General features: G+C 43.2%; 1 long non-coding RNA gene across 1 annotated transcript; it reads left to right on the forward strand.

Moving 5' to 3' along the window:
- Nucleotides 1-239,026: 239,026 nt before the first annotated feature.
- LOC147697238 (uncharacterized) lies at nt 239,027-833,757 on the forward strand. The gene is made up of 3 exons (XR_015299146.1): nt 239,027-239,122; nt 540,273-540,394; nt 833,699-833,757. It is a non-coding gene; the product is annotated as an uncharacterized LOC147697238 (long non-coding RNA).
- The last annotated feature ends 319,676 nt before the right edge of the window (nt 833,758-1,153,433 follow it).

Genomic DNA, 1,153,433 nt, shown 5'->3' on the forward strand with positions numbered 1-1,153,433 from the left:
ATTCACTTTCACTTTTTGAGCAAGAATTTCTTGAATGATTTCACTGTTAATGTTAACAATTAACTGAACAAGAACTGTTGGTAGTTGATAGTTGAGTTTTGCCATACACATTTTTCGCCGAGATGGGCGTGATTGCATTAATTTGATTTGTTGTCAGCAAGGTCACATAAGAGTAATGAGTCAGGTTGGATGATTCACAGCTATTCTTTGCACACAGAGGCGCGATTTTTGTGTTTTGATTATGGAACAATAACATTTTGTGTGATTGCGCAATGTTCCAAAAATCGTAATTTTACTCAAAACCGAGAATTATGTTTAATTTATTTACATTTATGTAGGCACTGTCCTTTTATTATTTTTTTTGCTCAAAGACAAAGTTTAAGAAAAATCAGTCTGTCTTTCCAGCTCCTTTGACTGTGAATTGCCATGATGTCTGTTGTCTATGTTTACTAAAGAGGTGTGGCATCTAAATGTATTTACACTGTGATTTCTCGTGACAAAGGAGTGTATACTCCGAAACGCGTCGAGTGACATGGCCATAATGAAATTCAAATAAATGCACTTGGACATGGAGAAGTGGCTGTGACTTCGTTTTTTTACAATGATTCTTTCATTAAGGATCGAATTGGATATTTGGGGCCCGCGACCCCGTCACAGCCCACCACTGTATATATATATATATATTTACACCAGATTCAGTTCCTAACCAGTGCCTGGATACCAACATGAGGACTCCGGTTTGAATATAAAAAGAGATTCTCTTTATTTCTTTGCGGTTTTTGGTAACGAGTTTCACCTGTATCCACAGGCTTGCTAACACCAACAACACAATTGCCATTTCCTTCATTTTAACCCCTTCGATGCTGGTGACGGAACCATTCCGTCATCAGTCACGGTTGAGCTGTGCTGATGACGGAATGGTTCCGTCACGACCACACCCTGTTCTGGAATGTCCAGCACAGGGGAAGAATCTGCACCGCACGGATGCCGTTAAAACAACAAGTAACCGATCATGTGGGCCACTTTTTCCGTTGCAGTGGAAAAACAGACTCCATCACACATCGTATTCAAGCCAGTTACGGAGAAAATTGCAGTGTAGAACAATTTAAAACTTTTCAAATTCATGTTTTATAATTAAAAATCTATGTTTCAGATTCACATTGCTGTCAGACAAAATACGTTAACGGAGATATTTGTACATTACTTCTATTATAATTAGGCTTAGGATTTTAGACAAGTGTCTACTTCATCCTACACCTTACCGACATTCCTCGAATAATAGAATGTGCAAAACATGCTGAAATAATCATGTGCAAATATCCTTTATTTCAAATCCATATTTAAATTAATACGTATTTTAAATATTTACACAGCTAAAACCTCTAAAAAGAGTTTCTTGTTTTGGAGAGATTTCGTATAACATTAACCCTTTCGATGCTGATGACGAGCTCAGCTCGTCATCACCCACGGGTGTCGTGTGCTGATGACGAGCTGAGCTCGTCATGAAACATGTAAAATCTGAATGTCCAGCACAGCGCGAAAATCCCCGCAGCAGCCATGTGGTTAAGAAGCTTGTTCAGTTTGGATAAAGTGCCAGTGAACCATGAACTAAAATTAGGTTTTTCCTAGATTCAAAAAAGGTCGGTCCATATTATTAATAAAACTGATAAAAAAACAAGTGAGCAAATAAATCCTGTTCAAATAGACGGTCAACACTAAAGTACTAAGGCAATGTGCAAACTGCAATGTGCAAATACAGGTAATAAAGTACAAAAGATAAAAATGCAGTGCATAGTATGTTAAAGTGCAAGTGCTATGACCGTTAATAACTCATTAATCATCATCAATTCCAGCTTATTCTTACCCTTTGACATCGAGTGAAAGTGCAAGTGCATTTCAGGATTTAGTACCTTCCAATCCAAACACTGAATTATTTTTTATTTTATTTATTTCTTTATTTCGGCCACTTGGCCATAAAAGACACACATATATACATGCATAAAACAAGGATCATAACAATGTACATACACAAGTGCTTTAAAAAGGAATTATCTCTTAAAATACAAAGTTCATTTCCGGCATCCTCGTTAAAAAACACCAAGTGCTTCATTTCATTTTGCAACTGGAATCTAAGCATATACAGGATTACTACTCAGAGTACCTGACCAAATTTCCTGCGAACAATATACACAGAATAAAGAAACCTACTAATACTAAATACAATAGGCTGGGAAGTATTAGTCTTAATAATCCTATATGCCGTGATACAAGATCTTGTTCCTAGGAGAGTGCACATGGGTTTGATCCATCTCTTTCGCGCTTTCGAATATGCTTTACATATAAGCAGCATGTGGACCTCATTCTCCGTACAAGAATCTAGACACATATAACATTTTCCATGTGAAACATTTGGACATTCCAGTTTTCTCTTAGACCAACGTTCTATATTGGAATTCAGCATGAGATTCCCATACCTGAATTTCAAAAATAGAGACTCGCAAGGAGGGCTCTATTTCGTGTAAGAAGACTTCAAAGGAAGGTTCATCTTTAAAGGTTAAAAATTCTTGGATTAAGGACCCAGTTCTATTTTCATTCACTAACCTATTAGATGTATAGGACCAGAAGGCTCGCTTCACCATAGACTTGGCGAATGGTGGTAAGTTATCTGGATTCTCCCACAGCTGAGGCAAGCCCAGAATTAAGAGCCATTTGTTAATATGTCTGAGCCATAAAATGGAGTGAAAAGAGTCTAGATCCAATATCTCTCGAAGGCCATTCCTATAGTCAGATAGTTCTGGGGTAGACCATATCCTTATCTAGAACATTAATGGTCTAATGGTAGTAAAATTATCAGTTCTTTTAAAATTCAGATCAAGTTGAAGAGGGATCAGCGGTGTACTAGTGGGAACTCTTACAATTGTTCTCATAAATTTATTATCCAGACCATGGAAACTATCCCTGGCCCAAGGTCCCCATTTCTCAGCCCCGTAGAGGGCAGCAGATTGGATTTTAAATTTGAAAAGTTCAAGCACAGGAGTCACACTCTTACTTGTACTAGCATTAAGTTTGCTAATAACTGGCTTGACATTATGGGCATACGACACCTTGCTTTTCTCAATTTGGGCCTTCCATGTTAGATTTGAGTCGAGTACAACCCCCAAATAGGAAAAGTTATCAACAGTTCCTAAAATTTGACCATTTAAAGTCAGGGTCCCTCTATCCGGTTTACTAGGATTCAATGCCATACACTTAGTTTTGTCAACGTTTATCTCTAATCCTTTCTTCACACAATAGCTACTGAATGAGTTAAGGAGTGCCTGGAGGCCCTTCTTGGTTTGAGATATTAAGATGGTGTCATCCGCGAAGAGCAACGCAGGCACCCTTTCTCCATTAAGCTGAGGTGAGTCATTGGTACAGCCATTCAAATGATCAGGGATATCGTTAACACATAAAGAAAATAAGGTGGGGGCCAAGACGCATCCTTGACGGACACCACGCTCAATTGGAATATTACGCGTCAGTTCACCATTTGGGCCCCACCTAATGTTGGCATGATTCCTAGCATGTAGCTTGACTATTTGAACCAAAAGACACCCTGGCAGTCCGGCTTCGCTTAGGGATCTCCAGAGCAGGTTGCGAGGGACAAGGTCAAATGCCGCTCTCAGATCTACGAAAGCTACGTAAAAATGACCTTTCCTAATGTGTACATATTTCCAATATATACGACAAAATCTGAAGACCTGGTCTATAGTGCTGGTCTTACTCCTAAAACCGGCTTGAAACTTTGATAGTATTGTTTTTTCCTCCAGCCAGTCATTTATCCGAAATAATAAATGTTTGGCATAGAGTTTTTGCAGGGTGTCCATTGGACTAATTGGTCTATAGTTTGAAGGCACAGATCTGTTTCCCTTTTTAAAAATTAAAACAACTTCTGCTGCGCGCCAGCTATCGGGAAATTGACAATTATTAGATGGAGCATTGAACAAACGGTTTATATATGGAGCCCAAACTTCAATTTCGTGTTTGTACAAATCGCCCGGTATTTTATCGGGGCCAGGAGCTTTGCTATTTTTTAGTTCATTGATTGCCCTTTTTGTTTCTTCTAGTGTAAAATGAAGACATTCAATCGGTGGAGGCAGCCATGGAATCTCATCAGCACCACTATCATATTGTTTGTAAAGAGATGTGAAGTGTGTCACCCAAGTCGATTCATCTAAAAAAGTGTCCTTCACAGCTCTACCTGCGTGTCCCTCATTTGCAACCAGCCTCCAAAAGCCAACATTGTCCTTTGATTTGGCAGCAGCCAGCATATCAGCCCAGATCGACTCTTCCCATAACTTTTTTGAAGTCCTTTGGGCATGCTTATATGCTTCCCTTGCAAGTCTGACATCATCCTTTGATTTATTTTTAATAGCAAACAGCAGCTCCCTCTTAGCCAACCTACATGAATGGTCATACCATAGTTTACCATGACATCCCACTCGTACATTTTGTTGCTTTTTCTTTGGCATTTTGGACAGACAGGTTTTTAACTCATCAAAGAAAATCTTGTGTAATGCAACAAAATGATCATAGTGGTTGGGTAAGAAGGGTTGACCAACTATAGGCCCGAACATTGTGCCAAAAAGTGAATAAACCAATGCTAAGGCCTTACCTTGAGCTAGAATATACGGCCATTTTAATGCACGTCTGTTATTATTAACATGTACCTGCTCACACAATTTAGTGTTTGAAGCCTCAATAGATGTTGAAGCAGAGGTGTCACTAAACATGAGTGCATCAATATGAAGTTCAAGGGGATAGGGATCACTCTCATCCCTGTTTGCCACCTTAAGATCAACCATAAAATGCCAGATGCTTAATGAGACAAGTATGAAGTCCAGGTTACTTTTAGACTTCGCAAAAGTTGGCTGTTTTGTTAAGTCAGAGGGGAGACGGCCGTTACATGCTCTGAGACCATGATCTGCAGTTAGCCTCATTAATTGGACAGCCAGAGCAGAGCATTTAACACAGTTTGAAGTCTCAAGCTGGGGAATGTTATATGCTTGATCTTCATCTTCAAAGACATCAGTAAGCCCAAAAACGGGTTCAAAATTCCAGTTTAGGTCGCCACCCAGAATCAAAGGGACATCACCAACCACCCTTTTCAACAAGCCATCCAAGGTTTCCAAAGTGGGAGAAACTTTGGAATGACCAAGGGGTCTATTATAAAAATTGATAATGTAGCATTCGTCCCCATTCAGATTTACAAGTTTTAATGCCAGAATGTCAGGGGTTCCTGTGTCTATTGATTCGACCTTTATTTTCAATGAAATTTTGACCCATATGATCAATCCCCCAGACGGCCTCCCCCTATTAGACTGTACTGCCTCTGTACCAAAGGTTTTATATCCTATCCTGTGGGGAATATCCATCACCCATGTCTCTTGCAATAGGCAGAAATAGCTGGAGTCAACATAATCAGCCCAATCTGGGTCCATCAGATTTTTGTTGACTCTTGCAATATTCCATGACAAAACAAGTAACGGTGGAAATGCCCCACTACCAGGACGGATGGAGTCATCAATGGCCAGCACTGGTTCCACCGGAAGATTTACACCATCTAGCTGCAGGTCACCAACAATTTGGCTCTCTGTTTCGGTGACCAGAACCCCTGCTGCAATGTTGGTTTCGTCACCAAGAAAACCCTCATCCACTTCGTGGCACTGTAGGTACGCGCCTGTAAAACTTTCCATATTCTGGGAATCCCACGTTTTACAACAGTTTTTGGCTCCCTCTCCCTCATTCTGTGGTTTCTCACTATTTCTGTCTCTGGGGAAAATATTCCCATCACCGGGTGAACAGTAGGTGCCATGTGACTTAAAAGTACATTTTGGCGCGGTCTCAAGTCAGTCAATTCCATCTAAACTGCTAAACCTGTTGAAAGTGGGAATTCCATTCCACACATTTCGAACACTCTGTCTACCCAAATCGGGTACATGACCGGAATGATGTTTAACAGTATTCCAATTGGCCCCGTAATTGGGGGGCCTCGGTGGGGGGTAGAAGAAAGATAAGGGCCTGGCTTCAATAGATGAAGTGCCTGCATATGATTTCCATGTGCATATCTGTTGGGCACTATGGGGTTCCTCAAATGAAATAACAATACAGTCGCCTGGAATTGATTTGACTATAGGACCTACCCATGGTACCCTGCGAACCATAAGGATTCTACTTTTCATATGGTTCGGAACAGGTTTGTTTGAATTTAGCCAGTAAATCACCTTGTTTTTTAAGGATGAAAAATTTTCTTCAAATTGATTGTCTAACTCAGGCACCCCAGTAAGGACAACTACATAAGGACTGGCATCAGGGGGCAGATCAATGTATCCTCCCTTAAAGTTGTCATAGGCATAGGTTGATTGGTAGTTAAGTTTATTCGATCTATTTGCAGAGGATCTATCAGCCAGGGATTTATTTAGACCCAGAGTAGTATGTGCAAGAGGAGGTATGTCAGCTGAAGACTTTTTTGGGCCGCGAGCTTTGGGGGCAGGGGAATGAGTGTCGACAACATTTGCTATCTGTGATTTCTTGCTTTGTACAGGACCCTTCAAAGATGGTTTGCTAACAGAGTTTACAGTTGGCGGATTCAAAGGTGTGGCATTGGGATTTACTGCAATGTTCGTTATCGGGTTTGCATTTATGTTTTTTACTACACCCTTTTTTGGATGCTGTGTGCTAGATGGATTTGTTTTTAAGGATGTCACAGGGGCCATGGTTGGAGCCAGTGTGGAGATTGCAGGTACGTCACTACCATTAAGGCTTAAGCTGGATAGGGTGATAATACTTTTTTCCACTTCAAGTAGCTGATTTTCAATGCAGGTTAGCTTAACTTCTGGCGGCCTGAGGAGTTTTTTAAGTGTTTCCCTTACAAGTTTTAGAAACACTTCTTTACCCCCCTCTGGCTCAACCATGGATATGGAAGTTTTCTCGCCCTCGACAACGGGGTGATCAACTCTTAAATCTAGATTTAACGCTTCTATGTTGTCGTTACTAATAGGTATTTGCACGATTGGAAGCGTCTGGTCAGACTTACTAGCTGCAATAGTTGATTGTGAGGCCCCCCCCCTGTAATGCACTGGCTTGAGGCTACTTTTGCCTTTTTCCTGGCATACACAGACATATTTTTCCGTTTTCTCTTTTGTTTGGGTATTGCCTTAATGTCTCCCTGGTTATTCTTGGAGTCTGCTTTCCCCTGGGCCTTCTCCCCTTTAACATCCTCCACTAGTGAATCCGAAATCGTTATGTTTTCAGATACACTACTGATAGATAATTTATGTGAGGGGTCTAAGTCAAGGTTGGCAGAGGGAGCTATTTCCTCTGGAATAGGATGCACTTCGGCCAAAGTAATAATAGGGCCGGTAGTGCGCTCAGGAGTTTTCGAAGAGGCAATGCTACCTAAACGAAGATTGTTTTCTTAATGCTATGTCTATGGACTGCCTTCTAGCTGTCTCCAACTCCAGGGACACTCTGTGCTGTAGTTTTGTAATCTCATTGTCAATGGTTATGTTAGTCCTTGTAATAAAGTCATCCAGGGTCCCTGTAGCCTTTTTCACGGGCTTTGAGGACCTACACCGAGTTTCACGCAGGGACGTCATATTGTGAGTACTTAGGAATATTAAGAGCACAGTTGAACTGGATACCGTGGCAAGAACAGCCAATGGAGGTGGCCCGGTCCGGTCTTATTCGGTCTGTAACGGCCTGAAACGGCCCGGTCTTTGCCCGGTCTTCGCCACGAGGTGCGTCCCGCGCTGCGGGAGATTAGGCCTTTGATATAGGTGGCATTGAGGGAGGTGGGCGGGACAACAGGGAGAGCGGACCAGAAGCTGCCACTCGGTCACGCAGGGACTCCTGGGCAATGGAGTCCCCGCTACACTCGCAACCCCGCTGTTTGCCTCGACCCTCTTCCGCCTTCAATCTTCTCCCTCAGGGTCCGAAGTTGTGCCCCTCACGAAAGCTGGCGATGCGGCACCCGCGAAGCGGGTGCGGCGAGGTCCGGTGACAAGAAAACAGGCAAGTTCTCCTGTAGGCGATTGCTCCTGGAAGTCACAGTCTTGAAATGATCTCACTGAGCCTAGCAGGATAGAGGTTTAAAAAGCCCTCCAGTGGGCGGTGGGCGGGACAACAGGGAGAGCGGACCGGAAGCTGCCACTCGGTCACGCAGGGACTCCTGGGCAATGGAGTCCCCGCTACGCTCGCAGCCCCGCTGTTTGCCTCGACCCTCTTCCGCCTTCAATCTTCTCCCTCAGAGTCCGAAGTTGCACCCCTCATGAAAGCTGGCGATGCGGCACCCGCAAAGCGGGTGTGGCGAGGTCCGGTGACAAGAAAACAGGCAAGTTCTCCTGTAGGCGATTGCTCCTGGTAGTCACAGTCTTGAAATGATCCACTGAATTATGTTATACCAATATTACAGCATATTGACATCTAAACGCCAAGTGCTGCAAGCATCCTGTTTCTTTCAATTATCAACAACCTGATCTTATCACCGCAAATTCATTCATCTAAAATTTGATTATAGATTTTCGGAACTTGTTTAAAATGAGCCATTTCCTTCAGCTACTGCTAGTAGCTTAGGTGCACTTGTAAATCCTCATCTGTTTTTATACCAGATGGAATTCTGGTTTTGAAAAGCATTACATATTTAAACTCTAACTGCCTCAGTTTCTTTTCTCTATTTCCACCCCTTCTCATCTTAGGTACCTGGTCTACTGCAAAATAGATCAGATCTTGCAACTTGCCTTTATGGATCTCCTTATTATGGCGGACCACCTGGTAAGTTTTATTGTTGTTTTTTACCGCTGGCATGTGTTGCAAGATGTGGACATGGACCATGTGGATGGTGCTTCCTACATATAACTTTGAGCAGGAGCATTTTAAGATGTAAACCACAAGGCCACTTCATCAATTCATAAAGCATATCATCTTCCATGGGTTCACCATCAGTGGGGACAGTACATGTTTGGTATTTTGAGCGATTGTGCAGGCTTTGCACTTTTGGCATTTGAAAAAGGCCGGATTTGTCTTTAGCCAGTTCTCATATTTAATTAGTTTTGGACTGCTGTCCACCAGCTCTTGCCTCATGGATTTCGCTCTTTTGAAGGTTACCTGGGGTCTCCGTTTAACTACTGCACCCAGCATTGGATTACTTCTTATTAGATGCCAATGCCTACTCACACAATCTCTCACTTTTGAGTGGTAGGCACTGCATCCAGTGATTAGTCTTATTTCCTCCTTATCCTATTTCTTGATTGCCGCTTTGCATTCTTTAGGTTTTAGCAACATCTCTCTTTTGATGCTACTGACTTTATGTAATGCTTGGCTCAGGACCTGCTCTTTATATCCCCTCTCCCTGAATCTCTTTGTTAAGCTACTCTAAGCTTCCTCTAATGCCTGCCTCTCATTGCAATTTCTTTTCATCCTGAGATGCTGGGCACAGGGCATGCTACTTTTTAGTTTAGTGGGGGTGAAAGCTGTTCCCGTGCAGGATAGAGTTTCCTGCTGTTGTTTTTCTGGATTTGCGTGTATGTAGTGTGTTGTCTTTTACATAAATCTCAAGGTCTAAAAATGTCACTGACGTCCTATCTATGGTATTTGTGAATTTTAAGTTGAGTGTCTTGTTATTCAGTTGCAAAACAAAATCTTATGCTGACTCCACTGAGCCTTCCCAGACCAAAAAGAGGTTGTTTATAAACCTTCTCCAAACAACTACATTTTCAATCCATTCCTTTGTGTGATCAACTCCGAGCACCTGCTCCTCCCACCAGCCCATATGCAAATTAGCATAGCTGTTTTTTCCAGGTACCTGCTTTTCCTGACACCCTCTGTCTCCTGATGTTGTTGAAGCGGAAACATATATAACTAATAGTTAAATATAGTAATATTATGTTTTTTTTAAAAAAAAAAAACACTTGAAATTCACTGGGAAAAAACAAAGGTTAATATGACTTTATAGTTATGTCTGGAGTAATATAAAAATTATTTTAGAACAAAAATAACACTGACATTCTCCAATTAAAGTTTACTGAGCTACCTATAACATGTGCCCGGCCATGCACTACTTACTACCTTACCTATTACATCACTCGTAACATGTTAAATGGCATCATCGAGGACATTTAATCATTGGTATACCACTCAGCATTCCAATATGCCAATGCACCTCAGTTTTTTCTGATTTTTTTCAGAACATTCCTCTGAAAATAGTCATGAAATCTTCCAAGTTTCTCTGCAAGCTCTGGATAATTCAATGTCAACCATCTCATCATCAACATTATACATCACTCAGATTACATGACATGCTAATTAAGACTAGAATGTGTAGACTGCAGCAAATGTTCAAGGTCACTAATATAAATGGAGAAAAGCTTGGGGTAACAGAACACCCATAGTGCCATACAGCCGTGCCTGGGTTTGGCTGAACACTCATGGAGCAAGAACTTTCGTATATCATTGTTTGGTTGCTAGTGTGGCCTAATTTGTAGAACAACAAGTGGTAAATGAAGAATACTTTCTGCAACCCTACATTCATTTACTCTACCCAGCCCTTTCCATTTTTTCACCTCTTTTCAAAGCTTCTCCTCACTTTCAATCTTGCCCGTTTTGTCCCTCACTTCTGCTTTGCATCCTTTATTTTCATCTTCACAGCCATTCTCCACATTTTCTCTGCTGACCGTATCTCTCTGCCTTCTCTATTGGGTAACTCCATTATCATATTTCTCCCATTTGTTCCTCCAGTTAGCCTATTTTCAATTGTCTTCCTCTTTCATCTTGGCAATTATTTTCCTCCCATCAGGCCCACCACTTCTTTTTGTCCCCAGTCCTTACCTTTCTTCAATCCTTATATAGCATTTTCTTACACACAGGCTTCCACTAATCATGTCTTCCAGTCAGTCTTTCTCCCTCTTCCCATCAGTCATCTGGTACCTCTGTCTTCCTTCACATCAAACGTTGTTATGTTTTTTTATTCCTCTCTGATCTTCCCCTTTAACCTTGTCCATTGGTTTTCTCAAATTTTTGCCAACTCCTTCCTTTTTTCCCTTCATGACCTTCCCTTCCCATAACTTTTGTGTCCTTTTCAGCTCTTCCTCTATACTACCACCATTTTCCTCTTAGGCCTTCACTATCCATTTCCTCATCTCAGCCCTTCTCTCCCTGTTTTCTCGCCTCAGTTCTTCTCACTACCACTCTATTCCCTTTGCACTTCCACCAGTTGATGATGAGTTGTACCTTGTGTTGAGCACTAATCCTGATCATACTGTCTTGGTCACATCCTCATCTTCATAGCCTGGGGAATTCTGCTTAGAAATTACTGCTGCTGCGGTACTACAGATTAACAGAAGCCTCCATGTCCAATCATAAAAAACACCCACAAAGGGGCCCGGGCAGATTCTTGTCCCCACATAATTAATTAGGGATCCACCCTGCTCTCTGAAGCCCTCAAACCCAACCTAACACCTTCATCTATACAGCCATTTTCCTGGAACCTCGAAGCAGACAATGGTTACTGCTGTTCTAAACAAGCTCTCAGCATACTCAGCCAAACTCATGACCTACCGGCAATCTCCCTCCTGCCATACCCAGCAAAGGTCCTAGAAAAAGCCACCAAAAGATGTCTCGCTGACAACCTCGCCAAACACCAGTTCCTCAAAGCCGCAGTCAGGATTCCGGCCAGACCACAGCACAGAAACGGACATTATTGCAGCAACAGACGACATTTGGATGATCTTGAACAGAGGACAAATTGTGGTCCTCGTCCTACTCGGACTCCCAGCAGCCTTTGACACAGTCTCCCTTCCCATCCTAGTAAGATGACTACATAAGATGGGCTTCCAGAGACCTGCCCTCCATTGGATCTGTCCATTTCTCACTGCAAGAACGCAGACAGTCAACATGCCATTTTACACATTGAAAGCCCAAGACCTCATTTATGGACTTCCTTAGGGATCCTCTCTCAGCATGACCCTCTTAACATATATACTTCACCACTAGCCAAAGTCATCCAAACCCACAATATTGACATACTCACCTATGCCAAGGACTTGGAACTAATAGTAACCTCTCTGAAAAAGCCTTCAAAACAAGGAACAACTTCAACACCTGCATGACTGATGTGGCCACCAGGATGAAGTTTAACTGCTTCAAGCTGAATACAGGCCCAATTGGAAAAGTTGATTTTCAGAAAAGAGGCTTCACCATTGAGCTCTGCCAGGTGGCCTTGATTCAAATAAGAAACCTCAGGATAATCATAGACAACAAGCTGTACATATCCACCCAGTTCAACTTCATCACCATGTCCTGCCTCCATTCTCTGAGAATGCTAAGAAATATATTCAAATGGCCCCCAATCAAAGCCAGAAAGACTGTCACTCAATTCCTCATCACCAGCAGATTTAACAATAGGAATTTGCTCCACACACACATCTCTGAACAGCTCCCATAAAGACTATAGACCATGCAGAATGCACTGGTCAGATTTGTTCTCAAGCTTCCTTGCTAATTCCATATTACGCTCCACTGAGGGAACTAGCTCTCTATACACACACATGTGCAGTTCAAGCTCTTCCCCCCATACTTACAAATCACTGTACAGAATAGTCTTAGCCTACCTGAACAACTGCATACATTTCCACCAACTCTCCAGGCACCTTTGCTCCGCTAGAATCTTACTAGCACATGTCCCTAACATACACAAAAGCAGATCAAGAGGTCGAGCTTTCTCGTACATTGCTTCTAAAGCATGGAACAACCTCCCATGCCACAGTACAGCCTTCTCATCTCTTCTTGAATTCTTGAGTTCTTTGTCTAAGTCCCCTCAGGGCTAGCCTTACTCCCCTGCAAATCGCCAGGTTACCCTAACAGGTGATAGTGCTCTATACAAATACAATTAACATAGCGTAACATGTCCCCAAGGACATAGTGCTTCACTTCTAGGGTTTAGTTAAAGAATCAAATTCATTCTGACAGTTGTGGAGTAGGAATAGTAATTTTAACCCTTACGCTATCCAACTCTTTCCCTACTGTTGCACTCACTGGAGTGGGAATAGTAATTTTAAACCCTACGCTATCCAACACTTTCCCTACTGTTGCACTCTCTGGAGTGGAAATAGTAAGGTTTACCCCTACGCTATCCAACACTTTCCCTATTGTTACACTCACTGGAGTGGGAATAGTAATTTTTACCCCTACGGTATCCAACACTTTCCCTACTGTTGCAGTCACTGGAGTTGGAATAGAAATTTCATTTCCTCCACTACCTGTTTTTTTAATCATTTTAGGTAATGTAGTGTATAATTAATTTTGAAAAGATTACAAATACTGTTAATTTTTTTAATTTGCTACATATATTTATTTAATTTTTATTTATATTATTGTTTTATGCGTATAGATGTATTTATAATTAATTAAAAAAATGTTAAGCAATGTATGTCATTAAAATAAATAGTAAAACATATTTAGTAAGTATATATAATATATAGTATATGCATATGTTTAATGTATTTTTTAATTATATATATTACTTATAATTTTTAAGCATTTTTAAATATTTTTAACTATATATATTTTAATTATATGTATTATTTACTTTATTTTACACCATTTTTTTTACTTAAATAAAGAACGGTATTTTTAACAACGATATTTTTGACATCAATATTTTTGCAGCGATATTTTTGTACTTACCTTAATGTTGATGGGATGTCAATATTCTTGACTTCGATATTTTTGCAGCGATATTTTTGTAAGCCGATATTGTGACCTTTGATATTTTGTCAGTGATTCCTGGCAATGTGTGCATAGGTTACTTGCTGACTAGGCAGTTTGCTTGTCACATTGCTTTTTTTCTTGCAATTAGATATTACGCGCAAGTCATCTGTCTCAGACTCTACAAGATATCACTTTAATATTGCATAACATTTTTGGCAGTGGCAGTTCCTTAAATATATATATATATATGCCCTTCATGTCAGCTCGATGTGCAACACCAATCTATTAGCTAGACTTTCATTTCTAGGAAATGAAAAATATGCTGTGAAAAATATGCTGTGAGATATCTGCTCCCACTATAAAATCTGAGGTATTAGTAGATATACTAGGTAATTAGTTCCCTCTAGGTTTAAGTTGGACACCAGAGTAGGATTTGTTTGGTTACTGCGCTTTCATCAAGTCGTCAACGAATTTCTCGCTAATACAGGAAGCCAAAAAAGCCCTTTGCATATGTAAAACACATTTCAAATAATACCCACAGCGTGACTCACCTAACTTTGAAGTGAAACCAACAACGAAGGTTGGCCTGGGAGAGCTGCTCCACGCCTCAGCCATATCCGCGCTTCTCTGTATCTATATGTAAATACGAATGATACACCATGTCATCTTCAATCAAACAAACCTGAGACATGGCAGCTGCTTTTCATTCCACCTTAATAAGGGGCAAGCACAAACAGAAATAACTTCCCTGTGATGGTAATATACACTAGCCCTCATGCATGACAGGCAGATTAGGGTGATTCATGCATGCTTTTAAAAAGAGTAAAAAATGAGCTATCTCTGTTTCTTGTAATGTCATAGGCAAGGCAGGAGAATAAGCTTTTTCCTGAAGATGTACAACTACAATCCACCGTTAAAGCACCAGGTTTATGTGAACATGCAGATTATCATATGTCTTGTTATATTACATGTCATAAATATAAATTAGAATATATTCAGAGATTGGTTTAGAATTTTGTATGCAAATTTTTTCTTTTCTGATAAGATATCAGAAAATGCTCCATTAAACTTTGGTTTCACTGCCAAGGCAACAGAGGTTTCTCCAACAAGGGGCCTTATTTATGAAAAGTGTTGCATCGCTGGGGTGAAACAGCGATGTAACACTTGTCAGTGCACCATCCTTGCGACACCATGTATGCGCCATATTTACAGTATGGCGCTGAATGACACAAGGAATTTGCCGATACGCCGGGAACCCTGATGTTTATGTCAGAGCAAAAATGGCAGATTGCTGTAGTGTGTCTAGAAACTGACGCAACTCCAGCAATGTGTCATTGCACATGGGCAAGCCCCATGAAAAAAGGCCTGCGTCAACCCTTACACCTGCTTCAAGCAGGCGTAAGAACTTGACGCAGTGATACCGTAGAAGTGACGCAGTGAAATCTCATAGACTTCACAGCGCCACTTATATGAGGCTTTTCTGCGTTGGAACGCCCACCCTGCATACATCATACCTGTCGCATGTAGAATGTAGTGCAGGGGTTTACAAAGTAGGGCATCTGCCTAGATGCGCCACTTTGTAAATATGGCGCAGTGTGGCGGACTTTTTACGCCGCTACAGCATCACAAAAAGTGACACTACTGCAGCATAAGGGCCTGATAAATGAGGCCAAAAGTGTTTTTTCATGCATTGACAAGGAGACAGGGGCAAAGCTATAAATAGTGCAGCAGGTACAGTGCCCCAGTGCTCTATGATCTCGGAGGCCTATTTATTGCAAATTAGAGGTTGTTTATACAACAGAATCAGGGAATGGGGGCAGTTCCATGCTTGAATTGGGGCCTAGGGTGTCTTTGCTATGACAAAGCAGGGAGGCTATAAATGGAATTTCCTCCCTGGCCTGAATGTGGTAATGGAAATTCTTTCATCAAATGGTTAATAGCAAAATATATTGGCAGCCAACTCTCTTTATTTCTTCAAAAACTGGTAACCTTGATCTGGTGCAGGTTGTCTTCAGGCCACTGTCTAGCACAAGTAAGTTCTGATCTTTATAGAGCTAGCTTTCATTTGGTTTGACTTCTAGGGCCTAATTTATGTGGCCCTTACGCCGCATTGCATCACTTTTTGTGACTCTCCGGACACTCAAAAAATGTGCCATACTGCGTCATATTTACAAAGTGATGCATCTAGGAAGATGCATCACTTTGTAAACCCCAGCGCCACATGAAACAGGTATACTGTATGCAGGGTGGGCATTCCAAAGCAGAAAAGCCTTGTTGAAGTGGCGCTGTGAAATATATGAGATTTCACTGCGCCACTTCTACGGCATCACTGCGTCAAGTTCTTATGCCTGCTTGAAGCAGGTGTAAGAGGTGAGGTAGGCCTTTTTTTTTTACATGGGCATTGACACATTGTTGGAGTTGCATCTGTTTCCAAACACACTCCAGCAATGCACCATTTTTGCGCCAAGAGATATGTCAGGATTCCTGACGTATCTCAAAATCCTTGTGACATGGAGTGCCGTACAGTAAAAATGGCACATCCATGGCGTTGCAAGGATGGCATACTGAAAAGTGTTGCATGCTGTTTCACCCAAGCAATGCAACACTTTTCATAAATAAGGCCCCTAGTTTGCTGACATAACCCAAGCAGAATATCTTCCTCTTGTCAAAAGCCCAAGCAATGTATCTTCCTCCAGTTTAGACATATTTTAAACCACTGGAGAAAGGGATGCATTACACTTTATCTTTGAGTCCTACTCTTTACTCCTAATGGCGCAATTGATTTGGTATTTTTGCCTTGCATTTAGAACGTATACCACTGATACCCAAGCCATTATCTAGCTTGACAACAATTTAATGTTCACACAAATGTTCCTTCTAAAATGTTTCTAGCCATGGATTACTTGATGAAGATTAATGTCCTGATCTGAATGCCAACAACATTGAATTACTGGTTGTTTGTGGTAATTCTTCCCCTGGTCTCTGGAATGGTGACCCAAGAAGTTAAGATGATATCCCACTTGGGGACGCCACAAACCAGCACTAGTACTTTATCACCTACCAAGCCATGAGGGAAACAGCTCTTGTTCTGACACTGTTGCTGCTTTCACCGGGCACCACGGGACACTGCCCCCTTGTGGGTAGACGCCAGCGCCCTCGCAGTAATGCACCGCTCTGCCTCAGGGAAAACTCTTTCCCCAGCAGGCATTGAGCGACGCGACCAGAGGGCGTCAGAGGAAGGCGCTAGAAGCCCATAACTTCAGCGCGGCTCCCCTGCTGCGTGGGATGCCGCAAACCAGCACCAGTACTTTATCACTTACCCAGCCGTCAGGGAAATGGCTCTTGTTCTGACACTGTTGCTGCTTTTACCAGGCACCTCGGGACACTGCCCCCTCGCTGATAGACGCGGGCGCCCTCGCAGCAACGCGCCGCTCTGCCTCGGGAAACTTCATCCCCCAGCAGGCATTGAGCGGTGCGACCAGAGGGCATCAGAGGAAGGCGCCAGAGGCCCATAACTTCAGCGCGACTCCCCTGCTGAGCGGGATGCACGCGGGCGCACTCGGGCAAAGCCCGGGCCAAAGGCGGGCCCTGTCCTTGCCCGTCACTGCCCGGAGGTGGCCAGACTGGGCCATTCCCTTTTGGCCCGCATCCCCGGGATCAAGGTAGTTAAATAAGATGCCTTCAACAAATGCCCCCGCTCGTATCCAGGGGAAACGTGCATGTGCGATAAAACGCCCCGAGCACAGCCAAATAGTCCTTCACCAACTTTGCATAAAGGTATTGACTTAATACTCCAGAAGGTAATTGGGGTAGTTACCTCGGAAATTGAACTTACTGAAAAACGATTATCCATTACCCCTGACTTTCCTCCCTTGGTATCACCCACTTTAGCAAATATTGTGAATTACCCAGAACCCTTTGTTCATGGAAGTGCTCCCTCACTTGATTCTGTGTCAACCCTTGTACTTAGTACAAAAGTCAGTAAAGAGGGTAATGCTGCCGTGCCTAGGAAAAATAGAAAAAGAAAGCAGGGGAATAGTAGGGGTCCTAAGGGAAAAAAGGCAGAGGGGGAGAATGTGAAAGGTACATCAAATAGATCCAGCATAAAAAACCCCATGGGTAATAACCATGTTTCCTTACCAGCCCCTCCTTATCCATCTTGGGCCCAAACTTTCCTATCAGACCTTCTTACCCAATGCAAAATCATTGTGAAGAAAGAGGTTGCTCCTATTCTTGACCACATTCAAAAGTTAGCAGCTAGTGTGGGTAAAACACAGGTAATTTTCCAACAAAATCCCAGTCCTAGCATATCATCTTTATGTCAAAAACAAGGCCCAAGAATCTTCAGAATTTACCTGAAACCCGGGCAATCCAACTAAGTACAGAAGCCATTCTGGCCTCAGACCATGCTAACTGTAGTAAGCCAGTATCCAATATCAAAGCGGTAGAAAAGTATTCCTGTATTAGATGGGCCTCTATAGGAGAAAGGGGCAGACCTTATGGGGGATTACTGATATTGGTGGCATCCCATTTGGGTTGCACAGTGACACAATTAAACACTCCAACTATAGATCTCCAATGTGTCACACTTAAGTTCGCGTCTAATTTATGGGTGAATTTTATTAATGTCTATTCTTGCATGTTAGGCTGGGGAAAGAATCCCCCACTTTGGCTTTGCTGGACACCTTCATTTCCACTGTCTCGGGAGAGAGTACACTGTTTATTGCGGGAGATTTTAACTGTCAATATGAGCCTTTACCTGGCATTGGAAACTTACTTACCAGAGAAGAAGATGAGCAATGGTCAATCTCCGAGCTTCAGATTGCTCCTATTAAGGTTTGGCCACCACTGGCTCTCCAAGTAAATTCTATAACTATGGCCATTCTTTGAGAGCCTGTAATGGACGTGCCCACTTAGATCGGGAAGGAAATGCCACGTTTAATCGTGTTGGTCAGTTCTCCAGGTTAGATTATATCTTGGTAGAGACAAGGACATGGTTTTGGGTCACCGATTTTGAGGTTCTTTTACGTCATGACAGTGACCATAATGCCCTGGTCATAAACTTAAGACTTTCTGAGACAGGCATTGCCCCAGGGGAAAAATTAGGAAGGAAAGTGTTTTGAATCTTTATAATGACAGAAGAAGGCTTAAATGGCCTATGATAAAACAATCCCCAGATAAAATGAGTGTTTTATACTCAACTGTCCATAAGTTTTTTGTGGAAATAAATGCTTTTATTGAGCTTGGATTGGAAATGATGATAGATAAAATATATAAACTACACGCGGGACTGGTGGCTGACCTAGCAGATTTACTCAACCCAAAAGTGACCAAACCCAGGCTGAATCAGAAGACCCAATCGCGGTTCGACCATAAGTGTAAGAAGCAAAGTTTTTATTAATTGAGTCAATCAAAGCACATGACAGGACCCAAATTAAATTTAGGAGGCAGGAGTACAAGCAGGCTATTTTAGAGGCTAAACAGCAATGGGAAAACTGCTAATGGGATAGTATAAAAAGTGCTCTGGGGAACAGGAATATGCAGGAATTCTGGGCAATAGTGAGAACTGGATGTGGATATGGTCAAGTGGCAGACGAGCCGAACATTGCGCCTGAGAAGGGGATTGAACATTTCCGGCTGCTGTATTGGACTGAAACAGTCATTCCCATGGTGCTGACTACCTTCCATGTAGAACACACCGTCTCTTGAACCGCCCTGGGCATGCTCCCACAATGCCCAGAATGGAAACTGATGCAGGCATAATGATAACACTACTGGAGGTGGAGGGTGCGATCAAGAGACTCCCGGTAGGCAAAGCACCGGGCCTTGATAAAATGCCTGGGGACCTCGTTAGGGATCAACCAGGGTTGTATGACGTTTCAACGCATGCTTTTACCACGCATGCCTTTACAACGCAGGTATTACAAGGCAAGTCGTTACAACGACTTGCGTTGGGGGGTGCTGGATAGTGGAATAGTTTAATTTTCTATTCCAACTCCAGTCCCCGTGGATAGTAGGGAAGGTGTTGGATAGAAAATTAAACTATTCCCTATCCACCAGCGCCATCCAGAGAAAGTTGTTGTAACGACTTTCGTTGTAATTCCTGCTTTGTAATGGTAGTGTGTGGTAAAAGTTGTGTTGTAAATGATGTTCCCCATCAACCAGTAGTATGGATCCAGTAGTTTTGCTTGATTTTTAATGCCATACGCCAGGGTTCCCCTATACCAGAAACCTTGCTGGGGGCCGAGATTCTACCAGTGTTTAAAAAGGGCTCTCCATAATTCCCCGCAAATTATCGTCCGATCAGCTTGATCGACGTTAGCCAAAAACTCTTTGCGCGGATTATCCTCGACCGGCTTCAGACATGGATGGAGGAACATGAGATATTGAGCCTGTACCAAGCCGGATTTAGGGAAAAAATATCCACCGTAGACTAACTTCTTAGATTACAACTTTTGTATTGGAAAACGGTCAAAGTAGAGGGTGGCAGCCTCTACTTGATTTTTGTTGACCTTAAGACGGCGTTCGATCTGGTACCTCGGGAACTCCTGTGGGTGATATTGGCGGATATGGGATCCCTACCTACCTCCTTGATATTATCAAAAGACTGCACCTTAAATAACTTCGCCCAAGTCAGGAATGGTAAAAGGGGTGTTTTGACATCTAGGTTTTCGGATAGAGGAGTCAGACAGGGGTGAGCCCTGGCCCGCACTCTTTTCTGTCTTTTCATTAATGCCTTAATTGTCCACCTTATGGGGATCAAAGACATCAATGCCATGAAAATAAGAAACAAACAGGTAGTGGCATTGATGTTTGCCGATGACACCCTTCTATTGTCGAAATCCCCAATGGGAATACAGCGTGTCCTAGACAGCTTTGCCAGTTTCTGTAAGAAAAGGGGGCTGTAAATCAATACATAAAAGACAAAGTATATTGTCTGTATTCCACCCAAGACCACCCATCCCAACCCTTCTTTAAAAGGCATCATTCTGGAAAGGGTAACGGTATTCGAATATTTGGGTGTCACCCTCACAGATAATATGGAGTGGGGCCCCCAGATTGTCAAGGCCAAACTCAGGCTGGCGCAGACCTCGGGGGGTGTTTTTAAATTGCACAGGGAATCCACCTCTAAACCAGTTGCCTCCATTCTTGAAATCTACAAAGCGCAAGCTAGAGGAGCTATACTTTATGGGGCGGAACTGTGGGGACACTCTTCAACTGAATATATTTGCCGGACGAACAGCGGCACTCTTGTTGTTAGACTTGAGTGCCGCCTTCGATACGGTATCCCACGAGATCCTGTTGCGGCGGTTAGAGGAAGCTGGGGTCAGGGGTTTGGCTCTAGGGTGGTTCCGCTCCTTCCTTTCCAACAGATCCTTTCAGGTTGCGATACCACCCGGCAAATCTACCTCTCACCCGCTCACCTTGGGAGTTCCACAGGGATCATCTCTGAGCCCCACTCTTTTTAATCTATACGTGAGTCCGCTGGCTGCGGTAGTCAAACGCTGGGGCCTGACAATGGTGTCCTATGCGGACGACACGCAGCTGGCGGTCACACTAAGTGGGGACTCTGCTGTGGACGCCCTTAACTTTTGTGAGGGGTTACGTGCGGTGGCCAATTGGATGAACCAAAACTGTCTCCAATTGAACACAAAGAAAACCGAGGTGATGGTGGTTGGGAAGCAACCTGGAAGGTGGAATGACAACTGGTGGCCCCCCGAGCTAGGAATGATTCCATCTCCTGCCATGGAGATAAAAAATCTCGGGGTATGGCTGGACCCAACACTGAGTTTCACCTGCCAAACTAAGAGGGTAGCTGCCTCCTGTTTTGGCATAATCAGGGGTATCAGGCCGGTGCTCAAATTCTTCGATGCCCCCACCAGACAGCTTGTGGTCCAGGCCTCTGTACTATCCAGGATAGACTATGCCAGTGTCCTTCTAGCAGGTACGAACAAGGCAGATCTTATGCGGCTGCAGCGGGTGCAGAATGCCGCCGCAAGAGCGATACTAGGATTGCCCCGACGTTGCTCAGTGTCCAGAGCATTGCAATCGCTCCATTGGTTGCCTGTTGCTCGTCGGATCGAGTTTAAGGTGCTCTGCCTGGCTTTTAAAGTTTTGAAAGGTACGGCTCCACCTATTCTGATGAATTTACTGACCCCTTATGTTCCCTCTCGATCCTTGAGATCGATGGGTCAGAATCTGTCTGTCGTTCCCCGCTTTCTGCTGAGCAGGATGGGCGGCCGCTCCTTTCGAGTAGTGGCGGCCAAATTGTGGAACTCTCTTCCTAGTGAAATCCGAGCTATGGAGGATTTATTTTTATTCAGACGCGCCATTAAAACCTTTCTTTTTAATTAATACTTCCTGATTCAGTTGCGTTCTGTGATGTTGTGTATACCTTTCCTGGCGCCAGGACGCCCCTTTGCTGGGGCAGCTGTGCGCGGTACAAATGCCAATAACATAACATAACATAACATATTCTCAAGGCAGATAATTGGTTCTTAAGATCCTTATTGGCTCTCCCAGCCAGTACTCCCCTTACTCCCTTGAGAATGGATTTAGGAATCAGACCAATTAATGAAGAAATCGGCTTACCTCCATAACATATTGGCGCAGATTGTGAGCTACCCCAGAATTGAAGCACTTTAGATCTGAAGTTAAAGAACTTATGGGTCTACCTGGGATAGAAAAACTCCAGTGGTCTGCTTACATAAAAAAATGAGAGCAAGAGGCTTGGAAATTTAGAGCTCTAGAGCAACCCAGAAGTTGCCTGTGCAGAGATGTCATGTGCCGACCTGGTGAAACTCTATCGTAATCATCAGATGGCGGATATTCTCAGTAACTCTACGCTGGGTTCTTTAACTATAGAGTTTCTCAATACCAAGGAGGAGTATAAACTGGAGCCCTTCTTGGACATGATTTTACCTAGTGTAGCAAGGAAACTCTATGTACAATTCAGACATGGTACATTACCTCTTAGGGTTTTTTCTCACAAATGGTGACAATCTAAGCTTCTAGAATGTCCAGCGTGTGGTGTGGAGACTGACGCCCATGTTTTCTTCTTCTGCCCATGTTATAAGCTTACTAGGCAGCGTTAGCTCGTCCAACTGTGCAGAAATTTGGTGTTCACAAATTATCATCAGACATTAAGGGCTCCATTAGGATGGCGGGCGGACCTTGTCCGCCCGCCATCCTTGGGGGAAACGGGACGGCCCGCGATATGTGCGGGAGTCCCGTCGTGTACATTATGATGCGCCTGCCACACTGACGGGCGCATCATGCATTTTTAACATTGCGGCGGGCGGTGCTTTAAGCAGCACCCGCAGCAATGTTAAAGATGCATATTTTGCATTTGCATTCACAAAGCGGCAGGCACCCCGCTGTGCCTGCCGCATTGTGCATGGAAATGCAGGGGGGTACATGTGCACCCCCCACCGCCCCCTTCACCCTGGGGGCCCGCAACGGGCTCCCAAAGCAAAGACCTTATGCCTGCCGCCGTGGAAAGGCATAGGACCGCAAGCATTGTAATATGGTCTCGCAGACACCGCCACCATATGTACGCACTTTTTCCGCCGGTCGCAAAGGTGACCGGCGGAAAAGCGGCAGACGGTCTTTCGGTCCGCTGCGGACCCCCCAGCCATCCTAATGTGGCGGGGGGTCATTTCAGTGAGGATGGCGGGCGGATTGCCCCCGCCGGACCGGCGGTGAAATGTGACACTTCTCCGCCTGTTGTATTTTCAGTCTCCCGTTTCTTGCTCGTCATGTGGCGCAGGTGCTGGTCATTTATTAATAACATCTCGCTGTGAAACTGTTATCCCTAGTCCTTCTTGAGGTGTGATACACGCGTCTCGCTTTCTCAGTATTTGTCTCAGTTGTACCTCTTTTAAGCCCTTTTAACTTTTGTACTTCTTTTTTAACCACGTTTTTAGCTTTTATGATATCCAATTGAGTACTTCTTTTTAATGTTGATGAATATTTTCATAACGATGTTTTGTATTGATTGTATGTTTTTATCTTTTATGGTCTATGACCGAAATAAAGATTATTTGAAATGAAATGAAATGATATCCCACTCCAGTGACAACAGGCGGAAATGTGACTTTCTGGCTAGGTTAAGAACCAACACTTTATGCTCATTTAGATATATCTGTTGCTTCTTAATTAAAATGTTTCCTAAAACCGGCCTATTACTGCCATCTTCCTTCTTAGAACACTGGTTCAAGCTTTTAGGAGAAGTGTGGCTCAGGGGTTAGAGGCGGCAGACCTGGAGCCTGAGTTCGGCCCGGGACCAGGGTTCAATTTCCTGCCTCAGCGGGTCTTGGGCTCAAAATTCCACGGACTCGTTAATTCTCGCTCCGGTGCCTCCTCGACTCACGGGTTCACACTCTGCGACTCTGGGCAATAGCTTGCTTAATCTCCACAACGGCCCCTCGCGGCGGGATGCCTGGCTTTCACCTTGTGGATACCCTGCCAGGGTTATCTCACAGGGGAATACCAGGACGGGTTCCCTAAGCAAGCGCTGAGATGCCCCAGGGTAAGTCGTGCGCTATATAAGTTTCATTCATTTCCTTTCATTTCATTTTATACTTGGCTTCCCGAATTACAGCAGTTTTCTGTACTTAAAGGACCTGCCTATTTGCTTGAAAGTAACAGTTGGTACAGCCTATACATATTTCTCCTTATCCTCACAATTTTCTCTGACTTACAGTTGAAAGCCTGACTGTTTTTAAAAGCCTTTATTTTGTACATCAGGGTTTATCATTACAAAGGGCTTCTCTGTTCACAGTCCATTTGTATTATCGATCCAGATCTCTCCTTTTTTCTACCATTCATCTGCTTGTGGTTCTTCAAACCCTTAGAGCCTGGGCTGTTGGCCAGTTTTTTCTTCATTCTTGGCAACCAAATAATGGAAATGACCACCCCTTTAACTTGTATATAAATGGCATACACTTATATTTTCATAAACATTCGCTGGCCCGACTTTTTCAGATACTTGTTGGATTGAGTCATCTAAGCACCAGTTAAACTATTTGGTAATAGCCTACTCTTTAAATCAGACTCAGATCAAATACAATGAAATGGGTGCTCAGGTATTGTACTTAGGAGTACATTTAAAGTGGCAACAGATCTAGTTTTCCTAACTCACTTGTGTGTGTTTCCCAGCATGTTATCAGCAGTGTTATTATACATGTGATACTGTGGCATAACAAACAATTGGATTCAAATCATCTTAGCCCCCCCCCCCCCCCAAAAAAAAAGAGAGGTATGCGAAATTTGTTATGTCTTCTTGGCTACTGACATTTTCTTAACAAGAAGAACACATCATTCATCACCAGAACTCAGAGTTGGCATGCCCCAAATTAGCTATTGGCATAATGTGCCTTTGATGATGAAGGGCAAAGTGGGGCAAACACCACTTGTGATTATTTGGGCTTAATGTGATTTCAAAGCTGAAAAGCTGTAACAGGCACATGTTTCTAAATTTTGCAAATCCACATGCTTGGTGAGACTACACTGTTCAGCAGGGAGGAGAGACCAAGCCAGTACTTGGAACCTTAGTCTGTGAGGCGTTGTCATCCTGAATATGCTAGTGCCTGGGCTGGGGGCAGGAGAGTGAGGCCACGTTCCAGAGTGTTTCATGGAGCTCCCACTGCATTTTATTCTAAGCTTGATGCACCAAGGAAGCATGAGGGACCTCCATGGTCTGGTGGCTTTCTGAGCTGGGCAGGGAATGTGGCGAGGCAAGCCCCAGGCATTATTACAGGACCATCTGATGGAGCTCTCATCTGATTTATTTGAGTTGGAGTCCCAGAGCAGATTGTGCCTGGTGCCCTGGCTGTGTCGGACCAAGCCCCATGTATTTAAGCAGACGTCTTGGAGATCCTACTGCAGGCTTGCCATAGTTTACATTCTTTTTCATTCTATCACAAGTGCTCATGCCCCATCTCCCTGACTTAGGGTGCTTCATGACTTAGATTCTGTCTTTGGAACGATGTATTCCACATTTTGGGACTCTCCCAGGCTAAGAAGCCTGAGTCCAGGTCTGCATCATGAACATCTACCCCTGGACTGCTCTGTCACATTCACTCCAGCAGAGCCCGGGGAAGAAATTCTCAGGTTTTGGTTGATCTGAGCAAGAGGAGCCTGCCGTGTTCCATGTATTTGGCCAAGCTTTGACAGCAAAAGATTACTCGGTAGTTGGCATGCAAGGGGGAGAATGAGGCCCTGTGCATGGGTTTCATCTGTGTTTCATCTGGGAGGCAGCCAAAGCCAAGTATACTCTGTCACTTGGTCTGCACCACCGTTAATGAGCATTCTGCAAGTTCACCTATGGAAGCTTTCTTCCAACTTTTGCTTACTCTTGTCAGTCACGCTTTATAGTTGCTTGCCAAGCCACCATGGTCATTGCTGACCCCAGCAGATCTGGTCCAATGACCTCATTAAACCTTCCAGTCAGTAGTAATGATGGACAGAGTGTACAAAGAGCAATGACTTAGTCAATTTAATCTTATGCCCAATATTAACTTGGAATTCCTCTTTCATGTGAATTATTTGCAATCCCTATTTCCTATTATGAACAGGATTCATAGGTCACCCGTAACTTTAGTCAAAATGTAGACACAATGCAGCACACATGCAGCTCCAGATTTCTAAGGGAATCACAGGCCTGTTATTTATTGATCTTCTATGGCCAAATGTTACTTGTTCATTTAAGAAATTGATCTCTAGCCGCTGTGACAAGTTAGCATGCCAAATACTCATTCATTATCTGAATTTACAAATAAACTGGTCCACCAACTAAGAGCAGTGATGCACCACTACAAATAGAATCAAGAAAAAGCTATCAAATCTACTAATAATTTCTGTGTCCAGGCTGAGTAATGATTCCCATGTTTGATCAAACTGAGTCACAGGCTCCAATCCTGTTGGCGGCCTTACATCAATTTCTGTAACCTTTTTTGAAACCATACTCCCCTTAGAACCCACAGACTCTGGTTTCATGGAAGCTGCTCAGTGGGTAATTGGGAATAAAACCACTGGATCATTATTCAGCATCATTTATGGTTAGAACTATGACAGTATTTTATTGGCTTCAAAGCTCCAGCATTTGTTTTTCATTAAAGAAAACATTCTTTGGAAAACCTTTTGCTTTTGTTTGTCTTGAATTTCTGCTCTAGTGGTGCGTAAAGAATGCCCCCAGCAGTCCCTCTTAATCATGGTCCCAGTTACAACAACCAAGAAATAGAACAAGAGACCTGTGTCATTACCCCTATCTGAAGTATTCAGATGACCGGCCTGCTTTGACCACTCACACTTTTTCAAAGTAAACACTTTGAATACCAGGACACTCAGTCAAGAGCATCAAGGGGGTTCTGAGTGACAGGTACTGGGACACACATGAGCTCTCTGGCAGATTGATCCCAACATCCAAATATGAGCTTTTACCAGCGTCCACTTTAGTATATGCTGTTGAAACTAGAACTACTGTGGCTGCTGTCACCAGAGTTGCCTTCCAATGGATACTCCTTAAATAATTTAAGGTGTTCTCTTTCGAATTACAAGGACTTGAAAGAATCCTGCACTGTTATTGTTCGTCACTAACTCCCTCAGTTGGCAGTGGGTAATTTTCATGCCTGCTGTCATACTTGGAAGTGCATTTATGTGTGTATGTATGTATGTATGTATGCTATTTCTATAGCGCAAACCTAACTAAAAGGCAGCGGAGCACTGTACATGGTCAAGGCTAGTATGAAGTCAACAAGTGTCAGCTGAGGGGAAAAGGGCTCCATCTTCGTAATCAACCCCTCCTTCAAAGCTTTTGTTCCTTCTACCTCCTGGTCTCCAGAGTCAACCAATCAACAGTACCTATGCCAGGTGGAGCATTTCAAAGTGCATTGATATAAATATTTTATTATTTACTAAATGTCCTGTTCATGAGACTAACATTAAACATACAGTTCCCTGAATTTTGCACTAGTTAGGGCCCACTAAGGGGCAAGTTAATCTTTATCACATTTGCATAATCTCATTGTTTGTACAGAGGAAGTCCATGTTTTGCTCTGTCGTGCATCAGAAAACAAATTCAAAAGTGCCCATAGGAAGGAGTTGCACTCATTAAGTCTGCAGGCACTTTCAAATGTAGGAAACATGATTATAGACTTAGTGGTACATTATACTGAAAGTGCTTGTGAACATGTGCTTCTATAATACCTTAATGTCCTCCTTGTATGAAGTGAACCTTGGAATTGCATAGCTATCAGGTGAGTGTATTTCCTATTACATTCCACAGTAAACACACATTCCTGAATAAGTAAACTAAGCATTTAGATACCACTGATTATGTCATCCTATATGAAACTTACCCCAAAACACATCATTATAACGTACATACGTGGGCAAACAAGTTCTGTGGTAGAGAATACATTTAGCATCTTTAGATAAAGACTCAGATGCCTACATATGAATGCAGGGGCCCAGTGCATGTCACAAGAGGCAAATGCGTCATTCTTCTCCAGACTCCAGAGTTTGTGAGGGCCCTACACTTGTACAACATATTTATATGCAGATTTTACAATCTGCATATAAATCTGCCTCTTCATTCCTTGGCTGTCTTGTCTTCATTAATAACAAGGTAGCTAACACATCTAATTACACTAGATGGCTCCACGTTTGATTTGCTGGGTCTTCTCTTTTGCTACAAGACATTTTTGAAAACTTTGAAACAGGTTCTTCTACTGTTTAGGGTCTCACTTTAATTTGCTGGCCTGGGCCCTGAAAGAGCATTTGGCATGCCTGAGTGATATCAGTGTATGACACAGAACCATAGCAACATGTGTTCTATTGCACAACAGCCACTAGGAAGGGTATGTATGTAGAAGTATAAATAGATCTAGATGACATTGAATCCTCCCTTCTGCCAACTGGATAGATTAAGGGATACAGAAGTGCAGCCCCGCTACACAGCTCAATAACCATTGATTGCTTTTGAGGTTAGTATCTTACAGCCTGATTGGCTACCCACCTACTTAGTTAAATTACTTGCACTTGTCTAATTCGAAATAAGTGAATTGTGGCTAGGCTGTCACTTGATGCGTTCTATGCAGGTTTGCACCACACGAGCCTTTATAAAGACCATTTTCAATGCACAAGTAACGTATCTGAAAAATAAGTATTTTAATGTTCTTTGTTTATAGGTGCTATAGCAACATGAGTTTGATTATTACTGCGTGGTTAAACAAAACCAATGAAATCCATAAAAAGCATATTAAAACAATGCAAACATTATTACTGTTTAAGTTCAAACAAAATATCACTTCACCAATGTGCTTACCTAACACCAAGTTGAGATAGCTTATTAACCAATATGTGCAAAGACACAAAGGTGAATATGCCACAATGTACAAAAACAGCAATAAAAATACAGCTTCAAATTTGAGGAGTTAAAGTGCATACATCAAACAAGTCTTCGGGACCTTAGGCTCCATCAAAGGTAAAATCTTTTAGCAAAGCTGCTCTTCAGAATATATAAGAAATATCCATTCCCAGACTGTTGTATTTTTCAGGCAGCCCTAACGAGTTCCTTTGTGCTTTTTATAGGCTTCTTTTCTCTTTTTGGGGGCAGGAAGCTCCAGACCCATTTCGCATCTCCAGACAGCAGTGTAGGACCCATTAGTCCGATAATAATCTGCAAATCTACTCTGTGAATCTTAAAATAGTCGCATATAGGCCTGGTAGGATCCCTCCCATGAGCCTCTATCTTTTGTACAAGATGTCAATCGTTATAAAGTAGAGCCTCCTTTCTTTGACCTGTCGAGGGAAAGGTTACTATGAGCAGCATATCTTCAGGACATGGTATGGCCCTGTATATGGAGTTCTGTGATCTTGTACACCGAAAGAGCTTTGACTCTTCCATGGACAAGTTTAAACAACCATCGGTCCTTATCAGCACCAGTGTTTCATGCATGTTATGCAGAAGCATAGATAGACCCAAGTGGCAGTCCCGTTACACAACCCTCCTTAGACCTCTTGCTTAGGCTTGAGGTAGATTTTAGTTGACAGTTTCCTTTCTACCTTTTGTAAGTATCTCATGAACCTTCCTTGATGAAGCATGCTATGACTGCTTGGATCGGATCCCTCTTCGGATAAAAAGGGGGCGTAAGATAGCTCTTCACTTGTCCAAGAGTTCTTTGCATATGCATAACCAGCGGCGGCTTCACCACTATGGCGGAGGAGCGTCGCCCCACTGCCAGGGAGCAGCTAAAGAAAGGACAAAATAAAATGATAATAAAGGAATGTTATTAGCATTTCATGCTTTCCTCTTGTTTTGGAAGCATGCGTGCGGGGGGGAGCAGCAGGGAAGGAGTGGTAGAGCACTGCTGTGCTATGCACAATGACTGTTTGGTCGGCCCTCTCGGGCCTCCCAAAACAGTTATGTGCACTCCCCTGTTCTCCTTGCAGGCAACATTGCAGCTTATGTGGAGAACATGCCCAACCCTACAGCCACTGGCTGAGCACCGTGTCACAGTGATCAGACGAAACACAATGATCCAATGGAGCATTGTGATTGGCTTAGGGGTGGAAGCATGGCTGCCTGCTTCCTGTTCCAATCTGGAGTCTGACAAAGGAGAGCAGGAGAGAAGACGCAGGACACGGCGCCGACGGTAGCACAGAAAGTTTTTGTTTTCTTTTTTTCTAATATAGCCCGCAGCTCCCACCCCTGTGTGCCTGCTCCCCCACCCACGAGCCGTGACGGCAGCCCCTGTGCACAACAAGTGTGGAACGTCTTCTCTCCCCTTCCTGCACAGGCGACAATTGAGCTTGGCTGGGTTATGCTTCCAGGGTGGCGGTGGAACAGCGATGGCTAATATGCCGAGGCGGAACCCAGATATTTCTCTTTTACAGTTTTAGTGAATTCTCTGCAGAGATAGGGCTGTGGTGCTATATTACTATACCTCTGAAGAACAGGCCAGCCATGAGCTCTACCTGTCAGTGTTGCCTTGTCCTCTAGTAATGAGATATGTTTAATGGTATTATTTACCAGACGTTTACAGCTAACATGGGTTCCTGTCATGAAAAACAGAACATGTCTGGTCAGTCAAATACTCGATGATGATCCTATAGAGCACAACTTTATAAAAGGAAGAGATGTATGAACAAAACTGTTGATCAAAATGCATAATACAACATTACAAAGGATGTGGTAGTGGCTCTATAGGTATGGTTAGGTCAGACTTAACATTGAAAAGGCATTTTTTGTTCATCTGATGTTGGTCAGTTTGACTCGTTTAATATAAATCCATCAAGCGGAAGCGAAAAGAGAGGCGGTTTAAAAAAAATAACACATTTCCTATTCTAGCTTCAAACATGAAATGAGCTACAGAGAAAATGGCAGAATAGAATGTCACCAAAATTGGCATGAAACTAGAGCTTTACTCAATGAAGTGCCTTTGATTGGATTTGTGTAGATCTATTCAGTAAATTTGTTCAGAGGTATTCGAGGAACTAGCATTACAAAAGTGATCTGTCTGGACCTAATATTAAGCCAAACACTCAAGTAAACTTAGAAAGATAGACATATCTGCACTCGCACACTCAACTGTATGCTTAAGACCTCACAATATTTATGCCATTAAGTAACAACTCCTACAAGCACAACATAAATACATAACAATACATACTCAAACAAATACATCATTGCACTTTCATAAACATCTATCTCTTGCATAGTGTTAAGAACAACATGACATGTAATCTTATCTGCAACATTATCTACAACATTTGTAATTTCATCTCTCACCTCAATAGTGTCGTCATGAGCATTGTATTTGAGATGAAAGTTAAGGTTTTCATGGCTCTTGTGTGAGGTACGGACTGCAGTCTTAACCATAACTTGTGCTTTTCAGTGGTTTTTCAGTTTTAATTTGTAATCATAACTGCATGTTCACAGTTTTTAAGTGATTTTTTTCCACATTGATTTTTTTAACTAAAATTAATCATATTTTCACTTTAACCTTTGAGGTTTTCAATGAATAAAGACGAATAGCTGGTGTACATGTTTAGAGAGCCCTGTTCCGTCCTCTCCTCTATGCCAGACACATATTTCCGCTTCCTATCACCTACCTCATGACCCAGCTGCCTCCTACAGACTCCTTACCATCCTCTACTTCCTACTGTACCTTTGATCGCACTAGCATTTCTTGATGATATCCGTTGTTGGGTATGTGTTTCCCAATACATTCACGTGGGGGTGTCCCTCCTCTATGTTTACACCCCGATGTATTCTGGGGCGTGCAAAGAGGCGTTACCAAAGTCTTTTGCTATGCTCGAAACACATTCCCTTCTAAGGATATTTAGCTTTTCGCCTGCGAACATTTTCTCCTTTCTCTGGCTGTCTGCATCGTCTGGAATGCCCTCGCGCTTGAGAGCGCAATTTGAAAATAGAGTATATCGTAGCCATATCTAGACGTATATGTTATAAACGTAGGAATGAAACGCATACCGTAATGTAAAGTTGACAACTATAGCATAAAGGCCAACTAACGTGATAACATGGTATAGGAAATGTAAATGTATTCACATGTTAAATATGCATTAGATTTAGAAGGCCCGTATACATGATGGGTAAATATAGGAATGTGTAGAAGTGTTTACGAAATGTAGAACGTGCACAGTAGAATTCGTGTACGTGTGTAACTTTAAATGAAGAAACGTGGAGAAATATAACGTGGAAAGACATAGACGTGGAGGAATATAACGTGGAGTAATGTAGAGAACGTATGTGACAATGTAACCAAGGAAAATGCATAAGTTATATTCTATGCAGTCGTATTCTATGTATTACATATATTTGATGTAAAATGTATTCAAGTATAACTAAGACTTTTTGCTAAAGTACGAATATATAAATGTATGCCAAAGGTTATGCTGTGTAGAGGGTTTCTGTAGGAATGCTGGAAGAGCTTAGGTCATTTGTGATTGTAACCTAACTGACCAAGAGTTCGCAGGAGCATAGTCAAATGTATGAAATTTAGTGGGCTTGTAAAAGTCGTAAATAGCTTGATGTGGACGTGAGAGCCAAGAAGTCTAGCACTTGTTAAGATTTAAGGTGACAATGCCGGACGGAGCTTATTGCTCGAACGTGAGGAGAGACACTTTTGAGGTGGACTATGTTTTGACAAGACCATTCACAGGATCTAGAAGGTTAGAAAGTTGTACAGATAAGTTAAAGCCTTGTCTAAGTTCATATGACATTCGATCTGAAAGAGTCAATAAAGGTCGACGATGAGATGGTGAAGATGACATCTAAAGGAGAAGGGTCAACTTAACGGACGACGCAAGGAGTGGACCAATGGAAGAAGCAGGAAGTTGACATCATCGGGGAAAGTCCGTGGTGGGCGTCAAGGGGCGTTCCACCCACACTGTGATTGTGTATTTTAGGGACAGCACCCCGGGGAGGAGGTAGCAATTGGAGATTAGGAACAGCAAGGGAATTGCTCAGAGCGAAGGCAAGGGTAGATGCCTTGAGCAGATGCGCTGAGAGATCAGAGCGCAAGGGAGCAGTAGGCCGAGGACCCTTAGAGAGCGGATGGGTAGGCAGATAGGGTACTGCTTCTGAAACTTAAGAATTCCTTTAGAGGCTAAGAGAGTTTGAACTTCTTTGGAAGTCAAACTGCTGACACCTTTTTAGGGAAGAAACTTGCGAAGTAGGGATGTCACGTAGCATAGAGTAGGGACAGTTTAACTTGATTATTTTATCTTACTGCAGATGACGCAGAAGGAGCCACTTCACATCGAAGCTTAAGCGGCTGATATTGTAACTGATTTTGTATTTTGTGTACTTTGAGATTTTATCCTGAGTGGATTGTATTGCATTCAAAATTACTTCATATAAAACACTTAAACTTTATCAGTTGTAAGTGGTTCTTCAGAGTGGCGTCAGTTAATGGGGTTTGTCTAACCTATGCGGGGGTTGTCTTTTACTCAATGACAGATAAAAACGGTCCAAAAATGACGAATGAGATAAATTATTAAATTAATCATAATCATAATTTGATATCAAAATCTCATTCCCCGCAACATGTTACAGTGTTGACAGTTATTTCCGGGCTGCAGGGCTCTTGATCATACTAATATGACCTGCAGCTTCTTTACACTACAATATTTGTGACTGGCAGTTTTAGCGATGTCATTAGTAAGTGTTAGAAAAACGCTAATAAGAACTACACAGAACCTTCTCAGAAAAGACGTTCTTTCTGTCTTGTTTAAAGCAAGCAAAACTACACTCAAGAGGTTATTGTGCAGTTTTCAAGGAGAACATTGCGTATTTACACTGTCACACGTGCAATAAACATCACGCGGTTGTTCCCATAGCACGCAGGCCCCTTTGGTACTGTTTATACTGTCTAGGTACACTGCGTGTCTTCTGCTTAGATGGATGTCTTCCACATTTTAACAAAGACAGGATATGGGTTAGTGTGACTGACGTGCTCATGTATGTGTTTTTTTCAGTTTTGTAAATCGTGAACTCGACCCGAAGGTATCAAAGCGCTTAACATGAGCACAAGCTGCAGTACAGAGGGACACGTTCAATTTTTTAATTTTTTTAGGAACATGGAGATTAGGGCCTAGATGTATCAAGCCTTTTGCGATTCGCAGAGGCCGAAATACGCCGAATTTCGGCCTTTGCGAATCGTAAACGGTCTTTTGCATATTTTGAGATGTAATGTAAATTGATACTTGTATAGCGCACTACTCACCCGCAAGGGTCTCAAGGCGCTTGTACGAATACCGCTGTGGAACCCCCCTTGGCTTTCCCTGTGAGGCGTCCACTCCTGGGCACCCCCAAGGTGGAGGCCAGGCATCCTTTAGCGTTGTGGGGCCCGTTGTGGAGATTAAGCAAGCTATTGCCCAGAGTTGCAGAGTGGGACTCCATGATTTGAATAGGCACCGAGGCGAGAATGATCAGGTCCGTGGAATTTTGCGCCCAACACCCGCTGAGGCGGGGAATTGAACCCTGGTCCCAGGGCCTGCCGCTCTAATCATTGAGCCACACATTGATGCATTAAAAAATCGCAAAATAAAGAATCGCAAAAATTTGCGATTCCTTATTTTGCTATAGCATTTAAGGAATCGCAATTTTGCGATTCCTTAAGTGCTACGTATGAAACTTTTACATTTTGCGATTTTGGGTTAAGAAATCGCAAATTACCACCAACTTGAAGTTGATGGTAATTTGCGAAATCTTAAAATAATCCCAAATGTTGCATTTTTATAGGTGGCATATGACGCACATACATGCCCATAGGGCATGTATGTGCGCCATATGCACACAAATGCTGATTTCAGGGGTACAGCAGGGTGTCCTTGAGACACCCCTGCACCCTTGAAATCATTCTCATTTTGTGATTAGCAAATTGCGAATCGCAAAATGAGATGTATTTCACAATAATTCCTATGGGCCTCCTGGCCCATAGGAATGAATGGGAAATTATTCCTTATTTGCGAATTCGAAACTTGCGAATTCGCAAATAAAGAATATTAAGAAATCGCAAAAAAATTGCGATTTTAAACATACATCCCATTTTGCGATTTCTAATTAGCGATTCGCTAAAAATCGCCATTAAGAAATCGCAAATAGGAACGATGATACATCTAGGCCTAAGTGATTTGCCCAGAATCACAGAATCTTTGAGCCTCCAACCAGACTCTAACCTAGCTCCCCAGCTTCAAGGTCGGCCGCCCTCGAAGTTTAGCCACATCTCCCCCCCTATGCCCGGCACGTGTACTTCCTGTGTGTTACTGCACCGATTCGTTTGTATTGCAACAGCATTTTATGAGCATGTTATGCTTATTTGCATGCATTTAATGGTTTGCACTCTTGGTACCGTGTCTCCCCTCCAATGGGGTAAATTACTTTCATGACATTTGTGGCATTTGTGACATTTGTGGTGTTAAGTGCAAAGTGACAAATATGGTCGAGTTTGTGAAGTAGTACTGGGAAGGTGGTTCCTTTTATGCCTTTCATAAACCATTTACTTATGGTCATCTGCTTAAAGGCATGACATAATTTAGGACCTACAACTGTATACTTCTAACCAACAGCACTATACCTGCCCGTGAGGCAGGCAGACAGTCTCCTCCTTTATCCAGTTTAATATCTATCTCATGTTCTGCCACCATTTCAGTAAAATCATGTGTGTAGAGAAATTAATATTATATGCAATTATACACCCTGTTATCTTTATAATAATCTAAATCAAAAGCTTGCTTGTGGGAATAAATGTTTTTTTTTTCAGGAAAAGTGAAGCTGATGCTTGGGGACACAATTATTGCATGCCCTTAACATGTAAAACTAAGTCTATTCATGCTTGCTTGGGGACACATATTGCTGATGCTATTTTCTAACAGCCAGATTCATCAAGCGAAATGCGCTCGCAAAAGGGCCAGATTCTGAGAATCTGGCCCTTTGCGAGTGCAATTTTTGCATTTGGGATTCATCATCCCAAATGCAAAAATCGCTAATAAAGAATTCGCAAATTTGCGAGGATTAGTATTTAAGGAATCTCTATTAGAGATTCCTTAAATGCTATTCGTGAAACATTTTAAAATTGCGAATTCGCAATTTAGGAGCGCTATTTACCACGAAGTCAAACCTCGTGGTAAATAGCTAAAACTTAGAAAAATGCATTTAAATGCATTTTTCTAAGTTGCATGTTACACACACACATGTCCTTTGGACATGTGTGTGCACAACATCAGTGTAAATTCACATTTCAGGGGTGCTACAGGGTGTCCTTTGGACACCACTGCAACCCTTGAAATCGCATCCTTATTTGCGATTAGCAAATTGCTAATCGCAAATAAGGAATAACTCCCCATTCATTCCTATGGGCCTTTGGAATGGGGAGTTATTCCTTATTTGCGAGAAGCAATTTGCTAATCGCAAATAAGGAGGATGTAGGAATCGCAATTTATTTTGCGATTTCTACATGAATCCCGATTTGCAAGTCCTTAATAGCGATTCCTTAATAATCGCTATTAAGGACTCGCAAATCGGGACTTTGATGAATCTAGCTGTTAGTGCCCCTGCTTCAATTGCTGTTGTATCATCATTCATGTGGTGGAGGCACTTCGGGGCATATTATCAAGGGGGTTTATCCCCGCTTTTTTGGCTTTAAAAGCCAAGAAAGCGGAGATAGAATTATCTCCCTATTACCTAGCTGTCGCTAACACCAGTTAGCGACAGCTAGTAGGAGATAGCGACCATCTTGGGCCCCGCTTTGCATGTCAGTGATATTTATCACTAATGACATGCAAAGTGGGCGTGCCAAGATGTTAGCGACTGAAAACAGTCACTAACATCGCTATCTCCTATTACCGACTTTTGGAGATATTCACGCTAAGCGCGATTATCTCCAAAAGCTAACACCTGCCCTGAGCAGTTCTTAGCCATGTTATCCAATGGGAGGTGGATAACATGGCTAAAAGCATTAGCTCGGTAATGCATGAATATCGCTGACTTTTCAGCGATATTCATGCATTGCGGCCGATTTTTATCGCTTAGGAGATAAACCTTGATAATAGCAAGGTTCCTAAGCGATAAAAATCGCCACAGCTCGGCGATAAAAATATTGCCGCTAAGCCAACATAGCGATAATTATCGCTAGTTGTTGGTAATATGCCCCTTCGTCTTCTATATTTATACTACATTATTATTGGCATTGATGTTATAGTCCAGAAACTGCCAAATGAGTGTAACCTTAAGGATGTATCGGTTGTTTGACTGTGTAACGTCTCTGTATCCTGACTAGCAGAATGGGTTTTTGAACCTGTGATATCTCTAACCTGGAGGGTAATCCTACCGCCAACTGACAAAACCTTTTACTTTTCAACCTTGCTTCCAGCAAAAGATTCTCAGCTATGATATTTGACAGCATGATTTGGCTGGCTGACATGCAGATGAGTATTTCCCCGTCTATTATACAAATATGGTGTATTCAAGTAAAAACTGGAAGAACAACAGGACGCAGGCTTGCATCTTAACTGGCATTCTAGCATGGAAGAACACAAACAAGATGAATGGAAGCCACCATGGTTTATAGGCAATCACTGTATTCATGGGCCACCATCCAATCTTCACACAATTCCCCACTCAAATAAGAGCATGTGTACACTTCCCCACTCAGGACACTGTACTTTTGGCAGGGAATAAAGTGAAGATATGGGTTAGGAGCCCGGGGGGGCGAGGGGGGGGTCTCTGGGGATTTTCTAGATAAAGGCCAATATTCTGGTTCCCCTCCATGGATGCGATTAAAGAGGAATGGACCTCAACTACAATCAGCTGCCACCAAAACTCGGTCCTAGATTCTGGAATGAGGGGTGTTCTCCACACAGAAATGTCATGGCACTGCTCTGTGGGTGCACTCCTTGACCAGTAGGGCACTACTGTTTCTCGTCAGCAAACATTATAGTGCACCTCCGGTAAAAACTTAGATTATCAAACCAACTGGGTAAAAAGCACAAGCAAGCTTCACGCCACTGGCACAGCCAGCAGCTAAAAAAATAAAACGATATTTGATTAGGATTTTATTTTTAAGCAGCTGGCTCAGCCAGCGTGTGTAGGGAGGGCTGAGGCCTGGGCATGGGAGGGGGTAGGAGGAGTGCTATGTGCTCTATCTAAGTGCGCATATGTGTTTGGCCGGCCGTCGCAGGCCCACCAAAACACACATGCGCACTTAGGTTTCTCCAGCCCGACTGCATTGAGCAGCCGGGTTAGAGAAACCCCACGGACTCCTTGACCTAAGCGGAGCTTCTTTTCTGCCCACTCAGTCAGCGCAGGGATTGGACAGGGAGTCTGATGCAGTCCCCGTGTCTGCTGGGACACAAAAGAGGAAGCACCTGGCGCGATGCGGGATGCAGCAGTCAACTTAAGGCAAGCTTTTTCTTTTTACTAAGTTCTCCCCCCCCCCCCACGCTCCCCCTCGCACACGCCGCCCCCCCCCCCCCACACACACACACACACACACACCCCACTACCTTGTGTATGTGGTGGCCACCACTGTCATTATTGTACTGTCATCCCTTCAACATCACAAAGCCTTTTACTCTGATGTCCCGCCATCACATGCTTTTTTCAACAATTATTTTTAAACGACACAGGAATATCTCTGACTAAAATAGAATACCAAGACCAAACACCTAAGTACCATCTGCAAAATCTAGCAAAGGCAGAGGCAATTCTATTTTAAAGGATCGGCGTTGAGTTGGATAAATCAGTCGGGTTTCCAAAGCAGTTCACTGGGTTTGCAAGTGGCAGGCTCTATGAATGCCTCCATATTCAGTATATTTGCTCTGCTTATCTGGACATCAACGGACATGTTTTTTACATTTACATTTGGCGATTCGACAGGGGTGTATTCTGGGGTGCAACAATTAATATATTTTATTCAGCCTCTGCTACAATAAAATGTGTCATTGGCGCCCTCTTTCTAGAGCATTCAAGAGGTGTCCACTAATGTAATGCATTTGTTACACTTTACTACCAAACATAACAAAAACTCTTCACAGCCTATAAAAGACTACATCAAGCAAGAGGAACTTCATATGAAATCATTTATCTTCAAATTGACATACAATGTAGATTAATACCTCAGAGACTGCTAGTTTAAAATTGCTAAAAGTATTTTAATCAAGATAATTCATTCAATTGCAACAATACTTTAATCAAACACTAAAAAGTCATTAGCCATCTTTAGTTAGGCAACCTCCATCAGAGTGCTACTGACCGTGAACCAATTAATTCCCAAAATTAAAAACAAGAGGGAATATTTACAAGGAGATGGTGGAGTGCTTCAAATTTTGCAGCACCGCGGTCCACCATTTCCAAAACACAGGGATACGCCGTTTTCGCTAGTACTGGTGCAAAAATGAGCTCTCTAGCACCAACACAGACACTCATGCGCCTTAGTGCAAGGGTGCCTGTGTTGCAGTGAATTATCGTTTATGTGCAGGTAGGTGTCATTTCCTGCACATCAACAATCATTAATGGCATTTTGCTCTTTGTATGTGTGCTGCAGAATGCAGCACATGTATAAAAAGCGAAAACAAGGATAATTGAAAGTATTTCTCCTCAATGGCTATTGCATGGCATTCCTTTTTGCTGCTTCCTCATATTTACACATCCTTGTAAATTTAGGACAGTGTCAAAAAAAGTGGGTGTAGCTGTGGAACGCCCACAGCAACACCCGTTGCACTCTTCAGAGAACAGCGTGAAAGGGTACCATATTTACAAAGTTAAATATGGAGCAGGGCATTGCTCCAAAGGATCGTCGGTAATAGTGACGTTTCTGTGGCGCGATGCCCTTGTAAGTATGCCCCATGTCTCCATTGTCAATTACTAATCCTGGGAACAAGTAGAAAATCCATAAAATCACCCATTCCTCAGAAGACAATTGAAAATTATGATGCACGTTTCGGTGGACCATTCCTGAATTTGCATGCCACTTTCAACAGGAATCATATATCTAATAAATGATGAAAAAGTCAAACACCTTAAATCGTTCAACATAGAATGAGAGGGTCAAAAACTCATCATTAGAAGTTCAGCCACGCAGGAGAATGTGAGGAACATGAGTGTCCACCCTAAGAGAATGTATCCACACTGTGCTCACTCACATTGGAGAAACTGAGGAGGTGGATCCAGCCAAAAACCTGAATGGAAAGAAATCCTTGTATGGCAAAGATTAAATTAAAATGCATGTAAACTTCATGCAGTTGGGTGTGTCAGGAACATATACCCGTCAGAGAAGGCTACCAGAAATACTAAGGGGCAGATTTAATAAAGTGTCACCCAACACAGCACGCAGTCAAAAAGGTTGCACTGTGTTTTGCATGACAAGGATGAAGCAGTAGAGTGCCATATCTACTAATATATGGCTCTCTCCTCCCCTCTCCCTAGCGCTGGCATAGAATTCTTCTGTTGTGCGCCTCACACATCCTTTTGTGCTATAGTGCAAGAGTCTGTGCAAGAGCCTTGCATAGGTAGATTTTGTACTGGAAGAGTTTCCCTTCCAGTGCACAATACTATGCCTAGACATTATCCAACAGCCATATGAGCATCTTGGGCAATGTAGGGACTCTTTTAACCTTAAGTTCCCACATCCTGTGTACGTTGGATGATGTTACACTTCACAGCAATGATAGACGCAAAGTGACACTGAGAATGATAAATTATTATTTAAAAATAAGTTGGCAAGAGTTATCCTTTTTATAACTCTTTAACTCTGTCATGATCCTAATGGTTCTAATCTCACACATTACTACACTTTTTTTACAGCGATAATCTTATGTTAGCATCTTGATGTTATCAGTCATTAATACTTGATTATAAGGCTGCAGCAGTCTGTATGTTCTGGACTCTTCAGAGGGACTTGGAGGAGACGCAAGCGTAGTCAAGGCGGCTGGTGACGAAGGCCTGCGTGACAGATTTCCTAGTTTTGACTGGGATCCACCTGGAGATGTTATGAAGTGTGGGCAGGATATGGAAGCACAAGGAAGTAACTGTGCTGACTTGTCATTTCATGGTCAGGTCAGTATCAAGGATGATGCCTAGGTTGCATGCATAGTCTGTGGGCGTGGGTGTTGGTCTGAGTACTGCTGGCCATCAGCTATTTTCCTATGCGGAAGAGGTCGTCCTGAAATTGAGTACTTCTGTCTTGTTGGAGTTGAGTTTAAAGCAGTTGTCTCTCATCCAGTTAGCCTAGTTGATCATGCGTAGCGGAAGTAATTTCTGGTGGGGAGAGGTCTTTAATGAGAGAAAGGATTAGTTCAGTGTCAACTGTTTAGGAAATTATGTTTAGGCTCCTCAATCTGATGATGTCTGTGAGGGGGGTCATGTAGGTGTTGAACAAGGTGGGGTTGAGGGATGATCCTTGAGCTACGGCACAAATTATGTGTTTGGTTTGGAGGTGAATGGACGCATAGGGATGCTCTGAATGCATTCTGTGAGGAAGGAGGCGATCCACTTGAGGGCGTTCTGCTGTATGCCGAGGTTGTGTAGTCTATTGATTAGGGTGAGGTGGGAAACAGTGTCAAACGCAGTAGAGGGGTTGAGAAGGACCAGGGCCACAGTCTGTGCGCGGTTGTGTAGGGTTCTGCTGTCTAATCAGCAATGTCTCCGTGCTGCGGTTGGCACAGAATCCTGAATTGGAGTCACCTATGAAGTGTCCCTGTACCCCAGGTTCTTTCTGATCATGGAGTCATCTTACAACCTGCTATTGTGAACATATATTTAATTGTCCTGATACTAATGGCAAAAGCATTGGATGTGCCATCGATTTTTGGACTGTTCATCTGGTGCCATTTCCACCAGTGTACTTTCTGCCCAGAACCACTGTTGAAAGCATTGAAATGCCACATAAGTGTTTTTTAAATGCTGGTCACTTACTGTGAGAAAACCCAGAGTGAGTGGGGAAAAATTTCCCTGGAAATGGACTCCCACTTTGCTGGTTGACTCTGAGCTATGCATGTGTGAACTCAGTTGCACCTACCATCGCAGGATAGACGGCCTGCTGTTATAGTGTTTTTCCCCCTCACAAAGCGGCTCCAGTCGAGAAGGCGCAGCTATTTTGAGGCAGTGAGGAAAATGCTCGCATCAACAGCACTCAGCTTCCAATCTGACTGCACGGCTGCAGCGGGTGTGGCAAAGTACACTGACAGTTTGGCAGCCAAGCTACAAAATGCTTGTGAGGCCCCAAACAAACAACTTTTTGCTTGCTGAAATGGCAGGTTTGTTACAAGCGACTAAAACATTTTCAAAATCTAATCTGTACTCAATTAATCCCGTAGTTAACGTCTTCAAGGGAGTAGAAATGTATGGGGCATATTATCAAGGGGGTTTATCTCCACTTTTTTGGCTTTAAAAGCCAAGAAAGCTGAGATAAAATTATCTCCCTATTACCTAGCTGTCGCTAACACCAGTTAGCGACAGCTAGTAGGAGATAGCGACCATCTTGGGCCCCACTTTGCATGTCAGTGATATTTATCACTAATGACATGCAAAGTGGGCGTGCCAAGATGTTAGCGACTGGAAACAGTCGCTAACATCGCTATCTCCTATTACCAACTTTTGGAGATATTCGCGCTAAGCGCGAATATCTCCAAAAGCTAACACCTGCCCTGAGCAGTTCTTAGCCCTGTTATCCAATGGGAGGTGGATAACATGGCTAAGAGCATTAGCTCGGTAATGCATGAATATCGCTGACTTTTCAGCGATATTAATGCATTACGGCCGTTTTTTATTTCATTTGCGATAAACCTTGGTGGTTTATCTGCGATAAAAATCGCCGCAGCTCAGCGGTAAATTTTTGTCTCTAACCAAGCAATAGCGATAATTATCGCTATTGCTTGGTAATATGCCCCAATATTTTTAGGGGAAAAGTCATTTTCCTTTTGTGTTCTGCGATTCTGTTTTTCTTTTATATGAAAAAACAGACAAAAATAGAATTCTAATCACTATGGTGTATCTCGAAAAGAAGCTGGAATAAACGAAACGTCAATTAGATGTTAATGAAATCAACACTTAAAAAATATCTACATGTGTTATTGTGTATTTGGCATGTCTAAGGTAAACACCACATGCCATCTTACTAATGATAATGTTTTGTTCACCCACCTCAAGAAATGCTAAATGGATTTTACTCTCTAACTTCAATGCTATGTTCTGTTCTGTATTTTCCCTAGGATGCTTTGATAACATGGAAAGGGCAAGAAACCTATCTTATAAAATGTATAAGGTACTCAAAGCTTTTTGACATTAACTTGCAACATAAGTTATTCTGGGCCTTCTTTTTTTTGACAACCATTAAATACATTTTGCATTGATATATGCAAATGTATGCGAAGTGTTACACATGTTAACATTATTCTCCAAAGAGATCCCCACCCTGAACGTTTGATATGATTGAGGATTCAATATAGGCGCAAAATAACATCTGGCTGATGAGATCAGTGATCGGACATAGGCACCCAGGTAAAGTAAGGCACACAACCATACCATAAACACACATTCCTGCTGATGGTTACGTTTCTATACAGACGGAAGGAGAATTTAGATGTAACAGCTGCAGTAAGAAAAGGTATCATTAATGGGCAAGTATTCTTGCCAGCACTTGGAAGGGGAGCAATCCAGTTGAATTTGCGTATGTCGCCATTTTATTTTATTTCGAACTCTGGAATTGTGACATATTTCATGGACTGAGAACTGCAAACCATGCCCCAGTCCTACGTGTGGTGGTAAAATGACATGCACTGTGCAGTTAGAGCATCCCCTTTCACAGTAGTCCATGCCAAGCAAATAGGGTGGCATTGGAAACTGTCAAAGTAATTAGAAAATAACCCTTTCTATGTAATATAGTACGCCTGTCATTTTGCCCAGGCATAATTTATGGAAAATGTAAAAAAGGAAAATCGACCTCACAGTTTTAAAACACTCGCCTATTATTTCAGAGAATGCACTGAATGTTGATACCTGTACTGCAAAACTCATGTCTCATCCAGCAAAATATACATTTAACTATCAAGTTGTATCTCGAGGTTGGTAAAGTCCATGAACACAAAAACTACAGAGCTTATGGAATTGAGATAAAAAAAATTCTAACCTGTATTCAGTAGTATGGAATCTCAGCTGTTTCCTACTACTTTTTCTCCAGGTACAGCTCGATTTCACTAGCATTCTTACATACTACCGAATCGTTGGAAGAGTTGATTTACTAGGGATCTCAATTAGAGTTTGGAGATATCTGCAAATCCTCCAATTGCTGTAGGAAATTCTAAATACCGTAGAGAATGCACTACAAGAATACTTTCTCTAGGTAGTGCATCAAAGGGAACAACATCGTGGACCTCTCCCAATCTTGCTTCAGAAGCAACCACAGCACCAAAATCACTCTCCGTCATGCTACAGACTGCATTTGCAGCGTCCTCGACTGAAGGCAAGACTTCTTCCCTCATCCTCCTTGTCCTCTCAGACGCCTTCGACACCATCTTCCAACACACCCTCTGCGTAAGACTCCATAACACCAGCATCGTTGACAAAGCCCTAGATTTGATCCACTCCTTCCTCACTGGTCGAACGCAGAGAGTCAGACTTCCACCGTTCAACTCAGAGCACACTGAGATCAGCTGTGGATTTTTTCAGGGATCCTCCCTCAGCCCCACCCGCTTTGAAAATCTCCATGGCCCCCTTGCTGCCATCATCTGAGACCACGGGCTCAACATCATCTCCTACGTCGACAACACCCAGCTGAATCTCTCCCTCATAGACGAACCCACAGCTGCCAAGAGCAACTTACACAATGGGGTGAAGGCAGTCGCCAACTGGATGACGGACTGCTGCCTTAAGGTTAACTCAGACAAGACCAAAGTCCTCATCCTGGGCTTCTCCCCCTCCGCCTGGGACAGCTCTTGGCGGCCCACAGCGCTCAGATTACCCCCACACCCAGGGACCATGCATGAAACCTCAGCATCATCCTGGACTCCTCGCTCCCAATGAATGGCCAAATCAATGCCGTTTTATCCTCCTGCTTCCAAGAACTCTGCTTCCTTCGTAAGATCTTCAAGTGGAAAATGGTCATCCTCAAGTGGAAAATGGTCACCCATGCGCTCGTCAGCAGCAGACTCAACTACGGCAATGCACTCTATGCCATCACCACCCAGAAACTCCAAAACAAACTGCAGACTGTCCAGAACGCCTCTGTCAGACTCACTCTGAGCATCCCACTCTGCAACCACATCACTGGCCACCTGAGAGACCTTCACTGGCTACCTATCAACAAATAAATCACCTTCAAGCTTCTCACGCATGCCAACAAAGCCCTCCACACCATCGGACCTGCATACCTCTACCACCGTCTCTCCTTCTACACTCCCACCAGACACCTCTGCTCCGCCCAACTGGCCCTGTCCACCATCCCACAGATCCGCAAGAGCACAGCTGGAGGAAGATCCTTCTCCTACCTCACTGCATAGACCTGGAACTTCCTGCCTCTGCACCTCAAGCAATCACCATCGTAATTCAGGGAGGACCGAATGACCTGGTTCTTCGACTGAACCGCAGACCCCTCCCTCCCGCCCACTCAGTGCCTTGAGGCCTTCACAGGTGAGTAGATGCACTTTATAAGATTTTTGCTTGACTGATTGATTGATCTATAATACCAACCCTTTAGTAAAAATTGAGCTGGCAAATTGTATTCCATATTGGAGCTTCTTCCTTAATTTGGAGAATTTTCACTTCCCTTCAAACTCAAAATGAGGCCCTAAATCCTACTCCCGTACCCTGGAGACATTGATCATTCTCAATGCAGTGCATGCAGTTTCTAGGCATGCAAAAACAGCATTTCTGGCTTAGGGAACCCTGCCTTAAATGCAATGGGGTATCTTACACCATGCATGACACCAGATGCTAGTGATTGATCTGTCATATGTGTTCTTCTAATGGCAGTGCTGGTGGTGACTTAGGGTCTGATTACGATCATGGCGGATGGGATACTCTGTCACAAACGTGACAGATATCACATCCACCATATTACAAGTTCAATAGGATATAATGTAATTGTAATACGTTGGACAGCATGTCCGTGAAGTATCCTGTCGCCAAGATCGTAATCAGGCCTTTAGTCATTGAAAGAGTAGCTGTGCCCCAAATACTAAGGGCCCGTTTCACAAAGATAAACTGAGATGAAAGTCTACCTTTACAACTTTCAGTATTCATAAAGGGCATTCATGAGTAGTAAAGTTAGACTTTTGTCTCAATTTTGGTCTCAGTTAAACGTATGACAAAAAAGTTCAGCTGTACTGCTTGTAAATACCTTTTGTGAACGCCGACAGTCGTAAAGTTAGACTTTTGTCTCAGTTTACTTTTGTAAATCAGGCCCTAAATGAGGAATGGAATATTAGATATTTGTGGACATGGTATCTTCCAGTTTTGAGTGGATGCCTTGTTAGGTCCAACTTCAAAATGGCCTCCTTATGTACTTTTTTATGAAAGTCTTCATTTTCCATTCTTAGAAGATATTTTTGATGGATTGAACTTATTAATCATACTTTTAAATGTAGTGGCATATAGCTCGCTTAAGCCGTCCATCTTGTCTAAGTAATCACGCTTAATATCTAACTTTGCTTTTTGTAAATATTTTAAATCAAATTTCATTTCTGTAATCGTTGAAAATGTTCACAAGGTCTTTTCTCTCTGGACCGCAATTAGTATGCTTAGCTTTGCATGGTGAAACAACTGTATTGGTTGGAGTAATAGCTCTTTGATGATCACATTATAAGGGATCAGTCATTGTTATAGTTTGCTATGTTAACCCATTAAAAAGAACTACATTTCAATATATTAGAACGTAAGCTTTTTTATCACCTTTAGGGAAACGTGACCAACATTTTCTCAAATCAAGCATATAAACCAGGGAAAGCAGCATTAATGTCAATGTTCATGTTGCTCATCTGTTTTGCTGCTCTCAGGAGTGAGTGACAGCAGACAGAGCTCTGTTTTTGAGTAGTGTTAGACCTTCATATCGACTGAATAATATCTTAGGTTACTGTTATCATGGAAAAAATAGTGTGATGTCAAGAATATCACATACACATCTTATTGAATCAAAAGCACCCTTTTGTGAAGCTTTCTGCTGGCACCACCTCCCAAATAAATGGACATTTGAGCATGATGTAGGACATTTAAAACCAGAGCACTTGTTCAGTAAAATGACAAAGTTTTAGGTTTAGAGAACATTGTCTGATTTCCCCAGTCATATTGGGGAATACAGTCAGGTCACTGGTTACTGTTTTTTTTTTTTTTTGTATTTAGTGTTTGTAGCTTCAAAGCAAGGTCAATATTCACCGTTATCATTTTCAAGTCCTAAAGTCATCTTTTCATCAGCCACTGAATGATGAAAAGCTGACGCAGAGGTTAGACGCTGAGCAGCACACAGATTTCAGCAGCAGGTGCATTAGCCAGCAAGTGCAAACTGACTACTCTTCCTGTTTCAATGTTCTTGCACGGTAATAGGCTAAATGTGATAGTGCGAGAAAAGGGATGAGAATTCACTACCCAAGTGATTACGATAGAGAACTTTGCTGGGTGTCATATTGGACTAGTTAAACTAATCGAGTGAACCTAAAGAGGTACGGATTAACACAAAAACATGAATCGCATTATGTGCGAGAATTCGCAGAAAAACATAATTAGCCTCCCTGTGAAGATCGTGATGCACTTACATATGATACAGGGACACAATAGATGTTATGTACAAAATGTGTAAAAATTCTATAACGATATATAACTCAAGAAGTGAGGTGAGACTGTCCATGTATATGATCTAACCCATGAAAATCTTACCATGGTTACTGGGGTATTCAATTTAATGACTTATATACATATTTTAATGCCGTCGGCCGCCATCTTGGAATGGGTTAAGATTAATGAAATATCAGGTAGATCAACCTGGAATTAATCAGGGCTATCGAGAGGAAGGGTTGTTAGATGGATGAAATACAAACTGAGATGTAGGGTTCAGGTCATCTCATTATATGGAAAAATAAATATTGTGGAACCAGATCTGAAGAGGAAGATTGTTAAGGGAAGACATTTAGTTAGTCAATACTGTTCTACTGTATAGCTTGCTCCCAAGGGATTTCCAAATGTAATCCTTTTGTAGATGTCTCCAATATGAAAATCCAATATACCTCTCGCATTTTTCTTATCTTGTCAGAATCTGTTCCTTTCTTTTGATTTATCCTCTCGAAGATGTACCATTGCATGTCTTCTGGTGCGTGGTCTTTCTCTATGTAGTGGTCGACCATAGGAGCCGTTGTTTTGTGCGTCCTTATGGCCGACCTATGTTCTGTCAAACGTACATTCATGGCCCTGCCTATTTGTCCTACATAACCCTTTCTGCAGGGGCACACTATGAGATACACTACATTAGTGGTTCGACAATTATTCAGATTTTCAGGGGCATTCACCCGGCTATTAAAGTGTAAGGTCGGTCCTTCAATAGCTGAAGGCGCACGATTTATAATTAGAGCATTTATATGTGCCCAACACTGGTTTCATGGAGCTAACGTTCAATTGCTGAGAGTTATTATTTGGACTCATACGTGACCGTACAATGCGGTCTTTAATGGATTTATTGCGCCTGTAGGCAAACATGGGTTTTGGAATCCTTTCTTCCTTAGGTATGTTTACATTGAGTATGGGCCAACTGGCACATACCGCCTGTCTGATTCTTTCGTTAAGCATAGAATGCCTGGTTATGAACACCAAACCTGGATCAGTTTTGTCTTTACTAGATTCTAGCAGATGTTTGCGGTCATAAAATCGAGCTCTTTTGAAGGAGTCTCGTATGATTTTTTTTAGGGTAGCCTCTAGCTTGAAACTTCAGTTTCATAGTTTCTGCCCTACTGTCATAGTCTGTGATATTTGTGTAATTGCGTCTGAGGCGTAAAAACTCCCCAAACAGAACACTATTTTTCTGGATAATGGGATAAAAGCTATCATAGTGGAGGAGGGTGTTCCTGGCGGCGGGCTTAACAAATAAGTCCACCACCAGGACACCACTCTCATTCTTAATCAAAACATCCAGATATTCAACCTTCTCTGTGTCCATGTGGTTAGTGAATCTGATATTGGTATCACATAAATTTATCCATTGAAAGAATTGATACAGGTTTTCCACACAGTCATTCCAAATGATGAAAACATTGTCTATGAATCGCGACCATTTGGTCACAGATTCATAGAACGGTGCTACCTCGTTAAAAACAAACCTCTCCTCAAACTGGGACATGTAAATATTTGCCACTGTGGGGGCACAAGATGCCCTCATGCTGACTCCTTGCTTTTGTTTGAACAATTTCTTGTTAAATTCAAAGATGTTTTCACAGAGTACTATTTTTAAACACTCCAGAATGAAGATCAATGGACATTTGATGTTGTACTTTTTTATAAACCAATGGACAGCTTCGAGGGCCCCCGTGATTGGTATGTTACTGTAGAGGGCCTCAATGTCCATTGTTACGAGATGTGTATTAGGACAGAAAGCGGTGTTCTCCACCAAATTAATGATGTGCCTAGTATCTTGTACATAGGCTGGAGTATGAGACACATGTGGACAAAGAATGGTGTCAATATATTTAGCTAAAGGTTTAGTAGCAGAACCTATCGTAGTTACGATTGGTCTAAGAGGTGGATTTACTGTACTCTTGTGAACCTTTGGTATGCCATATATGCTGGCTAGTCGCGGATTTTCAACATTTAAATAGCGCCATTCTTTTTCACAAATCTCACCTTCTTTGAGTGCCTTATCCTTCAATTTCCGGATCTTTTGCACTGTCTGAGAGGTGAGATCTTTGCTAATTGGTGTATAGAAATGCGTATCGCTTAGCATTTCTTCCATTTTAGTCACATAGATTATTGTGTCATATACGACAATGCCTCCGCCTTTGTCGCATGCTTTAATCGTTACGTCCTTATTTTCCTTTATTTGTTGCAAAGCTTTGTATTCTTCCCTATTCAAGTTGAACGGGGTTTTGGGCACATATGTTGTAATATTTACAAATTTGTTGTAAATAATCTGCTCAAAGATGGCTACTTGCGGTGGGAGTTGATCTACCGTGGGTGTAAATGTAGATTTTGGTTTTAAGCCCGATAAATTAGAGTCATCGGTAGTTCTCTGTTGTGTAGAGAAAAATACTTTAAGCCTGATCTTTCGCAAAAATGTCTGGAGGTCTCTGAAAAGGTCAAATTTATTAAGGCCCGAATGATCCTAAAAAATTTGATTTACTGAGATTAAAGATTGGAATGGTTTCTAATTTCTCCAGTACCTTTTGTTGCGTGTTTCTAGGTATTGGCTGTAACTCATCGGTGGATTGTCCTGGAACTGATTGTAATCCATGTGAGAGGTATTCTGAAAACGTGGTTGAAATTGTGGTCCCCAATTGCTCCGTCTCGCTTGGCGCCTGCTTAAAAAAGGCTGTCTGTTATGTTGTCTGGTGTTGGGTCTAGAATTTTGATATCCTGTGCCAGCATATTGACCTTCATTGTCTGAATCAGAGGATTCAGAAAAGGTAGTTACTTTTTTACCATAGTTGGGCTGTTAATAACCATAGGTGTCATATTGCTCCGCTTCCGATTGAATGTAATAATGTTCTGCTAGATAAGGATAAGTAGTCTCTTTTCTGTAAAATCTCACATATTTTTGTAGTTTATCTGTTTTTCGTTTGGTGAGATATTCTGTGTAAGAATTGAGGTCCTTCTGTATATCCTCCAACTTTTTTTAGCTTCTTCCACTATACCTGAACTGTTTATTTTGTCTTCTAACTCCTGGATCTCTAATACCAGCTGTTGTAACACCTCCTTAGCCGTTTCAACTATCAGCATCATATAGTCTCTAGAACATCGGTTAGATATTAGTGCCCAACGTTCTAGGAATACTTTTATTTGAATAAACAATCCTGGAATATTCCTGACTCTCAATCCTTGGGGAATGACTCCTGCTTTTAAATTCTGCAACATATAGTGTCTGTGTAATTCTATGCGTCTCATTTTCTCTTTTAATTGCCAATAAAGTAATGGCATCCTCATTTTTATCTTGGCCTGTCGAACTAGATTCTCCAAAGGTTACAGAGCTACCTACCATAGTGGCAAATTGTTCATCTGTAAAGCCGAAGGTTGGTAATTTAGACATGATTGAACTTACTGTTTTAGGATCCTAGCAAAAATAGAATATAATTGGAGACACCAATCGAAATGATTACGTGTACTCCCAACTACCATAAATAAATTTGGGAAACTCACATACTAAACTTTCATACGAACATAAGAAACGGTGTACTAAGCCCACAAACTTCAAATTGTGTCCCTTGCAGATATAAATCTTAAATACCGAAAAATCAGTAAAGATATATGTAGGAAAGAACCCCTCACTGACAAGCTGCGAGTATATATACTTTGACAAAACTAACGGGGCCCCTGCAAAATAGGATGAAACCTAGCAGGGAATAACTAATTTAGAAAAACGAACAAAAGCACCGGGTTGCGTGCATGGGTACATGAAACAATCTATGCATTAGCACTGAAGAAAAACAATTCATAGATTGAATCTTATGAAAAATATTGTTTTTAATGCAATCTTTTTTCTTTTTTTTAAAATATATATTTTGTGAATAATTATATATAAGACACATACATTAAATAAACACATTCTTGTATCCAATAGTCTACCTTATACAATGTGATACATAATCTATATATTTCCACAATCGGTACTTGATCCACAGAGTGCGAATTAGTCACAAAAATCAATGACAATGTACAAATTGATCAAGAAACAAAAATCACAAGGTCACTGGGAATGATGTGCAGAATAAATCACCAATGCGTTTCTGCAAATGCCTTCTTCAGGATTTCTGTTTTACCAGTAAGTGCTAAGAGACAAGAAATGTGTGTAAATAATCTAAAGTGAAAACGCATAGATATGATACAACAAAACAATCAATGTTGAACATGGGACATACAAATGGGAAAAGAAAGATTTGTAAAGGTGGCAAAGATTAAGTACATCCGTTGTGAAAACTTAAAACTAATCGCATATCCATACTCTCTTACATTCGTTATGTCTATTGCTGTACAAATTTATACTCAGTGAGTTTAAAAATTATTATCTACACTCTACACACTAATATACACTATTTATATGATTTACCATCCTAAAGGTAAAGAATCCTGGGAAAAACCTCCTACTAAATAATGTAAAGTCACACCTGTCACCAATTCTGGAATTATTCATGACAGGGAACGAGGTTTCAATCTGTCTCAAAAGGGGGAATAAAGAAAGAATTATTTACCTGTTTTGTCTGATCTTGAAAAGATTTTTTTTATCTGGCGGATGGTGACGGGTGTGATGGTACATTATTTAGTAGGAAGTTTTTCCCAGGATTCTTTACCTAAAGTGAAAGAGTGGTTAGGTCAAGATGTTCCTCACAGGCTCTCTGAGCTACAAAAGGAAGATCTAAATAGTCCAATGTTAGATTCTGAAATAAGGAAGGCCATTAAAGCAGGGAAAATAAATAAAGCCGCTGGGCCAGACGGTATTCCTGCTGAGATATATAAAAGGTTAGAGTGTTGTCTAGTCCTGGTAATAAATAGATTGTTTAAAGAGATCTTTGAGGATGGTAAAGAGATCCCAAAATCTTGGAATGACGCCATCATCACACTGATCCTCAAGCCAGACAGACCAGCTAATTGCTGTAACTCTTACAGACCCATCTCATTACTGAACTCAGACTATAACATATTTTCGAAAGTCTTAGCAGACAGGCTGAATGAAGTATTGGACGGGTTACTAAACGAGGATTAGAAGGGTTTTATGCGTGGCAGGGGAATTAAAGATTTAACATACAACTTAATTGGTGCATTGGACATAGCAACCACCTTTAAATTGCCTTTAGCAGCAATCACTGTGGATGCAACAAAAGCATTTGACTGAGTGAATTGGTCTTTTCTGCAGGAAATCTTACAACTCTCTAATTTAGGGAATAATTAATGCAGGGCAATAAGGCTTATTTATGAGAATCCTACGGCCGGAGTGGTAGTGAATGGCAATATCTCTAGTAGTTTTAAAATTCATAGGTGGACTAGGCAGGGATGTCCTTTATCCACTCTGCTTTTGAACTTGTATATTGAGCCGCTGGCCGAAAAGATAAGAGTTCATGAAGGTATTCAACCATTTAGGTTTCGGGAGTGGGTGAAGAAAGTAGGTCAGTACGAAGATGACTTAGTAGTGTACACATCGGACCTAAATACAGCGTTACCAGCAGTGTATGATTTGGCAACACAATTCGGCCAGCTTTCTGGGTATGAGATCAATGAAAACAAAATGGTGGTGATGGGTTGGAATATTAATTTACGACTAAACTGTATCAAGGAAGAGATGAGATACTAGGGATCCAAGTTGTACAGAAAGTAGAACAAATACCTGACGTTAACTAGCAAAAGGTGAATAAGGTGGTAGGAAAACTCTTACTTAGTTGGTCCCATCTCCTGCTAACAATCTATGGTAGAGTAAATCTAGTGAAAATGGCAATTTTGCCTAAGTTTACCTTCCTGTTCCAAAATATTCCAATGACCTTTAAAGATAGCTGGCTTTAAAAATCTTATCTGGGCCTAGAAAGGGACCAGAATTGCTTGGAAAAAACTCAGACGGCAATGTGATAAAGGAGGTTTATGATTACTCAACTTGACATATTATGCTTGGTTTTTTTTGTTAAAATGAGGACATTTTCTATTAAGTGTTCCAGACAGCTCAGAAATTGGAAGGATGTTTAATGGAATGTTATCTGAGGTACAAGGGGGTGAGAAGGGGTTTGTACAAAATATGGAGATCCTCCCTACTTTAGAAAAGGTAAGACTAAAAACCCTGCAGAGCTTTGCAACAACTAGGTTTAACATCAGGAGAGAAGTCAACATACACTATTGCAGCGAACTTGCCCCGATTAGGGACTCCCCAGGGTCCCCAGAATGGTTAAGTGACAGTCTGGCACATCCTCTGAAAGAGGCAGGGACAACAACTTGGGGACAGTTGATGTGGGAAGGGCTGCTGATCTCTTGGGAGGAGGCCTAAAAGAAAATCCATGGCAGACTGTCTATATTTAAATATTTGCAAATGAAAAGCTGGAGCCTTACGGATGGGAGAGGTGCGGGACAATCAAATCCATTCGAAACCTCAATAATATCTGGAGGACCCAGTTAAAAAGAGGTGGCAAGATGGTATTGGAGTCTTGTGGACAGCACTGATGTCTGCCAGCAACACTGTGGGAAAAGAACTTGCCGGGAGAGCAGTCGACAAATTTATGGCAAGTATCTTGTAAACTGGTATAGTCCACAGTACGTGCTGCAAACTTAAGGCGGAACACCCTTTTATGTCTCCACAGAGTTTACTGGACACCCTATAAATTGGCAGAATTTGCAAAAGGTGTTACTCCGAAATGTCCCAAATGCTGGGAAGTAAGAAGTAATGATGTACATATGTTCTTGGAATGCTCATCATTACAAGCCTTCTAGAGGGATGTAAGAAATATATTGTGCCTAATAATCTGAGTGCAGCTCCAGGTAAGCATTCCTCTTGTATTTTTTGGGCTACCAGAGAACCATGACTCTCTCACTCAAAACATTAAAAAAAATGTTTTATTTAATATTGTTGGCTCGCAGGGAAATATGTAAAACTATACCCCCAAATAAAGCTGAATGGCTATCCTCAATTAAATATATAGTCACATTGGACAGAGTGCTAATGTGTAGGCGAAATGAGTTCTGGTTTCCCTTTGAAAAGTGGATAAATGGTAGTGGAAATTCATAATAATTGTCCTATGATTAGGCCTCTATACCATTCATTGCTTGGTCATTCCGGTGGTGGCTGTTGAGAGGGTCTGGTCATTAGACAAGGCTACCTATGGTTGGAGTATGAGAAGCAAGGCATAGAGTGATCCAACTTAGGTCAAACAAGCAAAAGACGTATATCTATGCCTTTTTGCTGACCTGGGCTAATGAGGACAAAAAAAAAGTACCTCCAAGGGCTTGAAGTGGAGCTTGCCCCTTGTTCAAGAGGTCTCAGGAACAGCACACACCTCCCTATTTTTCTGGGCACCGTCTCTGGTTCTGCTATTTCCAGTTGCTGAAGAAGAAATTAGCGGCCGACTTGGTCACGGAGTCCGCCGCAGACTCTGTGTCCTGAAAGCACTGCAGAGAGCACCACCTTACTTTGTAATGCAACCCTGGTCTCACCGACTCCGTCAATGAGCCACTGCTTGCAACACATCCTGTAGGCCCTGTGCTCTGCACAGCTTCCCTACACAGTGCTCTTCATCATTGACCGATTCAAACATCAACCGGCTCCGTTGCTGCACCGTGACATGCCAGCACCTTCTCACCCTGCAACGCAAGCCTTGGTTTCACCAGCTCCGTCAGCGAGCCGCTGCCTAAACCGAGCCGCTAGGACACCACATGCTGCAACTCTTCCATTGCACCTTGTAACCACAACAGTTACCCCTGGCCAGCTCGTACCATTGTGTCGGCCGCAATGAGTAAAGGTACTGTTTTTGAGTCTGTCTTTGCTGTAGCTGACCATGCACTGATGAGGTCAGCTGGAATTGTTGGATTCTGTCGTGCTGACTATTGCAGTACCCCCGAACAGAGCTACTGAGTCGGAGGAACTGTGTTTTCATGTTATTCCTGCAATTTCAAGGTTATATTTTTACAGTATTGTATGCTGGATTTTTGTCGATTTTGGGCTTGTTGATTTAGATAAAGTTATGCTTATGTTTCTAAACTGATTTAGTGTCCGTTTGTAGTGTTTTCACTGTGTTACTGTATGCATGCCCAAATGCTTTACACAGTGCCTCTGAGATAAGCCTGTATGCGCGTGCCAAGCTACCGAGGGGTTGAGCAGGGGTTATTTTAGAAGTGTATCCCCCTTACCCTGACTAGGAAGAAAGGGTCCCTACTTGGACAGAGGCACCACATACCTCTGCCAACTAAAGACCCCCATTTCTAACATAAGTTATGAATTTTTAAAGAATAAACAAATATAGTGCCTAAAAGCAGATCATACTCTGTCAGGGACTAACATGACCAAACGTTCAGGTTGACAGCGGGTCGGACACAGTTCCAGGTAAGTCTCACTGAAGTTTTAAAAGAATTACACCAATAGTCTTGTTTGCAGGAGGGTCAGTTCACCTGGAGCAAGAAGGACATTGCTGGTGGTGGTCGGTGGGGCACGAAGGGCAGGCCAGGCGTTGCGGACGGACAGGGTCAAGCCTTACAGTGGCAATCAATGCTGGTGGATGATGCTTGCTGGGCAAAGAGATTAACTTGTGCCAGTTCACACTGATCCTTTGTTCAAGTGTCACAGTTCCATAGCAAATGAGCTACTTTGCGTTTGCAAAGAGCCCAAAGGCTTGACTTCAAGATTTTCAGAACCACCCAAGGGCCCAGGGACCTGAGAGGCACCTCTTGGTGGTCAGGAACATATAGCAGATTGGTTCAGGAGCTGTGAAAAGCCTGTATGTCCCTGAGGCTCAGATAAGGAGGTCAGCAGACCAGCCCGTTAAGTCCCTCTGAGGTCCTGGGTTCAAGATGAGTTCCAAGTCCAGTTCTGCCTTTCCAGGCAAGAAATCAGCAGGCACCAGGTCAGCACAGCAAGGCAACAGCCCCTTTAGAGTAGCAGTCCAGTAGAGTGACAGTCCATGTAGCAGCACAGCAGTCCTTCTTCCTGGCAGAGTATCCACAGGTGCAGAGGTGTATTGAAGCAGTAGTGCCAGACGTCCAGTACTTATACCTAGTTGTGCCTTTGAAGTGGGGGAGACTTCAAAGACATGCCTTTGAAGTGCACAGAGTCCCTTTTCTTCCTTCACTGTCGCCAGGCTCACAACACGGGAGTATGCAGCCCATTGTGTGTGGACAGGACACATGCCTATCTAGGTGTAAGTGTGAGGGTGTGCCCAGCTCCTCCCTCCCAGCTCCCATATTGGCCCATGAAGAAAGACCTAAGCTCTTTTTGTGTGTGGCTATCTAGAGGGAATACACAAAGCCCACCTGTCACCTAACTCTGACTGAATAGAAACAGGGAGCAGGCACCAAATGGCTAAAGTAAGAAAATGGCAACTTTCTAAAAGTGCCATTTGAGACCTGCAATTTAAAATCTGTGTTTGCCATTAGTTGTAATTTTAAATTGCAATGCCAGAGACACCAGACTTCTTCACAATTGGGAATTACACTTATAAAATGTAATAAGGTAATCCCAATGCTATCCTATGGGAGAAATAGGACTTGCAGTAGTGAAAAATGAAGGGTCGACCCTCATAGGGACTTTAATGTATTAAAAAGGAAGGTTTTGGCCAGGCAAGAGGTTTATCTAGCCAGGCCGACATGGCAGTTTAGGACTGCACACACAGGTTCTGAAACTACAGGCATGAGGCATTGTTAGAGGGCTACTTAAGTAAGTGGCACAAGCAGTACACAGTAGCATTTATTTTACAGGCCTTGCATACATGTGGTGCACTTTGCTAGGGACTTATAGTTATATTAAATCTGCCAATTAGGTATGAGCCAATGTTACCATGTTTGGAGAGTATATGCATTTTAGCACTAGTTAGCAGTGGTAAAGTGCTCAGAATCCTAAAGCCAACAAAAACAAGGTCAGAAAAAGTGAAGGAGGAAGGAAAATGTTTGGGTGACCCTGCAGAAAGCGCCATTTCCAACAGGCATACCACCCCAGATATTGTATATTTTCATAAATATACTACTACCACTCAATAAGATCAACTTTGTTGTTCTTTGATCACAGATGGTTAGATTGGCATGGGCTGCCAAGCAACCTAGGGTTGGGTGGGAGACCCTCACATTTTCCTTTATCCTGGATAGATTTAGGGTGGCAGTTTTGAGCTCTCCTATCTATGTTCGCAGGCACACTTTGCCCATTACTGGTTCAGACCACCCCCTTCTTATCTCACTTACCATTTGAACTGACATTATGTTCCTGATTGCTCTACCTTCTTTTTTGAGAACATCAGTATCTCGGTGGTAGAATGCATGATCAGGGCATGGGACAATCTCAGCAAAAACATGGACCAGGCTCTGTATACTTGTTTCAACTTCCACTGAGTACCACTCCCTTTTGCCCATTACGCATGAAACTAAAGCATGTATGTAATGTAATGTAATCCAATATTTGTACCACGCAACTGTTGCTCCAAGGAGCATCTAGGCGCAACTACTGACCAGGAAGAACTAGGCACTGGTCAGGCTGCTTAGGGTAGTACCTCCGGACTTATCACACTGGTACTCTGGCGCAGCTATCAGGCAGATTAAAGATCCATGTTTTCAATGCCTTACAGAATTCCGATTCCCGCTCTATGGCACGGAGGTGAGGGGGGATTAATTGCAGGCCTTTGGCCCTAGGACTGGCAAAGATTTGCCACCCCTAGAACTAAGTCTAAAGGTAGGGATAGACAGCAGGTTGGCATTGGAGGACCGCAAAGTACGCACAGGATGGTACCTCCCCTGTAGGTATTTTGGCCCTTGAAAATGGAAGGCTCTAAAGGTAATAACCAGGATCTTAAAAAGGACCTGCTTGATTATTGGTAGCCAGTGCAAGGTATTTAATGCCACGGATGCCGAAGATTTCCTTGGCCATTTCAACACCAACCTCGCTTCTGCGTGTTGTACCATCTGGAGTTTGTGCATGACCACCTTGTTGGTCCCTGCATATTGGCTGTTGCAATAGTCTAATCTTGATGTCACAAGGGTGACCGTTACCATTTTCCTAGCTGCCAAGGGAAGTAGGTTGAAGAATTTTCTTAATCCCTTAATGACATTAAAAGATAGAGCGGAGTCAAACTTAATACCTAAATTACGTGCTGCATTGGTGGTATGAGATGGTGCCTTTACATTCTCCGGCAACCATAGTTTAGGGACAAAGTCATTATGTGGACCCATTGGCATGATTTCTGTCTTTCCCGTGTTGCATTTCAAATGGTTCTTCCCCATCCAATCGAATGTGGCTGTCAGGCAACTTTTAAGAATTTTTTCCCAGTCCTTTGTATCTTTGTCCAGGACTAAGATCAGTTGAGTATCGTCGGCGTATGCAACCACATCAATGCCAAAAGACGATATCAGCCTGAGCAGAGGGGTGGTGTACACATTGAAAAGTGTCGGACTCAGACTAGACCTTTACGGCACTCCAGTCGCCAATAGTTTTTCCTTCGAACAGAAGTCACCCAAGGTAACCACTTGCCTCCTTCCACTTAAAAAGTTCTTAATTCAATCCAGGACCTTTCCCGTTATACCAGATGTTACTAACCGGTAATCAAGATGGTATGTGAGACCGTGTCGAAGGCTGCCAACAAATCCAAAAGGATCAGGACAGCCTTCTTACCCTGGTCCAGGGCCATTCGGATGGTATCAGTGGTAAACATGAGAGCTGATTCGGTGGAATGTTGTGTTCTGAACCCTGATTGGTTAGAGTGCCAGGCCTGGTTATCTTCAAGAAACTTAGTGACTTGTTTGTTTACAAATGATTCTGTAATTTTACATAATATCGGGATCAAGGAAATTGGTCAAAGATTAGACAATGTGGTGGGGTCAGGAAGTTGTTTTTTCTGCAGTGGTTTAACCGCCGCCAAGCTTCCGTGCTTGTGGGTTTCTTACCTGGGGCCTTTCTGGAAATGGCCGATTTCTTACAAAAGAGGAATATTTGGGAGATTCCTAGTGTACTCTACTTGATACATTCCTCTACTTCAAATTAGGAAGAAGTTGTAGATTACCGCTTCCGTTATTCCTGATGGAGCCTGTTGCCCTAGCACCTCTGGAGAGCCTGCTGAATAAGTCCTGTATTAAACATTTAAGTACTCTGCTATACACTGGCTCTCAGGGAGGGCAGGTGGCCCCTCATAGAGCTCCACTTTCAGACTGGAAGAGGGAATTGGGGCGAGAGTTGGGTGATGGGCTATGGTCCTATGTATGTCAAAAGATGGGCATGGTGTCCTTCAGCAGCTGCCTTCGCATTATACATTATAACATTTTGCAAGGAGCTTATTATACACCAGACCTACTTCATAGGTTTGGCTTGCGTGGGGATGCGAGCTGTGGCAAGAGTGATTGCTAGGAGGAAGGGTTCCTCCACTTGGCCTGGTCATGCGGTTCTGTTTATGGGTATTAGATGGAGGTGCTGGTCATGCTGTCAGGAATGGTCGACTGCAGAATACAAATGGATCCCATTGGTGCACTGTTGGGATACAGGGGTGAACTGGATAACACCCAAGCACGAATTACTGCGCTAACAGGTAGTTAGCCAATGGGGCAGAGGTCGCGATTCCAAATTTGAGCATGGGTTACAAGACATTCTCTACTGCAATGAACAGCTTGATCTTTATTCAGATTTGCTTCTGGATGGCTCTCGATCCTGGGATATTTGGACTCCACCCAGAGAATACCTGCTACACATGATGGGAGTAGGGCGATGATCCTCTTATGCTGCTGAGGCTGGTGAAGGGGCTGCTGGTGGTGCCTCCTGGTGGGGGCAGTGACATCGAATGCAGGATGAGGGTGGTAGCTTTGGTCCCATACTGGACCTGCTGGGTCTTTGTTAGGCGAGGGAGCCCCAGTAGGCAATGTCAGTTTAATGCAAACGCTGGCGGCATGCAGTAATCAGGAAAAGGCAGCACACCCTTAGATGTGGTAATGGAGGGCTGCATACACTTGTGTTGAGTATGTTATCTGTGTTTGCTTGTACCTACTGTGGCATGGTTCAGTTTCCCATTTCCTCTTCCCCTCAGCCTACATGCACGATGTATCGTTGAAATGCTTTTATGTTACAAGACAGAAAATGTACTCTCTTTGCTTGAAAACATATATAATCAGTTAAAAAGAACTTTTCTTGTTAAAGTTGTACATAATTTGTTCTCCTGTGGGCACTCTCCATTCCAGGTCACACACTTTTATAACTGGTTCTTTAATTTATTAATATTAACCATTTCGGGCATGCTAACCTAAACCGGATTCCTTTGAGGTGCTCATATGCCAAAACGATTTAAGAAATAATGTGTGCCATATGATGTTTTAATTTGCTTTTCGCAGTATGAGAAACAGCTAAGCTTAGTCTAATGGTACATGATTTCTGGAGAAAGCACACAACCTGCTGAGCTATTTTATTTTATCCCTCCAGTGCTCTCAAACGAAGACCATAAATGTTAAGTGTACTAAGCTTCCTCCTTTGCCCCTCACCCCTCATTTCTCCCATCCCCCAAATTTTCTCTTGGGATACCAGCTGGGAAACTGGCAGCTTTTTTTTATCATGTTGTTTCACAATTAATGTGTTTTCAAGCAGCCAGGGTCAAATGCAGGATGTATTTCATTGGTGTTACATGAAATTACACTAATTTCATAGAAAAAACACAAAGGAGACAACATGCATCAAAAAACTACAAAAACAAAAAACAGAACATGTACATTGGTAACTTTTCCTGAAGTTTCCTTATTCGCTTACAAAATGGTGCATTTTGACTTTACTCAGCTGTTTTAATTATCATTTTTAGGGTCGAGCCTGCAAGAGCATGCGCTAGCGCATGCATCTCACTTTGCAAGACACTATTGTAAACATAAAAGGGCTTGGAGCCTGCTTGTTGATTACTATTTGTTGGCTTGCCTGGCACTCTTCTTTACAGCTTCATAATTCGTCAAAGCAGGCCTAACATAATTTCCATCCCTTTCTGTGGAGCAAGGACCAAGCACTGACTGATTCAACTCAATCGGTGCCCGTCCGCTGCTCCTGACGTGATCAAGCTACTATTTTGTTTAACTTTTAGTACCCTGCAAACAGAATGCGTGTGACTGGCAGACACGTGCCGAGCAGGACAAACAAAATTGCAAAGACTTATTTTCTATAGTTAAGTTTTTTTTATTTTGGCAATTCATCTTTTTTTTTGCGCTCATGTTTTGTTTTTTTGCTCATGGGCGCTGTTTTTAAAAGATGAGGATAATCTTATTGCAAAGCGACATTGTTTACTTCTCATATGGAATTGCTGAAATTATGCTTTAACACATAATCATGCTGTGCATCCCATTCCACCCCAATACATGCCCATCCACCCCACCTCACACCACACCCGTCTGCCCCACTCAATCCAATCTAACCCAGACCAGTCCAATCTACCCCACTCCAATCCAAACCACTCACCCCAATCCAATCCACCACACTCCAATCCTGCCAACTCACTCCAATTTGTCCCACTTCAATCAGCCCCACCCCAACCCATTCCAATCCAATTCACCCCACTCCATTAAACCTCTCTTCATTCCACCCAACACCATTCCATCCCTCTCCATTCTACTCCGCTCTAGTTCATCCCACTCCAATCCATCCTACTTCAGTCCACCCCACCCCACTCCAATCCACCCCAGTCCAATTCAATCCACCCCATCCAGTTCACCCACTCCAATCTACCCCATTCAACTCAATCCAACCTACTCTACCCAATCTACTCCAACAAAATCCACCCTACTACCTAAATCCATTACAACCCATTCCACCCTATTCCACTCCACTCTATGGCACTCCACTCTTTGCCACCCAACTCTATGCCACTGCACTCTTTGACACTACACTCTCTACCACTGAACTACTGAACTCTACTCTTCCCTACACTCTACTCCCCTTACTCAACGTTACTCCAACAAAACCAATCTATGATGCTCTACTCAGCCCACTCCACTCTAGGACACTCCACGCCTATAACTTTTAGCCATGATGAACAGCAACCACACTGGTTTACAACATAGCAAAAACCCATTGCCAAAGCCAATAGCTTTTATATAGGTGAGACCTTTTCGTTTTGCCAATGCTTGTTCAGGTATGTTGTTCATTGTCTATTGTAGTTACATTCTCAATTGTAAACAAGAGAGCAGCTTCTGCTTTTTGAGGGACTGTCCTGAAATTCATCCCCTGTGTTTCCTGGAAATCTTTTGAAAAAAACAGTAATTAGTTGAAGTGATCTGTTACAAATTGAGATGCTTACATTCTTGTATGCCAGTCAGAGCTTGGCTGACACAGAATGTGCCTCAACTGGTCAAACACAAAGGTATACCTGAGGGCTGCGGTCTAACCATTGCAGAGTCAAGAGTCATTTATAGCAACCATGAGACATGAAACAATGTCAGTGTGAGAAATCAGGACCTGTTTGCAGTGTCTGCTTAATCTTTGCCCCCATTTTGATAAGTAGATGCTGGTTTTCGGACTCTGACTGTGCCCTGGACTCTGCTAACCAGGCCCTGGCCCTTGCTCTGAGTTAAAAGTACATGGCAATTTGGTATAATTTCAGTTGGGAATGCCAGACCCCTGTAAGTCCTCAGTAGATAATAAGGCAAGGAAGATACAAATTATTCATAAATCCCTGGTATGTAATAGGGCAGGGAGATTTACAGGTCCAGTAGATTTCCTGCACTTGAATGTGCACCACTTTGGCGCCTGCTGTCAATTTAAAAGCCAGTCATGCCTTGCAGGCTGTTTTTAAATTGAAATTATATGAAAATTTGACTCTGTATTTAAAGGTACTTCAAAGTATTATTCTACCTTATTTTTACATACAAGTCACCCATAAGGTTTTCCTTAGGTACCTCAGGGGTAGGGTGCCTTGTACCTATTAGCAGGGACATTATAAAAGATGTTTTATAAGCCCATATGAGGGAAAACTGCCAATTCTGTTTTTTCCATTGTAGTGAAGGATCCATAGGCTAACATTGTAATATTTTATTTAACTATAAATATTGATAGGAACCATTTTAAAATATACTTCAAGGTATCAAATTATTTTTTGAGATAAATCCAACAATTTGCCACTGTTAGATTTATAGCTACTACAGAAAATAAGTTATTAAACATTCTTTTCCGTGAGCCAAAATCCAGCTTTTCAACTGCTTTCTCCTGATTAGCCAGCCTGCTCCCAGGCTGTGTCAGTGCTGCCTGATGAGGTGTGAAGTGTCCTGTCTGGGGACACAGTAAGTTTCCTGGGGGGGAAGCATAAGCTGCAGAGCAGATGGTAGGAATGTGTTGAGTGGTAGCCAAACTGGTCTTCAAAGTGAGAATATCCCTTTAGGACAGCACAGGCCCACCCCCAAAGCCTGCTTTTCCAGCCACATCAGAGACTCTGTAATTAGATTTGGGAAGGACTGCCCTGCTTACTCCCTGGACTGCACCAAGAGGAGTGCACTCACCAGGTCTTAACCTGCTGCACACAGCGGGACACAGCACCAGAATTACTTTGTCTTACTCTAAAAGTCTAAGGAGTGGACTCCCCGAAAGCTACAGGTTAACAGAGCCCACCTGCATCATGTCCACGAAGAGTCCCCATCCTGGAGTGCCTCCAGTGGACTTTTAATTATTTTGCCAGGAGCTTTGTAGGAATTGTAGTCCAGACATCCCAAGGAGCATCTAGGAATCCCTGACCCTTAGATTTGTGTTTTGGACACTTTGAACCCTCAAGAGGAATTCCAGAAAGAAGTTCCAGATGTTTGGAGCAACTTTTGGATAAATCTCAATAAGGTGACCTACCCGACGTTGAGAGTCAAGCTGGCTATCTTCAACCACGACCTGGCCTGGATCTCCAGACTTCCAGGATTTGACCGGAGCCTCTCAAAAAGTGAAGCAGGCAGATCTGCACCAAATCTGGCCTGACAGAGTGCCTTGCTGGACGCTGAAGGCAAAAAGCTCCAGAAAAATGACTAAGTGTGAAGTTAATATTTTGACGCACTCCTGCTTAGTGTATCTGACCAGGGCTCCATTGTGGTCAACCTCAAAGTTTCCTTTGTCTCAGTCAAGTGCAACCAGTTGTCCCAAAGTAGCACTATATGTTTTAAGCACTACAAAGGTAAAGTGTTTGTTCTTTGAAAATTCATATCTCTGGTTCCCTGCCTTGGATTTTTGTCATTTTGGTGTCTATTTGTTCTTAAAAATATAATCTAGTGTTATAAAATGGTTTAGGATTTTTATTGTGTGCTGTGTCTTACTTATTTATTGTATTGGTGTTGGCAGCTACCAAGGGTTGAACAAAGTAATAATTTTTGGGATCTTGTCTGAAACTTTTATTGTGTTTGTGTCCTTATTACTAGTGTTGAGTTGCTACTTTTCACTACTAATAATCCACTTTCCAACAGTCTGTGCAAGCGCCAGTTCACATTCTGCAAGGAACTGCATCCAGTGCATGCTTGCACACTTTTTTGCCACTGCTGATGTGGGACTGATATCCCTCAACTATAGCCTCCATATTGAATCTGATATTGTGAGTCAGTTCCTGTTCTTGTTTCATGGCCTGGGAAGCTTAAGAAAACTAAAGTGCAACTTCATATTAGCTTGGATATTCGCCCTGTTGCCTTTCACTTGCATGAAGCTGTTAAGAAATTTCTGGAAAAGCCGTTGAAGCATGACATCATTGGGTGCTGTAGCAGTCCTACGCCCTGGGTCTGCCCCATAGTGGTTGTGCCAAAAAAGGACAGTGGAGGTGGGGTGCTCATTTTTCTTGAAATTTGCCTAAGCCAACAAAGTTATTGAGAGAGACAGAAATCCTGGTCCACACATTGCACAAGGCAGCACATATGGAAAAAGCAAAAAAAAAGAGAAATATACCATTTCTCTTCAGTTCGCCAAGTTAAGACCAGGTTTTCCCTGGCCTTAATTTTGGGGCTGCCTCCTAATTACGCTACCCTTGTATATAGCAGCAGCGTCAAAATCAATGGCTGTTATGGTGGAACACCCACTGCAACACCCACTGCCCACCCCTTTCCCGCTAAGCATAGTGTGAAAGGGGGCCTTATTTACAAGGCAGTGTTAAGCCATGTTAAGTGGCTTACCGCTGCCTTGAAAAAAAGGCTAAGCCCCTATCGCTATGGAAACGTCACAGAAAGTGACATTCCCATGGTATTAGGGGCTTGTACATATGCCCCTGTGTGGGGTCCCCGTACCTAGACAAGTGAGTTGAGAGGGAACTAAAAGAGTTCCATCTGTGCAACTGCCTTTCCCCCAAAGGGACACAGCATCCAGTGACAATGTCTGACCTTCCTGCATGTGCCTGGGAAAGAATTGCAGTTGATTTCTTTGGGCCTCTAGGAAATGGACATAATCTCATGGTAGTCATTGACGAGTATTCATGCTTTCCTTTAATAGAGGATCACGACAAAGTCAACGAGCGGCTAAATGACATCTTTGCAGCATGTGGTATCTCCACCATTTTTAAATCTCACAGTTGGTCCGCCTTTCAATAGCAAAGAATTCAAGGAGTTTCTAGTCAGACTGAACGTCAAGCATCCGAAAAGTACACCTCTGTGGCCCCAAGCCAATGGCGCTGTGGAATGATTAATGGGTCCCCTCAAAAGGGGATTTCAGTGAGCATCGGTGGAGGGAATTGAGTTAAACCAGGAGCTGTGTCAAGCCTCATTTTTTACCTCCCCACTACACAACTGGTGACAGTACTGTCGCCTTGATGTTTTGGAGAGCTATCTGAAGCAAACTGTCACAATGGAGACCTGACCTATCCATGATTGCTGATAAGGTTCATGTCACAGACACTTCTTGAAAATGCAAAATGAACATATGCTGATCAGGGTCGACGAGCTCAGGAAACAGTCTTCGATGAAGGTGACTCAGTACTGGTCAAGTGGAAACGAAAGCGGAAGACAGACATTCCATTTACTGTCGATCCTCTAAGGGCTGTGACTTGCAAAGGATACATGGTGATGGCGCATCGTCCTGAAAGGTCCATCACATGGTTCTCGTCAAACTTTAAGCACCTACCTCGACGTTTGTCAGCTCCTGCAACCATGAATGAGGTGACCCCGCCAATTGCTCGGATCAAGATCAAAACATATGTCACCGCTGCACAATCAGAGTACGTTTCAACTACCTCATACCACTAGATCTGGCCGACTAGTACAAGTGCCTCAATGACTTATTGAAGACCTGAGATGAGACTGTTGTTTAAACTTTTTATTTAGCAAAGGGGGAGATTTAGTGTTGTGAGAGTATGTGTGCTAGGACCCTTCTGGTTTAGATGGATCTAACAGAGGAATTATGGAACTTGCTTGGAGGTGTTAAGGTGTGGTTATCTAATGAATAGGATGTAGTGAGAGCAATCATATTCTGTGAAATAAAGACTTCTGTTACAGAGCTCCGTGCGTGGGATGTTCATTTGCATGCTCCCAGGCTGGGAAGGAAGCTACAGTCTACAAGACTTTTTTATGTTAACCAGCAGGGATCCACTTGTGACATCGTAAAAAGTGACGCATCTACCCAGATGCGTCACTTTTTAAATATGGCGCAACAAGGTGCATGTTTTACGCCGCCGGCATAAATGAGGCCCCAGGCCTTTAGTGTATAAGAAATAAAAAGTACCTTCAAAATATATATTTTAGTAAGATGCGACTGTTGTTTAAACTTTTTATTTAGCAAAGGGGGAGATTTAGTGTTGTGAGAGTATGTGTGCTAGGACCCTTCTGGTTTAGATGGATCTAACAGAGGAATTATGGAACTTGCTTGGAGGTGTTAAGGTGTGGTTATCTAATGAATAGGATGTAGTGAGAGCAATCATATTCTGTGAAATAAAGACTTCTGTTACAGAGCTCTGTGCGTGGGATGTTCATTTGCATGCTCCCAGGCTGGGAAGGAAGCTACAGTCTACAAGACTTTTTTTATGTTAACCAGCAGGGATCCACTTGTGACATCATATCAAAATGATAGTTGCTGAGATGCATTTAGAAAAGGTGCGTAAGAGATCAATTTACTCATCCAAGAAGTTGTGCTCCAGCTTAAAATCAACACCTGACTCACCTCTGAAAATAGAAGTATACGTTTATATAAAAGCTTACAAAGCTTACAAAGCACACACAAATTAATTTTGTGGTCTTCATGAAAGTGAGCATTGTGAACCCTTACCGAAAAGCTGAAACCTTACTAAAAGCCGAAGGCAACTGTTACTCGACTGACAAAGGCTTTGTGTTTTTCTCAGCAATACTTCTTGAATAGCAGAAACACAACATTAAAATTCTACGTGAGTTTGCTGGTAACTAATGGAAAATGTGATGTCAAAAATCCAATTGCTTTGAGTACCTGCTTCTGGTGTCAAGGTTTGATAAATTAAATTACAACATTTTCTGACTGTTATGTGGTCTTAGCCCTGGCACACTTTCTATTGACATTCTTTGCATTTTACAGTACTAAGAACAGCACACAATATTTCTCAGCATGGTCTCACATTAAAGTCAATTTAATACAATTTTAAATTCAGAACGAACAATATTATCTGACAACACCATTTTCCTATTCCACCCTACTTTGTCCTATTGTTGTAACAATGTGTGTCCTGAGTGGAATGGGGTGGGGTCAGCGAGGGTGAGGGCAGGATCAAAGACATGGCTAAAAGAAACAAATTAATCTGTAACCATTTTGTTTGTCTTTCACGGTCAGGCAGCTGCATGAGGTACATACCCGAAATAAAAAATAAATGCAAGTTAAACTGGTGGGAAATGTACATTTTTTACTTTATGGAGCCTCAATAACATCAGTGTAGATGTCTGTGTGTACCCACTGCTTCAAAGAATTTAACAATGAAAATAGGCTAGACCACAAATGTGCAAAAAAGACTTTGGGGTATATTTACTAAAATGTGTGCCATGTGTGTGTCATACAACTAGAGCAAATTGATGCAAAATCTTTTTTTTCCCTATTTACTTTCCAGCGCAAACTTGATTTATGCTGGAAATTCACTTGAAAGTAACACAATGCAGTGCATAGCACTGCTTTGCATTACTTAACGCCAAAAGGGCATTCCATGGGTAGTGCATAGGCATTCTCATGCATCCACCCATGATGCAAAACCCTACCTACTAAAAAGGTAGACAATGTTTTGCATCGAAAAATAATGCCCCATTTAAATAGGCCTATCAAGTAGACATGCTTTTATTTCTACTTTCTATTCAGACTTTGCATATACAACACACATACAAAGTCAGAAAAGTTTTAACTGAGCCAGGCATAGTATATTGTACTGGAAGAGAACACCGCCAGGAGAAAATATTTGCTAGACTCATACACACACCCACACACGCATACACACACACACTCTCTTGCTCAATGGCGCAATGGTGTTCTTGTGGCGCTAGGCTGCTAAATTCTGCACCTACACCAGGGGCCTCAATTATGAAAAGTGACGCATCGCTGCGTGAAAACAGCGATGCGTCACTTTTCACTGCGCACTCCTTGCGACATTCCTGATGCGTCATATTTAATGTATGACGCATCATGTCGCAAGGAGTTACAGATACGTCAGTATTTCTGACGTATCTGTAAGCACAAAAGTGACGCATTGCTGGAGTATGTCACAAAAGTGATGCAACTCCAGCAATGCGTCCTTTTACATGGGGAAAGCCCCATGTGAAAGGGCTTGCGTCAGTCTTACGCCTGCTGTGAGGCAGGCGCAAGATTTTGACGCAACAGCGTCCTAAAAGTGACGCAGTGAAATCTCATAGATTTCACTGCGTCACTATTACGAGGCTTTTTGCGGGGGAACGCCCCCTCTGCATACATTATACCTGACGCAGGTATAATGTGGCGCAGGGGTTTAAAAAGTGACGCATCTACCTAGATGCGTCACTTTTTAAATATGGCGCAACAAGGTGCATGTTTTACGCCGCAGGCATAAATGAGGCCCCAGGCCTTTAGTGTATAAGAAATAAAAAGTACCTTCAAAATATATATTTTAGTAACATGCAATCAGACAGCATCTATTGCAAACAGTTTTTAGAAGAAAGTTCTTAGAAGAAATCCATTAAAATGATGCACTTCAGAACTCAGTTGATGGCACCATTACCTTATATCATTATTGAAATTAAATACATCTTTGTCACCATGAAGTTTCAAGGGACTCAATCAATTAAAGCCCATACTAGTGCTGGAGGAGCCTTTACAATTTCTGATTACCAAATTGCATACATTTACATTCCTTACAGATAACAGACCCCCATTTGTGAAGGATTGTTTCTTCTTTCGCTCTCTGACCCTCCCTCTGCTTTCCTGGTTCCGAAACCCCCTTGTCTTCCTTTACAGCCAAAGGCATCTCGAGGTCTGCAGTAACTGTACTGGGAATTTTTTTCGTGAAATTCGTTTCAAATAGATCCCACGCACTGTGACCGCTGCTTATACTTGATTTAACTAAATCGGTTCATATATATATATATATATATACGTGCTACTGCAACATACTGTACATAAAACAGAATCAATAAATAGCGATATAAATTCTAATGCCTCATGTAAATTGAAATTTTTTGCAAAACGTCCTTAACCCGTTAAGCGCGCCGCAAATTCCGCCCCAGTGCGGACCTTCGATTGCGCTAACGGGATCCGGACGTCCAACGGTCGTGCGCAGCACTAGCCAGGTAGTGCACGCGACGACCGTTGGACGTTCGCAGCACTGAACGGGTTAATGTGCTAGTGATCAGGGACTAGAAGGATGGATCATTCAGGGCCTGATTCACAAAGATACATTTACACTTTTGTGTAAGTTCACACTGTTTTCTCTTCCCAAATTAATTTATGAGTAGTACCTTTATGAGTGCGGAGTATCCGCACATAAAAAGACCTATCTTTTTATGTAGGGAGACTCCGCACTTGTAGGGAGCATCCGCACTTGTAAAGATACCGGGCCTCATTTATGAGAAATTACGCATCGCTGCGTGAAAGCAGCGATGCGTCACTTCTCAGTGCGCACTCCTTGCGACATGATTGATACGTCATATTTATAATATGACTCATCATGTCGCAAGGAGTTACAGATACGTCAGTATTTCTGATGTATCTGAAGGTGCAAAAGTGACACATTGCTGGAGTGCGTCACAAAAGTGACGCAACTCCAGCAATGTGTACTTTCACATGGGCAAGTCCCATGTTGTTAGTGCCTGCATCAGTTTTACGCCTGCCATGAAGCAGGCGTAAGATTTTGACGCGGTAGCGGCCAAGAAATGGCTCCGTGAAATCTTATAGATTTCACTGCGTCACTTCCATGACCCTTTCTTGCGTCAAAACGCCCTCCTTGCATACATTATACCTGGCACACGTATAATGTGGCGCAGGGGTTTACAAAGTGACGCATCTACCTAGATGCGTCATTTTGTAAATATGGTGCAACAAGGCGCATTTTTTACGTCACTGGTGCGTCACAAAAAGTGACGCACCGGTGGCGTAAAAGTCACGCACAGCCTCATAAATGAGGCCCACTATGCGTAAATCCCTTTCTGAAAAGCAAACAATCATAAACTTACACCTGAGTGTAAGCCCACCTTTGTGAATAAGACCCGTAGTGTTTCGCCGTTTAACTACCAATCTGTAACTGTGGTGGAGAAACATCTCTGCCTCGTTGAAGAGGAGGGTCTGCCATGTTTAGAAATGTCGATGTTGCATTGCAGGTTGTGGTACACTGTGATGCAGTTCGATGACAGTCCACTGTAGTTCACATGGTGGACTGTCAGAAAGGAGGAACAACTGAAACTTGTGGGGACTAGCAAACCTAATTTGTGTGGTCCCTCCACTGTACACAGATCATTTCTGAGGACTGAGCTGGTCGCACAGCAACCATTTGTAAATTAATCTTCCACTGCCATCTAATCGGATGGCAGTCAGTGCCTAATTTGTAAAAAATATAAGTGCCAGGGCTCTCCTCAGGAGGCCACTGCAGCTGACACCACACATTGCGCCTGCTATGTTTCCGATAACAGTAACAACACAACTACAAACCCTGAAACTCCTACAAGTGTGACATTTCGGACTATTACACACCCAGCCAAAGCTGTAAGATTGGCTTTGGCGGCAGGCTATGTTCCATGTAAGAGGCGCACTTGTGAGCCTGCTCACCCTACTGTTTGCAAGCGCGCAGGGCCGCTGCTAGAGCGCGCATCAAGAGAAAGACTACCCGAGCGTGTTAAGTAATTGAAGCTGAAGGAAGCTTTCTCTTGGAGCACGCTGTCACAGGAGCAGTACACCTGCTCTTCCATAGCTGTTCTTATGGGGCCTCTGGAAGGGAAGTATGAGTTCAGAGTCAGTCGGTTGTTACCAATGCGTCTGTTGTCAAGAGGTGCATTCTTATGTAGATCTTTAGCAGGCCTTTCCAACTCGACTTCTTGTGGCTCCTGCAGCCTTATGGCCAGAACTTTGGAGTTGATGAACCAAGGTGAGGATACTCGGCAGCGCTCAACATCCTGTGATTCTGGGCAGATCACTTAATCTTCCCAGGTTTACAAAAACAATGCAACCTGTGCTCATGTACAATGTTCCAATGCCTTGCCCTAAATAAAAACAGCAGAAAATGTACAATGCTTTAAAATCAAAGCATTGACATAAAAGAGTAAAGACAAATATATGCAAGTTTAGTGGCTGATTTGTACCAAGTAAAACCTGATAAAACGTAGCTTCCCTGCTTAACTTGTGTGATCTTAGGCAAATATTTTATTTGACCAAAACTCAATTTTCTTCATTTTGTATATGAAAGCACTTTGAAATATGTGAGTTCAGAATACCAGTTGTACAAAAACATATTGTGTGTCATTTAATAGACTATAATCTTGCTCTTTAACAATCTGGGCCACTACAGGGGTTACATCACACCTGTCTTGCCTATTAGTTCACTGATGGTTCATGTTTAAAAACTATGGGGCTCATTTACAATATTTTGACGCACGGTAGCGCAGCAAGCCTTCGTGCTGTGCTACCATACATCAAAACAAAAGGGTAGGAAATTGCTGTATCTACAAGACCCAGCGCATTGCTGTCCTTTTCCCCTGCGCTGGTGCACAATGGGCTGCCATGCACCAACCCATTTAGAAAAGGGGGTGGTGATGAACAGAGTGTCTGAGTTAAACAGACCACTCTTACCCAGTCCAAAGATCAGGGCTTGATCCATCACCATTATTTATCTCACTGCCCCATCCCAGCTCAGAACCTGGCTATATGCAAATCAGTCTGTCCCTGGCCCAGTGCATCATGGGAACAGGGCAGACTAAACTACCAAGCCAATTCTTCACCAGAAAGGAGACAAGCTACCGGGGACCGGTTTCTGGCATTTCAGCCTTCTTCGGCCCGGCTTGCTTGAATCCTGATGGAGCAGTGAGAAAGGGACTCATGTCTGAGTATACCCTGCCACACCTATAGTGGCCAAAAACGATTTAGAAAAGGGGGTGGTGGTGAACAGAGTGTCTGAGTTAAACAGACCACTATTACCCAGTCCAAAGATCAGGGCTTGATCCATCACCGTTATTTATCTCACTGGCCCATCCCAGCTCAGAACCTGGCTATATGCAAATTGCGCATTGCTGTCCTTTTCCCCTGCGCTGGTGCACAATGGGCTGCCATGCACCAACCCATTTAGAAAAGGGGGTGGTGATGAACAGAGTGTCTGAGTTAAACAGACCACTCTTACCCAGTCCAAAGATCAGGGCTTGATCCATCACCATTATTTATCTCACTGCCCCATCCCAGCTCAGAACCTGGCTATATGCAAATCAGTCTGTCCCTGGCCCAGTGCATCATGGGAACAGGGCAGTGTAAGAATTGGCTTTTGTAGTTTGGTTTGCCCTGTTCCCATCATGCACTGGGACACGAACAGACTAATTTGCATACAGCCAGGTTCTGAAACAGGGATGGTGCAGTGTGCTAAAAAACGGTGTTGGATCTAGCCCTGATCTCTTGACTGGGTGAGAGCTTTCTGCTTAATTCAGAGACTCTGTCCCTCACCACCCCTTGTTGTAAATATTTTTGTCCACCCTAAGCGTGGAAGGGTATTCTCAGATGTGAGACCCTTGCTCATTGCACCATCAGGATTCAAGCAAACCGGGCCGAAGACGGCTGTAATGCCAGAAACCGGTCCCCGGGAGCTTGTTTCCTTCCCAGTGTAAGAACTGGCTTTTGTAGTTTGGTTTGCCCTGTTCCCATCATGCACTGGGACAGGAACAGACTAATTTGCATACAGCCAGGTTCTGAAACTGGGATGGTGCAGTGAGCTAAAAAACGGTGTTGGATCTAGCCCTGATCTCTTGACTGGGTGAGAGCTTTCTGCTTAATTCAGAGACTCTGTCCCTCACCACCCCTTGTTGTAAATATGCACCAACCCAGGCACCATTGTGCCACGGTCCAAGGGTGTCTGCGTTGTAGGGATGATTGTTTTGGTGCAGGAAAGAAATCCTTCCTGCACAAAAACAATCACAAAATGTGTCTTTCTCTTTCTATGTGTACTGTAGAATGCAGGACATATAGAAAAAGTAAATACGAAGAGAAATAAAGGTATTTCTCCTGGTTCCACCTCCCTTACGCCTTACCTGGGAAGGCATAGGAATGTTATTTTACTTGTGCAAATTGTCCTCACCTCATCCCAAAGCTTTAAACCGTTCCTTCTTGGTAAATAGGACCATGTACCCTAGCACTGAATGTGCTTTAGCTTATCTAATTATTGTCCCGACAATCTGCATGAACTCATATACCCACCCTCATACCTAACTGACACTAATTTCAATATCCCTCAAAGACACTAGAGTGGGCATGTAGACATGGAATGGTTTACGTGAGAGAATTAGACTAAACCCTTTACAAAAATAACCACTGGAGTAACCACTTACCTTGGCTCCTGAGCAAAGTGCAGATTGGCATACAGCACTTCAACACCTTGTTAGGACTAATAAGCGCTATATGAAAATAATTGAAATAAAATACTCAAAAAAATTATTTGTTAACTTTCAGTAGTGCCCACTCCTGTTTCTTCCATCCCCTATTGACTTATTAATGCATGTCAGCTGAAGGGCTAAGAGTCAGACAAGGGGTCATCTTGGGTTAAAGGGTGAGTGATCACGCTTCTGACAAATACCACTGATTCTGGTAGCACACTCGCTTGGTTAGTGTGCTGTCACATTTCTTTGACACACAAGCCTTGACTGCAGTGCACAGAAACCAGTCACTGCACACAGAGGGGAAACAAATTTGAGGGAACATTGGTGGCAGGTAATACTAATTTTTGATTAATATAGCATTAATAATTAACTGTTGTTGTGGTCATCTCTAAATTAGCTAGGCAGTGCCACCTTGTGGCAGTCTGTCACAAGCTCCAGTGCTGACAATTAAGTGCTGGTGACAAGCACTGGAAACCCCGGGCTCAAATTAAGCATTGGGATGGCTGTGGATTGGCAGACAGAACTTTGAAGAAAAACGAAAATGTCGAATATGTAAATGCATGTTCCCATATTTTATTTATGCATATTTCTTGCCTATCAAAAAACTGACATAATCAATTTGTGGACGGAAGGAATACTTATGTAAATGTATGACTCATACATTTACATGATGCACCTGGGATTATTTGGGAGTCTCTTAAAACATAGCATCACTTCCATATATAAGGAGAAGTATATTTCTTACTTTTTAAACATAGGCTTTGTAAGACAGACCCACCCTTTATTAATTTCAACTTCTCTATTCCCCAGAGGCCCTGTAAATAATCCTGGCCTTTCCTCCACACTCTAAGCCAAATAAACCTTTTGAGAAAAAAACTAGCTGATTTTGATGCCATGGAAAAATATACGGACTGGTGTGAAGAATAGTAAAAAAGAATAGAATAATGAAGAGCAACAGAAAGTAATTGTTGTATTTCCCATAATCATTCTTTCTTTCTTTTTTTTCATTGAAATCCATATATTACAAAAATTAGCATCTTAATATTCATTCATCAAAATTCATCAATACCATCAGATTAGCAGGACATATAATTTAACATAGAATACCTAATCAGGAATTCAACAAGCTGAAAAATCAAAAACTGTGATTTAGATCCAACAAGATCAGACACATATTGCCTTAAAACAAAGTCCATTGCCACATATTACTAATAATTTAAACAGATCCTTAGTTCTTATTTTCCTAAAATATGAACCAAGTTAGAACATATATGAAAAATATAACTTGATCCTATATAGGTTACTAAGATTGCAAAAGCTATTCTAAATGAAATATAGTGCAAGTACTTTTTTCCCCTAAAGATCATAAAAGTCAGGATACCACCATTGAAAGTTCGAATGCCAATTCTGCAAATTAAGCATCACCATTAAAAAACTCAGCCCAAATCTTCACAATCCTTTCGAGTCCGCCCGTTCGTGAGACATACTCGTTCACTTCCTTACACCTGTGCCATTTTCTAGACCCATTCATGTTTTGATAGTATTAAATCTGATTGCCATCTTTGAAGTACAAGTGATCTGGCGACCGCCATTCCGATATATAAAAGTTTAGTAGTTTTGCCAGGTAGGCCTAGGTCTGGATCATAACCAAACACTATCAACAGAGCATTGGGGCCACCTTTTAATATGCATTCTGTTGATAAATATTCTGGATCAGAGGGTGCTGTAATATTATATGCTTCCAATTCGCAGACGGGGGAGTGTGGCACCGAAAACACTGCCCTGATTGGTTGGGATAAGCCTTAGCTATAAAGCTATGAGTTCTATACAGAAGCCACTTGCTCTGCCAATTAGTCCCTCTGACTGTACTGAAATTTAGTTTATTAGTTGTAGACCGAACATTTGCATTATTTCCAACTCCTCATATTTATCCCATTTAATTATAGCCTTGGCTTCTAGATCTTTCCCTTTGCTTGAGGCTAGGTGTTTTATCCATTTCCCAGGTTTCTTTAAAACCGTATCGTCTAATAAGTCATGAACGAAACTTTTTTGATTGATAATCTGGGCCAAGTCCAGATTACTGAAAAACTTCCTAAGAGCATTATATGACCCCAGGAGAAGAAAATCAAGTTAGTTGAGACATTTTGCTTATATTAAACCATCTATCATTCTGCAGGAAATCCAAAAGTTTCCGGAACCCTGCTTTAGTCCAATTTTGAATGATTGTAGATGAATCTTTAATTCCTGCTGAGGATAAAAAACCCGCTATCAGAGTTAAACTATTAATTGCTAATATACAGTCTGCCTGAAGTTTATGATAAAACAAATGTAAACACTTATAGCGTACTAATTTAGGAGATCTAAAAATTGATATTGGGCAGTGTATCTGATTCATTAAAAAATTTACAAAAAAAACTGAATGTAGTTCCTGCTTAAATCTAGACATGTATTGTGCAAAATATGCGTAGTAATATTCCTTCAAATTAGGGAGAGCTAACCCAACCTCTGCCCGCTCCTCATATAAAGTGCCCTAAAGAAATGATGTAAACATAGACTCTAATTTCATAAAAAAGGAATTAACTAAAACACATGGAATTGCTGAGAAGATAAAGTTAAAAAGTGGAAGCACTGACATTTTAATCAAAGCCACCCTGCCTAGAATAAATAATGGGAGAGAGTACCATTGGATAAACAGATCTTGAACTTTTCTTAGTAATGGAGCAAAATTTAAATCATATAATTCTGAGCTCAATGGTGCGAAGTAAACCCCTAGATACCTCTTCAGATTTGTGTTAAAACATGAGATGACGTTGGGGGGCTGATCCCTAGTTGCCCTGCCACCGCAAAGTAATATTTCTTTTTTTTTTTTAAATACATTTTATACCCTCCAAATGCCTCGTAACGTTCAACAATCTGGAAGGCCTTTACCTGCACTTCCTTCTCTGGCTTTATAATAAGCATTATGTCATCAGCATATCAATTTATTTTGTCCAAATTTGGCAGCGGAGGGCAGATATCCATGTTATTCCTAATAGCTATCGCGAGGGGCTCAATAAAAAAGGCAAATAGCACCGGGGATAACGGACATCCCTGTCTGGTTCCCCTTTTAACTTTTACTTTGCCAGCCTTAGCAGCACTAAGAATAATGTTGGCCTCGGCATTCAAGTATAGCTTCTCGACCAGCCCCGTAATTTCAGAGGGGATACCAAATCTGCCCAGGATACAAAATAGAGATTCCCAGATCACCAGATCAAATGCCTTTTCGGCGTCTAAAAGAAGCACTAGGGCGGGTATATTCTGGGTACCAAAATAGTCAAGTGCCTCCACTAAAAAGTGGATATGTGTGCCAAGTTGGCTTCCAGCAATAACACCATTTTGATCGTGGTGAATTAAATATGAAGCAATTCCATTAAAACGATTAGCTAAAAGTATGGTTATTATTTTGTAGTCAGAGTTTAAAAGCATACTGGGGCGATATGAGTTGGGATCTTCATTATTTTTACCTTTTTCTAAAAAGCTGACTACACTTCCTTCTCTAAATGACAGAGGAATAGGCCCACCCTCTAAAATTGAATTTATAACTAATAATAGATAGTCCCCAATTACACTTAAAATCCTTTAAAAAAATTCAGCTGGCAGACCATCCGGGTCGCAAGCTTTACCATTTGGAAGATTTTTAAGGACCTCCCTTTACTCATCTTTTGTGAAAGGAATCATGAAGTGACCTTTATCCTCCTCCGCTAGCCCAGGTAATTCATATTCCTGAAGAAAATCTTCCAATGACGGTATATCAATTGGTAACTGTTGCTAATAAATATTCCTACAATGTTGAACCATTATATCTCCTATTTCTCCCGGATCCTCAGTATGAGAACCGGAGATGGGGCATCTCAATGCTGATATTTGGTTCTTTGCGGCCCGTTCCCTAGCCTGTCATGCCAAAAATTTCCCTGTGTAATTGCTTTCTTCATGAATCTTTTGCATTTCCTGCTGGAAAAGGGTGTCACTTTTAGCATAGTATAATTCAGACAAGTTCCACTTAGCCTGCTCCCAGTGACGTTTATTTAAGGCCAAGGGATTAGAAAAAAATCTATTCAGAGAACCTTGCACTTTTTACTCTAGTACCCACTTTTCTTCCTTCCTTTTCCTTGAATTCTCTGCATCTTTACCTATTTCTAGGCCTCGAAATAAAGCTTTGAACGAATCACATACCACGTGGAATGGTGCGGAGCCATGGTTTTGCTCAAAGTACTCAGAGATTTGTATTTTACTAGAAGACACCCAGTTTTCTTTTGGAAAATATTGTTGGTTTAACGACCACCTTTTAAATACTGTACTGCCTTTACCCGATGCTACCTCTAAAACCACCAGTGCATGGTCTGAAAACCCATTTTGGAGAATTTTCTGCTAAATAAAAACCAAATTTCTGGAACTAAGAAAAAAATCAATACGTGAAAAAGTGTGAAATCTCTCTGAGAAGCAGGTGTAAGCAATTTTCCTAGGAAGTGCAGTTCTCTAAGGGTCAACAATATCAAGCATTATTATTATTATTTATTTATTTAGCGATTTGTAGAGTGCCTGGTGACCCGGAGGCATCCCCGCGCTGTAACATTTGTGGAGACCAGAGGGACAAGGGGACTTATTTTGGGAACAGCAGAGTTTTCATTTTTTTCCTAAAAGTGAGATGACTGGGTTCCAGTCGCAGGGGGCAGTGAGTTCCATCCGGAGGATGCTTTAACCAAAAAGTGTCGGCCGCCGGTGCGTGCCTTCCTGTATCTGGGGACGTTGGCCAGACGCTCGTTATCCGAGCGAAGGGACCTGGGGGCCTTGTATGGAGTGACCAGGTCTCTCATTGAACTATAGCTATGTACAGTTTCAAGAGTTTTTCTTTTTAACTGTTTTTTTAGTTAAATGAGGAATCCATCTTGGGGCTCAATAACAAATTAAAACCTCCACACAATCAAATTTCCCGGGAATAGGATTAATGATTGAAAAAGTTCCTCATATGGGAGGGGATTGCCCCTTACTGGGGCATATATACTAGCAAGTGTAAAAAGCCGATGATCTACATTACAGGTGACCGAGCACCATCTACCACTTTGATCGCTCACAAAATTAACCACCTCAGCCCGAATTGGTTTACTAAGAAAGATCATCGCCGTTCCCCTATGTGCTTCTGAGGATGAGGAAAAACCTCTATAGGCTGCCTAGGATCTAAACATTGCAAAATATGAGTTTTTTCCGGCTTATTATGGGCCTCTTCTAATAGAATGGCCGAGGGATTCTCAGTTTTGATCCAAGCCTCAAAGGCCCTCATTTTCCACTTGTTAAGACCATTCACATTAATTGAAAATACTTTAAGTATTTCCTTATTTCCCAATACATGGACAGAACAAATTTCTGAATGTTTGCAATCTCAAAATATATACCTTTTTCAAACTCCGAAAAAAGCCTTCAACCCGAATCTAGCGGAGAGGACTGGCCCCGTTTTTTGCTTTCACATAACAATGAGCGGATGAATGTGAACTTAAAATATGGATTTCATTTTTTTCCCCATGCTCCCTTTCCACCCCTGTGACCCATTGTCGCCCGAGCAGATGACCGCCCCTGCTCAGAACCAGACAACGTTTCTCCCTCACCCACCCTTCTACTGCACAATGACTTGGTGCCTAGTGCAGCTGAACAGCCCTCCCCACCCTCCCCCACCCTTCCCTTACTGAACAAAAAAGCAATATTCTAACAGCATTTTAAAAGCATGAAAACATCTTGAAAAAGAGGAAAAAATAAAGAAGCCAACCTAGAATACACAATAATACTCCTCAGTGGACAAGTGACTCTTTGCTATTCCCAAAAAAAAGGAAAAAGGGTTCCCCCAAATCGCCTTGCTGAAATCTACTTTAAAGCCATTAGGGTTTCTCCATAGAGATCTGTTGCAATAACTCCTGTGCATCTGGCACACTGCAGAAGAAGTGGAATTTACCCTTAACTAACACCTTCAGCTTACTTTGCTGAGCTATCATAGCTTGGGCCCCTTGTGCCTTAAACAAATGCAATATTTTGACAAATTCTTTCTTAATTTTTGCTGCGGAAGCTGACATGTCTGAAAAGATACGGCATAAAGGCACTTCTGCAGAGGAAAACAGTTGTTGTTTATAATGGCTCTTGATAAGATCTTTTCCTTGACCCTAAAGTCCCCGAAGTTGACCAAAATAGTCAGTGGGAATTTACCATTAGGTGGGAGGTGTGCTTGAACATGATGGACTCTCATTATAGTCCGATCACCATCAAATTCCGGGATGACATTTTCCTTCATAAATGAGTCAATCCATTGCAGTGTCTACTGACCCTCAATGCTCTCTGGGATGCCCAGGATTTGAAGATTTGAGCACCTGGAATGGTTCTCTAAGTCCTCCAATTTGAATTCCAGCGTGGATCTCTGGGACTGAAAGGTGGCAACTTTGAGGTTCATAGATGACACTTGATCCTCCAATTGGGAAATCCTGGTCTCAGCCTCCGAGAGCCATACTGGGATCTGAGCCATGGTTTTCTCAATATTTGTCAATCTGACTTGAATTGCTGCGATCTGAGCTGATTGGGAGATTTTTAACTCACAAAATTATTCAAGAATTAAATTAAGAAGACTCTTTGTGTCCCATTGCATAGAACAAGAGCTACTGCCTAGAGAAGGATTAATCTGATTTACGTTAGGCGTGACCTCCACCTGGGAGCCTTCTGAGCCAACCCGCTCGGGATCCTCTGATGAAGTCAAAATGGACCCTTCAGGGGCCACCAGCGTAGAGTGATCAATGGGCCCTCCTCCAACTGGTGGATTTAAGATGCCTGAGGATGGAAGGGAGGGGAGGGACAGATGACTACCAGTCTCAGAGTTTAAAGTTTCCGGGCCTAAATCCAAAGAATTATCCACAAATAGAAGGTTGTTCCTTTCCATCTCCTGATCTACTTTGACCAAGGACCTGCCCTGTTTACCCTTAGAAAAAATAGGGTACTTTCTAACTTCTGCAGAATCCCCCACTGTCCCGCCAGGTGTCAAAGTGACTTTAGTCAAAGCAGCAGAGATTGGGGAATCCGCCCTTAATGGTGCCATCTCACCAGGGCTAATGGAGGATTCCAGATCCGCCAGAACTGCTTCGCGGTGGTCTTGTTTAGTGGCCTCAGCACGTACCAGATATCAGCAAATTCAGATAGAAAAGGAAGGTCTTTTCTGAATGCGGCTGCGTGGTTTGACCGTGCTGAAGCCTGACCTACTTTTTATTTGCTTTTTGACCCAGGTTCAGAGACTCAGACTGTGCGATCCCTTTAGCTCCTTCATTACGTTTTCACATAATGTACTTCTCGCGAAGCCCCTCTGCCAGTCGCTGACCAAACTTGCTGTCCAATTTACTTACCGGACTTTATGGGACCTTCCGAGCGACCCTCAACCAAGGTGAGTAAGGAGAAAAACTTCACTTAACCCCTCTTGATGAGAAACCTGGAGTCCCAGAAGAACGATCTCCAATCCACGTGCCCAGTGTCTGCAGCGGTCGGCACCCATGAAATCAGACCATAACCAAAGGTCCCTAAAGCAGGAAGAGTCTTTACAGCCAGCCAGCCCCAAAGTGTTCACTTTGCAGCAACACTGCTGGCGGCACATGCTAAACAAGGCTAGAAGCGCAATAAAAAACAAGACGCCCAGAGAGAGAAAAAATAAGGATCCTCTCCTTTTCCCAAAAAATCACAGACCAGCTGCTGGGAGTCAGCCTGACCGCCGAGGAGTCAAGGAAGCCATCTTCTAAAGCACCGCAGCCCTGGCGATCGGCTTGTCGGCGGCGGCAACTTCGCAGCTCCTCTGCTTCTGCTTGATTCTGGCGTGAAAGGGAAAGGGGAAGTGAGGGTGAGTGGTTGCGGCCGCTCTCTCAGCCGCTCAGCATCCCTGTGTCACCCAAATAAAAATCAATTTGTGGGAAGAAGGAATACTTCTGTAAATGTATGACTCATACATTTCCATGATGCATCTGGGATTATTTGGGAATCTCTTAAAAGATAGAATCACCTACATAGGGAGAAGTATATTTGTTACTTTTTAAACATGCTTTGTAAGACAGATCCACCCTTCATTAATTTCAACTTCTCCCTTTCCCCAAAGGCCCTGTGAATAATCCTGGTGTTTTCATCTAAGCCAAATAAGCCACTCTAAGCCAAAAAAACTTTTGAGAAAAAGCTAGCTGATTTTGATGGCATGGAAATATATACGGACTGGTGTGAAGGATAGTGAAAAAAATAGAATAATGAAGATCAACAGAAAGTAATTGTTGTATTTTCCATAAGCCTTCTTGTCCATCCCAGCCCCTAATAGACTACATTTAAATGCAAGAAGTTAAAGGGCTATAATGCACTGAAATAACTATAAATAAAAGCAGCAATAGGAAACAACACTAAGAAAATAAACTGTCTGTTGGATTGTCTTTATATGTGATTTGCTTCTATATGGGATAGCGATACTTATCGGGAAGGGTAAATAACATTTAACCACATCTGTTCTGTATTTATGAAAATCAAATGAAAGGGCACCCTGTTCCGACGCTTTTGGTAAAATACAAATCTATCAATCATGATCATTTTGGTTTTGACACAAGATATGTCTGTTCTACTAATGTCCTAATCAAATGTGCTTTTGTGGGCCATTAACTTATTTGCTGCTAGAACTTCATTGATTCCCCTGAAAACCAGTTTGGGAAGAACATTAATATAGCACATGACAGGCCAAGCATACATAGGCTACAGTTGCATACCTGGACCAGAGGATTTAATATACTCAAATAAGTTGATAGCTCACTATAATGTCGAAAGTATGGAGCTATGCCTGCTTAAGCTGTAAATAATCACAATTTTGAAAAGTCTCTTTGAAAAAGTTTAAGAATTTATCATAAATCATGACTAATTTCTCGGTTACTAATCATGAAACATAGATGTTATGCCTGCATGTAAAAAGCCTTATTAGAAGTTAACCTCAGCCTTACCTCACTTAGATATTTCTACCACAATTCCCCTTTTGAGTAGTTAATGCCAGCTTTCTGAGACATCTGATTGGATGAGACAATTTCATTCTGGTTGGACTGATAAACGCCACTGCAAAAAATGTGAAAAGAAGAATGAGACCTTGGAATTGTCAAGGACTCTGCACTCTCAATGAACACCCAAGTGGACAAACCACAGCAGATGTCTACCCCATAAAGATAAATCATTGCATTTTGTCCCATCTTGGATTTCCACAAAGGGTTCAAGCAACCAAATCAGTGATGCACTCAAAATTCCTTATGTAAATGAACTACATTATTTGCTGCACCCCTTGCCAATTTTGTAATTAGATAAATGGGTCCCGGTAGAAGCAGCAGACTGAACATGCACATGAGCGTGTACAGGAGGTATGTATGACCTGCTGGGAAGACACTGTGCTTAGTGTGATGGAGGCGTTTTGGCAGGTCTGCCAACTTTGGTGTCAGTCGGTGCAGGGGTCTAGCCTGTTGTAGGGACTGCAAATTGTCCTCATTTTGCTTTCAAATAAGGGTCAATTGCCCTGCCAATTAGTGTACTTGACTTGCACAAGATGTGATGATGAATTCAAAGCACTCCAGCACTTTTGGACAGATTACCAGGTAAGAGTATTTGCGTTGGTTTAGTAGTAGTCATGGTGCTTTTTATGTATTTTGCAGCATTTTGTCTGGTACTCCCCTCGCCCCATGTATATATGAACTTACACCATTAGTAGTCTAAGACCTGGGCAGAAAGTTTGGAGACTCTCTGGACTGGATAAATATTAGAATGATAGGGTGTCCACCATGCTCCGTAAAATTTTTGTACATCTATTTTATATTTTAAGATTGTCTGTCGCTCTGTCTTCCAATAAAGTCTGTTGACTTCAGTGACACATTCAGCTCACATGGTATAGTATATTTGTTCAATATGGGATCTTCACAAAGTCACTTGGGGGGGGGGGTAAGTGGTACCGACATCCCTGACCAGAAGTCAGGGGAAATTAACCCTCCTTCCAGAATGTGCAGACCCTTGTGGAAACACCTTCTTTGGCATCTATCACACTAGTATCCAGTTCTATACTTTTGGATTAGCTCATAGGTCAAAAAGATCCCGTGCTCTCATGAAATGGAATGGGAGACCACTTTTATCGCAGCCCGTTATATAGAAGCAGAATCAGGTCCTTTCAGGCCTAAATAACAATATTTGACGCTTGTCACAAGCCATGGATGAAACACAAAGTTACATGGAAGTAAGTGAAAGAACAACTGAAGTATTCCTTTACCCACTCCTCAATCTTCCCTCAGCAGCTTAAGCAAGATTATACTTCTCTCTATCCTACTCAGATCGCCACATCTAGGATGTTCTAGAGAGAAGCTCCAGAAGAAGTGGGAGAAAGAGTGTAAGAGAGATTTGTTCTTGTAAACTACCATATAGAACAGAATGGAGGGCCTAATATAAGTAAATATTGATCTCTGCCACCTGTGTCCACACCCTATAACAAGGATTGGGTACTAGTGACGTTGATGCTCCCGCATGACACTTTGATCTTCATGACACCGACATGGAAAAAGAAGTCTGATTTCCAGGCCTAAAGACTCTGGTGATAATCATGGAAAATGTCAGTGTACAGCAAATTCAGAACTGGGATCAGAATAGTCAGACTGATCGAGAAAGCTTTATCCAAGAAGTAGAAGATTATATGGAACCTAGCACCACCCTTTGTCAGACAGGCACTCTTCAGTATTGACCAATCCAAGACGTCAATGTTTCACAGTCTCTCAAGTTACCCAGATGCCATTGGAATCCTGCTGTGACTTACTAGCAATAATTAGGACAGAATGTAGAGATAGCTGCATATGTGGAAGAAATCCAACAGCTGAGGGACAAAATTGAATGAAAGAAGCCTACAGCCATTGGGAAATCCATTCCAGAAGAGGATCGCCTCCAAGATTAAGTTGACTCTATCAACTTCCTCCACCTTCCAAGATATCTCCCAGCCTCATTGTTTAAAGAATGCAATAAATTCAATGAGTGAAAGTCCTGAGGATACGTCCACTCCTACGCTTTTGATAACATAAAGTAATCATGTACCACTGACAACAGAATCTTGACTATGCAGCATAGCCTACAAAATAGAATGTTTAGAGACTGGGATTATCGAAACACATAAATAAATTCAGTCTGATAATAAAATAAAGTTCACAATAAGGCCTGTGTTTGCTAGTAACAAAAAGGGTTATAATGGCCCAAAACACACTGATTGTGTCCAAGCATTGCATGTGTTTAATCAACTCAAGGAATCTTGTCATCACTAAAGTCCTCACAATCATGATAAAGGAACTGATGGATTCTTTCCGGAACAAAAGTCTAAATTAGCTAAGAAATATGATTGTTCACACCAGTGGATGGACTCAGCATCTACAGTGGGTAAGCAGGGTAACTGTGGAAAAAGTGTGTTCACAATTCCAAATACAATGTGCTAGGGTGTGGCAGCATTAATCTTCTGTTTCTAAAAAAAAGAAGAAGCCAGTAAAATATTGCAGCCACCACAGACATGAAGCTGTTGATCTGAACTTGAAGACATTTGTCATCCAAAACAAAAGTAAATAACTAAGGGGCATATTATCAAGGGATTTATCTCCGCTTTTTTGGCTTTAAAAGCCACGAAAACGGAGATAAAATTATCTCCCTATCAGCAACAGGGTGCTAACACGCAAATTAGCATGTTAGCACCCTTTTTCTCTACACTTCCCCTTGCATCTCTATTGAGATGCAAAGGGGGCGTTCCAGAGAAAAATAATAGGAGAAATGTTGTTAAGCGACATTTCTCCTATTATCAAGGATTTCGCTAACCCTGTTAGTGATAAAAAAGCAGCGCTAACCGCGGTTAGCACTGCTTTTTTTTACACCTGGTATTTCCCTGACTTAGCCATGATATCCTATGGAAGGTGGATATCATGGCTAAGTTTGTGAGCCCCTATCATCAAGCTAACACCAAACTTCGAGAGATTATCGTTGGTTTTCCAGCGATAATCTCTCATTTGGCAGTTAGCGCGAGGATTTTTATCACTTCTGAGATAAACCTTGCTAATAGCAAGTTATCTCTGCGATAATTTCCGGTGATGCTTAGCGTTAAAAAATTTGTTGCTAAGCATCGTTAGCCATAAATATCGCTCATCGTTGGTATTATGCCCCTCAGTGTCACTCCTTTCTTCTCCTTTTTTAGAACCAAAACCCTTGGGAATTGTTCCTATTTGCTTCCTATATCTCCAGGATGCTTTTCTCTTTCTTTCCCAAAATAGAGTGTCATGTGTTTCATTAATTTGGTGATTTCTTGATGGTCAAATGCTGAATAAAACTAAAATTAACAATATCACAAGATTCCTCTAGGAACCATGAGATGACCCCAGAGAATTCAGAACTCAGCCGCAAGCTTACTTCTACATGTAAAGACATGCATCTCCCCTCCTTTTACAGATCTCCACTGGTTACTTGTCTCAAGATGATCTTCATTTACACAATTAAGTACCACGAAAAAGGCAATAAACAATGACACTCACATTCATCTAGCTATAATCCAACAAATTGTCCTAATTTAGTAATTTGCACTCCAGGCTAACACAATGATTTTTCACCCTGCCATACAAAAAGAAAACAGTTGGATGCCCTACTTTCTTCATACAGGCTGCCAAATTATAGAATTACCACCATCAAAAATAAGAGGCAATGACAACCCTCTGCAATTTAGAATAATGTTTACGAATGTGGTTTTCACAGTCTGACTATCATGGACACCCGGATACGCCAGCCTCTAAAAAAACGGGACACACAACAATAATGAAGGATAGTCTGGCTACAAACAGAAGCTCTGGTCAGCTTCCCACTGGAAGTAATACTTTGAAGGAGTTAGAAGCGTAAGTAAGGTTAGAACCATCAGCCTCCCTATGCTTGCGACAATATAACCAGAGAGGGTTGCCTTGCCACCTTAAATCCTGTTATTGTTCGCAAGATTGTTGCGTGGCCCAACCAATATCTCATTAAGGTGTAAGGTTAATAACACCAGTAAATCAGTGAAATCACTTCAACCTCATTGGGAAAATTGTTGGGTCGTCAACCACAGGTACTACCTGTTGCTTGCTTCATCATCAGACCCAGCTCCTACTCACCTCGTGTTGGCGGGCGGGTTCGCCACGTTTATAAGCGTATCGCTTGATCTATGTGTTTAGGGATTGTATAACTATTAAAATAGCCTGCCGGATCCTACTTTCTTTTTTAATGGTTGGTCCATTGACAAGATAAAAAACAATATTATAGTAGAGTAATGACCCCATACATCTGAGGACTTCTTTGACTAATCTGCTGTAAAGGGTTTGAAAAAGAACCTTGAAAATTATCTGTTTTCAACTGTTCATTTCCTCAAAAGTTAAAAGTCACATATAATGTGAAGAGTCTCTACAGTGTGCAGCATATCAACCTCTTTTAAAAGTGATGCAGTCTATTCACAGAGAAATCTACATGTGTTGATTTTCTACAAGTACATTCAGTGTTACACTTTTGAGTAACTTTATTACTTCTGACTATTCATCATTAACGAGTGTTAAGTTACTTAAAAGTGTAGACTTGCATGTTCTCATCCTCTCACGGAGGGGCGAGAGTCTGTAAAAACATCAAATACAACTGTAAGGTTAATGCAAGTACTGACATTACAATCGTATCTGATGTTCTGCACAGTTGGAGGAGACCTCCACAATCAGGACAGACAAATCTGTATGCAAAAGAATAGGGACACGTTTAAAAGTTTAGTAATCTTCTAAAAAAATGGGAAAACTATTTTAATCATAAATATTAATGTTCGAAAATGTTTTATTTGGGGGGCGTAGCCAAGCAAAGTGGCTGACAGGACACTCTCCTAGGAGGCTCCTGGCAAGCCCCGGATTATCCTGCAGAATCCTGCCTTAAAAACGTATACTATAGACACTTGCCTATGATGCATACCTTTGCCTTATTGCTGCACCCTGATAGCCTGATGACTGGACCGCTGGGACTCCCCATTCAATGGCAGTATAAGCTAGAAGGTGCCTCGTGGCAGGCCCAAACGCCCTCTGTGCTGAAGGACCAGTGACTGCTGGGGTCGACTGTGCCTTTTCCACTTGCATTGGAGGGCTTCTTGCCATTGGTGGTGCTGGCTGTGTTGTACCTGAGGCCTCTGTTCTAGGGAACAGGAGTGATGCCGTGGCCTGGATCGGAAAGATGCTGCCTGCTCATATGCGCTGCCCCACTGTCAGCGGCAGGGGGCTACTCACTGTCCTGGAGCTGGAGCCCTATACATATGGGGCCAGGCGGACTGAGGGGTTTGCCACCACTGACCTTCCTGTGCCTCTTGGGTATCCATGTGGAGACGGGTGAGCCATGGTGGTGCTTGGCCCGGCCAGGACCCAGAAGGTGAGATTGCAGCGTGGAACTGAGTGCGGTGAGAGCCTTTAGGAATGGTGGAGGGAAAGCTCTCTGACGCTGCTGCCATAGATTTAGATTGTGCTATGTGGGCGGCCACCGACGGACTGGGCAGGCTGTTATGTCCCCAGACGACCAGTGGCGAGCATACACTTGGCCCCCACTGTAGTCCTTTATCCGCTGAAGCAGCCTTATTCTTTCAGGGAAAGGGTTTGCACGAGTAACACACAAATAATCTGTGTGTCTGATACAAAGCAGCCATTCCTCATTGCAGGTATGGGAGGATTATAGCGTGCCTCTTTCACAATTTCTCCCTTTTATTTATTTTTTCCTCACGGACCTGTTGAAGCTCAGGGATCCACTAGGGACCATAGCATAGCGCGAAACATGTTGACCCCTCACAATTAGACACAACAGTATTTCTCACACATGGGCTGAGAGTAGTGGGTATTCATTTGTTCCAATCCCCACTGTATTTGCAGAACTAGCATCTCCATCCCCGTGCAGATATTTTTATCCTAACCATTTGGACCTTTCAATAAATACGTTTGGGCATCAACAGGTTATTTTATCAACACCACTCACACCACTAGGCCCCACATACCCACATGCACAACTGCGACACCTCCTAAAAGATCTCCATAAAAGTGCCCTCTGCGAGGGCCCGTGAGGGACTGCAGCGCCACCCCCACGAGGAGCAGTGCCCAATGATGATGCTGTACACTCGCAAGGGTGTGTGAGGGCACAACAGACAGGAGTATCACTTCCTCCACTCTCACTCTCATTCTCTTCTGGAGATACCTACATGTGCAACCATAACAGGCTGTACCCCATCCTTTCCAGGAACTAGTACCTCCCTTTGTATTTATACTATTTGGGCGGCCCTCAGACATTTGCGCCATGGGGGCCTATTGGCGGGGCTGGTGACTGGTGGCCTTCCCCAGGAGAACCTCCTGAACTTTGTGGGTTTCTCTGTTGTGCTCTGCCCTACTTGAGGGATATGTGCAAGCAAGCCTATGGGCCCCCATAAGGCTGGCTGTAGGCAACTTGGGAGATGCTGGGAGGCCCCCAACCCTGTGAGTGCCGCATGATTCACCTGGGCCAGTACCTCCACGGTCAGTGTTGTGCTCCTTAATCTAGTCACTCTTGCTCCCACTGGTACTGCCGGGTGGTGCCTGTTGGAGGTCCCGGACAGGGTGCCAAATGAGTGATCAGGACCTTTTAAGACTGATACTCAGGGGTCAACTGGCACAGAGGGTCCCCCATGAAGTGCAAGTGAGTTGAAATTGCCTGGGGCGCTGGTCCCCTGAGAGGAGTGGCCCTACTAGGTTTGTGATTCAGGATGATGGCACCATGGCATTGACCTTCTCAGAACAGCAATTGGAGCTGGAGGGGAGATGTTCAGGTGGAGCCGCTAATACAGAAAGATAATGTTGTTTGAGGTGGCACTTGATGATCCGCATTTGTTATGCTATTCTGGCTAACTACCATTTTTCCTCATGCAGGATGGGCTCATTTTTTTCTTTCCCGCTGTTACTGGTTGGTAGGGATGTATGCAACAAGCATTTTTGCAAAGGAGTGTAATTGTGTGGCCTGGTGCATTTTGTTTGACTTGACTTCAAAGTCATTCTATTCTGTATGGGGGTGGTGGTTTGGGCTGCCTCTCCATGGTTGTGGTCGGCCATGTTTGGGGGGGTTAGGGTTAGGCTATGGGTCCTGACAGCCAGAGATACATTGGATTCTCAGTATAGTAAGTTGTTGATATGCTGTGCATTTAGGCTTGGAGAGTTGTACTATGTTCCGTGTTCCCTCATCCCACTGTTTGGGGTTGTTTGTTCATTTTTACTACAGTGTTGGGATGTTGACAGTGCATGTATCTCCTTGATTGAGGTTTTTTTACATGGAAGTTCAGGAGGGCAGGTTCACGGATTCGGGATAGGTGTAACCACGTGGTGGTCCTCCCTATATGGCTGACCAAATCACTATTATCACAAGGAATATACTAGGGCTCCGAGGTTACTCCAAGTGCTACATAGTTCACTCTTTCCTCAAGCACAACTGCTTGTCTCCGGGAGACACATCTAATGGGGAGGAAGAACAGAAGCATAGAAATAAATGGAGGGGTGAGTTGTTTTGAGCCTCTTACTCTTCATATGCCAGAGGGTGGCCATCTGGGGGGCTCTGGGGTCCCTTTCAAGCACAACTATAGTTAAGCAGCGGATGTAGAAGGGCGTCATGTCCTGTTGCAGGGCACTTTGGATGGCAGGGAGCTCACAATCCTAAACCCATACACCCCTAATGACAATGACCGCCACCTCTTTGACGGGCTTCAGGGCCTGCTGGTTGGCAGTGTGGGTGCACCGCTGCTCCGGGTGGGTGATTTTAATTGTATTTTGGATGGGGCAGAGGACCAGTATCCACGCAAGGAGGTTACTAAACCACTAATGGTGGGCTCTATGCGGATGGTGATGCATATTATGGGCCTGCTGGAAGGCTGGCAAATGCTGCACTTGATCGTGAGTATACCTGTCATCTCAGGACCCATAATCCCTATAGTCGACAAGACTGTTTCATGGTGGGAGGACTTGCTCATTCCCGGCTAACCGTGGTTAAGCATTTGGGTTGTTTTCTCTCCGATCATACTCCTGCACTATTGACATTGGCCTGGGAGGATAGACCGGGTGGGTTTAGGATCTGCTGAATGCCCTCTGACCTTCTCACTGGTGTAGTTTGCTGGGCAGAGCGTGCGATGGATGTATGACAGAACCCTACAAGCATTTCCAACAATGCCTTTATTCCGCAGTCACTACCCAGAATGCGACATTACCATGATTTCATTTACAACACAAGTCATTACAATGACTTGCCTTAGGGGGTCATTGAACTTTGGAATGGTATAAACTACTTTCCCAAATTTAATCAGTGTATCAGTAGGGAAGGTGTTAGACTTAAAATCAAACACCAGGCCAACAATACGCCCCCTAAGCCAAGTCGCTGTAACTACTTGCGTGGTAAAGGAATGCATGGTAACGTTGCTGTCAGTGTATTTACTGTGAAGTAAAGGCAAATCGTGTTTCTGCCTTATGGGTAAAGGATGTTTCCTGTTGGTGACAACTTTGGAGACTTATCTAGCAGCAAACTGGGGGACCATGGACAATTGAGCAGATCAATGGGAGGCTCTCAAGGCGGTAATAAAGGGAGCATGTATAGCGGACCATCTGACGGGTTTGGAGAAGACCCCAAAGTGCAGGAGAGATGCTTGGCTGACCTACACAAACAGAAGGTGACCTCAGCGGACAGGCACATAGTGATTCTCGAGGTACATGTAGAAATGCATACACTTTAGGACACACTGGATAAGACTGCTCTTAAAATCCTACTGTCAGTTCTTAAATAGGGATAGCGATAAATCTAGAAATTTCTGGCCAGGGTCCACAGGCATGAAATGGAGATAACACTGATTGTGCACATCCAGAACATACGTGGAGAGTTACGGACCCAGCAACAGGACATTTTGGAGGCCTTTTTGTACTATTTTAAGTTGGTTTGACCGGGCTGACCTGACCGGCCCAGGGGAAAGATGGATGTTTTTTTGGCAAGCAGTGGGCTTCCCCAGTTGTGACAAGATCTCAGGCAAGAATTGGGGGAGGACAACCTCTCAATAGATGCAAGGCCTCTGGCAGAGACAGTTTCCAGTAGAGTTTTATGAAACCCACTCTGCTGTCCTCAAAGGGAAATTGGTGGAGGTTTTCCTTGAGGTGAGGGACAGTGGTCTCCTCTTTTAGACCCTGCGAAAGGGGATAGTGTGCCTAATGTTGAAAGCTGGGGAAGATTTGTTGGACTCTTCGTCATACAGGCACCTCACCATGCTTATTACCGATCTTAAGATATTATGCAATATACTAGTGACTAGTTTGCATGGAGTAGTACGTGAGTTGGTTCATGAGGACCAGTGTGGTTTCATTTTGGCATGTAGTACTACTCATAATTTAAGTAGACTGACCCATGTATTGCATAATGTCCCAGAAGGAGAGAGGTAGACGACTTTGTTTTCCCTTGATCTCAAAAAGGTATTTGATATGATGGAATAGAGCTCTTTAATGGGTGTGTGGCATATTGTTTGAGCCCACTTTTAGTACCTTGATACAGCTCCTTTATACTGAGCACTCTATGCCAATCAGGGTGGGTGGTGAGCTTTCAGAGTCAAGGACGGTTGGTAGAGGAACCAGACAGGGGTGTCCTCTTTCACCCCTTATTTTTGCACCGGCATTCAAGCCTCCTGTGCTATTGCTATGCAGGGAAGTGCAACCTTGGGGGATTTAGGAGGGCATCGCCACTCATGTAGTCTCATTATATGTGGATGGGATCACTGAAATAATATCGAGTACAAAAATATAGACATGCAAAAATATCGAGGATAAAATATCGACTACAAAAATATCGAATTCCTATCTACAAACAGGTGAGTACAAAAACATCGAATCAAAAATATCATTTAAAAATAATATAGTTAGTCAAAATATCGAATTTTTGTAAATGTAATTTAAAATAAATGAAATAATAAAAACAATTAACTAAAGCATACTTAAAAATACTTAAATAACCTTAAAATTATAAAATAATTAATTTACGCTAAAAAACATACAATTTTATGTTTTAAAACATATATATATATTCACATGATAATAATAAAAAACATACAATATTTTTACAATAGGATAGCTGGAGAGTAAAATGTAATATTACCACTCCAGTGAGTGCAACAGTAGAGAAAGCGTTGGATAGCGTAGGGGTAAAAATTACTATTTCCCCTCCAGTGAGTGTAACAGTAGGGAGAGCGTTGGATAGCATAGGGGTAAAATTTACTATTCCCACTCCAGAGAGTGCAACAGTAGGGAAAGCGTTGGATAGCGTAGGTTTGCAAATTACTATTCCCACTCCAGTGAGTGCAACAGTAGGGAAAACGTTGGATTGCGTAGGGAAAGGGTTGGATAGCGAGAGGATAAAAATTGCTATTCCCACTCCAGAGGGTGCAACAGTAGGGAAAACGTTGGATTGCGTAGGGGTAAAAATTATTATTCCCACTCCAGAAAGTGCAATAGTAGGGAAAGCGTTGGATAGCGTAGGGGTAAAAATTACTATTCCCACTCCAGTGAGTTCAACAGTAGGGAAAGCGTTGGATAACGGGAGGGTAAAAATTGCTATTCCCACTCCAGAGAGTGCAACAGTAGGGAAAGTGTTGGATAGCGTAGGGTTAAAAATTACTAGTGGAAAGTAAATATTTAATATATTCATAAAAATTAATTAAATATCAATACCAATAAAAAATTAATTAAAAGTAAATACCAATTTATTATAATATAATAATTAATCAATTAAAAACACAAAGAAATATTAAATATTAAAATTCATTAACTATTAAAATAAATTATTTACCAATTTACAATTAATGAATTAACAAATAAAATGTAATTAACAATTAATTCAAAATAAATACCAATAAATAAATAAACACAATTAAATAATTACAATTAAGTAACTTCCCACCCTATTCCCCTATAAACCCACAACCCACTGAAGAAAATAAATTAATACAATTCACATAATTATCAATTATTAAAAATTAATTACCAATTAAAAAACCCACAACCCGCTACATAACTAAAACGCAAAATTAAATTAAAAATTATTTAATAATTTCTCAAAATGTATATTTTATTTAATATAAATAAATTACTTTCCACCCTATTCCCATATAAACCCACAACCCACTACAGATTTCAATTACGCAAAAATTAAATAACATAAAATTCATTACAAAAAAAATTACACTTTTCACACATATACTAACATAAAAAAACACTTAAAAAACAAAATGCGATATTATTAAAAATTCGATATATTTTAATAAGCTATATTATATACTTTGATATTTTGACTTTCTATATTTATAAAAATCGATATTACATTACTTACCTTAAATTCGATATTTTTGCTGACTATATTCTGTCCATTTGATATTTTGTCCATTCTATATTTTGAAGTCGATATTTATGTAATTTTATATATTTTTACTCTATATTTTGTGTAGTTATCATGTGGATGACATGCTTGTGTATGTCTGCTTTGTGGCTGCTGGATTCCTTCAGTGTGATTTCTGTCTTTAGGGTTAACGCCTGCAAATCACTCCTGTTCCCCTTGTGGAGACTAATTGGAAACCGGATGGGTCAAAAGACTCCCTCTTCTGTAATGGGAAGGGCAACTGTAGCAAAAATGGTCTTCCTCCCATGCTGCCTGCACCGCATCCAAAACTCATGTTTTCTGCTGAGGACACAGTTTATTCGTAAATTGGAAAGCCTGTTAGTTTCTCTCATCTGTGCGGGGAAGCACGGCAGAGTGGCAATGGCAATACTCAAGAGAGACCTGGAGGATGGAGGGTTAGTTGTCCTAGACGTGCAGATCTATTAGTATGCAGCAAATCTGCAGCATGTAGCAAGATGCTGACAGTATCTGATAATAGGGAGAAACTACTTTTTGGGATCATGATGGGAGGAGACAATTTACCACAGTTACTGTTGCATGGGGCAGATCAGGAAACTCAGTTCTGTTTTTGATTCATACCACAGCGGAGATCTGGGAGAAGGTGGTCTAGAGGGTTCTCCATAGACCTCCTTTGAGAAGATAGCTGTGGTTGTGGGATCTCACTTCCTTTTGAAACATAGATGTAGATATCTCCATGGAACACGGGAGAGTGGGAGGTAGTCAGATGGTGGGTGCTAGCTAACCTGGGGAAACATTTAGCACTTTTCAAGAAGCTTAGGACTCCTTTGGGATTGGCCTGACCTACTTAGTACACTATGCTAAGTTAGACAGAGTTGCGAGGGAGGTGATTTACCTGCGGTGCCGTGGCCCTCAGGGGTGCTTGACTGCCTAATTGGTTGAGGGGAGGAACACCATATAATTGCACACTTTTATAAGGTCCTCTAGGGCGACATGCAGCTTGGCCATTTGCGACGAGTATGCCTGGGAATGAGACTTGGGTATGCCAACCTCCGATTCAGATGGGGCGAGGGCAACTGCTCTGGTCTGCCCAGTGTCTTGTGCTAATAGATTCAAACTGCTTCATTTTCACTTTGCACACCGTACTTATGTTACACCTTATACTTTGAACAGAATTAATCCCACTAGAGATGCTGGGTGTGGGCGTTGTGGGGCGGAGGGTGCCACTTTTTTACATCTAGCTTGGGAGAGTGCCAAGGTCCAGGATTATTAGGGACATGTGCTGCCACGTATTGAGGAAGCCACTAGGATACTGATCCCTCTGATAACGCTTGTTTGCATGTAGGTTGTGGTAATTAGACAAAAGTGACAGAAAATCCCCTTCACGCTTGCTCAGTTGGCCGTCCCCTTGGGAAATGCTCTGTGGCAATAGGGTGGTTGGGCACTAGAGTCTTGTTGGTGGTGCAGTGGTTGAGGGACCTTCTGGAAAATGGGGGGTGGCAGAAGAACATCATATGAGAACGTCATGCAATGATGAGGGGGCGGCGAAAGAGGCATGTTAGGGGCCGAAGTGCTTGACAAATTCCATGATGACAGTGAGTCAGTCTATGTGAAAAAAACTCCTAGGCCATCAGAAAGGTAAGTGACCAATTAGTCTAGAAATCAGTGGTGAAAAGAACAATCAAATGTGAATGTATATTAAAATTATATGTTTAATTAGCATAGATAAAAATCATATAGAGACTCCACAAAAGTCAAACTATATGATAAGTTAAAAATATAATTCATAAAGCAACATCAACAGGTTATGTCAACAATAAGTACATAGCATATAACTCATACACGTTACAATAAAAACAATTCATACAAAGTTATTATAAATATCAAAAAATGCTGAAAATATATGTATTAAAACTCGACGCGCGTTTCGGCTGAAAGAACGCCTTCCTCAGGAGTCACTGTTGAAAACTCTGGAAATACATTTGCAAGAAAGACATATATCAGATCACTGATTTAGTATTACATAGTTTAAATATTTACATAATTGTGTATAACAAAATACAAAAAAAGAAGAAAACATATAATAGAGCAGGTTCATATTACATACATCAAATTCGAAAGTCTTCATTTCGTATCAGGTCTAGACTGAGAATTGGGTCACCTATGTCTAATGACAGTGAGTCAGTCACCAGTGACAGCTCTGATGCAGAGGAATGATTGTATGGATTGCTGTTAATCTTGCACACTTTATGACAACTGAGTGCAAAATTACTGTCCTCGGTTTCGGATGTTTAGCTTGCTGTCTTTGTTCATTCCAAAACTGCATTGGCCGTTGCATGTACGAGCCCTGATGGGCAGTGTTTAAATAGCAATGGACTTACTCTTTTGTGGATGGGTGTATAAACTTCCATAAACACCCCCCCAATTCTTCCTAAACTCCTGCTTACTTCTTTCTTAACCCCTCCTGTTTAGAATTAAGTATTCCCCATTTTCCAGCCACTCTCCTTTGTTCTGCCCACATTTACTATTAAAAAGTATACTTACGTGTGCATTAATCTTGTTACTGGGGTGGAGACCTCTGTAAAGAAAAAACTGCAGAGGTGGAGGCAGAAATCTCCACACGTATGTATGTAAATACATTTCAAAGCACTATTGTCAAGTCAAGTCAAGTCAATATTTATATAGCGCGCTACATACCCATAGGGTCTCAAGGCGCTTGAGGAAGGGTGGGGAATTACTTGTCGAATATCCAAGTTTTAAGTTGTTTTCTGAATGCTAGGTGGTTCTGAGTAAGGCGAAGGTGAGTGGGAAGTGAGTTCCAGGTTTTAGCTGCCAGGTAGGAGAAGGATCTGCCTCCCATGGTGGTTTTGTTGATGCGAGGTACAGTGGCAAGGGCTTGGTTGGAGGATCGTTGCTGACGGGAGGGGGTGTAGAAGGACATTCGTGTGTTGAGGCATTCGGGTCCAAGTTCGTAAAGTGCTTTGTGTGCGTGGGTTAGGAGGCGGAAAGTAATCCTCTTATTTATGGGGAGCCAGTGGAGGTTTTTCAGGTGACCAGAGATGTGTTCTTTACGCAGGATGTCTAGTATGAGCCTGGCTGAAGCGTTCTGGATGCGTTGGAGTTTTTTCTGGAGTTTTGCGGTGGTACCGGCGTAAAGGGTGTTTCCGTAGTCCAGGCGGCTCGTGACCAGTGTGTGGGTGACCGTTTTTCTAGTTTCGGTGGGGATCCAGCGAAATGTTTTTCTGAGCATGCGAAGAATGTTGAAGCAAGATGATGAGACGGCGTTGACTTGTCTGTTCATAGAGAGTAAGGAGTCCAGGATGACGCCCAGGTTCCGTGCGTGGTCCGTCGGGATGGGTGCTTTTCCAAGGGCCTCTGGCCACCAAGAGTCATCCCAGGCGGAGGGGGAGGTGCCTAAGATGAGGACTTCTGTTTTATCTGAGTTCAGTTTCAGCCGGCTATGCTTCATCCACTCGGCTACTTCTTTCATTCCTTCGTGTAAGTTGGTTTTGGCGGTGTTAGGGTCTTTGGTGAGTGAGAGGATCAGTTGAGTGTCGTCAGCGTAGGAGATGATGTTGAGGTTGTGTTGGCGAGCGATGGCCGCAAGGGGGCTCATGTATACGTTGAAGAGGGTGGGGCTGAGTGACGATCCTTGTGGCACGCCGCAGATGACTTCAGAGGCCTCTGACTTGAATGGTTGGAGGCGGACTCTCTGTGTTCTTCCGGTGAGGAACGAGGTGATCCATTCCAGTGCTTTTCCATGGATTCCGACATTTCTGAGGCGCTGTAGAAGGGTGCTATGACAGACTGTGTCGAAGGCAGCGGAGAGGTCGAGGAGGATGAGGGCGACTTTGTCTCCATTGTCCAGTAGAGTTCGAATGTCGTCTGTTGCTGCGATAAGTGCGGTCTCAGTGCTGTGTTTGGCTCGGAAGCCGGACTGTGAGGGGTCGAGGGATTTGTTGGATTCGAGGAAGGTGGCTAGCTGATTGTTGACAGCTTTCTCAATGACTTTGGCCGGGAATGGAAGAAGCGAGATGGGGCGGTAGTTTTTGAGTTCGGTGGGGTCAGCTGTGGGTTTTTTCAGAAGGGCGCTGAGTTCTGCGTGTTTCCAGCTTTCCGGGAAGGTGGCGGAGTTGAGGGAGCAGTTGATGACATCTCGGAGATGTGGTGCTATGATGGAGTCTGCTTTGTTGAAGATGTGGTGAGGGCATGGGTCAGTTGGGGATCCTGAGTGGATGGAGTTCATCAGGCGGATGGTGTCCTCAGTGGAGATTGGGTTCCAGTCGTTAAGGATGTTCAAGGGGGGTGAAGGTCCTGCAGAAGGTTGGGTGGGTTGGTCTCCGGGTCGGTTGTCGAAGCTGTTGTGGATGTCTGCAATTTTGTTGTGGAAGAAGGAAGCTAGGGAGTCGCAGAGGGCTTGGGAGGGGGTGATGTCGTTGGAGTTGGCTGATGGGTTGGTAAATTCTTTGATGATGTTGAATATTTCTTTGCTGTTGTGGGCGTTGTTATCTAGTCGGTCTTTGAATGCGGCTTTCTTGGCAGACCAGATTAGTTGGCGGTGTATGCGGGTGGCGTTTTTGAAGGCGTCCCTGGTGCTGGTGTTTGGGTCTTTTTTCCAGGCCTTCTCGAGGGAGCGACAGAGTTTCTTCGATTTCTTAAGATCATCGTTGAACCAGGAGGCGTTTTTGCTGCCTAGTTTGTTTTGACGTTTTTTCAACGGTGCTAGGATGTCGGCGCTGTTGGAAAGCCATTGGGTGAGGTTAACGGCTGCTTGGTCGGGGTTTGAGGAGTGGGCGGGGGGGTTTAGAAGAAGCAATGAGGAGATCTGGTCGCTGGTGATTTTGTTCCAGTTTCTTCGCAGGGTGGGTTGAGGATGGTTGTGGATTGTGGTCTTATTGTAGGTAAAGTGGACGCATCTGTGTCCGTCCAATGAAGAACTGTGGTGTGACTGAATGAGACATGTTTGCTGGAGGTGAAGATGAGGTCGAGTGTGTGACCTGCAGTGTGGGTGGGGGTAGTGACCAGTTGTTTGAGTCCGAGGTTGGCGAGATTCTCCAGAAGGGTGGTGGCGCTGCTGTCATTACTCTTTTCCAGGTGAAAATTTAGGTCTCCCAATAGAATGTAGTCCTCGGAGGGGAGGGCGTGTGGAGTGATAAAGTCAGTGATGTCGTCACTGAATTGTGCACGGGTTCCTGGAGGCCGGTAGAGGAGGGTGCCTCTGAGTGTGGTCTTGGGGTCGGTGTGGATCTGGAAGTGGAGGTGTTCGGCGCTGGCAAGGTTGACGTCTGATCTGGTTGAGATGCGGATGGAGTTCTTATGGACGATAGCGATGCCTCCTCCTGTTTGCTTGATGCGGTCCTTACGGATGATCTTGTATCCTTCCGGGATGGCAATGGTGATGTCTGGGGCTGAAGAGGCATTCATCCATGTTTCTGTTAGGAAGGCGACGTCCGGTGAGATGGTGTCTAGTAGATTCCATAGGTCTGTGGACCGAGCGGGTGTTGAGCAGGATGCATTTTAGGTGGTTGGTGTCAGGTCTCTGATTGGTGTTGGTGGATGAGGAGTTGGTTTTGGTGCCGTCGAACTTGCAGGAGTTGCAAGAGAAGGGACCATGGGTGTGTCCAGGAGCGGCTTGGACGCAGTTGGGGAAACAGCCGGGGTTAAGGGCTAGGAGGGTGGTGGCATCATAAGTGATGCGAGTGGGCTGGGCATTGCGGGAACCAGGGGGTCTGGCGCTGGGCGCAGTCCAGGCGCGGACGGGCGTAGACGGGCTTACCTTTGGCGCACCTTCGACGCGGCCGTAGCGCGTGGACGCTGCGCGTTGGCTCATCAGCCTTAAATGGATGGTGGAGGGGGCGGAGCGTGGGAGGGGGAGCAGGGAGGCGGGAGCGTAGGGGGAGGGACGGGCTGCAGGCACAACAATATGGACGGGGAGATAAGCAACAGGACCGGGAAATGCGAGCTGGCGCTGAAAAACGGGCACAATAATAGATTCAGTTAAGAGAAAGCAATGCCCAGCTTTCCTAAGAGCGATATGCAAATTTGGCAAAACAATGCGAGTAAATCACAGTTCACGAACAAAACACACTGCAAGCAGAGTTATGCTGAGCGCTACGCAGACAGAGCGGGTGCAGATCCAATTAGTGGAATAACAATTATGCCAGAGGTGAGCAGCGCTACGATACCAAAAGCAGCGCTATTGATCCAGGAGGGAGGGTGGAGCGGCCGCCTCACACTGAGTCAGGCAAGTCACGGAGGTAACACAGCTGAGACGTCCATGGTATCTCGTGGGTGGGAGGGGGAGCAGGGAGGCGGGAGTGTAGGGGGAGGGACGGGCTGCAGGCACAACAATATGGACGGGGAGATAAGCAACAGGACCGTGAAATGCGAGCTGGCGCTGAAAACGGGCACAATAATAGATTCAGTTAAGAGAAAGCAATGCCGAACTTTCCTAAGAGCGATATGCAAATTTGGCAAAACAATGCGAGTAAATCACAGTTCACGAACAAAACACACTGCAAGCAGAGTTATGCTGAGCGCTATGCAGACAGAGCGGGTGCAGATCCAATTAGTGGAATAACAATTATGCCAGAGGTGAGCAGCGCTACGATACCAAAAGCAGCGCTATGGATCCAGGAGGGAGGGTGGAGCGGCCGCCTCACACGGAGTCAGTCTGCTAAATGTACAACAAACTTCAGCTTGTGAATAAGCCCTCTGTGAGCAGGTGGTTGACCCATTTGGACATTTATTGAGCCTAGTTCACTTTTCTCAAATGGAGATTAATTCTGAATGTGCTAAAAAGGCAGTCAATCAAGACTAAAAGAATAAACCCATTCATATAAGGTCGTTTGATGGGGAGAGGATAGATTTTAAAGAATCTATTACAGAATATTTTAAAGATGACTTGGCCATGCGTTGGCTTTTAGTTAAAAAAAAAAACCTTGAAAAGAGGCTGATCGGGGGGGGGGGTTATTTACAAGCCATGTGGTGCAGGATAGTGCAGCAAGTGACCTTGCTGTGCTGACCTGTGCCACAGGGAAAAGGCAGATATGTGCTGTCTCTACAAGATACAGCTCATTTCTGTGCTCCCCTCCTGTGCTGGTGCACAATGGGCTGCCTATCCGTGATGCAGGTACCCTTCCATCATGGTGCAAGGACGCCTGTGCCGCAGACAGGATTGTTTCTATGTAGGAAGGGATTTCTTCCTGCACAAAATGAATCTATGGAGGATTTTTCCTCTTTCTATGCGTGTTGGTGAATGCAGCATATTGAAAGAGGAAAAAAACAAGGAGAAATTAAGATATTTTGCCTCATTGCGCCTCCCCTGCTGAGGCATAAGATGTTGACGTATTCCCCATCGCAGTATGAGGCAACACAGTGACTTGCATTGCATTGTCTCACTCCATAGCTACAAGGCCATGAAAAGCCATGCAGGGTGGCTTTATGTGGCCTTGTAGATATGGCTAAGCCCAGTGCACCACTGGAATGGCACAAAAAGTGAGGTTCTGGCAGAGCATGGGACTTGTAAATAAGTCCCTAAGTGCTTAAATATCTATATTTCTTCCTCTTTCCATGTGTGCTGCATTCTGCTGCACACATCAAGAGGAAAAAGTCTCCATGGATTCTTTTTCTTCAGGATGGTGTCCCTTCCTGCACAGAAATAATCCTATCTGCGATGTAGGCATCCTTGCACCATGGCAGCCTATTGTGCACCAGTGCAGGGGGAGAGGACAGAACTGTGCCATATCTTGTGGATACAGCACATTGCTGTCCTTTCCCTGTGGCGCAGGGCTGCACAGCAAGGTTACTTGCTGCACTGCACTGCTCCGCGGGGCTTGTAAATAAGCCCCATCACTTTTAACATATTCTAGCTTAGTTAAATCAATCACTTTTGCTTATGTTAAAATAGACATTTTGAGCATACTCCTGCACAAGCGATGGACTTTCAGAGTCTATTGTACATTTAAACTCACAATTGGTTTTTAAATACTGGTCAGCACCCTTCTACAGTACAAAACATATGCTAGACATCATCACGCAAAGGTCTTTTCCTACTGTGCAAAGCTGTGTGCAGCATCTTTGAGCACAGGGAATGACAGCAGTACCGCATTATCTTTACCCTGTGCAACGCAGCACAGCAACTTTGCCTGTTGCAGAACTTTGTAATCAATCTCCCCAAGTGCTGGCTCTTACATACTGTAAATTTAGTCATCTTCTGTGGTATTCTAGAGGGCTTTTAAGGGCATATACATGCAATGTAATCCTAGTCTAAGGAGAGCCATTTAGTTTGCAAACCGCATTTGCCTATTGCTATTTAACCCGTTCCGTGCTTGCGTCGGCCCTTGGCCGACACAAACACTACCGGCCCAGTGCTGCGCACGACCGTTGGCAGACGGAGCTCCACCCACTCTTTAGAACTGCTGCACCGTGGCAAAATTTGCGCTGCTGTTAAGGAGTTGATAACACTTTCGAGAGCTCGACCCCCTAATGAAAGCATGCAAGTTGCCCCGAATCTGTCTCTGACAGGGCAAGTGGCTATCAATAAATGGTTCAAAAAGCGTTGACGGCCTGAAGCTTAAAAGTACGATAGTACGCTTTAGACTTCCCAAAAATGCAGTGACCCAGGTTATTTGTGAGTCCATTTAAATTATTGAGATTTTTACTGCATCTCCATGATTCAGATGATAATATAATGTAAAGGTCCAAATTATAAGTTGGATGGAGCTATATAACTTGTCTAGTGTTCCTGTGCCCTGATTTCCAGGGTGCAGGAACGCTGAGCTCGATGCTAGCAGCCAGAATGTCCAGATGGTAAAATTGCATGGGGTCTGGACTGCAGAAGCAGCCAGATGCAGCTCCCAGTCTCCCACAGTGTGCTCACAACAGCATCCCCTTTCCCCTGACTCTACCCCTCTAAGGAACCATTGGGTTCCTGAAATTCAGAATCCTGCACTCAAGCAAGTGAGTAAAGCTGCATTTGTATTTTCTTTCATAATTGCAATGTTACAGACATTCCAATTTTGAAGTTTCAATAAGTACATCATTGAATTGATATGAGGATTCTGTAATAAAAAAAGAAATGCAGTAAACATTTGGCTGATATTGTATTAATGAAAATAAAACTTACTATGCAATGAACCTCAGCTGTCATATTTTCCATCAAGGTTATTCAATAGTAGCCTCACAATCGTATATTTTCTACATTTTTGCAGTCAATAAATGGAGTAAGCAGGGAGATGGGCACAGTGAGATTTGTAGTAGTTCATTCGAAACATAATGGCTCTCCGATGAATTGAGTACATTGATCATTTTTCGGGAAGGAAATGTGTAGTTGGCTATGCGTGATTGCGTTTACAACTCGTTTAGTGAACTTAAAGGATAGGTTATGGTTTCTGACAGCTCCGTTTGTAATTGGCTATGGTCCCTGTGAGACAGAAACTCAAAATTGGCAAGTTGGAGATCCTGATGCAATGAACAAGAAAGTCACATTGGTCCCAGTAAGGACACTTATTTATACTCTTCATCCAGCCTTGGCTATCTAGTACGTAGTCCTGCTAAAGGCATTATTAACCTGGTGTTATAAATACAAATATACATTAGCAAATCTGATAGGACCTCAACCATGGCTGCATATGTTGAGTAGTGTACTCACCTCTATGTCATGTTGAAATCCCGGAATTTGCTTTCGGTCGAAAGGGGACCTCGATTAAGCATCTGTCTTCTTCCAGCAAAGAATGACTCAGCTCTTGCTTATAATGTCCTTTGATTTGTTTATGTTCTCGCATAGTTACACAGTCCTGGCCTACCGAAGAAAAAAGTTAGCAGTGCGCTTTTCATTAAGCAAAAAACACCAACAGATGTAGTCATCCCTTAAATTAAATCAACAATCATCACATCCCCGTAAAGATGAACGTTAAATAAGAATATAAGTCATTAAAATGAGCTTGTGCATGAAACAAAAGAGTAAACTAGAAGGACTGACCAGAAGCTGCTGATTAAAGTCACCATGTAGATGAAGAAATTAACATGATTACGAGTAGGAGGGAGGGGGATCGAAGGTGATGAAAACTGTCAGGGCAGCAGCTCTGGGCAGCTTTCAGGAATCAGGCAGAACATTACCAATTTCAGAGGTGGATTAGAGTCATATCAAAAGAACTTCTGGAATTAGAGGGTTTAGTGAAATCCGAAAACAGCCCCAGTAAAAAACAATCTAAGATGTAACACTGACGTCAGTTTGAGGTAAGTTTAAATACATTCCGATTTAGCTTCTTGAATAATGGAAGACTCTCTGCTCATCTCAGATCCATATAGTTCTTTGGTCGGCAGGGAGTGGCTGCTAATTTTTGCCGCAGGTTTCTATCTAGGCTCACAGGAGCAGATTTACAAGCCCCTTGCGCCTCATTTATGCCGCTGTTGCGTCACTTTTGTGACGCAGCGGCGACGCAAATCCTGCTCCATGGTGCGGGGGTACTTACAATGTGACGCATCTGGGAGATGCATCACGTTGTAATGCCCTGCACCACATGTAGGCGTTCCTGTGCAGGGGGGGGGGGGCGTTCCGGCGCAGGAACGCCTCCTAAAAGTGGTTGAGTGAAATCTACAAGATTTCACCTAGTCACTTTTAGGCCCATGCTGCGTCAAAACCCTGCGCCTGCCTGAAGCAGGCGTAAGGATTGACGCAGCATTAACTAGATAGGGCCCCCAGAGCATTGCTGGAGCTGCGTCATGCTTTAAACACAACTCCAGCAATGCGTCACTTTTACGGCACAGATGCGTCACGCATCTGTGCCGTTTTTGCACCATGGTGCGCCGCATTGTAAATGCGGCGCATTCATGAAGGCGGAGTTGTGGCGCACAATAACTGGCACATCCCTGCTGATTTGCAGGGATGCGCCAGTTATTGTAAATATGCCCCTTAGACTTTTCTTGCTGCCAAATGTTTTTTGGGGTGGTCCAAAGTGATCAGTTTTTGGTCTTGTTCCAGGACTTTAAATACTATGCTGATCAGCGTGAATTTTGTTCGGCTCCAAGGGAGACTCAATTACTATATTTTAGAAGTTGAGAATCAATGGCTGAATGTATTGATTCTACAAATCTACCTTACTGCTGAATATAGAACAGCTTTTAGTTAACAACAATGTTGGGAAGTCATCTGAGATTATGGGGCTCATTACAAAGGCGGAGGGACTGCCACGGCCGTGCCGGCCATGGCGGTCCCGCCGCCATCTGGCTCCCTTTCCCCCGGCCACATTAGGGTGGCAGGGGAGAATCGTGCCACAAGCATGGCGGGTGCAAAGAGCCCCTGCCACGCTTCCGCCACAGGCAATCGTAACAATTGCTTGGTGAAGGGAGAAGGCCGGGGATATGGGGGTGGTGCCTCGAAGGCACCGCCCGGCAGATCACAATGCTGGTGTCAGCCAGTCTTTCGATGGCGGTGGAACTGCCATGGAAAGGATGGCAGAGCATGGCTTTGGGGGGCCCATTACGGACCCCCTCTGAGGGGCAGTTGTGCACTGTACCCCCTACATTTCCATGCACAAGGTGGGAGGCACTACGCAGTGCCTGCCATGTTGTGCAGGGAAATGCACAACATGGTCATTTACCATTGCGGCAGGTGCTGCAGCCAGCAGCGCCAGCCGCAATGTTAAATTGCCAGATGCAACATTCGCGGTGGTGGTCGCATCGTAATTAGGGGTGCGGGACTACCGCATTGCAGGCGGACGGTCCCGAACCCGCTTCGATCATAATCGTCCCCTATGTCTCCATAATCAATTGAGAAAATACAATGTACTGAATTTAACAGAAAGTCCTCTGGAACCAGGAAGGAATATTCTTAGTTAAGGCATTTAGATTGTATCACATAGATGTTGCTGTGTGATCAATTTGTAAGAACAGATGGGGATCATTCTACACATCTGGCAATTTGGCTTTGTTAGTTACTCTGCAGTTCTGATAGTCTTTCTCTGTTGAATTTATTGCTTAAAAAAAATATTCGTTTTTTCCAGATTGAATTTGCAAAGGTTCATAACAATACATTTTGCTGACTTGCTTGGAACACTTTTTAGTGTGTAAATATTGTGGAATTATGGTATCTTTGTTAACATCAACCCCTACCTCCTTCTTCCGGGTTTTTAACAGCTCTATATATAAATTAGAAAACATATGTACAAGTACAGGCCCTTGAGGCACCCCTCTGAAGGTAACTGCAATGAGTTGGAAATGTTGATAGCAAGCATAACCAACTGTGATTGATTTAGAAGGAAAAAACACAGCTACTCAACTCTCCTTTGCATCACATGTGCATCTCAAGGACACTTAGAACCCAATTGAAATAGTATTGAAAAGTACATATAAATCTAGAGGGAGGAGAAGGAAGTGATCACCCATATCCAAAATACAGTGGATGTCATATAGGATGTTGATAATTAGTTGTTTTGGAGCCACATTTGTGAAAGCCTGATTGTAAGGACCAAGGAACTCTTTTTGGCTCAATTATTCTGGTTATCTGACCAGCCTGATATTTCTCTAACTTTGCCCAGCCATGACAGATGGGTGACTGGTGGTAATTTGGATTATTGGTTGATCACCTGATTTCTATTTAATAATGAAGAATTTGCTCTATTTTTAGCTGGGCTAACTACCTAGTTGTAAGAAGGAGTTATTAGATAGCACCAATGTTTTGGGAGATGTGAAATTTATTTTTGAAAATGGAGGCTGGGATTAATGCCCTTACCTTACCGGTCAACAAAATAAATCTGGACTAACAATATTTCGGGCAGCTCAGGTTCTTGTGAGACAGTTTTGTTGCATCCAATGCATCTCTGCTTGATGTTATTTTGTTTGTGAAGATGTTGTAGAGCCATATACTAGAAAGAGCCCTGGGATTGCATATGGTCCTTACACCTACTTCTTGCACCCCTGGTCACTTTGACATTATGGAAGTAGCCACAGATTCCTGTGCAGCCCCTTCGATAACATGGATTGTAATGGCATACATTGTAAAACGATCAATCAGAATGGAGTGTTTCTTCATTTGCTTAGGTGTGTAGCTCCATGGAAATGAACAAACACTTTGTCTTCGTGCTTGTGTCATATTACAGATGTGGGTGTAGAGGCAAAGAAACTGTCTGGAGGCACACTGACTATGCACTACATAGAGGTGGTGCATAGTCAGTTTGTCACTCACAGGCACCCCTAGGCAGGGGGAAAGAGGGGCAGAGGAACCTACTGTCATCCATGTGCCATTTGGAGCAGTATCATACTACAACCACATGCAGGAAGGTACCTGTCCCCCTCCTCCAGCAAGACCAATCAGCCTCCAGTGAATGACTGAGACAAGGTTTAAAACCATGGCCCTGTCTTTCACTAATGTGCTCCACTCATCTCCAGGCACACTTAGTTTTGAGTGCGCTGTGGTAAAGTTGGGGACAGCACTCTGGAATTCTTTACATTTTGCTTAGGACTGTATAGTGAGTGTCTTCGTAAGAAGTTTGCAAATAAATACTAGACAGGATATTTGTCAAAACATGGCCGATATCCCATCCATCATATTACAGGTGCCTAGACTATAAGGCACTGGTAATACAGTGGACGTTACATCTGCTTTTTTTAGAATATACAACTGACAACCGCTAAACACGGTGTTTAGTTTTTTTATATTGCAATATAATCCTTTGGTTTGGTTCAGTAAGTTGTGTATTTTGAATTGAAAATAATGAACATGGCTTGAGATGATCTTGAACATGTATTTATGCCTTGCAGTTGTTGAGCAAACTACTTCTTCATAGGGCAACAGCATTTCTTCATGATGCTCCATCAACAACTGATTACTTGTACCAAGGTAGAAGACCAGTTAGCAGCTCATTAGAATTTGTCTCTAACAAGCAACATAATTGACTCTGTACCAGGGTCCTCCCAAAATCCTGATTGATTGCTAGCAAGCAAGCAAAAGGATTCAGCAAAGTCTTGTCATTGTTGGAAGACCATGAACCATATTATACATATGGTGCATTTTCCTTTATTGCGTCGGGTGCACCTTTTAAAATGTGCCCCCGGCGCAATCAAGAAAAATGCGCCTTATTAAGGTGAATGTGCTGTCCACAGGGCAGCCACAAACTTGCGCTGCCCCCAGGGTAGCACATTCATGTAAAAAAGCCACTCAATGTGTAAAGCCATCCATGGTTTCACAGTGCAGGCGGCACCCGTCTGCACGTTTAAAAGGGTTAGAGATCCCATTGTAAGCGGGTGCCGTGAGTGACTGAACACCCACTGCAAGGGGATGTCTGGGGGTCCACGGGACCCCCTTTTTCCCCTCCAGGGGGCTGTAATCAGGGAGCACACAGACAGTGCACCTGCTGAGAGCTTCTTTGCCTCTGTGTCCACGTCTGTCATACGGCGCGGGCGCAGAGGCGAAGGGATTACCTCATTTTCATGGGGCACACCCCCATGCAAATGAGAGAATGCCCTCTTGAGGAATCGCTGACACTGTATGTGACCCAGCACTTTCAGTATTACAGAAGGGTCGCACAAGGATCTGCAGCTCCTTCTGTAATTCCAAAGTGCCCCGGGGGCGCGCACAGCGGGTGCAAACGCCTGTTGTGCCCTCTGGTCACTTCTATAATACAGCTCTATTTTGCCATCATTATAACAGTTATTGGCAAATTCGGGTAACCGGTTATTGGGTACTGGATTGGCCTTTTTTCAAGGCAGGGACATTAGAAGATATGTTGTTTATTAGAAAGGGGAGGAAATACTCTGAACAGACAACTGTAAACTATATTATTTAGAAAAGTACATATTAACTTAAATCTTGTTCATTTGCTGCCCTGAATCCTAACACAGAGCGAGGTGAGTGCTTTCAACCTTGTATTGTGTTTGACATTTTAATTTGTTTAATTGTTTTTAAGTGTGTTTTCATACCTAGTGTTTTCTTTCTTTCATACGTGCAAATATAAAGATCACATTTGTTTCATTATTACTCAAGTCTCACTGTAAGATACATTAAGTGATTACAATGGGAACTATTGATGTTTGCTCATTGTAGAAAAAGTTATCAACATCTAGGGCCCGATGTAGGTAAAATAAAATACCGAATCATACCGATTCGGTATTTAAGAAGTGGTAAATTAGAAAGGGGGAAATGTAGGTATTTCAGATTCGGTAAATACCGAATCGTTAAGATTCGGTATTTACCGATTCTGTAAATACCGAATCGGTAAAGCCCATTGATTCCTATGGGCATTGCAGCCCATAGGAATCAATGGTCATTACCGAATCGGTATTTACCGATTCGGTAAATACCGATTTTTGCATGGGTGCAGGGGGTGTCACTTTGACACCCTCTAGCACCCCGAATTCAGGCATGTGTGCCATGTGGCACACAGACATGCCCTAAGGGCATGTCTGCCTGTCACATGCACACATGTGCATGCACACCTGGATTCGGTATTTTAGAACCCAATTGGATTGGGTGGTAAAATACCCATTCTGTGAGGCCTGTGGGACTCAGAAGAGTCCCACCTACATTAGGAAGTAGTATTTATACCGATTCGGTATTTTACCGATTCGGTAAATTTACCGAATCAGTAAAATTGGGCCCTACATCAGAAATGACCATTTACCAGTCGCTAACGGCCGAAATCGGCCGTTACCGGTCGGTAAATGGCCATCTACATCTGGCCCTTAGTGACATAAAATATTCAGATTTCTAAATATGCAGTAAGTTCATTCAACTGAAAAACACGCAGTTCTCTTAAATAATAATGTACAGTAGACTGGCCAGATGTGTGTATATTCTTTTACCAAATTCAGTGTCCCTCTAGATATCTGTTCTCTTGATTTTTCAAAGTTAGGCATATTTATGAAAAATATCATAACATATTCTTTTGTTTTATGTTTAGATCCCAGAGATTACTCAAATAATATGTGTTTATCCGGAACGATGGTTTCACAAATTCTTAACAGACAAGGATTTCAGTTTTAAGTATTGAATACCAGACAGTCCACGTTCCCAGTCTGCACCCTTTGTCAATACTATTTAAACATCCATCTCCATCACTTAAGCTAAGCTGATTATCTCTATCTTGAAAATCAAATCCTTTCTTTGTCCTATTACAAACACTGAAGGGTACCTCCCACATATATCTGTTGTCTACATCAGACAGTTTCATGAGTCAATTAACTTGCAGTCAGAAAAGTTTTCAAAGTGTGAAGAGGTCATTTGCTTCATCAGAATGTGTGGGGTGGCTTAATGCACAAAATGAAAAATCTGAAAGTGCCTTAATCCAGCCATCAATACCATATGCAGCCCTGTGTTTTCGTTATGTTCTGCGCTTCCAAGATGTGTGATACTGCATTTGAAATGACAAATTTACAACTACAAACCTCATAATACAACAAAATAAAATACAACGTTATGTTCGCCAGACATATGACCATTTGAGAGCTTTATAAAAACTGAGGGATTCATTTATGAGCCCTTGCGTCACTTTTGCACCACTGGTGCGTCACTTTTTGTGACGCACCAGCAGTGTAAAAAATGCGCCTTGTTGCGCCATATTTACAAAGTGACGCATCTAGGTAGATGCTTCACTTTGTAAACCCCTGTGCCACATTATACCTGCGTATAATGTATGCAAGGGTTCGCATTGACGCAAGAAAGGGTCATGGAAGTGACGCAGTGAAATCTATGAGATTTCACTGCGCCACTTCTAGGACTCAAATGCGTCAAAATCTTACGCCTGCCTCACAGCAGGCGTAAGACTGACGCAGACCCTTGAAAGGACACATTACTGGAGTTGCGCCATACAGATACGTTAGAAAAACTGACGTATGTGTAACTCCTTGCGCAAGGATGCGTCATACTGTAAATATGACGCATCATTGGTGTCGCAAGGATTGTGCAATGAAAAGTGAAGCATCCCTGTTTTCACGCAGCGATGCGTCACATTTCATAAATCAGGCCCTGAATTTCTAATGCACCCTGAAATTAGGTATTCAAAAAAGGTTTAGAAGCACAGACTATTAAAGGCACAGATGCTTCATCTTCAGGTAGCTTGGCTATACTACTGGTTTATCCTGCAGATTGTTGGGGAAGATGTAGATAAAACAGCTCAATGCCAAATATTTAAGAGGTACATCTATAATTAATGTCATTGCACGCCCGCGTCCGCGTTCACACTGGTTGCTGCGTGCTGCATACTGCGTTCTCATTCAATCAAAGGAGGAAAGAAGATGATGTTCCGGGTATTCTAGTCAATTGTGTCCATGTTCATTTAACTTGGGGAAAGGTCTGGTGAGGCATTTGGTGGCTTATCTACACCCCAGGAGTTATAATCGGAGGTGCGTGTTGCCGCTACGGATCCTAAAATGGTGACATGACGTACTTCGTGAGCTGCAGGATCGATGGAGCGATGGATGCGATCTGGTGACCATCAGTTGCCTAAAATCGGAGTGCTGAGTGTGGACAGATTCTGTTTTTGGATTAGCGTCATAATTCCTTTTCTGTGGTTCCCTGAGGGTCTTAACTACGATCGTCACAACTAAACACGGTAATAGAAGCAGTGGAAGATAGCGGGGAGTTACTGTGTACTGCAAACTTTACGATGGTGAGGCAGAGGTCTAATTAGCCCCAACTATGCACAGAGGTTACTGTAGCTAATGTATGCACCACAGATGCAACGCTTCCAATTGGAGAGTAGACGGAAGGGGTTTGTGCTCCTAGGAGTGTGTTTTAACCCATGATTCCCACACCCTGAGGCGCTCTTATTATATCAGGAAAGTGATGCTAATCTGATGCAGTGAAGAGAAGGGCAGATCTGTATTTCTACCACTGTCTTTGAGCCCAAGGAGTACTACTTCACTTCTTCAGCGTGCTAGAGAGAGGAGTTGTGACCAGCGAGGCCGGAAGCGGAAAGATGGCGGCCATGGGGACTGGCTGAAAATTAGAGTCCTGAGCGCGCCGGAGTGCGGTGTGATGCATCTTGTGTCCAAGGTACGAGCAGCGCTGTGACCCTTCAAGCCACAACAGAGGCTACCGACTGCAGTGAGAGCGAAACGGGGATGACTGCTGCGCTCCTTTAGTGAGAATCGCTAGAAATGCAATCCCATTCTTCACCGCCCTGACCTGGACATTATGGTGTAATGGCGCCAGACCCGGTGAAGCCTTGAGTGCTCCCATTTTTCTGCTCCGGTAAGCTCCTGGAGCCACGTGCCTGAGCGTGACTGTGGGGGAAGGAGAAAGGACCCCTCGGTCAGGATCAGGTGCAGATCTGAATCCGCTGTGACTGCTTAACAGGGGTATGGGGCGGCCCTGAATCTCAATGATACGGCTGGATAACAGGGAACGCAGCCATGAAGCTGCCACCCTCGCTGGTGCTACAGACTGGATAAACGCTCCCTAATCCAGTGGCGGTGGGGATGTATGGTGGCCTGCTGCTCTTTTGAACTGGGCACTGGGTTCCTGAATAAAATGGCGCCCTACTGACAATGTCACCTCAATGCCTCAGAAGCTCGCCATGGAGAGGGCTTGTGAGTTGCTGGACGCAATAGAGTCAGGAGCATAGATCAGTAATAATCTCCAACGCTTTGTAACGATGTAACCTGTGATGATGCTCATGTAAAGCACTCTTATACGTCTGGGTCTAGCCAGCGCTATATAAACCCTTTAAAATAAATAAATAAATAAAAGATATTCCAAAATATTCATCTGTCCATTGTTGTGGTACTCTTCAAGCAGGTACAGGTTCTTCAACAGCATTGACCTGCTGATGTATTTGCTTTTCTTCCCATGGCTCCATCCTTTCCACACTCCTGCAAAACTGCCACAGTTTATTTTTTTCAGCTATTAAATCGGCACAAAATTTACTTCCAGACATATGAAGGTGACATACAAATCTACATTATTATTGCATTGACCTGCTGATGTATGTGCTTTGCTTTCCATGGCTCCATCCTTTCCACACTCCTGCAAAACTGCCACAGTTGATTTTTAGTTTCAGCTATTAAATCGGCACAAACTTTACTTCCAGACATATGAAGGTGACATACAAATCTACATTAATAATGCAAATTTTTTGATTGCACTCAGGGTCATCCGGGGTCCGAAAATAGGCTAAACCTCCAAAATAAATTTGGAACCCGCTACTGAAACATGTAGCTAAAATAACTTAGTCATTGGGCCCACCTTGTTGGCCTCAACCTATTCCTGCGTTTACAACTAGCCTTCTTTCATTAGTCTGTCCAAACCTGCCATTGTTTACCATCAATGCTGCGGTAGTCCTGGAGAAATGTGTCATGGGAGTGCTTTTGTGTGTGCGTCTGTTCATGTATGAGGGGGGTGTGCGGACGCACGTGTGTGTGTGTGTGTGTGCGCCTGTGAGTGTATGAAAGACTCTGTTCACATTTCTGTGCGTGTGTGCATGTCTGTGCGTGTGATGGTGTGGACATGTACTTGGGTGTTTTTGTATTAGAGCATGTGATTCTATCTGTGCTTTTGTTTGTGTGAGCAGATGTTTCTGTATGTGTGCTTATATCTGTGCATGTCATGTTGTTTGCATGTTTTTGAGTGTCTTTCTATTAGAGCATGGGATTGTATGTGTGCTTGTGCATGTGGATGTTTCTGTATGTGTACTTGTATGCACCCTCTGTTCGCGTATGAGAGTGTGTGTGCACATTTGTGTGTGCTTGTGCATGTCTGTGCTTGTGATGGTGTGTGTGTGTGCATGTATTTGTGTACGGCCTTGGGTATTTTTGTTCTGGAGCATGTGATTGTATGTGAGCTTGTGTCTTTGATTGTTTTGTATGTGTTCTTGTGTATGTGTCCGTGTCTACGTGTATGACAGTGCGTGCGCATTTGTGTGTACTTGTGCATCTCTGTGCATGTGACGATGTTTGTATGTGCATGTATTTGGGTGTTTTTGTATTAGAGCATAGGAATTTTATGTGTGCTTGTGTTCTTTTATGTTTTCTGTCTATGTGCTTGTGTGTGTGCGTCAGTGCGCATATGAGAGTGTTTGCTCAAATTTGTGTGTGCTTATGCATGTCTGTGCGTGTGACGTGTGAGCACACTGGATTTGTTATTCTCTGGCGGCTGCTGTCCAGGATATTGACTTTAACTGCCTGATGCCTGACCTTAGGATGGCCACCAGTGTCCCAGTGTACAGTACGGTCCCCTGCCTGACCCCAAGATGGCTTCCATAGTGGCCCCCTACACATTGTTTTACTTCCCTGGGACAACAATTGGACATTGACCAGACCTTGAACCTATCCCCTAACCTGCCTACACATCAGGACTTGGAACTTGTGGAACTTACCCCAGACTGTGGAGACCTAGCGATTTGGCTGATGCCCGGTGGAGCTACCATATAGCTAAAGAGGAGATTGGTTGTGGACTCCCCCCCCCCCTGCCGTCACCTACCCAGCTGGACCTTGGACAGATTTTCCCCTTGTCTCTACGTCCTATCTTCCTCCTACCCCTTTACCCTATCCCCTTACCCTTCCTTGCTCCATTCACCTTGTCCCCTATGTTCTTTTAATGCTTTTCTGGATACATATGTAACTTTTAACAGATGTAAAATGCAACATTATTATTCCTCATGTAAGGCGCTCTGATTCCTTCGGGTCTAGCCAGCGCTATATAATAACTCATTGATTAAATTTGTTCCCATTTACTACGCTTTCTCTCTTTGTCTACCTCCCTAGCTCCTAGCTCCTATCCCCTCTCCCCTGAATCTCTCATATTGCTTGCAAGTCTACCTAGCTCCCTGTCCTTTGTGCCCTTTGACTAAGCACTCCTTCTCCCCTTTTTGGGGAAAGATCCAATATTTATACTCAGGAGTCTCAGCGAACCCGCTGAGAGAGTCCACTGCGCCAAGGGAGCCACTCTCAGCTGAGGGATGGTATGGCACCTCTTGCCAAAGCACTCCCTCTCCCCTTTTTGGGGTAGGATCCAGTTTGTAGGCCTTGGAGTCTCAGAGACCCCAATGAGAGAGTCCACTGCGTAAAGGGAGCCTCCCGCAACTGAGATAGGGAAGTCATAGCACTCCCCCCGGGATCACAGCTTACTGGATTTGGACGTTGCTTTGACTCGTCTACCGGTTTGTGTCCCCGTCGCCCTTCCCGCTCCTCTTTCCATGCGGTGTCTGTCACCCTCCCCTCCTCTTTCCTGCCTTGATTACCTGTCTACTTCCCCAGCTCCTTCCCCCTCCCCTGAATATTTCCCCCTGCCTGCTTTTCCCCTTACGTATTTGTGCGTATTGTTTATCTCGACCTTACAAGTAACTATGTTGCCATGCTCTAATAACTGTGTAACCTTTGTAACGATGTAACCTGTAATGATGCTCATGTAACGCGCTCTGATACCTCTGGGTCTAGCCAGCGTTATATAAAACCTTTAAAATAAATAAATAAAGAATATTCCAAAATATTCATCTGTCCATTGTTGTCGCACTCTGCAAGAAGGTACAGGTTCTTCAATAGCATTGACCTGCTGATGTATGTGCTTTGCTTCCCATGGCTCCATCCTTTCCACACTCCTGCAAAACTGCCACAGTTGATTTTTTTGTTTCAGCTATTAAATCGGCGCAAACTTTACTTCCAGACATATGAGGGTGACATACAAATCTACATTAATAATGCACGTTTTTTGATTGCACCCAGGGTCGTCCGGGGTCCGAAAATAGGTTAAACCTCCAAAATAAATTTGGAACCTGCTACTGAATCATGTAGCTATAATAATAGCCTGATTTGCAATTTTTTGAACTTGTAAAGACATTCTGAGACTGATTTAATGTTTGGCGACACCGTGGTGGAAGTCCTGACTGCCAAATTCTGATATGGCCATCAGGCCTGGAGACGTTTCAACCATTGACAGGATCTGCCATCAAGCTGCTTCCTGTCATTGTATTGTAACGTTGAGGGTACATCTTGGTCAAAAAACAATGCCCCCCCTTGCCATTGGAGCTACCTCCCATGGCGAGGGAGGCATTTTGTAGTTTTCACTGTCCCTTACAGCCACGGTTTTCCTGTCAGTGATGGGCCATGAAAACTGACTTCTCTGTCCACCCATCTAAATTAGATGGACAGTTCAGCCTCAAGTGGCCTTTATTCTATTGGGCCTTTGGAGGGGTGGAACCACAGCAAAGACACTACTATAGTTTTGTCAAAGGTCTGCCCACATTTAAATCTGGCTGGCAGACCTTTATGTTGGCAAAAGGGTACTGTGTCATCATTGCGATAGAGTACCCTTTATTAACGTTGGCAAAAGGGTACTGTGTGCTCATTGCGATATAGTACCCTTTCCTTTAAATTGGACTTGCTGTGTCTTTACAATGAATAGAAGTTAGGTATTTTGCAAGGTATTGCACACTGAATTTGTGCAATCAAAGCAGGAAAGAAAACAGTAAAAATTGACTTACCAGACCATAAAACAGGCCCACAAGCTGCCAAACAAATGACCAATACACTGACGGTGAAGATCAGGTCTTCTGGAACTGACAGATTGCCTTGTAGGCCAGTCTGACTCAGATTGGCACCATGGCAAGAAGCCTAGTTGAAGTTTAGTGGGCAAAATACTAGGCCTTAGAGGAGTGGGTCCTATATCCTGAGCCCCCTTGGCAGAGTACTGACTTCTGTATTGAGAGAACCCAATGGTGGCCGGCATGACTTGCGGGTGGTGTGGCGGGCACAGACGGGGAGGTGGGAAAGTGAGGGGGGCCAAGGGGTTGGGCAATGCAAAAGGAAAAAATCTATACACTTACCTTGCCGCCAGGTCCCGCATTCCTGCTCCTGCTCTCCTCATGGGACTCGAGGAACAGGAAGCCAGGAAGAACAGCCAAGCTCCTCTGACCAATCACAACGCTGCAATGCAGCGTTGTGAATGGTACGCACCCATACTCCCCTAACCAATCAAAATGCTGCAATGTAGCAATGTGATTAGTTTTCTGCTTCCTGGTTTGACACTCAACCAGGGAATGGGGGCCTGGGCATGTTCTCCACGCAGGCTGTAATGCAGCCCTGCATGGAAAACAGGGAAAGTGTGCATGATTGTTTTGGGATGCCCGAAAGGGCTGGCCAAACAGTCATTGCGCACGTAAAAGTGGGTAAACCTCTCATCCCCTGCCCTGGTCCGAGAGCAGAGCAGCCACGCCTACCCGCCCTCCTTAAAATAAAAAAAAATTATAATACCTCAAAGTTATTATCATTTTATATTTCCTTTACTTTGCACTGCTCAAAAGCAGTGGGGTGACATTCCTCTGCCATAGCGGAGGAGCTGCCACTGAGAGATCTCGATCCCCTCCTATCTGATTGCAACTCTGTCATGATAGTGCTTCAACCAGTATAGTGGAAGCAGTTTCATTAATGATGAATGCCAAGCTGGCTACCCACTCATCTTTCTCTTTTGTTTTTCAGCAACAACCCCCCTAATCACAAGTGGATTATTGCTGTAAAATTAAAATGTTCTTGGCATGTAAGAAGCCTTATCTCTGCATGAAAGGAATATTTTGTTTCCCAGATCTGTCATGCTTTGTATGGCAGTCCTGGCAAGAAAGGACAGTGATGGTAGTCTCATTGCCTGAAAATATCCTCAAAGATTTCCATGAAATTTGTTACAAAATGTAATGCACAGTTTAATTTAGTAGTTAAGTTGCATTGTTCAAGTTAACAAATAGAGTGAGTCTGACCTCCTTTTGAAGGGATCAGGCAGGTGCTCTCCTCAAGCCAATTTTAAAAAATGGCTAAATTATTTATTTGACAGCTAATTTTAACATGTATTGGGTCAGCATTCTGACATTATGAATTCACACTGAAGAAACATTATGTTGGACAGGGTCTGTTGGCTTTAGGACTCTGCATAATTCAATCTGTTAACCAGGAGTGCTTGTGCTTGGGCTCTTTCTTCTAAACATGGTAAAATAAATCTTTACAGGTACTGTGTCATATTAATCAAGGCAGTCATTTGTATGTGTCATAAATAAATACATAGATAGACATTTACATATGTAAATACTTAAACACATAAGGTGCCAGATAACAAGAAAAGCAAACAGCTATTGACCTTTGGCATACATATTCATCCCCAAACAATGCCCTTGAGGCTTCTCCAGGCCTTATTTTCCCAAATAAGGTTTCCATATAATACCAAATGCCATTACATTGCAGGAACTCTCCACAAACCTTCTCTTTCTTTCCCTGACCGTATTCATTTCCTCCCACCATTCCGCAAAACAGGGTACAAACCCAGACCTCCATCTCTGCAAAATCAATGAACGAACCACCAACATAGCGATATATATATATATCAGCTTCTGAGTTCTTATTGGTGTGTCTGTCACTGGGCATAAGCACAAAAGAGCCAACGCATGGCTTTGTGGTAACTGGATCCCCAGCAGATTGTCTAGAAAACTACAAATGTTCTGCCAGAAATTCCGCACCAGAAACACTGTTTCGGGAAATTCTGATTTAATGTATGCAAGAAGTCCTATCTACCAGCCATTTTTTGAAAATACTTCATTTTTTGAAAAGTGGTCCCCTCCAAGGTTGAGAAGTTAAACTCATTAAATCTTGAGCAAACATCCTGAGATCGCATCACATTCTCTTCCGTGAGCCTTTTCGATGAGATTTGCTTATAAAAATCTACATCCTCTCGCCGGACAGCAAGTATCAACTCCATAGACCTATTTTACTTAAGTTCAAAACTAACTCCTTCTCACTTGAGATTACTTTAGGATCAACATTTTGTAATAGCCTAAGCAGGGTTCTCATAGGTTATCAGCGGCTCTATCTGACCCCACGTTTTTCCTCTATCAGTCTGTAAGAAATCCTCCAATTTAAGAAATCACTTCCTTCTGTTTCCTTCTAGATATTAGAACTGGGTCCATAGTGACCACTCCCTCTTGCCCTAGCTGACTCAATAGACTTTCTGAGTTCATATAGGGAATATCAAAAACCTAATAAAACTGTTCTCATTACTTCGGGAGCCCTTATGATGTCTTATGTTGCAGTTTTTGGGGGTATTTAATAAGTCTCAGAAGGTCACTAATTAAATGTTCTTCCAGCATCTTATCAACTAATTCGTTTTGAAGGTGACTATGTGCAGTTCGTCTTATTAAACCTGTGCATGAACTGCGCAAAACGTGTAAAAAACATAGTTCCTGCCGCAAGGGAGGGCTAGCCCTCACCTTCCTCCGTACGTTTATGTGAAGTGCATAGTGCAATCCATGGGCTGGTTTTATTCTATAAAAAAGAAGTAATCATTGAGTTTATTTAGCCAACATTTTAAAGTAATAGTACATGGAACAGCAGAGAATAAAAAGTCAAATAAAGGGAGGACTGACATTTAAGACAGCGCCCCCCGCAGGGTATAAGGAAGCAACACCCATCTGGTAAAAAGATTTTTAACCTTGATCAATAGTAGTCTATATTTCAAGTCATATAAATCATTCTTGTCTTCAGTAAAATATGCCCCCATATAGCACTTTGGGTGAACCTGAACACAACCTCTAAGCTCTGGAATAAGCTCCTCAGCTGTTCAGTTGCTCAGAATAACAGCGGTTTTCTATTCACCTCATATCCTCCCAACATTTGGAACGCTGTGAGAATATCTTGCACTCTTCTCTGCGCTTCTTTTCTGAGGGGCAGCAAAAGCATAATGTTGTCAGCATACTGCCTAATATTGGCCATTGAAGGTACAGGCGCTTGGACGATTGTATAATTTCTAATTGCTATTGACAGGGGCGCAATAAAAAAGCAAACAGAAATGGCGAGACCAGACATCCCTGCTATGTTCTATGCTGAACCCTAATGAAGCCTATCACTGTAGAATTTAAAATTACATTAGTATTTCTACTTGAATACATTCTTCATATAAAACCTGTAGTCTAGGGAGAAACCCCAAATTTTCCAAGTATGGCGAAAAGAGTCTCCCAGACCAAAAGATTGGACACCTTTTCTGCATCCAACAAAAAGATCACTGTGGGGTCTGATTAACCATGAACATATCCAAAGTCTCTATTTGATAGTTAATGTTGGTACTTAATTGTCGCCCAGCTGTAAAACCATTCTGATCCTTATGTAATAAATAAGAGGCCCCTTTATTGATCGTATTTGCCACCAGTTTCATTATAATTGCATAATCCATATTTGAAAGGGTTGTGGGGCAATATGAATTATGAGTCCTTGACCTTTTTAAGAAAGCTGACATGACTTGTTTGAAAGACAGAGGGGGCAAGTCCCCTTAAGTATACAAGTTAAAACCTGCAATATATAAGCGTTTAAAACCACTGCAATGATCTTATAAATTTCCGCATGGAATCCACCCCGGCCACAACAAATAGAGAAGTCCCATCAATCTTCTGTCCATATGTAAGAGAACCAGAATTGGGAGAGAATCTAAAAAGCAATTCAATTCAATTCAATCAAAATAACATCAGGCGAGGCATTATAAACGTATAAAAACAATATTAATGTCATCATCTGTAGTATAATATCTCCCTGTTCTGGGACACTCTACTGCTTCATTGTATTGCGCGTAGCCTGCTCCCACACTTGCCAGGCTGAAAACTTGCCTTCAAGGTTACTTTCTACATAAATCTTTTGACCAGAAGCTAGGTTTTGCACATAGTGTTTTCATAATAATAAGACCTTGGGGCCTATTATCAAGGACCGGTGTTAAAATTATCGCTGTTTTATCGGCAGGAAATGGGCTTGATAATACGCCCCTATTAATTCCCATAGAAGCCCATGTTCTGATGTTAACATGGGCTTCTATGGGAATTAACAAGGGCATATTATCAAGCCCATTATCGCCGTTTTATCAGCAGTTTCCTGCTGATAAAACTGAGATAATTTGAACACTGGTCCTTGATAATATGCCCCCTTGTTCGCTTCCCTCAGTGTCTTCCAATTAGTATCTGAGCTGTCCTCAAGAAACTTTCTCTGCTCACAATTCACCCAGTTCTCCAATATAATTTATTCTTCCCTCAAAGATTTCAACCGAGGTATAGCCCTAGAGATTACAAAAGCACGCAGGGTTGGTTGCATGGCGTCTCAGAGAATACCAACTGGAGCAGAGCCCTTATTTTGTTTTGAAAAAAACTATCTATCTCAATTTTACACGACTCAGCCCAATTCTCATTCCCTAAATAGCCATTACTGAACACCCATCTCGAATTTACAGGGCCTGAATCCTTAGTGCCCCATTCTAACTCCAGAGCAGAAGCATATTCCAACTTTTAAACACCCATTGAGAAAAACATTTTAAAGCAATCTAAGTAAGCTGCTGTTGTATGGCCAACTCAGAGACAGGTGTATTTTCTTTTGAAAGAATTGGCCACCCTTCGTGGATATGTCAACCCCCAAGTCCTCTTATATTACCCCAGGCTTTTCGCAGCTTTAAGCTTCAGTTGCATCTTTCTTCTGGAAGAAGAATCAAGGTCTGGCTATTGTAGAAAATTAAAATCACCTCCAACAATCAGTCCCCCGTAACACTTACTAATGATAAAAATAGTTTGTTAAAAAGAGCTGGTTCATTTTCAATGGGAGCATATACATTAACCAGCGTTAGCTGTGATTGAATAATTGTGCAGTCCACCCAGCACCACAATCCTTCTGTATCCATCTGCCACCTGTGGGACTGCAGCTGAATATGCTTATGAATAAACATAGCTACGCCTCTGTGGGTGGCTCCCAAAAAAGAAAGTCTCCTGAAAAGAAAGGATGCAGGTTTATGGCTTTTTATCCAAATTTCCACTGATTGCTTCTTCCATACATTGTTCGACCTGTTCACATTATGTGAAAACACCTTTGCCATCATTTCTCACTAAAAAGGGAGATATGTAAAACCTTCTCACAAATAAACTCCCTGCTATTTTACCAACAAGGTTTACATGGCTCCAAGCAACGTAGTTACCGTCTATCATACCCAAAAGTGCAAAGTGCCAAAAGATTTATAAAACTTCCCAGCACCTTTATACAATACATAAAAAGCACATAATATCCTAATACATCAAAAATGCAATCCCTATTAAAGTACATTCCTAATTCGATATGAAAGTGCCTCAAAGTGCATGACCTGTGCCAGCTTATAAGGCTCTAACTAGCCTCTCTTCATCATGATGCTGTGACCTGTCCAGCCAGGCCAGCCCAGCCCTGGCTGTCTACCTACAAACCACAATAACCATCTTCTTCGATGAACTGTAACAGAATCTAGAAAGATCTTAAAATTGAACCTACTTTTCCTCAATGCAGTCTGAGATCCCTACACAACTTCAATGTATCCTCACATCCTTACACAATTGGGGGAGAAGATGTAGTCTTTTGGCTAGAGTGGTCAACCTCAAAGTTAGGGAACTGGGTTCGAGTCTCGACAACGAAGCTCAACATCCTGTGATTCTAGGCAAATCACTTAATCTCCCCTTGCCTAACAAAACAAAATGAATGTGTTCTGGTGTACTGAAACTGGTGCTCATGTAAAGCGCTCTGATACCCGATATCTTTGGGTCTAGTTCACGCTATATAAAACTCTAAAAAAAACAAAAATTGCAGTGTGCCCATCCCCTCACCCCTCGCCCTCCCCCACCCCCAGCTACAATGAGTGTCTAACCCTTCCTTCCTCAGCTCAGTCTCCACAGCTTGAAAGCAGCCAATACCATGACAGGGTGTTACTCCTTCTGACCCAATCCTACACATCCCCTTTCTTTCCCACCCCACTGGATCAACTCATCTCAATAACTTTTATAGACATAAAGACAGCAACCAGAAACTATTGCAAACAAAGCATTTCCCTTACATCCGTACACATCAATCCACTACCCCTGTTTGATATCTGCAAAAAATGATTGGGCCTCATTTATCTGGGGAAAAACATGAATGTGACCCTTAAATAATGCTATAAGATTGCCTTTTGTATCAATGATGCCTTGGCACCTGTAGCTTGAAAGGATGTGATCATATTCTTAAATTCTCTACATCTCTGGATCGTCATGTTTGAAAAAATCTGCTGCTGGTGGGTCAGGTGGGAGCCAGAAGTGATAAGACACTACTTGGGCAGCATAGCGTTCCACATCATAAACATGGTCAAATTGGTAGATACCAGATTGGTCCATTTAATTTACTTTTACGTCCCTTGTAAATTATACTACAGGTACCCAGGGCCTGCAAATTACATATGACTAGAGGGATGCAGCACTCATTGTGCCACCAGCATAAGCACTGTAAAACATTTCACAGGCATGCACTGCAGCCTGTGGTGCAGTTTTAAACTTCCATTTTGAACTGGCAAAGTTAACCTTCTGCCAGGTGAAAAGCTTCCTCTTTAATACTTATAATCAATTCAAAGTTGACCCTAAAGATACATAGGGGGCCTGCATGGTATTTAAACCGTAGGACATGTGTACTTAAGTTGTATATATCCTGGAAGTGAACAACTCCCAAAGTAGTTTTTCACTGTAGCAAGGATATCTCTCCCGATGGCTAACACTTGGTTGCCTTATTACACTTAATAAGTGATAACCTTAGTTTGGGAGCAGATAGAAAAATGCTTCTTCCACTCACTTGACTTGTAATTTAAAATCCTCTTTAATGGTAAAGTCAGACTTGAATTTAATATTCTGTTTACTCTACTTTTAGAAAGTTGAAAAACTGGGGGAGTTACCTGCTGGTTAGTTCAACAGCTACACAAAAAGAACAAGAGTTGTGTTACGCTTAGATCTGGGTTTTTATTTAACCTTTTTTCTTTTTCAAGTCTTAGAGCGTCTGAACATGAAGGAAACACTTTTCATTTATACATCCAAACACAAAATATTTAAACAGACAAATAATCAAAATTCATGACCATGAATGTGAAATATTGACAAAAAAAGAAACAGTACACTGTTTACTTTACACTTTATTTTTATAGTAAATTTATACGGTTTAATCTCATATAAGCTGCAAAAGTGCAAAAGAAGGGGCCTGTTGAGTGGTACTTCTCAAACAAATGCCGACGCTCTTCAGGTTCCAGTGGGACTCATCAACCTCACATCAGGGCTTCTCACTTTCTAATCTGACTTAGTGTGTAGGAAATCTGGTGGGTAAACATAAATAAATAAATGTGTATCAGTGCATTACAAACCCCCTCCTCCTCTCTATTTCTAAAAGCTGCACATTAGTCAATTTACCTGCAGTGTTCAGATTTGTATTCTCTCTTTTGGATTGTGTGAAGGTCTTTCCTATATTCAGTGGAGGTTGCAAATCGTGAGAGGACAGATCGTGAGCAATTGGGGAATGTCTTCCCTGTGTCATCCTTAAATTGCACTATTTTTAAACAATGTGTACCTGAGTTGTGGGCGGCGTCTTTTAGTCATGCACGGCTTTGTAACTGTTGTATTCACAGCACTGTTCGAATTCGCTTCTTTCCTGCGAACAATGTTTATAATATTGCCAGTCACTATGATACATTGTTGTTTCCATTAATATTGGATTCATTTTGACAATGAACAACAAGGCGCATACCTGTTTGCTGATAGGCAGCGTTTTTCTTTATTTATGTGATTAAATCTCGGGTGACTTACCTCGATGATTTCTGCCTGTGAATTAATGAATATTTATTGTTCGGCTACTCAAAACCATTACATTAAAACCAAGTGCAAAATTACAAAAGTTACAGAAGTTAAAAAAGTAGTGGTCTTTTTCTTTTTGTTTTAAGACAAGTCTGTGTGATTAAAAATCTGAGTACATATGGGCTGAAAGAAAATAATGTCCAAAGTCTTGCATGCCAACATGCCTCAACTGAGTCTCCGATCGTTTTAACTCGAGATGGCCATCAGCTTGGTGCAAGTCTGATGAATGAATTTACCAAATGTGGCCATTTGTTTTACTGAGTTCAAAGTGTATAGTCCGTGAACCGCCTCCTTTGCAGTGCGTGTCCCCAGCTGTAAAATAATGGGCCTGAGATAAAGGCTGCGAGCTATGTGCAAGGCCGGGCAGTAAAGTAGGAGGTGGGCCAGGGACTCCCGTCTGTATTTGCAGAGCCTGCATTTGTTGATCATGGAACCTGCCCGTTCGATTGTGTATAATTCTTTAAGTGGCAGAGGATGTAGTCTGTAGGCTAAAATCTTGTATAGGGCTGGGCGGCCTACTGCCTGAGTGAGATGGAATTTGGAGTTATGCACTGTGTGTGGCAGACTTTGTGACTCGTGGAGGCCCCTTTTTGCCAATGACTCCAAATCCGATGCGCGAGAGCAGATGCGGACTTGTTTTTTAATTGCATTTTTGATGGTGGCATAATTCGCTAACTCAGAGCCCCAGTTCTCCATAGCTAAATTACGGAGATCCTTAGCCGAATTGAGAGTCACTGACCAAGGGTTCCCAGGTTTCAGGAAGATGTTTTTTAAGACTGCCTTCAATGTGTTCTCCTTTGCTGCTGTTGTAAGGTAGTAGTATTTACTCAAGGCAGCCATCTCTTTCAGCTTTTGTTGATTTACAGAAAGTTCTAGTCGTACGAGTGTGTTTCTGGTGCACGCGGGGAGATGGAACAGTCTCTTATACACGCTGCAGTTAATTTTTTCCAGGTCCTTACTTAGTTTTCCGGGGAACGCTTGTTGGGTGTAGTTAAGGGCTGGCATTAATTTGGCCTTCAGTACTCTTTGGATAGCTGTTGTAGTGGGGCTGTGTAAGGTGGATTGTAATTTGCAAAGGGCATAGATGATAGTTTTCCCTTTGCCTTGAATTTTCCTTAGATGTTCACCAGGTAGCCCTGATTCATGATCCCAGACGCCCAGGTAGTTGTATTGCTGCGTGCATCCCAAGACCAAGTGGCCTAGCCTCCATTTAAGTAAAAAAAAAAATCGGATAATGCCCAAACATTACGATTTTTGATTTGGATTGGTTGGCCACCAGCCTGTTATTTTCGTTATATTTTGCCAAGGCTGTCAGCGCCTTTTGTAGGCCTATTTTGGTATGATCCAGATGTACCAAGTCATCGGCGTATTGCATGAAATGAATTTTGGTACCCCTAATCCTTGGTGTGGCTAAAGCTGCTCCGGTCAAGGCATGTCCGCTGTGCATAGGTTAAACAGCAGTGGTGCTAAAACGCACCCCTGCTTTAAACCTCGATCTGTTTTGATCTTCTCTGATGCAGTGTTGCTCGAAGGTTTTCTGCCTGTGGGTGACATGTACAATACTGTTGCAGATTTTCTCTTTACCACTACGTTGTTACAACAGTGCCAGTTCACTAAATCAATTTTCGTACCTCTTTTACTCCAGGCTGTGTCTCTGTGTTATTCACCGGTGTAGTCCTCCAGCCTCTCATATTCACCTTACACACATTTCCATATGAGGCAGCAAGAGGAGCTTCCTGTTTGCTCCTACTTGACTGCCGGGGACACCCAGGTGCATTGTGGGTATTGTGGTTTTTCATCTCCATATATCATGTCTGTGAAAGCTCTGTCGTTTTGTCCAGTCCGAAAGTGGAGCAGTTACATTTCAAAATGAAATACACTTCTTATACCAAATAACGAGATCTAAGCGTAACACAACACCGATTCTTTCTGTGTATCTGTTGAATTAACGAGCAGGAACACTAAACAGTAGCCAGATAACTCCCCTAGTGTTTCAGTTTACAGGCCCTACCTCGCTACGGTACCAGGGCCAAATCTCTCTCTGCACTTTTAGAAAGTTGCCATTTTTTGCCTAAACCAAATGTGCCTTTCTGCCAAAGCCCAGGTTCACATGACTGTAATGCTTCTCCTGTTATGTGTATTCCTTACAGGCTTGGACCAAAACAAACTTAGGTGTATTGAAGAGTGTTCCTCCCCTGATCAGGATGGCCTGGGGGATTGTACTCAACCCTTCTGGACTTCAAAGGGTAGCCTGAGGGCTGTGCCCACTCCCTACTTGACTTCTGAAGCTGCCTGTTCTATCATTGACAACTGCAGTTCACACCTGAGGCTTCCTGCTCTTTGTCACCCTGGACAGTTTGGGGTCAAAGCCAGAGGAATGGACAGAAATGTCCAGAACTAGTTTGGGAGAAGGCACAGAGATGAACCTCCAGATACAGAAAAGCCCTGGGAGTAAATGTGGCACTCTCTGAACCTCTTGTCAGACACTCTGGAAGATTCAGAAGAAGGGCTACTCTGCTGTCCGAAGAAAGACGACTGGACCTGCTTGCCTTGAACTCAGGATCACCAAAAGTGTCTCCAAGGGTTAGTTGTCTGACCTCTGTTTGAGCTACAGGGACACAACAAGCTGCCAGAAGCCTTGTCTGCTACTGCTCAGCTGATGAGCAGCAACTGGACATGCCTGAGCCCTCTGCTAGCCTCTGTTTAAGTGAGTTCTGATTCCTAAGAGGTGCCCCACCAGATTCCAGACCCTAGGCTGGTATCAAAGTAACAGTGAGCAGACTGTTCATGGCAGCAATGGCCTCAGAATATCAGGCCAATGTGAAGTTCAAGCAGCGACCTGGTCTTTGCACTAACAGCATCTACCCATTTCTCCCACAAAAGGGAAGCCCCTGCAACACCCTGTTCTTTGCTCCGTCAATGTTATCAGGGCTTCTGCCAACGAGAAACACCGGCTGAGGCTCCCCTGTGGACTTGGACTGTGAGAATATAAACATCACCAGATAAAACCTAATGCATATGTCTGACGTGGTGCTTTGTGCTTTTTGGTGCTATTTTTACACAAAAAAATTAAAAGTCATAACTCCAGTTCTACTGATTGGATTTTTGTCATTTTTATGTAATTCTATTTATGAAAATGTTCTCTATTTTTATAAATTGGTTTGGGATTTTTCATGTGTTGTGTTTTTACTTGATTGTGTGCTGCAATTATACTTTACACATTGTGTCTAAGTTACGCCAGACTGTTTTTGTGCCAAGTTACCAGATTATTAAGAGCAGGTTTATTTAGTGGAAGTTTCACGTTGACAAGGACTGTGCTTATTACTTGAGTAGGGCTCTCACCCCTCTCAGATGATAACTCAATTTCTTACAAATCCCAATTCTTTTGTGCTGTGTCAGTCAATTCTCACTTTCACCAAGGGTGCGGACAAAGCCACCCAAAGAAAATCTGTGAAAATGGTGGCAAATCCGTTGATATTTCAAAGCAGTGTCCCTTAAATGTGGTTAAAGAGCTATAAGTATTGCAAGCTGTAAAGGAAATCTGGTTGTACAGTCACAAAGCCTCTCATTTTTCAAAATGTAGATAGCCTTGTTCTTCACTCCATTTTTACATCCTGGCCATTCCAAGTAATTTCTCAATAAGGCTGTATAACTGAACCTGCACAATGACTTGTCAGATTGAACAAATCAAAGGATATACAAATCTTACTTTCACAGGCCTTCGAAGGCAGAGATAGTCAAAGCTTAGAAGCAATTAGTTTTTTCTCAGTTACCAGACATCACCACATCAGACAGCAGATAGAGTATGCCATCTTACTTGCTTAAGGCTCAGACAGAGAGTTAGATAATATTTTAAAGGCTACACCAATAAAGACAGTAGCATGCCTACTACATGCCATGAAATAGCAACCATAGCAGGAGATTCCCTTTAGTATCAAGGAACTAAAATTAGCAATCAGTCTCCTGAACTCCGCATAACCTAGTGGCATTTTAGCAAGAACCTCATTAAAATTATCGCTGTTTTAGAGGCAGGAAACTGCTGCTAAAACGGCGATAATGGGCTTGCTATTATGCGTTAAAGAACTCCAATAGAAGCCCAGGTTAGATGTGCAGGACATCTAACCTGGGCTTCTATTGGAATTCTATAACGCATATTAGCAAGCCCATTATCGCCGTTTTAGCATCAGTTTCCTGCCGCTAAAACGGCGATAATTTTAATGAAGTTCTTGCTAATATGCCCTCTAGTGCCTAAATACCAGGTTAAAATCTATTTTAGACATTAAGTCATTTTTTTAAACAATGGCTTGCCAGTTTACAAAATGCAGGCATTCGATTGAAATACACATTTTAATTTTACATAAAAAACTCATTTCCACCTAGAGAAGCCTTCTAGCTCCCTGAAAAAAAAGATTTTTTCAGTTTTTCATTTGTAACAAAAACACATTTTGTTTGCAAAGCATCTGCTTGTCGTTTTCAGCAAGCACACACATAATTTAATGTAAATATGTGTAACTTCTGCCTTTTATATGAATTTATCTGCATCAAATATAAAGCATGTATTCATTTGGGAAATATTTTCACCAGCATTGCACCAGGAATAGAAATAACAATGGCATGAATGGAAAAATGAATTAGAGATAAGGACATTGTTATGCCAGGAATAGCCAGACTTGTGTAACAAATTGTTGTGATGGCATGGGTGGGCTCCTAATACCAGGGGATCAACATAATACTGCCCCATATGTGCACATTAAGGCAGAAATGTAACTCTGCAATGTCATAGCAGGCCAGAATGTTCCCAAAAATAGAAATACATACCAGTGATAGGCCACGAATGTGCAAGGATATGCAGTCTGGTACCAAAGATGTCCAGAAATATGACACTGATTGGCCAGCATTAACTCAAAGTCAGACAGTATGCTCATGAGAATGCTCATAAACATGTAAAGGGTGGCCTAATATGCCAGTAATAGCTTCTGAATTGTCTTGAATACATTGAAATACATGACTCAAGAGACATCTTTGTTAGGTTTTACCAGAATGTCCCCATGAATGCCCACAGCATATCACTGATAGGCCAGTGATCCAGATAGGAAAACCTGTTGATGATAGTGTCTGATGACTGAGGTGTTGCTTAGCCATTATTTACTTTCTTCATTTACTTATTACAGCCTCTCATATTTTAAACTGTATTTAGACATGATGAGCTTACTCCGTAAAGACAACAGAAAACCAGCAAATAACAAACTGGCAAGTTTTTCAACATTTTGCCTAACATTCATCAGAGGGTGAATTTCTCACAGTTTGACCAGAATGGTATTATAGAGCCTGAGTCTTAAGACAGAGACTCTACTGTCCCCTCAGGACGGGTCATTAGTTCAGACAAGATTCTACAAATGAAGGTTTTAAGAAAATACATGGTCACATCCCTACGCCCACTTTATGCTGGCTTTTATTACTGGTGTATGGACTCTGAACCCTGGGGAACTGCTGGCTAGTGCTCAGTGGGTATGTTCGGACCCCTGAAGCACATGTACAATTAGCTAATCTCTAATTGACTTATTTAACGTAGTTGTAAGTGGCTAGTATATAGTACTTAATAATGTACCCAAGTGAACAAAAGGCCCTTGGCTGGGAGAAAGTGTGAACTAATCCTGACAGGATGGCCTGGGGGATGTGCCCACCAACTGCACAAGCTTCAAAGGGGCAATCATTGTCACAGGCAGCAGTAACCCATCCCTACACTAGCCCCTGCCATTGGCCAAGTAGCCAGGATGGCACCAGTCCCAGCGGGAAGAAAAACTAGTCCCAGAACTGGTTTGCAGGAAGAGTTCCTCGTTTCCCTAGCCACAACTTAGTGGTGTGTGTGTGCCCAGACCTCTGACCAAAGAAAGAAAGATTTTGCCATGTCAGATTTTGGCAGAATAAGGTATTGTGAAATTGTATAGGGCCAAAATCCATGGAAATTATGTCAAAGTCGGTAGGGTTGCCCCTGGGAACCTTTTCCCCAAGTTAGTGTCAGGCTTAAAAATGGTACCCCTTAATATCTTCTTTAGAACAAATGCCCCTGCTGAACCTTTTGAACTGACATGAAATAAGCATAACGTTAACAAAAATTATGCATATTACTTGAAATAAGTTTGGGCAAACATCTGCGTGATAATTGTAAGAAAGCTACACCCTTGCATGTGAATCTCATATGTGACAGCAGCTCAATATAATTTCTGTACATTTTCTAAAGTCATGGATTGAACAGTGCAAGTGCAGTGCATATGACCACGGCACACATGCTATTTCACAAGGTCTGTAAGACAGATTCTGCTCAAACTAGCTTCCTTCAGATGAAATTAATTGAGCAAACCATTAGAAATGCCAGATATTATGCAAACTATCCACAGATAATTGGGCTTTAAACAACATCACGCTTGCATTCCGAGCCTAGTGTCCAGTGAAGCAGGATTTCAGAATAACTTGCTTCCTTCATTATTACTGCACCCATTCCGTCCAACAGTGAACCATAAGATAAGAAGCATTTTTAAAGCATATGGTTACATCACAGCGGTCATTCCCCACGCTGGACCCTTAATCGGCTAAGAGGAAAGAAATAGATATTGGAGATCAGTGAGGCTAGTAGATGTAAAGAGAAGACTGGAATTAGATGGAATGGCTAAAAGGCCAGGTTTTTAGTTTTTTCCTGAAGTCAGTTTCCGATGTGGAGTCTCTGAGTCCCTTGAGAAGGGAGTTCCATAATTTAGGAGCTATACAGGGTAAAGATTTCGCTCCCATTCTCGACTTTTTGAGCTTGGGGATGGTAGCCAAGCCATCCACATGATGGTTTGTGAATAGTTCACACCCTTAATCAGTTTTGGTAAGGTTTCAAACATTTAAAAAATACAGTTTAATCAAAGGAACATCCTAATTATCTAAAACCTTCAGAAAAGACATCTTCAAAGATTCTGACAAAAAGTTTTAAAAGACCAAGGGGCACATTAGGATGGCGGGCGGAAGGGCGCGGTCCCGTGGGGGACATTAGGATGCGCCCCCCACAGTGGCGGGCGCATCCAGCATTCCTGACATTGTGGCTGGCGTTGCAGTCAGCACCGCCTGCCACAATGCCAGGAAGGCATGTTGTGCACTTCCATGCACAACATGGCAGGCACCGCACGGTGCTTGCCATGTTGTGCATGGAACTGCTGGGGGGTACCATAGGTACCCCCCATGTGCACCCTCCACCCTACGGGCCCCCAATGTTTAGAAGTGCCTGCCTTTCCGTGGCGGCGTTGCCGCCACGGAAAGGCACATCCTAGCCTGCATACAAATATGGATGGCGTGTCTACCAGACACCGTCACCATATAAACTGCTTTTCCGCCCGGTAGGCAATCGGGCGGATTGCGTCCTGGCGGAAAACCGGCAGACGGTCTTCCGGTCCGCCGGGGTCCCCCCCCCCCGCCATGGTAGGGTGGCGAAGGAAATTAGAGGCGGGCAGTGATTTTTGGCGGGCGGATCACCACCGCCACACCGGCGGAAGCGATCCACCCGTTATCATAATGGGCCCCTAAATGTCTTGAGCGTCTGATAGCTCTGTGTAAATCATGAATTCAAGCTGTACCTAACTGATGATTCTGAATAGGTATGAATAGCATCTGAGTTTGCTTGTGTTCCTATTTTTTAGAGAGCAGGCTTTGCTTTTTTGGACTTGACACTCCCTTATGATATTGGGGCCAATATTAATTTGCATTTCATGGCATCTGTCTTTAATGCCAAAAGATGACCTAGATTACTACCCAGAATATTTATTAGCACTTAGGGTAATTTGAAGTATTAAGAAACATCACTTGTTTTTTCTTGTGAAGAATCATAGAATACTACCCAGAATATTTATTAGCACCTAGGGTAATTTGAAGTATTAAGAAGCATCACTTGTTTTTTGTTGTGAAGAACCATTGTTAATTTACCAAGGCCGCTCATTTTGAGTTCCTGCTGCTTTGCAGGTGCAGTACATGAATTTCAGAGAAAACACACTGCGGATGTTGACAGAAATTGTGTTGTTAGTAGGTCCGTCCTGGGGATGATTGGTGTTATGATTCTAAAGGTATTAACAATGAGTAATCAAAATTTGCAAGACGCTGCCTATTTACCAGTTCAGTTCAGTTCAAAATCTTTATTCGATTGTAGGTTTTACAATCATAAAAGTACATCACATAAGTAATCAGTTAAAAACAGTTCAGGTAATTCATTTCATGTAACGTATAAGAGACACAACATACAGTACAAGATAGAAAAAGGAGAGCAACGGGCAATGAGTAATCAAAATTTGCAAGACGCTGCTTATTTACCAGTTCAGTTCAGTTCAAAATCTTTATTCGATTGTAGGTTTTACAATCATAAAAGTACATCACATAAGTAATCAGTTAAAAACAGTCCAGGTAATTCATTTCATGTAACGTATAAGAGACACAACATACAGTACAAGATAGAAAAAGGAGAGCAACGGGCAATATGAACAAGACCAATATTCAGTATGTAATAAAAACATAAATTACTATATGGATTAAAAGTACCTAAAACATTCACAGCATAATTAACCATCCATACTTTTCCTGAAAGAGATGGCTTTTTAAAAAAAGTTACAGACAAATAAAGTGCAGTCACAGTTCAGTAATTGGAGGTAGTAAAGTGCGGGTTTGATTTGTGCAAAATGCAATTTTTTGAGACACGGTTTAAGATATAGTTTCAGTGGTATAGTATAGTATGGACAAATAAAAAGAAAGTGTGCCAAGTCTTGAGGAGACTTCCCGTCGCAGCCACAAGCTGGCAACACTTCACCCCGTTGAGCCCCACTTGGGACCGCCAATAGGAGATGAAATAGGTCAAAACGGAACCTTGTCAGAAGAAAGCGTTCATAGCCAGTCATAGGCCAAGATAGATAGGGTTCCATGCGTAGGCAGGTTTTAAGTAGTAAGTGTTTCCTGACACTGACCTTCTGTATCTCAATCTCTTCTCGGTCTGTACATCTTAATAATAATATGGCATTTTTTACCAAGATAACATCGGGTTTTGTAATCAAGTTGGGAGCAAAAAACAGATCAGGTCGGCTGCCGTCAAACAGTCCTTTATGTACTTCAACCACGGAACTTTAAACCTCCCATCTAGTGTTAAGGCTTCTTTCAAAATAGCGTGGGTCAGCGGAATATCAGAGTTGAGCCAACAGTTCATCCAACATAGAACCGGGTTTACTGCTATTCTATCACTTAAGTAGGGAACCCCCAACTCTTCGTGTACAGAGAAGTTCCCGATACCCCTTGGCAACCTCAGTATTTTTTTCAAAACAATATTTTCTGTGACCTCTAGGTCCTTTGTCTTGCAGTAGCCCCAGAGCTCGCTTCCATAACAGGCGACAGCGACACTTTTTGCCTGATATAATTTGAGCAAAGCGGCCATTGGGCAGTTCCCAATTTTTCTTGCAAAATTTACCCGTGTTGCTTCGCCCTTCTTTTTGGAGACTGCAGGGCCCCAGGATAGTTTATGATCTAAGAGGACCCTAAGGTATGAAAAGGTGTTAGTAGTAGGGATTTTCTCCCCATTTATACTGAAGGAATCCATTTTCCGTGTACCCTTACCTATTTTCATGACATAGGACTTGGAATTGTTAATGCTTAGGCCGCGGGACTCCATGAATTTATAAAAGGAATTTAATAATTTCTTGAGACCGATTGCTGTTCTGGATATAAGAACAGCATTGTCTGCATAAAGCAGCACTGGAACCCCCTTGCGCTCAACAAAGGGGTAGTCTGCTTCAGTGTTTAAAAGAAATTCCTCCAATTCATTAATATACAAATTAAAGAGGAATGGGGCCAAAATGCATCCTTGTCGTACTCCCCGATTTATTCTAAATTCATCTGTTACTTTAAGATCTTGGGTGTACCGGACATTAGCTCTTGTATCCGAATGCAGATCGGCTAAGAAGTTAACAAGATTCCTCTCAACGCCCATATTTATCAATGTAGCCCACAATGTGCCTCTGTCCACGCAGTCAAAAGCGGACGACAAGTCCATAAATGCCATGTAACCAGTTCCTTGTCTAGCCAGGGTGTATTTACTTAAGATCAGATATAAGTTCAGACACTGTGTAATGGTCGAGTGACCGGGTCTGAATCCATACTGTATAGATGAAAGAATATTATTATCTTTAGCCCATGTGGTTAGCCTATTTAAAATTACCCCCCCTACCACTTTAGCCACTGAATTAATTAGAGATATCGGCCTGTAACATAATGGGCTGCTGCGATCGCCCTTTTTAAAAACAGGGACTATGGTCGATAGCCCCCACGCTTTTGGGCACCCTGTAATCACAGCTGCGCTCACTACCGCCGTGAGAATGGGAGCCCAAAAGGGAATATTAGACTTAAAAAGGTCCGGAGGTAAACCATCCGGGCCCGGGGCCTTATTGCTAGTCAGGCCCTGGATACCCCTTACAACCTCATTAACTGAAAAGCACAATGGGTTTGCAGATGGGGTTAAAAAAGCATTTTCTGCCCGGTGCTCGTTACTCTTGAAAATTGTACTGAAGTGAGTCACCCACTCCCCCTCTGGAATATTAGTACCAAGGGCTATATCATTGGGCTTATCAAACAAAGGTTTGTTGATAATTTGCCAGAACCTGCCACTGTTCCCCAGCACTGAGGGATCAAGGAGGGATTCTATAGTAATAGCCTTAATTTCCTTTTTCCGATCTGCTAATGCCTTCTTATAGATCAAGCGGAGATTTTTTATCAGATCAGAGTCTCTTGGTTTGATTTTTAAGGCATTCTTCAGATCTCTACTTGCCTTTGAGCAGTTGTGGTCAAACCATTTAGAGATTTTTCCGTTTTGACCCTTTGCTGGGGCTGTTAGCATGAGGCCAATTTTAGCTACTACCCCCGCGAACCCGGTCAAAGTGTTCACAGGGGGTGAGTCAAAAGATGAACATGCCGACAGCTCCTCCTCGCATGCACTGTTTATTTTAGTATATAAATTGTCTTGATTTATCAGTGTCCACTTAATGCGGCGTCTGCCATTTATACAGCTCGTCATGCCCGGGTCGTTACGGGGCATTCGTTTTGTGACTAGAGACCCACCTATACTAATAGCTAAGGGATTGTGATCACTATAGACACTTAAAAGGATAGTGAAGTTCGAGACCCAATTTGCAAGATCAAGAGATACTAATATGTGATCTATAAAAGATCCCTGCCCATGTCCTTTGAAGGTTGGGACATCAAAAATGTTTGTATCAGGAACCATAGACATAGCTGAAATTAGGTTATTTTCGTTCATTAAATCATTTAGGCTCTTGCCTCCCCTGGTATGAGCAAAATGAAAACCTTCAACGTTATTACAACCCAGAGAGCCCATTGGAGTAGAGACTGGGTTGCCACAGGGGTGAATATTAAAATCACCTACTATCATCAATTTCTGTGGCACGGTACATACAATTTTTCTCAATGATTCTTTTAGGGACACAATATTACAGTCACCATTACCACCATTAGCATTATAAAAATTAACCAGGGTCAATACATTCTTGCCTTTTTTTAAGTCAATCAACTGGATGTTCCGGTTATCATTATGACAGACACTTATTTTACAGAGCATGCCCAGATTAATAAAAGTGGCCAAGCCTCCCTTTGCTCTGCCCCTGGTTGATGCAACTGCTGGTGTAATGAAACTTTGGAAACCCTCAATATAGACATTTTTATCCTCCAACCAGGTCTCCTGAAGACATATAATAGTGTATTTTTTGATAGCTAATAACCATGCTGGATCACATATCTTATCGGCCAAGCCAGCTATGTTCCAGGAGATTAGATTCATACAATCATCAGAAGCTGTACATGTGAGCCTTTCTCTAGTAATTAGAGCAGACATTGGGGTAGGTATCTCTGTGTATGTATCCCCCGGGTCCACGGGGCTTGCTACAACTGGTTCTAAGTGAGCCAGAGTGGGATTATGGACCACAGGCAAAACATGGAGGTTGTCGTTTTTGGACGGGGGATCCAAAGTTAGCGGTAAAATACTAGGGTGGTCTGCATGGTAACCTACAGTACATACGCCCTCTTCAATACCTCTTATGGAAAAACTACTTTCTGACCGCGTATCAGATATGGCAAAAGAAGTACACTTGTTTTTCCCATGAGACACTGTGGGTAAAACAACTGGCAAACGACTGTTTGTGTCAGCATATGTTACAGCAGAACGTGGTCCTGTCTTTTGGCGGCAGGGACCCTTCTCATCATATGGCCTTGACGTACATAAGACATTTTCAGTCCCCCCAACACCCTCTATACACCTTGAGCATCAATCGCAATCCTCCAAACCACTAAATGCCTCGTATCTGTTGGATAGCTCTAGGGGAGTAAATGGGATCAAATGAGCCATATTACCGTTCTCACCTATATTACGGCTTAACGGTATAGTACTCCACCCTTGCAACACAGGGGTTGGGGCTAGTTGATGCAAATAAGCAGGATTCAGGGCAGACTCCTTATTAAGGAAGTGGGTGGAGAAATGGGTATTGTTAGACAAATGTTGTGGTGGAAAAACTGTAGACCTGGGATAAAAATACGTCAGGGGATGTGGTACAATGCAATTATTTTCATTACCAAAAGGCCAATTCAGAATATGTTGAACTGCTTTTCTGTCCCTGAAATTTATAACGACAATATCCCCCCCTATATCCTTCGCTCTTCCCCCCAACCAGGACAAGCAACGGACATGGACTATATCACCGTTTACCAGGTTGGGTTTGGGTCTGTACAGAGAGAGCCAGTGCATAATCTTATTTTTTAATTGAAAATAGCCCTCACGTTTACCGTTTGTCAATACGGGAACTCCGGTAAGCACTACCACATACGGAAGTGCTTCCGGTGGGAGTTCCACAGGTGGTCTCCTAGTCTCCCCTCCAATCCCCTGGGTGGTCTCATTCCCTCCAGGTCTTAGGGGTCTATTTGGGGGGATGCTTGGTACCCCAGGCAAGGTGCTGACTGGAATGACATTGTTACTATTTGATGTTGTGGTTGGTTTACCCAAAGCTACTGTTGGCTCTATTAGCTTAGGTTTATCAGTAATTTTGCCATCAGATGTTGACACACCCACATGCGAGGGGTTGGAAGCAGCAGAGGTTGCTGCTGCCTGATTTTTACCAATAGAGGATGTAGAGGAAGTAGAAGCCATGGCGTTTTTTGTGTGGGTGTGCGTTGTTATTACAGCTTTTTGTGGGTGTAGCACTTTATGGGGCCCTTGTGACCTGACAAAATCCCCCAATTTTGTTAGATCCCCATCTATTTTGCCCAACCTTGTTTCCATTCCCTTAAATCTATCTGCTAATGCAAGCATGTAACTATGTACAATTAGTTCTATATTGTCCAATAGAGACTTAGGGGAAGCTGGTGGTAGATCTTCTTCTATTGGGATATGGATAATATCCGGCTCTATGACTTGGGTTGACAATGTCTCAGGTGTAGGGGTGGTAGAGACAGGTACTGTTGCTTTCTTAGTAACAGGAAGTTCCGTAGTCATTATGGTAGCAGTGTTCGCCTTTTTACCAAACTCGGTGTGACTTAATTTTGACTTGTTCATAATTGTTGTTTTCCGTCTCCTTTTGGGTGGTGGAGTCCCGTGTGTTTTGTGTGGCAATGGCCTCGTGCTTTTACCTCTTACAACTTTGCCAGGTCTGATTGTAGGTGAAATCAGGGTAGTAGAAGTTTTGGCTATGTTATCAGAGTCATTAGTCACAAATGGTAGCTCTTGTTGGGTTAGCGTGGGTGACACGGCAGGAGCCAGACATTCTTTAAGGAGTAAGGGTACACTGGCAGTTAGTGATAGGTTATCTACTAATGTAGAACTCAGGTCATCATCCAAAGTGACAGACATTATAGGTTCGGAAAAGGTTCTATTTTTAATACAGTCAATTGAACGGCGGCGTTCTGCCCTCCTCTCTGCTAGCAGCAGCTCCTTGTTTCCCTCTGGTGCAGATTTAAGGAAATAATCGTCCAGGGTTCGGTTTAAGGTGCCCCCAGATTTTTCAAAACCGGCAATAGCAGGACTGGTAGCAGCCGTGGCCATCATGCACTAATAAATATTGGCAGACTTAGTAGATAATAACAATCACAACTTACGGCAGGCGAAAACCAAGTCCTCTGGCCCAGCCCAGCCTCTTCTGGCCGATGAGGACCGTAGAGGGTCCGCCCTTTGCCCGGGCTTCGCCCCGGGCGTCCCGCGACGCGGGGCTCCTTCTCCCTTTATGCAGCCTGGACGCGCTCACTGGCGCGTGTTGCGTCACCTCCACGCGCCGCCACGAGGCCTGCCGGGAGTTGTAGTCCCCCGGAGCGGCGGCGCGGATTCCAAAGCCCAGGATAGACTCTCGGCGGTGGCGGCGTAGGCGTTTTGCTCATGTAGGTTGTATCGCCCTAGAATGACTCTCGGCGGTGGCGGCTGGAATGTCTGCACAGGAAGGTTCAGGTAAGTGGCAGCAATTGACCCTCGGCGGTGGCGGCAGGTACGTAAGTCTGCTTATTTACCATTAGAGAGGTGTTAAAAAAAATAGGCTCCTCTCAGCTCTTAGGTCTTCTAATTGAAGACAACATAGGGTTTTTTGATAACTTGTTTTGTTAAGGAACATCACTTCATTCACTTTCTGGCATTTTATCCAAAACCATGTTTCCAATAATAAATATTGCTGAACCGCAGCCTCTACAGGAACTTCAACATGAAATAGAACAAGTTTCCACTGGTAGCTAACAAAAAGAAGTATCTGAGATGAAGAGACCAACTATCTTTACTACGATGCTGAACAAAATGCATTGCCTCACTATAAGAATTTTGGGGTTGCAAAAATAAAATCGGAGAGCATTAAAAAATTGGTCCAGCGAAGTAAACGCTAGCTTCGGTGGGATGTGGGGCATGAGTATGAATCCTTACAAGGCAATCTCAGCCTTCCCTACTATGTACAACACTATTGCACTATTAACAGCAACATTATTACATTAACAATCCTGTATGATACATTATTAGAAACTAGATATGAATAAAGGTAAACTACTGCATTCCAGAAAGTGACAGTGATCCTGGGAATGCAGACCCTTGTGTCACTGCACAACCATACACTAATGGTCCTGCCATTTACAGATAGACTGCACTGGTAACCATAGCTAATCTAATCCCATTGCTGTTCTTAAAAATGACTTATTTAAAAAAGTATCTTACTCAGTACCATTCATTCTCCAATGATGGAATGTGGGGTGAGAAAATGGTTTGGGAAAAGTGGGCAGATTATGCAAATTCTCAGTCCCTATCTCAGATGGCAAACCAGTGAAAGAAACAGTGCTATATATGGCAAAAAGTATCTCTGGTTGTAAATTATATTTGTATTGCAATTCACCAAGGAGTTCTGTGACCTGAGGCAAAAGGCTAAGTTACTTTATAAGGTCATGGAACTCTGAGTTGACTGGTAAAATCCTTGTAATGTACACAGACAACCCTTTATTGCTTATAATACATGGTCACAGCATCACCCTTCTCATAAGTCACTTAAATCTGTGTTGTTTTCATATTTCATGTTCATTGCACACAAGAAGAAATAAAGCAGAATCTGTACTGAGAAATTAAATACGCCAGAAAGCAGTTAGCAGTTTTTGCAAAAAGATATTAGATCCAGTTTTTTGCAAGATTGTGTAGAAACATGCAGAAATTCCATCTTTCATTCAAGCACCTATAGCACAGAAAACATAAACATGGCTCAATAAATATGACCTTTCTGCTGCTCACTTTTTGTATTTGTAGAAATATATTTAAGGATTCAAGCTCCATGACCAACTTCTCACCCCGTCAGCTGGCTTGTGGGTCTGGCAACATGCAATGGGAAGTTAGAACCTGTTATAAATTGGTTTGTTGATTGACTGGGGTATGGTAAGATAAGTTTATTATGCTTGATTAATTAAAACCATTGCATACATAGACATTAAAATCAAGCAGTTTGTGTTAATACAAAAGTTACACAATTAAACGTTCCACTTTGTTTTTGTGCATAAAATGATTAAGACTATAACGTAAAAATAGTTTCCTCAACATTTAATGTTCATTCTAATTAAAAGTAATTTGGTAAGAATTGTCTTTAAAAATGTCACTCCAGTAAGTGCTTTCGCAAACTTTCACTCTAGAATATTTAACTTATTCTTGAGGTGCACTAGTCATTCAAAATTATCCCAAGCTTCAAACAGTTACTGATTGTGCCTGTTTGTGGCATCATAATGCTGTTGTAAGCATTCTCAAATTATCTTGATGAGCTGTCTTGTAGAGCAATGCTCGCAATGATGTTACGTTTTTCAATCTCAATGTAGTGAGATCTAAATATTTTGTGAGGCAGTAGTTTAGCTGTACTAAAGTTGGATTAAAGCACAGCGTTACCGCCTGACTGGAGGACCTGACTCTGTTCTGGTTAAAAGTTGATTTTAGTAGGGTGCACCTCATGTCTTTTAGTTTGATGCAGATGCAAATAATGTGAATAAGGTTTTCCGTGCCATAGGCTGGTCTCCTCTTCTTTCACCAGGCGGCAAAAATGGGGCGATTGAGCCGACTCCCAATCGAAGTTTTAAAAAACTTTACATGGTCGCCAACTTAGTTCCTGCCTTAGGGTAGGATTGCGGTTTCAGGACAACAACATTTTTAAGCACAGCGGGATCTCTTTGATAGTGCTTTCTTGTCCTCTATGACTGATATTAGTCTTGTTGTCTTTGTAACAATGTTTTTTAAATATAGAATAAACCGTTGGCCAATTCCAGAGGTCTATCAAGCCTAAAATCTTGATGGATTCCAAGAGATATTTGTAAGCCGGTGATTTTCCGGTACGAGACAACTCTACCCAGAGGTGGTAATTCAAAGTCCCCTCTTCTGCTGTTTTGATCTTGTGCCATCATTTAACTAAGGCTCCCCTTTTTTTCTATCACCTGGTTTTGAAGCCCAAATTCCAACCTTATTTGGGCTGGAGAGACGTATTTGGAGAGCTGAAAGATCGCTCGATAGGAGGTTGCTATTATACTATCTCGAGTTGCTGCGTCTTTCCCTCTCAATGATTCACTCCCATAGGTGGTCCCGAGCTGTAATTTAGCTTGCAAGACCTGTAGAAAAGGATCTAACGTTAGGTCAGGCAGCAGCTTCTTCGGAGGTTTGAGTGCTAGATAGGTCATAGTGCCCTTCCTTCATAAGGATTCCATTTGTGGCTTGAAGGAATTGTGTTGATCTAAAAGGATGTACAAGTACTTTTAGCTTGTTACACGATTTAGTCGATTACCATCCAGGTTCCAGCTGGAATTTGTCTTTTTATGGTAGTTTACTATCATGATTTTAGTTTTTTGAAGTTTATAGTCAATAGAGTTTAGTTCTGAACATTTTTGAGTTACTTCCAGGAGGTGCTGGAGGCCAATAGGGGTCCGACTAATCAGGACAAGATCATCAGCGTATAGCAAGTTTGTTATCATATTACCTAGCTTCAGTGCATGTTATGAACAGTTATCCAATTCTGTGGGTAGATCCGCCAAAATGAGGCTGAATAGCAACGGAGCTAGGGCACATCCTTGTTTTAAGCCCTTGTTGGTAGGAATTCTTCTTGAGAGGTGCGCCCCTGCACCTAGCTTTATTTTTATCCACGTATTGGTATGCAAAAGTCTCTGTTGATCTAGGAGGATGGCTGGTATCCCCCAGCAGTCCAGTTTACGCCAGAGCTTAATGCGGTCTATGTGATAGAAAGCTGCGGAGTAATCTATAAAGTTGAGATATAAAGGGTATTTTCCCTGCTTTGCAGTATCCATAAGCATGGTTAGCGCCATGATGTTGGTAGTGGCACCTTGCCCTGTACGGAAGCCTGTTTGTGTTATTGGAATTAGGCAGTTCATGGAGGCCCAACATGCCAGTTCATTTAAGATTATCCCCACATAGTACTTTGCCTCAGTGTCTAAAAGGGCTATTAATCAATAGTTATTTGGATCAGATCTGTCTCCCTGTTTATGTATTGGGCTGATAATTGAGCCTAGTCATTATTCAGGAATTGTGATAGTCCCTAAGGCGTGTCTAAAGACTGGGACTAATACTTTGCTCCAGAATTCAGGTTCAGATTTATACAGCATTGGATGGATGCCATTGGGGTCTGGGCCCCAGCCCGTCTGCCGCTCACAACTTATTTCCGTATTGCTGATGCTGCTGGACCATTCGGCTCTTCTGCTGCAGTTGATGGGGATGTTAGGGCTGAAACAAATACGTCTCCTGCTGCGTCGGCATTAATTTTCTGCTGCCGTCTTCGTGTTGATGGTGTTGATGGTGTTGATTTAGCGCTTCCGTTGTAAGGTTAATAAAACAGATTTTTTTCCTGGTGGAACAAACGGGGCTCGCAAATTTTAGCTCCAGGTTATTGAAATGTTTGAAGAGATAATCAACCCAGGTTGCTTCTGCAATACTGGAGTCTATGCCACGCTGGTTGGGTCGCTGTAGTTTGTTGACAATCTGCCAAAATTTAGCGCTATTATTCTGATTGGCATCGAAAAGAAGTTATTTTCCATTGCTCTTTTGTGTGCCCATCTCCTCTGTTTTGCTGTTGTCTTTAGTTCAGGGAGAGTGCTTTGTAAACTGAGGTTGTTTGGAGACTTACCAAATAATTTTAAGATTTGGTTTATGGAGTGATTTAATTTTTTTGAGTTTGGGCTCTTTATCGTCTTAGCTGTACTGGATGAGACTTTCTTCTTCCTTTTGCTCTGCCTGTTAGTGAATGCCACTCCAAGAGATGAAACAAATTTCTCCTTAGAGTTCCTGAGGATTGGCTAACTTGTCGTCTAATTGGTTATACAGATCTTTAGCTTTAAGCGATATTTCCTCAATATTATGAGAGTTACACCTTATTCTTTCGAGATTGCTGGTCTTGTCCAGTACAATGGTTTTGCTTTTGTCTGGTGTTTGACTTGGAGTTGTTAAAAGGCTTAGCTCTTGTGGCATATGATCACTTAGTTTATTATTTCCAACTTTGAAGGTAACATTTTTTTAAAACAGTTTAAGAGTCGTAAAAGTAAAGTCAAGATGTGAGGGGACTGTTGCCAAGTGAAACGTTGCTGCCGGTGGATTGTCCTCCATGAAACAACCGTTTAGGGCTCTCAAATTTAGATGCTCCAATTCCCAGAGCAGTTTTTCTGTGCTTCTCGCTGGCTTGATGGACTGTGTTGTGCCTTGCGTCGGGATTCCCCATGCACCTGTGAGGTCTTGCGTAGGGTCGTTAACTGGTGTGAGCCCTAGGAGATGTATATTAGAATCTTATGCTAGATTAATGAGGTAGGTAGTTTGCTCTTCCATTACTCTCTTAAATTCTATAGGTAGCTTCTTCGAGGTCCTTCTTTTCTGTTTTGGGTGTGCATAAACATGTATTATGATTATTTCCGGTTTGAGCTGGTTAAGCTTAAACATTATTTTTGGTGCCTGAATACAGCTTAGAGGTGTTAGGTAAATTTTTATTGGAACGATCTCTCCTATTTTGGTTATGGAGGCAAAAAGCAGTAAGCCCCCAGAGCGGTACACAGTCAAAATATCGAGTAGGAAATATCGACCTACCATAATATCGAGTCTGAAATATCGAAGGAGCATAATATCGAAGTCAAGAATATCGTAGGACAGAATATCGACCCAAGGTAAGTAATATCGAAATTCTTAATATCGATGTAAGTAATATCGAAGTTAGTAATATCGATAGCATATATATCGATGTTACTAATTTCGATGACACTAATATCGATATTTGTATTATTTTATAGTTTTTTATTATGTATGTGTTATATGTTTAACTTAAGTATTTAAAATAATTACTATTATATGTGTATTAATTTTATATAATAATAAATTAATTTATAAGAAAATTGTATGTTTTAGTACCGGAGCGGGTTGTGGGTTTATAGAGGAATAGGGTGGGAAGTAATTTATTTATGGTAAATTGATTATTAATTAGTAGGATTTATTAATAAATTATAATTAATTGGTAATTATTTGAAAATAATAGGAAAATAATTTTAAATAATTTATTAATTGATATATATGTTCTGTAGCGGGTTGTGGGTTTATAGGGGAATAGGGTGGGAAGTAATTTAATTATGGTAAGTTGATTTATAATTAGTAGGAATAATTAATTAATTATAATTAATTGCTAATTATTATTAATTAATTGGAAAAAAAAAGTAATTGATTAATTGATATATATTTTCTGTAGCGGGATGTGGGTTTACAGGGGAATAGGGTGGGGAGTAAGTTAATTATGGTTAATTATTTAATAATTAGTAGGAATATTAAATAAATTTAATTAATTGGTAATTAATTTTAATTAATAGTTAATTAATTTTAATTATTAGCTAATTATTTTTCATTAATTCATAAATGGATAAATGTGTTATGTTGTGGGTAGTGGTTTTATAGGGAAATATGGTGGGAAGTAAAGTAAATTTAATTAATTAATAATGTATTAAAACTAATTGTATTGTTAATAATATAATTGTTAAATAATTATTAATTGGTAATTAAATATTATTAAATGGTATTATTTTAAATTTATTTTAGGTAAAATATATTTTGCTAAGCATGTGTTTTATAATTAAGTATAGGTATTGTATATGGTTTATATTTATTTAATAGTTTATTTTTTTATAATTCCAAAAATCGTTTTTTTATCAGTATGTTATTTTAACCCTTATACTATCCAACACTTTTCCAACTGTTGCACTCTCTGGAGTTGGAATAGTATTTTTTACCCCTACGCTATCCAACGCTTTCCCTACTGTTGCACTCTCTGGAGTGGGAATAGTAATTTTTACCCCTACGCTATCCAATGCTTTCCCTACTGTTGCACTCTCTGGAGTGGGAATAGTAATTTTTACCCCTACGCTATCCTATGCTTTCTCTACTGTTGCATTCTCTGGAGTGGGAATAGTAATTTTTACCCCTACGCTATCCAACGCTTTCCCTACTGTTGCACTCTCTGGAGTGGGAATAGTAATTTTTACCCCTACGCTATCCAACGCTTTCCCTACTGTTGCACTCTCTGGAGTGGGAATAGTAATTTTTACCCCTACGCTATCCAATGCTTTCCCTACTGTTGCACTTTCTGGAGTGGGAATAGTAATTTTTACCCCTACGCTATCCAACGATTTCCCTACTGTTGCACTCTCTGGAGTGGGATTAGTAATTTTTACCCCTACGCTATCCAACGATTTCCCTACTGTTGCACTCTCTGGAGTGGGAATAGTAATTTTTACCCCTACGCTATCCGACACTTTCCCTACTGTTGCACTCTCTGGAGTGGGAATAGTAATTTTTACCCCTACACTTTCCAATGCTTTCCCTACTGTTGCACTCTCTGGAGTGGGAATAGTAATTTTTACCTCTACGCTATCCAATGCTTTCCCTACTGTTGCACTCTCTGGAGTGGGAATAGTAATTTTTACCCCTACGCTATCTAATGCTTTCCCTACTGTTGCACTCTCTGGAGTGGGAATAGTAATTTTTACCCCTACGCTATCCAATGCTTTCCCTACTGTTGCACTCTCTGGAGTGGGAATAGTAATTTTTACCCCTACGCTATCCAACGTTTTCCCTACTGTTGCACTCTCTGGAGTGGGAATAGTAATTTGTACCCCTACACTATCCAACGTTTTCCCTACTGTTGCACTGTCTGGAGTGGGAATAGTAATTTTTACTCCTACGCTATCCAACGCTTTCCCTACTGTTGCACTCTCTGGAGTGGGAATAGTAATTTTTACCCCTACGCTATCCAACGCTTTACCTACTGTTGCACTCTCTGGAGTGGGAATAGTAATTTTTACCCCTACGCTATCCAACGCTTTCCCTACTGTTGCACTCTCTGGAGTGGGAATAGTAATTTTTACCCGTACGCTATCCAAAGCTTTCCCTACTGTTGCACTCTCTGGAGTGGGAATAGTAATTTGTACCCCTACGCAATCCAACGCTTTCCCTACTGTTGCACTCTCTGGAGTGGGAATAGTAATTTTTACCCCTACGCTATCCAATGCTTTCCCTACTGTTGCACTCTCTGGAATGGGAATAGTAATTTTTATTCCTACGCTATCCAACGCTTTCCCTACTGTTGCACTCTCTGGAGTGGGAATAGTAATTTTACCCCTACGCTATCAAACGCTTTCCCTACTGTTGCACTATCTGGAGTAGGAATAGTAATTTTTACCCTTACGCTATCCAACGTTTTATATAATTAATTGTAAAAAATTAAATGTTTATTTTATTTTTTATATTACTTACATTTTATTTATGTTATTGTTTTTTGTTTGTAAATGTATTAGTAATTTAGAATATATTTTATTAATTTATAAATTAGTAAAATAATTATTAATACTTATTGTTCAGTACATATATATTATATATTTACTGTATATATTTAATTAATGTATCATTAATATTTATGTATTATTTATTAATTTTAAACATTATTAGATACTTTTAAATATGTATATTGTATTTATTAGTGTTATATACTTAATTTTACATTTATATATTAAAAGAAAGAAATCGATATTTTTAACATCGATATTTTTTACATCTATATTATTTTTTCGATATTTTTGTACTTACCATGTTGTAGATAGGATGTCGATATTTTTGCCCTCGATATTGTTGACTCGATATTCTTGTAGGTCGATATTTATGAGGTCGAAATTCTGTCAGTGATCCCCCCAGAGCGGCGGCCAAATACTGAGCCCTTGGTTACCAGGAATAAGTGAGACGTAGAACCTTGCAATTCAAAAGGCTTGGCTTCCCAGGTCTCCTGGGGCATAATTATATTGAACAATTTCAAGTAGTTTAGAGTCTCTTGATATCCCGCTTTGGAAGCTAAGCCATTAATATTCCAGACACATATGGTGGTCCCATCCCGCTCTGTTAAAGGTACATAAGTTGCAGTTGTCTGTTGTCAATTTGTACTCACTTATGTTATTAGCCGCTGTGTACATGCCCAGTTGTTATTTGTTGGAGCGTATGTTGGAGCGGATTGTCCTTGAATTGGTAGCAGTGCAATTGTCAGGCTGGCATCTGTCAATGTCCCTGGGGATCTACTCCTTGCTCCTTTCAGGACGGGAAAGGTCGACTGGCGTGGGCTATCTTTTTCGTTCCTTAGAAAAGGTGTTGGATAAGGTGGCTTTGGAACTGACTTCAGAATTATCCCCCAATATAGAAATGTATTTCTTTCCAGTAAAATTCTTCCTGCTATCTCCAAAGTTCTCCATCTGGTGTTGGTTGCTTCAGGACTTTGACTACTGTCGTTAGGCAAACATTCAATTGACAGTAAATCAGAAGTAGTGATGTCCGCTAAGGTTGTAACAGAGTGTAAAAGTCGTAGTATGTTCCCTCTGTTCAATATGTCCACAAAAACATGTGACTTGTACTGTTGAAGAAGTGTTATAGTATTTGTCACTTCCTCCTGTAGTGTTTCCTGATTGTGAGGGAAACGCTTTTTGATTAGGTGATTCCTGATTTTGAGGGGGTTTGCTAACCTTTCTGTTTGCTTCTTTGGCTGTAGAATGTAGGTGTAAAGCTTTAACTGTGTTTGTTCATATTTAGGGTTGTTATAAGGTAATGTTGATTTATCAGTTGGAGGCCGGGTTTCGTCTTGCGAGCTGGTGCCTTGCTCAGGAATATGTCTGGTGGATAACAGTTGCTTGTAGTGATTGTCCTGTGAGACCACACCTGGCTTTGGCCTTATAATTTGTATTTCTTCAATGGATATCTTTCTGTCACCTACTGTTGAGCGCAGATCTTGCTTCGAATTAGTACTTGCCATGTTTCTACCTTGGATAGAAGGGCTAAGAACAGGGATACTTCTGGACAGTCTTCTAGTTGGTTCGTGATTGTATTCCTGAGTATTACTAGTGCTAGGTGGAGGACAAAAGTCCCATTGCTGTGCCTTTGAATAAGTGTTTTTATGAAGTAAGTATTTGTGCCTTCTGCCAGGGCTGGGGCTGAGGATTTAAATAATTCCTCACTTTTGGGGTCAATTACGGCTGGTCTTGGCTGGGACTGAATAGTCAGGTGTTGGCCCTAGTTGGTGGATCTCCTGTTCATTCCTTCCCTTTTTTGCTAATGGCCCATTTTTTTTGTGTGCATTTTTTTGTTTGTCTGGTGATCCTGTTTTAATGTTATGCTTTTACCACTTTCGTCTGATAAGGGTGTGCTATTTGGTGATGTTGTCGCTATTGATTGCATATTCGATGTTGAGCTACCCTCCATAAGATTCGAATTGCTAGCAATTTCCTGGGTTCTTGCTGTTGGTTGTATGGTCGATGCTGAGCTACCCCCCATGATGTTCGAATTGCAAGAAGTTTCCTGGGTTGTGGCTGTTGGTTTTAAAATGGACAATAAGTCCCCCAGCATCGTCAAAAGCATCAATAATTTATCCACTATTGGGGCACAGGAGCATTCTTGTTGCAGTGATTGCGTTTTAAAAGCTGCTTCTTGCCCTCTTTTTTATTAATTCTATTCAAGTTTGCTAACTTTCTGTCGATCCCTGAAGTAAATTCGGCAAGAGTTTGTAAAACTGTATGCCGGAGGTCCAGTTTGTGGGATTGGTATTGCAGTGCCAGTGTTGAGTATTGCAATTGTACTTAATAAAGATTCCCAAATAAATGTGTTATAATACTAATATAAGAATTTATAAAGCGCCTGGTTACGCCAAACCGGCATGTCCCCGTGCTAGGGTGAGTGGAGGAAGCAAAGCCGAGAAACCTCGGCCTAAATCAATAAAGTATAATTAGCATGAAAACAGATGAGTTTTAAGATCTTTCCTAAACTTCAACTCGGATGATTCCATCCGGAGGCTCAGAGGAAGTTTATTCCAACTCTGAGCCGCCAAAAGCCGGAAGGACCTACCTCCCATCCTGGCCTTCTTAACCTTAGGTACTAGCAGCAAGCCAGCCCCACTCAATCTAAGGAGCCGTGCGGGCATATAGCAGGTGAGAAGATTCCTCAAATAGGAAGGGCCCGAGCCCTGGATGATGCGATGGCATATGCATATGCAAATGTTTCATTGTTGTTTGTATTCCCAGAGTTGCGTCGTTCTATGCTAGCAATTTTAGGATGGATTGCAGGGTCATGACTGTAGGAGGCAACTAGTTCCTCCCACTCTGGAGAGTCAAAGAAGGACATGTCAGCATTGTCAACATTTGATGTGTGGGAGTCTTCCTTTGTGAGCGACTGACTTTGTACTGGTTGAAGTTTTTCGTGAGGATTGCTAGGTACTGCCGAAACCACCAAGGGCTTTATATCATCCAAGTGAGGAGGTGACAAGGGTTGAGGAAAAGAGCCTTTTAGTTGTAATATATTCTCCCTTGATTTATTTGCCTTCTGCTGGGTTATTATTTGTGAGGGGACTTGACAGGACTTGTTGACAAATCCTGTGTCAGGTTCTTCTTGCAGCAATACAGTTGGAGTATTTATACCTGAGCTGGTCTTAGCAACTTGTGGGATGGATGGAAAGAACATGGAATCTGATCTTGGTGTTGTCCCCCTTTGTTTGTGAAATATTAAAGACGCTGAGTCTGAGGGGCACTCAATTGCTGCCATGAGCTTCTCAAGAGCAATATGGGAGTCCAGTTGGTCGGAATCATGCTCCTTATTTATGCAAGGTTTATTTGATTCTTCTATCAGTTGTGTTACTTTATGACTACTCCAGGGGAGCAACTCATCCTCCCTAATGTACCCTTTTTCTTTGTCTTTAGGTCGGTCACCGGGATTAGTTGGTTCGACAGTGGGCTTTGTTGTGAGGTGAACAGTTTGGTCAGGACAGCCAGAAGGGGAGTTCCTGTTTAGACTATCTTGCTTTTTAGTTTATTGAGAAGCTTGAGCGAGACTGCCTGTTGATATGGGTAAAAGGAGTGTGCAGCCCTTCTATGGCGTCACTCTTGGAGAAGATTGCTGTGCCAGGATCTTACAAAAAGGAAAATTTAGTGTAGATCTTAGGCTGAAAGGAACAAGGGATTCTCCCCAGTGGCAATCCTTCAATTCCAATTAGGCTCTGATCCTTGGGACCAAACCTTATGTTGGCTACAGCACCCTCTCCAGTTGAAGTTCCAGTTGGGCTTGGAGTTATGATAAGAGATGTACTTTCTTCCTGACATTGAAACTCATTGCTGGTTGACACACTATGTGGCAGTCTGTTAAAGGGATTGAGGATCATGTTGGGCAACAGATTGTTTATTAGCCTGTCTGTTTTTTTACATTTTACCTTGGGGCTATCTGGGCTAAAGTCAGATGGGTTAGTGACCCTAAGCCCACTCCTATCCTCGCTCTTCCGTTTTCGTCGCCTTAGGTTTAGGTTTCGATTTGGCTCTCACTGGGGCTTTTCTTACTCTGCCTGACCTCATGATTTATCTGCCCACTGATATACCCATAGGTGTGGCTCGCTTGCTGAGTCAGAATTGTCCAAACACCTTCCTTCCTTCCTTCTAATGCAAAGCCAGTTGCTGGGCCGAGTTTCCACTCACTTCCTTTCCCAGGAATTTTGAGGCAGCTGAAGTGTTGAGGTTTAATCAAAGGGTCAGTGACATCCAAGCGTCAAGCAAGGCAAGCTAGGCATGCTAGGGCCACAGGAGGCGTCCAAGTAGGGGCCTCCTACACCCTGTGCCTTGCACTTCCCAGTGGAGCTATGCGCGCTCTTTCCTGTGCTCAGTCCTATACCCCTCTCAGGTGGCATGGCTCAGCAATAGTGACAGTAATGATAGTTGCAGGGCACCTTCTCAACTTTCTTGCCGGTTGGAAGTCAGCAGAGTCCAAGATGCAAAAAAATCGGCAATGGGAGCGCAGTGAAGGCGGTGTTGAAAGTGGCAGTAAAAATGGCGGTGGAGGGTAGTTGAATTGTTGCCCAAATGAGAGAGACAGGGAGGCAAGTAAAAAGAAGGCAGAAAAGGAAGGCTACATCAGCACTGGGCCGATGCCACCAGTGCCACCAACCTCAAGGTCTGTTTGCCTACCTCTCCCCAGCCTCTCACCAGCTGCAGACCAAGCCACCAGAAAACTTGCCTTGCCTTCCTGCCGCCAGCCGCCTGAGTCGCAGAGACCTCTGGACCAAGAGCCTGGGAGCCAGGGCCGGGAGCCGAAGCTGCTGGAAACCGCCGGTCATACCACCAACTCGGTGCACCCTCTGCGGCTTGCTCTCGCTGTCCCCACCGTACCGCTGCTGCTGCTCAATAAACGGACCAACTCTGCTGGACTGGCATACAGTGAGCTGAAAAACCTAGACTGGACCTGCATACTACTGCACTGTATCAGCAACACAAGAGAACTAGAGTGGGAATATCAGGTACTGGGGTATGAACCTAATCAAGCATCAACCACAATCCTAGTCACGGTAGGAAGTAGGTAACCCCTAAATTAACTTGTGCTTATCCTTTGATAGCTTGGCACTGAACAGTCTGGCTTAAATTTAGAGGCTATGTGTAAAGTATTTGTACAACACTTCAAACAGTAAAACTGAAAGCACCACAAAAAATGGTTCCACTACAGTTAAATAAAAATAGAACTCAATTTAATACATAAAAAAGACTAAAACTACAAAAATGCAATAAGTGGATCTTGAGTTATAAATATTTAAAGAATAAACTATAATAGCAATTAGAAGAAGGAAGTGGCAACCTGGAATATTTGGTTGCACCAGGCAATGACTAAGTCAAAAGTTGAAGATGACCTTGATGTAATGCAGGACGACTACAGGGACCCAGTTAGGCCCACTAAACTAAAGTACCTTAAATCCTGGTTAATGAGTGTTCGCATGGATCTTGATCTAGATGCATCGTGCATCAGAGGCAATGCATCAGTTTTGAGATACAATGAGGCTGCGGTGCGAGGTCCTGATGTGTTGACATCAAGGATCCAGTCGATGGCGCTTGTGATGTGAAGAATGATGTAGAAGATCGGAGGTACAGCGGAGCTGATGCGTCAGTTCCGATGAGCAGTGAGGCTGCGATGGAGATGTTCGGCAGTTGTAAAGTAATGGTTCCAAAGGCGATGCGTAGATCCCAAAATGTGGGATGCGGCAGTGATGCAAGTCTTTCGAGGTAAGTCAAATCCACGCAACAGCGACAATGCGTCAGTACGGCCAAAAGATGTGCCGTTCAGCTGAGGAGATTTGCTGGTTTTACTCAGAGATGCTTGGCTCAGCACATAATGCATTGGTTCCTCTGGAAAAGTACCTTAGGCCCACTTCCAAGTTTCCAGGAGTGCGGTTGCACAACTTGACAGGGTAGACTCAGAGATAGCAGACTCTTGGTGCAGAAGCAGGTTGGTTGGAAGTATTTTATGTCTCTGCTACTTCTGATCAGGATGCCAGTCAACTAGGATGTTGCCTTACGAAGTATTTACAGCAGACTACATCGTGACAATTTCCCTATATTGCCTTGAAAAAGTCTAGGATTAGACGAAACACGTATCAGCAAGATCGTGTGCCGGGATTTTTTTTTGAAAAAACAATAAAAGGAGAATGGAAACCAACAGATGATTTCTTTGAACTACTCTTATTTGCTGTATACCTGATGTCCCATTAGATTGTCGTCATGAATTTTTTAACAGAATCGCATTAGAACTCGGATCTCGACAATCACATATCCAATACTGTATTTGGATTGTTATACATTATAAGTGGTGTGCTACAATAGCTTTGTTCTTTGGTACATTTTCATGCTTGTTAGTCTCTAACTTGCTAATAGCATCTGTGGGTAGTAGGTGTTTTAAGCTATTGTAGCACCCCGGCTGTACTATATTGTTTGACCTATTCCCATTTATTTGGTTATTTGTAAATACATATTACAGATTGATTGTGCGGTTTCTTCCCTCTCAGGGACCACTACTACCTACCTCCTCTTTTTTTTCACTACTTATACCTAGTGGGGCCTTTAAAGTGGGGGAGACTTTAAAGGCATGCCTTTGAAGTGCACACTTTTCATCCCTTCTTGCTCTGGCTCCGGACTCACTGCAGTTGGTTATACAGCCCTTTCAGTGTGAACTGGACACAGCCTATTCAGGTGTAAATAAGATGGCCCAGCCCCCCTCCCAACCTGCCAGTATGGCTGATCAACTCACATCCAAGCTCCCATTATGTGTGGCTGACGGGGGGGATTACACAAAGGCCAACTGTCAGCTACACCCAGACATGTGATCAGAAAGAGGCTGCAGGCACCAAACGGCTGAAGTAAGAAATTGGCAAGTTTCTAAAAGTGGCATTTTAGAAATTGTAACTTAAAATCTGACTACACCATACGTTATAATTTAAAATTCAGATTCCAGAGCCACCAAACTTTAGCCAATGATATCTTCCCATTTAGACATTACTCTTATAAAATGTAATACGGCAATCCCAATGTTGCTCTATTGGAGATATAGGTCTTGCAGTAGTGGAAAAATAATTTTTCACTACCAGGATTTTTAAAGATCAAAAGTGCATGTCCAACTTTTTAAATACACTGTACTCTGTCCTTGAGCTGTTAAAGGTCTACCTTATGGATTACATATTTGTACTAAAAGGGAAGGTTTGGGCCTGCCAGGTCGACATGGCATATTAACTGAACATACAGGCTCTACAAAGGCAGGCCTGATACATGTTTAAAGGGCCACTTAATTGGATGATACAATCAGTGTTGCAGGCCTACTAGTAGCATTTAATTGACATGCCCTGTGCACATGTGGTTTTATCCTACTAGGGACTTACAAGTAAATTAAACAGCCCAAATGGGATATAAGCCAAATCTAACATGTTTGAATAAGAGAACACAAGCACTTTAGCATTGGTTAGCAGGGGTACAATGCACAGAGTCCTAAATCCAGCAAAAACGAATTCAGCAAAAAGGGGAAGAGAAAGGCAAAATGTTTAGGGGTGATCCTGCAGAAAGGCATATCTCCAATAGAGTTCAACTGCAGTAGGTTATTACAGATGAACAGCTACATCTTTTCTCCATTACAGATAACTAGAGAAGTCACACATCACCTGTAATAAGGAAATTAGAGACCAGCTTTTATACAGATTTTGCAGGCTGCCATGTGATGTGTAATGTGCCCAGAGTAATCACTGGTTATACAGTGTATTACAGTATTTGTATCCATCATTTTTTTGTTCAAAGTGAAGTTCTCCTATGTATGTTCCTGAATGTGATACAAGCTTATTATGTCACAGGGACTACATCCACAGCACAATACTATGGCCCATTAAGGACAAAATATAAATGTATCTGCTGCGATCCTGTTGAGTTTGACGTTGCCTAACAATCAGGATGGACTATCCCTAAAATGAATATCATGTAGGTGGTTCCTGTCCATAATGAGTACAGAAATAATAACAATGCCATAGAATTCCCCTAAAGACATTTCCATTGGTGTAGATTTAATGAGACATTTACATGTATCCATTGAATGCTTTTAGACTATTCTGAAATTGTGCTTTTAAATTTGTGAAAACATCTATCTACAACAGTAGTAAATGCTAGTTCCGCCTTCGTTTAAAAACATACTGTAGTGAATTTTTTTGTAAATTATATTTCATTATTTGTATTAAACATAATTAAATTAAGGTGCTATTCTATATGAATTGTATATTGTATCATTTGGTCAAAGGCAAGACGTTTCTAGGGTTCCTATTTTCATAACTTACCAAGCTGTACTGCCTGAACTATAAAGGATGCCTAAACGTGTATGCTGCCCAAATAACATCAGTGTTATATAAATAAAAGACTAAGGTAGAATAGTTTAACAGATTGAAAAAAAATGATACATATTTGGAACTTTTAAACATGCAGAAAATAATATATTCTCCGATAAAAAAAACTTAGGAGCCAGGATGCGAATTTAACTGATGTAGATCCAATTGGCACCAAGAAGCATTCAGTGAAAATATAAATTGTCCAACCTCTAGATGAAAATGTAATGATTTTTCACACTTGCTAAATCGAAAGCACAGTGTAATAAAGTGAGATTTACACTGGATTAAGTTCAGTAGGTTATATTTAATCAGCCCCAACCAACAGTCAGCTAACAACTGACAAACATAGAATTACAAGATATGGGAACCTTGGTATCATGTGGTTCCAAACTCTAGGTTCCAACATGGAACCAGAAAACCCAGGATGACAGGTCATCACACTTCTCCCTCTTAAACACTAAACAGGTTTACATGTCCAGCAATGAAGTAGGCAACGGAAAGAAAAGGTAAAGCAAAGAAGAAACTATCTAGACATAATCACGCAAGTGAACAGGAGGCCTACATACTCTCACACTCTTGCGAGAATAATTAGAACGCAGATCAGGAACAGCAACAGCATCATCACATTTCCCCTTTCCACCAAAATGAGAAACACGACTATTGTTCCAGATACGACCATCCTCCGTCTTTACAACATTTTTGAAAATTTTCACAATGGTTCTAGGAACAGAAAACTTCGACCAGTTTTGACAGCCCAGAGGAGCCCTGATTTTTACTACCTCCCCCACCTTGAACTTGGAATCCTTAGCAGAATTTCTCCTATCCACATAAATTTTCCTTTTTCTCTGAAGTTCCAATTCCCTTTCTCTCCATGCACCCACCCCATTATTTTTTACACCCTTGTCTGCAGCCATCCAGGCAGGACACAAACAAGTATTTGGTGCTCTTCCCTTGAAAAGTTCAAACGGAGTCTTTCCTGTGGTAGAGTGAGGAGAGAATCGATAAGCTGAAATTCTGTTCTGTAACTCTTTTCTCCAGTCCAAATTGTTAACCCTTGCCAACTGAATGCTTTCCTTCAAAGTTTTGTTGAGTCTCTCCAAAGCACCATTTGCTTCTGGGTGATACAAAGAAATCTTCTTATGAACTATGCCACACTTACTGAGATACTCCTCGACTTTCCCAGAACAAAATTGAGGCCCATTGTCAGAAAGAATGGAGTTCGGAAAACTCTCACGTTTAAAGATAGACTCCAAAAAAGAGATAACAGACTCACTTGTAATCTCCCTTACCAGACTGACCTCAACCCATCTAGAATACAAATCCAATAAAACCAACATAAATGGAGTTTGATGCTCGCCATGTAAGGGCCCCACAATATCAACTGCATCTTCATCCCATGGGGACCTGGGCAACCTCCTGCAAACCATAGGAGAAGACCTCGTCCTCAAAACTTTATCACTTGCCTGACAAGAAGAGCAATCCCTAACAGCGCGTTCCACCAACAAATCGATACCTGGCCACCAGAAGTCCATTCGTATGCGTTCTTTCGTCTTGGAAATACCCAAGTGACCCTCATGAGACATGTCCACCAGAACACTTCTGAGGTTAATAGGAGGAACTAACCTAGTACCTCTCATGAGTAAACCATCTACCACTGCCAACTTATCAGCAATCAAAGACCACGGCTTCTTTAAAGAACGAGATCTACCATCTTCCAACAATTTAATGACCTCCAACAATTCCTCATCCTTACTCAGCTCCTCTCTCCAAGCATCTTCTTTCACCGCCCCCAAGGTAACATAACACACCTTTAATTCAGCCTCAAAATCGTCAGCCAAAACCTCCTCAACATTTTCTACAACATCCACCAACCTAGACAAACAATCTGCCGAGACATTAGTTTTTCCTGGGATATATTCAAACTTGAACATAAACTCCTGCAAAGAAATTACCCATCTCCTTATTCTTGCCGAGATGGAGTCTAAACCCTTCTTTTCAAACACTTCCTTTAGCGGTTTGTGATCAGACCTGACAGTAAAGGAGGAACCCCAAACAAACTTCCTGAATTTATTCACAGCCCAATATATACCAAGCGCCTCTTTCTCTATGACAGAGTAATTCAACTCTGCCCCCTTCAAACATCTCGATGCACAAGCTATAAGGACCTCCTTGCCTTTCCTCAGCTGTAACAACAAAGCACCCAGACCCTTACTGCTAGCATCTGTTACAATAAACGTTGGATCACCTGGAACAAACGCCTGCAAATTTGGTGCATTCCTCAGATCCATCTTCACCTGATCAAACTCTCTGCTACACTCCTCAGTCCAATTAAACACAGCATTTTTACACATGGTCTTCCTCAGATTAATAGTCTTATCTGCAAAGTTTCTGACAAACTTATTGTAAAATTCTGCCATGCCCAAAAATGATGAAACCTCTTCTTTTGAACATGGTTCCTTCAATTTCTCAATTGTTTCAACAAGATCCTTTTTTGGACAAATGCCCTTCCTAGAGATATGGTGGCCCAAATAATCTAGTTCATTGACACCAAACTTGCACTTGCTCTGACGCAGAGTCAAACCAACTTCCAACATTTTCTTCAACACCAGGCAAACCCTCTCATCATGTTCCTGTTCGATCTTACCAGAAATGAGAACATCATCCTGATAACATCTTACCCCAGGTATTCCTTTGAACAGATCTTCCATAATTCTCTGGAATACCGAGGCTGCCGAAACCAGCCCAAAAGGCATTCTTAAGAACTTGAATGCACCCATTGGTGTAATAAAACTAGTAAGCTCTTGACACTCTTCTTCAAGCGGAACTTGATGATAAGCCGAAGCCATATCTAAGGTGGTTAAATAGCAAGCCCCATCTAACGTAGAAACCAACTCCTCTATGTTTGGCAAAGGGTACTTGTCAACTATTACCTCTTTGTTTAAAGCACGAAGGTCAACACACAGCCGAATCTCATTATTGGGCTTCCTCGCGACCACAATTGGTGCGTGCCACTCAGTTGCTTCTACTGGTTGTATAACCCCAGTCGACAACAACTTTTCAATCTCTTTACCCACAGCATCCTTTACACAAATTGGAATGCGTCTTACTTTAGCAGCAACAGGCACCGCACCCAACTTCAGTTTGATGTTGTGATTGTAACCTTTTATACATCCTAGTTTCTCACTGAACAACTCTTTATAGTTCTTAATGAACTTGTTCTCAACATTGTCTACAGCCTGTACCTGAATAACTGGATGAGCATTTGGATTGAGACTCACACCCAACCTTGCCTGATGAGACCAACTCAACAAGTTGTCACCCCTGTTTACCACATAAACTTTTGCTTCTGTATACCTCCCTTTATATTCAATGCAGTCAAAAAAGTAACCCATTATTTTTATGGGATGTTCTTGATAACCTGTTGGTCTTATATCCGGTTTACACAAAGTTTTTTTCTTCCCAAACACATTTTCAAACACCTCATTTGAAATAAAAGTAACATGTGAGCATGAATCAAATTTCATCAACACACTTGCTTCCCCAATCAACACATAATCAGAAGGATGTTCTACAACATCATCATTAATCTGAAAGCTGACCAACTTAGTCTCAGTCTTCATATCTCTCCCAATTCTTGTTCTACAATTTCTACCAATGTGTCCCTTTCTGCCACACACATTGCAATTGAACTTAAGAGCAGGACACTCTCTCGCATTTGCCATATGCCCATATTTCCCACATCTATAACAGGTTCCTTGAAAAGGAGTTGTGAATTTCTTACTCGACTGTATTTTAGAAATTCCACCATCAACCTCCCCTTTCAACCTTTCCTCCTCACACACCTCTTTTTTTTTCTTCTCATCCTGTCTCTTCACAGCCTGACACACCACTTCTTGTGTTGAAGAACTACTTGGTTTTTCATCCTTTTTCTCCTTGCTTAGTTCCCCAGCGCATTTTAACATATGTTCAACCCTTTTTGCAATACCTACTACTTCTTCAAGTGCAGGCTCATCCTTTAGCCACAACTCTTCCCTTATCTTATCACTCACGCATCTCAAAACGAACTGATCCCTAATTCGTTCTTCCACTAAACCTCCAAACTTGCAACTTGAAGCCAATTTTCTTAGAGCAGTAATGTACTCCTCAACACTCTCTTCCTTACCCAGCTCTCTTAACCCGAAATAGTACCTTTCCATGATTGTACTCACTTTAGGAAGATAATGTAAATCCAACTGCCTAGCACACACCTCATACTCATTCAATCCTCTTTGTTCTGCTTGAGGAATGACCAGAAGAGTCTCCAAAATCTCTTGACCTTCTCCGCCCAAACAATGCATCAATAAAGCATGCTTCCTTTCACCACTCAAATTTGCACCACACACCCTTGCGTAATTTTCAAAGATCTTTTTCCATTTTTTCCACCTAATCAGTGGTTCACCCGGTTCCATCAGGAAGAAAGGAGGTGCAGTTACATTCTGCATTTTACAGCACCAATACCACTCAAAACCCTTACACTTGTACCACTATTAAATCTTTATCAACAAAGTACCACCTCCCTTCCCTCAAAAAAGTGTGCCCATCACCGTCGACAGGCTTCAAGTTCCTCAATGTGGAATCTGTCCGCCAAGCTCCTCCGACTTTTCTCTCCCTCGCATTTTCACTCGTTTTCCGTACAACGGGTCCTTCAGTCCTCCTTCTCCATTGAAGTATATATTCTTATAATGCCACGCTCCAAACCGCTGCTTCAGTTGTATCAATCCTCTTGAAATGACAGAAAAAAACGAATAAAATCGATTAAAAACAAAATCCAAGATGGCCGCCACTAATCCATCACAAACATTCAGACTTGTTTCCAAGGTGGATTGGGCTTTCTTTTCTTTTTTTTTTAAAACCAAGTCAAAATGGCCGCCACAACATTAAATGTTTCTTTCTTTGGCTATTTGAGCTTGTTTTTTTTCTTTTCCCAACTTAAAATGGCCGCTAGGAAACAATTGTATCAGTTTCTATGGGCGATCTCGCTTTTTTTTTTCTTCCATGAAACACGCCCAAACCAAGATGTCCGCCACCTTTTTTTCAAACAAAAGGACTTATTTCTTAGGGAAATCACCCTCGAAAATCGACGTCAGTTACAAACTCCGTTTTTTTCTATTTTCTTCTTAAAAAATAATTGTAACAGTCTACCTTTGCCGATTTTCATCGCGTTTTCAATTTCCTCAACGTCCTTCACCGTGTTTCCTTCGCTGGGCCACAGCTGTACCTTGAAGATGTTGGTTAATCTTCCTTCACCGACACAGCTGTCACGTGAGATTTTCTCTTAATGTTCAGCTATTCACCTGTTGTTGAGGCTATCCTGTAGTGGATCCCATCCAGAAACGTCGCCAGTGCAATAAAGTGAGATTTACACTGGATTAATTTCAGTAAGTTATATTTAATCAGCCCCAACCAACAGTCAGATAACAACTGACAAACATAGAATTACAAGATATGGGAACCTTGGTATCATGTGGTTCCAAACTCTAGGTTCCAACATGGAACCAGAAAACCCAGGATGACAGGTCATCACACACAGTCTATGTTGAAGGGTGTGGATCTCCGGCCACATTGCCCCAGTGCTTAGTGTGTCATATTGCATCAATGAACTTTCTAATCTTAAAGTGGTTTCAAAAGTCACCAAGAGAGAATAGTCTAGCTATGAGCATTGGGTGGTATATTTAGCCTTTCCTATCCCCTCAGTGAATGTGGTGGTCGATACAGTTTCTGTACTTGTTGTAGCAAATCAGTTAGAGGTAAACACTTCTCTCCTAATTGGGGAGCCTCATATGGGCCCACATTATGACCACAGCAGAAACACAAACAATATGCTATCAGAGGTAGACCAAGTAAAGTATACCAGGGTGGGACAGCCAGCCCTAACTTTTACTTCCCTAGCTGTGGAGGTGCAGAGAAATTTGGTGTAAGGTGACGCCCAATATGGATATATTTCCCCACATAACAACCTTTGTGCATAGTTAATCACCAATAAATATTTCCTGAAGTACCACAGCAGCCTTAAGATCGAACTCTTCTGATTAACTTATTGCTAATATTTTAACATTGCCCCATGTTTTTTGAGAACGGTGCCTTACAAATCTGTCTTTGGTCGGATCCTAGGGCTAAAACTACCTTTAAACCAATCAATCACTATCACTTTATCATCTTGGTAGTTCCCCATACACTTTCATTCAATTCGCCCTGATCTGAAACCCACCTATAGTGGAGCTCAGCCGCTAAACTGTTCCTCCAGGGTAACAACTTCTATGATCACTATCTCATGTATCTCCCAGCCAAATCACTCCTTACTACAGGACATGCTTACAGATATGGGAACTAACCAAATCAAATACATGTCTCTGTTCTAGAAGTAAAACTTGGCAGGAAGTAAGTGATAATATGTACATGGCAATTACGAACATGATCTAAGACAGTGGCTCCTATCTTCATATTAAATAGGAAAATCGTATATGTTGACTGAAGGTGTTTTCCAACATGTATGTTAGCCAATTATGAATTTTTCATAGGCTGGCATCTGTCAACTTTTTTCAGTTATATGTCATTACGTCAAAAGCAACAATCGGGAGATTGCATAGTCTTTGCAATCTCAGTCACAATTACTTTTTACCCTTGTTTATGTGAAATATTCATATTTGGTTGGTCGTTTTCTGCAATATCTTGAATCCCAGCTTTGGAACTACTTTGCTACTCACCTCAAATAGAAAATGTTCACTTTTTGTTCAGGAAAGCTTAAAAAAACAGCTATTCTGTTAGGTCTACTTTTATATTCTAGGAACTACCTCACTTTCTTGCCAGTTCCACAGCGCCAAGATGCCTGTATTGGTAAAGTAGCGCTTTACAAATCAATCAATCAATCAATTATTCAATCAATTGACCAACATTACATTAATATCGACTATATGGCCTGACACATCACAAGGTAAGAATATTCGTGATCATCAAAATATGCTAATTTCGTGGTAAATAATAAAATACAGTTAATTATACACTGGAATTGAAAATCAAGTATTAAAAGTTAAGAACACGTTAAAACAAATATAAAGATAAAACAACATGTTACACAATATTTAGGAAGAGCATATGCACTCAGTGCTCATCCAAGCAAAGCTCGCTGGATCATCAGGATTCCTCAATTTTCACGAAATTCCCGAGAGTAAAAAACATACATGTGGCTCCCAAGTAAAAACAGTTCATCAGCCGTAGTAAAAAACAATCAAATCTTATAAACATATTATTCAAGGAATAACTTATTCCATCTGCCCCTCTATCAGAGGAGCATAGAGAAATTCATTCCTTTCTTAGAGTCAAGGCAGAGAATAGGAACTTCCTCATTCCAAAGACAATCTGTCTGCTTGTGTTTAATATAAGGATTATTAATGCTGCTTAATTCCTTCCTGAGCTGAGATTTAAGCACAGTGACCAAATCCACTTGAGTCTGAATCTGTGATAAACATAACAGAAAAACACCACATATTCGATGGTCTCAAAAATATGAGAACCATAAAAACAAGTAGCGACATCATTCAAATAAGAGTGCCACTTGGAAGAGAAGGGTCTCGCAGGTCGTTAGTATCAAGCTACAATACTTCATCCATTTCATTTTTGAATGGTTCAAACTCATGATGGGGCCACAACCTTACCCAGTACAGTAGAGGCTCTAAAGCGGCTAGGTAATAGATGCTCATCAGGCCAGTGTCCAAGATCAGGGATCAGGTTGGTGAGCTGTGGGAGAGGCTTAGTAATGATTTAGCAAAATTGTATTCTCGTTTGAAGTCAGAGAGCTCACATTGCCCCCCCCCCCCCGTTCCCTTTCCAAATTTCGACACTGAAGAATGCAGCAGATTGGGCTTTCATTTTGTATCCTTGAAGGGCTGGTGAAGCTAATTTGGACTGAGTACCCCTGTACAAGTTTAACATTGCAGCTGTTCTATGCTGGACTAAGAGCCTGGATATTTGTATTTTGGTCTCTTAAACCAAAGATAGTCTAAGGTTTGGACTTTTTTATGGGTATCATTTCCCAGTGGCAATGATCCCTTTGGCCTTTATGATATTTGAATGCCTTATACTTTGGCGTTTGAGTATTAATTCCTAAGCCTCTAAGGTAACAGAATTTTCTAAATGTATAAAGGATGTTCTGTAAACCAATGGGCGTTTTGGACAATAATAGGGTGTCATCAGCTAATAGGAGTGCTGGACCTTTTTTCCATTCATGTTGGGGGAGTCATTGGCACAGTTCTTTAAAAAGTCTCCAATACCCCCTTATGGTTTGGGATCGGGTTTGTTAACTCGCCATTCCCGCCCCATTTAACCTGAGCATAATAGATTGATGTAGCTTAATTAGAAAGTGGAACAGGTGAGAATGAACACCCATTGAACCAAGGACCTCCTATGATTTTTATTCTAGGGACCAAATCGAAGACATTCTTTAGATCCTTAGGCTACAATCAGTTGGTCTTTTTGCAGGTGAGCTTATTTACATATTATAGGAAAAAAAACAGAAACCTGGATCAATAATGCTGATTGTAGCACATAAAAATGTGAGGAGCACCCTCTACACAGTCTTGAAGTTTGTCCAGAAGTTGCTTACAGGAATGTTTCTGTAAATTGTCAAGAAAGATAATAGGCCTGTAATTTCCAGGTCTCCTTTTTTATGGATCGGAATAGACCGAAATAATGTGTCCATCTGACCAAGTGTCTGGTAAATCAGGCCCATCGAGAATAGCATTTAATAGTACATTTATATTTGGCACAGAGACAGTGATTTCTGGCTTGTTTAGATCCACCAGGGTCATATCTGGTCCTGGGACCTTGCCAAAATGGAGAGACTCCATAGCCCTGATTGTGTCTGTCAGAGAGAAGCCAATACACTCATCTTGAGAAATGGCTGCTGTTCAACTAGCGAGGACACTTTCAGGAAAATCAGGGACAATAATGCCATGGTTTGAATAGAGATCTGAAAAATAATTATCCCACAGGCTTGAGTCTAGGTAATTTCCGTTCACATACCTAGAGATAAGCTACCTTGGGCTATAAAGTGCCAGAAAGGAGCATTGTCATTAGTGCGAGACACCTTCATTAATTCCTGCCAACAGTTCTTGCCCCATTCATGCTTTTTTTTGGAAAAGTATTTTTGTACGCTGTTCTGGCTTCCCGGCTTCATTTGATTATGCTTAAATGGCCGAGATGAGTTTTACTTTAGCCCTTTGGCACTCAATAGGGGGCCGATTCACAGAACTAATCAGACAAAATCTTAAATTTACTACTTTTGGTATTCACAGAAGGCATTTAGTAGTAGTAAAGTTGGGATTTTGTCTTTAGTTAGGATTTTGTGCTGAATAAGGCACCCTGTGGTCTTTAGTGTATATTGAGATTAGAATGTATAAATGTAAGTTCTGCTCCACGGTCCTACTGCTGAGCCTGAACCATATTGTAAGTCAGATAAAATGTTGTTGTCATTAGCCCAGCTAGTCAATATCTCGAAAATGACTCTCCCTATAATTTTTACTTCTATGTTTACTAGAGAGATAGGCCTGTGGCAGGAGAGATCAGCTCTGTCCCTTTTTTTATTTACCGGGACTAATATAGATCGATGCAAAACATCAGGCAGGGGTCCTCTGATGGCAGAAGTTATGTGAAGGGTAATACCGGGAGCCCACAGGTCTAGTAGAGACTTGTACAAATCTCCTGGGATACCACTGGCTTCTAGTGTCTTCCCCAAGAGTAGAGATGAGATAGCATCTTTCACTTCAACCCACTGAATTATACATCTGTCAACCTTGTGATGGACTGGGTTGGGATCCCCAGGTACTCACAATTGTAGAGGACAGAAAAATGATCCTCCCAAGCCTGTGCCAACACTGGGGAAACAACCGTTACAACGCAACTATTATAACAGACTACTTTTACAACGCAACCACTACAATGCAGGATCCTTTACAACAAATGCTTTTACAACGCATGACATTACATCGCAGATGCTATTACAACGCATGCCATTACAACGTAAGTATAGGTAAGTTTATCTTTTTTTAAAACATTTATTTAATTTTAAAAAAAATATTTAATTAATTTAATAAATATATTAAATAAATTAATGTAAGTAATTTTAAAAAGTAAGTATGAGTATAGGAGTATATGTTTTGGGGTACTGAGGTATATGTTTTGGGGTGTTTGGGTATTTTAAGGGTTCAGATATAGGTTTGGGTTATGGGGTACAGGGGTAGTTTTAGGGTTTAGGGATAGGTATGGGTTTTGGGGTACAGGTGTATTTTTAGGGTTTAGGGGTGGTTTGGGTTATGGGGTACAGGGGTATTTTTATGGGTCAGGGCTAGGTTTGGGTTGCGGGGTACAGGGGTATTTTTAGGGTTCAGGGCTAGGTTAGGGTTTTGGGGTAGAGGGGTATTTTTAGGGTTCAGGGCTAGGTTTGAGTTTTGGGGTACAGGGGTATATTTAGGGTTCAGGGCTAGGTTTGGGTTTTGGGGTACAGGGGTATATTTAGGGTTCAGGGCTAGGTTTGGGTTTTGGGGTACAGGAGTATTTTTTAGGGTTCAGGGCTAGGTTTGGGTTTTGGGGTACAGGGGTATTTTTAGGGTTCAGGGCTAGGTTTGGGTTATGGGGTACAGGGGTATTTTTAGGGTTCAGGGCTAGGTTTGGGTTTTGGGGTACAGGGGTATTTTTAGGGTTCAGGGCTAGGTTTGGGTTTTGGGGTACAGGGGTATTTTTAGGGTTCAGGGCTAGGTTTGGGTTATGGGGTACAGGTGTATTTTTAGGGTTCAGGGCTAGGTTTGGGTTATGGGGTACAGGGGTAGCTTTGGGATTTAGGGATAGGTTTGGGTTTTGGGGTACATGGGTATTTTAAAGGTTCAGTTTTAAAAATAGTACTTTAAATAAATTAAATTAATTAATTTAAGTAATTTTAATATTTATTTAAAAAAGTTCTTAAAAAATAAAAAAAAGTAATTTTTACCCCTACACTATCCAGCACTTACCCTATTATTACACCTCCCTGGAGTTAGAATAGTAATTTTTACCCCTACATTATCCTGCACTTACCCTACTATTACTCCCCCCTGGAGTTAGAATAGTATTTTAAAACACCTACACTATTTTTAAAATATATATATATATATTTACAAATACATTAATAAAACTTTAATTCAATAAATAAAATTAATTAAATATTTATTAATTCCTTTTTTTAAAAATTATATACTTACCCATACTAACGTTGTAATGGCATGCTGAGTAATAGCATCTGCGATGTAATGTCATGTGTTGTAAAGGCATTCGTTGTAAAGGATCCTGCGTTGTAAAAATTTGTTGTAATTGTAAACGTTGTTAAAGTATGCGTGGTAACGTCATACATCCTCAACACTGTGGCTGCTTTATTGAAAAATTGGTCTCCTCTAAAAAAAGAGTGATTAGGAACCCTCCAAAGCATGGAGCTATCCTTCAGTGTGCTTGTTTTCGCCAAGTCTTCCCAGAGTTCATTCTTTAGCTGATGCTTCCTATCCCTGAACACAGTTCTGCTCCTCTTAACAATGAGACTATCTTTGGGTATATTTTTTAATGTTGCCATAAATCCCTTCCTGGCCTTTGTACAGTCTTTATCAAATCATCTATAGGGCATAGGAGGACCTTCCACCCACGGCTTAACACCATCGCTGCTGATGGTATTCTCCCTCTATGCTAACAATCATTGATTCCCATTGATCATGACAAGCTCAGCTCGTCATGAGCACACGAGAGGTGTACCTCATGACGAGCTGAGCTCGTCATGAGCATCGAAGGTGTTAAAAAGGGCTCGTTTAATATATTCACAAATTGAATCAAAAGCTCTCACAATACAGTGTTCTGAGCCTCATCGTTCGGACAGGTACGAAAATCTACATGACACGCCTGTACCATATCAGCATTAATGGCATCTAAGATGATCATATCCCATTTAAGTCTGCGACCCTTGTCTTTGGTAATGGCTAGGGCTTAATGCAGGACACAATTATCTCACTGCTTATTTTCCTATGAGAAATTTGTGACCAGGGGATTATGGTCACTATGGACATCCAATTCTGTAGCATAACTAGACAGGGTGAGGAAAAAGCTCTTGAAGATGAAGATATAATCAATAGTAGATCTCTTACCTGGGCCTTTGAATGTTGGCATGGCATCAGTCTGCTCTAGGGTACTTTTACTAAGCAAATTAAAAGAAATTGGAAGTACCTGACCAAATTATTCAAAAGGTTTCCTATTACAGTATGCTTGATATGGGCCTGGCCAATGACTGCCCCTCAGAATCCAAAGAATCACAAAGATATCAGTCTTTATATGGGTGGAGATTAAAGTCCCCTAATATCAATAGTACTGTGTGTTGGAATGGACTCCAGCTGTAGAAGATATTTTAAAAGTTTCTAAGTCTCTCCAGAACATCAATAGTTTCTCTACCATGGATAGCATTATAAACATTATTACAGCAAATGCTAAATTTGTGCTTGAAGGACAACAAAATGCTCAGATGTAAAGGGGAGTTAAAGGGAATCACTTTAGACTTACATTTCAAATCACATTAAACTAGGGTAACCAGCCTCCCTCTAGCTTGACCACTTGAGAATGGGATTCCCTTGATACTAAACAAGATGTAGCCGACTAAGTAAAACTTCCCATTGTGATCCCACATATCTTTTTTTTTTCTTAGTCCTCATTAGCCTCGATTCCTGATCAATAATACAACTTTCTCCAGGGCCTCCCTTTTTGTGATTAGCGCAGACCATAGATATACATATATATTTCGAAATGAGGATGGATCACTCTATACAGTGCTTGATTAACCTCCAACTATAATAAACTTCTTTTCAGTGAAACAAAGGCTGCTAAGTCACCAAAGGAGTATTTCAGCTATATAGTATAGAGGCCTAATCATTGGACTGTGTCTGAACTTTAGTGTTTCACCCACTCCTCATAAGGACGCCAAAAATAATTTTGCTTTCTTTTTGATGCTCTATCTAATTGATTTGTGTACTTTATAGCCATTAACCATTCAATCTTTGTTTGGAGGGTTTTTTGACCCATTTTTTGCAAACTTCTCTGCGAGCCAGGAGTATCAAATAAAAAATCATTTTTTTTACATTATTTGTCCAAACTTGACCATGCTCTAATGTCCCAAAAAATACAAGAATCTTGCTTACCTGGAATGAATTTCCCAGTATAGCAGATATTGTACTACTCATGGCTTCCCAGAACTCCTGGAGAACTAAACACTCTAGAAACATATGAATATCATCTCCTTTTTCTTTGCCACACTTTGGGCATTTCGCGGTGGGACCCTTCGCCATTTTCCCCAATTTATGCGGATACCAGTAAACTCTGTGGAGACAATAAAGGTGGTTCTGCCTGAAATTTGCAGCACGAACCGTGGAGTATAAAAAGATTACAAGATACTTGCCATAAATCTTCATGCAGCTCTCCAGGCAAGATCTTCTCCCAAAGTGATGATGTCTGCCCGGTCCAATAAGAGTCTGCCAGTGTCTGAAGTGTCTGCCAGGTCCAATAGGAGCCAGTGCCAGGTCACCACCTCTTTTTTCAGAGTGATATTTGTCACCATCTTCACTTCCAGCTCATTTGGTACCCCTACTGTGTCCCCAATGGAGAGGAGCTAACTTTTCATTTGGAGTTATTTAAATCGTGAAAGCTGATTATTTGTCAACTCTTGACACTCCTCCCATGGAATCAGAGTACCATCCATTACCAAATGGCTCCAACAAACTATATTGACATTCATCAGAGGAAGGGCCAAACTATCTTTGGAGCATTCTGGTGAGCCGGGGGAGTTCCAAATAGAAGCTATACCACTATAGTAGCTCATCTTTAACTCTTTTCTGATTTTATACCACGTTTCCACGTAAGACTGTAAAACTTTATGTCTCACTTTTTTTTAAAACGCGGGTCTCCATATTTGTGGATAAAATTGTGTTCACCCCCTTCCACCTCTTGCAACATCACTTTGAACATGCTCCCAAGGTCTGAGGAGTCCGGAGAACTAAAAAGCATTTTCCCAGTTTTTAGAAGAAACATCCATGCATAATACAATAAATCTGGCAACCGTAGCCCACCCTTATCATATCTTCTCCTCAACTTCTTTCTAGAGATATGCACCCCTTTCGATGCCCAAATAAAACTGGAGATTGTTGATTAAGCCTTAGGGAGACAATTCTCCTTGAAAGCCAATGGGATATTTTGAAACAAAAATTTATATTTGGAAAGGATGGAAATTTTGACCAAGTTTATTCTGCTATATAATGTTAATGGAAGATGGGACCAGCTTAACAACAGTTTTCCTACCTCTTTATTTACTTTTTCAAAATTGACTTCTGGGATTAACTCTACTTTCGATACAATCTTCATACCCAAATATCTGATCTCCTCCGTTATGCACTCTGATTGAGAGTCGATGTTCCAAGTCATTACCGTTGTTTTATCTTCATTATTCCCATATCCTAAGATAGCTCCAAACTGTATTGCTAGCTCATATACAGCTGGAAGGGAGGAATCTACTTCCGAGGAATACACAACCAAGTTTTCAGCATATAATCCCACTTTTTTTATCCCACCCTTGAAATTCAAAAGAGGGAATATTCTCACATCCTCTAATCTTTGCTGCAAAGGGCTCAATATATCAGTTGAAAAGAAGGGGAGATAAGGGGCACCCTTGCCTCATTCCCCTAGAGATTTTAAATGATTTTGAAAATTTTCAGTTTACTATGATTCTAGCTATAGGGTTTCTATGTATTTGATCAATTGCAGTACAAACATTTTCGCCAAGATTAGATAATTTTAAAATCTTCAGCAAATAGGACCAATTCACCCTGTCAAAGGCTTTAGTGGCATCAACTGTTATCACTGCCAGTGGTAACTTATATGAAGTGGCAATATTTATGGCACCAATTAAACTATATGTAAGATCGTTAAGCCCCTACCCCGGACAAAACCTTTCTGGTCTTCATGCAATAGGTGCCCAACTACTCCACTGAGTCTATCTGCCAAAATTTTTGAAAAAATGTTATAATCTGAATTGAGTAACAAAAAAGGCCTATAAGAATCACAGGAAGTTGGTGGTTTGTCCGGTTTTAATATCAACGCCACTAAAGCTTAATTCCAGGATGATGGAATCTCACTACCCTCCTCAAAAATGTCTAAAAATAATTTAAACATTACATGAACCAGACAGTCTTCTAATTTTCTATACAGCTCAATAGGGAGACCATCAGGACCCACTGCTTTATTCGATTTCCCTATTCTTATAGATTTCCTTATTTCTTCAACTGTAATTGAGCTATTAATAGCTACCGTTTGGATATCGGGAATCTTACTTGGAAGGTCGAATCCCAGCCAATCTCCCACATCCTTCTCATCCCTAGTATTCAGATCTTCCGTATACACCTCTCCAAAATGGTTGAGAAAAACTTCCTCAATACCCTCCTTTGTCTCAATCAGAGATCCTGAATCTTTTGGCTTTAACCCCTTTATAAAGGATTTTGCCTGATCTTTTTTCATATTCCATGCAAGCAATTTGCCCGAGCCTTCACCATAATTGAAATGAGCAAGTTTGCTTGCTTAACACCTTTCTTGTACTCTGCCTTCCAGTACTCCTACCAAATCATTTTTTAACGTCTGAATATGAAGCTTGAGAGGTTCTTGTGCCAGATCATTGCTTAACAACTGCTGTTCCAAGGTCCCAATCTTTTTCTCTATATCCCACATTTCTTGCAAACTAATAATAGAGTCTTAAACCAAGCGGGATCATCCGTTTTCCCCTCTACTACACCAATGTTCCAGCTCAAAGCATTTAAGACCCTTATAGTAGTTTTTTATCTAACATGCATAGAGTGTCCAGTACTGCTGCCAGTCAATCCTGGTCAATGAACCCACTCAGTGGCTCAAAGGGGTTACACAGCAGCAGGGGAGGTCTCTGGGATTGGAAGCTATTGTGAGTGGGCCTCGGTCTTTGGACCAAATGAATCCTCTTCGGGTGAGGCTCTCCCCTATCCTGGGCTTATAGACAAAAAATCAAAATGGAACAATGACAATCATGGGGTTTGTACTAGTCATTGTTTCGCTCAGAATGACTCCCACTTGGTGGGTGTTTGAAACAGTGACCACAATGCAGTGCCCTTTCTGAGTCTTTGGGGTGTACCCTAAACAACCAACTCTTCTAATCATGATGATCTCCTCAAACAACAGCTTGCTGACAAAATTGGGAAGACTCCCTGCCAGGTAATATACCACCTTGTTTTTAACTTGCCGGTAAAGTTCTGGTTTATGGTGTTTTAAATTACATTAGACAGGACCAGAACATTTGATGTGCACACCTGAAGGAGTCGGATAGTAACATCACAGGGAGTAGTGCCTGGGGGAATACAAGATAATACTTGCAGGTTGAACCTTGGACCACTTACGTCAACTTGTCCACCATTGCAGCCTATCGCTGGAAAATAACCCAGTGGCAACGTGGAATTCACAACATGGCGGTAGCATGCGATAGACTGCCGAAACCACGGACAACGTCTGCGATACACCCACCTCGATTGCGACAAAAACAAAAACCACAACACCAAAAAACCTGCAATGGGCCAAAGCGCAATGAGGAAACCAGCAATAAGCAGCACCAGGGCTGCAACACACACCTGGCAGGCGGGAAAAATCAACATAAAAGTAGAAAAAAAGACACAAACACAAACTGACCAACACCCTAGCACCATGGAGGCTGCCGGAGCAGGCACAGACGACGAGCACAACCCCACACGCACCCGGACGACCAGCCCGGGACCTCGTTGACAGGGAAGGGCAAGGACAAGAAGAAGAGGAAGACGAAGTTCAGTCCGCAGGCAAACAGGATCATAGTCACGGAGGTAATGGAACACCATCAACAACTGTTTGTCACCTCCAACGTGTCATTGGGCACAAAAAATGGAATATGGCGGGTCATCTTGGATAAGGTGATTGCCATCAGGGAGCACAAGAGGACAATGGACGACGTCAAGAGGCGATGGAATGACATCAAGTGGTGGACCAAGGAGAAACTCTCCGCCAACAGAAAGGTAGCAACGCAGACTGGAGGTAGGGGCCCAGCACCACAGCTCGAGCTGGATGACATGGAGTAGCTGGTGTCGACAATCATCAGTGTGGAGATTGTGGCCAGAGTCAGGGGATTGGACATTGCTCGACAGGACACAACACAACCACAACAGGGTGAATGACCACCAGGTACTGGGGGGATGGGAGGAAATGGGCACAATGGCACACATGCACAACCAAGCACAGCGCAGTGCACACTCACAATGACTCTGGGTCCTCGCCCAGATCTACAGACTGTCACAATGTACAATGCCATGCTGTCTGAATGTTAACATGTACCTTGCGGCTACATAAGTGTGTACACATTGTAATACACCATCTCCCCTTCACATCACAGGGGCACCGTCAACACCTCCTGCAGAGCAGTCCCGGCCACTCTTCATTGATGACGAAGAGGACAACACTAGCATCGACACCTAAGCCATCCAAGAAATCATTGACCTCATCCAAAACTCACCTCCAGGATCAGGGCATGCCAGCTGCATTGAGGAGACCCTACCCTCTACCTAAAGCACCCAGCAAGAGGTACCCACAGCCCCGTCACCCCCCCAGGAACAACACATGGCCTTCCAACTCCGTGTGCGGGAGGGCCAGAGGGAGACCGCAGAGCAGGTGCGGTCGGGCTTCGGCAACATGGCAACCAAACTTGACGCCATCCTTGGGTGTGTAGCCCCACTCCATGGTCTCCAATGAGCCCTGACTGACATCACTGGAGTCATGACGTGGAGAGAAGAACACCTGTCCGCTCAGAGTGGCTCCAGCAATACCAGCCATGAGCTGGCACACATGTGGAGGCTCATGGAGGACAGGGTGCGGATGGAGGTGGAAAGGATGGCACCCACCGCTGCACATCATCGGAATGTAGCAGGGATCTACCATGCCCTGCAGATCCTTATCATGGCATTGCTGCCACAAGGTGTGGCGTTGTGGAAAGCTCTTCTCCCCACACCATCCACATCTCCGCCCCCTGGTGTGGCTATGCCTCCCTGTGCGGCAGGCCTAACCACTAGGGCACCTGAGGTGACAGTGCCACACAGTGTGGCAGAAAGACCACCTCTGGCACCTGAGGTGTCAGTTCCACAGTGTGCCAGAAGATCCACCTCCGGCACCTGAGGTGACAGTGCCACACAGTGTGGCAGAAAGACCACCTCTGGCACCTGAGGTGTCAGTTGCCAGACCGTGTGGCATACGATCCACCTCGAGCACCTGAGGTGACAGTGTCACACAGTGTGCAGATAGACCTCCTCCGGCACCTGAGGTGTCAGTGCCACACAGTGCCGCAGCCGGTACAGCAAGACCCACAGGTGGGGCAGGGCACATATCCGGGGATGAGGACGTGGTTGGGTCTGTAATCCGAAGGGCTCAGTAGAATTAATTCCCGCCGCCTGGCCTGTTTTTGCCTGATCCGGCACATGGCCTCAGGACCTTCCACTGACCCCCGATTCACTCAGATGCACTCTCCTTGGACAGCGACATGGACCGCCACATACAGTTTGTCGACCAATGACACGGCTACCAGACTGAGGAGTGCACCCCTCCTTTTGCGCAGTACTTGTCTTCCACGGATAAACTCTGGCTGGCCCTCCACGGGCCCATATAGTATGGTGTATTCATCAGTGCTCTGTAGCGCTCCAGTTGAGGAAAAGCACTGGATGTGCAATAAACCTCTAGTGACGCACTGCTGTGTCATGTCTTTCATCATTCATGTATGTATGTGTGGATGAATGTAGGGACAGTGATTTCCCTTGCGTCAATGATGCTCATCCTGTGGGATTCTAGTCGGAGGGTGATACATGTCAAATAGGGTCATGGGTCCCGTGAACACCCCAACAGGGACACACACACCAGCCACTTTTTTGTCCGGACATGGACTGAACCTCTCCCATTGCCCATAAGTCATTTTTGCGAACCCCTGCCCTGTTCCGGCGTATGGCAGGCCAGATCACTCTGCTCACGCTCCTAATGAGGGCTTCATTGCTACCCATCACAGGCGTACTTGCTGGTGGTGCCCAAGTCACACGTCTAGTTGTCAGCATGTCACATCCACTGCCTGAGGGCAGGTTTACATGCACACCACACCCACCTGACACAGGCTTCTCAGGCCATGTGACCCAACAAATATAAGGGGCCGACGACATCACTGCCGCTGGGGACTGGATGACGGACCGAGGCCTTGAGGCCAGCATGGACCTACCGCCACGTGGCTCTGACTAGGGTTGAACAGGGTTTGTGGCACCCGAGGCCTTGAGGCCGGCACAGGCCTGCCACGTGGCGCTGACAGGGGTTGGGCCGGGTTTGTGGCAGACGCTGCATAGCAGCCAGCACAGGCGCCCCACCACAGGATGGTGACTTAGGATGCACTGAGTCATTGGCACCTTGAGCTGCTGAGTGGGTGTGCAGCCTGCAATGATGGCCCATCCTGGCGGTGCGGACTGCTCAGGATTTGTGTGCCTTGCTGGACCGCAGTGTAGGCAGCGCCAGTGTCCTGCGTGGGCCTACCGCCACATAGCCCTGCTTCCGGGGTCACAGAGTTAGTGGCACCCATTGGGCTGAGTGGCTGTGCAGGCTGCGATGTTGCCGGGTGCCCTGGTATGTCCTATGCCATTGTGTGATCAAGTCCCAGCACCAGACGTGTGACCTGGTGGCCTGCGCAATGTGGATGCATGGTGTGGAGGGTGCCATGTCTGCGGGCCCCGGGCTTGTGGCTTGCAGCGGCACGTGGTGGGACCTGCAGTTTACAAGCCGGTGGCGGAAGGTGAGCAGTGTCGCCAGGGTGTGCATGGGCAGGCATGCTCTGATGGGTGGTGGGAGTGTCTTAGATGCCCCTGGCTGTATGTGCATGGGTGGGTGGGCAATGTTGTCTTGTGCAAGTGTGTGTACTGTGCCAATCATGCTATATGTACCGTCAAGTGGTTGGAGACACACCAGTGGCAGCAGGTGAGCAGTGTGGCCTGAGTGGGCTGGGTTGACCCCCTCTCGCTCTCCCCCTCTCTTCTTCTCTCTATTTCTCTCTCTCTCCCTCTCTTTTTCTCTCTCCCTCTCAGTCTCCCTCTCTCTTCTTATATCTCACCCCTTCTCTTCTTCCCTCTCTCTCTCCCTCTCCTCCTCTCTTCTTCTCTCTTTCTCCTTTGTTCTCTCTCTGTACTTTGATGTGTGCAGGACACACCTTCTCATCATATTTTTTGTCTTGCAGGCTGTGACCTATGGATTGTGTTGAGGGGAGGCGCCATGTGTCTTCATTTAATTTCTGTGTTGTTTCAATAAAGTTTCATTTTTTATTTCAAAAGTGAATGTGTGATGCTCATTTATGTGACAACCCATGCTTGTCACCAGTTGTGATTGTGCGGCATCAGGCGGATTATTTCGTACATGTTTAGGTGTAGCTGATGTGTCATGTCTTTGCAGGGGGGTGGCCCGGGGGTGGTCCTGGGGGTGGTGGGTGTTGTGGCCCTCTTGGGTGTCCGGCCTTCATAATCATGGCATCTATTGCCCTTCCGATGACGCCCTGGGCTGTGCTCCATTTTGTGGTGCAGGCTGCTGTCCGACTTAACATCAGGTCAGAGCAGGTATAAAATTCTTGCTGCTAACGAGTTCTTATCGCTGATCTGTCTGGTGGTTGAGAATATTGAGGTTTGGTGTTGTCGCGACTTTTTGCACCGGAACACCTACTCTGCATCTCATTAGCGATAATTGCGGGGGTCCTCGGTGGTGATGTATTTTGCGGCTGCTATCGTGGGAAAAGTGGTGCTGTGGGCTGTTAGCACCTGCTTGTGAATGGTGGGGTAAATTTATCACAACTTTGGCTGCGATAAAGTGCAGTTAATTTGCGATAGCTCCATGTGAATATGCCCCATAGTACTGAAATGCAAAAACACTTAAGTATTTGTAAAAGCAAATCCTACACCGGAAGTCAAAAGAGTAATGCGGGTTACGTGGATACATGTTAACTGGGGCAAAGTTGATGGTGGTTGTTCTTTGTTTCAATCCTGTCTGACCTACGTACCCAGTTGGGATCTAATCCTTAAAATAGAACTTATAATGCTGTATTACCCAGATGATAAGGGTACTCTCATTTTTAGCTATCTGCTGCCTCCAAATATATCTTTTTTGCTTGATCTGTTTATTAAAGGTTTTCACAAACAATATTGTCATTTTTTAAACATTGCTAGAGGTTTCATTACACTTTGTTCAAGCTTCAAGGTTTTACACAATGTTTCATTTTCCAGGGACTTTATGGATTTTGAGAACTGATAACTAATGGTTATAATGTATGACTTGAGTGGGTTAAACAAATGATTAAACAAAATGCCTCATCAAAGTAAACAGCATGTATGAACGGTCTGCAAAGGTCATTCAACCAGAAGGCAAGCAAATAGTATATTTTTTGAAATAATTGGCAATTCTCATGAAGGAGAAAGCATAGTTAATTATATCCGACCTTCAGATCGGTAAAAAAGAGATCATACTTTAAAATGATTACTGTATTTATGTAAACTCTTATTGCCAGAAGCAATATAAAGAGGCATTATGGACAGATTTTGCGAGATTGAAAGCTTCACAGCTAATTCAAAAGCTCAAAAATTCTAAGTGCAGTGAACCCCAACTGTTCTCTACAGTAAAATTAAAGTGCAAAAATAATTATGTGCAAAATCTTATGAATGCTTCTGTGGCCCTGATGACATTTTTAGATGTAATAGACTTTATGTCTGTTAGTACGTAGCAGAGTGCCCTACTTCAACTTCATAGTACTTGTTTTAGCACTTATGCAGTAAACTTTATCCGAAAACTGCACCCTCTTGTTTTGAATTTTAATAGTGTTTCCAAGGTGAAATGGCGTAAACTTAAGTTTACTTTTAGCTATATTTAAAGAAAAATCTGATGTTCAGTGTGTGTCTACAAATCCTCAGTACATGGACACCCCAAGAGAACTCATTGTCACAAAAAAGGAATTCTGGAGTCTAGAGGGTAACAAAAGGCATTATCTCAGTTGATCAGTCCTAATTTTTCGAAACTGTTCCACAATATTACAGTATTTATGAAGTCTAATATTAGAGTTTTAACGATACAGAGAGTCGTAACTGATGAGATTGCACCTGAAACGAGTGATCTGGCTCATTTAGAAACGTAAATAATGCTATGAATAGGTAATCCACATTTTTATGTAGAACACGAATATTATAAAATGGATGCAGTTTCTAGTGTTCTGTTTAATTAATTTCTCCTGCTCTTTCCCCCTCGCAGTAAGTGTCACGCTGAAAAGCCACCCCAGCTCGTCTTTCTGCAGAGCATCAGGGGAATGACACCAATCTACTTGCAATGTACATAGGGCCAAATTATCAAGAAAGAGCGATACATTATCGCCGCTTTTATCGACCGGAAACTGCTGCGAAAGCCCAGGTTAACATCAGAACCTGGGCTTCTATGGGAATTCACAAGGGCATATTATCAAGCCCATTATCGCCGCTTTAGCTGCAGTTTCCTGCTGATAAAAGCGGCGATACTGTATCGCCCTTTCTTGATAATATGGCCCAAAATTTTTTAGAAACCTTGCGTTGCGAAGGAGGCTTTCATGATGTCCCAAAAGAATAATTTTCAAGGACTTCAGCTGGAAGTTCCGCTGGTAAAGTGTTGGTGCTAATTCTATGAGCCATTGTTTTAGGAAATGTTTAATTGTATTATACATCTACAGAGTGCAGTTGCTGAGGAAGCAAGTAGAACATTTCTCTTACTTTAAGAAATGGGTCAGTGCCTAAATAATTGCATAGTTTTGATTATTACATTGTTGTTTGTGATTTACCAAATACGACCCTAACCATGATCATACCATGATGAATTTGCTGAATCTTATGTGATTTCTCTATAAAACCTCTGCTATTCTGTTGTTCATGAAATTGTTTGCGAAATCTATTTTATCAGGGATTCTATGAGATTATTTTGCCATTTTTCCCTTGAAAGAGACCTATTATGGTGTCAGTGCTCTCTATGAGCTGTCTGTTTTTTTTCGTTTTGCTTAGACTATAATGAATTAGGAACTATATAATTTTATGATTATTCAGTACTTCTGTCAGTTGGACCTTCATGACGATTCATAAATGTAGTTCCTCTGTACCATATTTATTAATTATTTTATAATAAATACCCTTTTTGCCCTATTCTTGATCTAGAACTCAGTCCTAAATGCGCCCAATATTTTATTCTGTTTAACTCTGCTAAATTGTAGTTTTCTGATGAGGAGTGTATTCTCTAACCTCTAGATCAACTGGTGAATCTGGAGATGAATTATTTTGATGGCATTTGTGGGCTTATAAATTATTGGGGTTCAGCTGCACAACACCAACAGTAAAAAACGGCCGGCAAACTATAAAACAGGCCCACAAATAGCCCAAAAAACGGCCCACACACTGGCCTGACAGATCAGCCCATCGGGCATTGACTGATTCCCCTATAAGCCACTCCGACCCTGCAAGTTGAGTTGTCGACACATCCCTTTGAGTTGCTTTGCACATGCCATCGCTTGTGCAAAATACTAGTAAATAATTCCCTCGGTTACTTGACCCGCTCGAGATGTGCAACATGGGTCTTTCATTAGGGCTGCTTTTATTTCCCTGAATAGATGGTGCTATGAGGCACCTTTAGGTTTTGATGCAAAGACCTACAAAATCAGCAATTGCGAGAAAAGTGCTGTTACAGAACTGATAAAATGCATATGTTCTCTCGAAACTGCAACATTAATGAAAATAAATTCGACTGCATGTTTGCACATTTGCGAGAAATGTTTTTTAGAGACTGTGGCACTCCAGGTATGGCCTAGCACGTGGCAGCTAAAACAATTAAATGACGACACAGACTCTCAGTTAGGGTTAGCCGGAAAGACCCCGAGCGGTCTTCCGCGTGTTTATTTATACCCCGGCGCGAGCCCGCCCCGGGGTTGTGCGTGCGTGCGTGGGGGAAAAGATGCATTGTAGGAGAGAGCCCGGGTGGCTCTCTACATCCCTCCTTTATTTTAGTTCTGTCCATGCTGGCACGCTGTTGGATTTCAGCATAGGGCGATGTCCAGGCAAAGTCCCTCATCCGCTGGCTCGGCCTCGGGTTGGGCCTCAGACTGTACCGGTGATTTCGGGTCCACGGTGGTTCGACAACCCCAGCCGGGGTTCTCCTTGGACCTTCACTCGCATCAGTCGCCCTCGGTTGACTTTGCTCGGTGTCAAGGCTCGGTGGTGTTGGCCTTGATTGAACATCACCCTGTAGTGGCGTTGTTGTGGGACTCGGGAAACTGCTGACGTCCCAGTCTTCGTGTTCTCCTGTTTCCGTTTCTTCAACCATTCTTTGCCCTTCAGTTGCTTCTGCTGCTTTTTTGAAGCATGATATGTTCCTTGTCACGACCTGTCCGTTCCTTTTCGCAGTGACCATTGTCCCTTGGACCTTGTCCACTATCCACACTTCCGACTCAAATGGGGTTCGGAACTTCCACCCGGGGTGGCGATCCTTGACAATCACTACGTCTCCTTCCTTGATGTTTGATTCCTTGGCGTGGCGATACACGCTCGCCTTGATGTTTGTATTCTGTCTTCTGGCTTGGGTAGCCTCGGCGTTTCTCTCCTCTGGCACCCATGTGCTAGCGGTTGGGATACTGTCCCTGGGAGCACGCTTGAACAACACGTGGGCGGGAGCGCACTTGGTTGTTGAGTGGGGCGTCTGGCGGTACGCTCCTAGGAATTGGTCAAGGGCCGCCTCCAGGTCTTCGCCATTGTCTACCGCAATCCTGAGGGCCCTATTTAGTGTTCGCATTAGTCTCTCAACTTCACCGTTTGCCTGGGGCCACAGTGGGGTGATCTTTCTGTGTTTGATCCGGAGGGCCTCCAGGTATGACTGAAATTCTCTCCCTTGAAAAGGGGGCCCGTTGTCGGACTTTATTTCCTCTGGGAGCCCCATCGTGGCAAATACGCGGTTTAGCACTTTCTTAACTTGGGGGAATGCGGTCGATGATATGACTTCAACTATTGGGAATTTTGAGAATGAGTCGACTAACACTAGCATGTGTCTTCCATCCGGGAAGCTGCCAAAGTCTATGTTGAGGTGTGTCCAGGGTGTCTGAGGTGCTTCCTCTGTGATTACAGGTGCCGGAGCAGGTTCTCCACCTGTGATCGTGCAGGCATGGCAGGACCGAACCATGGCGTCCACTTGGCTGTCCATCGCCGGGAACCACACCTTGCTCCTTAGCCGTGCCTTTGTCTTGGCCATGCCTTGGTGCCCCACATGTGCTAAACTCAGAGCTCTTTGCTGGAGGCTTTCCGGTATGACTATGAGGTGTCCTCGCAGGATGATACCTTCATCTCCCACACTTAGTTCGCTGCGTATCTGCCACAGTTGCTGTCGTGCATGGCTCACCTCCGGCCGGAGGCTTGCGCACCGTCAAGGAAGTGGGCCCAACGATTTTCCTCCAGGGCATGACGGACTTTAGTCAGTGTTTCGTCCTCGGCGGTGGCTTCACCAATTTCTTTGAGCAACATGTTCTCTGGACACGCCGCCTGTGAAATCATATGGACAATTTCCTCCACTTCTTCACCTTCTTCAGTGGACGGACGCTGGGTGATGACATCCGGATGCCGGGACAGGTAGTCGGCCGGGTTGTTGGCCCCTGGGCGGAACACGATCTTGAAGCGGTAGCCCTGCAGCTGGACCGCCCACCGTTCGATGCGTGGGGGAGCTAGCCGCGATGAGCCCGCAAAGAGGGGTAGAAGAGGCTTGTAATCGGTGACCACCGTGAACTCCTGCCCGCAGAGGTAGAGGTGAAAGTGCTGACACGCCCACTTGATGGCCAGGGCCTCTCTTTCTATTTGCGCATATCTGGTCTCGGTGTCGGTTAGCGCCTTGCTGGCGTAGGCAACCGGCTTCCACTCTTCGGGCCCGTATTCTTGCAGGAGGACTGCACCCAGTCCCACGGGGCTAGCGTCAATGATCAGCTCCGTCCGACGCCGTGGCTGGAAGTAGGCCATCGTGGTGTCATCCAAGAGGCTGGCTTTGATGGTTTGAAAGGCGTTGTTTGCTGTGCCGGTCCAGTCCCACTTCTGGTCGGCTCTGGTGAGGGCCCTGAGAGGTTCCGCGATAGCAGCTAAGTTGGGTATGAACCGACCGCAGTAGGTGGCCATGCCCAAGAAGCTGCGTACTTCAGTCGGGTTACGGGGTGTGCTGGCTGCCTTTATCGCCTACGCTTTCTTGGGGTCTACTTTCAGACCCTCCCTCGTGAAAGTGTATCCAAAAAAGTCTATCGACTCTTGGTAGAAAGAGCATTTGGCTCGGTGTAGAGTCAGGCCACTATCCGCAAGTCTTCGTAGGGTTGCCCTTAAATTGACGTGATGCTCTTCTAGGGTTGCGGAGTACACCAGAATATCATCGCTGAGGTTGATCACTCCTCTCAGCCCTGATAGTACCTCACGAATGGCATTTTGGAAGACCTCCGCCGCGGAGGAGACACCGAAGCTGAGCCTGGTGTAGCGACGTAATCCCACATGGGTCGAAAAGGTGGTGATGTATCTGCTAGCTGGCTCCAACTCGAGCTGATGGTAGCCCGAGTTAAGGTCTAGTTTTGAGAACCATTTCGCCCCGTTGAGGTCCGCTATTATATCATCCATGGTGGGGGTGATATGTCTTTCGCTCTTGACGGCTGTATTGGGGAGCCTCATGTCAACACATAGACGAATGGCCCCTGGCTGCTTCGGCTTTGGTGCAACGACTAACGGGGAGACCCAGGGTGTCGGGCCTGACACCTTCTCGATTACACCTAGATCTTCAAGCTTCCGAAGCTCCTCTTCGACCTGCGGTCTGAGGTTGAAGGGCACCCGCCGGTGTCGGAGTGCTACAGGCTTGACTGATGCGTCTATGTGCAGTTTGAACCTACAATCTTTTAGTTTTCCTAGGCCTTTGAATAGTTCTGGGAATTCCTTTAGCATGAAGTCCGCATGCGCCTGGTGCACTTGATTGGCGAAGAATACCAGGCCGAGATCTTCTGCCGTGTGGCAGCTCAGGAGGGTGCCTTTCTTTCTCTCCGTGATGTGGAATTTGTTCTCCGTGGAATATTCTCCATTGACTACGGTCGTGTGGATTACTCCTCGAAGGGGTAACGGTTCTGATCCCCCGTAGGTGTAGATCCTCGCTGCGGAGGGTGTTAGTGCAGGCTTCGGGGACATCCTCTCGTATTGGTCCGAGTCCATGACATTCACGGATGCCCCTGTGTCTATCAGGGCACTGATGTCAGTCCCCTCCACTGTTATGGAACACATGGGCGGCGGCCTCCTTCTCGTGGACGCTCGGCTTACATAGGAGACGACATACACCTCGTCGTCCTCGTCGTCTTCGTACCTGGGACGTCTGTCTTGGGCTTGAGTGTCCGGAGGAGGTCGTTCCTGGTCGAGTGATAGTTGTCGGATGCGCTGCGTCACTGCCCTGGCACGTGGGCCTGCTGACCTGAACTTCCCCCCCGACAGACGGCAGCAAAATGATTCCAGCGCCCGCACTTAAGGCACGTCTTGCCTTTGGCGCTACACGTGGCAGTGGCAGGGTGATCTTCACCGCAATACCCGCACTGGTTGCCTCGTGGCGGGGCATTCCGCTGTCTCGTTGGCGGGAATCTCCGTTGTATCGCATCGATCCGCTCTTCCTTGATCGGCGTGGTTCGCGCAGCGGGCGGGGCAATCACCGGGGTGCGCAGCGCCGTCTCCATTTCCTCTGCCCTGGTGTCGGACAGTTCGTGCGACCTGGCTAGGATCAGTATTTCGTCAAGTGATATGCCTGGTTGTCTCAGGATTAGCTTCCTCAGCAGCTTCGATTTGCATCCCACTATGATCTGATCCCTGATCTCCTCCCGGGGGTTGGCGAACGGGCACGTGCTTGCGAGCCGACGGAGCCGAGCATAGTACATGTCAACCGACTCAGAGTCAGTCTGCCAGGCGCGTTTAAACTTGAACTTTTCAAAGTCATTGTTGAGCTGGGGATCGAAATGTGCGTTTAGAGCCGCGACTGCGGCGTCGTAGTCGTGCTCAGGCCCAGTGTTGGGGAGTGATTCAAACAAATCATAGATTTCCTGTCCCCCGTACAAAATGAGGAGTGACCTCTTCACCGTGCCATCCGTTTCTCTGGTGCCCTTGAAATATAGATTGAGTCTCCCGACCCAAGCCCTCCATCGAAGTGCTGCAGTGGCTGGGTCCGCAGTCTCGCTGAGTGGGCGGGAATCGCTGGCAAGGGGGCCCCTGCTTGGGCCTGGGCACCTGCCTGGGCCTGGGCCTGTGGGAGTGCCGCGGGTCCGGGTGGCGGCGGCTGGATCGCTGGCGGTGGGGTCTGGACAGCCCCGTCCTGGGCCGTTCCGGCCGCGTTCTGGCTCATGGCGTGGCTCTAAGCATGTGTTTCTGGAGCTTACCGGAGTAGTGGCGGAGCGCGTAGCAGGGATGAGGCGCTCGGGTCTGCCAAGGAGTGGTGTGCCGTGAGGTCTAGCACAGCAGAGCAGGTGTGGAGCAGGCTGGGCGCCTGGGAGGCCTGGGGCTGGCAGATTCCCACTTGACTTTGCCAAGGTTTGTTCGCGGTGAGGCTGGCAGATCCCACCTTGATTTTGCCAAGGCTTGATTGTGGTGTGCCGCGTAGGCATGCGCTGGAGGCTTGATAGGCAGTCCCACTGAGCATGCGGGGGCGGGTATGCGAAGGCTCCGTGAGGCGCAGGTGGGAGCAGAGCACGCGGGGCCAGGCGCGGTGCTCAGAGTGCACGTGGTTGGGGCGCCGCTCGCGCGCCCGTCGTAGTGGAGAGGCGGGGTCCGCAGCAGGCCGTGGCCACGTGGTGCTGCCGCAGGGCTCAAATGACCGGCAGCGGCGGGCGGGCGCACTTCCTCCGCGCCGGCCGGCAGGTGGTGCCAAAGCAGGAATCGCGCATGCGGGGCAGATGGACTCACCCGCAGGAACCCTCCGTTGCTCGCCGACCCCAGAAGCCCCGCCATCTGAAGGCGCTCCCTCACGGGAGACGCGTGGGCGGGCCTCGGGCCAGAGGGGAGTCGGCACTGTAGGCGGGTGGGCACCACAGCAGGATACAGGCGACGCGGAGCCACAGGCAGCAACAGGCACGCGTGGACAGAGACCGGCCTCGTCACCAATGTGGCACTCCAGGTATGGCCTAGCACGTGGCAGCTAGTACAATTAAATGACGACACAGACTCTCAGTTAGGGTTAGCCGGAAAGACCCCGAGCGGTCTTCCGCGTGTTTATTTATACCCCGGCGCGAGCCCGCCCCGGGGTTGTGCGTGTGTGCGTGGGGGAAAAGATACATTGTAGGAGAGAGCCCGGGTGGCTCTCTACAGAGACCACTATATTACTGTGCAATTAAGTATTTTTAATAATATGGCTTTGTATTATTCCAAGAGAATACTTTAGCATAAATCACAGTAGCTGTTCTTTTTTGGAACACATTAAAAGCTAAAAAAAATGAAGACAAAAGAAAACTGCGGATCTGTAGGACCAAACATATATTTACAACTTACAATGATGAACCAGTGAGCAAAAATGCAGACACTGGCAGCTCAAACCTCACTCTCCACTGACAAATGTACATCTGCCACTTTTGCATATGTTCGAATGCAGCGATGTATAGGATGGGAAAATCCTGGCATCCAAATCATTCCAGTGATATGAAACTGCCAAGGTAAAGCGTACAACATCTTAGCTCAGAAAGCCATGTATAGTGCTGGAATAATAGTCACGTTTTTTATTGTCTGCTGGCTCTCTCCATGAATACAATGAGCTCGATAAAAAAAGCCCTTCGGGGTGAATTCATGAAATGTAATCAATGAAAAACATACTCCACAGCCGCTGGGTGAAAACGCAGAACAAGATGATGAATGTAAGACTTGCCACTGTGCCATGCCCTTATTCAAGGAGGTGCCACTAACTGGCAGCTTATTAAGAAGGCTTCCTCCTGAAATTAGCTCTTTACAAAGGCACAGGAGAGAAAAAGTATATGGCAAACTAGTGTCACGCACTAGTGATGAATGCCAGCATTTACAGAGCCATTATTCAGTAGAAGATTTCTTTCTCACGCCTCCTAGATTTCCTGGCTCCTGAGAAATTGATTCAATTTATCAACCTGAGGCCTCAGTCAACCATTGCTCGGGTATCTTGAATTGAAGATTTGTTTTTCAAATCTAACTTTAAAAAATGTCAGGCTGAGCAGCAAATTTGCTTCACCTGCCCAAGATAAACACCTAGTTCAAATTTATGGCGTGTCTTTAGCTGTAAATAATAACAGCAACAAATAAGTGGGGTACTGGGAAACAATTGAGTTTTTTCAGAGCTGTGCTTAAAGATGTAATCTGAAGAGTTGAATTGTGACAAAGGTGGACACTCACTAATCAGAGGTTTGTTAACGTAAATAATGCCTAGGTACACACATGGCAATGTAATTAGTAGTTTTGCATGTGTACTTCTCCCAATAACTTATTGATAGAGCAATAAGCAGGAGTATGTATTACAGACATGATCATAAGCATGTGTAACTTTTTACCTCACCTTAAATCAGTGCTTAATTTGAACCAGTGGGTTCCGGTGCTCGGCACCAGAACTTAATCGTCAACACTGGCACTTTTCATGAGCACCAGTTAGGGACACGTTAATTTAATGGGAGATTAAGTGATTTGCAGAGAATCACACGATGTTGGGCCAACCCGAGACTTGAACCTGGTTCCCCAGCTCCAAAGTTTGCAGCTCTGGCCATTACTCCACATCCTCTTCCCACTCTCCTGATTAGCAGTTGGCTCTCTTTTAGGCAGCGCTAACAGGAGAAATGTGATGGTGCAAGCTGCCTATTGACGGTGCCCCGGCACTTCTTTTTTTTGCAAATTACTCACTGTCTTAAACATAAACTTACACAAAGTTTAATTTCTGTCCACATCATTTCAGTAAACAACATTAGGGTATCTTAATGTTTTCTCCTACAATTTTAACACTTCCTCCAGTTTTTGATGGTAATGCCTTCTTTACAAATTCAGAGAAACTAAAATGCAGACATTCTGCCCTGGGCTAAATCAGATACCATACCTTGCACTTGTAAGCCAGGGCCGGGCGAAATTATCACCCCATTGTGAGTCTCAGAGGTCAGATAGAGGGTTAAAGGCTGGAATGGGAGATTTGCCACCTAATTTCAGTAGATTGTAAACTTTCCAACCCCTTTTCCTTGAGTTATTTTCTTCACTTTATATGTGGAGAAATTGTGGGAAATAACGCAGGAGTGAGTTGTAGGGTGCTAATATCAAACTTGGTTTTAGCCATGAATTTAGAAAGAGGTCCTACTTGTAGATGCCCAGAATTTAGTATGAAAACTAATAGGGAGGAGTTTAAATAAGCAAGTTATGCCTTTGTGTATGTTTGCTCCTTCACCTAAAGCCAACTCCCGCACCTTTCATTTGGAACATCTGCATTTGCAATCCTAAAACTATACATATGACAGCAGGAAATTCACACTACTTGTGCTGTTTTGTAGAGAGGTCCCGTGGTTGTTAGCACACTTTCACAACTAAGATATTTCAAGACTTCTATGATCTATTTGTAAAGAACTCAATTGGTTAGGAAATCCGACAGTTTTTGATATTTCAGTTCTTAATTAAATGCAGAGTACATTTATTCTTTTTCATACATGTGTTTTACCGGCCCATGTCTATGGATAACAGCTTATTATTCTTTCAAATTACAAAAGGGCTACGATGAATATGAATGATACTGATGATAATGCTCCAATACCTTCCTTGGGAAGGAGCTATCACGAATTCAGTAGGGCAATATGGTTTAGGGGGTTTGGAGGGCTGCTGTAACTCACTTATGCAAGTATTTTATTACCCAAGACTGGACTAAAATATCTATCCCCAGAACCTAATTTGGAATCTATTGTAATCAATGATCTTGGACGAGTCCCGCTGTTTATTCACCTGGAGCTGCGGAACAGTAAATTCATTCAAAGTTTGAAGTGTTGCCTACAATATACTCTATTAAATAATTGACCAGATTTTTAGCTTAACCATCTTTCTTCAACAGAGGTTGATCCCATGATTACTACAAAACCCAAACAGTTGGCATATATTGCCATGCTTTTCTAGGGACCTGCAGAGAAAGAGATGCATTTGGACCTGTGATCTAAACTCATCACCTAAGTGAAAGTCATAGACTTAAGGAAACTGAAACTCAAGCCTCATCATCCACTGAACTAGTCTGCCAATGACCTAAAAGTTGTCAGACAAAAACATTATGTGAAATCATGACCAGGGAAACACAAATTTGGCAGTTATGTCCTCTGAGATATAATCCACTCTTTAACATGGGTCTACTGGAGCTGAAGGCAAGAGGCAAAATGAAATTGCTGAGCTGTGGTAGAACAACCAAACCAAATAAGCCCCAAGAGACTGGTATTAAGGTCAGGTTCTGGGAATATACTAGCTATATCTTTTTTAGATTGTTGATAAAGAAATGGAAGTGTGGCTAAAGATGTTTATAAATGTTTTAACTACAACAACTAGGCCCTCATTATAAGTTAGGCAGTATAGATGAGGTATTTACCACACATGGTAAATACTATAATACTAGAGTGATGTATTTACCAGATGTGGTAAAAACCTCCCATTTTGACTTTTTAACATACAAATAAGGCATACCATGCAGAATGTGCACTTAACACACTGTTTTGCCTGTTTTGAAGGCCTTTCTCCTGGCAAATTTAAACAGGTTTGACCTGCCAAAACTTATGAGGGAAAACTGTAAGGGTATAATAATTATCACACAACTCAAAATGTTGACCCTTGTGCAAACACGTGTTTGGGCCCTAGACTCCATGAAGGTGATAGAGCGTGGGCTCACCTGCCCGAGATTTTACCATACTCAAGTGGGCCCATAAATCAACATACACACTTTGAACAGGTAAACCTACGCTTAACCAAATTTTGTTTAACCTTTCAGGACCTATACCATTCGACTTACCAATCCTAGTCACCGGTAGCTAAAGTCCTAAGGGATCAAGGGTGTTAGCATAATAGGCAGTAAATAATCATTTGCACTCATATAATAACCACAAACTCGGGAAAGATTTAAATTCTTTGTCTAATGTAAATTATTAAATGTCAGTGTCCATACTACATTTACTGAAACTTGATCAATCAAGAAAAATATGGTGAAGATAAGATAGAATGAGAAACTTTCATTAAGCATTGAAACAGGGAGGGTGGAAAAAGGAAGAACAGTACAATGACGAACCCACATTTATTATAATTACCTAGAATGGTGTGAAGACCAACTCTGGCCACCGGCTGGGTCAAAGGACAGAACCCCAAAGTGCAGGTGCCAGCAGAAAAGAATAGATGCAAACCAGAATCAGGACAGGTACGGACCAAATTGGATCAGGATAGGACCACCTCAGGCTAAGACTGACACCCACAGCTAACGTGCTACGCATGCGTTGCACCTTCTCTGCGGCCAACAGCCAAATCCCGATTGGGTCTTCGAAATCTCCCTTCCCAGTAACCCCGATTCAGTTATCAAATCTTCTGACAGAGTGCTCAGCCTGCACTTCTGTTCTCGATCACCTATTTAGTGCGTTGGGTCAGTGACAGGTCAGCTACTCGGACAAGTCTGACAAATTAACCAGCTAAGCCTACTCTAGTTATACTATTTTCCAGGGCAGTGTACCACCCCCCAATGTTGCAAGTGTAAGGATCCCCAAATTTGATTGGACAAAAGGATGAGGAGAGGTCATCACACCATACCAAAATGAAACTTTTCTTCTGCATTTTAAATTAGCGTTCCCGCCCATCAATTTATTTTCCCATGCATTTTTTATTCCACCCAACAATTGAATGTTCTTATAGAAATACAATGTTAACAGTTTGTCTTCCGCTTGGGGTCATCTAGTCAGGTTCCCAGTCCCATCATTTAGTGTGATAAAAGCTTGGCTTTGATTCAATGTCGAATGACTTAAGCTCCTTCTGGAGTTTGACATGCACAGTGTGGGTTTTCAAGACGGAGTAATAGCACCTCCCAGGCCCAAGATTACGATACATAAAAAATAGAAAAGAACCAGCTTTAGAGCACAGAATAAATGAATGCACTGTATACCACTTATCTCTACTCTATTCCCATTGATTTATTTTAACTATTGCGTTTAGTGTTTAGGCAAAACAAACAGCTTATAAAAAGCAGCAGTGCAAGGTTCATGCATGCTGTAACACAAAGCAGCCATCTTAATTCTAGTGCGCAGAAGCGAAAGTTTCCCTCCACGCAAGAGATATCATATCACGTGAGTAGTATGACAGACGCATGCGCAGTAGAAAATCCCGCATAGCAGCAGCTATTTTAATGCAAGCGGATTATAGTTAATAAAAGCACATTGAAAAGAGGTCTCAGGCCTGTCAATGCAGTGCCTGTGCCCGGTTTGCTAACTGCCATGTCGACCTGGCCAGTGTACCCACTTGCCAGGCCTTACCCTTCCCTTTTCTTACACCTAGGAGACCCCTATGGTAGGCTCAAGGTACCCCCTGGGCAGGTTGCAGTGTATGTAAAAGGTAGGACATGACCTAGTGTGAGTAACATGTCCTGAGAGTGAAATACTGCCAATTACATTTTTCACTATTGAAAGGCTGTCTTGCCCATTGAACAGAATGGGGTATTCTGTGTAACATGTTTACCTCCATACCTTCACATAGAAGCAAGATAGATAATTGAAATCCGGTACCCCTGAACTCAGAATTTGATAACACATATTTTAGGAAGGATGTTTTTTTAAAATCAGTGTTTGAAAATAGCACTTTTAGAAAGTGGCTATTTTCTTGTTCAACCTTTCTGTGTGCCTCTGCCTGTTTGTGGATTGACAGTCTGTTTTGAGAGTGACAGGGGATGGGGTGGCTCCAGGATTCTGGGTGAGTCAGCACTAGGCTGAATAGACCTATCTGCATGTAGAGTGGTGGAAGGAGTAGGACCTGGGCCTGAATAGGGCTGTCCCTGCCTTCCACAATGCTGGCTCCATCTCCTGTTGTGTGTCTGATGACCCTGGCCCACACTGACAAAGAAATAAGTTGCGCACTGGCAGAGTGCACCCAGAACTGGTTTGGACTGGGTCCAGGACCCCTCACACATAGAGAACAAAAACTTTTGGGATATAAATATGAGAGCTGAAACCCCTGAAAGGTAGACTACTTTTGGAATCAAGGAGGATCCTTTGCTGAGGAGAAAAGCTGAAGAGCTGAAGGAGAAATACTGCCCTTGCTGTGTGTCTGGTGTTGGCCTGCAGTTGCTAATTCTGCAAAAGGGAGGTGAAGGACTTTGCTGTGTGCTGTGTCCCCTGCTTGAAGAAACGACTGTGCTGTGTGCTTTGTCCTGAAAGGAAAGTCTCCAATGGCCTGAGAAGAGCTGTCGAGGAAGCGTGATGATGCTGCCACTGTTCGCTGTCGAATCACCGGAGAAGCGTGCCGCCGCACAAAGGGTGCCGTCACATCACCGGAGAAGCATGTTGCTGGGTCGTCGCATCGCTGAAATGGCGCTGCTGCTGATCGCCGCCGCAACACCGGATAAGTGCGTCGTAGTCACCGTGGGTGTCATTGCATCTCTGAGGAAACGTGTCGCAGGGCCTTTTGCGGCTCGGAAAGTCACTGAGTTTGCCACACGGCTGTCGAGCGTGCACGCATTTCCTCCACATTGTCGCATCACAACAGAGACGCCATTTTCTCACATCGCAACGGATTGTCTCAATGCATCAAGGCGCCATTTTGTCACATAGGAACCGGGGCACAAGAAGAATTGACGCATCACCTTCTCTGCGACCCTTTTGTTTGTTTTTCTGTTATGCATCCCAGGTACTTTGTGAGTAAAGTCTCGCATTTCATCATCTACAAGTTTATTTTTGCAACAACTTTTTTAAAGACATTCTACTGAGTTTTTGTATGTTGGATTTTTGTCTCTTTGGTCTTGTTTAGTTTAGATAAAGATATTTTATTTTTCTAAACAGGTGTGGTGTCCATTTGTGTTTTTTTCACTGTGTTACTGTGAGTGTTGGTAGAAATCATTTACACATTGCCTTTGGGATAAGCCTGTCTGCCAGTGCCAGGCTACCGAGGGGTTGACCAGGGGTTATCTAAAGTGTGTATCCCCCTTACCCTGACTAGAAACAAGGGTTCCTATGTGGACAAAGGTACCTACCTCTGCCAACTAGAGACCCCCATTTCTAACATTGGTGGCAGCGGTGGGATTTCAACTTGTATTTGTACTTGACCCACAGTATTTGGTGTACATCACTAGATTAGTGCAGACCACTACGCAGCCACATACTGTGCTTTCTTTTTGCTTCTATTTTTGATCTGATCCTTGAGTCATCCACGCATCATGTCTCAGAATGGTAAAGCAGCAAGTGGAAAGGCAGAATTGTAGTTTAATATTGAGGAGTTGTATTCCTACAGGGTGGATCAACTGAAACAATTTTGCAAAGATTTGAGATGTCCCACAAGGAGTAGCGCTAAAAAGGAATACCTACAGAAGGCCTTAAAATCCTGGTGGGAGGCCAAAGGAGCTGAGGAGCCGGAGAATGTAGAAGTGGATGAGGATGTACAAGAGGATGGGTTCAAGTCACAAAATTTGCCTGTGCCCAGGGCAGCTTCAAGGGCAGCCAGTGTTCATTCCGCAGAAAGTCTCTCTGGAGAGGAGTGGGAGGAGAACCAGAGGATCAAAGAGCATGAGCTAGAAGTTTTGAAACTACAGAATCAAAAAGCAGCAATGGAGGAAAATTGATTGCTTTTAGAGAGCGAAAAGAGGTCAGAGGAGAGTAAGAACACCCTCGCCCTGGAAGAAAAGAAATTGCTTTTAGCTCATGAGTTGAGCATGCGGGAACTGGACATTAAGGCCAAACAAATGGAGTCCAGTTCAAATGTTGGCAACGGACAGCCAGTGCAAGGGAGTAAGGTGTACATACCCAAGGATTTAGTGCAGAATTTCCAGAAGGGAGAGGATATTTATGCATGGTTTGAATCATATGAGATTGCAGTGAGAATGAATGAGGTGCCTAAAAAGAACTGGGGGCAGGCCTATGGAAACACTTTGAGGCCTCTGGGAGGGCTTTTTTACCACCTTTAGAAAAGGAGGGTACCCTGACCTATGCCAAGATGAAGGAGGCCTTATGCCTCAAGTATGGGCTTACCCCAAACAGTACAGAGTGAGTTTCAGGAACTCCAAGAAGCAGGATTCAGACACTTGGGTTGAATGTGTGAGGGTGTACACACGTGCATTGGAAGGTTGGATAAAGGGCAGCAAAGTTACTAATTATGAGCGATTGTGAAATCTAATTAGTTGGGAGCACTTGAGCAGTCTATCTGTTCCAGAGCTGCACCAGCATCTTTTGGACAGTAAGTTAACTGATCCCAGTGAGCTTGCTAGAAGGCAGACCGCTGAACCAGCACTAGGGTCCACAAGGGGATTGTGGGTGCCACAGCCAAAGGTGGGCAGGGTCCCCAGCAGAAGAGTGGTGGGGAAAAAGGTAACCAAAAGGAGTTCTCTAAAGGGCCCCAAAACAGTTCAGATGGAAAGGAATCCCAGCCCTCCCAGCGTAGGACTTTGCAGCCCCCTAAGGGCGGGCGTAACTTTCAGGCCTCCCCCCACATGTTACCACTGTGGTGAGAAGGGTCACATTGCCTCTAGGTGCCCAAGTAATCCCAAACATCCACTGCTGCTCAAACATCGGGTTTAGTGAGTGTAGCTTTGGGAGAGGAATTAGTTACCAGTGAGGGGGGGAGCAAGCAATGATGACCCAATCTCTTTAGGAGACAGAGAGATGGTCCAGGAGACCTATCTGCCTAAGAACACTAAAAAATACAGGCAGTAGGTGACCATCAATGGGAGGAGGTTAGAGGCTCTGAGATACACAGGAGCTAGTGTGACATCTGTTAGTTGTCAGTGGGTGTCTGAAGATCAAGTAATTCCCAATGCACTTCACCCTGTAGTTGCAGCAGATAGCTCTGTGCCCCTCTGCAAGGTGGAACAAGTTCCCTTTGAGTGGGGGGGGTCTCAGGTTCCTTGAAGGTTGTTGTTTATCCATCAATGCCTGTAGACTGTCTGCTAGGAAATGACCTGGAGGGTTCCCCATGGAGGGAGGTGGAACACCAGGATCATTTGGAGATGTTTGGTCTGCTTGAGTGGGTTTGTGTGACCTCAGTCAATGGCAACCAGTAGAGGTAATCAAGCGGACCTGAAGCAGAAACAGTGGCCCAGGTGCCTGCCAGGAAGAGAAGGAGCAGGGGATGTGGGAAACCAGCCCCAGCCGTTCCCATGGACCAGGAGGAAGCAGAACCTGAGGGGGATGCCCTGAAACCTACAGGGGAACAGGTAGCTGAAATGGGAGACCTGCTTGAGCTGACCCATTGGCAGTAGGAAGGGGGTCTCTTCAGGGAAGAGTTCTGCAAGGCGCAGATGGAATGCCCTTCTCTCAGTGGTGTGCAGCAACAGGCTGCAGACCAGGCGGCAGGTGGCGAGTCCAAGACTCATCTCATTTACTGGAAAGATGGATTACTCTATAGTGAGCCTAAGGCATCTGAGTCAGTGCAGCCCATGTGCTGGGAGTACCCCAGAGCTTCAGGGCCTTCCTAATGGGTCTGGCTCATGACGTGCCTCTTGCAGGACATTTGGGGTGAGACAAGACCTATCAGAGGCTTGCCACCCACTTTTTCTGGCCCCAAATGAGGAAGCACATCAGTACACACTGCAGGATTTGCCAGGCAAGTGGCAAGAGTGGAGGGAAGTGTCAGGCTCCCCTCCAACCCTTTCCTGTGGTGTGCACCCTTTACAAGTGGGTGGGTATTGACATTGTGGGGCCACTGAAACCCAAGACAGCCTTAGGCAACAAGTTTATCTTAGTCTTGGTGGACCATGCCAACAGGTACCCAGAAGTTGTCCCTCTCTGGACAATCACACCCCCTGTGGCGGGCCATGCATTGATAGGGATCTTTTCCCGTGTGGGTTTCACCAGAGAGGTGGCTTCCGACTGGGGTACCAACTTCATCTCAAAGTACATGAAGTCTTTGTGGAGGAGTGTGGGGTAACTTAAAAGTTCACCACTCCTTACCATCCTCAAGGGAATGGGTTGGTTGAGAGATTCACCTGAACCCTGAAAAGCATGATAATGGGCCTGACGGAGCCCATGAGATGGAAGTGGGACGTCTTTTTGCCAAGGCTGTTGTTTGTCTACAGGCAGGTACCTTAGAAGTGCTTAGGGTTCAGTCCCTTTAAACTCCTGTACGGTCACCCTGTGAGAGGACATCTGAGGCTGGTAATGGAGCGTTGGGAGAAGTCCCCTGGTAAGACCCCCAGGATGTGTTCAGCTATATGCTGGCCGTCCACAACCAGACTCGACGGATCAGGAAACTAACTCAAGCGAACCTGGAAGCTAGCCAGGTAGAAATAAAAGATGGTACGACCAGAATGCTTCTCTGGTCGAATTTCAACCTACCATAGGGGTGTCCTAGATGTAAGAAAAGGGAAGGGTAAGGCCTGGCAAGTAGGTACACTGGCCAGGTAGACATGGCAGTTAGCAAACTACTCACAGGCCTGCGGTGGCAGGCCTGAGACCTCTTTTCTGCACTACTCATATGGGTGGCACAACCAGTGCTACAAGCCCACTAGTAGCATTTGAATTACCAGCCCTGGAACACCAGTGCACTTTACTAGGGATCTACTGGTAAGACAAATATGCCAATCATGGATAACCAATCACAATAACAATTTACACTGGGAGCACTTGCACTTTGGCATTGATCAACAGTGGCAAAGTGCCCAAAGCATCTAAACCAGCAAAAACGAAATCCAGCACAGTGTCAAAAATACAGGAAGTAGAGGCAAACAGTCAGGAGAAACCATGCCAAGGATGCCAGGTCTAACACGTGTTCCCTCCAGCTGAAAAGTGGGAAGAACTACCCACCCTCTTGGGAGTTCTCATCTGTAAGGTGGAAGAACCTGGACAGACCATCAGCATTGGCGTGCTCTGTACCAGGGCGATGTTCCACCGTAAAGTCCCTGTAGGGAGATGGACCACCTAAACAGTTTTGGATTCTCACCCCTCATCTGCATTAACCATCTTAGGAGCCTGTGGTGTGTCTGAACCTGGAAGTGAGTCCCTAACAAGTAGGGCCTTAGCTTATTTGGTGCCCAGACCACAGCAAAAGCTTCCCTTTCAATTTCACTCCACCTCTGTTTCCTGGGAAGTAGCCTCCTACTAATGAAAGCTACGGGTTGATCCAAGCCCTCCTCATTTAATTGTGAGACTACTGCTCCCACTCTATGCTCTGAAGCATCTGTCAGGACCACAAACTCTTTGGAGAAATCAGGCACCTTGAGCATGGGTGCTGTGCACATGGCAGCTTTCAGGGCATCAAACGGGGTCTGGCAGGCATCGGTGCAGATCACCTTCCTGGGCTGCTTCCTTGAAGTCAGCTCTGTCATGAGAGCAACAATGGTGCCATATCCCTTAACAAAGCATCTGTAATACCCAGTGAGGCCTAAGAAGCCTCTCACCTCTGTCTGGGTCTTGGGAGGGTCCCAAGCCAGAATGGTATACATCTTTGCTTGTAAGCTGTTGCGGCTCAGAATGTCACTGAGTTTGCCGCATGGCCGTCAGACGTGCACGCATCGCCTCCACGTTGTCGCATCACAACAGAGACGCCATTTTCTTGCATTGCACCGGATCGTCTCAACGCAACAAGGCGCCATCTTGTCGCATCGTAACAGGGGCACAAGAAGAATCGACGCACCGCCTTGTCTTTGACCCTTTTGTTTGTTTTGCGTTACGCATCCTAGGTACTTTGTGAGTAAAGTGTCACATTTCATCATCGAAAGTTTTTTTTTGCAACAACCTTTCTAAAGCCATTCTACTGAGTTTTTGTATGTTGGATTTTTGTCGTTTTGATCTTGATTAGTTTAGATAAACATATTTTATTTTTCTAAACAAGTGGGGTGTCCATTTGTGGTGTTTTCACTGTGTTACTGTGAGTGTTGGTACAAATACTTTCCACATTGACTTTGTGATAAACATGTCTGCACGTGCCAAGCTACCAAGGGGGTGATCAGGGGTTATCTAAAGTGTATATCCCCCTTACCCTAACTAGAAGCAAGGGATCCTATTTGGACAAAGGTACCTACCTCTGCCAACTAGAGACCCCCATTTCTAACAAACAGGTTGCTGTGAGAAGGTGGAAGAATCAATCAATCCAAATATAATAAAGTTGTAAGAAGAAACAATGGGGAATTCAAGACAAATGTAATAAAAAAAGAAGGAGACAATAAATGGAGCTAAGGTAAAAAATAGGTGTAACCATTTTCATTAGGAATCAGTTTAGCTAACAGTCAACTTATAAGTAAAGGGCAATCAAATGATGGAAATATCAGATATTGCCAATGTCATTTGGCTAGAGTGAAAATCTAGGTAATCTGTAGTTGGAAGTTCCACCTGATAGAAAAAAACATTACCTTAGGGCAGGCTTCTCCAGTGTGTAGCTCATGTGCTACTTGTAGCTCTCCAGTTACCTGGATGTTGTTCTCCTGTGTGAAGCCCAGGTTAATAGATCAAAAATGTTTACTTGTTTAAATTATTACGCATATCAAAATTGAAAAGTGTGTATTCACGATGGAAATGTGGTGTTTTCAGAACTCATAAACTCATATTTTGAGAAAAATATTTGCCTCTCCAGTATATATTTAAAGCTATTATTCTGGTGATAAATCATGCAGTGTTGGGGAAAGGTATTACTAACATTATTACCTTTGTGCCAAGAGCACAACTCTTATGGTTGTTATGGATTAAACATTTAGACTACAGGCATACAACATTGATAAATCGTTTTTCGCAATACTTCTGGCAACCATGCCTGCTGTACTGATCTGACCACTTCTGGTAATCTTGTTTTGTTGGCCACTATTGTAATCTTGTCTGATGTGTTCAGTATTACAACACTAATAATAATAGTAGCTCAGTTTGATTACCATTGTAGGTAAGTAGCTGATAATATAGAAATGGTACTATACTCCTGCCTTAGGAGTTCAGAGAGAGTTCAGAGAATGTTTGGACCTGCAATTTTTCCGGTAGCAGTTGTCAAGATGCAGTGCATAGTAGAGGACTCTGCAGGATCAGGAGGGCTAATTTGAAAGTCATGGTGAAGCATGTGGTCAGGAATTATGCTTCTTTGGCTGGTGAGATGTGATGTTGAATTATCTATTGATCATCTTCCCTTGAGGAAGTAGTGGGGATTGACAGACATTCACTCGTTCAAGTGACTGATGGTGGCAAGGTGAGGTAAAAAAGAATTCAAGAATCTTAGGTTGACCTGAAGTGAATTCAAAGGAGGAGGTGCATTGTTAATATGAAGAAAACCTCATAGCACTGGTAGTGAAGACCAGAGTCAAGCAATTAAATATGTAATAAAAGTACTTTGCTTACAATATTGAACCCTACTTACCGTAATCTCGTTTGTTGTAGGTTTTTTACTTTTCATTTCTTCTCTTAGTTTTTACTTCTAATAGTCAACACCTTAATCATGTTAAATGCAAAGTATTTTTAAGAATTGTTACAGCTATTCATAGCTCTTTTATTATATTAAAACAATCGTCCAAAATGTGTTGAGAACATTTTTCAAAAAATTAATTATGAATGAGATGAAGGAGAAAATAAACAAGCTTGCTAATTTCACACCTGCTTATTTGAAGAAATCAATTATATTTTTCTTATGATTTGGCTCAAAGTGTGCGTCCCTTTCTGATACTGAAATAATTAATTATGGAAATTCACATTGTAAAATGAGGCAAGTGAGAGAAAAATCAGGTCCATGCTTATAGGGTCCAAATATGTTCATTTCTTTCCTTTTATTATTGCTCTAAATTAATCTTCAACAGGGGACTTACTGTCCCTCCTGTATGTACACGTTATTCAAGTGTGTATTTTGCAGAGGCATTAGTATATTTATTGAAAGTATTAAATATATCCTTGTGGGATCTGTGCTATTTGTTTTTGTGATAGTGTCATTTCTAAATATATAATTGTGCTATTATCAGATTCATATTCCTTCTGATTGTACATAGGATCAATAAACATTGTGATATTGGGTGATATTTTGAATTTGGCAGAATTAGGAAATCCACCAAATATTAGTGGCTGTCCCCACTCTGCTATTTAGAGTCAATACAACTGTATACACACTAAATAGTTCATACAGTACATTTCTGGTAGATGTCCTATATCTACCAAACTTAAAGTAATTCCTATAATGGTCACACTTTTGCATAGTGAGCTCATAGATACACAAGGCTAGAAGGAAAGGATCTGTGCCCATTGCTTTGCCACTTAAAGATGTTTCTTGAAACAGGGGCAGCACAAAAACCACCTGGAACCAGGGGCATATAACAGCAAGAGGAACAAGAGTTTCCTTGTGACACGATCAATTAAAGTATCGCTGTTCATAAATATGTAATTATTCAATACACAAGTAATGTAAAGATTCCAAAACATCAATAAATGATGAAAGACACCAATTGTAGACTTTTCATGCATATATTCTATAGCTTTATAAAAGTGCTCCATGTTCTATTGATCACCCAGTCAGTGAGAAACAAAGTATAGTTCAACAGTGTGTTTAATATATAAAACAATGGAATAATGTTAGGTTTTTGTATATAGTTTGTGGCTCAAGATTTAAGGTACTACAAAAGTTCAGTACAAATGCTATTGTTTGTATTGTTATAGTTGTCAACGTCTTTGCAACCCATAGTTGACTAGGGATCATCATTAGGACGCAAGAGCAGTCAATCTAAATTTCGAAATATAAAAATACTAGCAGCCCGCCCCGGCGTTGCCCAGGGCAGAAGGGGGCTGCATTTTTGTCTTTTGTGCAGTCCCGGCTGGGCCCCCGCCTGCCCGCCCCGACATTGCCTAGACCGCCTCCCGCCCCCCGCCCGCCTGCCTCCCGCCTCCCGCCCGCCTCCGGCCTCCCGCCCGCCTGCCTCCCGCCCGCCTGCCTCCCGCCTCTGCCTTACCTGAGCCGCGCTCCGGACTTGACCGCCACTCCCGGGCCCCCGCCCGCCCCGACATTGCTCAGACCGCCTCCCGCCTCCCGCCTCGCCTTACCTGAGCTGCCGCTCCTCCCCGAGGTCCAGACTTCACCGCCACTCCTCGCCGCTCGTCACCACTCCTCCCCGCCTGTCGTCATCACGCACGTCTAGGTCATGGTCAGCGCTACGTCACGGCCGGCGCTAGTTTTAGGGGACTACTTTGTTTGTAAATTTTAATTTTTTAATTTACGTTTTTTTTTCAATTTTATGTCGCCTATGTACATCTACACACCCTGAAGATTCCAACAATGTATTGGGTGTGTGGATTGGCGCTGTGGTTCCCGAGTTTACCTTGCCAAAAGGTTTCTGTTCTCTCTTTATACTAGTAGTATAGATAAAATGAGTATTGGTACTATTCCAGATTAACAGTATACGTAATGGTAGCTATGAAGGTAGTACTCACTGATGGATTTTGGCAAATTGATTAATCTGGAAAAATCGAAATTATTTAAATTACTAGAAAAATTAGATAATTGCAATCGAATGTGAAAGTGCACAGGCGAACCAACACAAGGACTGGTGAATTAGAAAGGTGTTTACTTAAAAATTAGAGGATCACAACAAGAAAAATCAGCCTGAGTAAGACAAAAAGCAATCTCCTCTAGTGATGGTGCCCCATTAAAAATTACAGGATTACATAGGAGAACATTGAAAATAAGTGAAATAAGAAAGAAAACCTTTTTTGGTGTTTGCAGGCACAGCATGATTATGCTGCTGTGCTTATCTCCAGTGGTTGCAACAAAGTCAGTTTCTAGCGGGAACAACTATGCTGATCAGCGTCCCAAAGTATCTGTAGGGGATCACATTCGCACGTAGTGTAGGACCATTCTAAATATTCAAAATTGCCGCCAACTTGTCAGCAGTCATAAAACTACAACAAAATACAGCTTGTGAGAGGGTGTTTAATAGAAAAGGAAGAACTGTAAGTCAACACCATGGTGTCAAAATAAAAAGAGGGAAAAAACCAACATTTAATAATCAAACATAAAGATGGCATTTCCCAATAGTTGTTAATAAATATTCCCAATAAAATATTTATTTTTGCAGAGGGTGGTTTTGTGGAAAGTTGGTGGACTGCTAGTTAGTTAAATATTGAATTCACCAGCATATTAAAGTTTGATGATGTACACTTAATACTTACCTTCTGGGGGCTTGTGTAATAGATAGGATCCCTCTAAGTCACCACATATGAAACCATACAATATAATTATGCTGATGTGCACCAATTTTGACATATTTTCTTAAGGTGAGTCATGAATGGAGATGTATGAACAAATAGAGGTAAGAGGCAATCACTCACTCCCACACATAGTCAAATATATATAAAAATATACAATACATGACAAATGTAATGAAGGAGATCAGATGCTGCATAAAGGTCAATGAGAACATCAATTGAGATACCAGGACTGTGGAAGGCAGAAAGCAAACTCAATTAAAGTTGCTTGAAGAATGGTGTTGATAATATCACCAATATGCCAAACCTATCAACATATATAAAGCAGACCTATTGTCTTTATTTAAAAAATCACCAATAATTAGAATGAAATGCATATTTTACTAATTCACACAGTACACTGTTTATTAAAAGTAACTGTAATAAAAGTTTTGATTTTTTTTTCTAAAAAACACATCTACATGTCTCTGAGTCTTTCTTTCTTTCTTTCTTTTATCATTATTCAGCCTACAAAATGCAGCCATACATATGCATAAGAGGGCCCTGCACTCTAACTGAAGAGCACAGAGATCCAGCTAGGAGTGCCCTAAAAATATGTTTCGTTCTTCTGTGGTCATGTATTTAATGAACCAAGAGACATACTTTTTTTTTAATGTTGCTGGTGCCCAACCCCCCACAACATTAATAAAATGCTTGGAACATCACCAGGATCTGCAAATTATAAAGTAAAAGCCTACCTACAGCATTATGGGGAAATCCTTGCTTGTAGCAGGGAGGAATAGATGAGCAGCTCCTGATGCTTATTTAATATTCATTTTCCTAATTTATTTATTACAATTGTAGGTTGTCCGAGTGCCCACTCAGGACACCCACATGTATATTTTTTCGGGGGGGCTCAGGGGGTAATTGGCAATTCTTTTTTTACTTTTAAATTGTGGTGCCCCGGTGCCTATCTGGAGCGCCCCACACCTTTTCTGAAGTTAGGAGCTGCAGGTCGAGCCCCAGTGCTACCCGAGCCCAGCTGGCTACCCTTCCTGCACCCGTCCAGGGTGCTGTGGGAGCCTGCACTGCTCTTAATCAACAGGAACAGCTTTTCTTTTGCTCCCTCCCTGTAGGAGCAATTTTGTGTTTCCCAGGCCACAAGAGCAAAGGCAGGGAGAATCTTTTGTTCTCTCACCCCGCGTGAGCAGCTTTCTGCTCCTGCATGGTGGGAGTACATTCGATTTCCCTTCCAGTGCTTTCCTGGGCAGGGAACTCCCTGTGCACAAGAGTTTGGGGTCCCCCTGACACCATACAAGAGCCAGCCTCCAGGTTCCCGGGCCATAACAGTGACTTGGGGGAGGGTGAGCACACCACCTCCCCTCAATTTGCATGTCAGTCCTGGAGGATGAGGGACCAAGGGCCTGTTGAAAGCACACGGAGGTGGTCCCCAAGGGCCTTAAAGAGCCAAGGGGAGGGGGGACATGTGTTCCCTCACCAATACACAAATCAGCACTAGGGAATGGTGTTCTTGGGGTTTTAAAGAGGCTCAGGGGTACCACAACCCCTCTCCAGTATCATAGATTATGCTGCCCTCACCACAGGGACTGGCCGTCCCCACAGAGGTTGTCTTTTTAATGCTTGGGAGTCCATGCTCTTTTTAAAAACTTTACAACGGATTTGCAAAGCAACCAGACCCTCTGCCCAATCCCTTGCTGCTCATGGCTGATGTTCAACGGGGTGGTTGGGCTTCAGCAGGGATTGGGCACAGGTACTGATCTGCGGCCAACCACAATTTGGACATGGCTGAAGGCCATCTGGGTTTTGGGAGTGCTTGCCTGTAAGGGATTGGATGCAGAACCTGGCCACAGGCCCTGCAGCCAACCCAATGGTGCACACATCTGTTTGCAGTGTGCTGCATGCAATGTGCTGTCTGTGAGGAGTTAGTCTGTAGCCAGGCCATGCTTCGAATCCAATGCTACGCACAGCCAAAGGCCGAATGCGGGATGAGATTGGGTACCAGAGTGGGCGGGGCTCCTTAAGAGGGATTGTATTGGAAGTTTCGGGTTAACATTACATATGGTAGTAAAATATTACTTTACTTTTTTTTAAACCTATAAATTCACTGAAAAAAACTGAGATTAATGTGATGTTATAGTTATGTGTGGCATTAATATCTTACTTTGCATAAAATAAAACCGTAGGAATTCACTGCTAATACCAAAGGTAAAAGGAATGGCATAGTTAGAAGAAAATGTTGGTTAAAACATAAGGAAAAAGATCAAGTAACGGGAAAAAGGTATAAAGATAGACATGGATCCAACTTTCAAATGCCTTAGTTGCTACTCCGAACTTTTTCAGCTTTCTTCCATATTTGCTGGAGGCACTGCATGAATGAATGTAAAAGTATTCATTCATTCATTCATTTTAGCAGGGAAAATCAGTTCAGCTAAACTCAAAACATGCCTATTGATAATGATAATTGTCTGGCACTGATCGAAATGCATGCAACCTATTTTTAGTATACTTTCCAAAATGTGTTTGATCAAATTAAATGTGCCAAATTGTTGAAAAATATCGAGATCTCAGTTACATTCTTGAGAATCTTGAATGCACTACACTTGCAGATTTGGGCAGAAATCCTAGAAGGGGCAAGTTCAGTTCAAGAAATCCAATGAAGGCAAAGGATGGTTTGAATAAAAATGTATTTAGGCCCCAAATGTTTCTCAATCTAAAATTCTTATTTATCATATTCACTCCCTCTTTTATGAGGATTATAATCCAACACATGGAGATAATGGATGGAGCGCTGAAACATTTCAGACACTCACCCCCAGTCACAGATCTGGGTTTAATCCATCATCTTTCTTTAGCTCACTTTGCCACCTCAGTTCGGACCCAGCTATATGCAAATCAGTCTTGACCCTGTGCCTCATGGGAACAGTCCAGCCCGAACTGCCAAGACAGGTCTTCCCTGGACCGGAAACAAGCATCCTGGAACCGGTTACTGGGTAACACCCTTCATCAGCCAGGCTAGCTTAATCCAGTGGCAAAGTGAGCAAGAGACCCAAGTCAGAGTATACCCTGCCAACTTACTTCAAACAAAGCAAACACAAGGAGATGAGGGATGGAGTGCTGAAACTTTTCAGACACTCACCCCCAGTAACAGATCTGGGTTGGATCCATCATCATTCTTTAGCCCACTTCGCCACCTCAGTTCAGACCCAGCCAAATGCAAATCAGTCCAGACCCTGTGCCTCACGGGAACAGTCCTTGCCGAACTGCCAAGACAGGTCTTTCCTGAACCGGACACAAGCTTACGAGGACCGGTTTCTGGGTAACACCCTTCATCAGCCAGGCTAGCTTGAATTCAGTGGCAAAGTGAGCAAGGGACCCACGTCTGAGCATATCCTGCCAACTTAGGGAGAACAAAGCAAACACAAGGAGATGATGGACGAAGAGCTGAAACTTTTCAGACACTTACCCCCAGTCACAGATCTGGGCTGAATCCATCATCATTCTTTAGCTCACTTCGCCACCTCAGTTTAGACCCAGCTATATGCAAATCAAAGCTATAGACGTGAAGCAAATTAGAAGCAAAATAATGGATACAAATTCTGATATGAGAGATTTTTAAAAAGATAAGGGCTTTGTGAAATTGCAAATTGGAATTACCTGCAATCTTTTTTATTGCTGTTAACAGGTCCTGCACCTAGAAGAATGTTTGCCAACGTATCTATATTTGATTGTTTTCCCACTATGCAATTTAATGGCCCAACCATGATTAATTCCATGTGATATGTCTTCCCTCAAAGTAATACCATACAAGAAAATGTATATTTACACTGATGTACAGCTATTGGACAATGTTACTTTTATTTAATGTAGGAATGAAAAAGCATATCATAAATTAATAGTTTCTAAAATATTTTACATTTGAATGCTCTTATGATGTGCCTCATAAACCCTTTGGTGTTTTCGGGCTTGTTGATATATATTACGGGTCTTTACATATATATGAAAATGATCTAAGTTTTTTGCTTTTGACTTCATTTGTGCATTTTCATGCATTTGTTTAGCATCAAGTTGTTAAGACTTTAAAATGTGGGCATTTATTGTAAAAGAGACTCTTTCTTCATGTGTGCAGGTTCTGCAGAATAGTAATCTCTTGCTGGATGTGTATACATTGCCACATGCGTCCCTCTCAGAGTTGTTCAATGCGAGGGGAAACTTTCCACTTATGTACTGCTTAGTATTAAACAGCAGCTCAGTGGTACATGTTTCCTGCAGAATGACTTTGCTAAGTAGGCATCTGCACTAACATGCTTTACAAATGCAATATCGACTAATGCTTCCAATAAAAGTATTATGTCTAGCACAACCTTGCTATTTGCCCTACAATGGGTTTTGAGAGAAAAAAATCTCCTACCAGTTCCATTAAGATCCTACAGAATAATGCCTAAGGCATATAAGTCCTCCTCAATTCGTGAGTAGGAGCTGGAATGTAGGGATGCATGCTGTGGAGGGGTATGATTGGGGTAAAGGGACTGTAATTGTTTAGAGTTAAGCTACTGTAATAATAATGATTATTGCTGAGTTATCTGTTAAGACAATACTTCTAATCCATATAATATTATTAGATTTTCCCATAAAAACACTAATTGTTATGAACTACAAAGCTGTGTGTACTGATTTGAGAGTCTACCTCCTCATGTACACCCTGCAAGATAACCACTGTAAGGTTTCATGTATTCGTAATAACTATGCAATCCTGTAATTCTAGAGCAAAAGACAGCATGTCAACTACTATTGTTAGAACATTGGAGAGGATCTCTGGTGTCTGCGTATTAAGTGTTCTTTATGTTATGTTATGTTATGTTATGTTATGGTATAGGCATTCGTAGAGCGCTCATACAGCAAAAGGCTTCATGGCACTGTGGGTAGCGGGGCGGGAGGAGCCGTGAAATCTAGATTAGGTCACTATATGCTTGCGTGAACAGCTGTGTCTTGAGTGATTTCCTGAACTGGGCATAGGAGGGCACAGACCTTAACTCCACGGGAAGGGAATTCCAAAATTGTGGGGCCAGGAAGACAAATGTGGATCCGCCATGCTTCTTGCTTTTGAATGAGGGCGTAACTAACAGAATTAAGGTAGGAGGAACGCAAATCTTGGGGAGGAAATGTAACTTTGGATCCTGGACGAAATAAAGGATGGGCTGTTACCATGAAGATCTTTGAAGATAGTGCATCCCAATTTGAAGGCACACCTCTTGGCCACAGGAAGCCAGTGTAGCTTCTTCAAGAGAGATCTGATGTGTTGTCTTTTGAGTAGATGAAAGATGAGTCTTGCGGCTTGTTTTGAACCAGTTGAAGGCGTCTAAGTTGGTAGGCTGGGATGCCGGCATACAGTGAGTTGGTGTAATCCAGACTGGAGATGACTGTGGCTAAAATAACCAGGGTCAGAGCTTCTCTGGACAGGAATCTGCTTATCTTTTTTATTCTCCTCAATTGAAAGAAGCCAGCAGAAACCACCGGGCCAATCTGGGCATTTAGTGACAGGTCATAAGAAATCACTATTCCCAAACTTTTAGCGGAACTGGCTGGCACAGCGGGATTGCCCAGGGATGATGGCCAAAAGGTGGAATGCCATGGGTTGGAAGGTCAACCTGTCAGAATCAGCTCAGTTTTATCTGGGTTCAGCTTGAGTTGATTGTAGTTCATCCAGTCACTGATGAATAACATGGTAGCTTGAAATTTGAGAATAGAGGATGCTGATGAATTTATGTTGAGCGCCAGTTGAAGATCATCAGCATAGTTTTATGTGCCAATTTTTCTTTCTCTCAGAGAGTGGATTAGGGGACGAAGGTACAGATTGAAGAGAAGGGGGGACAGCGAAGAGCCCTGGGGGACCCCGGACATCAATTCCGTTTTACCAGAGGAAAAATTGGAACCGTTTGCTAAGGAAGGAGGATAGCCACTTCAGCGCCAGACCCTGAATCCCAGCATTTCTGACACGGTTCACCAAAATGTTATGATTGACCGTGTCAAATTTGGCAGATAGATCCAGAAGGATCAGGGACTGGGGGGCATTCCTGTTGGCTCCCTTCCTGAGTTTGTCAATAACTGTCAAGATGGCAGACTCCGTAGAGTGGGCAGGTCTGAAGCCTGCCTGATGGGAATCTAGAACTTGACACTGTTCGACAAATAAGCTGAGGCAGTTAGCCAAGTGAGCTCCAGAACTTTGCCCAGATAAGGCAACAGGGAGATAGGGCGATAGTTACTGAGAACTGTCGGGTCCGCAACGGGGTTTCTTCAAGATAGGGAGAATATCTGCACTCTTGAATACGCTGGGTACCATGCCAAGGTGGAGTGATTTATTCAGAAATGAGAGAGAGGAGTCAGGGCAGAGGGTGAAAGCTTCTAAAAATATGTGCGGGGGACAGCAGTACATAGGGGAGCCGGAGCCCACCTTTTTGAGTAAGTCAAGGAGGGTCACTTTGGAGATTGGCGGGATTTGATCCAGCTGCTTTGTGTTTTGACAAATCTTTGAGTCCGCCATGGGGGTGTCAATGAAGGGATTCTGATTTTAATGACATGGATTTTCTCTGTGAAATATGTGTTAAGGGAGTCGCAGAGGAGCTGTGACAGGGCAAGTTTCTGCATGACCCTATCTGGGTTTTTAGAGCTCATTAACTATGTCAAAAATCTCTCTAGGTTTGTTAGAGGATTTAAGAATTTTGTGGCAGAAGTAATCTTCTTGGCGTGGAGAATCTCTATTTCAAAGCGCTTGCTGGGACGCGCTCACCTCTGGCTGGTCACATAGAGGAGGACTTTGCATACAGCTCGCCGCACCCGCTCCGCGGGTGCCGCTTCGCCAACAAGTGAGGAGGAGTGGGAGACCAACACCGACAGAGGGCTGCAGGGCTGCGAGCGTATCAGGGACTCCAAATCCCAGGAGTCCCTGAGAGACCGATCACCACTTCCGGTCCGCTCTCCCTGCCGGCCCGCCCACCGCCCACCTGAGGGTTTTGTTAAAAGCCCCACCAGCGGATCTGACAACTGGGAGACCTTATTTCAAAGCGCTTGCTGGGACGCGCTCACCTCTGGCTGGTCACATAGAGGAGGACTTTGCATACAGCTCGCCGCACCCGCTCCGCGGGTGCCGCTTCGCCAACAAGTGAGGAGGAGTGGGAGACCAACACCGACAGAGGGCTGCAGGGCTGCGAGCGTATCAGGGACTCCAAATCCCAGGAGTCCCTGAGAGACCGATCACCACTTCCGGTCCGCTCTCCCTGCCGGCCCGCCCACCGCCCACCTGAGGGTTTTGTTAAAAGCCCCACCAGCGGATCTGACAACTGGGAGACCTTATTTCAAAGCGCTTGCTGGGACGCGCTCACCTCTGGCTGGTCACATAGAGGAGGACTTTGCATACAGCTCGCCGCACCCGCTCCGCGGGTGCCGCTTCGCCAACAAGTGAGGAGGAGTGGGAGACCAACACCGACAAAGGGCTGCAGGGCTGCGAGCGTATCAGGGACTCCAAATCCCAGGAGTCCCTGAGAGACCGATCACCACTTCCGGTCCGCTCTCCCTGCCGGCCCGCCCACTGCCCTCAGACCTTGCCATATCTGGGGCCATTCCTCCCGCAGCGCGGGACGCAGCCCGGAGCGAAGACCGGGCTAAGAGCGGGCCGTTTGAGGCCGTTCGAGGACGGCAGCGGACGGCCCTGGCCCACCCCCCTTGCTACTTCTACCTCGCCTGTTGACCCACCACTGTGTTAAGCAAAGGCCAGCTTAATAGAGGCAATACATCTAGCAGGGTGTGTGAGGGCTCCAACTCTATCATAAGCATTATGAGTACTAGGATGACACGTAGTAAGGCCACCAAAGGTGGTTCACAAGTCAGTGGTCCCATGGATGACTTCATCACTCGCACTAATATAGCTATTGATGAAGAAATATCCAAACTCCAAACGCGGGTATCCCTAGAACTGGCAGCCGCACGTAGGTTGTCCGAGGTAATGGCCCATTCGAAAAAATCATCCCTAGGCCATATAGCCTCTGCTGTCACCCCTGCTCGCCCTGTTCGCCCAGATAGCATCACTATTCAGGCCGATTTACATCATCCCCCGATCACTCCCTCTCTCACTCCGCCCTCAGAGCAAACACGCACTTTAGAAGAGCTAAGTTTCCCTGTACTTCCCCATACTCAGTCCCCCACCTCTAACTCTCCTGCCCAAGTAATCCCAACTACTGCCTGTGCTACTGGCGCGTACTCCAAAAGAAAACGCCAATCACGCTCAGCCTACTCCCGCAAAAAGGCTAAAGTGGCAGTTTCCCAACAGCTTACAATGGCTAACACTCAGGCATGTACTGTCTTACCGGAGGGTCCCTTAAGATCACAGCCAGTATGCCAAAAAATGGGAGATGGTTTAGTTACCATCACCCCAGAGGTTGAGGGGTCACAGGTGCAGGACCAGGGACAAAATGAGAAGGAATTCATAGACCAAGTCTGGGAAACACTAAAAAAACTTCTCTCCCCACTCGACTTAAGATTGTCTAGGATAGAAAACAATCTACTCGAGATGGAGAAGAGCCTTATTGCTCTGGCCACTCTTGGCCTGAGAAATCTTGAAAATCAGGGCGTGTCCTTATCCGATTCACAATTGCCAGCTCCTGCTGCACAGGCTGAGCAGCACCCCGCTCCAGCACCTGTTGCTGCAAGGCCTGTTCCCAAGCCGAGGACGGTGGCTGTGGATCAAATTTCCACGACCGCTAAACCTCAGGCTTCCAAACCGCAGGCTCCTTCACGGAATCCCAAGCCGAAAAAAACAAATTCAAATCTGGCACTACCTACTAGACCCCACCCTATAGAAACCCAGGGCCCTCGCCCAAAAGAAAATTTTAGAGGAGGCTATATAGATCTTCCTCCAGAGGCCAACGAATATGTAGTTGTGTTGACAGGCGTCCCTGTCCTCGGCACTGACCAATACGAAAACCACTGGTCTTTGAAGAACAAAACAATGCACTGGCTCAATGTTAATAGACCAGCTTCCAATGGCAAGAGAAGCCGGGTAATGATGGTCCGCAGAATACCTTGGGTGGGTCCAACAAAGAAATCTAAGCAAGGGGATTGCGTAGTTGTAACTTTTGATGACCCACATACGGCACGCCATATTTGCTCCTGGCCAACTAGCGAAGAATCCCTTGTCATCCCGAGGCCGCTATCCTACTTTTACCCTCCACGCCAAGTACATTCCCAAGCGGTTACTCGGTCCTTGATGCAGCACCATCCATGGAACACCAACCCAACGAGGCCAATGGACACCCTTTTACACTGAAATGGCCTTTCAACCTATAACAGATTTGGAGGCCTGGAGGAGGTCGATTGACTTTTTGTGCCCCCCGCTTCCCCACAACTAGAAAAAGCTTTGCCTCCCATGGACACAGAATTATCTGGAAACCAAACTTACAGCCCACAAATTAATGATGGCGGACTCCTGATTCGCACACCACGTGTCTTGGATCTGACTAAAACGGTTACTCCAGACTGTATAAGGATGGAATTACGGCCAGACAGCCACTGCCTGACCCCACCTCCCGCTCAATCCAATCTAATGGAGATCAAACTGCCAGACAGTGCTGCCCTCACTGAACTTTGTCGGACCAGGATCCCCCAAACACAAACTATCCCGGATGAAGAAAACTCTTCCCTATCCACTCACGTTCCTAAAATCTCTCCACCCGGTGAATCCTCACTGAAAATCTTAAGCTGGAATGTGGCTGGCCTCGAACGCAACCTTGACAACCCGGAATGGAACACCTTCCTGGCACCTTACGACATTTGTTTGCTGCAGGAAACATGGTGCCAGGAACCTAGACATAGAGTGGGTTTCTCGACCTTCCATGTCCCGGCTGTTCATCAACAAGGTTCCAAAGGACGCCCGTCCGGCGGTCTTCTTATTTGGATTAATATAGCTCTAGAACTTAGCGTTCTTCGAAGATCCACTGAATCTCCTGACCTCCAATGGTTAACACTTCATCACAAAGGGGGAAGGAAGCTCGAACTGTTCAATATCTATTTAAGGGACAGTAGGAACGGAGGATCCCTAACCTTACTAGGTCTAAGCAACAACCTGGCTGCCTGTGACGCTGACTCTCTCGTCCTGCTGGCAGGCGATTTTAACTGCTGTTTTGAGCCCTTAGCTATGGAAGATATTCTGGACACTAATGAGGAGGATAATAGGAGGGGAATCCCCATCTTGAACCTTGACCCGATCCCGAAATGGACACAAAGGGTGATCGACATAAACGCTCTCTGTATGGAGTACAATTTGAGAGCAACAAACGGGCGTTCCAGGTCAGATCCCATGGGTGCCCATACATATAATAGGACGGGCCACTCTTCCAGAATTGACTTTGTCATGCTCAACTATACCCTCTGGTCATACCACCAAGACATGGAGGTTATAGAAACCTGCGATAGCGACCACAACCCTCTTGCAGTAACCATTTCTGTTCCCTGGCATCAGGGCTCCCAAGAAAACACCAATCAGATATGGAAATCTTCACGTGAGATCCTCCCCTCAAATTGCGGGAGACGTCTTAAATGGGCAAGAGTCGCAGCAGACGAGGTAAGGATGACACAAGCTGAAACCATCCTACTACAGGCTGAATCCAAGTTTGGTACTATAAACGATGACGGCAAGAAGTTTTCATCACTATTTCTAGAGACAGTAACAGCACTAAGTGGGCTATTTACCATCTCGAAACCCAGCGCCAGAAACGCTGCAAAAGACGTCCCGAGAGCGAATGGAAAGTGGTTCACAGCGAATTGCCGAAATGCTAAGAGTGATCTCGTGGCCGCAGTAAAAGGGAAAGACCAAGCTGTCATCAGGTCTGCAAGGAAACTCTACAGGAAATCTGTGTCTGAGGCCAAGCGGTCATATGACTTCAATTTTTGGCGTGATTTAACGGAGGCAAGTACAAGGAAAGACGCCAAGGCGTTTTGGGACTTGCTAAGGTCAAGAGATAAGCCCATAGATCATCAGTTGACTTGTAACATCCCTGGCGCTGTCTGGTTTGCCCATTTTTCGAACTTGTATTCAGTGCAAACAGGGCCCCCCCAACCAGACCCGCTATTACGGTTCAGTTCTACAGTCCTTCCACCAAACGAAGTTGTATTCACCGCCGTAGAAGTAGAGAAGGCAATTATTTGTATTGTTCCCAACAAAGCGGCAGGCCCGGACGGGATCCCGGGCGACCTGATAAAAAATAATCCCCCATTTTGGAGCAGACTAATTGCAGAACTACTTAATGAGGTTACGTTGGGGGGTTCTTTCCCTGATTCCTGGAGGGGCGCTGAAGTCGTCCCCATTTTCAAGAAAGGCAACAGGGAAGACCCAGCCAATTACCGCCCCATTAGCTTGTTGGGCACAACGCAAAAGGTGGCGGGGAAAGTGGTATTGGGCAGGATTCTGGAGTGGGTGGATGATAATCAGATATTATCTGATTTCCAAGCAGGTTTTAGATCAGGGACAGGGACCGTCGAGCAGACTTTCCGCCTTCTAATGCTTTATTGGAAGGTAGTGGTGCTAGGAGGAGGAAGTTTATATCTAGTCTTCATAGACTTAAAAACGGCCTTCGACCTGGTTCCACGAGCACTACTGTGGAAAGTCCTCGACGGTCTAGGTCTACCCCCCTACCTTCTGGCCCTATTGATAAAATTCCATGCAAATAACTTTGCTCAAATCAGATGGGGTGCCCAGGGAGAAAAAACATCGTGTATCCCAGTAGACAGGGGTGTCCGTCAGGGGTGTGTGCTTGCCCCCACTCTGTTTTCGTTGTACGTAAATGGAGTGGTGGAGCATCTTTTACAACATCCTGCAGATGCACCATCCCTGGCCGGAAGGAAAATCCCGACACTCCTGTTTGCCGACGACACCCTCCTGATTTCGAAGACACCCATAGGCATACAGGCGCTACTTACCAGCTTTAAGGCCTTCTGTGATGCCAAGGGCTTAGCAATAAATATTGGTAAGACCAAATTTCTTGTCCTCAAACCCCCGAAGAAATCTGTAAAACCCCCCACTCTAGACTCTGTTCCGTTAGAACGGGTCAAAGAATTTGACTATCTAGGCATTCGCCTCTGTGATAGTATGAATTGGAAGGCCCATCACCAGAAAGTGTTTCTAACCCACAAGAGGGTAGTTGGCGCTTTACTTAAAGAACAACGTGCCTCTTCCACAAAACCGATCGGGGCACTTCTTGACATCTATAGGGCCAGGGTTGTGAGTGCAGCATTGTATGGTGCAGAACTTTGGGGAACCCAGAGAGTGGACACTTTGGCCCACCTAGAAAATAAATTCCATAAAGACTTGATGAGGTTACCCCAGAGCACTCCCACAATTCCACTCTTGCTCGACGCAGGTACCCGCCCTATCTGCGACCAAGCTAAATTACGTCCGTTATTACTGTGGTCCAGAATTTGGAACGTTCCTGAACTCCATAGCTATGCGGATGCCCTAAAAGACGTATTGTCCCTTCCTGGCTGGCACAAGATCGCCTGGCTTAGAGAGGTTAAGAAGGCACTCATCTTGCTTGGTTTGGGATCTGCGTGGGAAAATAAAACCGCACCTCCCAAACAGGAATTGAAGAAGGCCTATTGGTCTTGGGTCGATAGTGAGAGACTGGGTAAATCAAACCATCCAAAAACTGTTGCCAACTTCCTGATGGTTAAATGTAACCCCTCCAGAGAAGCTTATATGGACCTGATACACAGTTCTTATGATAGGGCTTTATATTTTAAATTCAGGGTTGGGGTTTTACCTTTATGCCAGTTCACTTCTACCTGGAAACCACCCCTACAAACTGTTCCCAACTGCCCATTTTGTGAACTGAAAACAGAATCCGTTGCACACTTTTTATTTGAGTGTCGAGCCTACCTAGCTCCCAGACGGAGGTGGTTGAAGCCTCTTTTCAGGAGCTTAGGAACTCGTTCGCATCTGGAAGCTCTGAGAATACTGCTCTCAGACACAAGACCTTTTTTCTCTATTTGTCTGGCAAAATTTCTAGGATGGGCTTGGCGTATAAGAACCACTAAAAAATTGATGATCCAATAACGTCCCCCCCGTCTTTTAACATGTTTTTCTGTCTATTGACAGATCTCTTTTAATGTATAATGATTTGCAAATTGATTGTTTGATCATTGTTTTATACTGTGATGCTTTGCTTTTATGATATGTTTTTATATATCGAAATAAAGCTTACTTACATATGTATTCTTTCAGGAGAGTTAAGTACAAGGCCTTCTTATCAATATGATAATGGTGTCTGCAGGTACGTCCAGCCTGTCTCAATGCAAGTTTTTTCTTTTTTAAGTTATCTGAAAACCAGCGTTGCACGTAATGGGGTCTCATTGTCTTGACTTTCTTGAAAGGGGCGACACGGTCGCTAGGTTGCTGGAGCCAGCGCTTGATGCTCTCTCCCTGGGTTAGGATGCTCTCTCCCTGGGTTAACTGCCTCACATTATTAACTGCGAGGCAGTTAATAATGCGCTAAAGAGATCCATGTTTGCATGTCTCCAATTTCGTAGCATCTAGTTCGCCTTAGGTTGAGGTTTAGAAAAGGGAGCCATAGGAAAGGAGAAGGTTATAATGTGGTGGTCTGACCAAGTACAGGGAGAGATCGAGGGAGGGGAGATCTCAAGGTTGGCTGTCCAAATTTGGTCAAGGTTCTTTCAGTTCCTTCATAAAGAAGTGAATGTCAGTGCAGTTCTCAGATGAGGTATGTTGTTCTACATTATGTTTTCTGTCCTTGTAGTGCTGGAGGTTAGCTTTGTAAGTATGTTTACAACTGCCTTTATTGAAGTCAGGCTTGATGTTGATCGTTCAGTGAGTATTGGAGTCTCCTAGTTTAGGCTTAAAGCAATAGGGTGTGGCCAACAGTCTGGATGTTCTATTTTAAGGAGGAAGCTATTGAGGTTTGGTTCTCTCTGAAAAGGAAAGGGAATGCATCTGATTCTCAAACACATTCTTCATCCACTTGACCGCCAAGTTACATATGACTTGTGAACATGAGATTTAGGAACCTGTTCTCTTGAACTTCATACTCTGGCTCCTCTCTCAAACATGGTATAAGTTAGCAATCAAAGCCCTTACAACAGGTGTTGCCACCACCATGGCTTCAAAAGCAGTGTTTCTAAGATAGTCACCCTGATTTTCCATGATGGCCAAAAGGTAACCTGGGTAAGTCAGGTTCAGCGGATACATTTCTAAGCATCCTTTAAAAGCACCTGGGAGCTGTATTCCATAGTCATGTATGGTTTATCTCTCAGAAGCCTTGTTGTTTCAACATACCACTTCCCTTATGAGCTTGTCCACTCTGACTCTCAGGATAGCCCCACAGTTATAGAGAGAAAGTTCACCTATATTAATTTTGCAATATCTGTCCTAACATTTTCAAAGCTGAACATCATGGACATAAAAACCGGATTGAAAGGTGCTCCAAATTCATCCACCCCTTTAATATGGCATTTTAAATGGCATCAAGAACACTTATGAACCAGAACCTGAGGATTCCTAAATCAGGTTTTTTTGCACTTTTACACCACTGATGCATGGAAACAAACAAAAAAGTGGTAAATCCCTGCATACTTGAAGTGCATGATGCTCTTCATAAGCACCACATCTTTACTGTAAGGCAGCTGTCCCTAACCCATGCAACTAGATGCTTGCGCAGAGGAAGCACCATAACAAAGACTTTGGCACTTGTGCCTCATGTGCACCACTGATGTGGAAAATATGTTTCCATGTCACGTATTTCCTTCCCATATTGCACCGTTACAAATTGGCATGCTCCATGCACGTTCCCACGTGAACTGCAGTATTTAGGCTCTTGTGATTTAGGTGTAACTGTAGAAGTACCGATAATTGTGGGCAGGGCGTTACAACCATTGTGAATACCAATATTCTGTTTGCGTTCACACAATTTGCACTGCACACTTCTCTGACGTACTTCTGGGGAAGCCTAATTCTCTTCCATATTGCTGTCACATACGAATGCTGAAAAATCGGTACATGCTGTGCATTTTCTGAAGTATCCCTTGATGTCTCAAAACACAAAGGGCCTCATTTATGGGATTTTGGCATAGAGCAGCATAGCAAGGCACCTTGCTGCGCTGCACTATGCCATAGTGAAGGGACAGGAATGCACTGTATTTAAGCCATACGCTGCATTCCTGTCCTTTCTTCTTGTGCTGGCGCCATTTTGGAAGCCTAGGACCAACGAAGGCACCCTTGCACCATGGTGCAAGGGTGTCTCTGTTGAATGCAGGACTGCTTTTGTGCCTAAATGGCATCTTCCTGCACAAAACAATCCTAATGGGCATTTTCCTCTTTCTATGTGTGCCGTACAATGCAGAAATAAGAAACAATTTGGAGAAATAAACATATTTCTCCCCCTTATGCCTCACCTTGGGAGGCATACGGATTTGGCACTTCCCCATGTTTAGATAACTTTTAACTTTGTACATTTTGGGCTGCATCAAATTCTATTTATGTTGTATTGAAAAACCCACTGCAACACTCATGGAACGCCTTCCGGATGTAGAGTAAGGCAACACAGTGATTTGTACAGAGTCGCCTTACCCTTGATTTATGAGGCCTCTCAAAGCCACGTAGGGTAACTTTGTGTGGCTGCATACATCGAAATGAGAGCCCAGTGTAAAGCATGTACCACTTTACATGGTGTAAAAATGATTCAGGGCTCTCATAAATAACCCCCAAAGTCTGCATGACCTTACTCAATGAACCAAGATCTGGAGTTTTCACTTTTTTTAATTTAGAAGTTCATGTATTTTTATTTTTTTAGCCAAGAAAACATTTTGCCAAGATGAAATTGCATTCACACATTTCAAAGTTTTGTGAATTAGACCCAAAGTTAACTACCCAGACTCACAGAAGTGATGTTCTCAGAATAGCATCAAAACATTGTTTTTCATTTTTTCAATGATGGGAAAAACAATGTTCTCTTTTCCAGTAAGAATACATCTTCTAAAATGTTTGCAATGTGTGCTTCAGCTTGTTTCCTGCACCAGTTAGTCCATTTCATAAGGGAAGTATGGCAATGTATTGCTCATCAGTCTTTCTAATGAAAGCTGGCAGCACTTTCCGCATTACAAACGCATGTGCTGCCTTTTCATTAATGGAAATGTTGTAGCTGAACTTGTCATCACACTGCGCTGAAGCAGGCACAGACCTACTTTTAGATTCTGGTTCTAGGGTCTGCCTGAAGCCTGGACAATACAGTATGATTAACATTGCGTCATGATACCAGGCACGTTGGATATATTTCATGTTGCAAGAAACATAAATTATGTAATATAGCTGGAACCTGTTCAACACTAGTGTACCATTTTCTTTCAATCTTTAGATGCATTGTGGATGCATTTCTGCCAACTACGTACGGCTGTCTGCCCCACTCTGCTTCTGTCTATTGGCTGTCTATATCTCTCTCCTTTGTACGAGGTATATGGAGCATAATCTCGGTCTATACCTCATTTGGTTAATACAGGGAAATGGTTAGAAACGCGTTCCGTAGAGCGGTAGTGCTTTAACCCCTTCGATGCAGCCGCGATTCCCCTACTGTGCTGTAAACAGCACGAACAGGGGCGGGCCGTGACGAACCCCAGCCGTCATCAGCACACGAGCACCGTAGTGCATGACGGCTGGGGTTCGTCATGAGCATGGAAGGGGTTAAATGTCACCAGTTGTTAGTTGTCATGCACACATTGTCTATGTACACGGGTGCTGGAGGTGGGTTTTTCGGGATACGTTTGCAATTTCAAAATTACAGCCGCAGCCCATGCAGGTAAGAGCGGTGGGGCGGTAGGGGTGGGTGAGGGGGGATTTGGACAGACCACCATGAGGGAAAATTCTTTATTTATTTAAATTTCCCTTTTGGTCATCATCTGTTGAATCCCCCCCCCCCGCCAACCATGCACCACCGGCCCACCGCTCTTACCTGCATGGGCTGCAGCTGCAAAAATATCATTTGCGCATTCTTACAGTGGAATTTTCTTATCCTTAGTGAATGATCGTTTACATGGGAGGAGCAAATGAGGGCCTGTGCATAGCTGAGAAATGTCCCCGTTCCATGCGTGATGCGGTGCTCCAGTCCAGGATTTTTTCTTTGAATTCTTAGGATTGTAGTCCTATTTCTTAACTTTATTTCTTCAATCGGAATTCAAACACACTAAAGAGCTATCACAGTTGAGAGTAGAAACGGCTACCAGTTGTTTTGCGTGGGATAGTAAAGCATCACTATTTGCCTCGAAGGCATCAGAGAAACAAGTGCACTAGTGCTGCTGAAAGCTTTGTTTGAAAACGTGCCATCAACCCCAGCATGACCCATCTGACCTCAAAACTTTGAAATCGCCATATGTTAAGACTTCTGTATGCTAGCCTCCACATAAGTGATTTTTATTTCACATAAGTGAATTTGATTTTAGTGTTACTTTTAGAAAATCGAGGTAGGACATGGGAGGATATTTTATTCTTACTGTATACGCACCCATGGCGGACATGAGTGTGCATCCCAGAGGGAGCTGGACTTGGCCGCGCGGATTTGTCTCCGGGCCCTGGGCCACAGTGGTGTTGAGCCCAGCCCAGAGCATAGGCAGGAGGCCCCGTGAGAGATGGGTGGGATGCCGACATCAAGAGGGGCCCAGGCAGGGCTAGTGACCCGATTCTCCACTGCTGACGGTGCCTATCCAGTGGAGGTGCAGAGACGCAGTGACTGACCCGGACAGTTGCCCCAGAGGCACTGACAGGGCCGGACTGGGAACCACAACCGGCCCTGGCAAAGTGCTCGGCCGGCCCCCCCACCTCCCCACTCGAGGGGGTTTGAGGGGTCGCCGAGCATTTTGCGGGGGCCAGTTTTTGGTCGATTTTGACACAGGGACGATTTTGCAGCTATGCTGCAAAAACGGCCCAGTACCATAAACGGCCCCCAGAGGCCCAAAACCGGCCCCCACCCGTGCGGCGCACCGGGGGATTGCCCGGTGCCCGCTATGGCCAGTCCAGCCCTGGGCACTGATCCTGCGACGGTCGTGCAAGATGAGGTGAGGCCTCCCTCAGCCCTCCTCGCTAGCACACTGCCAAATGCTACCCCTCTGACTCGCAGTTTGAATGTAGATCACTGTGCCTCTGGGGCGAAGACCAAGGGCAGGTGGTCTGGGCCCAGAGAAACGTCCTGTACAGCCAGTCATAATAAAAGACCAGCAGTACATGTGGCTGTGATCCCTCCTGACCCACGGAACTGAGCAATGATTTTTTCCCAAAGTAGAAGGTTGGTGGTCTGAGGTGGACTATTTTGGGCCCCTGAGATCTTCCTTTGCCTGGGCCTGAAGGTGGTGCCTGAGACCCTGGCTCCCTCTAGCCTTCGGGGTGAAAATTGCAAAAAACACAGTTGATGGACAGAATGCAGAACAATGTCATACATTCACCCCAGAACAAGGATCTGGGCCTAAATCCATCGTTTTTTTGCACTCCACACCACCCTGGGTTAGACACTGGCTATATGCAAATCAGCTCTGACCCTGTGCCCCATGGGAACAGTCCAGTCCGAACTACCGAACTTGTACTGGGGTGAATGTATGACATTGTTCTACATTCTGTCCATCAACTGTGTTTTTTGCAATTTTCACCCCGAGTGTGCTGGGTATACTCAGACGTGAGTCCCAGGCTCTCCACACCACTGGAGTCAAGCTATCCAGGCTGAATGAAGGCTGATAGCCAGAAACCGGTCCTTGGATGCTTGATTCCGGTCTGGGAAAGACATAGCTTGGTAGTTCGGACTGGACTGTTCCCATGGGGCACAGGGTCAGAGCTGATTTGCATATAGCCAGTGTCTAACCCAGGGTGGTGTGGAGTGCAAAAAACCAATGGATTTAGGCCCAGATCCTTGTACTGGGGTGAATGTATGACATTGTTCTACATTCTGTCCATCAACTGTGTTTTTTGCAATTTTCACCCCGAGTGTGCTGGGTATACTCAGACGTGAGTCCCAGGCTCTCCACACCACTGGAGTCAAGCTATCCAGGCTGAATGAAGGCTGATAGCCAGAAACCGGTCCTTGGATGCTTGATTCCGGTCTGGGAAAGACATGGCTTGGTAGTTCGGACTGGACTGTTCCCATGGGGCACAGGGTCAGAGCTGATTTGCATATAGCCAGTGTCTAACCCAGGGTGGTGTGGAGTGCAAAAAAACGATGGATTTAGGCCCAGATCCTTGTACTGGGCTGAATGTATGACATTGTTCTACATTCTGTCCATCAACTGTGTTTTTTGCAATTTTCACCCCGAGTGTGCTGGGTATACTCAGACGTGAGTCCCAGGCTCTCCACACCACTGGAGTCAAGCTATCCAGGCTGAATGAAGGCTGATAGCCAGAAACCGGTCCTTGGATGCTTGATTCCGGTCTGGGAAAGACATGGCTTGGTAGTTCGGACTGGACTGTTCCCATGGGGCACAGGGTCAGAGCTGATTTGCATATAGCCAGTGTCTAACCCAGGGTGGTGTGGAGTGCAAAAAAACGATGGATTTAGGCCCAGATCCTTGTACTGGGGTGAATGTATGACATTGTTCTACATTCTGTCCATCAACTGTGTTTTTTGCAATTTTCACCCAGAGTGTGCTGGGTATACTCAGACGTGAGTCCCAGGCTCTCCACACCACTGGAGTCAAGCTATCCAGGCTGAATGAAGGCTGATAGCCAGAAACCGGTCCTTGGATGCTTGATTCCGGTCTGGGAAAGACATGGCTTGGTAGTTCGGACTGGACTGTTCCCATGGGGCACAGGGTCAGAGCTGATTTGCATATAGCCAGTGTCTAACCCAGGGTGGTGTGGAGTGCAAATAAACGATGGATTTAGGCCCAGATCCTTGTACTGGGGTGAATGTATGACATTGTTCTACATTCTGTCCATCAACTGTGTTTTTTGCAATTTTCACCCCGAGTGTACTGGGTATACTCAGAAGTGAGTCCCAGGCTCTCCACACCACTGGAGTCAAGCTATCCAGGCTGAATGAAGGCTGATAGCCAGAAACCGGTCCTTGGATGCTTGATTCCGGTCTGGGAAAGACATGGCTTGGTAGTTCGGACTGGACTGTTCCCATGGGGCACAGGGTCAGAGCTGATTTGCATATAGCCAGTGTCTAACCCAGGGTGGTGTGGAGTGCAAAAAAACGATGGATTTAGGCCCAGATCCTTGTACTGGGGTGAATGTATGACATTGTTCTACATTCTGTCCATCAACTATGCTTTTTGCAATTTTCCCTCTAGCCTTCGGCACGGAGCAGAGACGGTGAGCCACGGTGTCTGGAGCCAGGGTGTTACAGATCCAGGAAGGCAGCCAGAATCAGGCCTTGACAATAACCCCCTGCAAAACTTGTCTAAAGACAAAGGCCCCCAGGTCAGGCCCTAAACAGAGTACCATAGACAGTTTCACGGCAACAGCAATACAATTTGTCGAAAACTCGGACAATATAGCAGGCCTACCACACAGCGCTGCCCTCCTACCTGCCATTACCCAGTCCAGGCAGGCACTTGAGACCCAGATCGGTGCAGTGGGTACAAAGGTAACACTGTTTCATCAAGACCTTCACAACAACATGGATCGCATAAGGGTGGCTGAGACAAGGGTAACTGGAGTGGAAGATGCCGTGTCCACACTCCTACATAAAGTTGCCTCCCTGGAGCAACTAACCAAAGGTCTGACCTTACAGGTTGAGGACGCAGAGGGACGAGGGTTACGAAACAACCTTCGCTTTGTGGGCTTCCCCAAAAACTGCGAAGTGCATTATGTTGGAAAGTTTCGCACACGATGGCTCAGCACAGAGGGCCCTGTAGCAGAGGCATCAGCCTGGGGCTAGACCACGTTCCATGACCGCACAAATCCTTAATTTCCATGACTGGGAAGTCATTTTGCAGCAGGCAAGGCTTAAAGTGTACTTCTATTATGATTTTCATTGTAATATGATCTTCCCGGATTACACAATAATGGTTCAGCAGCAACGCCTGTCGTTTACAGCTGCGATGGCCGGGCTTCGGAATCTCAAGGTCCCATATATGCTTCTATATCCTGCCCATCTGCGGGTGGTCTTTAACTCTCATACCATCTTCTTTGACAACCCGGAAGAAGTCTTCACTTGGACTGATGAACAGCAGACCCTGAAATTACACACTCCACCACAAAAAAGTTCTGATTCCTGGACAGGAGAATCCAGACTTTAACAGTTAAAGCCAGCCGATAAACGAAGACACCTCTCCAGATCTACATGGAGCTCCAAAAACAATAACAATAACTTCGAAAGCATGCCACCCAACAAGAAATGACACTCACAGTCCTGTTGACTGATCTCTGCAGGGGGGCAGCCCCTGATTTATTTAGTACAATAACAATTGCACTCAGGACAGTAAGGCCAATCGCTCAGACTCCCACTGAACTCGGGACATCAATGGGACTTCAGGGATCCATTGGGGAGACTGTACCCCCCCCCCTCCCTGTTGGTGGCAAGGGGCAGTGCTTCCTGCAATAGATACTTCAGCCGTTTTGAGGTACTGGGGTTGGATGGAAGGGTGTGTGGCTGTTACACATGTTTTTGTTTGTGGGTTAAGACACAGTTTTGCTGTGTAGCTTTAATGTACCTGAAATTGCGCTGCCATACATTTCCTGCTTCCGCGAATTGACCCCTTATAGTGCAATGGTGGCAGACCCCATAGCACACTCCTCTGAACAGGTGTATGTGGTGAGCCGGAACACGAGGGGCATGCTGGACAAGATTAAGTGTGGTGCAGTGCTCCGTCAAGCCAAGCATATAGGTGCAGATGTCCTCCTATTGCAAGAGACACACATGCTGGGCACAAAACCCCCTGCCTGGCCCGATACGGGTATATACACACTTTCCATGCAGGCTTTGCACAGGGTTCACTGGGTGTATCTATCCTGATACACTGTAGGGACGTGTTTACGCTGGTGCAAAAATGGGTGGACATTCACGGTCGATACATATTTGTGCATGGTATTATTGCTGGGGTGCATATAGTGCTTGCCACACCCCTCCGCCCCTTGGCCAGAGATTTCTAGATCACTTGGTTCGGATCTGGGGCATCCTGTCCGATAGGCTTGTAGTGGTTGGTGGAGATTGGAATGATGCAATGTGCCCTAACATAGATAGGTGGCACCCAGCTGGCATTACCACGAAATCTCCCAACTCCAAGTTATGAACCATGGTTGAAATGGTGGGGTGAGTGGACACCTGGAGGGTACATAACCGAACAGATACAGGTTACTAGTTCTTATCCCACACACACTTCTCATATTCTAGGATTGACTTCATATTTGTTTCCCACAATCTTATGCATAGGGTGCCGATGGGGACAATCCTCCCTAGAGGTCTTTGAGACCATTCTCCCATGGCAGTTCAACTGGCAGTTCAACTCCTGATAGGCCTGAATCGACCTCCGTTCAGATGGCGGATCTCTATGTGGCACCTGCAAAGTCAGGCAAATCACACAAATATCCACAAAACACTCTTAGTGTACTTGTCACATAAAAAGGAAACAGAGTCTACCACCTGTATTTTGTGGGAGGTAATGAAGTCCACAATGTGAAGTGCGAACATTAGCTTCTGCACTGCAGAGCGCAATCGACGGGGACAGTCGGTCATCCAGGTAGAGGCTCAACTTATGGCATTAGAGCCCGGTGCCCATGGCGAGGACTGGGCTGTGGTGCGTCGGCAGTTGTGCCTGCCACAGCAGCATTATCACAGTGAGCTGATGGAGGAGGAGCGGGGCACCTGGATTGCTACACAGAGTTGAATTTATCAATGGGGTGACAAGTCTGGTAGACTCCTCTACAGGTTAAGCCAGCAGGCTCAGGCGTGCACTCCCCTTCCAGGAATTTGTGATTCTGATGATGTACTGATGGCAGACCCGGTGGTGCATGCCAATAGCTAAGCAAGATATTGTCAGTCTTTATATGCACCCCGCAAAGTTCTTGAGGCCTCCGCGATTCAACAGTTCTTTGGTGACATTCCTCCAAAGGCACTCTCTGAAGAGGTCAGCAATCTCTTGATGCCCCTCTGACCCTGGAGGAATTGACCACTACTCTGGTGGACCTGTGCACTGGGAAGGCACCTGGCACTAATGGTTTCCTCAGTGAATTATACAAAGCCTACATGGCCCAGTTAGGCCCTCATTATTTAGTTGCGGTGCAAGAGGCCGCTCAGACTGCGTGTATGCACCCAGATTTGAGACGTGCAGAAATTGCCACATTTCAGAAACTGGGTCGCCCCCCAGAGCTCCACGCCTCCTACCGGCCGATCTCCTTTCTAAACGTGGAAGCGAAGCTCCTTGCCAAGTTGCTTGCCACCAGACTCATGGCTCATCTTCCTGCCTTGATCCACCTAGATCAGGTGGGTTTCATGCCTAGGCGGGCCACACATAGCATACGTTGTGTCCACAATGCGGTTCCTGCAGTAGACAGTCTTCATCGCCCAGCTGCCCTACTTCTAGATAATATTGATAGGGCATTTGACTCTGGCAGATGGACCTATTTATTCATTCTCCTTGAATTCCTGAACTTCTGTGCACAATTCATATCATACATACGCTTGTTATTCAAGGGACTGACTGAATCTGTGCATATTGCAGGCAGCGTGTCCTCATCACTTCCAATGGGCCGGGGCACCAGACAGGGCTGTCTGTTTTTCCCATTACTTTTTGCCCTGGACATTGACTGCTGGCGACCTGGTCCACCTGGACGCTCAGATTCGGGGCTTAGAATGGTCCATTGAAATCTCAGACTGAAAAACCCTGTATGCTGATGACATACTCTTCTTCATAACAGACTCTTACAAGATAGGCCCAGAATCCTCCAAATCATATGGGTTTTTGGTGAGGTCAGGTCTCTTCATGAATGTGAACAGGTCCACACTGTGGCCTCTACATGGGCCTCCCAGTGAATATAGATGGGCTGCAGATCTTTTCCAGACTCAAAATGGTATGAAATATCCGGGTCTTTATTATAGAGCGACAGGAGATATCCAGGGCACGCAAATCAATACGGTCCTCACCAAGGTCAAGGCTGACTTGAGGTCATGTGCGGGTCTCCCCCTTTTTCGTATACGGCCGGTCAGCTATTTATAAGAAGATCTCTCTCCCATGGCTCTTGTATCAGCTACAGAACCACCCGACACTATTCCGCAGACATGGTTTAGGCATATTAACTCCTTGCTGAGAGGCTTTCTGTGGGGGAGGCGGTCAGACTGGCCCTCTGCACTTGCTTTCTCTCCCCCTACTGTGGGGCATTGCAGCTGCTGACATATAGTCATACTATGCAGCCTCTAATCTACAAATACTAAACAACTGGTGGTATGGCTCACAAGATGAACCTGCATACACTACGGAGAGATGGTTGTTAGGAAACCACTCGCTTTACAAATACCTATAAGGAAGTCAAAACATTCAAGCAATCCCCCACCCACTAAAGTGGTACTGACAACATGGCGACAGCCCCTTCTCCGTATAGGCTGGCAGAACCGTCTCACACTTGAGGCCCTGCTATGTGCAAATGCCTCCTTCCACATCTGCAGCATTTGCAGGACTTCCATGCGTGGGACCGGATTGGGATCTCCTCTCCGGATGACATCGTCCAGGGACTTATTCACAAATCCTTTGCAGAATTACAAGAAGAATATTCCATGCCGCGCACCCAATTCTATAAATACTTGTAATTTCGTCATGCTTTAGCGCCCAGTCATAGAAATCTCACGTCCCCCTCTGAGTTTAGCCCACTGGAAGGGAAGCTCTTCATGGGAGTCCTTGGGGACCATACAATCTTTCACATATACCAGACACTAGTCACACATAGCGCTCCTACACCAGAGGAACTGAGAGTGACCTGGCAAACTGACATAGGTCTCATCGACCACAATGATTGGAGGAAGGCCCTAGAGTCCCCTGGGGGACTGCAGTCTCTTCGCGCCTGTGGCTGATCCAGCTAAAACACCTACACAGAACATATTACACATGTCTGAGGCTTTGGAAAGCAGGGCTTATAGTATCGTCAGCGTGCTTGCGATGTGGAGCTGAAAAGCAACATTCCTACACACGGTTTGGATGTGTCCAGCCTTGGACAGGTTCTGGAAGGGAGTATTCCAGTGTCTTTCTGAGGTGCTTGGGTGGTCCCTTAATAATTCACTCCGGCTTGCATTACTGCACATCTCTGAAGATGTTGGGAGTGATAGGTACAAATGTCACCTGTTGTTTCTGGTTTTGATCTTGGCTAAACGTGACATAGCTCGCTCTTGGAAAGTTTAATCCCCACCCTTGCTGGGAGTTTGGAAGTGAGGACTGGACTTCTGCATGGGGCTGGAGGAACCTGTGTTTAGGGCCCCCGAAACATACATGCATATGGCAATGCTGTGCTGAATATAGAGGTATTGTTTTGGCTCCATATACACCAGAGTCCACATTGTTGGATCCAGAGGCATTTCCCAATGGTTAATGTATTGATTTCGCCCACTTTTAACAATGGGATGAAAGGAACTGAAGGGCATATTATCAAGGGGGTTTATCTTCGCTTTTTTGCCTTTGAAAGCCAAGAAAGCGGAGATAAAATTATCTCCCTATTACCTAGCTGTCGCTAACACCAGTTAGCGACAGCTAGTAGGAGATAGCGACCATCTTGGGCCCCGCTTTGCATGTCAGTGATATTTATCACTAATGACATGCAAAGTGGGCGTGCCAAGATGTTAGCGACTGGAAACAGTCGCTAACATCGCTATCTCCTATTACCAACTTTTGAAGATATTCGCGGTAAGCGCGAATATCTCCAAAAGCTAACACCTGCCCCTGAGCAGTTCCTAGCCATGTTATCCAATGGTAGGTGGATAACATGGCTATGAGCATTAGCTCGGTAATGCATGAATATCGCTGACTTTTCAGCGATATTCATGCATTTCGTCCGATTTTTATTGCTTAGGAGATATACCTTGATAATAGCAAGGTTCCTAAGCGATAAAAATCGCCGCAGCTCGGCGATAAAAATATTGCAGCTAAACCAACATAGCGATAATTTTCGCTAGTTGTTGGTAATATGCCCCTGAGTACCAGGGTAGCAACACAGGGACATGGTTAACTCTCCACCAGATTGCTTTTGTTTTGTTTCCTTCTATCACAGCATATCTATTGTTATGTTATAAGATACTATGTGGTATACTTATGCCTATGCTATATCCTAGACTGTATATGTATAATATGGCTCTTCCAGCACAATATTGGCTAAAACCAATACAATTTGTTCTTAAAAACCCTTGTTAGCTATGGTACGAAGCAGATAATCTTAACTTAGTGCAATGTATATATTATTTTTATAGTGCCAAAACAGTCAAATGTACTAAACAAAATCACACAAAAATGAAAAGAATCCAGTAAGGGCAAAAGGAGATATAAATGTTTTAATTTTTAAATAAAAATAGTGCAGAAAAGCACAAATCGCCAATGATAATCAATCCGAGGCTGGCCAAGATGGACTGTGGGTCAAATACACCAACCAGCTTTCTGGTCAAAGGGCCCGATTCACAGTACCAACTTAAGACAAAATCCTGACCTTCCTATCATTTTTGTATTCACACAAGGCACTTACTCATTTTGGTATTCACAGAAGGCACTTACTCATTTCGGTATTCAAAGAAGTTAGGACTCCTAACTTTAGGACTCCTAAATGCCTTCTGTTAATACCGAAAGTCTTAAAGTTAGGATTTTTCTCAGTTTAGGAGTCTTAAAGTTAGGAGTCCTAACTTTACTACTCCTAAATTGAGAAAAATCCTAACTTTAAGACTTTCGGTATTCACAGAAGGCATTTAGGAGTCCTAAAGTTAGGAGTCCTAACTTTACTACTCGCATGCGTCTGTGCATGCGCATTCCTGGCGAAGAATACGCATTATCAGGCTCCCGCGCATGCGCAGTTCCAAGAAGACGGCTAGGTGGACCAGGAAGATGACCCATCGAAAAGGTAAGTTCTTATTTAAAACTTATTTTAGGCTTAATGTCATTTAATATTGCGGGTGGGAGGCGGGCGGCCAACTTCCTTTCCGCCCCCGAGTGTGCAGAGATTTGCCTCGATTTCACCGCCTTCATTGCGAAAGGCGGAAGTGGCAAATCTCCGCACATTCCGTGGGCGGAACGGAGATGTCCGCCCACCCCTACTTCCAACCCAGAGTGATGGAAATGGTGCGGAGCAGCCCAGCTAGGTCCCGTTGTAGGGATGATGGTGTAGGGACTCACGTCCTGTCTCAGTGGAGAAGGAGTGAGTGTGGGGCTGCGTGTCCCAAGGTACCCGAAACCCAGTGTCAGGGCCTGGATGGTTCTTTAAGGGAACACCAGGTGGGGAGCCTAGGCTGTCCTGCGGGGCTACCCGTTGTGGGGGCTCCCCTAGTGTCTGGTGAACTGAGAGTGTCTGTAAGCAGGCCTCCATCAGTTCTGGTGTCTGTCAGTGCTGCTCCTAAGTGGAGGGTGCAGAAGTACAGATTGAAGGGTGAGAGGGGGAAAGAGTCCCAAGTGGAAGAACCAGTGGGTCAGGGGACAGCCAGAAGGCCTGGGCCACCGGTGAATGACCATGGTGGCACCACTTCTGTCCTGCTGGATCTTCATGCACTGTCAGAGGGACAGGGGTCAGGAGATCTGCGCCAGGCAGACTGTCACATGACACATGAGTTATGAGTCACCCTTGGGGGAGCCTATGTGCCCTCAATGAAATCCTGGTGCACTGGGCAATTGTTCAACCGCAGGGGTTGGTCCCTGGGTTGGGAAGCCAGGTGCAGGTGTTGCCTGTCCTGGAGGGTGGGACAACTGTAAACAGTGTCCTGACTGATTCATCTTCTGGGGGTACTGCTCCTGATGGGAGGGAGCAATACTCTGGAAGGGGGTGCGGAGGGAGGGAGTCCTCACATCTGACCCCGGTTCAACCCAAGGGTTTAGACCCTAGGTTAGAGGGCCACGTTCAGAGTGTTCCCGCTCACCTGGAAGCCCAGTTGCTGGATAGAACCCCTGAACTGGTGGGCAAATTGTGTAGGACACCTGCTACAGGTAGCCTGACAATTCTGGAGGGGGTACCGCTACAAGCAGGAGGGTACAGAGCCCCAGTGAGGAGCACCGGGTGTGGAAGAGCCCAACCTAGTCTCTTGTCCAGCCGCCTGGTACAGGCCTGGGGTTGGTGGGTCAGTGTCAGGATGTCATACCTGACCTGACAGGAGGGAAAGTGGACAAAGGATGGCAAGCACCTGGGGATACTGCCCCCGCTCTCTGATGCCGCAGAGGTTTGAGAGCCATAAGGCCAGGCTCTCATCCCTGACTACTGTCAGAGGCCACTGTGGCTTGCTGTCTGTCTGTTGGGACACACCTGTGAGCAAGTTAAGGTTAGATGCTGCACAGGTAGTGTCTACAGGTAAGGAGAAGGGTTCCCCATGGATTAGCTTGGTGGGCCCTGAGAGTATGGACAGAGGGATTCCAATAGGTTCAGATTGGTGTAGAACTGGAGTATGCCCCTGCAGTTGCGGGCCAGGTCCAGGCTCTATCGCCCAAAGCATGGAAGCCCATCAAGGTAGTGATTGGTCTACCCTGTGTTTTGGCTGGAAGGGGGTTGTGTTGGACTTGGCCCTTTTTGCAGGGTAATCCCTAAACTTTTTGCCTTCCTCCTGTATTTGGTCTGACATGTTTTTGTTGGTTTTATGACTCAGTGCACTGCAGGTGCCCTGGGATGGTAAATTAATTGCTGCTGGTGGGCTTGCAGCACTGGTTGTGCCACCCACAGAAGCAGCCTGTAAAGTGTGTCTCAGGTCTGCCATTGCAGAGCCTGTGTGCAGTCTGATACTGCCATGTTGACTGGGCAAGTGCACTGACTTGCCAGTCCCTAAACCTTCCCTTTTCTGCATATTAGTCACCCCTATGGTAGGCCCAAGGGCAGGGTGCATTGTAGTAAATGGTAGGAAATGCCCTGGTATGTGTGGCATGTCCTGATAGTGAATTACAGCCATTCTCGTTTTTTCACTATTGCAAGGCTACCTGTTCCCCATTGGCCAGAATTGGCAGTTTGATTATAGCATCTTATAATCCTAACTGACTCAGGGAACTAGATAGAAATTTGAGGTTAGTATGCCTGAACTCAGAAGGATAAAATACATCTTTTAGTGAAGTTGGTTTTAACATTCTGTGTTTGAAAATACCACTTTTGCAAAGTAGGTATTTTCTTGGCTAACTATCCAAGCCTGCCTCTGCTAGGTTGCGTATTCCTTGTCTGGAGTTTGATTGACAGGGGCCGGGGGATTCAAGGAGACTGGGTAAGTCAGCACAGGGCTGAATAGAGCTATCTGCATGTAGATGAGTGGGAGGAGTTGTACCTGGGACCTGAACAGGGCTGGTCCTGCATTCCACAATGCTGGCTCCACCTCCTGTTGTGCGTCTGAGGTCCCTGGCCCACAGTGTCAAAGGAAAGGAGGAGTCTTGTCAACAAAGGGCTCCAGGACTGACCAGAAATGGTTTGTACTAGGTACAGATACTCTCTACCTCCAGAGACAAAGGATTTTGCTGTATAAAAGAGGGGACCCAGACCCCAGAACTTTAGATCACTTTTGGGAAACAAGAAGAAATCTTTGCTGAGGAGAGGAACCAGAGAGACTGAGGAGAGACTATCCCTAAGCTGAAGTGCTGCTTGGGGGATGGCCTGCAGTGGTTGCCTGACTGCCAAAGAGAGGAGAGAGGAACTGTGTGTGTACTTTCATCAACTTGTGAAGGATCTCCAAGGGCTTGAGAAAGAACTTGCCTCCTGCTGAAGTCTCAGGGACAACAGATGTCAAGCAACAGCTACACAAAAATTATTTTTAAGTGCCTGCTGTTGTTTTGGGCTTTCTAAAGGACTGCGTGTCGCAAGGAGATGGAAGCGCAGCTCACAAGGAACAAGCGCGTCTCTGCCGCAGCCACTGCCATCGCATCACTGAACAAGGGTGTTGCCACTGTAGCTGTCCCATCGTATTGCATCACAGAAGCGTCTTGCATCACCTGAGAAGAGTGTCGCCACGGTAGCTGTTGCCGTCGCATCACTGAACAAGGATGAAGCTGCTGTAGCTGTCGCATTGCATCGCAGAAGCGTCTCACATCCCTGGAGAAGAGTGCCGTTGCTGCAACCCCTGTTGTCGCATCACTGAACAAGGGTGTTGCTGCTACAGAAGTCTCAGGAACAACAGATATCAAGCAACAGCTACCCAAGAGTTCTTTTTAAGTGCATGCAGTTGTTTGGGCATTCTGAAGGACTGCGTGTCGCAAGGAGCTGGAAGCGGGGCTCACAAGGAACAAGTGCGTCTCTGCCGTAGCCGCTGCCATCGCATCACTGAACAAGGGAGTCGCCACTGTAGCTGTCGCATCGCAGAAGCGTCTTGCATCACCGGAGAAGAGTGTCGCGACCTTAGCTGCTGCTGTCGCATTACTGAACAAGGATGAAGCTGCTGTAGCTGTCGCATTGCATCGCAGAAGCGTCTCGCATCACCGGAGAAGAGTGCCGCTGCTGCAACCCCTGTTGTCCCATCACTGAACAAGGGTGTCGCCTCTACAGTTGTCACATCACCTCGCCGGAACGTCCCGCATTACCGGAGAAGTGTGTTGCAGGGCCGGTCGCGACTCAGAAGAATCGTTGACTCGCCGCACGGCCGTCGGGCGTGCATGCATCGTATCACATCAAGGAGAAGACGCCGTCTCTGTTTTCATTGCAACGATCTTCATCGCATCACAATGTTGCGAGCCACTTCACAGTGGAAGATCAGTAAGAAACCGACGCCTCACCGTCCCTATGTGTAAGGGACCGACGCATCACCTTCCCTGCAACAGTTTTGTTGTATAGCATTACGCATCCAAAGGTACATAGAACTCAAAGTGCCGCATTTTAACATTTAAAGAGAACTAAGCTAATTCTACCATTTTCCTTACAGTATTGTGGATTTTTGTCGTTTGTGGTCTTGTGATAAGTCTTCATAAAGAATACATATGTTTTATATAAAACTTGTGTGGTGTCCATCTGTAGTGTTGTCACTTGATTACTCCATGTGTTCACAAATGCCTTACACACTGCCTCTGAGATAAGCCTGCCTGCCCGTGCCAAGCTACCAAGGGGGTGAGCAAGGGTTGTTGTAAATGAATCTAGGACCCTAGTGTAATTTTCCCGATTCATGCCCTTATATAGGTATAAATTACCCGATCTTTATTTATTCATAGAAATCATTACCATATTTGGACTGAGACTACAAAGCCTAAATACGGCATGGCTACTTCCACTAAGTTCCAAGAATCAACAACGATTTCTTAGAAAAACCCGCCTTCAGCAGCTAGGGACTTTTCCTCGCCTGAATACTAATTTATCTAGGAAATCATGTAGTTTTCAAAGAACTGATTCTTTGAGTGACGTTATTAAGTCCAATCATACGTCAAACTTGGCACCTTCAAAGTATAAATATGCCTACATTTGCCCAGACAAACACACAGTGGTTTGGAGCAGATCGACTAACTACTTGCCCGACGCCCTGCAGCAGCAAGTGCCGAAGGAAGCCGACCCTCCAGCTGACGCACTGCGAGACGCTGTCTTTTCTCCTGCCGAGAAATCCAGCTCCAGTATTTCAAGGCTACCCTTGCGGGTTGCTGGGAAATCGAGTCCTCAGAGAGAGATACAAGACCTCCTTCCTTCTAAAACCAAGGTACGGAGCTGATTAGACCCTTGAAGAATTCTTGGATAGATCATTGGCAGAAAAATACTAAACTTAAGCTACTCCTCACCTACTTCTTCCCTTGTACTAGACTTAGATTAGGTATACCGGGGTAGGCGTATTTTAGAAGCACCAGTTAAGTACTTTTAGTCATTATTTTATTACTGTATGTATTTTATACGTTTTAGGCAACTTATGGCTTAGAAACCATATCATGCTTTTACAGCACTACTTTATAATACTTTTCATATTATATGCCCTGTACTTTATAACCAGTATTACGATTGTAGCAGTACATTTCTTATGCTTGAGAAAGAAGACTGTTCAATAAATACCTTTTATTGAAAACGCCCGTCTCTCTATTTTCTCAACACCTCTGGGGAAACGAATCATGCACGATTGACTGAGTAAAATAGTTATCTATTGTTTCCACGACTCTAGAGATTGATTTCTTATTCTTGGGAAACAAAGTTGTCATGTTTATGCGGTTGTCAGAAACGAATCCCTTCTTGTTTATTCGAGAAAGTTTCTAGTGACCTCTGAGCTAGCTGGCACTCACAATTAAGTTTAATATACGATAGAGACCCAGTCGACCTCAGTCTTACGTCTAAACTATAGTATATGTTATTCCAATGCGCAGAGCCTATTGGGAATATAGGAACTACACTACAGGGTTATTTTAGGAGTGTACCCCCTTACCCTGACTAGACGCAATGGTCCCTATTTGTCACAGGTACCTACCTATGTCAACTAGAGCCCCCCAAATTTAACACACAAAAATTGTCTTGGAATCCTGTTCTCTCCTTTGGAAGTGTGCCCAAAGTATTTCTCATGGCTCAACAGACCTGTCAAGCAGGGTTTGAAAGTGTGGTGTCACAGGATGCCCACACTCTCAATATTCTGTGGGGTTCAAAGGACCCATCTCTGCCCATTCAGGTCATCCTGTCCTAATAAAACTTTTGCAAGCTCTTATCACAGGCTGATAGTTGGTAAACGCTTATGCAAATTAGCCTCTGAGTGGTCAGGCAGGTAAAGGGTAACTTTCTGAAAGTTATTTCCCATAATATTTGTTACAAACCTCACTTCACCAATGAATACGCGTTTTCATAACTATTAAAAATTGTTGTTTAGCATAAACATTTCAATCTGTACTCTGGCTTCCTACATAGGACAGTTAGGCCTGTCACGGGGAAAAAAGATTTTAGGGCATTGTCACTGTAGGGACATGGTACATTCATTTTCAAAATTTCCCACTTTTAAATACCATGCACCCTGCCTTGAGGGTTTTAGGCCAAAATTGGAATTAAATATTGATATTTAAAAGGAAGATTTTCTCCAATTAAAAATGGTTATTTGGACAGTGTAGGTTTACACAGCAGTAGTCAAACTGCACAGGGTAGGCCTGAAGTCATGTTTGCTCCGCCACTGTAGAGAATAGCAAAAAAGGTGCTGCAATCCACTAGAACCATTTAACTTCCTGGCCCTTGGTGATCTTTTTACATCATATACTAAAGTCCTATGGGCAAGTTAAATGTGACAATCAGGAATAAGCCTGCTTGAACTATGGGTAAAGGGGGAATATAGGCATTTTACTCCTGGCTACTAGAGTTAAGGTGGACAGAGTTCCAAAGCCATTAAAAATATAGGCTACCATAAAAAGTGGACATTCTGCAGTGACCACACAAAAAAACAGATCCCCTACAGGTATACTATTGTTTAGTAAACATAGTAAATATTGTGACACAGATATGACATTGCAGCACTTTCAGGACCCTCATGACTATGCACATGGTTCCAGGCTTACAATAGCTCCCCGAATTTGGGTTCAACTTCTGATGATGTGTTTCAGGTTTTGTCTTCTAGTCATACTTCCAGTTCGGTAGTAACAACTTACTTAAAGAGCTGAGCCTGTGCAATTTTAGTTAAGGTTTAAGACTGATGGACTTTGCCAATTGATATGCAGCTTGTAGTTCAATAGACAAGACCAGTACATATCATGGTTTTTAGTAGTAACAGCTGTTGGGTACCACGACAGCTGACAAGGGGCCTCATTTAAAAGTTTAGAGCGATGTAAAAGTCAAATTTCTGGAGGACAATCTAAATATGGAGCAGAGTTGTATTTCCTCCACAATATTATCCCTTAGTGGAGGAAATTCAGAATGATGGATTGTACTCTATACTTAAGAGTTTCTTCCAGAGAGTGGAAGATTTTTAGCATTGACCAAATCAAAATGAGGCCCTATGTGACAAACCTGGAAATGTTCGATGTAGGTATGGAGTAATTTTGCTTGCAGTGGTCCATCGTAGAGTGTGAATATCATGGTAGGAAGGGCAGTTGTTATCATTGTGATAGCCACAATTATTGCTCAACTGAAGCATGAAGCAGTGCATCTAATGTATACTGTTGGAAGTGTGTGTCTATAGTAAATGTTGTGATGTACCATTCAATATCATCTGGTGGAAAGCCTTTGGGTTTAAATAGTTACAGACATCTACATAGCACAAACATAAAAGCACAGGAGAGCCCTCTGTGTATTTACATCAAAAGATCATATTGCCATAGGCCATGTAATCTACGTGATGAAAATTGTAGAAACTCCACAACTTAAGTAGCAGCAATATTCCCCATTGTGGTGCATATATGCCACACAAGTGAAGGGATTATTGAAGCAGCAAACTAAAATAGTGACTAGAGGAAAGTCTATGAGTCAGATCTCACTATTTTGATGCTAAAGTTGCTTTAAATCTGACTTCCCCCTGGTTCCCACTGAGGCTAGTGACAATACCACAGGCTGAGATCATGTTAAGGTGACACACCCTTACCTCCCACGTAGAGATGTGCCCATCAGAAATTGACAATTGAACTCAATTCCTATTTAATAAAGCGAGGAGCTTGATTATTGCAAAAATAACTGAAAGCTGGCACTCAAAAGAACACAGAAGAGTGCATTTGAGTCATATAAATCAATTTGTATTGCAACAGAAGTCATACAATTGGGGCCTTACATCAATGTGACATAAACATTTATGAAGCAATCAGTTGCCTGTAGTGCTACTATAGAATCAATAATCAAAACAGAGAAGTTGCTAATGCTAAGGGTGGAGTCATTTGGTTTTAAGAATTCCCCTGCATTACAGGAAATGTCTTTCAGTGTGCAGCATGATTTTAGGCTGACATGCAATAATCCTGGGGGATTCCTCTAGATTAATATAGGCACTGCTATCAGGTTCCAACTGAAGATTTATTGATGCACGCCCACCCCTCCCCTCTCTAAATGCTTTGCTCTTCCCCAGCTCTCCTACCCTTCACTGTCTGTTGTTTTAGTAATTTACCCTTCCTTCCTTGTACTGTCTCTGTTCATTTTTCTCACTCCCGCACTTCCTATCTTTCTCTCCCTTTTTTATTTTCAGATAATCTGATGATGATAATGATGATGATGATGATGATGATGATGATGATGATGATGATGATGATGATGGTGATGATGGATGTCATTAGGCAAACAGGCAGAACTTTCTACCTCATGTTATAGCCATGCTTTCCACTGAGCAGAAATTACGCTCATTATAGAAGGGCCAAACGTGAGTGACAGAGACACCTATTTGGGATTATCCCTGCCATCCAAATTTCTCACCAAGCACCGCTCACGTGCTAGTGGGAATTGATTTGGAAATCAAACTCTCTGTACCAGTTAAACATTATGAATCGGTTAGACCAACTATTTGCTGGACTCACCGTGGATGGTGTTTTAAGGCTGTGCGGTTAACCCCATATCAAATATGTGGGTTCTACAAAAAAGCTCTCTCCATAATACAACATCACGCAGCCTCCCACTGCCAGGCACCATGATATCCACTTGGTACTCCTGTGTTGTTCTGTGCAGAAATGGATCAATGAACTAGAAAATAGTCTACTCTGGCATATGTGTACTTCATGAGGAGAAAAGGGTTACTTTTTTAATCCCTTTCCTTCTGGCTATATCTCACTGGTGGAAGAATTATCTCTTCAGCAGATAGGCATTCTTGCTTTAAAGAGGCCGATTGAGTGCAATTCTTTGTTTTTATCTTAATTATCTAACATTAATTTCGGAGTACATTTCTTTCAAACGTTCACTTTCATAATTACCCCCAAAAGTGTAATTTCTAAAAAAAATGTTTTCCCTTAATTTTCTACCTTTTTTGGACATGTTATCTTATGTTCATAGCTTCAAATATTTGCTTTATTGCAGCTTTGCGTAATGATCTGAGAGACATTAAAGGAGTGAATTTGAGTTTGCCTGATACATTTTTGTGATGTATATATACTTCAGAGACCACTGACAATCATTTTAGAAACAGGCAAAAGCTGCACTCATCCAGACTCTTTTTAATGTACCTTGAAGAATGAAGGGCACCAGTGCTTAGTTTGTAAAACAAAATAGGTGCCAGGGTCCTTGTGAGGGGGCCACTGCAGCTTGCACCACCCAAGGCCCCTACCAGTGCTGCCAGTGACATTGCCAACACAGCTACTAACCCTCGCACACCTAGAAGTGTGACAGTTCAGACTATTTCAGGACCATCAAGCTATAATAGTGACTTGTGCGGAAGGTATTAGTAATTTTTAATTTATATTGAAATATTAAACAACTGTTGTTGTGCACATGTCTAAATTGAACATATAGTCCCACCAATGGGCAGACTGTTATAAGTACTTGGTGTTGGCAATTAAATGCCAGTGCGGAGTACTGGAAACCAACGGCTCAAATTAAGCAGCGAAGGGCACACCGCTGATCTTTCCTACAGTGTGTATTAGCAAACAACAAAAAGTGACCTGCTGTACATGGCATTCTCTAATGTTCTCTCTCTTTATGTTGCAGGTTGAAATGGTAAAAAAAACGTTATGGTTTCAAGACTACACAGGGGATCATCAATCAATTACCACTGGATGCCTGAAATGAAATGCATGAATAACCTCTATGAAACAGGTATGCAACCATGCAACAAAACACCTACATACAAAAAATATAAAACTTATATATTGAAACAGTTTATATATAATAAGTTCAAGTTCTAATCTGTCCATATATTTGCAACTGATGTAATTATGATACAAAAACATATTGATTCATGGATATTTTCATGTGGCTCAACAGTAAGTGTATGCAGTACCCAAACACATATAATATACACTCAATTGAAATGGAACATAGGAAGTGAAAATATTAGTCAAGTGACTGTCAAAGTGGCAATTGACTGCAGGTGTTGGAATATGTATAATATGCTACTTTTTCAGAATGTTTCACATTTTCTTCTAATTTTTAAGAGAGATAGAGGTCTTCTATATTTGTTGCTCTAAGAGTTAGACCACAGGAGCTGTTGAGGTGTTTGCAGCAAATTCACACATACGCTTCAATAACTTACTAATTATTGCATTATTCCAACTTCTTCCCTGACTTTAATCCATCACATAGTGAGGCAGATTTGCTTCTCACACACACCAATCCAGAGAAAATGTTTCTTATATATGCCAATCCTGCCTCCAACACAGTCTGTTAGTACCAAGTCACATACCCCACAGTTGGACATGGGCAGCATAATGGTAGGGAGGTAAATAATTAATTAAAGCACAGATGGTTACTTCATTTATGGCAAGTAGTTGAAGTTTGACCTCCTCATCCTCCCGCTTGCTGAAAATCAATACATAGGGATGTTTAACCTAAGTAAACACCATGAAAACTGTACATTCATGGTTGGACCTTTTAATCACCATAACGCCTTTTCTCGTATTCACTCTTTAGAAGTACAAACTTTGAAACCAAGAACTTCCTTTGCATCCACTACTTTCAGTATCCTATAATGCCTCACAAACGTGGAAGGGGTGGCCCACGTAGCTGGTCTGCAAATCTCCATCCATGATACTACTTGAGCCTCTGTTACAGAACCTGATATTTCTCTGATAGATTTCCCTTGAACTCCTAATTAAAGAAGGAAAACCTGATTACTTTTATACCAAAGATATCAGGGGTGTTACCCATCTGCTTGGTGATTGGTCTGTAAGTTATAATCCCTTATTTGCTAATCTAAAAGGTATGTAAAGGGAATGAGGTACTCTGAAATCTATCCAGATAAATTAAAACTGCCCTTTTAACATCCAAAGTGTGATGGGTCATTTCTTATGGATTTTCTGGAGCTGGATAGAAAACTAGACGGACAACCTCCTGCTGCTTATTAAAGGCAGAATTTACTTTTGAACAAAGGAAGAACCTGGAGGCAAAAACCATACAATTGAACATGCTAGAGACATTGTCTGTACAGTGGTTACAGATAAATCCTACAGCAGTCAGTGCAAGATGAGTTATCTCTGGTCTGCTCCAGCCCAAAGGATTGTTAAGCTTTTCAAGGCCTTGATAGGAAGGGGTGATTGTGCTGGCATGTTCTGAAAGTCGATCCCTTTAGCAGAAGACATCAAGGCAGGTGTCATTATGAGTGATGGGCACAGGTCCAGAAGATGAAACAGGAATGTTGGGGTCTCCAGGGTAACTGCTCACCTGCAGTTAGATTAGTTGATATTGCCAGGCACATTACTATTATTATTATTAGTATGGCAGCTTGTAAAGTGCAATGGTTAGTCCATTACAGAATGCCCCGGCGCTAAAATGCATTCAAGGCTGAAATAATAATTATGGAAAAAGAGGGCTGTATATATCTAAGGAGAGAAATTCTTCCTAAACAGCCAAGTTTTAAGCTGTTTCAAAAACGCTGATTCTGATGTCTCCTGTCTTAGGTACAAAGGTAGAGAATTCCACCTCTTAGCTGCCAAGTGCCTGAAGGAGATACCTCCAAAGCGTTTCCTATTGAGTTTTGGAAAGCAAACCAGTCCAGTTCCAGCTGATCTCAGACAGCATGTGGGGTGGTAGTAGTGTATCATGGGGCAAATATATGTTGGGCCCTTACCCTGCAATATTCTGTGGACATAGCACACAGCTTTAAAGGAGATCCTCTCCTCAATAGGGAGCCCGTGGAAAGTCTCAAGAGCACTGTCTGTTGGTGCACATCTAGGGACATTTACCAGCATCCAAGCTGCCGCTTTTTGCACCTGTTGGAGCATGTATAAGCTCTGCTTTGATGCCCCCATATAGAGAACATTGCAATAATCTACTCTGGATGTCACCAGGGCCTGGACCGCTGTCTTTTTGACATCCTCGGGGATAAACCCTAGAATATTTTCAGCATTTTTAGGATCCCAAAACACGTACCCGTGAGAGCAGAGATCTGGTCAGAAAAGGAACGTGTGGAGTCGAACCAGACTCCAAGATTTTTAACTTTGCGACTGGGAGAAGGTGGAGACCCTAACATACCAGGCCACCAACTCAAGGACCAGATGGAGGGTCATTTTCCTATCACTAAGATGTCTGTTTTACTGGCATTTAGCCTGAGGCAACCGTGTTTCATCCAGTTTGCCATGTCCTCTTGGTCCCTCTCCCTGCCCCGTCAACTCTGTGAAAAGCCTTGGCGTCATCATTTCTAGCGACCTATCGATGAAGCCCCAAATTAATGCTGTCACCTCGGCCTGCTTCTATCACCTTCGTAGAATTGGGAAAATCCGAAGGTACTTATCCTCAGAGGCTCTCATCCTTGTCATCATGGCCCTGGTCACCTCACGTATTGATTATGCCAACTGTCTGTACGTGGGGATCCCCGCATACCACCTTCACCGGCTCCAGCTGGTACAAAACCAGGCAGCCAGACTGGTCTCTCAACAGCCTAAATACCAACATGTCACACCTTTGTTGCAAAGGCTACACTGGCTCCCGGTAGCGTACCGCTGTATTTTAAAAATGAGATGCACTGTCTTTAAATCTCTATCCACTTCTGCCCCTGCCTTTATTTCTCTCAGCCTCCACCCTCACGTTCCCTCACGACACCTTAGGTCTTCTGCCCATAATCTCTTGATCACTCCCAGGTTTAAACGCAAGAAACACGGTGGCGCCTGTTTTTCTTTTCTTGCTCCTTCTACCTGGTATTCCCTTCCCCTCTCAATTCGGCTCACTCCGGACTACACCACCTTCCACAAACTCCTTAAGACTCATTTGTTCCATCTTGCCTACGATTAGCCTTTGAGACGCTCCTGCGTCTCCCTTCCACTTGTCTCTGAGCGCCATGAAACCAATTGGTGTCCGTGCGCGGTAACAAGCATTTTTAACATAACATAACAAAGCTTAAAGTCCTCCTCCTCTTTGCTGTTGTCCTGGGCCATAGTGAGGATCAGCTGCGTTTCATCCGCATATGTCACTGTCTGCACCCAATGTTTTATCCAACAGGTCTGCCAACGGTCACATATACAGATTGAAGACAGGCTCAGTGCTGAGCCCTGAGACACCCCTTGTTTCAGATGTTGAGTGGCGAGACTTATGGTTACAGAGTAGTTTGAAAAGTACGACCCTCCAGAAAACTCTTCAGCCAACCCAGAGCCCTACCTCCTATTTCTGCATGATGTAGTCTGTTATGTAGCAAGCCATGAGAGACCGTATCTAAAGCGGCATCAGGTCAAGCATGTCTAGAGCCGCCATTTAACCATCATCTGACTCAAGAAGTAGAGACAATTCAGTACTAAAGGGTGGTCTAAATCCAGACTGTGTCTCGTGGACGAGATCATGTTCCTCTACAAACTGCATTAGTTGCTGGTTGACTAACTTCTCCACAATTTTAGCAAAGTAAGGAAGTAGCGAGATAAGTCTTACATTTTCAGGCAGTAGTGGGTCTAGTTTAGGTATTTTCAGTAGAGGGATAAGTATAGCATGCTTCCACTCTTTCTGGACTAGGCCTGTGCAAAAAGACAGATTTGAGATTAGAAACAGTATAGGCTTTCTACAGTACTGCAAGACTGCATAATCATTCGGTTGTAAATCAAGCCGTTCAGCTGAGACTGAAGGATTGGAGGGAAGCATCATAGGTCAGCTAATGACTATTTCAGAAGGGCTCAATTTTGTTTTCTGTGGGTGTATTCCCCTGAGGGACCATACTGCTAGTGGGAAAGCCATTATGCCATTTTAAATGGATTTCTGAGCATCATTTTGCTGTATTTTTTTCAAGGGTGAACTGGTACTTTTAACTTTTCCTGCTGATTCTGGGTGGGCCCCAAGGGGAAGGGTGAGCAGCCGGGATGGTCAACCCTTGGCACCAGCCTATCTCTCGCTTTACTCGGCATCACTAATGGCAGTAGGAGATTCATGTACACCTCATTTCGGTCTGTTCTGTATACTTTTAACACACTCGGCAGCTAGTTGCAAAACTGAATAGGATTCTCTCTGATGGAGAATTCTTTCTTAACGGTCATCAAATTAGAGAGGGTCAAAGAGGTGTGGATGATATCTCTACCCATTGGCTGCCAGTTAGTCTCTCAAGGGGAAAAGAGCTGAAGCCTCACTTGAGCCAAGAGGTAGGAAATTCCTTCTACAAAATCTCCCAGCAGTCTGTCTTACACTTTCTAGGGTACTGTCATATTCTGGGTTAGTGTTTATGTTACTGCACTTCTCTGCTCCTAGCTTCTCAGCCAGTGTGAGTGTTCCAGATTAGAATGTGATTGTGATTGACATGGATGGAATGCTTGTGTGACTGGTATGAGGTTGACAGTTGGAGTATGGGCTGAGTAGCTAGGAGGCTGCTCCTGGTGGGGCTGCTTGTTCCAGCATATTACTTCCTGTAAACTTATTTATGGCTTAATAAACCAACTTCAAATCTCAACTAAGACTGCCTCGGCTACATCTTTACTAGTATGTATAGACCTACATACTACATTATTTTTGGCGACGATCTGGAGACTTTCCTGCGCAAAATATGCCTATTTACAAGAGTTGGGAGTATCCTGCAACTGAAGTGGAACAAGCATCTATCATCTAATAGTAAGGAACCTCTACGAGCACGTAAAGTAGCCCCACCAGTGCCGAACACACTAGGCAGCCCTAGCAAAAGCGTCCTGTCAAGTCATCTTTAACAAGGTTTCTGCGTAAAAATCATCATTTAAGCTGCCTACGCGACGCAGAAGGAAAATCATCTTCTTTTTGTCTGAAAGTTACTACCTTCATCTACTGCCTATGGAAGCAAGCAGTGTCTGCACAGAACTGTAACCAAGGTAATTGGTCACTTAAGTGCGTTGTTAATGACTCTCTTTAATTTAAGTTGATGGATTTGTCACCTTCTTCTTGTGCGTATCCTCATCTGTACTAGCGCTTACTGTGGCAGCAATTTAAACTTTGTGCCAGCATCTTTGCCGCATCAAGTAATGAGCAGCAATTTAGACTTTGTGCCAGCATCTTTGCAGCATCAAGTATTAAGCAGCAATTTGTACTTTGTGCCAGCACCTCTGCCGCTTGTGTAAAAATGTGTTCACCCCTTTCAGTGGCCGTACTTTCTGTTAATCAGCGGAAGGAAGGCGTACTAATTCTTGCTGTGTGACGCTTAAAACATCGAGTAACATGAGATGTCTAACTGCTTACTTGGAGCCGGTTTTTCAGTTGGTGAGGAGCTCCTCTCATCTCCTCTGTCAGCTTGTTATGGTGACGCAATTGAACCTTGCAGGAGGGTTCAGTGAAGAGGATGCGTCATGTTCTTTGTCAATGTCAAGTCAGCTCTGCAGCGTGTACCGCACCGTGAGCCACCCGGAGCTGCGTGATGAGCGTGCCCCCATCTTTACCATGGCAACGTGGTCTGTTTATTGATATACGGCGCAAAGCTTTTTGTCAGCCGTTACTTACAGCACTGTGTGGAAGAAGTTTTATTCACTGATTTTCCACGAGCGGAATCGTGGATCAGAGACAGGCTTCTCATTTTTGTTGTGACGCAGAGTGCACCAGTCCCAGCTGGTCCGTACAGTCTGCTCGTCTGTTTGCTCAAGGGGAACAGGTACCATGGGGGGAAGCGTTCTCATACACGTGCCCTAGATCAATAGTAATGGAATGGGCCTCTGTTGAGATGTTCGCACTCCTCCACTGTCAATCAGTTGAATTGGCATGCGTCCTAACATGGTACCTCCTTGTGCTCAATTCATCAGCCGCCACTCTGTTTCTGGGTGCATCAGTGACTGCAACCCCAATCCCTTTGGCTGACATGATACACATATACAGAAGATCCTCCTCTGTCGGTCCTCACTTTTGTCCCTTTTTTCTTTTAAGTTGTCTGGGGAATAAATGTAGAGAAAGGAGAGGAGTTAGAGGGCACGTCCTAACTCTGTCCCTAAGGTGACTAATTTGGTACTCTAGTTTCTCATGGGTATTTTTCATACATGCTTAGGGTTGTTTGCCTCCGCATGCCATTCGGAGAAGAGTGGCCATTGCTGAGCATCTATTTTATTCTTCCAATCCTTCAGTTTTCTTTGTATATTTTTTGATCTTCCTATGTCAAAGGAACCATGTTCAGGAAAGGACTTGTTCCCATCATCTTTAGTGAGTCCAAACAACTCTTGCAAATACCTGCATATGCCTTTACCATATTGGTGTTACATAGTATGGGCAGAAGTCTCTTTCTGTGGTGGCTAGCTAAGTTCATATTTCCCCGAACCCCCCTCCACACACAGAATTAACAAGGTTCAGGGTCTGTCATCTGTGTGCCCACTCACATCTCATGTAGGGAGGCAGGAAAGGAAACATGAAATGGCAAAAAGTTCCCTCAGTTACATTTCATCTGACTGATCCCTTGGAGGGGGAGGAAAAGTGTCATACACTCATACCCAAAGATGCTCTTGCATTCAGCTTTGTTTGTTACTTAAGTCGGCGCCGAGTGGCGTTTGTAAATGTGCTGGGGGGTAGCTAAATTAAAAGGCATTTTTCTCTCACACATTCATCCTTCAAAGGTCTGTGTTTGGAGCCCTGGTGCTACTGTTTATCTTTCCCCATTGCTACACTATTTCTAGAGCACGCTTCCTCTAAGCCATTGATTCATACTCATTCTCATTCTTTTGTTCACTGTACTCCTCCCAATACAACCTACCCAACTATTTATTTTACCCATCATCTCCTACCCAGACCACATTTGTATGCACCTAGTTTAACAGTGCATTGACACCAATAAAACAATACAGGTTATACAAAGCAATCAAGCGGATATACAGCATGTACACTTAACCTAGAACTAAATGCTAAAATGTATGCACATTTGAAGAATAGTACTTATTCATTTTTCACTCAAATCAAATTTTTAGAATATAAACATATGATAGAAATTGTAAATCTCAATCAAACTATCTGATGAGCAGGAGGTAAGATCTTCTCATTTGGGAGAATGTGAATTGTCCTTTAATTGAAGATAAAGATACCTAATCATCCTGTTGAAGTCATTATTTTCCACAAATCACTGTTCTGTTTGCCAGTATTGATAATGAAGTTATGCTTTACTATGAGATGCAGGAAATGTGCATATATATTACCTCAAATAAAGTGGCTTCTCGTCCCACAGCAATCACAAAACATAGCATGCATGTTAAGACTGATGAACACATCAGTGCGCTATATCAGTACATTTTGTGATACACGTGTGCAAGGAATCATAAATCTTTAAGGCAACAGGAATACATGGTTATATTCTCTCTCTCATTATGTCTAAAAAAATCGCAAAATCACTTCTTTCGTGTATTCTGAGTGAGGTGCTGAAAAAAAGGATTGACCAGCTTTTGTAGCTGCGAAAGATATTTGATTGCATCAATATTGTTTTAAATTGTTTATAGAGCAGAGCTATCATTTGTGAGCCAGTTTGAAATTCAAATATGGTTATGAGTGGCCATGCTCATTAAGGAAAATTGAAAAGTGTTCAGCTGTGATTGCGGATTATGGAGAATGGGCCTCACTGCAGTATAGCAACGTCAGAATTAGCCAAACCCTGAGTGTGTTCTTGAAACCTAGGCTGTTTTAATGCTTTTGGGTAGCCCACTGAATGAAGGCAGTGTCTCCCCTTGTTGTCAGACTTATTCTTTTTAAAATAAAATGGCACATTAGAATTTGACAAGCTATCCAGGTGTTTAGACAAAATATCAGAAACAAATCTGTTTTGAAAAAATATTGTGTCAAGAATATAGAGGACAAACATATCATGAAGGTGGGTTTCTATGGGTATGCAAAGTTTTACTTCACATATATGTACCATGATGATATATATCTTCAAGGTACTTAGATGTGGAGCTAAGAATATAAAGCCTATACTTACCTATTTGTACTGATCTTCTCAATATTTTGGTCCTTGATATTTTTTAAACAATATTCTGTCCACAAAATATTTTTGTTACCTATATTCTGTCAGGGATCTTCTATTGATCAGGGGATTCATGATCACCTTTGAGTGCTTTAAATGTTCTATAATTTGCTATTTATTATTTTCTTTTGAATATCTGTCCTCTACTTTTTAGGTGCTTTGAAGGATACATATTATAAACATTATAATATGGTTGTAGATGTGATGGTATATGTAGGTATGGCAGTAAGCTGGTCTTAAAGTTTAATTTCTCAAACTAGCGGAATCACGTTTTAACTTTTTCTTTCGAAATTTCTTTTTGAAGGAGTGCACAAACATTTTGGATGATACTGCATAAGTTACAGGTGTGCAGAAATTGGCAAAACATTTTTATTGCAAGAAACCAATGAAAATACAAGATGACAATATTTTTCTGGTTGTGATTGTTTTTCCTACAGAAAAAGAATAATCACTGCCTATCACAAATCCGAGCACACACTTAAGGCCTGATTACATGTTTGGCGGTCTTACCACCATACCACCACAGCAGCAGTGTCCCTCTGGGCCAACAGCAATGGTTCTGACGAAGGGAATATTTTTCCATATATGTTGATACAGGTGAATATATTTTGACTGCACAAGCGTTAAATGTACACTTATGCAAGACATGTGAAAAAATACCTACTACAAGTACTTTACCGTTGCTGGAGTCTTGACCATATGTGCCCAGTCCAGTCAATGGGTGAATAGTGCAATACAGACTTAACTAGAATCCGGCGCCAACAGGGTGATTTACTTCGGGGTCAAGATGCTGCTGTGAATGGCGGCCCTGGAGGAAGGGATCCATATGGAAGATTAAAGGGAAGAAAAGGAATTGGGTGAGCATGCACCCCTATTTCTTTGATTCTTCCTATTCGAACCAGGTGGTCTTCCCACCACAGTCGGCATGACGGAAAGCCAACTCATAATTCCAATGGTAGTGAACTTGTCTGTACTGCCCTCTGACATTTGCTTTCCCCCTACTGCCATTGTGGCAGTCTGCAAATTGCTGGCGGCATCGTATGAACTCCGGCAGTCTTTCCTTCAACATACTGCCAGCATCGTATTTCGGCAGGCAGACCTCCAACTGTGCCGCGGAGAATCCAACACCTCTTCAATGAGGGTTCCTTTACCGCCAAACTTGTAATCAGGCCCTATGTAAAAACTCTTTCATACATAAACTGAAACTAATGTAGGTATTCAGAACTAGTTTTAGATCAGGTAGGAAAAATGTGAATTAGAAACATGTCTTTAGTGATCTTTCTCAAAACATATAAAATTAATGTTTATCTAACGACAATCACAAGAACAACAAGTTTGAAGCTAAGAAAACGCGAAATGCTCTGACACCGCTTTGCATTTTCTGAAAAGTCTAATTTACAGGTAGGAGTAAGAACATTTTATATTATAGCCTTCGACGGGCAATTAAAGGCCCGCTCCAGTGTTAACAAGGGAGAGGACATTTGTTTGGCGGGGGATCCCCCCTATGGAGGGCTCTCAGGCTATTAGAACTTTCCTCCCCTAGAGGAGGGAATGTTCTAAATAGTAAAACAAAGTCCTCACGAAGCCCAAGGGGTTGAAATCCCCTCATGCTGCTGGAGGCCTTTGTTTAAACATTGGAATGTTGATGCTTGAACCAGCCATTAGAAGCCCAGAGCACTTTATTTTCTTCAATGGATGCTCAACAGTCCAATGTTTTAATAAGAATTAGAACATTAGGATGTTGGGAGCTCCATTAAAAACAATGAAGTGCTCCGGGCTTATAATGGCTGGTATAAGCCTGGAGCTCCAACATTCCAGATTGTTTTTACAAGACTAAAAAGGGATGAAAATGGGGGACAATTTCAAAAGAGACTGAGAAAAAGAGTTTAAATAGAGGACGGCAAAATAAGGATGAGAGTTAAGTAAAGCAATTTTGATGAAAGAAACAGGAACAAGACAGAAATGAAAAGGGGAAATTCGAAACAAGAATTGGATTGAAACTCACCAAGTGGACAATTATCTTCACGGCACAAAATAATAAAGAAACTAAAGTAAAAAAAAAACAAGAAGGGGATAACATTGTGGGGAGATGGGTGCATGAAAAGTTAAAAACAGAAGAGAAGGACATGAACGTGGAAGGGAAAGATGGAACCACTTTTCAAATTGTGGTTTTGGAATCTCCCTCATTGAAATACCTAACTTAATCCACTTCAAGATAAACAATATTTGCGCGGCTGACTTTTCATTTTTTGATGAAGCATTTGTCAGTGTTGGCTTGTCAGATATTTGATCATCTGGTCATACATACATGAGTTTTTGATAGAATTATAGGATAAATGTGAACATTCCAAGTAAAACAACACTGTGTCCTGAAATTTACATAAAAGATGAGCAAAGGTTAATAGCATTTATGCTATGATTTAAAAGCTAATTTAAGTTTTGTATAGTCAGTGAATTTAAAAGTCAAAAAGAGCTACAATGTGACTTTGTAGATAGCACACATATGTAAACATTTTATTTCAGGCTCATTCAATCTGGCTTGTTTTTCCAACACTTCTTGTAAAGCACTTCTTTCCCATCATAAACTGAGAACCCTTCTCCAGTCATAAGAATAATTGTTCTTTCTTCAGGAGAGTGAAGCCTCTCTACAGATAAATCCACCAGCTAAACATTCTGAATGGCTGAAGAAAATGTAAAACCTGCTTCTCTTGGTCAGACACACGACTATAGTACTATTGTCAAGACTTCAAAACAATCAAACCAAAGTTAACCAGATCACAAAATGTTACTTGTTTGGACTACTAAAATGTGATTTATGTGTGTTCATGAAAACACCTTATACACAACTAAGCATTCCAGTGGCAAAAATTCAACTTTAAAGTCTAAAGTAGCCACAGGCCTTCAATGAAAACCATGTTCACATTTAAATTTATATGTATCATGCAGTGCTCTGGGTCAAGGAACCAGGGTCCATGCAAATACGGACTACACAACAAGAAACTCAGTAGTTCTAATTGCTAAGATCACATGATAACAAAATACTAAAATGTAGGGGCACATCAATGGGACTAGAGAGCTTAAACAACTGGAACGGTCAATTTCCAGTAAGGAGAGATAATTACTCTATCAAATCTTCCTAAATTACTTAAAACTGCAATGTAAGACAGTCATTTAATGGCAAGGTGAGATTGCTAGAGAGCTGAATTATTATGCGTTTGACTAGTTTAAACTGAGTTCACCTAATAAATATAGGGGGATTTTTACAAGCCCAAACTGCCACAGGAATGTCGCTTTTAATTATGTTCTTCTGGTGATAGAGGCTTCACCTTATTTACAAGGAGGCATTAAGCCACTTAACAAGCCTTAACAGCACCTTGTAAATAAGGCGCCCTTTCACGCTGTTTATAGCGTGAACAGGGTGTGCAATGGGTGTTCTGATGGGCATTCTGCCAGCAACACCCATTTATTTTGACCCTGCCCCTATTTACAAGGGTGGCAGATATAGGAGACAGTGACAAAATTATGGCCAGGGAAAACCTGGACTTAACATGGCGAAATGAGGAGAAATGCTTATTTTCTCCTCGTTTTTGCTTTTTCTATGTGAACAGCAAATTGCCATGAATGATTGTGCGGGGAATGAGATTTTAATATCTTTTCTGATTACTTTGATACCTATCTCATTCGTCAAATTTGGATCGATTATTTTCTGTCATTGAGTAAAAGACAATCCCCGCATAGGTTAGATAAACCCCATAAACTGACGCAACTCTGAAGAACCACTTACGACTGATAAAGTTTTAAAAGTTTAATATAAAATTAAGAAAAGTTGCAAATACAATCCTCTCAGGATAAGATTCAATAAATATACAGGAACTAAAAGGAACATAAATTCCCTAAAGAACCTCAGTCTACAAACGAATACAATCAATATCAATTCAAGAATCAACAGATTAAAAAGCATAGACACAAAGTGGTTCCGTTGCGTCATCTAAAGAAAGAAAAAAATAAACAAGTTAAATCTGTCCCTACTCTATACTAGGTGACATCCCTACTTCGCAAGTTCCTTACCTAAAAAAGGTGTCAGCAGTTTGACTTCCAAAGAAGTTCAAACTCTCTTAGCCTCTAATGGTAACTTATATCGAGAAGCAGTACCCTCTCTGCCTACCCATCCGCTCTCTAAGGGTCCTCGGCCTACTGCTCTCTTGCTCTCTGATCTCAGGCCATCTGCTCTGAGCTGTTCGCTGTCTTCTCCTATTCGCCCTTCGCTGTTCTTCTCCCCGGGGTGCTGTCCCTAAATACACAATCACAGTATGGGTGGAACGCCCCTTTGACGCCCACCACGTACTTTCACCATGATGTAATTTCTAGCTCTTTCCATAGCTTCATCTCTTCGCGTCGTCCGTTAAGTTGACCCTTCTTCTTCGACGCCATCTTCGTCTTCTTGCTGGTGACTTCATTGACATTTCATTTGACACTTTCGGAGCAAAAGTCTATCACCTCAGCAGAACTCTACTCTTTACGACTATATTCTTAACCTTCTTTGGTCCTGTGAATGGTCATTTCAAAACAAGACTCAAATTCCAAGCGTCTCTTATCACGTTTAGGCCATAAACTTCGTCCAACATTGTCACCTTAAATCTAACAAGACCTTTGACTCTTGGCTCGCACGTTCAGATCAAGGCTATTCACGACTCCTGTGAGCCCACTAAATTACATACAGCGGACTACACTCCTGCGAACCCTTGGTCAGTCAGGTTAAAATCACACATGACCTAACTCTTCTAACATTCCTACAACTCTTCTACACAGTATAACCTTTAACACACATTTATATATAATCGCATTTAGCAAATCATTTGATTATAAGTGAATACATTTTACATAGAATACAAAGTTATATTCTCGTTCGTTACATCGTATATATATGCTCTCTGCACATTTCTTCGTTTTACATTTCTTACAGCTTTCTCCATTTAAAATTACTCGTACATGGATTCTGCTTTGCACATTCTAATGTTCTTTAAGCATTTCTACACATTACTACATTAGCCCACTATGTATACGGGCTTCTAAATCTAATACATTCTAAAGTGAATACAGAATACATTTCCTATTATTCATGTTACATCGGCTAACTTTACGCTACAAGTGTTAACTTCACGTTACAGATTCTACGTTTGCGTGATATGCTCATGAATATGGTTCGGATATACTTTTTATTCAAATTGCGCTCTCTCAGTTGTTTATATGCAAGGAGGCGTCCCTTCCTGCACATAAACAATCATTAACCGCATGCGCGCTAGCGGAATTCCGCTCCTGCGCTGAGATTTTTTAAAACGCATGTTACGTGACGAGCTGGGCTCGTCATCAGCGTGCGAGGAGGCTACGCCATGACGAGCCCAGCTCGTCATCAGCGTGGAAGGGGTTAAAAAAATATGATTTTCAACTTCTATGTGTGCTGCAGAATGCAGCACACATAGAAGCTACAAGTTGCTATTCTGGATTGGTTATGTGCAGGAAGGGACACCTTCCTGCACATAAACAATTATTCCCTCAACACATACACCCTTGCACTATGGTGAAAGGGTGCCTCCATTGGCGCTAGGCAGCTGAATTTAGCACCAGAGCAGGGAGAAACGCACCACTTCTTCCACCATTTTTGTATACATCATCCCTGATAATTACAACATATTCCATAACTGAACCCTCACCAGTCCATTGGGTGGGCTTGCACAATTTCTCATTACCTGTATCCTCCACCCCAGCCCCCCACCCCCATTTACCACACCTGCATCAAAAAACGTTATAAGCATCTCTGCTCAATGCACCCAACATGAAATCTTAACCTATAGATCTCACGCTGGAATTTCATAGACATTTAGAAGGTAATGTTCTGCATTAATTTTTCTACCTCTTTATTATTATTATTATAGGGGTTTGTAAAGCGCCTGGTGACGCCTCCCGGCGTGTCCCCGCGCTGTGGAGAGAGAGTACTTTTAGGAGGAGAGACAGAGAGCCTACATCTAAAGAGTAAATAGATGGGTTTTCAATAACTTTCTGAAAGTTGACTCATTTATTTCTTGCCTGATGTTCGTGGGGAGGGCATTCCACTTCCTAGCAACAAGAGTGCGAAAGGACCTACCTCCCATTCTAGCCTTTTTAGAGAGCGATGTTTTAAGCAGGCCCATTCCTTTAGATCTGAGAGATCTGTTGGGCTCGTAAGGTACTGCTAGATCGGCCAGATATGAAGGGGCTTTTTGGTGGATAATCCTATGGCACCAGAGGAGAGCTTTAAAATGTATCCTCTTGCTAATTGGCAACCAGTGAAGGGTGGCCAGGGAAGGTCTGGAGGGAGCTCTATGAGGAAGTCTTAGTACTAGGCGAGCTGCTGAGTTTTGCAAGATTCTTCTTCCAAACAACACCTCCACTAGTGACTTCGCCCTCCCTGAAGCACAGAACACCAGGATTGCAAAAGATTCTCTCCTGAATCTTGCAGAATTTCTCACTCTAACCGCAAACATCAATACACCTTCTCAGATTCTGGGCAGCAACCTTTCGCGTCTCCCTTGCTCACCTGCTTCCATTCACATCCACTTGACTTGACAAATCATTTTGCACCAGTCCACAGTAAACACATCACGACTCCTTGATGTGGGACCATGAACTCGATATTGCACCATTTTGCGATTCTTCTAAAACTATATGATCAAGGATCTTCCAAAACACCCTTTCTGAACTCCAGCTCAACACAAGATATCAAGGTGATTCCCTGTTATGCGCAAAATGTGCGCTTTGTGATTCTTTTATGACTAAAGAATCCCAATTCACATAATTGGTAAACTTCAGAAGATGTAATCTTCCTCCAAAATTGCTGACAGGAAATTACCATTAAACTGAAACCATTTTAGACATGGCAATTGCAGTAAAGCTATTTTTCAAAGCAGTTAAACAGTGGGTGAACCTAGTCCTTTTACCCTTATGTTAACCTCTGTCAGGAAACTGACAAGCATTAATAGCTTAGAACACAATTGAGGCTGCCATGTCCACAGCATTTTAAGATCTTTTTTTCAATTTATCAACATGCTGGTGTGTAAAAACACTGAGCAATGTAGGCCTGATGGCTTCACCAAGAGGTAAGCAGTACCGTTCATGTAATCCTACTGATGTTTTTTCAGTTTCTTTTTCTTTAGGCTCACATGAATTCCAGCAAATATAAAGTATAATACAGAAACTGAAAACTATTTTATTACTGAATCACATTGTGGGTTACAATTGTACAAAAACAATGAAATATTTAAAAAGTATATATTTATTTACGCATTAGAGTAATGCTTACATAATTTGTAAGAATAAATACAGAATGAATAACTTTTTTATCTTATGAAACAAAATAATGAGCCGTAACCACAACCATCTTCCGTTAATAAAGACACTGTCTGGACATCATTCATTCATGGATGGCTAAATGTGATGCACCTTGATAGCTTTTCTTAAAAAGTTGTTACTGATACCAACTACTTTAGCCTTCAGTGATGAAGTATCTTCTTAGGAAATATGTATCAGATTGTCTCCTACATAGGCTAATGTCCTTTCTACCTGGACATACCTCAAGTTGCTCTGTGAAGGTTCTCGTATCCACAATCATATGCATGGTAGTAATTCCCTATTCACTCCAACCTCTTTCTTCTCACGTTATCTTCTGTGATACATGTTCCCTACACTGTTCGAGCCCATCTTCAGCTACCTCACCAGGCTCCTATAATTTTAAAATTCCTGTATAGTTATCTTCAAATCGGTATACTCACAAACAAACCAAGCTAGATGAAAAGCTCTGTCTTTAATGTCAGATGGGCACTTACCAAAATATTTTCCTCTTTTGATCCTTGACTTTGGAGTGCCTGCCTCTTCCTCTCGGAGAGGTGGCTATATCTATCAAAATACCAAGAACAACTTCAGGCTCACCTCGTCTCCATTCAGCTCAGATTTTCTGCATCTCCTCTCACCACCTTTTATCATCCCTGCTCCAAACTTGCAGATCAACACCCACAATTCCTTTTTAATCTCTGCCCCCTGTACGAATTAATTCTCTATTGAAAGTCGATTTTTTAATTGTCTGTGTAAGTACTTCATTTCTGCATAGGTTACCTCTCTTGTGATTTTAAACAACATTTCGTAACCCCAGTATGGTTGGGAACACTCTTCTGCTACCAGGGATAAGTTTGCAACATATAAATAGTTCAATTAAAATACAATACAAATCGTCATAAAATCCACACGCCATATTTGTTACATGGTTTCAGGATGGCTGACAGTTTGAGTCTATGTATTAATCTACGGATGTTTCCAAATGCTATTGCTTTATTAGTTATACTATTTAATTTGCATTGATTACTTTTTAATAATTATTATTTAGCTAACAACATATGTAATATTTTGAGCTTTTCAATGCTGTATCTAACAAAAACCTTTCATGCAACGAAGATTTGAGATTTAAAAAAAATTTGAATTGTTTCAGTGGCCAGTAATCTATTTCACATATTTTCATAGAATAAATGAAGCAATAAGTAGTCAAAACATTGATTAATTCGCCCTTTGCTAACTGCCAGCAAAGTATAATGATATAGGTGATGGATGAGTTATGATGATTGACTGTGCAATTTATAAAATTCCCATATTTCTCCTCCACACAAGAGTGGACCTCTGAAACTTGACTACAGAAACTTACCACTGATGAGAATCCCTAAAACACGCCTGGCTTTAATAAAGACTGTCCTATGTGCCACAGCTTGGCTACTGTCTGAAACCAAAAGGAGCAGCTGATATCTCCAGTCCAAATTACACTCAAATGTCTTCCTATGGAACATATGGTGCATAGTATGCTACTTTTAAGGTGGTAAAACTACATATGCTTTAACTTTGTTATCTGTTGAGTTTCCCACTCACTTTAAAGTGCCACCACCATCTTTGTTGAAGCACCACATTTGAGAAACCCATGAACTTTAATTGTTTTTCTCAGGGAGTTCTCCTAAACTGTGGAAATCCATGCCTAATGTTGTATTGGCACACTTCTATTGTGTTACTGTATCAAAAGAACTTTAATGGCTCATGTTCCAGCAACACTTCCTACAGTGACAAGGCTCAAGACTGTTTCCAACACAAATTAAGCAAAGACAAATAGCAATTTGTGCCTTTATAAATAACTCATGATTACAAATGTGTGATTTACAGTTTTGTATCTCTCTTCTAGCTCACCTGCAGTAACATGTATCATGTATTTCTATGTGTACTCCTTCTATTTATTTGTACTTTATTAGGCACCAGATGGCAGTTGTAATTGTAATTGTAAATTGTATTTATATAGCGCTTACTACCTCTGATGAGGCATTAGTGCACTTTTCGGAAAGAAAGACACTACTCCCGAACCCAAGGTTAGTTAACAAGAACATTAAAAAAAAAGGGTGTCTTCCCCTTGTCTAGTTTAATGTATATATTTTTCCACAATATAATTTATGTATATCCGCATGGATTCCATCTGACCTGCTGCATCTAAATAAAGAGCTCTGGTAGCAAGTGGTTTTGATTTCCACTATATAATACTGCAAATAAGTGAATCAATCAATAAATAAATACATAAACAAATGAATAAATACATTTGCTGTTTTTACCTTTGGTGATACCTTGCTTGATTGATATGTGATTTGTGACATGAAAGCAAGTGAGATGGAGTATGGAAGATGAAAGGGAATAACAGAAAAAATGAGAAAGTCCTTAAGGCATAATAAAGGAGATGTCACAAAACACCGTACCTTGTGTCGATACTCAGTATTTTCAGTGGGGGCTCATTGTAATGTATTGACTTAGAAATCTGTCAAACATTGGTAAAACAATTCAAAGGTTTTTTTAATGAAAAAAGATAATGCTTTGCATATTTTTGTAATGCAGGCAGTGATGAAAAGATGGGATAGACATATCAAAAATCAGAGGTTTACACTTGCTGTGCATAGTAACCAATGTAATTGAAAAATTAAGTTATATATAAGATAATAACCTGTCAATAAATAAAGAGCTGTCTGGGAAGTTGCAACTAATGGCACACAAAGAAAGCTTGGAGCAATACTGTTGTTTTCTAACAGACACGCTCAGGCTGTGGAGCCCGATTCGCAAAAGCCATTTATGCATAACATCTGCCTATGAAAGAATAACTGTTAGACATAAGTGGCTTCACCACAATGTAATGTATTGCCACACATGCATAAAGTGACGTGGTATTATAGCCAGAATAACAGGCCAGGGCTTCTCTTGCCAATTTCTACATTCACAGACAATTTAACATTTTCCTTCCATAATCTGATTGGTGTTTGTTAGACATGGGGTCTCTAGTTGGCAGTGGTTTGCACTCTAAGTAGGGAACCTCTCTCTAGTCAGGGTAAGAGAGTCCCACAGCTAAGATAAACACTGCTCACACTCTTGGTAGCTTGGCACAAGGAGTCAGACTTATCTCAGAGGCAATGTGTTAAGTATTTGTACACAAACACAGTAACACAATGAAAACACTACAAAAGGAGTCCACATCAGTTTAGAAAAATAGCCAATATTTATCTGAATCAAACTCGACCAAAACAACAAAAATCAAACATAATCAAGGTCCAGTTCCTAATGGTGTGGGAGGTGATGTGTTGGTTTCCAAAAATGCAGCCTCGGTTTAATGGCGTAGCTAGACCTTTTGCTGCCCATGGCGGTCCCTGCGTTTGCCACCCAACAACAGCTGCACATAGGAGCAGGGAAGGATACTGGCAAATCCTGTATTTGCCACCCCGAGACAGCTGCAGGTACGAGCAGTGCTGTCACCCCCAAAACTCATGCCACCTGGGGTGGAACACCCACACCTGCCCCCCTTTTGCTACACCAATGCCTTGGTTCCTTACTGTGGTGCAGTATCTATGAAAAATCGGAGTTGAGGGATAATGCTTCAAAAATCCAGATGGGTTACGCCGATGCCACAGTGGCAATGCTGGTACTGCCTCAATTTTCCAGCCACAAAGAAGGTGTTATATTAAAGTTGGATCGGGTGTCATGGACGCCGGCAATATGGGGCTCGAGACTCATACCGGAGCGACGGTGACATGGGACCAGTGGTGTAAGCTGTGGTTAATGCTTCAAGTGGGAACCATGCTTTGGTGCAGGCAGCAGTGAAGTGTCGATCTTATGCAGCAGTGGTTAAAGAAAGCAGGCGCTGGGAGTCGATGCATGGATTTTCTCCTTAAGATCACCAGGTTACACTTCGAAGGGCCCAGGAACTGGATTTGGAACCACTTGGGAAGTCAGGACTGTCAGAAGAAGAGCCCATCCTCTAGTAGGTGAAGTTTTTGATGACCCTGAGATTTCTCTAAAGGAGGCAAGCACACACAATACCTTGGATAACCTTGGAAACAGGATGGAGAAAGCAAAGTCCAGTCCTTTCACTCCCAGGACAGAAGCAGCCAGCAGCAGGCCAGCACAACAAAGCAACAGGCAGAGTGACAGTCCCTCCTACAGCATCTAGCTCTTCTTCCTGGCAGAATGTGTCCAGATGTGTTCTGTTTTTGGGGTGTCAGAGGTGCAATACTTACACCCTTTTCTGCCTTTGAAATAGGCAAACTTCATAGGAAATTCTTTGTAGTACCCTGCCTTTTACTGTCCCGGCCACAAACACAATACAAGGGGGTGGGGACAGTTTTGTGTGAGGACAGGCAAAGCCCTATTCAGGTGCCAGTGGCAGCTCCTCCTACCACAACAGCTCAGGATGCCCTTGAGCATGGTGATGCCCCATCAGGATATGCAAGGCACACCTCTGCTTTGTTTGTATTACTGTCTAGAGTAAATGCACAAGTCCAACTGTCTGCCAACCCAGATGTGTATTCTATAGACAGGCAGAGGTACAGAATGGTTAAGAAATTAAATGCCCACTTTCTAAAAGTGACATTTTCAAACATGCAATTTAAAAACCAACTTCACCAAAATATGTTTTTTCAGGTTGTGAGTTCAGAGAACCCAAACTCCAAATTTCCATCTGTTCCCAATTAGAAATTACACTTAAAAGATATTTCAGGCAATCCCCATGTTAACCTATGGGAGAGACAGGCCTTGCATTAGTGAAAAACTAAATTATCAGTATTTCACTATTAGGACATTCATTCATTCAAGAAACTTTATTTCGGTTGGGTACAATCATAAAAGCACATAGACAATGAAAAAGAATAGAAATATTCCTTCATCATGTTTAAAATTACATTTGATTGCTGACCAATGATAAAAATGCATCAATGCAACGAGAAATCACAATGGGAAAGCAGAATTTAAAATTAGCAAAATTATAAATTAAGTCTAAATATTATTAAAAGAAGCGTAAGATTACATGAGTACACAGTTCATTCCCGAAATCTACATGGTTAAATTAATACAGAAACATTGCAGAGTTTAAATAATTAATTTTCTGTGTATCTGCCACATTGAGAATAGGAACTTTGCTACTGCAGCAACTATCACAGGACCAGTATCGGTTCTCAAAATCCTATAGAAAACGAGATAGTTCCTGATGTCCAAGTTGTTGCATAGCTAGATGACCCACTTCTTCTGAATCACAGCATATGTTGGACAAAAAAGTATAACATGAAGAGGGGATCCCTTCTCCTTCCTACAACCTGGGCATGGACGAGGTGGGCCTCCAGTCCACCTGTCAGTAAATGCATGTAGGGGCAATGTTCCATATCTAAATTGTAGAAACAGCTTCTTTGCTAGAGTAGGTTGTATAACATCTAATTCAGTCTCAAAGCCGTAGTGTGGTCTGAAATCGAGAAACTCATAGGTTAGGCTTGGGGTTTTGGCGGCACAAAGTACTTTGTTAAGTTATAATCTTTTATTGTTAGGGCAAGTAATTTCTTAAAAGTGACTGAGCTAGATGCCTCGGGGCTCGTCCAGAGGTTTTCTAGCCCGATCGAAATAAAGGACTGCCTAACAAATGAAAGCCAAGGGATCTTATCGGCACCTAAAGAACCCAAAACCACTTTTAGTTCTTCCTTATAGCTCGCCAGCTCGGGAGTACTCCATAGTCTCTTTCAAAACAGAAAAGGCCGCGAAGCTATGACGTCAGCAATTGGGCGAATGTTTAGATCGAGCCTTAATGGCACAAGCGGTGTGTTTTTAGGGAGGGACATAATCTGCCTAATAAAATTGTTTCAGTATTAGTTAGTTTGTTTGCTGATGTGTGGCCCCAGAGTTCCGCCCCATACAACACGTTTTTTTTGTACTTTCAGAATGCACCAAGAGCCTGCGTGAGTTTTAAATTTGCCTTGATATTTTGGGGAGCCCACCCCATTTTGTCATTCAGCGTTAAACCCAGATACTCAAAGATAGGGACCCTATCCAAGGGCATACCCTCCATCATGGGGTGGGGACAGTTGGTAGTATTGGCATCAAAAACCATATACTTAGTTTTATCAATATTGACCACCAGGTTCCTTTTTATGCAGAAAATACTAAACTGATTTAACACCCGCTGCATGCCCATTGGCGATTTAGAAAGCAGCAGGGTGTCATCTGCAAAATAAGGCCAGTTTGGGGGAGTCAATATCTTTAGTGGCCAGTAGTTCGTCAATGAGCCCAATAAGAAAGAGGGAAAAAAGGGTGGGTACAAGAACACAGCCCTGTCGAACACCCTTTTCAACCGAAAACGGGACCGTTAGTTTGCCATTTTTGCCATAGCAAACTCTGGCATATGTCCCTTCGTGGAGAAGTTTAAGTTGGTAGCATAGATACGGTGGAGCCCCCTTTGATAGCAATATATTCCAGAGCTGGTTGCAATCTGTCATATCAAATGCGGATTTTAAGTCCACAAAGGTCAAATATAGGCTGCCCCTAGCCAATACAACATGTTTCCAGTGCAGGACCTGGAGCCTGAAGAGTTGATCAATGGTCGAAATTTTGGCCCTGAACCCCGCTTTAAGCGGGGTCAGGATACTATTTTCATCAATCCAGTCCTGCAAACGCTGTAGGAGGATCCGAGCAAAGATTTTCTGACACACGTCAATAAGTCTGATGGGCCTATAATTGGACGGTTCGAGCGGGGAACCCTTTTTGTATATGGGAATTATCTCTGCACCCGTCCAGGTAGATGGTAACGGTGAACCCTGGAGGATAGCATTGAACAGTAAAGACAAAGAAGGTGCCCAAACTGTCTGTTCATCTCTAAAAAAATCACCAGGGATCCGGTCTAACCCTGGCGCTTTGTTCTGTTGGAGGCTCTTTAGTGCCATTTGAACCTCCACTAGCGTACAGGGAGGCGTACCCCAAGTTGGGTCGATGGTCAATAGGCTAGACGGGGTTCACTATTCTTGTTCGTGGTGGTAGAATATAGCACCTTAAAATAAAGTGCCCAAGACTATTAGGACATATAAAACACACCAGTGCATGTCCTACCTTTTAAATGCACTTCGCCCTGTCCATGGGGTTGCTTTGGGCCTACCTTAGGGGTGACATACATGTAGTAAAATGTAAGGTTTGGACCTGGCAAGTGGGCGCACTTGCCAGGTCAAAATGGCAGTTTACAACTGCACTCACAGACACAGCAGTGGCAGGTCTGAGACAGGTTTGCATGACTACTCATATGGGTGGCACAATCAGTGCTGCAGACCCACCTGTAGCATTTGAATTACAGGCCCTGGGCAATCCGTGTGCACTTTACTAGGGACTTACTAGTGAATCAAATATGTCAGTCATGGATAAACCAAACAACAATGCAATGTAATCAGAGAGCATATGCACTGTTGCACTGGTTAGGAGTGGTAAAGTGCCCAGAGTCCTAAAACCCCCAAAAATAGGTCCGAAAAAATAGGAGGAATAAGCCAAAAGGTTTGGCGATAACCCTAAAAAAGGGCCTGGTTCAAAAGTGTTATACTCCGATAAAGGGTAGGAGTAACTTTGTGTTTCTAGAGTGGGCATGGCCATGCAAAATATTGAGACTTTGAGGGTGTTCCATGCAATTTGCATTGGCGCCATCCTAATACTCCCATAACTTTTATGGTTACAGTTAACGGTCCAACTTTTAGTACTGGTGAAACCTGCCATAATAGTGGGTTTTCCTTAGTATATCAGTGCTTTAAATACGGTGATAGCATCAGATACTGAGCACATGCATTTATTTAAATTAAAATACCTGCATTTTTCATTGCAGAGTACTTACACTTCCCAGTAGCACAAAAGTACACAGGGGCAGGGACTATCTGCTCTTTTATAGTTAAAAAAAGATACATTTGATATTAGAAAAAAACTGCAATTCGTTGTTCTGTAAATGATGATTTGCAAGTTCTCACTGTAAATAGTTTTTGTTTTCCTAAAAGGAACATGGGAGTGCAAAGATCTGTGTAACTCCAGCCATATAAGTAGGTTGGCGGGAACAGGTTGAAAAGTATTGTCATCCCAGTGGCTTACAACATCAGTCGAAAATCGTTGGGTAATAGAAACCAATATCATTGGACCCCAAAGTCAATTTATTTCGAGGCATGCCGTGCACAAAGTGTAATTATTAAAAAAGCAGAACTGCAAAGTGTTGAAATGCGAGTCTACACCACGCTAATGTGCTTTTCTTGAAAACGGTTTGCAATTAAGGTCTGTAGGCGTTATGAGTAGAAAAGCTGGATAAGACATCACACCCCGGTAGCCAAATGGTCGGCCTACCACTGAACCACAATTTAGGTGATTGACTGTAAAGCAGTCAGGCATCTGGTGCCTGTTATCCAGATGGCACAGTTATCGAACAGCCGCCATCTTTGGAAACATGCCTCATGTTCGAGCAGATGACCATTATGGAGCACAGGGACTCTGTGAGGTTGTGCTCCTGGTCATTTCTTTGTTTACTGTTTTTATGACCAGCGTACTAAAAAGTAAACCATCTCTATTAGTTTTGTAACTGTGACAGCACACAGAGATTTTTATTGGAACATTATGATTGCTGGAGATCTGAACAGAAATGGAGCCAAAGAAGTGGGCACTGAAGCTTGAAGGCTGACGCATTTGAAAGTGTTTACACCTGTTACTTTGAGCACCAGTTATTTCAGAACTCGGCACTAAGGTCTTTTTTCAATAAGTGACTGAGAAAAATGTGACAGACCACCAGGGAAGTTTGATTCAAAATTTGAAGCAAAAAAAAGCAAACACAAGCAACCTTCTTTACAGGCAGACTCGCAAATACCATTGCTTTTGCGCACAGATAGTGGAATTAAAAAGAGCACTAAATAGTATGTGTAGCGTCATACCCAGCCTGGGTACTCGTAAATGAATACACTACACACAGATGTTAGGATTACATTTCTTTATTCCTCAGCATTTAAATGCAAACGTTATGTTCTAAACATGAACTCTTTTCACCACACCCGAATACAGACGTCATAGTTCTACGAAGTCCATCAGGAACCAAAAGGGTCTCGTCATCATTAACACACAAGAAATTACATCTCCCCAGTTAAATAAAAAACATTTTTTCAGACATATATATATTAGACAAAAGATGAATGTCTGACGATTGGATACATTGTACATAGCATGTAACCTAAAAACTTAACCAGTTTGAGGTCTTGCACTATTTTGTATTTCAAAGTGGGAATTGTTTACAAAATGCATTGTCACTTTAACACTGTTAGCAAAAAATGGGAGAAAAATTGTATAAAACCAGTCAGATGACTGACTTACGTGTCATGTGATCAAGGCTCCCTGGAGCCAAAACGCGTAATGGCCGACGGAGTTTGGAAACAATAAAGTAGATTCTGCGCACTCCATTGTGGTCTGTGCTCCATTTTTGTTGAAACTAAAAAGCCACTGTGCAGTCTTCAAGATATTCAAAACCTGTTTTCGTCTTCTCCGGTTGCACACGGACCCCCCTTCGACGTTCTGGGCTGGCAACACACAAGGAGGACATCGCCTGGTCACGGACACCAACTGTGCTACAAATCCAGGAGGACTTCAACGTGTCCAGCCCCCCAGTATCGCTACACAAAGCAGACCCCTACGGAGTAAGCAAGACAATGGACTCGAGTCGGAGGACCCGGGGAAAGCTGTCGGAAGATGAAGGTAGGACTGCAAACAACGCGTATACGCTCAGTGAAGGGTGTGCCTAAAACTTTGTTTAACGACCGGGCAGTTCTACATTAACAGTGTGCTTAGGCTTCACTGTCAGAGATTAAATTCAATATTAAAGGTTCTCCAAACACTGTTAAGAGACCGTGAGGCTGCAGCGGCTGAAATGTTTAATGATACAAACGCGCCGCCAACAAACTACATTACCCAGAATGCAACAACCGGAGCCAAGAACACAACACTCCGTGATGAATATCGAACCCTAGTAAAGCTAATGAAGAGCAAACAGAGCAAGTGGTGGCAGGGACGCTCCCTCCAACGATATCTAGATGTCGGACGAATACCAAGAGGCTTGCACATACTAATCGCGCCCAGTTATGAAACGCCTGATTCACAGATGATGAAAGAATGGGTGAAATGAATCTAGTCTTCAAGAAGACTGGTGACATTGTTGGTCAAATACACTGAATCTGACTGCCAAACACTAAAGGAACAAATCGATGCCCTAAATGATGAAATAAAGCTAATGGGACAGAGTGATGATAACAACAAACCGAGAAATGAGATGATACAGCGATTGAAAAAGGAGGAGGACAAAATACGAGAGCAGAAGACATACAAATGCCACCGGGAAAAGGCTGATTACGAGTGTGGGCGTATTTTTACTGTCGCCCAAAAATACGAAAGTATGAACATTTTCAAATTCAGTAGTGCCCCTAAAACTGCATTGAGGGGCAATAGAGGCTCCCAACAAGCTGAATTGTACGACTCAGAACTAAGCTCTGCAGTAGAAAGCGAAGTGAAGGTGACACCTGGGACAAAAGGGTGACAATTGCGATCTCACTTGTGGAGGAATTGGATTTTTTAGTAGAGGAGCACAAACAAACATTACGCCAAAAAAGGCAACAAACAAAACCAGCACCCACAAGCATCAAGAAAGGAGAAGGGCAAAGCGAAGGAGAGTCCACCAGGCGATATCAAACGCGCCGGTGGAACTGCAAATAAACACGCAAACAGACATGCAACAACCCAACCCGCGCAACATACCGGTGACGAATCTATCAACAATAACTCTAAATCAGGCGGAGTTACTGTTACTGTCGTTGGGTCTATTGTTTTCTCCTGATAGTGCCCTTGAATACGCTGCAACAAGAATGGATGTATTTTTTAGGGCATAAGAAAACTAAAACTATCACTTTCTGAAAGACGCATCTGGTCATCTCGAGAATACAGAAGTTATAAATTCACCTCCTTTGAAAGATCCGCCACCTCATTTCATCTCACAAGCCAAGACATGCCGCTTCTCAGAGACCTGCAATCACTGGCACAAACAGAATCACAATGTGGAAGTCGTGAATTGCAAACTGACAAAGAGACGGACAATATCAGGCAAAAAAAGACATTCAAACCTCGCTCAACTTTTGTCCCAATTATACCCATGGATGGCCTTCATGTATATCATGAACAGGTCATCGCTGGACTAAAAAAACTAAATCATAAGATCAACAAAGAGACAAAAAGTAAGGAAAACAAGCAGGAAATTAAATACCATCAGTTAATGAGTAAACTATCAAACAACAAGGACATCATCATATGGAACGCTGACAAAGGCGGCAATCCGGTAATTTGGGGCAAAGCTGACTACCTCGAAGAGGCTCTAAATCATTTATCAGACAAGGAATGTTAACGTAGATGTGATCAATCAGTGCTTAAGGCAACATATGAGAACTTCTACACGAAACTGAAGGCCTGGAAGGGGTTGGGCTTGATAAGTAAAGAAGAATATCTGTTTCTGAGGAACAATTCACCGACAATGCCTGTACTTTACTTTATACCCAAGTTACATAAGGACCCCATCAAACCCCCTTGACGTCCCATCATTTCAGCTAACAGCCTAATGGAACACACGTCGCAATACATAGATCATTTCCTGCTGGATTTTGTCCAGAAACTACCCTCATACTTAAAGGACACTGGTGATTTTCTAGCCAAGATACACAACCTTGAGTGGCAAAGTGATTATCTATTGACAACAATGGACATAACTGCCCTTTATACGAGCATCAGCCACAAGGACGGTCTGAGGGCAGTTGAATACTATATGGGACAAAGACCTATTGTACATAAAAAACACAACAAAATGATCATTGATATGATTGATATTTGCCTTCACAATAACATCTTCTTATTCCAACATGTTTTGTAGCAACAGTTGTGGGGGATCGCTATGAAGGCCAGTTTTCCCCCCAGCTATCTGTCTTCACATGGGCTGGTGGGAGGAACTGGTCCCACATAGAAAGTACGCTAATACCCTCAGTCAAAATGTGAAATGTTGGTGGAGGTACATAGATGATCCGTTTTTAATTTGGCATGGCTCGGAAACAGAAGCAATATCATTTATTGCTGAATTAAATCACAATGATATTAATGTGCAGTTCACTTCAAACATCAGGGCAGACAAGGTTCTCTTTCTGGATGTTGAGGTATATATAGAGAGGGGTAGGATTGAAACCAAAATACCCAGGAAATCAACCGCTGTAAATTCAGTCCTACATGCAACCAGTCTACATCCAAAACACCTCATCCAGAGCATCCCGTAAGGGGAAATGATACGATTAAAGCGTATCTGTAGCACTGACAGTGAATTGCAAAGAGCCCAACTAGAAAGGAAACACAGGTTTCTTGAACGAGGGTACACTGTAAAATGCATTGACGCTGCTATCTACAAAAGCAATGCAGCCAACAGAGATAAATTGTTAAAACTAATAACACATGAGAAGGACCAGACACCAGTACTGACACTGCTGTACAATCAGTAGGTACCACAGAACAACCCAGCAATGAATTCAGAATGATTGTGGGGTACAGTAAACAACATTAAGAAATTAATCATATCATCCAAAGAAATTGGCCTCTGGTCAAAAATGATCTGGTATTGGGTCATACATTACCCCAGAGACTCTCGATCATCAACAGACGGGCCCCCAATAGGAAAGACAGGTTAGTGGTAAACAATCCAGTAGATCAACCAAAGGGGAACTGGTTAAGCCAAAGAAAGGGTTTTTACAGATGTAAAGCGTGTAAAGCCTGTCAGTATGGCATCAGTACCACAACCTTTAAAACTGCATTTGGGGGTGGTGACCATAAGTTCAACAAGTCTCTGTCGTGCAAAACTGAGTTTGTTGTGTATATCCTCGAGTGCCCCTGTGGGCTTCGGTATGTGGGAAGTACCAAGCTGCAGGAGCATAAGAGAACATACACCATATCAGAGCCATTAAGAACCAAGACCCAGTGTACCCTGTCGCCTGACACTTTAATGAATTCCATCAAGCAGACCCGAAACATTTGAAGTACTATATAATCGATTGTGTACCTTTTAATAAAAGAGGGGGCAACAGAGATAGAACCTTACGTAAATTAAAAACCAGATATATTTTAGAACTGGATTCCAAGAGCCCCAATGGTCTTAATGTTACCGAAGATCTGTACACATGCCTATAAAAACATATAAACACAGTAATTGTATAGTACATTTTTTGTCTGCTCTGATTTTATACACTCATGTATTTATTTCGCTCATATATCCTTGTTTTTATCTGGGACGTGTTATCTTGGTTCCAGAATATATAATACTATGCATGTTGTATTGAAAACGATGACTATATCACAAGTTCTATTAGATGGGTATTGCAACTTCCAATGATATAATATATCATTTACCTCACTGTAAAATTGAAGAGTCAATTTCAAGATAAAGGCTTTTATCTTGTTTTTAAACCTCCTTTTTTATAAATTTCATCTCACTTTAATTCACATTACTAACGGCAGAGGCTTTTGTCGATTAAGTAGGGGTTATTGCACCATACCTTGGGACCAACTAGAAAGATTAATAGATACAGCTATACTTTAATATGCAAAAGCAAGAGCAACTGACCCAGTATCAGCGATATCATTTTATACATAATGGATGAGATGAATTAATATTTATGTTGATTGGCATTTTATCGAATAATTTTTAGACTGCAAATTTTTAAATAACAAATTTGGTGTCTAGCAATGATCTATTTTGTATGTTTACATATTTATTTATTTATTGAACATCAATCTGCAAGATATCCTAAAGGAGTTAATTTATTCAATTCCAAGTGGATGTATGGGTATTTAAACCTAGTTTTGCACAGATTCTATTTCAATTTTCTCTGATAGAGTTTAAGGTATTTTTAAGGTCTATTTATTTGTATAAACCCATATTGTATTGTATTTTACTGCATCTGTTTTGCAAAAAATATTTGATGAGGTTCAAGAAGGTCAAACGAATTTCTGATATTTATACAGTGATTACTGACAAGGCATCCTATCCATAAGATTTTAATTGATTTTAAAATCGTTTTTTACCTAAACATGGAAGGGATGTGAAAATAATTTTTTTACACATTTTTTCAAATTTTTTGCACACGTAGAAACACACTGAAAATTCTAAGTTTTACTACCAGGGTATGCAGTCACAGAATAAATCATTGACGTATTCAAACCATGATTTAGACAAAGGATGAATGTCTGACAATTGCATACATTGTACTTAGCATGTAACCTAAAATCTTAACCAGTTTGAGGTCTTGCACTATTTTGTATTTCAAAGTGGGAATTGTTTACAAAATGCACTATCACTTTAACACTGTTAGAAAAACATGGGAGATAAATTGTATAAAACCAGTCAGGAGACTGACTTACGTGTGATGTGATCAAGGCTCCCTGGAGCCAAAACTCGTAATGGCCGATGGAGTTTGGAGACAATAAAGTAGATTCTGCGCACTCAATTGTGGTCCAGCTCCATTTTTGTTGCTACTAAAAAGTCGCTGTGCAGTGGAGGCTTCAAGATATATGAGTATATATATACAAATAGAAAACAAACTCCTGAATCACCGGATGCAAGGTGAGGAAAACAGGAACGGACCACAGCGCATTTGTTTCACTGGGGGCACCTTAGCAAGCAAGCTAAAACATACCAGCGGCAACCTTCAATTTTTCAGATTTTTGTGGCCAAGCCCAGGTCACGGGACAGCACCACCGCGGAACCCGAGCGGGTCCGCCGCTGTGCACGGGCGCAGCAGACAAGCTGAGCTGAAGGGGCTGTTTCAATTGCTAAGGCGCCCCCACTGAACATAGTTTGTCCCACAGTGAAATTCATGGGTTTAAAAAGCAGCACCCACATGGGAAATATAAGACTACCATTCCCACAAATCAATTATCGCTCATCCAAACATAACTGGAGCATCAAAATAAAAGAGGGCATACCATGGTATGTTGTTGCTTGCCTTCAATTTCTATGAGACTACCTAGAGGAAGGGAGTATCCCGAAAGGCGTCAGCAGTGAAAGTATGGGCAAGTGATCTAAGGGGGTGGTCTTGTGCCTCTCGGCCTCCCCCTTCAGGAGTGCAGTCCCACAGAAGCGGCAACCTTCAATTTTTCTGATTTTTGTGGCCAAGTTCAGGTCACAGGACAGCACCACAACGGAACCCGAGCGGGTCCGCCGCTGTGCACGGGCGCAGCAGACAAGCTGAGCTGAAGGGGCTGTTTCAATTGCTAAGGCGCCCCCACTGAACATAGTTTGTCCCACAGTGAAATTCATGGGTTTAAAAAGCAGCACCCACATGGGAAATATAAGACTACCATTCCCACAAATCAATTATCGCTCATCCAAACATAAATGGAGCATCAAAATAAAAGAGGGCATACCATGGTATGTTGTTGCTTGCCTTCAATTTCTATGAGACTACCTAGAGGAAGGGAGTATCCCGAAAGGCGTCAGCAGTGAAAGTATGGGCAAGTGATCTAAGGGGGTGGTCTTGTGCCTCTCGGCCTCCACCTTCAGGAGTGCAGTCCCACAGAAGCGGCAACCTTCAATTTTTCTGATTTTTGTGGCCAAGTTCAGGTCACGGGACAGCACCACAACGGAACCCGAGCAGGTTCACTGCTGTGCATGGGCGCAGCAGACAAGTGGAGCTAAAGGGGCTGTTTCAGTTGTTAAGGCGCCCCCACTGAACATTGTTTGTCCGACAGTGAAATTTATGATTTTAAAGAGCAGCACCCACATGGGAACTATGAGACTACCATTCCCACAATTCAATTGTCGCTCATCTAAGCGTAACTGGAGCATCGAAATAAAAGAGGGTATACCATGGTATGTTGTTGCTTGCCTTCAATTTCGATGGAACTGCCTAGAGGAAGGGAGTATCCCGAAACGTGTTGGCAGTGAAAGTATGGGGAAGTGATCTGAGGGTGTGGTTTTGTGCCTTGTGGCCTCCACCAACAGGAGTGCAGTCCCACAGGAGCGGCAACCTTCAATTTTTCATTAATCTATATGTATCCAAAAATTTCACATGGAAATAAAACGACAACTGAATGATTCAGCAAACTAGGAAAAAGTAAAAGAAGATCCCACACCAATAATCAAAAACAAATTCCAAAAGATGCTGCAAGACTGGCATCAAGTTGGCTTATTGGACGATAATGAGTTGGATTATCTCTTGACAGAACATCCGTCACACCAACTATTTATGTACTACCAAAATTACATAAAAGTATGGACAATCCCCCAGGACGTCCTATTGTTAGGTCATGTGGATCCCTTTTAGAAAATACTTCAAGATTTCTGGATATTTTCTTATTCCCTTTTTAACAGAATTGCCAACATCCCTTGGAAGGATGACTCTACAATGATAACCATAGATGTGGTATCATTGTACACTTCAATCAGGCATGAGGATGGTATCAAAGCCTCTGAATCCTTCCTTCGGTCAAGACGGGGACAGTAAGGGTACCTCTGCCTGGCACAGTAAGGGTGCCTGAGCCAAAGATCTGGAGCGGCAGGAGGTTCCGGGAAACCACGACGGCGCCCTGTTAGTCCTTCGGGCAGTTGGGGGGCCTGAACCAACCTGGGGTGTGCCATACCGCTCCACCCTGAAAGGGGCGGGCATAGTAAGATAAGGATCGATAAGGTGCTGCACTGTCCGGGCTTCGACCCACCGTGCTGGCTGGCTCTTTAGGCGGGTGGGGCAGCGAGGGGCTGCCTGTCCTGGATCGCCCGTAAGATAACCCACCAACGTCATATTCTTGTTGTATAAAGAATAAACCTGCAGCAGTTCTTTACCCATAACCATGTGTCTAGTGTAATCATTATGGGCAGAATGTACATAATGTTGGTGGGGGAGCGGATGATGGTGTGGGCACTATGGCTCCTCTCCACTGAAAACCGCTCCGCACTACTCCTTGAGAGTGAGCCTGAGTCCCAGTTTGAGCCACAGCCGCAGCCGATCAATCCTCCGCCACAGGTGAGGAGACCGCCCAGGTTGCTCAGGCTGCTCCGGTTACCCAGCCTCGTCGCGCCACGTCTGAGCAAACACGCCGGCGTCTCACCGACCCTTGCAGCCACAATGCAGCTGGGAAAACAGCACCAAAAAGTCGCCACCACTACTTCAGGTACGGCGCCGCTTCCTTGACACTGGTCATCTGTGTAGACTGTATGGGCTTATGGAAACCATCGGGGACCGTGCACACACCACTTCACTCGGCCACTACTGCGGCTGCCATCTTCCCCCTTATTCAAAAGAAATCTTAGAGCATGCTTTTCTATAGTACCGTAAAGAAGGAAAGCCTCACATTTGAAATGCTGCCATTAAGCTTAGAAGGATATGGTGTTAATTTAGTGAAATGGTAACAGCCTCACCTTTAATGACTTGATGAACTCAGTAGTCTTGAGACTGGAAGAGACGTTCATCTTATCTCAGTGTCTTGTGAAAGTCCACCACAAACATTGGTACTCCTAATGTGAGGAAATATGTTCACAGATACTCCGCCAGTGGTAGGTCAGTGTGATTCTCTTCAGTGCTATGGTAGGATACGGTGCTATTGAGATAATTGCTTTGATGAGAAAGAGATATGATGTCCTTCCGTATCAAAGTGCTGTGGTGATCTGTTGTAATTATTAGAGTGCTACGGGAAATTTTATGGTGATTACTGCAATTTTTCACACAATCTCGACTCTGCTGCTAATGGTCAACACTGAGTGGAGGGATCAACGGGATTGTTTTAATCAGTGTCTCTCACTTCAAATGTCGAACACTTAACCTTGTCAAAAGTCCTCATAACTGACATTCCAGTTCAATCGCACATTAATCCACTGAATATGAATTTACAAATTGCGTATTCACAGTGGAGCAAGAACAGGGAGTTTAAATTGCCAAATATTTTAAATACGTGCTGTAGAGTTTTACGTCCATGTTAGGCAAATCACCTTTTGTAACTTCTTTTTTATAGTGTTGAATGTTATGTCACAATTCGATGCCTAAGCATTACATTTATTTAATGCAATCAATATTGAAATTTCAATTACTGTGCATGCAGGAATTGGCATTACTAGATTCAGATAAAAGCTCTTCTACTTCCAAGAACGATGTATCATATTTATTCATGTATTAATTTATTTATTGTTAACAGGGTGTATGGAAATTAATATTTTCGGGGGATAAAAGTCTTAAAATCTTGTTATGTCAAAACCTGCATACTCTTGTTTAAACTCCATCTAAACTCCATTTCATTTAAAAAGAAAAAAAAACATTGCAGAGTGCCTTGTCCAACTACCACCTGCATTTCATTAATCTGTACAAAGTCTGAAATGTTTTCATTTTGAAAAAATGAGGTGAAGCACTTCTGTTTTCCCTCGTGATGGCATGATGACATTTCTCATTCTGGAAACGGCTGTATTTTGTATACCATATAAGCGAATATGCGAGAACTGGCAAGTTTAAAATGCTACTTGGGAATGGCGCAAGGAAGATTTATGTAGGACTGAGTCACAAAAGTAAAGATAAATTTAACGTTATTACTTGCATGGTTTGTGTCTGTCCATTTACAAGTGTTTTCGGTATTTACATGCATTCTAAAGTTATTAGCGTGTACAATTTTCATAGTGTAAGGGGTTCGTCAAATATGTATAAGTGCATACTATACTTTTATGCACTCATAAAACCTAAATGTAATAGGTCAGCTCAGTCATCTGAGAAAATATCGTCCAGGGCAAAGTTCTGGACATACCAGATGTTCCTATTCTTCCCTGCAGCTCCAAGCCATAGCACATAGTTGTGTGTTGTGTCTCCGTACTGAGCATTTTAATTGGCTGCTGATGTAACTCTCTACTTTCTGTGCAATTAAGTGCAACATGTAGATTTTGGTCTGCTATTCAGACAAACTTTAAGTTCCTTTGTGTAATTTAGTGGTGGGCGAACTACCATGCTGTTGGCGGCAGAGGCCCAGCTGTCTCCACCACTTGAATCCTTTAAATAGTACCCCACTCCACCACGTGGCCATGGGGAGGACGCTTGAGAAGGCCCACCCTATTTAGGGTTGGACGTCTGATGCATATTTTACTTGCCCAGGTGTGTCCTGCAACCCACACTTTCAGTTCTTCCCTGCACCTCCAAACCATGGAGCAATGATGTGTCTACCTAAAGAGCAAATGAACAGATTGCAATTATTAGATTTCTCAATATTAAAAAGTCATACTTTAAAGATTCACCATTCACAGATACACAATAAAAACACTCAATAAATGATTGTCCAGTCTGTGCTTTTTCTTTTGAAATGTACATTAATTACACACACACACACTACTCAATACTATGCAACACTTTACAAATATACGTAAGCTGATGGAATTTCTTTTGGATAACTTTGCGTAAACATACTTACCCCTCCCAAAGAAGGGGTGTCTAGTACCTCAACTTACATGTCTGAACGTTATCTTGTCCTTAAGTGCCACAGGTTGAACATAACTTTGAGTAAGAGCACTTAATACAGACACCAAAGTGAGTGGCTGTCCATCTCATTATTTAAACAGGTATTTCAACATAGGAATAAATGCAATAATTGCATATAACCATGACTGAGGGCATTTAATACTGGCAATAAAGTAAGCTTTAATCATGAGTGGCAGTCAGTCTCATTATTCCAATAAAGAATTAGCAAGAAACAATGTCTAGGCATGACAGGGAGTGCGGTGTGTTCATAATAACTGTTCACATGAAAAACACAATTCAATCACATTTATAATTATAATGCTGTGCAATTAATATCAGTCAAGTAGAAGGTGCTTTCAGCATACACTTGAAAAACCTTTAACTTACAATACTGTGTTTTAACTTCAATCTGTAAATAGGCATTTATTGTAGCCCTTTACCCCTAAAGGGTGCTAACAAATATGAAAATCCATATTGAACGCATTTAGGCGACAAGGATCGCAGCTATGATCTTTGCCCCTAGAGGGTGCAGCCTTTCCACTGTAAAACAAATGTTCCAGATTGAAGAATGCCAGAACAACACTTGGAATGTTTGAGGGGTTATCTTTGCAGAGCCACCCTAAACTTAGGGAGCTCTGTCACTTTCTTTGGGCGGAGGTTGTGTCGCACCTACAGCTCCCACACACTTTTGTAACATTTTGATGGTGACCCTGCTCTCCTGGGGTTACCACAAGCCACAAATTAGTGATGTCTGTGTTAGGAACGCAGCCAGGTCCTGCAGGGCATATGGGGTGCTCCCATGCTTCCTTTGATCACAATTGGGCAGAGGCTCATCCTCAGAGCCCTGAGGTTCCGTGACAATTGTAAGTGGTGTTTTCGACCCACACGAATATGGTTGAGTCTGGTATCTATGAACCGCAAATGACGAGTTTAGTGGGTGTACGCGTTTTCGTTGTGCTAGCCTAAACCGTTCATTTGTTTCGTGGGTTTCTTCATCTGAACCCACGGGTTCCATCTTAGATACGGCATCCATTTTGTTTCTTGCCCTCAAGTAGCCAGCGAACAGACGCTGTCTGCTTCGCGACCCTGGGATTCCCAAGCTCTTGCGGAAGATACGTTTCCTTTGAAGGTGTCTTTATGATGAGAGGGATGGCACTGTAAGGCAGATGGCCCCGCTCGAGGCTCATCTTGCCGTGCCGGTCTATTGTCTCAGTTGTGCATTCATTAGGCACGTCCCCTTTGATGCCTGCAACTCGTGTTTCCTGATACCACCCCTTTTACACCCTCTCCAATCTGTTCACTGTCCTCGTCTTTCTCTGCACCTGTTTCTGTTCTTTCCTCGATTCGTTTACAGCCAAACGGAATGTACCAATGGTGGGAAGATGTACTTTTACAGTTGGGAACTGCCAAATGTTACTGTAATTATGTTCCGGGCCCTGAATACACGAAAGCGACCCCTTATGATCTTTACGATGGGAACCAGGTTGTAATCTTTTGTGCACCATGTTATCCTATGCCCAAAAACTGTATAAGAAGAGCGATCCACAGATACAATTTGAAACAGACTCCTCGAACCTGCACACGTTGTACTTCCTGTGACTTCTGTGTTCCCTGCAGTAATAAACCTTGAATCTTTGACGCCGAAGGAAGTGTCCCGTGTCTCTGTCATTTGTACGCCGGAACAGGTTACCCACGAAGGTTTTAGGTGTTATCCCTGGCACCGCTGGGTCTTAGAAAAACCCAGTCCTTCAGTTGGCGCCCAACGTGGGGCTGCATCAGCGGTACCGGTCCAAAGCCCGACGATCGTGAGGAACTTCGTGTGAAATCTCCGAGGGAAGGTGCACCCCGCTTCATCGATCCTGTTGTCAAAACAAGTGGCCCGACGACTTTTCCCGCGAAGATCCCCGCCTCCTGACGGCTGCGAAGGACCGCTACCCTGACTGTAGACCTGTTTTGCTGCCTGGCGTAGACCTTGGTACAGCGAGACGATTGATGGGCCTTCCTGGTGACGCCACTGATCTTTGAGTTAAGTATTTGTGGGTCGCTCCCAGAGTCCTTTGTTGTGGGTGCTTAGTTGTTGCATGGTTCCATTGCATTTGTGGTTCTTGGTATTTTGTTCTTTGTTGTGATATTTGACGTCTGCAGTCGCCAAAAACCGAGGGTTTTTGCTCTTTGCAGGGACATTGTAATCCTATAACCCTTGACGTTTGTGAAACTCGGTTAGTGTGCACGATGCCTGGCCGTAGTACTTTGTTCAGTTGCTTTAGAAGTTGTGGTGCGGATTTCCGACTGGAGGACTCGTGTCCGATACCTCCGGTTGGAACTCCAACTTACGAGTTGTATAGTCGACACGGTTTGGGTCCAATTGCATTCAATAAGTGTTGGGTTTGTTACACTAAAAAAGACGGTGTCCTTAGTTGGCCACCTCATGGTAGTTTTGAGGCCCCGATTTTAGATAATCTTGAAGCTAAATTGTTCCAAAGAAAAGCAAGGCCGGCCATGTTTGATTCCTTTCGGCTGTGGCGTAAAGAAGCCAAGCAGAAAGAAATCAAGCAGATTAAACGTAATAAGAGAGAAGGGATTGTTACAACGGTAAGAAACGCAGAGCAGTTTCAGCGAGATAAGGAGGAAAAGGAAAAGGAAGTTTTTGATAGATTGCAGCGCATGACTGTCGATAAGTGTTACCCCGCTTTACCGACGGGTACTGATAAGAAGAAGGATGTAGTAGAGGACCCCTTGTTGTCCTATCTCTTGAAGTCACCACCTCCGTATGCACAGGGTACCGCAGTTCCTGTGGTTCCCCCTGTCCCTGTTCCTCCACCTGCTCCTGTTCCTGTTCCCCAACCTGTTCCCGTTCCTCAATCTGTTCCTGCTCCCTCACCTGCTCCCGTCCCTACTGCTCCCCCGCTTGTACTTCCTCATACTTCTGCTCCCGCTGCTTCTACTGTTTTGGTTACTCCTGCTGTCCCTTCTGTTCCTGACACTTCTCTTGTTATCCCGTTGTGTTACTCTACTACCCCATCTGCTCGACGTCGTGTCCCTTCTGTTGCTGCTAACTTCTTCACTTCTCTTGGACCGATCCTTGAGTCCGCTGGTTCTGATGCTCCCCAAAGACGAAGTCAGCTTCCTGGTAGTAGGGAACGTGATTCGCTATATAAAATGGCGACAAGTTGGATTAGATACCCCCTTAGGAATCCTCCGCGTGTGGTGCTTGATACGTTCTCTCAATTCAACAAATCGACACAGAGGTTCGTGTTTGAGGAAATGTGCAAGCTTTTACGTGATCAAATATCGGCTGATGCGTCTGATGATGTATTGGCTGCTCTAACTAATCTTCAGCTTCAGTTTGCGAGCGGAATAATGGTGGGTAGCAATGTTCGACGTGCTGTTGAGCAGTTACTATCTTTTCGGCCTTCTATAATGCCTCGGGCATTGTTTTTAGAAGACATTGAGGAACCGCCAGCAGCGCCTGGTCAGTATCCCATGCGCGAGGTTCCACCAGTATGGATGCCAGGTAACCCTGGTGGTAATCCTGCAGTCTTGCCGCACTTCCAGAGAGTGTGGATACATCTTCCGTGGAAACGGTCAGAAGTTTTGCAGGTGAAGCAATCTTTGCCTGACCCTCGCAAAAACCCTGCAGGGTACTATAAAGAATTGTCGCAGCTAGTGGATGCTACGATAATGAATCTTGCCGACATCGATATGCTATTTGGCAATGTCGTACCGCAACCGGTATGGGCAAAGATTCGTCAGGAAGATCATGCGGCAGAATTAGGCGGTGACTGGTTTGCACTTCTTGCTGCGGATGCCTTGCAAGTTGGTGGGGCTAAGCCCGAACAGCTGATTGCTAATCTCCCTCTTTCACTCTTATGAAAACGCTTATGCCAGCTATGAAAGTAAATTGGGACAAGTTGTCCGCTTGCAAACAAAAGAAGGATGAGAGTGTCTCTGACTTCTTTACGAGATTTGAGGAGGCATTCATTGATCATAGTGGTCAGGATATGGGTACCGAGGGAGGTCAGAGATTGTTCGTGGATAAGTTCGTGTCAAATTTGTTGCCGGACTTAAGCAACAAATTAAGGAATTCAGAGAGTGCGTGGGCTGTTTCTACTTCTGCTCAGATATTGGCTACGGCCCAATATTATGAGAATAGAGAGAAAGAGGAAAATGATCGTGCCGATAAAAAGACAAAAGAGCTCAAAACTAAAGTGTTGTTGCAACAAGCGTATCCTCCACGTTCGAATCAGAATGATTCTCAACAGCGGAATCGATCGCAGTCTCAGTCGAATAGGTCGCAATCACGAAATGACTCCTCTTCGCAGAGATCTACGTTGGGGTACAATCAGTGTGCCTATTGTAGGGGAGAGGGTCATTTGAAATTCGATTGTCCAGTTTTGCGTGATCGAAATAGTGGTAATTCATCTAGAGGAGGTCGTAGTGGTCCTCAACAGGCATCACGTGGTAGAGGCCGCGGTTCTCAAAATGATCGTTCTAATAATTCTTCCGATTCTAATAATTGTTTTGATCAGCGTGGATCGTCGCAAGGCAGATCTGCACAGTACAATGTTGACGATTATTACGTTGATCAGGGCACTGACGACGGTAATTACTAGGACAGCCATAGACAAGGAGAGGGAGTAGTATCAGTTCCGTGTGATCAGAGAGGGCCTTACATCGCAGTTGCCACCTCGGGCGTCGTTGAGCCTTTTCTGTTGGACACTGGTGCAGCGAAAAGTTCCATCATGCATTCGAAACTCCCTGGCGCATCTTTGTCTGGCTTAACAAATGTTTCCGTTGGATTCTCTGGCGCCCCTGTTAGCAATCCGGTTTCGCGCCCTTTGCCCCTTGCAATTGGGCCTCGTGAGCTGAAAGCTCCTTTGATTTTGACTACTGGTTGTGGTGAGAATCTCTTGGGCCTGGATTTGCTGAAACGACTGTATGCAACTTTGTATTGTTCTCCTGCGGGAATAAAGCTTACATTGGGTGAGAGAGTAATCTCTCCTATGTATTTGTCCATCGACAAGCTTCCACCGGAATTGAGTTCTCTTCCAGCATCTTTGTGGGCAACAGGTCCCAATGACGTGGGCCTGCTTGATATCTCCCCTTATGTTGTCCACCTGAAATCCAATGTGCGTTTGCCACGTATTCCCCAGTATCGTATCTCCCTTGACGGTGAGCGAGCGCTGTTAGCGATCATCTACAATTTGATTGAGAAAGATGTTATCGAGGAGACTCGGGGAAACGTGTGCAATAGCCCTGTGCTGCCCATTCTGAAGCGCACTGATCCATCAAAGCCTCCTGTTCATCGTTTTGTCATTGATTTACGGGAGGTGAATAAAATTGTGATTCCTCAGTTCCCTGTGGTGCCCGACATTACGGCTCTACTGACTCTGATTCCAGCCTCTGCATCTTGGTTCTCAGTGATCGATCTGAAGAATGCTTTCTTCAGCATTCCGATTGCTGAGGAGAGTAGGGACCTTTTCGGTTTCTCTCTAGGTGGCTGCAGCTTTAGGTTTAAACGCGCTCCTCAGGGCTACTGTGAGAGTCCATTGATATACAGCCAAGCCTTGAAGAGCCAACTTGATGCGTTTGTGTTGCCGGCTGGTGCGGCCTTGATCCAATATGTCGATGACTTATTGGTGGCTGCGGACACTCAGGACATTTGCAAAACTGCTACGGTGTCGTTGTTGCAGCATCTCTGTGACTTACATCACAAGGTGTCACCTTCTAAACTGCAATATTGTTGCCAAGAAGTAACCTATCTAGGTCACTTATTGTCAAAGGAGGGAAGAAGGTTGACCCCAGAGAGGATTGCAGCGATTGCTCGAATGACCGTGCCAACAACTCAGAGAGATGTGCGTGCCTTTTTAGGTATCACGTCATACTGCAGGCAATGGATTCCAAATTTTTCATTGCTAGCGAAACCATTGGTGGCTCTTACGTGCAAGGATGTTCCAACTCCTTTACCATGGACGGAAGAATGTCAGAAAAGTTTTTCTGAACTACGTGACGCGTTGTGTTCGGCCCCTGTGTTAGGTACCCCTGACTACAGTAAGCCGTTTACACTATACGTTCACGAGAGGGAAGGTTGTGCGTTAACGCAACAATTCGGTGGTAAGCAGCGTCCATGTGCATATTTTTCCTCGACCTTGGACCCCGTAGCTAGAGCATTGCCGAGTTGTTTGAGAGCAACAGCGGCAGCTGCGGTGTCCATCCGACAATCTGCAGGATTGGTCATGGATAATATGCTTACGGTGATGGTTCTGCATGCAGTTGACACTCTCTTGAATCGTACGAAAACCCAACACCTGACGAGTGCAAGGTTGTCTGGGTATGAGCTGACGCTTTTGGCAAGTCACATTCAAATAAAACGTTGTAATATCCTGAACCCGGCGACTTTGTTGCCAATCAGTATGGAGTCAGACGAGGTAGCACCTCACGACTGCTACTCACGAACTGAGGAGGAAACAAAAGGTCGTGTTGACTTGAAAAATACTCCATTGGAAAACCCCGATGGTACCTTGTATGTGGATGGGTCATGTTTTAAGTTGCCGAATGGTGATGTGACAACTGCGTATGCTGTGGTGACGTTGAGTACGGTTGTGGAGACTGCAAGATTGAATCAGAATTCTGCACAGGCGGCAGAGCTGATTGCCTTGACTAGAGCGTGCGTGTTGTCGAAAGGGAAACGGGTGAATGTGTTTACGGACAGCCAGTATGCATTTGGTGTTGCTCATAGCTTCGGACGTTTGTGGAGAGAGAGAGGTTTTATGATGTTGCATGGTACAAAGATTCAGCATGGACAACTTGTGAATGATCTTTTGGATGCACTTACATTGCCCGAGCAGGTGGCGATTATTAAATGTAGTGCACACCGTAAGGTGACGGATGATGTTGGTCGTGGCAATGCGTTTGCGGATGAGATTGCTAAGGAGACTGCCCGGAATCTTAGCACTAGAATGTATGTGACGAGTTTGGTAAGGTGACCTGCAGAAACTGGTATGTGTGAGGACACTATTGAGAGTGTGAAAGCGATTCAGAACGGGGCCACCGAGACTGAAAAGACGAAGTGGAAAGAGAGTACGGGAAAGTTGGATGCGAATGGCTGCTGGATTGATTTGTCGGAGCATAAGAGGTGGATGTTGCTGGATGCGTATGTGCTAGCTGTTGTGACGATGGCACACGGCTTGGCACATATTAGTGCGAAAGGTATCTGCAAGTTGTTGTCCCCTGTATGGAAGAATGATGGTATCGCTAAGTGTGCTGAGAGATTGGTTAAGAATTGTATGATATGTATGATGTACAATCCTGGTAAGGGAACTCCTACACCCCCTGGCCATTTTGCTCCCCCTTTATGTCCCTTTGAGGTGATTCAGCTAGACTTCATCCATATGGAGCGATGCAATAACTTGAAGTACGTTTTAGTTGTGGTTTGCGCATTCTCCCGATGGATTGAAGCCTACCCTCTTAAAGACAACACTGCTCTGTCCACTGCAAAAATCCTACTGAAGGAATACTTTCCTCGGTATGGAATGCCACGGATTGTATGGTCTGATAACGGAAGTGAGTTTGTGGGGAGTGTGATGAAGAATGTGTGCAAGGGCCTTGGAATTACACAGAAATTCCACAGCGCCAATCATCCCCAGTCAGCAGGTTTGGTTGAAGGGTATAATGGCACCCTTAAATTGAAACTAGCGAAGATTCAGGCTACGACTGGTCTCTCGTGGCCTGACGCTTTGCCCTTAGCTCTTCTGTCAACCAGGGCGACTGTACACTCCCGAGTAGGGCTCAGTCCCTATGAGATTGTGTTCTGCCGCCCTGCCAATGTTTGGGGGGTCCCTAGACCCAGTGTGTTCTCTGATCTTGAGTACCCAATGTTGATCGATTATCTTCATGATCTGACTGCTAAACTGAGGTTAATTCACCAACAGGTCTTTGAAGCACTGCCGACGCAGACGGAGGGTCCAGGCCACCAGCTCCAGCCCGGAGACTGGGTGGTGACGAGGAATTTTGGCCGAAAGCGCAACCTTGAGCCTCGTTTCACCGGACCCTACCAGGTGCTCCTTGCCACGAGGACTGCTGTTCGTTTGGAGGGGCGTAAGCATTGGGTGCACGCCACCCATACCAAAAGGGTACCTATACCTTTACCAGCGGACTCGTGGGTAAGGAAGGGCATCGCCTCGTCTGAAGTTGAGACTGTACCGAACTTTGTTCCATTCAGCGACGCTCAGCCTGTCGGAGATACCTCAGTGCAGCAGAACGATATTGTTGAACATTTGTCATCACAGAACTCAAGATCTGAACATTTAACTGGTCAACAGAACTCTGTGTCATCATCGGACCAACTGTTTGACGAACAGACTCGTCCTGGGAGAAGCCGATATTTTCTTCGCTCCAATACCAGAGACTAATAAAAATATCTTTGCTTTCTCCCCTGACATCCACGTTACCCCATTATCACTATCCAGTTTGAACACACTTGCATAATTGTGATTTTGTAAATTTTGAGTCTTTTTCTACGTATGTGTTTTTGCTTCCACAGCTAGGAGATTTTGTATGTATTGTTGATTAAAATACCTTACATCCGGGTGGACCGTAGGGCCGCGCGGGTACTTCCTTCTGATTAGTAGGTCTTGACACTAGGTCAGAGACCGTCGATTCCCAGGAACTCCTGGGGATTGACTACTGCTACACAGAACGAAGTGCGTCAAGAACGTTGCAGACTGTTTTAGAGGATGGCTTTCTCGAAGCTGTCGGAATTGGAAAAGGCTCAGGCCCAAAGATTCGAATTGCGCAGAATTGCACGTACAAAATGCTTCATGTTTCAGGTGTTCCTCTTATTCTTAACTGTTTCCTCATTACTGGTGGGTGGGGTGTATTACATGATACAGTCATTGTTGCCTTCTGCCTCACCTACCCCTTCTTCTGAACCTAAACTTACCTCCACTGTCTCTCCTCATTCCTTCCGCATCTTACCCCAACACGAGCAGGTCAGACGTGCGGAATTCATGAACAATTCCTTCGTTCAGCTCCTTCATCAGCATCAGTTGGTGGTTAACACTACCAATTGTTGGGTGTGTGGGTTAATGCCACATACCACCGATAAGGGAATTCCGTACTTGGTCCTTCCTTACAGTTCCCAGGGTTCAGCTCGAGCATTCCAAACAATGTTTCGAAGCGCATTAGATTCTTACCCCAATCGAGAGCCACGTTCTCCACACTTTGGTCCCGGTCCGTACCATAAGCCTTTGGCAATAGCGATTGCTGATTTAGATAGGGATATCTATGAGCCGTCGCTCATCCCAGAGGAAGAGGTGCGAGCCTATAGGGATCTGAGTGAGGCTGAGTATAGTGCGCTCGTGGGCGAAAGACAGCTTAGAAGCTCGTCTCCAATATGGATCGTACCCCACCTTGGTAATTTCTGTCTGAAAGGCCGTGGCCGAAGCCCGAGAGCTCACCTTGGGGAGAGTGCTTGCTCTGAGACGTATGTTTTACCAATGCTCTCTTCCCCTGTTCTCCTGACTGCCAAGGGTACGTACTTTGTCTGCTACGACCGTGCATATACATGGTTGCCCCTTGACTTCGCGGGCACCTGTTATATTGAAAACTTGTTGCCACCGACTTTTACAGTCGCCTCCGATTATCACAAGACTAGAGTTGTGAGGGGCGTGATTAGCAAAGAGGACACTGCCGGTCAAGAGGCAGGAGACTTTTTCAAGGGTTTCTTGCCGTTTTGGGGGCCTATGATCAATAGTAGGAACCTGAGACAGTTGACTTGAGTGGTGGAATCAACAGCTAACATCACTGCCAGTGCCCTTGGTAATATCACAGCAGAGCTTCAGGCGGATAGGCTTATGACGTTACAAAATCGTATGGTTTTAGACGTTGTCTTAGCAGATCGAGGTGGAGTATGTAAGGTGATCCATTCGAGTTGTTGTATATTCATTCCAGACAACGCTCTGACTGTCTATCAAGCCATCTTGAAGTTGCATAAGATCTCTGAGTCCATACACGTGGACATAGGGGATTGGACGCTACTCGGGTGGTTTTGGGGCCTAATGTCGACTTGGGGTTGGAAGATTCTGATGATCATTGGGGTTGTTGTAGCATTCCTGTTCACGTGTTGTCTTTGTGTGCAGTGTGGTCCTGCCTTATGTGGCCTCTGTGCTACGACGTGTATAAGGCAGCCGCCTGTTACCAAAGGAACTCTGATGGATAGAATTATGTTGCAGCAGCATCTAGATGGTCTGATGAATATCGAGATCGATTTTGATTCTGACTAGTGCTTGCCTACATGAGGGCAAAAGGAGCGTCTGAGGTTCCGTGACAATTGTAAGTGGTGTTTTCGACCCGCACGAATATGGTCGAGTCTGGTATCTATGAACCGCAAAAGACGAGTTTAGTGGGTGTACGTGTTTTCGTTGTGCTAGCCTAAACCATTCGTTTGTTTAGTGGGTTTCTTCATCTGAACCCACGGGTTCCATCTTAGATACGGCATCCATTTTGTTTCTTGCCCTCAAGTAGCCAGCGAACGGACGCTGTCTGCTTCGCGACCCTGGGATTCCCAAGCTCTTGCGGATGATACGTTTCCTTTGAAGGTATCTTTATGATGAGAGGGATGGCACTGTAAGGCAGATGGCCCCGCTCGAGGCTCATCTTGCCGTGCCGGTCTATTGTCTCAGTTGTGCATTCATTAGGCACGTCCCCTTTGATGCCTGCAACTCGTGTTTCCTGATACCACCCCTTTTACACCCTCTCCGATCTGTTCACTGTCCTCGTCTTTCTCTGCACCTGTTTCTGTTCCTTCCTCGATTCGTTTACAGCCAAACGGAATGTACCAATGGTGGGAAGATGTACTTTTACAGTTGGGAACTGCCAAATGTTACTGTAATTATGTTCCGGGCCCTGAATACACGAAAGCGACCCCTTATGATCTTTACGATGGGAACCAGGTTGTAATCTTTTGTGCACCATGTTATCCTATGCCCAAAAACTGTATAAGAAGAGCGATCCACAGATACAATTTGAAACAGACTCCTCGAACCTGCACACGTTGTACTTCCTGTGACTTCTGTGTTCCCTGCAGTAATAAACCTTGAATCTTTGACGCCGAAGGAAGTGTCCCGTGTCTCTGTCATTTGTACGCCGGAACAGGTTACCCACGAAGGTTTTAGGTGTTATCCCTGGCACCGCTGGGTCTTAGAAAAACCCAGTCCTTCAGTTGGCGCCCAACGTGGGGCTGCATCAGCGGTACCGGTCCAAAGCCCGACGATCGTGAGGAACTTCGTGTGAAATCTCCGAGGGAAGGTGCACCCCGCTTCATCGATCCTGTTGTCAAAACAAGTGGCCCGACGACTTTTCCCGCGAAGATCCCCGCCTCCTGACGGCTGCGAAGGACCGCTACCCTGACTGTAGACCTGTTTTGCTGCCTGGCGTAGACCTTGGTACAGCGAGACGATTGATGGGCCTTCCTGGTGACGCCACTGATCTTTGAGTTAAGTATTTGTGGGTCGCTCCCAGAGTCCTTTGTTGTGGGTGCTTAGTTGTTGCATGGTTCCATTGCATTTGTGGTTCTTGGTATTTTGTTCTTTGTTGTGATATTTGACGTCTGCAGTCGCCAAAAACCGAGGGTTTTTGCTCTTTGCAGGGACATTGTAATCCTATAACCCTTGACGTTTGTGAAACTCGGTTAGTGTGCACGATGCCTGGCCGTAGTACTTTGTTCAGTTGCTTTAGAAGTTGTGGTGCGGATTTCCGACTGGAGGACTCGTGTCCGATACCTCCGGTTGGAACTCCAACTTACGAGTTGTATAGTCGACACGGTTTGGGTCCAATTGCATTCAATAAGTGTTGGGTTTGTTACACTAAAAAAGACGGTGTCCTTAGTTGGCCACCTCATGGTAGTTTTGAGGCCCCGATTTTAGATAATCTTGAAGCTAAATTGTTCCAAAGAAAAGCAAGGCCGGCCATGTTTGATTCCTTTCGGCTGTGGCGTAAAGAAGCCAAGCAGAAAGAAATCAAGCAGATTAAACGTAATAAGAGAGAAGGGATTGTTACAACGGTAAGAAACGCAGAGCAGTTTCAGCGAGATAAGGAGGAAAAGGAAAAGGAAGTTTTTGATAGATTGCAGCGCATGACTGTCGATAAGTGTTACCCCGCTTTACCGACGGGTACTGATAAGAAGAAGGATGTAGTAGAGGACCCCTTGTTGTCCTATCTCTTGAAGTCACCACCTCCGTATGCACAGGGTACCGCAGTTCCTGTGGTTCCCCCTGTCCCTGTTCCTCCACCTGCTCCTGTTCCTGTTCCCCAACCTGTTCCCGTTCCTCAATCTGTTCCTGCTCCCTCACCTGCTCCCGTCCCTACTGCTCCCCCGCTTGTACTTCCTCATACTTCTGCTCCCGCTGCTTCTACTGTTTTGGTTACTCCTGCTGTCCCTTCTGTTCCTGACACTTCTCTTGTTATCCCGTTGTGTTACTCTACTACCCCATCTGCTCGACGTCGTGTCCCTTCTGTTGCTGCTAACTTCTTCACTTCTCTTGGACCGATCCTTGAGTCCGCTGGTTCTGATGCTCCCCAAAGACGAAGTCAGCTTCCTGGTAGTAGGGAACGTGATTCGCTATATAAAATGGCGACAAGTTGGATTAGATACCCCCTTAGGAATCCTCCGCGTGTGGTGCTTGATACGTTCTCTCAATTCAACAAATCGACACAGAGGTTCGTGTTTGAGGAAATGTGCAAGCTTTTACGTGATCAAATATCGGCTGATGCGTCTGATGATGTATTGGCTGCTCTAACTAATCTTCAGCTTCAGTTTGCGAGCGGAATAATGGTGGGTAGCAATGTTCGACGTGCTGTTGAGCAGTTACTATCTTTTCGGCCTTCTATAATGCCTCGGGCATTGTTTTTAGAAGACATTGAGGAACCGCCAGCAGCGCCTGGTCAGTATCCCATGCGCGAGGTTCCACCAGTATGGATGCCAGGTAACCCTGGTGGTAATCCTGCAGTCTTGCCGCACTTCCAGAGAGTGTGGATACATCTTCCGTGGAAACGGTCAGAAGTTTTGCAGGTGAAGCAATCTTTGCCTGACCCTCGCAAAAACCCTGCAGGGTACTATAAAGAATTGTCGCAGCTAGTGGATGCTACGATAATGAATCTAGCCGACATCGATATGCTATTTGGCAATGTCGTACCGCAACCGGTATGGGCAAAGATTCGTCAGGAAGATCATGCGGCAGAATTAGGCGGTGACTGGTTTGCACTTCTTGCTGCGGATGCCTTGCAAGTTGGTGGGGCTAAGCCCGAACAGCTGATTGCTAATCTCCCTCTTTCACTCTTATGAAAACGCTTATGCCAGCTATGAAAGTAAATTGGGACAAGTTGTCCGCTTGCAAACAAAAGAAGGATGAGAGTGTCTCTGACTTCTTTACGAGATTTGAGGAGGCATTCATTGATCATAGTGGTCAGGATATGGGTACCGAGGGAGGTCAGAGATTGTTCGTGGATAAGTTCGTGTCAAATTTGTTGCCGGACTTAAGCAACAAATTAAGGAATTCAGAGAGTGCGTGGGCTGTTTCTACTTCTGCTCAGATATTGGCTACGGCCCAATATTATGAGAATAGAGAGAAAGAGGAAAATGATCGTGCCGATAAAAAGACAAAAGAGCTCAAAACTAAAGTGTTGTTGCAACAAGCGTATCCTCCACGTTCGAATCAGAATGATTCTCAACAGCGGAATCGATCGCAGTCTCAGTCGAATAGGTCGCAATCACGAAATGACTCCTCTTCGCAGAGATCTACGTTGGGGTACAATCAGTGTGCCTATTGTAGGGGAGAGGGTCATTTGAAATTCGATTGTCCAGTTTTGCGTGATCGAAATAGTGGTAATTCATCTAGAGGAGGTCGTAGTGGTCCTCAACAGGCATCACGTGGTAGAGGCCGCGGTTCTCAAAATGATCGTTCTAATAATTCTTCCGATTCTAATAATTGTTTTGATCAGCGTGGATCGTCGCAAGGCAGATCTGCACAGTACAATGTTGACGATTATTACGTTGATCAGGGCACTGACGACGGTAATTACTAGGACAGCCATAGACAAGGAGAGGGAGTAGTATCAGTTCCGTGTGATCAGAGAGGGCCTTACATCGCAGTTGCCACCTCGGGCGTCGTTGAGCCTTTTCTGTTGGACACTGGTGCAGCGAAAAGTTCCATCATGCATTCGAAACTCCCTGGCGCATCTTTGTCTGGCTTAACAAATGTTTCCGTTGGATTCTCTGGCGCCCCTGTTAGCAATCCGGTTTCGCGCCCTTTGCCCCTTGCAATTGGGCCTCGTGAGCTGAAAGCTCCTTTGATTTTGACTACTGGTTGTGGTGAGAATCTCTTGGGCCTGGATTTGCTGAAACGACTGTATGCAACTTTGTATTGTTCTCCTGCGGGAATAAAGCTTACATTGGGTGAGAGAGTAATCTCTCCTATGTATTTGTCCATCGACAAGCTTCCACCGGAATTGAGTTCTCTTCCAGCATCTTTGTGGGCAACAGGTCCCAATGACGTGGGCCTGCTTGATATCTCCCCTTATGTTGTCCACCTGAAATCCAATGTGCGTTTGCCACGTATTCCCCAGTATCGTATCTCCCTTGACGGTGAGCGAGCGCTGTTAGCGATCATCTACAATTTGATTGAGAAAGATGTTATCGAGGAGACTCGGGGAAACGTGTGCAATAGCCCTGTGCTGCCCATTCTGAAGCGCACTGATCCATCAAAGCCTCCTGTTCATCGTTTTGTCATTGATTTACGGGAGGTGAATAAAATTGTGATTCCTCAGTTCCCTGTGGTGCCCGACATTACGGCTCTACTGACTCTGATTCCAGCCTCTGCATCTTGGTTCTCAGTGATCGATCTGAAGAATGCTTTCTTCAGCATTCCGATTGCTGAGGAGAGTAGGGACCTTTTCGGTTTCTCTCTAGGTGGCTGCAGCTTTAGGTTTAAACGCGCTCCTCAGGGCTACTGTGAGAGTCCATTGATATACAGCCAAGCCTTGAAGAGCCAACTTGATGCGTTTGTGTTGCCGGCTGGTGCGGCCTTGATCCAATATGTCGATGACTTATTGGTGGCTGCGGACACTCAGGACATTTGCAAAACTGCTACGGTGTCGTTGTTGCAGCATCTCTGTGACTTACATCACAAGGTGTCACCTTCTAAACTGCAATATTGTTGCCAAGAAGTAACCTATCTAGGTCACTTATTGTCAAAGGAGGGAAGAAGGTTGACCCCAGAGAGGATTGCAGCGATTGCTCGAATGACCGTGCCAACAACTCAGAGAGATGTGCGTGCCTTTTTAGGTATCACGTCATACTGCAGGCAATGGATTCCAAATTTTTCATTGCTAGCGAAACCATTGGTGGCTCTTACGTGCAAGGATGTTCCAACTCCTTTACCATGGACGGAAGAATGTCAGAAAAGTTTTTCTGAACTACGTGACGCGTTGTGTTCGGCCCCTGTGTTAGGTACCCCTGACTACAGTAAGCCGTTTACACTATACGTTCACGAGAGGGAAGGTTGTGCGTTAACGCAACAATTCGGTGGTAAGCAGCGTCCATGTGCATATTTTTCCTCGACCTTGGACCCCGTAGCTAGAGCATTGCCGAGTTGTTTGAGAGCAACAGCGGCAGCTGCGGTGTCCATCCGACAATCTGCAGGATTGGTCATGGATAATATGCTTACGGTGATGGTTCTGCATGCAGTTGACACTCTCTTGAATCGTACGAAAACCCAACACCTGACGAGTGCAAGGTTGTCTGGGTATGAGCTGACGCTTTTGGCAAGTCACATTCAAATAAAACGTTGTAATATCCTGAACCCGGCGACTTTGTTGCCAATCAGTATGGAGTCAGACGAGGTAGCACCTCACGACTGCTACTCACGAACTGAGGAGGAAACAAAAGGTCGTGTTGACTTGAAAAATACTCCATTGGAAAACCCCGATGGTACCTTGTATGTGGATGGGTCATGTTTTAAGTTGCCGAATGGTGATGTGACAACTGCGTATGCTGTGGTGACGTTGAGTACGGTTGTGGAGACTGCAAGATTGAATCAGAATTCTGCACAGGCGGCAGAGCTGATTGCCTTGACTAGAGCGTGCGTGTTGTCGAAAGGGAAACGGGTGAATGTGTTTACGGACAGCCAGTATGCATTTGGTGTTGCTCATAGCTTCGGACGTTTGTGGAGAGAGAGAGGTTTTATGATGTTGCATGGTACAAAGATTCAGCATGGACAACTTGTGAATGATCTTTTGGATGCACTTACATTGCCCGAGCAGGTGGCGATTATTAAATGTAGTGCACACCGTAAGGTGACGGATGATGTTGGTCGTGGCAATGCGTTTGCGGATGAGATTGCTAAGGAGACTGCCCGGAATCTTAGCACTAGAATGTATGTGACGAGTTTGGTAAGGTGACCTGCAGAAACTGGTATGTGTGAGGACACTATTGAGAGTGTGAAAGCGATTCAGAACGGGGCCACCGAGACTGAAAAGACGAAGTGGAAAGAGAGTACGGGAAAGTTGGATGCGAATGGCTGCTGGATTGATTTGTCGGAGCATAAGAGGTGGATGTTGCTGGATGCGTATGTGCTAGCTGTTGTGACGATGGCACACGGCTTGGCACATATTAGTGCGAAAGGTATCTGCAAGTTGTTGTCCCCTGTATGGAAGAATGATGGTATCGCTAAGTGTGCTGAGAGATTGGTTAAGAATTGTATGATATGTATGATGTACAATCCTGGTAAGGGAACTCCTACACCCCCTGGCCATTTTGCTCCCCCTTTATGTCCCTTTGAGGTGATTCAGCTAGACTTCATCCATATGGAGCGATGCAATAACTTGAAGTACGTTTTAGTTGTGGTTTGCGCATTCTCCCGATGGATTGAAGCCTACCCTCTTAAAGACAACACTGCTCTGTCCACTGCAAAAATCCTACTGAAGGAATACTTTCCTCGGTATGGAATGCCACGGATTGTATGGTCTGATAACGGAAGTGAGTTTGTGGGGAGTGTGATGAAGAATGTGTGCAAGGGCCTTGGAATTACACAGAAATTCCACAGCGCCAATCATCCCCAGTCAGCAGGTTTGGTTGAAGGGTATAATGGCACCCTTAAATTGAAACTAGCGAAGATTCAGGCTACGACTGGTCTCTCGTGGCCTGACGCTTTGCCCTTAGCTCTTCTGTCAACCAGGGCGACTGTACACTCCCGAGTAGGGCTCAGTCCCTATGAGATTGTGTTCTGCCGCCCTGCCAATGTTTGGGGGGTCCCTAGACCCAGTGTGTTCTCTGATCTTGAGTACCCAATGTTGATCGATTATCTTCATGATCTGACTGCTAAACTGAGGTTAATTCACCAACAGGTCTTTGAAGCACTGCCGACGCAGACGGAGGGTCCAGGCCACCAGCTCCAGCCCGGAGACTGGGTGGTGACGAGGAATTTTGGCCGAAAGCGCAACCTTGAGCCTCGTTTCACCGGACCCTACCAGGTGCTCCTTGCCACGAGGACTGCTGTTCGTTTGGAGGGGCGTAAGCATTGGGTGCACGCCACCCATACCAAAAGGGTACCTATACCTTTACCAGCGGACTCGTGGGTAAGGAAGGGCATCGCCTCGTCTGAAGTTGAGACTGTACCGAACTTTGTTCCATTCAGCGACGCTCAGCCTGTCGGAGATACCTCAGTGCAGCAGAACGATATTGTTGAACATTTGTCATCACAGAACTCAAGATCTGAACATTTAACTGGTCAACAGAACTCTGTGTCATCATCGGACCAACTGTTTGACGAACAGACTCGTCCTGGGAGAAGCCGATATTTTCTTCGCTCCAATACCAGAGACTAATAAAAATATCTTTGCTTTCTCCCCTGACATCCACGTTACCCCATTATCACTATCCAGTTTGAACACACTTGCATAATTGTGATTTTGTAAATTTTGAGTCTTTTTCTACGTATGTGTTTTTGCTTCCACAGCTAGGAGATTTTGTATGTATTGTTGATTAAAATACCTTACATCCGGGTGGACCGTAGGGCCGCGCGGGTACTTCCTTCTGATTAGTAGGTCTTGACACTAGGTCAGAGACCGTCGATTCCCAGGAACTCCTGGGGATTGACTACTGCTACACAGAACGAAGTGCGTCAAGAACGTTGCGGACTGTTTTAGAGGATGGCTTTCTCGAAGCTGTCGGAATTGGAAAAGGCTCAGGCCCAAAGATTCGAATTGCGCAGAATTGCACGTACAAAATGCTTCATGTTTCAGGTGTTCCTCTTATTCTTAACTGTTTCCTCATTACTGGTGGGTGGGGTGTATTACATGATACAGTCATTGTTGCCTTCTGCCTCACCTACCCCTTCTTCTGAACCTAAACTTACCTCCACTGTCTCTCCTCATTCCTTCCGCATCTTACCCCAACACGAGCAGGTCAGACGTGCGGAATTCATGAACAATTCCTTCGTTCAGCTCCTTCATCAGCATCAGTTGGTGGTTAACACTACCAATTGTTGGGTGTGTGGGTTAATGCCACATACCACCGATAAGGGAATTCCGTACTTGGTCCTTCCTTACAGTTCCCAGGGTTCAGCTCGAGCATTCCAAACAATGTTTCGAAGCGCATTAGATTCTTACCCCAATCGAGAGCCACGTTCTCCACACTTTGGTCCCGGTCCGTACCATAAGCCTTTGGCAATAGCGATTGCTGATTTAGATAGGGATATCTATGAGCCGTCGCTCATCCCAGAGGAAGAGGTGCGAGCCTATAGGGATCTGAGTGAGGCTGAGTATAGTGCGCTCGTGGGCGAAAGACAGCTTAGAAGCTCGTCTCCAATATGGATCGTACCCCACCTTGGTAATTTCTGTCTGAAAGGCCGTGGCCGAAGCCCGAGAGCTCACCTTGGGGAGAGTGCTTGCTCTGAGACGTATGTTTTACCAATGCTCTCTTCCCCTGTTCTCCTGACTGCCAAGGGTACGTACTTTGTCTGCTACGACCGTGCATATACATGGTTGCCCCTTGACTTCGCGGGCACCTGTTATATTGAAAACTTGTTGCCACCGACTTTTACAGTCGCCTCCGATTATCACAAGACTAGAGTTGTGAGGGGCGTGATTAGCAAAGAGGACACTGCCGGTCAAGAGGCAGGAGACTTTTTCAAGGGTTTCTTGCCGTTTTGGGGGCCTATGATCAATAGTAGGAACCTGAGACAGTTGACTTGAGTGGTGGAATCAACAGCTAACATCACTGCCAGTGCCCTTGGTAATATCACAGCAGAGCTTCAGGCGGATAGGCTTATGACGTTACAAAATCGTATGGTTTTAGACGTTGTCTTAGCAGATCGAGGTGGAGTATGTAAGGTGATCCATTCGAGTTGTTGTATATTCATTCCAGACAACGCTCTGACTGTCTATCAAGCCATCTTGAAGTTGCATAAGATCTCTGAGTCCATACACGTGGACATAGGGGATTGGACGCTACTCGGGTGGTTTTGGGGCCTAATGTCGACTTGGGGTTGGAAGATTCTGATGATCATTGGGGTTGTTGTAGCATTCCTGTTCACGTGTTGTCTTTGTGTGCAGTGTGGTCCTGCCTTATGTGGCCTCTGTGCTACGACGTGTATAAGGCAGCCGCCTGTTACCAAAGGAACTCTGATGGATAGAATTATGTTGCAGCAGCATCTAGATGGTCTGATGAATATCGAGATCGATTTTGATTCTGACTAGTGCTTGCCTACATGAGGGCAAAAGGAGCGTCTGAGGTTCCGTGACAATTGTAAGTGGTGTTTTCGACCCGCACGAATATGGTCGAGTCTGGTATCTATGAACCGCAAAAGACGAGTTTAGTGGGTGTACGTGTTTTCGTTGTGCTAGCCTAAACCATTCGTTTGTTTAGTGGGTTTCTTCATCTGAACCCACGGGTTCCATCTTAGATACGGCATCCATTTTGTTTCTTGCCCTCAAGTAGCCAGCGAACGGACGCTGTCTGCTTCGCGACCCTGGGATTCCCAAGCTCTTGCGGATGATACGTTTCCTTTGAAGGTATCTTTATGATGAGAGGGATGGCACTGTAAGGCAGATGGCCCCGCTCGAGGCTCATCTTGCCGTGCCGGTCTATTGTCTCAGTTGTGCATTCATTAGGCACGTCCCCTTTGATGCCTGCAACTCGTGTTTCCTGATACCACCCCTTTTACACCCTCTCCGATCTGTTCACTGTCCTCGTCTTTCTCTGCACCTGTTTCTGTTCCTTCCTCGATTCGTTTACAGCCAAACGGAATGTACCAATGGTGGGAAGATGTACTTTTACAGTTGGGAACTGCCAAATGTTACTGTAATTATGTTCCGGGCCCTGAATACACGAAAGTGACCCCTTATGATCTTTACGATGGGAACCAGGTTGTAATCCGTTGTGCACCATGTTATCCTATGCCCAAAAACTGTATAAGAAGAGCGATCCACAGATACAATTTGAAACAGACTCCTCGAACCTGCACACGTTGTACTTCGTGTGACTTCTGTGTTCCCTGCAGTAATAAACCTCGAATCTTTGACGCTGAAGGAAGTGTCCCGTGTCTCTGTCATTTGTACGCCGGAACAGGTTACCCACGAAGGTTTTAGGTGTTATCCCTGGCACTGCTGGGTCTTAGAAAAACCCAGTCCTTCAGTCCGGGAGAGCTGCGTCAGATTTCTAGTTAGGTTTTGCTTTTGAAAAACAGGCTTGCACCACTTTTCTTCTTTCGCCGGGTGGCCTGTCCCACTCGGCCACCCTGTGTGTATGGGTGACATTGGAGAGAAGCTAGGATAGTTCAACCCCAGTCGCTCTTACCAGCTACCTGTCAGCAAGCAGACTCCTGTGCTGCCACAAGAGCCGGCACTTTACTATGGTCTGCCCACTTCTGCAGGCAGACACATGTGGTGCTGTGCTGGTCTCCTGAGGGCCCAGGTATGGGGTCCTGGGCCACTTCCTCTAAAGCTGGAGGAGTGTGATGGAGCTCCTTCCCTTGATCCTCTTCTCGGGCCACAGGGATGGGGTCCTGGGCACCATCTTCATCAAACGGTCCACAATGGACTTCTTGGGTCTCAGGGATAGGGTCTTGGGACCTCTCCTATGATCACTGGGGAGCACAACTGAGCTCCCTCGATGGCGTGTCTTTCTAGAACCCAGGAATGGGGTCCTGCACCCTTACACCTTGTCAGGGAAAGCGCAATTTCACTTCCTCTTTCATCCCGATTCTCAAAGGCAGACCCTGGGCCCTGGCCCACCCCAGGGGCAAGTGTGAAATTGGCGGTGGAGCACCATGTGTCTCATTGCGTGTACTCCAAAGAGTCAAAGGTTGTCAAATTATACACGGAATATCATTGGACCCATTGGGATGATTTGGACAGTCTTTAGCTCCCTTTGCTCCTGGTGGTGGTCCATAGCCACCTGGAGTATCTTCATTAGGCCTTCTCGCCTAAAATGGTGACTACTTTTGCAGGGAGCTAGTTTTAAGGGTTCCCTGTGTCAGACCTTCACGTTGCTCTCCTTCTGGGCATCTCATCTCCCTCCACAGAAGGCCAATCTTTCCCCCACTGGTCCTGGGGTCGATCAGAGACTGAGGGGTATATTCACAAGAACATGTACTAAACATCACCAAAAAATCATAACGCAGCCTATCGCGGGAAAATAACCCTGTGTCAACGTGGAATTCACAACAAGGCGGTAACATGGGATAGTCTACCAAAACCACGGCCAATGTCCACGATAAAACCACCTCGATGGAGATAAGAACACAAACCACAACACAAAAAAACGTGTGATGAGCCCATTCCCGATGATGAAAGCAGGGATAAGCAACACTAGGCCTGCAACACACACGGCAGGCAGGAATAAGCACAACAAATGCCTGAAAAAGAAAGACAAACCAAACAGAAAATAACAGCCAAGCACAATGGAGGCAACCCGAGCCAGTAAACAACCCCACAAGCCCCATTGGCACCGAAACATTGTACATGGCAGTCCATCTAAGACAAGGTGAATACAGCCTGAGAGCAGAGGAGGATAATGGAAGAAAACCAGAACATCCAGAATGATGCGAAACGCACAAACACGCAGAAACACGCCGACAACAAGAAGGCAGCAATGCACACCGGAGGTTGGAGTCCAGCGCCACATCAGGAGCTGGATGACATGAAGGAAATGGCGTCCACCACATAAGTCTGGAGATGGTGGCAGGACTTGGGGACCGGAAACTGCCCAAAACAACAGAGACAACAGCAACAGGGAGAGGAACCAGCAGGGACTGGGAGTACGGGGGAGATGGGCACAATCGCACACATGCACAATTAAGCATAGAATAACTGCTGACAAACGATGCCCAAGAGTAACAAAACCAACCTAGAGTACAAGTCACACAACCCGGCAATATCACACCACCGAACAAGCACAGGAGTAAAAACCACACTGCCTGAAAGGGAGAGGGTGAGCCAAATCAGAGCTGAAGGGACATCTCACACATGAGCATCACACACACATAGGAAGCAGAGCACCCCAACACCGAACACAATGTGGTACAAACACCAACATGTGCACAACCGAACACAGGACACAAGTGCACCCGCCTGTGGCCGGTAAATGGCCATACCCATCTGGCAAAGCAGGAACAGGGACATGATAATGCACAAGTACAAACCCACAGTCCTGATGGGGTAGCAATGCACATATGGCAGGGAGCCAGAGAGTCCGTGACACACACATTGGCATGCAAATCAAGACACAACACAGTTGGAGACAAGTAAAAGTGTGAAAACGTTATTAACAAGTGTGTGTCAATACGGCCAAGAGAAGTGCCATGACATGCAGACCAATGCGCCAGTATGCCTGAATGAGGAACGTAGGAAAGCGTCCAGGTCCACCTCGGGGGAGCCCATCACCAACACAAGTCAGTGCCAACCCGAGTTAGACGTCCGCACCTGGATCATGAGTCCAGGCTAATGCAGCAATGTCCACGGTTGTCTTGGGACATGTGACCAGATTTCCAACTTGCAACCAGGCGTCGGGACACTTGCAATGGATCACATCCAGTTGTGGCTGCAGGTACCTTGTAACTCGTCCATGAACACAAGTGCAGCAGCGTAGGCCAGCATCTCCAATGAGTGATCGCTATCCACCACATCTGACATGTCGTCGACTTAATCCATCAGCTGACCCGGACAGATGTGCTGACTCCAACCACTGGACCCAATGTGCACCAAAGCCCAATCGGGTAGTGGGTCAATGTGCTAACTGCACACGAGGACTTGTGCAATCTCCCCAGTTCAATTTCCAGCCTGCATGGGGAACATCCATGCATGTCGTAAACGGGCATCACAGTGACACTCCTGGTCGTGGGCCAACAGGGGGCGCACACTCATAGAAATCCAGGTCAGCTACCGTTACCGTCTTAGAGGCAGACATCCATGGACCACTCAAATATGCACGAGCGACAATGCAACACAGGCCGAATGCAGGTGACGTCCGCAAGGCGGAAGCTCAGCCCGAAACTGATTTGCAGCACTGCCCCCAGTACATGCAGCAGATGTGCACGTACAGGTCCACAAGACTAGAGACAAGCTGTGTTCGGGATGGTCTGCCATTGCATCAGTGGTTCTGCTTGAGGCAGCACTGGCTTGCCCTGCACCAGTCCTGTGGAAGAAATGGCATAGCTCTGTGCAATGAGCAGTGTCTGTGTGCAACAGGTGCAGGCCTGGGGTGGGGTGGGAGTACGTGTGAAGGCCATTTCACGCACGCTAACTATGACTTAGGACTTCTGCGTGTGGGATGTGTACACGTTGGTCTCACGTCGAGCAGTGCATAGTGTGGGAGTTGCAAACAAATGCTATCATATCTGTCAGGGGGTGCTGGCCAGATGCCAGTTCCTGCTGGGAGGTGCAGATGTGCTACTGCCTGATAGTTCTGACAAAGGACCTTTCATCCCTACAGTAACTTCACCATCTGCATGCATACAAGTGATGTAGAGAGGCATGGCGTGGGTGTGGTGGCATGTCTGCAACACTGGGAACACTGTGATGCTTAGGTATCTCCCAGATGGGATACTTGGGTACTGCCATCGGTCCCTAGTATATAGTACTAAGTTACCCAGGGCATAGGTACCCCAGAGGTCCCCCATGGGCTGAAGCATGCATTATGCCACCCATGGGAGACCATTCAAAATGCAACTATATGCCTGCCATTGCAGCCTGTGTAAGCTGGGGCTAACACTACTTACAAAAGGTATAGGTTTCCTACATCTAGGCTCACTGCACTTAAAACCTTTAAATCACACCTATAGCAGGCCTCTGCAGTCCTGGAGGCAGGGTGCTTGGGTCTAAGTGTGTAGGTGCCCCTGCATGAGAAGGACACCCTTACAGCCTACGGAGTCTCCATTCTCCCAGGTTGTAAGTGAAGCAGCCATATACCATATAGAGGGGCACCGCGTAATTGCGCGATGTCCATCTCAAAATAGGCTGCAACGAATCCTATCATGTTTAGTATCAAACATGTTGGAATCATACCCCATACCATAAATGGTCTGAGAGGTGTGATTCCAAGCACTGGAAGAGTCCTCCATTAGGCTCTCAGTGTTCCCGGTACCAGTCTTCTAGACCCAACAGCACAACATGGCTGCTGCCGACCAGACACACAATTCTGCCGTCCTTCTGCTGAGCCAAACTTGAGCAGGGGAAGGCAGAACTATAGGTATCCTGTCACAGGGAGGTGTGACCACCTCCCAGACAGACAGGATTTAGTGTATTGGGACAGGGTGGGTGCGCTTGCTAGCACCACCAAGTCTGCATGAGGGGTATATTTGGTGCCTCCTTGCATAGTCTAGTTCAACCCAGCTTTGGGAGCCGTTGGCTCCTGCTGTGGCATAACCCTGAATAAAGGACATGGGAGTAAACTCCCCCTGTCCAAATCCTCCCCTAGGAGGGTCCCCTGAATCATTCCAACCCTTTCCTTAGGGTACATAAGGGCTTACCTGTGGGTGGGTCCCTAGATTTGTCGTGGGACATGATTCAATTCAGACACCACTCCAATGCCTTCCGTCTGGGCACTCTGGAATTCACTGGACTTCGTTATCTTCTTAAATTTGACTCCCTTTTAGTCTCCTGCATCTTCTGTGATTGTGCACCATACAGGAACCTTCCAATGCCTGTGGGCATCCAAGACACCTGACGGAACTTCCTTGAAGTAAAGGAGTTACTTCCCTGCATTTGTTGACACTCCAACTAAGCTGACTGGTGTGCTGATCCTGAGCTCCTAAGGACTCCAAAAGGTTCTGCAAACAGGTGGTGGTTCTCCACAGCTCTCAAGGCCTTCCCTGCCCTCTCTTTTTTTTGTAAACAAACTTTGTTGAATTTTTAGGTTTCTACAGCAAATAACAGTATATCAAAATCTGTTCCCTAATATTCCCAGCTCAATGATTGTTAGAACTGGGGGTCTCTAGTTGGCAGAGGTAGGTACCACTGTCCAAATAGGGACCTTTGCTTCTAGTCAGGGTAAGAAGGATGCACTTTTTAGATAACCCCTGCTCATCCCCTTGGTAGCTTGGCATGAGCAGTCAGGCTTATCAAAGGCAATATGCTAAGTATTTGTACCAACACTAACATTAAAACAGTGAAAACACCACAAACTGACTCCACAACAGTTTAGAAAAATAAAGGTATTTAATCTAAACTACACAACACCAAAAGAAAAAAAATTCCAAGTGAAAGCTGTAGCGGTGAAAAGCAAGCGATGCGTCACACCTGAGGAGGCGATGTGACAACCCCGCTGGACACAGCGTGCGTGTTGCGGTGACTCCGGTCTGTATGGGGAGGGTTGCGATACCTTGCGTGGATTCCGGTGCACAGGTTTCGGTGGAAGCGGCTCGCAAAAGGTACGATGCAACGATCTTCAGGGCGGTGACGATCTACGGTGTGGCGACGATGTGAGGCTCAGTTTTGATCTTCTCCTCTCGCAGTCCCTTGATGCGATGGCTCTGGACAACTCTCGCTGCGACGTAATGCGGTCCACAAGCAAGCGGTGTGAGGATCTCACCCAGTGACAACATGTTCTGCGACGATACTCGCAGCGATGGTAATCTTCCCACACCGGACTGGTGTGTCCCGCAAACGAAGGATGCGATGACTCTGGCAGCGGCAACAGGCGCTGCGATGATCTCGGCCTTCGTAGTGGCGGGAATTTCCTCACACTGATGGGGATGCGCTCCACAAGTGAGCGATGCGTTAAAACTTGCAGAGAGTCTTTAGAATCTTAGTTTACAGCTTCCCAACACAGTTACAATTTCCAGAGGCACCACAACAGGCCCATGCACGCTAGGAAGGACAGAACTCTCTCAGTAGAGTTCAGGGAAGCTGGGGGTGAAGTCATTTTGTCCTCAGGCCCTCGGAGATTCCTTCAAGCAAGGGGACACAGCACAAAGCAAAGTCCTTACCCTCTCCTTGTCAACAATGCAACTGCAGGTCAGTCCACAAGCAAACAGCATGACAGTCTTCATTCTTCAGTCTTCCAGCTTTCTCCTTGGCAGAGGTTGCTTCTTGATTCCAGGATGATCTAATTTTCTGTAGTCTGGGGTCCTATACTTATACCTCTAAAAGTCTTTGTTCCCTTTGTGCAGGAGGGCTCTGAGCCCGGTCTGAGCCAGTTATGGATGTTCCTTGAGTCTTTTGTTTTCCTGGCTTCTCCTTTCCTTTCAGAGAGAGGGGCAGGGTCGTCAGCCACCCAACAGGAGGTGGAGACAGCATTGGGGAAGGCAGGCACAGCCCTATTCAGGCACAAGTGCCATCCCCTCCCACCACTCAAGGTGCAGATGCAGTCATTCAGCCTAGGGCTGACTCAGCCAGCCTCCTGGGGTCTCCCCAGTCCCTGTCACTCTCAAACCAGACAGTCAATTCACAAACAGGCCAAGGCACACAGAAAGGTCAGACAAGAGAACAGCTACTTTCAAAAAGTGATCTCAAACACAGGATTTAAAAACAACCTTTCCTAAAAGATGTGTTATTAAATTCTGAGCTCCGGGATACCAGACTTTTATGTCTTACCTTGCTCCTATGGGAAGATATGCTGGTAGCCACTGTAGCCAGCATTCCTCATGATAGCCTATGGGCAAGATAGCCTTACAATAGTAAAAAACGAAAATGGCAGTCAATCACTACCAGAGCATGTCACCTGCACTAGTACATGCTCTACCTTTCACATACACTGCACCCTGCCCAAGGGGGTACCCTGGGCCTTCCATAGGGGTGACCAATGTGTACAGAAAGGGAAGGGTTAGGCCTGGTCAGTGGGGACACTGACCAGCAGGACATGGCAGTTCACAGACTAGGACACCATTTTAGGGCAACTCAATCAGTGCTGCAGGCCCACTAGTAGCATTTGTATCACCAGCCCTGGCACACTCAGTGCACTTTACTAGGGACTTCTTGGTGATACAAATATGCCAATCATGGATAACCAATTACAATAACAATTTACATAGGGAGCACTTGCACTTTGGCACTGATCAGCAGTGGCAAAGTGCCCAAAGCATCTAAACCAGCAAAACGAAATCCAGCAGAGCATCAAAAATATAGGAGGCAGAGCCAAAAAGTCAGGGGAAACCATGCCAAAGATGCTAGGTCTAACAAAGATCAATAAAGATACAGTGCTAAGTTATATAACTTGGAGACCACTGTACAGATCAGCATTCTACCTTGCAATGACTGAAATAAAATGGAGAGTTAAACAAATTAAAGGGGGTAGCCATCGCTGAACAGTGACCGTCCTGATCTATATTAGCATGTAAATCGGAACATAACTTCTCTAATTAAACACCCAACCCTCCTCCCACCCCATCTTCCCCCCAGGTATGTCACTTCCAATGCTGCCCAATATACTCAATATGTATCTGTTATGCATAGTTGTCGGTAGCCTATCAAAGCTAAGTGTAAGGTCGGTCGCAGGCCTCTACCCTGAGTCCATACTTCATGTGGATGCTGGGGGTGGCAGTTCCGCTGAAGCTAGGTGCTAACTATTCAACGTCCGATCACCAGCATAGCAATCTCACTGTCCTCATCACTATTAGTGGCTGGTTCTTTTAATAATCCCACCAATCGTTCCCATGCTTGAGCCGCTGCTAATTACTTCTCGCTACCTGTTTTCTTTGCTAATTGCAACCACACTATCCCATCACATTCCGCCCATTTGCTGAATTCCTTCTTCCACCTAGTGATGCTGGGGGCCCTCTGTGCTTTCCAATGCATTGTGATTTCTCTTTTGGCTAAGAATAGGCCCAAATCTAAAAGTCTGGTAGTGATCTTGGCTTTAGCCGTATGTGGAAACCAGTGCAGCACACATGGCCCCATTGCCAGTTCTAGTTCTTTGTCCGTTACCACCTTCAACAAGATCACTACCTCAGTCCAATAAGTAGCTAGTTGAAGGTACCCTCAGATCATATGAAGAAAGTATGCTCTCTCCCCCTAGCAGCACAGGCACTCATCTTAGTCGGTGCCAAAGTAAGTTTTGATCTTTGCTGGAGTGAGGTATGCTCTGTGCAAGATGTAAAAGTGCACCACTGCCCTGCCCCTCACTAAGTTTAAAGCCAGTATCCCTCGAGGAAGCTGCAGGAGCCGAACCTCTGTGCACTGCGTTGACTTGCAGTTGCAAAAGCTTGTTGGCTTCCTTCCACCAAAATCTTCGGACTCCAAGTGACCCCAACCTCAAGCATCTCCAGTAATCAAAGTCTTTGTCCACATCACATTGTTTGCACCATGGCCTGCTTCTTTTGGTGAGCTGCTCAAGGTCCTCTTGTGACTCCAGTACCTCTGGCCTGTGGGCAGCCACGGCCCGTGAAGGGAGTTCCGGTGGGGCAGGCAGGCGGGGCAGGGGAGGGGCAGGGTGGGGGGTGATAAACACTGGAATATGGATGATTGCAGGTAAGTAACCAATTAAATTAATAAAACGAATTTCGTTCCGTTCCCTGGAGAAAGGGGGCTGGACCTCCTACCAACTCTCAGGAATTTCTCAACATAGGACTTACAGGGGGTACCAGGAGTGCTGCTTGGCCCCTAAGGTCCCTCTGGAGCCAAGGGGACTTTATCCCCCAAGTAGTAGTATGCCAGGAGGCACATATGCAGAGTGATGGAGAAAGGGGGCATAGCCTCTGACAACTTCTCAGCAATCCTGCTATTTGGAACATACTAGAGGGAACAGGAGGGGTAGTTGGCCCCGAAGGACCTCCTTTGGGGGCCACTACCCCTTCTATTTCCTTCAGTAAGTCCCATACAGCAGGATTGCTGAGTTCTGATAGCGGGCCACGCCTCCTTTCATCATCACTAGACAAACACGCCTCCTGGCGTGCTCATACTTGGGAGATGAAGTCCCCTTCACTGCTGAGGGTCCTTAGGGGCCAAGTAGCCCACCTGTTACCTCCAGTAAGCTCCACACATTGGGATTGTTGAGTGGTGGTCACAGGCCATGCCCTTTTCTCCACCACTCTGCAAATGCACCTCCTGGCGCACTACTATTTGGGGGATAAAGTCACTTTGCCTCTTGAGGGTCCCTGGGGGTCAACTAGCCCTCCTGTTACCTCCAGTAAGCCCCACACAGCTGGATTGCTGAGGTGGTCACAGTCCACACCCCCTTGCTCCACCATTCTGCAAACAAGCCTCCTGCCACCCTGCTGCTTGGGGGATGAAGTCCACTTTAGTCCTGAGGCCCTCAGGACGCAAGGGAACCCTATCACCCCACCAGCAGTGTGCTGATAGGCATGTTTACAGAGTGTTGGAAAAAGGGGCACGTCCTCCGACCACCTCTCAGCAGTCCCACTGTGTGGGGCTTACTAGAGGTAACAGGCGAGCTAGTTGGCCCCTAAGGACCCTCAGGTGCAAAGGGGACTTCTTCCCCCAACCAAGAGCACGCCAGGAGGCGCATATGCAGAGTATTGGAGAAAGGGGCCCGGGCCTCTGGCGAGTTAATAGCTTCCGATTTTGGGGGACTGCGTGGCTCCCTTCAATTGATCCATTTAAAAAAAAATGAGGGAAGCCATGTGGCCCCCCACCTGGGCTGATATTTCCCCAGGGGCCCTATTCTTCTGGGCATGGCCATGTCATTGGGGACCTCGTGGGGAGCCTCAGGGCTCCTGTGGTCCCTGTCGGGAGCTGCTATTGCTTTTGGGCAGAGGAAGCTGCAAATATGCAGCTCCCTCTTCCCAAAAGCAATTCTGCTCCGTTTCATGGAAGTGAGGGCATTTTTCATACTCTCCATTCAATAAGGCGGAGCACTGTTTGCTATGACTTGGCGAGAGCACTGCTCATGCCTAGCCATAGCAAACTGCAATGTCCATGGGGTTGGCACCCCGGGATATTGCTGGAGCTGGAGCTGGCCCTGGGGGGTGGCGGTCCCCAGAGCCATGGAGTACTCCTGGAGGGAGTGAGGTAGCCCCCACTCATCCATGTTGTAGCCCCGGGTAGATGGTGGTCCCTGGGGTCTGCAATGGGCCCCTGTCTTTCCTTATTTTGTGCGGGGTCGGATGGCCCCCGCATTACAATACATTAACCCTTGGTAGGTGGCGGTCCCCAGGGCTGCAGGGGGCTGCGTGGTCCCCCCTGCTTTTCAGTACATTAGCCCCGGGTGGGGCAGTCCCCGGGGCTGTGTGGGGGTTGGACCCCCAACACGCATGTTGTTATCTAGCCCCCAGGGAGGTGGTGGTCCCCAGAGCTGGGGGGGCCTAATTAAACAAAGCACTGGAGCACGCGCTTCATTTTCTTTTTTAATTTTTGGCCAGATTTGTGGATCCACCGCAACTTCCACTGAAAATGTTTTTTAAAAAAAGCTTTTTTATGGCCCTGGAACCCCTGAACAGGCTTAGGGGGTCGGGGTGTTTATACCCTGAAACCTTTTCTTGTTTTTTAACCTTTTTTAACCTTTCTGCTTGTGACTCAGTTCAACTCAGTCACAAGATGGCAGCCAACACTTCCTTGTTTGTAGTGTTGGCAGCCATTCATATTGCAGGCTCGAGATCGGGAGGGTTTGCAGATCTTCCGCGGCCACAGTTATGTATCTGTGAAATGTTTAAATTTCTCCGGAACTACTGAATGAGTTTACACCATTTAACAAAGAGAGTGCTTTCTGTACCAAGAGCTACCTTTTTGCCACATTTGGTGTAATTCTGTTCAGCAGTTCAAGCTGTAGCCGTGTCTATAGTTTCCGATAGAAATTAACATGGAGAAAAATTATTCTGGAGCACACCTTTTTCTTGGCCCCAGCTTGACGAAACACCCTGAAACTTTCAACACAGCAGCTGAAGTGAGTAGTAAGTTTTAAAAATTTTGCGAAGATTCGTCAAACAAAGCCAAAGATATTGGCAAAAGAAAAAAACGCTTTTCCAAAAGAAACGCAGTCCTAACAATAACTACCTACTGGTGACTTCCAGTAGGTAATATATATACACACACACAAACACACACATACACACAGATACATAAATTCAAATTTTCCAATCCAGCCTGAGCACACATAACTTCTGTTATCCTTACCTTATTGTCATATGTCATGTACTGATAGCATACTGGTGATAATCCTATTCTTACAGGTGCTGCACTCAGAATGCCCATACCCTCCTTTTGGGATCCTTCACTTGAGGAATTTATGGTTTGTTTTGTTTCTGTCGGTGAGGTGGGAATCATAGTTTAGGAAGATGCCACCTACACAATGAAGCATAAAAAACTTTGAAAGGAAGAAAAATTGAGTAAAACTTTCAGAAATAGATATTGTGATATTCACGTTGCGCTAATATAGCACTAGAATGAGCATTTACAGATGGAGCCAGCAAGTAATTACATGTTACAGTATTCCTAATAATTATTTGGTTGTCATTTCTGAAGAATTATAATTAACCCTGGGCAAAGAACTACGCTGCGCTTGCATAGTTTGTGAAGTTTACCCTACTTCGAACTACGCCAATTGCACGTAGCACAGTGTAAACATGTGTAGCATAGTGCAGAGATCATGTTTTGCTTGCTCGCGGTCCTCAACATCAAGTTGACGACTGCGAGCGAGCAAAATGACATCCCGGCGAGAATTTTTCCTCGTTTGCGATCAGCAATATCAAGTTGCTGATTGCGAGCATAGAAAATAAACCTCCCGGCGAGATTCTTTATGCGGGGTGGTCAGGTTTGTCATTGCGAGTGGGCGCATATGCTTGCGAGCGCTTGCAAAGAGAAACTACCAGTCCGCAGTGAGAAAGCTGCCGCTCGAGTAAAAATCTACTCGAGCGACAGAAAACGACCGCTTACACTGTGCAAGATGCGGTTTGCACTGATTGCACAGTGCAGACAAGTATCCGGCACCGTGCAATCAGTGCGAACAGCATTTTGCACAGTGCACTACGCAGTTCGCGTAGCTATGCGTAGCTTCCATAGTGCAAAGTGCACTTCGCGTAGCTATGCATAGCACTACTACGTGAACTAAAAACATCCCTTTGGAAGGCACTACACGAGAGTGCACTCGCGAAGGACTCCCAGGCTTTCTGGAAAATAGTCAAATCCCCCTCATTAACTGATCCCAGTGGACCAAAAATAGACGTGGCCATAGACACGACCACATGGACGAGTCATTTTTCGAAAATCTTTCAATTCACACCTAATTGCGATTCGTATCAGTCTGCATACAATCCAGTCACCTTCCCTATCTCTCTGGAAGTCGACTTACAAGATTTCGAAAAAGCATTATCCTTAAGTAGGCCTGGAAAAGCTCCCGGTCCCGATGGGGTCCCCATCGATTTATTCAAATTCCTTCCCGACCTCTGGACCCCAATAATTACGAGAGTTTGCATGGCAACTATGGAACTCGGATTGTTGGACTCATGGTCATCATCAATAATGGTCCCCATTTTCAAGAAGGGGGACAGGCAAGACGTCAAGTGTTATCGCCCAATCTCCCTTCTTGATTCTCTAGGTAAAGTGGTCGGTAGAGTCCTCCTTGGCAAGTTGCAACAGTGGGTAGCGGACGAAAACATTCTCTCTGACCTACAGTTCGGCTTCAGGGAGGGATTTGGAACCATTGACCAAGTATTGAATCTCTCCTTGCTTACATCCAAGTATTCCCTCGCAAAAACAGGGTCAATTTTCATGACATACGTGGATTTGTCATCCGCATTCGACTGTGTCTCACATTCCAAGCTTTGGTCGCTGTTGAGCAAGATGGGGGTAGACCCCCCTCTTTTGGACTATCTAAGGGAACTCTATAGCGGGGCCACAGCGAGAGTGAGGTTTGGGACAAGAGGAGAACTGACGGCACCATTTGGGGTAGAGCGGGGAGTGAGGCAGGGCTGCGTCCTCGCCCCCTTTCTATTTTCATTATACACCAACGGTCTCGAAGAGTGTATGCTGAAGGGGGGAAGAGACCTTCCAAAAGCAAAAGATCGCCTGATCCCCGCCCTGCTCTACGCGGATGACGCTGTCATCTTAGCCCGAACCCCAATTGAACTACAGAAACTACTAACCAAATATGCAGATTTCATGGCTGCCTTGGACCTGCACATAAATGTGAAAAAAACCTTCGTTATGGTGGCAGGTGGCGCAAAAAAACATGCAAAGACCATTTTTCTGAAAGAACAAAAAATCGAAAGAACCTCACAATACCCCTATTTGGGCATCATGATAGATGATGCCCTAAGTTGGAAACCGGCGGTAGAGGCCAGGAGACATCTTTTTAAAAGAGCGATCATGGCACTAGTGAAATTTTCAAACAGACTAGGGAAAAAACCCCAAGTCGAACTGCTTCAAATATACGCTGCAAAGTGCCAATCCATTGCATTATATGGTGCTGGGATCTGGGGGCATATCAACACCAGCCCCATTCAAAAAGAGGAAAACATCTTTACGCGATTCCTCCTATCAATACCACGAGGCACTTCCATCTATGCCTCGCACATAGAATTGGGAATCCCCTTCATTGAAGACTTGATTAAAATCCAACCTCTAATGCTTTGGAGAAGAGTCTGGTTATCCGAAGAAAATAACCTGACAAAAAATATTCTTCGAGATATCATGGAGTTGGACCACGCAAAAAAAATACCCTGGCTCACATATATTAGAAATTTCCTCTATGATCTAGGGATCGAGAAATACTATAACAACCCAGAACTAATGAGGGAAATCTCTAAAAAAGATCTAAAACAAACAGCACTGAGCCACCTGGACTCCCTGAGACTAGTAACGATGGCCACAAAAAAATCCGTCACGCACGCAATTATGATTCAGCAGACCTTGAAAATTCAGCCATATCTCACACTGGAGATTTCCACTTACGAAAAGATGCTCCTAACAAGGTTCAGATTGAACCTATTTTTCAGACTGGTGACCTTCCCTGATAAGAACAACTGGAGCACCCAAATGGTCCTGTGCCCCTGTGATGATCATTCTCACCAGTCCACCATCCATACAGTATTTTTCTGTAAGTTCTATCACCCACATCGAAAGACATGGCTTATCCCTTTATTAAAAAAATGGGGCCACAGGCAGTGTCGCCCAGCGATGTTATCACTTCAACTTTTGGATTCTGAATGTACGGTATACCATGTACTAAACTTTTTAAAATGTATCATGAGACATAGAAATAACCTGTAAAACCGTAATTCACTACCTTTCACTCTTCGTAACATTTTGAAATTTAAATGTAATTGCTTTTTAAGTGAATGTTTTTATATTATGTTATCTTTTATGGCTTTTTCAAACTGTAAAAACCGAATAAAGATCATTTTTATATTACTATATTACTACGTGAACTACGCCCAGGAATAATTATTATTTAGTGTTAAAGTTAGGTCATATATGGGTATTACCGCCACACTTCAAATTTTGTATTTCCCACATCTGTTAAAAAAAATTATGAAAGAGTCAGGAAAAAAGAAAAGAAATGGGGAAAAGGAAGAGGGGAAGGATAAATAACTGACGAGAGAGAGAGAAATAACGAAAAAAACAATAAAGGAGATGGGAAAATACGGTAAAAAAAAACAAGGATAGAAAAAAAGGGGGTAACGATGGACTGAAAAAAATCAAATATATTGGAAGTAAAATCGACGAAGGAGAAAGGGGAAACGATGGAAGAAACAATGTGTTAAAAATATCGACTGAAAGAAGTAACATATTGAGAAGTAAAGCATTCAAAGTAGTACTAGTGAGAAGAACAATGAAGTTGTGAGGTATATTTCATTTACAGAAGTGTGCTGGGATGTGTTGATGTTCGACATGTCCAGTGGTTGTAATTTCAAACCTACTTTAAAGTTAGATGGACCAAACAAATACGTGAATACTAAGGTTTATTAATGGAGTCCGGAAGCACAGAATGTAAACACACCTGTGGTTTATTTTTTATAAATACATTAGAAACTGTGACTTTTTGTGGGTAAACTATCATTTTGACAACTGAAGCACACAGGTTTTTTCTGCTCACGTTGGCATCAGACTTTAGCCACTGTTGGGCAACTATGAAGCAATTAAACTACTGGCTAGGGAGTGCCCCAGTAAACTGCGAAACCGTTTTACAATTATAATTGGTGTTGCAAACAGGTGCGGCCTCTTTAAAGTTGGTCATGTCAAACCTTCCAGAATTCGATGCGTGGATAGTGCCCAGTAAATACGGGAGCATTCACATTTTGGTGCAGTAAACGTCAAATGTCACGTTGTGCCCCACGGCTGTGGTCTAAAGTTGAAATATACGATAATTATCGCACTTGAAAAATTCCAAACACCTCGGAATTGGATTTTATAGGGTGCGATAATTATAGTATATGGCCACAGGGCACACGTCATCAGACCCTATGAATCCAATTTAAGTCTTAAGATATTTCTGATGTGACATTTTTATAAATTAGGTTTTACCGATAAAAATGCGACATTTCAGCTGCGATGAAATTACAGCTGCGACCAAACGAAAGCTTATCTTGTCTAAACAAGAAATCATGTGGTATGTATTTTCCTTATGCATACGCGCAGCGCCTCTCTCCTATGCAAAGTTATTTTAGAATTTGAAAGGACTGTAATAGAAAGAAATGCAGGACTCTCTTTAGATGTAAATACTATACAGTACAAAGTGACACAACTCCCCCGCCAGCCTCTGCCACCTAAAAACATCTGGCGGGGCAGATGGTCTTCGACCAAAATGTAACTTTAATGCTGGGCCCGCCTTCCTCTCATTAGCCACAGCACTAATATCTGCAGTGATAGGTCTATTTTTCAGTTTAGATATCTCTTCAGGGAAATTATCTCTAAGGCCGTGCAAAAAAGGAGGAATAATCCGTTTTTGGCTTTACGTTTTAGATTTTTGGAGTTCTAAAGCCTTAGCTGAAAATAAGCAATGTCATCACTTTTCAAAGGGGCGCCAAACCTGTGCATGATAATTTCCCTAGAGTCTAGAAGCATCTGCAGAAAAGGACAAGGATCAAGTAATCATTGAGTTGTGAGATAAAAACACAGAAATTGAGGAAAGTACCTGCGAGATTGTGCGAGATTTGTCCATTTTGGAGTGAATAGATATTAATCAACGCCTTAAATGGAAATCTTGCACCAATTTTTATATCAACTTATGTTATGGTATGTTATGCTAAGTTATGTGGGTTTGTAAAGCACTCTGTCACTTTTGGGAGTATTCTGTGCTGAAATTGTCCAAAATAGATCTCAACACTCTGTATAGCATAATCATTCATAGTCACTAAATATAGATATTTTATATATGTAGAACTTAGATGGTTATATCAGTGGGCTGTTCAAATGTTGAAGACTTCTGAATATCTAGTAGTACATCTATTATCCGGAAGTCTTACTTTGTCACAGTGATAGAATGGTACTTCAGGCAGGCAGGCTGTGGGCATCAAACGGATGAAAAAACAGGTAACAACTTATATATTAACAGATCCATCTTTTCATTGTGAGAGAATGACTTGACCTTAGGGATTGATCATATTGGTTTGGGATTCTTCTCGAGTAGCACAGTCTCTAGGAATTCTGACTGTGCAAAATGTGAGCTTTACGAGTTGAGGTCGCCGGTTCATCTTTGCCACACTTTTCCATAATTTGATGCCTGCAGTTGGCCTAGGATTAGTCAGTTGTTCTTACAAACTGAAAGGAAACTACATGGTAAGCTTTCCTGGGTTTTAGGATTGTTTGGGGATTTACAGGTGTGGCATCCCGTTTGGGAGTGTATATCGTGTTTGGAAGGCATACAATTTGTCTACTCTATGAAAAATACTCAATAGCACTGACTTTAACAGCTGTTGGCTTCTCTTGAAGTAAAGTACTTTTTATTTTAGTGCAGATCTTACAAAAAATAACGTTAAAAAATCTAGTTAGGCTCTTTACTTTCTCTATATGTCATGCTCTATAGTTTCTCCTTGTATATATGACCCTACCTCAGGGCCTGCAGCATATGGCATAAACACCCCAGTTGTGTATCTTGTAGTGTTAGGCACCTGAGTTTCTATTTCCGGCCTTGGGCTCATTCCTTCCACTGAAAGACTCTCTCCAGGAGTACATGGGCTTCATGTGCCTCTCAAGCTCTTTTATTTGAAGATTCATTTTTCGTTTGTTTTTAGATTCAAGGATTCCTAGATGTTCCCTCTAGTGGTGGCATCATTCGGCATGTGCTGCATTTAGCAAATAATTCTTATCTCCTCAGATTGGGTGGTCAAACCCTTAAACTGTTGACCTTTTCCCTCTCCTCTGGGCAACTCTTTCTTGATGTTGTGCTGTGAATCTCCCTCTTTGTCTTTTCTTACAGCTGCAGGGCAATACCTACAACTGTCTTAAGATTTTACGCATGTTAGGCTCTCCTCCTAATGCCGGACCACTCTGCAAGGCTTGAATTTCACCTCAGAGGGTTCCGGGAGATTGTGCAGGTGACCCAAACGTCCTTCCTCATTGCTTTGTTGCATTTGCTAAGCTCGCTTCCAGCCACACGTTTAAAAGTAATTGTCCTTACTAGACATACAGTTACTCTCACAGGATTTCATACTGCTGCACGTTTTACTTCTTTGGAAAAGCGAATCAGAGACGAATTCTGTAGGAGAGTATTAACTCAGGGGGTGGGATAGTGAAGACCTTGACACCAACATGCATCCCTTAACACAAGGATTGATACATGCAAGAAATATGCCAGATATAGGGGATGGAGAAATCACAGAAAGTGCACATAATGGATTCTCAAAATGATCATTGACGATTTGATGGCTGTAGAAACTCATTCAACTTAAATATGTATTTTCTACCTCTAATATCTTATAATGTACTAAATATATGACACCAAAACTGTGTAAATTCAGCAGCAATGGTTGAATTAGGTAAGACCACTGTTGATATGTGATGCTTTCTACAAGTTATTCTTTTGGTGGGATGCCTCAATGTGTGTACAGCCGGGGTAATCATTACTATTGTGATAATGAAATACCACTAGTAGTACTATAGCACCACCGTAAAAATCAAATACCTTGGCAACAGATAAAAGACACCAGAAAGTAATACCATCAGCCATACAACTATATCACCTACTACGCCAGCACGGTTTTCCAAAACAGCAACATTGAGGCCCACAGCTTCACCATATAGTCACACAATAGTGTTTATTTATTCATTGATTTTATTTTTAGAAAGTGCTGGATTGTGACTGGTAGTCACTTTTCAGTGCTGATATCAGTAATGAAGGTAGTTTTTCAGAAAAGCTACTCTAGTCCTCGAAAACTCGAAGTCCAAAAAAGTACACGTTCAGCGGTTTCATTTGGTTTTCAAATCAATACTTAGGTGGTAGTCAAACTGCACTAAACAGGGTCCCAGAAGAGGTTGCCTGGTGGATTACTGGTAGGATGTTAAGGCCTCTTTGAAGAGGTTTGACCTCAGTTTTGTTTCTGGATGCTCTAACGATTGGTCGGTGCATCAGCTCTGATCTCAGAGAATTTGAAAAATGGACTGTCAGCACTAGTATCGATATGATAGTGGTTGTCTTGTGGGTAAATATGGCATTTGAAAGCATGTTTTACTCAGACTCACAGAGTCAGTGTTAGAATCGGGGGTCTCTGGTTGGCACAGGTATACACTTGTTACAAACAGGGACCCTCTCCTCTAGTCAGGGTAAGAGAACTACTCCTTTAAAAATAACCCTTGCTCACCCTCTAGTTAGTGTGGCGCGAGCAGACAAGGCTATTCTTCAGGGCGATAGTTAGTTAAGCATTTATGATAACATACAGGAACCCCACGGACCCACCACAAATGGAAACCAGTCGTAGGATTGTATCAAAAATACGTAGACTTTATGTAAAAATATATGCAGAATTATCACAAGACCATATAACGCTAAGCGAATGACGGCCACCAGATTTAAATAAGCAATTTTTCTTAAGTGTTCTTGGTTTAGCAATTTACGATGACAGGGAAAACAAACGTTGTGGACCCTGAATCCGATGCGAACTCGGGATAGAGTTCCAATGTACCTTGCGATGAGGGTCCGAGGCGTTTCAGGCGCGGCTACTGGTGAGGGCGGACCCTGGACGAGGCCAACGGTTCTCTAAAGGATCTCTCAGGCTCGGAGCCCCCTCTAGGTGCGAGGCGGGTGAGCAGGACAGTGTGGAGGGTTGTGGCGATCCGGGATCTGATGCAGCTCACGGGGGGAGGCGCCGTTCAGACCTGCGGGCGTACTACTTCTTAGCACACCAGTTCGTACCTGTGAATCTGTGTTAGGCGTCGCGTTCTCGGGCAGACGGGTGCAGCACCGGACCTTCGGTACCACAATACAGAAGACCTTCTTGAGGAGCGGCACGGCCTTGGTATGCAGGAGGGCAAAGCGAGACAGTCGAGTACGTTACGACGTACTGACCATCCGAGGCTATCAGATGCGCTCCGTGCAGATTCCGACGGGAGAAGAGGGGAGGTGCACAGCGTGCTCCGTAGCAGGCGAGGTGACAGGAGAAAGGTGGCCCGGCACTGAAGCGGGGAGCGACTCAAGCTTGAGTGGGGCTCTCTGCGGTGGGGCGGCCAGGCTCCAAGCTGTCACGACCTTGGAGGGCGAAGGCACCTGAGTCACAACTCCGGCGAGGGAATAAGAACTAAAGGCCCAACAGCAAAGGGGCAAAGGCAGAATGGAAACCAATGGTCCTGGGGTTCCGTTCAGGGGGCAAGCTCGTGATCAAGCCCTTGGAGATAGTTTCAGGCAAAAGTCTTCAAAGTCCTTTCTGGTCTTTTCCTCTCCATCCTCAGCAAGGCACCACTGCAGGATTCCTTCTCCTCAGCTTCTCTTGGTCCTTCTAGTCGGGCAGAGGTTCGTCGTGGTCGAAACTAGATCTAATTTCTTAGGATCAGGGCTCCTACCTTTATACTCGGTTTCTTTTGTCTTGGCAGGCCAGGGGGGCTGAGCCTGGTTCAACCCGGTTTTGGAGTACTCTGTTGACAGGACGCTGCCGTCTTCTTTCAGGGTGCAGGCCAGGGACATCAGACGCTCCGCAGGAGGTGGAGCCAGCATTGTGGCGGTGGAGCACAACCCTATTCAAAGTCAAGGACTACTCCGCCCACCCATCCTGGTGTAAGCACTCTATTCACCACCTGGTAAACCCGACTGTTCACGGGAATTCTCCAGCCCGTCAATCACACAAACCCAGACAGCAGATACACATCCTGGCAGAGGTGGGCTGAAATAGTCAGGTGAGCAAATGCTAACTTTCTAAAAGTAGCAGCTGCAAACACAGGATATTAAAATTAACCTTGCTAAAGGAAGTATTTTATTATTCTGAGTTCAGGCATACCAAACTCGACATGCCACCGTGTTCCCTGAGCCGGACGGGACTATAGCGTGTAATAGTTCCAGCCGCTCACCTTGGCCTAAGAGAACAGGCAGCCTTTCAATAGTGAAGAGCGAAAAAGGGCGGTAATTCACTACTAGGACATGCCACACACATCAGGGCTTGTACTACCTTACGCTTACAATGCACCCTGCCCTTGGGCCTACCATAGGGGTGACTGATATGAAGGTTAGGGAAGGTTTAGGGACTGGCAAGTGTGGGCACTTGCATAGTCAGCGTGACAGTACCAGCCTGTACGCAAGGTCTGCAATGGCGGACCCAAGACATCTTTTACGAGGCCGCTTCGGTGGGTGGCGCAACTAGCGCTGCAGGCCCACTAGAGGCATTTGTATCTACTAGCCCCAGCACTCCTGCACGTTACTGGGGACTGACAGTAAACCAAATAAGCCAATCATGGAAATCAATTATGGATACACATTATATTGGGAGCACTTGCACTGCGGCACGGGTTGGCCGTGGCGCAGTGCCCTGAGCATCGAACACCAGCAAAAACATCTGAGGCACATCAGCAAAAAGTGGAAGGGAGACTCACGCCAAGGTGCCAGGTCTAACACATGTCCCCTCCAGCTGAAAGGTGAGGAGAACTACCCTTCCGCAGGGAGTTCCTCATCGCTAAGGCGGAAAAATCTGGACAGACCGTCACCATTGGCGTGGTCTATGCCAGGGCGGTGTTCCACCGTAAAGTCCATACCCTGTAGGGAGATGGACGACCGCAACAGTTTCGTGTTCTCACCCCTCATCTGCATCAACCATCTGAGGGGCCTGTGGTCTGTCTGAACTCGGAAGTGAGACCCAAACAAGTAGGGTCTTAGCTTCTTCAAGGCCCAGACCACAGCAAAAGCTTCTCTTTCAATCGCACTCCACCTACGCTCCCGTGGAAGTAACCTCCGACTGATGAAGGCTACAGGGTAGTCCCAGCCCTCAGTCATTTGTTAAAGAACAGCCCCTACCCCATGCTCTGAAGTGTCTGTCTGCACTAGGAACTCTTTGGAGAAATCAGGAGCCAGGAGCACGGCGCCGTGCACATGGCCACTTTCAGGGTGTCTAATGCTTCCTGGCAGGCGTCAGTCCAGATCACTTTCCAGGGCTGCTTCTTCGAAGTCAGCTCTGTCAAGGGGGCAACGATGCTGCCATACCCCTTGACAAACCTCCTGTAGTACCTGATGAGTCCGAGGAAGGCCCTCCCCTCCGTTTGGGTCTTAGGGGGTTTCCAATTCAGGATGGTCTCAATCTTGGGTTGGAGGGGCGCCACCTGGCCGCTCCCAACTTGGTGTCCCAAGTACACCACGGAACCATGCCCGATCTGACATTTGCTTGCCTTGATCGTGAGGCCTGCCTGGCGCAGTGCCGACAACACTTCCCATAGGTGTTTTTCAAGTGATCTTCCCATGTGCGGCGGAACACTGCGATGTCATCCAGGTAGGCGGCACTGAACGCGTCCAGTCTAACCAACACCCGGTTGACCAACCTCTGGAAGGTGGCAGGGGCGTTCTTCATCCCAAATGGCATAACCCGGAACTGGAAATGCCCATCTGGGGTTGAGAACGCTGACCTCTCTCTGGCCCCGTCAGTTAAGGCGATCTGCCAGTACCCAGATGTTAAGTCAAACGTGCTGAGATACCGAGCAGCCCCCAACTGATCGATGAGCTCATCAGCTCTGGGGATGGGGTGCGTGTCAGTCTTCGTGACTGAATTGAGTCCTTGATAGTCCACACAGACCCGGAGTTCGGGTGTGGCTCCCGGCGTTGCAGCCTTCGGGACCAAGACCACTGGGCTGGCCCAAGGACTGTTGGAGGACTCAATCACCCCAAGAGCAAACATCTTTGAGACTTCCTCCTTGATGGAGGCTCTTACCCTGCCAGTCACGCGGTAAGCCTTGTGCTTCACCGGCAAACTGTCTCCCGTGTCCACATCATGGACGCACCAATCTGTGACACCGGGAACCAGGGAGAACAGATCAGGAAACTGCCCCAGCAGCTGGCGGCAGTCACTCTGTTGTTCAGGGGTCAGGGAGGGTGAAAGGTTAACTCCATCCACTGACCCATCTTTCTCAGAGGCTACCAAGAGGTCCGGAAGAGGTTCGGTCTCCTCCTCCATTCCGTCATCGGTTGCCAAGGGCATGCCCACTTCGGACCTCTACAAGTGGGGCTTAAGGCGGTTAATATGTAGGACCCTCAAAGGGTTCCTGGGAGTTTGCAAGTTCACCAGGTAGGTGGCAGGGCTCTTGTGCTCCACAGCCTCAAATGGACCTGTCCACTTATCCTGAAGTGCACAAGGCTCCACTGGGGCCAAGACCCACACCTTTTGTCCAGGTTGAAGCTCTACCAGAGTGGCATTCTGGTCGTACCACCGCTTCATCTCTTCCTAGCTGGCTTCCAGATTTGCCTCAGCAAGTTGTCTGAATCGCCTGGTCTGGTTTCGGAAGGCCAGCATGTAACTGTATACATTCTGGGGAGGTTTCCTGGGAGATTGCTCCCAGCCTTCCCTAACCAGACTCAGAGGTCCTCGGACCGGGTGACCATACAAAAGTTCGAAGGGACTGAACCCGAGCGACATCTGTGGCACCTCTAGGTATGCAAAGAGTAGGCATGATAAGAGGACATCCCTTTTACGCCTCATGGTTCTTATAGGCCCATGATCATGCCTTTCAGGGTTCGGTTGAATCTCTCAACCAACCCGTTTCCTTGGGGGTGGTAAGGGGTGGTGAACTTGTAGGTTACACCACACTCTTGCCAAAGGGACTTCATATATTTCGATATGAAATTGGTGCCCCAGTCAGACACCACCTCTAGAGGGAATCCCACTCGGGAGAAAATTCCCATCAGTGCTCGTCCCACCACGGGGGCCGTCACTGTCCTCAGAGGGATGGCTTCCGGGTACCGGGTGGCGTGGTCCACCAAGTCCAGGATGAACCTGTTGCCCATGGCTGTCTTGGGGTCCAGAGGCCCCACAATGTCAATTTCCACTCGCTGGAATAGGGTACTGATGACGGGGAATGGCTGGAGGGGAGCCTTGTTCTTCCCTCCACACTTACCACTCGCCTGGCAAGTCTGGCAAGTCCTAGAGTGCGCATCTGAACTTCTGTGCATTTGGGGCCAATAGAAGTGGGTGACAAGCCTGTCATAGGTCTTGTCCATCCCCAAATGTCCTGCTAATGGTACATTGTGAGCCAGCCCCAGTAGGAAGGCTCTGAACTTCTGGGGTACCACCAGCACACGGGCTGACCCAGATTCAGAAGCCTTAGGCTCTGAATACAGGAGATCGTTCTCCCAGTGAATCAAGTGTTTTCCCGACTGAACACCATTGGCCTGGTCTGCAGCCTGCTGCCGCATACCCGCGAGAGAAGGGCACTCTCTCTGCTCCTTGCAGAATTTATCCCTGGAGGGACCTCGTTCTTGCTGCCAATGGGTCAGCTCAGGGAGGTCTCCCAGTTCGGCAATCTGTTCCCCGGTAGCCTCCAGGGCATCCCCCTCGAGGTCTGCTTCCTCCTGGGTCATGGGAACAGTGGGGGCCGGCTGTCCGCGCCCCCTGCTCCTTCTCTCTAAGGCCGGTTCCTGGGCCTCTCCTTCGGGCTCCAGGACTCATTCAACATCCCTACTGACTGCCATGGACCTGGGAGTCACGCATGCCCAGTCGGGTAGACCTACCATCCGCAGATGAGCCGTTTTCTCCACCTTTCCCCAAGGGGAGTTCTCCAAATCGTTCCCTAGCAGACAATCTACAGGCATGGAGGTCCTCCCAACGACTTGCAGAGTACCTGAGACCCCCCCACGCAAAGGGAACCTGAGCCATCAGATACTGCCTCTCAGAATTGTCAGCATTGACAACCCTACAGTAGGCATGCGGTACCACCTGCTCTTGAGACACCAAGTGCTGCCAGACGGCAGTCACACTGGCTCCTGTGTTTTGAAGAGCCTCCACCTTCTTACCGTTGATGGTCACTTCCTGCCCATATTTCTTAGTGTTACTGGGGAGGTAGTTCTCGGGGACCATCTCACTGTCTCCTAGCGAGACTAGGATCATCTGTACGGGATCCCCACCCTCTGGGACTGTTACTTCTCCCCCAAATTTAACCCTAGCTATTTGCCGGGGGGAGCACCAGTGGGTGCGGGTTTTCCATATAAACGACACCTAGGATCAGTGGCAATGTGACCCTGGTCGCCGTACCTATAACAGGCGATGGGCCCTCTTTGAACAGGTTTACCTGTCGGGCCCCGTTTTGCTTCGGGGTGGAGGAGGCTGAGAACCCTTCCCTTGGTTCCCTTGGGAATTACTTTGGGGGCCTTTTTGGAACCCTTTCTGTTTTCCCCTGTCCCCCTTACTCTTCGGCTGGGGACCATGCCCACCTTTGGCTGAGTCTCCCACTGGACCCTTGTGTACCCTGGTGCTGAGCCAGCGGTCCGCTTCCTCAGCAAGCTTCCTCGGGTTGGACAGCTTGCTATCAATCAGGTGCTGGCGTAGCTCAGGAAAACAATTAGCGGACAAGTACTCCCATGCTACTAAATCAAGCAGCCCTTGAAAATCATCCACCTTGCTACCCTTCACCCAACCATCCAGCGCTCTGCAGAAAAAGGTCACATACTCCACATACGTACTCCCAGGAATCTTAGTAAAACCCCTAAACCTCTGTCGGTACATCTCCGAGGTTAACCCAAACCTGGTCATTAAGGCATCTTTCATGTGGGGGTAGGAATTATATACTTCGGAAGGGAGATATAGCAGGGTGTCCCGCCCCTCGGTAAGGAACCGCCCCCACAACCCGCTCCCCAATCCTTCTCAGGGATCCGGTGGGAGGACATGGCTACCTCGTAGGCCCGAAACCACTGCCCTATGTCATCCCCCTTAAAGTATTCCTTCACCACATCTTTCGGTACGTAGACCCTTGACTCTACCTGCACTGGAGTTGTGCTGCCACCAGGAGCTGTGTCCAAACTTTTTGCTTTCAGCTCCAAATCTTTGAGACGTATCTCATGCTCTAGCTGGAGTCTCTTCTCCTCCATTGCCATCTATCTGGTTAATCTTGCCATCTCAACTTCATGCGCTCTGGTCGCAGCTCTGTCCCCCAGCTCCTCTGGTGACAGGCGTCCGTGCACCTCGACAAGGCTATCTGGTGGATCCACCACCAGCTGATTCTCTGGATCTCTCCATTCTTTCCAGGCCCTCAGTGCCTTGATGATTTGGGCTTTGTTTTTGCACCCGGTTTGGGTGACTCTGAACCTCTGGAAGAAATTTTTCAGCTGCTCCACTTTGTAATTTTCAAGCCCTTCCCAGTCAACGTCATCTAGTCCAGAGATGACAGAGGGTGCTCTCACGAGGAGTGAACCAGGCATGGTTTGACGATACGAGATCTCTCAGCAAGATAATAAATCTGTGGCTTCATTATAGGTCTGCTCTCACTACGTGGTGATCTGTAATTTACTGTACATAAATCATAAATGCAAATTCGGAATCCTCACCGCTGCCACCAATGTTAGAATCAGGGTCTCTGGTTGGCACAGGTATGCACTTGTGACAAACAGGGACCCTCTCCTCTAGTCAGGGTAAGAGAACTACTCCTTTAGAAATAACCCTTGCTCACCCTCTAGGTAGTGTGGCGCGAGCAGACAAGGCTAATCTTCAGGGCGATAGTTAGTTAAGCATTTATGATCACATACAGGAAACCCACTGACCCACCACAAACGGACACCAGTCGTAGGATTGTATCAAAAATACGTAGACTTAATGTAAAAATATATGCAGAATTATCACAAGACCATATAACGTTTAGCGAATAAAGGCCTAAGCAATAATCAAGAAATATGACATCAGGGCACATTTTTAAAATGTATTTAGGACCAGCTCTGTAGAAATCTTACCATAAGACATAATAGGAATCATTTTTTGTGATATTTGTGCTTAATTGGAAAGTTTGATGGTAATATAGTATTCATTAGTGCTAATGGTTACAGCCATTTCATCACAGTGTTGAAACAGCACTCTATTGACTGCTAGATGGAGAAGTGTGGCTCACTGGTTAGAGGAGGCAGACCTGGAAGCAGAGGTCAGCCCGGGACCAGGGTTCAATTCCTGGCTCGGCGGGGTCTTGAGTCCTAAAATGTCCATGGACTCAACAATTCTCGCTCCGGTGCCTACTCGAATCACAGGTTCACACTCTGAGACTCTGGGCAATAGCTGGCTTAATCTCCACAACGGCCCCTCGCGGCGGGATACCTGGCTTTCACCTTGCGGATACCCTGCCAGGGTTATCTCACAGGGGAATACCGGGACGGGTTCCCTAAGCAAGCGCTTAGAAACCGGTTGGTGATTTGCGCTATATAAATTCCTGTACATTTACATTTACAGATCTTGTCAATAAATTATCCCTTTTAAAGGCGTCGTTCTATTCTCTTCTGGCACTAACAGCACTCCAACCACACTCCCCTCCTAACCCAAGTAGCCTCGCATGGCTGGTTGCAGTTCAAACCATCATTAAACTCTACCCATATAACTCTACCCGAGATATACCATGTATAATAAAAGGTAAAGAATTATGCTTCCCTCACCCAAATGACGCAGTTTAATAGCCAGAAGATGGGAAGGTCACAAAAAGATACAAATGTTGTCACTAGATACAAAGAGAACTTTTGATGGAACGCAATATATGTGAGCTTTAACAAAGAAAAAAAAGCATTTCTTTCACTTGTCTAAATCGCCTGATATCACAAGAATTCATAGCAAAGCAGGTATTTTGCAGGTTCATCTCCTAAAATCAGTCCAGTGAGAGAGATTTGGACATATTAGATTTTGATTTGACTCCTGCTTGAAAGAGGCATTTAAAATCCTATCCACAAAAGTTCTGTATAATTGGTGAAGCATTTTTCATTATTTTCCATTTTTATATATGGATGTTATTACATTTCACATATAGGGGCAAACTTATCAAGGTTTTGCGTCGTCAGTTCTCCATGCCAAGTAAGGCAAGTCGATCGCAAAACCTAGAGGAGATTTACCAAGCCACGCACATCTACCTTTCTTGACCCAGCGGTGCTTGGTAAATCTGGAGTGATGCAAGACAGGGCAAGTGTCTGCCTTGCGGTCTTTGCCCTAGAAAGGCGTTCTATGGGTGGAGCACTGGTAAACCTGGGAATGTGTCAAACTCCTATGACTTCCCAGCTAAGGTGTAGTGAGGAGACATATCTTTATTTCTCCTTAATGTTTCCTCTTTCAAGGTGTTTTTCATTCTGCAGCACACTTAGAAAGAGGAAAATTCATCAGAGGATTGTTTTTGTGCAAGAGGGTGGCCCATCTTGCATGAAAACATTCCTGCCTGTAGCAGAGGCACCCCTGCACCAAGATGCACCAGCGGAGTCAGAGAGCAAGAATGCCACATTTCTTGATAGATAGGGTGCATGACTGCCCTCTGCCTTTCACGCAGCACAGTGCAGCAAGGTGTCTTGCAGTGTTGTGTGAAATATTGATACATATGGGCAATAATCCTTGTTGGTTTACATTTCAGTGTGATTCAACACGTAGATTGATTATTGTTGGAAGCCGAAGTCCCCGTCCTGCACCTCTGTCACCAAGTGCGAGACCCAGGATTCCCCACTCCACATTAAGCCAAGTAACGACACAGTTTCAGATAGCCCTGCTTGCCCCCTTAGTAGCTTGGCACGAGCAGCCAGGCCTATCTCCAAGGCATGAGTGTACAGTCTGTGCAACCACGCCTACAGTGACCCCCTGGTGACACCACAAATGGACTCCATATGAGTTTGATTAACCGAATATAAACTTTATATAAAAAGATATACGATCAGATCACACAAAACAAAAGCCAACATATAATAAATGGTAATATTCATTCCGGCTGACTGTTAGTTTCAAATATCAACCAAGGCTTTCAGAATGCTATGCTGGTCGCAGTGCTAGAATTAAATACGTTGCAATCGACAAACAATGATATAATGCATAATGATACAATCCTGTGCTGGGCAAAGGATAAATAATACAATGCGTAACGATACACCCCGGTACCTTCCAGTGGGAGAAATAATGCAATGCATACTGCTACAAATATGTACTGCGCAATGAAGGAATAATGCAATGCGTCACACCCCAATCACGCACTTTGCAATGAAGAGATAATGCAATGCGGGCTGCTACAATCATGTACTCGGCAATTAAGGAATAATGCGAGGCGTAAATACAATCATGTACTTTGCAATCACTAAATAATGCAATGTGGGCCGCTGCAATCTGTACTTTGCAAGGGATAAATAATGCAATGTGTATCGCTACAATTGTGTACTTCGTTATGCAGTAATAATGTCAGGCTTTATACGACAGTCTGGCAGTTCGTTAGCAGCAATATTGGCAATGTGTATTACAACAATCAGCCTCTTCGATTACAGTTACCCCAAACACGGTTCAACAATGACTTAAAGTACAGCTTCTTACTCTGGCTCCAGTACTGCCACTCCTTTCGTCAGTACAGGCCCCCACTCTGAGCCGAAGCACAGGCGCACGCCGTAAAAAGGACTGAGAGGCTGAGAGAGTGTCCCTCCCAGCCTGATCCTGTCCAGGTTGTGATCAACATTACCTAGGGGCCCGACCCCACTCTCCGATCCTCCTTCCGCGAACTGGGCCTTCCGTTCAGAACTTTCTCAACAGACCTCAGCAGCTCGGCCTGGCTGCTCATCTCCCCCGGGGCTGTCAGTCCGGGCCACAACAGTTGGGAAGGTCTCAGGTGGCCGCGGGGTACACGTACCCCACACCCCGAGATAACTTTACTTCGGGTACACGTTCACCATCGCACCCTCCGGGTCTCCTGTGGCACGAAACAACACACACAACGCTGATGGGACTCCACGTCAACTCCGAGTGCACGCTCACCAGGCACTCCTTCCTGTGGTCTCAGTTGGCATCAAGACACGCACACTGCATGGCAGAGACTCACTTTCTTCCGGTGCACACGATGATCAGCCAATCACCTCCACAGTCCCAGGTTGCACCAAAGCATGCACACTGCTTTACTAAGACTTACTCAAACTCCGGTGCCACGATATCCAGGCGCTCTCCACCAACGCCTTTGTCCGCACCTTGACACGCTCACCATGTCCGAGCCTCACTTCACCTCCTGTGCACTCGATGACCAGGCACTCTTCACCAACGCTTACAGGTGCACCTCAGACGCACCCTGCACATCCAAGACTCACCAATGCCTTCTCTGCACCACGACATGCGCTCTGTGCATCCGAGACTTACTCCACCTCCGATGCACACACTGACCAGGCACTCTTCACCAGTACCTGTGGTGCACCACGACACACACCCTGCACATCCCAGTCTCACTTCATCTTCGGTGCACACGCCTACCAGGCGCTCTTCACTAATGCCTGCAGTGCACCATGACACGCACCCAGCGGTGCACAGACAAAATATCGACTCCAAAATATGGACTGGACATAATATCGACTTTTAAATATAGACTGGACAAAATATCGACTGGACAGAATATCGACTACAAAAATATCGTTTTTAAGGTAAGTGAAGTAATATCGACTGTGTAAAATATAGATAGTTAAAATATCGAATTCTTAATAATATATAATATTTTATAGTGTATTTTTATGTAATAATATGTGTGAAAAGTGTGTATTAATGTTATAAATAATTTTATTAAATGAATTTTGTTTTAATAATAATTGCCTAATGTAATTCTGTAGCGGGTTGTGGGTTTATAGGGGAATAGGGTGGGAAGTAATTTAATTATAATTAATTTAATATGTAAATTAATTAATTGATGTTAATTTAAAATTAATTGTAAATTAATTTATATGCGTTAACTAATTTAATAGTAATTGCAAATTAATTAATAATAATTGATTAATTGGTAAAAATGTAAATTTTACTAATTTAATGCAGTAGCGGGTTGTGGGATTATAGGGGAATAGGGTGGGAAGTAATTTAATTAATAATAATTAAATATGTTAATATATTTATTGATAGTAATTAGTAAATAATTGATAATTAATTTATATGTGTTAATTAATTAAATAGTAATTGTTAATAATTTTATATTAATTGATTAATTTGTTAATATGTGATTTCTACAAATTTAATTATTACAACTACGCTTTCCAACGCTTTCCCTACTGTTGCACCCACTGGAGTTGGAATAGTAATTTTAACCCCTACGCTATCCAACACTTTCCCTACTGTTGCACCCACTGGAGTGGGAATAGTAATTTTAACCCCTACGCTATCCAACGCTTTCCCTACTGTTGCACCCACTGGAGTTGAAATAGTAATTGTAACCCCTACGCTATCTAACACTTTCCCTACTGTTGCACCCACTGGAGTGGGAATAGTAATTTTAACCCCTACGCTATCCAACGCTTTCCCTACTGTTGCGCCCACTGGAGTTTGAATAGTAATTTTAACCCCTACGCTATCCAACGCTTTCCCTACTGTTGCACCCACTGGAGTGGGAATAGTAATTTTAACCCCTACGCTATCCAACACTTTCCCTACTGTTGCACCCACTGGAGTGGGAATATTAATTTTAACCCCTACGCTATCCAACGCTTTCCCTACTGTTGCACCCACTGGAGTTGGAATAGTAATTTTAACCCCTACGCTATCCAATGCTTTCCCTACGCTTGCACTCTTTGGAGTGGGAATAGTATTTTTTACACTTCTGGTATCGTACGGTAATATAATAGTATCTTATTTAATTATAGTATGTTGCTATATATATATATATGTTTTAACAAATAAGATTGTAAAAAATTATTTTTATTAATTTCATTTATTATTTAATTATTATAAGTTAATTCAAGTATTTTTAAGTATATTTTAGTAATTAAATTTTTATATTAATTTAATTTAACACTGTTTTTATTAAAGTCGATATTTTTTACAACTATATTATTGTAAACGATATTTTGTACTCGATATTTTTGTACTTACCTGTTTGTAGATACAAACTCGATATTTTGACTGTCGATATTTTGTCCACGATATTTTTGCAAGTCGATATTTTGTCCCTCGATATTATTTCAGTGATCCGCACCCAGCGTGTCTGAGTCTCACTTCTCCTCCGTGTGTCCAAGATCACAGGGCACACCTTCTGAGGGTCTCAAGCTGCCACAACAAGCGTTCACCGCGTCGCTTGAAACTTCTCCGGAAACTTATATGTTCCTGTGTTTCCAAATAGGGAGCCAGCTCACTTCGGGCCCTTGGGGTTACAAGACACAGCACGATGCACAGTCTTCATCAAGCATGGGGACCCCGCACGCCAAGCTCAGACCCAACAGCCTCTTCCTTTGTTAGGACAGCAAATTGCAGACCAGCCCCAGATCACGAAGCAAGGATTGGTCCTTCTCCAGCAGTCTCTTCAGTTGTTCCTTCCTTAGCAGAGATTCCTCTTGAACACAAAATAGGTCCAAGCCTTTTCAGTCTCAGTCCATTTCTGTTTCATTCCAACGTTCAGGGGTTTCAGCTTTCATAGTTATACCCCTAATGTCTTTGAAGTTCGTTGTGCTCAAGGGTCACTTACCCCTCCCTAAATCAGTTCTGGGTGTCTATTTGTTTATTCATTTATTTATTTTATTTGTTGGTTTGTATAGCGCTCAAATCGACTCCAATCTGCGCTTATGGAGCTGGTGATAATGGAAGTTATGATTGAGTGGGAATGAGTGGGAGCTAGATCTCATTTCTGAACAAAACAGTTTTCAAGAGTTTTCTGAATGTGATATGTACTTTACATTGTCTCAGAGACAGCGGAAGTTTGTTCCATAAGGTGGGTCCAGTGATAGATAGCGCTTTACTCCCGTGTCTGGCTTTTTTGGCACGGGGGACCACTAAAAGAAGATGGTTGCTAGACCTAAGAGACGAGTGGGAATGTAGGGAACAAATTTCTTTTCAAGGTAGGCGGGCCCTTGTCCATTTAGACACTTATGGATCAGACAACATATTTTAAATTTAGTTCTCTGTCGGATTGACAGCCAATGGAGCTGCTCATGGAGGGGCTTAGATGCTGTTCTCGGGGGACATTGAGAACAAGGCGAGCTGCAGTGTTCTGAATGACCTGAAGCTTGGCCAACACGCCTTCGTTGGCAGAGAGCAACAGGCCATTACAATAGTCAATCCGACTTAAAACTAAAGCCTGAACAAGAGTTTTCCTAACGGAGTCAGGTAGCAAAGGGAAGACTTTGCGTAACAGGCTAGTGGTATGGAAACATATTCCCGAGATATAGGTAATATGTTGTTTTAGTGACAGATCTTGGTCAAATCGAATCCCCAGATTCTTCACGACCTGTTTGCGTTCTGGAACTGCTCCTAGGTCTTGGGGCCACCAATCTGGAGTCCATAGAATTTTAGCTTCCCCAAACATTACCTCAGTTTTGCTGACGTTACACTGAAGGCAATTGACGGACATCCAGTTTGCCACTGCTTTCATACCTGATGAGAAGGAGTTTCTTACATCAGCGGAGAGAGTCTTAAAGGGGAAGAGGAGCTGCGTATCATCCGCGTATGATACTGGGATGAAACCATATCTGCACATCACTCTTGCCAGAGGTGCCACATAGATGTTAAAAAGGGTTGGGCTTAAACAGGAGCCCTGTAGCACCCCTTTTGAGATCTCTACTTCCGCTGAACGATACGCACCCATGGAGATTCTCTGGGTGCGATCGGATAAGAAGCTCTTCAACCAGTCAAGGGCTTTGTTCTTGATGCCAGCGTTCGACAACCGATCAGTCAAGATGGTATGAGACACGGTGTCGAACGTTGCCGACAGATCTAATAGAACCAGGATCACTAAAAGGCCCTTGTCCTGGTACATATGTAGATCATCAGTGTCAGACAAAAGTGTGGATTCCGTGCTTTATTTTGGCCTGAACCCTGACTGAGAGTAGTCCAGGGTGCCAGCAAGTTCGATGTATCTGGACAGGTGACAGTTTACATACTTTTCAATCAGTTTCCCTAAGAATGGTAGTAAAGGTATAGGTCTAAGGTTGGCTAGGTCAGTCCATGGGATGGCAGTATTTTTCCTTATGGGTCTGACAAGGGCCTGTTTCCATTCTCTGGGGACGGTACCTGAAGTGAGTGAAAGATTCACCAGTTTTTCAATTGTGGGGCAGAGTTGTTCTGCTAGGGCAGGCATTATCCTAGCAGGAATGGTATCATCTGGACTACCACTTTTAATCTGTAGTATTAATGAGGAAGTTTCTTGTAAAGAAATAGGAGGGAAGGTATCTAGAGAGTATGTATCCTGCTTCAGTTCCGTATCTGCCTGAGGGAGCGCCAAGTCTGTGGTAATTGCCTTGTTAGCGCAGACTATTTTATCGTAGATCACATTAATTTTGTTAGTGAAAAAGCTGGAGATTTCGTCGCAAAGCTGTTGAGAGGCCATCTCAGAGGACTCACATGCAACTGGCTTAACAAATGTTTGTAAAATTTGATAGAGGACCCTTGGAGAGTTCCCTGCATCTTTAATTTGTGATGTAATATAGGTTTTACGTGCTATACGAATAGCTTTATGATAAATCGATAGTGCATCCCAATACTCTTTCTTGTCCTCTACCAGGTGGGAAGTTCTCCACCTCTTTTCTATTTTCCTGGCAGTTCGTTTGAGTATCCTTAAGTGGTCAGAGAACCAGACTTCTTGTTTGTTAGCCAGTCTAGGTTTGAACTGTTTTAAAGGGGCGATTATATCTATGGCTTCCCTAGTTGTCCATTCAAATTTGTTAAGAGCAGTTACAATATTTTCCTGAGGAGTGAAGAGGGGGGAGTTGAATTTTTCCTTAAAGGTGGTGTCAGTAACTTTATGGCACTGTCTACGTACACTCGGTAGTAAAATTGGACATGAGGGAGTAAGTATTGAATAAGGTGTAATAAATTCTACGATAAAATGATCAGTCCAATTGACCTGTGTTGCGGGTGGGCAGAAAACTAATGGGACGTTGGAAAATATCAGGTCCAGGGTATGACCTGCCTGATGTGTGGGCCCACTATTCCTCAGTATTAGTCCTAAAGAGGACAGATCTGTTAATAGGGATTGTGCCTCGCTCTAGTCCGACCTATCGCTATGTACATTGAAGTCTCCAACTAGCATAAAGTCACTATCGTTGTTGACATGTGGGGCTAGTAGCTCTATCAGCGTGTTTGAAAAGTTATTACATGGATCGGGTGAGCGATATACTAGGGCACTCCCTAGTACTATATACTATACTCCCTCCCAGTGTCACCTTTCTCCCTTTGATACTGGGTGTCTGGATCCTTAATCACTCAGGAGAAAATGGGTCAATTGGTTTATAGCACCAGCCCAGGCCTTTTCACCTCCCGGGCTTCTCCTACCCCTACTCTCCAGATGCAGGGCAGCCTGGTGCCATCTCAACCCCTCCCTGGCTCAAGACCTCTCCCAGCTCCTCTTACCTCTCTTCTCCAGACATTCAATCCACATTCAGCAGAGACACACAGAAATGCTTAAATCACAACACTCAGCCAATTTCTAAAAGAGTGGTTTCTGAACTCACAGTGACAAAACCACTCTAATAGAAAGATGTGTTATGACACTGTCAGTTCATACATAATAAAGTTTACCTCTCCATTTTAAACTTATAGGAAACTAGGCTAACAACACACAATACTCGGCCTCCCCCATTCTGTCCTATGGGCAGGATGGCCTTTAACCTGTAAAAAGGAAATGGAGTGTTTTTCACTGTCAAGACATAGCACACACCTCAGTATATGTCCTGCCTTTTAATCACACTGCATCCTGCCAGGAGTTATCCGGGACCGACCACAGGGATGCCCACTGTGTATCAAAAAGGGAAAGTAAAGCCTGAAAAGTGGTTGCACTTGTCAGGACAGCATGCTAAATTAGCAAACTGCCTGCAGGCCCTACACTGCAGGCCTGAGTTCCCTTCTCCACGCGCCTTTGCCTTACTAGCCCTGGCACACAGAGCGCACATCACTAGGGACTTTACTAGTAATGCAAACATAGCAATCATGGCCAACCAATTACCATGACACTTTACATAGGGAACACTTGCACTTTGACACTGATCAGCAGTGGCAAAGTACCCAAAGCATCTATATTGGCAAGTCTATGTCAGTAAAATGGTCTAGGGGGAAAGCAAAAAGTTTAGTGAACTTTAGCCAAAAAGGCCAGTTCCTACAATTATAGTTAGTGACTCTCACATCAACAGTTAACCATAGTTAGATTGTGTTCACATTAAGTTAGCTGTAGTCACTGTAGTCCTTTATTGGAAATTCCTCAAGTTAAAGGAAATGTTGTGTTTCTGCTTGCTGTGCATAATTTCTCTCTTGTTCCAGAGCAGAGTTCCAGCAGAGCAGTGTGCTTGTTAACTGTACTCTTGTTAGAATGTGTGTGAAGGCCAAAGAATGTATCTTTTAAATGAGTTGGAAGTTAATGTTAGCACCTGTGAGTTAGTTGAATTGGTGGAGATGAAGCCTCCTTTGACCGATATCTATGAACGCCACAGCATTGGAAATCTTCCATTGCATGACTCATGAGAAGAGGGCCGACATTGAGAGTTTCATAAATGTTTAGTTTTGATTGGTTGCTTCCCTCTGGGAGCCATAGTAGTGTATGTGTTGGAAATGGCCCTTTTTGCAGGGTTATCCCCAAACTTTTTGCTTCTTACTCCTTTATTTTTCCTGACCTGTGGTTGTTGGCAATAGGACTCTGGGCACTTTACCATTGCTGATCAGTGCTAAAGTGCATATGCTTTCGGTATACATTATTATTGTGATTGGTTATCCATGATTGGCATATTTGTGTTACTAGGAAGTCCCTAGTAAAGTGCACTGAGTGTGCCAGGGCTGGCAATTCAAATGCTACTAGTGGGCCTGCAGCACTGATTGTGCCACCCACAGGAGTAGCCCTAAAATGGTGTCTCAGGCCTGCCACTGCAGTGCCTGTGTGCAGTTGCTAGCTGCCATGCTGACCTGACCAGTGTCGACACTGGCCAGGCCTAACCCTTCCCTTTCTGTACACATTGGACACCCCTATGGAAGACCCTAGGTACCCCCTTGGGCAGGGTGCAGTGTATGTGAAAGATAGAGCATGTACTAGTGTGGGTGATATGCTCTGGTAGCGAATTGCAGCCATTTTCATTGGAAGGCTATCTTGCCCTTAGGCAAGAATGGGGAATACTGTGTATAATGTTTACCTGCATATCTACCCATAGGAGCAAGATAGAAAATTAAAGTCTGGTATCCCTGAACTCAGAATTTAATAACACATCTTTTAGGAAGGATGGTTTTTAAATCATGTGTTTGAAAACAGCACTTTTAGAAAGTGGCTGCTTTCTTGTCTGACCTTTCTATGTGCCTTGGCCTGTTTGTGAATTGACTACCTGGTTGTGAGGGACAGGGGCTGGGGTGGGTCCCAGAGGCTGAATGATTCATCCCTGGGCTGAAAAGCTCAATATGCATCTTGAGTGGTGGGAGGGGATAGCACCTGGGCCTGAATAGGGCTGTGCCTGCCTTCCACAATGCTGGCTCCACCTCCTGCTGGGCGGCTGACGACCCTGACCCTCTCTCTCAAAGGAAAGAAGAAGTCAAGTAAACAAAGTGCTCCAGGACTTACCAGAACTGGTTCTGACTAAGCTAAGGCCTCTCTGCCCTCAGAGAATAAAGAGAATATTGGTATAAAAAGCGCTACCCAGACTTCAGAAAATTAGATCATCCAGGAATCAAAAAGAAACCTCTGCCAAGTAGAAAGCTAGAAGACTGAAGAGGAAGGACTGTCCTGCTGTTTGTTTGTGGGCAGACCTGCAGTTACTTTGCTGCCAAGGAGAGGGAAAGGACTTTGCTGTTGCTGTGTCCCCTCACTTGAAGAGATCTCCAAGGGCCTGAGGAGAGCTGGCCTCCTGTTAAGAAGTCCCTGGAACAAAAGGACTTCACCCCCAGCTCCCACTTGAACTCTGCTCTGTGAGTTCTGTCCTTCCTAGAGTGCTTGATCCAATTGTGGGGCCTCTGGAAGTTGTTGCCTGCTGTTTAGGGAGCTGGACAAGAAGAAAAGAAGATCTGCAATTTTCACACATTGCTCACTTGCTGAGCGCATCATCGACAGTGCGAGAGAATTCCTGCCTCCCCAAAGATTGTCGCATCGCGCCTCTGCTAGACACATCCGACCAGAGAAACTACGCGCCGGAATCCACGCAAGGTATCGCATCACTCCCTATACAGACCGGATTCGTCGCAACGCTGTCGCATCGCCTCCCTGGGTCTCAGGAGTGATGCATTGCTTGTTTTTCGACACTTCAGTTGCCGCTTAGAACTTTTGTCCCATCTACAGGTACTTTGGGCTAAAAGTGACGCAACTGTGGATTATTTTGACGCAAACCCTGGAGCTCTTTTGAAATCATATTCTTGAACTTTGTAAGTTGGGTTTTTGTCATTTTGGTCTTGTGTAGTTTAGATAAATAAACTTTATTTTTCTTAACTGGCATGGAGTCCATTTGTGGTGTTTTCACTGTGTTACTGTGAGTGTTGGTACAAATACTTTACACATTGCCTTTGACTAGAAGCAAGGGTCCCTATTTTGTCATTGGTACCTACCTCTGCCAACTAGAGACCCACAGATCTAACACTATGTAATGTTGAATTTCATGATTTCCCTGTGCAGGCACTTAAACTTGCTCCTTTCCACCTTTGAAATTGGACGTCCCTTTTACTCCTCTTGAGACTCCATGTTTCTTGTATTCCTTTTCATAGAGTTAATCTCTTGAACAAACTCTTCCTCATTTCTTGATTGAAACCTTTTTGGTTCTGCATAGGAGGCTTAATTTTGTTGACACCTGCTGCTTAAAGCTTCCGTGATTCCACTTCTGAAACCTTTTCTAAGCAATAGGGAGTTTCACTTCAGGGGAACTCAGGGGCATATTATCAAGAAAGGGCGTTCCATTATCGCCGCTTTTATCGGCAGGAAATTGTCAATAAAGCGGCGAAAATGGGCTTGATAATGCTCTATGAATTCCAATCGAAGCCCATGTTAGATGTGAAGACATCTAACATGGGCCTCGATTGGAATTCCACAGAGCATATTATCAAGCCCATTATCGCCAGTTTATCGGCAGTTTCCTGCCGATAAAAGCGGCAATAACGGAACGCCCTTTCTTGATAATATGCCCCTTAATCTTTTCGAATTTGCCTAAAATAATTCGCAAATACCTTGGCTTTGTATTGCTATTCTGGCTTGCTTGGATTAGGTTGACATGCTGTAACCAAATCATAATTGATTTAGAACTAGTTTGACTGATTTGAGTTTGAAATATACTAATATACACTTCTCTGGTTAAAGTAATGATTATTTCCTTGTTGAGGCCTTTGCGGAGTACTTCTGACAATATCTTCTATTCTGTGCGATTTGCAACAAAGACAGCTTACTATTTAGCAGCAGGCAAACAGGTAACTGGAGGGCTACTCCACAAAAAAAGAGCAATGTTAACAAACATAATCTTACTAATAGTGAAAATGTTTTATTTGAAAACTGCATAAAGATACAGATTTCTTGTATAATGAGTGCCTTTATTGTCATTTAAATTTCAGCCAAGATTACCACTTGGAGCTACAAACATCTCAACAGAGCAGTAATTAACTATTGGTGGTACCGGATGCCAGAAGTCAAACTTTAATCAATAATTCTTATAATATTTATGATTTTATGATAATATCCATCAAATCAGAAATTAAAATGACAATGTTTGAAGTATGTCATCTTAATTCTTTAATGGCCTTTTTGTGTGAGGGAAATACTTCAATAATAAAGAACATGTTCAGATGAGTATCAATATATTTTCCCATGCCAAATACAACAGATAGATCTGAACTATAGACCTTCTAATAAGACTCAGTAATTTTACAACAGAAAAGGCTCCTTCTTGTGAGCCCTGTCTAGATTGATCGACCAAGGGGCTTATTTACAACAAACTGTCAGAGTACAGTGTTACTCCAAAATTGGTAATGCCTGGTTCTGACAGGTTTAAAATGCAGGGATGCGCCATATTTAAAAGAAATACCGATCACCCCTGCATTTTCTCTAGCACTGGCTCAAAAAAGCTGCCTAGCGCCAGCACAGGTACCCTAGCAACATTTTGCTATAGCTTGTAGCATGGTTCTCACTAAAAGCCAACTGGGGCGTGAAGGCAATATCTTACGCCGACGACACACAGTTGATGTTTTCCTTTAAAGATCAGTCAGCGGCTGTTTTTAAGAATTTCAAAGGATTTATGAAAGACATCGCTCTCTGGATGAATAACAAGAAACTGAAACTCAATGCTGAGAAAATGGAGGTGATGTTCTTTGGCAAGATTCAGCCACCTGCAGCAGAGCTGTGGTGGCCAATGGAAATGGGATCACCGTCCGTCCCAGCAGGCACAATAAAAAACCTGGGAGTAAAGTGGGAGGCAGACATCTTTTTTTCTAAGCAGATACAGCAAGTGACAGCCACCTGTTTTAGCTAGCTGAGGCACCTGGGAAAAGTCCTCCATTTACTGCCGGAGAACCACCGATGGGTCATAGTCCATGCCACTGTAACATCAAGGCTGGACTATGCTAATGGCCTCTACCTGGGCTTGCCAGCGCACCTCATCAAGAGACTTCAGATGGTACAGAATACATCTGCAAGATTGATTAGACCTGTCCCTTTTTGTAATCAGATCTCTCCGCATATTAATGAACTCCACTGGTTACCCGTGGCAAAATGAATTGAGTTAAAAGCCCTAATCCTTGCTTTCAGGTCAGTGTCCCAGTTACCTGAGACAACGGTTATGCATGTACAAACAAAATCGCACCTTGAGGTCCAATTTGAAAAATCTGCTTTGTATTCCATGAGTTAGGAAGCTTTGGCAGCAGATCTTTTACGATGGGGGCATCCAAGTTATGGAACTCCTTGCCTGACCGCATTCGACTGATTGAGTAAGAGCTACTATTTAGAAAAGCTGTAAAAACTTGGCTCTTCAGTCCTGCTTAATTTGCTCTCTAGGTTATGTAGTGTGCGGCTTGGCTGCACACCAGTCTATTGCCTAGCGCCCGAACACCTCTTCGGAGGTAACTGTTGAGCTTTACAAATGGCTGTATTATTTTTAATATTATGGTTAGCTGTTCAATAGGAAATCATTGTGAGTTAATTTAATTATGTCATCTCCGCCTAGGAACCAGATAAAAAAAATTACATATTGGACTTTTTAGAATACTTATTACAAATCCAATTCATTGGAAAAATCAGGTTTGGAACAAATATTTTACAAAAGGTACTTTTGAAAAGTTAATTTTAGCCTGCCTAAAGCCTACAGAAGCCTATTTCCCTTAGATTCCAACTGCTATCCAGAAGCTGTATAGCCCCTTCATTAGGTGTGAATTTGCTCCCAGGGATGAACCTAATGCCTTGGGTATGGGAGTAGTTGACTGTCCCCTAACAGGATGGACTGAGGGCTCTGACCAACCCCTTTCACATCTTCAAAGGATGCCTAGCCTGTCAATAACATATGTAGCACACACATGGGCTGCCCACTCTATTGTCCATCTAGCCAGTCAGGTGTCTATCCAAGCTGCAGAGGAACTGATCCCAGGATTGGTTTTAGGGGACCACAGGGGATTTTTTCATTCTCCATGCCACACCTCTAGTTTGGACACAGCAGCTCTGAACTGGTGAAAAAAGGTTCTGCCATTTGTGTTGTAGGTAGAGAGGGACACTGTGGACACTGTTTCCAGTAGGGGACACCGGAACTGCTACAAAAGTGGGTAAGGTTACTCTTGGGCACCTTTTTCTATTGGCCAGGGAAGAGCCAGGTGACACCACCTCCCATGGGTTAGTACCAACCATAAATGTGGCACCACTGGATGCCCATACCAGAACACTGCTAGACCTGTGGAATACAGTAGAATGACTGTACTCATAAGGAGAACCCTATGGCTCTACCTGCTCCCACTTGCACTGAGGTCTAAAAATGTGCCTCTAAGTGTTGGTTGCCTAACCTTTTATTAAGATACAGAAACACAAAAGCAGCAGGAAGCCCCCTTTCCTGTGATAGTCCAACTGGCTAGTTGCAACTGGACCTGCCCAGAATCCTACTGTTAGTTTTTGTGGAGTAAATCCTGATTCTCAAGTGCTGTTCCTGAGATCCTGGAACCCTTGACTCAGATCAGTGTGTACCCTTCCTGCCTAACCCTAAAACCTGGGACTTAGTAACCTTTTCAAGGATTTTTGTCTGGAGACATGACAGAGGATCAAGATCAAACTGCCAAGATGATCCTTTGAGGCTGCATCCCCAGTGGGCCTGACTTCACTGCACCTCTCGCTAAATTCTTCTCCGCAGAAGCAAATCTGATGGCATCAGTCGGATACTCTATCACAAATAGGACATATATCCCGTCTGTCATATTACATCTGCCATAGGATATAAACTTTTTGTAATACGTTGGATTGGATATCCCTCATGTTACTGACAGAGTAGCCTGCCCGATGAACTCCAAATCATGCCCTAAGATTGAAGGCAAAAATCTTCACTGGATCCGATGCCGAGCACCATCTGATTCATATCGAAGGCTTCCTGGGTATGAACTCCAGACTCAGACCCACTCAGGGCTTTTTCCACATTTGTCAATGGCTTCACCGAGACCTCGTCCTTTGACACCCCGTTGTTGATGATCCTGTCTTTGGATCTAGCCGGCTGACTTCTCAGAACTTTGTTATGGCAAGAGGTAACTCTTCGACTAGGCCCAACCTGGTCCTTGTATCTGAACTGTGCTCCATTTCGGTCTGGCTTGAACATACCTTTGTTGAGTGTGACTAGTTGCTCACAGATGGTGCTTTGTGGTGCTATTTTTATTTTATCCTTTAAAAATTAATATCTCTGGTTCCCGTTATTGGATTTTTTTGTTTTTATGTCATTTTCCTCATTCAAATATTCGTTATTTGTATAAATTGGAATACTATTGTGTTGTCTGTTTGACTTTTAACCTAACTTTAACTTTTTAAACATGTGTAACTTTTTTCTTAAGTTAAGTCTTTCAGCTCTGAGCCATAGCTACTAGGGATTGGGCTCAGGCTGAAATTTCTGAAACCTTTCCTGGACCAAACAAGAACAGTGACATTATTACATATAGTATACCTCCATCCACCCCAGCTAATAACCCACAATAATGTGGTCACAATATTTCATGAGAAATGCAAAGTCAAAATTCAATTATAAAATATAAACAAACCATTGCATTAAAAGGTTTAGAAAATGTAAATTTCATAGTCACATCCATTTGTGTTTTAGGATTTAGTACATAAGTGAGGGCCGGTTCAAAAAGAAAATGACCTATAAATGTTTCATTGTTTCATTCCATAATTTTGCAGTTATTTTTTTGTGACCTTTGTCTTACTGATGAATGCTGGGGATTTCGGTAACATCAGAAATAATTTTGTTGTCCCCCGCAGGCTGAGAAGGTATAACTATTAGTCATCAATATTGGAGAACATTGACAAGTGTTATATTAGCCCTACCTCATATCTTACATGAGGAAGGACCCATATTGATTGGACCATCATTCCTGCCAAAACACAACAGGTTGGTTGAGAATGTACTTGAACGTACCCTGAGATTAGCGCACACTTAAAAAAGTATGAATTTGTATACTTTTGCGCCAACCTGGCTTAGAATATAGATAGCAAAATTTTAACAAAAATCACAAATATTTCAATAACAGTGAAAATCTAAAATATAAAGTGAGACAACTGGGCAATATTTCAGTCTGTGTATATTTCCCACATGGGCCAGGATTAAGTGATATTAGCTTTTAATCTGCCATTATCTGATAGACAACCCACATACCTCAGAAGAAGTCTTGAAACAGTCCAGAGCGGACAATTGCTTTTACCACGCTATGCTTGGGTTATATGCCAAAAGGCCTTAGAGATGTTTCTCCCTGGAACATTCGTCTTCTCTGCCCCTGGCGTGACCTCTTTGCTCTATTTGTAACAGTTCACATAGGTATGCAGCAGAAGGTACTCTGGTGATCATGGCATATTTTGAAAATATTTGTGTTGAAAATGTGCCCTCTCTGCAGGTCACTTTCTGTCATTTTGTCTAACCCTATTTTTTCTTGGTATACAACTCTCTGCACTTTACCCCTGGTAAGCTCACGCTTCTCCTTTCAACATAGTAAAATTCATATGCTCCTGATCGGCAAATTGAATTTACTCATAAGTCTCTAGTATATGATAAAAGAGTACCCAGGGCTGTAAAATTAAATGCTACCAGTGAACTGCAGTACTCTTGCCACCCACTGCAGTGGCACTGTCAAGCATGTCCCACAGCCTACCATTGTAACATGGCTGTATAGTTTTAAACAGCAAATTGGAAATGGCAAAATAACCTTTTTAGCAGGCATAAACCTTTAGAAAGTCACATTTGCTTTATTTGTTCCAGAAAATCAAATCTGCATTGTGGTCTCTCCCTTCCACCAGCCAGTAATTTGAATTTCAATAGGCATGGATGAGGTTTGAATTTGTTCCCAGAAGAGGGGCAAAAGGCCTTGGGTGTTGGACGGACGACCTATGGACTGATCCAAGGACCTTGTTAACTTCTCAAAGAAGCCTTCCTTTTGCACAAGCAGATGTAGTTAAAACCCAGGCCTGCACCCTGCTTTTGTGCACGTAGCCAAACTGGCCTCCTTCACAATGGGCCTACTGTTGACATTATAGTGTCAGATCCTGCTGGAGTGTCAAAACCTGTACAAAAGGGGGTGGTGATGGACGGAGCATCTGAATCAATCAAACACTTACACCCAGTCAAAAGATCTGGGTTGAATCCATCACCGTTCTTTAGCCCACTCTGCCACCCCAGTTCAGACATGGCTATATGCAAATCAGTCTGACCCTGTGCCTCATGGGAACAGTCCAGCCCGAACTGCCAAGCCATGTCTTCCCTGGACCGGAAACAAGCATCCTGGGACCGGTTTCGGATTCATAATCCTCATCAGACAGGCTATCTTGAATCCAGTCTCAAAACCTGTCTGTTAATTCTGATGGGGTTTTTCATATGACATTCAGAGCTCACTTCAAAAGAGAGTGAGAAAATGGCAAAACAATGTATGTTATCTACTGGCTGGTTGCTGAGAGCTCAGCTTTGTGCTACCAGACTTCGGACTAAGAGTTTGTTGGAGTTACAGGGACTGCCTAAAACTGGGATTTTGTGTTAGATAAGGAAGGACACGAGGATTACCATAGTATACTACCCACATATACTCCAAGTCCTCACAGCCCAAGTTTAGTGTGGCCGAGGCCATCTTGAAAATGCCCACCATGGGTAGGGTTAGCCCTGAGTACCTTTACCCCATTAGTTAGGGCATCTCTTGGGGGACATTCCCTCCCACTAGCGTGTGCAAAGCATAAATGTGGCACCTCCAAGCGCCCCCAGGACCTGAGGACGATTAGAAGATGATTGAACCTATTGTCTGCAACCAAAGAAGAACCCTGGAGGAATAGACCTGCTCTCTCTTGTACCCAGGGCAAAGAAGTGGACTCCAACAGCAGACCTCCTTTTAAAGTTACAGGGATATAACAAGCTAGAAAATGAATTTTCAACTGCCCAGCTCAACATTGGCAACTAGCCCTGGACTGGACTCTGTGGTTGGCCACTGCCTGCGACCAAGTGGACCTCTAAGTACCTCCCCTGAGGTCCTGAAGGGCTTTAGAAGAGTACTCCTCTGGTGGATTTGGACTGTAAAGGCTAAATCTTTGACCAGGATCAACATGGTTAATATATCCGAACCAAACTCCATCGTGGTCAGTGTCAAATTGCACCTAGGTCCTGTGCTACCATGACCACTAACTATGATAGACACTTTATGCTTCTTGGGGCATTTCTACTCAAAACCTATAAACTTCATGTCTCCGGGTTCCCTTATTGTCATTTTGTCATTTTGTTTCAGACCTTTTACTCTATTTTTGTTTAATGTTTGTATTGCTTTTCATTTCAACTTTATGACTTTCTTTGTACTGCATAAATACTTTACATATTACCTTTATGTTCAGGCTGTCTGTTCTGTGCCATAGCCAGCAAGGTGTGGAGTTCAGGTATATTTAATGACTTGAGTGATTCACCCTAACAAGGTTTGTGATTATTACTTGAGGCGGGTACTTTCCACCATCAATTAATATCCCAATTTCTTACAGGTAGAGTGACAAATTCAATCTGAATAAACTCGTACACAGAGGTTACTACACTCATATTTGTTATCCTAGGTGAGTCAATGATGGTTATCACTAATATATAAATCAGTCCAGTGTAGAAAACAAAGGCAAACTATTATAAAGCTTGATGCATCAAGTGCGAGGGACAGAGTTGCAGAGACAGCAAGCGAGCCGGAGGACGGAGCCGAGCTGCCGGGGAAGAAAGGATAATCGGTAGCGGTCGACAACGGGCAGGCAACCAGGTAGCCAGCTGGACAGAAGGTCAGATGCTGGGCTGTCAGGCAGATAGGTCAGCAATGCATAGGCACTAGGCGGCAACCCGCTGGTGAGCTCTCTGTCAATGTCATGTGTAAAAATAATGAGATGCATGTACAGTCTACAGAGGACACAACATTGCATTGTCTTGGGTGTTAGTGTGTTGTGTTATATATTGCAATCACACTGAATGATGTTGCTCTTCTTGGAAATAAGAGAGGCCATGGGATTAGCAAATGTGTTTTTATTGCAGGTATAAATATATACTGTGTGTCTTGGCCAATAGGGTTAGGACTTCTGCTTGTATCTTTACTTAAAAACACCCAGGGCATTAGATAAAGAACAAAAGAATTCATTGGATGCCTAGAGGTCACACTCATTAGGCTGAAACATGCTGACTCTACATCATGTGGATGGACACCATATCCAGCAGACACCTCAGTTCTGATTTAAAATGTACATTGCCCTTTTACCAAAAAAAAGAGATATCTGGGTGACCCTAAGGTATATTTAACTTTCAAGACCTGGTAGAGAAATATTAAAAGAGCTTCCTGAAATAAAAACTCCTTAGTGTCTTGCAAGTATCCCATTACTGGTGAGTAGGATAATAGGGACTGGGGTGAACCCTGATGGAGAAGCATGCTACTAATAGAATTGGTGATGGTCCAACAAAACAACCTATAAGTGTCCCTTATACTCTTATTAGGACCCCTTTCAATTGTTACGTGATGTGTAAACAGTCAGATTGTTGAATACCTTTGGTGATAGAGTCTCGGTTTTTCACCATCTTTCCTGGCAGATTTCAGAAATGTGATCAATTTTAGCCATTTTCAAAGAGGGTCAACTGCACAGAGCGAAAACAACATTTCATGTGTTCTAGTGCATGATTAGTTGGCAACCTTTTTGCAGAAATCAAATAATTTAATTACCGTCCATGGTCATTGTCTGTGTTTTTTGTGATTTGTGAGTCATGTCAACTAAGATAAGACATTATGGGTCTGATCCTGATCTCGTTCGGAAAGCATAACGACCGGCTCGGCTTCGCAATGCTTTTTGCACAACTCGGGAGTGTCCAACCGAGCGAGTACAATGCATCTGTATGCATCCGGACCCGAGTCAATCGGACTCCTATTGACTTCAATGGGAGCCTGCTTTCCGAACGTGAACTCAGGCTCCCAGAAGAAAGGGGTGGTTGGGGAAAATCCCTGTGGTAGGCAACCCATGGTGCCTGCCACACTGTGCAATGTTGGAAAGGGGGTTCTTTGATTACCCCCACGAGCCCGATACGGAGGGCCCCGGGTGAAAGTGGGCCTGCTACAGGACCCCTAGACCAATTCTGGCAGCCGCTTCATTCCATGCAAACTGAATCGTGAAGGCTGTATGAATTGGTCATCGTACTCACTCATTTGGAATCAAAGTCTATAAGCTGTACGAATTGGCTCCATAAAGTCCGAATGCATCCTGAACCTATTCGGTCAGCCTAACAGTTTCCAGGCATCGTACTTGGTCATTTAGAACTGAAAATGAGTCTGTCGGAAACAAGGGCTCTGGATTAGATTCGGAAAAGCCGAATCCAATTAAGAGCCCTTCCGACCAAGATCGAAATTGACCCCCCTTGTGTCTGTCCTACTTCTATGTCTGAAGAAAAGTCTACTCTTTGCTTATCAGAGTTTGGTGGCTTAGTGGACTAATGCATCCACTGTATGGGTCTATATTTGACCTAATAGTAATAGGTTCAAATCCCAGCGGGCCCACACAGCCTCTCATCCTTTCTGAGATCAATACAATGATTACCATTGAGGTGGGTAACAATAAACATCTGTTATTCAGCGCAAAAATGCTCCTTTAGGGGTGAATGTGTGCTTTACAAACGTGGTCACCCTTCGCACAATATAAGGGCTCGTCATTACCTGCTTTTCTCTGTGGATTAACATCAATATGTTACTATCTTGGACACATGCCTAGCTGAAACTCTTCTGAAAGCACTTTACTCCAAGACTTAGTTTTGACCTTGACTCTCAGTACTGTTTTAAATTGCCTTTATATAAGAATGTTACAGAAACTATAGCTTTTACGAAACCTCAACAGTATATTAACTCATTTAAACCATGGGGTCAGGAGATCGATTGTCCTGCTCCGATTCAGGATACTTCCTGTAAAAACCGTTACATCTAGGTGGCACCTAAAATAATTCAATATTTGTAATATGTGTAATGATGGAGAGCAGGACTTGGAGCATTTGTTGTTTACATGCCCAAATGCGATGGTGGTAAAGGCAAGTAAGAGGTTTTTACAACCAGTTTATACCAAATGTAGAATTAATTCAGTACAGGAACTGATTATTTTATGTAAAGCTCCACCAAACGAATTTGTATGCTACAATTTTTACAAATTTTTAAAACCATTTTTAACTTTGTATTAGAATGAAAAATGTTAACAAAACGGTATAAAATTGAATACTGTGTATTAAATATTTGTGGTTCTCAGTGGAGAACCTAGGGCCAGATGTAGGTAAGTATCTTTTACCAACTCATAAATACCGAATTTTACCTATTCGGTATTTATGAATCGGAAAAATTGAAGGAGGGAGATGTAGGTAAATTCGGTAATTGAATTACCGAATCTGTAAAAATCGGTATCAATGGGCATTACTGAATCGGTATTTACCGATTCGGTAAATATCGAATCCTGCAAGTGTGCAGGGGGTGTCACTTTGACACCCTCTAGCACCCCAAATACAGGCATGTGTGCCACATCAGACATGCCCTAAGGGCATGTCTGTCTGTCACATGGCACAGGTGTGCATGCACACATGTGCATGCACACCTGGATTCGGTATTTTACCACCCAATTGGATTGGGTGGTAAAATACCGAATCTGTAAGGCCTTTGGGACTCAGAAGAGTCCCACCTACATCAGGAAGTTACCGAATCGGTAAAAATACCGATTAGGTAAATTTACCGAATCGGTAAAATAGGACCCCTACATTACAAATACCCATTTACCGGTCGGTACGGCCAAAATCGGCCGTTACCGGTCGGTAAATGGCCTCCTACATCTGGCCCCAAATCAAATAAATAAAAATAAAACTAAAAATTCTCTGTGGTCTCAAAAATCACCTGGGCAGTAAAGTGGATTGATACACATACATGGACATATAGGGAAACAACAAAAATATATGTATCTTTAAAACATAGTTAGAATTATTAATACTCTGTAGCCTTGGTGTGTGTTCTTTGGAAAATGTGTGGCTCACGAAATTGCTATGCACATTCGTTTTTTCAAGGAAACAAACAGAGTTTGTAGATGCCATCAAATCTTCCTCATGTAAATACAGGAAGCAGTGATTATGAGGCTGGCAACTGCTCTTAATGCCAGTCTGGACACGCTGTTAAATCTGCATCCCACTGGAGTGTCCATCTGCTACTCAAGAATAATCAACATAATTACAATTATTGGTAATCAGACCAAGCTCACTTCAGCTGCGGCATTAAGGGACTGTTTTCAACTCTGCTTTCAGCAATCAGTAATCAAATGTTGTGGCCATCATAAGTAAGTGAGAGGTAAATATTACCCACAAATTGTTTTTAAAAAAAAGATGACAATTCAAACTGAGACACACTGGGCCTGATTACAAGTAAAGGTCTTATTTTACGCACTTGGTAAATGAGGATACCCTGAGGTTTTTCATTGATTGTATGCTATAAATATCACCTATTAAGTTATTTGGGAACAACATGCAGATTTTCGTGTTTAACGCATCGCTGCGGCGCGAATTCCCCGCCCATGCTGACTCCGCCTTGCGCGGGCGGAGTCATGTCGGAACGGTTCCGTCATCCGCACAGCTCAACTGACGTGCATGACGGAACCGTTCCGTCAACAGCATCGAAGGGGTTAACACACCAAAATCTGCATGATATGGTTCATACTGCACACATTTCCCCTGTTACATTTCAGGAGCTTTGACCTGCCAAACTTTAACAAATGTTGGATTATTTAACAGATCCAATAGTTAGCTCATGTACTAAATTAAATGAAATTAAACTTGTAATTCTATCCTGTGCATAAACAGAGGTTTATGAACGGGACAGAATAACCCGCCCAACTTGTAATAAGGGCCACTAGAGAATTTCTTTCTGTAGCAGAGGAAAGAATACCATTTGCCTGTACAGATTCCACAGTATGATGTTTCTATAAGTATATTATATTTTAAGTAGAACAGTATTTGAAAATAAGTAAAATCATATGAATGTCTTCCGCTCTGCAGAAAAGGAACGTGTTTTTCCCAAATCTGTGCCTGGCCTCTGATAGCAAATGATTGTAGTAAAAGATGTTTCATTGTATGTCTCTCATGTTATCAACCTCTGAAGGAGGAGTTGCTGAGTCAGCCCTAACAGGATTCAAATCTGCAAATGGTAGGTCTCTCTCGTGGCTTATTAAACTGGTTGAATTAAGAGAGTTGTGGTAGTCAGTTTAGAAAAATGAAATAGTGCAATGTTTCAAATAGTCAATATAAGGAGAAAGCTTAAAAGGGTACAAGTCAATCTCATTTATTTCACTTCCACAGCTTAAGACACTAGAATATAGGACATCAGGAGATACAGAGTGCCACAGCCAAGGCAAAGACATAGAGAATACCTAGCCCTGTGCTACCCCACACACTTATATTATAGATCATACTGAGGTTAGATATCCAAGTCAAAAATGAAGATCTTCGAGGCACCTGTATTAATCTGTAATTATCTGACACTGTCATCCCAACCCATCATGAAGTATGTGTATTGAATGAAATATTTAAATAAGATAATACTAGAGTCAATACAAAAAATACTCTAGGATAATGTTCTGGTGACTTTCACTCATATAGAGTGGTGACGTTTAACAACTATTGGAATATTGATTGACAACTTTAGGCCTGGGCATAGTTTGCGGAGTTTTGCTACGCAGAACTCCGCGAAGTTACAAAAAACTCTGCGAAGTTCAGCGAGTGGAAGAGTGCCGTGTGCGAGCGGGTAAAAAACACCAAGGCGCATTGCAAAACTGAGTTTTCTGCACTCTGCGAACTACGCGGAGTGCAGAAAACTCTGCAAACTCCGCAAATGGAGCAAAGTTCACCGCCCAGGCCTAGACAGCTTCAGAGTGAGTGTAAATTACTTAAGGATGGATCACAGATGACTGTGAATTACTTTAAAATATTCCTGTGGATTATTCCTAGATTATCCCATGACAGCTCTGAAATGATTGTTGATTACTCCAAGATGATTTAGTGACAACTCAATAATGAGTGTGAATTACTGCAGGATCATTTTAAACCAACCACAGAATGAGTGTGGATAACTTTAAGATGATTTCATATTGACTTTGTCAAACACTCTTGGATGATTATATGGCAACTGACGGGTGACTGCAGATTACTCCTGTATCATTCTATGAAAAGTTTTGGATGATAACTGATAAATTATTAAATACATAGTTAGGAATGGACAACATCTTGAATGTTCAGTGATACGAGTAAAATAGCTGACTGTCAGTATTCCCTTGTAGTGTTCTGCTAGTAGTTTAGGAATATAGATTTGTTGGTGGGGAAATACTTGGATGAGCAATTATTAACCACCATTCACTTTCTTTACAAAAGGGGATTTCATTTGGATTTCATATGCCTTCTTTACAAAATACCATTAATTCCAAATTACTGAAAATCAGATCACTATTCTCCTGCTTTGGTAGATTACTGTGAGGATTGTGTGTATTATGTTGTGGTTATGCAACCTTAAAGTGTAATACAATTGCATAGCTGTATTGGGTCCAGCCAGGCTCATTTGTAAAACCTTTAGCTCAACCCTGGGTAGCTATGGCTTTGAGCAGCAAGGCTTAAACAAAGGAACTAGTGTAAAGCATTTAGGAGCACCAAAAAATGAAATAAGGAAGTCACGCAGCATGAAAGAAATCTGACACACAGTTATAAAAATATATTATACGTTAAGTAATTTTAGACACCAAGATAAGCAAAATCCTCTGGAGGGTTCTGGAGATATAGATGTTTAAGTAAAACCTAAATCTCAGCTTTTTAGTCGGATGTGTAAACAAGCAATGGTAACTGTAAAGTTTTGAAACTATTGAAATGTCTGAAGGAGTTGTGTTGGCTATCTAGGCCCTAGTTGGGTGACCAACTATGACAGGGAGAAGGTAAGGGGGTCAGTAAGGAGTATTTCGACAGTAACCTTGTCACCAAAGCAGGTTCCTGTTCAGTTCCACACTTTACATCCAGAATGCTATAGACTTCAATAGAGTGGTCTTGATGGTGGAGGTGCAGGATGTCAAGGATGCTGAAAACTGCTCTGGGTGATGTGCAGTCAACGGGGTTGTCCTTGCAGCTATTCTTCAGTCCACGGGCAAGGTGAGGAGAATTTTACCACCACGGTCCGTCTCCCTTGAAGTCCTCTTTGAGGCAGTAGAAAGCCAGATGAGGCTAAACATCTGGTCTCCGTACACAGCAGGTCCAGTGGTATCCTTTGGTGAAGGCTGGTGTCATCTTTTGTAACCAATCTGGGCACAGACAACACTCACAGGTACAACAGACTCAGGTGCAGATTTTGGCTATTAAGGATTAATCCCTTCGGTTGCCTGTCCGAGGTCAGCAAATATTCGAAAAATGTGTCTACTGACTTTCCAGAATGGACTACGTCAGCTTTGATGGCCCTGGGCCAGATTCCAGGAGGTCAGCCGACTGACCCTTGGAGTCATTTATTTGGTCTTGACCTCGGGAGGGACTTTTTCATGAGCCAGAAGCTACTAGCACAGTCCTCCCTTTGCTAGCCTGAGGTGAGTCAGTTGCCATCAAGCAGTCGAGGCAGCCTCTCTTTGCCAGGTCCAGGGGTCAACAGGTTAGTCCTTCTTCGGTCCTCTCTCCAGGTCCATCATGATCTGAGGTTTAAGGAGCCAGGGGTGCCATATTTATGCCCAGAAAGTGTCCTGGGAGGATGATGCGGTCACTAGACACTAGGCTAACAGCATCCTTCCCACCCTTTGACAGCTTTTGGTTATGTGTGGCATCTAGCAATCCCAGAGTGCATTATTCTACCCATTCTCAAGATCTCTGAATGCTTCCTTGGATGTTAGGAGCTTTAGAGCCCACCCTAGAGGTGTAGCTACCTGAGGGCAACACGCACATGGGACAAGCAGTTTGGCCACTGGTTTCCCCTCTCTGTTCCTGCCTCCAGCCTGTCTGATTAAACAAAAGGCAGTGATAAAGGACTATGATTGCTATTTGTTCACCAAAGGCGGCTTCGCCTTTGAAGCTCACCTGTTGAGCCAACACCCTTGGTGGTATCCTGCAAGTGGGCGGTAATACATCCCTCTGCAGCAGGCTACTAATGTTTCTGAGCCTGGGAGTCGTTTGATGCTGCGATTAATGTAATACCTTGAAGTACCCATTTTAGTAGTCCTAGTTAGAAGTTACCTAGACAGAGAGGTCAGCTGGTAACTTTGTGTTAGCCAATGGGGCTACTAACTTTTTCAAAGCAAAAAAAACGATTGGGAAGTTTTGATGTTAGGACATATTAAAAGTATATATCTCAAATAATAATATACAGCACCCTGCCTTAGGGCTTTACATGCCTTCCTTAGGGGAAACGTATGTATATTGTTAATGAAAGTGGGGTTTTTTCCTTTGTTTTAAATGGCAAAGTTGAACCAGTAGTTGTAAAACTGAACATCAAGGTTGCAATGACAGGCTGGGAGCCATTTTGTACTTTGTCACACACAGTGAGGTACAACCAGTGCTGCAGCCCTGGGTGAACAATCCAACTTACATTCCCTGCGTACCTTTGGTACCATACACTAGTGAATTATAAGTAAGTCAGCTTATGCCAATTGGGGGTAGCTAATTCAACATTTACTTTGTAATGGGTTAGAACACTGGCACTAGGATCTGGTTAGCAGGCCTTAGTGCGCTTTGAAAGTCAAAAGACCATCAGCATCAGTCCAAAGTTTTGGGGTGATCATGCAAAAGAGGCCTTTTCTTACAATTTCTTTATAAACTCTACATTGAAAGTTGGGCACCTATATAAAATAAATCTCAGAAAAGTAGGTGTTTGCAAGAATGTCTTTGCATTAAAAAAAATATTTTCAACTTGTAAGTTATGCCTCCAGACTCACTGGAACTTGCATTATCTGAAGTTGATTTACATGGAGGTCTGTGTCAAAAGCCTGAACAAAACTGTGGCTGATATAAAGCGTATCCAATTGAATGTGTCAAAACATTATTTTCTTGATCTAAAGCACATATCTGGCTCCATAACGGGCAGCATACCGTGCAATAGAACATGCAAAGTTGTGAGCCACCTGAATGTGCAACTTTATACCCACCCCGAGTTAAAATATGAGAATCAATAGTTAACAAATAATGTGCTGCATAATGGGCCTTTTGTGGTCACATAATAGGCAGTGGTTTTTGCCATTTTCTGTTGCAGTATTTAGTCAACCCTGCCACTTAATACCGCACTCCATTGCAGCTTAGTATTATGTATTGATAATCCACCTATAGTTCATGACTTGTGGCCAGTCTTAAGGCTCCTCCTACAGTTCAACTTGTATACCCTCGGTATTAAGGTAAATATTGAAGAGTATATTTATTACAAAAGATTTTCACTCTTTTTTTTCTCAGCAGACAGTGCCCACCCCTGTCAAACAGGGTTACTGTAGAGGCAATCCCAGAGACAATGGATGATCACCCCAATACTGTAGATGTCATTTTGTAATGATTAAGCATCACCAAGCTTTTAAAGTCGTTAGCAAATTTTAGAAGGTAAGCCTGATGATTTGAGGATGACTTGAAAGTGAGTATCTGATTACTTTATAACATAAGATGGTTTCTGATGATTTGAGCTTGGTTTGAAAATGAATATCTCAGTTACTTCCCAAGTGCCATTTTGTTTTCAACAAGATAACGTTTTTTTCGGGTGATTTTAGGAGAATGTGCTGATTAATTCAACAGCATATGAACATTTTGGTTTAGAAAATTCAACCTGCTGGGCAATTACAGAATATTTGCAATGAAATGCACAATGAATAGTATATGAGTTTTCTATTATACATAACTAAGCATGCAATGATTTTCAGAGAGCAGCGTGCAAGTTGAATCACAGGCTAATTTCTAATATGCCTTATTTCTTTCAAGCATTTTGGACACTTAAAAACAAGCATCAACTGTTAAGATTGTCAGAGAAAAAAGAAACACAGCTCTCCATCTGAACATGTGGCTGGACTTGTTTGAACTTTATTACCAGTTTATGAAGTCTCTGTTTACAGGACGTTTGTGTAGGTCAATCCCGAGTCCCAAAATACACACCTCCACATACCAAAAAGGCAGAATATTGTGACTGTGATCGCCATTTTGAACTCGATCTTACACCACCAAATAACTGCAAAATTGATTGAAGTAATTTTACCAAGTTTGCTAGTTTTGGAGGGAATTAGCACAATGTGTTGAACTATTTAAACCAGCGGTCTCCAAACCAGTCCTGGAGGGCCGGATCCATGGCAGATTTTTAAAATAACTACATGTATCTCAATGGGGATATCCAAAAAATCTGGCATGGATCCGGCCCTCCAGGACCGGTTTGGAGACCCCTGATTTAAACAAACATGATTGGCTAAAGGGTTTAGATATTTCCTAACTCTCATTTTCCAGATGAAACTACAACAACTTCAAACGTAATCAGCTCCAATTTGGGACTTATCTACGTACAACTTCATAAGAAATCCTTAGTGAAGTTAGAATTATTTGTTTGTTTATTTTTGTTAGGGGCAAGGTTTCAACATGCTCCATTCTAATCACATTTACTGGAAATACTTTCAGTGAATTCTAACTGGAACATCTGGCCTGTACCCGCTCTTCCTGGACCTTCTTGTGCAGCCTTTTGTTTAGATCATAGGGTGGTGAATAAATTGACTTATAAAGTCGACGCAGCATTAGCAACGATGTCTAATGCAGACTGATAACTATGCCGATAAAATACAGGCTCCAATACAATAATGTTTAACTCAAGAGAAGAGAGAGTTTTTTTTCTCATTTGGGATTCAATCACACTGAAGGCTGTGATGACAGAATGTAATAGTCAGTATATATTGCGACATACATACTTTGTCTTCAGTATCATCTCTATAAATGTTCCCTATAGGAGCCAGTGGCGGCTCGCCGAGGAAGTGCTGCTGGAAGGTGGGGTGGGGGGAGGGGCAGGGTGAGGGGTAGTGTAGTCCGACATAAAACAGACAGGAGTAAGGTAAGTAATTAAATAAATAAAACAATTTACCTTGTGAGCGCTGCATCACCAACTAGGCGCTGCAGCACGTGCAAGGTAAATTGTTTTATTTATTTAATTACTTACCTTACTCTTGTCCGTCACATGTCGGACACCACTACACCCCCACCCTGCCCCACTCCTTGCCCCTCCGGCCCCACCACCCGGCAGCACTCCCTCGGTGAGCCGCCACTGATTCGAGCGAATTATAGCTAATCTACACCAAATTAGATTTTTGGGATTGCTGATGGCCCAGCTATGATGGGCATATACATTTTGGGTGAGGGGCAACATTCTCACCCTACTACCCAAAGGCGTTCTGACAAAATTCCCATTCCCTAACAAGGGCCATCCCCAATCATTACGTAATGACACAGTCTCAACTATTACATCCTAGCAGGGGCATCTTTTGCTCAGGTTTTTTGTGCTGCCCCTCAATTTGAGGCCCGCTGTGAGAGCCAACAGAATGGATGCAGACAAATCTATATTTGCAATTAAAAAAAAACATTGAAGAAAATGCATTTGCCCTTAAATTATGAAAGTCGGGCAAATAATGTCCCAATTGCCAATTAAAGGTTCACCTCAAGAACAGTAATAACATATTTTTTAGTAAGATGTCTTCACCTCAACTGGACATTTTACTTATGATAAATTCAGTGATTAATGTGTAATATAAAGTGCTGATACCCACATCAGAAGCCCACAACCAATGCTGATGAGTGCCAAGATTAAATAATCCCAAAGCTGTGTATTCTCGAATCTACCTCCTGTCCTTTCTTCCACTACCATACACTCCCTGCAAATGTATGTCCTTCTTTAGCACTCTTTTCATTGCTATTTTTCCCCTTGGTCAGTGTATTAAGCCTTTCTCTTACTTCTCTTTTCCTCCTTTTTTATTTTTTCTCTCTTGCTCCTAGACAATAGTGATTTGGAAAATGTAAGTGTTGGCCCCCAGAAATGAGGGTCTGTGGGTCCCACCTGCAACCACTGGCTCAAATTAAAAACCATGTAACCTGATGATTCAATTTGAAATTCTTTACCCACATGCAAAGCAAAATCAATTGAAATTGAAAATGAATTGCCAAATGTTCATTTCTACATAGTATTTCTTTATGGATGGGAAGCTCCATGCAAGAGCACCTTCTGTCCATTTAGAAAACCCAATGCCCACTTTTATATTTGCAGTTTCTTCATTACGTTTAACAATAAACCATTTGTGCAATCGTTCATTTGCTCAGAGTAAGAGGAGGTATGTAAGCAAAATCTCTGGGGAAGACCACCCTAAGGCTGACATGTCAAACAATGATGTACTATGATATAGCTACAGGAGGGGAAGAGAGGTTATTCGGTCCGTCATACACCCTCTTGAGTCATGAAATGTGCAACACAAGTATGACGTTCTGGAAAAGTGTCAATAGTTTTAAATAGGTTGAGTTACCAGAAGATTTTCAGGCAATGGAACGGGATGTTATCTAATTAGGGAGCATCCCTTACCCATCTAGGTGGCATGCTTCATCATTGTGACCTAGTCCTTGTCAGGTGGGGAGTACAATACCCAATGGGAATCCTTTCTGAGCTTTTTTTAGAGATCCTTTATCACAAGTTCAAAAAGCCTGTGTTTGGCTGATGCACCCCCTGCATGTGAAAACGGTGGCTTTTCGTCAGAGGGTTGATGGTAAATGGGTTGGGCATAGATACGTCAAGTGATTAAAATTACCTACGGTAATCCTTGTTGTGGAATCTATTAATGAGTGTTGGATTTCATGGTATCCTTTTAAACAATAGTAGATTTCCTTGGCACCAGGATTTTCTGTGTTGAATACTGTTACTTATCATGTTATAGTCATTCTGAATTTGAAGTATAAACGCTCTCACGCCTCAATTATACGTAACGTGCCTATAAAGTTCCAACACCCATGCAAATCACTCTTTGCATAGGTCAGATGAAGAGTTTGTCCTATTTTACCTGCAGTCGGGTTTTTCACGGGATACGTTTGGGGAGGTTAAAATGTACCAGGTGAGAAATGCCTGGTAAATGCTGGGGCATGTAGACTTTGTTGTGGGAAGCACTAAAAACAGAGTGCCAGCTCTCGTTTTCAGTGCATAACTTAAAACTGCTATTGCTTATCACATACAAAACACAACGAATCTCAAGGTATTGCTTCTGGTGGGTACTAGAACTCGAAAGAAGGCATTATATGATAGTCACAATGCACCTCAGCAAAACAGTTTTACAGTGATATGGAAGCTGCAAACAACATCTCCTTGAGGGAATTTAGTACTGAAAATAACCACAGCAATACATTTTTAGACTTGTTCATAAAAAAAAAATTGTCAAGTCACTTTTCTGCATGATATGGATTATTGTCATATATTATACATATAGTATTGGAGCTAGTGAGCAAGTAAACTCATGAACAGGTGTAGGGTGCAGCCTAAAATGCTGAATGGGCACCAGGGGCCTCATTTATGAGAAATGACGCATCGCTGCGTGAAAGCAGCAAAGCGTCACTTCTCAGTGCGCACTCCTCGCGACATTCCTGATGCATCATATTTAATGTATGACGCATCATGTTGCAAGGAGTTACAGATACGTCAGTATTTCTGACGTATCTGTAAGCGCAAAAGTGACGCATTGCTAGAGTGTGTCACAAAAGTGCCGCAACTCCAGCAATGCGTCCTTTCACCTGGGGCAAGCCCCAGGTGAAAGGACCTGCGTCAGTCTTACGCCTGCTGTGAGGCAGGCGCAAGATTTTGACGCAACGGCGTCCTAAAAGTGACGCAGTGAAATCTCATAGATTTCACTGCGTCACTTCTACGACCCTTCCTTGCGTCAATACGCCCCCCTTGCATACATTATACGGAGCAGGTATAATGTGGCGCCGGGGTTTACAAAGTGAGGCATCTACCTAGATGTGTAACTTTGTAAATATGGCGCAACAAGGCACATTTTTTACGCCACTGGTGCGTCACAAAAAGTGACTCACCGGCGGCGTAAAAGTGGCGCACAGCCTCATAAATTAGGCCCCATGTATCACTATAATGTTGAGGAAGAAGAAACAAATTGTGTAAATTCAGAGCTAGAGCGGAATATTGGTAGCAAGAGAGGATATATATTCTAGCTTGGAAAATCTGTCTTCAAAATGCTATTCCTGAATTCAATCTCATGTTTAAATTACTGTGTGCATCTTAATAAAATGAAAGAATAGGCTTTTATACATGGCGCTCTACACCCAACATTGCTGTTTCTAAGTGCAAAAAATAGCAGGTGCTAGTATTTATTTTATGTATTGTTTGCAAAAGCTGTTACTGGTCCACGAAGAACTGAACAGTAACAAGTAACATCAGAAATGCAAAATTTGCAACCTGAAAGTAATCAATCACAACAATAATTATAGTAAAAAACATAACCTTGAAGTCTAAATCAGAGTGAAAAGGTAAAAGAAAATGTAAAAAAAAAGAAAAGGAGCGAGCGAGATATACTATTGTGAAAATACAGTTCAGCAACTGCACGCCTTTAAAATAAATGTTAAAGCATCAAGGAATACAAAGACCTCCTCCTTCCTTTGAATAGTGTGATAGATGCCAACAGCACAAGTGTCAAGGACAGTTAGGTAGGCAAACTGAAGCACCTTGGTGTCAGACCACAGAAAACCGTTGAACAGGCACTGCCTGCGCCGACCTAGCCAATGTGCTGTATCACAATAATATGTTCTTACCACCGCATGTGCGAATGCCCGTCCTCGCGCCTTGCATGAGGGGAGCACAGCAATGAAAGAAGGAGCAGTGGCTTCAAAACGCTGTTGCACTGAATAAATCCACACCAGGCCTCAAAAGAGTCCAAATAAAAATCATAAAAACAAAAGAACATTCTGGAATGCACACTGTGGCTGAATTTTAGTGATGTCGCACGCAGTGAAGAGAATGTGTTTGTTCGGTATACACAATGGCTCCCTTAATCCTTTGGCTACTAAAGTGTAGCACCCAGTCATCTGTTCAGCCATTATCAAATCCCACCGAGCCAGACCATCATCATTCTGCTCGGGAGCCTGACCAATAACAGTCCTTTTTTTAACCCCATAATGCGTATTGAAATTGATTTCCACATAATACTTACAATATGAATAATATGATAGTGACTCCCTGTTGGTTTGTATTGGGGCTATGCTCAGTTATAAAAAAAGTAAGCTTGTTAGTGTCCAAAACCTTGCAAAGGGTAATGCATTTACAGTTTATCTCTGGATAAACAATGGACCGTTGCACAAAGGAGCCGCAAACATCAGTTTGAGGTGAATCAGCTGTGAAAAGTCTATGTGTTATTTGTCTTTCCAAAACAAACCGTCCTCAAATGCAGGAATAATTGATATGCAAATATAATTAAATGTAGGCACATCTACAACATAAAAATATGGGTCATAAAATTAATTTTGTGACAGTCCAGCTGCGTAAGTCTTCTTCCATGTATTTGACTTAGAGAGATGCCGCCCGAAGTGGAATTCTGCACTCATTCTCTGTGCTGCCCTTTCTTTCAGCAGACTGTTTCATGGCTTGACTAAATAGGCGTATATTTGGAAATTGTGTGCCAGATTCACAAAGTCAACTTAGCCTTTTAGTATTTTACACTTTTTAATAAGTTTACTACTTTTTGGCTGTTCACAAAATCCGAGTTTAAATTTACTCCAAAAGTGTACCTCGCATATCTCCGTCAAATTGAAGGGCCTGGGGGCTGTACACTTTAGAGTAATATGCACTTTTTAAAAAGTATGCTACTTTTTGGCTGGTCGCAAATCAGAGTGTAAATTTACTCCAGAAGTGAAAATTATTCCATAATAACCTACAATTCTTTTGTTTTTCTTACCCACAATTGTGTATCTATTCACACCTTAAAAGAATTTTATAATATGGGCCCAATTCTGATGTGGTTTGGAAAGCTTCCCGACCGAATGTGTTTGGGAATGTTTTCCGACCAAATCAGATCGGGAGAGGCAAACCTATTGACTACCATGCATCCACGTGGAAGAGGTGTGGTGCAGCAGCCAGGGTGCCTAAGGGACCACGAGGTTCACGGTTCGATCCCCAGGGCCAGCAGCAGGTTAGTCTAGCACCATGTGACTCTGAGCAATAGCTTGCTTAATCTTCCTGACGCCACCCAGCACCGCGACACCTCTCCGGAGGTAGATTTACGCTTTACAAATGCTGCTATTTCATTTCATCTGGATGCTACCAGTTACGATTTGCTTGGACTCCCATTGACTTCAATGGGAGCCTATGTTCCTACTGAATGCATTGGCTCCCATTGAAGAAAGGGGTGGCTGGGAAAATTGGGCACCCTGTTGTGGGCACCCCCTGGTGCCTGCCACACTGTGCATGGCTGGTAAGGAGAGACCCATGGGTACCCCCACAGGCCCGATTGGGAAGGCTCCGGGTGCAGGGGGACTACTAAGGGACCACAAAGTCTGATTCTGACTGCTGATTCATGACGGATAGCTTGATTTAGAAAGGCTGCCCAAATCCAGTATTGTACTCGGTCATTCGGAAACCCGGCGGTAGAGACATACAATTCTACTCCGTATGGCTCGGTCATTCCAAATGCTGTCGGGTTCGGATTGGGACATTCCTAATGTCTAACTCACATCGTACTCGGTCGGTTTGAAACCATTCTGAATCGGTCGGAAAGACACTTTCCCAATCTGATATGGATGGAGACCTTCCTAACCACATCAAAATCAGGCCCTTAGTTGCTCTGCTGGGACTGTCTCTCAACAGGAAGTAATTCAGGGGCCATAAAATGTCTGAGATTACCTGAAGGCAAATGTGAATTTCAGTTTCATAAAGATTGTTTAACTATGAACCAAATCCCCTGCCAAAAATCATTCTGCAGAAAACTTCCTGCTCAGGTTCTGGTGTTTGACAAGAGTTTTTTTCATGGAAGTCCTCAGTCTTAAACCTTAATCTGCAGTCTGGCGTAATTTCATAATTATTTCTCATACTCAAAACATTATAATGGGGTTATGATATTAATCAAATGTGATAACAAATGACAATTACGTATTTTGCCCTGAAAATGAGGGATTGCATGCTGATTTTGGTGCTTACTGCGTCACAATCTGCATAGCTCTGTATTTCCCAGGCCATTTTAAGCCAGTACATTTTGACAGGTTTGACCCGCTGAAGTTTATCCAGGGAAAATCCAACCGTTGGAAATTTTTGACATAGTCATATTTTGACACCCATGTAACAGAGGATTACTTGGATGTTGGAATTTTATGCGACACCCCACTCGTAACTGAGGTCTAAGAAAGCATATACTTGGAATTTAGAAAATAATTTAACATGAAAATAACAGTGATCAGCATAGAAAATCAGAAAAGAAAACAATGGTCCTGGACCAATATCTATTTATCCATAAATTAATTCAAAGGTACTCATAATCTCAACAAGGGCTACTATTAAGTCAGCTCACATTACCAAGGAACTAATACCAAAAACTAGGTGTGCACCTGACCAAACATGGGGGCATATTATCAAGGGGGTTTATCTCCGCTTTTTTGGCTTTAAAAGCCAAGAAAGCGGAGATAAAATTATCTCCCTATTACCTAGCTGCCGCTAACACCAGTTAGCGACAGCTAGTAGGAGATAGCGACCATCTTGGGCCCCACTTTGCATGTCAGTGATATTTATCATTAATGAGATGCAAAGTGGGCATGCCAAGATGTTAGCGACTGAAAACAGTCGCTAACATCGCTATCTCCTATTACCAACTTTTGGAGATATTCGCGTTAAGCGGGAATATCTCCAAAAGCTAACACCTGCCCTGAGCAGTTCTTAGCCATGTTATCCAATGGGAGGTGGATAACATGGCTAAGAGCATTAGCTCGCTAATGCATGAATATCGCTGACTTTTCAGCGATATTCATGCTTTGCGGCGATTTTTACCGCATTTGCGTTAAACCTTGGTAATACCAAGGTTTATTTGCGGTATAAATCGCCGCAGCGCTGCGGTAAGTTTTTGTCTCTAACCAAGCAATAGCGATAATTATCGCTATTGCTTGGTAATATGCCCCATAGTCTTTTTCAATACAGGTTTTCAAAAGAGGGCATATATTTTCTTCCACATATGTATGTATAATACAATAAAAGATCATCATATGATTTAAAAACAGTCAAGAAAAAGAGGGGGAGAAAAAAAGTTGCTCCAAAGAGGAACGTGAAGGAATTTTTTGTGCTCAAGTGTAAAAAGATTTAGAACAGGGAAGGATTCACAAAAAGAGTAAGAAGCATATATTTACAATATTCAGTTTAAGGCTAGTAATTATTAACCAGTCATTGGAAAAATGGCCCAATAATAGTACATGTCTTGTGTTTACACAATTAATTTATAAAATTTGGAGGATGATGTCTCCTTTAAGGGACAAGCCGGGAAATAAGGTCCAGGTTTCCAAATTGGAGGGGGTGTGGTGTCGACATTTCGACCGGACTTGACAGCAAGAGAGGGAAATTTTAAAATCCGCCACGTGGGTCTTCTTGAGGACAGGGACGGGACAACTCTCACACGGTCATGAGTTACGCCCAATGTTTTGAACCTGCCTAATGAGTGCAGTATGGTGCTCAAGGAATGGGAGAAGGACATCGCAGAGGATTACACGAGGTTCATTTAACATGAAATGGACCTGTGCAGTTTAATTCTGCAGGGTCAACATTAATTGCACAGTAGAGAATCTGTAGTTAATGGATTCTCGGGAGGTGGGAATATCTCGACCTACCGGTTCTTGAGCGCCATCAGTCGCTGTTTATCTCCATGCAGCACAGAAACTCGATTTGTAAACAGTACAGCATACATACCAAGTGAGCCACTGGTTTAATCTCAGAATGATAATGTAATCTCCCAAACAGACACACATAATGCTACATGCAAACTGCCATCCATAAAAAACTCCATCTAGAAATGATAACCATTTGACTGTTCAGTTCCAATTTCAATTGTTTCAGCTACAGCTAAGGTTATTACTGAACACCTGGAATGGTTGCTAAGCTCACCCTACATGTTCTCAGATTTTCCTAGCTGCAAGTGATAAGAGGGATAGAAAATTATTTGGAATTTCTGCTGCAAAGGATTTTTCAAGGTCTTTAAATGTTCAAGCTTTATATAGTGTGTCTTGGAAACAAAAGACAACTTAAAAAAAAACGTTAATGATTAACATTCTGGAAGAAGATTTGATATTAAACCAAGGAACTGGTCTATGCCGACCATTGGTATTATTGAATGGAAGATTTCTGGAATGTCGTATTAATATTAGAGTACTCCAGAGAATTTAAAGGAATTTTCTTGAATCTGTCTCAACGGTAGTGTAGGGATCATCTCAAGCACCATTCCTAATGTAATTCCAGTGTAAATATGATCTCCAATTCAGTGTACACTATCAAAATCATTTTTTTAAATATGGTATTAGCAAAGTATCATAGTCAGAATATTGAATACCAACATCTTTATCAGTAAAATCATATCTACCATAGTTAGCCCCATGTACATGTACTTATAAATATATAAATCTCCAGGAAATATAAATGTGGAGTTAAGAACACCAGCCTAAAATCTCTTATATATGCAGACCTTCATGATATATTGGTTGTGTATATTTTGACTATGATATTTTGATAGCATAATATGATCAATATTTTGACATACAACCTGGTTAAGGCCACTGTGTTTTCATAAGATAATGGAGAGATAGGTTTGTTTTTCCAAGCTTATTGTAACTGGTAATCATTTGATGCGGGCAGTATCCAAATGTCTAGTTGCCTCATTGCATTATTTATGCATTTAACTCAAGATTGCCCTCTATAGCTCACTGCACAGTCAATGGTTTTCTCTTTGATAAATCCTGTGATAGGTCCCAGTGCAGTGCTGAAAGCTTTCTTCAATGGAAGATCAGGTGAGATTTTTTTATATCTAATAGCATATATAGTCTTGAGCATGGAAAGAGATGGCGAGGAGACTAGTGGTAGCTCTTGTCACTTGTATTTTTTTCAATTGTGAGTATTATGTCAAGAAAACTACTCCTTTGAGACATAGGACTTCTTCAACAGATGGTCTTCAGAGGGCTGCATTGGCAATAGAAGAACAGAAAAAGCAGTAAAGTGACCACTGGCACTCCAATAACCTGTGATCTAAATGATCAATATATGCAGATGGAAGCGTACATCCTCTAGTTTTTTATCAATGTGTAACCTCAAAGAGTGCTCTGTTGCCTTAACCCGGTAGACATCATTCCATATTATCGCATCTTTGCTGCCCCTCATCTCCTGCACTACAACATTTCTTTGAATGAGTACCAGCAGGTACTGATGCCTTGTGTCTGATCGAGTAACATTGCCTAGCTATGAGAGTCTGGGTTAATAGTTTGGTAAGAGGGTGCCACCAAATTAGTAATCTATCACATTCCTGGGTAAATTCACAGATTCAATGAGAAATCATGAGCTTGTACTAAGAATATATGAAGCACCAAATTCAAATTAAATCACAGAATCAATCAATAAAATTCCCTATCCAGTTTAGTAATAAGGGGAAATATGCAATAACCAAATTACACAAAAAGTGTCATAAGCAGTTTAAGTGAAACACATATATGAATTGTTCACAGTTTAATGCAAATAAGCACTTAGAAAACACAAAGAGCCAATGTTTGCAATTAACCAGTACCTAGTTGCAAATTCAGTCCAAATGTGAGAGTGTGAGGGTAATTTAGGACTAGCGGATTGAATTGGTAAGGCAGTTTTACCTTAGGACTGCAGTCACTGAGTTCTACTTGAAGTTGTGTATACTTTTCTTAGAGTCCCATGAAAGCCTTGAATTTAGGACCAAGTGTAACACACTTGCAAAGTGTTCCTGCTGAGGTCCCTTACTTACTAGAATCACTTTACCTACCTTTTACCATTCTCAAGATTTACCTTAGAACGTAGTCACTTTTTTTGGATCTCAAATCCCGCCAATTGTACAGGGGTGAACATTGTTGCTAGATAGGGATCTACAAGGCTGGATACCATCTCCAAAAGGTACAGCTGAACCATTTGCCTTCACAGGAAACATCTATGAGTAGGATGAACCTGGAAATTCTTCCTGCCAAGGTCGCATATTTCTTGGGTAGCTTCTGCACTTAGCTTTGTCCTTGTAAAATAAAAAATGGCTAAGTGCCAGCTATTTGAAAATTCTAATGAACTTCCTCTTGACCACTTCTTAAGCTCCCAAGCAGCTGGGGCAGGATTTTTGGTCAAGTTACTAGTAACGCAACTGAGACAATCCAACCCACTCACTTCAGCCAGGCCTCAAGCACAGTTCTCAGTTCTTACTTGTCCTCTGGTTCTTCCAAGATGTCTTACTTCATACCTTTCTGTCCCTGGAGCTACATAAAGCTGTCAAACCATGAGGGTGGACAGTGGATATAGCACCAAGTTATAGCACCAAACTCGTATCAACCAGAATAGATAATTCAAAAAGTAAGTCCTGTGTGCCACTTAAGAAAACAGGTACCCTCTGTCCAGGGGCACCTCACGTAGAACGTGAATCCAAAATGTTTCTCATCCAGTTTAGGGCACCACTCCAATCACAAACAATCAGTTCGCGTTGGCTGATGGCTCTTTTTGAGTATAAGAAAATAATAAAAAACGAACTGAGAAAACATTAAGACTTCTAAATTTGGATTCGGACTCTGAGAAATTTGAACTGATTGTTTGTGATTGGAGTGGTGCCCTAAACTGGATGAGAAACAGCTACATAAAGCTATCTGGACTGTCTTTGAGAGCACTTCTAAAAAAATATTTCAAGGTGAGAGCACTTGCCCATACAGGCAGTAGACAGCAAGCACACTTTTTCCTGACTCTTACACCTTTTCACACACTTTTGTTCAGTGTGGCTGATGGTGAAAAGTTTTTCAAGCAATGGCCATTAGCCAGTAATAGGCATCAACTTCAATTACCAAACCTCTAACATTTGCAGCAATGTCTGTTGTTTCTGATAAATTATCCCAGGAAAACTTGCCCTTGGAAAGAACCCCAGGGCCAGTGTGTGAAGAATAAAATTTAATCTGAGATACTGTCCTATATAGATAAGGGAACTCTCATATCCGCTCCTGCTGGTAATGGAGACAGGCAGGCATGGAACTGACCACCATCAAATGATATCCTAACCCCTTCGATGCTCATGACGAGCTCAGCTCGTCATGAGGTACACCTCTCGTACACTCATGACGAGCTAAGCTCGTCATGAACAATGGGAATCTATGATGGTCAGCGCACAGGGTAAATCTGCACCGCACCGATGGTGTTAATAGTTTACCATCAACACCCCAAATATTCATTAAGGCTCAGCTTGATCTTTGTCTTACCATATAGTCTTCTTTTCTCCTGCTCTCTCCACCTTCCATGATGAGTAGCCGTAATTGTTCAACAGGCACTTTCCTGTTAGAAGAACTCACATTGGTAATAAATATAAAACATATAGTTCACCACTGAGTTAGACTTTTAATAAATATTATCAATGTGCACCAATGAACTTTATTGCTTTTTTTCTAGCCTTATTTTTGAAGATTTGTTTTTTCTTCACATGCAGGTTTCTACCGCAGCCTATGCACTGAAATATTGGCTTTTATTATCCTTTGACTGCAAGGACATACCGTTCTAAATATTAGGCATGACCTACTCTTAGATATATCACACATGGATGTAGTATATGTGTAGCATGCATCTAGCCAAATGGCAGCAGAGCATTATATAGGGTCAAAGGCAAGAAAACAGTTAATGAATTATTAGCGGCGAAGCTTGGTTTTGCCAGTGTTACTTTAAGCACCCAGACCTTGTCGGCTTTCAGGTACTACTTAGAGGTGGCTTAGGTAATGGAAAAATTAGCGTTTTATATATATATCTGTGATGGGTACCTTTGATATTTTCCAGATGCAGCCTTGCTCACAGCAATAATGTGTTGTGATGGCAGGCCTGAAGGCATTCTTTTAGGCCACTCGTGTGGTGGTGTAATTCTGCACTGTTTACATCTCTACTTGTAAAGAAGCTATTATTTATGCTACTGGCGGACCCGCTCTACTGTGGCCTTAACTAAAAGTTTGGCAAACCAACTGGGGTTAGACGGCTTGCTACCATTTTTTGGGCCAGGGTACATGAACTGGTGACTGTTTACCCAGTGCCCAAAGTTAAAATGTCACCACATCCAAACAGAGGTACAGTACACAGGTACAATACACAAAGGTGCACTTTCCAAAACTGACCTTGAGGAAGGCAGTGAAGGTATGTTTTCCCTTTAGCTGGGAAATCTTAAATGTGTTAGCCTGCATTGGTTTGTATGTCAGGGTTAAGTGTTTTTGGAGGGCTATAAAGTGGTGATGATCTGCAGCCCTTTGCTCTGTTTGTTTGGTATCTATAGTCACTTTATTTGTGCCATTTCTTGTTTTGCTAAATGAATGCTACTATTTTATGTTTCTTTTACTAACTTTTCTACAATCCCCTCCTTCACAGGGAAGTGCCCTATTTATGCTCAAGGAGTCCTTTACGAAATTGTGCTTCATTTTTCAAACGCGTTGATGTTGGATGACACTGCTTTCTTAATTAGAAAGTCAGAGATGCCATATTCAGGAGTTCTTCCTAACGTGTGTGATCGAGATACATGTTTCTTGACTATCTTTTCAGTGGTCTGAATAGTTGCAGTTTCAAAAATGTTTAAACTATTCTATAGGTTTCCTCTTTAAAGAGCTAGGCAAGACTATTTAGCCATTTTAATTTTTTGTTGATCACTATGCAAAGTTTTGCAAGTTTATTAAGCCTAAACCAAGAAGAGCACGTAATTCTCACTAAAATCACTCAATAAAGCAAGAAGGTTTTGACGATCTCCTTACAAGTTTAAGAGGAGGAGTAGGGTTGTGTTTCCCTCGGCTGATCAAAGATCGCCTTTCCCTCCTTCCTGTCAATCTCGAGGCTTGAACCTTACACACATTTTACTGTAGAGTTCAATGCCCATGCAGGCATAGATAAAATACTCAGAACTGTCAAGTTTTCAGATGGCTTATGTGCGACATTTCCATGGTTTCACCTTACTTCTGAATGACAATAACCTGCTAAAAGTGTGGCACGTCACTTTACTTCACTTACCTTCACTTCACTTACCTTATACTGTAATACATTTTTAAAATAATGACTTATATATTCACAATGCTTTCTGAGACTTGATCTGGGAACTCAAAGCACTACAAATACATATCACTAGTGCTTAATTTGTGAAAAATTAAGTGTTAGGGCCCAAGATATTTCTTATGGGTCCAACACAGTTGGTGTAACCCTCATGTCACATTAAACTTCAATCCGAGTATTATAATTTGTGCAGATAAATTAAACAGTGGAATGCTCCCCTAATGAACTTTGCTTAAAAATTGCACACACATCACCATCATGTGGTGGATTCTCATTAGTAAGTACAAGTGTTTATAAATAAGTGCGGTGCTGAGCACCGGAAAACACCACCACAAATTAAGCACTGCTTGAAGTCAATTTTCCCCACTACACCAAGCAGGATTGAATTATCTTTCCCTCTGGTACACACGGAGATGCATCTGCAGTTATTGCCTTTATCAATCGAGGTTTCATAACAAAAAAGACTACATTTTCCACTGATGTTATTTTATATGCAGTTACCTTTGCATATTACTGCTTAGGTTAACCACCCGCTTTAGCAGCTACAGCGGGGTGGAGATCTTGATGAGCCTCTTTTGTATGCAACTTGATGGGCAATGGCTCATAAGTAACATGAAAGGGTTGAGTGAATGAAAGGATGGATGAATGAGTGAATGAGTGAAAGGAGGGCTGTAAGGGTGGATGAGTGAAATAATAGATGGATTAGTGAAAGGGAGGGTGGGTGGATGGATGAAAGGGTGGACTTATACGTGAAAGACCAGCTGGATGACTGAGAGGGAGGGTGGATGGATGGGTGGGTGAATGGATGGATGAGTGAAATGGTGGATGGATGATGAGGGTGGATAGATCAGTGAAAGGGTGGATGGATGGATTGAGCAAAAGGGTTGATGAATGGATGGATGGAATGAAAATGTGGGTAGGTTGATGATCGAAATGATAAATGGATGGATGAGTGAAAGAATGGAGCTGTGGCTCCATTAACCCACAACTTTAGAAGTGACAGCGGGCTAAAGTTCTTGATGGGCCTCTTCTGTCTGCAACTTGGCAGACAAAGGTGAATGAATGATTGGAAGAATGTATGTATGTATGTGTGAGTGAAAGAGTGGTTGGATGTGTGTTAGAAGGTGGTTCTGACACTTTGGGCTGCACAGATTTTTCACTTTTCTGAGCACCTAATTGTGGAGCTTTTCCTGTGGGGGAGCCTCATAATTTGGGACTCACCCACAGTGAACTCATAATGAAAGAGACTGCATGGGGATTTTACTGGTGTCCCCCTGGCTTGACCAGGCCACTGTGCAGCAGCTGGAGTAAGGGACACCGGGCTGGTAACATGCAGACACATGTGTACATGCCTGTGCACAGATGTAGGGGCTGCGTAGGGGAGATTCCTAGTGTGCACAGCCAAGGAGCAGGGCAGATAGACTGGTGTGGCAGGACTTATGCAGAATGGAGTGGTGACAAGGAATGTTATGTTTTGTTATATGGTATTTATAAAGCGCGCGGCTACTCTCAGGAGTGTCCCTGCGCTGAAGAGAAAGACCACATAACAGCTAACAGAGAGAAACACCCCAATGCAGACGGCTGGCCGGAACCTACAGTTGGAAAAGGCAGGTCTTTAATTTCTTCCTACAGGCAAGGAGGTCTGTACCTGTCTAAGAGAAAGAGGTAGAGTATTCCATAAGCGAGAGGCCACCATTTGAAAAGATCTTCCCCCAATCTGGTACAGCACGACCTTAGGCGTAGAGGTCAGAAGCTGAGCAGAGGACCTCAAGGTGAATTGAGGTGTATAGTGTTGGAATCTTTCCCTGAGGTAGGGGGGCCCTATCTTGTGAAAGTCCTTGAAGACCAAAACCAATGCCTTAAAATGGATTTGTTTTCCGAACTGTGAGCCAGTGTAAGGAAGATAGCAGATGAATCGTATGTGTCTTAGGCCCTGCCAAAAAAATTGCCCTGGCCGCCGCGTTCTGAACCATCTGCAGATGGCTAAGCAGGTACAAAAGGAGGCCCAAGTACAGGGAGTTTACATAGTCCAGTCTCGAGACCACCAGAGCCTGAACAACCATCTTTCTGTGAGAGACTGGGAGCAGGGGGAGAAAGTTTTGCAGCATTCTCAGTACCCCAAAACAGTTTCTGGCCACTGATTGAATCTGTGCCTTCATCCAGAGAGTAGCATCCAATTTGACCCCTAGATTTTTCACCATGGTAACTGGTGCCAAGGGAGGAGACATATCTTGCGCCCACCAGTTTTGCCATGCTTCACAAGGGCTAGAGCCTAAGAAGATAATCTCTGACTTTTCAGAGTTACACTTCAGTTGGTTTTCTCTGAGCCAGGAGAATACTTGGGATAGGCTTTATACAGTGGGAAGAAACATGCCAGGAAAAGTCAGTGTGCTTTACAGTGTGTATTCCATTATTCTCTTATGGGGATAGGGAGCACAAGCGCTAGTTTTACTTTCCCCGGCTACGTGCCACTCCACCTGCGACCTGTCAATCAGTTACCACTGGTCTGGGTTGCAGAGCCTTTCTGATCAAGTATTTTCGAGTCGGGTTGATGGAAAGTTCACGACGGGCGAATTTACCAATAGTAATGCGTATTAGATTGTGTATGCGAGTGTACCATCATAAGCATTAGCATGTTTTTTATCAATATCAACAGACTCATTTCTTAAGTGGAGAAGTGTGGCTCAATGGTTAGAGCGGCAGACCCTGATGCAGAGGTCTAGCCCGGGACCAGGGTTCAATTCCCCGCCTCGGCGGGTCTTGGGCTCAAAAATTCCACGGACCTGATAATTCTTGCCTCGGTGCCTATTCCAATCATAGAGTCGCACTCTGCAACTCTGAGCAATAGCTTGCTTAATCTCCACAACGGCTCCCACAACGCTAAGGATGCCTGGCCTCCACCTTGGGGGTGTCCAGGAGTGGACGCCTCACAGGGAAAAGCCAGGACAGGTTTCACAGCGGTATTTGTACAAGTGCCTTGAGACCCTTGTGGGTGAGTAGTGCACTATAGAAGTATCAATTTAGGTAGTGTAAGAGCTACAACAGTGCTAATTCACCACCTAGACAGTTGTAAATGGTTGTGTTTCGTAATAATTTGTAATGCATGTGCTGCTTTTGACTGTAAAAATTGCGGAAGTTGATGATATATTATAAGTAAACAACTGAACATATTGTAATAACACACAAAAAGCAACATAATACAATTGACACATAAGAAGACATCACAACAAAACAGTCAAAACAGAACACAACTTAACTGCAATGCAGCCCAACAAAATCACATCACAATAATGCAACACAAAAACATAGAGCCACAAAAAATAATGATTGCCCTCTCCACCGCAATATTTTATGTTATCAACACATACATTTCATTTTTTGCCTTCTGCTTTTCTACCTGTCCCTAAAAAGCCAGAGGCACACTTTTTTTTCCTATGTGGAGCACACTCTACAATCTTGAAAGGGAACACGACTACCGTGATCTGTTAGTTCTCACACCAAACCATTCTCCAGCCTATTATGGGTCTCTATACATCTACAACAGTACCTTGTCGGTTTCTTAAATCCTGTTCAGCAGAAAACCAAACCTACTGCAAATTAGTCAGTGTTCGTTTCAAATAACAACCATCATAACTGTGTTTCCTAAACCGGGTATGAAATAAGCACCCATGAGCTATACCGATAGAACTCTGCGACAAGAACTGGGTCACGTTTCCAAGCAGCAGGTGTCCACGGGACAGATTTAGGAGCGTTCGGCGCTTTGCTTTTCGTTGGATTAAAGCTCCCTTACAGCAGGCGGAGTGTTTTGAAAGTGTGCCCGTGTTTGAATCTAGATAGCAGCGTTTACGTGATGAACAGTTGCGTTTCTGACTCTGGAATCCTGTTTCCGATAATATTTAATTCGTTGACATTTAAAAAGAATTGAAGGTCGGATTTTCCTGAAGATCTTCTGCTGGGGTTAGTTTTCAGAATGCATAGAAGAACCATAGCTCTTCAATAGTGCGCAAAATGTAATTCTTTTGAAGTAAATATGATAGCAAATGCATGAAATATACACGCCCGGAATTCTAAACTGATATGAAATTTTCTGTCTCCAGTAAAGGGTTGACTAATTCCACATAGTGGTAGATTGATTTCATTAGGCCCCATTATGAGTGCAATGGATGTTGACCCATTAATTCTCTCCTCTCCGCTCCTAAATTTGCTGATACCTCCATGTAAGATATTGGGTTATTGGTTGAAAGGGGCGAGAACGCACTTCAAATAACAGTCACAATCATTGTCAGGGTAAATGCCAAACGTCACTAAATAAACCTGTGCTTAATCCTTTAGTAACTTGGCACAAAGCAGTCAGGCTTAACTTAAAGGCAATGTTTAACCCCTTTGATGCTTGTGACGGAATGATTCCGTCACGATCGCCGGTTGGGCTGTGCTTATGACGGAATCGTTCCGTCACGGCCACGCCTGTTATTTAGAACCTTCTGCACAGCGCGAAAATTTGCGCCGGGCTGAAGGTGTTAAAGTATTTATGCTGCACACAAACAGTAATAAAGTGAAAATAACACAAGAAAAATCTCAAATCAAATAAAAAAAATTGAGAATACTTAAGTAAATGAAATGAAAACAAAGTGACAACAATCTAACCAGTAGAACCGGAGATACGGGATTTTAGGGTTTTAGGTAAAAATAGTCCAAAAAGCCATGAAGGCCAACTACAGGTATGTGGGTGCGCTGGTCTGGGACATAGACAGGCGTTCAGGTGATGACGATGAAGCCAGGGTAGGATACAGGAGGTTTTTACCTTGTGACTTCAGCGTCTGGTCTGCTGAAGCCTTCAGCTAGGAGCTACACAAATCTGCGGGATTTGGCATCACTCTGCATTGGTCCCGGTGAAGCTGGTGGTCAAAAGCTGCAAGGCTCTGTGTTACGTGGCTTCAGACCCACTGAGCTTGAAGCTGTGAGATGAGGCTCTGTAGGTCTTGGAGTATTTATGCCTCAAACTGATGGATTCTTGATTCACAAGGTGCACAGCTTTTTGGGGCTTAGCATCACTCTGTGAAACCTTCAGTTACATTGGTAGAAGTGCAATCTAACTTCAAACAAGACCTTGAGGACAGCACTTTGGGGTGAGGACTCATTCCGACAGTGGCCAGCAGAGAGATTGTTTATGTGCAGTAAGGTCTCCCTTCCCGCACATAAACAATCATTCATGGCATTTCGAAACCTCAATGTGTGCTGCTAATTGCAGCACACATAGAAGCTATAAAACGTTTGGTATTGATTGTTTATGTGCATGAAGGGATCAGCCTTTTGCTGTTTCTATGTGTGCTGCACAACACCCCACACATAGAACCAGCAAAAACAAGCATAAATGAAACATTTCTACTCGTTGCGACCGCTTAAGACCAGGTTTTGCCTGGTCTGAATTTTGGGGCTACCCCATATTTACGCCATCCTTGTACATATAGGGCAGTGTCAAAATCAATGGGTGTTGCAGTGGAACGCCCACTGTGACACCCATTGCCCTACCCTTTCACGCTAGGTAGAGCATGAATGGGGGCCTTATTTACAACGCAGCATTAAACCACGCTAAGTGATTCAACGCTGTGGCTTAACCCTGCCTTGTAGATAAGACACAGCCCCTATTGTCACAGGAACAACACTAAAAGAGAATGTTTCTGTGGTGATAGGGGCCTCTAAATATGCTCCTAAATCTCCCCCTTTGATGAAGTACAAATAATAAATATGTACATCACAACTCTTTAATAAGTTGTTTCGGTTCTCAAATCAATTGCTGCGATCTGGTAATGTGAGGTTGTGGAGATATAAACCATGGCTAGCACTGGTGACAGAGACAGTGATACAGTCGTTTGGCTCTCCGGATTTTTGGGTGAATAAGTTTCACTTCTGACATCTGGAGCTGGTGAAGGTTGAGGCAGGTGTTTCAAATGTAAAGAACCTTGCATAGTGGACTTCCCAGGACAGTGAACAGTCACCATGTGTCCATTACTAGTCACAACCCTAAAGTGGGCAATCATAAAAAAGAGCATAAGACTTACTTTTCTGTTTCTGCTTGATGATAACTTGGTCTTCTCTTTTGAAACACAGTGCTCTGAGCACAGCTGTGTCTATCTGTATAGGTCTTCATTTTGCATTTGGGAGACAAGTCAGAAGTGTGAAGTTTACTAATGTCAATTGATGTCTCTTTGGTCCATTCTGGCAGTTCAGTTCCTGTGACTCTCCCAAACCTTATGGCGGTGGGGCTTTCATCAGCTGTAGAATGGGGAGTTGACCTGTATACACGAAGCGTAGACTGTAGAACTTTTTTTAATTCAAGCTTTTCCAGTGCAGCAAGCTGAATGGTCTTCTCGGGGTGCCCAGAAATCTCTCGATCACCCCATTTAGCCTGTAGCCAGAGAGCTGTGCTTTTCTGATACTTGACAGTTAGATGAGAAAATCTTTAAATTCTCGACTATTGAAAGGCTGGCCATTGTCAGATTTCAAAACCAAAGGAACACCCCATGTTGCAAAAATGCTTTCTAATCTCTCAGTGACTCGGTCATGAGTTGCTGACAGCAGACCTTCCACAAGGGGGAAACTGGAATATTTATCAACAATTACTAGTAGATGATGTCCGTTGTTGAGGGGACCAACAAAATCAATTGCAATTTTCGCCCATGCATGCTTTAGAAGATCAGGCATATTTAACGGATGCAGGTTTGTCTTGGATGACAAGCAGTTGCACAAATTACATGCCTTTAACTCTTTTTTAACTCTTTCATCAAGAAGAGGGAACCATACTTGGTCACGGAGAGTTTGTTTAGTAGTAACAACTCCACAATGTCCCTCATGAGCCAGTTCAATAACTTGCTGTTTCAGACTCTTGGGTATGACAATTCTCAACCCCCTTAAGATGATGCCTTCTGGGGTAACTGAAAGTTCTTCCAGCACATTTTTGAATTTCTTGTATTCAAGGTCATCATGATGATGTCAAGTATGTTTTTGCTATGATTGATGTGTACTAATGTCTTTGAGGATTAGCAAATGCCGGTCAGTGTGCGTGGCGGCAATGATTTTTTCCATCAATATAGCAGTTGGGGTACTGAATTTCAGTATGAAGTTAACATAAGCATCAGCCGCTTCAGAAGTAGTGTCATCACACTTTATTGGCACATGTAAAAAGAAGTCAGTAGAATTTTCATCTTTTCCTGGATGATGCACAATTGTATAAACATATTCCTGCAATTGCCCCCCCAAACCACTGAATATGAAGGGGCATTTTGGCTATAGGATTTCCGAAAATGGTGAGAAATGCTTGGTGATCGCTGACAGCTGTGAAATGCTTTCCATAAAGGAACATATGAAAATGGTCACAAGCCCCCAACACAGCAAGGCTTTCTTCTTTAGGCAGTAAATAGGCACGTTCGGTCGATGACAAACTTTGGCTAGGATAAACCACGATGTGCCATGCAGCATTGGTATATTCAGTGTCCTGGGCAAGGATGGCACCCTACCCTAGTGGGCATGGATCAACAACAACCTCTGTCTCTAATGTTGCATTCTTGATTCTCTTGAATCATTGCTCACATTAACTTAACCATCGAAAGGGGGCATTTTGTTTTAAGTCTCTCAGTGGGGCACTTACAGTGGCAAAGTCACGTATGTACCTTGAACAGTAACTGTCCATACCAAGGAAGGATGGCAACATAGTGACATCTTGTGGGGGAAAAGTGGATGACAAGGCATGTACTTTAGTTGGATTTGGAGTCAATTCAATTCAATGAAGTCTTTATTTCGATTATTCATCATAAAAGACATGATCATCCAAAGTTAAAACAGATACTCTTTCACTTAAAATACATCATATAAATAAGTGGATGTTAAACAAAACTACTTTTTCAGATCGACATATATTAATAAATAAATATGTATACATATTAAAACATGATTTTAAAATATGAATTTGATATGTAGAAACAACAAGCAGTCTTCGTTTCAACAACGAGAGCGTTAAAACAGAACAGATTATCTGCCTTACAGTAACAGGATGGTGCAGATCATAACTCATACTCCGACAAAGTAGGGTCCATCAATACTCTACAGCCTACATTACCCCCCTTTTTGTTACACATGGCCCATGCCCAGCTCAAGAACTTTGACACACTAATCACAGTGAGGGCGGTGGTATCTGATTTTAAAATTCTTCTTCCAACCATCGCCGATCTTGTATTCATAGACGAGCATACCGGTTTAAGCCCTTTTATCCTCGGCAAGTGATAAGCAGGACATGCGAATTGAAGGTGATCTATGTTCTCACTGTGTCCCTGACAAAATATGCACTCGTCACTTCTAGCGGGATTCCATTTGCTTATAAAGTATCTTATTGGCAGCGTGCCTATTCTAAACTGGTGGTAGAGCTGCTGATTGTGAGGCTTAGTGATAAGATCCCAATAGCCTTCAAAACCAACCCTGTCCTTAATATCAAGGAAATCCCTCAACAGTAACTGCCTTATATGGGAAGAGAATCTCTTGGTTTTAACTATTTCCCAGGAGGCTGTTCTATAGGTCATCTTCGATGGAAATTCTATAGCCTCAGGATGTTCCCATAGGTTACTCATCCCCATCTCGGACAATAAGGACCTAATGTTATTCAGCCATGGGATCTTATGTGATCGGCTCAAACTACTCACTTCCAGTAAGGCCTTGGCATACAGAGAGAGCTCTGGTGTAGACCAGAGTCGCCTCCAGAATGTGCAAGTTCACCCTCATTATTAGCTATCCTTCCCCACCGTACTCTTCTCACATCGTTGGTGATAATTAGTACAAGATCACCTTCCCGCTGTTTAGTGCAGGAAAAACTTCTATCATTGATTCTTAAGAGCAGCGGGTTGTGATCACTTTTTGGCCTCCTCTGAACCTCCAAATCTACTGCATAGGGCCAAAATTCGACATTAATGAGGATGTAGTCTATACAACTACACTTTCTTCCATTATCGAAAGTGTTTGCACCCAACCTGTCGGACTGCATCCTCCCATAAGCAGCCCTCAAACCCCTTGCAAGACAGAGGCCCTTCAATTGTAAAGTGGCCTCGGTCCATTTTCTAATGGGTTGCAGTTCTTATTGGGGAATGTCCCATAGCGCATCCTCGTCTTCACTGAGCCTTCCATCTTCTGGATCCTGGGGTTCAAAGCTGCGGTTGAAGTCACCCGCAATAATCAAATTGCCTGTGACTTCCATATTTTCCAAATAACTGTCAGGAATTGTGACAACACTGTGACAACACTTGAACCCCTACCACAAGACTGACCCAGAGAATAAACATAATGTCAAGACCTTTAGGTGATCTAACCCTTATGGCCATAATGTCAGGGCTGTCTTTGGAAAGCTCATCCACTCTGATCCCCTCAGATTGTCTCACCCAGCAGCTCAGCCCTCCAACTGGTCTGCCCCTCGTACTTCTTGTTGCTGGTTTTGAAAAATGTAGGTAACCTGGATAGAAGACTCTGTCTAAAGACCATGTCTCCTGGAATAACCAGACATCGGATTCCTCAATATATGAGGACCATTCTGTGGACGTTATTTTTGATGGCAGTCCCACAATATTCCAGGAGGATAAGGTCGTATATGGTTTTGGGGAACTAATAACCGCTTCCTCAGTACTAATTACAACCTCCACATCGTTGGGGCCTATCTACTATTAGCAAATCTTCACTCTGAGTGCAAGAGGGGAGGTGGGCACATCCTCCTGAACTTACGGGTTCTGAAGACACTACACCTGGATCAAGAACACTAGATTTTATTGGTAATTGACAACCTGTGCCTATGTGCCTTATACCAACTACCAGTGTGTCACGTGGAGGTGCAGCCTGACAATCTAACAGAATACCGCCGGAGACTCCCGGGGTCCCTCCCACCACCCCTGTGACACTAGATCCTTCAAATTCAGACCATAATGGGTTGTCACTACCTCAAAGTCAGTCAATATCTTCGAGGGATGATAGTAGATCGAAGCGGTTGCTGATTTGGACTGAGTTATCAAACTGATTATTCGCCCTATTGGAACCCCGCTGGTCCTTGTACCTAGGTATCTTCCAAGGATTGTAAAAATAACCCAATGGGAGAATTTTGATGTTGTCTGCTGCAGGGGAAAGGTAACTAGCCATTTCCAAAATGTGGTGTGCCAGTAAAGGTGATCTGAAACTAACTACCACACAATCTCGTATCATGGACTTACGCGATTGACCTATCCAATTTATTCTTCGGACCATTTTAAATTCCGTAAACAGCTGATCTCTAATACCTGACCTTGTGCCCATGAAGTGTAATGCCATGTCTTTAAGTGAGGACCAATTCTCCTGATAACCTAGGTGGAGTGTGGGCACGTTTGCTAGAACCACTATGTACGGCGTGGCCTCTGGTGGAAGTTGAAGACTAGAGTGTGGATTTGTGTCACCTTCTATAGCTGGATCGTCCTGCCTCCTTCTACTACCTTCAGCACCTCGTTGCTGCATCAACAATTTGGAGTAATTAGAGTCATTACCCCATCAGAAAAGATATGACCAAAGAACTTTAGTGTGGTTTGAGGAAACTCGCACTTTGCTGCATTTAAAGTGAGACCTGCATCGGCAAGTATACAAAACACGTGTAAGAGCTTTATCATGTTCCTTTTGTGTAGCCCCAAAAACTAGTATGTCATTACTGTAATTGAAATCATTTGTGAATGACTCTATTAAACAATGAATGACATTCTTAAAAAGGTATACAGCTGATGACACTCTATAACTTAGATTTTTATATCAAAATAATCCAACAGCAGTCAAAAAGGTAGTAATGTACCAGCAATTTTCTTCCAGTTCCAGCTGATGATACCCTATGTCAAAATCAAGGCGGGAAGAGACTTTAGCTCCATTTAGCCGCGTAATCATATCAGCAATGTGCAAACCTGGATGTCGCTCTCTTTCAATCACCTTCTTCACTTGGCTCATATCACCACAGATGCACACAACTCCTTCGCTATTCTTTGATGACACTACCACTTGGCTGATACCCATGGCGTCTGACCAGTGGATCGCTCAATGATGTTGTGCTTTAAGAGTGTCTCAAGTTCTTTCTCAACAGCCTCTTGTAAATGAAATGCATTTCAACAATGTTGTTGAGCAATAGGACCAACGTCCTTTAAGAGAAGTTGCAATTTCACAGTCTTAAGTCTTCCTAGTCTATTAAAATCAAGGATTGAAACTGATTCACTATCTCATGATTGGCATTGATATTGTATTTTACAGAAATCAGTCCCATGTCAGCAGCAATACTGAAACTGAGTAAACATGCACTCGATGAGGTACTTGTACTTTAATCTTTTTATGCTTCACAGTCACTTTCAATGAACCTTAACTTTGCAGTGGCTTCGACGCAGCCCACTTATACACTTTGGTTTTCATCTGGGTCAAACAGGGCACTATAGACAGTTCATTGTACTTTTCCTCTGGCATAATGTTTATCGGTGAACCAGTGTCTATGTCAAAATGTATGGGGCACCCATTCACATTCTCTGTGATCTTGGGGCGGTTTCCAAATTAATTTTGCACTTTCACTTGTCGACCTATCTTCAAGTGGCATTCTTCCCAGCAAGAAGCTAATCCTACTTGCGTGCGTCGTCCAGAAGTCAACATAAGCCATCCATCTTCATCACTATCTTCTTGGCCTTATGGGTGCACTTAGAGCATCACGTCTGTATTGTTTCGGCATCCATTTTGTTTTATCAACATGACGCACTTGATCTTTCCCTCACTTTGTAAACCATTACAAATTTGTTCTCCTTCTGTCAGCCTTTGCTTATCTGTCCTATGGCGGGACATTTATCTTTATGTGGTAAGGAAGATCCACATCGAACACACAAAATATTTTTCTTTGTAGACATTACTTTATGGCTTTCTACCTTTGACTCACTTTTCACACTCATCCATCTTTTTGGCAGCTGTTTGCCTTTCCTAACTAAAAATGTACCTTTCATAGTCGCCATTCTGTATTGGATTGAACTTGGTGTTTAAAGTCTCTTTGATTTGACAGTATGTCAATTCATCACCTTGTGGCATTTTCTTTATCACTTCTTTTACTCCTTCACCCTCTAAAGTTTTCATATATTTAATTATATTTTTGTAATTTGCTTCTTACTGCACGTCAATGAAATTGTCTAAGGTTTTGATCCAGGAAGTCTATCTGTCACCAATATCTTGCTTTTTGATGGTATAGAAGGGAGGTGGTGGTTTTAGAAATGCAGCATCACCATATCCTGTGAAACTTTCTGCTGTTGAGAGAGAAGTTCACTCCAACAGCATCTGATGCCCGCTTGTGCCAGCCTGCAAGTATATCCGACAGTGAAACAGGTGCTTTCTCCATAATAGCTTCCAACAACGCTATTATTAAAGGATTTCCGGTGTACAGACTCCCTGGAGGGGGTAGTCAATTTTATGGCAGCCTGATACAGAATTTGGTGTCTCTTGCCATGCGCTACGACAAATTTTTATTGTTGGGTGATTTTAATTTCCATTTTGATGATGTCGCAAATACTGTGGCCCAAGAGGTTTGCCAAGATCTGCTTACTATGCAATTGGCATTACAGTCTGAGTCACCTACACACCGGCTAGGACACTTGCTGGACCCGATATTTTGCAACTGGCAAGGCATTGAGATTGATCCTCTGGTTCCAATGGTGTGGACAGACCACTCTTTGGTGCCATTCCGTATCAAGCACAGGAAGGGTAGTAAGCCTGGGAAAGGGAGTGACACCAATAAGAGACAGCGAAAATGGGCTAAGTTCCCCCCTGAAAATGTTGGTGCTAGTCTGGTTCAGGGGGGTCCCCCTGAAGGGCTGGGCACTATTATTGATGGGGCATGCGATGCCCTGGACCATCGCATTCAGATGGCCTTAGACAATACAGCCCCCTGGTCTAGCATTGGCCCCGTGTGGTGTAGTAAATCCGCAGCCTCGTTCAATGCGGAATTAAAAGAAGCCAAGACAACCTGCAAGCGCATGGAAAGATCCTGGAGAAAGGGTTATCTGCCGGCCACTGAAAGGGTGTATAAAGCTAGCCTTAAGGAATATCATGCCTTGATAAGGAAAACTTGCTCTGCCTATTATGCTGAGCAGATCGATAAAGCGGTGTGCTCGGCTAAGGAACTTTTTGTGGTTTATAAAGAGGTATCCTCACTGGCCGCAGTTGGAGAACAGGTGGTGTCCTCTGTGCAATCCTGCAATCAGATAGCTGAATTTTTCTATAAAAAAGTGCAGGACATTTATTCCACTTTCCCTATTGAAGCCAGGGCCGATTCTAGTGGTGAATTGCTGCTGGAGGAGGGATTTTTGGAGAAGGACAGCCTTAGGGCTTTATCGGTCCCGGATGAGGACTGTTAATTAAAGTAGATAGGGGGTGAAATCGGGATCCCCTAGAGATACGGCTCCCGCCAAGATCTTGAGAGGAAACATGGAACTGTTAACATCTTATGTCAAGCACCGACTGACTTTATCTTTCTAGGCTGGCAGGGTGCCGACAACTTGGAAACAGGCAGTGGTGCTTCCTCTCAAGAAAAAGCCACAGATTAGTATAACACAATTGAGTAATCTGCGGCCTATCTCACTCCTTCCCTATTTCGCCAAAATAACCGAGAAACTGGTTAACCAACAACTCTCGGCACACATTGAAGCGCACAGGCTCCTACATCCCTCCCAGGTGGGTTTCCGCGCGTGTCACTCTACCGAGTCTGCCCTTCTCTTTTCAACAGAGGCTCTGCGGACACATGCAGATGAGGGTCAGACAGCGGCACTGATTCTCCTCGACCTTAGTGCCGCGTTCAACACTGTGGCACATCACACCTTGCTGCAGTGTCAGAGGAGGGGTGGAGTGACTGGGAAGGTATGGACATGGTTGGAATCTTTCCTTCATGACCGTAGCTTTTATGTTGAGCAGGGTCCTCACAGGTCAGAGGCCTTTGACCTTAAGCAAGGGGTTCCCCAGGGTTCTAGCCTCAGCCCTACCCTGTTCAATCTTTATGTGGCACCTGTGGCCTCAATAACCGAACAGTAAGGGGTGGAGGTGGTAACTTATGCTGACGATGCACAGCTGGTTGTGGCTCTGACACAGCCGGCTGAGCACACAGCAGGCAGATTTGCATCTTGCCTTCAGGATCTGGCAGGATGGATGTCCGACAACTGCCTCAGATTAAATGGGGACAAAACGGAGGTGCTAATTGTTGGCAAGTCCCCGTCTGTTTGGACCTCGGCTTGGTGGCCTCACACTCTAGGCCCCCTACCTACTCCTAAGGATCAGGTTAAGAACCTCTGCATTTGGATTGACTCCAAAATCTCTTTTGATTATCACACCCGGCGTGTTACCGGGACGTGTTTTGGTATTCTCCGCTGTCTGAGAAAGACACTTGATCTGCTCCCCATGTCAGCTAGGAGGGCCCTGGTCCATGCCCTGATTACTTCCAGGCTGGACTATAGGAATGTCCTCTATTTGGGAGCAAATGCTAGGTGTCTCCAGAGACTGCAGCATATCCAGAATGCTGCTGCGCGTCTGGTGCTGCTGCTGCCCAAGAGAGCTTCCTCTAAAAGGGCCTTGGAGGTATTGCATTGGCTTCCCATCAAGAAACATATACAGTTTATAGCTCTCTGTATCACCCATAGGATTCGTTCAGGAGAAGGGCCCTGGTTTTTTGCGCAACCTGCTCACATCCTATAAACCTACTCGGCTCTTGAGGTCTCAGGGTGCGGGCCTGATGTACGTCCCCAGGTTCAGCAGGGCTAGAATGGGGGGAAGATCCTTCCGTTCCCTGGCTGCCCGTAGATGGAACACTCTTACCATCAGGCTCCGTGCAGAGACTTCAGAGATGGTGTTCCGGAGGGAACTTAAAACTTTTCTGTTTTCCAAAGTTTAATTGCTGACTGCTCAGGGTTTCTGTTTGGATGCTGCTTAGAACACGTATAGCGCGGGGACACACTGGTAAGTGTAACCAGGCACTTTAAAAGCTCAGTATTATTATTATTATTACCCTCATCAAGCACTAGTCGTGTGCTACACATTTGGGCTGTTGCGCCCACTCTCTGATTTTGAGGCTATAGTCTTCTGATTTCACGGTGATTAGCAGTGGGTGATTGCATGGGTTCTTCTCCCTTCTCTGCTTTTTGCACTTTATCTGGTTTGTACTGCCTTTAGTGTTTCTTTGTGTTTGAAATGTTTCCACTTTTAATGATTCTTTGTAATCCACTATCACTGTCTTTAGCGCTTCTTTGTACCTGATTGTCGCTGCCTTTAACGTTGTCAGACTGTATGAATGGCGGCTCTGTGTTAGGCTTTGGCGTGGCATTTCTTGTCTCAACTTTACCAGCAAGATTTTAGCTGATGACAAACACACTTTTGGTGATGCCTTCACTTTCTTCACAGGCTTTACACTGGCAAGTAGAGCTGAGTTTTAATCCTGGTGCCTCTATTTGACCAATTTGTGTGGTCATGTGTATTCTATCTATCTCCCAGTTACCATACCATTTAAAAGCATATTGTAACATTTAGAGTTTGGGTAAGATGCAGTAGGAAGCTCTAGGCATAGTGTTGGTAATTTAATATGAATGGTGGAAAGGTAGAGCTTGTGAGTCCATTTAGTTAATCTAAAACTTGATAGGAAGCAGAGAAAATAAGTACTTAATGAGAGTATTAAGGGCCTGTAGATAGCACAAAGTAACAATTTATAGATTTAGATGAAATTTGTAAGAGATGAGTAGATACTAGAGTAACAGATTTTGGAAGTGTACTATGGACCACAGTTTGCAACAGAAGATTTAATTGTAATGATTTAAAAAAAGGAAAACTAAAAGGTGAGGGATGGAATGCCTAAACTAATAACTGATTATTAGAACAATGTTTTTGTTTATCTCAGGGAGACACCCAAAGTGCAACGGATATTTCCAGTCATGGGTCCCATAACACACTGTTCTATAGTTCTCAAGATGCACCTCACTAATGAGGCCCAAGAAGGGACAAACGTTTTTGATTGGTTGTGTTCCCATGTAAGGGGAACATGGCCTGTCAGTGCAAACTACACTGCCATTTTTTTGCGTGGGGCCAAGACTAATTTTCAAAGGCTTTGTCATTGTCTGCAAAGGCACCAGAGGCTGAGATTACCTCAAACATTCCATACATCACATTTTTCTCTGTCTCAATTACTTCAGATTACTCCTGTAAAAGTTTTAAAATGTCTTCAGGGACCCCAGTTAAAGTGTCACGTTTTAGGGCTTCATTACAAGTGGTTGTGTCATTTTGATGTGGCTGATAATGCAAGTTGCCATCCCCTGCAGAATTACAAATCCACTCTATCATCACAGATCTGTTGAGTTCCACTCAGACATTTTGATGGCTGAATGTACCTGAAATATTTAGGAGAAACTATGGGTGATTATAAGGGAATAGCTGTGTAATTATTGATATCCCTGATATTTCTTCATTTCAAGGGTACTTTTATTTTACACTTCATAATCCCTGATACTTCTCCCAGGTTTCTCAGTTCTACTGGTATGAGTGAAATGCTGGTTCCCTCATAGAGTGGGATTTGGCTTTATATAGAATTTGTATAGGTGTCCTCACAGAATATATGTAATTGTAGCATTCCTGTAAAGTCTTTTATTCTGTAAACCACAGTATGGAATTATGGAGTATAATCAAACATTTGGTTGTTTTTGGTGGAAGGGCATAGGACAGGGTGGGGATGACAGTGTCCAGGGAGGTAGAGTATTTTAAAAAATTGGGATTGTAGTTATTGAAGGATAACAAAAATATAATGGGAGAAACCTCACCAATGAAGGGAAAATCTTTACAACCTTTACAATGCAATTGCTGTGTCAAACCATTAAAGAGTTGCTAGCGCCTCAATAGAGGAGGTAACTGATTCACAAAAAGGAAGCTCTCCCCACGGTCCTGTTTTCTTTTTGAAATCTTGTTGGACAGCCTTGGCGGAGCAGGCAGTGCGCCCGGGGTTCACTGCCTGCTCCCCCATTGTCTTTCCAAATGTAAAACATTGTTGTTGCAGCAGCACTTCTTCATTTGAGGGACATGGGTTGCTTTAAAACACATGTGTCCCGTGAACACTGGGACAGAGGTTTGCAGACTCTTGCAGGCCACCATTCCTGCATTATTGGCCAACTCCAATGGGTCTGACTTAGCGGTCTACCTATATAATATTTACTAGGCAAGTCATTCTGTGACCCCTTGCATATGGCCATTTTAAAGTTAGAACTATTTGAAACAAGCATTAGGATTCGTCTATGTGATTAATGATTAGCTGTTTTGCTTGTAGGTTGTAGTTGTGCAATATAAGTTACAGAAGGTCTGTTAAACTATTATGACTTGTTTATGTACAAAAAGGCAATATATTCTGCAGTTATTAGTGGTATAGTGCAGGTAAGTAACAGAACAATTATGAAAAATGTAACGAAAGAGGGAAATAATAGAATTAATTGATGTAATAGCAATATTATGCGATTAGAGGAGTTCTAGCAACTTTTGGGCACAGTGCCTCTGGCCCTGCTGCACCATTTAAAACATGCCCTTGGTGCCTGCAAGATAACTGCATTTGTGACTGCCTGGTTAGTAGTTAAATATAGTAATCTTTGGGGTTTAAAAGAATTATGACAGCTTGTGTGCCCGGTGCCACTGCACCTACTGCACTACTCGTATTGTGACCCTAAAACCTGTAGGGTAACTGCACCTTTGACTGCCTGTTTAGTAGTACAAAATTGCAATATTTGGTGTTTAGAGTGGTTCCCAGAGCTTCGGGCCCGTGTCATTGCACCTGCAGCACCATTGAAATCATGGCCCTAGTGCCTCCTAGATAACTGCATTTGTAACTGCCTGTATGGTAGTAAAGTTTTGCAATATTCTGGGTTTAGTGGGAACCTTAGAGCTTTTGGCCCCGGTCCCACTGTACCTGCTGCACCATTCAAAACAAGACCCTTCCAACCACAAAATAACTACAATTGTGTCTGCCTGTATAGTAGTAAAATGTAGCAATATTACACTCTTCGAGGATGTGATGACAACTATTGGGCCTGGTGCTACTGCACCTTCAACACTATTCAAATCAAGCTCCTGTTGTCTGCAAGGTTACTGCACTTGTGACTGTCTGTTTACTAGTAAAATATAGCAAAATTTGGTGTTTAGTGGGGTGCCTAGAGCTTTTGGTCCTGGTACTGCTGGACCATTCAAATCATGACCCAATTGCCTGCTAGATAAATTCACTTGTAACTGTTGTGTTTAGTAGTAAAATTTAGCAATAATCTGGGTTTAGTTGGGTCCCTAGAGCTGTGGGCCCCAGTGTCACTGCACCTGCTGCAGCATTTGAATCAAGTCCTTATTAACTGCAAGGTAACTGCATTTGTGACTGCCTTTTTAGTAGTCAAAACGAGCAATATTGTGTGTTTAGAGAAGTTCTGGCTAGTTTTGGGCCCGGTGCTACTGCACCTGCTGCACTACTGAAATCCTGACTCTAGTGCTTGCTAGATAACTGCACTTATGACTGCCTTTTTAGTAGTAAAATATAGCAATATTTGGTGTTTAGTGGAGCTATGACAACTTTTTGCCCCGGTGCTCCGGCACCTGCTGCACCATTTAAATCAAGCCCCTTACAACTGAAAGGCAACTGCAATTGTGAATGCCTGTTTAGTAGTAAAATATAGAAATGTTAGGTGTTTAGAGGAGTTCTGACAACTTTTGGACCCAGTGCCACTGAATCTGCTGCACCTTTTAAATCCTGATCCTGTTGTCTGCCATGTAATTGAACTTGTGACTGCCTGTTTAGTAGTAAAATCTAGCAATTTTAGGTGTTTAGTGGAGTGATTAGAGCTTTCGGTCCGGTTGTCACTGCACCTTCTTCACCATTGAAATCATGACCCTGTTGTCTGCAAGGTAACTGCACTTGTTACTGCCTGTTTAGTTTTCAATGTTAGCAATAATCTGGGTTTACTGGGGTCTCTACAGATTATTCCGCCAGTGCCACTGCACCTGCTCCACTATTCAAATCAAGTCCCTTTTAACAACAAGGTAACTGCAACTGTGAATTAGTAGTCATATATAGCATTAGTATGTGTTTAATGGAGTTCTGACAACTGTGGGCCTGGTGCTACTGCACCTGATGCACCATTCAAATCCTGACCTGGTCGTCTACAAGGTAACTGCAATTGTGGCTGCCTTTTTAATTGTAAAATATAGCATAGCTTTTGTATATTAACTTTATTTTTAACATGCAATATTTATTACGACATTTAGAATTTGATCATAATGACCAAATAGATTATGTTGAAAAAAATCAATCCAGTAATACATACAAGGTGGAAAGAAAAGTACAGAGACATGAATTAGAAATGCAACAAACATTCTAAAGCTAAAGCATCGGTTTTACACAACTAAGTAATAAAAAACAAGCATTCCTTAGAAGCTGCCTGCCTTTTCCATTGGAAGGGATCTTATCTTTAGGGTGAATGGGGCTTCAATAGTGTGAACAGCTTTAATAGACGTATAGTAAATGTCTGCAGCCAGGGGAATAAGCAAATAAAAGTTCCACCCAAAAGCGAACAAATACAGTAATTCGGGCATGGGAAGTGAAAAGAGCCCCCTTTTAAGATATATTAAATACAAGAGATTTCACAAGCACTGTGCAAGCACTGTTCAGGCGAAACCTAAAATGTTCTAAACACAAAGCGAAAGGGAGTGTACAAAAAGTTAGTGCGCACTTTGCATCCATTATTTGTGACCTGCTGCTTCATACATTTGGCCTCCGACCTTGTAAAGATACAAACTTACACTTTTTCTACTCCAAAGTGCTGTTGCCAAAATAGTTTCCATATTTTATTTAAAAAATGTTTTTACAGTTGTGAAAAACAATACCACTGTGGGCAGCTGTCTTGAAATATCTTTAGATACAACCATTAATACCAATGGAGAAGAAGTTGTCGGACAAGGCAAAGTCAATTCACAGAATCTAGAGAGGCCCTTTGCCTCATTGGCTGTTCAGTGTGACAATAGGAGTCACCCACCCCTGAACAGACCATGAGGCAAGGTGCTTCACTGGATTAGGTAAAGTGAATAGCGGTACAATGTAATGCAGCATGGTTTTATCCTCACATGTTCCTCACCTGTCTTAGCATGAAGTATGTATTTGTGTGTTGTGTCACATGTGCCATGATTGAGCATTCAAGTTCTGCACACTTTTTAAAGTAGATTTTGGCTGCATAATGCTCATGAGATTTTTGTCTATAACTGCCTGCCTACCCTAATACTATGTCGTATCTTCCCCTCTACTCAGGTAAATTTGCCTTTGACTTAACAAGGAAAGGTAGGTCCTTTCCTGTACATTCACAACATAGAATGAAATTGGGGTCCTTAAAAAAGCGCAGATGAATGCCTGAGACATTTATTTAGGCTAGACTATGGGCAGAACATGTCAGCATCACAGACTGACTTAAGGGCCATAGTATACAATACTGTCCTCTGAACATAGTATTGTATTTTTACTCATGCCATAAGTACTTACTAACAAAGTGATTCTTGTGGTTTACCCCAAGGTATTTTTAGTCAGGAAAACTGGGTCCCAGTTAAATGTCCAGATAAATAATTTCTAAGAAATCGCTCAAGACAGTCCCCCTTGAGGTTTGGGCCATCCTTGTAGTATAATCTTACTAGGATGAGATAAGGTGGCCTATGATGAAGCATGTCACATTACGTGAGGGAGTCCACCTCATCCAGTTCTTGGAATTGCCTAGTTAGAGATTCACATTCTAAAGAAAAAGATATAGTGCTGAGAACTCTATGGCAACAAATTTGTAGGTATGGAATTCATAATATTTGGAACATTTGACTGTTCTCTTTAACAAATGAAGGCAATATAAATTAGCTGAGCTCACACTCTTTTTGTCTTTTTATGGTAACTTATGATGTGTCAGGAAGTATGACATAAGATTGGTGTCTAATCTCGGTTTACAAAAGAGCCCTTTTTGCCCCCCACACTCAACTCTTAGTTCATAGTATTAAATAAATAAGGGACAGACTTGGTTCAGGTTTACCCTTACATGACATCTCTTTGTAGTGCAATACTTTAAAATGACATGCTAAACTAATGATACTTTAAAAGTTTTGAAAAGAAGGGGGAAGAAATTCTACCCTCTCTGCCCAGTACAAACTGTGGATGCTTTCTTGAGTTTCACTTGTGTCTATACTGCACTGAGTGCTTGCTCTAAGTGCTGATGAAAGCTTACCTCCTGATAGATTTCTGAGCCTTATTTCTGATGTTGGGTCTGCATCAACTGTTGGACCCTGCCTTTTTAGCCTGCTGTGTCTAGATAGTGAAGGCATCTGCAACCTTCTGGAAAGAATTCTGATGTTCTTGTCATACGGCTTGTCCCTCTCCAGTGAAAATGTGTGTTGCTGGACAACATAAATGTAAGGATTGTGCCAGACTGATTCCATGCACACCTTCAAGATATGTTGGCCTGTATCCCTGCTAGCTCACAGTGCACCATCTGCACCCCTAACCTCACAGAGTAAGAAATGTATGTGCAACGTCAGAACATGACAATCCAGATCCCTCAAAGAAATCACGGTAACAGATCTAGAAGCCTTCTGTTTGGTAACTCATGCATATCCAAAGAAATGCACAAGAAATACTTGGCAAGGCATTTCAATACTTTTTGAGGCATTGTAATTCTTGTATAAAATATGTGTACTGCAATAATCAGTAGAATGAAACAAAGTAGCGTAATTAGCATTATGAGAGTAGTGAAAATGGTGAACAATTCCACCATTATGCTGTAACAGCGAATATATGCAAGCAAATAAGTACGATATTATATGGTACTCCTACCTAGCGCTTCCTAACCTAGTACGCCTAGGGTGGGTGTTCTGACAAATCCATGGCAGGTAGTCTAACTACCCATTACCTGTGAGTAAGTGTCATCAGGGTACCCGTCTTGGTCATAAGGGGGACATCTCTCTTCGCAGAGTAAACAGGAATCGGTTGGGCTAGAATTCCTTTATGCAGCAACCTCACAGTGTCAGCGAAATGCTCTTCACCTTTAAACAAGGATGAGATGGTGTATATATAATAACAACAGGCATGCCGCAATGCCGGAACCCTAGTCAGGACGCTATTGTTTATCCTGTTGAGATAGCTTTGTTGCCTACCGGACAAAAATATGCAACACCGTTTGCACAAGTGAACTTTGTCCTTTTACTGAATGTTACCGTTGTCACAATGGTATGCTTAAGAAGTGGAAATGTAAGCAATAAAGTTTTGGAGAATATTATCCTGCACAGATAAACAAGAATGTATGTCAAAATTCACTGTGTAAGAAAGAAGGCAATTTAAGAAATATGAGCATGTAAAATGATAGTGTTTCTAACTGGGCCTATCCTAACCAAGTCACACCCTGTGGTAGCTGAGAAATAGAATGCCCTATATACCAGTGTGTAGTTTCCGAATGCTGCACAGACGTTGTGCCAAAGCAAAGTGAATTCATTTTAACTAAATTAGCAGATACCATTAATTTAATATTACTAAATCTTTGGAAAACTATTAGGTCATTATTGTACCATCATTAAAACATGTTCACAGTTACAGACTGCTTTTGGGAAATTCAAGAATTACCCTTGCAATAAAGATGCAACCTCTCCTGATTTGGGCTTTTCCCACGCAAAAAAAACAATATTTTCGAAAGCTATAAAATCTTTGTAGGTAGGCTTTGTTAACTTCATTATATGAAAGCTGTGGAACTATGAAAGCTCCAGAAAATGCACAAACATAGAACTGGCCTAGGGAAAGCCAAGGAAAAGTTCTATGTGCATCTGTCAATCTTGCTTCGCATCTTGGAAATCAATGGTACTTTACCCTAGCTGTCGGTATATTCTTTAGATTTTCTGACTTTACTAATGTCTCCCACTCAGCCTGTCAGACCTTTTGGAAGCAGTGTGTGATACAGACTTTAGCTTTGTCCCAGCCTACAGATTATTGCTTCACACTGCAATGTAAGTCAGGAGGATTTTGATTGATCTTTGAGCAGGCTCCCTTCTGCCTCATACACTTGTGCGTCAGTTAATCTGAGGCTTTGATCCTATTCAAACTTTACAAGAGCTCATCAATACTTTTCTTGGATTCCTATGTTTTCCATTGATTCATGTTGAGGAGTTAATTTTATAAATATTTCTAAGTGAATGTTTAACTTCCATTGCCACCTTGAAACAGTTTTCCCAATGTTATAAATGTTGTTGCTTTTTACTTAATATAGTCCAAGTCTTTTTAGTAGTACATGGTATATAGCTTCAAGTTCTTTCCTCTTTTCTGTATTGCTTTTAGACAACTTGTACTCTATGCATGCCTCATATATCCCTGAGGACATGCATTTGTTAGCCAAAAGGATACTGAAATGATGTAGGAGGAAGTAGTAACTTTGAAGAGCAGGATACTTTATTATTTAAGATACAGATTAACAACACTCCAGCCTCAACTGTGGAGCTGTCTTCTCAATAGCTTCCAGGCTTAGAGTAACTGCCTCACTTTGAGTACTAATATTCCATAACCAAGACTACCAAGCAACAGTCCCAACATTCTGATAAACTAGATAGCTTTAACTGATTCATGTTGTAGATCAGTGATAGCTATAACATATTACACACCTTCCCTCTCCCCCCCCTAAATACAAATAAGGGAAAATGTGATTACAACAAAACAAAATCACACATATTCCTTCAAATGTGAGGGTCTCTTGGAAACTCTGAATGACTTTCTCACATCAGAATTGTGTACCTGATAGCCTCTTTCATCATGAATATTTACATCAAGTTTAGTATTCACAAAATCATTCTTAACAATTTTTACAACACAATTCAAATTCAAGATACAGTGATCTTCCGTTTTGATGGCATTTCCAAAAAGTTCCACAACTATCCAAGGAGATGAAAATTTAGATCGAGAGGAACAGAGAATAACGAGTATTCTTTATTTTGACTAAATCACCAACTTGAACATAGGTTTTGTTTGTAGCTTTCCTTGTGTCAAACAACATTTTCCTCTTAACAGCTAGTTTATGTTCTTTAACTTCTTTTAACTCTCCCTTTTGATTCACAGATAAATCATTGTCAGTCAAATCATTAACCCAAGAAGGAAACACCAAAGTATTTGCTTTCCTCCTTCTGAATAATTCAAAAGGGGAAAAACCTGTGCTAGAATGTGGAGTTATCCTATAATTCTTTACTTTATTAAGAATCTCACTTTTCCAGCACATATTATTAGAAACAGCATGCTGTATAGTCTCTTTCAATACCTTGGTAAATCTTTCTACCATGCTGTTGGTCTCGGGATAATATAGGGAGGATTTTTTATGTCTAATTCCTCTCTCTTTTAAAAATATTTCCATCTCATGGGATACCAACTGTACTCCATTATCAGATAGTAGAGAATTTGGAAAACCTTCTCTCTCAAAAACAGATTCCAAAAACGTATTAACATCCCGAGACTCAGCAGTATTCGTAATGGCAACTTCTGGCCACCTGGAGAACATGTCTAACAAAAATAAAACATACTAATCTACAGTTCCAAGGCAAATTGGTCCCAAAATATCAAAAGAGACCTCATTCCAAAGTTCTTTTGGGATATCTCTTATTATAATGGGTTGTGTTCTGAATTTATAAGTCTTATCAGCATTGCAACACTCACCACACTCACGCACAACACGCTCAATTTGAATGTCCATACCTGGCCACCAATGCATTATCCTTAACCTCTCTTTGGTCTTCAAGATCCCTGGATGGCTTTCATGAGCCAGAGAAATCAAACTCCACCCTCAACGAGAAAGGAGGAATAAGTCTAGAGCCTCTGAACATAAGACCAGCCTGACATGACAGTTCATCTTTGACTTTCCAAAAAGCTTTTAAAATTTCATTATTCTTATCTGAAACAGACCAAGAATTTGTTATCCTTTCGAGAACAGCTTGAAGTACAGAATCTTTGTTAACCTCTGTCAACATATTCATCTTCTATAATAATGCCCTCTCTAATCTCACACACATCCAAACTTTCATCTACATCTAAACTGTTCTCACCAGAATCTGTTAAGTTAACTAGTCGTGAACAGCAATCTGCAACCCAATTACTAGAACCAGGAGTATATTGCACCTTAAAATGAAATTCTTGAAAACCTATGACCCAGCGTCTAATCCTCGCAGAGACAGCATCCAATCCTTAACTTTCAAAAATTTCTTTGAGGGTTTCTGATCCGTCTTTACTACAAATTCACTACCCCATATACATTTTTTAAGTTTTTGTATAGCCCATGAAACAGCCAAAGCCTCTTTTTCCATAACCAAATAATTCAGTTCTGCACCCCTAAGAGCTCTTGATATAAATAATATTGTTTTTTCTATGCCACTATGTCTCTGTAACAATACCGCACCAAGTCCTTTTGAGTTTGCATCAGTCATAATAATAGACACATGACCTGGTTCAAAACTATGAAGACTGGAAGAATTCCTTAACAAATCCTTTACTTTACAAAACTCCAATTCACATTCATCACTCCAAGTAAAGGAAACACCCTTTTTGAGAAGAGGTCTTAATTTTTTTGTTTTCTCAGCCAAATTAGGAATTAATTATAATATTCCGGAATTTCTAGGAACTTAACAACTTCTTCTTTTGACGACGGACTAGTTAAGGTATTAATAGTTTCAACCAGGTCCTCTTTAGGTTGAATTCCATTCTGGGTTATCTTGTGACCTAAATAGTCAATTTCCATCAAATTAAACTTACACTGGCTGGCTTTTAATGTAATACAATTTTCTTTGATTCTTTCCAAGACCTAATGCCCCCTTCTGATGTGTACATTAACATCTTCAACATTTTTGTTTAATTCACGCAAGTCTACACAAAGACGAACCTCACCATTGGGTTTGTTCACCATAACAACTGGAGCAAGCCATTGAGTAGATTCAACCTCTTCTATGATGCCCTTTTCTTTTAACTTATCTAATTCAACCTTCATTTTTTCTTTTACAATTACAGGTACATTTTTAACTTAACTTATAACAGGTTTAACATCATCTTTAATTTTGATCATGTGAATATACTTCTTTATACAAATTTTGGCTTACTTAAATCAACAATATTGACTTCAAAGTTCTCTTTCAATCTTACTGAGGGATTGGCATTTGGATCTAAGTAAACACCTAATTCCTTTTGATGTATCAAACTAATGAGTGAATCACCCCTTACAGACACATAGATTTTCCCTACAGTGTATCTATTTTTAAATTGAATTGATCCATTGAAATAACCAACCAATTTGATGGGTTGTCTACCATACCCTTTAGGAGAAATGTCAGGTCTTAAGAGTTTAATCTTACGTGATAAAAAAACTTCAAAGAAAGTGTTTGGGATTAAAGTTATCCTCCCCCCAGAGTCAAATAACATAGAGACAGAAGTGCCATCTATTTCAACAGATTCCCATGGACCACTCGTACCATTCTGTATCTGCATAATAATTTAATCAACAGATGAATCATCAACAGAATCACAAGTGACTTCTTGAACTTTTTTCTTAAGATGAGATACATTTGGACTACAACAAGATTTAGTAGGATGACCTTTCCTCCCACATCTCTCACAAGTGGATTTCCAGCCAACACAATCTTTAGAATTGGCATAATGTCCAATATCACCACACCTAAAACATTTTCCTGTGTTGGAAGTAGACGGCATAGTATTGTCTTTCCATTGAGAGCGTTGAGAATTACTAGAAACAGGTTTAGGAATGTGGGTATTGACACTCTTTTTGGGAACAGAAATACTATGAGTAGTAGTATCATTTTTTTTATTTCTACAACACAAGCTTTGCTGTGTTCAAAATTCTTAACAAAAGTGACAACTTCAGAAAGAAAGGGAATACTCTTTTTACCAGAAGCTTTCCTTGGCTTTCTCTATTGAACTTCCTAACATAAACTGATCACGAAGTCTTTCCTCAGTAGATGTATCAAAAGAACAAGTGGATGCCAATTTCCTTAACACAGAGAGATATTGTTCAACAGACTCACCCGGCTTTTGTAAATGTTTCCCAAATTGACATCTTTCTAAAACTCTTGACATTTTTGGTAAATAATGTAAGTCAACTTTTTTAATGCAAATTTCGTACTCATTTAAATTATTACTCAAGTCATTAGGTAAGTCAGGTAAATATTCGAAGACTTCTTGGCCTTCTGAACCAAGACAGTGAAATAACAAAGCTGTCTTGCGTTCAGCGCTCAAAGATGTTCCACATACCCTTGAATAATTAAAGAATTTTCTTCTACTTTTTTCGAGGGATTTGTGGCTCTCCTGGATTCATGAGAAAAAGGTAGAGCTGGAACATTTTGCATTATGTCAGCAACAAGCTGTGTGTGTCAGCTAGAATGAAATTAAACTTCACACTGAAAATATAAAACACTGAAAATGTTAAAGAATGTGAGTGATAAGAATTACAACTTAGGATGAACCAACAAGCTGTGTGTGTCAGCGATGTTGAAATAAAACTGCACACTAAAAATATTGAAGATTGAGCAACAAAATGTGTGTGTCAGCGATGTTGAAATAAAGGTGCACAGTGAAATATTGAAAAATGAGCAACAAGCTGTGTTTGTCAACGATGTTGAAAGAAAACTGAACACTGAATTGAAAGATTGAGCAACAAGCTGTGTGTGTCAGCGATGTTGAAATAAAGCTGCATACTGAATTTAAGAATGAGCGTGATATGAATTACTTGAATTGAAGAGTTGTAAATGAAAAGGCTGTGTGCATCAGGTAGGATGAGCGGTTGCTAAGAAACAGAGCAACGGTAAAAATGAGGAAAATTATGGCCGGGCCGGTAAGGGCCAGAGTTGTAATGAAGTTGTATGGCGATGCGCGTCAGCATCAGTGTTGTAATGGAGTTGCTAGGAAACTGATCAACAGTGAAGAATAGAGCAGGATTGGACACACAATTACAATGAAGAAGCCATCATTGTACCTCAGTGTGAGCAGTTGCTAGGGGACTGGTAAACACTGAAATGTAGCACAGGATTGGCTGTTAGTTCCAAAGTACTACGAAGTCAGCCCAATGAGAATGCAAGTTTCTTGAAAGTAATTTCACTCCTGCTGATAGGCTCCAACGGAAGCACAAGAGTTATCACGCGCTCTTAGCCTCACGCGCAATAACGTGAATGCACGCGCAGACCCCTTGCAGTGAGAGAAAAGAGCTCGTGCTGACGGGCATTCAGCTAGGATTACGGGATCACGCGTTATTTAGCTTCACGCGCACTAACGTGAAATGCGCACGCAGAGCCCTCGCACTGAGAAAGAGGAGCTCGCACCGAAGAGCATTCAAGAAAAATTAAAAGAAAGATAAATTTAAAAGAAAATAAAAGTCCAAGCCCAATGCCAACCACCACATCTCCTTACTGTAAGGTAAGAGTCCAGTAGAAGTCTTTTAAGGATGAGTATGTCTTCTTAGCGATCTGAGGTATTTCTGAGATGGCACACAATGAAGGAGTTTTGCAGTGTTGTTGTTCAGGAAATAAAAAAGTTGAAAGGTGATCTTGAGTAGGGTGAACTTGGTTTTCTTCATTTAAAAATTCGAGTTGTAGTGTTAAAATCAAGATGAGGGTCCATATTTCTTCCAGATCGTTGCCAATGAAATGATGTAGGAGGCTGTAGTAACTTTGAAGAGCAGGATAGTACTAACATTCTATAACCAAGACAACCAAGCAACAGTCCCAACATTCTGATAAACTAGATAGCTATCACTGATTCATGTTGTACATCAGTACGTTCACCATGCTGGCAGATTGTGGAGGGCCTTACATCAGCGCACACAGCTAACTATACCGATTGTGCTATCACAATATCTGACGGCTCTCCGCTCCTCAGCACATGGAGTATTTTACAGCAATTGATACCCTCTGAAACCTTCCCCGGCCTACCGATCCATCCATAGAGGTTTCCCAGCATTATTAACCCACAGCTGTCTTCTCTTTCAAATACCAGTAAGTGGCTAGGGGCTAGATGTAGGTAATTCCCATTTACAGACTCTTAAATACCGAATTTTACCGATTCGGTATTTAAGAGTCTGTAAATGGGAAGTGGGCAGATTTAGGTAATTTTTAAATCTGAATTACCGAATGTGATGTCGGAGTATTCTGTGTTGGAATACTGGGGGCGTCATTAGGGATCTGGAGTGTTGAGGGTGGAATGTACGGGGAGGCTGGGAGACGGTTGAGGAGTCGGGGATTTGAAGAAGTGGATGTTGTTTTTCCCTGACCGCAGAGTTGCCAATAAAGTGCTTAAAGATGATAATTGACTGAGACCAATCTCTACAATTTTGGCGACGAGGATGGGATTGGGGCAACTCTGTGTGGACCCACTGAGGAGGAAGAAAAGGATGGAAGAACAGTAGCAGGAAAATGAGAAAAACGATCTATTTATGAAAATTTTTGAGGTGAGCGGTATGGCGGTGTGAAGAAATTAACAAGTTTTGACGATTTTGAATTCGTGAAAGGAAGAAGAAAGTACCGTTAAGCAGCGTGTGCCGGCTGGAAGGCGCGTGCGGCGCGAGAAGCACTGAGTGGCGCGTGGTGTGAGAAGAGGAGTGCGCAGCCACTGGAACACTAAGACACGTCGGTGCCCGGCAGCAGCGTCTGAGCGAGTGTGACGCGCGAGGGGAGGCGCGTGAAGAGCGACTTGGAAGACAGCGTTGTCACGCGCAAGCGAGGAGAGGCACTGATTGGCCAGCGTATGACGTCATCACGTCGGCGGCCATTTTGGAAACCGAGTTCCCGGTTTTAAAGGGAGAAAACAACGATAAGCGGAAAATAAGTTAGTGTTGTCGCCTTAAAAAGAAAGGAAACAACGGGAAGCAGCAAAAGTTAATTAAAGGTTCAGACAAGCTACAATAAAGTTGAATAAGTGCCCATTTGTGCACTCTTGTGACTGTATAAAGAAAGAAGTGGAGTAAAGTAAAGTGGAAACAGTTCTGCATTAAAAAAAAAAAATGTGTGCAGCGCAGACATTCACTTTGACACCGCCTATACCATTTTTAACAGAGCCTGGTGAACCAAAAATAAGATGGCAAGAGTGGAAGGTATACTTTAAAAATTACATGTTCACCATAAAAAATGAGGAAATGACACCGGAAATTAAGAAGGGAATACTATTGCATTCTTTGGGACCGGAAGGTATTAGACAATATGAGAGGATGCAGAAAAAAGAGAGAAGTGATGAAGAAGCAGATGTATATGAAAATGCTTTGGATGATTTAGAGAGGTACTATGCGCCAACAGTATGTGTGGCAATTGATAGATACAAGTTTTTCAGAAGAAAGCAAGAACAGGATGAGAAAATTGATGACTATTTAGGAGTTCTGAAAATAATGGCGGAGAAATGCCGATTTGGACAGATTGAGGAAGAGTTAATAAGAGATCAGATTATTATGCTAACAAATAATAAGAGAGTTCAAGAAAGGTTATGGACAATGGGAGATGGAACACTCAACAAAGTGTTAGCCGTGGTAAGGAAAGCTGAAGTATCGGTCAGATGTGCGAAAGCGGCCTTAGATGATGAGAAGGGAAAGGAAAAGGAGGAGGTGTGTGTTGTAAGGAAAACTACAAGGACGAGCAGTGTTGGTGCAGATAGGAGAGACGAATTCAATGAGAGGGAGTCGGAGAAGAAGTACCTTCAAGGCGCGAAGGATGAATACAAGAGAGAAGGTGGATCCAATTTAGCATGCTATAGATGTGGAAGTTATGCACATTTGGCGAACAGTCTAGCATGCAGAGCAAGAGATCAGAAGTGTACAGTTTGTGGATTGGTTGGTCACTTTGCTAGAGTTTGTTATAGGAGGGAGAAGTCTACAAGAATTAAATATGTAACAGAGGCAGAAGACGAGGGGAAGAAGAAGGATGAAGAAGACGATTCGGATGATGACGTTTTCATTGTAAAGGATTTTATCTTGGAAGTGAAGAGTAATGGAACGAGCAAACCAAAGTGTGAAATTATGGTGGCAGGAGTGACCGTGACATTGGTGGCTGATTCAGGATCACCTTATACGATTGTCAATTTGGATATGTGAAAGGAAAAGTTTGAGAAAGTAATTGGCTTGGATTTAATGGAAAGTGACATCAATCCGAGAGGGTTCACTGGGAAGAAAATTCCTATTCTTGGGTGTAGAGATGTCTTTTTTGTGTTTAAGGGGAGAGTGGCAGAAGGAAGGATGTATGTGGCAAAGTATGGGCCAAGTGTCTTAGGATGGAAAGATCAAGCCAGTTTGAAAATAATTCTCAATCCCAATGCTAAAGAGCAGGTTATGGTACTGGAAGAAGATGATGAGTTTGGAAAATAAACCAAAGGAGAGTACAGTGAAGTAGTTTCAGATACAATTGGTGTACTTAAGGAGTTCAAGCTTGGGTTCAAGTTGAAAGATGAGACAGAAGATGATGATGATATGATGTTGGTGGCAGATTCGGGGTCACCTCACACTATGGTGAATATGGATATGTGGAAAAGGAAATTTGAGAGGAAAATTGGTGGGAAGTTAATGAGGAGTGACATTAATCAAAGGAGTCATACTGGTGAGGTTGTGGGGTATAGAGATGTGAGATTTGAGTTTAAGGGTAGAGTAGTGAAAGGGAGGATGTATGTTAAAGAGCAAGGCCCTTGTGTTTTAGGTTGGAAGGATCTTGCAAGTTTTGACATGATATTAAATCCTAACACAAGAGTACAAGTTTGGATTTTGGATGTTGATGTAAGTGATGAGATGAGGAAAGAGGTTACGTGTGAGTTTAGTGATGTTTTCTTTCCAGGAAAGTTTGGTGCACTGGAAGAATTTAGACACAAAGTTGAGTTGGAGGAAAATGCTTTGGCAGTGAGTTTTAAAGTGAGAGACGTTTTGTTTGCAATAAAGAGTGAGTTGGAGGTGGAGTTAAGGAGATCAGATGTGTGTGGTATGGTTGAAAGGATAGAGTCTTTGATGTGTATGTCTCGAGTTGCTGTGGCAAGGACATCCTTCTTGGATTTGAGTGGGTATTACTCCTTGGTTGTCAGGAACTTTTCGGAGGAGTCATATGGTGTAAGACAACTATTGGTACAGAGAAGTAGATTTGAGGGAAGTGACAAGTGTACATCGTTCATGGAGGTTGATCTGGATTTAAGAAGTGTTTTGATGGTGGATGCCAGCGGGGAAGGTGTAGTTTTGATTCAAGAAGAGGGGAATGGGAAGGAGGTCGTAATTGGTTTAGCGTTTGTGTGTTGGTAGTAGAAGAAGGGGAGGATGCTGGTAGCGGTGTTGGAAGTAGAGTTTTGTCTGGTCAGCAGGATGTTGTTTCCAATATGTTTAACTATCTGGAGGTTTTATTCTGAAATAGTTTGGGCGGGAAATGTGGTTGAGTTTTATGAAAAATAGGAATGTTTTAATGGGCTAAGCAAAATGGGAATGTTGATTATATATTTTATATTTTATGAGAAATGCAAATGTTTAATGTGTTATGCTAAATGGGAATGATATGTTTTTACTATGTTATGCACATGGAAATATGTTTTTTTTTTTCTTTGTTGTTGTTTTGTTTTCTTTTGTTTTTTTTAATTTTCCTTAAGGGGGAAGATGTGTGATGTCGGAGTATTCTGTGTTGGAATACTGGGGGCGTCATTAGGGATCTGGAGTGTTGAGGGTGGAATGTACGGGGAGGCTGGGAGACGGTTGAGGAGTCGGGGATTTGAAGAAGTGGATGTTGTTTTTCCCTGACCGCAGAGTTGCCAATAAAGTGCTTAAAGATGATAATTGACTGAGACCAATCTCTACACCGAATGTGTAAAATTCGGCATTTACCGATTCTGTAAATACAGAATCGGTATTTCCCATTGATTCCTATGGGCTTTGAAGCCCATAGAAATCAGTGGGAAATACCGATTCTGTATTTACAGAATCGGTAAATACCGAATCCTGCAAGGGTGCAGGGGGTGTCACTTTGACACCCTCTAGCACCCCAAGTACAGGCTTGTGTGACATGTGGCACACATACATGCCCTAAGGGCATGTCTGTGTGTCACATTGCACAGGTGTGCATGCACAGATGTGTATGCACACCAGAATTCGGTATTTTACCACACAATAGGATTGTGTGGTAAAATACAGACTCTTAAGGGCCTGTGGCACTGTAAACTGTGCCACCTACATTTGTAATTACAGAATCGGTATATTTACCGATTCGGAAATTTACCGAATCGGTAATTTTACCGAATCGGTAAATATACTGATTCTGTATTTTTCAGCCCCCTACATCTGAAAACCCTAATACCGGTTGGAAACGGCCGAAATCAGCCGTTTCCGACCGGTATTAGGGCTCCTACATCTGGCCCTAGATCTTCTAAGTGATTGATGCTTTCACGGAATCTTGAAGGCTTCCACAAATTCCCGGAAACGCACTGCTGCACCTTTACTACACCTTTACTACATATTTACCTTCCCACTGACCCCCTTCGATCACCACACTCCCTGCAAACCCACTTATAATGTAACACTGTGCTGGACAGCACAACGTCCCACAGTGGCTGACCATAAGTGCAAAGAGGTCGAAGACCACAAGGGCACTAAAGACACCAAAGCCACTCTGAAACACACCAAGGTGGACCCACCTTTACTGGATTCGCCAGTCAGACCCAAGCCGTACATGACCTCGAACATAGCTATCATGTTACAGTGAGTGGATGCACTTCATGATCTGGAGCAAGAGACCAAAGCCAATACTGACGCTATGCATCAAGATCTGTAGGCTCACTGTAATGACTTTAAGGGGATTGCCAGCAGAATAACCTATGCGGAGTCCCGTCTTAGTACCCAGGAGGACTCCTACATGTCAGGACAGAAACGGACGGACTTAACAACACAACATGTGAGGGTGATGGCGAGAGAGCTGTTGGAGGTTGATGATCACAACCATAGGGGTAACCTGCAAAGTTTGATTCTTCCTGAGACTGGTGAGGGTGAAGTAAATTCCTGTGCTGAATTTCTAGAATCTAGGAACCCCACATTCCCTCAGGCTCACTTTTGAGAAAGACTTTGAAATAGAAAGGGCGAACAGGGGATGTATGTCGTTACAATGCATACTTTTACAACGCACACCTTTACAACACATTTTTTACACCGCATCATCCATTACAACGCATTCCATTACAACGCATGCCATTACAAGGAATTCTTTGAAACTACCTTTACAACGCATTCCACTACAATGCATACTACATTTACAACGCATACCATTACAACGCATATCATTACATTGCATGTATGGTAAGTATTGGATAGTGTAGGGGTAAAAATTACTATTCTAACTCCAGGGGGGTGCAACAGTAGGGTGAGTGTTGGATAGTGTAGGGGTAAAAATTACTATTCTAACTCCAGGGAGTGCAACAGTAGGGTAAGTATTGGATAGTGTAGTGGTAAAAATTACTATTCTAACTCCAGGGGGTGCAACAGTAGGGTAAGGGTTGGATAGTGTAGGTATGCGTTGTAATGGAATGCATTGTAATGACTGCGTTGTAATGACATGCATTGTAGTGGTATGCGTTGTAGTGACATGCGTTGTAATGGTTGCATTGTAATGGCATGCGTTGTAATGGATGTTGCGTTGTAAAAGTTTTGTTGTAAAGGTAGTGCGTTGTAAAAGTTGCATTGTAAGTGTTGTTTCCCGCGAACAGGATTGCGACGGGCAAACCACTGACCAATTCTGCCAATCCTTTGGCACACCCGAGAACAATGATCTTCATACCGCTGCATTATCTCCACACTGAAGCAAACTTTTGTCATATGAGGAAAATTCAGCACATACAGAGGAACGGTACTAGGTATAGGAATACTACTGCACAAGATTACTCTGAGGCAGTGGTCTTCATAATGCTGTGCCCTGTGTAACAAAATAGATGAATCATCTCCCCCCTCAATTTGGCAATGTTTACACATGTTTAAATATGTTTAAACATATTTTAAAATTACAGTTTGGTTCTGTTACTCCTTTTACACCAACTCCCAATCAGGATATAACTGACAAAAGATGGCCCAATACAAAGTGGCTTACTGCTGCTCATTTTTTGTCATTTAAAATAAAACAGGATGCTTCTCTTGGCCAGAATCTAGCGCCCCCCCCCCCCCCCCTGGGATCACTTCAGGCTAACTGAGGGGTGCCTGTCCCCTAGTTTGGAGACCTCTGCTTTAAGGAAATAGTATCCACCAGGAAAAGTTTCCTGACACTGTGTCAACCACTAAGAGATCTCTCCATTCCCTTCTCCTTTGCTGGACCAGCCAAGTTCCGCATTGTGTGTAAAGGAAAACTAATGATTTTCACAGACCTCACAGATCTACAATCTTTCCTAGCTGCCTCCCCCTAATTGGATATGGTAATTTGCGGATATATACTGTGGGGACCTCCTGATTGTGTTGGAAAAAACTTTCTACTTTCTGCGTTTGTGTTGGCAATATTTATTCCACTTGCTATTGCTGTTCCCTACACATTGGGTGCAGCAGTTGGTCAAGTGCCCATAACATGTACTCATTACTATTTTATTTCACATGATATATGTTTTTCATTTGTTCCTACTGCTGACAAATTCATGTAATATTTACAACAAGGGGTGGTGAGGGACAGAGTCTCTGAATTAAGCAGAAAGCTCTCACCCAGTCAAGAGATCAGGGCTAGATCCAACACCGTTTTTTAGCTCACTGCACCATCCCAGTTTCAGAACCTGGCTGTATGCAAATTAGTCTGTGCCTGTCCCAGTGCATGATGGGAACAGGGCAAACCAAACTACAAAAGCCAATTCTTACACTGGGAAGGAAACAAGCTCCCGGGGACCGGTTTCTGGCATTACAGCCGTCTTCGGCCCGGTTTGCTTGAATCCTGATGGTGCAATGAGCAAGGGTCTCACATCTGAGAATACCCTTCCACGCTTAGGGTGGACAAAAATATTTACAACAAGGGGTGGTGAGGGACAGAGTCTCTGAATTAAGCAGAAAGCTCTCACCCAGTCAAGAGATCAGGGCTAGATCCAACACCGTTTTTTAGCTCACTGCACCATCCCAGTTTCAGAACCTGGCTGTATGCAAATTAGTCTGTGCCTGTCCCAGTGCATGATGGGAACAGGGCAAACCAAACTACAAAAGCCAATTCTTACACTGGGAAGGAAACAAGCTCTGTTTTTCATTTGTTCCTACTGCTGACAAATTCATGTAAGACTTGTTTGAATCTTTCCTGAATCTTTGGTAGGCTACTGCACACTTCGTAATAGACTATCTCAGTATGCCTCTGGACTGAACTACCTTGCACGCCATTATGTTTTGATAAATATAACATAAGGGGCTACACGAGTATAATCTCCAGCAAATAGACATTGGAGGGGGAGTCTTTGTAGGACAAGATGTGTTTATGTGCTTTATACCGAAATACTTGGGGTACACATGTTCTAATGCTTTACAGGATCGTGACGGGACCTACAGTGCTTGGTTTGAGCTGCTGTGGCCTTCCTCGCCCCTACATAATGAAGGGTGAGGAGGTGCATTGTTTTCACAGTTCATGGGTGGGGTGGTGTTGGGTTATGGTTTGGGGAATATTTCTTGCGTTTCTAATAACTTTCTATGTTGGTATTTTTTCCTCCTTTTGGTCTCTGCCTCAACATTTTCTCTCTTCCTTCTCTCCCACTTCTATGAGTATGGCAGGTCCGCCTTACTGGCCACTCCTAATAGGCTGCTTTTTGCAACTTACGAATGTGATTTAGTTGCGCCATGCTCACCTAGTCTCCATGCGGGATCATTAGATGCCATCCCATCTCAACTCAAACTTATTTATACAGGAAAGGATATGGATTCTGGGTGGAATGGCAAAACACACAAGATGATGGATGGGATGTTACACAATGGCAAAAGATTCACCCCCAGTCACAGCTCTGGGTTTAATCCATCGTTATTTTGCTCACCAAGCCACCCCAGTTCAGAAATGGCCATATGCAAATCAGTCTTGACCCTGTGCCTCATGGGAACAGTCCTGCCTGAACTGCCAAGCCATGTCTTCCCTGGACCGGAATAAAGCATCCTAGGACCGGTTTCTGGCTATCAGCCGTCTTCAGCCAGGATAGCGTGACTCCAGTGGCTTAGTGAGCACGGGACCCACGTCTGGGCATTCCCTCCCCCCATAGGGGGAACAGCAAAACACAAAAGATGATGGACGGGATGTTGCACAATGGCAAAACATTCACCCCCAGTCACAGATCTGGGTTAAATCCATTGTTATTTTGCTCACCAAGCCACCCCAGTTCAGACATGGCCATATGCAAATCAGTCTTGACCCTTTGCCTCATGGGAACAGTCCAGCCCGAACTGCCAAGCCATGTCTTCCCTGGACCGGAATCAAGCATCCTAGCACTGGTTTCTGGCTATCAGCCATCTTCAGCCAGGATAGCTTGACTCCTGGCTGAGTGAGCACGGGATCCACGTCTGGGCATACCCTCCCCACATAGGGTGAACAGCAAAACACACAAGATGATGGACGGGATGTTGCACAATGGCAAAACATTCACCCCCAGTCACAGATCTGGGTTTAATCCATCGTTATTTTGCTCACCAAGCCACCCCAGGGAAGACATGGCTTGGCAGTTCGGGCTGGACTGTTCCCATGAGTTACAGGGCCAGACTGATTTGCATATGGCCATGTCTGAACTGGGGTGGCACAGTGAGCTAAAGAACGGTGATGGATTAAACCCAGATCAGTTGACTGGGGGTGAGTGTTTGTATTGTCAACGCTCCGTCCATCATCACCTTTGGTTTTTCTTTTTTCTGGGTGGAATGTACATATCCCCTCCCAATTTGTATCCAACTACTCCACACTTCAACTACAGTATACAGTGAAGAAAATGGCTTGTCCAATTAAAATTCTTTCATTGAACTCCAAGCGCCTGAATCACACTGTAAAACATAAAACAATTGCAGATTACTGTAATAGGCTAAAGGGGGATAAAATATTATGCAGGAAGCACATCTTGACAGATGCTAAATTATGTTGCTCATGGATAGATTATTATGTTGCTCATGGATAGGAGAAGCGTGGCTCAATGGTTAGAGCGGCAGACCCTGATGCAGATGTCTGGCCCGGGACCAGGGTTCAATTCCCGACGCGGCAGGGTCTTGGGTCTAAATGTCCGCGGGCTCGATAATTCTCGCCTCGGTGCCTACTCTAACCATGGGTTTCACTCTGCAACTCTGGGCAATAGCTTGCTTAATCTCCACAACGGCCCCTTCAACGCCGGGGATGCCTGGCTTCACCTTGGAGATGCCCAGAAGGGACCATCTCACAGGGAAAGCCAGGAAGGGTTCCCCAGTGGTATACAGCGCCAGGACACTCCGAGATGGAGTCACAGTGCGCTTTACAAGTATACACATTTTATTTACATTTATAGAGGAGACTTTACTTTCCCCAGCAATACATAGGAAAAATAGGGTTCTTACATAAGATGTAGGAATGCTGAAATCACTGTGCTTTCCCACTCACATGACCATCAAGGTAGTTGGCTTATAACCAGAGCTAAGAAAAAAGGTAGAAAATTCTTTATTGTGAAGATTTATGCCCCAAAAGACAATAAAATGAAATTCTGGAAAAATCTTTACAAACGACTATTAGAGGTGCCCGACAACTTAGAAGTGATTCTGAGTGGAGATTTCAATGAACCAATGGATAGGACACTAGACAGACTATCAACACATAAATTCCTGGGTTGCAGGTCACACAACCAAATAAAATCATGTTCCGATAACAATATGGTGGATGTATGGAGGTAAGACATTTTGTCAGGCAGTGACTGTATTGCTAGACCTTGATTTAGGCAACCTGTCCCCATCCCCGAAACAATGGTGCCTAAAGGACAATCTCCTTGAAAATGACGCCACCAAGGAAAACATTGCTGTAGCAATCGGCCAGTTCCTGAATGAAAACGATGCTGAGGATGCCTCTGCCGTTACGTGATGGGATGCGCTGAAAGCTACTCTCAGGGGCTCAGGATAAACCTAATGTCTATCAAAAATAAGACACTATCCAAACAATTAACAAACATAGAATCTGAAATAAAAAAAATAGACTATAAAATCAGTCATACTAGAAGATCAAAAGAACTAACAAAATCACACAATTTACAATACAAGTCTAACAAAATACTGAACAAAAGAGCCCAGAAGTGAGTAGAGATTTATGTGTCTGGGACAATATTTTCTGGAAACAGGACTGGGAAAAAGCTGGCAAACTATTTGAAATATACTAAAAATAAAGCCCTTATATCCCGTATAGGGCACGCCTCCATGCATGTTGTTACATCGGCCCAGGGCATTCTTGAGGATTTTCAAGCCTTCTACTGCAGCCTTTATAATTCAATGAAACAGTTCCCTAAAATACATGCACTGAATACTTAAACATGTGTGTTCTCTCACACGTATCACAAGAGAACCGACTATCTCTCAATGTACCCATCAAGGGACAGGAGTTTTTGAAGTCTATTTACAGCTTTAAATCCAGGAAGGCCCCAGAACTCGATGGCTACTCGAGTAAATTCTATAAAGCCTTTGCAAAACTAATAGTCGATCCCATGAGGGCAGCCTTCAGCCAATACGCTAACTCTGGGTATATTTCAGGCTCTGCAACTGAAGCCACAATACTGGTCATCCCGAAGTCGGGGAAAGACCACTTGGATGTTAAGAACTTTAGACCCATATCATTAATCAACCTTAACTGGAAATTAGATGCTAAATTATTGATGGCTGTCTTTAAGACACGGGGATGCCCTCAAAAGCTTTTCAAATTTGCTGCGGAAGGGACGATTATTGAGGCATTGTACTAGACCCCATACGGCCTCATGATCCTGGCCTTGATGAAAACTTTTAGATACTTGCCTGGGTCAGTGGTGGGAGGGGCCCAAATGCAGGAAAATGAATCTTGGTGGTTTCAACAACAGATTATTAAAATTGGGGGGTGAAGGAGGGTTGGTTTGTGCAGTTATTTGTTCTCCTTTATTAACCTTTCTTTGTTCCTATTTTCTACATATCTGTAATGCTGTTTCCAAGATCCCATATGTCACCCTGTGCCACCCGGGACACCTATGTTCACAAAAACCTAATAAAATGTGTTCTAAAAAAAAATAATTGTGCAACATCTAGAGACAGTCATACTAAAAGGTATGCAAAAACCCTAGTTGATGGACAGAATGCAGAACAATGTCATACATTCACCCCAGTACAGAGATCTGGGCCTAAATTCATCGTTTTTTTGCACTCCACACCACCCCAGTTCAGACATGTCCATATGCAAATCAGTATGACCCTGTGCCTCATGGGAACAGTCCAGCCTGAACTGCCAAGCCATGCCTTTCCTGGACCGGAAACAAGCTTCTGAGGACGGGTTTCTGGCATTCCAGCCGTCTTCAGCCCAGCTTGCTTGAATCCAGTGGTGTGGAGAGCATGGGACTCACGTGTGAGCATACCCATCCCACTCGGGGTGACAAATGCAAAAACCACAGTTGATGGACAGAATGCAGAACAATGTCATACATTCACCCCAGTACAGAGATCTGGGCCTAAATCCATCGTTTTTTTGCACTCCACACCACCCCAGTTCAGACATGGCCATATGCAAATCAGTCTGACCCTGTGCCTCATGGGAACAGTCCAGCCCGAACTGCCAAGCCATGCCTTCCCTGGACCGGAATCAAGTTTCCGAGGACCAGTTTCTGGCATTCCAGCAGTCTTCAGCCCAGCTTGCTTGAATCCAGTGGTGTGGAGAGCATGGGACTCACGTCTGAGCATACCCATCCCACTTGGGGTGACAAATGCAAATACCACAGTTGATGGACAGAATGCAGAACAATGTCATACATTCACCCCAGTACAGCGATCTGGGCCTAAATCCATCGTTTTTTTGCACTCCACACCACCCCAGTTCAGACATCGCTATATGCAAATCAGTCTGACCCTGTGCCTCATGGGAACAGTCCAGCCCGAACTGCAAAGCCATGCCTTCCCTGGACCGGAAACAAGCTTCTGAGGACTGGTTTCTGGCATTCCAGCCGTCTTCAGCCCAGCTTTCTTGAATCCAGTGGTGTGGAGAGCATGGGACTCACGTCTGAGCATACCCATCCCACTCGGGGTGACAAATGCAAAAACCACAGTTGAACCCAGATCTTTTGACTGGGTGTGAGTGTTTGATTGGTTCAGATGCTCCGTCCATTACCACCCTCTTTTGTACCGCTTTTTGGCCGCCATAAGTGTGGCAGGGTATGCTCAGACGTGAGTCCCTTGCTCACTTTGCTACTGGATTCAAGCAAGCTGGGCTGAAGACGGCTGGAATGCCAGAAACCGGTCCTCGGAAGCTTGTTTCTGGTCCAGGGAAGGCATGGCTTGGCAGTTCGGGCTTGACTGTTCCCATGAGGCACAGGGTCAGAATGATTTGCATATGGCCATGTCTGAACTGGGGTGGCAGAGTGGGCTAAAAAACGGTGATGGATTAAACCCAGATCTTTTGACTGGGTGTGAGTGTTTGATTGGTTCAGATGCTTCGTACATTACCACCCTCTTTTGTACCGCTTTTTGGCCGCCATAAGTGTAGCAGGGTATGCTCAGACGTGAGTCCCTTGCTCACTTTGCCACTGGATTCAAGCAAGCCGGGCTGAAGACGGCTGGAATGCCAGAAACCGGTCCTCGGAAGCTTGTTTCCGGTCCAGGGAAGGCATGGCTTGGCAGTTCAGGCTGGACTGTTCCCATGAGGCACAGGGTCAGAATGATTTGCATATGGCCATGTCTGAACTGGGGTGGCAGAGTGGGCTAAAGAACGGTGATGGATTAAACCCAGATCTTTTGACTGGGTGGGAGTGTTTGATTGGTTCAGATGCTCCGTCCATTACCACCCTCTTTTGTATACTAAAAGGTATGCCAGCCTCTCAGACTGGTTCGCTAAAAGGTAGACTGGCAGCCAATAACATTTGGCTATAATACCTTGCACTTAATAGGGTGAACCACATTAGGTCCTCAACAGTCGCATTGGCCCTCGATGCGAGAATGGCATTTGATAAGGTCTTATTAATCTTTCTACATGCAGTATTGCACACACATCAATTGGGGAGGAGTTTATTCTCATGGTTATGGTACTTTATTAGAATCTGAAATCAAATGTTAGGGTTAATGGCCAACTCCCGAGCCACTTTAGCTGTTCCAAGGCACTTGACATGGCAGCCCTCTCTCTCCACTCTTATTATTGCTAGACAGTGACCTGCTATTGTCGACATTCAGATGCAATAGTAACATCAAGGGTACCCCTTTCAGCTCTGGTAGACAGTTGGTAGCTGCCTATGTCAAAGATGTTCTATTATTTACTGAAGATGCTGATCAGGTTACTCCCCACATTAAGAATGTGATAAACTCTTTGGTCTCAGGATGCTCTCTTAACTTAACCAAGACTGAGGTTTTCCCGCTAAATGTCCACTGCATCACTGATTGTGATTCGGGCCTGAAGTGCCACCCAAATGCCCTCAAGCACCAATTTATCTAGTTTGGTAAAGATCTAAAAACCTGAATGGTCATTAATGAAAACAAAAGTGTCCCAAATTGAAGATTTATTGAATGCATGTTCTCCCAAACATGTTACCTGGTGGGGTCGGAAGGAGATGGCCAAAATGTTGATAGGTTTATTGATTACATTTCTTTCGAGTATGTTGCCAATCTCACTCTTATCCTCCTTTCTTTTAAACCGTGGTCAACACTATGGAAAGGTAGAAAGGACAGGATTTCCTGGAATATTTTGAAAATGAATAACACCAAGGGGGGCTTTAACCTTGCTGACTTTACAAGATACCAGCAGGCTTTTCTGGCCTCCCAAGGCTCTGGGTGATGGAGGACACAGGATGATAGTGCTCCACCATAGTATTAGATTGCGACTATATTAATATACCCTTTGTCCCTTCGCTCTATGCTCTCTATTCGTCATGTTCCACAACTACCATTAGAACACTCAAAGCCCTTAATCTTGCGATATCTGCCTTATATGTGATATATAAACTATTGGGTAAGAGAATGAGCAACTCAGTGCAAGCATCCTTGTTGCAAAACCATAAGATTAAAATGGACGGGAAAATGATATACTATGAGCTTTTGGCAAACAGGGGTATAAACTGTATAAGGGATATAGGGATATGTCTCAATTCCATACCTTATTCTAATCTGCATAAACATGTTAAATAGGATCTCCATGACATTGAAATCTATAATTTACTTTAATGAAAGTCTATAATTGAGAACCTGAGCTAGGTCCAAGCTCCTGACCTTCCTGGGTTGCTAGGTAATCTTAGACAGATGGGACATTTGGCGTCACGTATTACAAATTGCTTGAGCCCACCACAAATTACCTATTGTAATTTCTGAAAATGAAATGGTTTACATAGATTCAATCTACACTTATTGATTCCTGTACAGATGCAACATGGAGGAAAATACAGCAATCCACTTTTTTGTCAAATGTGATCCTGGCCTTAGCTCAATCCAGGTTTTGGCCTACACATAACACCTATTGGACATCTCCCAGGTCTTACCAATGAGGTCTTTCCAAGACAGACATTTGCAGGAAGTGGGGAGGGGAATGAAGGCGCCCTAGAACACATGTTCTTTACCCATAAACTGATTTAATGCCTTTGGGGCAGAATACAATCCAAGATTCAAGCGATCTTTAAAAAACAGTTCAGTATCAACTTCTTGACAGTTGCCTTGGGAATCTCAGCAAACCTATCCCAAGTGTCTCTCCCAGAGCAGGACTTGCTACTACTAGACCTACAGCTTGCAGTGGGTGCCAAGGTGGTCTTAATGGAGTGGAAATCAACAAATGTGATCTCCTTCAAAATGTGGTGGAATATGCTATGTTCCATTAGAAGTGCAGACAATATAATGGTCAATACACTACACACTGCATACCGTGCAAGACACTTATGGAACTCTGTTGATATATACTTACAGAAATCTAAACCACCATAGGTTTTACTTTGTCTCATAGGTTGTGCAATGTGTTCACAGTTCATTTGTTGGACACCTGAATGTGTTGGTAATGCCCAGCTAGAGGACTGCGGCTGGCTTTCCAGCATCATCCAGTATATTCCCCTTTTCTTCCTTTTTTTCTCTCATCCCCCATCTCTATCATTATTTCTCTAGTTCGTTTCATCTTTCTGTTAGTTTTGTTGGGGCTTTCTTTCCTTTGTCTTTTTCTTACTCTTGTTACTTTGCACTTTTGCATGGGATACCAGACTAATTGATCTTTAGGGGGAGATCTTCCAGTTTACTTCAGAATGTCAGCATTAATGTGTTGATCCACGATAATCTCAAATTCCCATGTCCCCAGACCATGATTTTGTCTATTATGCATGGTGATTTTATACCACAAGGTTATTGTTGTCCCCCTGAATAGCACCTTGGTGATATATTCCACACTGTAAGTGTACTGTACATGTTTTTGTTCTGATATAAAACTCAATAAAAACTGATTGAAATAAAAAAAAGGAATGATTGATATTGGACTAGACCAGAAACATGCTGGAGTCAGTCCCAGATTACTAAATTTACAAGTAATAGTTTATTTCCTTTTCTGGCTAAGTAGATTTACTTTCTGCCATTGAACTTTTCTGAAATATACTACTGTGTGTCATTTTGTAAGTGCATCATAAAAGAAAGGAAAGTATTTATAAATATTTGAGGCCACAATGATTAAACAATATCTCAAAGAATCAACTGCTAACACAAAGGCAGTAGGACAAACTTTCCTTTTATTTTAGTGTTGTAGGAAAGGTCCCTTTTTGACATGGTCGCCTCCACTTTTTGCCTGGTATTTGATGTGATTTCGACTGGAAGTGCTCTGGACTCCTTATAACCAGGCCTCCAGTGCCAGATATCTTTCCCAAACTGCACAATTGTTTCCCCTAATTGGCAATACCTTTGGTACCCTCTGAAAGTCCCTAATAAATGGTAGCCCCTCTACCTAGGGCCTGAGGTTGAAATACTAAAGAGGGTCACTAAGGGCAGCAGCACAAATTTTGCCACTCTTAGGGCCCCCGCACAGAGCTCATTCAAACTGCCACAGAAGGCTGTGTATCTTGGTGCAGACTAATGTGAACACACAAAATGGCACATAGATGTAAAGCACATACAAATGCCCCTGTATCCCAAGACCTGACTGGTTCTAACCAGCCTGCCACCAGAGACGTGTTTCTGACCCCGAAGGGTGAGTGCCTTTGCTCTCTGGGGGCACTCCCCTCATAGGATGGCCTGCAAATTAGTGTTTGAAGGCCAGAGAGCTTCAAAGTGCTCACCGCCTTTAGTATGTGGCTCTAGCTTCTCTGGCAGGAGAGGTGTTAGAACCGGCTGTCTCTAGTTGGCAGAGGTATGCACTTCTGACAAACAGGGACACACCTTTTCTAATCAGGGCAAGGGGATCACCCTTTGATAACCCCTGCTCACCCCCTTGGTAGCTTGGCAGAACAGAACAGGCTTATCTCAGAGGCTGTGTGTTAAGCATGTATGACCACATACAGTAACCAAGTGAATACACTACAAATGGACACGACACAGTAGTAGTATAAAAATAAGGATTTTTATATAAGGCTTAGCACAAGACCAAATAACGACAAAAATATACACAATCTGAATAAATACTTTTGGAAGGGAAAATAATAGTTCAAAGATAGTTTCTTCTTCAGCACAAAGTCTTTCGTATCAAAGCAATTCTTCTTCCTGGAAACACAGTTTTTAGCAACAATGTAACCCAAATGGGAGTTACACGACGTCGAGGCAAAGTTAATCCAAAGGTTCGGCGTCGACCGCGAGGAGCGCTACGTCGAGCCCGGAGTCACACGGACCCCCAACAACACAGTGTAGGAGAGTAGGGTCTGCTATCCTATGGTCACCCCAAATTTTTGCTTTTTGCTTCACTGGTTTCTGACTTAATGTGGCTGTGGGCCTGCTAATCAGACCCACAGCCTGCTGTTCTCTCTCTAAATTACTGCCAATGCACTCTAGGTGCATTACGAATTGGGACTGGTTCACCTTATGAGCCCCTGTATTAGTGCACCCTAGGTGCCCAGGGCATAGGTGCATCCAAGGCCTACCAGGGGCTGCAGCATGTATTATGCCACCCCTGGCCTGGCCTCCATATTTGACACAACTGGCTGATCACTCAGCTGGGGTAAGTCGGTGTAACCACCTCTTACTTAGGTACAGTATGTCTGTACCTAAACCTAAACTGGACACATATCTTCCTATCAGCCACTCCTATGGAAGGCCTCATCAATCCTGGAGGCAGAGTGCTTGGAAATATGTGAGATGGTGCTCTAGCATGAGCTGAGCCTGTCTGCAGCTGTCGGGAACCACTCCCTAAGCTGTTCCGGGATATTGTCATACCATATACTCTTAAGTGCATTATAATCCTCGCGGTTATTTGCTATCTTTGGTTTGGCTTTATCAAAACATGTCGAGTAAGGTGTCATACGAATTGGAATACTATCCCCTCGCCAATTCTGGCGACGGGGATAGCATTCCACCCCTCTAGAGGGACACAACATGTGTGTAGCCTTAACCCCGGTTAAAGTTAAACAGAGCCTCAGCATCACAAAATGGATGCTGCCACCACAGACACGAGTCTGGCCTCCTGCTGCTGACTGAAACTCGGCAGATGGTGGCCTGGACAAAGGGTTTCCTGCCTTGGGAGGTGCGAGCACCACCCCAGACAGGGTTTTGTGTATTGGGTAGGACAGGGCTGAATAGAATCAGACATGCCCGGGGCACACAAGGTGTCCTTGTGCATGGGCCAGTCCAAACCGGTCCTGGGACTTTCCAGACCCAGGCTTGGCGCGGAACTGGACAAAGGAAAGGGGGTGTAACCGCCCCCCTTCCTGGTTCCTCCCAGAGGAGGGACCTAGTAGGTGATCCACCCCTCAGATTGAGAATAAGAGTGGGAGCAGTGCCATTGCACAGCAGATCATCCTGAATCAACTTTACATGAAGAAGAAGACTGGACTTCGACATTCTGCTGCACAGAAGACTGAAGAGAATCTCCCTTGTGGCCTAGGAGTGGCCACCCTGTGAACACAGGTACCAACCAGCAACTCGACGTCTGCTTTGCCGCCGCCTCCTGCCGGAGCCCGAGCCCAGAGCCCGACAAGAACCAGACTCCCAGACCTCTCAGAGCCCGATCCACAGTCCCTGCAAAGAAGGGACCCGTGGAGGCACCGAGTGACGTGGGACCGGACCTCTTGGAAGACACTCGAAAAGCTGACTGCGCAGCTTCTGAGGCATCCTCGATGTTGTGCTTTGGGGATTGAGAACCCCCACCACCGAGCAGCCCTTGCATTGAAGATCAGCCCTCCAGCATCTCCACGATCTGCGTGGGGCCCTTTTGCATTGTGCCACTCGACGCGCCATCCCGGCCACTAGCCACGTGGTCAGCGGCCATCTTGGCGACGAAACCGACGATTTCCACAGCAGGTCTGGTTGCTCCAGACCTACCCAAGCTCCTGTAAAAAGGAGCACCCGCTCTGACCTTGCTGGTCCGAGTGTTAAGCATCTTTCAACTTCTGACTGGCTTGCCTTTGCCAAGGCCTGTTTGCTCCGATCAAGTTGCCGATACCGCCAACAGCGAGAAGCCTGCGTGGGACAGCTCGTGACCGACTCCTGGACGTCCTCGACCCCGGGTATCCACGTGGCTGCAGAAAGAAGCTACCTGACAACGCCTGTTTGCACCCGACATCGCCTGGTTCCAATCTGGTTCCACGGTAGTCACTGGCAAGTGACTTTGAACACTGTCCCCTCTGCTTTCTGGTCTTCACATCTTCAGATCCACCCTTGGATCCACCGGAACTCTTCACATCGAGCCGCCTGCAGCATCTTCAGCTCCAAGCACCATCGACCGGCGTGACGAAACCCGACACTACTTCGACCCTGTGCACCCTCTTCCTGTGGGTGAGGTAACTCAGCTCCGCCAGTGCTCCTGCATTGGTACACATCTCAAGGGCCTGTGTCTTAAGTTTCAGCTCCGTAGGTCACTCGGAAGGTTCCTAACTTTCTAACTTTGTACTTTTTACGCACCATAGACTTTACATTGGAAAGTGCGTGCACTTTGAACACTGCACCCGAGTCCCGTGGGCCTCTCCCGACTTAGTCACGGCTAGTCTCGAATAGCTCCAGCGATTCCCAAGGCCCTAGGCCTCTTCACTTTCCTCCTGGTATCTCTTATACCACTTTCTTAGTATATGGTTTAGGTGGCCCCTAGGGCTCATCCATATTGTGCAACTTTTGTGTATTTTAAACTGTCTTGCGATTTAACGCTTGAGCTTCTGTGCTCATAAAGAGTCCAGGGGATTTTATAGTTAATAAATCAATATATATTTTCAATATATATCTGTGTGGTGTCCCTTTCATTTGGTATTCAAGGGGGTTGTGTATGGTATAACAGCTGGCTTCACATGCCTTTCAGAGTTTAGCCTAAGACTGCTTTGTCCACGTTACCACTAGGATAACTGGTCTACAAGGTTGAATTACAACCATCATCATAAGGGTTGCTTGGCATGGTACAAAGTGATCACTAAGAATTAGTGAGCATTATATACCAGGCCAACTTCTCACACACAGTACCTTGGAAAATGAAGCACACGATGGTCAGCGGCGTCGAGCAATCCGGCGTCGCGTCTTCGGTGTCGAGCAGGCCTCAGCAGTCGTTGATGATGATGACGTTGCAAAGAGTGAGCAGCGCTCACGGCGCCGAGAGGGCACGAGGGCGATGCGATCAGCAGCGGTGCAGACACGAGGTCCCTTGGAGCTGGAGCCGAACTCACTACTCACTGGCATTGCTGCTGGCGTCGGTCGGGCCCGGCGGCCGGCGTCGAGGAAGCGGGACACTGGGGCCGTTACCCACTATGTCGAGCTGGATTCGGCGACGTCCGTCGGCGTCGAGATTGCTGGTTCTTTCAGAGGTGCTGGATTCACAGGTTCCAGCAAATAGCACTTTAAGCAGATGAAGTCCTTTAGCCATGTGACTTCAGCAGGAGACTGGCACTCTTCCAGTCCTTGGAGATTTTCTTAGCAAGCGTGAGATTACACACACAGTTCCTCTCTCCTGGTTCCTAGGCAAAAATAAAGAAGCACAGCAGGATTCCCCCCAGCAAACAGCACACTGGCAGAAGGGGTAGGCAAGTCCTCAGATCAGCAGGCCTCTTGTCCTTGGTTACAGGGTTCCTTGTCAGAAGTGATCTGCTTTCTTAGTTCAGGGGTCCTTCTCTTATACCCCTTTTCGGCTTTGATTCCTTTGTCCATGCAGGGGACTTTCCCAACATCCTGGGTCTGTTGTGGGTGGAGCCAGGCAGAAGCACCTGGCTTATTCACTGAGCGGGGATGGGTCCTCAGACGCCCAGCAGGAGGTGGAGCCAGCATTGTCACTGGCAGGAGCAGAGCTTTCGGCCTCCTGGCAGGAGGTGGGGCTAGGATCGTCCATGGCAGGCAAAGAGCCATCAGTCGCTTGGCAGGAGGTGGAGCCAGCATTGTATCAGGCAGGGCAGGCTATCAGCAACTACTCTCCCCCTACTCTCAACGCAAATGTCCCACTCATCCCACACTGACTCATCCAGACCTCTGGAGCCACCCAGCTCCTGTCACACACACGCAAGACCAGCAGAAACCAGAAATGGTTAGACAAGAAAATAGACACTTTCTAAAAGTGCTATTTTCAAACCCAGAGTCCAAAAACCATCCACACCAACGGATGCGTAATTAAACCTCGAGTTCAGGGATACCAAACTCGACATTGCACCATGCTCCCCGAGCCAGCTAGGATCATAGCATTTATAATCCCGGCGACCCATTCTATCTAATGGAGAGCAGGCTACCTCGCGATAGTGAAGAACCAAAATGGCTGTAGTTCACTATTAAGACATGCCAACTTGGTCAGGCGTGTCCTACCTTATACTTACAATGCACCCTGCCCGTGGGCCTACCATAGGGGTGGCTAACATGAAGTTAAGGGGAGGTTTGAGGGACTGGCAAGTAGGTATACTTGCGCAGCCCGCGTGACAGTACCAGACTGCACGTGGGTCTCGCAATGACCGACCCGTAGACATTCTTTTACGAGGCCGCTCTTGTGGGTGGCACAACACGTGCTGCAAGCCCACGAGCGGCATTTGTATTTACAAGCCCCGGCACTCCTGGTGCACTAGACTAGGGACTGACAGTAAACCAAATAAGCCAAACATGGATACAATCGATACATCAATTTAACATCGGGAGCACTTGCGCGGTGGCACTGATCAGCAGTGGCACAGCGCCCAAAGCATATACCAGCAAAACATCGTAAAACAGTGGAGGCAAACAGAAAAAATAAAGGAGAGACTCCATCCAATGATGTCAGGTCTAACACGTGTCCCCTCCAGCTGAAATGTGGGGAGAACTACCCTTGACCTAGGGAGTCCTCATCACTAAGGCGGAAAAATCTGGACAGACCATCAGCATTGGCGGGATCTGTACCAGGGCGGTGTTCCACCGTGAAGTCCATCCCCTGTAGAGAAATGGACCACCTCAACAGTTTCGGATTCTCACCCCTCATCTGCATCAACCATCTGAGGGGACTGTGGTCTGTCTGAACCCGGAAGTGAGTCCCAAACAGGTAGGGTCTCAGCTTCTTCAGCGCCCAGACCACAGCAAATGCTTCTCTCTCTATCGCACTCCACCTCGTTTCCCTGGGAAGTAACCTCCGACTGATGAAGGCTACAGGCAAGTCTCGGCCCTCTTCATTCACCTGAGCTAGAACAGCCCCCACGCCATGCTCTGAAGCATCCGTCTGGACAATAAATTCTTTTGAAAAGTCGGGTGCCTGGAGTATAGGTGCTGTACACATTGCAGTTTTCAGGGTGTCGAAGGCCGTTTGACAGGCATCAGTCCAGATCACGTTTCGTGGCTGCTTCCTGGAAGTCAGCGAAGTCAAGGGGTGCACAATGTTACCGTAATCCTTGACAAACCTCCTGTAATAACCTGTGAGTCCTAAGAAGGCTCTCACCTGAGTTTGGGTTTTGGGCAGCGCCCAAGCCAGGATGGTATCAAACTTGGGTTGCAGGGGGTCAACCTTGCCGCTCCCTACTTGGTGCCCCAAGTACACCACAGAACCCTGCCCAATCTGGCACTTACTGGCTTTGATTGTGAGGCCTGCTCTGCGCAGGGCCAACAACACTTCCTGGAGGTGGCGCAAGTGTTCCTCCCAGCTGGCGCTGAACACTGCGATGTCGTCCATGTAGGCGGCACTGAAATCCTCCAGTCCAGCCAAGACCTGGTTGACCAACCTCTGGAAGGTGGCAGGGGCATTCTTCATCCCTAAGGGCATCACCCGGAACTGGTATAGCCCATCTGGTGTGGAGAATGCTGTCCTCTCCTTTGCCCCATCGGTTAAGGCGATCTGCCAGTACCCAGACGTTAAATCAAACGTACTAAGGTACCGGGCAGCCCCCAACCGATCGATGAGCTCATCAGCCCTGGGGATGGGGTGCGCGTCAGTCTTTGTGACTGAATTGAGTCCTCGGTAATCCACACAGAACCGAAGTTCCGGTGAAGCACCAGGCGCTGCAGCCTTCGGGACCAGACCACTGGGCTGGCCCAAGGACTGCTAGAGGACTCAACCACCCCTAACGCAAACATTTTGGAGACCTCCTCCTTAATGTATGCTTGAACCTTGTCAGTCACCCTGTAAGCCTTGTGCTTCACAGGAGGGCTGTCTCCGGTGTCAACGTCATGGACACACCAATGAGTGACACCCGGAACCAAGGAAAACAGATCCGGGAATTGTCCCAACAGGTGGCGACAATCCTGTTTCTGCTCAAGGGTCAGTGTGTCAGAGAGGACCACACCATCCACTGACCCGTCTTGCTCTTTAGCACACAGGAGGTCACGAAGAGGCTCGCTCTCCTCCTCCATTCCAGCATCTGTAGCTAGGAGCATGCCCACTTCGGACCTTTCTAAGTGGGGTTTCAAGCGGTTGACATGCAGGACCCGCAAGGGGTTCCTGGGAGATTTCAAGTCCACCAAGTAGGTGACATCGCTCTTCTTCTCCACAACCTTAAACGGTCCAGTCCACCGGTCCTTGAGCGCACAAGGTTCCACCGGGGACATGACCCACACTTCTTGACCAGGCTGAAGCTCTACCAGAGTGGCATTCCGGTCGTACCAACGCTTCATCTCCTCCTGGCTGGCCTCCAGATTTGCCTGAGCAAGTTCTCTGAAGCGCCGAGTCTGGTTCCGAAAGGCCAGCATGTAGCTGTATACATCCTGGGGAGGTTTCCTGGGAGATTGCTCCCAGCCTTCCTTGACCAGACTCAAAGGCCCTCTTACCGGGTGACCGTACAAGAGCTCAAAGGGGCTGAACCCTAGAGACTTTTGTGGCACCTCACGGTAAGCAAACAACAGGCATGGCAAGAGGACGTCCCATTTCCGCCTCATTGGTTCTTCAAGACCCATAATCATGCCTTTAAGGGTCCGGTTGAATCTCTCAACCAGCCCGTTTCCTTGAGGGTGATAAGGAGTGGTGAACTTGTAGGTTACCCCACACTCCTTCCACAGAGACTTCATATAGTTAGAAAAGAAATTGGTGCCTCGGTCTGACACCACCTCTCTGGGGAACCCCATCCGGGAGAAAACACCCATCAGTGCCCGTCCCACCACGGGGGCCGTCACTGTTCGGAGAGGGATGGCTTCCGGGTACCGTGTGGCATGGTCCACCAAGACCAGGATGAACCTGTTGCCCAGGGCTGTCTTGGGGTCAGGGGCCCAACAATGTCAATACCCACCAGGTCAAAGGGGGTGCTGACCACTGGAAAAGGTTGGAGGGGAGCCTTCTGCTTCCTTCCGCTTTTCCCACTTGCTTGGCAAGTGTGACAAGTCTTGCAATGGATGTCTACATCCCTTCGCATCTGAGGCCAATAAAAATGGGTGACAAGCCTGTCATAGGTCTTGTCCTGCCCCAGATGTCCAGCTAACGGAACGTCATGAGCCAAACCCAGTAGGAAGGCTCTGAAGCGCTGGGGTACCACCAGCACACGGGCTTACCCAGGCTCAGCAGCCTTAGGCTCGCTATACAGGAGGTCGTTCTCCCAGTACACAAAATGTGACCCTGACTGATCACCTGCGGATTGGGCTGAGGCCTGCTGCCTCATGCCCACAAGAGAAGGGCACACCTTCTGTTCGGCACAGAATTCCTCCCTGGAGGGACCACCATCCTGCTGCCAATGGGTCAGCTCGGGCAGGTCTCCCAGGTCGGCAATTTGTTCCCCGGTGGGCTCCAGGGCATCCCCCTCAGGGTCTACCTCCTCCTGGACCACGGGAACTACGGGGGCCGGTTTCCCGCGCCTCCTGCCTCTTCTCTTCACAGCTGGGTCCTGGGCCGTACTTTCAGGCTCTGGGACCCCATCAACACCCTTACTCGCTGTCTCCCTCTCCACCTTAGCCCAAGGGGAGTCTTCTAAATCATTGCCCAGGAGACAATCGACAGGCATGGCGGGTCTCACAGCAACCTGAAGAGTACCTGAAACTCCCCCCCATTTAAAGGAAACCTGAGCTACCTCACACTCTTTCTAGGAGTTGTCAGCAGCTATCACAGGGTAGAATGCGTGGGGAACCACCTGCTCTCTGGACACTAAGTGACACTTGACAGCTGTCACACTCGCTCTGGTGTCTCTGAGAGCTTCCACTCTATGGCCATTAATGGTCACCCACTGCCTATATTTACTAGTGTTACTAGGCAGAGGGGGCGGAGGGACCATTTGCATGTCTCCTAGCGAGACCAGGGACATTTCTGCGGGACCCCTCCCACCAGGAACAACCATCTCCTCCCCTCCCAGGGCTACACTCACCAACTGACGGGGGGGGGTGCACGCGGCGGTGCATTCGAATTCTTCATGGGACACTGGGGGTCATAATACCGGTGTCCCACCTGCCCGCAAACGTAGCAGGTTAGAGGGCCCCTATGAACAGGTTTACCCGTCGGGCCCCTGGCTTCTTCTCAGGGGGAGGCTGGGAACCTTTCCCTTGGTTCCCTTGGGGATTACTTTGGGGCCCTTTCTGGGACTCCTTCTGTTTACCCTTGTCCCCCCCACTCTTCTGCTGGGGACCCTGCCCACCTTTGGCTGAGTCTCCCACTGGACCCTTGTGGACCCTGGTACTGACCCAGCGGTCCGCCTCCTCAGCAAGTTTTCTAGGGTTAGATATCTTGCTATCAATAAGGTGCTGGCGCAGCTCTGGAAAACAGTTATTAGACAAATGCTCCCAAGCAAACAAATCATAAAGAGGTTCGTAACTTTCCACTTTGCTGCCCTTCACCCAACCATCCATGGCTCTGCAAAAATAAGACACATACTCAACCCACGTCGTACCAGGCAACTTCTTACATTCTCTAAAAGTTTGTCTGTACTTCTCGGGGGTTAGGCCATACATTAAAGCATCTTTCATATGAGCATACGACATCCTATCCTCAACAGGCATGTCTAACAGGGTATCTCTCCCCTCATTCACAAAGCGACCCCACAACCCCGCTCCCCAATTTTTCTCAGGGACCTGGTGGGCCAACAATGCTAACTCATATGCTTTAAACCACTGACCAATATCTTCGTTCCTATGATAATCTTTTATCACATCTTTGGGAAAATAAAACCTACTTTCTGCAGGCACAGATGGGATGCTGCCACCAGAGGGATTCAATTCTAACTTCTTAGCTTGGATGTCCAACTCCCTCAACTTGGTATCACGCTCCAAAGCTAACTTCTCTCTTTCGAAATCCAACCTTTTGGTCTCCAAATCAGCTTCTCCCCTACCTCTTGCATTTTCTAACTCCAACTGCCCATTTATCTTTAGCCTTGCCATTTCCATGTTGTATGCACGCTCCTTCGCCCTTTCTTCTCGTTCTTTAGGGGAAAGACCTTTGGAGGAAACACTGCTACCGGGAGAGGACTCAGGCCCATTCGCTGGCGCCTCCTCTTCCCCTTCCACTGGCGGTACCACCACCGGATCAGTGGGATCTCTGGCCTCCAACCAGGCCTCCAATGCTTTGAGATATGTTTCCTTAGCCTTGAGACCTTTGGTAGGCACTTTCAGCTGCTTGCAAAAGAATTTCAGCTCCTCCAGTTTGTAGACGTTTATCTTCGCTCTGTCGAACTCCTCCACGACAACAACAGGGGTAGTGACTCCGGTGTCACTCATGGTCAAAACTGGCAGTGTTCAAAAAATCAAGTTTCAGAAAAGCGGAGAACCAAAAATAGGATCCTTCCAAATTAGATTGTGGCTGCGCTATGGTCTGCTTTCACTATGTAGCGTACACTAATTACTGCACATGGGTCATAAATGCAAGGTTCAAATCCTCACCGCTGCGTCCAATGTTAGAATCGGCTGTCTCTAGTTGGCAGAGGTATGCACTTCTGACAAATAGGGACACACCTTTTCTAGTCAGGGCAAGGGGATCACCCTTTGATATCCCCTGCTCACCCCCTTGGTAGCTTGGCAGAGCAGAACAGGCTTATCTCAGAGGCTGTGTGTTAAGGATTTATGACCACATACAGTAACCAAGTGAATACACTACAAATGGACACGACACAGTAGTATTATAAAAATAAGGATTTTTATATAAGGCTTAGCACAAGACCAAATAACGACAAAAATATACACAATCTGAATAAATACTTTTGGAAGGGAAAATAATAGTTCAAAGGTAGTTTCTTCTTCAGCACAAAGTCTTTCGTATCAAAGCAATTCTTCTTCCTGAAAACACAGTTCTTAGCAACAATGTATTGTATGTATGTATGTATAGGCATTTATATAGCGCACTACTTACCCGGAGGGTCCCAAGGCGCTTCGACCGCTGCGAAACCCTTCCTGGCTTCCCTGAGAGATGGTCCGTTAATGGGTATCTCCAGGGTGAGACCAGGCATCCCCGGCGGTCTGGTGGGGCCGTTAGTGAAGATGAGGCAAGCTAGTGCCCAGAGCTGCCGAGTGTGAACGCTGATCAGAGTGGGCACCGAGGCGAGAGAATTATCGAGTCCGCTGACCCTGGTCCAGAAACCTGCCGCGCCGGGAATCGAACCCTGGTCCCGGGCCGTCCTCTGCTCTCGGGTCTGCCGCCTCTAACCAGTGAGTTACACGACGTCAAGGCAAAGTTAATCCAAAGGTTCAGCGTCGACCGCGAGGAGCGCTACGTCGAGCCCGGAGTCACATGGACCCCCAACAACACAGTACCTTGGAAAATGAAGCACACGATGATCAGCGGCGTCGAGCAATCCGGCGTCGCGTCTTTGGTGTCGAGCAGGCCTCAGCAGTCGTTGATGATGATGACGTTGCAAAGAGTGAGCAGCGCTCACGGCGTCGAGAGGGCACGAGGGCGATGCGATCAGCAGCGGTGCAGACACGAGGTCCCTTGGAGCTGGAGCCAAACTCACTACTCACTGGCGTTGCTGCTGGCGTCGGTCGGGCCCGGCGGCCGGCGTCGAAGAAGCGGGACACTGGGGCCGTTACCCACTATGTCAAGCTGGATTCGGCGATGTCCGTCGGCGTCGAGATTGCTGGTTCTTTCAGAGGTGCTGGATTCACAGGTTCCAGCAAATAGCACTTTAAGCAGATGAAGTCCTTTAGCCCTGTGACTTCATCAGGAGACTGGCACTCTTCCAGTTCTTGGAGATTTTCTTAGCAAGCGTGAGAGTACACACACAGTTCCTCTCTCCTGGTTCCTAGGCAAAAATAAAGAAGCACTGCAGGATTCCCCCCAGCAAACAGCACACTGGCAGAAGGGGTAGGCAAGTCCTCAGATCAGCAGGCCTCTTGTCCTTGGTTACAGGATTCCTTGTCAGAAGTGATCTGCTTTCTTAGTTCAGGGGTCCTTCTCTTATACCCCTTTTCGGCTTTGATCCCTTTGTCCATAAAGGGGACTTTCCCAACATCCTGGGTCTGTTGTGGCTGGAGCCAGGCAGAAGCACCTGGCTTATTCACTGAGCGGGGCTGGGTCCTCAGACGCCCAGCAGGAGGTGGAGCCAGCATTGTCACTGGCAGGAGCAGAGCTATCGGCCTCCTGGCAGGAGGTGGGGCTAGGATCGTCCATGGCAGGCACAGAGCCATCAGTCGCTTGGCAGGAGGTGGAGCCAGCATTGTATCAGGCAGGGCAGGCTATCAGCAACTACTCTCCCCCTACTCTCAACGCTAATGTCCCACTCATCCCACACTGACTCATCCAGACCTCTGGAGCCGCCCAGCTCCTGTCACACACACGCAAGACCAGCAGAAACCAGAAATGGTTAGACAAGAAAATAGACACTTTCTAAAAGTGCTCTTTTCAAACCCAGAGTCCAAAAACCATCCACACCAACGGATGCGTAATTAAACCCCGAGTTCAGGGATACCAAACTCGACATTGCGCCATGCTCCCCGAGCCAGCTAGGATCATAGCATTAATAATCCCGGCGACCCATTCTAACTAATGGAGAGCAGGCTACCTCGCGATAGTGAAGAACGAAGATGGCCGTAGTTCACTATTAGGACATGCCAACTTGGTCAGGCGTGTCCTACCTTATACTTACAATGCACCCTGCCCGTGGGCCTACCATAGGGGTGGCTAACATGAAGTTAAGGGGAGGTTTGAGGGACTGGCAAGTATGTATACTTGTGCAGCCCGCGTGACAGTACCAGACTGCACGTGGGTCTCGCAATGACCGACCCGTAGACATTCTTTTACGAGGCCGCTCTTGTGGGTGGCACAACACGTGCTGCAAGCCCACGAGCGGCATTTGTATTTACAAGCCCCGGCACTCCTGGTGCACTAGACTAGGGACTGACAGTAAACCAAATAAGCCAAACATGGATACAATCGATACATCAATTTAACATCGGGAGCACTTGCGCGGTGGCACTGATCAGCAGTGGCACAGCGCCCAAAGCATATACCAGCAAAACATCGTAAAACAGTGGAGGCAAACAGAAAAAATGGAGGAGATACTCAAGCCAATGATGTCAGGTCTAACAAGAGGTAACCAAACTCCTTTGTCCTAAGTCCTAAGTCCTTGGCACTTGGACAGGTTGGAAAATTAACTAGTCTAGACTGGCGTGTACATCCTCAGATGAGCACCAACCCTGAACTGGGCTACCTGAAGTGGTTGCAGCTTGTCAGAAGTGACTTTCTTGTTTATGGCAAATTTAGAATCTCTGGGACAGGGTTATGCCCACTTCACCCAGGAAGTGGTCATATGGGGGATGTAGTGACCCCACGGGTAAGTAGCCCAATGGCTACTACCCTATACTCCCCTTACACCCCTACATTCAGTATAGGGGAGCCCTGGCACCAGGAAATCAGATCCTGCTGACCAAAAGAAGATGAAGTGATGAAGAATCAGGAAAGCAATAACTTCAGAAGAAGCAACTGACTTGGCACCAGCCCTGCAGGCCTGTTTGCCTATTCTTAACAATTGTGCCTAAGACATCTTGCCCTGCAAGCTGCCAATCCTGCAAAGCCTGAGAGGACAACCAGCACTTCTCTAAGGACTCAGTAACTCCAGTGGAACAGCAGAGCTCTCCTGCTGCATCTTGCAGATTGTGAGGCTCCAAGACCACGAAAACTCAGCAACGAAAAGCACTACTGCACCTGAGCTGCCTAGTCCAAGCTGAAGTGGACCAACATTGCCAAAGTTTCCCAATATCCTGATGATCTACGAAGAATGACACTGAAGAACCTTGAAAGAAGAAGGTAGAGTAAGAGCAACTGACTTGACACCAGCCCGGCTGGCCTGTCTGCTGTTCTCTGTCGAAACTGCACGAGAGATGTCTCGTCCAACCGCTGCTGTGCCTCCAAAGGCTGTGAGGGCTGCCTACCTCCAAAAAAGACTCAAGAACTACTGTGGAGCAGTGGAGCTGCTTTCCTGCAGCCACCAGGTACCCCAAAGAAGATTGTGGGTACCCTGGACTGCAAAAACCAGACATCGCAAACACCACTGCACCCGTGCTTCTGAGCTCAAGCTGAAGTGGGCCAACGGTGCCAGCTTGGACCCCCCAGCACTCCAGAGACAAATCCCACCTTATACTTTCCTACTGTGGACTTTCCAATGCCACCTACAGCCTCTGTTTGCAGGTCCCCTATACCGTGAGTGCTTCCGGTGATGAACATCCTATGCTTAAAGACTCCTCTTCACCCATCGCCCCTGGAGAAGAGAACCAAAGGGGTCACTAAATCCCGAGCATCGCAAAAGTTGAGTCCCCTTGTTGGTTCAGCATGACTGGTCCCCCAGTCCGAGCCTGCAGCCTCTTTTCCAACAGACCAATCTCTTAAGACTTGAATAGACTTGAATAGGGCACCAGATGCTATAAGAGTCCTCTGCACCCGGCTACCCGAGAGCTGCCTGAAGTGAACTGTTAGTGCTGCCTTGGACCTTCTTCCATATTCACCTTAAGTCAGAAGATTGGTCCCATAAGTCACTGTTGAGTGCCCAAATGCAATACATGTTTTTCCTCCAGAGGTTAACCTTACCACAAATGCTTAAAGTACAATTTAAAGTGTCAAAATTACCTGATGCTAAAAATGGCACCTCAGCACCCAGAAGCCGCAGTGCCTTCCAAGGTGACCTGTTGGTGTTACCTGGGACCTTGCCCCATACTCATCTTAAGACTCGGGGAAGGGTCCTGTAAGTGGTTGTTAAATGACCATATGTTTTATTCCTAGTTAACATTGCAGCAAAGTGCTTTTTCATTTTTGAAAGTATCAAAAACATGTTTTCTTCAAACATGCTTTTTTTTATAGTACTTACTTGATTTTAATGATCGTGGGACCTAATTTTATATAAAGATAAGTCAGCTCAATTCAATTCTTCTTCTTTATTCTGATATAAAGAAATATCCATAAAAGTACAGATTAAAACCAAGACAGTACATACATAATTAAGAGATTACAAATCAGTAAGTGCAATGAATATATTAATATGAATACACAGGATTATATACATAATGCAATAGCGAATTCGCCAAAACAATCATATATCAATCATAAGCCTATAGGTTCAGGGGTAATACAAGAGCAATATTTCAGGTATAGCAGCATCAAATATTAAAAACAGACACTTGGGAACATAATAATAAAAACAATAAAATTATGCGGACCACATATAAATTGATTCAAATGCCAAGCATACAACCAAACTGTCTATGCTGTGTTCATAGAGGCACGGGAGCGAACAGCCAGTCTCAAGAAGGTACTAACACGGAATGTTAAATTGTCACCGTTGAGCATGATAATCTCGCTGTATGCTTCCCTAAAATTGGTAATGCTGTGAGCCTTGAAATAGGGAATCAACAGCTGCTTACTATATGTTTGATAAAAATCACAGAAAAATAAAAAGTGTAACATAGATTGGCTGCCACTGTTGCCACAAGTGCAAAGCATTTGCTCAAGGTTTGAATTGAAGCCTAAGGGAAAGCAAAGTAAATATTTTAAGGTGCCAGCCCTAAGGTGAAAGAGCAGGCTTCATTCCCAGCGATCAATCGCCTTTAGAAGATATCTAACTGGAGATTTTGTGTGGGCGGGGGGGCTTCTACACCTAGCATACGTATATACCAGGCAACTGAGGGTATAAAAATGTCGTGCTCACGTCTCAAGTCGCCATAGTAATCGTACAAAGCCCCCTGAATAGTCTAAAGATGAGTTTTATTTTTCATCAATTGATGTGGATCGCCTTATTGAGCCGAGTGTATCAATTATTGGGTGTGTGTGTGCAGCAGATGTCTAACATGTCACTCAAGTAAGGGAATACCTGGACTCTGTGCATGGTATACCTCTTTTCGGTATACAATATGATGAGTTGGTTTCCTACAAGGGTCATATACATTAGACAGCTTGGTGGTAAAAGGCTTCCAGCGGGCAAAATATTTTCCTACCACTGCAACATGAATTAAGAATAATGCAAATTCCTTGTCATCTTTCAAAGACATTTTACATGCAAGTTAGATTTATCCAGGAGCAGAATGGAACTGTGGTAATGAAAGGACGCACTTTCTCTGTTTGCACAATGGCACATCTTTAAACAGGTGTGCTGGATGCAAAAAGGGACAGTCAACCCTATTACAAAGAATGCCCTTCCCCAGGACAGCCACAACTTGTGCATCAGTGAAATACGGAGTGGCTGTTTCTATGCTCCATGTTTTTCTGTGCAGAAAGCAACATGCCTGCACTTTAAAGAGGGACTAGAGATCACCTTGCAGATGGGTGCAGTGAGTGATTGCACCCGCCTGCAGGGAGATATCTGGGGTGTCTAAGGGACCCCCTTTGCTACTTCAAAGGGCTGTCCTGAGGAGGTGCATTGACAGTGTACTGTTGTGGAGAACAGTGAGTGCTCCTCCTCAGTCTGTACCTATGCCCATAATAGACCACTGACACAGATGCAAACACTTTTCATCATTTGGATGTGAGCGTGGCCCCAATGAGGAAACAACCTTGCATTCTAGCGTTGGTGCTACATGTACCCCATCTTCATCAGAATTACAGAAGGGGACACACAAGCGTCTGCTGTCCCCTCTGTAATACCCTTGTACCACAAGGGCATGCATGCAAAGTAAGTGCATGAGTCATTTGCACTCCAGGATGCAATATATAATATGGCCCCTGGTGTGAAGCAATTTTTTTTTAAACTTTGGATTTTATCAACGATACATCAAGGAGGTGCAGTCATAAGTACACATTTCTGCATATAATCAACAGTATGTCCATTTAGCCAGATATCACATAAGGAAGCAATAGCATATCACCATTATAAATCAATGATCAGTTAAGCTTATCTCTGAACCTCCTTCCAGTCTTGTAACATCTTGAGCTATCCGCAGTGACATCATATTTACAACATTAACATTCCTTATATTTCCAGGGTAAGGCAAGGCAATGTAGACAAGTATAATGTAGAGGGTCTGAAGCATGGAGATAATAAACTAAACAGTTCATGACATTGTACACCAGTCAGTAATGCCCATCAGGCCATGGCAATGTAGTAACGTACACTTTGGTATCTCATTCCCATCTCTCGTGACATGTCACTTTCGGGCACGTACAGCGTCTCATTGCACAAGTGCTTCTCATTTGTGTTTAACGTGTTGGTTCCACGTCAGAGGAGTCAGCTCTGTCTAGCAGATAACAGTGCAATGGGGCCCACATATCAGTCGGCCTTGAGGAGATTGGTAACAGCTCAGAATATGTATTGATCTGGTCCTGACAGTATGTAAGATCGCACAACCAGTCCTTAAATTTATGGGCCCTGCCCCTGCCCCATTTGCACGCTACTCTTCTCTTAGCCACAAGGAAAGCTAAGGCAGCAAATTTGCGGTATATAGCCTGTATCTGTTCCACATAACCCAAGAGAGCTAGGATGGGGGAGGGTTCTATCTCAGTATTGATCATCTTAGATATTGCTGCAAACACCTGGCGCCAGTAGGTCTGCACAGCATCACAGTCCCACGCCAAATGCAAGAAGTCAGCCCCTGGGGCACGACATCTGTCACAACTGTCATCGAAGTAGAAATTTGTAGTGTATGATTCGAAATCTACTGCTTGATGATACGCGTTCGGTTTGCTGTAGGCAAAATTGCCATTGCTTATCTGTGAGTGTCACCCCCAATTCCTGATCCCATATTGCTGTAGCCAAAAGAGGTGGTGTTTCCTTTAGCGTGTGTACAGTGTTATAGATTGTCGACACTAGTTTTTTGGCCGTGTCATCTTGGAGAATGCGTTGCAGTGGCGCGAGAGCTTGGGGCTCATGAGGAAAGGCCGGCGTAAGCGCTTTCAGTCCTTGGCGGAGTCTAATGTACAAGAAGGTGTCTAGGGGGGACGGTTGTATACCGTCATATAAATGGTCTATAGTGCGGAATGTACCAGCATGGTACAAATCTCCCAATGTTGTGATGTGTATGCGTTCAAGCAGTTTGCGAAATATTGCTTCCTGTAGCAATGGCATGTCCGGGTGGTAGACGAGGGGAAGCAAAGGCGAATATAGCATATCGGAGTGTAGCATATTTGCCAGTTGATCCCAAGCATGGACCGTGCTCATTACTGTCGTGGGCGTTTTATCCCTACCTTTGGGAGGGGCATATAGTGCGCCTGCTATTGGCATATGATGGGCCTGCCAGTGTTCCACTGCCACCTGGGGCATATTTCGAGGCTGTTTCACCCAAAAATAGGCATAGTGGGCTTGAGCAGCATAGTAGTATAATTCAAAATCGGGAATTCCAAATCCACCCTTATTGTATGGTCTGATGAGCGTGTCCCATTTGAGTCGAGGCGTTTTACCCCCCACACCAAACGAATAAGCTCCGACTTAAGTTGTTTGAAAAAGAACCTACCGGGGTAAAATGGGACATTCAAGAACAGATAAAGTAGTTGCGGCAATATCACCATTTTTATCAAAGATACTCTGCCTGCCATAGACAGGGGCAGGGTGATCCATCTCGTGATATGATCGATAATACGGGTCATGGTCGTGCCATAGTTGGCTCGCAAGAGTTCATCTCTGTCTCTTGCTATCCAAATTCCCAAGTATTTGAAATCTCTGTCACACCAGGTTATGGGGTAGTCAAGTGCAAATTTCATTGTGGACGTCGTAAGAGGGAACAAGCATGATTTGCCCCAATTGATCTGAATACCGGAGAGCCTACCAAAGCGGATAAACTCCCTGAGAATAGGGTTCAGATTCTGGCTGGGATCACGCACATACAATGTGATGTCATCTGCGTACATTGATATCAGTATCTGTCTTTGGTTGCATCTCAACACCTTGTCGTTATGATGTTGTCGCAGTTTTGCCGCCAGGGGCTCAGTAGCAATTGCGAACAACAGTGGCGAGAGGGGGTATCCTTGCCTTGTACCTCTAGTGATGGGAATTTCTGAGGACAGGCGGCCGTTAATAGTTACTTTGGCCACAGGTGAGTTATATAGCAGTTTAATCCAAGATATAAAGATCGGTGGGAAGCCCATATGTTCCATCACCTGAAAAACATAATCCCACTCTAGTGAATCGAAGGCCTTCGTGGCATCAAGGAATATAGCAGCCATTGGTAAGTTTTCATGCACTATATTTAGCACAGAGAAGAATGTGCGTAGGTTATGCGAAGTCGCTCTGGCAGGGACAAAGCCCGATTGATCAGGTAGAATCAGTGTAGGGAGTAAAATATTGATGCGCGTGGCAATTAATTTAGAAAGTATTTTTACGTCACAATTAAGTAGGGATAGAGGTCTGTAGGAGTCACAATTGTTTGCAGGCTTCCCTGGTTTCAGTAGCGACGTAATGAGGGCAATGCGCATTGATGGTGGGAGATGGCCGACTTCTAGTGCGTCCTCATACACCTCCTGCAACACCGGGGCCATGAAGTCAATATAGGATTTGTATAACTCTATTGGAATCCCATCTAATCCTGTGGCTTTGCCTGACTGCATAGACATAATAGCATCACGTACTTCGTCCAGTTCAAAAGGTGCGCTCAGAAACGCCCTTTGCGCGTCACTTAGCCAGCCTAGGGATACGTCCTCTAAATAGTCCTGTAGGTGAAGATGTCCAGATCTAGTGTATGTGTAAAGCGTAGTGTAGTGTGTTACGAAGGCGTTAAGAATCTGTGTAGTGTCTCTATATACCATTCCATCTCGTCCCCCAGTTTCTAATACCACATTAGGTTGACATGTCAGTTTAATCGTTGCAGCAAGGGCTTTCCGAGGTCTTTCGCCCTCGCCATAACGGCAGGCTGTCCAGTGTTTACTTCTGAACTTGGATTCCCTATTAGCTTCGTCAATATATGCAGTCAGTTTTTCCCGGATCAGAGAGAGAGTTGCGTCATCGGGGCTATCAGCCAGGGATCTTTCAAGGAGTTTACGCTCAGTTTCCAAGCTAGTAAGTCTCGATAATATGCTTTACAGTATCCCTGACCTTTTGGCGATGCAGATGCCCCTTAGGGTCACCTTAAATGCATCCCATATAGTTTCCATCTGTTTCATGGAGTCTTTGTTGCGTTAAAAAAAGTCTAAGGCTTCTTCTCGCAACTCCTCCTGAAATGTAGTATCAAGTAGCATTGTGGGTTGTACACGCCTGGCCGTCCTCGGGGGCCCAAATCCGTGGCCCTCAGTGTAATCTTTATAGGTGAGTGGTCAGAATAAGTCCTAGGTAAGTGTTGCGCCATTACAAGCGCAGGGCAGAATTGTGGGGAAATAAATACGTAATCGAGCCTTGCCCAGGATTTTGCTTGTGCAATGAAGTGTGTGCCTTCGTGTGTGTCAGTATGAAGGTGTCTCCAGGCGTCTACCAAATTATGATCTTTAGTCATCGCAAGCAACGTTGTCCTCGCCTTGGTGTAGTGGTGGGGAGCCTATTGTGATCTGTCCATGGGTGGGTCTATTGTAAGGTTAAAATCCCCTCCCCAAAGTAGGTGTTGTGGTCCTGTTTCAATAATAGCCACCCAGAGTTCCGTGAAGAAATGGGGGTCATCTGTATTTGGGCCGTAACAGCACACCATGGTGACCGCTAAATGTCCCAGCCTCCCCCACATTATACAGTATCGTCCTTGGGCTTCCAGTTTGGTGCCTCCTAGGGTGAATGGCGTGCCTTTTTTTATTAGAATCGCTGTACCTCTAGCGTATGTGGAGTATGAGGAAAAGGCTGTGTGTAGTGCCCATCTGCTGGCGAAAGTATGAGCAGCTTGGGGCTTGAAATGTGTTTCCTGAAGGAAGGCTATCTGAATAGAGTGGCGATCCAGGTAAGACAATACCTGGCACCATTTCCGCAGGTCTCCCAGGCCACGCACGTTCCATGTGAGAATGTTCAAGTCTGTGATCGTCACAAGTAGTCTGTATGGTTGTGGTATCCTGCCATGTTTATATGAAACAGCCAAGGGAGCAACTTGAGTGAGTTGTCACAAGGGGTCTGTGTTACCCTGGGAAAAGGAAATATATGTAGGTTCGGCATCCAAATGTCACCTCTATTGTGGCAATAGTATAGTCTTAATTTCATGTGTACTAAATGCACCTTGCGTCCAGTCCTCCTCCACCCTCCTGCATCAGTATACAATCAGTATTCCTGAGCTCCTCAACAGTAAACTTCATCATACAATTACCCAACTTCCCATTTCTTCGAATCCCACCCTCCTCCCACTGAAGGAACCCCAACTTGCCAGTAAACCTCACCCACCCCCTCCCCTATCCCCAAACAAGAAAGCAATCATACCCCAAGCAAAAAAGTTCAGTATTGGGGAATACCCATTGGGGGTCCTAGCAAATAATAATAATAAAGTCGTTTCTAAAGCGCATGGTGACGCCTTCCCGGCATGTCCCCGCGCTGTGGAGATCAAGTTATCAAGCAGCAGATAGCCCCCACCTCCGCCTACTTACTGCTTTATAGATTATATAGATGTCTTTTCAAAAGAGTTCTAAACTTAGTTTCAGATTCTTCCAGTCTTAGGGATGTCAGGAGTGCGTTCCAATTTTTTGCCACTACAGCTCTAGAAGAGCGACCACCGAGTTTTGCTCTTTTTACACGGGGGATCGTCAGCAGACCCGTCCCCTCTGAGTGTAAAGCTCTGGTCGGCTCATACCTATGTACTAGATCTTGAAGACAGGGTGGAGCTTCATGCCGGAGTATTCTATGGCACATAAAGAGAGCTTTGAACATCACTCTCTTCCTGACCGGTAGCCAGTGTAGGGCAGCTAAAGCTGGTTTGGATGCTGCTCTTTTAGGGAGTCTTAGAACAAGATAAGCTGATGTGTTTTGGAGGACTTGCAGGCGCTCTAGACTATGTTCTGTAGCACCCAAAAAACAAAACGTTCCCGTAATCCATATAGGACGTCACCAGCGCCTGAGTCATAGTGCGTCTGGCATCCAGCGGGAGTAAGTCAAGGGTGCGATTTAGTGTTTTCAGTACCCCGAAACACTTTCCCACTAGGCGACGGATGTGGCCTTCGTAGGACAGAGTGGGATCAACCCATATTCCCAAGTTCTTAGTTTCCTTACAGGGGACAGGCGTAGGACCCAGACATGTTGGCCACCAGTCTGAGGTCCAGCTCAGGTTGCTCCAACCCACCACCATTACCTCCGTTTTGGATCCATTTAGTTTCAGGCAATGCGAGTCCATCCATTCTGCTAAAGCTTGCATACAAGCCTTAAAATTGGATGCCGCCATTGAGGGTGCTTGAGACAAAGAGATCAGTAGTTGGGTGTCATCTGCGTAGGAGACCAACTCTACCCCGTATGCTTGCACCACTTCGGCCAGTGGGGTCATGTATAGATTAAAAAGAGTTGGAGTCAGGGCAGAGTCCTGAGGTACCCCCTGTTCTAAGGCCATCTCTGCAGACCTACAAGAGCCTCGTTGCACCTGAAAGCTTCTACCTGTGAGGAAGGACTTCAGCCACCCCAGTGCGGACCCCGTGACGCCCGCTTTGACTAGACACTGTATTAAGATGGAATGGGCTACAGTGTTGAATGCCGCACTGAGGTCTAGCATCACCAAGGCCATGGTATTGCCGGCATCAGCCCCACGTCTCAGGATTTCAGTCACTCTCAAGATGGCCGTCTCCGTCGAGAAGCCCGCCCGGAAGCCCGATTGAGAGGAGTGCAGGATATTAGCTTTCTCTAAGTGTGTCATTAGTTGACAATTGGCCACTTTCTCCGCCACTTTTACTAAATACGGGAGCAGAGAAATAGGTCTCAGATTCTCAAGTGTATCATGGCTTACATTGGGTTTTTTCTTTTTTGGGAAGCACAATCACTTTCTTCCAGTCCTCAGGAAGAGTTTCCGTGGAGAAAGAGATCTGGAGTATATGCCTGACATAAGGCTCCAGAACAGAGAGGCTTTCTCCCATCACCCTAGGGGGGCCGGGTCCCGAGGGGAGCCCGATTTAATCCCCTGACAGAAGCTATGAAGCATCTCTGGGGGAGGAACAGAGAAGAGTTTCAAGCCCCCTTCGGTGTTGTCTGCCGCCCTGACTACTTCAAATTTTATTCCATCTACTGGTTTATTGGAGAAGGTAGCATAAATGTTTCTGACCTTTCCTGCAAAATATTCAGCTACTTTATTCGACTCTGCTACCGAGCCATTATCATGGGTGCTCGAGTTTAGTACCACCGAGATCTCTTTGAAGATTTTAAAAAGCTCTTTCGATGAGTTTTCTGCCTCCCCAATACGTTTTTTATAATGGGTGGCTTTAGCTTCACATACCATCAATTGATACTTTTTCTGCGCCTCCTTGTAGTTTATCTTACTCAGAGGGCAGAAGTCTACCCGCCATCTCAGCTCCATTTTTTTACAGACCGATTTAGCCGCTTGTAGATCGGATGTAAACAAAAGAGCTGATTTTTTGTCTCTGTTCCCTATCTTAGCAAGATACATCGGGGCTACCTTATCAAGGGCCCCAAGAATGCGCTCCTCTAGCCTTTTGTGTGCGCTTTCGCAACCATCACCCCCCGGTGGACCCCCTTCTATCAGCAGTTCATTGAATGCCTCTTGTGAGAATTGTTTCCATTTGCGGCGGGGGTATCTCTCATTCTACACTCTATGAGTGTCAGTGGCTGAAATATTAATTTTAAAGGGGACTAAGTAATGGTCTGACCATGGGACAGGAAGGGGCATATCAACCCTCACTCTGTCCCAGCTACATAACACTGGATCCAATAGATGGCCCTGCTTATGGGTTGGGAAAATATTTTTTAATTCAACTTGTAGAGCCTGTAGGTCTAGCCTTAGATCTATGGCTTCCTTATCCTGCTCATCTTCAAGGTGGATGTTGAGCTCTCCTAATACAAGAAGTCTGCTCTTCCTAATTGCCAGATGAGCAATACCCTCCACCAAACTAGTTTTAACATTTTTTAGCCCACCTGGGGGTCTATATACAAGAATCCCCGACACAGAATATTGGGGCCCGAGTTTCAGAGAGAAACAGCCTGCTTCACAGTTGTCTACATTTATAGGCTCTAAGGTACATTCCAGCGGAGATTTGATGACAATGGCAATTACCCCTCCTCTCCCCTCACTCCTATCTAACCTGGCCAGGGAGTAGGAAGGTGGGATAGCTTCTATTATCTCTGGGTCAGAGTGTTCCCCTAACCAAGTCTCCGTTAGGAAGAGAATGTCAAGTTTCTCATCCAAAAGGAGATCCCAGATCTGACTGCTGTGTTTACTTAGTGACCTACAATTCAGCAGACCTCCCTGGACACTCTTATTGAATATCCTGATATCTAGTTCCCTCTTACCTTTGAAGCAACACAGTGGGCAGTCTTGGAGTGTAAGAGCTTCCATAGAGTGCCAGCAGGGCCCTGCCTTGGGGGGACATAAATTTACCAGTTCCTGTTTTCCATACTGAATATGGGTTTGCTTAGTTTGTCCAGAGATCCTGGCCCCGGGCCCCGACCGGTCGCGGACGGGCGCAGACGGGCTTAACTTTGGTGCAACTTCGGCGCGCTTCCGTCGCGCCCGCTGCACGCGTCCGTTGCGCGGACGCTGTCCTACACACATATGTAGGAGCTAAGGGCGGGAAGGGAGGGGCGACTAGAGCGCTGACCTGCCTGCTCTGGGCCGGGAAGTGTTGGGCTCCTCCTCACCCTCCGCAACAAACGCCCAGAATGGACGCGGCGGACCGGGGCGGGAGTGCAGTAGGTGAGTGTCTCGCCCCGAACTATTAATCAGTCCAGAAGTGTCGTTGACACAGTTTTAAAAATGATTACCAGCTCAAGTGCAATAAAAACGTTTGCGCCTGCCAGTCCTAGATGCTCACGCCATGTATTTTTTTAAAATAGCCGTACAATCGCTAGTGCATTTAAAACAAAAACACTCTCAATCAGCGCCCACAGTGCAATACATGCAGCTCACAAGCGGACCTAGTCTGCCACTGCCACTGGCTTCCTCGTCTCCACAATGTGGCCGCGTTCCTCCCCACCTTTTATTCAGTTTCAATACAGCGCGACTAGAGCGCTGACCTACCTGCTCTGGGCCCGGAAGTGTTGGGCTCCTCCTCACCCTCCGCAACAAACGCCCAGAATGGACGCGGCGGACCGGGGCGGGGGTGCAGTAGGTGAGTGTTTCCCCCCCGAACTATTAATCAGCCCAGAAGTGTAGTGGACACAGTTTTAAAAATGATTACCAGCTCGAGTGCAATAAAAACGTTTGCACCTGCCGGTCTTAGATGCTCGCACCATGTATTTTTTTTAAATAGCCGTACAATCGCTAGTGCATTTAAAACAGAAACGCTTTCAATCAGCGCCCACAGTGCGATACATGCAGCTCACAAGCGGACCGAGTCTGCCACTGCCACCGGCTTCCTCGTCTCCACAATGTGGCTGCGTTCCTCCCCACGTTTTATTCAGTTTCAATACAGCGCGACTAGAGCGCTGACGTGCCTGCTCTGGGCCGGCAAGTGTTGGGCTCCTCCTCCCCCTCCGCAACAAACGCCCAGAGTGGACGCGGAGGACCGGGGCGGGAGTGCAGTAGGTGAGTGTCTCCCCCCGAACTATTCATCAGGCCAGAAGTGTAGTGGACACAGTTTTAAAAATGATTACCAGCTCAAGTGCAATAAAAACGTTTCCGCCAGCCAGTCCTAGATGCTCACGCCATGTATTTTTTTAAAATAGCCTTACAATCGCTAGTGCATTTAAAACAGAAATGCTCTCAATCAGAGCCCACAGTGCAATACATGCAGCTCACAAGCGGACCTAGTCTGCCACTGCCACTGGCTTCCTCGTCTCCACAATGTGGCCGCGTTCCTCCCCACCTTTTATTCAGTTTCAATACAGCGCGACTAGAGCGCTGACCTGCCTGCTCTGGGCCCGGAAGTGTTGGGCTCCTCCTCACCCTCCGCAACAAACGCCCAGAATGGATGCGGCGGACCGGGGTGGGAGTGCAGTAGGTGAGTGTCTCCCCCCGAACTATTAATAAGCCCAGAAGTGTAGTGGACACAGTTTTAAAAATGATTACCAGCTCGAGTGCAATAAAAACTTTGCATCTGCCAGTCTTAGATGCTCGCACCATGTATTTTTTTTAAATAGCCGTACAATCGCTAGTGCATTTAAAACAGAAACGCTTTCAATCAGCCCCCACAGTGCGATACATGCAGCTCACAAGCGGACCGAGTCTGCCACTGCCACCGGCTTCCTCGTCTCCACAATGTGGCTGCGTTCCTCCCCACCTTTTATTCAGTTTCAATACAACGCGACTAGAGCGCTGACCTGCCTGCTCTGGGCCGGGAAGTGTTGGGCTCCTCTTCCCCCTCCACAACAAACGCCCAGAGTGGACGCGGCGGACCGGGGCGGGAGTGCAGTAGGTGAGTGTCTCCCCCCGAACTATTAATCAGCCCAGAAGTGTAGTGGACACAGTTTTAAAAATGATTACCAGCACGAGTGCAATAAAAACGTTTGCGCCTGCCAGTCTTAGATGCTCACACCATGTATTTTTTTAAAATAGCCGTACAATCGCTAGTGCATTTAAAACAGAAACGCTCTCAATCAGCGCCCACAGTGCGATACATGCAGCTCACAAGCGGACCGAGTCTGCCACTGCCACCGGTTTCCTCGTCTCCACAATGTGGTCGCGTTCCTCCCCACCTTTTATTTAGTTTCAATACAGCGCAACTAGAGCGCTGACCTGCCTGCTCTGGGCCCGGAAGTGTTGGGCTCCTCCTCACCCTCCGCAACAAACGCCCAGAATGGATGCGGCGGACCGGGGTGGGAGTGCAGTAGGTGAGTGTCTCCCCCCGAACTATTAATAAGCCCAGAAGTGTAGTGGACACAGTTTTAAAAATGATTACCAGCTCGAGTGCAATAAAAACTTTGCATCTGCCAGTCTTAGATGCTCGCACCATGTATTTTTTTAAAATAGCCGTACAATCGCTAGTGCATTTAAAACAGAAACGCTTTCAATCAGCCCCCACAGTGCGATACATGCAGCTCACAAGCGGACCGAGTCTGCCACTGCCACCGGCTTCCTCGTCTCCACAATGTGGCTGCGTTCCTCCCCACCTTTTATTCAGTTTCAATACAACGCGACTAGAGCGCTGACCTGCCTGCTCTGGGCCGGGAAGTGTTGGGCTCCTCTTCCCCCTCCACAACAAACGCCCAGAGTGGACGCGGCGGACCGGGGCGGGAGTGCAGTAGGTGAGTGTCTCCCCCCGAACTATTATTCAGCCCAGAAGTGTAGTGGACACAGTTTTAAAAATGATTACCAGCACGAGTGCAATAAAAACGTTTGCGCCTGCCAGTCTTAGATGCTCACACCATGTATTTTTTTAAAATAGCCGTACAATCGCTAGTGCATTTAAAACAGAAACGCTCTCAATCAGCGCCCACAGTGCGATACATGCAGCTCACAAGCGGACCGAGTCTGCCACTGCCACCGGTTTCCTCGTCTCCACAATGTGGCCGCGTTCCTCCCCACCTTTTATTTAGTTTCAATACAGCGCAACTAGAGCGCTGACCTGCCTGCTCTGGGCCCGGAAGTGTTGGGCTCCTCCTCACCCTCCGCAACAAACGCCCAGAATGGACGCGGCGGACCGGGGCGGGAGTGCAGTAGGTGAGTGTCTCCCCCCGAACTATTAATCAGCCCAGAAGTGTAGTGGACACAGTTTTAAAAATGATTACCAGCTCGAGTGCAATAAAAACGTTTGCGCCTGCCAGTCTTAGATGCTCACACCATGTATTTTTTTAAAATAGCCGTACAATCGCTAGTGCATTTAAAACAGAAACGCTCTCAATCAGCGCTCACAGTGCGATACATGCAGCTCACAAGCGGACCGAGTCCGCCACTGCCACCGGCTTCCTCATCTCCACAATGTGGCCGCATTCCTCCCCACCTTTTATTCAGTTTCAATACAGAGCGACTAGAGCACTGACCTGCCTGCTCTGGGCCCGGAAGTGTTGGGCTCCTCCTCCCCCTCCGCAACAAACGCCCAGAATGGACGCGGCAGACCGGGGCGGGAGTGCAGTAGGTGAGTGTCTCCCCCTGAACTATTAATCAGCCCAGAAGTGTAGTGGACACAGTTTTAAAAATGATTACCAGCTCGAGTGCAATAAAAACGTTTGCGCCTGCCAGTCTTAGATGTTCACGCCATGTATTTTTTTAATATAGCTGTACAATCGCTAGTGCATTTAAAACAGAAAAGCTGTCAATCAGCGCCCACAGTGCGATACATGCAGATCACAAGCGGACCAAGTCTGCCACTGCCACCGGCTTCCTCGTCCTCTTCACCGCCATCCTCCTCTCGGGCATCCGAACCTAGTCGTCCCTATGGCCCCGTGCAGAGGAGGGCAGCGGGTCCCGGAATATATTACCACCAGACTGCCAGCGAGATCTCCTCGTCATGTAGTAGAGGTAGTGGACCCAGACATTGTGTATTTTAGAGTCAATACAGTTAATGGTAGCCAGCGAATCTGGCATTACAATACAGTCAATTCAAAAGTCACTCACTGGTCGTCTTCTTCAGATGAAGATTCATTTCTTCGAGCTCTGTCCCGGTCAGTGCCACCATGGCGTGGTTTCCTAAGCGAGCGTAAATATTCCTCGACCTTGTGTGGGTCAGTGAAGAAGCGTTGTGTACCCTGGTGCGTCACACGCAAGCGCGCTGGATAGAGTAATGCATAGTCAATTTGCTCAGCTCGTAGTTTCGTAGTTTCTTTTTGACGTTGACGAATTTGCGCCTTTCCTCTTGTACTATTGGCGTAAAGGCCGGGTATATAGAGAATTGCACCCCCTTATAGGTTAATTGTTGTTTAGCACGTGCCACCCGGAGGGCTGCATCACGATCTCGATAATTCAGCAGGCGCGCAATTATGGGCCGCGGCGGTGTTCCAGGCTTAGGCCACGGTCCAAGGGAATGGTGTGCGCGTTCCACAATAAATTGCGTGGAGAAAGCTTCCGGCCCAATGGATTCTTTGAGTAGGTTCTCAACATAGTCCTCCATGCGCCCCGTGTCAGTGGACTCCGGAATGCCCGTAACGCGGATGTTGTTACGCCTACTACGGGCTTCCAAGTCCTCGTTCTTAGCAGCTATTACACCAAGGAGTTTGTCCATTCTCGCTAGCTGTGTGCCATGAGCAGTAGTGGTATCATCATTGTCTGAGATGTGACGTTCAGTCTCCTTTAACCACTCCTCGTGTTGGTCCACCTTGTGAACAATGGCTTCCATCCTAGACGACATGCTGACATTTATTTGTTGTGTGTCTATCTATGTGGGGCTAAGTCTGTTATGCCTTTCAGATCTGCTGAATCTGTGCGAGCTCTCGGTCAGATTCGCGCCAAATGGTGCCAGTGGGCGCCACTCTCAATAGGGCTTAATGAGCGGTCAGGTGCCTCTGCACTTTCCTGAGGATTGTAGTGGGAGGGAGCAGCACCCTGCGGGGAGTAGCGGCAAGTCCGAGCCATCCCCCGGCATGACCCGGGCAGGGAGAGAGGAGGTCCAGCCGGCAGAGAGCCCGTTACAGTATTTTAACGGAGCGGGCGCCACCTTTCTGGGGACCATGCAGTCAGTCAGTGCAAGCGGTGTCTTCACTGTGTGCCGTCAATGGACACCTAGTATCCTTTTCCAGCCCTCCCGTTGGTAAACTCTACAGCGCAGTGGCACGTTCATGCAGAGGCACAATGTCCGCTTCTCAGACCGCCGCCCCCCATCACCACGCCGGGAGCGACCCAGGAGCCCGCCGGCAAGCGTTGCAGCATTCGCCACCGTCCTCGGCGCAGGCAGATCTCCACTCAGGCTGGGGGGGGCAGATATCTCCGCTTGATGGCACCACCAGAGCGCGGGGAGCGATGGAGCTCTTCTCACTAGCAAGCATACTCCCGATCGGGGCACAACTAATTTACAGTTCAGTCAGCCCGCCGAGGGAATTGCGCTATTTAAGAGTTGTCGTTCTGTAGCGCTTCATGTACTTATGGCAGATGGGGTGACAGCAGTGTTGGTAGACGCTCCCACTGCACTCACCGGTTGGTGCCGTGTCGGATCGATCTTGCCTCCGGAGGTCAGGCCTACTCTCCTCGTGGTAGACCACGGACTTTCCTGCAGCTGTCTGCCCGCCACAGTGGGACCTGCAGTGCGAGCGCTGTACCCGGTCAGATGTCCGCAGGCACGGAGCTCCGGAATGTTACGTCCGATTCGCTTCAAACTTTCACCTAGTGCTGGGGTCGCCTTTGGCCTCAGTTCAGCACTGTTTATTGCGATGGCAGGCCAGTGTCTTCAGGATAAATGCCGGATTGGGATTCCGGGTAGAAGGAGCCTCACCAGTTGGTGGCCATTCCGCTAGCACGCCCTCTAGCGCCCCCTGGTGTGAAGCGATTTATGATGTCATATAATCCAGCACATTTTGTAGAGATGACAGAGCATAGCCGCAATCTCACACTATGAACCATAGGCATTCACTAGGGACTTCAGCTTGTGTAATACAGATAAAGTGCTGCACATTTAGCAAGTGTTCTGATCATGGTCGGACTAGGAGAGTAAATAGGCTTGGGCGCCAAAATAAAAGAGGCTCCCATTAGTGAATTAGATAGCTGAAGAAGTGGCCCATGTTTTCAAATTGGGGCAGTTTTAAACTTGTGTAGATTCAAGTTCTGGGAGACTGCACTCATTTAGGATTACTGCAGGCAATGTTTGTTTTATTAATAGGGAAATCAACAGTAAAAACCGACCCAGCAGACCATACAGCAAGTCCAGAAAAAGCGGAGAAAAAAACAGCTTATTAACTGACCTGTCAGACCGGCCTATTTGAGGACTGCCCTCTAGTCCGTCTGACCCTGATTCAAATGTGTTCTTGAGGTGGGCCAGGGAGAAATATTTAGTATTATCGTTCAAAGTCAGAAGGTAGACAGGTAGGGGCAGATTTACAAGTCCCTTGCGCCACTTTTGCGTCACTTTTCCCATGTTAAAAGTGACGCAAAAGTGGCGCAAGGAGCTTGTAAATCTGCCCTGTAGTGTTCATCTGGTGTATGCTAAAGCGAATATTAAAACGACTTTGACAGCCAACTTGTGGAGCCATTTGCTGATCGCCCACCAGCTCCTCCGACAGAAAGAGGTGCAAGTTTACTTTCACCTGATGTCAATACTACTGTCCTGGGCTATCCTGACATCTACGTCTACATCAAATGTTACCGTATTCGCTCTTGCAGGCTTTTGAACTCAATAAGTTAGCAATGTTAATTTGGATGCTAATGACATTTATTTGTAGTGTGTCTAGAGACCATTTAGTAAACAATGTTGTTCATTTATTTATTGTTTATATTATTGGCATAATAGTACGATTTTATTGCTGTTATTAAAAATAATATTAATATTATGGTTTCTTAATTCTACATGTAGTCAGCACAGTACATATTAAAAGGCAGAAAAATTGTGTTCGCCTTCATTCTTTTTCACTAATTATGCTCTTCTCGACATCCAATCTTCAGGGAACCTTAACATGTTAATATATATATCTAAAAGACACAGTATTAGTTGATGACATGGATGTTCTGCCCTGGTTTGTTAACACCAGATACCAATTGATTTTATCTGATCATTAGCTGCAGAAATGTATGCTAATAAACAATGTATCCATATGCTTGAGAAAGAACAAATTAAGTGACTGCAAAGGAGAAGATTCAAATGCTAATTCGTAGGGTTTATTATTTAATATATCAAACAGATGTGCATGCATTTATACTTTTGTAGCTTTGTTGCCTTGGGTTTTTTTGAAGTCCTATAGCTCAGTTGAGTGTCACATTGTTGGAAAGCCACATTGACTGTAGCAGTGGTTCTCGACCAGTAGTCTGGGAATGGTGGGGGTCTGTGATGCATACTCTGGAAGTCTGTGACTGTTTAGAACATTAAACAATATTAATTAAGAGTGTATAAGGAAAGAAGTAAAATAAAATGTTAACATTGCTGTATTTATTTGATGAATGATTGTTTCTGTAATTTTGTGTAGTTTTTTGTGGTTCAAATCATTGAAATTGCTTTGGCTGGGGTCCAGAGATTCCATTAAGGGCTTGTGGGGTCCCTGAATTGCAATAATGATAAAGTGGGGGTCCCCAGAAGTCAAAAGGTTAGGAACACTGGACTATAGTATAAAACGAAATAATTGAACCCACTATACTACCTCCAGTGTCGTTAATCCTGGGCACTGTCACTTTATTTTCTCCCTGGCAAGCTAAAACAGGATGAGAAACAGCTTGCAAAGTTAGTTAACAAACCATTTCAAGAAAAAGGCATATGCCCGCACACATATCGATGTGCCAAACCACCTTCCAGACAATACTGTTTGTACTTATGGGTAAAAAGAAAATTAAGTGTTATGTTTTAAAGAAAGTGGGGATTTAGTGAAGTCGATTCTGTCCTTTTGCCATATGTGGCACCGTTACATGTACAACACAAATATCCATTCATTTATTTTTAAATGGAAGAAATTTAAAGTGCAGAAAACTGTTCTGCAGAAATGTTCGTAATAAGGAACATTTTTTATCACTTGATGGAACATTCTACTACATTTTAAATTTCTCCCATTTCAAAAAAATAAAATGGTTGCATTTTTCAGTTATAAATATGGCACTGTGTCTACCAGCCACTGGGATCAACATGCTTTCTGTGTGTAAATGCGACAGTTTGAAACGGGAGAAAATTCAACTGAAGAATTAACTTTATATTTATATGCATTACATGAAACCCATCATTATAAATGTTCTCCCATGTCAAAGTATCTTTACAAACAGCAGCCATATTACTCCCAGTGGCCTGTAGACATGATACCATGTTTAAAATTTGTTTAAATTTGAGGAATTTAAAGTTAAGAAACATATTTCATAAAATATTAGGACTTTATTGGCTTAATTTAAAGTAGAGAAAAACATTGAGACAATGCTCTTAGAAACATTTTTCTTCACTTTAAAATGCTCCCATTTAAAAGAAAATGACTGTATTTTTCAATTATAAATATAACACTGTGTCTACCAGTCACTGGGAGCAAGATGCCTGCTGTTTGTAAACGTGACACTTAAAAAAGGGAGAACATTAAAATAAATAGTTAATTTAATCATTAAGTCAACTCTTCATTTTCATTCTTTGAAAGTATTCAGAAATATCACTTTTTTCTTATGCTCAAATACCTCAGTGCTTCAGTTCTGAACCTCTGTGACCCACATGGATCTTAAATCTGAGTGGAGATCTGCTCATTATCAGGCTCTGCTATCTGCAGCCTGACAATAATGTAAAATAAACATAGCCTTTCCTTAACTTTAAAAGGAAAACACAACACTTATTTATTGCAGTTCTTAGTTAAAAATTAAGCTGGGAGCTGCTTGGGAGGTTTCTTCAGCTACTGGTGGACTGGTAAAGACATTTCTCCTCATTACTCCTCTTTCAGTAAGGCCCACCATTTTGGCACAAACCCAGGTTTACTGTCTTTAGAAAATCTGGGTTTGTGTTAAAATGCATAGGTGAATGCATGGGAAAGCCCATACACCTATGTAACACCTTCCCAACGTAGGTTGGCACAAGGCAATAGAAGGGGCTGTGTTAGTCTGCAGCTGAAATGTGACACAAAGCCACACAAGTTTCGACTTTGTGTATGTTACTGCAGCACTCAAGGACAACACAAGTGCTTAGGGGCATATTTATGAGTTCTGGCGCATCTCTGCAAATCCGCAGGGATGCGCCAGAACAAATGGGTCCCGCAAAACTACCCTTGCATCACGGCAGGTGCGCCGCATTTACAATGCGGCACGCCGTGGCGCAAGGGTAGGCAGATGCTTGACGCATCTCATGACGTAAGGGCGGCGCATCGCTGGAGTTGCGTTGCAACGGCGACGCAACTCCAGCAATGCTCGGTTGTGCCCTATACTTAACGTGCTGCGACAGTCCTTACGCCTGCTTAAAGCAGACCCCCCAGGATATAGCGGCATGGATTAGCAAATTTAGCAGCACAAAAATGGAAATTTAGCGGCACAAATATGGAAAATTTAGCGGCAATTTAGCGGCATTTTATTTGGCGGTTTTTCCTACAACAAACACAGATATCTGTGTGTATTGGTCCCTGGTGTGTCTGTGGTCTGTGTGTTAGTCTCTGGTGTGTTTGTGGTCTGTGTGTGTTGTTCCCAGTTTGTTTGTGGTCTGTTTGTGCTGGGCTCCAGTGTGTGATTTGCACCATTTGCAACATAATGCATCATCTGCTGCATAATCTGCAGATTTTGTCAAAAGAAAATTTAGTTTCTGACCAGGATTCAATTCTGTGGCTCCCTGGTTACAGACAGAATTCTGCAGCGCATTAGTTAATAGAGGTTTCAAACTGTATCTACTATTTATTTTTCATTTAAAATGTGCCTTATTTTCAGAGCTAAAGGAATAATGCAATATTAAAGGCCTAAACTATGCAGCAGGGTTGCATAAATTATGCAGCGCAAAAAAGCAAGTTATGCGGCGTAATGCAGCACATTTTTTGATAATATTACTTCATTATTTAGTCATTTTTAAACTTGTTAACACTGTCTGCACCTTGGTTGCATCCTATTAGTACCAATTTAACACCCAAATATAAGAATATGGAATAGAAAGGTGACCAGTCAACCTTTGCAAAGAGCCTTTCACTGCGTGGCAGCACGCATGGCTGCGTTTTTATTAACTTTTGAACCATTTGACCTAGGAGTAACGTTTGTTTTGCTCAAATCTGTATATTATTTGGCAGGTGATTTATTATGTGGCAAATGCGGCATGTCAATATTTATGCAAAAATTGCCACGGCTGCCCAATCGCATAATTCTAGTGACCCCAACTATAAAAGACAGCAGCGTTGGGTACAGTGCCTCATGTGAGCAGCATGGGGTGTGTGACGCAGCCTGAGAACCACCCTATTCAGATGGTGAATACCAATTTGGCTTTATCATTCATGTCATGGCACAGTGAACAGAACTAGCAAATGTCCAAGACGACTGCAACACCAGTGGCCCAGCCATCTTGTTTGTTTCTCTGTCCTTGTTCTGAGCAGGACATTTTAGAAAAGTTATTGATGCATACTCTTTTTTCATGTCTAATTTTGGAGCCGAATCCAACTGGAGTTTGAACATGTTTCTGGTTAGTCTCCATCAGTATTGCTTCCAATGCGCAGGTGAAATGGTGTCTCTTTCAAACCTGAGGTAGTACCAACAATGTCCTCTTGGTTTGTTGTTGTAAAAATGGAATAGAGTAGCAGCATACTGATTCCAGCTTTATTTCTGCTTAGGCTACAAAGTTCCTGATATGATGCTATGGAGTTATGCACAGCCTATTATTTCTACCTGTTTTAGTTCCGATTTAACTAAAAAGCCAGCAGTCTGGATGTCTAGATTTCGCGGGCACTTCATGGGATGCAGGGCTTTACAACGTGACGCATCTGCCTAGATACGTCACGTTGTAAATGGGTCGCAGGGATGCACCACGTTCACGCCGCCGTTGCGTCACGCAACGGCGGCGTAAATGTGGCGCAAGTGCCTTGTAAATCTCCCTCAAAGTGTTTTGCCTCACACTACAGGATGTTGAGTTTGTTATGAACTGAGTTGAGGTTGGGACTCGAACCTGGTTCTCGAAGCTCCAAAGTCAGCAGCTCTAGCCATTAGCCTACAGATACATTTTCCAGACTTTCTTTTGAACTGCATGCTATCGAATTAAACAGTTTTATATGTCTGGAAGCCCTGGAATATGACTGAAAATGCCTCTCAAAGAACAAAAAATAGTCCCTCCCTAAAAGTGTTTTAGGTGGCTATGTAGTATTATTGCATACTTTACTTGATTGAGGCACTGTTCCAACCTACGTGAAGAGCTTCGGGTTAAAGGTCAATGCACATTTAAAAAAATCAAACAAACATGAAAATAAACCAAAGAATAACCCATACATGCAAGGTTTTATTTAGACGTCTTTCTTGACATATGGACCTCGGTCAGTCACAGAGTGGTGGTGGGATGAGATGATTTCATTCTCACTTTTGATCACTAGTATTATAAAAAGTGCACTAGAGCTGTGAGGTTTACCCTGAAGTGGTTGCGGCCCGTAATTGTCACTCATGCTTGTAAACAAATAACTGCTTTTTTGTATAGAATGTTTTGCTTTGCACATATTTTAAAAATACTGGTGTTATAATTATCAAACTAAATAGGTCTGAAATGGTACAGGTTGAGGGGATTCACTACCGAATCGGCCATGCAGAATGCAAGCCACCCATCTAGGAACCCAAGAGGTTCCATCCAAATCTCGGGGCAGATTTACAAGCCCCTTGCGCCTCTTTTGCACCGCCGTGCAGCGGCGGCGCAAACGATGCGCTATGTTGCGGGCTATTTACAACGCGACGCATCTGGTAGATGCGTCATGTTGTAAAGCCCTGCGCCTCAAAGAGGCGTTCCTGCGCAGGAACGCCTCCTTAAAGTGGCTGAGGGAAATCTACAAGATTTCACTCAGTCACTTTTAGGCCAATGCTACGTCAAAACCCTGCGCCTGCTTGAAGCAGGCTTAAGGATTGATGCAGCATTAATAGAATGGGCCCCCCAGAGCATTGCTGGAGCTGCGTTGAGCATGTGACGCAACTCCAGTAATGCAACACCTTTACGGCATAGATGCATGACGTATCTGTGCCGTTTTTGCCCCATGGTGCGCCGCATTGGCGGAGGCATGGCGCACAATTACTGGCTCATCCCTGCTAATTTGCAGGGATGCGCAAGTAATTGTAAATATGCCCCCTGATTCGTAAGTGTTCGGCTCACTGGGCTATCTCACCTGCATCGTAGTCTTTTTTTTTTACATAAGAAATTTTTATACTTATAAACAAATCCTTAGAACTATGTATTTCCAAACGTGACTGCTTGAAACAGCTGGGGGTGCCACGTTGTCGCTCCGTTTTCCTGTCACGATGCTGCTAAAAGTAGTACCGTCTTCCAGATTATCACGTACTGCACATCTGTTGGAGTTACAAAAACGAAGCGAGGGACTAATCGACAGCTTGCTTTAATTTTCCGAGATTAAGAGGCGAGGGAAAATCTTCTCTGTGTATAGAGGTTTGTTTTTGTTATTTTAATTGCTTTTTACACATTCTTGGCTGACTGCATTTGGGGATCAGTCCATAACTATGCACGTTCTGTGCTGAAGCGGGGGCGTTAAGCGCAGGAAGAATCATGGTGATTCACTAAGATCCTAAGATAGATTTTTTTAAAATTTATATCGGTTTCTATTATTTATAGCATTCTGGAACAATTGATATGGAATTGCAATTGTACTGCGATCCGGATAGATTTAAAATCTGCACGGCGCCAGGGGCCTCATTTATAAAAAAGTGACACATCGCTGCGTAAAAACCGCGATGCGTCACTTTTCATTGCGCCCTCCTTGCGACACCAATGATGCGTCATATTTACATTATGACGCATCATTACGCAAGGAGTTACAGATACGTCAGTATTTCTGACGTATCTGTAAGCGCAAAAGTGACGCATTGCTGGAGTGTGTCACAAAAGTGACGCAACTCCAGCAATGCGTCCTTTCAAATGGGGAAAGCCCCATGTGAAAGGGCCTGCGTCAGGCTTACGCCTGCTGGGAGGCAGGCGCAGGATTTTAACGCAACGGCGTCCTAGAAGTGACGCAGTGAAATCTCATAGATTTCCCTGCGTCACTTCTACGACCCTTTCTTGCGTCAATACGCCCCCCTTGCATACATTATACCTGGCGCAGGTATAATGTGGCGCAGGAGTTTACAAAGTGACGCATCTACCTAGATGCGTCACTTTGTAAATATGGCCCAACAACAAGGGGCATTTTTTACGCCACTGGTGCGTCACAAAAAGTGACGCACCGGCGGCGTAAAAGTGACGCAAGGGCTCATAAATGAGGCCCCAGGATTTTTAGCTCATTGGGCTAGTTGCGAGAGAAATATCTACCCTCTCTCTACAAGAGCCCTAATGAGGCCTCTTTTGCGTAACTTCACAAATTTGTACAAAAATTATGTAAAATGACTAGAAATGAAAAACCGGCATTTGGCGCAGTATTTTAAAGTGAAATTCATCCTAACTTACATTTTGACAGTGCTTAATTGGTAAAAAAAAAAACATAAGTGCCAGTGCTCTTGTCAGGTCACTGCAGCTTTCACCACATATTGGCCCTGCCAGTGAAATTAACAACACAACTACTAACCATCACACTCCTACTAGTGTGACAATCCAGACCCAAAGCTATAAGAATGGCTTAGGAGGGAGGTAATAGTAATTTTTAATGTATATTGAATTAATAAGGGACTGTTGTTGTGGTCTTCCTAGACAGTGCCACCTAGTGGCAGAATGCCACAAGCACCTCTGTAGACAATTAAGTGCAGGCGGCGAGCATCGGAAACCACTGGCTCAAGTTAGACAACTGCATTGTGGACATGAAGATGCATTTCATAATAAAAAATTTGCACAAAAAACACAAGCGCTGCAAACAACAACTGCTCACATTCTGGTCATTTTCATTATTCCCAGGCACCCAGGCATTCCATTCATCACAGGCACACCAACATTCCGTCACCATCTCTTGCTCTGGCTGAGCAGCTGGGAAGACATACGCTGATTTACATAGCCATGTAAATCTCAGGATATAACAGCTAACATCTTCCTGTATTCTTCAAGCAAGACACATTCCTATTTTGTTGCCTTTCTCATATGTGACAGCTCGTACTTTGTATCATATATTTTATCCTCATTGGTTTTTTAGCTTTTATAGGTAAAGACTCCAAATCAAAGTAATGTCTATTTAATTCTGAACTGCCACATCGTCAACCTTTGTGTATTTTGCAAATTTATTTCATGGAGTTGGAGATCAAGTTGCCTATTTGTTCCCCTGTGAACTAATATTGTTGTGACATCATGGATGACAGATATAATTGCTCACAAGACATAGTGATAAGGCACTGTACCACTGTTAGTATAAAATCAGTCTTGAACTTCTAGCCACCCTGTTAAATCCTATACTCCATTAAGCATGTTTTAAGCCTACTGTATGACCACTTTGTGTGATTACTTTCAGTAATTGAGGGCCAGATATATCGAGGGCCTTTGTTGCCCTTGCATCACACAAAGTGACACAAAGTCAATGCAAGCCCCTAAGTGAGATTTAATATGCAAGCAGACCCACCTTGTATGACTCTGCCTGGCATAGTAAATCTGGAGCTCCCTTGTGTTACTTTGCCCTGGGAAAGTGCTCCAGGTGTGGAGCATGGATATGTCCACACATCTACCCATGGTTTTTGACATGTTCCAAGATTTACTAACACTGGTAAATGTGTCAAAGAAATTGTACAAATTTTAAAGAACCAGTAGAGAATTGTTTTCTGTCTACTGCCTCGTACAGGGTGCCCATGATATCAGTCAACACTGTCAATATGCTATGGCCTAGAATGCAGCTTAGGTTGGCATCTATTGATTAAATTCTGAGTGCCAACTGGAAGTGGAGATAACTGGTCACCATTTCTTTCACCACATTACTGATGATCGACAGGTTGCCAATGGTCACAAACTGCAGAGTTCATCTGGCTTGAGGACTGGTTCCTGGAGAATGGGAATAATGTCCATGCTCTTCAATGCTACCAAAACTGTGCCCTTTATCAGTGACGCACATATTGTTTTATACGTGGTGCGTTCTCTGAACAGTCTTCCGAAACCCTGCCTGTAGCAGCATTTTAATACCTTTTTGCTGACTTACCTGTGAGAAATAAAGTACCCACCAGCTTCATAAGGTGGTAGGCTAGCTTAAACGTTGTGACTCAGAGGAAACCAATGCATACCTAGGTGAGGAGGCATCGCGAATCCGAGCAACAGACCTTTACACGTATGTGCATTTAACATGCTGTACGTTTGATGGTTCTACCAATGGATATCAGAGATAAGTGACAGGGAGGTGACATGGCAAGTGGAAGGCACCAAACTGTGTTTCAAATAAGTGTGACTTTTTTCATGTCAATAATACATAGAAACATGGTTAGAATGACTTTCTTTTGGAAAGTGAGTGCTGTGATCCCCAGCTAACAGGGGTCTTAGTGATCAAACTCAAACAGAAATGCTCTTTAACCCTTTCGATGCTGTTGACGAGCTCAGCTCGTCATCACCCACGGGTGTCGTGTGCTGATGACGAGCTGAGCTCGTCATGGAAACAGCAAAATGGCAATATCCAGCACACGGCAAAAATCATGGCAGCAGCCATGTGGTTAAAACTAACTTTAATCATGCATGATCAACATCGCCTTTTTGCTTACTTAAAGACAATGTTTGTATAAAGGCACAAATAACCAGTGGTGTGTAGAATTGTTTACTATAGGAAATGCATAGCAAAACATTTATTTGGAAGTGCACCCCTACCGGTAGCCCTTTGTACTCTACACTACAACCCCATGCCTAGATCACAATGAAATTGATTTTTTTTCAACATATGTATAAGGTAACATTGGAAAAGTGCCTGAGGATGTTTCCTTATAGGACAGCTTTTGACTATATGTCAGAACAAAGAGAACCTCTTCACTCCAGCAAACGCACATACACAGACTGGCACACGTATACGCAGGCATACAGGCATGCATACCAACATACAGATCCACACTCTGAAAAGGCTTTTTACATTTTATGCAAAAAAAGATGAGTCTACAATAAAGCAAATTAATTTTCTTTAGGGGTCTCTTTACAAACCTATTTGGACTATGCAAAGTAGTACTCCTGCAGTACACTTTTGGTTTACTTACATACTTTTGTGAATTAGCCTCGAAACATTTAAATTGGAATAAAATTGAAATATTCATGGAATTCTGATAAGCACTAAGGGCCTCATTTATGGCATTCTGGCCTAGGGCAGCGCAGCAAGGCTCCTTTCTGCGATGCCCTACGTCAAAGTGAAAGGGCAGGAATGCACCATATTTAAGCGATACACTGCATTCCTGTTCTTTCTGCCTGTGCTGGATACGGTTTGGCAGCCTAGTGCCAACTTAGGCACCCTTTCACCATGGACCATGGCAGTAAAGTTTGGAAATAAAGTAATTGTTGATCTTTGCCAAGTTAGTGTGCCCGCCTCATGGGCAAAGCGAAGTGTCTCTGTCGCTGTAGTTCAGGAGGCAAGCTAGTATAGTCGGCGGTGGAGCATCAGGAATTGGTTTAGGCCCAAGCGTACGGTGCTCTCTCTCCACTAGGAAGGTGGAAGTAAAGGCATCCCGACCAAAGAGGGCCACAAGCAGGGTTTCAACAAAGGTGTCCATGCGGCCAGTAATTGTTGACTCGGCATCCCCCAAAATGCATAGATTGTTGAGTCTGATTCTGGCCTCTAAGTCCTCATTTTTCATGGCAACTGATTTTAAAATCTTCTCCACCCAATCCAGCCACTTGAGGGATTATGCGGCCCCATCATCCAGATTGGAAAACCCTCCCCTCCGCAACATCTAAGCGGCGTTCATAACCATCTAATCTGGTGTCCATATTGTCCAGCCGCTTTTCAAGGACAGCAAAGCGCCCATCCAGCACCTTGAAGCCTGCCCTTTAGCTCTACCATCAGTGAATCTAAACTGGTCAATGAAGGCCCCACCGGGGCAGACTCCTGGCCACTCTCAGCAATAATAGTGTCAGTGCCTCCCTGCGGTCCACTGGATTTTGCAAATTGTAAGGTCCATTGTTTATGATCTTTACGGACCATGGCACAGTAAAACTCTGCCACTGGGGATCAGTGCGGCAGCGGAGCGTGCCATCAAGCAATATCAGCCAAATTGTGTGGACCACTATGGCGCAGGGACAACAATTGTAGCCAGGGGTTGGGGGCCTATTGTGCCAAGGGGGAGATCACAAAAGCCCTTTTTGCTAAAAGCAGAGTGGGAGTCTTTCCAAATGCGGCCACTGTATTCACTGGGGACCGGGCACTTCACCAGCCGCTGTGCCCATCCTCAGCTATGTCCCCAAGGTTCTGGTCTTCCTGCTATGTGCCACAGTGGGTCGGAGACGCTGTATCACGGCCAGTCCCCAGGCTCACCCGTGGCCCCTGATGGGCCTCAGGGGAATGTCAATAGCACTTACCCGCTAGGGCAGACATCCTGCGGGTCTCAGGGAGTGGGGATGCACAGCAGATCACAATGGCAGCCTACCTTGGCCTCTCCCAAAAGTCATGACCTCACCAAAGGCCCAGCCTGCACTCTAGCAGACGCTCTGCAATTCAGCAGTAGCCGCTCCGATTGCCGGGCCTTCGCTGTCTCTGAGTCACGGGCAGAGTCCGCCTCCAAAGACCCCAACAGCGCCCATAACAGGGCACCGGCCTCAGGATTGATGTCGATGGCATTCTCAATGCTGGTCTCAGGGTTTAAAAGGCCTCATGGGGCACAGCCACGCCCTTTGAGATTGCGCGGCTCCAGCGGCGGCCGCCAGCTAAATCGCCCGGATCTGGGGCAATAGGCAGCCCCGGAGCTCCGGAGTGACCGGAAAAAACTCTGCAGCCCAGCAGTCACTCCTACGGGTCACCAGTAACCAGGATGGCTAGCTTCAAGGGCAGATGGCGGAAAGGATGTTGAGACGAATGGCAGGGCTCCAGCGCTACGTGGCCATCTTGGTCGGTAGCCTGGCCACGCCACTGGGTGCAGTGATATTTATTTGTAAAGACTCATGCCCAAACTAATTCAGGAGAAGAACCACATACTGTCTGTAATTAACAGTTATTTCATCTGTTTTTGACAAAGGAAGTCAAGCAACATTCCTCTTACATAAATTGATAGATTTGTTTTCGATGTTGGCTCTGCCTGTTTTGTGGAGGTGGCCTTTGAAGGCAAGGAAAACCTACCATTCATTATTAATATTAGTATTTGTAATATAGTGATGTACGCTTGGCGCTGGATGTTCAAGGGCAGTTTCAATTTCATGGTTGATACTTTACTAATCGGGCATTCAAGAGAAAAATAATCCTATGGAGGTCAACTATTACTATGAACTAAGATCTCTGGAGACACTCTTGCCCAGATCCAAAAGTGTATCCCCATAAGTACTAGTCCTCCCCAAGTTTCTTCCTTAGAAAAGTTACACTTCTTTTTACTCCTTCATTTGTGAAATTGTCCTTTTGGCTGAAATATGACTCATCCTAAAATATGACTGCTGTGTACTTATATTTGACATATACCATATGTATCTTTAAAGTTTACTAAAAGGGGTGGGATCCACTAAACACTAGTACAAGATGCTACAGGAATCAAGACCAACCTATATTTCACTGCTAATGTTTTCCAATTTAAAGTGATGGCTCCTAAGTAATCTGATTTTCTGATATAGGTGTGCAGTCTACTAATCTAGAGAAATTTCAGAGCTATCAGCAGGATCAGTATACACACATTGACTAGAACTTGAACGGATTTTGTTCCCCAAATCCCTCTGCCTCCTGTGAAGGCTCAGCACCAGGGGCCTTATTTATGAAGGCCTTGCGCCACCGGTGCGTCACTTTTTCCCATTTTAAAAGTGACGCACCAGTGGCGCACGGCCTTCATAAATAAGGCCCCAGGATCTTTATGGTTTCCCAAGCAAATCTTAATGGCGTCAAACTGACTATTGTGAAGGTACCTAACCCAAATAGGTTTGCTGAACAATTTCTTTATAATTTATACTGGAAATTCAATGTCAGAGTTTCATAGATCATATTTGATTGTACCACAGCACTCATAGTTAAGACAGGGATAGATTTGTATCTGATGAAAGTTTATACGCCTGCCACGTTTATAGATATGGAAGTCCAAATCTTTGCTAAGCCCCAACAGTAGCCTCTGAGACAATAATTGAAATAGGACCTGGCTGAATTCATTGCCGCTATAACATGATCCTTCCATATAACCACTCGTTGTTATATGTGTGGAAAGTCTTTTGTAGAGTGATTTGACATTTTAGTCTTCACCTACTGTGTTTTTAGTGCACACATTCACATTAAGGTCAAATGTATTCTATCTACACCAGACAGGGTTGCCTTTTGTAACTCCTAATTCTGATCATTGCATTGCATCCCTTTGCATATCACTTGATATATAGTCTATATTGCTGTTAACCACACAGTTAGAGCACCAGCTAATGCCGATACCTTTTGTGGCTTCTCAATCCTGAGGCAGCCTTCCTGGCCTTGGTATTGATGATTAACAGCAAAAGCTGTCTTGGCATGTTTTTGTGCCCATGCGTTAATTGGATTCCCGCATGGATTTCTGCATGAATAAAATATCCCTTAGTTCCCACTGAGAAATATATTAATTGTAATCTCAGCCCTTGCCACCAACCCCTCTCAAATAGTAAGACTTTTGTGCCCCATTTAATGTGAAAGTCTTGCTTTTCTATTAAGATCATGTGTGCAACTATTTTCCCCTTCCTGTGGTATTGTGGGTATTCTTATTCTGAGAGCCGTCCTAATATGAGTACTTTAGCCGTTGTTCCTAATCCAGAGTCCTTGCCCTCTTCTATAACTAGTAATACTCTATCTCTGAGGGAAAAGATTTGTTGGCCGAAACAATAGATGTGATTGAGCATGCTTTCTTCCCTACACATTCTCCACCAGGCCTGGCTCCTTATCTATTGAATGTGATCTGCTGAGGGTGTAATACCATCTTCAAAGTAATTTCTATAGGAGTCCTTTATTCCAGGATGGGCAGTGAAGTTATTTGTCCATTCCAGCATCTCCTGTAATTGGTCTTGCTGTAACTGTACACCTCATTCCCTTTCTCAAGCTCTCTGCAGCAGGAGGATATTATAAAGCCTGAATAAAGTTCTTGTTTTCCCTTCTGGACTCACAAGTAGATTCCCACATGCTATAAGTCATCTAGTCACTCTTTTCTTGACATGCTGTTTTAGTGCCCTGTATTGCAGTTGCTTGTTACGTTATCTATCCCGTTCGCTTGTTCAGCAGCCTTTGTTCACATTTTCAAAGGTGTAATTTGCCCATCCCAAAAGAGATCCCTCAAGACCTCAATTCGCTCCCTCTCCGTTTGCATTTACAAAATGGTATTCTCTTAAGCCCCAGAATAAAGTCTGAATTTTGAACATAAAACAGGTTGAATGGAGACAAAAAGGTTGTTAGTTCACCCCAGGTGTCTCAATGGTCCCACTTCCTTGGGGTGGCCAGTGTTACCTGGGAAGTGTACAGCTTTATATTTCTTTTTTTTGTCGGCAGCCATAAAATCCTCCTATGAAGGTCTCCCACTCAGAGTTTGGCTGTTCATTCAGCCCCCTTGTCTTTTATGTTACTAGTTCATAGAGGTACCACAGAAGAGCTGCCTTTTGATAGTTTACAAGTCTACAGCATCCAGACCTACCAAACTGGTACTCAAGGCACATTGGCAATTACTCGGTCTTGCATGCTTTCCCTGCTATATAAGAACATTGTGTTTGCCTTGATGGCCTGACAGAAGCTCTTTCTGAAACCCTGAAGGAATTGCATGGGACATGCTTATAACACTGGATAGCAGTGCCATTTTAATGTTGCTATCTGCCCCAGTCATCAAATGTTCTAGTGTTCATTAGTGGTCAAATCTCTCTTGATTATGTTCTGAAATAAGAATTTTCCGTTTAGATCTCCTTCAACTTGGGTCCTATCACTATCCCTAGGTAAGTGATAGTGTTTTGGCCATCGAAAAGGGGTGACTTCTGATAAAGTTCTGAGTGTAGGTTGAATTCTTGTAACAATAAGGGCTATTGGAACCACAATTCTGTCTCAGGCTGGCTGGAGAATGTGTAGCTCCCCCTGTTTCATTTTCGCCAATGCCCTATTGGAGATAATTTTCTTAATATTCAATAACAGAGGGGCATATTACCAAGGGCCATTATCGCCGCTTTATCTGGACTTTTTCCCGCTAAAGCGGTGATAATTTGATCGCCCAATTACAAAGCTGTCGCTAACACCAGTTAGCGACAGCTAGTAGGCGATAGCGATCATCTTGGGGCCCGCTTTGCATGTCAGCGAAAATTATCGCTAATGGCATGCAAAGTGGGAGGGCCAAGATGTTAGCGACTGGAAACAGTCGCTAATATCGCTATCTCCTATTACCAACAATGGCTTAGTTTGGGAAATATTTGCGGTAAGCGCGATTATCTCCAAAAGCTAACGCCTGCCCAGAGCAGTTCTTAGCCATGTTATCCAACAGAACGTGGATAACATGGCTAAGAGCATTGTCACGATAATGTGGGAATATCGCTGTATTCACAGCGATATTCACGCATTTCGCCTGCTTTTTTCTCATTTTAGAGATATACCTTGCTAATAGCAAGTTATCTCTGCGATAAAAACAGGTGAACCGCGGCGATAATATTATCACCGCTGAACCTACTTAGCGATAAATATCGCTGTAGGTTGGTAATATGCCTCAATATTCCTTATTTTTATTTTCCGTGTTTTGCATATATTTTTAAAGGTTTATTTTTTCTGCATACTAATACAATGTATTAACAGAAAGATTAGCTGGAATACCGAATGCAAGATGTGACTGTTCATCAGGGCCAAACGAAGTTCCAAAGCAGCCCTGGCAAACATGTTCAGATCAGCTATCGCTCTCACTGAATCACTCTGATATTTTCCTAATCCTCAATCATAGTAATCCTTTTTTTTGTTTCGTAGTTTGCATATATATATTCAAGAGCTTACTTAATGTACATACTAATGAAATATGTCGACAGAAAGATTAGCCAGCCTGAGAACCAACAACAGTCCAGACAACTGTATTCAGAAAACCTCTCTCTCTCTCTCACGATTCCTCTGTCTCCCCCTCCCACCCACCAGAAAGCGAAAGCAGCGGCCTAAATACCCGAATGAACACATGGACAATCCCGCCCTGCTTTTCAACACACAGATCTAGGATCCCTTGTCATTTTCTTCCTCAGCTACATTCACTCTGCCTGGGGCTGTAATAGATTTGTACGTTGTGCTTTTTACTACAACTCTATAAATTATACCTCTATTGTTTGCTAAATTGGACCCCATGGATTATGATATGCATTAACATTGGATCACACCCTTCTATTGGTTCCTTTGTGCATAGTCTACATTTTTATGAATTGCAATTTTAATGAGGGGTTCCCCTCTGCCAGGAATGCATTTATAGAGCTTCCTGCGGGAGCCCTTTTGCTAGAAAATAGTCATAATACTTTAAAGCTCTTATAAGGAGTATTATAATAGAAGGTTTACATTCTCTACTGCTTTCCAGTTTTGGTGATTTGTAGACCAGGCCAGTTCAGGCTTAGTAGTGCTGTACAAAGTTGTGTCCTGAAATCAGTAAAACAGCCCTTGTGGACTTTGACCTTTGCCTAATACATCATATTGTTCAACAAATTATAAAGGAGGTCTCTGATTTGTTATATTTTGGTATTGCTGTAGACGGGTTGCCGTATACTCCACGGCTCACACAATCAACATATACTTGATCTGGAGAGGTGCTGGAAAGCTTGCTTGGAGGCACCTTAGAGGCATAATTCCCTCTGTCCACCCTTCCCCAGGCCTTCGACATACCCAGAGCCTGGATACCCTCATGAGTGATTAGCCGCACTTTATAAATCCATATAACATAACAGAGCATCTGAACACAAAGCCTGACTGCGATAACCAACCATTTTCGCTGTAGCTACCCCGTTGAAAGGTTTGTATGATAGAAGCACGCATGGTTAAACCAGGCGTGCCTCTACCACGCAGCCCAAACCATGAATGCGTCTTAACCCCAAATTGCTTTACTGCGCATGCCTTTACCATTACATTTTGTGGTATAGGCATGAATGGTAAAAGGGTATGTGTGGCTAAGGTCACCACTACCCTGCCCCCACCCGTGCTGTCCCTTAAACTACCCCAACCCTTCCCACTGCTCAAAAATGTTACTCGACCCCCAGCCCTAAAAACCACCCCATCCACCCGTTCCCCTCCCACTGCCCTAAGGTCTAAAACCCTTCCCCTTTATGTACATTACCCGGACCCCCTCCCCCACGCTGTCCCTTAAACTACCTGAATCCCTTCCACTGCCCTAAAACTTACCCCGACCCCCCAACCCTAAAAACCATCCCATCTACTTATTCCCCTCTACATTGCCCTACGGCCTAAAACCCTGCCTCTTTATGTACACTACCCTGACCCCCCTGCCCCCTTGCCCTGTCCCTAAAATTACCCTAACCCCTTCCACTGCCCTAAAACCTACACCGACCCCTAGCCCTAAAAACGACCCCATCTACCCATTTCCCTCCACTGCCATAAGGCCTAAAACCCTTCCCCTTTATGTACACCAACCCAACCCCCCTGCACTGTCTCTAAACTATACCAACCCCTTCCCCTGCCCTAAAACCTAACCCGACCACCCCACCTTCCCTTAAAAGGAACCCAACTACCAATTACCCTCCCATGCCCTAAGGCCTACAACCCTGCCCTGTAATATACACTACCCTGCCCCCCTGCGCTTTCCCTTAAACTATCCCAACCCCTTCCACTGCCCTATAACCTACCCCGACCCCCTACCAGCCCTAAAAATTACTCCTGGCCCCACTTACTTCACTGTGGCATCTTCCTGCGTCCGTCTTCCAGCAGCTAGACGGCGCACTGTTACGGCATATGCGTGGTTAAGGCAAGCGTGGTTTAGCTTGCATAGTCAGAATACACTGGTTCAGACTGTGGTGTTCTGACTGTTTCCCCATGCTACCACATCGAAGCATTTCATTATTTCAACTAATCAGCACAGATTCATTTTCTGGCACTCGCCCATTTATCAGGTAACAAAAAGATCATCTGTCCACACCAGGAGGATCATGGATTGAAATGACACATTGAAGATATTTTAGTGGACATGGGGCAGCTCATCCCGATAAGTTGGCCTAACTTGAAGCTCGCTCTTTCTACGCCCAGGATTTTTGCTGGTGAACTTTGGGATTATGTGGAAAATCCTACAAATATTATCTCTCCACACTTGCAAGCTTGTGAATCTCTGGTCAGTGAGTATTTAGGAGATCTAGGAGCGTTCGGTAATACAATGGAGGGACAGTAGTAACTTACTAGTTTGTAAGTTGTGGTAAATGCCTCAGGTACTAGCCAGAACGTGGATGTGATCCTCCAGAACAGTACATTTGAATACTTCAATTGTTTACCTGTAAATGATGGTTGTTTGTATTCAAGGGCAAATTAAATATCCACCTCCTCAACCTTTACTGTTTTTCCTGCTAATAAATGCCCATGAATAATATGCAATCTGAGGCTCTGTCAGGTGAACGATGACGGTTGCAGCCAGTGCACAAGTGAGTAAAGAATCCTGAATGTAACCTGATCCACAAATGCCACATCAAAGACAGAGCGGTCTTGAGCATGATTTGAAGGCTCAGCCTCTTCTTGAACAGGAATAACGGTCCAAGACAGAATTTAAGTTATTGTTTGAGGTAATCGGGCGAGGACAAATGATCAATAAAAGGAGCATTCAGCATGCTGTTCCTTTGCTAAAACCTCAAGAAAGTTTTTTTGTTGTTTTCCCAATTGTTTCCATGATTTGCTTAATCAAATCCTAAATTTCTGAGCAGTGGCATTGATACGAATTTTCTACCTATTGGTAAACCCTATCAGACTTATTGAAATTATGGCTTAATCGGCCTCAGAGGGTGCTTGTCAGCTAGAAAACAAACCGCACAAAACAAACCATTGCAATTGCTGTGGAAATGCCTGCAGCTGGGGACAACATTAGCCTGGAGTACATTGTAAGGGTGGTTCTTCGCAAAATAGAGCCACATTACATTTTTTTCAGAGCTTAATAGGCATAATTAGACATTTTTCCAAGTGATGAACAAGCCTGCAGATACCCTAGTCTCCAAACACACTCGCTACTAATACACCTGCAGGAGAAGAACAGGTGGTTCCAGCTTCATATCTCGCTCCAGAGAAGGGAAGAGATAAGATGCTTACTACAAACTCAGAATACTCCATTCCATTTTGTAAATTAAAAAATAAGAGGTCAATGATTAAAATAAAAGCATACACTTCTCTCTATTGCCTATGCTAACCCACCACTCCTCAGAAAATGGGCATATTTATGACAGCTTTGCATCAATTGTGCACCACTCAAAGTGATACATGTGTGATGCAAGGCTCTGAGTCAGATTTATGAAGCCATCCAAAGCCACTTTGCGTGGCTTTATATGACCTCATAAATCTGAAGTAAAGCAACGCAGCGCAAATCACTGCGTTGCCTTACTCAGCGCAACAGAAGCGTTCCATGGGCGTTGCGGTGGGTGTTCCCATGCAAACCGCATGATTTTTAATGCATTCCCAAATTTACCAAACCTGGTAGACCTGGTAAAGTGCCAAAAAGATAGGCCTCACCAGGTTAGGCGTAACACGGAGAAATATGTTTATTTCTCCTCGTTTTTGGCCGTAGGAATCTGCACACTTTACTCCTGTTAATCAGTGGTAAAGTGCTTGTGCTCTCTGTTCTAAACACACTAAAAGTGGCATATGCCTAATTAGCATATTCAAAAACGTACTCATTGCCTGTAGGTCAAGTACTACTAGTGGGCTCCAGCACTGAGTGGGCCACCCAGTCAGTTAAAACCTTTTTATTCGCCAATTGCCATAAAAAGAGCACCACATCAAAGACAAGAAATAATAAAATACAACTTAAAAACAATAACTGATTGGCGCACCAATTATAGCATATATATGTAAACAGGAATACAGTCGATCAATAATACAGTATCTTAAAAACATTTAGAAGCCCATGCATAAAACCTTTGTAATACAAACTGAATTTAGCATCAAATAAGTTCCTAGGTACCATTTCTATTTCTAATTCGTAATGCCTATCTAACGTAACTAATAACAGCGCGACAAGTGGATTGTAGGTCTAGGTGCTGACGATACTTCAGGCCTAACTTGTAGGAAGTGAAACATTTGGCACGCAGACTTGGGCAAAGAAATTGGTTTCTAGGAGTATTCTAAATATTACAAAAGAACATAAAATGAGCAGTTGACTTTAATGATATATTGTCGCAATGGCAACAGGGTAAAGAGTGAAACCAGGCGCCCTTCTGTGGTAAAGCTGTCAGAAAGGCACAGTGCCTAAACTAAAATGACTGAGATAGAATTTATGAACTGGGTTAGGCATCCATGTTAGGTAAGGTTCCATCCCGTCTGTAGTCAAGATCGATAAATGACGCAGCACAGTGGTCATGGATGGTGTTCTTGATGTTCTGGCATCCAGGATCTGTCTAATGAATAAACCTTTCTCCTGGGACTTTGAGTTGTTATCAACTTCATTAGGGAGATGGGAATTATTTGGGGTTCCAAGGTCAAGAAAAACCTGCTTGACATAGGCTAGCCATGGAATCAAGACCATATTATCTTGGCTTAAAGAATCCTATGGTGCCAGTAGGGAAAGATTGGCCCCCAGAGTATGCCAAATCGTTATCCATAAGAGAAGTGGTGTATTTATCACCACATTTTCCAGTAACAAGAGTCCCCTTTCTAAATGGGTGATATAACTCGTGGTGCTTTGGGGAATTCACAACAACCTACATGAAAAGTTATTTTCTAATGTTTGCAGTTTTCCTGGGTAAGTATAACCCAACACTCCTGCCCCATATCTGCCAACAGGGAGAAATGCGCTTTTATATAGTGAGATAATTTCCTCAATGGGCTTAAAACTTAGTTTAGTCACAAATTTGAAAATTGCCTTCTCTGCCCCTGCAAAATGTTGTGCTCCTTTGTGTCAGCAACTTTTCCCAGTTCAGATTAGCTTCAAAAGTGATTCGGAGATAATTAAAATTTGGCTCCTTACCTTAGCTGTGACTGTCCCACCAATGTGGCATTTTCTTGAACGTGTATTTTTAGGACTGCTGTTCCTGATAAAAGATGTCTGCAGATTCGATTTTAGCTTAAGATTGCCCATAAAATCAATAAAAGCAGAAAGTAAAATCTGGAGGCGGCTGGCAGTGCAGGCACTTAAAACCGCGTCATCGGCGTAAAGTATAACTGGGTCTAGGTGGCTCCCAACCTTGGGTGCATTTTTTCCGTTTTGCACTGAATCCAATGCATTGATATAAAAAATGAATAAAAATGGGGCCAGGATACAACCCTGCCTGACCCCTCGATTGCTTCTAATATATGGGATGCATTCACCACCTTGATCATATCGAATTTGTGTGACTGTACCCAAGTGCAGGCACTTGAGAAGGTCCGCCTGTCCCATCCGGTCCAATAGTTTCCCTCTGGCTAATAAAGATAGGTTCAGAGATTGTTCTATAGTGCCTAAGCTTGGGCGAAAGCCATATTGCATGTCTGAAAAGAAGCTATTTAATTCTTCCCTGTCTTCCAGTTTTTGAAGGATTAAACCCCCTAGAATTTTAACAGATGACTCCAGGAGGGATCTGGGGCAGTAACAAGTAGGGAGTTTCCTACTCCATTTTTAAAAATTGGAAAAATTGTAAATTCGCTCCATGAGCATAGGGGTTCATCCTTCATAGTCACTCAAAACACATTAGTTAATAGAGGTACCCAAAACCCCGGATTCTATGTAAAGACGTCAATTTGGACATCACCTGGGCCTGCTGCTCTACCCGCAGGACATCTTGAAATGGCATTGGATGGACAGGGGTTGATTTGTTAAAAGAAGACTTTGGAAAAATGAAGCTCCCGTTGGTCTGCAGGAAAAGGAAGGCTTGTTGACAATTTCCCAGAAAGCCCTGTTATCTCAAAAAAGTGAAGCGGTTTCCAGGTCTTCCCAGGCCCTCCTTCATTTTTCTAACTTAAGGTTTGACAGTCAGCATACAAGACATTGTTTTACAGATGTCATTAAACCTGTAATGAAGGAGGAGCATTTCACTTGTTGGAAGGTTTGGAAGGGCGCGGACACTGATTGCTGACAGGAGAGTGTGAGGGCGAGCGCGAGACCCAGGTGGACAAGGTAACGGTCGGGGGAAGAGTCGGGCATTCAGAGTCCAGAGCCTGGAGCGGTGCACGGTGAGCTGTCGGAGCGGTTCCGGGTCTGAGGTGCGGGGGCAGTGAGTGGTACAGCCGCTGTGGTTGCTGCGTCGGGATCGAGGAAGTGAATCGACCGAGGAAAAACAGATAACTGGAGGCATTTCGGCAAGACGGTAAGGCGGGGGCCGACAAGCCTTAACCCTTTAAGTGAGGAGGGAGTGGAGTGGAGGTGGTGCCGCTGTCTGTGCACCTTAGAGTGTGCGCCTTGGTAACAACGAGCCCCCGGTACAAGCTCTTCCTCCCCCTGCATGCCCTGCCGTGAAGCCGTCCAGTAGGTCTTGAACCTCCTGTTCTTTTCCTCCTCAACTGGGGTAGGGGTAGGCATCGTTCAGGGTGCCACGGCCCCCCCCTGCTTCCACTCCTGCAGCTTGGCACTTGCCCCAGGCTCGGTCACCTCGAGTCTCCGCTCCTTGTTCTGACTCTGTTGTCCGTGTCCCCCGCCAAATCCCCCCCTGTAGTCTAGCAGCCTACGGACTCCGCTCGCTTTCTTTAGTCTTGGTCTAGCTCCCCCCGCCCCCCCAACACCCACTGTCTGCTTCCACCACTGTTGGTGTCTGGGCCCAGCAGCGGCTGGTCCGTGATGGTCCCTTCCTCCACTGTGAGAACCCTGTGGCAGAGGGGCGGCAACGGGGCGAGTGGTGTCTAGCGCTGGCCTGCGGTGAGGGGGCAACATGGACCATCAGATAGGTGCTCGCAGGTGGGGGTGAGGGTAGGGACCAAAAGGCGGGGGTTGCCCCACGCTCAAGGCCTGGCCTCGTAACGTAACGAGGTTGGTCTGGTTCATTGGAATACTCCTCCAAGACAAGACACGTTAAGCCCAGCAGCCCAGTAGCTTAGCAGCCTGTCTTGGAGTGACTACACAGGGCACGTCGACCCAGCTATACGAAGCAAATATAACCACTACCAAGTGATCATATCCAAGCAAGTACATATAACCGAACACCGTCGGCAACATAGAGAGAGTTGGGAAGACCCCATCTCTCATTCAAATCTACACCTTCACTGGCCAGAACAGTCCGGCGAACAGCCCCTCCAATACTAAGAGAATGAGATCAGGGAAAATGGGAAAACCCCCGCCTACAACAAAACGGAAGAAACTTAAACACGCGGGAGTCACGGAGGAGCACCCACCTGCTGACACAGTGAACACACTGATCGCCAAGGCCAAAACCCCACAGAACGGATGGGAATATTCCTATAACATGAGCATGGTACCCTCATGATGTCCGTCAACGAACGTCTCAAAATCCCACACTCTTCTGGATTCTTTTTTTTTTTTAAAACCGGGTAGGTCCAAGTTGACTCCCCCTCCCTCCCTCCCTCTTAGAGGCAAACAAGCCATGTGAGATTGAGAGAGCCACAGACATAAATATGCAACTGTTCCAACTGCAACCGTCTCCAACCAGCAAGTCTGTCCCTGTCATGGGCATGTATACTTTTGACTCTAAGTTCGTCGACCAGAACATGGTCTCGGACGCCCCGAAGGCCCAATCTCAGAAAGCCATTCAAAATCTATCATCAAATTCCCAACTACACTCAAACCGACCTCCCCTCCAAAATGACTTTTCAAAACAAGAGGCTTGCTGAAGTCAACCACCACCCCCGGCTTGCTTGGGGAGAGACTCCCAAAATTTACAGTCGAATTTCCACTCCGCTCTAATGCAGCCTTCTTCCCATCTTGATCCATGCAAGCTAGAGGCTCGCCCTAAACAAGTACATCTTCTGACTATAATCCCTAACCAAAGCTCCCGACCACGGCAACCCCACCAATCAGATAATCTCTCACCCCTCATTCCCCAAACCCACGGAGATCCTAGGGAGAGCCCCTCAGTGCCTCATTCTAATTTAACCTTCCCACAAATACATGCCCAAAAGGATTCTGACCCTAAATTTGATCTACTTAGCTCCCCAATTTCCCATGCCCCAAGTCCCTTAGAGGGAAGTGTTCATACGATAAATCCTCAACAACTCTTTTGCGTATCACCAGTGGAAAAAATTGTTTCCCCAAAAAACTGACCCCAATGACCAACTGTTAGCGGATCTGTCATTCTTTTTAAAAAATTCCCAGAATTTGCCCAATTTAACAACAAAAACAGAGTCACAGTCAGATAATCCTACAAATTCGAGTATTTGGCCCCAACTATTACTTACTTTTCAATCAAAAGTCACCGCTTTAAACTACCATTCGGACAAACTGGACATCCAGGTAGACCTGCTGAACACCTTAGCACTCTTCACTGCAGGGATAGATAACAAACTGGACAAACTAAATAATCTAATCATAGGAGTGCAATCAACTTCGAAACGAGTCCAATCGGTCTGCTGCTGCTCGCCCATTATTGACTCGCTGTCCTCGCTCCCGGCTTTTCTATCCACCGTCATAAGCGAGGTTAAGCAATTAAAGGAAGGCAACCGACTTGAATGTTTGTTCCAGCCAAATCAAAAGTCTCCTTCTGTGACCCCAGACCCACTTAACTCCTCGCAGGGCTCAGTGCTCGTGCAACAGCTGAGCGGGGGCCAAAATTCTTTGGCAACAGAGACCGTCAACCGAGAAGTGCACCATTGTTCCAAAGGTTCCTTTACTGCAGCAGTACTGTCTGCGCCGTCAGTCACAAACACGGACCCAGCAAAAGGACACCCCCATCCTACCAACGTCAACAGGGCAATGGTGCCTGCTTGCGCTGTCACTGTGGCCATCCCCCCTTTACGCACACCCCTGGCCCCTCCCCGCCACATCAGTAAGAGGGAGCGTAAACGACAGCGCAAACAGAGAAACAAATTAAAATCCAATTCAATACCTGATCCTATCAAATTATTTCCGCTATTTGTAAACGCCAGTAATAAAAAAGCTTTAAACGCTCTTCAATTAACATCCAGGGCAGCTAATCCAATGCACAGTATACTCAAGGACGATTCAGTCCCGAGTGCCTTTCAACAGACCTTGGGCCGTAACCAGGACTGTAGTACCTTATCTACTGAACCTTTAGTAACCGAGCGTCAACCCCTAACTGTCCCACTAAGGGGCATCCCCATGGACCCGGCCCAGTCAATGACCACAGTCATGACAACACAACCTCAATCTGCTCTCCTCACAAGTTCACTTATGCAGGCCAATCCAATAATTGGATCTAGTTCTGTAAAACCAGCTCATAATAGTAAATTAATCCAAACAAAGCCAAGCACTGGACCCAGCCTTGTAAAGGAAACCTATAACACCAATCCAACTTTACCTGTGCATACTCCGATATTAAGTAGAGTACTACAATTTCCTCCTCAATCTCAACCTGACCCAGATGTAGGCTGCTTAAATGACACATTTCCCCACCCTAATCTAAGCCCCAGCAGTAAGGCTGTTAAATGTAACTCACAGGGTGCTAAAATACTCCCTGCTCCGGAATACACCTCAAAGGGTCGACAGACGCCCTGAATAGGTCCAACATAATAAAATTAGTGAATGGAGTACTGGGCTTTGAGGTCCTTACATCTGAAGACATCGAGTCCATTGAATTACTTCCACCAAGAGGTGCACAACTGTCTGAGGTAACCCTGGCGTCATTCAAATCACCAACATGGGCGCGAGTACTCATCGAACACAGGGCTATTTTCCAGAAATGGGGTATCAAAATGTATCTCTACAGTTCCCCAGGTTACCCTTCACTGTTATCAAATCACCAGGGCTCTATGCAAAAAGGCAGAGCCACTGAATCAGGAGTCAAAAGCAGGCCTTACTGGATTCTAAAAAACGCTTTAGGCACAACAGAGGAGACCCCAATCCCCATGAACACCAACTCTAACATAGACAAATCGCAAGATTGGGGGTGGCTTCCGGCAGTACTGACTCACAACAAAATGGCCTGATACCCAGGCCTACTTACTTCAAATCCAAAGTGCAAAGCTTCGGGTCAATCGTTACTTCAAACGCTTCCTTTTGTAAAAATTTTAATTCCGAACGAGACTCCACATTTAACTTGTGCTCTTGGAATATTAGCAGTCTCCAAAATAAAATCATCAGTCGGGAGACACATTCCTTCCTATTTGGGCACACCTCAATAGCACTCTAAGAGACATGGGCCACTCAAAACATCCCAGTGACTGGTTTAATCGAATTCTGGAAACCAGCAATGAGAGACTGTCACTACGGCCACCCAAAAGGGGGCCTGTCGATTTATGTCTCCAACAAACTAAAATGCCCGATTGTCCCTCTAAAAATCGACAAAGACTGGGTCCTGGTAGTGAAAAACAACTCATGGAACAAACAACGCCTGCTTATATTGCTTAATATCTACATCAATCCCAGCACTCGTACAAAGAAGGTTCATTTAATACGTTTAATGGAAATCGTACGGGACCTGGCTGTGGACCAACAACACGCCGACTGCATAATCACAGGAGACTTTAACACCAACCTCTTCCAGGGCAATATGGATGACCATGAAGGGCTAATCCCACTCTTAGTTGCAGAAGTAGAGGTGCAATCTAAACCACCAAACCAAGTCCACTGCAGCCTGGGAGAACTTTGCGTGTTGCAACTTCACAGTGCAGGATTTCTGGTGATGAATGGAAGATCCACAACCGACACACCACCAAGCTGGTCCTGGACGAATGGTCGCAAGTACTCATATTTAGACTACACCATCTGCAATTCGGCTCTGATGAAACATCTGGAGAACTTTAGTATTCACCTACGAACCGAAAGCGACCACCATACCCAGTCCATGATTCTCAAAATAAAGCCAGAGTACCACACACCAGCTCCAAATACATTTACAGGAACTCTGAGAACTTGAAACATCTAAGATGGAGTGACGACATAATACCCCAGATCACGGAGGCAAGTCTGGTCTTCTTTCCAGGCCGCCCGATCCGGAGTTCTCTCCAGCTGCCGCATGGCCGACTCTCTGCTTACAGCTGATAACTCTTTTCCCAACTAAACAGCATTCTCAGACAGCCTCTGCTAGCCGCCAGTGCATAATTTCACAAGCGACAAGGACATTGAAAACATCTAGAAACAGTGCCTTGCGGTCTCTGATGAAATCCTCAGGAGACAACGAACGCCTTAAGGCATACAAATCTGCTAAAAAATCTTTTAGGCAGGCAATACAAAAAGAAAAGCAACTTCAAGAAAACTAATTCTGGTGTAAATCAATATGGGAGTCCAAAAATCGCAACACAAGAACATTCTGGGCCTTAATTAACCGGCAAAATTCCAGCAAGTCTAGCTCCGGGTCAGCTAATATCCAAGAAGCAAGCTGGTTCACATTCTTGACGGATCACTTTAAGTCTCCAGAAGAAACAGTGTTAACAGACGCATGTGCCCCCAGGACGACGCAAACAAGTCCGAGTAAGAGCCAGAGCAGGTCCATTGGTTGCTTGGACCCCTGCACCGACGACCTCCAGACCACTCAAGAAAGGGTCACCAAAGCGCTGCCAAAAGCAAGACCAGACGGAGCACCGGGCCCCAACGGCCTACCACAGAATTTATTCAAATCAAACATAACCCTTTGGTCCGGTCATCTAACCAACCATTTCAACTACTCCCTTAGAACATCGATCATACCAGACTCTTGGCGCGGAGCAACAATCCACCCAATTAATAAATCAGGTTCCCATTCATCACCGAACAACTATAGACTGATTGCCCTCTCGGACATTGAGGCCAAACACTATGCAGGCATTCTCTTGAATGAGCTGAGAGCATGGGCGGACGAGAACACCTTGATTCCTATGACCCAAACAGGCTTCACCGCTAAGTCCGGGACCATGGCCAACTTATTGACATTGGCTATCATTGTCGACAAAGTATGTCTAACATCGAGGGCCGTCTTTTGCTGCTTTGTTGACTTTAAAGCCGCCTTCGATAGGGTCCCTAGGGCAGCCCTATGGAAAAAGCTAAAGAAATGGGAAATTCCAAAAAACCTCCTGGAGGCAATCATTCAGTTACACTCAGGAACATGGGTTCAGGTGAAGCTGGGGTCCGGCACACATCTCTCTCGGAAAATCATGACAACAAGGGGTGTCAAACAGGGTTGTGTGCTGGCCCCGCTTCTCTTTAACCAGTTTATTGCAGATTTGCCGACAGCTTTAGATGAAATCAACAGTCACCCACCAAAGATAGGCGGTATACCCATTGGCAACCTACTCTATGCTGATGATATAGTGCTCTTTAGTCTAACACGGGCAGGGCTACAAAGGCTTCTGTCCAAACTACATAATTACACCACTGCAAACCAGCTAGAGGTTAACCTAAAGAAAACCCAAGTGGTCATCATTGGAAGAAAGAGGAAAGTCAGTGGAGGATGGTCGTACAATAACAGGCCTATTGATGTAGGAAGTGCATACAAATACTTAGGGGTTAACCTCGACTCAAGGGGCAACTTCCGCGAAACAGCGTAAGGAGATAACAGCTAAAGCTGTGACCCTACAGCTGACCCTCTCCAAGCTCTCGAGAAAATTGACCGGCCCAAGTCTATCACCTCTACTAGAGGTTATGAGAGCAAAAATCGTCCGACACTGTCATATGGTATCAAGATCTTTAGGGGTAAACTAAATACGAACCTAAATCAATATGTGACTAAAATTTATAAAAAGGTTCCATGCTTGCCCAAAAATGCCTCTGCTGCCCAGATCAGGCTAGAACTGGGTCTACCGAACTACGAAGTTTCTAGCATTGGCATATACCTAAATCTCTGCCACAAACTTAGAGAGGCAGATACAGGCACATTAGAGTCACTAGTTTGGCAAGATATCATTGTGAAAAACCCAGAGGGCTCATATGGTCGCCTTTTTAAAGATTATATCCAAGAACTATCTGCAGGTGACCTATGGGACCTCAATCCTAGTAAAACAGCATTTAAAAGCGCTATTAAGAAATGTGTCCGAATGATCTCCTTCATCACGGAAAAAATCTCCTTGCCAAACGCAGGCATGCCTGGGCCGTTTTGAATTCCTATGGGTCCTCAGCCCCTGCAACCTACCTGTCATGCACCTACTCCCTGCATTTAAAACTCAGTTTTATGGCCTTCAGACTTGGTGACTGGCAATTTTTAAAAGATTTGCCAGGCTGGCGCCGTACGTCAGACTCATTATGGTGTAGAGGGTGTGGAAGGGTGGATGAAACCCTAAAGCACGTGGTCTTTCTCTGCCCAGCACTCACGCCACAGCGCAGATGTAAACTGAAAGCAGAGTGGAACAGGTTGGGAATTAGGTCATGCAGACAGGCAATCATTGTGGCCCTAAGCCCAGAAAACACAGCTTTAAACATCGGCCTCACATCATACATACGCCTTGCATACCAGATTTTCATGCACGCTCCTCCCGCGTCGGCAATAGCCTAAAACTAAATTGCATCACTCTTTTAAGTTGATAAAAACGATCTTATTATATATTGCATTTCTATTGACTAGCTGCTATCGAACTGTTGTTGAAATGTTTATCTGAATATATTTTTAATATTTGTAACCCATTGTCAATGGTGGGTCGGGTTATAAGTGCAATATTGGTAATCAAACAACGCCCTAGCCACAGCCGGTTACTTGCTGTTGGTGTTTAGCTTTCACAATGTGTATTATTGTTGGTGCTTCTTTTTAAGGATGTTATTTTATATCCAAATAATATATATATATATATATATATATATATATATATCATTAAACCTGTTCAAAATTTCCCACGGTTTAGCCTACTCTGATAGGCTGCATTGTATGTCCTCTCCTTCTCCAGCCTTTGATTTGTTAAAGATTTTACGGGTTCTATATTATCTCATTTAGCCCATAATCCCTTATTAGGAAAGTAATATAAATAATTACTGCTTCTTATCTTTTTATTATTTAGTTGATAGCAATTAAAACACACTAATACAGAGTAATGAATGGTCACTAACATTGGCCTTTAAAATATGTGAGTCTATCACGAGTGGTGCAAGATCTAATGGAAAAAATAAAATCAGTTATACTTTCCCTGCATTTGCCTATAAATTTAAGGTGGATATCCAGTTCTCTCTATAAAAAAATCTTTTGAATACTAAGGATTACGGGCCACATGTATCAGCATTTGTAAAAGCAATTATCTAATTACAATTTTCTGCAAATTACAATTCGGTAATCACTACTACAAATGTACGGAACTCCAAGAGTTTCTTATAGCAATTAGTAGGGGGTCACACATCGACCTACCTCATTCATATTAATGAGGTAGGTTGCAATTTGCGACCCCCAAGGAATCGCTAAAATCACGGGGATGGTGGCCTGCTGTGGTCAGCAGACCACCATGTCCGTGATTGCTTTCAAATGAAGCAATCTTTTTTTTTTTAAATGCAGCCAGTTTTCCTTAAAGGAAAACCGGTGGAGTTTAGAAAAAAAAACATTCTTTTCATTTTCTAAGAGTAGGTAGTGGTCCGTGGAACCACTGCCTGCTTTTAAAAAACTTTTTGTTTACATTCACATAGGGGTAGAGGTTCCTTAGGGACCCCTTCCCATTTGCGAATGGGTTACCACCTACTTGAAGTAGGTGGTAAAATGTGAATGTTTTGCGAGCGCAATTCAGTCACAAAATATTCCTACATACCGATGCGATTCGGTATTAGGAAGGGATGCCCTAAGCACACCCCTTCCTAATAGCGAACTGCAGTCCCGTTTTGTGATTCAGTAATAAGTGACCGAATCACAAAATATGGTTTGGTACATTGGGAAAGCCTTTTTTCCAGTCGCTAACGGCCCAATTCTGCGAATCAGAATATTTGCGACCTTAATTAAGGTACATACATGTAGCCCTCTATTTGAAAATGATTTTATTGAGCACCTCCCCATAGGGTGGAGGTAAAAAGTGTGTCATATTCCCTTCATGCCAATTGATGACTCTGCAAACACGCTCTCCTCTTAAGTCGCCCATCTTCATTATGGTTATTTGATCACAACTTCTTTAAGCATGAGCTGAGATAAAGGGATCCAAATCTTCTCTAATAGAAACAGGTTGCATAGTGAAAAAGTTAAAATAAAAAGTAATTTCCAAAATTTCATAAAAGCCTAACAAAGACAAATTCAAGATCTGAAAACAAGGAGTACATGTTAATACCTCAGCTTTAATGTTTAAATATTTAAGCGAGATCAGAACTGTAAGACCTCACTGTGGTCTGACTGACAGAGAGGGTAATGCTGAAGTACCAAATGGTTGAAATCCATCTAAATTAACATTTTCTATAGCCCTGGTCTCTTTGCAACATAACACATCATAGTCAGCTACTGTACTCAACCATTCCTCGTTTGACAGAATGGAGTATTCTCATAATTTTCCATGAAAGGAGGGGAAGAATGTTCTCCTCCCAAACAGCTGTATGAACAGGGACTAAATTCAGCATCCTGCCCTGTCCTGTCTGTCCTACAGCTCCTCTGGTGACATAAAACACTGCTTCTTGTCCTCAAACTGGGCTTACTCTCAGTGAACGGATGGTCTCTCTTCTCAGGAACTCCTGCTTAGGGTCTACAGCCAGGCCCTACTCTTCTCCTAAAGCTGGTAATTTTCTCATTAGAATCTTTCTCATTAAGATCCTCCTGCTCAGGCTCTCAGGATTTGATTACATCCTTGTGACCTCAGAGGCATGTAGGGCTTTGTGGCCTTCTTTCTTGCAAGCAGCCCCCTCTTCTTGTAGAGTTTCTTCCATTATGCCCTGCTGAGGCTTATTAGACCTTATTAGGCGACCTGAATGTGCACCTGAACGACCCCCTGGACTCGGCAGCCACCGAACTACGCAATAATCTGGAGGCACTAGAACTCTCCCAGCGAGTGCTGCAATCCACCCTCTATAAAGGTCACCTACTGGACCCAATCTTTTGTAACTGTACCCATATCACAGTTAGTCCATCCATCCCCCTCCCATGGACGGACCACTTTCTGATCCTATTTACCTGGGCGCCGTTAGGCTCGCGCCCCACACCTCCCCCCGCTTCCAGCAGAGACCGCAAATGGTCACAACTTAATACCCACCTGTGGACAACCACACTGGAAGCCTCTGTCCAAGGAAACAACCCCGACCCGATTGTCAGTAATGACAACTTCAATAACTGGATCACCACTTCCTTAGATCTTACTATCCCATTCAAGGACATCAAACCCAAACAGAGACCAAAAAATGCACCTTGGTACTCACAGGACCTGCGCATTCTTAAGAAAGAATGCAAAAGATTGGAACGGAAATGGTGCATTGACTATTCACAAACCAGCAAAGATGAATATCGGGCTGCCATAAAAATCTATAAAAATGACATAAAAAAAGCTCAAGCAATCTTCTACGAAAATAAAATAAACGAAGCAGCATCTAAACACAAGGAGATATATCATATCGCGAAAAGCCTGCTCAAACTTCCCGGCAAGCTACCAGATCCTCTGACTGCTCAAACTCGCTGCAATAAACAGGCCGACTACTTCTACAACAAAATAGCCACGATCTACTCCTCCTTCCCCCTACCCCCTCACCCCCAAATAGAACAGAAGGACACCAGACCACCCCCACTTACCACCCTAGAAACCTTTCCACCACTGGAGCCTACCAGCCTGGAAACCATAATACTCCAGGTAAAGTCTGGATCTCTCAGTGACCCAGCTCCAGCTCATTTCCTCAGAACAATTACCCCTACCATCCTGCCCACCATCCTGAACCTGATTAACAACTCTCTATCTTCAGGGCTTGTCCCCCCAAAGTGGAAACAGGCAACAGTTAAGGCCCTCCTGAAAAAACCCAATCTAGATCAGATGAACACGGGGAATTACCGCCCGATTTCCCTGTTACCTTGGATATCCAAAATCGCAGAAAAGCACGTTAATCAATCCCTCACAGAATTCCTGGAAGCAAATAACTTACTGGACACATCACAGACAGGGTTCCGCCCCATGCACGGAACTGAAACCGCTTTACTAGCTGTAACAGAAGGAGCTAGAACGATTGTGGATCAGGCGGCACTGCGGCCATTATCTTATTGGACCTCAGTGCCGCCTTTGACACTGTGAATCATGACATCTTGCTTCACAGAATTTCAGAGCTAGGGATAACTTCCACAGCAGCGGCCTGGCTACAATCATTTCTATCAGAGCGCTCATTCCGAGTCTGTGAGGGCAATACCACCTCGCCCAGTAAACCACTCAGTTGTGGGGTGCCCCAGGGTTCGTCCCTAAGCCCCACACTGTTTAACATATACATGCACCCCCTCGCAGAAATAATTTGCCCTTTCAGCGTTCAAGTCGTGTCCTAAGCGGATGACACGCAACTGGTGGTTACCCTAACTCATCTCTCCTCTTATCCTAGTGATCTCAGAGGTTGCATGGAAGCAGTATGTACCTGGATGAGCCAGTCCTACCTGAAACTGAACAGCGACAAGACAGAGCTAATGGTACTGGGTACCTCCCCACAAAAATCCATTGACTCTTTGTGGCCACCAGCACTAGGCCCAGCACCCCCAGCCAGGAACACCATCAAGAGCCTAGGAATTTGGTTAGACAACGCATTAACTTTCAGCCACCAGGCAACGTAATTATCTGCCACCTACATGGGCATTATAAGACTCATTCGAAAAATCCTGCCGCTCCTCCCTTTCAAGTTGCAAAAAACACAGTTGATGGACAGAATGTAGAACAATGTCATACATTCACCCCAGTACAAAGATCTGGGCCTAAATCCATCGTTTTTTTGCACTCCACACCACCCTGGGTTAGACACTGGCTATATGCAAATCATCTCTGACCCTGTGCCCAGACCAGACAGATCATGGTCCAGGGCATAATCCTCTCCCGGCTGGACTTCGGAAATGCCCTTAATCTAGGAGCCCCCGAATCAACCCTGAAAAAACTCCAGGTGATTCAAAACTGCGCTGCCCGTACTCTCCTGCGCATTCCCTGCCGCCAATTGGTGAAATCTGAACTAAAAACCCTTCACTGGCTGCCAGTGAAGGACAGAATACATTTTAAAAGCATGTGTATTGCCCACCGTGCCTACTGGAGGAAAGGAGGAATCCTGAATCACACCTTGATCACCCCCTACCACCCCAACAGACAGCTGAGGTCGACCCATACCTTTCAAGTCATCAAACCCAGGTTCAAAAGAGAAAGGAGTGGAGGGAGAATGTTCTCAATAAACACGGCAAGGCTCTGGAACTCCCTCCCAATCTTTATCCACTCAGAACCTAACATTCTGCACTTCCGAAAAAAACTAAAAACCTTTCTCTTCAGCAGATAAAATCTACCCACCCCACACACCTGTATTTTGCTAAGCGCTAGGACGCCTGCGGGTAGCTATCGCGCTATACAAAAACCAAATCCAATCCAATCCAATCCTGAGGTTGTCCTAATTAAGCATGTGCATCTCCAGGGTACAAAACAAAGAGGTACTGAACTTACATTTAGAAAAGGGAAGGAAAGCCAATCAGAAAACTGTAGAGAATTTAAAAAGGCACAAATGGGTCTCTGATAAATTATCTGGGATGTTCAGTGTAACACAAAATCGCTGTATGGCACTACACAAACACAAGTGTTAATTACCAAAGAAGGAAATTATGTTACTGGTAATAGGGAGGTAAAACAATCTAAATCAGGAACTACAATCTCTGTCAGGGTGAGCACAAGCAAAGCCAAAATGAACCTGTGCTTAACCCTCCGATAGCTTTGCACTAAAGCAGCCACTCTTACCATAGAGGCAAAACACCAGAAAAATCCCAACTCAATTCAGAAAAATACAGTGAAATTAAAAGAATAATTTTACACCAAAAAGTGGTAGAACCAGAGATATGCAGTTTCAAAGATTTAGGTAAAAATAGTGCTTAAAATCATAAAGTGCCAACTGTGTTTATCTTGTGGCGATGGTTCAGGAAAAAGTTACAAATGCAGGCCCACCTCCGATGGAGAGCCAGCCAGATACAGGGATCAAGTGAGGACCACTGAACAAGAATACCTTAAATCCTGGTTGCTGAGCATTGCGAGATGCCATATTAGGGATGTGTCCTTCAGCAGTGGTTTAGAGGAGCTGCAATGCCAGGTCCTGCATTGAGCATGGGCTGTGCAGTTGCAGTTCGGAGAAGTTGCAGGGCTGTGATGCGAGATCCTGAATTGAGGAGGTGTTATGCAGCAGCCTTTCTATAGAGCTGCAGAGTCCTGTGTCTTGTATGTGTGAAGCAGCTGTGGTTCCGATGGTGGGCTGCTTGGTGATGCATCGCGCTGCATTGATTCTGCTGAAAAAGACCACAGCTGGGCTGGCAGACCAACATCAGGCCCAACCAGCCCTTGAAGCCACTCCGCTGGTCCTGGGTTCAGGATGCAGATCCAGTTTGTTGAATATGGCCCTCTATGCAGGGTCATCCCCAAATCTCTTGTCTTCACCGCTCCTATTTTTGCTGAGTTCGTTTTTGCTGGCCTTAGGGCTCTCTGAACTTTTGCCACAGCTAATCAGTGTTGAAGTGCTTGCACTGTCTCCATCAAAATGGTTACATTGGCTTAAAGCCAACTGGCACCTTAAATATCGTTATAAGTCCCCAGTAAAGTGAAACTACATTTATGCGTGCTGCATAAATACTTTGCACATTGCCCCTAAGTTAAGCCTGACTGCTTTTCTGCCAAGCTACCAGAGGGTTAAACACATGTTAATTTGCAGTTTGTGTTTCATCCTGACGAGAATTGTGGTTACTGCTTGGGTAGGGTTCCATCCCCCTCAACCAGTAACTCAATTTCCTACACTAGCTTTACCCTATTGTTTAGAGACTGCACAGCGTCACCCCTTGCATCATAGGGAATTCGATAAAGTATAGCCCAGGTAACTCTAATACGAAGCATAGGCAATATGTGCATATGTATGTATGTATGTATATATATGCTATTTGAACCTAGCCAAAAAGGCAGCAGAGTAGGCATGTAACCATGTATAAATGGAAGGATACTAGAAAGAACTTTGTAGGACTTGGCCTTTTTGGTTAAGGTTCCCTAAACATTTAGCTTTCTTGCTAGACCGTTTTCCTGACCAAGAGATGCCAATTTAGATGCTTTCGGTACTTTGACACTTCTGATCAGTGTCAAAGTACAGGAGTTCCCTATGTAAAATGTAAAGGTGATTGGTTGGCCATGATTTGTATGTTGCCTTACTAGTAAAGGTCCCTAGTGATGTGCACTGTGTGTGCAAGGGCTTGTAATGCAAGGGCACGCAGAGAAGGGAACTTAGGCCTTCAGTGTAGGGCTTGCACACAGAATGCTAAGTTAGCATGTAATCCTGACAAGTGCAAACATTTGTCAGGCCTGACTTTCCCTTTTACATACACATGGGGCCCCCCTGTGGTAGGTACCAGGTAACCCCTGGGCAGGGTGCAGTGTAGGTAAAAGGCAGAACATAAACTGAGGTGTGTGTTGTGTTCTGACAGTGAACAACTCTCCATTTCATTTTTCACTGCTGAAAGGCCATTCTGCCCATAGGACAGAAGGGGGAGGCTGGGTTTTGTGTTTGTTAGCCTAGTTTCCTATCAGTTTATAATGAAGAGGTGAAGTATAGTATGTATGGACTCACAGTGTCATAATGCATCTTTCTTTGAAGGTGGTTTAAACCACTCTTTTAGAAAGTGGCTGAGTTCTGTGCTCTGAGCATTTCTGTGTGTCTCTGCTGAAATGTGAATTGTCTGTCTGGATCTGAAAGATGAGAGGAGCTAGGAGAGGTTTTGACCCAGGAGAGGTTGAAATGGCACCAGGCTGCCCTGCATCTGGAGAGTAGGGGGGGAGAAGCCCGGGAGGTGAAATGGCCTGCGCTGGTGCTATAAACCAATTGACCCAGTATCAAAGGGAGAGAGGTGACACTGGGAGGGAGACATGCAGAACTGATTTAGGGAGGGGTCAGGGCACCCTGGGCACAAATGAACTTCAAATACATTAAAGGGTATAACTATGAGAGCTGAAACTCCTGAACATGGGAATGAAACAGATATGGATTGAGACTGAAAAGGCTTGGACACATTCTGTGGTCAAGAGGAACCTCTGCTAAAGAAGGAACAACTGAAGAGACTGCTGTGGATAGACCAATCCTTGCTTTGTAATCTGGGGCTGGTCTGCAATTTGCTGTTCTAACTAAGAAAGAGGCTGTTGGGACTGTGCTTGGAGGCGCTGGGTCTCCCTGCTTGAAGAAGACTGTGCTTTGTGCTGCATCTTGTAACCCCAAGGGCCCGAGTTGAGCTGGCTCCATGTTTTGGAAACACAGGAACATAAAAGTTTCCAGAGAAGACTCTCAAATATGCAGAGGGTGCGTGTGCTCTGTCTAGTCTAAGACCTTCGCATGTGGTGACCTGTGATCTTGGGCACCGGGAGTTCCAAGTGAAACTCGGGCGAGCGGGGTGCGTGTCGTGGTGCAGCCCGGGTGTTGGTGAAGAGCGCCTTGGCTTCATGTGCACCAACGGAGGAAGTGAGTCTCGGACGTGCTAGGTGTGTGTCGTGGTGCAGCCTGGGAGTTGGTGAAAAGCGCTGGAACCTTGTAGGCACCAAAAGAACAAGTGAGTCTCCAACGTGCAAGAGTGGGTGTTGTGGTGCAACTAGGGCGTGAAGGAAGGGCACCTGGACATCGTGTGCACCCGGAGAAGAGGTGAAATTCAGATGCGCAAGAGTGCCTGTAATGGTGCAGCCAGGGCGTTGGTAAAGAGCGCCTGGACACGTGTGCACCGGGAGAAGAGGAGAGGCTCGTAAACGCAGGGCGCGTGTTGAGGTGCAAGCGGAGCATTGGTTAACAGTGCTCGATCGTCGTGAGCACCAGAAAAGAGGTGAGTCTAGGACATGCTGTGTGCGTGTCGTAGTGCAACTTGAGGTGTTGGTGAGGAGTGCTGGGTTAGGATGTGCACCGAATTGAAATAAAAGTCTCCACAGTGCTGAGGGCAGGTCTTGGTGTGGACTGAGACCGCCGGAGGGAGGGCCAAGGCAGTGGGGCCCTCGGAGTCAATCAGCAGCGGCCCGGACTGGCAGCCACAGAAGAACTGAGCTGCTGGCCAGAGTCCACGGCAGCCCATGACGGAGTTCTGGACAAGGCCCAAGTCACTAACATTGGGGAGGAGAGTGGGATTGCGCCCCCCCCCAGTTAAGGTGGTGCAACAACTGGGGTGGGGTGTGGGCTCGGAGGGACACTCTCTCAGCCTCCCGCTTCAGTCAGCTGCGCAAGCCGTTGCTTCGGCTTGGATCCAGGCCTCTGCTGCACCAAGATGGGGCAGTGCTGGAGCCGTAGTGGGAAGCAGTACTTTGTGTCATCATTTGATCTATAACTGGGGCACTGTTAATGGAGCACGTAAAACAGTTGTATTACACTTTGCATTATTGCTGCTAACGAACTATTGAACTGTTTTATGACCCCTGACTTCATTTGTGCCTGACGAACTTTATGCTTGATGCGTTACGCATTGCATTATTTCTTCAGTGCACAGTATCTGAGTATAACTTGGCACAGTGTATGATTTCTTCATTGCACTGTGCAGGATTGTAGCGTGACGCATTGCTTTGTTTCTTCCTGGTACAGGGCATGCATGTGGTGATACGTATTGCATTATTCCTTCAATTGCAAAGTACATAACTGTGGTGCTAATGCTATGGCATTGTTTCTCTGTTGCATAGTATAAGAGAATATTGTTATGCATTGCAGTATTGTTTCCTTTTGCAACTTTTGTGATTCTAGCAATACGACTGGCCTAACATTTTGGGAAACGGTTATAAGTGTGCTTAACTGTTAGTTAGAAGTGGTGGGTGGGATTAGAACCTACCAACCCACCGGAAAGAATACCACCCATTCTTATATGTTGATTTTGTATCATGTGGCTTTATCATGTAATTGCTTATATAAAGATTATACTCATTTTATCAATACTTGTGTGGAGTCTATTTGTGATGACATCATGGGGTTGCTGTGAGCGTGGTTGCACTTACTGAACACTTGTGCCTTGGAGATAAGCCTGGCTGTTAGTGCCAAGCTACTAAGGGGGTGAGCAGGGCTATCTCAGACAGTGTCCTTCTTTAGCCTAACGTTGACGTAAGGGGTCAAGGACGTCCGCCTCCAGTATTTGTGGGTGGCGGTAAGCGACAGGGACCTCCACTTCCAACAAACTTTTATTAAAGTCAGTTCTACTCTGAAACACAGATATTGGGGCTGTTCTTCTGAAGATGTACAAACTGAGGCCACACATCATGTAATGAAAAAAATTCTAGTGCTCCTTTGGTCAACAGTGGCAATATTTAATATTGGAAAGCTTCAGAGACTGATAGGGGTTATGAACATAAATCAGTGGGTTGAAAAAAAATATTATGTGCTGTATTGTAACAATACTAGATATTTAAAAACAATAATTGCATTGCATGAGAATTATTTTTTATTTTTCTTCTTCATCTTTGTAAGAATACGATTCACAGGTTCTAAAGCCCATGAGACTTATGAGGACGCTTTAATAAATATGTGTCTAAGATGTCTGAAGATGGTAATACTCCAAGGGCCCTATCACATAAAGTGAGCTCTGAAAGTGCTAATTGCATGATCTCCGCCATAGTTTTGGGCTGACTAGTATCTTACAAAGTTGAACAACTGGAGCAGAGGTATTTTTCCAACTCAGAAAGTGATAACTGGTTGTCAGTGGAATTTTAAAGATATGTGTTGCTTTGGCATCAAATGTAGCAGTATTTCTTGACCTCTCTAAAGTAAATAGCTTAACACAACACAATAAAAATGAAGGAAACTAACACAACTAAAATATAACATGACATAGCACAACAAAACAGTTATAAAAGAAAGCAAAACAAAAAATACCACAGGACAATACAGCAACACAAGGCAATGATGCAGCACAAAAACACAAAAGCATTACAAAAAACACATTCCGCCATAAGAAAACGCAATTAAACAAACATGCTTTCCACACATTACCACTGGCATAAACCTCTGTTCATGATGCTGTGGAAAAAAGTGTTCGCATTAATCACCGACTGACCCACCACCAAGTATATGCAGTAGCGCCAGCCAAAAATGTGTTGACCATTATTCCAAATAAGCTGGAAATCTTAAGGATGAGGCCTACCTACATTTAACACATTTGACATTTAACACATTTTACTATGAAGGCTAAAGGGTTTTGTGGCTCCACATTTATGTACCATAATTAGTGACATTTTTACCCAGACAGGCTAATTCGAAACTAGTAAGTAAGAAATGTGTAGAGTCATATAATATGCTAACTCATTATTGAATTATATACACAGCGATTTGAAGGTTAGGCGGAAAGTTAAAAAAAACAAATTCAGACTAAAACGTAGAAATAACACCGCTTTACACTTCGAAGGGAGCTCGTGTTCACAAAAAATATCAAGTCCTTAATTCACAACGCACTAAAAGCTATTTGCATAGAAATAAAACATTTCTATCATCGCATCGATTTTTTATGATCAAAGATAATTTATAATTAAAATTCCATGAACAAGGAGAGCATTTGCTAGCATGATCATTCAAACGATTAATATAAAGTAATGCCGGAACGGAGGAATCCCGCCTTTTTACTGCTTTGCTAAATCTTGCAATTTCCTAAACAAATACTGTTCATTCATGTATTTGCAGATGTAAAAGCCAAGTTGATCAAGCATCCTATTTTCTCATCAAGTAGAATATGTGAACATGGAAAAAATATTTTTTTATTTAATGTTATTTTTATGTTTTTTAACGTGCCAACCGGAAGAACTTCCTCAAAGCATACATAATACAAGGAGCATCATAGACTTGATAAATGAAAAATATTGATATCACATCGTGGGTGGACATTTAAACCACTGGTGCCGGTACCCTAGCAAGACCTGCGAACACAAATGTTGAGTGCAGGTTTAACAAGGCAACAAAGACAGTATCACAGGTAGCTTCCAAATAGCATACAGTGCGCTGATGAAACAATAAGGGGCAGATTTATGTTGGACTTGCGCCACGTTTGCGTCACGCAACAGCGGCATAAACGTAGCGCATCCCTGCAACCCATTTACAACGTGACGCGTCTAGGCAGATGCGTCACGTTGTAAAGCCCTGCGCCACAGGCATTCCGGCGCAGGGTGGGCGTTCCCGGGGCAGGTGCGCCTCGCAAAAGTGGGTGAGTAAAATCTACAAGATTTTACTCAGTCACTTTTAGGCCAATGCTGCGTCAAAACCCTGCGCCTGTTGGGCGGACACACTGTAAAGATTAAGATTTCTCGAGACTTGAGCCGAGACGCTGGCACCTACCCCACCCTTCCGGGTGGGCTGTGGGTTGACCGAGTATATTTGCCCTAGATTTGGACAGGGCCTTGCAAATGAGAGTACCCATGTCCTGATGAAGCCTACATCTTCTGGCTGAAACGCGACCGCGACTGCGTCGACACCTTTGGTTTAGAACGGAGTCCCTTAGCTCAATACAACAAAGATTTGATTTATTCATTGATGCACCTACACAAATATAGGTTGGGTAAATGTGTTAACCCCCTGGTGCCTGTCTGTTGGGACTACCTTTTTTGTATACTCCGTTAGATTGTAAGAGGAGATACATCTGTAAATTGGTGTATGTATATATATATATTTTTTCTTATATATATAATTCTTTTCCTTAGGGTACATAAAAGTGTTGTTTGTATTATATATGTTGTAAATTTGTATAGAATGTACATGTGATGTGTTGTGTATATATAATGTTTTCTGTTGTGCCTCTCTGGCTGCCCGCCCATATATGTGTATATGAATTTATGGATATGTTTCTTTGATTTAATTTACTATTCACAAGAAAATTAATTGTTCCCTTCAGTACCATTTTTTTCTACTTTTTTCATCCGTGGATGACTCCTGCTCAGGTACGGGAGGGTGAGGTGGGCAGAACCCCTAACCATTTTTTCTAGTCGTTGAAGCAGGCGTAAGGCTTGACGCAGCATTGGACAGATAGGGCACCCCCGAGCCTTGATGGAGCTGCGTGGGGCTTGCGACGCAACTCCAGCAATGCGCCGCCTTTACGGCACAGATGCGTCACGCATCTGTGCCGTTTTTGCCCCATGGTGCGCCCCATGGTCCGCCTCCTTCTTGCTAATCCACCCTTGGCTTTCAGCTGACAACCAATCCTGAGATGGTGATTTTAAGATGTTCCGTAGGATTCTGGGGAATCGGTGTGTAGTAGCGTGTATTGCTCAGTTGCCTATGGCATTCAGTGTCATAGTCAGTGGTGTTCCTTAACACCGTGGCACCCCCCTTGTCCGCTTGTTCTATCGTGATTTTAGAATCATTCGCCAGGGATTCCAGTATCTCGAGTTCTTTCTTCGAGATGTTGTTGTGGTTACTGTATTTAGTGAGGGTTCTGATGTCTTTCAATACCTCCTGTTCATAGGTCAGTACCTCGTTGGGAACCATCCCACTGTGTGGTATGAATGTAGAGGCATTGCGGAGGCCTGAGTCTTCACTGGTTTCTTTCGGTTTAACCTCAAAAAAGGCTTTGAGTCTAATTTTGCAAAAGAATTATTGTATTTCAACTGTTTGTTGGAAGCAGTCTATCTTGGGGGTCGGGACAAATCCAAGACCCTTCTGTAAGACCCTTTCTTCATCTGCGGTGAGTTGGCGTGTAGAGAGGTTCACTACCAGACTCACTTCCTGTTGGTTTTGCTCCTGGTGTCCATTCCCTGTGTTGTGGCGTCCTCCCACTGTACTCTCTTGTCTGGCATGTTGCCTCTCTTTCGCCCTCTGCCCCAGCCTCTGTCTAAAAAAGGTTGGTTGCTACCTTGTGGGGCGAATTGTGGCGGGTATTGGGGCCCAAACTGAGGCATTGTTTGTGGGAAAGAGGGATATTGCCAAAAGGGGGGTCCCCCTGGTAGGGTGAGTGTGGGTAGTTATATTGTCCCCGTCTACCCCCTCTTGCCCCTCTACGGTGACGGGGTTGCCAGTCTTCTCCACTTGAGTTGCTGTCGCTATTACATCCTCTCCTTGAGAAATTAGCGCTAGAATCAGAGAGGTAGCCTGTACCTGAGGGGGTGTAATCCGCTTTAAGATAAGGGTAAACCTTCTCCTTCTCCAAGCGTTGGATGTCCTTCTGAAGTTTAGTGATTTTTTGTTTCATAAGGTATTCTTTGTGTTCAGTGAGTACTTTGTTTATTTCAGCTAGTTTGGTTTTAAACCCAGAATTGGGAACAGAACACTTGAGTGTGCTCTCCAAAGTCTGGATACGCACTAGTAGTTCATCTGCTAGGCGTTTGGCTGTATTAACTATTAAGATCAGCAGATCATGGGTGCACTTCCAGGATATTTGTGACCATTCTATGTTGAACTGGCCATCTTCCCAAAAAATTCTGCGAAAGTTATTGACAATTAGCCATTGGGTGCTATCTTGACCTTAACCCTTTCGATGCAGATGACGAGCTCAGCTCGTCATCACCCACGGGTGGCGTGTGCTGATGACGAGCTGAGCTCGTCATAACTGCAGCAAAAGAGCAATTGGCAGCACAGCGCAAAAATCCCCGCAGCAGCCATGTGGTTAAAGTATTCTGCCATGAGTGCACCATGGAGAGTGATTCTCACCCATTCTCTCTTTAAGTCTGCAAGAGTCTGCCAGTCACCTGAACAGCAACCAGTGGCGCTATCAGTCTCTAAGCCCAGGATGGAGGGTGTCCTAAGGATTGCTGCTGCATCATCTTCCCCGAAACTCAAACCTTGGCCGTCCATGGTGAGCTTATGGAAGTGAAGGAAGTAAAAATCAACCAAAATGTGGATGATAGTAGGATCCTCTGAAGGGTAGAGGGTGCCAGGAGGGGGATAGGACTGATCTTACCCGCCGCAAGGTACTCCCACGGTGGTTAGTCGTGCAATGGATAGTTTACAACAAAAGGAAGAGATCTTCTATGAGAAGGGCAATTTCCACTCCTAGCAAGTGGTAGGTCCAGACACAGCTTGCGCCCTCAGCTGAAGAGTAATTACAAAAAGGCTGTGCTGTTCCTAGAGATTATCAGGAATGTACAAAACTCTAAATGTGTGGGACGTTGTAGAGTCTTGTGGAGTCCTACGATTGGGCATCCATTTTGTTGGATGTAATGCCCTCACACACCCTTTCAGATGTCATGCTTCATCATCTGGGCTTGCTCCTCATTGGGTCGGCGGTGCAATACCCAACGGGCAACACCTCAAAGAGGGGCTCTTTGGCGGAGATCTTTTATCCAACTGCCGTTTAGATGAAGTGCGGGTGGGGGGCCAGAAATGCGTAGATGTGTCTAAGTGGTATAAAATAAAGCTAGGAGTACCGGGAATGACTTTATTCTGGAGGTCCCCTACTTTAGTTAAAATAAAACTAACTAGTACTCACTGGGATATTATGCTCCCAAGTCCCGAGTCACAAATTAGTGTGTGCTGTAGTTGGTCGACATGTTTCTCGCTCTGTTGAAGTGGCTAGCGATTCTTCAGGACCTACAAGTGAAACTAAGTATTCTAGTCAACTGTCTACGTCAAAGTGATTGGTATCTTTTATTCAGAATACATTTAAGTGTAGTATGCACACAGAAAAATAGTGTTTCCTGTATGATACCTGTATTGGGCTGTATCTACCTGGATTGGGAGAAAAGGAGCAAATCACAACAGGTATTGGATAAAAACAATCAGCGGTCAAGTACATTCCTTGTGTCATGCTGGAAAAGGTGCTTCTAGCATGTGGGTTCAACAATGTTGAACACGTGTACGTGCAAATCCTTAGTGAGCAACAATGTGGACATGCTCCTGTGGACAAATGTCATATTGGTTCAAACTGTAAAAAGAAGAAGAGCTCTGGGTTAGAGACATTCATGTAGTATTAACATTGCCGGTTGGCAGGTTTCTGACTCACCTAAATGGTTAAATGTGCAGACAACAACAGTATCCAGCGGGTACCTCAGCGGGAGAAGTGTGGCTCAGGGGTTAGAGGCGGAAGACCTGGAAGCTGAGATCGGTCCTGGACCAGGGTTTAATTCCCCGCCTCGCGGGTCTTGGGCTCAAAAATTCCACGGACTCGATAATTCTCGTTCCGGTGCCTACTCGATTCACGGGTTCACACTCTGCAACTCTGGGCAATAGCTTGCTTAATCTCCACTACGGCCCCTCACGGCGGGATGCCTGGCTTTCACACTGTGGATACCCTGCTGGGGTTATCTCACAGGGGAATACTAGGACGGGTTACCAAGGCAAGCGCCTTGATGCCTTCGGGTGATACGTGCGCTATATAAATCGCAATACATTTACATTTACAAAGTCATCCAACATCTGGATAGTTGTAGGAGGAAACCTTAAGTTAGAGACTAATCACCAAGGATGTGTTCTATGAGCTGTGGTGTCACAAAAACTACTATGGGTAGGGCTGGGTGGCTGTAGCTCCAACCCCCATAGGGGACATCTTTAGCTCATGGTGCTAACAATTGTAAGTGTTTAAATGCCCTGCGCAAGTAGCAACGTCTTACTGGAGCAGGGTAGGCTTGTGAACAAATGAGGCACCGTGGCTTACATGATGTGAACAGGCAGTCTGGCATGGTCTGGGTATTGTGATAATTATTGAGCCTCCTCAATGCCTGGTATTGTATGGTGTCAGCCCCCTTGTGCTCAAAACTGCATAGAACCAAACACTCAAATTAACGTTCAAAATAGGCCTTTAAAATAAGCGCTGCATGTAATAGAGGGCACGCTATGTTAAGAACACCTAAGATTCAAACCACGGCTGCACACCACGGCAAGGATTATGTGGCATGATGAAGTTCATAAGTAATTGGGCCGGTTGACGTAAGAGGGGGGCCCGGCGTGGTCCGGGTAATTGTAATGAATATATCGCCTCATCAATACCCGGTGTAGCCTGGTGTCAACTCAATCGTGCTCAAAACTTCATAATGCTAAACACTCAATTTAGTGTTTAAAATAAACGCCGCATGTGGTTGAGAGTGCGCTATGTTAAGAGCGCCTATACCCCGGATGGAACAAGTTTCCAGTAGTATGGGGTTCCCAATGTCTCCCAAACCATAGCGTGTGTCCACTTACTTGATCATCCCGTGTAGTCGCGTCTAGCTCCTACCCCTCGCCACTGGAACCGGGTGGTGATAGTCGGTCCGACGGCTGTGTCTAAAGAGGAAGTGCTCCTAGTCACGTGGTTCCGTGACTGAGCGGAAAGGTGTAACTGCTATCAGTTCAGGGCGACTGGGGTGGCCATATTGGAGTGGAGGTTTGTCCATGTAATTAGATGGGGCCAGACCTTGGTGTAGTGGGTGCTGCGACCTCTAGAGCTAAGGTAAGTGCGGTCAAGAGGATCCAACTAATAATTGTGCGCAACGCAGTGGCCCATGTCATTAATCTAGGTGCAGCGCCTCAGTGCCTCAAGTGTCGATCTCTGTGTGTGGAAATTAGAAGGAGATCGCTTAGAGCCTTGTGTACTCCACCTTGTTCATTATGGGGGCATTGTTACCAGATTAGTGAAGGCTACAATCAGATTGTGTAAGGGTTGTAATGGCATGTGTCCTCCCTTGGAATTAAATAAGAACTCAAGTATGAATCTTGACTACCTGCCCAGAAGACCAAGATGTCATCTATGTAGAGTTTCCACAATTTTATATTGGGGTGGTAAGGATTTGATTGTGGCGAGATGTGCTTACCCTCAAGATCGGCCATGTATAGGCAGGCCACACTAGGGGCAAAAGTACTGCCCATTGAGGTACCCTGCGTTTGATGGTAGTACTGCCCCTTGAACTCAAAATAGTTCTCCGTAAGAGCTTTTTCCGCACATTCCATTATGAATGTTGTGGGTGACTCCCATGGGCCATTATTCAGTACCTCCTCAATTACGTCTAGGGTGGCCCTCTGGGAAATGTTGGTATAAAGGGCCTCCACGTCTAACGTAATGAGGAAGTCAATTTCAGCACAGTCTCTGAATTCATGCAGTAGGTGCAGCATGTCAGTTGTATCCTGGATTTAGGAAGGGATCTGTTTGACCAAGGGTTGGAGAAAGTGGTCGCAGAATTGCGACAGGGTTTCCAGTACTGAGTCAATCCCGGAGACTATCGGGCGACCTGGGACTGGGGTGATCTCCTTATGGATCTTCGGGAGAATGTAGAAATAAGGGACCCTTGGGTCTTTTTTGACCAGAAATTCCGCCTCCTTCTTGCTAATCCACCCTTGGCTTTCAGCTGACTCAACCAATCCTGAGATGGTGATTTTAAGATGTGCTGTAGGATTCTGGGGAATAGTTGTGTAGTAGCGTGTATTGCTCAGTTGCCTATGACATTCAGTGTCATAGTCAGTGGTGTTCATTAACACCGTGGCACCCCCCTTGTCCGCTTGATTATTCGTGAATTTAGAATCATTCGCCAGGGATTCCAGGATCTTGAGTTCTTTCATCAAGATATTGGTGTGGTTACTGTGTTCAGTGAAGGTTCTGATGTCTTTCAATACCGCCTGTTCATAGGTCTGTACCTCGTTGGATACCATCCCACTGTGTGGTGTGAAGGTAGAGGCATTGCGGAGGCCTGAGTCTTCACTGGTTTCTTTCGGTTTACCCTCAAAAAAGGCTTTGAGTCTAATTTTGCGAAAGAATTATTGTATTTCAACTGTTTGTTGGAAGCAGTCTATCTTGGGGGTCGGGACAAATCCAAGACCCTTCTGTAAGACCCTTTCTTCATCTGCGGTGAGTTGGCGTGTAGAGAGGTTCACTACCAGACTCACTTCCTGTTGGTTTTGCTCCTGGTGTCCATTTCCTTTGTTGTGGCGTCCTCCCACTGTACTCTCTTGTCTGGCCGTTTGCCTCTCTATCGCCCTCGCCCTCTGTCCCAGCCTCTGCCTAAAAAAGGTTGGTTGTTACCTTGTAGGGCGAATTGTGGCGGGTATTGGGGCACAAACTGAGGCATTGTTTGTGGGAAAGAGGGATATTGCCAAAAGGGGGTCCCTGGTAAGGTGGGTGTGGGTAGTTATATTGTCCCCGTCTATCCCCTCTTTCCCCTCTACGTTGACGGGGTTGCCGGTCTACTCCACTTGAGTTGCTGTCGCTATTAGATCCCCTCCTTGAGGAATTAGCGCTAGAATCAGATAGGTAGCCTGTACCTGAGGGGGTGTAATCCGCTTTATGATAAGGGTAAACCTTCTCCTTATCAAAGCATTGGATGTCCTTCTGAAGTTTAGTGATTTTCGTTTCATAAGGTATTCCTTGTGTTCAGTGAGTTCCTTGTTTATTTCAGCTAGTTTGGTTTTAAACCCAGGATTGGGAACAGAACTCTTGAGTGTGCTCTCCAAAGTCTGGATACGCGCCAGTAGTTCATCTGCTAGGCGTTTGGCTGTGTTAACTGTCAAGATCAGCAGATCATGGGTGCATACCTGCCAACTCACACTGTGCCACCATGTGACACATGATATTAGCTCCCATCACACTGTCTCCCGGTGAGGAGCCTATATCACATGGTAGCAGGCGAAAATGAGAGGGACACCACTGTAAATAGTGGTTTTCCAGCTCGTTTCCCAAGGCTATGAACTGCTGACGTCCATTAAGGGGTGTGAAAACACCCCAGGACATTGGCACCAGCTTCAGCAAGCTTTGGGGTTTTTTGGGGGGAGAAAAGGGGCTTGGGGGTGGGTGGCGATCAAAAGTGCCTTGTAGGTAGTTCTCTTCACGAGACGCTGCCCCTTTCAAGGCCTCGCCTCCTCCCCACAAGGTGAGATTGTTCTTCAAGTTGGCAGGTAAGTGGTTGCCATGGGTGCGCCTGCATTCAAGACGACCATCTATGGCACAAACAACGAGCATTGACAAACCCACTACGTTTCACATGCGAGGCATATTGCTTCTGCCACTACTGGCTCATGGATTGGAAGCAAAGCATAAGCACCCCATGATTTAGGCGTTCTCCCTGTATTCTCCTCTTGCTTTAATGTCATTCTATAATTAATATATATATTTGGTTTTCATTCGAATGTGGTGATAGGGATAACGTCTTGTCCGGGAGCAATTGAGGCCTTTACAGAAGTGATTAATGGAGTTGTGTCTTTAGTATTAACATTGTGGTGAGGTGTTTTACTCATCTGAGTAGTTAACTCTGTATTATATGTCACCCCATAAGAATAAGTACCCACCGTAATCTTTCCTTTAGCTCGTGCCAGTCGTGCTATCAAGAGTTCTCTGTATGTTGTTTGCACCTCTTGTGACTAGAGACCGCGGCCTGCATGAAGCATTGGCTTAACAGTCCTGTGCGAGGTTGCCTATTGCATGCACTGAAATGATTTTTTACGCGTAGCTTTTTGTGATATCTACCGTAGACACCTTCAGTTCATATATACACCTCAGTATTCTCACTCCGTTATCAAACTTCAGAGATGAAGCGATGATTCGGGCTCTTAATATTCATGTCATTTCAATGTTCTGATTTAGTTTCCCATTGAAATAGTTCAAATTTTAGAGTAGCTCACGAGAGGAATTGGAATTTTCTGGTCCTTAATTCGCAAATGTAGTCTCTGGAAAGAACTTATGTGACCAATATTTTGCCTGGTAAAAATATATCCAGAATCGCTTTTGCTACACTGCCAGTTTCCTGGCGTGCGGGTCCCTGAAATTGGTCGCGGTGACAAATTAGTGTTTAAAACTTAGAGATTCATCAATTATTTTCACTGTGAATTTTGAGTGAATCATCTCATTGGGCCTATGTCTAAATGAGCATCAAGTGATCTTTATTGTCACTTGTCATAAAAATTAGCATTATCAAACCTATTTTAGATAGCAAGTGCTTAAGAGGCAGGAAAAAGCATTGAGGAAAATGTACTAACATTTTGCAATGGGTTTGCATCACAAATGTGACTCAAACCTGGTGCAAAGTATTGTGTTGGGATTAACTATCCATTGCAAGTTCTGATTTGCATTGGGAAGTTTCCAAAAGTAAGTAAAGTACCTTTATGCACTGTTTTATACTACTTTGTTTCAGCATTCCAGGACGGTACATGGGTGTTCCCAGTCAATCACCTATGGGCTTTGACGCAAAGCGTTACCTACCAATAAAGGTAGACAGCACTTTGCGTCAAACATTTACACCTCCCTGAGTTAGGCTTAAAGTTTGGGAAAAGTTTTCTTTTCTCAAGACAGTTCCAACTTTGTATGTGTACTGCACATTAGTACACATTTGCTAAGTGGGAAAAATTTTACGCTATGTAAAAAGCTTAGGTTTTGCAATGGAAGGATACCCTTCCTGTACAAAACACATGCCTCACACTAACTTCAAATCTGTAATAATATTTGTATTAAGTATAGTCACAAGAAAAATGCTATGAGTAGAAGTGCGATGCTGACATCCAGATTAGGGAAAAAAGTAGCAACCGGGTTTAACCAGCAAGTAGTGTAAATGCAGTCTGCTACATTTATGCACAGCAAAAGAACTGGTGCTAATGCAGTCTTAATGCAGGTGCAGTCTGGAGCCGTGATACACTGCAGCAGAAAAAGTGCAAGAGCAATCTGGTTCATTGCATGGAAGAGACGTGGTACCAGGGCTGGACCGGCCATAGCTGGCACCGGGCAATCCCCTGGTGCGCCGCACGGGTGGGGGCCGGTTTTTGGCCAGTGGGGGCCGTATTTGCAGCATAGCTGCAAAATCGGCCCTGTAACAAAATCGGCCGAAAACCGGCCCCGGCAAAGAGCTCGGCCGCACCTTCAACACCCAGGGGGCGGCCGAGGACTTTGCCGGGGCCGGTTGTGGTTCCCAGTCCGGCCCTGTGTGGCACAGTGGCCAGGGTGCCTGTCTCCGGACCACGGGGTTGACGGTTTGATCGTCTGCGGCAGGTTAGCCCAGCACCATGTGACTCTGGGCAATAACTCGCTTATTCTTCCCGGCGCCCCCAGCGCTGGGACACGTCTCCGGTGGTAGTTGTGCGCTTTACATATGCTGGATTTTCATTTTATTTTGATGCGCTGTGGAAGAGGCGGTGCAAGCGCAATCTGGAGCAGTGATAAACTGCAGCAAAAGTAGTTCAAAAGCACTCTTGGGCATTGAGACACTTCAACAGGAGTAGTGGTAGTGTGGCCTGGTGCACTGATGCACTGCGGAGGCGCTAGTGCACTGATGCACTGGGGAGGGGCTACTGCAAGCACAGTCTGGAGCTGTGACACACTGCAGCATGGGTCGTTCAAATGCAGCCTGGAGCAGTGAAGCACTGCCGAAGAGGCAGTGCCAGTACAGTCAGGAGCAGTGAAGCACTGCAGCAGAGGTATTTCAAATGTAGCCTGGAGCAGTGAAGTACTGCTGAAGAGGCAGTGAAGCACTGCCGAAGAGGCAGTGAAGCACTGCCGAATAGGTAGTGCCAGTACAGTCAGGAGCAGTGAAGCACTGCAGCAGAGGTATTTCAAATGTAGCCTGGAGCAGTGAAGTACTGCTGAAGAGGCAGTGAAGCACTGCCGAAGAGCCAGTGAAGCACTGCTGAAGAGGTAGTGCCTGTACAGTCAGGAGCCGCAAAGCACTGCCGAAGAGGCAGCACCAGTACAGTCAGGAACAATGAAGCACTGCAGCAGAGGTATTTCAAATGTAGCCTGGAGCAGTGAAGTACTGCTGAAGAGGCAGTGAAGCACTGCCGAAGAGGCAGTGAAGCACTGCCGAATAGGTAGTGCCAGTACAGTCAGGAGCAGTGAAGCACTGCAGCAGAGGTATTTCAAATGTAGCCTGGAGCAGTGAAGTACTGCTGAAGAGGCAGTGAAGCACTGCCGAAGAGGCAGTGAAGCACTGCTGAAGAGGTAGTGCCTGTACAGTCAGGAGCCGCAAAGCACTGCCGAAGAGGCAGCACCACTACAGTCAGGAACAATGAAGCACTGCAGCAGAGTTAGTTCAAATGCAGCCTGGAGCAGTGAAGCACTGCCGAAGAGGCAGTGCCAGTACAGTCAGGAGCAGTGAGGCACTGCAGCAGAGGTAGTTCAAATGCAGTCTAGGGCAGTCACACTCTACAAAAGAGACAGTGCAAGCACAGTTTGGAGCAGAAATATATTCAACAGAAGTACTGCAAGTGCAGTCTAGAGCAGTACAACACTTCAAAAGAGGCAGTGCAAGAGCAGTCTAAAGCAGTGATACAATTCAGCAAAACTAGTGCAAGTGCAGTCTGGATCAGTAAAGCACAGCAGTAGAGGACGTGCAAGTGCAGTCTGGAGCAATGATACACTGCGGCAAAAGTAGTGCAAGTGCTGCCTGGAGCAGGGATGTGCTCCAGAGGAGGCACTGCAACCGCAGCCTGAATCAATGATACACTGCAGTAGAAGTTGTGCATATGCAGCCTGGAACAGTGAAGTGGAGCTGAAGAGACAGTGCAACTCCAGTCTGGAGCAGTGATACACTGCAGCAGAAGTGCAATCTGGAGCAATGATGTGCTCCAGAAGAAGTAGTGCAAGCGCAGTCTGGAGAAGTGATACATTTCAACAGAAGTAGTGCAAATGCTGCCAGGAGCACTGATGCGCTGCAGAAGAACCTGTTCACCTTCAATGAGGAGCCGCGTTCTCAGGGCCCCCACCCACAGTGAGGTGCCTCATTCTCAGAGCCCCTCCATCAACGAGGAGCCGCGTTCTCAGGGCCCCACCCACAGTGAGGTGCCTCATTCTCAGAGCCTCTCCATCAATGAGGAGCCGCGTTCTCAGGGCCCCACCCACAGTGAGGTGCCTCATTCTCAGGGCCCCTCCATCAACGAGGAGCCGCGTTCTCAGGGCCCCACCCACAGTGCGGTGCCTCATTCTTAGGGCCCCTCCATCAACGAGGAGCCGCGTTCTCAGGGCTCCACCCTCCGCGCTCTCTGCTCACTCCTGGGACCACATCCTCGACTGAACAGTTTCGGTACTGAAGTCTCCATGACTCAGCGGCAGAGCACCAGCAGACATCTTGAAGATACAATACAAGTGTGGACAGAAGAGGTTTCAAAATCCGATTAATACTTGCATCTCATATAAAAATGCCTGCACCCAACGCGTAAAAGTAGCGCGTCACAATTCACCATCACCTATTCCCATTTCAAATAAGTGGTCAATTTCTTATTTCAAGAGTAGATTGCATGCTAGCCTTGGTCCCTTTAGTCTCGTTCAAGGAGGGGCACATATCACAGTAACACAAGGCAGACCGAATGTGCCTGCCCATCTAGCGACTTATAAGAGATATTTGCAGCCGACACATCCAGCCAGATTGAAGGGTGACCTTCTGTACTGACCTTTTATCTATGGGATATTATTTATTCATTGCATTCTAAAATCGGTGCCCATCAAGATTGGATGACAGCTTTCAATTCTCGGTGTTGTGCTACCACAGGTAGCACCGATTCTGATGCAAGGAGGTATGCGCTGGAATGTCATTTAAATCTGTCCATACACATTACTATCATCACTTCTGAATGTGACAACTTTTAAGCAGGCAGTGGGGAAAAAGAGTCAACATGGCAGTATCTTAGGTGTCAACGGAAGATCATTTTAAATATAAATAATGTGAACATTGATTTGTTTGTTAGTTGAAAACTGCAAACTGTGTAACTTTTCATTTTCTAACAAAGTTGTTTAGTTTCTTTTTTTCATCCGCAATGGAAATACTTTGACTCAGATGCTTTTTGTGTACCTTGTGTATGTAGTTCCTAAAACAGTACTTCGTGTTTAAATAAAGGTAAGCTTTTGGCAGCACTGTGGTCTCGGCGGTAGGCAAGGAATGCCACTGACACATGGTTGGAAGATGGGCTGCCTCATTATGTAGTCTTTCTGGTGAAATATTCTGTAAAATGTTACAGGACCTCGGTGAAAATGTTAGCAATGTCGTCGCATAGTTATGGTGAAAATGTACAGGCCCAGCAGTACATTATAGCGTAGGGCGGCCTACTAGCCGTGAAATCTTCAAATATAACTCCCAAGCCTTCAAGTTGCCTTTATCAAATTGCAGAGGATCCATCTTGTGCAGGACAGAAAATGGGACCATTGTTAAACTAAGAAGTAACCTTTTCTGATTGGATGACTAATGGTACTGCCGCAGGTAAAAACCAAATGTTGCGCTTCTCCTAATCTAACCCCCTTCAATTCCCCCCTTACCCTGCCTTCTGCCCTTACTTCTGCCTTCTACTCTTCTGCCTCTTCTAACTGCTATATATTATAACCATTACTATGGCACAACTTAATAGTGCTGCTGCCTTCTGATGTCTTACACTGTTTATGTTTGCATGGGACACCTTCCTGGGCGTGACTGCGTGCTTTACAAATAACATTAATTCATTCATGAGCAAAATATATATTAATGCTAATCTAACTGCAAACACCTAGGGTCAGAATTACTAACATTTCACATCGCCCAAACAGAGACTTCAGAAATGTGCCATATTTACAAAGATGTGTCGCTTTTCTACTTCCTCCTTGCACTGGGGCACTGTTTGTTGCCAAGCACCAACACATGCACCCATGCACCCGTGCACCATGGTGCAAGGATGCCTGTGTTACGGGCATGATTGTTTTTGTGCAGTAAGGGACACCTTCTGGGCCAAAAATAATCCTTAAAGGCATTTTCCTTTTTCTATGTGTGATGCAGGATGCAGCACGCATAGAAAAAAGAAGCAATAAGGAGAAATAAAGATATTTCTCCTTGTTACGCCTGGGAGGTCTGCCACTTTGACTCAAACCCTGGTTCACAACACTTTGTAAATCTGAGAATGTCCTAAAATTCATGGGTGGATGTGTGGGAACGCCCATACACTGCCCATGGAATACCTTCCTGCTCCAAGGTTACGCAAGGTAGCATTGTGCGCTGCCCTGTCTTACTTTGGATTTACACAACCACACTGAGCTACACAAGCTGACTGTGTGGCTTTGTAATTCTCACTAAAGGACTTGCGATACCTTGCAATGACCTGCTTCACGGAAGGTGAATGGGAGCCCTTAGTAAATCTGGCCCTAACTTTATCAGATGATCCCTAGCCATGGATGTCATGGAGCGAGCCTGGAGAGAAAAGTGGCAATGCGCTGGTGATAAGAGTTATGGAAGGTTTGTGCCTTACCATCTTCACTGCTACTACTGACCTTATTTTCCCCTAGTCTTCTTCTTGCTCCTGATTTTAGTGGGGAATAGGTGGGGGCTCTTGTGTTCACAGGCCATGGCCGGGCTAATCACTTTAGCAATTACCAATAAGTGAACACAAGTTTCCCCCTCCTCCCCCCGAATCACCTGAATCACCTATTCACCTAAATGACGTGCAGGGAAATTAATAGGTGCTGCAGCCTGAAATAAAAAAATAAAACGTAGCAGCTAACTAGGTAAGCTCATTGTGTGCCCCTAAATCCAGGCACTCTGAATCTGAACCCAACCCACCCATGCATACAACTATCCCTTATTTCAGTGGTGTAACTCCGGTAACTGGGAGGATGACTAGGGGAAGAGATTGTTAATATGCCAAAAAAAGATTTCATTTTATTTTATTATAAACAGAGCCATCCAAGCGCAACCAACTAAATCTGTTTGACTCTAATTCACTTTCTTAAAACTAACTGTCATTTGTTCTCAGCTTTTATGTTATTCTGTAGCATTGTTTCTGTGTCTGTTGTACGCTCACCTGTGTCGTACTTTGGTGCTGTTTGTGGTCTAAGGTGCTCTTCCAAAGGGTTGCTTTTTTCCCCTTGTACACTTTTGTGGATTTTTTCTCATTAGCCAGAGAGGACTGCCATCGGTACACATCTGCTCTTCCTTTCTCCTCAGTGGCTGCTGGTGACATTTGAAAGTGGTGAGGCGTAAAATAATTGTCGTACTGCACTGTGGCAAATAAGCATAGCGAGCAAGCCCAAACAAGCTACGGGGGGCTCGGGGAGGTTCTCCCCCAAGAACATTTTGAAAAAAGAGTGAACAAATGGTGCATTTTCAAGCACATTTGAGAAAGCAGGAAGGTTAATAAAGCAATTGAGAATCTGTCAGTTACATGCTGCAAAATCAAAGAAGATCACCAGGTGGAAACAAAACTGCAGACAAGGACAAAAGATTGTTAAGAGACATTCCACCAGTTGCTGCCACAATCTACCCCTTACCATGTGTGACACCTTCAGCCGTTTCTTGCTACCGCATCCCCTCGTGTTATTATTTTTCTATATAATTGCCTCGCTCATCAGTGTATGCGTTTGGGTGTGTGTTTGTGCATAGGTGCCTCGTATTCTGCACCATATATGTATTTGTGAAAACCTGAATGCAGAGATGTTTGCATTGTCGACAGTTGTGTAAGGATTGTTGTGTGTTTTGCATACTTGGGAAATCGCTGTATTTTTACGGGCAGTGTGCAAATTCTCAAGATCTGCTTTTGTGAGCAATGTGAAAACCGGCAGTCTCTTGGCATGGAGACAGTGAGGGACTGGGGTACTCCATGTTCCAAACTGGTGCATCCCCCGTTCTGAGTATTGGGCCTCATTACTAGTGCCATCGGCTTGCACCCAGCACCATGAGAACTAACTCCTGGGGTGTGGAGGTGGCACGTCTTCGGAGTTTAACCGAGGTTCCACTTAGAAATGGGTAATTAGTAGGTCAATTGGTAATTCAGGGCCCAAACCACCCAATAATTCTCCCTTCCTCCCGCTACTCCAGCCAGCCGAAAGCTTTCCTGGGTGAAACAAAACTGTGAAAGGGGATCTTCAAAGCACTGGGTGTTACAGACTAAGAGGACTGGGCAATGTGTGTGGTGCCAATGAAATGTAATGGCGCAGCCGGTACAGTGGGCCAATTAGCAGCTATGACATTTCAGTCAAAAACATTTGACTAGTTACGTATCTTACTAACGGAATATCTGCACAAAGGCTGCACCTTTTTCGGTCTCTTCTCTCGCTTTATAAAGCTACTGCCTCTCTCCCGCCTTTTTCTCAGTATTTATCTTTCTTTATAAATATGCGCACACTCCTTCTTTTCCCCGTGCGCTGTCGCCGTCGGCCTCTCACTCCCCTTCCCCCTTTCTTCCTAGGTGTCTGTATGTTTCTGTTCCACCTATATGCCTTTCTCTCTCTTCTCTCACTGTCTCGCTCTCTGCCCTTCACCTTCCTCCAGTTTCCTTTGCGCTTCTTCATTTCTCTTCTCTCTCATCCCCATTCTCTTCTACTTTTCATTATTGTCTCCTTTCCCTCCACCTTGTCTTTCCTTCCCAATGCACACCCCGTCCCTTCTTGGCAGGTCTCTGCACCTCGTTCAGCTGTGCTAACATGTCACGTTACTCGTCCTGCCAAGCCTCGTCTTTTACCCAAGTTCAGTCCTAAAAACTCCCTGTTACAGAAACCCCAGCAGCCCACACACACCGAAAGCGCTCAGGACTGACTCCCTGAGCACAGCCCAGCAGCCATGTCCTACGCAGAGAGAGCTGGGGTGAGGCTTGAGGGAGGAGGCGGGATCTCAGTCCTGTTATCCCGGAGCCCTGAGTGGATTCAGAGTTTGTTTGAAGGAAAGTTTGGATTTTATGAAAAAATGTACGCAAGGAGTCAGTGTGCACAGGACCCCCGCCTGAGCTGTGTGTGACAAGTGGAGCTCCCGGTCGATGTAAGCAATACCCAAGACAGCCGCGAACCCCCTGCCCCTGGCACTGGGATGAGAGGCAGGCTTGCACCATCTCAAACAGTGCAGGAAGCAGAACACGCCTGCCGAGGCACCCGAGACAGGTGGAGAAATAAAGCGGGGACAGTACATATGCACCGAAGGGATTCCCTGCCCGGCTGCTCCACACACCCTCCTTCCAGTTGCAGCAGGCATGACGGAGGGAGGGGGGGGGGGGTCACGGGTGCTTGAGGGGTAGGGGTTTATTTAAAAAAATGCACCTTTTCCCGGGTCCTGCGACGCCTCAGCTCTGTTAAGGTGGCCTCCAACAACACACAGCCGGGACCCGACTCCCGGGTTTTCCGGCTGCTTTCCTGCAGGAACAGGAAGCAGCCAGCAGCCAGCAGCTCTCTTCTCTCCCCTAAGCCAATCACAATGCTACAATGGCAGCATTGTGATTGGTGCGGACGACACCTGTAGGGAGGCCATTTTCCCTTTGTAGGCTGCATGGAGAAAAAGGGAGAGTGCACATGACTGCTATGGTCAGCCCCCAACGAAACAGTAGAGCCCACAAAAGTGGGCAAGCCACTGTGGAGAAGTGTGGCTCAGGGGTTAGAGGTGGCAGACCCGGAAGCTGAGATCGGTCCTGGACCAGGGTTCAATTCCCCGCCTCGGCGGGTCTTGGGCTAAAAATTCCACGGACTCGATAATTCTCGATCCGGTGCCTTCTCAACTCACGGGTTCACACTCTGCGACTCTGGGCAATAGCTTGCTTAATCTCCACAACGGCCCCTCGCGGCGGGATGCCTGACTTTCACCTTGTGGATACCCTGCTGGGGCTATCACACAGGGGAATATCAGGACAGGTTCCCTAAGCAAGCGCCGGGACACCCACTGCGGGTAGCTGTGCACTATACAAGCTCAACTACATACTCCCCCCTGCCCTTGAACAGGACTGCAGGACCACCCACCCGCCCGCCCCAACCAGGCAATTCTGCTTTCTCACAGTGCGAGAAGCAGAAACATAAAATGACAGTTTTACCATTTTATGTTCCTGCTTCTCACACTGAGAGAACGCAGTGGGGTGACGCCCCAATGGAGGAGCTGCCACTGTTCCTCCTACTCCCTGTGCAGGCGACTGGCACTTTGCTGTCCCATCAAACACAAGCTTGTCTGCACCTACCCCACCTCGTTTGCATGTTCGATGCAGCAAGCTGCATTTTAGGCTCACTAGCTTCTGTACAGACTTCGAACATCACTCATAACACTGGCAATTGAAACCATTTAGCAGTTCTGGGTATCATGTATTCAAGAAACCCCTTCTTTTTCTGTCCTGGTGTTGACAAAAATAACTCTACTAGAGACACTGGAACAGCCAACTTTGGGGACAGATAATCCAATCTACTTTTTCAAGGATGGGCTCCTTATTGCAACATTTCTCTTTCTAAACATCCATATGAGATTTACAAGCTTTTTGATGATTCTCATTAGCTGAGCAAATGTTACAACCCTAACTAAGCTATAGTTTTCTTCCTGAGTTAAGAATTGTGCACTAAGACAGAGAAGTAAAGCAGTGTGGCGGTATCAATATAATCTTTAAATCAGTTTGACTTTGTAGGACACATCTCAGTGTTAATTGCACAAAGCCCAGGTTTGTAAAGACACTACTGCTCTACCTGTATATTGTTCTTCTTTGTCTTTATTCGGCAAATGCTGCAGTAAAAGATCACATAAATACAATTGACAGTTAAAAATTTTAAAGCAGTAAAACCAATACAATAAAAAAATAAAAGCTGTCATTGGGCTATTTTGAACAATGCTTAATCAATAAACATTCCGTGTCTTAGGATTTTATAAAACACGCTACAGCTATATGCCTTATACTTCTGAATTCTAGTGAGGAATTAGCACCTCATTAAGGAAGGCCATCATGTTTAAAAGTGTAACTAGAGCATTTATCTTGGTCACAATGCCAACACCAGTGGTGGGCAGTGTAATACAGTATTCAGGACCCTACTCTGCCCTGTCTGAATCTCCACACTCTGATTAGGAAGCTCTACCTGTATATATATTGGGACAAATACCGCCCACCTCTCCCCGGATGCAGCTGCACACTAGCCAGACAGTGTGTTGCTCTTGTAAGTTAAGCTGCTGTTTCTTGTAGGCCCTTTTTTGTGCTTTAAAACGTTCATGCCGAGGACTCTGTTGACATGGTCTATGCCAGCTTAGCACAGTTTTTAACTTCTTTTAAACTGACACAACAAGACGTAGCGTCCACCCACACAAAAAATCACACTCTAGACATTATATTATGCCAGCTCTTAAGACAGGTTCTCCCAGAATTATTCATACAGAATGGTATGACCTCTTTCTTATTTTGTTTCAAGGGCTTTTTGGCTCTAAAGGTAGACAAGACAGATCGACAGCCTCAACCCGAAAAATGAATTTCACAAGTGCAGCCTGTTCAAAATTATAGTTGTCTTAGATGATCTATGTAACTTCAGCTCGCACCTGCTTTATTTTATCTATTAGAGCTTCCTGTTGAAGCTAATTTAGTAAGTATTTTAGGATGGCGCTGGCAGCTTGCCGGCGCCATCCTAAAATAGTTACAACATGCCCTTCCTGTGAGCCCAAAAACAATGTGAGTGTCGTCGAGGCAGGTGTGCCTTCTTCACAAATCTACAGTGGAAAATAAGCTGTGATGCTGGATAGAGTCTTTTGCATCCTTGACTTTCACGAGCGCAATACCCGTGCTGTTTCTGTGAGGAGGAGCTTATTTCTCTTCATCTGCTGAACTGACTGACTATACTCTGGACCTGCCTGGCCTCGACCAAAATGGCGCCACTATGGGAGCGACTTGCAACTCCTTATGACGTTTTAGTTACTTAGCCTTGACGTTATGGGGGATGTATGTGGTCTTTGTGCACATGGCGGGCGGGGAAGGGTACTGACTGGGAATACGGACAACCCTATTGATGCCGATTTTTCATTATTAATTATTGTATTAATAAAGCTTCGAAGTAATGTTACCCATGATACTCGCCCATGGTGTGCGTATAGACGATTTTATTGTAACTGATCCTGTTATACTTTCAATTAAAAAATCAACCTTCACTGATCCTACAACCGTTTGTCACGTTTAGTTTTTTCAATTAAATGGCTCGCTTGTTACATACTCCTATACCCCTGGCTTTTGAAAGACACCATCTTGTACAATAAAGGGCTGCGTCAAGGCTGGTATTGCCCAGAATGTCTTGTTTTCTAGTGCTCGTAATGACGAAGCCAGAACTGCCGAAAAGGATTCAGGTCCTGCCGCTACTTACTGGAGACATTGAACTATACTCTGAACCTGCCTGGCCTCGACCAAAATGGCGCCAGTATGGGAGCGACTTGCAACTCCTTATGACGTTCTAGTTACTTAGCCTTGACGTTATGGGGGATGTATGCGGTCTTTGTGCACATGGCGGGCGGGGAAGGGTACTGACTGGGAATACGGACAACCCTATTGATGTCGATTTTTCATTATTGATTATTGTATTAATAAAGCTTCGAAGTAATGTTACCCATGATACTCGCCCATGGTCTGCGTATCAAGGATTTTATTGTAACTGATCCTGTTATACTTTCAATTAAAAAATCAACCTTCACTGATCCTACAACTGTTTGTCACATTTAGTTTTTTCAATTAAATGGCTCGCTTGATACATACTCCTATACCCCTGGGTTTTGAAAGACACCATCTTGTACAATAAAGGGTTGCGTCAAGGGTGATACTGCCCAGAATGTCTTGTTTTCTAGTGCTCGTAATGACGAAGCCAGAACTGCCGAAAGGGATTCTGGTCCTGCCGCGACTTATTGGAGACATTGAACTATACTCTGAACCTGCCTGACCTCGACCAAAATGGCGCAGGTATGGGAGCGACTTGCAACTCCTTATGAAGTTCTAGTTACTTAGCCTTGACGTAATGGGGGATGTATGCGGTCTTTGTGCACATGGCGGGCGGGGAAGGGTACTGACTGGGAATACGGACAACACTATTGATAACGCAAAAAAAACGATTTTTATTTTTTTTTTGCCCTGCGGGGCCCTTTTAAAGCCTCCACATCAAACCTAGGGGGTCAGGGAGGATCTACTATGCCCCCTTATGGTCATTTCCCCCTTCGTTTTGGCCTCCTCTTGTCTCTCGATCCTACCAAGAGACAAGATGGCGGCCGCTCCGGGCTGTTTAGAATGTTGACAGACACCGAAGAGCCAATCAGCTTCGCTTCGCAAAGTTCAATTACGCGAAAAGTACGCGAACCGGAGCGCTACCCGGGACGCTGTTACAGATATATATATTTTTTTGAACGTTAATTTATCAAAATCCACTGGAGCACATATATTGAGAGCTAGCAAAGACACATCGGGCTAACAGTCCCTACAATTTTGCCAAGTTTCGTGCAAATCCATTCAGCCGTTCGAGCTAAAAGTGAGGCCAACCGCCCTATGGAAATTAACATGGGAAAAACGCGTTTTGGGACCCCCCTTTTTTCTCGGCCCCCCCTTGACGAACACCCCCCATATTTTCAGGAGCTGCTCAGAAACAACATATGACATTTTCCTGAAAATTTCAGCGAATTCCGTCCACAAACGCCAAAGTTATTAGACATAGAATTTTCAAAAATCCCATAGAGAAAAAATCCTAAATATATATAACTACTGGCGACAGCCAGTAGGTAATATATATATATTTATATATATATATATATATATATATATATATATATATATATATATATATATATATATATATATATATATATATATATATATTACCTACTGGCGGTCGCCAGTAGGTATATATAGTTAGGATTTTTTCTCTATGGGATTTTTGAAAATTCTATGTCTAATAACTTTGGCGTTTGTGGACGGAATTGGCTTAATTTCTCAGGAAAATGGAACATTTTGTTTCTGAGCAGCCCCTGAGAATTTGGGGGGGTTTCATCAAGGGGGGGCCGAGAAAAAAGGGGGGTCCCAAAACGCGTTTTTCCCATGTTAATTTCCATAGGGCGGTTGGCCTCACTTTTAGCTCGAACGGCTGAATGGATTTGCACGAAACTTGGCAAAATTGTAGGGACTGTTAGCCCGATGTGCCTTTGCTAGGTCTCAATATATGTGCTCCAGTGGATTTTGAGTAATTTAGGTTCAAAAAAAGATATATATCTGGGCGGAGCCTAACCACACATCTGATCTGATTGGCTGTCAGCACTTCATCCAAGAAGTGTTGGCAGCCATCTTGGGACCAATATACATGATAGCACCTCATTAAAAAGCATTGTAGTTAATAGAGGGTTTTAGGACTTTAGTTACATTATAAATCATTTGTTGATGGTACCATACTCGTTTTAGGAATTGTGGTGGGTTCTAAGGTGATTTTACCATGTGAAAAAACCTTCTGCTGTGATATCATGAATATTGTTTGAAAGAAAACTAATATCTCATGATTTTCCCACAGTGGTTTGGAAGGGGATCTATAAGCTAAACTGAAAGCATATTTTCTGTAAATTCACATTATCTTTCTCAGTCATGTGAAAATGAAGTCTGACATTCTCAGTAAAACATGTACATCCAACAAGGACAGAGACTGTCAGTTGATTCCTTTGTGTTCTACTGCAGCCTCCTAGAGTGTTCTAAAGAACAACTAGAGCGCTAACAGTCCTACTTATTACAAAGGTATGGCACACCTGAAGCCATCTTGATTGGAATAAGGTGGTAACTCTTAAAACATTTAATTTAAAAAGAAACAACATGAGGGGGTATATTTTGCCATAGAAAGTATGATTAGTGCTGCAGAATGAAAAATTAGGGCACATTTTGAGTGACTTCTCAAATCCTTTTCTATTTCATTAAAACATTCTGACATGCAGTCTCCCAAAATGGCCACCAGAGACAAAAGAGCCCAAATGTAGCCCAAATATCACCCAGATGTAGCCCAAGTATAGCCCAATGACAGAATGTCCCAGAGTGTTCTAAAGAACAACTAGAGCGCTAACAGTCCTACTTATTACAAAGGTATGGCACACCTGAAGCCATCTTGATTGGAATAAAGTGGTAACTCTTAAAACATTTAATTTAAAAAGAAACAACATGAGGGGGTTTATTTTGCCATAGAAAGTATGATTAGTGCTGCAGAATGAAAAATTAGGGCACATTTTGAGTGACTTCTCAAATCCTTTTCTATTTCATTAAAACATTCTGACATGCAGTCTCCCAAAATGGCCACCAGAGACAAAAGAGCCCAAATGTAGCCCAAATATCACCCAGATGTAGCCCAAGAATAGCCCAATGACAGAATGTCCCAGAGTGTTCTAAAGAACAACTAGAGCGCTAACAGTCCTACTTATTACAAAGGTATAGCACACCTGGAGCCATCATGATGGGAATAAAGTGGTAACTCTTAAAACATTTAATTTAAAAAGGAACAAAATGAGGGGGTATATTATGCAATAGAAGGTATTATTAGTGCTGCAGAAAGAAAAATTAGGGCACATTTTGAGTGACTTTTCAAATCCTCTTCTATTTCATAAAAAAATTCTGACATGCAGTCTCCCAAAATGGCCACCAGAGACAAAAGAGCCCAAATGTAGCCCAAATATCACCCAGATGTAGCCCAAGTATAGCCCAATGACAGAATGTCCCAGAGTGTTCTAAAGAACAACTAGAGCGCTAACAGTCCTACTTATTACAAAGGTATGGCACACCTGAAGCCATCTTGATTGGAATAAAGTGGTAACTCTTAAAACATTTAATTTAAAAAGGAACAAAATGAGGGGGTATATTATGCAATAGAAGGTATTATTAGTGCTGCAGAAAGAAAAATTAGGGCACATTTTGAGTGACTTTTCAAATCCTCTTCTATTTCATAAAAAAATTCTGACATGCAGTCTCCCAAAATGGCCACCAGAGACAAAAGAGCCCAAATGTAGCCCAAATATCACCCAGATGTAGCCCAAGTATAGCCCAATGACAGAATGTCCCAGAGTGTTCTAAAGATCAACTAGAGCGCTAACAGTCCTACTTATTACAAAGGTATGGCACACCAGAAGCCATCTTGATTGGAATGAAGTGGTAAGTCTGAAAACACTCAATTTAAAAAGGAACAAAATGAGGGGGTTAATTTTGCCATAGAAAGTATGATCAGTGCTTCAGAAAGAAAAATTAGGGATCATTTTGAGTGACTTCTCAAATCCTCATCTATTTCATAAAAAAATTCTGACATGCAGACTGAAACATGCACTTTGAATACCAGCAGCAGACGTCCCTGGTGAGCAGTAGCTTTACTACAGTGATCTAATGTGCAACTAGAGTGCTATCATTCAGAATTTATGGCAAATGTGTGACACATCTGAATGCCTTCTTGATGGAACCAAAGTAAACAAGCATTGAAAATGCAATAGATCTCGCCCTCGTTTAAGTTAAAGCCATTCTGTTTGTAATGAGGTGGCTTTTTAGCTTTGCTTTTATTAGTGTTTTTTCAACTTTCATGTAAATAACATGCATCTGTATGCATATAAGTATATGTATGCATGCATTTATGTTTGTATTTATATAGATATACAGATGATATATGTTTATATATGTATGTATATATATATATTCACTGAAAAAACCATAGGCTATAGACCATATATAGTTAGGAATTAGCATTTACAAAACCTTGAAAATTCACTGAAAAAACCATAGGTTATAGACCATATATAGTTAGGAATTAGCATTTACAAAACCTTGAAAATTCACTGAAAAAACCATAGGTTATAGACCATATATAGTTAGGAATTCGCATTTACAAAACCTTATTTTACTCACACAAAACTATTGAAATTCCATATATAGTTAGTTGCACTAACTATATATCGCGCACCCGCAATCCACTGCTGATGATGTCACATATTACATCATTCATGACATGGTCAGTGACATCACTGATGACATCACTGATGACATCTCAAATGACATCACTGATGACATCACTGATGACAACATCCAGTGACTGTATGTTTCTGTAAAGTTAAAATATGTCTTACATATTGAAGAATGAGTGGATGTATAAGTGTCTGGATGAAGGATTTAGTAGGTGCATGACTGACTGTATGAGTGAGTGATTAAATGTGTCTCACTGAGTGCATGGGTTAGTGACTAAACTGTCTTAATTTGTGCATCATTATGTCTGTTGTTCTGTAAACTGTTGCATGTGTTGATAAGTAGCTATATGAGTAACTATATGGGTTATAGATTGGTTGCCCAAGTATTTGTATGGGAGACTGAGTGTGTGTGTGGGTGGCTGGGAGGTGTATGACTCTGTGCATAGATGTGTGAGCAGTTGATTCACTAGATGTATGGTTTCAAAAGTGCATGTGGAAACAGCTGTATGGGCGGTTGACTGTGTGCATGAGTGTATTGGTGAGTGAATGGATATCTCAGTGCTACATGTCAAAGTAAGTACATATGTAAAACACAGTACATGTGAGAGTTGACATATATAAATAACTGTGCATAAGAGCCAGTGAATGTGTGAGTGGCTGTATGGATCATTGTGAACTTGTATCAGGGATTGTATAAGAGAGTAAATATGTGTTAGTATATGTTTGAATAAGTAAAGTTTGTATAACTGTATATTTGAGGAAATGGAGGTGTGATTGATTCTTTGCATGACTGACTAGGTGTGTGAGTAACTCCATGGATGAGTGACAGTCTGTGAGTGTCTGTTTACACTGATTGTATCTAAGGTTATATTAGAGTCTGAAGAGGTTCATCGTATTATCACATGAATGATATCATCAGTGATGTGATCAGTAATGTCAAATGAGATGTCATCAGTGATGTCATCAGTGATGTTATTTGAGATGTCATCAGTGATGTCATTTGAGATGTCATCAGTGATGTCATCAGTGATGTCACTGACCATGTCATGAATGATGTAATATGTGACATCATCAGCAGTGGATTGCGGGTGCGCGATATATAGTTAGTGCAACTAACTATATATGGAATTTCAATAGTTTTGTGTGAGTAAAATAAGGTTTTGTAAATGCGAATTCCTAACTATATATGGTCTATAACCTATGGTTTTTTCAGTGAATATATATATATATATATGTATATATATATACTGTTTATTGGTTAATAGCACATACCCTGCATGTAAGAAACACACTTATCCTTGAGATCGGAAATATTCTCAGGAGTTTTCACTGGCTGCAACAGGAACTCTGGTATTTCTATAGGTTTCCAGGTGACCAGACACTGAAAGATGCATAACAAGGTACATTATATGCTAACCCAAGAGAAGAGAAACTAAACTTGGGTAGGATATGTGTGGTACAGATGTTCGGTATGGTGACCCCTGTGGAAGCCGTCTACAAAGAAGGCCAAGGCACATGTTTTTTTTAAAAAAAGGTAACCATTTATACTAAACTAGCAAATATATAGTGCAAAGTTGTATGCTGTGCCTCTAAGGGGAGTAGTCTCATGCATAGCATGTGACTCTAGATTGTATATTTGTAGAAGTTCTGCCACAATGTTATAATGCTGTATAAAACATAATGTAACCATAAATCTGTGACCTATGAAAATATAGTGATATCTAAAACAATTTTAATAGGATATGAAATTTGGGCTGAAAATATCAATTGGTGACATTGATATTTGACACAAGCTCAGTTGAGTTTAATTCCAAAAGGAATGCACATCTCTGTCTTTTGATAATTTCATTCACACCTTTATCAATCAATCAATCATCGTATTTATATAGCGCACTACTTACCCAGAGGGTCTCAAGGCGCTGGGGGGGGGTCTGCTACTGCTCGAACAACCAGGTCTTGAGTTGCTTCCTGAAGGCGAGGTGGTCCTGGGTCAGGCGGAGGTGGGTGGGGAGGGAGTTCCATGTCTTGGCGGCGAGGTAGGAGAAGGACCGTCCCCCTGTGGTGGCCCTGCGGATGCGGGGGACTGCGGCGAGGGCGTGGCTGGACGAACGAAGCTGGCGTTTGGGAGCGTAGAAGTTGAGGCGGCTGTTGAGGTATCCTGGGCCTTGGCTGTGTAGGGCTTTGTGTGCGTGGGTGAGGAGGCGGAAGGTGATTCTCTTGTTGACCGGGAGCCAATGCAGATCTCTCAGGTGTCCAGAGATATGGCTGCGACGGGGGATGTCCAGGATGAGTCATGCTGAGGCGTTCTGGATCCGCTGGAGTCTCTTCTGGAGTTTGGTGGTGGTTCCTGCGTAGAGCGTGTTGCCGTAGTCCAGACGGCTGGTGACGAGGGCCTGGGTGACCGTCTTCCTGGTCTCGGTGGAGATCCACCGGAAGATCTTACGTAGCATGCGCAGGATATTGAAGCACGACGAGGAGACGGCGTTGACTTGTCTGGTCATGGAGAGGGAGGAGTCCAGGATGAAGCCCAGGTTGCATGCGTGGTCTGTTGGTTTGGGTGCACTGCCTAGGGCGGGGGGCCACCAGGAGTCGTTTCAGGCGGAGGGTGAGGATCCCAGGATGAGGACTTCCATCTTGTCCGAGTTCAGTTTCAGGCGGCTGTTCATCATCCATTCGGCTACCTCTTTCATCCCTTCGTGAAGGTTGGCTCTGGCGGGGCCGGGGTCGTTGGTCAAGGAGAGGATCAGCTGGGTGTCGTCGGCGTAGAAGATGATGTTGAGGTTTTGCTGGTGTACGATGTCTGCGAGTGGGCTCATGTAGATGTTGAAGAGGGTTGGACTGAGCGAGGAGCCTTGAGGGACGCCGCAGATGACTTCGGTGGCTTCAGATCTGAACGGGGGAGGCGGACTCTCTGTGTTCTTCCGGCGAGGAAGGAGATGATCCACTCCAGTGCCTTCTCCTGGACTCCGACTTTGCTGAGGCGTTGTACTAGGGTACGATGGCAGACAGTGTCGAAGGCCGCGGAGAGGTCGAGGAGGATGAGGGCCGCTGTTTCTCCGTTGTCGAGCAGCGTTCGGATGTCATCGGTGACTGCGATCAGGGCGGTCTCGGTGCTGTGGTTGGCCCGGAAGCCAGACTGCGAGGGGTCGAGGGATCCGTTCGTCTCGAGGAAGGCGGCCAGCTGCTTGTTGACGGTCTTCTCGATGACTTTTGCAGGAAACGGGAGCAGCGAGATGGGGCGGTAGTTCATGAGGTCGGTGGGGTCGGCCGATGGCTTCTTGAGTAGAGCGCTGAGTTCGGAGTGTTTCCAGCTCTCCGGGAAGGTAACTAACCTAGCTAAAGGGCACTTCTGAGCTCTGACAACAAGGTGCCCAGGCTTGAAAGGAGGAAAACTCTAAGGGTTATCAAAGAAGGCGGCCAATTTGTGGACATGATTCAGATCTGTAGAAGGCCTGGACAAAATATTAGTTCAAGGGCGGTTTCCCTTGGAGTAGAGTGATTAGGAGTGTCAACGGTGGAGATATGATGTGGGAAAGAGGGATTCTGCAGTGCTAAGCCAGGGATACATGATTGTTCATAAGAGTGTTGGGGAAAGATGTCAGATGGGCTGTCATGAGATTCATCATTTGAGCATTTGTGCTCTGGTGACTCTTGGGGTAAATAGGTAGTACGGTCCTACCAGTTAAGTCCGCTTGCTGATTTCCCCATGAGGTTAGAAGGTGAAGAATGTCCTTGTGAGACAGTGAAATTGAAAATGTAAACTTGACAATTGTTGTGGCCTGAAAACAGAGGTGTGGGGCAACCCTCCTGTAAATAGGAAAGGACAAATGGATGCTCTTATGTTGAATATCTGATGACTGTGTCACAAAGTGCCAGTGATTTAAATTAAAAAAACATACACTCTTGAATACCAAACCTCCCTGAAAGGCACAACCCCCCTAAGCATTTTCTTTGTTGCTTGTCCCATTTGCAAGTTTGAGGCTACATTAGAACTGTTTATTCAGTGTATCGGCGTTTCAAAGCCTTAGTGAGCTAACGATTAAAGGCTTATGTCATTAACAATTTCAATCGTAGAAAAAGGTTTTAAAGTCTTCAGGTGAGGTTTATGCAAGACCAACAAACTATTTTAACTTAACTGTATTTACTCAACAGTTAGCCAGAGAAGGTTCTTGGGGCCCATTTGCTTCCTTGTTTTTTTGCATTTCTCTTAGTCTACCATTAAACCCTTTTTCCCCAAAGCTTTCTGAAGTGTGTTTCTATTTTTGATACAACCTTTTGATTTCCTATCGCTAATTTGTCATCACTTCATACTACTTTCCCAATAAAATATTACCTTTCTTAAATGTGTTAGTACTTTGAGAAATATTCAACATTCCCAGCATGCATATTATCTGAAAAAGGCTTGCAAGGATGGTTAAGTGAGAGGTTCCTTAAGGAAACCAGTTTACCTTTGTGAATAAGATTGCTGTGGACTTGTAGGAGCTTATTCATTGCTTAAGGTTCTGGTTTTTGTCTCCTTTACGTCAATTTAAACCTGAATCTGTACTACACCATGAATCCTGGCACAATATCCATCTTCTTTCCTACAGAGTGTACTTAGAGGGAAATTACATTAACGTAGAAATGATTCACATTTATTTAGCTCTACCCTATTAACTTTGCATTGGTACATTATGTACTTTCCCACAAAGCTGTTTGTACTGGTTCATGGTGGCATTGAGGGCAGAAACAGACAGAACATTTTTTGATTAATTATAATGTTAACCCTAATTAAGAACTTTCCAAAAACAAAATATGTCCGTCTATATTTTATCCTTGAGTACAGATTCATTCAGGAGGAATGAAGGTTATAAGAAGTCATAAAAATCTGAATTACTATTGAAAATCCTACATAAAATGTGTGAGAAATTAGGTTACCAGTTGAGGGAGTGAACCCTATTCAAGCAGCAACCATAATCCTTGTCAGGGACACTAGCAAACCCCAAATTCACTGCTGCTCAACTCTCTGGTAGATTGGCACTGAGCTGTCAGGCTTAATTAGAGGCAATGTGTAAAGTATTTTTGCAGCACTTCAAACAGTAATAAAGTGACAACACAGCATAAGATAAATCACACACCAATTTAGAAAAACTGAGTAACATTTAATAACTAATCCAAGACCAAAATACAGAAATCCAATCAGTGGAACTGGAGACATGCAATTTTAAAGATTTAAGTAAAAATAGTGCCAAAAAGCTTAAAGCACCACTTGCAACTATCTGGCTGTGTAAGACCAGGAGAATGTCATAAGTTCAGGTCGACCATGATGGAGCGTGGGTCAGATACAGGGACCCGGTTAGTCCCGCTGATAAGTTACCTTCTCAGTCCAGCGTTAAGAGTCCATCTCATTCATGAAAGAGGGGCCCTCAAGGAGTAGGGAAGTGTCATTGACGGTCATTAATGTAGCATAAAGATCATACCGGATGTCGTGGATGGTCGTTGCCGTAGCGTGAAGATCCTGTGGTCATCATAAGCAGGCTGGCAGACAGCAGCAGGTAGCAGCCACCAAGCTAGCAGTAAAGCTAGACAGTAGTCCAGCAGGGTAGCAGTCCAGCAGATTCTTTACAGGTCCAGAGGTGTACTGAAGATTAGTGTCTGAGGTCCAATATTTTGGAGATGCTACTAGATGTTTACCTTTGAAGTGTACAGGTTTCTGGCCTCCCTGCCCTGGCTCCAGATTAACTACTGGAGGTATTTAGTCCTTTGTGTGGAGGCAGGACACAGCCTATTCGAATATAAGTAGAGATGTGCCCAGCCATGCCCTCCCATCACACCAGTGATGGCCCATCCAGGCACACCTGTCTAGGAGAAATAAACAAAGCATAGCTTCCAACTACACCCAGTCATGTGACCCAGTGACTGGCTGTAATCACTAAATTGCTAAGGCAGGAAAATAGCAACTTTCTAAATGTGGCATTCACAAAATTCAAAATCTAACGTTATCATGAGGGGATTTTTCATTACAAGTCCCAAGACACCAAACATGAAGTAGGTACCTGCTCCCATTTGGAAGCAATCGCTTATAAAATCTAATAAGGTAGCTCCAATGTTATCCTATAGGAGAGGTAGGCCTTGCTACCAGGACATGTAAAACCAAATGTATGTGTCTATTCTTTTGAATACACTGGACCCTTTCCTCCGGGCTGTCAAGGGCGAACCATAGGGGTCACTTATATGTACTAAAAAGGAAGGTTTGGGAGTGGTACAAATGTTATTTTGCCAAGTAGAAACGGCAGTTTCAAACTGCCCATGCAGGCTTTAATTGCAGGCCTGAGACAAGTTTAAGTAACGTCTTAAGTAAGCAGCACTATCAGTGCTGCAGACCCACTGGTAGCATTTAATTTACAGGCCTTTGGCACAAGTAGTGCCAATTTAGTAGGAACATGCCAGTAGAGTTAAATATCCCAACTGGGTTTTACATAGAGAGCACAAGCACTTTAGCACTGGTTAGAAGGGGTAAAGTGCAGTCATAAAAGCCAACAAAAATGGGTTCAGAAAACAGGAGGGCAAAGTCAAAAATCTTGGAGATGACCCTGCAGAAATAGCCAAGTGCAACAAAATGCTTGAGTACCAATTCTTAAATTGTGCAATTGGTTCTGATATGGGAGTACTGGCAACAAGGTCTGGAGAAAGCTGTTCTATGTTCCTGGTGTCTTTTAGCCACAGTGAACGCTGTGAATAGTGAGTACTGATGTCAGGTACTGGCTTCAGGACTTAAATGAATAAATATATGAAATGAATTTCTAAAACCAGCATTCACTCACAAAAGACCATCTCAACACTGAAAATTGACAGGACTCACCTTCCAGAGTATCGCTGCCTTGCTATAGTAGAAGAGGTGGGTCTTCAAAGATTTTCAAAATAAAGAGATTTTGGCAGATTATCCAACTAGAGGAGCCTATATTATAGTAAACATTGTGCATCAACAAGCAATTTTTAAATTAATGCATTGTTTTTCAGGGTGCTGATGTAGTCTCTTTCAAGCCCTGCAATTATGATCCTACAATGGAGCCTCGCAATGCAATATTTCATATTTATGCAACTGCCGTAGTCAATTTTAAATATCATCATTTTAGAAGTAACTTTGGCATGGAAGTTTCTAGGCACAAATGGTAAGATCTTCAACAGCAAATTGAGAAATAAAAAAACAAGCTGAAACAGTTTGATTCATTTGAGTGTTCTCAGCTAAATTAAAATTAGCTAGGATGCCTTAAGATTTAACCTGTTCAGATTTGTCTGGGGGTTCTTCTAGTAATAGTGGTCAAAAGCTAGTATTCCTTCTGGTAATATGTTTGCCAGTCATTAGAAGTAACAGTTTTATCTTTGTTCGGTTTTAAAAAAACTGTTACTCCTTCATATTTGAATGACCCTAACTCACTAATTTAGGATGCCAATAAGAGAGCAGTGTTGTAGTCAAGATGGACTATCAATTGGGTAACATCTGCATTGAAAATAGCAGAGAGCCCAAAAGAGTGAATCAGGCTCAGCATAGGTAAGAAACAGATATTCAAAAGAATCTTAGACAGTGGTTATGGGCCTTCAAGGGCAAGCCCTTTGCGCAACATATGTTGGGCATAGACACTGCAGCCAGCACTGGGAAAAAAAAGGAAGAGACGGTGGAGGAAAAGACCAATGAAAGTAAAGACAGTGGGAAACATGGTGGAAATGGAAGAAAGAATCAAAGACCGAGATGAAAATAAGAATGAAACAGAAATCATAAATGTAAGTGCCAAAGACAAATAAAGGAAGTAAAATATTAGAAAAAAGCCAAGATGAAGATAGTAAGAAGGAATATATGGGAATAGAGGAGGACAGAAAGAAAGCAGTAGACTGCAAGAAGGAAAATTAAAGAATAAGAAGAAAGATCAATTATAATATAAGAAGAAAAGTAAAACAAGTAAAAAATAAAATAGAGAAAGATGAATAGAAGAAAATGGAGAAAGAAGGAATCTAAGGGGATAAATCAATAGTGACTGCTGGATCACAACAAGTAATCAACACACAGGCAGACATAGGTACCAAATAGAGGTTCTAGACAAACTAAGATAGTTGAGGAATAGGGTAAGAGAGGGGTGGCAGGTGATTAGTAAATTAGGAAGAGAAGGAAGGGAAGAAAAGATCTTATAAGAGAGCAATGAGGTGTATGCAAATAAGAATGAGAAGTTGCATGAAAGCAGTCACTTGGAAATTAAGTTTTAGAAAATGGGTTTCTAGTTAACAGGAGTGGAAGCCCTGTTCAAATGACAACCACAATCCTAGTCAGGGTAAGTCACAAATACACCCTAAATTAACCTGTCCTCACCCTTTGGTAGATTGGCACATAGCAGTCCGGCGTAACCTAGGAGGCAATATGTAAAGCATTTGTCTAACACAAACAGTAAAACAGTGAAAACACCACATAAAAAGATTGCACACCAAGAGCCGTATTACAATAAGTGCCCCGGGGTGCAACTGGTGTTTGTGCCATCTTTGCATGCCCCTGGGGCACTCTGGTAATATAGAAGGGGGTGCAGACACTTGTGTGTCTCCTTCTATATACCAATAGCGCTGGAACACTGAAAGCGCCAGCGCTACCTTCAGAGTGTGTTCCCTCATTTGCATTGGAGCATGCCCTATGCAAATGAGGGAATTCCTTTGACTCTGTCCCTGCCCCATATTACATACGCGGGCAGAGAGTCGAAGCAGCCTGCAGGAGGCGAACTGGCAGTGCGCCTCCTGACAGCAGCCCTCTGCTGGGGGTAAAGGGGTTCCCATGGACCCCCCCAGACAACCCATTGCAGGCGGGTACAGTCTCTGACTGCACCTCCCTGCAAGGGGATCTTTAATCTCCTTTGAAAGTGCAGGCGGGTGCTGCCTGCACTGTGAAAACAGGGAACAGCTGCTCCATGCTTACACATGAATTGTTCACGGCTGCCCCCAGGTCAGTGCATTAACCATAATGGGGTGGATTGGCATTTTTGCACCCGGCGCCCCTTTTCAAAGGAGCGCCAGGCGCAAGCAATGCCAATACATAGTACAGCCCCAGATTAGAAAAATAGGTCTTAATTTAATCACTAAAACAAGACTAAAATGACAAAAATCCAATAGGTAGAACATTAGATATGAAATGGTGCCTTGAGGCAGTAGGCGCCCATTAGGGATATCTGGCCACGCTGGACTGGGACGAAGTCAAATGTTCAGGAAGACCCCAATTGAGAATTGGCTAAATCTAGGGACCCAGTGAGGCCTGCTGAACAAAAGTACCCTAATCCTGGTTGTGACGATAAAGTTGTGGGAGTGCAGCAGAGCGATGCAATTTTGTTGATCCTGCAGTTGGGGTAATGTGTTGTTTTTCTCCATGCAGCAGTGGAGATGCATTGGTTCCAAAGGTGATGTGCTGGTTATGAGATGTGCCAGTTCTGAAGGTGATGCACCAGGTTTCTCCACGCAAGAGGCGATTAATCCAAATTTTCTCCATGCAGTGGTAGCAAAGCATTATTTTCAAGGCGGTGGCTCCGATGGAGATGTGCTGGTTCCAAGGGTGATGGGCCAGTCCTGTTCCCAAAACAGCAGTAGTGTGTCAATTTGGCTCTTGCAGCGGAATATGTGTTGGTTCCACTGGAACAAGTGCCTTAGTATCAATGGTCCAGGAGCAGAGTGGTTGGAAGACTGGTTGGGAGACTTCTCATCAGGAACCTTGTCAGCTAGCCCATGGAGTCCCTCTAGGTTCAAGTGATACATTCTTTTTCACCCAGGTAAGAGATAGCAGCAGGTAGAAGAGCAGCACAGCAAGGCAGCAGTTCTTTCAGAACAGCAGTCCAGCAGAGTGGCAGTCCTTCAGCATAGCAGCTCTTTTTCCTGGCAGAGTGGTTACAGGTCGATAAGTGTACCGACTTGGTGGTGTCAGATATCCAGTATTTATACCCTGTTGTGCCTCTGAAGTGGGGAATACTTCAAGGCAGGGCATTTGAAGTGAACAGAGGTCCTCCCTTGCTGCCTTGGCACCTGACTCACTACATGGAGTATGCAGTCCTTTGTGTGGGGGCAGGACACAGCCTACTCAGGTATCAGAGTGAGGCTATGCCCAGCTCCTCCCTCCCATCCTCTCGGGATGTCCCATCAAGTCACACCTAAGCTCCCATTGATGAAATACGCAAAGTCCAGCTGTCACCCAACCCAGACAAGTGATCAGAGACAGACAGCCGGCACCAAATGGCCAAGAGCAGGAAAATGCAAACTTTCTAAAAGTGGCATTTTCAAAATAGTAGCAAAAAATGTGATGTTGCCATTAAAGAGGATTTATCATTACCATTCCATAGGTACTGAGCATGATTTATGTATCATCTCTCAATTAGTAATTTCAGCTTATTAAATGTAATACAATATCCCCAATGTTATCACATGAGAGGTGTATGCCTCCCAGTAATGAAAAATTAGTTTGGGTGTTTTTCTCTACCAGGACATGTAAAACTTAAAAGCACATGTCCTATCATTTAATTAAATAGCACCCTACCCTATGAGCTACCAAGGGCCTGCCTCCTTAGGAGTGACTAATAGGTAATAAAAGGGGAATTTATAGCTTGGCAATGGGTTCTAAGTGCCAAGTCAACATGAAAGTGTAACACTACATTCTGTCTGCAATGGCAGGCCTGGAGCATGTTTTAAAGGGTCACTAGGTGGGTGGCACAATCAGCCCTGCTGGCCAGCTGGTAGCATTCAAGTTACAGGCCCTGAGTATATGGTAAAGCACTTTACAACAGACTTACAAGTAAATCAGATATGCCAATTAGGTATATATCAATGAAACCATGTTAATGGGAGTAAGCACAAGCGCTTTAGCACTGGTTATCAGTGGTAAAGTGTACAGAGTCCTAGGACCAACAAAAACAAATTCAGTAAAAGTCGAGGCAAGCAGGCAAAAAGTTTGATGAAGACTACCCTAAGGCTGACAGACCTAACAGGACAAGGAAAGGACCTGAGAAAAATGGAGGTAAAAGAAACTGAGAAATATATGTGATTGAATGAAAAATAGATGGACATGAAATGGAAACTCTGAACTAGTCTATCAGTTATGGTGGACCACTCGGCATACTGTGTTCATTATAGACATTATGGAGCACTCACCATGAGGTGACTCTCCGTGGCATATTTAGCGTGTTCTGGTATTATACAGTCCTCCTGAAATTAAGTACCATTTGTAGGCCTATTGTGGGCCTGTAGAGCATTATGGTGGCCCTGATATAAGGTTGTGTGTTGGCATCTATGGGTATTCGAGACACTGTGGAGGCTCTGGCACATTGTTGGTTTTATAGGAATAATATGGATATTTTAGGCACATGTTGGCCATCCTACATATACATTTGGCTAAAGCATCAGGTTGCAATGTGTTGCATATTCATCATCTTTGTCATTAGTGTTGCCATGCTAGGCGAAGAAGTAGCCTTCATTCGGGCATTAGGTACTCATCCCTAGCATTTGGTGGATCCTACTAGCATATAACTTGAATCCCTGACTTTTAATTGTGACACAAATGCATATGAGTCAGATAATGTTCATTCGAGGCAGCTGTGCCTGCAGCTATTTCATTAAAATGGGAAGCTGGCATGTGAGGGCAAAACTAGAGAGTTTCAGAAACATTAAAAGCTAGTGGCTTGGTGACAAAAACTATTTTCTAAAATGTGCCTACTTTGATTTTGAACATAACTGTCTTTTTTAAATATATCAATCTGATCATTAACAATATACTTATTGTATTCCAATTTTGCATTTTAAGTGGTTATTTAAGGGGTATATTACGCTAAACATAGGACACTTAATGTTAAAGCTGTTTCTTTTCTGTTAAAGTGTGCTTGCTACTCAGCCTCTCATTATGAGTGGCCACTCAGTTCCATCATGGTTCTTGGTATTATGATTTTTGCTTAGTACCTTGAGCTCATCAGAATTACGAGACCTGAAGGAACACCCTGGTCTATGTACCTTTATCTCAAAAGCAGCTGAAATCTCTAGATGAAAGTCTGAGCCAAAATGAGAACTCATGGGGGGAATTGGACTCAGAATTATCAAATCTTCAGTTGATGCATTATTTCTTAGTGGACCTTAAGTTTCAAATGCATAATGGTCTGGAATTTCCCTGCCTTAGAGTTACCAGTTTCCCCCTGGTATCAGTCACTACGATGGTGAGGAAATTCCGGTACACTTTCCAAGCCACTCATAATGAGGGATAAAGGATGTTATTCCATGAATCATGTTGAGGCATTTAATCGTCTAAATGAGTAAGGAATTCTGTGATATTATCTTTATTACCAAAGTCTGAGGCTGTAGCCTGTAATAGAAATATAACCTTTTGAGGATGTATAACACTACAATGAAAGCTTGTATGCCGACAGCTTTTATAACAAAGGCTTTATAACAAAAGTGACATCAAAATGCTACAACAAATAGCAAAAACACTATGCGCAATAGAGTGCTATTGGAAAACCGGCAACTACGAACACCAGTTGTTAGAAATGAGATTTCTGGTTGGCTAGGGCAAACACATAAGCAAGGTAGAAAAAGCCACTTTAGTCAGGGCAAGAGGTTTCCATGCTGAAGATATTATCTGCTCACCCCCTTGGTAGCTTGGCACGAGCAGTCAGGATTATCCCAGAGGCAATGTGTAAAGCGTTTGTGCAACACACTCAAACAGCAGCGACACACTAGGCACACCACAAAAGAAACTCCACACAAGGGTTATATAAAAAATAGTCTTTGTATTATCATAAAAACACATTAGAACAGAATCACATATATACACAGTGCCACCTGGCACTTTTTATCACTTTATAGGGCTTATATACACTACAGGGCCAATCGGGCCACTGTCATAACCATCACATCACAGAATGAGTGAAAACAACCAGCCGCTACTGGTAACGGTATCCTCAACTTAAACACATTTGGCATACATTCTCATCATTAGCATAGCACATTATACCTAACCAATGCATATTTCGTAAACACATCACGCCCCCCTTTGGATAAAACTGCACAATTTGAGACATATTATCAACAACTCAGGGCATAACATATACATAGCTGCCACCTCCTGGCACCTCTCATGGCAGCCTGGTTTGGTTAGACACAACTATGTCCCACCACATAGTGGCACGGGTTGCCACCCAAAATGTGTCTCACCTCACACTGGAATCATCCACGTGGTGCCAGTGTTGCCCGCATCCCCTCCCCAAAAGAGGTATAAGCTTTAAAAATCAGCAGGTCATAAAGCCCTGCACCCAGCACCAATTTTCCCTGTGCTTCTGATCTGTTCAGCTGGATTGGATCCTCTGTCGAGTTTTCTCTTTCATCCGGGCTGCTGAACACAAAGGACGGGTAACCCCGTGCAGCGGCCTGCAATCAGGCGGGATTGCTGCCTATCACACGATGGAGCTCAGCTATTCCATCCAGCATCCTCCGGCCAAGACACCAAACATGGCGGGGTCACTGACCATGCCTCCCTAAAAGAAGGCTCCTGAAGCTCCGACCTGAATGCCCTGGCCTGGGACCGCCGATCCTTTAAGGTAAGGGAAGGGGAGACAATGACTCGATCTCCCTTCCACAGAAAACAACCCCCAGCTGGCTCACCTGCAGAGCTGCTGGTCTCCTGGAACAATCTCCCTCACCTGGTCTGGCTGCTTCTTGGTTGTTGCGGGATCGAGGCACGGACTTCCTCTTCGGCTCAGTCTCTCTCCCACTCTGCATGGGAGTTCCTCTTTGGACTACTACGGACACGGCAACGCGGGGTAGGCTCCCGCCGCCTCAACAGACTGCTCATGTACTCCGGCCTACCCACAACCAGGTAGAGAAGACACACGGGCTCTCCTTTGCCTCACGGGAGCCCCGCCGACAATCAGGCTCCCATGATGTCTTACTTCCTCTCCCGCCTCCACTCTCTGCTTCGTGGTTGGCTATTCTTTACAAGTAGCCCCGCACACAACCAGGCAACGGGCACCTGAATTCCTGGTCGTGTTGGCGACTAATTTCGCCGCACTTGAAGCCTGAGTCCACTCCTTGGGCTCAGCAGAGGAATGGAAAAACAAATGCCCACAACGCGCTTCGGGGGTGCGGCAATGAGAGCCCACACCAGAGGCTCGCACTAAAGGACTCTTGAAGCGTTCCTCGCGCTCAGCTGCATATGGGTCCCATGTGAGAACCCGAACCGCGAGAACCTAGGGTTTCCGTACGTTGTGCCAGATTTTCCTTCTTCAACAAAACAAAACAAATCCCAGTTCAGCATGGGCGAATTTAGCGAATCTCACGTTCGCGAATTTTGCGGATTTGCGAATTCGCAATCCGCAAAATCCGCGAATTCTCGCGAATTTGCGGATTTTTTTTTTGTGTTCGCGCGGGTTTCTGCCAGTTCGCGAGGGTTTTGTACAATTTCGCAAAACGCGAACTTACCTGTCGGGTCGTAAGTTTCGCGAACTTGTTGTTTCTACGTGTCCAGCCTGTTTGGGACACTCTTCTTCATCACTGCCACTCTCTGTCACCACTGCCACTCTCTGACTACTCATGCCACCCTCTGGCCCACCCATGCCACCCTCTGTTTCATCACAGCACCCTCTGGTTGTCCAGTCAGTGTACATTATTGTGGCAACGCAAGCACACCTTCCCTGCCTCAAGTGACCTGAATTAATTTGGGGCTGATTAATGTGTCACAGAATATTTTTTTAGCTGGCACCTGCTTCCTTAGTGCTTCCTGATTAGTGATCTTTTGCACTTGCTAAGTGCTTTCATTGTTGCAAAATTAGTTACAACACCTGCCCTGCCCCAACTGACAATAATGAATTAGGGGCTGATTAATGGATTTGAACTTCCAGCCTGGCTCCTGCTTGTCTCCCTTAGCTGTAATTCAGGACCTTTGTGGCATATGTGTAACTATTCTGAGGTTCAGAGCAGGGTCACATAATAGTTGCAACTGGCAACTGAACTCTGGAGGGGCCCCTCAGGAAGCACTACAGGAAATGGCTACTAATGATGAGCCTGAACCTTTGAACCTGGTAAGTAGTTTCAGTTTTGCTAAGATCGTATTTCTGCAATTTTGCGCTTATTCGCGGGGCGCGAAGTTGTACTGGGAAGCCGCGAACTCACGCGAACAGTACGAGCAAGCCATGAAATCCGCTGCTCGCGGATTTGCGGATTTTGCGGGAGATTCGCGAATCTCGCGGATTGCGAATTTACCGAAAATCCGCAAAATCCGCGAGCGAAACGGATTTTCCGCCCATGCTTAATCCCAGTACTGAGTACTATTAGCTAAATCATTTCATATTAAGATCCATGAAACTAAACCAACAGGTCCACACTGTTCAAAGTACCATTATTCATTTTATTTGGCAAAAAACTTTTAATTGCTTATCAAAACACTATATACACATACAAAATGTATATTGACAGAAATACCATCATAAACATACCTAGTGAAAACCACTACACTACAGAGACAGCCACTACCACTTAGTACATCCCTTCATTCATTCATATCCTCAGTCACTCAAAACCAAAATGCATTCAACCCTCACAACACGCACATGCCTCACGGGGTAGGGACAGACCTAACTGCTATAACTTAAAGATGGCCACATACCAGGGAGGCCTACTACACAACACAGGTCAAACAATCAAAAAATAATACTACAATCTCACATTGGCGCACAACCAAATAAAAACTTCCAGGTTCTACAATGTACAATACATATTTACAGTGCACCAGTGGACGACCTAATTTGCACCTAGGTTTGTTTGACGAAAAACAGCAAAAAGGTTTACTCTTTTCGAACCCGTCAGGTTACAGGGTTCTCATCAAGACCACATTATCTACAATAGAAAGAAACACATATTCTTGTTTACCCCAGTCCTGATGAGGCCCAAGATATGTTGGGCTGAAACACGTCAACCTTTTGAATTAGAGAAGCCCTATACAAGTTGAAATAATGTAAATATGTAAGAGAGTACTAATAATTAAAAGAGGATCTATGATTTCTGTCCCATGATGTACTTTCCTTTGCTCATAAAGGGTGATCTCTAAACAGAATGCTTATAATACATAGGATTAGCATCTGCATTAGTAAGTAGGGTAATAAGGGAATTAAGGATATTCTTCACTCGCTATAGTATTTGTACAAATTGAGGTGAATATACTTTGTTGTTGTATGTAAGAATTTTTGTATAGTGTGTGTCTATATAATTTTTGTATATATTGCGTATTTCATTGAGACAAAACTTTAGATATAATTTATCCAAATATATATATATATATATATATATATATATATATATATATATATATATATATATATATATATATATATATATATATATATATATATATATATATATATTCACTGAAAAAACCATTGGTTATAGACCATATATAGTTAGGGATTAGCCTTTTCAAAACCTTATTTTACTCACACAAAACCATTGAAATTTCATATATAGTTAGTTGCACTAACTATATATCGCGCACCCGCAATCCACTGCTGATGATGTCACATATTACATCATTCATGACATGGTTAGTGACATCACTGATGACATCACTGATGACATCTCAAATGACATCACTGATGACATCTCAAATGACATCACTGATGACATCACTGATGACATCTCAAATGACATCACTGATGACATCACTGATGACAACATCCAGTGACTGTATGTTTCTGTAAAGTTAAAATATGTCTTACATATTGAAGAATGAGTGGATGTATAAGTGTCTGGAAGAAGGATTTAGTAGGTGCATGACTGACTGTATAAGAGAATGATTAAATGTGTCTTACTGAGTGCATGGGTTAGTGACTAAACTGTCTTAATTTGTGCATCATTATATCTGTTGTTCTACAAACTGCTGCATGTGTTGATCAGTAGCTATATGAGTAACTGTATGGGTTATTCATTGGTTGTCCAAGTATTTGTATGGGAAACTGAGTGTGTGCGTATGGGTGGCTGGGAGGTGTGTGACTCTGTACATAGATGTGTGAGTAGTTGATTCACTATATGTATGGGTTCAAAAGTGCATGTGGAAACAGCTGTATGGGCGGTTGACTGTGCATGAGTGTATTGGTGAGTGAATGGATATCTCAGTGCTACATGTCAAAGTAAGTACATATGTAAAACACAGTACATGTGAGAGTTGACATATATAAATAACTGTGCATAAGAGCCAGTGAATGTGTGAGTGGCTGTATGGATCATTGTGAACATGTATCAGGGATTGTATAAGAGAGTAAATATGTGTTAGTATATGTTTGAATAAGTAAGGTGTGTATAACTGTATAGTTGAGAAAATGGAGGTGTGATTGATTTTTTGCATAACTGACTAGGTGTGTGAGTAACTCCATGGATGAGTGACAGTCTGTGACTGTCTGTTTACACTGATTGTATCTAAGGTTATATTAGAGTCTGAAGAGGTTCATGGTATTATCACATGAATGATATCATCAGTAATGTGATCAGTAATGTCAAATGAGATGTTATCAGTGATTTTATCAGTGATGTCATTTGAGATGTCATCAGTGATGTCATTTGAGATGTCATCAGTGATGTCATTTGAGATGTCATCAGTGATGTCACTAACCATGTCATGAATGATGTAATATGTGACATCATCAGCAGTGGATTGCGGGTGCGCGATATATAGTTAGTGCAACTAACTATATATGAAATTTTAATGGTTTTGTGTGAGTAAAATAAGGTTTTGAAAAGGCTAATCCCTAACTATATATGGTCTATAACCAATGTTTTTTTCAGTGAATTTTCAAGGTTTTGTAAATACAAATTCCTAACTATATATGGCCTAAAACCTATGTTTTTTTCTGTGAATTTCAATGGTTTTTTAATAGCAAATATCAAAAGCTGTCAAATGTCAAGTACGTGATAGGTAAAAACTTTTTCGTGTTTATGCACGCTGATGTGCTTTGAACGCTGCCCCCCCTCCCCTCTTTTCTCTTAGTAGTACTCTCTCTTTGCAGATAGTGAAGGGTAGTTAACGCAGGCCTTTACCCCCGTTGTAATCCGTCGTGCCTGCTTGTCTCTCCATTTGATTGATTGTTATCCAAGCATTTACTGTTTTACAATTGATTCTCTTTGGTTCATTCTCTATTTACAAACAAGCACAAAGTCGCAATACTCTGTTTAGTCTTTGCAGATAGTGAAAAATCGTGAAAAATCGTGTAAAAAAATAAAAGTAATCGAGCAAAATCAGTAGGCCACTAATTGGATCTCTTTTTGACCTCGCTAAAATAGAAATATTAGGAACAACCCTTCATGAGAAATACGAAAATAGTGAGATGAACTGAGCTCCACACCATGAGGGCTGCAAGACAGCTCGGCTCCGTCACCCACCCCGCCCAAAATAACGACAAACCCTATGCAAATATTAAAAATATATACAACACACCAGCAAAGTAACAGGGTAAAACATTTTATTAAATAACTATTTACATAACTATTTTATACTTTTTGTTGCCCGATCCGGCTAGCTCAATCGATCGAGCATGAAACTCATGCACTCTGATAGCAAGCGTTGCTACTGATGCTATGCAGACCAAAACTGGTTTTCAGTTTGTACATTTTTCTAGATTTTTCCATCCAAGGTTGGTTGAGTTTGTAGAATGATGGCTTCAGATTTTCCACATACGGTGTGGTGGCGCGGACTGGGAGGGGGCGCTTCACTCCTGCCCCCTCCCCAAGTAAGATTTTCATACGTGAAAGTACGTTAATGGTTTTGGTCCCTGAGTTGCTTCGATGTCACTGCCATTCTCAAATGGCATAAGTTCTGGATGTTGGGTGCCATAGTTCAGAGTTCTGAGCAGCGCTTGTAACACTGTCTGAAGCTTATTTCCACCTACTGCAGCTTCACTATTCTCAAAGTAAGTGAGGGTCGTTTGTGGACCTGACTGCATTTGAAAACAATGTGATATGGTACCTCCCTAAACCGCTTGACGGAGGCCCCCGAGGGGCGGTGTGATGTCACGGACTCAGAGAAGACGCTTGGCTCCGACCCCCTCCCCAAGTCTTATAGCACTGGTGTAGCCTGAGATCGCCCCCGACATAGGCGGCCGGCTCCCGGGGTCCGTCGGAACTTTTTGCCTTTTGATGACTCTTCTATTCTGGACCTCTTCCCACAATCCGTTTGACCTGAAGACACGCTGTAGTGGGGCGCCCCTTTACCGTTTTAGTTGCCATTCTGCCCGCTTTTGCTACACTGTGCCTCTTCCGCCATTCAACTGTTTACCACCCGCACTTGCGACTACAGCGTCTCGCTCACCATGTAGTTGAGTTGCTCCCGCTCTTGCGATGCAACGATAAGCGACTGCCACAGGACTCTCAAAATGGCGGCCGGCTCTTCAGATTTGGGCGTGGTCCACTAAAATGGCCCTGGGACACCTTGGAACTCGGACGCTTCCCTGATAGGGCTTGGGTCCCATTCTCGAAAGCGTCCCCTCAGCCGTGAAGATTCTACAAAAGTCTTGGGGGCCCCCGACTCCCGCAGGCTTCTGGTGGGGAGCGGCTGCCATGTTTGCTCGTGGAATGGCCACGACGGAGCTACGAGATGGTGGTGCTCTCATGCTGACGCCAGCTTTAGTCTGAAACATCCAGAAACACTGTAGACTACCAATTCGATCAGTTCCGGTAGCGCCCCAACATGACCCGGTAGAGAAGAACTTGCCCTCCCCTCTTTGACTGATGGTTCTTGTTGCCTGTCCCCTCTGTTGTCATTTAACAGAACTTTTTGGACTGCTGAAAGGGGTTGTGTTCCGAACGCTGGTTGGTGGAGACATTTTGACTATATTCTTGACCTACGTTGTCGCGTAATGCGTTATATGACACGCCGCGTTAGCGCACCCGGAAGTGATCCGGGGCGCGGCGCGCAGCGCGTAACGTAAGCATAACAGGTCATGTGACTTGTTAATAAAACTTTTTATTGGTTCATTTCACTTTTGTTATTTTAATAATGAAAAGCTTGGTCATATGACCTAAAAAATACGCTTTTTATTGATTTCGAAAAAAAATTTTTTTTAAACATATATGTTATAATGTTCCAGGCTAATGTACTTTCCCGGAAAATTTACAACTGTCCTGCAAGTAAAATATATTCCTTTTTCGAGAAAAAGGGCGTTTCTTCGTCCCATGACGGGGCCGTTGAGTAAAAGAGGCTCGGCCTGCTGTCTTACTCGCCGATACGCCTGATTATCAGATTCTTATCGATCACTTTATGTTGCAAGAGTGGAAAACACAACTGCCCTTGACCATTTATCTTTACTACGTTCCTACGTATTATACCTTTTATCCGTCATGTAATTGGACTGCTTTATTTCACTTGCCTTTTACTGATTCGAAAACAGTGACTAAAAGTAAAAACTTTACCAATGTAAATACTACTACCATGTTTTGTTTTAAAAACCTTTATTGTGAAAATGTCAGTATACAAATACGGGCCTATAACCACGTGGGCCGGCCACGGAGCAAACTGGAAACGTATATGATGAGGAGACATTTACACTGTAGAGGAACGTAACGAGCGGGCCATTAGGTTGCAAGAACTAAGGTGTCTAACAGTTGCGGAATCGGTGGACGTACATTTTGTAATTAAAATACGACAAAGCCACTTACAAAAAAATCATCTAGATATACATTTGCGGGCAAGTACCATGGGTGACGTTAATTCGAACTTTCAATAGTACAGTAATCAATAACACATCAGAACTTAATATCAATAGGGATGTCGAAATATTCAATCAATTCTCGTCCCCGCCCGCCATGAGCATCAAAACTGCATTCATATCTCGTGATATCAAGGTTGTTCAACCAGTACACAACAAGGAGTTACGAGTCCCATTTATACCGGCGCCATTTTGGGCGAGGCCGGGCAGGTCCAAGATATAGTCAAAATGTCTCCACCAACCATCGGCCAGACCAGAACCCCTTTCGGCCCTTTATGCTACAAGATGTTGTCTTCCATTCAGAAAATATTGTTGGCAGCATTTTGAAAGGAAAGATAAGCAGCCGTTCTCCTAGTGAGTCTCACATTGTTACATTTAGGAAGAATGTTGAAGAGTAGTATGTTGAAAATCTGAAGCCATTTTTCTACAAACTCTCAATCAGCCTTGGATGGAAAAAAAAATCCCGAAGAATGTACAAACTGAAAACCAATTTTTGTCTGTATAGCATCAACAGCAACGCTTGAGTCAGCTTTGTGTGAAGCCGCCATTTTGATTCAATCAATAACGTCCCCCTGCACACATTCAGGGACCTGGTCGTGTCTTCAGGTGAAACGGATTGTAGGACAAGAAGCAGAAAGGAAAAGGAAAAAAGATCCGCCGGACCTCGGGAGCCGGCCCCCTATGTCATGTGCGACCTTTGGCCACACCAGGGCAATAGTGAAGCTGCAGCAGGTGCAAATAAGCTTCAGACAGTCTTACAAGCACTGCTCAGAACTCTCAACTATGGCACTCAACATCCAGGACTTGCCATTCGGATCTTGGCGCCTTGTGCTGGTTCCGACCTATTCACACATCGGTCAACTACTGACATCACCTCATAAGCCAACGGGGCACCCCACGCCGACTTTCGGCGCAGCATTGTAGGATGGCCACACCAGTGCGGCAACTTGCTGGACACCACCTCGGTGCCATCCGGATCTCGGCGCGTTCGAGTCACTGTACCGCAAGAGTGACCGGAACTCAGCTGGACACGCCGTCTTTCGGTGCAGCATTGTAGGATGGCCACACCAGTGCGGCAACTTGCTGGACACCACCTCGGTGCCATCCGGATCTCGGCGCGTTCGAGTCACTGTACCGCAAGAGTGATCGCAACTCAGCTGGACACGCCGTCTTTCGGCGCAGCATTGTAGGATGGCCACACCAGTGCGGCAATTTGCTGGACACCACCTCGGTGCCATCCGGATCTCGGCGCGTTGTGCTGCCTTCGGCCTACTGTAGCCGCAAGTGCGGACGCAACTCAGTTGGACGGCGAGTGAAACGCTAAGGGGCGCCGCACTGCAGCCGAGGAGCCTCCATCTTGGGGGAGACGCACAGCCCCCACTGACTGACGCGACCTCACAGACCAACGGGGCGCCCCACGCCGACTTTCGGCGCAGCATTGTAGGATAGCCACACCAGTGCAGCAACTTGCTGGACACTAACTCGGTGCCATCCGGATCTCGGCGCGTTGTGCTGCCTTCGGCTTATTCGCACATCGGTCCGCTACTGACGCCGCCTCACGTGCCAACGGATTTTCTACGCTTTTTGTAGCCCTATGCCGCATAACAGGTCATGTGACTTGTTTATAAAACTTTTCATTGGTTCATTTTACTTTTGGTTTCCTAAAAATGGAAGGCTTGGTCATATGACCTAAAAATAACACTTTTCATTGGTTTAGAACATTTTTTTTTCCCAAACGATGAAAGCCCCACCTTGTTTCTGGATGATTCAGACTGAAGCTGGCGTCAGCATGAGAGCACCACCATCTCGTGGCTCCGTCGTGGTCATTCCGCGAGCAATCATGGCAGCCGCTCCCCACCGGAAGCCTGCAGGAGTCGAGGGCCCCCAAGACTTTTGTAGAATCTTCACGGCTGAGGGGACGCTTTCGAGAATGGAGCCCAAGCCCTAGCAGGCAAGCGTCCGAGTTCCAAGGTGTCCCAGGGCCATTTTAGTGGACCAGGCCCAAAACCGAAGAGCCGTCCGCCATTTTAAGAGTCATGTGGCAGCCGCCTATCGCTGCACTGCAAGAGTGGGAGCAACTCAACAACATGGTGAGCGAGACGCTGTAGCCGCAAGAGCGGGCGCAACTCAGCTGGATGGCCGCCATCTGGGGAGGCCCGTTCACACCGCCTCCCCCACGCCCCCCCCCGGGCCGCCCCACGCCAATTTTCGGAGCAGCATTGTAGGATACCAAAACCAGTGCGGCAGTTTACTGGACATCACCTGGGTGCCATCAACATCTCAGCGCGTTCTGCTGCCTTGGGACTATTCGCACAACAGACCGCTACTGACGAGGCCTCCCTCCGCACCACCCTGGACGCCCCACGCTGTTTTTCTTTGCTGCATTGTAGGATCCCAAAAACCAGTGCGGCACCCAGGTGACATCACCTGGGTGCCGTCCAGAACTCAGCACGTTGTGCTGCCTTGGGACTATTCGCACAAAAGACAGCTTCTGACCATTGTTGCTTTTTTTTGTGAAAAATGTTTAAATGTTTTTACAGTTTTTGTTCCGTTCGTTATATTTAAAAGTTAATAAAGTTTTATAATCCTACTTTGTTGGAGTGTTATATATTTTTTTTAAAACGGGTGAATGGGGCCTTGAATCGGGTTATTGTCATGTGTGGGCTTTGCAAGTGTACTGCTACAGGATTGGAAATTTCAAACTCAAATGCACGTTCTTTTTCTTACCTTTACGAAGCATGGAGCGCAATAGCAGGCAGAGAAAGGGTGATGCAAGTGTTGAACACTGCCTGGCCTGGAAGTTGCTGGCAGTGCCCCCCCCCCCCCCCGCCCGCTCCTGAAAGAGGAAACACACACACCGCCGCCCCGAGTACTTCACAGATCTTTAAAAGACCATGCGCTTGTTCATGAGGCTTAAATGGTTTATCACCCCTTCTAGAACCCCTGCATCGACCCTCTGACGTTTCCTAGAAAAATTACCACGTAACACAATACCAAGCCCTGTCAGCTGAAACCCCCGAGTAATCGTGGGGCATATTATCAAGGGGGTTTATCTCCGCTTTTTTGGCTTTAAAAGCCAAGAAAGCGGAGATAAAATTATCTCCCTATTACCAAGCTGTCGCTAACACCAGTTAGTGACAGCTAAAAGGAGATAGCGACCATCTTGGGCCCCGCTTTGCATGTCAGTGATATTTATCACTAATGACATGCAAAGTGGGCGTGCCAAGATGTTAGCGACTGGAAACAGTCCCTAACATCGCTATCTCCTATTACCAACTTTTGGAGATATTCGCGCTAAGCGCGAATATCTCCAAAAGCTAACACCTGACCTGAGCAGTTCTTAGCCATGTTATCCAATGGGAGGTGGATAACATGGCTAAGAGCATTTGCTCGATAATGCATGAATATCGCTGACTTTTCAGCGATATTCATGCATTGCGGCCGTTTTTTATCGCATTTGCGATAAACCTTGCTAATAGCAAGGTTTATCTGAGATAAAAATCGCCGATGTGCGGCGATAATTTTTGTCTCTAAACAAGTTAGAGACAAAAATTATCGCTAGTTGTTGGTAATATGCCCCCGGGTTTTTGCTTGCAGAAATCGGGAGGCGGGAGACTAGCACTGAAATCAGTAGTCTCACGCCTGAATCGGGAGGGTTGGCATGTCTGGATTCTCTACAGCTGGGGCCATAAACTACATCCGCAGGGCTAGGTGATAGCCTGGGACCGGCCTGGCATCTAAAATGGCTGCCGTGCACGACAAAATTGTCGCATTGGAAAAAAGGCAAGATGGCGCAGACAATGTTTATCAATAAGGATTCATTTATAACAAAATATTTTATCGCACTGACAAATTGGTGGTCAACACTTCCTGATTTCCATCGAATCGAACGTTAACAGACGTCACGCAGCAAAAAAAAAAAAAAAAGCTCACGCACAGCCGCTGGAAGACATCTATCAACATATATGAGCCTCCTCAGCCACCCTCAGAAAACATAAGGGATTAGGATACGTCTCCCGCACCCCCTTATACCTAGTAATTTAATTAAAACGAAGCACAAAATGGTCTCCCGCACCCCCTTATACCTAGTAATTTAATTAAAACGAAGCACAAAATGGCGAATTCCCGTTTCGCTACCAGTTTGCGGCCCAGTTCGCGGCCCGGGCAGCGCTTCTACCGTGAAAAATATATATATATTTTTTTTTCCCACGGGACCCTTTAATAACCCCAACAACATTCCTAGGGGGTCAAGAGGGGTATACCTTGCCCCCTTTCATTAAATTCCCCCTTCGTTTTTCACCTCTTCTTCTCTCTCGATCCTACCGAGAGATAAGATGGCGGCCGCTCCGGACTGTTTAGAATGTTGACAGACACCGGGGAGCCAATCAGCTTCGCATCGCAAAGTTCCGTTTCGCGAAAAGTAAGCGGACCGGAGCGCAGCCCGGAGCGCTGTTACAGATATATATCTTGTTTTGAACGTTAATTTCTCAAAATCCACTGGAGCACATATATTGAGACCTAGCAAAGGCACATCGGGCTAACAGTCCCGACAATTTTGCCAAGTTTCATGCAAATCCATTCAGCCGTTCGAGCTAAAAGTGAGGCCAAAGGCCCTATGGAAATTAACATGGGAAAAACGCGTTTTGGGACCCCCCTTTTTTCTCGGCCCCCCCTTGACGAAACCCCCCCCAAATTTTCGGGGGCTGCTCAGAAACAAAATGTGCCATTTTCCTGAAAATTTCAGCCGATTCCGTCCACAAACGCCAAAGTTATTAGACATAGAATTTTCAAAAGTTCCATAGACAAAAAATCCTAACTATATATACCTACTGGCGACACGCCAGTAGGTAATATATCTATATATATATCTATATCTATATCTATATATATATATATATATATATATATATATATATATATTACCTACTGGCAGTCGCCAGTAGGTATATATAGTTAGGATTTTTTCTCTATGGGATTTTTGAAAATTCTATGTCTAATAACTTTGGCGTTTTTGGACGGAATTGGCTGAAATTTTCAGGAAAATTGAACATTTTGTTTCTGAGCAGTCCCTGACAATTTGGGGGGGTTTCATCAAGGGGGGGCCGAGAAAAAAGGGGGGTCCCAAAACGCGTTTTTCCCATGTTAATTTCCATAGGGCGGTTGGCCTCACTTTTAGCTCGAACGGCTGAATGGATTTGCACTAAACTTGGCAAAATTGTAGGGACTGTTAGCCCGATGTGCCTTTGCTAGGTCTCAATATATGTGCTCCAGTCGATTTTGAGTAATTTAGGTTAAAAAAAAGATATATATCTGGGCGGAGCCTAAACACACATCTGATCTGATTGGCTGTCAGCACTTCATCCAAGAAGTGTTGGCAGCCATCTTGGGACCAATATACATGATAGCACCTCATTAAAAAGCATTGTAGTTAATAGAGGGTTTTAGGAGTTTAGTTACATTATAAATCAATTGTTGATGGTACCATACTCGTTTTAGGAATTGTGGTGGGTTCTAAGGTGATTTTACCATGTGAAAAAACCTTCTGCTGTGATATCATGAATATTGTTTGAAAGAAAACTAATATCTCATGATTTTCCCACAGTGGTTTGGAAGGGGATCTATAAGCTAAACTGAAAGCATATTTTCTGTAAATTCACATTATCTTTCTCAGTCATGTGAAAATGAAGTCTGACATTCTCAGTAAAACATGTACATCCAACAAGGACAGAGACTGTCAGTTGATTCCTTTGTGTTCTACTGCAGCCTCCTAGAGTGTTCTAAAGAACAACTAGAGCGCTAACAGTCCTACTTATTACAAAGGTATGGCACACCTGAAGCCATCTTGATTGGAATAAAGTGGTAACTCTTAAAACATTTAATTTAAAAAGAAACAACATGAGGGGGTATATTTTGCCATAGAAAGTATGATTAGTGCTGCAGAATGAAAAATTAGGGCACATTTTGAGTGACTTCTCAAATCCTTTTCTATTTCATTAAAACATTCTGACATGCAATCTCCCAAAATGGCCACCAGAGACAAAAGAGCCCAAATGTAGCCCAAATATCACCCAGATGTAGCCCAAGTATAGCCCAATGACAGAATGTCCCAGAGTGTTCTAAAGAACAACTAGAGCGCTAACAGTCCTACTTATTACAAAGGTATAGCACACCTGGAGCCATCGTGATGGGAATAAAGTGGTAACTCTTAAAACATTTAATTTAAAAAGGAACAAAATGAGGGGGTATAATATGCAATAGAAGGTATTATTAGTGCTGCAGAAAGAAAAATTAGGGCACATTTTGAGTGACTTTTCAAATCCTCTTCTATTTCATTAAAAAATTCTGACATGCAGTCTCCCAAAATGGCCACCAGAGACAAAAGAGCCCAAATGTAGCCCAAATATCACCCAGATGTAGCCCAAGTATGGCCCAATGACAGAATGTCCCAGAGTGTTCTAAAGAACAACTAGAGCGCTAACAGTCCTACTTATTACAAAGGTATGGCACACCTGAAGCCATCTTGATTGGAATAAAGTGGTAACTCTTAAAACATTTAATTTAAAAAGGAACAAAATGAGGGGGTATATTTTGCCATATGAATTATGATTAGTGCTGCAGAAAGAAAAATTAGGGCACATTTTGAGTAACTTCTCAAACCCTCTTCAATTTCATTAAAAAATTCTGACATACAGTCTCCCAAGATGGCCACCAGAGACAAAAGAGCCTAAATGTAGCCCAAATATCACCCAGATGTACCCCAAGTATAGCCCAATGACAGAATGTCCCAGAGTGTTCTAAAGAACAACTAGAGCGCTAACAGTCTTACTTATGACAAAAGTATGGCACACCAGAAGCCATCTTGATTGGAATGAAATGGTAAGTCTGAAAACACTCAATTTAAAAAGGAACAACATGAGGGGGTTAATTTTGCCATAGAAAGTATGATTAGTGCTTCAGAAAGAAAAATTAGGGATCATTTTGAGTGACTTCTCAAATCCTCTTCTATTTCATTAAAAATATTCTGACATGCAGACTGAAACATGCACTTTGAATACCAGCAGCAGACGTCCCTGGTGAGCAGTAGCGTTACTACAGTGATCTAATGTGCAACTAGAGTGCTAACATTCAGAATTTATGGCAAATGTGTGACACATCTGAATGCCTTCTTGATGGAACCAAAGTAAACAAGCATTGAAAATGCAATAGATCTCGCCCTCGTTTAAGTTAAAGCCACTCTGTTTGTAATGAGGTGGCTTTTTAGCTTTGCTTTTATTAGTGTTTTTTCAACTTTCACTTAAATAACATGCATCTGTATGCATATAAGTATATGTATGCATGCATTTATGTTTGTATTTATATAGATATACAGATGATATATGTTTATATATGTATGTATATATATATATATTCACTGAAAAAACCATAGGCTATAGACCATATATAGTTAGGAATTAGCATTTACAAAACCTTGAAAATTCACTGAAAAAACCATAGGTTATAGACCATATATAGTTAGGAATTAGCATTTACAAAACCTTGAAAATTCACTGAAAAAACCATAGGTTATAGACCATATATAGTTAGGAATTCGCATTTACAAAACCTTATTTTACTCACACAAAACCATTGAAATTCCATATATAGTTAGTTGCACTAACTATATATCGCGCACCCGCAATCCACTGCTGATGATGTCACATATTACATCATTCATGACATGGTCAGTGACATCACTGATGACATCACTGATGACATCTCAAATGACATCACTGATGACATCTCAAATGACATCACTGATGACATCACTGATGACATCTCATTTGACATTACTGATCACATCACTGATGATATCATTCATGTGATAATACGATGAACCTCTTCAGACTCTAATATAACCTTAGATACAATCAGTGTAAACAGACACTCACAGACTGTCACTCATCCATGGAGTTACTCACACACCTAGTCAGTCATGCAAAGAATCAATCACACCTCCATTTCCTCAACTATACAGTTATACAAACTTTACTTATTCAAACATATACTAACACATATATACTCTCTTATACAATCCCTGATACAAGTTCACAATGATCCATACAGCCACTCACACATTCACTGGCTCTTATGCACAGTTATTTATATATGTGAACTCTCACATGTACTGTGTTTTACATATGTACTTACTTTGACATGTAGCACTGAGATATCCATTCACTCACCAATACACTCATGCACACAGTCAACCGCCCATACAGCTGTTTCCACATGCACTTTTGAAACCATACATCTAGTGAATCAACTGCTCACACATCTATGCACAGAGTCATACACATCCCAGCCACCCACACACACACTCAGTCTCCCATACAAATACTTGGGCAACCAATCAATAACCCATATAGTTACTCATATAGCTACTTATCAACACATGCAACAGTTTACAGAACAACAGACATAATGATGCACAAATTAAGACAGTTTAGTCACTAACCCATGCACTCAGTGAGACACATTTAATCACTCACTCATACAGTCAGTCATGCACCTACTAAATCCTTCATCGAGACACTTACACATCCACTCATTCTTCAATATGTAAGACATATTTTAACTTTACAGAAACATACAGTCACTGGATGTTGTCATCAGTGATGTCATCAGTGATGTCATTTGAGATGTCATCAGTGATGTCATCAGTGATGTCACTGACCATGTCATGAATGATGTAATATGTGACATCATCAGCAGTGGATTGCGGGTGCACGATATATAGTTAGTGCAACTAACTATATATGGAATTTCAATGGTTTTGTGTGAGTAAAATAAGGTTTTGTGAATGCGAATTCCTAACTATATATGGTCTATAACCTATGGTTTTTTCAGTGAATATATATATATATATATATATATATATATATATATATATATATATATATATATATATATATATATATATATATATATATATATATATATATATATTATGTATATATATATATATATATATATATATATTCCATACAAAACTGCTCCCAGTTAGAGAAACCCACACAACGTCTGATTTCACCTCTTTATTTGAATGGCAGCAGAGTTCAGAAGTTGCTTCAACCAGCAAAGTTCATGCCGCAATTGCCATACGCGTTTCGGAATACCTCCTTCTTCATTGGCACGGCATTGTGGGGGAAGTCACGAGGGGAAGCGTGCATGTTCGTTAAATACACTTGTTATGGGTCTCAGTTCTGCCTCTTTGGCTGGTAAGTATTAAAATGCACCCTGGGTAATGCAGTTCAAGGCAGTATTCACTACAGCAGTGGTTGCCCTCTTCACCTCCTTCCCTCCTAGTGTTGCTCCCGTCAGGTCGCTGGATCAGCAAAGCGTGAACTCTGCTTTGTTTGTGCTCATACAAATAGGCACGTTGTTCCATCAGTAGGCCCCTCTTCCAAGGCGCATGGACCCGCTTGCCGCAGTGGGGTTTTCTCCGTGGCCAGAGCAAGACCACCAATTATTCCATACAAAACTGATCCCAGTTGGAGAAACCCACACAACGTCTGATTTCACCTTTTTATTTGAATGGCAGCAGAGTTCCGAAGTTGCTTCAACCAGCAAAGTTCATGCCACAATTGCCATATGCTTTTCGGAAAACTTCCTTCTTCATTGGCATGGCATTGTGGGGAAGTCACGAGGGGAAGCGTGCATGTTCGTAAAATACACTTGTTATGGGTCTCAGTTCTGCCTCTTTGGCTGGTAAGTATTACAATGCACCCTGGGTAATGCAGTCCAAGGCAGTATTCACTACCGTAGTGGTTGCCTCTTCACCTCCTTCCCTCCTAGTGTTGCTCCCGTCAGGTCGCTGGATCGGCAAAGCGCGAAGTCTGCTTTGTTTGTGCTAATACAAACAGGCACGTTGTTCCATCAGTGCATCCCTCTTACGAGGCGCATAAACCCGCTTGCCGCAGTGGGGTTTTCTCCGTGGCCAGAGCAAGACCACCAATTATTCCATACAAAACTGCTCCCAGTTAGAGAAACACACACAACGTCTGATTTCACCTTTTAATTTGAATGGCAGCAGAGATCAGAAGTTGCTTCAACCAGCAAAGTTAATGCCGCAATTGCCATACGCGTTTCGGAATACCTCCTTCTTCATTGGCACGGCATTGTGGGGGAAGTCACGAGGGGAAGTGTGCATGTTCATTAAATAGACTTGTTATGGGTCTTAGTTCCGCCTCTTTGGCTGGTAAGTATTACAATGCACCATGGGTAATGCAGTCCAAGGCAGTATTTACTACCGTAGTGGTTGCCGCTTCACCTCCTTCCCTCCTAGTGTTGCTCCCGTCAGGTCGCTGGTTCGGCAAAGCGCGAACTCTGCTTTGTTTGTGCTCATACAAACAGGCATGTTGTTCCATCAGTGCGCCCCTCTTCCGAGGCGCATGGACCCGCTTGCCGCAGTGGGGTTTTCTCCGAGGCCAGAGCAAGACCACCAATTATTCCATACAAAACTGCTCCCAGTTAGAGAACCCCACACAACGTCTCATTTCACCTTTTTATTTGAATGGCAGCAGATTTCAGAAGTTGCTTCAAGCAGCAAAGTTCATGCCGCAATTGCCATACGCGTTTCGGTACACCTCCTTCTTCATTGGCATGGCATTGTAGGGTAAGTCACGAGGGGAAGCGTGCATGTTCGTTAAATACACTTGTTATGGGTCTCAGTTCTGCCTCTTTCGCTGGTAAGTATTACAATGCACCCTGGGTAATGCAGTCCAAGGCAGTATTCACTACCGTAGTGGTTGCCGCTTCACCTCGTTTGCCCCCAACTCCACAAGAGAAGAGCTGGGCACAGGCAGGTCAGCATGTGGGGCCTCCCAGCATGTGGGGCCTCCCAGCAGAGTCAGCAGCTTAGTCCCACGGCGGCTCCTCCTGACGGCATCAGTACAGTCCTATTAAAAGCAAAAAGCCCCATGCATGGGGTCCCAGCACTCATAACTATACCACAAATGTCTTTGTTCCCAGGGCTCTGCGCCTGGTCCAAACCAGTTCTGGGGGGCACTCCAACGTTTGTTTACAATGCAAACAGTACCTATTGACAGAGTAGGCCCTAGCCCCAGACACACCACAGAGCGGTGTGTACAAGGCAGGCACAGATCTATTCAGGGTTAGGGTCTACTACTCCTACTACTCCAAATGCAGATAAGCCTATTCAGCCTAGCGCTGACTCACCCAGCCCTATGGAGCCACTGCACCTTCCCAATCACTGTCACTCTAGAGCCAGACATGCAATGCACATCAGGCAAGCACAAAGGCACATAGCACACAGAAATACCCACTTCTAAAAGAGGCATTTCTAAAATAGCGATAATAAATCTGCACACACCATTACGCAGCATTTATTACCACTATTCCAAACATACCAAACTAGATCCCACTACTCCTCTCAGATCAGGAATTACCACTGAAACACTTATCAGGGAATCCCCAATGCATTCTTATGAGAGGGCAGTAAAAAAATAAGTTTGTTCTGTCACGTATGGATTACTTTAAAAAAATGGATTCCACAACATATTTTTTTTAAAAGATACTTACCAAAGCCTAAACATTTAAAATGTTGGCAACAACCATTTTCTAGTCAGCTGCTCTTTGACACTGCTCACCACCAGACTAGTCTGACACCTGCACTGTCAAAAACTTTTATAGCTTGAGACAGTGTACCTAGTGACCAAAGTAAATACCGCGTTTAGACCTACTTTTCTATTAGGAGCTTAGAAATTAAATGTTAAAAAACACTTATAAGATATTTTTGTTATATTTCAGAAAACTTGCCAGTTTCACAGCTACCTACATTATTTTTTAAGGTATGAAATACTACTAAAGTAAGAATATTCTTCTTTGGTCTTCTAAAATAAGGTGTCAAATTATTATTAAACAATTAACAAATAAAAAAAAACATACCCCCTTAGGACATGTTCTTCAGAATATTATGAGAGGCAAATATGTATAATAGGAACAGATAATTTCCCCGAAACAAGTGCCTTGAGGACATCCCTTATGCTGGTCCTCGAGGGTGCCATGGAGAATATTGGTGAAATGAACCTCCTCTTCAGTAGACTCTCAGATCAGCTGCTGGACATGCCAGGGAGTGTTTATTTTCTATACTGTGGGCCATTTCGCATAACAACATAGTTGCGGTCTCTCCATGCTTTAGGGCAGGTGCTAGTATTTTGATCATTGCGAAGTAGCCACAATTTATGGTGCATATATGTTCAAAAAATCTACATATGTTGTTTTGTCCCACCGTACAAGGAAACTGTTATGATGCTTACATTCTAGTCAAACCATAACCCTTCTTACAGCAGAAAAAGCTTGTCCTGTCATTGTAATTATAAAGTTGTTATAATTTACAAGTAAAATAAACCATCCAACGCATTCACTTAAAAAAAAGAAGTACATGACATTTGTTCTCTATATAGGAAATGAGGTTTTTCTAGTATTATCCCATTTGTGATCCTTCCTCAGGACAGGGGCTGGACAGTGGCAGTAATTCACTATTCTCTCTCCACTGGGGGCTTCTCTCAGGGCAGATACTGGGCAGTGGCTGGAGCAGTTTACTATCCTCACTCTGCTGGGGGCATCTCCCAGAGCAGGTGCTGGACAGTGACTGGGGCAATAATTTAGTATTCTCACTCTGCTGAGGACATCTTTTGCACATGGTCCGCGTGTTTTAGAAGTAGACTAACCCAATTTTCTTGTGCAATCGGCACCATTTTCTCTCTTGCTGCTTGCATTCGTTGAAAGCGACTGGCCCCATTAATAGAGATGTACAAACGTAAATGCCTTCCGACCTGGACATATGGCTTGGGGGTATGAGGTGACAGGGACGATGCCGCCATTCAAGTTGAGGAAAATAGATTTGGCCCTCGCCTGTTGGGGGTTTCTCCCTTGACACCTCACTCCCCCCTACTCCAAGAACTAGGCCTTGAGTATGTTCAGGACCTTATTGGTGCTGCCCCTGTAGCCTTTTAGTGTTGATGTTGGTCAAATAAGGAAGCTGAGCTCAATTGTGCAGTTGTTAGAGATTGACTCGCTTGTGACCATATATTGAAAATTCCATGGCTAAAGTATATAAGGATACCACTTCAGCTCTGGGCTCCGCACACTTGTTTGAGAACCCAGAAAGTATCACCAAGAAAAATAAAAGCTGGACCCAGGAATGCTTTTCTTGACACAGAAGTCTCTAGAGAGGCTGTGAAAATAGTGAAGCCGTCTTTTAGAGAATATTGTTTGGTTCAGATGACAACCAGGATTGCCCCATACCTATTATTTGTGTAGAACGTGTACAAATGCAACTTACTGACTAGTTTGAGGTTAGGAACGATGCACTGGATGTTGTGTTTCCCCTTAGGGCAGTACTCACAAACTATATTTGTATTTGCCCTTGCGACGAGCAATCAAACCAGACCTTATTGCACTTTGTTGTCTTTTGCAATTTCTATCTTCCTTCTACCAGAACATTTCTATTACATCTATAGCGCAGGAACAAACTTACTAAGTGCAAGGATGCTTTGCTCTTACAGCAGCTAAATGACCAAGATACCTGTTATTTGGCTGGCCATTTGTTTAGGGGTATTTTGCATGTGAGAAAGGCAATGGTATTCTAACCAACAAACAAATATTCCGTTTTACTTATATCTTATGGACTGAATTACGTGACTGTATTTTTTTATATTATTTCACGTTTTTAAGACTTTTGTGCCTGGTATGCATTCTATTTTTATTGCTGTCTTTCATTTTTTTCAAATTATTTGACTGTTTTATATTAATCCGTGAATGTTTTGAATCATGTTTGTTTTTTATGATCATCTGGTAAATGGCCGAATAAAGATTATTTGATTGATTGGTTTGATTGGCTAGTGTTCTCACTCTGTCAGCAGCTAAACTTCTGTCAGGTTTTGTATCTACACTGTGGTTTATTAATATATTCAAAAATAATATGTAAATCATGGTATAATTGTGTTTTTTTCTAACAGAAGGACCACAACCAACTTGAGATTGGTCAAACGTAGGAGCACAGTCTTGCTTCGAGAAGTCACATACCCAAGATCAATAATCAACCAAAAATACACTTCAAACAAGCCAAGATAACACTGAGGTAAATGTAACATTTAAGTCAGAATAATATAACTTTTCATTATTCATTTTGAACAAAATGGCATCATCCTGCCAGGCTTTGTATGTTGAATCTACATGTGGAAACCTACTTCTAAAGTGCAATAGCTATCTTTACTGTAAGGAGAAGATAACTGAGTCCAGGGATTATTGCAAGTGTGTGCATTATCACTCATCCCATTGCACAGTTAGAGTGGTTTCTCTGGAGCAGACTGTCCTTAGTACAACAGAACTTAACCACTCTCCCTCTGCCATGGAGATAGAAATTAGAGAACATGAGCAGCAAATAAAAATGCTTGCTTCCACCTCCAATGATCCCTGTGGCTCAGATTTGCGGGAGGTATCACAAACTATCCCCATGCATGTTGCTAGCAGTATGCATCACATTCTAAACAGCCATAGAGTCGTACAAAGAAGAAAACAGGCAAGTAATCCACAATGTATTGCCCATCAAACATACTCCGATATTTAACGTACTCCTGAATTTACATTAACTTGTAGTGATTAATTTTTCTGTGTCCATGACAACAAACACTCTCAAAAAAGAGTACTAATTTTTAACACGACCCATAACCTGATAATTCTTGATAATTCAGAAATTTGGAAGATGGATGGGATCATTAACCCCTTCCCTGCTCATGACGAGCTCAGCTCGTCATGTAGTACACTGGTCGTGTGCTTATGACGAGCTGAGCTCGTCATGAACACACCCATTGCTGTTTGTGTCCAGCATAAGAGAAAAATCTCCCTAGCAGCCAAGGTGTTAAATCTACGCCCCATCCATACACCCAAAATTACACAATTCATGTTAACATTAATACTGTGCCTTTGGTATATAATTTACTCCCTGATAAGCAATCCTCAACAATATAGAATTGTTATCTGTGGTAAAAGCTAAAACAATGAGTAAAAGTCAGAGAAAAAAAACAATTGGCTTTGAATTATCAATGATAAACACAGTAATTAAACCCAGAAAGCAAAATTCAAGGATGTTTTTTCACTTTTGTAGGCTGTTTGGCATAAAATACAAAATACAAATGCAAATAGTAAACTACAGTGTGAACTACATAAATTATCTGTGTTAACTTTTGTGCCACCTGACAGTATGGAAGAATTTTACACTGCAATTTCTGAATTTTATTACATTGTCCAAAATCAGGAAAATCTGCCCCCCTGACTAAATTACTTTGTGGATACCTGGATTGGTCATATAAGCAGATCTGGTTACAGGAGAAAGCCAAAATGTGCAATTGAATGGTGGAACTGCTATACAACCTGTTTAGAGGGAGGGGCAACAACTAACAATGCAATGGAGGGATGGCACAATTTCCTCAACAAATCAATTGGCAAACATCATCCCAACCTATATCATTTATTGGAAATTTTGAAGAAGAAAAAAGGAGCATATTCACAAGGAAATGTTGGAGCACTGAGCTGTGCCAAATCTGGCAACGACACACTCCGGCATTTCTAAAAAGCAGGAATGCGCTCTATTTACAACAATACAGCTAACCCCTGTGTTTTCCCTAGCGCTGACGCTAAAATTGGCTGCCTAGCACCAATTTAGGCACCCTTGCACCATACTTTGGTATTAAAATTTATACCTGAGTATTAATACACTTTCCACGCCAAAACCACTTTTTTTCATGGCATTATGAACCTACAAGTAAACAACCTTTTTTTACAAAACGTATTTAAATTCCTAATTTCCATATTTAAAAAATTAACAGAAACTGCTCATTAATAGTTGGGTATTAAAATGTATACCTAATGCACTTCCCCACCCCCAAATCACTATTTGTCCTGGCATCCTGCACCTACAAGTAAGTGACCTTTTTTTACAAAACTTTTTTAAATACCTGATTTCTTTATTTTAAAAATGAACAATAGGTGCACATTAATGCTTGCATATTAGCATTAATAACCAGGTATTAATACATTTCCCCAGCACTAAACTGTAATTTTCCTGGCATCCTGCTCCAAAAAGAGTGTAACATTTATGTAATGTTAGCTTAAATGTTCGCAAATTAATATTTTGCTATCAAAAATAATAACAAATGTTAAGGGTCAAATTACAAGTTTGGCGGTCCGACCACCCGAACATCGCAGCGGCTCGAAGGGCGCAGTGTTGGTGGTCTTAGGACCCCCGTATTGCAAGTTGACCACTGGGCCTGTGGTGTGGCTGCGGTGTCCTTGCAGCAGTGGGCAATGATTTTCCATATCTATTGATGCCTGTGTGTACATTTTGACGGCATATGTGTCTGATGTACACATTTGCATGGTACATGTAGAAAAATACCACCTACCCGTTGCATGAGTCTTACAATATGTGTTCATGTCCAGGCAATGGGCATATGGTACAAAATGGACTTACCTGCATTTCGTGGCAAACAGGGTCGTATTCTTCAGGGTGAAGATTCTGCTGTGAAGGGGGACCTGGAGCAAGGGATCCACGTTCAACTCTCATGGGTAGAGCCGGAGAGGTGTAAGTATGCAGCCCAAATCCTTGGTTTCCCCAGACTCGAAGCCGGCGGCCCAACCACTGCGGTCGGCTCTTCGGGAACCCAACTTGTAATATGAACGGCAGTGAAACTCCTCTGTACCGCCCTATGGCAGCTGCTTTTATATGACCACAACTCCCGTGATCTGCGGTGTGCTGGTTGTGTCGGAGGTACAGCTGCAGTCTTTGCAATAGCAATCTGCCCATCTCGTAATATGGTAATCAGTCCACCAACCTTGCGGTGGTCGGACTGCGGGTACAGCGTTTAACAGACCACCAAACTCGTGGTAAGGCCCTAATACTCTTCACAACATTTAACCCTTATTTTCGATCACAACACATCACAAATAATACGTTTTTTTTTCTTAATAATTTTTACAAATACATGTAATTTTATTTAAAAACAACAAATTATAAAAAATAAATATTGATGTATTTTTAACGTTTTCCCACCCAAAGCATTTATAAACTCTAACAACCAACCTCTATGAATTTTGTCTTGCAAAGCATGCTTACCTATTTCTGAGAGCTTAGCCTTGCGCTTTATCCTTGCTACCTACTAGAAAACAGCTGTAAGCCTAGGGGTGAAGGAGTGCATCACTACCTATGTTTAAACATAAAACTCCTACCTTTGGGCTCTATAGAAGCTCATTAGCCATGTGTACAGCAACACGCAGCCAAGGGACAAACAGCTCACTGTCCATGGCTCTAATAGGAGTTAAGTACCTGTGGGTAAAGGAGAGACTTAGGGGCATATTATCAAGGGGGTTTATCTCAGCTTTTTTGGCTTTAAAAGCCAAGAAAGCGGAGATAAAATTATCTCCCTATTACCAAGCTGTCGCTAACACCAGTTAGTGACAGCTAATAGGAGATAGCGACCATCTTGGGCCTTGCTTTGCATGTCAGTGATATTTATCACTAATGACATGCAAAGTGGGCGTGCCAAGATGTTAGCGACTGGAAACAGTCTCTAACATCGCTATCTCCTATTACCAACCTTTGGAGATATTCGCGCTAAGCGCGAATATCTCCAAAAGCTAACACCTGCCCTGAGCAGTTCTTAGCCATGTTATCCAATGGGAGGTGGATAACATGGCTAAGAGCATTTGCTCGATAATGCATGAATATCGCTGACTTTTCAGCGATATTCATGCATTTCGGCCGTTTTTTATCGCATTTGCGATAAACCTTGTTAATAGCAAGGTTTATCTGCGATAAAAATCGCCGATGTGCGGCGATAATTTTTGTCTCTAAACAAGTTAGAGACAAAAATTATCGCTAGTTGTTGGTAATATGCCCTTTACTGTCTAGTTATACGAGGACCTAGCTAGCTGCGAGTTCAATAGACCAAAAAGCAATCTCTTAATAGAGCCAGTAATTGTCCACAATCCAGGAAACATTCATAGCAATGTAATGTAAGTTTCCATTGAATAAATTAATACAAAACCTAAACGTTTCTCTCAGCTTATCAGCTACAACGATACATTTCGTGATAATGACATGCATGATGATTGCATTCTCTAAAGAATATGCCTCAGCATAAACTCATACGTAGACAACTACAACGATGAAAAAGCAGCAATTTGGTAAAAAGAAGGGCGTACTAATGATGCAGTTGTTGCGCCACTTTCATTGCAAAGGCTATGCGTGCTAAAGCCTTTGTGAAAAATGGACACTTTCCACCTTTTGAATATATCTGCTGCCTCTGAAACATGTAGCCAGGCTAGAGGTCTTCTCCGATTTCACAGGTGTCCATCACAGGTGTACCACATCAGGATAGGAACTCACTCCCTCAGCAGGACAAGAATTAAAGCTGTTTCTCCTGTATAGGCATCGGTTTTGGCAGTTGTGGGATTCCCCCTTTACCTGTACAGGTCCTGAAGTTCACTCTCTGGCATATATCTCTAGAGCACTCTGCTATGTAATGCTTCTTTTTTCCAGCCCTGCCTGTTCCAAGTAAATCTTGGTATAGCATTTGACTTTAATGCCTAACGGGAGGGAAAGAATGGGATTATGAAAAGTGGAAAAAGGGAGAGGAGAGAAAACATGCTACATGCTGAAAATATCAGGATGCCATGCCAGTTTGTACACCCTTATGACACGAAGTGCTATAAACCTATGGGTTTTTAGTTAATGTTTAGAGAAATTTGACTGTAAAATGGTCAATTCTGCCACCAGTTTTTTTCTTTTTTGGTTACACCTCACCTCACCCTCCAATTTATCTTAGAAGGATTAAGCTAATGTTGAACTCCATGAAGGCATTGGAATATATCTTGAATACATCTTCAGGAATATCTGTATCGCTATTGGTTTTTAGTCAATATGTTTGAAAATACTGCTATTAAAACACAATTTGGCCCTATATTTTTAGAATTTTCAGTGGGATGACCTGAGAATTTGTAGCCTGAGTAGTCTGATTGTTTTTTAACGTCCATGAAGAACTACCTGGAAAACATGTTGCTTTTTACCAAACTCGTTTAACATTTGTGTGGTGCAATGCATTATTCTGCACAATATTTTTAAACTTTCTTTAGAGGGACAACCTCATAAACCTTCCTAGAAATCGTTATACTTGCTCAATTTGCTTGGTAACTTGGTCCCATTTACTATACTATTCAAATATAGCTGGACATGTGTTGCCACTAATTTATTTTTGACTTCTCAGGTAATATATAACTGTTATGCCTGTTTGCCAGCTGGGGTGTGTGGTGGGGGTTGGTGGTAGGGGGTATGTCGGAAGGAGGATAACTTTGCCTCTGCCACACAGTCCTTGTTTTGCTACACAAAGTTTTTAACCTCCACTGAGGAATGAGCCAAAGTATCATCCCCAAGCTTTGTAACTGCACACTGCCTTCCAACAAATTGGAAGGCCATACTTATAAAATACAGAGAGCCCTCACCCTTGGCTTGGATCATATTTTACTTATGGGGTGAGTTGCCTGCAAAATGTACAACCTTTTCTCAAACCTTTAAATACTTTTTTCACCGCTGGGGACTGGCTTGAGAAGAAAATATCAAGCAGGAACTGTAAAATTGTGATCATGTTTCTGCTTGAATGGGTTTCCTGCTGGTATATCATTTATCTTGTCTATGTGAGGTATGCCCTCGCCTAAAGGAATGTAAGTTACCAGCAAGCTACAATTTCTCCTTTGCGCGATATGTTGCAGGAATTTCATAAAATGTCTAGAAATTTCACAAAAAGAAATAATGCATTTTCAAGCACCACTCACTGCTTCATACCAGGCAGACCCATTGGTATGTACTTTGGCAAACTATTTTCTATTAAATCTTCTTCTACCTTTGAATTGTGGCGCTTGCATGTGGCCTCAAAGATGCTTTTTTCCCTTTCTGCACTTGTGTCGTCAGTGTGCTTGCTTTGTCGGCTTGCCTTAACACAGAAAGAAATACATTTTTTATGGTCGAAACAAACACAATTATAAATTTAGATTTTATTGTGCTAGTGGCTCTCTAGAAAGCATTCGATATAAAGTAGTTACTTTATGCAAACAATACTTTTCTTATTGCCCGAACAGCTAATGGCCTACGGTCCCTATTAGATGCTTATAATAATTTTATGGAAATCCTAGGGTTAAAAAACTAACCACATCAAGGCATATGTAATGACATGTGGCCATAAACGGTACACAGTCAAAATATCGAGTAGGAAATATCGACCTACCATAATATTGAGTCTGAAATATCGAAGGTGCATAATATCGAAGGCAAGAATATCGTAGGACAGAATATCGACCCAAGGTAAGTAATATCGAAATACTTAATATCGATGTAAGTAATATCGAAGTTAGTAATATCGATAGCATATATATCGATGTTACTAATTTTGATGACACTAATATCGATATTTGTATTATTGTATAGTTTTTTAATATGTATGTGTTATATGTTTAATTTAAGTATTTAAAATAATTACTATTATATGTGTATAAATTTTATATAATAATAAATAAATTTATAAGTAAATTTTATGTTTTTGTACCGGAGCGGGTTGTGGGTTTATAGGGGAATAGGGTGGGAAGTAATTTAATTATGGTAAATTGATTAGTAATTAGTAGGATTTATTAATAAATTATAATTAATTGGTAATTATGTGAAAATAATAGGAAAATAATTTTAATTAATTTATTAATTGATATATATGTTCTGTACCGGGTTGTGGGTTTATAGGGGAATAGGGTGGGAAGTAATTTAATTATGGTAAGTTGATTAATAATTAGTAGGATTAATTAATTAATTATAATTAATTGCTAAATAATATTGTTTAATTGGGAAAAAAATTAATTGATTAATTGATATATATTTTCTGTAGCGGGATGTGGGTTTATAGGGGAATGGGGTGGGGAGTAATTTAATAATAATTAATTAATTATTATATGTTTTTAAAAATTTATATTTAATTTATTGGGAAATATTTAATATTAATTAGTTAATTAATTATTAGAATTTTGTACATATTTAAAATTATTAATTAATTGGTAATTAAATAATATTAATTCGTTACATTAATTAGAGTAATTTATTTATATATAATTTTTAGTTACTTTTAATTAATTAATTGGGGAAAATAATATTAATTATTAAATTATATCAATTACAGCTAATGTGCTAATATATTTTCTTTATTTGTTATTGTTCATTAATAATTAATTGCTAATTAAATAATATTAATTAAGTTTGGGTAAAGGAGTATTTTTAGTGTTCAGGGTCAGCTTTGGGTTTTTGGGTAAAGGGGTTTTTTAGTGTTCAGGGTCAGTTTTCAGTTTTTGGGTAAAGGGGTATTTTTAGTGTTCAGGGTCAGTTTTCAGTTCTTGGGTAAAGGTTTTTTTTTAGGGTTCAGGGTCAGTTTTCAGTTCTTGGGTAAAGGGGTATTTTGAGGGTTTAGGGTCAGTTTTCAGTTTTTGGGTAAAGGGTTATTTTTAGGGTTCAGGGTCAGTTTTCAGTTTTTGGATAAAGGGGTATTTTTAGGGTTCAGGGTCAGTTTTCAGTTCTTGGGTAAAGGGGTATTTTTTGGGTTCAGGGTCAGTTTTCAGTTTTTGGGTAAAGGGGTATTTTTGGGGTTCAGGGTCAGTTTTCAGTTTTTGGGTAAAGGGGTATTTTTAGTGTTCAGGGTCAGTTTTCAGTTCTTGGGTAAAGGGGTATTTTTAGGGTTCAGGGTCAGTTTTCAGTTTTTGGGTAAAGGGGTATTTTGAGGGTTTAGGGTCAGTTTTCAGTTTTTGGGTAAAGGGTTATTTTTAGGGTTCAGGGTCAGTTTTCAGTTTTTGGGTAAAGGGGTATTTTTAGGGTTCAGGGTCAGTTTTCAGTTCTTGGGTAAAGGGGTATTTTTTGGGTTCAGGGTCAGTTTTCAGTTTTTGGGTAAAGGGGTATTTTTTGGGTTCAGGGTCAGTTTTCAGTTTTTGGGTAAAGGGGTATTTTTTAGGGTTCAGGGTCAGTTTCAGTTCTTGGGTAAAGGGGTGTTTTTTGAGTTCAGGGTCAGTTTTCCCTACTGTTGCACTCTCTGGAGTAGGAATAGAAATTTTTACCCTTACGCTATCCAAAATTTTATTTAATTAATTGTTAAAATATCAAATGTTTATTTTATTTTTTATATTACTTACATTTTATTTATGTTACTCTTTTATGTTTGTAAATGTGTTAGTAAATTAGAATATATTTCATTAATTTATAAATTCGTAAAATAATTATTAATACTTATTGTTCAGTGCATATATATTACATATTTACTGTATATATTTAATTAATGTATTCTTAATATATGTATTATTTATTACTTTGAAACATTATTAGATACTTTTAAATATGTTTATTTTATTTATTAGTCTTATAGACTTAATTTTACATTTATATATTAAAAAAAAAAACAATATTTTTAACATCGATATTTTTGACATCGATATATTTTTTTCGATATTTTTGTACTTACCATGTTGTAGATAGGATGTCGATATTTTTGCCCTCGATATTGTTGACTCGATATTCTTGTAGGTCGATATTTCTGTAGTCGAAATTCTGTCAGTGATTCGCCATAAACTACTCAAGACTAGGAAGTTCCTACTTGGAGGTGAAGAAATTAAAAAAAAGTCCACTTTAAGTACTTGGATGTCCTGATTGATATTGATTTAAACTGTACATTTTTACTAAATTTAAGAGGGGTGCATTTTCAAAAGGCAATTGACGCAGTTTTTAGATTTTCAAAAAGGCTAGGACATAATCCAATAAGCGAAAGCTGTGTATTTATAAAAGTAAATGTGTATCAGTTGCAACATTTGGTACGGGTGTCTGAGGATGTGAAAACTGCAAAGCTTTACAGACTGTACAAAATAAGTTTCTAAGAACACTGTTGGCAACCCCACACTCTACCTCAACGTAATTTCCCCATGATGAGGAAGGGCTAAATTATTCAGAAGATTATATCAAAATACACCCACTTTTACTGTGGCAGCGAATTTTGGAAACTCCAGAAGCCCACTTGTGTAGAATGTATGAATTTGGATAATTACCTAGATATTCCTTGTCTCAAATATGTTAAAAAGACCTTTGAAAATCTGGATACTCCAGAATTTTTCTAGAACACGGGTATCGTATCTAGCATTCCCTTAGCCCAAACACAATAACTTTTTCTCCAACACCTGCAAATGGCACAATTAAGGGATACTTGTGTGGAGAGGGGTGTTATCTCCCGGGGTCTACCAGCATGTCCAGCACTTTTCCTACAGCTAATTATAAATTGAGACATGTTTCTTTTGAGAAGATTTCCATTCAAAACTATACACTTTCTGGCAGCCTTACCTACTAACTGCACCTGGTTTTCAGCCCCGCCCGTCCACTATGAAGCTCCACCTGAACAAAGCACACCTCTCTTTACCTTGTTTTGCACATTCTACTTCCAACAAAGAAGACAGTTCTTGCACCCAGTATGCCGAGCCCGGGTTCAAGACTTCATACAGAACCTTTTCCCGCTTGCAAGGTCTGGGAAATGAAAACGTTGTTATGATGTTTAGAACTATATTGAAAGCTCCTTCAGATTATGATAAAAATACTGATATTTCCATTTGAATATGGCTGTTTTGTGACTTTAATGGATGCAAGTGATTTTATTTAAGGTTTTTATAGTTTATTGTTTTGATCAAAGTCTTTCCTATGCCTTTTTTTTTGTCAAAGAATTTTTTATTGATTTTTCAACGACTCAAGGCACAATTCGCCCATTATCCCACGCAGGGGAGAGATGACTATTAGCCAAAATGATGATACATACCAAAAGAACCCTGTTGTGCGTGTCGACGTACCCCAATCACAACTCGTAGCTCAACTGAAGGATACAGTTTCTAAAGCGTATGGGTATATAGGGCAAACATTCCGAGAAGGAACGTCAGCGGGAGCTTGTGGCAGCTCTGTCATCTTCTCTGCAGGATTCAGTGTTCTTAACATTTCCATCGCTGAAACAAAGTCCCAGTAGATGTGGGTATAGCAGAACTCTCCCTATCGGGGCTCGAAGTTAAATCGAAATGAACAATCATACAAAGAGTCAACCAAAGTAACTAAACCCCCGCCCCCACTCCCCACCACCCCCCCTACCCTGGTGGTGGCCTCAAAAACCCTGGAATGGGCCCACAATAGTGGGGCCTACTTTGAGTTGGAAAAGATGAAGAGCCCTAACTGTAGCAGGACAGACTGCCGATGGGAGACCCCGTGAAAGGAAGGAGACCAACTGGCCCCACCTAAACTCGAAGTTCTTGAAGTCATCCTTAAAGATGTCAGACATGCGCTCTAGGCTAAGCAGTTTCCAGAGGCGGGAGTGCCACAGGGATATCGCTGGCGCTTCCTTCCTTTTCCATACCGCCGCAATAGAAATCTTGGCCTCCCTAATACTCAGCCACATTATCCTTTTATCCTCCCTTGTCTGGTGTTCTAACATAGGGTCTCGGACGCCCAGAAGTATATCAGCCATGGATGTCGGGATGGGGTACCCAACATGTCTTTCACCTGAGCTAAGATTTCCTCCCAAAAAGGCCGGATGGTTGGGCAATCTCACCAAATGTTTTGGAAGTCTCTGAGTAATCCACACCCTCTCCAACATCTATCTGAAGAGCCCGGGAAGATTTGAGATAATTTGGAGGGATATAAGTACCAGTCCATCATTGTCTTTAAATGTGCCTCTCGCAAATCTGTGGATTGGTTAAATTTAAAAATGTCAGACCACAAATGAGCCTACTCTTCGTCAGTTATGTCCCGTTGGGCTAGCGCCTCCCACATGGACATGTACCTCGGCCGGGGGGAGAGTGAAGTGGACAGCAGTAATTTGTACAGAAACGAAATTACCCCCTTCCTATGCCCTTTTAACAATGTATTAACTAATGAATATTCTTCTTGTGATGTGACTTTTATGGCTCAATAGAGCCATACAAAGTATGTTGATTCATTGATATAAAGTAGTGTGCATTTGCAAATATGATATTAGTCTTGTGACATCAGTCTCTTAAGTACCCCTTTTCACTAGAATATAGGATATAATTTTACCTGTCAGATTGAAAACACAGTGTTGTGTCTAGGTTTTCCTTGAATCAAGTGAGCTGTGTGTTGTTTGACTAGCTTGGGAAAGCACACTTGAGACCTAAACAGGTTGATGCATTCTCTTCATCCTTCAGATAGCAGATAGCATGTTCTTTATCATTACTCAGACAGCAGAAAATTGCAGCCTCCATTTCATTGCCCCACATCCTTTGAAATCAAATAGAAAGGAGCAAAAAAGGCTAACAAAGTTCTTGCTACCCAATTCAGTTCATAAGTCTTTATTTCGATTTTTGAAACATAAAAGACATTACAACAACTAAACATTTACAATTTTAAAAGTATCCATTGACATATCAGAAAGCAGATTTTCACGATACCACATGTTCATACGAGCCATATCAATTGTTGACCAACCATAAAGTAATTAAAAAAATAAATTAAGTACATATGATAAAATATTAAATATATTTGTTTTGAATCATAGGTGAACAAGTTAATTTCATTGTACAAGTATCCTTAAAAACGTGTCTATAAATAGAAGTTAAAAAGCTATAAATTCATCATTTTACAAGGTGTATAGTGTCAGCTGGCATGATCAATTAAAACCCCGATTTGTCACTGTGAACTCATTTTACGTGCTTGAATAATCCACATCCAGAGGAGGAACTTGGCAACAGCTATAACCACTACCTGAGGGTTATCGGTTCGGAGAATCCTAATGGACTCACAACCTGTTTTCAAACCTAACTGCAAACAAATATTTTTTTTTAACCATGTTGTCCTAGGGACTTTATATTCAGGGCAGCCAAAGAGTATGTGTCCAATGCCTTCCCGTTGAGTGGGGCAAAAGGGGCAAGTGGAACTATCTCCCCCGCGCCACTTTGCAGTGAAGGCATTGATTGGTAATGTCCCAACCCTGAACTGATGATATTTCTTCCTGTCCCTAGGAATGGTAATCCAATCCCAATAACCCTCAAGAGCTGGAAAATGTTTTCGTCCTAAGAACTCCACCGTTAGGGATGGGCCTGTACAATGACCAAATCTTTTTAACACAAGCATGTTCCAGTACAAATCTCTAAAAACTTTTCTAGGGGGAAATGCATTCGATAATGGGTCATCCCACAAAGGGGATAGGCCCATAGCAATATAAATTGCCCTTACCTCTCTCAACCATAATATTTTATGAGCCCTATCGGCATCTCTAACCTCGAGAAAGACCGGAGCATACTGGGAGAGTTCTGGGGTAACCCACTATCTCCTCCAGTAAGCCACTGATCTATAACAAGCCATATCTTCGAGGCGTTGAGATCCCAAGTCATAGAAGAGAGGAGCCAATGGGGTTGATACTGGGAGGCCTGTAATGCCACGCAAAAATGTATTTTGTATTCCTGTCAATTGGTTTAGATTGCTAAGTCCCCACAATTCTGCACCGTAAAGGATAGCTGCTCCAACTTTAGCATCATAAATCTTTAGAACCGGGGTAATTGGCCTAGTATGTGACAAATAAAATTCTTTGGTAAGGGCTCCCGCCAATTGCGCGTTTTTCGTGACCACCTGGTTTGAGTGGTATTTCCAATCTAATTTAGATGATAGGGTAATGCCCAAATAAGTAAATACTTGGGTCTGTTCAAGTTGAACCCCATTCATTACCACCTTCCCTCTTACATACTTGGATTTGTGTAAGACCATGAACTTAGTCTTGGATGTATTAATGAGAAGTCCATGGTCTTTGCAGAAGACTTCAAAAACATCAATGGCCTTCTGAAGGCCCTGTTGGGTTTTTGAAATTAGTAGCGTGTCATCTGCAAACATCCGCAGGGATATCAGCTTGCCATCCAACTTTGGGGCATCGGTTGGTTGATGTTCAAAATAGCTGATCACCCTGTTGATGTATAGTGAGAAGAGGGTCGGTGCAAGTACGCACCCTTGGCGTACTCCCCTGGCGATTGGAAATTTGTCAGTTACACCCCCCTGCTGGTTCCATCGGACTTGGACAAAATTGTCCTTGTGTAATCTAATTAAAAGGGACAAAATATCCGGGGGCATGCCCTGATCTTGAAAGGCTCCCCACATTTTTGCTCCTGGCACCAAGTCAAATGCTGACTTAAGATCAACGAAAGCTGCAAAAAGTGTGCCCCCCCTACTAGCACCACCCGCCAATAAATTAAAACAAATCTTAAAAAACTTGATCCACCGTGCTTGTATAACTGCGGAACCTGGCCTGGAGAGGCGACAAAACTTCATTGGCCTCAATCCATCCCTGGATTCGCTGCAGTACTAGCCTTGCTACCACCTTTTGTATGCAAGCTATAAGGCTGATCGGCCTGTAATTTCCTGGGTCCGAACGCTCCCCTTTCTTGAAGATCGGGATAATCTCGGCACCCTTCCAGGACTCCGGTATGGGTGAGCCCATAGCTATGCCGTTTGCTAGCATTTGAATATTAGAAGCCCGAACCTCCCTGTCATGCATAAATAAATCTGCTGGGACTAAGTCTAAACCTGGGGCTCTGCCCTTTGGGATAGTGTTCAAGATCTTAATGACCTCTGCTCTAGTAAAGGATAGTGGAATGATAACCTGGTTTGAGATGGAAAAAACCTCACTCTCGTCACCAGCAGCTTCAATAGACGCGAACTGGGAAGCATAGTGGGAATCCCAAAGGTTGGGCGAAACGTGATTAATTGGTTCGCCCCTTTTTATCCCCTTTCCACATTTGACCATATCCCAAAAGGAGCATATTGATCTTTCTTTACTAGCGCTCAGCAGCTCCCTCCAATACTCCTCGTCCCAATCACGTTTTGCATTATATTGTGTTTTTTATACATGACACGGGCACTCTTAATCCTAGCCAAATCTTTAGATTTTACAGCATCTGATAGGGCTTTATATGCTACCCTACATGACTTGCCGTACCATTGGTCTTCTTTTTTAACAGGCCTAATCTGCTTATTTGTCACCTTTTTTTACAAAAAAACACTGTAATTGGCTAAAAAAGTTATCATGGATCTGGCCGACATTTGATATTACTTCCTTCACAGTGGGGTTTTTCTGGAATTCCACTGTAGCCTGGACAGTCAAGTCCCTCATAGCAACTATACTCTCTTCTTTCATTAGGCAATTAGCCCACCTTATCCTTCTAGTGTCGTTAGAAAGGGCTATTTCCACACAGTCCTGCGGACCCTCACTTTGGTGAGATTTAAACACCCTAAATGATAAGATTAGTGGGTCATGATCGCTCTCTGCTCGTTCCACTATCAACATATCCTTAATGTTAAGCCAGTTCTCTTTATTAATGAGGATATAATCTATACGACTATGAGATACACCGTTATTAAAAGTAGAGGCGCCATGTTTGTCAGAAGCTGTTCTCCCATTTGTGGCACGTAACCCGTGTTCTACACATAAAACTTTGAGTTGGAGCACGGCCTCTGACGATTTTTTAATAGGTACTAATGTCAACTGAGGGATATTTCAAGTATGATCTTCTTCAAAAGTAAGGTCTATATCATTACTGTCTAAGGGTTCAAAACAACAATTAAAATCCCCTGCTACTATAATATTACCCTTTTTACAGTAGAGCTCAAGGAGAGCGTCTAGTTGATTGGTTACTTCGGAGGATTTGCCTCCCGGCGATCCCCTAGAATAAACATTAAAAACCAATAAATCATTACAATCAGGGCTTTTAATTTGAATTAACAAAATATCTGCGCTTTTGGTGTCCAACTGCTGGATAGAGTATCTACTATCTTGTTTTACCCCTATAAGTAAACCCCCCCTTTGGTCTCCCCCGCAGGCTAGGATTGGCTGGGACATAAAAATTAAGATATCCATGTTTAAATTTGGGTGCCACCAGCCAAGTTTCCAGAAAAAGAATTAAATCCCTGGTATCTAAAAAGGATAACCAATCCAAAGATGTTACCTTACTTCTCAACCCTGCCACATTCCACGAAACCAAGGTCAGTACATCTGGAGAAATAACACTATTAGATGGTACATGGCAACCAATATCAACCTGACCCTCCTTTAGTGTTATGCCTTGTGGTTGTGTTCTTGCTACTCAATAAAGGTCTCCGCTTACAGAATACTTTTTCTTCAGTGTATCCATGCCAAAGGTACAATGATATGACTTAGCAAGTTTGCAGAAATCAGATATTCTGTTTGCTGCTTCACATCCTTGAATCATGCTTAGAGAGAATTGAATAAGCAAAAGACAACGGTCCTTGACAGGGAAAATAACAACTTCAATAATTATAGGCCACAATATGCACTATAATGAACGAGCAGTCCAGTCAGACTTTAGAATTTATTCAATATTTAAATATGTTAAATCAGACAGAAAACAATGAAACAGTGGGACACAATCCTGCATCCACAATGCTACACATACAGTAGACAATACATACAATTAGGGTATTTCAGGCATATAAAGGAACAGGAGCAAAAGGGCAATTTTACAGTGTATTTGCTTCACGTATGTGGGAAACACATGGTTTTTTGGCACATAATAGTGAACTAGTGTTTAAACCACATATTATGTTGACGGCGTTTCGATCCAGTTAATAATAATGGATCATCATCAGGACATTCATTGCTTGCCTGAATTTAAAAGCATGAGCGCGAGGTCTCGCGGAGTCAAGAGTGAGCCGGCTTCCAGTTCTGGAGCCTGTGGGTGACGGGGTTGTTCGAACTGATGATTCAATTCGAATGCCCAAGGGGTATAGCACCTTGTGAACTGAGGTTATCAATTAACCTGGAAGGGTTGACCTACAAACCGGTCAGTTTGTAGGAGGGCTGACAAGGGCGCATTATGCCTCACAATAGAGTTAGTCAAGAACCCAATGGGGCTAAGGTGCAGTACGCTGCCGGTGATTGTAGTCCGGTATTGATTGCAGTACTGAATGTGGAACCGGTGAAGTTACCTACGGAATGGTGATTAAGGCTCCTACTACGGAACACGGTATCCTGTGATGGGGCTCCTGGGGGAAGTCCGGTATTGAATGTAGTACCCGATGAAAGTACCTACGGATTGGTGAAAGCTCCTGCTACGGAGCGTGGTAGCCTGTGATAGGGCTCCTTGCGTTCACAATGGAACTCCGAACAACGTCCCGGTCCACGGCGCGACTGTGCACCGTGACGTTGTTCGGAGTTCCATTGTGAATGCAAGGAGCCCTATCACAGGCTACCGCGCTCCGTAGCAGGAGCTTTCACCAATCCGTAGGTACTTTCATCGGGTACTACATTCAATACCGGACTTCCCCCAGGACCCCATCACAGGCTATTGTGCTCCGTAGTAGGAGCCTTAATCACTATTCCGTAGGTAACTTCACCGGTTCCACATTCAGTACTGCAATCAATACCGGACTACAATCACCGGCAGCGCGCTGCACCTTAGCCCCATTGGGTTCTTGACTAACTCTATTGTGAGGCATAATGCGCCCTTGTCAGCCCTCCTACAAACCGACCGGTTTGTAGGTCAACCCTTCCAGGTTAATTAATAACCTCAGTTCACAAGGTGCTATACCCCTTGGGCATTCGAATTGAATCATCAGCTCAAACAACCCCGTCACCCACAGGCTCCAGAACTGGAAGCCGGCTCACTCTTGACTCCGCGAGACCTCTCTCTCATGCTTTTAAATTCAGGCAAGCAATGAATGTCCTGATGATGATCCATTATTATTAACTGGATCGAAACGCCGTCGACATAATATGTGGTTTAAACACTAGTTCACTATTATGTGCCAAAAAACCATGTGTTTCCCACATATGTGAAGCAAATACACTGTAAAATTGCCCTTTTGCTCCTGTTCCTTTATATGCCTGAAATACCCTAATTGTATGTATTGTCTACTGTATGTGTAGCATTGTGGATGCAGGATTGTGTCCCACTGTTTCATTGTTTTCCGTCTGATTTAACATATTTAAATATTGAATAAATTCTAAAGTCCGGCTGGACTGCTCGTTCATTACAGTGCATATTGTGGCCTATAATTATTGAGGTTGTTATTTTCCCTGTCAAGGACCGTTGTCTTTTGCTTAACTGATACCCCAGGTCCTTGCTTACCTAGAGGGTTCCCTTGTCCTTTAGTAATAGAGAGAATTGAAGGCAGTGATTTATAAAGCATTTATGAGTATGGGAAGTAGTATTGCTGAAGTATGCTTTTATGTATGCTTACATGCCATTGTAAAACAGTCAAAAATGTTCAAAGCTCTATGCCTTCACGATAGAGGCACCACAAGGAGAAATGTGTTCATTTCTCCTTGTTAACCGTTGTTTCCTCTTTCTAAGTGTGCTGCATTCTGCAGGGCACTTAGAAAGAGGAAAAGGCCTCTAAGGATTGCTTGTGTGCAGAAAGGTATCTGGTACCACGGGTCAAGGATACTTGCTTAGGCGCTAGGCAGCACATAGTGTGCCAGAGGAGTGAGAGAACAGAAATGCGCCATATCTTAGTAAATATGTCAGATTCCTGCCCTCTCCATTTGATGTAGTGCAGCAAGTTGTCTTGCAACATTGTGCTGTATCAAATATTGATAAATCTGGGTGTAAGTGTCTGGAAGTTTGGGAGATCTAGTGGCTGTGACAGAACACATCAAATCATAGGCTACAATGGGCATGATTATACCTGCTAGAGTCTGTATGCCTTGAACTTTGGCCTGAAGCTAAGCAGGAGGAATGAGAGTTTCCTTAATAAATATGCAAACTTAGGGCCAAATGTACAATGCCATTTTGCAATCACATACCATGTGATTTGCAGTATCTTATGGTTTGTAAATTTCCCATAACGGTTCAATATTTGATTTATTTAAATTAATGTTAAGAGAGCTAGACATTTAAATCTGTGAAGTTTTAGCTCAAATCGTGCACATCACTAAGACATTAGGAACACAATCTTCAAACATTTTCAGTGAAGAAATGCTGTTCATGTTTTGTCATAAGAGTTAACAAGTTTACAAATGTATCATACTCTTTGATAGTTCTTTGAGAGTTTATATATGTGGTTCAGGTTTGGAAAGCAGATAATGTTGCTATCCCAAAAAAGCTGAGCAACCACATTCCCTGGGTCATCCATCTTTCCAAAATATCACATTGCCCTACATTTTAATCTTATTACTTTACCATAAAGATCTCAACATAAATTGATTTTGTTGTGAAAGTATGTCTTTGAAATGAGGCTTTACTAAAGAACATGACGTTTAAAACGGTAGGCAATATTTTGTTCTGTGTGCTATGTATGAAATTCTTTACAGGAGAAGGGATTTAAATTGTTCAGTTTCCTCTCAGAATGAATTACTAATTTGAAATACTAATTTAAGTATCTTCCAACCTGAAAACAGATTGATATTTGAGGAAATCCAAAAGTTTAACTCCACCATTATACGTGGGTCTCTTAAATTTCTCTAATAAAATCCTGGCTCTCTTCCTATTCCATAAAAATTAAAAGCTAATCTATCAATCTTTGTGAAAAATATTCTAGGACTTCAAAATGGTGCCATTTGCAGTGGGAAAGTAATAACAGGAAGAATTGAGCCATCTTGATTGTGTCTAAGCTACCGCACCAACATTAAAATAAGAAATACCTTTCTTCTGTTTAAGAAACAATGTTAGATTTAATTTTGGCAAGCTTTTAAATGCATTTATGTTTTAAGAATTAGAACAGCATATTTACAAGAACCTAATTTTAGTATTAACCCATGCTTGATCAAAAGGTTGAACTACAACCCAAAACTACAACCCAAAACATTTTTATTCAAAGGAAGCCTCTCAGGTTTCTCAACATTCAATTTCTAAAAACATCAGGAAAAGCCTCTTACTTCGTCAAGAAGCTGGGCAATGAAGCTACAGACTTGGCTATATAAAACAAATCATCATTATCATATACTCAAAAACATTTTTATTTGCTAATACAAAAACTGACATGGAATTAGTTCTCTTCAGTCCTTCCAAAAAGAGGGTTAAATCTAAAAGAAATCACATAAAGGGAAGTAAAACAACCTGTTTACTGCCCCCTTGAATGAGGAGTGAATGTCATTTGCAGAGAACTGAAGCCATGAGGGAAGTATGTACTGTAAGTTCTTATAACCAATACCTTGCCACTTCAGTAAGCTGATCAGAGAATCCAAACCGTTGGGATTAACAGCTTTTTCAGCTTGAATGTAATGGTTGCCATTGATACTTTAGCTTTTCAAGCTCCATAAATAAAAACAAGTCTTATTATTATCAGAAATGAAATGACCTTGGACAAAATCAGACTGCTCATGTCCATCCAAATCAAGTATAAAAGTTTCAATTTGCAAAAATAGAACCTTACTTTACAATTTGCTATCAAAATGTGCCATTTTAACATGATTGTCTTTGGAATTGAGCATAACATGGCTCTTGAAAACGTGCCACCAGGAATTCCAATAGACATAAAATCGTTAAAAAAATAATTTATGGATAGCAATGTTGGTAAACTGTAAAAATAGTTCAAAACATTAGGCCCAAGGGCTTTGCCTTTAGAAAGCGTTTTAAGAGAAATAGCGTTTCTTTTAATGTAATTCATTTTCCAATTAGAACACAATAATTGTATCTAGGTCTTCAGTTTCTATATTTGAAAAATATATATTTAGAGAGTTTCAGAAGGAGCGCTTCAGGAGCATGTAGTTCTTCATAACAATCAGCAAAACGTTTAGCGATGACTGTATCTTTAAAAACATACTGCCCTTTACAAATTTTAATCTTCCTAATGTTACTTCACCTTTTTAATTTTCAGGATTTTAGTCAAAATTCTTCTCAATCTATTTCGATCACTGTAGGATTGCCCTTTGACTTGCAGCAAAAAAGCCATAATCACTCCAAGTAGTTTTTTCATTGGGCTTCATTTTTTCTTTGCTTAGCTTCTCCAGAAGCTATTCTTATGGAAAGTATTAAAAAAATGTGCCACCATCTTTATGTTATCTGAAATAGCCAACAGGTCGTTTTCAACATTCTTCTTTTCTGAAGAAACATGACTAATAATACAACCCATGGCTGCTCAAATTACACTTATGGATGACTCTTCAGGACTATTAAAAGTAAATAATTTTACGATAATCTTCTCAAATTTATAAATACAGATCTTATCCTTTAATAATAAAGTTAGGATGAATGCAATAAGGTAGACGTAACCCTTCCTGCATAAAAATTACGGCCAATACACTGCTGCTTATAAATTGTGTTATTAAGAAGTTGTAAGAGCAAACGATCATGGTGCAATAATGAAGAGAAAATAAAATGTTGAAAAAACCTCGATTATACTCAATGTGGTACAGGTTTGAGATAAAACAGGCTCACCACCAATGTAGTCATGAAAATGTACCAATGCAGCCAATGCAAAATGCACCAATGCAGAAATGCACCAGTGCAACCTAGCTAATTACCTAATACATGCAGCACTGTTAAAAAATGGCAGGCATGAACGAGAGGTGGCTGAGGAGCATACATGCAGTCAACAGAAAAGGGACTAAACCACCACAAAAGATCTAAGCAAGGTGTCTTAAGAACCAAAGTCAGATGGCTATTCTTTTAAGTGTTCCGCCACACCTCTCCACTATTCATCTGGCCCTTACACATGTATGTACTATTTATGGTTGCTCCCTTTGAAGGACAATGTAAAATGTTAAACCATATACTGTTTCTTTTGCTAATTAGTGAACACTGTTATTTGTTTTTTTTTAAACTGGTTTGATCTTCCATTCTGGATTATATTTCCTGTATGGTTTTTTTGAGTTGTTGATCCTTGTTTTCCATTGGCACTCGAACTTGGCACATTCAGCCAAGAATAACATAACTTTAAAGGTTCTTTAACTTATTTCTGGAGGTATGGTGGTATGGTTTAGAAAGGCTGGCCTTTTTTGCTTAGCTATAGCTCACATGATCAGTCTTGGAACACTTAACTTCACCCTCAACCTTCAACAAATGCTTAATTCGCCGTAAGATGTGCCTAGTATTGCTCAGTGGATACATTTTTGTTTACATATTCAGATGCTGGCAGAGCCAATTCAGCTATTCATCCTCTAAGATCGACACTTTTATGATCTCTGAGTTGGGTGATGCTAACACCTGGACCAAGATTTAAAAACACTTTGCATCAGGTTTGCGTTACTATCCAGTGCAAATTGCGATTCACGTTGGGTTGTAACCGAAAATAAGCCAAAACTGTGTAATGCTGCCTTGTGTTATTTTGAGTCATGGAGGGATTCTATGGGTGGTAAATAAGCGTTCCCATGCAACCGCTCTTGGCGTTTGATGCAAATTCCTAGCTACAAAGAATTGGAGACTGTGATTTGCTCCAAAATCCTGCACCTGCTCGAGGCAGGCGTAACTAGGCAAAAGGTTTTCATTACTCCTCATTTTTCCCACTTTGCTTTGGTTCCACATTGTGCAGCAAACTTTCAAAGTGGGAAAGCCTTAAAGCCTAGTTTTTGCAATGGAAAGGACCCTTCCCTGTTAAAATCTATGCTTCAGACAGCGCAGACACTTGTGCACTATGATGCAAGGGTGCCTTTATAGACGCATAGCTGCTAAATGCGCACCAGCAAAGGTAGATATATAAGAGCAGCACCACATCTATATATATGACACCGCTCAAGGGGCAGTTAATTTATTAGGGCGTGGGGGCATTTTGCCAGCCATATTTATCCACCCCAGAGACCCGTCTTAAATATAAGTATATGCTCAATAAATATAAATAAAAAATTACCGTGTCATCAGCTTTTTTTTAGCTGTGCTGCATCCAAGCATTTACAGTTCCTGATTCTTCAGTGGGCAGGGCAGTGAATGCGGGCCGGCAGGGGAGGAGCTTCATAGCAATAGAAGTAGAAACTAGACAAGTCCTCTCCGGCATACCTAGGTCTCTACTTGAGTCCACACTCTGCGCATGTCGGGTTGGTCAGCTGCTTTTCTGTGACCAACCTGACATGCGCGCTGGAGCCCTTGCCTCACCAGTGCAGGGGCGTAACACAGGCTCCCACAGCCCATGTGGTGCGGGGGGCCCCTAGCTCCAAGGGGCTCCCTCGGCACTGAACTCTGGCCGGATGAGCTCCTGATTGAGCCTGGAGGGGGCCCCCCTAAGTACCGTGCAGGGAGACCCCCTCACTTTTCCTTACGCCAGTGCACCAGTGCAATTAGGGGGCTGAGGGGAATCACATCCATAGCCCCTCAGCCTCTTTTTTTTTTTTTTTTTTTGTCCTCATTTGCCTTACCCACTACTTAGGAAATGCCAACCACCTTGCGTGTCCCCGACCAAGAGAGGGAACCAAAAAGATGAAACCCATCTCTGGAACTGGACTCCGAGATATTTTACTGGTGGCAGAGAAGTCCCAAGGAGAAGGGAAATGTAAATTCTTAAGCTGACTCCATCTAGGTATGTCTCAACCTGCAGGACCAAAACACCGTATCGGGGCCAGACCCGGTCCAAGGAGTAGTGTTGGCATAATCATAGGACCCGGGGAAAAAAAAAAAAAAAAAAACAAAAAAAAACCCCGGAACACTATCTCCACTGTGTCAACAGATCCCAAAAAGCCAGATTACGGTTATTGCAAGCTCTAGCCATGTCCACCTTTGATGTTTCGTATAGTGACGTGAGCCAATCCGAATATATTGGAGCAGATTTTTCCACCCACCTTATGCAGATCTGTCTCCTAGCCAACAGAATAGCATAAAACAGAAAAGATCTTGCTTCGCCAGAAATACTGTCCTCGATTCCAAAGATGATTAGTGGCAATGAAATTACTAATGAAGTGTTCATAATGCAATTTAAGGTAGACAGCACTTCCTCCCAGAACTGACCGATGTTGGGACATTCCAAGAACATGTGAATATCTGAAGCTCCTGGTAAATTACATTTGTTACACTTCTTGTCTGGGAGAAATTTGGAAAGTCTCTGCGGTGTCATATAAGCCCCGTGTGCTGTGAACAAATGGTTACGCCTCAGCCATGATGGTTTCACCACTTTATAGAGGAGCGCAAAAGATCTTAACCATATCTCCTCACATTGTAAGCCCATTGTCTCGCTCCACAATTCATCTGGAAGGGTGAAATCCCCATCGGTTTCCTCCAGAAGCTGCCAATACCAGAAGGCCACCTCCTTACCACCCCTAGGTCTTTCTAGTAGCAGCTGCTCCAGGGAGCTAGATTTCCCGAGTAATGCATCTTTGCGCCGCTGGGCTCTCCCCCAGCTTTCCAGCTGAATGAATTTAAATCTAGAGAAAGCTGGACCTATACGTTCATGCAATACATCCCAGGGAAGTATCGATCCATCCACCAATAATTCTCCCCATCTAGAAAATTCCTGCTTCCTCTAGTGAGGAAGATAAGCTGTCCCTGAGACACTCCGGTAAACCCGGGGAGTCCCATATGGGAGCGAAGTTGGAATAGTAGGACAGCCCCAATCTACTTCTAATGGCTAGCCAACCCCTAGCCCAAGACTGTATAATTTTCAGTCTTATTTTCTTGAAGTATTTCTGACTCCCAAATTTAAATAAAAATCCGTCAGCTGGTAAATTTGCTCCGGTTAACATGGCTTTATACATTGCCACCTCCAGAAGACTCGATGGTGTTTTTAGTAACATCCTGGAGTAGGACAACTGAAAGGCCCAAGCGTAGTATACTAGATCCGGTAGGGCTAGGCCCCCCTTCTCCCTTCTCCTCCTCAACTTCTTCCACGCAATTCTAGTTGCCTTGTAATTCCAAATAAAGGAGTTAAGCTCTCGCTGACATCTGTCCAACATCTTCACATCAAACCCCAATGGAATGGCACCAAATATAAATATAAACTTAGCCCCTCAGCCTCTTAATGAGCAGTGACTGCACCTGCCCAAGCCAATCCAGGTTCTGCTCTCATGGTGCATGATCTAGATTGGCTCTGGTGCACTAGGCAGCGTGAGGGGAAGCATGACCAAGCACAGTATGGCTTTATCATGAAGCCGTGCAGTGATTGGCCATTTCTGCTCTTACCTCTCTTAACCTCTTTGTGCACATTGCCACCATTAACAGCTTTGCACATGAGGGAGTGCTGCAGGGAAGACCCCTCCTCCCATCACCTCCTAAGCCCCCTCGCCAACTGGAAATGTCCCGGGCCGCCGAAAATACAAGCACTTTTCAAGTACAGAAGCGGTGGGCCACAGAGTAAAACAAAAGGTAAACTCGGTTTTGTTGATTTCCTATGTTTAAGGGTTTCTGTGGTATGCAAATGTCACTGCAGCAGTGTTCGAAAATGCGGCAGTAGGCTGGTGCTGTTTATTGTTAAGGGTGCTAATAATAAAGTGTGAGTGTGACTAGATATAGATTACAAACAGAGGAACCAGGCTCAAGTCTCGGTGTCCACTCAAACTCCTCTCACCCTGATCAAATCACTTAATCTAAATCTCCTCGTGCCTAAAAGTAAATGAATGTGTCTTTGTGTAACGTAACTGGTGCCATCTTACACCCTGGTATGAAAAGTGGCTTTTGTTTCTCTTGCTACTAGGCAATAGTGCACGCATTGCTGACCGTGACTCAGACACACTCAAGATTTTTTTTTAAATTACAATGAATGTCTGGCCTTTCCCTGCTATGAAGTGTGATTGCAGGTATTCAACATTTTTCAACAGAGCAAACAGTAAAATAGTGCGCTTTGTTCGCCCATATGAAGCGCAGCGAATCTTGCTTAGCTGTACCTCAAAGGGTAGTGTCAACTCCAGTGTTTGCAAGCCTCTGTGGTATGGGGCCTGGTCAACTCTCTTTTGTCATTGTCTCTGTACATATGCTCTATAATTGGGGTAAGCGCAGGGCCTTATCTTGAGAGAGATGGGAGCGTGTCGATGTTTCAAAAGTCTCAGACATCCACGGATTTTGACTTCATTTACGGAAAGGCCAAGGGAGTCTGCTCTTTAAACACAGCAGATGCAGACTTACCTGCATGCAGCGCCTTTTTGCCAGGCCTATGAAGGAGCCGGCGTTGATCTCCCCCATTCACAAAATATAATTGTAAACAGTGCACTCTGCTGTGAAACGAACTTTGCCTGGCCACTAAATTTCTAACTCAGTTTTGTCAACAGCCTGAGAACTACATTTAACCCCATAAAAAAAATTCACAGTAAATTGTCACTGACTTGCATAAAAATGTCGTGGCCCCTCTCAGCCCTACCACTCTCAGACTTCACCAACTGCCACTGGCCCCGTTGTTCTCTCTCCTGTTCATGAACACAGAGCAGAACAGCATCGTTACTTGCTGCTCGACGGGGCTTAACTTCTATATAAATCTGGGTCCTGGTATGTATAGTGCACTGAAATGGCAAACACTGCTGTAGCTAGTACAAGATAAGTGTGCAAGTTGCTTGTCTTGTTAGTAGTTACACAGTAATTGTTAAGAACTGTAAGAGAAAAGGGTTATCATTAGTAATTGGTAGCAATGAGTTAAAGGTTTCCCTGTCTTTCCATTGGTTGGGGGAGTCCAGCACGTTTTAATATTTTGATGGTACATGTATGTGTTGTCTGAGTGTAATTGTAATGGTGCTTTTCATTAATGTGTGCCTGGCTAATGTATTCCTAATGCCAAGAATCATTAACAAAGTATAAAAATTAATAAAATAAGAGAGGATCATAAACACAGTAGCTACTTCATTAAGGTGCAGTTAGCAGATGGTATCCAGCTAGGAACGATTTGTCATTGCAACCTGCAGTGGAATTAGTACATCATTAAATGCGGCACAACCCTCTCTAAATTATGCGCCCGGAGAAGACCTTTTTATGCAAACTTTCACTTTATTACTGTATGTTTTTTTCTACTAGGTGTTGATACTAATTTACAATCAACATTGTTTGTCATGTAATCAGTGTTAGCACGTAATTTCATGTCTCTACTTTGATTACATTCCTCTATTAAAGTACGTATGATTTAATGATGCCAACAGCTGTTAATATAAACAATGGGATTACAAATAATTTGTGGTCCATAATCTGACATTTGGGATCTGTACACACCTCTGATCAATCTTTGGAAGTTCTTAGGGGCAGATTTATGAGGCCGTTGCGCCTCTTTGCGCCGCAATTGCGTCACTTTATTTGACGCAACTGCGGCACAAACAATGCGCCCTATTTACAACGTGACGCATCTAGGAGATGCGTCACGTTGTAAAGCACTGCGCCATAAGGAGGCGTTCCTGCGCAGGGGGGGGGGCGTTCCTGCGCAGGAACGCCTCCTGAAAGTGGCTGAGTGAAATCTATGAGATTTCACTCAGTCACTTTCAGGGCAATGCTGCGTCAAAACCCTGCGCCTGCTTGAAGCAGGCGTAGGTCTTGACGCAGCATTGTATAGATAGGGCACCCCCGAGCCTTGCTGGAGCTGTGTCGCGCTTGCGACGCAACTCCAGCAATGTGCCACATTTCCGGCACAGATGCGCCACGCATCTGTGCCGTTTTTGCACCATGGTGCGCCGCATTATAAATGCGGCGCACCATGGGTGGCGGAGCTGTGGCGCACTGTGGCGCACGTTAACTGGCGCATCCCTGGGGATGCGCCAGTTAACATAAATCTGCCCCAGAGTCTTTATAAAATGAAAACCAAGCATGTTTGCAATGTATATTTGCCCGAGAACTTAAGGCTTTGATACATGGTACCTGATTTTAAGTAATAAAGAATTATTTGTAGAGGTTCTGGGTCGGCAGAATATTTGACACAAACCAGACTCTCCACATAAAATTCCTGTAATTATCAGTTAAACTGTCGAAATGGGGAATAGCTGTGAAGGCCTGGAATTTGACAAGTGTAATTCTGCCCAGAACGCCAGATTTTGAAAAACGTATCGATCTCCTAACTTGTTTCTCCATATCACAGCCACCTCTTTAGTTCTTGAATTTCACAAGAAACTGCAGACATGGCACTTTGACTAACCTGTGCCTAGGCAACTCCTGCTTTCGGGGCAAGGGCAGGCATGGCCCGTGCCGGGCGTTATACTGGGGTGGTGACGTCAGGCAGGGGAGGGTCAGGGTGGGGGGTTGTAAAATGCGGGATATTGACTATTAGAGGTAAGTACCGAAAAAAAAACCGAATTTCGTTGCCCACGCTGCATCGCCAAATGTGATGCAGCGTGGGCAACGAAATTCGTTTTTCTTTTTTTCCAGTACTTACCTCTAATAGTGCATATCGCGCATTTTACAACCCCCCACCCTGACCCTCCCCTGCCTGACGTCACTGCCCCAGTATAACGCCCGGCACTGGCCGTGCCTGGGCAAGGGTACCCTTCTGGATGAGTTGTGCGCTCTACAAATACATAGCATAACACAAAATAATAACATATATGTGCAGAGACCATTTGTCAACTTTCAGGTATACAATTTAGAAATCCATTTGTCTGAAGTGATCAATGCTATGTAATTGGATAGTACAACTAAAACTTCTGTGTTTGTATCACCTATGAGTTATTGAATTATTTGGTATTGTGCTTGCTAATTGTATTATGGAGCAGTAATTCATTTTGGGCCACATGTATCAACCAATTTTGCTTTCTCAAATGGGCCAATTGCAAATACAAAAACACCTTTTAAATATATCAAACCCTATTTTCTGATTTGGCAACCTGTTATCAAATCGCAGAATGGGTTTGCAATTTGGTATTTGGAAGGGGCGTGTTTAGGGCGTCACTTCAAAATAGCAAATCTCAGGGGTATGTGTGAATGTTTTGTCACATTGAATGCAGTGGCAAAACATTCACAATTTACCACCAACTTCAAGTTAGTGGTAACCCAATCGCAAATGGGAAGGGGTCCCCTAGGGACCCCATCCCCCTTAGGAATGGTTGTAAAAATGTTAAGAGCAGGCAGTGGTCCCATGGATCTCTCCTTGCTCCTAAAAATGTTAAAGAAATCTTTTTTTGTTGTTGTTGTTAAATGCAACCCGTTTTTCTTTAAGGAAAACAGGTGGCATGTAAAAAAAAGATTTATTTATTAAAAAGCAATCACGGACATGGTGATTTCTGTTAACCCCAGCGGGCCACCATCCCTGTGATTTTAGCGATTACTAATGGGTTGCAAATTAAGATACACTTCATTAATATTAATGAGATAGATCCATTGGCGACCCCCTAAGAATCACTTAATTACATTCCATGAGTTTCATACATTTGTAATAGCGATTACCTAATTGTGATTAGCTGAAAATCGCAATTAGGTAATCGCTATTGCAGATGTTGATACATGTGGCCCTTTGGTACTAAACCTTCTCGCATTTCTGTAAGTCTCACATAGTAATTAATTTATACATTAATGTCTTAATTGCTTTTCCCAACATAGATGTTTAATTCCTAAAATATGCAATTCCGAATGGTGTAGGGCTGAAATGTTTGTGTCCTGTGCTTCACCTTGTAATTGAACTCTGCCTTTTTATGTGGCACAGACTTTTTCAGGGTTTGGCACCTCTTGTCCTATACCTTTGTGTTTATGATCATTCCTCGCTGTATCAGACAGTTTAGCCATTATCTGTGAGGGAGCAACTCTACACTGCTGTCACCCAATCGTGCTTGCATTCCAATAGATATGTTTGGCAATTTATGACATACCAGTACTCTCTGCCTTCCTATTTGGGCCTCAATACCAAGTGCCCCAGTTTCAGATGCGATATTTAATGCACCTTTAAAATGTAACATCACTGGCTTCAAAAAACTCCAGATGCAATAATATCACCTATCCTAAGCTGTGCTCTCAAAAACAAGAGATAACGTCATTTTTTGTGATTATTACACCAACATGCACATGCTCCAGTATTTACCAGGCATTTGACCAGGTACAAATCATCAAATTTGACCTGCAGAAATTTAGCACACCCAGAATTTACCTAGTGCAAACAAAACGGCCCACCACATAATTTCGGAATTTGTTGTAAAAACAGTTATTGTGGCATTCTTAATTGAGACAATAGCATATTCTTGCTTGCTTTCATGAAAATGCAATAATTCTTTAATGTATACATTGCCTTGTTAGTCAAAAGTACTATTGCACAAATTTTATTTTTCCCTCGCCGTATTTTATACATCACCAGTATTACCACGAACCATACAAATCTTTGCTCCTAATGTTGATACCATCATCATTCATAACTAGTGCCACCACCTCTACTTCTAGGCGTTCAATACTGCCCACTCCACTTCACTTTTTCTACTATTTTGAGTTATCTTTGCAGTGCAAAAAAGTGCAAAATATTAAATAGTTTACAATTAACAGTCAAAATGTGTGTGCTACAGTCCCGTATGTGAATTTCATCCTTACTACAAGATACTCATGTTCTGTTAACCAGACTCCATGTTTCTGAGATGTTGTTCAAGAAGTGGGTGAAAAATGGTGAACACCAATTAAAAATAGATTTTAACAAGCTAAGGAGATAAGAAGGGTATTTACATTCCCCATGTCTTTTTTTACTTAAATATTGCAGATGGTCCAGAGATTTTATCTGACTTAACATCAAATGCATCAATGCTAGAACAGATGGACCATAAAAATATAGTTCACCACCGAACAGTCATTGATTTTTTATATTGTTCAATAAAATATTTTCCTATGTACTTACCACAAATAAAGGTAGGAGGCCTAATTTAGGTTTGAGTGGACATGAAAAATGCTATGATCTCCAGAAGGTGTGGTAGATCATTGTTGTAGGATTCTCTGAGGAAGATGAATCCACCAGCAAAAACAGATCTGCAATAAATCCCCAGTGACATAGGTAATTCCGACAGAGTATTCTACCGAGAAGGAGGATGCTTAAATGGGGGATTAACTACTTCATCCACAAATCTGCATATTTTGCTTCTGCTGTCTATATGAAATTGGGTTATTTGCTGAAAGGGTGGAAGCCCCACTAAGGCAACAACAGCAATCCTTGTCAAGGTGAACAACAAAAGTCACTAAATTAACCTGTGCTTAACCCCATGGTAGATTGGCATAAAGCAGTGAGGCTCAATTCGGATATAGGGATGAGGTTTCTTCTCAAGTCCAGTGCAAAGAGTTTCATTCACATTGGAGGAGGCTGTATGAGGGATCTTTCAGCACAAAGAGCAGGTCAAGCATTGTGGACGGCCATTGCTGTAGTGCGAAGAACCAGTAGTTGCTGGAGCCTTGTGTTGTTCGATCATTGCAGATAGCCACTGTTGGAGTGAAGTGCAGGTTGAATACTGCGGGTAGTCACAGATGGTAGCTGTTGGCAGCCGTGCAAGGTGGCAGAGATTTCGATGAGAATGGGCCCATTTGTGATTGCAAAGAGCCCAGTATTCAGGATTTTACCCTTTTTCTTTAAGAGGAGCTAGCACTGATGCCAGTCAAGGGTCCAGGACCTCGACGGCACCACTTGAGGACCTGCAGCAGGGCCAAGGCCAGTCCAGGCAGGTCCAGTCATATCCAGCTGCAGCTGCACAGTTGCAGATAGGGCTCTTGAAGCTCGTTGAGTACACGCTAACTGGCACTTGGAGTCACTCTGAGTAGCCTGGGATCAATGCAAGCATGTCCAACATTCCCTCTTTAGACAGCAAGACAATCCTTCAAGCAGCAGAACAGTCCTTCTGAGTCTTCAACAGATCCAGGAGTTTCTGATGAGTCGTTCTGAAGGTCCTCTTTTAATACCTGTTGCCAGCCTCTGTAGAGATGGAATTTACTGACCTACCCCCAAAACTGGTTCTGGTCTGTTCTTCCCCTTCTGCAGGGTTTGGCTCCAAACTGCTGGTCTGTTCTTCCCCTTCTGCAGGGTTTGGCTCCAAACTGCTGAGGTTGACAAAAGGCAGGACAGGCCAAGTGTCAGGTCCCTTTGTGTGTGCTGTGAGCAGAGTCCTTGGAAATGTAACTAGGGCAGGGTACAGCTTCTTCCCAGCCACCCTGTCAGGAAGACCCTCGCCCAGGTACACTAATTCCTCATTGTTCACTGTCTGGGCCAAATCACATTCTTGACGGGGAAACCATTAACAGTCCAAAGCATCTGGAAACTCCTAGAAATGCCTCAGAAACAACTTTCTACTAGTGGCATTTTGAAAATTAGTATCTAGAATCTGACTTTACTATTAAAGAGGATTTTAAATTGCAATTCATTTGAGCGTAAAAAGCATATTTCTATAAGTTAATCCAGTGTTAGCCATCATATACAAACGGATATACTCATGCAAGTGGGAGGACGCACTTATACCCAATTGCGAAGCTGGTTGCTTTAAACTACTATTGAATCCTCACTACACCCTCTCGGGTGTCTTACTCTATCGTCCTCCTGGCGCTGATGGCGCCTGGGCCTCTTCTTTATCGGAAAAGATAGCTCCTCTATTGATGCAAACTTCGAATTTTCTTCTCCTTGGCGATCTTAATATCCATTTTAACAATACACTCTGTCCTATCTGTACACACCTTCTTCAAGATTTGGCCGCTCTTAACTTACATCTTCACAATACTGGCCCCACACATAAAGCAGGTAACCTTCTTGACCCCATCTTTTCGAATCTTGATGTCCTTTCCTGCCTCCCTCCCAAACCCATTACCTGGTCCGACCACTACATTGTAGAATTTAACATCTTGACTAGTGTTACTGTCAGCCCACCAGTTCACATTCAGACCCTCAGACCGAATAGAAACTGGAAAAAACTCAATCTGCTACAACTTAATCGCCAGCTTGCCACAACCCTTCCCTCCCTACCCAACAACATCACTACCAAAGATGTAAGTTTAATTAACACATGGCTGTCTTCAGCCATTGACATCTGCCTTCCGGCCCGAAATGGAAAACAAAACTTCACCCACCCCCCTGGTTTAATGATCAACTTAAATGCGCTAAATCCAAGTGCAAGAAACTTGAACGCAGTTGGAGATCTGAGTATTCTCCTAATGCTAAAGAAATTTATAAAACGGAACTTCGACATTACCACTCCCTGTGCAAAAATGCCAGAGCAAACTATGTTAACACCTCTATTCTATCAGCCCAAAACCGCCCTAAAGCTCTTTTTAGAGCAGTCCAAGAACTTTCTGGACAATCTAACTTGCCAAAAGTCCCCTGTTTGGACTCTGATCAATGCAACACACTTGCTGAATTTTTCAGGGAGAAAATAGATCGTATCTATGCTGGTTTCGATGCCCCTCCACGAGCATTGGACAATTCCCCCAGTATAGACCCTGACACCACCTTCCTCCAGGATACTACTACCTTTGCTCATCGCCCTCCCATTGACAAATGGGACCCGATCTCGTTAGAACTTTTTTTTGAACTCATGGCAAAAATCAAATCTGGCTCCCCATTGGATGCCATGCCCCCTCAAATTCTAAACACCCTTGACACTTCCGTTCTTTCACCTATCCTAGCCCTCTTGAACGCATCTCTGTCTGAAGCCACTGTTCCTGCAGTTTGGAAACACGCCATGGTGGTTCCCCTTCTCAAGAAAACTAACGCTGATCCCAATAACCCTTCCAATTTTCGACCTATATCCTTACTTCCTTGCCTGTCCAAGGTATTGGAAAAACACATTAACCTTTGCCTTTCCTCTTACATTGAGGATACGAAATTCCTACACCCGTCCCAGTCTGGCTTCAGGGCTGGATTCTCCACTGAATCCACCCTTTTAGGTGTCACAGAGGCCATCAGACAGCAGGTGGACAGAGGGGAGACGGTGGCGCTTATCCTGTTGGACTTAAGCGCTGCGTTCGACACCGTCCCATGACATCCTCCTCTCCACCCTAAAGGCTGCCGGTATCCATGGCACAGCTCTTGCCTGGATTGCTAGTTTTCTGTCCGCACGCACTTTTCAGGTCTTTTCCTCCACTTCTGCCTCCACTGTCCTCCCGTCCCCACACGGTGTACCCCAGGGCTCCATCTTAAGCCCCCTTTTCTTCAATATTTATGTCAGTCCTCTCGCCTCTTTGGCAGAACAATCTGGTCTTTCTATATTTTCATACGCGGACGACACCCAAATCATTTTCTCTCTCTCCTCTAATAAACACGCCCCCATTTCATCTCTCCGATCTGGGCTCACTAATATTGCCAATTGGATGCAGACCAATAAACTAAAATTAAACGGCGACAAAACCGAACTCCTTTTATTCGGTCCTGACAGCTCTCTGTGGGGCCCTAAACACTGGCCTCAGCAAATGGGTCCCCTGCCGATTCCAGCCACCAAAGCTCGTAACCTGGGAGTTACATTTGACAACCAACTGTCCATGAAGCAGCATGTTGTGAAAGTCTCAGCCACCTGTACTAATATCATGCGGTGGCTGAGAAAAATAGCATGGATGCTTCCGCCAGACACACAAAGAACTGTGGTCCAGGCTTTAGTAACCTCCAGGCTAGATTACGGCAACGTACTCCTCCTTGGGGCTAGCAAGGAGGTAATACGAAAACTGCAGGTGGTGCAAAACATGGCAGCTCGCCTGCTCTGCAACCTGCCCAGAACTGCCTCTGCCACGGTTTCCCTGCACAGCCTTCATTGGCTGCGCATTGAATCTAGAGCAAAATTCAAAGCCCTCTGCTATATGCACCGGATTAAAACAGGCAATTCCCCCCCCTATCTTTCCAGTTTAGTTCACCCGTACTGTCCAGTGCGCACCCTTAGATCCTCCTCTCTTGGCACCTTCTCCGTGCCCCGTTTCAAACGCACCAGAGTTGGTGGTCGCTCCTTTTCTTATCTGGCGCCATCACTATGGAATACACTCCCCATCTCTTTGCGCTTTGAAACTTGTTACCTAAAATTCAGGAAAGGCCTGAAAACCTGGCTTTTCTCTGCCTAATTGTTCATCACTTTGTCTTCCTGCTTCTTTTCCTCTGTCAGCGCCGGGAAACCCTAGGGTATCTGTGCGCTCTACAAACTCAAATATAATAATAATATAATAATAATGGGACAGATAAGCCTTACAAAAGTGAAAAAACAACTTTAGGAGTTGTTTACTGTCAGGACATGAAAAACTTAAAAATGGATGTCCTACTGTTTAACCTCTATGCACCCTGCCCTAGGCGTGGTTAAGGCCTACTTTAGAAGTGACTTAAACGTTTTAAAAAGGGAAAATGTAGCCCTTGCAAAAGTTTTTTTTTTCTAGTCTGAAATATCAGTTTAAAATTGTTCTACAGGACAAAGTTGCAGGCCCAGACATGTTTTAAAAGGCTCCTAGTGGGTGGCACAATGAATTCTGCAATCCACCAGTAGCATTTAATATACAAGCCCTGGGCACATATGGTACCATTTACCATGAACATATAAGTAAATTGAATCTTCCTTTATCCATTAGTGCCCCATTGCTGAAAAAAAGCTTAAAAAGCACACATTTTATACCATCACAATCTACCTCAGAAATCCTTGAACATTTGTATAATTCACAAAATCACACTTTTCACCAAGAGTCAGGGGCTATATTTTGCCAAATTTTCTGCCTGTCTGCCTTTTGAGAAGATTAGTTGATCTGCCATGGGAATATGACTGACAGAAATGGATTGTACAAATGAGGCCCTCTACATAAGGGCCGGCAGCGAAAATCCAAAGGAGACAGTTATGCAGGCATCTCTTCTCAATACATCCTGGTGCTCCACAAGAGGATTTGTGAACACCAGGTAGATGGGTCAATGCAATGTGCTGCTTCTCTTGGGGAAGAAGGTGTTCTAAATGTGGTTTTTGTAGGCCCTCTAAGCATCATCTGCAAAATGCCAATATGGAGCTGACATTTTCTAGGGTGGGATGTTTGGTGAGGAACAATCAGATGCAAAATTGTACTTGTTGAGCTCTGGAGATAAGCCAACTCCTACAATTTACCACTGGATGCAGCCCCTGCCTGTCACCACTGTTCGTCCTGTAAAGGTGTAAGCTGCTGCTAGACAGTGGATCCTTGCAGTTAAAAAGAAACTTGTAAGGAGCCCTCTAAATTGCCCAGTTTGCCAAAATGTATCAATGTTAAAACACGCCTGTTGATTTTTCTGATGTGGTTTTACCAAAGCAAACACATTTTATTCTGGTGACTAAACTTTGTCACAGTGAAATCCACAGACACAGAAAATGCAATTGGTATGCAGATGAGACATATTTGTTTTTGATAACACCAGCTTAATGAAGTAATTCAATAAATGCGAACTGTTTGAAATATTATCATCAGGACCAACAAGTTTGGTGAATTTGCATTTGATTTGAAATGGATTGGAACCATTAACCAATGGTGATGTTGTGAATTTTGGCTGTGCCCTCCGCATTGACTTAAAATAGTGGCAAAATGAAGATCTGGAATTGATTGCTAGCCAATAAGTTGCTCTTGTTGATTGTTGCTCATATTGTATAACTGCAATGAAAAGTGTGCCTGCCATGCAAACTTTGGCTGTTTCAAAACAACAAGGGAACCCTCTAGGTAATCAAGGACCAGGGGTAACAGTTATAACAGGAAACAAAGGTCCTTAATTTAGCAAAATAAATGGGGCAATTAATGAATTATAGCCAACAATGTGTGCTATAAGAAAAATTGTCCAGCCGGACAATGATTTAATCAATATTAATATTTCTAAATAAATAAGGTGAACAATTGTACAGTGGGATACAATCCTGTATCCAGTACATATAACACAAGGAGGACAAACCAAGAAAATTACATAAAGGGGTAATTGGCAGACAATTCTAAGATAGGGGGACGATGGTAATGAGTTAGAGTTTAACCAAGCTGACCACATGTAGTAAAGACAGTTGGGTAACACAATGGGAAACTAGCGTGAAACTACATAAACTGTTGACGGCGTTTCGATCCTATATAAAATAAAGGATCATCATCAGGACTAAAAATGCATTGCCTGAATGTTAACCATAACCCTTCCAATTGCGAGGGCCAGAAAGGAAGCCGAGACAAACAACCAGTGAGTTGTTGTCCGGGTGGATTGAAGGGCTCCTGAAGGACGGTGTAATAATCGGAGCGCCGCAGGTTTGCGGGGCGCCAACGTGTTATTGCTGCACGATTACGGTCAACCAATGAACGTGACTGGGCGCAATGGCTTGTGTCTGCCAAAGCCATTGCGCCCGGTCGGGTTCATTGGTTGACCAATCTGGATCACCAAGGAATCCTTCCCTGCCACCGCTGCCAGAACGAATTCACGCTGGCCACGCTACAATCCTGATCCTGGGCAATTGTAACTCGAGACCCTGATCAATAGGTCTTGGAACTAATCCTTTCCGCCCCCTGGAACCAATGAGGCAATGACTCACTCACTCCTCTAGAGGCCCTGGAGCCCCTCCCTAATCGTGCGGCAATAACACATTGAAATGTTTTTGGCAAGAGCCTGCGAGGCTCCACCGTGTTGGCCCCATCAGTTCTCCAGCTGCCCAGCACTTAGTGGGCAGCTGCTACGTTTAGGCCCCCCTGACATTGGGTCACAGGGCGTCCTATCCCTCTGAGAGGCCAGTTGCCCTGGGGACAGTCACAGGTTGTGGCTTGTGTGATTTCTGCGCAATTGTTCTTTGCTGCAGCTCTGAATGTTATTATGCATCATGTGTTTTTGCTGCACCTCTGAATGTGTTTTTATGCGTCATGTGCTTTTCCCTACACCGCTGAATGTAAGTTTATGCATCATGTGTTTTCTTCCCTACACCTCTGAATGTTGTGATGCATCATGTGTAATGTTCTCATGCCTATACCCCTACATGTATAGTGATACTTAGGTGGTTGTTTTTTCTAGTACAGGTGTTTCTAGTGAGGTCCTGGTTCCCTGCGTAATATTTTCCTAAGGTGGTTAGGGTTGCGTAGGTGGTACTTACCTCTTACCAGGGATTACTGGTTGTGTGCGCTATTTCCTATTTTGTGCTACAGTGATTATTATTCTATGTTCTACAAAGTGCTATTTCTAACAAGTATTCTAAATCTGTAAGTGCATATTCCTGAAAGTGGTCCATGTGGCCCTGTCCCATGTATATAATCCCCTGTAAATTATGCCCGTGCCTCTGGCACATTGTAAAGTGTGTGTTTACTATCTAATGTGTTTTGTAATACAAAGGCTATTTTTACATACACCTTGTGTGGAGTTCCTTTTGTGGGGGGCCTGGGATGTTGTTGCTGGTGGGTGCGTGCGCGAATGCTTTACATATCGCCTCTGAGATAAGCCTGACTGCGCGTGCCAAGCTACCAAGAGGGTGAGAAGGGGTTATCTTGGCAGGTGACTTCCTTGCCCTGACTTAGAATGGTGGTTTCTGCCAGGCTTTGGCACACGCCTCAGCCAACCAGAAATTCCCATTTCTAACAATGTCACTCAGATCCCACTAGTGTTGAACGTACCTATTATTAACTGCATAATTATAAATGTAGTTTGTTCAAATTGTCAAGATGACTAGATCCAAAAATCAAGCTATGGGTTAAAAGGATTTAATTGTGTCTAAGCCATGCATCACTTAATGTTGAACGTTTACATGAATACACATTGGGAGTGCATAACACTATGTATTTGTAAAATGTCTCCAAAAATATAAGTTTGTGGTAAGGGTGTCATTTAAACCATTCTGAATTCTGGATTATCCATAATGCCAAGTATTGATGAGGAAGTATTTCTAAAAAGTGTTTTGTCAATAATGAATTGGAATGGTACAGCAAACATATAGAGAAATTCATCAGATAATAGCAAATGTCCTACCATTTTGCATCCTCACACTTCTCCCCAAAAAATTGATACCCAAAAGTGTGGTTGGGTATATCATCTAGGAAAAGAAGCTTCTCAATCAATCAATCAATCAATCAATCAAGAAATTTGTATAGCGCACTACTCACCCGGAGGGTCTCAAGGCGCTTGGGGGAGAGGGTTCCGCTACTGCTCGAACAGCCAGGTCTTGAGTTGCTTCCTGAAGGAGAGGTGGTCTTGGGTAAGACGGAGGTGGATGAGGAGGGAGTTCCATGTCTTGGCTGCCAGGTAGGAGAAGGATCTTCCTCCCATGGTGGCTCTTCGAATGCGTGGAACGGTGGCAAGGGCGTGGCTGGTCGATCGAAGATGGCGGGAGGGAGTGTAGAAGGTCAGGCGGTTGTTGAGGGACCTGGGGCCCAGGTCGTTGAGGGCCTTGTGTGCGTGGGTGAGGAGACGGAACGTGATTCTCTTGCTGACGGGGAGCCAGTGCAGGTCTCTCAGGTGTCCGCAGATGTGGCTGTGTCGGGGGATGTCCAGGATGAGTCGTGCGGAGGCGTTCTGGATGCGTTGGAGTCTTTTCTGCAGTTTGGCTGTGGTTCCGGTGTAGAGGGTGTTTCCGTAGTCCAGTCGGCTGGTGACGAGTGCGTGGGTGACTGTCTTCCTGGTTTCGGTGGGGATCCAACGGAAGATCTTTCGGAGCATGCGAAGGATGTTGAAACACGATGATGAGACGGCGTTGACTTGTCAGGTCATCGAGAGGGAGGAGTCCAGGATGACTTCTAAGGACGCAGCTGTCGAAAGTGAAAGAACGATTATTGGCAATAGGTTGGTATTTTGTGATGTGAAGAGCTGCATTGTTCAGGCCCAGGGTCGGCCAGAACCTATGAAAAACTACTAGCTCCAAACATTTCTGAAAACTGCACACTCAGGAGAGTCTTGAGTAGTGTGGTTTGTGTGAGCGTCACCACATTTTGGCTCCCAGAGGTCCTTATGCACAGCAAACTCCCAGTTGGGCAAAAGAGATCTTGCTTGCATCAATGTATCTATTCGATTGTGCAGAACTTCAAAATATATATTTTTAACACTTTCCTTGTAGACCTTCAAAAAATATATTTTTAACACTTTCCTTGTAGACCTGACTTTGCTACATGTTATCAGTTTAAGCCTGCACCTTAAAATGTGATTTTACCACAATTTATTAATCTGTGCTAATATTATATGAATGACAGTGGAGACTATAGGGTATATGAACAAGGACTTAATGCCACCAGTACATCAATTTTTAAGACATGGTGGCGTTAATTCCATTGCCTTATTTACAAGGCGGTGATAAGCCACTTAGCGCCACCTTATAAATAAGGCCCCCTTTCACTCTACACTTGAAATGAAAGTGGCGGTTAATGGGAATTCCCCCGCAAACACCCATTGATTTGGGCTCTGCCTCCTATTCACAATGGTGGTGTAAATATCGGCCAGCACCAAAATTAAGTAAAAAAAACCTGGTCTTAACATAGCGAAACCTCATGTTTGCTGTTTCTATGTGTGCTGCAATGTGCAGGACACACACAAACAGCAAACCATCATGAACGATTGTTTATGCGCAAGAAGGTGTCCTTTTCTGCACATAAAGAATCATTAACAAAAATTATTATTCATCTTATATGTGTCCTGCACAAAAGCAGCACACATGGGAGTTACAAATAGCCATTCTGGATTGTTTATGTTCAGGAAGGGACACCTTCCTGCAGAAAAACAATCATTCCCCCAACACAGGCATTCCCCCAATGCAGGCATTCACACTAGGCAGCTTAATTTAGCACCAGCACTAGGGGAAATGCAGAGGTGTACAATATCATGGTAAATATGACACATCCCTGCGTTTTTTAACTGAAGGAGGATGGCTTTGGCTATTTTGGAGCTAACCTGCACGCCATCAGTTCATTGTACATAAGCCCCTACATTCCTTACAAAAACCTACACATATTTGCTATTGCCACACCCCAGATATTCAGGGACACATGTTTTTGTTAATTGTCCATGAAGTTTTTTTCCCGTTTGAGAAACACAACAAATGTTAAATACATTTGTTTAAAAAAACTCATTATTTTACATAAAATATTAGGACTGCAAAGGGGTTTGCAGCAATGCATATCCATAAATGTGCCCAAAAATATTTTGTTTGTATGTGTGCGTCAAATGGGTGAATGTGTTTACCATTCCTGTGATTCACCTTTTTTGTTTCACCTTTTATTTGATTGATGTAATGCTCAGTGGCAAAGCATGGGGGGGTCATAGGAGGTTGCCCCGGGAGCAAAATTCCTTAGGGGCACACATTTTACAAAGAAAATAATTTGTACTAGTAGCATTGAGGAAGTGTTAATGGTCCACAGTTTGGGGGGGGGGGGGGCACTATATTGTATTTGCACCGGGCACTGGCAACCAACACTACACCACTGTTAATGCCCCAAGATGCCAAGTGTTTGTACAGATGTGGGTCCCTTGCTCACTGTGCCATGGGATCCTAGTTATACCTCAACTGCGATGCCCAACAAGGCTGAAACCGGTCTTAGATTGCCTGTGTTCCGTTGTGGAGGGGCTCTCCCTGGTTAGTTCAGGGTGGACTGCTCCCATGAGGAGCAGAGTCAGTACTGATTTACATAAGTCATGCCCTTTTCTAAGTGGCACAGGGGGCAAAAATGATGGGTTGGAATGCAGCTCTAAGGAATTGCCAGTGGTTAGACTTTTTGAAAACATTCCTCCCATCACCTTTTTTGTGATTGCTTTAAATATGGCACCTGCTCAAGAAACCTGCAGTGCACTGACCAAGACACTGTAGTATTGTGGCTCACCTCATATCACAGAGATTCCTTCTTGGTGGTAGGCGATTCATATATTGGCCAATCAATCCTCTGTCCACCCTAAAGTATTTATTATTGATGCTACACCTTCACCTCAAATAAAACGCTTGGATTATCAAATACAGCATAGGAATCAATGCATATTGACTAGCACAACTGTTCAGAAGGTTAATTATTAGAAGAAATCAGAAAGAGAAAAAAACGAATAAACAAAATCATATGTGTTTGCTATAGTAATAGAGTGCCAATAGGATTAGGATTGTGAAGCACTGCCATTCTAGCACATTGTCCGGGATTGTCCCTGGACTATTTTATTAATAGTGTCATCAAAAGTAAAATCATACGTCTTCTAGAAAGGTTTGGCATAATATTGAGATACACAAACATATTAAATATGCAATCTAACTGAATAACAGGCTGTTTTATACTTAGGCTATAATACTAAAAGAGGTGCAATATTTTTTGTGCTCCTTTTAACAAAAACTCCTGTCATGAAGTGATTGGATATTATGCTTTCTCCTTGGTATGAGAGGGGACTTTTCACCATCCTGTACTTTGTCATAATTGCACTAACGAAACCCTATCCAAGGAATAGGAGCAAACCAGTTTGTTTATGGGAAGCAGCATAATTATTTTCACAGGTATCGGGTGCAAAAACACATGAAATAGCAGAGGCAAATTTTACTGTGCTGGCTGTTTTTTCACTTGTTAATACTGCATAGGTCTAAATGACACCATTTATGTCTACACTGAATAATAAGGGTCATATTTACTAGAAAATTACGCAGGGAAGCGGTGCAAGCCATCTTGCTGTGATGAGCTGCGCCATTTGGAAAATGCAGGGATGTGTAGTATTTACAGCAATACAACACACCCCCTAGCTTTTCTCTGTGCTGGCGCACAATTGACTACCTAGCATCAATGAAGGCACCCTTGCACCATTATGCAAGGGTGCCTGCATGCAGAGATGATTGTTTTTGTGCAGGAAGGGACACCTTCTGGCACAAAAATGATCGTTGATGGTGTGTTCCTCCTTTTACATGCGCTACAGAATGCAGCATACATAGAGCAAAAAATGAGGGGAAATTAGGGTATTTCTGCTGTTTGTGCCACTTTAATGCCTCCCCTGGGGAGGCGTTAGAATCTTATGCATTCCCAGGATTGTGAAACCTTGTAAATATGGGAATGTGTCAGGTTCTATGGATGTTGCGTGGGAACACCCACAGCAACACCCATGGAACGCCCCTTTCTCGCAAAGTAGTGCGTTGAAGGGGGCCAAATTACAATGCCATGAAAAGTCACTCAGGGTGGCTCTGCATGGCCCTGTAAATATGGCCCAGCATTGTGCACCACCAATCAATCAATTTAAGATTATAAAGCGCCTGGTTGCACTAACCAGTGTGTCCCCGCGCTGCAGCAAGATCCCGAGCCAAGGGAATAAGACAGTGAAAGAATCAGACATTAGAATTATGAGATGGAAAAAGTCACGTCTTGAGCTTTTTTCAGAAGATCGTCCCGGGTGATTCCAGCCAGAGCCCCATCGGCTGCTTGTTCCAATAGGAAGCTGCTAAGAATCTAGAGGAGCGTCCGCCCATCCTACCTCTTCTGATGATAGGTATGCGTACCTGACCCATACAACTAGATCTTAAACCTTGCATGGGATCATCCGGGGTAAGGATATCATGTAAATAGGAGGGGCCCTTTTTCTGCAGGATACGGTGACTGATACTCATAGCTTTAAACAGAACACGTTTCCTCATTGGAAGCCAGTGTAGAGAAGCACGAGCCTTGCTGGATGATTCTCTCTTTGGGAGCATTAAGACGAGACGTGCATCCACATTCTGAATGTGCTGGAGTCTCTGAACGCACTTGAAATTTGCACCCAGAAACAGAATATTCCCATAGTCTAGTCGCGATGTCACAAGGGCGTGGACCATCAACTTTCTTGCTGACACTGGGAGTACATATTTACAACAAGGGGTGGTGAGGGACAGAGTCTCTGAATTAAGCAGAAAGCTCTCACCCAGTCAAGAGATCAGGGCTAGATCCAACACCGTTTTTTAGCTCACTGCACCATCCCAGTTTCAGAACCTGGCTGTATGCAAATTAGTCTGTTCCTGTCCCAGTGCATGATGGAAACAGGGCAAACCAAACTACAAAAGCCAATTCTTACACTGGGAAGGAAACAAGCTCCCGGGGACCGGTTTCTGGCATTACAGCCGTCTTCGGCCCGGTTTGCTTGAATCCTGATGGTGCAATGAGCAAGGGTCTCACATCTGAGAATACCCTTCCACGCTTAGGGTGGACAAAAATATTTACAACAAGGGGTGGTGAGGGACAGAGTCTCTGAATTAAGCAGAAAGCTCTCACCCAGTCAAGAGATCAGGGCTAGATCCAACACCGTTTTTTAGCTCACTGCACCATCCCAGTTTCAGAACCTGGCTGTATGCAAATTAGTCTGTTCCTGTCCCAGTGCATGATGGGAACAGGGCAAACCAAACTACAAAAGCCAATTCTTACACTGGGAAGGAAACAAGCTCCCGGGGACCGGTTTCTGGCATTACAGCCGTCTTCGGCCCGGTTTGCTTGAATCCTGATGGTGCAATGAGCAAGGGTCTCACATCTGAGAATACCCTTCCACGCTTAGGGTGGACAAAAATATTTACAACAAGGGGTGGTGAGGGACAGAGTCTCTGAATTGAGCAGAAAGCTCTCACCCAGTCAAGAGATCAGGGCTAGATCCAACACCGTTTTTTAGCTCACTGCACCATCCCAGTTTCAGAACCTGGCTGTATGCAAATTAGTCTGTTCCTGTCCCAGTGCATGATGGGAACAGGGCAAACCAAACTACAAAAGCCAATTCTTACACTGGGAGTACATCTAGGGCCTTCCAGAGAGTGCGTAGGACCCCCACACAGTTTCCCATCACTCGCCTGGTGTGAGCCTCAAAGGACAGTTTGGGGTCCAGCCAAATCCCCAAGTTCTTCACCTGGTCCTTGGGGGAGGGAGTCTGGCCCAAAGTATTGGGCCATCAGGCAGATGACCAGATCAAGGGGGTCTTGCCTATGACTAAGACCACTGTTTTATTACCATTTAGTTTCAAACAGTTTAACGCCATCCAGGACGCCAGCTCTTGAAGACACAGTGAAAAATTCTGTGCAGCCTTCACCGGCACTTGAGACAGGGTCACCACAAGTTGTGTGTCATCAGCATATGACGCCACACTAAGCCCAAACTTCTCCTCAATCTGTGCTAATGGGCTGATATGCAAATTAAAAAGAGTGGGACTAAGTATGGAGCCTTGTGGGACCCCCTGATCCAGTTTGACACTTTCTGAAAGGAAAGGTTTTTGTGACACCTGAAAGCAGGGGTCACTTAAAAAGGAAAGCAGCCATTCCATCGCTTTACCGTCTACACCGCCTTCACGGAGACGCCGTAGTAGCGTGTGATGAACAACAGTGTCGAAAGCGGCACAGAGGTCAAGGAAGACTAGCGCTGCCGTCTGTCCAGCATCCACTTGTTTATGGATAAGCTCGGTGGATAGGAGCAGAGCCGTAGAATAAGTGGTGCGGCAACCAGACTGAGTAGGATGGAGTAGGTTGTAGTTATTAATATGTGTACCCAGTTGAATATTAACAACCTTCTCTGCTACCTTCGCAAAATAAGGCAGGAGGGAGATAGGGCAAAGATTATCCATCTGACTTATACTAATGTTAGATTTCTTTTTCAGGGGGATAACGATGGCCTCTTTCCATTTGTGCAGGACAACTGCTGAAGAAAAGGAGAGCTCCAGGAGATGTCTGATATAGAGTTCTAATATGGTGACACTCCCACTCAAGATCCTTGGGGAGGACAGATCTCTGGGTGAACCGGACCTAATACTGGAGGCAACTGCTTTGAGTGTATCTCCGCTAGGCACCACAAAATGACAGAGGCAGCCCCCCTCTGGGATCCTGGAATCCCCTTCACTACTGGCGAAGCCCTGTTGCGCTGCGGTAGGAAAAGTGGAATAAATCTTACCCACTTTTTTCACAAAGAAATCTGCTTTTCTATTACAGGGCTCAACTGAACTCATATCAGGTGCAGTGACTCTTGCTAAAGACGTAATCTCTTTGAAAATAGAAAAGAGCTCTTTAGAGGAGTTCTCAGCTGTTTCAATCCTGTTATTATAAGAAGTAGCCCGTGCCTTTCTGATCAAAGCATGATATTTTCTTAGGTTGGATTTATATTCAAGCTTTGCTGTATCATCAAACTTCCTCCTCCAGATTCTCTCAAGAAGCTTGCAGGCAGATTTGGCCTTTCTGAGTTCTTTGCTGAACCAGGGCGCGGTCTTTCCCTGCCTGCCTGATGCTTTCGAGTTCCAAGGAGCCGTGTCATCCAGTGTCTCCAGGATGCAATTATCAAGTGGGTCACATGCTGACACAATATCACTGCCCCCGGGTGGCCCACCCTTCTGAAGGGCCATATTAAAACTAGACGTGGAGAAAGTAGCCCATTTCCTAATCAGTTTTGTAGTACGCATTTTATATGGTGCGGCAGACTGAGGTCGCATAATCTCAAAAGAGACAATAAAATGATCGGACCACTGGATTGGGGTGGGAGGCTTAATATTTAAGGCATCCAGTTGGCAAAGATCAGATCCAATAAATGGCCAAATTATGGGTAGGGGAGTCTGATTTAAGCATTAGGTGGAGATCTGCTGCCGCCTGGCGGACATCCTGTGCGCCGTTGTTAGGTGGATCCTCCAAGTGCAAATTTAAAACTCTGATCAACATCCGTTTAGAGTAACGTAAGGCGGGTTGCATTATTCGTACAATCAGGCTGATGGCAAAACGTGTGTGGGGGCCGGGGGGGATAAATGAGGAAACCTTTTATACAGCAATCTAAAGGGGCTGAGATGGAAAAAAAACTGCTTCGCAATCCCCAATCTCAGTAAATTCTAAGGTGCACTTGATAGAGATCTTATGTAAAATGGTGATTCCTCCACCCCTCTCATGCATTCGATCAACCCTAATGATGCCATAGTGGTGAGGGAGGGCTTCCAAGATATCAGGGTCCGAGTCCTCATTCAGCCAGTTCTCTGTAAGAAAAAGCACGTCCGGTTGGACGTCCCTCAGATAGTCATACATATCCAATTTATGTTTCTGCAGGGACCGACAGTTTATCAAGGAGCAATGTAGGGGTTGGTCGCCCTCTGTGTTGTTCAATTAGAGTACTGAAACGAAAGGGCAGTGGCTGCAGTTATGCCACCGGTTTCCTGACAGAATACTGTGTTTACACTGCTCCGCCATAGGAGGACATAGAGCAGTGAGTTGTTCAGAGGAGTACCTGTAAACTCCCCCCATCCGGCCAGGGGTTCTGGCCCCGGGCCAGGGCCGGACTGGGAACCGAAACCGGCCCTGGCAAAGTGCTCGGCCGGCCTCCCCCTCCCCCCAGGGGGTGGATTGGGGTGCGACCGTGCTCTTTGCCAGGGCCGGTTTTCGCCGATTTTGTTACAGGGCCGTTTTTGCAGCTATGCTGCAGAAACGGTCCTGTAACAAAAACGGCCCCCTGGGGCCCAAAACCGGCCCCCACCCATGCGGCCGACCGGGGGATTGCCCGGTGCCCGCAAAGGCCAGTCCGGGCCTGCCCCGGGCCCCGTCGAGTCCCGGACGGGCGCAGACAGGTTTGCCTTTGGCGCGCCAGCGGCGTGCCCGCTGCGCGTCCACTCAGGCATGCGCCCTTTATGGCCCTATCTCCCCCAGACTAGACCGCTGACCTGCCCCGCAATAGAATGCAGAAGGGTGGCTCAGACCTTCCCCGTCCTCCCCGCGACGGCACTAACTGCCACGTCGGACCGGGACTGGAAGGCGGAAAGACAGAGCACCAACACCGCAGGTAGGGATCAGCCTTCAAAGCCCCCTCATGAAATCACAGAAAATAGGTTAAAAGAATTAAAAATTGCAAGTGCAGTCAAATAGCTTTGATAGAAATCACCAGGACGTCAAAAACAGTGACGCTCGGATGGAGCCGTGGCCTTGTCAGCTCAGTTCAGTGGTTCAGCAAGTAAGTAAGTCTGCCCCCTATTTCTCCCCCAAAATATCTCTCATTCGGAGCACTATTCTTATGGCCATTCTCCACCCTGTCATACTGCAGAGACATTTACATGAACGTTTATATCCTGGTGGCAGGGGTTATAACCTATGCAAACTATGTGTTGCAAATCTTCAGTATGTTGAAATGATGAAAATAATTTGGAAATGATGAGACATTTGCAGCACGATTTGCCAGGCTTCGGGAGAATCTTAAATGTTTATTTTATTTATCTGAGAACTTGGCGAATTCTTAAGCCTCAAGGTGCCAGTACTGAAGGGAAAATAACAAAATGCTGCAATATTTCAGGGTCTGGTGGCTGCTATGGATCATTATTCCACACCTGGCTCAAATCGTGTATCTCTCTCTCAGAAGGTTATGTGCCAACCAGAACACTGGAACCATGGCAGACAAATGCTCATGTCAAAGGAAAAGTACTGCCTATGCTATACGATGTACCTCATCGGAAAGATTGCAAGTAGAAATAGTTTGCGAGAGAAATAGCAGTTTTAAACATAGTGTCAGGAGATGAATTGTCATTCACTCATCCTGTGCAGTTAAAGGTCCATGACAATTCTGGTATCATAAAATAATATTTCCGTTGTGCTGTCACGATATGTGTGAATGTTTGTGATTTACCCAAGTGCGTGAATGCATGTCACGATACCTCTACTAATAATATCAGGGTGCTTCCCGTATATTACGGTGTGTTTGACTTATAGTGCCAACTTGTTACAGGTGCAGATGAAATAAAAAATGGTTACTACAGGGTGTTGTTCAAATATTCCAATCACTTAATTTCAATACATAAAAAAGAGAAAAGCAACTATGGACGAGCTACTTCCTATATGCCAGTGGTGCAGAGGTTGTGTACTGTGGCCGGGCTTTTGACAGATACAGATTGCGCTAGAGAGACAGACATGGCAACTAGACAGCAGAGCCATCTATGAGGCCGCAGATATTGGCATGATACCGGTCTCCACGTTGGAGCAGTAAAACAAATATAGTTTTAGTACCAGCTTTCACTTAGCATATTATGTAGTACCTAGTGCCATGGTAGTAGCTTTCATATTGCCCCAATAAGTGCACATTATCTTACATTATTCTACAGAGTGCAATGAAACCTTTAGGGCACGGCACAAGTCATAAAAAAAGAAGTGGCGGCACTAACCAAGTTAAGCTGTATGCAAGTGACATTGTGGCTTGTGACATCACAGTGCGTGACTTTACAGCATGTCACATCATAGCGCTTGACATCACAATTGACATCACAGGAATGGCATCTCAACCCATGACCTCACAAGAAGTGACATCACAACAAGTGACATCAGATCTCAAGACTTCACACATATGTTTAGCAGGTCTATCTTAAGTACATTTGAGAGCATTACAATAGTTAGATTTTGTATAGGGGTCGAACCAAAAAAGTGACATAACCCTACCACAAAGAAATTAGCAACAAGGTGAAGCGTGGCAGGATTATCTTTTGATCGATCCATGGCGGGAGCTACATCCAGGCGATACACAGTTTACCAGTTTACCTGTTACTCCCAGCGGTATAAGTCAGCCTCTTCGATGGACTTTATTTTGATTCCTCGTTATGTTCATTGTATGAATGCTGAAATTAGAGGAAATTCCTTTTCAGATAATTCCATGCTTTTTATTGAGATTAGAATAGAGGGAGGGCGAGACAGGAGAAATCCAGGTGGCAGATGGATAGGCTCTTCCTCTCGAACCCTAAATGGGTAGAAGAGATAAAGGAATGGATCAAGGTATTTTTCAGGAAGATAATGGTACAGCGACCCTTTTCTCAATTTGGGGGGTGTTTAAGGCTACAGCAAGGGGAAAGATGATAGCTGTCTCGGAATTACAATCTAAGGTGCAGAGGCACCAAATAATTAAATTACAACAAGCCGTAGATTCAGCCTTAATGCAGAGGGATGGTCGCAAGGGAGAACACCAAGAATTGGAACTGTAATTAATAAGAACAAATCAGTAATTAAGAGAGTTTTTTACTTTTGAGGAAATAGCCAGCTCCAGGACATATCAACAGCGTGTATATGAGGAGAGTCAGTTAGTGGGAAAACTCCTTGCCCGGTCAAGCAAAGCTAAGCAGGAATCAATATTAATTACAGAGCTGATAGAACCAGAAACTGGGGTATTGATTATAGATAAAGATAAAATAGCACAATAATTTCTCAGGCATTACCACAAGCTTTATGCAACTGAGTTTTGGTTACCAATGAGGCTATAACCCAATATTTGGGGGACATTGATCTTCCATGTATGTCAATGGATCAGGGAATTGAGGTATACGCGGAGATTACCTCAACAGAAATTAAGGAAGCCCTTACTTCAACGTACAGAGTTTTATAAGGTATTTTCAGAAGAATTAACACCTTTCCTGCTAGAGCTATTCAATTTTGTGAGAGTGGGGAGAGTTCCTTCTACTTTCAAAGAGTCAACAATAATAAGTTTTGTTTAAAAAGATAAATGCCCGAACAACGTTAATTCAAACAGGCCAATTAATCAATTGAATGCGGATTATAAAATCCTAATGAAGATTTGGGCAAGTCGTTTTCCTCCTATAGCGCAGAAGATTATCCATAAAGATCAGATGGGGTTTGTCTCTGGTAGACATATGGCATCAAATACTGGGTTTCCGGTCCAAGCACTTGATGTCTTCAATTCAAATAAATTACCTCTTCTTATAATGACGGTAGATGCTGAAAAAGCTTTTGACCTAGTTAATCTGGAAACTCTTTTTTTTAATTCATACAAAGGTCAGGTTCCCAATCCATATCCCACAAATGCTGGTGAATCTATATCAAGGGGCTCAGGCGCAAGTTATAATACATTTCCAGATAGCAGGAAGAGTGCCTCTAAGGCGAGGAACTCGTCAGGGATGTCCTCTATCACCTGCTTTATTTGCTTTCTTTATAGGACCACTAGCGGCAAAAATTATAGCTAACTCACAGATTCAAGCCCCTCTGGAAGAAATGCCCAAACTAAAACTATTCGCTGATGACATTATTCTTTATCTCAGGCCAGAGGAGCAGATTATCAGGCAACCTTAACTGAATTTAAGCAGTTTGAAGCTATCGAAGGATATCAAATTAATCATAATAAAACGGAAGTCTTTCTACTTAATGTCAGTAGTCAACATCTCCCTGAGTCTCTGCAACAGCAAGCCCAATCTTGAATGCCAATTCGTTATTTGAGGATTAATGTAACAAAGAGCTATGAGGAACTTTCAATTGAACTACTTAGCAATGGTTATAAAAATTAGAAACTTATTAGATAGATGGACCCTTCTACCACACACGATAATTGGTAGAGTAGCACTTATTAAAATCTATATCTCACCATTATTGTTATTTTTATTTTCGAATGTTCCTATAAAAATCAATACTATATATTTCAAGCAGTTAGATGTTATGATCTGTCAATTTATTTGGAATAAAAAAGTGTCAGGAGTAAGATTTCCAGTCCTCCAGCTAGATCTTAGACAAGGGGGTCTTGCTCTTCCAGAGTTTCGGACTTACTATGAGGCAACCCTGCTCGATATAATGGTTAGAATGCTAGATAGTAAGGAATCTCTAGAGCACTTTGTTATATATAAGATGCTTCAGGAAGCAGAAACGTGTAGTGCAGTCTTTATTAAAACAGCTAAATTACCGAAAAAGACTAGCTACAAGACATTGCAGGGGCTAGGAGCAAGAATACGGTTATTTTACCATACTAGGGCGAGTACAGGGAGTCATACATTTCTGAATTTAACGAGTACAAAACTCTGGGCCTTTATATTAGAAATAGTCAGATAAGGTTTTAGGAAAGTAAAGGTTTTAAGCAGCTAGGCAATTTTCTGGTGGCAGGGAGATCCATGAAATGGGAGGAGATTCAGGCTAGATGAAGGATCAGCTGCAATTTGTATTTCTTGAGCTTTCTTCAGATCATGAAATTGGTGAAGGAATGCTGTTTCCCATGGAGTACCTACTGCCTCTCTATTGCCATCTCTTTTTAGAGTTAACTTAAGGGGTGTTGGGAACTGGTATAGATTACTGCGGGACCAGCGGGAAAATCCAGTGGTATTGAGGTTTCTAGACAGAGTTTACCAAGAAACTCAATGCAGGTTCTCAGAATTAGAGTGGCAAGAGACCTCATTACAGGGCCACAAACTATTAAGAGCTGATAATTTTAAAAGAATGGCTTTCTTATCCCTCTGGATGACCCATTATACACCTGCCACCCTGCATAAGATGTACTTTCGTTGTCAACAGCCGGGGTTGGGGGGCTGGCTCCACATCTTTTTTACTTGTCCGTCTTTAACCCAGTTATGGGAGGAAGTATTCTACGTTGTTAATGAAAATTTACAGATAATAGCATCATTTGGGTTCATAACACAAAGATCGAATACACTAATCCCTAGAAGTGAGAAATCATTTGTTGCGATCTCTTCTTTGGTGGCCCGCTCCCTGATCCTTCAGAATTGGAAGCCAACAAAAATTCCAACCCTATTGGATTGGTATAGAAAAATGCAACATACTAAAATCTTTGAGGAAACCTATGCAACTAGGAAAATTGTGTGACACCTGGAGGAGACTAAATAAAGAAATGGGATGGGGCGGGAGACTGACCCCCAGCACACCATTTTGGGAGGCCAGTAGTGGCCCGGAGGGATTTCAAAGCTGGGACAAAATCAGCCTGCCTGGGATGCCAGATGTTTTGAATGTCAATCAAATAGTCATGTTTGCTTTCCTGAGGAAAGAATACCAAATGCTGTAGTCACAATGATTGCAATACAGCCAACTGAGACATGCACTCCAGGACTGTGTGCACGAGGATGAGGAAGACGTCCCCCTGGAAGGGAGACTGTTGGACAGACGAGCCAGCAGTAAACGTATTTTGTAAACATACGGAACCCTAAAGAGAAACACGCAGGCCCCTCTCACATGATTGTAGGTCAGATGGAAACAGGATCTGAGAGAAATAGATGAGGGGGACTGGAAAACGCCAGTAGGCTTTCCTGCAGAGGTCACCATAAAGGCGAGCTACCACTTGATCCAACTATAAAATTGCCCACAAGACAAATTATAGAAACCTACTGCATAGAATAGGGAGGAGAGAGAATGCACTCTGCCTCAGAGCCTGTGGGTTGGAGGGTGCACTAATGCACACATTATGGAGCGCCCCAGACTGTACACATTCTGCGAGGCATCATAGGGTTTGTGATTGATCTGAGTGCTGTGGTTTGGAACTCAGCCAGGGAATGGAGCCTGGGCATGTTCTCCACCCAGGCTGTAAGTCAGCCTGGGTGGAGAACATACAAAGTGCGCCTGATGGTTTGGCTGGCCAGAGACGGTCAGTCAAATCCTCATATTCACTTGGAGTTGGAAAACCACTCCTGCCCTGCTCTGTTTTGTGAGCAGAGCAGCCCACCCCTACCCAGCTGAGCTTGGATGGAAAAATAAAATGATAATAACAATGAGTTATTATAATATTACTTTTTCCTTTTTGAACTGCTGTGCGGAGGGATGCTTTCCACCTTAGTGGAGGAGCCGTCCCTGACAGTAAGAAAGAGGGGCATTGCACAAACTTGAATCCAGATTCTTTTAGAAGTTTCTCACTAGAAGACAAGGGGCCCGATGTAGGTCGGTCGGTAACGGCCGAAAATCGGTATTTTCGGCCGTTACCGACCGGTATACCTGAAATGGTATGTAGGGGGCTCAATTTTACAGAATCGGCAAATTTACCGATTCGGTAAATTTACCGATTCTGTAAAATACCGAATCGGTATTTTTACCGAATCGGTAATGCCCATTCATTCCTATGGGCTTTGAAGCCCATAGGAATGAATGGGCATTACCGATTCTATATTTACAGAATCGGTAAATACCGATTGTTAAAGATTCGGTATTTCAACATCTGGATATACCTACATATCCACACTTTAGATTTACCGATTTTTAATGACCAAATCGGTAAAATTCGGTAATTAAAAATCGGTAAATCTAATTTACCTACATCTGGCCCAAGGTGAACTGTATTTACTGTATCATTGTGCATGAATTATCAGAAAGGCATACCTGCAATTCACATTGTTTCACCATATTTCAAAATATATCAGAACTCTTTACCTGGCCTCTCGGTGAAAAGTCGATATTGCATGCTGAATAATAGGCAATTTGGAAACCCCTGCAATGAGTGGGATTTTAGCTCTTTTTTAAGGCTCTTTCCAGCCTATGTCCTTTCCAGTTATGAAAACATCACCAGGGCATAAGCAACAAGCTCCCTAAGCAATTGTTTTTTCTCTGTGTTTGGTTAACATTGGTGAGAAAAGGTAGCGGAAGGGCCTCCTAGGCCTTTTCGGAATGAAGCTCTGTCCATTCCAATGCCCCACTCCTTCTCACAGATTGTGACAAATTTATTGAAGTTGGCAGGTCTAGAAAAGGTCAGTTTGTTTCCATCAAGATTTGCACATGCATTACTAAATACTTGGCAGTCCCTTTTGTATGTACATTACCTGTGCTTTTCACAGATCAACTGACTTGAAATGAAAAATAAGTTCATAAAGCGCTCGAATACCGTGGCGTCTTGGTGCTGAAAGTAGTGAGACAGTGATGTTCTGCAGGTTCCTGTAGCTTATTTAGGAGGGAAACAGACAGGGGTTAAGTAGTTTCCTAAAAAGGTACAGGTTAGGTTGCAGCCTCATGGCAGTTGGCATCTTGTGCCTGCACAATAGGACAAGCTCCTGCCTCCCCTTCTAGCTCTGCAAAATTTAGGAGTTTGAACCAGATCCACATTAGTTGATCTTAGGTTCCTCATAGGCATATACCTTAGGAACAATTTTTGGATATCAGCAGCTCCGCCACTATAAAGTGCCTTATTGATCTGACAGAGGGCCTTAAACTCCACTCACTGCTGAATGGGGAGCCAATGTAATGCTTTAATTCCAGTTGGGATAGAGTGGCCTTTCGGGATATTTAAAAACAGACAAGCAGCTGCATTTTGTAAAGACTGTAATTTGGACAACTGAGCTTTGTCAATGCCCACAAAAAGTGCGGTCTAGATAGAATAGGAGCTACCACCACCGTTCTCCTGAGGTCTTGAGGGATAAAGAGAACAATATTGCGAAGGCTCTTTAGTAAAAAAAAACAGAAGAACTTAAGGTGGTTAATCTGGCCTGCTCAATTTAATTGATTGTCCAAGATAATTCCTAGATTCCGAATCTTGACTGTAGGACAGGGACACTCACCCGCCCCTGTTGGCCACTAGGTTTGGTTCCACACGGAAGGGCCCTTACCAAATTCCATCACCTCCGTTTTCTCGTTATTAATCTTAAGAAAGATTTGACCCATCCAGCTCATGAATTCGGTTAAACGGGAATGGAAGCTAACAGTAGTAGCTTCTGGAGTTTTTGATACAGATATAATGAGTTGGGAATCATCTTCATAGGAGTCCAAGGTGAAACCATACTCTCTGATGATTCTAGACAGTGGAGTGACATTGATGTTAAAGAGGGTGGGTGATTGGGCTGATTGCAGATGGTCCCAGACTATACTCTGCTCTCTGGAGGCTAAGAAGGAGGTGAGGAGGGCCAGGGCCATTCCCCCGATCCCCAGAGCCTTCAGCCACTGCACTAACACCGTGTGATTCATGGTGTCAAATACTGCTGAGAGGTCTAGAAGGATAAGAAGGGCCCACCCCCCTGTCAACCTGACTGCACATCCCTTCTGTGGCCATTATCAGCGCCGACTCGGTAGAGTGGCAAGATCGAAAGCCATGCTGAGTCTGACTAGAATCTAGCAAATTGTTAGATTCGAGGAATTGAGTCAATTCCATATTCATTGATTTTTCCAAAATGTTGGCAGCCAATGGCAGGCAAGAGATTAGTCGGTAGTTCTTAACCTCAGATGGATCTAGGGCAGGTTTTTGTAGGATTGGCCTGATACAAGCTTTTTCCAGGCACATGGAAAGATCCCTGATTCCACTACTTTATTAAGGAGGGGAGTTAAATGAGTGCTGATTGTATCTAAAACTAAATGAAAATGACAGTGGGACAAGGATCATTGGGTGTGCCTTACTTAGTAGTTAGAAGAAGGTGATTCACCTTCTCCGGTGAGAAGCTAAGAAAACTGGTAAGTTGGCTCTGAGTGCTAAACTAATCCACTGGTGACTTACTAGAAGCAGTTGCAGTGCTTACTGTGAGAAGGAGATCATCATAAATAACCTGCACCTATATTTAAAAAAACTAGCCAACTTATTGCAGAAGGCTTGATCAGGCCTAAACTTATTGGACTGTTGCGGCTTGGATAGAGTTTGGACTGATTCAAAAAGTTGCTTCAAGGAGTTTTTGGCCGCCCCAATTTCAGCAATAAATTAGTCTTGTTTGGCCCTCATAATACCCTCCTTGTATTGAAGTCTATTTCTGAAAATGTGTACTAATTACACAGGTAAGACCAAGTCTGAAGTTATATATTTGATTGACTCACCACCCTCAACTCCAATATTATTAGTTATCCATTGTAGGAAGCTGGCTCTCTATATAGTGTACTAAAACGAAGTAGACTATGCAGAGACTCCAGTGGGTCCCCGATTGGTTTACAGAGGCTAAAGTAGATAATACTTATGCTCTCTTTTGAGGTTGGATGGGCTTATCAGAGAGTAGTGCTAAGCATTTGTTGTATTCACAGAGGCAATCAATGAGACACACACTCAAAGAATAAATCGAGACCAATTTAGAAAAATACCACTTCTTTTTATGCATACTTCAAACTCAAGAACTTTATTTCAAGGTAAATACAGCTTTCAATACAAATATTCACTGGTAAGGAAACGTTTCAAACCTGTGCGCTATTAGGCACAATGCAATCATATCGTATGAAACGGCAAAGATGCATATAAGTTAGGGACAGCTGGTTTCAGGGATTCATCTTCTGGAATTGTAATAGTATTGGGCCAAGGTTTAAAGTACTATCAGTAGTTCTTTGGGAACAGCCCAGGTTCTACCAGGAGCTGGGTGCTGGTGAGGCTTGCACCTGGTGCTTTGGAGAAGGGGGGCCACCTAAAAAGAGGCTGCACAGGGGAACTCTGCGGGATGTCCGAGGACTCCCAAGTAGGAGCTCAGATCACAAGGGGTATTGGAACATGGGTACCGAGACGGTTTGTCTGGATCCAGCCGGGGGCTTAGGGGCAGAGTGGTTTTGTCAGCTGGGCTGGTGCGCAAAGATACACCTTGTGGTCAGGGATATACAGATGGAAGAGGAAAAATCAAGGCAGCTCGGCCACTCTTGAAGTCGGTCTCAGTGACTGTGATGTCCCGAAATGGCTGTATGGCCATGCTGCAGTGAGAGGTCGGACTGGACAGTCACAGACGGTGTTTGGTGCAGGGTGTCTGGAATCCCAGGGGTTGGTGCTGCATGGCTCCGGTTGGTCCTAATATCTTCACACTCAATGGGGAGGCATATCTGACATTACAGAGCATGAGTACCTTCTTCTGATTATCTGCAGCATCGGTCGGGCTAGGGAGCTGCAAGGTGGTGGATCAAACGCTGCTTGTTGGTACCTGCGGACTGGAGGGGAATAATTCCTCTACTCCAAGGGAAGCGTTCGGGTTTTGCGGAAATGCTGACATGGCTACCCAAAGCTTCTATAGTGCTCTATCTCACAGGACAAGTCACTCTGTTGCAATTGTTGAGAGAGGGCTGAGGACGGTCAAGGTTCACGCCAAAATCCAAAGTTCTTCTGCAGTTCTCGCCAGGCAGTGGCTCTTCTTCATCCTTCTTCTGTTGATCTATTGAATCTGAGTTCTTGGGTTCAGGGGTGCCGCCTAAATACTCAATTTAGGGGGGCTTATGGTGAGTCTATGTGACGACTTCCTGTGGAAAGTGGTCATAACCGTGACCCTAGAAGGATAATTTCTTCCATAACAACATGGAGGAGCTTCTGCCCAGAGCAGGCGTTCTTTCTGTCCTCCAGGATTGAAGGCTCTCACCTCAAAAGATCGGATATTGGCCTATGGTGGCTGGCAGGTTGAGACCAGTCAGTAAACTCACGAGTAATCAGTAAGTTTTCACCGGGCACTTCTAACAAATTCAGGACTGGAATCAGTTAGGGCTTATTAAGATGAGGTATTTGGTACCAAACATCTTGGGGTACAATGAAGCCATAATGTAGATGGGAAACTCGTAATGACGAGTGTCCAGCCCATATACCTGGTATGGCTTCCCTGTGCACTAGTAATATCTAAGGGTGAACTTAGATTTCACTGGGACATATCTACTCTTGCAGATAAGCCCTCACTTGGGTATACTGTACATTGCCTTAGGGATGTAAGGCCACCTGTAGGGGTGACTTACCTACGCCACATGTAGTGCTGGCAGGCATGGCACATAGGGATGTGTGCCATGTTGACTCTTTGGTTTTCTCTGCACCAAGACACACAGGCTGAAATGGAAGTTTGCACGACCTTGGTGAGGGGTACCTTAGGGTGACACTATTAATGCTGCAGGCCTTAGGGATCCTCATTAGGCCTAAAGCCCTAGGAGTAGGGATACCACTTAGTAGGGACTTATAATGCATCCTAAAGAAGTGCCAATTGTGGAGCTATTGTACAGTTATAAGGAAAGAAATCTGGTGCTAAGGTGCTGATTAGCAGAAACCCAGGACACTCAGTGAAAGTTGCAACAGATACCAAGCAAAAAGTGGGGAGGGGTGGTACAATAAACAAAATCCCATTCTCCTACAACGGAGGACAAAGTGTACCTTACAATAGGTGCCTGAGGTTTGTGGGTCTTATAAATCAATGATTTGGTTGTGGGTGCAGCTGCTGCCTCCTCGTTTCATTGCATCATGTCCATCAGGATTTTAGCACAACTAGCATTTTCATTTACCTTTGTCACACGATAACAATCGACCCTTTGACACAAGACTGTCTGCTGTTTGTTGCATTGCCAATACAGGCTAAAACACATCTGCTGCCATTAAAACTGCATACTAAGCATGGATAAACAATAATTTCAAGTTACCTTGCTTTATAGCAGAGCATGCTGAATTGGGGTTAACGGTCTACCTCATTTGAACAACATCAGTAGATTCAAAATGAACAATTAGGAAAAATTACAAAATATATATTGTTGTTGTGCTAGCTATTATTGCTAATTAGGAAGAGTCTTACAACAAGGCATTTTAGCCTGCCACCAGCAGATTGACACCAAATTGAAACAAGAAGTGTCATACATAGCTCAATTGCCATGGAAGGAGGCAGCAAAACTGTATGCATGAGAGGGGTTTGGACTATGAACCTCTGCTCTAAATTCTACTGCTCCGCTAGCCAAATTCAACATATTATTATTCTTTGAAACGCGAAGTCCTCATAAAATACACACAAATGTTATAAAAATAATTCATTGAGTATAAAATATACACCAAAATATCATTTAGCGTACAAATTTACTCCGCTTTGATGAGATGCCACACACACAAACAGTCTTTCAAGAAGACAGGAAACTATCCAAACGTAGAAATGTAGCAAGTAAGTAGTGCAAAAAAATGCTACAGTACAACACAAATACAGTACTTCTATTTAATACAGTGCAATCAGATTTTAGAGAGCAATACATATACTGTAAATCTACTTATGCTTGCAAAGTTTTTTAACCCAAAGAGCCATATTCCACAAAATTGATCCGAATATGGCTAATATAGAATTACAGCATACAAACATATCTAATAAATATTTTAAAATTGTTTAAAACATTTAAACATTTTAAAACTAAATATTTCCGAAGGAGGTGCAAGAAAACATTTCAGGGCCTTCGCTGCCGAAGTAATATTATACTTTAAAAACAAAGGTCTTAATAGTTGAAATCATAAAGAATGTAAGATAGGACAGACAAATAACACATAATTTAAATCTTGAACATAATTCCCACGAGCCTCTTGTCCCTAGGCAATTCTTCCCATGCTCCAGTAATAATTTGTAGTGGAAACAATTTCAGCCTTAATAGCAAAGTAGTTCTGCACACACCATGGGGAAGGTTCCATAGAATGTACAGTTGGGATTCTTTACAACTACTACTCTCCACTACTATATAATTCCGTACGTGGTCTACTAGCCTACCAGAGGTAGGTAAAATGTTGGCTTTTAAAATTGTGTCGTTTTTCCTCAGTTTTGCAGCTTTGATTCTTTTTCCGCTTCTTTCCTCACTCATAAAGTGCATTTGTCCAGCAGAAGGTAGTGTCACTGCCTTTGAAAAAAAGTGCATGGAATCTGCTCATGCCAAAAACTCCTGTTCTTGCCCATTTGACATCACTTTACTTATTTGACTAGATCTCTGCCTTGCACGCCCTGCGTATGGTTTACTGGGACTTTTCTGATTATCCCTCTTTTGGTGTACAAACACAGAACCTGAATGATCTATGGCTGGGAAAGTGCTGCCTAGATGGCTATATGTTTAAGTCCTAACTATAGTTACAATTTGTGTCTTACTCTCAAACCTCCCCCTTCTCCAACACACTGCTAAGTGCAGTGCCCCAAGGCAAGAGTCCTTCTCTGGTCACTCACACACAACACCAAAACATTTCCCACGTAGGATCACAACAAATGCAATACTCTATTAACCATGCACTACTCCAAGGGGTTATAGACTATGATGCAATACTTTGCCAAGGAACCAAGACCCCATGTCACATAACCTCCTACCAAGCCGAACATTATACAAGCAGGAGAGCTGATGGTGAAAGCCTTTAAATTGTAGGAACAGTTGCGCCAAACTCATTATCAGTGTTCTTATATTTAGAAGCAAGAATCTAGCAAGTTTATCCAGTATTTTGATTGAACATTAAGTCAAATGCTGCTTAAGTAGTCATTAAAACAGGAATTCTTGCATGAGAACATTTCAAAGGCAGTCTGGGTCCCCTGGGGGCACATGACATTCCTTCAGATTTTCAGGTTAGCTAAGCATGAGCAAACCTAATTTGTGCCTTCTAAATTTAAGTACTGGAAATGGCACTAAATATAGTCTTTATAACAAAGCTTTATTGATGTCAACGCTTTTGTGTCCTGTTTATAATCAAAATTATTTCTCAGTCAGGGGGTTCCAGTTCATTAGTTCAGGTGAATGGCATTTGTCGTCCATCAGAGAACTAACTAAAGAAAATATAAATTATTTAGGTCAGCTTTGCTTGGCTCCGTGAAAGCGGTAATTAAACGACGATTTGTTGAAGTCTTTTCCGTTTTCAGACTGAGCCTGAGACACATTGGACTTTAGTACATAGATGGAGATACAAAAAACGGTGTTTATAGACTTCAAAGTCAGCCTGTTTGATCATTTTTTTCTCAGAGCTGCAGTGAATAAAATGCACATTTTAACAAAATGTATATTTCAGAAGAGGCCAGTGCTTAGTTTGTAAAATAATAAGTGCTGGGGCCCAGTTGTGCTCAGAACCCTGCAGCTGGCACTATCACATGCCAGAGAGGTGCTGAATACTAAAGTTGCCTAGTCTTGATTCCATCTCATGCTTCTTTCACTATCCACCAGACACCCTGTGCTTCTTTATCTCACTCTTGCATGTGCCTTTTCATCCCTGCTTACTTCCTTTGTCACTGTTTTTCTGTCTTTCTCTTCCTCCTTCTTTCCCCTCCTTTTTGTTTTTCTCCCTCCTGCTCCAGGTCAAAGTCTGATGAGGAAAAATACATATCTGTCCTCAAACATTAGTGCCAATGCGACCCACCCGCAACTACTGGCTCAAATGAATCATAGGAAGAGTCCCTTCAGGGAAAATATCAGAGATTCTTTTAACATCTTTCACAATATCTAGCCATCTAAAGGCCAATTGGGGTGGTGCAGACAAAGGCAATTAAGGATAGCCATGAGTATCATCTGCAACCATTGGTTTGTTGTTTGGGATCCCTGGCACTGCCTTTACCAGTCCTGGTCTTAGGAGTCAGGAAATTGGTGGTGGTATATCGTTTCCACTTGTATGTCTCCCCTCAGTGGGAGTGCTGCGGTGCAGTGGGGTGGGGGAGGGGTGTGGGGGTTAGTGGAGTTGGACATAGGACGGCCAGGAGTAAAGTAAGTAAATAAATAAAAACAACTATTTACTTTGCGCTCGCTGCATCTCCAATTCGGGGATGGAGCGAGCGCAAGGTAAATAGTTGTATTTATTTATTTACTTACTTTACTCCTGGCCGTTGTATGTCCGACTCCACTAACCCCCACCCTGTCCCTCCCCCACCCCACAGCACTCCCACTATGAGCTGCCACTGTCATCATGGGTCAAAGAGTGTGTGATGTCACTTCTGCTACGAGGATGTTTTGGTAAAATAGTGTCCATTGTTGAATCCATCACACACAGAGTGCAGTTTCTGAGACCATCGCACAAGGAGAGAGGCAGAAGTGCACCGTGGATTAAAGAGCACACTGAATTATGTGGCAGTAATAGCATTGTGGTTTGAGGGGACCACATCTTTTCTTCTAGTGTGGATTCTTCCCACAGCTCATTTGTATCTTTGGTATCCTGCCTTCTACTCTTCTCTGTCCTTTTACTTTGTCCTGTTCTCTGCTGCTCAGCCAGTCTCTGTGACGTCACGGAATGTTGCCTTTGTGTATGTTTAAGTGTCTGTGTCAGTTCATCTCTGGAGACTGAGCAGCAGGGCTGCTGCTCACCGTGGAGATTCATACTTTGTACCTTGTAACCCTTGGATTATCTTACTGCTTATCCTATGAAATTGGAATGGAAATAAAACTACAATTTGGATACAGCACCAACATAGTTCCCTACTTTTATCAGATTCCACACTGGCGACGAGGGTGGGATGAACTGACACAGACGTCAGTTCATCCCTTGACGTCTCTTTGATGTCACAGAGACTGTCTGAGCAGCAGAGACCAGGACAAAGTAAAAGGACAGAGAAGAGTAGAAGGCAGGATACCACACACCTCCCTCCCTAACGGAGACAATAAGCAAAATTAAGGAGGCGAGTGGCACGAAAAAAGAACATATAACAGAAGTGAAAGGATTTAAGAAAAACACTAAACACACACATATCAGTATCCTTGAATAGTTCGTTTAAAAACATTGGTCTTTTTTTATTTCTTTATACTTGGTTGACTGAGTTTGTTCCTGAGTTGGGAGCTTAAGTAATATCGGAGTTATTAGTTTCACATTCTGATTTTCTTTTCCAGCTTCATTCAGTTAATTTTTATTTTTAAGTTCAAATTGTTTCATTTCCAAACCTGAGTATGCAGTAATAACGCAACCTGTAGCTGCTTCTATCGGTAATTCCAGCCCATTACATCTGTGGCTCAGTAGAGAATAATCAGTAATATAATGCCTTGGTCCAATGCAAGCTATAGGAGATCTTCCAAGGCAGGTTGTTCTGTTTTATTTCTTAACTTTTAGGCAGACATTTCACAGCTGGATATCATAGGGTTTGGTACTTGCTAATTTCTTTGCTGACCACACTGACATCAAGTAGATTGCAGTTATCCAGTCAAGAAGTTATCCAGTCAAGAAGGAATCACCTCTTCCCTAAATCTGATGCAGTGAATTCTCTGGAGAAAAGTGAGTTTTATTCTCAGTATCATTAGTTCAGAATTGTTATTTTTCATGATGACTGAGATTAGGTAGTTGGTACAGAGCTGTGGTTCAAACAAAGTTCCAATGTTTTTGGGTTTCAGTGTCAGAGAGGAGACACTCCCATCTCTAGCATTCATTAGAAAGGAAGTGTTCATCTATTTGAATTGATGACCATTGTGAACTGTGATTTGTAGGGATTCTGTGCAGGTTTCTTATTCATCTTAAATATGTCTCAAGCATGGTGCTCTTGTCCACTAGCTCTGGACTGTCAACAAGTCATGTGTGTTGCCTACATTTGAAATCAAAGACAACATTGATTGGTAGTGCCACATGTAGATATTGAAAAACTGCAAAGGGAGAAAGGATCCTTAGGGAGAAACACAAATGACATACTTTCTTAAAAAAGATTTAGGGCCCTATTCTGATGAGGGTTGGAAAGCTTCCTTATTGAATGATTTTGGGAATGGTTTCTGACTGAATCGGATCGGGAGAGTCCAACCAACGGAGTACGATGCATCCGGATGCTTTCAGATAAGATTTGGTTGGACTCCCATTGACTTCAATGGGAGCATTTGTTCCGACCGCATGCATAGTGTGGTATTCCATTACATGTCATTTAGAACTTTCCTATGTCACTCAGCAGTGTGCCTACTGTTGGAATGTTTATCCTTGAGTTGTACTGGCCTATGATTCCTGGATGAGGATACCTGTTACCTGCTGTGGTTGTTAAGCTGTCTTCCTGCATTAAACCTGCTTGAACCTACTCATTGTGTAGTCCTCTTTACTACACAATTATTGGCGACGACGGGAGCAGTGCTGTTTGGAAGACAGCGTTCACTCGTTTCAATTGTTTTTATTTTTTATGCAAAATTGGATTTTGCCTACCGACAGTAACATTTCTGAGAAGTAAGGAGCTTCATCACGTTTCTGAGAAGTAAGGAGCTTCATCAAAAGCAAGGGTTTTCTGCTGTCACCCTCGGCTACCAGTGTTTATTTGTTTTATCGCCATCATCAAAGTCTCCTACAGTTTCAGCTCAAACGTGAGTTATTCAGACTTTACTACCTACTTTGAATTGTTATTTTCGACCGCATTATCGAGCGGTGTTATTTTCCAAGTAATACAAACTTCACATCGATTGCTTAAATACGCTCCTCAATCAAAGCGCTGTTGTTTATTTTTGATTAAATTTACCTCGAGCGCATTGGAGTCAGCCGTTTTTCTTTCACGAGGCATTTCCCGACTCGCTCTCCTCACGGGGCATCTCTCGAGTCGCGCTGCCTTTGTTTTCACCGATTGCATTCTGGGTCACGCGTCATTGCGCACGTCATCGCGCATTACAGACGCTTTTGGCGGCCATCTTTGTAAAGGCTGAGGTTTTATCTTCGAAAATTGGCAAGTGCAGCCTCCGTCTTCCAGCGTCTCATGAAATAATTATTAGCAGACTGCAAAGGGGCCATAGCTTTTCAAGACGATATTTTGATTTTTGGGAAAGACCATACTGAACATGATGAGAATCTTTCATGTGTTCTGGCTAGAGTCCGTTCCAAGGGTCTTACTCTGAAATATAATAAGTGCAAATTCAGACAAGACAAAGTTGAGTACCTTGGACATGAAATATCAAGTCATGGAATCAAACCTAAAATTAATCATGTTCAAAATATTGTGAATGCCCCTTCTCCAAGCTCAAAGGAACAGTTACTTTCCTTTTTAGGGTTGACTGAGTTCTACGGCAAATTTGTTAAAAATTATTCTGATATTGTGCATCCCTTAAGAATTCTTCTAAAGAAAAATGCAAAATTTGTTTGGGGGAAAGAGCAAGAGAATTCCTTTGGAATATTGAAGAAAAAAATTGTTGACGCCCCGTTTTTGAAACCTTATTCTGTTGGTAAAGAATGTATCGTTTATGTTGATGCAAGCAGTGTGGGCCTAGGGGCCGTTCTAATGCAAAAAGACAAAACTGGCGAGTTTGTTGTTTCTTACGCTTCTCGAGCCCTACGTGACGCTGAGAAAAATTACTCTACTATAGAGAGAGAATTACTTGCTTGTACTTGGGCTTCTCAGCATTTCAGACAGTTTCTGTGGGGAACAAAGTTTTCCTTAAGAACTGACCATAAACCTCTGATCACCATGCTAGCTGCTGGTGGTGGGAGAGTTCTTACTGCTCGTTTAGCGAGACTAGCAGCCAAATTACAGGAATACCGCTGTGAAGTTGTTTATGTTCCAGGTCGTTTAAATGTTCACGCGGACTGTATGTCCCGTTTCCCAGCCAGTGTGGAAGTTGGTGAGAGCATAGACTGTGATGTTGCGTACTCATTTGCAGATATTAACATAACTTCAGATCAAGAGAGCTCTTTAATTCTTTCAGAAAAGAATTGGTCAGAAGCTATGGAGAATGACGTTGTCTTGAATCTGGTTAAGCAATATTTCATTAAAGGTTGGCCTGAAGAAAGGAAGCTCTCTGGTGAGTTGGGCCTCTTTTACAAAGTGAAGGATGATTTAATGCTATGTGAAAACATTATCCTAAGGTCTGATAAGATCATACCTCCCTCTAGTTTGAGAGAAAAGATTTGCAAATTAGCTCATGAAGGGCACATGGGAATGTCCACCACCAAGAGAAGGATCAGGGAACACTATTGGTGGCCTGGTATTGATGCCATGGTTGATAATTGGGTCAGGAATTGCTCTCCTTGCTCTTTAAGTGATAAATCTGTGAAGAGTTTGGCTGTCGACATCACACCCATTGAGTACGCTAATGGTCCTTGGCGTAGGTTAGCAATTGATATTATTGGACCTTTCAGTTATCAGTCTGGTAAGGAAATGTATGGTTTAGTTTTAATTGACTACTTCTCTAAGTGGCCTGAATTAAAAATTGTTGAGAAGATTTCCTCAGAACATGTAATTGATTTCATTGATGAAATTTTTGCTAGAGAAGGTTTGCCAGAGGAACTTATCTCAGACAATGGGCCACAGTTCATCAGCAATGAGTTTGAGTGTTTTCTGAAAAAATGTGGTGTCATTCACAAAAGGACTTCTAATTATTTTCCACAAGCCAATGGCCAAGTTGAAAGGTTCAACAAAGTCATCAAAGAATCTTGTCAATTGGCCGTTAAGAGTGGTTTGAAGTGGAAGAAAGCTCTCCAGGCTACTTTATTAACTTATTGGTTGTCTCCCAATTCTGTCACTGGTTTATCCCCATTTGAATTATTGCGAGGGAGGAAACCAGGTTCTCAACTCTTTCCCTGGTGGTTAAAAAGTGATACTCCCTACGAGGTAGATTTCAAGGCATTAAAGAATAGGATTGGGAAATACCAAGAAAGCATGACCCAGCACTCTGCCAAAAAGAAGTATAACTCTTGCAGTGTAAAGGTGGGTGATCGAGTTCGTGTTAAAATGGGTGGTTTGTTTCACAAGAATGTCTCTAGATGGTCTGACCCCATCAAAGTAATTGAAATCTTTAGCAAAGCTGTCAGAGTTGAAGGGGGGAAAATATGGAATTTGAGAAGGATTTCCTTATGCAAACCCTTTGTTACTCCTTCTCATAAGGCTTCTCTTCCAGAGAAACTTGTGTCAGATTGTCCAGAGAAACCTGTTTCAGATAATTCCTCCGGTATGCAGAAACTTCTCTCAGACCATGTCTCATATGGGTTCTCTGGTACGCATGAAGTTTATGACAATTTGGAAAAAAAACCTGTAAGTAACTCTGATTTTGGAATCAATCCTGATACTCGACCGATTCCTAATGTTGTCATAGACAATCAATCAGATGTTGTGTGTGAAGAGATCTCATTAAGACGTAGCAAACGTGCCAAGTTTGCTCCTTCTAAGTTCAAAGATTTTATTAGAACTTGAATTCCTTTTGCACTTCATTTTTTTTTTATTGGTTTTTTTTTGTTTTTTTTAAAGGGGGGGAGGTGTGTGGTATTCCATTACATGTCATTTAGAACTTTCCTATGTCACTCAGCAGTGTGCCTACTGTTGGAATGTTTATCCTTGAGTTGTACTGGCCTATGATTCCTGGATGAGGATACCTGTTACCTGCTGTGGTTGTTAAGCTGTCTTCCTGCATTAAACCTGCTTGAACCTACTCATTGTGTAGTCCTCTTTACTACACATAGGCTCCCATTGAAGAAAGGGGTGGCTGGGGAAAATTGGGCATCCTGTGGCGGGTGCCCCCTGGTGCCTGCCACACTATGCATGGATGGGAAGGGAAAACCCATGGGTACCCTCACAGGCCCGACTGGGAATGCTCTGGGTGCAGGGGGGCCCGCTACAGCCCCCAAATTCTGTTTCCGACTTCCGATTCAAGTTAGATGGTACAATTAAAAAAGGCTATCCAAATTCAGCATCGTACTCGGTCATTCGGAAACGCAGCCCATAGATACGTATGATTCTGCTCCGTATGGCTCAGTCATTCCAAATGCCGTCTGGTTTAGATTGGGATTAAGCATGGGCGAATTTAGCAAATCTGGTGTTCGCAAATTTGCGTATTTGCGAACTCACAATCCGTAAAATCCGCGAATTCAAGCGAATTTGCGGATTTTTTTGTTTTTATAGTGTTCGCAAGGGTTTCTGCCAGTTCGCGAGGATTTTGGACCAGTTCGCAATTGCGAACTTACTTGTCGGCACGCAACGGTCACGACTATGTTGTTTCTACATCTGGTTCATCATCACAGGTTCACAGCACCCTCTGTTTCAACACTGCCACCCTCTGTTTCACCCATGCCACCCTCTAATACATCAGTGCCACCCTCTGGTTCATCATCATCACTGTAGATTATGGGGGGGAAAAGCAAGCACACCTGCCCTGCTTCAACTGACATGAATTAATTTGGGGTTGATTTATTAATGTGTCACTGTTTTAAAATTACAGTCTGGCACCTGCTTCCTTATCTGTAATTTGCTTTCTGTTGCAGTGCAATTTTTTTTTCCAAGACCTTTGTGACCTACTTGTAGCTATTCTATGATCTGGCTGTGAGGGTCAGAGCAGGGTCATACAATTGTTGCAACTAGCAACTGAACTCTCGAGGGGCCCCAGTCAGGAAGCACTACAGAGAATGGTTACTAATGATGAATTTGAACTTTTGCACCTGCTGAGTGCTTTCAGTTTAGCAAAACTCGTTTTTCTGCAGAACAGCAACTGTAATGCCCCCAAAAAACTTACTTGTGAAAGTTGATTTCTAATCCAAAAGTGACCCAAAGAAAGTCAAAAGGCCTCAAATCCAAAAAAGTGCAGGCAAATGTCAACCTGAGGAGTTATTCTGATAAAAATCATCATTTTCAGAAGGTCTATGCTGCTTGCTAGTGAATTTCTTGTGCAGAATTGCAAATTTTGTAATTTCGCGAGTGCAAGATTGTTGCTGCCCGCCGCACCTACATTTTCGCAATTGCGAACTTACGCCGCAAAATTGTATCACCAAGAAAAAAAAATCCGCTGCGTGCGAATTTGCGGATTTTCGGTAAATTCGCGAGCGTTCGCGGATTGCGAATTTACCGAAAATCCGCAAAATCCGCGAGCGGAACGGATTTTCCGCCCATGCTTAATTGGGATATTCCTAACGCCTAACTCGCATCATACTCGGTCAGTCAGAAACCTTTCCAAGTCGGTCGAAAAGACACGTTACCTATCCGATTTGGAGGAAGCAAATGGCGTTAGCAGGCCTTCCTAACCGCATCAGAATCAGGTCCTTAGTCTGTTGTCTCTAATCTGTCTTTAAAGGTTATCACTAATATAGCGGAGGACAACGTTTTCTTTTTTGTCTGCTAGTTTTGCTGAAGTTGGAAACTTACCTTCATGAAGTCAGGTGAAGAATTAAGACTTCTCCCAAATTCATCAAAGGAAAGGTTGAACATTGAATGACCCTTTGTAGATCAGGATCTCCTGCTGTAGGATGTCCTGCCTCTGTAGCAGAAAAGATGTGGCGGTCTCTCCATTCCTTCACACAGCTATGTGATGCAGGCAGACAATGAGAAAGCACACAATGTAGGAGGGGCAGTCGGAGTCCTGTTGCATGAGCCCGCTTTAATTGCCCGGTTGGAGTGCTGGAGGACAAGCAGAGGGTGATACGGTGAAGTGTAAATAATGCTGTCCCTAATTTATGTCTACCTTGACAGCGCAGCTGTTTGAAACGCCTATTTTACTACACAGAGAAGTAGCTAGTATTCACATAAATGTTATAATCTTTCCCTCTATTGTTTCACATTTTCTCACCTGCCCCTTTCCTCCCACCTGTAACCTTGGTATGCCCTGCTTAAAACTGTGAGTGGGAGCTTGAGTTAGAACATTGGATATGGTTCTGTTACAGTAATGCAATTACTTTAGTAAGGGCTTTCATTGAAAAACATAAGGGACTATCTCCCAATGCACACAAGTTGCAATACTGGCTGCAAGTTGTTCACCAACTATTTGTGTCCTGTCTCTATATTTGCAATGCTACCTATAAACTAATAGGTCACATTGTCAAGTCTCCAGTCACAGGGGGTAGAAGAATAACATGCATAATCAATATTAATTGGCCAGGTTGCCATTTACATGCCTTTGTGATTGACCACAAACACAGGGAGGGTGGTCTCCAAAGAACAGCAGTCACTATTTCTGTGTTTGCATTGTCAGATGTTTTTTAAAGTAGTGAATCAAATGATTCAAACACTTTGAGTAGTATCTTATACTTAAATGTTGTACTTGAATGTAAGTCTTTTTTTGGGTGCAGGTGGGATCTGCCCTCGGATCATTGGGCATCAATTATGTATCCCTCCAAACTCGTTTTTTGTAATCAGATCAACTGTGTCTTCCGGGTGAGACGTAATTGTTAATTTAATTACTGTAATGAAGGTACATATAGTGATCCAAATTAGTTATGCAAGTATTCATTTATTTCATTTTATCTTGTATTTTAAATGATTAATGTTCATCGTGTTGCATCATCACACTCTGAGTATTCATGTTCTAAAAAAATCTTAATGCATTTCGGGACAAGCCCTTCATCAGGGGAAAATCCTGCAATGTAATGTACATTATTCAAAATATATAAATCCAAGAAAACAGCCATTCTTGAACTGAAGTAAGAAAGTGACCGCTATTTTAAAAGTGAAGGGTGTGAAAAGGAAACGAAAATCCTGGAATTTACAATGAAAATCACCCGAATAAAACTGATGGAATTGACTTAGCCAAAAATAGTACCTATACCAAATTCAGGCGTGTTAGAGAACACAAGTGCATTAAGAAACAGCAGTGAAGATGGCAAAGAAACTTGAAAAGAAAATGTTATCCAAACTGGGGAGAGGATGTAGCCTAACGGTTTAGGGAGTGGACTTCAAATCTAGGGAACCGTGTTCAAGTCTCGGTAACGACGTTCAACGTCCTGTGATTATGGGCAAATCACTTAATTTCCCAGTGCCTAACAAAAATGAATGTGTCCTCATAACGTAACTGGTGCTCATGTAAAGTGCTCTGATACCTGATTTCAGTTCAAGTTTGCGCTATATAATTCTTCCCCCCTAAAAAAGTGAATGCCAAATAAGCAAAATGAACTGAGATAGATAAAAATAAAATAAAATAAAGCACCGTAGACGTGACGTGAATACACTAAGTGCAATCTAATATTAAAAAAATATTTAAAAAAATACAATTTACCTTTTTGCCGGCCTCCACCTATCTTTCGTCTTGTTCACATTCCTTCTTATTGAAGTCCTGGCAGCAGGAAGAACACAGCTCTCGGGCTCCCCTGAGCCAATCCCACCACTGCAATGCAGCTTTGTTATTGGTCTGAGTGCCAGGGTTCGGCGCTCAGACGGGGACAAAGAGGCTTTGCATGCTCCTCACCAGGCTGTGCGGGCCGGACAAACAGTCATGTGCACTTAGGGAGTATGCAAACCACCCCTCTCCCTGTGCCATCAGACCTGCCCCACTTGAACCCAGCCCGCAGCTACAAAAAATAAAATGATAATAACGTTATTATCATATTATTTTTGCTACTCTGCTCTGAACGCAGTGGGGCAATGATCCTCCGCCTTAGCGGAGTAGCCACCCCTGTTTATCACTGTCACTTTGTGGTCTCCCCCCTTACCTCCCTTGCATGAGCAGCCTTAATCTTGTTGGTCGTTATTATATATGGGGTAACCCAAAGAGAGTCCTAGGACCTGGGTTTCAAGTGTTGCAGATATGGTGGTCCTAGACATAGACTTCCACACACAATTATTTCAAAAATATTTTTCTCAGTTATTTTTCATATGCGAAATTAATCCTAAAATGAAAGAAAAACACAATAGCCCAAAAATACACAGGTGTCCAATATACACACAAAGAAAGATTTGTTTAAACGTTTTAAAAGTAGAGGAGAGAACTCTACTGTTTATTCTCAATAAAAATCTCCTCATAAGACAGTACACAAATATACAATATATACAGTTTGGAACAGAAGGGGTTACCAAAAGAGAGTAAGGTGCATAGAGTGAGAAGTTTTTTGTGCTCGTGTGGAGGAAAGAAAGGACCAAGCGGTCAGGGGATAGTGAATAGTATAGTCGCCTTAGAATCCAAGGCTGAGAAAGTCGTTGGTTTTGATTCTGGACAGAGCCTGCCCTCAAAAGTTAGTTTGCAAAGGAAATATTATTGTCTTTGCAGCGGTCACTTCGCTCAGGAAGTTTTTTGTCTTCAGAGAGGGTGAGTGGGCAGGGGCATAGGAGATGCAGGCTCACTGTGTGGAAAGAATGTCGACGTTTCGACCCAAGGATAGGAAGGGCAGTTTGTATCCTCATAGGCGGGTCTTCATCAGGACGGGAAGGTGAAGGGAAGGAGCGTAGTTACATTGCGTTCATGTAACCCCAGAAGTGTAGGCGGACACCTGTAACACAAATGTAAGGGCTAAGTATTTTAAACCAACAACATGAAGGTTTAAGGAAGGTACTCTAAAGGCACTCACCCTTTAGTGGTGCGCCAATTTGCCAACAGGTCAATTCGGTATGAGAGAGCCGTTCAAACGTGCTTTCGAGTACTGGAGGAAAACGAAAAACACATTGCCATCAGTGCTGTGTTTCTTCCAATATGATTATACATGAAAGACATAGACTGAACAGGGACAAAACTGAACACAGTGACGTTACATAGAAGCTAGTTGAACTCACCCTCGCTATTTCGGCGAAAGATGATGGTTGGATATTCAGTCAAGCAGTATACACGCTGTGTCTGTAGACAAGAATGTATAGTTAGCTAAGTGGGTCAGCAGTTCCAAAACGGGAGAGGATAAATGCAAGCTCGGGGATGCTTGTTGTCATAACATACCTCCTCCGTAGAACTGCGCGGCCTATCAATGGGGCTCTGTCTGTAGGCGACTGCTGAGAGAGGCTCACTCAGCGCCAGATTAAGTACTGGACGTGACGTCAACGTGCACGCCACTGAAACTCACGCTAAGGCCGGGGCTGTTGCCTAGCAACATGCGTGGGATTGAAGAGAAGACAGACTCCAGGCGTCTTAGAGGTTTAGAAAACATAGTAAACAAGGAAACATTTATGTGCAATGGGAACATAATAAGCATGATTTGCCTTGTACAGTACATATTTACAAGATACAGATAAAATATGCATCTAGATCAAAAAATCACATATAGTTTCCTATGACTGCCTGTGGCACGAACATAAACAGCAAGTAAAAAGTTAGCCGTTGTACAAGGTAGCCATTTGTCTTGTTGTTTCCCAACTTCGGTGGTGGGTTCTGGAAAAAGTACAAGTAAATATCAGGGGTGGGAACTTTGCCAGTACCCTTAGTCTCCGAGAATGCAAATGGATGCACATATTTGACACAGTCAACCGGGGTCTGAATGAGTACGAGGAAACAACAAGACAAATGGCTACCTTGTACAACGGCTAACTTTTTACTTGCTGTTTATGTGTATGTTTTTCGTTTCCCTCCAGTACTCGAAAGCACGTTTGAACGGCTCTCTCATACCGAATTGACCTGTTGGCAAATTGGCGCACCACTAAAGGGTGAGTGCCTTTGGAGTACCTTCCTTAAACCTTCATGTTGTTGGTTTAAAATACTTAGCCCTTACATTTGTGTTACAGGTCTCCGCCTACACTTCTGGGGTTACATGAACGCAATGTAACTACGCTCCTTCCCTTCACCTTCCCGTCCTGATGAAGACCCGCCTATGAGGATACAAACTGCCCTTCCTATCCTTGGGTCGAAACGTCGACATTCTTTTCACACAGTGAGCCTGCATCTCCTATGCCCCTGCCCACTCACCTTCTCTGAAGACAAAAAACTTCCTGAGCGAAGTGACCGCTGCAAAGACAATAACATTTCCTTTGCAAACTAACTTTTGAGGGCAGGCTCTGTCCAGAATCAAAACCAACGACTTTCTCAGCCTTGGATTCTAAGACGACTATACTATTCACTATCCCCTGACCGCTTGGTCCTTTCTTTCCTCCACACAAGCACAAAAAACTTCTCACTCTATGCACCTTACTCTCTTTTGGTAACCCCTTCTGTTCCAAACTGGATATATTGTATATTTGTGTACTGTCTTATGAGGAGATTTTTATTGAGAATAAACAGTAGAGTTCTCTCCTCTACTTTTAAAACATTTAAACAAATCTTTCTTTGTGTGTATATTGGACACCTGTGTATTTTTGGGCTATTGTGTTTTTCTTTCATTTTAGGATTAATTTCGCATATGAAAAATAACTCAGAAAAATATTTTTGAAATAATTGTGTGTGGAAGTCTATGTCTAGGACCACCATATCTTAATCTTGTTGGTGGCACTTTTGATTTGCAAGTTGTTCTGGGTCTGAGTACTCATCTCACTGCGCCAATCTATCTGTGGAGCAGCATAATTGGTATGTTAATCTGCAAAATGTCTTGCTGGTGCAGAAGCTGAGGGTAATAAAGCTGTTATCCCCATTTGGAAGCATTGTAAATAGCAGTAGAGTGAATTAATTCCCTCTAAGAGAATGTAATTGTCTTGAGTCATAATGGTGCCTATTTACGAGAATGAATATTTAAAATATGTATATAGTTCATGACTTAAAGGGCTGCAGCTAAGCATCATTTACAGTAATCGGGGATGAGAAATTAATTAAAAACTTGTAAGAAAAATGTATCGTCAATTCAATTAAGTAAATGTTTTCACATTGAAGTAAAACTTGATTTGATAGTAATGTGTGTGCTTTCATGATTATTCCAAGCTTGCCAGATCCCTGGTTTGGAACCACACATGGTGCAGAGGACATTTCGATGATTTGTTTCATATAGATTTGAGGAAATTTGTTAATGAAAAATCCCTTCTTTTACATGAACCGATGTCTTATAGCCATAGTTTTATGCTGTGAAAGACATATTCACAATGGTAAAACAGTAGTCATGATAAGGGTTGTGACTGGGGCACATACCTTGAAACAAAAAAAAGTGCCCGAAGAACTCAAAAAGCATACAATTATTTATTTGTTCTTTTTGAAAAAGATTTGACTGTAATTGGAGTGGTATGCATTTACTTATGCTGACCTGTAAATGTTAAGAGTCAAAGGTAAATTTGAATAGGACGTCAGTAGAAGAGAAATTCAAAGTAGAGAGGGCACAATGTGAAATAAATTTGATGACCTATCAATGAGCACCCCAAAAAAACGACATTGAAGCAGTGGCGACTGGCATCTCTATAAGGATGTGAGGGCGGGCATTGAATTGAATTGAATTGAAAGTAATTTATATAGCGCGACTAAAACCCAAAGGTATCAAGGCGCCTACCAAAAACAGATCAAAAAAGGCAGAGCACAACTACAGGTATGCGCGCACAAAGAGACGGGTCTTCAGGGCGTTTCTAAATAACTGCAGGGTGGGAAGGGACCTTAATTCCACAGGGAGAGCGTTCCACCACTTAGGTGCCAGATTGGAAAAGGCTTTGCCAACCCCCCATGAGGTTCTCCGGATACGAGGGACTGATAGAAGGAGTCTGTTAGAGGAACGTAGGTTCCTACAAGGGCTGTAGCGGGACAGAATGGATCCAATTCCAGTGGGGCTACTTTTTGCTAAGGCCCTATAGATCATGCCCATGGTCTTAAAAAGAATACGATCCTCTATAGGAAGCCAGTGAAGCAATTTTCTGGCGGAGGTAGACGAAGTGCGCCGCGGTAAATCCAGAACAAACCTAGCCGCTGCATTCTGGACTACCTGCAAGCGCTGCAGCAGACTTTTGTTCAGTCCCGCATACAGCGCATTGCAGTAGTCCAGTCGAGAACCAACAAGGGCAAAAGCAAGTTGTTTCCTTGCCTGCTGTGAAAGATAGTGCCTAATCTTCCTCAGTATGCGAATAATGCCCCAACAGGTAGAGACAGTTCTATTAACCTGTTGACATATACTGAGAAGGGATCGATCACGACCCCCAGGTTTTTGGCAGAAGAAGCAGGGACAGGACAGGCTCCCAGTGAGTCTGGTAACCAATCGGCTGACCATACCTCCTACTTTCCTCCAAATACCATCACCTCAGTCTTCTCCCCATTCTGTTTCAATGAGTTGTGAATCATCCATTGACCGACTGCCTCCATGCAAGATCTAAAGTTGGAGGCAGTCGGAGTAACTGTCTGGGAGAGAGAGACGAGGATCTGCGTGTCATCTGCATAGGAAACTACCTCCATCCCAAAAGATCTAATTAGTCTGGCAAGAGGGGTCACATAAATGTTAAAAAGGTTCGGACTTAGCGCCGACCCCTGAGGGACCCCACATTGCCCAGACAGGGATGGAGATTGAAATTTACCCAGCTTCACTCTTTGCTCCCGTTGATCGAGGAAAGAGGCAAGTAGCGCCAGGGCCGCCCCCTGAACCCCGATCTCCCTCAGGCGAGATGTTAGAACTGAGGGAGAAAGGGTGTCGAAGGCAGCTGTAAGGTCTAAAAGGATCAGGAGGGAGGTCTGTCCCCCATCCACATGCGTGCGGATATTACCCAGCACTATGGTGAGGGCAGACTCGGTGCTATGTTCCCTCCTGAATCCATGCTGGGAGAGATCCAGACAGCCCGAGCTTTCCACGAAGGCAGCGAGATGTTTATTCAGATGTGTTTCTAACATCTTCGCAGTGGCTGGGAGCAGTGAGATGGGGCGGAAGTTCTTTAATACCCCAGGGTCAAGAGAAGGTTTCTTGAGTAAAGGTTTTACTACTGCATTTTTCCACTGCTGGGGAAAAATGCCATTCCTCATAGCCTTATTCATGATGTCAACAAGAGGAGGCAGGAGGGATTCTCTACACTGCTTGAGGATCTTGAGCGGGCAGACATCTAGAGGGGAGCCGGATTTGGTTTTATTAAGGAGGATCTCTACATCCTGTAGAGAGAGAGGAGGGAAAGATTCCAAACATCTCGGCGAGAGTTTCTCCGAGAGAACAGGGTCCGAGTTAACGGGGACAGGGGGCTCAGTAGTAAAAGGTCTCTGTAACTCCAAGGCGGTGTAAATGTCCGAGATCTTAGTCTGGAAAAAGGAAGCTATACTATCACAAAGCTCCTGTGATGCAATGACCGGGTCCGGGGTCTGAAGGGTAGTGAGGGAATCCACTATCCTAAAGAGCTCTTTAGGAGAGGAGAGTGATGTGGTAAGGGCCGTAAAGTATTCTTGTTTTATCCTTATTACTTCCAGCTTATATTTCCTTATCAGGATCTTATGGGCTTCCTTGTCCCTTAAATCCCAGCTAGTATGCCATAGACGCTCCTGTCTCCTAGCTTCCTGTCTAAGGAGTCTTAAGTGCTCCGAGAACCACGGGGCTGATGGTCTTTTCCTGGCTGAATAACACAACGGTGTGGGAGCCAATACTTCCAGAGCCTCTGTAACGGTCTTTTCATATTGTAGGACCGCCGACTGGACATTGTCCTCCTGGGAAGTAGAAAGGCTAAATATCCAGGGTGCGAAGGAACTTTCCGTGATGTTCTTAAAATTCCTGCGTAATTCCCTTTTACTCAGAATATTTCTGGTTCCATCCAAGGTCGGACAAGACACATTGAATGGAACGGCCAGGTGATCTGACCATGAAAGGAAGGAGGGGTATTTTACCGTCAGCCTCCGATCATTAGAAAAGATCCCATCGAGCCTATGGCCTGCTCGATGGGTGGCCCCTTTCACCAGTTGAGTGAGTCCACAAGCTGACATAACATCCAGCAGGGAGAGAGTATCATGGGTCTCCAGCAGCTCCAGATGAAAATTAAAATCTCCCAAAACAGTTAGGTTTTCACGACCAAAATAAGGTTCTAGGACATGGAGCAGCTGCTGTCCAAAGTCTGCTCTGGGGCCTGGTGGACGGTAGACCAGAATCCCATTGAATGCAAACTTATGGAGACCTGTCAGAGAAAAATATAGGACTTGAAAAGTGTCCTTAGGGTCAGAGACTGGTGTAATATGGCAATGGAAGCTGTCCTTATAAAGAATCACTAACCCACCTCCTACACGGCATATTCTGTCCTGCCATGCCAGGCAGTACCCTTCAGGGACTGCTTCAACAAGGTCAGGACCAGAGGAGTCCTTTGCCCATGTTTCCGTGACAAAGACCCACAAAGGTTTCCTGTTGAGTACAAGCTCCTTAAAAGCAATATTGTTTTTAAAAGCGAGCGAGCATTGATAAGAATGCAGTCTTCTCTCAATGCGTTGGCTCCTAAATCAACATGAGATTCTGATAGATGAGTGGAAGGGGGTAGGCTAAAGCCTCCATGGCCTGCCGGAAAGCAGCCGCAGCGTGGAGCTAATAGGATATCATCCGGGGAGCTTTTGTGAAGACACGAAAGTCCCAGAGGCTTAAGCCTCAACATCTCCTGTAACGAGTACCTAAAGGGCGGGAGGCCAGCCTCATCATGACCAGCCGTCCGGCTGTCCCGCCCGTCCTCAGCGCGGACGGGCGCAGACAGGCTGGACTCTGGCGTGACTCCGGCGTCACTGTGGCGCACACTCAGCGCGCACACGCTGCGCGCCATAAGGTCCGGTTAATATTGGGCTCTAGCGAGTCCGCCTGACTGCTAGAGCCCGGAGTAGTGCAGCGCTTCCCTAGCACCCACCCAAGATGGCGCCCCCCAATTTCAAAGCGCGAGGGTCCGGACCGCCTGAATAGCGGTGAGGTCACAATTATAGTGCGGCAATGCGGGCAGTGGTTAAGAGCAAGGGAAAAACTGTGGCCTAAAATAACACCAAAATAAGAGGACAAAAACGGGTAAGTTAAAAGCGCTAAAAGCGTCTGAATACGAGCGCAATGCGAAGTTGTAGACAGCCAGCAAGGTGTTCGGCATGTGCAGAACCTAGTTCTTGTGGGGCCCCGACCGCTATAACGCCAGCACCCAACCCTGGACATTCCACCATCTGCCACCTTGCATCACCAAAGGACACCCCAGACCCATTCACTTGCCGCAACTGCGCCTTCTCCTGACTCTGCACACCAGATCCACTGACCACACAACTCCCAAGAACCTGACCTGACTAACTCATCTGCATCCTACTCAACACCTGCTCCCTCAAAAGTCATGGGGCCCAATTCACAGAACTAACTTAAGACAAAATCCTAAACTTACTACCATTTTGGTATTAACAGAAGGCACTTACTCATTTTGGTATTCACAGAAGGCACTTACTCATTATGAGTAAATTACTCATTTTGGTATTCACAGAAGGCACTTACTCATCAATGAGTAAGTGCCTTCTGTGAATACCAAAATGAGTAAGTGCCTTCTGTGAATACCAAAAGGGTAGTACGTTTAGGATTTTGTCTTAAGTTAGTTCTGTGAATCTGGCCCATGCTGTGGAGATCTGGGACCTGCTCGACTTTATCTCACCTGAAGTCGCCTTCTTCACGGAAACATGGATGAACCCCACCTCTGCCCTGGACATCGCAACCGCCATCCCTGAAGACTCCAAAACCATCCACAAAAAACTTCAACTGGTCGTGAGACCTGGCAGACATACAAAAATCAAACATGTGCTGTGTAAAAGCATCTCCTATTGAGCTGGAAGGCCCATTCTCTTGCTACCACTGTAAATGGGGCTGCCAAGTTACATTTGCCCATGAAACAAATAAAGATATCAAGTACAACTGTATCTATTTTAATTCCAGGTCACTTCCCAAACATAGTATCGAGATCTGGGAAACCTTAGCTGATCTCAAACCAGACCTAGCATTTATTACTGAGACATGGCTAGATGACAACAACACCCCGACATTGTCTTACCACCTAGCTACAAACTACTAAAACAAGATAGAAAGGGGAAGAAGGGAGGGGACACAGCCATCCTATTTAAAGAGAACTTCACCTGCATGCCTAGGGCAGTCACTCGAACAAGCACACATGAGATCTTAGCTTTCTCGCTGCTCAAGGATGAGTACAAACTATTTGGAGGGGCTGTTATCTATAACCCGACCGACCATCACCTTGGCTTTAGTGCTAATCTACTATCACAACTTGTCCCTCTCTGCCTAAAACAGAATCAGTTCTTAGTTATTGGAGATTTCGAAATTCACTAAGAAAATTCCAACAATCCAGGAGCCAAACACCTGGAAAATGACATGGCAATAATACAATTAGCCCAGTAGATCAAAAAACCAACCCATTTTCCCAAGTCAGAGACCTATGGGGTCCGGACGGAGTTAAGCCATTCGCCTCACTCCAAAGCACTTATGAACTTGCACAAACAGAATACTTCCGATACCTGCAGGTCAGGCACTCCCTTCAGAAGAATATTCCACCAGGGACCAAACCCCCGAAAGCCTCCCCCCTGGAGGATAGGCTGCTAGATGGACACCTTCCAGACAAACACTTGTTTCAAGTTGTTAATAAAAATGAATTTATAAAAAAAAAAAATGGACTGCCAGGTGGATCCAGTGAATTTATGACTGGAACCCCAAGAGAGTGAGAAGGTAGGGACCGCATATGGTGACTGGCTCTAAAACATTATATCCTTGAGACACCTTATTTATAGAGAAGAATGCCCCATCAGGCAGGAACACCAGGCTTGCAATTTGTTAGTCACGGCCAAAAACGCAGTCACCACGGACACCAACGGTTCAGGAGTTCCTCCAGCAGCAGCCCACGAGAAGTCATACTGGAACATTCACCTGTGAAGGACAACATCTAATACTAGTATCATCTTCTGTGATTCTATATTTGAGAATACCGGACCTTCATTGACATATTCACATGAATGACTCCAGGTTGTGTTATAGTGCACTTGCTGTCTAGTTCATGCCACTCACAGAAACACAACAAATCACTCCTAAATTGCCCTGAAGAAGTCCCATACTAGGACGAAATGCGTCGGCTGTAATTTTTTTCAACCACGCAACGGAATACAGAAATCAAAATTGGAAAAAAAAAAAAAAAAACCCATACGGCAGTTCTCCAATATCAATACTATCAATGTCAAAGACATCCAAGTTATTGCCTTGGACTGACCCCTCCCTAATCTTTTTCTCCTTTAGTCTACCAGATAAACCAGTCAAGCCAAAAAAAGAGTCTCAATCAGGGAAAAGAGCCTGGAACCGAATCACCCCTGAATTGTTTTCTTCACATTTCCCCAATTTTAACCCTGACACGTGTCACCATGATTCTGCTCAAACAGAAGCAGAACATCTACAAAAAGAAATAGAGAAAGCACTTGATCAGTGCGCTCCTAAACTAAACAGCAAATCTAACAACAGAACGTGATCCGAAAAACGGTATTCGTCAGAACTAAAACTAATGAAAAGAAAGTGTCGAACCTGGGAGTATAAATGGAGACTGTCAAAAGACACCATGGACAGACAGATCTACCTAGTAGAACTGAAAAGCTATCAGTGTGCCCTAAAAAATGCAAAGAAAAACTGCTACACAAAAAGGATCGAAGACAATGGCAATTCATCTAAAGAAATTTATAAAGTAATCTGAGAACTCTGCAAACCCTCTAGCTTGTCTCAAACTTTGACACCCACTGATGAAAACTGCGAGCTGCTTAACAACGTCTTTGTAGATAAAGTGACCAAAATCTATGCATCCTTCAACAATCAGCCTGAGGAGGTCAACATAGGCTGGGAAGCTATGGCACCCCAGGCCCTGGCTCAGATCCATCTGGCCACTCTGGCCTCCTTCTCAGAAGAGCAGGTAGCTAAAGCCAAGTCCGAGGTTAAGGCAGGATCGCTACTCGATCCCTGCCCACACTTCATCTTCCCCCGGCTAGTGTCAGTTCTATGCCCCCATGTAACCAAAATGTTTAATCAATCTCTCGAGCAAGCTTTCATCCCAGACATATGGAATGAAACTGTGGTCTTTCCTTTATTAAAAAAAACATGTTTGGAAATTTATGATCCAGCAAACTATTGACCGATCTCACAGCTACCATACTTGTCCAAAGTCCTGGAGAGACTGGTTAATAGTCAACTCATCACTTTTCTGGAAACCAATAACTTCTTGGACCCCTCCCAGACTGCCTTTACGGCCAACAATAGCACAGAGGCTACTTTACTTGCAGTATCCGATAATATCACATCCCTAGTGGATCAAGGCAAAGCCGTAGCACTGATACTCTTGGACCTCTCTGCAGCTTTTGATACTATATCCCATACCAACTTACTACAAATCCTCCACGAGAAAGGATTAAACTCAAAAGCCCTCTCATGGGTCGCATCCCTACTGGAAAACAGAACTCAACCAATTCAAATAGGATCTTGCTCTTCTACCCCCAAAAGCATAAAATATGGCATCCCACAGGAAGCCTCTCTAAGCCCAACCTTCTTTAATGCATATGTATCTTTTTTAGCAGCCATCAGCAGGAAATGGGTCTTTGATATCTGCTCGTATGCTGATGATACACAATTATTGATCCCCTTGGATGGCAGACTTGCCAGCACTGACACTAAGAGCAACCTAATTACCTGCCTCACTGAAGTTGTTTCTTGGATGACAGATCACTGCCTAAAGCTAAATGCTGGAAAGTCCGAGATTTTGCTCTTCGGAGGTGCACACTCAATTTGGGACAGCATTTGGTGGCTCCACGCGTTGGGAACCGCCCCGGAACCCAAACTTGTTGAAAAAAATGTGGGCATCCTATTTGATGATGCCCTATCCATGCAGGACCAAGTGCGCATGTTATGTGGAAAAGGTTTTGCCATATTGAAACTCTTCCATAGACTCTTTCCCTGAAATCCTTTGAATTGCAGGAAAACGGTCACACAGGCCCTTTTCCTGAGCAGACTGGACTACAGTAACCGTTTCTCTCTTCTTCAAGTAGTCCGAAATGCTGCCGCTAGATTGATATGCAATAAAATCAGATACAGTTCAGCATCTGACAGCATGAAGGAACTACCCTGGCTGCCAGTGCACCAAAGAGCCAAATTTAAGCTCCTATGCTATGCTCACAGAACCGTACACAAATAAAAAGCCCACACATTCTACAAAACAAATTGGAACTCCACGCTCCATCACGCAATTTGAGATCTCGCCATCAGGACCTGGCCAAAGTTATGCGCACCACTAAAGTCAGGATGGGAGATCACTCCTTTTCTAAGTCAACTGCAGTTCAGTGGAATAACCTCCCTCTTGACTTACGCCTGACAGATGACAATCTGTTTTTAGAAAGCTAAAAGCCTTCTTGTTCCAAAGATACTAAGTCATTTAGAATAACCTGTGCCGCAATCAAACACCCTCTTCAGGATGAATGCTGCGCTCTACAAATACAAATACAAGTTCTACAGATGTTACTTGCAATATTTTGTAAAGTAATACCAGTTGCTGTATTCTCAGGGTTCCAAGTAAAATTCACTAAATATATGATTTGGAACCTAACAGCCTCATCTGTGTAGGTGCATTAACTTAAGGCAAGCCCCACTTTTAAAATGCTGCTTTAATATTTATGAGAAGTGAAGATACTAATTTCCCAAAATATATCAAATTATCAGAAATGAACGTTTTCTTTATTTATGTATTCATATATCGTTTCCAAAACCACAAGTAAGAAGTACACAATATAAAGCACATTAAACAGCAGAGAATTGCAGTTCAGTAGAGTTTATATATAGTTTTTCACCACCATCCAAAATAATCTAGAAAGGTGGGAGAGATAAGAAGACTCCTGTATCAGAAGAATGAATATGCTCAAAACAAATGTGCTATAATTCTATCCTTGTGCTTTGTAAGCTTTCTCACCAGTACTGCACAAGTAGGAGCTACTCAACCACCTGAAGAGTATTATGAAAGATATTTGGTACGTATATATGTATTTATGTATGTATGTATGTGTTAGATCTGACATCCTTGGCTTGGTATGCCCCCAAGAATTTTGCCTTCAATCCTGCTGTTCTGCTGAATTTGTTTTTATTGGCATTAGATCTCTATGCACTTTGCTGCTGCTAACCAGAGCTAAAGTGCTTATGCTCTCTCCTTCAAATATGGTAAAATTGGTTAACACCTAAATGGCACATGTACCAGGGCTGGCTAGTTCAAATCATCATGAAAAGACTTTATTTCGGCCTAAGAGGCCATAAAAGTAAGAAAGAAGTAAAATTCAATACATACATAAACAGTTCTTTTAAAATACACTCATCCATTGCTCACTTCATGGCATCCATATACATCTGTTTTCGAGTTTGGAAGAGTCCCACAAGTTGGTCTTGACAATCAAGAGGTTGTCCTAGTTACTTGTTCTTCTATAAAATGCCTGTGCAATCTATGAACAGCAAAATACTATTTGTTCTGTATCAATATCAATTTCTAGAAAAATGCATGTACGGTCAATGTGCAATAACGTAGTTATTACAAATATACCAAAAAGTGCATGTGCGGTCAGTGTGCAATATTGCAATTATTACAATAAACCATTATGTTTAAACATCAGCATGAATTAATTTATGTCCGGAATGATACAAGGACTAATAAAAATAAAATATTTCTAAAGGAAGTTCAATGAAGGACTTATATAAACCTGAAACTGTCAGTTCATAACATTATCAAACAATTGCTAAAAAAGATAAAAGCTTAAAATATGTGTCTATTTAAAAGTACTTCAGTATTTGCACAGAAGAGTAGCAATTTTACTTTCGATACCATATAGTCTTGGCCAATTATCTTCTTCCCCACGCATCTAGGCCACTCCAATAATTGGAGCACCACCTTCAGAGCCTGTCAGGTCAGTATTTTTCAAGGATAACATTTTTATTTTTTACTAGAAAACAATTCAGTGTCAATATGATGCGGGTTAAGTTACACATCCTCTTTGATTTTAGACATGATTGATCTTATCGAGCAATGCACCATTACCACTAGATAGCTACAATTTTTGTCCTCTCTTTTTCCTGATAAGGGTAATAGCCAATAGGAATCGGCTGGTTCCAAATATTTTTAGGCGAGAGTTGTCACTTTTTAATATTCTCAGCATATCATTCATTCTCCTGACACTAAGGCACCTACCTATCGGTTTTATCAACTTCCTTCTCGTGGATTTATATGCTGGGCAGAAGAACAGAACATGTGGAATGTCTTCATCAACCCCCATCTGGCATAATGTACAATGAGACTCCCCCTCCTTAAGTTACGGGATTGACCATTTGGCAACAAAACTATTTATTTGCAATATACCGTATCTGAATTTCTAGTATAAACACTTTGCCAGTCGTGGTTCTATCTCATGAAGAAATAGCTCGAAACAAGGGGTAATTTTGTGCTGGAGGAATTGTACGGCGAGCCTGCCCTGTGTGCTGCTTGAGGTTACCCTATCGCTTATAAAGTCCCAAAATAACAGCTTGATATCACATTTTGATTTAAGAGGCAGGAGACCTGGATTCAACCAGTATCTGGTCAGTCCTAGATCAAAGAGCCATCTTCTAATATGGATTAACCAAGGAAAGGAAACTTGGGTGTCAAGTGGCAACAATTCGGTGAGTGATTCTCTATACACCGCTAATTCCGGTGTTGTCCAAGTTCTAATCCAAAATGAGAGGGATCTCCAAATTGCTAAGCACTCCAAACGTTTAATGCCCGAGTCATAGGCCTGCTAATTAAATGCTACTAGTGGGCCTGAAACACTCATTGTGTCACTCAATAAAGTTTTTTTTTTAAACATGCCCCAGGTATGCCGTGCGCCATGTAGTGCAGTTCTAAGCTCCCAATTTCGACCTGGCAAAAAAAACCTTTTGCCATGTCTAAACCTTATTTGTTAACACATATAAGTCACCCCAAAGGCAAGCCTCAGGGGTCTATAGGGCAGGATGCAATGTATTTACAAAGAGGGACGTGTACTTAAGACTTGCATGTCCTGGCAGTGAAAAACTTCTACAGTTGTTGTTTACTATTGTAAGGCCTATGTCACTTCAGTCACTAACACTGGATTATGTTATTACATTTAATAATTGATTACTTTGGATTGGGAGCAGGTAGAAATATGCTAGTTACACTCAAATGAATTGTAATTTAAAATACTCGTTAATGGTCATTTTTTCTGAAAATGCCACTTTTAGAAAGTTACCATTTTCTTGTTGTAACCAAATGTGCCTTCGACCAGTGTATTGGGTCTCATAATTGAATGGCTCTGCTGTTGGGGTTTGTGTATTGCGCCCAGATATTTAACAAAGGGGGCTGGGTGTGGGCAAGATGGGCCATCCTGCCAGGATGGCTAGGGAGGGATCTGTGCCGTACCCCAAGTGCACTTCAAAGGGCTTGCTTTCCGCACACACAATGGAACCTGACACTAGACTTTTGTCACCTCAGATTTCCTGTAGCCTTGACAAGGGAAGGTACCAGCCTTTTAGAACAAAATGTGGGGGTAGGACAGGATGTACCCGCACACACATAAAGGTTGGCACTATGGATAAATATTGGGCCGCCAGAGCCACTCACAAGAACACTCCTAGACTTATGGACATTACTGAAAAAGGACTGCCCTGCTGCCAAGGACTGCTCTGCTGCTTGAGATCTGCTTTGCTGTCTGAGAAGGAATATTGTACCTGCTTATCTTCATCCCAGGCTAGCCAGAGTAACTCCAAGGGTCAGTTGACTTAACTCCTGTGTGAAGACATACACTCTAGAGGACTCTGTGCAACCGCTCATCTGGCCAACGGCCCTGGACCTGCAACTGTACCTACTTGAGCCCTGCTGACCTCTGCTGGAGTGAGTCCCTGATCCCCAAATGGTGCCACTCTAAGTCCTGGACCTTCAGCTGGTATCGGAGTGCACTCCTCCTGAATTGAAAAGGTGAAATCCTGAAGTCTGGGATCTCAGCAACCATTCACACAAAGACTATGCTCCCACAATTATCAGCCACGGTAAGACCTTCTCTTTGTGCTACACTGACCCCCAGTCAGTAACAACCACCAGGGAAAGATTTGCACTCCTTGCTACAGCAATGACAGCCCATGGTGACCGCCAATGCAAATTTCCATCAACAGCTCTCTGTGGGCCGAACCAGCTCTTTGCACTATGGTGACAACCATCCACAACGCTCTCCCTGCCCCTTGCGGTCTCCGCCACCTCCTGGAGAAATTTGTGACGAAAGGTACTATCCCGAAGTTTTAGGCTCTTCACAACCACAAACGGGCCCGTTCACACCCAGACTCTGCCGCCCGCAATGCCCGTCAATGTCAAGCTCTGGTGAACCAGACTCTTCATGCTACAGCGACTGCCAATGATGAATGCCAATTCGAGATCCGCACATCACACTATAGCAATGACAGCCCGTGGTGACCGCCAACGAGAAACTCCAAAAACGACTACCCAGCTCCTTGATCTACAGCAACGACAGCCGTTGACGACACTCTTCCTGCCCCTGCGGCCTCTTCTACTGTGATCAGAATTCTTTTCGCCTGACATTGAGAAAGTAACGTTTGCAGCGCAACTAACCTGGTCCCTGTATCAGGCCCACCCTGCATTGCAGTCAGCCAGATCTTGTCACTTTCCCAAGGTCTAGCATGACCAGATAGACATGAGTGGCACTTTGTGCTTTTAGGTGTAGTTTTCACTAAATAACTATAACATTTAATATCATTCCTTCTACTTTTTTGATTTTTGTCATTCTTGTAAAATGTATTGGTTAAAATTGGCTCTATTGTTCTAAATTGGTTTGGGATTTTTCTTTTGTTTTCACTTTATTACTGTTGGTGTTAGGCATAAATGCTTCACATAATCCCACCTTCAATCAGCAACTGAAGGACACCTCAAGGGAGCAAAACCTATCAGTAGGAAACTCAGTGATGGTGCCACCCCTAAATGACTCCTACCTAGTTGGGAAGCCATACTGCTATTTTTTGGGAAGCCATAAAATGGAAACGTGCAGACAGATATTGTACATGCGATTACTTGTGCTCCCAATAAAAGACTGCAATCCAGCCTGGGTTGACAGAGGAGGTAACAGAGACTGCAGACTATGTAATTACATGCATGAATCTTGATTACGTCTGCTATGCTGTTTCCCCTCTTTAGACCATCAAAGGAGATTGTTGCCTAAACTGGTTTTCTTGTCTCTAGGGGTGCGCACATAAGCCAAAAAGCTTCTTCAAACTACTTTAAGTACTTTGCTGCTTGGGTCTCGGCAAGATGTGCCAAATTCATCAAAGTACTCAGGCAGCCACTCTCCTCAACTACCACGACCACACCATGCCACAACCAGGGACAAAACCCAAACCCAATGTATGCAATCCATTTAGGGAAGGACGCGAAGTAAAGGGAGTTTAATTGATCTCAATACAAGATTCATGAACTTGTGGAATCCCAGCAAGTCCAGTTGAGTCCAATTGTATGACTCTGGTTCCTGGTTCCTGGTGAATGCTTCAGTATCTCAATCCCCCAACTGCCCCATTAAAGCACTGACTGCCCACTGTAACTGCACACTGGTCCTTTTCACATTGCCCCTTGAATATTTTAACTTCCTTTTTGTAAAGTAGTGACGGCTCACTGTAACTGCACACTGGTATTTTGCACATGGCACCTAGAATATTTTAACTGCATTTCAGCTGGGGGACTAAGGATCTCCACTATTTAATTTGTTTTACGATCTGGTGGAAATGTAGTTAGTCAGGTCAGGTTCTACCACAGCACCCTGACTCTTGGTGGTTTGTTACCCACTTTAGTAGCTGCCTCAATAAAGCACTGACTGCCTGCTGTAACGGCTCATTTCATACTGCACTTTGAATATTATAACAGTTTTTTTGCAGATTTTATTCAATTGTAATGCTTTTTTATTAACTAAACAATAACACTTTGAATACTGAAATACTTCACACATTGCCTCTAAGTTAAGCCTGACCGCTTTTGTGGCAAGCTATTAGAGGGTTAAGCACAGGTTAATTTAGTGCCTTTTGTGGTTCACCCTGACCGGGGTTGTGGTCGTTGCCTGAATGGGGCTTCCACCCCCTCTACCAATAACCCAATTTCTTACAGTAAATTTCTATGTTTTGATATGCCTAAAGCACAAACCTCACTGGCTAGTCAAGGAGTGCTGTAGAGGAGTCAAGCGTCAGTGGGGATCCAAAGTAGGAGAGGAACTGGAGGATGTAGAGCTAGTAAAAGGGTTCAGAAGTCAGTTTTTCTATTGCTAGAAGAGTTGAGGTTTCAGTTTCTTCCTGGATTGTAGGAGGTTTGGTACTTTTCTGATGTCAGAAAGAATGTTGTTCTAGAACCTGAGGGACTTGTTAATCTAGCCCTTGTTGTTAGAAAAAAGCACTATCTTCTCTGGAATAAAGGTAGAATGTTTACCCAGAGATCCCTCTTTGTTTTAAGGCTGCTCTGGTGGATCTGCTTAGCTTGTAGTGTTGAAACCTATCTTCCAAAGAATGGGGGGCTATGGATTGAGTAGTGCATGGATGATCTATATGAGGCACAATATGACTTACAAAAGCCAAAGATACTCATTGTTGTATCGAAAAACTTTTACTTGTTCAGATCTAGATAACTGGAACAGAAAGGCACTTAAAGGAGGTTTGATGACATGCTTTTCTCTTGTGATCATTATTCATGATAACACCTCTTTACAAAAAAAGTCAAATCCCCTGAGCAAGATTCAGGGAACTATTTGTGGATGTGGAGTGAAGAGGTGGGGAAGTGAGTATGATGACATGACCTATGGGGTGGTCTGGGGAGGACACGCAACTGTTCCTTGTGCCTTCTGTCAAGTTAATTGAAATTCAGTGCAAATTGGTTAGTAAATGACACTTGTCTGCTGACTTTCTAGTCCAAATACAGAAAGAATGTGCCACTAGTGTGATCGAGGGCTGAATCTTATTGAGACAGTCTGCCATACATTGTACAGCCTCCCTAACGTTTCGCAAATCCGAAAGGATATACTGAAAATGATTATGGGTTACGACTGAGTTACATTAGGGCTTGAATGATTCATCAGATTATTTTAAAATAACCTTTTGGTTCCATGCCCAAACAAAATCATTCTACTGGCAAAATTATTTAAATCTGCCTGCTGCAGACGAAGGTATGCTTCAAAACCTTACATTTGGCTTTTGTGGCTCCTGGCAAATCTGGTGAAAAGGACGATGACAGGACTTGTCATTCTGCCACATCACCATTTTCCCTGCAGGCTGTAGGCTAGGGTCTTCTTTAATGGCTGATATGGTTGACATTGACCTAGTCAAGAAAAGCCTAACATACTGATTCAATTCACGGCCTCCTACAGAGGGTGGACCTGGATTGAACAAGGCTGATTCTGGTTTCCAGTCAGGATGTGCACAGGACTCCTTCAGCTGATTTGAACGAATGCACAGGCTTCTGGTCGACTGCATGGCCATCCATTCTACTGCATGGGCATATGTTTGACTGCATGGGCTTCTGTTCAACTGCATGGGCTTCTGTTCAACTGCATGGGCATCTGCTTGACTGCACGGCTTCTGTTCGACTGCATGGCCATCCATTCTACTGCATGGGCTTCTGTTCGACTGCATGGGCATCTGTTCGACTGCATGGGCATCTGTTCGACTGCACAGGCTTCTGTTTGACTGCATGGGCATCTGGTTGACTGCACAGGCTTCTGTCCTTGAAGTCTTGGCCTAGGGAGCCGACAAAAGTCATATGACACTTTGGACTTCAAACGTGTTTCAAACTTAACAGTGAAACACATTTAAAATGCATGGACGACACCGCCACAGCTGATATGCATACTGCATAAATGTGCGGGTTCTAAAAATACTTCACAAAAGTTTAGCTGGCTTCGCAATCATTAAAAGGTCACATACATAGCCTGCCTGGAAGGCTGCGAAGTCTTGTCACCGTAGAGAAGCTGGTCTCGCTTGAACGTTCCCAAATTATCTGTTAAAAGAGATCCGGGATAATTTTAGCATAGACAATGGAAGGCGTGACTTCTGATAGGTCTTGTGAATGCAGAACGCTGACAACGTTGTTTGCAACGGTCGGAAGCACAGCTGGGTCAGGCAGCAGAAAGCGTTTCCTATGTTAACATCCTTAAGTCCCTTTACAGAAATGGAGCCCAATGAACTGATACATTTGAACTTTGCATTTTTCATTGTACCTTTATAGCTAGGAAAGTATTCCCATATGGTAAAAACTACCTGGAGCAATGGTTGACTAAGTTTGATTTAGTGAGCCTTTTTTCCTCACTATGGGCCATATGTATCAACACATTTCCCCATAGACACAGAATGGGTAAAACCCTTTGATGCATCTGGCCCTATGCCTTTTAAATAGGTTTTATTTGTTTATTTATTTTTTCTATTTATGTATTTTATTTTTATATTTCACACAGCACGTACAACACTTGGAGGCCTCAGCGTGCTTCACAATAAAGCCAGAACATATCAATAGCAAATACAAAATATTCATGTACATTAAAGATGGATTGAACGCCGGCTTAGACTCTCCTGGGATGTAGAGCTCTTTACAAATATTCATTGCAAAACAAAGCAATGAAAAGCAGGTGGAAAAATACTTCATGAGGATCAATAGCTTGTGCATGTTGAGTTTGGTATACGATTGGAGGAGCGTGAGGAGGTATGAGCACTTTTGGCCAGGTTTGGTACAACGAGATAGAGCTTCGAGGTCTTTTATTAAGGTGGTACAACGTGCGGTCAGGCAGAGGCTTGGCGGGAGGGAATTCCAGGGTCTTGTGACACTTCTGGAGAAGGGTTGGTTTATGTATCGCTTGTTCTTAAAGGTATGGGATTTGAGGAGGAGCAATTGAGCGTTTCTTGAATCTCAGTTGGCCCCTGGGATTTCCAGCTTCTTGGAGGGGTACCAGGGCAAAAAGCAGTAAAGAATTTTATGAGTGGTAGGAAGTTATAAATTGAGCTCTGTCCTCTATGAGAAGCCATTGAAGGGGAGTGTAGAACGGGTGAGATGTAATCGAATTTCTAGAGTTGTGTTGCAAAGTGGGCTGCCACAAGGAGGACTGTTCTGAGTGGACCTAAGTGGACTTTGGGGGATGCCAGAAATGAGTGAAATTCCGCAGTCAAACCTGGAGAGCAAGTGTGCCTGGACAACAGATTTAAGGTCTTGTGTTGGCGTAAGGTTCCTGGTTCCATAAAGCATTCTTAACTGGAACTGGGCACTCTTAGCCATGGAGGAGGTGTGGCTCTGAAAGTTAAAATCTCTGTCTAGGGTAAAAACAGGAGATTTGGCATTCTGAATGTCTATGTCTGGGAAGAGTTATATCCAATCTTGTATAAAAGAGGTCAATTTCATTGGATAGATGAGAAGAACTTCCGTTTTCTCCGGGTGTAGTTTGAGGTGGCTGTTTGCCATCTCAGCTTGAATCCTTTTCAGGGAGTTGGATAGGCATGTTAACTCTTCTGGGCTTGTGAGCTCCATGTAGATTATGGTGTCTTCATCACATAGATGGGTGAGGACTCCTGGAGTAGCATGGAGAGGGATCCAAGGTAGAGGTTGAAAAGAGTTGGAGAGGGATCCAAGCCCTTGAGGACCTCATGATGCAGGCGCACTGGATCTAGATCCCACTTTTAACTATTTGGGAGCAGTTTGTTAAGAATGAGGACAGCCCCTTAAGGGTGACACCATCAATGCCCATTCAATGCTTCGGGGTGTTGAACAAAGCCTGTTGGTTGACTGTGTCAATGGTTAATCTTGAATCGTTGCTCTACATTCCAGTGGGCCCCTCCTCCACAATGTGACGAGGGTACCGCATCTCACAGATTCATTCATTGGCCTTGTACTAAATGGGGCCCGTCTTGAATGGTTGGAGCCTTTTGGAGAGTTGGGTGTTCCTCTGCACAGCAGGGCCTGCAGGGGCTCGCGTTATGTCCCTGCTTCATTCAGAGATTGCTGGCAGAAATTATTTTTTCGGTCAGAAGCACAAGGTTCAGCTCTAGCACGATTTTTATGTACACCCTTCATATTTAGGCCCTGATTCTGAGGTAGGTGTAAATTCTTATTGGTGTAAATTGTTATTCTGACCCTTGCACAAACTCCAGTTCCATGTTATGCCGTTTTATTGCACCACTACAGTTTTTACCCGACAAATAACAGCCGGTCAAAGATTCTGCATGTATTTCCCCATTTTCTAGAGGAAAACTAAGAATATGAAGTATTTACCGCACCAGATAAATACCTGCCCAGAGGGTTACAGTATTTACCAGGTTGCAGTAAGTATGCCACCCTTTTCCTGACCACGAAATCATTAAGAAAAACAGATATTGTCGTTTCAGCATTATTGTGGGTAAAATTCTGTTGACAAAATTGACGTTAGTGTTATTTATTGCAGTGGAATGTGCAGTAATAGGAACACACCCACCTATGAAGCTTCTCCCAAGTAAATGGAAACAGTGCACTTCTAAATCATGTGGATTTGCTCCTACATTTGCAAGGGCTAAAATTAATGTCATTAGCATCCCGGGTAGGCATGAATGTCCAATTTGTGTTCATTTACACATAAGGCATTGGATAGGATTTTTTTAAGAAATAGGGCCTAGATGTAGGTAATAGCAATTTATCGAATGGTAAATTCCGAATTTTACAGATTCGGTATTCACTATTCGGTAATTACTATGTAGGTAAAATATTCGGTAAAAATACAGAATCTGTAAGATTCGGTAATTACTGATTCTGTAATTACAGAATCGGTATTTGCCATTGATTCCTATGGGCCTTGAAGCCCATAGGAATCAATGGCAAATACCGATTCTGTAATTACAGAATCGGTAAAATTACCGATTTTGCAAGGGTGACAGGGTGTCACCCTTTGACACCCTGTTGCACCCCTGTTTCTGGCTTGTGTGCCATGTGACACACAGACATGCCCTTAGGGCATGTCTGTGTGCCACATGGCACAGGTGTACATGCACAGATGTGCATGTACACTGGAATTCGTTATTTACCATGGAATAGTATTCCATGGTAAATAACGATTCTGTAAGGGCCTGTGGCACTGATTACAGTGCCACCTACATCTTGATTTACAGAATCGGTAAATTCACCGATTCGGTATTTTAACGATTCTGTATATTTACCGAATCGGTAAATATACCGATTCTGAAAATAAAATGCCCCCTACATCTCAAAAGCCAAATACCGGTCGGAAACGGCCGAAATCGGCCGTTTCCGACCGGTATTAAGGCTCCTACATCTTGTCCCTAATCTTTGGATGCACTGCATTTATAAATGTAAACATTTCTACAAAATGTGCCAATATGTTTTTGGACATTGCACTCTAAACCCTAATGTTTCTGTATTTTGGTGCAAGAATCCAGTTTGGAAAAATATCAGTACTGTGGGATCATTTTTTCCCAGTTAGTTATTATCCCATTTGACGGTTTGTTTGTGTGAATTTGGGATAATGTAGTAAAATTCCATGTTTTCACTGGGTCTCATTTGCGAAACGTATGATGCTGCAGTTTTTATTTGCATCCTCCTCTAAATTAGTAGCTTTGCAGTCATGACACATCTGAATTTTAACATCTATCTGTTTACCCGTTTTAAGGATTGCCAATGATATATTTGCAGTAGCACTCATTTTTGGAGACCAAGACATGCTTTTCATCAACATCGTAATGGCTCAGACCAAGAGATAGCAAGACGGAAAAGAGCAAAAAAGAGGGAAGAGAGAAAGCAGGAACCAGTCACTGCTTAAATTATGCTGTGTCTGCCGGTGTTCGACAACAACGCCTGTTTCTGAACACTGCCACATTTTATCCACCACATGGTAGCACTGTGCATTTATACTTTTAGCAGAATTTCTCAGTGCCATTTTAATATACATTAGTACTCCTGTCACTGGCATTTGGAAGCAGTGGCAGGGGCAGGGGCAGCTCAAGCTGCAAAGGACTCCTGAAAATACTTTGAGTCCCAGAATTTAATTATCTACAAATAAAGCACTGATGAACCTACACGAGTCAGCTAAAGCAAGGGAAGTGTATGGAAGTGGAAGAAGGAGGCATAAGTTGAAATACAGACTAAGGGGCCGATCACGATGGCGGGCAGATCGCCCCCGCAGGGCGGCGGTGGTCACTGCCGGCCCGCTGTGGGCGATCCGCCCGCCATTGTCACTACAAAGACCTGCCGCCATATCATGATGACAAGGCAGAAAAATGGGTTTAATATGGTGGCTGTGTCTGTAAGACAACGCCATCCATATTACGATGCAGGCTGTTATCAGCCTTTCCATGGCTGCATTGTCGCCATGGAATGGCTGGCGGTTCCTGCTGTTGGGGGCCCGTTGAGGGCCCCCAGGGTGTTGGTAAGGTGCACATGGGGGGTACCTATGGTACCCCCCTGCTTTTACATGAACAATGTGGCAGGCACCGTGCGGTGCCTGTCACCAGGGTCGGATTGGGATCACAATTTGGCCCAGGGCACTGACGAAAAAGTGGCCCACATTAAGGGGGCGTGGCCTACATTTAAGGGGCGTGGCCTACATTTAAGGGGTGTGGCCTATATTTAAGGGGCGTGGCCCACATTCGAGGGGCATGCCCTTTCATGAAACACCATTTGGTTACTCTTTGAGGTCTAATTTGTAGACAAATATTTAGTAAATTAAGCCTTTTAAAGCTTACAGAGCAAGTAACATTGGTAAAGACTAGGAGCACTGCAGTTCAGATAACTGAATACTTACTTGCAGTCTTAACGCCCTGCACAATGTCGTTGGATACTCTTTCCTAACCAGCTATGTCCTAGACTCTAATCATCACATAAACCAGAAATCTAGTACAAAGTCAAGGAGAAAGGGTAAGACTGGAATCTCTGGTAATAGAACATGTAATAACAAAAGTAAGAATTCACAAACGAGGAAAAGGCAGTCTGGGGTGTAAAGAATGCTGAAAAAATGTATCTGTACAATCTAGTCATACATTTATTTCACAGTCAGCAGGTGATGTCTATATACAAAAAACACAGTTTTATTCATATCTGTTGCTGCCTTAAAGTCTGGCCATGGGGAGTGAAATAAAACAATTGCCTAGGATCACATGATCTGATTAAGATACGAAACCAGTATTAATGCCAAGTTGTTGGTATCACATTGTGCAATTCAGAAACTAGATGTATATGCCTCACTTCCCTTACACTCACCTTACCCCCAACTGCAACTCATCTGGTATCAACATAGCTCTTGGTCATAACTCAGACCAGATGTTGTTGCTCCTGGCAAAATGTTTGTGAGCACCTATGTTCAGGCCTATATCATAATGTAATACAATCTGGAATAATGCTGCAAAATCATTCCTTGGGTAAATTGTGTACATTAAATTGCAACAACATTTGACGTGGAATTCTGTGTGCAACCTGCCTATTTCTCACATTTTTAGTGGTAAGGGTGATTTGGTTGTTGTTTTGTGAGCTAGCACACAATATCACAATAAACCATACGGGCATTGTGTTTGCAATTGTAGCTTTAGTTATGTTTACTTATGCCATTCTTTTAGCAACAATGAAAACCAATGCGATGTTCTGAGGATTTTCACCATTCCATTGGAGGAAATCTAATAATTTCCTCCTTATATAGAAGAAGCAATACACACACTCTGTTCTCTGAATCATGGTACAAGAGACCTGCAAACAACTAGTGCTATTGGTTTTAAATATTCCAACCGTGTAACAATCCCTCACAATTTTTCGCATGTCCTCCATGTGTAAGACACATTATGTAGCACCAACTCTGAAGCACGTTCTGGGGCCCACATGCATGATAACAAAACACAACCAACCAGAAAAAGTTGTGCAATACCCTAAAAACTAATCCCACCATGGTCCCTTTAAATACCCCTGCACCCCATAATCATAACCCATCCTAACCCTAAAAATACACCCTGCACCCTAAAACCCAAGCCTATCCCTGAACCCTAAAAATACCCCTTTACCCCAAACCCCAAACCTATCCCTGAACCCTAAAAATACCCCTGTACCTCAAAACCCAAACCTATCCCTGAATCCCAAAAATACCCCTGTACCCCCAAACCTATCCCTGAACCCTACAAATACCCTGTACCCCAAAACCCAAACCTATCCCTGAACCCTAAAAATACCCCTGTACCCCAAAACCCAAACCTATCCCTGAACCCTAAAAATACCCCTGTACCCCAAAACCCAAACCTATCCCTTCACCCTAAAAATACCCCTGTACCCCAAAACCAAAACCTAGTCCTGAAACCTAAAAATACCCCAGTACCCCAAAACTATCCCTGAACCCTTAAAATACCCAATCACCCTAAAACATATACCTCAGAACCCCAAAACATATACCCTATATACCCATACTTACCTTATCCTAACATATACAAAAAAACATGCTTTTATCATTCATGCATTTACGAGTTTCGTTGTAAATGTATGCGTGGTAAAAGCATATAAAATGTAATGCCATGCGTTATAACGGCATTGCGGAGTCCTAGTAGATTCGTAATAAAAGTATGCGGAGTGATGGTATGCGGCAAGAAAGATTCGGGATAATGGGTGTTTACTGTCAGAATGACCTACAAACTACAAAAAAAAACTAACCAAAACTTACTAACTTATATTTTTGGCATATAGAGAAATATGCCCCTTGTCTGCATTTTGGATTAGGCCTTTAAAATAGAGTTAAATTGTTAACTGGCACATGAAATGGAAATTTTGTATCGGAAAAGCTGTGTTAAAAATATGGACATGTTTTTATAAAGTGTCCTCTTTAATTATCATGGTCCCTTTGCAGAATCATAAAGCATGAACAAATGGTTGTTTTTTATAATTTTCTTACCATTTGACAGTTTTATGTAGTGTAAATTCAGCCCAAGACAAAGGCTATTTGAGTTCTATTCATGAGTACCAATTACAGTACACATGATCTGATTTTTTATTTAAGGGCCTGGGCGAGGAAGTGATCTGCCCAGAATCACAGGCTATTGAGCAGACCCTGGGATTCAAACTTGAATCCCCATCTCTGCAACTCTGGCGTTAGGCCACCTATGCCTATGCAAAGATAAGGAATGAAAGTGGGAGGATACTGTTCTTGCGCAGGACACAGGCCCAAGGTGACAATGGCCTACATGCTGAGCAACTAAAAAAACAGCAAGGCCCCTTTCTGTCACAAAATTATTCAAGAACTTCAGTGCAGGAGCACCTGAAAAGAAGGGAAGCCCCTGCTATTACTAACCTACTTAGCTCAAGAGTACATGAACAGCAGTATGGCCCCTGCAATTAGTAAATTAATCAGCCCTCCCCAGCCCTCCAGGCCCCAGGGCAATGTCTTGGCAGGGGAGCACAATGGTAGACAGGGGAAGGCTGAGGTGAAGATGGTGGGAGTTCAAAACATCACCTAGCCCCCACAGCCAGACCCATTCTTCCTCGCCCACTGTGCCCTGAATCTGAGGGGCTGTGGGCGAGGTGTTAAGATTAACACCGTTTCTCGGCTGCGTGGGCCCCAGGGGGGCCGAGGTGGAAATGGCTCAAGGCCTGAGCAACACCTGGCCCCCAGGGAGGCCGATTTTCGCAGACAATCACCGCTCCCCAGCCCACCCTTGGCGTGATTGCTTTTCAGGGGCAGGGGGTGAAGTGAGGCCACAGCTAATAATCACTGCATGGCACACAGTGAAGCGCTTTCATTTCTGTCTCTGTTTCCGTGCGCTCTGTGGGCCGTTTTTTTTCTCCCCTTCCCAAGTTCACAGAGAGCAGATAGCAGAGAGCACTCTCTGTGAACTGAAAAAGGGGAGAAAAAAACCGGCCCACAGAGGGCACTGAGACAACGGCCCTTCGGCCGTTTCCCGAATGCCCGCCTTGCCAATCCGACCCTGCCTGTCACGTTGTGCATGTAAAAGCACAACATGTATATTTTACATTGCAGTGGGTGCTGCTTGCAGCACCGCCCACCGCAATGTAAAATATACAGGATGTACCCGACACACTGGCAGACGCATCATAATTGATATGGTGGGACGGCCACAACTCGGCCGCCAGCCATTGTGATCGGCCCCTTAGGGCCTGATTACGAGACTTGCGATGGCACAGCAGTGGCGGTATATCACGACTTACAAAGTCATGTAGGAGATGGACTGCAGGGTGCGCTGTTCCACAATGCAATTTTCTGAGTTGGTTCTGGTGCAGACTCACTCAGCAAAACAAGTTCACCCACCGGCAGCATTTCATGACGGGAGCCCCGCCATTAAAAGGCCTGTGGTGAAGGAACAAAGGGGGCCCTGGGCCCTCATAGCTGCCCTGCCATTGGGATACATTCAGGTGGGCACAACATGTGCCCCCCCCTGTCTGTACGCCCACACATTCTAGCATGGCATGGACATCCCAGTCCATGTCGTTCTGGAACTTTATGGCCGTTCACATTGCGGTGTCTGTTTTCAAGGCACTGGGGAAAGGCCATAGGACCGCCGTCCGGATTATGAGTTGTGCATTTCCAACTCGTAATACAGTTGGCGGTCCTTGGGCGGGTTTGGCGCAGCAGAGGCGGCATTGTATTAAGAAAGGCTCTAAGGAGCGCGGGGAGGGGGTTGTAGAAAAAATGCTCACCTATTCTTATTCCTTTCTCAAATTAATCACTGAAGGACGCTCATGATTATATCAAAACCGGAAAGATATTTCCAGCAATGTATCTTTTCATTTACTAGATCATGTAGAAAATACTTTCAAACAATACCAAACACCTTTTTCATGAATCATGCCATATTTTCTTCAAGGAGAATCACAGCTTTTTTTTACTTGCAGTGTGCAGCATACTGGAACATATAAATAGCTCTTATTCTCCATTAAGAAAATGCTCCATGGAAGTGTTATAGGGTGCGCGCATGACATTTGAATTAATGTTGTCCTATTTATTTAGTGGCACGTTTCTTAGACTAGCAGTGTATCACGAAAATAGCTTCGCTTACGATGCATTTTCAGAGCCATCTTCTGTAATGGAAGATTCTAATTCAGGGTAATTTATAAAGTATTTGAAAAAGGAAGAAGGCACAATTGTACTGTCCAGTGGCGGCTGGTGACAGTTGAAAGTGGTGAGAGGTAAAACAATTGTCGTACTGCACTGCCGGAGGTTCGGGGTGTTCTCCCCCCAAGAAAATTTTGAGAAAAGAGTGGGCAAATGGTGCATTCTCAAGCAAATTTGAGAACGAGTCAGAGGAAAGAGGTTAAATGACCACACTCAGAGAAAAAAAGTTAAATAACCAGAGGACGGAGGTTAAATAATCAGAGCCAGAGGAAAGAGGCTACATATCCACAGCCAGGGGATGGAGGCTAAATAACCAGAGGACAATGGTTAAATAACCAGAGCCAGATGACGAGGGTAAATATCTAGAGCCAGAGGACTGAGGTTAAATGACCACAGCCAGGGGACGGAAGTTAAAGGGAGATGGCTGTGGCGAGAAGTGCAGCATGCACATAGCACCTTGTGTGTGCAGTGTTCATGTGAGTGCCGCATGCACACATCACCCTATGTTGGCAGTGTTCATGGGACACATCATCTCTAAGTTAAGCATGTCTATGAGGGTGTTGACATCTGGTTAATTTAGTGACTTTAGTTGTTCACCGCGACAGGGGTTGCCGTTATTACTCGAGCATTCACCCCATCAATTAATACCCCAGTTGCTTACAGGGGAGATTCAACTTCCCTTCTGTAAAATCACTAGCCGGAGCGGACAGTCAAAAACACATATATTTGGTTTCACTGCCAACAACCACACAGCTACATGCAAACAATATTCTACCAATACATACTCTGCAAGTTCCCTGCACAACCTCATCTCTGCAGCTCACAGTTGGCCTCTAAGCCAACCATTGTTCCTTGGCACTTCAGGCTACCAAGATATCTTCAGTTTACTTCTCAGTTATGCAAACTGGAAATTCATGGCAGGCTGTCAGCGACAAGTCAATTCTTCACAGAGTGATTTCCTGGATGACTGATCACCCAAAAACAATTACTACTTCCAAATTCATTCCTGTTTCACACCTAGCCAGCTCACACCTCCGCCACACGGTTTAGAGCTGTAATAGACCCTCCGAGGCTTAGCCAAGAAAGTAAATGCAATTGAATTAAAAGGCATATTTCAGGGACAACATACTAAGGGAGTACCCCTCACTAGTGCATCTTATGTGCATGTAATGTTCGGTTCTGAATACCTGCACTTCTTTAATATGAAACGGAGAGAACCCACACTTTTCAACACTGCTACAATACATTCAATGGGAGAATATTGGCACTTTTCAGGAGCAAACAGATATTCTAGATAGTTAATACCAGTACTTGTCTATTTCCATTAAAGCACTAGCTCTGACCAGTGCTTGAATATTCATCCACCCTCTACCATTACCAGACATTTATGCTTTACAAAACTTAAACAGATGTGCCAAACATCTCAACCAACCTTGTATTCTTCCAACAACTATTTAAATCAGACGATTGTCCTGGACTTGATTTTTTTTTTAAATGTTGTTTTTCTGACAGGGATGCTGTATTTTACTGGTGAAGCGTCCACATGATTGTAGTCTGCGGCAGGCGCGCACGAAGGAGCACGTAAAGCCAGTCACCGCCAGTAATTGCAGAGTCAGTGGCAAGGATGAGAAGATAATGAGAGAGAGGCTTGACCCCAGCTGCAACAGAAGTCGTGGAACTGTGTCTCATGCTCTCCCTGCCTCCTCCTTTCGCCCTGTGTGCCTCCATAGGCAGGTGATGAATGTGTTCTCTGCGTGGCCTCTGCAGTGTATGCGGGAGCACTGCATTATTTATGGATGTGTTGAAGGCATCGATGGTGTGTGCACCCTTCTAGTGAGAAAAGGTGTTCCTCCACAAAAGAGGGGCGTGGCTACCACTGTAAAGCAGGTGCAGTGGCACCGGAGTCCACGGAACCCTGAGAATCGCAGTATTTTACTAACACAACAACAGTCAAAGGGGCATTTCCATTATTTGCACGTGGGTTCTCGTGTTACAGTGTGCCAGAGGTTCAGAGCCTCCACCCCGTGCAAGGGCAATTGCTCAGTTTTTAAGTCCACCTCCCCCACTTTTAATCAAGTGTTGCTGTGCTCTCTTTTCAGTTCTCCTTTCAGCACTGATGACATAATCATTAGACTGTAACAACAGATGGCTTGATATAGAAAAATGCGTTAGTGATCTGACCCAGTCAAAACCAGCAAGACGGGTGGGTGGGGGGGATTAAAATTAAAAAACTTACCTTCCTCCACTCAGCTTCTCTACACTCGGATCACACGCCACCTCCTCAGCTCCTGCTGCTCCTGGCTGTGTTTTACCTAGTCAGCCTCCCTCCGCTCCCCTTAGCCAATCACAACGCTGCAATTCGTGCAGTGCAGCCGACGGACCCCCATCCGGGCGTATGTAGGCTGCAAGCAGCTTACATAGAGAAAATGTAGAGTGCGCATGACTAGTTTGGTCGGACCCAGAGAATGAAATTGGTAGTTTTACCTTTTCATGTTTCTGCTTCTTGCACTGCGAAAAAGAAGTGAGGCAACGTCCCCATGCCCCAATGGAAGAGCCACCACTGGTACTGTCGCTTATGGACATCTACAAAAACACCTGCAATTCTAGTTGCACAATGAACAAACGGTAGTGGAAACTCATTTTGTGTGCGCTATACATTAAAACATGTTCAGTATATGATTCATACTTTTTAGAAAGAACATTTACTGCGATGTTTGGCTTTGTGAACAGCTAATATTCCCCCAAGGTTTATTTAAAAGAACATACTGTTCTATTTAACCTCCGCCAATTAAGTGAAATCTGAAGGCTGTGGTCTGATTTGTAAGTTGCAGATTGATTACATAACAAAACGTGATAAAAGGTTCTCAATTCAAATTCCATTTGGCATATTATTTTTTTTGTCTGGACCTCTGCTAAGTGAGTCAGGCCCTGGCAGAAAAGAGTCTTGAGACAGTGGGTTCCTTCATCCAAAACAGACCCCCCACCCCAGGATTTTATAACCTGCGGCCTCATTACGATGTCGGTCAGAAAGATACCAAACGGCATTCAGATTTACCTAACCCATGTCGGAACCCATGTTTACGACCGTCTCTCAAACATTTCCAACTGACCGATTATGATAGAAGGTAACCGTTAGGTCTTTCCAACTTGGCTCTGACCGCATTTGAAGACTCTGAGTCGGTTGGAATCGAATTGTACTGCTCAATGGACCACGCTACTGACCGACGTATTACGATGTCGGATTCGGGCAGCCTTTTCGAATCACTCGGTCCGACATGGAACGGCTATCGGAAATTGACTATGTGGTCCCGAAGCAGGCCCCCCTTCACCCAGAGGCCTATAATTATGTCTTGTGGGGGTACCCATGGGAACCCTCTTTACAACCATGAACAGAGTAGTAGGAACCATGGGGTGCCTGCAACAGTGTGCAAGGTTGTCCACAAGCACCCTTTTATCCAATGGGAGCCTGGGTTGTCGGTCAGAACACAGGCTCCCCTTGAAGTCAATGGGAGTCTGACAGAACAGTGTTCAGAAACATCGTAATCGGTAGGTCAGACTTGCTGAACCCGAGTAGGTTGAAACCGATTCCGACAAGGAGTCGGTCAGATTGTTTTCCAACCAACATCCTAATGGGGCCCCTGGTTGGTAAATGTTGCAGCATCCTCATCAGCCAGGCTAGCTTGACTCCAATGAGATGGAGAGCACAGGATGCAGGTCTGGGCATTCCCATCCCACTCGGGATGACGAATGCAAAAGGAACAATTGATGGACAAAATATTGAACAATGTCAAACATTCACCCCAGTACAGAGATCTGGGCCGAATTCCATAGTTTGTTTTGCTCCCCATGGCATTCCAGTTTGGGAACAGTCCAGCCTGAGCGGCCAGGCCAGGTCCTCCATGGACCAGAGACAAGCATCCTAGGGCTGATTTTGGGGGTATCATTTTTTTGCTTTCCATTCTGGTTTAAACCTAGCCATATGCAAATCAGCCATGACCCTGCTCCCTATGTGAACAGTTCAGCCTGAACTGCTAGGCAAGGTCCTCCCTGGTCTGACAGTTTTTTGGTAGGTAGAATATATGCCAGTCACAAAAATGCCCTCTTGTCTGTGGTCTGTAACTGCTGGAAATTCCATTAGAACAGTCTATAACCTGGCACAAGTGTATGGTGACCTAGCTGAGTCTGGGAGTACCATGACTGGGAAAATGCTAGCTAGTTCCTGAAAGAGCAGATTTCAGCTCTCTGATGGGTATTTTTTTAAACAAAAATATTAGTGAAAAATATTGTGATACATTAATATCTTTGCATATATCATGACAACAGAAATATTGTCATTTTGAATATAGGATATTTTAGCATAAAATGTTGGTGTATATATAATATTGAATGTGATACTGTTGTTTTCCATGTTTTGTGTATATCTTTAAGATGTGGTTTCGGCCGGCTGCTTAAGCTCCCTCTGAAAAATGGAAGTTTGCGACTGCACCATGTGCAGTCGTGTCCTAATGAGGTTGTCGGAACCGCCGACCTATGGGTGAGTGGTCCTTCCCCAAAATGGTGTTAGTCGGAGGCAACTCGACTGACGTAATAATTAGACCCTATTTTTAAAGATATTTTTAGAATTTATTTGAAACAATTTGGTTTTATATATTTATGTTTAGATGTACATATGTATGTTTGTAAATTTTTTTAATACAGTTTCAATAATTTCAAAAATTTATATTTCATTTTACATTTGAATAATACCAAATCAAATGATTATTATCAAAATGTGTCTGTATTTAGATTTTTTAATTTAAATCATTTAAAAATGTTCAATTTTACAGCATACATTTATTAATTAATAACATTGTAGTTTAGATTTAGTTTAATAAATTAAAGTATTGTTTTTAGATTTGTATGATCAATAATTTAAAATAAAGTGCCCTAAAATGTTCTATTATTTGTTGAATAATTTACAAATTCTTTTTTTAATTAACATTTTTTTAATTTTTGTATAATTAGTATTTGTTGTATATTTTATAATAGAGTTTATTTTTATTTTAATGCATGGGTTTATTTGCTTACATAATATGTTAATTTAAAATATGTTATTGTTTGAATGATTTATATAGTAATCTTCATGTTAGTATATATTTTTAATTATGATGGTTGTGTTGTGATGGGAAATATAATTTTTGTTTCATACAGTTATAATTATTTTTTATGTTGTGAGGTTTGTGTGAGAATAGTATTCAAAGCCCAACACTTTCCTCATCATGGCTTACAGTGGAATGGAAATGGTAAAACCACATCTTTCAAATTAGAACACTTTCCACACTGTAGCTTAGGTGTAGGTGGGAATAGTACATTTACGCACCTCAAAGTACAAAACTGTCACCAGTGTGACTTAGATTTACGTGTGAAAACTAAGTTTACACCACGCAAAGTACAATTTAACCCCTTGCATGCGGCCGTGATTCCCCTGGTGTGCTGTAAACAACACAAACAGGGGCGGGCCATGACGAACCCCAGCCGTCATCAGCACACGAGCACCGTAGTGCATGACGGCTGGGGTTCGTCATCAGCATGGAAGGGGTTAATCCCAATGCTGGTTATAATGGAGTAGGAATAGTTAATATTTACCCCTCAAAGTCTAACACTTTACGTGATGTGTCTTAAATTAGAGTGGGAATAGTAAATCTACATCCTTTAAAGTTCATCACTTGCTCAAAAGTGGCTTTAATTGAAAGGAAATACTATCAATCAAATAAAAATTGTTATTTGGGATTACAAATCCATACATCAATCTAACAATTGAATAAATACAATAATCACAAATTAAAATCAATAGAACCATAAAACGAAAAAAAAACCTTCTTAAAAATACTTTTAAATTTGAGCTGGGGTTGCAATTAAAATTTCTACACAGTAGCAGACAGGTGACCTAATTTTAGTTAGGCCTCTATGGAATTTGGACTTGTACCTTACTAGGCAGTTGCATTTTTTCTAGGGTGCATCTGCCATGCTAACCGCTACCTCCTCCATAGTGTCAGATTTCAATATCTTTAAGGCTGTCAGAAGAAACCTTAGGCCCAGGAGTTAGCACACAGGGAGAATCCATTTATTACACATCTGTCCTAAAGAAGAGTGCAGGGAAACAAAATGAAGAGTTGTTTCAAGACCTGAAGCGCACAACGGTTGCTGGAATTCCCTGTATAATCTGACAAAGGGAGGGTTCCATAATGAAACTTCATGTAAAGCTCCTTGGCAAAAGAGTCTTGCATATCATCTAATAAAGGTAAGCAGCTCTCAATAATCTTTGGTCTAGAAAAAGGTTGGTTTAACTTCATGTGGAGCACTTTCTAATCTACTTTCCCCACTGGTAGGCCCTGCAATGATCTTTAACTAGCTGCCTCAATATCTTTGCGGCTTTGTCAGGCCTAGCACACATGGCTTCCAGGGCAAGAGCTTTAAACATTCTTTTTAAATATAACAGCAAAGGGATTCTCAAGTGACCTGGTGAGTTTAGGAGTTCTCTAAGGGGAGATCTGTAGGACTCCAGTTTGGGTGTAGTACAAATCCTATGCCAGAACAATAAGAGGGTCATTAGGATGGCAGGCGGACTTTGTCCGTCCGCCATCCTTTCGTGAAATGGGACCGCCTGGCATAAGGGCGTGAGTCCCGTGGGCCCCATTAGGATGCGCCCGCCACAGTGGCGGGCGCATCCTGCATTCCTGACATTTTGGTGGGCGGTGCTCTCAGCACCGCCAGCCACAATGCCAGGAAGGCATGTCGTGCACTTCCATGAACAACATGGCAGTCACTGCGCTTTGCCTGCCATGTTGTGCATAGAACTTATCCCCCATGTGCACGCCCCACCTCCCCAGAGTCCCTGAGGGCCCGCAACTGGCCCCCGCAAGCAATTCTTGCATGCCTTTCCGTGGCGCTGCCCCCATAGTAATATGGCTTGCACTGTCTAACAAACACCACCACCATATTTAACTCTTTTTCACACGGTCTTTCCATCCGCCGTGGTCCCCCCACCATAGGTATATGGCAGGGGGAAATGGGTGGCGGGCGGGGTCGGATCTTGGACGGATCACCACCGCCATGCGGGCAGTGGCGATTCGCCCGAGATCCTAATGGGCATCTAAGAGTCTTAGCTGGATTGTAAAACATATTAGGTACATGCCCATGACATGGAGTACAGGGAGTGTTAATGAGCTTTGGAGAAGAACAAGGAGTTGTCAAAGGAAAAGGATAGCTCAATAATACAAGAGTGGCCGCACAGTTCTGGAACATATAGGGCTGCACTTTTTGGTTTAACTTTATGAAGTTTAAGTGCAGGGGTTAGATTCCTATATTTCATCTTTTTGGCCATCTTGAGAATTGCCCTTGACTCTTGTTTGAATTTGAGTGTGCTCTTAATAACATCTGTTTTCCAACTGGACTTATGAGGCAGTGTCACTGCCAAGTGAACAAAATGATGTACCTGATTGAGATGGGAATTGTAAACCTCAATTCTTGAGTATAAGGGGCTCCTAGAATTCAATATTATATATTTCGTTTTCAATATATTTAACTCATGGCCTCGATCTGAGCAGAGCAGCAGAAAGAAGTTTAGAATTGCTTGTAGTCCACTCAACGTTTTAAAAATGAGTAGAGTAACGTCTACAATTAGCAAGGTTGAAAGTTTTGTATGGCCAATTTTGGGGGCGTCATTGTTTGCATAGTTTAGTGCTGCAACAAAATCGCTGACGTACAATTCAAAAAGTGTTGACTCTAACACGCTCCTCTGGCCCGCTCCCCTCGCTATCCTAAACGCATCCGACAGCTCCCCGTTCTTCCCATACCAGACTACTGCGGTAATATTCGCATGTATCCTTATAAGTATGTCAAGGCTATTAGCTGGAACTCCCATTCTATCGAAAGCATCCCATAGTTTTCCTCGGGGACCATGTCAACACAGATTTTAAACCTATTACAATTATGAAAAGATTATATTTTCCCAGCACCACTGTTTTCCAGTACAGAGTGAAGAATTTTAGAAATTGATCTAAAGTGCTAATTTTAGGCCTAAAGCCCGCTTGGAGATCAATAAGGATATTTTTTGATTGGAACCACTCTAACAGTTTCCCTAGCATTTGCCAGCAAAAGATCTTCTGGAGCCCATCTAGAAGACTGATGGTCCTATAGTTCCTTTGCTCATACCATGACCCTTTCTTGTGAATTGGCACTATCTCAGTGTTGCACCAGTATTTGGGTGTAGAGCCCCTTTTTAGTATGGCCTTCGTTAAAATATTCAGGTGAGATGTCCAAATTTCAGGCTCAGCAGCATAAAGATCTGCCAGAATACAATCTGGTCCGAAGGCTGTATTAGCAGCGATTGACTCTAGGGCCTTACTGGAATCCAGTCTAGATATCACAATTGGCATAGTTGGCGCTTCCCAGTCTGATTTAATCGGAGACTCCTCCCCCTTCTCTGCATGCAATGTAAAGCTTCCTGAAGTCGTCTACCCACTTTCGTTGTTGGATGTGGTATGCTACTGAGGAAATTGAGGAATGACTGCCATGCGCTATGATATGTCTGAATGCCTTGGAATCCCCAGATTTTACTCCAAGGGTCAGATCTACACATACCCATACTCGTTGGATCGTTTGAGTGCTTCTTTATAATACTTACGGGCAACAGAGATATTTTTCTGCTCTCTGCTTTCAATCAGGCCTAAGAGGTGAGATTTAGCAGACCTGCATAGTACCATGGATGTGATTTTGGGCATTCCCACCCACCACTCCTCGACTCTCCTGAGAGCAGATCTCTCAACTTGGCAAACAGATCCTAATTACAGCAATATTTGTATTTGATATCAGTGGCTTTCTTTTCTAAGTACAGAGTCACAATTATGGTGCGAATTTTACAAAATGTGTGTAAGTCAATATCATTTTCCTCGATGTTCTGTAATAGAAACCTACTTTCCCCCCATGGTACACAGGTCAGCATGGGGGATTCTGGAGGTCAAAGGAAGGTGGAATTAGTGTGCCTTAGTCAAGGGTGGCAGGAAAAAAGGTGCCCAGACAATAAGATTGATAGGTGAGGGTAGCAGAGGAGTCCCAGAGTAGCAGGGGCTTGGGGAAGTGGAGACAAGGGTGAGAGGAGACACCCAGGACAAAGGACAGTGGGAGAAGGGAGGCAAAGGAAGACACAGAGTTATGGATGGAAGAGAGTAAAGTGCAAGTGCAGAAAGGGGATGGGGTGAGGTCCACGGGTATACTAGGGTCAACAAAAGACAATCTGCTGTGGAAAGGGGGAAGGGTAAATTACATAAAGTGCAAAGAGACCTGCAGATCCCAGTCTCTCAGTAACCGAACATTTCAAGACAGGTGGCAAGGGATGTTATCACCTGTGCCACCAATGACCCAGTGGCAGTGCAAAGACAATACAAAAATGGGCAATCCAACTTCTTTAAGAAAATAATTTGTTTTGCCAGGACTTCTGTATTTTTTGAATTCACAAATTTGAGAAATTGTGGAGGAGTCTGAAGAGGGTACAAACTAATATACTTCAAAAGTATTTTACACACCTTTGATCACATTATCCCTGGATATATCAATGCTCTTCATTCTCCATTCCTTCACCATATGTATGCATATAGCTTAGAGGCTAGCACTTTTTCCATTTTACATAATGCAGAACTCCTTCCCTACTATAGAGCTGTATTAGGTTAAAGTATAAACCGTAAATAGAAATTCAGAGTTATTGTTATGTGCTGACTCCTGCATCATCTCAAAATAAGTAAGTTGCCTCCAGGTAATGATCTTTGACCTAACAATGCAAAGGGCTATCAGCATTATTACTTTGCTACAGTCAAATACTGGATGCATTTTCTTCTCTCAACCCACATAATGATAAATGTATCAAAGATGAATTTTATGGTAATATGTAGTTATAAAATGGTTCATAAAACTAAAACTGTTTCTACAAATACTTCAAAACGTGCCTGACTAAAAAAAACTGTCATCTGTGACATAAATCTATATATTTAATGCTTACATTGCACTTCTTGAAGTGGAGGCTGTAGATATTTCTTGTGATCAGCTCCCATTGCTGGTAATTTTATTATTAGTTATCTATTGAAGAGATGATGCACTTTCAATTTTCATGTTGCTTACACAGGCCATCTTTATGAGTAAGCATTTTCACCCCTCGCCACCTCCCCAGGCCGCCCTCCCAATTGTTTGGACAAGTGTTGAGTCAGACAATTTTTTCAGGCTAGAAAGTTGGCAACATGAGCTGATATTGACGAGTCTTACTGTAAGTATCATTTCCAATTATGCGATTCAGACGAAAGTTTTTATGTACACTAAAGTGACTTTGTTCCATTACATTTTCAGAGAAGGAGGACTGATATTTAACTGTTTGACTGACTAAAGAATACAGACAAAGTGTATAGAAACTGAAAATATGGATACAAATCACACATTTTGCCTATCTGGTTAGGCACTGATGCAATTTTTAGCACATCTGGTTCTGTGCAATGGAGAAAACAGGATATGTTTGCGAAATATTACAAAAAAAATTATGGACCTGATTAGAGTTTAAAGATAGAATACTCTGTCACAAACATGGTAGATTTCCTGTCTGCCACATTACAAGTGCCTCATGATCTGTTGCACTTGTGATAAGGCGGACAGATTTATGTTGTGTTTGTGACAGGTTGTCCCATTTACCAAACTATAAATCAAGCAAGTGGGACCAAATTTACTAAAACTTTGCGCCATGTGTGTTACATTTGTAATGCAAACCTGACACATAGGCCAGATTATGACTTTTCAGCAGTGTGGTGGTGCGGTGGTGCAAATTGCTGCACCACAGTTCTGGCAAGATTGCCCCTGCACACCCCCCAGTTGACGACTTTCTTGTAGTCTGGCAGGCCGCCGCCTGCCAGACTACTAAAAAGTTGTAATCTGGCATTCCCATTGCGGTGCCTCTATTAAAGATCGCAGTGTCTTTGAAAAAGTCACTGCGGCTTGGACCACACTACAAAATTCCTGCACGGCATAGACTGTAAATTCCATGGCATTTATTTATTTATTTATTTATTTTATAGCACTTGTAAGGCGCACAGCTACCCACAAAGGGTTTCCCGGCGCCAGACCAGCAAGACACACGATACCACTGGAGAGAGAACAGTCAAAGCATTTATTTATTGAACAGCCAAGTTTTTACGCTTTTTCTGAAATTCATATAGCTTTCCTCCTTGCGTATATGAATAGGCAGTGAGTTCCACAGCGTTGGGCCCAGGTAGGAAAAGGATCTCCCGCCTATTCTGGCCCGTTTGAACCTTGGTACCACAAAGTTCGCAGCTGTGCCTGAACAAAGACTGCGATTTGGGAGGTAGGGTTTAGCAAGGGCCTGTAGATATTTGGGGGAAGTGCCAGCTTTGATTTTAAATAGGTATTTCAGGGCCTTGAAACAAATTCGATTTTCAACCCTAAGCCAATGCAGATCCCTGAGATGTTTGGTGATCCTAGCGGATCTAGGGATTTTGCAGAGCAGTCTGGCCGCAGCGTTCTGCACTAGTTGCAGACGCTTTATCACTGCCTTGTTTGAACCCAGGTATAAGATGTTACCGTAATCAAGCCGAGATGTCACTAAGGCATTGACCACGGTCTTCTGGGTGGTAGGTGGCAACATCCAGACTATTTTGCGTAACCATTTAAGAATGGTAAAACATATACCTGCCACTTTGTTTGCTTGCTGAGTCATAGATAGACTGTCATCAATGATGACCCCAAGGTTTCTAACCTGAGAGGCTGGAGGTGGAAGTTTACCTAATGACGATGGCCAATGGGAATCGTTCCAGAGATCTTTACTATTCCCTAACATGAGGACCTCTGTTTTATCTCCATTTAATTTGAGTTGGTTGGCTGACATCCAACTAAATATTTTTTGGAGGCCTACTTTTAATGCAGATGGGACAGACAAGTCGGATTTGGAGAGTGAAAACAGGACTTGCGAGTCATCTGCATAAGTCATTAAACTTAGACCGAAGTTTTCTGCAAGATTGGCCAGTGGTCGTAGGTACAAATTAAAAAACAGAGGGCTCAGAATTGATCCCTGTGGCACACCATGAGGAGAGTGGAATACCTCAAAGCATGCCTCCGAAGAGGAGATCTGGAAAGTGCGGAGGGATAAGTAAGATCTAATCCATTCCAGAGCTTTGCCTTCGACACCATTCTCCCCCAGCCTGTCAAGCAGTATGGAGTGAGAAATGGTGTCGAAAGCCGCACTAAGATCTAACAAGACCAGTGCTACTGTTTGGCCGTCATCCATAAGCTCCCTGATCTTTTCTGTGACCCCGAGCAGGGCCGTCTCGGTAGACAAACCACTCCTAAACCCAGATTGGGACGAATGCAGGAGCTCATTGTTTTCCACATAGGTTGAAAGTGCCTTATGGATATGCCTCTCTAAGATTTTTGAAAAGGCAGGCAGTAATGAGATTGGACGATAATTGGCCAGGAACCTATGTGCATGCCCCCAGGGGGCACATGTTAGGCCCACCTGTGTGCATCCACATGCGGTTGAGGCACAGTGGGGACCCTGTAGGACCTCCTATGTTTCCTCTACTCCAAGGTTTACATAGAGGAAGAACCTACATGTATACCCTGGAGGAGAGGAAACGTGTAATATGCTTGGCGGGACCGTCAATGTCCTGCCAAGCATATTGTGGCTTCTGACCACCAATCCAACTCAAGGGAATGGCGGTTCCCTGGGGGAGCTGGGGTCCCAGGGAGGTCTGAATGCCCAACTTGTACTCGGGCAGTTGATCCTCCACCACTGCCCCACCAAGGACCGCCAGAATCGCAATCGGGCCCATAGCATTACGGCAGGAGTTCAAACCAGCATTGATGATGATTTGTGTTGGATAGTTTCCCAAAGTAACTCAAATTTGCCCAATGTGCTACTTTACATTACTCTGCATCAAAGTGTCATCCCATAGGTGGTGCATGGGTGTTCCCATTCAACCACCTGTGGGTTGTTTTCCGCAAAACCTTATCCACAAATAGTTATAGAAATGAACTTGCCCCAAAACACAAGGCACCTCAAGGCAGGCACAAAAAATAGAAAAGTTTTTATTTCTACTCATTTTTTCTTTTGTTGCATGTGTGCTGCACTGTACAGTACACTAACAAAGCAGAAAAAGTTTTAAAGGATAATTTTTGTAGAGAAAGTGCTCACCCTCCTACTATGGCGCAGGGGTGTGTGCCTTGCAGCATTGCAGGAAATAGTGTGCCAGCGCAGATATGGAGGAAAAGAACACCAAATGTTGGTAGATATGGCGCTGTTCTGCTCTCTCCCATTGAGGCACCACAGCACACTAGTTTCGGTGCTACATTGCATTACTGGTAAGTAAATAGCTGTTTAAGTGTTTAAGACAATGAAATCAAAGTGTGTTTTTTATTGTAGCATTGACATTTACAGTATTTCTTGCAAAAGTGTTTGCTTTAGTCACATTTAAGGTTGATAAGAAAACTATTTTACTAATCCGTAAGGCTAAAACTTCAAAAAAGGCATTCGATCAAACATCTTAATGGCACATGTGCGTTTTATATATTTTAATATGTACACACTCCAACTAAACTGAGAACTTCTCTGACCTTCGTACATTGTTTTGGGGAGTTTAGGTCTTCTCCTACCTCTCTGAGGAGCTGTCTTACCAGTACAGGGAGCCTTGCTATCTCGTGGACTAGCTGCATTTCTTTCGAAGAGCTCTAGCAAGAAAGAAATACTTTTCAGGAGTTGCTTTATTCCAGATTGGCTTGACTGCCTTGAATGCCATGTCACTAGAGTGCATGCTGAAAATATTTTTTTAAATATGGTTAAGTTACTATCTTGTTTGGCATGGGCAATATATAACCCACATACCGCAGACTCAGCTACAGACAGACATTTGAACATACGATTTAGAGTGTAAATGGTGGATTACTGTTGTTGTTTATTGTGCTGATTCTCCTAAATTATGACATTTTCATGTGGCACCAATGGACTCCGAAGAGTTTAAATACTATCATCTTTGCCTATTGCAAGAATGTATTATTTTTTATCCATTCATATTCCATGCAATTGTCATCATTTCTATAATTGAAAAATACATTTTCCTAAATTACGTATTCGTTGAAAGCTTGATTTTGGCTGAAATAGGCTTGGGAGTCACATTCATAAATATGGTTGCGGTTTATGTCAGAACAAGATATCTTCTTCTCTTCTCCTCCACCTTTTAAATATTTAGAATGTGACTCTCCTTATTACCATCTTCTTGATGAAACTGCACAATTCACACCTGTCTCTGAAGCTGTGTGCTCCAGGTATAGATATATGTACATCACAGAGTATGGTGCATAGATATGCTCAACAACATGGTGAAATGGCTTGTGCAAAGCAACTTTTCGTTAAGTAACTCAGTTTCCTTACTTGCCAATTTGAGTGTTTTATATCTGCTGGCATTTGGTTGAGACTAGCTACATCCCCTTTGAACCAGGCTGGGGGCATACTGATGCTTGGTGGGAGCTGAATATAGTTCAAGTCCCTAACCTTAATGTATGCAACTCTAGAGGAGATGCAAGGTGCTGACCCTCCAATAAAAATCAATGCTGTGTCCTAGACCTAAGGCCCTTCCTCTTTCTCTGTGATGCGAGTGATGTGACGTGACGTTTGTTGTGCATGTGGCAGGCTACACAGTGGATGTGTAGCCAGGAGAATATGGAGAGTGTGAATGGTGTCTCAGGGAAGACAAAGTAAGCTTCTGCGTTCATACTGACTTTGTCTTTCCCTGTGAACATGATGACCTGCTATCTTTAATCCTTAAAAAAACACAGTTGATGGACAGAATGTAGAACAATGTCATACATTCACCCCAGTACAAGGATCTGGGCCTAAATCCATCGTTTTTTGCACTCCACACCACCCTGGGTTAGACACTGGCTATATGCAAATCAGGCTGATGAAGGCTGATAGCCAGAAACCGGTCCTTGGATGCTTGATTCCGGTCTGGGAAAGACATGGCTTGGTAGTTCGGACTGGACTGTTCTCATGAGGCACAGGGTCAGAGCTGATTTTCAAATAGCCAGTGTCAAACCCAGGGCGGTGTGGAGTGCAAAAAAACGATGGATTTAGGCCCAGATCCTTGTACTGGGGTGAATGTATGACATTGTTCTACATTCTGTCCATCAACTGTATTTTTTGCAATTTTCACCTCGAGTGTGCTGGGTATACTCAGACGTGAGTCCCAGGCTCTCCACACCACTGGAGTCAAGCTATCCAGGCTGATGAAGGCTGATAGCCAGAAACCGGTCCTTGGATGCTTGATTCTGGTCTGGGAAAGACATGGCTTGGTAGTTCGGACTGGACTGTTCCCATGAGGCACAGGGTCAGAGCTGATTTGCATATAGCCAGTGTCTAACCCAGGGTGGTGTGGAGTGCAAAAAAACGATGGATTTAGGCCCAGATCCTTGTACTGGGGTGAATGTATGACATTGTTCTACATTCTGTCCATCAACTGTATTTTTTGCAATTTTCACCCCGAGTGTGCTGGGTATACTCAGACGTGAGTCCCAGGCTCTCCACACCACTGGAGTCAAGCTATCCAGGCTGATGAAGGCTGATAGCCAGAAACCGGTCCTTGGATGCTTGATTCTGGTCTGGGAAAGACATGGCTTGGTAGTTCGGACTGGACTGTTCCCATGAGGCACAGGGTCAGAGCTGATTTGCATATAGCCAGTGTCTAACCCAGGGTGGTGTGGAGTGCAAAAAAACGATGGATTTAGGCCCAGATCCTTGTACTGGGGTGAATGTATGACATTGTGCTACATTCTGTCCATCAACTGTATTTTTTGCAAATTTCACCCCGAGTGTGCTGGGTATACTCAGACGTGAGTCCCAGGCTCTCCACACTACTGGAATCAAGCTATCCAGGCTGATGAAGGCTGATAGCCAGAAACCGGTCCTTGGATGCTTGATTCCGGTCTGGGAAAGACATGGCTTGGTAGTTCGGACTGGACTTTTCCCATGAGGCACAGGGTTAGAGCTGATTTGCATATAGCCAGTGTCTAACCCAGGGTGGTGTGGAGTGCAAAAAAACAATGGATTTAGGCCAAGATCCTTGTACTGGGGTGAATGTATGACATTGTTCTACATTCTGACCATCAACTGTATTTTTTGCAATTTTCACCCCGAGTGTGCTGGGTATACTCAGATGTGAGTCCCAGGCTCTCCACACCACTGGAGTCAAGCTATCCAGGCTGATGAAGGCTGATAGCCAGAAACCGGTCCTTGGATGCTTGATTCCGGTCTGGGAAAGACATGGCTTGGTAGTTCGGACTGGACTGTTTCCATGAGGCACAGGGTCAGAGCTGATTTGCATATAGCCAGTGTCTAACCCAGGGTGGTGTGGAGTGCAAAAAAACGATGGGTTTAGGCCCAGATCCTTGTACTGGGGTGAATGTATGACATTGTTCTACATTCTGTCCATCAACTGTATTTTTTGCAATTTTCACCCCGAGTGTGCTGGGTATACTCAGATGTGAGTCCCAGGCTCTCCACACCACTGGAGTCAAGCTATCCAGGCTGATGAAGGCTGATAGCCAGAAACCGGTCCTTGGATGCTTGATTCCGGTCTGGGAAAGACATGGCTTGGTAGTTCGGACTGGACTGTTTCCATGAGGCACAGGGTCAGAGCTGATTTGCATATAGCCAGTGTCTAACCCAGGGTGGTGTGGAGTGCAAAAAAACGATGGATTTAGGCCCAGATCCTTGTACTGGGGTGAATGTATGACATTGTTCTACATTCTGTCCATCAACTGTATTTTTTGCAATTTTCACCCCGAGTGTGCTGGGTATACTCAGATGTGAGTCCCAGGCTCTCCACACCACTGGAGTCAAGCTATCCAGGCTGATGAAGGCTGATAGCCAGAAACCGGTCCTTGGATGCTTGATTCCGGTCTGGGAAAGACATGGCTTGGTAGTTCGGACTGGACTGTTTCCATGAGGCACAGGGTCAGAGCTGATTTGCATATAGCCAGTGTCTAACCCAGGGTGGTGTGGAGTGCAAAAAAACGATGGATTTAGGCCCAGATCCTTGTACTGGGGTGAATGTATGACATTGTTCTACATTCTGTCCATCAACTGTATTTTTTGCAATTTTCACCCCGAGGGTGTTGGGTATACTCAGACGTGAGTCCCAGGCTCTCCACACCACTGGAGTCAAGCTGTCCAGGCTGATGAAGGCTGATAGCCAGAAACCGGTCCTTGGATGCTTGATTCCGGTCTGGGAAAGACATGGCTTGGTAGTTCGGACTGGACTGTTCCCATGAGGCACAGGGTCAGAGCTGATTTGCATATAGCCAGTGTCTAACCCAGGGTGGTGTGGAGTGCAAAAAAACGATGGATTTAGGCCCAGATCCTTGTACTGGGGTGAATGTATGACATTGTTCTACATTCTGTCCATCAACTGTATTTTTTGCAATCTTTAATCCTTAAGCAGAGAAAATATGCAGATATTTGTCGGGCTGCAGAAGTGTCAGAGCTTAATTTGTAAAATATTAAATGCAGGTGCTCTCATTTTTTTAGGAGGACACACCCACTTCCCCGGCCCGCCCACTTTTTCCTGTGGCCCCCTCCTTTTATTGGCTCCACCCACATCCACAAGCCTCAACACATCTGAATTGCTTCCTCACTCCTCGAGTTCCACTAGACGCCGAAGACCTGGCTCTTCACATAAGCACCTTGGCGCCTCACATATAAATACCTGCCCATGTGCGTGAATACCCTCTCGGGTCATTAGTGTGCTATACAAATCAATATAGCATAACTTAATATAAAATATGAAATACCTATGACAATAACTTAAAAGTGAACTCAAATTAGGGAATGTGTGTAAATCTCAAAATGTAGCTTTAAGAAGGGTAATTTGAGGACTTGAGGCAGCTGTACAAACTAAAGAGAATGTGCTAGTACCGTGCTGTTTAAAAGATAGGAGGGGATGAAGGAAGGAATATATCACAGAATGCAGCAACAAATGCAGGCAGGAAAGGAGGTACTGGAGTGAGGAAATAAATAAGTAATGGATGAAAGAAGAAGGAAATACGAAAATAATGTGAAAGGAAGAAATGAAGAGATAGGGGGAGAAAGGAAGTGAATGATGTGTGATGGATGAATCGAAAGAAGAAAGGAAAGGAGGAGGAAAAGCCTGAGAAAGGGTTGAGGAAACAAAGGAAGAAATTAAAGAAGGGATGAAGGAAGGAGCAGAAAAAAAGGAAGTAAGGAACGAATGAAGGAAGAAATGCACCAAGGGAAGAAAGAAGGATGTGGAATGAATGAGGGTGAAAGGAAGCAAGAATGGAAAGAGGAAAGAAGGCATTGCTGAAGGCGCTGAGAAAGAGAAAAAAGAAAGGAAAAAGATGGGACGAAGGAGGTCACGGGAATGGATACGAGTATGAAAAGTACTGGGTCAAGGTGGGATAGAGGGAATATTGACAATGTAATATTGCAAAGATATTGAAAAACAAAAGATTAACATACATTACTGTGTCCTTATCTCACCATGTATGTTTGTAAAGCCCATACTCACCAGAGGGGGCCTTAACACTAAATTTAAAATGTTGTTTTCCAACTCAATGGCACTAATTTTATAGACCTCAGAAAGATGAAAGACCACGTGCCACACCATTATTTAAATTATCCCCTTCGCTGCGGCGGCTATTCCGCCGCAGCGCTAAGGGGGCGGGGGGCGCGCGGCGCGCCTATGCTGGTGACAGAACCGCTCCGTCACCAGCCGCGGTTGCGCTGTGCTCATGACGGAGCGGTTCCGTCACTGCCCCGCCCGCTCAATGGAATGCTCAGCGCAGGCGCGGAAGCCCCGCCGCGCAGGCGTGCTAAGCGGGCTGTGACGGAACCGCTCCGTCATCAGCACAGCGCGACCACGGCTGATGACGTAGCGGTTCCGTCACCAGCAGGGGAGGGGTTAATGACCAAGATCAAACACAGATTCCTGGAGTGGATATATTAGCCCACTGATCAACCAGATCCAGCAAAGCATTTCTTAAAATAAAAAGTAAAGAAGGTGAACAGGAACTATCTAGATTACTCGTATAACTAAATCTGTGGAACAGGGCTAAAAGTTTTGGGCAAGTGCATGGTGGTTTGAGCATTGTATGAAATCTGGAGGGTGGAGTATGAGAGCAACCGACTTAGCCCGAAGAGTATTAAGGCAGTATAATCATAGGACTCAGAAAAACAAAAAACTCAATCGATCAACTCTGAGCACCATCTGAATTGCAGCAGGTTCCAAAATGCTTTCTTCTTCTTACTGCCTGATCTCATAAGATCTAGCTTAGAAACCGCCAAGACTGAAGTCTGCCAGTCTAAAAAGGAGGGAGGAGTGGATTTTGTCCATCTTTTAAAGATTTGTCTCCTAGATAGGAGAATAGCATAGAAAAGCAGTGATCTGGCAGAGACCATAACTCTATCTGCCAAACCGAAGATGATCAAAGGGAAGTCGATGTTGATAGGACACCCCAGGGTACTTGCCAAGAAATTCCCAATGCTATCCCAAAAGGAAGCAAGGGCAGGGCATTCTTTAAACATGTGGATGTTGGAAGCTGAAGCCAGCCCACATTTCTTACAGCAGACCGGTGGACCTTTAGTGATTTTAGAAAGTTTATGTGGGGAGAAGTAGGCCCTATGGGTGGAAAACAGGTGGTTCCTTTTTAGCCATGCCGGTTTTACTACCTCATATAAGATTTTACATGAGTTCTACCATAACTATTCGCAGCCCGGTGCAGGTAAATAACCTCCCCACAGTTCCACGGCAAGTTTCAATTCACCGTCCATCACTTCAGATATATCTTGATACCAAAAAGAAACTTCCTTACTCCCAGGGGACTTAGTCACACGCTGATGTTCTAGGAAGCTGCCACACCCATTTACATTCTTACAATTTGTTTTTGAGTGTGATTGGGCCCAGCTTTCCAGCTGAAGATATTTAAATCTGGAGATTTCTGCTCCGACTTTGTCTCTAAGTTGTTCCCATGAAACAAGAATACCGTCAGGGATCAGGTCCCCCCAGACCACTTGCCCTGTTCCCTCAAGGGTATTACCAGCCTATCCCTCAAACACTCTAGAGCACCCGGTGAGTCCCAGAGTGGAGCCAGGCTGGAGAAATAACCAAGCACAGCCGAACCCCTCAATTTGCCCAATTTTTAGCTAAGCCCCGCAGAACCTTCAGCTTAATCTTTTTTAAAAACTTTGGGTCACCGAATTTGAACAGAAATCCCTCCTCTGGTAAATTAGCTCCTCTAAGCGTAGCTAGGAACATCCCCCTGCACCAGTATTAACAGGCATTTTCAACAGCATACGCAAGTGAAAGTTGGAAGGCCCAAGCATAAAGCTGGAGATCTGGTAAAGCAAGGCCTCCCTTCTCTCTCCTCCGCCTCAGCTTTTTCCATGCAATCCTAAGTGATTTATATGCCCAAACAAACAAGTTAATATCCCCCTGCAACTTGTTAATTGTAGATTTTTCAAAGTGAAGGGGAATACAATTGAAGAGGAAAGTAATTTTAGGGAGTATTGACATCTTGACCAGTTTAACTCCTATAATTGATAAAGGGAGTAGGGTCCAAGATTCCATTAGCCTCTAGCACCCCCTAGCCACCATAGCTAGGTTAGTCTTGGCAATCTTAGTGATATGTTGAAGGACATTAATCCCCAGGTATCTCGTTTTGGATCTGATCTCGTGCTGATACTGGGTTCCTCCAAGATTCCAGGCCATGATTTCTGTCTTCGAGGCGTTGATTTCATAACCTGAAACCAAACTAAACTCCTGAGCTAGGCTGGCGACGGCTAGAAATGCTGCATGTAGATTAGCTGAAAGAACTAAAATATTGTCAGCATACAGGGCTACCTTCTTCTCCCAATCCTCATACTTAAAAGGCTGGATGTTAGGATTGTCCCTAATCCGTTGAGGAAATGGCTCAATGTATAGGTCAAAGAGGAGAGGGGAGAGTGGGCAACCCTGTCTGGTCCCCCCTAAAATCTTAAAGGGATCAGTGGTGTTACCATTAACAAGAAGTCTAGCAGTTGGGTTCTGATAAATCAACTGAACTGTACGACAGAATTTTTTACCTAGGTTAAATTTCCTCAAGACCACCGACAGGTAAATACAATTCACCCTGTCTAAGGCCTTGGAAGCATCTAAAGTCATGGCTGCTAATGGGAGAGAATATGAAGAAGCCAAATCAATCGCACCAATAAAATCGTACATAAGGTCTGAAAGCTGTCGACCCCTGATGAAGCCCTTCTGATCCAGAGGAAGAATGTCTCCCGCCACGAGTCCCAATCTTGATGCCAATATTGAGGTGAAGATTTTATAATCAGCATTCAAGAATTTTATATGCCTATATGACCCACAGCTTGATGGAACTTTCCCTGGTTTCAAGATCAGAGTTATGGTGGCGTTGTTCCACAAAGCTGGGAGCTTTAGGCCCTCCTGTAAGATCTGATTAAAAAGCAACATCAGGGTAGGGACAATCATGTCACTCATTAATCTGTAGATCTCGGCTGGGAGCTCATCAGGGCCTGCAGCCTTCCGTTTCTTACAATGTGAAATGGCTTCCCTGACCTCGGCGTGAGAAAAAACATGGTCTAAGTGTTGTTGCTGATCAGGCCTTAGGGAGGGAAGAGGGATGCCTCCGAGCCAGCTCCGTACACTAAAGCTGTCCACCTTATTATCTTCACAATAGAGGTCTTGGAAGAAGGTCTGGAAAGCATCATAAATATCCTCATCTGAAGAATGAATAGCATTACCATTAGTAATTTCCTTGATGTGGTTCCTCGCGTGGTCTGATTTAGTATTCCACGCGAGGAGCTTGCCTGCCCCTTACCCATACTCGAAATGGGCGATTTTACTTGCCTCCCATCTTCGAGTAAGCCTGGTGTTCAAGACATTCTCCAACTGACCCTTCAAAGTGTCAAACTTAACCTGATGTTATTGTTGAATTTCAGGGGGAGTTTGGCAGATTAGATTGACTTCTGCATCCTTCAGCTTAGCTTCAATAGCTGAGGTCTCTTCTTTCTATCTTTTATTTCTATAGCTGGACCTACTGGTGATTTGGCCTCACAAGAAAGCTTTTAGAGAATCCCAGACGATTGTTATTGAAGCTGATCCAGAATTTACCTTCAGAAACCATTCGATTTCTTGTGATAAGAAAGAGATTACCTCTTCCTCCAAAAGTAAGGCACGGTGAAAAGACCATGTCCTAGTATGGCTAGGTACTGGACACTCCAAACCCAGAAGAACTCCTGAATGGTCTGAAAGATGGGATGCAAAGTACAAGGTTTTTTTGACTCTGCCCCTAATGAATAACTTATCAGAACATAATCTATTCTAGATTGGTGCAGATATTTATGGTTTCGATATGAGACACCTGGCTGCTGACCTGATCTTTCCCTCCAAATATCCAAAAAGGCAAATTGCTTCATAGCACCAAGTAAAAAGTCCAGAGATTTAGAAGGAGCCAGAGCTCTACTGTTTGGAGTCTAGTCAAATAAGGGATTCAAAACAATGTTAAAATCTCCAGCAAGGACTATTGGTTCCGGAAAGTCAAGCATATGAGAAAAAATTGTCTTGAGACTGGAGGGATCATCTTGGTTGGGTCCGTAGTAGCCAACCAAGGTAAACAAGGTCCCCATTATAATAACATTCACGATGACCCATTTGCCACCTGGGTCAACTAGCTGTAGTAGATTATGAGCCCTATCTGACTTTTTAAATAGAATTAGAACCCCTCTGATGATTGCTGACTGACTAGTACAAACATACGACCCAACCATCATTTGTTCTTAAAGAGACAGGTCGTCTCTTCTTCAAACCAATGTGTTTCCTGGAGGACAATGACCTGCACAGGGAAATCCTAGAGATATTGTATGATCTTATCTCTTCTCGGTCTGGTGCACAGGCCATTGACGTTCCAGGACAAAATCTGTATGGAACTCATAGTGGATCAAACCGACGCCCTGTCATTAAAAACGGATATTGGAGACACCAGCAGCAGCACCCAAACCAACACAGTTCCAAAACCGTTGCTCTTAAAGTTGAGATTGGTAAGATCAAAAGAGGGAGAATGAGGAAATGTTTAATTTTTTTACCCTGCTGCAACAAACCCCTGTGCCCCACCGACCCTCCCCCTGCCCCTGGAGAACCCTTTCCCCCATTATCTGGATAAATGGAGTCCAGACAGTTGCATCCCGAAGGTACCCACCCGCCCCCACCACCTTCCATAAAGTGAGAAAAGTGCAAAAAGGAAAAGGAAATAAAGAAAAGACCTATCCTACTCTACGGATACATTAAAAAATAAAAATAATTATTTGTTAACTTCCTTAATTTATATTACCATTTACTCTAAATATAAGCCACTTCCGGCGTATAATCACCTGTCATTCTAACTTTATTCGCCACTAAAGATGGATATGCAGCCCCAACCAGACCATAGTCCAGGCAAAAAAACTCTCATCTGAAATCCCCTTGCTGATGCTATCGAGCAACTCATCCATCTACTGAACCGGTTGTTGGATGAACTACAAGGGGAAGATACCACAGGAAAAAAGGGGACCCCTGACTAGACCTCACCCTACCCCATAATAGTGAGCAGCTCTTCTGCCTCCTGTATCGACCTCACAATGTGCATTTTATATGTATACATAATTTTGAGGGTAGTTGGAAACTTAAGTTGAGCAACAGCACTGTGCCTCTTAACGCCATCCAGTTTCCTACCCAACTCCTATTGCCTGTCAAGAGTTGCTCAGACAAAATCAGATCGAATTTAGAATGAAAATTCTTCGGCCTTCAATGACTTCTCCTTCAGAAGTAAGTATGAAAATTAGAAAGTATCTTCCTAGGCTTAGATCTATTTGGGTTCCTCCTGAAGGGGTCTCTATGTATTCACTAAATGTCGCTCCTCAGCTCATCTTCCTATTGATCCAGTTCAAGAGACTCCTTTAGGAGTATAATCATGAAGAACTTGAGGTCGTCCCCTTCACTCCCCTCTGGGACATTCAAAATACGCAGGTTGCTCCTTTGGGAATTGTTCTCCAATACTTCTAGCCTGTCCCGAAGAGCCACCTCCTCCCTTTTAAGAGTGACTATGTCAGCTTTCACTACTCCAAGATGGTCTGTTAATTCTCCCACAGTATACTCTAAAGTCTTAGTTCCAGTGTTTAAGAGATCCACTTTCCTCTCCAAGGACTCACAGATGCTCTTAATCTCTCCTTGATTGGCAGTCAATACCTCAAACCCTCTTTTAATGTCCGTCGAAAGTGAAGCAAGAAGGGCCTCCAGGGAAGCCACAGAGGGTCCTGCTACCCCATGGGCCATCACACCTGCATCAGAAATGACACTTAAGCCTCCCTCCCACTGCCCCCTGGGAAACTCCCTGAGATACGACTTGAAGACCCTGCCCTTCCGCCTCCTTTCCTTTATCCTTCTGCATTATAGAAGGGGTCTCAATACTTAAGGTTAGAGTGTCTCCTGAAAATGGGGGGCCACCAGAGTCCCCTCTAGAGTCGACTGGTCCTCCTGATCCTCTTGTGAAAGCCTCACCCTGCTTTTGAAGATTCAAAACTTCAGGTAGTACTTTAAAATAGGACCTTAATGAAGGCATAATCCTGAGTTTAGTGTCTAAGGGGGTGCTTTTGGCCCTACCAGGTTTTGCGCTCCTTCCCTTGACTTCACCACAGAGGAAGGTAGAGCTGCTGTTCCCTGGGGAAAAACTAAAGTTGTTTGTGGCACTTTTGATTCCCTGACTCTTCTCAATGCTGCCAATGCTTGATCCCAAATTACCCTCAGAGAGTTGTTTTGGGCTTCTCTCGGCCAATTTCGATTTTGCTGGAACCTGGGTCCCCTCTCCACATTTATTCCCTTTGCTAGAGGGCTCAATGGTGGTAGGAACAATGACTGCAACAGAGGAGCTTCTTACCTGGGACTGGGAGTCCGTCCGGACCTCCTGGCCCCCTTGTACCTGCTCCTGCCGCACCAATGCCCCCGGGGACAGCGCACTGTCGGAGGTTTCCTCCGCTTCAGTCTCATGACCTCCAACTGCGCGCTCCAGGGTGGAAGGAATATGACCAGTGCTGCCTCTGCCGCAAGTTGCCCGAAGGAGACCACGAGCCGCTGCTCTGCGGCCCCTCCTGAGCTCTAGTGCTGCTGCCGCCCACCGTGACAGGCGGGGAGAAACTGGGGCTGCAGCGACTCCGAAGCACATCCGCGGCCGATATGTGGAATGAAATGCCAAAAGAAATGGAAAAATGACGCCTGGCATGGGCTGAACACCAAACTACATCAAACAGGTAAGGAAAAAGCTCTCAGGAACGGCTGGAAGGCATAGGCGCGAGAAGGGTGCTCCGGGTGCAAGCAGTGGCTCAGCTAGCGGTCGCAATGTTCTCATTTTAATTTGTTACTTTTTATTTTCAGACATTTCGGTTTGAGTCTTTCACATATTTTTTGCCAAAGTTCATCTTTGGTAAATTCAAGAATTTCATACTGAATGCATATTTCATATTGTCTCATACACCTAATCTGGCTTGTCCTTGTGTCATGTGCACCTGCTTTTCAGCATGTGGCTGTAACTAATTTATCACCCCTTTCTAATCACAATACTCAGGCACTCACACAGTTTTCTCTACCACACACAACTATTAATGTTTGTTCACTTGAGTAGCACCTCCTCAACAAATACTCCTTGATTTGTATATCTTCCTTTTCAAAATCGTTGGCTCTTATATCTTATTGAAAGTGTGTTGGATCAGCATTAATATTGTCCATGGTGAATAGCTGCAATTAAATCTACCTCAGCTTTGCTTATTGAAATATATACCTATTCTTCTTGCTTCATTCCCTTTCCAACAACCTCACTATTCACCCTACTTTCTTCAACAACGTTCCCTCTTGGTAACTTTCTATAACTTCCTTTATTTTCTTTTACACTTCTACACTTTTATTTTTTCTAGGGTCATCGCATATTCTTTCTTTTCTTTTTGCTTTTTTACATTTTTTCTTTACAACCTCCTTTACCTCCAAGTCAAATATCTCCATGCCTTTAGTTGTACTCATGACCATCTCTATTCTAAGGTTTGCCAATCTCCATAACTTGCCATGCATAATTTTACTATATAGGTTTGCCATAAATTCATCACCTAGCGCATCCTAAATAAAAACAATTTTGTGTGATAAGGGAGGATAAAATGCCCCAGTTTCTTTGTTTCCACAATTTAGTTACTGAGTCAGGAATGTAAACTGCATTCCTTGGTACCTAGTACATCCATACAACACGAGTATAGTCTTCTATCCTATATAAGTACATTAGTGCCTACAAGTCAGAATGTAGGTACCATGATTCATACAAAAGAATTTAAAACTCTGAACACTCACAAATCCAATCTGACAGTGCCCCAACTCTTTGATAGATCCTAAATGCAAAGCCATACTCCTGTAAGAATATACATTCATGTTTTAATTTATGTGGTTCTTTTGTAATAATGCCATATTCATGATTTGTTGATCTGATGTCATTTGTTGCTGAATGCAGTGTTGCACTGCCATCTTGAGTTAGGCCGGTTTGCACAAATACCTTCTTATCTGTATAATGTAATTGATTGTCAACCTTGTGCTGGCACTTTTACATTCTTGTAACTAGGTAAACGATTTCGCAATATGTTTGTAAAACCATCATCTTATCTGAAATGTGATTAACTCAGATTTAGAAATGGTGCTTTCAAAGCATCCCCAACCCAGGAATCTTCAACTTCTGTCACTCACACAGCTACACTTCCGTTGACTCATCGACGTATGCTCCCACGCGTTATTTCAGAATAGATCTGAATGCTGATTATTTTATTTTAGCATGCTTTAATAGTGGCATAGTACATTTTTATAAAGATATTAAAATAATTTACAGGAAAGTAGCTAAATCACCCAGCAAAAGAAATAGGTCAATTTTTGATGTGACTAATAGTGGTTGACACTTGCAAGTCATCTAAATATTGCTGGACTTTCTACCCAATGTTGACTTATAAAGAAGTAGTGTCACTCTTGTAAGAATGTTCAGAATACCATAATTCCAATCTTTAAACACAGTCATAATATTCTGAGAGGGGTAAATATTTTGTGACCATCTCAGTGTTGAAGCAAATGTGGGGGCAATGGGTCAACTCTCAGGCCCCCAGATAAAACAGCTTAACTTGTCCTATATTGCAATGATTCTGCCAAGAGAAAAAGGGTTGTTCTGGTGGTCTGTACAGAGCGCAGCGCATCCTGGTAAGGAACTGGACTGGCATGCTGATGTCAGATTGTCTGTGACTATTGTATCTGGACAAAATATCAAGTTGTAAATATTGGGATACAAAAATATCGTAAACAAATATTGTGACACAAAAATAATGTGATGAAGGAATATTGTTCTCAAGAATATCGATTTTGGGGGGGGCGTGGCCAGCCGGGCAGCGAAATGGCAGCCTCTTGAGCGAGCTCCGCCGGCTGAGGCTGTTATCCTGAATTAATCCTGCTTTTTTCGCAAACAAATACCGTAAAAACGCTGGAGATTGGAAGCGGAGGCTGAGGTACACCTGATGTCCAATGCACAAGATCTCAACTGACTCGTGAGGCTAGCTGCGCTAATCCGAAGAGCCGCCGGGCGAGCCGTGCTGTGAGAGCCGAAGGGGGTGGTGCCCTGCCCAGATGCACACTACCACCTGAGTCCGAGGCTGCAGAGGCCCAGCGCGACTCCGCTTGCTGAGATCGAAGCGACTGCGTGGGATACTACGTGACGCCTGAGGCACTGTCCGTAACTGTCGTCGCCCGAACAAAACAGGGCCCTGGAATATCACGGGCTTGATTAGTAAGTGCAGGACTCCGTGACAGAGGGCTTTGAATCCGTCCCAGCGAGGCACCATTTTGTGTGACCTGTGTCACCTGCACGGAGGCGGCGGTCAGCCTGTGAAAGGGGGCTGAGAGTTACCCGTGGAATTGAACTGTGGTTGTGCTGGTTGTGACAGGTTGAATTCCCGAGGTCTGCACGGTCTACTCACTGGTAAGGCGCGATTGAGGCAAAGTCTGGGGATGATATCTGTGCCCTCCCCCCACCCCCAGCATTGCTCCGGAGCAGGGACACTAACCACGGCGGAAGGGAAGAGGAGAGGCCCCTAATTCATATATACGACAGTACCTGGGTGTCATTATGCTCTGAGCTATGCTACGCTATGGTTCAGTTGAAATTAGCCTTTGAGTGACCACTGCGCACAACGTTAAACCAGTTTCGTTTGCGAAGAGCGGGGCCAAGGGACTGCCTGGTGAGGCATGGCAAGCTCTTACCTCCGAGGTCTCTAATATGTGCACAGCCGCCGCCGTGTGAGAATAGGTGGCACAGACACTTGTAAACCTGCAAGACCTATGTGAAAGAACCCTGCCCATCTAACAAGGTAAAGGTCACTCTGGGCACAAGTCACAATACCCTTGGTGATTAAGTCTATAGCCTGTCAGGCAGAGAGCTGCAAGCAAGTACTACACTTCACTGCCAGGCGAGGTGACCAACTGGTGGGTCACCATACATTCTGGTCAACATGGGCAAAGCTGAAAACTGTCAGCCCAAAATCACATTTGAAACCAAGCGCCTACCATAGCAGAGTGACTCGAGCCAAGATACAGAACAAGATGCTGCGTCACGGGGAAGTCAGGACGACGACATTAAGTCCCTTATGTTGGAGGTGCGTAGCAGCCTGAAGAGCATCGATACGAAACTGGACGCCCTGACAACCAGACTGGAAGAAGTGTGTGCCCAAGTCTCAATGCACGAAACAAGACTGGACTGTCTAGAAAACTGACATGTGGAGGAACGTGAGTTCCAGCGAGAAGCTAAAGAGCACATATCATCCATGGATAAGCAGTTGGAGACCTTACGTGTGAAAGCAGACGATTTAGAAGCGCGCACCCAGAGGAGCAACATCAGAATAACCGGAATTCCGGAGACGACAGCCATTGGGAAAATGGAAGTATTTGTTTCTGATCTATTGCACAAACTTTTTGACCCACACTTATCCCCTGTATTTACTGTAGAACATGCACACAGAGTACTTGGCCAGAAGCCTCCGGTGGGGGGCACACCTAGACCTATACTAGCCAAGTTACTGAATTATCAAGACAGGGACTTAATCCTATGACTGGCCAGAGAAAAGTCACACACAAGGGGAACTCGATATCCTTTTACCCTGATTTCAAGCCACTGGTGCAGGCGCCTCACCTAGAGTTCTTGCCAGCTAAGCGTCTCCTCTTTCAAGCTGGGATTCCATACTCTTTGCTATACCCTGCAAAACTTAAAGTATCACATGATGGATCCGCCCACTATTTTACTGACGCTAAATCAGTGCTTAAATTTGCCAAACACATCTTTGGTGCCAGGGCATCACGTAAGGGTACTGCGGGTGGCAATTCAGAGGGCCACATGAGTGATAATGATTGATAATGAGCACCTAACTTGTGTAGAAACATATATGGGTTGTTGCACTTCTGTAGTTACTATCATTAACGCCTCCATTCTATTGTTCTGCTTGTGCTCAGGGATACATGAAGGTTGCCAAATGCCCAGTCTCTAGCTGTCACTATAGATATCTATAATGTAATTTTTTCTTTATAATTAACTCAGGTAGATCTTTTAGTAAACCAATGTTCGGTGTTTGTGGAAATGTATCATCACCCCTCACCCACCCTGTGCAAACAGGGATGTATGCGCGTGCTGCAGCGCCTCCAGGGGAATATCCCAATGATCTCTCTTTCTATAAAAGTTCACGCTTTGCGTGTTTTTGGGGGGTTACGTCACAACCTGATTGGGGGGTTGTTGCGGGTGGGGGAAGGCGGGGAGCAGTTGGGGGTTTTGTAAGATGTAAGTACCCATGTGTTGTGTTGATTATCACCTGCATAATAGCTATGTTGGGAAACTGTGTGGGAACGTGTGCATGCAGACTGATCAATTTAGATGGAAGTGACTAAGATCCTGACGTGGAACATTCGAGGTTTGAACGACGGGCAGGAAGGCGAGGTTAATGCATACATATTTACAGAGGCATAACATAGATGTCTGTTTCTTACAAGAAACGCACATAAACTCCAAGCCCTCACCGAAACTCAAGCATAACAGATGGGGCGCCCCATATTCAGCCATATATTCGAACTATGCTCGAGGGGTGGCGATATTGATTCGTAAGGGACTAGACTGGAGGGAGCGCAAAATATGCATAGACCCGGATGGGCGATTTGTTGTCGTAAATGGTGTGCTGAGTGGCAAACTGATTGTACTGGCTGCTGTGTATGGCCCAAACGCAGATGAACCAGAATTTTTTCGAGATGTTTGGGCTAAGATCGTCACAATGGACTGCGCTACCATTGTCTGGGGAGGGGATTTCAATGTGGTCTTGAACGACTCCCTTGATCACTGAGGTACATCTAGGCCATTGCACCCACACACCATTCGAGCTTTGCATGATATTATACTGGAGGGAGATCTAACATATATCTGGAGAGCGAGGCATCCATATGTGCGCGAAGGCACGTGCATCTCCAGTCACCATGCATCATGGTCAAGGCTAGATTTCTGGCTGGTCTCCCTGGATGTGGCCACCTGGACGGCAAATGTTGGAGGCCTGGCCCGTTCGCTATCAGACCATGCCCCGTGCCTATTGGAATTGAAAATTCTGGATGCCCCTACTCGTGCCTTTAGTTGGCGACTGCCACCCAATGGGCTGCTAGACGAAGCTTTTAAAGAAGCAATAAGAAAAGACATCACAGACTACTTTGATATAAACTCAGGTTCGGTGTCCACTGAGGCAGTACTATGGGATGCCTTCAAATCAGTTATAAGGGGACATTGCATAGCAAGGCAGGCGGGAGTCCTTGAGGCCTTTAGAAGCTCTATGAGCACCATAGAAAGGGAAACAAAAGAGCTAGAAAACCTTTTCTGCGCAGACCCCAAGCCTGAAATAGCAGCAGAACTGAAAGCAAAGTTACTCAACTTTGCTGAAGAAGGACAACGGGAACTGAAATTCCTAGTTAAACAAGCTGAAGCCAGGCGTTATGGAGACGGGGATAGACTAATCACAAGAACAACGGTGAGGGTAAAGCACTAAAGCACAGAAAATAAACCAAATTTCTAGATTAGTTCACAGTGATTATTCCCTTCTTGGTTTACAGTCCGCTCAACACCTCAAATGGATCCATCGTTTGAAGATCTCAAACTGTCCAATGTAACCTCCAATGACTTGAGGGAGCGACTTCCACTTCGTATAAGTATCACAGGGGCAAAGTTGTTGATTCCCAAAGTTTTGCTTTATTCATATATCAAACAAAAAATGACGACAGCTTCTTCATTCAGGGGATAGACCAAGCCGTACACTAGCAAGGCTCATTAACACTGTCAAACCTAATGCATACATACACACGATAGACAGGCCAGCAGGCGATACCATTGTAGGACAAAGTGAAATTCTGCTAGAATTCCGAAATTTCTATTCTACACAAACTGCGACTACAGAAAACCTCGAGCAATTTTTAGACTCCATAGCACTGGTTTGGTTCAATGATGCACACAGGAAATACATGGCTCTCCCAGTGACGGTTGAAGACATCGCAAAAGTGATTAAAAGCTTACCGTTAAATAAGGCGCCGGGCCCAGATGGTCTCACCTCAGCGTTCTATAAAACGTATGTGGAGGAACTACCGCCCAAATTGCGCAGTTTTTGCAGAATCACTAGAACTAGAAGTCCTGCCAGCGTCCACGCGGGAGGCGTTAATTGTTACGCTGCTGAAGCCAGATAAGGATAGCCAGTCTCTAGACTCCTACAGCCACTTTCGCTCATCAATGTAGACGTAAAAATCTACGCGAAAATCATGGTAGACCGGCTTCAACCCTTACTCCCAATGGTAGCCCTCCCAGACCAATCGGGATGTATACCTGGTCGCTCCACCTCTCATAACCTTAGAAACATATTCGCAGTACTGCACTATCTAAACCCAACCACACATGCTGCGGCAATTTTTTTAGATGCCACGAAGGCCTTCGACTCCCTTGAATGGCCGTACTTGTTCCGCATATTGGACTGCATGGGATTCAGTCCGCTATTCATTAACCAGATACGACTTCTTTTGGACATGCTATAAATTGGCTCGAGGGCAGGGTGGCGATCTGGTCGAAATTACCCCTTTCTATTGCTGGAAAAGTGGCATTGGCGAAAATGGTGATCCTGCCTAAATTCCTGTATTTATTTACAAACATCCCAATTCCGCTCACGAAACACTTTTTTACTTGCTTAAGATCCTGCCTGTTGTCATTGGTATGGGCTGGCACTCCAGCCAGAATCGTGTGTCATTCCGGAGCAGAGAAAAATGTAGTGTCAAGCAAAATAAGTTTATAAAAAAGATCTGTATTTATTAAAAGATAAGAAAAGTAAAAACACAATAAATCCAACAATTAATTGTGGACACTAAATGTACAGTCAGTATTGGACACAAAATATACAATATACAATATACAATGTGGCCAGATTGTGATTAGTTGGGAACTAATCACAATCTCGCCACATTACTATGCACTAGATTAGATAAAGACATCTCCCTGCTTTTAACTGTGATATTATATTAATTGTATATTTTGTGTCCAATACTGACTGTACATTTAGTGTCCAAAATTAATTGTTGGATTTATTGTGTTTTTACTTTCTTATCTTTTAATAAATACAGATCTTTTTTATAAACTTCTTTTGCTTCACACTACATTTTTCTCTGCTCCGGAATGACACACTATTCATAGACATTTAGCATTCACCACTGTCTAGGAAGATATTTACATTGTGTTTTACCCTGTCCTAGAAGTATTTTACTTATCCAGGGGGTCCTTGTTATCCTAAATACTCAAGCCAGAATCTCCTGGGCATTATTGACCCTACCGCTGAGACAGGGCGGTCTGGGCGCTCCCGACATGCATCTATACGCCCTATGTGCACAAGCCCAATTTCTGCACTTCTGGTCATACCCAACACCCTATCAACCACATGTGGTGGTTGAGCTCGACTCGGTAGCTCCACTGCCTTTGAGTGTGGCTCTCTATCATAGAGCGCCAAGGCCCACCATTCATGTGGATACAGCCAATACATTACAATGGGTGTGGTGGGAGTTGCAGAGGCGAGCTCGCCTCCCGCTGCTATACGCCCCGGCCATTCCGCTGAAACATAGCCCAATGATCCCCTGCCTGGCGGAAAGTGGAGGTGAGATATCATTAGCTGGTACCCCGTTACATAAATTCGCTGATACATACCCAGAGGGTGTGTTCAAAGATCCACAGTTGGAGGTGGAGGGGTCGGCTGTGTCATTCCGGGATGCATTCACTTATCACAAACTGAAATCATCCTGCCAGGCATTCTGGGAGGGATTTCCGGATGAACCCCCGACACTCCTTGCACTCCAAAATATTTTGGCCTGCGCCTCGCTGAAAAAACTAGTAACGCGCTTATACACTACTATGCAAGACCAAGCCCCGATTGTAGTTCCAAACTCAATGCAGATGTGGAATAGAGAACTAGACCCACCATTGCGCGAAGACCAATTGTCATATTGCTGTAAACAACTGTTAGAACCCTCACCCAACTACAAACTGTGACTAATACATTTTAAGTTCCTACACAGATATTACCGCACCCCTGTTAGCCTCCATCGAATGGGTTTAAGGGGCGATGCTAGATGCTGGAGGTGTGGAATGGATGAGGCTACCTTTTTGCATGTGGCTTAGAGTTGCCCTCTCCTTATTAATTACTGGACTGAAATCTTTGATGCCATCAATCAAATAGTTGGGCGATCTGATGATCCATCTCCACAGTTAGGCCTCCTGGGTTTGGTAACTGACACTGTCCCAGCTAGGCGCAAATTACATGCCCTGTTATTATTATATGCCAAGTGTCAGGTGGCGGTAAGATGGGGCTGTAGAGATCTGCCCAAATTTGCAGCCTGGAAATTGGATGTAAAACACAGACATACACAACTCGGCACATACTGGGAGTTGATGCCCACAGCATCTAGACCCCGTGATGTATGGGAACCATTTGTAAATTGGGCACGGGCCAGAGTAAACTCCCCTGCAGCTGACCAGATTGTGTCCGGAATGGTAGGTCAAAATGGCCCGCTGGATAGGCGGACTCTGAGCCCAGGACGGGTGGTGGAGATACCCTCCGGGATTGCAAGATAATTAGCAGCCACATGCATCAAGCTAAAAACCGGTCACAAACGGGCAGATTCTCAGAATCTGCCCCTTTGCGACCAGTATTTTTGCATTTGGGATGCATCACCCCAAATGCAAAAATCGCAATTTAAGGAATCTCTAAATTGAGATTCCTTAAATTGCGATTGTATTTAAGGAATCCTAAATTGAGATTCCTTAAATGCAATGCATGAAACTTAAAATAATTGCGAGTTCGCAATTAGGGGGAGCAAATTACCATAAGGTTGAACCTCATGGTAATTTGCGAAAACTTTGAAAAATGCACTTTTGTGCATTTTTCAAAGTTTCATGTTGTGCACACACATGCCCTAAGGACATGTGTGTGCACAACATATGTGCACAGATTGATTTCAGGGGTGCAACAGGGTGTCCTTTGGACACCCCTGCACCCTTGAAATCGCATTCTCAATTTGCGATTCGCTAATTGCTAATCGCAAATTGAGAATGTCTTCCCATTCATTCCTATGGGCCTCTAGGCCCATAGGAATGAATGGGGAGGTATTCCTTAATTGCGACTCGCAATTTGCGAGTCGCAATTTAGAAATATTAAGAAATCGCAATTTATTTAGTGATTTCTTGATGCATTGCATTTTGCAATTCCTTAATTGCGATTCCTTATTTTTTGCTATTAAGGAATCGCAAAAAGCAATATTGATGCATGTACCTGAATGACCTGTAGGCTGCTCGTTTGTACTAGTTTTACAACATTGTACGTTGCGGTTGCATGTATGCTTATTCCATATATTGATTATCTGATGTAATGCGGGATACGCCATGCTGCCCACTTCCCATAGTTACTGCATGTAGCTTAATCTATGATTGGATGTTTTGTAATACATACGATGCATGATTTTCATTTGTTTAAATTGAAAAGTACTAACTACTACCTGTTTTTGTTGTTATGATTCTAAAAATCACGAAATATCCTTTGTATACCTTGGACACATCGTAAAGCTATTTGTCATTCACATCTGCTGTCTCTGTCGAACTGTATACACTATACTTACATGTAAATTTCAATAAACAAAATAATAATAAAAAAATGAAAAATAAAAGAATATCGATTTTGTCAGATTAAGTAAAATCATTCTTGAGAATATTGTTGTTAATATCATTTGAATTACATAGTTGTAAAAAAATGCTTTTTAATTGTCTTAACATCTTCGGTGCTCATGACGGATCCGGCCGTCATGAGTCACGGTAAGCCTGTGCTCATGACGGCTGGGAGCCGTCAGAACGTTGCGGCTCCTCCCACGTGCTATTACTTCCCGCCTGTGCGGGCAAATTAATCAGTGGGCGGAGTTCTGACGGCTCTCGGCCGTTATGAGCCCACGCCTACCGTGATTTGTGATGGCCTGGAGCTGTCATGAGCATTGCAGCACCAAGCCCACCCCCGCCCCGCACCGCGGCGAAATTCATGCCGCGGCAAAGGGGTTAATGTGTTCTAGTTTATTTATTATTTGTATGTGTTTATATTGTTGGTCTAATTGTTAATAACAATATTTTTAAAAATAGTTTATAATTGTAAGTGATTTATAATTTTTTACGTAATTGCTAATAGTAATTTATTGTATTTATTGTAGCGGGTTGCTAGATTTGTACGGGAATAGGGTGGGAAGGTAATTAAGAAAATAATTGATTAACAATTAAATATTACATTATTATTGATTATTTAAATGATTATAAATTATGTAAATTGTGTCATACTTATATTTTGTTGTTACATTTTAGTTGGGGGCTGCTGCGTTTGTAGGGGCACAGGGTGGGAAGGAAATCAGGCAATAATGAATAATCAATTGATTATTAATGTATTAATAATTATTTAAATGATTAATAATTCAATAAACTCCATAATAACTTTATATATTATATTGTTTGGAAGTGGGCTGTTGGTTTTGTAGAGATATAGGGATATAGGGAAGGACATTAAGTAATAATTAATACTTTAATTTGAATTATTTAATTGATAATTATGTTCATTATATAATATGTAATAATGGTTTGTATGGGTATGGTTAGAGATGTTAATGAAGTAATTATTATTAACAAATCATTATTAACTAGCTATTGATATATAACTGATCCTAAATCCACATTATGCATACTAATTCAAGCAATTTAAAAAAGTGTGTGTCTGTAAATGCTATGCTTTGCTCCTGGCGCTGGATGGCTCACGCTGTGGCAGAGTCCGCAACAGCAGTCCTATCAAGTCCGTAACCCTAGGAAAAATACATAGTCCCCATATGAATTAAATATGTATACCCTACAGGTATACTGAGAATAACCAATGCTGGCCCAGTGGGTATGTTTATATTACTACATGATTGAACTCAATCCCCATACAGATCCGTACAATGAGTCCATGGGAGTATGACATGTGATCAAAAGACATCTAGCAGCAACTCAGTGAATACAGTGGTGAATCCCATATTGCTCTAGTGAGCAACTGGTATATTGGCTGTATAACAACAAATCAGAATAAATGGTAGACATAGAACTAAATGTCAGATGGTAATCATACAAATGTAATCTCATTCACAAGAAAGCTACCCATTCCCTGCATGGAAAGAGAATATATATAGAAGAATTCAAGGCAGAAAAGAAGAAAACATGAAATAAGATAAGCTTATCGGTTCCCATCGAAAGTCAGGATAAAAGAAGATGGTTTAGCGGCCACACAAGATAGTGTGATGCAACCTACATCCTGCATAAAGCAACTTCAGACCTGTGAAACATGAACTGGAATATTAGAAAAACTGAAAAACAAGGGAAAAACCATGAAAAAACTGAGAGAAAATCACTTTATGAAGCGCAACATAAGGGAAAGACTGATTCTGCCAAAATGTGTAGTAAAATACAGTATCAAACTGTACTCTCCTAATCTATGTCAGTCACTCAAATGAACACACTGTTCCTCATCTGTATTCAAACCTGTCAGGATTTTGATGTTAAGTTCTAGTATGTATTTGGACTCCAACCATATTAACTTGCGAGCACGGTCTCCCACCTCTAGGTGATGCTGGTACCCTGTCAATGGAAAAGAATCGTAGGCCCTCCTGATTGTATCTATGCAATACAGCAAAGTGACTGGCCACAGGGTATTGCTTGTGCAAGTTTTTAATCGATCATATGTATTCCAAAACCCTCTTTTTGACAGCGTGGATTGTACTACCCACGTACAGCTTGTTACATGGGCAAATCAAGACATACATACCAGAAATCCGACAAATTGTTCAGAAATGTGTCTGTTAAAATGTTTGCATGTTTTGGCCCCATTGCGCACATGAAAAAGGCCTTAGGACGCGTGTAAGGAAGTGGGTTTCTGTTGCAGTAACCCCTCCGCTTTCTGCCTGATAACTGATCCACTTTTCCTTGGTGTGCCCTTGGTCCCTGCAAATCAGGTACCCAGGGCCTGTGTTCCTTCCTAAAAACTGTACTAAAGCCTAAAGCGATTGGCATCTCTGGCCACATGTCAGCCCCTGGTAAATGGTATCCTAGGTACCCACGGCATTGTAACCAGAGTAGACCCCTAAGGCCTGCAGCACTTATTGTGCCACCCTTAGGGGCCCTGTACCCTGACACACACACACTGCCTTTGCAGGCTGAGTCTCCTGGTGCAGAACCAAACAAAGAGTCGACATGGCACACATCCCTGTGTGCCATGCCCACAAACCCACTGCCGTGGCATACATCAGCCACCCCTCTAGCTGGGTGCCCTATGCCAGTGGTGTGAGCACAGGTGCATGAGCCCTGTGCCCCTACAGTACCCAGGGTCATTACTGGGCACTGTAAGCGCAGTGATGCCATTAAGAGTATATGGTGCTGGGAGGTTGTCATTACGAAGTCTACAGCACCATAATGGCTTCACTGAAGACTGACAAGTTTGATATCAAACTTCTCAGCACATTAAACCCACACTGATGCCAGTGTGGGATTTAATGTAAAATGCACTACAGAGGGCATCTTAGAGATGCCCCCTGAAACTTAACCTACAATCCACGTCTTGCCTGAGAGGCTGCCTAGGCTGCCACACAGCAGACATGTTGCTGGAGCCCTGGGTGGAGAGCTCTGCTCTCCTGGGCCTGCAACAATGCAGATCTTGGGACGAGGTGCCAAGCCTCCTCTCCCAGTAAGGGCAGGGGAAGCTTCAAAGGCATTCCACCTTTGTGAGCTTCTCCAGACCACTTGCTGCACTTAGCAACTGGCCCCTACCAGTTCTGACCCCCACTCTAGCGGGAAGAATGGCGGGAAACCCTATGTCAGGAAAGGGGTTGTGCCAGCCTGTGCCAACTTCACCCTTCTGGTGAAATTGGCGAGGTGAAGCACGACTCCAGGCTACCGCCATCTTGAGGATAGGGAGCCCTACCTACTCACAGCTAGGCTCCTGCCCCCCGCCCACAGGAGAGGAGCAGGTTAGGGGGTGTACCTACCCCAAGTCAGGGACCCATTGGTCCCTGCCCACACCCTACCTGAAACCCCCCTAAATTTTGTATTTAGGGGCATACCTTCCTTCCTCAGATCCCGATTGCAACAAGAAGAAGAACAAGAAACAAGAAAACGTGCTGTGTAGCGTGCTCACAAGAGGACGAAACCCACTGGCTTGGCCCCAGAACCCTACAGGCCTGTTGATCCTTGAACCTGCTCCTGCGAAACTCCGGTGTCTCCTTCGGACAGCAACCTCGAAAACACGGAGGACCTGCCTGCCTTGAACCTTCCAAAAGACTGGGACTCCCACGAGCAGTGGTTCTGCTCAAACAGCAATACCCCTGGTGCCAGCCAGGAACCGTGAATCCAGCCACTCTGCACCGGGAGAGCCCGGCCCGTGCCTGAGTGAACCAAGACCACTAGGACGTCCTCCCGGTGACTGGGACCCGAAGTCTATTGCCCAAAGAACCTCCTCGATGAACCAGATGACGCCTGCAGTCTCAGAACCAGGCACCCCTCCAACCACGACCAGCTGAGGGTAAGATTTCCCAACGCCAAAAGACACCCCTGCACCCGGCACTCCACGGCCCCCTGTGCCTTCCTTTGGGGTACCTACCTCTTCTCCAAGATCCCAACTTACCTCTCGAAGTGGTGGTCGCACCTGAAGAATCTCTGTCCCGAGCCTGCAGCCTTTGTTCACGTTTTAACTTTCCTATTGGGTAACATTGAGCGCCCAACTGCTCAAAAGCACCCTACATCCAGCCGCCCGAGTGCCGCTCGAAGTGCAACTACTACCCTACTCTGCTTCCCCACTTTCCCTGAGTAAGTGACCAGGAACTCAGCTCCCAAAGCCGCGTGGCCTGCTTGCATGCAGCCACCAACCACAGGCCCCTTACCCTCCATTGGATTGCATTGGGCCTACTCTCTCTGCACCCGGCTGCCCCTGTTCCGGAGGGTGTATCTACTGTACCTTTCCGACACTGGGAGACCCCTGAGTCTATGCCCAGACCCTTAACACCACCAGTCCAGTACTTACCTAAAAGCCGCTAACTCATTTTCCTTCCATAGTTTAACATTGACTGGTTTCACTTGAAATTTCTTCTGTGTGGAGTTTTGAAACTTTAAAATATTCATCTAAAATCTGCTGAATAACAAATTCCGAATTACTCACCTGTGATCAGGAGAGAAGCCAGTACTTTACCTGTTAGCCCAGTACTTACCCGAAAAAGTAATCATAACTATACTTACCAGTAACCTGAATTTTCTTCTATAGGAAACCCTTGACTGTTTTTCTGTGTAATTTCTTCTATGTCGATTTTTGCAACCTACAAATATTCTTTAAAAATCGTAGCAACTACCAAAACGTAATTACTTACCTGTCTTAAGTAGAGGTCCCAGTGCTGAACTTAGGAGTCCAGTACTGGATTACAAAAGTAACGAGAACCTACTTTACCTGTGACTTGAATTTCCTCCCATGGGATAACATTGCTTGGTTTTCACTGAAAAGTTTCTAAGTGTCAACTTTAAAAATACATTTATATTCTTTAAAAATCACTACTGTAACCAAAAGGCTTTTACTTAACTGTTTACAGTACATGTCCAGGGACTGAATATAGGATCCATTCCTGGGGTTAGAAGAGTAATCCATAAAGTAATCGATTGCATTTATCTAGCAAAACCCATTGAGCTCAATGTTAAATTGTGTTGCCTATTGCAATCACTGTAGCTATTATACATACAAAGTCTATTGCCTTTTTGCGAAGTAATTACCTAAAGTCACTCATATTGAGAAAAGTATATTTTGATACCTATTGGTTCTAAAATTAAACAATGATATCTTTTGATATAAAACAATTGGCCTGGAGTACAGTTGTTGAGTGTGTGAGACCATTTGCTGACTGAATGTGTACAATAAATGCTTTACACTGTCCTCGGATACTGCCTTACTGCTCAATCGAGCTACCACTTTAGAAAGTAAGGTTATGTCTAACTTTAACCTCTGTCATACTTCTGGAAACTTGGGACTCCATACACACTGTACCTTACTTTGGTCCAGTGTATATAGAGCCACTTTCTTACATTGGTGGATCAGCGGTGGGATACAAACTTGCATTTGTTGGACTACCTGGTTACCATCTGATCACACAACAGAACTATTAAAATTGCCTTTAGAAATCTGAAATTGGGTTTTCCAAAATACTAAAAGTCTTGTCAGGGCCTTGCTTGAGTCCTATTAGAATTTTAGAAAAATAAAAGTCACTATAGTCAAGGGTTAGAACTGTCAGGTTAGAAAGTCTCAACAGAACCCAGCTATTAGTGAAGATAACACCATGGACCTGGTTGAGGAGCTTGACCTCACACCTTACTTACACTTGAATTCCAAGGAATTGATGTCCTAATGCAAACTTAAAAATATACCAATGGGCCTGCATCCAACCAAACTAGGGCTCCAGGAGCTCTTGGCTGAGTATGCTAAAGGCCACCCCTCTGAACATGGTGATGACCAGTCAGAAGGGGGAGAGGTGTCGGAGGAGGAGGATAATCCCCTCCCTAGTCATCTCTAGGGAGAGGAGGGTCCCTGCACCCACAACTCCAAGGATCACACTCTGGGACCCTGGGACCTACACAGGTGGGACAGGGCCCAGGGAAAACATTGGGAATAGCCCCAATGAAGAGGACAGCTTGTTAGCCAATCTGTCTCTACAAAAAGAAAGGAAAGAGATGGGTTTAGCACCCATCAATGGTGGCAGCAATACTAAAAATAAGGATAGGGATGAAACGTCTGTTCCTAAAAACCCCAAAGGGATTGTCCCTAAATTTGAGGAAGGTGATGACATCACCAAGTGGTTCACAGCTTTTGAGAGGGCTTGTAAAATAAGAAGAGTAAAGAAACCTTTCTGGGGGCACTCCTGTGGGGACTGTTCTCTGGTAACTGCAGAGACAGGCTTCTGACCCTCTCAGGCACAGATGCAGGGTCCTATGATCTCATGAAGGGAACTCTGATTGAGGGATTTGGACTCACCACTGAGGAGTACAGAATTAAATTCAGGGGGGCTCACAAAACCCATAACCAATCCTGGATTGATTTAGTAGACTACTCAGTAAAGACACTGGGTGGCTGGTTAACTGGAAACAATGTGCATGTCTTTAATGGAATTTACAACCTGTTTACGAAGGAACACATCTTAGGTAACTGCATTGATGACAAGTTGCATCAGTATCTGGTAGACCTAGGTCCACTTTCTCCCCAAGAATTGGGAAAGAAGGCAGGCCACTGAGTCAGAACAAGGGTAACTAGGACATCCGATGGGGGTGACCAAAAGAAAGGGGCCACAAAGCCTCCCTAGAAGAAAGATAGTGAACCCCTTAAGGATAAAAGTAAGGAGTCCCAGGTAGCTCCCCAAAAACCTATCCAGGAGGGGGGGCCAAAGACACCTCACAAGCTAAACCAGGGTACCAAGGTAAGAATTGGGATCTCAACAGAATATGGTGTCACAACTGTCAGAAGTCAGGACACCACACCAAGGACCCTGCCTGTCCTAAGAACAAGATCCCTAGTACAGCTCCAGGGGTGACTAGTGTAGTCCCAGAGGAGGCCAGTGTAGCATGGCAGGATGGCTTCTCAGACGAGGAAGTTCTCCTAGCCTTCATCTGGAGAATGGGCCAAAAGGGTAAAGTGGAGATCCCAGAGGGGAATAGACACTTCCACCAACTACTGGTGAATGGAGTCCAAGCCACTGCCCTGAGAGATACCTGTGTCTGCCACACTGTGGTACATGACAGGTTGGTAATCCCACACCAGTATATCCCAGGATAAACAAAAAGAGTAAGGGGTGTCTCAGGGGGAGTCACTGTTGGGGCTGTGGCTGTAGTGCCCCTATTCATAGCTGGGTCCATTAGATGGAGGAAGGTGGTAGTCAGTAAAACCTCCCCCTTGATTGTCTCCTGGGTAATGACCACTTAAAGGTGGATCTGAGCCAAAGAGAGGTACTGGCCCAATGCCAGGCCTCACCCAAGAAACCTAGGGGGGCTCAACCTGCAGTCAATGCTGCTGAGCCCCAAAAGAGAAAAAAGGAACAGGATAGTAAAGGTGGGCAACTGTTAGCCACAGTTCCAGAGGGCCCGGGAGATTCCATCCCAGTGAGGGGAAATTATGAAAATAGCCCTGGTAAAGCCCCCCTAGCCAACACAAAGCCTTGACTAGTCAGGCAACTGTCCAGCCTGAGTTGGTGGCTCCTCAGCTGGCAGAACAAAGGGTGTAGGAAGGATGTTCACTACACAGTGTGGTGACCCCCACCCTAAAACAACAGGCAGACAGACAGGACCCAAAGAGACCTGTAAAATAGTCCCTTCACTTGCCAGTCAGGAGCTAAAGGTGTGGTTCTGGGCACTGACAGATGTCAGCAGCCTCTGCTGGGTGTTAGTCTTCATGGCAGCCCTATTCTTGGCATGGTGGCCTAACCCCCTGCCCAATAGTAATCAAGCCCCCCTGACCCTTTTGGTCATGGTGGGGTTGCTCAAACTGTGGGTAACCTCTGTGGGTAAGCTGGGCCTTGCCCTGGCTAAGTTAGACTTTACAGAGGTAGGCACCTCTGGAACCAAAATTCAAAGATGGGATGAAGACACTAAAGATCAAGGAGAGGAGCTTTGGGAACTAGGGCCTGAAAATGATAAGGTAGGCCAGCTCCCTAAAGGGACTGACCTGGACAGAAAGATATAAGGCAGAGTAGGCCCTGCAACTTTCAAACCACTTCCCCAACTCTTCCTCGCCTGAACGACTGGAGAGACTCTCCCAGCGAAGGCTAAGTCTCCTGGCCTTTGGGCTGGGGCTGGGGGGGGCTTATGTAAGGAAGTGGGTTTCTGTTGCAGTAACCACCCCACTTTTTGCCTGACACCTGATGCACTTTTCCTTAGTGTCGCCTGGGTCCCTGCCAAACAGGTACCCAGGGCCTGTATTCCTTCCCTAAAAACTGTACTAAAGCGTAAAGCCAATTGCATCTCTGGCCACATGTCAGCCCCTGGTAAATGGTACCCTAGGTACCCAGGGCATTGTGACCAGAGAAGACCCCTAAGGAGTGCAGCACTTATTGTGCCATCCTTAGGGGCCCTGTACCCTGACACACACACACTGCCTTTGCAGGCTGAGTGTCCTGGTGCAGAACTAAACAAAGAGTCGCCATGGCACACATCCCTGTGTCCCATGCCCACAAATTCACTGCCCTGGCATACATCAGTCACCCTTCTAGCTGGGTGCCCTATGCCAGGGGTGTGGGCACAGGTGCATGAGCCCTGTGCCCTCACAGTACCCCAGGCCATTCCTGGGCACTGTAAGTGCAGTGATGCCATTAATAATATATGGTGCTGGGAGGTTGTCATTAAAAACTCAACTGCACCATAATGGCTATACTGTAGACTGACAAATGTCATATAAAACTTCTCAGCACATTAAACCCACACTGATGCCACTGTGGGATTTAATGTAAAATGCACTACAGAGGGCATTTTAGAGATGCTCCTGAAGCCTAACCTACAATCCACGTCTTGTCTGAGAGGCTGCCTAGGCTGCTGCACAACAGATATGTTGCTGGACCCCTGGGTGGAGAGTCCCCGCTCTCATGGGCCTGCAACAATGCACATCCTAGGACGAGGTGCCAAACCTCCTCCCCCAGGATGGGCAGGGGAATCTTCAAAGGCATTCCGCCTTTGTGAACTTCTCCAGACCACTTACTGTACTCAGCAACTGGCCCCCACCAATTCTGACCCCCACTCTGGCGGGAAGACTGGCAGGAAACCCTGCGTCAAGAAAGGGGGTGTGGCAGCCTGTGCCAACCCCACCCCTCAGGTGGGAGAGGCGAGGTGAAGCACGACTCCGGGCTACCCCCATCTTGAGGATGGAGAGCCCTACCCACTCACAGCTAGGCTCCTGGCCCCCTCCTACAGGGGAGTAGCAAGCTAGGGTGTACCCACCCCAGTACATGGACCTATTGGACCCTGCCCTCACCCTACCTGTAACACCCCTAAATTTAGTATTTAGGGGCACCCTGAACCTTCCTTCCTCAGATCCCGATTGCAACAAGAAGAAAAACAAGAAACAAGAAGACCTGCCGTGCAGCTGCTAACAAGAGGACGACACCCACTGACTTGGCCCCAGAACCCTACAGGCCTGTTGATCCTTGAACCTGCTCCTGTAAAACTCTGGTTTCTCCTGCGGACAGCAACTTTGAAAATCCCGGAGGACCTGCCTGCCTTGAACCTTCCAAAAGACTGGGACTCCCACGAGCAGTCGTTCTACTCAAACAGCAATACCCCTGGTGCCAGCCAGGAACCGCGACTCCAGCCCACTCTGCACCGGCTGAGCCTGGCCCTTGCCTGAGTGAACCAAGACCACAAGGACGTCCCCCCAGCATCTGGGACCCGAAGTCCAGTGCCCAAAGACCCTCCTCGATGAACCAGACCACGCCTGCAGCCTCAGAACCAAGGACCCCTCCAACAACGACCAGCTGAGGGTAGAGTTCCCGACGCCAAAAGACTCCCCTGCACCCGGCGCCCCACTGCTCCCTGTGCCTTCCTCCAAGAACCCAACTTACCTCTCGAAGTGGTGGTCGCACCTGAAGAATCTCCGTCCCCGAGCCTGCAGCCTTTGTTCTCTTTTTAACTTTCCCTCTGGATAACATTGAGCGCCCCATTGGCTCAAAAGCACCCTGCACCCATCCACCCGAGTGTTGCTGGAAGTGCAACTACTACCGTACTCTACTTCCCCACTTGCCCTGAGTAAGTGACCGGGAGCTCAGCTCCCACAGCCCGGTGGCCTGCTAGCTGGCAGCCACCAACCACAGGCCCCCTACCCTCCATTGGATTGCATTTGGCCTACTCTCTCTGCACCCGGCTGCCCCTGTGCCACTGAGGGTGTAACTACTGTACCTTTCCGACCCTGGGAGACCCCTGAGTCTATGCCCAGAACCTTAACTCCACCAGTCGAGTACTTACCTAAAAGCTGATAACTCATTTTCCTTCCATAGGTTAACATTGACTGGTTTCACTTGAAATTTCTTCTAAGTGTGGAGTTTTGAAACTTTAAAATATTCATCTAAAACCAGCCGAATAACGAATTCTGAATTACTCACCTGTGATCAGCAGAGAAGCCAGTACTGTACCTTTTAGCCCAGTCCTGAACCGAAAAAGTAATCATAACTGTACTTACCAGTTACCTGACTTTTCTTCCATAGGAAACCACTGCCTGTTTTTCTGTGAAATTGCTTCAAAGTGTCAATTTTTGCAAACTACAAATATTCTTTAAAAATCGTACCAACTACCAAAACGTAATTACTTACCTGTCTTAGGCAGAGGTTCCAGTGCTGAACTTAGGAGTCCAGTACCGGATTACAAAAGTATTGAGAACCTACTTTACCTGTGACTTGAATAACATTGCTTGGTTTTCACTGAAAAGTTTCTCTGTCAACTTTGAAAATACATTTATATTCTTTAAAAATCACTACTGTAACTAAAACGCTTTTACTTAACTGTTTACAGTACATGTCCCGGGACTGAATCTAGGATCCAGTCCTGGGGTTAGAAAAGTAATCCATAAAGTAATCAATTGCAATTATCTAGCAAAACCCATTGAGCTCAATGCTAAATTGTGTTTGAAATTGTGTTGCCTATTGCAACCACTGTAGCTATTGTACATACAAAGTCTATTGCATTTTTGCAAAGTATTTACCTAAAGTCACTCATATTGACAAAAGTATATTTTGATACCTGTTGGTTCTAAAAAAAAACAATTATATCTTTTGATTTAAAACACTTGGCCTGGAGTTCAGTTGTTGAGTGTGTGAGAAAATTTGCTGACTGTGTACAAAAAATGCTTTACACTGTCCTCTGATGCTGCCTTACTGCTCGAGCAAGCTGCCACTTTAAAGATTAATGTTATAACTAACTTTAACCTCTGCCATACCTCAGGAGACTTGGGACTCTATACACCCTGTACCTTGCTTTGGTCCAGTGTATATAGAGCCACTTTCTTCCAACGCGTGCCAAAATTAGTATATTTTGCCACAACCTCATTCCTGCTCAGTTTGTCTTTTAGTGAGGTCCCTCTCCTTAAAGTGATTTTGGGTTTGTCCTTCATATAGTGAGTAAGAGTGATTTCAGTGAAGCCTACATCCCAATCTTTACTGAGTATCTTCCTAACCACTCTTGATTTATGGTTCTAAATCGTAATAAACATATCCTGTTTCTCTGCTTGGCTAGTGGATGCTGATCTAGCTCCTATGTGTGTTTTTCTTTTCACTGTTTGGGCTTTTTAGTATTGTGTCATTGTAGCCTCTTTCTTTAGAAAGGGTCATCATAGTTTTAGATTCAGAATTTTGATGGTGCTGCCATTTTCTGTCGACCCACAAAAATTCAACACAGAGGATACTATTTATGAGGTTGGTTGGGTGACTGCTTTGTGCATGCAAAGGTGTGTTACCTGTAAGTATTTTTTCTAAAAAGATTAGGTATCAGGCTGTTCCCTACTAGTGTCACTGTGACATCCAGAAAGTCAATACTGGTGCCATTCATAGTACCCTCAAACCGGAGATTGATATAATTGCCATTGAAATTGGTGATGAAGACAGACACCTGTTGCTTACTCCCTTTCTATATTAGGAACATGTATCGGAACAAGGGATGGCTGCTCATTGAAGTCATAAATGGTTCTGGACACCTGTTTCTCGCACCACCCCATCAAGAGGTTAGCGTAGCTGGGAGACAAGCAGGTGCCTATTTCCGTACCTTGTATTTGATCATTTCAATTGCTATTGAACCAAAAGAAATGTTTCTCTAAACAAAACTGGGTAATGATAATTTCTGTGTGAAACAGGAAGGAAAGGGATCTGGCCCTAAGAAAATACCTGCAGGCTATGATGCCATCATGGTGTTCAATATTCGTGCACATGCTGCACACATCCAAGGTAATGAGAAGATAGACATTTCCCAGGAATGTAATAAACTCTCCTGACAAAATCCTTACATGTGTGATGAGAGGGAGCTGACAAAGGGATGGAGATAAAAGTCAAAATACCTTGAGGTGTTTTCATGTAGGAATCTGCTAGAAGACACAATGAGTCTAACTGGGGTGTTCCCTAGGGGTAATTAGAGGTTTTTTTAAAGGATTTTATTTTATTTTTGGCAAGAGGAACAGTATAGGTTTCTTGGGAAATTTGTTGAGAGGAAACTGGTATTCCTCCCACTCAATCAGGTCACGATCCATCCAGTGAGTGAGGAATTGATACACTTTAGCATTTGAGACACTAACATCATTTCTAGACACCAACATGTAGCACTCACTGTCATTAAGTTATCCTTAACCGTATTGTAGTGTAGTTCCTATATTCCCAATAGGCTCTGTGCATTGGAATAATAGATCCTATAGATTAGACGTAGGACTGAGGTCTATCGAATATACTAAACTTAATAGTGAGGGCCAGCTAGCTCAGAGGTCACTAGAAACTTTCTCGAATTCACAAGAAGGGATTTGTTTCTGACACTGCATAAATATGATAACTTTGTTTCCCAAGAATAAGAAATATATCTCTCAGAGTCGTAGAAACAATAGATAAGTATTTCATCCCAGTCAATTGTTCATGCTTCGTTTCAACAGAGTTGTAGAGAAATAGAGAGACGGGCGTTTTCAATAAAAAGGTTTATTAAACAGTCTTCTTTCTCATACAAGAGAAGTGAACTGCTACAATCGTAAGCAGACTGCAAAGTATAATGCATACAGTGATAATAGTTTTATAAAATAATACTGTAAAAGCATTGCATAGTTTCTAAGCCATATAAAAACACATACATAAATAACATTGACTAAAAATACTCAAATGGTGCTTCTAAATACGCCAACCCCAATGTCCCTAACCTAAGTCTAGTACGCCGAAAGAAGTAAGTATTGTGTAGCATAGGTTTAGTTGTTTTTTGCCAAGAATCTACCCAAGATTTCTCTAGGTTCTAATCAGCTCCATACCTTAGTTAGAATGAAGGGGGTCTTTTATCTCTGTCTCGGGACTCGATTTCCCAACACCCCGCAAGGGGAGCGTGGAAACACTGGAGATGGATTCTTGGTGAGAGAAGGGCAGCCTCTTGATCAGTGAGTCAGCTGGAGAGTCGGCTTCCTTCGGCACTTGCTGTAGCGAGCTGCGTCGGGCAAGTAGATAGTTGAACTGCTCCAAACCACTGTAGTTTGCCATAGCAAGTGAAGGTATATTTATACCTTGAAGGTGTTTATTAATGCCACAGTTTGACGTAAAGTCGGGCATATGAACGTCATGAAAGAACCCCTAGGGAATAGTTGTTCTTTGCAAAGTAAATGAGTTTTTGGACAAATCAATATTCAAGCAAGGGGAAGTTCCCTAACTGCTTAAGCTGATTTTCCAAGAAATCTTTGTGACATTTCGTACGGGTGGAATTAGCCAAGCCTGTATTAGGGTCGCATGGACTATGCCTAAATAAGGGTTTGATTTCTATGCCTATATAAGTGCAATGTGAATTATACCCATATAAGGGCATGAATCAGGAAAATTCACTCGGAGCTCTAAATGCCACACAACACCCACTCCACTTTCTTATGTACCACATTACTATGTTCTAAACACATTAAAACATATCTAAACAAGATGTGTAAAAAACCCACCCAAAAATCATAAAAATGCATTGGTACTGGTTGTACAAGGAAAGCATTTGTGATGTACGCATTTAAAGCAATGTTTCATTCAAAGCATATAGTTTGACATTTTGAAAATGCTATCCGAAGGAATCACCAAAATACATTTATGAAATGGCTCTTTATTACAGAAGAAAAAGGTTGAGAGCATTCCATGGCAGATTATAAAAACTGTTTGAATGTGGACAAGGTCAAATATTGTCTCTTGGAAGTTATTTCAAAGAATTCTAGTTCTCTATAAATAGTTCTACTGTGAGCAGATAACTTTGTGCCCCAAAAATATAAATATAAATTTGGAAAACAAAAGTTTGATCATAGAAAAAATAGAGTTCCAAAGTTAGAAACTTTGTTTTGAAAAATGAAAGTCGAATTCAGAGTCTCTCAGAACACTGTGTGCCAAATCAAAAGTCAGTTGTTTGGAGAAAACATCAAATCTTCTAAGTCTGAAAAGAATTTGTCTACCATTGTAGGTGAAAGTTGGATTACCTTGCTAAGAAGATTAATTGCACAAAGATGCGGAGCATCGCCTTCAGCGTTGGCCGCGTTAGCAATGTTCAAATTTGATACCTGTGCGCCGCTTTCCTCTCGTATCTCACCATCAGCATTTTCCGTCTGTGAGATCTCAATGAATACCGTCATCAGAATTGGTACCCGCTGGGGACAACTCTGGGCATGGGCCTTTACCGGGTCCAGCAAGGCATCAACATCCGTTAGCATGACTGATGGGAGTGTCAGACAGATGTATAGCACGCATTCTTCTCCACATAGCAGGCATCGTAGAACAGGTAAGATGCAATCTTGCAAGATTGGTCTAAATGACATAAACCAATTGGTATTTAATTCTCTTAAATGAGTTAATCCCAAAATTTGAACTATGCGCTCATGACACTTCATCGCCATTGAGTATTTTCCACGGTGATCTGGATGTCCGCTGTGGATTGGCTTGCCATTTCAGAGCAGAAGGAGCAAAAATAGTATCCCTGCTGTGGGTCCCAAAACGATAGGCAGTCCGCCAAACACAGAGTGCACAAAGTTTGGAAATATCCCTAGGACTGCTTCAAAAGGTACTAACAGTCCCGAAAAAATTGTCTCAAAGACATGTACAATACCATTCGTATCAGACATGTTTAAGATACGGCCTAACATTTCCGAGAAATGTACAGGGCAGTTTGTAGTTAATAGGGTGTGTATCTCTGCAGAAGTCCTTGCGAGTTGCACATCATAGGTTTCTTTGGCCAAGGTCAGTGGCACAGTTTTCTGTAAAAGAATGGCTTTCATTCTGCTCAAAGTATCAATTCGTAAAGAAGAGATGTTCAGTGAAGGCCATAATGGCGACTCCCGGTCTGCCTTGGTTTTTGGAAACAATACTTGCATACAGCAAGTGACCCTGGCTGACACAGTTACGAGATAGGCTCCACCTGGCAACATGCCACAGAAGCTGTGATCATTCAACATAATGTAGCTTCCATTAGAAAGCTGCCTAAAAATTGGATCAATCACTGCAGCTGGTGAACCTTGCAGGTGGCAGGATAAATTGTTAGAGGAACCATCGCAGGCCCTGTGTAAGTTTATACCCTGACATAGGAGAGAACTGCTTAGTGCGTTTTAACAATTATTGCCACTAAGAAACACTTCTTTCCCCCCACTCCAACATCTGTGTGTATAAGGTAATTTCCAGGATGTCTTGATGTATTCTTTACCCCAACCTATCATATAGGCCTGCTGATATTAGTGTTAAGCAATACTGAAAATGGAAAATTGTAACAGACAGAGTGATTATACCATGTATTATCCATTCAATTGCTGGTTTTTCTGCGTCTGTAAATGGTAGTCTTTCCAGTTTGTCACTGCTCAGCAACGTATAGTCTGCTCCCCTCTTTGCCAATTTGATTTGTTTATCTGTGCGATTAAATTCAGAAAATAATGACGTTGGGTTGATTAAACGCCAAGGTACATAGCCTGAATGAAGGTTTTGTAACGTTCAGCCTAATAGCATTATAGAGCGCAATTGCAACTGACCATGTTGCAACATGTTCAAGTCCTGTTCCATAATGTCTATGGCAGAAGATACTATGCTGTCCAAAGAATATATCCTGTATGACAGTCGTTAACCCATTGTCAACTATAGAGAGAGATTTCTCTAAATTAATACGATACATTTTTTTGGTCGTATTCGTTCTGCAGTCTCTGCTTGCGTAATCTTCCATGCTTCATTATACATGGCATAGATACCGGTGTATATAAAACGTTTATGACGCGGTTTAGTGGGTCCTTGTAAGAAGTCCCTCAGGTCAGCGCCATCTTTAAGTAAAGACAAGTGTTGTTTTGCTTCCTTTAGTGTGGACTTGTGCGGCCATTCGAGACACAGTTTCCCTACACTGTATGATGTTACTGAACATATCTTGGATCTGGCCTAGTGAATGAGAGCCCTTGTGTCTTATTCAGGAATCTTTCTTGACAGTTGATTGTGTCGGTGGGCCATATTAACAATCTTTTCCAATCAGGATCTGTTCTATTGTGACAGAAAATAGTATGTACGTCAACCTCCCCCTCTGAAGTGTTACTGTTAGCAGTCGTAGGTGTAGGTATGGATGGGTTGTTTAAATCTTTTATCCTGGCTAACCCAAGACAAGATGTCTGCTGAACAGTGTCATTCAAAAACATTATTTGCTCTGGGATGTTGCAGGCTCTAAATAAAGCTTCTAATCCCTGCACCTGCCAGGCATTTGTGCCCCAGACCTTTTTTCTCAATGATGTCTTTCCAAAAGTCTAAGCCTAATATAGACAGCTGAGCAAAAAAGGTAGCAGAATACATTTTCTTTGTATTTGTCAACATGCTTTTCATTCCTGTCTTATTAACATTTTTAAAGTAAAATAAAACTGGATTTGAAACATTATAACCTGAAAAGTATGGACATTTGCAATAAAATGTATTTGAGCTACCCTTTGGTGGCGTTGGACAATGTTTTCATTGGTTATATGTAAGTACATTTCTAGGATTTGCAGATCTGTGCAAGAAATGATAACCATAGTGATTATAACAATACATTTATTCATAATCTGATGAACCTTTTAAGTATTCATGATTTGTATACTTTGCAGACATTTCTAAGTCTGACATCATATTATTAACAGTCTCGAAGTCCCAATCATCAGAAAAGGTACTAGATTAAACAAAGTCACTCAAGGAAATCTTGAATTGGTGTTGAATCTTCAACAGCTCCGCAGGTCCAAGAATGTCATATTCAGTTCTGTCCCAAGGTATACCACCAGGTATAGGAACGGCTGTGATGTTCACTGATGACAAGTCTCTTTGTTCACAATGAGATGATTTGTGTGGCTTGAGGAGCAAGTTGATGTTCTTACTTGCTGTGTCCTTTTAACATATCTTCTATTTATCAGCATTCCCAAAGTAAATACAAGAGTCAACCAAAGTAGAAGAAAAAGTACACCCAACACAATCCAAAGTTCAATCCATGGTGAAACCAGATAAGTCCTTTCCAGTTGATTAAAAAGTTCTGTTGCTTGTTCTTTGAAAGTTATTTTAGCTGGCGTCGTTTCAGGTTCGCTGGGATCCTCGGAAAACATATCAAAGTTAATGAAATAGCCAGAGGCAGTTCTGTCAATTGTAGGGATTGCATCAGGATTCGTTGAAATCGCTGGAACAACTCGATCACTTGTTACATTTGTATAGTCAGATGCTATTTCATTGTAGACAGGCGTTTCTTGACAATCTGTTATTTGGGTCTCAAGAGGTACAAGTTCCATGGCTTTGTTGCATAGTCCTTCATTTCGCACTGCAGATTCTTCAAAGGTGATGAGTCTCTCAGTTTAAACCTCTCGGATAGTAGCCAGATTTGGGAATCTGCTACATCTTTGGAGTCCACTTGGCCTACTACTTATGATCGGCCACATGATGTGGTTTGACCAGGTCAATGGACACAAACCTGTTCTCCATTTTTCCAGCAAGGGGCGGCAGTAATACTGGTCTTGATCATGGATGGCCAGGACAGGTACTGGTTGTCTGTAGGAAGGCCCAAAATAAATTCCTTCTTGTCCGCAATCTTTTCTCTGACTAGATCCCCAATCTTTGGAATCCAGGCAGGTCTTGCTGGGATGGATGGTTTTTCTTCAGTGGTTGTTGGCTTCAGGAGTACGTTACTTTGTCTGGATCTTGTTTCATTTAAGTCCTGCAAAACAGCCAAACGTTCTTTGATATCAAAGGGTTTTTGTTCTACCACTGAAGTGTGACAATCGAGGACCGGCACAATCATTCCAGCACCAAAAAGGATTTCAAATGGAGTAATACCCCTTAGAGAACTTCTTGGCAAATTGTTAAGACTACGTTGTACACTTATTAGATGTTTGACCCACCCATCACCCAAGCCTAATACTGTTATATATTACTGACCTCAGCTTAGTGAGATGGAATACAGAACCACCTCTAGGTGCTACACAAATTGTGTGAATACAATGTCTTTTATTTTGGTCCTGAAGAAAGCTCCATAGACTTGGCTGGGCACAGTGGGGCTGAAACATGTCGGCCTAATTTGTTCATTGTATAGAGGATCCAGTAACTAGATCCAAACCTACACGCAAGTTTTTTGATAATTCTTGAATAATTTTTTCCTAATAAAATACACTTTTCTGTGATGATTCAAATAATTGTTTTAACTCCCTATTTTTCGAGCACTTTTTTGTTTCTAGACACTACTATTCATCCAGTGATTACCTCTGGGTGGAGGTTTGCATACAACAGCAAAAAATCCCTATGATGATGCATTAATGCAACATAAACTGGCGGAGAACGAAAATATACCTCCTTACCACCTACGTTGCTGTATGAAGGTTTTTTATGAGGGTCACCCAGCACCATAAAAATCCCTGGTATCATAGTTTCAAGTGATCCATTCCCCCTAATTGATTTTTGAATAGATTGGTTTATGTCTCATTTTTTTCTCTCCACTACCGAATTTCCCTCAGGATGGAATGGACTAGAATACCGCAGTGCAATCCCCATATTGGCCATAGCCTCCTTGTAAGTTTGAGGGCTAAACACAGGACCCTGGTCAAAATGTAGCGTGCTAACTGCGTTTGTGCCGGTAAAGACTCGCAAATCTTTTCTAACAGTTCGAGCGTCAGCCGAGCACTGAGGCCACATCCAAATGAATCTTGTCTTAATATTTCTGGGACCGCATTTGTCCATAGGGATGTCTGCTTGTAGAAAGTCTAATGCTGTCTAACAATGGTGTCTGTACTGGGCTGGCTACACTGTAGTCAGGTATCTGGCGGCGTTCTCTGCTGCGATCTCTGTTTCAGTCATGGCAATTAATTGCAAATGTGTGAATGTGACCATTCATCCCTGGCCACCAGTACGCCTTCTAGTATAGTTTTAGAGATCCCCTGATGCATCAGACCCTCTCCCAAATGTGCATCGTGTATCAACGCTACTCTACTTTTCCTGTTTGGAATCACTCTATCCCCCACTCCAGGGATTCAAGCAAAAGGAACGGAGTTTGCGTCAATTATGTATGAAGATTTGAGTGGATAGTTTTGAGGTAACGCTGCACCGCTGCCTTTTCTTGTCGCATTGACAGCTAGCATTATTTCGCCGTCTATTTTCCTTTTTTGAACGAGTGATTGCAGCTATGAAAGCCGTTTGCACAGCTGCCTTCGCGGCTTCATCAGCAAATGAATTCCCGGCAACGTGAACGCCATCACGTTGATGACTCACTGTATGTATCACGTGATCCTTTTGTAGTTCTTGTCCTAACTGAACTACTTGTTCCCAAAGCAACTTATGCTTGATTTTGCCACCTTTTGCATCTTTGAAACCGTTTTCAATCTAGTTCTGCAAGTATTCATTGTAAGATTGAATAAAATAATATGAATCACACACTATGAGTGTGGGAAATTCGCGATCAGTATTTTCAAGCGCCATCTTGAACGCTTGTAGTTCAGCTCGCTGTGCTGTACAATCTCCTAGAGATTGTGTTTTAGTGACCATTGGTCGGAATTTACAATTGCACCAGCGACCTTTAACGATCGCGCACGCAGCACTATAAGTTTGTTTACCCCCAATAGCAGGCTGTGCTGATCCGTCAGTATGATACATTTATACTGCTCTAGAGGCAGAATCTCAGAGGGCAGAGGAAATAAAACCTGGTTTTGGCAAATAGCAAAAGGGCCCATTAACCCTAGGCATATTATATTCAGCCCCTTATAATTTGCCCTTGAGGAGAAAACTATCACTTATATTAACATATTTTTAAAGTAAGAGAATACATAGGGCGAATAGCTTTTTACCATTTCTTTTACCAAAAAAAAAAAAAGAAGGGCAATATGGAAAATGTTTCTGACTCCGATTCAGATATAAACAATGCTACACTCCCTAATTTTAATAAGGAGGATTTTCGCATTATGATCCAGAAAGAAATGAAACCCTGTTTTAGGGAGACATTTGCTCAGTTTGCTCCTTATAAAAGACCACTTCCTTCTCAAGAAGATGTGGCTGCTGTTTTTATTCATGATAAAGTTGGAGCTAAACGTACCAGGAAAAGCAACCACACTGCTACCGAGACACATGTGAGCACGGGAGGTCCTAGCACCTCTGATATTATTGGTGGTCTTAGCACCACAAATGTTTGGATGGTCTTCGCACCTCAAATAATAGAGATGTCTTTTATGACACACTTCATTTGGGTGCCCCTTACGCCCCAAATACCTTGGATGCCCCTAGCGGCTCAAGGCTTCAAAGTGCTCAGGGTTACCATGAGGGTTCAGATGAGGACGAGGATATAGACCCAGAAGAATACGTTCTGGATTTAGATGATGAGGACGTAGGAATTTTTGAAGAGGAGGATGAAACCCCTTCTACTTCCAAAGATAGTATTCTAAACCCCCTGGGGAGGAGATGTTCTCCCCCTAAATTTGAAACATCCCGTTCCTCACAATGGTCTCCCCAGGACCATGTCTCTAAATTTATTAAAACATTGATTTGATTCCCTCTTGAAAGAGGGACAAGGAATATTCTAAGGGCTGAGTGTTCAAGACCCTCAATCGATGAGAAAGCTTGTTATGCCCATAATATGGACCCCAAATTAATTAAGTACCTTTTTAGACTTGGGCGCGACCCTAGGAAAGGTCTCAAAAAAGCCTTTAAGGGCCAAGATCGCCTATTGGACGTACTTGGTCCATTGAGCAGAATTCTTGACTCAGCTGAGGAATGTTACCTTAAAGGTACCCAGCTTGATACAGATTTAATAAGAGGTTGGAGTCAAAGAGCCCTCATTCTCCAAGGTAATGCTAATACTAGCATTACCGCTGAAAGGCGTAGGCTCATCCTTTTTAAACTAGACCCTAAACTCACAGATATGGCTGAGAAGGAACCTTCCTCGAATCCAAAAGACCTGCTCTTTGGTGAAGAGCTTATAAGATCTTTAGGAAAGTATGTCTCAACTTTTACTGCTCTTGATAAGGCCCAAAAGAATATGAAGAGAGTATTCAGCAATAATGTTTTTGGAAGGGCCGGAAGAAGGGGCCTTCCTTCCGGCTGCTATAACCAAAGGCCCTACCAGAGATCTCGCCCCTTCGGAAGAGGCTCATACCAGAATAATTACTACAACACCTCCAACCGTGGAAGAGGAAATCGAGCAAGAGGTGGAAGATCTCGATCATCTTTCTCATCAAACCCCTCAAGTAAGTTCCCTTCATTTACTTTCTCCTTCTACCCCTCCAAAAGTGGGAGGCAGACTGAAGCTGTTTTCAAAAAAATGGGAGGAAATAACTCAAGATCCGTGGGTACTGTCCACAGTAATAGGCTTTATGATAGATTTTGTTCAAACTCCGTTTCAAACCGTGATCTCTGGTTGGGCCTTTGGTTATACTGGCCGGAAGGGAGGCCCCTTCTTCCAGCCCTTCCAAAAACATTATTGCTGAATACTCTCTTCATATTCTTTTGGGCCTTATCAAGAGCAGTAAAGGTTGATACGTACTTTCCTAAAGATCTTATAAGTTCCTCACCAAAGAGTAGGCCTTTTGGATTTAAGGAAGGTTCCTTCTCAGCCATATCTGTGAGTTTAGGGTCCAGTTTAAAAAGGATCAGCCTACGCCTTTCGGCGTTGATACTAGTATTAGCATTACCTAGGAGAATGAGGGCTCTTTGACTCCAACCTCTTATTAGGTCAGTATCAAGCTGGGTACCTTTAAGGTAACATTCCTCAGCGGAGTCAAGAATTCTGCTCAATGGACCAAGGACGTCTAATAGGCGATCTTGGCACCCTTTAAATGCTTTTTCAAGACCTTTTCTCGGGTCGCGGCCAAGTCTGAATAGGTATTTGATTAATTCAGGATCCAAATTAGGGGCATAACATGCTTTCTCATCGATTGAGGGTCTTGAACACTCAGCCCTTAAAATATTCCTTGTTCCTCTTTCTAGGGGAAAGCAGATCCATTTTTTGATAAATTTTGACACATGCTCCTGAGGGGACCATTGTGTGGAACGTGGATGCTTTAAATTTAGGGGAGAAAACATCTCCTCTCCCAAGGGATTTAAAATACTATCCTTGGATGTAGAGGGGGCTTCATCCTCCTCGTCAAAGATTCCAACATCCCCATCATCGAAATCTAGGATGTACTCGTCTGGATCTAAATCATCATCATTATCCGAGCCCTCTTGGAAGTCTTGAGCAGTTAGTGATAATGAGCCGCTAAGGGCATCCAAAGTATTTGGGCCGTAAGAGGCACCCGAATGATGTGTGTCATAAAAGACATCTCTATTATTTGAGGTGCGAAGACCATCCGAAAATTTTGTGGTGCCAAGACCACCAACAATATTAGAGGTGCTAGGACCTCCTGTGCTCATAAGGGTCTCGGTAGTAATATTGTTACTTTTTTTGGTGCGTTTTGCACCCACTTTCTCACCATTAAAAACATCAGGGATATCCTCTTGTGGGGGTATGGGTCTCTTATGAAGGGGGAATTGAGTGAAGGTCTTTTTAAAACAGGATTTTAATTCCTTCTGGATCATATTCCGGAAATCCTCCCTATTAAAGTTAGGGATTGTAGCCTCGTTTCCTTCTGAGTCTGAATCAGAAGGGTTTTCCATATTAGCTACTCACCCACAGTGCTATTTATATTTTCACTAATAATGGATGATGTAAGGGTAAGTATTGTTAAACCTCTCTAAGCTCCCTTTTTTTTGGGGGGGGGGGGCTTTCCTAGCTCTAAATATCAGCACTGCGATCAAAAAATATGAAGCTCCGACGTGTTGAACAGCTGGGCTTTTCAACTGTCATCGGGTTGAGGAAAGTTCCTGGACGAGACACTCACGAAGCGTGAGGTTCACCAGGGTACTTTCCTCTAGTGCACGTAACGCACAAAGAATGGGTCTGAGAGAGGGGCTTGAAGAGATGGTGGTAGGCGTTTACGGTAGGCGTTAATGTGATCGCTGCTTAAGGGCAGAAGGGAAGCTGCGCGTATGATTTAACCGACACGCAGTCCTTTAATTGCGGGGTGGGTGTTGTCTCCGCGCTTCCCTCGGCTGCGCGTATGATTTTACACACGCGGTTAACAGTAACGCGCGGCTAACTGCGGGCGGTGAGGGCGGAAATAAGATAAGGTTACATGCTCGCAGTTCTAAGCCCTGAGGTAAAACTATTATAAACAGCGGATGCTGCGGGGACGCGAAAGGGTATTTAGAAACAGACTCGTCAGAGGAAAAAAGGGGTGACGTTTAAAGCCTAATCTAAACAGTGAAGGGAGGGTAGGATCTCCGAAAATTGCAGATCCGGGGAGGTGGGAGGGTAGGAGAGAGAGTAGGGGGTAAATCTACATAAGATAAATGGGGTAATAGGATAAATGGGAAGGCGATTCAACTGCACTATAATGTAAGACATTACTGCACTATAATGTGAGACATTACTCATCCTCAAATTAAACCTCCCCAGAACATAAGAACATAACAATATTAAATACCAATACTGTTAAAGGAGAGAAAAAACATGAGCTACTTATCTGCTTGGAGCCGCATTTAAAAGAGGCTTTTTGGTTGCTATGTTCTGTCTATTACTTCATCTCTGTGTTCTTATTGGAACCTTTATATTGTGATGCGACTGGCTTGGCAATGACTTTTAATTGCAGATCCAAGCCAGTCGCATCACAATATAAAGGTTCCAATAAGAACACAGAGATGAAGTAATAGACAGAACATAGCAACCAAAAAGCCTCTTTTAAATCAGGCGAAGAAAGAAGATGTAGTAGTTTCCAGAAGATTCGAAGGTAAACGAGAATGAAGAAGTCAACCAGATGATTCCTTGAAGATGAAGCATCCAAAGAAACTTATGTAGATGGATTACCTGAAAGAAAGGAGACAATGAAAATTGTATCCTAGAAAAAAGGGTAATCATAAATTAACAAATCCTGTAAATAACATTTCAATACAAATATAGAATACATAAAATTCAAATAACATTCAGAATAAAGATATTATATCCACAACCCAACAGGGAACGGGATGGGTGGGATAATGTGAGCCTCCGTGTCTTTAATGAAATCTAGATTCTCTAGGCATGTTAATTGGAGAATCGCAATTTCATTACAAGAACGGAGGCTACATTATGCATGTTGGTAGCCCTGTAAAACTACATTAGACATGTGTTCAACAGGTTTACAATAATGCCTTGCAAAGGTATTAGCGTTAGACCAGTCAGCAGCTTTAAGGATATCATCCAGCTTACCTCAGGACCGAAAAGACTTATTGCCATGGCACCTCTAATGGAATGAGCTTGAAATTTGGATATATCAATACCAGCTAGAGACATAACAGATTTAACCCATCTGGCAATTGAGGTGGAGGAAATAGCCTTATGAGGTTTTACAAAGGAAATGAGGAGTTGATTCTCATTAAGCGGACGAAGGTTAGACATTGTCAGATCATACGCTTTCATACATTCAACTACACAAAGTTTTGGAGAAGGATCGAAACGAGGATAGAAAATCGAATCAGACATGGTCTTTGTTCTTCTATAGACCTCAAATTTAACTCCAAATAAATTGTATGACCTATTAGAAATCTCCAGAGCTTTAACATCAGAGATTCTTCTACAGGAGATAAGGCAAAGAAGAGTTGCGAGTTTGAAAGAAAGAAACTTTCTGCTCAAAAAGGAATTATCAGGCCAGGAAGTAAAGAGATCTAGAATTAAATTTACATCCCAGAGAGACTCATATTTTGGTCTCGGGGGTCTCTTTAAACGAATGCTCTTCATTACCCTACAAACAATAACATTTTTACCAATTGATTTGTTATTAATAAGGACGTGACCAGCAGAGATCGCCGATCTATAACAGTTGATTGATCTATAACTCAATTCTTTGTCAAAGAGTTCAGCGAGGAAGTTCACTATATCAACGATAGGTGCTTGAGTGGGATCCAAATCCCTCTCCAAGCACCAACGAAACCAGCATTTCCAGATATTGTTGTATCTGTAGTGAGTTCCCGGTGCCCATGACTCTCTGAGGAGAGTAGAAGCTGATGACGAAAGTCCTGAGACTTCGTTAGATCGCCTAACACCCTCCAGGCAAGAAGGTTCAAACTCCCGGATAGGGTCATTAGGTGAGGATCTCCGTTTACGTCTGAAAGTAGTTCTTTCAGGGAAGGTATCAGGAAAGGAATTTCGGAGGTCAGTTCCAGCTCTTTTTGGTCCGGAGGTAAGCTGGATGATATCCTTAAAGCTGCTGACTGGTCTAACGCTAATACCTTTGCAAGGCATTATTGTAAACCTGTTGAACACATGTCTAATGTAGTTTTACAGGGCTACCAACATGCATAATGTAGCCTCCGTTCTTGTAATGAAATTGCGATTCTCCTATTAACATGCCTAGAGAATCTAGATTTCATTAAAGACACGGAGGCTCACATTATCCCACCCATCCCGTTCCCTGTTGGGTTGTGGATATAATATCTTTATTCTGAATGTTATTTGAATTTTATGTATTCTATATTTGTATTGAAATGTTATTTACAGGATTTGTTAATTTATGATTACCCTTTTTTCTAGGATACAATTTTCATTGTCTCCTTTCTTTCAGGTAATCCATCTACATAAGTTTCTTTGGATGCTTCATCTTCAAGGAATCGTCTGGTTGACTTCTTCATTCTCGTTTACCTTCGAATCTTCTGGAAACTACTACATCTTCTTTCTTCGCCTGATTTAAAAGAGGCTTTTTGGTTGCTATGTTCTGTCTATTACTTCATCTCTGTGTTCTTATTGGAACCTTTATATTGTGATGCGACTGGCTTGGATCTGCAATTAAAAGTCATTGCATAATGTGAGCCTCCGTGTCTTTAATGAAATCTAGATTCTCTAGGCATGTTAATAGGAGAATCGCAATTCATGTTCATATTGTAGAAATTCTTGTGTTTTCAAATAAGGGTCAAAAACATATCCAACTTCTGTTGCAGAAGAGAATTAACCCATTGTATCCGTCTCGAGTGTAAATCCTTACCATTTGGAATGCTTGCTTTCGTCACTGCCTCTAAGGCATGAACAGGATTAACGGCCATTATGCGCTTACCCTGTGCGAGGGCTCTCTCTTTTGCTACTGCAGTTTGAACCGCTGTCAGAATTTTTTCTGTTGAAGTGAATTTTATTTTTGCTTGTGTGTACAAATGCGATTTGTAAGCTTTTGATACTTTTTCTCCTTCATTAAAGGTTAAGTACGTGAATCCGCATCTTTCTGGAATTATTCGGATCACTAAGTTGCATACGTTTACGCGTGTTTGCAAATGTTTTGTTGCTTACATGTCTGTTTGGACTGAATGCAAAATTCCTGTGTGTTTTTGATTCCAATTAACTGTTTTAAAATCTGAATTTTAGGAAACCTAGAATTGACTGTAAGTTTTTCAGCGTTTTTGGAGTTTGGAGCAGCGCACACTTTTCTGAAAAGTTTGCTGCCAGGCTTTTGCCTTCACTTGATAACTCATATCCTAGGAAAAGGACGTGGAGGTGGGCAATTTGTGATTTCTTAAAATTGAACTTGTACCCTTCAGAGGCGAAACTAAATATTATGGTGTTCACCCTGTTCAAGTGCCTATCCAAGTCATCGTCTGTAAGATAGATGTCATCGACATATGATAATGCCTCATCATCATAGGTTTGTAGTAAGTCTGTTACTCTGACTGAAAATAACCCTGGACTATTTTTTAATCCCTGTGGGAGACAACAGAATTGACCCTGTGTCCCCATAATTGAGAAAGCGGTCAAATACCTACTTTCTGGTGCAATGTTTTGACAGAAGAAACCCTTAGAAATATCTAATGTGGTTTTATATTTTTTACGCATAATGTTATTTATTAGTGCTGCACTGTGTGCATTTTGTACTGCAAAAGTTTTGTAACAAGAGTTTAGATGTCTGTAATCCAAAACTAGAAGATATGTATTTTCTGGTTTGGAGACAGGAAACAAAGGATTGTTCATAGTTGAGGTGCATGTTTCAATCACCCCTTGGTATTCAAGTTGATCTAATATCTCCCTGACCTGTTTTATAGCTTCCTGCTTAACTGGGTACTGCCTTTGTGCAGTTGGTTGATTTTTTTAACTGGATTTTATGTTGAGGAGAATCTTCATCCCATCATCCCTTCCTACATGATTTTTATATAATGCAGGAGCCTGGGCTACTGCCCATTTCCTGGCATAGATACATTTTTGTTAATGAATTGGAATATGATTGGAGAAAGCTGGCGTAATGATGTCTTCGCCATGTTGGCACTCCCTGACAAATTCAGGTGATCAGTCTTGTTCAGCTTGAAGAATGTCATAACCCTGAGAGAGCCTCTCCCAAAAGAGTGCTCTTATTTTTCTAGTTATGTCCCCCTCCATCCGGAGTGTTACTTCATATAACTTATGTGGGAAACTAACCCTGGTATCTGCAGTTTCAACTTGGATGTACTCATTCAAGTCCACTGTCTCAAGATGATCCTTCAAGTTCTTGCAAGCTATGGTGACTTCTACTGCGCTGCCCAACATCGTCTGAGCTTATTCCCCGTTCTTGAGTTGTGGCCTCAAGATCCTCGGCATGTCTGATTTTAGACCTGCTACCTTCTTTTTGGTGAATTGAGTTTTCTTATTTTTTGGAACGTGTTGATCGCCTTTAGACTTCACACATTCTTCCTTTAGTTCTGATCTTCCTCTTCTTTCGGATTTCTGTGAGGAATTCTGAAAGGTACAAGAGGAACGTGTATCAGTATCTTGATATCTATCACGTTTTCTCAAATTATCCCTATTCCTGAGGTTAAACCTCCTTTCAGAGGGCTCCTTTTGAGGAGACCTACCTCGGGATTGAGAACGCTTCTCTTTAGAAGTTTGTTTAGAGTTCTCCCACTTCTTTTTGGGAGGAGTTGGAGTGTTTTTAATAAAGACCTTTTCAGGACTTTCAGTCAGCTGGGGTTTCACTGGTTTACCACCCAAACTGTCTCTACCTAGTGCTTCATAGGATTTTTAAATTATTCTGGCCAGTTCATATGGTTGCTCAGTGACATTAAATTCTCTTAACTTTTGGTGGATCACCACAGATTCTGCTTCACCTTTTATATTAGCTAATATTATTGTTGAGACCTGTTTGAAATCTTTCAGTAGTTTCATACCCAGATTTAAAGCAGGTTCTGCTCTGTATTCATTTTGAATCTGTTTCAGGACGTCTAGTATTACCGCCATAGACGGAACACCATGTGTTTTGGTGTAGATCGCGGCAAAGACTGTACCCCAAGTGTCGTAGTCCTCCAGGTGTGGTGCGATCCCCATTGGTAAACAGATTGTTAGAATCCTATGTTTCTCATGAGGGGTAGTATCAGGAAATACTGCCTCGATTTGAGTAATTTTTTGAGCTATCCCGAATGGATTTTTTCCCATTTGCAGGTAATTTGCCAATGACTGATTGTATAGTCTGTGGTGTAATTTTATTTGTGTTCCCATGGTAAGGGGTGTGTTGTGGAATCCTTATTGCTGTTTGGACAGTAAAGGTCCACATGACGTATTAAACCAATTGTCTGTGGATTTTAATTAGCTCTTTTACTTTGAACTAATAGTTCTGCATCTGTCATATTTTCAATGGCAGGATGTGGTGTATAGCTAGCTAATACCGGCCATGTTGCTCCTGGTCTACCTAGTGGACCGAGCTTGGTAATGTGATGTGTATGTTTTAGGGCACCTTTAAACCAGAGCGCATGCTCTTGGTATGTTAGTTGAAATTCAACATCCTCGAAAGGAACGTATTCCTCTGGAGCTTCATCTTCTTTGTAGAAGTGAAACACTTTTGTTCTTGGATTTTTTTCAGGGTAGACTATCCATGAATAGAACACCTCTGTCTGATGATATTCATGTGCCTCAATCACAAAAACTACCCTACCACTTCTTGCTGATAGGCCATTTCTTATAAGTTTCATAGTGATGGCTTTCCTTAAAGTTTCTGGAATGCTTATAGCATCCAGGTCGGTCTCTTGGAGACCTGTAAAGTTTAAAGCTTGTACGGTATTGCCGCTTGTAGCTTCACCGTTCTCTGTGTCACTATCCGGCATTTTTGTTTAATGAAAGTTTGCAGAGCAAGTTTCAAGGAAACAAAGATAAGGTGCACATTATTTTGGAACACTGTATCCTTCAACGTTGAAAAACCAAAAACGAATACATAGGATTTTCGTCCTACTCAGCTATGGCGGATATTTTATCCCTGTACCCACTCCAGACGTCTATTGGAGTAAGTTTACGGAAAAAGGGGTCTCTGAGTAAAGCATGACTGAGTTACTTTAGTATCTAGTGTTAAATTAGTGCCTTACCAAACGTTGGGTGCCCTGTAGTGTAGTTCCTATATTCCCGATAGGCTCTGCGCATTGGAATAATATATCCTATAGATTAGACATAGGACTAAGGTCGACTAGGTCTCTATCGGATATACTAAACTTAATAGTGAGTGCCAGCTAGCTCAGAGGTCACTAGAAACTTTCTGGAATTCACAAGAAGGGATTAGTTTCTGACAACCGCATAAACATGACAACTTTGTTTCCCAATAAGAAGAAATATATCTCTCAGAGTCGTAGAAACAATAGATAAGTATTTCAATCAATGAATAGTGCATGCTTCCCTTCAACAGAGTTGTAGAGAAATAAACAGACAGCGTTTTCAATAAAAAAGGTTTATTGAACAGTCTTCTTTCTCATACAAGAGAAGTGAACTGCTACAATCGTTAAGCAGACTGCAAAGTATAATGCGTGCAGCGAGAATAGTATCATAAAATAATACTGTAAAAGCATTGTATGTTTCTAAGCCTTATAAAAATACGTGCATAATAACATTGACTAAAAATACTCAACTGGTGCTTCTAAATACGCCTACCCCAATGTACCTAACCTAAGTCTAGTACACGGGAAGAAGTAAGTATTGTGTAGCATAGGTTTAGTTGTTTTATTGCCAAGAATCTACCCAAGATTTCTCTAGGTTCTAATCAGCTCCATATCTTAGTTAGAATGAAGGAGGTCTGGTATCTCAGTCTTGGGATTTGATTTCCCAACACCCCGCAAGGGAAGCTTGAAAACACTGGAGCTGTATTCTCGGTGAGAGAAGGGCAGCCTCTTGATCAGTGCATCAGATGGACAGTTGGCTTCCTTCGGCACTTGCTGTAGCGAGCTGCATTGGGAAAGTAGATAGTCGACTGCTCCGAACCACCGTAGTTTGCCATAGACAATGTAGGTATATTTATCCCTTGTGTTTAGGAATGCCACAGTTTGACGTAAAGTCAGGCATATGAACGTCAGGAAAGAACCCCTAGGGAATAGTTGTGATTTGCAAAGTAAATGAGTTATTGGACAAATCAATATTCAAGCAAGGGGAGGTTCCCTAACTGCTTAAGCCAATTTCCCAAGAAATCATTGTGACGTTCGGTACGGGTGGAAGTAGCCATGCCTGTATTTGGGTCGCATGGGTTGCATGGACTATGCCTAAATAAGGGATTGATTTCTATGCCTATATAAGGGCAATGTGAATTGTATCCATATAAGGGCATGAATCAGGTAAATTCACTTGGAGCTTTAAACGCCACACAGCACTATTGCCACCCTAACCTGATTGCTAGTTGACATTGTCAATTGCCACCCAAACCTGATTGCTAATTGATATTGTAGTCATCTCGTAACTTCCTGGTAGTCATCCTCTCTTCCTTCTTCAGATTGTCATAATTTCATCTTTAGTGTTTGGCTAAAGATTTAAAATCTCAAATTACAAGGGCTTCAAAGGTGTTGATCGCCTCATGTGGGAGGACAGGATTAAATATGGACTTTGGTTTGAAAACACTTGGATCATTGAGGTCAAGGTCAATATCCAGATCCTCTAAATTAGTATCATTGTCCCCACTGATGTTCATCTCAGATCATCATACTTACGGCTGAAGGTCAGGACCTGCCGTCTTGATAGTCCTTTTGGTCATGAAGGGACTTTCTTTGCTTTCTTAGTTGTATTTCATCTTCATGTTTGACAATTCTCTATCCAATCTCCATGATTCCTTGACAAAGGCATGCAGGATGCCAAAACGCATCAGCTTTTTGTCTGGTTTCTTTGCACAAATACAATTATGAATCCTTTATAGAAACTGCTGGACAATGTGTCTCAATGGAGTGTGGGTCTCTGTATCCTGGATTGGAGTGTGCTGTTGGATTAATACAGGTTCCTCACCCGATCCCACACTGGAGCCGTAGGGTCCCTGCTGAGAGAGTGATATGTATATATCCAAATCACCACACATAAGCGTGCACTCAGAAATCAGCCAGGCAGTATTCATACAAAAGAGATTTATTGCATCATAAATCTATACGTAACATGTTTCAGCAGTCCCGCTGCCTTGATCACACCAACTATCACATGTATATATTGTGGTATTTAGGAATAGAAAAAGGACTACAGCCATAGATCCAACTAGTAACTGAGTACAGTGGCCATTTTGAAGTGGTGAAACTTAAAAGTACAATGAGTGATATCAAATATCATCACTGTGTAAATGCCGGCAAGTAAATGACTGTAGTATATCGACCTGCCCAATTGCTTTTGCACAGACAAAGTGTCATACAGCAAGCATTGCATCATGTATTAAATGTAATTACAGTAATACTTGGGGTAATCACCGTAAATGGCCATCACACTGGTGTTATGGAGCAATGTAAAATGTGATCCCAAAATGATTAACATAGACATAGTAACGTGTCCAGTTACGTTATTGAAGACAAATTGTCATACAGTAAGTGCTCAGAAAATATATATATATATATATGTTGTGAAATACAAAACAGTTTTTGATGAAGACATGTTATGCCATAAAACCAATATATAGTCTGTTGACTGGTATAAAACAAACAAAACCTGTGTTGCTAATGCTGCTGGTTGAAGGCCTTTGACATGACTAAGTTGTGGTTACTTAAGCCAATACCACAAAACATAATATACTGACCACTGTCCGCATGTAAAGGAGCCAATGATTACAAAAAAATACCACAAAAGTATATATAAGTTCCCCAGTGGGAAAATAAATGTTGTATACATAATAGTTCAAAATAACTAGTGAAAAAACTAAATATAAGATAAAGAAAATATTCTTATGTGGGGTCAATGGATCAGATGATAAGCAAGCCAATATGAAGAAAAGGGTAGGGATCAAAAAAGAAGGCAACCTTGTTACACGAGTCACTTCCTTTCCTCCTGGAGAGACAAAAAAGAAGTAAGACAGTGTTAGAGTACAAAAAGCTTAGAACGAGTCGATACATAATAAACATCTCCGGGACATCATCAACTCCTCCTTCCACACCGCCACCTTCCCGGAGAGCTGGAAGTACGCCGAGCTTACCGCCCTCCTGAAGAAACCAACGGCGGACCCCACCGGCCTCAAGAACTACCGTCCCATCTTGCTCCTTCCTTTTCTGGCCAAAGTCATTGAGAAGACCGTCAACAGACAGCTTGCCGCCTTCCTCGAGACGAACGGATCCCTCGACCCCTCGCAGTCCGGGTTTCGGGCCAACCACAGCACCGAGACCGCCCTAATCGCAGCCACCGACGACATCAGAACCCTGATCGACAATGGGGAAACAGCGGCCCTCATCCTACTGGACCTCTCTGCGGCGTTTGACACTGTCTGCCACCGCACCCTAGTGAAGCCCCTCAGCAACATAGGAATCCGAGAGAAAGCACTGGAGTGGATCATCTCGTTCCTCGCAGGAAGAACCCAGAGAGTCCGCCTCACCCCGCTCAGATCCGAGGCCACCGAAGTCATCTGCGGCGTACCACAAGGATCTTCACTCAGTCCAACCATCTTCAACGTCTACATGAGCCCCTCGCAGCCATCGCACGCCAACACGACCTCAACATCATCTCCTACGCCGACGACACCCAGCTGATCATCTCCCTCACCAACAACCCCACCACCGACAGAGCCAACCTACACAAAGGGATGAAAGACGTCGCCGACTGGATGAGGAACAGCCGCCTTAAACTGAACTCAGACAAGACGGAAGTCCTCATCCTGGGATCATCCCCCTCCGCCTGGGACGACTCCTGGTGACCCCGGCCCTGGGCACCGCTCCGAAGCCAACTGACCATGCACGCAACCTGAGCTTCATCCTGGACTCCTCCCTGTCGATGACTAGAGAAAGTCAACGCCGTCTCATCTTCGTGCTTCAAAACCCTGCGCATGCTCCGCAAGGTCTTCAGATGGATCCCCACTGAAACCAGGAACACAGTTACCCAGGCACTCGTCACCAGCCGACTGGACTACGGGAACACCCTCTACGCTGGAACCACAGCCAAACTTCAAAAAAGACTCCAACGCATCCAGAACGCCTCCGCACGACTCATCCTGGACATCCCCCGACACAGCCACATCACCGGACACCTGAGAGACCTGCACTGGCTCCCCGTCAGCAAGAGAATCACATTCAGACTCCTCACCTACGCACACAAGGCTCTCCACGACCTGGGCCCCAAGTACCTCAACGACCGCATGACCTTCTACACGCCTACCCGCCAGCTACGATCAACCAGCCACGCCCTCACCACCGTACCAAGCATCCGCAGAGCCACCGCCGGAGGAAGATCCTTCTCCTACCTGGCAGCCAAGTCCTGGAACTCCCTCCCCACCCACCTTCGGCGAACCCAAGACCATCTCTCCTTCAGAAAGCAGCTCAAGACCTGGCTGTTCGAGCAGTAACATACTCCTTTCCCCCAGCGCCTTTAGACCCTCCTGGGTGAGTAGCGCGCTTTACAAATGCCGTGATTGATTGATTGATTGATTGAATGTTGGAATTGTATTGCATAGTGTGCACAGAATATTATTACAACCCATTAGTGCTAACATGCTTAGGCATAATCAGTTGGTATGAAAATGTATGGTCATTTCTTCGTCAATGTTATGCCCCCAATGATGACAAGTCCCTAAGCCAATAATATGCATTGATTCACATTTGCGCAGCTGGAGTAACCTGTTACCACCCCTCACGCCCACATTCCCTTTTTCAATGGCAACGTTTTTCAATTTCGAGCTGTCGGAAAAGGGATGTGTTTCAAAATGACGTGCCAACGGGTAGTGCAGGTCTTTGTTGACAATGGCCCTCATTTGTTCTAGGACCCTTTTTCTTGCCATGTGCTTGGTGCTGCCCACATCGAGCAGGTTACATGGACACTCAAGCACATAGACCACAAACACAGAACTGCAAGTGATAAGTTGGTTAATGGGCACCTAGGTACATTTGTTGGAATTACCGTATTCTTTAATCATTGTACTATTTCTACACGCCTTGCAATGACTGCAAGGATAGAAACCTTTCAAATTCATACTGTTGGATTGGGGCTTGGTGGTGATGTCATTGTGCATGAGTGTATCTCCGAGGTTCCGTCCCCTTCTATAAGTTATACTTGGTCTGGTGGGGATTGAGCTACCTATAACCGGATCTCTAGTAGGTATTTCCCAGTTTTTAACAAGGTTCTTTTGGACTTCTTTGGAATCATTGTTGTATGTAAGGATAACCCTGGTCATATCAGTCTTTTCGTCAGAGGCAGAGATTGACTCTTGCAGCATCATATTTCTGTCAACATGCTTCAGCTTCTCAACAGCTTTGCATAGGACACAACCCGGATAGCCCCTTTTGGTAAATCTACCCAACTTGATCTTTCGTTCTGCAAGAAAAACCTCTCCAGAGCTACAATTACTTTTAGCTCTGAGGAGTTCCCCGTAGGGGATACTCCATTTAAAATTTTCTGAGCAAACTGTTGCCCACTGTGGTTTTCCTGAAAAGTTTAGTGTGTATTTGGTTGTCCAGTATCTCAACTTTGGTATCTAGAAATTCAATAGAGATGTTGCTGATATTGCTGGTCAGTGTAAGATTCATATTGTGCAAGTTGAGCTTTTGATAAAATTGGTGACCCCTCCAGATCATGAACAAGTAGTCGATGAAACGTAACCATATAACAACTTGTTCAAAATCTTTTTTGAGATTTGGATCAGTGATGTCATCCTCCCATGAACCCAGAAACAGGTTAGCAAAACTGGGGGCAAAACAAGTACCCATGGCGGTGCCAAGGGTTTGTCTATAGATGTTACCATTAAATAGGAAGTAGTTGTTGGTAAGGCAGTACCGTATCATTTCTAGGAGCATATTAGTATGCTCTAAGAAGCATATAGAGCATTTCACAAGGTATTTTTGGCAAGATTTTATTCCTTCCTCATGATCAATGATTGTGTAGAAAGAATTGACATCCATGGTAACCAGCAAAAAATCTGGGGGCTATTTGATGTTCTGAATTTTCATGAGGTAGTCCTTGGTGTCCTTAACATCTGCGGGTAGAGTGGTCACTTTATCAATAAGAAAGTGATTGACTTATCTGGAGACATTCTCCAATGCACTGTCCATTGATGACACTATGAGACTCCCCGGAGGATTTGATGCATCTTTGTGGATTTTAGGGAGAAAATAAAGGACCGGGAGTTCTGGGAAGTCATGTTTGAGAAAACAATGCTCCTCCCATTCTAACAACCTCTGGTCCCACCTATTCACAAGTAATTTCCATATGCCAGTGACACTGTTGGTGTATTCTTCCCTATTGGTTTCATTTTGGTGTAAAATCTAGGGTCATTTAATTGACGCATGGCCTCAGGGACATACATAGCTTTACTGAGAATCACAACATTGCCCCCTTTATCAGCGGGCCTGATAACAATAGACTCATCTGAAGGGAGATTTTTTATGGCATCTTTCTGTGCAATGGTAAGATTAAATTTGGGTGGTCCTGATTTCTTAAACCACATGCGTTGTCTAAATCTAAGCAGTTGACTGGATACTACATCCTGGAAAGTATCATTATTATCATAAGACATTGTAGGGAGGAAAGTGGATTTGGGTTTAATTTTAGAAGTTGCAGCCATTTGCAGGATTGTGTTAAGTAGGTGTTTTTCAATTGCATGTATAGTGCCTTGCATATTGTTTAGGGTTGTTTTATTTTTACCATGTTGCCTCTTAACATGGTTCTCAGTTGAGGGGTTTTATTGATCTGATTTTAATTGTTATTATATTGGATGAGGAAGGCACTGTGGTGTTCTGTATCTGGGTTTTGATGAAGGGATCTAGACTGCTTGGATTCTGTGTCAGTTGCTGAGGCACTTCGAGGTTGATGGTGTATCTGCTAATACTGTATTTAATAAAGAGGATTATTGGTACAAGGACCTTCTGTGACTTTATTTAGGGACTTACAGTCCCCTCAAACTTTTGTTAGTCTAAGTGGATAAAATGGCATAATTAAGTTGGATAATAAGCAGTTTTTTAAAATAGACAGTTACACCATGAAAATGCCAGGTAAAAATGTTATGCAATGGTTTGAAACATCATCAGTACACATATACATAAACATACAGATATAAATAACAATCAACAAAACTATGATGATATCTAAAAGCTCCATCTGAATATTATTTAAAAAGCAATATAAAAACCACAAATTTGGTAAGCACAGGATCACTATCTAAAGTGCACCAAAAAATACAGTGGCAAAAATTAAAATCTTCAACAGTATTGCACAATTAACCACAGTACATCATAAACATCGAATAATCAGTTTCATAGGTTAAAAGCTGGCTGTGCAATTGTCACTCGTTTTATCCAAACTGCCAGACAAAAATTGGCCAGGCAAAAAAAACACAATCCACCTGGTATCACACTGCAATAATCGGAATGTTTCCTGGTATGCTGTTCTACCCAAGTTTTTGCAAAGGGTAACAATCCATTTTGCATGCATTTGTTTCTAAAAGGGGCAGAAGAACAGACCTTGGATAAGCGATTCAGAACACCCTTCACAGCCTACACACAAATCATCAGATGGACTACTATCATGTTGCCATTTATCAGTGAAGGATTTAACATGTAAATTGCCATACCTACACTGGAGGTAGAGTTTCTCGGCTAGAGGAGGGACATTTTCTTCAATGGTACTTTCATAGAGCTATATAGCTTTTCGATTAATGAACAACACCGATAGGGAATCCTTACACTGCATAACATTGTCAATTGTCACACTCTCCCAGAAAATTGATTTAATACTGACCTTGCCAATTACACACATACTCTCTGGTGACACCTTATATTTATCGAGATTCAGCCTTCGTAATAGGGCCTCAATAGCACAGAGCCACGCAATTTTCCATGTATACTGTGGGACCAAAAGGTCTTTGATTTCCTCCCGATAAGTTTCGAGGATAGGTGCTGTTAATAACTGGTACTAGTAGATCAACATTCTACTCTCAGTCTTGTGGGCAATTTTCATATGAGCCAAATCTAAATTAATAGGGTCAGAGGTGTGCTTACAGGCAATTTCAATTAAGATCTTATGAGCCTTTGCTCTACTATGGAGAGCCTCTCTTATTGTGTACAACACCACAATCCTGCACCATACAAAACTGCCCTAAGGCCTTTGATATATTTCCAGTGTCAGAGCCACCCTTCTAGATGGGGTTTTTCTGTGTATTTTACATATACATGCAGTGTGTTGTCACAAGGACAACTGCTTTTCCCACTTGTGATGCCCAACATAGATTCTTTGTGAATTTAATACCCAAATACTCAAAACTTGGTACCACATCTAAGGGAGTGTCACCAACTAGCATTCTCCTCTTACAAAGGGTTAACGTCTGCCTAGTAAAAGTTATAAATTTGGTCTTGGAGCTATTGAACTCCAAATCCCACAGAACATTTGAAAGGAGCGGTTGCAACCCACTGCGGTGACTTAGATATTAACAAAGTGTCATCTGCCAAAAGGAGTGCAGGGACCCTCCACCCTCCTATCTTAGATGTATCACTGCTGTCCTTGTCCAAGAAGCTGATTACACCATTTATATATAGCTTGAAAAGAGTGGGCACCAAAGCTCACCCCTGCCTAACCCCCAGGTCAATATGGATAGGATCTGTCAGGGCCCCATCCCCCCTTCACCTCACCAGAGCAAGAGTGTCAGCAAGTAGCCTCATTAGGATGTCCAACAGGGGAGCGGGTACCCCCACCTCCACAAAGACCCTCCATAACTTGGCACGGGGAACCAAATCTAGCGCTGAGCGGAGGTCAACAAAGGCAGCCTATAGTTTGCTCTTGCCAGTAAATGCAGGCAAAATGAAAAATCTGGTCCACAGCGCTCACGTTTGACTTAAAACCTGCCTGCCAATCAGAAAACACACTCTCCTTGCTTATCCATCCAATCTTGGATATGGACCAGAACCTGTTTGCAGAATGTTTTGGGTAATAATCTATCAGTCTTATGGGCCTATATTTGGCTGAGTTTGCCCAGTCCCCCACTTTGTAGATGGTAATAATTCCTGATAATTTCAAAGAAGGGTGAATCTCCATACCAGCTAAAATTGTGTTGGAAAACTGGTTAATATATGGCCCCAGATTTCTGGATATTCCCTATACAGGTTATTTGGCAGTCCATGGCACGACGAGGAATACAAGAATTAAGAGATTTTAATATTTTGTTTAACAAAAATTTAATTCGTTTTCACCGCCATAACATCACCCTTGGTTGTGTCACATTTAGTGGAATAAAGCTGCCCAAAATGTGCCAGCCATTCCTGGGGCTGAATAAAGAAGTCAAGAGTGGGTTTGCGACCATTTAGGCAAACCACAACTGTCTTCCAAATGGACTTGTTATCTTTATTGTACAGTGCTTCATGCAGGTTTGTCCCTAATGAGCTCTCCCATTCCATGTTAGCCTTACTTAGCACCTGTCGATAGCACATCCTGCTTTTGGTTAGATCTATTTGCAATTTTGACTTGATTGCTATAATAATCTCACTCTTGGCTAATCTACATTCCCCGTTATACCAATTATCAGGGTTTGGGACAGTTTCCACCTGTGCCTTTCTTTTCCCAGTACCCCCCTAATATGGGCTGATAGTTTGTTGTGACTAGTAGCAAATTCCTTAATTCTTAATACCGGACAGTTTTTTTATAAGGACTCATAATCCGCTATTACCCTATTCTTAACCACTTCAAGTATGTCTTTATTTTTCAACACTCAGTCCCAACTAATGGTTCTAAAATTATTAGTGTACGAAAGGGAACCTATACCTCGTTTACCATAGGACACCTGAGCAGGGATACTTTGTCCCGTAGTAACAGCCAAATAGCATTGTAGTCACTGTCTGTGCAAATGACTACTTCCATATTCCCAATTGCCAGCCAGACCTTGACATCTGTCAAAAAATAGTCTATTCTACTACTATGTCCCACCCTGTTGTATGTCATTTTGCCCTGGCAATCCGCCTGGCATTTGCCATTAGTGACTCTCAGATCACAGCTTAAAGCCAGGGCCAGCAATTGGCCTGCCTTTGCTGTCCATCTTACTTGGGGAAAATATATCTGTGGTACACCCCACTGATTGTCTTATTCCTGAGTTAGGTCAAATGGGGAGGCCGCCAATGGTTCAAATGTGGAATTTAAGTCCCCAGACACCAAAAGCCCATCTTTACCAGTATTCTCCAGAAGTGCTTGCTCCAATATGCTGATTACCTTGGTCACCTCACTACAGTTCTCCAGTCTACTGTATACATTATAGATTTTTAGTGACAGCCCAGATGGAAGCACCCACCTAAATGCTAGTATTTCACGGGAGACAATGGGCACTAACAATACTGTACACTGGAGTGTTGTTTTAATTCATATACACAGCCCTTCTGAAGGCCTTCTCCTAGCAGATTGGGTTGCGTTTACACAAAAAATGAATACACACACTTATGGGTGGGGGCTAGACACCACATCTCTTAAAAGAGACAGATGTCGAACGAATCAATAAATTGGCACCACTCATCCTCCAGCAATAGCTTGGTTAATCCTGCTTCATTACATAACAAAAGTTTAATAGGGACTTTGTGGGGCTTTTTGGCACAATCAAAAGCAGAGGAGACTAGCTCCACAGTGGTACTTCCCCCATTGCATACAACCTTGGACCCAGTCAATCGAGTACAATATCTAGCCCATAAGTCCATCTCCAGTAGCCTCTAAATGTGTCCCCATACTCAGAGGTGGGAAGCTAGCCAGCTATTGGGCTGGTATAGGGTGTGGCTGCTCTCCCTCTGAGAGGACACTCTCATCAATGTTACTACAGGGAGATACATCGGGCTCCAGTGAGCGGGGCAGCATTCATCCCACTATTTATTTCATCCAACCTAGTCTTGGTCTCTGCACACTGGGGCCCCTTAGACATAGCTGGATCACAGAATTTAAGTTATATATGTGTATTTGCGTTTGAAATGGTGCAGGCTTCAACTAACATAATACCTTCCACCAGGTCGCTCTGTGTAAAAGAGATCTGCACTTTGTCAGAGGAGCAATCAGAGATTTCCCACCCTTCCACCCCTACAATATCACTCCTGATAATTGTATAGCATTGTATTTTCTAACAGAATCAGTATATTACCTTTTTGATTAGGGAATCATTGTCTTCCCTAGCCCCAGAAGCCAGCTTGGGGACCCTATCAAGGAATACTATTGCAGGCTGATCCTCTATAGTACTTGGGGCATAAATACCATTTTCGACCGTCCCTCTTGGCCAATACCTCCTATATCCAACATGGTGATTGATATAGACACATGGAGGACTCCTCTTCCGCTAGGCTTCTGTAAACGGTTCCCTCCCAAGTGGTCTACGCCTAGGGGAAGAGAGTTGTGTCCACCCTTTCTTAGCATCTAGACACAAACATTTTCGGTCTGTGGGAAGGGCCAGAGTTTACCAAGGGGCATTATGGTTGCCCAGTGACTGATAGAGAACTGTAGCAGAAAGTGTGCATTGCATTCCCCATTAATAACAGGAGGCTCCTCCCTAGCCCCATCAAGTATAGTTGTATGGTCAATTTGTTTCCCCTTTTCAAGGTTCTCAACAGTCTTTTGGAGTGCTTTGATCTGATCTCTAAGATTCCCAATAATCCTCATAATGTTCTGTAAAAATGTAACAATCCCTGGGGTTATACAACCCTGGCTCTATGCCTGTAAACTCTCACTTACATTTTCCTTTGTGGAAAGGACTGAGAAATGATTGCTACATTCAATAACCAAATTATTGTGGACCAAATGCGACTTGGCATGGCTAATATTGGATTGAGACTAGCAATTCCCGGGTAAAGGCTGGACGGGGACAAGGTTGGGGGTTTTCAAACATTTGTGTACCCGTTTGGCTGACTCATCATCAGAGCTTTTTAAGCTAGAATTTGGTGTTTGCAAATTTAAATGAACAAGTTCAGTGCATTCCAACAACAGGTTGCAAATCCTGCCCATTAACCTATTTCCTCCTACTGAAAGTTGGGATATTTTTCCTTTGGGAGCCCTTGGAACACACTCCATGGACTTACGCTTGCCCATTTAAAAAAGTGACCGTCCTACTTATCCTCTCCCTTTGGCATCACTGGCAACCACACATCAAACAAGAATAGGAAGCCTAACAATAAATAGTTTACAGCAAATATGTATGAATCAGTTTATCCTTTAAGTAAACAATGGCACAATCACAAAAATGACAGCAAGAGTGACAGAGAATGGGCTAGGAAGACCTTATAGAACATATGAGGTTTAAGGGAGGCCGCCCTGGTCTTCTTCATCTGGCCGGCAATAAACAAACACAGTCTGACCGTGGCACATCCCAACCCTAAACACCTGTTACAGTACCTTGGAGCACTATTGGTAAGGTGTCTTTAGTTTAACCACAGTTTGACCACCATGTAAGCCAGAGGCAAAGAGGGATGGCCCTGCCCTGTCTTTTCCTGACAATGATGGGAGCAGGACAAGCAGCGGGAAATGGAAAACACGTTAGATCGCATGGGGCCGGAAATGAACATCAGTGGCCCCTACTCTTTGGGCAGTGGCAGCTGGGACAGCGAGTCCCTTCAACAAAAAAGATTACTAGGTAGATTATCTAGCCATTATCTAGCCATTGTGGTCTGTCTTTCAGCACATGAATTTTGTGTTGATTCTTAGCAGTACCATAAAGGATTGGTTCATAATTCAGTGCACCCTTTGCCAATGACAGCCTCTTAATATGAACAGAATGAAACTTAGCCATGTGGCATATACCATGTGTTTCAACGCTCTTACCTATACCCTACTACCTCAGATCCATACTGAGCTGGGGAGTCACTGGCCGACACACCTGCCTATGCAACCCTCAAGAATTAAGCATGAATCTATTGTTGAGGATGAGACACGTCATAAGTGTATCACAGTACTAAAATCATGCCTAACCTGGTATTGGCTGTCAGCTCGTGGATGACTGAGAGGGATCACAGCAGTGGAAGTAAGGAGTTAAGATATATGTGTTGGGAAGTAGGTCTTGCATGTATGCTACAACCACTTCTTCTCCCCAGGTAAAATGAAACATTACTATTTCAACTCTTCTGCTGTAATGTCCCTTATCAAATGTCTTTACTCGGCCATTGGTGGGACTGTGAAAGACACCCTCATGATCCCTATGAGTTGAAGCCGACTGGCTTCCAAGTAGAGAAAAATATGGTGAAGGATGTCAATAATGTATGTGAAGAAATAAACAGTTCTTTGACATTTTAGCACCACAATGTAATGGAAGGACAAGTAGTCAATTATCTTTGTTCATCTGATAAAAACCTAAACCAAAAAAGGGCATACCTTAAAATATAATTACATATATTATTAATACAAACTGTAAAATCAATAAAACCTAAAAGAAGCTGCAGCCTGAAATGGTTTAAAAAAGGTATATACTATACTTCATTATTTACACATTCCAGACGAGTTAAACATTTTTTATACACACTGTCTGCAGCACAAAATGTACTACCGCACTGCAGACCAGTGAATCTCCTATAATCAAGTATGTCAGTACTGGTACATATGTGGTGAAATTCATATTTAAAAATAGAGGTTTTAGGAATTTCCTTCTTGGAACACTACATCATTTACATATTAATTTAAAGTGCATAGCAGAGTGAAGAAATATCCTGTCACAAGGACATGTAAACTTGTCCTTATTCCACTATCTCATTATAAGTGATGCCACCAAATAATGAACTAGACCTAAACGAAATTGTGTACGTATTTATCTATGAAATGTGTTTGGGATATTTAAAAGATAGAGTTGGACACCATCCTGATAAACTGGGGAGAGAGCATCTATATATGATTCAACACGAGCTTGCTCTAGTTCTCTGTTGGTGATACTTAATGACATATATTGCTTCCTTGAATAACTATTAACCAACTTTGCCTCTCTGCAAGAGCTGGTGATCGCCAAATTATGTTACAAGGTGTGGAGAAGTGTGGCTCACTGGTTAGAAGCGGTAGGCGCTGAAGCAGAGATCAGACCCGGGACCAGGGTTCAATTCCCGACGCGGCAGGGTCTGGGGCTCAATGTCCGCGGACTCGATAATTCTTGCCTCAGCGCCTACTCTAATCATGGGTCCCACGCTGCAACTCTGGGCAATAGCTTGCCTAATCTCCACAACGGCCCCAACAACACTGGGATGCCTGGCTTCAACTTGGGGGTGCCCAAGAGGGGCATCTCACAGGGAGAGCCAGGAAGGGTTCCACAGCGTTATGCAGCGCCGGGATGCCCCGTTGATGGGGCAGCTGTGCGCTTTACAAGTATACTACATTAATATCTTGTAACAAAGGAATCTTATCAGCATGGTCTAAATCAAGGTAATCCAAGTGGGACATAAAGATCCTTAATGTTTTTCCAGACATCCACCAGGATGCCATCTAGGCCTGCCACCTTTCCTTTACAACATTCATCTAGTGCAGATATTAATTCCTTCCTTACTACTTCATTCAGAGAAAAATTGACTCTTGTTACTGATTTTGATAAATCATTATTGAATAGAGCATTATTGTCCGTTCAAAGATTAAACACTAAAAAGTGATTTATCCAATCTTGGGTAGCAATACACGACTCTTGGGAATGATAGTTTATCCCCCCAAAAGTCTGGTTTATTGCTTTCCAAAACAAGGGAATGTCATTGGCTTCAGATGATTGCAAGAGGTTTATCCAGGCTTCTTCCTGGAGTTGCTTTTACCTATGAGCCATTGCTTGCTTTTATAATGCCAAAATACTATGGGTCTCATTTATGAGGCTGTGCGTCACTTTTTCACCGCCGGTGCGTCATTTTTTTGTGACGTACCAGTGGCGTAAAAAATGCGCCTTGTTGCTCCATATTTACAAAGTGACGCATCTAGGTAGATGCGTCACTTTGTAAACCCCTGCGCCACATTATACCTGCGCCAGGTATAATGTATGCAAGGGAGGGCGTTTTGATGCAAGAAAGGGTCATGGAAGTGACGCAGTGTAATCTATAAGATTTCTCTGCGCCATTTCTTGGCCGCTAATGCGTCAGAATCTTACGCCTGCTTCATGGCAGGTGTAAGAATGATGCAGGCAATAACAACATGGGACTTGCCCATGTGAATGTACACATTGCTGGATTTGCGTCACTTTTCTGACACACTCCAGCAATGCATCACTTTTGCGCCTACAGATACGTCAGAAACACTGACCTATCTGTAACTCCTTGCGCCATGATGCATTATATTATAAATAGAACGCATCAATCATGACACAAGGAGTGCGCACTGAGTGCGCACTGAGAAGTGACGCATCACTGCTTTCACGCAGCGATGCGTCACTTCTCATAAATGAGGCCCTATGAATCTCCACCCTGTCCCTGGGTGATGAATGTAGAGCAGTTCTCAGGTTCATAAGAGCGGTTGTGCAGGCCTTGTCAAACCTGCCCTAACTTTCCATTTCCTACTAATTAACTGTTTCTGAGATGTTAATATGTGATTGCACAATAGAAGTATGCTCTGCTGTATGATCAATCATATCATAACATCCTGTTTTTACTAGTTCATAATTGAAGCTATACATTCGTCATGATCTACACTGGAGGATTTCATTCTCATTCCCTTGGATGTGACATTCTAGTTTCACCTAGATTGTTACTTCACATATAAAGTGACGTTAGTTGTCAAAATCAAGGGGTTATGGTCACTCACTGATTAACTTTCAACATGGAGTTCCCAACATTTATTATCTTGTTATGACAGTGTATAATGTGATCAGTTGTCGAACGAGTCTCTCTCCCCACAAATGTAGGGAGGGGAGTTATTTTACGATTGCTACTTTGTTCTGCTGGTTTTAAATTGCATGTATCCAACAACATGTTCAATCTTTAGTCATAAGTATTATGTGGAAAAGTATTTATTGTCCCTCCCTCTTTATCAATAACTCCACAAACTTCCTTTGACGGAAGAGGGCATATACCAATATTAAAATCCCCTGCTCATGTAATAAATGGATTCTTAGTACTGGAGTGTATGATGAAATATTTAATTTCCCAGAGCCAAAACCACCTCCCCTCGGCTAATGGCAAATGAATTATTGTAGAAAGTTACGATCAGTAGATCAGGGATTCCTTTTGACTACAGAAAAACTAACTGATGAAAGGGTGAAACTATAAAGGGCGTAGAAATTAGAAAAGGGGGTACAGTTGAAATCAAACCATCAAAACCATTCTTTGTTACCCCTGTCATAAATGTAGTAGCAGAAGTAGATACTGATAGAAAACCCTCAATAAAACGCAGGGTCTATTGCCCATGTCTCCTGTAAACATATTACAGGTGCCAAAGAAGCAGTGCCTGCCAATCTGTCTTATCAAGATAAGAACCTAGGCCTGGTTTTCAGGATAGGGTATTGCTATTACAATGATAAGCTTTAGAAAATATTTGCCTTTTATAACTTTTTGTTCTCTCCGAGGCAGTAAAAACTAAAAGTACTCACTCTCTCTGTAACCAGATAGCTCAGGGTTCCCAGTTCTCGTGACTCTCAATATATTGACCTGGCTTATAAAACAAGCCTAGAGGAACGGCTTTAATTTTACTATGCAATTCATTATTTGACATTTGAAGGCCGGTTAGCTGTAATACAATCACCAGTCATAGATTTCCTCGACGTATCAATCCACTGTACTCTCCTTACTATCAAAATTTCCGTAAATAAATTATAGAACAGCCCTCTCTGACAGAAAATGTACCAATTTGTTTTTTAAATCCCTCCATATGTCTGGTCTGGATGAATGAGAAGGAGGGAGTCCTTTTAATATTACTACCTACGGTGTAACCTCTGGAGGTAAAATGTATTATTTACTAATTACCCTCAAGTGCCATTGATCATAGAAGCACTTTGTCACCCCAAACAGAAGTGTGCTAGAAATGTTATGTTATGTTATGTTAGGCGGATTTGTAAAGCACACAGCTGCCCCAGCAAAGGGGCGTCCCGGCACTGGAGACAACAGAACAACTTATAAAGTAGGAAACAAGAATGTTTTGATCACTTTGCGAAAGGGCAAATAAAGCTGGAGATTACGGATAGAGGTGGGGAGGGAATTCCAGAGCCGAGAAGCCAGTACTCACAAGGAGCGGCAGCCAGCACGCGCCCTCCTCACCCTAGGGACAGCAACCAGGTTCTGTCCCATGGAACGGAGTTGACGGGAGGGAGTATAGAAAGAGATCAGGTCAGACAGAATGCTGGGCGATGAGAAGTTAGGAATTTTGAAAGTGATACAAAGGGCCTTAAATTCGATATGCCTGGCAACGAGAAGCCAATGGAGGCGGTGGATACTATTGGAGATAGAGCATTGCCTTGGCATGCCAAGAAGCACCCGGGCAGCGGCGTTCTGAAACCTTTGAAGTCTAACAATCTCGGTCTGATTAGCTCTGATGTAGAGGGAGCTAGCATAGTCCAGTCTGGACAAAATCAGAGCCTGGACAACAGCTTGCCTTACTGAGGGATCGAAGAAGCCCAGAAGGGGTTTAAGCCCCAGCAGCAGCCCGAAACACGTCCCAGCCACCTTCTTAGTTTGAGTTCTAAAGTTAAGGGCAGTGTCCAGCCAGACCCACAGGTTCTTTATCGCCTGTTTAGGGGTGGGTGCCCCCCCCAGAGCGGCGGGCCACCAGTGCTCACACCACAACTCTGGGTCTGTCCCCACTAACAGAACCTCAGACTTACTGGCGTTAAGTTGTAAACAGTTGTCCGTCATCCACCCAGCGATAGCCTCGAGATCGCTGCGAAACTTGCAGGCGTCTCGAGTAGCATTGTCGGTGAGAGTCACTACCAACTGGGTATCGTCTGCATACAACACCACCGTAAGCTCTCTGTTCTTAGCCACCGCTACCAGTGGTTGCATATACAGATTGAACAGGGTGGGGCTCAAAGCAGAGCCCTAAGGAACCCCCTGATTGACAGCATAAATTCTAGATGAAAATGGAAGGGCGATCAGCTGGAAAGTCCACCTAGACAGAAAGGAGGTGAACCAAGCCAGCGCGCCATCGGCTATGCCTGCTGCCTCCAAGCGCCTGAGCAAAATCTGATGGGAGACCATATTGAACGCGGCACTGAGATCAGCAATATCAGTGCCGACGTGCAACCGGCATCTAAAGCCCATCTCAGATGTTCAGTTACCTCCAGCAGAGCAGACTCAGTGCTGTGACAAGGGCGGAATCCATTCTGAAATGGGTCTAGAAGATTGTTAACCTCCAGGTAATCCGTCGGAATGGCATTGACGTGCACCTCAGAGATTTTCGAAACCCAGGGCAGAAGGGAGATGGAGTGAAACTCTCAAACTTAGTGGCATCCAAATTAGTTTTTTTTTTAATAGAGGAACCACTTTAGCATGTTTCCAAGCGCAAGGCACAGTCTCTGTGGAAAGCGAGAGGTTGATCACATGACACAGCAGGGGGATGAGCACAGGAAGGATTCTCAATGCAAATGCCGGCTTCAGGGGGTCAGACGGGGAACCAGACTTGACCTTCCAGCAAATCACTGAGAGTTTCTCCTGAGAAATGACAGGGAGAGTAGTCAGCGAGCAAGAGGTTGAGGGCAGGGCCATGAGAAAAAGAACTGGTGCAACCTGGGGGAAGGATTGGTAAATCTTCTCTACCTTCTTCACTGAAAAGAAAAAATAGTACCCGCAATACAATGCAATTCATTTGTACCCAAGTATATATTCAGTTTAGACCGTGGCAAAAAACAACATTTATTTATTAAGTATTCTTCAAAGACCTCTTTCTTAGTACCATATTCACATGTTTCCCTTAATGAGGTTTATTGGCTCCAGACCTGGAGTGAGCCACATTAGAATAAACAGTATTTTTCTCTATTTCCAGTGCCAGGAAAGACTCTCACCAAATCTTCAAATGTGCAGCCACTAAATTCTTAATACTCTTTTTGCCTCAGCGGATTCTCTGAATATTTTTCCTTAAATTAGTAAGTTACCCCAAAAATATATTTGGCATCAGTATTATGTGAAAGAGGCCCACAATAACTGTCAAGTTGGTCTTGACTATGTACTCCAGGACCCCTTTTGTGCATTACTCTGCATGAAAGGGGCATTCCATGGGTGTTGCTGCGGGTGTTCCCAAGCAACACCCATAGATCCTGATGCATTCCCAGAGTTACAAGATTTCATAATCTTTGGACTGCCTCAGATTGTAATGCCTCCCCAGGGAAGGTGCAAAAGTGGTGCAATGAGGAGAAATATCTTTATTTCTTCAAGTGTTTTCCTTTCTGCATTCTGAAGCACGCATAGGAGGAGGAAAACACTATCAGTAATTGTTTTTGTGCAGGAATGTGTCCCTTCTTACACAAAAGAAATCCTCCCTGCAACGCAGGCACCCTTTCACCATGGTGCAAGGGTGCCTGAGTTAGATCTAAACAGCCTAGTGTGCGCCGGTGCAGAGGAAAGCACAGCAATGCATTGTATTGTTGTAAATACGTCACATCCCTGCACATTCCCAATGACGCAGCATTGAGAGAAGATGACTTGCAGCGCCACGCTGCATCATTACCTTGAAAATATGCCTCTCAGTATCCAAAATCAGGAGCACCTGTCACAATGACTACTGCTAAACCCTGCATCAGTACATGCATAGAGGAAAGTAACAATCAAGAGAGGAAGTATGAACCCAGTCAAATCATGATACTTTATTGTAGTGTTTACAGGTTTTGCCACCTTCCCAACATGATGATGGGATTGCAGCTCACCTTTGGGGGGGCATTACAAGAACCAGGCAAAGCAGTTGGAGGTCTGGCAGCTCTGTTTAAAGATGTGCTCTCAGTGTGCTCTCCTGAATACCTTTTCCCATCAAGGAATCTGTTAACCAAGTTGCCAGCAGCAGCCATATAACAAATGAGCTGTAATTTTATAACTCAAAAAATAAACTAGGAGGCATTAATTGGTACACCTGCACTCATTCAGATTAGCATGTATTTTTCAGCTGCAATTGCAGGAGATGGTGCATTGGGCAGGACTCTTACACATATCTTGGAAAGACTCCTCACTGGAAAATCTCTGCCCCATCTATGGACAATCTCTATGGTAAAGTGAAAGGAAAATGTAAAAAGTATATTTGACTCAAACTAAATATTACAAATATTTGAATGGTAAGAATCAATGTAAATTGATTGTATATATTCATTTTAAATGTAGAACAAAAGAAAAAAAAATGCTACAGCATTTTACCTGTATTTTGTATGAATTCTTCAATCAATTTATGTTTACTAAACAAAATAAAATTACTCCCAATAGCGTTTAAATTAAATATTAATTTCTAAAGAAGTAAATATGTTTTAATAACAATTTGAATTAAAGTATACAATTAATTATAAGTAGTTTGATTATTTTTTTAAATGTTACATTAATTGTTGCATTCAAAAATGGTTATTAAAATATTTCAAAATTAAATAGTATATGTACTATTTTTATATATTCAACATTACATTAAAAACTCTGCACAGCAGGTCGTGAATATCAATTTGTAGTACATTTTGTAATACTTCTGTACTACTACAAAACATACTACAAAGTACAGTTTGTGAATCAGGTCCTCATTGTGCTTCTTTTCTTTTTACAATGACACCATGCTTTGATGGCCTACAAAGCACACTTTTTAGTGTGACTTAGTAATATATAAAACAGGGTTTCTACATGAAAAAAGCACTTTTCAATATGGTTTGTTACTGCAGTGCCTTTAAACTGCAGTCCAGCCGAACCACAGTGGTGCTCCTATCACATTTATAGTTGGTGTAAGTGCGAAATGAAGCCCACATACGGCATTTGACTCCAATACCCATGCCATGCTGTTGGTGCATTTTCTGCATCATTTACTGTACCCTTACACGAAAGTTGAATAGATGAATTGAGTGTCATGTTAAGACTAGAGCACATGCACTGTAGTACTGTGTTACTGAATAGCAATGTCAGACAGCTGAGTGGCTTAATACCAGAAAAACAGAGTAAAGAAAAAAATGAAAAATATGGGGAAGCATCCTGCAAAGGCACACTTGCTAAGGTGTGGTTTTTGGTGTTGCTCCTAGATTTTTTCCCTCTGTGGTAGCTGATTTCAAATGTTTGTGGTAAATAAGTTCTTCTTGTATGCTATGGTTGTGTCTCCCCGGCATGTATGGTTCAGCGTCTGCAGGAAGTGGGAGTCACTGGGACAGTCCTGCAGCTTCTCAACTCATTTTTGTTGAATAGGTCTCAAATTGGCAGTTGTGGAAGTTTCACATCTAAGGCCCTTCGTCTTCCCTGTGGGATGCCACAGGGCTCATCTCTGAGTACCAATCTTTTAAATCTCTACGTGGTCCCTCTGGCAGATCTGGTACGTTCATTTGGTTTTCAAGCGCTGTCATACGCTGACAAAATGCAAATTATCATCTCCATTTCTAACGACCTGTAGTGGGTAGCAGGGAGGTTTAATCAGCATATGTTCAGCATTTTTTGCTGGACGAAGGACAACTATCTGATGATTAATGCAGACAAGAATGAAGTGCATGAGTTCAGTTCTCAAAACCCCATCTGGTCAAGCACTTGGTGGCCAGAGGTCGGGGCATCCCTCCCGTCCCTTGTTAGGTCATCTAGAAACCTGGGGGTCATCTTTGATGATGTTCTGAGCTTTGATGCTCAGGTCAGTCGCACTGTCAGCATGTGCTTTTACATCTTGAGGATTCTGAAAAAAGTCATACCTTATATTCTATCTGAGCTGCACCAGTCAGTCATTATTGCCCTGTTTACATCTCAGCTGGATTACTGTAACACTATGTACCTGAACATTAACTGTGCTGCCCTTAATAAACTGCAGGTGGTACAGAATGTGGCTGCCTGTATTTTTCTACACATTTCCAAGCAGGACTTCGCTAGGGAGATGATTAGTTCCCTACATTGACTCCCTGTCAGAAAACACATTGTTTTTAAGGCTTTGTGCATGGTCTTTAAGGCCCTGCATCATAAAGGCCCCTCCCATTTGAGGTCGCTTTTTCAATGGTACATTCCAGGGAGGCAACTGAGATCTTCCTCTTGTAAAAAACATATGATTCCCATATTTCGTAGGACTAGATGAGGTGGTCGCTCCTTTTCTGAATCAGCCGCCAAACTATGGAAACCCTAACTAACTATATTTTAGCTATAGACTCATTCTACGTCTTTAAAAAACATCTGAAACCTGTCTCTTTACATCTTAGCTTTCAATTACTGGTCCCCATTCTTTTACTGTTCCTCTTGTTCTGCTATAGCGCCTTGACACCTTAGGGTATTAGTGCGCTTCACAAGTGTTATGCTATCCTATCCTAACCTAACCATCATGCACCAATCTCTCTAAATTATTTGCACCTACAGCTTGACCTGTGTTCATATACCCCTCATCATTTGAATTTCAGGGTGCAAACTAGGTTCACATAGCACCGTCTGACCTGCATAAATATAGCCCAACTCAAATGTGTGCTTTTAGTACCCATTAACTGGTGGGTACACAGCCTCCTCTAAGCTGTGTCCCGTAATTCCTTCCTCACATGTGTCCTACATGCTCTGTCAGTATGTGTCAACACCCTAACTTGTTTGGATCTGGACTCCTTTTAACATGGGTAACTCTGCCCCACCCACATTTTACACCTATTATGTACAGACATTGGCAAATATGGTTTCATAATAGTCATACATATATTCTTAACGCACACAACCTTCCTGGAACAAGTACATCCAGACACAAATTCGAAAAACACCCAGCAAAGCATACATTAAAATAACTCAGTTATATGTTCATATGTCAACACATATTCCATAAAGAGTCAGATACACATTTCATTGGCTTCCTGTCTCTCTCATACCCACACAAAACAAATCAAGGGTTATGTTAAGCTAGGTGGAGTTCTATCTTTCAAATCTCACAAAGAAGGTGGTTCTAAACATATGCCACCTTATACACACTGCATCCGGGGTCTTCACATATTGAGATACATTTTTAGTCATCACATAGAAGGAAGCTATCCAGGAGCACTTTTTACTTTAGAGCCGGGCATTTTTTTTGTAATCAAGGCAAAATCTTGCATGGTTTTTGGCATTTTTGTGTTTCGCTTACTTATGTTTAATATGGCGCAAAAATCACCCAGGGGCATCTCGACACTGTTACGGAAACAAGTATAACTGGAGGGGGAAAGGATTCAAAATAGGTGAAATTTTTGTAGTTTTCTGAATTTACAATAGTTTGGATAAGAAAGTTTGCACACTTGCTACGTGAAATGCCCAAAAGTACACAAGATTGCATAAATAGAAGACCTTTGGGGCAAACATGAGTATGGGAACAACATTAACATAATGTGAGCAGCTGTTGTTTCTGAGGTGTGAAATTAAGAGATATTCTTAGCATTAAATGTGTCCTTGAATCTATTTAATGCTAAAATATACCTGAAAATGTTGTAATTTTCCTTAAATTTTGCATGATTATGCAACCAGAAATTACTTGAATTTTGCACACCCCTATTTTGTTTGTCACTCTGAAGATAAACTAAGGGGTATATGTACAAGCCTCTGTCCCTTCCTCTACATAAACAAACTTTTTTTAAAGTGCCTTTTTGTCACTTTCATGTGTGCTGCATTAAGTAGTGCACATCAAAGTGACAGAATGCCATTTTAGGATTGTTTATGTGCAGGAAGGGATACCTTCCTACACATCGAATCAAATCAAAATCTTTATTCGAATTTTTGCAAATCCATAAAAGCAATACAAAATACAATCCCAATAGATAAAATGACCATGATTCCAAATACATTTAAAAACAGCACATTATAAAATACAAATTAAATAGCCGCAACAGTACAAAAATGTTCTAAGGGTGCTCCATTGTTTTCTGTACATGAGTAATGACTCTTAAAAAAGTGCTAGTGCGGAATATCAGTTCATCATTATTCAGAGTTAACAACATCAAATAGGATTCCTCCAAAGAAAGTGGTCTGTGCTTCTTAAAATATGTGGCTAGGAACCATTTGAAATATTTTTGATAACATTTACAAAAAAAGAGAAAATTTAAATCATTTTGTACGCACGTATCATCACAAGGGCACAATTTATTTCCAGATCTTAATAAAGAATTACCTAGTGGGAAACATAATAAAAATCTAACAGTGCCTGCCCTTAAACTAAATAATAGGGATCTTTCCCAGTTTGTCATTGGCAGCGTAAGGTACAATGGAATTGATTGTATATACAGATCTTTGTTCACATAAACCTGGATAGTTGGTTTAGTTAGCTCCCTCGCCAGTCTATCTTTACTATAAAGTGCGTACAGTGCAGACTTTATCTCATTTTTATCTTTGGGCTCAATCTTACTAGGATCAATGAAAAGGTGTCCTTTACCTACACTACTCAGTTTTTTAAAAACTCCAGAAAGCCAGGGGATAATCATCCCTTTTTCGCAGTTGAGACAGCCTCTTATAATGTCTTGGGTTAGACTGGTCAGATTATTCCTCCAGATAGCAAGCCAAAACATGGCCGGTCTAGATGCAATAAAATCTGATATATAGTGCAAGTTCAATTCGCAGTGACAAATATATTCTGAAGAGGAGATAGGTGCTCCAAAGATTTTTCTACAAAAACGGTTTTCCTCGGTCTGGATGCTAGATGTTTTACCCAGACCCCAAATCTCTGCCCCGTAAGTTGCTACTGGGACGCACTGTAATTAAAAAAAAAAAAATTGCTCTAGTGGCACTTACTCTCTTAGGCCATGAAAGGCTAAGAATAGAGTTAATGGATTTTGAGAACTTGCTCGTGGCGTGGACCAAATGTCCACTCCACGAGCCGTTCGCAGCAAAATCCATTCCTAAGTAGGGACAGTATTAGTGGAGTAGAGTTTATCAGATCCCACCGAAATAACACTTAATTGTCTCTTCCCCGGGCCACAATACATAATAAAAGATTTTTTTAAATTTACTTTAAGATCTAGTTTATCCATGTATTGTGCAAAGTCTTTTACCAAACTACGTAAAGCGTTTGGTGTAAGGCCCATGAGCACCGCATCATCTGCATAAAGCAGAGTCGGTAACAACCCCCCCCTTATTTTTGGGACATCCGTAGTTGCCAATTTTAGCGATTTGTTTAGTCCATTGATATAGATAATAAACAACAGGGGTGCTAAAACGCACCTTTGCCTTACACCTCTTTCTACCTTTATATGCCCTGACACTTCCCCCGCCATCCCGATCCTTACTTGTGCCTTTGTGTCAGTGTGCAAGTAGGCCAGGAAATGTACAAGGGGCTCTTCTAGACCATAGTCTAGAAGAATTGACCACAATTTAGACCTATTTACTAGGTCGAATGCGGACGATAAGTCCATAAACGCTAAGTAGATTGGTACCGACCGAGCAATGGTATATTTACCAATTACTAAATTTAGATTTAGACACTGCTCTGTCATTCCAACCCCGCTTCTGAACCCCATTTGACAGGAATCTAAGATCCCTGTTTCATCCACCCAATCATTAATTCTATTGTATAGTACTCGCCCCAGAATTGTAAGGGTGTTGTCTAAAAGCGAAATCGTTCTATAATTTATTGGGTCTGTTCTTTCTCCTTTTTTATATATAGGCACTATTATACTTGTGGACCATGTATCAGGTATTGGCACTAATGGCAGACTATTAAAGAAATTTTTTAAGATGGGTGCCCAGAGTTCAGGTTTCCATTTGATGATATCTATTGGGAGGCCATCTGGCCCAGGGGCTTTATTACCAAGGCTTTGTTTAATAGCTGCGATCACCTCTCCTAGGCTGATCTCTAAGGAGCATAATTTGCCTGGTATATAGTTATTACTAACATTTGGAGGTGTTGCGTACACTTTAGAGAAATGTTCTTCCCACTGACTGCTGGAGATGGTACAGACTATTACTGACATTTGGGTTCCCATGTTACGCATATTTTTTACAGCAGCCCAAAAGATTCTTCCTTTTTTCCCTGATGCTGAGCCTGATAGCTCCTCCCAGCATTCTGACAAGATGGTTGCCTTGCGTTCCCCTAATACAAATGTGTACCTCTTTCTTGCCTCCCTAACCTCAGTTTGGCATCTGAGCTTAGCGTTCAGAGCCTTATGCAAAGCCCTATTTGCTACTGAACAGTTGTTGTCAAACCACTTAGGGTCCATATTTATTCTTTGGTTGGGAACAGTTAAGAGTGTCTTTATAACTGTGCACAGGTTAGTAAAATCTGAGATTATCCTTAGATGGTTCCCATCTGATAGTGTACATGAATCTATTAGATTTTGATTCTTTGTTGTAACCTGGTTGATTATGCTGCCACTATCCACCCTCCTCCCTTTCAGTCTTAAGCTATTTGTGACGGGGTTATATGTCTAGCCCCCACAGTGCTTGTAAACACTGGTGAGGACCCTAGTCTAATATTCGCCACCAAGGCATTATGATCCCCAAAAGCAGTCTCAATTACCTTGGCCACTGTGAGGCAGTCAATAGGTTCAGGTGACATAAAATTATAATCAACAGTTGTGGAGTAATCTCTGCCTCTAAATGTTGGAACATAATTACTTATAGGGGAAGAGCTTACATCCATAATGTTAGTTGATATGTGTTCTCGAATGAGCAAATCCAGTTCTAGGCCCCTTTTTGCAGCTCGGTCACTACGGGTATTTGTCCCAGATAGTTCCAAGTTTGGAATTTTGGCATTAAAGTCCCCTGCTAGGATAATCCTTTTGCCCATACTTTTGTCTGGTGACTCAATACCGTCAGACAAAGATTTAGAAAGTGCAATAACATTTTTGTTTGGGATTGAATAAAAATCATTATTATAAAAATTAATCACGTAAAAGGGGATCTTTCTTTTATATTCAATGATCTGGATGTTTGGACTTTTGGTAGGTATTACCTTAATACTACCACCTGCAGTTATCCTTATACCAAATAATAACCCGCCCATAGGTCTACCAAAATCAGGTTTAATTGCAATTGTACTATTGCAGTAAAAACTCTCTATATGGAGATTGATGGTGGCCCATGTCTCCTGGAACATTATTATATCTTTATCAGATAGAATCTTTAACCAATCTGGGTCAGATAGTCTCGGTTCCAGCCCTGCGACATTCCAACAAAGGATCGCAAGGTCAGATTTAGTTGATGTGTTAAGGCAGGCTTTTTCAGTATCCACATCAATTCTGGTCCCCTCATTTAAAGATCTTTTTTCAAGTAGCGGACTATCCTCAACCTCCCCAGTGCTTATAATCGCTGCAATCATCTCCTTTCTATGGTTTGACCGTGCGGCTGAAGGGGCCCCCACTGTGGGGGATACTGTTACGTTTACTTCCCTTTCATCTGGGTTAAACATCAAGTGGCTATTAGAAATCTGATTATCTCTACTATCAGTCTTACTAGACCCTTCCGGATCTTTATGGGGATTGATGGTTGCCGTCAATCAGTCGACCATCTCTAAACAGCTATATCTGTTTGCGGTCGAAACCTCTATAAAATTATCCACAAATACTCCATCTCTTCCCATGTTCCCTACCCAGTTTGCCCAGTCTTCTCCCCAGTCTCGGTAGCCCATTCTACTCCAGATCCTGTCATGACCTGACCAAGCACGATTCCTAGGGGGATAGAAGAAGGAGAGTCGTTTAGTTTCTATATGTTTGTAACAACCTTGTGTACTCCAGGAGTATGTATAATCTACAGTACGAGGGTCCTCAAAATTGATTATGACACAGTTACCCTGGGTAGTTTTCCTCTCTTTTCCTATCCAGGGGACTCTGCACATTGTTAGAATCCTACTTGAGCAGTGTGGGGGTAGGGGGCAGTTGGCATTAAGCCAATATTGTACTTTGTTCTTTAATGACCAACTGGATTCAACAATATGGTCTGCCACCTCTGGAACCCCAGTCATAACCACTACTAGCGAACTTGCTTCTGGGGGGAGATTAACTATATGTCTATACTCTTTTTATCCCCTCTTCTGATCCCTTTCGGGGGGCGTTGGGGGAGCCTTAGGTAAGCTATCTTTTTGTCTAGTAGGTGCAGAAGGTGCAGAATGGTTTGCCGGTGTAACTAATCTTTTGTTAGCTTGAGCTACTGGTGTCTTTGGCATTACATTAGTGTTCACCACTTGTGCAATCGTATTCTTAACAGCAGGATCTACCAATAAGTTGTTTTTAGGTTTTGTCCCACCAGCTGAGGTTGCCCCGGGGTTAGATGTATTCTGAGTATTCTTAGGAGTGTTTTTGAAAGAGACACTCAGCCCAGCCAGTTGTTTTTCTCTGTTTAAGAGTCTGGTCTCTATTGGGGACAAATAGTAAAAATAGGGGAGCTTTTTAATACGTAACAAATTACTGGTTGGTTCACAACGGTTACATGTTTCCCCCCGCGAGGCCAAAACCTCTACACTTTTTGTATCCAAAACCTCATTTGTCACATCTGGGATTAATTTATCATTGCCATTTTTTGGGAGATAATCTGTTGCTTTACTTGGCTTTCTATTTGGTGCACATTTCTCTTTAACCATTGGCACCTTTACTTGTTTCTTTTGTTTCTGTATGGCGCCCTCCCGCCTTCCCTTTGACTGCCTATTTCTTACTTCGTCTGGCGTAAGATTAATGACTAATTCTGGTGACCTTTCTAATGCCAGACTTAGTTGTGAGTCCGATAGGAGTTGTGACGCAGGCAGATCAACTATATTTGGCATACTAAGTGCTTCTAGTCGGTCATCTGCTAGAGGACCGGTGTCCTGGATTTGTGCAAGGGTTCTAGCTAGTGCAAGGGGTCCCAAGGATGAGCGTCTGGCAAATACTAGGTCTTGGGAGACTCTGCGTTCTAGGAGAATGATGCCTTGGTCTATAGCTTCATTCGCCCTTGTTATAAAGTTATCCAGAGGGCCTATTATCTGTGCTCCTCCCGCCGCTGTTTTGCTTCTGCTACCCCTCGTAGACATATTGCTTATGAGTGTATGTTTAACAGATATTAGCTTATGCTATATAATTAAAGTAAAGCATACATACAGGATATCTGTCTGTGAAGAGTGGTATACAATAAATAGGCAAAAAGGGGGGGGACCGATCCGATCACGAACGGTCTCTAACGGGCTACAATGGGCCCGCCCTTGGCCCTCGCGTGTCCCGCGACACAGGGAATAGTGCGCGATTTTATGCGCCTCCTGGCGCGATATCCCGGTATCCAACTACCGGGCTCTAGGGAGTTGTAGTTTGGAGTTTGGAGACCCCCTCGCTCTCCCCCACTCGGCGGCAGCAGTGAGGATGTAAGGGCGCTGCAGGAGGGAGAGCGGAGACAGCAGCACTGAAAAGCAGTTCATGCCTGGTGAGTCTGATGGTCCCTGCTTGTATCGCCTCTCAAATTCAGACAAGTGGCAAGTAATGTAGACCCTTCCTACACATAAACAATCCTCCCCTGTATACAGACACCCTTGCACTATGGTGCAAGGGTGCCTGCTTTGGCGCTAAGTTGCTAAACCTAGCACCAGCTCAGGGGGAAATGCAAGGCTGCACCACATTCTTGTAAATATGGTGCAGCCCTGTGTTTCAGAAGTGGCGGAGCGCGGCTTTAAGCCAAGGAGGCTAATGCCGTGCTCTGCCACTTCTTAGTATATATTCCCCCAAGCCTCTTAATATTTGCTTCCCTTCCTTTTAATACAGTAGTTGAGTTGGTGAACAGCTACATTCCCCTTTTTGACATCTGTGCTTCCTTTTCTTGCAGTAAAGAGAGCCTGAAATAATGCACATGATTTAAATTAAGGAAGTCAGGACTTCCAAATGCTTCATTAGTTGCATGATCAATGCTTAATCACTCTATATAATATTTTCCACACTACCAGTTACACATGTGTCAAAATTAACAAAATTATTACCAGATGATACATTCCAGCTAAGAGGACTGATTCTGAGGACGAACCAATGGTATTCGATGTTGTGAATAACCCTGGCCTTAGTTTGCGAAGTAGCGCTACGTGTAGCTACACAAAGTGCACTTCGCACTACGCAAGGTCTCGTAGCATTATGCAAACTGCATAGTAGCATGTTCGGGGATGTTTGCACAGTGCCGGATGCTTGTCTGCACTGTGCAATCCTTGAAAACGACATCTCGCACAGTGCAAGCTGTCATTTTCTGCCGCTTGAGTAGATTTTTACTCGAGCAGCAGCTTTCTCAACGCGGACTGGTAGTTTCTCATTGCGAGCGGTCGCGAGCATACGCGGCCACTCGCATTAAGAAACCTGACCTCCCCGCATTGAGAATCTTGCCGGGAGATATTTATTTACACGCTTGTGATCGCCTACTTGATGTTGCTGATCACGTACAAGGAAAAAGTCTCGCCGGGATGTAATTTTGTTTGCTCGCGGTCTCCAACTTGATGTAGAGGACTGCGAGCAAGCAAAAAATGACCGCTGCACTACGCTACGCGTGTTTGCACTGTGCTACGTGTAATTTGCGTAGTGCGAAGTAGCGCAAACTTCGCAACCTACGAGAGCGTAGCGTAGTTGTCCGACCAAGCCTAGTTGTGAAGCACTCTCCTCGGTATTGAAGCCCTGCGAGTTCAGTAATGCTCTGGTGAAGGTTATTCCGTGTTCTCAAAAACACATATAGCAGCGTGAAAGTTGATACTGACAATGTGTTTAGATAAGTCTTACTCCTAGTAGCTTATTATTGGGTCAGATGTTTGTTTGGATTTATATTTGTAATAATATGCAGCTCCAGGCACCTAGTCCTTTGGCCAAATGCTCTCTAAATTTCATGTTGCAATTTGTGAAAGAGCGATAATGTCTTGCGTCAACTCACAACTACCAGGAAGTTTGAATTCACTAGTTGTATGTGTGTGTGTTTGTGTGTATGGGAGAAGGGAAGCGGGGGTTTACTCAATTGGGTGAGGCTTCATTAGCCCGATTCAGGATCCATGACGTTGAGGCCTCTGATTTATGGCAGTCTGATACACACAATTGCTGTGAATGAAACCGGGCTCGCCACTCCAAAACAAATGGTAAAAGTTTATCTTCCACTATCTTAGCATGAATAAAAACACAATGTAATGATGCTGTGTTTCTATAATTTGCCATTTTGTCCAAGGATACAAGTAACTCCAATAAAATCCGTTTTCATTTCAATGGGTGGGGGTCGCAAGCAACCTGCTAGGGGTTGCAAGCGGAAGCATAGCGGTTAGAGCTGCAACCCCTGGTGATGCCATTGACGTCCATGCCTGTATCTTGAATCTAGGATGACCAGAGTAAGTGGCCTAACTTTTAGAGCTGTCGACCTTGAAGCTTGGGAACTGGGTTCGAGTCTAAGGAGGGATACTCAACATCCTGTGATTCTGGGCAAATCATGTAATCGCTCCGTGCCTATCAAAATGAATATTTCTGTCTGTCATGCAACTGGTGCTCATGTTAAGTGCACTGATAGCTTGTGCTCAAGTTTCCGCTATATAAAACTCAACAAAAAAAATAGGTGACTCTAAGGCTAGCTGACCAACCAGAGCCTATGGGACAGAAAAGGCACCAACCACCTTGAATGCAACATCTGGACTCTGTCTGCTGTGAGTTGTGCCCCCCACAGTCTTAGACCTTAGAAGTGGGCTTGAAGGGTGCCTGAAAGGCTAGTTGTGGCTCAAGCAGAACTGACACAGAGCAATGCATCACCTTGCAGCTCTGCATCAGACCTGCTGCTATTCAATGCATCCCTAATGCAAGACTCCACAACTCTTCAGAAGCGCTGCTGCATGACACCTCCTCAATGCAGAACCTCACATTGCAGCCCCACAATTCCTTGAACAGTTGCTGTGCGACACATCCTTGAAACGGGTCCCTCGCATCGCAGCCTTGCAGCTTCCTGGAATAGTCCCTGTGCAGGGCATCATCAACGCAGGACTTCAGTTTGCAACCCTCAGCCCATGCGAACCGCTACTGCACCGCACATCATCTGTGCATGATCTCGCAATCCTTCTCAAGCTGGTATTAAGGTATTTTGCTCAGCGGGCCTAACTTGCTTCCTTTATACAGCCTGCGCTCCATGCAGCTGGCCTGAACTTGTGACTTTGTCTGGGGCTGGTTTGACCAGATAACCAATGTTGGCGCTTTGTGATTTTAGGCACTATTTTTACCTAAACCTTTAAAATTGCATATCTTCTTTTCTACTACTTGAATTTTTTGTCATTATGGTGTCAAATAATGTATTAAAATTAACTCTAGTTTTTTAAATATTTGTAGGATTTGTTTTGTGTTGTGTTAACACAATGCATCTAAGTTCAGCCAGACTGCTTCTGTGCCAAGCAATCAGAGGGTTGAGCACAGGTTAATTTAGGGTTTGCTTGTAACTTCACCCTAATAGAAATTGTGGTTGGTGCATGAGTAGGAGTTCACCCCCCTGAACCAGTAACGAGTGGCGGCTGATGACATTTTGAAGTGGTGAGCGTAAAGTTATTTTCATACTGCACCTCAGCGAGTGAGCGTCGTGAGGGCGCCCGAACAACTTATGGGGGTTTAGGGGGGTTCCCCCCCCCTCCCTAGAAAATTTCGGAAAAAGAGTGGACAAATGGTGCATTTTCAAGCAAATTTGAGAAAGCAAGTTAATAAAGCAATTGTGAAAGTGCAGTTATTACATTAATAAGGTGATGTCATGTAACATAGGTAGCTGCTTATTCAGTATAACCAAAAACCATAAAGTTAAGGACTACTGCTTAAAAATAATGAAAAGTTTATAAACACAATAACGTAAAAATAAACGCAGTTTGTTAAGCCTACAGTGTGGTAAAACTGCACAAGGCAACCCAATATTGCATACCATTATCACAATTAACGTTTCACCACGACTCCAAATACTGAATGCAATGCTGACTGAAAGAGCTACTTGACCTGTAAAATGTGCACCTTCCTTTATCAGTTGAAAACGTAGACCCATGCTTTCAAACATTGCTAAGGTTATTTTTCATGATTTGAGAGGTGATACACTTTGTCAACAGCCCCAGCCCCCGAGAAGCAATAAGAGACAGAAAAATAGGAGGAGCCCTTAACCTCAGCTCCTGTCTGTGTTCAGTCAGCAAGACTCCGAGGTTCGATCCGTGGCTAACTGCTCTTCAGCAGTGGTCCCACCCCCACTCTTTTTCGGCAGCCTCCGCTTCTGCTGCTATTTAAACCATCTGTTGGTTGCCTCAAGGGATGGCTAGACGTCTTTTCTCTGTTTCTGTTGGTGTGGTGTGCACTCGTGAATGCGTTTGAGGAAGGAGAAAACTGCAAGCCTCAGAATGGCAATTAAAACTTGGGCTTGACGAATCTCTTGTCTTGTTCATGGACATGATAAACTTAAAATCAGAAGAAGCTTGTTGTAACTACTGTACCTACTGGGTTACGCGTACTACATTATCAACCCCAAGCCACATGGAGGGGACAGCTGTAGAGCCACAAATATTATTCTTTGCTGTTTTATTTTAAAGAACTGCCTTTCAGAAATAGTCTTCCAAACTATCAATCACACCCAAAATCATCATTGCTGGGGTGAGTGGATGTCACATAGCTAAGTCGCGGCTCGCAATACTCATAGGGGAGGGTTGCGTGGGGGTGAGGGGTCAGGTGAGGGGTCCCGCAGGGCTGGGGGGTTTTCAAAATAAAGAAACAAAGAAACAAAGAAAAAAACTTGAAAACGTACCTGACCGCCGGCCTCTGCTGTGTGCTCCTGGGCCGGGGTCCGCGTTGGTGCTTTAGTGAGTGGCTTGTGGCAACCCCCCTCAGCCAATCCAGCAACTGCTCCAGCAGCGCCAGGATAGGCCTGAGCAGGGACTCTCCCTGCCCATAGGAGACCGGGGGCTGCGGCTACTGGTAACCCTCGCTCTCGCTTGCTCTCCTAATGCAGGGCACTTCAGTGTGCATGTTCAGGCTGATCAGAAAAATCATCGGCCCAAACCCCAACATGCGCACTGGTCCTGTCCTGTTGTCAGTTAACAACATAAGTACAAACCCTCCTCTGCAGTGCTGCCCCGGGCCCGTCCCCATGCCCACCCCTTCCAGCAACGTGTCTGACTCCTGATTGACTCCGGCAGTTGGACACCGAGGGGGAAGTAAGTTAATCTTCCTTGTTAAGTTAACGAGGAACAATGTGGACATGCTGATCAGTGGGGCAACACCCTAATGCCTCCAATGGACGCATAGCCAGTGCCAGTAACCCAATTTCCTACAGTTGTGATTCGATAAAAGGTGCAATATCTTTATTGCTGTTGTGTTGTGTTGTTTATTGTAAGGCAAAAGGTCTTGATTGATGTTTGAAGGTATGATGATGATTTAGAAAGTGGTGTCTTCGAAATCTATATGTACCTGCAAGAGTTGGTGGTTATAAGCTGTGGCTGGGGAGGAAGGCTGCACGTTTTTTTAAATATAGTAGGGAATATACCAAAGAAGCTCCTTTTTTAATATTTTCTTAGGGATCAATGTTACACTTGCATCTTCATTTTTCTTGAAGCAAAACAGGAGCTTCAAATTGGCTGTCCTCACTGGGGAGGATACTAGGGACTGTGCAGTGAGCCACAATAAATTCCTGCTAAAGCTATCATGTTGGATAATCACTTGCATCCCCACTTTTATCAAGGTATTAGAATGGTTAATCAGAAAAAGACATCCATGTTTAATGGCGTCCTTCAACTTGATCTATGCACCCTGTTTGTTCACAGTGGTTAATGTGTTGTTCTACTTACAAACGTGCTCATTGTGTTAGCCAGTAGGGCTCTGGATGTAAAAAGACCTTGCAGGTCCACTAAAGACAGTTGCAAGTACTTCTCATTCATATTAGCTGCTGGCTGCATCAGTAGTTTAACATCAGATTTTTGTGTCATCTGTGGTCTGTGTAGCGTGATGTGTGCATTTATGATGTGCTTTGTGAGAGCTAATATTTTCTGTGCTTTTTTCGTATTTAGGTTTTAGTAATTCAGCTCTTGCGATTTAAAAAAAGTTTTTTTTTAAAGTTTATTTAAAATTTTGTGTATATATAATTTTATACAAAGTGTTACAGCACACTATATCCAAGGCACATTTCCAAACGTAATACAGTACAACGTTATTCAAAGACAAAATTGCACAATGTTTTAGTCACATTTTACATTTTCCTTTGCTCTTTCTGCCAGTAATAGTTCTCTTGAAATTAGGCAGATAGTGTAAAAAGTAGTCCATGAATTATAATTAAAACAAAAAGAATAAAAAAGAACTAACCGTTCATGTTTAGTTCTGCCATACATCCACACTTATTGATTTACCTGGGCGAGCTAGACATCCCCCTTTTCCAATGTGCAATGGGACTCCAGATTTTGCTCCCCAGTACTCTAGCCCTACGTCCCTTCCTGTCGTAAATCGCCTTCTCCAGGTTGTATGTAGCCAACAGCCTGGTAATCCAAGTTTGAAAAGTTGGGGGAGTCTTATCTAATCACACCTTTGCTATACATATGCAGGACATTGCTGTGGTGATAAAAAGGAACTCTGTAGCCTGACCTCCTGCTTCTCCCGACACCCCAAGAATGATTAATTCTGGCAACAGGGTAATCTTAACCCCTAGCGATGTATCCATAAATTTCTCAATTGCACTAATAAGGGTGTAATGTTGTGGGCAGACTGCAAAGATGTGGATTATGTCCGCATCCGTTGAGTCACAGCGTGGACAGGTTATTCCTGTGGTGCCCCCCCATTGTGCTATTCTGGCAGGAGTGTAGTACAGGGAGTACAGAGTTTTATAATGTTGTGCCTGTAGGGTTGCGGAGCATAGTATAGTACGTCCCATATCCAAGGAGTCCTGAAATCCCTCATGAGAGGAGTGTAATTTTTCTACCCATTTAGCAGCATATTTATCCCAATCGTCTGTTTTAAGTACATTCAATTCAGCGTATAACTGTCTAATTGAGCAATTCCCACTACTCTCTATGCTATCTAATATTCGATTATGACAAAATCCCAGCGGTCCGCCCTGTTTACCTGCAAAGAAACTTCTCACCTGTAGATACTTAAAGAAACTCCTACTGTTTATATTAAACTTAGTTTGTAACTCCTGAAACTGGAGCATACCCCCGGGCCAAGTAGGTCCCCAATTTTCCGTATGCCGCTATTCTTCCAGTCTATCATAACTGAATCCCTAAATATTTCCCCCGGTAGAGAGGCATTAGTTGTCATACGGGTATACCTGTTGTATCTGTCTAGCCCAACTTTTTTTGGCGAACGCCCTCCAGATTTTGTACGCTGCTTGTAAGGTCTTAAACCTAGTGTGTTTCAAATAGCTAAAATCAATAGTGTTTAAGAAACAGTTCTCTGCATCCCTACCCAGCAGTGCAATATATACATTTTTACATGTAGGCCTATTCCCAGTTTGCTCATTTCCAATTCTTTCTCCCCGTATTAGTCCCTGAAAATATTGTAGTGCCGCCGCCCAATAATAAAGCCTAAAATCTGTAGCCCCCCACCCGCCTCTTTCTCTTGATAGGGTGATGTGTCGATATGCCCTCCTTGTTTTCCCTTGTGCCCAGATGAATCTGCTCAGTATCTGTTCTAGTTTGTTGAACCAGGCATGCTCAAAAAACAATGGGATTGCTCTAAATATATACAACAACTTCGGTAATATAAGCATTTTGATTACATTAATGCGCCCCACAAGAGTTAGATGCAGATTGTTTCCTTTCAAGGTCCTTCTTGACTTCAATTATTAATGGCTGCATATTTATCTCTACCTACCTTGAGTGAAATCACACCTGCCCACTGTGCACTGTTGCGAAACTATTTTAGTTTTTAGTTTTCAATTCTTTTTCAATTTTCGTTTTCAAAATCAATTAAAGTTTTAAACACATTTTTTACAATTCAGTACATTGAAAACATCGTTCTCAGTTGTTTCAACTATTTACACATCTGACAGCAGAATTAATATAATAAGCAAACATAACAGATTATCCATTTCATTTTTCAATTGAATGCCCGATGCATTTCGAGCCAAACAAGGCTCTTCCTCCGGGGCCTCAAATCTGAACAGATGAAGCGTATGTTTTAGAAAACAATCCGTTAAATGAGGAACCAACACATTTGAATTTAATGTGTGTAAGTGCTCAAACTTAAAAACTCCACCTCATTCCCACGTGGTTGATGTGAAATGCGCTTACCCTACACGTTTCGTGGCTCAAAAGCTGTTCTAAAATACAGAAAATATGAACAAACCAACATCATACCAATGCAGAAAACCGAACTAAAGAAATAAAACTCATGGTGCTTCAAAGAAGCTGAACTCACCCTCGTTGAAAAATGCTGTAATCATCAATTCTACAAGAGAAAATGTAAACTAAGTGAACCTGTTCTCGTTCAATGCCTGTCTACAAACCTCTGAATTAAGCACATACCTTAATTGCTCATCCGACTAACTCCTCTGCCGTATCGACTCACAATGCTATTACCAAACGTTTGTGTGCACAAACAAGACTGTCGGCTTTACGTGTCGTGAGGGTGAGGCAATGCAGTGACTTGCGCTACGTTGCCTCAGTTCATTTCTACAAGGTCATGAAAAGCCATGCAGGGTGGCTTTACATTGCCTTATAGATATGGCCCTGCAGTGTGTTCCACGATTTAGGGTTTCAAGTGTGTTCGGCCACTTATTTGAGCATTCTCAATGTTCCTTTGGCTTTGAGTGCTCATGCATCTTTTTTTCTCAAAATTTCTTATGAATTTGCCTTTTCAGGAGTTGGTGAAGTTGATTCAATTCCGGATAGGCCAGATGTTAAGTGGTCAAAGCTTTTTTTATTTGAGTGCACCGCCACATTCTGCAAGTGTGAGACACTACTCAAGGAAGCATTTTATGCCAGCTTCCCAGACTCTAAGCAGACAGGTTCATACTCTCATTAAAAAAGGCTTATGAGGTGAAGGGTTCAGTGCTTTCCTTTTTTCTGTAAAGCAGGTCGACTAGGAGAGTGGCTGTCTCAGGCTTTTCCTTCAGAGGTTCCTTTGCTTGATGCAAGCTGCGCAACCACATGGGCTTCTTTGGTGATGTTTACTAATCACTGTAATCTGTGAGTTCCAGTGGGCACAGCTGAACCAATGAGTTTTACCTATGTGTTGTGCCTTGTTATGATTATGGGTGTGTTTTTCCTTATACAAGAAGGTCTCAATGATGAATATTTCTGTGGTATATCCTTAAAGAATAACAATTAAATAGGATGGAAGATGAAGCGGTAGTCCTTGGACTATATGAGATAATCTTCATTAAGTTTGGACTTTCCTTCTTCAGTTCATTCAGCTCTTAACTCTCACCCTCCGAGGGTTGTTGTGGTGTGCATTTTCAATAAGTAGAGAAAGTCATCCTAAACTTGGGGTGTATTATGTTTGATTGAGGAGGGATCATAGTCCAGAAGGGATGGAGGAAGAAATAAGAAGAAAGACTACCAAAATGAAGCCTGTTGCTTCAGAAAGGTTTTCCAGAATGGTATTTCAATCTCATTGCTTACATAATACGTCTAAATGATAGACCATGGGTAGCTCGATAGGTAGGAGCTTACCATACTTTGGATGAGTTCCGACAACACCCAGGTCCAGAAATGTACAAGCAAAGGTAGGTGAAAGGTCTTACTTTAAAATACCTTTGGCGCTTCAACCGCGGGGTGTGTTGGTGAGAGATTGGGTGTCTCAGTGTACATGTCCAAGTAACTACATATGTAAAAGGCAGTGTATGTGAGAGTTGGAATATATAAATAACTATAAGTGAGAGTCAGTGATTGTGAGAATTGCTGTATGGATGAGTGTGTACTGGCATCAGTGATTGTATAAGAGAGTAAGTATATGTTAGTATATGTTTGAATAAGTGAGGTGGTGTGTGCATAACTGTATAGGTGAGGAAATGGGAGTGTGATTGATTCTGTGCATGACTGACTAGATGTGTGAGTAACTCGATGGATGAGTGGTGGTGGGTGAGCGTCTGTATAGCTGTAGGAGTGCATATGATAGTGTTGTATTGCTGAGTGACTGTATGTATGAGTGATTGTATGGGTGAATGAGTGGATGTGTGTGTAGACCTTGGAATCAGTGAGTGTGTATGTAGTAACTGGTATTGGTGTGTCGATGGTTTCTTAAATGGTAGTTTTGTATTTTACAGTGGGTGTATCATAGGTTATATTAGAGTGTGAGGAGGAGCATCAGATTTTGGCGTGGATTATGTCATCAGTGATGTCATTGGAGATATCATCAGTGATGTCACTGACCATGTCATGAATGATGTAATATGTGTTGTCATCAGCAGTGCATTGTGGGGGCGCGAGTTATAGTTAACTGAACTAACTATAACGGGAAATTTCTGTGGTTTTGTACGATTGAAATGTCCAACTAACTATAACGTCCCTGAAACCTATGTTTTTTTCAGTGAATTTCTACGTTTTTTTAAATGCTAATTCCTAACTATGAGGTCCCTGAAACCTATGTTTTTTTCTGTGAATTCCAATGGTTTTTTAAAAGCTAATTTCTAACTATAACGTACCTGAAACTTATGTTTTTTTCAATGAATTTCAAAGCTTTTTTAAATGCTAATTTCTAACTATGCCTACAAAGGTAGGACATGTGAAGAAAGAGGAAGAAAAGCACAGAAAAAATCAAGACAAATGCTGAAAGAGTCAACAGAAGTCCAAAAAAGACAAACAAAAGTGCGGGAAGAAGCAAGATATGTGCAGAAAAAACCAACAGAGGAGCAGAAAGTCCTCCTCTGCCCCCAAATTTTTACTGATGGGTACTGCTGGTATCTGACTCTGATTAACCAAGACCGGACCCAGTGCTATGCTAAAAGACTCTTTGAATACAGGGAAAACACCTTCATACACTAGTGAACACTATGCGTTGGGGTACCCCTGTGATTAGCATGACCTCCTCTGTATTTCCCATGAGTTAGTACTTGAGTCATTGCATGAGTACATGGGTAGTGAGTGGATGATTAGAGTACTGCAAGCAGAGTGCATGGTGAATTTATAATTGCTTGGGTTTTGGCGGAGTGATTGGATAAGTACATGGTGCTGGCTGGGTGATTGGAGGAGTGCATGGGTAGTGACAAGGAGATGGCCGAACTGCACCAGTAGTGCTCAGGGGATTGTAGCAGTGCATGTGTTAGTCACTGGGTCATTGCATGAGTACATGGGTAGTGACTGGATGATTGGAGTGCTGCAAGGACAGTGCATGTTGATTTTATAACTGCTTGAGTTTTGGCGGAGTGATAGGATAAGAACATGATGCTGGATGGGTGATTTAAGGAGTGCATGGGTAGTGACAGAGGGATTTCAGGACTGCATAGGTACAACCTGGGTAATTAGAGGAGTGAATCAGTACTGTATAGGTGGTTAGAGGTCTGTATAGGTAGTCTACAGGGGATGGTAGCAGTGCATGTGTTAGTGCCTGGGCCATTTCATGAGTACATGGGTACTGACTGGAAGATTAGAGTACTGCAAGGAGAGTGTGTGGTGAATTTAAAAGTGCTTGTGTTTTGGTGGAGTGGTTGGATAAGTACATGGTGCTGACTGGGTGATGGAAGGAGTGCATGGGTACTGACAGGGCGATGGCTGAACTGCATGGGTTGTGCTCCGAGGATTGTAGCAGTACAAGTGTTAGTGCTTGGGTCATTGCAAAAGTACATGGGTACTGATTAAATGATTAGAGTACTGCAAGGACAGTGCACGGTGAATTTATAAGTGCTTAGGTTTTGACAGAGTGATTGGATAAGTACATGATGCTCGCTGGGCGATTGGAGGAGTGCATGGGTAGTGACAAGGCGATGGCTGGACTGCATGGGGACTGCTCAGGGTAATGTAGCAGTGCATGAGTTAGTGCATGGGTCATTGCATGAGTGCATGGGTAGTGACTGAATGATTAGAGTGCTGCAAGGAGAGTGCATGGTGAATTTATAGGTTCTTTGGTTTAGGCAGAGTGATTGCATAAGTACACACGTCACATCAGGTCTGCCCCCTCCGTTCACCACTGTGCAAACATGCCCCCTGGTTGGTTTTAAGCTGGAGGATTAAATCCCCTTGAACCCTGATGGTCCCTGGGTGCCAACTACGCATCAGCTACCTCCAGTAAGCGCTACAGAGCTGCATTGCAAAGTGGTGTAAAAAGGGGGCATGGCCTTGGACCACCTCTCTCTGCAATGCAGCTCCCTGGCGCTTACTGGAGGTACCTGGTGGGCTAGTTGGTCTCGAGGGACCCTCAGGAATCAAGGGGACTTAATCCCCCAACTTAAAACATGCCACAGAGTGCTTTGCACACTTGTTACATCAGGCCACGCCCCCTCCAGGCACCACTGTGCAAACGCGCCCCTGGAGCATTGTAAATTTGAGGATTAAATACCCTTGAGTCCTGCGGGTCCCCACCATCTACCTCTAGTAAGTACCACAGAGCTGCGCTTCAGAGAGGTGTATAAAGGGGTGTGGCCTCAACACCTCTCTGTAATGCAGCTCCCTGGCGCTTACTGGAGATACCTGGTGGGCTCGTTTGCCCCCATGGACCCTCAGGATTGAAGGGGACTTAATCCTTCAATTTACAATGTGCCAGGGAGTGCATTTGCACACTTGCTATGTCAGGCCCCGCCCCCTCCCTGCACCACTGTGCAAATGCACCCCCTGGTGCGTTGTACATTGGAGATTAATTCCCCTTAAGACCTGATTGTCCCTGGGGCCAACTAGCCCACCAGCTACCTCCAGTAAGTGCCACAGAGCTGCGTTGCAGAGAGGTGTAAAAAGGGGCATGGCCTCCGAACACCTCTCTGCAACACAGCTCCCTGGCACATACTGGAGGTACTTGGTGGGCTACTTGGCCCCCAGGGACCCTCAGTATTCAACTTACAATGCACCAGGGGGTGCATTTGCAGAGTGCTGCAGGGAGGGGGCGGGGCCTAGCCACGATGCCATCTTTTAAAAAAACTTTTTTTTACAAGGAGGGCTGTGTGGCCCTCCTTCCTTTACATTAATTGGGGCCCTGGGAAAGGAGGCCATGTTGCCCCCCTCTTGAGGTTGATTTCAGCCCCGAGGAACCCATTGCCCGGGGCATGGCCACATATATATATATATATTTTACCATATTTTTTAAGGAGGGGGGCTGCGAGCCCCCTCCTAAGGCCTCTATTTGCCCCGGGGACCCCATCCCCTGGGGCAGTACCTCTTTTATTATTATTTGTTTTTTTATTGAGGGAGGGGACCTAATGGGCTCCCCCTCTCATGGCCAATTTCGTCCCTGGGGACCCCATTCCCTGGGATATTGCCACATATATTTTTTTTTAAAGAAGGGGGACTGCGTGGCCCCCCTACTGAGGCCTCCATTGGCCATGGTGACCAAATCACCTGGGGCAGGCCTTTATTTTTATTTGGGGAGGGGCCCGTGTGGCCCCCCTCCCAGGCCACTTATGGCCCAGGAGACGCTCTCCCCCGGGGATGGTCCTATCTTTTGGGGATCGTGGGGTAGGCCCCAGTACCCTCATGGTCCCGCCGGCTCTATGCCTCCTGCGGGAGCTCGCATTGCTTTCCCACATTGGCAGCTGCTGACAACAGCTCTCCATGTGGAAAAGAAACCTGCTTTGGATTCTGGAAGTGTGAGCAGGTTTTTCTGCTCTCGCTTCCAAAATCCAATTTTCCTGCTCTCGCTTCCAAAATCCAAAGCATGCGTGCTATGACAGGGCAGTAGCCGCACGTCTCCTGCCGTGTTGGAGCAAACAGAAGTGTCCCGGGGGTTGGCACCCCAGGTTCACTGCAGGAGCCGGCCATGGGGGGTGTTGGACCCCAGGGCCATAGATGGCTCAAGGAGGGGGGCAACGTGGCCCCGCTCCCAATGTCCAACGCTTTTTATTCCTAGCATCCAAACTCTGGAACTCACTGCCCTTATACCTGAGGAGATTACCGAACACATTTACAGTCAGGAAGGAAATTAAAACATGGCTCTTTTCCCAACCTTAGCATGTCAGTGGGCTGTCTGTCACTTTACCCCCAGCGCCAAGACGTCTCAGCAGTAGTGCGCTTTATAAATACCTTCAGTCAGTCGGTCAGTCAGTCAGTCAATGTGATTGAAGCCTGGGGGAGGTGGTGGTCCCTGGGGCTTGGGGGTCCGTAACAGACCCCTGCATTTGCATTTTAGTGCCCCAGGGAGGTGGCGGTCCCCGGGGTGTGTGGGGGGGGGCTGGAGCCTCCCCACAGGTTTATTATTTTAGTTTAAAGCCCCAAGGGGTGGCAGTCCTCAGGGCAGCGGGGGGGCATGTGCCCCTGTGAATAATTATTAAATCCCCCGGGGTGGTAGTCCCTGGGGCTTGGGGGCCTTGGATGCCCCCCACATATTAAAAAAGAAGCCCCAGGGGTGGCAGTCCCTTGGCCTGTGGGAGGACGGATTGCCCTCCCCCACATATTTTTAAGCAAGCTCGGGGACCCCAACCCCGGGGCATATATTTGTTGGAAATGCCCCCGGGATCTGTTCCACCCAGGGGCCTCAATTAAATGAAATGCTGAAGCCCACACTTCATTTTTAAAAAGAATTTCGCTGGGATTCGGTACCCCAGTGTGAATTTTACCAACATTTCTAAAAAAATTGCTTTTTATTGGCCCTGGGGGTCCTTGTGGGACCTTCTGAGCAGGCCTAGGGGGTCAGGGTGTTTCTACCCTGCTCCCTTTTCTTCTTTTTCACCTTTGTTTTACTGTTTTCTAGTTACTCAGTTCTACTGAGTTACAAGATGGCTTCCAACTCTTCCTGGTTTGAAGTGTTGGCAGCCAATCATAGCTCGTGCTTGGGAGGGTTCATGAACCCACCGCTGCCCTATGTATCAAAACTTTTATTTTTTTTATTTTCTCAGCAACTACTGAACAGATTTACACAATTTATAAAAAGGTCTCTTTCTGAACCAAGCACTACCCTTTAGACAAACTTGGGGTAATTCCGTTCAGCAGTTGGCCTTTAGCCTGTCTTAAAAGTTTCTTTGGAATATAACATGGGGAAAATGGGTTTTGGGACCCCTCTTTTTTCTCAGCCCCCGCTTGCTGATCACCCCCAAATTTTCAGGATAGGAGCTGACCTGGATAGACTTTTTTGGGGAGAATATCGCGAAGATTTGTCAAACGATGCAAAAGTTATTAGCGAATCAAAAAATGCTTTTCCAATGGAAACTAGGTTCTAACTATAACTACCTACTGGTGACGGCCAGTAGATATTATTTATATATATATATATATATATATATATATATATATATATATATATATATATATATATATATACATATATATATATATATAGATGGAAGAAAAGGTTGCCACCTAGGTGGGAATGCACTTACAGGTAGGAATTAATGCCAGTGCAAGGGCGCCAGCTGCGAACAGAGTCTCTTTCCTGCCAGACGCGTTTCGGGCCAACGCCCTCTTCAGTGGCAGCACATGTGACATGACGGCAGCTGCAGGCACCAGTAAATACCCTCAGTGATTATGCACAGGTGTGAAACCTGAAGCAATGCTTTCAGGGACTGGTGGTTCGATAAAACCCAAGTGGGTCGCCGCCGCCATTCGCATGCAAAAAAAGTTTTAAAGGGATTGCCAATGTCCCCGCAAGACCCCGCAAGTAACGGCACCTCCTGTACCACAAAAAGCTGCCCAAATGAGGCAGCCGTGGACCCGCAGTTTGTCCGCGGATGTGCAAACCCGCGACCGTGGCCGGCCGCTAACAAATGGAAGTAAAGGTTGCCACCTAGGTGGGAATGCACTTACAGGTAGGAATTAATGCCAGCGCAAGGGCGCGAGCTGCGAACAGAGTCCCTTTCCTGCCAGACGCGTTTCGGGCCAACGCCCTCTTCAGTGGCAGCACATGTGACATGACGGCAGCTGCAGGCACCAGTAAATACCCTCAGTGATTATGCACAGGTGTGAAACCTGAAGCAATGCTTTCTGGGACTGGTGGTTCGATAAAACCCAAGTGGGTCGCCGCCGCCATTCGCATGCAAAAAAAGTTTTAAAGGGATTGCCAATGTCCCCGCAAGCACCCGGCAAGTAAAGGCACCTCCTGTACCACAAAAAGCTGCCCAAATGAGGCAGCCGTGGACCCGCAGTTTGTCCGCGGATGTGCAAACCCGCGACCGTGGCCGGCCGCTAACAAATGGAAGAAAAGGTTGCCACCTAGGTGGGAATGCACTTACAGGTAGGAATTAATGCCAGCGCAAGGGCGCAAGCTGCGAACAGAGTCCCTTTCCTGCCAGACACGTTTCGGGCCAACGCCCTCTTCAGTGGCAGCACATGTGACATGACGGCAGCTGCAGGCACCAGTAAATACCCTCAGTGATTATGCACAGGTGTGAAACCTGAAGCAATGCTTTCTGGGACTGGTGGTTCGATAAAACCCAAGTGGGTCGCCGCCGCCATTCGCATGCAAAAAAAGTTTTAAAGGGATTGCCAATGTCCCCGCAAGCACCCCGCAAGTAAAGGCACCTCCTGTACCACAAAAAGCTGCCCAAATGAGGCAGCCGTGGACCCGCAGTTTGTCCGCAGATGGGCAAACCTGCGACCGTGGCCGGCCGCTAACAAATGGAAGAAAAGGTTGCCCCCTAGGTGGGAATGCACTTACAGGTAGGAATTAATGCCAGCGCAAGGGCGCGAGCTGCGAACAGAGTCCCTTTCCTGCCAGACGCGTTTCGGGCCAACGCCCTCTTCAGTGGCAGCACATGTGACATGACGGCAGCTGCAGGCACCAGTAAATACCCTCAGTGATTATGCACAGGTGTGAAACCTGAAGCAATGCTTTCTGGGACCGGTGGTTCGATAAAACCCAAGTGGGTCGCCGCCGCCATTCGCATGCAAAAAAAGTTTTAAAGGGATTGCCAATGTCCCCGCAAGCACCCCGCAAGTAAAGGCACCTCCTGTACCACAAAAAGCTGCCCAAATGAGGCAGCCGTGGACCCGCAGTTTGTCCGCGGATGTGTGAACCCACGACCGTGGCCGGCCGCTAACAAATGGAAGAAAAGGTTGCCACCTAGGTGGGAATGCACTTACAGGTAGGAATTAATGCCAGCGCAAGGGCGCGAGCTGCGAACAGAGTCCCTTTCCTGCCAGACGCGTTTCGGGCCAACGCCCTCTTCAGTGGCAGCACATGTGACATGACGGCAGCTGTAGGCACCAGTAAATACCCTCAGTGATTATGCACAGGTGTGAAACCTGAAGCAATGCTTTCTGGGACTGGTGGTTCGATAAAACCCAAGTGGGTCGCCGCCGCCATTCGCATGCAAAAAAAGTTTTAAAGGGATTGCCAATGTCCCCGCAAGCACCCCGCAAGTAAAGGCACATCCTGTACCACAAAAAGCTGCCCAAATGAGGCAGCCGTGGACCCGCAGTTTGTCCGCGGATGTGCAAACCCGCGACCGTGGCCGGCCGCTAACAAATGGAAGAAAAGGTTGCCACCTAGGTGGGAATGCACTTACAGGTAGGAATTAATGCCAGCGCAAGGGCGCAAGCTGCGAACAGAGTCCCTTTCCAGCCAGACGCGTTTCGGGCCAACGCCCTCTTCAGTGGCAGCACATGTGACATGACGGCAGCTGCAGGCACCAGTAAATACCCTCAGTGATTATGCACAGGTGTGAAACCTGAAGCAATGCTTTCTGGGACTGGTGGTTCGATAAAACCCAAGTGGGTCGCCGCCGCCATTCGCATGCAAAAAAAGTTTTAAAGGGATTGCCAATGTCCCCGCAAGCACCCCGCAAGTAAAGGCACCTCCTGTACCACAAAAAGCTCCCCAAATGAGGCAGCCATGGACCCGCAGTTTTTCCGTGGATGTGCAAACCCGCGACCGTGGCCGGCCGCTAACAAATGGAAGAAAAGGTTGCCACCTACGTGGGAATGCACTTACAGGTAGGAATTAATGCCAGCGCAAGGGCGCGAGCTGCGAACAGAGTCCCTTTCCTGCCAGACGCGTTTCGGGACAACGCCCTCTTCAGTGGCAGCACATGTGACATGACGGCAGCTGCAGGCACCAGTAAATACCCTCAGTGATTATGCACAGGTGTGAAACCTGAAGCAATGCTTTCTGGGACTGGTGTTTCAATAAAACCCAAGTGGGTCGCCGCCGCCATTCGCATGCAAAAAAAGTTTTAAAGGGATTTCCAATGTCCCCGCAAGCACCCCGCAAGTAAAGGCACCTCCTGTACCACAAAAAGCTGCCCAAATGAGGCAGCCGTGGACCCGCAGTTTGTCCGCGGATGTGCAAACCCGCGACCGTGGCCGGCCGCTAACAAATGGAAGAAAAGGTTGCCACCTAGGTGGGAATGCACTTACAGGTAGGAATTAATGCCAGCGCAAGGGCGCGAGCTGCGGACAGAGTCCCTTTCCTGCCAGACGCGTTTCGGGCCAACGCCCTCTTCAGTGGCAGCACATGTGACATGACGGCAGCTGCAGGCACCAGTAAATACCCTCAGTGATTATGCACAGGTGTGAAACCTGAAGCAATGCTTTCTGGGACTGGTGGTTCGATAAAACCCAAGTGGGTCGCCGCCGCCATTCGCATGCAAAAAAAGTTTTAAAGGGATTTCCAATGTCCCCGCAAGCACCCCGCAAGTAAAGGCACCTCCTGTACCACAAAAAGCTTCCCAAATGAGGCAGCCGTGGACCCGCAGTTTGTCCGCGGATATGCAAACCCGCGACCGTGGCCGGCCGCTAACAAATGGAAGTAAAGGTTGCCACCTAGGTGGGAATGCACTTTCAGGTAGGAATTAATGCCAGCGCAAGGGCGCGAGCTGCGAACAGAGTCCCTTTCCTGCCAGACGCGTTTTGGGCCAACGCCCTCTTCAGTGGCAGCACATGTGACATGACGGCAGCTGCAGGCACCAGTAAATACCATCAGTGATTATGCACAGGTGTGAAACCTGAAGCAATGCTTTCTGGGACTGGTGGTTCGATAAAACCCAAGTGGGTCGCCGCCGCCATTCGCATGCAAAAAAAGTTTTAAAGGGATTGCCAATGTCCCCGCAAGCACCCGGCAAGTAAAGGCACCTCCTGTACCACAAAAAGCTGCCCAAATGAGGCAGCCGTGGACCCGCAGTTTGTCCGCGGATGTGCAAACCCGCGACCGTGGCCGGCCGCTAACAAATGGAAGTAAAGGTTGCCACCTAGGTGGGAATGCACTTACAGGTAGGAATTAATGCCAGCGCAAGGGCGCGAGCTGCGAACAGAGTCCCTTTCCTGCCAGACGCGTTTCGGGACAACGCCCTCTTCAGTGGCAGCACATGTGACATGACGGCAGCTGCAGGCACCAGTAAATACCCTCAGTGATTATGCACAGGTGTGAAACCTGAAGCAATGCTTTCTGGGACTGGTGGTTCGATAAAACCCAAGTGGGTCGCCGCCGCCATTCGCATGCAAAAAAAGTTTTAAAGGGATTGCCAATGTCCCCGCAAGCACCCCGCAAGTAAAGGCACCTCCTGTACCACAAAAAGCTGCCCAAATGAGGCAGCCGTGGACCCGCAGTTTGTCTGCGGATGTGCAAACCCGCGACCGTGGCCGGCCGCTAACAAATGGAAGAAAAGGTTGCCACCTAGGTGGGAATGCACTTACAGGTAGGAATTAATGCCAGCGCAAGGGCGCGAGCTGCGAACAGAGTCCCTTTCCTGCCAGACGGGTTTCGGGCCAACGCCCTCTTCAGTGGCAGCACATGTGACATGACGGCAGCTGCAGGCACCAGTAAATACCCTCAGTGATTATGCACAGGCGTGAAACCTGAAGCAATGCTTTCTGGGACTGGTGGTTGGATAAAACCCAAGTGGGTCGCCGCCACCATTCGCATGCAAAAAAGTTTTAAAGGGATTGCCAATGTCCCCGCAAGCACCCCACAAGTAAAGGCACCTCCTGTACCACAAAAAGCTGCCCAAATGAGGCAGCCGTGGACCCGCAGTTTGTCCGCGGATGTGCAAACCCGCGACCGTGGCCGGCCGCTAACAAATGGAAGAAAAGGTTTCCACCTAGGTGGGAATGCACTTACAGGTAGGAATTAATGCCAGTGCAAGGGCGCAAGCTGCGAACAGAGTCCCTTTCCTGCCAGACGCGTTTCGGGCCAACGCCCTCTTCAGTGGCAGCACATGTGACATGACGGCAGCTGCAGGCACCAGTAAATACCCTCAGTGATTATGCACAGGTGTGAAACCTGAAGCAATGCTTTCTGGGACTGGTGGTTCGATAAAACCCAAGTGGGTCGCCGCCGCCATTCGCATGCAAAAAAAGTTTTAAAGGGATTGCCAATGTCCCCGCAAGCACCCCGCAAGTAAAGGCACCTCCTGTACCACAAAAAGCTGCCCAAATGAGGCAGCCATGGACCCGCAGTTTGTCCGCGGATGTGCAAACCCGCGACCGTGGCCGGCCGCTAACAAATGGAAGAAAAGGTTGCCACCTAGGTGGGAATGCACTTACAGGTAGGAATTAATGCCAGCGCAAGGGCGCGAGCTGCGAACAGAGTCCCTTTCCTGCCAGACGCGTTTCGGGACAACGCCCTCTTCAGTGGCAGCACATGTGACATGACGGCAGCTGCAGGCACCAGTAAATACCCTCAGTGGTTATGCACAGGTGTGAAACCTGAAGCAATGCTTTCTGGGACTGGTGGTTCAATAAAACCCAAGTGGGTCGCCGCCGCCATTCGCATGCAAAAAAAGTTTTAAAGGGATTTCCAATGTCCCCGCAAGCACCCCGCAAGTAAAGGCACCTCCTGTACCACAAAAAGCTGCCCAAATGAGGCAGCCGTGGACCCGCAGTTTGTCCGCGGATGTGCAAACCCGCGACCGTGGCCGGCCGCTAACAAATGGAAGAAAAGGTTGCCACCTAGGTGGGAATGCACTTACAGGTAGGAATTAATGCCAGCGCAAGGGCGCGAGCTGCGAACTGAGTCCCTTTCCTGCCAGACGCGTTTCGGGCCAACGCCCTCTTCAGTGGCAGCACATGTGACATGACGGCAGCTGCAGGCACCAGTAAATACCCTCAGTGATTATGCACAGGTGTGAAACCTGAAGCAATGCTTTCTGGGACTGGTGGTTCGATAAAACCCAAGTGGGTCGCCGCCGCCATTCGCATGCAAAAAAAGTTTTAAAGGGATTTCCAATGTCCCCGCAAGCACCCCGCAAGTAAAGGCACCTCCTGTACCACAAAAAGCTTCCCAAATGAGGCAGCCGTGGACCCGCAGTTTGTCCGCGGATATGCAAACCCGCGACCGTGGCCGGCCGCTAACAAATGGAAGTAAAGGTTGCCACCTAGGTGGGAATGCACTTTCAGGTAGGAATTAATGCCAGCGCAAGGGCGCGAGCTGCGAACAGAGTCCCTTTCCTGCCAGACGCGTTTCGGGACAACGCCCTCTTCAGTGGCAGCACATGTGACATGACGGCAGCTGCAGGCACCAGTAAATACCCTCAGTGGTTATGCACAGGTGTGAAACCTGAAGCAATGCTTTCTGGGACTGGTGGTTCAATAAAACCCAAGTGGGTCGCCGCCGCCATTCGCATGCAAAAAAAGTTTTAAAGGGATTTCCAATGTCCCCGCAAGCACCCCGCAAGTAAAGGCACCTCCTGTACCACAAAAAGCTGCCCAAATGAGGCAGCCGTGGACCCGCAGTATGTCCGCGGATGTGCAAACCCGCGACCGTGGCCGGCCGCTAACAAATGGAAGAAAAGGTTGCCACCTAGGTGGGAATGCACTTACAGGTAGGAATTAATGCCAGCGCAAGGGCGCGAGCTGCGAACTGAGTCCCTTTCCTGCCAGACGCGTTTCGGGCCAACGCCCTCTTCAGTGGCAGCACATGTGACATGACGGCAGCTGCAGGCACCAGTAAATACCCTCAGTGATTATGCACAGGTGTGAAACCTGAAGCAATGCTTTCTGGGACTGGTGGTTCGATAAAACCCAAGTGGGTCGCCGCCGCCATTCGCATGCAAAAAAAGTTTTAAAGGGATTGCCAATGTCCCCGCAAGTAAAGGCACCTCCTGTACCACAAAAAGCTGCCCAAATGAGGCAGCCGTGGACCCGCAGTTTGTCCGCGGCTGTGCAAACCCGCGACCGTGGCCGGCCGCTAACAAATGGAAGAAAAGGTTGCCACCTAGGTGGGAATGCACTTACAGGTAGGAATTAATGCCAGCGCAAGGGCGCGAGCTGCGAACAGAGTCCCTTTCCTGCCAGACGCGTTTCGGGCCAACGCCCTCTTCAGTGGCAGCACATGTGACACGACGGCAGCTGCAGGCACCAGTAAATACCCTCAGTGATTATGCACAGGTGTGAAACCTGAAGCAATGCTTTCTGGGACTGGTGGTTCGATAAAACCCAAGTGGGTCGCCGCCGCCATTCGCATGCAAAAAAAGTTTTAAAGGGATTGCCAATGTCCCCGCAAGCACCCCGCAAGTAAAGGCACCTCCTGTACCACAAAAAGCTGCCCAAATGAGGCAGCCATGGACCCGCAGTTTGTCCGCGGATGTGCAAACCCGCGACCGTGGCCGGCCGCTAACAAATGGAAGAAAAGGTGCCACCTAGGTGGGAATGCACTTACAGGTAGGAATTAATGCCAGCGCAAGGGCGCGAGCTGCGAACAGAGTCCCTTTCCTGCCAGACGCGTTTCGGGCCAACGCCCTCTTCAGTGGCAGCACATGTGACATGACGGCAGCTGCAGGCACCAGTAAATACTCTCAGTGATTATGCACAGGTGTGAAACCTGAAGCAATGCTTTCTGGGACTGATGGTTCGATAAAACCCAAGTGGGTCGCCGCCGCCATTCGCATGCAAAAAAAGTTTTAAAGGGATTTCCAATGTCCCCGCAAGCACCCCGCAAGTAAAGGCACCTCCTGTACCACAAAAAGCTGCCCAAATGAGGCAGCCGTGGACCCGCAGTTTGTCCGCGGATGTGCAAACCCGCGACCGTGGCCGGCCGCTAACAAATGGAAGAAAAGGTTGCCACCTAGGTGGGAATGCACTTACAGGTAGGAATTAATGCCAGCACAAGGGCGCGAGCTGCGAACAGAGTCCCTTTCCTGCCAGACGCGTTTCGGGCCAACGCCCTCTTCAGTGGCAGCACATGTGACATATATCACCAGTAGTTATATATAGTTAGGATTTTTTCTCTATGGAACTTTTGAAAATTCTATGTCTAATAACTTTGGCGTTTGTGGACGGAATCGGCTGAAATTTTCAGGAAAATGGCACATTCTGTTTCTGAGCAGCCCCTGAAAATGTGCGGGGGTTCCGTCAAGGGGGGGCTGAGAAAAAAGGGGGGTCCCAAAACGCGTTTTTCCCATTCATTTTTCCATAGGGCCTTTGGCCTCACTTTTAGCTCAAACGGCTGAATGGATTTACACGAAACTTGGCAAAATTATAGGGACTGTTAGCCCGATGTTCCTTTGCAGGGTCTCAATATATGTGCTCCAGTGGATTTTGAGAAATTAACGTTTAAAAAAACAGATATATCTGTGACAGCGTCCTAGATAGCGCACCAGATTGCGTACTTTTCACGTAACGGAGCTTTGGGTAGCGAAGCTGATTGGCTCTCCGGTGTCTGTCAACATTCTAAACAGTCCGTTGCGGCCGCCATCTTGTCTCTTGGTTGGATCGAGAGACAAGAGGAGGAGAAAAACGAAGGGGGAATTTAATGAAAGGGGGCAAGATAGATCCTTCTTGACCCCCTAGGAATGATGTTGGGGTTATTAAAGGGTCCCGTGGAGCAAATAATAAAAATTGGATTTTTCGCGGTAGAAGCGCTTCTCGGTTCGCGAACCGGGTCTCAAACTGGTAGCGAAACGTGAATTCGCCATTTTGTGTTTCGATTTAATTAAATTACTAGGTATAAGGGGGTACGGGAGACGTATCCTGACCCCTTATGTTTTCTGAGGGTGGCTGAGGAGGCTCATATATGTTGATACATGTCTTCCAGCGGCTGTGCGTGAGTGTTTTTTTTTTTATTGCCGCTTGACTTCTGTTAACGTTCGATTCAATGGAAATCAGGAGCTGTTGACCGCCATTTTGTCACTGCGAGTAAATATTTTGTTAAAAATAATTGTTATAAATTAATCCTTATTGATAAACATTGTCTGCGCCATCTTGCCTTTTTTGCAATGCCACACTTTTGTTGAGCACGGCAGCCATTTTAGATGCCTTGACCAGACCCACTCTCTGAACGCTGCTGATCCTCAGCATGGCTCCCCACCCTCGCAAGCATCTCCCCCACGCACTGGTCACCCCCGCTCTCTCTCTCATGCATGGGCCATAAACCTCCCCCCATTTGCGCTGCTCTTCCCTGAGAATCACACCCTGTGCCCGCCCGACACCTCCCTTTCACCCTATTCACTACCGCACCCTCTGACACTCCTCTTCCTCTGTGTCCGATTGTCCAGGCCGGTCCCAGGCTATCACCTAGCCCTGCAGATGTAGTTTATGGCCCCAGCTGTAGAGAATCACCCCTCTTCAAAGGAGTTACAGTAGATCAAGGCCCCCACCCGATGAGATCCGTCACACCACACGCTTTCCTACTATCTGATAACCATCTTGTATTGTGCTTGGGGAGGGGATTCTCACTGTGAGGGTGTGTGGGTCCGAGCCTGAAGCGGAAGATTCCAGGGATGCCTTTTTGTACATCAAAGTCTTCAAAATTATGTGTCACATTAAAAATATATAGCACTCCAACAAAGTTGTAGGATTATAACACTTTAATAACTTATAAATATATACAACGCTCCAACAAAGTAAACACGTTAAAAAAAAATTTTAAACAACTATTTACATGACATTGCTTTAACCAGGATAGACAAAGAAATGACACAGTGATGTAAAAGTTTCTGAAAGAAATGCCAAGAACGTCCCATGTGAAAGTGAATTTTATCTGGCAATTTTTTTCTTTTCCTTCTCATGAAAAGAAAGTTAATGCCAGGTTCGTTACCTGCCTCATCTGCAAAAAAAAAACTCTCGAGAGGGACGGAAAAAAATATAGCTATGGTAATCATACCATGCATCGGCACATGGAGAGGTGGCACTCTCCTAATTATTCTAAAGCACAACTTCGAGATTTGGTGGATAATCCCCGACCGGCAAAAACATCCACCAATGACTTAGCAATAAGTGAGTCAGAGGCAAGGGAAACGGTCCCAAATCTGTAAAAGAACTTTAGGCAGATGAGATTGACTTGTGTAGCATGTGGAAAATTAATTTCATGCGGAGAGATGAGTATTACTTTAATAAATAGATCATATGAAAATCATCAATGTCCAAAACGTTCTAGAAAGTAATTTTTGTCATTTTTGAGGAAGAGAGATAACCTACAGTGGTACGGGGTCGTTTTCGTTCGTACTAGGGGGGCCAGGTTACATTCGTTCGGGGTGGCTTAGGGGCATTTAAAACAACTTCCCTGATACAGGTAGCATATAAAGTAGAGGCTAAATACCAGGATCTTTATCGATTGCTTTATGCTGTAGAAAAATGAAAAACACACAACAAACCTGGACCATTCATATTTTCAATGTTTCTGCGTACTATACTTTTTAACCCTTAACTAATTGAGCTGCTTCATTTCACCTGCTTTTTAAAAAAAAAAAAAAAAAATCGGAAACAGTGGCCATTTCTTCGAAACTTACCAATCTACGCGTTACAACTACGTTTGCTTTTTCAAAAACCTTTAATAAAAATGTTGGTGCCCAAATACGGGCTTACAACCCCGTGGGCCGGCCACGGAGCAGGCTTGAACTGAAAATGGGGGGGGGTATTTATTTGTGGAAAACATAACAGAGTAAGTGGTCGTTGATTTCATAGTAAAAAGTGCGACAAGTGCAACAAAATCATATCGATAATTCATTGTGAGCAAGTACCAAAAGTGTCGACAATTCGAACCTTCAATAATAAATACAGTAATCAATGATGCATTAGAAGTTAATATCAATTCATTGTTCGAAAGTGTAATCAGTACCCGTCCCATGTCAATTCATTGTTCGAACGTATAATCAATACCCATCATGGATCAATTCATTGTCCGAACATATAATCAGTCTTATCCCATATCAATTCATGTGCTAAAAACTGCATACACATCTCATGATATCAAGGCTGAGCAATCGGGGCACAACAAGGAGTTGAGAGTTTCATTTGTACCGGCGCCATTTTGGGTGAGGTCAGGAAGGTCTAAGTATAGTCAAAATGTCTCCACCAACTCGTGGTTGGACCGGGACCTCTTTCGGCAGTCCAAACATTTTCGTTGAAGGGTAGCAGAGGGGACTGTTGAAATGAACCATCAGTGAAAGTGGGGTGGGAGGAAACAATCTCTCCTACCGGGTCATACTGGTGTCCCACCGGAACTGATCAAGTTGGTAGTCTTGCAGGATTTTGGTGATTTCAAGTCTGAGGCCGGCGCCGGCATGAGCGCGCCGACGTTCCGCGGCTAGTTTGTGGTCGTTCCGTGGGTGATCATGGCAGTCATTCCCCATCAGGGGTCGGGGGCCCCCGTGGCTCTTATAGAATCTTCAAAGTTGAGGAGAACGTTTCTGGTCGCAGGAAACTAGAAGCGTCGTTGCACGCAACAGTGGACGAGACCCCCGCTGGGTGAGCGGAGCATCATTGCCTCGCAATAGTGGACGAGGCCTTTTGTCGGGTGAGTGCAGCGCCGCTGCATCGCAAGAGTGGAGGAACCCTTTTGTTGGGTGAGTGGAGCGTTGGGGGTGCAGCTGAGGGGCCCCCACCTGTGGGGTGGGAGAGGCTCATTCGCGCCGCCTCTCCCTCCCAGCGCACCCCACGCCGACACCTGGCGTTGATATCCGTGATGTCCGGACCAGGCGATAAGAGGGGGGGGGGTCAGAGGCAAAGGCAAGACATCCCCCCCCCGTGGCCTGCAGGGCGCAGCTTCAGGACCGAACGGGGAGCTCATATCAAGCCGGGGCCAGACCAGGAGATACGAGGGGAGAGGGGGGGGGTCGGTGGCATGTGCAAGACATCCCCCCCCAGTGTGGTCGCAGCCATTATTGAAAACAGAAGAAGATACCGTCGGCCTCGGCTCCTCTCCTGGTCCACCTTATGCGACGACCCTTTTGTTGGGTGAGTGGAGCGTTGGGGGTGCAGCTGAGGGGCCCCCACCTGGGGGGGTGGGAGAGGCTCGTTCGCGCCGCCTCTCCCTCCCAGCGCACCCCACGCCGACACCTGGCGTTGATATTCGTGATGTCCGGACCAGGCGATAAGAGGGGGGGTCGGAGGCAGAGGCAAGACATCCTCCCCGTGACCTGCAAGGCGGCAGAAGAAGGGAATCGGGAGACCAGTACATTTCGGGCCATCCACCCCACGGCTGCCCTGCACGTGTCGAGGCCTCATCTTCCGGATGGGCGTAACCGTGGCCCTGTTGCACTTCGGGAGTTTCCGGAATGGGGGTAGGTATCTGCTGATTTGTATCTATTTCATGTTACCGTTAATGGGAGCGGCGGGCGGTGGGACAGACATGCTTGGAGCAGTGGGGGGGTGGCGGAGCCTAGCTACCTCGTGGCTGCCGTAACGTCAAGCTTGGCTTTTCTCACCACTTCCATGTTTCTTAAGGTATTGGTGAATTATACTTCTCCGGAAATTTAAAAGTCACAAATGTTTTATTTGTGTAATCGTTTCAGGTCAAACGGATTGTGGGACAATGTTCAGAATGGAAGAGTCACCAAAAGGTGAAATTGTTTTTGATGGTAAAATGATGTGACTCCTGCAATGTGTCGCTTTTGCGGAACAGATATATGATGTAATTGCGTTGTTAATGTTACGGTGTACATGTAAAAAATGATGCATAAGTGTTGCACGGGCATTGTAGATACTCTCCTATGTGTGCTTAGCAATTTCAAGTCACTTCCCCCGGGTTCAAGGGCCTTGTAAATACGTCCCCATGTGTGTCTGGTCATTTGAAGTCATTTTCCTTGTAGTGTAAGGCCCTTGTAAATACGCCCCCATGTGTAAAATTAATTAATTTGCCCTTAAATGTTGCGTTTTCGGTAATTTTATCGAATCGGTAATTTTACCGATTCAGTAATTTTACCGAAAATGCAAGATTGAAATGTGGGTAGCCAATTTTCCAGTGGCACATGGCTTTCAGAATCGGTATTTTACCATGGAATACAAATCCATGGTAAAATACCGATTCCTGTGTACATGCACATCTGTGCATGTACACATATGCCATGTGACAGACAGACGTGTCCTTAGGGCATGTCTGTGTGCCACATTGCACACATGCCCGTTTTGGGGGTGCTAGATGGTGTCAAAGTGATACCCCCTGCCCCCTTGACAAATTCGGTATTTACCGATTCGGTGAATTCTGAATCGGTATTTGAATTGAATCCTATGGCCTTCAAGGCCCATAGGATTCAATAGCAAATACCGATTCGGTATTTATCGAATCGGTAAATACCGAATTTTTAAGGAATCGGTAATAAATCAGATGTTGGTACTTACATCCCATTTACCGATTTTGAAATACCGAATCGGTAAAATTCGGTAATATTCGGTATTTCAAAATTGGTAAATGTGATTTACCTACATCTGGCACTAGGTGTTTTATTGTTTTACATAAAATGTTTTAAAACTTTGTTTGAAATCAAATGCATGCACACTTAGGGCCAGATGTAGGTGGTCGTTTCAGGCCATTTACCGACCGGTTACGGCCGTTTTTGGCCGTTTCCGATCGTTAAATGGCAAATCGGTATGTAGGGGCTTAAATCCAAGGCCACATGTAGGTAAATCTACATTTATAGAATCCGAAAAATTATTTGTTCGGTAAAATACCGAATCAGTAATTTTACCGATTCTGTTAATTTGTTATGTAGGGGGGGAGTCTTCTGAGTCCCAAAGACCTTAACGAATCGGTATTTTAGCATGAAATCAAACTTCATGGTAAAATACCGATTCCGGTGTGCATGCACATGTGTGCTCGCACACCTATGTCATGTGAAAGGCAGACCTGCCCTTAGGGCTGGTTTGCTTGGCACATGGCACCTGTGCCTGCTTTGAGGGTGTCAGAGGGTGTCAAAGTGATACCCCCTGCACTCTTGTGCATACTTTTTTTTTTTATATAGCATTGTCGAATCTAGTTCTTACTGTTATTGATTTACTGTTTGGTAACAGTGGTTAATAACATTTTTTATTATATTTCACCACAGATTATTTGGGAATTAGACAATGCCGTCTAAGGATAGAATTCGAAAGGCTACAAAACGTCAAAGACAGCTTGACCCCGGGAGCCGGCCGCCTATGTCGGGTGCGATCTCAGGCTACACCAGGGCTATAAGACTTGGGGAGGGGGTCGGAGCCAAGCGTGTTCTCCGAGTCCGTGCCATGACACCGCCCCTCGGGGGCCTCCGTCAAGCGGTTTAGGGAGGTACTGTATCACATTGTTTTCAAATGCAGTCAGGTCCACAAACGGCCCCCACTTACTTTGAGAATAGTGAAGCTGCAGCAGGTGCAAATAAGGTTTAGACAGTGTTACAAGCGCTGGTCAGAACTCTGAAGTATGGCACCCAACATCCAGGACTTATGCCATTTGTGCAAGGCAGTGAAATCGAAGCAACTCAGGGACCAAAACCATGAACGAACACTCATGTATTAAAATTTTACTATTGATGCTTGACTGAGGCCAAGGAGATCAGAGTGCATGAGTCTCATGCTCGATCGATTGAGCTAGCCGGATCGAGCAACTAAAAGTATAAAATAGTTATGTAAATAGTTATTTAATAAAATGTTTTACCTAGTTACTTTGCTGGTGTGTTGTATATATTTATAATATTTGCATAGGGTTTGTTGTTATTTTGGGTGGGGTGGGTGGCGGAGCCGAGCTGTCTTGCAGCCATCATCGTGTGGAGCTCAGTTCATCTCACTAGTTTCGTATTTCTCATGAGGGGTTGTTCCTAATGTTTCTATTTTATCTAGGTCAAAAAGAGATCCCATTAGTGGCCTACTGATTTTGCTTGATTCCTTTTGTTTTTTAAAACGATTTTTCAATATCTGCAAAGACTAAACAGAGTATTGCGACTTTGTGCTTGTTTGTAAATAGAGAATGAACCAAAGAGAACCAATTCTAAAACAGTAAATGCTTGGATAACAATCAATCAAATGGAGAGAGAAGCAGGCACGATGGATTACAACGGGGGCAAAGGCCTGCGTTAACTACCCTTCACTATCTGCAAAGAGAGAGTACTGCTAAGAGAAAAGCGAGGAGGGGGAGGGGGGGCAGTGTTCAAAGTACATCAGCGTGCATAAATACGAAAATGTTTTTACCTATCACGTACTTCACATTTGACAGCTTTTGATATTTGCTATTAAAAAACCATTGAAATTCACTGAAAAAAACATAGGTTTTAGGCCATATATAGTTAGGGGTTAGCATTTACAAAACCTTAATTTACTCGCACAAAACCATAGAAATTCGCATATATAGTTAGATGCAATAACTATATATCGCGCACCCGCAATCCACTGCTGATGATGTCACATATTACATCATTAATGACATGGTCAGTGACATCACTGATGACATCACTGATGACATCTCAAATGACATCACTGATGACATCACTGATGACATCTCAAATGACAACATCCAGTGACTGTATGTTTCTGAAAAGTCAAAATATGTCTTACATATTGAAGAATGAGTGGATGTATAAGTGTCTGGATGAAGGATTTAGTAGGTGCATGACTGACTGTATGAGAGAGTGATTAAATGTGTCTCACTGAGTGCATGGGTTAGTGACTAAACTGTCTTAATTTGTGCATCATTATATCTGTTGTTCTATGAAGTGCTGCATGTGTTAATCAGTAGCTATATGAGTAACTATATGGGTTATTGATTGGTTGCCTAAGTATTTCTATGGGAGAGTAAGTGTGTGTGGGGGGGTGGCTGGGAGGTGTGTGACTCTGTGTATACATGTGTGAACAGTTGATTCACTGGATCTATGGGTTCAAAACTGCATGTTGAAACAGCTGTATGGGTGGTTGGCTGTGTACGAGTGTATTGGTGAGTGAATGGATATCTCAGTGCTACATGTCAAAGTAAGTAAATATGTAAAACACAGTACATGTGAGAGATTACTGTGTATAAGAGCCAGTGAATGTGTGAGTGGCTGAATGGATCATTGAAAACTTGTATCAGGAATTGTATAAGAGAGTAAATATGTGTTAGTATATGTTTGAATAAGTAAGGTGTGTATAACTGTATAGTTGATGAAATGGAGGTGTGATTGATTCAGTGCATGACTGACTAGGTGTGTGAGTAACTCCATAGATGAGTGACAGTCTGTGAGTGTCTGTTTACTCTGAGTGTATCTAAGGTTATATTAGAGTCTTAAGAGGTTGATCGTATTATCACATGATTGATGTCATCAGTGATGTTGTCAGTGATGTCATTTGAGTTGTCATCAGTGATATATATATATATATATATTCACAAAAAAAACATAGGTTATAGACCATATATAGTTAGGGATTAGCATTTAAAAAACCTTATTTTACTCACACAAAACCATTGAAATTCGCATATATAGCTAGTTGCACTATCTATATATAACGCGCACCCGCAATCCACTGCTGATGATGTCACATATTACATCTAATTCCCTGCAAGTAATCGATTTTTGACTTTCCTTGTCTTTTTACTTTTCCTTCCCACCCATTCACTGTTTTAGTTTTTAACAGCCTCGAATGTTTTTACTACCGTCTTTTTGTATTCTTGCATATTGCAATGATTTTAATTAATTGTGCAATAAAAACTTTACTTACTTACTTACATCATTCATGACCTGGTCAGTGACATCACTGATGACATCACATGAGAGACTATGGAATGGGTACAATAATCAACAATAACTTGCGTTTCAACATGCAAGACATCTACAGAGGAGATGGTGTGCACTTGTCAGATGAGGGGAATAGAATATTCCTCCTGAATTTAAGACTGTGCATTGTAACCTACTTGAAGGTACCTAAATCAGCCACAGAACCCAATAGCTCTTTTCAGAGCTACCCTACCTCTGATCATTTTAAACGTTTATCTTTTTCTAAGTTTTTTCACTATTTTTCACCAAAGTACGCTCCCCGGTACGCTTACCGGTGCGCGTACCGGGCACTCTCCACGCAATTTTTTTTTTGCCTATTTGAGCGTCCTAAGCCCCCCTCAGAAAACCTAAAGGGTCAGGAAGTGTCTACCGTGCCCCCTTCTACCCATTCCGAACATTTTTTGCCCTCCATCTTGTGTCTCAATTCTACCAAAACACAAAATGGAGGACTCCTGTAACGCTGCTGGTACGCCTACCGGTGCGCGAACCGGTAAGCGCTCGATAAAAAAAGGTGGGAAAGTAATTTACAGAAAAACCACTTGAGACACTTTCATCAAATATAGAATAGGCCCTACTACATAGCAGTCCCTACCATTTACCCAAATTTGATGGAATTCCATTGAGAAATTTATGCTGTAGGCCTGCCTAAATATCCTGAGGTAAATTACATGACAAAAACACATATGAAGTGTTAGAATTGATAACCAATTAAAATGTTACTTTCATTTTCTACTATTATATCATGACATTTGATTGGTTATGTACCTGAATATATATAAAGAAAGAGAGAGAAACACAGCCATTTTGACTACTACTTCCTGAAGTACATTTGAAGAGCATTTTCACTGACAACTTAAACTTCTTTTTCAAAGGGAAGAAGTTATTTAAAAAATTTGAATGGAGAACTATGTTATGGTAATTTGTGAAAACGTTTTCAGATAGTTATATACTGTCCCTCTGTAAGAGTTAGAGATTGAGATAGGCTTTTCTGTTATAATTATGGATTGAGTTAGGCTTCTATGGTATAATTATGAATTTACTTAGTCTTCATCACAGGCACTTTTTAATAGTTCTACTTCCTGCCTGAATCCATACAGTGCCCAAAGATAACTTCACTGTTAAAAACTCACAAGTACCTGTCTGAACTTTAACCCAACAGTAACCTATCTCTACTGATATATTTATTTTTTATGCAATTTACAGCAAGAAAATGGAAGCACAACAGAAAGAAAATAATATTTCCTTTCAAGTTAATATTGAAAACAATCCAAAGGAAGAAAATGAAGAAAATGACTTTTTGGATTACACATTAGACGAAGAATTAATTAAATGTGTAGAAGAATGTGAATCATGGAATGAAAAGGAGGACATACCTGATGAATTGATGTTACAAATTCTTTTAGATTTTGAAAAATCAGAACAATAAATTTAAATTTTAAAAGTTAAAATTGTTAGAGACATTATTCTTTTTTATTTGAAAATTAAGAAATAGTACCCAAAAAGATATAATATAAAGTGAGACTTAAAATATACTGTGCAACTTTTTTGTGTTACAAGGTAAGTTTGCTCATAGTTACTTCCTTTCTCCAACTATATTATCTCCAATGTGTATTTAACATCTCTTTATCATCTCCTGCCTCCATATTGTTTCTGCTTTCCTGACAGACTATGGTATGAATTCCATATACCACAATAACTTCTGAAACAACATGCAAGATATCTACAAAGGAGACGGTGTTTATTAATTTTTAGACTCTGCATTGGTACCTACATGTTGCTACTTAAATAAAAAAAACCTAAAGAACAATCAATAAACATACAATATTTGGAAATGCTATCATTCTTTTTTCAGGGGAGAGTGGGGGCTTCCCGCCCTAAATCCTGTGGTGCTCCAAGTGAGGTAACTACCTCTAAGGTATTCAACAGTAATAAAGTTCAATCAATGTGGAGGGTTCATCCAGGTAAATCTTTAATCCATGGAAGTCGTATATTGGTCAACATATAGACTTGGTATCAACATTACGGTGGTTCAATTTTGAATCAGCAAATATATTTCAGGGAAAACCACTATCCCTATGCATTTCGGGATTTACATCCCTTCATCAGGGGAATAAGGATCTGTGGGGGAAATAAACACTAGTTTAAGGAGGTGGACTTCGCCTGTCCCAATATTGAAAAAGTAAATTAAATAGTTTAAAGGGATTGAAAGAGATGTTATTAAAAAACGGGAAAACATGCTTAACGTGGTAAAAACGGGAAACTCGGAAAAAGGAGATTGTGCCAGAAAAGAATGACTCACAAGTCCGATGACTGACCACCCTGGTATAAAACGGATAATGTGCGCACTAAAAAACAACTTAGATGGAGTGCTGTGAAAGAACAACGCATAAGTCCCATCACCAAAAAGCGGGACACCCATTCAAAATACAACTCTGCTGTATGTTCAAGCAGCGTCTTACCCCAAACGCTTGTCGACAGCGTTATGTTGTGCTGTGACTCTCGGAGAAAACAGCTGGTGCTCTCGGTCGGGCAGTAGTCGCATTCAAAATAAACTCCGACTCACAAGGCGGGCCGGAGTTTCACTAATAAACATAAAAGACGGACACCCGTGTTGTGGTGCAGCTGAGTGTAATACGAGTGAAGAGTGGAGTGGAGTCCCGGGGGATCAAAATAGTGTGTTAACACGTCATACCAACAAAAACAAACCTGAATAATAAAGGGCAACAGTATATACTGATTAATAAAGAAACGAGGACATAAACGCGAAAATGGTGTCGGCCATCTTGGAACGGGGAAAGTCAACAAACATCAGCAGACATTGGTAAATGGCTAAGGAAACCTATTTAGACATGAAAATAAACTGGTAGAAATACACGAGTGTTGATCGACTGTACAATGCATAAACAATAAACTGATTGAAATACGTTGAAAATCAAAACATTTAGGAAGAACAAGTAAAAGAGAATGAAAAGACAGAACAGAAGTGTATGAGAGGGTAGACACTAACCAACGAAAAAACCAGTAGGAAATGTTGTGTTGAGCCGAGATGTAGTGGGTTGCTAGAGGAGATTTTAAGTTCTTGTTTCTGATCGTACTTTTGTGCTCGGTTAGACGAGTTTTTAGTTTCCTTTCAGTTTTACCCACATAGGGTAAGTCACATGGACACTTCAATAGATACACCAAGTTCATTGAATCACAAGTGGCATTAGTTTTCAAACAGATGGGTTTGCCTGATCGGGGATGGTTCATGGAATTCCCTTTTATCACATTGTGACAGTGACTGCAGTTGTGGCATGGTTTGGTACCTGAAAACATGATGGTCGGGCATTTTGGTTTGGATTCCAACATATTTTTCAGATTATTAGCTCGTTGGTAGGCGAACAGAGGTATACAGTCAAACAAGCCTTGAAAATCAGGTTCATGTTGGATCAAGAACTTAAAATCTCCTCTAGCAACCCACTACATCTCGGCTCAACACAACATAAGTCAACTGAGATTCCTGGTACTAGAGGTTGTCCCACTGAGACAGGGCGTTGACAACCGCAAGATACTGTTGCAACGTGAACTTTTCTGGATCAAACGGTTGGATTCGTGCCAACCTAAAGGACTGAACGATCGGATCGAATACAGTTGTTACCTCTAACATACTACCATTCACTCTAATCTCTGTCTCACCGTTTTTCTCACCTATACGTCATGGTGATATACTTTCACCTTTTCTTTCATCCTACTTTTCTTTGACCCCATTTTTTCCCCTGGTCCATTTACTTTTTCCTACTGGTTTTTTCGTTGGTTAGTGTCTACCCTCTCATACACTTCTGTTCTGTCTTTTCATTCTCTTTTACTTGTTCTTCCTAAATGTTTTGATTTTCAACGTATTTCAATCAGTTCATTGTTTATGCATTGTACAGTCGATCAACACTCGTGTATTTCTACCAGTTTATTTTCATGTCTAAATAGGTTTCCTTAGCCATTTACCAATGTCTGCTGATGTTTGTTGACTTTCCCCGTTCCAAGATGGCCGACACCATTTTCGCGTTTATGTCCTCGTTTCTTTATTAATCAGTATATACTGTTGCCCTTTATTAATTCAGGTTTGTTTTTGTTGGTATGACGTGTTAACACACTATTTTGATCCCCCGGGACTCCACTCCACTCTTCACTCGTATTACACTCAGCTGCACCACAACACGGGTGTCCGTCTTTTATTTTTATTAGTGAAACTCCGGCCCGCCTTGTGAGTCGGAGTTTATTTTGAATGCGACTACTGCCCGACCGAGAGCACCAGCTGTTTTCTCCGAGAGTCACAGCACAACATAACGCTGTCGACAAGCGTTTGGGGTAAGACGCTGCTTGAACATACAGCAGAGTTGTATTTTGAATGGGTGTCCCGCTTTTTGGTGATGGGACTTATGCGTTGTTCTTTCACAGCACTCCATCTAAGTTGTTTTTTAGTGCGCACATTATCCGTTTTATACCAGGGTGGTCAGTCATCGGACTTGTGAGTCTTTCTTTTCTGGCACAATCTCTTTTTTCCGAGTTTCCCGTTTTTACCACGTTAAGCATGTTTTCCCGTTTTTTAATAACATCTCTTTCAATCCCTTTAAACTATTTAATTTACTTTTTCAATATTGGGACAGGCGAAGTCCACCTCCTTAAACTAGTGTTTATTTCCCCCACAGATCCTTATTCCCCTGATGAAGGGATGTAAATCCCGAAATGCATAGGGATAGTGGTTTTCCCTGAAATATATTTGCTGATTCAAAATTGAACCACCGTAATGTTGATACCAAGTCTATATGTTGACCAATATACGACTTCCATGGATTAAAGATTTACCTGGATGAACCCTCCACATTGATTGAACTTTATTACTGTTGAATACCTTAGAGGTAGTTACCTCACTTGGAGCACCACAGGATTTAGGGTGGGAAGCCCCCACTCTCCCCTGCCACTTGTTTACAATTCTTCGCGTCTTTACTCAGCCAGAAGAGACGACCCCTGTGGCGCCCAGAAACCATTTAATCTGTTTCCAACGAATACCTTTGCTACAACATTCTCTACTTGGCTGCTATGGCTCTTCTGGCTCTTCCATGTAATTTCCATTGAAATCAATGGAAACTCCATGACGAGTTACCCTTGTCATTAGCGGCGAAGAGGTTAAAATCAGGGTGTGCCACAACACCTTTCATTTTTGTTATCATTCTTTTTTCCCCATATTACGCTCACCGGGCGCTCCCCCCGCAAAAAAACGAAGAAAAAAAATATTTTTTTTTTGCCCCGCGGGGCCCTTTTAAATCCCCCACATCAAACCTAGGGGGTCAGGGAGGATCTACCCTTCCCCCTTATGGTCATTTCCCCCTTTGTTTTGGCCACCTCTTGTCTCTTGTCTCTCGATCCTACCGAGACACAAGATGGCGGCCGCTCCGGACTGTTTAGAATGTTTACAGACACGGGGAGCCAATCAGCTTTCCGCACGCAAGTCGCGTACGGCGCGCTTACAGATATATTTATTTTTTTTAACCTAAATTACTCAAAATCCACTATTGCACATATCTTGAGACCTAGCAAAGGCACATCGGGCTACCAGTCCCTACAATTTTGCCAAGTTTCATAAAAATCCATTCAGCCGTTCGAGCTAAAAGGGAGTCCAACCGCCCTATGGAAATTAACATGGGGAAAACACGTTTTGGGACTCCCCTTTTATCTCGGCCCCCGCTTGATGAAACCCCCCCAAACTTTCAGGGGACGCTCAGAAACAAAATGTGCCATTTTCATGAAAATTACAGCCAATTCCGTCCTTCAACGCCAAAGTTATTCAACATAGAATTTTCAGAAATCCCTATTCAAATAAATCCTAACTATATATACCTACTGGTGACCGCCAGTAGGTAATATATATATATATATATATATATATTCACTGAAAAAACCAAAGGTTTCACACCAGTTATAGTTAGCTGGAAATTTTACTGATATAAAACCATTGAAATTCCCACGTTATAGTTAGTCGGACTCACTATAACTTGCGCGTGCAATGCACTGCTGATGACATCACATATTACATCACTCATGACATGGTCAGTGACATCACTCATGACATCACTGATGACACCATCCAGTGAATGTGTGTCTTTCTGAAAAATAAATATATTTTATATATGTATATGTAAAGGTCGATGGGAGAATAAATGTTTAAATAAAAGTCTAAATGGATGGTTTTTTAAAAAAAAAATATTGAATAACTGGCTTATTAAGTGTATCTTAGTGAATACATATATTAGTAAGTAATGTTTAAATATTTAAATATATGTATCAGTGTTTCACTTTGTGTAAAAGTGGCTGCAATGGTTGGTGAGTAGCTACATATGTGTGTATATGAATTATTAGATGTTTTTTTTAGTATCAGTATAAGTGTCTGTATGATTTGGTGGGAGTGTTACTTAGCACATAGATGCATAAATGACTGACTCACTGTTTGTATGTGTTTTGAAGACAGCATATGTGCCGGACTGTATGGGTGAATGAGTGTGTATATGTATGTGTTAGTAAGTGAATGACTGTCTTACTAGTGTCTTTATCAGTAACTACATATGTTTTAACCTAGTATATGTGAGTATTGATGTATATAAGTGAGTATATATGAGAGTGAGAGATTGAAAGAATTCTTGTTTTAATAAGTATGTGTTTCTATAAGTGATTTTTTAAGAGAGTAAGTATGTGTAAGTTTCTTTAGAAGTAAGGTGGTAGAGTGTGTATAGCTGTATATGCAAAAAAATGGATGTTCAATAGTTTATTTGCATGTGTGAGTATGTGTGTGAGCAACTTTTGGAAGACTGTCGGTGTGTTAACGGATGTATAGGTGTCTCACTACATATGATGAGTGAGTATATGTATGACTGACTATATAGAACTGTTGATGAATGAGTGGATGTGTATATAAATGGTGGAATTACTGAATTGGTTGTTGCAACTGGTATAGATATCTCCACTTTTTTGAAAATGTTAGTTTCTATTTTTGAATATGTGTTTCAAGGGTTACTTTACAGTGAAAGGAGGTCAGTCACTCTGTCACAAGGACGGTGTCATCAGTGATGTCATGAGTGATGTCACTGACCATGTCATGAGTGATGTAATATGTGATGTCATCAGCAGTGCATTGCACGCGCAAGTTATAGTGAGTCCGACTAACTATAACGTGGGAATTTCAATGGTTTTATATCAGTAAAATTTCCAGCTAACTATAACTGGTGTGAAACCTTTGGTTTTTTCAGTGAATTTAATAGGTTTTTTAAATGCTAATTCCTAACTATAACTGGTGTGAAACCTATGGTTTTTTCAGTGAATTTCATAGGTTTTTTAAATGCTAATTCCTAACTATAACTGGTGTGAAACCTATGGTTTTTTCAGTGAATTTCATAGGTTTTTTTAATACTAATTTTTAACTTTTTGTAGGGCTTCATACCTATGTACGTTTTATTGAATTTCTAAGCTTATTTTTTCGCAAATGTCTTTAGCTGAGAAAGGTATGTTTTTCTAAAAATGAACCCTATAATGTATATTAAGATACTATTTTTATTTTAAAATAGTTTTTTCCTTTTTTTTTTATATTTGACTCTGGAGCGCTCCCGGTGCGCATACCGATAAACGTCCGGGTGCGTGCACCGTCAGCGCATCAACAAAAAAAAGAAAAAAAAAATAATGAAGGAGTGACCATAAGAAATGGGGACAGAGAGAGTGGTGTTAAGAGAAAGAGAGCTAAAGGGAGGAACACAGAGGGACTGTGTAATAGATAGTAAGACAGATAAAAAGTGTAAGAGGAAATAACTGAGAAAAAAAAATGAATAAGGGAGCAAAAGAAAAGAAGAAATAGGAAGAAGACAAAAGCAGAGGTTCTGGGAGAATGTAAATGGATGATGAAAGTAAAAGGAAGGACAGTTAAGCATGTGAATGACAGGTAGTGACGGAATGAAAGAAAAGGAATAGTAGTGATGGAGAGATAGTAAATAGCAGTGAATATAAGCAAAGAGGGGTGAAACAGGGTACATGTAAGTGAATAAGGGTAAGACATGGGGAATAATACAGCGAAAGAAGAAAGAGAGTAAAAGAAGGAGTGTCACAAAGGAACTAAGTGAACCAGTAAAAAAGGTAAGTGAAGGAGTGTGCATAGACAGAAGTACTGAAAGAAGTTGAATGTGGTAGGAAGTAAACATGGAAGAAAAGAATAAGTGAGAAAAGCAAAGTAAGGAAACAGGGGTGAGGTAGGGTGAGAGAAAAATAGTGAAAATAAAACCAAAGATGATAACACAAAAGATTTTGTAAACACACTTACCATATAATCAATGCAAACTTGTATCTATGAAAGATAAAAGAAAAAACACGTTATAATTTCTTAAAAATATATAATAAAATAGAAGCAACAGTTCATGAGGTTTAAAAATCTACAAAAGTTTACTAAGAAATGATGCAATAGTGAAGGATACAAAAACAGAAAGAAAGTAATGTAGAAAGAGAAAAAAAAGGAAAAAGAAATAGAAAGAAAACAAATTCCTAAAGATAAATAAGATACTAAAAGAATGTAAGATATCAAATCAAAATCAGTAAAGATAAGAAAATAAAAGAAAAATGAGTGAAAAGGAGAGAAGTGTGATTGAGAAACTATAAATAAAAAAGAGGAATAGAAGATGATTGAGAATGAGTGAAGTAAAGTAACAGAGTGAAGGGATGAAAGGAATGAAGTTAGTATAGAACGATGGATAAAACAGGAGTGAGAGAGTAAGTACACAGAAAGACAAAAGGAAGAACTAAGTGAACTACAGTACAATGGATGCGAAAGAAAAAAAATGGAGAAAAAGAAAGAGAGGGTTAGGAAACTAAAGCAGTGGTACTGTGAGAATATGAAAAAGAGAAAAAGTGGTGGAAGGAACAGAGGAAATGCAGACAGTTCCTATTGTGAATGAAGTGCACTAAAGAAACAGCGATGAAAAAAGAGTGTAAATTAGTAAAGAGAGGTAAATAAGGGTGAAAAAGAAAATGAGTATAAGACAATGTGAACACAATATAAATTACACAATGCAAACTACACAATAACTTCTACAATATGTTACATTATTTATTTTTGCTGTTCTCAGAATATATTGAATTTCACTTAAATTAGTGAGATCAAAGTCTTCATCATATAACAGCGGGAAAAAAAAAACACAATCTAAAAGATTGTGTTTAAAAAAACCCATTCAAACATACATCTCATATAAGTACACTAATCTTTGATTCACTTACTTTTCCGTGAGACCAAATTGCAGATAGTGAAGGTCCTTTTGGTGGAAAAAAGTCTGCTGTGCTCTATAACTTCCATTTCATCGACTTCCTATGAAAAAAGATCTAACAACATCATATCTTACACTTTCCTCACGGCCAATTTGTGTCAGATATATCAGTATTTTTTACTTTGAGATCCACTTAAAGTATCTACATGAGATTGCAGATAGTGAAGGTCCTTTTGGTGAAAAAAAGTCTGCTGTGCTCTATAACTTCGATTTCATCAACTTCCTATGAAAAAAGATCTAACAACATCATATCTTACATTTTCCTCACGGCCAATTTGTGTCAGCTATATCAGTATTTTTTACTTTGAGATCCACTTAAAGTATCTACATGAAATTAATAATTTAAAATATTAGATTAACTAACTAACTAACTAACTTTTATTATCTATTCCCGTCTTCAAAGGCCAATTCCCTTTACTAAAACTTTGGTTTTAAAAACACTAGATAAGAATTTGTAGAGTCATAAGGCAAACGTTGTTTATAAGTTAAATGAGAATCATTGCAGTAACTCCATCCATTTTCAGATTTTAAGTAGCATGTATAATGTCCTGAGGTTGTCGAAGATCCATCATGATAAATAATAGCTTCAGTTGTAAAGGTCCTTCCAGAAATTGATAACTGAGAAGCCACAAAATTTTTGATAGAAGTTGTCAATTTAGTTCCATCAGGTCTACATCGTTGGAAAACTAAAATGATATACTGCCCATACCTTTGTATAAATAATGTGGACAGCATTGTACAGTTACATTGGGTACACACCATATTATGATCTGCTGCTTTAACTAGATTTTTAAAAGACACTGATTTACAGTCTGGTAAACTCAAATATATAAATCTTTCAGTGTCTATTCTAGTAGTACTTGATAAACTACAATTGCGGCAGTCATGCTGCCATTGATAAGAAAGACTGAAAAGATTATCTACATCTACACCTTCATCTTCCAAAACACCAAACATATACATTATAAATTCCTGACAATCCTGCTGAATGTTCTGTGAAAATTTATCTTGACCAGAACACAAATCTAAAATATTTCGAATTTCTGTTACAGTTTCTATTTGTGCTGTACCACTGCTACATTTCTGAAACACAGAATTCAATAAACCACACAATCTTTGATCCCGATTTTCAACAATCTGTTCTTGTAAACTTTTAAGAAAAAAAACAACATTAACCACTACATTAGCATAGCAGTTGACACCAGAACTATTTTCAAACTGAAATCCAACAACATTTTCTCCACAATTCTTTTTCTTCCTGTTTTCAATTACAGTTTTCTCTACTTTTTGTCTTTTTGCAACTACCTCACTACAATTATCCTCATTTCTTCTTTTTCGGCCTACCACACGTTTTTCAAACAGAGGATATTGAGGCAAGTGTGGAGCATACTCTCTTCTTAACCTATTGTATTCTTTAACACAATCTAGATCTGCAGAAATCTTTGTCTCATCACACGCAATCAAGTACAATCCTGATAAAGTTCTGACTCGAGATAATGCCACATATGCCATACCCTCTTTAAACACAGATCTTCCAATGTTCACCAAAGCACTATCTACACTTAAACCTTGAGATTTATGAATTGTCACCGCATACGCCAAACAAACAGGAAACTGTTTTCGGCGAACATATAAGTCTTTTACAAGTAAAAATCTAGCAGAACAACGACTTATTTGTTGTACTTGTTCAATCCCATCAAATTTTATTTTTAAAAATTCAATTCCATCTCTATTTCTGTAATTCACAAAATCAACAACATAACCCATTGCTCCATTTACCAGACCGCTTTCAACATTTAAATTCCTTCTCAAAATGATACGACAATTTAAACACACATTCAGAGTCTTTTCAAAACCAGCTGTTTTTGAAATACTTTTCTCCAATGAATCCAATTTAGTTTTCAAATTTTCTGGCAAAACAATTGTTGCACCCATATGCTCTATTTTATCTATTGCTTCCAGTTTCACAATCTCTTCATTTTCTAAGTCTAACATTTTTTGGTTGAAGATGGAACATTCTTGCAGAGTTGGCATCAAACATATCCCAGATTTCTTCTCAGTCATTTTTTTAAAAATATTCTCTGGAAGAATGTTTTCATTTGGATACAAATTTGAAATTAATCGACTATGCAAAGCTTTTTTCCCTTTCTCAGTCACTTTTCCAATTCTTACATCTTGTAGAATATTTTTATAATCTTCATCCTTGGCCTGTCGCATATTTTGAAGCAGTTCAGCATATTTAAAATTTAGCCATATATTAACATTTCCAATGCTTCCAAGGGACTTCCTGGTATCTTCATGCGTGAGCATTTTAAACACTGGTTGTCCTTTTACTGGAGTCAACTGCAATAGATCTCCAAAAACAATAATGTGTTTTCCTCCAAATAACACATCATAGTCTGTTTTAAGAATTTCTTGCATTCTCAAATGCACAAAAGCAAGCATTAGATTTGAGACCATGCTTACTTCATCTATGATAAGAAGTTTCATTTTCTTCAAGACTCTTGAAACTTCAGAACACGCATCTCCAGATAGCTTGTTGTAATGCAATTTATTATCATGTTCAACTGGCAGCATCAATAAACGATGTAGAGTAATCCCTTTAATGTTATGTGCTGCCAGACCAGTTGGAGCAGTTACAACACAAGACAGTGGTGAATCAGTCCTTTTCTGCAGATAACTTGCAACGGCTTTAATCAGAAAACTTTTTCCTGTCCCCGCTTCACCACTTACGTACAATCGGACAGGGTCAAATAATATACATGAGCACTCTTTTTTCTCATGTCTGAATCCATGTTCAATCTGCTCTGTGACTTCATCATATATCTTTTTCTGCTCAATGTTTAGTTGCTTTACCAAATCTTCTAAGTTAACTCCATCCTCTTGAGCTTGTTCCATAGCTCTTTCCACCTCATCCATGGCAGTGGCAGCTTCATTTTGGATAATTGGTCCTCCTAGTGGATCCTGGCTCAATGAAGTAGAACTCTGACTATCTTGAGAACTGTTTCTAGCTATCTCTTCAGCAATTGTAGTTTCTTGCTCCATTTCTTCATTCAACATTTGCAGATAATTTAGAAAAATAGGACATTCTATGGTATCCTTAGTTGCATTAAAAGAGTCTTCATAACAGAGAAAATCTCCAAGTAGTTCCTCTTCTGTACGCCATGGCTTAAAGAGTTGCAAAAGAGCTAAATAGTAAAATTCTCTTTTGTCTGGAACTTCACAACTCAATTTTTGATGATTAATCAAATAGCCTTTTTTCTGCTTCACTAGACATCCTTCATAGCCAATGAGTGCATATTTTCCATTATTGATATCTTCTGTGATGTTCCTCTTATAACTGTAGTTTTGAAGAACTTCATACAAACATGTGTTCTCAAGGTGAGTACTTCTATTTGGATAGTATGTATCCAACATATTTGTCTTCAAAATATCTGTACTGTTTGGTTCTTTTTCCGCCAAATATTCAATTTCTTGTACAGATTTCAAAACTCGGTTTCGTGTTGCAGCAAGACCAAGACTCACCCAAATGATTGTTCTTGATTTGGCATAGAGACTTGCTGATGATAACCGATCAGAACATTCATATGCTCCAATTTCTCGATGCGACAACATCTTCAGACTGAAACTGTATAATTTCTTGCTTAGACTCTTTTCATGTGAAATATCCTCCCACATTTCCTTCAATTCTGTCTTTTCTTTTTTGGTGATGTAAGATGTCACATATCGAGCCACAGCAATAGAGTTGTCAGCAACGAACTGAATATCCATGTTAGCATTCCACATGGACAAAATCACTGGGTTGTAATCATTGATGTACTTAGATTCTTCATTTCTTTTCAAATTGTATGTATTTTTGGGAGATTTCCTCGTCACAGTATGTCGTAGAGATGACATCAAATTATTTACTCTTCCCTTAGAAATCACTGGTCGAGGAAATGCAAAACAACATTTCGTGTAGTACTTTTCCTTGTTTTTAAATTTTCGACGACAGTACTTTCCACAACGATGAGATTGAAAACGTAAAACTTGTTGCCTTAAATTGTTTTCTTCAGTAGATTTTGGAACAGCACATGTTGAATACTCTTCAATGAAACTCATCACTGTTTCATCTGAATCGGATCCAAATTTGGGTGCATCTTTAATCCACAACAACATATGTATATGAGGAGCACCTCTCGCTTGATATTCCTTCCTCCAAAAGAAATCCAAAACCTCTCCAAGGGGAGGATTTTTTTTGTTGGTAATAAAAGACATCATAGCTTCAAATCTATGATTAAAATATCTGCAAACATTCACTGGATCTAAAGAACACAGTTCTCCTGGTGTTTTCAATTCTATATTTGGTATGTTTTCATTTGCCTCTCGTAGAAATTGAAGTAAATCGTCCCATGCATACTCAGCACAGCTAAGAGTGAGGAACCATGTAGGAGTTCCTAAGTTTCTTAGCATACATTTCAATTCTCCATGACGACGAAACCAATACTCATTGGTTCCACGTTGACATGCCATGAGATTGATTAGCTGAGATTCCAAAATACTGTCTTGCAGATTAACTTTCTCCATAAAGTCCCTTGCACAAACATTCTGCAAATGAGGTCCACTTTTTAATATATGATTAACTGCATAAGAAAGCCCAGACAAATCACTTTCAAATAGCAGATGAAATAAATATGGAATGCATTGACGAAACCTTGGATCTTCTGCATATAATCTTAGAGTCCGGTATTCAGCTGCAGGAATTTGAACTGGTCGATCATCATATCGTCCACCACAACCTGTTGGAAATAATTGTGGAAAACAACGAGCTTCCAAACTTTCTTCCCATACACTAATGGGACTTCCTTTTGCTGCTTTCATTTGAAACAAGTCAATTGCATTTCCCATTACTTCTTTGGAATGCAAAGGATGAACAGTATAATGTTCATATATTTCTTCAGTTCTAGACACATCAACTTTTTCAATTTGACCAACTGAAGAATCACTATCTTCTTCTATAGCTGTTTCCTCTGCTCCAACACTTACATCTTTGTAGTACTCATTGTTTTTGACCAAATACAACGTTGCCTTCTTGACTTTTTTAACATCCACTAAATCTTGCCAAATTTTCTTACTCTTTGTTGGAACCCCATTAACTAGAATAACTAAAGGATCTTCTTCTACTCTTTCTACACCAATTGTATCAATATTTTTCTTTACATCTAGCGGCAAATAAACAACTCTTCCCTTTAATCCTCTCAGTAAATCTGATGGAGGCAATTTCCCTGTCTTAGGCTCCATGCGTACAATAGCCTGAAAAGGATGGACACATTGAATCAAAATAGATTCATAAGTATTTAGATCCATCAATTCAGAAGGAATATCTATCAACTGAAGATTATTATAAACTGCTCTAGCAGGCATTCTATTTTCATTTAATTTTTTCAAACAATAATTACAAATACGCTGATCCAAACTCAAATCAAAAGAATTCTCCACCAACAAATAACTTACAAAATCCTCCCATTGACTATTATTTTCCAATTCACTTTTTGCATATAAATCAACTAACCTGGTCTGAATTTTATAATGAGTCCGTCGACAACACACACAAGTTAAATTAGGCCTCTCACTTGATTTCACCTTAAACTTGATAATTTCCTCATCAAACTTTTCAATACTTGAAATTTGTCCATTATCTTCTGCATTACCATCCATTACTATATCTATTTCTACACTGTCCTCTTTGTTCCCAAAATAACAAAACTCAATTTCTTCACAAATAGTCTTCACATCCACTTCAGATCCATGCAAAAGAGCACTATTTAACTGTTTAAGCTTAAGTGCAGGACTTTTTGCATAATACAACTTCCTCACTAATTTCCTTACATTATTATGATGCACTGCTAACATCCTAAAATGATGAAAAACACTCCGACAAACTTTTCTAGAAAGACAAGCTAGTGAATGCCCTTGCAAACCTGTGCTTTCTCTCACTCTGCAAGGATCTAACTCTTGCAGGATCTTCATTTTTTGTTTGAGACTTTTTTTACTATATGCACGTAAGAAATTTCGAAGCAAATCGATTGATTCCTGTCGCACACTACAAATACTACTGCATTTCCATGTGTACACTGGACCCTTAGTACGTCTCCCTAAAACTTCATCAGCTAACACCTCTTCTGCATCTCTAGATACAAGTTTCTCTTTTTCCATCACACAACTATCTTTCACCTCATATGCACGACCACTGGTGTCAACTGCATGCACCAAATCATTTTCCTGAAAGTAACTCTCCTCATTGAAAAAAGGCTCAGAACTTGAACTATGCATCCATTCACCAGAAAATACTTCACAAAAATTACTCCGATTAATAATTCTTTTCCATCTACTGTTCGATTTGAAAACATCAATTGCCTTATTAAGTATCCTAATTCTATTGATTATTAAAATAAATAATTTTTTCTTAACTTCAAAAGCCTGATCAACAATCTTTTCTACACTTTTCTTTTTCTTGTAAAAAGCAGCTTTTAGTTTACTTTTCTTATCATTTTTTGCAAATTTAAAACTACCCTATTGCGAAACATTCGCCTACGAATGTCCCTAAAAACATTTACCCTTCTATTGCTATCCATTCTCTTCTCTCCTGCTCCAATGGAAACATTTTTTGTGGGCTTCTCTTTCCTTTTTAGATTTGTTGACTTTTTCTGTATATTCACATTAGCAATATCATTTTTTTTTCTACGACATATGTTGCGAAGAAAAGACTTAATTGGCTTACCAGAAGCTTTTCTGGTGTTTTTTGAAGTACTTGTTGAAGAGGATTCCATAAACTCTGTTGTTGATGTTCTCCTTTTCCGTATGTTATTTTTGATATTTCTTTGCTTTGAAGGCATTTTTGCTTCCTTTTCAGAAGTTGATTTGAATCTGTTGCTCTGTTAAAAAAACACATGAAAGACCACTATTAGCAAACAACAAAGTAATGTTAAAAAGCAAACAATATATACAATAAATTGCAACATATTTAAGTTTATACAATAGCAACTCATGGCTTTATTTTTAAAGGCCTTGCGACACCAGTGCGTCACTTTTTACCCATGTTTAAAGTAATGCACCAGCTGCACATGGCAATCATAAATAAGGGCCAAATGAAAATACCAATCATTTGCACCCACAAATCGATTTTTGAATAACATGTAAGAAACACTGCGCAGAACCTAAGTACAACCACTCAATATCATCAAACAAAGTCAGGGTCTGATTTATAAAGGCCTTGCGCCACCAGTGCGTCACTTATTACCCATGTTTAAAGTCATGCATCAGCTGCACATGGCAATCATAAATAAGGGCCAAATACATATACCAATCAATTGCACCCAAAAATCGATTTTTCAATAACATATAAGAAACACTGCGCAGAACCTATGTACAACCACTCAATATCATCAAACAAAGTCAGGGCCTGATTTATAAAGGCCTTGCGCCACCAGTGCATCACTTATTACCCATGTTTAAAGTGATGCATCAGCTGCACATGGCATTCATAACTAAGGGCCAAATGCAAATTCCAATCAATTACACCCTAAAATCGATTTTTGAATAACATGTAAGAAACACTGCGCAGAACCTATGTACAACCACTCAATATCATCAAACAAAGTCAGGGCCTTATTTATGAAAGCCTTGCGCCACCAGTGCGTCACTTATTACCCATGTTTAAAGTCATGCATCTGCTGCACATGGCAATCATAAATAAGGGCCAAATACATATACCAATCAATTGCATCCAAAAATCGATTTTTTAATAACATGTAAGAAACACTGCGCAGAACCTAAGTACAACCACTCAATATCAGCAAACAAAGTCAGGATCTCATTTATAAAGGCCTTGCGCCACCAGTGCATCACTTATTACCCATGTTTAAAGTGATGCATCAGCTGCACATGGCATTCATAAATAAGGGCCAAATGCAAATACCAATCAATTGCACCCAAAAATCGATTTTTGAATAACATGTAAGAAACACTGCACAGAACCTATGTACAACCACTCAATATCATCAAACAAAGTCAGGGCCCTATTTATGAAAGCCTTGCGCCACCAGTGCGTCACTTATTACCCATGTTTAAAGTCATGCATCAGCTGCACATGGCAATCATAAATAAGGGCCAAATACATATACCAATCAATTGCACCCAAAAATCGATTTTTGAATAACATGTAAGAAACACTGCGCAGAACCTAAGTACAACCACTCAATATCATCAAACAAAGTCAGGGCCTTATTTATGAAAGCCTTGCGCCACCAGTGCGTCACTTATTACCCATGTTTAAAGTCATGCATCAGCTGCACATGGCAATCATAAATAAGGGCCAAATGCAAATACCAATCAATTGCACCCAAAAATCGATTTTTGAATAACATGTAAGAAACACGGCGCAGAACCTAAGTACAACCACTCAATATCATCAAACAAAGTCAGGGCCTTATTTATGAAAGCCTTGCGCCACCAGTGCGTCACTTATTACCCATGTTTAAAGTCATGCATCAGCTGCACATGGCAATCATAAATAAGGGCAAAATACATATACCAATCAATTGCACCCAAAAATCGATTTTTGAATAACATGTAAGAAACACTGTGCAGAACCTAAGTACAACCACTCAATATCATCAAACAAAGTCAGGGTCTAATTTATAAAGGCCTTGCGCCACCAATACATCACTTATTACCCATGTTTAAAGTGATTCATCAGCTGCACATGGCAATCATAAATAAGGGCCAAATGCAAATACCAATCAATTGCACCCAAAAATCGATTTTTGAATAACATGTAAGAAACACTGCGCAGAACCTATGTACAACCACTCAATATCATCAAACAAAGTCAGGGTCTAATTTATAAAGGCCTTGCGCCACCAGTGCATCACTTATTACCCATGTTTAAAGTGATGCATCAGCTGCACATGGCAATCATAAATAAGGGCCAAATACATATACCAATCAATTGCACCCAAAAATCGATTTTTCAATAACATATAAGAAACACTGCGCAGAACCTATGTACAACCACTCAATATCATCAAACAAAGTCAGGGCCTGATTTATAAAGGCCTTGCGCCACCAGTGCATCACTTATTACCCATGTTTAAAGTGATGCATCAGCTGCACATGGCATTCATAACTAAGGGCCAAATGCAAATTCCAATCAATTACACCCTAAAATCGATTTTTGAATAACATGTAAGAAACACTGCGCAGAACCTATGTACAACCACTCAATATCATCAAACAAAGTCAGGGCCTTATTTATGAAAGCCTTGCGCCACCAGTGCGTCACTTATTACCCATGTTTAAAGTCATGCATCTGCTGCACATGGCAATCATAAATAAGGGCCAAATACATATACCAATCAATTGCATCCAAAAATCGATTTTTGAATAACATGTAAGAAACACTGCGCAGAACCTAAGTACAACCACTCAATATCATCAAACAAAGTCAGGATCTCATTTATAAAGGCCTTGCGCCACCAGTGCATCACTTATTACCCATGTTTAAAGTGATTCATCAGCTGCACATGGCATTCATAAATAAGGGCCAAATGAAAATACCAATCAATTGCACCCAAAAATCGATTTTTTAATAACATGTAAGAAACACTGCGCAGAACCTAAGTACAACCACTCAATATCATCAAACAAAGTCAGGGCCTTATTTATGAAAGCCTTGCGCCACCAGTGCGTCACTTATTACCCATGTTTAAAGTCATGCATCAGCTGCACATGGCAATCATAAATAAGGGCAAAATACATATACCAATCAATTGCACCCAAAAATCGATTTTTGAATAACATGTAAGAAACACTGCGCAGAACCTAAGTACAACCACTCAATATCATCAAACAAAGTCAGGGTCTAATTTATAAAGGCCTTGCGCCACCAGTGCATCACTTATTACCCATGTTTAAAGTCATGCATCAGCTGCACATGGCAATCATAAATAAGGGCCAAATACATATACCAATCAATTGCACCCAAAAATCGATTTTTGAATAACATGTAAGAAACACTGCGCAGAACCTAAGTACAACCACTCAATATCATCAAACAAAGTCAGGGTCTGATTTATAAAGGCCTTGCGCCACCAGTGCATCACTTATTACCCATGTTTAAAGTGATTCATCAGCTGCACATGGCATTCATAAATAAGGGCCAAATACATATACCAATCAATTGCACCCAAAAATCGATTTTTGAATAACATGTAAGAAACACTGCGCAGAACCTAAGTACAACCACTCAATATCATCAAACAAAGTCAGGGCCTTATTTATGAAAGCCTTGCGCCACCAGTGCGTCACTTATTACCCATGTTTAAAGTCATGCATCAGCTGCACATGGCAATCATAAATAAGGGCAAAATACATATACCAATCAATTGCACCCAAAAATCGATTTTTGAATAACATGTAAGAAACACTGCGCAGAACCTAAGTACAACCACTCAATATCATCAAACAAAGTCAGGGTCTAATTTATAAAGGCCTTGCGCCACCAGTGCATCACTTATTACCCATGTTTAAAGTCATGCATCAGCTGCACATGGCAATCATAAATAAGGGCCAAATACATATACCAATCAATTGCACCCAAAAATCGATTTTTAAATAACATGTAAGAAACACTGCGCAGAACCTAAGTACAACCACTCAATATCATCAAACAAAGTCAGGGCCTTATTTATGAAAGCCTTGCGCCACCAGTGCGTCATTTATTACCCATGTTTAAAGTCATGCATCAGCTGCACATGGCAATCATAAATAAGGGCAAAATACATATACCAATCAATTGCACCCAAAAATCGATTTTTGAATAACATGTAAGAAACACTGCGCAGAACCTAAGTACAACCACTCAATATCATCAAACAAAGTCAGGGTCTAATTTATAAAGGCCTTGCGCCACCAGTGCATCACTTATTATCCATGTTTAAAGTCATGCATCAGCTGCACATGGCAATCATAAATAAGAGCCAAATACATATACCAATCAATTGCACCCAAAAATCGATTTTTGAATAACATGTAAGAAACACTGCGCAGAACCTAAGTACAACCACTCAATATCATCAAACAAAGTCAGGGTCTGATTTATAAAGGCCTTGCGCCACCAGTGCATCACTTATTACCCATGTTTAAAGTGATTCATCAGCTGCACATGGCAATCATAAAAAAGGGCCAAATACATATACCAATCAATTGCACCCAAAAATCGATTTTTGAATAACATGTAAGAAACACTGCGCAGAACCTAAGTACAACCACTCAATATCATTAAACAAAGTCAGGGTCTAATTTATAAAGGCCTTGCGCCACCAGTGCATCACTTATTACCCATGTTTAAAGTCATGCATCAGCTGCACATGGCATTCATAAAAAAGGCCAAATAAAAATACCATTCATTTGCACCCAAAATCGATTTTTGAATAACATGTAAGAAACACTGCGCAGGACTTATATACTAACATACAATTTCACTTCTAAAACATAACTATCTGCTTCCAAATATTCTCCATAGAGCAAATAAGTCTCTATCTAAATTAAATGAATCATTACTTACCTTTACAAATGCTTTTGGAGATTGAGAACAGTGTCAGACACACACACCAATTTTTCTTTAGCAGAGCAAAAGGTGTGCTCTCAATACACTGAAACCAAGACTGGCATAGAAAATCTCTATCTTTGTACACATATGCCTTAATTCAACCAATCAAAAGTCTTCCCTCACTATTTTCAAACCAACACCCATCCCCCTCTCAGACCTTTCTATCTGTTACCATAGCAACTCCCTCCTAACTGAACTCTAAGGTTCAAAAGTTTATTTTACAATGTTGCAAATTAACTCAGCAAGGATGTTTGACCTCTCAATTCAGCAGCCTATACAGGGTATTTTTGCTTTTGGTGACTTTTTTTAAACCATTCAAATTGCTTCTTTCACACAACATAACCATGCACCCTAACTTTCAGATATCAACTATCTGAATCCACCAATCATTGCTTGTGATTCAAGAGCAGAGAAACTCCACAATTATTTTTTTGTAAACTCCTACTATTCCAACTGCCATTTCATTCCCACACTTCATCTGACTGGACCAGAACCTTCTCACATCATGTACTCTGTTTGGATTATTGGACATAGCTACATCCACTGGGCTCAAAGGTATGCAGCTAGCAGAAATTTTCATAACCTTGATTTATCAAATGTGGAAATCAAGTGGATTGGCCACAGAGGATTAAAATGTCACCAATTGATACCATTGGTGAAAACCTTTTTGCATCTGCCAGAACCTGACCTTATAATTGTGCACTGTGGTGGAAACGATCTAGGCACATTGGCTGGGGTAGGTCTGGAAATGCTTTTAAAGGACACCTTTCATCAATTGATGATACTTTTTCCCCACACTGCCTTGGTATATTCCAATATATGCCAAAGACAGAAATGGAACTGGTCCAACCAATTTTGTCCACAATTTGAGAAAGCACGGAAACATGTGAATAAATCTGTTTCTGCTTACATGAGAGACTATGGAATGGGTTCAATATACAATAATAACTTGTGTTACAACATGCAAGACATCTACAGAGGAGATGGAGTGCACTTCTCAGATGAGGGGAATAGAATATTCCTCCTGAATTTAAGAATGTGTATTGGAACCTACTTGTAGGTACACAAATCAACCACAGAACCCAAAAGCTCTTTTCAGAGCTACCCTAACTCTGATCATTCAAAGCGTTTATTTTTTTCTAACTTTTTTCACTATTTTTCACCAAAGTACGCTTTCGGGTACGCTTAAAGGTGCGCGCACCAGGCGCTACCCCCGTGGAAAATTAAAGAATTTTTTTTTTTTTTTACGTTTATGAGCCTCCTAAGCCCCCCTCAGAAAACCTAGAGGGTCAAGAAGTCTCTACAGTTCCCCCTTCTATCCATTCCGAACATTGTTTACCCTCCATCTTGTGTCTCGATTGTACTGAAACACAAAATGGAGGACTCCCGTAACGCTGCCAGTGCGCGTAAAGGAGCGCGCACCGCTAAGCGCTCGATAAAAAAAGGTGGGAAAGCAATTTACAAAAAAACCACTGGAGACACTTTCATCAAATATAGAATAGGCCCTACTACATAGCAGTCCCTACCATTTGCCCAAATTTGGTGAAATTCCATTGAGACATTTAGGCTACAGGCCTGTCTAAATATCCTGAGGTAAATTACATGACAAAAACACACTTGTAATGTTAGAATTTACAACCAATTAAAAAGTATCTTTCATTTTCTACGATTATTTCCTGACGTTTGATTGGTTAAGTACAAGAATATATATAAAAGAAGAGAGGGAAACACAGCCATTTTGACTACTGCTTCCAGAAGTACACTTGAAAACAAATTTCACTGACAACTTCAACTAATTTCTCTAAGGTAACTTCTAATTATGGAAGTATATTGTACACTTTAAGTTTATTTCTGAAAAAATATTCTGTTAGTGATATGCTATCCCTCTTTAATAGTTAGAGATAGAGATAGACTTCTCTGTAATAGTTATGGATTGAGTTAGGCTTCTCTGGTATACAGTACCCTAACTCTACTAATATAGTTAATTTGTATGCAATTTTCAGAAAGAAAATGGAAGGAGAAAATCAGGCAAATGATACTTCTATCAAAGTAAAGGTGGAAAAACCAGAAGATCAAAAAAAAGAAGTTGATTTCATGGATGACTCTTTGGATGAACAGTTTATAGAATGTTTGGAAGAAATGGAATCATGTACATATAATTATGAGGAAATTCCGGACAATATTATGTTAGAAATTTTATTAAATTATGAAAAAGAATCAGAGGAATAAATGTATCTTTAATAATTTCAATTGTTTCAGACAATATTCTTTTTTATATGTAATTCATAAAGTATTACCAAAAATGTTTAAAATATAAAGTGAGACTTATAGTATACTGTTCAACTATTTTTCTGTTACATAGTAAGTTTACTCATAGTTACTACCTTTCTCCCACTATATTATCTAATATGAATATTTTACACCTCATTTTCATAAGTGAGCAGGATAGACTACTCATGATCCCCTAGAAATTCTCAGGGAGTGCTTAAAAGATCTGTTTCTCCTTTCCAGACAGACTATGTTATGAATTCCATATACCACAAAAAATACAATAACAACATGCAAGATGTCTACAAAGAAGATGGTGAACATTAAATTTAAGTCTCTTCATTAGTACCTACATGTAGGTACTTACATAAAATAAAAAAATTAAAAAAAAACAATTAATAAACATACAAAGTTTTAAAGTGATTATTTTTCCATAGTACCCTCCTCGATACGCTCCCCCGTGCGCGCACCAGGCGCTTCCCCCGCGAAAATCGAAAAAAAAAAAAAGGGGGGTGAGACCCCGCGGGGCCCTTTAATGGCCCCCACATCAAACCTAGGGGTACAGGGAGTGTCTACTCTGCCCCCTTATGGTCATTTCCCCCTTTGTTTTGGCCACCTCTCGTGTCTCGATCCTACCGAGACACAAGATGGCGGCCGCTCCGGACTGTTTAGAATGTTTACAGACCCCCGAGAGCCAATCAGCTTTCTGCGCGCAAGTCGCGTGTCGCGCCTGGAGCGCACTCCGGTGCGCGCACCGGAGAGCGCCTATAGATATATATATTTTTTTGAACCTAAATTACTCAAAATCCACTGGAGCACATATCTTGAGACATAGCAAAGGCACATCGGGCTACCAGTCCCTACAATTTTGCCAAGTTTCGTGCAAATCCATTCAGCCGTTCGGGCTAAAAGTGAAATCGACCGCCCTATGGAAATTAGCATGGGGAAAACGCGTTTTGGGACCCCCTTTTATCTCGGCCCCCGCTTGACGAATCCCCCCCAAACTTTCAAGGAAGGACCGGAGCTCGACGAGGCCATTTTCAGGAAATTTTCAGGCAGACTCGTCAACCGGTGCCAAAGTTATTCCAAATAGAATTTTGAGATTTAACATTGAAAAAAATCCTAACTATAACTACCTACTGGCGACCGCCAGTAGGTATATATATATATATATATATATATATATATATATATATATATATATATATATATATATATATATATATATATATATATATATATATATATATATATATCAAGGAGTCGAGAGATAACGCGTTTCGAACAACAAGTTGAATATATATATATATATATTCACTGAAAAAACCATAGGTTTCACACCAGTTATAGTTAGGAATTAGCATTTAAAAAACCTATTAAATTCACTGAAAAAACCATAGGTTTCACACCAGTTATAGTTAGCTGGAAATTTTACTGATATAAAACCATTGAAATTCCCACGTTATAGTTAGATGGACTCACTATAACTTGCGCGTGCAATGCACTGCTGATGACGTCACATATTATATCACTCATGACATGGTCAGTGACATCACTCATGACATCACTGATGACACCATCCAGTGAATGTGTGTCTTTCTGAAAAATAAATATATTTTATATATGTATATGTAAAAGTTGATGGAAGAATAAATGTTTAAATAAGTGTCTAAATGGATGGTTTTTAAAAATTGATTGGTTAACTGGCTTAATAAGACATCATCAGCAGTGCATTGCACGCGCAAGTTATAGTGAGTCCATCTAACTATAACGTGGGAATTTCAATGGTTTTATATCAGTAAAATTTCCAGCTAACTATAACTGGTGTGAAACCTATGGTTTTTTCAGTGAATTTAATAGGTTTTTTAAATGCTAATTCCTAACTATAACTGGTGTGAAACCTATGGTTTTTTCAGTGAATTTCATAGGTTTTTTAAATGCTAATTCCTAACTATAACTGGTGTGAAACCTATGGTTTTTTCAGTGAATTTCATAGGTTTTTTAAATGCTAATTCCTTTGTATATCGAGTTTCTAACCTTTTTTTTTTTTTACAATTTGCTGTTTTTTTTTAAGTATTCATTTTTTTAATATAATTTTTTTCTTTTGCGCTCTGGGTGCGCGCTCCGGGAAGCTTTCAGCTAAGCTCTCCGGTAAGCTTTTCCGAGAGCTCATCTGAAAGCGCACCCAGAGCGCAACTGTCGTTCGTGAAAAAAAATATGAATGAAAAGTTAATAATAATGCTAAACATTTCGTACCATACAAATAAAATTTGTTTTTTTTAATAAGGAAAATGATTATGCATTTCTATAAAAGATTGATGACGTCACTTCGGCGCGCAACGTAAGTGCCCTCGGAAGCGCCTACGTTCGCGGCGCATAAACGCACGCAAAAGCGCCTACGATCGCGCCACGTTTGCGCCCCGGAAGCGCCTACGATCGCGCTGCGTAAACGCACCGGAAGTGCTCCGGAGCGCGCAGCATAAACGCGTCGGGTCATGTGACCCTAAAATAACACTTTTCATTGGTTGCTAACAGTTTTTTTTTACAATGAATGAAATCCCCACCCATTTCCTTCACTTCTTCTTTCACTTTTGTGACTGAAAGACCTGCCTTTTTTGCTGCTCCATATTCCTGGATTCATCATGGCTGCCAGACCATCCAGCAGTGAAGATGACTCCAATGATTTCATTGATGAAGAGCCTCCTCAGCCGAAGGTCAAAGAACATTTCATCTGGAAATTTTTTAAGTTTCCAGCAGACCAGAAGAAGGTGAATGCACCAAAAGTAGAGTGCAGGATCTGCAAACAGGTCCTGTCACGGGGTAACCCCCCAAAAAAATACTCTTTTGGCAACTTCACCATGATTCGCCATGTGGAGAGGAGGCACCCCCAGAATTTTGCCCGGGAAAGTGTCAGGGCTCTGGCACAAGAGGTTCCCAGAGATGGGGCCTCTACATCAACAGGAGGAGCAACTTCTTCTGGAAGAGAACAATCACAGGAGCAGGTAGCAAACATACAACCTGCTTTTAACCATGGTGTCCTCAGATGCAGATACTGCAATCAACTCCTCACCTATGGGGAGCAAAGTGTCCAGCTCATGGTTCGAGCATTGGAGAACCATCGCTGCCCTTCCCACCCCTAATTTTTTTCTTTTCTTTTTGCTCCTGTTGAGCAGTTTCCATTCCCTGTTTTTGTTCCTGTTCAGTTAAAAGAAGAAAACCAAAAGTTCTTTTCAGAACTACCTCCAATTCTCATCAAAGAGCTATATTCTTAAAAAATGAAGAGTAAGTGAAATATAGTGCATTGATAATTGAAAGGAGAATGAGTAAGAAAGAACAGAAAGGTATGAGAGGTGAAAGGAAGTGAAGTAGGAGGAATGAAAGAAGGTGAGTGTTAGAAAAGAAAGTTATGACACAGTGAATAAACTGGAGGCCTCATTTCTGAAAAGTGACGCATCGCTACGTGAAAACAGCGATGCGTCACTTTTCTGGACGCACTCCTTATGACATTCCAGATATGTCATATTTAATATATGACTAATCAATTCGCAAGGAGTTACAGATATGTCAGTATTTCTGACATATCTGTAAACACAAAAGTAACGCATTGCAGGAGTGCGTCACAAAAGTGACGCAACTCCAGTAATGTGTCCTTTCACATGGAAAAAGCACCATGTGAAAGGTTTGCTGTGAAGCAGGCGCAAGATTTTGGCGCAACAGCATCCTAAAAGTGACGCACTGCGTCATTATTACCAAGCTTTTTGCAAGGAACACCCCCTCTGCATGCATTATAGCTGACACTATTTTTTAAAAAGTGACGCATCTAGGTACATGGGTCACTTTTTAAAACTCTGCGCCATATTGTATCTGCATCAGGTATAATGTATGCAGAGGGGGCAATCCCTCGCAAAAAGCTTGGTAATAACGACGTACTGAAATCTATGAGATTTCTCTGCGTCACTTTTAGGATGCTGTTGCGTCAAAATCTTGCGCCTGCCTCGCATCACTTTTATGTTTACAGATATGTCAGAAATACTGACGTATCTGTAACTCCTTGCAACATGATTCGTCATACATTAAATATGACACATCTGGAATGTCATAAGGACTGTGGACAGAAAAGTGACGCATCACACCAGCAGTGTAATAAAATGTGCCTCGTTGCACTATATTTAAAGGATGCAACAGCATCCTAAAAGTGACGCAGTGAAATCTCAAACATTTCACTGCGTCGCTATTACAAAGCTTTTAGTGGGGGAACACCCCCTCTGCATGCATTATACCTCACGCAGATATAATGTGGCGCTTGATTTTAAAAAGTGACCCATCTACCTAGATACGTCACTTTTTAAATATAACGCAACGAGGCACATTTTTTTACACCACTGGTGCGATGCGTCACTTTTCTGTGCGCACTCCTTATGACATTCCAAGTAACGCATTGCTGGAGTGCGTCACAAAAGTGACGCAACTCCAGTAATGTGTCCTTTCAAATGGGGAAAGCAGCATGTGAAAGGTCTTGCCTCAGTCTAACACCTGCTGTAAAGCAGGCACAAGATTTTGACGCAACAGCATCCTAAAACTGACGCAGTGAAATCTCAAAGATTTCACTGCGTCGCTATTACAAAGCTTTTTGCGGGAGAACACCCCCTCTGCATGCATTATACCTGACGCTATTTTTAAAAAGTGACGCATCTAGGTACATGGGTCACTTTTTAAAACTCTGCGCCACATTATATCTGCGTCAGGTATAATGTATGCAAAGGGGGCATTCCCCCGCAAAAAGCTTGGTAATAACGACGTACTGAAATCTATAAGATTTCTCTGCGTCACTTTTAGGATGCTGTTGCGTCAAAATCTTGCACCTGCCTCGCATCACTTTTATGTTTACAGATATGTCAGAAATACTGACGTATCTGTAACTCCTTGCAACATGATTCGTCATACATTAAATATGACACATCTGGAATGTCATAAGGAGTGCGCACAGAAAAGTGACGCATAACACCAGCAGTGTAATAAAATGTGCCTCGTTGCACTATATTTAAAAAGTGACGCATCTAGATAGATGCGTCACTTTTTAAATATTGCATAACAATGCGCATTTTTTTACACCGCTGGTGCGTCACAAAAATTGACGCACAGGAGGCGCAAAACTAACAGCGCAAGGCCTTCATAAATATGGTCCTGGATTTTCCCCGTGCTTCGCCGGTGCGCGTACCATGCGCTTCCCCCGCGCAAAACGAAAAACATTTTTTAATGCCCTGCAGGACCCTATTTTAGTCCCTACATCAAACCTAGGGGGTCAGAGGGGGTCTACTCTTCCCCCTTATGGTCATTTGCCCCTTTTTTTTTCAAACCCCTTGTGTCTCGATTTTACCGAGACACAAGATGGCGGCCGCTCCAGACTGTTTAGAATGTTTACAGACACCCAAGAGCCAATCAGCTTTCTGCGCGCAAGTCGCGTGTCGCGCCGGGAGCGCACTCAAGTGCGCGCACCGGAGAGCGCCTATAGATATATATATTTTTTTGAACCTAAATTACTCAAAATCCACTGGAGCACATATCTTGAGACATAGCAAAGGCACATCGGGGTACCAGTCCCTACAATTTTGCCAAGTTTGGTGTAAATCCATTCAGCCGTTCGGGCTAAAAGTGAAATTGACCGCCCTATGGAAATTAACATGGGGAAAATGCGTTTTGGGACCCCCCTTTTATCTCGGCCCCCGCATGACGTATCCCCCCCAAACTTTCAGGGAAGGACCGGAGCTCCGCGAGGCCATTTTCAGGAAATTTTCAGGCAGATTCGTCAACCGGTGCCAAAGTTATTCCAAATAGAATTTTGAGATTTAACATTGAAAAAAATCCTAACTATAACTACCTACTGGCGACCGCCAGTAGGTAATATATATATATATATATATATATATATATATATATATATATATATATATATATATATATATATTCAACTTGTTGTTCGAAACGCGTTATCTCTCGACTCCTTGATTGCCAAATATAGACCTTCTGGATGGACTACGGGCTTGTATGGATTCTTTTACCTGAATTCTGCTTTGCCATATATATATATATATATATGTGAACATTGAAACGTATTTCAAATACCACAATTCACCAGTTTTTCCCATCCAGTGTTTATAGGGCTCCTCCTACTCAGTGGTCAGGGGCACAGCTGCTGCTCATTTTGTGCTGATGCCTCAGCAGCCTCTGCCACGGACTGCCAATCCCATTTTGCACCTTGCTGGTATCCCGTGCGCTGCAGTGGGAAAGATCTTGCAACTATCCTGGGCGATAAATGTCCTTATGTCCCCATCTTCCCAGCCTCCTTTTCCCTGCGCACCCAAGACCAGAGGTGCAGAGACAGTGCACGCGCCCCTCCGAGGAGTCTCGGACCATCAGCTGGCAGGGGTACTTGAAGATCACAGTCAGGGAAGCGGGCTGTGCAGATCCGATAACTCGGTGAAAGTGAATATATATATATAATCAGGGAAAGACCTGTATTAAATCTATGAAAGAGAAAAGCATGCACCAGTCTATTTAAATGTCTTTGGAGGAGCAGATATAAATGTCACATGTGGAGTTCAGCGAAATCAAAATGCTTCACCCTTGCAAGGGCAATGGAATTTTCCTGACTTTATCAATGCGAGGATTAAACTGCCAGGTAGTGAGCATTTCCTTTCGTAGAATGTACTGTGGCTAATAGAGACGTTTTAAGGCATGGTAAATTGGGCAATTGCACACGCCCCTCACCTTCCAAAGAGACTCCAGGGGAAGGGGGGAATATTACCAAGCAATAGCGATAATTATCGCTATTGCTTGGTTAGAGACAAAAATTTACCTCTGAGCTGCGGCGATTTTTACCGCAAATAAACCTTGGTATTACCAAGGTTTATCGCAAATGCGATAAAAATCGCCGCAATGCATGAATATCGCTGAAAAGTCAGCGATATTCATGCATTACCGAGCTAATGCTCTTAGCCATGTTATCCACCTTCCATTGGATAACATGGCTAAGAACTGATCAGGGCAGGTGTTAGCTTTTGGAGATATTCGCGCTTAGCGCGAATATCTCCAAAAGTTGGTAATAGGAGATAGCGATGTTAGCGACTGTTTTCAGTCGCTAACATCTTGGCACGCCCACTTTGCATGTCATTAGTGATAAATATCACTGACATGCAAAGTGGGGCCCAAGATGGTCGCTATCTCCTACTAGCTGTCGCTAACTGGTGTTAGCGATAGCTAGGTAATAGGGAGATACGTTTATCTCCGCTTTCTTGGCTTTTAAAGCCAAAAAAGCGGAGATAAACCCCCTTGATAATATGCCCCGTGGTCTTTCTCTGTGTCGCATCTCCGTTCATTTCTCTACCAGAGCCTCTCTCGCCTTTCTGCCCACCTGATACTCGCACAGTGTCTCTACCCAGTGTCATCGTAAGGTCTTTTGGGGCCTTGGGGACGGCATATTTCAGTTATTCTGAAATTGTATTATTCAGTACCGTTTAACAGCCTCCATGAGTGAATTGATAAAAAACTTATAAATAAAATTCAAAGTTGTTCCAAACAGAGGACCTCAAAATATGACTTGTCTGGAGCTCCGAACATTCTTAAGATGACACTGGTTGGTGAAACGTCTGGCAACAGGGTTTTGAGGTGTCAACTCTTCCCACAATCACCAAAGTGAATGATTCCATGAGGAGATATTTCCTGTAGACTTTGTATTCTCTGGGACAGTGGGCAGTGCAAAAGGGGTCGATATGGCCAGGGGGACTGTGCACAGGAGACAAGAAGGGGGTTCAGGCCCGAGCATGCGCCTTTGCTAAGGGTGGGAACTCTAAAGAGGGAACGCGGGCAGCTGCCATCTAGCAGGCTGTGAATCAAGAATATGCGGTCATAATATTGTTGGCATAAATATTGTGTCCTAGATTACGCTTACACTGCAGCAGTAATTGTAACCTACTTATAGATTTTTTAATAAAAGGAGCTTCTACTACATGAAAGCAAAGAACTCCATTTGTATTCTCAAATGCAATTATGTACTTGTATGTAATTGCTACATAGATATTTTCTGTCGACTTTATAATCACATTGGCTTTCGAAAGATTAATGAAAGTTGATGCCATTTTTGGGAATTGTCAGTATTTGGCTCAGTTACATGGAAAATATGTAATATATTTCTGCTTCAATTTTATACTTTTGATGTTAGGCCTTAATAAATATCATTTGTCAGCACAATGAAACATAAGTATTTGCATCGCAAACCAAATAATCTCATGAAGAAAAGACAATTACATCGCAGATTATTTAAAGCAGAAATGTTGTCCCTATCCAATAGTAATGATCGGAATTGAGGTATCAATGACATTGTTTGCCAGTACGCCAACCTTTAAAAAAAAATGATTTTGGACCACTGAATCAGCATGCAACAATGCATGAATCCCAAATAACAAGCATGTCTAAAAATTACATTACAGTGCATATGATTGTAAATCGCTATTGTTTGTCGTAGAAATTGCCATTGCCAAACAGCTTATATCATTTAGCAATCTTCGGATACAATGCACAAAACTATGACAGATTGCAGGTGGTCACCAAGTCAGTGATTTGCGTTTGCGACATCGTAAGAAGTTGAACCAGGTAGCCAGGCGCAAACTGTAAAAGGAGACCTACAATGCAGTACAAATCAGCACAATTAAAGTTCTTATGCAATTGTGCGCTTTCTAGAAGCCAAGGATAGAAAGAGGAGTAGTGAGAGAGGGTCTCATTTACAACAAAATTATGCTGCACGGCGCCGCAAGCCATTTTACTTTGCCAAACTGAGTCATTTTAAAGCACAAGTATGCCTTGTACTTACAACAATACAACACATCCTTGAGCTATCCCCTGCGCTGGCGCACAATTTCCAGCCAAGCGCCAACGTAGGCACCTTTGCACCCTGGTGCCAGGGTGTCTGCATTGCGGGGATGGTTGTTGTGCAGAAAGGGACATCTTCCTGCACTAAAAACAATCATTGATGGTGTTTTCCTCTTTCTATGTGTGCTGCAGAATGCAGCACTCACAGAGAGACGAAAAAACAAGGAGAAATAAAAGTATTTCTCCTTGTTGCACCTCCTTACGCCTCCCATGGGGAGGCATAGGATTCTGACGCATTTCCAGGTCTATAAAACTTTGAAAATCTTGGAATGCAGCAGAATCCATGGAGTGTTTTGTGGGAACACCCACAGCAGGACACACGGCACAGACCTTTTGCGCAAAGTGATGCCTGAAAAGGGGCTGTCTTTAGAAGGCTATGAAAAGCCACGCAGGGTGGCGTTGCATGGGCTTGAAGATATGGGCCAGCACACTGCGCTGCTGGTGGATCAAAAAAGTATTGCAGCGGAAGGAGCTTGTAAATAAGCCTTAGGATTTTTAGGCAAAGTGTGACATTATTTGACACAAAGGAGAGATGTGTGCCAAGAATAGGGCAAGCAGCTAGGTTTTCCTTGATCTGATAGTTTAGCTGCAACCCATACTAGGCAGATGCACCCACCACAGCCAAGTGGTCTTTTCACATTTAGGGCCATATTATGATGTCAGGTAGATCGTCACCTGCCTGACTGGCGGTGGCAATCTGCCTGACATCTTTACCCGCCTGCCCTTCAATTACCCCCGCTATATTACAATGGCGGGGGGTACAGCAGTGGACGGAAAGATCGTCTGCTGCTTTACTGCAGGCAGGCAATCGTTTCAAGCAAAATCTAAATTCTCTCACACCAGTGGTATGGGAATATGACTGCCCACAAGCAGACCAGGAGCATTGTTGCTAATACATTGGGCTATTGAAATATAGATTTAAATGTCAGGAGAACAACAGGGGAGCACTCCACCTCCTCAGCAAGAACTACTTCATGCCCTTGACTTATTAAGACAGCTTCTTTCCCAGGAGCCAGCAGGTGGCAGTAATTCACTTAAGACTGACCTTTCCTAACCTTCTCCCACAGTTCTCTCCCAGAAAAGCTGCACCATACATGAAGAGAAACACTCTCACCAACTTCTAAACTACATCTCTCAAATACCTACAACCATCATTACTTACATCCTACACTACATACAGCCCACCAGCCCTGACACACCCTACATCAACACACTTGAATTGTACATACATTGACACTTACACCAGCACCTGCACCACCCTTATTCCATTGTTTCCAAGGTTGCCATCACATTGCTGTCACTATGACAAGAATGAACCATTCTGCTGCCAGTGGTTTATTTTAAAACATCAAGGAAGCCTACTTGTTCCTACAGTTGTGTTCCGCAAAATTACTGGCATCCCAATCAGAAGATTTCCTAAACACCAAAAGGAAACAGTGACCTTTTTGGACAAAAGGAAACTGGCAGGTGTCTCTGACACCTCCCTCTGACTTATGCCTATTTGCAAATGGTGTTATGAGTCTAACAAACCTGTCTCAGAATCTCTCATCTTCAGCTGAAATGCAGATCCACAACATGAACCCTGAAATTAGTACACATACACAAATATTGGTACTTTACAACAAAGCAAAACCAAAGGGGATGATGGACGGAGTGTTGAACATTGCAAGCACTCACCCCCAGTCAACTGATCTGGGTTTAATCCATCATCATTCATTAGCTTACTCCGCCACCCCAGTTCAGACATGGCCTTATGCAAATCAATTTGACCCTGTGCCTCATGCAAACAGTCCAACAAGAACTGCCAAGCCATGTCTACCCTGGACCGGAAACAAGCATCCTGGGACCGGTTTCTGGCTAATCAGCCCTCATCAGCCAGGCTAGCTTGAATCCAGTGGCAAAGTGAGCAAGGGACCCACGTCTCGGCATACCCTGCCAACTTAGGGTGAACAAAGCAAAACCAAAGGGGATGATGGCCTAAGTTGTCAGGGTATGCCCAGACGTGGCTTGGCATAATAATGAATAATAGAGTGAACCCAATCATATTTCATCACCACATCCAAGCCAATTTGGCAAAGTGCTATATTTATAATGTCTCTTTGATTTATTCATTGTTCTAGAATACATTTGCTGAGTTATGTACCACCCTGCATAACATTTATGTTTGATCTTTTTCTACATGGTAGTCTGTGGAGCTTAGAGAGTTCTGCTGATGCTCAACTCTTGTCTCAGTTATACTGAATAATAAACCATGGTTCTGTATTTCATTTGATTCAGATTTCAAGTAGCACAGGGAAACTGCTGCTATTACATTTTCTCAGTTCCTTTGATGCCATTTATAGTTGCTAATCCACCATGATGGGTGCAGGGAATCAATGGGAGTCCCCTCACAAGTGCTCCCATTGACCTTGGTTTGATCCTTTCCTGCTGCGGGCAGTAGGCCCAGCCACACAAGTGGTGCAGGGTTTTTATCTGCACAAGTGGGGTAACGCTGGGTGGTACGAATGTTGTGGATTCGTATAGATTCTAGAAGTTTCTGTCACAGAAATTTAAGTACAATGATTGATATTAGTCAAAGTTTGAGGGTTGCAGAGCATTGTGGGTAGGAAAACATCATGTGATCCCTGCAAGGCACACCACCTGGAATTCCATAGTTGTCTACTTTTCAAAAATGTCTGTGGTTTGTAAGTTTTCATGGGTGACACCACAATACGGCCCAACATACAGCAACTAGCCTGTTTGCTTATCTCTCAATGTAGCTCATGGTAAGTAGACATAACATTGAGTTTAAAATATCGTTGTATCATAATATCGTGCTTTTAAAGTCGACAGTCAAAAATATCGTGATATGTAATATCGATGTCAAGAATATCGATCTAGTATGATTTTAAAAATATTGTTGTTAATAATACCAATGTAGGAAATGTTGTTGAAAAAAATATTGAGTTTTTAAATGCAATGTAGGTTTATTTTTAATAGTATATATTTCTAAATATAATTATATTTTTTAATATATTGGATATGTATTATTGAAAAATTGTTCCAGGAGCAAGATGTTGGATTTATAGGGGATAAGGGTGGGGCCTGTTTTAAAATGTTTTTTTTATTTTTGGAAAAATGTAAGTATTAATTAAGAAATGTAAAAATATTTTTTAGGAGTGGGGTGTTGGACTTATAAGGGATAAGTATGGGGAGTGTTTTAAAATATTAAGAAATATAATTTAAATTGAAAAATAAATTAAAAAGTTATAAAAAAGCTATTTTTACGAATAGAGGGATGTTGCATTATTAGATGATGGGGTGGGAAATTTTATAAAAATGTAATAAAATGTAAAAAATAAATAAAGATTTTTTTTAAATTTAAACAAATAATAATAGTGGGATTGTGTGGTTAATGCAGATAAGTTTGAGAAGTGGTTTTAAAAAATTGAACAAATTTGGGAAAAAAATATTAAATAATTTTTTTAAATTTAGTGGTTAGATGTGTTTTTATAGGGGATACAAGTAATTGCTTTTAACAAAAAAAATTTATATATAAAAAATTGTCATTTTGGGGGAGAGGTGTGGTGTTTAGTTGTGAAAAATGTGTAATAATTATTTTTAATTTCAGATGTTTTATTTAAAAAAACAAATAAAATCTTTAAGGAAGTAGAATGTTTGTGTTTATAATTATTAATATTATCACAAATAATTTGCCATTTTGTGGGGATTTTTATTATTTAATAAACAGTTTTGTAAGTATAATATTACATTTGGTATTTTGTATTATATTATATTGTCAAAATTGAACAAAAATAGTATTTATGAATAATTTACAAACTTTAGTGTAAATCTTTTCTTGATATGTTTATGGAAATAGTATAGTTTATATGTGTAGTGTGTAGAATCTTTAATGGGTTAATGTAGTTTGCTGTGGGAATATTACATTATATAAGTTTATTGTCCAGCACCTTCCATGTTTTAATGTTGTTTGAAGTTAGAATAATATATTATATATGTTTAGTAACCAGCACCTTCACCATGTTATTGTAGTTTGGAGTGTGAATAGTATATTATATTTGTTTAGTGTCCACCACCTTCCCTGTTTTTATGTAGTTTGGAGTGAGAATAGTTAATTATATATGTTTAGTGTCCGGAACTTTCCCTCAGTTAATGTAGTTTGAGTGGGTATATTAAAATATATATGTGTACTGTCCAGCACCTTCTGTGTTTTTATGTATTTTGGAGTGGGAATAGTATATTGTATACATTTAGAGGGCATTTAGGATGGCGGGAGGTTCCGTGGAATGGGACTGCCCACCTTTGGTGCGGGGGTCCCATTGGTGACAGTAGGATGCGCCCCCCACACTAGCGGGCGCATCCTGCATTCTTGACATTGCGGCGGGTGGCGCTCCCAGCACCGCCCGCCGCAATGCCAAGAAGGCATCTTGTGCACTTCCATGTACAACGTGGCCAACACCGCGTGGTGCCTGCCATGTGTGCACCACCGAGAATCCCTGGGGGCCCCCTATGGGCCCCCAATTGTGTGAACCGCCAGCCTTTCCATGGTGGCGTTGCCGCTATGGAAAGGCATGTCCCCACAGACATGCTAATATGGATGAGGGTGTCTCCCAGACACCCCCACTATGTTAGCAGCTTTTCCGCCCGGTCGACTCTTTGATCGGGTGGAAAACCGGCAGACGGTCTTTCCCCCCGCCATGGTAATGTGGTGGGGGGGAATTTGAGAGCGGGCGGTTGTTTTGGGCGGGTGGATCACCACCATCATATGGGCGGGGGCGATCCGCCCACTATTTTAATGGGGCCCTTAGTGTCCAGCACATTCCCTGAGTTATTATAGTTTGGAGTGGGAACAGTAAATTATTTATGTTTACTTTCCAGCACCTTCCCTGATTTAATGTAGTTTGGAGAAGTAATAGTTAATTAAATATGTTTAGTGTTCGGCCATATCCCATATAGCATAATAAAGGTTTTCCTTTTTGCCAAGTAATGAATTTTGCACCTTCAGTCATTCTGATGGTTAAACTGTTATGAAAAATGTATATAAAATTGTTACATATATTATAAACGCTTTTATTGTTTTGCAGATTTCTAAAAACAATATTATACTTACATGTTTCATTCTGTAGAAGTGTTTTCGACATTCTGATGTTTTCTGTTGGAGTTTGGATTTAGTGTTTTGTTTTATTTTCTGTAGACAAAATATGTATAATTTAATTAATTTCTTTAACAGCATTTTCTGTATTTTGAGGTTTGTGTGGTTATGGGGCATTTGCTTTGGGATTAATAGTTTTTGAATTAGTATAAATTAAATGTATACTTACTTTTTTGAAGGAGCTTTTTTGATGCTGTCTGTAGTTATTTGAGTGTTGTTTGGATTTTCTGTAGAGGAGATATAAGTTAAAAAAATATTACCTTACTTATTTAATTATTTTAAAAGTACTTTACTTATCTTTTATGAAGTTATAACATTAGTTTTATATTTTGCTTACTTTGTAGAGTTGAAATCCGACTTTTCAGTTTGGCAGTGCGATGTTGTAGAAGCAATCTGACAGAGGATTTCTTTATTCTTGTATTTACTCTTGTAGTATAAAATAATGTTGATTTTTCTTTAGTTTATATAGTGTTTGTCTATTCCTATTGGGTTTTTAAGTTGTAGGTGCTTTTCATTGGTTGTTACAAATGTTTTTAAAAATATTTTGGCAGTTGTTTCCTTATTTGGGAGATGCTAATTAATGTTCAGTTAACCGTTTTTTTCTTATTTGTTTATTTTACAAAAAATGCTAATATATAATTTGTAATTTATATTGTATTTTAGGTATGATATAAATTAATTATTTTATATATTCTGCTTGTAAAGAGGAAATCATTTGGTGGTTACTAATGTTAAAGTTATTTTTTTTTTATTATAACTGTTTTAATTGTAATTGTATATATTTAATATATTGTTTATGGTTGTGATATTTTTTATATTTTTTATTTATTGTGTTATTTGGATAATTTTTAAGGTGGCGATACGTTGGTATTGATGATAACTTTGTGGTCTATATTTTTGGTTTTTATATTTGTGTTATTTTGTATGTTTATTTAATGTTGACGATATTAGTTTTAACAATATTATTGATTTCGATATTGGTTATATCGATATTTGTTTTTCACAATATTTATATTTTTATATTTGTGTCTCTTTCAAATAAGTATAGCATGCAGATATTAATGTTGTCAATATTTGTGTCTCGATAATTTTGTACGTCGATGTTATCAGTGTTGATATTCCAACAGTGATTTGTAGCTCATTAGGAACTTTTTACAACATTGTCTCATGACACACCCGCACAAGGGGGCTACTCTTCTTATCATGGAACAGGTGATAAGTCAGGGTGGTTAGAAATATGTGGTTTCCTGCATATTCCGTAAATTTCCATCACAATATTATGAGGAAAATATGCATTTTTAGTCAAAGTTTGAGGTTTGCAAGGTATTCTGGGTAAATAAAACTGTCAGAGTCACGCAAGTCGTCCCACCCAGAACTCCCCCAGGTGTATAGTTTTCAAAAATGTGCAAGTTTCTAGGTTACCCTGGGTGCCAGCTAAGCTAGCACCAAAAATGCACAGTTTTACACTTTGAAAAAAAAGGGTCCGTTTTGAGTGTAAAAACATTTGTTATTACCAATTTAATTTTACTGCATTTGTGCCTTCCAAATGTAAGCCAGTGATTTTTTTTAAATACCCTCTAAATCATATGGTAGTATGGGTACCCACAAATTCGGAGATGTACAAATAACCAGTGCTTCTTAACTCCACATCATATGCCCATTTCCAAAATACATAGTTTAGCTTGATATCCATTTTTATTCTATATTTGTCACCATATGAATTGGTCTATACTCAGTACATACTGGATAAAAATTGTGCAGTGCAGCTCAGTTGTTGGGTACCCTGGTTTCTTAGAGAACCTACAAACCTTATATAGCCCCTTAACCAGAACAAACTAGTGGCCTTAATGAATCTTGCTTTTGTACTTCGGTCATTGTGACAAAAAGTTACAGATGAAAATGTTGTCACAAATGCCCATTTTTTCCTACTCATTTTCAATATTTCTTTACTTCATCATTTGGGGGCCTATTAAGATGGCGGGCGGACAATGTCCGCCCACCACCGCATCAGAGCACGGGATCAACCGCCGATGTTCCAGTGGTCTGCCATTCAAATTAGGATGCGCCGCCACACTGGCGGACACATCCTGCATTTTTTACATTGCGACGGGCGGTGGTGTAAGCAGCACCCGCCACAATGTACAAAATGCATGTCGCGCATTTGCATGCACAACGTGACAAGCACCGCGCAATGCCTGCCACCCTGTGCATGCAAATGTAGGGGGTACCATAGGTACCCCCGTGTGCACCCCCAACACCCTGGGGGCCCGCAACAGGCCCCCAACAGTAGGAACCACCTGCCTTTCCATGGCGGCATTAAGGCTACTCTCTGTCTGCATCTTGATATGGATGGCAGTGTCTCACAGACACCCCCATTATATTATGCCCCTTTTTTCACCCGGTCGACGAGTCAACCAGCAGAAAAGCGGCGGACACTCTTTCTGTCTGCCGCTGAACCCTAGTCATACTAATATGGCAGGGGGTCAATCAGGCATGGATGGCGGGTGGATCTTCCCTGCCGGGCCAGATTCACAGGGTCAAGTCTGATTTGCATATGGCCATGTCTGAACTGGGGTGGTGTGGAATGCAAAAAAACGATGGATTTAGGCCCAGATCTCTGTACTGGGGTGAATGCATGACATTGTTCTGTATTCTGTCCATCAATTGTTTTTGCATTTGTCACCCCGAGTGGGAAGAATATTTTCAGACGTGAGTCCCGTGCTCTCCACACCACTGGAGTCAAGCTATCCTGGCTGAAGACGGCTGATAGCCAGAAACTAGTCCTAGGATGCTTGATTCTGGTACAGGGAAGACATGGCTGGGCAGTTCGGGCTGGACTGTTCCCATGAGGCACAGGGTCAAGTCTGATATGGCCATGTCTGAACTGGGGTGATGTGGAGTGCACAAAAACGATGGATTTAGGCCCAGATCTCTGTACTGGGGTGAATGCATGACATTGTTCTGCATCCTGTCCATCAATTGTTGTTTTTGCATTTGTCACCCCGAGTGGGAAGGGAATGCTCAGACGTGCGTCCCGTGCTCTCCACATCACTGGAGTAAAGCGATCCTGGCTGAAGACGGCTGATAGCCAGAAACCGGTCTAGGATGCTTGATTCCGGTACAGGAAGACATGGCTTGGCAGTTCGGGCTGGACTGTTCCCATGAAACACATGGTCAAGTCTGATTTGCATATGGCCATGTATGAACTGGGGTGGTGTGGAATGCAATAAAACGATCGATTTAGGCCCAGATCTCTGTACTGGGGTGAATGCATGACATTGTTCTGCATTCTGTTCATCAATTGTTGTTTTTGCATTTGTCACCCCGAGTGGTAAGGGCATGCTCAGACATGAGTCCTGTGCTCGCCACACCACTGGAGTCAAGCTATCCTGGTTGAAGACAGCTGATAGCCAGAAACCGGTCCTAGGATGCTTGATTCCGGTACAGGGAAGACATGGCTTGGCAGTTCAGGCTGGACTGTTCCCATGAGGCACAGGGTCAAGTCTGATTTGCATATGGCCATGTCTGAACTGGGGTGGTGTGGAGTGCAAAAAAACGATGGATTTCGGCCCAGATCTCTGTACTGGGGTGAATGCATGACATTGTTCTGCATTCTGTCCATCAATTGTTGTTTTTGCATTTGTCACCCCGAGTGGGAAGGGTATGCTCAGACGTGAGTCCCGTGCTCTCCACACCACTAGAGTCAAGCTATCCTGGCTGAAGACGGCTAATAGCTTTAAACCGGTCCTAGGATGCTTGATTCTGGTACAGGGAAGACATGGCTTGGCAGTTCGGGCTGGACTGTTCCCATGAGGCACAGGGTCAAGTCTGATTTGCATATGGCCATGTCTGAACTGGGGTGGTGTGGAGTGCAAAAAAACATTGGATTTAGGCCCAGATCTCTGTACTGGGGTGAATGCATGACATTGTTCTGCATCCTGTCCATCAATTGTTGTTTTTGCATTTGTCACCCCGAGTGGGAAGGGAATGCTCAGACGTGCGTCCCGTGCTCTCCACATCACTGGAGTAAAGCGATCCTGGCTGAAGACGGCTGATAGCCAGAAACCGGTCCTAGGATGCTTGATTCCGGTACAGGAAGACATGGCTTGGCAGTTCGGGCTGGACTGTTCCCATGAAACACATGGTCAAGTCTGTTTGCTTATGGCCATGTATGAACTGGGGTGGTGTGGAATGCAATAAAACGATCGATTTAGGCCCAGATCTCTGTACTGGGGTGAATGCATGACATTGTTCTGCATTCTGTTCATCAATTGTTGTTTTTGCATTTGTCACCCCGAGTGGTAAGGGCATGCTCAGACATGAGTCCTGTGCTCGCCACACCACTGGAGTCAAGCTATCCTGGTTGAAGACAGCTGATAGCCAGAAACCGGTCCTAGGATGCTTGATTCCGGTACAGGGAAGACATGGCTTGGCAGCTCAGGCTGGACTGTTCCCATGAGGCACAGGGTCAAGTCTGATTTGCATATGGCCATGTCTGAACTGGGGTGGTGTGGAGAGCAAAAAAACGATGGATTTCGGCCCAGATCTCTGTACTGGGGTGAATGCATGACATTGTTCTGCATTCTGTCCATCAATTGTTGTTTTTGCATTTGTCACCCCGAGTGGGAAGGGAATGCTCAGACGTGAGTCCCGTGCTCTCCACACCACTGGAGTCAAGCTATCCTGGCTGAAGACGGCTAATAGCTTTAAACCGGTCCTAGGATGCTTGATTCTGGTACAGGGAAGACATGGCTTGGCAGTTCGGGCTGGACTGTTCCCATGAGGCACAGGGTCAAGTCTGATTTGCATATGGCCATGTCTGAACTGGGGTGGTGTGGAGTGCAAAAAAACATTGGATTTAGGCCCAGATCTCTGTACTGGGGTGAATGCATGACATTGTTCTGCATTCTGTCCATCATTTGTAGTTTTTGCATTTGTCAACCCGAGTGGGAAGGGTATGCTCAGACATGAGTCCCATGCTCTCCACACCACTGGAGTCAAGCTATCCTGGCTGAAGACGGCTAATAGCTTTAAACCGGTCCTAGGATGCTTGATTCCGGTACAGGGAAGACATGGCTTGGCAGTTCGGGGTGGACTGTTCCCATGAGGCACAGGGTCAAGTCTGATTTGCGTATGGCCATGTCTGAACTGGGGTGGTAGGGAGTGCAAAAAAATGATGGATTTAGGCCCAGATCTCTGTACTGGGGTGAATGCATTACAGTGTTCTGCATTCTGTCCATCAATTGTTGTTTATGCATTTGTCAACATACAGCAGGCAGCCAATCCTTTTGACCAGGTCCTGCTTTTTTCAAGGGTTTGCAGATTATATTGTACTGTTTTCAAACCCACAACATGTTTTATGTCATGGGTCATATACCCATGGCAAACTTCATGGACCTGTGTTGGTCCTCTACTGATGTCCATTGATCTGGTTGTGCATTTACAGAACTTAAAAAAATTCTAGTATAGGCTCATAAAAAAGGATTGGGGTTTATGTCCCAATTGATGAAGCTTGCAGTGGTTTTTGGCCTATAGCTATCATTGGTGGGTCACAGGGGTGCACTGCAGGCTACCCCATGGCAGAATCAGCATTTAAAAAATATATATATTCATAGTGGGTCTCTATTGGACTCCCATCTTGGGCTTGACGGTCAGGGGGTACTCACCCTGACACCTTATGTGCCCTTCATATTTTTCCAGTATGCAGAGAGTGAGCCAAACATCCTCTAATAAAGGCTGCAACACTTATATTCCACATTGCAGCTAGCCAATCAGATCATGACAGGTTCTCCGATTAGGGTCAGATTTGCGGACCCAAACTCCCTTATCCACTCACAGTTACGTATTTTTTTAATTTTGGGTCAAAGAATTAATGGTCCAGGTACTTTTATAATTTAAATGCTTCATGCCCACCAATTTGATTTTAAACATTTATTTATCAAAAACTATTTAATGGATTCGCATCAAAAGAAGGAAAGACACTTCCTTGAATAAAACTTTCTTTAATACCAAGTTTGATGTCATTCTATTCAGTATTATTTTCTATATAAGAGAGTAAAAAATCGCATTGGAATTAAAATGTGAAAAGTAACTTTTTGGAGCGTCCTATTTCATGTCCTGCTTGACAGATCTGCACGAAACCTTTCATGCCAAAACCCTAAGTGCATGAACTTATGTTTTTTAGTTAGGTTCATGTATTGTCCTCAACCTGTGTCAAGTTATTAAGAAAACAAAACAGGCATTTTCAGTGGAAGTTCTGATCTAACCATAACTACACCTGTGTAATACACATATATATATTCACAGAAAAAAACAAAGGTTGCAGGACTTTATAGTTAGGAAATAGAATTAAAAGAAAACTTAGAAATTCATTGAAAAAACCCAAATGATACAGGGACGTTATAGTTAGGAAAGATCTACTCATAAAAGACCACTTAAAATCAACAGTTATGGTTACCTGAGCTGACTATAATTTACGCTCAAGCAATGCACTTCTTATGACCTCACATATTTCATCACTCATGACATGGTCAGTTACATCACTGATGACATCTCATCTCCTGCCTTGTCTGGTCCATTGTCGTGCACCTGCCCACTCCTTCCTGCCTTTCATGGTCCGTTATGCTACAATTGTCCCTACTGTCTGTCTGGTAAGGTCAGCTTGCTGCCCTTGCCTGTTTCCCCTCTACTCTCTGTAGTCTATGTACATGGCCCCATCCCTTTCCTATTGCTTTCCATGGTCCATTGTCCTGCACTGCTGTTTCGCTTGCCGTGTGTGGTGTATTGTGCTGCTACAACCCCTAATGCATACCCTGTAAGGTCCGTTTTGGGCTTAAAAACATTGGTTATCTCCTGCCTAAATAGGGTGTGTTATGGTTGTACTGCCATTGCCTCTTCCTTCTGCCCTCAATGGTGTTTTATGTTGCCACAGTCTCTCTGGTCTGTACTGCATGGTTGGTTTGTTGCCCCTGAAGGAGCTCGGGCCCTCTCAAGAATTTATGTCCAGATCAATGATCTTTATTGCAGCATGAGAGGTAAATGTAGAAAACTATCACTTATTAAAGTCTTGATACAGTGTAACAAATGAGGCCACACAATAACGCACTCAACAACTTAATCTGAGTTTAGTAGGGTTTATTTATAAATTTAGAAACAATATATACCAATCTCAACATGATCATACAGAAATACAGAAAGATCAGGAAAAGTCCAAATCTTCTGAAGAGATTTACCCAACATAATACAAAGCGGACATCTAAATCTATGATGACGATACAGATGATCAGTAAGTAAGTAACATTATTGTACAGTTAATTAAAACTCACAATTTTTTTTAAATTAACAGTTTATCTTTTTATCAAAAGATAAAATTAATTATCAAACTTTAAAATACATGGGTCGGCCTTATCTCGCTTTATGCGGTAGTGAATAAGGATCATGTTTCCAATTTAATTTGTTGATGTTATTGTATGAGCTGGAGTATCAATATATTGCTCAGGAGCACTGTCTGTCTGCTAGTATGCTTCCTCGTTTTGCTAATACTTCAGTCTTTCCGTCACTGTATGAAAGAATTTTGAAAGACCGCAGTTTAATTGGCTCTCCTGCGGGTTAAAACACAGTTTGACTGCCTGTCTACAAGTCCAGATGCCCTTCTGGTTCCATCTTGCTTGTAGTAAAAATCTCCTTTTATCCATTAAGCCTGGGCAAATACAAATTATGTGTGTTAAATCTTCAGGTCCTACTCTACAAAGACGACAAATCTGATCTTCTTGTTTCTTTTTCCATGGTGCCAGATGAGGGAGGATTGGTAAAATGCCAAGCCGCAGCTTTAAAAAAAAATTCTTTTATCTTTTGTTTGAATACCCTTTCCAAATAAGCTTGTGGCTAAAGTGTTTTGTAGTCATTTAATACTATCCATCCGTGTGCCCTCTTTGCTAGAGCTTCCTTGTCTTCTGTTAACAATATTTTTTTTGTTACTTTGGTTACAACCTTTTTGAAGCTCTTATGATCTGCTGGTGATTCCCAAAGATCAGTCAGTTCAAGTCTCTCTAATGATTCCGACAGATACTCTCTGGCTGGGGATCGCTCTCGTTGTTGCAGCTCGGTCCAAAGATGGGCATTTAAGTTCCCTTGTTCAGCATTTTGGATCTTATGCCAGCATTTTATATAGCTGCCCCTTCTTTCCACCGTCTGCTTCTGGAGGCCAAATTCGAGCCGTATTTGGGCAGGAGATACATAGCTGGGTAGCTGAAAGATGGATCTGTATGTTCTACTAATCACTTTGTCTAGGATCAGCGCATCTTTTCCATATGTTGATTCGCTCCCATATGTCAGCATAGGTTGTAAACGTGCTCCTATTACTTGTAGGAGCGGGTCCAGTGTACAATCTGGCAGGACTTTCTTCAGAGGCTTCATCGCAAGATAGCTCATGGTGCCTTTTCGATGCAGCGTCTCTAATTGAGGTTTAAATTAGCCTCTGCTATCTAGTAGCACCCCAAGGTACTTGTAGCTTGTTACCTGGTCCAGTTTCCTCCCTTCCAAATACCAAATGTTTTTCCTAGTCTTCCTGTAGTTCACGGTCATGGTTTTTGTTTTTGTTAAGTTGATAGTTAGTCTGTTGCACTGTGAAAATGTACTGGTAGTATTCAGAAGGTGTTGGAGGCCAATTGGAGTCCGGCTTATTAGGACCAGGTAATCAGCATATAGGAGATTGGACAGCATGATTTCTCCCAGTCGTGGGGCATGTGATTTGGTGCTGTCCAATTCCCCTGGTAAATCTCCTAGGAAAAGATTGAACAACGTGGGAGCTAGGACGCACCCTTATTTCAAGCCTTTAGAGGTGTTAATCCGCCTTGAGAGATGCGTCCCGTCTCCCAGCTTAATCTTGACCCAGGTGTTGGTGTGGAGTGAGATCAGCTGCTTCAGAAGAGGTTTTGGTATCCCCCATTTTTCCAGCTTTTGCCATATTTTGGCCCGATCCACGTGATCAAACGCTGAGCTATAGTCTATAAAACATAGAAATAGCGAGTTTTTTCCTACTTTTGCCGCGTTTGCCAACAGAGTTAATGCCATGACGTTGGTGGTGGTTCCCTGTCTTCTACAGAATCCTGTTTGATTTACCGGGATTATTTGTTTTGACGCTGCCCAGGATGTCAGTTCCTCCAGTAATAGACCAGCATAGTATTTTGCCTCTATGTCTATTAGGGCGATCAACCGGTAATTGCAATGGTTGCTCCTGTCACCCTGCTTATAAATTGGGCTTATGATCCATCCTTTCCAGGATGCCTGGCTGGTTTCTAGCTCTTGAATGCCCATAAAGACTGGTACCAGTGTGTTATTCCAACATTCAATGTCATGTTTAAATATTATTGGTGGTATCCCATTTGGACTTGGTGCTCCTTCTGACTTGCCCTTCTGTATTTGTGTTTTTATCCGAGCCGCTGTTATGTTAGTATTATTTTCTTTGCTGTTGGATGTTGTGCTGGTATTTCTTGCTCCATCTTCATTTTTTTGATTATGTTTTTTCACTTCCCTTTTAATATATTTTCTAGTCCCTTGTTCGATCTTTTCTATGTCCTTCTGATCCATCTCCGTTTTCTGTAATTTCACTTCAGTTGAATTACCCTCTTTGTTTGTCATTAAAGGGATTGTACAGATGATTTGCCCAATGTGCCTCTAATATATATGAGCTTATTCCATGGTGACCTGGCCGTTGAAGGCTGTGAATTGTCTGCCAAAACATGGCGCTGTTTTTCAATTTCGAGTTGTGCATTATTTTTGCCCAGAGTTCGTCGTTCGTCTGTCTTTTTTTTTCCTAGATTACCTTTTTTAGCCTGGCTTTTAGATCACATAGGTCTTCTTGTAGTGCTTCATTTTGTGGTTGTGCTCGCAGTTGTTTCAGAATTTTTTTTATATTCCGTTTAAGTCTTTTTGTCTCCGGTGTACTTGTCTTTCCTGATATGGGCTTCTGAGATTTACCTTTAAGGGTCTTTGGTTTTGTGGCGTGTTTAATCCCAAGGGCCTTCGTATACTCCTCCCAGGCTTCTATTGGGTTTGTGGCCAGCTTATCTTGATGAATTAGATCCTTCGCACTTGTATAGTTCTTCGATCTTGTCTGGTTTGTACCTTATTCGTGTGAAATCTGAAGTATATTCAGTCTTAGTGCTTACCCTTGTTTCCATAAACCTCCCTCTGGTTATGCTTAAGACAATTTCTTGCAGCAGATGGTCGCTTTGGTCATTGTCACCCAGTTTAAATGTTTTGATGATGTCAAACAAAGGGAGAGTTGCAAGTGTATAATCTAGGTAGGAGGAGATTGTTGTGGAGTGATAAGTTGATGCTGGTGGGGTATCCTCTGTGAACCGACCATTCAGCACCCTTAGGTTTAGTTGCTCTAAGTCCTTTAGTAGTTGATTTGAGCACTTTGTTTGTTTGGAAGTGCTTGTGCTTGAGTTGGGATTCCCCAGGTTATATTAAGCTCCTGTGCTAGTTCATCATTCAGTGCGGTTCCAAAGAGAAAGCGGTTGAAGTCTACTGCCAGGATCAAGTTCTCAGCTTCTTTCTCTTCTATGATTTTTGATGTTTCCTTAACCAACTCTCTTGCACCTTTCAGTCTGTGCTTCGGGTGTAAATAGGAATTGATTATAACAAGTGGTTGATCCGTCTTTCTGATTTTGGTTGTTATAGCTATTGCCTGTATAGCGTTTGGAGCTATGGTTTTAATCCTAATCTCCTCCATTGCTCCTATTGTGAGAATTGAGGCAAAAATCATCAGATCGCCTGAGCTGTGACCAAAGGTTGTGGTCGTAGGAGCTGGGACTATTTGTGTTGTGTATCCTTCTAGGGCTATCTTGCGTTCTTCCCAGGTTTCTTGTAATAATATCAGGTCAAATGACCTTAAGTAATTTAATGTTTCCTGATCGTCCAGTTTGTTAGTCAGACCATTGGCGTTCCAGATATATATTCTAAGATTAGTCTGAGTGGTATGTGGTAAGGTCTGGACAGGGATCCCTTGTCATTGCCCACCCCTGTTTGATATTGTTCGCTGTATATTGACCAAATTGGGGATAGGTGGTTTTGTTATTACTGTTTTAGTATATTGGAGCCTCCCTTGAGGCCCTGGTGACTGGCTAAGAGCTCCTTTTAGGATTGGTGTTACTGTGTGAAAGTGTTCTTTTTTGCTCTCCTTTAAAAACAGTGTTGGGTAGGCTAGTCTCTTTCCTAGTTCGAGTTTTATGCCCCACTGAGAAAATTTGTTAATTTCTCCTAGGATTCGATCAACCAGCTCATTTGATATCCATGTTGTCTTTGTAGTTTCTGGTTTATGTGGGTCACATGTAGGTTGGAATTCGATTTGAAGCAAGTCACTTGAGTTGATGTCTTCCAGTCCCTTAATTGAGTGAACAAGTTTTATTATGTTTCCTCTGTTTAAGGTATCCACTCTTCCTCTAGATTTGTACTCGGGGACAAATAGTAATATATCTGTCTCTTTTGATGCAATGGCCCTGGTTTCTTGGGATAAGGGTACCTCGTGGTGTGTACCCCAGTTGAGGAGTTGGTTATTATTGTTTTTGAGTGTAGCAGCAGTTTCGACTCTGTTAGATTCTTCCAGTTCCTGCTCTAGGGCCGGCTGCTCCCTAATTTGTATCCTTTCCCTTGGCTGACTGTCCGTATGTCTCCTTTCTCTGCTGCGCAAGTCTCTTTCTGGCTCAGTTCTATCCTGTTGTTGCATGTATTGTGCCTTTCTATCCTCCTTTTGATCGGGCTGTTCAATTGCCATCTCTAATCATTCTTTTGACGTTGGAGTTTTCAGTTTGTTTGAGATCCTTGTGGTTTTCAGTTTCTTGTCCAGAGACCAAGTCTGCTCAACCTGGGTAGAAGGTGCCGCTTTCTTTTCTTGTTCTACTTGGTCCTGGGTTTCCGCTGGCTGCCTCCCCTCTTTGTCGACAGCTGCTGTCATTTTCCTGTTCCTGCCCTTCCTTTTTTGTTTCCGGCGAGTTTGTGAGTTTGTAGGTGCCTTTGTACTGACTCTTTCGTGAAATGAGGCATTTGAAATGGAATTTTCTGGGGATTGTCTAGAATTGATAGGACAGTTCTCCTAATTTTGAATCAACTTGTTTTCAGCTCCTTTTATGATTCCGTTTATTTGATTGTCCTCGGTTACGTTTCCCACATTGACTATAGCTGTTAAATAAGATGTTGTGCTTGGTTTCAAATTTGCCGGAAGGTTCTCTAACATTGTCGGTAACGTTGATAGCTTGTCTATTATTGGGGAGCAGTCACATTCCATTCTTACTAACTCAGAGAGTTCTCCTGCTTCCTGTCCCCTTTTAATGAGGTCATTTAGATCTCCTAGTTTCCTCTCTATCCCTGAAGTAAACTCCGCTAGTGTTTGCAGTACTGTTAGCTGCATGTCTAGTTTATCAGATTGGTATTGTAGAGCTGTTGCTGATAGTTGAATTGTAATTAGGTTGCCCAGAATGTGTTAGATGGGCTTTTACTCTCTTCTCTGTACGTGCTGGCGGGATTTTCCATATTAAGGGTTTTAGTGGGTTTTATGTTATATGAGGCCACTAGGTCTTCCCACTCTTGTGTTGCAAGAAAGGTTATATTGCTGTCTACCGTGTATGAATTCTCCTGTAGCTGGTTCTGAGGTGAATTGAGTTGGCCCATTTCTCTCTGCTCTTTTGAGGCTGTTAGGGAACCAGCTTGTGTGTTCTTCAGCATCGGTGAGAGGCTACTGTTTGACTGAGGTGTTATTGTCCCTTCATCCAGTACATTCTGAGTTTTTTGTCGTAGGAATGGGGTTGATTGATCACCCCAGTCTTGCGACTCCTGATGTTCTGGAGTGGTGGTAGGATCTAATGCTCTGTTTTAACCCCGCTGGGAGATGTTTCCTTGCTTTGAGAGCTTTCTGTTTTAACCCTGCTGGGAGGTGTTTCCTTGCCTTGAGAGTTTTTTAGTTGGGTGTCTGGTGGACTACTGGCCTCTACTGGCCGTTCTGTTGTTTTCCCTCCTGTGCCTTCTTCCCCAATTTTGCTTTTTTGCCAACTGTCGGTGTGCACCGTGCGACTATTGTCCACTTGAATATCCGCTACTGTAATCTTTACGTTTTTTAAAATTTCCAGTGTTTTTTGTATTAGTTGTGGGGGATATTCTGCCTTGCCGGGCTCCAATGGAGGTGGTAAGCACTCTAGATTCCTGTTTTTGTATAAATTGCCATTTCAGGATCTTTTAGAAATGCACATTTGGTGTAAATTTTTGGTTGGTAGTAGTTTGAGATTTTTCTGGAGGGCTCTCCTTCTATGGTTATGAGCTTTTCAATTCGATCTCTTTTCTCCCCTTTAAGACTATTGTTTGGTTGATTTGCAGTGTTTAGTCCCTTTGTGGTTGCTGGATTGTTATCTTTGCTGGCGTCCGTGCCAATGATCCAGGGGGAGCCCATGTCTTTATTGATTTTTTGTCAATGTTGGTGTCTTCATTTACCTTAATGTTTGTTGTTTTACTGAGGTCTTTATCTGAGGGTGTTGTTGGAGCTCCACCTTCTACTACAGCCTCCTTTTTGCGTTTTAGTATTGGTTTTATAATAGACCTTCTCACTCTTCCCGACCTCATGGCTGCCCAGGTAAATGAGTAGGCTGGTAGCTACTAGTTGGTAGTTAATTTTTGATGGTTGCTGTTGGTGCCGAGATCGAACAGTGTTTCAAGATCCTGTGGCTCTCGGCGGATGTAGCTAATCCAACAAATCTCTGCTCACTGCTCCTGTTCACTGCTCCTATGCAGAACCGGGGACACCGTCACAGCCAACCAAGCACTACAAGTAGAGTGGAAGCAGCAGAGAGGTGGGGGTTGGGAAGTTGAAGTGAGCAGTGCTGAGGAAGGTTTTGAGACAGGTGGAGCATACAAGGGAGGGCCACTGGCTGTACCTGGCTGTACCTGATCTGTTCTCTGAGGATCCAGCACTCCTATTATTCGTCTAAATATTGATATGGGGTAGAAAAACAGCGTTCACTATAGGGTTTAAGGTATGAAATTACCCCCCGAATGGAGCTTCTCCTTTCCTCCTCGCTTTCTCTTCCACTTCCATTTCAGCTTTCAATTTCACAAGTTTCACCACTCACCACTCACCTCCTATGTTAGGGTGTTTTGTTGGTGTTCGCTTGCCTGTTTTCCTCCTGGCCTCAATGTCCTCGGTAAGTTTTTGTGCGTATAGGCTCTCCTCGCGTTTCAGCTTTGGCTATTGCAACAAGATACAAGTAAAATGCAGGCGTGTGTACTAACTGTACGGAGGCCAGCACTAGGTCGGACTTTCCCTGCTGTGCCGTTGGCCCAGACTCCTCAGCTCCTCCACGATTCTCCCCCCGCTTCTGTGTTGGATGTCTGCTGTTAAGGCATCAGGTTTGTTCAAGCTTGTTCGTGGAGTTTTCTAGCAAGTGGGAGGGCAGGGGGGGTCTGTCCTGCTGCAATGAGCGGGTCGATGAGGCCTTGCTGAGCCAGCCAACAGGGCTCGATGAGGCTCGGTAGGGGCAGCTCTTTTCTCTCTGCCCCCCCCCCCCGCTCTCAGAGCTCCGGCTCAGCTCGGTTTCCTCTGCTCCTTGGCTCTTTCCCCCGCTAGAGGCACATTCAGCAGAGCCGTCTCCCCTGCTCCCGGAGTTCCCACTCCACTCCCGCGGAACGTATACCAGGACTGGGGGGTCAGCAACAACAACGGAGACTCGGGGGGGGGGGGGGGATTCAGCAACCACAACCGAGACTCGCTGGACCTCGCGGCATGAAACCGTGCCGCGATATTGCCCGAAGATGCCGTGACGATGATCTCTCCTTTTCTCCTTCTGCACCGGGACAACCCGGTCGGTTTCAGATGCTCCGGTTTCTCGACTTCCCCCACTGCAGAGCTGCCGCGGCCTGCGTCTCCTCACTTCTCGCTCTGAGAGTCTGGCAATCTGCAAGTCCAGATGATAAGGAAAAAGAATTGAGTATTAAATTGCATCAGATGATTTTCCAAAGTAAGTATGAGTGGCTATCTGTCCCTCCACTACCTTAAAAGGGGCAACCCTAAGCTAAGAAGCATTTGGTAAAGGTGAGAATCAAAAAGGTGTCAATTGTCGGTGTCTTCAGTAGAAGGCATTCCAAAAATGCTCCCAATTCTGATCTTGTTCGGAAAGCAAACCAAACGACTCGTGTCTGCAATGCTTTCCGTATGACTCAGACAAGTACGATGCATTTGAATGCATCCGGATATGATTCGGTCGGACTCCCACTGACTTCAATGGGAGCCCAATGGGAGCCTGTGTACCGAACGCGTACACAGGCTCGCATTGAAGAAAGGGGTGACTGGGAAAAATTGAGCATCCTGCGGTGGGCATCCCTTGGTGCCTGACACAGTGTGCATGGTCTGAACGGGGTACCCATGGGTACGCCCATAGGCATGATACAGAAGGCCCAGATGAAGGGGGGCCTGACCCCGCCTTTTTGATCTGGGCACAATGACTCCTAAAAGCTGTCCGAATCGTTCATCATACTTACTCGATTGGAAAACCTACTCCATAGAGCTGTACGATTCGGCTCTGGACGGCTCTATTGCTCCGTATGCCATGCAAAAGCGATTCTGTCAGTGCTAAGGGTTTCCAGGCATCGTACTTGGTTGTTCGGAATTGGGAACAAGTCAGTCAAATACAAGGGCTCCGGATCGGTACAGGTAAAACCAAATCCGGTTCGGAGCCCTCCAGGCCGAGATCGGAATTGAGCCCAATGGGTCAGGAGGAAGCGTAAAGTCACACAAGCAGAAGCATAGATATGCTATTCATGAAAACCTAAGATTACTCCCCTGTCCTTCACTACATTCAGCTTAAAATATCAAAGATTGGGTTAAGATGTGCCACAGGTTTGTCATAAATTGAGAATGTTATCACTCTAGTTTCTCATTAGAACACTTTCGTAAAACTGCTGATAACTAAGGAGTTACCTGGCACTGTGCTGCTGATGTTGAAAGTGAATGTTTCAGTCTGCATGTCAAGATGTTTTGATGAAATAGAAGAGGAAGATCTTGGATAACTCACTTAAAATGTGCCGTAATTTTTCTTTCAACAGCACTAACCATAATTTCTATGACAAATTGAACCCCCTTATTTTGTTCCTTTCTAGAATAGTTATTTTAATTTTTACCAGCTTGACTCAATCAACGTGGCTTTATGTGTGCCATACTTCTTTAACACTGTTAGTGCTCTTAATGTTCTTTAGAACATTCAGGAAGGCTGCAGTAAAACACAAGGGAATCAACTGATAGGTTGCTTGTGTTGGAAGTTCATGATTTACTGAGAATGCTGGACTCAATTTTCATATGGCTGAAATAGAGAGTGTGAATTTACAGAAATATGCTCCCAGTTTACCTTCTGGTGCACCTTCCATAACCTATATGGGAAAATCATGAAAAAACACTTTCCTATCAAATATGATTCATGAAAAACCGGCCGAAGGCTTTTTCACTGGGTAAAATAATCCTAGAGCACACCACAATACCTAAAATTATTATGGTACAATAAACAAATTATTTATATTGTAACTAAAATCTGTTATCACCCTATATATGTTCTCCTTTTTGTGACCCTCAAAACCTGGCATTCACTACAACGCATTTCAATAGAGTGCTATCATGTTTATAAGAACATTATAATGTTGGGAGCTCCATTACAAACAATTGAGTGCTCTGGGCTTCCAATGGCTGGTAGAAGCCTAGAGCTCTAAAGTTCCAATATTTGATCACAGGTGTTGCTGTAAACAAAGGTCTCACGGAACCCAAGGGGATTTTGATCCCCTCGGTCTCTGTGAGGCCATTGCTTAACAAACTAGAATATTCTGCCCTCTAGGGACAGTGATGTAATTTGAGATGCCATCAGTGATGTCATGAGTGATGTCACCTACCATGTCATGAGTGATGTAATATGCGACGTCATCAGCAGTGCATTGCGGGCGCGCGAGTTATAGTTAGCTGAACTAACTATAACAGGGGAATTTCAATGGTTTTGTATGAATGAAATGTCCAGCTAACTATAATATAGCTGAAACCTATGTTTTTTTCAGTGAATTTCTAAGGGTTTTTTAAATGTTAATTCCTAACTATAACATGCCTGAATCCTATGGTTATTTCAGTGAATTTCAAAGGTTTTTTTAAATGATAATTTCTACTTTAACGTTACTGAAACCTATCATTTTTTATGTGAATTTCAAAGGTTTTTTTTAAATGCTAGTTTTTGACTATGCCTACGGACTTAGGACATGTGAAGAAAGAAGACAAAAAGCACAGAAAGAAAAAAGAAATGCAGAAAGAAGCAACAGCAGTCCTCAAAGACAAGGAAAGTGCAGGAAGAAGGAAAACGTGCCGAAAGAACAAACAGAGTAGCAGAAAGAAGCCTTGTTGCAAAATCATCCTGTACCCTCAACTTTTTCAGATGGGTACTGGTGGTAACTGAGTCTGACTAACCAGTCCTAGAGCCAGTGCTATGTTAAAAGACACTTAGAATACAGTGAAAATACCTACATACACTAGGGAATACTATGAGTTGGGGTCCCCCTGTGATTAGCATTACCTCCTCTGTAAGCCCCTAGTATATAATGGGGCAGGGTAATTAAAACTATCTCTTAAAACGCGCCACGGGTGCGTTTGCACACTGGTGAAAGGAGGGGGGGCCTGAGATGACATGTGTGCCAACACGACCTGTGGGCGTTTTAAGTTGGGGGATAAAGTCCCCTTGAATCCTGAGGGTCCCTATAGTCCAACTAGTCACTAGGTACCTCCAGTAAGCGCCACAGAGCTGCGTTGTAGACAGGTGTAAAAAGGGACATGGCCTGGACCACCTCACTGAAACGCAGCGCAGTGGCGCTTACTGGAAGCACCTGGGGGGCTAGTTGACCCGCAGGGGCCCTCAAGATTGAAGGGGAATTATTTCCCCAACTTAAAACGAGCCACAGGACATGTTTGCACACGTACCCTCAGGTCCCGTCCCCTCCCTTCACCACTGTGTAAATGCACCCTGTGGGCATTTTAAGTTGGGACATTAAGTCCATTTGAATCCTAAGTGTTCATAGGGTCAAACTAGCCGACTAGGTACCTCCAGTAAGTGCAGTTGCAGAGAGGTGTAAAAAGGGGCATGGACTGGACCACCTCTCTGCAGCACTGCGCAGTGGCGCTTACTGGAAGCACCTGGTGGGTTAGTTGGCCCCCAGGGGCCCTCAGGATTGAAAGGGAATTATTTCCCCAACTTAAAACGCACCATAGGGCAAGTTTGCACACGTCACCTCAGGCCCCGTCCCCTCCCTTCACCACAGTGTACACGCGCCCTGTGGCGCATTTTAAGTTGGGGATTAACTCCCCTTGAATCCTGAAGGTCCCTGGGGTGCAACTAGTCCACAAAGTACCTCCATTAAGTGCCACAGACCTGCGTTGCAGAGAGGTGTACAAAGGGGCGTGGCCTCAGAAAACCTCTCTGCAACGCAGCTCCCTGGCGCATACTGGAGGTACCTGGCCCCCAGGGACACGCACTATTCAAGGGGAATTATTTCCCCATCTCCAAATGCGCCAGGGGGCGCGTTTGCAGAGTGCTGCAAGGAGGGGGCGGGGCCTCCGGCGCAATGCAGATCTTTTTTTCTGGTTTTTTTAAGAAGGGGGGCTGCGTGGCCCCCCTTATTTTCCTAAATTATTGGCCCAAGGGACCCCATCCCCCAGGGCCTGTCCCCTATTTTTTTTTAAACATTTGGAAGGGAGCAGCATGGCCCCCCTCCCGAGGTCATAATTGGCCCGAGGACCCCATCCCCCGGGGCATGGCCATTTTAAAATATTTTAATTAATTCTTGGAGGGGGGCTGCATGGCCCCCCTCCTCAGGCTTTTTATGGCCCCGGGGACCCCATCCCCTGGGGCCGGCCTTTCCTTTTTTTTAATATAAATTATTTATAATTGGGGATAGGGGCCGCATGACCCTCCGCCCGGGCCACTAGTAGCCCCGGGGACCCCATCCCCCGGGCCTGGCCCTCCCTGTTGGGGACAGTGGGGGGTCCCCTATCCCCCCACGATCCCGCCAGCTCCCCGCCTGCTGCGGGAGCCGGCATTGCTTTTCCACATGGTGAGCTGCTAAGATGCAGCTCCCCATGTGGAAAAGCAATCTGCTTTGGTATTTGGAAGAGAACGCTGGTTTCCTGCTCTCTCTTCCAAATACCAGAGCAGAGTTTGCTATGGCAGGGTGGGAGCCGCGAGGCTCGACTGTTCCCATTGGGCGCAGGGTCAAGACTGAATTGCATATGGCTGGGTCCAAACTGGAATGGCATGGTAAGCAAAAAAACAATGGATTTAGGCCCAGATCTCTGTACTGGGGGGAATGTATGACAATGTTCTGTATTCTGTCCATCAATTGTTCTTTTTGCATTTGAGCTCCAAGGTAGACACAGATCTTGGTAACGGGTCTAGAGCCCTAGATAAAGCAGAAAAAACCTCTACAGTGATTGAAAAGATTCGTTTGTTAGGCTTGGATCGCAACATCAATGCCAGGCAAAGGCCACTAAGAAGGGGAAGTGGCAGGGGATCCAGAGGAAGCGTAAGAGACGAAGAAGTATAGAGCTATGGTCAGGTGTGAAAACGAAGGAGACCAAACAGAGCAAGTAGCAAAAACATCTATTACTGTCATTAACTTATCAGACCTGGCATTATAAGAAGCAGGGATCAACACCCTATCCCTGGGCCTTTCTTCCTGCCATCGCACAAACTTTAACTATGCACAAACTCGAATTGACTTTTACAAATATGTAAGAAAATGAAATTGAAAAAGTATTTTGAAAACAAAATACACAGTACAGATCATGGACAAGACAACTTGTGCAAAGAAGAACAGAGCAATTTGGTGGTAGATGACCTGCACATTCCCGGGGATTTGGATGCATTAGAGAGAGACAATGAATATTTGAACATGGAAACATCATTTAAAGACACTGCTGATAGACTGGGCATAGACATTTATGGAACCAGTGCATCTGATTTTAAAAAGAAATCAACCTTTGTTCCTATACTTCCAAAAGATGCAAATGACTTATTTTTGGATCGAGTCATTAATGATCTAAAAGAACTCTCAAAATAGAATCAAGTAAAGTGAATGGAAAGGACACTACAAAAAAAGAAAGAAACTACACAAAATTATGGACAAATTGAAATCAAGGACGGACATAGTGATCCGACTATCGGGCAAAGGGCAAAATGTAGTGCTACGGCCCCTGAGCAAATACAATGAGGAAGCTAAACTGCAGTTTAGGGATACTGAATGCTATCAGCGATTACCACAAAACAACATCATGAAGGTCAAAAGCTAATACCACAAAGAGTTATCGGGATGAAGCGGCATGGGACTCATTACGGAAGGAGAATATCTGTTTTTGAGAATTAATATTCCTGTAACACCAGTATTGTACCTTATACTAAAGGTTCATAAAAATATGGTATCCCCGGGCAGACCAATAATCTCGGCCATTGGCAGTCTCTTTGAAACCTCATCACGCTATATTGATTACTTCCTACAGGACCTTGTAAAGTTCTTGCCGTCCTATATCCAGGACACCAGGGATTTTTTAAGGAAACTGCATGAGATTCATTGGGAAGAATCAGATCTCCTGATAACGTTAGATGTAGCCTTGTTGTATGCGAGTATTGCACACAGAGATGGTCTAAGTGCTCTTAGACATTTTTTGGGCACCGGGCCGAGAAAGTCCTATCAACACTCGGAGATGCTGATCAAAATGGCCGAACTGTGCTTAGAAACAGACTTCTTCCTGTTTGGGAATTACATCTATAGGCAATTAAGGGCACAGCCGTGGGCACCTGCTTCACCCCCAGCTATGCGGATTTACACATGGGCTGGTGGAGGGAGCAGGTGCTCACGGTCGAGTATAAGGCAGAGTGTAGTTTTATCGATGACTTGTTTATTGCATGGAGAGGGGAAGATGAAAGGGCAAGAGATTTTATAGCAGCTCTAAATAATAATGAGTTAAAGTTGACTTTTACAAGTACCATCAGTCAAGCACAAGTGCACTTTTTGGATCTAGAGGTTTTTATCAAATATGGTAAATTAGACACACTCCCTTTTAGGAAACCTACTGCAGGGAACCCCATTCTCCACTTGAGTAGTTTCCATCATCAAAAGTTAGAACAAAGTATCACCTACGCGGAACATCTACGCATGAAGCAAAATTGCAGTAAGGCTAGCTGTCTTAAGGAAGCTCAAACTGATTAAACAGTAAGATTCAAAGAGAGAGGCTACAATCAACTAGTCTTGGACCAGGCATTGGTGAAAGTAGATGGGATACCTAGAGAAGACATACTATTCAAAGAAAAAAAAGTGAAGACATCGAAAGGAGAAATGGCACAGGAAGTGAGGATGACAACCAGTTACAATGCCTATCACGCAAGGGTGAGAGACTGCATGAATAATCATTGGCAAACCGCTCTTCTCTTTCAGATGAGCCATGTCCATGAGGCAACAACTGGTGAGAAACAGCCCAGAAATAGTTGAAACTGAAAGTTGGCTGAAGGCTAGTCCAGGTTTTAACAAATGTTTTAGGTGCAAGGCATGCAGACATGGGATCAACAAAAAGGAAATTTAGCTTCCATTTTTTAACAAACCTTGGAAAATTCCACGCTTTTTCAATTGTAAAAGCGACCATGTGGTGTACGTCCTCCAGTGCACTTGCCCCAAATACTATGTGGGGAGTACAATCCACATGGTCCATATTAGGATATTACAGCACCTTAGGGCAGTGAAGAACGAAGATAAGCCCGCCACATAAATGATATCCATGCAGGAAGAGTTGAAGACCTAAAGTATTTTGTAGTGTACTCTGTCCCCAAAAGCAGATGAGGAGGGAATCGAGAAGGCAAGCTTAGGCAGCTAGAATCCAGATGCATACTTATGTTTGACTGTAAGACACCTAGAGGTCTATACTCTGATGAAGCTATGCATGTCAACCTAGAATACGACTAATGCATAAATGACTGATCCATTAAGTAGAAGAATGAAGTCCATGAAATGAAAGATATTTATGAATCACAATATCCATGTTTGTATGCTGTCTGAATGTTTATTATGCGATTTATCACTGAGGTGGAAAAAATCTTTTATGTAAATAACTTACCTCTAAGATTAGGTCCCAATGTTGTTTTCTCTGTTATATGACATGTATTAGGCAGTCAGATAAAATTGTTATGTGAGCAATTAGGAAATACAGAAGAGGTTGTTAATGTTATGCCCAGATTATGTGGATTGCAATTGAAAAAAGTGATTTTATGCACTTGCACTTAATGCCAAATTCCAGAAATATTTTCCATTCATGCATTTGCACTTAAGAACAATGATATGCACAGAAGCACTTGCACTTTATCATTTACAAGACCATACAGTATTTTATCTCACTATTAGCATTATGTTATGGGATATGGTCTCATGTGTATTCTGTTTGTTCTTCTAAATTAGAAGCATTTGCACTTTATTTAAAGACAAATTTGCCCAAAAGCACTTGCATTTTGAGAGTCACAAGGTTGAAACTAGAAATCCCTATCCAGAATAGACATTAAGGGCCCTATTAGGATGGATGGCGGATTGCCATCGTCGGGCCGCTGGTAGTCAACGCCGGCCCGGCGGGGCGAACCGCACGCCATCCTTGTAGCAAAGACCCTCCGCTATATTACGATGGCTGGGGGGTCCGCGGTAGACGGAAAGACCGTCCGCCACTTTTACGCCCGGTCGACAAGTCTGTTAGATACCGCCAGCCATATTGCAATGTGGGCGGGAACATGCATTAGGCATGCAGAGTTTGCTTGCGGGGGCCCGTTGTGGGCCCCCAAGGATCTCGGGGGGTGCACATGGGGGGTACCTATGGTACCCCCCAGCATTTCAGTTTACAATGTGACAGGCGCCGCGCGGTGCCTGTAACGTGGTGCATTGAAAGGCACAAACTGCCTTTGTGGCATTGCGGCGGGCGGTGCTGCCGCAATGTTGAAAATGCGCCATGCACCCGCCAGTATGGCAGGTGCATCCTAATTGGGAGTGCGGGACCTCCGCACCCCCAGCAGGCGGTCCCCTTCACCGGGGGTATGGCGGGTGGAAAAAGTACACCCGTCATACTAATGACCCCCTAAGTTTGAATATGGTGGGTAGTTGAAAGATTTAATGGAGGATCTCTGTACCCTCATTGCGTAATGCCACACTAAGAGTCTACATCATCCAGGGTTAGCCTTAAATAACAATTTAGATTAGGGTGTCCGATTTTAACTCACCACCTTAGATGGTAGCTAGAGCACTTACACTTTATGTGTAAGATATGAGGCAACTGAACTCGCACTCTATGCGAACTACCAAGGAAGAAATTCATGCAATGATACCTGAGGCACATAATTGATAAACCTGAGGCCCATAATTTATAAACGTTTTTTGGGCAAAAGGGAATTTCACTTATTTGCACATAAAGTATAACATTTCTTAAAATAAAAATTAAAAATAATCAACAGAGAAACTAACGAAAAATAATAACGATAAAAATAGATTAAAAAAAATCGAAAATACAAATTTGGAAAATTAAATATTGTAATAATAAAGTTACAAAAAGGTACGATGAAATTCAATGTATTTGCAAAAAATTTTAAAAATACAGAGGCGCTCAAAAGTAAAAATGTAATTGACACAATAAGAGAACTCAGTATGTGTCTTTTGAAGTATGTTGTCTATGTCAATGATATTATGTGACTGTGTTTTTCAAACAACATAAAAGCAATTGCAGTGTGATAGCTCGCTGTGTGAACAAGGCAGGGGATCCTGCCAAAACGCATTACAGCCCTGTAATAAATAAATAAATAACTTACCTGGAATACTGGAACTGGAGTGTTGGTGTCTGGCTTGAGGATTTTGTTTGCAGGAAGAGGTTGGAGATATATATCGGTCACCACTCGTTAGTTATAGTTACATCAGTGTTTCCATACAAAATGCATTTTTGTGATGCTAATAACTTTGGCACCATTTGATGAATCTCCATAAAACTTTATTACACACAGCTACAGCCTAAACCGCTGAATAGATTTACACCAACTTTGGCAGAAAGTTATATCTAGGTCCAGAAAGAGTGCTTACTGTGTTTTGGTGTACTGAACTGGGCAAGGAAACAGATGAAAAGATTGCTCGTGCCTGCAGGGAGCAGCATTATTAGTTGCTCCCTGTGTCTGGGGCTTCTGGGGCCTTGGGGCTCGCCACACATCCCCCAACGATAGTGGGGTGGTGCCCTAGATGGATACATGGGCACCTACACATTGTTGGGTGGACCCTGGGGATGGGGTTCCTGGGCCAAAATTGCCCCGGGGAGGGGGCCTGAAATCTGTGAGATTCAAGGGTTAGATGAAAGTATTGTAATTAAACATTATTTTATGTTGAAATAAAATTGAAAGTCAATGAACAAATCAAAAGTTAACGTGACGTTATAGGTAGTTGAAATGTTCGGTAATTACATAAAACTCTAAAAACCACTAGAACTCACCAGTTATAGTTATAGTTATCTCAAGTAACTAACGTATGCCCTAAGGTAACTATAATGCATGCCCTTGCTATGCACTGCTAATTACCCTACATATTACAACCTTGAGACATCTTCTTTGACATCATTGATAATATCACTGTGCATGGCGAGGTTGTGAGTCATTCTTACCTAAGGGCATGAGTTACAGTTACTTGAGATAACTATAACTGGTGAATATCAGTGTTTTTTAGAGTTCAGAATATTACATTGTTACTGAATATTTTGCCTAACTATAATGTTACGTTAACCTTTTGTGTTTCCAGTGAATATATATGTGTGTGTGTATATAGACAGATAGATAGATAGATAGATAGATAGATAGATAGATAGATAGATAGATAGATAGATAGATAGATAGATAGATAGAAAGACAGACAGACAGACAGACAGACAGACAGACAGACAGACAGACAGACAGACAGACAGACAGACAGACAGACAGACAGACAGACAGACAGACAGACAGACAGGCAGACAGGCAGACAGGCAGACAGGCAGACAGGCAGGCAGGCAGGCAGACAGACAGACACTTTGGAATGCAGCTTTCTAAGATTGGCTGTGCATCAAAAAAGCAGGTTGATGCAATCTTACCAAGGCTCATTTGTCTCCTTTTAGAAGACTACCCTCTTGTCACTTTTTCAATCAGACAGAAATTGAAGATAAATGTAAAACTAAATGTGCTATCACAAAGTACTTCCCATTACTGCTGACTGTGACACATGCTGCTGGTAAAAGTTTCAAGGTACATCAGCTTTTTTTAGCTTTATGGAGGCAGAGATAGAATTAGCTGTGTGCGCTTCAGCATCCTTCGTGATAAATGGAGTGCTCAGATAAGTAATCTGATTCAGGCATTGTGCATTCCAGCTGTGCAGTGCCTCAGCACAGAACCAGCTGCTTGGGTACAACATCGGGAACCTCATTAAAGGTGTGCAAGGCACAAAAGATTAATCACGTTTTTAGTCCCTGAAACAGTCAGTAAAAAGAAACGAGAAATTTTAAAAACCGAAAACAGCCCTTGGGGACTTGATCCAGGGGAGTGTTTATTTTTGGAAGCTGAAATTGTTGCATTTTAAAGTGATGGATTCCTTGAGAGAACAGAAGTACTGCAAAGGAATTGTAGCGATATGTCTACTGCTCTGTGCGCCAACATTTTAACCAGCAGATTGTCATACAGTTTTTAATCTGAAACCGTTGTGAGCAGTTAATTAAAAATACAATTCTGCCCAGCTCATTCAAAAGGAGGCCTCAGGGATGACTGTAAGCCCACCCGGGACAATCCTAGTGCATTCCTCATAGATAATACACATCACGTCCATCTCGATTGGGGAGCCTGCATTCTCCTATCCAAAGAATTGTGTATAACGATTCGGTTTCTAATATTGAGGTTTTACATTCCAGTTGTGCTTTGAGAATTCCAAATGAAATTAGTTTGAAATTCAAGGAGGCGTACATGTGCTGAAGAGGAAAAATAAATAGATAGATGGATAGATGGATAGATAGATAGATAGATAGATAGATAGATAGATAGATAGATAGATAGATAGATAGATAGATAGATAGATAGATAGATAGATAGATAGATAGATAGATAGATAGATAGATAGATAGATAGATAGATAGATGGATAGATGGATAGATAGATAGATAAATAGATGAATAGATGAATAGATGGATAGATGGATAGATAGATAGATAGATAGATAGATAGATAGATAGATAGATAGATAGATAGATAGATAGATAGATAGATAGATAGATAGATAGATAGATAGATAGATAGATAGATAGATAGATAGATAGATAGATAGATAGATAGATAGATAGATAGATAGATAGATAGATAGATAGATAGATAGATAGATCCTCTCTTTCAGCAACTGATCTGCTTGTATTGCACCAAATACCACTCTGATGCCAAGGGCAGTTTTTCTGCATTACAATTTACATTTTTAATCAATGCTAAAATAGTTCCTCTGCTAGCCGTCTGCTCTGTTTTTTTGCCGGGAGACGTTTGTCCATTGTCCCAAGATCAGACTAGGCCCTGGTAAATAAGAAACTTCTAAAGTGCCAGACTGCATTTGTATTTTATCTTCTTCCCACTCAAACGTCTTCATGTCATTCCATACACCACTCTTCACTGGCAGAGAAGAAGTACCGACGTCAGGCCTCTTCTGGGCAGTGGCACGCCTCACGCCAGGGTACCTACATAAATAGGTTGGTACCGGATGTCTTATGACCATTTTTCAGTCAGTGAACTTCATTCTGTACTTACCGCTTGCCCTCCACGTGGCATGCTGGCACCTGATTCGATAAATGCAGTAGTACGCACCCCCAGGATGGTGTCGACTAACACCATAGGCAAAGCTTCAGTGCCAGCATCCAGCACACTCTTGGATTCACGCAAATCCTCTGCGACTCATCCCATTGCTACTGGGCTGCTCTATAGCCCTTAGACTGCATGAGGCATCACAGAGGATTGCCTGCCCTGTGAAGCATTGTTGTGTGTTCCCCATTCCCTCTCGTTCTCTGTGATGAAGCAATCTGGGATGAAGCCAGATAGCCTCTTCCATCTTGATACCACACTCCATCGATCTTTCCTATGATGCAAAGGGCCCACTCTATTAATTAAAATTCAAGGACCTTTTTTCGAAACTCCCTTTTGGTTTCCTTGTTCCCAGTTCTACCATGGGTTGACTTGTGAGGGTGCATTCGCACTTCATGTGATCACCCATGGGTGTTTTATGAACCATGCATGTGCTAACTGGTAAGTCAGCTGCAAATTGTACAATATTGGCGAGAGTACAGCTCTTTAATTGAGTTGACCAGCAGTACAGAAAGTTACAGAATGTTATTCTTAAAATGACCAACCCGAGGTATTAGCTAAGGACTATGTAGAGCATTTTCATCACCTTCCTATGTGTCAACCGAACTCTGCAGTGTGAGAAGTCACTCACCTGCATCATCATTAGTCTATCGTAGGAGGACTCCAGCAACCTGCATACTATTCTACTACGCTGTTGAGGAACCATTCAAATGGAGACAAGTTCAGCAGGGGAAGTTTGAATGAGTGTCTTTTATCTCTGCAGTGCAATTTAAATCGTGCCTGGTTGAGCTGGGAGAGTGGATGTCTTATAGCTGTCTAAGACTCAACACGAATGAAACTGAGGTCCTCATTGTTGGAAAATCTCCCTCCATTTGGACCTCTGCTTGATTGTCAGATGCACTTGGTCAGATTCCTGACCCTAAACCCAAAGCCAAAAACCTGGGTTTCTGGTATGACACTAAATTGTCCTTTGAAAGCCAGATAAATAGTGTTGCTGGTAAATGTTTCGGTACCCTCAAAATCCTGAGAAATATCCTGGATCTACTCCCTGTGTCTGAAAGGAAAACCATAGTACATGCCCTGGTGACTGCAAACATAGATTACTGCAATGTCCTCTACCTTGGTGTGGCGGAGGGGAGCATAAAAAAACTACAAAGGGTACAAAATGCAGCGGTACGTCTGGTATTTAATTAACCCAGAAGAGCATCTGCCAGTGCTTCTCTCGCCAAATTTTACTGGCTCCCACTGGACAAGAGAATCTCATTCAAAGCCATTTACTTCTGTCATCAAATCTTTATTTGTCCTTAGGTAAGTAGTTCAAGGTACAAATAACATATAGACCTGTATAGGTACTATAAACATTCAATGTCCAGCCGGAAAGAGATTTTTTTATTATGCAATTTAAACAGAAAATAGTATGCATGGGGAGCAATAACAAAATAAAATGGGACACAATCCTGCACCCGATCAGGGAGAGAAAGAAAACACAAAAATAACATAAAACTGGAAGGGTTAATCAGGCAACAGTAGATCTATGATAGCTTGGAATAATCATAGAATCAAGCAAGCTAACCAACACAGTAACCACATTTTTTAATACAAATCGCAAAACAGTGGTACTGAATCATTTGTCAACACGTTTCGATCCCAAGTTCTTAGATTACAGGGATCATCATCAGGACTATGAAAATAAAAGTGCCTGGTATTTAACACAATGCCTCGTTCCAACGATGATTAGGTCAGAGGAAAAAAAGTTAGGTATATGAGGACAGTGGCATCCGTTTCTCCTTCAATGTCCGAGTAGCTAAGGGAGCCTATGCATAGATAGGCAGATGGCTCCTCAATGGCAGTGTACGTGGATACGTCTACGGTTCACTTTGCACGATGGCAGGCTCCCTTAGCTACTCGGACATTGAAGGAGAAACGGATGCCCCACTTCTCTCCCCAAACCCTGCAGCTCTTCAAGTGAATTCTTCACTTTCATCAGCAGTATCGACCACTGTCCTCGTATACCAAACTTTTTCCCTCTGACCTAATCATCGTTGGAACGAGGCATTGTGTTACATACCAGGCACTTTTATTTTCATAGTCCTGATGATGATCCCTGTAATCTAAGAGCTTGGGATTGAAACGTCGTCGACGAATGATTCAGTACCACTGTTTTGCGATTTGTATAAAAAAATATGGTTACAGTGTTGGCTAGCTTGCTTGATTCTATGATTATTCCAAGCTACCATAGCTTTACTGTTGCCTGAATAACCCTTCCAGTTTTATGTTATTTTTTGTTTTCTTTCTCTCCCTGATCGGGTGCAGGATTGTATCCCGTGTTATTTTGTTGTTGCTCCCCATGCATACTATTTTATGTTTAGATTGCCTAATAAAAATTCTCTGTCCAGCTGGACATTGAATGTTTATAGTACCTATTCAGGTCTATATGTTATTTGTACCTTGAACTACTTACCTAAGAACCATTGTTCTCAAAAATACTTGATACCCAGGGTCCTTGGCTACTCATTGGGTTCCCTTGTTCGTTTAAAACATCAAATCTTTAATGGCAGGTGCCCTAAATATCTGTTCTCAATGGCGCAGCCCTATCATCCTTCGCACAACCTTAGATCGACTGGTGCTAAATTAGAAATAACGCCCAGTGTACACAGAGCCTGGTTAGGGGGCCGCTCTTCTGTTTTTCAAGCAGCAAAGATGTGGAATTCCCTGTCAACCTCTCTGAGGATGGAACCGCCTGAGGTGATCTTTTGTAAGAGCCTTAAAACCTGGCTCTTTTATTTATCTTTGGATAGGTTTGCTTGTCTGGTCTCATGTCTAGCCTTTGCTCTTCTTAGTATAGTGCTTTCAGCTTTAGAAGATTGGGGTGTAACAATTGCGCTCTAGAAGACCATTAATATTATTATTTGCAGTGCAAATAGAAATGGTCAAAAATGTCTCCTAAAAGTAAAAGTAGCAGAATCTACCTCTTTAACAACCTACAGAGAGGATTTTGATTTATATCACTGCAATGACAGATGTCCCATATGCCCCCTCTGCATTCCCCTTCAAATATAATGTAGTGTAGGCAGTAAACCTGATGGCAAAGCCTGTCAGCTCAGCTGTAGGGTCCATGATATTTGTGCCTGAGGCCCCACCAAAATGGTGGTGATTTAGTTGTTTGGTTTAGGATGACTGACCTTTTCACATTTTTCACCTCCATTGACAGATTACAATGTACACCACAGTCGTCCAACATGGAATTAAAGCAGTGTCCCTTACATGCTGGGTGAACACTCCTAGCATGAAAATGACCAGTGACAAGAGACTCAGTGAACAAGTGATCATTTTACAAGAGCAATCAGTGAGAAAATACAGTTAGTCAGGCACATTTCAATGTGTGTTCAGGAAAGGTGTCCCCCATTCTAGGGGTTACATTTTCAAAACCTGTAGCTGGTCCAGATGATGAAGAGGGTGGTAAAACAAAGTGTTATGAATTAGTGATGTTAGAGTCATGGCTAAGAGACAGAAAAAAGGGGATGAGCTACAAAAGACATAGCAGAATGTTCCCCCCATGGAAATACAAGACATGAAGGATATTTCCCACATATATAGTGGCTTTTTCTAGATACGAAAATGATCTTGCACCAATTAAACTTGAGTTAGTGCTTGCACCATCCCAGTGCTTTGGAGGTTACATCACCAAATTTTAAAGCACTCCATAAGCCTTCCATAGTGCTTACAATTTGAGAGAGGAGACTACCCAAGCCTGGACATAGAGCCTGATTTAGATCTTGGCGGACAGGTTACTCTGCGACAAAGGTGATGGCTATCCCGTCCGTCGAAATATAAATCCCATTGTATCCTATGGGATTTATATTTCGGCAGACAGGATATCCGTCACAATTGTGGTGGAGAAACCCATCCACCGAGAATAAAATCAGGCCCTTAGTCTATTCCTGTTAGCTTTTATAAACTTTAAAAGTGAGGCCTCATGGAGCAAACTAGTTTTCAACTTTTTTAACCATTTTCAAATGATGTGTACGTTTCCCACTAGGGAATTACTTCGTACATTGTAATTTTATTAATTTGTACTGCTGGTCATCTATCAATGCATTCCTCATTTCATTTAATAGATCATACCTGACTCCCATGTTGTTCCTTATAGTTGGCTGTGAGTGGATCCTCCAACGAATGAATGAATATTTTGGTTGCAGCTATACACAGGCTTTTCACCTCTATATGTACTTTTTGGAACTGCTATGGATTTATATTCTTCCTGTAGGCCATTTCCAGTCCTCTCAGTCATCTACAGCTGGCAGTAAAATGAAGTCCTCACACAATGTTAAATTGTATCCCCATACAATGTTTCAATCCTACCTTCTTCTACACCTTCCTAAATTATTGGCAAATGTCTTTTTAATGTTACTGATACCTGATAATTTAAGTTAGCAAACATATGAATCAGCAGCGCTTGTTTTGTCAGAGGCGAGGGTCATCTTCACCATGCACCATTTCCTTTTAGATTACCTAGTCCTCACACCACTTCTTTTTTATTTCCAGCTCTGTAATGTCTTCTGCGCTAGAGGCCACAAGCTCGTCCCTACCACTCTGAATGCCAGGAGAATCATTGTAAGGATACTGGTGAGTTATGCAACCAAAGCTAATGATTTGTTCTAGAAAGTCTCCCACAAGGAGCTCATCCTACTTTGCAATCTGCAATATTTCAAAATGGCTTGTGCAGATACTGCAACTCCTCTCCAATAGTTTGAGCAACATCAAGAATCTATGTTGCCCTTTCTTTTTTATTGGGGTGGTACCATGATTGCAGGTACATACAAAAGAGGAGCAATGAAAAATCACATCACATTACGCTTATGATTTTATCTGTTGTCACATTTCAGTACCATGCTAAATATAAATATAGAATATTTATAATCAGTAACTGCAAAATGTTGCTACTTTTGTTCAACAGAATATTCTAGAATAGCTAATACTGTTATAAAAGCATCTCAGCCTATCTCTGGAACATAGTTCCACTTTTCCAAAAATGTAATTGTTGTCTCTTTTCTTTCCACATAAATGTTTTGCAAACTTTTCGCACTCTGCACTTTATAAAGTCACTGTTCCGTCAAAGGGGCTAGGGGTTTTTGTTGACTTCCAATCATGTGTGATCGAAGATTTTATGATAACCATAGAAATAAAGACATATTTTCTGAATGCACAGGGCAGCCCTCCAATATGATGTGTGGCTTCCTTAAGAGCAATTATTGGGGCACCATCAAAAGGAAAAATTGTGTGCTTCTTGAACTAAAAATAGAACTTCAATGTTTGTTTGTTGCTCTGATGCCATTTTCCAATGTTTGTGTCTTGTAACACCTTGGGCAATATAGAGATGGAGTAGTATTCATTTTATGAAATCTTTCAGTTAACCAAAAATAATTTCCCTTGTGTCAATACTAAATCAAATATTGGGCACTATGTTTGAAAACACAATGGAACTTGCTGGCAATCTAAAATTACTGGGTAAAGGCAAATATATTTGTACAATTCATCTATACACAAAATATAATATACAAACGGCGTTGGTATGTACTCTCGTTTTATTTATCTATATATAATTTTCCTTTCCCTATAGCTATAATCATATGCATACACTCACTAAAGTAGTACAAATTAAAAATCACCCCTATTTCTGATACATACTCATACACAATACATATTCATACTTCATCATACATTATTTTTTTTAAACTGTCAACGCAATGTTTTGGTGAACAATAAAATAATTTCAGGACACAAATGTAAATCATAAACAATTCTGTGTTCACTCCACAGGTTATTCAAGTTGCCCAATGTCAGTTCCCAAATTGATTGACAGGTCTGGCAGATTCTGTCACAATGTCACTTCTCTACTTATGTGAGCGGCAATTGTATTAGTCAATGGGTGGTGTTATATTTAAACTTTTCCATCTATTATTTATGAGCAGTAAAACATTGAAGACTCAGGAGCGTGTTCATCTATAGCCACTCCTTATACATAAATCATTTGTAGTGTTCATATGATGGCCTTTCTTCATATTATATTTGTATGTAAATCGAAGCTGTCTTTCACACCTGTATCTGGTATTCTCCATTTCCAGACATCTCTAGTGATTGTCAATGGCATCTCATGAGGCAACATATTTTATGGTAGTGGTCTGAAAGACTTGATCCAAGGCTGACTTGCATAAGGTGACTGGTTAAAAAGACCAGGAATTAGGGGATAGCAGATCCCAATTCCAGCACAAAGTTCTTGATTCACAAATTGTGGTCTATTTTACCAAACTTAATGGGAGTTTCAAAAGAATGAGCATTTGGCTTTTTCCAGGAGTAATTGAGGTTCCTCTGTGCTGTTTAGCTATGTGGGATTTGTACATGTTGTGGTCAGAAACCCTATTGGAAGTCACTCACCAGATTGTTGCTTTTTCAGTTGGCAGTTGTTGGACTTAGCCATTTTTGGCAAGTTCACCCCTGAACTTTTTGCCTTTTTCACTGACATGGTGTTGGTGGTTTTAGGCCTCTGGGCACTTTATCACTGCTGTCCATTGTAAAGTGCGTGGGCTCTCTGTCTTACATTTGGTAAAGTTGGCCTGTCCTCCCATAGGAATGCATTGGGGATGGCCTGAAAAGTGTGTTAGTGGTAATTCATGTTATGAGAGGAGCAGTGTGGTCGAGTCTGGTATGGATGGAATTGTAACTGCTGTGCAATGGTGTGCACAGTTTTATTGTGGGTATTTTAGAAATTCCACTTTTAGAAGTTGGCATTTCTGTGTGCTATGTGTCTACCTGCCTGGTGTGAATTGCATGTTTGGCTTGTGAGTGACAGGGGCTGGGAGGTGTGTGTGGCTCCAGGAGGGGCAGGGTGAGTCAGCACTAGGCTGAATGGGACATCTGTGCCAGGCCGTAATGTGATTTATGTGGTGCACAGGAAATGTGATTCTTGTAATGTGTTTTATGCACCGTGATTTATGCCTCTGCTGTGGTTTATGTTATGAGGTTTTGCATACTGTGGTTTATGCTTGTGAGTTTATTCTCTGCTGTGAGTTATGCCCCTAATGTGAGTTATGCTTAGGAGGCTATGGTCTAATAGGTTTTAGGCTTATGAACTTGGCGCAGAATATATTTCACGCCTAATGTGATACTGTGCATAATATGGTTTATGTTGCAGGATATAATGCTAAGTACAGTGTTTGCCAGAAATTACTGGTTGTGTTCTACGTTTATGATATGTTCTACATTTACTATGTTCACTTTTTGATGGTTCTGACAGTGGTCCAATTGGCCCTGTCAGGTGTATATAATCCCATGTAAATATTGCCCAGTGCCAGTTGGCACAGTGTATATTGTGTGATTACTATTCTAATGTGTTTATGATAAAACAAATGCTATTTTTATGTATAGCCTTGTGTGGAGTTCCTTTTGTGGTGTGCCTAGTCTGTTGTTGCTTTGTGTGTGTTGCGCAAACGCTTTACACATTTCCTCCCGGATAAGCCTGACTGCTCGCCCCGAGCTACCAATGGGGTGAGCAGGGGTTATCGTTGGCGTGTAACTCCCTCGCCCTGACTAAAATGGTGGTTTCTGCCTGGCTTTGGCGCAAGCCTTAGCCAACCAGAAATCCCATTTCTAACAGCAGTGTTTTGTAGTAAGTATCGTTTCTACTGACATAGCTATCAATGCAGGCAAAAATGGGTCTGTATTCGGTACATTGATCTCAGTGTCCTTGTTTTAGGTGATAGGACTATTACTCATGAAAGGCGATATGTGGATGAGGTGGAAGATGAAATTGACAAGTATGGTGTGTTGTAAGTTTGTTGGCTTCACACTACAGCTCTCCATCTGTGAATTTGATTCTTTTGAAGGACAACAGAACCACTAAATTAAATAGGGATGTATCTGCATAACTTTTAATTTAATATTTACTTTTGTCTTGGTGGAAAATCTGAGCGAAGCATACGCAAGCACGAAAAAGGGTATAATTCTAAAATAAGCTACTGTTCATGTGTATGCCATGAAATATAACCCTCTATTCCTTTGTGTTACTGCATTTTTTATTTAGTAAAAATACTTTATAATGTAGTCATTTGGGGGCTTATGTATGAGAGCACTGCATCTCTTTTTCACCACGTAAAATGGTAAATGCATGATGCAGGGTTCGCATAAAGATTCATGAAACCAAGAAAAGCAAAGCCTCCCTGCATGGCTTTGAGTGGATTTATACATCATAAGTAAGGGGACGCAGTAAATTCGCAGTTGCCAAAATCTGCAGCTCACATAGAAAGAGGCGGTGCTCGTTACGAGCCCAGCTTGTCATGAGTGACAGTAGAGCTGTGCTCATGATGAGCTGGGCTTGTCACGACTCTGCCCACTGGTTAATTCGCCCGCACCCGCAGGGAATCAATTGCGTGTGGGCGGACCGCAGCAGTTATGACAAGCCCAGCTCATCATGAGCACAGCTCTACAGTGACTCATGACGATCTGGGCTCGTCATGAGCATGGAAGAGGTTAAATACAGTGCATTCCTGCCCTTTCACATTAGCTCAGGGAAGCGCAGCAAGGTGCCTTACTCCTCTGCCCTTCTCTAATATGCTATAAATGAGGCCCTTAGCTGCATATTATCAAGGAACAGCGTTAAAATTATCGCCGCTTTAGCTGCAGGAAACTTCCGCTAAAACGGCGATAATGGGATTGATAATATGCCGTAAGGAATTCCAATAGAAGCCCATGTTAACATCAGACCATGGGCTTCTATTGGAATTCTCAAGGACATATTATCAAGCCTATTATCGCCACTAAAACTGCCGCTAAAGCGGCAATAATTTTAACCCCGTTCCTTGATAATATGCCCCTTCGTTTTAACTTATGCCGGCCAATTACACAACCTGTGTTTAGGGTGCCCTTTTTGACTATCGTGGAGTCACAATACAATGAAAAACTAAGGATAATTTTCCCCATACCTTTTTTCGTGGAATATATATATTAGAATGGTGAAACGCAGAAATGTTTTTCTCTTTTAAACTGAACATGAGTTTATTCTTAATTTTATGGCAGCGTCTCTGCAGTTCATTTACTAAATTCTGCTATTCAGAAATATTTAATAAAGCATATTTTACGCAAAAAAGTAAAGCAAAGGGATACATTTGCTGACATTAATTGTGTATATATTTTAAAAATAAAATAACAAAATGGTGGGAGAACAAAATCGCTTTCAAAATACGCGGAAGTGGGACGTGTACCACGTTGTTTAAGAATCTTACTAGCCCCCAGTTTTGATAGACCTAATCCTAATATACTTTGTGAGTGGGGAGAAAGCAATTTAGCTGCTTCCATGAACTTAGTTAACATTCTCACCAAATATGCTAAAATTGATCGTATGGAAATACTGAAAGAAATAGAGGAAATAAACAATGAATTGGACAAGTTACCAGTAACAGAATATGTAACGAAAACTAGATTGGCCATAAAAGAAAGATTGAAGAAGCACAAAGAAAAAATAAAGGCAAGAAAAGCTCACAAATTCGCCAGGGACCCGGCAGATTATGAAAATGGCCAAACTTTCACGTTTGCTCGCAAGTTTGATACTGCCAAAAGGAAAGAATACAGTGAAAAAGCAACATCTAATGAAAACAATGCTAGTACATATGTCAGTCTGAATGATGATTCCTCAAATACGGATACTGTTTCCCTAACAAGTGAATCAAGTGAAAACACAGATTGCACATTCAGGAGGAAAACAAAATTGAGTGTAAGTCAAGAACTGGATTTTTTAGTAGAGGAAAGACTGAAAACGTTACGACCGAGGCAACAAAAGAGGCCAGAAGAAAGCGCAGAAACAAGAGAAGACTAGACATGCGTAAAAGGTGGAAAGCAAACCACAAAAAAGAAAACGTTCTGGCAGAAGAAACGGCGGTAATGGATAATAGTATCATCAACTTAACCACTGTTGAGCTAACTAAGGCAGAACAACAGCTTTTAGCTCTAGGACTGAACTTTTGTCCAGCCGAGGATTTTAGTTACGCACAGACTCGCATAGATGTATATTGTTTCATTAGAAAATTGAAACTTAAAAAATTCTTTGCATTTAAATCTGGTAAAGAACAAACAGATACAATAATAAGTTGTGAAGGAAAATGTGCTCCGTCAATGTTGACTTCTGATGTATCAAACCTGCTTACTTTGCATGATTTAAATAATCAAGATCAGTTGCAAATAGCAAATGATGAAATAGACATGTCCACCCAGAAAAGGTTAATAAAAATCAATCACACTCAGACAGGGCTGGATTAACTACCGGGCAGTTTGGAATGCTGCCGAGCTGGGGGCTGATTGCAGTGGGGGCTGATTTAGTTCATGGAAACCTGCATGTGCTTAGAAATAATGAATGGAAAACGAATTACCTTTAGTACACGCAGGCCCCATCAACGAAATCAGCCCCCAGCTCAGCAGCATTCCAAACTGCCCGGTAGTCAGTCCGGCCCTGCACTCAGAAAGGGGCTGGGATCAGTCCCTTTAAACCTAAATCCTGTTTTGTATCTCTAATGCCGAAAGATGCTGTTGACACTTATCATGACATGGTTATTAGTGATTTGAAGAAATTAAATCATAGTGTCAAGAAAAACAAGAAACAACGCAGCATATTCTTTAGAAAGTTAGCCTACAACAAGTTGATTAAGAGAATTGTGAAATCGTTATAAAAAAGTCCGATAAGGGGGGTAACCTAGTGTTATGGCCCAAAAAATAATATATTGCAGAGGCTAACAGACAACTGAATGATGTTGCCTGTTATAACAAATCAAACATCAAGGAATATGACAAGGCCGAAGAATTACTACAAAAGCTATTGGCTCAGTGGAGAAGAGAGGGTCTCATTTCAACTGAGGAGAATCCATTTATGTACAAGGAGTTCCCTGTGTTACCAATCCTATACCTCATTCCCAAAATACATAAGGGGTAACACCTGTTCCTGGGAGCCCAATTATTTATGCTATTGATAGCGCAGGAGAAAACATAGGCCAATACATCGACTATTTTTTGCAAAGCTTAGTTAGATCCCTCCCTAATTACATCAAGGACACAGGTGATTTCCTTATGAAAATGAATGATGTGGTGTGGACTGATGATCTTTACCTAATAACGCTTGATATGGAATCTCTATATACAAGCATTGATCAAGTGCAGGGACTCGAGGATGTTAAACACTTCTTGGATAGTAGATCTATTGAGTACTATGGGCATAATAAAGTTATTGTTGAACTCATAGAGTGGTGTCTCAACAATAACTTTTTTCTCTTCAACAATGTGATCTACAAACAATTAAGGGGAGTAGCTATGGGGACCTGCTTCTCCCCTAGCTATGCATGTTTACATGTAGGCTGGTGGGAGGAGCTGGTCTTTAGATGCAGACACAAGGCACCCTTTGACAAACACGTTGCTCTGTATTTCAGATATATCGATGACGTGTTTATATTGTGGTGAGGTAATATATCTGAGGCAGAAAAATTCATAGCAGATATTAATGTCAATTCTATGAATTTGACTTTTACCTCACACATACATAAAACACAAATAGAATTTTTAGACGTGAGGCTTCATGTTAAAGATGGTAAGCTAGAAAGTACGGCTTTTAGAAAGCCTACAGCTCGGAACATCATATTACATGCGAATAGTTCCCATCCCAAGCATCTAATAGCAAGCATACCATACGGCAAAATTCTGAGATTAAAGCATATTTGCAGCAACGAAGCTGATTTTACCAGGTGCGAGGATGATATGCGGAAAAGATTCATTGTGAGAGGTTATAGTGAAAAAACCATTGGAGAGGCAATTAAAAAAGCTAGTAAACGTCCAAGAGAAACCCTCTTCAAAAATGACAATGTAGAAATGGTTATTGATAAGAATCTAAATGTCAACCCTAGACTAATCACTACCTTTTCCAGGCAGGAAAGAAAAATTAGAGCTATCGTTCAAAAGCACTGGCCAATAGGTTTAACGGATAGTATTTTTCATGATCGTTTGGCTCTGTCACCTACCATCGCTTTTAGAAAAGGTAGATCGATGGATACAGATCTTGACAAAAACTCCCCTGAAACAAGAAAAACAGTAACATGATTGCAACCCACCAGAGGTTTTAGGAGGTGTACAATATGCAGAGCCTGTAAATTTGGCTGCAAAAAAACAACTGCAAAACAGAATATGCTGTATATGTTTTGACGTGCACCTGTGGCTTTAACTACATTGGGAGTACTAAGCAGCAGGTGCACGTCAGAATATTGCTGCATATAAGAGCCATCCTTCACAATGATCTGGCGTACCCTGTGGCAAGACATTTTTACAAATGTCACAACAAGGATATTAACTGCCTTTCATATTATGTGATCAGTGCTGTACCCAAACTTAAAAGGGGTGGAAACAGAGAGCGACAGTTAACCCCTTCCATGCTGGTGACGAACCCCAGCCGTCATGCACTACGGTGCTCGTGTGCTGATGACGGCTGGGGTTCGTCATGGCCCGCCCGTGTTCGTCCGGCGGCCGCACACGGGAAAAATTGCGGCCGCACGGAAGGGGTTAAGACAACTAGAAATTAGATTTATCCTTGAACTGAACAGTAAGTGGCCACAGGGGTTGAATAACACAGAGGATATGTACAATTTTCTGTAATGACGCTGATAGCAAGATGGTTCATTGTGCAATTGTAACAAACTAGTGCTGCTATGTGATCTGCTGCTATGAATATTAACTGAACAAAATTATATGAATTTTCCCTTTTTTTAATTTTTCTATGACCGGTTGTTATTTATAATGATGTTTTTAGCAAACTTTTAAACCTTTTAATATGAATTTTAATGGTATTCCTTTCCGGATGGAAATTTTTACTGTTGAGAATATTGAATGCATGTTTGTTATCTAATTATATGAATTCTGGTCTTATTGTATATAGTGCAGCACTTTATATTTAAATTTGCTGGTTTTTGCACAAATTGGATTGCACTTTAGAGTTGTATTTGCACTTGTAAGATCTTATTCACTTAGACACTTTATTCTGAATCATGCACTGGATTTATCCTGAAAGATATTGTGTTATTTGAAAGCACGTATTTTTGACAAATAATAGAAGGCAAAACAATACCAATATATGTTTTCTGCGGATTAATCCGGTCAAAAAACAAAAGGTTTATTTATTTATGTATTTATACATCAATATTTGTTTTGTTTAAATTTTGTTGAAATGCACTAAGGCTTTTTACATTGACATTTCATGCATTATTATTGGCAAAAATATCGGCTAAACACATCAGGAAAGAAGTCTGTTGTCAATGCCCATGGTCATGTGACCAGAGTGAGTGTGAGTGGGTGTACACGAAACACGCATATAAAAATGAAAATGGCATAGTACTAACGCTGTATGTGATCAAGGGCTACGGTAGCCCGAAACGTGTTGTTGCGGGATGTGTTAAATAAAAGAAATTTCGCCTGAAGAGCTGTGGTGGTCTGAGTCTCCTTCTTCGCCACCAGCATTGCGGGTTGGAAGTGGTTGGAGTTACGCACTGCATATTTTAAAAAGGTATACATATTGAAAGTATACTCATTGATTCTGCAAACTTTAATTTGTGGTTCACCGCACACCATTTAAAATTAAAGAGTATTTTGTTCCAATCTAACCTGACACGAACATTAATGCATCATTTACATCTTTTCAAAGATCTCTTGTAGCAAACCAGAAGGTTTCCTGTTAATTGCTTTTTTGAAGTTATGGAAATCAAAGCCAAAAAATCATGAGAACATGTTTTAACTTATTCAAAGAATGTCCAAATTAATGGGAATCTTTGTACTGTTATGCACCCAGGCACATTTATATATGCAGGTCAGATCGATCTAGTACTGTTAGAACTGAAATATTGCTAGAGTGAATACCTTCCAGAAGGACGTTAGAAATTGATTCAAAACATATACAGTGGTCAGGGCAAACTATTAATTTATGTATTTACTCTGCCGAAATTTGAGGTAATTTGTGAATTCCATGCTACACGACTTTTCCAATTTGTTTGTCACTTCACAGAAGCGCAATTCTACAGAGTTTTTGCCCACAGATACTTGTTCAAGCAGAAATGTCTCATAAAAACAGTAAAAGGATAGGTGAAAGACACTTTTTTCTTGATCCTGTTTTGATCAAATGTTGTGTGTTTTTTCTACTTCAGGTTTGCTCTTGTCTTCAATTTTCAAATGATACACTCGAAAAGTCCCATTATGCAATAGTATAATTCCTATAATTGTACATATTTTTCAGAAATATATCTCGTTCATGTATATAAAATATATCTAGGGAGGCAGTAATACTTAAATTAAATAACATCAAATTAAATAAATAATTAAATAATAGTGCATCCCTCATCTCTAGGGCCCAGTTAGTCAAGTCAAGTCAAAGATCTTTATTCGGAATAAAACATCCATAAAAGTGCATACAGAATATAATTTCAGAAAGTACAGTACAATGATATAACAGCCGACAAGAAGCATGATCCGATCAATTCCACAAAAACACAAAAATGTCTCTCTTTTTTTAAAAACAGCGGTATATACAATTTAAAATTTAAAAACGGCTAAAAATAGCGACAACAGTAATAATATCAAAATCAATATACGTGCAGAATACAAATGTGCAGTGTAAAAAATATAAAGTGCATAGTGCAATGTGCAAAATATAATACATCAATGTGTAAAGTGGCTCGTGACCGAACAGCAGCTTTAAAAAAACAGCTCACTCTGAGTATTACTTCATCTGGGCCCAACAATAATAAGGTCCTCAGTGCTGTCCTAAAGTTCAACAACTTATGTTTTCGGCAGTAAGGCTTTAGATAATGAGCGGTGAACAGTTTATAAAAGTCACAGAAGAACAGAAAGTGCATAAGACTCTGTTTCATATTAGGATTACATGGGCAACTTAAGGTTTCCAGATGTTTATTGTAACCCAGGGGGAAGTTTAATAAGTTTACAATACTCCCATCCCGAAAACGAAACAGTAGGCTCCTGTTCCATCTACCAAGATGTAAACGTAGGTATCTCTGTGGAGGGCCTGGGTGAATGTTTGAGGGTTCAAAATAGCCCATATATTTTGTAACAGTACATTTTGAAAAGTTCTTCCTTTCCCGCTCCTCTCTGTATAAATTATATAAGGCCCTTTGAATGAGGGTCTTATGTGAGCGATTTATTAAACTGGGTGAAATAAACAAATGACCGTGCCCTACACTCGCTAGACATTCTTTTACAGCTTTTAACCACGGAATACAGTGTGCCCTATCACAATTCAAACAATCCAAGATTATATCATGGGTCAATGTGGCGGCCGGGTTCATCCATATCTTTAGCCAGAAGAGTGCTGGTCTTGATCTAACAAAGTCCTCTATATATGAGATGTTTAGTTCACTATGGCATATATAGTGTGGGGAACAGATAACCCCACCCAACACCTTCCGACAAAACCTATTTTCTTCGGTCTGGATATGGATAGAGTTTGTGTAGCCCCATACCTCTGCGCCATAGGTGCACGTTGGGATGCATTGGGTTTGATAAATCTTTACTAGTGGCGCAATCACATCAGCATGGTTGGGCTGTCGTAAAGAAATAATGCAATTTATCGCTTTACCCAACTTGTTCCTTGCATAAGAAACATGTGGTTGCCAGGAACCAGTGTTAGAAAATAGCAACCCCAAATAGGGAAAGGTGCAGGTACTTTTTAAGACGTTTGTCCCGGATTTAATCTCAATGATTTTATACCTTTTGGGGCCACAACTCATAATAAGAGATTTTTTGAAATTTGTGGTCAAGCCTAGATCAGCCATGAAACTGACAAAACCTGAGATTAAGGTGCGCAGTGCTTTTGGTGTGCGGCCCATTAGGACCGCATCATCTGCGTAAAGAAGGGTGGGCATTTGGGTCCCATTTACGTAAGGTACATCTTTTGTTAGGGTACTCAGGGAACTGCTCAAATCGTTAATATAAAGAATAAAAAGCAGGGGGGCCAGCACACATCCCTGTCTGACCCCCCTGCCAATGCTGATATCGTTGGAAACTTCGCCAGATTGATTAATGCGCACGCATGCTCTTAAGTCGCTATGTAAATAGGCTAAAAAATGAACCAAATAATCATCCAAACCATAGTTAAGAAGGATGGACCATAAACGGGAACGGTTGACAAAATCAAATGCAGAACTTAAGTCCATAAAACCAAAATATAAGGGGGATTTTTTAGCGATATTATATTTTGCCATTATCAAACTCAAGTTCAGGCATTGTTCTACCGTGCCCACACTACTGCGGAAACCAAGCTGGTAAAATTTTACTTTCATCTGCCCAAGTTCTAATTCTTTTAAAGATAACCCTACCCAGAACTTTCAGGGTATTATCGATTAGCGATATAGGGCGATAGCACCCGGGATCCAACATGTCGCCTTTTTTAAAAATAGGTACAATGGTACTACACGACCACGTTTCGGGGATAGGTTCGTTTGTTAAGTTATTAAAAACGTTACATAACAGTGGGGCCCAGAATTTAAGTTCACATTTTAATTGATCGATCGAAAGCCCATCAGGGCCAGGCGCTTTATTACCTGCACTTTCTACAATGGCATCCTCGACCTCAGACAAAGAGATGTTCAAAGGTGTTAAAGGGGAAGGGGTTACTGTGTGGTTGCCAGATGCGGCATAGATTTTAGAAAAATGATCAACCCACACAGGCCCGATGATATTACAATTAATTGATGTTAAATTTGAACCTAAAGATCTTAGGTTCTTTACCTCCTTCCAAAACCCCGTAGTGTCTTTTAGGTCAGCCATACGTGCAAGAGATTCCCAGTGGACCTTAACTTATTCGTTTGATCTAACGCGTAGGGTAGATTTATACTCTGCTCTGAGCAGCCTTACTTGGGGAATATCCCTGGGTTCGGATTTGAGTGCGGCCCTTAAATTCCGGTTTGCTCTAGAGCAGGAGGCATCAAACCATTCTCGGGGTTTCCACAGGTTTCTTGGGTACAGGTTTAGAAATCTCACTTTTTATTGCGGAGCAGAGTTCACTAAATGATTTGATCACATTACCCCCACGTCCATCAATAGTAAGGCAATTATCAATCAATACTGGATGTTTTTTAATTACCTTTGCCAGGACTCCCCTGTTATCCACTCCCCTCCAAACAACCCTTAGTTTATCCGTTGAAACTTCCAAGTTTCTTGCTCCAATTTCGTTTTGTGGACACTCACCCCCAGGAAATTTTAAGTGGATTACAATGGGATAGTGGTCGCTATATACTTTGCACACTACCTCGGCTTTAATTAAAACATCGGCAAGGGGAGATGAAAATAATATATAGACAATCGTTGTAGCACTCCCATGGCCGATGAAAGTGGGAAACGGGGCAGTGCTTATTTCGGTGCCAGCATGCTCCATGCAATTTACAAGTTCTCTAGTTGCGAGGAGATTGGATAATTCTGTACCTCTTCTACAGGGGGGATTTCTTAAGTGTATATGTGCATTGAAGTTCCCTCCTAAGCAAATACCATCAAATTTCCCGTATTTCCGTCCCTCCACTATTTCATCAATAAAATCAAACAAGAGTATAAAATTACGATTAGGTTGAGACAAAAAATCATTATTGTAGAAATTAATCAAACATAGCCTTATCCTCTTAGTATATATCAATGCCATAAAACTTAGACAATTAGTTTGTATTACTTTGACTTTGGCTTCTGCAGATATTTTAACCCAAATCGAGAGGCCCCTACTCGGTCGACCTAGAGGGGGGCCAATACAGTCCTATTATGGCAGCTATACCCTTCGAATAACAAGTCGGCTGTGCACCAGGTTTCTTGGAACATTAACACATCGTGACAATTAACCCAGTCCTTCCAATATTTAATTTCCGTCTTTGCCTTCAGGCCGGCAATGTTCCAACTAAGGATTAACAAGTTTTTATCAGGCCTTGGACAGACATCCTGATTAGATACTTGGGTAGATACTGTTGTTTGGTTCACCAATTGGTCACATTGTGGGTTTGAAAGCAAGGAAGTGTCAGATAATGTCAAAAGTGCCTCAGATGGTGCTTCCTGTGTAGAGTCAAACTCAGGGGCCACAACAACTGGATCCTCATCAATAGCTGACAGTCAATCCAAGGTACCCAGGTCACGGAGTATCGAGAATCTGTTTTGCAGAGGAAATACGGGAGGTGGCTGCATCATTCTGTGTGGGGGTCGATAAAAGTAACTCAGCGGTAAAGGGGTCACCACGGTAGATGGACCGGGTTGGACAAAGTTCTTATTCAACAGAAATTTTACAGTGCCAGGGTTCCTAAAGTTGACTATAATACAGTCCCCGTTGATGTTTTTAAAGAGAGGACCGACCCAGGTTACTCGACGTGTGGATAAAATTTCTTTAGATATGTGGTAGCCGACCCCCTTATGCTTAGTTAACCAGTCAATGCATTTATTGTGTAACTGAACCCACGATTCTCCTTGCCCTTCCCTGAGAGGTGGTATACCAGCCAGAACCAAGACGTAGGGACATGCCTCAGGTGGAAGGTGTAGAGCAGGGCCTTGATGTTTGAAAGGCCTGTTGTCCTCATGCAAAGTCTTATTCTGGCCGGGATTGGGAGGGACCTTCTGCTTGTTTGTGCCTGTGACAGGATTACATTTCCGATTGTTCTTAGTGACACTAGGAGCGGTAGAAGACGATTGAGGGATATATGACAAACATGGGGGAGAATTACCCTTCCTTGTGTTTGCTTCCGCCGTAGGTGTTGTAGTCATGGACGGACTACTAGCAATCTGTAATTCTTTAACCCCTTTTGTTGTAGATGAATTACAGTTTTTTGTGCGGTCACCGCTAGAGAGGGCACTGGTAATAGACTCCAGGTCTTTTAACAAACGATCACCTCTTATTTTATCTAGGCATACCGTACCCTTTCTCTTGGCGTCATCATTTTTCATGAGGGTTTCCAGTCTATCAAGTCTCTTAAAAATACTATTAAATTGTTTGATCATTTGACCTTCTAATTGTTTAAAAATTGTGTCCGCGATGGTCTCAATAAGATTCCCCTTTGATTTGGAATGAAGGCTATTTTCATTTGGGGATTCTGTCTGCGTGGAGATTGTATTAGAATTTATGCCATCCTTTATGACAATGGTGTCTCCCAAATCAGGTCGAACTGGCAAAGATCCTGTTTGTTGTTGTTTCTTCCCCCTAGTCCACATGCTCTGTGGAGTTGGCTGGTTATTACTCCTAGGGGGCTGCTTCCTTTTGGTTATTGTGGACTTTACTGGACCCCTTTTTCGCTTAGCTCCAATGTTCTCAGTTGTGTCAGTACACTCGGTGATTGTTGGTGATGCTAATTGCGAGGCGGGATCAGGAACAACAACAGGGGCTGTGTTAGTAGGGTTTCCATCTTTTGGTAGATCGGGCGAACTGACAACAGGATTTGCTTTTACCACAATGACTTCAGGAAATAAGTGCATATTATCATTTGGACTAACTGTTGTACTAGGTTGGTTAATAGTAAGTGAGCCCATAGAAAGCCTCCTCTCAGTTTCAGCAATCTCATTGAAGGCAGTGTCTATTAATGTCTCAAATGACGTTAAAAGAGATGCTGGAGTTACAATGTCCTGTGTGTCTTTGTCTGTGGTATTGCTTATAGCGTTACGTTTGCCCATTGTTACAGCAGCAAGCTCACCTTGTTATTGGACGTTAGATGGGTGGCCCGTCCGACCACTGTTGACCTCTGCGCTCCCGCCCGCGCGCTCCCGCGACGCGGGGGATGGCAGTCTTTTCAATGCTGAACAAAGTAGGGTAGGGGGGGGCCTACAGGAAGTTTAAAGACCTGGCAGTGACATGTTCCCTTACAGACTAGAAGTACAAATTTTGTCACCGGGTCTGAACAAAAATGTGGTACTACTAACAGTATGTGAGTGTACTTACATCTATGTGTTTGTAGGATTAGGTAGGCACCTTGTGAACCTTAACAGGGTACCCATCAGTAACCACTCGGAACCGCCCTTCATCATTTGGGATTCTTGTATAGCCATGTTGTTAGGAACAGCACAGTAGAGGAGATGTTGAACCTCTGATTTTACTAATGCCGTCCTGTATGGTCTGAGTCTCACAGGCTATTTTGCAGCTGGAAACAAGAGTGAGAGTGACTGAATGTGCAGTGCATGTGGTGAGAGTGAAAAGTGAAACTAAAATTGGGTGAGAGGGCAAAAAAATTTCTTTATTCCATGTTTTGCTCGCTCCTCCAATGTTAAAAAGCAGTGGGGTAAATTAAACAAATATTCACCCAGATGTATTGGTCAACATGTTTCTGCAAATAATGGACCACAGAGTCCGTTGCATTCATCAGGACCTATCTTAAGCTGAAGCTACTGCAATATTGTGAGGTAATAAAAAGTGACTACAAATATTAATCTGCGACCTGAGTGGAGATCACCTGGATCCTTTAGGTGTCATCTGATTCCGCAGTTGTTGTATGTCACTAGTGAGAAAACAAACATAACAGAAAATAGTAACCACATTGATTTGCGTGCAGTTAGAATGTGATGAGTACATTTATAACTATATGCCAAATTCCTTTGTCAAAGAAGTATTTTTTAGGCTTATTAGTTTATCTATCACATAAAGACATCTAATGATCTTTTATGGCAGGATACTTTATCTTACCATTGTAGACAAAGTAGAAGGCTGCGCCTCGCCTGGCAACGGCTCAGGATTCGAGGGAAGCACCGCTCTAAAAAGGGGGAAAGGAAGCAAAGAACAAGGGGTGTCATCGCTTCTTTTGTTTGTCCGATAATGGGGAATGCATAGGTAAAGCGGCAAAAGGCAGAACCAAGGCATATCAAGTTTTTTTTTAAATGAATGACACCTAACCGCTGAGTCCGTGTGCCATGTGCAGCATAATGCTATTGGTTATTACTCGGTGTAGTGGATTTGTTAAGTACTACACACAAGGAGCGCCATCGCGTCCTGCACGACTGGCTTACAGTCGGCAAGTAAACGCTCATTATGAGCGTCTGTCTGTAAGGCACGGTCAAAGCGCAATGGTCATGCAAAGCTACACGGAGTCAGCAGTCAAAAGTTAATCGTTGCCGTTCGTTCGTAATGCTCACCTGTCCGTCGGTACCTCGCCGCCTTCCTCTGAGCCGATGGGGAGGTAACGAGGTACCGCGGACACTCTAGTTAAAAGCGTTACAGTGATTGGTCCGGTGGCGATCACATGGTGTCAACGGACCAATCAGCACGCTTCTACTGTCTATGTCTAAGTAAGACAGTGTGCGCGCCGTGATAGGCTGGCAGGGAGTCACATGGTCCGACTCTATATCGAGTTCTTCTATTGGTCAGGCCCTCGTTTCTATGAGAACATGGGTTAAACAAAAACAAAGGCTGTTTATCTTCGTTATCTGAGAACAAGAGTGGTTTTACCATGGTAATAAATAGAGGCTGCGAATCTTGTTAGCCTAAGGAAACACAGGGACAAGGATCTCGTCGTTTAAATAAAACGATCACTTGGGTATTTTGTAAGATGTATTAGTGGGTTTGGTCCTGAGGTACCATTGACTGGCATAACTTGTGAATAGGTTTTTTGATCGTTTTTCGATTGTTCTATGGCTGCAGTCACAGAGCTATCCAGGATGTATGAATTGAACTATTGGGGTATTCAATGAAATATTGTATGACCCGTAGTTCAACCGAGTTGATACTGATTTTAAAGGCACTTTTCTTGAGGCGTCTCTGACCAGTGTCTATGTACAGATAAGTATGACTGTAGTCACCAAATTACAGGGAGGACCAAGGAATCTCATCATTGAGTCCACTCATATTTGTACCCAGCCTAAACACCCACTTTTGTTCCTTGCGCATGAGAAAGGTAGTGTGGTCTGTTACATGCGGTGGAATATATGGCTGTTCAAGAACGGTCCACACAAATGCAGTAGGGTCATGTTGTTTCTCTAAAAAGTGATTCGTCAGCTTGGTGGCTTGTCTTTTCCGACGGATCGTACTTTTGTGTTCGGAAATTCGGATTTTTACTTTCCGAGTAGTCATTCCGACATACTTAAGACCACACGGACATGTGATCAAGTAAATTAAGTTGTCACTGTTGCAATTTGTGAATTTTTCTTGTGTCATTCATTTAAAAAAAAAACTTGATATGCCTTGGTTCTGCCTTTTGCCGCTTTACCTATGCATTCCCCATTATCGGACAAACAAAAGAAGCGATGACATCCCTTGTTCTTTGCTTCCTTTCCCCCTTTTTAGAGCGGTGCTTCCCTCAAATCCTGAGCCGTTGCCAGGCGAGGCGCAGCCTTCTACTTTGTCTACAATGGTAAGATAAAGTATCCTGCCATAAAAGATCATTAGATGTCTTTATGTGATAGATAAACTAATAAGCCTAAAAAAGACTTCTTTGACAAAGGAATTTGGCATATAGTTATAAATGTACTCATCACATTCTAACTGCACGCAAATCAATGTGGTTACTATTTTCTGTTATGTTTGTTTTCTCACTAGTGACATACAACAACTGCGGAATCAGATGACACCTAAAGGATCCAGGTGATCTCCACTCAGGTCGCAGATTAATATTTGTAGTCACTTTTTATTACCTCACATTATTGCAGTAGCTTCAGCTTAAGATAGGTCCTGATGAATGCAACGGACTCTCTGGTCCATTATTTGCAGAAACATGTTGACCAATACATCTGGGTGAATATTTGTTTAATTTACCCCACTGCTTTTTAACATTGGAGGAGCGAGCAAAACATGGAATAAAGACATTTTTTTGCCCTCTCACCCAATTTTAGTTTCACTTTTCACTCTCACCACATGCACTGCACATTCAGTCACTCTCACTCTTGTTTCCAGCTGCAAAATAGCCTGTGAGACTCAGACCATACAGGATGGCATTAGTAACATCAGAGGTTCAACATCTCCTCTACTGTGCTGTTCCTAACAAATGGCTATACAGGAATCCCAAATGATGAAGGGCGGTTCCGAGTGGTGACTGATGGGTACCCTGTTAAGGTTCACAAGGTGCCTACCTAATCCTACAAACACATAGATGTAAGTACACTCACATACTGTTAGTAGTACCACATTTTTGTTCAGACCCGGTGACAAAATTTGTACTTCTAGTCTTTTCAATGCGCCTCCAGGCGCTCCGATGATGGCGTCAGGGTGCGCCGCCACAGGTGGTGCTGGGAGAGCGAGTCCTCCACTCGGCGGCCGCTAGAGTGGAGGGAGCGGCGGCGGGAGGACTCGCAGTGCAGGGCACAGGGCGCTGTCAGGGTGTAACAGGGACTGACACAGTCTCAGACCCCAAGGATTCCGTTTGCAGAGAGGGCCCAGTTAGTTTATTATTGGACGACCTTGTCCATGACACCCTCCCCCTCACCCCTTCACCTTAGACCTACCAATTTGCGAAACCTTTCCTATCTTAAGGGTCTCAAATTTCTTTACAATCTCGAATCACATTTTTGCTAACATCCATTCCCTAACCATTCACTCTTCTAGAACCTCCTCATATTCCTCTCTATCTCCATAAAGATTCTTCTGTCACCTCTAATGACTTATTGTTCCCCCTCTCACAACTACTGCATACACATTATCCTTATGATTTACTCTCCCCCGCTACCTGTACTCTCCACCGTGATCTTCACATGAATGTACCCACCAGGATTCATCTTTCCATGTCTGCATGATCTTCATCTATCACTCTCTACTTTTCCAATCTCCTTCATTCATTTATTAATTTCCAAAAAACAGCTTTCAAAGTTTGCTAGCATCTCTGCGCCTTCAGCCCCTTTAATCCTTGTTTAGACTCCAGTTTCAATTCTAATGAAGGATTACATATGTTTCTTTCTTCAACATGGGTCATAGACACACTGCCAAGGTCTATTTACTGCCTGCAACTTCTCACTCCCATCTCATGCCCATATCCATCTACTATCACAAACAACTCATGTCCCATTCCTGCCATCCATACTACAAATGTGGTGTTGTAGGTCACGTGGTTAGTAAAAAGTGCATACCTGTCAAACCACTTGTAATGACTGTGGGCATGAAATGGTGTAAAAGTAGTAATCTTCGTATGAAGAAACAAAAGTAAGTACAGGAAGAGTTAGAGGCAATTATATTTAAAAAGAGGGAAGCGAATGAGGTTAATGTCTTCGAGTAGGTTAGGTTGTATGACATATGAGTTAACATGATGGATGTTTAGTGCTCAAAGTAAGAGTACACTTTTTAAAGTGTATAGAAAAACAAAATGTGTTATACATCACCATCTGATGACTGTGATACTGGGAGGCTATGGAGGCTAACCCCTCAGGAAGAAGGGCTATTTTGAAAGTAATTTGAAAGTTAGTGGTGTGATAATTGTAGTGCGTTAGCTGGCAGGCCACAGCACTACTCAGTTAGGAAGCTAGGCTATGAACCTATGGCATCACTCAGTGTTGGAGTAGCTGATGGGCGCGGAGACTGTGTTCCTGAAGGAAGTAGGTAATGTCTTGATGTCCAGAGCCCATGCCTGCAGGTACCAGTACCTATGTAGGGTGTGACCTCTATCTCCCTATGCCCCTGAAATGCCAATATTGGTACTACCTGGTAGTTCATTGTCAGCCACCTACTCAGCAGCGACAGACCTGTTTGTTGACACAACATTATCCAAGTTCGATGCCCTGATGAATGACTATAGGGTGCTTCCAGGCTTCTTTCTGGTACATGAAACCCTCACTTGTCAATTGAACAGGGTAAGGGCACGATGCGCGACAAACCTACAATATCTAGAAGACTTGAAACTTTACTTACACCTGATTTTGGTAAATGGGCCATAACCATGCTATACAACTTTCTGACCCTTGACACTGCATCGCCTTTGACATCGCTTAGGGAGTACTGGGATAGGGCTCTCACAATGTTGCTATAGGACAAGCAGTGGGAACAGTGCCTAGGGGTCTCGAAAAACATTTCTACAAACTCTAGACTTAAAAACTTGCTATTTAACTATATGCATCACACATATCCGACCCCCCCACAGATTGGCATATATATACCCAAGTTCTCTTGATATTTGTCTGTGCTGCCGTAATCCAAAGGCCACGTTCATTCATATGTTGTGGGACTGTCCCCAACGATCTCTGTACAGGGACGCAGTGGCTACTATACTCTTTGGGGCCACAGGCACCACAATACCAAGAATGGTCCACATTTTTTACTGTAAATCACAAAACATAATGCACGGCGCAAAACCCATAATACATTTCTAAACATAGTGCTATGTTTAGCCAAGAAGTGGCTTGCCATGCCCCGGAAATTGGCTTTAGCACCTCCCATACTATAGAGGCTCACTGACCTTCAGAAGAAGTTAGTGTCTGAGCATGAGTTAACCCAAAATAACATGCCAGGACACCCTGCCTCCACTAACCCCCCCAGACTGGAAGAAGTACTTAATGATTGTTGAATTGAAACTGCCTCATACTCCCCCCAAACCTCTGATTTCTTAGGACCACAACACAGTCATATCCATGCCTGGGGAGACCTGTACTTAGAGGACTTCTCTTGGATGGGTGTTATGCCCCTCTTTTTTTTCCTTTCCCCCCTCCCCCCTTGCGCATCCAAGCATTGGGGCTCTGGTGTCAGATCTACTCCCTTGCACACACTTACAAATAGAATATGTCCTCCCACCATCACAGGGATAGTTAGATAATGCATATAATGTAATACGCTTCTTTTGAACTGAATGTCTCCAAGAATGTAAAGGAGACATTATATTATTCTGTTATGTAAATGAAAACCAAACTAATGATGGAGACTACAGCAATACTGGACTATTAATATTGTTTACTGCTAAACTCACCAAGGTTCCTCTCACACCTTGCTGTGGTGGGGAAAAATTTGTTACAACAACGGTTTTTGGAATGTTGTATTCTTTATATTGAAATAAAATAAAGAATATATACTAAAATAAGGGTGCAATAATTGTAGGCAAAGTCCATGTATCCATCAAAAGGCGTGAAATTTTAGGCTTGCCACAGCAAAACAAAAATGAGAATATGGTTGGATTATAAGGCAGAACCTTAGGGGCAAGTCAAACATGTGAAAGGTGGATGCCCAGTCTAACTTAGACCAAAATTCTAGCTTTACTAGTAATAAAGTTCGACTTTTTGTCTAAACTTAGACCCAAAGTCTAACTTTACTAGAAGTAAATAACTTCGATTTTTATGAGTAAAACAAGACCAAAACAACAAAAATCCTATAAGTAGAAGTCAAGATATGAATTTTTAAAGAATAAACTGTTTTGTTGTGCTTAGAAATAAATAGTGCAAACCTGGGCATTCTGGTCATGCTTGACAGGGTCACATCCAAAAGTTCAGCGCAATTGTGATAGAGCACAGGTCAGATGCAGGGACCAGCCTTGGTCTACTGAAGAGTACCTTGGATGATTCCATGTTGAGGGTGATGCGGGGAGCAAGAAATGCACGCCGTTGAGGATGTGTCAAGATGCAAAGAACAATGGGCGATATGTTGTTGTCAAACCACTGGGGTGAAAGCAATACCATCTGCATGTAGCGATGAGTCAGCACCGAGCAGAGCAAAGTTGGAAATGCGCTGTAAACTGGAAACAATACATCACGCATTCAGCAATGCAGTGTCTGCAGTCCGTGCAGCAGTGGCAATGCTACAAGGTAAATATGCTGGATCCAGTCTGTGCAATGTCGTCGATGCATGGATTTTCACAGATGCAACACTTTAAACTTAATTCCAGGGGCAAAGGACTGAATTGCCACAATTTGGCAGAGCAGGGCTTACAGCAGACAGAGTCCGGGTGCTGTTTGCAGGTTGAAGAGAGAGCTCCTTGATACCCCTGAGACTTCAGAAAGCAGAAGGCAAGCCAACAAACTCTTGGAGATACTTAGGTTCTGGGATGTAGAGATGTAGGTCCAGTTCTTCTCACTCCCAGGCAAGAGGGTAGCAAGCCAACAAACCAAACCAGTTCAACAAAGTTGCAGTCCCACCAGCACCACAGTAGTCCTTCCTGGTAGAATGTCCTCAGTTTCAGAAGTGTTCTGAGCTCGTGGTGTCAGACCTCTAGTATTTATACCCAGTTGGGCCATTGAAGTAGGGAGACTTCAAAGAGATTCCCTTGAAGTGCACAAGTCCCTTTCTTTCCTGTCATGTCTCCAGACTCACTACAGGGGGATATGAAACCCTCCGTGTGGGGACAGGACACAGTCCGTTCAGGTGTGTCAGCTGCTCCCTTACTTCCTGCCCAGGATGGCCCATCAGGATATGGATGGTCTGTCAGCAAGTGGGCGGCCTATCAGTCACACCTAAGCTCCCTTTGTGTGTGACTGTCTAGAGGGAATGCACAAAGCAAACTGTCACCAACCCCAGATGTGTATTCAGAGACATGCAGACGGTACAAAATGGTTTCAGTAAGAAAATGCCAACTTTCTAAAAGTTCAAAAATACCAAATGAAGGACGGACTGCAGAACAATACCAAAGACTCACCCCAGTACAGAGATCTGGGCTAAATCCTTCGTTCTTTTGCTCATCATGCCATTCCAGTTTGGCCCCAGCCATATGCAAATCTGTTCTGACTCTGCTCCCCATCCTCGGACCAGAAACCAGCATCCTAGGACCGATTTTGGGGTATCCCCCTCACGAGTGAGGGTAGCTTGAATCTGGTGACATGGTGAGCACGAGACCCAAGTCTGGGCATACCCAAGGGTATTTTTTAGGGATGGGCGATAAACTTCGCTCCTCCGGCAGATTTGTGAAGTTTGTCTCACTCCACACTCTACTTGGAAGGATGAGTTTTTTCTCATGCTGGTCACCAACATTAAGCTGGCAAGCACAAGCAAAAACATTGAGTGCTAGACCACCTCCCATGGAGATTTCTCAATATAGGTGTTTGCAAGAGGTCCCTACCTCTCGAGTTGAGAAAGCTGCCACTCGAGTAAAAAACCTACACAAGTAGCAGGAAGAAGCAGCGCCTACTGGGGCACTGCATGGTTCCCTTCAGGCTTATTTTACAGCGCTGGACAAGCCACAGGTGCACAAATTCAGCACCTGCAGTGCAGCATAACGAATTCCACCACTCACAAGCTCAGTGAACTCTCACAGACTTTTTAGGTGTGAAACTCCAAGATTTCAGCTCACCCGATAGGTAGGAGAATTGGGTGGTAAAAATATTTTTGAAGATTTAGGCATAGGGTGGCAAGTGTAATTAATAAATGTAACGAATAAAGAAAGGTTTGGGGTAGTTCCCCTCATAAATTATTTTTTATAATTTATTTATAAAAAGAGTAGGGTTGTTTGGGGGTGTCACCCCCCCAGCCGGACTATATATTATATATATGTAATACGTAAATTATACTCTTCCAACATCGCTGAATACACTATTAAATCATCTTGTTAAAACTTTATACCTGGGGTTGTACGACATTACGACGCAAGCCTTAACCATGCATTTTTTACAAAGCACAAATCAGTTGAAATCTTTTTGGTCTGGGGTGACACTGTGACTTACAGAGGTTACTGGCACTCCCATGCATCAATTCCTAGAAAGCTGGGGCCTTAGACTTCTACAAGAGGCCCAAGAAAGAAAGGTGACTAGACCTCGCTTTGATTCTTCTCCATAGAGCAATCGCCATTAGATGGAGAGCGGCAGGCACCCGCTCTTGTATTGTGATTTGTGCCAAAGCAGAAAGCACTGCTCTCCAGGAAAGAAGCAAGGAGTCTTTAGAAAGGTCCAATTGCCGGAGAACAGGACGCCCTCCTCTCTGAGTTGACCAATATGTCCCCCTAACCACCCCTAAATGCAAGTGTGTGCAATCTACTCCCCCGTGTGTTCCTGAGATATGTTAAGGAGCCATCTGTTTTCCAAACATCTATCTTCTCTGCCCTGCAGACACCCAAACTTATGGAGTCCTTACATACAGACTTTATGTTCAACGTATTAGTGTCCTAGGCCACTCCTTTCTGACTTCCAGTCCAATTTGTTCTTATCTGTTCACTATTTTACTTTAGAGAACCCTTGGCAGTTGTGTTCAATCCATCTTAGCCTATTGCCTCCCCATGGCTCATATTACTCTAACTCGTGCTTAGTCAAATATATCTTTGGGCTACATTCAAGGAGCACCACATTACCCCTTAGCATGTGACTCGCAAAATATATTTGCAGTTTGATTGCTGCATAATTATTTGTATGGTAAGCACTAGGGGGCAGATTTCCAAGCCCGTTGCACCCCTTTTACGCCGCCATTGCATCACTTTGGTGACGCAGCGGCGGCGCAAAAGATGCGCTATGGTGCGGGGTACTTACAACGTGACGCATCTGGGAGATGCGTCACGTTGTAAAGCCGTGCGCCAGAAGGAGGCGTTCCTGCGCAGGGGGGGGCGTTCCAGCGCAGGAACGCCTCCTAAAAGTGGCTGAGTGAAATCTACAAAATTTCACTCAGTCACTTTGGGGCCCATGCTGCGTCAAAACCCTGCGCCTGCTAGAAGCAGGAGTAAGGATTGATGCAGCATTAACAAGATAGGGCCCCCAGAGTCTTGCTGGAGCTGCATCGCGCTTGCGACGCAACTCCAGCAATGCGCCGCCTTTACAGCACAGATGCGTCACGCATCTGTGCCGTTTTTGCCCATTGGTGTGCCGCATTGTAAATGCGGCGCATCAATGGTGGAGGAGTCATGGCGCACAATAAGTGGTGCATCCCTGCTGATATGCAGGGATGCGCCACTTATTGTAAATCTGCCCCTAGATATTTACTAAAAATGCCAATATTTGTTTTTAAAAAAAGGCATAGAGAGGTAGAAAGGCCGGTCCCTTCTCTAAAATTGCAAAAGTTACATTTAAGAAAGAAAGACAGTAAGTACGCCTACTTCAATAACTAACTCTTGGAGTTTTTCTTTGTTAAATAGTTATGGCTTAAAATCATGCCTTGAATTTCCAGAATGTATTTAAATCAAGGACTTCAAATTGTAAGACAAAAAGAACATGTCAACATGTGTTTCGCAATACAAGTAGTAAACTTATCACTTCCTCAGGACATGTAATAAGGGCTACAGGAAATACAGTACCCATCCTATAATAGTGTTTTGAGAGGTCAAACAAACAAAAATGTATGTAAGCCACCAAAAAATCTTGGAAAAAGAGCATAATAACCCCAGACATCTAGCAGGTTTGTGTACTGAGCGGGTAGACAAGGTTAACACATGTTGTTGGCATCTTCTTTTTCTCATACAATTTGAAATCCTTGATATTAATAAATAATAATCTACATTCAGAACATCATTTTAGTCCGAGAAAAACTTTAGGGATTTATTACTGATTTATGTCTCATCTCTGTCTGTCCCAATGGCTAAGCAGTGGAGTGAGGCAGCCCAGTGACAAATGCAGCTCATTTATATATACGCCCAGCTGTGTATTTCATGTTCAAATCCACTGACCTATGCGGCGAGCCTAGATAGTATCCAGGGTACTGACACCGCTAAGGAGAACCATGGCATTCCAAGGAAACTTGTTTTCACATTGTATGGGACAGATCTATCATACTTTTAACCTCTTCGCTGCTGATGACGAGCTCAGCTCGTCATCAGCTACGGCGGTCGTATGCTGATGACGAGCTGAGCTCGTCATGAAACGCGGCTTTTTCAAAATTGCCGCACACAGCGGGAAAAGCCGCCGCAGCGATGCGGTTAAGCAGCACAACCCAGCAAGTCACCTTTCCTGCAATGTGCTGCATGAAAGGGAAGGGGGAGGAATGCACTACATTTAACATTATATAGCTCATTCCTGTCCTTTCTTTGTGCAGGCGCCCAATGTGCTGTTGTGCGCCAAAGCAGGCATCCTTGTGTCATGGTCCAAGGGTACCTGTGCTGTAGGCTGGATAGACTTTGTGCAGGAAGCGACATGTTAGTGCACAAACACAATCTTCAGAGGCATTTTCTTTTCTCCATGTGTTGCAGAAACCAGCACACATAGAAAGAGGAAAAAACAAATTGAAATAACTATATTTCTCCTCATTATGCCCTGCTGAAGAGGCATAGCATTTGGATGCATTCCTAGGTTTACCACTAATGGTAAATGTGGGAATGCAACAAAATCCATTGGTGGGTGGTAGGAACACCCAAGCCCCACCCATTGAACGCTGTGATTTGTGGTACGTTGTGTTACCCTAAATCAGGGGTCCCCAAACCGGTCCTGGAGGGCCGGATCCATGCCAGATTTTTAAAATTACTACATGTATCTCAATGAGGATATCCGAAAAATCTGGCATGGATCCGGCCCTCCAGGACCGGTTTGGAGACCCCTGCCCTAAATGTATAAAGTCATACAGGGCCATGTTAGGTGGCCGTGCATAACTTGATAAATCTGTCTTTAGTGTTGTGTGCCCTTACCTCCTTCTGTGGCACAAGTCTATGCAACACTAAGATTAATCTGGCCCTGTGTATTTTTTGTGCAGGGACCTTCACAGATATTGACGGTCACTAGTTTGTAGGTGCTTGTCCATTGACTGCAAGCAACAATACAAAGTGGAGCATTCTAATAGCTTGCCATTGGAGTTAAAAGCATCCAGCGTGGGTGCTACTTCCTAATAGAAGCGGGACCCATTAGCATGCAGGGGTGCCCACAGGGCCGGACTGGGAACAGAAACCGGCCCTGGCAAACTGCTCAGCTGGCCCCCCCTGGGGTGAGGGGGAGTGCAGCGGAGCAGTTTGCAATGGCCGGTTTCGGCTGATTTTGTTACAGGGGGCCGATATTGCTGACCCCCGGTAGCAAAAATGGCCCCCCTGGCGCCCAAAACCAGCCTCCACCCTAGCGGCCTACCGGGGAAACGCCCGGTGCCCGCTATGGCCAGTCCGGCCTTGGGTGCCCATTCTCCCGAGCCCTGCAGCTACCTCATAAGGTCGGGTGAAAGATAAACAAACTGCAGATCGTTAAATTACAACTCATTTATTCTGTTATTTTCCACCTGTCACTGATAAGCCCCACAGTCCAATCGTTTTTCTCTTGTTAGATTCCTTCAGGAAGGCATAGCTGATTACATAAGTGCCTACCTACAGGTACAAACATCTGTTCTGACATCTGCTATGAAGTGAGCTTGGGTGAGCAAACACCCTGGAGCTCTTCTCTGGCATATCTCCAACCAAGCAAGCCCATTACCATGAGAACACTCGGTGGTGCTCGTGCTGCTATTTTACATTCACTGAGTGTTCATTTTAAATGAAGAAATTATTTTTAAGATCTAAAATTAAAAACCTTCACTACACACATTATGAATTATCATAATATCGTCTCACCAATACATTTATGTTTTCTCAAAAGGTAAAATAATTTAGTTTTAAAATGACATTATCCGAAAAAAATAATGATAAATATTTAACCTGTAGTGTATTGAGAAACGAATCTTTCATTTCTAAATTTCTGCCTGAAGCTAATTACGAGGAAGACCTTTTGACTCTTTTGATTAAAAAAAGAGAGTGAGAAACAGAGACGGAGATACAAAATGTAAAATGTACTTGCTGGCTCCCAGCTTATCAGTGAATTACTGTGAATCGTAAAAATTAGCATAAATTTGAAAGTTGGTTGACATTTTTCACTGTTGCGTAAAATGCTCCTCTCATTAGTATGTCAGCCCATACAGCAAGCACAGCAGCGTGAACTGTAACTCATTTCTAAGATGTTCATAATGTGCCGAGCCTTGTATAACATGGAGGCTAAGCCAGTGATCTCTGTGACTCAGATGTGTTTCCGTTATTTATTGGAAAAATGTATCAAGCTTCATGCTATTTGTTTCCTCGGAAGGGAAGATATTGGAGTACAGCTATTGGATTTTGCTTCATAATCCAGGCTTTCCTGAGTCGGGGACACAGGTGCAGCTTGCCTTATTGTGTGTAAAGCTTAAAAATATGTTACCTAAATATTTTTTTATAAAACAATGCCGTGGAGGTCAAATTAGATTTTGACGCCAGCCAGGTTTGCAAGGCTTTGCTCAGGTGCAATGTCACAAAAGTGATACAACCAAAATCCCAACTGTCGTTAGGGTCGAGATACAACTGAAAGATAACCAAGAGCCTCAATATATCTACTACGTGCAAGATTCTTACTTTGATAAAAGTTATTTTTATTCATAGATTTATTTGTTTCCCACATAAAAAAAGGCAATATAATTCACAATAGATCAAAAATGAAAGTAAAAATATCAGGTATTAAAATACATGTAAAACCATGCAGGCAATATGGGTACAATTCACGGTTAAAAATTATCACAATGTGAGAGAATATGCAAAAACATAATAATTCTATAACAATTATGACGTACAAATATTCATCCCTATATATCTAATATCATAATCAATTTTGGACAAATGACAGTTTCAAGCAGTTCATCAATAGGTCACTGTAGAAATAAAGCAAACGCAGTTATTCCTAATTATATATAGTATTTCATCGTCAGTCTCAGTGAGACTGACGATGAAATACTATATATAATTAGGAATAACTGCATTTGCTTTATTTCTACAGTGACCTATTGATGAACTGCTTGAAACTGTCATTTGACCCATATTGCCTGCATGGTTTTACATGTATTTTAATACCTGATATTTTTACTTTCATTTTTGATCTATTGTGAATTATATTGCCTTTTTTGTGTGGGAAACAAATAAATCTATGAATAAAAATAACTTTTATCAAAGTAAGAATCTTGCACGTAGTAGATATATTGAGGCTCTTGGGGGCATATTATCAAGCCTGTGCGCTAAAATTATCGCCGCTTTATCGACCGAAAACGGCCGATAAAGCGGCGATAATGGGCTTGATAATATGCTCTATGGAATTCCAATCGAAGCACATGTTAGATGTGAAGACATCTAACATGGGCTTCGATTGGAATTCCACAGAGCATATTATCAAGCCCATTATCGCCGCTTTATCGGCCGTTTTCGGTCGATAAAGCGGCGATAATTTTAGCGCACAGGCTTGATAATATGCCCCTTGGTTATCTTTCAGTTATATCTCGACCCTAACGACAGTTGGGATTTTGGTTGCCTAGGAAGTTTCAAATATTTGATAAATTACCCTGTCCTAGGAACTATACACGGAATCAGGGGTTCCTTGTTTTACAAAGAAAACAAAAGTGATACAAACCAGCAAAGAGTCTGGAACTGGGATTTATTTTCCAAAGCAAATCTTGATTTGTGCAGGAAAGTAATCCTAAAGTAACACAGAATAACAGTTTGTGCTACTTTGCATCGAAGTGTCATCAAAGGCGTGCTTGCACCGTGAGCGTTCCCATGCAAGCATACATGGATTTTGACACAAAGCCCTAAATTTTACAAAAGGTAGACTGGGCTTTGCAGCAAAAGTATACGTCTGCTGTGGAGGAGATAATGTTGGAGAGAAGTTGTTTTTTCACTATACGTTACTAACTTTACGTGTACCTTTATGTACAGCACTGATATGAAGTTAAAATAGCTGTAAACTGTGCATAATAAGCATAGCAATTGTTCTAGGAGGTTTCCTTCCAGTACAAAACTTTTACCGGAAATCACATACACACTTTTTGCAGTTTGGTGGCAATCCAGGGAATGACTGCAGCAGCACCATAACTTTGTAGATATGGAGCTATCCTGCTGCCTCCTTTTCCACAACGCGGCTTGAAAAAAACAATAACATTGCCCTTCGAATGGAAACCATGACACCCCAGAGAGAAACCCCACAATATTCAACTCGTGTTTCAGTGTTTACCTTTGAGATAGCTGCATTTCTCATTTACTACCACACAACCAAGAGCCTGAGTCACAAAGCAACATATCCCTGTTCTAGATTTGGTGCATGGGTTATGCTCGCTATGTATGGCAAGTATAAACTTCACTATTTATAAACTAACATCAGAAATGTATGCACAACAGGTGTAGCAATACTTCAGTGGGGATAAAGTTATGCCCTGCACACATTACATAATTCATTCAAAAGACTACTTCCTAGTTGCAAACCTGGAAGCTTGCAAGTGGTGACATCCGAAAATGAGGAATATCTCATCATCAAGTGGAGTGGTGTGGCTCACTGGTTAGAGGCGGCAGATCCAGAAGCAGAGGACGGCCCGGGACCAGGGTTCAATTCCCGACGTGGCAGGGTCGTGGACCAGGGTCAGCGGACTCGGTAATTCTCGCCTCGCTGCCTACTCTAACCAGGGATGACCCTCGGCAACTCTGGGCATTAGCTTGCCTCATCTCCACAACGGCCCCCCACATACGCTGGGGATGCCTGGTTTCACCCTAGAGATACCCAGCAGGGTCCATCTCACAGGGAAAGCCAGGACGTTTTCCCCAGTGGTCTACAGCGCGGAGATACCCCATGTGGGGTGATTCATGCGCTTTACAAGACATCATTACATTACATTACATCATAAATAGGTGTATTGCAATTGATGAGTGAAGAACTGTCCCAAGGAGAACATTGCAAATCACCAGACACACCTACAAATGGGGAAGCCTGTGAGAATGATGGCCGATTTCCAAAGGGGAACACATCCATGCACTCAAGTAGTATTTCAGATGGCTTGCTCAGAGTTATACTTTTCTAGCTTTGAAGATGTTAAAGTACCACAGGCAGGTCGCCTATGGAAAATGCAAAGGATGGCACCAATGACAATTGCTGCATTGATCTTACGATAGGCAAGCAATACAAAGAAACACCAAGCCTGTGGAAAGGTGAATTGCGAGGACAACGCTTGCAAACATCGTTTGGACTACACCACAAAATATTTAAATATTCAAATTTCAAACCATTAAAACACAGTTAATATACCCCAAGGATATCCATTAAATGTGTCTATGACTCTGTACAACTCCCCATTGTCTTTTGACTAGGTTTGTGCTATAGAAATAACACTAACATACATACATTGTATATATACATGACTTTTCTTGGCCAGGCTATTCAATAAATGTCAATGACAACACCTGACTTGTAAGTGCATATGAAAATTTAATAAAATATATTATTGTAGCACAGGCATGCACAGCAATATACTAAATCCACTGTAAGCGTTGGTGGTTAATAAGGTCTGACAGCAAAAAATAGTTCTGAATAAGGTTGGTTGATCAATGAGGTCAATCAATCAATCAATCAATCAAAGCTTTTGTATAGCGTGCTACTCACCAGGAGTGTCTCAAGGCGCTTGTGGGGATCCTCTACTGCTCGAACAGCCAGGTCTTGAGTTGCTTCCTGAAGGCGAGGTGGTCTTAGGTCAGGCGGAGGTGGGTGGGGAGGGAGTTCCACGTCTTGGCGGCCAGGTAGGAGAAGGATCTTTCTCCCGTTGTGGCTCTTCGGATGCGGGGGACGGTGCGCTGAGGGCGTGGCTGGTCGATCAGAGCTGGCGGGTGGGAGTGTAGAAGTTCAGGCGGTCGTTGAGGTATCTTGGGCCTTGGTTGTGGAGAGCTTTGTGTGCGTGGGTGAGGAGTCAAAACTTGATTCTCTTGTTGATGGGGAGCGAGTGCAGGTTTTTTAGGTGTGCGGAGATGTGGCTGTGTCGGGGGATGTCCAGGATGAGTCGTGCTGAGGCGTTCTGATTACGCTGGAGTCTTTTCTGGAGTTTTGCGGTGGTACCGGCGTAGAGGGAGTTGCCGTAGTCCAGTCGGCTGGTGACGAGGGCCTGGGTAACCGTCTTCCTGTTTTCGGTGGGGATCCACCGGAAGATCTTCCGTAGCATGCGTAGGATGTTGAAGCATGACGAGGAGACAGCGTTGACTTGTCTGGTCATTGAGAGGGAGGAGTCCAGGATGAAGCCCAGGTTACGTGCGTGGTCCGTTGGTTTGGGTGCGCTGCCCAGGGCAGGGCGCCACCAGGAGTCATACTAGGCGGAGGGCGAAGATCCCAGGAAGAGGACTTCCGTCTTATCTGAGTTCAGTTTCAGGCGGCTGTTCATCATCCACTCGGCTACGTCTTTCATCCCTTCGTGTAGGTTGGTTCTGGCGGTGGCGGGGTCGCTGGTGAGGGAGAGGATCAGCTGGGTGTCGTGTGCGTATGAGAGGATGTTAAGATTGTGTTGGCGTGTGATGGCCGCGAGGGGGCTCATGTAGATGTTGAACAGCGTGGGGCTGAGTGATGATCCTTGTGGTACGCCGCAGCTGACTTCGGTGGCTTCTGATCTGAACGGGGGAGGCAGACTCTCTGTGTCCTTCCGGCGAGGAAGGAGATGATCCATTCCAGTGCCTTCTCTTGGATTCCGACGTTGCTGAGGCGCTGTACAAGGGTGCGGTGGTAGACAGTGTCGAATGCCGCGGAGAGGTCCAGGAGGATGAGGGCCGCTGTTTCCCCGTTGTCGAGCAGGGCTCGGATGTCATCAGTGGCTGTGATGAGGGCGGTCTCGGTGCTGTGGTTGGCTCGGAATCCGGACTGCGAGTGGTCGAGGGATCCGTTCGTCTCGAGGAAGGCGGTCAGCTGTCTGTTGACGGTCTTCTCGATGACTTTGGCCGGAAACAGGAGGAGAGAGATGGGGCGGTAGTTTCTGAGATCGGTGGGGTCTGCTGCTGGTTTCTTCAGGAGGGCACTGAGTTTGGCGTGCTTCCAGCTCTCCGGGAAGGTTGCGGTGTGGAAGGAGGAGTTGATGGTGTCCCGTAGATGGGGTGCGATGACGGAGTCGGCCTTGTTGAAGACGTGGTGAGGGCAGGGGTCGGTTGGAGATCCGGAGTGGATGGAGTTCATCGTGCGGATGGTGTCTTCGGTGTTGATCGGGGTCCAGGTGCGGAGAATGGTGGTGGGGGGCGCTGGTGCGGTTGTAGGGTGCATCGGCTGTGTGCTGAAGCTGTTGTGTATGTCTGCAATCTTGCTGTGGAAGAACGAGGCGAGCGAGTTGCAGAGGTCTTGTGATGGGGTGATGTCGTTGTTTCCGGCGCTGGGGTTGGAGAGCTCTTTAACGATGATGAAGAGTTCCTTGCTGTTGTGGGCGTTGTTGTCCAGTCGTTCCTTGAATGTGGTTTTCTTGGTGGTGTGGATCAGTTGGTGGTGTTTTCGAGTGGCAAGCTTGAGGGTGGTCATGTTGCCTGGAGTCGGGTCTCTGCGCCAGGCTTTCTCGAGGGCTCGGAAGTTCTTCTTGGAGCTCTTGAGTTCATCACTGAACCAGGATGCTTTCTTGCTGCCGGGTCTGCTGGGATGGGTCCTCAGTGGTGCGAGGTCGTCTGCGCAGTTGCTGATCCACCACGTGAGGTTGTTGACGGCATGGTTGGGGTTCGCTGAGCTGGCGGGAGGGTTCTTGTTCAGGGATGCGGTGAGCTGGTCGGCTGTGATCTTGTTCCAGCTTCTGCGAGGAACCTGTTGCTGGTGGTGGTGGATCGTGGTCCTTCTGAAGCTGGTGGATGCAGCTGTGGTCCGTCCAATGGAGTCCGGTGGTGTGGCTGAAGGAGATGTCCTTGCTGGAGGAGAAGAGGAGGTCGAGCGTGTGGCCGGCGTAGTGGGTGGGGGTGGCCACCAGCTGCTTGAGTCCGAGGTTGGCGAGGTTGTCCAGCAGAGTGGTGGTGTTGCGGTCATTGTTGTTCTCCAGGTGGAAGTTGAGGTCCCCAAGGAGGATGTAGTCAGCGGAGGGGAGGGCGTGCGGGCTGATGAAGTCGGCGATGTCTTCGCTGAATTGTGTGCGTGGTCCCGGGGGTCTGTAGATGAGGGTGCCTCTGAGGGTGGTCTTGGGGTCGGTGTGGATCTGGAAGTGCAGGTGTTCGGTGGCTGTGAGGGTGTCGTCGGAGTTGGTCGTGATGTGGATGGTGTTCTTGTGGACGATGGCGATGTCTCCTCCCGTCTGGTTGACGCGGTCCCTCCGGGTGATCTTGTATCCGTCCGGGATGGCGATGGCGATGTCGGGCGCTGAGGAGGCGTTCATCCATGTTTCCGTGAGGAAGGCGACGTCTGGGGATGTTGAGTCGAGGAGGTTCCAGAGCTCCACGGCGGGTCTGTGGACGGAGCGGGTGTTGAGCAGGATGCACTTGAGGTGGTTCCTGCTGGGGGTCGGCTTGGTGGGTGCGGTGCAGGTCCGGATGCAGGAGAACTTGCAGGACTGGCAGGTGAAGGGTCCGTGGGTGCGTCTCGGGGTGGCTCGGTAGCACCCGGGGGTTCGGCCGGTGAGGGTGGCAGCGTCGTAGGTCCGGCGGGTGGGGTGGCCTCTGCGGGGGCCAGGGGTTCTGGGGCTGGGCGTGGTCCAGGCACGGACGGGCGCAGACGGGCTTACCTTTGGCGCACCTTCGGCGCTCATTCGGTGCTCCCGCTGCGCGCGTCCGCTGCGCGGTCGCTCTGTGGGCATCATAAGTAAGGAGCCGGGAGGGAGGAGCAGCTGGGTGGCGGGAGCAGGGCGGCAAATGGAATCACAGGGGGGCGGGCCGCAGGGAGGCAGCGACGGGAAATCCAAGAAGCAGCGGGCAGCGGGAAAGTCCCGGGACAGCGGGCAGCGAGCGAAGGAATCTGCAGGCAGGAGGCGGCAAGGCAGGCAGGAGCGGCAGCAGTGAGTGGAGCGACCAAGCCCTGTGGAGGGCTGAGCGGTCAACTTCAGGACTTCTGTAAACCACACTTATACTACAGTACCAGTTCTACATCCTAAACCAAGCACTGGTGAAGTCCAAAAGTAAACTACCCCTGACCAAAACATATTTTGCTGAGCTCTGCGGAGCATACGTGCTCCTCTTCTTAGCCAAATAATAATAAAGCGCTCACAGGGCTCTAAGATGCAGCCAAGGTCCTGGGGGATGAAAATCACAGGCACTCAAAGTTCTCGAGGTCTTGGACTGTGGAAGTAAAAGTACAGGGTCCCGGAAAGTACTTAAGGCATCAAGGGGGCAATGCAGGGCCCAGGGAGGCAATCCCTCATGGCAGCCCCCCCTGGGCCCCTGCAGCAGCACGCCCCAGCAGGAACAGCAACTAAGAACTGAACAATTTTATGGGCACACAGCCCCTATATTTATAGTACTAAAACCCCTGGTGCAACTTCTTCCTCCCATCTACATGCAGATCTCCCTATTCACCACTGGGCAGATCCATCCTGGCTCCTGGAGCCACCCACATCATCCAGCACCTGTCAATCACAAGCCAGACATGCAATTCACATCGGGCAGGCCGACACACAGTACACAGAAATGCCAACTTCTAAAAGTGGCATTTCTCCACCAGTCACCATAAATCTGCGCACACCATTGCGCAACATTTATCCTCACAAGTTCATACATACTAAACTCGCCCCTGCACTCCTCTCATACCAGGAACTACCAGGGACACACATATCCCCCATGCATTCCCATGGGAGGGCAGGCCCATCTCATCACACATACACAGAGAGCGCACGCACTTTACACTGGACCCCAGTGCTAAAGTGCTCAGAGGCCTAAAATCACCAACACCAGGTTACAGAAAAAGGCTGGGAGAACGCAAAAAGTTTCGGGGTGAACCTGCTAAAAGAGCCAAGTCCAACATAGGCTATAAAACCGTGTTTCTGATCATGAAGAGCATCATGAAGAGGAGGCAGATAATTTAAAGATGAAGGCTCGCACTCTTCGAAATGGGTGATTAGGAGGAGGAATTGTGGAGATATTGCTTCCTTCTTCCCTCCATGCGTACCTCTCGATGCCAAGGGGGAAAACAGAGCTGGGGTACCATCGCCCACAGCCCAATACTATGCCATCCATTCACATATTGTGCTGCTGTGAATTTCCTGGCAACTTGTTCTTTCAAGTTTAATTACAGCAGGATTCTCAGAGCCCAGTTAACTAACATACCTGCACCAGGAACTGCGATGCCTACTCAAATGTGGGCAGAAGTAAATCACCATTTTGCAGGTCTAGAACGAGCAGCAAAGGGTGGCATGACAGTTGTATATACTGTAAACAGTTTCCCATATGTGCTTGAAGCTGGTAAGTATCTACGTGATCCGTTTCAGTGAGCATGGCAAGGTCAACATCTAATTTGCGATCTACCCCACTTGCACACTTTCAATGTGCAAGCTTTATTAAATGTCAGGTGATGCTTCATACATATATTCGTCCATTTCCCAAGTTACTTTATACTGTCTTATTACAGTGCGTTGTGATGGTTGTAAAAGTTCATGCTGGTGATCACTGGGGCATGTGGCTTCATGTTGGGTATTTGAGCATCATGTGCTTATGCATGCCATATTGTACCTGTAAATCTGCACAACAACTAAGTTTCACAGGCCTACTACCCACTCACGTTCTAAATTACACTTGCATCTCCTGCTCTATCAAGCCCTTGATCTTCTGCACATAGGTGAGTCTGCATAGCCTCAATCTCAGCATCTTCTGATTCCCTTGTCGGCCAACCACTTTACATACACCGCAGTACAAGAAAGCTCACACACAAGCATGGGATAAATAAATAGAGTGGAAGTTTGGCTGATGTCTGAATCGCAAAGTCATGTGCTCTTATATTTACCTTATCTGTGCAAGTTTAACCATAACTGTTGCATGATCAAACCACTGCATTACATAAACATTGTCTCAAATAGAGCACTTTCCAGGAGGTACCTGTAGTTTGTAGTTCTTCTATTAACTGCGCCTATGGAGTCGCATCATTTGTATATGGGTTCCAGTGTTTGTCTGGCTGTATTCTGAAGTTTGTATTTGTTGAAGAGTAGTTTTGTGATATTTTTGTTATATTTGCCAACATTTATTACACCACATTTTCAATTTTATTGGTTAATAGTATCTATTTATGGCTAAAATACAGGGTCAAAGAACAGACTTTGTACCCAAAAATGAGCAAAATACAGTTTTTTTTGTCAAGCGCAATATTTATGCCAAGTATACATACTCGTAGTTTTCGTGTGAACTATGTGTAGTTAGACTACATGACCTCACATAGCACACCACTCAACCCTGACCTGCATCCTCGTCTTAATCCAACCCCCCTACCTGTGGCAGGGTAATTAAGTGAAGAGGTGGCTGACAGGAACCATGCTGTGGATTCCATTTTCACTTGAGTCTCTACTGGTGGACGTCTACCATACTAATCGGACAATGTTGTGCCTCTGATACCGTTGTTTCAAACTTAAGCCAACTATTTAGCTCCTGAGATGTCATTGTCGGCATGTTGTGGTTGAACTCTAGAAGGACAAAGACTGTTTGTTATGAACCCTACCACCATTAAATACTGACCTCTGTCATCAATTTCATATTTGGGCCTAAGTGTTTGTTCACTTATGCCATGTTGGTCACACGTATCCTGTAGCTCATAATGGACACTTACAAAGTTCCCTTTCAAACATATCATTATATCTCATTTCCAATTAACTGTTTAATACCACTGAGTTGGATCTTTATTTTTCAGCTTGTATTAGCACATATCCATTCCTTTCATTTTCCATTTATTTTTATGACTTCTCTCGGTTTGGAAGACACGGTATTTTGCTTTATAAATATACGTTTACACACATGTGATCTAATATTCTAAATGGCATTTATTTTTTATTCAACCCACCTTAAACAACTTACATGAATTGTACTTATTTCTATTTATAAACATCTCAGTTAATACCTCATTCTTCAGTGAGCACTGCAACGCTTTGCTTTTGTAAATTATGCATGTACATGGTTCTATGTGCAGCTACTTACTGTGGCATAAGATGTTGTGTGCGTAGCAGGATATAAACAATGCAAATAGGTATAAATGGTAATTCTTCTGAATCCATCCTCTAGTAAGGAAAACTCACAACCGTCCTGATACTGTGTGACTATCTGCTTTAGAAAGGCACTCTGCCTGCAGTCTTTTTAGATAACACTTCAGCATTTTATCCAGTAAACTGGAAATCTTGTGATAAACTGGAAAATCTTGAAACAAATCCTCATCTTGCCTGCCTATCAGTAAACATCCTCTTCACTGCACAAGACAGTTATGAGGATCAACAGAAAAGTGCACATTTCCGATGGTGTAAAATATGCGTGTTTAATGGTCTATCTTCTTTTCACAATCTAAATAAATGATATTATAGAAGAGCTGGAAATAGCTACTAATGACATTCGAGAGGACCAGACACAACATCAACAGGGTGAGCAACGACCAGAGACTGGGGGACGGGGGGAGATGGGCAAAATGACACACATGCACAACAATGTGTAGCACACTGCACAACCTCAATCACCCTGGATCATGTCCCTGATCCCTGTGGCACACTGCAGCACACACACATGGCAAGAAAAGCACATCCCACGACAATGCTGTACAAAGTGCAACACTGACACCGCAGAACAGGGGGCACAACTGGGTCCGCTAATGTGCAGGAAAAGGCCAAACACATCGAACAGAGCAGGAACCTGTTAGATACATACGTACGCGTACAACATCACATCCGTCACTAGATCCAAAAGTCCACTGTCCCGCATCAATTTGCCAACACAGCTCAAACAGTCACAATGTACATTATCATACAGACTGCATGTCAACAAGAACAATGCGCAAGCATACATTTCAACACAATGTCAACATGCATCTCCCCTTCACATTGCAGAGTGACAAACAACACCTCCAGCAGACCAGCCCAGACAACCCATCAGTGATGCTGGAGAGGACAACCACACCTTCGACACCGATGCCCTACAACAGCTCATGGACATCCCAGGCAACCCCCCAACAGGGAAGACAAGCAACATAGAGGAGAACCCGCCCTTGCATAGACCAGACAGAAGGAAGCACCCGCAAGCACGTCTGCCACCCAACACGCCACCGAGGCACACATTGCATTCAAATGCCAGGTGTCAGAATGCCAAAAGGATTTGGCCGAACGGGCGCAAGTTGGGTCAGGGCTCGTGAAAACCAAATAACATTACATAAGGGGTCTCCAAGTCCCATCAGGGCAAACCTGCACCCCACAAAGGAGAGCCACACTGCCACAGAGACACATGCATTTGCCCATTTACTGTACTGAACCACAACCAGAGCCCCGGAATTACCATTCACACAGCCACAATGGACCTCCGTACAATGGCCTAGTACACTCCCCTTACGTAATGAGTGGCTGATGTCAAAGCTATATGTCCAAGCACCAACACGCTGCCTGCAAGGACATGGCTATGTCTGCTGTACAGAGCACAATGTAATGATGTCGGGCCCGGGGCCCTCATGCATACATCATGACAACAAGGACACAGGTAGATAGTTTGTAGAACTGGCTACGGGCACGTGCACCCAGCCCTTTTATTGGCAGGGTCACATGTACAGTGATGGCTGTGCAGCTGTGCTAGTAAGCCTACCCTCACAGAGTGGTTGGTGCTGGCAACAACTTAAACAGTAAACACTATGAAGACGGAAACAGTAAACACCAGCATTACAGAGACAACAGTGGTGCATTATGGTGGTAGCCGGAGCTAGTACAGAGGCCAGCTAATGAGCAAACAGAAGTGTCCATGAATTGCAGCGCAATGAGGTTGGGGCACCAGAGCTGAGCGCGCTCGTGCGAACAAAATGTCTAGGATTGTGTCCCTTTGGGATATTCCTGATGCAACTGCAGTGGGGGAGTCACACCTGCATCGTCTTACCCATCATCTTCCCACATCTACCACACTGCCTGAGGAGACATTGCTGCGTGAACTTGACACAGCACATGACCAAAATAGTAATGGACGATGACTCGTGGTACACTGAGTCAGTGGCACCTGGAGTGCTGAGCCGGGTATCAGGCAGATGATGGCATCCACGACAGGTGTGAGCAACTCTGTTAGTCTGCCAGTACCACTGTTTCGACTCTGGTAGATGGTAGTTGGAGTTGGTCCTGGCCATGGTGACATGTGCCTCTCGCAGTAATGTGACGTCCGGGACGGTTAGGACTCGATTTGATGTGTGAGTCCTGCTGGGCCGCAGTGGAGGCTGGAGGCAGCGGACAGCACAGGGCCACATACATATTGCGTCAATGACCACAGGGCCATCGTCTCAGAGGCCATCCAATATCTCGGAAGAAAGGGTCCCTGACTTGACCAGCACAGAGTTAATGGCCCCGGATGCACAGCGGCCGGCACAGGCACCCCGCCACGGGACGGTGCCTTGCGGTACACTGAGGTAGGGTCATACGGACAGATCGGATCCTCATCGATGTCCGAGGTGAATGTGGCAGAGGGTTGCGGGGGACAGTGGAGGGTGTCCTCCTGGGCATGATGCAGAGAGCAGAAAAAGCAGATTGAGGAGTGGAGTGCTACAGCCTCGTTTCCACCAACATTTCAGTATCAGCTACATGAGGATGAAGACAACCCCCAGTCCATTGTCTCAGACGTTACCAAAGTTCAACCAGAGAGTGTCCATGAATTTCGGGGAAGAGACTTAGTGGCACCGGGGCTGAGAGGGGATGCAGTCTGCGATGATGCTGGTACAGTGATATGAACTCCGCCATTGCTAAATCAAGACTCATTTCCAAATGTGTCACCAACTGGTCCACTGTGTCAGCCGGTAGAGTAAGTAAACGAGAAAGGAGTACTGCGGCCCTGTGTCGTGGAGGCCGTGATGTTCGGAGGATGCTGCTAAGGTTGCAGGCCTCGGAGCTTGCACTGGCACGTGGTGGGCCCTCTTCGACAGACGCCGGTGTCGGCAGGTGAGCATTGAGGCCTGGGTGCGCAGGGGCAGGCAAGATTGGTTCGGGGACCAGCGGCCCGGGGTGCAGCAGGCACACAGGATCGCAGGCAACACCACTCCCAGTGATGGCCTCATGGTGGGGTGAGAGGCACCACCCTGGCAGACACGTTGGGCATTCCAGAAGAGAACCACGAGTCGCATGCCTTTTATTCACACCCCAACGCTGGCCTGGCTTACGCCGGGCCAGCCCACTCTGCTCACGCCTATGAGGGATCATCCCCACTGGCTGGGGTGACATGGTTGCATCTACTGTCCACTGCACTCCAAACACCAGTGGTGTGTGTGTCGACATGGATATGTTCCTGGCATTACAGCCATCTTCGGCCCGGCTTGCTTGAATCCTGATGGTGCAGTGAGCAAGGGACTCATGTCTGAGCATACCCTTCCACGCTTATGGTGGACAAAACGATTCAGAAAAGGGGGTGGTGATGGACAGAGTATCTGAATTAAGCAGAACACTCCTACCCAGTCAACAGATCAGGGCTTGATCCATCACCGTTTTTTAGCTCACTGCACCATCCCAGCTCAAAACCTGGCTACATGCAAATTAGTCTGTCCCTGGCCCAGTGCATCATGGCAACAGGGCAGACCAAACTACCAAGCCAATTCTTTTACTGGAAAGGAAACAAGCTTCCGGGGACCGGTTTCTGGCATTACAGCCGTCTTCGGCCCGGCTTGCTTGAATCCTGATGGTGCAGTGAGCAAGGGACTCATGTCTGAGCATACCCTTCCACGCTTATGGTGGACAAAACGATTCACAAAAGGGGGTGGTGATGGACAGAGTATCTGAATTAAGCAGAACACTCCTACCCAGTCAACAGATCAGGGCTTGATCCATCACCGTTTATTAGCTCACTGCACCATCCCAGCTCAGAACCTGGCTACATGCAAATTAGTCTGTCCCTGGATCAGTGCATCATGGGAACAGGGCAGACCAAACTACCAAGCCAATTCTTTTACTGGAAAGGAAACAAGCTTCCGGGCACCGGTTCCTGGCATTACAGCCGTCTTCGGCCCGGCTTGCTTGAATCCTGATGGTGCAGTGAGCAAGGGACTCATGTCTGAGCATACCCTTCCACGCTTATGGTGGACAAAACGATTCAGAAAAGGGGGTGGTGATGGACAGAGTATCTGAATTAAGCAGAACACTCCTACCCAGTCAACAGATCAGGGCTTGATCCATCACCGTTTTTTAGCTCACTGCACCATCCCAGCTCAGAACCTGGCTACATGCAAATTAGTCTGTCCCTGGCCCAGTGCATCATGGGAACAGGGCAGACCAAACTACCAAGCCAATTCTTTTACTGGAAAGGAAACAAGCTTCCGGGGACCGGTTTCTGGCATTACAGTAGTTCGGCCCGGCTTGCTTGAATCCTGATGGTGCAGTGAGCAAGGGACTCATGTCTGAGCATACCCTTCCACGCTTATGGTGGACAAAACGATTCAGAAAAGGGGGTGGTGATGGACAGAGTATCTGAATTAAGCAGAACACTCCTACCCAGTCAACAGATCAGGGCTTGATCCATCACCGTTTTTTAGCTCACTACACCATCCCAGCTCAGAACCTGGCTACATGCAAATTAGTCTGTCCCTGGCCCAGTGCATCATGGCAATAGGGTAGACCAAACTACCAAGCCAATTCTTTTACTGGAAAGGAAACAAGCTTCCGGGGACCGGTTTCTGGCATTACAGCCGTCTTCGGCCCGGCTTGCTTGAATCCTGATGGTGCAGTGAGCAAGGGACTCATGTCTGAGCATACCCTTCCACGCTTATGGTGGACAAAACGATTCAGAAAAGGGGGTGGTGATGGACAGAGTATCTGAATTAAGCAGAACACTCCTACCCAGTCAACAGATCAGGGCTTGATCCATCACCGTTTTTTAGCTCACTGCACCATCCCAGCTCAGAACCTGGCTACATGCAAATTAGTCTGTCCCTGGCCCAGTGCATCATGGGAACAGGGCAGACCAAACTACCAAGTCAATTCTTTTACTGGAAAGGAAACAAGCTTCCGGGGACCGGTTTCTGGCATTACAGCGGTCTTCGGCCCGGCTTGCTTGAATCCTGATGGTGCAGTGAGCAAGGGACTCATGTCTGAGCATACCCTTCCACGCTTATGGTGGACAAAACGATTCAGAAAAGGGGGTGGTGATGGACAGAGTATCTGAATTAAGCAGAACACTCCTACCCAGTCAACAGATCAGGGCTTGATCCATCACCGTTTATTAGCTCACTGCACCATCCCAGCTCAGAACCTGGCTACATGCAAATTAGTCTGTCCCTGGCCCAGTGCATCATGGGAACAGGGCAGACCAAACTACCAAGCCAATTCTTTTACTGGAAAGGAAACAAGCTTCCGGGGACGGTTTCTGGCATTACAGCTGTCTTCGGCCCGGCTTGCTTGAATCCTGATGGTGCAGTGAGCAAGGGACTCATGTCTGACCATACCCTTCCACGCTTATGGTGGACAAAACGATTCAGAAAAGGGGGTGGTGATGGACAGAGTATCTGAATTAAGCAGAACACTCCTACCCAGTCAACAGATCAGGGCTTGATCCATCACCGTTTTTTAGCTCACTGCACCATCCCAGCTCAGAACCTGGCTACATGCAAATTAGTCTGTCCCTGGCCCAGTGCATCATGGGAACAGGGCAGACCAAACTACCAAGCCAATTCTTTTACTGGAAAGGAAACAAGCTTCCGGGGACCGGTTTCTGGCATTACAGCCGTCTTCGGCCCGGCTTGCTTGAATCCTGATGGTGCAGTAAGCAAGGGACTCATGTCTGAGCATACCCTTCCACGCTTATGGTGGACAAAACGATTCAGAAAAGGGGGTGGTGATGGACAGAGTATCTGAATTAAGCAGAACACTCCTACCCAGTCAACAGATCAGGGCTTGATCCATCACCGTTTTTTAGCTCACTGCACCATCCCAGCTCAGAACCTGGCTACATGCAAATTAGTCTGTCCCTGGCCCAGTGCATCATGGGAACAGGGCAGACCAAACTACCAAGCCAATTCTTTTACTTGAAAGGAAACAAGCTTCCGGGGACCGGTTTCTGGCATTACAGCCGTCTTTGGCCCGGCTTGCTTGAATCCTGATGGTGCAGTGAGCAAGGGACTCATGTCTGAGCATACCCTTCCACGCTTATGGTGGACAAAACGATTCAGAAAAGGGGGTGGTGATGGACAGAGTATCTGAATTAAGCAGAACACTCCTACCCAGTCAACAGATCAGGGCTTGATCCATCACAGTTTTTTAGCTCACTGCACCATCCCAGCTCAGAACCTGGCTACATGCAAATTAGTCTGTCCCTGGCCCAGTGCATCATGGGAACAGGGCAGACCAAACTACCAAGCCAATTCTTTTACTTGAAAGGAAACAAGCTTCCGGGGACCGGTTTCTGGCATTACAGCCGTCTTCGGCCCGGCTTGCTTGAATCCTGATGGTGCAGTGAGCAAAGGACTCATGTCTGAGCATACCCTTCCACGCTTATGGTGGACAAAACGATTCAGAAAAGGGGGTGGTGATGGACAGAGTATCTGAATTAAGCAGAACACTCCTACCCAGTCAACATATCAGGGCTTGATCCATCACCGTTTCCGTTGTGTGCAGTCAATTGCCTCCTCACACGTGCGGGAAGCCAGCTATGGCGTGGACACCCTGCTTTGTCCCTAGCTATTCCTGCGCAGTGTGGGGAGGTATAGATAGTGGGCTACAAAGCTGATGATGTCACCCACAACCATTGTTTGGAACTTGTATTGGGCTGGCTGTGAAACTCCTCCGACTCTAGCGGTTGTTAGTTGGAGGACGAGGGGCCAACAGGTGCAGCACAACCAGCAGCTTTGTCTGAGGTGGGATGTTGGTTGTCCGCTGTGTTGGTAACATCAGCCTGTGGACAATGGTGGTCAGGTTGGTTGTCCCTTTGGGCCTGTAGAGGCAATGGCATTCTCTGGTGTTGGGTCTGTGAGGTTGGTGCATTTTCTGAGGGTCGCTGTCTTTGTCTGCACTGACTCGGTGTTGGTCCAGGGGGGTGTCCTGGGCATGGTGGCGGTGGGTGTTGTGGCCCTGTTGGGGCTCCGAGCTGCATGATCAGTGGCTCCATGGCATCTGTTGCCCTTCATGTGTGGCTCTGGCCTTGGCTCCCTTTTCTGGTGCCGGCTGTCATCCGACTTTACTCCAGGTCAGAACAGGTGTTAGTTTCCAGCTGCTAACGCACCCTATCGCCAGTTTTGGGTTCTCATCACCGATCTGGCTGGTCGTTGAGAATGTTGTGGAGTGGTGTTGTCGCTGCTTTTTGCATGGGAATGCCTACTATGCATCTCATTAGCGATAGTTGCGGGGTTCATCTGTGGTGATGTTTTTTGCTGCTACTATAACGGGTAATCTGGTGCTATGGGCTTTTATCACCAGCTAGTGAATGGGGTGATCGTTTTATCGCAACTTTGGCTGCGATGCGGTGCCGATACCTCGGCGATGACTCCTTGAGAATATGCCCCTACGTCCCTTATAAGCCCTTTAAGGCACAATTTCTATACATTCAAGAACTTTAGAGCGGGTACCAATTTTCAATTATCCAGATATTACAATAAATGGAGATAGAAAGTGGGATAAGGATGTTGAAAATAGCGTGATGGTTTTACATCACAGAGTAGGTGCCGTGACAAGATATTGAGCACGCCACGGAGGCAGAGCTCCACATCAACAGGTAATGTTTTTTAATGTAAACACCAGCAAGTGTAGCTACATATGGTCAGGAACTATTGAGAAACTTAAAAGGTGACAAGTTACTTGTTACAGAAAGCTGTTTTTTTTTTAAATGGCTCCTCAACGTGGTCAAAAATAACCTAAATCTCCTCATCCTTATGGATCTATGTTATGATTCTATAATTACAAGATTATCCTTCAGCTTATATTGTTCTGGGTAAAAGTCTAAAGTTCTCCTGCGCATCATACTTATTATGGCGACTTCTTTGATCTAATGCATAAGCTTTGGTGCCTTTCCATTCTTTGGTTCTGTCATGTAAGAATAATACTAACGAATCAATCAGTTCACGGAGGAGATGCAATGGGAATAAAGGATCATACAGTGGGACATCTCAGGGATGGTATTGTTGAGTGACGGCTACAGAGTGAGTAAATATTAGCCAATTGCTTCACAGAGATTTCCTTTGACACCTATGGTCCCCTCCCGTTTTAGTCTGAGGCCCTGTGTAAGGGGCCTGCTGGCACTATAAGTTACCTCTAGATGGATACACTAACAGGGTCCCAGTGAGTTAATTCATAGACACAGGATTCAGCATGGTTGTGATACTAATGATGATGGGGTATTCAGAGCAGCATACTCAAAATTAAGTTAATTGAACAGTGTTCACAACATCGTCTAGTGTTAACTCATTGGGCTGAAATCAACCATACTAGGGGTGCTGCCCAGAGAAACGTTGTTGTCTGCCATGCCATTCTACTGAACATTCTGCTCGGTAATAATCTGCAAAAATATAGTAGCACACAAGGTAATCACAATAATGTGTTGATTAAAAAGATTGATTTATTCATAAATGATCACCTATGAATAATTGACTATGTTAAAGGACAGCCATGTCATATGTTATTAGATAACCTCCGACACATGACTATGTGCACGGAATTCAGAAAAATTATTATGTATTATGGTGTGTGCATTATTAAGTATGTGCAATGTTAAAAATAAGTTCTAAGACTAATCTATCATGGTGTAGAATGAGTAAAACTAAAGACTTTAGGCCATTCAGTGTTATTTGTTAATAACCTAGATTCTGTTTCCTAGACCAGGCTGCTGAGGCATGACCCCAAAATGAAGATGATCCTAAATACTAACTCCCCCTCCCCTGGGTGGAAGAGACCAGAACAATCTGGAGTTGCCATCAGTGATTTCATGACAGAATCAGGCTTCACACTGATATCTGAAATGGTTAAGGCACTTGCCCATGCTGAGAATATTTGTGGATGCATGTCATATCAAAAGCAGTTTCCAAACGCCATCCCCACAACTAAAAGTTTGGCTTCTGATCACCCTGCAGCAGCACAGATACAGCAACCTTACATTTTATAGAAGATGTCCTTTTGTCCACAGTTGAAAATGACTACTGCCTCCTGATATTGTAGAACCTTTTAGCTGCCTTTGACACTGTTGAACACTCTACCCTCATACTCACCCTGTAATCTCTTATGGGATTCACCAGTAATACCCTTCATTGATTTTCCTTCTAATTTTCCATCTGACACCAGTTTGTTCACAAGGCATCTCAGTGTCACAAAAGATCCCATTCACCATACTGTGTCCGGTCACCTTCAACCTTTACATGGAGCTTCACAAATTCAGATACATTTGCATTTCTAAATACAGATATAACTATTTACACTGAATGTTGCTGTTGGACTTGGCCCTTTTTGCAGGGTCATCCCTGAACCTTTTGCCTTCCTCCTTTATTTTTTCAGACCTGTTGTTGGCTGTTTTATGAATCTGGGCACTTTACCACTGCTGATCAGTGCTAAAGTGCATATGCTCTCTATGGTAAATTGATGTATGGATTAGTGACTCCATAATTTGCTGGTTTGGTTTACTTATCAGACCCTAGTACAGTGCACTCAGTGTGCCCATGGGCTGGTAAATCAAATGCTGCTGGTGAGCTTGCAGCACTGGTTGTGCCACCCACAGAAGCAGCCTGTAAAGTGTGTCTCAGGTCTGCCATCTCAGAGCCTGTGTGCAGTCTGGTACTGCCATGTTGACTGGGCAAGTGCACCCACTTGCCAGTCACTAAACCTTCCCTTTTCTGCATATTAGTCACTCCTATGGTAGGCATAGGGCAGGGTGCATTGTAGGTAAAAGGTAGGACAAGCCCTGGTGTGTGTGGCATGTCCTAATAGTGAATTACAGCCATTTTCGTTTTTCAATATTGCTAGGCTACCTGTTCCCCATCGGCCAGAATGGGCAGTTTGATTGTAACATCTTATAATCCTAACTGACTCTGGGAACCATGAAAAAATTCCAATTTAGTATGCCTGAACTCAGAATGATAAAATGTATCTTTAGTGAAGGTGGTTTTAACATTCTGTGTTTGAAAATACCACTTTTAGAAAGTAGATATTTTCTTGCCTAACTGTCCAAGCCTGCCTCTGCTAGGTCGTGTATTCCTTGTCTGGACTTTGAGTGACAGGGGCTGGTGGATTTCTGCATATAGAGTAGTGGGAGGGGAGCACCTGGGACCTCAATAGGGCTGCCTGCCACAATGCTGGCTCCAGCTCCTGTGGTGCGTCCGATGTCCCTGGCCTACATTGTCAAAGGAAGAAAAGGAGTCCTGTAAACAAAGTGCTCCAGGACTGCACAAAACTGGTTTGGACTAGGCACAGGAACTCTCTGCCTTCAGAGACAAAGGATTTTGGTGTATAAAAGAGGGGACCCCTACCCCAGAACTTTAGATTACTTTTGGCAAACAAGAAGAACCTTTGCTGATGAGAGGAACCAGAGACACTGAGGAGGAGACTATCCCTAAGCTGAGTGCTATTTGGGGGATTGGCCTGCAGTGGTTGCCTGACAGCCAAAGAAAGGAGAAAGGACTATGTGCTACTTTGAAATCAACTTGTAAAGGATCTTCAAGGGCTTGAGATAGAGCTTGCCTCCTGCTGAAGTCTCAGGGACAACAGACTTCACCAACCAGCTCCCCTGCCTTCCCTTGCTGGGAATTGAAGTGCCTGCTGTTGAGCTCGACCTTCTGAGAGACTGCGTGTCGCTGGGAGCTGGAAGCGCAACTCAAGATGAAGAAGAGTGTCGTCGTCGCAGCCATTGTCGTCACATCACAGGAGAACAGTGTCTCCTTCGCATCAGACGCCGTCGCATCAACGGAGAAGTGTGCCGCCACTGCCGCTGTCGCCATCGCACCACCCGAAGCACCTCGCATCACCGGAGAAGAGTGTTGCAGCAGATGCCGTCACATCACCGAAGAAGCGTGTCGCAGGGCCTGTCGTGGCTCAGAAGATTCATTGAGTCGCTGCACAGCCGTCGGGCGTGCATGCATCGTTGTTGCATCAAGAAGAAGACAGCATTTTGTTTCATTGCACCGGATCTTCATCGCATCACAGCGCTGCTGGTTGCAATGCCACGGAAGCGGAGAAGAACCAACGCATCCCCTACGAAGCAGTAGGGACCCGAAGAATCACTGTTCTTGTGTGTAAGGAACAGATGCATCACCTTCCCTGCAACACTTTCGTTGTATAGCGTTACGCTTCCAAAGGTACATTGAACTCAATGTGTCGCATTTTACATCTAAAGAGAACTAAGCTATTTCTACCATTTTGAAAGTACAGTATTGTAGATTTTTGTTGTTTGTGGTCTTATGTTAAGTCTATATAAAAATACTTATTTTTATACTACAACTTGTGTGGCGTCCATCTGTAGTGTTGTCACTGGGTTACTGTATGTGATCACAAATGCTTTACACACTGCCTCTGAGATAAGTCTGTCTGCTCGTGCCAAGCTACCAAGGGGGTGAGCAGGGGTTATTTTAGGAGTGTAACCCCTTACCCTGACTAGACGCTAGGGTCCCTATTTGGACAAAGGTACCTACCTCTGCCAACGAGAGACCCCCGCATCTAACAGTTGCACAATATAATAACCACAGAAAGCAATGTGAAATGTATGGTTATCTTTTCACAAAGTTTATTTGAAAATAATAAATTACCTTGCTGGCCCTGTGGTTCATATTTTAATTGTTATCATTCTTAAAGATTTTAAGATTACATATAGTTCTGTGACTAGTGTAATCACATCTAAACCTCATATCTCACCACCCTCATTTAATATAATGTAAATGAATCACACTATAGGATCCAGAAAGCATTGCAATTTCTTTACTCTTTATTCAATGAACAACAGGATGATAGTTCATTATGAATTAAAATGTTATTGAGCGTATATTTATTTGAAAAGTTCAAATGACTTGAATGTGCATAATTTCGATTACTGGTAGAAATTATACGCCTCTGATAAAACACTGCTTTTGTATTTAATACAGCTATGATTTTTAATGTTGGTTGTACCACACTTTTCTTACTCGGAACCGCTCACCTATGTGTATTCTTCCACAGCACTATCTGCGTTGGGGAGTAACGGGATGGGGACAATCCAAACAACCTTAGTATTTGATTGACAGCCAATCAACTAATATGGCATGATCAGGCTTTGCATGAAAGCCTAATTGCAAATGAAACCCGCTGCAAGCAAAAGACGTACAGAATATTGCATTATAATATATGGGATTCTGTAATCATTTCTTGTGACACGTCCAGTCGCAGATTATAAAGAAAAGACATCAGAACTCAACTATTATAAGTTATTACTGTCGAGTTCTGATGTCACAATGCCTGCAACCAGAACTATCAGCAGAGGTGAAAGGCAAGTCTGGTCAAGGAGTATTACTGAATCAGCTATTTAAAGCAATGAAAACAGAACATTGCTTTTCTTTTTTCTGCTCTTTTCTTTAGCTTAGAATGACAAGCAAAGGCAGCATGGTTATCTTTTGCACTCCTTATATAGTTGGGAAAAGCTAGAATCTTTCTACATGTTTCGTGACGTCCTGCGGTAGCTCTTTTCTACAGACCTGTCATTTATTTAACTGTTTCTAAAATATGTTTGCACAAATAAGTAACACTTTTTGATGTGTTTCATTTTGCACTAGAGGATTTATTTTTATTCTTCATGTTTGCAAACATGTTTGCTCTTTCATATGAAAGAGCCATGCACCAAGGTTTTAAGTGGTTTGTGGGAAAGGTGATTGTGTGACCATGAATTATGCAGTATAAAGTACCCCCTGGTGTACATGATAAGGATATTGCAAATCACATCGGACTTCCATAAGATTATAAATGAACTCAGCCTTCAGTCTTGTTCCTCTATATGATTATGGAACTCCGCAATGACCTGCAACATCCTTATAATGTATGTCATGGGATACTTTATCCCTTATATATTCCCACAAATAACAAGCGTAATGTAAGCAAAATTACACAGGGCTTACTCTTTACAGGTTACCATTATATATGAATGTGTCCTAGAGGGTGCACCTCAAGTACAAGTTCCATGCTATACAACAATGCTTTACCTTTCCCCAATGTACAACTCTTAAAAATCTGCTAGACCAGCGGTTTTAATGAGAAGGCTGCCAATTACATTGGTGCTCTGCCATTTTTCTTGGCTTTCTGAACACAGTAATGCACTTTTCCATGTAATGCTCTACTATGTGAAGGATAGTATATATAGGCCTAAATGAAGGAGAAAAGCAGAGCAAAATGAGTAGACATGAGAACTAGGACATCCAGAATCTCAGCAGGCATCAGTGAAACGGGGGCAGGCTATTTCTGCTGTGTGGCAGGACTACCCAGTGTAGCAGGGGTACCACACAGACTGTGACTTAGTCGCTGATGCCAGCGATTCTTTGTTTTCTCTGGGCTCAGGCTGTTCCAGGACTCAGTGTCACTGCTTGCTTTTGCACTAGTCTTTTCAGAGATCTTATCACTGGAGGTGACTCCTCCCAGGTTCTCAGGTCCAGATGGGCTTTCCATCAAGATGTTGTTCTCCTCCATATCAGGCTCTGGTTGACGGGGAGGTCCACCTTCCAGAGCCACGAGGTGTTCCTGGTGACTGTCTCACTGATTTTGCAGGTTGTGACCTTGGTGACATTTATGCAGATCACTGTCCACACTCCTGTTTCGAACGGGGTCCTGAACTTCCAACACGGCCTACGGTGCTTTATTAGCACTTTGTCACCTGGAGATATCATCCGGGGTGCAGCTTGTCGATTCATGCTTGCGCATACGTTGTTCTTTGTGCGCTGGGCATGGGTTCTCACAGGGTCATAAAGAGACAGAGTCTATTCTGGGTGAACAGGGATGGTGTCTCATCTGGGTTCATTGAGCATCAGAATCCACGGAGAGCACGGTGTGGTGCAGTGTGGTGCTCTCCGGTATTCCCTCAGGAATCTCCAGAGGCTGAGTTCTGGGTTGACTCCTTCTGGCGACTCTGAGGTCTATGTTTAGTGTACGCATATTGTGTTCAGCTACTCCATTGGCCTGCAGTCCTTGTGGTGTGACTCGGCTGTGTTGTATCCCCAAGTGCTCAAGCAGTTGTTTGAACTCTGACCCCTGGCAAGCCTTCCCATTGTCCATTTTATTTTCCTCATGCAGGCCGACCATTGAAAAGACTTTCTTTAGCACTAGTGAAATGTTGATGAAGACTGTAGAGTCTATCATGTAGACGATGGGGTATTTTTAATATTTGTCCCCCAGGATTACTGTAACTTTCCTATCAGTGAAGCTTCCAAAATCTAAACTTATGTTGGACCATGTGATTTTGCAGGGCTCCTCTGTAATGACAAGTGTGGATGCTTCTTGGGAGATGATGTGTTAATATGAGGGGCATGGCCTCACCATTTCATCTACAGCAGCTTCAAGATAAGGGAGCCATACCTTCTCTCTCATGGGTGATTTCATGCTGATTGAGCCTTGGTGTCCTCCAAGGGCCAACGTTGTTACCCGGTTGTTAGAACTGGCTATTTCTGGTAGGCTAAGGCTGATGCCAAAGCCAAGCAGAAACCACCATTCTAGTCAGGGCAAGGAAGTCACACGCCAAGATAACCCCTGCTCACCCCCTTGGTAGCTTGGCACGAGCAGTAAGGCTAAACTCGGAGGCAATGTGTAAAGCATTTGCGCCAGCACACAACAGCAACAACATCCTAGGCACACCACAAAAGGGACTCCACACAAGGTTATATTAAAATAACTTTTGTATTGTAAACACATATCAGATAAAAAATCACACATGTACATTGTGCCAACTGGCACGGGCAACATTCATAAGGGATTATGTACAGGACAGGGCCACATGGGCCACTGTCATAATCAGCACTTAGTAGAAATTAGAATATAGGATATAAAATCACTTCTAGAACTGAGAATAAGTATAGCACAAGATAACAGTTATAAAATACATCCAGTAACTACTGGGAACAGGTAAGTACCACCTACGCAACCCTAAACACCTTAGGAGAATGTCACGCAGGGAACCAGGACCTTACTAGGACCACCTGCACTAAAAAGAACAACCACCTAAGTATCACACAGCATTTAGGGGTCTATGAAATAACACATTACCCATGATGCATAAATATACATTCAGAGGAGTAGTAAAGGGAAACACATGATGCATAAACCTACACATTCAGCGGTGTTAAGAATAAGGCACATGATGCAATAAAAATACATTCAGAGGTACCAGCGCAAGAAGACACATGATGCCTAAAACATTCAGAGGTGCAGCGCAGGGAAAAGGAAGACACATGATGCATAAAAACATTCAGAGGTGCCAGAACAATACAATAGCGCAAAAATCACATGATGCCTAAAAGCATTCAGAGGAGCAGGAATAACACATGATGCAAGAAAACACATTCAGAGGTGCAATAACCATACAATTGCGCAAAACATACATAAGCCACCACCCGTGGCAGTCCCTAGGCCAACTGGCCTTGTTGGGGCACAGACGCCCTGTGTCCAATGGCAGGGCGCGCTGCCATGCAGCGCCAGTCCAGGGTGCGCCACTGGCGCAAAACCTAAACGTAGCAGGTGCCCACTACTTGCTGGGCAGCTGGGAGTCCAAACTGCAACAGGGTCCTCACTGACTCTTAGGCGCAAACTGCGCCACGCTGGAGCCACACAGGCTCTGGGCATCGCACAGGTCCAAAACGTTGGAGCCACACAGGCTCTGAAACTATAAATGCACCATGGAGCCCTCAGGCTCTGCAAGCCATGGCACCTCAAGCCTCGCTGGGCTCGCGAATCAAAAATAGGGGCGGGAGACTCTCGGGGCTCCAAAGAACAAAGCATGCCCCCAGAGCCTCTCTCAGGCTCTCAGCAAGTAAAAATGCCCATGAGCCTCTCTCCGGCTCTAAAACCAAATATGCCCATGAAGTTGGAGCCCCACATGGGCTCAGGAGATCAGCTATGCCCCTTGGAAGAACTGTGGAGGAAACCTGGGTCCCTCTGAACCCGCTAGTAAATACTGGTGCCCATCTGGGGCGCCCGCAGGCCCCTAAACAAAACATGCCCAACGCTGGGGCCACCTATGCTCTCAGGGCATCTGGTCATCGGTGGAGCGGCCCGCTGCCATCCGGGGCCGCTCTGCAGAAGGGGGGTGTAGTAATTAGGTTCAGAGGCGAGGTATGCTTCCAAGATGAATGTTTATTCAGGAAGAGAACAACTTAACATCCACAGATAGGAGGCCAGCAATAACGATCCTCCACGAACAGAGGCTCACCATCTACTGCACATTCTACAGACAACAGCAGTGACCGCACAGATTCCATTCTATGACACAGCATAGAATACCACACACCTCCCCTCTTTTTAAAAAAAAACAACAAAAAAAAAGAAAAGAAAACAATTAAATACGAACAAAATCCTTAAACTTCATAGGAGGACACTTAACACATGAACTCCTACGAGAAACAACAAGATCCTGATTGCAGAACGTGGAAGTACAAGTTGAAGAATCATCGTGTACAGAATTCTCAGAAATATTATCATTGGTTACATTTTCATGAAGAACAGAATTATTGTACATATCAACATTAGTAGCATCATCAGAAATGTTGTCTTTACATGAAGAGAGATGATCAAAAGCTTCAAGAGTACCAGAAAGTTCTGAATCATTATCAACAATTCGCAGACTGCTAGTAGGTGTTAAATTAGGTTGTGAATGGGAAGGTCTACAATTATCGGATTTACAAATTGAAATGCGTCTAAAGTTCCAGATTTTGCCATCCTCAACTCTAACAGCCTTGCTGAAAACTTCAATAACCTTGACAGGACTGGACCATCTTGCGAATTTGTCCACCAAACTTCACTCTCACAAAATCCCCAACATTTAATTTTGAAGAATTAGTTTTTCGTACAGAATTGTGAGACATTCTATCTTGGTACTTACTTACCCTATCTCTAACAGTTTTCAAATCCAATTCCAAATAATCACCATTCTTAGTTTCTAACCACCAAGGCATGAGTTTGGAGCCTGGTTTTCTACAACGCAACATCTCGAAAGGAGAAAGACCAGTCACAGAATTAGGAGACAAACGATAAGTTAAAAGAGTAGCTTGCAAAGCCTTTTTCCATTTCAAACCACTATGCAAAGCTAACTGACAAGATTCCTTAATAACCCTGTTGAAACGTTCCACTTGACCGTTAGCTTGAGGAAAATAGTTGGAAACTCTCTTATGAACAATACCACAACTGGAGAGAAAAGATGTAAAAAAAAACTTCACTGACAAATTGTGGACCATTGTCAGAGATGATTTCTTCAGGTAAACCTTCTCTAGAAAAAACTTCATTCAAAAATTCAACAATAGCATCCGAATTGACCTTCTCAACAATTCTGGCCACTTCGAGAAGTAATCAACAAGAACAATGGCGAACATATCTTTACCGGACTGGTAATTAAAGGGGCCAATAATGTCTATACCTAACTTACGCCACGGATTTTGGACAAACGCAATGGGAGTAAGACCCACGGAAATTGGTTTCACGGATTTGTCGCTCAAAGAACAAGGAGAACAATTTCTGACCCATCTGTCAATCATACAATCCATACTAGGCCACCAATAATATTCTCTAATTTTTCTCTTAGTTGTGGACATTCCCATATGGCCTTCATGCGCAAGGTTACAAATAGACTCTCTCATATCCTTGGGAGGAATAATTTTAAAAGCTCTGAAAACCATCCCACAATTTGCCATTAATTCATCCTTAACCTTAAAGAAAGAAGCCAATTCACCACTATGTTTCCTCTCTTCAGGCCAACCATTACTTAGAAAAGCCCTCACATCCTTCAAAACATCATCATGTTCCATAGCTTTTTCCCAAACAGATTGAGAAATTAATTTAGATTGCTCATTACCAATGATAACATTTACATCACACATACCAAAAGCCACATCACATTCATCAGTGTGTTCAATTGTAGGGCAATCTTTTATGGGAAAACGAGACATGCAATCTGCATGAACATTGAAGCGACCTGGAACATAAACAACCACACAACGATATTCTTGTAACTTAGCAGCGAGCCTCGCTAGACGAGCAGTGAGAGTTCTACCACCCCCAGCAGATAACATACTAACAAGGGGTTTGTGATCGGTTCTTAATGAAAATTTCGTACCCCACAGGAATTGGCGGAAATGTTGAGTGGCCCAAGTGCAAGCAAGTAACTCCTTTTCTATTGTGGAATAATTAAATTCTGCGCCACGGAGAGACCTCGAAGCGTATGAGACTACATATTCCCACAGTTTGTCCTTTTGCATTAACACAGCTCCTAAGCCAACATTACTAGCATCAACACAGACTATGCATTCTTTATCTACTGAAAATGGTTTAAGAAATGGAGAATCAATAATTTTACTTTTGAGAACGTCAAAAGACTCTTGTTGGTCTTTACCCCATACAAATTTTGTTTTGTTTTTTAACAAAGAACGTAAAGGATGTACTAAAGTAGAATAATTTTGTACAAATTTTCCATAAAATTCAGTAAGGCCTAGAAAAGACAAATATTGTTCTTTAGAAGTGGGAATGGGAGCTGCGATAATACTTTAAACATGGTTGAGTTTAGGTTTAATACCATTTTTTGAAATTTCATGACCTAAGTACTCAACTTTGGATTGCCTAAACTTACATTTAGAAAACTTTAAGGTTAGGCCTTTCTCTTGGACACTGCCTAAAACAGAGTGCAAATTAGTGTCATGTTCTTTACAATCTTTACCAAAAATCAGAATGTCGTCTTGAAAAGCTAATGCACCACTACAATTCTTGAGTACGTCTTTCATCAACCTTTGAAAGACGGAAGCAGCACTAGCTAGTCCAAAAGGCATTCTCAAGTATTGGAACATACCCTCCGGAGTAACAAAAGCAGTTAACTTTTTTGAATCTTCATGTAACTCCACTTGGTGATATGCACTGGCCAAGTCAATAGTAGAAAATACAGTGGCACCAGCTAATGAGGAGATTAATTCATGGATATTCGGTAAGGGATGTTTATCAATCCAAATTTCTTGGCTCAAACTGCGGAGATACACACATAGGCGGAGATCTCCAGAGCTCTTAAGCGATAAAACAATGGGAGATACCCATGGAGAAGATTCAATGTGCTCAATAATTTGTTTCAAGACAAGATCATCCAAAATTTCTTTAAGTTTACTCCTGTAAGCTAATGGAACATTTCTTACTCTGTGTCTGACAGAAACAGCATTCTCATTGAGAATTATTTTATGTTTGAAATCAGAATATTTGCCAAGGGTATCTTTGAAGACATCAGGAAAATCCCTCTTAAAATTATCAACAAAATGAAGATCATCCACAATCACATTGGTACTCGATTCAACCAAAGCATTTACTTCCGGATCTACAAAACATACAGCAGGATTGGAATTAGGATCAAGTTTAATACCTAGTTCGCGTTGATGTGGCCACCCCAGAATAGCTACCCCTTTAGTAGCTACATAGACTTTACCATTGGTGATGCGATTTCTAACTTGAAGAGTAGCCCAAAAATATCCCTCCAAATGTATTTTTTTTCCAGTGCAACCTCCAGGATAAATATCGGGAACCAGAAGTTCTCTGTTGCCCCATAAACTTCTAAACAAATTTAACCCAATGATAGAGTACCATGAACAGGAATCTATCATTAGCTCAATTGAAATATTGTCTACTAAAATGGGAAAAGAGGGAAATTCTTTAAGTTCAGCTTCATCTACAGAAAGAATGCAATTGAAACTATGGAGAACTTCTTCTTCCTCTTGTGAAATGTAGTTAACCCTTTGAATAGAATGACACACATTACCGAAATGTCCTTTTCTTTTGCATTTGACACACACTCTGTCCCAAGCCGGACAACCTCTGTAATTGCCAACATGGTTGGGACTTCCACAACGATAACAAGAAATATTCTTCTGTTGAGAAAACTTGTTGTCAGAATAATTCTTATTTTCACCAAGTTTCCTATCACAATCTTTTTTAAACGAACCTTTGGAGGAAAAATTAGGATTAGTTTGGTTTTTGATGAAAGAAACTTCAGGTTCAGGAACTTGACTTTTAACACTAGCACCTCTAATTTCAGACACAAACAATTCTGATTGTTCTATACCCTTGGCAATGTTAATAGCAGCGCTAAGGGAAGATTCTGTGCCAAACCAAAGTCTTTCTTGAATTTTCTTGCTCTTTGTTCGCATCATAATCTGATCTCTTAGGACTTGTTCTTAAGAAATTGTTTCAAAAGAACAGTAACAAGCTAAAGAGCGTAGGGCTGAGACATAATCCTCAATGGATTCATCTTGTTTTTGAACACAAGAGTAAAACTTGAACCTTTCCATGACTGTATTTATTTTCCTTCCAAAACGAATTTTCATTTGTCTAGTAGCTTTCTCAAAGACATCAATGTCTCCAGCATCTTCAATAGGAGGAAGATTGTCAAATTCCTTAATCCCTGCGCCTCCTAAGCAGTGTCTTAAAAGAGCTAGTTTGCGTTTCGCAGAGCACCCATCTTTTTCAAGCACTTCAACATATGCTATAAACATTGGGAACCATAAGTCCCATTCAATGTTTGGATCACCAGCTGTTTGTAAAAAATGAGGAGGAGCAGAAATGTTCGACATTATACACAAAGAGTTCTCTTACTTAAGGGTATTAAAAAATGGAGAAATAATAACAAGAAATACCTTAAGTAACTTTTTTTTGAAAAGTTGACTTCGAGTGAAGATTTGCGATGTCTAAATATTTTCCAAAAGAAAACCAGAATAAAATGAAAATTTAAAAGATGGCGGCACGTAAATGACGTCAGCGCGTCATTAGAGGTGAAGGGTAAAGCCCATGATGCTTTGCGGCTAGCTCCCAGAGTTCTTTGAAGACGTGAGCGTCACTGACGAAGAACAGAAGAAAATGTTGCATGCAGCGCTGGAACACTCAGAGCGTTTGAAACATGCAAGCTCCAACTGCATCCAAAGGAAAGAGCAGGTAGGGAGTGTACAAACAGTTGAAAGAAGTGTGCGCCCACGGGGAAAATCGTTAAAAAAAAAAAAACCGATAAACAGTACTTTACCCAAAAGTAATGAAGGTAGAATCCAACTCCAGCTGAAATGAGGAGTAGACAGAAACAATAACGTGAACGTTGTTCTGTTAAGTCCTGAAGTCCTCTACTCTTGAAATCCTCGATCCCGATCGTTGCCAGTAATTATGTAGGAATTAGGTTCAGAGGCGAGGTATGCTTCCAAGATGAATGTTTATTCAGGAAGAGAACAACTTAACATCCACCGATAGGAGGCCAGCAATAACGATCCTCCATGAACAGGGGCTCACCATCTACTGCACATTCTACAGACAACAGCAGTGACCTCACAGATTCCATTCTATGACACAGCATAGAATACCACAGGGGGCACCACCATTCTGTGCCTTGCAAGGCACTGACACCCCCAAAGAGCCCCTACTCACCGGGATTCCTCAGTCTGCGTCTCAACGCGGCCCCGGTTATTCTCCTCTCGGCGGTGGCGGGGCTCTTACACTCATGAGAGCCTCGCTGGGGGAGCCGGCATAATCTCCTGCACAGCGCGGGAACCAGGGCAGGCTCCGCCTCCTCTGAGGCGCCCGCGAGGCTCCAGACAACTCCCTTTGTCGGCGGAGTCAGCCCCTCTCTCGCGGTGCACCTCCCGGGGCTCCCATCGCTCACAGGAGCACTGCACCGGTGCTCCACGCTTCCTCCATCCTGGCAGCCCCGCGCTGCCTTCGGCGGCTGCTCCCGCCTTCTCTCCTTCCCGCAAAACCTCCGGGGCTCTCCCTACACTAGGGAGCCCCGGGGGACCCGACAGGCAGCTTCCTTTCCTCCTCTCGCCTCGCGGATGCCCTTCCTCGGCACCCGGGCTGCGGGGCGGGACTTCCGGCCGGGCCGCGCCAGGATTGGCCGGCCGGCCAACCACTTCCGGGTCGTTGCGGGCAGCGCGGCGGCCCGTTTCAGGCTCTCGTAGGCTGGGGCTGAATTAACCGAGAAGTGGGCTCCCTCGAGTTAAAATATAAATATAAAAATAGTGGCCAGGCCCCTGGCAGGGTGGGCACCTACCAGGGGACAAAATGATTGCAAATCAGCGAGGTGGGCACTCGCTAGGCCAACCATAAGCAGGGTGGGCACCTGCAAAGCAAATAAAGCGCTCCCAGCGCTAATGGCACGATAAAGCGGTAGAGGGCAGGCAAAACAGCAATCCCAAGCGCTAGAGGAGAAATCAAGCGCTCCTAAGCGCTAGCAGGAACCCACAAAGTCCAGGACAAAGAGGGGGAGCACCAACAGCTCCTAGAGATGACCCCTACAGCATGAAGGGTCCCAGCCACACAGGACAGGGCTTCCAGGGCAAAGCAAAAGTCCCCATCCTTCCAGGACAGGCAGAGGGGTCCCCAAGAAGTCCTCCAGGCATCCAGGGGCTGGGCAGCGCCCGCCCCTGGTAGATTCAAGTCAGAAACAAGAACAAATTGGAAGGGGACACAGCCCCTTCTTATACAGAAAAAAGTCTTTGAAGTCCTTTGAAGTCTTTGTGCAAGGGGTCCCTGAGCCCGGTCTAAACCAGTTCTGGGTGTTGCTGGGGCTCTGGGGGTTTCCTGGCTTCCTTCTTCCAGTATCAGGGACAGAGGTGACAGTCGCCCAGCGGGAGGTGGAGCCAGCTTTGTAGTCAGGCAGGCACAGCCCTTCACTATCAGGGGCTATCTCCTCCCACTTCCCTGGCAGCAGATGCTGCCTTTCATCCACGGGCTGCCTCAGACAACCTCCTGAGGGATCTGCAGCCCCTGTCATCCTCAAACCAGACAGTCAATCCACCAGCAGGCCCAGGCACTCTGGGCCAGGCTCACCACCCAATCACACGCCAGCAACAAATTACACAAATATGCCAACCTCTGAAAGTGGCACTTCTAGACTAGACACAGTCATGCCGCATATATCATTTCGCAACATTCAATCTCACGAGGTCGTACATATCAAACCCGACCCTGCACTCCCCACACATCAGGAACTACCATGGGCATACATATTCCCCATTCATTCCTATGGGAAGGCAGGTCACTCACCACACATACACAGAGAGCTCAAGCACTTTACACTGTACCACAGTGAAAAAGTGCGCAGAGGCCTAAAATCACTACCACCAGGTTCCAGAAACAGGCTAGGAAAAAGCAAAAAGCCTCGGGGTGAACCTGCCTAAAGGGCCGGGGCCAACACCGGTGTTGTAGGCTCTTGGGTATAACCAGCCGTCGACCTCTCAATATGAAGCTGTCCTAGGTGGCACTGAGTTCATTGTGCACCCTCCACATCTTTGTGAGCCTCTCTTTCTCCAGGTCATGCCTCTTGTTGGCATCACATAGGAAGTTTTGCCACAAACCACTTTGTAGGGCATCCATCACCTTCACGAGCACTGTGTCTGTCTTTGTGGCCTCTCTTTGATCTTGCACTGGCTGAGAGACTGCGGGCAGGCACCTTTGTACACCATGCTGACATACTCCTCTGTAGCCTTGTAGGAGAGTAGGGTCTGCTATCCTATGGTCACCCCAATTTTTGCTTTTTGCTTCACTTGTTTTCGACTTACTGAGGCTGTGGGCCTGCTAATCAGACCCCCAGCCTGCTGTTCTCTCTCTAAATTCATAATACATGTGCTATAGGTACATACCACAATTGGAAATGGACTCCTTGTCAGCCCCTGTACCATGCACTATAGGTGCTCAGGGCATAGGTGCCACCAAGGCCTACCAGGGGCTGAAGCATAGCTTTTGCCACCCCTGGCTGGTTCTTAAATTGACACAACTGGCTGATCACTCAGCTGGGGCAAGTGGGTGTAATCACCCCTTGCTTAGATATAGTATACCTATATCTAAACCTATATCTGGACACATATAAACCTGTGAGTCACTCCTATGGAAGGCCTTATCAATCCTGGAGGCAGAGTGCGTGGTTTAATGTGAGATGGAGCTCTGGCATGAGCTGAGCCTGTCTGCAGCTGTCGGGAACAACTTCCTAAGCTGATCCGGGATAATGCCATACCATATACTATTAAGTGCCTTATAATCCTCGCGGTTATATAGCAACTTTGGTTTGGCTTTATCAAAACATGTCGTGTAAGGTGTCATACGAATTGGAATACTACCCCCTCGCCAGTTCTGGCAACGGGGGTAGCATTCCACCCTTCTAGAGGGAGAAGACATGTTACTTTACTGAAACGCGGTTGATTTTAAAAGAACCTCAGATCCACAAAATGGATGCCTCTGCCACAGACACGGGTCTGGCCTCCTGCTGCTGACTGAAACTCAGCAAATGGTGGCCTGGACAAAGGGTTTCCTGTCGCAGGGCGGTGTTACACCACCCCAGACAGGAGATAGTGGATTGTAGCAGAGAGGTTTCAAAGAAACCAGACACTGCCTGGGGAGCACAAGGCTGCCCCTTGCATAATCCGGCCAAACCGGTTCTGGGGCATCCCAGCCCCAGTCCCAGCGCGGCCAGGATCAAAGGAAAGGGGTGTATCCATCCCCTTCCTGGGTCAAGTCTCGTTAATTCCTCCTTCAGCACCCAGCTGACTCCCCATGCAGCAATCATACACATACAATGCCCCCTCATGACTACCTTGTGAGTATACAATTCTGCAACTCTGGTAGGGGTAGAGTTCTAGTTAAGGGCGAAGTATTGATCTATATGTGTTGATAGGGAGCCTACCTTTTGGTATACTGGTGTGTGGGCATCCCAAGCTCAATGTCTGCAGCAATGGACAGTGATCTGATATAGTGGTCACTAGATACTCCATACAAGCAATCCATGTACCCAAATCCTTGTTGCATAGAATGGGTCTAGTCTAGTATGTATGCCACTTACCAGTGAAAAGAACGAGAATTCAATATCATATGCATGGCCCAGTCACCACACATCATGCAGCCGCCTATGTGCCATCAGTTCCAGATGTGTTGTGATGTACAAGTGCACAGGACGTTTTGTAGAGGGGGAAGGGAGCTGTCCTTGTTGACATCAGGATAACAATTGAAGTCTCCAGCCCAAGTACCAGGTGAACCCAGAGAAGTGTCAGTGTAAGGGTGCCGAAGAAGGCCACCTGGTTTGTCTTAGGTGAATAGATGTCAACCAGCATGTGTGGTATGCCATTAACTGGTCCTCGATAATAGTATATCGGTCCCTCTCATCTAGCCTGTGCATATCTACCACATAGGGTGTCCTTTGGGCTATCGAAAGCAGTATACCCCATGCATAGGCCGAGAGCGAAGTGCCATATATCTGGCCCCTTCATTTCGCCTGCACCATATGCACCTCCAGTCATGTTAAATGAGTCTCTTGTAAGAATGCAATGTGTGTGTGCCTGAGTTTAACATATGCTTGTATCTGATAAAGCTCTGTGGGGGTGGCCACACCATGCACATTCTACGGTAATATATTATAAGTAGGGATCAGGTTACCTGGTGGTGTACCCATTGCTACTTGTGGGGGTAAACATGCACATATATGCGCAGAGTCAATCTGATTATGGGAGCAAGTTGATGAACTACCTGTGTTGTCCAACTGCCAGTTTATATTACACCCTCATTGAGATAGCAGCCCTACACAAAACATTTTAGATTCTACATCGTCACTAAAAATGAACAGAACCTTCCCAAACCCTCTCAGGCTTGATGGACAGTGTGTCCCTAGTCACAAATGCACAACCAGCATCCTAGAACCAATAGAACAAAGCCAATGAAAAATCAGTCCCGGTTGGATACCATGTGGGTAATGGTATGCTGCAGACATGCACCAGACCTACCATGGATGACTGTGCATTTGGCCCACATCTGCATGGTCTGGGAGACAAGATTAAAAGAGGGCTAGTGCTACAATACCTGAGACGTAACGGGCCAGCGGTGGCGTTGTTACAAGAAACACACCTGATGGGTTCGGCATGTAAAGCAATGGACCGCTGGGGTAACAAAATGGGAGTACACTTTGAGTTTACATCAGGCTCGAGAGGGGTGGCCATTCTGGTTCGTAGACAATTCCAATTGATCATACACCACACTTGGGCAGATACTCATGGACGGTTTACGGCCATATCGTGTCAGTGGGAGGGAAAGCAGTTCAATATTGTATCTATATATATCACCCCTGCCCTCCACTCTATAGCTTTTCCAGCGCTTAGAACATTCTTACTGGGCCTACCGGAGGGTGAATTACTTATAGGGGGCGACTTTAATATAGTTGTCGATGGCACCAGAGACCGCTACCCTAGTAGGATCACGGGGACGGTTGGATCCCGCATGACTGGGTTTGTTAACGCCTTAGGTCTCATTGACACCTGGAGATATAGACAACCCACGGAACGATCTTACACTTATCAATCAGGAGTACATAATAGTCTCTCCCGTATAGACTACTTTCTTGTCTCTGCGGACAGCCTGCCCCAATTGACGGGTGTTGAGATATGTCCTCGAGGCATATCTGACCACTCCCCTGTTTTTTTTTACTTATACCATGCTCATAAAAACAAGAAAGCTAATTTTCCCTACAGCTCCGGTCTACTTGCAGGTCCCTAAGATCCGCAAAGATATAATAGCGGCTACAAAGCACTATATTCAAGATAACGTGAACTCTGTACAGTCCCCTGGTGTTTTGTGGGAGGCCTACAAGGCGGTGGTAAGAGGACAGGCTATTGCCTCTATAACGGGCCATAGGCATACGACAAAAGGAGAGTTGGACGCACTTGAGGCTGAACTGACAGTGCTGCATGCGCAGTATGAGCAAGACCCCTCTCCAGAGACGGCGCAAAGCCTGCATCTTAAACAGTGCTAGCTTCAGGAATATCAAGGTGAACTGGTTAAATTACGGCTCCAAGCTATGAGGCACACTGTCTATGAAGATAAGGCGGGCAAGCTCTTGACGTGGCTAGACAGGAGGGAAAGAGCGCAGAGAACAATAGCCCAACTCCACACCTCGACTAGTACAATCGTTACTGCCCCTGAAGAAATAGTAGGCACCATGGCTGAATATTTCGAACAAGTTTACACTTCTAACTCTCACATGACAATGAAAGAGGCGCAAGCATACATCAAAGATATTCAAATGCCGGCTTTATCAGATGACACAGCTTTCTCTCTAGAGGCTGATTTCACGACTGATGAGATCCTCTCTGCCATTCATTCTTTACAGTCCGGAAAGGCTGTGGGTCCCAATGGGATCCCCATTGAACTATTTAAACAAGCATCTGAATTGACGGCCCCACATCTCCTAACAATGTTTTTACATAGCTTGGAGGTAGGAGAACTACCTTGTGACCAGTGAACGGCTACTATAGTTGCAGTGACGAAGCCTGGTAAGCCCCCAGATGAATGTTCATCATACCGTCCAATATCCCTGCTTAACGCAGAAGCTAAGATTCTGGCTAAAATGATCACTGCCCGGCTAACCTCACATCTCGAAACTCTAATCCATCCGGATCAATCTGGATTTATGCCCAATAGAAGAACCGCACTCAACTTGCGGAGGGTGCACGCGGTAGTGGCACGCATGCAGTGTTTGCAGGAGCCAGCAGTCATCCTCTCCTTAGATGCTCGAATGGCATTTGACATGTTGGAGTGGACTTATTTGTTTGCTGTCCTCAGGCATCTAGGCTTCGGTCCCAAATTTTGTGCCTGGGTGAAACTGCTATACTCGCATCCTCTGGCGCACGTAGTGGCCAACGGCCATATTTCAAGGGACTTCTTGTTGGCTCGTGGAACACGCCAGGGCTGCCCCCTGTCCCCCTTGCTCTTTGCTCTAGCATTAGAACCACTGGAGGCCTGGATTCGATGGGACCACATGATCAAGGGGCTAAACTGGACTGCAACAAGGGAGGACCTCATTTCTTTGTTGCGGATGATGTTCTCTTATTCTTGACTTCCCCCAGGCGGTCTATCATAGTACTCTTGGATATCTGTAAAATCTTTGAACGAACATGTAAATGTAAATGTAAATTGATACTTGTATAGCACACTACTTACCCGCAAGGGTCTCAAGGCACTTGTATGAATACTGCTGTGGGACCCATCCTGGCTTTCCCTATGAGGCGTACACTCCTGGGCACCCCCAAGCTGGAGGCCAGGCATCCTTAGCGTTGTGGGGGCCGTTTTGGAGATTAAGCAAGCTATTGCCCAGAGTTGCAGAGTGGGACTCCACGATTGGAATAGGCACTGAGGCGAGAATTATCAGGTCCGTTGAATTTTGAGCCCAAGACCCGCCGAGGTGGGGAATTGAACCCTGGTCCTGGGCTAGACCTCTGCATCAGGGTCTGCCGCTCTAATCATTGAGCCACACTTCTCCACAAATCAGGCTATAACAACAATTGCCCCAAATCTGTCCTATTTGTTCTTAAAGGCCCACCCCCGCTGCTTCCGGCGGAGTGCCCTCTATGGGTTACTGAAGAGTCCTTTAAATATCTGGGAGTGTGGGTAACACCTGATTTGAATGCCTTCCTCCTCCAAAACTTAGAGCCCCCTTGAACGATTCCAAAATGATGTGAAACACTGGCATAATTTACCTCTGACACTCCTAGGTAAAGCGGCCCTTTACAAAATGATGACACTTCCCCGGCTGCTATATATATTGGAAAATACTCCATTCCGTGTCCCTGTAAAGTATTTCAAAAGGATAGATGCATTAGTCTCAGGTCTACTCTGGGGTAATAAGCCAGCGCGTATATCGCGTAGCAAGTTGTCTAGGAGCTGGTATGACGGAGGTGTTGCTCTCCCTGATATTCAGTTGTACTCTTGGGCCGCCCATATAAAAGTAATAAATCAATGGTTGCACGTATCCCACACTGAACCAGCATTTCAAGCAGACAGATACAAGTTGGGATAGGCAGGAATTCTTTCTACACTGTATGAAACAAGGGGCACATCAACCCTCCTGGGCCCAATGGCACACACAGTGGGCATTTGGTATGCTGCACAGAACCGTCTTAAATGCAAAGACACTATCACTAGAATGACTCCGCTTTGGTCAGCACGTCGGCTAGGCAAACTTCACAATAGCAAGGGTTTCAGGGAGTGGGACCTGATAGGTATATCCAACGTGGGGGACCTATGGAAGGGAGGTAAAGTAATACCATTCGACCAACTTCAAACCCAGTATGATTTAGCGCCTACTGAAAATTCAGATATTTGCAAATTAGTCATGCCATAGGATTGGTTATCCCGCCAGGTACTGATGTGCCAGAATCCACTCCATTGGAAGACAGATTACTTACTGAACACATGCCCAAAAAAGCGACATCCTTCACATATCGCAAGCTAGTTAATAACCTACCTGATCCAACACTAAAACTAAAAAACAGATGGTCTAATGATTTAGGGGAATTAGATGAGGCGGAATGGCAAACAGCACTGTCTTCTCCGATGGAAGTAGCCATACCCTCTAGACTCCGCCTGGTACAGCTGAAGATACTTCACCGTGTGTATTACACTAGGGTCACTTTACACACAATAGGAAGGGACACACACTGCCTTTGTCTGAGAGGCTGTGGGGAGGATGGAACATTCTTCCACACCATATGGCAATGCCCTCAGGTAGCGGCCTATTGGGCTAAGGTCATGAGAACGATATCACAGGTGGTAAAGGAATCTGTAGTATCGGAGCCAAGGCTCTGTCTGTTGAACATCTGGGAACCAAACAATCTTACCAATCCGGCCCAGGATTGGGCGACATTGAGGGTAATGTACACCAAGCGAAATATTGCCAAATATTGGGGATCCGGGGATGTGCCCACACTTGGAGACTGGTGCAGAGATCCAGATGCAGCAATGATTGCGGAGAGAGTGGTGTATATGCACCGAGGATGCCCTCGGAAATGGGAAAAAATTTGGGGTGCCTGGAATGAATACAGGGGATATCTGTGTCATCCGCCAGTGGCTGAGGGGGAGAGTGACTCTGATCCATAGACGGGAGGCAGTAGGGGACAATGTACCAAAAAAGATGGAAGTATGGCAATTTCATAACTTGCATATGTTTCTTATAATGAACTGTAATAACCAATGTATGCACTGTTTACATAACAGATGCCCTGTTAATGTTATCAATAAAAACAATTACAATAAAACACATTAGCCAGATCCTACGCATGTTTAAAAAAACATTAGTTAGATCCTACAGAATATTGTGGCATTGGCTAGCAAATTTTATGGCAAAAAAACGGAAATTTTGTAGCTCCCAATGGCAATTTTTGCTGCATTTTTGTGGCTATTTAGATAACTTAAAATGATTCCTTATTAGCCTTAAAAATTGAAAAGATTCCCCAGGAGTATTGCACTTTGAAATTGACGTGTTTAACGTAATTTGGAGTGCTTCTGTGCTATACAGTACTATGTTTAAGATTCCAATGCCTGCATCAAGCCAGCACAATGGTACCTGGTACCTGCTGACTCCTTCTTCCCCACACAAGTGAATCCTGCTGGTGAGTGGGCAAGTGCCTGACAGGAATACTGCTAAGTACTTGATCACCAGGAACCAGTCAGTGACTAAAAGCAGCATCCTGGCTAGGGTATCCAGCCTGAGATAGCTAAGCGTAGGCATCCAAACTGGTGCATGAAGAGCAAGGTGCAAAGGTCAGTGTTCTGAACGACCAGTTAATCTGCAAGAAAGCACTGACTGCCATGGCAACACAGACCTCAGTTACCCTGAAAAGAGCACACTTAGTAACACATGGCCTGACTTAGCTTTTCAGTGGATCGCTCTTAACTGTTCATGTCTGAATTTGAGCTTTATATGTAATAGTTCTGCCATGGACCTCAAGTGTCACTCATCAAAAGCGAGACTGAAACTTTTGGAAGTTGGGTTGGCCTCTCACTCACACCAGATTAGAAGTCACATATGATGAACACAGTGATGTAGCAACAGCTCTAGTGCAAGCTGGGAAAATGGCCCCATGCTCCTTGCATAGAAATAATAAGCAATAACGAGGGCTCAGTGGGTCCTTCAAGTCTCTTGCCCGCGGTGCCACTGCTCCTGCTGCACAACTGACAACTATGTTTTCGTTTGAAGTCTCATCATTTGCAAAAAGTTGCATTGTGGGAAGAATTATATTTACATAGAGTGAATGGGGTCAAGTTTGTGACCATTGCCTTGCCCCTCCACCACATTACTACCACTCCACAGTATCTTTCTCACCATTTCATTGACCCTCTGGGATAAAAGGTGGCATCTCTGAGCCTAAGTGCACAAATTAACCTATCTGACGTAGGGGCTTCTCTGTCCCACGCCTGCCACTCTCACAAAGGAAGTGAATACCACGACTATCAGGTGGCACACAGGGGCTGGTTAAGAAGTGCTCCAAAGCAAATGCAATACATGTCTGAGACTGTGTTTACTTTCACTCCTGTGAGTTTGTTCTGTTTTCTTTTAGGTCTACCATTAGCCAACACATTTTGTTTTTACTAAAATTATATGTGTATAATATACAACTTTATATGGCTATCAGTCAGTCCTGCTCATCCATTCGTCTGTTGTTGTGTCATACACCTTTTTCAACAGCGACTACAGCAAATAGCAGGGTCAAATTGCCCGTCCACTTCAGCCATTAAATATTTCCCCGTCTCTGATGACATTCTTCTCTTTCAGAAGATGCAAATCTGAACACAGAGCAGTTCCCTTCAGTAGCAGGAACCACTGTGGCAATTGTGCGTTTTGCAGTAAAAGCTTTTTTTGCGTTTAACCCGTGCTTTGTCATTTACATTGGTTCATACATGGCAGCTCTCCTAACAATACCATTGTGCAAAAAACATGGCAATACGAAATCAACATTAACAAGCAAACTGGGCTGCCTGTCAATTCCAGACCTAATGATTTTTGATTATGCAATTTAAAATATTGGGGTCATCATGTTTGTTAGCCTGTTTTGTGATTAATTAACAAATGGCACATTTTAAAGCGATGAGTCTCTCTTAAAGGGGCGAGCGAATTCAAAGTAAAATGTTTGTTTATATTCTGTGATTTTCAAGTATACCCTCGCCTTCAACCCTCAACAGCATATAAGAGCATATAAGAGTCATTAAAGGGTTTAATGTAAGGGAACGGGAAGTGGTTAACTATGTGATGTTGTCTAAGGTTAAAAAGTGTACATTTTCACTTTCCATTATCCCTAGCATTATGTTGACTAGATACCCAAGATCATGAAACTTTATAAACACGCAATAAAAAAAATGTAATAACACATTTTTTCAAGGTGGGAGATTTAGCCATTATTCCTAGTGTTCGAAATTACATATAGGTTAACACATTTACTTATATTCACGGTATAAATGTTTGACTTGAGGAAGTCTTGTTAATATGCGCAGGGCCACTAGAATTATGCGATTTGAGGCCGCAGGAATGTTGTGCCTGATTATAAATTTGCTGCATTTGCCACATAATCCATATTCTGCCTCTTAATCTGTAGATTTTAGCAAAATAAAAATGTTGTTTCTAACTCAAATGGATCAAATGTTACTGAAAATGTAGCAGCACATGTTGTCGCGCATTAGGAGGTCTATTGCAAACACTGACCGCCCCCCTTTCTATTGATTATTTCTGCATTTGGGAATTAGAGTGACTGTAATGGGGTGAGACATTTGCCCAAATGGTGATAACCTGTGTAAAAATCACCATATAAGGAAGTAATACTATCAAGAAATGTGCCACCTTAAACCATATAATTTGGTGTTTGTTGCCACATAATTTAGTCAACACTGCCACATAATTGTGTCCTCCACACCGCATATTTCAAGTTACCCTAACATTTGAGACAACTCATACATTTTCAAAATGGGAAAAAAGTAGCACCCCTAAAACATGTGGTTTCTTTTGAATTTGGGTTGGGAAATCAGAGCAAACTCACACACAAGTAGCACCAGCATTCTGCTAAGGGCAGAAGATATGGAACCCAACTCTAAATGTTTAAAGAATGCTCTGCAAGCATGCGCTGCCTCTGAGGTCTATTGTGGGGCGCAGTCCGTCCTAAGCTCCTTACAGCTGACATGATCAGCAATTTCAAAGAGAATTTGTATCGCAGGTGTGAACGAGTGTGGAACTGTGACAAGGCTAGGCTGCAGGCCAGTGACTCGGGCCTCGAAGCAGCAGACGGGAGAGAAATACACATCTCCTTTGTCTGCTGCAGACTTGTCTATTATGATGCCCTGTGCCTGCATTGGGACCATAACAAGGAGAGGGGGAGGAATTATAGCCATATTCAGGAATTTTCACAGGAGTTTTAGTATTAAGCATTGGCAAAGCCAACAGGTGTTGTCTATGTGAGGTATCTTGCATTTGCCAATGTTTCTTAGCTATGTTGCAACATGGCTGAAAGTTAAAAAAAGAAAAACTGCATGACACAGCTAGCACTGACCGCATCATAGCGCTTTTCTTTTTTAATTTTTCAGCCACGTTGCACTGAAGCCAGTGCTGCTGCATATTATGGCTTAAAAAATATTGACAAAGTCAATAGATCTCTCATAGGGAAGACCTATTGGCTTTGCCAATGCTTGTTTTCATTGAGTGAGCACATCTACACCAATGAACAGACTATCATCATGTAAATGAATAAGATTGTAGATATGCAGGCATTGGTGCAGTTTTTGCTTGGTCCTTTGCACAAAATAGCATTAGAGATTGATCTCTGAATTCTTCTAATAAATCTTTTGAGTGTTGCTTGTAACCTGTATGCATACTCTAGAAAGGATCACCCTTAAGTGCTACCTATCGGCGGGGTGATGCTTACATTCAGAATGCAAAGCCCTATTCCGGATAAATAAATAAAGGCATGTATTTTACATTTTCCAGAACATATCTATTAATCCCGACATACTGCAGAAAACTCTATAGGATTCCTTTTGGGGTTCCTGCATATCTGCATTGATCTAAAAAACAATCTGTATGAGTCCCCCCTCCTCCCCTTTGCTGAAATGTGAGATCTCTATGGCATATGTGATGGCGGTTGCCAAGAGCAATGCAGCGTTATCACTGCAAGGAGGCTAGAAGGAAATTGGTGAATTATGGCTTCTTTGTGGACAGCCTTCAAACAAATCACTGACTCTCAACAAGCTCCTTTGTGGCGAGGACAACTTTGTGGAGACACTGATGCACTACTTAAAAATAGCTTTCATTGTACACTCCGTTATCATGCTGTAAACCCAGCAGCTCAGCAGCAGTCTGCATAGATGTACTCACAGCAACGCTGGTACATACACTGATCTGTGATTTGTGGAAAGGTAAATGGACAGGAGTGAATCAGTCATATGTAATGAGTCTAACACCTATCAGCCTTTCAGAGGCACCAGCCTGCTTGATAAGCTGACTAATTTGCCATTATGCCACAATCTCTTTGAATCTACCTCATATAATTATATCTGTGTGTTCTGCACTTACCAACAACCACATGGAGAAAACATAATTGAGAAAATACTGAAATAAGTAAATATTGGCATACAGTCCTATATGAACATATATTATAAATTAACCAAGGAGAAAAACGTTTTCAAAACATGCAATTAAGGGAGTGTAGCATAAACGCAAACTGTCAAATTTCCCATGCTTCTGTGGCAAAACGAAGCCATAAATAGGCCTCATAGTGAGGATATCCGTGCCATTCGTCCACCCCCCCCACCACAAAGACACTTTACGCAAACTTGGTGTTCACTGCGTAGCTTTTATTACTTGTCAATAACACCATCTTTATTTGTTATTAAACCTCCAACTTTTAACCAATTTTATTAACCATCAAAATACCATTACTGAACATAAGGAGGTGCAGTACCCATCTGCGCCACAGGTTACCATGTATTTACAATTCGTCAGCTCTAGATCCACTCGAGGCGTGTTGTGCCATCAGGACACAGCCCAAGCCCTTACCACTTAATACCATTACTGAACATAAGGAGGCGCAGCATCCATCTACGCCACAGGTTACCATGTATTTACAATTCGTCAGCTCTAGATCCACTCGAGACATGTTGTACCAGCAGGACACAACCCAACCCCTTACCACTTCGTTCATATGAGATACCATGTTGCTTCATACAAGCACCGGCTACTAGGGTAGGGCCGGAGAGTCCAGGACCACCAGCAGGACGGCCCCCTCTCCCGCCAGCCCAGAGCCCCAAGGACTGCCTCCCTGTTGCAAGGTCAGGCAGTTTCCGCATAAAGAAGTCCCTGTGCCTTTTCCTCTTGTCCGGGACCAAACCACAGGGCAAGTATCCCACTGGCGCTCTTACCCTCCCCCCCAAGCTGCTCCACCTTCCATTTGTGATGCTCTGGGCTATACTTTTGAATGCAACTCCATAGCCCCCCAGTATAGTTTGGACAAACAGCTCCAATCCTGCCCTGGACAGCTGCAATCCCTCTGCCCAATACAAATTCGAGTTTAATGCCTGCAGCATACTATGCCTACTGAGATGAATTTGCAAACCCCGCTATAGTTTCACTACCTCTCGATTCAGTTTTCTCACAGACGTGTTAGCCGCGGCTAAAGACACTCCATCACCCCAGACTCTACTAGCAAACACCTCCGACCATAAGATAATGGTGTCCGGCAATACTCTCTTGACCCATGAGAAGGTAGAGAACAGGGCCTTCTTCATTCCCTCCTGCCACCCGGAACCATATTTTCACCCCCGAGTGAATAACCAACACATCTGGAATGGGCATACCATCGTCCAGCGCACTCTGCAAATGGCCTGAAACGTCCTCCACACGATGCCCATCAATACCTAACCAATTATGGTTGACTCCCATGGCCCTTTGCATTCCCAATTCTCCGGGCTCTGTGTATAACCGAATCTCCACACCAGCATACCTGCGTCTCCTTACTTGACACCACTGCATATAAGCCCCCAGACAAAAGACAGAAGAGGGCATAATTATCAAACCGCCGAAACCCATGGTTCCTACCTACACCAGCTGCAGTCTGACATAGCGCTTGATCGTAGCTAGACCCAAGTGGCTTTACCTAGCGGGTCCGTTTTTGACCTCCTTACTCTGACCTGCATTACGTCGTCCCCGGCCACCCCACATTACCCATGCCAATCCCTCCTATTCTGTCGGCCTTAGAGCTTGATACGAGCTCCGATATCCTGAATGCTCCTAAAAAGGCGAAGGAATATGACAATCTCAGCAGATGTACTACGTATGACGACCAACACACCTGAGGTAACACGCTCAGGCTATTTACCAACCTACTGGCATCTATGGGTCTCCTTTTATCCTTCACGCTTGGAGCCAGCCTTTCCCAACCTTTTAGAGCCCGCCTAACTCTAACATACTTGGTGGGATCCGCTACCTCTTTTAATCCAGCAAAGAAGACAATTGCCGACAACTGCCTCCTAACAATGGTCAACGACCGCCCCTTCTCTTTCTGATGAACTATGCACCGTAGCACCCCCTGTGTTGTGAATTACACTGTGCTCCCATCTTTCCACACCACTTCTATGTATACCTGCCATGCCTTCTCATACATCCACTTAGTCTTGAGCGCCATCGACACCGCTATGAGTTCGGGAGCAATGTGGCCCCAAACCGCCATAGGCTTTCCGGGAAGACCGTCATCTGAACGCCCACCTGCGGCCATTGCGCTCTGAATTCTGTCAACTTAAAAAGAGACAGAGCCTCAGCCACTGCATTATCCACACCCGGTACATGTTTGGCAGGAAAATGCACATTACGCCTGGGGCAACCCCGTACCATCTCTTGAAGTAAGCGAAGTACCCATGTGCCCTTTCACTGTTCACTGCCAGGAGTACCGACATGCTGCCTGACCAAAACACAATGCGCTTGTTCTCTAGTCACCTTGACCTAGCACTGCACCGAACCCCACACTGCCTGCCGCATCTGTGTAATGCTCTAACTCACCGTTCGCCCGTGCCGGGTGTTGCCCAATCCCCGAACCATTGAAACACTCCAAAAATCTCTCCACATGATCAAGTCCTCCTAAACCCCCACCGATAGCCTATTGTGGTGGTGTTTTTCCTAAAACCTGACATTGACCTGTCAATATTCCTGGAGAAGACCCTGCCCATGGGCATAATTCATAAAGCAAAATTGAGTTGCCCCACCAACCCCTGCATCTGCAACTGGCGCAAGGTAACCTTGCGTGCCCTTAATCACTACTCCAAAGGGATTTGAAAAGCCTATGTTAGGTCCTAACAAGCACCACATGAGATGATCTGCTCATGTTCCGCAGGCCCAAATACCCCTACTGCTGTCCCCACTGAGCTACGATCCAACAGTTCCTTGCAGTTACCAGATTAAATGGTGTCAGAAACGTGATGAAATGGTGCAGGAATAAATTAGGCCTGCTAGCGTTATTAAAGTCAAGTGAAAGCAACTCCAGTGTGTCAGAAACCTGCTAAAATCGTGCATGAAATAAATTAGGCGTTATTAAATTAAGTGAAATTAACCCCAGTGAGCTCCAAGTAATTGATGATGAGAGACTTGTCAATAATGAGAGACAAGTACTTATGGATAAACCGCTTATATTGCAATGTCTGTTCTACATAATGTGGTGCCATATTATGACATATCTGACAATCCGCCCGGCACCATTCCCACTTGTTTCTTACTGTGTGTAAAAGATACCACAACGCTTTTCAGCAACCAATCTCAAAGGAAGCCACTAAAACGGTGAGGCCCCCCCACCGGGCTAGCTGGGCAAGCTCTATCTACCTGGCCCCCGAGGATAATCCCCCCTTAATGTGTAGCCACCACCAAAACTTTAACGTGTTAGCACCAAGGGAGAAAATTGTATCTGACGAAGTATCCCTATACCAATGAGCCCACTGAGATGCGAACTTGCTTCCCTCCTTGCCGTTCAGGTTCCTATTCCACCACCATGGCATATCCCATGGCAAAATCCATACTGTTACCACAGAGAACTTGGACTCCTTCCCATGTGTGCTGGCACCGATATGATGGCCATCCTTAAGTTCCTGCCAGTTGCCGTCCGGCAACCATGTTACCGCCCTTCTCAGCATAGTGCGCCACCGCCAGCATATAAAGGAAAAGAAAACAAGCAGTTAATATTAGATGGTCTTCCACTTCGAAGGCGCTCATATGTGTGGAGCAGAAAGTTCATCTTCATAAACCCCAAGCAAATATCCTCTTCCACCCCAATACGACTGCCCCCGAACAGTCAACCTTTCGAGACAGCTGAGAAATGCCGCAGATCCCCTAGGTCATCAGCAATCTGAAGCCAAGCACATGCCGATGTGTGTCTAACTATGCATCCCCAAAACCTTAGCCCAATACCCACTCTTTCAGAATCTTACTTGTGCATAAACTTGCCACCAGTAATCCTTTTTTAAAGAAATACCGCAAATGTGAACTCAAAAGGACCTTATTTGAATGCATAATCTTTGAAATGAGAGTCAGAGACCTAACCATGAGACTGCGATGCCCCATTCACACCCTGTTCTTTAAATGTAATATCGTCTGACACCAATTTTTTGGACTGCCAACAACCCGGCCAGCTTTAAGGTTGTTTACCACCTGTGACACCTGTTGCAACATTTGCAGCTCTAGTCCAAACTCCTACACCACCGTGTAATATGGTGGTTCAGGAAAACGTATTTGGGCATTCTCCATCGATATTCTAAAAATTGGCTTTATGCGTAACATGCATTACTTCAAATGTATATGACTACACACCAAGTTAAGGCGTTATTAATGTTATTACCTTCCTAATTCCTGACCCTGTCGAACAGTGACTAAATTACACATGCAAAAGTCCAAAAGGGGGCTTTTTGTCCCTCAAAACTTAAATACTGGTCCGCAAACAAATTGTAAATCGGGCCTTCGGATATTGGGAACGGTTCATTTATTTATTTATTTTATTTAAATATTTATTTTCTGTAGCGCAAACTCGACCAGAAAGCATCAGAGTGCTTTACATGAGCACCAGTTGCATTACAGTAGACAGACCCGTTCTGTTTTTGTGAGGCACTGGGAGATTAAGTGAATTGCCCAGAATCACCGGAAGTTGAGCGTCCCTGCCGAGACACGAACCCGGTTCCCCAGTTTCGAATTCGACTGTCCTAGTCCTTAGGTCACACTCTGTAATTGTTATAAGATAATTTCCTTTCATTTGAAGTACCTCTCTGTGCACGTTTTCAACAACAACGTGATTTGTGCATACATGCCTTGCTTGCATTGCAGGACCGTGGCTGCCTGCCACTGCTCCTATGTATATCTTTCATTCTGTGCATTAGTTCGTGAACACTGAAGGTAGTGCAGATCACTGTACATTTCTGTTACTTTTTGTCGGATTGCTTATGTTTGCTGTGTGCGGGTGCCTTGCTTGCTCTGCAGGACCGTGGCTGCCTGCCACTGCTCTGTTTGTGTTTTTGCTAGGCCTCGCTGCCCAGCCGCATTTCTATAATTTTAAGGATAGGCCTCGCACTTGTTTCTTCTAAGCATGCCTTGCCGTGAGCTCAGCGCGGCTGTGAGCGCGAAAGTCGGGAAGTTCTTGGGGTTAAACCTCAGCACAAATTAAGCACTGGGTGTCAGCTTTAAAACGTCTCTATTGGAGCACAACAGGTGAAAAGTCCTTTTTATAGATAATCTATTCTAATCCTTTACAACAAACCACAGAGAATCCATCTGTTAGAGGCACTATCCTGGCGAGCGCCTGACGTGCCAAATATGCCCTATTACCGGACTTGTAGTGACCGACACTGCCCCATTGCAGACCGAGTCTGAGATGAAAATATCCCCAGGCCAGTCGCTCCTGGGCATTCTGCCCGGGCTCCGCGACCCTCTACCCCCAGGTGCTTTTGCCCTTCCTTCTTCGGCATGGGCCCGGGTTACAAAAAACTACTGCTATTAACAGATCTGGGTTTCGGAGTAGCGTGCTACTCGCCTCAACAAAGCGCTTCGACGCCTGGCCAGGGGCAGTAAGCGCTATATAAATGCAATTACAATATTCATTATTTCCAACATAGGGGTGATTTGCTCCTGAATTTACCCCGCTATTCGGCCGAGATCACGGGGAGTCGGAGGCTCTATAGTTTATACAGTTTCCGTTTTAAGTAAGTAGGAGCCCTGGGGTGCTAAAGTAAAACCTGCAATGGCCGAAGGTGACCCTCGCAACCTCTAGCAGCTGGCACTGGCAGTTTAGCACGCGTAAGATTCTCTGTTCATTATGATTACTTAGGTATGACTCGCTCCTGAATTTACCCCGATATTCGTCCAAGATCACGGGGAGTCTGAGGCTCTATAGTTTATACCGTTTCAGTTTTAAAGTAGGAGCCCTGGGTTGCTAAAAGCAAACGAAATTTAAAAGGTAGCAAACAGTGTGTCACAAGATAAAGTGGCGGTGGATGCCGAAACAACCCACACGTTAAACCTTCAAAGAGTTTCCCAACTTAGTAACACCCAGCCGCGCTTCCGGCTATGAAAAAGCACTTTCAACAATATGCCATTATTATTGAGCTGATTACATCCTAATGATGCCCCGTACGCTTCCTAAACTACGCGTGAGGCCCCGTCACCTCTGTGAGCCGCCAACGCCGCCGGGTCCAATTAGCCACCCAAAGCCAACTGTTCCCGCTGCGCCTTTCCGGCTACTCCACAAGGCGAGAGGACAAAGAGGGCTACTCCCTTGATTCCGGCTATTTTATCACCTAAGGGAGGGACCGCCAATGCACCTCCTTCTTTAATCGCATTTCAGGCGTCCCTCTCCTTGTCCACTTTCAGGGAAACAAAACCATTCCCTCTGCACCAAAATCCCACTAAAGGCACCCCTCCCCTAGACGCGGGGGGTGCCTCTCATTGTACCACAAAATGTAAGCTTTTTGACAGACGCAGAGGTACCTTAGCAATAAGAGAAAGAGGGTAAGTTTCAGGAAAAAGAAAACAAGCCCCCTTGGAAGACAGCACCTGAAATTTGACCTCACTCTTTGCATGCCCAGCAAATGTGGGAACATTTTATCAAGGGGCCGCAATAAAATTATCGCCGCTTTAGCATCCGTTTTCGGCCGAAAAGCGGCGATAATTTTATCGCAATAACCGCAAGGAAACGCTAGCCCGTGTTTCCGCGATTTAGCACCCGCTTTGCATCGCATCATTAATGAGATGCAAAGTAGGCGTGCCTTAATAGACAACATGGGGAAATATTGTGAAGGCAGCTTCGCAATATTTACAACAATTTCCCGCCCGGCGTAGTGATAAACCAAATCGCAGTAACCGGCCATTAAACGCTGGATTTTAACGTCTGCTCAAATCCAGTGTTAGGCATACTTTGTATTGGAGGTGGAATGTGGGGTTACAACCACAGGGTCGTATCAGCAAGGTTATCGCTGTTTTGCAGGGAACATCGCTGGTTTTCCAGCGATGTTGGGACATTTCCCTGCTATCGCTGGAATTTTCATCACCAATGCGCTAAGCGTTGTAAATACAGCGCTAGCTTGGGGGTGAATTCCAGTGATAGCTGGCGATAGCTGGCGATAGGGAAACTCGTGCTAGGCGTGGCCAGCGATAATCATTGCTGCCGCTTGTTAATATTCTCCGTGATGAGATAAGAACAGGATCAACAAGTCTGTTTATTACAGAAAACAAATTCATGTAAGAATACTATAAACACAGCTTTCGCAATTGTGAGGTATGAACTCAAGCTGGACAGCCTAAAGCAAATAAACCCAGCAAATGGGAAGCAAGAAAACTTGAGCTACAAACCACAAAGCCAATAGCAAGCAACGGGCAGAATGCATTCCCAGGTCAATTTTTTGAAACTCCACAATATATGTTTCGCAAACCAAACAGCTGTGCTGTCCGGTAGGTTACGACTTCAGAAGTGCAACCTTTTTACAAAAGTACCAAGTTTGTAATCTTATTGTGAATTGCAAAATCACTAAATCCTGGAGGGACTGACTGGCAAAGCCAAAAGGTCCCAAAGACGAGACCTACTGGCTTTTCCAATACTTTTTAAAGCTGAGAAGTTTCACGTTGCCCCTCAGCACTGCAGCTCCATGCATTTGCAAGCACTGCATGTGAGTAACAGGGCCACAGGATGTTTTTAAATTCGCCATCCCACATGCAGCAGCCTCCTAATTTGTGAGAATGGCCCAGGAGAGCGTTATATTTGAATCTCTTATCTGAGGAACAGAGAAATTCACATCAGCCCTTCTATTGCTCAATGAACTACAGGTGTGTAGCACTTCCAGGCAGTGGAGTTCGACAAAGAACACCAGCAGTAAACAAACAGAAATTAACAGCAACTTTACTGTTTAAATAAATGCACCCAGCCATTTTGTTTACTCGCTAAAAATGTGCTTTCCAAGCTCCACATGTTTGTCTGTTGAAAAATATTGTCACTTTCAATTCAACAATTTGGTTGCAAACTGATATGTAGAAAAAGTGCAAACGAAGTACAAAAAATTGATTTTTTTTTTATTTCACATCCCTTTGTTATTGTGGTCATTTAAAAAAAAATAGTCCAGGTATCTGTTTACGTGAGTCTTCTTATAAGGGCATGGCATCTCTTCTTGTGACGTTACTTTCTTTGACGTCACTGTTAATTGCATATGCTATTTCTACGACACAGCGTTATCATAAAGGATATATTTCCTGTATTATTGGCGTTCTGGTCTAAGGAACGGTTTATGGCATTCAAATAGCAGAACATTTTATCCCACTTGCTGAGCATCAGAACCGAGGTTAATTAATACGTCCAAAACTAAGATCGCACTGTAATGAAATTTCAAGCACTTAAGCGCGCAATTTATTGAAACGAGAGGCAAATACAATCTTCTCGCAGCTGAATTTGTTTCGTTCACGTCAAATATGTGACCAGTAGTTACCTCTGTACCTGCAGTTCCAAGAATTTGAAGGGGATTTTGAGACCAAGTGTTCCCTGCCTGGTTGTATCTGCGACACTATGCGACACTAGGACTCAGAGGTAAAGAGATGTTATGAAACCTTTGTCAGCTACTTGCCGCGCAATCATCTCAGCGTATTACTCATCAGCAGAGTTTCTTAGCTTCGTGGCATCAAGAATGTCAAGCTAATTTTGAAAAAGTAAAAAAAAAACACTGAACATATCAACTTTTGAGATTGAATATTCCAGAAATTCAGATAATGCACTTCAAACTCGTCAGGCTCCATCAAAGGTAATGATATGTGACAGAGCTGTGGTTTGGAAAGGCTAGGTTAATGGAAGGTTGCACTGATCCCAGCTGTCTGAAAAATGCAGCTTTCAGCACCTAATCAGGAAGACTGATAAAACAACACCCTTTCGAAGAGGAGCTGTGTTCAGCTGTTACATGTACAATGCGGGTGTCTGTTATATCTTACTCTCTTTCATAGCTGCGTAGGTAGCAGTGTTAAACACAGGGGCATATTTACAAGCCACTATCGCCACGGTAACGTCACTCTTTACGACGTTCCTGTGGCAAATGGAGCTTCACCTTAACTTGAAGGCAGCGTTAAGCCACTTAACGTGGCTTAACGCTGCCTTGTGAATAAGGCCCCTTTCATGCTATGCTTAGCGTGAACAGGGAGGGCAATGGGCAACACCCATGGATTCTGACGCTGCCCCTTATTTACAAGAGAGGCATAAATAGGCGGCAGCGCCGGAATTAAGACCAGGGAAAACTTGATCTTACAATGGCGCAAGAAGGAGAAATGCTTCATTTCTCCTAGTTTTTGCTGTTTTCTTGTATGCTGTTTTGTGCACCCTGGGTGGCTGTGTGTGTCTTTGTAAATGCGACCCTTTACACGTAACACTATGCGTGAAAGGGGCGTGCCATGGGTGTTGATGTTGGTGTTCCCATGCAACAACCATGGCTTCTGCCGCATTTCCAGATTCACGAGAAATCGTAAACCTGGATATGCGTCAGAATGCTACGCCTCCCCAAGGGAATGTTTTCATTTCTCCTAATTTTCCCCTCTTTATATTTGTGCTGCAGAAAGAGGAAATCCCCTTGTGATTGTTTTTGTGCAGGAAGGTGTCCCCTCCTGCACAAAAACAATCATACTCGAAACGCAGGCAGCAAGGGTACTTGCATCGACGAATGGCAGCCCATTGTGGGCCTGCAAAGGGGAGAGCAAAGAGATATTCTTTCATATTGTTGTAGATAACACACATCGCTTTGTTGCCTGAGTAACACGATACAGCCAAATGACTTGCTGCACCATGCTGTGTTACTTTGTTAGAGATAAAGCTCCTACTACAAGTAAAAGACTACTCTCAAGCACACATTTTCTGTATTGCCCCTAAACTTTTATTACCATCTGCATTCTGGTGAATTAACACCTTCTCACCTTGTATTCTAATCTCAGCTTTAACAACACACACATCATACAGGGTGTAGCATGCCTAAATTATTAAATAGCCTTCAATCACTTGATGAAGACTTTTAGAACCCTCTGATTATAGTAGGCAATATTTCTTCAATTCCATTTACTCTCAATGTGTTTGGGCAATCTTTTTAAATTGTTTTTATTTCTGAATTGATTTTAACTTTAATGGACTGTACCTTTGCTTGCGACGCACACAGCACTTTACAGTTCAGCTAGTCCCCAGTCCACCGAGGTCTTTACTGGCCATTTGTGTGGAGGGATGTAGCTCCTCCTCCAGCCCTAGTTACTTCCGGGCAGGGTCACTGTATTTAATGCGCATGGTTGACCGGTCGCACAGCGGATGCACGCAGCGGGCTCAGGAGGCATGCCAAAGGCAAGCCCGTCTGCGCCCATCAGCGTCCCGGAGGCGTCAGGCGTGGGAAACTCTGCTGGTATTTTGCACCAACCCGGTAAGGTACTAACTTACAGCAGAGAGGCTCTCATGGAACTAGGCACTAATTTTAATTGTAGGAATCCTATCGACCTGTGTAAAGCTGATACACTCCTGTGTTGCCATCAATGTAGCTGGGGAGCCACTAACTATACCATAGATAATATGCCAGCGACAAGTACTCAAGGAAACATTTCCTATAGTTTGGATTCGGCAATACATAAACTAGAGAACATTAATGCCCTCTTGCTAAATTGCTGCTCGTTAAACAAATATAACTTGCACATTCCTGACCTAATATGCGACGCAGAACTTGATTTCTTGTTTCTGACCGAAACTTGGCTATCTGATATGTCGAATTTGACAATTGCTATAGCCATTCCCCCAGGTTACTCTATTTTGAGGAAGGATCACGCGGGAGGCAAGGGGTGTGGAGTTGCAATTATCAGCAAAATGGATCTTCCAATCACCTGTATGCCCATGGAAGAAATTGAAGGGGCGGAGTGCCATAGTTTTCAGCGCACTATTTCTCCCCATCAGTGCCTAGCTAGAGTTCTAATACATAGACCCCCGGACTATACAGGGGATTTCCTGAAATCCCTTAGTGACTCCATCGTGCCCCTGGCCTCCAGATTTAAACACTTCCTTGTCCTGGGGGTTTTTAATGTCCACATGGATAATCAGGATATCCCAGATACTGTCTCTCTGCTTGAATCTACGGACGCGCTTAATCTTGCACCATATGTCTTTTCTCCTACGCGTGACAAGGGCCACACCGTCGACCAAATATTCTCCAACATTATAATGCAGACGGATGCTTCTCTACCTTTACTATGGTCAGATCACTACCTGGTGACTTTAGGCTACCAAAATCAATGAAATGCCCACTGAAGAAGGCTAATTTGCCGCCTTTTACATCTAGGCCTTTTCATAGAATTATCCCGGCTGCCCTCAAATATGAACTAGCCCAAAATCCTCTCACGCCGAGTGGCAATATGGAGTGGGATGCCGGAATGTCAGGAAAGAATGTGGAGGAAAGATTTCAATGAGAAAAGTAAAGGAAATTACAAAAAGGCCTTAATAGCCTACCACAAAAGGATCTAGGAAGTTAAGAAGAGTTTCTTTGCATCTAAAATCGACTCAGCATTGAATAAAAGTAGAGACATTTTTAGTACTGTAAAAAGTTTCTCTTCGCCCAGTGCTATGACCATACATTCCATCCTTTCAGCTGATTGGATTGGACAGTTAGCAAATTTCTTCCATACAAAAATCACAACTATCCCATGCTCTTGTGATGCTTTGTGTGGGGAAAAGGTGCAGGCCGCCCCGCCGATCTACCCATAGATCCAGGCGGGTAGTGCCTCCCTCTCCCAATTTCCTCCCTTGTCCTTAGAAACTTCCCTGTCAATAATGATGGGCCTTAAGTCCGGCTCCCCTTTGGACGCTTGCCCTGCTAAATTTCTGGCTTCAATGGCTGAGATTCTCAATCCTACGGTTAATAGCATTTCAAACGTGTCTCTTCAAAATGGCCAGGTCCATTTAAGCTGTAAGAGCACCAAAATCATCCCATTACTGAAAAAATACAGTGGCTGATCCAACAGGATTATCAAATTACAGACCTATTTCATTGTTGTCTTTTTTTGTAATGACAATAGAGAAATATGTTCACTTGGTGATTAGTGGCTTTATTGAAGCCAATAACCTCCTTCACTTGAGCCGGTCCAGATTTAGACAGAATTTTAGCACAGAGATAAAGGAGGCAAAGCGGTTCTTATCCTCTTAGACCTCTCTGCGGCTTTCGACACCGCGCCCCACGTCCGCCTCCTGCAGAGATTGTGGAAGTGCGGTCTGGGTGGCACGGTGTTGAAGTGGATTTCCTCCTTTTTAGGGGACAGAAAACAAGAAGACTGATCCCCCCCTTTTGCAGCCAGTATTCCACTCTTGAAAGTTGGCGTTCCGCAGGGTTCCGTTTTGAGCCCAGTACTCTTTAATCTGTACATGCCTCCCCTGGCGACCCTGGGGAAGCTGGTGAGGCAAAGATTATATCCTAAGCTGACGACACTCAGTTGTTCACATGTAAGAAAGGGGAGGAGTTTAACAGGAAGAAGATAAATAAATGTCTTATAGAGGTTTTCTCTTGGTTCAGACATAACCATCTCAAATGCAACCCAGAAAAGTCTGAGATTACCTTCTTTGGCTCCCCTCCGCTAGACGTTTGGAAACTATTGTGGCCAGCTGACATGTCCCCTGCCCAGTCAGCAGTTAATACTGTCAAGAACTTGGGAGTGAAAATGGACAATGCTTTATCCTTGAAATCTTACGTCCAGTTAGAGGCAGGCACAGGTCTTTTGAAAATGCTCAGAAGATTTCTCTTCCTGCTGCCGGCTGTAGTTCAAGCCCTTATCACCTCCGCATTAGACTATGTGAATGTCCTCTATCTGGGCCTGCCAGAGCTCCTATTGAATAGACTTTAAGTTGTGCAGAGCGCAGCCGCTTGGGCAGTCCTTGGACTCAGGCCTAGAGACCGGATCTCCCATCATCTGAAGAACCTGCATTGGCTGCCTGTCCGATGCAGAATTCTCTTCAAAGCATTAGTCCTGGCTTTCAAGGCTCTTCATGGCATGGGGGCCCATTGCATCCACAGAGGAGTCTCGCACTATGTGCCAGGCAGATCCCTTAGATCAGCACACCAACATCTGATTGCCGTACCCAACTTTTCCAGAGCCCTGGTGGCGGCCACTCTTTTCTTTTTAATTTTATTTTTTCAGAGGGGGGCCACGTGGCCCTCCGTCTCTGGCCTATTATGGCCCCAGGGACCCCATCCCCCGGGGCTGACCTGTATATATATTTTTTTAATTCTAAGGGGAGGGGGCTGCGTGGCCTCCATCCCGGGCCACTTCTGGCCCTGGGGACCCCATCCCCCAGGGCCGGCCCTATTCGTTGGGGACCGTGGGGGCTCCCCAATCTCCCCATGGTCCCGCCGGCTCCCTGCCTCCTGCGGGACCCGGCATTGCTTTTCCACACTGGGAGCTGCTAAGATGCAGCTCCCCATGTGGAAAAGCAATTTGTTTTTGTATTTGGAAGAGAGAGCAGGTTTCCTGCTCTTTGTACTAATTGCCAAAGCAGTTTGCTATGGCAGGACGGGAGCCGCGAGGCGGTCGCCAGTAGGTAGTTATAGTTGCAAACCTATTTTCCATAGGAAATCCACAACATTCTATTTGCAATAACTTTGGCGCCAGTTGACAAATCTTTGCGAAATTTTCAGAACTTTTCAGCTCCGGTCCGCTCCTATCCTGAAAGTTTGGGTGTGATTCGTCAAGCGGGGGCCGAGAAAAAAGGGGGGTCCCGAAATGCATTTTCCCCACGGAATTTTCCATAGGAAACTTTAGCCACGGCTGCAGCCCAAACTGCTGAACGGAAATACTCCAAATTTGGCAAAGAGGTAGCCCTTGGTTCAGAAAGGTGCCTTTTTGTTAAATGGTGTAAATCTGTTCAGTAGTTGCTTTGAAAATGAAAAGAAAAAACTCATATATATCTATAGCTGCGGTGGATCCACACACCCTGTGCGCAGCATGCACGCACTCTCCCGATCACGAGCTGCATGCTATTTGGTCCTAGGATGCTTGATTCCGGTCCAGGAAAGACATGGCTTGGCAGTTCGGGCAGGACTGAGGCACAGGGTCAAGACGGATTTGCATATGGCCATGTCTGAACTCGGGTGGCTTGGTGAGCAAAATGATGATTGATTAAACCCAGATCTGTGACTGGGGGTGAATGTTTTGCCATTGTGCAACATTCCGTCGATCATCTTGTGTGTTTTGCTGTTTACCCTAGGTGGGAAGGATATGCCCAGATGTGGGTCCCATGCTCACTATGCCACTGGAGTCAAGCTATCCTGGCTGATGAAGGCTGATAGCCAGAAACCGGTCCTAGGATGCTTGATTCCGGTCAAGGGAAGACATGACTTGGCAGTTCGGGCTGGACTGTTCCCATGAGGCACAGGGTCAAGACGGATTTGCATATGGCCATGTCTGAACTGGGGTGGATTGGTGAGCAAAATGACGATGGATTAAACCCAGACCTGTGACTGGGGGTGAATGTTTTGCCATTGTGCAACATTCCGTCCATCATCTTGTGTGTTTTGCTGTTTACCCTATGTGGGAAGGGTATGCCCAGACGTGGGTCCCATGCTCACTACGCCACTGGAGTCAAGTTATCCTGGCTGAATAAGGCTGATAGCCAGAAACCGGTCCTAGGATGCTTGATTTCGTTCCAGGGAAGACATGGCTTGGCAGTTCGGGCTGGACTGTTCCCATGAGGCACAGGGTCAAGATGGATTTTCATATGGCCATGTCTAAACTGGGGTGGCTTGGTGAGAAAAATGACGATGGATTAAACCCAGATCTGTGACATGGGGTGAATGTTTTGCCATTGTGCAACATTCCGTCCATCATCTTGTGTGTTTTGCTGCTAATTGGCTGTCAACACTCGAAACCAGGAAGTGTTGGCAGCCATCTTGTGCCTCGGTAGAACCAAGGCACAAGAAACCCCTCAAACAAGTGCACAAAATGCAAAAATGGGGCAGGATAGAAACACCTTGACCCCATAGGCTTGCTCAGGGGGTCCCTCAAGGACCCCCAGGGACCCCCTCCTGCGCTACTCTAATAATTAGCCCCCGGGTGGCCAAATCCCGGGGCAAAAATATTTAATGTAATGGGGGCCCAGAGGGGCCCCCCAGCACCGGGGACAACCACCCCCTGGGCCGTTTATCAAATACGTGCGGGGGGCTCACAGCCCCTCCAGCCCCAGGGACCGCCACCCCCAGGGCTACAAAATACATGGGTGGGGTGGCTCAAAGGCCCCCCCAAGCCCCGGGTACCACCACCCCCGGGGCTTTATAACAATATATGCGAGGGCTCACAGCCCCCCGCAGCCCTGGGGACTGCCACCTCCCCGGGGCACTAAATAGTAAAATTGGGGCACTAAATAATAAAATCTGTGATGGACCTCCAGCCCCGGGGACCACCACCCCTGGGGCTTTACAAATTGTGGAAGGGGGGCCACGAGGCCCCCCTCCTGGAGCCTTGTCGTGGCCGTGGGGACCGCCACCCCCCAGGTGCAGGTCCTGCAGGGTCCCAGGGTGCCCACCCCCGGGACACTGCAGTTGCTATGGCAGAGCGGGAGTCTGGTGGCTCCAGCCTTGCCATAGCAAACTTGGTTTGGATTTTGTAAGAGAGAGAGCAATGAAACCTGCTTTCTTTTTCAAAATGCAAACCAGATTGCCTTTCCACACGGGGAGCTGCATGTTAGCAGCTCCCCATGTGGAAAAGCAATGCAGGCTCCCGAAGGACGCGGGGAGCCAGCAGGACCGTTGGGGCATTGGTGCTCCCCCACGGTCCCCAACGTTGTATATAGGCCCCGGGGGATGGGGTCCCAGGGGAGAATAGAAATTAGTGGTAGGTGCTAAAATAACTTTTACCGTACGGTGCTCAGCGCGGCCCCCTGGTGTGAACTTGTTGGGTGCGCGACTCCCAGCGCGCCCCCCCCCCTGGTGTGAACGCGTTGGGTGCGCGACTCCAAAAGGCGCTGGGTGCGCGACTCCAAAACGCACTGGGTGCGCCTCTCCAAGCAAAAAAAAGTAAGATTCTTTAAATACACATCAAGCTTATGTGTTTAGATCTTAGGTGGCTCTAAAAAGAGCCCTTGTGTTTATTGGGAGATTTTGAGAGATTTTGGTACCTATAAGTAAGTACCTATGCAGAGTCTAAAGTTGATGAGGAAGGCTCTGTTACTCTCATCAGTAAAATGTACACCATCTCTCCTATAGATGCCATCCATATTAAAATGCAGATTGTTTTGGTAAATAGACCTCATCCTATAATCTCGGAGATAAGCAGAAACAGCTTTATTGACATGTTTCCTAGCTTTCTCTGTGGAAAAAATTGATTGTACCAGTTCCATTTCTGTCTTTGGCATGTGTTAGAATAGGCAAAGGCAGTTTGTGGAAAAAGTGACATCAATTTTCCAAAGGTGTCCTTCATAAGCATTTCCATACCTACCCCAGTCAAAGTGCCTAGGTCATTGCTACCACATTGCACAATTATGAGGTTAGGGTGTTGGAGATGCAAAAAGGATTTAACCAATAGCATCAATTAGTGCCACTTTAATCCTCTCTGTCCACTCCATTTAATGTCTACATTTGGCAAAGCTAGGTCTTTGTCAATACCTCTGTTTTCTGCTTACCTTGTACTCCAGAAAATATAGCTGTGTTCCACACTCTACGCATCTTGAAGGGAGGTCTGGATGCACTCGGAAGGGGTCTGTATGTGAAATGGGTAGTTTGAAAACTAAGATTTTTCTATAATAGGTGGATAAGATGCAGTTTAAAAATAAAAGAGAAATGATTGGCTGTTTGAGAACATTATACACTGAAAAATAGGGTGCATGTTTCAGTGTTTTAAAAGCATGTTTCTTATGGGTTAATGAAAACTGTTTGAAAGAAACATTACATAGGATAAGCTGATATTTTGAAAAGTCAAGCACACTTGCTGTTTGGATTTGCAGCATTGTTTTGCTGAACATTGTGTTCAGTTGAGTGTTCCATTAACTGGTACTATGTTAACAGGCATTGAGCAGAATAAAGGTAGGGTTGAAAGTTATGTCAATTGGAAAGGGTTGAAATGAAAGTGCAACCTATCCTGTTGTCAAGTTTTAGTAGTATTAGAAGCCAGTCACTTATGCATTCGCAGAATAAGTCAGGCATTCACACTAGAGTGCAGTAGTGAAATATGTAGAATGTGTGCAGTCACCTTACCCCTTGCAAACTGGTGAGTCTGTTTTGCTAAAGTCCAAGGAATAGTGTTGATTGTCTAGAATCACACTGTGAGTCTATGTGCATTTGGGCAACCATTGTGAGAGAAGCATTTGATTACTTTGTCTTTGCTGACACATAACTGCTTAAAAACCTATCACACCCCTTGCATTTCTCTAGTGACCCATACAGCACCATGTACTAATACATTCACTGCGCCAAAACCCAACCACTTATACATTCACCCAGGCATTCTCCTGGCAGTACTCTAATCATTCAGTCAGTTCCCAAGTGTTCATGCAGTAATCCAGGCCTTACAACATGGAGTGCTACAAACCTCTGTTCAATGTGCATGCAGTCCTTTAATCACCTACACACTTATCGAACACACCTTACCCCAGGTAGTATCCATACACTCTGGCAAACACTTTGTCACTCTCCTTGCACTCCATTAGTGACCCATGGAGCACCATGTACTAATCCATTCACTGTGCTAAAACCCAACTGCTTATTAATTTATGTTGGACTCTCTCTGCAGTACTGAAATTACTCTAGTTAAAAGACATATACTTTAGGATTGGCCTAGCCACTAACCCTAGTACAAGTCAATTTATTTATATACTATGCATGCAAACTTGCAAAAAGCTACAAAGTATTAATACACTCTTAAAAATACCCAGTTAATACCTATGTAGTGTTGGAATCCCTCTTTCATAGGATCCCATGTGACCTGAAAAAAAAAGATTTGATTGGTTCATAACATTTCCCATTGTACCAATTGAAGGACTGCAAGCATTTCAATCGTTCTTCTTTGAGCTTACCACCTGTCACTCTCATGCAATTTTTCAATCAATCAACTAGCAATATGTTCTTATTGTAACAGTCTGCCAATACCTAAGCACTTATGGGGCAGATTTACAAGCATCCTGTACAAACAATATGTCACTTTTTGTAACATAGTGATGGCGCAAGACACTCTTTAATATTTACAAGGAGAGGAAAAGGCACTCTGAGTAGCTTTTCTTCTCCATGTAAATACGACCTCATCATACACACCACTTTGCATTGAAGGGGCGTTCCATAGGTGATTCTGTGGGTGTTTGCACACAACACTCATAGAACAAGACACATCTCCAGATTGATCATAAATCATAAATCTCTAGAAGTGTGAATGCTGCACCCTCCTCCGGTTGGTTTAGCAAAGCACAACAAGGAGAATTGTTTTTGTTTCTCCTCATTTTTTCTCTTTCAATATATGCTGCATTGCACAGCATACATTGATGGAGAAAAATGCCTTCACTGATTGTTTTTGTGCAGGAAGGTGTGTCTTCCAGCACAAAAACAAACTCCGCACGGCACAGATATCCTTCCACCGATGTGCAAGGGTGTCTGTGTCACCACATGGTTGCAGTTTAAGCAGCAGTGCAGAGGGAAGCATAGACTTGCAACATATTTATGTACCTATGTTGTATCCCTGTGCTTTGAAGTACTACAGCACACTGCAGCTAAAGAGCCTACAGTGTTATGCTGCCGCACTTCCTTATAGTTTTGCACTTATACATTCACAATACACTACTAATGCATTCTTTCAGTCAATTATGCACTACGCATACATTCAACCAAACTTTCACACACTATCATAAAAATATAGCTTTCTTTAACCAGAGAAGTTAGCTCTGAAAATAACTTTGTTGTTGTTTTTTTGTTTTATTTTTTTTTGTAGTTTTCTAAACGATTTTGTTATTTTTTTGTGTTTTTTCAAAAGGAAATAAAGAAAAAAGGACGAAAAAAACAGGCAACTTCACGCATTAACAGCCATTCCTGACAAAAAAAAGCAAATAAAAGTCTAACATTGATGATTTTGTTGCGCCATACACACTTGTTCAAAAGACTGCTCTCCAAAGCATTGAAGCTGGTTGCACTTTATGCAGTGCATCTTCAGTTGAGCGAATTCAGGACGTATGTCCAGTCGTGCTGGTGATGTGGAAGTGCCAGAGGTACCAGGCACTGCAGGTGGAGGGTTGTGTTGTAATGTCCTGCACTCCTTCCGATCCAGATTCACTGGGTGAAGAGTCTTCAGATGTTTGTACATAGAGGCAGTCCTGCATGAATATTTCTTCTCAGCAGTGCCTCTGATAGGACTCTTTCACATATTTTGCAGGTGACTTTGGTGGCATTCACCTTCTTTTAGCCTTCTGGGTAAGTAAAAAACTTCCAGACCACCGACAAAGGTCTTTCAGGACGTGGAGGTTCTTGAATAAATTCTTCCTCTGAAGAATGTTCTGAATCTTGTGGTGGCTGCTGTCCTGAAGCCATTGTCTCCTGGATTTCAAAAATACCACAAAAGAAATAATCCCAAAAAAAGTTCTTCTAAGCTGAGAGATCTGTCTCCAAAGAAGCTCAAAGAAGAATGATTGAAATGGGTGGGGTCCTTCAATAGTTACAATTGGAAATGTTATGAAACAAGTCACATGGAGTGCGCACCATGCACACTGGCAGCACGCACCCAACGCGACTTCGCAAAATTGCATTTAAAATTAATAAAAGTTTACTACAAGTACAAATGTATTATTTTTATGAATAGCCTAAATAATGTCTTGCCCTAATATGTATATTAAAGACATACATATATCATTTTAGACAATAAAAAATTTAGCAGGAGTTTCGCACCCACCGCGTCCAACACGTATATGACGTCAAGCGGAAGCGCGCGAGCGTCACGTACAGTAATTCACATGTTTCGCAGATGCGTGGGAGCAGGAGTCATGTACCGGTCACTTAGAAATCGCGCACGAAAATACGCACCCGTCGCACACCCTACGCGGATCCTTCACAACATTACTAAAATGGCAGCTCGGTTCTGCGCACTGATCAAGAAAGGTACGCTTTGGGTGCGTGACTCCCCCAAAAAGCAAGACAGCATAATATAAATATATTAAAATTAAAATATAAAGCAAAAAAAATATTTGAGTTTCAATATTTAAAAAAAATTCCCTTTATATTAAAAATATATAATGTAATTTAAAAAATAAAATATGTAAAAATAAATAGTTAAAATAATGTAGAAAATCAGTATAAAAAAATAAAAATAACTAATATTACATTTAAAAACTGTCATTTTAAATACCTTTGAAATTCACTGAAAACACAGCAGGTTTCAGACATGTTATAGTTAGGAATTAGCATTTAAAAAACTTTAGAAATTCACTGAAATAACCATAGGTTTCAGGGCTGTTATAGTTAGCTGGACATTTCACTCGTACAAAACCATTGAAATTCCTCCGTTATAAAGCTATTGAACCTACAGCTGACTATAAGCTGAGCACATCAATCGTAAAGTCCCATATAGTTGAATCCTGTGCCAGGCAAACACGGGACCTGCTGCAGATCGGTCCCACTGGAGATCCAGAGACAAAGGTCACTTCAAAGGTGGAGGCATCACCAGGGATGAAGACACAATTCAGGCACTTTGTTTCAAAGGTTCTTTATTAATCTTCATAAAAACACAGGACAACAGCCAGCGCGTCTCATTCCTGTTAAAGGAACTTCATCAGGGCAATAAAATGTAAACTTATACGATGGACCTAGAGTTCTGGTCAGGAAAGTGATAATCCCAATCCTAGTATCTATTGCAAGATCCAGAATCTCAACAATATCTGTACAAATGCGTTGGCTGTTGTCCTGGGTTTTTATGAAGATTAATAAAGACCTTTGAAATAAAGTTGCTGAATTGTGGCTTCATCCCTAGTGCTGCCTTCACCTTTGTAGTGAATTCCTCCGTTATAGTTGGTTCTACTAACTATAACTCACGCGCCCGCAATCCACTGCTGATAATGCCACATATTACATCATTCATGACATCAGTGACATCACTGATGACATCTCAAATGACATCACTGATGATATCATCCACATGTCAATCTTATACACCTTATCACACAGTAGTATAACCTTAATCATTCAGTATAAAATACAAAGTACCATTTTTGAAACCATTGACACACCAATACAAGATTCTGATAACCCACTCAGGGATTTCTGGGTCTACACACACATCTAAACACTCACCTATAAAATGACTCATACACGATGTTATAAATCAATAGAACACTATCAAATGCACTTATACACCTAGATCGACATTGACACACCAGCACACATCCTACTCACTTATACAGTCATCCTACTCACTTATGTAAACTATTGATCACACTTACATTTACTCAACTACACACTTATACAAACACTACTTAATTTATTTAAACAGATAGTAACTCGTACATAGTGTCTAATAAAATCACTATTACAACTATACAGTCATCCATACAGTCTTTTACACAATCACTGACTCTTATGTATAGTTTTTAATATACAACTGTCACATACATTGCCTTTTATTTACTCTACTTCAAGATATATTTGCTCATCAACCCAGTCATAAAGATCCTCACTCACCCAAACAACTTTTTCCACATGCACTCTTAACCTTATATACCTAGTGAATCAACTATTCACACATCCTTGCACAGTCACACACCCCCACCCAAACACACACACACATTCACTGTCCCACAGAACTACTTACCTAACTAATCAATATCTAATATATACTTTCATGTAGCTAGTAACCAATTGATGCAGCACTTTACACAACAACAGACAGAGTGATATAGACATTCACACAGTTTAGTCACTAACTCATATATTTAGTGAGACACTTTAAATTAGTCACTTAAACAGTCAATCACACAGCTAGTAAATCCTTTATACAGACACTAATACATCCACTCATTTTTCAATGCCGATTGCTATTTATATAATAATACATATTTAAATATCAAACCACATCACATTCACTGGATGATGTCATCAGTGATGTCATTTGAGATGTCATCAGTGATGTCATCAGTGATGTCACTAACCATGTCATGAGTGATGTAATATGTGACGTCATCAGCTGTGGATTGCAGGCACGCGCGTTATAGTTAGTAGAACTAACTATAACAGAGGAATTTCAATGGTTTTGTATGAGGGAAATGTCCGGCTAACTATAACAGCCCTGAAACCTATGTTTTTTTCAGTGAATTTCTAATGGATTTTAAATGCTAATTCCTAACTATAACATGTATGAAACCTATGTTTTTTTCTGGGAATATATATAAAACTTGCAATCTAAGCATCCGGTCAACTTTGCAAAGGAGGAGTTAAGGAGATTGAGAGAGGCTCCTCCTGCTTCATCAGAAGGTCTGAGTATGAGTGGACCAACACCATGAGCCTCTACCGCACACACTGATATTCGTCCTCAATTTGGGAAACTTAGAATGAGCTGTGTAAAATGTGGACGGCTGATAGCATATGGAGAGCAGTCAGTGGATCTGGTGTGTCAAGCTGTTGACCACCACCATTGTTAGATTTCTTTTCTCCTCTCCTCCCAGTTTTTAGTTCTCTTTTCCCAGTTCTCATGTTTTCCCCTGTTTTAAAAAACAAAAAAATACAAAATCGTTCAAAAAATCCCCCAAAAAACAAAACAACAAAAAGAAAAAAAAAGTTATTTTCAGAACTAATTACTCTGTTTAAAGAAAGATCTAAACTAGTATGCTAGTGTGTGAAAGTTGAGATGAATGTATGTGTAGTGCATAATTGACTGTAAAAATACATTTCTGATGTGTGGTGAATGCATGAGTGCAGAATTACAAGGAAGCGCTGTAGCATGACACTGTAAACTGTTTAACTACAGTGAAGGTACTTCCAAAACACAAGGATGTAACATATGTACATAAATATGTTGCAACTCTGTGCTTCCCTCTGCACAGCTGCAGAAACTGAAAGCATGTGGTGACACAGGCACCCTAGCACCATGGTGCAAGGATGACTGTGTCATGTGGAGATTGTTTTGTGCAAGAAGGGACACCTTCCTGCACAAAAACAATCAGTAAAGGCATTTTTCTCCTTCAATATATGCTGTGCATTCCAGCTTATATTGAAAGTGAAAAAATGAGGAGAAGTGAAAAAAAAATCCTCGTTGTGCTTTGCTACACAAATAGAAGGATGGTGTAGCATTCACAAACATGTCCAGATTTATGATTTATGATAAATCTGGAAATGTGTCTTGTTTTATGAGTGTTTTGTGTACAGCACACACAACAAAACCTATAGAACACCTTTTCAACGCAAAGTACTGTGTATAATGAGATTATATTTACATGGAAAAGAAAAGGTGTACAGAATGCCTTTTCCTCACCTTATTAATAAGTAAGAGAGTTAAAGGCTAGGCCAATTGTTATCCTAGGAGTAAATTTTGGTACTGATAACAGAGAACAAGATACATTTACAACTACTTACGTTTTAGGGAACTGATAGGACATGTTTATATATCATTGAAGGGAAGGGATGCGACCTAATATGACATTTGCAAAAACACTGACTGATGTGGTTTAAATGAAACAGTTTCATTTCTTTTAATTCTGAAATTATCAAGACCTGCAGAGAAACCATAATAGTCTATTCTGTACTATACCATATATCTTGCAGACAGGTGTTCTGAAGCTGTCCCCTATTTTATACCTTTTTGCATTGCAATTTTCTGACAGAAATCTAGTCCATCCATGTTCCTTTTCTTCCACTGAATGGAAACACAGTTCATTCTCCATTTTAAGACTTACTAAAGCTTACCTCAACAGTAATACACGTAAAAAACCGTACACATTTTATTCACTTCTTTTTTTATAATCTAAATGGTGGTAAATTTGATATTTTAAAATTAAGATCTGTAAAAAAAAATTAAAAAATATAACATATAATAATACATTTTTAACAGCACGGCATAATTTTAACATTTTACAAAGTATATTCTTTGCCTTTTTTGCTGTTCTCAGAATATATTGAATTTCACTAGAAACAGTGATTTCAATTGTACTCATCACATAACAGCAGGCAAAAAAAACAATCAATTAGATTGTTTAAAAAAAAACAATAATACATCTATAGTAAAATACCAGATTATACATATCACACATATATAAAATGATTACTGCTAAGAAAATGTTATGACTTAAATGTATAAACACTATAAATACTGCCACTTAAAATTAGACACCGAGACAATGTGCAACAAAATGTCCATAATTCAAAGAAATACATTTCCTTGAGGCCAAATTGTATTTTTGCAGTAATGTTTATGTAAATTGTCCAATGATAATCCTAGAAAATGATTACAATAAATTCCTCAGAGGCTGAATTATCTTCTCAAAACTTTGGCTTTAAAAATATTAGATAGGAATTTGGCAATTCGAAAGGCAAACGTTGTTTGAAAATGAACTCAGCATCATTACAAAGACTCCAGCCTTTCTCACTTTTGAGATATGCAGTGTAATGTCCTGATGTTTTTGAAGGACCATTGTGGAAAATTATTGCTACTGCTACAAAAGTCCTTCCAGATATTGATAGTTGTGTAGCAACAAAATGTTTTATTAAAGTGTCCAATTTTCTTTTATCAGCTGTGCAACGTTGCATCATTAAAATTATATATTTTCCATATCTTTTAATAAATAATGTTGATGACATTTCTGATTTGCATTACCTAAACTCCTTTTTTTGGTTTGAAGCTTTAACTAATTTACTGAAAGACACTGATTTACAGTCCGGTAATGTCAAATATAAAAACCTTTCAGTGTCTACATTAGTGCTACATGTATACATACAATTTTTACATTGATTTTCCCATTTATAACAAAGGCCAGAAATATTCTCTATGTCTACACCTTCATTTTCCAATTCTGTAAGCATATACATTAGAAACTCCTGAGCATCTTGTTGGATATTTTGTGTAAATTTTGTAGAACCAGAACATACATCCAAAAGATTACGAACATCAGAAACGCTTTGTATTTTACTTTTATCTGTTCTCAATTTGTCATAAAGAGAATGTAACAAGGAACAAAATCATTTTTCCAGCTTCTCCCTAATTTACTGTTGCAAACCTTCAAGAAAAAAAAAAACATTGACCACTACATTAGCATAGCAGTTGACACCAAAACTACTTTCAAACTGATAACCAACAATCTCTTCAACAGTGTCCTTTTTCTTTTTGCTTGCAATCACAACATTATTTTTTTCCCTACTCTACACCTTCAGTACAGATATTCTCATACCTTCTTTTTCGAGCAACCACAAGCTTTTCAAATACAGGATATTGACCTAAATTAGGAGCATATGTTCTTCTTAACCTATTGTATTCTTTGACACAGTTGGCATCTGCAGTAGTCTTGGTATCATCAAAATCAATCAAAAACAAACCAGATAATGTTCTGACTCTGGACAAAGCAACATATGCCATACCTTCTTTAAACACAGAATTTCCAATGTTCACCAAAGCACTGTCAACACTTAAACTTTGAGATTTATGAATAGTCACTGCATATGCCAGAGAAAATGGAAACTGTTTTCTACGGACATAACATTCTTTAACAAGCAAAAAATGAACAGAACAACAACTAATTTGTTTCACTTCTTCAATCTGATCCAACTTAATCTTTAAGAATTCAAACCATCTTTATTTTGATAATGAACAAAACCCACAACTTTGCCCATTGCTCCATTAACTAAACCTTTTTCTACGTCCAAATTATGCCTTAAAATTATCCGACAGTTGGGGGCGCTAGGTGGCCCACGTACGGAATGGCCACACTTCGGTGAGGCTCCCGTCGTCTGGCACAATTATCCTGAAATAATCCTATGTCCCGAGGCGGCAGTGGCTGGAAACCGACTTTGGAAGGTGCTTGACTGCGTGCGGAGCTTTTGGGGCAGAAATCGCGAACTGCAGTGAAGCGGTATTTGGATGCCGGTCGCAACTGCGAAAGGAGCGGAGTGACCTTGGATGTGCCCTGGAGCGGTCCCTGGGGTTGGGCACTTACATGAGAGTTGCGGCGGCCACGAGGGGTGTAGGCCGCGCGGCGGAGCAGACGTCTGATCGGCGCTGGATGGTCGGCCACAGTGAGTGAGCACAGAACGCGATTGCTGGAGGAAGCACGGGGGTTGATTGTGGAGCAGCCTGGCCCAATATAGTGCTCGCGAAACAGACACAGAGGATCTTCAACATATGGGCTGTGAATGGGCAGAAAATGGCGGCTTGCTGACAGGCGACCGGAGAGGCCTACTCTGCACCTACATTGGAATGCTTGTCGCGGTGGAACGATAACGGGGCTGGTGGTGGAGACCCGGAGACCTCAAATTGGATTATAACAGCTGGCAGAGTAAGTCTGGACTTGGCAGTGTAAATCGGGAGAGGGTACAAGACAGCATTGTGACATGGAAATGCGGCGCTCAATGAAGTAGTGCTCGAGTGCTTGACAATCGCTGCATGCGGGGAGCATAGCCTGCAGAGGCCTAATAGAAGGAAGATGTTTGGAGACACCATTGGGGGCAATAAAGACGTGCATAGATATGCTCCGTACAAGGACTGGACAAAGGCCATTTCTGGGGCTCCACTCACTGGCTGGCTGCATCGGGTTACTGAAGGGAGCGCCCTCACTGTTACACCATTACGCCTTCGGATAGGAGGTTGGAAGCTGATTACGTACTATAATAATTGGCTGCGGGACTCATTGCGGACACTGGGCGTCTGTGCTGGCGTGGTGAGAGCTTGGATACAGGGAATAACAGGCTGAGTAGAGGTTGGCTGTGTATTTCTGGGGGCCTGCTGAAAAGGAAGGAGACTACAGGTGTTGCTGTAAGGGGTGCATTTTCCCACAGGGATTATACATAGGGGTCTGGTGGCTGCACCCTGCACGATGGGACGGACTGATGCGCGCCAACCTCGGCTCACATTTGAGGCTAGAAAGGATGGGCCCCCACCTCCTGCGGAGCAGCACCAGTGTGCAGGAACAACCTCCACAGAGATTAATGCTGATATGTCTGGTGACATGCGCACGTTACTGACTGAGATGCGACAAGGGTTCGCGAAATTTGGCGGACAAAATGGATACCATCACGATGCTCATGGATGCTATAGCTCACAAGCTGGAAGGGCATGACGAGCATTTCAAAGAAGCGGAACAAAGAATCTTGGATACGGAGGATGTCGCCACACAGCTACAGGCGGCAGTGTCTCAGATGGACAAGTTGATGAAAATAATTAATGCGAAAAATGAGGACATTGAAGCCCGCAGCCGCAGAAATAATATTCGCATTTTGGGGGTGCCGGAGGTTACAAATACAGGCAGGTTGGAAGGGTATGTGGAGAAGATGCTTGAGGAGGTGATTGGCAACGATACTCTCTCTCCACAATTTGTTGTTGAACGGGCGCACCGGTCTCTCGGTCCGAGACCTCCGCCTGGTAGTACACCTAGGCCCATCATAGCGCGTCTCCCTAATTTTAGGGATAGAGATGCGGTGGTACGGGTGGCCAGGGAGAAGCGTCAACTTCATTATGATGGAGTGGCCTTTACCGTCTATCCAGATTTCACACCTCTTGTGCGGGAAGAACGGCGCAAGTTTAATGGGGTGAAGCAGAAATTAAGACTAGCACAAGTGGACTTTGCTCTACTGTACCCGGCGCGTCTACAGGTTACATACCAAGGTACGCAAAAGATCTACACAAGCCTGCATCAAGTAGAGGAGTTCTCAAAGAAGTTGAAGAAGCGGAAGGACCCGGCTACGGAACAATGCGATGACTGTGTGGCGCATCTTTTGGATGTAGAGTGAAGTACCCCAGTACATTTCAATGTTAGGTTTGTAGACTAAGTGCAACACTGGGTACTACCGCGGGAGCAGATGAGGAATTTTTCGGTATAGCCTCATGCCGGGAGAAGAAGGATAACTGAAAGGTTGCCGAATGGGACGATGTGGCAAAGACAATGCCGGACACACTCGCTGCCCACACGGAGACGGCAGAGATGCCATGTATCTCCTGTACTGGGGTGAGGTACACGTGAGCCACCTGGAGGGATTCCCCACATGGGTGTTCCCCAACTTAGCTATGTTTCATTCACGTGGGGGGGGAGGTTTGAGGGTATCTGGTATAATTGGGATGCTTCAGTGGGAGGGGGAGGATGGGAGATGAGCGGTTGCACAGTTGATGTTGCTATTGGTTATTCTGTGGTGAAGATGTGGATCGTATGTATGCGAGGTGTGATGTACAGTGTTAAGGGGCTGGATTATCGCTATAAGCATTGTGGACAGTACAATGGGGGAGGGTGAGTACTCAAACTTGAAGATATTGTCCTGGAATGTCCGAGGTTTAAATGATGCACGGAAATGTAGGCAGGTCCTGGCATATTTGAATAGACAACAAGCTCAGGTGGCAATGTTGCAGGAGACACATATCCCGCCGCAGTCTCATGATACCTTTGCTGCTAAATGGGCGTCTGTCCGTGCGTTCTCCTCATACTCTTCCTATGCGAGGGGAACTGCCATATTAATTAAAAAACAAGCTCCATTTGTACTGGTGGTCACCATTTTGGACCCTTAGGGAAGATATGTTATCTTATGGGGGAGGTTGGGTAGGGATACGGTGACATTTGCAGATTGCTATGCTCCCAATACGGATGCCCCTAATTTTTTTGCCACCTTGTGGGGTCAAATAGTGAATATAGGCTCTACGCATATTGTGTGGGGAGGTGATTTTAATGTGGATCTGGTTCCCACACTGGATAGGGAGGATGGTACACTACTATCCACACTAAGTCAAGGGAAATGGTCACTGGCATATTGGGTGATGGAAATTTGATAGATGGATGGCGGAGGCTTCACCCTGGGAAAAGGAAGGGATGCATTTTACCTCATATAGGGGAAGTGGGCCTGATTAGATTAATGTTTAGTGTCTAGAGGGTTAGCCATGGGTCTTAAGCAGGCTACACATTACCCTAGAACATATTCTGATCACTGCCCAGTGGGTATTGTAATCGCTATGCCAGTGTATGGTAGGCCGAGACCACCGTGGAGGATGCAACCTTAAGCTTTACTTGATTTAGTGTTCAGGACAGAACTGGAGGTGGAAATAAAAGACTTCTTTGTAAGGAACAAGGGATCAGTAGATAGTGTGGAGACTATATGGGAGGCCTTTAAGGTCACAATGCGAGGCTATTGCATATCTAAGAGTTTTGGCGTCCTAAGAGATATTCAAAATTTGCTACAGAAACTATAACAAGATATGAAGAGGCTAGATGACAGAATGGTGCAGGGTGAGACTGGGACGGTACAACACGATTTTAGGATTAAACTATCTACGTATGAGCAGGAGGCTGCAAGAGAAGGTACATTTAGGGGACGACATTAGGTGGCAAGAAGATATGGAGAGGGAAAGCGGCCGGGGAGGGCTTTGGCAGAAATCTCTCGATGTCCAAGGTTCAATAACACTGTCCTGGAGATGGAAACACGGGAGGAAACGCTTCATCATGACACAGGTGGCATCCTGGACTCCTGGACATACTTAAGGAACACTACACTGAATTGTACACTACACGGAGGACAGACGAGGTGGAACTCGATGATTTCTTAGGGGATGTAGCAATTTGTTGGTTGAGTGATGTACATAGACAATTCCTAAGCGCCCCCCTAGAAGTGGAAGAGATCAGGGAAGCCATAATGTCCCTCCAGAATGGGAAGGCACTGGGTTTGGATGGGATACCTGCCAACTTTTATAAATGTTTTGTTGATATTATGGCACCGGTACTGAAGGAAATATTTCAGGAGTCCTTTGAAAGCGGAGCTTTACCCCCTTCGATGCGACACGTGGTCATCACGTCATTGTTAAAATCTGATAAACCTCCAAAGAAACCAGATTCCTATAAGCCATTGTCGCTTATTAACTGCGACACCAAAATACTGGTGAAGGTCTTAGCAGGTCACCTAACGTTGTTGATGGATAAGATTGTCCTGATGGATCAATCAGAGTTTGTTCCGGGAAGGGCTACCACTCATAATCTGCGCACGTTGTTTACCTTGATGCGGACGGTGGTGCCTGATTTCCCGGTAGCCGCTGTCTTTTTAGATGCCTCCAAGGCATTTGACTCCGTGAAGTGGAGTTACTTGTTTAAGGTGCTGCAGAGAATGGGTTTTCTGCCGGTGTTTGTATCTTGATTTAAATTGCTGTACTATAGGCCAACTGCTAAGGTGTTAGTCAATGGGCATGTGTCTTCTTCAATCGATATCTCAATGAGTACTTGTCAGGGGTGCCCGCTATCCCCTTTGCTATTTGCAATAATGATAGAACCCTTGGCGCCTAGATCACGTCAGATACATAGAGATAGAGCGTTTTAGTGTTTTCAACGTCAGATCTTGATATCGCTATATGCAGACGATATAACATTATACATCAGGGAACCAGAGCAAACTCTTAATCCCCTTCTGCGTGAATTTCTGGTTTTGGCCAACTATCGGGAGTTAACATATATTGGGGAAAATCACAGTTTTCCCGCCTACACCCGCTGTTTCTAGGTTTCCCTTAGATTATCCCTTAGAATGGTGTGCCACGGATCTTAGATACTTAGGTATACAAATATCCAGGGATAGGGAGGAAACACTTTGACTGAACTATGGTGTAGCGATAACGAAGCTGGTGACTAAGGTTACTCGTTGGATATCTCTGCCGCTGTCTATGGGGGGACGAGTGTCTCTTGTAAAGATGGTAGTGCTCCCCCAATTTCTATACTTATTTCTTAATATTCAATATCATCCTGGTGTTTTTTTCTTCAAGACGCTACGTACTGAGTTGATAAGGTTAGTGTGGAGGGGGAAGCAACCTCGACTCAAATGGTCAGTTCTTGTGCAACCTTATGATGAAGGGGGATTTGATGTTCCGGATCTTGAAATTTACTATCTTAGTGCACAGGTGCATTATGCGTATCACTGGATGACACCTACGTCATTCACGCCCCAACTAGCGGTTGCAGACTGGGTTTGCTCGGCCTGTCCCTCTTGATGGCATTATTCATGGGCCTCTAAGTGTGGTGGAGACGCCTTTCACAATGGTCACTTGCACGATTGACGCATGGAAGCTTATAGCACAACTGTTAGGAACGCGTCTCTTATACTCACCACGACTCCCGCTGGTATACCACCCAGACCTTGTAATCCTGCAAGAAACGGGGTTTTGTGTTATGTGTACGCGGCTGAAGATCTCAACATGGGGGGATCTGTTTTGTGAAGGAAGGTTTAGAACACGAGATTAGTTCTTCCCGGGATACCCAGCCCACACCATTGGAGCATTTTCTATATGTCAGATTGCGACAGGGAATGCAGAAATTAATTCCGGATTTTCCGTGTGAGCCGGAACCCTTTGCTCCCTTGCATCTCATTCTTAGCTCCCCTGATGGGAAACACATAGTATCGGGTCTGTACCGCATAATTCGGGCAGAGAAAATGGGGGTTTTGAACACGAGATTAGTTCTTCCCGGGATACCCAGCCCACACCATTGGAGCATTTTCTATATGTCAGATTGCGACAGGGAATGCAGAAATTAATTCCGGATTTTCCGTGTGAGCCGGAACCCTTTGCTCCCTTGCATCTCATTCTTAGCTCCCCTGATGGGAAACACATAGTATTGGGTCTGTACCGCATAATTCGGGCAGAGAAAATGGGGGTAAGCAGTTTGGCCCGCACCCACTGAATGGAGGAATTGGGACAGGAGGTGTCGGAGGATCTGTGGAGGTACTGTTGTAATGTTACGGGAAATGTATCATCTAGCTGTAGGTTTAAGATAATACACTACAAATTTCTGCAACGTGTGTATTACACGCCCGCCAGACAATGTTGATTCCATCTCTCGGACAATGATAGATGTGAGAGATGTGAGAGAAGGGGCTGGCTTCTTGCACCTGGCATGGGAGTGTCCGGCTATTGGGGAATACTGGGCACAGATACATGTGGCATTGGAGCAGATGCTAGGAATTGCGATGGAAAGGGATCCTGTGATGATGGTATTGGGATGTACTGCACACATACCCAAGCAAAGTAGAACGTTTTTGGATATTGCTCTATTATTGGTGAAGCGCAGATTGGCTTGTAGGTGGGGATGGGGGAGGGCTCCGAAATTTAAAGAATGGATACGGAATCTTGTATACTGTCAGGAGCAGGTGGCTGTATCCGCAGAATTGGTGCCACTTGCCTCTAGACGAAGGATATCTGGGGTCCCTTACAGAACTATTTGCTACATACAGAAGGAGAGGGTTCCCCCGGGTTTGTAAGGCAAGATGAAGAAAGGAATGAAGAACTAACTGCATTGCCTTGAATGAAGAACCCATGCTCCCAAACTATGATGAGGTCTTTGTAACTTAACAAAGGCAGATGTCTTATGTATGTGATATGTTTCCGTGTGGTTCATTAGTGGGTAAAAGTCATTTATATTGTGGATATCGTCAATAAGATGTTACAATGTTAATGTGTTTGTGCTATCACTATCTTTCCTTATGGGCTGCCTTCTTAGAGGATATGATACTGTACCGGTGGCGAGGGATAAAGAAACTCATCCGATGAAGAGGGATGGTTTACTCTATGCAGAATGTTTGTCGAATCCAGACTTTGTGGCTCTTGATACTCTAACATCACACTGTATGATTTTGTATTGTTATCAATGTATGAAAATGATATAAATAAAGTTTTCCCCCCAAAAAATTATCCGACAGTTCCTACATGCATAATGATTCTTTTCTAAACCAGCAGTTTTAGATATTGATTTTTCTAAAGAATCCAATTTTGTCTTCAATTTTTCAGTCAAAATAATAGTGATTCCTTCATGTTCTATTTTATCGATGGCCTCCATGTTTATTATTTCTTCATTTTCCAGTTTCAAAAGTTGTTCGTTGAATATAGAACACTCACGCAGTGTTGGCATTAAGCAGATTACAGATTTCCTATCTGCAATTTCCATGTATATTTTCTCAGGAATTATATTTTCATTTGGAAACAAATTGGAAAGTAATCAAGTCTGTAAAGCTTGTTTACCATGTTCTGTCAGTAGTCCAATTCTTATATCTTGGAGAATAGTTCAATGATCAACATAATTTGCCTGTCACATATTTGTAATGAGTTCTGTGTATTCAAAATATGACCAAATTTTCACGTTTCCAACACTACCCAGAGACTTTCTGGTGTCTTCATGCGCAAGTGTTTTAAAAACTGGTTGTCATTTTACAGGAGTCAGTTGCAGTAGATCTCCAAAAACTATGACGTGTTTTCCTCCAAATAATACGTCATACTCTGTTTTAAGAATTTGCTGCATTCTTAAATGCACAAAGGCAAGCATTAAGTTTGAGACCATGCTTACCTCAACAATAATGAGAAGTTTCATTTTCTTCATGACTCTTGAAACTTCACAGCAAGCTTCTCCAGATAGCTTGTGGTATTCCAATTTGTTTTCATGCTCTACTGGTAGCATTAGTAAATTATGTAAAGTAATTCCTTTAATGTTGTGTGCTGCCAACCCAGTTGGAGCAGTGACAACACAAGACAAATGCGACTCAGTTGTTTTCTGTAGATAACTTGTAATTACTTTAATTAAAAAACGTTTTCCTGTTACAGCTTGTCCACTCACGTACATTCAGATAGGTTGAAATGACGTACATGAGCACTCTTTCTTTTCAAGAAGCAATCCATGGTCAATCTGTTGTCGCACTTTCTCATATATTTGTTTTTGGTCAACATTTAGTTGTTCTTCCAAGTTTCCTAAGTTTGTTACATCTTCTTGAGCTTGATGCATTGCTGTTTCCACCTCATTCATGGCAATTGCTGCTTTGTTTTCAACAATTGGTTGTCCTAGTGGATCTTGACTCAGTGGAGCAGAACTTTGACTGTCTTGAGAACTGTCTCTAGCAATCTCATCTGCAATTGTAGCTTCTTGATCAATTTCATTATTCAATATTTTCACATAATTTTCAAAAGCACTGCATTGAATGCAATCTTTACAAGCATTAAAGGGATCTTCATAGCTCTGGAAATCTCAAAGTGATTCCAGTTCTGAATGCCATGGTTTGAATAGTTGTAAAAGAGCTAAATAGTAAAATTCCATTTTATCAGCAGTGTCACAACTCAGCCTCCTGTGATTAATCAAATTTCCTTTCATCTGTTCCACCAAACATCCTTCGGAACCAATGACTCCATATTTTCCATCATTGATGTTCTCTGTAGTATTCTGTTTAAAAGTGTAGTTTTGCAGCACTTCATAGAGACACATGTTCTCAAGATGATGACTTCCGTTTGGGTAATATGTGTCCAACATATTTGTTTTCAAAATATCTGTACTTTCTGGATCTTTTTCTGCTAAATATTCAATTTCTTGAACAGATTTAAGTACCCGATTTCACATTGCTGCAAGATCTAGACTCACCAAATGATTCTTCTAGATTTGGAGTATAGACTTGCCGATGATAACCGATCTGAGCATTCATATGCTCTGATTTCTTGATGCGATAACATCTTCAAACTGAAACTGTATAATTTCTTACTTAGAGTCTTCTCGTGAGAAATCTCTTCCCACATTTCTTTCAATTCTGTCTTTTCTGAATTTGTAATATCAGATGTTACATATCGAGCAACAGCAATGGAATTGTCCGCAACGTACTGAATATCCATGTTAGCATTCCACATGAACAAAATGACTGGGTTGTTTTTTAACTCTTCATTTCTTCTTAAGTTGTAAGTATTTTTAGGAGACTTTCTTGTGATAGTATGTCGCAAAGATGACATAAAACTATTAACTCTTCCTTTCGATATTACATGACGTGGAAATCCAAAACAACATTTGGTGTAGAACTTGTCCTTAGATTTCTACTTTTGTCGACAGTATTTTCCACATCGGTGGCTTTGGAATCGTAAGGCTTGTGCTCTTAAGTTGTTTTCTTCTGTGCTTTTGGGTAGAGCACATTTTGTATATTGTTCAGTAAAACTCAAAACAGTATCATTCGCATCTGTTCCAAATTTGGGAGCGTCCTTAATCCATAACAGCATAGGTATAGGAGGAGCACCTCTTGCTTGATACTCCTTTCTCCAAAAGAAATCCACAACTTCTCCAAGAGGAGGATTTTTTTTATTGCAGATAAAAGACATCATAGCCTCAAATCTATGATTGAAATACCTGCATACATTAACAGGATCCAAAGAGCACAGTTCACCACGTGTCTTGAATTCAATGTTTTTTATATTCGAATTTGCCTCTCGAAGAAATTCTAGTAAATCATCCCAAGGGTACTCAGCACAGCTCAAGGTAAGGAATCATGTTGGAGTTCCTAGTTTCTTAGCATACATTTTAGTTCTCCATGACGACGGTACCAATATTCATTAGTCCCACACTGACATGCCATTAAAATAATGAGCTGAGATGATCATCTCTCTGGTGCACTTTATCCATAAAATCTTTTGCAGATACATTTTGCAGATGTATTCCAGATTTAAGAATATGCTTACTACATATGAAAGTCCAGACAAGTCACTTTAAAACAAAAGATGAAATATACAAGGGATACATTGTCGAAATCTTGGATCTTCTGCATATAATCTGCGATATTCAGATGCAGGAATCTGCACAGGTAGTTAATCATATCCTCCTCCTTTTCCAGTTGGGAACAACAGTGGAAACCAACGAGCTTCCAAGCTCTCTTCCCATACACTCATGGGACTTACTTTTGCCTTTTTCCTTTGGAACAAATCAATTCTTTTTCCCATCACTTCTTTTGAATGAAGTGGATGCACACTATAATGTCCATAGATTTATTCACATTTTAACATGTCCACTTTTTCAATTTGTCCACTTGACGTTCCAGTATCTTCTTCTAAAAGTAGTTCTTCTTCTCCTATATAAACATTCTTATAGTATGTATTGTTTTTTTATCAAATACAATGTTGCCTTTTGAACTTTCCTAACATCCACTAAATCCTGCCAGATTTTCTTATTCTTAGTTGGCACACCATTAACAAGAATACCTAGAGGTTCACTTTCTACACTGTCTACACCAATAGTTTCAATATTTTTCTTTAAATCTAATGGTAAATACACCACTCTTCCTTTGTAAATCTGAGGGAGGCAATGTACCTGTTTTAGGCTCCATACGAACAATAGCCTGAAAGGGGTGCACACACTAAATGAGAATAGGCTCATAGGTATTGAGATCTGTCAGTTGTGGAGGAATAGCAACGAACTCTAAATTATTATGCACAGCTCTAGCAGGCATTCTATTCTCATCGAACTTGTTATAACAATATTTACAAATACGCTGATCAGAACCCAAATCAAAACAATTCTCTACCAACAAATAAGTTGCAAATTCCTTCCACTTATCATTATTTTCTTTTTCACTTTTTAAATAAAGATCAACACTCCTAGTCTGATTTTTGTAGTGAGTTCAGCGACAACAAATACAAGAAAAATTTCGCCTTTCACCTGAAATCACCTAAAACTTTGTAATTTCATTTTCAAAATTTTTGATACAACTATTCAACTTTCTCTGCAACATTTTCTTCTATTACTGTTTGAGTTTCTTCACTCTCTTCTTCAGGACAAAAGTAACAAATTCAATATCATCACAAACCTTTTTCACATCTGTTACTGACCCTCGCAAAAGAGCACTGTTCAACTCATTTAACTTTAGTGCTGGACTTTTAGCATAATACAATCTTCTCACTAGCTTCCGCATTTGAGTATGATGTACTGCCAACATCCTGAAATGGTGAAAAACACTTTGACATACTTTCCTTCTTGAAAGACAAGCCAGAGAATGACCTTGCAAACCAGTATGTTTCCACACTCTGCAAGGGTCTAGTCCTTGCAACAGCTTAAACTTTTGTTTAACACATATGCTTGTAAGAAATTGCATAATTTATCAATAGATTCTTGTCCTACACTACAAATACTACTACAATCCCAAGTATACACTAGGGCTTTAGGACGTCTGCCTAGAACTTCATCAGCTATCACTTCTTCTGCATTTCTAGGAACCATTGCTCTTTTTCAATTGGACAACCATCTCTAACCTCATAAGCTCGACCACTGGTGTCAACTGCATGCAACACATTATTGCTCTGTAAATAACTCTCTTCATTGAAAAAAAAGGCTCAGAACTTGAACTGTGTTTCCATTGTCCTACAAAACATCACATAAATTAGTTTTTTTAATTACTCTTTTCCTCTTACTTTTGGCCTTCAGTAAATGTATTGGTTTATCGAATGATCGAATTCTCTTCAGTACTAAAATGAAGAGTTTTCTCTTTACTTCAAAAGCCTTTTCAACAATGCTTCTTCTTTTTTATAAAATTGTGTTCTCTTTCTATATTTTTTTTTGTGTCTTTCAATAAGTTATTCACAACTCTGTTGTAAAATAATTTTGGGCGGATTTCTTTATATTGATTTTCGCTTCTTTTACTATAAGTTGTATCCTTTGTTTTTACATTGCCTTTTTTACCTTTCCTATTCTTTGCACTTTTTCTTTTGCTTCGAACATTTTCACTGCTTTGCACATTTGTATTTATTTTCTCAGTGTAGTAATCTTTTTTATAAAGTCTTTTGAAGTCTTACCCGAAATTGTTCTCTTTTTCACCACATTATGTTGGTCTTCCAAGAGTTGTGGTTGAGTTTTTTTCAAATAAGTATCCTTTTTCTGTCTTTTTATTCGTCTTTCTTTCTGCAGCATGATAACTTTATTTTAATAATGATAAAAAGAATCTGTAAAAAATGAACATATATAAGTATTTATTAAAAACTTAAAAAGATTGTACATTTTATTACTATACAAACACATTTAATATAAATTCTAACTAAAAAATTGTAGGCCTGAAGCAGAACTTGGAAAGTTGTTAGAGCACTACATACATAGTGCATACCAGTTTGAAGCACTCCATAACACTAAAACCTGAAGCACTCTATGAGTACATACATATTTTCTAAATTAGCACAATACTATAGGGAAAGACACTGAGTGAATTCATAATTGGTTTGCTTTTACTTTAGTACATAGAATACTACATGGTACATAAACTGTCACTGTGGTTTTGCAACACTACAGGTGTAGAATTTAGAGTAGTGCAGTGTTGTTTGACTAGTGTAAGGACTCGTGCTGGGGTAGTGTTCCAGGGTAGCGGAGTGGTATTTGGGTAATGTAGGAGGTCATGCTGAGATAATGTTTTAGAATCTAGGGAACTGCACTGGTGATTGCATACTATAGGTGATCGTGCTGGGGGTAGATTTAGGGTTTAGGGTAGTGCAGTGGTCTTTGTGTAGTGTAGGAGGGTCCTGCTGGAGTAGTGTTCTAGGATAGTGCAGTCATGATTGGGTAGTGTAGGAGGTCATGCCGAGATTGATTTAATGTTTAGGGTAGTGCAATGGTGTTTGGGTAGTGTAGGGGGTTGTACTGGGGTAGATTTAGGGTTTACGGTAGTGCAGTGGACTTTGTGTACTGTAGAAGGTCATGCTGGGACAGTGTTCTAGGATAGTGCAGTGGTGTTTATATAATGTATAGGTTCATGCTAGTAATAGGGTTTTAGGATTTAAGATAGTGCAGTGGTGTTTTTATACTGTAGGTGGTCATGCTGAGTACTGCAATGATGTTTAACTAGTGTAGAAGATTGTGCTGAGGTACTGTTCTAGGATAGTGCAGTGGTGTTTATGTAGTGTATGGGGTCATAATAGGGATAGTGTTTTAGAGTTTAAGGTACTGTAGTGGTGTTTGTGTGGTGTATGGAGTCGTACTGCAGTAGTGTTTTATGTTAGTACAGTAGTGTTTCAGTAGTGTACGGGGTTATACTGGAGTAGTGTTCTATGATAGTGCAGTTGTGAGTGGGTAGTGTAGGAGGTGGGGGAGAGATAGATTTCATGTTTAGGGTAATGCAATGGTATTTGAGTAGTGTCCAGGGTCGTGCTGCGTAGTGTTTTATTATTCAGGGTAGTACAGCAGTGTTTATAAAGTGTAGGGGGTCATACTAGGGGTAGATTTAGAGTTTATAGTACTGCACTGGCCATTCTGTAGTATAGAGAGTCCTGTTGTGGTAGTGTTCTAGAAAATAAACTGGTGTTTGGGTAGTGTTGAAGGTTCTGCTGAACTATATTTAAGATTTAGGGTAGGAAAACTGCAACATTCTATTGCCAATAACTTTGGCTTTGATTGATGAATCTTCTTGAAACTTTCCAAAATTTTGGCCAGCTCAGTTCCGCTCCTTCCCTGAAATTTTGGTGATTGGTAAAGCAGGGGCCAAGAAAAAAGGGGGGTCACAAAACGTGTTTTCCCCATGCATTTTCTCATAGGACCTTTAGCCACGGCTACTGCCCGAACGGCTGAACGGAATAAAACCGAATTTGGCAGAGAGGTAGTCCTCAGTTCCGACTTGTGCCTCTCACATATATGGTGTCAATCTGTTCAGTAGTTTCTTTGAAAATTATGGTTAAAGTCATTTATATATCTATGGGCGCGGAGGATCCGTGGATTGTGCGAGGATTGGCCTCGTAGGATAAGCACACCGTCCCGATGACGCATTGAATTCTAAGTGGCTGTCAAGCGGTTGTAAACATTTGAAATCAGCAACTGTTGGCAGCCATTTTGTGCCTCAGTAGAAGCGAAGCTGAGGAAGTCAGTGAAATATTTGTGCAAAATGTGAAAAGGGAGCAGGGTAGACACACCCTGATCCCCTAGGCCTGTTCAGGGGGTCACATAAGGACACATGAACTACCAAAATACTTCTCTAAGACTGAATCCTAAATGCACAGACTCGCTGTGTGATTCTAGACAAATAACAATATTCCTTATAAATACAGTAGTAAGATACTATAGTAGTGTTTGGTTAGTGTAAGGGATCCTGGTGTGATAGATTTAAGCTTTAGAGTAGTGAAATGGTGTTTAGGTAGTATAGGGAGTCACACTGGGTAGTGTTCTAGCATACAGCAGTGGTATTTATGTACCATAAGAGATCATGCTAGGGATAGCGTTTTAGGCTTTAAGGTAGTGCAGTGGTGTTTGTGTAGTGTAGGGGGCCGTGGTACGGTAGTGTTCTAGGAAATAGCGTTTGGCTACTGTAGGAGGTTCTGCTGGTGTAGATTTAAAGTTTAGGGTAGTAAAGTGGTGAATAAGTAGTGTAGGTGGTCATGCTGGAGGTAGATTAAGGGTTTACAATAGTGTAGTGGTGTTTGGGTAGTGTAGGAAATCATAGTGGTGGAAGTTTCAGTGCAAGACTACATGTACTTATCTGTCAGCAAAAATATCAACCATACATTATACATATTTCAGAACTACATTTTACTATTAATACTGAACTCATTTTGGAAACACATAACCAATGACTATTTTCTAATTCTACCAAAATGTGAGAACACAATACGTTTTTAACTAATAACATATCGGAAAACACATGAAGGGGCATATTATCAAGCAGGGTGTTAAAATTATTGCCGTTTTAGTGGCAGAAAACGGCAGCAAAAGAGGCGATAATGGGCTTGATATTATGCCGTCAAGAATTCCAATAGAAGCCCATGTTCATACTAGAACATAGGTTTCTATTGGAATTCACAAGTCCATATTATCAAGCCCATTATCGCTGCTTTAGCGGCACTTTTCTGCTGCTAAAATGACGATAATTTTTAACGTCCTGCTTGATAATATGCCCTGAAGTACCAAAATGCTTCTCACAGAGTGATTCCTAAAGGCACAGAAGACACACTCTGTGGCATATTATTAAAAACCGCGATAACATTATCGCCGCTTTAGCGACAGGGAACTGCCGCTAAAGCGGTGATAATGGGCTTGATAATATGCCCTTGCGAATTCCCATAGCAGCCCAGGTTAACACCATAACCTGGCCTGCTATAGGAATTCACAAGAGCATATTATCAATCCCATTCTCGCCGCTTTAGTGGCAGTTTCCTGCCGCCAAAGCAACAATAATTTTATTGCCGTTCTTGATAATATACCCCTGTGTGATTCTAGAGCAACAACACTATCCCTTCTATTTTACCAAAACATATTTCGTAGTCTAGAATGAGTACTACAATTTAATGTTCAAACTTCACTCATTCTTGCAAATAAATAAAAAATAACTGGTTTCTACTTCTACCAAAACAAGAGAACAGCATAGTTATCTGTGTGCAAACAGATAAAATAAACATATTCTTATCTCAGAATGCTTACTAAATGCACACATAATCACAATAAAATTCTAGAGAAAAAAACATATTCCCTTCACTTTAGCAGAACAAACACATTACTCTGATTAAAACCAAAATGCACCACATACATTCCCTCACAAATTAATAACTCACCTTTCCAATTGTTTTGTAGAATAAAAAGTATTTCAGCCACACAACAGATTTTCTTATTCAAAATCTCTGTTTTCAACACCTCTCACCAGAACCATGGAATGGCAGAGTTTCCCTCTCATTTTCAACACATATACACCTGAACATCAAATCACATTCCTTACCACATTAATACAAAACCAAACACACATTTCCGTTGGTTAGACATTTCAATCCTTTCCAAATGACATACATTTGAACCCTACCCCCATTCTGCCTTTTGCCTGTTATCATAGAAACACTTTATGAAACAGTTAACTGAGCACACAGGTCAAACGATCATCACACAATGTTACTAATCAAAACAGCAAGTGTGCTTAACTTCTCAATATACCAGCTTATCTTATGTAATGTTCCTTTCAATCAATTTTTGTTAACCAATAAGAATCAGGCTCTCAAAAAACAGAAACATGCACCCTAGTTTTCAATGTAGAATATTGTCAAACAACAAATCATTTCTCTACTTTTTTTTCTAAACTGAATCTTATCCACCATTTTAGAGAAATATTACTTTTCAAAGTGGCCCTTTATTTACAGAGACCATCTGAGTGCATCCAGACCTCCCTTCAACATGCTTAGAGCGTGGATTGTAGGACACAGCTTTATTTTCTGGAGCCAAAGGTGCGCAGAACAGAAAGGAATTCACAAAGACCTAGGTTTACCAAACGTAGACATTAAATGGATTGGACATAGAGGGTAAAAGTGGCACCAATTGATGCCATTCGTGAAATCCTTTTTACATCTCCTACGCTCTGACCTCATAACTGTGCACTGTGGTGGCAATGACCTAGGCACTTTGACTGGGGTATGTCTGGAAATGCTTATGAAGGACAACTTTAGAGAATTGATGTCACTTTTCCCTCAAACTGCCCGTCTATTCTAACATATGCCAAAGGCAAAAATGGAACTGGTCCAATCATTTTTTGTCCACAGATTGAGAAAGCTAGGAAACATGTGAATAAATCTGTTTCTGCTTTTCTCCGAGACTATAGATTGGGGTCCATATACCACAACAATCTGTGTTTCAATATGCATGGCATCTATTGGAGAGATGGTGTTCATTTTACAGATGAGGGAAACAGAGTCTTCCTCATAAACTTTAGACTTTGCATCGGTACTTACTTGTAGGTACTAAAATCTCTCAATAAACACAAGGGCTCTTTTTAGAGCCACCCAAGATCTAAACACATAAGCTTGATTTAATCTCAAAAATACATGCTTCTTTTTTTTCGGTGGCAAAATGCGCGGATCCTACGCGCATCCCGCAACTTAAAAAAAAAAAACTAAAAATACTATCTTACTTTTTTGGCCCTACGGGTCCTTATATCACCCCCTGAGCAGGCCTAGGGAGTCAGGGCGTGTCTACCCTGCCCCCTTTTCACATTTTGCACACATATTTCACTGACTTCCTCAGCCTCGCTTCTACTGAGGCACAAATGGCTGCCAACAGTTCCTGATTTCAAATGTTTACAACCGCTTGACAGCCAATAAGAATTGAGCATGTGATTGAGACGGTACGCATATCCTACGAGGCCAATCCTCGCACAATCCGTGGCCATAGATATATAAATGACTTTACCATAATTTTCAAAGAGACTACTGAACAGATTGACACCAGATATGCGAAAGGCACAACTCAAAACTGAGGACTACCTCTCTGCCAAATTTGATGTAATTCCGTTCAGCTGTTCGAGCTGTAGCCGTGGCTAAAGGCCCCATGGGAAATTGCAGGGGGAAAACATGTTTTGGCACCCCCCTTTTTCCTCGGCGCCCGCTTCACCAATCACCCCGGGAAGGAGCGGAACTGAGCTGGCCAAAAGTTTGGAAAATTTGAAGAAGATTCATCAATCGACGCTAAAGTTATTGGCTATAGAATGTTGCAGTTTTCCTATGGATAATAGGTCCTAACAATACCTACCTACTGGTGACCGCCAGTAGGTAATGTATGTATATATATATATATATATATATATATATATTACCACCAGGGAGGCCAATTATTTCGGCTACAGACAGTTCCACCGAAAATATCTCTCGATATAGTGACTATTTTCTACAGGAGTGGGTGAAACAACTGGATTCCTATGTGAAAGATACTACTGACTTTCTTTGCAAATTGGCCACAGTAGACTGGAGTGATGATTTCCTCCTAATGACTTTGGATGTGACCTCACTTTATACGTCTATTAAACACTGTGACGGTGTTAAGGCAGTGGAACATTACCTTGATAAGCGCACCATGGATTGCATACAACATAACAAAATGATTGTTGGAATGTTAAGGCTTTGCCTAGAACAGAACTTTTTTACATTTAACAATCAGATATATCAACAGATGAGAGGGGTGGCCATGGGGGCCTGCTTCTTCCCCAGCTTCGCATGTCTGCACATGGGGCTGTGGGAGGAGCGGGTCCTCATGGGTCGACATAGAGACACTATGACTAACAAGGTGATGCTATACCTCAGATATATAGATGATCTGTTCATGATATGGAAGGGGTCTTCTGAGGAAGCCACTGATTTTGTAGGGGAATTAAATGTTAACAACCTGAACTTAAAATTCACCTCACAGATCCACAAAGAGACTGTGAATTTTTTAGACGTGGAGGTCTACATCAAAGATAACACATTAGAAACGAAACTACATAGAAAAGCAACTGCGGGGAATACGTTGCTCCATGCAACTAGCCAGCATCCGCAACACCCTATCCACAGTATCTCCTATGGGGAGATTCTTAGGTTGCGGAGAATATGTAGTTCGGATACTGAATGTGATCTAACACAACGAGAGAGCAAAATAAGGTTCCTCAAAAGGGGGTACAGCAATGAAATAATAGATGGGCCATCAAACACACTAAACAAATCAGGAGGGAACAGGCCCTAGTACCCAGAATAAGATCTGATAAAACGGGGAGTGACAATGAGCAAATACAAGCCAGGGTCATTGTCACCTATAGTAATCAACATTCAGAAATTAGGAAAATCTTCAATAGAAACTGGAACCTGGTCAAGGGGAACCCGATAATAGGGGGTCTGGTATCCAACCAACCTAACCTCACGTTTCGAAGATCCCCCACCATGGCCAATGCTCTTGTAAGCAGCAGTCTTGACACTTCTAAATCTTTGATGGATCGCATTACAGGTTTTAAGAAGTGCCAATCATGTAAGGCCTGTCGCCATGGAATAAACAAAACACATGTTTCTAGTCCTTTACTTGAAAAGCCCATTGCCATCAATAAGAGACTCACATGTAAGACCGAATATGTGGTCTATGTCTTGCAATGTCCTTGTGGGCTCCAATATGTGGCCAGCACCTGTTTGACCGCCCACAAACGAATATTGCAACACCTCAGGGCCATATCAGGAAAGGATCAGACTTATCCAGTGGCGAGACACTTCGAATTTGTCCATAATAGCGACTCCAGTAGTCTTCAATATTTTCTCGTCGATTCCATTCTACCTCTTAAGAGAGGTGGTAACAGGGACGCCAAGTTGCGCCTGCTAGAGACGAGATATATCTTAGAGCTTAACAGCAAAAACACTGGAGGACTGAATCCCAGTGAGGATATGTACACCTACCTCTAATTTCCCTGAACTTACTCCTGTAGATCATAAGTGAAAAGAATAATATGCAAACAATAGAACCTCCGAAGGGAGTTATTCGTGATCAGATTCGGCAACCTGTTAAACTTTGTAGAACAGTTTTTATGTAGCACTTGCACTTTTAGTAAATACACTTTAAACATCTGCAGTACCCCAAGGAGGGCATCATAGGGAGAATTGGTAATTTGGGTCTCAGTATTTGCTTGGTTTGACTTGTCCTTTACCCACTTGGGTTGGATGTTTATGACAGTGATGATTATAATCTGGTTTTTAAAACGACTGGGAAAATTGACATAAGGTTCTGCTGTTTCTTATGATGTTGCAATTACCTTTGTACATATTGTAATCAGTCTGCATATGAATGAAATGTACATATATGAAATGTTTGAATTTTTTGGTTTTTAACTATGTGTAAATATATGAAATCATTCATATGTATTATAAATGAAATTAGGATTAATCTAAAAATTAATTGATGATTATTTACTGGCAGAACCTTACGGGCACTATGCCCTTCATTGTCGTTTTAAACATATAGTATTTCGCCACTGTCTATGTATGAAATGACAACAGCTGAGTCCATTTGAATATTTGCACTATAAATGCCTTTGTTTGTGTCTATGACACGTCATGTGATCAAGCCTCGTTGGTTGAGGCGAAACGAGTCATGGCGGATTGCAGGCTAAGAACTTTGCACAAATAAATCACTGAAAACGGCACGTATATGGTGGTTCTGCTCTCTCGTTATTCTGCGTGAAGCGGCTGTGAATGGCGATTCTCTTAATATATATATATATAAAACCTACTGGCGGTTGCCAGTAAGTAGTTATAGTTAGGGCCAAGTTTCCATAGGAAGAAATTTTTTTGTTTTGCTTAGAACTTTGGCATCCTTTGATGAATCTTCATGACATTTTCCAAAAGTAATTCTTTGTTTGTATCAGCTCCTATGTTGAAAGTTTGAGAGTGATTCGTCGAGGGGGCTCCGAGAAAAAAGGGGGGTCCCAAAACGTGTTTTCTCCATGTTTAATTCCATAGCAAACTTTAGACAAGGCTACAGGTCGAATAGGTGCAATGAATTACCCCAAATTTGGCAGGGAGAAGGGTCTTGGTCTACAAAGCATGCTTTTGTTTATTAAGTGTAAATCGATTCAGTAGTTGTTAAGAAATATCGAAATTTACATATATCGATATTTGGGAATTCTGCAATCTGATTGGCTGAGGCGTTACGAGCACGAGCTTGCTGCTTATTGGCTGTGAGCGGAGCGAGCGGTTGCAATCAGGAAGTGTTGGCCGCCATTTTGTGATTTCGTTGAAGCGAGTAAGGGGAAAAAAGGGTGACACAAGTAGGAAAGAGAAGGGTAGGAGAACTGTAACCTCTGTCGGGTGTTTAGGGTGTGAAGTGAAGTATTCACCCCTACCGGTGGGCTACGGAAATGTAGTGAAGTTTTGTGTAGAGTGTGATGCCGCTAAGGTGAGCTGCTGCGGGACTCTGGGATTAAAGCATGAGCCCGAACTGTGTAATTTATGGTGTGAAGTCATTTGCCCTGGCCGCTGCACTACAGCTGTGGAAATCGTGTCAGCATGAGCTTATACCTACTAGGACGAAGAACTGACCTGTACTGGTCTGAAAGTTGTGCGGTACGGAAAATATGTGAGTTATTGTCTAGAGTCTCATACTGCTAAGCTGAGGTGCTGCCAGACTCAGGGATGAAAGCCTCTGTGGAAGGAGTGTCAGCATGTGTTTATACCTACTAGGACAAACTACTGACCCGTACTGGTCTGAAAGTCCTGGGGTATGAAAAATATGTGAGGTATTGTCTAGAGTTTCATGGTGCTAAGCTGAGGTGCTGCCGGACTGGAAGATGAAAGCGTGAGTCCAAACTGTGTGTCATATGCTGTGAGGTCATGTGCTCTGGCCGCTGTGCCACATCTGTCCAAGTAGTGTGAGCATGTAGTTATACCTACTCAGAGGAACTTTTGTTTCGAACATTGTAACTTGCGTATGGTGCTTAGGGGGCGTTATACAGGGAGTGCGAAGGTAAATTTGTGCATATCAAATCAATTCGGTATTTGTAAAGTGCAAAGTACTCACTCCTATGGGTCTGATCGCACTGGGGGTGTAAGCTGAGCTGCTGCCGGACTCGAGGATAAAGAGTGTCATGCTGCTAAATTGAGCTGTTGCTGGACTTGGGGATGAAACCGTGAGCCCAAACTGTGTGTGCTATGCTGTGAAGTCATGTGCTCTGGGTGCTGTGCCACACCTGTCCAACTTGTACATGGTGCTTAGGTGGTGTTGTACAGGGAGTGCAAAGGTAAATCACGGTATTTGTAAAGCGCAAAGTACTCATCCCTATGGGTGAGTAGAGCCGGTGATCTAAGTGAGAGCTCTGTGCTGCAAAGTCAGACGGTCTGGCCGCTGCGCCACAGCTGTGTGCAGAATACATTTGGCGAGGGTCCAGGAGTTGTCTTTACCTGCCCTAAAATAGCGGGTCTAAGTTGGAAGTTATAGGGTGGCTCTAAAAAGAGCCCTTGTGTTCATTAGTTGGAGCTACATGTAAGTGGGGATGCAGAGCTTCAAGTTATTCAGGAAAACTCGATTTCCCTGATCTGTGAAGTGTACTCCATCACTTCAGTAGATATCAGCCATATCAAAACATATGTTGTTATTGTAGATGGACCCCATTTTGTGGTCTCTGAGGTATGCAGACAAAGCTTTGTTGACTTTCTTCCTAGATTTTTCAATCTGAAAACAAAATTGTTTTGACCATTTCCATTTCTGTTTTTGGCATATATTGGAGTATACAAAGACAGTTTGAGGCAAAAGTAACATCAATTGTCCAAAGGTGTCCTTCATAAGCATTTCCAAACCTACCCCAGTCAATGTGCCTAGGTCGTTTCCACCACAGTGCACAATCATGAGGTCAGGGTGTTGGAGATGCTAACAGGTTTTAACCAAAGGCAACAATTGGTGCCATTCTGTGCAAACCATTTAATGTCCACATTTTGTAAACCTAGGTCTAAGTCAATACGTCTCTGTTCTGCATACCTCTTACACCCGAAAATATAGCTATGTCCTACGATCCACACTAGCATTTTGACGGTATGGAAAGAAGTCTGTAGCTCATGCAGTTCGTTCGTAGAATAAGAGATGTGTTTAAAAACGACTTTTTTTTGCCATACAAAACAAAACCTGATTGGCAGATGAAAAGCATTGTTTTTTAAAAATAGGGTGCACATTCGTTTTATGGAAAAGCATCTTTGTGATTGGTTAAAAAAAAGCAGTTTGAAAGTAGAGTACATAATATAGGATAAAAGGTACTTGCAATTGGAAGGCACTGTTGGAACTTAAAACAATCGAGAACTTTTAACCTGCAAGTGCCGTTAAATGTTCGACAAAATGTTGCAAAAAATATTGTTAGGTTTGAAAAAAATGATGACATTTTAACCTGCACGTGTTGTAGAATGTTCTAGAAAGTGTGTTGATAGAATACGTTGCACTGCTGACTTCTATGTGTTGTTGAATATTAAAAAAAACTGTTTAGATGGAAAATTAAAAAGAAACTAAGAGAGAAGTTTTGAAATGTAAATGAATCAAGGGAGTTATGTAATTTGTTCTTTAAATGTACTTATGTGTGGAGGAACAAAATTATAGAAACAACAGCACTAGGAATAGGAATAAGCAGGGAGTGGGGGGACGGGGGGAGATGGGCACAATGGCACACATGCACAATCAAGTACAGCACAAGTATAGACAAACAATGGGAAAATGAAAAACCAACAAGGAGCATAAGTCATACAACCCACCAACATCAAACTACTGAATAAGCATAGAAGTGCAAACCACTCTGCATTCATACAGGGTGTGTACAAAGGCCGGTCGTGGGTGTTGTGGGATGTCTGCGACTGTGGTCATCATGGATGAGATTCTCAGCACATGGCACGTGGCACGTGGGCGGGTTCACTGTGTGTTACATTGCCAAAAAGCTGCTCCTCCCTCTCATGAGCCCCCACACTTTTGTACGGTGCGCTGTTGTATCCCGTGCACTCCTAAGGCACAGCATTGTAATGCCTATTCGGGCATGTCCTGCGGCATTCCAACTACACCATGACAGTGCCGTTTGGTGGTGGTGCATGCCACTTTACAACATCGTCCGCTGTGGCCCTGTGGCAGGCCACACCATAACACAGAGACACACTTACCGCACTTCTGCACATGGACATGTCCGAGTCACCCCGTTTCCCTATCTGGATAGGCACACCCCTGCACTGACCTGTGTACGCTGGACCAGCACACGTCTGTTGTGCATGCAGGAGGATGCATGCGTAGCTACATGTCCAGGGTCACTGCCAATGCTGAGTTGACATGGTAACATCTGCTGAAATCAGTACACTGTGAAGTTGCAGGTCCCATGCCCATCATGCTAACACAATGACCACACGGACACACTTGCTCAGATGCAGGTTTGGGGGCGTTGGCAGTCCAGGGGTTGTTGGGATGAGTCTTGTGGCCCTCATGGGTATCCTTGTATCATGCTCATTGACTCTATGGCACCTGTGGGTGTTCTGGTGTGGCTCTTGGCTGTGTTTCCTTTCATGCTGCAGGTAGTTGTCCTGCTTCACACCAGGAAAAAGCGGGTGTAAAATCCCTGGTGGTAACATGGATTATCGCCGGAATTTCTTTCGCATTGCAGTTGTTGTGAAAGTTGTGATGTGATTTTTTCGTATGCAGAACAATATACAAACTGGGCAGTGTATCCCTTCAAGATCCAGCACCTGACCCACTATTCCTAATCAATATAAATACAATGAGATTTCTTCATTGGTTTTGTGTGTACACTGCAAGTGCAGGCACTACCTCAGTGCAATTCAATACAGGGTTTTAGTATTTAGAATAAATCGCAAAGGTGCACCTCGTGTCTTTTTGCACGGGAACGGCTACTCTGCATGTTATTATCAGCACTTTAATGCAACTAAAGTTGAGATAAATCTAACACAGTATTCAGAAGTTCTTGCAAACTGCAGAGATCACCAGTATTCCCACGATAAGCGCCCCAAAATTTAACACCATGGTGGATACCTGCAAATAACAGTAATAAAAAGAAGTCACACAGCAGTTAAGACAACAACCAAAAAGGTTAATACACTTTTTTTTTGTCAAACTTAATTTTTTTATAAACACATATCAACCATAAACTATTTTCAAATTTTATTTTTTATTAATATATATATATATATATATATATATATATATATATATATAAATATATATATATATATATTTATTTATATATATATATTTATTTATATATATATATATATATATATATATATATATATATATATATATATATATATATATATATATATATATATATATATATATATATATAGATATTCACTGAAAAAACCATAGGTTTCACACCAGTTATAGTTAGGAATTAGCATTTAAAAAACCTATTAAATTCACTGAAAAAACCATAGGTTTCACACCAGTTATAGTTAGCTGGAAATTTTACTGATATAAAACCATTGAAATTCCCACGTTATAGTTAGTCGGACTCACTATAACTTGCGCGTGCAATGCACTGCTGATGACATCACATATTACATCACTCATGACATGGTCAGTGACATCACTCATGACATCACTGATGACACCATCCTTGTGACATAGTGACAGACCTCCTTTCAGTGTAATGTAACCCATGAAACACATATTCAAAAATAGAAACTAATATTTTCAAAAAAGTGGATATACCCATACCAGTTACAACAACCAATTCAGTAATACCACCATCTAATACACATCCACTCATGTGTATGTATATGGGTTATTACATATTTTTATTAGTATCAGTATGAGTGTCTATATGGTTTGGTGGGGGTATTACTTAGCACATAGATGCATGAGTGACTGACTCTTTGTTTGTATGTGTTTTGAAGACAACATATGTACAGGACTGTATGGGTGGATGAGTGTCTATATGTGTTTGTTAGTGAGTGAATGACTGTCTCACTAGTGTCTTTATCAGTAACTACATATGTTTTAATCTAGTATATGTGAATATTGATGTATATAAGTGAGTATATGTGATAGTAAGAGATTGTAAGAGTTCCTGTTTAAATAAGTATGTGTTTCTATAAGTGATTGTTTAAGAGAATAAATATGTGTAATTTTAAATAGAAGTAAGGTGGAAGTGTGTGTATAACTCTATATTCAAATAAATGGATGTCCAATAGTTTATTTGCACGTGTGAATATGTGTGTGAGTAACTTTTGGATGAATGTCGGTGTGTAACAGGATGTATAGGTGTATCACTTCATATGATGAGTGAGTATATGTATGAGTGACTATATAGAACTGTTGGTGAATGAGTGGATGTGTATATAGATAGTGGAATTACTGAATTGCTTGTTGTAACTGATATAGGTATCTCCATTTTTTTAAAAATTTCAGTTTCTATTTTTGAATATGTGTCTCAAGGGTTACATTATAGTGAAAGGAGGTCTGTCACTATGTCACAAGGATGGTGTCATGAGTGATGTCACTGACCATGTCATGAGTGATGTAATATGTGATGTCATCAGCAGTGCATTGCACGCGCAAGTTATAGTGAGTCCGACTAACTATAATGTGGGAATTTCAATGGTTTTATATCAGTAAAATTTCCAGCTAACTATAACTGGTGTGAAACCTATGGTTTTTTCAGTGAATTTAATAGGTTTTTTAAATGCTAATTCCTAACTATAACTGGTGTGAAACCTATGGTTTTTTCAGTGAATTTCATAGGTTTTTTAAATGCTAATTCCTAACTATAACTGGTGTGAAACCTATGGTTTTTTCAGTGAATTTCATAGGTTTTTTTAATGCTAATTCCTAACTTTTTATTCATACTCATACCTATGTGTTTTTTAGTGAATTGCTAAAGTATGTTTTTGTAAAAATGAACACTATAATGTATATTGAGATAATATTTTTAATTTAAAATATTTTTTTTTATATTTCGCTTTCGGTGCGCGCACCGGTGCGCGTACCGTCAGCGCACTAACAAAAAAAAAAGAAAAAAAAAATGAAGGAGGGACTGTGTAATAGATAGTAAGACAGATAAAAAGTGTAAAAGGAAGTAACTGAGAAAAGAAAAATGAATAAGGGAGCAAAAGAAAGAAGAAATAGGAAGAAGACTAAAGCAGAGGTTAAGGGAGATTGTAAATGGATGTTGAAAGTAAAAAGAAGGACAGTTAAGTATGAGAATGTCAGGTAGTGACGGAATCAGAGGAAAAGAATAGCAGTGATTGAGGGAAAGTAAATATCAGTGAATATAAGTAAAGAGGGGTGAAAGAGGGTACATGTAAGTGAATAAGGGTAACACATGGGGAGTAATAGAGACAAAGAAGAGAGAGAGTAAAAGAAGGACTGTCACAAAGGGACTAAGTGAACCAGTAAAAAAGGTAAGTGAAGGAGTGTGCATAGGCAGAAGTACTGAAAAAAATTGAATGTGGTCGGAAGTAAACATGGAACAAAAGAATAAGTGAGGGAAGCAAAGTAAGGAAATAGGTGTGCGGTAGGGTGACAGAAAAATAGTGAAAATAAAACAAAAGGTGATAACAAAAAACATTTTACAAACACACTTACCATATAATCTATGCAAATTTGTATCTGTGAAAGATAAAGGAAAAAACATGTTATAATTACATAAAAATGTATAATAAAATAGAAGAAACAGTTCATGAGGTTTAAAAATCTACAAAAGTTTACTTAGAAATGAAGCAATAGTGAAGGATACAAAAACAGAAAGAAAGTAATGTAGAAAGAAAAAAAAAAGGAAAAAGAAATAGTTGGAGAACAAATTCCTAAAGGTAAAAAAGATACTAAAAGAATGTAAAATATCAAAACAAAATGAGTAAAGATAAGAAACTAAAAGAAAAATGATTGAAAAGCAGAGAAGTCAGATTGATAAACTATAAATAAAATAGAGGAATAGAAGATGATTGAGAGTGAGTGAAGTGAAGTCACAGAGTGAAGGGATGAAAGAAATGAAGTTATTATAGAACGATGGATAAAACAGGAGTGAGAGAGTAAGTACACAGAAAGACAAAAGGAAGAACTAACTGAACTACAGTACAATGAGTGTGAAAGAAAAAAAAATGGAGAAAGAGAAAGAGTGTTAGGAAACTAAAGCAGAGGTACTAAGAGAATATGAAAAAGATAAAAAGTGGTGGAAGGAACAGAGGAAATGCAGATAGTTCCTATCAGATTAAGAAGTTGTGAATGAAGTGCAGTAAAGAAACAGCGATGAAAAAAGAGTGTAAATTAGTAAAGAGAGGTAAATAAGGGTGAAAAAGAAAATGAGTGTATAACAATGTGAACACAATATAAATTACACAATGCAAACTACACAATACCTTCTACAATATGTTACATTATTTATTTTTGCTGTTCTCAGAATATATTGAATTCCACTTAAATTAGTGAGTTCAAAGTCTTCATCATATAACAGCGGGAAAAAAAAAACACAATCTAAAAGATTGTGTTTAAAAAAACCCATTCAAACATACATCTCATATATGTACACTAATCTTTGATTCACTTACTTTTCCATGAGGCCAAATAGAAGATAGTGAAGGTCCTTTTGGTGGAAAAAAAGTCTGCTGTTCCTTATAAGTTCCATTTCATCGACTTCCTATGAAAAAAGATCTAAAAACATCATACCTTACACAATCCTCACGGCCAATTTGTGTCAGATATATCAGTATTTTTTACTTTGAGATCCACTTAAAGTATCTACATGAGATAAATAATTTAAAATATTAGATTAACTAACTAACTAACTAACTTTTATTAACTATTCCCGTCTTCAAAGGCCAATTCCCTTTACTAAAACTTTGGTTTTAAAAACACTAGATAAGAATTTGTAGAGTCATAAGGCAAACGTTGTTTATAAGTTAAATGAGAATCATTGCAGTAACTCCATCCATTTTCAGATTTTAAGTAGCATGTATAATGTCCTGAGGTGGTCGAAGATCCATCATGATAAATAATAGCTTCAGTTGTAAAGGTCCTTCCAGAAATTGATAACTGAGAAGCCACAAAATTTTTGATAGAAGTTGTCAATTTAGTTCCATCAGGTCTACATCGTTGGAAAACTAAAATAATATACTGCCCATAACTTTGTATAAATAATGTGGACAGCATTGTACAGTTACATTGGGTACACACCATATTATGATCTGCTGCTTTAACTAGATTTTTAAAAGACACTGATTTACAGTCTGGTAAAGTCAAATATATAAATCTTTCAGTGTCTATTCTAGTAGTACTTGATAAACTACAATTGTGGCAGTCATGCTGCCATTGATAAGAAAGACTGAAAAGAGTATCTACATCTACACCTTCATCTTCCAAAACACCAAACATATACATTAAAAATTCCTGACAATCCTGCTGAATGTTCTGTGAAAATGTATCTTGACCAGAACACAAATCTAAAATATTTCGAATTTCTGTTACACTTTCTATTTGTGCTGTAACACTGCTACATTTCTGAAACACAGAATTCAATAAACCACACAATCTTTGATCCCGATTTTCAACAATCTGTTCTTGTAAACTTTTAAGAAAAAAAACAACATTAACCACTACATTAGCATAGCAGTTGACACCAGAACTATTTTCAAACTGAAATCCAACAACATTTTCTCCACAATTCTTTTTCTTCCTGTTTTCAATTACAGTTTTCTCTACTTTTTGTCTTTTTGCAACTACCTCACTACAATTATCCTCATTTCTTCTTTTTCGGCCTACCACACGTTTTTCAAACAGAGGATATTGAGGCAAATGTGGAGCATACTCTCTTCTTAACCTATTGTATTCTTTAACACAATCTAGATCGGCAGAAATCTTTGTCTCATCACACGCAATCAAGTACAATCCTGATAAAGTTCTGACTCGAGATAATGCCACATATGCCATACCCTCTTTAAACACAGATCTTCCAATGTTCACCAATGCACTATCTACACTTAAACCTTGAGATTTATGAATTGTCACCGCATACGCCAAACAAACAGGAAACTGTTTTCGGCGAACATATAAGTCTTTTACAAGTAAAAATCTAGCAGAACAACGACTTATTTGTTGTACTTGTTCAATGCCATCAAATTTTATTTTTAAAAATTCAATTCCATCTCTATTTCTGTAATTCACAAAATCAACAACATAACCCATTGCTCCATTTACCAGACCGCTTTCAACATTTAAATTCCTTCTCAAAATGATACGACAATTTAAACACACATTCAGAGTCTTTTCAAAACCAGCTGTTTTTGAAATACTTTTCTCCAATGAATGCAATTTAGTTTTCAAATTTTCTGACAAAACAATTGTTGCACCCATATGCTCTATTTTATCTATTGCTTCCAGTTTCACAATCTCTTCATTTTCTAAGTCTAACATTTTTTGGTTGAAGATGGAACATTCTTGCAGAGTTGGCATCAAACATATCCCAGATTTCTTCTCAGTCATTTTTTTAAAAATATTCTCTGGAAGAATGTTTTCATTTGGATACAAATTTGAAATTAATCGACTATGCAAAGCTTTTTTCCCTTTCTCAGTCATTTTTCCAATTCTTACATCTTGTAGAATATTTTTATAATCTTCATCCTTGGCCTGTCGCATATTTTGAAGCAGTTCAGCATATTTAAAATTTAGCCATATATTAACATTTCCAATGCTTCCAAGGGACTTCCTGGTATCTTCATGCGTGAGCATTTTAAACACTGGTTGTCCTTTTACTGGAGTCAACTGCAATAGATCTCCAAAAACAATAATGTGTTTTCCTCCAAATAACACATCATAGTCTGTTTTAAGAATTTCTTGCATTCTCAAATGCACAAAAGCAAGCATTAGATTTGAGACCATGCTTACTTCATCTATGATAAGAAGTTTCATTTTCTTCAAGACTCTTGAAACTTCAGAACACGCATCTCCAGATAGCTTGTTGTAATGCAATTTATTATCATGTTCAACTGGCAGCATCAATAAACGATGTAGAGTAATCCCTTTAATGTTATGTGCTGCCAGACCAGTTGGAGCAGTTACAACACAAGACAGTGGTGAATCAGTCCTTTTCTGCAGATAACTTGCAACGGCTTTAATTAGAAAACTTTTTCCTGTCCCCGCTTCTCCACTTACATACAGTCGGACAGGGTCAAATAATATACATGAGCACTCTTTTTTCTCATGTCTGAATCCATGTTCAATCTGCTCTGTGACTTCATCATATATCTTTTTCTGCTCAATGTTTAGTTGCGTTACCAAATCTTCTAAGTTAACTCCATCCTCTTGAGCTTGTTCCATAGCTCTTTCCACCTCATCCATGGCAGTGGCAGCTTCATTTTGGATAATTGGTCCTCCTAGTGGATCCTGGCTCAATGAAGTAGAACTCTGACTATCTTGAGAACTGTTTCTAGCTATCTCTTCAGCAATTGTGGTTTCTTGCTCCATTTCTTCATTCAACATTTGCAGATAATTTAGAAAAATAGGACATTCTATGGTATCCTTAGTTGCATTAAAAGAGTCTTCATAACAGAGAAAATCTCCAAGTAGTTCCTCTTCTGTACGCCATGGCTTAAAGAGTTGCAAAAGAGCTAAATAGTAAAATTCTCTTTTGTCTGGAACTTCACAACTCAATTTTCGATGATTAATCAAATGGCCTTTTTTCTGCTTCACTAGACATCCTTCATAGCCAATGGGTGCATATTTTCCATTATTGATATCTTCTGTGATGTTCCTCTTATAACTGTAGTTTTGAAGAACTTCATACAAACATGTGTTCTCAAGGTGAGTACTTCTATTTGGATAGTATGTATCCAACATATTTGTCTTCAAAATATCTGTACTGTTTGGTTCTTTTTCCGCCAAATATTCAATTTCTTGCACAGATTTCAAAACTCGGTTTCGTGTTGCAGCAAGACCAAGACTCACCCAAATGATTGTTCTTGATTTGGCATAGAGACTTGCTGATGATAACCGATCAGAACATTCATATGCTCCAATTTCTCGATGCGACAACATCTTCAGACTGAAACTGTATAATTTCTTGCTTAGACTCTTTTCATGTGAAATGTCCTCCCACATTTCCTTCAGTTCTGTCTTTTCTTTTTTGGTGATGTAAGATGTCACATATCGAGCCACAGCAATAGAGTTGTCAGCAACGAACTGAATATCCATGTTAGCATTCCACATGGACAAAATCACTGGGTTGTAATCGTTGATGTACTTAGATTCTTCATTTCTTTTCAAATTATATGTGTTTTTGGGAGATTTTCTCGTCACAGTATGTCGTAGAGATGACATCAAATTATTTACTCTTCCCTTAGAAATCACTGGTCGAGGAAATGCAAAACGACATTTCGTGTAGTACTTTTCCTTGTTTTTAAATTTTCGACGACAATACTTTCCACAACGATGAGATTGAAAACGTAAAACTTGTTGCCTTAAATTGTTTTCTTCAGTAGATTTTGGAACAGCACATGTTGAATACTCTTCAATGAAACTCATCACTGTTTCATCTGAATCTGATCCAAATTTGGGTGCATCTTTAATCCACAACAACATATGTATATGAGGAGCACCTCTCGCTTGATATTCCTTCCTCCAAAAGAAATCCAAAACCTCTCCAAGGGGAGGATTTTTTTTGTTGGTAATAAAAGACATCATAGCTTCAAATCTATGATTAAAATATCTGCAAACATTCACTGGATCTAAAGAACACAGTTCTCCTGGTGTTTTCAATTCTATATTTGGTATGTTTTCATTTGCCTCTCGTAGAAATTGAAGTAAATCGTCCCATGCATACTCAGCACAGCTAAGAGTGAGGAACCATGTAGGAGTTCCTAAGTTTCTTAGCATACATTTCAATTCTCCATGACGACGAAACCAATACTCGTTGGTTCCACGTTGACATGCCATGAGATTGATTAGCTGAGATTCCAAAATACTGTCTTGCAGATTAACTTTCTCCATAAAGTCCCTTGCACAAACATTTTGCAAATGAGGTCCACTTTTTAATATATGATTAACTGCATAAGAAAGCCCAGACAAATCACTTTCAAACAGTAGATGAAATAAATATGGAATGCATTGACGAAACCTTGGATCTTCTGCATATAATCTTAGAGTCCGGTATTCAGCTGCAGGAATTTGAACTGGTCGATCATCATATCGTCCACCACAACCTGTTGGAAATAATTGTGGAAAACAACGAGCTTCCAAACTTTCTTCCCATACACTAATGGGACTTCCTTTTGCTGCCTTCATTTGAAACAAGTCAATTGCATTTCCCATTACTTCTTTGGAATGCAAAGGATGAACAGTATAATGTTCATATATTTCTTCAGTTCTAGACACATCAACTTTTTCAATTTGACCAACTGAAGAATCACTATCTTCTTCTGTAGCTGTTTCCTCTACTCCAACACTTACATTTTTGTAGTACTCATTGTTTTTAACTAAATACAACGTTGCCTTCTTGACTTTTTTAACATCCACTAAATCTTGCCAAATTTTCTTACTCTTTGTTGGAACCCCATTAACTAGAATAACTAAAGGATCTTCTTCTACTCTTTCTACACCAATTGTATTAATATTTTTCTTTACATCTAGAGGCAAATAAACAACTCTTCCCTTTAATCCTCTCAGTAAATCTGATGGAGGCAATTTCCCTGTCTTAGGCTCCATGCGTACAATAGCCTGAAAAGGATGGACACATTGAATCAAAATAGATTCATAAGTATTTAGATCCATCAATTCAGAAGGAATATCTATCAACTGAAGATTATTATAAACTGCTCTTGCAGGCATTCTATTTTCATTTAATTTTTTCAAACAATAAGTGCAAATACGCTGATCCAAACTCAAATCAAAAGAATTCTCCACCAACAAATAACTTACAAAATCCTCCCATTCACTATTATTTTCCAATTCACTTTTTGCATATAAATCAACTAACCTAGTCTGAATTTTATAATGAGTCCGTCGACAACACACACAAGTTAAATTAGGCCTCTCACTTGATTTCACCTTAAACTTGATAATTTCCTCATCAAACTTTTCAATACTTGAAATTTGTCCATTATCTTCTGCATTACCATCCATTACTATATCTATTTCTACACTGTCCTCTTTGTTCCCAAAATAACAAAACTCAATTTCTTCACAAATAGTCTTCACATCCACTTCAGATCCATGCAAAAGAGCAGTATTTAACTGTTTAAGCTTAAGTGCAGGACTTTTTGCATAATACAACTTCCTCACTAATTTCCTTACGTTATTATGATGCACTGCTAACATCCTAAAATGATGAAAAACACTCCGACAAACTTTTCTAGAAAGACATGCTAGTGAATGCCCTTGCAAACCTGTGCTTTCTCTCACTCTGCAAGGATCTAACTCTTGCAGGATCTTCATTTTTTGTTTGAGACTTTTTTTACTATATGTACGTAAGAAATTTCGAAGCAAATCAATTGATTCCTGTCGCACACTACAAATACTACTACATTTCCATGTGTACACTGGACCCTTAGTACGTCTCCCTAAAACTTCATCAGCTAACACCTCTTCTGCATCTCTAGATACAAGTTTCTCTTTTTCCATCACACAACTATCTTTCACCTCATATGCACGACCACTGGTGTCAACTGCATGCACCAAATCATTTTCCTGAAAGTAACTCTCCTCATTAAAAAAAGGCTCAGAACTTGAACTATGCATCCATTCACCAGAAAATACTTCACAAAAATTACTCCGATTAATAATTCTTTTCCATCTACTGTTCGATTTGAAAACATCCATTGCCTTATTAAGTATCCTAATTCTATTGATTATTAAAATAAATAATTTTTTCTTAACTTCAAAAGCCTGATCAACAATCTTTTCTACACTTTTCTTTTTCTTGTAAAAAGCAGCTTTTAGTTTACTTTTCTTATCATTTTTTAGCAAATTTAAAACTACCCTATTGCGAAACATTCGCCTACGAATGTCCCTAAAAACATTTACCCTTCTATTGCTAACCATTCTCTTCTCTCCTGGTCCAATGGAAACATTTTTTGTGGGCTTCTCTTTCCTTTTTAGATTTGTTGACTTTTTCTGTATATTCACATTAGCAATTTCATTTTTTTTCCTACGACATATGTTGCGAAGAAAAGACTTAATTGGCTTACCAGAAGCTTTTCTGGTGTTTTTTGAAGTAGTTGTTGAAGAGGATTCCATAAACTCTGTTGTTGATGTTCTCCTTTTCCGTATGGTATTTTTGATATTTCTTTGCCTTGAAGGCATTTTTGCTTCCTTTTCAGAAGTTGATTTGAATCTGTTGTTCTGTTAAAAAAACACATGAAAGACCACTATTAGCAAACAACAAAGTAATGTTAAAAAGCAAACAATATAAACAATAAATTGCAACATATTTAAGTTTATACAATAGCAACTCATGGCTTTATTTTTAAAGGCCTTGCGCCACCAGTGCATCACTTATTACCCATGTTTAAAGTCAAGCATCAGCTGCACATGGCATTCATAAATAAGGGCCAAATACATATACCAATCAATTGCACCCAAAAATCGATTTTTCAATAACATGTAAGAAACACTGCGCAAAACCTAAGTACAACCACTCAATATCATCAAACAAAGTCAGGGTCTGATTTATAAAGGCCTTGCGCCACCAGTGCATAACTTATTACCCATGTTTAAAGTTTTGCATCGGCTGCACATGGCAATCATAAATAAGGGCCAAATACATATACCAATCAATTGCACCCAAAAATCGATTTTTGAATAACATGTAAGAAACACTGCGCAGAACCTATGTACAACCAATCAATATCATCAAACAAAGTCAGGGCCTTATTTATGAAAGCCTTGCGCCACCAGTACGTCACTTATTACCCATGTTTAAAGTCATGCATCAGTTGCACATGGCAATCATAAATAAGGGCCAAATACATATACCAATCAATTGCACCCCAAAATCGATTTTTCAATAACATGTAAGAAACACGGCGCAGAACCTATGTACAACCAATCAATATCATCAAACAAAGTCAGGGCCTTATTTATGAAAGCCTTCCGCCACCAGTGCGTCACTTATTACCCATGTTTAAAGTCATGCATCAGCTGCACATGGGAATCATAAATAAGGGCCAAATACATATACCAATCAATTGCACCCAAAAATCGATTTTTGAATAACATGTAAGAAACACTGCGCAGAACCTAAGTACAACCACTCAATATCATCAAACAAAGTCAGGGCCTTATTTATAAAAGCCTTGCGCCACCAGTGCGTCACGTATTACCCATGTTTAAAGTCATGCATCAGTTGCACATGGCAATCATAAATAAGGGCAAAATACATATACCAATCAATTGCACCCAAAAATCGATTTTTCAATAACATGTAAGAAACACGGTGCAGAACCTAAGTACAACCACTCAATATCATCAAACAAAGTCAGGGCCTTATTTATGAAAGCCTTGCGCCACCAGTGCGTCACTTATTACCCATGTTTAAAGTCATGCATCAGTTGCACATGGCAATCATAAATAAGGGCAAAATACATATACCAATCAATTGCACCCAAAAATCGATTTTTCAATAACATGTAAGAAACACGGCGCAGAACCTAAGTACAACCACTCAATATCATCAAACAAAGTCAGGGCCTTATTTATGAAAGCCTTGCGCCACCAGTGCGTCACTTATTACCCATGTTTAAAGTCATGCATCAGTTGCACATGGCAATCATAAATAAGGGCAAAATACATATACCAATCAATTGCACCCAAAAATCGATTTTTGAATAACATGTAAGAAACACGGCGCAGAACCTATGTACAACCAATCAATATCATCAAACAAAGTCAGGGCCTTATTTATGAAAGCCTTGCGCCACCAGTGCGTCACTTATTACCCATGTTTAAAGTCATGCATCAGTTGCACATGGCAATCATAAATAAGGGCAAAATACATATACCAATCAATTGCACCCAAAAATCGATTTTTGAATAACATGTAAGAAACACTGCGCAGAACCTATGTACAACCAATCAATATCATCAAACAAAGTCAGGGCCTTATTTATGAAAGCCTTGCGCCACCAGTGCGTCACTTATTACCCATGTTTAAAGTCATGCATCAGCTGCACATGGCAATCATAAATAAGGGCCAAATACATATACCAATCAATTGCACCCAAAAATCGATTTTTCAATAACATGTAAGAAACACGGCGCAGAACCTAAGTACAACCACTCAATATCATCAAACAAAGTCAGGGCCTTATTTATGAAAGCCTTGCGCCACCAGTGCGTCACTTATTACCCATGTTTAAAGTCATGCATCAGTTGCACATGGCAATCATAAATAAGGGCAAAATACATATACCAATCAATTGCACCCAAAAATCGATTTTTCAATAACATGTAAGAAACACGGCGCAGAACCTAAGTACAACCACTCAATATCATCAAACAAAGTCAGGGCCTTATTTATGAAAGCCTTGCGCCACCAGTGCGTCACTTATTACCCATGTTTAAAGTCATGCATCAGTTGCACATGGCAATCATAAATAAGGGCAAAATACATATACCAATCAATTGCACCCAAAAATCGATTTTTCAATAACATGTAAGAAACACGGCGCAGAACATAAGTACAACCACTCAATATCATCAAACAAAGTCAGGGCCTTATTTATGAAAGCCTTGCGCCACCAGTGCGTCACTTATTACCCATGTTTAAAGTCATGCATCAGCTGCACATGGCAATCATAAATAAGGGCCAAATACATATACCAATCAATTGCACCCAAAAATCGATTTTTCAATAACATGTAAGAAACACGGCGCAGAACCTAAGTACAACCACTCAATATCATCAAACAAAGTCAGGGCCTTATTTATGAAAGCCTTGCGCCACCAGTGCGTCACTTATTACCCATGTTTAAAGTCATGCATCAGTTGCACATGGCAATCATAAATAAGGGCAAAATACATATACCAATCAATTGCACCCAAAAATCGATTTTTCAATAACATGTAAGAAACACGGCGCAGAACCTAAGTACAACCACTCAATATCATCAAACAAAGTCAGGGCCTTATTTATGAAAGCCTTGCGCCACCAGTGCGTCACTTATTACCCATGTTTAAAGTCATGCATCAGTTGCACATGGCAATCATAAATAAGGGCAAAATACATATACCAATCAATTGCACCCAAAAATCGATTTTTCAATAACATGTAAGAAACACGGCGCAGAACATAAGTACAACCACTCAATATCATCAAACAAAGTCAGGGCCTTATTTATGAAAGCCTTGCGCCACCAGTGCGTCACTTATTACCCATGTTTAAAGTCATGCATCAGTTGCACATGGCAATCATAAATAAGGGCAAAATACATATACCAATCAATTGCACCCAAAAATCGATTTTTCAATAACATGTAAGAAACACGGCGCAGAACATAAGTACAACCACTCAATATCATCAAACAAAGTCAGGGCCTTATTTATGAAAGCCTTGCGCCACCAGTGCGTCACTTATTACCCATGTTTAAAGTCATGCATCAGCTGCACATGGCAATCATAAATAAGGGCCAAATACATATACCAATCAATTGCACCCAAAAATCGATTTTTGAATAACATGTAAGAAACACTGCGCAGAACCTATGTACAACCAATCAATATCATCAAACAAAGTCAGGGCCTTATTTATGAAAGCCTTCCGCCACCAGTGCGTCACTTATTACCCATGTTTAAAGTCATGCATCAGCTGCACATGGCAATCATAAATAAGGGCCAAATACATATACCAATCAATTGCACCCAAAAATCGATTTTTCAATAACATGTAAGAAACACTGCGCAGAACCTAAGTACAACCACTCAATATCATCAAACAAAGTCAGGGCCTTATTTATGAAAGCCTTGCGCCACCAGTACGTCACTTATTACCCATGTTTAAAGTCATGCATCAGCTGCACATGGCAATCATAAATAAGGGCCAAATACATATACCAATCAATTGCACCCAAAAATCGATTTTTCAATAACATGTAAGAAACACTGCGCAGAACCTATGTACAACCAATCAATATCATCAAACAAAGTCAGGGCCTTATTTATGAAAGCCTTGCGCCACCAGTGCGTCACTTATTACCCATGTTTAAAGTCATGCATCAGCTGCACATGGCATTCATAAATAAGGGCCAAATACATATACCAATCAATTGCACCCAAAAATCGATTTTTGAATAACATGTAAGGAACACTGCACAGAACCTATGTACAACCAATCAATATCATCAAACAAAGTCAGGGCCTTATTTATGAAAGCCTTGCGCCACCAGTGCGTCACTTATTACCCATGTTTAAAGTCATGCATCAGCTGCACATGGCATTCATAAATAAGGGCCAAATACATATACCAATCAATTGCACCCAAAAATCGATTTTTGAATAACATGTAAGGAACACTGCACAGAACCTAAGTACAACCACTCAATATCATGAAACAAAGTCAGGGCCTCATTTATAAAGGCCTGGCGCCACCAGTGCATCACTTATTACCCATGTTTAAAGTGATGCATCAACTGCACATGGCAATCATAAAAAAGGCCAAATAAAAATACCATTCATTTGCACCCAAAATCGATTTTTAAATAACATGTAAGAAACACTGCGCAGGACTTATATACTAACATACAATTTCACTTCTAAAACAAAACTATCTGCTTCCAAATATTCTCCATAGAGCAAATAAATCTCTATCTAAATTAAATGAATCATTACTTACCTTTACAAATGCTTTTGGAGATTGAAAACAGTGTCAGACACACACACCAATTTTTCTTTAGCAGAGGAAAAGGTGTGCTCTCAATACACTGAAACCAAGACTGGCATAGAAAATCTCTATCTTTGTACACATATGCCTTAATTCAACCAATGAAAACTCTTCCCTCACTATTTTCAAACCAACACCCATCCCCCTCTCAAACCTTTCTATCTGTTACCATAGCAACTCCCTCCTAACTGAACTGTAAGGTTCAAAAGTTTATCTTACAATGTTGCAAATTAACTCAGCAAGGATGTTTGACCTGTCAATACAGCAGCCTATACAGGGTATTTTTGCTTTTGGTGACTTTTTTTAAACCATTCAAATTGCTTCTTTCACACAACATAACCATACACCCTAACTTTCAGTTTTCAACTATCTGAATCCACCAATCATTGCTTGTGATTCAAGAGCACAGAAACTCCACAATTATTTTTTTGTGAACTCCTACTGTTCCAACTGCCATTTCATTCCCACACTTCATCTGACTGGACCAGAACCTTCTCACATCATGTACTCTGTTTGGGTTATTGGACATAGCTACATCCACTGGGCTCAAAGGTATGCAGCTAGCAGAAATTTTCATAACCTTGATTTATCAAATGTGGAAATCAAGTGGATTGGCCACAGAGGATTAAAATGTCACCAATTGATACCATTGGTGAAAACCTTTTTGCATCTGCCAGAACCTAACCTTATAATTGTGCACTGTGGTGGAAACGATCTAGGCACATTAACTGGGGTAGGTCTGGAAATGCTATTAAAGGACACCTTTCATCAATTGATGATACTTTTTCCCCACACTGCCTTGGTATATTCCAATATATGCCAAAGACAGAAATGGAACTGGTCCAACCAATTTGGTCCACAATTTGAGAAAGCACGGAAACATGTAAATAAATCTGTTTCTGCTTACATGAGAGACTATGGAATGGGTTCATTATACAATAATAACTTGCGTTACAACATGCAAGACATCTACAGAGGAGATGGAGTGCACTTCTCAGATGAGGGGAATAGAATATTCCTCCTGAATTTAAGAATGTGTATTGGAACCTACTTGTAGGTACCTAAATCAACCACAGAACCCAAAAGCTCTTTTCAGAGCTACCCTAACTCTGATCATTCAAAGCGTTTATTTTTTTCTAACTTTTTTCACTATTTTTCACCAAAGTACGCTTTCCGGGAAGCTTACAGGTGCGCGCACCAGGCGCTACCCCCGCGAAAAATTAAAGATTTTTTTTTTTTTTTTTTACGTTTATGAGCCTCCTAAGCCCCCCTCAGAAAACCTAGAGGGTCAAGAAGTCTCTACAGTTCCCCCTTCTATCCATTCCGAACATTGTTTACCCTCCATCTTGTGTCTCGATTGTTCCGAAACACAAAATGGAGGACTCCCGTAACGCTGCCAGTGCGCGTAAAGGAGCGCGCACCGCTAAGCGCTCGTTAAAAAAAGGTGGGAAAGTAATTTACGGAAAACCCAATGGAGACACTTTCATCAAATATAGAATACGCCCTACTACATAGCAGTCCCTACCATTTGCCCAAATTTGGTGAAATTCCATTGAGACATTTAGGCTACAGGCCTGTCTAAATATCCTGAGGTAAATTACATGACAAAAACACACTTGTAATGTTAGAATTTACAACCAATTAAAAAGTATCTCTCATTTTCTACGATTATTTCCTGACGTTTGATTGGTTAAGTACAAGAATATATATAAAAGAAGAGAGGGAAACACAGCCATTTTGACTACTGCTTCCTGAAGTACACTTGAAAACAAATTTCACTGACAACTTCAACTAATTTCTCTAAGGTAACTTCTAATTATGGAAATATATTGTACACTTTAAGTTTATTTCTTAAAAAATATTCTGTTAGTGATATGCTATCCCTCTTTAATAGTTAGAGATAGAGATAGACTTCTCTGTAATAGTTATGGATTGAGTTAGGCTTCTCTGGTATACTAGCTCTACTAATATAGTTAATTTATATGCAATTTTCAGAAAGAAAATGGAAGGAGAAAATAAGGCAAATGATACTTCTATCAAAGTAAAGGTGGAAAAACCAGAAGATGAAAAAAAAGAAGTTGATTTCATGGATGACTCTTTGGATGAACAGTTTATAGAATGTTTGGAAGAAATGGAATCATGTACTTATAATTATGAGGAAATTCCGGACAATATTATGTTAGAAATTTTATTAAATTATGAAAAAGAATCAGAGGAATAAATTTATCTTTAATAATTTCAATTGTTTCAGACAATATTCTTTTTTATATGTAATTCATGAAGTATTACCAAAAATGTTTAAAATATAAAGTGAGACTTATAGTATACTGTTCAACTATTTTTCTGTTACATAGTAAGTTTACTCATAGTTACTACCTTTCTCCCACTATATTATCTCATATGAATATTTTACACCTCATTTTCATAAGTGAGCAGGATAGACTACTCATGATCCCCTAGAAATTCTCAGGGAGTGCTTAAAAGATCTGTTTCTCCTTTCCAGACAGACTATATTATGAATTCCATATACCACAAAAAATACAATAACAACATGCAAGATGTCTACAAAGAAGATGGTGAACATTAAATTTAAGTCTCTTCATTAGTACCTACATGTAGGTACTTACATAAAATAAAAAAATTTAAAAAAAACAATTAATAAACATACAATTTTTTGAAGTGATTATTTTTCCATAGTACCCTCCTCAATACGCTCCCCGGTGCGCGCACCAGGCGCTCCCCCCGCGAAAATCGAAAAAAAAAAAAAAATTTTTGAGGCCCCGCGGGACCCTTTAATGGCCCCCATATCAAACCTAGGGGGTCAGGGGGGGTCTACCCTGCCCCCTTATGGTCAATTCCACCCTTTGTTTTTGCCACCTCTTATGACTAAATTTTACCGATAGACAAGATGGCGGCCGCTCCGGACTGTTTAGAATGTTTACAGACAACTGAGAGCCAATCAGCTTTCTGCGCGCAAGTCGCGTGTCGCGCCGGGAGCGCTCTCCGGTGCGCGCACCGGAGAGCGCCTATAGATATATATATTTTTTGGGACGTTAATTTCTCAAAATCCACTGAAGCACATATCTTGAGACATAGCAAAGGCACATCGGGCTACCAGTCCCTACAATTTTGCCAAGTTTGGTGGAAATCCATTCAGCCGTTCGAGCTAAAAGTGAAATCGACCGCCCTATGGAAATTAACATGGGGAAAACGCGTTTTGGGACCCCCCTTTTATCTCGGCCCCCGCTTAACGTATCCCCCCCAAACTTTCAGGGAAGGACCGGAACCCCGCGAGGCCATTTTCAGGAAATTTTCAGGCAGATTCGTCAACCGGCGCCAAAGTTATTCCAAATAGAATTTTCAGATTTAACATTGAAAAAAATCCTAACTATAACTACCTACTGGCGACCGCCAGTAGGTAATATAGATATATATATATCCACTGAAAAAACCATAGGTTATAGACAATATATAGTTAGGAATTAGCATTTACAAAACCTTGAAAATTCACTGAAAAAACCATAGGTTATAGACCATATATAGTTAGGAATTCGAATTTACAAAACCTTATTTTACTCACACAAAACCATTGAAATTCCATATATAGTTAGTTGCACTAACTATATATCGCGCACCCGCAATCCTCTGCTGATGATGTCACATATTACATCATTCATGACATGGTCAGTGACATCACTGATGACATCACTCATGACATCTCAAATGACATCACTGATGACATCACTGATGACATCTCATTTGACATTACTGATCACATCACTGATGATATCATTCATGTGATAATACGATGAACCTCTTCAGACTCTAATATAACCTTAGATACAATCAGTGTAAACAGACACTCACAGACTGTCACTCATCCATGGAGTTACTCACACACCTAGTCAGTCATGCAAAGAATCAATCACACCTCCATTTCCTCAACTATACAGTTATACAAACTTTACTTATTCAAACATATACTAACACATATTTACTCTCTTATACAATCCCTGATACAAGTTCACAATGATCCATACAGCCACTCACACATTCACTGGCTCTTACGCACAGTTATTTATATATGTCAACTCTCACATGTACTGTGTTTTACATATGTACTTACTTTGACATGTAGCACTGAGATATCCATTCACTCACCAATACACTCATGCACACAGTCAACCGCCCATACAGCTGTTTCCACATGCACTTTTGAAACCATACATCTAGTGAATCAACTGCTCACACATCTATGCACAGAGTCATACACCTCCCAGCCACCCACACACACACTCAGTCTCCCATACAAATACTTGGGCAACCAATCAATAACCCATATAGTTACTCATATAGCTACTTATCAACACATGCAACAGTTTACAGAACAACAGACATAATGATGCACAAATTAAGACAGTTTAGTCACTAACCCATGCACTCAGTGAGACACATTTAATCACTCACTCATACAGTCAGTCATGCACCTACTAAATCCTTCATCCAGACACTTATACATCCACTCATTCTTCAATATGTAAGACATATTTTAACTTTACAGAAACATACAGTCACTGGATGTTGTCATCAGTGATGTCATCAGTGATGTCATTTGAGATGTCATCAGTGATGTCATCAGTGATGTCACTGACCATGTCATGAATGATGTAATATGTGACATCATCAGCAGAGGATTGCGGGTGCGCGATATATAGTTAGTGCAACTAACTATATATGGAATTTCAATGGTTTTGTGTGAGTAAAATAAGGTTTTGTAAATGCGAATTCCTAACTATATATGGTCTATAACCTATGGTTTTTTCAGTGAATTTTCAAGGTTTTGTAAATGCTAATTCCTAACTATATATTGTCTATAACCTATGGTTTTTTCAGTGAATTTTCAAGGTTTTGTAAATGCTAATTCCTAACTATATATGGTCTATAACCTATGGTTTTTTCAGTGAATATATATATATACATACATATATAAACATATATCATCTGTATATCTATATAAATACAAACATAAATGCAGGCATACATATACTTATATGCATACAGATGCATGTTTTTACATGAAAGTTGAAAAAACACTAATAAAAGCAAAGCTAAAAAGCCACCTCATTACAAACAGAATGGCTTTAACTTAAACAAGGGCGAGAGCTATTGCATTTTCAATGCTTGTTTACTTTGGTTCCATCAAGAAGGCATTCAGATGTGTCACACATTTGCCATAAATTCTGAATGTTAGCACTCTAGTTGCACATTAGATCACTGTAGTAAAGCTACTGCTCACCAGGGACGTCTGCTGCTGATATTCAAAGTGCATGTTTCAGTCTGCATGTCAGAATTTTTTTAATGAAATAGAAGAGGATTTGAGAAGTCACTCAAAATGATCCCTAATTTTTCTTTCTGAAGCACTAATCATACTTTCTATGGCAAAATTAACCCCCTCATGTTGTTCCTTTTTAAATTGAGTGTTTTCAGACTTACCACTTCATTCCAATCAAGATGGCTTCTGGTGTGCCATACTTTTGTCATAAGTAAGACTGTTAGCGCTCTAGTTGTTCTTTAGAACACTCTGGAACATTCTGTCATTGGGCTATACTTGGGGTACATCTGGGTGATATTTGGGCTACATTTAGGCTCTTTTGTCTCTGGTGGCCATCTTGGGAGACTGTATGTCAGAATGTTTTAATGAAATTGAAGAGGGTTTGAGAAGTCACTCAAAATGTGCCCTAATTTTTCTTTCTGCAGCACTAATCATAATTCATATGGCAAAATATACCCCCTCATTTTGTTCCTTTTTAAATTAAATGTTTTAAGAGTTACCACTTTATTCCAATCAAGATGGCTTCAGGTGTGCCATACCTTTGTAATAAGTAGGACTGTTAGCGCTCTAGTTGTTCTTTAGAACACTCTGGGACATTCTGTCATTGGGCTATACTTGGGCTACATCTGGGTGATATTTGGGCTACATTTGGGCTCTGTTGTCTCTGGTGGCCATTTTGGGAGACTGCATGTCAGAATTTTTTAATGAAATAGAAGAGGATTTGAAAAGTCACTCAAAATGTGCCCTAATTTTTCTTTCTGCAGCACTAATAATACCTTCTATTGCATAATATACCCCCTCATTTTGTTCCTTTTTAAATTAAATGTTTTAAGAGTTACCACTTTATTCCCATCACGATGGCTCCAGGTGTGCTATACCTTTGTAATAAGTAGGACTGTTAGCGCTCTAGTTGTTCTTTAGAACACTCTGGGACATTCTGTCATTGGGCTATACTTGGGCTACATCTGGGTGATATTTGGGCTACATTTGGGCTCTTTTGTCTCTGGTGGCCATTTTGGGAGACTGCATGTCAGAATGTTTTAATGAAATAGAAAAGGATTTGAGAAGTCACTCAAAATGTGCCCTAATTTTTCATTCTGCAGCACTAATCATACTTTCTATGGCAAAATATACCCCCTCATGTTGTTTCTTTTTAAATTAAATGTTTTAAGAGTTACCACTTTATTCCAATCAAGATGGCTTCAGGTGTGCCATACCTTTGTAATAAGTAGGACTGTTAGCGCTCTAGTTGTTCTTTAGAACACTCTGGGACATTCTGTCATTGGGCTATACTTGGGCTACATCTGGGTGATATTTGGGCTACATTTGGACTCTTTTGTCTCTGGTGGCCATTTTGGGAGACTGCATGTCAGAATGTTTTAATGAAATAGAAAAGGATTTGAGAAGTCACTCAAAATGTGCCCTAATTTTTCATTCTGCAGCACTAATCATACTTTCTATGGCAAAATATACCCCCTCATGTTGTTTCTTTTTAAATTAAATGTTTTCAGAGTTACCACTTCATTCCAATCAAGATGGCTTCAGGTGTGCCATACCTTTGTAATAAGTAGGACTGTTAGCGCTCTAGTTGTTCTTTAGAACACTCTAGGAGGCTGCAGTAGAACACAAAGGAATCAACTGACAGTCTCTGTCCTTGTTGGATGTACATGTTTTACTGAGAATGTCAGACTTCATTTTCACATGACTGAGAAAGATAATGTGAATTTACAGAAAATATGCTTTCAGTTTAGCTTATAGATCCCCTTCCAAACCACTGTGGGAAAATCATGAGATATTAGTTTTCTTTCAAACAATATTCATGATATCACAGCAGAAGGTTTTTTCACATGGTAAAATCACCTTAGAACCCACCACAATTCCTAAAACGAGCATGGTACCATCAACAAATGATTTATAATGTAACTAAAGTCCTAAAACCCTCTACAATGCTTTTTAATGAGGTGCTATCATGTATATTGGTCCCAAGATGGCTGCCAACACTTCTTGGATGAAGTGCTGACAGCCAATCAGATCAGATGTGTGGTTAGGCTCCGCCCAGATATATATCTTTTTTTGAACCTAAATTACTCAAAATCCACTGGAGCACATATATTGAGACCTAGCAAAGGCACATCGGGCTAACAGTCCCTACAATTTTGCCAAGTTTCGTGCAAATCCATTCAGCCGTTCGAGCTAAAAGTGAGGCCAACCGCCCTATGGAAATTAACATGGGAAAAACGTGTTTTGGGACCCCCCTTTTTTCTCGGCCCCCCCTTGATGAAACCCCCCCAAATTGTCAGGGGCTGGTCAGAAACAAAATGTTCCATTTTCCTGAAAATTTCAGCAAATTCCGTCCACAAACGCCAAAGTTATTAGACATAGAATTTTCAAAAATCCCACAGAGAAAAAATCCTAATTATATATACCTACTGGCGACCGCCAGTAGGTAATATATATATATATATATATATATATATATATATATATATATATATATATATATATATATATATATATATATATATATATATATATATATATCCGTTCAGTCACTCGTGACGCCCACCAGGGGGTGAAACGCTCATAAATGAGCAATTGGGACTGTGTGCCTTGTAACCCTGTCGATGCTACTGGCTTCCTTTGAGAAAGGTCTATGCAGACCGAAATGCATTAGGAATGAAATCGCCAGCGCTTTGCAATTGATATTAAAGACTTTCAACTCACCTAATGAGTGTGGCTCACCCCTCTTTCCACAAGAAAGGTTGTTGTCATTTATTGCGGTGTGGTCCTGCCGTGAGCTGTGCACCACCAACTAAAAAGAGCGCCCACAACTGCCCGCAATTGGACCAAATTGTGACTCCTGCGAAAGCAACAAGGGCAGTGGCAGCCGCCACGGACTGGACCTTGGATGTGGCCCCCAGTAACTCCAAGCTAGTATGCATGGGGATTAGGTGAACGCACTAACAAACACAGATTTTAAACGCATCGCCCACCAAAGGGAAAGAATTGCGGGATCAAAGGCACACTACAGAGACCAGCGTGCCTCATTCATTCAGCCGATCGCAGCGCGAACCAGCGGGCAAACATTTCCATTCAGTCACTCGTGACGCCCACCAGGGGGTAAAACACTCATAAATGAGCAATTGGGACTGTGTGCCTTGTAACCCTGTCGATGCTACTGGCTTCCTTTGAGAAAGGTCTATGCAGACCGAAATGCATTAGGAATGCAATCGCCAGTACTTTGCAATTGAAATTAAAGACTTTCAACTCACCTAATGAGTGCGGCTCACCCCTCTTTCCACGAGAAAGGTTGTTGTCATATATATATATATATATATATATTCAATGAAAAAACCATTGGTTATAGAACATATATAGTTAGGAATTTGCATTTACAAAACCTTAAGTTACTCGCATAAAACCATTGAAATTCCATATATAGTTAGATGCGCTAACTATATATCACGCACCCGCAATCCACTGCTGATGATGTCACATATTACATCATTCATGACATGGTCAGTGACATCACTGATGACATCACTGATGACAACTCAAATGACATCACTGATGACAACATCCAGTGACTGTATGTTTCTGTAAAGTTAAAATATGTCTTACATATTGAAGAATGAGTGGATGTATAAATGTCTGGATGAAGGATTTAGTAGGTGCATGACTGATTGTATGAGGGAGTGATTAAATGTGCCTCACTGAGTGCATGGGTTAGTGATTAAACTGTATTAATTTGTGCATCATTATATCTGTTGTTCTGTAAACTGCTGCATGTGTTGATCAGTAGCTATATGAGTAACTATATGGGTTATTGATTGGTTGCCCAAGTATTTGTATGGGAGACTGAGTATGTGTGTGAGTGGCTGGGAGGTGTGTGACTCTGTGCATAGATGTGTGAACAGCTGATTCACTAGATTTATGGGTTCAAAACTGCATGTGGAAACAGCTGTATGGGTGGTTGACTGTGTGCATGAGTGTATTGGTGAGTGATTGGATATCTCAATGCTACATGTCAAAGTAAGTACATATGTAAAACACAGTACATGCGAGAGTTGACATATATAAATTACTGTGTTTAAGAGCCAGTGAATGTGTGAGTGGCTGCATGGATCATTGAAAACTTGTATCAGTGATTGTATAAGAGAGTAAATATGTGTTAGAATATGTTTCAATACGTAAGGTGTGTATAACTGTATAGTTGAGGAAATGGAGATGTGATTGATTCTTTGCATGACTGTCTAGGTGTATGAGTAACTCCATGGATGAGTGACAATCTGTGAGTGTCTGTTTTCACTGAGTGTATCTAAGGTTATATCAGAGTCTGTAGAGGTTCATCGTATTAACACATGAATGATGTCATCTGTGATTTTGTCAGTGATGTCATTTGAGTTGTCATCAGTGATGTCATCAGTGATGTCACTGACCATGTCATGAATGATGTAATATGTGACATCATCAGCAGTGGATTGCAGGTGCGCGATATATAGTTAGCGCATCTAACTATATATGGAATTTCAATGGTTTTATGCGAGTAAAATAAGGTTTTGTAAATGCAAATTCCTAACTATATATGTTCTATAACCAATGGTTTTTTCATTGAATTTTCAAGGTTTTGTAAATGCAAATTCCTAACTATATATGGACTATAACCTATGGTTTTTTCTGTGAATTTCAATGGTTTTTTAATAGCAAATATCAAAAGCTGTCAAATGTCAAGTACGTGATAGGTAAAAACGTTTTCGTGTTTATGCACGCTGATGTGCTTTGAACGCTGCCCCCCCCTCCCCTCTTTTCTCTTAGTAGTACTCTCTCTTTGCAGATAGTGAACGGTAGTTAACGCAGACCTTTACCCCCGTTGTAATCCGTCGTACCTGCTTGTCTCTCCATTTGATTGATTGTTATCCAAGCATTTACTGTTTTAGAATTGGTTCTCTTTGGATCATTCTCTATTTACAAACAAGCACAAAGTCGCAATACTCTGTTTAGTCTTTGCAGATAGTGAAAAATCGTGTAAAAAAATAAAAGTAATCGAGCAAAATCAGTAGACCACTAATTCGATCTCTTTTTGACCTCGGTAAAATACAAACATTAGGAACAACCCTTCATGAGAAATACGAAAATAGTGAAATGAACTGAGCTCCACACCATGAGGGCTGCAAGACAGCTCGACTCCGCCACCCACCCCGCCCAAAATAACGACAAACCCTATGCAAATATTATAAATATAGACAACACACCAGCAAAGAAACAGAATAAAACATTTTATTAAATAACTATTTACATAACTATTTTATACTTTTTATTGCCCGATCCGGCTAGCTCAATCGATCGAGCATGAAACTCATGCACTGATAGCAAGCGTTGAGAGTTTGTAGAACGATGGCTTCAGATTTTCCACATACGGTGTAGTGGCGCGAACTGGGAGGGGGCGTTTGGATCCTGCCCCTTCCCCAAATAAGATTTTCATACGTGAATGTTCGTTCATGCTTTTTGTCCCTGAGTTGCTTCGATGTCACTGCCTTACACAAATGGCATAAGTCCTGGATGTTGAGTGCCATACTTCAGAGTTCTAAGCAGCGCTTGTAACACTGTTTAAACCTTATTTGCACCTGCTGCAGCTTCACTATTTAAAGTAAGTAGGGTCCGTTTGTGGACCTGACTGCATTGGAAAACAATGTGATACGGTGCCTCCCTAAACCGCTTGACGGAGGCCCCCGAGGGGCGGTGAGATGGCGCGGACTGACAGGGGGCGCTTGGCTCATGCCCCCTCCCCAAGTCGTGTTGCCCTGATGTGGCCTGAGATCGCCCCCGACATAGGCGGCCGGCTCCCGGGGTCCGGCGGAATTTTTTCCCTTTTGATGACTCTTCCATTCTGGACCTTGTCCCACAATCCGTTTGACCTGAAGACACGCTGTAGTGGGGCGCCCCTTTACCGTTTTAGTTGCCATTCCGCCCGCTTTTGGTACTCTGTGCCTCTTCCGCCATTCAGCTGTTTACCGCCCGCTCTTGCGACTACAGCGTCTCGCTCACCATGTAGTTGAGTTGCTCCCGCTCTTAAGATTTAACCGAACTTTTTGGACTGCTGAAAGCGGTTGTATTCCGACCACTGGTTGGTGGAGACATTTTGACTATATTCTGGACCTGCGTTGTCGCGTAATGCGTCATATGACGCGCCGCGTTAGCGCACCCGGAAGTGCTCCGGTGCGCAAGGCGCAGCTTCCCGGAAACGATCCAGAGCGCGCCGCGCAGCGCGTAACGTAAGCATAACAGGTCATGTGACTTGTTAATAAAACTTTTCATTGGTTCATTTTACTTTTGTTTTCCTAATGATGTAAGACTAGGTCATGTGACCTAAAATAACACTTTTCATTGGATTAAAACATTTTTTTTCCCAAACGATGAAAGCCCCACCTTGTTTCTGGATGTTTCAGACTGAAGCTGGCGTCACCATGAGAGCACCACCATCTCGTAGCTCCGTCGTGGCCATTCCGCAAGCAATCATGGCAGCCGCTCCCCACCGGAAGCCTGCAGGAGTCGAGGGCCCCCAAGACTTTTGTACAATCTTCAAGGCTGAGGGGACGCTTTCGAGAATGTAACCCAAGCCCTGGCAGACAAGCGTCCGAGTTCCAAGGTGTCCCAGGGCCATTTTACTGGACCAGGCCCAAATCCGAAGAGCCGGCCGCCATTTTAAGAGTCCTGTGGCAGCCGCCTATCGCTGCACCGCAAGAGTGGGAGCAACTCAACTACATGGTGAGCGAGACGCTGTAGCCGTAAGAGCGGGCGGTAAACAGCTGAATTGCGGAAAAGGCACAGTGTAGCAAAAGCGGGCGGAATGGCGACTGAAACGATAAGGGGCGCCCCACTACAGCAGACGAGCCTCCGCCATGTGCTTCAAAACTGCATACGTATCTCGTGATATCAAGTTTGGGCAACCAGTACACAACAAGCAGTTACGAGTCTCATTTACACCGGCGCCATTTTGGGCGCGGCCGGGCAGGTCCAGGATCTAGTCAAACATAACAAATGAGGCTGACGTCTCTGAAGCAGTTGACGAACAGCAGGACATAGCAAATAAACATGAAGTCTCTAAAGCTGTTAACTCACTGCAAGACAAAACAAGTGAACCTGAAACCTCTGGAATAATTGTCACTCAAAAGAACAACACACAAAACTCTGTAGAGCCTGAAGAAAGAAAAACAGAAGGGCACTGTAGTTTCAGACACACTTAACACTAATGACTTAACAAAGATATCGTCTGTCTATGAAGCAGTTATCATGTTCACAGAATTGACAAAGAAGTGTGCAGACACCAATGCTATTAAGAAACACAAGGAAATCCCTAACGCATCAGCATTCTCGGAAGAGGTTGACACAGATAACATCTTAAGGAACAAAGAAAGACAAAATAAGGATGAGGAAGTTATCACTTTAGTTTTTTCATCAGCTAGCGACAGCAAGAAACATATTGTAATGGAGATTAGAGAGGCTACGGATGGATAAATAAATATAGTGCTGCATCAGGAATACGGACAACCCTATTGATGTTGATTTTTCATTATTGATTATTGTAAAGAAATGGCGACTCCCCCCTTTAGCAGATTAGCTAAATGTTTGCGTAATTTAGGCATAAAAGTTATATTATTATTGTTGTTGTTGTTATCGTTATAGTTCTGGTTAATTTCAAAAAATGTTTAAATATATTTACAGTTTTTGTTGCGTTCGTTATATTTAAAAGTTAATAAAGTTTTATAATCCTACTTTGTTGGAGTGCTATATATTTTTAAAAAATCGGGTGAATGGGGCCTTGAATCGGGTTATTGTCATGTGTGGGCTTTGCAAGTGTACTGCTACAGGATCGGACATTTCAAACTCAAATGCACGTTCTTTTTCTTACCTTTCCGAAGCATGGAGCGCAATAGCAGGCAGAGAAAGGGTGATGCACGTGTTGAACACTACCTGGCCTGGCAAGTTGCTGTTAGTGCCCCCCTGCCAGCTCCTGAAAGAGGGCACACACACACCGCCGCCCCGAGTACTTCACAAATCTTTAAAAGACCATGCGCTTGTTCATGAGGCTTAAATGGTTTATCACCCCTTCTAGAACCCCTGCATCGACCCTCTGACGTTTCCAGGAAGAATTAGCACGTAACACAATACCAAGCCCTGTCAGCTGAAACCCCCGAGGAATCGTGGGGCATATTATCAAGGGGGTTTATTTCCGCTTTTTTGGCTTTAAAAGCCAAAAAAAAGGAGATAAAATTATCTCCCTATTACCAAGCTGTCGCTAACACCAGTTAGTGACAGCTAAAAGGAGATAGCGACCATCTTGGGCCCCGCTTTGCATGTCAGTGATATTTATCACTAATGACATGCAAAGTGGGCGTGCCAAGATGTTAGCGACTGGAAACAGTCCCTAACCATCGCTATCTCCTATTACCAACTTTTGGAGATATTCGCGCTAAGCGCGAATATCTCCAAAAGCTAACACCTGCCCTGAGCAGTTTTTAGCCATGTTATCCAATGGAAGGTGGATAACATGGCTAAGAGCATTTGCTGGATAATGCATGAATATCGCTGACTTTTCAGCGATATTCATGCATTGCGGCCGTTTTTTATCGCATTTGCGATAAACCTTGCTAATAGCAAGGTTTATCTGCGATAAAATTCGCCGATGTGCGGCGATAATTTTTGTCTCTAAACAAGTTAGAGACAAAAAATATCGCAAGTTGTTGGGAATATGCCCCCGGATTTTTCCTTGCAGGAATCGGGAGGCGGAAGACTAGCACTGAAATCAGTAGTCTCACGCCTCAATCGGGAGGGTTGGCATGTCTGGATTCTCTACAGCTGGGGCCATAAACTACATCCGCAGGGCTAGGTGATAGCCTGGGTCCGGCCTGGACAATCGGACACAGAGGAAGAGGAGTGTCAGAGGGTGCGGTAGTGAATAGGATGAAAGGGAGGTGTCGGGCGGGCACAGAGGGTGATTCTCAGGGAAGAGCAGCGCAGATGGGGGGAAGTATATGGCCGATGCATGAGAGAGAGAGCGGGGGTGACCAGTGCGTGGGGGAGATGCTTGCGAAGGTGGGGAGCCGTGCTGAGAATCGACGGCGTGCAGAGAGTGGGTCTGGTCAAGGCATCTAAAATGGCTGCCGTGCACGAGAAAATTGTGGCATTGGACAAAAAGGCAAGATGGCGCAGACAATGTTTATCAATAAGGATTCATTTATAACAAAATATTTACTCGCAGTGACAAAATGGTGGTCAACACTTCCTGATTTCCATTGAATCGAACGTTAACAGACGTCACGCAGCAAAAAAAAAAAAAAAGCTCACGCACAGCCGCTGGAAGACATGTATCAACATATATGAGCCTCCTCAGCCACCCTCAGAAAACATAAGGGGTCAGGATACGTCTCCCGCACCCCCTTATACCTAGTAATTTAATTAAAACGAAACACAAAATGGCGAATTCCCGTTTCGCTACCAGTTTGCGGCCCAGTTCGCGGCTCGGGAAGCGCTTCTACCGTGAAAAATATATTTTTTTTTATTTTCCCCACGAGACCCTTTAATAACCCCAACATCATTCCTAAGGGGTCAAGAGAGGTATACCTTGCCCCCTTTCATTAAATTCCCCCTTCGTTTTTCACCTCTTCTTCTCTCTCGATCCTACCGAGAGATAAGATGGCGGCCGCTCCGGACTGTTTAGAATGTTGACAGACACCGGAGGGCCAATCAGCTTCGCATCGCAAAGTTCCGATACGCGAAAAGTTCGCTAACCGGATCGCTGCCCGGAGCGCTGTTACAGATATATATCTTGATTTAAACGTTAATTTCTCAAAATCCACTGAAGCACATATATTGAGACCTAGCAAAGGCACATCGGGCTAACAGTCCCTACAATTTTGCCAAGTTTCGTGTAAATCCATTCAGCCGTTCGAGCTAAAAGTGAGGCCAACCGCCCTATGGAAATTAACATGGGAAAAACGCGTTTTGGGACCCCCCTTTTTTCTCGGCCCCCCCTTGACAAAACCCCCCCAAATTTTCAAGGGCTGCTCGGAAACAAAATGTGCCATTTTCCTGAAAATTTCAGCCGATTCCGTCCACAAACGCCAAAGTTATTAGACATAGAATTTTCAAAAGTTCCATAGAGAATTAATCCTAACTATATATACCTACTGGCGATAGCCAGTAGGTAATATATATATATATATATATATATATATATATATATATATATATATATATATATATATATATATATATATATATATATATATATGTTGTGATCAAGGGTAGTCCATACCCGAAACGCGTCATGCCAGAGGGAGAACTAGGGCGATAATAAACTGACCTGTGGTACTGGATGAACTGTGTGGTGGTCTTTGTGTCCTGCGTGCCGTGCCTGGAGAAGCAGGAAGGAGAGGAATATATATATATATATATATATATATAACCATAGGCTATAGACCATATATAGTTAGGAATTAGCATTTACAAAACCTTGAAAATTCACTGAAAACACCATAGGTTATAGACCATATATAGTTAGGAATTAGCATTTACAAAACCTTGAAAATTCACTGAAAAAACCATAGGTTATAGACCATATATAGTTAGGAATTAGCATTTACAAAACCTTATTTTACTCACACAAAACCATTGAAATTCCATATATAGTTAGTTGCACTAACTATATATCGCGCACCCGCAATCCACTGCTGATGATGTCACATATTACATCATTCATGACATGGTCAGTGACATCACTGATGACATCACTGATGACATCACTTATGACATCTCATTTGACACCACTGATCACATCACTGATGACATCACTCATGTGATAATACGATGAACCTCTTCAGACTCTAATATAACCTTACATACACTCAGTGTAAACAGACACTCACAGACTGTCACTCATCCATGGAGTTACTCACACACCTAGTCAGTCATGCAAAGAATCAATCACACCGCCATTTCCTCAACTATACAGTTATACACACCTTACTTATTCAAACATATACTAACACATATTTACTCTCTTATACAATCCCTGATACAGGTGAAATATCCATTAGATATACACTTTACCATCAACGAGACACAGAAAGCCATTAATTCAGCAAAAAATGGTAAAGCGCCAGGCCCAGACTCCGTTCCAATGGACCTCTATGAATCTCTTCCTGACCTCTGGTCCCCACTTTTAACAAAAGTACTGAACGCAGCTAAAGAAATCACCCTCCCTAAATCTTGGTCAACATCAATCCTAATTCCCATCTTCAAGAAAGGTAACAGAGACAGTCCTTCCTGTTACCGACCCATCTCACTACTGGATTCCGTGGGTAAGATGGCAGGAAGGATTCTCCTTAATCGTCTACAGGAATGGTCCCAGGAACACGGGGTCCTCTCAGATCTTCAGTACGGGTTCAGGGCCGGCCTGAGCACCGTGGGCCAAGTTCTGAACCTAACTCTACTGGCCGCAAAGTACACAAGTGTCAAAAAAACCAGTCTCCACCTAGTCTACGTTGACCTTACGGCAGCGTTTGACTGTGTGGTACATACAAAACTATGGCTAATAATGCAGGACATGGGGATCGACCCCTCAATCATAGATTTTTTACGTGAGCTATACTCTGACGCCACAGGCAAGGTAAGATACGGGCTGGAAGGACAACTCACGGACAGCTTTCCAATACGGAAGGGGGTCAGGCAGGGGTGTGTACTGGCCCCCTTCTTATTTACGCTGTACACCAACGGTCTAGAGGCAGCAATGCTACAGGGCACAAAAGACTTTCCAACAGCAGGACGGCGACCAATTCCAGCACTGCTATATGCCGACAACGCGGTGATCCTTGCCCGAACTCCAATTCAGCTGCAAAAAGCCGTAAATTACTACTGTACCTTCATGACCAACCTCAATCTGAAAGTAAACATAAAGAAAACTTTCGTGATGCATGTCGGCAGTAAAAGGAAAAAGATGAAAACAATTCTGGTAGATAACACACCACTCGAAACAACAAAAACCTACCCATATCTCGGAATTACCATCGATGAGGAGTTCAAATGGAAAGATGCAATTAATTCCCGCAAGTTATCGCTCATACGAACAGTCGGCGCCCTAAAAGCCTTCTCACTCCGTCTAGGGAAAAAAACCCTGGCGGAGATGCTAAAGATCTATAACGCAAAGTGCATCACCACGGCTATCTTCGGTGCAGGAGTTTGGGGAATGGCAAACGCCGAGCAAATCCAAAAGGTTGAAAACACCTTCCTCAAATTCTTACTAGCAGTCCCCAAGAGCACGACCACCCTCGGATGCCATTTGGAACTAGGACTAGAATATATCTCAGATCTGATCAAGATCCAACCCATAATGCTATGGCGAAGAATATGGGCAACGGAAGAATGTACACTCACAAGGGCAATTATTGAGGACTGCATGGACTTAGAACACATGGAAAAGATTAGGTGGCTTCAGTACGTAAAAACCTTCCTCACAGATATTGGCTTACAGAGGTTCTTCAACGACCCACAGTCAGTCACAGACATAGCAAAAAAGGAACTAAAAAAGACATGTCTGTCCCACTTAAACCAACTAAGACTGATGTCAGAAATAGGCAAACCAGCAGTTCAACATAGCCTCATGATACAATCTGTTCCGTCCATGCAACCATATCTACAGGAAGACCTGACACACTTCGAAAAGCTACTGTTAACCCGTTTTAGGTTTAATCTTTTCCACATCATGGTTTCGTTTCCCATCCAAAACAACTGGACATATACTAGAACACCATGCCCCTGTGACTCCACCTCTCCACAGTCCACAATCCATGTCCTCTTCTTCTGTACCTTTTACACACCATTCCGGAAGAGATGGATTCTACCTATCCTAAAAGTAATGAAGATCAGAAGATGTCGCCCAGCATTTTTGGCAATGCAGCATTTGGACAATCTACTAGTCTCAAGATCCGTGGCGCATTATCTTAAAGTGTGCCTTAAACACCGTACGAACTTATAAACATTCCGTGAACCCATCAAGAAATGGCCTCTAGTAAATGCATTTTTGCACAGAATACAGTGAACTAATTTTTAATCCATATCATGTACTTTTTAAATGTATCTATTTTTATCAGTGTTTTTACAGTATAAATTTGTACTTTTGTGGTTTTCATATTGAAATCCGAATAAAGTTAATTTTGATTTGATTTGATTTATTCAAACATATTCTAACACATATTTACTCTCTTATACAATCCCTGATACAGGCTCACAATGATCCATACAGCCACTCACACATTCACTGACTCTTATCCACAGTTATTTATATATGTCATCTCTCACATGTACTGTGTTTTACATACGTACTTACTTGCACATTTAACACTGAGATATCCATTCACTCACCAACACACCCATGCACAGTCAACCGCCCATATAGCTGTTTCCACATGCACTCTTGAACTCATACACCTAGTGAATCAACTGCCTACACATCTATGCACAGAGTCACACACCTCCCAGCTACTCACACACACACTCAGCCTCCCATTCAAATACTTGGGCAACCAATCAATAACCCATATAGCCACTCTTATAGCTACTGATCAACACATGCAGCAGCTTACACAACAACAGACATACTGATGCACGCATTCAGACAGTTTAGTCACTAACCCATGAATTTAGTAAGACACATTTAATCACTCACTCATACAGTCAGTCACGCACCTACTAAATCCTTCATCCAGACACTTATACATCCACTCATTTATCAATATGTAAAACATATTTAAACTTTACAGAAACACAGTCACTGGATGTTGTCATCAGTGATGTCATCAGTGATGTCATTTGAGATGTCATCAGTGATGTCATCAGTGATGTCACTGACCATGTCATGAATGATGTAATATGTGACATCATCAGCAGTGGATTGCGGGTGTGCGATATATAGTTAGTGCAACTAACTATGTATGGAATTTCAATGGTTTTGTGTGAGTAAAATAAGGTTTTGTGAATGCTAATTCCTAACTATATATGGTCTATAACTTATGGTTTTTTCAGTGAATTTTCAAGGTTTTGTAAATGCTAATTCCTAACTATATATGGTCTATAACTTATGGTTTTTTCAGTGAATTTTCAAGGTTTTGTAAATGCTAATTCCTAACTATATATGGTCTATAACCTATGGTTTTTTCAGTGAATTTCAATGGTTTTTTAATAGCAAATATCAAAAGCTTTTTTGTGGAAAATAACTAAAATTAACCTTTTTGCATTTGCCAAGCCCTGACCTCTTAATAGTGCACTGTGGTGGAAATGATTTGGGCACTTTGACTGGGGTTGGTCTGGAAATGCTCTTAAAGGACACCTTTGAGCAATTGATGGCACTTTTTCCTCAAACTGCCTTGTTATATTCCAATATATGCCAAAGACAAAAATGGAGGTGGTCCAATCAATTTTGTCCACAAATTGAGAAATCGAGGAAGCATGTAAATAAGTCTGTTTCAGCTTACATGAGAGACCATGGAATGGGCTGCATCTACAACAATAACTTGCGTTACTACATGCAAGATATCTACTGAGGAGATGGCGTGTACTTCTCAGATGAGGGGAACAGAGTTTTCATACTTATAAGTACCTAGAACTTACACAGAACCCAAAAGCTCTTTTCAGAGCTACCTTAACTATAATTACTCTTTAAAAATTTCGAATGAACCCTTTTTCACTAATTTTCACTTATGTTCGCTTCCCGGTACGCTACCCGGTTCGCGTACCGGCAGCTAACCGCGTGAAAAATTTTAAAAAAAATCTTTTTTCTCGCACATATGGGACTCCTCAGCCACCCTCAGTAAACCTAGGGGGTCAGGATACATCTACCGTGCCCCCTTCTACCCATTCTGAACATTATTTACCCTCCATCTTGTATCTCAATTCTACCGAAACACAAAATGGAGGACTCCCGTAATGCTGCAGGTTCGCGTACCGGGGCAAGCACCGAGAAGCGCTCGCTTAAAAAAGGTGGGAAAGTAATTTACAGAAAAACCACTGGAGACACTTTCACCAAATATACATTAGCTCATACTACATACCAATCCCTACCATTTTCACAAATTTGGTTGGAATTCCATTTAGCCATTTAGCATGTAGACCTCTCTAAATTCCCTGAGGTAAATTACTTCACAAAACACATCTGAAGTATTGGAATTGACAACCAATTAAAATGTTACTTTCATTTTCTACTTTTTTTACCTGACATTTGATTGATTATGTACCTGAATATATATAAAGAAAGAGAGAAAAACACAGCCATTTTGACTACTACTTCCTGAAGTACATTGCAAGAACATTTTCACTGACAACTAAAACTTGTTTTTAAAAAGTAAGATGTTATTTTATAAATTTGTCCGGAGAACTATGTTATACAATTTAAATTAATTTGGAAAACATTTTCAGATAGTTATATACGATCCCTCTGTAAGAGTTAGACATTGAGAAAGGCTTGTTTATTATAATTTTGGATTGATTTACGTTTCTGTTTTATAATTATGAATTTACTTAGTCTTTTTCGCAGGCACTTTTTAATAGTACTACTTCACGCCTAAAACCATACAGTGCCCATAGATAACTTCTCTGTTATAAACTTACAAGTACCTGTCTGAACTTAAACCCAACATTGCCCTATCTCTACTGATATATTTATTTTTTATGCAAATTTCAGCACAAAAATGGAAGGAGAACAGAACGTTTCCTTTGAAATTGCCCTAGGGATGAACAATGAGGAAATCATTGAACACATTGACTTGGAATTCATGGACGAATCACGAGACCAAGAACTTCTACAATGCGTAGAATCTGTGGATTTGTTACTTCATTATGAGGACGATAAAATGTGGGAAGTTATGTTCACTCAACAAGAGGACATTTCGGACAGTCAAATGTTAGACAGTCTATTGAATTTTGAAAAAGAATCAGAAATATAAATTTATATTTAATAATCAAAAATTGTTCGAGTCTTTAATCATTTTTATATGTAATTCATAAACTAGTACCAAATTGATTATAATGTAAAGTCAGACTTATAGTATACTGTGCAACTTTTTTATGTTACACAATAATTTTGCTCATAGTTACTTCCTTTCTCCAACTATATTATCTCCAATGTGTATTTAACATCTCTTTATCATCTCCTGCCTCCATATTGTTTCTACTTTCCTGACACACTATGGTATGAATTCCATATTCCACAATAACTTCTGAAACAACATGCAAGATATCCACAAAGGAGACGGTGTATATTAATTTTTTGACTCTGCATTGGTACCTACATATCGCTACTTAAATAAAATAAAAAAAAAAAAAACCAACAAAACGAACAATCAATAAACATACAATATTTAAAAAGTCTATCATTCTTGCCTCCTCATAGTACGCTCCCCGGACCGCTTTCCGGTGCGCGTACCGGGCGCACCCCACGCGAAAAAAACTTTTTTGGGGGGGTTTTTTTTTGCCCCGCGGGGCCCTTTTAAAGCCTCCACATCAAACCTAGGGGGTCAGTGAGGATCTACTATGCCCTCTTATGGTCATTTCCCCCTTTGTTTTGGCCTCCTCTTGTCTCTCGATCCTACCGAAAGACAAGATGGCGGCCGCTCCGGACTGTTTAGAATGTTGACAGACACCGGAGAGCCAATCAGCTTCGCTTCGCGGAGTTCTGTTACGCGTCAGGTACGCGAACCGGAGCGCTACCCGGAGCGCTGTCACATATATATATTTTTTTGAACGTTAATTTATCAAAATCCACTGGAGCACATATATTGAGACCTAGCAAAGGCACATCGGGCTAACAGTCCCTACAATTTTGCCAAGTTTCGTGCAACTCCATTCAGCCGTTCGAGCTAAAAGTGAGGCCAACTGCCCTGTGGAAATTAACATGGGAAAAACGCGTTTTAGGACCCCCCTTTTTTCTCGGCCCCCCCTTGACGAAACCCCCCCAAATTTTCAGGGGCTGCTCAGAAACAAACTGTGCCATTTTCCTGAAAATTTCAGCCAATTCCGTCCACAAACGTCAAAGTTATTAGACATAGAATTTTCAAAAATCCCATAGAGAAAAAATCCTAACTATATATACCTACTGGCGACCGCCAGTAGGTAATATATATATATATATATATATATATATATATATATATATATATACATATATATATATATATATATATATATATATATATATATATATATATATATATATATATATATATATATTACCTACTGGCGGTCGCCAGTAGGTAGTTATAGTTAGGATTTTTTTCAATGTTAAATCTCAAAATTCTTTTTGGAATAACTTTGGCGCCGGTTGACGAATCTGCCTCAAAATTTCATCAAAATGGCCTTGCGGCGTTCCGGTCCTTCCCTGAAAGTTTGGTGGGGATTCGTCAAGTGGGGGCCGAGATAAAAGGGGGGGTCCCAAAACGCGTTTTCCCCATGTTAATTTCCATAGGGCGGTCGATTTCACTTTTAGCCGAACGGCTGAATGGATTTCCACCAAACTTGGCAAAATTGTAGGGACTGGTAACCCGATGTGCCTTTGCTATGTCTCAAGATATGTGCTCCAGTGGATTTTGAGTAATTAAGGTTCAAAAAAATATATATATCTATAGCCGCGCTCTGGTACATGCACCGGTACGCGCACCGGGCGCGCCACGCGAGGTGGACACGGAAAGCTGATTGGCTCTCGGGTGTCTGTAAACATTCGAAACAGTCTGGAGTGGCCGCCATCTTGTGTCTCGGTAGGATCGAGACACGAGAGGTGGCCAAAAGAAAGAGGGAAATGACCATAAGGGGGCAGAGTAGACCCCCCCTTGACCCCCTAGGTTTGATGTGGGGGCTATAAAAGGGCCCCGCGGGGCATTTAAAATATTTTTTTTGGTTTTGCGCGGGGGAAGCGCCCGGTACGCGCACCGGGGAGCGGCCCGGGGAGCGTACTATGAGGAAAAAAGATGACAGGGTTTTTAAAAAATGAAGCCTTTATTTAGAAATTGGAGGTAGTTCTAAAAAGAACTTTTTTTTTTCTTCTTTTTGTTGTTTTATATTTTTTTGTGTTTTTTGAACATTTTGTACTTTTTTTGGCTTTTCAAAACAGTTTTATATTTTTTTTGTATTTTTTTAGGGGGAGAAACAAAAAAAGGGAATTGAAACTCGCTCAACTGGAGCAAAAAAACAAAAAACACAAAAAATTACTTCTTTTTGGGGCACTTGTGATTATCACCTGCAAGGACGATGAGCTTTACGCTTTTTTCACCATAGGCGATAAGCTTGCCACATGCAGAACAAGTGATTTTAAAATCAGCAAATCTTGGCTGAATACAAGGCATCATCTCTGATGTTTCTGGTCCCGATGAAGTGGGTTGGTTTCTTTGGGAGGTGGTCCTTGACGACTGGGGGAGGTTACTGGCCAGTTCCATGAGCTCTGCACGAGAGTAGTTGTTTGGGTGCTTTCGGGTCATATGATGAATCATGGTATAGTTACCAAATGAATATTTTTTGTTTGGGTTGCCCCGTGAGAGTTCTTCATTGCAGATTAGGCAAGTTACCTTGGCCGCATTCACTTTTTTCTTGCCCTCTGGGATTGAAAAACACTCCCATACAATGTGTGGCTTGGGTTTGTATGGGGTATTTTCTTCAGGCAGCCATCTTCTCCTCCTCTTCCTCTTCCTCCTCCTCCTCTTCTTGACCACCAATATAATCTGGAGCTGGTCCTGTTGGTGGTGGTGGTGGTGGTGGTGGGGCAGATGCACCAGCTGCTGCTGCTACTGAAGCCATTATTAAGATCAAAAAGGTATAGAGATGTACAAACAGGTCTTCCTCAGTCAAAGGACAAAGTCAGAATAAGGAAAAAAGGTGGGGTCTTTCATCATTTGGAAAAAAAACTGTCCTGAACTAATGAGAAGTGTTATTTTCAGGTCACAAGACCAGGGGCTTCATCATTATGAAACTAAAACTGTTATGAACCAATGAAAAGTGTTATTTTCAGGTCACATGACCCGACGCGCTTACGCTACGCGCCCCCGGGCGCGCCCTGGGGAGCGCTGCGGGTCGCGTAGCGTAAGCGCATCGGATGTTTACGTTGCGCGATCGTATTCGCTCGAGTACTTCCGGGTGCGCTTACGCCGTGCGTATCACGCGGACGCGGCTACGCGATACGTCACGATCATGTTTTCGTTTGCGATATTGGCGCTTACGGGACGCTCCCCGGAGCGCGCCGCGGGCGCTTTATAAAAGTACGCTTTTCGGGGCGCTCCCCGGGGAGCGCACCGGGAGCGCTCCAAAGCAAAAAATAATTAAAAAAAAATTGGGAAAAATTGTAGGGACTGGTAGCCCTATTCTTAAGTGGTTTTTACGAAAATTAACTTTGAAAAAATATATATTGTGCTACATTGGGCTATATATATGCCAAAATGTAGCCCAAATGTAGCCCAATGTAGCCCAATGTAGCCCAAAGATGGCCACCAGAGACCAAAAAATCCAAATGTAGCCCAAATATCAGCTAGATGTAGCCCAACTGTAGCCCAATGACAGAATGTACCAGAGTATTCTAAAGAACAACTAGAGTGCTAACAGTCTTATTTATAAAGTGAGACTTATAGTTAGGAATTAGAATTTAAAAAACGTTTGAAATTCACTGAAAAAAACATAGGTTTCACACCAGTTATAGTTAGGAATTAGCATTTAAAAAACCAATGAAATTCACTGAAAAAACCATAGGTTTCACACCAGTTATAGTTAGGAATTAGCATTTAAAAAACCTATTAAATTCACTAAAAAAACCATAGGTTTCACATCAGTTATAGTTATCTGGAAATTTTACTGACATAAAACCAATGAAATTCCACGTTATAGTTAGTTGGACTCACTATAACTTGCGCGTCTGCAATGCACTGCTGATGACGTCACATATTACATCACTCATGACATGGTCGGTGACATCACTCATGACATCACTGATGACACCATCCTTGTGACAGACTGATAGACCTCCTTTCAGTGTAATGTAACCATTGAAACACATATTCAAACAATAGAAACTAACATTTAAAAAAAAATGGAGATACCCATACCAGTTACAATAACCAATTCAGTAATTCCACCATCTATATACACATCCACTCATACACCAACAGTTCTATATAGTCACTCATACATATTCTCACTCATCATATATAGTGATACACATATACATCCTGTTACACACCAACAGTCTTACAAAAGTTACTCACACACATACTCACACATGCAAATAAACTATTGAACATCCATTTATTTGCATATACAGCTATACATACATTAGCACATTACTTCTAAGGAAACTTACACATACTTACTCTCTTAAACAATCACTTATAGAAACACATACTTATTTAAACAGGAACTCTTTCAATCGCTCACTCTCACATATACTGACTTATATACATCAATGCTCATATATACAAGATTAAAACATATGTAGTTACTCATAAAGACACTAGTGAGACAGGCATTCACTCACTAACACACACATATACACACTCATCCACCCATACAGTCCTGCACATATGCTGTCTTCAAAACACATACAAACAGTGAGTCAGTCACCAACCCATGCAGCCACTTATACACAAAGTGAAACACTGATACATATATTTAAATATTTAAAAATTACTCGTTAATATATGTATTCATTAAGATACACTTAATAAGACAGTTAACCAATCAATTCTTTTTTTAAAAAAACATCCATTTACACACTTATTTAACCATTTATTCTTCCATCATCCTTTACAAATACAAATATAAAACATATTTATTTTTCATAAAGACACGCATTCACTGGATGGTGTCATCAGTGATGTCATGAGTGATGTCACTGACCATGTCATGAGTGATGTAATATGTGACGTCATCAGCAGTGCAGGGCAGGCGCGCAAGTTATAGTGAGTCCAACTAACTATAACGTGGAATTTCATTGGTTTTATGTCAGTAAAATTTCCAGCTAACTATAACTGATGTGAAACCTATGTTTTTTTTAGTGAATATATATATATATATATATATATATATATATATATATATATATATATATATATATATATATATATATATATATATATATATTCACTGAAAAAACCATAGGCTATAGACCATATATAGTTAGGAATTAGCATTTACAAAACCTTGAAAATTCACTGAAAAAACCATAGGTTATAGACCATATATAGTTAGGAATTAGCATTTACAAAACCTTGAAAATTCACTGAAAAAACCATAGGTTATAGACCATATATAGTTAGGAATTCGCATTTACAAAACCTTATTTTACTCACACAAAACCATTGAAATTCCATATATAGTTAGTTGCACTAACTATATATCGCGCACCCGCAATCCACTGCTGATGATGTCACATATTTACATCATTCATGACATGGTCAGTGACATCACTGATGACATCACTGATGACATCTCAAATGACATCACTGATGACATCACTGATGACAACATCCCGTGACTGTATGTTTCTGTAAAGTTAAAATATGTCTTACATATTGAAGAATGAGTGGATGTATAAGTGTCTGGATGAAGGATTTAGTAGGTGCATGACTGACTGTATGAGTGAGTGATTAAATGTGTCTCACTGAGTGCATGGGTTAGTGACTAAACTGTCTTAATTTGTGCATCATTATGTCTGTTGTTCTGTAAACTGTTGCATGTGTTGATAAGTAGCTATATGAGTAACTATATGGGTTATTGATTGGTTGCCCAAGTATTTGTATGGGAGACTGAGTGTGTGTGTGGGTGGCTGGGAGGTGTATGACTCTGTGCATAGATGTGTGAGCAGTTGATTCACTAGATGTATGGTTTCAAAAGTGCATGTGGAAACAGCTGTATGGGCGGTTGACTGTGTGCATGAGTGTATTGGTGAGTGAATGGATATCTCAGTGCTACATGTCAAAGTAAGTACATATGTAAAACACAGTACATGTGAGAGTTGACATATATAAATAACTGTGCATAAGAGCCAGTGAATGTGTGAGTGGCTGTATGGATCATTGTGAACTTGTATCAGGGATTGTATAAGAGAGTAAATATGTGTTAGTATATGTTTGAATAAGTAAAGTTTGTATAACTGTATAGTTGAGGAAATGGAGGTGTGATTGATTCTTTGCATGACTGACTAGGTGTGTGAGTAACTCCATGGATGAGTGACAGTCTGTGAGTGTCTGTTTACACTGATTGTATCTAAGGTTATATTAGAGTCTGAAGAGGTTCATCGTATTATCACATGAATGATATCATCAGTGATGTGATCAATAATGTCAAATGAGATGTCATCAGTGATGTCATCAGTGATGTCATTTGAGATGTCATCAGTGATGTCATTTGAGATGTCATCAGTGATGTCATCAGTGATGTCACTGGCCATGTCATGAATGATGTAATATGTGACATCATCAGCAGTGGATTGCGAGTGCGCGATATATAGTTAGTGCAACTAACTATATATGGAATTTCAATGGTTTTGTGTGAGTAAAATAAGGTTTTGTAAATGCGAATTCCTAACTATATATGGTCTATAACCTATGTTTTTTTCAGTGAATTTTCAAGGTTTTGTAAATGCTAATTCCTAACTATATATGGTCTATAACCTATGGTTTTTTCAGTGAATTTTCAAGGTTTTGTAAATGCTAATTCCTAACTATATATGGTCTATAGCCTATGGTTTTTTCAGTAAATATATATATATATATACATACATATATAAACATATATCATCTGTATATCTATATAAATACAAACATAAATGCATGCATACATATACTTATATGCATACAGATGCATGTTATTTACATGAAAGTTGAAAAAACACTAATAAAAGCAAAGCTAAAAAGCCACCTCATTACAAACAGAATGGCTTTACCTTAAACGAGGGCGAGATCTATTGCATTTTCAATGCTTGTTTACTTTGGTTCCATCAAGAAGGCATTCAGATGTGTCACACATTTGCCATAAATTCTGAATGTTAGCACTCTAGTTGCACATTAGATCACTGTAGTAAAGCTACTGCTCACCAGGGACGTCTGCTGCTGGTATTCAAAGTGCATGTTTCAGTCTGCATGTCAGAATTTTTTTAATGAAATAGAAGAGGATTTGAGAAGTCACTCAAAATGATCCCTAATTTTTCTTTCTGAAGCACTAATCATACTTTCCATGGCAAAATTAACCCCCTCATGTTGTTCCTTTTTAAATTGAGTGTTTTCAGACTTACCACTTCATTCCAATCAAGATGGCTTCTGGTGTGCCATACTTTTGTCATAAGTAAGACTGTTAGCGCTTTAGTTGTTCTTTAGAACACTCTGGGACATTCTGTCATTGGGATATACTTGGGGTACATCTGGGTGATATTTGGGCTACATTTAGGCTCTTTTGTCTCTGGTGGCCATCTTGGGAGACTGTATGTCAGAATTTTTTAATGAAATTGAAGAGGGTTTGAGAAGTCACTCAAAATGTGCCCTAATTTTTCTTTCTGCAGCACTAATCATAATTCATATGGCAAAATATACCCCCTCATTTTGTTCCTTTTTAAATTAAATGTTTTAAGAGTTACCACTTTATTCCAATCAAGATGGCTTCAGGTGTGCCATACCTTTGTAATAAGTAGGACTGTTAACGCTCTAGTTGTTCTTTAGAACACTCTGGGACATTCTGTCATTGGGCTATACTTGGGCTACATCTGGGTGATATTTGGGCTACATTTGGGCTCTTTTGTCTCTGGTGGCCATTTTGGGAGACTGCATGTCAGAATTTTTTAATGAAATAGCAGAGGATTTGAAAAGTCACTCAAAATGTGCCCTAATTTTTCTTTCTGCAGCCCTAATAATACCTTCTATTGCATAATATACCCCCTCATTTTGTTCCTTTTTAAATTAAATGTTTTAAGAGTTACCACTTTATTCCCATCACGATGGCTCCAGGTGTGCTATACTTTTGTCATAAGTAAGACTGTTAGCGCTCTAGTTGTTCTTTAGAACACTCTGGGACATTCTGTCATTGGGCTATACTTGGGCTACATCTGGGTGATATTTGGGCTACATTTGGGCTCTTTTGTCTCTGGTGGCCATTTTGGGAGACTGCATGTCTGAATGTTTTAATGAAATAGAAAAGGATTTGAGAAGTCACTCAAAATGTGCCCTAATTTTTCATTCTGCAGCACTAATCATACTTTCTATGGCAAAATATACCCCCTCATGTTGTTTCTTTTTAAATTAAATGTTTTAAGAGTTACCACTTTATTCCAATCAAGATGGCTTCAGGTGTGCCATACCTTTGTAATAAGTAGGACTGTTAGCGCTCTAGTTGTTCTTTAGAACACTCTGGGACATTCTGTCATTGGGCTATACTTGGGCTACATCTGGGTGATATTTGGGCTACATTTGGGCTCTTTTGTCTCTGGTGGCCATTTTGGGAGACTGCATGTCAGAATGTTTTAATGAAATAGAAAAGGATTTGAGAAGTCACTCAAAATGTGCCCTAATTTTTCATTCTGCAGCACTAATCATACTTTCTATGGCAAAATATACCCCCTCATGTTGTTTCTTTTTAAATTAAATGTTTTAAGAGTTACCACTTTATTCCAAACAAGATGGCTTCAGGTGTGCCATACCTTTGTAATAAGTAGGACTGTTAGCGCTCTAGTTGTTCTTTAGAATACTCTAGGAGGCTGCAGTAGAACACAAAGGAATCAACTGACAGTCTCTGTCCTTGTTGGATGTACATGTTTTACTGAGAATGTCAGACTTCATTTTCACATGATGAGAAAGATAATGTGAATTTACAGAAAATATGCTTTCAGTTTAGCTTATAGATCCCCTTCCAAACCACTGTGGGAAAATCATGAGATATTAGTTTTCTTTCAAACAATATTCATGATATCACAGCAGAAGGTTTTTTCACATGGTAAAATCACCTTAGAACCCACCACAATTCCTAAAACGAGTATGGTACCATCAACAAATGATTTATAATGTAACTAAAGTCCTAAAACCCTCTATTAACTACAATGCTTTTTAATGAGGTGCTATCATGTATATTGGTCCCAAGATGGCTGCCAACACTTCTTGGATGAAGTGCTGACAGCCAATCAGATCAGATGTGTGGTTAGGCTCCGCCCAGATATATATCTTTTTTTGAACCTAAATTACTCAAAATCCACTGGAGCACATATATTGAGACCTAGCAAAGGCACATTGGACTAACAGTCCCTACAATTGTGCCAAGTTTCGTGCAAATCCATTCAGCCGTTCAAGCTAAAAGTGAGGCAACCGCCCTATGGAAATTAACATGGGAAAAATGCGTTTTGGGACCCCCCTTTTTTCTCAGCCCCCCCTTGATGAAACCCCCCCAAATTGTCAGGGGCTGCTCAGAAACAAAATGTTCAATTTTCCTGAAAATTTCAGCCAATTCCGTCCACAAACGCCAAAGTTATTAGACATAGAATTTTCAAAAATCCCATAGAGAAAAAATCCTAACTATATATACCTACTGGCGACCGCCAGTAGGTAATATATATATATATATATATATATATATATATATATATATATATATATATATATATATCCCAAACTTCTGTTTCTTCTAGTGCAGGATAAAATAACGGATACAGACCACAATATCGTGCAGTAGTTATTTTATTTAGTGCTCGTGGACGCCATGGCGCGTTTCGGCCCCTCCCTCAGGCCTTGTTCACATGACGATATATATATATACTTAAAAACAAACCAATAAGCAAAATGTAACAAAAATAATAGAAAACAACAAGGTGGAAGACTCCTGTGGGGACCATGGATGTCGACGACAGAGTCTGGAAAATAAAACACAAAATAAGAACTTGTGTAATGCGCATATCAAAGGACTGAAAGAGAGAAACAGAGAAGGAAAAACAAGCTAGAGAGAAAAAGAGAGGGAAGGAAAGAAAGAGAGTGAGAAAGGGAGAGAGAGATAGAAGAAAAGGAATGAAGAGAGAGAGTGAATAGAGGGAAGTGAGAGAGAGAGAGAGAGAGAGAGAGAGAGAGAGACTGTCACCTCTGCCTATCCATGAGCAAATAATTACCTGGTGCCAGCGGAGTGTGCAGCAGTGGTCAGACTGCACGTGCCCGTCAAAACCCCACCGATCTCAGAGGTGTTGCTGAGTCCTGAGTCATGAATGGCGGAGACCACATCAGATTCTGCACGGATCTTACATATGTCGCTGAGTCCTGAGTCCTGAATGGCAAGACCATATCAGCTTCTTCGCAGATCTGACAGATGTCACTGGGTCCTAAATGGTGGAGACCACATCAGCTTCTACGCGGCCAGGCAGATCTCACACATGTCGCTGAGTCCTGAGTTGTCAATGGCGGAGACTACATCAGGGTTTGGTGACTCTAAGCCTGTGGAATTCAAGTCTGTGCCATGTGGTGCTAGGCCCCTGATGGCCACATGAGTTTGGGGTGGCACTAACCCTATCCATATGAAGCTGAGGGTGCACCTAACCTTTTGCGCAACTTTTCATGGACTCAACCAGTCAGCACCGGCAATATAAGATGTGACATTGTCAATCTATTATATTTGGGTTGTCACATGGCCTGTGACGCATGTGCCGGATAGGTGTGGTGTGTGTGCAAACCTGTCCTCAGAGAATGGACGTGAGATGTTGAGAACTAGACCACTGAGCTGCACACTAACAGCGAGTACGCCTGTGACAGGTAGTTATGTGGGCCCAACATCTGAACATAATCGGAGTGGCGTGGCGTTCGACAGAACAGGGCAGGGTTAGCTACAATGACGCGGAAGGCTCGTAGTACTGCATGTGTGAGTCGAACGCATGGGCCGCAGCTGTTCCTCTGCGAGCCTCGTGCAAATTGTTTATAACTCACACAACATAAGTATTGAAAAATCATTTTGTGATTCATTCCATCAGCTGGCATCGGTCTGAGGCATTTGTGAAAACATATTGGAGTTCTTTCTGTGATAGATACCCCTTTGATGCTGCCTCTCCAGACATCAGCAGGTAACGCACCCTCTTCCCACATTAAAAACATATCCCCAACAACCTTCTTGGGCCCTGAAGTGTCCCTGTGCAGTTGAAAAAAGAAGAATCTTAGTCATGTATAGATTTACATATAAAATAAATTATTTGAAGAAAAGAACAACAAATCAGACTGAAGGAAGTCTGATGCTGTGGTTGCTGCCACAAAGTTGTGCTGACTGTCATTCAGGACTCAGGACTCAGGACACAGTTACAGATGTGGTATCGGCTTATGTTACAGAGGGTTAGTGGGACTACGTGTCACCGGCCTTGCATATCGAAATATGCCTCACTGATCGAAGGGAGTGTGGTGCTGTGGTTGGTGCCATGGACTTGGGGGTGACTGCCATTCAGGACTCAGGACACAGTTACACATGTGGGATCGGCTTGTGTTAAAGAGGGTTAGAGGCACCAGAAGCATTGAGACTGTATGAGCCTGTGATGATGTTTGGTGTGGACGGGCCTCACTGGGAGTTATGTGTCTTGCCTATTGGACTGTGTCATGTAGAATCAGGACTCTATCTGAATTGTGAGGGGTGCTGACCGCAGTGTAGGCCAGAGGTAGCAATGAGCAAGGGCCCACAGGTACGTGCATACGTTGGTGGCCCCACCGGCCTGCGTAGTGCAGGTTAAGTGGCACCATGTGTCGTCGGCCTTCCATATGCAAATATTCCTCTCTAATCGAAGGGAGTGTGGTGTTGTGGTCGCTGTCACAAAGTTTGGGTCACTGACATTCAGGACTCAGGACACAGTTACACATGTGGGATCGGCTTGTGTTAAAGAGTGTTAGTGGGACTACGTGTCACCCGCCTTGCATATCGAAATATGCCTCACTTATCGAAGGGAGTCTGGTGCTGTGGTCGCTGCCATGGACTTGGCGTCACTGCTATTCAGGACTCAGGACATAGTTACACATGTTAGATCGGCTTGTGTTGGACGGTGTTAGTTGGCACCACGTGTCCAAAATTGAAATTGCTAGCTTTGCTGCCCACAGAGTAGATTGCTAATGAGTGTTTGTTTGTACTTGACAATGAATTTGGTGATTGTACCAAACCTATAACTGATATAAAAAATGTTCAAGAAGAAAGGATACTAAAAGGATATTATGTAGATTTGAGGCTTGTAATAGTTACTTGCCTAGTGGACTCTGTAGTTAATGAATGAAGAAATAATTTTCATTGTGAGCCCTACCAAGTGCACTGTAGGCATATGATGAAAAGATGAAATAAGCATAGAATACCCTGATGAAGTGTTGTATTTTCTGAGTACAATCTTGTTGTTAGAAATTAGCATTTAAAATTGGAATTGTGAGCCGTACTGCTTGCAGATTAGACTGCTATTCCATGTTAGTTTGCATTTGAAGATAAATGTAGTCATTGTAGTAAAGCTATAACTGATATAAAAAAAGTTCTTGAAGCGAGGATACTAAAAAGATAATATGTAGGGTGTAGGACTGTGATAGTTACTTGCCTACTGGAGTCTGTAGTTGTATATGGAAATACCCCTCACTGATAGAAGGGAGTTTGGTGTTGTTGTCGGTGCCACAGACTTGGAGTTGCTGCCATTGACGACTCAGGACAAAGTTACACATGTGGGATCGAGTTGTGTTAAAGAGCATTAGTGGGATTACGTGTCGCTGGCCTTGCATATCAAAATATGCCTCACTGATCAAAGGGAGTGTGGTGCTGTGGTCAGTGCCACAGACTTGGGGTCAGGATTATTAAGGACTCAGGACACAGTTACACAATTGAGATAGGCTTGTGTTAAAGAGAGTTAGTGGTACCACGTGTCGCCGCCCCGGAGTGGCGGTCCTCAGGGCTGAGGGGGGCTGTGAGCCCCCCACATATTTTTGAAAAGCCTCAGGGGGTGGCGGCCCCTGGGACTTGGCCTACCCAGGGGCTAAATAGTAATGGAGCGCCTTTTTAATCAAGGGAGTTAGCCACGCGAATAAATGTACTTGTGAACTGACTTACCTTTTTTAATCACAATCCCCTCATGACTACACCTTCACTTGACCCCTCACACGCACTCAACCATTGGCTGGAACAAAAGAACTCCAACAAAGAGCGCCTGTTAGGCGCCCGTCAGACATTGCAGCGCCAGTCTGACGAGGAGCAGGAGGCCAATGATGAAGCATGACATCTAGCTCACTGGGTGTGTGAGGCCTTCTAGTTCCAACAAGGGAACGTCTTGTTCCCTGCCTTTGATCTCCCTCTGTACAACATACACACTTTCTTGTCTATTCTCCGGGGAACTTTGTACCTTCTGCTGTTTACGGTTGCTAATTATCTCTCAAGAATGCCCTTGGAGAATGATTGTAATTAAATTTGTGATGATGTTGTTGATGTCAACAAGGGAGAAATTGCTTTGTCTCCAGAGGAATGAGATAGTGCAAGGACGTGTGATCCTGTGCTTTTGAAGGTAGAGTTAAAGATTGTCAAAGAATGGGAGGTTGACGACAGCAAAGATGTGGAATTGGGAGAGTTTTTTAAAGTAAGGGGTGAATTAACCATAAGTCAGGGTAAAGTCAAGAGGAGATGGCAATTGATACTTCCTAAAGGAATTTGGAAACATGTCCTCAATATTATTCATGAAGGACACTCTGGACAAAGTATGTCGAAACGTAGAGTGAGGGAATCGTTTTGGTGGCCTGGAATGGACAGTAATGTAGAAGCTCTTGTAAAAAAACTGTCATGTTGGGGGGCGCTAGGGGGCGCACAGCGGAATGGCTGCCTGAACTGCAGCTCCGCCGGGCAATCACCAACAATGTGATCTATTGCCGCTCCAACCCCGCTAACCCACTCTCCGAGACCATCCACGGGTGGGGGAAGATGTGGTGCATCGACCGACGTGGAGAAACTTGACCACTACTCCTGGTTTTTTGACCTTTGCTGTGTACATTGTGGTGCGCAGCGGCCCGCCTGACAACATGGCCGACATCGGCTTGCGGACCTCCGACTTGCGCGGTGGCCTCGGCATGGGATCGGCCTCCTAAACCAGCGTCAGCAATCCGGGGGTGAGGAACTGCTTACCGGGCCCGAGTGACTATTGCGATTTGCCTTCACCCCCGTGTACGGCCAGTTGATTCAGCCGTCTCCCTGAACCACGCGCCTGACAACATGGCGGCGCGTGGTGCCGGAGTGGAGATATCATCGCCTTCGCGCCAGTGAATACGGACTCGGCCGGGCTGGGCTCACCGCCTGGCGGATCAACAGGGATCACCGCTGGATGGTTCGCTGCTGGGTGAAAGCGCTTACTGCTCTCTAATGGTGTGCCGTCGCCGCCTGCCCTAACGAATCGGTGGGAGGCCTGCCAAACTCACGAGAAACTTCTGCGACAGAGGGTCTCACAAGGAGAGCTGTGATCCCACATCCTGCTGACTGCGGTGGGGACCCGACCGAAGGTTCAGGCGCTCCCTGGCCGCATTGGAGCGCGTTTCTGTTGGCGTCGACCGACCACGTCCCCCCCATAGCCCACACGACCTGGCAAGGGGCACCTGAAGGCCATTTTCCCAGTCGCAGGGGCAATACCACGTGCAGCTAATCACTACCCTTGCCGGTGCATCACGGCGACGGCGGTCAGAGTCACGAGGGCGTCTGGGCCCGCATTCAGGAAAGCGACTTCCCCGACCGCCATCATGGGGAAACCTGATAAACAACAACCAAAGATATCATTTGACAACAGAAAGGCGACAAAACCTGCAGAGGAGGTGGTGGAATCTGGCTGCTCTACCGAACCAATGCCAAACAGCAACATGGAGAAGATCCTTTTGGCAATTCAATCGAATCTGCAGGACATAAACGGTAAGCTGGAAACCTGACTTGCAGGATGGATAGCATGGCCGCTCGGCAGGAGAAGCATGGCGAACGTTTGGATGAGGCGGAGACGAGAATTTCGGCCGTTGAAGATGAAGCGCGAACCTCCACCACCAAGTGCGCGGGAATGGAACGACTCCTGGAGGTGATTATAGCGAAGGAGGAGGATTTGGAAGTGCGTTCGAGGCGCAATACCGTGAGAATCACTGGCCTGCTGGAGTCGACCAACACTGGGCGGATGGAGCAATACGTCAAAAATCTGTGTAAAGATCTCTTTGGCGCGGAGGCCTTATCGCCAATCTTCATAGTGGAACGGGCCCATAGATCGTTAGCCCCCAGACCGCCGCCCGGTGCCACGCCTAGGCCAATTGTGGCAAGGATACTCACTTACCGGGACAGAGACGCGATCCTCAGGCTCGCACGGGAAAAAGGCAAAATCAACCATCAAGGCAACTCCCTGGAGTTCTACCCGGATCACACGGTCGCGGTTCAACTGGCACGTAAGGAATACACCTCCGTGAAGGCTAAGCTGCGTGATCTGAACATTGTCTACTCAATGTTATATCCAGCCCGACTTCGAGTGGTGTGGAAGGAGAAGGCAATCGTGCTGGCAACACCCAAAGCGGCCCAGGACTTTGTTAAGAAGGTAGAGCGTGAGTCGAGATCAGAATCGCAAAATGATCAACACAGGGACTCGGACTGAAGCCACCGGCGATATCCCTCGTCGGACAGCGGTGAGTTTTGTTGTACTGTTGGCTAACATGGATTCCCACATGGCCGCTGTTAGCTGCACTGGGCAGTTCCGCCTGGTGCCAGACTCCTGAGTGTAGACTATGGCGCTTTTACTGCAATCACTGTATATCAGAGGGACTGTTATCCATTGGGGAAACGAGGGCTGAAGTACACTTCTGTCTTTTGACTTTGGCCGTTACCTGTGGCTGACCCATGCTAACATGCCCTCCCCGCGGTGTATTTGTTCATAAAACCAAGTCAAAGTGATGCATTTTCTGGCGCGCAAGGCAACTGGCCAGGTCCTTTCCCATGAATAAGCTTGTACACCATCCTGTCGAGAGCACTGGGGCGCTGGGAGCGGGAGTGCCTTTCGCGCTACGTTGTACACGGCCTTGTGGTATGGAACCTTGCAGATATGCGCCCGCTCCTGCACACCTCAAATGTACTGCCTACTTACAGCCACGCACTTGATATGTGGGGGCGATATGGACGCTGGGCGGTATGGGGATTGTAACTGCCACTGACGTCGGATGGAGTCGGGGTGACGCTGTGCTGCCCCTATAACACCGCTATTACTTGAGTAATATTGCTGAGTCATTGGAGAGTGGAGGGGACAGCGGGTCAATGGACACATGTATTACGTATATGTACAGTTTTTATAGTATATCCTGCACCCGTCCGCCGGGTGAAGGGTTGTGCTCCTGGCGGTCCTCCATGAGGGTAATACCCACCACGAGTTCTCAGTATGGGCACTGAGTTGATGGTTATGTGTTTGGGGGAATTGTGCTCTGAGGGGCTATGGCTTCGGCAGGTTGGGGTTGCTGGAGTGGGTGGGGTAAGGGGAGGGGGGATGTTTGAATGTTTACGAAGACCGGCATCATTGCATATGTATACCTTCTTAGGTTCTCCACCCAGATGGACTGCTATTGGTATATTTGTTCATTATGCTGAGAATGGGCGGGCACCACATGCAGCATTGGAATGTACAGGGATGAAATGTTTTGCATTATCTGATGTCAATCGGTTCTAGGAATGAGGGCAGATTGTGCCTGAACGTTCTTACTTGGAACATACGGGGGTTCTCGAAGCCTCAGAAAATCAGACAGGTTTTTGCTAGTCTTACCAGATGGAACATTGATATAGCGTTCATACAGGAATCACACCTCGCACCGCACACACACGCACACTTGGGGTCGAGATGGGCGGAGTCCGCATACAGGGCCTCCTATTCTTCCTACTCCCGTGGGGTGCTTATTTTGATTAAGAAAGGGGTCAACTTTGAGGCACAGCACGTTACGCATGATCCCTCTGGCAGGTACGTGCTGGTGACAGGTACATTGAGGGGCCAACGCGTGACGTTCCTTAACGTCTATGGACCGAACACTGACGCTCCGGAATTCTTCCGGGAAGTCTGGGGTCAATTGCAAAAGCATACTAGCACACACATATTGTGCGGAGGGGACTGGAATGTGACATTGCAGGACGGGCTGGACCGCTCCTCTCATTCGCTAGAGCAGCACAAGCAATCGCGGCTGATCGTGGGTCACATGATGGAAGACCTGGCCTTAGCGGATCTATGGAGGCTGCAACACACTGAAGCGCCAGGCGCCACACACATAACAGCGTCTCACAATAGCTGGTCCAGGTTGGATTACTGGCTAGGTTCTAGGGACATGGCTCTGTGGGTTCGTAAGTTACAGGTGCTGCCCCGCACATTATCAGACCACAACCCTGTCCTGTTGCAAATAGAACTTCCACGTTACACACCCCCCCATTCCAGTGGCGGTTTAATTCCCAGGCCCTCTCAGACGCAGTCTATGTTGACACCTTAAAAAAAGCAATAAAGGACTACTTTGATATTAATGCACAGACGACGGAAGACCCGTGCCTACTCTGGGAGGCATTCAAAGCCACGATAGAGGTGTCTGCATTAGCACCACCATAGGGGTACTCAAGGACATCAGGTGCCAGATTCGCCGCTGCGAGCAGCAAATGAGGGACTTAGAATTGCTGTATGAGACGACACAGGATGTTTCACTACTACCTGGGTTACGTGACTTGCATACTGAGCACGCGGACTTTCTGGAGTCTGAAATAAAGTACTTGGACCGTAAACATGTAGCTAGAACCTTTGGGGAGGGGGGTAGGCGAGGGGGTATGCTGGCGCGGAAAATTTGTGAGGGACGGGGACAAACGGCGATACTCAGAGTCAAATCTAAGGAGGGTATATTACAAACACACTCCGCAGATATACTGAAATGCTTTGTGGACTCCTTTAGTTCGCTATATCAATTGCAACCCACGGCACCAGCAGAAGAAACGTATGACTATTTACATGATGTGGCGATTGGCTGGCTATCGGATGCCCACAGGGGGTACTTAGCTAGGCCCATCACGGTGGAGGAGGTAACTGAGGTGATCAATTCACTACCGAATGGCAAGGCGCCGGGCCCTGACGGGTACACCTCTGAATTTTATAAACAGTTTGCGGACATTATCGCTCCCTATTTAGTGGACATGTATGGCACCTCCTTTGAGAAATCGTTACTTCCCCCCACTCTGCGAGAAGCCCTGGCCATTGCTCTCCTAAAGCCGTCCAAAGATCCGGAAGAATGCGATTCCTACAGGCCTTTGTCCTTGATTAACGTGGACTCGAAAATCCTCGCAAAACTTATAGCAGGTCGGCTGTCCCCCTTGATGACCCGCCTGGTCCTTCCGGATCAGTCGGGGTTTGTACCCACCAGATCCACCTCACATAACACCAGATCCCTGTTTAGACTCTCGCATTACCTGCGACCCTCGGTCAAAGCGGTGGCTGTCATGCTTGACACCGCGAAAGCATTCGATTCCATTGAATGGCGTTATATGCTTACCGTCCTAAACAGAATGGGGTTCTCTAAACGGTTTGTGCAATGGGTCTCCTTGCTCTATACAAAACCATGCGCCAGGGTCCGGATCAATGGATATGTTTCGGCTCCGTTTGGCATTGAGCGTGGCACGCGACAGGGCTGCCCACTATCACCCCTGTTATTTGCGCTGGAGCCCCTAGCATGCATAGTGCGACAGAACTACAAAGAATCGGCACTGCAATTCGTAGCCAGGCCGCTTCACATATCGCTCTACGCGGATGATATGTTACTATACGTCCGTGACCCTGAAACCCATCTAAACCCGCTGCTCAGGGAATACATCCGATTTGGCGGACATTCGGGGTTGGCGATTAATTGGTCCAAATCCTCCATAATACCCCTAACTGACACTACACCGCCCTTTGAAGTAGATTTCCCATTGGAGTGGCAACAGGACCCGATTCGCTACCTAAGGGTCATGTTTCACAGGGATCCTGAGGAGGTCCTGCGAGCAAACTATGGGGTGGTGCTCTCTAAGCTTGAAGATAAAGTCCAACGATGGATCCACTTGCCGCTATCACTAGCTGATAGAATCGCAATCGTCAAAATGAACGTGTTACCCAAGTTGTTATACCTCTTTAATAACATACCAATCACGCCGACACGAGAAGTCTTCCGCCGCATTAAATCCCTGGTGCGGACTTTGATATGGGCAGGCAAACAAGCTCGTATTGATTTACAGACACTAACACTCCCATTTGCGCAGGGCGGCTTCAGTGTGCCTGATTTTCTCCTCTACTACCTCTGTGCCCAGGCGCAATATGCGGCATATTGGTACCATGCGGTCCCATATCTCACGCACGCGGCCATAGAAGAGGGTGATGCTCATCCTGTCCCCCTATCTGCGATCATATCGCACACAAGGCCACCACTACATGCAAAGGACATAAACACTGTAGACACCACGGTCAAAGCATGGCACAGGCTTGGACAGTTGGCTCACAAAACCCCGCTGTATGCACCGGACTTGCCATTGCAACATCATCAAGCGTTGTCCGTCACTAGTGAAAAGGTTGAAATGTCCTTGCTGAGTAGAGCTGGTATTGACAAGCTGGCAGATGTGTTTCGAGCAGGCACGTTCATAGGCCTCGACCAATTGACTTATATCCAAGACCAGACTCCCATGTTTCGCTTCACGTACTATAGGTTGACCAGAGCGTTGAGGGAACATTACCCGACATTCCCAACAGAACCAGAATGCCTTGCACCACTGCAACTATTGATTACTACTAGTGACCTCTCCCATCTGGTGTCCAGACTATACACAGCTGCACAATCGGAAATATCGGGACACATACTTAAGGCTAAGGGGCGGTGGGATGCACTACTAGACACTCCGTTAACGGATGAGGAATGGCATAGCGCCTGCGCGTTAACACAGATACTGACGCCAAACAGCAGCTTAAGAATTATACATTTTAAATTTATTCACCAAATCTACTACATGCCGACAAAACTGCTTAAGTTTGGCTTACAGGAGGAAGACAGATGCAAGAGGTGTAACAGGGAGGGTGCGGTTTTTGTACATCTGGCCTGGGATTGCGCGAAGGTGGCGGGGTACTGGGGGGAGGTCACTACCACACTGGCTGTCATGTTGGAGGAAGAGGTGCAGTGCACACCCAAGATCTGTTTACTGGGTATAGTGCCCCAATTCAGAGAGTTAAAACCCAAGTTCTGTGCAATTGCTTTACTGTTAGCGAAAAGGCAGGTGGCGCAATGTTGGCACAGCTGTAAGGTGCTGACGAAGAAAACATGGCTTCATGATATGTCCACCTGCCGGTACAAACTGCAAACCTATGAGGAGCAATTACCAGCGAAATCCAGACCAAAGGATATATGGTGTTTCTTAACAGACTACCTTAACTCACTGCAGGACAGTGAGGAAGACTAGCTCATCTTTTGTCTCATTCTGACATGTGTAATGTTTGGTGCACGAGTTCATATCTGATGGCGGCTGACCCTTGGAGGGAACCGGAACTATTGTCGTATTTGATGTCTAGGTTGTGAGTGATGGCACTGTAAGGTCTTAAGTTGGGGTATGTTGCGTTTTTTCTCTCTATAAAATGATAAAATGTAAGACTCACATCATTTGTCAGCTAAGAGTCCTACGGAAGGTGTGTAGGGTGGCTCTACCTAAAGATTATACGCTCTTCTTTATAGCACATTTGTTATCTGTTGGATGATCGTAATAACGTGGCGAGCCAGCCCCAGGGTTGTAGGCACATGCTGTGTACTTTGCTTTGTGTTAATAAAGGTCTTACACACACAAAAAAAACTGTCATGTTTCTGCGAATAGTGACAAGTTTAACACAATGCGCGCAGCGGCTTTTCCCGCTGCGCGCTGACTTTTTAAAAAACCCACGTTACATGAGGAGCTTAGCTCGTCATGAGCGTACGAGAACCGTAACTCATGACAAGCTGAGCTCCTCATGTTCGTTGAAGGGGTTAAAGTGGTGCGGCAACCGCCTTTGGTTTGTAATAAATTTCCGTCAAGGCCATGGGAGAGATTGGCCATTAATTTTATTGGCCCAGTGGGGAAATTAGTATACAAGGATAGATTTATCCTTGTGTTGGTCGATTACCATTCTAAATGGTTCACTGTGAAGACTATGGCTGAAGTTAACACTCTTAGTGTAATAAGATTTTGGGAAAAAGTTTTTCTAGATGAAGGTTGAATAATCAGTCAAATGTAGTAAAATGATGTTTCTTTATTGACAGCACGGCATTCATCTTCCTGCATCAGAGTCCAGCATAAAACTGTTCTCCAGATGCAAAAACCCAACAGTTCCACCAGCATGTGGAATATAGAACTTCCTTAAAGAAAAACACGTTGCATGCAATGGCATGCAACCATAACTATACTTCTTAAAGATACAACACATTGTATAAGAATGTAACACATCTCCCTTTTTTACAAAAATGAAAAATAAACAATAAATGATAATAAACAAAAAAAACGAAATACAACTATGTACAACATTACACAAAATCAGAATATTTTTTAGGTAAATTAATGACACGTTTTGCATCTTTGACTCTGTAGGCAACAGAATCATTTTTGTCAACAAATGATTTTTTGTCAGAAAACCCTCTGTCATCATGATGCAACCTGGCACATTTGGCTAACATCTTCTCTCTGCCGCAGGTACAATCAAAGTACATTAAAGAATAAAAAGTACATACCGCTAAAATTTCCCCAAAAAATTTGAAATGAACATGGGTCCAACACCACTAAATCTCGTGCTGCCTAGTGTTGATTTCCCTCGTCGCCATATTTTGTTGAATAATCAGTCAAATGTAGTAAAATGATGTTTCTTTATTGACAGCACGGCATTCATCTTCCTGCATCAGAGTCCAGCATAAAACTGTTCTCCAAATGCAAAAACCCAACAGTTCCACCAGCATGTGGAATATAGAACTTCCTTAAAGAAAAACACTTCGCATGCAATGGCACGCGACCATAACTATACTTCTTAAAGATACAACACATTGTATAAGAATGTAACAGTATATCAGCATCTATTGTGTCTGATAACGGAGTGCAATTAACTTCCAAGGAAATTGAGGATTATCTGAAAAAGATGGGCATCTCTCGTGAGAGAGCAGCTCTTTTCAGACCGCAAGCTAATGGTTTAGTAAAAAGAGTCAATCAGATTGTGATGGACAACATTCAGTTGTCTCTTGCCAATGGGTTGTTCTGGAAACAAGAATTAAGGAAATGGTGTGGACACACAGAGTCACTTCCCATTCTGCAACAGGAGTATCTCTGAAAGGGAGGGAGCCTGGGAAGAAGGAATGTCCCATGTGGTTGTGCAAGAAGGACAGAATTTGGGTTGCTCGGAATGAAGTTAAAGAAATAGTAGAGAAAGGACAAGAAATAATGATGTCTGACTACAACTTAAGAAAAGGTGTGAAGGAATTATGGGTTCAAGCTGTTGATTGGGTTGTTGTTCAGGAGAATGAATGGGTTCAAAAAGGTGAAAGTAAATATCTAGGGCCATTTCATGTTAAGGAAGTGAAACGTAATGTTGTGCAGTTAGCAGATGGGTCTACTTGGAGTTCGGGAAATATTTGTAAAGTATGTAAATTCTGAGCAACATTTTATCTTTGCTGAATAGAAAACCTTTCATGATATGTAACCTAATATTAATACTGAATTCTTGTTCTTTTGTGTTCTCATTATTTTTGGTTTGTTCTCGTGTTATACTTTTCTTTCATATTATGTAAGGGGGAGGTGTGTTCAGATCTGGGTGATCTCATGCTTTTGATTGCTTAGTTATGATCAGAAACTTTCCTGTGGGATTCTGACTAAGGACAGTTGAAGGAGAGCACCAGTGTTGTGGATGCTGCTCCGCGCTGGAGATGTTACAAAAATAAAACTACTTCTTCAACCTAGAAAGACTCATCGTTTCAAAAAGCTAACACGTGTTTCGTATCCAAGGATTTCATCAAGGCTAGGGGTCGGGAAATGCCAGTAGATTGGCTCAGTAAGTATGGAAGTCATATGTACTGAATTCCAATGTAAACCAGGAGGTTTTTTGTCCAAGTAAATTGTCTGAAATATAGCACCTCTGAAAACATTTTAGCTTATTATGGCCATTGCTCCTACATAAAATACTTGGCCCTCATTTGTACTCCAAAGAAAATTTAGCCACTGTACTGTTCTACTACACCTGCTAATGACATTCACTTGTAAATAATAAATTACTTCTTTCACTTGCCCAGCTCCAGCTTGTTTGGATATTGGCTTTGAGTTAACAGTTTATCGTACTCATGCATAACACTAATCGGAAGCAGGGTGATTATGTTGCGTCAGCACCAGTAATTTATTTTTCATGGCTACCATTGTAGTAGAACATTGGAATTTTGAGGGCTCCATTGAAAACAATCGAGTACTCCCGGCTTATAATGGCCGGTAGAAGCCCGGAGCATCGACATTACAATATTTACCAAAGGCCTCACAAGCCCTAGGGGATTTCAACCCCCTTTGGCTACGTAAGGCCTTTGTTTTTACAAATTACAACATTCGGCCCTCTAGGGGCAAAATGTTCGAAGAGACTTAGAACCCTCAGTAGCAGGCTCTGATGGCCATTAAAGGCCTGCTCCCTCGTTAAAGGCTCTTCCTTCAGCTCAGGCCTTTAACTCAGGAGCATGCCTTTAATGGCTAGTAGAGCCCGCTTTGGCGGACTCTAAGGCTATAATAGTATGTTGCAAATCTTACAAATTCATAATAACATTCTGTGACTGATTGAACGATGCCATCTCAACTATTACTGTCCAGTGACTTCCACCTCACCATCCTAGGTGAATGCAGCACATAATTGGACTATATATCCAGCCTTCTCCCACTATGCCTACACCATTCTCTATATTCCATTTTCTCCTATCAGCATTTTCACATTGGCTCAATGTAGTCATGTATTTCTTTTTGAAACACTGCCACTATTTAATTTGCTGTCGACTTCTGGTAATTTGATCAATGGAGGGCTAAGCCCATTGCTTTGCCTAATTCAAATGCTCTGTGTTTAGACATGCAACTCTTTCTGTTTCCAAATTCCCATTATTGTCATTCTTGGAACGTGGTGATGTGTGTACAGATGCAGCTGCACAAATTACCTATATGGGAAGTAGGGGTACAATATTGATATGACTCATCTGCTTTCGAAAATAACACCATTTTATTTTTTGCTGCCAGCATTTCTGTAGGACATATCAAATGCTGTGTAAAAATTAATGGACCATTAAATTGGTCACTTTAAAGTGGTAATAAAATCTAATTTGTAACATATGAGTACCCTGGAATACATTACTAGTGATGAAGTTAAAATCATGTTATCTATAATCTTTGGCGTCGTTATGAGATATGAACTATATTCTGCAGGAGCTCAGTTAAAGTGTATGCCGGAAAGCATATACATTTCTGTCTGGACTCCAACATTGGGAGTACTAGCCACATAATGTACAGAGTGAGAGGGAGTAAATCCATTGTGACTGCCAAGCAGTTACTGAATATACTCTGTAGCATTTTTCAGAAAAGATGTCGAGGAGAGTCACTGAAGCTAGGCCCTGTAGCATGCCTAGGTAAGACTTTGAATCCGGGGAAAAGATTCCTTTAAACTCAGGGCCCTGGTATGGAAAGACTAGGGTAGAAATTCAGAGGCAGAAAAGTGTTCTGCTCAACTGAAGCAACATGGATTACCATTTTAGATATTTGTGAATGGAACACTACAAGAAAACAACAGGGTTACGTCTGAGTTTTAGAACAACAGAAGGATTGGAAAAAAAACTTGATTAGTCCACATCATTCTGCAAAGGTCCACCTCCCCAGCTTCTTGACTCTTCCCACAATCATCTGGTATCAATGGATTGCAGTTGCAATCTCTCAACTTAAAGGAGATGATGATGGGCGAGAACTCAGGGGCATATTACCAAGCAATAGCGATAATTATCGCTATTGCTTGGTTAGAGACAAAAATTTACCGCTAAGCTGCGGCGATCTTTATCGCAAATAAACCTTGGTATTACCAAGGTTTATCGCAAATGCAATAAAAATCGGCCGCAATGCATGAATATCGCTGAAAAGTAAGCGATATTCATGCAATACTGAGCTAATGCTCTTAGCCATGTTATCCACCTCCCATTGGATAACATGGCTACGAACTGCTCAGGGCAGGTGTTAGCTTTTGGAGATATTTGCGGTTAGCGCGAATATCTCCAAAAGTTGGTAATAGGAGATAGCAATGTAAGCGACTGTTTCCAGTCGCTAACATTTTGGCACTCCCACTTTGCATGTCATTAGTGATAAATATCACTGACATGCAAAGTGGGGCCCAAGATGGTCGATATCTCCTACTAGCTGTCGCTAACTGGTGTTAGCGACAGCTAGGTAATAGGGAGATAATTTTATCTCCACTTTCTTGGCTTTGAAAGCCAAAAAAGCGGAGATAAACCCCCTTGATAATATGCCCCTCAATTCTCTGATCTAAATGATCTGCCAAGCTGCCCTATCTCCAACCCAATCCGTTCTCTGCATTGGTATGCAAAGTTTCTTTAAGTGAACAGGTCAGATCTGAATTGACTCACAAGACTGGAATAACTGATACAGAATGTTTCCTCAATGGAGGGTAGTAAAACTTAGGGCCACATATATCTAAAATCCGTTTTGCAATTCCTAAGTAACGAATTTTAGGTAATCGCTATTTAAGGAATGCAAAATGGTATGTAGGAAAACAACGATTACCTAATAGAGATTCCTAAAGATTTGCAATCGCAATTAGGTAATCGATATAAGGTAATACTACTTCATTCATTCCTATAGGTTTAAAGGCCCATAGGTGCGCATGGTTTTGCATGACCTAATTTACGATTACCTAATTGGTGATCACAAATTAGGTAATGCAAACCCAATAGTGTCAGGGGCCTAAGGCCTCCCTAAAGTATCCCAGAAACAAAATGTGCATATGCAAAGCAAACACATGCCCTAAGGCAGTGGTGGCCGGCACAGGTAAGAGCAATGAGGCGGGGCAGGGAGTGGCAGGGGGGGACCGACAGACGACGAAACAGGTATTAATTATTTATTTAACTATATCGATTCTGTCGTCTGTTGGGCTTCCCCACCAGCCCTGCCCCCTCCCCACCTCATTTACCTGTGCGAAATGCCGCTGCCCTAAGGGCATATGTGCGCTACATGGCACTTTGAAAAATGCATTTTTTGTGCTTTTTCAAAAATTACACATGGTTACCATTGACTTGAAGTTGAATAATAATAGCATTCCCTAAATGAAAAGTTTGCATTACGGAAATGCTTGGTACATGTGCAGAGGGAATAGCATATTACGATTCCATATTTGTAGTCACAGTTTTAGGTAATCACAATTTTTTACAATTACCTAAAACTGCAACTACAAAGTCTTTTGTACATCTTGAACTGCTATTTTGCATTCGCAAACGGTCACATTTAGGAATTTGCACTGTTTGCGAATGAAAAATGGTTTCATACATTTGGCCCTTAGAGTGTTTGTTGATGCAATCGGTTTGTAAAATGCAGGTTAAATACTTGAGTTCCAGTAGGACTGACTTGGCGTTTCATCCTTTCAACAATGTATACAATAACAAGTGTGGAATCTGGTAATGCTAATACCCACGGTCACTGTACATAATGCAAGAAACTGGTATACTGCTAAGATACACTGAACAACACAGCCTTTAACTGTCTGAATGGTACAAACATGGAATACCCTCTGACCGAGTGGTGCAAAAATTGTTTGCACTGGATTCAATTGTTTTAGCACCAGTGGTCGTTTTGCACTCCACTGCCTTTTTCCCGTTCAATTTGCTCCCTGATGTTTACACTGCTAATATATATCAGACAGTAGTCGCAAATCTTATATGAAAGGATACGTTATTGAATTTCAAGGGCACTTGTGCAATCCGCCTGGTGCCCACCTTGTCTTTGTGAGTTGGATGATCTGTTCCAAGTGGACATAAAGGCTGCTGGCTCATTGTTAGTCTGATGAATCAGTAGATGAATTCTGATCTTGTTTTTTTCACTTCGGACAAAACGGTATGATTCTGAACATATCACATATCTCATTGTACGTCACTACACTTAAAACTCAAGCTCGTCTAAATGACGCAGGGATATAGAGCATAGTGGTGGGAAAAGGCTGTGGAATCAAGCCTAGACAGCCTTGGGATATGACAATGTTTGTCCTCAGTGCAAAAAGGTTTTGGCCACGACCCTTATTGATTTACAAATTAAGAACTGCCTACTACCTTATGGATAAATACATACCACAGAATCTGCCAACCTGTAGTACATCATTCTTGTGTTCAAACATTACCATGTTATTGGATTGGATTGGATTGGAGTAGGTTTTTATAAAGCGCGATAGTTACCCGCAGGCGTCCTAGCGCTAGTCCTATTACCCTTCACATTTGGGTTGTGTCGATCGGTCCAGAAATGGCAAACTGCATGGTTTAGGACAGGAAAAGCCAGTCTAAAGCCTCCCATTGTACCACAGGCAAAAATACATGTGTCCTATCACTATACATCGATTGCCACCAACCGCTGGTCATGTCGTTGCCATAGCCTGGTCATGAGGACATTGGTCACCAGATCTAAAATTTGGCTTTGGCATGTCCTGCTCTCCTAGTGGAGACCAGAAGCCTGCTGATTAACACAATTCAAACTGTGCAGAGTACATTTCACAGCACTCCTGATGTGAGTCACTTGCTCAGAAAACTAAGAAGGGTTAGAATGAAGAAATGAGGAGCAGGGTGGCACATTGTATTATTGCCAGGGAATTTCAACCTCTGCTGTACAAAATACTGTGGTTAGACTGACTTTAATACGTTTCACACCTTGGTTGTGTACTTTACAGTGCAGCACACATGCAAAGAAGGAAATGGTAGGAGAAAATGTAATGCCTGTTTTCAAGTTATGGAATTATTTGGTGCAAAATACTCATGTGGTTTCACAGGAACATCTATGCACCACTCATGGAACGCCCCCCTCACGCAGAGAAACAGAAAGCTGTGCTACACACTAGTCAGTGTTACTTTTTCTTACAAACCCACACAACTACCAATTTACATTGTTTTACATTGTTTTATAAATCCTGAATTTTATTTTATATTGGGTCTGAGTTATAAAAGTAATGCAAACCTGACACAACCCTTCGTAGATCTGACCCAATCTAGGAGTGTCAAGCGAAATGTATGCATAATGGTTTACCTTTAATATATTTCACACCACAGTTATTGATTTATCACTGCCCATTCACTGAGCAACAAGGGACTATAAATGAACGTATTGCCAAGTCCTATATTTTAGGACAGTGTAGTGTCCTCTGTGGAATTACGACAGACACTTATCACTTTTATTACAGAGACTTTCTTCTGCACATCTGCTCCTTACCCTGTCCTTATCCTAACTAACTTCCCTTGTGTCTATGACCCCTCTTGTTCCCTTTCATGTCTTTACTCCGCCCCCAAACACTAGACTGCATCGCACAGTCTTACATCTCCCCCTTTCTTGACAACATGAACTTAATCTCCACCGTGTTCGTAATTCTTCAGTCAGTCGCACCAGTTGGCGGACAGTCTGTTCAGGCCACAGAGATACGTCTCTAGGTATGATCTTAGGTTCAGTTCGTTCTTCAAGCATCAATAGTGTAGAGTCGGTGGTGGGCCCGTCTTCGGCCGATCTTTCTGTTGTCTTAACACAAACGTCCTTGCCCGCGGGAGTGTACCTTTGAGAATGTGAGACGTTGCATGTGAGCATCTTATTCTCAGGTTCCTCAGTCATCACGGTTCCTTCTTGAAGTGTGACTGCTAATGGCTCAGCTCGGTGGTAGCAGTCTGTCTTCCTTTGTGGTGATTGTTTTCCCAAGCATCCACTTGTAGTTTCGCTTCTTTGGTCCTTTCGGTCAGGAGCAACAATGTCCTCATGTTCACACTCCATCGCATCAGACAGTAAGGCATTATCTGAACTGATTTCCGAGCATCCGCTTATAGTTTCGCTTCTGTTGTCTTTCCGGTCAAGAGCAATAATGTCCTCATGTTCGCACTCCGTCGTAAGGCAGTAACGCAGTAAGGCATTATCCGAATGGAGGGTCCTGGTTCGGTCTTACCAGCTCCCACTCGCGCTCGGGATTGTTGAACTCTTTGACCACTCAGGTATGTGTAATCTTCCTGACAGAGTGATGGAACAGTACTTTTCCAAACCAATGTGTAGCATACCATATGTTTGTTTTTCTTCTGAAAACCCTTGGAGTCAACCTCCCAGACCCAGTCAGGGGTAACGGTACCCTACTCTGGATATGACGGCAACTGACGGGACAAGTTGCTTGATGGGATGATCGAATGTTCTGCGTTCAATGTCTGTTCAGGTGATTGATACCATGGGCGTTGTCATGAACTTGAGTCTATTGACCCGAATGATCGTACCGACATGCCTTCTGAATCAGGGGAGTCTCTTGCTGATTTCCTTCGGGACCATCCTTTCAAGTGTGTTTTGACTGATACCTTTCTTGAACTGGTAGTCCGTGACAAACTGCTCTTAGAGTCAGAGCTGTCTTTGGGATATTTCTTGGGGTACGTGTCTCGACATGACTTCCGCGCTGCTTCAGTGGGAAGGTTGTCTGACAGCCAAGCGTTTATTTCTTTCGTTTGACCCCAAGGCCTTTCGCTGCCCCACTCGTATGATGTTAATTGCCTCCTCTCAGTCTCCTCATTGTCACAGGTGTCCTGAGTGTATTTACCTATCCGAGTGAATCACCCCGTCTTATGCGGCTTGTTTCTTCTTCTCGCTTGTTGGAGGCCCTGGTGTCTGTGTCATGGGAGTGGTGTCTTCCACGGCTGCATACTTCTTCTTACTCGTCTATGAAGATTGGTGAACCGCGTGTGGTATTGGGTTCCCAAGGCCTACATGCTCTGCAGAAATACCCACTTACACTAAAAGAACTGTTGGCACGGAAACTGAAAAGTACAAAAGACAAGTTTATTAAGACCCCATGGGGTGGTGGTACATTCCTACAGCACCCTTCGGCAATGCAAGAATTATCACACCGAACATTGGTGTGAGTCCTTCTTTTATACACTTTACAGGTAATAAAAAGTTAGGCGGTTCAAGATTACAGAGTTTATGTACATATATGGTCATTTTTGGAGCACAGCCAACTCATGGGAGGGGGTACAACTCCACTGGTCAGTTTGCTGGAACATTCCTGAGGGGTGACTGGTCAGTTGGAACTGCGCATGTACAGGCTTGACCGTTACTAAAAATAGCCTGTTGCTGGGCAAACTCGAGTGGTCAGACGCACGGACAAAGGACTAAAGGGCATGCTGACCACGAGGCCGCTCATTCCCTAAAATGGCCGCCATACATACAAAATGGCGTTTTCGAGTAAGGCCAAGTTAAGGGAAATAACGTGTAGCAAAGCTAAGCGCTAACCCGGCCATTGTCAAATTACGACAGACGACCCTTTTAGCGTTTAGCTGAAGCTACCTCATAGTGGACGTAGTCGGGATACTCATCTTCGATATTAATTAACATTATTTGAGCTACTTCTTTATGAAGCATCAATTCATTTTGGGCAAAAGCTCGTCTAGATGGAATACAAGCTGATAAACACATAGAACATAAGGCAGGGCCACATTGTATACATAAACATACAAAGAATAGCATCCCAACTATAATACATAAAATCGTCAGCAGCTTCCAGCCCCAAGTGCTAAGTATTGACCAGAACCACCCCGAGAGCGTCCATGTACCATTGTCCGGGTGTATTTCAGCAGCGATTTTGTGAAGTTTGGAAATTGCATCATAAACAGATGGCGAATTATCTGGCACGTAAACGCAGCAGCTACTTCCGATGATTCTACATGCCCCCCCTCGATCGGCTAGAACCACATCAAGAACCATGCGATTCTGGAGCGTAACAATTCTAGAAATTTGAAGTTCTTCCGTTATATTCCCTAGTGCAATAGCAGTGTCATTAGCTACAGCCTCAACAACACGAGTCAGTCGTCGTATTTTCCGGCTGTTCAAAGCAGCCCCCACAAAAGAAAACAATCCCAAATTAAAGTCTACATATTGTTGTAAAGCAGTATCGGTCTGGTCAATATCGTCCAAGACCACAGTACGTTTAACTCGATTTAACACAAAGTCGTGGTAGAGCACATAGTCATTGTGATACATTGGTGGGGCAATGAATACAGGGGCAATACAAAAGATACATAGCATGTACCTAACCATCCTAAAGGGAGCTGATGATAGCCTTCATTATCACAGATAAAGTATATATTTCGGGATGCCACAAATGATATGCCATTCGGACTGTCAAATGTAAGTGTGGTGTTACATTCACTTTTTCCAACCGGGATTGTACCTTTATTACGTATACAGAGATCGGCCTTGGTATTTATAACATTAATGACATGTGAACTAGACATATTAATGTTTCTTTGATTGCTGTAAATTCAGGGTGCAGACACATTATCGGGGCGGTACTCTTCCCATTCAAATCGAGTACCCTCAGCTTGTGGATAACCATCCCGGTCATGATAACATATTTTGTTTAAACAGAAAAGCACCCCCCCTTTTGTTGGCCATCGTAGAGTGAATAAAAGAGTATACCAGGCATTACAGGATCCATTATGAGAAAACGGAAGTGGGATAAGCGGTGTGCCTCCTTTCTTTTGATGTCCAGGCAACATCCCACATACCCAACAGTTAGAAGTGTTCGTCATATTATGAGTATGATGCAGAATTTGAATGAAGCTGTTGTTCAAATAAGTCTGTCGGTGCCGTTCTTCATGGTAGGGTAAGGTGAAATGAAAATGTTCAGATGGAGCCGGGGTAGTCAGCAGCAAATGTTCTCGTACAGGCACCACAAGTTCTACTACCCAGGCTATCACTGCTATCACCACAATTGTCAGTACGAACAAGATGGCACCAATAATTTTCTTGTCTCGTGATGCAGAAGACGCCATAGTTCAAAGAGTTCACAATGTCTCAGATGTATATACCTAGAAAAATAAAAATATGGTGCTGAGCTCCGAGGTAGCCGCTGTTTTCTTCTCCAGGGTCAAGACGGGTGTCGCTACTCTTAGCAGAACTGATCCCCCCCCCTTGAGATTCCTGGCTTCCGTTTCACAAACCCCAGAGCGGTAACAAAAAAAATCTTCTTCCTATCTTGGCCGCAGATCGTAGCGCTGTCGTCCAGAAACAGTGTGGTCCGGGAAGGCTCCCTCAGATTCGGCCGATGTCACAGCTGGGCTCTTTTCTTTATCCGAGATCTCTTTGTAGTCGGACAACACAGTAGGATTCACCAGGTCCGGAGAGACGCGACAGCAGTGAGTTGAATGCACCCACCGCTTTCTGTTAGTCACTCGCACAGCCATTCGAGTCGCCAAGAGGACCTGCTCGGGGCCACGCCACCTCGGTTCCAAGCTGTTCGCCCTCTCAAACGATTTCACCATCACATAGTCCCCAGGACGGAGACTATGTGCCTCTCCAATGGAATTGTCAGGGAGCGCTTCTCGAACCTGTTGATGAATAGAAAGCAAATCATTTGTTAATCGTGCCAAATAATCGTTCATCATTATACAAGGCACATCATGTAACAATCGCGACTTAGGAACTCCCCATATATTCATAGGCCTTCCAAACACCACTTCATACGGTGTGAGGCCAGTTCGAGAGTGGGGCACTGATCTAAGAGAGAGTAACGCTAGCGGCAAGGCATCCGGCCACTTCAATGACGTAGACGCCACAATCTTAGCCAGTTTCAACTTCAACGTGGCATTGTACCGCTCTACAAGACCTGCTGACTGAGGATGGAACACAGCATGAAACCTCTGCTGGATCCCCAGTCCCTTTAGTACGTATTCCACAATTTTCCCAACAAAATGAGGACCATTATCGCTCCACAAAAATTAGCAAACTCCAAATCGAGGGAAATTCTCTTTGAGCAGAACCTTTGCTGTTGTCAAAGCTGTATTATCTTTCGTGGGGAAGGCCTCAACCCATTTGCTAAAGGCACACACCACCACTAAGACATACTTAAGGTTATTGCAACGCTCAAGCTGGATGTTATCCATTTAAAGTACCTCGAATGGTGCAGAAGGTGGAACAAAACCTTCTTTCGGAGTATGCGTCCCTTTTGCAGGATTGTGCTGTAAACATATCAAACAAGTCTGCACTACTCTCTTAGCAGTATTGGCAATCTAAGGATGCTCCCAAACTCGTGTTAACAATCGAGTAATTGCAAGAGCCCCCACATGTGCCAACCCATGTGTCATCTGGACCATCGCCTGCAAGTAAGCTGCAGGCAATTTCCATCTCTCCATGTCCTTACTCCTCCAACAACCCTCGTCATCCAGTACCCATTCTGCTGCCCATGTTACAAGTTCTGCTTCAGTCGCTGATTTTTGGATGTCTAGTATCTCTGCTCTAGTATCATGCCATCGCTCGGCCTGCGACTTCGCTACATACATGGGGGAATCATTTCGAGACATAGCTGTTTGTCTTGCTATACTGTCTGCAAAGGCATTGCCTTGTCCCACTTTGTCAGTGACCTTTTTATGTGCACTGCATTTAATTATCGCTACTTCTTTGGGCAAAGCAACGCGTTTAGGAGATCACGCACTAGTTCTCCGTGCATAATGTGTACTCCATGAGAAGTCAAAAACCCACGCTCTCTCCAGAGTAAGCCGAAATCATGTGCTACTCCGAAGGCGTACCGGCTGTCTGTGTAGATATTCACACATAGGCCAACACTCAGTTCGCAGGCTCTTGTCAAGGCTATCAGCTCCGCTGCTTGGGCTGATTTCTGGGGTATTCGTGCTGTTTCTACCACTGTCTTAAGCGTTGTGATCGCATATGCTGCAGAAGTCGTGCCATCTGGCAGCCTCAAACACGATCCATCAACCCACAGTTCCCCATCCACATCTGGAAGTGGCATATCCTGTAAGTCGACATGACCCTTTGTTTGTTCCTCAGTCAGGAAAACACAATCATGATGTTTTTCTTCCTGGCCCTCCTCGACCGGATAAGGCAATAAAGTGGCAGGGTTCAGGGTGGCACATCTTTTCAATGTGATATGTGGTGCCAGAAGTGTGAGCTCATATCCTGTCAAACGTGCGCTCGTGAGATACTGTGTTTTCGTTTGATTTAACAGGGCATCTACTACATGGGGAACTAACACCAACAGTTTGTGCGATAAAACTATTCCCTCACTCTGCCGTATAGCTACTGCTGTTGCTGCAACTGCTCGAAAACACCCAGGTAACCCTCGTGCTACAGGATCAAGAATAGCTGAGAAGTACGCGCATGACCTCTGCTTGACCCCGTGTGCTTGCACTAACACTGATAACGCACACCCATCTTTCTCGTGCACGTACAATGTGAAAATCTTTGTGTAATCTGGTGTACCTAACACGGGTGCAGAGCAAAGGGCCTGTCTCAATTATTCAAAAGCATTCTGACATTCATCTGTCCATTCAAGGGGCATTGGTGTAGTTTTGGACAGTAACGCTAACAAAGGTTTTATAATGTGCGAAAACCTCATGATCCACTGTCTACAAAAGGACGTTAGTCCTATGAAGGCGCGTACATCTCTCTGAGTGCGGGGAACTGGCGTATCTAAAATCGCTTGAATTCGATCTGATGTTAATGCACGCCCCTCCTTAGACAAAAGATGACCGAGGTAGGTCACCTTGGGTCTACAGGATTGTAGCTTTTTCTTAGAGACTTTATGGTTGTTCTGAGCCAAAAAGGAAAGCAAAGCAAGTGTACTCTCCTCACATTGTGCATAAGTGTCTGCAGCCAACAGGGGGTCATCAACATACTGTATAAGGTCTACTCCGGATTGCAGTTCAAAAGAATCAAGCTGTCGTTTTAAAGCCTGGCTATAGATGCTAGGACTCTCTGTGTAACCTTGAGGAACACGACAAAATCTATACGATTTATTACTTAACGTAAAGCCAAATAAGTATCTGCTGTCGGGATGGATGGGAATGGAAAAGAACGCATTTTTAAGGTCAATGACAGAAAAGGTCGTCGCTATTGGAGGGACCAATGTAAGCAATGTCGTGATATCAGACACCACTGGGTATTGTGGGATGACAATTTTGTTAATTTCTCTCAAATCAATAATAAATCGATAGACTTTGTCGTCAGTGTCTTTCTTAAGGATCGGAAGAATAGGGCTGTTACAGACATTGTAAGGAACTTCCTCCAATACCCCTGCCACTATCAAATCCTGAACGATGTGCGTCAGGGCAATTTCACCTTCCCTAGAAATCTTATACTGTGGTACACGTGGCAAAAGTACTCCCTCCTTGACAGTAATTCGAATAGGTGGAATAAGCATCTGTCCCACATCCGTATCGGACGTCGCCCACAACGTGTGCGGGAGAGAGGCTAATGCTTCAATTTCCTGTATGATACAAAATCTGTCTGAATCTGGATAATAGTCATTCAAAATAACCCGCACTCCTTCGCGAGCGCAGCGTATCGTTGCTCGAAAATATTTGAGCAAATCAATGCCCATAATGTTATCTGGAGTGTGAGGTGACAACAAAAATGGACAAAAACTGAAAAATTTGTCAATGCAAAGTGCAAGAGGTTGTGATAATGGGCTAGGAGAGGGTGTGCCATCAAACCCTATACATGTTATCGTTTCGCCAGACAGGGGAGCCCTTGGAACCAAGTTTTTAGACAAAGCACTACGAGGTGCTCCTGTGTCAACTAAAAACTGATCAGTAGAACCCAAAATGCCCGCTGATACATATGGACCTCTTTGATCTACTGGCACTTCAACTGCTTCCGTACCCCATCCTACGCAGTCCTATGCATGTATATAATCCTGATGCTCCACATTCTCACCCTCCGAGATCTGATATTGATTTCGTCTATCAAAAGTATTTCGTTCATCCTGACCACGGCCCCTCGTTTCAAACCTACCATGATCACTTCCGCCACCTCTCGCTCCTGAATAATTATTTCTCGACCTTCCACCTCCTCGACCACGCTGACTACGCTGCTCACGAAGTACCGGACAATCTTCAGCCCAATGCCCAAACTCTTTACAATATGCACATTGGTCCTCCGCTATGTCCGTACGACCGTATGACGCATCACTCCCTCCTCGCCTACCTCTATCACTCCCTCTAGATTGCGCACCGCGAACCTGTGCCAACATCACCTTCGTTTTCAATTCCTTCGTTTTCTTATCTGCACTTTCTTTAGCCTCTAATTCCTGCCGTTCATAATACTGAGCCATAGTTAACAAAGACTCAGGGGTCGCCGTGGTCCAGGAACTTTCACTCGCTTTTAACCGCTTCGCAATCTTCGGTAGGAGATTAGCCATGTACTTATCAACAAACAGATGCCTACCCGTATCATCTGTTAACGATTGACCACTGTAATCATGAAACGCTTCTTCGAAACGTGTAAAGAAATCTGATCCCGATTCATCTAACTTTTGTTTGCACGAAGCTAGCATAGTCCAATCGATCTTTTTAGAAGGAACAAGCGTTTTTAGTTTAGTTAAAATAGCCGCTGGGAGGTCTAAAATCAAATCACATGGTTTACATGCAGGCTCCCTGTCTAAGTCAGCCTGGTTTATTTCTTTCCAAGTTCCCCCAAGCATCGCTTGATCATTAGTTTTACGAATCGACCTCCACATATCAGGCGGAAGAATTAACCCAAAAAAGAGATCTATATCAACAAGAGTCATAACACAAGAGGAGATGGCCCCCTCCACCCCTTCATAGAATGCGGCTGGATTTTTACGAAGATCGGGTAAGGAGTTTTTTAGTGCCATAACATCTGCTCTATTCCAAGGCGTATACACCCAATGATATATAAAGTACCCCTTCGCATCCTTCGACGTTTTATCGTCATCTGTGCCATCCCCCTTAGGGGGAACATACAAAGGCGCAGCTTCACGCATAGGCATAACATGCACTTTAGAATTCTTATCTGAACCCCGGAGAGAACACTCCTTAAACTGTTCTGTTGACCCCGGCACGGACTCCTTATCCTTTTTCTTTTCTTCCCGCAATCTGGACATCTCATCCCGTAGCTGGATCAGTTGTTTGAAAAAGGTATCGACATCTGCAAGAACAAATACACCTTTATCCAAATTCTCACGATAAACCGACACAGCTTTAGGTTCTAAAGTCTCTGAATGTTTACGAAATCGAGTAACAACTTCATCGGCAAAAGTATTCAAAAAACACAACAAATTGTCCATTTACCCCTTTCGGTAACAACATCTGACACAGTGGTATGATTTAAATTCAATTTCCGAGCACAACTACGCAGTTCTGTGGATCTCTCCGCAGATAACCTGACACTCGACTTATCCCCTTTTTCCGACTTATCCCGTTCTTCATCACCAGAATCTTCGATCGGAGCCGTAGGAGGAACGTACGGAGGCAGAGATCGATCTAATAACGAAAAATCATCAATTTCATTATTAAGGATAGGATAAAGCGGTCGTCGAATAGGAAATTGACCGGTCGTTTGCAAATTACGTTCCCGTGCCTCCCTCTCTTTCTTTTCCTGCGCCTCCTTTTCCTCAAGCTGTAAAGCTTTATCTCGAGCAGCCTTGCGCTGCTCTTTGTCCGCCAAGGCAACTTCACGCTTCATACGTTCATGCACCGCTTTCTCCCACATTCGCACACAATTAAACATATCCTGTCTAGACCTGCACTGAAACAAACATTGCTCCACAAACTGAACCTTTCGCAAATCAAACGACCCATGTAGTGGCCATTGCAACTCGAGATCAGTTCTAGTATATTTATGCCATAATTTACTGTACAGTATAGGGGAAAGGCCGAATTTGACATACATCTCACGGTTTGGAGTTCCTTCTGGGGGAGCCGGCTGAGATTCCGCTAACCTAATTGTGGTACCATTTCCAAGACAGCACATCCCTCGGAGTGTGCTTAAAACAGGCATGTTCAAAAAGTACCACGAAAGCGTGATACCATAAAAATGGCACTTACAGTACTTCACACAAATGTGCCGCTCAGAGTACAAACAAAATTAGAGAAACATCTCTACATGCCTGCCTATGTGGAGTGCACTACACATATATTCAAAGTTCACAAAGTCAAAATGTTAGCTAACTCAAATCATAGTCACAATCATAGAACTTCAGTAAGCGTCCGTAGACTACCTTACCGATCACAAATCTTACCCAATCTCAAATATCCAGATTCCAACTGCCAAGGTCTTTAATCGAATCAGCCAAACGGGCACTGTACAGCAACGCAGACGATCAGAATCTCAGTCGGGGACTGGCGCCACCTGGAAGGTCAGATCAGAAGGAAAGGAAGAAAACACCGTGGGTGCCAAGACTCGGGTCACTCAGTGGCAGCGTACGCGTCCATGGCGAGTTTCCAATCCTTCGTCACGACCTCTCCTTCGGGCATCCGAGTCGCCGATGAGTCCCTTCGTGGTCGCCGATTTGTGGTATTGGGTTCCCAAGGCCTACATGCTCCGCAGAAATACCCACTTACACTAAAAGAACTGTTGGCACAGAAACTGAAAAGTACAAAAGACAAGTTTATTAAGACCCCATGGGGTGGTGGTACATTCCTACAGCACCCTTCGGCAATGCAAGAAGTATCACACCGAACATTGGTGTGAGTCCTTCTTTTATACACTTTACAGGTAATAAAAAGTTAGGCGGTTCAAGATTACAGAGTTTATGTACATATATGGTCATTTTTGGAGCACAGCCAACTCATGGGAGGGGTTACAACTCCACTGGTCAGTTTGCCGGAACATTCCTGAGGGGTGACTGGTCAGTTGGAACTGCGCATGTACAGGCTTGACCGTTACTAAAAATAGCCTGTTGCTGGGCAAACTCGAGTGGTCAGCAGCACGGACAAAGGACTAAAGGGCATGCTGACCACGAGGCCGCTCATTCCCTAAAATGGCCGCCATACATACAAAATGGCGTTTTTGAGTAAGGCCAAGTTAAGGGAAATAACGTGTAGCAAAGCTAAGCGCTAACCCGGCCATTGTCAAATTACGACACGCGGGTTGCTCGGGTGTGTTTGCGTACCGGCTCCCAGAGTAGACATGACTGGCCCGGTCTTCTGCAGCTTGTCTTTCCTTCATATTTGTTGAGTAGGCTGTCATCGGTTCCGTCCGTGTGATCTGTCCCACTTGACTCTTCTTCAGAATAGTTTGTACCATTTGTTGAATGACTCCTTGAGGTTGAATGACTCCTTGAGGTTATGTCAGTGGGGCTGTCGTAATCCTGGATCATCCCAGTCTTTTGTCTTCGCGTTGTTGACCCAGAGTATTTCATGTCACTCTGTCTCTCCTGCTGTCTTGTCTCTAGTCTGCCTTTGCCCTCCCTCTTTCTGGTTTCGTTTACCTCTTGGGTTTTATGCTCTGACATGAGGGATGTCTCCTTTCTCTGGTCTTCCTTTCTTGCATTGAAATGCAATTCCCTGGACAATTCTCTTGCTTTGGCTCGCTCTCCAGCTTCAGCCCTCCTGATGATTTCATTTAACGAGAATTGCCTTTGAAGTATCCTGCTCTGTGTGTCTGGTTTTGAACAGCTCTCAATTGCCCGGAGATGAATCGCTTCCTCATTTGTGAATGTATTGAATTGGCAGTACCGTACCAACTTTTGTAACCTCGTTATGAAGTTTGGTAATGATTCCACTGGTTCCCGCCGTGCTGCATTGAAGACGATGCGTTTATGATCTACGTTTTCCTTTGTGGTGAAATGGGCACGTATCGTCTCTTTGAGTTTTCTATTTGTCTCTGTGTCCTTTGCTGAAAATGTTCTGATTAGGCGTCGGCCTTCGTGACCCACCAGTTGAAGTAGTAGTAGTAGACGTTTGCTATCTCTTTGCTCTCCAGTTGTGTCAAGAAATGCATCCAGTGATTCTAACCACTGGTTCCATTTGGGACCCAAACTCTGGTTGCCAGTCTGTGTCACTGGGGGTGGTACTCCAATGCAGGGGTTAGATTTATGTGTTTCTTTTCTCACCGACATGATGGTGAAATGTGCTATTATGACAATGTCACAGGACTGTTCACTTTGCTTCCTGTCTTCTTTTGCTGACCCTCCTCGGCCGAGAGCCTTTGTTTAGTCGTTTCCTTTGATTTTGGTAAGATTCGCCGCTCCCGGGTGGCCACCGTATGTTGTCCACCCTTGGCGCGACTGTCTCGGTATGCTTCAGTGAGTTAAGCTTGGATTTCCTAAGTTCAAATGGCCACCATTCAGCTGCACCATGCGTGATTCGTGGCTCTGCGAATTCCCGCTTTCTTTGGTGTTGCGTGCTAACTGCAGGTGGTCGGTGGCGCTTCCGCAATGATACGTGGCAACGTTGACATCTTCTTCTTGCGTTTCGTTCCAGATCAGTGCAGGTTATCCAGTCACTTAGTTGATGAGAGAAGGCTTCTTTGATATTTGTTTACTCCTGCTTCTGGATCATTTGTTTTCACATGGTGCTAATGTTTACTTTTGTACCTGCCTTTGTTCGTGCTTGTTACGTTCTGGCTCTGCATTTGCTTGTGTTTGTCGCATTCGATATTTGTACTGGCTTGTGCTTGTTGTGTTTATCATTGCCTTGGCTTGTGCTTGTTGCTAAAGTCACTTTGATTCATCACACTTCTTGTTGCTTGTATCAGTGCTTGATTGTGCTCAAGGTCGTCTTTGTTTGTTACTGGTGCTTGCTCGTGCTTGTTTCATTTGTGTTTCTTGCCTTTACCAATGCTTGTTGTGCTTACTGTTGTCCTTGCTTGTGCCTGGTGACTTGTTTCAACTCTTGCGTTCGCTTGTGCTTGCTTATATATTGCACTCTTGCATTTACTCGTGCTTGCTTGTGTTGGCTCTTGTGTTTGCTTGTGCTTTCACCCTTCCCTTTGCATGTGCTTGTTTACTTGTTCAGCCTCTTGCATTGGCTTGTGCTTATTTCCCTTTTGCATTTACTCGTGCTTGTTTATTATGAACTCTTGCACTTGCTTGTGCTTGATAGCAAACCTGGAGGTTGCCTGACTTCAAAATGGCCGCTCCTTGGTCTCAACAGGGAAGTGGTGGGAACAGCATGACCTCAAGACGGAAGCTGCACTTGAAATCTCACCTTCGCACGAGATTTGGCTCCCTCTAATGAAACTCAACTACCGGCAGTTCTTCAAACACTCACCAACACGCCAGTCTTCTCTGCAGACTATGCTCCAGACATCACCGTTCTCCACGGTGAAAGATAAGATCGGGGTGGGCTCCCGACAGTGATTTCACTCACGCATCAGGGTGAGCATTCGATCTTAGCGCTCGACGGCGCTGCTGCAGTTCTGCTCCACGCGACCGGTCAGCCACGGAGCTGCGGTCGTTCCTCATTGGCCGCTATGAACTCAGCGGCGACTTTGCGATTCTGCTCCACGCAGCGGACCAACTGCGGAGCTGCCGACATTCCCCGCTGGCCATTGTAATCTCGGCGGCGATGTTTCTTCCAGACACGCGTCGCGACAGCGATTTCTTTCACGTGTTTACAGGACAGGTTCGCTCGCCTCTATGGGTTTGGGAAGTGGCAAAGTGTGCCATCCCACCCTCGTCGCCAGCTGTAGTGTCCTCTGTGGAATTACGACAGACACTTATCACTTTTATTACGGAGCCTTTATTCTGCACATCTGCTCCTTACCCTGTCCTTATCCTAACTAACTTTCCTTGTGTCTCCGACCCGTCCTGTTCCCTTTCCTGTCTTTACTCCGCCCCCCAAATACTAGACTGCATCGCACAGTCTTACAGACAGTATTGTCATACTATATGCTTACTGCCCCCCTCACTGTTTATTGATCGTGTGCAGTGTTTAGATCAGCTTCTGTTAAATCATTCTTGCATTCGTATCAGAGATATATATTGATTTTTCCTCGCCAGTTCTTAGAACGTTTTAAAATATTGAAACCAAATAGGTTGAATTAAGCTATAATGCGCAGACTAAATTAGAACTGTACTCAAGATGAAAGTTTGAAAACATGGCTAATGTGATAATGCGTTGTAATGCTTCCAATTTGAAAATTACATTATTTGATAGATTTGTTTCCTTTTTTTGGAGTACTTTGGCATATTATGTGCTTCAGAAATTACTGGATAATATTTCGAGAACAGTAAATCTCTGTAAATATAATAACCCTTCAAAAATGTTCTTTAAAGTCTAAAATGTAACGAAGGAGGGACCTGTTATCCAGATTTTGGAAAACGGGAGAGAGATGTGAGAGTTTGGTATTAGTAAGCAAGAATAGTACCTCGTTGATAATGGTGGTGTTGCTAAAAAACACATCACTTCTTAGTCATGTTTAATTCTTGTAATGACAGGGAAGAGCTCAATTCACGCTAATTTTGCAGCTAGCTCCAAACCGAGCCTCATATGTGTCATATAAAATACGAGAATTGCATGGGACATTAATCCTGGTTTTTACTTTGCCCCTTATTATTAGTGGCCTGGTAATTGGGGTACAGGTAACTCTGGGGATTTGTAAACTGCAGCCCATGACAAATTAGACCATGATAGTCCACTAAGATATTGGGATTTGACGAGGAATTTGTGGATGGAATCTGTAATTCCATGCCTGATTCCATTGTAATTTAACACTGTACTTTCACCCACAGCTCTCCACATGAAAGATAAGATTTGTGGTATTTCTGAAGATCTTATATTTCCGATAGGGTTAGTAACTGCTATATACAGGTTCGATTAGAACCAAGAAGCCACTCCTAATCACGGCCACACTTATCTGAAGGTGGCCTCTAGAATAAAGGTTGACAAATCTTGTGCTCTTGAACCTTGTGTGACCACCTGTTCTCCCCTCACTATCAACAGACCAGATTACATCAGTGACTTTCCCCATTCACAAATTTATATCATTGATGTATAAATAATCTATCTATCTGTCTGTCTATCTATCTATCTATCTATCTATCTATCTATCTATCTATCTATCTATCTATCTATCTATCTATCTATCTATCTATCTATCTATCTATCTATCTATCTATCTATCTATCCATCTATCCATCTATCCATCTATCTTTCTATCTATTTATCTATCTATATTTCGATCTATTCTGCTCAAGAGACTCAAAGACATTGGGATTTGTGGACAAGCCTTCCAAGGGTTCTTGTGTTTTTTAACCCATCGGACACAGACCATTTATCTTGGCTCCTTCCGCTCTTGAACTATGGAGCTTAACAAATGAGTGCCTCATAGATCTTGATCTGGCCCCACCTTATTCAATATTTATGTGGCACCACTGGTAAAATTACCCAGAAAGCTTGGCTTTATTCAGATTTCAAATGCTGGTGACACCCAGCTTTTATTATCATTTGATAAAAACCTCTGGGAACACTCAGGCGTTTTTCTCAAAAGGTATGACAGCAATTGCTGCTTGGATAATGAATAATGTTTTTCAGTTAAATGCTGCAAAAACCGAGATCCTGCTTTTCGGTGATGCACCTTTGCTCTGGTCTCCAGAGTGGTGGCCAACCAAACTAGGCGCTGCCCCTGTCCCCAAGACAGTGGTCAAGAACCTGAGCATACGTCAGTACCAGAAACTTACAATGAAAGATCAGATGACAGCTACAGTAGGTTCCTGCTTCCATATGCTAAGCCTCCTGTGCAAAATATTTCATTTTCTTTCCCTCACCATACATAAAACACTTGTTCTGACACTGGTGATAAGCCACCTGGATTACTGCAATGCCCTCCTGATTGGTGAGTCTTCACTTAACAGATTTCAGGTAGTTCAAAAGACCGCAGCTCATCTCGTCAAGAACCTACAAGCCAGAACAGCCTCCATCCCCCTTTTTCAAGATCTGCATTGGCTACCAATACGTAAGTGGGTTACATTTAAGATATGTTGCATTGTGCATAAAGCATTAAATGGTAAAGGACCCTGTTATCTAGCTGAAAAACTCATTCAATATCAACCAAATAGATTCCTTCGATCAGGAGAGAAATCTCTGCTCCGCATTCCTCGTTTCAAGAATTCTCGCATGGGTGCGAAAGCTTTCTTCCACTTAGCTCCCTACTAATGACATCAACTCCTGATTCATCTCTGTAAGTGCTGAGAATATCTTTCTTCTAAATTGTCCACACCTGGTCTGCTCTGACAGCTGTTCTTCCTACAGCGCAGAGATGCCCCTTAGGGGGTGATTTGTGTGCTCTATAAGTAGATAAAATAAATGTATACCTATCAATCTATCTATCTATCTATCTATCTATCTATCTATCTATCTATCTATCTATCTATCTATCTATCTATCTATCTATCTATCTATCTATCTATCTATCTATCTATCTATCTATCTATCTATCTATCTATCTATCTATCTATCTATCTATCTATCTATCTATCTATCTATCTATCTATCTATCTATCTATCTATCTATCTATCCAACTATCTATCTCTAGCTATCTATTTCTTACCCTATGGCCCGTAACTGGGTAGTTATAGTTTTATAGTTAGGACCATTCCTGTTTCTTTGCTCATTGAAACCTCATGGAAGCCTTGAAGGAGAAACCCTGTGACATATATAGAGTGACTTCTTGCCGCTGAGCACATGACCTACCCATTAAGCATAGGGAATGCATGTTCAAGCAAGATGCTTGACCCGATTTTTTGAAGTCTTCTTCCTCCATCAATTGTTCCAAGTTTTGGGAAGTTATTAACCATCCGTTCTTAGCATTCTTCATCTAGAAGCATTTTTTCTCAGTTTATTACTCCAGATTCTTTACTTGCAGATTTTGTTCTGTTTCTGATGTCACTGTCAATAATAGTTCTGTTGACAGCCTGGCTAACACTTTGCCGATTGGTCCTCTAGAATCTCCATTATAATTTAGTTGGTAAGAGGTATGAGATGTGCTAATTAAGCTTCCCAATAAAAAAACCCTGGTCCATACGCTAGGCATGTTTATGTCCAATGTTGGTCTATGGACTGTCCTTTTATCACTTTGCATCAATTTGGTGCTCAGACATCAAATTCCATCTTCGTCGTCCAACTCTGTTACTGTTTCAGTTATAAAAAGGACATCAGAGATGATCCACATTGTTACCGATCTATCTCCTTGACAAGGTGACTGGAAGCATATTATTGAGTCGACTTTCTGAGTGGGAAGTAAACATCGTGTTTTGTCTGAGGTGCAATACAGTTTTCAGGCTGGCAATGGGATGGTGAATCAAGGTTTGAATGTTTTTATGATCATATTCAAGTACACTAAGGCGCAGGGAGGTTCCCTCTATTTGGGGTTTATGGACCTAACATCAGCCTTTGATAGAGTCAGTAGGACCAAGCTGTGGATCATCATTTAGGGCATGGACTTTGATAAAAACCATTGTGGCTTTTTTGCATGACTTACATTCTGACCTCTCAGCTGATATTCACTATGGTCCCTCTGGGGAAGGCACCACTAAGTTTGCCCTGAAAAAACTGCATCAGACAAGGTTTTGTTTTAGCACCTTTTTATGTATAATATATATTGACAGTTTGGAAAAGGTTTTGTGTGGTGAGGGGCAAGATCTACCTCTAGTAGGGAGTCGGCCTATTCCTTTGTTATGGTAAGCAGACGATGAAGTCCTGATGTGTAGAACCACTTTAGTTCTGCAACGCCTCTTAGTGAGATTTGTCGACTACATGGGCATGCTTGATCTTAGTGCTTCCAATATTATGGTTAAGAACACCAAGACCAGAGCTCATTTTGTTCCTGGGAACAGACTCAACAAGATGAAGCTATTTCCCTAGTTGGGTATTCTCTATGATTCCTCTCTTAGCTGGACCACTTTGGTTAATGCCAGATGTCTTGCATTTTCTAGAAACACTGCAACCGTATTCGATTTCACTTCCAAGATAGAGCATAGATGTGTATCTGCTGTGTAAAAAAATGTGCAAGCTAAGTGTATATCAGTAGCATCCTATGGCGCCGAGATCTGGGAATATTCCAATTTGTGGCATTCAGCAATTATTGAGAACAGGTGTCTCAAACGTTTGCTATCATTGCCCTGCTGTACCTTTAATGTGCACTTGAACTTCAGCTTAACCGAGTAATTATCAGTGATTGTTTGTCCCTTGACCTCGCCTATAAGATTCCATGACTTAAAAATGTTATGGACTGTTTTGTTAAGTTAGGTCGACCTGATTGTTTCTTCAACCTAAAACTATCGTAAAGGGCGACATTGCTTGGGTTAAGAATGCTTGTGTGACTTTTATGCCAAATGAAAGGGAAACTGGAGCTCTGTCCTTGCCCTCTGTAAGATCCTACATGTTGGTTCAAACTACTTTGTTCTTCGAACCTTATTCAAATTACGGTTTGTCAAACACTCAGGGGCAGATTTATGTTAACTGGCGCATCCCGGGGATGCGTCAGTTAATGTGCGCCACCATGGTGCAAAAACGGCACAGATGCGTGACGCATCTGTGCCGGAAAGGTGGCGCATTGCTGGAGTTGCGTCGCAAGTGCGACGCAGCTCCAGCAAGGCTCGGGGGTGCCCCATCTTCACAATGTGGCGTCAAGACCTACGCCTGCTTCAAGCAGGCGCAGGGTTTTGACGCAGCATTGGCCTGAAAGTGACTGAGTGAAATCTCATAGATTTCACTCAGTCACTTTCAGGAGGCGTTCCTGCGCAGGAACACCCCCCCTGCGCAGTAACGCCTCCTTATGGCGCAGGGCTTTACAACGTGACGCATCTCCTAGATGCGTCACGTTGTAAATAGGGCGCATTGTTTGCACCGCCGTTGCGTCAAATAAAGTGACGCAATTGCGGCGCAAAGAGGCGCAAGGGCATCATAAATCTGCCCCTCATTGCTTTTTGTTAATACGTTTTAAGTTCAATTTAATCCATCACCTGTTGCATATGCGGAACGGCTGGACTCAGCCGTTCATTTGTAAAAAAAGAAGTGCTTGGGCTCTTGTCAGGAGGCAGTTTTTGAGAATAAGACTGATTTGCATATGGTTGGCACTCTTCCGTAATGGCACAGACAGCATAAAAACATGGGGGCAGATTTATGAGTTCTGGCGCATCTCTGCAAATCAGCAGGGATGCGCCAGAACTGATGCGTCACGCAAATCCCTCCTTGCGGCACCACAGATGCGCCGCATTTACAATGCGGCGCACCATGGTGCAAGGAAGGGCAGATGCGTGACGCATCTTGTGGTGTACAGGCGGCGCAATGCTGGTGTAGCGTCGCAAGTGCGACGCAACTCCTGCAATGTACAGAGGCCACCCATACATAACGTGGTGCGTCACTCCTTACGCCTGCTTCAAGCAGGCGTAAGGATTTGACGCAGCAGCCTCGTAAAACTGACTGCGTCAGTTTTACGGGGATTTCCTACGAGGGAACGCCCACCCTGCGACAGAACGCCCACATGAAACCTGACGCAGGTTTCATGTGGCGCAGGGCTTTACAACGTGACGCATCTGCCTAGATGCGTCACGTTGTAAATAGGTTGCAGGGATGCGCCACGTTTCCGTGCCGTTGCGTGACGCAATGGCGGCGTAAACGTGGCGCAAGTCCGTCATAAATCTGCCCCTTGGAATGATACATGTTCAGAATATTTAGCAGGGATTCGTATGAACTCAAGAATAGCCTCCATGTGTTCATAATCTGTTCTAAGCAAGTACATTTCTTCATTCGAGTAAGATTGTGGTCATTTTTTCCCAGTTTCCCGAATTTGCACTTTTTACTTTGAGCAGAATTGATTGTAACATCGTGTGGTAGACAAGGGTGTACACATTGAGCCCATTGAATAAAGTGTGTGCAGTGCACAGCCTTCCACCTGTTAATGTTATTTGGGTAAAGGCAGGGAATTCCCCCTACCCACCCTCCCAAGTCCCCATTCCTCTCGGCAGAGCTTCATAATCTGGAATATCTTCCGAACAGGAACCATGTGTTGCTTATAAAAACTAAGGGGCAGATTTATGTTAACTGGTGCCTCCCGAGGGATGCGCCAGTTAACATGCGCCACAGTGCGCCACAGCTACGCCACCCATGGTGCGCCGCATTTATGATGCGGCGCACCATGGGGCAAAAACGGCACAGATGCGTGACGCATCTGTGCCGGGAATGTGGCGCATTGCTAGAGTTGCGTCGCAAGCGCGACGCAGCTCCAGCAATGCTCTGGGGGGGCCTATTCTTTCATTGCTGCCTCAAGCCTTACGCCTGCTTCAAGCAGGCGCAGGGTTTTGACGCAGCATTGCCCTGAAAGTGACTGAGTGAAATCTCATAGATTTCACTCAGCCACTTTCAGGAGGCGTTCCTGCGCAGGAACGCCCCCCCTGCGCAGGAACGCCTCCTCATGGCGCAGTGCTGTACAACGTGACGCATCTCCTAGATGCGTCACGTTGTAAATAGTGCGCAGGGATGCGCCACGTTTCTGTGCCGTTGCGTCACGCAACGGCGGCGTAAACGTGGCGCAAGCCCTTCATAAATCTGCCCCTAAGCCTGGTCCTGCCTACCACCCCAGGGGACGGAAACGTGGGTCATCCATTCATCCACAATCCCTGCTTTATTTTTCCTGTCTTGGGCAGACGGGAGTGGCTAATTTGCTTAATGACCGGAATAGGCTGGAAGGAGGGGGGCATGGGCGGGTGCACTGCAGGGCCGCCCTGCTGCTTTAACTTACTTAACCCCGGACTTCATGAGGAGCCGAGTGAGAGCGGAAGCTACCAAGCCGACGTCTGTGACCGTCAAGTCACACCACCCACGATTCCATGACCCACCAAAAAGAAACAGCGATATTAATGGCTTATTATATTATGGCTGTTACTTACGGTTACTGCAGTGGCGGTGGTGAGCGGCCGGGTACTGGCCTGCCTGCCTTTATATTCGAGAGGCGGCCTGGGCCAAGCTGCTGCCTGCACTACGATGTCGTCTGGGCCAGGCTAAACACTTCAACCCAGTACTGCCTCAACCGCTGATGAGTCTTGGCGGGGACCGGTGCGTGCGTGTGTGCTGGGTGTGGCGTTTTGAAAAAAATCTACCCAGCTGCCTGATGCAAAGCCCTACCCCCCACATAACCAAATCCAGGCCCCTTGGCCAATCAGAGTCTCACCCGCCGACAAGGGCCGCCACCTTACTAAAGAAAGCAAATTCAAAATGCGCATTGTGACTGTTAGGACTGAATCAATCTGTTCTTCATATTGTGCTCATTCATGCATTAAATTCATTATGAGTCAGATGGACTGCTGTATAACATTTCTCCTATCTAATTCATTACGTGTCCTACCCTACCTACCTAATTTAATTATATACTGTGACTGTCTAGTGAAAGGCTACGGGTACGCCACATTCACATTGCAATATGACATGCAGTCAGAGTTGTAGAAGCCTGGTATTATGTAGACCCGGCCCTAATGAATAAGTGCCGGTGCTAAGCACCGGAAAGCTCTGGCACAAATTAAGCACTGGCTGGACTGCAGAAGACATTGACACTCACTGATTTGGAATGGCTGCTCTGCTAAAGATAGATTGCATCTTTTCTTTTTATTGCCATAGACGTAGAAGTTTTTTAAAGCCACTTTTTAATGGGATGAATTTTAGGCAAACCCGTCCTGCCCTGCTACTCTTGTGGATGTTGACTAATTTTCAAACTTACCTTCATGTTGTCTGTTTTTTAAATTGTGCTGTGAAAATGAGAGACACTATGATCTTAGACTGATAATAATTGTTGTGATTTTTATATTGCCTTTGGTTATTTGAATTATTACTTGTCTTTGATCATTGCTGCAGCCCAACATGCACTTGATTGTCGTTTTTCTTATTTTCTGAATTTAACCTGTACAGTATTGCTGTTATTTTATGGTTTACGTGTTTTAAACCAAGTAAAGAATGATTGATTGATTGTTAATTAGGACCACGTTTCCTTAGGATTTTCTTTTTATTCACTAATAACTTGGGCGCCTGTTGACAATTATTCACAAAACATTCCAAATAAAGTCTCATTCCCTCATCTCCTTCCTGGAGAGTTTCGGGGTGAACTGACTAGTGGAGGCAAAGAAAAAGGAGATGGAGTACAAAAATGTTATTCACATTTAATTTTCCATAGGAAAATTCAACAGAGACTAAGAAAAAACACGGCTTAACGGAATTACAACAAATTTGGCAGAAAGCTGATCTATACCCTGAAAGTGCTTTTTGTGATTTGATGTAAATCCACTCAATAGTTTTTGTGAAGTTAAGGTTCAAAATGTATAATATCTGGGTGTGGACAACTATTTGAATGACAGGCAGCAGCATGCTCTGCTAAACCTCCTGCGCCGTTTGATGAACCTTCACAAAATGTTCCCTAAAAAAAGTTTAATTACCTCAACTCTTTCCTCAAAAGTTTTTGGGTAATCAATCGAACAGGGGTCAAGCAAAAGGAGGCCCCAAATGCAATTTCTATGGGGAATTTTAGACAGAGCCACAGCCAAAATAGTTAAAAGGAATATGGCAGAAAGTTAGAACTTTACCCAGAAAATCTATTTTTTGGTCCAAATCTGTTCAGTAATATTCGAGATATTAGGTTTCAAAATGTATAGATATCTAGGCAGTTAGCTGCGGAAGAGTTGTGAGATTTTGCAGGCACTCACCTTCAACGAATAGAGTGATCTAATTGGCCTTAATGCCCTTTTTAGGTCGAGGGACCGTAGGCTTGGCCGTAGGCCAAGCCGGAAGTCCGGAGAATTAATGTGTCTTAGTGTGGCAGCTTAAACCCGCCTCCTCGTCTCTCCTCCATTGGCTGTCTTCCTAAACGGAGGCCAGCCATTGGAGGAGAGAGGCGTCCCTCAAAAGAAGCTCTGTCTCTTTCGGATTCGGGGGCGTACATTTTGCTGTTCTTTCGCCAGTGACGTGACCCGTCACTCAAAACAACAAATACACGCCTCCGAATCCGAAAACGGTCGGAAGCTTGTGGCCGCCATTTTTTTTTCTCGTCTGCTGGTGAGGATCGTCTTGGTCTTGTTGAAATATGTCGTGCATAAGGATGGACTAGGGAGGAACCCGAGACGCCCCAACCGGTCGAGCAGGTAAGGAAGAAACAGCAGGTTTCCTGGTGTGCGGCGGCTATTCCACCTCAGGGAAGTTTTCCGGTTCTTCTCGAGGCTTCCTGGGACCTCGAAGGACAGTGCGCCGAGACCTGGGCAGGGACGTGCCGAGGGGCTAGAGTGCTGCACCCGGCTGCTTTTGCCCTGGGCGGGGCGGGGAGAAGAGACTGGTGAGGCTAGGAAGTGAGGCACCGCCAGGTGGAAAGTGAACTATTGGCCCGCTTACCCGTTACCAGCCTCCAGCCCGGCAGCCCAGCCATGCCCAGAGCCTTCCTGGTGAAGCGGCGTAGCCCACAGCCCTCCGCCCGCAGCCCTCCACCCGCAGCTGGCATGAACTGCCCGACGAACAGTGGGTGGACAACTACGTACCTGGTGAGTAACCGGCACTGCCTCTTCTTAACCGGGGGCGCAGAGCGAAGTCTGCGGAAGAGAGAAGCAAGGGCTTTATGACATTGAGTTAAAAAAGTTTTTGGAACGGAACTCACCTTGTCTAAGAATAACTTCTCATGGTAACATTTTGGTGAAAATAAATCTGAAACGATGCGAGTGTGCAGGTTGAGAGTTGTTTTGTCGTGGGTGGGCGACTTGAAAACTCAAGTTATTTGATGGACGGGTGTTAATTTAATTCTATTTGCAAGATAAACTTAATATGAAATACAATTCCAATTCTCGGTATCTTACTGGGGGTCTAAGACCTTGTATCTTCAAAACAATATAATGTAACAGACGCGTCTTTCACGCTTGTGATTTGATTGAATCACAGAGTTTCAAACTTTAATTTTTGCATCTAAGCGGGGAGGTGCGCAGGTACTGCCGGGACTCGGGCAGTGCCACAGGGACCAGGTGTGTGTGAACGCCCAGGCCGGAGGCCGCAGGTGGAAGGCATGGGGGGCGGCGGAGAGCCTGGCAGACCTCCTCTGGAGATCCGCTAAGTCTCGCTGTGCCCCCGGGCTCTCTCACCCTGACTGGATTAGGAGACATGGACGTCTATTGTCCCCAGGGAGCGCTTCTTTTGCGGGCAACGGTTTCCCACCGGGCAGGCTCTAGCCCTGCCCTCATGTCCGAGAGGACGGCCTGTGGGTGCAGAGGGTACAGTAGCGCCAGCGGGGCGGCATGTGGACTCCCTCAGAGAGCCCGCTCAGAGCCTCGGGGGAATGCTGGGGTTGGGGGCGACATAGCGGCAGGATATCTCAGGTGAGAAACCAGGAAAAGACTTCCAGGGGTGGAAAATGTATTAAAGCATTAATTTAAATGGTACTTTTGGTGGCGGAGAGGGTACAGCACCCGGAGAGGTAATACTGGTGGTAGAGCGACGATTAATGTATTCATCCTTATAGTGGTAATTCGTGGGTGACATGATGTGAAGAGTTCGAGGGGTTTGTTCATTTGAGTACAATGATTAATCCAAAGAACGTCGGTAACTTATTTGGATGGGTCAGTACATCCGTCTGGCCCAGTTCATCCTTCTCTTCCCTGAATCTAACGGAACCTCGCTCCATCCCGCCACTTATGGGTGGATGCGCTCCACGTCTTCTATTGCTAGATGTTTGTCACCCTATCCCATCCAACTGTAACTGAAACCTCCTCTGCACCAGCAGCTTCGCCCTAAATTCAAACACAACCTCTCACCTGCCGCCTCCTACCATTCGCTCGGGATACCGCAGCCCCCACCCCCCGTTGAGGACTTGGACCCGGCCCACACAAGGCTGCTTTAGATAAGTTGAGGCTCGGTCTATCCTTGTTCCGGGGTTGGCCGGTCCGCCCCATGTGTGCAGGTGAGCAGCAGCGCCGAAGAACCAAGAGATTGGGGACTGGCGGCCTGGTACACGTTCAGGAGCAGGGTGTTCTTTATACACAATAAACCACATCATGTATCCAAAGGAAGCAGGGGAGTGAGGCGCATACTGTTGAAGCAAATCAATCTTAGTACAAAGTAAGCCATCAAACGGGAGAATGCGGGCGGATGATTCCTTTTGGTTTTACACAGAAGTTTTGTACATACACTAGAAGAAAGTGTGACTTGCAGTTCAGAACCGAAAGCAATTGGCCAGAGTAAGCCTCGACAATAATATAATCTAGAGTGCCAAAAACAGTAAATATATGATTGCCACCAGTCCTGTATTTTCGAAACAGGTCGCTATGTTTATATGTGACCTGAAAAAATTTAGAAAAACAGCGACTCACCAAGGCCAGTATTTTTTCAGTTTTGAAATATACAACTAAAATGACAAACTTGTGAAGCAACCGCATAACTGCCATGTTGAAGTGGACGTAGGAGTGTTCAATGCAATATTGGAGTGCCAACTGTTGGACCCTTCATAATCTGAAAGAAGGGCTAATATTTATCTCAAAAAGTTATCAATTCTCCAGACGGCCTAAGAGTACAAATCTGAAAAAGGATTTCAGCATTTAAATGTTATGTAAGCGCAAAAATACTGGGGGCTGCACCACCACCCTCCCCTGCTCTGTATGGGCCACGTCCCAGCAGAGTTAAAGGAAGAGTAATTAATGTAATACCTCTATGACCGTCGTTCTTGTCTTAGACATTACTTGTGAGGTGAACCCTAAGCCCCGCCCACCTATACCCATGCCATAAAGAGGCTGGCATTCTCCTGTTTATCTCTGAGAGTATGAAACAGCCTTCAGAAAGAGTATGTGCCCCCTGCTGGCTTTGGGTCTCAATCGTCAACTTCATCAGCCTCTCCCTGCTTCTTTTAGATTGAGAGAAGTGTGTGTCGTGGCAATCTCACCTAGGGGAGATATTGGAAGTGATCCCAAGGGTGTTTAATGGCCCTGGTGGTGTGGTTAAGGTTACCGATTTGATGGACTGTTGACCTTTAATTGGCTGATCAGTTTGTACTTGGTCTCTTGGGTGTGCTTGGATTGGAGGCAGTGTTTCAGCTTTCCTGAAATCCTCTAACCACAGGAAAGGTCCGAGTAGCAGTAGTGTCACTCTTCTGCACAATAGGATGGCTGTACTGCCCATGCGTGAGCTTTCACTCATGACAACCAGTCTTTACATGAGAGATGCTTGTTTATGAGATGGTAACAAAATGTTTATTGATTAGCAGGCGTTTCATACCTGTTATAAGTCTTCAATTGATGGAGCTAACCTGAGCTCTGGGGTGAAGGAGTGATGGGCTACACACATATTCTAGTCCTACGGATGAGCAGAACATTGTTTTTAGGTCTGGCAGCCCAGTGGGTTCAGTTGAACAACATTGAGACTACAATTCCCAGAAAGCCCAAGATTGCAATGCGGTGTCCTCGTAATATGATGTGTATTGTAACCCTAGTGTATTTGTGTAATAGTGTGTATGACTCTTATTAGGGTAATGACGTGTCTAGCTTTGAAATCTGGCATGTGCAGGAACCCAAGTTACCTTTTATATCAGAATTCCCAGTCATGTGGACACTCCCCCCTCCCCTCCCTTAAAGCGTTAACCAAATGTAGGAAACAGCATACCTCTGTAATTTTCCCTAGGTCAATTTGGCCAGGTCAAACATGCCGGAATTTACTGGGGGGAAATGCCTGGTAAATACCAGTTAGCTCTAAAATCTACATCTCTATCCCTATTTTTGAGGGTGGAGGCACTTGTCGGCATTACTTACTCACCTGGTAATTTCCAAACCATAGGTTGACAGAATTTACTTTGTGTGGGACCTACGTTTGCTAGTATGTGTAGCTCTATTGTGTTCTGGTGTTTGTGGCTATACATGCATGCTTCATGGTGAGTGGGTGGTTCTTGTATGTGGTTCTTGTGTTGTGTGTATCAATTGTTTGTGCTGATATTTGTGGTTTTGGGATGTGTGTGTTTGCGTTAGTGTGTCTGGCTCTTGAGTTTACTTTTGAGAATGACTCTTCTTTTGGTGTTTTTTTCTGTTAAGTGTGTATGTGTGTGCTCTTGAATATGTATTAGTTGTGTGTATGAACAGATGTTTCAGTGTGCTTGTGTGTCTTTCAAGTTTGCCTGTCTAATGCATGACTGTATATGTGTGTCATGCTTTGCGCTGGGAATTATGAGTATGTGTGTGCCAAGCTCCTTTCTGTGCTAATGTGGATGGATGGCTCTTGCATTTGTGTTAAAACGTTTTTGTGTGGCTTCTCTGTGCTGGGATGTGGCTCTTTGTGTGTGTCCACCTCATTTATGTATGTTGTATGTGCATACGTTGATGCATGTATTCGTCAAAATTTAGCTACAATTGAGCAATTACAAATTAACCCTTCTCCAACCGAAAACACTCAAGAATACAAAATGGGACATCTATTACGCTTGACTTGACTAGATCACCTCAAACAAAACATCGTGGGTCAAGCCTAGCCAGGTACCATCCCTAGTTTCACCCTCTCTGTGTGCACTGAAGGGGGCCAAAATGCACTAGTTTGTCCCTGGATTTGTTTATTAGAACAAAGTTCCTAAAACTTTCTTCATATTCTTTTTCACTGCCATGTGGATGGCTACCTCTGTAGCTATTATTCGGAGTCAATATATATGCAGGTGGTTATTTCTGAACTGCTACTGTGGAGGTGTGCTGATGGCAGGAGCAGTGTTGGCCGTTGTAGTAGGGGAACCATGCAGTGGTGTTACGTGGGTGAGGGGTGGGGCAGCTGCAATGGTAATGAATGGAGGAGGTTTTGGAAGAAGATGTTGTGATGATGAAATGGGAGAAGAAAACGTAGAACTCTGCAGTGGTGATGCTGGTGTGTGCGTAGCTCTGTCTGTGTGTGTGTGTGCGCGGCTCTGCTTGTGTGTGTGTGCGCGGCTCTGTTTGTGTGTGTGTGCGCGGCTCTGTTTGTGTGTGTGTGCGTGGCTCTGCCTGTGAGTGTGCGCGGCTCTGCCTGTGTGTGTGCGCGGCTCTGTCTGTGTGCGTGGCTCTGTCTGTGTGTGTGTGTGCATGGCTCTGTCTGTGTGTGTGTGTGTGTGGCTCTGTCTGTGTGTGTGCGTGGCTCTGTCTGTGTGCGTGGCTCTGTCTGTGTGTGTGTGCGCGGCTCTGTCTGTGTGTGTGTGCGCGGCTCTGTCTGTGTGTGTGTGCACGGCTCTGTCTGTGTGTGTGGCTCTGTGTCCGCGAATACTCTTTACTACTCTCTAATGCTCACCTATTGCCATTGTAAATGACAATACCATTTATTTATGTTTTTAAAAAACAAGAAATGAAAAAAAGTCATGAGCAATGCCAATAGCTCTACCTTTAATAATGCTGAGACCATTGCATTGTAAATGCTTGTTTTATCTGCCATCTTGTGGGACAAGAGGCTCCTGAGAGTCCTGTTCTGATTGGCTGGCCACAGCACCAACAGAAATATTGCAGCTGCCTTTACATGACTCAGGGACTCAGTCTCAGTGTCCTGATGAATTGAGGAAATAATTATTTAAAAAGCACCATCCATGGTGGGGGTTTGGCCGCCCTTGGGGAGTTGGTACAGGCATTGTACCTAGAGGGCATTTTGTACAGGACCGGGCCAGGGCTTGCAATTAACTCTGCAACAAGCGAAGCCAAGTGAAGTGCATGGGGAATGCACAAAAAAAAGACAAAGGTTAAACTGACGTTATAATTAGGTAAGGTGATCATATCTTATTTTACATTAAACAAATTTGCGTTAAAGTAGCTTTATAGATGGGTGAAAATAGTAGTTAAAATGTAACATTTAATCTTAAAAACCACTGAAATTCCCCATCGATAGTAACTGAAGAAGCTATAACTCAAGTCCTCTCCATGCACTGCTTATGACCTCACATATTATATCATTCATAACATTTTCTATTACATCATTGATAACATCACTGATGACATCTGAAATGACTTCATTGATCAGAAAACTGTGCAATAAAATCCAAATAACAAAAATGGGCATTTCCCCTTGTCCTTTAAAACATAAATGTAAGCAATTTACCCACGGGAAAGCTTTTTAAAACAGTGCATCACACAGAAAAACTCATTACATGATGCCCAAAGCATCTTAATGCACTTGCAGTAGGGTGGAGCAACAGCCCCACTGTGTTTCTAGACTTGGTAATTCTGGGTCTGGAACCGTGACATTGTGTTTTACTGCGTGCAAATCAGTCGACTCTGGGCAGGGGAGCATATAACTCCTCTCTAACCCCTACATTGAATTGCTGTTTACAGTCCTTGACTCTTGTGTGATAGCCTAATACATTCTGCGTGTTGTTGTCTTGTTACATTCTGCGTTATTGTTGTCTTGGTTTGCCTCAGTTGAACTAACTAGACTAACACACCTGAAATCAATGATTTGTAAGTGAACATTTCAGGATTGGATACCGTGTCCATACTGACTAGAGTGGGGTGGGCACCCTAGCCGACTTCACTGTTTTACTCTTTCAAAACCTGATTTGAAACAAAATATTGCAGGCAGAAATAAAAAATAGAGCTTCTGGACTATATTGCCGTGTAAACATAAAGGCACTCCTTCACATCTTTTAACCAACTTGCTGTATACTATATGTGATATCAAAAATTATTTGGAATTAAATCCTGATGCCGCTAAACTAATAATAACAACCAGAGACAGCCTATTGTGAAAATCAATATTTAAGCAGTAGTCAACAATATGCAACTTTGATGCTTGTGGCAAGCAGGAAACCAGCGTGGATCATTGTTTAGAAATATGGTTTGGAATTTATGATGTGTATGTTTTATGTCCCTAGCGTCATGTCGGGGAGGGTTTTTGTTCAAGGGGTATGTCATAGACACAGTGTTGATTATCTGAATAACAGATCATGTTTTACAAAGACATTCTGATTGGACAGGGAAAACTAGAGCGTGCTCCAGGGGTGAATGAGCGAGATGAAAATATTCACTGCACACACTAGCTTAATCAACCAGCAGTCTTTTACACTTGATTGGTGATTGATTTAATGGAATTCTCTGAAAGGTCATTGGCATACATTATTATCTACTTGATGTTGGCTTTGATTTGTTACTTTGAGTTTCTACATAAAGTTGTAGCCTTTAAAATGGCGCCCCTTTGTTTCTCCCCATTACGTATCTTGTTCCGCCCCCACAATTGTGTCTGATATTCTCCACAGCAGTCTTTGTCATGATTACAAGCAGACTATGGCTCTTGTCCTCTTTTTATTTTATCTATCAAGCATGCCATCAGAGATGGCATTTTCTCTGTCTGTTGCTGAAAGAAATTCAATAGTGTCCAACTATAGCTGAAGCTGTTATCATGCTCTTCTCTGGTGATTACATCTCATCTCTATTTCCTCCACACTGGCTGTTGAAAACACTTCAGTTACACTCGAGGACATTGCTTTTCCGATGGAGCAAAATCTATCATTGACAGCATCGCGTCACTCCAAAGGACATTTATCAAGTCCCGAGAAAACTGAAAACCGCGTTCTAATGCAGCACTGCTGGGATTTTGCACTTTTTCGTTTTGCAGTTCGTCACAGTGCGCTCAAAGGAGCTGACGCTGTAGTAGAAGGCCTTGACTGAAAGCAGATTCGTTGATAGCACATCCAAGCCGATTTGTGAAAAGCACCGTAAATGTCAAGCATTGTTTAGAACTTCCTGATCCTGGGCATGTTTTATTTATACCAGCTAGGTGGATGCGAAATACTTGAAACATGGTTCATTTTGGTAGAAATGTGCCCTAAGATCAAGACATATTTAATTTTTTTAGTCATTGTAATTTATCGCCACATTTGGTAAAGCGCATGAATATATAAAACTGAGGGACATATTACCAAGGGCATTATCGCCGCATTAGCGGGACTTTTTCCCGCTAATGCGGCGATAATTTTATCGCCCTATTACCGAGCTGTCGCTAACACCAGTTAGCGACAGCTTGTAGGCAATAGCGGGCATTTAGGGGCCCACTTTGCATGTCAGCGATAATTATCGCTAATGACATGCAAAGTGGGCGTGCCAAGATGTTAGCGACTGAAAACAGTCGCTAACATCTCTAACTCCTATTAACAACTTTTGGAAATATTCGCACTAAGCGCGAATATCTCCAAAAGCTAACGCCTGCTAAAAGCAGTTCTTAGCCATGTTATCCAATAAAAAAGGTGGATAACATGGCTAACAGCATTGTCACAATAATGCATGAATATCGCTGATTTTTCAGCGATATTCATGCATTTCGCAGGATTTTTACCGCTTTTGAGATAAACCTTGATAATATCAAGGTATCTCAGCGGTAAAAATCCTCGGTGCTCGGCGATATTTTTTTCCCCGATAACCAAGCAATAGCGATAATTATCGCTATTGCTTGGTAATATGCCCCTGAGTCACATCTCAAATGAGGAAGACCAGAAGTTTTAATAGTGCATCAAGAGAGGTATGTAAGTGTCAAAGAGGAGAAAGGTAGGTTACCACGTAATATCTGCTGTTTTTTTTGGTGTGTTCTATTAAAAAAGGTCCTAGTTTCACGGAATAGATGTATGGACAGGACTTTGATATGTTTATTTTTCTGCCTTTCACTGTGGTGGCTGCTCGAAAGTATTCATTCATTTCAAAGCAACACAATACCTTTAATCTTTATTAATGTTTCATTAAACCAGTTTACTGTATGGAATCATTTGTGCCTGAGAAGAAATGTAAACATCAGGGGGCATGTTCATGAATCTAAATTGCACATGTATATGTACTCAAGTGTTTATTTACTGCTACACCTAAGTGTAACCATACACTTTTTGCTGTTCACTATTTTCATGTGCAGACTTACATGCCTCCACCCTCTCTGTTCAGGGGTGGAGAAATTCAAGACTGAGGGGCATATGCTCATTCTCCAAAAGACTTTATTGCTTGATTTAAAAAACCTTTGCAAGTTACAAAAGATAAAAAATATTTAAAAGTGTACATATGTAAAAAAAGGAGTGCGAATTCCAGTCCAGTATAAATAAAAGTAGCAAATATTATGCTGATGGAAGGTCACTTGGATCAATCACATCACAAACTCTTTTTTCTGCTTGATCCAAAAACCTGAACAGGGCACAATTTAGTTCGGTGTTCAGGGGATCAAAGCATGCCAGAACTGCTGCCCTGCATGATCTAACCATATTTTTGTTCCAAAGTTTCCTTAAGAGGAACCGTCTTTCGTGCAACAGGTTTGGGCAGAGGCATAAGATGTGTGTGATGTCTTCTTTGTGTTCCCTACAAAGTGGACAGGGTTCATGGCCATTGACTCTTTTCCATTTTGGCAAGTGACACGACAAGTTGATGAGTCCCATTCTTAATTTTAAGAAGCTTAGTTTTGTACGTGCAGTGAATGTTAAGGTTAGGTACGGCTGTGGGATCAGCTAGACATAGGATTGCAAGGTCATCCAGCCGTGACTTCTTTTTGCTAGCCGAGCCTTGTCTTCCACTAAAGAAAGTTTTTTAGCGCTTATTTTTGCTAATCGTTTGAATTCATTTCGGCTTACTTGCTGATTCCAAAGGTCGTTCAAGCCTAGGGTTCTTAGCCCTTTTTCCCAATAGTCATGTCCTGCTTGACATAGGTTCTTGTTAAGACTGGCCCATAGGTGTTGACCTAGGGTGCCTTCCTTCGATGACCTCAATTTGTGGCAGGACATTAAGAAGCTCTTGGCTCTGGCCGACAGCGACGGCTCGTGGAGGGAGTTACGGTGGGGCAGGAGGGCGGGGAGGGGGAGGGGCAGGGCGGAGGTTGCTAAAAACCGGCATATGGATAATTGCAGGTAAGTAAACAATTTAATTAATAAAACGAATTTCGTAGCTCGCACTGCATTGCATTTTGCGATGCAAGGCGCACTACGAAATTCGTTTTATTAATTAAATTGTTTACTTACCTGCAATTATCCATATGCCGGTTTTTAGCAACCTCCGCCCTGCCCCTCCCCCTCCCCGCCCTCCTGCCCCACCGTAACTCCCTCCACGAGCCGTCGCTGCTGGCCGATGATTGGTTACAGATACCCAGTTCCAGCCTGCTTTGCGCCGGTGATGTTTGGTTTGGTAGCTTGAACACTGTTCTATTAAGACTGAGGGGCATATGTACAAACCCCTATCACCATGGGAACAACATTTTTTGTGAAGTTCTTGTGGCGATAGGGGCCTTGCCTTATGTTCAAGGCAGCGTTAAGCCACTAAAGGTGGCTTAATGCTGCCTTGTACATAAGGCACACTTCCATGCTATTTTTAGCGTGAAAGGGGCGTGCAGTGGGTGTTGTGGTGGGCGTTCCACGGCAACACCCATTGTATTTGATGCTGTCCCCTATGTACAAGGATGGCATGCATAGGAGGCAGCACCAAAATGAAGACTAGGAAAATCCTGGTCTTAAGTTGGCGAAACAATGAGAAATGCTTTATTTCTCCTCGTTTTTTTGCTTTTTCCATGTGTGCTACCTTGTGCAGCACACATGGGAAAAGCAAAATGCCATGGTTTGTTTATGTACAGGAAGGTGATCCTTCCTGTACATAAACAAGCCTTGTTAAAAAATGCCTTTTTGTAACTTTCTTGTGTGCTGCATGAAGCAGCACACATGGAAGTTACCAAATGGCATTTTAGGATTGTTTATGTGCAGAAAGGGACACCTTCCTACACATTACCAATCCTTCTCTGCGCACAGACACCCTTGCACTCTGGCGCAACAACTTAGCACCATCGCAGGGGGGAACACAAGGATGCACCACATTCTTGTAAATATGGTGCCTTGTGTTTCCGAAGTGGCGGAGCGTGTCCATAAGCCCAAGAGGCTAACAACACGCTCAGCCACTTCATTCTATTTCTATTTAAAATTATTTGTACAGCGCACGTACACCTGCGGTTTCTTGGCGCTAGTAACTGAGAGAGGTCAGAGGAGAAGTCCCGGGGTAGGCGAAAAAAGAGAGACTAAGGAATTATTTAAAGGATTTGGCAAAAAGATATGCCTTGAGTTGTTTTCGAAATAACAGATATGAGGTGGAAGCTCTGAGTTCTGCAGGCAGGGAGTTCCAAAACGTCGGGGCGAGGGTTGCAAACTTCGAGCCTCCCCATTTCTTTCTTCGAAACCGTGGGACAGTAAGAAGGGATTGCACATATCCCCTTGAATTGGTAGTGTAAAGATACTACTAGTAACGTTTCTCATGTAGATGGAGCTCTATGCCACCATGGCAGAGATACTCTGATGGAAAAATAGGCCAAACTTATACAATTACATTTATTTTAATACAAACTGTTTCAAAATAATGATTTTTAACCCACTAATACTCAAATAAAATGCTACACTACATTAACTCTTCAAATTAGATGTGTATTAAATAACTGAATATATGAAACATATATATTCATTTTATTATTATGAATTTTTGAACAAAATTAAAAGTTCCATTGCAGTAGAATTTTGAATTTTATTATTTGATTTAATCTTTAGTAAATGTAAATAAAAACGTTTTTATTAACTTTAATTAATGTATATTTGTAATAAAAGTTTAAACATATAATTGAACTATTTTTAATAAGGATTAAATTGTATGATAATAAAATATTTGATTATTAATTGTGTATAACTGTTTAACACAAAAGATATATATTTATATTTATTTTAAAAGTGAAAATAGTTGAAATATTTTACAATTATTTACTTGAGAATGTGATTTTAATTCCCTGCCTCTATTATTTTCGATGGAAGTGCTTTGCAGTACCAGTTAGAGGTCATATATGGTGGTAGACTTTCTTCAAGCTAGGTTGCAGTACGTTGTTTTGTTACCTTTAGGGATGCAGCACCTTTAGATTTGTAGCATTTAAATAGCAATAGCCTTACTCTATTTTAGGAGTGTGTTTGTATGTACCAGGAGCGGCCTGTGCAGGTAAGAGTGGTGGTGCGCGATGGGGAGAGTCGATAGACGATGACGAGGGAAAATAAAATTAAAAAAAAAGAAAACCACTTACCTTGCACTGGCCACATCGCCGAGTCGACGAAGCAGCGAGTGCAATCTGAGAGTTTTTCCTTTTTTAAATGTTATTTTCCCTTGTTGTCTGTCGACGATCCCCCACATCTGCCCACCACCCGATCGATCCTACGTGCAAGGGCTACTCCCAGTATGAACTTGTTAGCTTCCTAAACCATTTCTTCACATTTAGGAGCAGATAGTCCTCCTTTTCCTACTACTCGCCCTGGCTCCGCCCACATTTTTCCCTCGATCCTATAGCTGTGTAAGCAGGGATCTCTGCCACATTGGTGCTGATCTCCGCAGAGAAAAGATAGAAGAGGCGGAGGTCTCGACCTGTAGGCTAGGAAACAGCATTTTGTAGGTAAGAGTAGTGCTACATTTGTATTACTCAACCTACTTCAAAATTCATTGTGAGAATCGGCCCCACAAAAGTCTATGATCAGGCAGACTGCCCAGGCTCGTAAATCCTGATAGAGAGTCCATATCCTTCCTATACCTATACTAAACCCCAAACTATACTTTATTTGGCAATACTTTCTTCTATAGATCATAGAATCCATTCGTTGTTTTAATTTTGTTTCTGTTCTCAGTGAGGAAGCATTAGATTTGTGTGCTTTTAAACCTTAGTATTATTGCGTCCCAATTGCTTTTTTTTTATTAATTGGTGGTTAACATTTTGAATCCACAAAGAATTCTTGAGCAGTATGTCCCTACATTTTTTTAGGGAAAAATGTTCCTAGGCAGACTTTTTTTTCCATAGACATACACCACATGAAATCCGTTTGAGTGGTCACAAAATGGAAACATTGCAAAAAAAAAGCCCCAAGGGACTCTGTTGGCGAAGAAGCTGTTACTGGCTACTGTTTCTATTAATAGATGCTGCCATATGCTCAGATGTATTCTTCAAGTTGTCCGCAGATTCTTTGATTCTTAATGGTAATGCCGATGCTTTTTTGTTATTTCTTCTGTCAACTAGCAAATGAACTAAAAGAGTGCGCTCGTGACTTGAGCAACATGTATCTAAAATACTGTTGGCTAACGATTCGTTCATTCCAATTTTCAGAATAGTCTACTGAGTTATAAGAAACGCGTGTGCCAATTGTCCATATGACTAACCAATGAGCTCTGAGAAAAAAAAATAAACGTTCTTTGATGAAGCTGGGTCAAGTGAATGTCATGGCTAACGAGCAAAATCTTACTGGCCAATTTACATAGGTCAACAATTGAAATCTCGAGCAGGACGGAGGAGGGAAGGGGAGAGAAAATTACACCAGTAACCCTCCACGCTAAGGTCAACAACAGTCAAGGAGATATGATGAAATGGTTGGACGTAGGCCAATGGCACCTCGAGTGGTCTGCTTAATGTCATTGGGGACCTTTACCAGTTTTTTTTTTATCTTGACTTTTCTAAATTTAAAGTAAAATTCTAACAAGAAATCTACTGAAAACTAAAAAGAGACACAACATATACAGTTTAATTATATCGCACAACAGGCACTACACTGACTTTGACAGCATAATTATTTTATGAGATGCTGGGGCATTTAATGTCAGGTGGCTACTCATTTTGATGTACAGAGTCAATGTCAAATCAAATCACTTTTTTCGATGATTATTTTATAACATCATAAAAGTACAAACATTCGTAATAAAAACATCCATCCATATACAAAAAGTTTAACATGGGCATTTAGGATCATGTATTATTGTGTCAATGATTTTCTTTTGCCGTATGCTATAGTTATTGGGAAAGTATTTCTGAATATTTACTACTGATTCATCAATGTAATAATTTGACTCTTTATTTGGTTGCTAGAACCATAAGAAATGCAATAGAGAGATAAAACACATTGGGGCATATTATCAAGGGGGTTTATCTCCGCTTTTATGGCTTTAAAAGCCAAGAAAGCGGAGATAAAATTATCTCCCTATTACCTAGCTGTCGCGACAGCTGGTAGGAGATAGCGACCATCTTGGGCCCCACTTTGCATGTCAGTGATATTTATCACTAATGACATGCAAAGTGGGCGTGCCAAGATGTTAGCGACTGGAAACAGCCGCTAACATCGCTATCTCCTATTACCAACTTTTGGAGATATATTCGCGCTAAGCGCGAATATCTCCAAAAGCTAACACCTGCCCTGAGCAGTTCTTAGCCATGTTATCCAATAGGAGGTGGATAACATGGCTAAGAGCATTAGCTCGCTAAGGCATGAATATCGCTGACTTTTCAGCGATATTCATGCATTGCGGACGATTTTTATCGTATTTGCGATAAACCTTGGTAATACCAAGGTTTATCTGCGATAAAAATCGCCGCAGCTCGGCGATAATTTATTCACGCTAACCAAGCAATAGCGATAATTATCGCTATTGCTTGGTAATATGCCCCATTATGTTAATGGCAACGGAATTGGCGAATAAAAAAAGAAAAGGCTTACAAATAAATAAACTCGGACATATTTGAAATAACAATGTGTACCAGCAGTAGCAATTTCGCGCTTTTTTAAAAGTATAATTGTTAAACGTGCAAACATAAGCTGCAATTATAACTAAATAATAACAATGATACATATCCAGAAAAGAAAACGACCCCTCATCGTAAAGTGTATTTAAGTTTAATAGACTGCTGAATAACATTTGCTGTGACGAAACAAATACACACAGACGGGAGAATTTATTGAGTTAAATGTTGATACTGCTAGTATCAATATGGTATGGGATGCTTGTAAGTGTAGCATTAGAGGGTGTGTCCAGCAATATGTATACAGGCTCAATGCAGAAAATTATAACAAAAATAAAGATAAGACATCTAAATTGTTGGACCTGGAAACACAATTGGCTGAAGCGACTTTGCATTCAAAAAGCGATATTGAGGGGCTTAGAGCACAACTGGTGGAATTGCAAGCTGGACTCAGAAAAGAGCTGAGAGAAAGATATGCGGTTAAACTACATAAATACAAGTTAGATCAATATGAAGGTGGTGACTGTATAGGAAAAGTATTGGCTTTTAAAACGGCAGATAGAAAAGCAAAAACTAGAATAAAGGAAATAATTGGATCAGATTTAGTGATTTATGGACAAGAGGATCAAATATTAAATCAATTTGTTAAATTTTATCAACATTTATATACCCCAGAGGAGCCATCGAACGAAGCAGAGGTTGTAAAATATCTAGATCAATACCTAAGACCATCGCGAGCATTAAATCACGAAGTAATTCAGCAATTAAATTCTGATATTACTACTGAGGAGATCAAATTGGCTATAGACCATTTACCATTAGGTAAGGCGGTAGGTGAAGATTGCATACCAGGGGAACTTTATAAATTGTGCTATCAAGAGCTGGTTCCACTACTACAAAAAGTTATTAACTCAATTATTGTCTCTAAACAATCACCACCTTCATGGAAACTTGCTAAAATCATATTCTTTCTGAAGAAGGGAAAACCGGAAAATGAGTGCGGCTCATATCGGCCCATATCTCTACTTAACTCTGATGTGAAAATTTTTTCAAAAATTTTAGCTAATCGGCTAGCACCCCATATGCCGGATATTGTTAATCCCCAACAACATGGCTTTGTGATTGGTAGAGATACTACATTGCATGTTAATACTTCCATAACTGCTTTGGATGTAGCTGAAACGACTAACACCCCACTCGGTATTATAATGTTAGATGCTGAAAAAGCATTTGACCGAGTGGGGTGGGAATATCTGTGGACAGTACTAATTAAAATGGGCATAAATGGTTTTTATTTAGATTGGGTTAAATCTCTTTATGATGATCCACGGGCCGTGATCAGCTATGGAGGTATAGATTCTGATAACTTCAAGATTGCAAGAGGTACAAGACAGGGATGCCCTCTTTCCCCATTATTATTTGCTCTATCTCTAGAACCTTTTCTAAATGCTTTAAACGATCAAATCAATATAACTCCAGCTCAACATGGGGATATATCTCTTAAATTAACTGCCTTTGCGGATGATATCGCAATATATACATCGGATGTTTGTAAATCTATGCCCGCAATTATAGAAGAAGCACATAAGTATGGGAAAATCTCCGGGTATAAGTTAAATGTTAACAAAACCCAAATTATACTTAACTATACTCCGGCTACATGTAGCTACAAAACCTGTAATGAAGCCGTATACTTAGGTATTAAGCTTACTGCCAAAGTGGAGAAAATTGTGGAAATAAACTATGGGTCATTCCTTAAAGATACGGCTGCGAGTTTTAAAAAATGGCACAAGATACCTTTGAGTTTGTTAGGGAGATTAAACTTGATAAAGATGAAAATTTTACCTAAGTTCCTTTATCTGTGCAGATCCATACCGCTTCAACCAAACAAGCTTTTTTTTAGAAAATTGGATGGCATCTGTAGTAGCTTTATCTGGGGGTATAAAAAAGCACGAAGAGCGGTAAAATTTTTGACACTTCCAATCTCTAAAGGGGGTCTAACGTTGCCGGATTTTAACCGTTATTTTTTAGCTACTTTTCTTTTACGCACCAGGAGCCTATTAAAAAATACCCCCTCTCTATTTTTTCATCAATACATGTTGGGGGCAGATGCTAATCAATTTCTACTACGGGTCCATGATCCAAATTATTTCAAAAGAGTAAAGTTTAAGATTGCAAAACATGCCATACGAATTTGGGATAAAATTCTGCACACTAGTAATAGTTCATTTTTCAACACTGAACTTAGATTATGGAATAATCCGGGCCTTCCTGACATATTTTCGGACGGTTTGGGTAATCGATGGATTAGACAGGATATAACCACATTAGGAGATCTTTATTGTACTACTGGGTTGAGGGACTTCGAGAATCTAAAAATTACTAACGGGCTTACGGACGACATGCATTTTAAATATAGACAACTAAGAGATTTTTTCTGTAATAAACTGAAAATAACGCAAGTTAAACAATCTGATATTATTGAAGGTATTTACTCAGAAAAAAACTAAATCATTAATCAGGTTGGGATATCAATGGCTTATTAAGGAGAAGGGCGAAAACACAACTCAAATCGCAGCCAAATGGTCTCGGAGATTAAATCAAAACATAAATTCTGAACAGATTGGAAATGCCCTAACTCATTTAAGTGAAATAGTTCACTCCTCTAAGTTGAAAATGCAGCTATATAGGACAATTACGGAATTGTATTATACGCCGCAAAGAATATCCAGCTGGACACATGGTAACTCGTTGACAGAGAAATCTAGGTGTGTTAAATGTAACACTGATGCGGCTGGAATTGAACACATGTTATTCTCATGCCCTGTGCTCTCCAATTTTTGGAATCGCATATCTTACCATCTTCAATTCAACCAGATAAACTCTTCGGATCTTACAGTACAAATGGTTTTATTAGACATCCAAGAAAAGAACTATCCCCATAAGGATCTCTTAACGATTTTGTTAGCATGTGCTAGATTAACAATAGCTAGGGGCTGGATTTCTAAAGAACCCCCTAGTGTAGCGGATTGGCTAGCTTTGGTTTACGAAATTAGAACTATGGAATTTGCTTTAGCTAAACTTAGGGGCCCTAAAGCTTTTCTGAGAAAAGAAAGGATATGGATGCACTTTTTTGAAGGCCAAGATGTATGATTTAGGTTAGTTTAAATTTTGTCTATCTGCTCTAGTAGTTTATTACTGTAATAGTAGAGCTAATGTGAAATATAGGCTTAATAATTAAGTATATGTTGTTGGCATTCCTCAGTTTTTGTTGTTGCTCATATTAATTGTATTTGTATGTTGAATATCGAATGGAATTGTAATGAATTATATCATTTCTTGCAATCAATAAAAATGTTTAAAAAAAAAAAAAAAAGACATGCAAAGTGGGCGTGCCAAGATGTTAGCGACTGGAAACAGCCGCTAACATCGCTATCTCCTATTACCAACTTTTGGAGATATATTCGCGCTAAGCGCGAATATCTCCAAAAGCTAACACCTGCCCTGAGCAGTTCTTAGCCATGTTATCCAATAGGAGGTGGATAACATGGCTAAGAGCATTAGCTCGCTAAGGCATGAATATCGCTGACTTTTCAGCGATATTCATGCATTGCGGACGATTTTTATCGTATTTGCGATAAACCTTGGTAATACCAAGGTTTATCTGCGATAAAAATCGCCGCAGCTCGGCGATAATTTATTCACGCTAACCAAGCAATAGCGATAATTATCGCTATTGCTTGGTAATATGCCCCATTATGTTAATGGCAACGGAATTGGCGAATAAAAAAAGAAAAGGCTTACAAATAAATAAACTCGGACATATTTGAAATAACAATGTGTACCAGCAGTAGCAATTTCGCGCTTTTTTAAAAGTATAATTGTTAAACGTGCAAACATAAGCTGCAATTATAACTAAATAATAACAATGATACATATCCAGAAAAGAAAACGACCCCTCATCGTAAAGTGTATTTAAGTTTAATAGACTGCTGAATAACATTTGCTGTGACGAAACAGATACACACAGACGGGAGGGAGCCCTTGTCAGTAAACACAGCAGCAGGTCTGTCTAAAATGAGCAGAACTCAGAATAGGGAGCAGGAAACGCTTCAGGTAGAGACTGTGGCTTAACGGCTAGAGTGGCTGACTTTGAAGCTCGGGAACTAGGGGGCATATTATCAAGGGGGTTTATCACCGCTTTTTTGGCTTTAAAAACCAAGAAAGCGGAGATAAAATTATCTCCCTATTACCTAGCTGTTGCTAATACCAGTTAGCGGCAGCTAGTAGGAGATAGCGACCATCTTGGGCCCCACTTTGCATGTCAGAAAAATGTATCACTAATGACATGCAAAGTGGGCATGCCAAGATGTTAGCGACTGGAAACAGTCGCTAACATCGCTATCTCCTATTACCAACCTTTGGAGATATTCGCGCTAAGCGCGAATATCTCCAAAAGCTAACACCTGCCCTGAGCAGTTCTTAGCCATGTTATCCAATGGGAGGTGGCTAACATGACTAAGAGCATTAGCTCGGTAATGCCTGAATATCGCTGACTTGTCAGCAATATTCATGCATTGCGGCCGATTTTTATCGCATTTGCGATAAACCTTGGTAATACCAAGGTTTATCTGCGATAAAAATCACCGCAGGTCGGCGATACATTTTTGTCTCTAACCAAGCAATAGCGATAATTATCGTTATTGCTTGGTAATATGCCCCTAGGTTCGAGTCTGGCCAGAAGTTCAAACATTCTGTGATTCTGGGGAAATCACTTAATCTCCCATTGCCTAAAAAAACAAGCATTTGCAATGCAATCGGTTTCGCCTTTGTGACCTTATAAGTATTTATCCATGCAGCCATAGACTGAATACAGCATTTCTAACGTACAGCGTCTACAAAAATGCACCAATAAAAATGAAGGGAAAACTGCAAGATCATTTCAAGTGGCCTGAAAAACAGATGACTAGCTATGCCTCGATGGACCGAAAACGCAAACCAGAATTCCTAAGAGTGAGAGACCTTTCTGATCCTAACAAATCCTCTCAAATGGCCAGATAAATCGAAAGTAGACTCTTCATAGGAGCCTTTTCAAGCCGTCTAAGGTATTAAACTACCCTCCCCTCCTCAAAGTAAGGACAGGGGTCCTCCGCATACAGTTTCATCACAGCTGAAGTAGATCTGATCGGTTGGACATTGGGGCAAACAGCTAACAACCTTTATGGACGTGACAACGAAGGAAAATAATTATTCACACGGAGAGAGTACACATTTATCAACATACAGAAGGATTGTTAGTGAAGCAAAATCCACTGTGTTAACCCCTGATCCCCAAAACCTGCTTTTAAATCATAAAAAGCATTTGGGACAGGAATGGCACTCCTTAGTTTGTTAAATATTATAAATCCCCAGAGGAGAAACAAAAAGCGAACGCAGACCTACACAAATAATCAGTAACATAACATATGACTTAACATTAAATGGCACTGTAGTGACACACTAGATGTATTGACTCTGTACTGTTACCTGTGTTGCTTGCATTCTCATTGTTATTAAAATCTCCTTAATCAAACAGCTGACAAGAAACATTTCACACTACTTCACAAACAAAATATGGTAATGTGACACCGGGGTAACCCGTCTAAATACCTGCAAAAATAATTTTCCTTACAAAGGGCACATAGTCTTTGGCCTCAGGTGCAGCGAGTAGGGAGCAGTGCAGTATAGTCGAGTCAATGACTTTTGTGCTGGCATTGTGAGAGGGCAATATGGCAGCCTGGGATAACTTTGAGGCCTTTTCTTCAGGAGTCAATTGCTGCCTTTGCGCAAGGCGTATTAAGTGCTAATCCAAGAATGAAGCAGCACAGAAGAGGCAATCAGCCTCTTTGTTCCTCTCACTTCCAGATAAAGGGAAAAAGGTTCCATCCCGTCCCCTGTGGGCGCACCTGCACCCTAATCAGAAGATGGGCATTCAGCCTTTCATCCCGCATGGCTCCAGCGAGGGGAAGATGCACAAGATGCTGCTTGGACGATGGTGCAATGATGGAATTGAGGTTTTACGTGGGGTATTCTAGGCATTATTTTAAGCAATATCACACTGAGGCTGTATATTGGAGGCAGGAAGACTGGACCCTGGACTACAGGAGTTAGAAGAGCTACACAACTGCTTCAGAATGAGAGCACCGCTGAAGCTTTCCTAGAGGAAGTACAGATGGGGGTGGGAGGGGGTCAGAGGCTAAAACACGAGGTAGATACTGACCAAAAAAAAAGACTGTGTTCAACTGTGTCCTGTGTGTCTGAAGCTGTCAAATGGGATACTGAGTCATGGACATAGAAAGGGGACTTTTTTTGTGAGAAGAGCAGTCGTGAGTTATGCAACCTCACAGAAGTGGGTGCCATATTGTGGGAAAAAAATATTTCCACACTAGTCCAACTCATGTTACAAGATGATTATGGCTCTGTATCACATTTTTTTTATTTTTTTTTATTATTAATCCATGATAGCACAAAAATAACATTACAGTACATCAGGCCAGTTGTTCCATAAAGTCGATTTCATACATAATACACAGAAAAAAAGAGGAAAGAAAGCCGTAACTGACAAAAAAGCTTATTCATCCATATAGACTGCAACTGGGCCCCAGATCTCACAATCTAATCTCTTTTTCCGTTTGCCTTTCAAAGCGTATAGGCTATATCCTATATTAAACATTGATAGAAATCTAGCCCCTCATAATTCGAAAGATCGGACATTCTTCTGAAGCCACATTGAGGCAATACATAATTTGGCAACAGCTGTAGGGAGAAAAATCAGATACCGAAATTTAAAAAGCAATTGATTCGCTTCCGTTACCTCAGCTACCCCCAACATTACATGAGCAACAGATAATCGCACAGGCCCGCCCAAAATTTCAGCCCAAAATTTCTCTATATATTCAAACAAAGTATTTAAGTGCCTGCAAGTGTAAAAAATATAAACAATATCAGCATCATCTGACTCGCAGCGAAAACATTTTCCATCACTAGACCACCCCATTTAGACAATTTAGCTGGGGTATAGTACAAATTAAAGACAGTCTTATACTGCTGTGCATGAAGGTTAGCAGACATAAACACTCTCCCTGCAAATTCAATAGAAGTTTCGACCCGAGTACCGAGGCACCCCAGCTGTTTATTCCATTTTGAATTTTAAATCTCTAAATCATTACCTTTGGTATCTAACAATAGTGTATAAAGTATACCAATATGTGCATTTTTCCAGACGGCCTCAATGACAGGATTCACTTCAATTTTCCATCGATGTTTAAGCAAATAGTCGTGGACTTGCAAGTATTTAAAGAAATCATAGCGGCAGAGATGAAATTTATCAATTAACATTTCAAAAGACATCACATTTTCATTGATATATAGATCTCCTACATATTGAACCCCTTTAGCCCGCCAGCTATCCACGCTTCGGTCCCAGAATATCGTTATGAGAAGAGTTGTCGCGGTTAGCGGGGGTATACCAAGATATCTTTTCTAGTCTATAGTTCGTTTTCACTGCCTTCCATACTTTATAAGCCATGCTGAGAACCTTAAACCTGGTTCTCTTATAGTAACTCATATCAAGATTAATAAACAATCGATTTTTGGCATCACTGCCCAGCAGCATTTGGTATATAGAGGGGGCTTCAGCCACACTAGTCGGTTCTTCCCCGGTTAATAAGATGTTTATATGCTGCAAAATACACACATAATAGTATAGGGTAAAATCCGGGACAGCCCAACCACCTTGCTCCTGAGACAAAGTCATATATTGCATGGCTCTCCGGGATTCACCCTGGGCATACAAAAATCTAGCACAAATAGATTGTAACAGTGCCAGGTTAACAAGGGAACTCTCCAGTGGCACAGATCTAAAAACATATAATATTTTGGGGAGACTCAGCATCTTGAAGATGTACATCTTCCTACCATAGACAGATGCAAAAATTCCAATTGTTTACGTACATCATTTAAAAGATGCAGCCAGTTGATCTCTACCAGTGCTTTTAAACAGGTCCTTAAGGTAATCCCCAGGTATATCACCTCATTCAAAACCCTTTGATCGTCAAATGCCATTACATTAACGCACAAAATTTGTGTCTTTGTAGTATTAAGTTTGTAGCCTGAGACAGCACCAAACTGTACTGCCAGTCGCTCTATTTCTGGCCTAGCTAATGAAGGGTTCGACATTACCACTGCTACATCGTCTTCATATGCAAACACCCGATAATCCTCTTGCCTCCAAATTACAGATTCAATCCTTGAGTTATATTCCAACAGTTTTAAAAACAGATCTATGTATAAAGCGAACAGCAGGGGGGAACAGGGACATCCCTGCCTGGTCCCCCGTGTAATATGTACAGGAGTAGATTCTAAACCCATAAAACAAATTCTAGTTGTGGGTTGGCGGTATAGCACTTGTAAGGCAATAACAAAATTTTGCTTAAAACCCCAACATCGTACCACTGCCCATAAAAATCCCCATGCGACCCGGTCGAAAGCCTTTTTGGCATCAAGTAATATAAGACTAAATCCTCTCCCCGTGGTGTTTGCAATATCCAACAGAGTTACAACTCTATTAATATGGTTCATTGTCCCCCTCATGGGGATAAAAACATGTTGTGGGATTGATACCAACTGAGTTATTACCTCTGCCAACCGGGTTGCGAGAATTTTAGCGTATATCTTGCCATCTGCATTTAAGAGAGATATTGGATGGTATGAAGCGGGTTGTTCAGTGGGCTTATCCTTTATTTTAAAAACTATAATACTGGCCTTGTCCCATGTTAAAGGAGGAACACCTGCCTGAGCTTGTTTAAACGTAGCAAGCATATCGGCCTTCAAAATTCCCCAAAAAGTTTTGTAAATTTACAATAGGAGTTTATCCGGTCCAGCGGCCTTTCCCATTGCTAAACTATTTATGTCTCTTTCCAGCTCCTCCATAGTAATAGGGGCCTCCGGTAACTCAGTGTCTTGCCTATCTAAGTTGTATCACAAAAACGCTGTACCAAGGATTCCCCAGCTTGTAAATCATAGTGTTCCCCAGTATATAATGCTTCATAGAAGTCATGAAACACATCTAGAATCCCAGCCTCTGTTTCTATAAGGTTGCCCCTAGAGTCAACAATCGCGCTAATCCTCTGGGCCGCCTCTTTAGATCTAAGCTTCTGTGCAAGACACCGCCCACTAGCCTCACCATTTTCGTAATTCAACTGTTTCTTGATCAAGTATTTCTTGGCTGTCTCTTTACTCCAGTGGAGGTTTATTTTTGCCTTACACGGGGTCACCTCAGTTTGAAGATGGGTAATCTCATGGCCCAGTGTATGCCTAGCATAAGCTTTTCTTCTGCTACAGTTAGGGCAGCGTATAATTCATGCAGTGCTGCTCGCTTTTGTTTTTGCTGATGTAGGCCAAAGCTAAGAGCTTTGCCCCTAAAGGAGGCTTTAAAAGTATCTCATATACACCCTGTCCCTGCACTATTACGGTTTATCAAAAAAAATACTCAGTCCATGTCTTCACATGAGCTACAAACTTTCTTATCTAACAACAGTTTCCTATCTAAAGAAAAGGCTTGCGGTTTAATTCCAATTCTGGGGAGCATTAGGCTTAACACAAGAGGGCCATGGTCTGAAGTAACCTGTGGATATACCTGTATTCTTGCTCCCACCAGCTAGAAACCAAATGCAAAAAAATAGTCCAACCTTACCAGCTTCTGATGAGGACAGGAATAAAAGGCATACCCGGGCTCCTCCCCCCTCAAAATGGCCCAAGCATCAACCAACCCATGATCGCCCAATAGAGACTGAAGTGCTTTAAATACCCTCGGTTTCCTCCCTTTGTAATGTAATGTAATGATGTCTGGTAAAGCGCATGAATCACCCCACATGGGGTATCTCCACGATGTAGACCGCTGGGGAGCCCGTCCTGGCTTTCCCTGTGAGATGGACCCTACTGGGTATCTCCAGGGTGAAACCAGGCATCCCCGGCGTATCTGGGGGGCCGTTGTGGAGATGAGGCAAGCTAATGCCCAGAGTTGCCGAGTTTGTACTTGTAGTTAATATCGTCTAGAAACTTAGGCCCAAAATGTATATTTATGTCACCACAAATAATTAATGGAATGGGCCATAGGGCCAGTTCTACATTGAGCCAGTCTATTATTTGAGCCTCATCAAAGTTTGACCCATATGCAAGCGCGCGGCGAAGCAAGATGGCCACCATGTGAAGAGCTCCGCTCGCTCGAGTCGGCTTTCGGAAGAAGGGCATCTCTCCACGCAGCGCTGCTTTGGATAAATTGCAGTTTTATGCGCCGGAAGTAGCAGGGCCCACAATGGTAAGTTTTCAGACCGCAATTCGGTCTTTTTAGCAAGTTAAGCTGTTTTTTTCTTCTGCTTCAGCCAGCGGCCACCATTTTGACTCTGCCTCTAGGCAGCATTTTTTTTCCTCACCTAATTACAATGCTTGTTACTCCTAGAGGGTACTCACCTTATATTTGGAGGGAGCTTTCTTCTTTGGCACGTGGAATACATTATTAGTGTTACTCTGCTCCATTTTTTTGGCTCATAAATGCCTTAGATGTCTTTCAAGCTCTACCCTCTGAGGTTTATACAATTTTGGTGAGACATTTCGATAAACGCTATCTACATTCGACGTCATCAGTGGCGCAGCTTTTTTGGTACTATTTTTTTGATTACACATCTTAATATTGTTGTGGTTTTATTGTCTATTTTGTTATTCTACTGGTTCTGTGGTGCATACCTCCAATACCTCTGCTCCAGCGCGTTTTGCCTGCTAAGCTTTGTTGGTTATTTGTCTTCCTTCGACTCTACGGTACTCCTATCCTCATTGTTTCTCAGAATATCTGCTACTTTCCTTTGGTCCTCATTTACAATTTCTCCTGCCAGTGTTTCCACAATGGAATCTACACACTCCACTAAATCTCATGGGAATTCTGCTGGCAGTCTCAAAGATCCTACTGCCTCTACAGGCAAACGCCTCAAAAAGGACCCACCTTCTCTGTCCAAATCACCTCTGACTCTTACTGTGGAGGACATTATGGAAGAACTACGTCTCATCCATACCTTTATGTCAGAGACTGCCGCTGCCCTTCAGAAGTTGGACAACAAGTGGTCAAACCTCGACACAAGACTGTTTGAAGTAGAACACAAAATTAGTGAAGCTCAAGATATTGCCACCACAGTTGACTCACTCACCAAAGAGGTCAATCAGCTTAAAAAGGTCACAGAAGATTTGGAAAATCGCAACAGGTGCAATAACCTTCGTATTTATGGTATTCCAGAAGGTTCCGAAGGGTCGGGCATGATCCAATTCCTGAAAACTCAAGTTCTCCAGATCGTTGGCCGTCCAAAGTCTTCAGATTTTAACATACAATGAGCTCATCGCCTGGGACCGAAGACGACATCTTCTCCATCAAAACCCAGAGGTATTATCGCTTACTTCCTATTATACTCAAGCCTTATGATAATTCTTCATGCAGCTAAACAGCATAAGCAGATGCTTTGGTCTGGTCATAAAGTCTTTTTCACTCAAGATGTATCTAAACCCGCTGCTTCTCGTCGAAAGGAATTTCTTGACCTCAGACCAGCGTTGAGAGCCATGAATGCTCACTACGGCTTAATTCATCCTTGCTTCTTCAAAGTGACTTATAAAGACAGAACCTTTAGCTTTGATGATCCTGCTGAAGTTCATCCACACCCACAAAGGAGTACTTATGGAACTGAGCAAACCCTGATTATTTTGTTAATGTTTTTTGGTTCTGCCTTGTTTTATTTGATTCTTATATGTAGTATGTAGTCAATTTGTGTCAAATTGCTCATCCTTCATGTTTTTCAGGTATCTGTATGACGTCTTTTCGCCGGTTTCCTTTTGTATTCTCCTGATGTTTGTACTGTACACTCCATTCCACTCCGCTGCTGTTTTCCCTTCGTGTCTTGGTAAGTTCCCTTCATTTGTTTTATTTGGTCGCCTTTATTCCTTGTTATTTTATTTTTTATGGTATTTAGCGACTTGTCATTTATGTAGTCTCATTCTCATACCATTGTCTTGCTCCTCGCTGCCCCCCTTCCACATTAATGTTTTTTGTTCAACTGTCCTTCTTGGCTAAAGCTATCTGGCTTTCCGCCATCTTCCTTTTGATGTTTTCTTTGGGGGTATATTGCCCCCACCCTACTCTTCTCTGCACCTTTCCTCCTTTCCTCTCTTTTTGTTTCTTCTCCTTTTATGGTGGGTCCTCTTTTCTTTTCTTCTTAATATGTTGTTTTCTCCTTCCTTTCAATTTCCTCATTTTATCATATTCCTGCTGTAGTTCTACCTCCTTGTATTTCTTTTTCTTTGGCAACATTTTTCCTATTTCCCTCTTATTACTTTCCCCTTTTTTCCACACTCCGCCCTATTAACTTCATCTGTTTTCTGGTTCTGTTTTGGCTCTTGCAACCGTGGTGGTCAAAAATATCATGTTCTTATCCCTTGGATATCTTGTTTGTTCTTTTATTTCTAATCACTTACTCAAGCTCTTTCCGTTTTCCTTTTTTTCTCTTAACTGGTCTATTCTTTTCTTTCTATTCTCATTCTACTTTCAACTCTGAGTAGTCTTCGTATAATCTCATGGAATGTTAAGGGTCTTCAAACTCCTATTAAAAAGCAACGTGTTCTGTCTCATTTAGCTCCATTGAAATGTCAGTTAGCTTTCTTGCAGGAAACGCATTTCACTTCGCAATATGTTTCTTCCCTGCGTAAACAATAGGTAGGAGAAGCCTTTTGCTCCTCCGCAGTTAACAACAAAAATGGTGTTATCATTCTATTTCATAAATCGTTGACTGTTCAGGTACTAAATGAATTTCATGACTCTAATGGTAGATGGTTGTTTCTCGAAAGTGTTGTTAACAATGTTCATCTTTCCTTTTGTAATGTATATGGCCCTAATTGCATTGATTTAAAATTCTGGAACGACCTTTCCACACTTCTCTCTTCTCATGTGGCTGAGGACTTGATTGTGGGTGGTGATTGTAGCCAACATATGGATCCTTTTCTGGATCGGAAATCGCAAACATGATATGTTCCCAACAAAATGCAAAAATCATTTCACAAATCCATTTCCTCTAGAGGCCTAATAGACTCATGGAGAATATCACATCCCGATTCTCTTGAGTTTTCCTTTTTTTCCCCAGTGCATTCTTCACACTCCCGTATTGACTACATTTTTCTATCACACCATGGTTTTCAGTTTATGCCTAATTCTGAAACAGGGTCTATTCTTATTTCAGACCATGCCCCCGTCATCTTAGATATGGATTACCATTCACCCATTTCTGCCTCTTGCCGATGGCGTTTCAACAACTCACTTCTTCCTGACCCACAGTTTACTGATCATTTTACACTCTTTATGGATGCATTTTTTCGCAACAATATTAACACTGTTTCTGACTTTCATTTTATCTGGGACTCCTTTAAGGCCACTGCTAGGGGTTGCATTATAGATTTTGTATCCCGAAAGAAGAAGAAGGTCCTCAGCCAATCATCTCAAATTCTCCAACAAATTAAGGATCTTGAACACCTTTATTTTATCACTAATTCCCCTGACACACTGTCCTCTCTCATCAAAGCAAAAATGCAATTTAATAAACATTCCTGGGACTTCGCCTCTAATCAACTTCTTAAATTTAAAGCTAAAATGTACGGTGGACATAATAAGCAGGCAAATCGCTTGCGAACTATTTTAAGGTTAAAAAGCAAAATTCCAAGATCGTTGCCATTGAAGATTCTCAGGGAGTTTCTCAGTCCACGGATGCTAAAATTCTCGATTGTTTTGTTCAATACTATTCTTCCCTCTACACTCCAGAATCCAACCCCTCTCGTGAGCAAATTGACTCTTTCTTTCAATCTATTCCTAAATCTCCCAACAAATCTGTAGATCTCTCCTCCCTTGATATTCCTATTTCAGAGAAGGAAATGATTGCTGCTATTACTCTTCTTCCCAAAGATAAAACTTCCCGTCTGGATGACTTTACGGTGCGCTTTTACCTTCATTTTAAGACTGTCCTAGTACCTCACCTACTTACTCTAGTTAAACATTTCCTTGCCGCTGGCGAATCTAGATGCTTTTTTACACAAGCAATGCTTTGTCTACTTCCTAAAAAGATAAAGATCCTTCCTTCTGCAAGAATTACTGGCCCATTTCTCTCATCAACACAGATTGCCAAATATATGCAAAGATTTTAGCCATTCGTATTAATAAAGTCATCCCGACCTAGTTAATATATATCAATCTGGTTTTGTCAAGGGTAGGTCTATCATTGATAATTCAAGAACTCTTCTTAATATTATACATCTTGCTACAAAAATGAACTCCCACGTCTCAGCTATTACACTTAATGCTGAAAAGCCTTTGATCGGGTTAGTTGGGATTTTATGTTTGGAGCGCTCAGATGGCATGGTTTCAGTCTCCCCATTGTAAAGTACATTCAATTATTATATTCTGCCACTCTGACTTCTATTTGGGTTAATGGAGCCCAATCAAGATACTTTTCCCTTCATAGAGGAACCAGGCAAGGTTGTCCTCTTTCCCCCTCATTGTTATTCTAGCTCTTGAGCCCTTTTTAGAAACAATAAGACGTTCATCTTCCTACTCCGGCTTTGTATATCAGAATGTTGAAATCAAGTTTACTGCTTATGCGGCTGACATTTTACTTTATATTTCCAATCCTGCCGTTTCTCTCCCTACACTTTTCTCTTTACTCCATGATTACTCCTCGGTCTCTGGCTATAAACTGAACATTGACAAATCTGAAGTCCTTCCTCTTAACAAGTTTTGTCTCTCTCATATGTTTGAGGGATCTAGTTTTGCATGGACTCCCGGGCATGTCAAGTGTATAGGTTATTTGTATGCCAGTACCATTGGAGAAACCATTAAAATTAATCATAAAGATATACTTTAAAAAAATTCCTCACTTACCGATCGTTGATCTCCCCTATTTTTGTCCTGGTGGGGAAGACTTGCTACTGTCAAAATGATGCTACATCCTATTGTCAATTTTTATCTTTCTTTGCTTCCTATTTCTCTTCCACATTACTTTTTAAAAATTATAAATCACCTTTTAACAAGTTTTTTATGGAAAAAACGCAAATCTAGGATTTCTCTCTCTCGCCTTCAACAACCCAAAGATTTGGGAGGGGTCAACTTTCCCAATATTTCTCATTTTCACTCGGCCTTTACACTAAAACAAATCTGGCCTTTCCCTACTGATTTATCTCCTCCTCCCTTGACTGCCTGGAGCGCAATAGAACTCGCGCAACTTACTCCCTTCCCTTACTGCCACTCACTTATCTCAACCTCCAAAGAGATTCATTACCCCGTATTTAGGCACTCTAAGGCATTAGCGCTTTCATTATTTAGCTCTTCTTTCTCATCCTCTCAGCTTCACTTGTCTGGTACAATAAATTGCTCATGATCAATAAAAGAGCGCTTTTTTGGAAAGAGTGCATTGATAAAGGCATCATTAAATATGACCACATTCTCAAAGATAACACTTTAAGAACTTATCAGGACTTACATGAATCCTTTAACCTTTCCAACACACACTTAACCAAACTTCTTCTACTTTCTCAGACTCTACTCTAATTTCTCGGAACAATTCCCCCCCCACTCATGCTTCCGCCAGATTTTACCATTTCTTTTCGAGCCTCCGCCATTTATAAACTGCCATCTCGCCCCACTACTGAGAGACTCAAATCTAAACTCGTACTTCTATGGGAGGCAGACCTAGCCCAAGAATTTTCCTTACAAGTCTGGGATAGCATTTGGTCTAAAATACATACGGTTTCACGCTCGGCCAGCACCAAACAGACTTTTTATTTTTTTCTATAATAGGCTCTTTTTTACCCCTTCTGACCTATATAAATTCAAAATAGTTGACTCAAAACAGTGTTGGTCTTGTTCGTACGACAACAGTGATTTTCTCCACATGTTTTTTCAGTGCCCTTTGGTTAACTCACTTTGATCTCGTATTTGGTCTACACTTAGTGACATTTTATCTACTAATGTTCCCTTTAAGAATGTACATATTTTTTTGGGTGGGTCTTCTCCCATATGGAATGTACGTACATTTATTGATCTTTCCATAGCTATTTCGTTTCAGTTCTTTACAACTAACTGGAAAGACACTTCAAAGATTACATATAATGCTTGGTGGAATTTGCTATCTAGTCACCACAGACTCGACCGTGCTTTTGCAACCACTGTACCTTTATTAATCAAGAAAGATTTGTTGTGGTTACCTTTGACAGATTACCTCTCTAGACATGCCCCCTAAATGGTTTAATTATCTTCTCTTTTTTTTTCTTAATGTTATATGATATTATTAAGTAATGATTCTTGTTTTCTAGGTTTCCCCCTTTCTTTTTCTTCTTCTCTTTCTTTTCTTTTTTCTTTCTTTCTTTCTTTCTTTCTTTCTTTCTTTCTTTCTTTCTTTCTTTCTTTCTTTCTTTCTTTCTTTCTTTCTTTCTTTCTCTCCCCCCCTCCCTAATGACAAAATACCTTTAAAAGCTTTGTTTCTTGGTACAGTCATATACCTCCTCGGGGTTGAAGTTTATATTGTTCTTATTTTATCTGCTTTTCTACTCTCCATTAGTATCATTTTACTTCTGTAATGATGGTTTACTTTGTATACTTTTGTTTATTAAAGCTTTCTAAACTTAAAAAAAAAGTTTGACCCATCTATAGAACAAACAGTGCATTTCTGATTCCCAATAATGCATTCAACAATAGCCCACCTCCTGTGTTTGTCTGCCAGCGCTCTACCTGTCCCTTGTATATGATTTCTAGCAAAAATTTCAACTCCCCGCGAGGTGGTGGACTGCTCTGTGCAAATCAATACTGTGAAACTAAGGTCAGCTAGTAGTTTTCCTTTGGCCCATGCTATATGAGTTTCCTTCAAAAATATCAGGTCACTCTGCAACATCAACAGCTCGCACACAACCCGCTGCCTTTTATTATAATTGTTTAGGCCACTGACGTTCAGGGTACAGTACTGAATACCTCTATATATACCACTATCCCCCATCAGTTTTCCCTGTGCTTTTAAGCTTACAAACTGTGTACCTAAGACCATCGACTTTCTCACCCTTTGTTATTGTACCATCATGGATTATTTTTTCCCCAACCCAATAACCCCTACCAACCCCCAACCCCCAGAGCCACCCTCCTGCCCCCCACCCCAGTTGAGGCATAAGGACCATGTCCTCAGTGATGGGAAGCGATTGTGAGATGCCACCCCCATAGCCCACCCATGACCTACCACACCCCCCATAAATGACACTTTTAACACACACACCAGTTAATAACAGCTAATAAAGTCACAAAGAGAAAGAAAGGCCATGAGTACTTAAGTATATGTTAGCTTCATATTGTCTTCAAGAACTATTGTGCAACAATTTCTGATACAAAATACTGAGTCTTTTCTTTGTGTATCACTTTTAACTTTGCGGGATTTAAAAGGAACGCCTGCCCCCTTTGGCTTGAAAAGCGGAGATCAGCTGGCGTAGTCTCCATCTTTGTTGTACTGTAGCCTGACAAAAGTCTGGGCGTACAAAAAAATGGCACCCCTAACCAGCCCACCACCTGTCTGGCCTAGCCAGATTGTATAATGCTTCATGTAGCAAATAGTTGTTCAGGCAGATTAGAATTGCCCTAGGTTTTTCCCCAGACTTTTCCCCAGGCCTCCCTGACTTCCCTCTCTGCACAAAGGGAATTCTGTGTGCTCTTATGATCCCAGTCTCCCAATTATAACTCTTTAGATCAGGGAAGGCCTCCATAAACATTTTGATAACAAATCGTCTGACGTCCTTCCCCTCCCTACCCTCGGAGACACCCAGAAAACGGAGATTGTTCTGTCTAGATCGATTTTCGAGATCAGTATCTTCTTTTATTTTTAGTAATACTGCAATTGCCGTCCTCTGTTGTACTAGCTGATCTTCCACCACCTTGAGATACGCTCTTCTGCCTCAACAATCTTTGTCGATATTTCCACGCACAACTTAGCTATATGATGCACAGTATTTTGCATTTGCGAACGGCACCCTGGGTCCGCAGACCTTCAGCCTTAGTTTCTTCCCTGTGTGCCATTATCACCTTATATATTGTATTGAGCGTGATTTCCCCATCCAGCTCTAGGGAAGGACAAGCGCCAGCTTCTTCATGATCGGGCTGAGGCGAGGGTGAATGGTACCATATAAGCTGGCCAGCAGGGGTCGGAGTTTCTTTTAAGAGAGGGTTACCGGGTCTTGTATCTTTCTAACTGTCTCTTGATTCATTGAGATTTCAGAACAAGGATCATCCTCCTCTTGCTGCGAATCATTTTCATCTGCCCAATCACCTACCACACTCACATTATCATTCTCTGAGAAGTTTGAGAGATTGTACATAGAGTAAAAGTCCTGACCTTACCTAGTGGTTTCCAAATGCAGAAATTGTTCACCGAGATCACCAAGTAAGGGAATGTAGGGACTGGGACTGCACTGATCTTCATGTTACTGATCTCATAGATTCTGGATTTAACTCCTTTAGGGGCAATGACCTTTACATGAGTTTTAGAGTGATTAATGGTCAGCTCAAGGTCAGCTATAAAGGTATCAAACAGATCCAGGAGTTTCTGCAGGATGTTTGAAGTCCTTGCCATCTACACTGCATTGCTGGAATAGAATAATGCTGGTATAGGCAGGGGCCCTGTTTGTATCCTGAGTTTGTCAAATATTTTTCTAGACCCTAATATAGAGTGTTTAAGGGAAAGGGGGCCAGCACGCAGCCCTGGTGCATGCGCCTTTCAAGCATGGACGGTGCAGTATTTTTACCATTTAAGCCATGTTTCACAGTCATGGTGATATTGAGATACAGCTGTCTCAGGAAACTCAACAAATGCTCTTGTACACCCAGATCAGTCATGCCTCCTCCAAACAGTGCTCGAGTTAAAGGATGGGCTTAGAAGTCACCTCACGCTCCTTGGCTCAAACATATAGTACGTTTAGTACAGCGGTGAGTGACAGCATCTTTAGTAGCACCGCTGGCCATGACCCCGCCTACTCCAAACTATCGCCGAGGTGCAGTATGGACTCACACTCCTTGGATCAAACCGATAGGCAATCTCCATTGGTTAATATTGTGTTCCTTTATCTTAGGTTGGGCCTGCTTTAAAGTAGATTTACTCTTGTTTTGAGGACATTTTCAGATCCAAGGAAGGCCTTCCTGCCATGTACCCCACTCAAGCTGCAAAATCTTATGGTTAAGTTTACTGCGTACAATTAGAACATATATAGGTAAAAATTAGGAAAGCATGACTGTCATTACACATCGGCACATAATCTGATGGCAAACATGCAACAGTTCATTAAAAATTGTCTGAATATTTTTGAGAAAACACAAAAGCCGAAATAAATCATGCTTTTTTTATAAAGATTTTGCTGAAATATATTCACTATTCTGCACCCGTCACAGCGGAGAAACAGTGTTTACAAAAGGAGATTGATTTGCTAAAGGACGGTGACTGCAAAATTATGTCTGGAAGTGGCCACACTTTTTACTCGAATCTAGCAGACTATAGTAGGATTCAACAGATCATTTCCTAGAAAGATAGCCCAACAATTGAACAGTGACTTGTTCTGGCATATTAAGATCATGAGTTCAAATCACTTCAAAGCAAGCTCAGCTTTCGAACTTCTGAGGCTTATTAATTCATTGTCATTAAAATGGGAAATAGTACCATTTGATGTTTATAGAAATGAAAAAAAATCAATATTACTTTCTATGGGAACAAGTTATCTTTGCATACGTAAAATTATCAAATGTGTGCATTTTGTCAAATAAAATCCAGATGGTCAATGTGGACATGGTATGGTATAGAGAGCATCCCAAATCAATGTAGCCTACTCAGCCATGTGGCACCCGCTGTCCTGAGTGCGTGCTGATCTTTAGAGCAAATATGAGTACAGACAGACTGGAGTACTTATTCACCCTTGTTTAGTGTACCACACAACCAATGAATGGATAAGATGTTAAATATATAGGGGAACTGCTGACCCAATGTTTATATTTCCGCTTGTGCGGCGCATGCATGCCACGGCCAATAATGCAAGTAAGGGAAAAGGGGTCACTCAGACTACTGAGCCTTCGGCCTCCACACTTGCTGTGCTATTGAAAGCTATGCCTCACTGCATTAGAAACTATTGATCTTTCACAATTACAGTAAATCCTCATGATGGAATTAAAGTCTCCTTTTGTCCCACACTTAAGGAAGACTGCTCTCCATAACTGACAATGGTCATTTAAGCAAATTTATCCAGATGATCAATGAACACGTAGATTCATATTCTTGAAGAGAATATTATGAGTTTTCCTTCAAAATAATACAGAATGTTTTCACTTATTCCATTCTGCACGTGTTTAAGCTGATTAGAGTTGTTTTGATGGTTACTCTCTCTATTGATTGCAGGAAACTGGCTCTTTATATAGTGCACTTAAATAAAGTACACTGTGTAAAGACTCCAGAGAGACTCTGATTGGTATACAGAGGCAAAAGTAGATAATACTAATGCTCTATTTGTGGTAGTGTGGGAGAGAAGTTACGCTTATCAGAAGGTAGTACTAAGCATTTGTTGTACTCACAAAGGCTGTAAATGATACACACAAACAAGAATAAATCTGTGACCAATTTGCAAAAATAACATTGATTTTTATATAATTTTCCAGACCAAGAACTTTGTTCTACAGTAGATACATTTTAAGTTAGGAATTTTTATAGTTCACAAAATAAATCACTTTTGTGTGCAGTTGTACACCAATGAAGTAAATGGGAGAAAATAGAAAAATGCATATAAAATCATACAGTTGGATTTCGGGGTTCACCTTCTGTATTTAGGTGAGTAGCAAGGCCAGGCCCAAAGTCCACCAGCAGATTCTGAAACGCGTCTCGTATTCAGCTGGGAACAGCGTGCTGAGTTCGTTGGCAGTTGGTGGACTGCAAAGAAGGGAGCTACCTGAAAACACACTAGGTAACTGGGGGAGGCATGCGTCAAGATCTCCTCGTTTTCAGGAGCAGTCAGGTTGTAGAGGTGATTCTAGGACAGTTGGGCCACTCAAGAAGTTGTTCTGAAGAGTCTTGACGTCACTTAATGGGTGCTTACTTCCAGGGCAGTTGAGACCGGACTGGACTCTTTGTCTCAGTGTAGATTGCCTGGAGTACTCCATGTATTGGTGTGGCATAGCTCCGGTATATTCTGGTGTCTTCACACTCAGCAGGGGAAACAGATTTGAGACTCCAGAGCTGTTGTACCTCATTTTGCTTGGCTGCTATGCTGGAGTTGCCAGGGGGCAGCAAGTTGGTAAACCAGACTCTGAGGGTTTGATGCCTGCAGATTGCAGGGGAGTAGTTCCTCCACCCCAATGACATTCACTGGTGATAAGAAAAAGGGTTGTGGGTGCTCCAGGGATCTTGGAGTCCTCACAGCAGTGGGATGAGACAGCACCCCATGATCTGCAATTCCTTGAAGCAGCAGTCAGGGTTTCATGCTGACTGCTGCAGAAGGTCTTCAGTTCTCGGGTCTGTAACTCTTCTTTGTCCATATGTTTTTTACATCCATCAAATCTAAAGTTCATGGCCCACGACTGCCTCCTTAATAGTAAATTTTGAAGTGTTAAAGGGACTGACAGGCAGTAACCTTTGGGCTACCTACCTTTAGGGTGTCTACACCCTTTAAGTGACCACTTCTTGTGGGGACGGGCACTATCCGCACGACTCGTCCTGGACATCCCCCCACACAGCCCCATCTTCACCCACCTGAGAGACCTGCACTGGCTCCCCGTCAGCAAGAGAATCACGTTCAGACTCCTCACTCACGCACACAAAGCCCTCCACAACATGGGTCCTGAATACCTCAACAACCGCCTCTCTTTCTACACACCTACCCACCAGCTCCGCTCCGCCAGCCGCGCCCTCGCCGCTGTATCACGTATCTGCAGAACCACCACCGGAGGAAGATCTTTCACCTACCTAGCGGCCAAGACGTGGAACACCCTCCCCACCCACCTACGACTGACCCAGCACCACCTCGCCTTCAGGAAGCGCCTCAAGACCTGGCTCTTATAACAGTAGCGGACCCCCCCTCCATGCACCTTGAGACCCTTGCGGGTGAGTAGTGCGCTCCATAAATATCGTGATTGATTGATCCTAGCACTGAAAGGTTAATTCCTGCCACACTAAGATGGAAGAATTGAAAATGTCATGTACACATCACATGGCCTACCTTAGGCGTGGTGCTGGCTAAATGTGGGCACACTTCCTGATCTAACTAGTTTTCTCACCTGTCCTCCTGCCAAATGTGGAGCGGGCAGGGGGTTGGCATTCTCCACTATCTGGAGATGCAGTTGAAGTTCCCTCCCTTAAATACCAACCTGGTCTGGAGGAAATATGAAGCACATCCACACAGAGCAGGCGTTGTTCCTGGCCTCTGAGTGTGCTGGATCTCACTGATGAGGTCAGATACATGTATGGTTGTGGCAGGCTGGGTAAGACTAGTCAGAGGCAACACCGTGCTTGGTAGGTTTTTAGGGGGCCCTCTATAGTTTCTCCTTTGAGTATGTATTATTAAGTCCAACATTGGCTTCCTTGCGGATTTCTTGGGATGGGATATTTGGTACCAAACATCTTAGGGTACAGTGAAGCCATCAGGGAGCTAGGAAACTCATAATGACAAGTATCCATCCTATGTACTCTCTATGGCTTCCCTGTGCACTTACAATATCCAAGAATGGACTTACATATTGTAGGGTCATATCGGCACATGAAGGTATGTCCTCACTTGAGAAATAGTGCATCCTGCCTTAGGTCTGTTAGGCCTGCTGTGGGTGACTTGCCTATACCTCATGCTGTGTATGTGGGCATGGCACATGAGTGTGCAATGTTAACTCTTTAGTTACCCCTAGAACTAGACATGCAGCCTGCAGTGGCAGTTTGCATGGTCTTGGTGTTGGGGACTTTTTCTGCAGCCCTAGAGGCCCCTCTTCAGTACCAGTGCCCTAACTACCAGGGGTACCATTTACTGGCGACTTACAGGAGTTGCTGAAGTTGTTCCAATTGTGGTGCAGTTTTAGGGCAAGAACACTGGTACTAGGAATCTGGTTAGCAGGGACCCAGTACACCTTGGTCAAAGTTGCACCAAAAACCAGGCAAACAGTGTGTGGGGGTATTACAACAAGAACTCAGATCCCACAATGATGCTCTAGTTTTTGTAGTAGTCCCCATGTCTTTGTACATGGAGTTTTAGTGTTTGGTGTGAATATGTGACATTATTACGCATGTCATTATCCCGCATACCAATATAACAAATTTTTAATTCCGCAGATACCATTATTCCGCATTCTTTATTAACGAAACCAACATAACGAAAAAAACATTTTTGAAAGGTAAAAGGACATTTATAACGCATCTTTTTAGCACGAATACCTTTACAACGAAAATAAATATGTAATTTGCTTTATTTTAGTAAAGAACACAGTGGACTGACACGGATGCTTTTAAATATGATATGTGCAATAAATAAAAAAAAGTACTCGAGTACTAGGACGGGATAGTGAAAAAATAGGGGTTTTGGGTGGGTAAGTAATTTAAATTAATACTCAAGTACTGGGACAGGACAGTGGAAAAAATAGGGGTTTTGGGTGGGTAAGTAATTTAAATTAATACTCGAGTACTGGGACGAGACAGTGTAAAAAATAGGGGTTTTTGGGTTGTGAAGTAATTTAAATTAATACTTGAGTACTGGGACGGAACAGTGGAAACAAATAGGGGGTTTGGGTGGGGAAGTAATTTAAAGTAATATTTCAACATTATGTTACTTTAGGTGTCTAAAATCCACATTTTATGATTAGGACGGGATAGACACAATAAATCACACAGAATGCCCTGAAAAATGCAGAATTTAAAAAACGGATCACAGACTCTGCTCTATAATATGTAGAAGGAGACAGTGTGTCAAAAAAGACACTGGAATAAACACATAGTGAAATAGTGTCAGACATCGCTCTTGGGTATACAGAAAGGGACAGTGGCTCAAAGACAGCACATGAGTTACGCATATTAGGGCACTGGTACACAGACACTGATCCAGCATATGCAGAAAAAGCCAATTTGTCACAGAAAAATAAAGAATTTATTCCAACAGGACAGACATTAATATACCCAAAAATTGTTTTTAATGATATCTTTTCTCTTTATAATCACTGCAGTATTTTTACAGCAAATAAGCCAGATGATGCTTCACTGCAATATTTTAACATTAATCGATCCCAACGATGCATCTCTCCCATGCAATCGTGCTTTTAAAAAAAAGCAAAATAAATATCTTTATTTTTATATATATATATATATAAATATATAAATATAATCTTGTAAACTTACCATTTAGATGTAATTCCTGCTTCCTATCTGCATCCCATCCCCTCTACGCACCGCTGCAAATTACAAACCAAATTTTAGAATCATATTCTCTTATTCGTCACAAATAGTTGTAAACATAGTAGAAAGACAACAGCTTCACACTTTCGAAATCTCTTCTGTCAATACTCTTCTATATTTACTCTCTTCGTCCATTTTCGCTTTTATTTCTAAACTTTCGCCATAATTTTAAATTAATTAAGCAAATGCTGAGGGCTAACAGAAGCAATACGGATTATCTCCTCCTAATGCAATTAGCCATGCTCAATCTCCGTACATTTGGTAAGTCTATTATTTTCTTAAGTTTAGCATTATTCATTTTAATATGCGGAGTAAAAGTATTGCGGAGTAATTGCATTGCGGATAAATGTATTTGCGGAATGAAAGTTATCGGTATGTAAACGTTTGCGGAATAAAAGTATGCGTGACAAAAATAGTCGTTATAAAAAATGCGGAGTAATGGCTATTTACAGTTTGGTGTAGTTCATCAGAGGGATTTACTAATATATAATGTAGAAAACTGCAATAGTGATGGAAAGTAGCATGGCGCATACCTTCAGAATCAAAAGGTTTGACTAATTAAATATCAATTAATAGCAAGCAACACCTAGGTGACAGTTCCTTGTGTAGTACGTGTACAATATTTGTTTATAAATAACATGCAACCCATAAACTGTCACAATCAGTTTCTTAACTTTAATATTTATTAAACCCAATGAGAATGCTTTATCGTCAAAATGCTAGAGGACTCCTTTCCGGAACACCAGGGCTGGGATTGGGACCGAGAGGTGCAGAGGGCGCACCGTTTCCTATTCCACCAGGAATGGCAACACAGCAGCGGTAGCGCAACGGGAGGACATCCAAGAGTGTTTCTGGTGTGCCTTGGAAACTTTCTTCTCCGGCAGGTAATATATGATCAGGCCCGTCCTACACCAAGAAAGGTGCCAATGGAATCACGTTCTTCGCCAAGCCATATTTTTGCCACCAGACAGTGGAACGGAGATGGCGTTTGAGGCAGCTGATTTCTCCCTTCCAGCAACAGGGCACTGAAGTTTATCTAATGAATCCTGCCAGGCTGAAAGTATTCTTCAACGGGGCTACCAAGGTCTTTCTCTCTGAGATAAAAGCTGGCGAATACCTGGAAGAGGTGAAAAATAAGAAGAACAGCAGCTAACCAAGGAAGAAGGTCTAATGATGGGGCAATGGCTGAAACATGGCAGATTTTCTCCTTTTTTCTTCTAGGATTTTGCTATTGATTTTGCTATTGTCTTTTTTTGGATTTAACTTATCACTGATTGGATATATATGCCCTTTTTCTCTATTTCTTTGCACATATGGTTTCCCCCCCCCCCCCCTGTTTTCTCATGAGACAACCGAGACTTTGAAACTTTGAGACTCTGAAACTCTAGTTAACTTTATCTATGTTTTTTTTTGGGGGGGGCTATCTTCTTATCCAACAGGGCCACTACCGATTTTAAGATCTAAATGAATAATCTATTGCGTGGTTGACAGCCGGGGCTCATGCTCGGACTTCCATCATTCAGGCTATTCCTGATTGCTCAAAGATGGGGTAGGTGGGGTAAGGGGGACAGGGGCAGGGTGGGGTGGGTGGGGCAGGGTGGTTGGGTGGGACGGGCAGAAGCTCTAAGGGCACTTTGTCTTAACTCATACACATGGGCATTTACCAACATGATTTTTTTCTTCACTATCTTAGATGGCTAGTATAGATTCACTACGAATAGTTTCTGTTAACATCTGTGGGCTGAACAAACTCCCAAAAAGGCAAAATGTGGCCCAAGGACTACGGTCCCTTGGGGTAAACATTGACTGCTTACAAGAAACCCATATCGAAGGCTCACAAAAACACTTGTTAGATACACTAGGGTTTAAATCAGTCGGGGCCACTACACAGGGTGCCAAAACTAAAGGGGTCAGAATTTTGATGGACAGAAGGCTCCCTATTAACTCTCCCCGGTCCAAATCTGACTCACTTGGTAGATGGGTCATCACTGAGTTTCAGCTTCCTAACAATGTTTCCTTCATTCTCTGCTCCATATATGGAAGTAATGCTGATGATCCAGGGTTTTTTAACTCGGTTTCAGGCGAATTAGCACACTGGCCTACTCCCATCATTCTATGTGGGGATCTTAAGGTTCATTTACCTGGTAGTGGGAGGCTGACAAGAAATGGAGATGCAAAGGTAGGAAGCCTCGGGTCTTCCAGGCCCTTTTCAACCTTGCTCAGACCCATGGACTGAGCGATATCTGGGCCAGCTTAAACCCCACCCAACCCGCACCGCACCGCACCGATCACTAGTTAGACTCGATTACTTTTTTGTTTCATCTTCAATTACTAATAACTGTACAATTGATATTGCACTTCGCTTTATGTCTGACCATAACCCTCTTATTCTTAATACCAAGGGATTTGGGAAATGGAAGGAGGCGCCTAAATGGAGATTTGAGAAAGCACTTTTATATGACATCAACTACCAAACACACATGCAGGGATGGCTTCAGAAATTCCAGGAAATAAATGTGGGCTCCACATCCTTAAGGATTGTCTAGGACACTTTAAAAGCAGGGATCAGGGGTGAAACTCAAGTACAAAAAAGAGAAGCTTTTAATTGGTGAGCTACAGGGTAAACTTAGGGTAGCAGAAATCAAACTTACCCATCTGATTCAAGCAGGACAAGATAATAAGGCTGTCAAAAATGAAGTAGTCCTTGCTAAAGCTAAAATAGGGGCAGTTTTTGCCGAAAAAACAGCTGCTAAGTGGGCAAATGCACGGGAGAAGAATTACGAATGTAGTGATAGAATTGGACATCACCTGGCCATCAGGACCAGACAACATAACACCAGTAGCGAAATCTACGCAATAAAACTTCCCTCTGGATCTTAGACCAATGACCCTCATTCCATACCGAAAGCATTCCAGGACTTTTACACCAAGTTGTACACAGAAGAAAATCCCCAAGCCACTGCAGCAATTGAGATCGATCTTAACCGACTCAGCCCCGAAAACAGCGAGATATTATACCTTCCCCCAACTTGGGAGGAAATACTGGAATCCCTATTAAGTCTCCCAGATGGGAAAGATTCAGGCCTGGATGGTATCCCGGTTGAGCTCCACAAGATCATTGCACACCAAATTAAAACAACTTTTTGTGGGGTAGTAACTTCTATCTTCAACGGGGCCCCCCCTCCTGCTTCTTGGTCGAACGCCAGAAAAGCCATATTCCCCAAAAAAGATAAGTCTCCATTAGAGATGAGCTCCTACAGGCCTATCACCCTTATCAACTGCGCCTCCAAAATTTTCTCCAAAATACCGGCGTCCAGATTTTCCCTCGTAGTTGAGCCATTAGTGTCGGAATTGCAACATGGCTTTATTCCAAAGAAGGGTACAACAGAACACGTTAGGAGGGCCATTACTCTGTTTGACGCCGCCCAAGCAGCCAGAGACCCAATGTCACTAACATTGCTAGATGCTGAAAAAGCATTTGACCGGGTCTCTTGACGATTTCTGTGGGTCGTTATGAGCAGGATGGGATTTGGGACAAAGCTCATACAGGTGGTGCAAGCGCTCTATCACGAACCCACGGCCTGTGTATCTATAAACGGGCAACTCACCGGCCAGTTTAACATCTCTCGGGGTACCAGGCAGGGCTGCCCTTGCTCCCCTCAGCTGTTTGTTCTTTACCTAGACCCTTTCATCAAACAAATTGAAAGAAAGACTGACATATTACCGGTCAGCTTCCAGGGTACCACCATTAAAATATTGGCCTACGCGGATGCCTTGGCCATTACCTCCCCCAACACCGCGAATACCATACAGGCCCTAGAAAGGGAGGCAAAAAAATTTGGGAGATTATCTGGATATGCCCTGAACAAAAACAAAACACAAATCATAATAAACAACCAAATTACCTGGAAAGACAATAGGGTAGTACCAAAGGCTAAATACCTTGGGGTCTGCATCTCATTTAACTTGGACGAAATTGTGACAGATAATCTAACACCTCTTGCTGCTCACACCAAGAAGGCACTAAAAAAAATGACAATCTACATTTAACTCTCGTGGGCAGAAGCAATGTCATAAAAATGACATATTTTCCTAAACTTCTTTACTGTTTTCGCACTATTCCCCTGGAATTTAGCAAAGCAGATTTGCTCAAATTCCAATAAATGTTCACAAAATTTATCTGGGCCTGCTCCCAACCAAGGTGGGCACTAAAGCTCACTTCCAAAAGAATGAGGAGGTTGGTCCTTTCCCAACATCATACTATATCACTGGGCTTCAGTGTTCAGTGTTGCAGTACAGTTATGAACTAGTGAGGGAACCACCCCTTCTTCCTGCACTCGGACCTCCTTCGCTCTTTCAACTTCTGCTGGGCTAACAGCACTGGGGATGCCTGCTTCGAGAGATGTCCTTTCGATACTACAAGCGCGTGCGGTTCAAGACCCTAACAAATTCCTATAAATTCTTCCGCAACATCCCTAGAACCTTCGGGCTGGTCAGATTTAATTACTATTCTCCCACTCTCAATAACAACAACCTACCAGCCATCTTTGGAAAATTCTACTTTTCCGATTGCTATAAGGCTGGCATTACAAAACTAGGGGATCTGATCACCAATGAGGGAGTCAAACCTTTTTCTACCCTACAAGCTATGTTTAGATTAAAAAACCAAGAGGCCGTCAGGTATCTTGCCATTTACGACTTTCTTTCTAGAAAAGTTGGGGGGGGGCTAATGGGTTTAAGGAAGAGGAGCCTCTTAACAAACTGCGTAACACGCCGACCCACCGGATTGGTCTTATATATAACCTCCTTAACAGGCAAACTCCAGGCGATCTACATATCATTGCAGACAAATGGCAAGTTAAACTGGATTCCCCACATAGCATTTTTTATAACTCTCTAGCCATCTCACAAAAAATCTTTTAATTTTTTTATTTTTTATCCTCATTTTGCGCGTGAAATGTGTAAGGAGTTTAATGGGAGGCCATGACTTCCAGGATTGTACCTGCACTCTCTTAGCGATACTGTTCCTGGCAAAGGAGAGTTTCCCTTTATTGAAGTGGAGTCGAAACTTGGCTCTCCTGCATCCTTCGGTCAATAATTCTTTGTAACCCGGGGGGGAGAGCTGGCCTTCCTGGCCACTCTGCGGGAATGATTCCCGTCTGAATTATTGTCACGGCTTTAATCATTGGATTTGTTTAAATTAGTCAAGTTCCTACATTGCCTTATGTATTGAGTGCATGGTAATTTTCCCAGATTTCCCAAAAATTAGATTTTTTAGGGGCTTTCCTTTCCTATCCATTTTGTGTATTTTTATTATAGAATTTAGCAAGTCACTATGTCGTCGGTGATACTGGTTTAACCCAGTTTAGGCATATCTCCCTTCTTGCAAGTAGTATTAATACAAACAACAAGTTTTCCTGTTTTTTGTTAACTTCTCTTTACTTATATCCACCTTGGTGTCAATCCCAAAAATAATAAGAGTTGTACTTACTTCTAGTTGTTTTCCCAGTACCCAGCATAACGTCTTACCAACTTCCGGCCAAAAAGAATCAAGTAGGGGACAAGCTTGGAACATGTGCAGGTCATCCGCTTTTTCTTGTCGCATTTAGGGCAGGATTTTACGCTGGTTCCTTTGAATTTTGAGTCTTTTAGGGGTCCAGTATGCCCTGTGTATTGTGAATAAATGATTTCTCTTCAGGCGGGCTGGTTTGATGGTTGACCAGCATTTTTCTAGTGATCTCTGCCATAAATTTTGGAGGTCCAGCTCTGTTATGTCTTTTCTCCAGAGTGATTCTGGGATCAGGAAATTCTCTTCTCCTGCAGTGATTTGAGCCCAGTACCACTTTGATATTTCCTTCTTTATTGGAGTGGTTTTCATCATTTCTTTCTCTAGGTCTATTCTTCCCATTTTTTTATCCTTTAGTGAACTTGCCCAGCTTGTAAGTTGATAGTATTTTAATTTTGACACCGATGAATTGGTGATTTCTACTAGGTATTCCCATGATTCTATTGAGTTCTCTGTCATCAGCTGGCCCCATTCGTTGATTCCGGCGTCTTTAGTGGCAATTCCAGAGAATCTTTTAGGCATTCTGGTGTGCCCGGGGAATCCCATATGGGAGCCATGGAGCTGTAGTAAGGAATGTTCAAAATACTTCTGACTTGATACCATAGTTTTGCTCCACCAATTAGGATCTTCAATTTTATTTTTTTAAAGAATTTCGGGTGTCCGAATTTGAATAAAAAATAGCCAGTTTTGTTTGTCAATGTTTGAAGGAATTCAGGATAAAACTCGTATTTTTTTAATAGGGGTCGCACGTTTTTGAATCGGAAAGCCCTGTAGTATTCAACGAGATCTGGGCTGGCTATTCCACCTTGTTCTTTTTTCCTCCTTATTTTATTCCAGGCAATCCTTGATCCTTTAGATGCCCATATAAAACTCACGATTTCTCCCTGGATCTTCTTCATAGAATCTCTTTTGAATTCTAGTGGGATGACATTAAAGAGATACGTAAATTTGGGGAGTATGGACATTTTTATCATGTTTGATCTTCCCAGGAAGCTTAGTGGTAGTCCATCCCATACTTTGAGGAGTTTTTTGGTCTCAGTGGCAACCCTATTAAGGTTTAGCTGGGACACTTTTTCTAGATCCTTTACCAGTGTTATACCCAGGTATTTTATTTTGTCTTTAGAGTATGGGATATTCTGATGCACATTCCAACGCATGGATTCAGTTTTAGCTTCATTGGTTAAGTATCCAGATAATTTGCCAAATTCCGCAATTGTCTTATCTATTGCTGCGGAGGAGTTTTGGAAGTTATCTGTAAAGATTATTAGGTTGTCCGCATATAACGCCACCTTTTTCACCCACTCGCGATATTTGAAGGGAGTTATTAAATCATTATTTCTTAAAGTATTTGATAATGGCTCGAAGTAGAGGTTGAATAGTAGTGGTGACAGGGGGCACCCTTGCCTCGTTCCTCTTTGTATATCGATGTTATTAGTGAGGCTCCCATTGATTAGAATCTTTGCTCTTGGTTTTTTATAGGTCTCCGACACCAGATGACTAAAGCACTGCCCAAGGTTGTATTTGGTGATGGCTTTATTTAGAAAAGACCAGTTGACTCTGTCGAATGCTTTAGCCGCGTCAAAAGTTATTATGGTTAGGGGGATCTTTTCACAGGTCGCTACATCTATCGCGGCAAAGAGCTCATGGGTTATTTCATATATTTGTCTTCCCTTTACGAGTCCCTTTTGATCCGGGTGGATCAGTTTTGGCATTACAAGGGCCAGTCTCCTTGCTATGATCTGCATAAAGATTTTATAATCGCAGTTCAACAGCGAGATGGGTCTATATGATTCACAGATTGCAGGGTTTTTCCCAGGCTTTAAAATGATACTGATAGTTGCGTCATTCCAGGAGTCTGGAATTTTACCCTGTTCCTTGTAAATTGTGTTTAAGAGTCTTGTTATCGGTGGGGCCAGGATCTCTCTCAAGGCGGAGTAGAGTTCGTTTGGAAGGGCGTCAGGGCCTGCCGCCTTCCCTCTTTTCAGGTCTTTCAGTGTCGTTTTCACTTCCTCAATCGTTATTTCCTCATTTAGCTCCTCTTTCTCTTCTTCCGATAGTTTGGGCTGAAGTAAGGGGTCTAAAAAATCTCTAGTTTGTTCTTCTGATGGGAAGGAGTCTTCCTTGTATAGGTTGGAGAAGACGTTTTCCAATTCCTGCTTGATTACCGATTCTTCAGAAGTTAAGCCGATTTGATTGTTCTGCTGTATACTAACTATTTTATTTCTGGTTTGATCTGTTTTTGTTTTCCAGGCCAGCAGTTTTCCACATCCCTCCCCATACTCGTGATTAGCGAGTTTGCTTGCTTCCCACTTCATCTTAACTCATTTTTTTAGGTAGTCCACCAGTTTTTCTCTTAATTCCCTTCTTTCTTCCTCCAAGGTATCTATTTTACCTTTATCATTTTCGGCCATTATCTGTGCATCAATTAAGTTTATACTTTTTTCCATATCTCCAATCTCGTGTTTGGCGAGTTTTGTTCTATGAGCTCCCATGCTAATTAGTTTTCCTCTAATAACTGCTTTATATGTTTCCAAAGTAATTTCGTCTGATGTTCCTTCTCGATTGTCCTCAAAGAAATTGGCTGAGATTGTACCTAGTTCTTCCCGTAATTTAGGATCTAATAATAAAGTGCGGTCAACTGTCCATCTGGGTTGTGTTTTATTTCTTGTGATTTGTAGAGTGAGTTGTCTACATGAGCCCCCTCACGGCCATCGCACGCCAACACAACCTCAACATAATCTCCTACGCCGACGACACCCAGCTGATCCTCTCCCTGACCAACGACCCCGCCGCCGCCAGAGCCAACCTGCACGAAGGGATGAAGGAGGTAGCCGAGTGGATGACGACCAGCCGACTGAAACTGAACTCAGACAAGACGGAGGTCCTCATCCTGGGCTCCACACCCACCGCCTGGGACGACTCCTGGTGGCCCCCCGCCCTGGGCACCGCACCCAAACCGACAAACCACGCACGCAACCTGGGCTTCATCCTGGACTCCTCCCTCTCCATGACCAGACAAGTCAACGCCGTCTCCTCGGCGTGCTTCAACATCCTGCGCATGCTACGGAAGATCTTCTGGTGTATCCCCACGGAGACCAGGAAGACCGTCACCCAGGCCCTCGTCACCAGCCGACTGGACTACGGCAACGCCCTCTACGCCGGAACCACCGCCAAGCTCCAGAAGAGACTCCAGCGGATCCAGAACGCCTCAGCCAGACTCATCCTCGACATCCCACGAAACAGCCACATCTCCGGACACCTGAGAGACCTGCATTGGCTCCCCGTCAACAAAAGAATCACCTTCCGTCTCCTCACCCACGCACACAAAGCCCTACACGATCAAGGCCCGAGCTACCTCAACAAACGAATCAACTTCTACGCTCCCAAACGCCACCTCCGTTCAGCCAGCCGCGCACTTGCCACCGTCCCACGCATCCGTAGAGCGACAACAGGAGGAAGGTCCTTCTCCTACCTGGCTGCCAAGACCTGGAACTCCCTCCCGACCGACCTGCGCCTGACCCAAGACCACCTCTCCTTCAGGAAGAAGCTCAAGACCTGGCAGTTCGAGCAGTAACGGCACCCCTCCCCTAAGCGCCTTGAGACCCAACGGGTAAGTAGTGCGCTCTATAAATGTCCTTGATTGATTGATTGATTGATTGATTGAGTTGCACTGCCGAGTGGTCAGATAGGTGTGCTGGTATATGGTCTATAGCTTTAATGTTACTATGCAGGCTTTTGCTTATCAGAAAGTAATCAATTCTGGATCTGTGCCCTAGTTTTTTATTATGTAGAGTAAACGGAAACCTTTTCTTGCCTTTCTCCTTCCACGTATCTATCAAACCTAGGTGTTTTTTGTAAATCCCTAGCCATTCTCTCATCTTAGGTAAATTGGCTTGTCTTCCTGGGTGGGATCTATCTAGGTTTGGATCCAGCATGATGTTGTAATCACCTCCTAGTAATATCGGAGTCGTTGTTGTTAATAGCTCTGTGTATAACCTTTGAATGGGGATTGCGTTGTTGGTATTTGGTCCATAGTATCCTACTATGGTGAAGATGTTATTGTGTATTCTTACCTTAACTAAGGCCCATCTGCCTTTGCTATCTACTATCTTTTGCTCAACTTTTGCATTGAGTGATTTTTTAAAAAGAATTGCAATGCCCTTGACATTGCAGTCTTGGTTGGTGCATACGTAGGTGTCCACCCAACTAAGGTTTTTCACTATTTGTTCCCACTCTGCCTTCAAGAGGTGTGTTTCTTCAAGTATGTTCACTTCGTTGTCCACTTTTAGGTATTCGAGTATCCTTCTCCATCTACTGTTTGTTCTGAGCCCATTTACGTTCCATGAGAGAATTTTAAATTCTTAAGTAGATGCCATAGCACATTTCTTTGTAGAGACTTAAGCTAGTTTCATTTTTACAATCCCTATAAATTCCTTCTATTTTTGATGCTGAGGACATTTTTTATTGTTTTTTTTCCCTAGTTTGCTCCTCACCCGTGGTGTTTTTTTGCTTGTTTTGTGGTTTTTTTTGTGACGTTCACCAATGCCCACCCTGAGGAGGCCTCCTGTCTTTTTTGGGGCGGTATTGTTCGCCCTTTTGAGTTCCATGATTCGCCTTAAGTTACGTATTCTTTCTGCCTTAACTTACATTTGTGGTCCACAGCTGCTCCTTCATTTGTTCTAAGAAAGTCTCTACCTCGCTGGGCTCCCTAATATTGTGCCTATTGTTTCGCCACATGATTCTCAATGCAGCGGGGAATCTCATCTGGACTGTGGCTCCGAGGGACTTTAGCTCTTGCATAAATTGTCCTAACTCCCACTAGGGAATTACTCTTTAGTCCTTCACTTAGAAATTTTTCCTTTAGTGTATATGTTTTAAAGTTTATTAAGATCTTCCTTGGTGTCTTTCTCTCTTTGCTCTTTCCAAAAGGATCTCGGTGCACCCTCTGTATGTCGTCAGCCAGGTTCACCTCTTTGGTCCAGGGGAAGTGTTCTTCTAGCAATGAGATGGTACATTTTTTAATGTCAGACCCTTCAAGATTTTCTGGAACATTTAAGATCCTCAGATTGTTTTTCCTTGCTTGATTTTCTAATGATTCAAGCTTTTCTTTTATACTTCTGTCTGAGTCTCTTAGTTTTCTGATCTCCTTCTGATTAGTGTCTACTTTTTTGCCTAGGGTCTCCACCACCGTCTCAACTGCTGATACCCTATCACTCAATGCATTCATTTTTTGGTCCAGGGTTTCACATACCTCCTGAATCTTGGATTGGTTGGTTTCAGAGATTGTAAATTTCTCTCTCATCTCTCCCAGCACCTTCTCCATGAAATTCTCCATGATTTTTCCCATTTGTTCTATGATGGAGTGAGGGAGACCTAGATTATGTGTCTTGGATTCATTTATATCTGATTGTATCGGGTCTCCTTGAACCTCCATTTGTGGACCTGTGACTAAAATAGGAGAAAAAGGGAACTCTCAGCCCGAAGAAGGGAGAAGATCCAGTTACTGCCTCAGGAACAGGCAATTCCCTAAGCAAGATTTTCTCCCCCCCCCGAACAACCAATTCTACAAGTGAACACAAAAAAAACTGAAAGGCACCCCAAACCGCGACCGTCAACCTAAACCCAGGTCTCAGAAAGGAGAGGCCCAAACAAAACAAAAAATAAAAGTTACCCCCTCGCTGAGATCTTTTTTTAAAGTTCAGCAGCCGATACAAACGCGAGACAACTCCCCAGCACTCCGAGACATAACCAGTACACCGAAGACTATTCTCCCAGGAGTGCTACCACACACCGAGGAACTAAGAAACAGCATGAGCACAGAAAACAATACTCTCACAGGTCCACAAATGGGGGTTCAAGGAGACCCGATACAATCAGATATAAATGACTCACAAAAAATCTTGCTCTCAGCCAAACTGCAGGCACAACAATTTTTTCTCTGTATATTACCACTAGTAAGATCGCCAAGTGGGGAGTAGGCAAAGGAACCCTATGCCCTCGCTGCTCTGACTTCGGCTCCGATTCATTCCATATCTTTGCAACTTGCCCGAATCTTGCCCCAACACTTTGCCGCATACAGGAACTGTTATGCGAAATCACTAATCAGCCTACCTCATTGAATCCTACTGTTATTTTGCTGGGGACCCAGTCTGAATCCCCTAGGATTAAAAGTGATGGGCTAGTTTTTATTTCCATGGCAGTTTGGAGGATATGTGTTGCCTCTGCTTGGCTGGACTTTGATCCCCCTACTTTTTCTCAGTGACTGGCCAGACTAGTGGCCACATATCATTTAGAAAATGCTGTTTATGCCAAAAAAGGGCGTAAAAGTCGGAAAAAGGGTATGGAGGTGTGGGAAAAACTATCCTCTTGGTTGGAGCAATCAGGGCATTAAGGCAAACTCCTTTTTTTTGTTTCTCTCTTTTGTTCTCTTCTTCACGGAGCCTCCCTTTTCTTTCTTTTTCTTTTTTTCTTTTCTTTTCTCCTTCTTCTAGCCCGACAGTTACGTGTCATCTAGATTTCTATCTTCTCTACTCTTGCCCTTCTTTTTTTGTTTTGTTTTTTTCTTCTCTTCCTCTCTTTTTCTCTCCTGGTATGTGCCAGTCACTTCGACTTAATAGGTTGTTGTTTCTCCTGTTCCGGTGGGTGGGGGCTGGTTGGGACGAAATGGTCATATCTATGTATTTTTCTTTCTTGCTACTTTTGAAAATAAAAAAAAACAATGAAAAACAGGGCATTGAGTATAAAAATGAAACAACATATCAACACATTGCAACTTATATTGGAAGGTAGCAACTGCAACATTGCTGTAGATTTGGTTATGTTGCCCCTCATACAGCTGGCAAACAAACCAGAAAACTCTTTGCAGATTTAATATTGCATTTCTATTATTGACCTTTTAAAACTACTTGTATGGTATTTTAGCGTATGTGATTGAATGATTAAGTTGAGCACCTTTATGTTTGTTGACGAATGGAACATTGGGTGAATTTTGTATTCTCTTACTTCAAAGCACCCAACTAAAATATGCCACTGTTGTGATAGGGATTTTCATTAACATCCTTCTTTACTGGATATGGCTTTAAGTATTCCCTTTCTGAGAAACATCCCCTTTGATTGTAACCAATCCTGAACTGTACCTCAGGACTCCCTTCTCTGATCCTCTCTCTATGTCTACATGTACCACAAATTTTCTGATATTACCTCATGTCTAGCAAATTCCGGACAACCCTAGATCAGAAGGACCTTGATGCCCAATAGCAATTTTTGGCATTCTTCAGTTATGGTCCTTCTGTTTCCTTATAGTATTAAGTTTCTGTCTCAGACCAAGGGGCCTATTAGGATAACGGATTTTCCGCATCCTCCGGAGGATGGGGAAAATCCGCTGCGGACCCACCAAAGACCCACCACCACATTAGGATGGCTGGTGGGTCCTGGTTTCAGTCCGCTGCTTTTCCGCCGTGGTTGGCTTACAACCGCGGCGGAAAAGCTCTAATATGGTGGCGGTGTCTCTCAGACACCGCCAGCCATATTAGGATGGGTTTCAAAAGATGCTTTTCCGCGGCTGGTTTTCCGCCGTGAAAAGTATGTGGAACTTCACTGCAGGGGCCCGTTGCATGGCCCCTGGGTGAAGGGGGGTGGGGGGTGCACATGGGGGTACCTATGGTACCCCCCTGCATTTGTATGCAGTAATCGGAAGGCACCGCACGGTGCCTGCCGCTTTCTGCACTTTGCCACTTTTCCACTGGATTCAAGCAAGGATTCAAGCAAGCCGGGCTGAAGACGGCTGGAATGCCAGAAAGCGGTCCTCAGAAGCTTGTTTCTGGTCCAGGGAAGACATAGCTTGGCAGTTCGGGCTGGACTGTTCCCATGAGGCACAGGGTCAGACTGATTTGCATATAGCCATGTCTGAACTGGGGTGGCAGAGTGGGTTAAAGAACAGTGATGCATTAAGCCCAGATCTTTTGACTGGGTGTGAGTGTTTGATTGATTCAGATGCTCCGTCCATCACCACCCCCTTTTGTACCGCTTTTGGCCGCCATAAGTGTGGCAGGGTATGCTCAGACGTGAGTCCCTTGCTCACTTTGTCACTGGATTCAAGAAAGCAGAGCAGAAGACGGCTGGAATGCCAGAAACCGGTCCTCAGAAGCTTGTTTCCGGTCCAGGGAAGACATGGCTTGGCAGTTCGGGCTGGACTGTTCCCATGAGGCACAGGGTCAGACTGATTTGCATATAGCCATGTCTGAACTGGGGTGGCAGAGTGGGCTAAAGAACGGTGATGGATTAAACCCAGATCTTTTGACTGGGTGTGAGTGTTTGATTGATTCAGATGCTCCGTCCATCGCCACCCCCTTTTGTACCATCACCATTAGAATGGCATTTTATAAAAATATGTCTTTGAATAAGGTCTGTTGTACTGGCACGGGTTGAAAAATTACAGATTAAAGTATATAATATATACTTTGACTTTCCCTTCTTGCCAGATACAGCCTGACCAGTGATAGTGTTGCTTTTGTCTTAGTCACTAGAGGTACATGCCTTGTTCTACTGTCACACATGTTTCACCCTTAAATATTCTGCAACCTACCTTGTGAGAAGCAAGGTGTGCTTAAGGATGACTTGCTTAATATTTAAAATCAAGTTTTCCTCCCGGTCAAAAGAGTGATTTTTGCAGGTCTGGACAGCAGGGGTCAAGCTGCTACTCTCAGGCTACACATGCTAGGCCTGAAACCATGTTGTACAGGACCAATCTGCGGATGGCAGAGTAGGTGCTGCAGTCCACATGTGGCATTTGTTTTTATTTTGGGTTAGCAGGGATAACAGTGCACAGAGTTGTAAGTCCAACAAGAATATGGTCCAGAAAAGGTGAACAATATGGGGTGACCACAGAGACATAGATTTATTACACCGAGCACTATCATTTTCATTCAGCAACCAATAAAGAGAGCAAGCAAGACTTTTAGATTTGATAATCCTTCGTGATAAAAAATACAAATGTATCTGTTTATTTAGATTCACATTGTAATTCAAAACTTATTAGGGAATTTCACAGAACCTCACTCTGTTCTTGCTTCACTGCTAATCAATCAAACCTAAAACACTTTCACACTCTATGAGTGTGATCAATGAAATAACAGGCTTGTTATACTGAGACAAACAGTAAAACATGGATCTTTTTGTGTTTCAAAGAATTGAGACTTCCTGTGGCAGTGATACAACAACAGAACCACTATTTGATTCTACAAAACACATCATCAAAAAGTGAAGGAATAATCACTCTTTTTCTATGTACTCTTCTATTCATCCTGGTAACCTCAGTCCTCTGCAGTGCCATGACACTAGCATATGTTTTTGAAACATCAAGGGGCAGTGTCGAAGATATGAAGGCAAACTAATGGATTTTAGAGCATTTGGTTCGGGTGCATTTTTTTTTTTTTTAATTATTGCCTAGAATAATGAATGCCCACTCTGATTGATTTAATAGAATCTGGAGTTAGTGAGCCTACAGGGCTTTTTAAGGTAGGTACTTAGTTGAATTGGAGATGGTTGCATATCATCTTTTAACGAATGAGACAATAATTTAAATCAGGAAAGTCTTAAACATGCAAAAGAAAATCCAGGAAGAGTTTCATTCAGATCATATTCACATGCCAGTCAGTAAAAAAGGAAAACAATCCCAAGTTTTACGTATGTTAAAACATCTGTGGGACAGTAATCATAAATAAACATGGACCATTGTAGATTCTAAGCAAGAGTAGCCTTTAAGTACTTAACCAATTGTGTTATTCTTGTGTCTTCAAACTGCATCACTCCCACCAACATACTCTGTATATTGTTAATATGTCGTTGATAGTCAGGGCTTATACCTAACTCTGCTATATCTTCACAGTGGATTTATCACAGGCTGAGCCAGTAGAATTAATTTCTATGTCATGAGTATAACCACAACTTTGACTGCTACTCCCTTCATTATAACAGGAAGATTACTCTCCATATTCAAAACAGAGAGTAAAGGGGAAAGAGATTAACCCTGCTCCGTAGCATATTCTTTTTAGAAACAGCCAGGATTAGAGCCATTGATGCAACCCCTGACACAGGTCTTCGGATAAAGACCTTTAAACCATTAGATAACTGTGTCACCAAATTTAATCTTCTCCCAGATCAGATAGAAGAAGATCCACAAAATTGATCCACTATAAGCTCTACATTCAAGAAAGTATTGGAAAGTAGTCCCTGGACCTACTCTCTCTAACGACCAGATGCCAGGTTTGCATGCAACCTTTTCAACTCACTCAGTACAACACCACATTTCTATTGAGCCAGCACCTGCGGTATGATTTGTGCTAGTTGATGAGCTAATTTTTTGGTACAGAATTTAGCATCAGCATGGAGTAAGTAGTGTCAGAACTAATATGTAAACTCTAATGGAGGCTTATCCTTTCTCACAAGGACTACAGTATTGGAATCACCCCGCTTCCACTCACACATAGGTCTTAAATTGCTTCAAGAAAAAGAGGGACAAGAGCTTCTAGAAGCTCAATTACTAATTCTACCGGTAACCTATTAGGGACCACATCCTTGATGGTTACTGGTAGTGTGACGTTACACAGCGCACTCTTTCGAGTCATAAAGTTGCTGTAATATCAAATCATGATTTTGTTGTTGCTATTGCTGTGAGAAAACATTTGGAAAGCAAATGCTCTAGGTCTGACTAAGAAGAACACATAGTTCTTACAATGGAATTTTGGAACTCAAGATGTATGTGTAGCATAGTGTATAAAAACGGACCCACCTCTAAAAGAAAATAGTTGCACAGGTTACATTAACCTATTTCTTAACAAATCTTGGCAATATACAATTTGGATGGGCACTCAAATAAATAAGAAGCTTTATTAATAAAAATCATTACAAACCATTGCAAAGATCACAATCACAATAGAATGTTAAAAGCTAGCAGTAATTGTGAAAGTGGTTAAGTGCTTCTCCTGACTGGGTGTATCTTTTAAAATATTTTTGTTCATATTTGCCTTTCACTTTTCCTTAAGCCTTTCAGTTCTGAAGACAGCGCCTTTGGCAAAAGTTTATTTCATATGCCCTAAAAGTGTCAAAAGGGGGTACATAATAGATGGTTTTTCATGTTTGACAATGCCACTTAAAATAAATCCTATGAATAAAACTAGTGGTTTAAAACATAAACTTCATCCTGGCCCATTCCTTAAAGATTTAGATAAAACTGCTTGATTATTTCGTGTCTGTTGGGTTAACACATCCTCTCATTGCCGAGGCACAAGATCTTATATTCAAGGGTCTGTAGAATGGTACTAAATGTTTTAAACATGTTATATTACATTCCAAGCGGCAGCAGATGCTACAGGACCAGGACAAAGATTATTCCCAATACTTACAGACACAGTAGTTTCGTGATGTTTGTACCTCTCTCCTTGACCCCCCACGCTGCCACCCCCAACATCAAAAAGGCAGAATCTTAGCTTCATCAGTTCTTTTTCCGTTTTGATTGCAATATCAGCGTTTAGATAAGATTGGACTATATTTGTGGCATGTGGAGTCATTAAGGTGACAATGTGCTTTCATAAAGTGCATCATCAAAAGGAACAAAGCAGTTGTTTTTTTTAGCAATTAAATAATTGTTTAAATTATCAAAGTTGAAACTGGGCATTTATATAAAGACCCCCATATCTGGAATCTCCGTGATAAAGTGATAACTTTATATTATTGATATGGCTTTCCTTTAAGATTTCTGCAAGTGACCAGGACTGAGGGTCAAGCTAGGTGAGGGGAAATCACACAGGAAATCAAAAACCACCTTCCCTGGAGTTTAGAGCACCAGCGCCTACCGGATGTACAGCGCAATGCGTTGTAATGGTATGCGTTGTAAAAGTCGCGTTGTAATGGTAGTGCGGAGTAACGAATGCGTTGTAACAGGTGTATACCGCGCCTACCTGCTTGCCAAGACCAGTGTGCCCTGTGAGAAAGAGGAGAGTGTTGGAGGGAGCCAGGTCCAGTGGGCAATCCTGTCGTGTGGACTCCCTTCACTAGTTTTGAGGAGACGACTGTTGTACTGATCAGGTTGTTGAGCGTATGCAAGAAAAATTTGATGACTGTCATATGCCTCGGAAGGACTTCTATGAAGTGAGCAGATGGCTGCTGCACCAATCAGGTCATTGCCTGTATGCAAGACGTTTGACCTAGTCAGGATCAGTACCGGAGGGGTGAGACCACCGTGGGGACCAGTCCTTCACTGCTCCTATCCTTGGCAGTTCGGGCTGGACTGTTACCATGAGGCACAGGGTCAGACTGATTTGCATATGGCCATGTCTGAACTGGGGTGGTGGAGTGAGCTAAAAAATGATGATGGATTAAACCCAGATCAGTTGACTGGGGGTGAGTGGTTGATTTGCTCAAACGCTCCGTCCATCATCCCTTTTGGCATCGCTTTATCCAGTGATAGACACAGGTCCAGTCCTTTTCTGATCCTACACCAGAACAAAGGATCAGTATCAGGATCTTAGCACTACTTTCCCCCCTCTCTGGGACAGACTAAAGACTTACCCTGCCTGGAGGAACCGCAAAGAACCCTTTGTCATTGCAGTTGTGCGACCATGTTTGAGGAACTTTAGGACTGCTGACCTCAGCCCTCTTAAGCTGTATACACTGTAATCACCTGAACTAGCCACTGCCACTCCAGCTCCTGTGGAGGGAGTGCACTCAGGAACTCTGGTTGCTCTGACCCAGCAGGTACAGGATTGACTGAGTACGGGCCAGTCAGCCCCAGGGGAACCTGCTTGCTAGATAGCGCTTTGGTACTGGAACACTTTTGACTTTATTACAGAATCAGAGTGAACTGATGAGACTAGGACTAATAGTGGGGCTTACCCTGGATGTTGGCCCTAGTGGATGGGGAATAACCACAACTGCTAGAAACAGGAGGGAGTGGGACACAGCGAACTGCTTATGAAACACTAGAGCCCGACCTCAGGAGGACTGTGCAGTTGTTCACGAATGTCATATTTCCCTTTGCTTATTTGGTAGTAAAATAAAGTACTTTTTTATCATAAAGTGAGTATTTCACTGGACACATATGTAGTAAATACAATGTAACTGTACTAAACATTACAGAATATTGCAAGTATTGAATAAATTAGAACAGATAAGAGTACCTTTTGTAATACAACAAATCTCTATCATTTTATATACAAAGAGAAAACACAAAAAGAGAGAGAAATGTGAAAAATGAGAAGGGGGAAACAGTAGAATGAAAGCAGAAAGGAAACATCGAAACAAACGGGTAGAGGCATTGAAATTATAAAAAAAGAAACTAAGATACTGGTGAGTGAGAAGACAAGTATGTAGTGAAAGGTAACCAATATAAATCCATTTTAATCTGGTGTAATACAAATAAAGAAGCATTAGATATTCAATATTCATCATAAAATGAAATTCCACCATGTGTATATATAGATAATTTAGAATTATCTTTACAACAATAGAGTATAACCTTAAAGGCAATCTCAATGAAAAGATCAAATAATACAGATGTAGGTGAAATATGAGCAAAATCAGGTGACATATATTACAATGGAATATTATTGACCATTTAAACCAGATAAATTTCCTAAAATTAAATGAAACACATGACAACAATCATGGTATGAATGAGTTGAATTACCATTAGAAGTGTAACATGACCAACATGGTGATAAAATCGATGGATTTAGTTAAGAAATATATTTCAGGGTAATGCCAGCTCTATTATAGACACAAAATTGAGATTGAGTAATGTGTGCAACCTTGGAGGTATTAAATATTTTAAGGCATATTTTATCTCATTGATGAACAGAGAATGATACAGGTCACTTTCCAATAATAATTCAATAAATTCTTTTAGTCAGACATAGTAGGTGATAATAAAATGCTGTATATATGTGCAATTTTGGGAATAGAATCTTGGTCAATAGTGTGTATTGGTGTCGAGGGTGTAGATGAGGTGAGGTCAGGAGGAAAGTTTGGAGTCAATAAAATGGATTGGAGGGCAGCAAATATTAATTCATATTCCTTTAAAGAAGAACTTGGTAGGTTGTATTGTGTTTGTAGTTGGGTAAAAGGAATTACAGAGTTATGTTTTATTAAATGATGAACAAACACAGTACCCTTCTCTTTTAACCCCTTCGACGCTGATGACGAGCTGGGCTCGTCATGGTGTAGCCCGCTTGCACGCTGATGACGAGCCCAGCTCGTCACGTAACATGCGCTTTTGAAAATCTCAGCGTAGGAGCAAAATTCCGCTAGCGCGCATGTGGTTAATGTTTAAAATAAAATTTACTTGTGACAAAATTTTATAAACTTGTTATACCAAATAGAAGAGTTTAGAAAACATTGATGAAAACCCAGATTAACTGAAAATATTGTATGTAACAAATGCTGGGCTATTTTAAGATCTAATTTTTAGAAGTAAAAGTACAATTAGATATGTGAACCACCTTTTTGAATGAGAAATCCTTTAATGAAGAGCAATCTAAAACAATCCATCATGGTATGGGCAAATCTTGAAAATAATCAATTAAGGCATAACATTGTTGAGTTAAAAAAGAAGAATGGTAGAGCTTAAAATCAGTAAAGATAACACCCCCTCATTCTTTGAGCGTTTAAGATTAGATAAAGCCATATGTGAATGGTTGTTGTTCTAGAGAAATTTGATACAAATAGAATGAATTTGAGTAAAGTAATATTTGGGTTTTTTTGAAAGGTAACATAGAAATTGTGTAAAGACCGTGTGGCAAATCATCATCTTGTGGGTAGCCAATCTACCTCACCAAGATAGTTGAAGGGGGATACCAGATACAAATAATTTCTAATTTTCATGTTTTCAAATGTTAATAATTGGGGGGAGGAGGAGCGACCAAGATGGCCGATTAAGGACCGGCTACGCCGGCCCTTCGCTCCTGATCCTACATCCTGCTGCCTATCATGTGTTCCTGCCTCACCTTTGGGTGGGGGAACTGCTGCGGTGCCGGGGTGTGAAACTCCGGTTTTCGGCTGAGACCGGGCCCCCCAGTGAGCCGCCCGTGAAGTTTGCGGCCTGCTTCCCTCTGAAACCGGTACCTTGTGTGGCGCCCTGCCCGCCCTAGAGTGCAACAACAGCGGGCACTGGAGTGAGGCAGGGCCGGTCTGGTCGGGGGCCGATCTGACTTTGCCGCGGGTCCCTGGCGGGATCAGCGGCGGATGAATGCCGCAGCTGTTTAGGGGCACTGCATTGAAGGACCCTGTCGGAGACTCAGTATTACTGTACTCGGGCCGGGCTGGATTGTTGATACCCGGCCCGAGGGGACATCGGAGTCCGGCCTGCAGTGACGTCTCGGCTTGGCCTGGAGGGGCGTGAGGGCATCCCTGGAGCCCCATGTGCTTGGGCCCGTGGGACAATTGGGGTGCGGGCGGCCCAGGCCTCTGGCACAGAATCTGGCCTGCTCCTGGGGTGGTCTGTGAAGACCAGCGGCGATTTTGGGCCTTTCTGGCTGGGCCCCGGGAGCGTTTCATTAGAGTGGATCGGGAGCTGATTGCCTGGGACCAGAGGTCCCTGCGGGGCGGCCGCTGGCTGGTTTGCGACGCAGGGAACCTCTGGATTGTTGGGGCTGACTGGTGTCCATTAGTACTTTTGCGCAGAGGGCCCTGTCTCTATCTGCTCTTTGATTGGGAGCAGTGGTGAGAGGGGGGCAGAGAGCCGCTTCCCCCCGGGCCTTGGCCGCTGCGGTGGTGGATCTCGCTGCGGGTCATTTTGAGAGGCCGTGTGTGAGATTGCTGTTTGGACCTGCCCCTGAGGAGATTGGTGGTCTCGTCTCCAGGCGAGGCCCGGGGGGTATTCTGGAGTGTTCTACCGGTGAGGGATAGACGTGGACGACGGTGGTGACCCTGGGCCCATCTTGATTTGGATACCGCTGAGGCGCTGTCTGTCTGGAGGTGAAGGCGCGGTGGTGGGCTGCTTATCGAGTGGTGTGATGGCGGCGAGAGTGGACTCAGATAAACCGTGGGCCAAGTCGTCGAGAGGGGCCAGGCAAATCCAATCTAATAAACTGAATCGCTATACTTTGCCCAAGGGTTTGCCGGGTGAGACCAAGAAGGGATCTGCGGGGGGTCCGAGGATATCCCTGGGACTGCAGAGCCTACTATGACGGATCTTATGGTCGCGATCACGGGAGTGCAGACGTCCCTGGGTCAGAAAATAGAGACAATGGACGGCAAATTAGATACTGTCACCATTGAAATTGGACTTTTGGTGGCAGACCTCACAAAAACCAGCGAGAAAGTCAAATCTCTGGAGGTGAAGGCCACGAGTCTTAACGACGATGTCAACACATTGCAGAAGGAGGTGCGGGAGCTTCAGAAGTCAAGGGATTTTACTGACCGGAAGCTCAATGAATATGAAGGGTGGGCACGACGCAATAACATCCGCATTTTAGGTGTGCCGGAGAAGTCAGAGGGTCCTACGTCGGATTTGTTTGTGGAGAACCTCGTCCTCAAGTACCTGAAGCCTAAAGGCCTGAGCAACTTCTTTACAATTGAGCAGGCACACAGGGTCCCGGGTGGAAGACCCAGACCTGGGGCGAACCCCCGTCCCATGATAGCCAGAGTCCTTAACTTCCGAGACCGGGATGTTATTCTTCAGGCGGCACGTACCTCGGGCCCGTTGGCCATCGAGAAAGCATCCCTCCTCTTCTTCCCGGATTTCACCCAGCTGGTACAGAAACAACGACAGGGCTTCTTGTCGGTCAAGAGGAGACTGAGGGACAGGGGTGTGAAATATGCAATGCTGTATCTGGCCCGTCTGCGAGTGGAACTAAATGGTAGGACTTGATTTTTTATAATCCAGAGGTGGCGGCAGACTGGCTGGACAGCTCCCATGGGCCAGAGTCCGGGACAGGTGACACGGTGGAGGCGGAAGAACAATGATTGTGTAAATGTGTGGCCGGGGGGACTCGCTATGACTCTTAAGCAGCTTTTGGTTCCAAAGGAGCAAATATTTGAGTCCCCTGTTTAGCATAGAATAGTTTGCTTTCCTCGACCGAATTGTTTTTACAGGGGGGGCTGTGTGGTTCGGGGGTGGGAGGGTGTGGCGGGCCTGTAAGTGGGCCCTCCTCCATTTACTACCTATAGTTAATCTTAGGCTAGCGTAGGTTAGTTGGGGGTGACAGGCACACTGCGAGTTGGGGATGAGCCTAAGCTGTAAGCAGAGGTGCAGGGAGGTGGGGTGGTGGGGGGTGTTCGGGGTTTGTTTTTGTATTATTGTATGTGGGGTTTTTTCACGCTGGGAGCTATCACGCTATTTTGTTTTTTCTTGGAATGGTGATGTCCTCCGTTAAAGGGGTGGTTAGGATTTCCGCCTTGAGTTGGAATGTGAATGGGTTGGGGGATAAGATCAAGAGGGGTATGGTTGGCCAGTTGATTCGGAGGCACTCCCCAGATGTGGTGTTATTGCAGGAAACCCATCTTACGGGAAGACGGTGCATGGCTCTCCACAGGGGGGCTATAAGTTGGTTGCTCACGCTGGCTTTACAACTGGGTCAAGAGGGGTCGGGATTCTGGTTAAGAACACCTTCCCTCTGGCCATACAGTCCACCTGGATCGATAATAGGGAGAGATATGTCGGTATTTCAGGGCTGTGGGAGGGGAGAACTGTAACCTTTTTGTCTGTTTATGTTCCTCCGGCCCTTCAGGCTTATACCTTTCAGGATCTGTGTAAGATTTTTTTGACGTTGCCTGTTGGGTTGTTGATTGTTGGTGGTGATTTTAATGCAGTTATGGATGGGCAGGTTGATAGGTGTCCGGCTCGTGAGTTGTTTTCGTCCCGGAAGTGGTTAGCTGATTTTGTGGAAACTGTTGGGCTGATTGATGGATGGACGCTTAAAAACCCCGGTGATTCTCAACACACTCATGTCTCGGCTGCGCAGAAATCCCTCTCCAGAATAGATTATGTACTGGTGCCTGGGGCTCAGGCTGTGTGTATCTGGGAGGTGCAGCACTTGGCTAGGGGGGTCTCGGATCATTCACCTGTTTGGATCAGTTTAGACCTTGGCGGGCGGGATGTGGCCAGGGTCCCTCCTATTAGTGCTTGGGGGTTCCGAGACCGAGCGGCTAAGAAGGAGATTGTGCGTGTGGCCGATAGATATTTTCAAGAGAACGTAGATTCGGTGGACTCCAAATGCTCCCTATGGGAAGCGTGTAAAACTGTCCTGAGAGGAGAACTGCTCTGGTATATTTCTGGGAAGAAAAAGGAGGGGCGCGCTGCGAATGATAGGGTGGAATCAGAGTTGCTTGTTATCGAACGGGAGATGTCGCTAGCCTCCACCCTGGAGGGTCTGCATCACCTGCTTCTCCGCAAGAATGAATATCGGAGTCTGGCCCGAGATAGCGCGAGGTCGCAGCTGGCATATACTCAGAGTAGGGTGTATGAGCACGGGGACAAGGCCGGGAAGCTGATTGCCTGGTTGAGGAAAGGGGACTGGGCGTTGCGGTTGGTTCCGGTGCTACAGCCCACTGGTTCAGATAAAATCACGAGTCCACAGGAGATTGTGGATGCGTTTGTTGCTTACTATAGGAAGGTGTATGCGGCCGAATGTAACTATTCGGAGTCCGAAAACGCGGACGTTCCGATGCCCGCTCTTTCGGAGGACAGGGGGTTCCTTGACTCTCCCCTCACAAATGACGAAGTGGCGCAGGCTATTAGAGGGGTTCGTTCTGGTAAGGCTTCCGGTCCTAATGGGCTCCCCGTTGAACTCTATAAAGTAAACGCAAATAAGTTGGCTCCCTTCGTCAGAGGTATGTTTGTGGAGAGTAGGGAGAGGGGTCAGCTCCCGTACGATTAATGTGTGGCGAATATCATAAGCACAAGGACGACGGAGTGTTCTTTGTATCGGCTGATCTCACTGTTAAATGCTGATCCAAAAGTCTTGGCAAAATTATTGGTGACCCGACATGTAAAGGTCAATACGACGCTGATTCATCCGGACCAGTCAGGTTTTATGCCTCGCCGGAATACTGCTCTCAATCTACGCAGGCTACATGGGGTCCTGGGAGGGGCATCTCATATTCACGAGCCAACGGTTTTACTATCTCTGGATGCCACTATGGCATTCGACAGAGAGGAATGGCCTTATCTTTTTGCTGTCCTGGAGAAGATGGGTTTTGGCCCGGAGTTCGTGTCCTGGGTCTGACTTTTATATTCTGGTCCATTGGCTCGAGTAGTCGTCAATAACCATTGATCGGCTGACTTTGCTTTGGGGAGGGGCACCAGGCAGGGATGTCCTCTTTCCCCGCTGTTATTTGCATTGGCGCTCGAGCCGTTGGCAGCCTGGGTCTGCTGGGACAGGTCGATTAAGGGGCTCCGGTGGACACCTGAGTGGGAGGATAAGATATCGCTTTATGCGGACAACATCTTATTGTATCTGACCTCTCCTCGACCTTCGCTCATTCCTTTTTTGGATGTTTTGGAGGTGTTTGGTGGGTATTCCGGCTTCGCCATTAACTGGGCGAAGTCGGTCCCTACTGTTTTAAGTGGAGATCCCCTGGAGGTTCCCCCTGGTTGTCCGGTCAGACTGGAAACGGTGGGGTTCAAATATCTTGGCGTCTTTATATCCTTGTAGGTACTCCAATAATGTGTTGCCGCCCCTGGGCTGGCTCCGGCGCGATGTGTCCCGATGGAAATCGCTTCCTCTCTTCCTTCTCGGCCGTGCAGTCCTCTTTAAGATGATGGCTCTGCCTCGTTTTCTATATGCACTTCATGCATTGGATCCGGTTCCCTCGTCGTATTTCAGGGAGGTTGAGTCTCTCCAAAGACAGCTTCTTTGGGATGGTAGACCTCGAATTGCATTTGCGAAATTGACGCTGCCGTGGTACGACAGGGGGTTCGGTCTGCCCAACATCCGCAAGTATTACTGGGCATCACAGCTGGCGGCGGTTATTCATGCCATCTACGGTTCGCCACTGGATCCTGGCTATGCTATGGACCGCGGTCAGGTTCCCGGGGGCAATTTACTAGGGCACTGTATGCTAGGCGTGGGCGTTTTCCCTTGGTGGGGCCAACGGCGGCTGCTGGACAGGTCTGGCATGAGGCCAATCGCTCCCTTAAGTGGGAGGGGAGGATTACGTTGGCCACACCCCTCTGAAACTCCAAACGTTTGGGAAGTTTATGGAAGTCTAAGGGTTTTGACAAAGATGACCTCATCGGAATTTCCCGAGTAGGTGATCTCTGGGGTAAGGATGGAATCCTCCCGTTTGAAACGTTGCAGGAACGGTATCAACTGCATGGGGACGAGAGGTTTCGCTACCTCCAGATTAGGCATGCGCAGCTGGCCGGTGTTCCCCGGGAAGCGACGCTCCCGGAGGCGTCCCCGTTGGATGATCGAGTGTTGGACGGTTCTCTTCCAACAAAAATGATCTCCCTGATTTATAAAAAACTGGTTAACCATACGGAGGATCCCTTCATGGTTCTCAGAGACCAATGGACCGCTGTTGGATTGCTCCTAGGTGATGAAGACTGGAGGGAGGCCGTGGCCTCTCCTAGGGTCGTTGCAATTCAAATGAGACTCCGGCTGGTTCAGCTAAAGATCCTCCATCGCAGTTATGTGACCGGCCCACGAATGGTGCGAATGGGTTTGGCTGAGAGCGGTGTGTGCAAGAGAGGATGTGGCGATACTGGTACGTTTTTCCATATGCTATGGGACTGTGCTCTCATTCGGGAGTACTGGTCCGCTGTTCACACCAAGGTGCGAGAGGTGTGGGGAGTGAGTTTTGAGTTGGAGGTGCGGTTGTGTCACCTGAATGTTTGGGAGCCAACTGACCTCTCTTCCCATGGAAAGGTGTGGGCCACGTTGGCATGCGGGGTTGCTAAGCGTAATATCGCTCAAATGTGGGGGGCGATTCAGCCGCCTACGATCGGAAAATGGCTGGAAGACTTGGACTGGTGTATGTTCAGAGAGCGGGCAGTGTATGTGGCCAGAGGGACACCCAAGAAATGGTGCAAAATTTGGGGGCCCTGGAATCTGTATAGGGGCGATATATGCACTCCCCCAGAGCAATGGAAGATCCGGCATTGTCGGAGGATCCCTGAACCCATATGTTATTATTATTTGACGTACTTGAATTGATCAGGAGGGCGTCTTTCTTTGTACTGTGTTTTGAGATGGAACCCAGTGTATTTTTGTTTGTGTTTTATGATTTATTTTGTGTGCATTAATAAAAAATAATTTAAAAAAAATAATAATAATTGGGTATTTTGAAAGGAAACATAGAAAGTATGTAAAGGACGTGTGGTAAATCATCATCTGGAGGGTATCTACTCTACCCCACCAAGATAGATGAAGGGAAGATCGAGATTCAAATAATTTCTGTATTTTAAGCTTTAAAATATTAAAATGTTGACTAAGTATGCTTGAAATGTTGGTAGAAAACCACACACCTAAGTATTTAATTTTGGAATTACACCATGTAAAATTTGTGTTTGAAAACATATAATGATAACACAAGTAATTCAATAGCAAAATTTCAGTTTTTAAAAAGTTTAATTTTTATCCTGAGATGTTAGAATATAAATTGATCTTTTGTAAAAAAAAAAAAGGGTTTAACCCCTTCAATGCTCATGACGAGCTCAGCTCGTCATGAGGCACGGTTGAGCTGTGCCGATGACGAGCTGAGCTTGTCATGAACAATGGGAACTCTCAGAGTTCAGCACCGGGGGGGAAAACCTCTAGCAGCCAAGGTGTTAAGGAAGACAGGGGGTTCAACATGTATATCAAAATATCATAAGCATAAGCTGATAGCTTAGTTGCGAGAGAATTCTATTTAAATCCAGAGATAAGTGTGTTACAACAAATGCGCTCAAGAAAGGGTTCTAAACACAGATTAAAAAGCAAAGGAGAAGGGGGCAAACTTGACTGGTGCCCCTTTGTAAATTGAAATAAGGGGAAAAGCGTCCATTTCCAAAAACACCGGCATGAAGGTCAGAGTATAATAATTTTATGATTGTAATAAATTTTGGGCCAAAGCCAAACCAATGGGGGGTAGTAAACATGCAATGCCAATTAATGGGATCAAATGCCTATTCAACATCTAGAGATAGGGGATATTGATGTTTCTTACCCAATGCAAGAATACTAGAGAACATTTACCCGCAGCAAGCCTACCCTTAATGGACAAGATTGATCAGGTGTAACAAGTAGAGGAACAACACTTTCAAGGTGAGATGCTAACATTTTTTAAAGTTTTTACAATCATATTTAATTAAAGAAATAGGACGATAATTTTTATCTGGCTTAGGTCAAATGAACCAGAGCTTCTAGAAAAGAACCACTAGCCTTTGAAATAAAAGAAATAAATTAATAAGTTCATGTAATGTAAGGGGAAAAAAAGAAGAAAATGAGGAAATTAGTTCAATGTAAAATCCATCTAGGCCAAGAGTTGTAGCTTTTTTAGGGATGTAATAGCATCAATAATTTCCTGGAGCTCTATGTCGGCTTCAAATATTTTAAAGGTATCAGGTATAGAAGGAGGATTGAGAAAAGCACTGAAGAAAGTTTCAATATCATTTTCTGAGGGAATGGCATCTTATGTATACAATGATTAGCAGTAAGCTTGGAAGACATTTGAAATATCAGAGGTGGGGGTCACAAGGTTGTTGGTGAGATCATAAGGAATGAGGCTAATATTTTTACATTCAGATTTAATTTTTAAATAATTAGCCAACATTTTGCCCGCTTTATTTTGATCGTCTTGGAATTTTTATTTAATCGAAAGTAGAATGTTCCATGCATCAGTGGTATTAAGTTTATTAAGGGTAGAGTTGGCTGTAATCAAGTCATGTAAAACAGAGGAAAACTTAGAAGTGAAGTAAGTATGCTTAAATGCTTTAATTTGTTGAAGCAATGCAAGGTATTGAGAATTCAATATCTTTTTTGTTTTCCTTTCAGCTGAATAAGCTATAGTAAAGGCCCAAAAGGAGGCTTTAAAGCATCCCAGTTATTAGGAATGGAATAATCAATAGATTAGTTAATTTAAAACAAAAATCTTCAATAAAAGTGGTTCCTCCTGTAATAAAATTGTGATGTGATAGTAGGAAGTTATTGATCCTCCAACAATCTGGGAATACATCAAAAGAAGAGAAAATAGGGGCATAATCTGAAATACAAATTGAAACAATTTCTGTGGATTAAATAGATAGAAGCAGGGGATTTGTAACAAAAATAAAATCAATTTTGGACAGAGTATGGTGTACATTAGAAAAGAACTATGAACTCATAAGTATCAGGGTTTACAAGTTTTCAAAACATTAAATAATGGACGAGTGGTAATGGCCAATTGGAATGCCTTATGAGGTTTGTCAGGATTTAATTTACGTGTAGATTTCCTATCAGTAGTATATCAGTAAAAGGATCTATCCATTGATTAAAATCACATGCTACAAACATGTTGGGGATGTCAATGGAAGTGGGTTTATTTTAATACTATGCCAATAATCTAGTTTGACAGGACACTAGATATTTAATAAAGAAATCAATTTGTAATAAATTGTGACATCAACCAATACCCATCATATATCAGTGTCACCTTTAGTGGATAAAATCTGTACATCAATCATTATGAAATAGGATGGCAATACTACCATTACGATTAATGGATGGAGCAAAGACGACTAGGCCTACTCATTGATGTTTAGTTTAAGCAATTCAACATCAATACAATGAGTCTCCTGTAAAAAAAAGCAACATGTGAATAAAGTTAAGACTAGTGAGGAAGTACCTTTTGTCTTTTGATTGGAAGTCCCAGACCATGAACATTCCACAACACAATGTTAAAGTTGTTGGGGAATACAATAGAGGAGGCAGGAATATGGTTGACAAGCTATAAAACAGGAAGGAATACAAAAAGACACCATTTACTTGTAACAGCAAAACAAGTGTGAAATGTAAACAAAAGAGTTGTTAAAGACATATACGCACTCACATAGTCACAGAAAAAGAGACAGAAGAAAAAAGATAAAAGGAGGAAAGGAAGGGTAAAGAAAAGGATAAAGAAACAGATCAAGGATAAACATCCAGATCTGAAGAGAAGAGCACGAAAAATTAGCATGAGACGTGTCATCACTAGAACAAGAACAAACACAGGAAGATAAAAAGTAAAGTGAATTTAGAGAAGCCATAAACACAAGAAAGCAAAGAAACAAAAAACTGAAAGAAAAACTTGCTTATAACAAAATTCTTAGGTTTGTTGCACAGCAGTATCCATATTCTGAGAAAAAATATTTTAAAGAAACATGTTTAATTTAAGAGGATGATCGAAGGAGCGAGAAGTGCCTCCATGAGTATTTTCGCAGAGATAGGGTTGGAGAATACCATAGCTAATATTCACTCTACGCATTTGAAATTGCGAAGCAAGGAATTACTTTCTTCTGATATTGGCTGCATTAGAGAGGTCTTGAGATATGAAAATGATTTGGCCAGACCAGACGACAAGATGACGTTTTTCTGTGGCTACTTTTAAGACACATAAAAGGTCAGTAAATTAAAAAAATTGCATTATGGTGCCTCTGGATCTAGGAGAATGAGGTTGAAGATGACCAAGACTGTGTGCTCGCTCAATGTTCAGAGGAAGAGTGTTCGGCAAACCAAGAAGATCAAGTAGAAGTTTTTTCAGGAAAGCAAGTAGGTCAGGACCCTCAAGCTTCTCTGGTAATCCATACACATTTATTTCTGTTTTCAAGGTCTTCAGCATGCAATTTGAGTGTTTGAATTTCTTGTTCCATGAACAGAATTTTGGTGGGCACATCCTGTAGACTGCTAACTCGTTCCTCCAGTTCAAATATTTTACCCTCCATAGTTATCCGACGGTCAACTATTTGCTGAATCTTTTCATTAGTGGTAGACATGAAATGTTTGAGACCTCTCGCCTAATCGAGGATAGCATCCAAGACAGGATTGTGAGAGGACAGAATAGGTGATGAAGGATCATTCATCACCCTTTTAGATTTTGTGCTGGTTAGTAAATTGAGTAAGTTTAGCAGATGTGAGTAGATCAGTAGCTATTTTGACATAATATATATAGTGGGGAGTAGACCTTTAAAAAGACCCTACCACTCCCATACAAGGTAGTGATGGCATAAGTAGAACTCACAGTCAATGAATCTGCAGTACAACGGCCACAAGAAGTGTGTAACAGCTGTGAAAAAGAGATTTATTTCCGTCAGGCCACAAATAAAATAAAATGCCGTTCAAAATATTAAATTACACTGTGAGAGAGGTAAAAGAAAAGTGCAGAAGAAAAATCTCACAGTGTTGATCAGAAAATAATGAATAAGTCCACTATATATGTCAACATTGAAGTTGTAGAGTTTAAAAAAAAGACATTATTGAGGCACATATTCAAAAGGTTGCTTGCCGAGAAACTGTGGAACGAATGTCACATTGAACAAAGTGATGTCCACATAATAATTATATAGATGACTTCCACAGAGAAGGGTTAGAAAAAAGAGGCTCCAGTGGTAAAGAGTGCTGATATATCAGGAAATGCAAGGATCCTGGGTCACAACTTAGCATATTTATCACATTGTCCCAAAGTGCCAGCCAAAACTGTCTGGGGGCAGAGATAGCGAGCAATGTGCTATTAAAATGGCAGTCACTCGTGACTGTGAGAACACCCCATAACAGCTCCAGGTCAAATATTGTAGTGAAGACAGGACCCTGCTTGAACACATTGCTATGTTAGCATAAGCTTATTAGAAGTTTAAATGCCATTTTGCCACTTTGCAGCTTTTGCACACAACACTACATGTAACTGTTGTTGTAAGTTAAACTGCTTGGTTTTCCTCGCATGAGAAAGGCGTGTTTTGCACATCCCTAGACTTACATTGCAACCTCGGTCTGTACACTGCGTGCAGAAGCCTTCAAGGTCATCATACCAATGTATGCTGTTATTCGGGTTGATCAGCCCACACTCTAGACACAACATGAACACAGCTGCAGCTAACTGACATTCTAGTGCCTTTAATATTGCACTGCAAGCATGATTGGAGCACTTGGAGAAAATCATTTTCCAGAGAGAGAGAGCTTTGCTGATCCTGATGTGATTCACTTCTGCTGATCTTGGAGGTATGGGGTTTCCCATTCAAGCCTAAGAGACCTTCTATTATTACAAAACCTAGTTACTAGCAGAGGAGGGTGGTACACAAGGCACTATAGGACCTGTTTGCACAATCATTATAACTTGATTTCTCCCTCTGTGTTTTATGGAACTGTAACAATGCTGATCTTATTATTTTTAATCATATGCCTGCTTATGTTAGCAAAAATCCTTCATCTTAGAGCACCACGTTAAAATAAACATTTTACATTTGTCTGTGTCTCTAATTACTCACGTTGTGGACTGGTATGAGAATACAATCGAAAGAGTGCTCTTGATTCCCACCATTCCTGAGAGTACCCTAAGTCCATGTTCTCGGTTATCTAATCATTGGTAGCTTCGCTATAAGACGGCGAGCTAATGAGGCACTGATGCTAGTTGGTTAGGGATTCTGGGTTCTAATGTGAGTTTTTTGGTACACCACAATTCACGAGGTCCTGGGTTCCTGTGCGCAGTTCTGTGTATGAGCAGGAAGGTGTCCCTTCTTGAACAAAAGCAATCCTGCTTACAACACAGGCATCCTTGCACAATGTTGCAAGGGTGCCTGCTTTGGCACTAGGAAGCACATTGTCTCCAGTGCTTGAAAAGGGCAGGAATGTGCTGTATATTGTTAAGTATTGTCCTTTCCCTGTCACACAGCACAGCAAGGTGACTTGCTGCACTATGTGATAGCTTGATTAATGTGCCCCTAATCTGTCTCCATTCTTCATTCAGATCTTGTTTATTTTTCTTTAGCTCAGCTGACAGACCAAAATGTGTGTTGAGCACTCACCTGTGGACGTATTTAAGTACATTTAAGAGCAATTCGAGCCATGCATTTATAGCGACAAAGATGTACTTTCTGGAACATTGTTGCCGGTTCTGGATTGTATTAGCAATCCTGTTTCTTTCCAAAGAACTGGTGCAATAGAGGCGTAGACATCTGAGCCCAAATTCTGCTGATTTGATTTTAAACAAGGTCATAGCAGCAATTTTGGCTGAAATGTCATTTCACATAAATTTCCAAAAAGCAAATGTAGAACTGCAAGCAATATAATCAGTTTTTATGCTCTTTTATTGTTCCCAAATGTTGTTTGATGATTCAATGCACACATGTCCATGTCATACCCCTGAAGGGTTGCAAGCAACTATTTCAAAATTAAAATCTCGAATATTTCTTAAACAAGCAAAACGGTGTTCAATTCGAAACTCATCGTAACACCGTGTTATGCAAAGTATCCTCGATTTGCATATGATGCCTATATGATTCTTATCCGCAACATACCAAAAATCATAACGAGTTTACAACATGATCATAATTCACTGTTAAATAACGTCACCAAAAACACACTATTTTAAATGTACTTTTCATCTGATAGTGCAAAAATTGATTCGTGACATATGTTATAATTTGCCAGTGGCAGTCCCTGTCCTTTGAAACCTTAACTACAAACCCAAATACTACACACCCACGTGAAAAAGTAAAGAAATGCAGTGTCTCTCGCAACAAAATGCAAAAAAACACAAAAATTATGTTTGACCTCCTAGTGAACATTTCCCAGCATGCCTGCGTGCTCGAAGCAAGAACCCACTCCCAAGTGTTGAAGAAGAAACACATTGTGATGACCTTGAAGATGAGTGAGAGCATGATGATGGGTTTGGCATACAAATGAAGAGTGACACATCAGACACCATGTTTTGCAAATTGTTTTTATTTAACATTTTGATTGCAACAAAAAAAATCAGCGGTGCTAAGAATTGCCCGTGAGTGGTAAATTAAACATGTGATAGGTAGACAATGATGCACCAGATGCCACATTATCTGGTGTGTTAAACATCTTTTTCCTGGGTAATGCATATGAACATCTCTAATTGCTTTTGTAGTAGTCTGGCATCTTTAAGTTGACGACACTGTGCAATTTATGTGCCTGTCACATGATTTCTTCAGTGTTTCCTAAACTCCAGCCTATATTTGTTTACACAATCTCACGCAGATCATATTTTTTGTCCCAGCCATTTGTCTTGCATCCTTTATGTCCAGGACTCCTATCGGATAATGTTGAGTAGAGGTCAATGTGTGTACTTTAAATAGACATTTGATCCATTGCTTCAAGACAGTTCGTGAATTTGGGTTTCCATTAATTTAAAGATCTTCTTCACCTTGATTGGATTATCCAGATGGACATTTTGATATGTTCGTTTGGCCCTCTGACCCCACAAGAGTAAAAAGTGAGCATGATGTGTATCAAAGATAAAAGCCACCAAGCAGCATCAACATTTGATGCACCCCAATCAGACCCTAGTCACTAGTTACGAAATCTTAAGCCAAGTGCTTAGTAGTTGTGGTGCTTCTTTGGAAAAATGTAAAAAGATGCTGGGAACAAACACCTGTGGTCTCAAGAGCTACAGTTCCACCTTCAGGGTGTTCCATTGTGGAAGTTTCATACACTGAATTAGACTTCATTTGGACTTGATCTCTGGAACCAGTCAAAGAAGCTTTCTTGAGATACAGCGAATTAACTAAGTTCTGGATTCATTCAGGTCATGACCCAGAAACCAAGCACAAAAAGAACTTAAAGCACTGACCTCTTGGTTCACCGTTAAGACAAAAGCAGTGAAGCTGATCACAATATGAATGATTTCCCTGCAGAATACATTTCCATCAAAACTCAACCTCCGGATAATGCAGTTGTGGGTCTGGGTTTTCATTTATTCCACTCCCCATCCATTATTTTAAACATTCTTCTTTCTCCAATTATTTTAATGCTAATTGTAATAATTTGGCTTGTGAATCAAACATAGGAGCTTCAGGTTAACAATTAAACGTATTTTTTTTATTGATATCATTTTCTATTTACATGAAAACACTTCTCTGCTGCTTTGAACTGTTCTGTTTGTTAGCAGATGATTCCCCAATGTATCCTTGGTCTTGTGGAGGAAAGCCTTGTCTATGGCTTTCTACCAAGAAACTAAACTTTCTCAAACCACTGTTCTCCTTGCTGTTTTGAAAGTTTGAATCTAGCAACAGATCTGCAGTAGGCAGTGGGGGCTCGCAGTGGGGCGCTGGGGTGGGGTGGGGGAGGGGCAGGGTGGGGCGGTAGTGGAGTCAGACATATGACGTTCACGAGTAAAGTAAATAAATAAGTAAATAAAACTATTTACCTTGTGCTCGATGCAACGCCGAGTTGGCTATGCAGCGAGCGCAAGGTAAATAGTTTTATTTATTTACGTGCTTTACTCGTGGACGTCATATGTACAACTCCACTACCCCCACCATGCCCCTCCCCCACCTCACACCACCACCACGCAGCACTCTCACTGCGAGCCGCCACTGGCAGTAGGACTCACAAAAGAGATGTTCCCATCACCCAGGCATCAAAGTGACATAAATAATGAGAAACACCTGTGGCTAAACTATTGAAAATGGCACTATGGGGCAGATTTACAAGCCTCTTGCGACACTTTTTTGCCACCGCTGCGTCACTTTTGTGATGGAGCAGCGGCGTAAACCATGCGCCACGTTGCGACGTATTTAAAAAGTGACGCATCTAGGCAGATGCGTCACATTGTAAAGCCCTCCGCCACATGAAACCTGTGTCAGGTTTCATGTGGGTGATCTCTCGCAGGGTGGGCGTTCCCTCGCAGCAAAGCCCCGTAAAACTGACGCAGTAAAATATACAAGATTTCACGGAGTCAGTTTTACGACCCTGCTGCTTCAAATCCTTTCGCCTGCTTGAAGCAGGTGTAAGGAGTGACGCACCACGTTAAGTATAGGCGGCCCCTGTGCATTGCAGGAGTTGCGTCGCGCTTGGTTTGGGGGGATGAACCACGGATCTCCTTGCAGAATGCGTCACCCTCTGCCGGTGTGTCCAAAATCTTGATGCAGCCGTTATGCACCACCCTCAGGCGCACCGGGTATAGTTTAGCATATCGTATGCCTAATTTTCGCTAGGTGCTTTTTACATCATTGAATTTTCGTCTGGCCTCCTGCACCACACGGGTAAAGTTGGGGAACAGTGAGATTGTAGCACCCTGGTGTCTGAGTGGACCTTGCTCCTGGGACGGCCTGTGTGCGGTATTACTGTCTCTGTAGTCGAGCAGTCACGCTATGACAAAGCGCTGTGGCGCACCCTCCAGGGATCTGGGGTCCAAGGAGCGAGGTGCTCTCTCCACTGCATAAGTGGTTGAGAAGTTAAAGCAGTTAACAAATTCGACTAGAAGTTGTTCCACATATACCTCGGGCGCCCCATGTTTGTGGTTTCCCCAATACCTGCAATACGTATGTTATTGCTGAACGATCTGACCACTAGGTCCTCATTTTTGATGGCCACCTGCTTAAGTACTTGCTTCATCTTTTCCATACGTTTTAATGTTCAGTTGGAGAAGTCTTCCAAGTCTGAAATTCTTCGTTCCACCCCTTCTAAACGTGCTCCTTGGTTGTCTAGGTGCTCACCTAATTTATTGATGCCGCTTGCCAGTGCATCGAAGCGGGCATCCATGGTGCTGAAGCCAGCCTTGTGTTTCGCCATGATAGTTGTCCTAGGATTTGAAGAGGCAGCGTCTATGCTACCATCAGCAGGCTCATCCATATCTGAATGTGCTCCGTGGCCCTCTGGAGGTTTTGAAAGGCCGAATGTGTGCCTGCCCTGTTTAGGGTCTGTGCAACCCATGTTGTTGGTCCAGTGCAGGCCTATAAGATTTGGCAGAGTAATGGCAGCATTGACGTTGTCCTGGCTGTGTAATTGGATTGATCCCCTAAATGGCCATGCATACACATACATGTGTGTTAAATGAGCGCAGTGGGAGGGGAAAGGGATCACGGGCTACTCGTAGATTGACCAGCTCAGCAGGTTGTTCCTTTCTCCACAGATCACTCTGTAACCAGGGCATGGTGCATGCAGCTAAAAAAGGGGGTGGTCTGTCAGGTGGCCGAGAGGATTGCTCACACTCCCTAAACTGAGCACAGCGAGGGGGCCAGGTGCTGAATTGGCAATGTACACCAATTCCAAGTGATCGGGTCAAGTCAATATTATATTCTGGTCCTACAAGTCCCTTAATGTCTATGCGCATACTGTTTGCACACCGGGGCGGGACACAAGCCACTCAGTGGTGCTCAGAGTTTATGGTGCACTCCCTCCTCTGCAGTCTGCACCGGACTTAGTTATATGGCACACTGCCTGCAGCAGCACAACCGGCAGCTGCCCGGCACCACTGCAGGCCCCTTGGACACTAAACTTTGCCCCGGGTGGTGTAGGGGTTGCACACGGGCACGTGACTTACTGCCTGATGAGCGCACCGACTTAGGTTCTGTCGCTGAGGGAGCCGCCACCACTCTCCTTACTGCACAGCATGCCAGGCCTGTCCACAAACATGCATGAAGCTCCACGCCTGGGCCCACCCACTGCAGCATACGTCCCCGGCAGGCCTCAGTGATCGGCCGCAGCAGTGGATCTCTGGTCACCAGTAGAATGGATCCGGTGGAAAGATAGAACAGGGACAGCTCCTCACTAGACGGCAGCTTGGAATCATGCTCGCCAGCGGCCTCTGTGGCTGCGGGGCCTCCGAGGCTGCATCAGGCAAGCTCCATTTCCTGAGCTGTACGTGGTCACCGGGTCTCAGTTCCTCCCGTCTTTCGGGCTCATAGTGTCACCAGGTCCTCCCCGGCTCTGCCGTTGTCTGTAAGGCGCATTCAGGATGGATTTTGACGCAGTTAAACGCAGAGTAGGGCTGCCTTCACCGAAGCCTCACAGTGATGTGGCCATCTTGTCAACTATTGAGGCCACGCCCCCCAGGCCTGAGACATGTTTTAAGGGGTTATATAAATGTGTTGCAAATAAGTGCTGCAGGCCCATTAGTAGCATTTAATTGTCCAGTCTTGGGTATACGGTATACAATTTTACTAAGGATTTAGAGGTAAATTAAATAATCCAATCAGATGTAAGCCAATTTCACCATGTTTTAGGGAGTGAGCACGAGCACTGGTAAGCAGTGGTAAAGGTCACAAAGTCCTAAGGAGAACACAAACGAATTCAAAAAGACAGGAGAGTGGTAGTCAAAGGGTTAGGGGATGGGCACCCAAAGGTGTTGGGTAGAAAATGAATGTATAACATTTACATTATTTGCACAGCAGGATCTGTCAAGAAATGGGGAGATGCAAAATTTGTAGTTTTTGGAATTGGGGAAAACACATCTATTTATAATTACCCACTAGTCTCTACACACTGTATTTGCTTCCTGTAGATACAGAATATTGTTTTCACAAAACCCCTAAAAAGTGTTTCTGAACAGCGGTTCGTATTGGGTATAATTAATATTAAATATAGTGTTCGTGGGGAATAGGAAAAAAATGAATAATTGTTTAGAAAAGAAAGTTCCTATAGATTAATAATAATATTAAATATAATTTCATCAAGAAATTTGTAAGGCTGAAATGAATGTCATTATCAAAAAAAGCTGCCACATTGTTGACTGTTTTTTAGTTAAATTGACTTAATTCGATATCCAGCCCATTTAATCCAGTCAAAACTCCAAGGAAGATAAAACAAGGCAAATTAATATAATAGCAAGTTTAGTTATTACTTAAGTAGTATTGCATGTATAGCATGTTGAGGCAGAGGTTGTTGTTTGCCCTTGATGCATTGTAAAGGAAAAGGTCAAAGGCGACAATGCTTCAATCATTTGAGAAATTAAATTATTCCCTGGAAAGCAAAGGTGAAATACCATTTATATCCAAAAGGAAAAGCTTATTTTCGGACTAACGCCACAAGTACAGCTGCAGTGCTTTCAATTGTCCATTGGTCTTTGAAACAGCAAATAATGTATTTTTTAGATTGCTTTTTTAAGACACACATACATACACACACACACGGAAAATATTATCTTCACACCTCCAAGTGATAACAGCATAACAGGATTTAAAAGGATTATCTCATATAGGCGATCATCTTTTTATCACATAGATACCATTTTAAAGATTGTAATCCTACTTCGTGCTTCAAAAATAGCTAGATAGTCAAACTAAATGACATATCTGAATGTGATGCTCTGGCAGGCTACGAAAATACCACAATCCCATTCACAGAAAGCGTTCGATAATTCAATTCCATTCACAGGAAGAAGTCTATAATTCAATTCCGTTCGATGAGAGTGTTTGTGACTGGCAGCTTTCCACTGCTGCAGAAAGCCAATAACTTCTTTAGAGATGGTTCTTCGCGGTATGTGCCAAGATAGTGAGTTTATAGATCGGAAATAAAAAAACAACAGGGGACAGGTATTCTGCATGATTTACATGCTCTGGGACAGTGCCTTCCCCTCTGGACTTCCATAGCCAATCCCCAGACAACAGGATGCATCATGTAAACAGTGTTGTGTCGCCCATTTTTGATTGTCAATGTATTTAGTGTAATCAAACAAAAAGATGCTGGTATTTGAATATGTATTTGTTATGCAAATTGTTTTTATTGAAATACTACTGACAAGGTGAAATATTTATTATTGTTTATATAACTATTGTATTTATTATTTAGTGTGGCGCTTGCTGAAATCAAGCAATGTGCAGGTGACTGCTGACAACTAAAACACTACCAAAAGCTTTTACAATTGAGAACTACAAATTGATGCATGGGTGACATTCTGCCCCCTCTGTGTGAGACGGGTTTACCAAGAGTCTTAAAAGAAATGTGTGCGATGACTCACAAACCATAACATTTCTCTTTTGCGTGCATTGTACTGAAACATGTCAGTGAGGACAGAATTTATGTTGGTTTTCTGTGTGTGGATGGGTAAGATTGTATAGAAATGTATCTATTACATAATCACCCTCCAAATACGTGGACTGATGCTGCTAGTTGTTTGACTCAGGGGGGTACTGGGCCCTGCTGACCAGGCCCCAGTGCACGTGATTTGAACCATCAACGTGCTTGTTCTATTGGTTAATACCTGATAGGCATATTTAAGTTATCTAAAAGTCCCTAGTAAATAGTACAAAGTGTGCCCAGGGTCTGTGAATTAAATTGCACCAGTGGACTGCGGAACTTATTGTTCCACCACTGCTATGATAAAATGAAAACATGACTCTAAAGGCCATAATGTAGATTGTTGATATTAACAAGTAGGACATGTCAAATTTATATTTTACATATCCTGACAGTAAAAACGCGTACTTGTCGTTTTTACTGTAACGAGGCCCGCAACCTCAATTGCTATTCCGGAATTTCACTAGCCCGTGCGCTTAGTGCTATTGTCCATTTGGGACCACCAAACAGTACTATAAGGTGATAGTGCGGAGGTGGGGAAACATTTACATTATTTGATTCAACCTTTTCTTACCATCAATTTCAGGTTCAAGCCCCATTTCTGCCCTGGCTTCCCAGTATAAGTCGCTTTCAGTGACAGATCTTTACCACCGTGTTTCGAAGCAGAAGCTATTTCATCATCATAAGTTCAATCGCAATGACAGTTTTAAGTTCAGTCAAAGATGAGATTTTAAATTAGCTTCAAAGGTTTATTTCTAATTTAGAGTTTAGTAAGATTTTTTTATTCAAATTAGTCAATAAATTCAAGTAAGTTTACAGGAATCTCATAAAAATATGTTTAGATCAAATGATCAAATACCGCATCAAGCACTTTCGGTAAAGAACAGTACCAGAGTGTTAGAGTTAGTAGAAGTCATGAGAGTTTGAATTCAAAGGAAAAGAGTGAGATAAGGAGAGCATAAAGCTTCAACTCCAATTAATGCCGCCAAACTTCCCACTAAGGGTAGGTTAGGAAACTCAGCCAAGTCTCATTCATTTAAGCAAATGAGCATACAGTCAAAGTAGAAATCTGTCAAAATTGAACATCAGTAATAGGCCAAAGGAAGAACAGCAGCAGCGGTAGCCACAATTGCCAAACTGGAACAAGATCCTCCTAACAGGAACCATCCTTGAGGGTGGACCGCACAGCCATAGCTCGTGAGGGATAACTCAGTCAGCTCTGCGGAGGGAAAGTGGTACCCCCCCCTTTCCCCACAGTGAGAGTAATTAACATATGGAAAAGAGTGACGTACTCTGGGATGGTGAGGAAGATCGGCATTGACAACCCCACTTTAGGACTCAAACCTCCTCCGCGGTCTGCGTGAAATAGAGGGACTTCAAAAATGGGATCAAATTGGGTGACATATGGGAAGGAAGATGCAGTGCTTTCATTTATTGATTTGCAAACTGAATACGAATTGTCAGGGATTGAATTTCTGAATTATCAATAGCTGCGCTTCATTTTAGACAAATGTAAGGCCCTATGTGGGAGGTGAAACAGGGTCTCCACTGGAATACAGGGTGCTCCCCTAACAGAGAACACAGTGTCCTGACTTTCCTCTGCTCTTCTGGGTAACACACTTCGATCACTTGAACCTTTGAGAGAGAGATGAGAAAGACTGGAGGATGATGATGTGGGGCAGGAGTGTGAGTATCCCAGAGAGATCGCAATTCAGGCGGGATTATGCTTGATCCAACTAAAGAAATCCCAGGGCATACTACACTCAGACCCCCCTGTTTCGCATGGGTCGAGTATCAGAAGATCAATTCCTGAGGAGCTGTTGAATGACGGGCACCCTGATGCACACATCGTGAGAATGCCCCAAAATTGGGTCTTACTGGAAATGGGTGGGTGATATAATATAGGAAGTACTGGGATACCAAGTGGGACTCAGACCACACCTGGCCTCACTGGGTATCTGGGGCAAACAAACTCTGGACAACTATGCTCTATTATTTTGTGACCAGGCCTTTATGGTGGCTCGTAGAGATGTACTGAAGTACAGGGGGGTGCTAAGTCGGCTTACTATAAGAGAGTTGGTAGAAGACATGGACTGGTTTATGGGGGCACAAAAGCTTATATACCAGACAAGGGGTTGCTGATGCACATTTGAGAAGATATGGGGTACCTGGAAAGAAACGAGAGTGAGGAAAAACAGGAGGTACATGGACAATGGGGGAGGGGGGGGGGGGTGAAGCAGGCTTTGATGATGCTGTGCACAATGAATGGACAAAGAATCTGATTGCTGTATTGGAGATATGTTTCGACCCAGAGCTCCGGAAGACCTCTGTATTAACTGCTATATGTTTCACTCACATATGCCCAACAGTTGGGTAAGGTATGTTGTGCTGTTTATTGTGTTATGCTAAACTGAATAAATGACTTCCAAAAAAAAGGGACAAGGAAATGGGTCTGGGTCTTAACTTCTCAGCATCTCCCTCTCAGCCCTGCAAATAGTCTAGTCTAAGTGTGAGTAAGTGAATGCAGCTAAATAGGAACACACACTGATATAAAAGGCAAAAATAATATGGTAAAATAGGTAGCAGGTCTCTCCTCTTTGGATCCAATCAGACAGCAGTATTCGTCTGAGAGCGAGATCAGCTCTTCATTTTACATGAAATTACACGCAGTTTGCAAAGTTTTACCACAAGGTTTGTTACAGATATCTTACTTATGTAGCTTCTCAATTTATAAGCCTTCTTTCCCATTGGCTCCAACACAGTTTTCCTTTTAATGCTACATTTGTCTTTGTGTACACAAAGAATAATGCTAAAAATTATAAACATCAACTTTTAAAAATATCTGTGTGGTTCTGCATTTCATTAACACAAAAACGAAATACTGTTTTAAAATATACAACTTCTCTATTCAAACATTATGTGAAATATGTAGTAAATAGGAAGTTTATTTAACACAAACAGATGTTTCCCAGTAATATTTAATTGATTTGATAAACTGGAACATTCAGCAGGTATTACAAATATTTCTAAGAATGTCACATTAAGGTCAGATTTCTAACCTCTTCAATGCGGCGAAAATTTCGCCACGGTGCGGCGGAATTTGACGCTTGCGCAGTTCGGACGACCCCCGGCCGTCCAAAGCACACGAGCACTGTGAGGTCGGACGGCCGGGGGCAATCTGATGCATCGAAGAGGCTAAAAGTCATTGTGCACATTTTAGCATTGTCGAGTTTACTTCTAGTTGAAATAAACTTGCATTTAAGCATTCCAGCTGCCTATACGAATTACTATGTCTGCCTAGTGCAGTTTGCAAGTTAAAAATGTGTGTGATTTCATTCTTAAATTTCACGTTATTCATTAGACCTATTGCTGTTATTCAAAATAATTTACATCTTAATTAATTAACTTCTTCAATGCAAAAAAACCCTTTTTGCCAAATCCCAACCTTCCTTTTAAATATTTATAAGTCACCCCTAAGGGGTGCTGATATTAAAACTATGTCAAATTTATACTTTAGATATCCTGACAAACTCGTAATTGTTGTTTTTACTGTTGCAAGACCCATACCCCCAATGGCTTACATGGAGTTTCACTCGCCCACACGCTATGTGCTAACTTCCATTTGGGACCATCAAATGGTACTCCAAGATAATAAAGTAAATTGTTACGTTAAACCCAAAGTACTACTGATGTCGGATTTAAAGTAACTTTGAATGCAGAAGTGATTTTAGAAAGTCACCACTTTCTTACCCCCAAATTCAAATAGCCATGTCTGATTAAATGCAGTAGTTGTCACCTGAGGCAGCCTGCTGCCCTCCTGCCAAGAATTCTGACGTGCTCCCAGGAATGGTAAACAAAGGGACCAGTTGCTGGGAGTACGTGTGATTTCCTCCAACAGGATGACCTCCTCTGCAAATGCAAGTCACAGTGTAGTCTCCCTTATATATCATTAAACAATGAATAATTACGATTAAGAATGAATATAAAATTAATGCATAGTCAGTTCAAACTGGAAATTACACATAAAAACCAGCAACTCTTTCCCACATATCTCAGTTTACTGCAGTTTTGCTATTAATTTTGCCAAACAGACAATGCCGCAATAAGACATTTTGAAACTGGCACCACAACCAGTGATGAAGAATCACCATTGCAGATTCTAAGGGCATTTATTCAATTCATCACAGATAAGCACTGCAGAGAGGAATGATCCACCTACATCTGGGGATGGCATATTTCAGGCAAACAAATCAAATGTTCCTCTGTTTCCTCAAGGGAAGTGCAAAAACTGCCCTCTGTCTGATCAGACTTAGAAGAATCTCATAGTACAGTGTTGGAAGCAATTGGCAAAGTCCCATATCTAAACTGGAGAAATAGTGTATGTGCACGCACTGGACAAATGTAATCAAGCAATTCCTCTGCTTTAGGCACAGATTTCCCAGGGAAGAAGGGTCCTGACATTTTGGATTTGGGCAGACAGATGCACATTGGGATTATTTAGTGCCATCCCCACAGGAAGAAATATAAAAAAGGGTAGGGGGGCCTGTTGCAAAATTAGCCCCATTAGCTAGTTAGCTCTTCACACCCACAAGCTCTAAATTGACATAAAAGTGATGCCCCTGGCTTCAAGACTTACAAGACTACTAGACCCCGAAAGGAAAGAAGAAGGACTGCATCTGCTGAACCTGTGGTCATCAAAAGTAAAGCGTGCCCCCAGGACGACGGCACCTGCTGTAATACTGAACCGAGACAGGACTCCAGAAAGGGAAGGGCTGCTCCTGCTGTCTACTACGTGTTGAGAGACCCCAAGGGCTGGTCCTGCTCCCACAGAACCAGTGAGTGGACTCTAAGGGCTAATTGTCTTGCCTCTTGTTAAGCTTAAGCTTTAGGGACAAAAAAGGAAGCACTGCACCTGCACAGTGACCAGCTGACCAGTTCACACTGGTCTCACCCTGGACTCCGCTGGTGTAGTTGAGAGATTGAGTTCTAGCCCACAGACAAACAATCTCAGGTCCTGGACCCTTGACTTGTGCTGGAGTGTACTCTCTCCTGCAACAGAACTGCAACATGCCAACTAAAAGCTAAACATATCATTTTTTGAGCATAGAGTCCAAGGCTCATATATAATGCTACGTGTCAGTTTGTAGGTAGCCATGAATAATGTCGAAAACCAAGGCTTGCACCGGACCCCTGAATTTTGCATATCTCCCGACTTTGAACCTAAAGCCGGAGTCAAGCTCCGAGGACCCAGTGACTTCACTGTCAGCGAGAAAAAGAAACAAGAAAAGTTTCTAAATGTGAAGGTAAAATCTTGACTGGGACAAATGGTCAGTATAAAAGTTTGACTATGACCAAGACCATTCCCTTCGAGGCTCATAAGGCCATATGCATGAACACATTTTCCCATAGACACAGACTGGGCAAAACCCTTTGATACATCTGGCCCATAGTCTACTGAGAAGAGTGAAAATCTGTGATTTATTTACTTTGTAATACTTTTCCAAACTTTTTGGTGTGATAAGTTGTAATTTATGAAAACCTTGCAAAAATCATAACTCTGGTTCTGTTCATGGGACTTTTGTCATTTTGTTATCTATTTGAAGATACAAATGTATACTATTTTAGTAAATTGGAGTTGGATTTTTATTGTATAGTGTTTCTTATTTATTAACTCTTTTGGTGCTGGTAAAATGCTTAATGCCTGTTTTCCTTCGAGTTAGCCTGACTGCTCTGTGCCACTGCTACCATTGCCAAAGTAAGATTTAATTTAAAGTAAACCTACCTAGACACTATACGGATTAGTGCAATTATTACTTAAAGAGAGCTCTCAACCACCCCAAATAATTAAACTATCCCACAATGATGTAAATAGGTATTCAGCAGCGTTAGGGTCCTGAAAGTCAGAGAAGTAGTGAATGTGATAAATTTCAGAACATACTATCAGTGGCATTACAAGGCCTAAGGATGCCCCCCTGCAAGGTAAGATGAGGGCCACAAAATAGTCTGTGTTATTCCTCTGGGTGCAGCTTCAGTCCTATGGTACAGTGAAGAAAGGACCCACACCTGAACATATCCGTCACACTTAAGGCATCCCACAAAAAAGGTTATTTGAGGAATGTTGGATCAGTCTTAGCCACTGATAATAACTCCGGTCTTATTCCAAACCATTCAACACAGAAACCATTTAAAGGTTAAAAACATGGGTGCTACAATGGAATCCTGGAGAATCCCAAATGGAAGAGGGGCTAGTTCTGGCTTAGCCTCCTCAATCCTAACCTCTTAAAATTATTAGTCAGGAAAGAGGACCAGTCCAACGCTTCCCAGTTACTTTTTGTTTTCACAGGTTGCAATCATACATTGTTCTCATCCACACATTTAAGTCCCTTCTTACTGTACAGGACACTTTTTTCACGGATTAACCGACTCTGTTGCTGTTGATAATAATAATAAAACATGTTTAATGCAGCAGTTGTTGCCTCATCTCTAAACAACAGGTGTTACTATCACCGAGTTTATTAATTCTCAATTGTATCATCCTTGTAAAGATGAAATACTGACATGGCATTGTTAGGAATCACACACCCTGACCTGGAAATCAGTCTAAATATCAGCAGGGAGCGTTTGACTCGCTGAGCCTGCTTGGCTGCTGATTAGGTGTTTAAGTTTCCCCATAACCAATTGCTTCCTGAAGTGGCTGTAGCTCTATACTTAACTTAAAAAGTGGAAGTGAGACATAAAATGTGATCAAATGTTCAGAAACTTGTTAATTTACTTTTCTAACTCTAGTTTTGTGTACTCGGGAAAGTATGATTTCTGTACCTCCTTTTCAAAGATTGAAAATAAAGGCAGATCAGGGTGCAAGTATAAAAACATCCACAAGCTGAGTATGTGGTAAAGTTTTGAAATATGAGTGAGTTTCTAGTTTTATCATATAAACACTTACATCACATTACCAACTGTGTGCACTTTTTGATACAATGAGTTTATCATGCTGTGATCAGGTGCAGTACACCATTGACAGATGTAAGGTTTTACTACTTTTACTAAAGCCATTTAACAGAGAAAATAACGTTAAACATTGGGGAGAGGATGTGGTGTAACAGCCAGAGCTGGCGACTTTAGAACTGGGAACCAACCTCATTTATGTTTTTTTTGGCACAGGGCAGTGCAGCAAGGTGATTCCCAAAGTGATTGGGAAGGAATGCAGCATATTTAGGCAATGCACTGCACTCCTGTCCTTTCTCACTGTGCTTTCACCATTTCGGCACCCTAGTGCCATCATAGACACCCTTGCACCGTAACAAGGAGAAACATTTATTCTTGTTACGTCTCAGTTGGGGAAGCTTACGGCTTTGTTACTTCCCCAGGTTTATATCACTTTTTAAATCTGGGACAGTGTCAAATTCCATAGATGTTGCATGGGAAAACTCCCCGCAATGCCCATGGAACGCTTGTTGGGTGCAGAGAAAGGTGACGCAGTGATTTGCTTGGCTTCATAAATCTTTATGAGAGCCCTGTGTCATACATGTACCACTTTACATGGTGCAAAAGTGATGCAAAGCTCTCACGAATGAACCAGCTTGTCTAAAATGTATGTGTCCATGTGTAATGTAACTGGTGCTCATGCAAAGACTAAAGAGCTCCAATATCTTTGGGTGAAGTTTGTGCTACATAAAAATGCAACATTAAGTAATTATAAATATGGGTGAGGAATCTTTAGATACCAATTTCTGTGCATGTTAATATCTATATTTTCAAAGTTTGAATAACCAGCTGAGCAGCACTTTTGAAGCCATACGCATCAGATTATTAGGGGGCTGCTACAACGAAGTCTGTCTTAATTCCTCACTGTCTGCAGCGATCGGGCCGTATCAGCAGAGTAACGAAATCCAAAGGGCCCCCCCTGCAAGGTAAGGTGAGGGCCCCTCCGGCACTGAAGGGTTGTGGAGGCTTCCATAATGCCCTTGCATACTTCCACATATGTTCTGTGTGAATCCTCTCTTTTCATATGTGGCAGATACAGTTCACAGTGTAGATGTGACAAAATATAGAACAGGTTATGGATTTGATAGTGGATGTTAAATATGGACCTAACAGCACAAGTAATTAATTTGATCCTACATAAGCGTTTAAATTAGCAGATATGGGCCCAGGCCCGGACTGGCCGATGCGGGCACCGGGCAATCCACTGGTGCACCGAAATGGGTGGGGGCCGGTTTTGGGCTACTGGGGGCCGGTTTTGTTACAGGGCTGTTTATGCAGCGTAGCTGCAAAATCGGCCCTGCAACAAAATACGCCAAAAACCGGCCCCGGCAAAGAGCTCAGACCTCCCCCCGGGGCCCAGCCGAGCACTTTGCCGGGGCCGGTTTTGGATCCCAGTCCGGCCCTGTATGGGCCCACATTTAAAAAAGCCTATGTCATGCAGGGCAGTATGCAACGTTGCTGGTCTGCGTCTGTCGAAAGAACAGAACTGCACCATTTCTACAAAGAAGTGGTGCAGTTCTGTTTTCTCCCTACACTGGCAAACCTTTTGCAGCCATATGCCAATGTAAGCACCCTTATGCCATAGTGGAAGGATGTTTGCGCTGTGGTCAGCATAGTACCAACCTGCACAATAACTATGCCTTATGGACATGTCATCTTTGTATGTATGTTGAACAAGAGGAAAAAAACAATTACAAATTAAAAATATTTCTCCTCGTTATACCAGCCAAAGGGAGGTGCGAGAGTTTGTTGCAAATCAATGCCTACAATTCCTTGTAAATATGAGCATTCATCAACATCCATGGGTAATTTCACATGAATGCTCATGCATCATCAATTGAACTTACTTTTAACACAAAGTAATGCTAGGCAGAACATTGCTCTATATTGCATCACTTTGGTTACTAATTGCCAATAGTGTTTTTTTTTTAATAGCAACCTGTATTTAGCTTTGTGATTGATTTACAATCGTAACTCAAACCTGATGCAAAATCTTTGACAATGTGGGCCACTTAGTACATTATTGAGCATTGTCTAGGATGTGAGACCATAGAGCAGACCTAAAAGGGTGAGCGGAGTGAGAGAGTTCGCATTTCATCAGGAAGAGAGTTCCATGGCACTGAGCTGAGAAAATGAAAGACTAAAATGCTGCACATGGTGGTGTTTTTGATTAGAGGATAAAGGTAGGCTGAGCAGAAGTTACGAACTGTGACTCCATAATGAAAGGAAGTAGTTCAGCGCTGACAGTGACAATAAACATGGACACTAATGAGAGGTTAGTTTTTGTGGAATGAACACAAAAAATAGATTGCATGGAGCAGACTAGGCTATGAGTGGTATGTAGTTAGAGAGGTAAATAAACAATAATTTTACAGAAACATTGCAATATAGAGATGGAACCACAAATAGTAAGGCCTAAGGGTGTTTTTTTCAGTAGGAAAGTGCAGATTTAGAAAAAGATGGAAAGGTGCTAGTGCTAAGAGATTAAGGGCTAGATCTAGGTAAATCTTTTTTACCGATTCTAAAATACCGAATTTTACCAATTCGGTATTTTAGAATCGGTAAATTAGATGTAGGTAAAAATTTGGTATTTTTTAGCGAATCAGTAATTTGCTGTATATCTTACTATCAGCGTGTTTCTGACATGAAAATGCATTCCAAGGAATTGAGAATGGGGATTTCTTTTGCCATGAGAACGTGTTGTTGTCTCACTTCCTTACTCTTGCCTGGTACTTTAGTCAATCCCATATAATACTTCAACATATACAAACAATATTTAGATAATAAAGGGCCAGATGTAGGTAAAAGTCATTTACCAATTTTTAAATACCGATTTTTACCGAATCGGTATTCAAAAATCGGTAAATGAGATGTAGCAAAAAAAATTCGGAAAAATACTGAATCGTTAAAAATCGGTATCGGGTTTCGGTAGTTACCGAATCGGTATTTACAGAATCGGTAAATACCGAATCGGTAATGGCCATACAACCCTATGGGCCAAAAGGCCCATAGGAATGCATTGGAAATACCGAATCGGTAAATACCGATTCGGTAAATACCGAATCGGTAAATACCGATTCGGTAACTACGGAATCGGCAAGCAAGTAAAAGTGAAAGTAATGAAAACAGCCAATCAGGTGGTACCACCCTCCCCCACCCTACCAGGGAGTGGCTACCCAGGCAGCTGCAACTCATTAGAAGTTTCTGGAGAGGCAGTCAGAGCTGAGCAGAGAGACAGAGCAGCAGGGAGAGTGTTTGGTGAATTGGAAGACTGTGAAAATGGCAAGCAGCACAGAGAGCCAGAAGGCTGAAAGGAAACGTAAACTGAAGTTTAGCAGCATGGAGCTGCAAGTACTGGTGGAGGAAGTGGTGAGGGTCCACTCACAGCTCTTTGGCAGGCAGTCCCTCACAGTTCCAGAGTCTGCCAAAAGGAAACTGTGGACTGCCATAGGAGAGAAGGTGAATGCTGTGGGTGTGACCCCCAGGAGCCTAGAGGACTTAAAGAAAAGGTTCTATGACATCAGGAGCCTCACCAAGAAAAAATTGGCAGAGCTCCACAAGCAGGCTGGTGTCACCGGTGGAGGCAGGAATCCCGCGCCCCCCCTGACTGAGCTGGAGGAACTGGTGGCCACAACCATCGAGATGGACAGTGTTGTGGGAGTAGGGGATGTGGACAGCTCAGCCAGAGCTACTACAAAAGTTAAGAGGCTTGCGCAGCATGACACACCCAAGCAGACACCTCCCCTTTAGCCTTAGTGTACAGCCCAACCCCAGTCCAGTACTGCTAGCACCATACATGAGCAATGCATTATGGGAAATGTAGTCAGCTAATGTAGGACCATTTGTCAGTGCACATAAATCAGCAAGGCACAGAAAGAAAATCAGAGTAATGAAAGTGAAATGTGCAATGCTTTTATTGTAGTGACTAAGACATTTGCACTCAGTTTACATACGCTTCTTTATACCTAGGGGCAATATCAGGCAGTGGAGCATCAGCTGCACAAGGGACAGCACCAGCGACGGCGGAGAGTGTGGTGGCAGGGCCAAGCACCATAGATGCCTCGCAGGAGGAGGAAGACAGCACTGCCATGGTCCATGAGGACGACCCTGTTCATCCCCTCTTGTTTCCCCACTTCCCACAACTATCTAAATCCCCCCATTGGTGTTCTCACCTGAGAACTCCCCGTCACGGTCCCTGCCAGCACCTGCGAGCTCACCAGCCAGGAGGAGTATTGTGGCCCCAATGACAGTCATGGCGGGAGGTGAGGGTCAGGCACCAGCACCCACACCAGTCACTCCTGCTGCACAGCAGTTCACCCAGCAGGCCACCACCACTCGCTGCCACCAACGCACTCCCAGCAGTGCAGGTCCAACAGGAGAGGGGACAGTGTTCCGTGGCCTTGAGGGGAGCATGGTGCATGCAGGCTAAATCCATTCAGGCATACCACCGCCAATTCCGGACCCACAATCTGAAAATGGGAGAAATGGGCAAGGGCATATGTGAGTTGGTGGCAAGCAACAGGGAGGTAGCTAAAACCAACAGCGACATTGCTACTGGAATGGCACGCATGACCACCGCCATCATCCAGCTTTGTGCCAAAATGGAAACCATCGAACACACAAGGCGCAGGGATGCGCGTGTGCTCAACAGGGCAATGAACCGGCTGGCCACGGCAACTTCCCAGCCATGCCGCAGAGGGGTGAACATGCAGGAGAGCCTGACTCAAAACACAGCGGAGGTGACCAGGGGCATGGCCAGGATCACCAGTGCCATGGAGGCCATGATCATCTCAAATACTGTTGTCAATCCTGCCCTGGACGTGGCGAGGCAGAGGACAGCAGTAGCCGCAGCAGCCCGGCTAGCGCAGCCCGGCTAGCGCAGCCCGGCTAGCGCTGTTTTAGAGCCACGCAGTAGCACCATGCGCTCAGCAGAGGCTGCAGGCCATGCTGAAGGGGGTGAGCAGCATCCCAGTGGCACTGTGAAGCGCAGTAGAAAATGACTTTGCCAGTGTGGGTGAGGCAGCCCGGGGCATTACCAGTCCCCACCTTTAAATTAATGTTTTCATTTGTTGCACATCAGTGCTTGAACGTTGTGGCAACATTAAATTATTTTTTTGCACATCCATAACCTGCCTGTTTATCTGTACTCACTCAGAAATAGTTTCCAGTAATCTACTCACGTCTGTATCTGCCATCACTTGGTGTAGACACTCCAGCAGGTTGTGTTTGTGGCACAGCAATGTCGTCGTCATGATCCTCGTAGTCTGACAACTCCACCTCAGTGCCCTTCTTCACCGCAAGGTTGTGCAACATTGCACAGGCAGCAATGATCTTACAGCAGGTGATGGGGGTATTCTGTCTTGCACCTCCACTCTTGTGCAAGCATCTGAACCTGCTTTTCCAGATGCCAAAGGTCCATTCTACTACATTCCTTGTGCTTTTGTGGGCCCGGTTATACCTCCTTTGGCTGGGTGTTGAGGGGTTGAGGTAGGGGTGAGTATGAATGAGCGGAGGGCATATGCACTGTCGCCTAGAAGGAAAAGGGGTAAGATTACTCACATGCATACATGTACTTCACACTGCTATTTTTGTTATGGGGTTCTGACAATGTGTCTCACCTAGGAGGTATCCTTCACCAAATTCCCCTGCCGTCAGCCGTGCATAGATGCCGCTGTTTTGAAATATGTAGGAGTCGTGGGTACTCCCTGGGAATTTTGCCACCAGGTCAGTGATGGCGCACTTTGCATTGCAAATCACCTGCAAATTGATGGTGTGCGTAGACTTCCTATTGCGGTATATGTATTCAGTGTCAGCAGGGGGGCAAATCGGAATGTGCGTGCCATCAATGCAGCCAATGATGTGGGGGAATCGTGCAATCTGGTAAAAGTCTGCTTTTGTTTCTACCAGCTCCGCATGGGTTGCAGGGAAAGAAATGTATTGGTCCATCCTCTGTATCATGGCATCAAGGAATTTGTGGAAAGACCTTGACAGGCTGCTCTGGGTCACCCCTCCTACCGCAGCAACTACACTTTGATAGCTGCCAGACGCAAGCAGGTGTAGGCTGCATAGCACCTGCACGTGCGGTGGGATAGCGTGTGCCATTGGGGTGGTGTGCTCCAACAGTGGTTGGAGGTCCCTGATGAGGTCCAAAATGGTGTCTGAGTCCAGCCTGTACCTCTGTAGGATCTCTGCCTCTGTGAGCATGAACAGGGTGATCCTCTGTCTGTAGACCTGCTCCTCTCTATGCCATTCCCTCTCTCCTTCCTGCTGTAGCCGTAGCCGTCTTGCAATGGCAAAAAAAATGCCGCCATCCTGCAAGTTGCATTGCATTTTGGGTCTAATTTTATAGGTTGCAGTTGGTTACCACCTGATTCCAATACATGGTAATTACCGACTCTTAAATACCGATTTTGAGGTTAAATCCATATTTATGTGCTTCCCTACATCTCTATCAACGTTTTTGCCTCTTCTTATTATCCGATTCGGTATTTTACCGATTCGGTAAATCTACCGAATCGGTGAATATTCCGAATCGGTGTATTTACCGATTTGGTAACTCTACCGAATCGGTAAATATTCCGATTCGGTATATTTACCGATTCGGTATGTTAGCGATTCGGTAATGTACCGATTCTGTGTTTTTTCCGATTCGGTATTTTACCGATTCAGTAGCTTTACCGATTCGGTGAAATTACCGATTCGGCCAGATTTCGGACTCCTACATCCCGATGGCTCGATACCGCTCGGTAACGGCCGAAAATTGGTATTTTCGGCCGTTACCGATCGGTATTGGGCCATCTACATCGGGCCCATAGTTATCCTTAATAACAACTTAATATTCAGCTAGCAGTTATAGCTCAGATGAGTACCACAGGGCTTATTTATGAGCCCTTGCGTCACTTTTACGCCGCCGGTGCGTCACTTTTTGTGATGCACAAGCGGAGTAAAAAATGTGCCTTGTTGCACCATATTTACAAAGTGACGCATCTAGGTAGATGCGGCCCTCTGTAAACCCCTGCGCCACATTATACCTGCGCCAGGTATAATGTATGCAAGGGGGGGCGTTTTGACGCAAGAAAGAGTCATAGAAGTGACGCAGTGAAATCTATAAGATTTCACTGTGCCATTTCTTGGATGCTAATGCGTCAAAATCTAATGCCTACCTCATGGCAGGCGTAAGACTGACGCAGGCACTAACAACATGGGACTTGCCCATGTGAAAGTACACATTGCTGGAGTTGCGTCACTTTTGTGACACACTCCAGCAATACGTCACTTTTGCGCCTACAGATACGTCAGAAATACTGACGTATCTGTAACTCCTTGCGTCACTTTTCATAAATGAGGCTCCTAGTTCCGAGTACTGATCCACTTCAAACTTCTCTTTACCTTTTCTATCGGTTCCACACAAGTTCTTTCCACAAAAGTTCGCAGCACCTTGTACTAAATGTTGTTTTTGGGCTTTGATCTCATTGCAAGACTGATGTACATTAATTTCAAATTATTTAATGTTAGATTTGATGGGAGAGATAGTGGTAAGTTTATTTACATTAAATGAATTTCTCAAAGTAACATGACCGAAACAACCATTATGTCAGGAAAAGTACATTCATGTTAGTTTGATTGTCTTTACATCAAGTTCTAAGTTCAAATCTCATTTTTGCTTGTACTCAAAAAATCTGTTTATTCTCTTTTCTCTATTCTAGACCGACAATGATATTGGCAAATGCACATCATGTGACTCCTTGTACTCCTTCAAAACATGGATCAATGACAGAGCACACCTTGCTTCAGGAGCCATGACTGCAAATCAGGTATATTAATTTTCTTCTGCGTTTTATACATCAAAGGACAGCATGGCTGCTATGAAATCTTGCTGCATTTCAACATCTTCAAGAGTGTGATTTTTATGTGATCTGTTGAAAGTATTAAGGGCCCGATGTAGGTCGGCCGAATTCGGCTGTTACCGACCGGTATTTGGTGATTGAGATGTAGGGGGCTATATTTTACAGAATCGGTACATTTACCGATTCAGGAAATTCCTGATGCAGGTAGCACTGTTTCCAGTGCTACAGGCCTTTCAGATTCGGTATTATACCACCCAATCCAAGTGCGTGGTACAATACTGAATCCAGGTGTGCATGCACATGTGTGCATGCACACCTATGCCATGTGACAGACAGACATGCCCTTAGGACATGTCTGTGTGCCACATGGCACACATGCCTGTATTTGGGGTGCTAGAGGGTGTCAAAGTGACACCCCCTGCACCCTTGCTGGAATCGGTATTTACCGAATCGGTAAATACCGATTCGGTAATGCCCATTGATTCCTATGGGCTTCAATGCCCATTGAAATCAATGGGCATTACGCAATCGGTATTTACAGAATCGGTAAATACCGAATCTTAACGATTCGGTATTTACCGATTCTGTATTACCTACATCCCCCCCCCTCTATTTTACCACTTCTTAAATACCGATTCGGTATCATTCGGTATTTAAGAAGTGGTAAAATAAAATTACCTACATCGGGCCCTAAGTCTCATTAGCAGCTTGTGTCCCATAAAAACATTGATCCAGCATTTCTGGGCGATTCGGTGATTCTAGAGGGTGGATTTAAGTCCCCTCGATTTCTGGATCACTCTGTCATTTACTTACTTTCTACATTGGTCCTCCCATGGATATTGCATACATCACACAAAGAAGAAAGAGGGTTATCATCATGTGTCTGATCAATGTTCAATTTAAATTAAAAGTGCAACTAATTTGGCAACACAATGAGGACCAGTAATTGGTAGCCAAGTTCAAGGGTGTTTATTACAAGTTAGTAATCAGGTTAAAATAGATCACTTTCAAGACCATGCTATATAAGTATAACAGGAAGGCCAAGCCTCCTAAAATAGTTAGGGAAAACTAGAATTAAATAAACAAGAAGTTTTGTTGCTGCAATACAAAACAATAGAATATGAATCAGATGCTTGGAAAGGAATCTTATTTTATCTTTTCCATACATTAGCAAACTAGCTCTCCGAAGCACAGAACAAAGCACTGAAATAATAAGAGTTCAGGAATCAAAGAGCTCTACAGAAAATGATAGGGATAAGGCATAATAGTATTGGTAACCTAAGCAGCAGCATTGCAGAAAGCTTGGACAGGAGTCTTCAATAAGTTGCTAATAAGTCTAATCTCTAGTCTAAAGTCTAGTTAATGTCTGTGCAAGCTGATCTATAACTCTTCTTTCTGAGACTTGAGGATGTAAGAACAATGCAACACCAGGGTAATTCTGCTGTCTGAATCCAACCTAGTGTGTTAAAACATTATTTCCCTGTGCTGTGTTCTACTGTTGTTCCAGCCTGTAAAATCCATTTAAAATGAAGGAGAGCTCTGTAATATCTGTGTATCCCATAGGATAACAGTACTGTCTAACAGCTTGGGTTAAGAGAACAATACAATCTGGAGGGGAGTTCTTCTGTGTTAGATTTCAACATGTACATTCAGTGCATTCAGAGGGATAACATTGCTGTCTAAAGGAAGGTTTCATAAATGTGTAATCTGAAGATTATGGTATCTGGTATATGAGTTCCGATTATATAAAATGGATATTTCTGAGAGATAGCTCTGCTGTCTGAGCATGTAAGGTAACTTGAAACTGTAAGACCTGTGGATCCAAAAGGCTACCTCTACTGCATGAGACCGGATCCTATTCTAGAGGTTAGATCTGTGTACCCTGAATAATGACTCTGATATATGAAGATAAGCCCATAATGTTCGAAGGTGGTTTATTAGTAGGTGCAGGTAGGCACCTACAGTTAGTAATAACACCACACTCACAAATAAGTCCAGTCAAGTCTCAATAAATGAATCCTTACTCAACCCTTGAAGAGCAGTCAGGTTTAACTTAGGAGATAAGTATTTAAAGCATTTAATATCACCAAAACAGTAATTAAGCAATAAACACAACACAATAAAAATCCAACACAATCTATTAACATAGAGAATATTTTTATCTTCAAAATGACTCAAAAATGACAAACATCCAATGTAGGGAACCCGAGATATGAACTTTTCAATTGAAATGAAAAAAATTGCTTTCTAGTTCCTAAAAGTATAAAACACCAACCGCAGCTATCTGGTCGCGTTGGACCGGGACGAAGTTAAAGTTTCAGACCAACAGTGATAGAGCGTGGGTCAGATACGATGAGTGGTTGGGCCTGGTCAAGTTTGTACTTTCTGACTGAGCGACTTTGTCGCCGATGGCAATGAGCTCCAGAGCTTTCAGCAGTGCAAACCTGCATGGTCAGGCCGAGTCACAGTTCGACATTACCAGCTTTACTCTCGTCATTGATGCCTGTCTTCCTGTGGCGTTTTAAAAAAACGTTGGCAAAAAGTTCCCAAACTTTCAGATCTTTTTCTGAAAGGTTCCTTGAGAGTCAGAAAGAGTCCACAGCACCAGCCAAGGGTTCAGAAGCTCTGGTCTCATCTCGTGGGTCTGGAACTCCAATTCCCACAATGCACCTGGTCAGTCCAGGAAAATCTGGATGAAACAGGTCAGCTGCAGTTGTCCTCTTATTGGATGTTGCAAGCAGCTTCTTCCAATACATTTTTACCTGTTGATGCTCAGGAACCCCACTCCTTATCCTTAAAGACATACAAAGTCCTTCTTGTGTGGTGTCCTCTGTTATGCAGTCCAAAGGGCCAGTAGCACAGAATTTCTTCTTCAGATGTTTCAGGAAAGAATATGAGATGCTCTTGCAGCTCTCCTATAATTATTCTGCATTATGGGCTGGCAGGAGTGACACCTCAACCAATGGGGTTCAAGTTGCCACCTGCTGTCATGAGAACTTCCTGAGAAGTGTGGCATATTTTGTCCCGGAATGCACATCTCCTCAAAAATGAAAACAGGGAAAATCTCTCCTTGGAGTGCAGGTCTGGCTAACTTAACCCACAGGAGTGGCTAACTTTTCCCTACACTCTCCTTCCAGCTCTTTCCCTAATCTAATTAGAGGGACTACAACTTGGCTCGGTATCAACAAAGTGGGGACTGGCCTGGGTCCTGTGACAATTGTGCTTCTACCTTTGAAGTCCTTTTTATTTCCCTATCCTCCTTCCTGTCCTTGGCTTCTCCAGGAAGCAAAATGCTTCCCACCAAATGGATGTATTGTTTCAGCCCCTGGCCACTTCACAACTAATCAGGGAGCAGCTCGGCTCAGGCTGCCGGAGGCTGGCCAATCAGAAGAGGCTGCCAAAGGACTGTTTTAGGTAACTCCAGGAAAGTAAGTTCTAATACTGCTTTCCTGTAATAGTTATAATAAATACGGCCTTGGCAAGAGTTTGGATTTATTGTTACTATTATTTTGATACTTTGAATGATATTTCTAGTTGTTAGCTGGCATCTTTTGTGTGATTTCCCTTGTCTTTTTGCTTCAAAACCCCCTGTTTGTGACTGTGGGCTTCATTTAGTGTTTACTGATTTTAGGACTCTGGGTACTTTACCACTGCTGATCAGTGCTAATGTGCAAATATCCCTGTGTTACTTGTATTGGTGATTGATTTATCCATGATTGGCATACTTGATTTACTAGTAAGTATATAGAAAAGTGCACCAGGTTTGCACAGGGACTGTAAATCACATGCTACTAGTGGGCCTGGGTTGGACTTGGCCCTTTTTTGCAGGGTCATCCCTGAACCTTTTGCCTTCCTCCTGTATTTCTTCTGACCTGTTGTTGGCTGGTTTATGACTCTGGGCACTTTGCCACTGCTGATCAGTGCTAAAGTGCATATGCTCTCCATGTTAAATTGGTATATTGATTAGTGAATCCTTGATTGGGTTATTTGATTTACTTGTCAGCCCCTAGTACAGTACACCATGTGTGCCCAGGGCTAGTAAATCAAATGCTGCTGGTAGGCACTGGTTATGCCACCCACAGAAGCAGCTTTTAAAGTGTGTCTCAGGTCTGCCATTGCAGAGCCTGTGTGCAGTCTAGTAATGCCATGTCGACTTGGTAAGTGCACCCATTTCCAGTCCCTAAACATTCCCTTTTCTGCATATTAGACACCCCTAAGGTAGGCCAAAGGGCAGGGTGCATTTTAAGTATAAGGTAGGACATGCCCTGGTGTGTGTGTGGCATGTCCTAATAGTGAATTACAGACATTTTCTTTTTTTCACTATTGCAAGGCTACCATTCATCATAGTTCAGACAAAAAAGGAGCTTAGAGGGAAAAGCTAGTCATAGGTCGCCCCCCACTCAATATACAACTAGTACAGAAAAGACCTAGACTATGTAAACACTTGTAAATGTAAATTTTTTTGGGGTATACCACTTATTGCATAATCATTGCAAGAAACTTTCTCCCCTTCCAGTAATTATCAGGGTAGTAGGTATATCCGAAGATTGTGCCTCCTTTAAAACAATCGCCCAGTTCCCAATAGATCGAATTTCAGTTGTGGGACAACATATAACACACACACTTAAGTGTCAAACTGTGATGTGTACGCACGAAAAAAGTGTGTGAGAGCAAGATGGCACCTCACGGGCGCACCACCAACGGGAACCTGGCAGGTACTCACCAGGATAGCCCTGTTCTCATCATTGGCACCATCGAGCTCGAAAGGAAAAGTGTCTAAGAAACACAAGAAGAAAGAGTTTTGTGAAAAGATGCAGTGAAAACAGACCAAGGAGTGACCAAAAAACGGTGTCAAACAACATATAAAAACACATACACCAACACAGATATGCAATTTTATTCTGTCTCTTGTGTTGGGTAATGAGGTAAAAGAAAGAAAGTAGTCATGGTTAACAGCTAACCCCACACTACTACTTTACTTGCCGACATGTTTCATTGCCAACGGATTTTATAGCAATTTCTTCCGGGCGTCATGTATTTTAAAGCCACTGCATATGGACAAATTAGTCTTCACAACTGAAAAAATATAAAACACACCCTTTGTATTGGACCTGCTGCAGTAATGTGTGTTCTCTCAAATCCATCACATATAAATTAATGATAATTACCCTCATTCGGCCAACGGTATTCGTACCAGCCGAGGGTCCGGAATTCTAATAAAATGTAACTGCAAGTGTCAGTTAGTCTTCCTTCCCCTTCAATTTTCTGCAGGGAATACAGACCTACTCTGTCCCCAATAGACATCGTTTTACTGTTGTGTTAAAAAACTCACACACTCGCATCAAACTCACTCCTTTGATAAATACGAGAGGAGCATTTAGCGTAGGCTTAACTCATCATAGCTGTCATGTCCTTTTAAAATACTCTGACTTTACAATTTGTTTAACCCACGAAAATATCGTATCCGATCTCAAGCACAATCTGCCGTCACATTTCATCCGTGCTGCGAAATTAGCAACTCAGCACACCTCTTGTTGGGCTAACCATTGCTCGAAAAAGCCTTTAAAGTCAATTAAACCGCGGAACAAACCCGGAGGCCTTACTCCTTACCGGAACGGTGGAAAGTGCCGGGCGGTGTATCAGCCCGTGCCAGGCTCAAACTGCTTTGCGATGTAAATATGTTTCCTGGACGGCGTAGTCTCGCGATAACTCGCGGTCGCCATTTTGGAACGGGCAGAAATCCCTTGCAATCAATCTAGCTGCCCCCGCGAAACCAAATCTCGCGGGATCTCGATTTACATTGTTTTGCACCTTTCCTTATTCCTCATGACCCTGTATTATTTAGATGATACAAGTGATATGCTAAAAATTATATCAGCTCGGACCTATATTAGTCATGATGTCAAAAAGGACATATTGTTACTCACAGATAAATTTCGATCTTAAAATAATTTTTAGAAGTGGCACGATGTTAATTCATTTTTTTTCAATAAAGTCACCCACTAAAAATCAACCATTTCTTGATATAAAGAGAAAGTCTCTCCTTCAAATTATGTTATCAATCTGCCCCCCGCATCCATGTGTAGTGTTTTGTAGTACCATGACGAGGACATATGAGTTGAAGTACAACATCCATGAGTCACACATATACTCTAGAATTCTGAGTGAGATAATGCATGCTCAGGCTTAAAACAGGAGAGCTATGTACAGCCTCCTTCAGTATCATCTATAATCATAGGATTTCAAATGAAAAATAAGACTCTTACAAATACCAAAGCAACATCTTCCTTCCTGATTCAGTGTATTTTATTCCATTCCAGTAAATCGTTCAACCCGAGTTTGTCAGACTTTTCCTGAAAAATCCATTTAGCTTCCCTCGTGGTAAACAATCGCTCTACTGTGTGTGTATCTCCTGTGACTTTCTCCAATACCAACCACTTAAAAGAATGATTATAACTGTGGCAATGTTGCACTCATTTTGTTGTCAATTTTCCAGATTTTATTGTACTTAAATGTTCCTGAATGCAACTCTTTATTTTCCGCGTGGTAAGCCCTATGTAATGTAACCCACATTTGCATTCCAGCCTGTAGACCACATTCGTGGTATTACAGTTACTGAACTGTCTCAACTCCCATTCCTTGCCTGACTTCAGAGTAACGTTGGTAGCCCTAGAAGTAAGGGAGCACACAGAGCAAGTGCCACAGGGATGATGGCCTGTGAGCCGTGTCCTGCTGTTATCTTTAGGAGTTTGTGTACGAGTATGCACCAATTTGTCTTTCAGATTGCTGGAACGTTTGAAAGCAAACATCGGGGGGGGGGGCATTTTGAAATCTTTATTAGACAGGATCGCCCAGTGCTTGCGTATCGACTGCCTAATTTTAGTGGCCAATGGGTCAAAAGTTAGAACCACAGGAATGCGTTCCTTTCTTTCCTTTTTATTCCCCTCAATAAAGCACTTCTAGGAGTGTTTAACGCTCTTTTCTTTGCTTGTTTAATGGTTTTTGCTGGATATTCCCTTTGTAGGAGTTTATCACCCAGGACATGTGCTTGCTCATTAAAGGCCTCCATAGTGAAACAATTTCTACGGTAACGGAGAAATTGGCCCACAGGAAGGTTGTCCCTGAGGGCCCGTGGGTGGTGTGATTGATAGGACAACAATGAGTTCCTATCCGTTGGTTTTTGATGTACACTGGTACTCAAGATGTTACCACTAGCTTTAATGTCAAGGTCTAAATATACAGCGGAATCTCTACTGTAAGGCCATGTGAACCGAAGGCTTTGATCCTGGCAATTAAGCCAATTCAGAAAGTCCAACAGTTTGGTCTCTTCTCCAGTCCAAACGCAGAGCACATCGTCTATATATCTCCTCCAGAGACGCACATGGTCTCTGAAGGGATTTGTTGCTGTAGCGGTTGCATGGTCAAGGGGGAAAGTGTCACACCCACCAAATCAGCCTCCTAGCTTGTACAATCGCAGTGTGAATATTCAAGGCAAAAAAGACTACAAGTACCAGCTTGCAAAGGGGCTGGTACACGGAGGAGTGAGGCGGTTCATACATAAGCACCTCCCTTCCTACAGGAAGGGGCTTGTCAATTAACCCGGATTGTTTTGCATGTGGCGGATGGTGTTCCCCGCCAGATTTCAGCTGGAAGACTGAAGCTTTTGTACCAGGAAACCGTGAAGCCTTTTCCGAGTCAGGAAGGACGTGGGATACTGCAATTGTGCTAAGTACGGAACCGACCGGACATATGATTGCCGAATTGAATTGATGCCTGGAGCCGACATCCCGTGTAGCAGGGTTTATGCTATGACAGAGAAAGAAACACGATATCTACAGACATACATAGAGGATAACCTTGCATCTGGCTTTATTAGACACTCGACATCACCAGCCTCATCCCCTATGTTTTTTATTCCAAAGAAGGTTTGCGCTGAATTACGACCCTGTATTGATTATAGGGCTATTAATTGTGTTACCATCAAGAATCGTTACCCTCTCCCCTTGATTCCTGTACTCATGGACAAGTTGAAAGGAGCCCGTTTTTTTACCAAACTTGATCTACGTGGGGCATACCATTTGGTCCGAGTACAAAAAGGGGATGAGTGGAAGACTGCATTCCGGACAAAATTCGGATTATTTGAATATCGGGTGATGCCTTTTGGGCTGTGTAATGCCCCTGCGGCATTTCAGTTCTTCATGGACGAGGTGTTGCGGGGGTGTCTGGAATCTTATTGTGTCGTTTACATAGACGACATTTTGGTCTATTCTTCTACTCTTGGAGAACACGTTACTCATGTGAAAACAGTGCTTGGCAGACTACAACAGCATTCGCTTTATGCTAAACTAGAGAAATGTCTATTCCACGTGCAGGAAGTCAGTTTCCTTGGTTACGTGATCAATGCGCAAGGATTCCAAATGGACACGAGTAAAGTGGACGTGATCACGAATTGGGATACTCCTCGGAATGTCAAAGCAGTGCAAAGTTTTCTTGGCTTTGCGAATTATTATCGGAGGTTTATTAAGGATTTGTCTAAGATCATACATCCCATCTCCAGTCTTTTGAGGAAGAATACCCCTTTTGTTTGGAGTCCCGAGGCTGCAGAGTCATTCCGGTTCCTAAAACAACAGTTCACCCAGGCTCCTATCCTTCGTCATCCTGAACCTCAGTTGCCCTACATACTAGAAACTGATGCCTCTCAATTTTCTGTGGGAGGTGTGTTGTCTCAACAACATCCTGTAACAGGCCAAATCCATCCTGTTGCCTTTTTCTCAAAGAAGTTAACGCCATGTGAAATCAACTATACCATCACAGACAAGGAGCTTCTTGCTATAAAGAGAGCATGCAAGACATGGCGTCATTATCTCCTGGGTGCAGAGCATACAGTGGAGATTTATACGGACCATCGGAATCTGTTATTCTTGAAGACTGCCAAGGCACTCACCCCTCGGCAACTAAGATGGACATTGTTCTTTTCTGATTTTGATTTTGTAATCAAGTACAAACCTGGACCACAAAATGGGAAGGCGGATGGCCTTTTCCGTGTAGGGGAAGTGGAAGTACCTGAAGAAAATGAAATGGTTGAACCCCCTTTGATTCTGACAGAAAGAGTCAAACCTCCCTCTGCTATAGCTTTGTTGTCTTCGCATACCTTTTTGGAGGAGGTAAAGATTGCCCTAGCTCATATGAACTTGTTGGAGTGGATTCAGGAAGATCCAGGACATCGGATGGAAAAGGACGATCTTGCCTATCATAACACTGCCTTGTTTGTACCAACAGAAGCACTACAACAGCAAGTGTTAGCCTGGACCCATGATTCCATGTTGGGAGGACATCTTGGAATGTATAAAACAATTGTGAGCGTTGAACGTTCCTTTTGGTGACCCCTATTGCGAGAAGATGTCCGCAATTATGTTAGGAATTGTTCCATTTGCACACAAGGAAAAGCTCTTCATACTAGACCTGCAGGCCTTCTTAGACCCCTGCCTATTCCTCCTAAACCCTGGCATACGCTTTCCATGGACTTTATAGTCGAAATGCCACCTTGCGATGAGATGACAGTAATCCTGGTTATCGTGGATCATTTGACAAAGATGGGCCATTTCGTACCATTGGCAGGATTGCCTACCTCTGTGGAACTGGCTGGGGTGTTTCTCCAACACATAGTGAGAGCTCATGGTATACCTTGTGTTCTGATAACGGATAGAGGAACTCAATTCACGTCTCACTTTTGGAAAGCTTTATGTAAATCCTTGAACATCGATGCCCGCCTATCCACCAGTTATCATCCCCAAATGGATGGTAAGACAGAACGTCTAAATCAGACATTAGAACAGTATCTGCGATGTTTCACTTTGCAAAATCAATTGGATTGGACTACGTTGCTATGGACTGCAGAATTTGCCTACAATAATGCTGTGCACACTACCTTGGGTTGTTCTCCTTTTTTTTGTCTTCATGGTCATCACCCTAACATGCTTCCCTTTGATTGGCCTGTTCATTCTCCACTACCTAGTATTCATGAACACCATGCACATCTTAGAGCAGTACTGATGGCAGCTAAAACTAGTCTGGCGGAGGCGCAGTCTGCTCAAAAACGTTGTGCTGACATGAGACGTACTATTGAACCAGACTTTAAGGTGAGAGATAGAGTATGGCTGTCTACTAAACATCTACATATCAAAGGGAATTCCAGGCTTAAACCTAAGTATGTGGGTCCTTACAGCATAGTTAAGGTAGTGAATCCTGTGGCAGTGAGACTCTCTCTTCCTGATGCATGGCGGATCCATCCCGTATTTCATGTTTCCCTCCTCCAGCCCTGCCTACCTGGTGTGCAACTTTCAGATAAACCCCTTCCTGTTGAGGTGGATGGTGCTGGGGAGTATGAAGTGCAGTCCATTCTAGATTCCCGATTGGTCAGGGGTAGGGTTCAGTATTTGGTGGAATGGGAAGGATATGGCCCCGAGGATAGGTCATGGGAACCTGTGGGGAACATGAACTGCCCTGAGTTGATTGAACAATTCCATGCTCTGCATCCGGGTAGGCCTGGTCGACCGCCGGGTCGGCAGTCCTTGAGAGGGGGTTCTGTAGCGGTTGCATGGTCAAGGGGGAAAGTGTCACACCCACCAAATCAGCCTCCTAGCTTGTACAATCGCTGTGTGAATATTCAAGGCAAAAAAGACTACAAGTACCAGCTTGCAAAGGGGCTGGTACACGGAGGAGTGAGGCGGTTCATACATAAGCACCTCCCTTCCTACAGGAAGGTGCTTGTCAATTAACCCGGATTGTTTTGGATGTGGAGGAAGGTGTTCCCCGCCGGATTTCAGCTGGAAAACTGAAGCTTTTGTACCAGGAAACCGTGAAGCCTTTTCCGAGTCAGGAAGGACGTGGGATACTGCAATTGTGCTAAGTACGGAACTGACCAGAGAGCGGGCCCGCCTCCGGCGCGTGTATGTTTTCGAGACTCTTTTTTGTTGTTTAATTAATACCGCGGTGCCTCGCAAACGCGTCTTTTTGTTTTTGAAAGGCATCACGAGTAAAGAGGAGGATAATAGAGAGCGCGACTGAAAGCGAAAGACGCGCTTTCTATTTTCTCCTTTTCGTGTAATTATTCAAAGCAGGACTTGCATTTTGAAATCCGTAACTAAAGAAACTGTTTGTTCTATATTCGAAACGGATTAGAGAGTAGTGAGGGCAGGGGCAGTGATTTACGTGTGCGATTCACACTGGAACTGTTTGATAAAAGACTTGCACTACTGCTGCTCTGTATCAGGCGGCTTACTTGGACTGCCTGGTGTAACGGGGAGTTACACATCCTTTTTCTTTGGATACTTCATAATATCATTGGCAGCCTCTTTTTACAAGAACGCCTAAGCCCTTATTTTCCTGCTTTGGTGGTGTGACACTAGGGTGAGTACCCATAAAACGCTATCTGTCTTTCACATAGAGTTCCCCCAAAAGGGTAGTAATTAATCTGTTGTTGCCCTTCCTTTTTTCAGTGTGGAAGCTCCTCCTGAATTCTCGTAGACCAGTGGGCAGTGTTTGGAGGGATCCACAGACAACCACCCTGCTTTTATTATTTTGTCCCCTTCCCCTTTTCCTGTCTGAGCACGTCTCCACACAGAGAGTCACTAGTTTCACTGTGGGGGTCGTGTTTGGGTCGAACTAGGGGGTTGGCTTCAGACATCGTTTCTGCTGGTCGCCTGAATAAGTTTAGTGGCGATATTTTTGCTTGCGCTGCTGCCAGTCTTGACAGTTGCTGGATAGACGATGTGCTCCTCAAACTGGCCTACATAAATGCAGGCCAGACACGGGGCCATTGTGGCCCCCATGGATGTTCCCGTAGTTTGTAAGAACAGCCTGTCCTTATAGCAAAAGAAATTCCATGTGAGTGCTAGTTCGATGCATTGCAATACGAAAGTTTGTGGAGCATCATAGAACCATTCCTGTTCCCCCAGGGCCCTTGCTGCTGCCACCAGCGTAGCGTCCTGAGGGATACAGGAATATAGGGACTCAATGTCAATGGTTACCAATATTTCGCTTGTAGGATCAAAAGCCATCTCACTGATCACATTCAGAACGTCCATAGTGTCTTTTACAAAAGATTTTTGGGTGACCACCGATTCCCGCAGGAAATAGTCTGCAAATTGGGAAAGGGGTTCGAGGATAGATTGTATTCCTGATAGCCGGGCAGGCTTGTGTATTTTCGGTACAATATAAAAAGCAGGCATCCTGGGATTGGAATTCACCAGGAATTCTGCTTCTTTACTGGAAATCCAATTTCTCTCTTTTGCTTCTGCCACCATCTTTTTAATGATTTTAAGCAAATCAGGCGTAGGGTCTTTTGTCAACGGCTGGTAGTTGGCTCGGACATTGAGTAGTCGTAATACTTCTATCTCGTAGTCCCTGGTGTTAATCATGACTACCGCACCCCCTTTGTCTGCACTTTTTATCGTTATGTCCACATTGTTTTGCAGGGTCTTAACCGCTTCCCAGTCAGACCTGGACATATTCTTATATCCTCTGTTCCTCTCTTGAGATTCCAGGTCTTCGATATCTTGCAAAACTTTGGACTCGAAGACCACAACTTCAGGGCCCACAGCTGCACTCAGGGAGGGTGAATGTAGACGTTTTTCGTAGGTTTGTATTGAAACCTCCTTGCGTCTCACATGACTGATTGGCAAAAAATATTTTAAGCTTGATCTTCCGAACTGTCTCGAAGAACTTTACTCTACATCTGAAAGGGTCATGTGTGGGTGTAGGAATGAACCCTAGCCCTTTATTAAGGACTCGTCCTTCACTGTCTGACAAAATATGATCTGACAAATTAACCACAATGTTGTTTACTGTGGTTGCCTGCCTCTGCTCCGGGTTTGCCTCGGGGAGTAGGTCTGCCATTGGGGTGGTCGATTTCCTCGTCCCCGTCCTCTTCCTTGTTGACCCGTTTCCCTGTTGGCCCCTGTTCCCTGTTCTAAAAAAGAACGCAGTAAGGTTCCTAATTCAGCGTTACTTTGTGGTTGCTGATTAAACCTAACTCGGTTCCCCTGAGGTCTGTCTTGCTCGTCTTCACTGGACGTATTCTCAAAAGACCAGCTAGCCGGTGTACGTTTCCGTTGTTGGTGTTGTTGTCTACCTCCCCAATCTCTTCGTTGTCCTGGCTGATTAGATTGTTCAGGTTCTGCCTGATAGTGTGAATCAGTTACATATGGGAAGGCCCATTCATGTGAATATCTCTTTAAATTTCTTTGGAGTCCTTTGATTTTTTGGTTTATCATATAATTTTTATACTCAGTAAGATCTTCTTGTATTTTACTGAGATGGTCTTTGGCATTCGTAAGAGTGTTATCACGTTTGATGCTCTCTTCGAACTCAAGGATCTCCTTTAAGAGTTCTTCACTCAATCTCTGAGCTGTACTGATTATAAGAATCAGCCAATCCCTGGTGCATTTGTTAGCTATGTAACTACAGTCTAATCGGAATTTTTTGTCATCCAGGAATATCCTTGGTTCTATTCTTACCAGAAGACTGGCAGGGGAGGCTCCTGATGTGTAATACTCTGACATCAACGCCCCACGTAGAGCTATTCTGACTTGCCTTTTCTTTAAATTACTCAATTTCTCCCACTCTTCTCTCACCGAGGTATTCCCTAATAATGGTGTGTCTGACAAAAGTGAGGGGGCAGCTAATATTGCGGCTATCTGGTCATCAGAAAAAGCCAAACAATTTTTATCCATAATCTGGTTTATTAGAGAACTCCAAGTATATGAGATAGATAGTTGAAGGCCACACGAATCACAGGTCAAAACAATAAGTGTGATTAAAAGGGATTAGAACGGGAACACAAGGGCTGGGTGTGCCCTCACGGCTGGGCCGGCGTTCACAGTATTCAGACAGAAAAAGGAGCTTAGAGGGAAAAGCTAGTCTTAGGGCGCTCCCCACTCAATATACAACTAGTACAAAAAAGACCTAGACTATGTAGGCACTTGTAAATTTATCTTTTTTTGGGGTATACCACTTATTGCATAATCATTGCAAGAAACTTTCTCCACTTCCAGTAATTATCGGGGTAGTAGGTATATCCGAAGATTGTGCCTTCTTTAAAACAATCGCCCAGTTCCCAATAGATCAAATTTCAGTTGTGGGACAACATATAACACACACACTTAAGTGTCAAACTGTGATGTGTACGCACGAAAAAAGTGTGTGAGAGCAAGATGGCACCTCACGGGCGCACCACCAACGGGAACCTGGCAGGTACTCACCAGGATAGCCCTGTTCTCATCATTGGCACCATCGAGCTCGAAAGGAAAAGTGTCCAAGAAACACAAGAAGAAAGAGTTTTGTGAAAAGATGCAGTGAAAACAGACCAAGGAGTGACCAAAAAACGGTGTCAAACAACATATAAAAACACATACACCAACACAGATATGCAATTTTATTCTGTCTCTTGTGTTGGGTAGTGAGGTAAAAGAAAGAAAGTAGTCATGGTTAACAGCTAACCACACACTTCTACTTTACTTGCCGACATGTTTCATTGCCAACGGATTTTATGGCAATTTCTTCAGGGAGTCATGTATTTTAAAGCCACTGCATATGGACAAATTAGTCTTCACAACTGAAAAAATATAAAACACACCCTTTGTATTGGACCTGCTGCAGTAATGTGTGTTCTCTCAAATCCATCACATATAAATTAATGATAATTACCCTCATTCGGCCAACGGTATTCGTACCAGCCGAGGGTTCGGAATTCTAATAAAATGTAACTGCAAGTGTCAGTTAGTCTTCCTTCCTCTTCAATTTTCTGCAGGGAATACAAACACACTCTGTACCCAATAGACATTGTTTTACTGTTGTGTTAAAAAACTCACACACTCGCATCAAACTCACTCCTTTGATAAATACGAGAGGAACATTTAGCGTAGGCTTAACTCATCATAGCTGTCATGTCCTTTTAAAATACTCTGACTTTACATTTTGTTTAACCCACGAAAATATTGTATCCGATCTTAAGCAAAATCTGCCGTCACATTTCATCCGTGCTGTGAAATTAGCAACTCAGCACACCTCTTGTTGGGCTTACCATTGCTCGAAAAAGCCTTTAAAGTCAATTAAACCGCAGAACAAACCCGGAGCCCTTACTCCTTACCGGAACGGTGGAAAGTGCTGGGCGGTGTATCAGCCCGTGCCGGGCTCAAACTGCTTTGCGATGTAAATATGTTTCCTGGACGGCGTAGTCTCGCGATAACTCGCGGTCGCCATTTTGGAACGGGCAGAAATCCCTTGCAATCAATCTAGCTGCCCCCGCGAAACCAAATCTCGCGGGATCTCGATTTACATTGTTTTGCACCTTTCCTTATTCCTCATGACCCTGTATTATTTAGATGATACAAGTGATATGCTAAAAATGATATCAGCTCGGACCTATATTAGTCATGATGTCAAAAAGGACATATTGTTACTCACAGATAAATTTCGATCTTAAAATAATTTCTAGAAATGGCACGATGTTAGTTCATTGTTTTTCAATAAAGTCACCCACTAAAAATCAACCATTTCTTGGTATAAAGAGAAAGTCTCTCCTTCAAATTACGTTATCAATCTGCCCCCCGCATCCATGTATAGTGTTTTGTAGTACCATGACGAGGACATATGAGTTGAAGTACAACATCCATGAGTCTCACATATACTCTAGAATTCTGAGTGAGATAATGCATGCTCAGGCTTAAAACAGGAGAGCTATGTACAGCCTCCTTCAGTATCATCTATAATCATAGGATTCCAAATGAAAAATAAGACTCTTACAAATACCAAAGCAACATCGTCCTTCCTGATTCAGTGTATTTTATTCCATTCCAGTAAATCATTCAACCCGAGTTTGTCAGACTTTTCCTGAAAAATCCATTTAGCTTCCCTCGTGGTTAACAATCGCTCCACTGTGTGTGTATCTCCTGTGACTTTCTCCAATACCAACCACTTAAAAGAATGTTTATAACTGTGGAAATGTTGCACTAATTTTGTTGTCAATTTTCCAGATTTATTGTACTTAAATTTTCCTGAATGCGAGTCTTTATTTTCCGCGTGGTAAGCCCTATGAATGATGGCCTGTGAGCCGTGTCCTGCTGTTATCTTTAGGAGTTTGTGTACGAGTATGCACCAATTTGTCTTTCAGATTGCTGGAACGTTTGAAAGCAAACATCGGGGGGGGGGCATTTTGAAATCATTATTAGACAGGATCGCCCAGTGCTTGCGTATCGACTGCCTAATTTTAGTGGCCAATGGGTCAAAAGTTAGAACCACAGGAAGGCAGCCCTTTCTTTCCTTTTTATTCACCTCCAATAAAGCACTTCTTGGGGTGTTTAACGCTCTTTTCTTTGCTTGTTTAAGGGTTTTTGCCGGATATTCCCTTTGTAGGAGTTTATCACCCAGGATATGTGCTTGCTCATTAAAGGCCTCCATAGTGGAACAATTTCTACGGTAACGGAGAAATTGGCCCACAGGAAGGTTGTCCCTGGACTACGGAAACTCCCTCTACGCCGGAACC

This window comes from Lissotriton vulgaris, chromosome 8 (genome assembly GCF_964263255.1).
Source record: "Lissotriton vulgaris chromosome 8, aLisVul1.2, whole genome shotgun sequence".
Classification (NCBI taxonomy): domain Eukaryota; kingdom Metazoa; phylum Chordata; class Amphibia; order Caudata; family Salamandridae; genus Lissotriton; species Lissotriton vulgaris.